This window comes from Lissotriton helveticus, chromosome 3_1, assembly GCF_964261635.1.
Source record: "Lissotriton helveticus chromosome 3_1, aLisHel1.1, whole genome shotgun sequence".
Lineage (NCBI taxonomy): Eukaryota > Metazoa > Chordata > Amphibia > Caudata > Salamandridae > Lissotriton > Lissotriton helveticus.
In genome coordinates, this window is record NC_136061.1 from 1,748,107,786 (window position 1) to 1,749,261,218 (window position 1,153,433).

The window sequence follows — 1,153,433 nt, forward strand, 5'->3', positions numbered from 1 at the left end:
TCACTCTCTATCTCTCTACCTCACTCTTTCTATCTCACTAACTCACTTTCACTGTCTCTTTCACTACCTCTCTCTCTATCTCACTACATCACATCACTCTCTGCTTACATCTGACTACCTCACAACATCCCTCTCCCTCACTACATCACTGTTTCAATACCTCATTCACTCTATCTCACTACCTCACTCTCTCTCACTACCTCACTATCTCTCACTACCTCACTCTCTCTCTATATCTCACTATATCAATCTCTCTCTGCTAATGCAATAGGTATCACATATGCTAAATATTACGCTAATGCCAACAGAAATGACAATGCCATCTATTTAGGGATAAAAAAAAAGCAATACCAATAGCTCTACCTATAATATTGCAGAGACCATTGCATTGTAAATGCTTGTTTTACTTTTTGTTGAAGTTTTTTAAAATCTTACTCCTGGTGTGGCAGGGATGTCCACTAGGAAAGCTGGCTTCAAGCCTTACAATGCCTGTCACCAAAAGATATCGGTGACGGATGCATCTTATTTGCCTCTGGTGCCTTGAGCGCAACCACTTTTATTTAACAAGGGAACCCAATAAGTACCTTTGGACCATGGGTAATCAATTTTGCAAAGACAACAAGGGTCCTCAGGGAATAATAATAAACAGAGAAAATAATTTTACAGACCACAATCGGTACTATAATCAAATTTCCAGACCCAGCCGGGTGAGGAATTGTTTAATTTGAAGATAAATCGGAAGTGTGGTTGACCTGAAGATGGTCAGTTATGAACAATTCAGATGGGGCACAGTCCTGTACCTATCCATCAAAGAAAAGAATGTAGCAGAGGTGCTACAAAGGTAAAAGAAAGGGTTTACAGGCAATAGGTTTGGAGCCAAAAATGTCGCTTGTAAATCAATGTACAATGCAGAAGCAAGTTTCGACATGCAGTATTTACAGAATTGCATACAACTGAATTTCCTGTGATACTGTTTAAACCGTCAACGTTTCGATCCCCTGGCTCCTAATGAACCGGGATCATCATCAGGACTGTTAAAACATTTGCCTGTTTCTAGGAATGCCTGCCGGGCAATTAGTAATGTCCTTGTCAGGCACTAGAATGGTCAGAATACCGAAGATTTGTCGGTTCCTGGTTAGGAGGCTGGGAAATAAGCCTCAAAGTAGAGCGAGCCTTTTAGATAAAAACCGGTGGTCTCTCTCCGTGTCCTGGCAGCAGCGTATTGATGCTGCCAAGACACGGAGAGAGACCACCGAGTCTCGCCGTCATCCCGACCCATTCCACGAGGCACCAACAGCCCACCGGTTGTTGCAAAAGACTCGCCCTAATTAGGACGCAAGGTACCGCCTCGGTTTTCATCCCGGCTGGGTCTGGAAATTTGATTATAGTACCGATTGTGGTCTGTAAAATTATTTTCTCTGTTTATTATTATTCCCTGAGGACCCTTGTTGAGCGCAACCACGACACGAAGACCTGAGTTGACTGCCATGCCATGTACCCCAAGGCCTTGAGGGAGCAGTCCCTCAAGCTCCTCGCCTCTCAAGAAGAAGGTCCTGAGATCGGTCACAGAGCCATCAAACTTCGTAGCAGTCAAAGTCATCTTGGCGTTTGGGTAAGTCCCACAAGAAGAAAAAGAGTAAAAAGTCAAAGAGGTCTTGGGCTTCACTCCATCTGTCGAAGTCATCTGACAAGACGAGGGAGCGTCGTCATTCAAGGCCTGGCTTTGCTGTTGTGCCTGTACATGAGTCAGCTCCATATCTGCCGAAGTTTCCAGCAGCCCGAGGGACCCCCCGCCCGACTCTGTGAATTTTATGAGGCTGTGCACCTCATATTTCGATGGCCTGTCCCCACTGACATGCCTTCGGGCCCCATGGGTTTGGGGGGCCCTACTTGTTCCCTACTGTGGTCACCCCCAGTGCCTTTCGAGCCCCTTGGATTCACAGATGGATCTGGACTGGCACCAGTTGTATCACCTTGACCTTACCTGATGCCTGTACCGACATCAACGCTTCTGGTGGCGTTGGCACCTCTGGTGGCGCCGTCCCAATTCTCATCCCCAACTCCGACATGGTGCTGGAGGGGTATCGACTTCAGCATATACCAGAGCCTGAGCCCTATTCCTACGGACTATGACCTAGAAAAGATTGGAAGGGGCCACTGGACCCTGAGGAATAGAAGCCCCTAAACCCCAACATGGACTGGTGTGAGGAATTGGCAAACGCCAGTGGATTGGACTTCTTACAAAATACTAGCGTAGTCCCTCCTCCTGTCCCCTTCTAGGTGGTCTCCTAGGCAGGAGTTTCATCTTTTGTGCTGCAAAGGCATGGAACAATCTTCCGGTGCATCTTAGAAATTCCACCGAGCTCCTTTCCTTCAGGAAGGGGCTGAAAACCTGACTCTTCTCCGAATAATCACCTTTTATTGGTAACCTATTTGGCAGTGCTTAGCGCCAGGACGCCCTTGGGTAACAGTCGCGCTTTAATAACTCCATTAACATAACATAACATAACAGAAGGTAGACTTTTATTTCTTTCACACTTTCACTTGCACACAGGACTACGATTAGGTTCCAGTATACATAAGACGTGATTTCTCTCTCTTCAGTTTTTTGACCGTCCCTACTAGAGTAGTTGAGGATCTCCCAGTCCTGAAGAAATGCCACCGATCCTATTGGGCGGAACAGGGCATGAAACATGTCGACCTACTCCACCCTACACACATTAATCTGAGCTGCAGCAGGTATAATTTCCTTCTCCAGTCACGACTTTGACTGTCGGTTGTTTTTAATAGAAGCAGAGGAATCCAGGGAATAAAATTGATTTTGGAATCCCTTAGCTATTTTTACTTGCACTTTTGTTCCCCAATTCTGGTCTTTACACATACGCCCCCCACACCACTCTCTAGCTTCACATTGGCAACCATAGAAGACCTCTGGCAAAGAGCCCCCCTGTGGCCACGTTGGGAATTGCAGCCCCGGCCCAAAGCGGAGCTGCCCTATGAAGAAGCATGACACCCTCTGGGGTGTGTGAGGGCCCTTGCTCATTTCGCATTTCATGTTCTAGATTTAGAACACCTGACAAGCCATTCCCCCTCTTCTTTTCCACCTTTTCCCACAACCCTTCCTCATCCCTTAGGAGCGGCGTACCTTTGTCTTTGACACATAGTCTCTCCTCCTACCATGGCTACCAAGGAGGTAGCTTTTTTTGCTATGGTGGTGAGAAGGGAGGCCGAGGTGCTGGATGTTAGTCTGCTCACAGTGGCAGTCAAGACTAACATCTCACTGCATATGCTCCCAGGCCTAGAGGAAAGGGACGAGCTCCTCTGTTGGCCGGCAAAGCCGTGCAGGCGATGTATGACTTAGGTCCGGGCCATTCAACTTGCTGACTCTGCTAGGGAGAAGCTCCTCACCTCACCATCCCGGCTCCACTTCCAGGCCCAGAAGGAGGGGCCAAGCCCCTCTGTCGGCCGCAGAGGCTGCACAGGCAATGCAGGCTTCAGGCCCTGGCCATCCAAATTGCTGCCTCTGCTACCGAGAAGTACCTCACGCCGCCATCCCAGTTCCTGCTCTGTAACGGTGGAGGAGGTCACAAGGGGGTCAAAGTGATCAAGTTGTGTGGGTCAGCAGCAGGATGCTGTTTGGCAGGCAAGGCGCGCGGAGCTCGTTCACCGCACATCCATCTTGTCTGCCATCTTTTTTTTGGGGTGCATATTTTATATAGCGCGAACTCGCCCCGAAGGTATTGGAGCGCTTTACATGAGCACCGTATTTACATTACACATTCAGGCACGGGGAAATTAAATGATTTGCCCAGAATCACAGGATGTGGACGCGACCTTGAGGCTCGAACCCTGGTTTCCAGCACCCCCCCCAACCGGAGCAGCAGGCTTTTTACATGGGTTGAACGTCCTTTATGTTGCATATCAGTAAAATTGGGTACTTGTAGTAGCTCTCCAGGAATGTCTAGGATTGAAGAGGGTTGTCATCAGGGTTAGGCTGCTTCGTTGTCTGGCCAGTTCGTCGCCAAAAACCTGCAGTGAGGAACATCAGGATACACAAAGATGTTAAATGAAGTTAACTTTTATTCAGCAGTAAAACTCTGTGACACCCAAGGTCAGGCACCACACAGCAACCGCCACTAAAAACACTCTAAAGACAACATTCATGGAATGCCAACAGCATGAATAAGATTACATACTGTTGGACTTGGCCCTTAGGGCAGGTTCACCCCTAGACTTTTTGCTTTAAATGGTGAATTGGTGATGGAGATTTTTGGGTTCTACGCACTTTCACTTTGTCCCAGTGGAAAGTGCGTGCGCACTTTGAGTGCATGTGATGAGCTAGGCCTGCCCTCCCATAGGAATGCATGGGGAATGTGTGTGTCCCTGGTGGTTCCTGATGCGTGGGGAGTGCAGGCTCGAGTTTGGTATGTATGAACTCGTGGGAGTGAATGCTGCGCGATGGTATGTGCAGCTTGTATGTGTCTAGTGGGGAAGTGCCATCCCTAGACATGGCTGTACGTGTGCAGTGAGGGTGCTGGAGCGTGATTGGCTGGAGCTGGCTGGCATGCCAGGCTCCAGGAAGTCTGGATGGGTCTGCCCGGTGGTGAGTGGGAGATTAGCATGCTGATGGCTGGGGAGGAGTGTACCTGTGTCCTGAATGAGGCTGGGTTTTCCCCTGACAATGCTGGCTCCGCCCCCCTGTGGTGTGACTGATGACCCTAGCCCTGCCAGTGAATAGAGAGGGTGGTTCAGCCCATCAACAGTGCTCACAGACCAGCTGCGACTGGTTCTGCCCCCACCCTGCACCTACAGACAAAGGAAATGGTGTATAAAAATGTGGCTGTGTCCCCACAGAAGTGGTTTTCTTCCTGGATCCTGAGGGGGCTGCTGCTGCTGCTGGGCCAGAGGACCGCCACTTGGAGTGTCTCCCTGCCTGGAGACCCAGTGAGCTGGCTCTGGGCCCAGCCTTGCCCCCCCCAGCCTTGCTGAAGGACTTTCTCTGGACTTATGCTGTCCTGTAGAGCTGGGAGCGCTTTTGCTTTAACCCCTAGCGCTGGGAGTGCTTTCCCTGCACCTCTAGCGCTAGGAGCGCTTGGGTTTGCTTATACCGCTTAAGAGCGCTTTATTGGGCTTGTAGCGCTTGGGAGCGCGCCAATTGCTGTGCAGGTGCCCCCCCTGCTCGTGGTTGCCAGATCGAGTGCCCACCTCGATTGGAGTATTTATTTAAGAAAGCCGGTGCCCACCCGGCATTGCCCCGGTGATTTGCTGCTGTTTTTAGATTTTACCTCGAGGGAGCCCACCCCTCGGTAAATTGATCCCCCGCCTACGAGTGCCTGGAACGGGCCGCCGCGCTGCCCGTGACGACCCAGAAGTAGTTGGCCGGCCGGCCAATCCGAGCGCGGCCCGACGGAAGTCCCGCCCCCGCAGCCGCGACCCGGAAGTCAGGCAGGCCGGGGGCAGGAGAGAGGCAGGCGGAAGCTGCCTGCCGGGGCTCCCATGTGAAGGGAGAGCCCCGGGCTAAATCAGCAGAGGCGCGGCCGCCGGCGAGGCCCCAGAAGAGGGGAGCCCCACCCGCGGCACCTGGGGAGCAGCCGGAGCACCAGGGACGACCCCCGCCAGAACCCGGTGAGTGCTGGTGCTTTGAAAGAGGAGAGGGAGGCGTCGGGACACATTGCCGGTGTCCGCTCTGCCCCCCTCTCATTAGCGCGACCTCCGGGGGCATTGCAGGGTCGCTTGAGCCCCGAGAGGCTCCACTCGGGCTGCATTCTTGTTTTCGAGCCCAGAGAGGCTCAGTGGTTACTCAGAGCCACAAGGGCTCTAGAGGGGGCAATCAGTGTTCAGAGCCCCGAGAGGCTCTGGGGTGCCACAGTCGTTTCTTTTGAGTTCCCAGAGGACGGACTCCAACTGGCACATTTCTTTTTAGAGTCCTGAGAGACTCTCAGGGGGTATTGTATTTGTTTTGAGAGCCCAGTGAGGCTCCCCCATCGTGTTGGCCCCATCATTGTTCTTCACTGCTGCCCAACACTTTGTGGGCAGCTGCCACGTTTAGGCCCCCTGACATTGGACACAGGGCGTCCTAGCCCTAGAGAGGCCAGTTGGCCTAGGGACAGTCACAGGTGGTGACTTCTGTGAGTTTGGCGCAATTGTTCATTTTCTGCACCTCTGAATGTGTTTTTATGCGTCATGTGCCTTGTTTTTACACCTCTGAATGTATTGTTGATGCATCATGTGTTTTCCTTCCTTACACCTCTGAATGAATGTTATGCATTGCATCATGTGTTATGTGCTTATACCCCTACAGGTACTGTAATACTTAGGTGGTTGTTTTTCTCCTAGTGCAGGTGGTGCTAGTGAGGTCCTGGTTACCAGTAGTTACTGGTTGTGTGCTCTATTTTTATATTTTGTACTACAGTGATTTATATTCTAAGTGCTATTTTTACTAAGTGTTACTTCGAAAAGTGCTGATTCCTGACAGTGGTCCAGGTGGCCCTGCCTTGTACATATCCCCTGTAAATTCTGCCCGTGCCTCTGGCACATTGTAAAGTGTGTGTTTTTATCTAATGTGTTTTGGTGTAATACAAAGGCTATTTTTATATAACCTTGTGTGGAGTTTCCTTTGTGGTGGGTCATGGGTGTTGTTGCTGGGGTGCGTGCGCAAATATTTAACTTACATCGCCTCCAAGTTTAGCCTTGCTGCTCGCGCCACGTTACCTAGAGGGTGAGCAGGGGTTATCTTGGCGTGTAACTCCCTTGCCCTGACTTGGGAGTGGTGGTCTCTGACTGACTTTGGCGAAAGCCCTGGCCAGCCAGGGATCCCATTTCCAACACATACCAACCCATCATTACCATTCTTAATTATACAACACTGAGATTGCCAACTTTGACTTTTATCTCATTTCTTTGGTGTAAATGTTCAGAAGTAGCTGCCCCTCTCCCCTTTTAAAAGTTGCATAACTTCTATTGTCACCAACATTACTTGCTTGTCCAACTATTATTTTGCTCGTTTTGCATAGTTTCCCTTAGTGGGCAATATCTCTCACTCTTAAATAGGGTGCTATTCTATATGCATGTTATTATCTTGATTACTGGGCCTATGGTGATTACATTTTTTGTGTAAACCCATAGAACACTCTACTGGCTTTCTGGCTAAGCTAGCACCATATAGATGCCTGTGACAATGAGAGAAACCCTAACACCTGGCAATAAGCCATAATAACTGCTAGGGTATAGATGTCTTCAAAATTACGAAATAACATAATAGACGTATAACCTTCCATAAATGCAGCACATATTATTTATTGGAGTTTTATATGGCGCAAACTAGACCCGAAGATATCAGAGCACTTTACATGAGCACCAGTTTCGTTACAGATGGATACATACATTACATTTTTGTGATGCACAAGGAGATTAAGTGACTTACCCAGAATCACAGGATGTTGAGTGTCGAACCCGGTTCCCCAGCTTCGATGTCAACCGCTCTAGCCATAAGGTTACATCCTCTCCCCATATATACCTTGTACTTGTTAATCACTGTGTGCACATCAGCATTTGTCAACATGATAGGCTACACACAAACGTCTAACAGGGCACATTGGCAAGAAATCATAACAGACATCAAACAAAACCCTGAAACGTCATGTAGCTGGGTACTGCATTTCACCCAAGAACACTCACTGCACAGCACCTTTCCAATCACGTTCATGAACCACCTTTCTCAAACTGAACATGCTAGACAGACCATCGTGTCCATAACATGTTACCAGAGTGGTATGGTTGGCAAAGAACCACCAAATCAACAGGACCAAAGAAGCACCACACCAACATACATTTTAAAACAATTCAGGTAAGAGTACATTTTGTGTGGGGCTGGGGCATAATTAGCAGGGAGGGAGCAAACAAATTAGTTGCATACCCAGCATATCTGCCAGTCTTGTGAAGCATGATATATCAAAGTGTGGGCCTGGACCACTAGTAGAGCAGCTGCAGCTGACCATACCATTAGTGTCAGTACATATGGTGTAGAGAATACTGAAAACTGGGTGTGTCCTGTGGGGTGCAGCAGGTGAGAGTTACCAACGCTAAGGGCCCCATTAGGATGGTGGACGGACTCCTGCCATGGATGTATGTAGGTACAACGCGATCTAAAAGATCGCGGTACTTGACAACGCAGGCATTACAACGCAAGTCGTTACAACGACTTGCGTTGGAGGGCGCGGATTTTGGAATATTATAATTTTATATTCCAACACCAGTCCACGTAACAGTAGGGAAGGTGTTGGAATATAAAATTACAACATTCCTTGCCCAACAGCGCCATCCAGCGCAAGTCGTAGTAACGACTTGCGTTTTAATGGCATCGTCGAAAAGGCACTGCGGTGTAAACACCGCGTTGTAAACGATTTTCCCCCCTGCCATCCCGACGTAAAACTGGACCACCCGCCATAAGGCATTTTTAACATTGTGGCGGTTCAGCACCGCCCGCCGCAATGCTAAAAATGCACATTGCCCACTTCAATGCACAACGTGACAGGCATCGTGCGGTGCCTACCATAGGTACCCCCCATGTGCACCCCCCACCCCCGGGGGCCCACAACGGGCCCCCACAAGACATTCCCGCATGCACTTCTGTGGCGGCAACGCCGCCACGGAAAAGCATGTTCCCGCCCACATCCTAATATGGATGGCGGTGTCTAACAGACCCCGCCACCATATGACAGTCTTTCCGTCCGCCGCGGTCCCCCCGCCATAGTAATATGGCGGGAGGAAATGGGTGGCGGGCAGGGAAGGATGTCGGGCGGATCGCCACCAGCCACATGGCGGTGGTGATCCGCCCAACATCCTAAAGGGGCCCTAAGTGTTCTAACAGAAGGCCTAACTCCCCAGGGTAATGCAGGCTCAGACAGGGCAGTCCACAATGGAAGTTGTCACAGTGTTGGGTGCCTGCCTCAGAGATGGGGTCACAGGGAATACTGTGGAGATGCAGGTTGTGTTGTAGGACCCTGAACTCATGTCTTGCAGGCCAGGATCATCACCGAAGCTTCACTGGGACTGCAGTACAAGGAGGCGCAAGTAGGTGGAGCCAGAGGTGTGATGCACAGAACTGCATATTCTTGTATGGGAAAAGCAAGTTGCATGGGGAAAAAGTCACTATAGACATTGATGTTGTAAGCACTGGGACCCTAGTGGGTCTGAGGCAGACTCTGAACAGAAACTACGTCTTGCGGGGAGGTGTTAGAATGTGGTTAGTGTTAAGTATGAGATAATGCCCAGTGCATGAGTGTATGCGGAAGAATAAAGAAGTGTTTAACTACAGCTTCTGTGTGGTGTGATTTATCTGCATGCTCCAAGGCTGGGAAAGACGCTACATCTGGTAAGAGGTAGGGGATACGTGCCCCGAATAAAACAAGGCTGTTCTCCCTAAAAGTCTGCAATCGTACGGCTGATTGTGCGTGTCACGTGTGCCTCAAATCGGTGCAAAGCAGTCTGTGACTGGTACATTTGGAGTCAAGGCTCTGCTTCAGCCTATACATGACCAAAGAAGAAAGGGAAGACCCTGCCAAGGAATGCATTCAAAAGGCCCACCAAAACTGCTGGTGAAGTGGTCGAAGGAGACGTTGTGTTACGCAACAAATCCAGAGCAATTACTCAAACAAAGCAGAACGATTATGGCAGTGACAACCAGGTACAAGAAACAGAGAATGTATTCATCATCAAAGGCAAGTGAAGTATTCCACAACCTCCGAACGGGCGTGGTGACCCAAGTTCAAGCACAAGGTTTGTGCTTGTGGAAGATACATGCAGCAGGGTACAGCTAAAGCTGTCTGTACCGCATATGACCTCAAAGGTAGAAAAACAGAGCAAGAAATACAATTCCGTCATGTTCCTGAAGCCACTACCGCCTTTCGACACTTCTAAGAAGCAGAACATTGGTGCAAGGTGATCTGTTGAGAGAAACACACAGCTTGGAGAAAATGCTGATGACTACCATAGCAGAAGAACAAGCAGAATGACTAGCTACTGAAATGGAAGCAGGAAAAGCACATAAGGAATCAGCCCTGATTTTGAAAAGCAAGAACAAGCATCAACAAAATACACGTATGTTGACGTTGTTAAAGAAAACAAAATTATGTTTCCTATGTGGATTTTCGTTTCTCCATGAAAGTGAATGACCAGCCATTGGGCAAGTCTGCAAAGGCTGTGGAAAAAGGAATCACTGTGTGCCGAGCTAAAGAAAAATCAAGTGCATCACAATTGAGAGAAAAGATGGATGAGAGAACATTCCAAAAGCATTCTCACCATGCCTACAAAAACCAAAAAGCAACATCAGCTACAACAAGTAGAAACCAGGCAAAATCAATCATCGTCAAGCTCGTTGTACAAAGGGCGCCTCAAAGTCATTATCGAGTGCCAGTGAAGAAGATGGGTGTGCGCTGTTGATGTCTGCCAAAGGATGGTGTGTACATGTGGGGTTACCTGGCTGTAAGGAAAATCATGAGCCAACAACAGCCTATCAAATACTGCAACAAAATTAATTTGGATATTGTCCCGAAATCACATTGAAAGCGAATGATCACCCAATAACTTTCATCGTAGACAGTGGTGTGTCAATTAACATCATGCCAGCGGAGTTGTTTAATAGCCTATCCCCTGTGCCTCGCCTCACTTTGTCAGGAACAAAAGTGTATACCTGGGCCGCTTCTGAGCCATTGTAAAGTCAAGGGTCTTTCACAGCTACAATGCGAACAAAAAGACATTGGTGCGAGTCATCGTTCATATTTTACAAGGGACTTCATCCAGTGCTCAACTTTGCCACTGCGGCTGACATGGGGTTGATATCCCGAAACTACAACCTCTGTACTTAGCCTGAGATCACAAGCCAATTGCAGTCATTGTTCTATGGCCTGGGCAAGCTCAAGGAAATGAAGGTACAGCTACTTATCAATAATAATTCGCCTTGTTGCTCAGTGACACTTTAGAGTTGCTTTTCATCTTCTAGAAGCTGTAGAGAAAGAGTTGGAAGCACTCTTCAAACATGACATCATCGGGCATTCCACAGGCCCCACATCATGAGTTTCGCACATAGTGTTAGTACCAAAATGTTACAGTAATGGAGCGGTGGGTATTTGCATTGATATGAGGCAAGCAAACAAAGCATTGAGAGGGACACCCTGGTCCGTACATAGGGGACTTGATTATGCAGTTGAACGAAGCCAAAGGGTTTTCCTGTCTTGCCCTGAATAAAGGATACCGTCGACGTGAGCTAGAAGAGAACTGCAGGTACATTACTACCTTTTTGACTTGTGTTGGTTTTTTCAGATATAAGAAAGTGAGTTTTGGAATATCTTCAGATGCAGAGATATTTCAGGATGTAATTCCCAAAGTAATCCAGCCTGTTACACACGCTTTCAATTACAGTAATGACATACTGGTCTATGGAAGAATATAAGAAGAACATGATAAAGCCCATAACCAAGTGGGCCAATTACTTGCTGGTGCTAGTCTTACTCTGATGGCTGAAAAGTGCAAGTTCCACAAAACCAAGCTCACATTTTTTGGGCTCCTATTCTCTGATGGGAGAATGACTCCAGATCCAGAGAACATGCAAGCACTATCATCCATTTTCCACCACCCCCAACAATGGTATCATGATACAATCCTTTCTAGGCATGACCAGTTATTGCTCAAGACACATTGGCAACTTTGCTACAGTGAGTGCCCCATTAAGAGACATAGAAAAGCAAAATGTGCCATTTCAATGATCTCCAGAATGTGACGGGAGTTTCGAAGACATTAAACATGCAATTAAGAAAGCAACTGAAATGACCTACTTCGATCACAAGTTACTACTGAAATAACAGTTGATGCAAGCCCAGTGGGGCTAGGGACAATCCTTGTTTAACACAATGACCATCCGAATGCTCAGAGACACGGTGTGGCCCATGTCAGTATGAGCCTGTCTGAGACATAACACTCCTACTCTCAGCCAGAGAAGGAGAGGCTGGCTATGGTGTGGGCCTGCAAACATTTTCATGCATTCCTCTACGGAAAACAATTCATTGTCATCACAGATCACCGAGCGTTACTCACAATTGTTCGTACCCCGAAGGCTAAGATGCCCCCTCGCATCAAGAGGTGGGGGCTAAGACTGCAAGAGTATGACTATGAGATTGTGCACAAACTGGGGAAGGATCAAATCCCAGCAGATTACTTTTCACAACTGACACAACATTGTCATAGTTCGACATCCATGACAGTTGAAGCATATCTCAATTTTATTGTGAGATCCAGCACACCAGCGGCTCTATCAGTGGAACCAATCATCTTAGATGGTGGTGGAGTCGCTGTCCCAAATATGGAGCACTATTATCTGGCAATGCAGCTGCAGTGGGGGGCCAGATGGCTGGGTGAGAGGCAGCTCGGCGACACTGCCACCCAGCGGCCGGGCTGTACCCAAGTCCAGATAGTGTCCCTGTTTCATCCGGGTAGGAGGGTTCCGGGCCCCACCCAGCAGCTGGTGAAAGTAACGTACGCCTGCTTCCAATGAGTATTGCGACCCACCAAGGCGGTCACCACATATGCACCCTCTCTCCTGAAACTGGGCACGCCGAGACAGCAGCAAGTAACTATAGCAGTGGAGCTGCGTACATGGGACGACACGGGGCTCCAGACGTAAGAGGACTTATATCAAGACGGACATCTGCTTCCTTTTGACACGCTTGTGAACAAGTATGGCCTACAACTGGGCCAGTTTTTAATGCATGCAGCGCTCATTAGAACATTGAGGCTAATTTGTGGTGACATGACAGAAGAGCCAAACACGCACTTAACACTCCAATATCTATCTACATATCATGGGGATGGGCCGGCATCTCGTCAGGTGGTTAGCAGGGTCATTAAGGACTCATGCAGCAGCCCCACTAGTAAAACTAAAAGGGTGCTGGGATGCAGAACTGCGGAGACAAAGCACGGACCGGGAATGGGCAACAATACTAGAAAGTCCCACCTTCATACCGTGGAATGCCAGGATTAGGCACATACAATATTACATAACACAAAGGCTTACATGACACTGGCCTCAATTAAACAATTAAACAATTAAACACATGATGTGGGTGTGTAATAAACTGGCTACCTACTGGGAGATTAGCACAGCACATTTGGCATGCTGCATAGACTGCACACTGGAGTGGAACTGGGAAGTAAGCCTGCTGGGGCTGTACCGGAGGCAAAGGAAGCTTTATAGACCTAGGACTCATAGTAACAAAGCTCCTCATCACTAATGGCTGGAAGTCCACCTGAATCCCCGTCAGCGAAGGCATGGTATCACCCCATGATATGCTGGGCACAAGCAGAAAGTGTGGTGCTTCGGCGAGAAGATGCCATTGGCATACGAAAGACACCCCTAGCTGTAGCCTGGGACACAATAATTACAAAACTCCAGGGAGCGTGGCAGGAGCAGTTGGAGACACAGGGACTATCCCAAGTGACAAGCGAGACACAAGATCACACATAGGGAACCCAATAGTAGTAAGAGCCCCCCTCCCCAAAAGGGCACCAGTCCAGAAGTGGGGGATGGATAGCACGCACGTGGCAACCCCTGACAAGTACCCAGGACAACAAGCACTGACACTGAGCTATAAGTATGAGTAGCATTGGCGACGAAGGGCTGCTGAGACCTAAGGCTTACATAGTAGTAGCAGCACCTACTACCCACCGTATAATCATTTTGTGAGATATGACCCCCCTAAACACGTCCCCCCCTATCCATGTTGTTTTCCCCCCTCAGAGTTAACATGTTATTGCGGGCAGTGCTGGGTACATTGTAACCAAATGTTTGTGGAAGCATCATTATACAGTCGTAACTGGTGTTGTGCCCTGATTGTTTTTGGAATCGGACATAAAACTAACAGTGCAAAGGTCCAACATTTGTGATAAGTAGTGATTGTAAACGATGCAAACATGCAATTTCAGTTATCTGGTACTTCTGTATGTATGTAAATATGTAAAACTAATAAAAGAAATGTAAACAAAAAAATCTCAGTAGAACCAATCATTACTGCCACCAATGCTGATAAAGACACGATCATTGTTAAAAAACGGAGTTGATACACATTCATGGAGGAAATGTACCTGGCCTCTTGCCAAAGATGTTTAATTCTAAAAGTTCAAAAATGTGCAAGATGAGTTAGCCGTTACTCAAGAAGGCGTCATACTGGAAGACTCAAGAATCGTCATACACGAAAGCTTAAGACAGTGGGTCATCAAGCTGGCCCACTAAGGAAACCGTGGTATCATAGCCCCCAAAAGAGCCCAACGAGATCGAGGGTGGTCTAGAGGAGTGAGTTGAGAAGGAGTTGAAAATGTGCCACATTTGCAATTGTTTGTCTCCTAAGGTGACACAACACCCGTAACAATGTCTAACCTTCCTGCTCACGCCTGGGAGAAAGTTGCAGTTTAATATTTTGGACCTTTAGGAAAGGGACACCATCTCATGGTAGTCATTGCTGAATATTCACTTATTCCTTTATTGGAAGACCTTTCTTTGACAACCAATAACAAGGTCATATAACGACTTGACATCTTTGCAATGTGGGGCATTCCCAATATCCTCAAATCTGACAATGCCCACCCTTCAACAGCAAAGAGTTCAAAGAGTTTCTTGTCTGTCTCAACAGCAAACACCAAAAGAGCACACCTCTCTGGCACAAGGCCAATTGTGTAGTTGGCACCATCAAGAGAGTCATCTACCGAGCATCCATGGAAGGAATTAAGCTTTACCAAGCCATGTGCCCCTCCGGGCCTATTGCTTGACTCCTCACTCCACATCAGGCGACAGTTCAGCCACCTTGCTATTTGGGAGAGCCATCAGAACAAAACTACCTCAATGGACCTTGGATAGATTAATGAATTCTGTCCACGTTCGAGACATGACTCGGAAAAGGAAAATGAAAACATATGCCAATCACACACTACATTTCAAACACTTACAGCGACACTTTTTGAGTCCTGAAACCATGTGTGAGGCAGCCCTGCCAGCAAGTTTAACACCTGAGCCTATGCCACTGATGTCCGATTAGGGAGGACTCCACCATCTCGGATCACCCAGTCCGACCGACAAGAGTGATCACCTCACCAACCAATTGAAGAAATGTGATCTTCGTGATGTCCACCACTTTTTATTTAACAAAGGGGGAGATGTAGCCTATTGACGTTATGTGCACTGGGTCCCCAGTGGTTCTCTGGCGGACTCTAAACAGGAACTACGTCATGTGCATGGAGGTGTCAGGGTGTGGTTAATGTTAAGTGTGAAATAATGCGCAGTGCATGAGTGTATGCAGAGGACTAAAGAAGTGTTTAACCACAGCTCCCATGTGGTGTACTTTATCTGCATGCTCCAAGGCTGGGGAAGACACTACAGTCCCCATGTGGCAAGCTGAGGTGGCAGGCATGACTGCGAAGGAAGCAGGGGAGGCAGCACCGGGCTTTCAGATGTGTCCTCGTTGTCACGTTATTGTGTGGGGCATAACCAGTATGGAGGCAGTCTACGAACGAGTAGCGCAACTTATTTGGCAACTGAATCATGCACTGCTGTGGGAAGGTATGCTCCCTTTATTTTATAACTTCCTTGACTACACACTTGGAAGAGACAAATTATGTTGTTCTAACAGGTGTAGTGCTGGCCGCCTTGACTACAGACATTACAGATAAATAATTGGCCTACATCATGTTAGCATGGAGTGCTGTGTAGCAAGTGTGTGTTTGCCTGTATGGACTGTAATGTATGTGTGCCTGTTAGTGGTACAATACATGAGGCCTGTGTCATCCATATTAGAAACCCGGTCCTTGAAAATGCATGTGAAGGTGTAGGAGCCAGCTCAGGCAGATTTTTGGATTGCGGCATTCCTGCGAGCTAGATGGAACACACACTGGAGGAAGAAGGGGAGCCAGGCTCTTTTGTACACTTCAAAAGGAATCTTTCGTTATAGAAATGCCACTGGTCAGAAGAACCTGGTCACATTTCAGAAAAAGGATGGGGATGAAAAGTAAAACACTGCAGAGACAAGGAACCAGGGCTGTGGCCTTTGTCACCTTTTGTTAGGCATATATCTGTGAGACTGTCTTTCAGGTCTGATCCTCGAGGCACTCCTTTGGCCTGTTTTGTGGAGCTATCAAAGTTGGAGTCACTCCTGCTGTGATTGACCAGTTCGTGGATAAAGGACAGAAAAAAGGAGTGGGCACTTCAAAGGAAGTCCTTATGATTTAGACGACATCCAGCTGCTGCACTCGTGACATAGAGATTCCTCATTCACTTTATCCATAGTATTGGACTTGGGCCCTCTCTGTAGGGTCATCCCTGAACTTTTTGCCTTCCTCCTCTATTTTTTCTGACTTGTTGTTGGCTGTTTTATGACTCTGGTCACTTTACCACTGCTGATCAGTGCTAAAGTGCATATGCTCTCCCTATTATAAATTAATGTATGAATTAGTGATTCCGTGATTGGCTGGTTTGGTTTACCTGTCAGACCCTAGTAAAGTGCACCGGGAGTGCCCAGGGTTGGTAATCCAAATGCTGCTAGTGGGCTTGTAGCACTGGTTGTGCCACCCACAGAAACAGCCTGTAAAAGTGTGTCTAAGGCCTGCCATTGCAGAGCCTGTGTGCAGTCTGGTACTGCCATGCTGACAGGGCACGTGTACCCACTTGGCAGTCCATAAACCTTCCCTTTTCTTCATATCAGACACCCCTATGGTAGGCCCAAGGGCAGGGTGCATTGTAAGTATAAGGTAGGGCAAGCCCTGATGTGTGTGGCAAGTCCTAATAGTGAATTACAGCCATTTTAATTTTTCACTATTGCAAGGCTACCTGTTCTCCATGGGCCAGAATGGGCAGTTAGATTATTACATTTTATAATCCTAACTGACTCAGGGAACATGGTAGGAATTCGAGTTTAGTGTGCCTGGACTCAGAGTGATAAAATGCATTTTTTAGTGAAGTTGGTTTTAACATTCTTTGTTTGAAAATACCATTTTCAGAAAGTAGGTATTTTCTTGTCTAACTATCCAGGCCTGCCTCTGCTAGGTTGTGTATTCCTTGTCTGGAGGGTGAGTGACAGGGCTGGGGGATTCCAGGAGACAGAATGAGTCAGCCCGGTGGTGAATAGAGAGATCTGCATCTGGATGGGTGGGAGGAGTTGCACTGGGACCTGAATAAGACTGTGCCTGCCCCCCACAGTGCTGGCTCCACCCCCTGTGGTGCGTCTGATGTCTCTGCCCTGCACTGTGAAAGGAGAGAAGGAATCATGTCAACAAAGTGCTCCAGAGCTCTGCTTTCCCTCCACAATGCTGGCTCCACCTCCTGTGGGGTGTCTGATGTTTCTGCCCTGCACTGTGAAAGGAAAGAAGGAGTCGTGTAAACAGAGTGCTCCAGAACTGGTTTGGACTAGGCAAAGGCCCCTCTGCCCTCAGAGGACATCTTACACGCAACTCTAAAACCATTGACCTTGGCCTTCGCACTCCCTGGGAACAGAGATCTCATACCAATTGTAATTCCCAGGGGGTGATATACTTGATTACATGCCCTTGCCAACTAAGGTATGTGGGGATGACAGGTAGAAAAGTGCGTGTGAGAATAACTGAACATCGCAGCACTACCAGATGCGGAAAGACCAATACCAGACTCACAGCACACTTCCAGGAAAAAGGACATGGTCCAGAGGATTTGGAGTGGACTGTCATCGAAAAAGTCCAACTGGGTAGATACCAAGCAGATGATCAAGATCTGTTGCTCCGGTGGGAGCAAAGATGGGTGTATCGTTTGAAGAGCCATCTGGTAGGACTGAACGATGACATCCCCTGGCAGGCACTGAGCAGACAGTAGGTTGCCACACAATAAACAGGTGATGTAGTTCCAACATACAATGTGGCTTTTTGATAATGAGGGGTAGTCTCGAGAGTTCCACTTGAGTTCCCAGTAATTTTATCCCTATGGAGAGAGCTTAGTTATGAGGCTTCTTTTTATCACACACCTTTCATGCATAGATCTGTATGTCGTCTGGGGGCAGTCAGGTTTACTAATGAGTGTCACCTGTCTACCGCTTATTTCGAGCAGGAGCCTCCGGCAGCCGTTTTGGTCGTTCATTATAATCTATCCACCGAGTCACTGTCTAGACTGGGGGTAGAAGATGGGAATTTATATTAAGCTATAAAAATATACATAAATATATAGATTTGATAGGTTGGATTAAATAGGATAGCGCCATAGGAGTCTTGAACCCTGGATACTAAGTAGCATTCTGAGCATTATACATTTCCCGTGTGTTTCTTTGACAGCGACTCTGTACGTTTGTCAAAGTCCATCTACCAAGCAATACTTTTGACTTGGGATACAGGATGGGTAATTATGCGATGTCATAATATATATAAATAAAAGATATACATTGGAATGTTCAAGCACAATGGATAGTGCTACAGGAGTCTTGAACCCTAGACCCGTAGCAACATTCTCAAAATACTACATTTCCCATGATTCTCTAACGTAGGAGAGAGTGCAGGACGTAACAACGTTTCTGACGCGGTCACGTGGGACGCCTAAGCCGGTTCACAACATTAAGAGCTTGGTTAAACACGGCGGACTTGTTCTACGCGGTGTTACAGGGCGTGGGCGACTGAACCAGGACAAGCCTAGAGAACGGTAAGAAGGGGTCTCGAGGGGGTGAGCACGTGTCTCGCATGCGACAGCCATCATCCAACGAAGGCATGATTATACTCCAGAGCAGGCTGTGACATATTTTAACTACAGACGTAGACGAGTAGGTGGAGCTTTCTAAATCATTATCTCCCTCAATACTTATTTTCCAGATTGTGTTCTTGGGCGTCCTCTACACCGGTCACCAGTTCGAGTTTGTAATGGTTATAAACTCGGTAAGTGAACCACCCAATATATAACAACCTTAGTGGGGTGACTGTATTAGCAACAGCTGGAGACTGTGGTATTATTATGGCCACATGGCTATTTCCAAATGGAACTAGGTACGAGGCACAAGTGATTACGCGAATGTAGAGAGATGGTCAATTATAAGAGATTGGGTCTTGTATTTACTTGACTATATAGGGACTATTGATGTGTTTAACAGAAGTCCAGGCATAACTTGCTTCTGGGGACTTTTATTCAACACAAGACACATAATTTTAAAGGCTATAGATAATGTTGATACAATACAATTGAAAGATTGAGCAGGTGGATTCTGACAAGGGTTTTTAACCCCTCCCTTCTACTCTCTCTCTTTGCTATAGCGAATGTTCTCCCGCATTTGAGGGGACACTCTCCACATATATTACAGGAGTGGTACGGATCAACTGGACCTACCTCCCTGTTGGGGAATTTTTCTCCGAAATACGGGGGAACCCTGAGTGACACCGAATGCGACGGTCCTGAAGAAGACCGGAGTGACCTTTCAGGCGCATCAAGAGCGGTCGAAACATGTTGACTCTGGCAGTGGTAGGAGGGAGGCCTTGAGGTTCCTAATTATCTCCTAAAGGCGCTTTCCCATCCTTCTTTCACTTACTTTTAATCCTGGTAAAGGTGTCAAGAAAAGTCTAATAAAGGTTGTATTCTGGTTGACACCTTTAATCAGTTTTAATCACTTCACATGCTGCACTTTTTCTGTCGCACCTTTTCGGTTATGATCACTTGGTGTTAGCACAATCTTCACCAATTTATGTGTTAAGTGTTGTTTATGTTCAGTTGTTTTGACTATATGTTGTGTTAAGAGAAATTTTATTTTTTTCCCCCTCCCTTATGCTCCGCCCTGTGTGGGGTACACCAGGGCGTATTGTAAGCAGGCCCAATGATGAAGCATGTCACATACCTTGGTATGTGAGTGAGGGCAGTTTTCTCAAATAGAGTGATTTGCCCTATTGGGGCTTTCTCTGTTTGTTGTGCTCGTATGTATTTTTATGTTACTCTACCCACCCCTTTTTGTGTGTACAATTAAGGCCTTCGGGGGTTCGGGGTGGCAGAGTCTAAACCTATCTGACCCTCGCCCCTCTTTTGTGATTGAGTCCATAAACCTTCCCTTTTCTTCATATCAGACACCCCTATGGTAGGCCCATGGGCAGGGTGCATTGTAAGTATAAGGTAGGGCAAGCCCTGATGTGTGTGGCATGTCCTAATAGTGAATTACAGCCATTTTAATTTTTCACTATTGCAAGGCTACCTGTTCTCCATGGGCCAGAATGGGCAGTTAGATTATTACATCTTATAATCCTAACTGACTCAGGGAACATGGTAGGAATTCGAGTTTAGTGTGCCTGGACTCAGAGTGATAAAATGCATCTTTTAGTGAAGTTGGTTTTAACATTCTTTGTTTGAAAATACCATTTTCAGAAAGTAGGTATTTTCTTGTCTAACTATCCAGGCCTGCCTCTGCTAGGTTGTGTATTCCTTGTCTGGAGGGTGAGTGACAGGGCTGGGGGATTCCAGGAGACAGAATGAGTCAGCCCGGTGGTGAATAGAGAGATCTGCATCTGGATGGGTGGGAGGAGTTGCACTGGGACCTGAATAAGACTGTGCCTGCCCCCCACAGTGCTGGCTCCACCCCCTGTGGTGCGTCTGATGTCTCTGCCCTGCACTGTGAAAGGAGAGAAGGAATCATGTCAACAAAGTGCTCCAGAGCTCTGCTTTCCCTCCACAATGCTGGCTCCACCTCCTGTGGGATGTCTGATGTTTCTGCCCTGCACTGTGAAAGGAAAGAAGGAGTCGTGTAAACAGAGTGCTCCAGAACTGGTTTGGACTAGGCAAAGGCCCCTCTGCCCTCAGAGGACAAAGGATTTGGGGCCTTTCAGAAGCTCTCCCTGGTGAGGGGAACTGGGGCTGCGAGCTGCAGAGCAATCTTAACAATATGATATTTGAATTGTGTTTTTTAATAGCGTTTCTGGAGCGTTTTTAATCAATTTTAAAACCGCCTTATTTTTGACTGTGGGGGATATCAGTATAAGGGGAATTGAAATATTAGGTACTCTGACACCTCTAAACACCTTTATTGTTCGTCTTCAGCCCAGCCGCTTCTCAGCCGATTCCCGGCGGCGGTGGGCGCCATCTTGAGTGAGGCAGGTGGGGACAGCACTCAAGTCGGGCCGTCCTTCCCGCCCTCTTTGTGTATTTAACTTAGCCCATCCGCAGCGCTCGGCGCCTTTCAGAAGCTCTCCCTGGTGAGGGGAACTGGGGCTGCGAGCTGCAGAGCAATCTTAACAATGTGATATTTGAATTGTGTTTTTTAATAGCGTTTCTGGAGCGTTTTTAATCAATTTTAAAACCGCCTTATTTTTGACTGTGGGGGATATCAGTATAAGGGGAATTGAAATATTAGGTACTCTGACACCTCTAAACACCTTTATTGTTCGTCTTCAGCCCAGCCGCTTCTCAGCCGATTCCCGGCGGCGGTGGGCGCCATCTTGAGTGAGGCAGGTGGGGACAGCGCTCAAGTCGGGCCGTCCTTCCCGCCTTCTTACCTTCCTATAAATGTGCTAGGCGGCCAGACGGCGCAGCGGTCTGGCGCAGCGGGGGCGCCGGATGCGCGCTGAAACCGCGCCTAAGCCAAGCCCGTCTGCGCCCGTCCGCGCCAAGCCCGCGCCAGGCGCCGGGCATGCTGGCCAAAGCGTCCCCATGATCAGGTATGACCCTATAGATTTACTCTCCTTGCGTCACGTTATGGGAGCCCACCACTGTAAGGGATGCCTTCGCAGCAACCTACTCTGGGGCCCTTTCTCGTGTCGACTCTGTAGGTGGACGTCCCTGGGTTTCACCACCGCAGCACCTAAACCGCCCCCCCTATCCAAGCAAAAGCTGGATACATTTAAGGGAGGACTCATCAATGCTAGGTCTCTAACATGTCACGATCAAGACATCCATGACCTCATACAATATCATGATTTAGATGCTCTTTTTATTACAGAAACCTGGCTCAATAATTCGTCAAATCCCGATCTTGCAACCGCCCTACCACCAGACTTTACTATCTTCAGGCGGGATAGACCCATCGGGCGGGGTGGGGGAGTGGCCTTTGCCATCAAGAAATCCTTCACCTGCCATACCTTCGACCTAGGCCATCTCAAGGACTGTGAGGGCATGGGCTTTGCAATCAAAATCAATGCTTCCACCTCCTTCTCAGGGGGACTTATTTATCGCCCCCCTGGAAATGCCACCCCCTTCCTGGACTCCCTCGACGATACACTTGGATCACTTCTGACACACTATTCTACCTTCACCCTTCTAGGTGACCTGAACCTGCACCTGGAATCAGGCACTGACCCTCATACCATCAGCCTCCAACAATCTCTTAGTATCTTTGATCTCTCCCAACTTGTTACGTCCCCGACACATAGGGCTGGACACACTTTAGACGGCATTTGTTCCAATTTGACAACTTTGACCACATTCCCCCCGATCCCGCAAATTTGGTCTGATCATTGCCTCATTCCTTTTGCCATCAAGGTAAACCCCTCCATGCCATCGAGCGCCAAATGCCTCCTCCCTCCTCCTTCGACTAATTGGAAGAAGGTGGCCGAACGTATCAAGTCAGACTCCCAGCTTTTGCCCCCGCCCCCCACCCTAGTTGGGGATGTAGTGTCCGACTCCTGTAATTTTCACATCTGGATCGACAAAATTGTCTCAGACAACTCTAGTCCGAATCGCCGCCAGCCAATCCACCGTAAAAGAAAGTCCAATGCCCCCTGGTATACCCAGTCCCTCACTGAAAGCCACCTCCAATGTAGGATCCTTGAAAGGAAGTGGAGGAAAACTTACGACGAAGCCCCCAGGCTACTCTACATCCTACAGAGGAAACTTTATCTCTCTAACATCAAAGCGGCCAAAAAGGAGTACTTTACCAAAGCCATAGAGGAAGCCAAGCAGAAACAGCAAACGATCTTCTCTATAGTTAAGTCCTTCACTCATCCCAAAACCATCCTACCTGAAATTCCTCCATCCCAAACCCTATGCAACCAAATCGCGGATTTCTTTATAGATAAAATCGCCAATATTCAGAAAGATTTCCCTCAACCCCCTGCCACTACCACCCATGGCGTCGTTACAATTACCTCCATCTTTGACAGTTTTTCCCCAGTTTCCCTTCAACAAACTCACAAGGCCATCTTGGCCGCAAATCGGGAGCCCCCACGGACTCATGCCCCCCTAGCATTCTTCATCTTCTCATCGAGGCTGTAAATCCCTCGATTAACGTCATTATCAACAAATCCCTCGAATCAGGCATCGTCCCCGATGACTGGAAAAAGGCTGTAGTAAAACCTTTAATGAAGAAGCATAATAAATCCCCTACTGACCTCACTAACATGCGCCCAATTTCCTTACTACCTGCGCTTGGCAAAATCACGGAGCAGCTAGTTTACGGCGAATTAAAAACCTATGTAGAGAGCAATCACCTTCTGCACCCCCAACAATCAGGATTCCGCCCCGGCCACTCCACTGAAACCGCCTTGATCGAATTATCTGACACCACCATCGCCCCCCTGGAAATGCCACCCCCTTCCTGGACTCCCTCGACGATACACTTGGATCACTTCTGACACACTATTCTACCTTCACCCTTCTAGGTGACCTGAACCTGCACCTGGAATCAGGCACTGACCCTCATACCATCAGCCTCCAACAATCTCTTAGTATCTTTGGTCTCTCCCAACTTGTTACGTCCCCGAACGTCCGAGACAGGCTGTACTCATTCTGCTTGACCTAACAGCAGCATTTGACACCATCTCGCATGTCATTCTTACCAACAGACTGCGCGACATCGGTGTGTCAGACACTGTGCTGTCATGGATTACATCGTTCCTCTCCAATAGATCCCAAGCGGTTTCATTAGGCCCCTACCTCTCCAGAGAAAAACCAGTTACATCAGGAGTCCCCCAGGGGTCCATACTTAGCCCTCTTTTTTTTAACATTTATATGACCCCCCTCCTTGCACTGATAGAATCCCACGGAATCCTCGTTACATCGTATGCTGATGACACTCAGCTTGTCGTTACCATCGATAAAAAATGCACGGATGCAGTCTTTAGATTTAAGAACTGTCTCTCCGAGGTCTTTCTATGGCTGAATAGTAACCACCTCAGATGTAACAGTGCCAAGACTGAGATCATACCCCTAGGGAAAGACCTGTCCTTTTCCCCAAAAGACTGGTGGCCAAAAAACTCAGAAGCTCCGCCGAATGCTGTTTCCTCGGCACGCAATCTCGGCATCCAATTTGACGCATCCCTCAGCTTTGATGACCATGTTCGCATCACTGCCGGGAGCTGTTTTAGGCTAATTAAGCCGCCCTCAACACTCTCCACTGGCTACCCCTTCACAAAAGAATTCTGTTTAAACTCCTATTTACTGTATTTAAAGCCACCAGGAAAACCGGTCCCTTGTATTTTACCAAGCGCTTTACGTACTACAATCCTACGCGCTGCCTAAGATCCTCAGGAACCCACCTTGTCGTTACCCCTAGATTTAAGTTAAAAACGCGAGGGGGGAAGACTTTTTCCTTCCTAGCATCTAGAGCTTGGAACAACCTACCCGTCAACCTCAGGCTAGCCCCTACTGAGACTCATTTCAGGAAACTCTTGAAAACCTGGGTATTCCAGCAACCCGACTCCTCAGTCTTCGCAGCCATCTGATTCACTCATCACTACGTTTCTTTTTCTGCACTCATCAGCGCCAAGATGCTCCTTCCGGAGCGATAGTAGCGCTTTACAAAATCACATAAATATCAAATATCAAATATCAAATAAATATTGGGTCCCTGATCCCAAGAAATTAGATCACTTTTGGACAACAAGAAGAAACCTTTGCTGAGGAGTGGAACCAGAAGAAACTGAGGAGAGACTATCCCTAAGCTGAAGTGCTGCTTGGGGGATTGGCCTGCAGTGGTTGCCTGACTGCCAAAGACAAGAGAAAGGACTTTATGTGCTCCAGGACTGTACTTGCCTTCCACAATGCTGGCTCCACCTCCTGTGGGGCGTCTGATGTTTCTGCTCTGCACTGTGAAAGGAAAGGAGAAGTCTGGTAAACAGAGTGCTTCAGAACTGGTATGGACTGGGCAAAGACCCCTCTCCCCTCAGAGAACAAAGGATTTTGGGGTATAAATATTGGGACCCTGATCCCATGAAATTAGATCACTTTGGACTACAAGAAGAAACCTTTACTGAGGAGAGGAACCTGAAGAAACTGAGGAGAGACTATTCCAAGCCAAAGTGCTGCTTGGGGGATTGGCCTGCAGTGGTTGCCTTACTGCCAAAGGAAGGAGAAAGGAACTTTGTGCACTTTATTTCAACTTGTGAAGGATCTCCAAGGGCTTGAGAAAAGAGCTTGCCTCCTGCTGAAGTCTCAGGGACAGCAGACTTCAACCCCCAGCTCCCCAGAGTTCTTTGGAAGTGCCTGTTGCTGTTTTGGGCCTTCTGAGGGATTGCGTGTCGCAAGGAGCTTGAAGCGCGACTGTGAGGAGGTCAATCTGAACACAACGCTATTGTTCCTGCCATTTACTCCACATGACACGAGTTAACGCCGCCTGCCTCTCCTCACCAGCAGGAAAGTCATGGACAGCTGAATACTGCCGACCAATCCAGATACGGCGGGGCGGGGTGGGAGGGACCAGAGAACCAGGAAGGTGCGCTGCTGTGCCTGGAGGAAAGGAGAGAGAAGGAAGACGCTGTGCTGGAGGATTCATCTCGGGAGCAGTCCGTCGCGAGGTACACGACAGGGAAAGGAAGGACACGACAGGGAGCCCCGACCTTCAGGAGCCAGAGGGAGACGGAGGACTCGACTCCTGGATGGAGGAGTGGTGGACACCCCGGAGGATGCTGTAGAGCTGCTGTAGCTCAGGAGAGCTGCGGCTGAGACGGTACGTGACTCGGGAGGGAGTGCAGGGAGGGAGAACTAGGGAGGGCCAACTGGGAAGTTAGTTTAAGGGTCACCAGATATCTTCAATGCATGCGTGTGTGTATAACCCCACTGTATCCTACACCCACCCCGCTCCCTCACACCATTTCACTACCCTAAAGGAGGAACGAGATTGACTCCCCACAATTGGATGTTGCCTTTGGGCTGACCAAATGTGACAGGTCAGGCACGTTTTCGGTGGTCATATAGCTTCTGAACCTCAGAATGTTGCTTGGTCATCAATGACACCGTATTTTCACTATAGTCAAAGCCCCCCCATCTTTATGTACGCCGTGCTCCTATGGGCTCCTTATATATGGTGAAGGGTTCTGTCTTGCAAACCAGTGCAAGGACAGGGTTACTAACCGCTTCTTTTATTTTATGTTGCTTTCCTCTCATGCAAGCCTTCTGGGACGCCCCCTCCTTGCCGGAAAAGAACACCCCCGGATCACCAGACTGACGACCCAGACATTGCTCGGGGAGAAGAGACCTACATCCCTTCTAAATGGGCTCTCATTTGGTTTTGCTGGTGGTATAACTTTCAATAAACATCATCATTGAGCCCGTAATCTGGCCTCCTCGGTTCTTCTTCCGCCCTTCCCTCTCACAGCAACTCAAGAGGGAGAAGCGTGTCGCCGCTGTAGCTGATGCATTGCACCACATCTCAGAAACGTCCCACAACCCCGAAGAAGCGTGTCGCCATCGCAGCAGCTGCGGTCGCATCTCTGAACAAGGGTGTCGCTGCTGTAGCTGACGCATTGCACCGCATCGCAAGAAACGTCTCGCACCGAAGAAGAAGCGGGTTGCCATCGCAGATGCTGCCGTTGCATCTCTGAACAAGGATGTCGCCGATGTAGCTGACGCATTGCACCGCATCAAGAAAAGCGCCTTGCAACCACGGAGAAGCGTGCCGCCGTCGGAGCAGCTGTCGTCACATCTCTGAACAAGTGTGCCACCGCTGCAGCTGTCGCATCGAGCGGAAGCGTCTCACATCGAGGGAGAAGAGAGTCGCCGCCGAAGCCGCTGTCATCGCATCTCTGAACAAGGGTGTCGCCGCTGCAGCTGACGCATCGAGCCGAGACTTCTTCCAACATCAGAGAAGCGTGCCGCATCTGGAAGATCTTCACGTCTTTATTTCTTTGCACCAGAACTTTGCTGCATTTCCATCGCTGCAACACTTTTGTTGTGGAAGCGTCACGCATCGTACGGTACATTGACTTAAGGTGTCGCATTTTAAGAACTGAACAGAACTAGCTAAAACTACCATTTTAAGTACATTATTGTGGCTTTTTGTCATTTGTGGACTTGTGATAAGTCTAAATAAAGAAAACTTATTTTTGATATAAAACCTGTGCGGTGTCCATCTGTAGTGTTGTCACTTGATTACTGTATGTGGTCAGAAATGCTTTACACACTGCCTCTGAGATAAGCCTGTCTGTTCGTGCCAAGCTACCAAGGGGGTGAGCAGGGGTTATTTTAGGAGTGTACCCCCTTATCCTGACTAGAGGCAAGGGTCCCTATTTGTCACAAGTACCTACCTGTGCCAACTACAGACCCACAAATCTAACACATAGATTCATTCATTTCCCTTTTATGGATATCTGAGCGCATGTTCATAATTATCTGTCATGGAACTGCGCATTTCTGTATTGGCACCTGCAAACACGGGGTTCTCAAAGCATTTGCTCATGTTTGGGTAAAATCCCCGTCTGAAGATTGTCTTTTGGCAACTACAGAATTCATCAGGTTCAAGATATTACGTTTTCACAAGTAACTCCGTATCATAATCAGATCTTTCGCTGATTCGTGCAGGCCTACTCTATAGCTGCCTAAGCAGGAAATCACACACAGGAAGTGGACTAGGTTAAATTCTGAGACATTCACGCAATACTTCTGAATGTCAACCCTAAATTCAACGAGGATATGAACATAGCTAATAGGGAGATTGAGAAGTGGATAAAAGATGCACTGGACGAACTAGCGCCATGGACCACACTAAATACTAAGAGGACAAGAGCATCTGCGCCTTGGTTTAAGGATACATTATTGATGTAAAAAAAATAATGTAAACAACTTGAGCGCAGGTGGAGGAAGGACTACTGTACCGCAAAGAAGGGCGAATTATAAAAAAGAACTAAAACAATATCACACACTTATTAGGAAAGCACGCTGTGACTTCGATACCAAAACGATCGAAAATGCAAGTAACCCCTCAAAAGAAACGTTCTCTATCTTGAAATCCCTCAAATCACTCGAAAGCATAACAAACCCACCCACCTCAGTGGAGAACTGCAATAAAATGGCTGATTTTTTTGCAGAAAAAGTTGCTAAAATTTATGTCGCCTTTCCAGCGGAAGCATGTCAAGGTAGGAATCAGGAATGGGTTTCGGAAACAGCATTTGAGGTAGGAACCCGTGATGAATTTAGGGTGCCGGAGATGGAAGAGCTGATGAACATAGCCAGAACAATTAAGTTGGGATCTCCTCTAGACGCAGCACATCCAGAGATCTTAATGCAAGGAGGCAACATCATTATGCCTCATATCTCTGAGTTAATTGCGCACTCCTTTTAGCTGGGTGAAATTCCTAATAAATCAAAGTGAGCAATAGTGCGTCCATTGACCATTCGATGCTGGAAAATCTGCCCCCCATTTTATTACTACCTTTCTTTGCAAAAATCACAGAGAAAGTAACCAACCAGCAGTTAGTTAACCATATTAACCAGAATGACCAGCTTCATCCCTCACAATCCGGTTTCAGAGCCGCTCACTCAACTGAGTCAGTGCTACTCTTGGCCACAGAAACCCTAAGGAAATATGCTGATGAAGGGCAGACCGCTGCACTGATCCTGTTGGATCTCAGTGCGGCATTTGACACCATCCCCCATGTTCTCCTCCTTAAAAAGATTAGAGAACTGCGGCGTCAGGAGAGCTGCTGTATGCTGGATGCCGTCCTTTCTTTCCTCACGGAGCTTCTAAGTTGTGCAACATATGCACACATCCAAGAGCATCTCCCTGCCGCAGGGGGTCCCACAGGGATCAATTTTAAGCCCATGTTGTTTAATCTCTATGTGTGATCCAGTGAGTTACCAACCTGCGAATATCTAATACCATATATTCATCTGGGCCCATAAACACACTCACTCATGTAGGCTAGTCATCACCGCTGGGTGGTCAATTATTTTTTTATAAGAGCTCTATCAATTCTCTATTCTATTACTGATCTGAAGCCCTTTCTTCAATCAATGGATCTTGTTTTAGTTGAGTAGTAATTGATGATATGACCTAAATTAATTTACCCTATTAATTCTAAAATAATAACAGATTCGGAAAAGTTTTAAAATGTTTATCTAATTAATCATGTGAGCAAAACAAATTACAGTGTCAACTCCATCTTATCCTGAGGAAGCAAGATCATTATATTCAATTTTAGTATTCTATTGAGATTTCACAACGACAAGTACCATAGGAAAGGAGAGGATGGAGAGAAAGAAAGAGAAGTACATTGACACAAACACAGATTATATTTACCTAGAATTGTGCGAAAATCAGACCCCTGGCCAAGAGTTAATGGGCCCCTTATAAAGTTCAGGTGACAGGTACTTTAGGACAAGAAAGATGACCTCTTCTGGCTTTGGCGCCTGCGTCTCACCCCTCTCTGACACTAACTTCCTCCTCGATTCTTCCTTGATCTTCTTCTATTACTATTACCTCCTCGATTCTTCTGCGATCTTTTTCTAATTTTTATTTGCTCTGAAATTCTAAGTCTGCTTCTTCGGGTATTCGATCGCCATTCGGACAGCATCTCGGTCTCTCAGCGTTCAGCTGCAAAAGGAACAAACCACTGATTCTAACTAAATACCCCAATTATACTTTCTTAATGGCATGTACCACCCCTAAATATTTCAGCTTTATGAAACTCCTATTTCTGATTGGACAAGCTAAGGGGATGGTCATCACACCATGCTAAGTTTTTAATATTTTTCTTTAGTTCATTGTTTTAAGTTTCCACCAATTAATTTGTTCTCCCATGCTTTATTTCCTACCCATATTTGCAAACTTTATCCACAACAAAGTATACAAATTTCAGTTGTCCATTGATTCTTCAGGATGTTCAGCTGGTTCCCAGGACATGTCCCAAGAATGTCCTTGGACGAGTTTCAAGGTTTCACATCACCCGTTTGAACTTGCCATTTCTGCGCATGCAGGAGAAACCACGTGGGTAGCGGACTTTAGCATTGTTCAGAGGCCCAAATACGAACTAATAGAGAAGTCAAAAGAGAAAGTATTAATTCTAAAATAAAATGATTTCACTGTATACCACCTATTTCTACTCTAATCCCATTTACTTATAAAGACTATTCAAGCATTAGCATTTAGTAAACAACTAATTTTAGTTTCAGCAAAGCAGATGCTTAGCACGTGAGTTTCCAAGCGGCCATATTAGATGCTAGTGAGCAGAAGCAGAATTTTCCCTCCAAGCATAAAGAAGACGTGCTGCGTAGATGCAGTTGACGCATGCGCAATACAGTTTCGAGCGTTAGCAGCCATCTTTAATCACACTCGGGTTACTTGTTAGTAATACACATGGGCAAGCTTCCACTATTTATAAAATATTTGAAATGTGGTGCATATTAGTATGACAATACATTTTTAATACTTCGTTACAGGTTTATATGAGAGGATTGTGTCCGAGCAAGTCTCTTTTATACGAATCCTTGCTCCATCATGTGGGCCCACTCGCAAATCTAGTGTAAGGTCATAATGTGACCATTGTGTCATACGCTGATGATACTCAGCTGATTGTCACGCTGTCTCAGAGCCCGAATGGAAAGCCCACCAATTCTCCCAATGTCTAGAGGAGCTAGCAGCGCGGATGTCCAACCATTGTTTGAGACTCACTGGTAGTAAAACAGAGGTGTTGATAGTTGGAAAGGGTCCCTCAATATAGACATCAGCTTGGTGGCCTGAGTCGTCAGGACAAACACCAACCCCGAAAGTAGAAGTTAAAAACCTTGGGGTTTGGTTTGACTCAAAACTGACATTCGAAAGCCAAATCCAGAGAGTGGCGGGGAAATGCTTAGGGACTAAAACTCCTTGACCTATTACCCACCAATGCGAGGAAGACAATAGTGCATGCCCTGGTCACCTCACAGATGGACTATGGTAACATTCTATATCTGGGAGGATCAAAAAAAGGTCTGACCAAGCTTCAATCGATACAGAATGCGGCTGCCTGCCTAGTTCTGAACCTCCCAAAAAGAGCAACAGCTGCGAGGGCACTGGCAACCTTGCACTGACTGCCTGCCTGAAGAGAATCACGTTTAAGTCCATGAGCTACTGCCACAGAATCCTGCATAAAAAAGGCCCGCACTACCTCCAACCTATAATAACATCTTACACGCTAGCAAGGAACCTAAGATCTAAAGACAGGGCATTGGTTAGTGTGCCGAGAATACAGAAAACAAGGATAGGTGCGTGCTCCTTTAGATACCTTGCAGCAAAGGTCTGGAGCACACTGCCTGGGATCTAAGAGCTGAACCCTGTGAAAGTACCTTTCGCTAAAGCCTCTAGACATGGCCATTTCCATCGTCAAATTAGTATCATGATCTGCAAGTGCTACTAATTCATGGCTCTGGATACCTTCCAATAGCTTCTTCTACCTCACTGAGAGTCTGTCATAGTGTGGGGACACATTGTAGGCGTAACCAGGCACTTTACAAATGGATAATTAAATACATTTAAAAATGTATCTTTTCTTTGGAGCGTTTCTTCTGGTACTACGCAATATGTTTTTGTGGCTTTTTCCTGATGAAGCATGGCTTGTGTCGAAACATGCATAGAGAACTACATCTACGTTACAGCCACTCATTGTCTTTCAATTGTATCATGCTTTTTCGATTATATCAGACCAACATTCTTTGATCTTCATAAAAGACAAGAGATTTAATAGCGTATTGGAATTGTTTTTGTCTTGCACTTGTGTCTATCTTTGCACCTGTTTTTATAGTGTAGAATGACTTTAGAATGAATGTAGATGTGATTGATGTGTAAATTGGAATCATATATTTATAAGGTCTTGTTTGAATAAAATTATCTTCGTATTGGTTTTTAATATGGTGTTGTCCTGTAAATGTTCATGTAAAGTTATATCATGTTGATTTTGTACAATATTTGATTTGCCCTAGGTGTTTACATTTTGTTTCGCTTCTAAGGAAGCAACACCCACAACATAAATCTCAAAGAGAAAGACAGTAAAACACGTCTCTGTCTGGAAATGGATTATAAAAGGGGGAGCTTGAGTCTCACAAATCGTCAACCGTCAAACAGTCAACTGTGGCTGGATATCGATGTGGAGAAGCTCAGAAAGACTTCTGCCTTTTGTGACTAGGATTAGGCACCGAGGTCTGCGAGACTCCTTGCTGGGTAAGGGGATAACACTCAGGAAAATCAAGACCACTTGCCCTGGCATCTGGAGAACCAGCATCTGCCTGTCTGCTGAGACCGGAAGACACTGTAAGGAGGAAGAGAAAGCCTGGAGAATCCATTGGGGAATCCTGTTGAATGGACCCCTGAAGCGGAGTGTGAGATTTACGATTCTGAGGGGCTGCTGCATGGATGAGGCCTACTGCCCTTGTCCTCCCCAAGTCAGCGACCCTGTATGCCAGAGGAGCCACCATGAAGATAAGTATTGCTTCACCGATTGTCCCATCCACCCATGTGCCGCCCAAGCTGGTGACCATGTATACCAAAGGGGCTGCCATGAAGGTAAGTGTTGCTGCACCAATTAGTGAGTCCTCCTGCATACTGGCCATGTCAGTGACCCCGTAAGCCAGCGTGGGCCGTCGTAAAAATAATTGTTGCCACACCAGTCAGGCCGTCCATGTGAAGCCCAAGTTGGCGACCCCATTTGCTACAGGGTGCCGCTGTGAAGTCAAAGTAGTGCCACACCGATCAGGTCCTAATCGTATTTGCTACCCAAGTCAGCGGCTTTGTATGCCAGAGGGAGCCACTGTGAAGAGCAAGGGCTATCGCCCTGGAGTCCAAGTAACTGCCTAAAGCCTGCCGTCAGTATCAGAGGAACTTACCACAACATTGTAGATGCCCAGCCGCCTTGCCATCAGTGATGAGACTACAGCTCTCTGCTGGCACCCACTCCAGTCTACCTGAACATAAGACTGCTGAATGCTTCTGGGGTCTTCCTTATCACAACACCAGTGGGAGCTGGCAAGGCTGATCACTAGGCCACAGAGCACTAAGAGAACTTGGTGTGACTAATAGCGCAGGGACATTTTTACTTCAAAAAGCCATTGTGGGACTTGTAAGACTCATATCACTAGTGGGGTGTTACCTGAGTGTTGCCTCATGCAGATGGGGATAACCTCTACCAGTAGATGGGGAGGTGGGACTCAGGACCTAACCCGGAGTGTGCTAGAGTGCTGGCCTTAGGAGGATTGTACGGATTGTTTGTGTGTGCTGTATTTCACTTTGTGTTTGTAAATAAATTCTACTTTTGTAAAAAAAAAAAGGTATCTGGTTTGATATTCATTTATTGAGGTTGCTCGATGTATTTTGAGTCTAGTGCCTATGTGCACTTTGACCTTACCTTGCCCCTGCCCCAAGAAGCCAAGCTAGGTCTGCTTGGCCTGTACTGCCACAGACAGTCTGAAAGAGTAGCACTTGATAAAGTTGCCCAGGACCATTAGTAGGTTGGGCCCAGGAGTGCAGCAGCAATTAAAGGCCTCATTCCCCAAGGTAGGGCCCAGTAGTTCCTGCTTGGCCAGGGGCCCTATAATTATGGTTCTGACACGCATCAAAAGACATAATACACTACATAGATCTTCAGTAGGATAGAATGCATTTACATTTCACAATAGCCAACATAAACAATTACTTGATATTTAACAAATGTCTACTAATCATACACAACTGATGGATGGAAATGTCACAACACTTCAAATTCAGAAAGTGGTAAGAGAACCAAACAAATTGTGGAAAGCACTAGATAAATGTCAATAATGTAACATGCCCCACTCTCCACCTGCAACATACGCTCATTTGACTACCTTTATTTTACCAAAAAATAACTATTTTCCCTTTCTCTCCCTTCACCACCCACTCCCCTAAAAAATCTTCTAATTCAATGTATTGTAACAGACGCTTAAAATCGACTGGACCGGCATTTTATTATCAGTGAACCTTAGCATTACAAGTTTGACTGGTTACATTTGTATGCCCAGTCTCCCCTCATCATAATGTTAATGGCAGTTTTTCTACTACTTAAATTTAAAGCACACCTTTCAGACTGGGAAGGTGGTAATCCCTTAAGGATTTTAATTCTCCTCAACTGGACCTGATCAACAAGTTTCAGTGTAAAATACAAAGCAAATAGTAAAGCACATTAGGTTTTAAAATGTGAAATGAGGCAAATATTACAAAAAAAAACATAAAGGCAAGATACGTTGTTATATTCAGTCAATTAGTCATTTTAAATCAAGAGATAGCATGTAGCCCAGAATAAAAAGAAAATAATAAAAATAGCGGAACAAAGTATAGGTCAAGTTAAATAAAATAGGGCCTAAATCAGAGGTCATCCCGACCAAGGGCCTGATTACGATGCTGTTAGGAAATCTTCCCAATTGAATTGGTTTGGAAATGGTTTCTGGCCGACTCGGATCGGGAGAGTCCGACCGACCCAGTATGATGCACCCGGATGCCCACAGATACAATTTGGTTGGACTCCGATTGACTTCTATGGGAGCCTATGTTCCTAACTGCATCGTAATTTGGCCCTCAGTCAGGAAGACACTTTCCCAATCCAATTCGGAAGGAGCAAATGCCATTAGGTGGCCTTCCTAACCGCATTGTAATCGGGCCCTAGGTGGGAATGCTTTACTAACCACATCGTAATCGGGCCCATAGTGTTGCCTCCTAAAGATCGTGGGAGAGTGAGCCAAGCACCCTAAGGAAAGGACGTCTTTTATAATGCAAAATACAATTATAGCCATGCATACATTTGTGCAAGAGTCACATTGTTTGAACCAATCGGATGAAAGAAAGAACAGTAGTTTCTGAAATCACATTATTCAGTACAATCCCAGAGAGTCAAATAGTGCAGTTCCCATCCTCAGTGCCCTTCAGACATTATTATACACGATAAGGTTCTCTTTTGAGAAACCATTGTGGTCCCAGTAGGTGAGGCTTGGGGAACTTTCACTATCAATGAAACAGTGTGCTACATAAGTCTACTGAAAAGAAACATCATTCTGTACCTGGGAAAGTTGTGTTACATTACAAAGCAGCATATACAAAGTTGCTTGTGCATTAATAGTCTGTGTGCAGGGAGAGACTGGGACAAAAGGAATTACATGTTGAAAAGATGGTTGAGATCGCACCAAACATTTTTAAATCGAGGCCTACATTAACTAATGTTTGTATAATCGCAGTTCCCTCAACACCACTGGCAGCCCTTGCGGGGCAGTACCTGCAGCATGTACTGCACTTGTTCAGAGCAAAGCACTTTACAGTGGTGTTGTTAATGCGCCACCTTATCCCCCTGGCTGCAGCCGGAATTCCGTGCATGTGCGGGACATTCCGATCGCGGGCGTGGTCATGACGGCTCCCAGCCGTCCTCAGCACACGCCCACCATAACTCATGACGGCCGGGAGCCGTCATCAGCACCAAAGGGGTTAATCACAAAAACTCAGAGAATGGGCTTGCGAAAAGAGGGTAACATGTAATTAATGTTCCTTTCTCTATGATTCTAGGGGTGCCTTTGTGATGGTGCTCTCACTCCTCTAGCAAGTAAGGTATTTTTGCAAGCAAGTTTTCGAAGGAGTGTTAATGTTAGCCCATTAATAGGATATGCTCTCATTTGAATGTGTAAGACCCACTGGGTTGTTTAACCTGTGACTGTCTACAAGATAAAAAGACAGAAATCCAAGTGCTAAAATTTATTTTGTACTTCACAACTCTGTTCTTTGGCACAATGGCATAGGCTACCAACATGTATTATTTTTCCGCAAACAGCATATTTCTTTGTGGGACTTATAGTTTTGCTTTTAACAGTTTCTTTATGGGCTCAAAATCCCAGCATGCAAAGTGCTGTAGGCTAAAATATAAAAATTGGCCGGATGTGTTGTACATGACGTGGAGCCACTTGTCAGCTAGGTTTTTAAATGTTTGCAAAGTTGCCTACTCTATTTCAAAAACTGCTTGTTTGACGTTTAAAAGAAAAAAGTAAACCCTGCTCACAAATTTTGTGAGGGTTCACTTGTTCATTCACATCATGAATCAAAACTTATTTGGCAACTGAGTCATGCACTGCTGTGAGAAGGCATGCTCACTTTATTTTATAACTTCCATGACTACACACTTGGAAGAGACCAAGTATGTTGTTCTACACATCCCTTACTTATACTTCGTGGTAGTAGTGGTAGGAGTAGTGCTGTCCGTCTTGACTACGGACATTACAGATAAATAAACCACAACCTCACATGCATAACATTGCATCATAGAAATGTATCTGGTTAGTGATGCTGTCTGATAAACAATCTGATCTGCATAAGTATGCATTGGGCGGCCCAGCTTAATGAAAACATAATAATGGTACAGTATGGAGCTGGAACAAGATGAACCTTTCCTAACACGAAGTATTAGTAAGGAATGGGTGGCAGTAGCAAAAGCAACATACATCACACCACTCTTTCTTACATACAGGACAGGCACACACCAGTAGTAAACACACTAAACAGCGAGTGAGAGGAGTTAAAGGACTCATGTATGATTTTAATAAACAGACAAACATATAAGAAGAAATTCCGGCAAGAAACAAAAAAAACTCTTATCGAATTACCATACATTTATGTACTCACACATGCGCGATCAGTGGGTTCCATATCTTGCACTGGGAAGCATTCAAGATTGCTACTGTTCACTGTTGTAAAGTTTTCCAGCTATGGCTTCTCTAGTTTGGATAAGGTTATGTCACTTATGTCAGCATTTATATTCTCCCTTTGTTAAATTGTCAGACCTATTCTAAAATTGTATATGAGTGTGCTAAAAATGTGTTTTACGTGTGTCTGGCTAGTACAAGATTAAAAACAGGAGCCATCTCCCACAGGTAGCGCGAGAGGCGAAAACAACACTGGAACAAAAAATACATTGGATCTTACAATAATCCGCGCAAATCAGCTAAAGATCTTGATGCAGGGGGAATAGTGGAGCCCATAATAGAGGAACACAGTGGGCTCTTGATGTACAACAAACAGAGATGATCCACATTAAAGAAGCAACTAGTCACTTGCATGCATGAGCTGAGGATGCTGAAGGTAGATCTAGGAGAAATAATGTGCGTCTGGTGGGTCCACCGGTATGGTGGAGGGCAAGAACATGAAAGAGTATGATGAAACATTTCTGCGATCCATGTTTTAGCCACAACATATCTCGCCCCAGTTTACGGTAGATAGGGCCTGCAGGGCGCCCGGGTTGCTGCCTAGACCAGGGCGGAAACCCCGGCCAGTGATTGAGAGACTCCTGAACCACATGGGTGCGGTGTTGAGCACAGTGAGACTTCAAGGACAGCTGGCAGTTGAAAACTACAATGTCAGGGTCTTTCCACACTTCACCTCAGAGGTGCAAGCCAGATGCAAAACATTTGAATGAGCAAAAGCGGAGTTGCAAAAACGGAGCCTACAATATATGATGCTTTTCCTGGCAAAACTGAAAGATCGGGCAGAAAGAAAATCCTGATTGTTTGCTGCCCTGAAAGAGATGTGGGCCTGGCTGGAAGGAGGGTTGGAGACCAAATGACGAGGCGGGTGTTGGACAGGGATGCCCAGACGCCCCCCCCCCCGAACCCTACCCCAACTAGAGGATATGGAAGAACTACTGGATGCACCACACAGGAGCGAGTAATGGCTTAATGCTTTACTGGGTGGACATGTAAGAGCGGCTCACCACAGTACTGACAATGGAGGAAGGGCACCACTGGAGGTGGGAGGGACCACGCGATGGAGCCACAGAGATCCCACACACAAGCAACCCAAGAAGGGGGAAGGGTTCACCAAGTTGGTAGAGTTTGTTCAATAGCAGTTCATGGGTTTGGGGCGACAGACACCTCAGTCATTGGGGAGTGGGTAGTTCGAAACCTACTGCATGAGGTAGTGGGGATGAGGGTCTTGGAGAGGTAGGGTGGTTCATAATGGCATCTGTGGGATGGCAGGAATGATCTAAGGGCAGTGACCCACACACACAGGGATCTAAACCCCTCAGTTTAACATTTTTATCCTGGAACTTTAATGATCTGGGTCATAAGATAAAAAGGGGAATGATATGAATTTGTGAATAGGCACAAGCCAGACCTTCTGGTCCTACAAGAATAACACCTGAAGGGTAATAATTATGCCTTTCTTTGTCAAGTCAAGTACAAGATTCTGGCCCACTCTGGGTTTACATCAGAATCAAGAGTGGGAATACTAGCGTGCAGATCACTCCCTTTCTTGGTAACACAGACAAGGGCAAATTCTGAGGGTTGCTTCGCTGTAGTACTGGGACATGGAATGGATAGAAAGTCCTGGTGGTGTCTGGAAATGTTCCCCCAGGGCTTGTAACCGTTGGCTCTGGAACGAATGGGGAAGTAAATCCTGCAGGCCCCAGATGCACTCCTGATTACAAGGGGAGACCTTAACCTGACCATGAATGCAAACCTCGACAAAAGGACAAGAACAGGCACTAGAGGGATGGATGACAATGGATTGAGAGACTTCGCATGGGCGTTGTGCTTGGAGGACTTATGGAGGGCAAGAAACCCAGACAAGAGACAATTTTCATATGCATCCACTAATTCCCAGGCTCTAGGCTAGATTATTTCTTGGTACCCCACATAAAGGGACACAGATACCGGGACATTGCCTTCCTACCAAGGGGTGTCTCAGACTTTGTGCTGCTGTTTGCTGGACTGGAAGCGCTGATCTGGACCCGGCACCCAACGTGGCTCCTGGACCCATGGTACCTTAGAGACTGGGATGCAAAAAAGGGACTTAGGCAGGCTTCGGAGAACAAGTCACTGTGAATAACGGCTCAGTAGACTCTGAGGCCACAATATGGGAGGCATTCAAAGCAGTAATTCACGGCCATCTTCTTTCTATGACCTCTGGAAAAATGTAAAGAGGTGACGAAACAACTAGATAACATAGAACAGCGTTTGATGCAATAAGAAGAGGACTGTCAGGATAACCCAAGACCAGAGCAGAGAAAACAGAACTACTGCAGGAAAAATATAGGCAGATAGCAGAGGAGGGTGCAAAGAAAAAGCTTAGGGCCACAGAACATAGACTGTACGAGGTTGACAACAAGGCTAGGAAGCTCCTGACCTGACTGGCACACCATGAAGAGGGCCAGAGGTTGTTTTGGGAGGTCACCACTGTGCAGGCTGCCGGTTGACATGGCCCTTTGAGATAGCAGAGCTATTTGCTGAATATGTGGGGCCCCTATATGTATCCAGATGCCAATATACGGAGGAAGAGCTGCAGAACTTAGTAGGCAATATCCCTACCCTGGGACTAACCCTGGAAATAGAGGCCAGTCAGGCCGGGAGGACTCGGAGCCCTAGTGGGATCCCCGTAGATTTTTTTTAACTGTCTGGGTAGCCACTTGGAGGAATCTCTCCTGCGTTGGTGGTGGGACGTCTCTCCTAAGATATCAGATCGGCCTATATCACTTTGATCCACGAAGCGGAAAAGTAGCAGGAGGATTGTGCCTCCCACAGGCCGAACTCTCTGCTTAATATAGATACCAAAATGCTGGTGATGGTGCTAGTGACTTGCCTGTATCAAGTAAGTGATAGGCTGATTCAAAAAGAACAATCGGGGTTCATGCCACCCAGAGCGATGCAACATAATCTACGGCGTCTTTACAGGGTATTCGACAGAAGCTGAACGCTCCGGGAACCCGTTGTGATCTTATTGCTGGATGCTGAGAAGGCATAGTGCCATTATCTGCAACTTCCCCCACCCACAGTCTGAGCATGCAAGAATAAATAAATACACAAGACAACTTTTGTTCTGGGAAAATATTGCTGCAGGTTTATTTCATACAAAAGTATGCAATGTGGTGGGTTATCTTACGGGCGATCCAAGAGCGGGCAGCTGTACCAACCTATGCTGCCCCCGCCCACCTGACGAGTCAGCGCTGTGGGAAACCCAGACAGTGCTACACCTTTGGTGATCCTCTTCCGGATCACGTGACACAATGGTCTCTTATTACTCACGCCCTTTTCGGGGTGGATCGTAGCAGGGCAAACCCCCGGTTGGTCAGGCCCCCAACCACCCGAAGGACTAATGGGGTGCCGTCGCGGTTTTCCAGGAAACTGCCCTGAGGCTCCTGGTCTTTGGCTCTGGCACCCCTACTGTGCCCCACAGAGGTACCCTTACTGTACCCGTCTGCTTCCTGATCGCCCTGTAACTCTGCCTGCTATGAAAAAAGAAAACATTACAACGTTCTACGTACATTGCCTGCCAACCCCACGCCGGGTAAGCGGTAGGGTGGGAGATGGTGTGTCTGGTGCAAAGAGGATGCCAGAGAGATGGGGGAGATATAAGTACCCTCCCCCGACCTCTGTGCGCCGGAAGAGACGCGCCTAGCGCGCCAAGGTGAAGTACTCCTTCCTGAGTCCAACCCTAAGCCAGTACAGTGGCATTTATGCCCAAATGGCACTAAAGGGCCGCCCATTGGAATGGCCCCCTGCGGGGGCCATGGACAGCCACATTTGACTCACCTGAATGGGTATCTAATGGCAATGCTGAACAAGATGAGACTTGGAAAGGCCTTTTTAGCCTGGCTCCACCTACTTTATATGGATCCACTGGCCAGAATACAAATAAATGGGACACTATCATGAGAGTCCCCTATAGGGAGGGGAACAAGACAGGACTGTCCACTGCTCCACTGTTGTGTGCCTTGGCAATTGAGCTTCTGGCATCACGGTTGAGTAAAGATGCACTACTGCAGAGCTTGGGATTTGACCCTGAATGGGTGGATGTATTTTCCCTTTTTGAGGACGAATTGTTATCATATCTAGCAGACCCCCAGCGATCGATCTCGCAGGTGCTAGAGATCGTTAAAATCTTTGTGAGATATTCTGGGATTACTATAATCTGGCAAAAATCTGTAACGTACGGGCTGGAGCCCTCCAGGGGAATGGGACTGCCTGTTGTATTGGGTTACGGCGAGCTTCCAATATTTAGGTGTTTTCGTAAAAACAGCCCTTGCAGATTTCTATACTCAAACTTGAAAACATTCTAAACCTTTATAAATCGTATGTAAACAAATGGAGGAAGCTTATGCTATCCGTGTTGGACAGAGCAGTGGTCTATAAAATTAACTTTCTACCACAATTGCTATATGTAGTGTAGAATACGCCCTTCAAAATCCCAGAGGGATTCTTTCTGACGGTAACGGGCAGTCACCATGTCACTTTTATGGGACAGTGCTGCACCCAGGATTGTGTTAGGTACTCTGATGCGAGGTCCACAGGAAGGGACATTTCCCCACCCAACCTCAAAGTATACTACTAGTCGGAACTGTTGAGGGTGGTCAATGACTGGGCCTTTAAGGAGCAGTGGGACCCGGCAGTCATGGCATATAGGAGACTGCTCCCCCCTAGGGACTACCAGAGGGCACTTTACAGCTGCACTAAATACTGGGGGGGAGACCACACAACCATAGTACTCCAAATCTGGAAGAAAGCAACAAAAAGCAATGAGATGGGAGAGGAAAATAATCCAAGAAGCACTGTTCTGGCTGGCATAAAACGTCTCAATGGGTTCCGGCACTAATTGAAATCTCAATGGTAGGTGATCTGTGGGGGGCCTACTGTCATTCAGGAGTCTTCAGGCGCAATATGAACAAGCTGACTCCCAGAGATTCTGCTTTATGCAGGTCTATTCCACTATATGCAGGTCTGACATGCCCTACACATTCACATTGGACACCCAGAGGAGGTAGCAGAAGAAACGCCGCTGGAATATAGACTCCTAGTTGCCTCCCTCCAATGACACGCAATCTCAGTGATTTGCGCATCACTGGTCCAGACCTGCATGAGGTTCCTGTACAAGCTAAAAGATAGATGGGAACAGGACCTGGGACAATTGACGAGGCAGATTGGGCGGGGCATACAGATACCAGAGAGAGGTTGCAATCAGAGCGGGCTTCCGCCTCGTTCAACTCAAGATGCTACGTAGGGCATACTTCACACAGACTAGACTCTAGAAAATGGATTGAATGCCATATGAGAGGTACTCGAGGGGTTGCCATCAAAGGGGTATGCTGACACACAACCTATGGAAGTGTCCGAAGCTGAGGACATACTGGCAGACCATACAGGGCCACTTAGAAGAGGCAGCGGGGCACCAGCTGGATCTATCTTTACGGGTGGTTTGTCTGGGTATCGGGGGTGAAAAGACGCTACTGAGGTGTTCTCTTTTGCTCAGTAATATAGCTCTCCTGGTGGCCAGGAGGGATATTGTGCAGGCATGGAACAGTGGGGAACCTCTTTGCACTGACCACTTGGCTTGAAATATGGACTGGTGCATATCAGCCAAACAGGAGATATACCAAACACGTGGTTGCCTAAAGAAATTTGAAAAAATATGGGGCCTACGAATAGGCGCTGGATATTGAAGGGAAGGATTTCAGAGAGCAAATAGCCAACACAGGGGAGGCCTGAGCCTTCTCTCACTGACCCGTAGAAATTCCTGTTGTCTCAACCCAAATCAAGGTCTAAATATAGTCATTAATGCGTCAGCATCCAGACCTCAATCCCACCCGTGGAGATACCAAAGTTGGAAATGTAATGGTTATATCTGCTAACTTGTTGTGTATCTATGTACTGTAAATAAAATGTTTGACAGACAAAAAAGCTTGGAACCTAGAATTGAAACTAGCGGCCAGATGTATGACCATTCACTTTAGCGAGTCCCACATTGAGCTGAATTGCGACTCACAATTTGCGACTCGGTCAAGTGAATGTACAACAGTGTCTCAGACACTGCTTGCGATTCCCAATCGGAGTGCAAATTGCATGCCTCATCAATATTCATGAAGCAAGCGTAATTTGCGACCCCATTGGGAATGGCTAGCACTCACAGGGATGGTGGCCTGCTTGGGTCAACAGACCATCATGTCTGTGACTGCTTTTTAAATCAAGCATTAAATGCAGCCCATTTTGCTTAAAGGAAAATGAGATTCATTTAAAAAAGAAAAATGAAACTTTTCAGTTTTTAATTTTTTAAGGGCAGTCAGTGGTCCCTAGGATCACAGCCTGCACGTAAAAAATATTTTCGCACACACTCACAAAGGGGAAGTTAGAGTTTGCGAGTGTTTTACCACCTACTTGAAGTAGGTGGTAAACTGTGAGCGTTTTGCAACCGCAAATATGGTGGCAAAACAATGGTACATACCATTTTAACTCGCTATTAGGAAGGGATGCCCTTGGCACGCCCTTTCCTAATAGCAACTCAGAAATGCTATTTTGTGAGTCAGTGACTTGCATAATAACGTTTGTACCTACCCCCACCACGGGTTGATTTCCCATATGCGACCGCAAAAAACGGTTGTTTGGTTTCTTGATTGGACTGCAGTTCAGCTCCTGGATGGATATCTACTTCTTACCCCCTTCAGCCCTGATGACAATTTTATTAGTGGCCCAAGAGGCAAATCGGATGGCTTGTGCCTCCTATACAAGGCCTTTATTGCTGTTACAAATGAAGCAATAATATCATATACTGTTTGAACAAAATACATGAGTGGTTGTTGTACAGTTCAAACCTTGAAATGAATTATTTCAAGGTGCTCTCAAATGTGATGATTGCTGAATAGGAAGCAGAGGGAAGAAAAGTAATTGCCTAAGATCACATAGTTTGTTCCAGCAAGGAAGCTGTGATTGAAACCAGGGCCTCTGTGTCATGGTCCCACTGCTAGTTTTGCCCTGTTTTCTTTTTTTTTTTTTTCAAATGATTTTATTAGACAGAGTTTTTTAGCATAGTAAGTACAGAAAGAAAGAAGGCAATACTGGTCATGTTATAACGCCGTTGTGGTTACAATTGGCGTACAATATATATGGTTTAGGCGTTAAGACGGTGGGTAGGCAAGACTGGTCATGTTATACCGCCGTTGGGGTTACAATTGCGTACATTCTATATGGTCCAACAATTACACGTTGGGTAATCCTTTACGATCCTTGGCGTTTTGCGACGTTGAGGAGTTTCTGTATCACCTTCGTAAGAGGAAAGTGAAAGTGGGAAAGCAAGGAGGGAAAGAGAAAAGAGGACAGTAAGACAGTAGTGGTGGCTCGTTTTTAGTTAGCAGGGAGCGTGCACGCGTCTTCTTTGGGCGGTGGTTGGTGGTGGGGTATTGAGTCATGTGTGCTTAAGGCGGTTTGTGCAAGCCCAGAAACTTGTCCAAGGAGTGCCACATCTCGCCCTTAGCGCTGCATTTTGGTGATTGTTTTGTGTTATGTTATCTGCCCCTCTGAGGAAGGTGACCCAGTTGAACCAACTTTTGAAGGACGCCTTCCCCGTGTCTTTCCAGTTGGTAAGGATAGACTTAACCGCCGCTGTGAGTAGGAGGTCTATCAGTCGGCTATCGTGTTTTGATTCAATTTCTGGGGCCATGAAGGCGGTGACTACCCCCGAGAAGTCTGGTTGTGGCGAGTACCCAGTTACGCTGTGTATGAACTTCCGTACCTTCTGCCAGAACGTTTTGACCTTAAGGCAAATAGGATAAGGTGCGGTAAGTCTCCATTTTCTTTATGGCAGTTCCAGCAGAGTTCACTATCCCGGATACCTGCGGTTGCCAGGCAGTCCGGAGTCCTGTAGGCTCTGTGGAGGAGCCAGTATTTAGTCTGTGCTAGGATTGGGTTGACTTTGTTTTTGGCTGCTGATGCCCAGAGGCTAGTCTTTTCCTTCTCACTGAGTTGTCTACCTTGGTGGGCTTCCCAGCTCTCTATTGTTTTGGCATTGTCTTGTTGTCTTTGGGCTCAACAGTTTGTATAGGTGAGATGTCTGGTGACCGATTTTGTTTAAATTCGCAATGTATTGGAGGATTGAGGGGGGTTCCTTGCTTAGGTTTGCTCTTGTGATGGCTGCCCTTATTCTTAGGAAGCTGTAGAATTCTATATCCGGCATGGTGTGTGTTTGTTTTAGGCAGTCAAACGTGAGTGGGGTATTGAGTCTCTCTAGCTGGTTGATGGTGGAGATGTCCCATTCGACCCACGCGTCCATGCTAAGTGTCTTGTCCTTATATTTTATTTTAGTGTTGTCCCAGATAGATTCCCATTCTGTGTTCCTAATGCTCTTCTCCATTCTTTTGTCGACTCTGAGGAGAGCGTTCTTGGTGTTTTTTAGTATGGGGTTGATGGCCTCAGTGTGTTTATTGGCTGTGAGTAAGGCTAGGGGATGTTATGTTATGTTATGTTATGAGTTTGTTAGAGCGCGACAGCTGCCCCAGCAACGGAGCGTCCCGGCGCTGAGAAACCACAGCATCACCAGCTGAGAGGGGGAAGGGGGGAGGCAGAGGGCTTAGGACAGTGGGAACAGATGGGTTTTAATTGCCTTCCGGAAAGCGGACAGATTGTCAAGGCGACGGAGGTTCAGGGGAAGGGAGTTCCAGAGTTTCGCTCCCAAGACTCTGAAGGAGCGACCTCCGACACGGCAGTGTTTCGTACGAGGAACCACTACCAGCTGCTGACCTAGAGAGCGCAAATTACGTTGGGGGGTATAAGGCACTAACAGCGGACGGAGGAGTTCAGGGCCGTCTGTTCTGAGGATTTTAAACGCAGTGGTGAGGGCTTTAAATTGAATTCTGTATTCCATCGGGAGCCAATGGAGTCTTTGTATAGTGGCTCTAACAGAGCATCTTCTAGGAAGACCCATAATGACCCTAGCCGCGGATTTCTGTATTTGTTGTAGCCTTGTTATCTCTGCTTTGTTAGTGCCTAGCAGTAGGACGCTGGCATAGTCCAACCGCGAGAGTATGATCGATTGGACTATAAGCTGACGTGTTTTAGGATCGAAGAAGCCAAGAATAGGGTTGAGGCTTCTCAGCATGCCCACACAGGTAGCAGCCACTCTTTTAGTGTGGGTTTGGTAGCCCAACGAGGAGTCCAACCAAACACCCAGGTTTTTTACCAGAGTCTTAGGTGGAGGGATGGTGCCCAGCACGGAAGGCCACCAGTGGTTGCTCCAACAGCTGGGGTTCCTTCCAAGGAGCAGCACCTCAGTTTTCCCTGCGTTCAGCTGTAGGCAGTTGCCCATCATCCAATGGGCGACTGCGGTCAGCCCATCCCTAAATCTCGTGGCAGAGATTGAGGGGCCCTCAGTGAGGGTAATCACCAGCTGAGTGTCGTCAGCGTACGACACCAGCGTGAGGTCCCATTCTCTGGCCACAGCCATGAGGGGCTGCACATAAAGATTAAAAAGGGATGGACTGAGTGCCGAGCCCTGCGGGACTCCTTGGCCGATAGAGTGAGGTCGGGAGGTGAACGGGGGAGCTGAGACTCGGAAGGATCTGCCCGTCAAGAACGAGCGGAACCATTCGAGGGCCTGATCGCTGATCCCTATGTCTTCCAAGCGTTTCAGCAGGATGTTGTGGGAAACCGTGTCAAAGGCTGTGCTGAGATCGAGCAATATCAGCGCAGCGCTTTGACCGGCATCTAGTATCTTCCGGAGATGCTCGGTGGTGGATAGAAGGGCGGACTCCGTACTGTGCCCTGGCCTGAACCCATTCTGGGAAGGGTCCAAGATGTTATTTTGGGCCATATGGTCTGATAGCACGTTGTTCGCATGGGCTTCTGCTAGTTTAGACACCCAGGGGAGCAGCGAAATGGGCCTATAGTTCTCCGGTTTTGTGGGATCTAGGGTCGGTTTTTTAATAATGGGGGTAACCCATGCTTGTTTCCAGCAAGTTGGGACCATTGCCAAAGAGAAGGAGAGATTGAGAAGTGTGGCCAAAGATGGAAGAAAGAAGTCCAGAGATTTTAGAAATTGAGCCGGTCTCATGGGATCTGAGGGGGCGCCAGATTTAACCTTTCTACAAAGTTTGACTAGATCCCCATGGGAGATTTCAGGTAGGCATAAAAGTCTGGTGCCCTTGAAGGGGGAGTCGGAAAGGTTAATGCAGTCAAAGAGTTCTGTGGGAAGGTATTATAGGTTTTCCTTACCTTTTCAATAAAATAGGTAGCGAGATCTTCGCACTGCTGTGTAGAGGAAATACACGAGGTAGGATTGCCACAGTTTTGCAATTTTTGCACCAGTTTAAAAATGGTTTTAGTGGGGTTGGAGCTGGATTCAATTTCTTTGGCGTAGAAGGATGCGTGAGCCGCGCGTATGGCTTTATGGTATAGTTTTACTTTGGACAGGTAGAGAGCTTTGTCCCTGTCTTTATAATCTTTTCTCCAGTGACGTTCGGCTACTTTGCATTCCTTTCTCATGAGCTTCAGATTTTCATTATACCATGGGTTAGAGGGGGTGCTACGTCCTCTAGTCCATTTGGCTGGTATAAGGGCGTCAAGTCCTTTAATGATCCAGTCCTGAAAGGAGGCATAGGACGTATTAATATCATTAATGGTTTCAAGGTGGAGTTCTCCTAAGGTTGCAAAGAGATCCTTATTTTGGAGTTTATGCCAGGGTCTCTTAAGTCAGGAGGGAAGTGGATCTTTATTGGGCCGGATGTCGGCTGATATCGCAAATTTAATGAGAAAATGATCGGTTCAACCCATGGGTTTGGGTGGGTCAGCTCTGGCATCCGGGATATTAGTAAAAACGGGGTCGAGTAAGTGACCCGCAGAGTGCGTAGTAGAATGAATAAGAGTGATCAGCTGTAGGGCTGTTAAGTCGGCCAGGAGGTTTCTGATGGTGGGATCCGAAGTGGAATCAAAGTGGAGGTTAAGATCTCCCAGTATAGTGAAGTTGGCTAGTGGTAATTTTAAAGCGGGCGCACTCACATCCCATGATGTCTTCCTTCAGAAAGGAGCAGGAGTATAGCGTTCTATATATAACAGCTATGCCACCTCCCCTAGAGTCTCTATTAATGGATTTCATTGAGAAGCCCTCCGGCAACGTGAGATTCGGGATGCTGGTTAGCGCATCCTGGAGCCAGGTTTCGCATAGGAATAGTATATCTGGTTTCTCATCAATTAATAGAGTGTTAACCTCAGGGTAGTGCTTTACAAGGGACCTGACATTAAGCTGGAGAATCGTGAGAGGGGTATATTTTATCATACTAGCTTTGTGTCCAGGTAGGCACGGTTTAGGTGTAACGAAGTTACAAGACTTACAATGTAGGTCAGTCTGTCCGATGCAGCCCGCTAGTTTATCGCATCGTTGGCCCAAGTTGAGTGCCAGGAGACAATCTTTATCATAGTGATATGCAGGTCGTGTGCTTTGAGCAGGGGGACAGGCGAGAGGCGATGTCTTGGCGATGACGGGCGAAGACGGGCTTGCCATAGGCGCGCCTTCGGCGCGCAAACGGCGCGCCCACTGTGCCCGTCCGCTGCGCGTACGGTAGCTGCACATAATTTGAAGGGGGAAGGAAGGGCGGGGGGCGTGGCTTCCGAGGGGGCGTGGCCTCGCGGCTCGCCTGCAATGGCGGCGGGATTAGATTGTTGTTCCAAGTCCGCAGACAGCGCAAGATCAGCTGTGCGGCGATCTCAGGAGCAGAGTCCAGAGGTGTCAGGGAAGGGTGAGTGCTTTTAAAATCAGCAGAATACAGTGACATAAATTTTAAAATAAGACAAATAACTCCCGGCTTCCGCCTCAGGAGGATACAAGTTTCTGGCAGTGAACGCTAGTGATCAGCGATTTATACCGAAGGCAGGGTGGGGGCGTGGCTTCCGAGGGGGCGTGGCCTCGCGGCTCGCCTGCAATGGCAGCGGGATTAGATTGTTGTTCCAAGTCCGCAGACAGCGCAAGATCAGCTGTGCGGCGATCTCAGGAGCAGAGTCCAGAGGTGTCAGGGAAGGGTGAGTGCTTTTAAAATCAGCAGAATACAGTGACACAAATTTTAAAATAAGACAAATAACTCCCGGCTTCCGCCTCAGGAGGATACAAGTTTCTGGCAGTGAACGCTAGTGATCAGCGATTTATACCGAAGGCAGGGCGGGGGCGTGGCTTCCGAGGGGGCGTGGCCTCGCGGCTCGCCTGCAATGGCGGCGGGATTAGATTGTTGTTCCAAGTCCGCAGACAGCGCAAGATCAGCTGTGCGGCGATCTCAGGAGCAGAGTCCAGAGGTGTCAGGGAAGGGTGAGTGCTTTTAAAATCAGCAGAAAGATCGAGCCCTTTTTGCTCTTTCTATCGCCAGCCACACCGGCGTGTACTCCTGCTCTGGTAAGAGCCAGTATATTCCTTGTTTGGCTAGGCATGCTGTCTGGAATGTTTTGAAGTTGGTGAGGTTGAGTCCCCCTAGGGGTTTGCTTAGTTTTAGTTTCTGTAGGCTTATCCGGGGTTTCTTGTCTCTCCATAGGAATTTGTTTGTCATGATCTCCAGCTTCTTATGGAAGTCATCTGTGGTTATGAGTCGAAGCATACTAAGTAGATAAGCTTCTGGCTGGCCTGGGTAGGCAATGTAAGTGCATTCAAAATATCCTTTGTGTTTTTCATGAGATGGGAAAATAGCAGCGGTAACACCCCTCTTCATAGAACAGCTACACCTTGGGCAGGAACAGTGCAGGTTTTCCCTTTCAGAGGACAGACAGATCTATAGAGCGGGTTAACTCACTGAGATGAATGTATTAGGATGAGTGAGTAAATATGCAAGTTCTTGCACCATTTTCACATAGGTGCCAGCCCAGATCAGCACTCTGAAAACCCTGCTGCCCTCACTCATAGACCTGCTGTTTATGTTGATTCTTTCGCTTTCAATGTATTGAGAAATTGCACTAACCTAGTAGGCAGTGTTATTTGGAGCGGCTATGCTCTAGCCAGGCACACCAGTGCCCACCTATTCAAAAAGGTTTCGATTTTGTGGAATCAGACTCTTGTGCAATTCCAGCCTCCGTGCTGCACTTGTTCAAAATGTTGAGGGCCGCCAGTGCTCAACATATTGTCTTTATTCTTTATTTCAACTACAGGTTCTTTTATCTTGTTAATGCTATTATGCATATAATTATAAAATTCGACATCTATGTCACATCTCCTTACTCTTCTCCTGACGCGCAAACTTTCTCATCGTCTCTCTAATCCTTCTCCCTGTTGTCTCGCATTTTCTCGGGTTCTTGTAATATGCTCTCCTTACTCTCTCCTCTTTTCCCCCATGTGATCCCCGCTCTACCCTTCCCTCCCTCCCTCCTTTCACTCTCCGCTCCTGCGCACCCGAGCCCTGACGCTGGTTTCATCCTCCTTGAATAACAAAAAAATCTCCACACGAATTGCGAGTTAAAGCGAAGGAAAAAGGCAAGAGGAGAAATAAGGTAACTCAAAATAACTCGTAGCTTTGGTCACTGAAGTGAACCCCTTGAGAGCATTGGGGGATGTGGGGGCTGCTGCCAAAGGGGAGGATTAAGAGAGAAAAACTGTAGGCAACTTTATACCAGAAGAGATCAGAACCGAGACCAAGCAACCCCGAAATCTGGATATCGTTGTCGAGGCGCAGCACATATGCCTTACCCGGCATCGTGCAATTATACACATTCGTAAATAATGGGCTACAGTATTTTATTTCGGTATTCATATACATATATGCACTCCAATTTTAAAAGATACATTACATCGTGGTAGAAACTTCCACACAACTGCCACCGCCGATGTCTTTCTTTTAATTAAGCTACATTTTTAGTATTTTGTTATTTTATTGCTTCTCTCACAGGGGGCAAGGGAAAACGCCGGAGCAATAGATTTGTATAGCAAGCACCCTTTCGCCCAACACCCCTGCGCCATTGTATACTTTTGTATATTATTATTTCACGGACCGGTGTTTTCCTTGGGTGGTGGTAGAGGGCTGCTTGGAACGCTTCAATCGATTGGGGGTGCAAAGTATTATTTTATTGCGTGCTTGTTTGCTACGAAAGTATTTATTTTGCACAAGAGGAGGTAGACCGAATTTTAAAATTATTTTTCCACAGGGTGACTTTTTCCCCTTATTTCTCTCTTTGCAAGGGACGGACGCAAATAAGCTCCGCCCTTTCCGTCACCATTTCGGGCGCCCCGGACTCCGCTATAAGCACGGAGAGTGAACGGGTAGATCCCGAGCCCGGCTACCTCGGCATGGAAATAGAAGAAAGGCGACTACCCACTTCTTGCTGGATGTACATGAAGCGGTATTACTATAACAAAAATACCAACGCAGCCTAGGTGCTGCTAAACACTGCCAACATAAAGTTTGCATAACATTCCATTATTATGTTTTAAAGATGAGGTCCCACTTCCTGAACGCGAACTTTTCAGAAACAATATTGAATGCGATGACTTTAGTTCGTTCCATAGGATAGTAGTTTGGAGTTTGTAAATTAGTTTGTTAATGCCTACAAGAATAGTGCCTCCTTTTCTAGCAGTGTAATGTTGTCTACCCGTCTAAACTCCATGCCTCCCGGAAGTGGAAGGGAAGCTTAGAAATACTACTGCAGTATGTTTGGTGCCTAGGCGCTCTCCTATGTCTCTCCGGTGTCACGACAGTCACGGAAGGAGTTTAGATGCTCATCAATACTGTTTCATTCAGTGTGTTTAAATGCATGTGTATGTTTCTCAGTTTCCCAGACACAAGTTTGTGATATTGGAATTTTGTATATGGACATATTGCTGTAAGCTTATATTTTAAACTCCAATGTGCACATTTAAAACACAATATAGAAATGTAAGTGCACTTTTTCATTGTGGTAATGTGACATTTCCAGCACTGAAATAAAACTGGTGGTCTGAAGAACCCCCGGGTTAAAGTATTATTAAACTACACAAAGCTTTGTTTTTTTATGTGCATAATGACAAGCAAGGCAACACTGGCAGGATAGCTGTGCACCTGCCAATGACAAATTATAATCCAGCAGGGCATAACCAGCATTCCACCCCTCCAAGGTCGCTAAAGTAAGTATTATTTACTAGGGTAGTAAAACATCTTTTCAAAAGCACTTAGAAGCTGCATAAGCAGATTATAAACAGAGGCAGCTCCTCCACATGGGCGGAGGAGCGTCACCCCACTGCTTTCTCGCAGTGCGAGAGGCAGAAATATAAAATGCTATTATAAATACCATTCTATGTTTCTGCTTCTTGCACTGCGAGAAAGCAGAAGGTAGGGTGTGTTTGGGGGCGAGTGGGTGGGCAGTCCTGCTCCAGGCAGGGTAGGAGTGGCTTGCCCACTGTTGTGGGCGCAGACTGTTTGGTCGGCCCCAGGGCCGACCAAACCAGTCATGCACACTCTCGGTTTTCTCCATGTAGGCTGCATGCAGCCTGCATTGAGAAAACGATCTCCCCATAATAGATGCCTGTGTGGTCGGCGTCCCAGCCAATCACAAAACTGCAATTTCAGCGTTGTGATTGGCTTAGGGGAGGAGAGGGAGACTGCCTGCTTCCTGCGAGGAGAAGTCCTAGCAGAGAGAAGGAGATGCAACGTGGGACCAAAGGCAAGTTGTACGTTAAAAAAAATATTTAAACTAACCTCCCTGCGCGACCCTCTGCGCTCCCACCCCCACCTGCAAGTCATGCCGGCGGCGACTGGTTATAAAGTGCTGTAGGAAGATCAGAAGAGATCTGCCCTAATGGCTAGATTTGCTGACTTTGATATTGGGGCACCAGGTTTTTTAAAGTGCTGCAAATCACCCATGAGGGAATCAAGGCTCTGGGGTTGCTAGCTGCTTCGTAGTGATCTGTTCATTCGAACAGCCCTTTCCTGAATTGCTGAAGCGATGAGATGGTCCTGTGGTGCAGGGAAAGGTTGCTCCAAGCTTTGGCTGCCAGGTGTGAGAAGGAACATCTTCCGCTGTTGCTTTGGCAGACTTGGGGGTGACTGCGAGGAAGAGGGAGGCAAATTGTAGGTGTTGTTTGGTGGATGGTCATGCGTTTGTTGATGTATGTTGATCCTTTGTTGTGCAGGGTTTTTTACTCGTGGGTCAACATCTTGAACTGACATCTCTTCTGGATCGGGAGCTAGAGTAGCTTCTTGAGGTGAGAGGTGTGATGTGGGTTTATTGGGGGAGCTCAAGGATGAGTCTGGCCGCTGAGTTCTGTATAGTATGTAGTCTCTTCAGGAGGCGTTCAGTGATTCCAACATAGAGTTTGTTCCCGTAGTCCAGTCCTCTGGTGATGAGGACCCGGTTGACGCTCCTTCTGGTGTTGACTGGGAGCCACCTGAAGATCTTGCGGAGCATGTTTAGGGTATGGAAGCAGGAAGATGAGACTGTGTTTACCTGTTTCTTCATTGACAGCTTGCTGTCCAAGATGATTCAGAGGTTGCAGGCGTGGTCTGTCAGGGAGGGGGATGGGCAGAGTTCAGCAGACCACCATGCATTCTTGTCCATGTTGAGCTTGAGACAGTTGTCTTTCATTCATTCAGCGACATTTATCATGCATCTGTGGAAGTTGGATGAGCTGGGTGTCATTGGTGTAGGAGATGATGTTAAGTCTGTGCGATCTGATGGTGTTGGCCAGCGGGGCAATGTATGTGTTGAAGCGGGTGAGGCTGATGGATGATCCTTGGGGGATGCCACAGATGCTCTTTTTGGGTTCCGAGGTGAACAATGGGAGTTGGATTCTCTGGGTTCTTCGGTGAGGTTTGAGGTGATCTATTGTTGGCGTCTCCCTGGATTCCGATGTGGTGGAGTCTGTTGATCAACATGTGGTGGGAGATGGTGTTGAAGGTCCCTGACAGGTCCAGGAGAATGAGAGCTGCTGTTTCGCCGCCGTCCAGGAGGTCTATGATGCCATACTAAGCTGCGATCATTGCTGTCTCCGTGCTGTGATTGGCTCATAACCTAGTTTGAGAGGGGTCCAGGAGGTTGTTGTGTTCCAGGTGTTCGTGAGTTGCTGGTTGATTGCCTTCTCGAGAACCTTTGCTGGAAAGGGGAGCAGGGAGATGGGACAGTAGTTCCTCAGTTCTTCTAGGTCAGCAGAAGGTTTCTTCAGGAGGGGCCTCACTTTAGTGTGTTTACAGACCTTAGGGAAGGAGGCCGAAGTGATGGAGGCATTGAGGACTTTCTTGAGTTAGTCGCCAGTCATGTCACTCTTCCGAGTAATTTACGTGTGTGATTTACCGTTACACTTTTGTGTAACTTTACTACTTTTGGCTATTCACAAAATATGAGTTTAAAAGTGTAGACATACACGTCTCCACCCACTGAAAAAGGCAATGGAGCCAACTTTACGAGGGTAAGTTACTACTGTAAAAAAAAAGCAGCAGTAAGCCCAGCAGCACACATGGCCAACTACTGAAATGCAGCACCCTCCCATAGAAAACAATATAGGTCGGGACTTAAAACAAGACCGCATAGAAAATAATGTTGAGTTAAAATACATTATTTAAAATAGTTACATTTATAAAAAAATAGTAAACAATTTTTAGGAAAAATCTAAAAGTAGTACTTTAATAGCCTTGTAATTTAGTTAACTATATACACCACTTAATAATTATTAATGTGTGATAAATTATTTTTGGTAGGAATGTATTTTTTAACCTTTTAAGTGTGGGCATTGACCACAGGTCGACATCCGCACCCTGGTGCACCTGTTCACCATTGGCAAAAGCTATTGAGGGATGTAAAGGACTCACTGGTGCTCGCACCGAAGAGTTTTCTTTGTTTTGGTTTTTCAGGTCAGGCTGCTGGGAAAGAGCATTTATGATTATCGCATATAAATCTTTCATTTATAAAGTAATGATATAGCATGTATACTATCAATGGCAGTGATAACCAAGGAACGTAACAAAGAGGGAGGGTAGGGAAGCAAGACAAAAAACCTATACAAGTTTGCAGTCCACAGAACACCACATTGTAGGAGAATAAACATGAAATAAGCAAAACAATCGCTGAATGCGCAAAGCATATTATAATACAACCGCATGAGTGCCGTAACAATGTACATGATTCAAAGGCAATCTAGTCACTTATATGGAGGAGGCTTAAGGACTGCTAGGGCGAAATTTGTGTATCAGTTGATGTCAAAGTGGCACAGGTGAGTGAGGGTGATCTGAGTTGTGAGTGCGTAACCATGTCAAGAATGGGCTCCAAATATCTCTTGGGCTAGAAGCGGCTGGCAACAAGTCCCAAAAGGTGGACAGTTGTTCTTGGCAGTAGGTGATATCAAGTATCCAGGCTTCAATTGAGGGAGCATTCGGTTTCCCCCAGTGCATGGCAACTTTACGTTTTGCTAGTAGGAGTAGCATAGTGAGGAGACAGTGGATTGTGGTTGGGGTATCTTTAATATAACCCAGCAGGCCCATCAGGGGTGTGGGTTCCAATAGTTTCTCTAACATTTCCCGGATTTTATGAAAAATGTTCACCTAGTACTATGCACTAGTGGGGCAGTCCCGGGCCAAATGTAGAAATGAGGCTCGTGGGGTATGGCATCTCCAGTAGTTGGTGTCTGGCCAGCGACCCATCCGATGGAGCTGCAGGGGTGCCTGATAAAGTCGGTGAAGAAACTTAAAGTGAATAAGTCTCTGTTTGTAGTTAGTGGATAGCAGTTCTAACTGGCTGCAGAAAAAGTGTCATCTGTCTGTTATGGGTGAGTGCAGCTCTGAATTACATCCTGCTTGTTCGATTTGGCCACCGGGAAGGTGTGTTGCATAGTTTTATAAAGGGGTGCAATAAGTCTGCGCATGGATCGGTCAGTTAGCCTGTGTTCAAGAGCTGGCAAGGTGGGGGGTGGAGGGGGGTTGGAAATGTGTTATTTATCTGATGGCACTTTACTTGGATGCAATAGTATAGTAGCAGTTCTGAGAAGCTTGGTAAAATCTCCCCAATTGATGACAGGGGGCTAACAACGTGTCGCCGGGATATAAATCTGCTAAAGTGTTAATGTGTGTGTGTGGGGATACTTGTATAGCGCACGAATCACCCCTAGGGGTCTCTCGGCGCTTGTACGAATACCGCTGTGGAACCCATCCTGGCTTTCCCTGTGAGGTGTCCATTCCTGGGCACCCCCAAGATGGAGGCCAGGCATCCTTAGCGTTGTGGGGGCCGTTGTGGAGATTAAGCAAGCTATTGCCCAGAGTTGCAGAGTGGGACTCCATGATTGGAATAGGCACCGAGGCGAGAATTATCAGGTCTGTGGAATTTTTTAGCCCAAGACCCGCCGAGGCGGGGAATTGAACCCTGGTCCAGGGCTAAACCTCTGCATCAGGGTCTGCCGCTCTAACCATTGAGCCACACTTCTCCACAAGATGGTGAGTTGTTTCCCCTTTGTCGCATTGCCTTTGTTTACTAATGGAGCTATTAGTGGGTGGTTGCCCAAGGGGGCAGACGGGGCATAAAGTATCCTGATGACAGTCCTATTTCGCAAGCCTTCCCAATTCCAGCGCAGTGTTTCAATCGTATTAATTTTGTTTCTGTGTTGATTGTATGCTTGATATACTGCGTTGCGCAAAGGGGTGGGGTCGGCTCTGTCTGTTTCTACCGTCGTGTGAGGCTGGAACTATGTGGGGTGTAACCAGTGATTGAGAAAATGAGCCTGTGCGCAGTAGATGTAGAGAGGTATGTCCGGCGTGCCCATTCCACCCTGATGAAGCGGGTGCGTAAGAAGCTCCCAGGATATTCAGGCTTGTTTGCCAGCCCAGACAAGAGAAATCACGAGAGAGCACAATGTCTTAAGGAATATTTGGCTTAGTGGGAGAGGGAGATTGACGAAAACATATATTAATTTAGGAAGGACGTTCATTTTTGCCACTGCTATCCTGCCAGCTAGTGATAGTGGCAATTTAGACCAGGTAGCCACCTTCCTTTCCAGCCAGGCTACAGTGCGCCCATCATTCATATTCCTGAGTTCTTGTGTGTCGCGGCTTAGCCAAATCCCCAAGTGCTTAACTGGGTCTTGGGCTCACTCAAGGGGGTAATCCAGCGCAAAGGGCTTTGTGCAGTTAGTTAGGGGGAATAGTGTTGACTTGGACCAGTTGATCTGGATTCCTGATAAACCTCCACATTTGGTGATTTCCCGGAGTACGGTGTTTATGTACTCCTTAGGATCGTGTATGTACAGTGTGATGTCATCAGCATATAATGAAATGATCAGCCCACTGGATGTGAATCCTAGCCTTCTGGCCGCATGATGTTGTCTTAGGCGTGCCACCAGCAGATCCAGGCAAGAGGAGGGGTGATTGGGGGCATCCCAGTCTTGTACCTTGAGTGATACGGAAAGGAGTTGGAAGCAGGCCGTTGACGCATAGTCGGGCTGTGGGCTCGGAGTAGAGTAGTTTTATTTGTTGTAAATATAGTCGGCATAGCCCCAGTCTGCCAAGATGGTGAAGAGGTATGGACATTCTAAAGAATCTAATGCTTTTGTGGCGAATATGCCTCTTCACACCGCATACCATTATCCCGCCTGCTGTCAAAACGCGGTTGTAACAATGACCGCGTTGTGACAACGCATACCATTACTCCGCAAGTCGTTACAACGACTTCGCGGAGGGGGGCCCCGGATGTTGGAATAGTAACATTTCCTATTCCAACTCCATTCTGTGCGGACTTAAGAGAAGGTGTTGGATTTTAAATCCAACACCTTCTCCCCCCCTCCGCAAGTCGCTGTAACGACTTGCGAAGTAATGGTATGCGTCACCACAGCACGGTTGTTGTAACGACCGCGTTGTGACAGCATGCGGGGTCACGGATGCGGGGTGAAGGTGGTTTACCTTTTGTGGCATCTAAGAGAGCTGCCAATGCTGGCGTCTGGGTGAAAATTAGTGCGCATGGTGCACTGGCGTCATTCCCACTGAAAGTGAAAGTGAAGTGATCCAAATGGCTCCTTTCACTTTCACCTAATCGGTGCTCTGTGGCATGTTTTGGGACAGGCCCTGATTTGCAGATGGGAGGTTTCATTGGAAAAGGGAGATTTTCCATTTTCCAACAATATCTCTCCCTACTGTATCCCAGAAAACCCACTAGACTCCATAGATTGTTCAATTACAGTACTTTGATTTGGGCTTGGAGCAGCCTCACAGGCATGGGCTTGTGCTGCCTCCCCCGCCCAGGCTCCATTAATCTTTTTTGACACTTAAGGGGAGGGGGGGAGAAAGCGCATTAGACTACCAGGGAAAATATGGCCAAAAAAAAAGGGGTGAGGAGGCCGCCCGCCCAGGCTTCGGGCTGTGCCCTCACCCCAGAACGCACCCAACAGTCTTATCCCCACCAAGGGGATAGATTGAGGGAGTTTACTTCCAATCTGCCCCGGGGGGGGCATAAGGCCCACTAGACACCGGGGCTATATTTTATTGTTGTAGGAAAAAAACATTTTGTGTGGGTTGACTGCCCTGGTGTTGGGCCTATCCTCCAGCTCGAAAACCCCAGCAATCTTTCTGCTTCCCTGGGGGACAGAGCCACATTGCCATGGCAAGCAAGAGGACATTTTGATCCTTTTGGCTGTAGGTTTTACATATGGTTTCACAGAGTGAGAGTAATTCCAAATTTCCTCCCACTTGCCATGGTGAATGGTTACACTATTCGGGCTTGTACTCAGGGGCATAACAAATGCCCCCGCAGACCCTGCAGTGCGGGGGCGGGGCGAGTTCCAGGAGGCCCACTCGGCAAAGTAGGCTGGTGTGCCTCGTGTAGTGCCCACAACACTTTCTTACTCACAATGCCCTCCAAAACGTGGCCTAAAATCATGCATTTTACTCACATTTCTGTGGAGTAATGCTACAGAATATGTGGTGAATCACAAATTTCCTACCACCTAGTGTTTCCCCACTTGTCCCAATAAAAACGGTACACCACATGTGTAGCTGACCTGAACTCTCGCAACACAAAAGGCCTAAAAATGTAACATGGAGAAACCGGCAATAGGGTGGATCCCCCACCCAGGAAAACCCACCAAATGCAGACATTTATGAGAACTAGACACCCAGGAGATACAGGATGGTGTACCTTGCGTGGAGACCCACAACGGTTTCTTACCCACAAAGCCCTGCAAACCTCAAACTTTGCCTACAATTACACATTTTTATTGCATTTCTGTGACATAAGCTTCCAGAATCTGCAAGGCTCTACAAAATTCTTACCACCCAGTATTCCCCCACTTGCCCTGATAAAAACGCTATCCCACTTGTGTGGTTGAGCCAACTGATTGCGACAGGGACGGATCAAGCAAGGGCCAACTTGGGGGAAACTGGGTAGTTGGAAATGTATGACTTCCCCAGATTATTGAACTTTCCACCACAAAAATGTGAGGAAAATCTGTGTTTTTAGCCAAATTTTGAGGTTTGAAAGAGCTTCTGGGAATGAAAAACCTGGTGAGAGCCATGCAAGTCATGCCACCCTTGGCTCTCCTTAGGGTCTAGTTATCAGAAATGTGCAGGATTGCAAGGTTTCACAAGGTGCCGGCTGAGCTAGATGCCAAAATCCACAGCTAACTAAATAAAAAAATGTTGGTTTTCAGTGGAAAAAGCTGATCTGTTGATGTTTCGTTTTTGTTCCGTTCCTTTCGTGGCAGTTATGCCCACCACACTAGTGAAGTATCATTTATAAATCGAGACATGGGGGAACCGTGGGTGGTAGGAAATTTGTACCCCCCACAGATTACAGAACTTTCCATCACAGAAATGTAGGAAAATGTGTGTTTTTAGCTAAAGGTTGATGTTTGCAAGGGCATGTGGGTAAAAACCTAGTGAGAGCCCCACAAGTCACATCACCCTGGCCTCCCCCGATTGTCTAGGTTTTAGCAAAGTGCAGGTTTGGTAGCTTTCCTTAGGAGCTGGTTGATCTAGGGCCCACAATTCACAGCTACCCAAACTGTAAACAAAAGGTTTAGTTTTCAATCGAAAAAGTTGATATGTTAACGTTATCTTTTGGGCCTTTTCCGTTTGCAGGCACTGGTCCCACCTACACAAGTGATGTACCGTCTTTGTTGGGAGACTTGGGGCAACATTGGGTGGTAGGAAATTGTGGCTCCCTGTAGACTCCAGAGCTTTCCATGACAGAAATGTAAGGAAAACGTGTTTAAGCCGAATTTTGAGGTTTGGAAGGGCTACTGGGTAAAAAAATGCTTTTTTTTATTTTTCCCTATATTTGACCATACAGAGATTTCTGCCGCAACTGTGAAGTTTGCATATGGTAGAGTAAAGGGAAAACAAAAACAGTTTATTTAATTTGAAGAAACGAGTAAGAAAAGTTTATGTCAAATATTAATATAAATGAATGTTATATATTTATTTTCAATGTAGAAAAAAAAATTACAGCACCTTTGACCTAATTTTTAATCAAATCTTTAATGAATGTAAACATATTTTGCTGATGTTTGAATTAAAAATAAATTGCCACCATACTAAAAAAAATATTATGCATTCATAATTATTCACAGTGATGGATGAAATGTTAAAATTAACGAAATTATATTTGAGTAAAAAATAATGTCCCAATAATCTTTACATTTAAAAAAAGGCTATCAAAACATTGTATAATTAAATAATACACATGTATCATACTTAGATTTCTTTTACCTTAAATGATATTTTGTTATCTTTTTAATGATTTTAAATTATGTAATTTAATTTAACATTATTTCCTATGATGTTTTATTTTATGTCTCTAACTCCATTATTTTTAATGGGAGGATGTTGCAGTACCAAAACTTGGGAATAGGCTGGTGCTGGACTTACTCCAGCTTTGAGCTATAGTAATGCACTACTGTTTTGGGTCCCTTTTTGGTTGTACTAACTTTAGAAATTGCAGTTTGTGTCTGGCAATGGGCTTATTTTTAAGTCTCTCCCTAAACGCCTTCTTATTCCTCCGTAAAACCCTCACATTTAGTAGTAAGTATGCCCTTTTTTCCAGCCACTGCCCAAAGCTCCTCCCACATTTACTACTAAGGGTCCTATGACATTGGCTGGCGGACTTGAGTCTGCCCGACACCGTTTCGGTGTGGAAACCGATCGACCATAGGTCGGCGGTTCTGCACACCGTATTATGATGAGACTGCTCATGGTGCGGTCGTAAACTCCCATTTCTCTATGGGAGCTTGGGTAAATCCCTTCACCTTTTGGCAGGCACTGTGCGGTGCAGGGATTTACTGGGGGAAACCATAGGTGCTCCCCAGGCCCTCAACCGGAGGCTGCAGAGGAATGGGTGCCCTGCTAGGAGCCCCCAAAGTCACTTTCCGACAGGCTATTCATGTTGGAAAGCCCAACATGAAAAGCCTGTTGGAAACTGACATCATAATCCCAATGGCGGAAATGCCATCTGTAGGAGATAATGTGTGGCCTCCGACCGTCGTTGGAAGCTAGTCTGTCTGACAGGCCGATTTAAACTCCAACCGCCTACATTGTAGTTAGGCAGTTGGACTTTAAACCATGGATGACGGTCAGAAAGCATCGGAACTGTGGTTGTAGGCTCTCTGACCAACATCCTAATGATCCCCTGATTAGTAAACTTAAATGTGTGAGGATCAACCCATAGAAAAGATAGGAGAGGTGGAGATTCAATTTTGCAGGTTTGTGAACAACATTTGGTAGTACTTTAGTAGTACTATTGTAGTGCTACTAAATGTACTACAAATGTACTTTGTAAATAAGCCTCTTAATCTCCCTGTGCCCCCAAATACACAACCCCCACCCAAAATAAGAATCTGTCATTTTTTAGTGCAATCTGGCGCTCATGTAAAGCTCTAATGCCCTTGGGTCAAATTTGCACTACATAAATAAACAACAAAAAATATTTTTAAGAATTCAAAAACTGCAAAGCACCATTCCATTAAAATTCTCACATGGAAGCACGGGGTGGTAGGAATTTTGTTGATTCCTGCAAATCTAAACTTTCCCTCACAGAAATATTAGGAAAATGCATAATTTAACCCTCCTGCTCTGCCAGCCCATATATCAAAACTACGCTTAAGAGAATTCAAATTTCCTCTTGCTTGCCATGGGGATTATCTAGGCCCGACGCTTGGCCAAACCTTCTCACAACATTTTTAGGTTTCGCCTGGCGTCCGCTGCGCAGCAGCATTCGCGCAGGCGAAATCTTATGTTAGAACAGTACGGGGGCTTTGTCCCGCCTGCTCTGTTATTGGCTAGCTCCATAAATGGAGGCTAGCCATTGGAAGAGAGATCTGTCCGTCATTGCCGGAGCAGATTCGTGGGCGTTCCGGCGATTTTTACTCATCCCACCCCTTTTCGTACGTCATGCGGCGGTGGGCGTTTATTTAAAAAAAAAAAATTTTCACGGATGTTTTTCGTCATTTCCAACTTCGTCCCCGTCCGGCGTTGTTGTATTCTGCTGTCTGTCCTCCCTCCCGCTGTTCGTGTCTTTCTTCCGCTGTCTATGTCTTGCGGGCGCCGGCGTACGCTTCAGGCGTACGTTCGCAGCGTACACGGCACAGTTCAATTGTTCACGCTTCCAGCGTGAGAGGCGTACAGGGGCACGGTGCGATGGTTCACGCTTCCAGCGTGAGAGGCTTACAGGGGCACGGTGCGATGATTCACGCTTCCAGCTGGGTGTCATAGACATAGAAAAAGACTGCCCATGTGCCAACCTGTGTGCTGACTCCATGTAAAGTAAAGTAAAGTCCACATTTGTAAAGCGCACAATCACCCGTAAGGGTCTCTAGGCGCTGGGGGCCGTCGGGAAGATTAAGCGAGCTATTGCCCAGAGTCACATGGTGCTGGGCTAACCTGCCGCCGGAGCCGGGGATCGATCCGTGGTCCCCAGATTCCAGTGTCAGTCGCCCTGGCCGCGGCGCCACACCTCTTCCACATGTGTGTGTTAACGGACGGTCATTTTAAAACGTCGTCAGTAAATACATGCAAACTTAGAGATCACGTAAGATCCCAGGCAAGACCTCGCAGCATTCTTAACTCATGTCAGCATATCCCAACCATATGTTATTAACTATACAATATACCTGAAAGCTATTCGTTCCCCACAAATGTGTTTGGACGGTTTTTGAAACAATGTGTTCTGAATAATAGTAAAAATTAAATGATTTAAACATCACGTAGTGTATGGTGTTATCGGGCTGGCTCATGCAGAGGGACAACTCAAACCTTCCCTTACAAGATGGCAGCCGCACGGTTCCATGTCCCACTGTAGCGAACCCCACTGTTGCAGTCCTTTTTTTGTTTCCATGGCGGACTATGCGGGCGGGGAGGGGGAGCACCAAGATGGCGTGTCTCCTGGAGACTCCTATCCGGATGAGCGTGCTGTCTGTGAGTATGGTTGGGGGCGGCAGGGTGGACGGGTGCTGATGTGATAGAAATGTAGATGCATTTTAAGTAATCATTGGGTAGTTGGCTCTCTACTTTCCCGGAAAGAGGATAATGCTACTGGTGACACTCCCCTACCTCTAACTGACACCTCAGAGAGCGGGTAGTTCTCTGACGTGACCAGCCCAAACAGAGGGGAAGAAGCTAATGACAACTAGGAGGAACCAGAGGTTACTCGCACCCCGCAGAGAGGGTTATCGATATTTCCTTACTCAAGGGAGAAGGAGGGTGACTAGCTCCTCTTACTAGGAGCGAAGAAACTATATCCTAAGAAGATATTATCTCATGAATTGGGACGAGGTAACAGAGACCACCTTTACAGAAAGGAAGCGGGCTGCATACACCTCCATGAGGATGGTGGACCATTGGCAGTACAAAGAGAGGGTGACGCTCCTAGAGGGGGGAGTCCACAGAAAACTATTGGATAGAAGGTTACCGATACCTCCCCACATCGAGGAACTATTGTTGTTGCCCCGATGTGACCACTGACACACACTCTCCTTAAGCATAAAGGATGATGCAGTTGTCAACCCTTCTACTACTGGCTGAAGTCCTCATCCTCCCTAGACATTCTTCACTCGAAGATCACGAAATTATAGAGATCAAAGAGAAAAGGAACCCAACTACTACTGACCGTCTTCGGAGAAGAGATGTTACTCATCCCTTGTTAAAAAGGGGCTTCTCAACTGACCTGACATCATAGTGCAAGCCATCAGAATGCATTACTTATGCCCGGGAAAACACTTTTGTTTAGCTTTTCTATCTTGCTTACGTATACAAAATAACATTTTATATCTGTATGCTTATCTTTCAGTTACAATAGTCTTTATAAGCACGTTAAACTATTTATAAGAAATGCACGTAGCTTCAATGTCTGCATAGGTAGTACTCAGCCAGCATATTTGTTTTTTTTGTAAAACATTTTTTTTTTTGTAAAACAAGCATATTTGTTTTTTTTAATGTTAAACGTTATTTTGCTTGTGTTAAGGGATATTACATCTTTATCAGAGTTTCTCACGTGGTCTTCCTTTGCTGCTGGTAACGATATTTGTTCACTGATTGTAAGTCTTTTGAGACACAGGGTTTTATCTATTGTGAGAATTGCATTTATCAGATGCTTGGGGTAGCTGTCATGAAGACGTCCTGATGTTGGATTGAATGCTTGTGATTTTATAGCGAGGGGTTGAATTCAAATAATAAAGGGTGTCAGTGGCGGCACTTGTTACCTTTTCCCTCTTTGTCTCGGTTCGTATTTGTACATCAGGAGGATCTGTTTACCCCGGAACAGTTTTTCTTTTGCCATAGTAAGTCTGCATTAACGGCATCCACGTGGCAGGAGGTGTGGTGGATATGGGTTACTTTTAGAACAATCTCATTCCTAAACATTCGTTGTTTTTCTTCTATTCTGGAATTATTAATTTGTGAACAGGGCCAACTCCCCATTTGGTCTGCAGGGGTGTGAGGCTGAGTTTTTTCTCACTCCAGCTGTAGGTGTGCTTAGGTCACCAGACTGATGTATGTTCCTTCTCCGAATGTGAACAAGCAGTATTTCTCTTTCATTTTTTTTATCATCACTGAAGTTAGTAAGCTTACACTATATTGATTTTCAGTGTCTGGGAGAATGAGGAAGGTTGCGTTGTTCATAGGAACTAGAGCAGGATCTCCTGACTGCTTACTCAAATACATTGGTGAAGAACTCTGGAAAGAAAGTTGCCGGCTTGCAGCATTTTTCAGAGGTGGCAGAATATGAAGAAATATTTTTTTCATGCAAATCAGCTCAGCCGTCTCGATGAATTTTTTGCATCTTTTTGCAAATCAAAACTTGATCAACTTCTTAGAGGGATCACACAAAAACAACCCATGCAGTCTGATTTCATCCTTTGAGAGATTTATTTTCTCCAGACACCAGTTCCTGGGAGTGATTACAGTTAGAGACAGAATAGAGGACTAACGGTACCAATCTGTTGAGACAGTAAGAAAAGTGCCTAACATGGAATAGAGAACTTACCCCTTACCTGAATGGCTTCTAAATCTTGTATGAAGACCCTGCGCTCCAACTACAACAGTTTGCATATTCACAGTTTTTTAAAATGAATGTCCACTGTTAAGGGCAGGGTTTTGATCACCACAAGATTCTGAATATCCCATGACTAGGTAATGACAGAGTTTAGTATATACCACTGCATTGTGTCATAGCTCGGTTTCTTACCTGAGTTTTCAAATAATCGGGTTGTGAAGTGCTTTGGCATATATACTTTAAAGTATTTGCTCAATGTCATAAAATGTCCGTAAATAAGGCAGATTTTATTTGTGCTCCCGTGCCCAGGTTGCCAATTGAGGATCAACAAGACCACTCAGCCTGAGCCCTGCCACTTAAGTACATTGTATAGGTCTTGGCTTGAGCACATGCTCTCAGTGTGCCTCAGTCACCTTGTTTGCACAATTGTGAACATCTCTCCAGTTCTATATGGTTCAATAACTGGTTTTCATTTTACATTTAGATGAACTCTTAGGTCTTATGAGTGTCAAATTGTTAACACATTAAGGTCAATTATCTATGCAGCTAAGCTTCGCTTATTCATGCAAAAGGTAGTTTTATGCTCACAAAATGATTAATTCGCATGAAGACTTTTGTGTGAATAAATCTAATAAGACCTGGTAGCAGGTGAGAAGTAATAGTTTCAGGGCTGGAATGCACAGTCAGTTTGTACACACTCATTAACCTGCAACATCTAACTCATTCCCATCAGGCAAAAGGTTGCAAATCTGCTCCTGACAAGGGCAGTAGTAAACCATTTTCTAGAGTAAGAAGGGACCACCCCTTGCAATATTTCAAAAAGAAGTGGCGATGTAGGTAAAGGAGTTTCTCCATTAAGGAAAACATTTCCTATTGGAGAATAAAGAAAACAAAGTTTTAACAAATGCATTTGCACTGGTTTTGCAAAAGCAGATGTACAGGTGTATATTTGCTCATGTCAAATGGAATTCAGAGAAGTTTGCTAAGATTGTGATTTCCAGGCTGACCTCTGTAAGCTCTTATGAATTTCCCCAAGTTATAAATCTGCAGTCCTGAAAGTTTATAGAACTGCAGTTGCACATTTCTGACTTTCTTTATGAACGAATCCTAAAATTAGTCCTTTTTTTCTTTTTCTTCATGGTCTGGCTTCGACAGCGCAGGTGTCGCCAGACAATTATGTTAGAATCCCTAGGAGAGGGGCTTTGGTTCCACCCACATGTTGGGAACAAATTGCTCAGTTATGATTAGGAAAACAAGCATTGGCATAGCTAATAGGTCTCGCCTTTGGGACCTTATAAGTGGTTAGCAAGAGGTTTTGGCTTGGCCTTCATTTTTTAGGTCTCGTGGCGTAACAGCGCGTCAGCGCTGTGTCTGCCAGGAGATCTATTGTCGCTGGGTCAGCATCCCAGGAGACAGCACCTGGCCGCGCGCATTGCCTGTTGAAGGAGGCGATTTCAGCGGGCCATGCGCGCGCGAACGCGCTCAGCTGCTGTCTCCTGGGAAGCTCACACACGCATGCGCATAAACAGAGACACACACACACACACGAGCGCCCATGCACGCACGCACCCACAGATACCAAGAACCCACCCCCGCCGTCGCATACACACACGCCATACACACACACACACGCCATACACACACACACAAGTGCACCGAGCGCCCGCCCACTTACCGACACTCTGGACTTCAGCCGCCACCGTGGGGCTCTCTCTAGGGCATGGGAGCCCCGCGTCACCAGCACGTCTTCTCTCCGTGGGCGCGTGCGCGGGCTTCCGAAGCCGGAAGTCCCGCCCCACGGAAAGTTTCATTTTCGCTAACGTTTTGTGCAATTCCGTCCACGCCTGTTTGTGAAAACGTGCGGTACCCTGGTGTCAGCAGGGGGAGGGCCGAGCAGGGAGGCCGCGGCTGTCTGCTGTACCAGTCCGAGGAGGCACGAAGCGCCGGAAGTGCACGGGGCACGCGCTCCTTTTATTTTACTTCACTTTCAAGACTTATTTCGATGGGTTTAAAAGGAATAGAAGCGGACGCCGTGTGGACTCGTGTAAAGAGGTAAGCGGCAGATGGTAGCGTTGTGGGGGGTAAGGGTGGTCGCGCGGTGGCAGGCAAACGAGCAAAGCTGTAAAGCGCTGCTGCAGAAGTGCAGAGTACTCACAGCCGATGGGCACTTCGACCATTCCCATTGTGCGGCGTCTGGGGCCACTTACTAACATCGCGCCGTGAAGCTTATCTTCTAGGCGTGTCGCGCCCGTTCTGTACCATGTGAAGGACACAGCAATTGTGTGCAGGCGTTCTGCGCGCCCGAATGAATGTTTTATTTCCCCTTCTGTTTAACACCCGCAGTAAAATACCTCAGTGAAGTGTGCATTAGAGCATATTTACAATCAGGGTAAGATTGCTGCCAAGACCATAGGCAATTGTAGGCAGTGTGAGTTGCTCAGGAGGCCCCCGGGAATAAGTAGGACTGCGTACTCTGAGGGGTCCCTACACAAAGTAGCTCTGCACAAAACTTTTGGGGATAATTTCTATATGTCTTAACAAAACGTGTCAAATCATTGTTCGCTATTTTGCTGCTTGTGCACTACGGAATGGGACAAACAGATTGTGCCCCACTTGTGAAAATGTCTTTTTGTGTCTACTTCTTAAAATGCCAACATCAGAGATAGTGTGAAAGAAGTTTGCTCCATATACTGTATTCGTGAGAATTTTCAGTATTCCACAAGCCTGTCACGTTTTTTGTACCAGTCCAAAGTTTCTGGGATGTGACCCAGGTTGACCGTGCTGCAAATCACGTAGCTAAATGTGTAAGACTGAGTTACAGAGTCCCGACCCCCACTTCAGCCAAGGGTAGCAGTGCAGAGAGGCCATTGCTTCTCTAGCCTCCTGCCCATGCACTCACCCCAGGGTTTATTCGGAAGGCACCTCCCTCAGAGTGCCAGACTCGAAGTCAGTTATTGCCAGTTGCATTTATTAAATCACATGCAGTTCACTATCATGTGGTGCAAAATCGTGTTAGCTGCACCTTTGACGAATCTTTAAGAGTGTTTTATGTGCCTCTCTGTCTGTGTGCCTGTGTCTTAGTGTATCTGTTGGTGCATCTCAGTTTCTGTTTGTGTTTCTGTCTCTGTGTATGCATGTCTGTGTCTGCAACTCTGTCTGTGTGTCTGTTTCTGTGTGTGTGTTTTTGCCTGTATGTGCAACTTTGTCTTGGTGTTGGATCTCTGTCTAAGTGTGTGTTTCTGTCTTTTTGTGTGTATGTCTTTGTCTTAGTGACTGAAAACCTGTTTTTGTGTGTACATCTATTTTTGTTCCCACTTAAAGCCCTGCCTCACCCTGCATCTCTGACTGCCCATAGTAATCTTGGCCTTCTAATTCACAAGCAGGTTAGGATGCAGAGAGGGGCCACTCGGCATCTGATGAGACCGTCCCTCACATGACCCCCCCAGTTTCATGGGTTTACTCTCTCAGCTGCATTGCATGTATGAGAGAGGGGTCCGTTAATGAAAAGAGGAGTCTGTTCTATTTTTGTATGTATAGCGCATACCTTCCAGCTGAGTCGCTTCTAGGTTCTATAGCGGCCACGTCAGAGGGTGCTGGTGTTAAGGTACAAGCAAGGGCAAGTTTCTAGCAGTGCCTGTCTGTGTGCCAGAAAGGTGTTCAGAATACACGGCCATCCAATGTTTGGCCTCTCCACAGTGTAAACAGACAACCACTAGGAGCCCAGGCTGGTTTTCGACGCTACACTATAGGAATCCCTGAAATGTGCTTTACGTTTTTAAGCCACGCCTATAAGTACATAAAGCAAGCTCCCTTTAGAGACACTCCCGCACAATGTTTTCATCCCACCTAAAGCCCTGATGAGTAACCGTGTGGTACTCGAGGTGACTTCGGATTATGACAGCTTGTTCCTGGCTGCCTTTTCCAGCTTCAGGGTTTGCTCGGATACCACGATTACGAACGATTCCCAATATTCACAGCCAATGCAAAGCCAGGGGGTGGGTGTTTCCAAGACTGGACGGCAGCTGGTCCTTGCCAGGGAATCTCGTATCCAGATCAATGTGACTCTTTAATAACTGGTACTGGTGCCTGGTAGGGCGCGGGTTACACCCCACAGCTTGTGCTTCCTGCGATACCCCAACACATCCCTGGAGGACCACAGTGACGTCACAAGGCACTGCCGGCGTATGGCACCCGCCTGGGCCCAAACAGCAGTCGAAATAGTAAACGCAAACATAGGTAGGAGGGAGGGCTGAGTCCCTGGTTGGGATTCGCTTGCCGTCTAACAATATTGTTTGTCGTACCCAAGGGGTGAGTTATGTTTACATTTAGCCACATTCACAGTCCAGACAATTTGCACCATTGTGATAACATTCTCTGACATCTGGAATACACCCTTGAGTGTTACTTAAGGATGCAAGACTGTTGTTTGAAAGGCACAGGCCTCCAAATCTGAGGCTCTTCAACTAACATTTATTGAATAATCTTAAAGTATGGGGCCGTGTCCTTGGATAGGGACAGACCCATATAGTCTGGGATCAAGTATGCCTTGAAATACTATACACATTTTGGGCCTCTCAAATACATTTTGTGAACAGAAAGTCTTCACTAAGGTTTTTGCCGTGATCTAACTCATAAGCTCTGTGTCATGAACTGGCTCTCTCGGTCTGTGTGTGTGTGGCTCTGTCTGTGTGTGTGTGGCTCTGTGTGGGTAGCTTTTTTGTAGGTGGCTCTATGTGTGGGTGGCTCTGTGTGTGTGTAGGTGGCTCTGTGTGTGTGTGTAGGTGGCTCTGTGTGTGTGTAGGTGGCTCTGTGTGTGTGTGGGTGGCTCTATGTGAATGGCTCTGTGTGGGTGGCTTTCTATGTGTGTGTGCCGGTGGCTTTGTGTGTGTGGCTCTGTGTAGGTGCAAATGCAATAGGTCTCGCATTTGCGAGCGATTAAGCTATTGACATTGTAAATGACAATGCCATTTATTTATGTTTTAAAAACCAAAAATAAAAAAAATAAAAATTCATGAGCAATGCCAATAGCTCTAACTTTAACAATGCCGAGACCATTGCATTGTAAATGCTTGTATTTCCTTCTATACTCGCAGTATGTGCTCTCTCCTCCCACTTTGGTTTAAGCAAGTTTCCCGCAGCCATTCCCTAGTCTGCCCGACCCCTCCCTCACTCCTTACACCCTTCCTGCACAGGTCCCGCGGGCGCCTTCAAGGTAGGGGCTTCAAATCAACATTTATATTTTTAAAAAGCTGCAAGTGTACAATCATTTCTAGTAAATGGCTAAATAGCCATTCTCTAGTCTGCCCGACCCCTCCCTCACTCCTTACACCCTTCCTGCACAGGTCCCGCGGGCGCCTTCAAGGTAAGGGCTTCACATCGGCATTTATATTTTTAAAAAGCTGCATGTGTAAAATCATTTCTAGTAAATGGCTGAATACTTGCCCACAGACCAATTGGTAGGAGTACTACATTTATTGTGAAAAACAATATCAAAAGCAATACCAAAAGCTCTAACTTAAATACTGCGAGACCTATTGCATTGCAAATGCTTGTTATGCTATGTTGTAGAGCAGAGTGGCTACTATGCAGCATGTTGAAAAGTTATAATAAACAAGACTGGCCACATTATTTTGTAGGAACATACATGCATTATCACGTGAAATGACGCAGGCACCTTTTTAGGTTTCGCTTGGCGTCCACTGCGCAGCAGTGTCGCTCAGACGAAATCTTTAGTTTAGCAGTACGGGGCTTTCTCCCGCCTCTCTCTTCCATTGGCTAGCTCCATAAATGGAGGCTAGCCATTGGAAGAGAGATCTGTCCATTATTGTCCGAGCAGATTCGTGGGCATTCCGCTGATTTTTTCTCTCTCCTGTGGAAAAGTAAATTTTGCCATGTTATATGTGCCTACGTATTCCCCATCTTATGCTATATGTGCATGATCGATATGCATGTATCCCCCTTTGATCGATTAAAGACGCAATTATAGTTGTGTCCAACTCTAGTATGCCAGTTTCCAGTTCTCGTGAAAACAACGAGTATTAGGCCTATGTAAACCTATGTTGCCACATTTTACAGTGTGCACGTTAAATTCATTGAATTGTCCCCGTTTCTAGGCCTCAAAAGGGCCCGGACATCAGATTCAGCTCCTGTCTTCTGAACCCTCTCCGAGGAGCGATACAGCCCCCACCTGCATCCCTGACCCTTCACTTACTTCCTGCCTCACAGTGCCCGGCCCGGCCTGGCTCTGCCTGTCAGTCTGCCAAGAGTATGTTATGCTTCTAGTTATCAGTCCAGCCCTCCTTCTCTGCATTCCTAAGCTACTGAATCGCATCAACAGTTCAGCCATGGTCTAGCCTTTCTGTCTCCATGTAAGAGAAATACTGTATTAATATTCATAGAATATTCCTAGCACACGCAATACATGTAGAATTATGCACGCACCAGTCTTAGTGTCTAGTAGCCTTTGCCCTGATAACTTCTGGATTCTATCAACATGTACTCCAAACACCAGATACTAGATATGCTTTAGGTACATGTCGCTCTGACACTCCAGACTTTAGTCTCCTCTTCTAGCGCAGAAGTCATAGCCCCCAGTTCCCTGGTAACACGTCATTGCCCGTTTGCGCGCACCACTAGGTTAAAGGTCCCGGCTGCTCAGGTAGCCCCCTCCATGTTTCCGTCCCATTTATGACATTTCTGTTACGTTTACATCACATGTCTATGTATACGCCCTGTACACGCCTTCTTGTTACATCATTTTGCCCTTATCTTTCGCGACTGCTACGAGAAACGCCTACTGCTACGCCTACTGTATTGAATGTAATGTAATTGTTTTAGTATATATATTGTGTACTGTTGCTGAAAGCTGCCCATGCCATTCCAGTCCTTTCCCATTCCCCGTGCAGCTGCCGTCCCGTGCTTCCAGGCTGTCCTGTTCCTGTCCCTTATGCCTAATTAAAGCCTGAAGACTCAAGATACCTCGAATCCTGTCTCTTATATATTGAGCTATCTGTTTTATTCCTTGTATCCAAAAATAGTACCGGTAATTAATTATTTATTTACCACATAATGGCGCCCGAACAGAGACTTGCCCTTTCCCCACGCGCCGGCGAAGCCACGCAGGCCCCCTGATCCTCTGCAGCCGTGACGGAACCATACCGTGCACGTGCAGATATTTCTGCTTCAAGTATCCCTCAGGCCCACGGAGGAAACGGAGGTTGCGGTCCAGCATCCAGACGAGGCGGTGAGGAACGTGGCGAGTCCCGACCAGAGCCCAAGCCGAGAGTCCAAGGTCCGAGGTATCCGGAGGCCCACCTGTAACTGAAGTCCGAAGTTCGTAGTCCGTCGTCGTAGCAGTCCAGTCTAGTCCGAGGCCTTCCGTTCTTGCTGCCCGGTGAGTACCGTTGCTGGGGTAGTATCTAGACAGGGTCAATTAATTTGTCCGTGGGTTTGGGTACACAGATCCAACACGAAGGGTCCACCTAGGTGGATGCGGGTCCTGACGTGTCTCTTTATGGGACCGGTAAGTTTCGTACTGTTTAGCAGTGCATCTAGTCATTCTAGTAAGTAAGTAAGTTTCGTTCTCGAGAAATTCATGTGTTCTGTTCTCAGTATATCAGGTAATATTCTGTCCGAACTGTTATTTTTAAATGTTGTTTAATGTGTTTTCTATGTCGTGGTATGAGTGATTTGTTTTTCCAGTCATTATTGGGTTTCTCGTGTATTGTATTGTGTTTAGATTCCAGCCTAGACAATGCCTCTATTCTCCAAATTACGTCAGTTAAAAACCCGAAAAGGGTTGCTCGAGGAAGCAGTTCCTGTCCCGCCTAGGGACAGTCCAGGTCATTTTATGTATCATAAGCATGGCCTAAGTGCCATATTATATCTAGACTTATGGGTGGATTATACCAAGGAGTTAGAAGAGAAATATAGATGGCCCATGTCAGGTACATGGGATGCCGAGTGCATCATGCGAGTAGAAGAAGCATTATGGAAAAAGAAATCCAGACAGTCCCAGAAAGACGCCATCGAGTTATGGCGCAAAGAATCTCATAGAAGAACAGAAAAAGAAATCAGAAAAACAGAATTAAGTAGGGAATCCTCAGAAAGAGCCCAAGAAAGGGAATTAATCGAAGTAGGTGAACGAGTTAAAGCAGAACAGTCAGACAGACAGAGAAATGCCCTTATTAAGGGTATGTATCCTCTTCTTGCCGAGGGCTTGCCAAAAGCAACCCCGGAAGCACCATGTAATTTTCCGCCGCCATTAGTTCCGATTAAGCTACGTCACAAACCGACCGCAGCTGATATTTTTCTCTCGTCCTATTTGGACGATACAGTCCCAGAATATGCAAATCCTGTTCCGCCTGTTCCCGTAAATAATGTAATTCCTGTTCCTCCAGCCACCGGGGCACCCGTTGCAGCATCTGTTACGGCACCCCCGGTCCAGCCTACAGTACATGTACCCGCTACATCAGTCACTCTACCAGCACGTACAGTACACACCGACGATTCTAGTTTAGGAGCCACGGGGGGAAGTCCTCCTGGAACCCCGCCTCAACACAGACGTATGACGATACTTGAGCTACATGAACGAGCGTTACGGCGTTCGCCAAAAATTCAGACATTTACAGATATCAAGCGAGCACTTACCGAATGCCGTTATGATCCAGTTTCAGGCGATGGTAATATGGTCATATATTCATTGCGTGTAAGACGGGTGACCGAATATTTGGACACCCTGCCCAATATGAAAGAATATCTAGACAGAATATATCGTTTCATCCGTACAGGAGTAGATCCAGAAAGTGTTCGCGACGCCATGATTCAAAGAAAAGTCGAGATCCAGCTCATGCTTTTAAAGTTTTTAATTAATTGTTTAATAAGAGAACAAGATTATCCAGATAAAGATCCAGAAGAAATGAAGGTCCTGACTAGGTGGAGTGACCATATAGCCGAGGGAAGACACAAGACACAGAACTGTATAGAGAGTATGTACAAGAAAATCCGTAGGGAAATAATAAAGTTACACGAGAAACGAGAAGCAGCACAAGTAACCGAGAAAGAAGACGACTCTCCTACTGAGGAGGTAGACGACGAGAATCCCTCCAGAATAGCGTATGTAGGTAGAACTAGACTTCCCGACCGACATTCACGCCCAGATCACAAGAAAGTTTTCCCTCGTCCAGCACCAGAACAGGGTTCTCTTGAGCAAGTATTCCAAGCTACCGATCACATTCTGAAATCACGAATCGGTTATAGTGAGCTTAGCACAATTCATGAACAAGAACTAGCCCGATCAGCAGTCCGATGGACTACCGATTCTACCACTTTTCCAGATGAAATAGTGGCACAAATGTTTCTGAAACTGCCCCCAGCCGAGCAGCGACTGGTGGGTATGTATATGATTCAGCACCTCATTACACTGTATGAGGGACAGCATTCTGATCCAGGTCCTCTACATGATGTATTGAACGAGTTACTCCAGTACAGATGGAGAGGTTTAGGTACCGATTTAATTAGTGTCATCCTAGAACAGCGCCACAAATATAGAACGTTTCTGAATCCGCATTTTGTTCATGTCTCACCTCCAGAAAGTAAATCATTTTACATAGATAGACAGCATCCGTTACGAGAAGTACACCCAGTTAGGACAGCGGGTGGTGACCTAGAACGAGTATTTGTTTACACCCCTATCACAAAGATGGAACTCTTAGAGATGAAAAAGTTAATTCCCTGTCACGATAAAGACCCAGCAGGGTTCCACTGTGAATTAAAAGACATGCTCCGTATGGGAGAATACACGTATCCTGATATCATTAAAATGTTAAAGGTTCTGTTGCCCGCAGGGGTATATGAAAAACTCAAGGAAAAAGAATGGGAGGTGGGAGAGAAAAAGATTGATTGGACAGCTCTAGAAGCTGAAGATGGTTTACGAGTACCAGGTACCGGTCTTGGGGAGAAATGTAAAGATTTGCCCGAGTTATTGATACAAGTTTTGCCAAGATTACTAGCCACGAAAAAGGAAGACTGGGATGCAATCTCAGCCTGTAAACAGAAACAAGATGAAGACACTAGTGATTTTTATTCTAGATTTGAAAAATGTTTTATTATTAACAGTGGTCTGAAAACAAGTAGTAAATCGTTCCCTCATCTTTTTGTTACCAAACTAGTCGAGAATTCTTTACCACAAGTTAAAAATCGAGTATTGAAAGTCGAAAGTACCTGGCAAGCTAATACTCCGTCACAAATGTTACAAATGCTCCAGTACCACCAGAACAGAATCAGGGAAGAGCAAGAACACGAAAGGAGACGTATGAAAGACACGAAAATGAAAGTATTAGTTGCACAATCTGTTCCACAAGACAATCAGAAGAGGGGTCCGAATCAAGCCAGTCATCCTGCAGCTCCCATTAAAGGGACTTGCAATTATTGTAAACAGCCAGGTCATTTTATAAACGAGTGTGCAGTTCTGAAACACAACATAGCTACTGGTAAAACTAAAGAAAGACCACGTCCGCCTAGACAAGAACAAGTTTCACAGACTTCTCAGTCACCACAGAATGCACAACAGACAGTTCCAGCACCGCAGCCTATCGCTGCAACACAGCATGTTACACAGCAGATGTACCAGTATGCCCAGACAGAGTATCCAGATTATCAGCCGTATTCATGAAACAGCCTAGAGAGGGAGGTAGGCTTGCCTCTCATCGAGATACCTGTAGATCAAGAGGGTCCCTATGTACACAGTCAAGTATTAGGGAAAGACAGAAAGTTTTTGATTGATACAGGGGCAAGTAGGACTACCATCAGTCATGACGAGGTTCCAGGGGCTCCACTCTCAGGCTCTAAAAATGTTTCCCTTGGATTTTCAGGAAAGCCAATTGTTAATGAAATTTCGAAACCAGTTACTCTAGAAGTTGGTCCATTGTCCCGAACTACTGATTTGTTACTTACGAAATCATGTCCAGAAAATTTGTTAGGCATTAAGACATTAAAAGAATTAGGAGCAGTAATTTGCTGCTCCCCAGAAGGGGTCCGATTGTTTTTGAGAGACTTCAAAGGTCATTATGTATTACGTGATTTTGATCCAAGATTATTGAATGTACCACAGCATTTATGGGCGCACGGTCCAACTGATGTAGGTTGTATGCATATCACACCCCATCGTGTGACTCTAAAGCAAGGTGTAGTTTTGCCACGAATCAGACAGTACAAATTGCCACCTGAGGCTGTAGCAGCCTTATCCAAAATTAGAGACGAACTTATTGCTCAAGGAGTGGTTGTAGAGACTGACTCCAATGTATGTAATTCTCCTATCATTCCAGTCCTGAAACGTACTGATCCAAACGCACCTCCCGTATATCGATTAGTGATTGACCTTCGAGAACTTAATAAATGTATCATACCTCAGTACCCAGTAGTCCCAGATATTTCGTCACTTTTGACAGCCATTGATTCTGAAGCTACGTTCTTCACAGTTATCGATCTCAAGAACGCATTTTTCAGTGTCCCCATTCATCCAGACAGCCAGTACCTTTTCGGTTTTTGTTTAAATGGAAGAAGCTATAAATTCACACGAGCTCCTCAAGGTTTTACAGAAAGTCCTAGCATTTACAGTCAAGCACTTAAGAGACAACTAGACAATATTCACATGCCAACTGACACTGCCCTGCTCCAGTATGTCGATGATCTACTGATCACAGCCCGTTCTGAACGTGACTGCGAGCGTGCGTCACTTACAGTTCTGTATTTTCTGTCCGAACAGGGGCACAAGGTGTCCCCTTCCAAATTACAATTCTGTGTCCAGCAAGTGGTATACCTAGGACACTTACTGTCCAAATGGGGTAGGCAGTTGACACCTGACCGTATCCAGTTAATAGCGAGTCTTCCACAGCCCAAGACACAGAAGGAGGTACGAGCTTTTATCGGCCTCACTTCTTACTGCAGACAATGGAATCCTCAGTATGCATTTCTAGCCAAGCCACTGATACAGTTAACGACACAGGAGGCAGCCGTATCGACTGTCCTCCCTTGGACCTAGGAACATACACTTGTTTTTAATGAGTTAAAGAAAGCCTTATGTCAAGCACCAGTTCTAGCAACACCGAACTACAGTAAGCCTTTTACACTTTTTGTCACAGAACGTGATGGTACTGCATTATCTGTTCTCACACAAGATCAAGCAGGACAATACAAGCCCTGTGCTTATTTCTCGAGCACATTAGATCCAGTGGCCCAGGCTCTGCCTGCATGCCTCAAGTCAGTTGCAGCCACAGCTCTAGCTATCAGACAAAGTGATTCCATAGTGTTAGGACATTCCCTGACAGTACAGGTTCCACACTCCGTGGAAGTTCTTTTAAACCGAACACAGACTCAGCACTTGACAATTGCACGTTTAACAGGTTATGAATTGACACTGTTCCAGCCACACATAGAAATCAGACGCTGCAACATTCTAAATCCAGCTACACTGTTACCGTCAGTTACTTCAAATTCTGCCACACATGACTGTGTGGAAGTTGTTAACACTATGACTAAGCCAAGACAAGATCTGACAGACATTGCATTACCTAATCCCGACCTGACACTTTATGTGGATGGTTCATGTATGAGAACAAGTACAGGAGAACTAGTAGCCGCGTATGCAGTGACTACTGAAACCGAAGTTATAGAAACACGTCGTATTGACACCCTGTCTGCTCAAGCAGCAGAGCTAGTCGCTCTGACCCAAGCCTGCATACGTGCCAAGAACCTGAAAGTAAACATATACACAGACTCACGTTATGCATTCGGAGTCGTACACGACTTCGGAGTGCTCTGGCAAGAACGAGGTTTCATGACTTCTCATGGAACCAAGATCCAGCATGGTCTCCTCATTCAAGCTCTGTTAGATGCAATACATTTACCGACAGCTATCGCTATCATGAAGTGCAAGGCACATACGAAAGTCACTGACATCATTTCCCAAGGTAACGATCTAGCAGATCGAACAGCCAAGCTTACAGCTCAGACTCCAGACATTCCAGTTAACACGACACAGACACTCACTCCAGATCAGACTACTTGTATGACAGTTAAGGACCCTACACAAGATGTCATAGACATACAGTTACATGCTACTCCCGAAGAAATCAAGAAATGGTCCGAACAAGGAGGGGTCCAGACAGATCAAGGATGGTTGACGAAGGGAAAAGCCACATGGTTTCTCCCCGACTCTATGGTTCAAGTCATTATTAATACCGCACATAGTCCAGCACATCTAGGAGAAAAAGCTATGTTAGACAGTATTCAGAACCTTTGGTTCAACAAGCATTTACGAGCTGCAGCCAAGCAGAAAGTCCGTACCTGTATGATATGTTGTCAGTTCAATCCAGGTAAAAGTGTCCCGGTGGAACAAGGTGGATTCCAACCTCCTGACCACCCTTTTGAAGTCCTCCAGATGGATTATATTCAGATGGAGCGATGTCGAGGTTTCAAGTATGTCCTCGTAGTTGTATGCGCTTTGTCCAGGTGGACAGAAGCCTATCCAGTTCCAGATTACACAGCCGCGACCACTGCCAGGCAGTTGGTTCGTGAGTTCTTTCCCCGCTATGGACTCCCTAGGGTCGTGTATTCAGATAACGGCCAGCCATTCTCATCCGAGCTCATGAAACATGTTTCCCTTCTGTTAGGGTACCAGTGGAAGTTCCATTGTGTGCGCCATCCAGAAGCAGCCGGTCTCGTAGAGAGACACAATCAGACTCTGAAAATCCGCATTGCTAAAGTATGTAGAGAAAAAGGTGTAGACTGGTTAGTTGCCCTGCCAGTTGCTTTATTCTATATGAGAATGGTTGCGCATTCCAGATCAGGTCTGTCCCCTTATGAGGTCGTATTCGGCCGCCCTCCCAATATGTGGAGTACACCTAGACCCCGTAGTATTACAGATGTTTCCAGTAATATGCTGACAGATTACCTAGCTTCCTTGATGTCTGCCCTACACTCTTGTCGTTCACAGGTTGCCGCCGCATTTCCCGACAACACCGAGGTGAAACCGCATGAAGTCGTTCCTGGTCAACATGTCTTGGTCCGCAATTTTGATCGTTCAAGTCCGCTGGAGCCCCGGTGGAAGGAGCCTCGAATGGTGTTGTTAACAACAAGGACCGCTATGAAACTTGAAGGCAGGAAGGGGTGGGTCCACCTCAGCCATATTAAAAAGTTCCATGGATTACGAGAAAAGACATTTGTTAAGGACTGCCTTATTCCTAAAGACTGCCTAAAAACAGACTCTGAACTCAAGCCTCCCCTGTTAGAGAAAACTCCGCAGCAGGAGTATAAAGATAAATTGAGGTCTAGTAAAATAAGTCAGCCAGTTTAATTGTCTAAGTCCCTCTCGGGTGAAACGGTTAGACAGGTTCCTGACATGTATGAGACAGACCCACACAGTGAGAGAGTTAGTCAAAACTCTAAAAGATGTATTATTGTTCTATTCTTCTTGTTATTTTTGAGTCTTATGATTACCTGCAAAAGTTATGCTTTACATTTATGTTTTCCAATTTCACATGTACATATGTTTTCTAATGCTACAGTAGAGCACACATTTAGTGATCTGCCTCCTCACGAGCTATCCTATCGTCTTGCTATGCGTAATAATACATTCATCCGAATGTTACACTATTCACACCAGACCAGCAATGCCACTAATTGTTGGGTGTGTGGTCGACTCCCCCCTTTCCAGACACCGAAGGGAGTTCTGCCACTCTTTCCTTATCCATTTTCACATAATGGTTCGTGTGGAGCATGGTCCACGTTAACGTCATCCTCGAATGATATGTCCTTTCTGAATCGAACATGTTTCCCAGACAAGCAAGGTCTTTCCCATAGAACAGGGTTAGATCTAGAAAATGAAGTGTATGATTTAGGTAATTATTCTTCGAATTTCATGGTCCTGAATGTTCAGTCCGATACTACTCCAGATTTGCCTGCTATTTCAGTACTACCAGTCAAAGGCGAATTATGTATCAGAAAGAATGGTTCCGCACATGTAGGACATAGTGATTGTACTATTATTGTCGAGTATAGTGACAGTGGGAAATCTATTTTCAAAGCCTCACGTCATTCTTATTTTGTTTGTGGTCAGACCGCATATGTTCGTCTGCCCCTCGATTGGGATGGAATATGTTATATTGCTTTCCTACTGCCACCAGTTTTTCTAGCCCCATCTGACTACCACAGAAATACACATCTAGTACACGTCAGACATAGAAGGGAGATCGAGTCCCCAATTGTCGATCAAACTGAAACTACTCTAGAACAATATCAAGACTTTAATAAAGGTTTCTTCTTCTTTATAGGACCTGTCCAGAATAGTAAGTTAATACGTAGGTTAACCAGAACCCTTGAAGCAGTAGTGAATGAGACTACTTCTGCTCTAGGTAACTTAACTGAAGAGCAATCTGCTATGAGATTTGTCGTGCTCCAAAATCGTCTCGTTCTTGACGTCATACTGGCCGATAGAGGAGGAGCATGTAGAGTCATCGGATCTAGTTGCTGCATTTTCATTCCTAATAACGCGCCGTCTGTTTATTCAGCTATAACCAGACTTCATAAAATTGCCCATCAGTTACACCAGAATCCAGGCACCTGGACATGGTCCGGTTGGCTCTGGAGTATCATATCTGCCTGGGGATGGAAAGTATTGTCATTCCTAGGTATTGCAGTAATGATCATATTCAGTTGCTGCCTCTGTATACAATGTGGCCCTGCGATTTGCGGCATGTGTGCTACCTCTTGTATTCCTAGTCCTAAATCCCGTTCCAAGACAATTCGAGACGAGCAAATGATGCTATATGAAATGATAGATGGTATCATGAATATTGATGTTTCCTGATGGAAACGTAGGGCACAAGGAGGGAATGTGGAAAAGTAAATTTTGCCATGTTATATGTGCCTACGTGTTCCCCATCTTATGCTATATGTGCATGATCGATATGCATGTATCCCCCTTTGATCGATTAAAGACGCAATTATAGTTGTGTCCAACTCTAGTATGCCAGTTTCCAGTTCTCGTGAAAACAACGAGTATTAGGCCTATGTAAACCTATGTTGCCACATTTTACAGTGTGCACGTTAAATTCATTGAATTGTCCCCGTTTCTAGGCCTCAAAAGGGCCCGGACATCAGATTCAGCTCCTGTCTTCTGAACCCTCTCCGAGGAGCGATACAGCCCCCACCTGCATCCCTGACCTTTCACTTACTTCCTGCCTCACAGTGCCCGGCCCGGCCTGGCTCTGCCTGCCAGTCTGCCAAGAGTATGTTATGCTTCTAGTTATCAGTCCAGCCCTCCTTCTCTGCATTCCTAAGCTACTGAATCGCATCAACAGTTCAGCCATGGTCTAGCCTTTCTGTCTCCATGTAAGAGAAATACTGTATTAATATTCATAGAATATTCCTAGCACACGCAATACATGTAGAATTATGCACGCACCAGTCTTAGTGTCTAGTAGCCTTTGCCCTGATAACTTCTGGATTCTATCAACATGTACTCCAAACACCAGATACTAGATATGCTTTAGGTACATGTCGCTCTGACACTCCAGACTTTAGTCTCCTCTTCTAGCGCAGAAGTCATAGCCCCCAGTTCCCTGGTAACACGTCATTGCCCGTTTGCGCGCACCACTAGGTTAAAGGTCCCGGCTGCTCAGGTAGCCCCCTCCCTGTTTCCGCCCCATTTATGACATTTCTGTTACGTTTACATCACATGTCTATGTATACGCCCTGTACACGCCTTCTTGTTACATCATTTTGCCCTTATCTTTCGCGACTGCTACGAGAAACGCCTACTGCTACGCCTACTGTATTGAATGTAATGTAATTGTTTTAGTATATATATTGTGTACTGTTACTGAAAGCTGCCCATGCCATTCCAGTCCTTTCCCATTCCCCGTGCAGCTGCCGTCCCGTGCTTCCAGGCTGTCCTGTTCCTGTCCCTTATGCCTAATTAAAGCCTGAAGACTCAAGATACCTCGAATCCTGTCTCTTATTTATTGAGCTATCTGTTTTATTCCTTGTATCCAAAAATAGTACCGGTAATTAATTATTTATTTACCACACTCCGCCCCTTTTACAACGTCATGCGGCGGTGGGCGGATTTTTTTTTTTTACGGCATGTTTTGGTCTTTTTCGAAGTGTCCTTTGCAGGAGTGGGCTGCGCCATTGTCATCTCCGTGGCTTCTTTCCGTCTATCCGCAAGGCACACTGGTCAGAGAGGAGTCTTCGCTGCTGGGTACACTTCCTTCCTTCCTGCCGGCTTTGTTCATCGCGTAGCAGTGACGCCTTTACTGATTCTAGCAGTGGCTTTACGGCTCTTAGGGCAGCCAGCAGTTCACCCTCTCCATTGGCGTACATGCTCCCCTTACGACTTGTGTTTTACAAACTGCATCTGTATCAGCGCGATTGTCGTCTCCGTGGCTTCTTTCGGTCTATTCGCAAGGCACACTGGTCAGAGAGGAGTCTAGGCTGCTGGGTACACTTCCTTCCTTCCTGCCGGCTTTGTTCATCGCGTAGCAGTCTCGGTGCCGGCCTCTCTGTTTCTCCCCTGGCCGCTCCCTCCCCGTTACTCCGAGTAGTGGGACAGTGGGAGACTACGTTTCCTTGGCTTGTGAATATGTATGTTTCGATCGCCCCACCCCCCACACACACACACATCCACCCCTTAGTTCTGAGTGATACCTCCTCACCTGCTGGGACTCTCTTATTCCCCCAGCCTTCGATTCAGCTGAAATGGTTGATCTCCGAGATTTGGAGGCACCATGAGAGTGTGCAGCGCCTTGAAGCCCGTGGGAGCACAACCAGAAGAGGCCGCGGCTCGGGAAGCAGTGGCCGCCGCAGCTAGCGCTTTGAAGCTGGTGATGCCTAGACCTCACTTTAAGCAGGGAGCACGAGACGCTGCAGCTCCTTGAAGCCCTCGCAGCTTATAAAACATAAGCCGTGGCAGCTTCTTGAAGCCCTTGCGGGCGAGAGGCAGGGCCGGCTTTTGTCGTGGCGAGTGGAGTCCAGGCCCAGGGCGCCAATCTTCAGAGGGGCGCACGGTCTGCATCAAGGTCCTGTAGACAGCAGCGTCTCTCTGACTAGACTCAAATTATTCCGACTAAACTGCTTTTCGTCATTTTTAGTTGCAGCAGGTGCCGTTTTATACCCGATTACCCCCTTCCTTCCCCTCCCATCTCCGTTTCATCCCTGTGGCCACACACACCAAAACTGGCCAGTCACATCACCAACAACTTGGCATGAGTGTGATCGAGCTATGCTGCGAATGAATACGGATATTTGTGGGAGGTGGTGAGAAGTTTGTGCTTAGAGGCCAGTCAGTCACTGCCGAGATGTGTGACTGACCTGTGAACACACCGCCTTCTGCTTCGTTTTATTCACCAGCAGTCACGAGAGCGACACATTTCTATCATCCCAGTGCCCTCCCTATCCAAGCAAAGGCTGACTGTGGCTAGCGCCACTAAAGCTCCTTGAAGCGCTTTCTTCCCAGTGGGCGAATACCACGCAGCTCCTTCAAGCCGGTGCTGCAGAAATAGCCCAGGCCACTGAGGCTCCTCGAAGATTGTGCACAGGCCGTTCAGCTCGTTCACGCCTATGCTGACCCAGGGCACAGACAGTACAGCGCCTTGAAGCCAGAAAGAGAACACAGGCAGCTGCTACTCATTGAATCCATAACTGCTTAGAAATCAAATCACCTGCCGCCGCCGGGCAGCACAGGTCGCTGAAGCCCCCTGAAGCCCTTGCGACCAGGAGAGCACAAACCACTACAGCTCATTGAAGCCCTTGCTGTCTAAAGTGCTTTACCGCCTAGAAATCGCCCGCCCCGGCCGGACAGCGCAGGCCATGCAGCTCCTTGAAGCCTACCAGGAGGGCACACACGATAACAGCTCATTGTAGCTCTGCCTGCCTAGATCATTTTTGGTCTGAACCCCCTTATAGCCCTTATGCCAGAAACAGCGCAGGCCTCTGTGACACTTTAAAGCCGCGCTGCAAAGGAAGCAAAGGCGGCCAAAGCGTACAAGATGCTGCAGCTCCTTGAAGCCAGAATGCCTAGAGAACATAGCGCTGCTGGACAACGAGTAGCTTAGAGCACAGAGGCCATCTGCTGTCTTTGAAGGCCCAGCGGCCTAGTGAGCACCGGCTGCAGCAGCTCCTTGATCCCTGTGCTGCTCATTGCCACCCGATGCCGCCTTCTAAACTCAGGCCCCGTAGCTCATTGAACCCCCTGCTGCCTAGAACGCTTCAGGCCGCCGCATCTCATTGAAGCTGCTGCCACACAATGAAGGTAGGCCGTTCCAGCTCTTCCACTCCTCCTGAGGCCCTGTGAATAAATGCAGGCCGCGGCAGCACTTTGTAGCAGACACTGCCTGCCTACAGAACACAAGGCTCTTGCTGCAGCGCCTTGAAGTCCCCGCTGGCCAAATAGAACTTCCGTAGCTCTTCCGCTCTCGGATGGCTCAACAGCGCAGACGGCTAAGACCGGTCCATCCCGCGGTGAGCCGGAGCAAAAGCGCTATGCTATAGCACCTTGAAGCCTGTTGATCGTGGTGCTCCTCCCACTGTGTATCTGGATTCTGGGACCAGCCTTCAGTTTTTGGCTCGGGAATAGCCCAAACCTGCACCGCCGGCCGCCCCGCAGCCTCGCACGGCTATAATTATGCCGGTAATCGTCTGAGAGCGGAAACTTATCTTGTGTGGGGGGGGGGGGCTCGCAGTGTGTGGGGGTGGCTCTGTGTGGGTGTGTGGGGGGGGCTCTGTGTGGGTGTGTGGGGGGCTCTGTGTGGGGGGGGCTATGTGTGGGTGTGTGGGTGTGTGGGGGGCTCTGTGTAGGGTGGCTCTGTGTGGGTGTGTGTGGCGGGGGCTCTGTGTGTGTGTGGGGGGGGCTCTGTGTGGGGGGCTCTCTGTGGGTGTGTGTGTGTGGCATTTGCGAGAGATTAAGCTATTGGCATTATAAATGACAATGCCATTGATTTATCTGTTTTCAAAACCAACACATAAATAAAAATGTTGTCATTTAAAATGCCAATAGCTCTAACTTTTGCAAAGGTGAAACCGTTGCATTGTAAATGCTTGTTTAAAATAAAACCCATGGGATCCAGTGGGCTTTTTACGCCCAGGGGCAGATTGCAGGGGTTTCCCAGAAAGTCTGTTGGGCCATTTTGGTGTAGGCGCATGACCTGATGCCTGTGTGGGCACCCTCACCCATTTTAAAATGTATTTTCCTATAGGGTCTCATAGATTGTGTGACCTGCGCCAGAGGTGTGTAGGTGGCGATTATAGGTAAATCCCCCCAGTCACCTTCCAGGATGGAAGAAAGACTATTTTTTTTAACTGGGGGAGCACTGCGGGCGATTCCCTAAATTGCGATTTCTCCCCAGGGTGATCTCCATGCAGGAACAGACTAGGTAAAGGTACATGAGGAATTAGGACATTTTCTTTTTCCAGTGACTGAATTTCTACACTACTTGGTGGTGGGGGCATTAATATGCTTCCCAAGCACCTATGAAAGTGAATGCAGACTGGTTTCAGTTTCTCGCTGTGACGTCAGCACATGGTAGTGTGTCAGACTATTGTAGACATAGGTAATAAAAAATATTACATTAAAAATACATATAATATAAAAAATATATAACAAATTATAACTTGCAATCATAAAACAAAAATATATACAGTAGAGTAAATGTAAAAAATCTATATTTAGTACAAGTACTAAAAAACACAAAAAATAATATAAAATAGTTATAATTAATAGTAATTACACAGACATTAAAACATTGAAGTGTTAAAATAAAACATAATTTGTTAGAAATATCACTTCAACATATTATAAACAAATTAAGCTAATATTTGAAATTAATTCACGAAATATGTTAAAAAAAAAAATCCCTTAAAAAATGATTCTTGGAAGGGTCAAATACACTACTCTTCCTCCAACCTCGCCAAAGAGTAGGGAAAGTGTTAGACTTTGGAAGGCCATAAGTAGTATTCCAACTCTATAGTGTAATCAACTGTAGGTAAAGTGTTGAATTTTGAAGGTGTCAAATTCACTATTACCAGTACAACACAAATAACAGTAGAGAAAGTGTTGGACTTTGGAGAGTCATGAGTACTATTTCCCCTCCAGCGTAAGCAACAGTAGGGAAAGTGTTGAATTTTGAAACACCCAGATTTACTGTTCCCACACCTAAACTTAAAAAGAAAAAATATATAATATACACTAAAGAAACATAAAAATATATAAAACAATATTTTAACCTTATATAATTTACTAGCAGCCCGTACCGACCTTGTCCGGGAGCATTCAGGCTTCCCCTACCCCTGCCTCCCCCGACATTACCCAGCAGCCCGTGCCTTCGCCCGCCCCGTCCCCGCCTGCCCTGACCCCCGCCTGCCCCGACATTGCCTTTCCTCAGCCGATCTGTTTTCCCGCCTGGCCCGACCCTCGCCTGTCCTGAGTCAATGGAGGACGGCCAAAATGTTCCACCCGTCACCTTGTTAGTCCCCGTCCCCCGCCTGCCCCGACCCCCGCCTGCCCCGACATTGCCTTTCCTCAGCCGATCTGTTTTCCCACCTGGCCCGACCCCCGCCTGTCCTGAGTCAATGGAGGTCGGACAGTAGTACGTGCAAAATGTTCCACCCGTCACCTTGTTAGTCCCCGTCCCCCGCTTGCCCCGACCCCCGCCTGCCCCTACATTGCCTTTCCTCAGCCGATCTGTTCTGTTGTAACTCCCCGTCCCCCGCCTGGCCCGACACCCGCCTGCCCGACATTGTCCCCGGAGCCTTACCCTTAGCTGCCGCTCCTCAGTTCACCGCTCCTTGCCACTCTGCTTCTCACCGCCTGTCTGCCGCCGCTCCTCCCCCGCGCCATGTCCGCCTCTCCGCTGCTCGCACCGCCGCTGGCCTGTCCGCTGCTCCTCACGTCACCGCTCCTCCCCCGCGCCACGTCCGCCGCTCCTCCCCGTGCTCCTGACGTGAGCACGCATGTCGCGGCAGGCGATACTTTGGAGGGACTACTTTTTTTTTAATATAAATTTTGTAAATAACGTTTTTTTAAAATATTTTTATAGCCTATAACCATCTACACACCGTGACGATTTCAAAGGTGTATCGGGTGTGTACATTGGCTCCGTGGTTCCCGAGTTTACCTGCCTCAAAGCCTGAAAGTTCTTACTTTATTATAGTAGTATAGATAAAAATAATTACAAATTAAAAATACTAAATTAAGAAATATGCATATATATAAATCACATTAAAACATTTTACCAATTAAAAACATGAAACAAATGGATCTAAAACACTTCCCACCCTATTACCCTAAAATTCAACCCCCACAAAAACAAAATAAAATAATAGTAGTAAAATATTAACTATACACATTACTTTGAAAAGCAATATAACTATACAATTCATTATGTGAAAAACATAAAACATAATGCAACAAATAAAGTGTTAGACCTGGCACCATTGGCGTGGGTCTCCCTTCCATTTTTTGCTGTTGCCTCATGTATTTTTGCTGGTGTTAGATGCTTTGGGCACTGTGCCATTGCTGTCCAGTGCCACAGTGCCAGTGGTCCCTATTGTAAATTGATATATTAATCAGTGGTTCTATGTTTGGCTATTTGGCTTACTTGTCAGATCCTAGTCTAGTGCACTGAGTGTGCCCAGGGCGTGTAAATCCAAATGCTGCTGGTGGGCCTGCAGCACTTGTTGTGCCACCCACAGAAGCAGCCTTGTAAAATGTGTCTAAGGTCTGCCATTGCAGAGCCTGCATGCAGTCTGGTACTGTCACACTGACTGTGCAAGTGTACCCACTTGCCAGTCCCTAAACCTTCCCTTTTCTTCATATCAGTCACCCCTATAGTAGGCCCAAGGGCAGGGTGCATTGTAAGTATAAGGTAGGACAAGCCCTGATGTGTGTGGCATGTCCTAATAGTGAATTACAGCCATTTGCGTTGTTCACTATTGCACGGCTATCTGTTCTCCATAGCCAGAATGGGCTGTTAGAATTATTACATTTTATAATCATAACTGACTCAGAGAACATGGTAGAAATTTGAGTTTAGTATGCCTGGACTCAGAATAATAAAATGCATCTTTTAGTGAAGTTGGTTTTAACATTCTGTGTTTGCAAATACCACTTTTAGAAAGTAGGTGTTTGCTTGCCTAACCTTTCAAGCCTGCCTCTGCTAGGTTGTGTATTACTTTGTCTGGTTTTGTGAGTGACAGGGCTGGGGGATTCCAAGAGACAGGACGAGTCAGCCCAGTGGTGAATAGAGAGATCTGCATCTAGATGGGAGGGAGGAGTTGCACCTGAACCTTGAATAGGGCTGTGCCTGCCTTCCACAATGCTGGCTCCACCTCCCGGGGAGCGGCTGATGTCCCTGCCCTGCTCACTGAAAGAGAAGGAGTCCTGTCAACAAAGTGCTCCAGGACTGTACTTGCCTTCCACAATGCTGGCTCCACCTCCTGTGGGGCGTCTGATGTTTCTGCCCTGCTCTGTGAAAGGAAAGGAGAAGTCTGGTAAACAGAGTGCTTCAGAACTGGTTTGGATGGGCTAAGGCCCCTCTCCCCTCAGAGAACAAAGGATTTTGGGGTATAAATATTGGGACCCTGATCCCATGAAATTAGATCACTTTGGACTACAAGAAGAAACCTTTACTGAGGAGAGGAACCTGAAGAAACCGAGGAGAGCTGAAGTGCTGCTTGGGGGATTGGCCTACAGTGGTTGCCTTACTGCCAAAGGAAGGAGAAAGGAAATTTGTGTACTTTGCTTTCAACTTGTGAACGATCTCCAAGGGCTTGGAAAAGAGCTTGCCTCCTGCTGAAGTCTCAGGGACAACAGACTTCAACCCCCTGCTCCCCAGATTTCTTGTGGAAGTGCCTGCTGCTGTTTTGGGCCTTCTAAGGAACTGTGTGTCGCAAGGAGCTGGAAGCGTGACACAATGAGATCGAAGCGTGTCGCCGTCGCTGCTGCTGCCGTCGCACTTCTGAACAAGGGTGTCGTCGCTGGTGTTGTCGCACTGCACCGCATCGAGAGAAGCGTGCCGCAACGAAGTTGAAGCGTGTCGCTGCTGCCTGCCGTCGCACTTCTGAATAAGAGTGTCGCCGCTGGCGTTGTTGCCCGGCACCGCATCGAGCGAAGAGTCTCGCAACGAGGTAGAAGCGTGTCGCCGTCGCTGGGCCTGCTGTCGCACTTCTGAGCTAGGGTGTCGCCGCTGGAACGGTCGCATTGCACTGCATCGAGGAAAGCGCCTCGCATCCCCGAGAAGCGGGCCGCCGTCGAAGCTGCTGCCGTCGCATTTCTGAACAAGGATGTCCCCGCTGTAGTTGTCACATTCCGCGGAAGCTTCTCACATCGTGGAAGAAGAGTGTCCCAGTTGGAGCTGTTGCCGTCGCACTTCTGAACAAGGGTGTTGCCACTGCAGTCCACGCATCGAACCGAGAACTTCTCGCATCCCCGGAGAAGCGTGCCACACCTGGAAGATCTTCACATCTTTATTTCTTTGCACCTGAACTTTGCTGCATTTCCCTCGCTGAGACATTGATTGTCGTGGAAGCGCAACGCATCGTAAGGTACATTAACGCAAAGTGTTGCATCTTAAGAACTGAACTTAACTAAGCTAAATCTACCATCTTAAAGCAATAGTATTGTGTATTTTTGTCGTTTATGGTCTTGTGGTAAATCTATATAAAAGTATACATATTTTTTATATAAAACCTTGTGTGGTGTCCATCTGTAGTGTTGTCACTGGGTTACTGTATGTGGTCACAAATGCTTTACACACTGCCTCTGAGATAAGCCTGTTTGCTCGTGCCAAGCTACCAAGGGGGTGAGCAGGGGTTATTTAGGAGTGTAATCCCCTTATCCTGACTAGAGGTAAAGGGTCCCTATTTGTCACAAGTACCTACTTGTGCCAACTAGAGACCCCCAAATCTAACATAAAGAAATTATGGAAAGTAATTAAATAATTTGCAAACTCAATTATCTACTCAACCAATTAACAATCAAAACATTTGCATTTTTTAAAATTATCTATTAAATAATGAAAACATTTAATAATTTACATAAGTAACCCCTAAACTGCTGAGGCTTTTCCACCCTAGTACTGTGCTGTTTTTTTGTTATTTGGGGTACTTCACCTTTAACGCTTCCATAACCTTTTTTCCACAGAAGGTATCCAAGTCAAATTTGTGAAATTTTTCCCCAACTTCACAGAGTGTTTCTAAGGCTACCAAGGGTTTGTGGATTCCCCTGGAGGGAATTAAGCAAATAGTCAATTATTATTGTTAAAATTATTGTCTGGGGAAAAAATGTTGTGCATTTCTTTCTAAAAATGGTACAAACTAAACATTTGCGTTGCTGAAATCTCCATCTTCCCAGCTTTCAGGAACAAGCAAAACTATATTTTATAAAAACTTTATTGGGGTGGAAACAGCTGTGAAACACATCGGTGGTGACCAAAAGCTTTACATTTTTTAAAAGTATACAAAACTCAGCATTCAGCAAAGGGTTGTTACATATATATTGAAAATGAGAAGGAAAACACAGCCATCGTTTTCACCTGTAACTTCTTGTCACAATAGGCGATTTACAAGAGCAATATAACTGTTATTTCGGCTAGACCCTTCTGGCCGCGGAGATATACATATATGGTTTGTAGGTTCTCCAAGAACCTTAGGCACCCTGAGCCAACAACTGAGCTGCACCTTTCAGTGTTTTTTGGTTGTGTAAAAAATCTTTATGAAGTTTTTGTTCTGTGTTTTTCTGTGTTTAGGAGCAGTGGTTATTTGTACATCACTGAATTTGTGGGTACTCATGCTAGCATGTAATTCAGAGGACATTTAAATCTTCTTTGTTGCACACTGGCTTACATTTGGAAGGCACAAGTGCAGAAAAGTCCAATTGGTAATAACAAATTTTCCCTGATTTTGTGTTCCCACATGTCTCCTGATAAAAACGGTACTCCACTTTGTAGCTGGGCCTAGTGCTTGTGACACAAAACATCCCAAAACGTGACCTGGAGACATCATATTTTACCCAGCAGAATCCATGCCATTTTTCCCAATTTGGGTAGCTAAGAATTTTGGGCCATAGCTTAGTTGCCACCCAAGGAAACATACCAAAAATGCACATTTCTGAAAACTAGACATTCAAGTGTGTCCAGGGTGGTTTTATTTGTGTGGGTCTAACAAACCTTTCTTACCCAGAAGCCCTTGCAAACCTCAAACTTTGGCTAAAACACACATTTCCCTCACATTTCTGTGAGCGAAGGTTGTTCAGTCTGCAGGATCCACAAATGTCCTACCACCTAGCATTCCTTATGTACCCTGATAAAAATGGAACCTCACTTGTGCGAGTGGGTCTTGCACCCATAAAAGGAAAGGGCCCACAACACAATTTGGACAGAACACATTTTTCCAACTTAAAACGGATCCTTTTTTGCAATATTGATGACAGGGAATTTGGGCACTAGCTCAGCTAGCACCAGGAAAGCCTACCAATGGCGAGTTCAAGGTGGTGTGCCTCATGTGGATCCTACAGGGTTTTCTTACCATAATGCCCTGCACACCTCAAACTTTGGCTAAAATCACTAATTTTTCTCACATTTCTGTGAGGGAAAGTTCTGGGACATGCGGTGACCAACAAATTTCCTATCACTCAGCGTTCGCCCACATCTCCTAATAAAAATGGGCCCTGACCTGTGTGGGAGGGTGTGGCCCGCAAGGGGGATGGGCAGAAAATGCCACATGGACACATCAACTTTTTCCATAGAAAGCAACACTGTTTTTGCAATGTGTGTAGTTATGGATTTTGGGGCTTGTCTCAGGTTCCACCCAGATAAATCTACCAAATTCACACATATCTGAAAACTAGACAACCCAGGGAGGCCAGGGTGGTGTGGCGTGTGTGGATCACTCAGTTTTCTTACCCAAAAGCTCTTAAAAGGCTCAATCTTTGGTAGAAATCACACACTGTCCTCATATTTATGTATAGGATAGTTCTGGCACCAACAGGGATCCACAGATTTCCTACCACCCAGAGTTCCCACACGTCCCTTGATAACAGTGCTAAGAGACCGTGTCAAATAAAAGGCCATAAACAACACATGGAGAGATAGGGGTAGGTGCAATATTTAGCTTTAGGCCCAGCTGGCACCCATGGAAACCTACTAGCCACAGACATTTTTTTAAAGCTGGACACCCAGGGGATTCCAAGGTGATGTGCTTTGTGTTGATTCAACTGCCTTTTCTGGCCCACAATGACCTGCAAAACTTAAACTGTCTAAAATCATGCATTTTCCTTACATTTATGTGATGGAAACTTTCAAAATTAGCTGCAATCCACAGAATTCCTGTCACCCAGAGGTACCCCACTTGTCCCGATTAAAACACTGCCCCACTTGTATGGCTGGGCCTAGTGCTCACGACAGGAACAGATCAAACCAGGTCAATGGGCGTTCTTGCAAGGAATACAAAAATGACGTGGGATCCACAGGATGTACAACATCCTGGGCACCTGTACATGTCTAGTTTCTACAAATGTGTGGGTTTGGTAGGTTCCTTCTGTTTATGTTAATGTTTATGGGATTTGTAAAGCGCGTGACTACCCTTGGGCATCTCAGCGCTGCGATGCAAAAAAGCAGGAGGGAGAGACTAGCCTTGTGGAAAGAGCCAGGTCTTGATTTTTTTCCTGAACTGAGTTTCATTTTGGATGGATCGGATGTCGGGATCCAAGCTGTTCCAGAGTTTGGGTATTAGATGGGAAAAGGATCTACCCCCCCCCCCCCATCTGGCTCTTTTAGCAATGGTGTTCTTCATGAGGAATTTTGAGCTGGATCTCAGTTGTCGTTGGGGAATGTAGTGGGTAACCCGTTTTTGAATGAGTGCAGGGCCCCTCCCGTGCATAGCACGATGAGCCAGATTGAGTGCTTTAAATTTGATTCTTGCCTGAACAGGGAGCCAGTGAAGTTCCTGTAGCCAGGTCTTGTAAAAATTATAAAAATGTTACTAGGCTTGCAGGTTTAGTGTCTTAAATGATCTACTTGACCTAATGGTATTGCTATTGACCAATTAACTTGTTTAAAATTATGTGATCCTGGACTAATATTTTAATTTACTGAATCGCCTTTTTCTTCATTATCACATAAAAGAGAAATACTCAAGTTCAGCATGTCTGCTGTACAAAAAACTCTTGTTTGATTTAATAGCCTAAACTTTTGCTCCATATCTTATACAAATCTAGCCACATACAGGGTACACATGACCCATGACTTGTCTCTTAGTTCATTAACAACAGTATCGTCATCAGGGCGGGGGTAGGATGTTTCTCAAATCATGTTTAAAAACGATCACTTTTAATAAATACATACCTAAAACATAAAGTGACAGCACACTGTGATACGCAATCACAGATTATCCATTGAAATGGCCACAACATTTCCCACTGACGTGCAGTTTTACTGATAACACTATATTGTACAAATAATAATGTTTTGAGATCTGGTTTCTGCAAATATTTGTCATTTACACATCTCCAAGTAGTGTTCTGCGTTGTTTTGCTTGTATTTAAATCTTTGTTTGCATAACACTTTGAATTACTACAAAAAAGTACATTTGTAATTACTGCTATATTTTGAAATATTTGTATTATTCACTTATTGTGTGTTCGAAAAAAAACTGACATTTTACTGCCTTTTGTTCCACTGTGGTTGTCAGATAGGTCACTTGACAAAATCCTCTAAACTATAGTATAGTAGAGAAAGAAATGTAAACACCATTTCCAGGATAAGATAAGCAGCAATTAGTAAAAAGACACACTGACATTTGCCCTCAGTCCTAGAACAGAGAGCAAATGTGTCAAGATAAAAACAAAATTTTAAAGCATCTTTATTGCTCCTTCTATTTCTGAATGAACAGAACTGCTATTCCTTTCCAGCTTAAGTTCACTCCCAAGAATGGACCAGTAGGTCCTAAAAATAGCTCGACCTGATAAAATCTGACTCTCGATAGCGAATGGGTGAGTACATTATTCGAGGCCTTGTAGCGCCCGATCATGTGCTCAAATATCGCAGGTATCCGCACTACAAAAAGAGTTGGTTTTGAGTGGGAAAAATTGATTGTCCACGTTTGCATTGCATGGTGGAAAAGTGAGTGGGATCAATGCAAGTTACACACTTAGGACACCTGCAGGTGTCCAATTCTCAAAAATATGAGGGGTTGTTACTGTTCCTTCAAAGTCCATTCACTCCTGAAGTACAGACTTACACAAGTTGGTTATGGCTCCTCCAGAAGTGCTGGCTTCAAAGAGCAAATACTAATAACAGTATAAGAATATTGAACAGATGACTACTGAAGGTGAGCCGTAAAACGATGTCAAGGCACCAAAAACTTTACGGGCTATTCACACGCCTTTCACGCAAAGTAGACAGTGGCTTTTATACCACCAGCTACAGGCCAAATCAAATATAGCAGTACACTCACACCAACATACTGCCACTGTTTAAGGGTCCATCACCTTTATATCCAACAATACTGAGTTATCAATCACGCCACCTCTCATCTAGTCATCAACCAACTTGCTTACAAACACAACACAATCTATGTTGTTGGTTGGTGCTTTGACAATCTTGACATCACAACTTAAAAGAAACATGGAAGAGGTTTTTACTAGCTGTCAAGTATCTGCCTCCCATGACGTTCTGAGCGATTCCAAACGTGTGCCAAGTGAACCTTCACTAATGGCTCCTGTGATAGCCATGTGCGTCTTAGGAAGACGTGTGATTCATGTACACTTAGTATTACATCCTACTCTTTCTACTTTGTGGATGTGAGATGTGGGGGTGTCTGAGAATGCCTCTGGTCCTACATTCCTCAAATTGAGTGAGCATGTCTACATTTGAAACTAAACATGCTGGGTACAACTGCTGTAAGTCACTAAAGAAAAAACTGCTAAAGGCTTTAGGTTTTGCCACACAGGTACTCTGTGACAAAATGGCCTATATTACATCTACTGTTACATGAGGCGGTGGTGATAGTAATGCACTTGTCAATTTCCTATTACTTCACTTTGTATAGTACAACATACAGCAGGTCGGAAAACATAATCCTGTCTGAGATAGGCACTGGGGACAGTAACACAGACACTCCTGCCTCTTGTGTTGCTTAGAGCAGACTCTGCAATGAAAGCATGGTTGAGTCTTTCTTGCTGTTGCAGGAATGTGGACGGCAACGTGCCTCCCGAGTGAAGTGGAAGTCAACCGGGGTGCCCTAAAATTCAGTCCAAGAGTGCATCCATGCTCCCTCAGAAACTATTTGGCACACAAATGTGTTTGGTGCACCATTTTCTCAGGGAAGTCAACATCCAAGAAGAGATGTAAATATATATACTTACCTATATAAACTTGATATTCTGGGGTCTGCCTACTAATTTTTGGATAACCGTCAAAAGATTTTCTGTAGACAGATCTTGAATAATCTTGAGGAATGGATGCAAGAGTCTAAGGTACTATCACCTTTTCAGCCTGGATTTAATGCCAGAGTTAGTGTGGCTGACCAGGCCTTTAGGGGATGTATGACGTTACAACGCATACTTTTACAACGCCTACCTTTACATCGCAAGTTTTACAACGCATACCATTACAACGCATTATGCTTTTGGGCGCTGGATAGTGAATAGTTTAATTTACTATTTGTGGGCTTTCGGGTGGGATGTCCAATAAACTCACTGATACTGGGTTGCGAGGCAAAGAGGGTTTTATTATTTTATAGAGCCTCCTCTTTTGAACTGGTACTCGATAGAATGGCAAAGGAATGTCAATGTCCTCTTTAACTTGTTTGGCGGTTCCCAGTCTCCGACTTTCCCGGTGCCTTCTGGGCGTTGTAGTACTTGCCTCCGCCGTCTTGTCTCTCGTTCCAGATTTGACCACTGCTCGAGCCACACTTCGTGTGAAGTGTGGCTGGGCGATGCGCCTCCTCGTTGGCCTCCCGGCTTGTCGCGGTCGTCACGGGTCGTTCTCCCTTCGGTTTCCCCTTTCCGTGGTCCGCTGTCTCTGTTGTCCCCGGGCTCCGTCCTCCGATGTTCCTCTAACGCCTCCTCTCTCCGCTGGTCCGCTCTCCAGTCAGCTCCCAGTCTCCTCGTCTGCTCACCCGCCTCCTGCCGTTGCTGTGCTTCGCTTGCGTCCTCTTCCGTCCTCCTCTGCTCCCACGCCTCCTCCAGCCGATGTTCTTTGCTTTCTTCGCCTCCCGTCCTCCACTGCTCACACGTCTCGTCCAGCTGATGTTCCTTGCTTCCGTCGTCTCCCGTCCTCCACTGCTCACACGCCTCCTCCTCGTCTTCGGTTCTCCTCCACTCTGCTCCTCGCTCACGCCACCACTCTCCACTCCCTCCGGGTGTAAAACACACCTGGGATCGATTTGGGCGTACCTTTACCTCCTGTGGGGGGGCGGTCTCCGGCTCCAGCTCCGCCCAGTTAAAGAAACATGGCTCCTCCGGTTCCCGGGACGTTTGGGGCCAGTCCGTTACGGGTTTCCAGGCGTCTGCGTGCTGGGTGACAAAAGAGGACACAGGTAAAGGTAAGCCGGGAGGGCCCGGGTCCGGGTCCTCCCCGTCACACTATTCCAACTCCAGTCCCCGTGGATAGTAGGGAAGGTGTTGGATAGTATATTAAACCTATTCCCTATCCTAGAGCGCCCCCCGGCGCTATGCGTTGTAATGGTTTGCGTTGTAAAAGTTGCGTTGTAATGGCAGTGCGTTGTAAAAGTTTCGTTGTAAAGGCTGTATACCGGCCTTTAGGTTATCTCTAATCCTGTGGAAATATAATAGGCTCATGAAAAATCTGTTACATATAGGTTTTGGTGTATATGGTAGAAAGTTGGCAGTACTTTGTGTTTCAATAAGATAAATCATAGGTATTCAATAGGATAAAAGTAGAATCAGAGATTATTTATTTTCAATGTTCACTAGACAATCAATAATATTGAATGCTCAGAATATAGTATTTCTGATTTACCTTTTGCCATACTAAATACCCTGGGGCAGATTTACAAGCCCCTTGCGCCTCCTTGCACTGCCATTGCATCATTTTTTTTTACGCAACGGCGGCGCAGACAATGCGGCCAATTCACAACGTGAAGCATCTAGGGAGATGCGTCACGTGGTAAAGCCCTGCGTCACATTATACCTGCGCCAGCTTTAATATTTGCAGGCTAGGCGATCCCATGCAAAAGGCAATGTAGAACTGACGTAGTGCAATTTACAACATTTCGCTGCGTCACTCTACGCCTTCACTGCGTCAAAATCCCTACGCCTGCTCAGACCAGACGTAAGGAATGAAGCAGGGCTTTTTGTATGGGATTTCACCTATGTGTTGTGGCACATTGCTGGAATTGTGTCACTTTCATGAGCAACTCCAGCAATGCGTCACTATTGTGCCAACATTATTTCTGACGCATCTATTAATCCTTGCGCCATGGAGCACTGTATTGTAAATACAAGGACATTTGGCGCAAGGACATGTGGCACTGACGCAAGGAAACTAACGGCTCTATGCAGAAGCGTCAGTTCCTTGTACATCTGCCCCCCCAAAGATTTATCTTATTGAAAAACACAGTACTGCCAACAATCTACCCTATCTACCAAAAACTGTTTCCAATATCAGTGGGTTCTTTAGGTATGACAGTCTGATTCTGAAGAGGAGCCATTTTTGGGTATCGTAGTACACCATCTTTTCTCTTAATCATTTATACCTATCCTTTGTGGACCTGATGCAGCATTCAAACTTGTCCCAAGATGTAACCTATGGGAATTACTCAGGTCCATTGAAGTCTCGCCCTCACTGCTCACAATCATAATCAGGCTACATTGTCACAACTATGGGCAGGTGTGGTGGGGCAGACATGGAGAGCCTACAGACTGAACCCCTGTATTGTATTGTATTTTCGTATTTATATAGCACTTACTACTCCTATGTGGGGTGCTGAAGCGCTTCCTACATGAGTAACACCTTACACCATGAATGGTGTGTGTTTGGAAGGATGTTGTTTTTGTTTGATTTTGTGGGTGAAGTGTTTCCATGTTGTGCATGAGGACCACTGAGGTACGGTTATTATACTATGGGAAATAACGCGTAGCAGATTATTGGATGATGAAGTGTAAGAGACAGACGTGCAGTTTTATAGTTTTAAGAATGCTGGTAGGTTTGATCAGCTCAGCAGTTCACTTTCACATAAAATAGTCTGATTAGCTGGTTACTGCACTGGGGTGTCCAATCTGAGATTTTGAATTTGAATTTGAATTTGAAGGGATTTGTATAGCGCTCGTACACCTGGCGGTTTCTTGGCGCTTACTGACAACAGCTACTCAGCGAAGCGGAAAGGGGAAAGAGGTGAACATTCAGGATGGGAAGGCTTGGGTGAAGAGGAAAGTCTTGAGGTCTCTACGGAATTGGGGGTACTGGGTGCAGGTTCTGAGGGCCAAAGGGAGAGAGTTCCAGAAGGCTGGACCTGTGGTAGCAAATTTTGAACCACCCCACTTCTTCCGTTTGAAGCGGAGAACCAAAAGGAGGTGGTGAGAAGAGGATCGAAGGTCTCGTGAGGGGGTGTAGGATTGAATGGCCAGGTTAATGAAGGAAGGGGCAGAGCCTGTCCGGGCTTTAAAAATGGTGCAGCCGAGCTTGAATAAGACGCGTAGCCGGACCGGGAGCCAGTGCAAGGAAAAAAGAAGAGGGGTTACATGGTGTGACTTAGAAAGGTTAAAAACCAGCCTAGCGGCCTGGTTTTGAACAAGCTGAAGACGTCTCATGAGGTAGTCGGGCATGCCATGGTAAAGGATATTGCCATAGTCTAGGCGAGATGTTATCATGGCTAGAAGAATTAGTTTGAGCGCGTCTGGGGCGAAAAATCGAGAGACTCTGCGGATAGTCCTGAGTGAAAGAAAGGCTGAGGAAACCACAGCCGAAACTTGAGAATGCAGAGAAAGTTCGTTGTTGATTCTGAATCCAAGGGTTTTGACAGAGGATACAGGAGTGGGGGGGGGGACCCTAGTGAGGGGGGCCAGAAGGAGGAGGTCCAGGGACTGGAGCAACCACCTGTCAACACCAACTCCGTTTTATCGGGGTTGAGCTTCAGGTGGTTTTGTGCATAGTTGTGGTCCTGAGCTGGCATGGCTGGAGAGAGAGAAAAGTGGAGAGATCTGTTGGGGGTGGCCATTTTTTAATAATTAGCTCATATCTGAGTGTCTTTGTGAGATGTAAAGAAGCTATCAGATTGTATGCATATTTGGGACCTGCAGTGAATGGAGCATATTTATTCCTCCTAACTATACCGTAATGTGTGACAGATCTCTTCAGTTATTCCATGCCTGTTCCTTTGGTGATGTTTGTTGTTTTGGCTATGACAAACCTCATAGCACATATGTCATATGTGAATTTAAGGGGTGCAGCTGTTGCAGAGATGCGGGTGGTTCAGCTAACTAGGAAATAGACGTTTTCAAATGTCTTCAGAAGTGTAAATGCTCCTGGTAGCTTCTAATACTGGTGGATAGTGAGTTTGAGATCTTGTATTTAGTAAGCAGCGCCTCCTACGGATTTCTTAAATTAAGGCAGTGGCGGCTCGCCCATAGGGGCGTGGGGGCGTTGTCCCACACCTTTCTCGCAGTGCGAGAAGGCAGAAACATTAATGGTAATAGCGCGAGAAGGCAGAAGTGCCTGGTTTGGGGGTGGGTGGTCCTGCTCGAGGGCAGGGGGGAGTGACTTGCCCACTGTTGTACATACTGACTGTTTAGTCAGTATGTACAACAGTGGGCAAGCCACTCCCCCCCTGCCCTCGAGCAGGACAGCCCACTCTCCCTTTTTCTCTATCTATGCTGCTGCATGGCAGCATACAAAGAGAAAATGACCCGGGTGGGGCGCGCTCCCCTGCGGCCACCAATCACAACACTGCCATTGCAGCGTTGTGATTGGCGGACGGGAGGGAGGGAAGCTGCCTTTCCTAGCTGATGCAGCCAGGAATTCAATTTGGAAAAAGCAGGACGGCGGGAGGACCCATCCAGAATAGTGGCCCAGTATGTTAGCAGCTGTGGGCAATCCCACAGAATGTGTTTTGGGCCTGCCCCCGGGGTATTACATCTGGCGCAGGTGTCAGGGGTGCCGGGGAAAAATGTGTGCAAATTGTCTTAGGGATAAGTATGCCCAGTTAAGTATGTAATATTGAATGAGTTTTAGGCGGGACCTACGATATACCCTCCACGGGTATGTTAATGCCCTCTCCTAGACGACGATGGACCCATCCAGAAGTTGAGGCGCAGGACGCTAAGTTAAGTTTTACATTATTTTATTCATGTTTTCGTTTTTTAATTAAACAAACCTCTCTCGCCTCCTCCCATACCCCCCGGGACGAACACATTTCCACTCCCTCTCCCCCCACCCGCCTGTCATGCCGGCGCAATTGAACACGACGCCCCCACAGGCCCTCCACGATCACGGCATTATCTTTCCCCCGGGAATTCCTAAAACACCAGCATGGCCAAGGTTAAGTGAAAAATAGGATAGTTAGCTGCATACATGCTTGCTCCACCCCGCCACTTTCAAATGTCACCAGCCGGCACTGAGTTAAGGTGGTATAATAATAAGTGGTGCCAGCCTGGAGCACAGTGTTTTGCTTGTTTCGTATTACTTGAATTGAACTTTGTAGGTATAGTGGTTCTTTTCTTTGGGAGGTTCTCTGGATAATGCAGAGTGCCTTTAACATTGCCTTTCATCGGTAGCCAGTGGAGCGATTGCCGGACTCAAGTAATGCGTTCTCTTAGGTGAAGTTGGGGAAGAAGCCTTGGAGCAGGATTTTGGATGAGTTGTATTTTGCCTGTGATTAATACAGATGCACCAAGGTATGAGCTGTTGGCATAGTCGTGCTTTGAGATTGTGAGAATGGTTTGCAGTTTATGTTGGTATGCAAGGTATGGGAAGATCCCATCGTAGTGTTTACATTTAGTAGATGGTACTCTATTTTTAGGTCACAGCCTACCACACAGTGCAGCTGTCTGGTTTGCTGATACCCTGTTTCCTTATTTGTAGTGTACTAGCCCCTGATGAAGGGCTCATTGGCCTGAAATGCATTGGGCATTTTGAATGAAGGCTAAATCCAAAGATGACTTAAGAGATTAAAATGGAGAATTGTGTCATTGGATAACTTCAGAAATAAAGAAAAAAGACACTCTTTACAATCAATGTTGTGAAGCAAGTTTATTACTTTATTGATTAAAGTTCAAAATAAATGTTCTCATTGAGTGCAAAAGGGAGACACTCTCCTACTCTAAGAAAGTGCAACCACGTCTTGATTATCCTCACACTATATATCACAGTACTTTCTAGGTCAATCTTATTTCAAAACGTGATTTTTATTCTGCTTTAGCTTGGCTTTGTAAACAAATTTCTTTACATCGATTCATAAACATGCAACCACCTATATCTCATTGTCATACCCTCCGGCCATCGGACATCACAGGGAAGCATATCTACTTGTGTGTAAAGGTGCCTATTTGTGCATGATTAGCTCCACTGTTTCTGACTGGTATTGCTGTTTTTTTTAACTCTGCAGAGTGGGGCACTGTTTCCCCAAATGGCATATTTAACTTTCCAGTAAGGACATAGTATATGGTGCAGAAAATACACCAATGGCGTGGAAGTAAAATGTCACCAGTCAACAGCAGAACGTACTGTGGCATCCACTAGGCTGACAAGGAAACATGGCTTCAGGCGTACATATGTACCCTGAGTCCTGTAGCTTTTAGACATGCTGGAGCTCTGTCCAACTAACTTTTCCTGATAGGACGGAACCTTACATTTAAATATTAGGTAAGTCGCCCCCAAGTAGACCTTACAGCCCACAAGACAGGGTGCCTAGTCATTAAAAGTGGAACATGTAAGTATTTAAAGTTGACATATATCTGCAGTGACTAACCACCTCAATCTATTTGTAAGAAAAATTAAAGTGCAATAAAAATTGCAATTTTTGTATCTTTGGTTTGGAATAAGATACACAACTCATTCTCTCACAGTTCATAATGTTATTACAAAATCAGTTCAACAGGGAAGTTAGATTTGTGATAAAATACAGGAAGAGTAACTTCAATAGAGTTATACACATCCATTCTAAAATTTCAGTAGGCAAAATTAGCATAAGCTTGCCTACAAGCGTAGACTTGCCTTTTTATACCTAACTGTAAATTTAGGCCTGGGTAAGAGTGGCCTTTTTTTTTATCTCAGGGCACATGGTAGCCAGCATGGCACCATTCCAGTGGGATGGTGAATAGTCCTCGAACCAGTGTGGTTTGATTAAAGAGTTTGGGGACTGCTTGTTTCTCTAGACACACACCTGGCTGGGTCCCCCGCCTCCTCCACGTGAAGAAAGGCTGTGCCATCTTGAATTTCACTAATAATAGTGCGCTTTACCATAGTTTGCAGTACGGCAAACTAGATATGCTGCAAAGTCCTAAAAGGGTTGCTCCTAGGACGAGAGATGACTGTAGCATACCTCCCCTGAACTTAGAAGTAGGTACCCATGTGTGCACACTCCCACTGCCTTCGACACCCCTCTCCCTCTCTTTAGAGCACTAGATAGTAATGAGGCAGACTGGTGGTAGGCAAGCCCTGATAAGTGAACAGCAATGACCCTCCTGATGACGATTAAGTTACACACGTTGAAAGTAAATTATTGTTTTTTTCTTTTTCTTTTGTGTGTTCACTCCTTAAATGGCTCCGGCAAAGGACCAGTGCTAGCAATGGTGGGTGAAATGCACCATGACATGGGTGAGGGCCTTGTGTACTACCCTGATCTGCTATTCAATACCTTTATAGCCTAAGGTTATTAGATGGGCTGGTCCCTCTGGGCTGGAGACTAGTTTGACTTGACTAGCCTGGATGATCACATTGCTGTACAAAGTGAGGTGGTATTACCATTACTTGTACTTGGAAGGCTAAGGAGGGATTACTCCAGTGTTTGAAGCTAATGGAACATATTATTGTGATGTGCATTGGCTATATTGTGACAGTATAATGCATATTGCCAATAAAAATGTGTTTAAAAAACAAAACACCCATTGGATAGGAAATAGAGAATGCCTACAGGAGTCACACCCAACCCACTGACTAGTAACTTGTTCAAAAGTGGCACCTCATCTCCAAGTCATCAGGAAATAAAGTCTGCAACTCTGCCCGGACAGTAGGTTGCCAAAGATTTACAAATTTTCCGAAGTTAAGCCTGCCCACTCTGTTCCATCCCTATTGTGGGATTGAGCCGATGTTTAAATTATCACAACTGTGTTTCATCTTGACAAGTTTGTGGTCTTATTCCTTGTGGCGAACTCACATCCACCCCTATTAATAAGCCACTTTTTTAGGTCTCGCCTGGTGTTAGCAGTGCGCATGCGCTGCTCTCGCCATGCGAGGGCCTTTTGGAATCAATATGGATTCCTGATGTACACGCGGACGGACAGAAGATGTGCACGCGGGGACTGGATGCTTTAATCAAGGCGTGAGACGGACGCACTATATTTTTCACACTGGCGACAGCTTGTCTTCTATTCGCTTCTCCCCTCCTTCTTTCTCAGGTCGCACGACAGCTTGTCTTCTCTTCGCTTCTCCTCTCAGCACTCCGTGGATTTTCGCACCCCTCTCCCCTGCACCAGTTCCGCTGTCCGTTCCTTTTCGCCCCCCACCGCCATTGCAAATGCTTGTTAGAAGTCTCGTTGGTCGTTTGTGTATAGGAGTCCTTAAGTTGGTCCTGGGAGCCCCCCACACCGCCTCCGAAGAAGAGCTGCCCAAGAAAACATTTGGAATCCAGAGATGGCGGCGCCAGTGACAGTGGTCTTCCAGTAAAGCAAGAATGAAGCTGAGGAGGGCGGCCCTACTGCCCTTATGGGGCTTGCTCCTAATCCAGGTGCGCTTCTGTCGTTTTGCATTTTGTTATAAGGTGTGTTTGTTTCATGTGAGCGTTTTGTTTGTAGTAGTGCCTGGAAGGTAGTTCATTAAGGGGGTAGCGCCGCTTATTGTTACCCGGACTTTTACGGTTCTTTTATGGACTGTAGTCTTGGGGTTTCTATTTTTTTCCACCTTTTTGATTCTTTTTTTTATTTGTACTCTTTTGTTTTACGAAGTATTACTTTTGACATTCTTGGTCACAATGTTGTGCTTGCGTTTGATAAACAGTACATGTCCGAAGACGTATTTACGTTTTAAACCTGTCTTAAGTGTGATAGTTATTTTGACCTGGCGCAAGTTTGTATAGAGGTGAAATAAATCAGTGGGTTTAGAATCTGCTTTAACGATCTGTGGAACCCGGAGTGCACAGTTGTAATTCCAGCAGGGTCGACTGAACCTTTCTACCTTCAGGGGAAGTAAGAACAACTGAGGGTGTTGCAGTGGTTAAAGGTGGTTCACTTTTGTGGTGTGCACTATATACATGGTCTATTATCACTTAAAACCAAAAATGTGTACAGAATATCATAACACAAGGTATGTGCTGACGTCAGTGTGGGTCCACTCTTGCGAAATCCACCAGGAAAGCAGGAAGGGTGTTGCTCTTTCACAGATATGGGAAGGGGGGTTTCTTACTTTGTACACAATTTCAAGTAGTATTTCACTGGAATTTTGCTTTCGGGACCACATGTGAGCTAGTGTATCCAGCCCAAGTGGAGTACTGGATCTAGCTCTGTCAGCCGCATGTAGACTATTGTGTCCAGCCTCAGGTGAACATCTGGAATGTAGTGCCTGGTTAGGTGTTTTGCCCGTTTGGGAACACAGTGTTGTTTTCTTGGTCTTCCTCATTAGTATTGCGTCCAGCTGTGTAGGCCACCTAAAGTATTCGGCCCTGTTATGAAGTGCACATCTGCAGTTGTATCCACTCCCAAGGTGCACATCAATTTGTATGTCACCACTACTGCGCATGTGCGCCTTCCAAGGGTGAAGGGATATGCACAGCACTCTGTTGTTTTCTGAAACACGGGTGTCCACTGTAGGTCCACGGGGCTGGGTCCTCGACTGATTGAGATAAAGTCGACACTCATATACATAGCCACTCTCTTGTGCAATACTGTCTTCGATCTGCCTTTCCAGGCCTACTTTGGACACTCTTCCTGTAATATGTACGATATTCGTTGCATGATTGCAGTGAGACAGTGGCTTTTACACAACCAGCGAAACAAGGCTGTCTCCCAGGATCAGAGAGCCCTGCTGACTTGTAATAGGGGATGCTTTCACAATTGTTCCTTCACGTTAAAGACTTGGATTTAAACCCATGAAATAAGTTTTTCTTGTGGAATTCGATAAAGCCCGGGCTTCGGGCACTCCGTTCTCCATGGATTTTTGCACTCCCCCTCTCCTGCAATCCGCTGTCCGTGAACTTTCGCACCCCCACCTCCCGCCCGCACTCCGTGGATTTTCGCCAACAGTATCACTGTTGCATGGCTAAACACTTGTAAGGTCCCAAAGGCGAGACCTATTGGCTATGCCAATGCTTGTTAAACACTGAAATTGAGATAATTGTGCAAGTTGCATTTCCTCCAGTCTTTGCGTGAAACAATGGGGTGATTCCCACAAGAATAGGAAAAATGCTACATGTAAAAAGTCCTCTTCTATAGAAACCCATACACATGGACCTTGTTTATTACTACCATCTTCAAAGAGCTACTTGAAGCAAATACTTTCAGTTGTTGTGGTTTTCCAGAGTAAAATAAAACGCTTTCAAAATGTTATGAGCCTTTTCGAAATCAGTTGTGAGTTTTCTGCCAAATAGATTTTTCTATGTGACCTGAAAATGTGTAAATTTGCTTTGTCCAGGCCTTTGGCTCAGGCAGAGCAGAGCTCGTACATCTCAGAATGCATCTATCATTAAATTCTCTGACTACTGATGTCCACTCAAATACACCTATATTCCCTATATGTTCTGATGGTGGGACCACAACAATGAAATATGCATCTAGTACAGGGTTATGATACGATTCCCACTACCCCCCACTAGATTTGTTCTTATTTTACTTGGATGGTTGAAGGCCAGAGCCAAACCTGCATTTTTTGACTACTGGTGATCTTAACCATAAGGGACCTAGAGTCAACGAGTCAAGAAAAAAGAAAAAATTAAGTGCAGCTAATAAATATTATTATCAACATTTTTTTTAGCTGGCATAATGTTCAGCTACCCACATCGGGTTTCCTGGCACTTTAGGAACAGGTAGGGTCTAGCTAGCACAAGCTAACTCAAAACATCTAGGTTTTTTTTTTCACAACAAATTGTATTGATTGATTTGAGCAGAATAAGAGAAGTGGTTCCCCACAATCAGGAGATCACCACCAAGTATTGTGGTACAGTTTACATTGTAATAACTATGACCAAGCAAGAATAGGAGTAAAACCAAGAAAATTAACCTCCTCCCCCACCCCTACCCCCACCAACTCCCATTACCCAACTACCCTACTACCCACCCCTTATCCCTCCCTAACCCTGTGCACGTGCATATAGAAAATCGTCGGTGCTCGGTCGTAGTGTCACAGGCATGACACAATTGACAGGCCCGTATGGTACCCACCACCTACACATCCTCCTCATGTTCCACAGGGGGATCCAATGGCAACTCCCTATAGTCTGCCCACCTCTTCCAGATCTTGAAGTGTTTACGGGGGCATCCTCTCGCCTCAAACACCGGTCGTTCTAGCCCCATATAGTAGTCCAGTCCGGCCTTCCATGCACACGGGGGGGGGGCTCGTTCTCCCTTCCACGCTCGGGCCAGGTCTCTTTTGGCAACTACAAGCCCCAGCAACAATAAGTGGCGTTTATATATGTTCCCACCAACCCCCTCAAGTATGTGGAGCAACCCTAATCGATGAGTGCGTGGAAGGTCCCATCCCAGAACTTCAGACAGGCAGCTCCATACACCCCTCCAGAAGCCAATCAGTCTAGGACACGACCACACCGTATGCAGCAGCGTGCCCGCTGCAGCCCCACACCGCAGACATTACGGCAAACCAATCAGTCCTGCCTTCCAAAGCCGCTCTCGGGTATAATAGGCCCTATAGAGATATTTTTTTTTTTTTTAAAAACCTTTATTGACATCAAAAAGGAGAGACAAGTCAAGGCCTACAACCAAGCCGGCCGGCCGCAATGTGCAAAACAATCAGGAGTCACCAGGCAAATATCACATAATCAAACAATACAAAGCAGAGGCCGCACAATCATAAAAGGGGGGAGAAAAAATACAGGAACCAAAGGGCTGAAACACAGGAGTAAATAAGGCTTAATTTTATAATATGGGGAGAGGACGTATGACAGGCTCACTTTCAATACGGAGGCATCCGATATCCCGTAACCAACTTCAACATTAATAAGGGGGCATGAGGCCAGAATATCGGGGGGGACAATACAATGCATTCAAGAAATCAGGATATATGAGACACAATCAGCCCCTGAGCATTATCCTCGTAACATGCCCACCACCCAAGACACTACCAAGCCAGAACAGAGGGATCGGAAAGACAATGCACCAAAACCAGCCCGTCATAGTAACCTCTAGGACACCGAAAGGAAAAAAGGGGGGGGGGGACGAGGTAGGGAAGGGGAAGGGAAAGGAAAATGGAGGGAAGACAAAATAAAACAATAAAAAGGGGGAAATAAAGAAATATGAAAAACGAAAGGAAGAAGACACGCCGACACAGGCCCCCCGTGGCGGGAAGACAGGAGACAAAAGGAGTAGCGGCCCAAGTGGGGGTATGGCGATCGGGGAGAAAGACAGCCGAAACATAGCAGGAGGATTAACGACGTCACACCCCCCACCCGAAACACACCATAGGAGGTCGGGACAGACGCGGCCTCACGAAAAAGAGATAGAAAAGGGCCATAGAACCAGAGGACAAACAAAAAATAGAACCCAACCCACCCGTCCCACCCTGCACCCCTGTAGAAGGCTATGGCCTACCCTTCAAACAGCGTGCCTGTCGCCCTAAACCAGAACCCGAAATATAGCGAGAAGTAAGAAAGAAGAACGAGACAAAAAACAACAAAAGCAGAGAAAAGAAGACAGGAGGGAGGAGCAGAATAACTATAATCCGAACGGGCGGCCGCAGCCCTCCGCCCAACCAGACAAGCACAGTCAAAAAAACAGACCAGGGCGACACCCCATCACGCGCCATAAAACATTAGGCGAAGGGGACCTCCCACCTTTCTACGATTGAAAACATTTATGCTACTAAATCGTATACCGGGAATCAAACAGAAGTCGTACATTTCACCCCCAACCCTTTCGAGCGACAAACCCCACCCACCACATGGCAATGGAAAACCACATACTAAATACGGAATCAGCATATAATCGAGTGGAATGGTGACTAACATAGCTACGTGGGGGGAGATAGATCCACAAGGGAGCAATAGTCCAAACCGAAAGTGTAGATGCATCAACAATCGCAGCACGAGCAATGAAAAACAGGAGTTCAGTTGCGCCACTGGATCGGGCGAGGTGGCCCCAATTATAGACACGGGCAAGGTCATCGAAGCAGGCACAGGAGGCAGTCCACCAATAGTTTCAGGCAACAATGTCGAACAGGGTCGCAGTACAGCATCCAAGTCCCCGGGGTCCGAACCTTGAAAAGCAGGGCGCCCCAAAGTCACCAGCACACTACACGATCTTCGATCAGTGGCGGAGACACTCAAGCCAATCGAGGGGGGCGAGGCAAGGAAGTCATCGAAACAAGAGGGCGACAAGAAGAAATGGCCGCCCAAAATGGCGGCAGATCGTGGCGGACCCACCGAGACGCCCAGGGAAGCGTGCAGGGATCTCAGGGCTTCCAGGATATCTCTGACCGTCGGCTCACGTCCACCAGATCCGCTCCCCACACAATTAGGCAACACGGGCCCGCCGCCACAGGGTGGTTCTCGTTCCAGAGGGTCGGCCGCCATTTCGTGAATCAGCCCAATCGCCGCCCACCAAGACCCCCGGAAAGAACAGTTGTCAAATGTAGGACTTTACAAGCTCCGGGGGTCCCAGCAAGGGCGGCCTCGATGCCAAAAGGATATCCGCCCAAGACGGGTCTCCGCCAGCACCAGCACCGGTGCCCCAAACAAGCGGAGTCCGGGCCCCGAGGACCAGGGCCGCCGGACAAAGCAGCGGCGGGGAGAGACCCCCTCACAGAATCAGGTACCGGGGCCTCTCACCCACGCCGGCCGCGCGGCCACCAGGGCAGGCCCGGGTCAGGATCGCCGGGATCTTCGCACATCGGCTCCCAACACTGGTTCTCGCTCTCGGCCGGGGCCGAGAGCCGTCGGATCCCGCCGGCCAGGTCCCGGTCCAAGTCTCGCAGAGGCCCCGATCCCTCGGAGGCCACAACTCCGGAGCCACTGCACACCGAGACCCCGGGGTCGGATGGTAAGTACAAACAAGCCGTTATGTTTCCAATGCCCCAAAAATGTGTTGTCCTCGGACAGGATAGAAGACAGGATAGGCAATCAGGACGGAGGGCTGCGGGAGCCGAGCTAAAGGGCGACCATTACGGCCGCGAGCTAGGCTCCTCCCCCCCTATGGAGATACTTGAACTGAATTAATCTAAGCCGCATTGCTATTGCGGTTCCCCGCGGGGATTCCAGGGCTTCCCTCCAGTCATCTTCGTCGAGGGGACCAACATCTGCCTCCCAAGCCGCCTTCAGGGGAATCAGGGTGGAGGAGCAATGAGTGACCATCGTTTGGTAGATACGGGAGACCTTCTTATCTCCGAGGTCTCCCATGAATACTTTCGCTTCAACAGGGCTAAATTCAGGGAGCGATTCCAAGTTAGCAACACTGGGCGTAAGTGCGTGACGAAATTGTAGATAGCGAAAAAATTGAGTTTGCGGCATGTGGAACTCAGTACTGAGTTCTTGGAACGATTTAAGAGTGACCCCGGACATTACATGTCCCAACGTCGAAATCCCATTGCCTCCCAGCCGTCGAACCCCGGCAGCGTGGACAGTTCGGGGAGACGTCCATTATTCCACAACGGCGTTTCCGCAGTTAGTCTACCCCACCAGCCCATGCGACGCAACGCCTGCCGCCACACAGCAAAGACAATCTTCGTGACGCATGCCAATGTCCGCCGCAGCCGGGCTGAGTAAAGAATAGTGTGTAGTGTACTATCCCCCATCAGAAAGCGCTCCAGGGCGTACGCCGGGTCTCCCCTGTCGCCGTACCACCATTCATTGAGTATTAGCAGTTGGGAGGCCTGATAATAGGACAATAGATCTGGGGTGGCCAAGCCTCCACAATACGTGGATAAGAAGCATGTCCGTAGCGCCACTCTGACCGCTCCCCCAGCCCACAAGAAACGGCCTAAAGCAGAGTTGACCTGCCGAAACCACTGGGGAATGATGGGGTGAGGATAGTTCTGCAGTTGGTATAAGAGACGCGGAAGCGCCACCATTTTGAAAATCGCAGACCTACCGAAGATAGTTAGAGGCATCCGGGACCACGTTTTAAGATCTGCCTGAACCCTCTCCCACACAGGCACTATGTTGCGTTCCCAGGCGGTGTGCACTGATTCCGATAGGAACACCCCCAGATATTTCAATCCTCCGGTTGCCAACTGCAAACCTGTCGCCCAGGGGTCCATCACTACTCCGCCCCCCAGTACCCATAGGGTGGATTTGCCTAAATTTAAATAAAGGCCCGAGACCTCCCCAAAGATTCGCATAATTTCTAAGACTCGGGGCCCTGAGCGACACAAGTCAGTAAGGAAGAAGAGGACATCGTCCGCATATAGAGCAATTCTATCTACAAGGGTCTCAGTCCACACGAAGCCCCGCATTTGTGCATCCATGCGCACCCAAGAGGCTAGAGGCTCCATGGCCAAGGCGAATAGGTATGGGGACAATGGGCACCCCTGCCGGGTCCCCCGTCCGATGGAAAATGTTTCCGATATCGCCCCGGCGACCCGCACCGACGCCGTGATATCCGTGTACAGCAGTGAGATATATGACAGAAACACTGGGCCCAGATTGAGACGAGGCAGGAGCGCAAAGAGGTACGTCCAGCTTACTGAATCAAAGGCTTTATGAATATCTGCCAGTAACAAAGCCGCCTGTTCCCCGGTGGCCCCCATGGCATCTACCGCCGCCTGCGCACGCCGGATGTTGTGCCGTGTCGCCCTATGAGGCATAAAGCCGGCCTGATCAGGGTGGACCAGGTCCGTCATATATGGGAGTAAACGGTTTGCCAGAGCCTTTGCTAGTATTTTAGCCTCAATATTGAGCAATGAGATGGGGCGATATGAGTCATGCCTGTCAGGGGGTCTACCCGGCTTTTGGAAAACCACAATTTCAGCATGGCGCCAGTCAGAAGGCAACCTACCCCGCGCCCGTGCCGTCTCTAGTGCACATCGATAATGGGATCCTAGTTGGAGTTGGAATTTCTTAAAAAATTCACAGGGGTAGCCGCTCGGCCCAGGTGCCTTCCCTACATTAAGTTGACCCAGTGCCTCCCCCAGTTCATCAGCCGTAAGGGGGGCATCAAGTGTTTTCCTGGTCTCATCGGAGACCGCCCTAGGTGGCAAGTCGTCTATGAATTTAGCTACTTCGTCCACGGAGAGGCAGTCTCGCGGGGCATATTATACCTTGAAATAGTTGGCAAAACTCGCCGCCAGCTCGGCCGGGTCCGTAATCGCCACTCCGTCTTCAGCAGTGAGGCCCGGCAGCGTGATCGGTTGAAGACTGCGCTGACATAGCCTATGGAGCATGGTACAGGACTTATCTCCCCACTGGTATATTCTGCTCGGTGTGGCCAACCACGCCTGTTTAGCCTCATCCATCAATATAGATGCATAGGACTGCTGTGCCTGGAGAAGCAATCGTATCGCGACCTCGTCCCCCCCTCCCCGGCTCCGCCGCTCCAAGGTTTCCACCAGCGTGGCTGCTTCAGTGGCTGACTCCCGATGTCTGCGACGGGCCGCAGCACACCACGCGATGTCCACCCCCCGTATAGTGGGCTTCATTGCCTCCCAAACCACTACTGCGTCTATATCATCTATTAGGTTTTCCCGCCAGTAATGGGCGATCGCCTCTCGCAGGTGTTGGACATAGCTGGGTCGCTGAAGATGCCACGAGGACATCCTCCACCGGAATGGTTGTCGTGTCCTAAGGAGTTCTACCCTGACCGATACTGGGGAATGATTCGACAGCCCCCTTGGTAATATCACGGCTTCCCTCACCTTGCTCAGGCAGACACCAGGCACAAACACATAATCCAGTCTCGAGAAGGAGCCATGTACCGCAGAGACATATGTGTATTCGCGCGCTGCGGGGTGCATATGTCGCCACACATCCACCCATCCCAATCCCTCAACCATAGCACGCAACCGGGTAGGGGAGGGGGGGAGAGAGCCAGCAAGCACCCCCTGTCGCCTCTGACGATCTATACACACATCAATCACCTCATTCCAGTCACCCCCAACCACAGCCAAGGATTCCGGGATATCGTCCCACACCGTAAACAGCTTCTCGGACAAGGCCCACTGCAGAGGGGGAGGGGCATAGACACTTCCAAAAATCACCGGCTCAGCACCCACCATGCCTTTGACAAAAATATAGCGACCTTGTGGGTCTGCCCACTGCTTCTCATGAACGTAGGCCACCCTGCGATGCACCAAGATAGCAACACCTCTGGACCCCCTAGCAAATCCAGCATGAAAGACCTGTTGATAGCCAAATCTCTGTAAGCTAAGCACCTTAGAGCCCATCATGTGTGTTTCCTGGAGCAAGAGCACGTCAGCAGACTCTTTCTTCCCCCAACGCAAGACAGCTCCTCGTTTAATCTTATCAAGCATCCCCCTGACATTCCAGGTGATCACCCGGAGGGACTCTCCGGGGAGTCCATGAGACATTTCAGCCATAGTCAAGTGAGACCCACCAAGTAGGCCCTCTGCGCCACCCCCGCACACTTCGCATCTTCCACAGTACATCTGTAAACAGCACGTGCATTTCCCCCCACCCGCCCCAAAGCTCCCCAACATCAACGATAGCAACCCCTGCCCGACCCCCACCCCAAGCCATCCTCACCCCTACACCCCCCTCCCCCTTCCCCTGCCCCCAACACCCTCCACCCCTATACCTCATAGAACGCTGAAGTACCTGTCGCGGCATGGGCAGCCCCGGGCCCAAAACAGAGGGCCCAAGACCAACCATACCAATGGATCCCAACACCCCTTAGGAACAGTAAAGCCCGCCCCTCCCCCAGTAAACACCCACCGCGTGTGGTGGTTGGAGGCCCCTATCAAGTCACCCCTGAACCTCCATCCGCAATACTACTCATAACCAAACCAGCTCTTAGAGCAAGCAACATAGGCAGTGTCAATGCTTCCAAAAGATGAAACCTGACCGTGGGACCCCCGGCAGTCCGAGTCCACCGCGTCTGCAGAGAAATGCATCCCTCCCCAGGGTTTCAAGAATTATCTTCGGAGTGATCAGGTGCAACAGCTCTACTATCTTGAGTCGCGCTGGCGGAAGCGGATCTCTTCCGCGATCGGGACCTCCGATGTCGTCCGCTCCGGGCCGGCTGGCCTCTCTGCTCCTGCGGTGAACCTCCGGGGTCACCAGGATTCAGTCCCGGCTGAGCATGCGGCCTGATCGGCACAGATTCATCAGTCCATTTGAAGACGTCCTCAGGGGAATCGAAAAAGTGAGTCCGGGACTGATAAACAACCCGCAGGCGGGCCGGGTACAGTAGAGAATATTGAATTTTCAGACCCCGTAACTTGGCCTTGGCATCCACGAAGGAGCGGCGTTGCTGCTGCACTAGTTTGGTGTAGTCGGGAAAGATCATGATCTTCCGATTTTCGTATGTAATGGAGTCCCTGGTTCTCGCTTCCCGCAGGATAACGTCCCTGTCATGATAATTCAAAAGTTTGGCAATCACAGGTCTGGGACGCTCACCTTCCGGCGGCCTCTGTGTTAAGGCCCGATGTGCTCGTTCAATTACAAAGCAGTTGGAAAGGACCCCCGAGAGGAGCCAGCTCTCCAGTCATTGGGTTAGGAACAGTTCCATATTGTCTTTCTCACACCTCTCCGGAAAACCAACGAAGCGAAGGTTGTTTCTGCGTGCGCGTCCTTCAGCATCCTCCACCCGGGTCGCGAGGTTCTTTTGGATGTGTTCCATCGCAGCCATTTTACGTTTTAGGGACCCAACATCGTCTTCTACTACCGAAATCCTAGATTCCGCCTCCGTAATCCGTGCCACGGCATTACGTAGGTCTTGGCGCAACAGAGTCACATCCGCGCCCACTGCCCCAATCTTTGCGTCCAGCATGTCCCTGGACTGGGTGAACGCTGCCATGAGTGCCGCGTTGTCTGGCCCCGCTCCACCGCCACCACCAGCTGCTCCGGACCCTCCACTGGGCCCCGTAAATTTGTCGATGGGCCCTTGTTTGGGCGGACCACCACCTCCCCTGGTCATGGCTGCGTGTAGTCTCAGGGCCACAATATGTGAAGGATTCGCACAAGCGCAGGCACCACGCACCTCCAGGAACGTCCAACGCAGAACAGCGCAGCAAGTCCTCTACCTTCGGGTATAAGTGTCTGAGGCACCTCGGCTACTGGTATTGAGTCGGCCCCCGGCCAAGCCAGAGCCAGCGTCGCGAATCAATTACAGGCCAGTCGCCGGTCCGCACTCACTGCGCCGGTCGCCCCTTGGACCACACCGGGCGCTGCGGGCTCACGCGGTTCTCTGGACGTCCTTCACAGCTCCACAGCCGACCACACCAAACAATGGACTCAGGGGAGTCACAGACAGCCGGCAGGCCGCCTCGGGCAGGTCCAGCACACCAAGTCTCACAATGGCCCAAAAGTCCGCCTCCAGGGGCAGCACCGCAGCGTCACTCACGGTTCGTCAAGGTTGTATACGAGGGCCGCAGTCACCCAGGCACCTCCACTGATCCGCTTCAGCCCAGGTCAGGGCCGGCCCCGGGAGCACAAAACTCGAGGCCCCGGCTGGCCGATGTCTACGTAGGCCTCCGTGTCCTCCAGGGGGCCGATGCGCTCCAATCACCTCCCCCGTGATCAGCGAGGCAGTCCGGCGCTCAGTCACAGCGCCTCAGATTCTCCGCGACCCAGGGTCCGGCAGCTCGCCGCGCGGTCGGCCCGCCCGTCAGTTCTCCCCCACGGCTGCTCCAAAATCGAGGCCCCGGTCTCGTTGTCAGAGACCAGGCCGCACGCCTCCGCCGGCAACTCAGCCGCACCGGACAGCTCAGGAATGCCGCTCGTGGCACCGGAGGGTTCCCAGCACCGCCAAACACACTCGCCCTGTGAATTTATTGCGGAATGGGCTCAGGGGCCAGGATAACTGATCGGATGTCGTTCGGGCCGGCGGGAGCTCTACGAAGCTGCGACCGCCATCTTCGCCCGCTAAGCAAGTAAACATCTAGGTTTTTAACTGTTTCAGAAAAGCTTTTTAAGCATTCCGGAAGGGAATTCCATAGCTTGGTGCCCAGGCAAACGAAGGACTGACTTCCCAAGCGAGTGCATTTTACTTTAGGAGTGATGCACAGGCAAATATCACTCAAACGTAAAGGGCGGGTCGACTGATATGGTCTCACCAATTCCTGAAGGTATAGTGGGCCGACACCTGATCTAGCTCTGTGTACAAAGCACAGGGTTTTAACCCTTTCTATGCTGATGACGGAACCGCTCCGTCATCAGCTGCGGTGGCGCTGTGCTGATGACAGAGCGGTTCCGTCATGGCCCTGCCACCGCGCCTGCGCGGCGCGGATTCCGCGCCTGCGCTGGGCGTTCTATTGAGCGGGCGGGGCCATGACGGAACCGCTCCGTCATGAGCACAGCCCAACCGCGGCTGATGACGGAGCGGTTCCGTCACCAGCATGCGGCCGCCCCACCCCCTCAGCGGTGGTTAAATTGGATATGTTTCTCACCCTGGAGCCAGTGCAGCTACTGAAGGAGTGAGGAAGAGGATACACTTTTGTGAAGCCTGTAGAGTAGTCTGGCAGCCGAGTTCTGGACCACTTGTAGCCTTTGTCAGTTTTTCCGGCTTTGCCAGTTCCCAAATAAAGGACATTGTCATAGTCAAGTCCTGTAAAATGAGGGGCTGGATGACTATCCTTTATATGGTTCCTCCACCTTTGCTCCTCTGAGACAGCAGGCAGGAACAGGAATCAAAGTGGCACAGCGTCATGCTTGCTTCAGAAATACCCTAGTCATGCACCTCAGTGCTCCTGGTCTGTAAGTTATTGAATATCACACCACACATGCCAGTGATATACAACTCTATTTGAAAGTCTCATGCGATCCGGACATCCAGTGCCTGAAACACTGCCTGCACCTCATCCAGACCTTGATTTTCAAGACCTACCTGAAATTCAACGCAACTAAAACAGGATTCAGATTATTTAGCAAGCAATACCTTGTCCAAACATGGCTCAATGACAGAGGTTTGGACGAATCTGAAAAATCAAACCAACAGGTCTTCTATCTCTATCACACCAATATCTGTAAAAGAATCCCTGTGTCCTTCACAGTCCTGCCGATTACCATTCATCAAGGGTTAGACTACTGCATTTTAGTGTGGTGGTCTGCATCAATGCATTAGTCATGCATTTATAGCCCCTCCTGACAGCTCCAGCGCTGTGAGGCACAAGCCAAGACCGATGAGAGGAACTGCATTAACAGTGCGAGCCGCTCAGTGCTGGAAGAGGGCACAGGCCACCAAGACAGGGATTGGGGGCTCTGAAACTGGTTCACCTTATTTTTTTATAAATATTTTCATTGCCCCAAAAATTCATGAACATACAAAATTAATTAATTCCGATAATATCACAGGGCTTATATCAATCTTCGTTATAAAGTTACAAATGCATAGATGAACGATAAAACCTCATAACATCCCTTCCCACAGGATCATAAGACATCATGAACAGGGCATTTAATCAGTACATACAGCATCTCACATGTAAATTTGAAGATAAACAATACATTTCCATCACATTAGGACGCTACATATTTTAATAAAAACCTAACACAAAAATAACAAGGTCCACCCGACTAAATTCATCCCCAACCTATTCATAGTGCCCCAATTAGTTACTACCCCACTAGATCACTGCTTCTGACATAAAAAGCATCATGATGGAACTAATGCGTATCTCTTTCCCAAACAGCTTCTTCCAAAATGACTCAATACCTTCCTTCAGAGACTGTAACTTTTACCAACTTTAAAACATATACCTTATTGGCCAACCCTTCTCCACACTTAGGACACTTGTCGTCTTCCCTCTTACCCCGTCCAAACAACTTTGGCGGGGTAAAATAGAGTCTAAAAACAGTTTTATAGTTTTGGGCTCTCAAATTAGATGAGAGAAGAACCTTCATTCATAGCCCAATGGACATATGTAGATCCACATCTCCCTCCTCTAACTTCTTTGCCCAGTTGGACTCGACCTTCTCCAGGTCATCCGAGGCTGTGTCCATTAATAGTTTATAAATCTGGCCTCTCTTACTATCTAACTGCATCATTGCGTCTAAGAGAGGAATTCTTTCCAGTGAAAATGTACCTACTCCCAAGCTTACTCAAAAATGTCCTCATCTGTAGATATTTTTAAAAGGAGTTGGTCGCTAGCCCAAAATCTTGTTGCAGCTCCATAAATTAACATAAATGGTCAGCAGAGTAGAGATTACCTAACTTGCCCCACTGCCTACAAATTGTGTCATAGAAGTTAGTCCTAAAAAAAGCAGAAACCGCGACAAGGGGGTATAGCTGCTATATCGTTTAATCTTCAGCAATTTTCAAATCCTGTTCAAGACTCTCCAAGCGGTGATCACACCCTTAAACTATACTTTTCTTAAATAACTTGGCTCATCTTGTCGAAGAAGACAACCCCGTGCTCATTTACCAAGTTCAAACTCATATACATTAGGAGGGGTTGCGCCACATTCCTGATCAGAAATCAATATCCCCATCAGGGCTGCCCAATAATAAAACAAAATAAAACAAAAGGTTAGGAGCTTTCCTGCCTTCCTGTTCCTGTGGAAGAGTTAGAAATGTAAGGGCTCGCCTAGTCTTCTTATATTGCCATATAAAATGTATATATATGGAGTCCAACTTCCTGAGCAAGGACCCATTGACCTCGAGAGGAATAGTTTGAAAAATATAAAGTATCTTAAGTAGAACTGTCATTTTGAGAACATTACATCTACCAAGAAATTATAGGTGTAATCCATTAATATGCTCAAGTAAATCCTAATCTTATTTATCAAGGGATTGAGATTGATATACTATATAGTGCCAACCATAGGGTTTATCTTGATCCCCAGATACATAACCGTATTCATCCTACGAGTGTCTGTGAAAGCAATTGTATAAATACACACAATCTGGGTTTCTCCCCATTCAATAGGTCGCCTGTTTTTTTTACCAAATTCAGAGGCCAGTTGTTCACCCTCAATTATTGCCCTACCTGGGTCTGAAGTTATTACTGCAATATCATCCGTGTATGCTAGTAGATTCATGTAATGCTCATTAATTCATACTCGCTTTATTCCCGACTTTGGGCAATTTGCCCAATAAATGGGTCTATGTATAGAGCAAACAAAATTGGGGAGCAGGGACACCCCTGCCTAGTTCCTCTAGTTATGTTTATTCTCCCTGATTCTTGGGCCATTATTTGAAATTTGGCACAGGGAGTGTAATAAATAGACCTGATTGCCTTTATCAGACATGGACCAAACCCCTCAAGTTTCAATGTTTCCCATAGATAACTTTATGACACTCTGTCAAATGCTTTATCAGCATCGAGGAGGATTATAGCCATCCGGTTTCCTTTGCAATATCAAATAGAGTTATAGCACATCTGACATGACCCGTTGTTCCTCTACCAGGTACACATCTGTGTTGCCATGGTGGGACCAGGTGGGCTATGAACCTCCTCAAGGGGGCTGCAAGAATTTTAGAGTATAGTTTGGCATCAGAGTTATTCAAGGAAATGGGCCTATATGAGGCTTGTTTTTGTCAGAAATATCACAAATGTGTGTACACTGCCAAGACGGGGGAGGTATCTTATTCTGCAACACTCCTAAAAACAAAGGGGCTAGTTATAGATGTAATACTTTATACAAATCAAGGGGGGTTCTATCAGGACCAGCCGCCTTCCCTGAGGCCAGGGAGTGCAATGTGTGAACGACTTCCTCAAGGGTAATATCTGCTTCTAACATGTTGTTTAGATCTGGATTTATATGTCCCCGTCCTCCTTCTAACCATACTTCTTCTGCCAATTAACTAGTTTACGGGTTATCTTCACAGTATAACACTCTGTTAAAGTTTTCAAATATTTTGATATCTATGGGCTCTCTGGCAAGCGACCCATCATTCCTTTTAAATCTCTCAATATTTTTCCTAGCTTCCCTTTGTCTTGTACGTAAGCCTAAAAGTCTCCCAACCGACTCCCCATATTCATAACTCTCATTTTTATGTACCTGAAACTTTTCTGCGACCACCTTGGTATGGTAACTTTTGATCTCAGCTTTTACTGTCATGATTTCTAATTGACATTGTACATCCTCCTGACCCCGTCAATCCCCTCAATGTGAATCTTTTCTAGCATAGATAGTTTTCCATACAACCCCCTGATCTCGTCCTCTTGGTGCTTCCTTCTGTATGTAATACAACTAATGATCCCCCTTCTCGATCCTGCTTTAAAAGCATCCCAGACCATCCCCTGTGAAGCCCTATATATGTTCATATAAAAAAACTTCACCAGCCATTTCATTATATGCTCAAAGTATTGGTTGTTTAAAAGCAATTTCCTATCAAAGGTCCACTTAGCCTGAGACTTAAGCATTCCCAGTCCCACGATATCCAAAATTAACAGATAATGATCAGACATAAGCCTTGCAAGTTTCTTAATTTCAACCTTACCCACTAGTACAGCGAAGGCCAAACAATCATCTAATTTGACATACTTTCTGTTTTTTGGACATCCCAAATGTCAACTATCCCATGACTGTCCATTAATTATTCCAAGGCTGTGTACACGTGGGGTTTTCTTCCAGAAACTTGGTCATTTGATTCCTTCCTACATCAAGATACAGATTTAAGTCCCCAAAAACTATCAACCGGGCTGGCCAAGATGCTAGCTCTACTTCTAACTCTTCAAAACCTTTGGGATAATCCTGATTACAGCCATAAATGAGCAGACAGTCACCCCAGCCTGTAGCTCTACGATCCCCCACCTACTCCACTTGTCTACCAGCTCCTGCTTAGCGGGTCCAATACAATTTTTGGCTAGAATAGACACACCCCTAACCGTGGAGCTTTGAGTCATATATGCTAATAAAGTATAACCCCTAATTGTCATCAGCTCCCTCTTTCTCTATGGAATATGTTTCCTGTTGACATATAACCTCTGGACCCAGAGATCGAAGAATCTGTGCCACCCTCTGTTGCTTCACCTTATCATTTGGGCCACCAACATTAACTGAACATATGCCTAGTATACCCATTTGATATCCAAGGGAATACCTTAGTGCCCATTATTTGCGTTGTTATTCTCCAACATTCCTCGGAGTCTGATGTAAATGTAAATGTAAATGTAAATGTAGTATACTTGTAGAGCGCACAGCTGCCCCAGCAACGGGGCGTCCCGGCGCTGTATAACTCTGGGGAACCCGTCCTGGCTTTCCCTGTGGGATGGTCCCTTGCTGGGAGTCCCCAAGGTGGAGCCAGGCATCCCCGGAATTGGTGGGGCCGTTGTGGAGATTAGGCAAGCTAATGCCCAGAGTTGCCGAGTGGAACCCCTGATTAGAGTAAGCACCGAAGCGAGAATTATCAAGTCGGCTGACCCAGGTCCACGACCCTGCCGCGTCGGGAATTGAACCCTGGTCCCGGGCTGACTTCTGCTCTCAGGCCTGCCGCCTCTAACCAGTGAGCCACACTACTCCACTTATGATCTAGTATACTACTTCCTGGCCCTCTTTTTTTTGCTCACTTTTTGGGACTTTTGTAATGCCACCCCCCACCTCGACCCCTCCCCACTGATCTCCCTCAACCTTCCCAAGCCCCTGCACACCTCTACCCCACCCTAAAAACACCCTTCCCAGCACCCCTGGGCCCTCCACCCCACCATCCCACCCAACCCTAAGAAGCAGACAGACCACACATTGGTCTGTAGAGATTTAAGAAGCCTCTGTAACCAGCCACCCAGACAAGCACATATCCACCAGTGTGAAAATCCAACTTTCAAAAATACATACCCCTCACAAACCTATACACATTGTGAGCCTTACCAGAATGCAGCCCTACATCAGAGCCCCCTCATGCCTGCAAGAGTCGTATACTTGATTCCAAAAGAAATTCTTTCGCTTTTATTTCGGAAGTGAAGAACCGTGTTCGATCTTTCCAGACCACTTTCAATCGTCCAGGGTTCCTTAACAAAACTTGGGCCCCTATGTCTTGAAACGGTTTGATGAGCTGCTGCAGATGCCATTGCCTCTCAACAGTTATGTGGCAGAAATCAGGCTTGACAAAAAAAGGAGGAGTCCCCTACTGAGCACTTGGTTTCTGGCCTTGCCTTGTCATAAACTGACTACCTCAATAGGAAATTCCCAATGTATATCAATGTAGCCCGTGGCTTCCCCTCTTCTCTGATTGGTTGTTTCAGCACGAAAGGGATCCTATGGGCTTGCTGGATCTCCTAGGCCCAGTTCCATCCCTCCAACTCTGGGAAAGCCTGCCGAAACAGATCCACTATAAATGAAGGACATCAGATCCCTATTTACCTTCTGGAACACCAAGCACCGTCATGTTATTACATCTTTGGCGATTTTCCTGGTCCTCCAGGTTCCACTGGATGTCCATCAGCTGAGACTCGTATGCCTCCACCTGGCCATGAGCACCAGCAACATCTGATTCATGAGTCGATGCTCTGGTCCCTAGGTCAGCTAGCCACTCCACAATCGCATTACATGACTTAGCATCTTCTTTGAACCACCCGCTGCAGCTTATGAATTGGTGCCCGAGATCTGCTGCCGTCCAGTCGAGTTTCCTCTTGATGCGACAATACAGTGGAATATAGACTCTAAAGTAGGGAGGATTGAGCCAAGAGCCTCTTGGGAAGCCTAAGATTTGCCTCCCAACAATTGAGACAGATTTTGAGTGCCTACATTTCTCGACGCAGTACTTTGAGATCTGCAGTATTAGGCTGAAGGCCACGGTCACAGACCCCCTCTCAGTAGTGACTGACCCACATTCGCCTTTGTGCCCATACTAGAGTCTGGTTGAGGATCCGTAAGTTCTTGTGCGAACGCTTCTATACCCCCCGTGGTCGCTTCAGGCAGAAAGAACTGATAGCACAGTTTACCTTGCCATCGGAGATCTCATGACCTTGTGGGAAGTTTCCAACTTTAACACCTCCTTCAGTTTCAGACTGAATCTGTTGGTAATGATTGTGATGCCTATCGGGACGAATCCTCCTGTTGAGCCACATAGAAGCTTCAAGACTGTGGTACCCGCAGTGTGTTGAGGCGGCGGAGTAACCTCTCCCATTTTTTTCCCTGTCGAAACTGTCTTTCCAACCGGTGGGAGACACTAACCACTCTGGTGTGGTACGATACTGCTTGCTGGCTCTACCACATCTGAGCCCACCGGGTCATGGGGAGTAGCAGCCGTTCGTGGAATGCCACTGCCTTTCTGGTCCAGTGCCGGCTGTTTTGGGTCCCATTCTGACCGCCTGGCTGAGTTTACTGCAATGACTACGGCCGGCATAGCTCACTGCTGCTATGGGCAAATTATGTTGCTAGCGATTAATCCAAGAGGCGCTGCAGCTATCTTCTAGTGTTTCTTTTAATGTAATTGTTATAGGTGTTTATGGTGCCCCAGTTCGGTGTCTCTTCACAGATTTCTCTTTTATAAAAAGTGTAATGAAAACATGTTGCTCTTATTTACTATATATAATCTATTTTTTCTTTTCTTACTGCAAAGCGCGAGGATTTTGTAAAGTGAACTATGTGACAATTTTACTCGTGTGAAAGAAATGGCTGCAGGATGTTAGTTTCTTCTAAATTGCAACACAATTTAAATACCTATAAATGAACTGTAAAAATATTTCAAAATAAATAAACAGATTGAAAAGCACAAATTAATCTCTTTTTTCTAATTTTGAAGTGTGATGAAAACAAAGATTTTATTAGGATCAAAAGAAATCAAGAAATGTTACTATGTGATACATTACTGTTTGTGTACTATACAGGTTTATCAGTAGAACTGGATATCTGTGCGACTTTACTAATCATTTCAATAGAAATGCGCTGTCTGTACATGAGGGTGCCACCACACGATGCGTTTTTAACAGGGATACTCAAAGTACCACCGGGGGCCGCAAGCCGCCCTCCTAACCTTTAACTGTGGCCCCCTGGAGAACAGCAGCACTGGGCTGCTGTTCACTTGACAGAGCAGGAACATTCAGAAAGCTGTGAAACAAAGGGGCATACTTTATTTAAAATTAACTAAAGTAACGATAAATTCGAAAAGAAGGAGTCCTAGACAACTTATCTTTAGGAACACCTTTAGTTTTGAAGACATCTTGCACTAAACATGTAAAACATGATAAACTCTCTACAAACTTTTTTAAAAAGTGTATTTTAAGAACAGGCTTGAGCCTTTTTACATTAATAGATCAGATTATATCACTGCATTGACAGGCATTTATCAGCAGCGATAGTTTTCAAACAAGATCTTGGAAACTTCGGTACAAGAGTGAATTAGCAAAATATAAACTAATGATCATTAACGAAAAAAGCACATATTTCACAGCGCAAATTAAACAGGCAAAAAACTCAAACAAACAACTATACCAAGTAGTCACCAAGCTAACACATCAAGTGTCAGTAGCGTTTCCCGCACCAACTCAAACATTATGTAACCCCCTAGCAGACTACTTCTGTAATAAAGTAAATAATATCTATGCCAATTTCTCTGTTCAAGGAAATTCTTCTGCTCAATGTGTAGCTACAGAGCCCCCTGCTCAGGTCTTAGCACAATTTCAAAAAATCACCGTAACACAAAACTACAGGCCTATTGACAGTCGACCTTATCCGGCTAAAGTGATTGAAAAAGTTATGAATCTCCAAATTTCTAAATTCATAGAAGACCACCATCGGCTAGATGACACCCAATTTGGGTTTCGGAAAAGTCACAGCACTGAGACTGCAATAATTAAAGCTACAGAGGAAATAGGAGTGATTCTGGACCAGGGAGGGACAGCAGTTCTTATTCTGCTGACCTCTCTGCGGCATTTGATACGGTCGATCATAATAATCTAATCGACCGTGTCACTGAGATGGGTATCCAGGATAAAGCAAGAGACCTGCTGTCCTCTTTCCTCTCCAATCGGACCCAGACTGTAACATTGGGCAACTTCCACTCAGCCCAAATGACACTTCCGTGTGGTGTTCCTCAAGGCTCATCCCTAAGTCCGACGCTTTTTGATATCTACGTGTCGGACTTAGCCAGAATCAAGGCACATGGGATGGGCCTAACATCATACGCAGATGACACACAGCTGGTGATCGCCGTAAAGAACAACGGAGAAAAGGTGGCGGAGGACTTCCAAAAGGGCATGCTGGCCATCAGTAGCTGGATGGCTATCAATTGCCTTAAACTTAACTCCGATAAAACGGAGGTTATGATCTTTGGTAATCTGTCCCCCACCTGGTCCAGCACCTGGTGGCCAGCGGCTCTTGGTCCTCCACCCACCCCAGTCTCTAAGGTTAGAAACTTAGGCATACCATTTGATGATAAACTGACTTTTGCATCACATGCCAATACTATTGTCTCAATCTCTTTTTTCAAAATTCGAATGATTAAAAAGATACTGCTGTATCTTCCTCTCAATGCAGGCAAGACTTTGGTTAGTGCATTGGTGATGTCATCCCTGGATTACTGCAACGGACTCTTCTCTAATGTTCAGAGAAGGGTCATCCAAAAATTACAATCTGTGCAGAATGCAGCAGCCAGGATGCTGTCCGGAACCCCCAAGTTTATGCCTATTTCCCATATAATTAAACAATACCACTGGCTTCCGGTGAGGAATCGTATCAAATTCAAGGAACTCTGTATTGCCTATTAAGCTTCCCGAAATCTAGGCCCCCAGTTTCTAACAAAATGTCTAGCCATCCACACTCCTAACAGGCCTTTCCGTTCCTCCAATGCATTTCTCTTGTCTGTGCCGCGTACCAAAACTGTCTCTTGGGGCGACCGACGTTTTGTTGTCATGGTCACAAAACTATGGAATTCTCTCCCGCTGGAGATCAGAGCCTCCCAAACTTTAACAGCCTTCAGAAGAAAAATAAAGACTTGGCTGTTTGATCGGTAAGCTGTCTACCTCACTGCCTTCGTCCGCAGCGCCGATACGACCCAGGGCATTTGCGTGCTTTATACGTTTCAAAAATAAATAAATAAATAAATAAACATTCCTGCCTTCCCATTCTGAAAACAATGCCATTAGTGAACCAAGAGGCAAGCCATTTGACAGGTAAACCTTGTGTGTAGCCTTGGTTGTTATATAATTCTAACATTATAGTTTATTAAATAAAACACAAGAACACACATCCTGAACTTGTATATTTTAAGGGGCTGTCATATGTGGTAATGAAGAAATAGGAGGCAAAGTGAAATTATCCAATTGCCAGGATCACACAGGTTTGTCAAGTGGGAAAGCCAGGACTAATGCCAGGTTTTCTGGTTTTACATTTTCCAATTCAGCCATTATCTCTTTTCTTCTCTCGTTTTAAATTAGAATTTAATGCTGTGACGTTAATTCTTGGTGCACGAGAATAGAGTGTTGGTGGCAGCCAGAAGTTACATGAAGGCTAGGTTTGTTGTTCACACCATGCATCTGTTTTGCATCCCCTTACGCCCAAATTTCCTCACCCTGTTCCTCACATTGCTGGCATCGGTGCGGCCCTCGGGCATGCCACAGACAGTACTTTGCGGCCTCCGCAGAAATGTTTGCGAGTGCCCATGGTTTGTAATATATTTATGACCATGTGCTCCTAAATGCAACACACACTACATACCACACCCGTGCCACTCTCCTGCACCCCCACTGTGAAAATTGTTCCAGTAACACTGTGTTAGTCATTCCTGCACTTGAACATTTTGTCAGACAATTTTGAGAGTTCCTCTACACTCAGCAGCAGTTCTTTGTATGCCACTGGTGTAAGAAGCTGTTTGTCAGCACCCCAAGGAATAATCTGAAGCTCAGCATTTAGCTGTTACTAGTGTTGTAGCCAGGAGAGATGATAAAGGGTATCAAAAGATGAACAGCTATACTTGTTAAACCTTAGACAGTGTGCACTGTTTTACCAGGCTGATGGTAGGTAGTCCCTGCTTTCTGCAGATGTAGGTGACTAAATTCAATGGCAGTGTGCAACCAGTGTGCAGCACTACCTCAGTGCAAGTACATTTGAACAAAAAGCAATTGGCACTTACTTGTAGCACTTCATATGGTACCAAGTGGGGAACTTTCTGATATTTATCTTTACGGGGATTTTCTGCTTGGTTTTAGTAGTAGTTAAGTTTCACTCATAGTGTCACACATAAAAGCATGGATTGTCACACATAGCCACACTTAAACCATGGCAATGTCGCACATAAGCAATCTGAAACTTGGCAGCTATGCTATCAGTAATGTCCCAATTTTATTTAGAAAAGAGGCAAAGACACACTTCTTTCAAAAGAACAGTAGAGCATGACATATAAGTTCATGTTTGCTCCCGGATCCAGATATTCCTCCAGTCACTCATTTGCTGAATCTTTGCCTTTGACACATGTACAGCGCTCAAGTGCCTTTTGGTGGGACTTGTGCTAAACAAATACCACACATATATATCCATCCAGATCTAGGCTATGTTTTTCCTTTTAATCTGGCATCTCAGCCCAGGCAACTGCCTTGTTTGCCAAATGGCTGTAACTGGAACACCTGACAGTAACTACTCTGTGTGCTTTTGCTGCTGCTGGTTTGGTATATGTAAGACAATACCTTCCAAGTGACTCAATGGCATGTGTAGGGTTCTACCTTTCCCAGAAAATAATACTGCCCATATGTTCATATTTTAAAATTCTGCAAAGGCTTAGACATGACAGTTTAAAAAAAAAGAAACTTTGTCGTTTTGGAATATTAAATATATAGAAGTTCCCATGAGGAGTTATTCTATAATGCTTAAACATCCCGCTGTCTCAATCAACACCCATATAGGCAGAAAAAGTTATTGCCTATGTGGTAGCTACCGGTGTAGCCAATAGAACTATGGAGAAAAGCAATACAAGAGTCTACTGGTAGTGCTGCCCACTTGTGGGACACCCCCGCGCCGCACGGCCACCAGCTGCTGCGTGTGCCCCCCTGCTGTGCCCTCTGCCTCGCTGCCAGCCGCGCTGCCGGCTGACCCTGCTGTCGTTGCTCTGTCCTGTTTTTAAAATCATTTGTGCTTGTTTTTTTCCCTCGTTGTTTTTGCCCGTATTAAGTGTTTTTTGTCCAGCATTTGTGCTTGTATTTCATAGTTCTGCCCGTGTTAGCGTGTTTTTGATTCTCATTTGTGCTTGTTTTCCTCGTAGTCGCTGCCCGCTCTCCTTCGTGTTTCCCGCCTTCCTCGCCGCCCCCCGCTTCCCGCCACCACTGCCGACCCCGCCCCTTTTTTCCTTCTGTTCCCTCCCCGCTCCCGCCTCCCAGCTGCTCCGCCCACCCGCGCACTTGGCCTTAAAAGGCGACCGTGCGACACAGGTGAGTGTGACCCACTTGTGGGACACCCCCGCGCCGCACGGCCACCAGCTGCTGCGTGTGCCCCCCTGCTGTGCCCTCTGCCTCGCTGCCAGCCGCGCTGCCGGCTGACCCTGCTGTCGTTGCTCTGTCCTGTTTTTAAAATCATTTGTGCTTGTTTTTTTCCCTCGTTGTTTTTGCCCATATTAAGTGTTTTTTGTCCAGCATTTGTGCTTGTATTTCATAGTTCTGCCCGTGTTAGCGTGTTTTTGATTCTCATTTGTGCTTGTTTTCCTCGTAGTCGCTGCCCGCTCTCCTTCGTGTTTCCCGCCTTCCTCGCCGCCCCCCGCTTCCCGCCACCACCGCCGACCCCGCCCCTTTTTTCCTTCTGTTCCCTCCCCGCTCCCGCCTCCCAGCTGCTCCGCCCACCCGCGCACTTCGCCTTAAATGGCGACCGTGCGAACGCGCAGCGGGCGCGCCGATTGTGCGCCGAAGGCGCGCCAAAGGTAAGCCCGTCTGCGCCCGTCCGCGACCGGATCGCGACCAGCGCCAGGACCCCTGGCCCCCACCGACGGAAGCCGACCCGACGAACCTACAACGCCGCCGATCTCATCGCACTCAACACCGGCCGCATCCCAGGATGTCATCAAGCCGCCCCGAAGCACACCCACGGACCCTTCAGCTGCCACGCCTGCAAGTTCACCTGCATCCGGACTCACCCTGCACCAGCACTCGCCAAGCCGAACATCAGCAGCAACCACCTCAAGTGCATCCTGCTCAACACCCGCTCCGTCCACAGACACGCCGTAGAACTCTGGAACCTCCTCGACACCACCGCCCCTGACGTTGCCTTCCTCACCGAGACCTGGATGAACGCCTCCTCAGCCCCAGACATCGCCATCGCCATCCCGGAGGGCTACAAGATCATCCGGAGGGACCGCACCGCCAACCTGACGGGAGGAGGCATTGCCATCATCCACAGAGACACCATCCGCATCACGACCAACACCGACGACACCCTAACCACCGCTGAACACCTGCACTTCCAGATCCACACCAACCCGAAGACCACCCTCAGAGGCACCCTGATCTACCGACCCCCGGGTCCACGCACACGATTCAGCGAGGACATCGCCGACTTCGTCAGCCCGCATGCCCTCCCTCCGCCGACTACATCCTCCTGGGGGACCTCAACTTCCACCTGGAGAACAACAGCGACCGCAACACCATCAGCCTGCTCGACAACCTCGCCAACCTCGGACTCAAGCAACTGGTGACCACCCCCACCCACCTCGCCGGACACACACTCGACGCCGTCTTCTCATCCAGCAAAGACGTCACCTTCAGCCACGCAACAGGACTCCACTGGACGGACCACAGCTGCGTCCACTTCAGCTTCAAAAGAACGACGATCCACCACCACCAGCAACAGGTTGCCCGAAGAAGCTGGAACAAGATCACAGCCGACCAGCTCACCGCTTCCCTGAGCCAGCACCCCCCCGCCAGCTCAGCGAACCCCAGCCAGGCCGCCGACAACCTCACGAAGTGGATCAACAACGGCGCGGACGAACTCGCCCCTCTGAGAACCCCGCCCAGCAGACCCTGCAGCAGAAAAACACCATGGTTCACCGACGAACTCAAGAGCTCCAAGAAGAACTGCCGAGCCCTCGAGAAAGTCTGGAGAAGGGAACCAACGACGGACAACATGACCACCCTCAAGCTCGCCACCCGGAAACACCACCAACTGATCCGCGCCACCAAGAAAAATACATACAAGGACCGGCTGGACAACAACGCACACAACTGCAAGGAACTCTTCAACATCGTGAAAGAGCTCTCCAACCCCAACGCCGGAAACAATGACATCACCCCGTCGCAAGACCTCTGCAACTCCCTCGCGTCCTACTTCCACAACAAGATCGCGGACATACACAACAGCTTCAGCAACCAACCAACGCAAGCCACAACTGCAACAACGCCACCCACCACCACCCTCCGCACCTGGACTCCGATCAGCACCGAAGACACCATCCGCACAATGAACTCCATCCATTCCGGATCTCCGACTGACCCCTGCCCTCACCACGTCTTCAACAAGGCCGACGCTGTCATCGCACCCCACCTGCGGGACATCATCAACACCTCCTTCGACACCGCCACCTTCCCTGAGAGCTGGAAGCACGCCGAACTCAGCGCTCTTCTCAAGAAACCCACAGCAGACCCCACCGACCTCAAGAACTACCGTCCCATCTCGCTCCTCCCGTTCCCGGCCAAAGTCATCGAGAAGACCGTCAACAAACAGCTGGCCGCCTTCCTCGAGACGAATGGATCCCTCGACCCCTCACAGTCTGGCTTCCGAGCGAACCACAGCACCGAGACCGCCCTCATCGCTGCCACCGATGACATACGAACTCTGATGGACAACGGAGAAACAGCGGCCCTCATCCTCCTGGACCTCTCCGCGGCTTTCGACACTGTGTGTCACCGCACCCTAGTACAGCGCCTCGGCAACATCGGAATCCAGGACAAGGCACTGGAATGGATCACCTCCTTCCTCGACGGAAGAACACAGAGAGTCCGCCTACCACCGTACAAGTCAGAGGCCACCAAAGTCATCTGCGGCGTCCCTCAAGGATCCTCACTGAGCCCCACCCTCTTCAACGTCTACATGAGCCCCCTCGCGGCCATCGCACGCCAACACAACCTCAACATAATCTCCTACGCCGACGACACCCAGCTGATCCTCTCCCTGACCAACGACCCCGCCACCGCCAGAGCCAACCTGCACGAAGGGATGAGAGAGGTAGCCGAATGGATGACGACCAGCCGCCTGAAACTGAACTCGGACAAGACGGAGGTCCTCATCCTGGGCTCCTCGCCCTCCGCCTGGGATGACTCCTGGTGGCCCCCCGCCCTGGGCACCGCACCCAAACCGACGGACCACGCACGCAACCTGGGCTTCATCCTGGACTCCTCCCTCTCCATGACCAGACAAGTAAACGCCGTCTCCTCGTCTTGCTTCAACATCCTGCGCATGCTACGTAAGATCTTCCGGTGGATCCCCACCGAGACGAGGAAGACGGTCACCCAGGCCCTCGTCACCAGCCGACTGGACTACGGCAACGCCCTCTACGCCGGAACCACCGCCAAGCTCCAGAAGAGACTCCAGCGGATCCAGAACGCCTCGGCCAGACTCATCCTCGACATCCCCAGACGCAGCCACATCTCCGGACACCTGAGAGATCTGCATTGGCTCCCGGTCAACAAGAGAATCACCTTCCGTCTCCTCACCCACGCGCACAAAGCCCTACACGACCAAGGCCCGAGCTACCTCAACAACCGGCTCAACTTCTACACTCCCAAGCGCCTCCTCAGATCAACCAGCCACGCCCTCGCCGCCGTCCCCCGCATCCGAAGAGCGACAACAGGAGGAAGGTCCTTCTCCTACCTGGCCGCCAAGACCTGGAACTCACTCCCAACCGACCTGCGCCTGACCCAAGACCACCTCTCCTTCAGGAAGAAGCTCAAGACCTGGCTGTTCGAGCAGCAACGGCACCCCCCCCCCCCCAACCCAGCGCCTTGAGACCCTACGGGTGAGTAGTGCGCTCTATAAATGACCTGATTGATTGATTGATTGAGTGCAAGAGGACTAAAGCAAACAGTAATTTCCTAGAAGGCTTGGACATGGTAGTTATATATGAATTCATAGAAATTGTATGTATTAATTTTTAACATGACTTTTCTTCGTTTACTTCAATTATCAGTCAGGGATCATTAAGGCAGCTTTAAACTCTTTGTAAAGCATTTCGTCTTATATTTTACTGCTTAAAGAGTGTACCGATGGGAGGAAAATATCGGTCTTAGCAATTGTAATAATTTTTGGACCGATCAGGACATTAAAACACTGGTCATGTTGCTAAAAACACACCGGATGTGGCAACCGTAGGCATGAGTGACACCATCTGGCCTAGTAAATAGTAAATAGCTCTTACGTTGCTGTAATTTGTGAGGCTTTACTTTCAATGGTAAAATGCAAACTATAAGTCCTGGAATGCAACTTGCTCTAGGTTATCAATAAGGGTCTACCAGAAGAGGTAGATGTGAGAAAGTACGGCTTTGTCACCTACATGGGCATATTCACTGTATTTGAGGGAAGCTTTGGCTGTTGCAGTGCATGCTATATCTGTCACTTAATGACGCTCAGTAAAACTTTCTTCCCCTCTTCGGGCCTTTAAAGCCTTCTTACATTCTCTGAATCTTGGGCTTTTTTTTCTATTTTGTTCTTGTATTATTCTTTCATTTTTTAAATTCCTCGGTATCTTTGTCATTGTCTTTCTTCTTTCAGCGACGGTTTCATTGTGTCTACATTCTCAGCTTCCCGGCATCAAAATAAAGCTATCGAATGCTGAAGTTATTTGCTAACCTCCCGCTGAAGCGACTGGGGAGTTGTGAAAAACAGGTTTTAAAGAGAATATTTTAGTGCGCATGCATATAACGTGCACATGCGCTCACAAGGAAATAAGGCTTCAAGATACATGGAGCTTCATAAGACCGCAGACCCCGCCCTAAAACCTGCCACAGAGGTCTGACTTCCCCGATGTCAGCCTATCAGAGAGCCCCTTCTGCACGACCAACAGCGCACGCAGCCTGGAATGGTTCCCTCGTGCACCAGCGACTTAGAGGTCACTTCCTGTCGGCGGGGGCGGTACTCTTACTGGGAAAGGGGGCAGTCTTCAATGAGTCCGTACCTTTCTCTTTGAACCAATTGCGGGCTTCATGGGGAGGTGCACAAATGCTGCCCGTTCCACTACTGCCCATTGCGTGTCACTCAACACGAGCGAGCTTTATGATTGGCGTCCTCTGCCTTCAATTGGTTAAGTACTTTCGAGTCGAAAAAGCAAAGCGGAGACATCGGATTTTTTTTTATGGAAGATCCTCCGTCGCGAGACGGTAGGTAAGTCTTGCTGTATTGATGCTTTGAGTTGGTGAATTTACGGCAAATTGATTCTGGCACGGCGCGGCCCGTAAATTGTAAGGAGACTTTATTTGCGAGATTTCTCGCTGCCTGAAAGAGTGAACATGAGTGGCTGAAGGCTGGAAGAGCTAAAAAGAAGAAATAACTTGTTAGGAGGAACATGTTTTCAGACGATAGAGTTGGGTCGCATGTCAAGACGGTTATAGTGTTCACAATTTTCATTCTGAGTTTACACTTGAGCACCAAAAAGTTGGACTACCTCGCCCTGCCAAGTCACTGACTCTAATATGTTCTCAGTCAATATGGAAAATAGGTCTAATGTTGTGGATGGACAGGATATCCTTCAAAGATTAAGATAAAGAACAATATTTACTGACATTTCTTATTAGTTTAAATATTTCTAAAATACTGTGATTAAACAACACTAACACGTCTCTTGTCATGATGTTAGAACGATGTGACCCATCCAGGAGATGAAGAGTGGGGCATATTATTGTTTCTTTCGTTTCTCTTTAAACTCATCGCAGGCATTCGTATCTCAAACTACAATCCGTATTTTATATCCACTGTGCGCATTATTCGTATCGTCTTTTACTGTATAAGACCTTTATTCATAGCATGTGAGATATAGCGGGTTTGCCGTTTCTAAGTGCGGTCAATCGTGTTGCTGTTACCAATTTCAATGAATGTCATTCAATTTATAAACTTTAGAAGAAATGTAAGCTGTTACCTTTGTTGGGATAACACTCAGGACCTCCAGTACTCACACACAGATGCCAGCAGAGAGTCATTAACTAATTAATGGACCTATCTGACTGAATCAGTGCCAGCCATGATTTCCTCACGTCACTGGGCAAAGAGTTGACTACAGTTACATTTTTGTATTTTACCTGGCAGAGAATCAAAGTCTATTACCTCTGCGTCCCATGTCCTTGTTTTAGTCAGTACGTCATGTGGGGAATCCTACCTCCAAAGACAGGAAACAAACTAGAAATGCTTACCCTAAAATCACACCTACCTGTAGCTGGGTGTCGTAAAAGACAGCATTCCCAGCCTCTTTCTGCTTTGTTTCTTGTCTTCAGGGACAAGAGATGCTGAGTTTATTGACTGGCTTTTGACCTCCACCATAGTTCTCTGGTCTCCTCGCTTGTCAGGCCTGGGACGAAGCCCTAAACAATTGTGTGAGCTGCCACCATGGAAACGTGAAATTGATTATCAGCTCCCTGCCATATGCTGTGGTGGACCATACCTGCTTCTTTCGATACTATGATTGCTTCGTTATTGAGGTAAATACTAAATCTTGTGATCTTTGCGTCCTGATATACCTGGTTATTGATGCACATTGCCTCTCTGTGTTAATTTTGAATATGCTAGCACTTTCGGTCTGTTATGATCGATGCTGTCCATTTTTATTTCAACAATGAATACCCCCTGCACGTGTGGTTACTGCGGGCTGGGGCTCCATGCTGGCGCAGTAGCCAGTAGAGGCTGTTGTTCCTGTGATGGAGTGGTGCATGCGTGGTTGCATGTTTGGTTCTTCAATACGTAGTAAACCGGTCGAAGGAAAACCAAACATCTCATAATTAGACAGACAGATTCTTTTTCATTCAGAAATCTTCAATCCAGATCATCCACTTCTATAAGGAGAGGATCCTCTTTCAGACAGCAATCAAGGACACAGCAAAATGCTGATTGGAATTAAAAATCGCAGAGCAAGCCATTTTCTGGGAAATTTCAGTGAAAACAGAAGTCAAACGCAGGGAAAAGAGATACTGTTTCCTGACTATGGCGTGCTGCAGGGAGATGAGGGACAAGAGTTGCAGGCGGTTGGGATGATCCATCACTTCCTATTGGAAAGGGAAAAATCCACTTCAGACTTGTGTGACATGGACATTCTTCACATGGGGTTATTGGATAGAGTTCATAACCACACCACAGTAATCTGGGATCACTCTTATGCCCTGTCCGAAATGGCCAGTAAAGAAAAAAACTCTGTGGAGGGTGGAGAGCCATTGATCAGCAAAGCTGCATTAGCTCCAGTCCCAGGGATGGAGAGAGGTCAGGAAGTGTATTCCGTTGTGATCCTGGTAGCCAAGGTGAAGGGAAGTTATTGGATCTTAACTTAAAACGTCTAACCCAGTCAAATCACTTTATTCGCTCAATAGAGTTGATGGATGCATATTTTCATGTTCCAATTGTGTGATATCACCAGATATTTCTCAGGTTTTGCGTTCAGAGCTATTTTTGGAAGTTCAGCGTTGTCCTCCTCTCTCTGATCAGCACCAAGGGTGTTTGCAAAGGTGGCAGCTCCTCTAGTTCCCTTTCTTCACCTGCAATAAGTCCTAATCTTCACACATATGATTGTTTGATATCAATTAGAGATTACTTAGATATTCCTGAACCTGCATTGATTTCTACTGAATTGTATGGAACTGTCAGCTAACTTTGTCAAAAATAATTAATTTATTTGGGCAAGGTTCAGGATGGATGTGGACAAAGTATTGATTCCCTGAGATAGGGTAGCTCACTGTTGCAATCATCTTTCAAAACCACTGTCATGTCAGGAATCCTCAGCACGCATGTGGTTGGAAGTACAACAACACATGGCATCATGTATGTGTCTTCACAATTCAGCCGTTGGGCAAGACCACACCGTTTCAGTGACACAGGAGCTCAAGATGCAACTTCACTGGTTTTTGGTACTGGATAAACGGTTATAAGGGGTGAGGATACATCAAGATCCACCAAAAATCCTAACAGTGCATGGCACTGTTATATGAATTTGTAGAGCTTGGCTAATCACCCGTGAGGGTATTGAGGTGCTGAGTTGGGCAGTCCTGAGGGGGGAGGAGGAGATCATACCTGTTTCTTCTGGAAGAGCCATGTCTTGAGGTTCCTTCGGCAGTCCATATGGGAGGGGGAGGTTCTGAGATGTTTCGAGAGGTCATTCCAGGTCTTGACCGCAAGGTATATGAGGAACCGTGCTCGTTTCTGGTCTTGTTGATGCAAGGGAGGTGTGCTCTTGCCTGGGATGCTGATCGAAGGTGTTGGATTGGTTGCTAGAAGTTGAGGCAGTGGTTGAGGTAAGCTAGACCGGTGTTGTGGAGAGCTTTGAGGGTTTGGGTAAGTATCTTGAACGTACATCTTTCCTGGACTGGGAGCCAGTGGAGATTCTTGAGGTGTGGAGAGATGTGGTTATTTCATGGGGCGTTAAGGATGTGTCTGGCAGCAGCGTTGTGAGTGGTTTGGAGATGGCTTAGTACATGGGCTGGAATTCCGATGTAGAGGGCGTTTCCGTAAACAAGTCTGCTTGTGATAAGAGCCTGGCTGACTGTTTGTCTAGTGTTCAGTGGGATCCACTCGAAAATCTTGCGTAGTATTCGCAGAATGTGGAAGCCCATTCGATTGGTTGAGGAACAATTCTAGACTCTGTCAGTGCAGGCCAAGTGGAACATGACTTATATGTTCAAGTGACTGAACTTGAGGGATCTGACTGCAATATTCTGAGCTTTGTACCACTTTGAACATCAAGTTTAGCAAAGCAGTGTATTAGTGTTATCAGTAACTATACAATAGTACTCTAACAACTTATGTGGATAAAACAAAAGAAAAGAATATATATGTATATCGAAGCACAAATACAATTTAGGCCGAACACAAATGCAATTTAAAAGAAGTCAGTGGAGCACTGCACTAAATAGCACAAAAAAACTTTTAATAAAAAATATCAACATTTTTATTATAAAAAAGAGGGATTACCCTCCACAATTCTTTAAAAAAAAAACACATTATACATTTCATGGGTAAAGAAACCAAACAGTCGACGCGGCGTTTCGGTGCTTTAGTGATGCCACACCTTCTTCAGGACGGTTTTCTATACAGGGAAAATACATACATTATTTGCAGGCTCCATAAAATACTGACGTACACTCCAATTGACATACACATTTAAAACCATTTGTTTATAAAAAAACTTAAGACACATTACAATAGTTGATTGATCTAAACATGTGCCCTACATTCTCCTCTGTATTGCGAAGTTATTGGCTATACCCAAGGCCAGTGTTGTATACATCTACTCAAATACCAGTATCATTTCGGGGAAGGTTCACTTTTAATATATATCCAACCCCACAAATATTGTTAACAACAAAATATCATTTGGATTGGCTTTCTGAGTTTAATCATTGCTCTTACACATCCTCACCACAATCCGTTGAACTATGATTAGTTATCTGAGTTTTTAATCACCAAGTAATATCAAACATAAACATACCACTAGACCTCTAGTCTCTGCGGAAGAGTAGTCACTCTTTAAAAAGAAACAACAAATCAGCTTTATCATATGCATAGTTGTTGATTCCGATGTGGATAAATTCAAACTACCTGAACAAAAAACATGAGAGGTCACTACTTTTTGTACCCATGTCGTGAGGTATACTCATAATTATAATCCCTTATATTTCATCATGCGCTCAAAGTCACATACCTGTTTAGTGACAATCATAGGTAGAGCGAATGCTGTATGTAGGTTGGCCACCGTTTGTTAATTAGCTTTTGGGCTCATACATCAAGCTAAATGAACAGAAATACATAGCTCTATCAGAATTAGGTTATGATGTTCTAAAACAAATGGCTTTGTGAAAATAAAAAAAGGGAATTTTTTATATATACCTTTCTCGTACTGGGATCAATCATATCTTGATTAAAATATATTATTTTCAAATGGTGCGGAGAAATAGCATTTCTAAATGATTCTGCCTGGACCACTTCTTCAGGCAAAATCATTTAGAAATGCTATTTCATCACGATACGAGAAAGGTATATATATAAATTTCCCTTTTTTTGATTCAAATCTACCTGCTCTTCAAAGCTGGTAAAATGATGAACTCAGCATAACTGATGTTGACGTAATTTTTACTTTCACATTCTCTTTATTCAATTAAAAAAAAAACTTTTTATTGAGACGAAATCAGGGCATTGTAAAATCACATGGCATTTACATTTATCACTGCGTAGTGAAACATGTTGGCGACACTACACACATTAATAATACATGTTGCAACATACATATTCCTGTTGGCATCATGCTTAACCCCGCCTCCCCACCCTCAAGTGTGTCTAAATATGAATGATGGGTTAGTATGCTAGAGAGAAATACAGGAAGGACTAGCTTGACATGTAACAAATAAGACCGACTACATTCTCATACATATAAAAGGCTTGCCATATCCGCACATAAGTAAAACAGCTAGCGTTTAATAAAAAGAAACAAAAAGGACTTGTATGTCATTATAAAGTAAAATACGGGTTAGCACGTCAGACAAAGGCATGAATGTTTGTGTGCTCAATAAAGAGGTGATGCTAGCATGTCAGTCCAAGAATATAATAAAACCCTTGCATTTGAGGTACAATTTGGCATAATATTTGCGTCTGTGATGTGCTTCAGTACTCCAATGTTACCAAGAAATGATCTATATCGGTCATTATGCCATGTGTTCAGGAAGTAAATATATACTAATACTCATGGCCAATTGGGTGGGTTAGTCGTCACCGATCTGCCAATGAACTATCTGACACAAGGTCACTAAGTTTATGCTTGTCATCAGAGCAATATTCTGTATGTTAGTCCAATTGCACCCAATGAGCACTTTGGCACATGGAACAGGAAGCAGTAAGTAGTCTGTCGATTGCTCTTAGAAAATCAGACTTGTCTCCTACTGTGGCATAGATTGAGCCTGGAATGATTGTTTACTGTTAGATAGCAGCTTTCGTTATTACATAATGTCCTTCTGGGACAAACAATGTCTTTGTTACTCTTAGGGACAGGCTTTTCTAAATTAAAGTGGCCACCCCACCTTTATGGTAAAATGTATAGGTGGATGTCTCTGCGTCTATTTGGGGTGCTTGACAAGTATGGTATTCACGCCCAACCCACTTCTTCTGAGTTTCTGACTTTAAGTAAGCAAATGGTGTTTCTCCTGAATCAGCATGATGGCTGGTTAGGGTGAGTGAAGAAACAATAGTACTTTTTGTGCTTAACATAAAGGGTAAGTCCACTGATATTAAGTGAGTGACCATTAAATTGCAAAACCTGCCCTATGATAGCTTGCCACAACACATACGCAGAACAGAAGTATCCCTCACACATTTCCTCGGGCTTCTGCCCCATTAGTAGTAAATCGATTGATTGGCATTGTACAGGAGCAAGTACTATAGCAATGTGATACAGAGGTTACTACGGCTGTCCTAGGCAGCACGGGCTGCGTGTTTGAGCAAGAGACCATGCTTCCTGTCTATTCAGAAGTTCTCTGATAATGGCGTAGCATAGCCAGCAATCTAGTTGAGCGATTACAAAGAAATCATCCATAGGTGTGAGCGTGTGAGAACATATTTGGATATATCTCACTTGTTTGCAGGGTGGAATAGAAATAGGCAACAGTGTGTCACAGCCAGTCAGTGAGAAAGAGAGAAAGTAAGAACATGCAGGCAGCTTAAAATGCCACAAAGATTTAGGATATGGTCCATCAGCTCACAAGAATGCTTCCTCCCACAACTTATTTAGGGAACAAGGTGCAGATAGAAGTATCATAATACATTATATATTGTCCATTGCAAGATGGCTGCCGTTGAGACCCTACCTCCAGTCCTCGTTCCCTTTCATGAAGCATGTAGGTTCAGGATCGCCGATCTGGACTACAATTATTTGTCCTTCTTACCTCCATTGCAGCTGGGGCATTTAAAATGGTGAGTGAGCAGGACCCCAGCTGGAGGCAGTGCTACAATATTAGCTTGTGGGGACCCGCTTCACTCTTGTTGGGCTGCCATCTCACAACCAAGCCTTCCACACCGGTGGGGGGTCGTCACATTCAAGCACATTCGAGCATCTGGCCACACTGCTGAGCAACATCTCCTGCTGATTCTGGTGCCGTGGAGGCTCACAGTATAGAGTCTCAGTAAGGGACTGCTTTTCCCCTCAATGCATGGCTTTGCCCCTGAGTAACACTTTCAATGTATCATGCTCTCTTTCAGCCCAGTGATATGCAGCAGACCATGCTCCATCCCGTCAAACTTCACCATTGGAAGCATGTCACTGCTGGTTTTGCGATGGTACCCTGGGAGCGGTGGGGATCAGAGGCTTATGGTTTCCGGTTGTGCGCCAGCTCCACATAAACCTTTTGAATCTTTGGGCAATCGACCTGGCTCTGAAAGACTTCCTGCAGTCTATCAAAGGGAGGCTGGTGCTGGTTCTTAAGGTCAACACAACTGCCATGCGATATTGAAACAACCAAGGTGATATGGGGGGGGAGACCTTTATTTTTATTTTTTTACATATATCTTTATTGAGCCTTTTTTAATTGCATTCACAGTATATTATTGATGCCTCTTATCGTAAAATACCTAAGCGAAAGATATGTGTCGTCATTTGCAAACTAGAAAACAATGATATAACGTATCTCCACCCTAAGTTTGCAGGAGACCTCTTCGACCCGCCGGAGTCACCCTTGCTAGGTCTGTTTGCCACAGTTGAACGAGCAATGTCCATAGTTTCCTCCAAGTCATTTATTTGAAGCGCTGCATTCTGGCTAGGATGGCACAAAGGACTGTATGCATTTCCACTGCTACCTCTTCGGCCTTGAGTTCTGAGGAAGATAAGGACAGATCGCCTGCAAGTTATCTTAATCGCCTGGTACTGTGCCAGGATGGTGTGGTACCCAGAACTCCTGAGCCTGAGAATTTTCCCTTTTATCAGTCTACCTCTAAGGAAGGACCTCTTGTCTCAGCAACAGGGTAGAGTCCTGTATCCGAGTCTCAACAGCTTACATACTCATGTGTGGAGATTGACCGGTGGCAATTGGATGTTTTTGATTTGCTAATTGAAGTGCTTAATGTCATCCTTGTTGCCAGACGCCTTTCCACAAAGCCTATTTACACTGGGCACTGTGATAGATTTGTTTTTAGGTCGTGAGCTCGAAACACTGACCTGTAAAAGTCACATTTTCATATGTTCTTTTGTTTTTTCTCTCTTTATCCCAGCAAGGACATATGATGTGCATGTTGAAAGGTTAAATGTCTGCCCTTTTGGCCTTTCTGTGTTTCCCTTATCTGCTTTTTAAGTGTCCGGTGCAGCATTGTTCTTATAATTCTGTATATGGTTTGTTGCTGAGGATGAATAGTGTCTCTAGGTACTGTGACTTTCTTAGATGTTTTGGGACATTTAATTAGTACCAGCTTAAAACGATTCTGTGAAACCCATGGCGTTTTTGCTAATATACTTGAAAAGAATTTTGCTGCAAGATGTATCTATTAGTTCCCTCTATTTCTGAAATGTTCTGGGGAGTGGAAGATGGTAAATCTTCAGCCCTTCTGGAGTATGTTAAGCTGACCGAGCATGAGAGTGGTATTAATATTTAGGTTCACAGTCCATCCCTGCTTGTTACACAATTTGTGACTCATCTTGGTACATCTGTTTGGCGTGTTAGAATTTTAAGGCTTTGTGATGCACTATGGCACACTATAATAGATCCATAAACTAGTTATTAAGCAGTAAGCTGTAATACATTGTAATACATAGAGATGTACTATTCATTTGTGCTGCATCGTGACACAGTTTGCCATAGTGTTACACATTGTGATATGCTAATGAAGGGATACACTGCAATACCATTTGATATACTCTGATGAACTCGTACTGTGCAATTAATTCATTAATCGATTCAGATACTTTCATGCCAGCACAGTGTGATCAAAAATATAATATTAGGCCTGGGCGGTGTTCCCGGAGTCCTCCTACGCAGAACTCGGGGAAGTGTATAAGGTCTCCGCGGAGTGAGCAAAAATCTTCACAGCGCTACTTGGAGTTACGCAAGTGGTGGAGTACATTAGGGTGTGCCGTTCGCGCAGATTTTTAGCGCCAAAGTTTGTCCTGTGGTGGAAAATCAGTGCGAGCGGCACCATGCGCAAGAAGGCGCTGCTTCTTTCTGCCGCTCAATTAGTTTTCTACTCGAGCGGCAACTTCCTCAACGCAAACGGATGGTTTCTCAACGATTCTCTTGTCTTTTGGAGATGATTATTCTGGCTCTTTAGTTATACAGAACTTGAAATAGCTCAGATGAAATTGTGTTAGGTGATGTTCTGATGGCCAGTGCTTCACTGCAGGCTGGGAGCTGGGAAAATGGCAATTTCCTGTATTGTGCATGCATGTAATTTATTGTATTTGAAATTTTGATAAATATCGTACCAGATATAACTTGCACATGCCAGGTGAGATATTTACCACTTAAAATGTTTTCTGCATCCATAAAATACTAACTTCACTCAGCAGCAGTCCGTCCGTGCAGGTAAGCACGGTGGTGAGGGGGAGGGGGGAGATGTCGAAAGACGACAATAGGTATTATTTCTTTATCTAGTTTTCCCTATTCCGTCATCTATCGACTTCTCCCGCCTGCCCTGCTGCACATACCTGCACGGACCGCAGCTGATTTCACAGGGTGTGATAAAAACTCAGAATGACACAATTTCTACTCTGCTGTATGGTCTTTATTTAACTTGTGATTTTTCTTGAAAAGTTTCTGCAGAGCTCATAATGAGGGCCTCCGAAAGAATTGATTAGCAATACAAAAACGATACTGACATATGTATCCAAGAAAGCAGAGAAAATACTGAGAATACTTCGAATTTCATAGGGCAGGAATAAATCCAAAAGCTTATATTCCTTACAGTTGAATTCGGACCCTAACAAAAAAGGCAAACATTCTTGGGGAAAACAAAGACAACAACTTTGACATGTTTGATTCACCATTCAGCATCGCTGACATAGAATGCATATTTTTATAACTCTTTTTTTATTTTTTATTATTACCTGTAAAAAACTTCAACAGTGTAAAAACACATATTGCTGATGAGGTCAGACAATCACTTATATGTCAAACTACATTTAAAGGGAGATACAAATGTGGTCAGGATGTAATGAGAGGATGAAAGAACAATGCCCATTTGAAACAAATACCTTTTTATGCTTTTTGTGTTTCACTGTGTCCTGACCACTCTTCAGAACTTTGTTGCTGTATTTACTGAACATCTCTATTGTCGTTTATCGGTTCAGTATTCTAATATTTACAAATTACTCTGGCCAATATAATATATTTTAGGGAAGTTATATGTGAAATTGGCTGAATATTCTCAAAATGAATCCACATGGTTTCATTTGGTTGACCCTTGTTCGTTTTGGCAAGGTTTCCAGATACTGTTCCCAAAAATCCAATAAGGCAATTTAGGATTCCCTAAGGCAACTTCATGAGCAAAGTTCACATCTCAGATTGTTTGGGTACTCTTCTTTTTATTTGAATTTTATAGTTAGCTAACAAACCAGCAGACCTCAGTACGAAGGCTGGTACATTTATTTATTTTTAATTTTTATTTACTTGAGTTTTATATAGCGCTGGCTAGACCCAGAGGTATCAGGACGCTTTACATGAGGAGAGTTACATAGGTTACAAGTTACTCATTGTTACAGAAGGTAAATTAATTACGAATTACATACGTTGGTTCATGGCGTGTGTAAGGGGTAATGTAAAAGGCGACGGGGAGGGAGATTAGGCGGAGAATTGGCACAAGGAACAATTTATTCCATACATTATCCAGAAGATCTCGCTCTATATAAGCCAATAAAAACCAAAGACCAGCTAAGTTAACTCCTTTCCTCACCAAGACCACAGCTATCTGGAAACAGTGCAGCATCAATTCCAGCTTGACTAGAACTAATCCAACAGAAGAACTAACTGGTCTTCTAGAACCATTAAATGAAGCACCAAGACAAACTACTGGGACCTATACGGGACCATAACCAACTGTCCCAATATATCACTAGGACCAGTTTTACTGGAACTGTTCCATCATTAGGAACAGCTGTACTAGGGACATTACAATCTGAAGAACACTCCACTCTAAAAACCATCCCCACTGGAACGATTGTTGCACCTGGGCTAACCCTACTGAGCTAATTCCACTACCAATTCTAGCTCTACTTGAACCACTGCATATACTTCCAGTACCATGTATAATAAAAACATCACATTGCCGGGGCCAGTTCTGCAGGAGCTGTTGTATTACAAAGGCCAGTGATGCTAGAACTGTTACATGATCAGGACCAACTGGTACCGTTGCAGCCTGACGACTACCTTTCCTTAACCCATTACAGCACCAGGACTTCTGACTTCTGCTCGTTGATGAGGAACCCTGGGTTCTGTAAATAAGGAAACTGTCTTCTGTAGTTGACCTCTCAGATAATCTGGGTCTTGATGCATGAGAAAGATATAGTTGAGATACACAATAAGGCGGACACCCCTCGCACTAAGCTATTACATGGCTGGTCGCATGATCTTATGAAAGGCCGAATGGAAGGCATGTGAACTCATACATATGATCAGTTTTAAGGCCCTTCTTCGAGTCCTTTCTAAATTTTGTGATGAAAGTGACTATCTTGAGGGTCAATTTCGGGGGTATACGCCACTTTCTTTCCCAAACCTCTTCATCCACGGGCTTTCTAATGCGGCTGCCCACATATTGCATCACCTTAGTGGCTGGGATCAAGTCTGAGGAACTAGGGTGGCAAATATCATCGAGTTTTCACATATCCAAGGGATTGGTGGCATCGTCACGTCCCCGCACTCGATTCTGTGATGTTTTGGGCCGCCTTCTGGCCTCCAGAGTCTGCTGGGTCCTGATTCATACCAAGAAACAACAGTGTCTGAATCTTTCCCAGCATCATCTGCTGAGAGGAGGAACTGATCATCATCGGGGGCAGTTTCAAAAATATTGTTCTATCATCTTGGGCATCCACCCTTTTTTTCTAAAAGGCTAGGCACGGCCTCTCAAATGCTTCGGATGGTGGAGGGTTGACGTGCCCTTTAGGGACTATGTTTTTGACAGCAGAATCGCGCCAGAATCCCAGAATTTCTATGTGCCCACCAAGAGGGCTGGACCCTTAACTTTACTGGCCAGAAGACCGCTGGTTTTTGCCGCTAGCAGCAAAAGTTGCTTGTTAATTGGCTCTTGTGCTGATGAGAGTGTGCGCTGAAAAAAGGCATAAATTATATCAACCAGCCCTTTATAGAGGTGTAGAAATAAAAGCTCTACCCCCTCCACCTTCTGTTGCTGCCCTTGGGAATCTAATATATAATATATATATATATATATCTATCTCCATCCATCCTACTGGTGGTCTCCAGTAGGTAGTTTTACTTAGGACCTAGGGCCAGATGTAGGTAACTTCCATTTAGCGAGTCCTTAATAGCGATTATTACCGAATCGCTATTAAGGACTCACTAAATGGAATGTAGGTAGGAATCGCTAAAATATTAGCGAATCCTTAACATTTCTTAATAACGAATCAGTAATTCCGATTCGTTATTAAGGAATACCTAGCCATTCATTCCTATAGGCTAGAAGGCCCATAGGAATGAATAGGAAGAGATTCACTATTAGCGATTCGGTATTACCGAATCGTTAATAGCGGGAGGTATTTCAAGGGTGCCAGGGTGTCCAAAAGACACCCTGTTGCACCCCTGAAATGTGCATGTGTGCACATGTGGCGCAAATACATGCCCTAAGGGCATGGATGTGTGCCACATGGCCCATTAAAAAAAGCAAAAAAGTGCTTTTTGTAAGGAAATCGCTACTTACCATCAACTTGGAAGTTGGTGGTAAATAGCGATTCCTTAAGGCTGAGGTGCACTGTTTTTAGTGCTACGTACATTGCATTTAAGGAAGCAGTATTTTCGATTCCTTAAATGCAAGAGCAAAATAAGGAATCGCTATTTTGAGATTTCCTATTTTGCATGTAGGTTTAAAGTCACCTACATCGCACATGGCTTAATACCGGTCGGTCACGCAGAAATTTAACGAATTTCGGCGTTAACGACCAGTATTTAGCCACCTACATCTGGCCCCTAGTTTCCGTAGGAAAAGCGTCATTTGTTTTGCCAATAACTTTGGCGCCATTGACGAATCTTTGCAAAATTTTCAAAATTAGTATGATGCTCAGTTCGGCTACTGTGTTGAAAGTTACAAGGTGATTCATCAACCAGGGACCGAGAAAAAAGAGTGGATGGGGCAAAACGCTTTTACCTCATGCAATTTCCATAGGGATTTTGAATACGACTACAGCCTGAACTGGTGGACGGAATTACATCACATTTGGCAAAAAAAGTTAGCTCTTGGTCCAGAAAGAGCCCTTTTTAGGTCGACCACAGGCAGCGCACATGTGCTGTCTTCGAGTCATGCGGTATTCGCTCTGTGGATTTGACCACACCTATTGATTATCATTTGTTCTTTTGTGTGCTGTGTTCTGAAATGCTGGCTTTTCACCAGTGTATTGGTTGTATTAGTCCCTCCTTTTGGTGCTTGGTTCCCTCCCATGGTACTGCCCATCTTACATGTACTTGTATCTTCCTGTCTAGTTAGCTTACTTTCAAAGCACTATTTTTTTAATTCTTCAGCACATGACGCTAGTCCTAGTTCACGTAATCTCCCTGTGTTGTTCCACCAGCACCACCTCCTCCCCCTTGCAGCTTATTTGCGGTGTCATTGTTCTGTGATTGGGCCACCTCCAGCCCGTTGCTGCGTGTACGGTGCTGCTCCCAGCTTCTCGTTTTGGATTTAAGCACTCCATATTCATTGTGGTTGCTGGCCCCATTCATGCCCGTGTTGTTGCTTATCTCAATAGATCCCTCTTAGCCTATGTTACCCGGGTGCTTGTTCTTCCTTTATCCTCTTGGAGGAGGAGTGCTAATGTTCAGGCCACCTACTTCCAGTAGCCATCTGTCTTCCATCTGGTGGGTTCAATGAGCTAATGTTTGGACACAGACACTGATAATGGTAGTCTATACGGCTCAGCATTTTCCTGTATGTTTCATTTTGGGGGAAATAAATTGTGACATCTCGTATATTCTGAAATGAGTTGCATGATAGGGTTTTTAAATGAAACCCTAAAAGAGGACTTTTAAATGAAAATACATATATTTCAGTAATCTACTTTACCACCTACAAGACACTGAGTACCACGGGGGTTCTTTCGCCGTTGATATTTTTTCTTTGCCTGCCCATAACCTGCTCCTCCCCCAAAAAACGTGTGTGAAAAGTCTAGCTTGTTACACAAAGTATTGAGCTGCTGGTTTCCTCTCCTTATGTTTGTACATTTTTGCATATTCCCAACCAGTCATTTTACTGTAACTTTTTATTCTAGTGTGACAGTGTCACGATAAGTACAAACTCCAGACCCCCCTCATCTGCCATCCTACCTGCTTCTTCTTTTAATCTCTACCTCGAGCACAAATGTATACCTGCCAAGCTCATTTATATTCATCGCATATCTAAGTTCGTTCTCGATTTAGTTTTTACACAGTAGTCACTTGAGTTTACTCTTTCGTATTTGCTTTTTTAATTCTTTGTTAGCTATTTTTGTTGCTTTCCATAAGCAGTTTTTTTGTCTTACATTCCTGAAAGACTAAGGGGCCGATTACGATATCGGTCGGAAAGCAGACCGACCGTCTGTTTTTGGAATGGTTTCCGAACTACTCTGGTTCGGGGAGTCCGACCAACCGATTACGATGTGCCCGAACACCGTTTGGTCGGACTCCCATTGAAGAAAGGGGGTAGTTATGGAAAACCTTGCACCCTGTGGCGGGCACCCCTTAGTGCCTGCCACACTGTGCATGGTTGGAAAGAGGTGATCCATGGGAACACCCCAAGGACCCCAACCGGAGGCCTCCGGGTGAAGGGCGACCTGCTACTTGCCCCCAAAGTCGGATTCCGACATCTGATCCGTGTCGGACAAGACCGATTCGGAAAGGCTGTCCGAATCGGACATCGTAATCGCTCTGTCGGAAACGCGGTCTGCAGAGACGTACGAGTTGGTTCTGACTGACTCGGAGTCTCCGAAAGCTGTTCGAATGCGAGTTGGACAGTCTGAACAGTTTCCAACTATCGTAATCGGTCGGTTGGAAATGTTTCTGAGCCGGTCGGAAACAAGGCTTTCGACGCTGATTCGGACTAACCGAATGCCGTTGGGAGCCTTTCAGACCGACATTGTTATCGTCCCCTAAGCTAGAAAGCTGTTGTTTCAAGGTGCATGAGGGTGGGAGAGGGCTGATGATAGGATGATAATTTACCATGTGGTGGGCAAATTAGCATAGGCAGTGTGCAGTGTTATTATAGAAAGCTGTCTCGCAGGAAGTATAGTCGCAACCACATAAAGCCCTTGACTTTAAAGGAAATGTTGTTTTGTCACCTGAGTGTTGCCCGCACTGCCCCTCTCCCCTCATGTAATTTAAAAAAAAGAGAGAGCATGGTTCTCCCTTTTAATTACCCTGTGTACGCAAATGTCCAAATTGCCAAACTTCAGAAAATATGTGCAACTCTCTGTTTCTAGATGGCAGATGCATTACATAAGCAATTAACTTATTAGTTGCGAAGGATGTGAGTCCTTAACAAGTGAAAGGTCCGCAGTTCTCTTTGTTGCTGGGAACCAAGTACCCCATTGTAGCACTTGACTTACTCTGGGTAGCGAAGCAGAGCAGTCCAAGGTCTACTTGGGAGGTGGTGTGGCCTTACAATCCTAATTTATTGGTTCGCAGTAACAGCACTCAATAACTCACTGTTGAGTCAGTGCTTTGTTTTCAACAATGAAAAATACTTTTATTATACATACAATGCTAAATACTAAGTATTAAAATACTAAGTAATATGTTCACCAGATATATGGAAATACATTTGGTGGCACCCTCATATCACATTTTACCCCTAGAAGGTCCTGAATCCCATAATCACAATGTGCCCCCTATACTAGATGAAACATCTCATTATAAGGGTTGTCATTAGACACAAGGCAGGCGTATTGGCCCTGTAAAGGAGTTGCCACATTAATGAATACAAAGCAGGCTTACTGACTTTCAGGATGTCACCACAAATAATAACAATAACCCCATGTTATACTTTAACAATCTACCACCATGATATCTCCATTAAAACCAGTGGTAAAAAATAATCCTATTCAAATGCAGTAATAATAAGTATATGCATTGCCGTGTGCCAATAAATCTTCCAATAAAACATTAATTTTAAAAATAGTCACAGACATATGTGGCAGAGTCTTTCTTTGCTTGCTTTAGGCCACGTAATGTAGCCATAGGACCAACCACTAGAGATTCCCGCACAGCGGAGCCCAAGAGCAAAAGCTCCAGCTCGGGAACGCTTACATCAAAGATAATCTGTCCTGGGGGTTATGTTTTCAATAAGCCTTAAGACTTCATGTGTCTTTTGTAGTAGTCATGGGTGAGATTCTGCACCTCCTGCACCCCCCACCCCTACAACTCTTAAAATACGCCAGTGGCTCTTCTCTCACGGTTTTGGGCAGCACAGAAAATGTGCAAAAAAGAGTCCACGTGACGGTATGGGGTGCCCCTTGCCCAATTTTATAAAAATAAAATAAGCGGCATGCTCTGCTCTTTATTTTGTCTAGCGGCTATGCATTGTATGTTTTCGTTTTGATTGTTTAAACGGTAGCCTTTAATGGGACAGCCGGCCTCTGCTGCGATGGAGGCAGTGCTGTGAGCCCACACCCACGCTGCATGGCTAGCTCTCCTGCCTGCCGACACTCTGGGTGCCGATACGGTGAGCCAGCAAGTTTTCCTTCCCATCCGTGCTTCACAGGAACTGACTGGTGTGCCCATGCCTCTCTAGACATGGTCAGGGGGTCGAGAAGGCATCAGTCCCACTCCTTGGGCTCCAGCCTGGTCCGTTCCTCCTTTCACCGAATCTGCAAGTATGGGGTCCCTAAGGCCAAGATTGAGTCGGTGCAGGGAGCACCTTGCACGGGCATGTTAAATGAAAAAGGAATACAGTTTTGGACCGACTTCTAGACCCTGCCCCCGCCCTCCCCGGGGGTATTCAGCAGGTATAGCTGAATGCAACTTGCTCGTTATTCTTTCTTTTCTTTTTAAAAAGTAATATATTTCAAGCTGCATATCTTGTTCCCTGTTGGGCTGCTTTTCTTAATCTTTGGCTGTTTTTTTCTCCTGATGGCCAAGCCTAGGTTCTGATAGCCTTTTCAATAGGTCTCCTAACCTCAAAAGGACATTGACTGGGAGCTGGATTTTCTGCATCCCTGCCCATGCCTTTCTCCTGGCGTTCCTCTCTGCTGATGAGGGGAGGGGGCATTTTGCAAAGCCCCTCCACAACCAGCCAGTAGAATACTCTGCATGCACTCCCTGTGCCATAGAGCCTCCTGGCTGTCTTGCATAGCATTGGTGGGAAGGGAGGGGGGGTTGTTAGTGGAGACCATATTTTCCTCCAACTGGTCCCCAGGATGCATAAGGGGGCCAGCGCAACTGGCTCTGGAGAGACTCATCCTCGTCCTGGGGGTCAGCTGGGGTCAAAGTCCTAAGTCCATCCCTGCAGGGCATCAGATGGCTTCTCCTTTACAGCTGGGCTTCCTGCCCACCGTCGTTGCTTTCTCGGCCCAGGGTCTTTTCAACTGTCTGTCTTTTGTGCTGTGGTTTTTAAGTGGGGGTGGAACGTTCCAGGTGCTGGGCACCCCTGGCCAATCCTAGGATGCCACATCATCCTTCCGTTTCTGTCCAAACACTCTTGTACAGCATTCTAGGACAACCTAACATGTTAGCTTCATGTTTTCTCAGAAAAGAGCTCCTCTAAGGGCCTCTGCTCTGCCCCTAGCTGAGGATCCCTTCTCACCAAAACTTCAAAGGCGAGCCTCTACTGTTTTGGCTCCAGAGGTCTTGCCCTCCCTCTGTTTTGTTCTAGGGGGCCTTGGCAGTTACAGTCCAGGTGAAGTGTGGCAAGTTAATTATCAGATGCAGATCTCCTCTCCTCCCTTTCCCATGAGCTGATTGAATCGCTGACAACTGCTAATTTTTTGTGAATAAAAAATGTGCTATTGTTAAGATAGGAAGATAAACATGCACTTTTGTTCGGTTGACAGCCTGAGAGTGGCAAAAATAGATATTTGGAGTGCTACGATACTGCATAGGTGTGCAGACGTTATTTGTCAGACAGACAGGAATCTATTGGAGAATTTTGTTTAATTGGCTGTTGCATGTCTAATGGCAGTCGGTGTGGTAAACTGCTGGCTAGCTAGTAGTGTATGGATGTTAGCACTGAAATAGGAGATGCAGCTAAAGGATTGAGGGACATTGGCAAGCTAATGTGTACGTCTAAACGTTGCGATAGTAGGCCCTTTTCAGGATATAGATTCATTATGCACACTGCTTGCTAGCCCAAACACTGTAGGGGCAAGGGGTGCTACTGAACAGGACTCTATAGCACTGGCAGAGCCTTGAATGTCTTTAAGCACTGTGAAATCAAGTGTTGCTGCATACTTGTTGCATAAACGGAGCTGTTAATGTATGAAGATGTGGAGGATACACTGTGAATGTTGTACATTTGTCTTTGTTCTGCAATAAGAGTGAGATACATTATCAAAGGTGTATGTATGCATGAGCTGGAATGGCAGGGCTGATTGATATTTTTGTTTTACATCATCATACAACTTAGGTTTTCTTTAATGTATTATATAAATTATTATATAAATGTATTATATAATATATTCTTTAATTTATTATATAGCTTGGGGAGAGGATGTAGCTTTACAGCTAGAGCGGGCGCTCTTGAGGCTGGGGACCCGGGTTCGAGTCGGTGAGTTCAGTGTCGGTTCAACGTCCTGTGATTTTGGGCAAATCGCTTTATCTCCCTCTGCCTAATAAAATGAATGTGTCCATCTGTAACGAAACTGGTGCTCATGTAAAGCGCTCTGATACCTGATACCTTCGGTTCCAGATCGCGCTATATAAAACTGGAAGAAAAAAAACTTGTGTCCAGTGAATGCGGAGGCAAGGGACGCTTAGTTGGCTTCACAGCGCTGTTGTACAAGAGGTCCTGCGATGTCTTGCATATGCAGCACTTCCAACCTTTTCGTTTATTTAGTTTTCAGATGGAAACTGAAAACCATACCAGGGAGTCATAGAGTTTCCCATGAAAAGGATATACAATGCAGTGAGACCTACCGAGGCGTAAACAGTAAGGTCATGAAGTTAGAAATTATGATGAGCGTCAATATATGCAAGTAGGATGCAATTATTGTATGTCTTTTAAACTGGCAAGTATATAGATAAAGCGCATTACCAAGTAGATTAAATGACATTATCTATATATAAGGATCAACACAAAGCAGATATCTCTTTGGTCCTAAAGTCCATTTTGCTTAATTTACAGTTCAGGCTTACTTAAAAGATGTTTTTGCCACAGGAGCCTGACAAAAAAACCCTGATCGAACACCAGGTGTGCATATTTTTTTTCTTGCAAGAATTAAGTCCTGTGAAAAGGGATTGGGATAGATTTTAACAGGTTTGCACACTGCGCTTCCCTTCTGTGAGAGTTTGTGTAAGCAGGTGGGCAAGGCGCACACTGCCATGCTAATTTGTATTTATAGCTATAGATCAGAGCCCACCTGGGCTGCGAAGGAAAGGCTCTACATACCACGTGGTGCTTGAACAGCCAAATGAAGGGCACACAGCAGACACTGCTATTCGGTAACGAGAGTTGGGGCTTTTAGGGTGGTTGTGGTCTTCTGTGGTGTAGACATTTGATACTGACGTCTCGGCAGGTGTGCTATGTAGAGTTCAGTCCACAATGTTTGGCAAAGCGCTTCAACACCTTCGGGAATAGTAAGCACTATATAAATGCAACAATTAAAATGTAGTATACTTATGTAGTTCCTCAGAATATTAAATACGCTGCATTAATCTCTGCTGTAAAACGGGGTAAAGGGATACCCAGCAAGTGGCTAACTGTGCAACCAGGAAATCTAAACCAGAGATGAATCCCTGCTGAGCAAGTGCCTTATTTTGTTGGGTTTCTTTTCCTTTACCATCACAATTAGAAGCACCTTGAAATATATCAGTTTAGGCTGTGTGCTGTACAAAAACATCTATTTTCACAGCCACTTCCAGAGTGCACAGGACAGCTAGTTAACTCGTCTCACTAATGGCATTGTATTAGTGTGGTAGGCAAGGTTAATTTGTGGTCAACTGTGGGTATTCATTACATTGGATGCTGCATGCTACTATTCTAATGCTTGTGCATTGGTTTCCAGTTCATTCTATTCTTTGCAGTCACTGTAATTTTAGGTTTATTCTTGACAAAAAGCCCATGTTAAATCAGCATAGTTATTTTGAGGTAATTGCAAACACAACAGTGATGGACAGAATGTGGATCAATGTCACACATTCACCCCAGTCCAAAGATCTGGGCCCAAATCCATCGTTTTTCCACTCCACACCACCCTGGGTTAGACAATGGCGATATGCAAATCAGCGCTGACCCTGTGCCCCATGGGAACAGTCCAGTCCGAACTACAAAAGCCATGTCCTTCCCAGAACGGAATCAAGCATCCGAGGACCGGCCCGGTTTCGAGGTAACACCTCTCATCAGCCCGGCTAGCTTGACTCCAGCATTTCCTTAAATAGATTCAACGCCCTTCCAACTGCGTATCCAACCACAGTGTAGCGTACAGTGTATGCTGAGCCAAGCAAACCATACATGGTGGTTTACAGGCAGCTCTCTTCATGGCCAGCTTGCTGATGAGAGCCTCTACCCTCTTCCTTATGGAGATGGCTATTTTAAAGGTGATACTGAACGAGGAGGCAACCAGGTCCTAAGCCATCCATACCGCTTTGGTGTCATTGGCCTTGGGCCAGTCCAGTGTTTAACAATGTAACCCCTAGACATCCCAATCCACACTAATGACAAACTGGCAGCACCCAGCACTGTAGTCTGCCTGTCCGTACCTTTGGACTAACCTATCTCTGGGAGCTCCACGGAAATAGTCTCGGCCAATTGCACTCTAGTACCCCTGTATAAAACTCTTATTGTGCCTGTGAGAAGTTGGCCTGGTATATGCTGTCCACTAATTAAAGTGGGCACCTTGCACCAGTCCAAACGACCCTTATGATGTATGAGGTCAAAGATAACCTTTAGAAAACCATCCTAGTGGTAGATGTGGAGAGCAGCCTTCAGGCTTAATCTTGAAGGAATGTAAAGCAGCTTGTTTTACCAGGATATCACCTCCTATATTGACTAAATGAAAGGAGAACCACACAGTAGTTATTTAAAAATATGTACTTATAACACTCTCTAGTATGCTCTACACGAGTATAGAACACAAAGCACACAATATGATATCAATAGAACAGTTGAGAGTAGCACAATACATAGTGGGCTCCAGGGAGAGACCACACCATATACTAAAATAGTGGTATATCAATCACGACTTGGATCAAGACACAGTCTAGAGCACGTAGAATCACGTCCCCAAGGTGAGTAGAAAGGGACCCCACGGAGGACGGGTGCAGTGTGCTAACACGACCGCGGGCTCCGTACAATTCTATGAGAAACTCACAGTTGTGGTTTTAAAGTTTAAGGACTCTTCTAGGAGAACTTCAAGCAAACCCTTTGGCACTTAAGAGGTTGGAGAGCCACCCCACCCGTGGATACCGTAGTACCCGAGCTATCTATCCCAGAGGAGCCGGATGCATAGGTCTGAAGTGGTGTCGGAATCTGCAGTTGTTCTCAATGGAAGGCTGTGAAGAAGTTCTGCTGCTGTGAAGGTGAAGAGGGTCCGGAGGAATCCAAGCCTAGATTGTGAAAGGAAGAAACCTGAAAGCAGAGAGGACAGAGTCTGGGTCACTTCAGAGTAACCAGGGGCTCAGTAGACGAATGCCCACCGATGTCGGGTGCTTCAGGTGTGAAGAATGGATATTTGACTTTGCATCCACGAGAACCAGGAGACGTCAAGGACGACCAGGAGCCCGAGGTGAGCTGTCACACACAGGATGTCGAGTGTTGAGGGTTCGATGTCCTGCTTTAGCACCAACAAGCCTTGTCAAAAGCAACCCACGCAGGAAGGTCAAGCAGGTTATGATGTAGACCAGCATGGTCCAGGGGACTCCCCAAGCAATGGACAGTCGGGCACGTCTGGAGCAACCAGGAAAGCCCTAAAGAAATCAATATGACCCTCAGGGGGACCCACAGGCCAACGAGCCAGGAGTCACGAGGGGACCTCCGGCAAGATTGCAAAGTACCAGCCCACGGACCACTCGGTGCGAGGAGGCTGGAGTTCTTTGGTGCAAATACTGCTCTGGGTCAGGATTACATGGAGTCCAATGCACAAGCTCGGGAATCGGCAACAAGCATATGCAACTGCACATGGACGCGGTGCACAAGGGTTTGGGTTATGTAGTCCGCACGAGGGATATTGGTCTCAGACTTGCTGAGAGGGCAGATCAACCTCCGGGACCTTTGAAAACCCTCATCCTGAGTTGTTGAAATGTTCGGAGTCCGCAGGGGCTCAGGAGCAGCAGGCCTGTCCGTTACGCAAGGGCACAAACAAAGCTTTGGACGGAGAGGGAGACTAAGTCGGGCCCAGTAGAATTCCAGCGAAGTCCAGTGTCTCCAGACGGTCGAAGGTCAGTGGTTTCTACTTGTAGAATCTTGTGCTTGTAAAATGTAAAGTCTTACAGCCAGGTAAGCCCTTTTTGTACCACAGGAGAGGGTTGGACAGATTCGGGGCACCCTCTTAGCGGAGGGTAATGCCTGAGGGGTGCTTACACCCATGTCCTTTGTCCAGTTTTGCGCCAGAGCAGGAGCCAATGGCTCCCAGAACTGGGTTGAGCTGGACTATGCACAGGTACACCAAATGTGCCCCAAGTGCAGTGCAGATTTTCAGGCACACTCAGAGTGCACCCACCCAGCCCCAGTACACTAAATCCTGTCCGGGAGGTGGTCACCCCTCACCTTGACAGGATGCCTACTGTGCTGCCTTCCATTGCTCGAGCTTGGCTCAGCAGCAGGCGAGCAGAAATGTGTCTCTGGTCGGTAGCATCCATTTTGTGCTGACCGGGTCGAGAAGGCTGGCACCGGATAGGCCAGTGACCCCACGAAGCTAGCTTCTGAAGGGTGGAATCATACCTCCCACACCGGTTACCGGTGTGGGAGGTATGATTCCAAGGTGTTTGATACCAAACACAATATGTTTCTATGCAGCTGTTTTCGAGATGGCATTTACCGCAAAGGTATAATGCACCTCTACCAATATGTCCGGCTGAGTCACAGACAACCTGGAAGAATGGTCTCCGAAAGCTGCAGAGAGGCTTTGCTCATGCATAGGCATCCTCTCACTAAAAACCCTGCCTTTAGGATTGATAATGCCTGCTATAGGGGTGACTTATAAGTTTTAAGTTTAGTGACCTATAGATATAGTAAACCTATATTTAAAGTAAGTGGTGCAAGCACCATCTTACACAGGTTGCAGTAGCAAACCTGTAGTTCCATTTTGCACTCTCATGGGTGGCATAATACACGCTTAAGCCCATGGGAGGCCTCTGGGGTACCTATGCTCTGGCTACATGGGTAGCATATACTCGGGACTGACAAGGACACCCCAGTATCCAATCTGGAGTGTACCAAAGTACATGCATGACAATTTAAGGGAAAAAGCAGATAGACTGGGGTCCTGATTAGCAGGATCCCAGTCAGACTAGTAAACAGTGAAACATCAAGCAAAAAGTTGGGGTAACCGTAAGAAGTAGATGCTACTTTCATACAGTGCCTGCGTCCTACCAAACCTTAACAACACCCTTGCTTCTGGATATTTCATTAAACAAAGTTCTGTGTTACACGTAGTTCCTTAAGGGAGCAGGAGGAGCCACTTGAGTTATGCTTACAACACAGTTTTGCAAAATACCTTCATTTAGAACGACTCTATGAAAAGTATATTTATGTACAAGAGATGTTGGAGGACAAGTGCAAGGATTTTTAGCACTCTGAGCAAAATAGCATTTTGAAGTTGGACTGCTCCCTTAATTTCCCCCCCAGCATTGGCAAAGGCAATAGGGATGGCTTTCATGTGATAAACAACACTTGTGCATGCAACACATGTAAAAAAAAAAACTGCTTTGAATGGGTTAGTTCACATGCTTTTGCACATTAAACCCAGGCATGTTGGCTTTGCCAATACCTGTTTTAGGATAGTATCGGACTCTCCCAACATCTCTTTTGGTCTTTTTACCAGGTCGTCCGTAGCGAAACCGTAACTGTCTTAATCTGCCATTCCATCCTTCTTTCTAGTACAGGTACAAGAAATCCTCCTTCCTTTGATTGTTTGCCCAACACACTTTGTTAGATGCCTTACCATTAGGCTGGGACTAAGTGGAAGCGCTGCAGAACGGCTGCACAAGAAGAGAACACCGTGCCATACTCTCCCCGCTAGGACACACTCCTGTAGGTACAGGATGAAGCTGCTTCCCTCTATCTTCTTGCCATGGCACTTAAAGAACGTTTCATGTCTCTTTTCATGGCGCTGATAGAGCGCGCAGGTCACCGACTATAATTTTTACCATATGCACACTTGGGCCCATAAATTCAAATTTACCATATTGATTAATCGGGTAACCTACACTCTACTACCAGTAATCCAGATTCTAACTAATTCCTATTTACCATAGACTTACCAATCCGTGTTGTTTGATATCTATGATCACAATGGATCAGGGAGCTAGCTGAAAAGATAAGCAGTCTAAAATAACCTTTTACAACATTTGCACTCTTTATAATAACCACAGACTCGGGAAGTTTCGAAAACCTTTATCTAGTCTTCATCAAGGGTTGAAAGCATGAAATTTACAGCAAGCAAACTATCAATAACCAAAATCATGAAAAGCGTATAACCATGTAAAAGATAAATGATTCCAACCATTTAGAAATCTAAAGGGAAGGTAAGAACAGGGAACATGCTAATACGATAAACTTCAGAAATTAGACTTGATATGGTGTTTCTAAAGGATGGGAAAAATAAGGAACATGCTAGAAAATCACAGTTTGAGTATTACTAGAGAGATGGATAAGGAAAAGGAACTTGATTTATAATGACAAAAATTTTGAAATAATCATGTAGCTATAGGGAAGGTAAGAAATGTAACACGCTAATAATTCAGAGCAACCACTTTAATTCAGCTAAAGGAGGGTAAAGAAAGGGAACATCTATGTTTCATGAACAGTATTTCGCAATTGACTTAAAGGATGGGTAAAATTTGGAACAGGCTAATAAACAGCTAAAATGTAAGACTTTATTGTTTGTCAGACCAGGGAGGGTAAGAAAAGGAACAATGGACAAGTAAGACTTTAACTATTCCAAGCAACGAAAGGAAAGGACGCAAGTGGGTTTCCCTCACAGATTTATGTTTACCTAGAACGGTGTGGAGACCAACCCTGGCCACGGGTCAGTTAAGGACAGGAGAACCCTAAAGAATGCAGTTGCCAGTAGGCCAGCAGGTGCAGAATGGAAACCAGGACAGGAAAACCAGATTAGGATCAGGACCGGACCACCAAAGTTGAGACCAGCACCCGCAGTTCAGTTGCAACACCTGCGCTACACCTTCTCTGCAGCTATCAGTCAAACCCCCGATTGGGTTATCGAATTCCCCAGCAAAGTGCTTCGCCAGCACTTAAGGTTCCCAAAACCCCGATTGGGTCTGTGAGTCTGTCTGACAGAGTGCTCTGCAGCACCTCTGTCTTCAATCAGCTATTGAGTGCGTTGGGTCAGTGACAGGTCAGCTATTCGGACAAGTCGGACAATTTCTCTAGCTAACCCTCGGCTAGTTATACTGTTTTCCAAGTCAGTGTTCCACCCCCCAAACGTTGCAAGTGTAAGGATCCCCAATTTCGATTGGACAAAAGAAAGGACAGGTCATCACACCACCTAGGATTTGAGCTTTCTCAAGCCCCTCATTAGAATTTTCATTCCTGCCCATCGAATTTCAGGTTCACATGATGTCTTCAATTCGCGAAACAATGGACAGTCTATTGATAAATACATTGTAGTCTTTTGACTTCTTCTTAGTGGGGTTAGACGTGAGTTCCCAGGCACATCTTGGCTGGTGCTTCTATCTGGCTGTCGTTCAAGAACACAGAGTTCATCCTCTGGCTGTAGACTGTCATGCGCAGAAAGGATTTTCAAAATGGAGTATTCCCGTCCCTCATGCCCAGAGATTATGAAACATGAAAAGTAAATAGAAACAGTTTTAGAACACAGGAAAAAAATGAATACACTGTATACCATGAATCTCTACTCTATTCCCATTACTTTAAAATAACTATAGCATTAGGATTAATGCAGAACGAACAGCATAGCAAAAGCAGCGATGCAAGCTTCTCGCATGTGAGAACATAAAGCAGCCATTTTAGCTCTAATGCACAAGTGCAAACAGTTTCCCACCTGAACTGCGAGTACGTCACGTCACATGGGTATGACCGACGCATGCGCAGTAGAAATTCCCGCATAGCAGCAGCCATCTTAGGTAGAAAGCGTATTAGGATTAGTAAACACATAGACAAGCTTCACTCGGATACCCTGTGTAAAGTGCAAATATGTAAATGTAGTAAAACAAACATGTTGGTTACATTATTAACGTTATTCGAGGTACATGAGTACAAGCAAGTTGCTTTACGTGCGAATCCTTGCTCCATCAGCGCCACTGGTTCCCTCTTCAGTAAAGCACCATCAATTGTTTCTACAGTGGCTCTTGTTCCACTATGCATGACCTGCAGAGCTTTGAGCCTCATGCATGCCCACGCAATCTCATATGCTCTGCATTCAGAGCTCTAAGAAAAAACATCCATGCATGGCGCTTCTCATCCTACTAAGATGAGTTTGTAGGTGTTTTCCTAAAAGTGAGAAGGATAGTTGTGGTGTGAAGAAGCAGGAAGTTCCAGGCAGTAGTCTCATCATCAGTTAAACAGAATTTCTGGGCAAGTGAGGTTTTGAGTTTTGGTACTTGAATCTGTAGGGAGTTCTTAGCCCTCAGTGACTGCCAGAAATTGTGAGTAGCTTGGCTAAAAACTAGGTTTGTAAGCGAGACAACATAATTTTATAATCATTTTTGCTTTTCTTTGTCTCCAGTATAGGAGTGATGTAACTTTTTTGTGGCAATGACACGTGTGGCCGCGAAATGCAGTTTTGATTTGATTGGAGTGAGTGGAGATTGTGTAACGCTTGCTACAATAGCATTCCAAAGTCAACACAAGAGTTTTGTTTTGCTGTTTACAGATGGTTCTGGGAGATTAAGTGCCTAATTTATTTTCGCGCCAATAGATGCAGAAGTTAATTAATAGACTTTGCGATTAAGGATTGGGATGAGTGTGATAGTCGGGTTTAAGGTACATACGTGGATTTTGAGGAAGACACTTTTAGTTGTCATACAAAGAAGGGTTGTAGTTACTTTTCTGTTTGCATACAATGAGAATGAATTGCGTTTGTTTTTGTGGGTTGAACTCTAGCAAATTTTCCGCAATGCAGTTATGGAGTTTCTCAAGCCAAATGAAGAGGGAGAAGATGGCCCAACTAAGTCTTGCCTTGTGTATTATTTCCTGTTTGGCATTCTGAGACTCCTGGAAACTGTGTGTCAACCTTTATAGCTTCATATGCAAGTTGAACAGAACAGGAATTAGGGCTGAGCCTGAGGAGGGGGGCGAGGATGAAACTAGGCATTAAATTCTTCCGAAGATGTACTTCCCTTTCGTCGCCATTTGATGTTGATGGTCCATGCAATATTCTAAAATTTAGATAATAGGTTATATTGAAAGCTGCTAATGGATTCCCAGTCACGAGTGAACAATCTGTGTGCAGCTTTTTATAATTTAACCGCTTCAGCGCGGCGCGAATTTCCGCGCTGTGCTGAACGTTCCATTGTGCTTATGGAACCATGACGGAACGGTTCCGTCATGAGCACAGCTCAACCGACGCTCATGACGGAACCGTTCCGTCATGAGCATGGAAGGGGTTAAAAGAAGCATTTGTACCGACTTGAAAAAATGGGGATTCAAAAAATCCAAACTCAAATCATGTTTGGATCATTGCGCAGGTCAACTTCTGCACATCTAATGAGAAGTTTGGGTTACAGAAGAAGTAACCAGAGTTTTAAATTAAGAGAATTGTTTCCTTGCGTGTAAGACTTTTTATGTTTTTTCAAGTTTGACACCTGCTACTTCATCTTATCTTTGAGGTATGGGAAAATAATCCTAATTAATGTTCTGATCTCGTCCTTCCTGTCACTGTAACACCTTTACTTCACCTTAATCGTACTTTTATATCCTATGTCAACACCATTTTCTACAAGCTCAGAACAAACAGGCTCTGACATCATTGTTTATGTCACTCACTTAGAACATCCCGGTTATGACTTCACAATCACTCTGGAGGCTCATACTTTGGCTCCTGCCTCTGCTTCTTACTTTTTAATGCTGATGGCCTGCCTGGTCTGACCATGGGTGATCTGACTTCTCACACAGTCACATGATTCCACCCTAAGCCTTTCTTTTCTCTCTGCTCCAGAGGACTACCTGTACTTATCCAGTCTCCTAATTCCGGAATCTTTGGTATTTGCTCCCAAATTTTGTTTCCACACTTCAGTCTGTCCAGAATTTGGCTTCTCTCACACACCAACGGGTGTTGAACAGCACCCACCTGCTTCACACTGTCTGTTGCCACACTTAGGTAAGATTGTTCCCTCTTTCAGACTCATGAACACCAATTCACCTGTGCCTCAACCCTTAAAAATGTGTTGGTAGTGGTAGTTTAAGGTTTGAAGGAGGGTTGAGGACATTGAGGACGTTGTCTAGTGCCTCAAACCTTGGTGGTACTAGTATTAAAATCCGAGGGGTTGAAGAAGGACCCTAAATGAACTTGGGATTTTTTTTCTTCATGACGAGCTGTGGCTTTTCTCGAGTAAGTAGACATCTTTTGTTTTTTTAATTGTTGTATTACCGAAGTTTTTATTAGCACATAAAAATTGCAACTTTTTGTTGGAGGAGCATATTCCCCTCCTTTTTAGAATTAGGTTTGAAATACGCCAATTGTGCTGTAGGCCAATATAATTTAAGCTTGGTGCCTTAAATTTTGTGAAGACTGTGAAGCTTCAATACTGATGATAATGATGATTGTGGCAGGGGTTAATGATAATCTAGTGTTTCCAAATTTTGCTTGGATTCCTACCCTGGTTTACTAACGACAGATTGGCTTTATTGTTGTAAAAAATCTTTATTGATCATTTACGCCACAAAATATTATGGCATCGCCATTCGCGTACCGTATAAACAGTTCTACATTTAACATCAACATATGTTTTCCATTCTAGACCTTGTCACCCTCATACTATTTTCCCCGCTTCTCATCTTTTGTCATGTTTCCCCATTTTTCCACTCTCCCAAAATACACATTTAACTCCTAGCGCGAACCACTAAGTACGTTCTGCTGCATTCAGGCAGTTGTCGGTCAGGCTAGATTCATGTTTCAAACTTTCATTTGTGGATTGACAGAGTGGTTTCTGCCAACTCCAACTCCACCAATCAAAAATCAGTTCAATGCAAAAGGAAGCCCAATGCCCCCTGGTACACCCAGGCCCTTACTGAGTGTCATCTAAAGTGCAGGGTCCTTGAAAGAGAATGGAGGAAAACATACAATCCCACCTCTAGATCCATATACATCCTGCAGAGGAAACAATACCTCTCCAACATAAAAAAAGCTAAAAAGGTATTCTTCACCTCAGCAATAGAGGAAGCCCAACAGAAACAACATACTATTTTTAATATAGTAAAGTCCTTCACCCACCCAAAGGCACTGTCACTCGAAATTCCCCCATCACAAACCCTCTGTGACCAAATCGCAGATTTTTTTCATCGAGAAAATCAACAACATTCATAAGGTTTCCCCCCCCCCACCAATTTATATACATGATATCGACACCACCATACCCTCTTTGAGTAACTTCACAACAGTTTCCCTGTCACAATCACAAAAGTCTATTATGACCTGTAGATCGGGAGCCCCCACGGATTCTTGTCCCCCGAGTATTCTACACCACCTTATTGAGGTCGTCAACCCGTCAATCAATGCCATTGTTAACGAATCCCTCAACTCAGGCATTGTCCCCGCTGAATGGAAGAAGGCCATAGTTAAGCCCCTTATGAAAAAACATAATAAATCCCCAACTGATCTATCCAACATGCGCCCTATCTCCCTACTCCCAGCACTAGGCAAAATCACCGAGCAGTTAGTTCACCAGGAACTAAAAATTTTTGTGGAAAACAATTGCATCTTGCACCCTCAGCAATCTGGCTTTCGCCCGGGCCATTCCACAGAAACTGCGCTGATCGAACTATCGGATACCATTAAGTTCTTGCAGGATGAGGGAAGACAGGCTGTTCTCATCCTGCTAGACTTAACCGCAGCCTTCGACACCATCTCACATGCCATTCTTATTAATAGAATGCGTGAGATGGGTGTGACGGGTACCGCCTTGGCCTGGACAACATCATTCCTATCCAATCGATCACAAACTGTTTCTTTAGGCCCCTTCCTTTCTGGCGAAAGACCCACCATATCAGGTGTGCCCCAGGGGTCCATACTGAGTCCTCTTTTTTTTAATATATACATGGCCCCCCTCCTTACGCTGATTGAATCCCACGGGATCCTCGTGACTTCCTATGCTGACGACACTCAGCTTGTCGTCACCATAGATAAAACACACCCTGACGCGGCCCTGAGATTTCAAAATTGCCTTTCCCAAGTTTTTTCTTGGCTTAACCTGAACCACCTCAAATGCAACAGCCCCAAAACCGAAATAATACCCTTAGGCAAAGGCATCCTCTTCTCCCCTAAAGACTGGTGGCCTCAAAATTCTGAAGCTCCACCGAGTGCGGTCTTCTCAGCCCGCAATCTTGGGGTTCAATTTGACTCGTCCCTTAGTTTTGACGAGCACGTGCGCATTACCGCTGGGTGCTGTTTTAGCTTGATCAGACAGCTAAAGAAATTCTTTGATTTCCTCCCTATCCCAGCCAGGAAATCAGTCGCGGTGGCTCTTATTCTTTCCCGGCTGGACTATTGTAATGGCCTCCTGGCAGGCATAAAGAAATCCTCCCTCAAGAAACTGCAAAGTGTCCAACACGCAGCGGCCAGGCTCGTGCTTAAACTCCCCCGAAGGTCCTCGGCCTCGGCAGCCCTCAACACTCTTCATTGGCTGCCCCTCCACAAAAGAATTCTCTTCAAGCTTCTCGTCACAGTCTACAAATCCACCAGGAACACTGGCCCTTCCTACCTGGCTAAGCGCTTCCTGCGTTACATTCCATCTCGTTGCCTGAGGTCGTCAGGAGCCAATTTAGTCACTGTACCCCGAATAAAACTAAAAACAAAAGGTGGAAAGACCTTCTCATTTCTGGCCTCCAGGGCATGGAATTGTCTCCCCCCCTACCTTAGGCATGCCCCCTCAGAAAGCCTTTTTAGGAAACTTCTGAAGACCTGGAATTTCCCTCAGTCCGACTCATCGGTCCTCGCAGCCATCTGATTCTCGCTCTCCACTGTGGGTTCTCTGTTTGCTCAGCGCCAAGATGCTCCTTTCGGAGCGATAGTCGCGCTATACAAATTTCAATAAATATCAAATACATACTGTGTCATAGTTGGAATGTTGTTATATCATTCTAGAGCCCTACTACATGAAAGCTGCCAAGCAAAGGGTTTGAGCGACAGTTGCTGCCGGACTTTCCTGTATAGGGTCGTATTCCTTTGCGCTCCTCATTTATACTGAATTAACTTACCTTCTTGTTCCTGGTGTTCATTCTCAACACTTCGTAATTGCCCCTCTAGGGGCATTGTGCTAAATTGTTCAGCCATGTCCCTGCCCCATGACATTGTCACTCGTCTTTTTCCCATTAACAGCGCCATGTCCACAAATTTCCTGCTGTGTTTGGGAATCATTTTTTCATGTCCTAGGAGTGCGAATGGTGGTTCCACCTGTAAGGTCAGTTCTGTTATTTCATTCAACGTTGAAAACAAATCTGAGCCAATACCTGGCAGCCGGTGGCCATTCCGATGCCGAATGAATATAATCTGCGGCCAGGGATGCACCTTTCTCTAATTAGTGTTTTCTCTCTCACCGTTTTACTGGTGTATAATATAGCTGATCTAAATATGTGTAATGTTATTCTGCATCTGCCACTCACTGACACTTCATTAGTATGTCAGTTACTGTACTCCCACAGTGTCTGCCAGTTGTGTTTCTAAATGACGGGACCTGTTTTCAAGAGACGGGGTTACCACTTTTAGCATATCTTTCATAGTTACATTATAAAGCACGGTTATTACTTTCAGTGAGATTGGACAACTTGCAAGTAAGCGAACTGATTCTTTTAGCCGAGGATATATAGAATACGTTTAGAGGTGTAGACTGCCGCCTTTGCAGATAGTCACCTAGTGAGAGAAATCTGCCCTCGTTGTAAAGGTTCCCCAGCATGATATGTTTCCTGTATCACACGTTCTCTATCATCATCTGCTCACTTGTGATGGGCACCTTCGGATTTATAATGACCGATTGTTAACGTTCAAAAAAAATACATTAAGCAAAATCGTCTTTATTTTGTATATGTTTGCTTATTCAGTTTTGCTTTTATCTTCAAGTTTTAGCGGTGGAAGTTAACTGAATATGGAAGAAAAGCCAACATCGGCACAGAGTCAAGACTTTGATCTCATGAGCGCATTGGACTGGAAGGAGGGTGTTGCCACGCTTCCTGGTAGCAATATTCGAGTAAGTTAAAGTTGCCTGCTTAGAGGCTAGTATTGCTTATCCCACCTCCTCCTGAATATTCGAATTTATTTTGAAGTTTTGGGAGTGCTTGGATTTCTCCAGAGATAGGTACCAGATCGATGTGCAGAGTAAACTCGTCCTTTTGAATGAAACTCATTTTCAGCAGCATTGACATGTTCCCAGTTCTCCTGCAGCTTTCGCTATGAGTTAGCTTATGACACCCCAAGCCATGGCTGCACATTGGCCACTGCTGTATCTAGTTTTCCTACTCTCGTTGGTCCATTGATACCGATGAAGGGAATTACAAACACCTTGTTTGTTGAATTGTTCTCCCATTTCTACTGCACTGCCATTATATGGTGGCGGAAAGCTTTGCTTTTGGAATGAAACTCTCCGTGCACCTTTAGATACCTCCCAAAAATGCTACAATGTTGGTCCTGTGATAACATTTTAGGATTTCCATTCCATTGTCACCCATGACATAAGCCAATCGGAGTGATCCTAGAGAGGCAAATCGCAACCAGATTTTGCTTCTCATCAGAATCCCCAGTCTGTGATGCGGCAACCAGTGTCAGGAAGAAGTATAGAGAGCTAGCTTATTATCTTAGTGATAGCGGCACAACAGAAAAGCAGATCAGCAAGGAGATCATTTATTTTCTTTTATGCCTGAGCCTACAGTAGTTCTGACAGTTTTGTCTGAGTGGATGCAGGGTAGTAATTTGGCACACCAGTATTTGAGGATTTCATATTTAGCAAGATTTGCTCTGATGGTTCTGTGGCTGTCAACTTAACCATCGTAAGAGGTACAGTTTACTCCAGTTTTCTTTTACCAAGTCCTACCCTGGTCTATTGTTCTGAATGTCTTCTAGTTTGTTTCATTTTAAAATGAGAACTTGATGCAGTGAAAGGTGTTCTGCAGGGAATTTAATGGAATGCCAGTCTTTTCTTCTCCTTATGTGAATTTTTCATTGATAGGATGCAGCACAATGTTGTGAGCTTCCAGCTCATTGATACCATGTTTGAAGCCTCTGACTTGAATTGCATACCAACATTCTGTTGTATAGTATCTGTACATTATTGTATAGTTACATCTTCATTAAATGTATTTATGTTCTATTTGCCAGTTTCGCATGAGCGAGTTTGGAACTTTAGAGCTGGTCACAGAGGTGGAAGAAATGGACATGCCAGACACTGATAAATCCACTCCCCCCACTCCCACAGGCCATGGCTGTGATAGCACCGGTGGACCTTTGGATGGCAGCCCATGTACCAACAGTAAGTCCAATAATCTAACAGGGTCAAAGTGTGGGCAGGGGCTGATAGCCAGGACCTGTACGTGCCAATAATGAAGGACTTCTGGAAATGAAGAGAATCCAAACGAGGAACACTTTGTTTGCAGAACTTGATGGCTTTCACTCCAAGATGGGGCATAATAGGATGGTTTTCAGCCCTCTCTAGTCAGCCAGTTAGAGTAGCATACGTGTCAATGCAGTCACAGATAGAAATGAACAAGTTGGCTTCTGCAGTTCTGTAAAGGTTATGGGGACTAGGTTAGCATTTACTGCTCTTGTTCCTGTGCTGAGCTGACTAAAATGCCTTTCATTGGTCCTTCCATAGCGAGGGAGAACAGAATGACTTTTACTGCTCTCTCACGGATAGGTAAGATTACTTCTACTCCTAGGTAGGAGAATGTGGGATGGATTTTCAGTATCTCTTCTTGTTGGGGGGGGGGGGGAGTAGAACGAATTCTGCAACTCCTTCATTTGTGGCAGGAGAGCATAGGATGAGTTCCCCTCTTCTCATACTGGCAAGAGAAAGCATAGTGGCTTCCACTTCTCTCTTCTAGGGGTAAGAGAGAGTAGTATGTTTCTAGGTTTGAGGCATATGAGCTGTAGACCGTATACCTGTCCATAGATTGCCATCTGGTATTGGGCTACGGTGTTTCCACTTTGTTATTGTAGAAGTCGTTGTAGTCACGAGATAGATGAGTCCTCCTTTGGTTAGTAGTGCGCATGGGCATCGACTTCATCTCCAGATTGTTTTTCCGCCATCGGGTTCGGATGTGATTTGCTGTGCTCCGGGTCAGTGTTGTATTTGATCCCCCTTCGGCGCGCAAAGCTCTCACCATTCAACGGTATTGTTTCGATTGCGATCTCCCTCGACGGGTATCCCAAAAACCATCAAAAGTTTCCCGTTTTTTGACGCGGGCAGTTGGACCAATAGACGCCATCAAAACCAGCATATTAAAAAAATGCAAGTGTGGTGCTAAATTCCCACACACAGATCTCCACGAGGTCTCCAACCTTTGCCTCTCTCCCGAATATGAGAGTCAACACTGCCAGGCCTGTGCTTCCTTCAGGTCCAAGAAAACCACGAAATGTCTAGATCAACCGTTTCGGCACCAGACAACATCTTCGATGCAGGCCACGATAATCCAGAACCAGAGACAGGAGATGAAGAAGCCAGCCTCTCCGAAGCCGATGAATCGGACTCAGAAAACCAGACAATTACTCCAGGTCAACGGAGCGTGAGTACTGAGATACACGGCCCTGCCCTGAAAAAACACAAGGCTCCGGTAACACCTTCACCTTCGGGTCTGGATTGGCACCGTGACAATTCTTCTGAAGCCCCGCCTCCAGGCCCGGCTCCGAAGTCCACAAAGCCATCCACATTGCAAGCTAGGGGCATCCATGGCATTCTTAGGAAACATCCCCATGGATGACATTTGCAAAGCCGCAACATGGTCTACACAGCACACTTTCACAAAACAGTACTGTGTAGATGTGCAGGCAAAACAACAAGCTAGTGTGGGCCAGGCTGTACTAAGAACACTTTTTCAAACTACTGCAACACATACAGGTAGCCACCGCTAACGTCATACCTGCTGTATAGTCTATGCCCAAGTATACGATCTACAGCTTGTATGCCTCGAACGGAAAATGCTACTTACCAGTATGCATCTGTTCTTGGCATGTAGAGCTGTAGATTCGTATAAGCCCAACCGCCTCCCCGGATACCTATATGTGTTGCAGTACGATCTTACTTAGATACTTTACACATGGACATCTTTTTCATATTTCTTACGAACTCCATCATCACCCTTTATGGCGAAAAAATTTGGAGATGGAGTCGATGCCCATGCGCACTACTAACCAAAGGAGGAGTCACCTATTTCGTAAGTATGAAGACTTCTACAATAACAAAGTGCAAACATCTGAGCCCAACACCAGATGGTGATCTATGCTCAAGTATACAAATCTACAGCTCTACATGCCAAGAACAGATGCATACTGCTAAGTAGCATTTTCCTTTTTCCTCATGGAGGGTAGCTGCTATTGACTTATTGAATGCAGACAAATGGCCTACACGCAGTTGTTCTCAGATTTTCCAATGCAGGACCAGCTTACTCCTGTAAGTAAGTTTTGTCACTTGAGTAGACCGTGTGAGGAGGTTGAGGCACATGTATAGAAAGTGTGAGGAGCTTGGAGCACATGGGCTGACAGTGTACATGCTCACACTGACATAGATAATTTGAGTCTCGGCCTCTTCAATCTGTGACCTTTCGCCAGTTCTATAGCTCTAACTCCAAGAGACAAATCACATTATTTGCCCATGTCAAAAGCTGGCGTTCTTGTACATGATGTAAAAATTTGCTTAATGTGGTCCACACTATAATGCAGTATTGGTTTGTGTTGGAATAGCTCTTTCTTTCCTCCAGTGATGCCCATTACATCAAGGGGTCAGGGAGTACTCTATCTACTTCTTAATGCCAAAGAGGGCTGGCACGTTGCATTTGTGGACCCTGAATACCTAACTGAAAACAATTCATTTTAAGTTTACAGTGTTATTGGAGGTGATTGTTCCTCTACCGGAAGGTGATTTATTAGCACCCTTTGACATGTACTACATTCACTTCCATGCACAGATGCCTCAAATTCGTCAAAAATATATTTGATTTATGGTAGACTCAAAGCATTATCAATTCACAGCTTAACCTTGCGACAAAAAATGGCCACCATGCGTGATCATCAAATGTAATGTTGTAGTGGCAGCCCACGTTTGCCACCAAGGAGGTTGTTTAACCTTACCTAGACGATTGGTTGGTAATGGGAAAGATGGCTCAGCAGTGACTGTCACCTACCCATACAATGATAACACAGGTTCATCAGTTAGTGTTTAATAAGTTTATGGCTCCCTCTTCTGAGGCATTGCACTCTTGCTCTCTGTAGGTATTAACTTGTAAAACTATGTGTTCGAGGCATATGAGCTGTAGATCACACACTATGCATAGATCACCATCTGGTGTTGGGCCCGGATGTTTGCACTTGTTTTTGTCTTGGAGAAATCTTTGGAAGTCACGAGATAGGTGACTCCTCCTTTGGATGATAGTGCGTATGGGCATCGGCTCCATCTTCAGATTGTTTTTTTCCACCATCGGGCTCGGATGTATTTCTCGCGCTCCAGTTCGGTGCTGTTACCGATAAAACTTTCGTCGCGCAATCCTTCACCCTTTCTACGGTATTGTGTTCGATCGCGCACCCTACTCGCGCATCTCTCCAACGTCGAAGTCCTCGACTCTGATCGCCGACTAGGGCCTTCGGATCTGGCTCATGGAAAGGACTCCATTCAAGAAGTGTCCTCGATGTGGGTCGAAGTTTCCCCACACCGATCTGCATGAGGTGTGTACCCTCTGCCTTTCATCGGTGCACGAGGCCAGAGACTGTGCAGCTTGTGCCTCCTTCTGCTCCAAGATCACCATTCGAGATTGTCGAGCTCGAAGAACAATGGCTCGCTCGTCCACCTCCATTCCCGACGGCATCTTTCAAGAGGGCGTCAACGTTCCAGAACAGGAGCGGGTCGAAGAACACAACGCCTCCGAAGCCGAGGACTCCGACATCGAAGACCTCACTCCGGCGCAGCAGGTCGTAAGTAAGAACGTCGACCCCGACCCCCTCCATACACCATCCAAAAAGGCTTTGGTCACACCTTCACCTTCGGGCCCAGGTGCACACCAAGAGAATGCTTCCCATGCCCCACCCTCGGGCTCAGCGAAGAAGCCTATCAAGCCTTCAGGCCACTCTGGCTCGAGTCAGCCTGCCGTTGGTACCGAAACTCATTCACCGGCACCGAAAAAGAAAACGCCCTCCTCCGCGCCGAACACTGCCTCAACATTGAAGCACTCGGCACCGAAACCACCGACCCGTCGACTCCGAAAATACACTCGGAGCCGAGCAAGAAGCCTCTCCCTAAAGGTTCAGAACAACCGTCGAAGCCGAAAACTTCAGAACTGAAAACTTTCCGAACCCAAGAAAACACCGGTTCCACATACAGAGACTGTAAAACCTCACAGTTCGAAGCCAAAAGACAAAATAGTGCCAGAGACTGTGCCACGTAAGGCAGCAGAACCTAAAAAGTCAGCATCGAAAGACCAGCATCCATCAGAAGAGCTTTTTAGGCCAGATCCTAAACAAAAGACTCTCATAAAAGATCCTAAAACTGGTCAGCTCCTCCTCAGCTCAAAGAAGCGACTACTGGATACGCCTGCAACGTCTCCACCACCAAAGAAAAGGGACATTGCCACTTCTTCACTTGGAATTCCTTTTCCATCACCTCCTCCTCCACCACCTCCCCCACCAAAGGACGATTATGATCGTTCAGATCACACAGAGGAGGGTTTGCAGGTGAAGAGCCACCGGGAGACCTTAGTTCACCTTCTTCACCTGACCCCTGGGACGATTACAACACTCCAGATGTCCCTAATGTCCCACAGGAGGATGTATACCCCTCTAGACCTTCATCTCCGGAGGACACAACAGGATTTAATCAACTACTCCACAGAGCAGCTCAATACCATGGGGTTAAGTACACACAGACCCAGGGGAAGAGGATTGCCTAATGGACACTTTTGACACGTCACAAAGGACCACCTCTATCTTGCCTATGCTAAAAAGGGGCACCAAGTATCCGCCCAACGTTTTTAAAGATCCTGTTAGGGCTAGAGTTATCAACCCCAGGATCGAAAAGAAATACAAAGCTGCCCCTGCAGACCCAGCTTATATTAAAGGCCCGTACCCTTAGATTCATTGGTAGTCTCTAATACTAGGAAAAGCGCAATTCTCAGACATCAGGTGATGCTCCACCCCCTGATGAAGAGTCCAAACTCTTGGACGCTTCTGGCAAAAGAACAGCGTCCCAAGCTGCTAACATATGGCGTATTGCCAACACTCAAGCTCTGCTAGCCAGGTACGATAGGGCACATTACGATGAGTTATAGACCCTATTACAGCACCTTCCAGACAAATATAAAAACAGGGCCAATGACCTTATACAAGAGGGAAAAGTGATCACTAACACTTCCATTCGCTGTGCTCTCGACTCAGCAGACACCGCTTCTAGAGCAGTCAACACAAGTGTCCTCTGCGTAGACATGCTTGGCTACGCATCTCTGGGTTTAAGCCTGAAGTTCAAACTTCTATTCTAAACCAACCATTCGATCAGGAACACTTATTCGGACCTAACGTCGATTCATCACTAGAAAAAATGAAAAAGGACACGGACACAGCCAAATCCATGGGAGCATTGCAATCGCAAGCTCCCAGACGTTCCTTTCGTTGCTCCTTCTACAAGGGCACCTCCAGAGGCTACTCTTCTGACTACCCCTCCATCTCTTACAAGGCTCCCACCCAGTCAACATTCACCAGAGGTTACCAGAGAGGCGGGTACAGAGGCAACAATAACAAAGGTAGAGGTAAGACTAATAATACCAGATCTGCCTCCACACCTACCCTATGACTTCCCTCCACCCCTCCCAGACCATTCTACTCCGGTCGGGGGAAGAATACAGTATTTCCTTCCTGTCTGGAACAACATTACCACAGACAGATGGGTGAGACAAATCGTTCAGTCAGGTTACTGTCTAGAACTTACCTCTACCTCCCACCCCTCACCATACCACCCAGACAACGTCCAGTGCCGTTGGAACATCTATCGCTGCTCAAGCAGGAAGTCATCTCACTCCTGCAGAAGGGTTCAATAGAATTAGTCCCCCTGCATCAACAAAACACAGGAGTTTACTCTGTATTTTCTCATTCCAAAAAAGGATGGCTCTCTGAGACCTATTCTAGACCTCAGACCCCTAAACCTGTACATACAATCAGACCATTTCCACATGGTCATACTTCAACAGGTTCTTCCTCTCCTATCGCAAAGCAACTTCCTTGCCACTCTAGATCTCAAGGACGCCTACTTTCATATTCCCATTCATGCATCTCACAGGAGATACCTCAGGTTTGTAGTAGACGAGCAACACTACCAATTCAAAGTACTCCCATTCGGAGTCACCACAGCACCTCGAGTATTCACCAAGTGCCTCGCGGTAGTTACAGCTCATCTCAGAATACAACACATTCATGTCTTCCCATATCTAGACGACTGGCTAATAAAATCCAGCTCATACAGTCAGTGTGTACACCAAACTCACGCTACTATTCAACTACTTACCAACTTAGGGTTCACAGTAAATCACGCAAAGTCTCATCTGCAACCGTCCCACATACAACAATACCTAGGTGTCACAATAAACACCTCAAAAGCACTAGCTTATCCCATTCCAGCCAAGATAGCTAGCATGCAAATTCTAATAACCAATTTTCAGCCTCAACACCCTCTTCCAGCTCAAGTGTTCATGCAGCTCCTAGGGATGATGGCCTCTTGCATATTCATAGTGCCTCACGCAAGACTCCAGATGCCTCACGCAAGACTCCAGATGCGCCCCCCCCCACAAGAGTGCCTAGCATGACAATGGAACCAGGCTCAAGGTCAGCTAACAGATCTGGTGTTGGTAGACGGTCGCACTCATCACTCTCTGCAGTGGTGGAACACCAAAGACCTTTCCAAAGGGCGACCGTTCATAGAGGCAGTTCCACAGATAGTCATCACAGTGAACGCATCGCTCTCCGGCTGGGGAGCTCATCTACTCCATCACACCATACAGGGCATGTGGACTCCTCAACAAAAATTACTCCACATCAACCATCTGGAGTTATTGGCCATATTCCTAGCCCTAAAAGCATTCCAGAAACAAATATCAAGCAAAGTTGTCCTAGTCCGAACAGACAACATGACAGCAATGTATTGCATACAAAAGCAAGGCGGGACACACTCCCTACAACTCTCCCAACTAGCACAAAATATATGGAGATGGGTGATTCCCCAGAACATTTTTCTCCTAGCACAACATGTTCCAGGAGTCCAGAACAATATAGCAGATCTGTTAAGTCGTCAAACGCAACAGATTCACGAGTGGGAACTTCATCCCCAAGTTCTTCAACCGTTTTTCCACATGCGGGGACAACCAGACGTAGACCTCTTCGCCACACGCGAAAATGCCAAATGCCCAAGCTTCGCCGCCAGATATCCACACCCATTGTCCAAAGGCAATGCAAAATGGATGAATTAGTCAGGCAGATTTGCATACGCTTTTCCGCCTCTCCCACTCATTCCACTGGTGGTGCGCAAACTGCAGCAACACTCACTGACTCTTATCCTAGTTGCTTCAACATGGGCCAGACAACCGTGGTACACAATATTGATGGAACTATCAGTACTCCCGCACCAAAAATTACAACTCTCCCCATGCCTCTTAACCCAGAACCGTGGAGAGATCAGTCACCCAGACACAGCACAGCTCAACCTAGCGATCTGGCTCCTGAGGTCTTAGAGTTTGGTTACCTTAACCTTCCCTCTGACTGTATGAACGTTATCAAAGAATCTAGACGCCCCACACTAGAGCCTGCTACGCAGCCAAGTGGAAAAGATTAGTTATATACTGTAACAACAACAATATCAATCCATTAGATGTGTCTATTCAACACATTATATGTTATCTATCACATCTTCCAAGATCAGCCTAGCATACACATCTATTAGGTTACACTTCGCTGCCATTGCAGCCTACCTACAAAATAGGCAACATTTATCGTTATTCAGAGTACCTGCCATCAAAGCATTTATGGAAGGTCTCAAAAGAATAATTCCTCCCAGGGTACCACCCGCACCTGTATGGAATTTAAATATTGTTCTCACAAGACTAATGGGCCCCCCATTCGAACCTCTACATCAATGTGAGTTACAATTTTTTACATGGAAAGTCGCTTTCCTTGTGGCCATTACTTCCCTTAGAAGAGTTAGTGAGATACAAACACTCACTATTCAAGAACCATTTTTACAACTCCATCATAACAAAGTCGTTCTTAAAACCAATCCAAAATTCCTTCCTAAGGTTATTTCTCCTTTTCACCTCAATCAGTCTGTGGACTTGCCAGTTTTCTTCTCACAACCACAAACAGTCGCAGAAAGAGCTCTACATACTCTTGATGTAAAAAGAGCACTCTTTTATTACATTGAAAGAACAAAACCTTTTCGTAAAACAAAACAACGTTTTGTATCTTTCTCACCACCGCATAAAGGCAACCCCATACCCAAATCCGAAATTGCAAGGTGGATTGTCATATGTATACAAATTTGTTATCACAAAGCAAAATGCCCATTATCTGTTCCTCTTAAAGCCCACTCTACCCGCAAGATAGGGGCTTGAATGGCATTCTTAGGGAACATTCCCTTAGATGACATCTGCAGAGCAGCTACATGGTCTACACCGCACACATTCACTAAACACTATTGTGTAGATGTGCAAACAAAACAGCAAGCTGCTGTAGGCCAAGCGGTACTCAAACATTATTTCAAACTACTGCAACAGATACGGGTGGTCCCCGCTAAGGATGGGTACTGCTATACAATCTATGCATAGTGTGTGATCTGCAGTTCATATGTCTCGAACGGAAAATGCTACTTCCCAGTATGCATCTGTTCTTGGCATGTAGAGCTGCAGATTCGCAAACGCCCACCCGGCTACCTTTATCTGTTCCGGTATTATCTTAATTAGATACAGCATACATGGGCATCTTCTTCTGTTTCCTACAAAACTCCATCATTTCCCTGCTGGCGAATAATAATCTGAAGATGGAGCTGATGCCAATGCGCACTATCATCCAAAGGAGGAATCACCTATCTCGTGACTTCCAAAGACTTCTTAAGACAGAAACAAGTGCACATATCCGGGCCCAACACCAGATGGCGATTTATGCATAGTGTGTGAATCTGCAGCTCTACATGCCAAGAACAGATGCATACTGGTAAGTAGCATTTTCCTTCTGATTGTAATCACTTCTTGGGGCAGTTAGTGAACTTGAAACACTTGCCGTTGAAGAACCTTTCATTCATTTCTGCAAAGGCAAGGTAGCCTAATGCATAGATTCAAGGTTTCTTCCTAAGGTTCTATGGCCCTTTCACCCCTGTCAAACCACCAACATTATTTCCTTTAAGCCAAGGGTACTCCATAAACTATATGTAAACCAAATACACATGAACTATATAGGTAAAACTAAGCCTCTACGCAAAACAAAAACCATTGATGGATAAATATGCAAGGCAGTATCCTGTTCATTCACACATACATTCATGAAAAGTTACAGTCAGAAGAGGATGCTAAAGTGGGTCAACAAAATGAAAATATTATGTACTATAACTACCTTTTTGTCCAACCCAGGTTTAGGTGGAGTTGGCACTGCTATTAAGTTTGTGCACAGCATGTGATTTAAACACACATACTACAAACAGAAAATGTTATTTTGTTGTAACACAGCTGTTCGAGGCATGTGGGCTGCTAAATTCATATCTTAGCATTAGATCGCCGCCTAGTGTTGGGTCCGGATGATCGCACATTGTTGTCCTGGAAGAGTCTTCGAAGTATCCTGAGATAGGTGGCTCCTCCCCTGGACTACAGTGCGCATGGGCATCGGCTCCATCCCCAGATTGTTTTTTTCCGCCATTGGGTTCGGATGTGGTCTCGACGTCTTTCTGTCGAAACCGAGAAAAACTAACTTTTAGCGGCCAAAAGGCCTCGCTTTTTTGCGTCGGTATTGTCTGCGCACGGTCTCGAGTCTTCCGTCTCTTGGAGCCGGAATAAGCGGAGTTTTCTTTCGCTCTTCGGACTTTGAGGCCTTCTCATCGCGACACGACTGCAAAACTTTTCTGAACATGGAGCGGAGCCCGTTTAAGTACTGCCCGCTCTGTGGGTCCAAGTACCCACACATCGATCTACACCCCGTCTGTAACAAATGCCTTTCGCCTGACCACGACGACGGCAAGTGCAAAGCCTGTGCACAGTTCCGGTCTAAGAAGACTCTCAAGCTTCGGCGCGCGGTGCGCATGGAAGCTAGACAAGCGGCCCCGGATCCGGAAAACATCTTCGGCGACCAAGAAGAAGAGGACCAGGGTCATCATCTTCAAATCTCCCCACCCGAGACGGAGGTCGAGGCGGATCCGGTAGACGACGACGGAGTCGTGGGTCAAGGCCTTGAATACGTCGACGAGGTAGGAGACGACGAAGAGATTTATGGGGCCGCGGCGGATAGCTCAGGGGACGAGCTCTGCCCCGAAGGTTACGAGGATACCGACCGGGTCACGGGATCGCCTGTAGGCCTTACCCAAGACCCAGTGCCGCAAGCCACAGCCCCGCCTTCTGGCCCGGCCACGGACTTACTTGCTGAGCAGACTGTATCGAAACCGAAACCGAAACCATCGGGATCGACTACATCTAAGATGGCCGACCCGAAAACGAAACCGAAACTTAAGGACTCGAGTGTCCCTAAGATGGCTGCCGTACCGGCGAAAACGACTGTACCCGCTACTCCATCGACTCCGTCGACCTCCGGTCCGCAGAAGTCGAAGAAGTCCGTCGATTCCGCTGCTGCAAAATCGAAATCGACGCCAGAGGAGGGGTCCTCTAAGAAAGATGGTCGGCACGGGTCAACAGCTGCGCCGCCGTCCAAGCACGCCAAAGCCGGCTCCACAGAGGCTACGCAGGCGCACGGATCGAAGACTGGCACGTCTGCGCACCGGTCCCAGGAATCGGGGTCGGTGACAGCGGGATCCGCGTCCAAAGCGCACAAGGCCCACAAAGACGTCGGATCCGAGGGAAAGGTCAAGACATCCTCGTCTGCGCCAAAACCTACTGTGAGTGAGACGTCCCCCATCGCCGAATCACTACAGAGAATCAGGGAGAAGGCCTCTGCTGCGTCGGCTCCGATATCATCGCCGCAGGCGCAAAAGCAAAGCCTTCTGGCAAACTTCTCTTTATTTTGCCGCCAAAGGAGGCGCCGAAAGCCTTTTCCACCAAATCGGCACCAAAGAAGACGGTTTCTTCAACGGCTGGCCCACTTCCGCGTCGGGTACTCGAATCAGAGGATGATTCAGAGCATTTCATCGACGCTGACACAGGCAAATTGACCCTCTATAAGAGAAAAATCACTTCAGAGTCAGTGGACTCATATGTCATCCCACTGAAGAGGAAAAGGGTGCCCCTTGATGCTTCAGGCCTCATGGAACCAATCCAGCCTCCTCCGAGACGGAGCCCTACTCCCTCACCAGAACACTCTGCGGGTGAGGGGTATGATGAGGACGAGCAATACAATTTCCCTATCAATGAACCCGATGCACAACCGGATTCATATGATGACACTGGTGACCAGGGCACCCAAAGTGTGGGGCATGACCACGCAGCTTTTTAATGCACGTGCATCCCCAACAGAGGATTCAGCAGGTTTTCATGCACTAATTGAGAGGGCGGCAGCCAATCATGATGTGGACATACATGCTGACCCGGTAGAGGAAGACTTCCTTTTCGACACATTTTCAGTCTCTGAAAGGACAGTAAAGACGCTGCCTATGCTTAAAGGAGTCCTCAAGCATGCTGGGGAAATATTTAAGGAGCCTACCAGAGCACGAGTGGTCAATCCACGTATTGAAAAGAAGTACAGACCTGCACCTGCAGACCCCGCATACATTCGGGGACAGTTGCCACTGGACTCTCTTGTGGTCGCCAATGCCAGGAAACGTGCCAACTCCCAGACGACGGGTGAAGCTCCTCCCCCGGATAAGGAGTCCAAAGTGCTAGAGGCAGGGGGCAAAAGAGTAGCTGCACAGGCCGCAAACTTTTGCCGCATTGCCAATACACAAGCACTCTTAGCACGTTACGATAGGGCGCATTACGACACCCTAGAACAGATTATACAACACCTGCCTCCAAAGTTCCAAGAAGGCACCAAACTGCTTATTGAGGACGGGAAGCTAATCTCAAACGAAGCCATCAAGTGTGCACTTGACGCCGCAGACACAGCTGCTAGAGCTATCAACACTAGCGTTATGCTGAGACGACAGGCGTGGCTCCGCATCTCGGGGTTTAAACCAGATATTCAGACAACCATTCTTAATCAGCCAGTCAATCCTGATAGTCTGTTTGGTCCAGATGTTGACACCACCCTTGAAAAAATAAAAAAAGACACAGAAACTGCTAAGTCCATGGGGGCCCTACAGTCACAACAGTTTCGTGGCAGCAATTTTCGTCGCTCAGGTGCACGTGGAGTCACCAGAGGACAAATGGGTCAACAATCTCAGTTCTCAAGAGGTGGAGCACAATCCTCGTTCACAAAACAGAACAAGGGAGGTTACAGAAATAACAGCAACAGAGGTCGCGGCAGAGGAAACAACAGCTCCCGCTCCTCTACCCCAAGCAAACAGTGACTCTCTGTCGCTGCCCCCGACCACTTAACACCTGTCGGGGGGAGACTGCAGCAGTTCCTACCCGTCTGGAGAAACATCACCACAGACAGGTGGGTGCGACAACTAGTCCAGTATGGTTATTGCCTAGAGTTGAAATCCACTCCACCCAACATCCCGCCAAGGCAAAGGCCTATGTCCGCAGAGCACTTGCACTTATTGCAGCAGGAAGTAGTGGTGATGCTGCAAAAAGGCGCAATCGAGCTCGTGCCGGTGGGAGAGGAAGGCACAGGGGTATATTCCCTGTACTTCCTTATTCCAAAGAAGGACGGATCTCTCAGACCCATTCTAGATCTACGTCCCCTCAACCTGTACATACTATCAGAACACTTCCATATGCTTACACTGCAACAGATCCTTCCCTTGTTAAACCAAGGGGACTTCTTAGCAACCTTAGATCTCAAGGATGCTTATTTCCACATTCCACTACACCCGTCCCACAGGAAATACCTCAGATTCACTATCCAAGGCAAGCATTATCAGTTCAAGGTCCTACCCTTCGGAGTGACCACAGCCCCAAGGGTGTTTACCAAGTGTCTGGCGACAGTAGCAGCGCACCTCAGGAGGCAGAACATTCATGTCTACCCCTACCTAGACGACTGGCTCGTTCAAGCCAAGTCGGAACAACAGTGCGCCGCGGACATGTCAACTACCATTCACCTCCTTCACGATCTAGGCTTCTCGTTGAACTACCCAAAGTCGCATCTTCAGCCGGCACATGTCCGGCAGTTTCTAGGTGCGACGATCAATACCCTGACGGCCATGGCTCAGCCAAACCAAGTCAGAATAGACAGCATGCAGTCTCTAATCCAAAAGTTCAGACCACAACACTCACTTCCAGCGAGAGTGTTCATGCAGTTGATTGGCATGATGGCCTCCTGCATCTTCATAGTCCCTCACGCACGGTTGCATATGCGTCCGCTCCAGGAGTGCTTAGCAAATCAGTGGACACAGGCTCAGGGACAATTGACAGACCTAGTGTTGGTTACCAGTCGGGCATACGACTCTCTGCATTGGTGGACTCCACACAACCTTTGCAAGGGCCGACTGTTCCAGGAGCCAGTGACACAAATTATCCTGACAACGGACGCATCTCTCCAGGGATGGGGAGCTCATCTGCTCACTTACACAGTGCAGGGACTATGGACGACGCAGCAACAGAAGATGCACATCAACTATCTGGAACTGATGGCAATCTTCATGGCGCTCAAGTCCTTCATTGTACATCTGTGCAACAAGGTAGTGTTAGTCCGGACGGACAACATGACCGCGATGTACTACATTCAAAAGCAGGGGGGCACCCACTCGCCACAGCTGTCTCATCTGGCTCAGGGCATGTGGAAGTGGGCCATTCAGAGGAACATTTTCCTCATGGCAGAACACCTCCCGGGCAAGGACAATCAGATGGCGGATCTGCTCAGCAGATACAGCCATCAAATGCACGAGTGGGAGTTACACCCATCTGTACTCCACCCGTACTTCCAGCAGTGGGGTCATCCGGAGATAGACCTGTTTGCCACAAAAGAAAACGCAAAATGCCAACACTTTGCCGCCAGGTTCCCTCACCCACAGTTGCAGGGCAATGCGATATGGATGAACTGGTCAGGCAAATTTGCGTACGCTTTTCCGCCAGCCCCTCTGATACCGCTGGTCGCGAGAAAGCTAAGGCAGCACGCGATGACTCTCATCCTAGTTGCTCCAACGTGGGCGCGTCAAGCATGGTACACCACGTTCCTCGAACTCTCAGTGGTGCCGCATCAAAGACTGCGCCTCACGCCCAGTCTTTTGACGCAGAACCATGGAGAAATTCAGCATCCAGATCCGCAACAGCTCAACCTGGCAATCTGGCTCCTGAAGTCCTAGAGTTTGGATACCTTAACCTACCTCCGGAATGCATGGACATCATCAAGGAGGCAAGGAAGCCAACTACCAGAGCATGCTATGCTGCGAAATGGAAGCGTTTTGTCATTTACTGTACAGCCAATTACATCAACCCGCTAGATGCATCTATCCCTAACATCATTTGCCATCTGTTGCATCTTTACAAGTGCAATCTAGCGTACACTTCCATTCGGATACATCTATCCGCCATAGCGGCTTATCTTCAGAACAGGCAGCATCTCTCTGTCTTCAGAGTGCCTGCCATTAAAGCTTTCCTTGAAGGTCTGAAACGAGTCATTCCCCCAAGGACACCACCAGCTTCGGTGTGGAACCTCAATGTGGTCCTCACCAGACTGATGGGACCACCTTTTGAGCCACTGCACTCGTGTGAACTCCAGTTCCTAACGTGGAAAGTAGCTTTCCTAATCGCTATCACGTCGCTAAGGCGTGTTAGTGAGCTGCAAGCGCTCACAATCCAAGAGCCATTCATTCAGATTCATCCAAATAGGGTAGTGCTACGTACTAACCCCAAATTCCTTCCGAAGGTGGTGTCACAGTTTCATCTCAACCAAACTATTGACTTACCGGCATTCTTCCAAAACCCACAAACGGTGGCGGAAAGAATGCTCCATACGTTAGACGTACGGAGGGCGTTGATGTACTACATAGACAGGACACAACCCTTTAGAAAGACAAAACAACTTTTTGTTGCCTTCGCACCACAACACAAAGGCAACCCGATTTCCAAGGCAGGGATAGCCAGATGGATTGTTAAGTGCATCCAGATATGTTATCAAAAGGCCAAGCGCACTTTAACGATACCCCCAAGGGCGCACTCCACACGCAAACTGGGGGCATCCATGGCTTTCCTAGGGAACATTCCTTTAGAGGATATTTGCAGAGCAGCCACGTGGGTTACACCACATACCTTTACAAAACACTACTGTGTTGACGTACATTCCAAGCAGCAAGCAGCTGTAGGACAGGCTGTTCTCAAGACACTCTTTCAGGTTTCTGCAGCTGGCACGGGCAACCGCCGCTGATGGAGGGACTGCTATGTATTCTATGCTAAGATATGAATTTAGCAGCCCACATGCCTCGAACTGAATATGCTACTTACCAGTATGCATCTGTTCTTGGCATGTAGGGCTGCTAACATTCATATCGCCCACCCTCCTCCCCGGTGCGTCGCAGCTGCAGATATACTATTGTATTCACTTATTAGCATGGACATCCTTTACACTTTTCACTCCATCTTCTGCCACAATGGCGAAAAACAATCTGGGGATGGAACCGATGCCCATGCGCACTGTAGTCCAGGGGAGGAGCCACCTATCTCAGGATACTTCGAAGACTCTTCCAGGACAACAATGTGCGATCATCCGGACCCAACACTAGGCGGCGATCTAATGCTAAGATATGAATGTTAGCAGCCCTACATGCCAAGAACAGATGCATACTGGTAAGTAGCATATTCAGTCTGTTTTCAGCTTGTTGTGTTGTAGATTCACATGTGCCACCACCTCCCCAGTGGATGTAAAGTAAAGGTGTTGATAGTTTGCTTACTTAAACATTATGTACTTCACATGCACAACCAGACACTGCGGTTTCAATTTGGGAAAAATACAATAATCTAAGATGCATAGTGCGTTCCGGCCATTTAATCACAAGTCATGCTCTAAACCGAACCTTAACTCTTGAAATAAACACATTCTAATACTCGAAACCCAACAGTGACTGCCCGGTATTACACACATGAGATCTACAACGCATCAAAAGTGGGGAAAGGTGGTAACTGGTAAGAAACAATACCTATATGGGTCCTGTAGTGGAATATTGGGATGATGCACCTCCTTATTGAAGTGCGTTGGGAGAGCTGTGTGCTTGTTCCTCTACTGATCATTTAGAAGATGTTTACTGTTCGTGATGAGGTGAATTTGCAGGGATATGTACTGAAATAACAGTGGGTGCTGCACGTCAAGATTGTGATGTGCTGGCAGGGCTTTGTGGCTTCTTAGTGCTAGAATAACATTGAATTGTTGCTTAACTTGCCTTGTGTGCTCACACTGATTTGAATGTGAGTCCCCGAAGTGGAGTCTGCTGCAGTTTAAGTCTGGGATTCATTGGTAGAGCTGCATAGACTTTCTAATACTGCAACTTTGTTTGTTAGTTTGCTTATCCCAGTCCTCAGCTGAAGGCTGTACAGTGAGCATGAAAGAAATGCACATAGCATAAAGTAGTAGCTGTATGCTGCACAGATGGACTGAGGTGGCCTGGCAGAGTTCTGAGTAAGTTCCAGATGTAGATTATCAGTGGGGTGTTGCAAGTAAAAATCCAGGTGGCCTGGTAGATCACTCAAGAGTTCCTGATCCTTTACCTCCTCAGAGCCCATCCTTCCTTAGGAGCCCTGAGCCCTCCATTGGTTGTCCCGCCCTCCTTCGACCCTCAGTCAGCTTTCTCCTACTCACACAGTTGTCCACTTTTGGGAATACAGACACACCCCACCCCATCCTATACTGTTGTCCATTCTCTTTCTTTCTCTCACATGCTCACTTCTCTCCAACAATCACTGTAGCAGCTTTGAGAGTAAATATTCAGGTATGATAGTACTGCATGGTTGAACAACAAATGGGGGAACTAGGGGAGGGGGGGGCTAATGATTACCGGGGTCCAGTGTATAAGCCCCTGAAGTAGTCAGACAAAAAAGGATACACTGTTCCCCAAAGGGTGGAGGGAGGGAAGAACCAAGGAAGATGAAAGAGGGGGAAGCCCCCTTTCGGAACTAAAACCCTCACACACCCAGCAAGCTAGGTGTCATAATTCATCATCTGGGTTTTGCTCCTCGTCAGACTTGCGCTGCAATGTCTGACGGACACCCGCGAAGGGGCTTTTTATTGGAGATCTTTTGTTCCTGCCAGTTGGTGCATGTGGGTATGAGGGTTTTAAGTGAAGTGGGTAGTTCCGAAAGGGGGCTTCCCCCTCTTTCATCTTCCTTGGTTCTTCCCTCCCTCCACCCTTTGGGGAACAGTGTATCCTTTTTTGTCTGAGTACTGCATGGTTGAAATAGTAAGAATGCTACCTGAACGTAGGATAGTAGCTTAAAGAGTTCAGAAATACAGCCATTTTGTACAGTAAAGAAGAGGTGCCATCTTTGAAATAGGATGAGAACAATTGCGCGAGTCCGCTGGATGTGGTGTGTGTTTTGGAACATAATATTGTGGTGATAAACCCACCAATGTTTGACATTTTAATTAATAAAGAGTATGTCAAAGTTATAAATAATTCTGGGGTCTTAATTTTCTTTTGTTATTTAGCACGTACTTGTATAGGGCTTTTGAAAGACAGATGGGCAACTGTGGTACCTTAATATCAAACCAGAGACGTTTGGAGATGAGCAAATAGAGTTGTCTTCAAGCACATCTAGAGTGAAGGGTGGCTAATATAAGAATGATGTATGTGGTGAGAGAAAAAGTTGCAGTTTTTAGATTGGGACACCAGTGCCCTTTGTGTACTGTGCTATATCTTCTTGCCCCCAAAAAATCAAATGTTTACGTAGAAGCTATTTGTTTCCCATCATGGGATCTTCATTGACAGTCATGAACTCTGAATAGTGCTGCTGATGTGTTGAATCCCAGAACACTTATAATAAGCGTTAAAAATACTTTGAGATTTGCATTGTGATAAAAAAAACTATTTCTTCCCAAAGAAAAAAATAACTATAATGGAGGTAGTTAACAGATTAGTGAAGAAGCAAATGTAACACTGCACCTTTGAGAGAAGCAACACTTCTTGCGTCCTGCATGCCCTTTAGAACTCGTGAAGCCAGATAGGTGAGTACGGGTCTCTTCCCTAGTAGCCATTTTTTAAAGCAATGTTTCTATTTGGTGCGCAACATTTTTAGCGGCATAGTTACTTGGGAAGTGAAATCGAACTGGTTTTTACTCTTTTAGGTTTACTGCACTATTGTGAATATATTGATCCTTGCGCTTTGTGAGGTGCCTTTCCGGCACTAGGATGAAATATTTGAAAGATTCTCCCTGTCTTTTGTGTGGTGTGTATTCCTGAGTCCCACGCAATTCAAGAATGCCCAGTTTGTCATCAGATCGTTCGGCACATCCTCAAAAAACTTAAAGATATTGATCACAGTGAAAGATAAAAAGAGGAAAGTATAAGGGATCTGCTAGGTGGGAAGGGAATAGAGACACAGCTAAACAAGGACCTACATCCATCTCCATGAGGTGTAGTGAGACAAATACCTAATTTAGCAGGATATCTGAAAAAGAAGATCACTTGGGATTCCTCTAATTTACTTGTGATGACAAAATGTTCAGTTTTCTAGAAAGCTGTGCTGTCTACAGTGTTGCCGCCAAGAACAGCAGCGACAACTCCAATATTGTCAAAGTTCATGACATTAAAGCCTCCATCAACGTCATTATCTTTATTGACATCCAAGCCCTTAATATATTTCAAAACCTAACCTCTGTTTATGCAGCTGAGATCTTATCTCAAAGAAACAAATAAAACTCCAGGATATATTCTTACCGAGCATGCACTAACTAGTTGCTACATAACAGAAGAAATCCCTTTTGTAAGCGTAATGTTCCCTGACATTGTGCTTCTGAAACACAATGCAGCTTTAGGACTCCACACAAATCTGAATCACAGCAGTTTTCAAGATCTCCTAACTATTCATGTCATTCTGAGATCCCTTAAAAAGAATGAGGAATGAGATTGGCTCAACGATCCTGGGAAAAATGACATCCTTCTACTGAAAAGATACTCAGTACCTTTGAGATCATGTACACCAACTTGTAAGAGAACTCCTATTTTCAGGCATTCTCACAAAAAGGCATATTGGGTATGTATACTACAGCTGACACCAACTAGAACACACATCCCAACTTTGCTTCAAACTTCTCTGTCAAGTGTGTCTTCTCTAGAGGATGTATGAACTTTCCAGCATATTTTGAAGTTGGGAGCTGCCTAGGTGAACTCCACTCTTAATTCTACAGACCAGGTCATTGGTCATATTTAAAATTCTGCAACAATATACTCCTTCCAAGCCTCTGCTACCAATAGTGACTGGTCTCCTCAAACTAGCAATGAGCATTTTTCTTACTCCAGCCACTTTCAAATCAGCCTTTACTTGTATTTTGAAGAAGTTAAAGGGTACATATCAAGTTCAAATTTTCTTAACTCGCCACCAGGCGTTCTCAGCCTTGCAGCTGTTCAGAAGGAACCCACACCCGCCTCTATTACTCCTCATCCTCCTGACGACGAAAATAAATATTTTGAAATATTTTGAATAAGTAATTAGGAACGTTTGTGGCACATTAGCCATTTCTTTCAAGGGGGCTAATACATCAATCTTGTTTGGTAGGTGTGAGACGCTCCATCTGAGTCCACGTTAAAGTTTGCTGATAACCAACCTGTACCGTTTACTCATTGCTACAACTGATTACTTGCTTTGGTGTTTCCTTAGAAAAAACCATTAGGTCCATTTGACTGTTTTTAAACTGGATGTACAATAACAGATTCTGAGATTGCCCTTTTCTGGATCAACATTTAGGTGGAGGTTGAGTACTCCATGAATCCCCCCCTCTCCCCGCTCCACCAACACAATGCACCCTTCAAAATAAAAAAACTCCATTAGGATTTGAAAGGCTGGTAGCAAGACCTGTCTCAGATGGAAACCTATCGTAAGGACTACCAGCACCCACTCATGTGGGCCAGGCCATGCCCATAGGCTTAATTCGGTTCCCCCTTAGCAGTAACTGTAACACCATTCTCACCAACTTATTTGGCACCACCAGGACAGACAGAAGGCAATGGCAGGAGATTCACTCCAGCACCCCTCCACCCTCATCCCCAGCTATTTACTTACTATAAATCCAGAAACACAACATTCAACACAGGCACCCTTCATACTTTTTCGCAGACATGATGAAGGCAAAGGAATCAGTAGAACTTTACACAGTGGAGCAGGTATGCAGTTTCCCCCACAGGGCTACTGATAAAAAAGGATTATGGGGGGGGGGGGGAGAAATAGTGTGGCTGGGACCGGAATGGAGTGAGAAACATCTCACCTCCGCTCTGGATCCCCGTGAGCCTGCACAGCGTTGTTCAGGCCCCTAATCAAGACTTCTGCTTCAGATGTGTTTGGGTGCCACCTGAGCACAAGTGGGGGAACAGATGAGGAGTATCTGAGCCTGAGGGGCACCCCACGATGTCCATGTTTGGTGATCCGTGCCTGGGTTGTTACTGCTGAACGGCCATCTGCCTTCAACTGGGCCACTTGGTACCCGCTCCTACATCCGGAGCGGCCACCGCCAGGGCTTCTGGAAGGCGGAGCAATGCCGGAAGCTGAGCCTGCCTTGGGTGGGGGGGAGTTGGGGGGTGCTCCTTCATCAACTGGCGAAAATTGGCAAAAAATGGCTGGTGTGACAAAAGACCATTTTTCAAAAGGGAATGCTATACATCCTTCTGATAATGGCCTGCCACCGAAGAGGGAGTAAGGAGATACCCTTCAAAGCCAGCTATCGAGCTTGCCCCAGGGAGGGTTGCTAGTGATGGATCCTCTAAAAGATCTGCAAGCAACTGCATAGAGCAAACATCATAATTGCGTCTGGGGAGGGCAGTTTATAGGAACCAAAGCTTACCAATCGGAGAAAAAAAGATATCGGCTGGACTGGAGGTTAGCATCACTGAATGTTAGGTTTGCCCAAACCTCTTGCGCAAAATCCAACTTAAGTGATGGTCTTTTCCGTCCCTTAATGTCCCCATCCGTGATCACATTTCTAAGATTGGGGGCCAAAGGTAGAAGAGGAGAAAGGGGAATGGGATAAAAGAGAAACAGAAGAGACAGGTATCCACACTCTGACTCGTCTCTTCTGGGGCAAATGAGTTCTGTAGATTTTGAAGTGGATCTCTACAAGTCAGAGATGCCTTAAATAACTTATATTTGGAACACTGACCATTGCTGTAATTGTGCAGTGAAATACCAGAGGAAAACCTCTGTATAACCAAGTCTTTATGCTTCAACAGTTAGAGAATTACTGAAAGCTAACACAAGGAAACAAAGATATATTACTTAATATGTATGCACTAGCTCATCTCACTATGTTTATAATCTCTACCTCAAGCTGTGTCACTATACACTCTTTTGTGAGAGATGAGTTTATCTTCTACTTCTTCGCCAGACCTGGAGCATAATCGGCACCATTAACAACTGGTGGTGGTTCCATACTCTTATTGGCAATATATGCACAATTTGGAGAGCAAGAGGGAGTGCAGGAGGGTGTGTGAGAGAGAGAGAGAGAGAGAGAAAAAGAATGAATATGAATTAAAAAACCTATGTAGCAATATTGTAGCTTAATTTACTTGGAAGGACACCGAGCACCGCAATGAATATTATACCTGAAGATCCAAGATGACTGCTGCCTCTCACTGCCTGTGCTCTCCCAGGCAGATTGTTTCTATGCTGGTGCATTTTTAAACTATAACAATGTACATGATTGTGGTGTTTGCAGAGCAGGGTTGAGAACATCGCAATTGTACCACCTTATAATTCTTGACATAGCAACTAAGTAAGTTATATTGACTGATATCTATCATATCTGTGAAGTAAGGGCATTACTTCAAAGAAATTGTTCACATTTTTTGCTACTTAAGTCGCAGGTGTGGCTTAGTGTAACCCTATATTAACAACGGTTACGATTCAAAAGAATAACTAACAAACTAGAAATAAAACATTAACTCAGTCATATGCAGATAATGTTTCAGGATTCAGCGCCACTGCGTCCCATGCATTTTGAAGTGTGCAGGCAGACCTGTGGAAGTCTGTACATGAAAAGGCATCACCGTTATGTAGAGGACTTGGTTTCTAGAAGGCTTGTATGAGAGGATAACATCATTAAGTTAATATAGTTGGTGTGCCAACTCATGTCACGTAAGTCCTGTCATCAAGTGGAGTGCAGCAGAACTATCGAAGCTCCAGCCCTACCCACAACACTATGGTTATTTAATCTGTTAAGATTAGCATTTTTCGAGGTGGTCTAATGTCATAATTATTTTCACTGGCAAGGGCCAGTACTATCTCACCCCATTGCCTTGCAATAGGATATTTCTTAGACGTCTGGCTTCTTCCATATGTGGGCTAGTTTTTCCGCTTCAGCTCATTTATGGATCGACTGGCTGAGTGAACTAAAGAATGGTGATGGATTTAACCCAGATCAGTTGACTGGGGGTGAGTGTTTGATTTGTTGAAACGCTCCGTCCATTATCCCCTTTTGTATCGCTTTGTTCGCCCTAAGTGTGGCAGGGTATGCTCAGACGTGAGTCCCTTGTTCACTTGGCCACTGGATTCAAGATAGCCTGGCTGATGAGGATTATGAATCCGAAACCGGTCCCAGGATGCTTGTTTCCGGTCCAGGGAAGACATGGCTTGGCAGTTCGGGCTGGACTGATCCCACGAGGCACAGGGTCAGACTGATTTGCATATAGCCATGTCTGAACTGGGGTGGCTGAGTGAACTAAAGAATGGTGATGGATTTAACCCAGATCAGTTGACTGGGGGTGAGTGTTTGATTTGTTGAAACGCTCCGTCCATCATCCCCTTTTGTATCGCTTTGGATCGACTGGAGCCACTGTTTAATTGGGGTGGGGCTTGAAGTCTTCCCCTAAGGGCTAGTGCTATTTTGGCCAACATGAGGGAGGGCAAGAACTACAAACTTGAACGCAATTCGGTTGTCCTTTGGGCGTTTCTAAAGTCCTAGCGGGCAGCCTTAAGGCTAAAAAGAGTGCAAAATGCAGGGACAGACGAGATAACTACACACACTTCCCTTCTGTAGAGAGTCATGTAGGCCCCATCCCAGATATGTTTTATCGCTGCCATAGCTGCATGACTGCCCCAGGAGTAGTGGTTGGGAGGAGGTTATTCACCCTTGGGGTCAAGTATGCTGTGTGCCTTAGGTTAATCTGGATATATTTGAAGGCTACGTTTTTTGATCCCTTGTGAAGATATGTTAGGATCCTGCTCCACTTCTTATCACTAAGAGTCCTACCTATGTCTGCCTCTCAGCTTTTCTTAAGGCCAGACTGGGAGCCGTCTGCATAAGACTGTATAGCCTTTCAAAGCCATGTTATTACATTTCCTGATCCCTATTTTGTAGGGCATCTGTCCTATAGCATGTGTTTGAGGTCCTGGGTCTGTTATTCCCCAGTCCTGGGTCTGTTATTCCCCAGTCCTGGGTCTGTTATTCCCCAGCAAGTGTGCATAGCCCACCCTACTCTATGACAGAAACTACCCTGGATGTAGGCCATATTGTTTCACTAACTTCCAAAAGGGGAACAGTATTCCATCCTAGAGAGGAGTACCAGTTGTCAGAAGACCCGTGCTAATTCAGAGCTCTGCTGGGCATTTTGAAAGGTCGTGCCTAAATCTACAAATACTTTGTAGAGGAAATGTATGGGCATATCAGATTAAGGGACCAGTGATTTGCAGCATCCTGTTCTAATAGTGTATAACTATGCATAGCAAACGGGGAAGATTTTTTTAAAGGGAGACTACAGGAAGAACTAATCTTTATATTTGCATTTCCTTGGGTCTGCTGGGTGAAAGCCCCGCCTCCTCCAATGATCAGCCGGCAAACCAGCATGAAAGCAACAGTAGTTGCACCGCTAAGTATAAGTGTTCAAAATCTGGAGTTACTAGGCCTTTGGTCTATTGGGAGCCTCAGCTCAGACCTTGTCTGTCATTCTGTGAAGCGCACAAAAGAATTTCCGGGGAAGCTCCGAAGGTAAATTAGAGACGTAATTTAGCAACTGAGAAGTTCGGGTTTGGGAGGGGGGAGATGCAGTATAATAATTTGATAGGGCGGTGCTGCTGATTGTGGACACAGGAAAAAATTTCCAAAAAGTGATTTGAGACCCAAGTGAAATAAAAGTTTTTGCTAAGTTACCATCAAGTAGATCTTAGTTGGAATTGTATATGTTAATTCGCAGGTAACCGAATGTTACAGGCTCCCATTTAAATACTTTGTTACTCAGGTTCAAAGTGAGTTTGGAGAAGAACGGTGTATTGTGAAAAGGCACGACTTGGACCTTAACACCCAAATCACTAACATGTTACTGGGATTTCCACACCTCTTTAAATTTGAAGTAGGGAGCCAGTCCTACTAAGCAACCGTTGGCCCAATTGTAAAAGCTAAAAAGTATGCTAACAAAATTCTATGATGGTAGAATAATAGAGGATGTAAAGTCTGTGGAATGCTTTCCCGTTTGTTCAGGCACGAACCCGTCATAAAAAGCTTAGTGTGGACCTACGGAGGTACAACAACGTATGGGTAGCTAAGAATTGTTTACTTAACATGGAGGAGTGCGTGTACATCAGAGCTGGTTCTTGACTCTAGGTAAGCAGTCTGCTGACACATGGAGGAGACAAACCAATCGAAAAGGAAAGCCCCTTGTTTTTCTTTTCTAGAACGTTATGCCCCATGTTTTTAAAGGTCTATGGCGTATATCCAAGATGATATTTTAATGTTTGCAGAGTCTTGTAGAATCCTGGAGCTGTTTTGAAAGAATCGTTCTGTTTCTGCATAAGTGTTGCCTGCAATAAAAGTGGAGTTTAAAAATGAGATGAACTACTTGGGGCATTCTATACTGTAGGCATTAGGCCAATAAGGAGTCTTGTGTAAGACCCTGTTAATACTCGCCTTTCTAATAGCAAGGAACAGTTCTTGCCTTTCATCTACATATGTGAAAAATATTCCATGTTCTTAGTTTTTCTGTTCCTATAGACTTTCTCCACAGGATTTGTTTTAAAGTTGTGTACTGGCAAGTAAGGACAAGAGAAAACTTTATTTTAAGAGAAGCATAGCTCATGTCCACAATGTTCAACAATTAAGGTGTGTGACAGACATATGGTCTGGTAGCTTCATGGACTGATGCGTCCACTGTAGGGGCCTGTGTTTGACCTCATGGTCACGGGTTCAAATCCTGGCGGGTCCACTCAGCCTTTCATCCTTCTGAAGTCGATAAAATGAGTACCATTGAGTTGGGTAACAATAAACAGAAGTTATTCAGTGCTAAGATACGCTCGGGTGAATGTGTGCTTTACGAATACACATGTTATGGTAAAAAGCTACCTGCTTTAGCATCATAGGCATTGTAAGCGCCTCAGCTAAATATTCTGGGTTTTAACATGAATTATCTGCAGAGATTTGGGCAATAGAACACTTAAGCCTTAGTTATGAGTTCTCTTGTATATAGGGGTTGAAATCTGTGATTTGACTGGAATCCCTGCAACTATACCTGAGAATTATAACTCCATATATCTGGAAAGTTATTTTCCCCGGTGGGTTCCTTTTTCGGCTTAAAACCACCCATATTTACCACCTGCTTGAAGCACGGGGCTTGGCATGAGGGGATGATTTATTTCCGCTGTGGTGGTAGGGAAGAGCAGGGTTTGCTTTAGATAATTAGATCTTTAGCTGCTCTACTAAGGCTTAAGTATGCATGCTGGTTGTGCTTGTGCTTGGGTGATTTACTGCCTGCAGCTCATCTGGCGAGTCTGGGCCTGGACTTTGCAAAGCTATTAGTTCAGGGCCCGAAGACACCAGTAACCTCATAGTCTGACGGAGCAGTATTCCTCCCTGGCATACCACTCTGTCAGTCTTGTCGTGTGACCTTATACTTAATATGTGTATTGCTGTTGTGTTTTGGACTAGCCACAAAACTTTGCTCTTCACTGTAGCACAAGTGGTTCAAATAAATCTAAAACGTGTATTATTCTTTCAAATTAAAGCCACAGCAGTGAATGTTGATGAATATGATATGTATTATTCAGTGTGTTTGTCATGATTAGCAACAAAAACTTTTTGCCAGGTGGTGTAGCAGTTTTGGTCTGGTTTAAACTAGGTGATGAAATCATGCTATATAGAGAACATAGGTTCTTGTGTTAAGAACATGTTTATGTTTTCAGAGTGGATGATTTTGAAGGATATTCTGGGAAAGTTATGATGAAGAAGGCAAAGTATTAACGGAGGGAAAGAAGTGAAGGCTGAACGTGTGTTCTACATGTTATTGCCATACATGGAGATCGCGGAGTATTTGTGAGTGGAGGTGAACATCCTGCTTAGTGGAGGCACATTTGTACACACATTGAGTCTGCCAGTTTGTGTGCAAATTATGGTGTCCTGGGAAATTACAGATAATAGTTGCTCTAAGAGTTGTGTAAAAATATTTAGTGTATGGGATACTTCAGTCTGTGATTTTGGGTTATGTAGGGTTAGGGATAACACATGGGGGTTTATGATATAGATACCAAGCTATGTAACAAGGTTTCCTCCCCTTTTTAACCACAGCTACTAGTTTCTGCACCTTTTTGAACACCCATGCTGCTGTTGAGGGCTGCTTTCATTTTATTGTGACTACAGGGCATTGTCATATACAACCATGGCAGGATGGACTCGTGAATCCGAGTCCTGTTTTCTGTTTCCCTTAGTAAGCAGTGGTTTGTACTTAATCATGCTTTTAAGGTCAGTTCTTTTGGTATGTGATTTACTCCTACATCATAATCCTTCCTGTTAAATCAGCAGAACACTCCTGTGCCTCAGTTTAAATGGAGGCCACATACAGTATGTTAGTCTAAATGTTTAGTGACTGCCATGATGTAATTGTAGCCACAGTGACAAAATAGCCATTACTCGCTGAGTTTGCCATTGTTTCTGCCACTAAGTCATCTGCTTTGATTAATCCCGCAAAATCATCTGATGGGTTAGAATTTGAAACTTAAACAGCGCAATTCTTAGCCTAAGCAACAGTACTCTTGGCGAAATATTATATACCTTCCCCGGTTTGAAACCAATTTAATCCCATACCAGGATGAGTGGGGATGCGAGCAGTTGGGAAGGTGAAGAGAGGATGTGATGTGGCGGAGAGAAGAATAGAGTCATAAAAGGTACTGTAATGAGTGAAAGTGAGCTCGTGCAAGGGGAACTACTAAGCTGTAAGAAAAATGTAAAGTGTTTGAGTTGCCAAATAGTATCTTCTTATTGGGTTGGGGTTTCTTCACAAGAAAGATTTGAATTTAGAAAGAACAGTTTATCGATCACCAATATTAGCATTGTATCATGTATTTCCTTATAGATTTCAGTAGCCACTGGAACAAGGCTGGTGGTTATGCCTGGTGTATATGAAGGCTAAAATAGATTTTCCAAAAATAAAAAGGGTTCTTTATCTACTATCATTGATAATTTGATTACTAAATTGATTTTACTTTCTAGTCACAAAATAACCATATTTGACAGCAAAATAATTCATGTAAAAGATTTGGAAACTATGATTTGGTGATGATCTGGCTTGACATACTGCCTGACAAATAGGATTCGTTGGGAACTTTTGTAAGTTACTCGCAAACGGTGTCCCAAGAGAGCTTTGTTTACAGTTAGGAGGTTTCTCTAGACTTGTAGTCATTGGCCTGATTTTCCTGTTCACCTGTAAGCCTCTAGTGCAAAGGCAAGAGCTAAAGTGGAGAACTGAACATCTGGGGCTCCATTTCATGGCCCTTGACGATGGAGAAAAATGAGTCCTTTAATCCTGCAGTAAAACAGGGAAGTAGTGTCCTATTTGGGACTGTAGCGGAAAAGGTGCATAGGAAAAGTGACCGACGCTAGAAAAGCACCAGAAGCTGCTTTCTTAAAGAGAGTGGTCTAGGTAGTTCAGTGGTATTTTTAACTGATTGTTTCTCCTCTTCTTCAGGACTTGGGCTGTCAGCCTCTCGCATCCAAGAGGAAGCTTGTACCAACTGTGGCTATTCCGGCAAAACAGAAATCTTCACAAATGGAAAATTCTGCAGCTGGACTTGTTCCCAGCAACATAAAAAGTAAGGCTAACTTACCTACTCTCTTCAGTGAAGCTGCTTTATATCAGGATTTTGCATGTCTTCTGTTGACCAATTTAGAGCACCAGGGATGTTTGATGGACTTTATGCGCAACAAGTTTGGTATAGAAATAAAAATTCCACCTGGATGCAAGGAGTGAAACCCTATCTAATATTTCTCTGTTGTGCCTGTTAAGTCACAGGTCCTCAGTCAGGGTTCATGAACCCATAGCAAACTGACTCCGTGTTTTTGCACTTTAAAGTTACTTGTCACTTTTTTTCCAGACATGTTTTCCTATAATTTCAACATGGTATAATTAAATGTTTTTCTAACATCATGGCTCTAACTTTATTACAGAGGTTGTCTGCGCGGGAGGTAGTGTGCTGGCCTTGGAGCCAATCCCCACTGCATATGGGTAATGGGTATATGCAGTGAAAGGTTATTCTCATAGTGAGTTGCTTGCATAGTTAGGCAGATTGCCAGACCCACTTTGCTCGGCCAACTTTAATGCATAGCAAAGGTTAGTTGCACAGAGGGTTAGAAATAGTGAATTATATCAAACATGGTAGTAGGATGTAGTATATCATACAAAATTCAAGATCTCAGAAAAAACTTTAAGGGTAACATATGATATCGTATGCTCTTAAATCGTTGACAAGCATTAAAGATTACATCATAAATAACATCATGATTGACATCACTGGTGTCCGTGCATATTACCGCACCAGTCATTTAATCCATGATATCACTATGAACAACAGAACAACAGAATAGCTCAATTACAAACAAATTGATACAAAGCACAACATCTCTAGCTACAGACATTTAAAAATTGACTATACTCTCGATTAAGAATACGGAGTTCCCTTTTCTGGACTAGGGAAAAAATATGCTAATGTCAGAGCCTATTTTACACAGGTGCTAGATGTACTTCATGCTGTAGTGTCCTCAATTTATTTTAGAAATATTTGGATATTTGGATTTTCATACTTTCCATTTTTCACTGTATGCTACACTTAATTTGCAAATACCTCTCTCTTTAAGTCTCATCTAGACTTATTTTTTTGTCAGATCTAAAGCTGAATATTTTGCTATATTTCATTATTTGGCAGATTTAGTTCAGACCACTGTACTAAGAGGTAATATAGAATAAGTCTGCCACCTGCCCTTACTTTACTATTATTGCAAATAGAAGACTCAGAATAAAAATGATGGCATGCTTTCCTTTGAGTGTTACACCGTATCCAAGCATAATGTGTACAAGAACATTTGATTTGGTAAAAAGACCTTGACTGGGGTAGCATAGAATGTTCATCCCAACCATCTTGTAAACTTTGCTCAGTGTGAATTTAGAGAATGCATATACCAATTTAGAAAGCTACTGGGCAATGTGAAACATATCAATGCATGGTAAGCTTGGAGTCCTGCAGAACCAACATTGGCATTAAGATTTGATATCATAAACTTAGTATTGTTAATATTTTAAATGAAAAAACGTGTATGCTAATATGTTTTAAGAGTAGTGTTTGGGGATTGGAAGAGGCAATACAGTAAAATATAATTTCATCTGGGAGCTATCTCTTTCCTTAAGTTTTCTCTTCCCCCCCATAGTGAGAATTGTAATTCTAAATATTTTAGAATATCTGCTTTTGTCTGATCTAAAAGATAGTTTACATTGTCAGCCCGCAACCATATTTTGTGAACCAAAGTATTAAAGATTTATATGGAGGTATTTAAATGAAAAATTAACCCTCCCTGCATGTATAGTAACTTTTTCATAGGTAGCATTTCACATTTCCCCGCTAATTTTCATAACAAGAAAAGTCAGACCAAGAACTAAATACAGTAAGAACATCTGATATATATGTTTCTGATGCTCATGCTGTCAGCAAAATATCATCTATATAGTGGATAATTATGATTTCACGCCCTTGGGTTTTAGTGCCACTGACGCTTTTTTATCTGTCTTCTTGCTGCCGCCAATGGTTCTAAAGCTAATACAAAAAGTAGTCGTTATAGAGGGCAATCTCTTCTCGTATTGCTTATTATTTCAAAGTTGTCTGAATGATATCCCCTTAGCAGGAAAAAACTTTTTTTCCTGGAGACCCCTCACCCACCAGGGTTGCCCCTAGGTGGCATGCTTCATCATTTGGGTTCATCCCAATCCTCTACGATTGAGGCATGCTGCGACTTAGCGATTATGCAGGAGCACTTACTGGTATTTACTAGAGATGAAATAGGAGGTAGTGGAAAAAGTGAAGTTAAAAAGACCTAACCAGTGGGCCACTGTTATATTCCCGCCCCTAGTTGGTAAGGTTAAAATCAGGAGCTATTACTGAAAACTGGGACCATAATGAGTCTGATTGTCTCAGTAATAGGTAGTCAACATGTTTTGAGCCATTCCCCTAATGGCTCTTCCTCAGGACTACATGGGAGCCAGTCTCTTTAGTACCACTCCTAATAAATCCTCTATAGGGACCTACTTGTACACACACAATGTGCATGCATCTAATATACATACGGTTGTTTCTGACTATCCCTTATTTAAGATGCACTGCTATAGCGTCATGGTCAAAACCAGGGTCGAGAGGCCTGTAGTCACACCTTCATCAAGACCGTCTTGGACAATACACCTAACTCCTTCCCTGGGGACCGCATCTTCAAGGGCAGGAACTAGGTGTATTGTCCGAGGTGGTTCTGATGAAGGTGTGACTACAGGCCCCTTGACCCTAGGAGCGCCTCCCTGGTTGTGTCAGGCAAAGAACCAGAGCCCTTAGTCGCAATGAATAAGTCTACCAGTCTAAGTGCCAATTCTGTGGAATAGGCAGCATAAAACTCGTCCGGGAGCCCGTCTGTCCCCGGTGTTATACCACGTGCCATTTTTTGATTGCCACCTTTATCTCCTGTGGAGTAATGTCTCCTTGAGGTGCGGGAGGTTGACTGCCTCCAGGAAGGTTTGTGGTGTTATCTCGTGCATGGTGACGCTTTTATATAAATTCGAATACGTTTGGGAAAAGAGGGACTGTACACCTGGTCCACCTCCTCCAACTCGAGCTCAATTATAGGGGAGCTGCGTTTTGTTGGATTAGCCAGCCAGACTAGAAGTGAACCCCGTTCGGTCCTGTTCTGCATACATTCAGTCCATATTCTGCCTATAAACAAAGCACCTTAGTCTTTCAAGTCTAGGCCACTACCTTTTACTTCGCATCTAAAAGGGCATTTTGCAAGTCTGGGTTACCAACCCTCCTGGTTTCTACGTCGTGCAGTTCTTGCTCCGCGTCCACCACTTCCCCGATCAAGGTACCCCTAATCTGCTTCGATTCCGCTGTGCACTGGCCACATATCACTGCCTTGAAAACATCCCACTCCACTTGGGGAGAGGAGGTCGTGCCAGCTTGTCCCACAAATACTGAGTAATTTTGATTCAGTTTTCAGCCTCCAGGTAGGGATATGAGCGCTGGGGTGGACCTATTTCAAGTGTAGAAGGATAGGATTATGATGTTAATTTATGCGGGCCAGATACTCTATGGAATAAAGAAGGATATGTATGTCAGGAGTGCAGAGGAAGGTATCTAAGCAGACATGAAGCTCGTATAGGCTGGAAAAGGAGGAGTAATCCCTCACGTGTGGGTGCATCTCTCTCTGTAGGAGTCAGTGAGTCCCCATTTTGGCTGCAAGTCCGTGAAAACTCAAGCAGTGTGGGTGGTCTGAGAGTCTTGTATCGAGGGGTGAGAACTGTCCATCTGGGGGTCCGTACACAGTTGAAATCCCGCCATTATGGTCTGGTGCACCAAGTACGGGGCTTGGGGTCATGATACATTTGTCTGGAAAGAACCCTGATCGGCATCTGGCTCATATACGTACACATTCGCCGCAACACGGCCCTTTAATCGCCTATTAAATCACTTGTGTGTTGAAAGGGTACTCCCGCCCTATTCCACACCATTGCGCCCCTAGCATATGCCAATAAGTAGTGTAATATACTTTGCCTCTCTATTGGCGCTGTAGCGCCAGCCTTCCTTGGCTGTAAGGTTTGTTTCCTGCAATAGTGCTATTTGGATGCCCCTTCTGTTCAGATAGGAAAACAATTTTTAGCTCTTGGACATGGTATGCTTGCCACGGATGTTCCAGGACAGGCATCTATAGGTCAGGGATTGCCTTCTAATGTACGTGTCAAGTCTGCGTCCTCGCACCCCCAGTCCCGTTTTCCTTCCCCTCCCACCAAAGTGCTGTGTGGACATTTTACACATATAGTCCTTACTCATAGTTCCCCAACAACTCAAAAAAGAACATACACCCCAACCCCGCTTCCCAGAACAAGCAGGCTTAGACCCTCCCATCCAAACAGTCAATCCAAACTCAACAAGTCGTGGAAGTACCCATGTATCTCACTAGCATGACGAATAAGCCAAAAGAGCTTCTTGGTCAACAGGTCCCCATCCAGGGAAAGGCATTGAGCTAGGATAATCCTCTCTCAGTAAGGATTAGCACCCCTTAACAGTAGTCCCCCTCAATGTTCGCATTTTGTTCAGGACTTCATAGGATTTGCGTCCGATGTTCCTGGGGTCACATTGGGCAGCTCCAAACTCTACTCCTTATAGACACTGGAACTGCGATCAGAGTTAGAGTTTTGCAGCTCTTTCCCCTCCGGAGATGGGGGCTCTGTTTTGCTTCCATCTAGCGAGGCTGCAGCTACCATTGCATTCCGTCTCCCACATTGCGCTTCAGCCTGCGAGGGGGCAGCGGAGCTGTGCGTCCAAGTCCTGCACCTCAATCGATTTCAACATGCTCGCTTGTACTGGCGGACCGACTGGGTCCCAGCAGAGGCGGTTGGTCGGCCCAGCTCCAGACCTCCTACACTGAAGACTGACAAGTTTGGTATCAAACTTCTTAGCACATTAAATCCACACTGATGCCAGTGTGGCATTGAATGAAAAATGCACCACAGAGGGCATCTTAGAGATGCCCCCTGAAACCTAACCACAATCCAAGTCTGGACTGAGAGGCTGCCTAGGCTGCCACACAGCAGACATGTTACTGGACCCCTGTGTGGAGAGCCCCCCCTCTCTCCTGGGACTGCAACAATGCACATCCTGGGCGAGGTGGTAGGTCTCCTTCCCCAGGATGGGCAGGTGGAGCTTCAAGGCCTGCCACCTCTGTGAGCTTCTCCAGACCATTTGCTGTACCCAGCAACTGGCCCCCAACAGTCCTTACCCCCCACTCTGGCGGGAAGACTGGTGGGATAAACTACGTCAGGAAGGGGGGTGTGCCAGCCTGTGCCAACTCCCCCCCCCCCCACCCCACCTCAGGTGGGGGAGACGAGGTGAAGCACGACCCCGGGCTCCGGCCATCTTGAAGATGGGGAGCCCTGCCCAATCGCAGCTAGGCTCCTGCCCCCCTCCCACAGGAGAGGAGCAGGCTAGGGGGTGTACCCACCCCAGGACAGGGGCCTATTGGTCCCTGCCCTTGCCCTACCTGTAACGCCCTAAATTCAGTATTTAGGGCTCCCTGAACCTTCCTTCAGCAGATCCCGATAAGAAAAGAAAAAAGAAGATCAAGAAGAAGAAGACCCGCCGTGCAGTTGCTAACAGGACGACCTCGACTGACTTGGCCCCAGCCCTCAATAAAAGAAACCCCATGCCAAGAGATTAACTAATGGCGTCCAGTCTTCAGAATGGGCAAAGATAGCAATAAAATCCATCTGCATTGCAACGCTGCAATTGATCATTGTGCTTAACTGTGAAGCCCAGGTCTTGCAAAGGAATTGCTCACTTGAGCAATTTTGTTTTCTCTCTTTCTGTTATAGTTAGCCATTTCAGATGCTTACAGTTTTTCTAGACCATTACTAGGTCTATAAAAGTAAAGCCTGAATGTTGGAAGAACCCAAACAACCTTGCCAAACCATCAATCTCTTTTTATTTTATATATTAAAGGGTCTATGTTGTAAGAAATGCCCTTTAAAGGAAATGAGGAGGTAACGGAGGGAGAAACAGCTGATCGTTATCCGGAAAGAGCAGTCGGTACAAGCCTCGGAGGGCAACCGACGCGCTCGAGGCAGCTGTAGGCATGAGAGCGGAGGAACGAACCTTAGGAGGCAGGGGGCGTAACGCCGCCGCTGCCGAGGTTCATTCCTCCGAGGTTAATGACGGACTCGCGCTGGGTATTATCGTCGGAGCCCGCGATTTTAAAGATAAAAGGTTAAGCCCTTGTTAAGTTCAGGCTTTAAGATGAAAGGGGAATAATCTTTTCTGAATGCCGAAAAAATGGCGTTGAAGATTAAAAAATAAGGCGAGAATCAGGCGCTACCGGGGTCGCGTCACGAGAGGAAAAGATCCCTACACGAACTCCTAACTGTGTGGAAAGGGAAAAAACGACAACCATATATTGGAAGTCGAGGGGGTGGTTGATTGAAGGGTGATAAAAACGACATATGGGAGCAAAAAGGTCACAATAAGACAGCATAGATATATTCAGGCAGCATAAGTACAATCAGGATAAGTACTGAAAAGGTTATAAAGTGTATAATAAATTAACAGCCAATCATCATTCATAAAGTAGAAAGGAGAGCCAACTTATCTGTTGTGAGCCGCATTTAAAAGAGGCAGCTCTACTCCTGCTCATGGCTTATATTGTTGCTGTGATGTCATCTAATTCTTATTATTGTTCTTTATGATGTAATGATGTGAGTTGCATTAAAGGATTAATGCATAATGTTAGCCTCCATGTCTTGAATGAAATCCAGATTCTCTGGTCATGTTAATAGGAGAATCGCAATTTACTTAGTAGTTATAACGAGGCCAGAGGGATTTGACCAGAATTTAAAACGATGCCTGTATCCAAGTTAAGGGTATCCATATACGTTAACCATGATCAAATCCACTTATTCCGAAAAACATACAAATGGGTGGAACGTGAAATACATAAACATTAATTTCTACTAACTGAAGTGCATTTATGGGTGTTGCAACAGTTAATTTGGTTGCAGTGCAGTGTTTAGAATATCGTGCGCTTAGTTTTTTTTTCCTGACAACTTTATCTTTGATAAAGATATTTTGTAGTTGTGCTGATGCTCTCCTAATCTTTATAAGTACTAAGTTAATCACGCTGACATAAAAAGATCATAGCTGGGGCTCATAGACCCAGTATGTGGACACATTCAAGCAAAGGTAGCATAGACCTAATGATAGTAAGGGACCGTTGCTGGCCAAAACGGAAGCATTGGGCTAGTCAAACCTTGGAGGACAGAAACGGTTTGGAGTGGCATCTTGAAGATGTGTTGTTCTTTATTTGGATACGTTGTAACTTAATTGGATATTTAACTAATAATGGCCTTCATTATCGAAGGACTCTCTCTGTTTTGATGGACTTATTTGTTTGGTGTACTTTCTGAGGCTCCCACAGTGTTCATCAAAACATGCTATTATAATGTTTAGTGTATGTTTGAACTGTCTGAATGGAGAAAGAACTTATACAAAAAGATTGTCCTTCTGAGAGTTGTGCTTTGTGTGAAAGCTTTACCTAGTTCAACATGGTTACGTTGTCCATAATACTTTGCTGTACCTTCCATATTAAACCTTAAAATGCTTTGATGTGTTTCTATATTTCTTAAATTTTCTGTGATTCCCTATGTGCAGAGAATCCAAAGAGAGTCAGAACCTGGCAAAGACCCAGGTAGCTGTTGTAACAGAGTCTGAACGGCCTCAGCGACTTCGCAGAAAAAGAAAATTGCTAATGGATTCTGATGATGATGATGAAATCTTGGAGGAAGAAGAGGTGAAATATTTCCTAGTTGTATTTGTCCAGTGTCTCCATAATCCACTTGTATGGTTAGGCTGACAAATGATCTTTCCTGTTACTAAAATTTACCATTTCCAAGTTCCTGCCTCTCCTTTAACATTCACAATTGTCTGTCCTTCGTGACACTGTGTATCTCCTGCTTGTTGGTCTCTAGAACATTGTAACTTGCTCATGATTGTCTTTACTCTCCTGATGGATTTCTCATGAACGATTAGTTGCTCCTATTTATGCACTTAAGGGTGGGTCCCTTTCTCACTTTGCCACTGGATTCCAGCTAGCTTGGCTGATAAGGGGTGTTACCCCAAAACCGGTCCCAGGATGCTTGTTTCCGGTCGAGGGAAGACCTGGCTAGTTAGTTTGGGCTGGACTGTTCCCATGAGGCACAGGGCCAAGACTAATTTGCAAGTAGCGGGGTCAGAACTGGGCTGGCGAAGTAAGCTAAAGAACAATGATGAATTCATCCCAGATCTGTGACTGGGGGTGAGTGTCTGAAAAGTTTCAGCGCTCCCTCCATTATCTCTTTGTGTTTGCTTCGAATGAAAGGATCTGCAAACATTTCGCACAGTTCAAAAGAAAAGGTACTCAGTCTGCTGTTTTAAAGAGAGAGAGAGAGAGAGAGAGAGAGAGAGAAAAGGAGGGGGAGAAATATGTATCAGTGATTCATATACTGAACCTCTACTTAAGATTTGATTGCTAGTACTTAGAGTTCCAGAGCGACTTCTATGTTATCGGCTGGGTAGTAATTATATATGTGCAATCTTAAATCAGAAATCTGACTGTAATGCGTCAAAGCTCTTTATAAGAGGAAGGGTAGATACAGGTAACTTAGTTAAAGAATGCTCTGAGAGGGATGTGCCCTTGTGGAGAGCTAGTAATGAAGGAAATTGAAAGGACAAACCTGCTTATATGGTGTGAGGTTTTACTGTTTCGTAGTGTCTGGAAATGACAATTATTAGTGGGATGCATTAAGGTATGGCACTTTTTCCTTGCCTTTTGCTGATAAGAGCTTGCAACTTCTGGAGGATATTTGACCTTTGACGTATTGAGAAGGATTAATGCTCGGTGCTTTGCAAGGTTTGTGAAAAAATCGTCAAACTGCACCATGCCAGAGTGAATGATTATGTACAGATTTAACTAACTTGTCATTAGCTACTTCATAGTATCCATTCCCCTTTCCGCAGGAGAAAAGTAGAACAAACATCCTAAAAGGACGGAAAAACACAAAGCAAATGAAAACAGGTAAGTCATGACACCCAAATTCATGATTATTTTGCCCTACCTGCATCCTATGATATGGTGGAGGACCTAAGTAATTTAATGTATTATGTAGTTTGGTTTTTATATTATTTTATGTAATATTCACATAGAAAATGAAATGAAAGATGATTGAGATTGTGTGTGTGTGTGTGTGTGTGTGTGTGTTTGCGTGCATGTGTGGCTGTGTTGGCGTGTGTGTGTGTTTATTTTCCGGTCCTTTTCTGGTATGTATGTGTACCCGAATGCAAGGTGTATGTGGGAGTAAACACAACATGGTTGGGTGTAGTGTACCATATGGGTGTTTTGCCTGTGTGCTGCTTCTGTTTTGTGCAGTTTTGTGTTTGGTGAATGTGTGTGGTTGAATAGGCTTATGCTATGTGTGAGCCCTCGCTCTAGCATATCACTTCTGCTGCATTTCTCTCTCTGCGTCACAATTCTCTCACTGTCAACCTCTGAATAGCTCTGCTCCTCTCTTTAACTGCCTGACATCTCAGTTTACCTTACCATTTGTTTACTGCTTCATTTCTGTATCCTACCTTTCTACTTATATCTACCTCTGCTCTCTACCATTCCTCTATAATTACCTTACCCCTTTTTAGGTTTCGCTGGAGGGCGGAGCTCTTAGCTCCGCCTCCAGAGAAATCTCTTGATTTCAGTAAGGAAAATGGAATACGCCCCCCCCTGTCCCATTGGCTAGCTCCATAAATGGAGGCTAGCCATTGGAACAGAGATCTGTCCGTCATTCACGGACCAGATTCGTGGGCGTTCCCTCGATTTTTTTTTTTTCCCTGGGCGTTCCGCTATCCACCCTTTTTGCATCGTCATTGGGCGGTGGGCGGAGTTTCGTTTTTTTTTTTTTCTTCTGGGTTTGTTGTCACTCCATGCCGACCACGGCCGCCGGAGGAAGCCCAGGTGAGTGCTTGTTTTTAAATCTTGCCTTCCCGCGTCCTTTCTCTGTGTCCGTTACTTTCCCGACCCCCTCCCGCTCTCCGTTCCTTCCCCCCCCCCGCTCTCCGTTCCTTCCCCCCCCCCGCTCTCCGTTCCTTTCCCGCTCCCCCCCCCGCTCTCCGTTCCTTTCCCGCCCCCCCCCCCCCGCTGTGCACTTTGATTGATACTCTCTCCCTTCGGTAAGCGGATGGCCCGTGTTTAAAATATTATTTTTTCCTCACAAGTTCGTTAAAATGTGTTCACTCTAAAATACCAGCTGTAATAGACTATACTCGTCACCACCATGGGCGCTAAGACTCTGTGTACAAACAGTCGCGGGCCTCGCGGGCGGATGCTGCTGTCTTGTCCCAAGTCCCTTGAGGCGGTAAAGAGGCAGGCGACCCCCTTCACTTTGGACGTTCGGCTACATCCAACATGGACGCAAGATAGTGGTTACGCGCGTTCTAGTCGCTGAAGGTGCATCTCCATTCAACGTGCTCGTGTGTATGGATGTCTTTCCCCGTGACGTCATGTAGATGCGACACTCCGGTGAGGCTTCTGGTGTCTATTGCACGTGACGTCACACGAGCCTTCCTAGTGTTTGTTATCACAATGCCGCCCGCGAAGAAGAAGCGCGAGGCAGAGGCGAAGTCTCAGGTGAGGGCATATCCGGGGCAAAGGGCAAGGGTTACAGGCATAAGTAGGAGCTTTGAAACATGAGGTGTGACACGACGTTCCACTGACCACTTATATTCACAGCATCCTTTTTCACACCCTTTCTCAAAAGACCTATTCGCTCGTTGCATTGATCCTCGATTGACTAGTGACCCACTTTCCTAACAAGTCATGACTTGATTCACTGTGCCAGCCCTCCTTTCCTTCATGGATAGGTGTCCACCCCTTATCTTCATTAACTCTCTGTTGCATGGATCATTTAATAAATTCGAAGATCACGCTGGAAAAACGATCTTTTTAATAAATAACAAACTTTAGTCCAATACAAGGATCTAGAGAAAGAGGCCAGCTCACAGGCATCCAGCAACCGATTGCCCAGATGTTCTTGAGCACCCACCAAGTTCTTATTAGAATGTATCAAAGATTCTAATACAAACACAGTACAGTGACTAATAATGCATATAGTATGACAATGCCACAGTACTTCCATGTTCAGATAATAGGAGCCATAACCCTGCTGATCAGTTGTTATGCAAAGTTTCAACTACAGTGAAATAATGTTTTTTTTTTTCTTCCTGTAATACGTTTTACATTTCTTTATATACTTTTCTTTCATGTTTGATCGGGTTTAGGTACTTTTTCAGGATATTGCATTATGCCCTTTTCCGAAAAGATATTTGTCTCTCTGCCTGAATAGGTCATAGGTTTTTCCAAATTAAGGTCATACATTGTATTGGACCACATGACACATTGACGTATTTTTTAACTGATGAATTCCTACGTATATAATGCTTACACGCACCTGGCACCTTGAAGCAACCTGTATGTTTTTTTTGTGCGCTAAGATAAATGCAGTTTGATTTTGAATCTTGATGGATTCTACATAGTCGTATTGTGGAATGTTTTCACATGGCAGTTTGACATATATATTTTTTTAACGCTGATGAATTTTTACGCTTACAATGTTTACCAACACTCATCACTTTGACGTAACCTGTATGGTTCTCTGAGGATTAGGACAAATGCAGTTTTTTTATTTACTTTGATGCATTTTATGGTTATTAGTTCTAATCGAATTGCCGAATGAGCCGGTAATGTATGATAACGTCAGATTGCAGGATATGTACTATAATATGTCATTTTGTGATGATTTTTATTAATTCTGTAGTGTAGTGTGGCCTGCATCCTGCCCAATAGTCAGTGGGTCAGTTTTCCGTTTTTTTTATTTTCCTGTTTCCTGTTCTTGTGTCAGTGGTAGAAGGCCCTCCTCATCTTTTATTAGCAATGATAACTTCTTACATAGAGTTTCAATGCTGTTGTTTCTAGATGCTGTAAACAACAGGTGTTACTACTGCCCAATTCAATGGTGCTCATTGTACCCACCTCCGAAGCATAGGGATCGGAGTTGGCCTTGCAGGGCTCAATGTTATGACCTGCAGAAGATGAATATGTAATTACTGACCGGTATTGCAGGTTAACATTAGTGGGGTGGGTCCCCAATTCCTTCCTTATTAATAGCAGGGTCTTCATCGCCCTCCTTCGTTTTCGTATGCTGTAAAAGATTCTGCATTCCACCTCCTTCATAAGTGATGCCTGCCTCTCTCTTCTATCGTGAGGGGTAGTGGTAGCGGTGTCTGTCTCCCTCTCCCTTCATTAGAGGTAGCAGGGTCTCTCTTCCTTCATTAGAGGTAGCAGGGTCTCTCTTCCTTCATTAGAGGTAGCAGGGTCTCTCTTCCTTCATTAGAGGTAGCAGGGTCTATCTTCCTTCATTACTGATAGCAAGGTCTGCCTACATCTCTCTCTTCATTCCTGGAGGCACGGTCATTTTACCTCTTCTTTCATTTCAGATAGGAGGGTATGTCTCACCTCGTGGCTAACTCCTCACACAATGCCACGCATGCCGCTCTTATAGATTACCAGCCTCTGTCCATTGCAGAGTCTTTATTCTCCTATCATGAAGCCCCGTCCCCGCGGCACGGTAAGCATCTAAAGAACTAGCCCAGAAAACAGCTTACTCGCCGTCACAGTTACTCCCCATGCTTGAAGCTGCTCCTCGAGGCTGGCTGTTTCTGCGGCCTCAATAACAAGAAAAAACATTTTTTAATGAACTGCATTTGTAACACGTTGCCAGGACTTCAACCCCGCTTCTATTTCTGGGCAGTTTTAAATAACGCGAAAGTAGGTATTGGAGTGCTTTACATGAGCACCAACTACATTACACAAGTACATTAGGTAATGTTATTCTTTCTGTGCTGTGGCATTTCTGAAGTAGCGTCCAAACCTGGGCCTGTGGTGTTCCTGGATCCAAAGCACAGTGGTATGCAGTAGTGTACGAGGTTGTTATTCCTCCACTATAGTTGTACGCCGTCTTCTTCCCAGTTCAGTGGTATTTGTCCCTCGCAGTTACAATTGCAGCCTCTCTCGTGTAGTCAGGACATAATGTTTCTACTTCTGAGGTTTCATTTAGCTATTTAAGGTATTCTGGGAGTTGTTTTCGTTTGAGTGGCAGGCCGGATACCAATGGTTTGTTCAGAATAGGCAAGCACTGGAAACATGGCTGTGCTTGCTTCCCTGCCCCCTGGCTGTGCTTGCTTCCCTGCCCCCTGGCTGTGCTTGCTTCCCTGCCCCCTGGCTGTGCTTGCTTCCCTGCCCCCTGGCTGTGCTTGCTTCCCTGCCCCCTGGCTGTGCTTGCTTACCTGACCCCTGGCTGTGCTTGCTTCCCTGCACGTGCTTGCTTCCCTACCCCCTGGCTGTGCTTGCTTCCCTGCCCCCTGGCTGTGCTTGCTTCCCTGCCCCCTGGCTGTGCTTGCTTCCCTGCCCCCTGGCTGTGCTTGCTTCCCTGCCCCCTGGCTGTGCTTGCTTCCCCGCCCCCTGGTTCCCCTTCCCCTGGCTGTGCTTGCTCCCCTGCAACCTGGCTGTGCTTGCTTCCCTGCCACCTGGCTGTGCTTGCTTCCCTGCCACCTGGCTGTGCTTGCTTCCCTGCGCCCTCTCTGTGCTTGCTTCCCTGCGCCCTCTCTGTGCTTGCTTCCCTGCCCCCTCGCTGTGCTTGCTTCCCTGCCCCCTCGCTGTGCTTGCTCTCCTGAGTTTGTGTGTGGCTCTGGGTGGGTGTGTGTGGCTCTGGGTGGGTGGGTGTGTGTGGCTCTGGGTGGGTGGGTGTGTGTGGCTCTGGGTGGGTGGGTGTGTGTGGCTCTGGCTCTGGGTGTGTGTGGCTCTGGGTGTGTGTGGCTCTGGGTGTGTGTGGCTCTGGGTGTGTGTGGCTCTGGGTGTGTGTGGCTCTGGGTGTGTGTGGCTCTGGGTGTGTGGCTGTGTGTGTGGCTCTGGGTGTGTGTGTGTGTGTGTATGGCTCTGGCTGTGTGTGGCTCTGGGTGTGTGTGTGGCTCTGGGTGTGTGTGTGTGTGTGGCTCTGGGTGTGTGTGTGTGTGTGTCTCTGTGTGTGTGGCTGGCTCTGGGTGTGTGTGTGGCTGGCTCTGGGTGTGTGTGTGGCTGGCTCTGGGTGTGTGTGTGTGTGGCTCTGGGTGTGTGTGTGTGGTAGTAATTGCTGTCTGCTGAGCTCGTCCGTAGGGTACAATAGGTCTCACATTTGCGAGAGATTAAGCTAATGGCAATGTAAATGACAATGCCATTTATCTGTTTTCAAAACCAACACATAAATACAAATTTTGTCATTTACAATGCCAATAGCTCTAACTTTTCCAAAGGCGAAACCATTGCATTGTAAATGCTTGTTCTCTACCTGTTTTTCCTTCTCCTTGATAACTCTCTCGCTGCATCTGCTTCTCTATTGAAACTCATCACTCTACAGTGTAACTCTCTGTTTTACTCTCTCTACCTTTGTATCAAGTTCAACTTTCTTTCTCTACCATACTGCTATCTCTGCATTTCACTATGTCTCTCTTTATACCCTTCACCTCTTTCTCGCTACCATGCTCTTGGCTTCCCTACCCTCATTACGAGAAATGTGTTTGTATACCTCTTCTCATCTTGATCCTCTCGCTAGCCCGTGGCTGTATTTCTGTATCCCTTAGTAACTCATCTGTAGTAGTCACACGAGTAGTCTATCCCTACCTATTTCTTCCTCTGTCTCTAATTCGCCTCTATTTCTACTTTGCCTCCTGCTCTCATTCTGGCTTGCATTTGTCCTTTTTCAGTTCCTTCTCCTTACCTATAGGTATGTCAACCTCATTAAAAAAAAACGTACCTAGATCTCTCTACCTCTTTGTACCTTTCTGTATCTTTTTAGCTGTGTCACATTTTTCTCTTTACTTTATGCCACTCCCTAACACATCTTTTACTTTACATTGCATTTATCTGTACCTTTCTTTTTACCTCTCGGTCTTTCCCCTGTCTTCCACCTTCTCTCATTTCTGTTACTCAGCACAGTTGGAGGGTTTTCTCTAACCAGTGACTTGTACATCAAGAAGGAGGAGAGGGGGATAACGCAGGGGAAGAGAATTAAGGAGAAAATTATCGCATTTCATTGGATGGAATGGTGGAAATCCTAGAAGAAGCGCTTTGATTTCTACCGTTGCAGATGGAATGTCAGGTGTGGAGGGGGATTTATATATGGTTATAAATATATCCACCTATTAAAGTTACATTTCATAATGACTTACGAATACATGTTCAAGCTTTCATTTGGTAATATTTGCCTGGAGCAAACTAGGCTTATTAATCTTTCGGCTGTTTTTTCCTGCTTTTTTATCTGAAAGTTTAGCATAGAAGTAGATATGGTTAGGCCTCACAGAGCATTGAATCAGCTGAAAATTGGTAATAATTAAAAAATGTTTAGAATAGAGGGCCCCAAAATATGTTTTGACTGGGGCCCCAAAATGTCTTCTGGTGGCACTGGCTATGTAACTTGACAGGGGACACCAAGATGATCAAATAATTGATGTAGTTAGTGGACCTTTAACTCTTTTACGCTTCTATAAAAGGTATACTTGTCAGACTTGGAACTTAAAAAAAAAACACTTTTGGCAATACCAGTCATTGGTTTTATGGAATGCACAAAGAGAACTTGCTCTTAAAGTATACTTAAAAACCAAAGTGCTTAACGGTCAAGAAGCCCTACCTACAGATCTACACCGGCAGCATGGTAATGAGGACTGGTTAATACTTTTCTTCAAAAGGTACTCTCTAATTTGCATATCAGTCTGTCAGTCACCCTCCTTTTTCCAAAAACTAAAGCCATTCGGTGGAAGGGCCCTACATACACACTTGATGTAAGAATGGTCATTACACATTACGTACAAGAAACAAGATCTTTCAAGAATACAGACCAGTTCTTTGTGGGATAGGCGAAACTAAAGCAAGACTGATAGTAAAACGTAGACCAGAAACCGAGGTTACACTTTGAAACAGAGAAATCGGTAACTTTGCCCTTTTTGGGTTTCTTCTACTGTCTGTTGTCGTAGAGGATTTGTGGACTAAACCAAACTTTGGGTCCGCCCATTGCTTATCTTTTTTAAAAAAAATTATATTTTTATTGATTTCAGTAACATGTGTACAAAAAACATTTAGCAGTAATTATCGGATTATTCATCTCATTACAGTTCTTACAAGTGTCATCGTCCTTTATACATCAATCCATTCTTTCTCGTCTGCATTTCTGCGCATCAACCAACTCCACCATGGGGGACACACATATATCTCCGCGATAGGCGTCCACTTGGACCACTTCTTATCCCATTTTTTGGGCCATCCCCTGGCTACAAAGACCACTGTCTCCACCGGCTTGCATCTGTCTAGTTCTTTCGCCCACAAGGATGTGGAGGGTGGACTGCTCCCGCCCCCCCTCCCCCAATCCTTCGCCTATTCCCTCTTAACCAATGTGTAGCCTAGTGTCGCCATCCGTTGTTCCGTATCAGTAAGGTCATTTGCGGCCCAAATGTTCAATAACACCAGCTGTGTAGTCAGGGTCATCTCCTTCTCTAATGCTGTCTGCATGTGATTTGTGGCTTCTTCCCAGAAGTGGCGTTTGGCAGAACAGCTCCAGACCGTATGATAGAAGGTGGATTGTTGCTAGCAGCCCCTCAGGCAAAGGTCGTCGGGTCTGGTTCCTAGCTTTGCCATTAGTTTGCCGGTCATATATGATCTATGGAGAATCCTAAGCTCTATCAGTCTATATCGTTGTGTGATGGCTGCTTCCCTTGGGGACATAAGAGCCAGATACCAGCGCTCGTCATCAATCTGTCCCAGATCTCCCTGCCACTGCTCCCTAAGTTTACTAAACGCTTTTGGGAGGTTGTTACATACTTTTTTATAGGTCAAAGATATAGCTTTGGAGGGTAGTAACCCGTCCAGCAGGCGGTCTTCCAGAGGCGATGATTCCGGTATGTCTTCTAAGTTTAAAAGGGCCGATTGTAATGCATGTCGTATTTGCAGGTACCTGAAGACCTCTCCCTGATTCAGTTGATAGTGTTTCTGGAGTTCCCCAAACTTGAGAATTGAGCCCTTTTAAACCATATCTCCTACCACTGAAATAACAATCCTGTCCCACTTGTTGAACCCAGGTTGGAAACCCAGCATGCCAAGTTTCTGGGCATACCACAATGGTGTCTCCTTCGTGAGAGTAGCCGCCCAGCCCAGGCGAGAATTTGCTTTGTGCCAGATATCTAGTGTGTAGGAGGTGGGCCCAAAATATTTATTTTTCCTGTTTCTTGTGTATAAGGCCCCCATATACCCCGAGCAGTCCATTTGGTACCTGTCTAGAGCATATGCCGGTTCAGTAGGGGGGCGATACACCCAGTGATTGACGGCTTCCAGCTGTGCTGCCCAATAGTAGAGCTCTAGGTCCGGCAGTGCTATACCTCCATTGTACCAGCCTTTTTTTTTTTATTTCCTCAGTGCCACCCTAGGGGCTTTACCATCCCTCAGCAATGTTCGTACCACGCTTTCCACTTCTTTAAAGTAGGAATCGGGGACTCTCTGTGGACTGTTCTGGAGAATATATAAAAACCGCGGGAGGGCCAACATTTTTAAAAAAGCCGCGCATCCTACTAGGGATAGCGGCAAGGACCTCCAGTGTTTCACATCCCTTCGTAGCCTGGTAAGCGAGGGAGCCAGCTTAGAATTATGAAAAAGAACCTGTTCCGAGGTGACAGACACCCAAATACTTGAAGCCTTCCTTCGCTACTGATAGCTTACAATTTGCTGGAAATCACGGTACCTGGCCCCGGAGCACAAATAATACTGACTTATTCCAATTTATCCCATATCCAGAGTATTTCCCGAAATTTGTGAATATGTTGAGCACTGCATGTATAGACTTGTATGGGGAGGCAAGGTATAATAGTATGTCATCAGCATACAAGGATATGCGATCCTCCAAGTCCTCCGCCTATCGCAGCCCCCGCACCATCACATCCCGACGCACCCACGCCACCAGAGGCTCCAGTATGAGGGAAAGTATCAGCGGAGACCGAGGACATCCCTGTCTGGTACCCCTCCTCTGCCTAAATGCTCGGGACGTGTAGTTATTCACTCTCACTTGTCCCTGTATATCTGTATATAATAGTTTAACCCATCCTATAAATCTGGGCCCCAATCCCACCTTTTCAAGGACTGCAAATAAGTATGGCCATACTATTGAGTCAAATGCCATAGAGGCATCCAAGGACAATACCACTGCGTCCTCCTCCATAAATTCCCTATTCGCCATCACATTGTGTAGACTGCGTATGCTGACTGACGTGTTTCTCCCTGGCATAAAGCCAGATTGGTCAGGGTGAACCAGGGAAGAAATGACTGCCTCAAAAACACAATGAACTTCTTGGGTCTATAACAGCTTGGAACCAGCAAAGAAAAGAAGGTGTGTCTCTCTAGCGGAACCTAATCGAGGAATGATCCCTTTTAGGACGAATGCCCTCACTCACCATAGGTGACATGCATCATCATTTGGGCTTTCTCTTCCCAGTGGGAATACCTGAGGGCTGCGACCACCTCACTGAGAGGTGGGAACTCTGGGATGTTTTGTTGTTATATATACAGCAGGTATGGATGCTAAAATCCCAAAAGTGAGCAATGTAGTGATGTGAGGAAGCAGCGCAATACGTGAATGAAGGGTGAATTAAAACTGCCTAGTGCGGATGAAAAGGAACTTTATTAACTCATCTGGACTGGCAGGGTTAAAACACAGTGCTAAGCAGTATGTAATTAAACTGCTGGATTGAAAAAGGTCGACATGTTTCAGCCATTTGTCATCTAACAAGTATGTGTGGCTTTCTTCAGGACCAAAAAACAAAGCTACTGCTGTGAACGCGGAGAGAAAGAAAAGTAAACTCTAATACAAAACCAGTAATCCTAGTTGAGATTCGGCATCACTGGAACTTATCCAATTTAGTAGGACAAGCTAGCCCACCTCAACCTGGTTACAACCCAGGGAAGGGAGCCCCGCTCTATCCGTCGATACGCCGGACGTTGCAACTTCGACCTTTTTATTGAATTTCAACACAGACAAACAAATCCGCAAAATCACGGCTAGTAGATATTCAGGTACATCGTCAAACTCCATATGACCCCGGTACTGCACCCCGTGAGGTGGAAAACCACAGGTACAAAGCGAATGATACTCTTACTCTTCGACAGCGCCCAGCCATTTACCCCACACCCTCTGATATTTCTTGGGGCATCCGCGTGCTGTGTACAGAGCTTTCTCTTATGTCGCGCACCAGTCCACGCCTTTGCGCCACTTTCCCAGAGTTGGTGAGTCGGGACAAATCCATTCGGCCGCTATGTCGCGCTTGGCAACTATCATTGCTGTGTTAGAGGTCTTATCGTTCCGGGACCCGCCCAGCCTGTCCGTTATCCCCAGTAGCGAGTGTCGTGAGGAACTGTCCACTCCAGGACCTCCGTAAGTTCTTCTTCAATGGCACCCCAAAAAGTTGCCAGCTGGGGACAGGACCAGACCAAATGGAAAAAATCTGCTGGGGCCTGGCCCCACCGAGCGCATGATGCGCCAGAGCGTAGCCCCGCTCGATGAAGGCATACCGGGGTGAGGAAAGTGGCGTGCAAATAGTATAGTTGAATTAGTCTAAGTTTGGCGGAGGCTGTAATTGTTCTAGGCGCCATAAGCGCATCGCGCCAATCCATTTCGTCCAGGGGCCCCACCCAGTCTGTCCATTGACCTTTCAGTCTGTCCAGGGAGGCGGGAGTATTGTTAATTAAGGTGCGGTATATACAGGAAATGCCCCCCCGCCCCAACCCCCCAATAGCGTCTGGGCCTCCATGGGGCTGTAGTCCGGGAGCCGAGGGCCATCTGCGACATGTGTGTGAAGGGCGTGTCTTAACTGTAAATATCTGTAAAATTGGGAGGGGTGTAGGGAATAGCGATTGCGCAGATCTTGGAAGTAAAGCATATGGCCCTTCGCCCAAATGTCCCCAAGCAGTGTTATAACTATGAGGACCCAGGTTCTGAACCCGGGTAAACCGCTCACCTCCCGGAGCCAAACCCCAGAGGGGGGTGGATTGGGTCAATTTACCGGCCCAGCCGGTATGGAGCAGTGACGCCCGCCAAGCCAGGAATACCGAGCGCGTCCCGTCTGGCAGCCGGATCGGGACGGGCTCCGTACAACATGGCTTGTACTTTAGAAAATCCCATCCCACACAACTCCAGCCGGAAGGCCGGATCAGACCATCCCACGTTTAACCAATCATGAACCACTAGCAAACGTATGGCTATATAGTAGAGATATAGGTGCGTCTTGCCCATTCCCCCATCAAAGGAAGGAATCCTGCATGCGGTGAGGGCCAAGCGCGGCCTCCCGCCGCCCCATAAAAATCAGGTCATTAGGCCGTCTAACTCCTTAGACCAGGATCTGGGGAAACAGAACGGGGTGTTCTGGAGGACATAGAGGAACCTAGGGAGGATCAGCATTTTAAACGAGGCGACCTGGCCTAGAACGTTCAGGGGCAGTGTCTTCCACTTCTTTGGTCTTTTTGACCAGTGGGGCCACGTTGAGGGACCATCCCAGTTCTGGGAGCATGGTGATCCATATTCCAAGATATTTAAAGGAATTCTGTCGGATCGGAATATTGGACTGCCAATCATAGCAGTCCCTTGACAGATGAAGTGGGACCAGTACTGATTTCCCGGGGTTCAGCCTAAGACCTGATGCATGCCCAAACGCCTGCAACAGCCGGAGACAGTGTGACCCCGAGGAAGCGGGCTCGGCCAGAAAGAGCAGGACGTCATCCGCATAAAGCGCAATCTTGTCGGTGTCGGTATCCGGCCACTCCCATCCCTTAACAGAGCAAACAGAGGTGAAAGGGGACAGCCCTGCCGCGTGCCCCTGGGAATGGGAAAGGCCTCGGACAAGACGCCGTTCACCAGTACCCTCGCCCGCGGCTGCTCGTATAGCACCCAGACTAAAACCCGGAATCGGGGCCCAAATCCCATCTCCATCAACACGTCTTGGAGGTAAGCCCAATCCACCAAATCGAAAGCTTTTTAGAAATCAATAAAGAGGAGGGCCAAATAAGGGGTGAGTATGTGTCGGTGGGCCAGTGCCGATTGCACCCTCCGGAGGCAATGACTGGTTGCGCGTGCGGGTATAAAGCCACATTGGTCCGATTGGACCAACGTGGACAGGTGCGGCTTTAGCCGTTGGGCCAGGATGGTGGCATAAAGTTTGATCTCTATATTGAGGAGGGATATGGGCCGGTAATCCGTGCAGTGATGGGAGGGGGGCTGGGTTTTCGGGATGACCACAAAAGTGGCAATGTCCGTCTCCGGCGGGAAGGAGCCCCGATCAAGGGCCTCCTGAAAAAGGTCAGCCAAGTGGGGCACTAGTGTGTCGCGGTAAGCTGCATAGTATTCTTGCGGGAGACCGTCTGGCCCCGGATTCTTACCCAGGGACGTAAGAGAAATGGCTTCCTCAATTTCTTTCCAAGAGATGGGGCGGTCCAGGTCTTTCTGGGCTGCCTCCTCCAACCGGGGGAGACTGACGCGATTCCCACCAAGGAGACCATGGAGCGACGATTCGGGAGTTTGTGCAGCATACAAGCGCCGATAGTAGCGAGCAAACATGTGTGCCATCACTAAGGGGGCGTTGCATGCCGTTCCTTGTTCATCCACCACTTCAGGAATTATACAGTTCACACTGGGAAAGGTGGCCAGCCTGTGCAAAATCGTGCCATTTTTGTCCCCCCACCCATAAATTTGCGCCACTGAGGACCTCCAGAGGAGCTTGGCCGCATCCAGAGACAGTTGTCTAATTTCGGACCGGAGAAGGGCCAGTTGCCGACTTTGGGCGGCGTTGACAAGCAGGGAAGGGGATTGTTCCGAACAAAGCGCCTGCGCTTCTTTCGCTGTGATTTCCCAATGTTGCTCCTGCCTCAGCTTCTTGAGATGCCCCTTTGCGAAGCACCGGATGGTTGCCTTCCCAGCCTCCCATAGGGTACCCGGGGAAGATACGGAGCCCTCGTTAGTGAGGACGTATTGTTCGAGCTCCTTCCCTATCGTCTTCTTGAAATCTTTGTCTTGGAGGAACCACGCATTCATCCTCCACGTTTGGCGAGCAGAGGGAGGAGGAGCCCCTGTACTAAGGAGGACCGGGGATTGGTCTGAAATTCCCCTTGGTAGGATACGAGTGTCTACCACTGTTGAGCAGTCAGTGGCAGGGAGAAAGATCATGTCTATGCATGCCTGCGTGTGGTGGGCTGCGGAGGTGTGAGTAAAGTGGGATGCCCGCGGGTGCTACGTGCACCATACATCACAGAGGCCCAATGACTCGGACCATGACCTCAATTGTTTGGCTTGCGCGATGCGGACAGTAGAGGGGAGGGCCTGTTGTGTTTATTTTTGGACTGGAGACCGCATTGAAAACACCGCCCATAACCATGACGCCTAGTGGGAGAGTGGCGAGGAGGGCGGAAGTCTGTGTCAGTGTAGAGGTAAGCATAGAGGGAGGCGAGTATGCGAACATAAGATGGAGCGGGGAGCCGGCCAGAGAGCGGTTTACCGTCACATACTCACCTTGAGGGTCGTGGATCACCCAGGACGGAACAAAGGGTAGGCTGCGCCGCATGAGGACGGCCACCCCTCGGGAGCCCCTGGAGAAGCCGGAGTGCCACACTCTGTCGTACCTGGCAAGAAAGGGGCAGCAGTTACACAAAAGGTGAGTCTCTCGGAGAAGGAGGATGTCAATGTGGAGGCGCTGCACATAGCACAGGACCGCAGTGCTCTTCAGCCTGTCCAGGAGGCACTTTCCAGGATAGAACGTGGAGGGAGGTCCCGAACGTGATGTCATCAGTTATGGTGGGTGGTGTCTGGGGCTGGGCCGCAACGCCTCTTTGGGTGGTGTTAGTGTGAGCTGGAGCCGATATGCGTGTGGTTGTTCGCGCGGAATAAGAGATAGTACAATCTTAATAGTTCAGGCATATACCTGTCCGTGGGAGCTGAAGCCACAGAACAACTGAAAGAACAACAACTGGGGAAGAAATCCCCCCATCTACCCCATCCTCCTCTCCCCCCACCCTACACTTCGAGAACTGCAGCATCTGTCGACCCCCTGTTTAAACTAAACCAAACTAAAACGCTCGGATCGGTAGCGTGGAGGACCCCTCCAGAAGAACGGATAAGCAGTGCATTGGCATAGAGCAATGTACAGTAACCTAGAAGTCAGTCAGAATCTGACGATCCCCCCCCCCCCCCCACTGAAGCGCTGCACCCCACTGGAGGTCGTTTGTCCAATACTGAACACTTGGTTACTAGAGAGTGGGAGTGCGGGAAAGGTCCGAGTCCACCTGGGCCTGTGGTGGAGACGATCCCAGTAAGATGTCAGCAGATCGGGGCCTGCCGCACGGTGAGGAGCTTGATTGACAGGAGGAGTCCCTGCGGTCAGGAGCCGCCACACTGATGGAGCTGGATGTCGAAGCACGTGACCGGCGCCCCTTATGGGACCTTGTGTGACGCCGTCTCTGGCGTCCCGGTGATCTTGGCCCCCCCGGCTGCGACCCCGTGTGGTCCGAGGCGCCCTCGTGTCTGAGGCGAAGGGGCAGTTCCTCTGTCAGCCATGTCCATGCCGCCTGGGGAGATTCGAAGAATTGTGTTTTGCCCTGAAAAATAACTCGAAGGCGCGCCTGAAATTGGAGTTGGTATTGCCAGCCCAGGGTGCGCAACTTCTTCTTGACCTCCGTGTAGGAGTGCCGAAGGTCTTGGACTTCCCTGGTAGAGTCCGGGAATATCATAATGACGTGGGTTTGGAACCTGAGGGGGCCTCTCGCCCTGGCCGCTCGCAAGATGACGTCACGATCTTTGAAGTTGAGGAGTTTCAGGATAATGGGGCAGGATGGGGCACCAGGAGGAGGCTTGGGCGCCAGGGACCTGTGGGCCCTCTCCACAACAAACCAGTGGAGAAGCGTGGCTCAGTGGTTAGAGGCGGCAGACCCGGAAGCTGAGATCGGCCGTGGACCAGGGTTCGATTCCCCGCCGGGTCTCGGGCTAAAAAAAATTCCACGGACTCGACAATTCTCGCTCCGGTGCCTACTCGACTCACGGGGTCACACTCTGCGACTCTGGGCAATAGCTTGCTTAATCTCCACTACGGCCCCTCGCGGCGGGATGCCTGGCTTTCACCTTGTGGATACCCTGCCGGGGTATCTCACAGGGGAATACCAGGACGGGTTCCCTAAGCAAGCGCCTTGATGCCTTCGGGTGATACGTGCGCTATATAAGTCGCAATACATTTACATGTCGACAGGGCATCAGCCGGCATCCATGACTTGAACCAATCTTCAACGAAGGGGGCCGTCTGTCCCGCTTCTGCTCCCTCGGGGAATCACCACCAGAAGGAGGTTGTTGCGACGTGCGACGTTTTCCGCATCTTCGGCACGCCTGTGAAGCTCCCCGGTACAGGCACAAAGTTGGGCCACCTGATCTTTAAGTTGAGAGATGTCGTCCTCGGCCGTGGAGATGCGGGATTCAGCCTCTGTCAAGCGCGCGGTAGTGTTGCGGAGGTCCTATCTGAGGAGGGACACATCCATCTTGATTTCTCCAATCTTCCCCTCGACAGACGCTTGAGAAGTACTGATAGCCTGGAGGATGGTAGCCAGGTCCGTGCCTTGTGGGGGGGGGAGGTCCCCATGCCGCCCCTCCCCCCCAGCCCTGATTCAGAAGTAGTGAACCTGTCCATCTTGGTCTGTGTGGATGCCTGTGTAGGCTTAGGGCCCCTGTCCCTCCCCATGGGCAGGGGCAGGTCCCAATGTCGCTGCGGCCGCAGGAGACCAATGGGGGTGGGGGTGAAAGTTCGAAGGGGACCGGCAGATGCGTGGGAAGTCCACAAGCAACTCGGGGGGGCTCGCCAGATGGAAGTGCATCGGTGTGACCAGCCGGCCCAAGAGGCATCCGCTCAACAGTTGTTCGGAGAACGCCCCCTCTGTCGATAAACAGACTGCGTTCAGGCCTCAGGGAGCCAGTGAGAGGAAGGCCAGTGCAGCGTATCCCGCCGCCACAGCCCTGGGTTAGTCACAGAATGGGAGGGGGGAACCCTCCGGGGGTGCTATCCAACCACACCGCTGCCGGTGACCTGCTGCTGAACAAGGGAAATGCCCCGGCCCCTCCTACGCAACAGGTCTCAAACCTGTCACCAGAGGACGTCTCACCACGCTCAGTCCGGTTGGGGGGGGGCACGCCCGCGGTGGCAAGATGATGGTCGTTGGCGCAGGCAGCCTTCAGGGCCAGCTGTAATCCCACAGCAGGCCGCGACTTGCCCGGGCCCACCAGAACTAGGGCTCGCCACCTCTCAGCGAGTCATAAATGTTAGGCCCGCAGTTCAAGGCCCAGAGGGGGAGGGAGGGCACGTGTCTCCTGCGCGCGCCTCTGCCCGGCTGATAGCCGAACCCCTCCGCCCCCGGGGGTCAAACGCGACTATAGCTTCAGCAGGGGGGGGTCTGTGCACCACCCGTGGCCTCAGTATGGTGGTCGCCTGCGCTTTCAGTTGTCGGGGCCAGCCGCACTCCCACAGTGGGCCGCGATGTGTGCACCCTCGCTCCTCACCCAACGGGAGCGGCAAGACTCGCAAGGGCCCACTAAATCCAGAGGCCGCCACCTCCTATCGAGTCTTAGATGCAAGGCCCACAGATCCAGGCCCAGGGGGCGAGGGGGGGCGCGCGTGTCTTCCGCTGGCAGCCGAACCCCCCCCCGCACCCGGGGGTCGAGAGCTCAGCAGGGGGATCCGTGAACTACCTCAGGCTGCCCGCCAAGACACGCGGCAGGGCCGGCAGCTGGGAAGGACGTATTGATCACCTCACTGGACCAGGATAGAGGGAGGGGGGGGGAGAAGAGCGCGCTCGCCCGCCCCGCTGCCCGAGCTGACAGCCGGCCTCAGCCCCACTCACCGCCGGGATACGGAGCTGCTGCCTGCAGCTTGGGGCCAACCCGTGAGCTGGACCTGTAGGCGCCCGCAATTCTCCTTACGCCAGCCGAAGCGCTGGCCGGTCATCTGGGGCGTCGGGCATGCGGTTCGCCAGCCCTTACAGCCGCGCCGCAGTCGATCGGACTCCCAAGGTCCGCACAGCTCCCCACACTCCGGCACCACCACCAAGGTCAGGGTGGCAGCGGCGTTCCGACTGCCATCGCCTGTAGAGCTCTGGCCCGTTCCAGCACACAATAACCACCACTGCAGGATGAGCAGGCTGCCACAGGCCACCACCGCCTCCACAGATTCCGCACCGAAATGCCAGACCGAGGAGGATGATGCCGCCCTGTCAGGGACTCCTCCAATGCAGGTAGGACGCTCGGATGGATGCCAATGTGAGCCGGATTAAAGGAGGATGACGGAGGGGTCCGGAGCACTCTTAGAGTGCAACCGCCATCTTGACGCCTGAAGCCACGCCCTTAAATCCAGCAGTTTAATTAGATACTGCTTAGCACTGCGTTTTAACCCTGCCAGTCCAGATGAGGTGATAAAGTTCCTTTTCATCCGCACTAGGCAGTTTTAATTTACCCTTCATTCAAGACACCCTCACCGCCGCCGAGCACCTTCACTTCCAGATTCACACCGACCCCAAGACCACCCTCAGAGGCACCCTCATCTACAGACCCCCGGGACCACGCACACAATTCAGCGAAGCCATCGCACACTTCGTCAGTCCGCATGCCCTCACCTCCTCAGACTACATCCTCCTAGGGGACCTCAACTTCCACCTGGAGAACAACAATGACAGCAACACCGCCACCCTGCTGGACAACCTCGCCAACTTCGGACTCGAGCAACTGGTGACCACCCCCACTCACTACGCCGGCCACACGCTTGACCCCGTCTTCTCATCCAGCAAGCACATCTCCTTCAGCCACTCCACCGGACTTCATTGGACAGATCACAGCTGCGTCCACTTCAACTTCAAGAAACCCACGACCCACCCGCAACAGGCTCCCCGCAGAAGCTGGAGCAAGATCACCGCCGACCAGCTCGCCACCGCCCTCAGCCAGAACCCCCCCGCCAACACGCCGGACCTCAACGCAGCAGCCCGCAACCTCACACAGTGGCTTACCAACTGCGCCGACGACCTCGCACCACTGAAGAACTCCCCCAGCAGACCCGGCAGCAAGAAAGCCGCGTGGTTCACCAACGACCTCAAAAACTCAGAGAAAAACTGCTGCACCCTCGAGAAAGCCTGGCGCCACGACCAGACATCAGGAAACATGACAGATGACAGCCCTCAAGAACGCCACCCGCAAACACCACCAGCTGATCCGCACCACCAAAAGGACAACATTCAGAGAACGACTGGACAACAACACCCACAACAGCAAGGAACTCTTCAGCATCGTTAAAGAGCTCTCCAACCCCAGCGCCTGCAACAACGACATCACACCCTCGCAAGACCTCTGCGACTCACTCGCCTCATTCTTCCACGCAAGATCGCCGACATACACAACAGCTTCGGCGCACAGACCCAGCACCCAACCACCGAACCAACGCCCACCACCACCCCCCGCACCTGGACCCTGGTCAGCACTGAAGACACCACCCGCATGATGAACACCATCCACTCCGGCTCCCCAACCGACCCCTGTCCACACCACATCTTTAACAAAGCTGACTCCTTCATCGCACCCCAACTCCGGGACATCATTAACAGCTCCTTCGCATCTGCCACCTTCCGGGAGAGCTGGAAACATGCCGAGCTGAGCGCCCTCCTGAAGAAACCCACCGCAGACCCCACGGACCTCAAAAACTTCCGACCCATCTCGCTCCTCCCTTTTCCTGCCAAAGTCATCGAGAAGACCGTCAAAAAACAACTCTCCGCCTTCCTCGAGACAAACGGATCCCTCGACCCCTCGCAGTCCGGTTTCCGAGCCAACCACAGCACCGAGACCGCACTCATCGCAGCTACCGACAACATCAGGTCCCTGCTAGACAATGGGGAAACAGCCGCCCTCATCCTCCTGGATCTCGCAGAAGCCTTCGACACTGTATGCCACCGCACCCTGATACAGCGCCTCAGCAACACCGGTATCCAAGGATCGGCCTTGGAGTGGATCATCTCGTTCCTGGCCGGAGGAACCCAGAGAGTCCGCCTCCCCCTGTTCCGATCTGCAGCCACCGAAGTCATTTTCTGCGTCCCGCAAGGATCCTCGCTCAGCCCCACCCTCTTCAATGTCTACGTGAGCCCCCTCGCAGCCATCGCACGCCAACACAACCTCTACATCATCTCCTACGCAGACGACACCCAGCTGATCCTCTCCCTCACCAACGACCACACCACCACCAGAACCAGCCTCCAGGAAGGAATGAAAGACGTCGCGGAATGGATGAAGCTGAGCCGTCTAAAACTGAACTCAGACAAGACGGAAGTCCTCATCCTGCGACCATCCCCCTCCACCTGGGACGACTCCTGGTGGCCCCCAGCCCTGGGCACCGCCCCCAAGCCAACGGACCACGCACGCAACCTGGGCTTCATCCTGGACTCCTCCCTCACGATGACCAAGCAAGTCAATGCCGTCTCGTCATCCTGCTTCAACACCCTGCGCATGGTCCGAAAGATCTTTCGATGGATCCCCACCGAAACCAGGAAGAGTGTCACCCAGGCCCTCGTCACCAGCCGTCTGGACTACGGAAACACCCTCTATGCTGGAACCACAGCCAAACTCCAGAAAAGACTCCAGCGCATACAGAACGCCTCGGCACGACTCATCCTGGACATCCCCCGTCACAGCCACATCTCTGCCCATCTGAGAGTCCTGCACTGGCTCCCCGTCAGCAAGAGGATCACGTTCAGACTCCTCACCCACGCACACAAGGCTCTCCACGACATGGGCCCCAAATACCTCAACAACCTCCTCACATTCTACACACCCACCCGCCAGCTCCGCTCGGCCAGCCTCGCCCTCGTCCCACGAATTCGCAGAACCACCGCCGGAGGAAGATCCTTCTCCTACCTGGCGGCCAAGACATGGAACTCCCTCCCCACCCACCTACGGCTGACCCAGGACCACCTCTCCTTCAGGAAACAACTCAAGCCTGGCTGTTCGATCAGTGGAGACTGCCCCCTCTCCCAGCGCCTTGAGACCCTCGCGGGTGAGTAGTGCGCTTTACAAATTTGTATGATTTGATTTGATTTATTGCGCTGCTCCCTCACATCACTACATTGCTCACTTTTGGGATTTTAGCATCCATACCTACTGTATATATAACAACAAAACATCCCACAGCTCCCACCTCTCAGTGAGGTGGTCGTAGCCCTCAGTGGGATTAGGTTTTCCCACTGGGATGAGAAAGCCCAAATAATGAACTATGTCACCTATGGTGAGTGAGGACATTTGTCCTACAAGGGATCATTCCCCGATTAGGTTCTGCTAAAGAGACATAGGTTCACCTTCTTCTTTTCTTTGCTGGTTCCAAGCTGTTATACACCTAACCTGTTGTGGCCTAACGGCTAGGGCGCTCGACCTCGGACCTGGGGATCTGGGTTCGAGTCTCGGTAATGACGCCAAAACCTCCTGTGATTCTGGGCAAATCACTTAATCTCCCCGTGCCTAAAATGAATGTGTGTCCGTCCTCATGTAACGTAACTGGTGCTATGTAAAGCGCTCTGATACCTGATTCGGTTTGGGTCTAGTTCGCGCTATATAAAACTCTGCAAAAAAAAAAAAAGAAGTTCATTGTGTTTTTAGTTATTTATTTAGGGGAGCAACTTCTTGCAGGACTTTAAATTGCTAATCCCTTGGACCCTCCTTCAGAGTTCCTTTGTGTTACAAGAAATGACTGTCACCAGTCGATTGGCAAGGATTTTAGCTAGGATTTTAGCTTCCACGTTGATCAACAAAATGGGGCTATACGAGCCACAGCTATCTGCCTGTTTCTCAGACTTATGGATCACTACAATTGTGGCCAGGCGTTGGTCAGTCGTCCCCTCTCGTAACTTTCTTCATACATAGCTCGCAGATATGGCACTATCTGAGAGGCCATGACCTTTAGAAACTCAATGGGGGTTCCATTTGGCCCCATGGCTTTCCCAGAATTTATCTGACCTATGGCCTTACCTATCTCCTCGTCAGAAAGGTCTTCCTCTAGGGTGTCTCTATCTGAGTCGGAGAGGATCGGCATATCATTATCGAGTAGGAGCTGCCACGAGTCTTCCGCTGTGTAGTTGGTAGAAGGGATGTAGATCTTTTCAAAGTGATCCGCAAAGGCCTCAGCTATGTCTCTGGGGTGGGTAAGTATCTCACCTCCTGGTAGTGTCAGACTGGGTACCCATCTCGTTCCCTGCTCTCGTCTTTCCAGCCACGCCAGGGTTTTGCCCGCCCTGTCTCCCAGTTCATATAGTCTATAATGAGTGCTTCGATATTTGGCCAGCATGTGTTCCCTAGTCTTGAATCTGTACTCATCCTGTTTTAGTGTAAGTCTATGGTGGGTGTCTTCTGAGGGATCATCTGTGTGTTCCCGTTCCAGCCCTTGGAGTTCCTCTTCTACCTGGAGCAGTAGCCTGCGCTTATTTTGAATGTATCCGGTTTTGAGGGACAAAGCTTGCCCTTTCAAAACCACTTTGTATGCCTCCCATATGGTTTGTGCGGAGTCAACCCCATTGCTTCTCTTTAGTTGGATTTCTTGCACCCTCAATTGTGTGCTTGTTATCCAATGGCTTGCCTTCCTCTTCTTGTGTTTGTCCCTCCTCTGCACCATAGCTACTTTATCATCCATACCATGCTGTATGTGTGTGCATGCTTGGCAACGTAAGCTCTTGTATACCTCATTATGTTAGGCAACAGAAGTGTCATGATAATAGTTTTGCGACTCAGGCGCACATACACATTTACAACATTTTTATTTTCAAACTATTCTGTTCGGGATTGGCAAACAATATTTTTTTCTGCCTTTATGCTGATGCCACTGCAAAAAGCATTGGCAAAACGAGGCAAGACCTCTTTGCTTTCCCACTGCTTTTTAGGTCTCGCCTGTCGATGCGCATGCACATCGAGCAAGCGAGAGTATTGGGACTTATCCACTCTTTATCCACACTGCAAGGAATCGTGGCGATTCCTTGCAGTGCCCGTGACTTTTAAGCTCAATGCGCATGCGCATTGAGCTTAAAAGCGCGTGCGCGTCCGTCTTTGTTTACCCGCTCCGCCCCCTCCCCTTCCCGCCGTCTCGCATTTCCCCTGCCGCATCAAAGGCTTTCACGGCCGGCCGGCCATGCTTTCAGTTTCACGACCGGCCGGCCGTGTCAATTACATTCCAAAGCCCGCTCTCCCTGCTCCGCCCCCTGCTCCGGCCGAGACGCATTTCTCCTCCCCCCTCCCCTCTCTTCCCTCCGTCTTGTTTCCTTTAGCTGCCCTGGATGATCTATTCTTACTCAAACTTGCACCGCTTTTACTAAATCTTACCCTTTTAACCTTCGCGATGTTTCCCCCTTTTTACCTCCAGTGCTTGATATATCGTTCTCCCCTTTTTAACTCGGTTTTGCGAGGTCTCCGTTTATTTATCCTCTTGCTGGCTCCCCTTTTCTTTACCCCGCCCGGTCCGGAGGATCTCCTCTGCCATAGCCCGGTGCTGGATCTGTCCTCGTTAGCCCGGTGCTGTAATTGCCACGCTCCCCCTTAGCCCGGTGCTGGATCGCCCTTCTCTTATCCCACACATGAGTTGCCCGACCGTGCTAATCCTGACTGCATGAATAAAATCCAGCACAGGCAAACGCACCCGTTCTCCTACTGTAACTTCAATATACTCGCAGGCTCGCCACCTCACCCAAACGTGCTCCCCCAAACAACGCGGCCTGCCACGCAAGGACATCAAACCTGGTTGCTGGTGGTCCCTACAGCTGCTTGAACCAGGTCCCGAGCTACAAAGAAACTCCAGCATTCAGCACCTCCTCGCCTCACCGCCTCGGTCTGCCTCTCACCTTCGTCGGCATCAGGCCTCCGCCCGCATCCCATAACTGCCATCTTGGGAGCGTAGTGCACCACAGGAAGGTTAAGGCGATCTCGCCCTCCAGACTTCTCCCCCAGGACTGCCGCCTCCGCAGTTTTCCGCTGTGAGTCTGCACGCCGAATCGCCTCCCAGCCGCTCACAAACAGAGTGCACATCTCCCGTTGCCGCAGCCGGTGGAAGTCTCCCCCTCAGTGCGCTGCCGTCATTTTAGATGCGCAGCGCCCAGCGCTCAATCGGGTGATTTTGCTGCACTTACACCCTTGTAACAGCACCAATGCGCCCCAGCAGCAGTCCAGCTCATGCACCAGGATTTCCGCAACCAGTTTTGCAGTAAGGGGCCACCTTAGAATCGCCAACCCCTCACCCTCAACACCTCACCCTCACTCACTCACCCTCAACCCCTCACCCTCAAACCCTCACCCACCCTCAACCCCTCACCCTCACTCACTCACCCTCAACCCCTCACTCTCACTCACTCACCCTCACTCACCCTCAACCCCTCCCCCTCAACCCCTCACCCTCACCCACCCTCACTCACCCTCAACCCCTCACTCACCCTCAACCCCTCACCCTCAACCCCTCACTCACTCTCACTCATCCTCACTCACCCTCAACCCCTCACCCTCACTCACCCTCACTCACCCTCAACCCCTCACCCTCACTCACTCACCCTCAACCCCTCACCCTCAACCCCTCACTCACCCTCACTCTCACTCAGCCTCAACTACTCCCCCTCACCCTCACTCACCCAAAACCCCTCACTCACCCTCACCCTCACTCACCCTCAACACCTCACTCACCCTCAACACCTCACCCTCAACCCCTCACCCTCACTCACCCTCACTCACCCTCACTCACCCTCACTCACCCTCACTCACCCTCACTCACCCTCACTCACCCTCACCCTCACTCTCACCCTCACCCTCACACAGTGCAATAGTTCTCAGACCATTTCAGTTAGAGCTTTTAGAAATGTTTATGGCTTTTTTTATTTGTAATACTTTAGCATTGGCTACAGGAAACAAAAATGCTAAACATTTACAAAAAAAACCCATAAACAATTCTAAAAGCACTAACTCTAATGGTGCGAGACCTATTGCATTTCCAATGCTTGTTGGCAGATGTATCTATTTAGGGCATATCCATGTCAGCAACATGGTCATCGGTACATGCATTCACAAAACACTTATGAGTGGATGTTCATTTGGAGAGGAAGGCCCAAATGGGATAGAAGATTGCAAAACGTGTGTATATGGCGGCCAACTTGAAACAATTTATTGGATGGATGCCAATCTGCGCACGCACTACAACGTGTGTGTAGAAATGCATGTGCACGCATGCTTTAGGACGCATTAGCCATGTTTAGGTCGAGCCTGGGCAGTGCATGCGCTGCTAGCCATACTGTATTGAAGTATGAAATAGAAGCCCCCGTCCACTCTCCGCCTATATTTATCATTTGCTTGTGTCATTGTCCTTAGTAAATGCTGGCTTCTGATTCATTCATAGGCTTGTTAGTCCCTCCTTAGTACTGCCCTGTCTTCATTTGAAACCTCACATGAGGACTGGCCCTTTTACTTCGGTTCTTATACAGTATGTCTTTATTTAGTCTGTAAGCACTCTTTTCTTTCATGAGCTTCTCCTTCTGCAGGCACGACATGCTTTCCTACAGCGCGCGCAATGCGCAGGTTGAGATGGGGGAAGGATTAAAGATTGTCCTTTGAATAGAAATAGATATAACCGCAGCACTCACACCCGCTCACGAGGTCCAGGTAGCATTTTGTGAACAGTGTTTTTCGTATTAGAGGGAATGAAAACATTTGGCATACAAAACATCATATATATTTTAATAATATCCAGAAGTGTGAGAATATGAAAATATGAATGCTGCTTTAAATTGATGTAGGTTCACTTTGTTTTTTGTTTTTTAAAACTATTTTTTGTTCTCATACGATATTTACATTTCTGCGGCACCCTCGCTTACAGTGTTATGCTCTCTTTTATAACAGTTCGCTTTTTAGTTACGTCAAAAGCCTTTTTTCTGACATCAAAGTGTACGTTCCCGACACTTTTCGAGCATGGTTAGTCCCTTATTTATTTCAGTGTCTTCATTTAATGGTTCTCGGCTGCACGTAAACCAACACTTTTCCGGAACAAAGTAAACTTTTATTTTGATAGTCTTTCACAATCCGTTCGATTTACTGTGACTCCAGCGTACCAGTGCTATTGTTTTGCGTTTCAACAATTGTTGGAAAGTTTTGAAACTTCCCACCGGATCCCACAAACACCCCTCTCTCTACACCCCTCTCTCTACACCCCTCTCTCTCTCTGCACCCCTCTCTCTCTCTGCACCCCTCTCTCTCTCTGCACACCTCTCTCTACACCCCTCTCTCTCTCTCTGCACCCTCTCTCTGCACCCCTCTATATCTGCACCCCTCTATCTCTGCACCCCTCTCTCTCTCTGCACCCCTCTCTCTGCACCCCTCTCTCTCTACACCCCTCTCTCTCTACACCCCTCTCTCTCTACACCCCTCTCTCTCTACACCCCTCTCTCTCTACACACCCCTCTCTCTACACACCCCTCTCTCTCTGCACCCCTCTCTCTACACATCCCTCTCTCTCTACACATCCCTCTCTCTCTACACATCCCTCTCTCTCTACACACCCCTCTCTCTCTACACACCCCTCTCTCTCTACACACCCCTCTCTCTCTACACCCCTCTCTCTCTACACCCCTCTCTCTCTCTAACCTCTCTCTCTATACACCCCCCTCTCTCTCTACACACCCCTCTCTTTCTACCCCACTCTCTCTACACTCCTCTCTTTCTACCCCACTCTCTCTACACTCCTCTCTCTCTACACCCCTCTCTCTACACCCCTCTCTCTACACCCCTCTCTCTACACCCCTCTCTCTACACCCTTTTTCTACACCCCTCTCTCTACACCCCTCTGTCAACACCCCTCTCTCTACACCCCTCTCTCTCTACAACCCTCTCTCTCTACACCTCTCTTTCTAGACACCTCTCTCTCTAGACACCTCTCTCTCTAGACACCTCTCTCTAGACACCTCTCTCTCTAGACACCTCTCTCTCTAGACACCTCTCTCTCTAGACACCTCTCTCTCTACACACCTCTCTCTCTACACACCTCTCTCTCTACACACCTCTCTCTACACACCTCTCTACACACCCCTCTCTCTACACACCCCTCTCTCTGCACACCCCTCTCTCTACACCCCTCTCTCTCTACACCACTCTCTCTCTCTACACACCCATCTCTCTCTACACCACTCTCTCTCTACACCACTCTCTCTCTACACCACTCTCTCTCTACACCACTCTCTCTCTACACCCCTCTCTCTACACCCCTCTCTCTCTACACCTCTCTCTACACCCCTCTCTCTACACACCCCTCTCTCTCTACACCCCTCTCTCTCTACTCCTCTCTCTCTACACCCCTCTCTCCCTACTCCTCTCTCTACACCCCTCTCTCTCTCTACACCCCTCTCTCTCTCTACACACCCCTCTCTCTCTACACACCCCTCTCTCTCTACACACCCCTCTCTCTCTACACCTCTCTCTCTCTCTCTACACCTCTCTCTCTCTTTCTACACCTCTCTCTCTCTCTCTCTCTCTTTCTACACCTCTCTCTCTCTCTCTTTACACACCCTTCTCTCTCTACACCCCTCTCTCTACAACTCTCTCTCTCTCTCTCTCTCTCCACACCTCTCTCTCCACACCTCTCTCCCTCTAAGCCTTTTAAGTGGCAGCTGGCACCTGATAGCACTGCTTGTCCTTTTAAAAATAAAAAGAAGCATTGGCATAGCCAAAAAGTCTCGTTTTTAGGTCGAGCTGACGTTAGCATTCATGCGGAGCATGAATGCTGTCAGCTCGACAACTAATGTGATCCGTATTTAGGAGAGTGGACACCAAAGTGTTACGAGCGTTTTCAGTGCCGGATTTGACCTCGGGAGCGAGCGTCTGGTAGCTGCGCATGCGCAAAGCCCTTGCTCACACACAGGCAGCCCCCACCTCTCTGCATGCACGCACGCACACACACACACACACACAGGCGCGCGCATGCACACGCAGGCATACAGCACCCATACAGGCACACATACAGGCACACTATCCCCTACCTCGCATTCTCTCTCAATCACACACAGTCACGCATGTGCACACACGTTCCCTCGCGCACACACGCACACACTCCCCCCCCCCCCCACGCATACAAACAGGCACGCACGCACTTTACATCAGCCCTGGGCCCCACTCACCAACTGCGCTCTTCCGGCGGGGCTCCTCACGGCGCGTCTCCATCTAAATCGGGGCTCCCTCAGGTCAGAGGAGCCCCGCAACAGGCGCCACACTCCTCCTTCTCCCCGGCCCCCTCCTGGGGACCCGGGCTACACCGGACGGCAGGGCGCTTCATGCGCCGGCAGCTCGCGGACCTGGGGAGGCGGGACTTCCGGTCGGCCGCGAGCGGATTGGCCGGCCGGCCAAGAGCTTCCGGGTCCGTCTGCAATGGCGGTCACGAGGCATCTGTGGGTAAGGACGTTGAATTATTACTGTCCTGAAGTGTATGCCGTTTAAAATTAATGCTTCTCTGTGGTCAACAAGCACGATTTACAGTGGGCGGGGCTTCAGGCTGATGTTGCTACACAAAACGCGACATCAGCATTGTCTTCGGGACGTTCCTGGTGCACAAGCTGATCGCTGTTGGTTCCGGGTAGGTCAGTGTCACAAAAATTAAACCTCAACAGAAAGCACTTACAGAAATAAAGGATCAAGGTACCCGAGTTGAAGCTCCACTTCTGCAACGTATTAATCAGCCTAACTTCATCCGTGTGGTCAAGGCTAAGCAAGTGTGTTTTCTCCACATTTCCACAGTGAAAAGATAGCTGTAATCCTTGATGGAGTTGTATGCAGCCCTGCTTTTCTCTAGCGCAAAACCTCTTGTAGCGTATCTGATGAGGAGGCTCTTTCTAGTCATCTGTTACATTGAGTTGGGCGGCTGGGAGGAGTGAGCACTGACATGTTCTGTTTTTGTTTTTTGTTGTTTTTTTTACACTAAGATCACTGCAAGCAGGTGCCCGAGTTGAAGCTCCACTTCTGTAACGTATTAATCAGCCTAACTTTGTGCGCATGGTCATGGCTAAGCAAGTGTGTTTTCAATACATTTCCACAGTGAAAAGCTAGCTGTAATCCTTGATGGAGGTGTTTGCATCCTTGCTATTCTCAAGCTCAAAACCTCATGTAGTGTATGTGTGTATGTGATAAGGAGGTTCTTTCTCGTCATCTGTTACATTGAGCCGGGTGGCTGCTGGGAGGAGGAGTGAGTTCTGTTTTTTTTTTTACACACTAAGATCACTGCCCAGCCTCACACACTCTCAGGGATCACGTGATGCCTAGTGACAACCTGATCCAGACACTAGCATTGACTGCACTGGGCAGCCCTCACATGAATCTGCGATGCACTTTTTCAATCAGCATTAAGTTAAACTTGTTGTTAAGTTTGGCAGGTCTGGTATCATGGAACTGCAGGCTCACGCCTGAACAAGGTCTGCATAGGTATACAGGGAACGATTTCAGAGAGGCTCTATCAAGATGGCTGTTATGGTTACCCACAAACCCACATAATGCCACTCCACAACACATACACCCACTACACTTCAAACACATAGGTAAAAGACATTGTCATTTACAATGCCAATAGCTCTAACTCTCCCTAATGCGAGACCTATTGCATTGTAAATGCTTGTTTTAGGTCTCGCCTAAGCCATCGCGTTAGTGATGCTTTGGCGAGATATTAAGTAAGGGGCTTTCAAAAGTGCTCCCAAAGTCTGCAGGAGGAATGAATGTGTAGGTATTCCTTACTAGCTACAGTTTGCTCGCTAACTCTCAACTGTCTTGTCTGTTTCTAACAGAGACATGGCTCGGGGAAGGCTCAGGGCCGGATGTGGCTAAAGCACTACCCCCGAACTATACCATCTTCAGAAATGATAGAGTTGAGGGGAGAGGAGGAGGTGTAGCGCTTATTGTGAAAAAGGACCTAATCTGTTCCTCTTTTGTGATAGACAATATATCTGGGTGTGAAGCCATTGGCTTCAAGCTGTCACTTTCACCTTCTCAGACATGTACCGGACTGCTTGTCTACAGACCACCAGGTCCGATTGGTACCTTTTTTGAAGATCTACAAGCCGCGCTCTCCATTCCTTGTATGCGCTCGGCGCACTGTCTTCTGCTAGGGGACTTTAATTTTCATATGGATCTAGCAATGGATCCAAATGCTGTTAGAATCCATGATGTTGCGGCATTGCTTGGTCTTGTCCCTTATATTAAGAGCCCCACCCACAATAAAGGGCATATTCTGGATCAAATCTTCTCTACCAAACCGATTGAAGTATCATCTCCACTCCCAGTGTTGTGGTCTGATCATTTTTTGTTAAATTTTAAAATTCCTTTTTATACGGCCACAGGGCAGAGAGGACAGAGTAACGGGTTTCGACAATCCAGAGCCTTCCACCGTATTTCGGTGGAAGCAATGACTGAAGCTCTCCGTCTTCATCCTTGCAAGCTCACTGATGATCTGGAGGCAGACCTGGAGATGGTGCAAAAGTGGCTAACGGATAGACTTGATGATTTGGCCCCTATGAAGACTGTTAATTCAGCCCGTCACTTGGCCTCTGCTCCATGGTTTACCTCCTCATTAAGATTAATACGCCAAGAGTGTAAAAAAACTGAAAGGCTCTGGCGAAGAAAATATGACCCTGAGGATAAACAAAGATATAAAGATATGATTAAAACGTATCATAAACAGATTGCCGAGAGCAAGCAAAGCTACCTGGAGCATAGAATAGATGAAGCCACTAATACTAGTAAGGAGCTTTTTAAAATAGTTAGGGAGTTCACCTCACCGGCTGCCTGCTCTTCTGCCCACTCACATTCCGAAGAGTGGATAAAACAGCTTGCAGTCTTTTTTGCTAAAAAAATTAAGACTATTCAGGAGTCTTTTCCAGCTGTAGACCCCACATTGCCAGTATATAGCTCTACTTTTACCTCCTTGAGTGAGGATACTATGCCCTTCCTTTCGACATTCCCTCAAATGTCCTGTTTGACCTCGTTTGATCTCTTATCTCGACTGCAGTCAGGTTCGCCTATGGACCCCTGCCCGGCTAAATTCTTGGGCAGAGTAGCTGCAGCTGTAAATAGTTTGCTGAACCCTCTGATGAACATGTCTTTGTCTACAGGAGTGGTTCCCTTAGCATGGAAGCATGCACTGATTTTGCCCCTCATCAAAAAGCCAAATTTAGATCCCTTGACGCATGCTAATTACAGACCGATATCCCTTCTCCCTGCTCTAGCCAAGGTTGTTGAAAAACACGTGCAGCTCTCGATTACCAACTACATCGAGAGCAACAACCTTTTTCATGACACACAGTCGGGGTTTCGTGCTAATTACAGTACAGAGACAGCCCTTCTGGAGGTCACTGAAGCTATCAGGGAGACGCTCGATCTTGGAGGTAAGGCTGTACTAGTCATGCTGGATCTGTCGGCGGCTTTCGACACCGTCCCGCATGACGGTCTCCTTTTAAGACTCCAGGAGATCGGGTTTCGCGGGACGGTGTTGGACTGGTTTAGATCTTTTTTATCTGACCGCCGACAGGTGATCTGGGCACCACCGTTCTCCGCTGAAATGCCGTCGCTAGGGGTGGGGGTTCCTCAAGGATCCATTCTGAGCCCCATCCTTTTTAATATCTACATGGCCCCTCTGGCGGCGGTGGCGGAGGCTTATGGTGCCCAGGTCATATCCTACGCTGATGACACCCAGCTCCTGTTTACTTGCAGGAAGGGAGAGGCATTTGATGGGGCTAAAATCAGGGACTGCCTTGACACCGTTTTTTCATGGTTTCAACAACACAGCCTTAAATGCAACTCAGCCAAGTCTGAGTTGCTCTTTTTTGGCTGTGCTCCGGATCCATGTTGGAAATCTTGGTGGCCTCGAGACATGTTTCCTCCAGACGCGGTGTCAACGCAGGCCAAAAATCTGGGTGTGATCTGTGACGTTGATCTGTCATTTAGATCCCAGATCAATGTATTATCAGGGAAATGTTTTAGCATTCTGCGGATGCTCAGGAAATTTTTGCCGCTGCTGTCACTGCAATATAAGAAAATTGTGGTGCAGGCATTAGTTGGATCACGTTTCGACTATGCTAATGCACTCTATGCGGGCCTGCCGAAGTATTTGGTGGCAAGATTGCAGATAGTCCAAAATTCTGCTGCAAGGGCAATTTTTGGCCTTCCACGCAGAGCTAGAGCCTCTGGTTTACTTAAAGAGTTACATTGGCTACCGATTTCCAAAAGAGTCATTTTTAAAACTTTGACTCTGGCATTTAAAGCCCTGCATTCTGTAGGCCCTTTGTACATTAGGAAGAGACTGGCCTTTTATGTCCCAAAGAGGGTGTTGCGTTCAGCTTCATCTGCCACGATTGTGGTCCCTTCTTTTAAACGCGCTCGGATGGGTGGTCGGTCCTTCCGCTATCTAGCGGCCCTCCATTGGAATGGGCTTCCGATCTCTTTGCGGAAAGCCAACAGTCTCCTGACGTTTAGAAAAGAACTAAAGACGTGGCTCTTTTCTGCATGATCATCACGACTTTCTGAGCTGCGGGCTGGATTGACTGGTCTCTGATCTCTTTGCTAAAGCGCCGGGACACCCGCTTGGGTAGCCGTGCGCTATAAAAGAGTGGGCACATAACATAACATAACATAACTAGCGAAGCTCAATTACCGATTCGGTAATAAGGAAATTTAAGGATTCAGTATTTTTTACCGACTCTTTACCTACATAGGAAATACCAATTTCTGAATAGCGAGTTGGTAAAATTCGCTATTAAGAAATCGGTATGTCAGATTTACCTACATCTGGCCCCTTGTCATTTACAAGGCCAATATCTCTAACTCTCAAAAATGCAAGACCAATTGCATTGCCAATGTTTGTTATTTTTGTACACCGTTCAGTATTGTCGACTGACATGTTGGATATGTAAACTAAAAAGAAAAACTTAAATGCACTAGAGTGCCCCAAAAAAGTGAAAACAGCTACCTGTTAGCACCTTGCAGCTTTCAGTCCCTTGCAGAAAAAATAAAAAGTAAAAAGAAAATGTGGGTACGAACTTCTGGTAAGCAGCTGAACAGGTTCAGTGCTGAAGCCTGGGGGTGACAGGGGACAATGTTGACAGCACCAGGAAACAAGATTGAAAGGGCAGGCCCTCCCTGAAAAAAGACATTAAAAAAAAATCAAAGTCTTTTTTATGAGTGGACTCCTTTTTTTAAAGGTAATTACATATGCAAAACGTTGTAGGCTCATACCAGCATTAATGGGCCACAATGTTGGCTAATTACTGGCAGTTGAACCACAGGATCAAATGACTTAAAGGATATGTCAAAATACCTCTTTCTGTGATGGTACGTATATATGTATGTGGATGTTCTGTGGATGTATGGGGTATGTCGACATGACGGCTCGCTATACAGTGGTAACTGCCTGTAAGTGCGACCTGAAATCAGGAAAAGTTGCTTTAACCAATTATTAAATGCCGAAATAATGCATAGCATGCGTATCAAGAACACCTTCACTCTGCAAATTTTTCCTTTGTTAACCAGTTGCTCCAGCAAAAAGAAAAGTATGGAACTGGGTTTCCTATCTGGAAGAAGAGAAGATGCCAGCTGCCCCAGTGAAATTATTCAAAGAGGTGGGTGATTGTCCTTTGTCATTGCAATTGAATTAGGGAATTTACTGCATTTGTTAAAATGCATTACTTTTTGATTTAAGCAGAAGAATAGGTAACTGAACATTACCATACAGAATTGAGAAAATGTGTCCTCTTTGCAGGACATATATTTATATTGTATGTTAGGCGACTAAGGTTGCCAGCTCAGCTTTTGCTGTTATAATGGACAAGTAGGTTCCACGTGTGGTTTTTAGCATCAGTGTGATCCTGTTGTATAAATGGGTAGTAGCAGGGTTTTTAGTTTGCATTTTTTAATACCTCGAGCTGAACTTTCTGAATTGGTGCATTGGGATGGGCCCTGTGCCTTACACTCTTTTGATGCCCCTCTTCACTTTGTTCCGGCCTTTAAATAGTTTAGAGCCTGTGCGGAAGATAGTAAAATCTTTCTACTCCTACACAAACAGCAAAATCCTGAGAAATGCCGAAATTGTAATAAAAGTATTTTTTAACATACATTCTGTTTATTCGTTTTCATCAACAATATCCAATAACACATTTTACCAGTTACAAGCATACTTATATCAACTATATAATTGAATCCATTATGCCATTTACAGCCAGTCTTAGTAAGACCCTCTTAAGATCCTCGTCTGCAACGTACCAATACAGCTTGTTCCCCCTTTATATTTCTCACCTTCAGGGTTTTCCAATCCAGTACCAGTGTAGCATAAAATTGCATTATAAAGTATTTGCTCCCAGCCAAGCCAAGATTTTGTTTCATAACATTATGCTCCTATGAGGCTGCTGGGAATGAGTTCCATATCTCCCTGGAAGTATGGGCCATTCTCTGTTATTGCAAAAACTTTCCCGTACCCAGCTCAAACATTTCCTTGGTTTGCTCTTATGACACAAACATTCGATTCAAAAACAAGTTGCCCACTACGCAAAAGCTACTGCCTTACCACGCACACTCAGGAAGCAGTGAGTGTCCGAGCATCCTCTGAGAAGTAATCCTCCCACCTCGCCCCTCATCCCTCTTCCCTCACCATCTGGTCCCATCCTCTTTTATAATGAACGGGCAAACCCGGCGTATCTGGTGTGGGGTTGGACAGGGACAGAAAATAGCACATTTTAACTTAAGACACTTTGTATAAGCGTTTTATAAGATATGAAAGACTACATGGATTTGAGCTTGTTGTAGGCAATGTTTGTTAAATATCCAGAAAATCAACAGTAAAACCGTCCCTGCAAACCATCAACACTCCCACAAACTGACAAAAACTGACCAACACACTGATGTTTCAGACCAGCGCATCCTTATAGGGCATCTCACCTTGGTCTGGCTTCTTCCATCCCGTTGTACCCCGGTCATTGGGTGGCCCCCTCCACTTAGTGCCCTTGCAACACTCCTGCCCGAGTGAGCCCAGAGGCGGCCAGAGCTGTGTTGGAGTTCCTTGTCCCTTAATTCAAGCCAGGTCCAAACATTCTCTGGTTTGTCAAAGAAGTTACTTTCTCCTGTTCTGTTACCCTAAGATTTGCAGGATACAGCAACAAATATTTGATGTTCATGGGCTTTAGGTTTTGCTTCACTTTCAGGAATTTCTTTCTTTGGGGCACTTTCTGCGTAAATTCAGGCTATATAGCTATGTTGCGGTTCCCATAATGAATGGTGCCAGCCTCCCTGGCCCCCTCGTAGGATGATGTCCCTATCCCTATAATTGAAAATCTGTGCGATCAAGCCTCCCAGATGCGCTCCCGGCGGTGGTGGTTGTGAGAAAGTGCCCTCTTTCTTGCATGGTATGCCCCCACTTTTTGCTGAATTGCTGATGTTTTTTGACGGAGTGTGCCCTGGGCTCCTGCTAATCAGGTACCCAGGGGCCTATGTTCCTTCCCTAAAACTGCATTAAAGCTTAATCCCAATTGGCATCTCTGGCCACATGTCAGCCCCTGGTAAATGGTACCATAGGTACCCAGGGCACTGTGACCTGAGAAGGCCTCTAAGGACTGCAGCACTTATTGTGCCACCCTTAGAGGCCCTGTACCCTGACACTCACACACAGCCTTTGCAGGCTGCGTGTCTTGGTGCAGAACAAAGTGAAGAGGCGACATGGCACGCATCCCTGTATGCCATGCCCACAAACCACTGCCCTCGCATACATCAGTCACCCCTCTAGCTGGGTGCCCTATGCCAGTGGTGAGGGTACAGGTGCATGAGCCCTGTACCCCTACCGTACCCAGGTCCATCCCTCGGCACTGTAAGTACAGTGCTGCCATTAAGAGTATAGGGTGTTGGGAGTTTGTCATTACGAACTTCACAGCACCATAATGGCTACACTGAAGACAGGGAAGTTTTGGTATCAAACTTTTCAGCACATTAAACCCACACTGTTGCCAGTGTGGGATTTCATGTAAAATGCACCCCAGAGGGCATCTTAGAGATGCCCCCTGAAACTAGACCAACCTCTAGTGACCTGACTGAGTGGCTGCCACCACAAGACATGTTTCTGGACCCCTAGGTGGAGAGCTTGCTGCTCTCGGGGGCCTGAAACAATTCACATCCTGGGACGAGGTGCCAATCCTCCCCCAGGATGGGCAGGGTTCAAGAAGGAGAGGCTTCAAAGGCATGCCGCCTTTGTGAGCCTCTCCAGACCATTTGCTGCTTTCAGCAACTGGTCCCCACTGGTTCTACCCCCCACTTTGGGTGGGAGAACCAGCGGGAAAAACAAGTGAGGAAGAGTGGTGTACCCACCGCTGCCAACACCACCCCTAAGGTGGGGGAGGCGAGGTGAAGCACAACCTCGAGTCCCCGCCATCTTGAGGATGGGGGAACCCAGCCAACCAGGGACAGGCTCCTGCCCCCTCCCACTGGAGAGTGGCAGAATAGGGGGTGTCCCAACCCCAGGGAAGGGACCCATTCATCCCTTTCCTTTACCTACCTGTAACACCCCTAAATTTAGTATTTAGGGGCACCCTGAACCTTCCTTCCTCAGATCCAGCAACCACAAAAAAAGAAGAGAAGGACGAGAAGCCGTGCAGAGCTAACAAGAGGACGACGCCCAAAGACTTGGCCCCAGCCCTACAGGTATGTTTCCCCTCAACTGCTCCTGCGAAACCCCGTTGTGTCCAGCAACCTCACAAACCCCAGAGGACCTGCCTGCCTTCACTTTCAAGACTGTTTCTCCCGTGAACACCGTATGTGTTTAAACTGCAGCTTCTGGTGCTAGCCAGGAACCGCCAATCTAGCCCACTCTGCACCCGCTGAACCCGGCCCGAGCTCGAGTGGAAAAATCCCACAAGGAGGTCCCTGCCGCTATCCTGACCTGAGATCCGGCGACCCCTGACCTGCCTCCAGACGACGCCTGCAGCCTCAATCCAGAGGACCCCCCCCCCTACTGCGACCAAAGCGGGTAAGAAAATCCGTGGTCCAAAGGCACCCCTGCACTCGATGCCCTATGGCCTTGTGTGCCCAACCCAGCGGTGCCTAACAAACCCTCAGCATCCCAACTTACCCCTCGAAGTGGTGGTCGCTCCTGAAAGATCCTCGTCCCCGAGCCTGCAGTGCTTCTTTGTCCCGGAGAATCTCCATTGAAATCAACGGGGCACCGACCTCAAAACAGCACCCTGCACCCGGCCGCCCTAGTGCAACTGAGGGTGCACCTTTGGTGCTACTTTGGTCCCCCAGCTCGCCCTGAGCTAAACCATAGGAGCTTTGCTCCCACAGCCCCGTGACCTGCTTGCCAGCAGCCACGAACTGGAGGCCCCCTATCCTCCATGGGATAAAATTGGGCCTCAACACTCTGCACCTGGCCGCCCTAGCGCCACTGAGGGTGCAATCACAGTGCATCACTGACCCTGGAGGACCCCCGAGTCTAACCCCAGAACCTTAACTCCCACAGTCATTTACTTATCTGCAAGCCGATAATCTGTTTTTCTCCATGGGATAACATTGACAATTCTCTTTCGAAAAAACGACGAAGTGTGGAGTTTTGAAAACTTTAAATATTCTTTAAAAATCGTACCAATAACCTAAACGCATTGTTCGAGGCATATGAGCTGCAGATCGTATACTGTGCATTAGATCGCCACCTTTTGTTGGGCTCGGATGATTGCAGGTTCTTGTCTTCTTGGAAGAAGTCTTTGTAGTCACGAGATAGGTGACTCCTCCCTTGGACAATACTGCGCATGGTCATCGACTCCATCCTCCGATTGTTTTTTTCCACCACTGGGTTCGGATGAAAGTTTTCCGCTCCGGCTAGAAAAGACTTTTCTGCAACTTCGAAGCAAACAACTTTATAACAACATCATCGACATCGAATAAACAACTTTCGACATCAACTACATCCCGGTGCGTCGACGTAGGCCATTGGGCCTATCGGCGCCGTACGGCCTACGCCTCATGGACAGAACTCCATTCAAGAGATGCCCGGTATGTCGAGCAAAGTTCCCTCATAGCGACCATCACGAGGTCTGCAACCGCCGGAACACGACGAGTCGACCTGCACAGCTTGTGCGTCCTTCCGACATGAAATGAGCAGATCAGCACCAGCACCGGAGGCCATCTTTGAGGAGGAGATCGTCGAAGAAGACGTCTCCGAGGACGAGGATCCACTCGAAGATATCTCCGAGGACGAGGCTCCACTCGTCGCCGAGGAAGACTCGCCTGATCTCCGGATCATATCGGGGCAGAGGACTCGGATGATTCGATTCCATCTCGACAACCCATGAGTATCTCTGCCCCTGCACAACAGACACTACCCAAACCAAAGGCAACGGTCAGCACTCCGCCCAATGGGCCCAGTCTGGACCGAAATACCCCCTCCGACGCCCCGCCTGCGGGCTCGGCTCCGAGGAAAACAACGACGCCTTCCGGCGCCTCGGCACCGACAAGACCACACGTGCCAATTCCACCTCTTCCATTGGCACCGAAGCACACACATCGTTCGGTACCGAAGGATTCATCGACACCGAAGCCAAAACGCCCTTTGGTGCCCAAAGACAAAGATACTTCGGCACCCAAACCAAAAGACGCGTCGGTGCCGAAGCCCAAGACTGTACCGGATCCGAAAAAAGCTCCGACTCCGAAGCCTTCCGGTTCCAAAGATAAGCATGGGAAACCAGAGTCCGACGCCGCAAGGCCGACGAGACCTGTCTCCACTCTCAAATCTCCAACCTCGGTACCAAAGACTCCTACTAAGCCGAAACCACCTTCGGCACCGAAAACTTTGCCACAGGACTCAATAACCCCTCCTAAAGCAAAACACACAAAACAACCCCTATCGGCACCGAAGAAATCGGTGCCAAAGAAGGTTGCAGAGGAGGAACAACTGTTTAGGCCAGATCCTAAACAAAAGAAAGTCCATATCAATCCAAAGACTGGACATGTAGAGGCTATTCCTTATAAAAAGAGACCAGCAGAAACACCACTTCTACCTGTGGTTCCTGCCAAAAAGAAGGACTGTGCAACTTCTCCAGTGCACCCTTCCTCTCCTTTACCTCAGGAAATGTCCCAGTGCTGAATCTAGGCATCCAACACTGAGTTAGAAAAAGTAACGTAGCAGTAACTTAACTGCAATTTATTGAAAAAGCACATTTATTCCAATGTACTGTATTTGCTAAGTGTTGCATTCTACTGCTCCCCTGTAATTCAAACAAAGTACAATTCCTATTTCATTTTCAAACAGTTCTATATCCATTAACTTATTGCTACACAGATAAATGCAATTCTAAAACATACAATTACAACATCTAACAAACCGACACTAATAAATACAAATGAAAACAATACCATTCACAAAACAAATTGCTTTAACTTAAACAAAGGCGCGACCTATTGCATTTCCAATGCTTGTTTGCCATTTGTTCCCTCAGTGAATACACCTCCGTCTGGAGCTCACTGATCGTCTCCTCAGCCTTGTGTACTCTGTTGGCCACCTTTTGCAGTCCTGTGCGTAATAGAAGCAGTCATGATCGAGGTGAATCTATTTTGCTTCCAGGGCTGTTCTTGAAACATGTATGACCACCAGAAAGTCTGCCCTCGAGGGTTATTCCATGGACGCCAGTTGATGTGCTGAGAGCTGAGCACCAGCCTGCCTGGTGGTGCTCTGTGGCGAGCCCTGCGGTGTCATGTAATGGTGTTGCCCTGCTGAACCTTGGACACCACGCCCTTTCCTATACCCTGCTCTCTGCCCAGTATCACAGTAAATACAATACAGCCTTCTAGTCACTTCAACAGTAAATCTCCAGCCCCAATGGACTCCCACCTGCCACTGCCTAAGAGTACCAGGGGCACCCAGAAATTCCAGGGTATGCTGTGCCTTGCTCAGCCTCGGGCACCTCCGACCCTATGCAACCCATAGATAATCTCCGGTCCATGCCCATTAAGGCATAAACCTACTCTTTGGCTCTTACAGGATAATGCAGCCAACAAGCTGAGCTCGGGCACCTCCATCTTTCAGACTAGTGCTCCTCCGCCTCAATTCTCACCGAAAGCAACTCCTCCCCAGGTACCATCACAGTCCTTCCTCCACACTTTCCAAATCAGTTACTAGATGGCCCCCTGCCCAGGCAAGGCCCATACCAGGAGTCCCTACTCCCCCCAGCTCTCCTCACTTCTCTCAGAGGGGAGAATACCACCAGAAAAACAGGCCACAGCCAGGGCATCAGTCTGATTTCTCGCACAGGGTGCCTTCAGCCCTCTAGCCCCTGCGCCACAGTTGTAGAGGGCTATCCTCCTCTTCATATCTGGGGAAGAGATCCCACTCCAGGCGGCCAGCCGCTCTACCAGGTCCCCCTCCAGTGGGGGCCCGGCTCCTCGTAATAACCTGCAGAGGGGGGAGAAAGGGAGATAGGGAGGGCGTGATCTCACCTCTGTTTACTTGGGACTTCCCACTTGAGCTTCTGAACTCTCTGCAGATGGGGCTGCTCCTCCTCGATGGGACTGCTGCAAGCAACAGGTCTCGGCAGCAGAAGCAGAGCTCCTTTATCAGGTTTCCACATCAGCCCCTACCAGGGCCACATCAATGTGCTCTTGACCGACTATTCTCAAGATGGGAACACAGGATCTAGTGTCCCCTGCAACTCTTCAGGGATCCACTACTCTGCCCTGCAGTAGGGCACAGCACAACCTAGGCCCCGCAACCACACAGGCCATGGTATTCGCCTCTAATTGTTCTTGTTCCTGGGAGGCTCCACGGTCCGGCCAGGGTAGTGCGCAGGATGCAAAGACTAGGCATCGGGATACAACAGCTGCTGTTATGGGTGGTTATTGGCAGTATATTGCAGGATATCGACAGGAGGGTCCTGGAGCGCTTCAGTTGCCTGCCAGACGCTGAAACATTTACTGTGGGGCTGACCTTCTGGACTCGTTGCTCCCTCTTCGGAGGCCGGGCTTGGCTCCGCCCCCCCTGTTCCTGCCGTTTGCTTCCACCATCGACCGGCCGGGCTTGGCTCCGCCGGTCTGCTTGCTGGCCGCCTACAAGCCCCAGGATCCTTGGGGGCAGGACGCCGAATCTCCACGCGCCAGGAGGCGCATAAAGACACGCTTGGTCCCTCGTCCCGCGAGGACGCACGCGGGACGCGCCGGGAGAAGCCCGGGACAAGGGCGGGACCGTCTGTGGCCGTCAGAAGCCGCAGAAGGCCGGGCCGGGCAACCCCTCTAAGGTTTGCGATCTCAGATTTAAACCTCAGGTAAATTTCAGGGGTTCAAGTAACTAATGTGTATCCTAGAGGATTGAGGACTGAAGTGATATCGGATCAAGAATACTGTTATTTGTTCTCACAAGTGTGCGATCGCTCATCATGCCACCACGACAAGACAAAGGGGGGAAGTTAACAACAAATTCAGACTGTGGGAGCATATCTGGAACTATTGACCAATTTATCACTAGGGCAGCGGCCGCCCTCGAAAGAGAGATAGTAAACACCGAAAAACGGCTCTCCACAGAAGTCTTTAATTCCAAACGTTCATCACTGGGCCCAATCAAGAACAGTACTACCCCCGAAAATCTTTTGAGCCAGCGTCTTGTTGATTTAGGACTGCCAAAGATAAGTATTGGGTCAGACACACCAAGTAGTGTTACAGCAGGGAATAGCACAAGAGATAGCACTATCATCCAGGAGGAAAATGGGCAGCGTAAAATAGATCCCTCGAAGATCCACAAATTTTCTGCAGGAAAAGCAACACCCACAAGTGTGAATTTAACAGGGAAAAGAAAGCGAGGTGGAGGCGGACAGAAAGGCAAACAGGCAAAGATCTCTAAACTAGGGGGAAAAATAGTTAAACCAAAGGCTACGAACAATCTTATCTACATATTTGATGCCACCCATGCCCAGAATAAGGGTAACCACTTTACAACTAACAATGATCAACAGCAGTCACTGAATAGATCGTTAGTGACTGGGTTAGGAGAGGGTGGGTTGATTGGGCAAGTGGAACATATTGTAATGTCCCTAACGCTTCCCATCCTAGAAAGGTTAAAAATAATTAATGAAAACTTAGGTAAACTCCAAAAGGCTACAGCAGACAATACCCAAATATTAAATTCTCTACTAGATAGTAGGAGGTCGGAGGGACAAGCTATGCATACTAACAACTTGCTTAACTCCGAACAACCCAACGCCGCAAACGCCAGTCAGCATGCAACGCTGACAGAGAGAGAGATGGGGGAAATTAGTTTGGATGGCACCAGGGAGAAATCACAGGGAACGGAGGGTAGTGGTAGTAGAACGAGGTTACCTGAGATACCACAAGAAGGGGGCAAACAGCCAGGATCAAAAAATACTGATCAACTAGCCATGGGTGCAGGTGACCGAACTATCTTAGATCTACCACCTCAAAGTACCCCGTTAGTGATAGTCCTGGGAAATGTTCCCCCACTACGACACGGAGAGAGAGAGGAGTTTTATCAGATTAAAAACAAGGTAACACACTGGTTACAACGAAACACAAGTGAAGGATATAGAGTAGGACACAATATAATTATGGCCCGTCGAGTAGCGTGGCTGGGACGGTCAAGAAAAAACACGGATGGAGACTATATAGTGATTAATTTTAACAGTCTGGTACCAGTGGAAAGGATACTCAGGGAAGCAGAGGGAGGTACATCACAGGGGAGACAGGGTATAGTTATACTGCCCCTTGGGTATTTCTATAGGCCAGGGACGTATGACACCTTTAAATACAGGAACATGATACACACACCCACACCATATTCTGAAAGACTAGATGGGTGGGATATTATACCCTCTAGGTTTAACGGAGCCAGGAAGGGGGGTGCAACGGGACAACTCACACCCTCCGAGGTCACAAACAGATTCAATGCCCTTTCGGGCCTTAATGATTGCGACTGACGGTGGGATGACTTGCCCAGTTACCCCCCTTCCATAGAACCATGTACCTTGCCCATACACTCCACTCCCCCGGTAAGATCCCATGTATCACACCAGGTAGCTCAGCCATCGGCAATTATCTTACCAGTCAGACAGGGTATTGAACATGTAAATCCTGACCCACATGCGATATCAAGTGTCAAGTTAACACCGCCAGTGCAGGCACAGAACGATTTACCCTCTGCTTTAGCTGGAATTCACACGGCCACTCCAACTCAGACCCTACCCTTAGCACCCGCACTTGACCTCAGCAAGATTGATAATTTTAATGTAATCTCATGGAACGTAGCAGGGCTCTCTGATAAGATCATTGACCCCATTTGGATTCAGTTTATTAATAATTTTTTAATTATATGCTTACAGGAGACTTAGTTAGTTGACTGTAACTTATCAATTGAAGGGTACAAAGCCTTTTATGTCCCTGCGATTTCCGCAGTTAGAGGGAGAGCCCGGGGAGGTCTGGTAATTTTTACCTCCCTGACATTAAACTGTAAAATCAGGTCTATTCCCTCTCTGAATAGAGATATACAGGCTATTGTACTTGACCGGGGAAATCTTAGCCTATGTCTAATACATTTTTATAATGCTGTCAATAGGGAAGAAGGCAGTAAGATCACAGAGCTGGATATATTTGTTAAGCTGCACCGTGGTCTACAAAGTATAATGATCATGGGGGATTTAAACACACGCCCATGCGGAACGCCCGGGCTCTCCAAAATGAATGAAATGGGCTGCCCGAAGGTGAAGACTCAACACAAGGTGATGCACTAAACGATATGCTAGATGATTTTTATCTTTTCCTAGCCACCAGTTTGTTACCCCCACTGAGTATACAAAAGGTACCCACCTTTAAAGGAGGTTATGGTGGGTCATTTATTGACCACATATTAGTTTCTACTAATTTCCACACCTCGATAATGGGCTACACAATCCTGGAAAGCCCCTTTAGTGATCATAACCCCGTCTGTACCAGAATAAGTAATAATCTTTTGCATAGGAAGGAGCTTGTGCAGGCAGTGGGGACCCTTAAAACAACTAATAACAGGCGGCGTAAGTAACTCCCCCCCATTGTTTTATGAAAATCTGCAAGAATCATGTAAAGCAGAATTCTTGTACTGCTTAGACCCAGAGTCCTCTGCCATGGGCACAAAAACTGCCTTTAAAGGTATAATTAGCAAAGTAGGGACCCTGTTAACCGTTGGTGGTCAGAATAAAACCAATGACGATCCAAAATGGTTCAAACCACAGTTGCTCAAAAGCTGCCAGGGACCTAAAAGATGCTCTAAAGAGTACCCCCAGGGACTATGTGTTAATTCGCTCTGCTCGAGCTGCATATAAAAAACAGCTAGGTCTTCGTAAGAGGGAGGTGAAGGAGGACATATGGCGGGAACTTCTAGAACCCCAGACTCTATCCAGTAGTTCCAGATTTTGGAATATTACTAATAGACCGTTATTCCCATCTAAAAAAATCTGAAGATCTGGGAACTAACATAACAGAGGAGGAATGGGTGGACCATTTCAGGGTTATTTTTGAATGTACAACATTTGTCCCCGTGTTTCAAATACACTCAGAGCGTGTAAATGAGATCATATTTACAGCACAAGAGGTGGAAAATAGCATTAATAATCTTACCTGTAAAAAGGCTCCAGGCCCTGATGGTGCTCCACCTGATCTCTACAAATCCAACTTATCCCTCTGGGTGCCAGTCCTGGTAGCAGTGCTGAATGCAGCAGTAAAGGCTGGATGCCCTGAATCTTGGGGATTGTCTACATTAGTCCCTGTGTTTAAAAAGGGGGACAGAAAGTGTACAATGAATTATAGACCCATTTCCCTGATCGACTCAGTTGTAAAAATTGTGGGGGGAATAGTATTGAATAGACTGAGTGCTTGGGCCGAAGAAAATAACATTATATCAGAAGTGCAGTATGGGTTTTGCCCGGGAAGATCTACTGTGGCCCAATGTGTCAATTTACATCTCATACTGGGAAAATACACTGTAGCCCGAGGGGGAACAGTCTACATGGCATTCATGGACCTATCCTCAGCTTTCGACTGTGTTAACCGGGAGGGGCTGTGGGGGTCCTTGAGTGCCATGGGGGTTGACGCTAACCTGGTGGATTTCCTGAGAGATCTCCCCAAAGACACCTATGCAAACGTCAGGTATTCACAGGACTTAAGGGTCTAGAGGGATTTTAGCATAAAAAGGGGGGTGCGTCAGGGCTGTATCCTAGCCCCCTTTCTTTTTAACCTTTATATAAATGATCTGGACAGAATGTTGCAGGCAACTGGGGTGGATTATCCATATGTGGGTGACAGAGGGCTGCCCGTCTTGCTATACGCAGACGACGTGGTTCTCCTAGCAAGCACCCCTAAAAGCCTACAAGTTCTGCTAAACACATTTCGGGGGTTCATGGCAGAAAGAGATCTGGCCATAAACAAGGCAAAATCCTTTATAATGCAGGTAGGGCCTGGATCTAAGCGCCAATACCCAATAATGGTAAATGGATCGAAAGTGCCAACAGCCTCTACCTTCTCGTACCTGGGCGTTCTCCTAGACGAGAGACAAAACAGGGCCCCCTTGACTAAGAAGAAGTGGGGGAGATGATCAGGAGCAATGCTGCAATTCTTAACTTTGCGAGCAAGATGGGGAATCGCCCAGTTGCCGCAATGTTGAAACTTTATCAAGCCAGGAGTGTAGCCATAGCCACATACGGGAGTGAGTTGTGGGGGTACACCAGAGCGGAAGGGATTCAGGTGGCCGAAAATACCTTCCTAAAACAACTGCTGGGGGTCCCCCAAGGGACATCAAACTTCTCCGTCCATGAAGAAACTGGTATTCAATACATTAGCGACACCCTTGGCTTGCGCCCTATGCTCTTCTGGCTAAAAAGCTGGCTAAACAAGGATCTCGTTCTTACACACAAAATATATAGGGATCTGTTGAACATGGACCTTATGTCTGGAATACCATGGTTCAAATACTTAATGAGATCCTTTAGCGAGCTGGGACGCCCAGATCTTTTCTTAAACCCAGAGTGCATAACAAAGGAAGATGTGGCCTTTGTAAAGGAATCACATTTAGAGCGCAGGCAGATCAAGCGTGAGGAGCAGGAACTCCAGAAATCTGGAGCACGCATACATCTGATGCTCAAAACCTCTCCAGGAATGGAGGACTACCTAGCATGGCGATCAATGCACGAAAGATTTTTACTAGTAAGGTTTAGATTGGACTATTTTCACCTTTTATTGGCAATACCTAGGGGGAGCCATAAAGGGCAGGTGTTAGCACCCTGTGGCTGCAACAACCTGTCTCCACAGGATCTGTTACACTTTGTCTTTTTTTGCGACTTTTACATGGCCCCCCGCAGACTGTTTTTAAAATCTCTTTTAAAAAAGTTAAATTTTTTACAGGCACGCCCAGCTTTGTTATACCTGCAATTGTTAAAACCTGACTGCTTACCGCTGATTATAGGGTTTTTAACCCCTTCCCCGCTCATGACTAGATGAGCTCGTCATGAGTTACGACGCTCGTACGCTCATGACGAGCTCAGCTCGTCATGTAACGCGGCTTTTGAAAAAACGCAGCGCACAGCGGGAAAACCGCTCGCGCGCATGCGGTTAAAATGCTCTTTAAGATATAGAAAAAGCCTGGATTTTAACTGATTAGGATAAAATGTATTATTATGAATTGTTTTTAACTTCATATATTGCTTTATATACCCTTACTAAATGTGTACCGACCCTATTGAACTCATGTAACCTGACTCGTGATGCCCATTTTAAATTTGTATGTTCACTTGTGTAAATGTAACTTTTATGGTTCTCATTTTTTGAAGCCGAATAAAGTTTAAATAAATGAAAATGAAAAATGCTTCAGTTGCGCTTCCAATCGGCCATCTTGCTGGACTACGTCCCCATCTAATTAAAGTATTTTAGGATTGTTTGAAAGGGGATTCTTATGCATGTGACCGTGCCATGCTCTGCAAAGGCTAATTGATTGATTGATCTACTTCTATTGCCATCTCTCTTCAGGAGTACATTTTTAGGGCTCGGGCCTCCGCCTCCACGAAGTGGGGGGCGGAGCTTCCCGAGGTCTTATGCGTTCAATTCAGAAAGGGCTCCGGCTGGCACATTCCTTTGGTTTTTATGGCATCTGCGTAGTGATTCGTCTTCGCTGTGCTGTCTATTTAGTAGCGTTGACGTGATAGGCTGTATGTAATGTACGCGTGCCCGATTTGGCATATTCTGTGCGTGAACGAGCACGGCAGAGTGATTAATCTTAATTAGGAGCTGTCAGAGTGCCCGTGTAATGCAATCCAGATGGTGCGAGCGCGTTCACCATTGCATTGCATACAAAAAAGTTCAAGTTGTATTCAGGTCTCTGTGTCGTGGTGTTGTAAGGAGAATTAATGCCTTACAGCGGACATTGTTCAGCCAGTGTGTGTTTAACGTGGATAGTGTCTGTTCGGGTGCCTAAAGTCGCCGTGTGGTACTCGTGACATTGATTTCTGTGTTTCTTGCAGCACGCTGTGCGTGATGTGTCTCTGTCTGATAATTATGCATAGAGTTGGTGCGCTGTCGCACAGCGCGCCCCTCTTTGATGTCTCGCCTTCTCCATCAGCAGCCTGTCACTCTGCACAGACAGAGACGGATACTGTGTTTTTGTTTGTGTTCGGCGTGCCGATGAGCGTGGCTTTACTTTGCATTCGGGTGTTTTATTTCTCCGTGTTGTTCGTTGATACACATTTTACTGTCGTTTCCACACAATTTTAGTGAGCCACCAACACAATCCAGGTGTTACCGTAGGCGTTTTAAAACGAAACAGAAACCCCGATACATCTGTCTGGGTGCTGTAGTGTTGCCGCCAGTGGGGTGTACCACTGCGGCACACGCCCCCTCCCACTATCTCTGTGTGTTTCACCCCTTAGGTGTGAAGGGGCTTTGGTAGAGTCCATACGTAAACGTGGACACGCCTCCCTGTGAATAAAGAGCCCAGAGGCCTGGGCGTGGTCAGTTCCCTACTAGCCACTAAGTGTAATACTTGTGTCCTGTAGCCCTGCTTTCTAGGCCCTAGGCCAGGACACTACATTGGCGACGAGGCGGTGGTCCTCTGCCCCCACCGCGTGCCCTACTTCAGCGCGCCCTGTCGTCGGCGCCCTCGCTGCCCTGCAGCCCAACATCGAGCGGCCCTGCTCACGGCGATCTGCCCCAGCCTCCGGGATCGCCTGCCCCGGCCGCGCCTTCAAGGACTCACCCAGTCCGCCCTGTAGCGGAAGCGGCCCGCCTGCGTGCCTGCAGCGGCCCGCGCTGCCCTCCGGCATTCCCGCTCGACTCCCGCCTGCCTCCTGCGCCGTCCAGCGGCCGTCCTCTTCGACGTGACCGGCGTGTCACTCCCAGGTACCTGCAGCGGCCTGCCCCGTAGGCTCCAGCAAACCCTGAGCCACGGCCTTCGCCCCCCTGAAGACGCCGCCCAGCGCGGCCTCCCTGGTGGTCCCGCGCATGCGCAGGGAGCGCCCGGCAACACGTCCCCGACGTGCACCGTGCTTTCTCACGCATCTCGCGTGTCCCCGGCCCCGAGGACCCTGCTAACCCTCACGCTTTCAGCGGATCTGCGCCAGGGTGCATCTCTAAAGTGCACATTTCTTCCCACAGTGTTGTGGATGCCACACTGTCTTCCCCTGCCTGCGAGGTGCGCCCAGACGTCCCACAGACTCAGGAACCTCTTCCTACAATATAGTGGAGACCCCACAGTCTTCCCCTGCCTGCTAGGAGCGCCTGGACGTCCCGCAGAATCCTGTTTCAGCCGCCATGGCCAATGTGCCGCCCCTGGAGCCCTTCTCCATCACTGGAACGCCCCCCTCGCAAGCAGCACGGTGGCGCAAGTGGGTTGAACGATTGGAGAACTACTTTATCGCAGCAGACGTCACGGTGGCGCGGCGTCGCGCCATGCTGTTACACCTTGGGGGGGAGGCTCTTCACGACATCTCCAAAGACATCACAGAGGGCGACCCACCACACACCTACGCCACCCTGCGAGACGCCATTACAAGATACTTCGAGCCTTTCACTAGCGCGGATTACGAACGCTTCTTGCTCCGACAAGCTCGCCAGCTCCCTGAAGAGTCGGTTGATGTGTTCTACGCGCGTCTCAAGAAACTAGCCACATTGATCCACATTCAGTCCATCACTTGTTGTTTTTGCAATTGCCGCCCTAAGTGCGCTGGGGATGCCCAGACGTGGGTCCCAGGCACTCCACACCACTTGGAGTCAAGCTAGCCGGGCTGAAGAGAGGTGTTACCTCGAAACCGGTCCGGTCCTCGGATGCTTGATTCCGTTCTGGGAAAGACATGGCTTTAGTAGTTCGGACTGGACTGTTCCCATGGGGCAACAGGGTCAGAGCTGATTTGCATATCGCCATTGTCTAACCCAGGGTGGTGTGGAGTGCAAAAAAACGATGGATTTGGGCCCAGATCTTTTGACTGGGGGAGTGTGTGACATTGATCCACATTCAGTCCATCACTTGTTGTTTTTGCAATTGCCGCCCTAAGTGCGCTGGGGATGCCCAGACGTGGGTCCCAGGCACTCCACACCACTTGGAGTCAAGCTAGCCGGGCTGAAGAGAGGTGTTACCTCGAAACCGGTCCGGTCCTCGGATGCTTGATTCCGTTCTGGGAAAGACATGGCTTTAGTAGTTCGGACTGGACTGTTCCCATGGGGCAACAGGGTCAGAGCTGATTTGCATATCGCCATTGTCTAACCCAGGGTGGTGTGGAGTGCAAAAAAACGATGGATTTGGGCCCAGATCTTTTGACTGGGGGAGTGTGTGACATTGATCCACATTCAGTCCATCACTTGTTGTTTTTGCAATTGCCGCCCTAAGTGCGCTGGGGATGCCCAGACGTGGGTCCCAGGCACTCCACACCACTTGGAGTCAAGCTAGCCGGGCTGAAGAGAGGTGTTACCTCGAAACCGGTCCGGTCCTCGGATGCTTGATTCCGTTCTGGGAAAGACATGGCTTTAGTAGTTCGGACTGGACTGTTCCCATGGGGCAACAGGGTCAGAGCGGATTTGCATATCGCCATTGTCTAACCCAGGGTGGTGTGGAGTGCAAAAAAACAATGGATTTGGGCCCAGATCTTTTGACTGGGGGAGTGTGTGACATTGATCCACATTCAGTCCATCACTTGTTGTTTTTTCAAGAAACTAGCCAGCACGTGCACGCTCCCGGACGCGGAAGACGAAATTCGCGCCCAATTCATTCAGGGGTGTTCCTCTCTGAAGCTGCGAGAGAGAGTGCTAGAAACGGACGCCATGCCCATGCGCGACATCCTCGCATTGGGACGCTCTAAAGAACTCTCCAAGGCTAGGGCAGCCCACATGGAGCCAGGTCCAGCAGTTAAAGTCAAGACAGAGCCGGTGTGCGCGGTCAAGTCACAACGTCCAGACAACCGGATGAGGCCTCAGAGGAAAGACCAGCCACATCAGCCCCAGTCCACCCGCGATCGATCATGCATGTGGTGCGGAGGTGCCACCCCTCACAAAGGCGCCTGCCCAGCCCAAGGGAAAGTCTGCAGCGCGTGTGGAAAAGCAAACCACTTTGCAAGCGTCTGTTTGTCGTCGCAGCGGAAAAAGCTAAGCGGCCCGCCCAGGAGAGCGCGACAGGTAGCGCCTCTACCGAACACGTCGAACAGCAGTGACATGGACGACGACGAGGAAGACGCTGCGTCAGTCCACGTGGTACGCATGCTCAACACCCTGGCGGCCACGTCATCAAACGAACCAATGTGCACCGTCCATGTCCAGAGCCAGGCAGTCAGAGCCCTCATCGACACCGGCGCGACGATAAACCTCATGGCTGCCAGTGTGTACCAGGGCCTAGAGGATGGCCCCGCGCTTCACCCCACCAGAGTGCAATTGTTCGCCTACGGGACCCGGCGCCCATTGCGCCTGGGCGGTGTGTTCCGAACAACCGTGTCTCACAACTCCATGCAGCTGCAGACAAAGATCTATGTGTCCCAAGAAGGATCAGGATTCCTCCTTGGCTGCAAGACCGCACGTGAACTTGGACTCATTCACTTTGCCCTAACTGTGCAAGCTCAAGGTCTAGATCATCTAGTCGCAGAACACTCCTCGTTGTTCGAAGGTATTGGGTGTCTACGAGGCCCCCCCGTCCGACTCCACATTGACCAATCAGTGGCCCCAGTAGCCCTCCAGCACAGGCGGATTGTATTCCACCTCCGGCCCAAAGTGGAAGCCGAACTGAAGATGTTGGAACAAGCCGGAATCATCGAACGGGTAACTGGACCCACCCCGTGGGTGTCCCCCATTGTCGTGGCCAAGAAGCCGAAGCAACCTGAAGCGGTAAGAATGTGTGGATATGCGCCTCCCCAACCTGGCCATCAAAAGAGAACGTCATCTGACGCCAACCATCGATGACATCATCGGGGAACTCGCAGGATCCAAGTGGTTCTCCAAGATGGACCTGAGATCGGGGTACCATCAAATCCCGCTTCACCCGGACTCGCGCCCAATCACGACCTTCTCCACACACGCCGGCCTGTGGAGGTACACGAGGCTCAACTTCGGCATCTCAAGCGCAGCCGAAGTGTTTCAAAATATCATCCAAAACGTCCTCCAAGGCCTCGACGGAGTACTGAATGTGAGCGACGATATCCTAGTGCATGCTCCGACTCTGGAAGAACACATCAGACGCCTCCAAGCTGTATTCAACCGTCTAAAAGAGAGAGGACTGACGCTCCACAAAGACAAATGCGAATTTCTGCGCAAAGACATAAGTTTCTTCGGATACAGGTTCTCCGATCAAGGGGTGGGACCCGACCCAGAAAAAGTAAGAGACATCCACAACGCGCCGGCGCCCACCTCCATAACGGCAGTCCGCAGCTTCTTGGGCATGGTAACATACTGTGGACGCTTCATAAAGGACCTGTCCGACCTAACTGGACCACTCCGCGACCTCACGAAGTCAAACGCCACCTGGAAATGGGGCCCGGAGCAACAAGAATCCTTCGTGAACACGAAAACAGCCCTGTCAGCTGACACAACACTGGCATATTTCAACCCACGGAACGAGTCACAACTGCTGGTTGACGCCAGTCCCACTGGTCTGGGAGCCGTCCTGTCACAAAAGCAGTCATGCAGAGAATGGGCCCCCGTAGCGTACGCCAGCCGTACCCTCACGCCTACCGAACAACGCTACTCCCAAATTGAGCGGGAGGCCATTGCCATTCTGTGGGGGTGCCGCCATTTCCACATTTACCTCTATGGTCACCCTTTTTCAGTAATTACTGACCACAAGCCCCTCATACCACTCTTCCAAGGCTCTTCCTCCCGCCCACCCCCGAGGATTGAAAAGTGGGTGCTGCAGCTGCAAGAGTTCCAGTTCTCCGTGGAATACCGGCCCGGCACACGTAATCCTGCAGACTACCTGTCCAGACACGCCCGACCTGTCACCGACGCGGAAGCCGCCGAAGCAGCGGCAACAGAGGAGTATGTTCGGCTAATCGTCGAAAGGTCAAGGCCACGTCCCATGTCCCTAGAAGAGGTCTCAAGAGCCACTAAGGACGATGACTGTCTCCAAATCGCGATCCACGCCGTGGAATGCGGAGACTGGAGGGCGCTCCAGAGCCCTGCGTCATTTCGCACCTCTGACGCCCAAGCCATCCTGAAGGCCCTGTACCAGATCCGACACGAACTGTCTGTCTCCACGGATGGATGCCTCCTGAGAGGCCCCCGCCTAGTACTACCCAGCAGCCTGACCCAACAAGCCGCCTTGCTGGCACACGGATCACACCAAGGAATCGTCAAATCAAAAAACAGACTTCGGAGCAAGGTGTGGTTCCCCGGGCTCGACAGAGCAGTTGAAGAGGTGATCCAGAGGTGTCCGGTGTGTCTTGCGACAAGCCTTCCAAACCCTCCGGCGCCTGTGGTAACCGAAGAAGGCCCCACGTCCCCGTGGGTGCGGGTGAGTGCAGACTTCGGCAGCCTCCCCGGGGGCAAGTACATGCTCGTTGTGGTGGACGATTTCTCTCGCTACCCGGAAGTAGAAATTGTATCGTCAACGGCAGCCTCGGAAGTGATATCAAAATTCGAAAAGATAATTGCCACCCACGGGCTCATGAAGGAGGTCCGCACTGACAACGGACCCCCATTCAACGGCAACGAATTCACAGATTATCTCCAGAGCCAGAGCGTTAAACACAGACGGATCACGCCAAGGTGGCCTCAAGCCAATGGAGAGGTCGAGAGGCTAATGAGAACATTGAACAAAACAATACAAATTGCAGTTGCTGACGGCCAGTGCCTGGAGCTAGCCATTTACCAATTCCTCCGAGAATACCGCCTGACCCCACATTGCACTACAGGAGTCTCCCCAAGCCGACTCTCATTCAATCGAGTCATGGCGGACACCATCCCGCACCACCCGGCGTGGGAGCTCGCCCCAAACCCGAAAAACCGGTCCATGGAGCAACGTGCAAGAACCAACCAGGAAGCATCCCGACGGAGAAGAGCCTCGGACAGCCCTATACAAGTCGGGGACACAGTTCTGGTGAAAGACCGCCACCCTGGAGGAAAGTTCCGTCTGCCCTTCGAATTAGACCCCTGGACTGTGACAGAGATCAACGGAACCATGGTCACAGCTGTCAGGAACGGGGTATCTGTCACAAGAAACATCTCGTTTTTCAAGCAAGTACCAGAGGGAAGTACAGACCCTGACCAAGAAGAGTGGCAACCGACCCCCCAGAGGCGACCATCAGGACCGGAGGAAACGGACGCCAAACCCGAGCGTCCACACCACGGAGAGAACAGAGGAAGAGTCCAACGATAACAGGGACACAGAAGAACCACCTACAGCTACGGGGGAAAGCCGAAGCCAAACAAGATACAGCCTGCGTCCGTGTCCGAAGCCTTCCCAGAGGTATCGTGACTTTGTGGCACAATGCTGGCGTTAAGCTGATCGAGATGGCTGACCCCGCCGAGATTAAAGTAAGACTGTTCTGTTTTGATATTTGAAATGTTAAAAAGAAATTCACCAGTTGAGCAGAGACTGAACCAGAGACAGTTGGTGAACTTTTGTTTTCTGCAACCAACCCACACAGCTTGTTTGCTGACCTGATGGAACATTGAGTATTTGTATGCTTGTATCCAGTTTCATTTTATCCCTAGGTAAAGGAGGAATGTAGTGTTGCCGCCAGTGGGGTGTACCACTGCGGCACACGCCCCCTCCCACTATCTCTGTGTGTTTCACCCCTTAGGCATGAAGGGGCTTTGGTAGAGCCCATACGTAAACGTGGACACGCCTCCCTGTGAATAAAGAGCCCAGAGGCCTGGGCGTGGTCAGTTCCCTACTAGCCACTAAGTGTAATACTTGTGTCCTGTAGCCCTGCTTTCTAGGCCCTAGGCCAGGACACTACAGGTGCGTCCATTGAGATGAGAGCAGAATCTTCAGTCATTCGAAAGCTGTCGATTTTTTTTTTTCGGTATCTTTCATGTCGTCCAAATGTTAAAGGCAATAAAACCGTGCCCCGGGGAATATGTCGTTCGACGGCTCCCTCCAGACGTTTTTACGGGTTCCAGCAATCGAATTCAATGCTGTATTTTTCCTCTTCATATCAGGAATTTTATTTAGATTCACACGAGGGATTTCTTTTAAATTCAAGGTTTAATTTTCGGGTACTGCTGTGGGGACATGTGTGGGCATGTGGAAAATATTTCTGTGTGAAATGGGAGAGAAAGAAAAACTTAAACAAAGCATATATTTATAGATATATACATATATTAGTTTTACATTTATGTATAATTTCGCGTTTGGAGGGACGGTTGCGAGAAACAGGAAAATCATATACTTTGAATGCAGAAATGATACATATAAATAATGGCGAATTATACAAATAAGCCTTTGAAGCGTGCTCGAAGTGACGCGCCGAAATAACTGTGACGCGCCTACTGTGTCTTCAATGACATGGAGGGAAATGTGTAAATAATGCAACTGGAAGGCTGCGTGTGACGTCACTGCATCATTGGGGCGCTTGACAGGAGCAGCCAGGTAAACACTGGCGCGTCACACAGCAGGAGAGGTGGTGGCTGTCTCTCGCCTACTTTAATTAGCACTTTATTTGCAATGTTCGGTTCCCGACGCTTTGCTCATTCTATGCGCTAGCCGAATAAAGCTTTTAAGTGAGTGGTTGAACACTTTTTGGTATTTCCAGACAAAAATCGATATCAAAAGAAATACTTAATATAATCTGTTTTTTGTGATGGTTTTTAAGTGAGAATAAAATAGAATACTAAGTAATGCCACAGAGATCCCGCTGTATTTGGTTAGTGTCTTTCGTTTATTTTATGCTGAATTCAAGTTGTATTCAGGTCTCTGTGTCGTGGTGTTGTAAGGAGAATTAATGCCTTACAGCGGACATTGTTCAGCCAGTGTGTGTTTAACGTGGATAGTGTCTGTTCGGGTGCCTAAAGTCGCCGTGTGGTACTCGTGACATTGATTTCTGTGTTTCTTGCAGCACGCTGTGCGTGATGTGTCTCTGTCTGATAATTATGCATAGAGTTGGTGCGCTGTCGCACAGCGCGCCCCTCTTTGATGTCTCGCCTTCTCCATCAGCAGCCTGTCACTCTGCACAGACAGAGACGGATACTGTGTTTGTTTGTGTTCGGCGTGCCGATGAGCGTGGCTTTACTTTGCATTCGGGTGTTTTATTTCTCCGTGTTGTTCGTTGTGTGCCAGTTGTACCTCTGTGTTGTTTCTTTCACGCGCTCTGACAGCTCACGTTTTGCAGTGGTAGTGCAGAGTGGTAGTGCAGAGTGCAGAGTGGTAGTGCAGAGTGCAGAGTGGTAGTGCAGAGTGTAGAGTGTTAGTGCAGAGTGGTAGTGCAAAGTGCAGAGTGGTAGTACAGAGTGGTAGTGCAGAGTGCAGAGTGGTAGTGCAGAGTGGTAGTGCAGAGTGCAGAGTGGTAGTGCAGAGTGGTAGTGCAGAGTGGTAGTGCAAAGTGCAGAGTGGTAGTGCAGAGTGGTAGTGCAAAGTGCAGAGTGGTAGTGCAGAGTGATAGTACAGAGTGCAGAGTGGTAGTGCAGAGTGGTAGTGCAGAGTGGTAGTGCAGAGTGCAGAATGGTAGTGCAGAATGGTAGTGCAGAGTGGTAGTGCAGAGTGGTAGTGCAGAGTGGTAGTGCAGAGTGGTAGTGCAGAGTGCAGAGTGGTAGTGCAGAGTGGTAGTGCAGAGTGGTAGTGCAGAGTGGTAGTGCAGAGTGCAGAGTGGTAGTATGAGTGCAGAGTGGTAGTATGAGTGCAGAGTGGTAGTGCAGAGTGGTAGTGCAGATTGAGAGTGCAGAGTGCAGATTGAGAGTGCAGAGTGCAGATTGAGAGTGCAGAGTGCAGATTGAGTGTGCAGAGTGCAGATTGAGTGTGCAGAGTGCAGATTGAGAGTGCAGAGTGCAGATTGAGAGTGCAGAGTGCAGATTGAGAGTGCAGAGTGCAGATTGGTATTGCAGAGTGCAGAGTTTTAGTGCAGAGTGCCTAAAACACATTGCCATTTACAATGCCATTATCTCTAACTTAAAACAAACCCGAGCCCTAATGCATTCCTAATGCTTGTTCATATCTGCCTGTAGATGGTGACTCTTGAGAAAAACCTGCAGAATATCTTACCAGGACTTTTTACATTGAATGCAAGGCTGTGTTATAATAGTGTTTTTGCTACTTCTCTAAGACTCGCCTTTCTATCCCTCCTATAAAATGGAACAGAACATTTGTCTGAGTGGCCTTTAGATTAACTAAACTAAACATTTATATCCACTAAGTGACACACCCACTTTCATCTGGAATAGCATTTATGCCTGTGGTGTACATCTCCTTTCTAAAACATTGCACTAGGAGTCTTGTGTTCTTCTGAAGATATTTTTGGTGAGTATAAAAGAGTGACACCTGCATAATATCTCTGCCTGGTGTGGCTTTTGAAATGTGTGTATTGTAAGGGCTACCTCAGCACTTATTACTCATTCAGTAAAAACAGTCTATTGGATCCCTGTAACTTGAGGGCTCTATTTGTCGCTCATCTTATAAGATGTACATCCCTTAATGATACTTCTGGTGTTAATATTAGAAACCTATGGTCAGTGCAAGTTAGAAGGTATCTGGGACTGTAACAGCTGTGTCATCTGAGGAATAATTCTACAGCCAGGAGTAGAGTGATTTGTGAAGGCTTATGATTGCACTATGTTCACTGAAAACCATATTTGCTATTATGACCTCCTATTTAATCAGTTCTCTAGCATTGATCCTTCATAGATTCACATGCTTGAATCATTACCAGTGTCAAGATAGAAGTCCTCACTGAAAATTTTAAAAGGCAAAAACCCCTTGAATTTGGTGACACGGCGACCACTTCTAAAAAGACGCAAACTGCTATTGCAGTCTGGTTTGCCCATTTTTGCGGCTTCAAAATAAAAAAAAAATGCGCCCCCAAAAAACAGATTTGTGGCATTTCTGAGGCATGTTCAAATTGTGTCTGTTACAAAAAATACCATGAGCCACATGTAAAGCAAGTAAAGCAGCACCATACAGCAAGAGCGAGCTAGGAAGACAGATGCCTAGTGGTAGAGAAAGTGCAGATTTCAATTTGAAATCTACCCTCCCTCTAGCGCCATCCAGGCATGTTGCTTTTGAGCATTTACTTCATGATGCTGGAGAGCACTCCACTCACCCTCCTTATTAATTTAAGGTGGCAGTAGGGTAGAAGGGGTTAAAGTAACAGCTCCCTCAATCAGCATGTATTAATTGCTGCTAATGCAGGGCCTAGTGTAGGTAGTTGGAGTTGGGAGGGGTTTGACAGGAGAACAAGACTGCTTGGCGGGAAGGGCACAGGGAGGAGCACTGCTATGGGGGGAGGGAGATACTGGAAAATAATTGACTGTGGAGGAGACAGGTACACAATGGGATAGGGAGAGGGCTGGCATTAGAATGACTAACATGGGGTGAGAAGCATTTCGCCAAAAACAAGGGGCAGGTGAGGGATCAGGAGGACTAGTGACATTTGTTTAGTGAGCATGGAAAATTAGTGCTTTCTGTTAATCCAATGACATGAGACCATGGGGCCAAGAGGATGGGTGTCACAAAGGAAGGGTCTAGGAGAATGGCTTTGAAAGAAGGCAGGGATGTTCACATATGTGCTAAGTACCAGTGTCCGGCAGCCTGTTTATCCGGCCGTGTTGCGCTTCCTCGAGGTAGGCTGTCCCTCCAGGAAGCTTATAGTGTGGTGACAAGCCTTGCTGCATGTTGTGTAAGAGAGATGAAACAAACGTCTCTCTCCTGTCCACCCTATTTTTATTAACCGACCTAGCGCCAATGCAAGGTCAGTAAAAGGATGGTTTGACCAAGTTGTTTTTTTCCCAGCTGTCCTTGGAGTATCAGTCTTGTTTCGCCCTAGAATTTTTTTTTTATTTTGTCCCTGCATTATCATCTCTTTTTGCATTTCATGACTGTGTATTGTTGACTTTGATTCTAATCCTGTGGAGAAACAGTATTTGTAGCATGTGTGGTTGAAGATACACATGCTTTGCATACTCCTGCCATCTAGAGTCCTGCTCGGACATTACAACTTGTTTTGATTCGCAGAAGTTTCTTCTCATGGGACAGACACTGCGTGACTCTGCCCTGAGTCCACAATGCGCCAAGACCACTGACTCCTCTCATGATTGTCCCCCCCTCCCCCCCTCCCCATTGGGTTTGGATTTGATCAACAACGGCTCTAAATTTGACACTTTCTTTCTGGCTTTCTCAGGCCGGACTGTTCTTTTTTCTCGACACTGATGATTGGAGAATAATCATTGCTCATGTTGCCGACACTTCGACCAACCATGACCCATTGAATGGAAGAAGGTTTGATGTCTGTACATGCTATACCAAAGTGAGGTATAGTGTGCACAGAGTCCAGTGGAACCCTAAAGTTAGGCAGAGGTAAAGTTAGATTGCACCTCACTCTCTATTTGTGGTAGTGTGGTAATATCAGAGGACAATGTTAAGCATTTGTTGTACAGCTAAAGCGCCGGGACACCCCTTTGCTGGGGCAGCTGTGCGTTATAAAAATTACAATAACATAACATAACATAACATAACCTGGTCAGCAAATTAATTCACACACTCAAAGACTGAACTGCAGATCCATTATTTTTTTGTATAAAACATTCTTTTACTTATTTTACTTTTCAAGAACCAAGCACGCCTGGCACAGGTAAGCAATGAATACTTTACAGTAATTATGCAGTTTGTAAACCGTTTGCATTTGTAATTGTATATGCACTTTGTTTTTACTTACAGTTTGGTTGCAAAGAAATGCAATACTTTATAAATACAGTACATAGACTTGAATACGCTTTTAAGTAAAATTACATGTAAGCTACTATTGAGATTACTTATCTTACTCAGAGTAGTATGCCTGGATACTACTCTGGGACATTTCCTGTAAAGAGGTAAGTAAAATTGTTTTTCTTAGTTGAATTTTAAAGAATTTCTTTCGGTTTCAAACTCCACACTTAGAAACTTTTCCAAGAAAAACAGCCAATGTTATCCTATGGAGGAAAATAGTGTTATCGGTTTTGAGTTAAGTATTTGGTAGTCGGAGTTGAGGTTCTGGGGTGGACTCGGGTGTCCCCTAGGGTCAAGGATGCACTCTAGTTACACCCTCAGCGGCACTAGGGCAGCCGGGTGCAGAGTGCTGAGGCCCGATGTTATCCAATGAGGGATAGGGAGCCTCTGGCTGGTGGCTGCTGACAAGCAGGCCACTTGGTTGTGGGAGCAAAGCTCCCGTAATGTAGCTCAGGGCAAATGGGGAAACATTGTAGCACCAAAGATGCATCTCAGCGGCACTAGGGCGGCCGGGTGCAGGGTGCTTTTTCGACATCGGGCGCCTTCTTGTTTGCAATGGGGAACCTCCGGTTTGCAAAGGCACTGCAGGCTTGAGGACGAAGGTCTTCTGGGTGCGACCACCACTTCGAGAGATAAATTAGGAAGCTGGGCGTTGGTCAAGCACCGTCGGTTTGGCCACCCAAGGCCGTGGGGCGCCGGGTGTAGGGGTGCCTTTTGGGGTCGGAACTTCTTACCAGCTTCTGGTCGCAGTTGGGAGGACCTTCTGGATTTAGGCTGCAGGCGTCTGCTGGAGGCTTGAGGCCGGTCAGGGGTCACCGGATCTTTGGTCGGGATCACCAGGGCGACCTTGTGGTGTTTGCCCACTCGAGCTCAGGCCGTGGACGACGGGTGCAGAGTTGGGCAAATCTGCGGTGTCCGGCCCGAACCAGAGGTTGCAGATGAACAACTCCAGTGTTCACTGGATTTAGACTGCTGGCGTTGGCTGGAGTCTTGAGGCAGGTCAGGGGTCGCCAGATCTCAGGTCAGGATCGCTGAAGTGACATCCTCACGGTGTTTGCCCCCCCCGAGCTCGGGCCGTGGACGGCAGGTGCAGAGTGGTGCGAATTCGCGGTTTCCGGCCAAGGCCAGAGGCTGCAGATGAACAAATCTGGTGTTCACGGGAGACGCAGTCTTTGAGGTTGAAGGCAGGCAGATCCTCCGGGGGTTTTAGAGGTTGCTGGCTGCAGGACACACTGGGATTTAGCAGGAGCAGGTTTGAGGTGGAGGCAGGCCGGTAGGGCTGGGGCCAAGTCAGTAACCGTCTTCCTCTTGTTTAGCTTCTGCACGGCTGTTCGGTTCTTCTCCTTCTTCTTCTCTTATAGATTCTTGTCTGAGGAAGCAAGGTTCAGGGGTGCCCCTATATACTAGATTTAGGGGCGTTACAGGTAGGTAAAAGGCAGGGGCCAATGGGTCCCTTCCTTGGGGTGGGTACACCCCTATTATGTGAGAGGGGGGCATGAGCCTATCCCGGGTTGGCTGAGTCCCCCCCAACCCCCCATGTCTGCAAGATGGCGTGGGACTAAGATTTGTGCTTCACCTTTCTTCCCCCACCTGAGGGGTGGAGTTGGCAGAGGTGGGCACACTTCTCTTCCTCACTTGTTTTTCATGTCGGTTCTCCCGCCCTAAGTGGGGTTCAGAACCAGTGGGGACCAGTTGCTGAGAGCAGCAAGTTGCTAGGGAAGCTCACAAAGGCGGCAAGCCTTTGTAGCTTTTCCTTCGTAAACCCTGCCCATCCTGGGGGAAGAGGCTTGGTACCTCGTCCCATGATGTGCATTGTTGGAGGCCCCAGAGAGCAGCACGCTCTCGATCCAGGGGTCCAGAAACATGTCTGGGGGTGGCAGCTGAAAGCAGCTACTCAGCTTAGACACTAACGGTAGAGTTGTTTTCAGAGGGCATCTCTAAGATGTCATCTGTGTGAATTTTCCATTAAATCCCACACTGGCATCAGTGTCGGTTTGTTGTGCTGAGAAGTTTGATACCAAACTTATCAGTTTTCAGTGTAGCCATTATGGTGCTGTGGAGTTTGTAATGACAAACTCCTAGCCCCATATACTCTTAATGGCAGCACTGCACTTACAATGTCTAAGAATGGCCTTAGACACTGTAGGGGTACAGGGCTCATGCACCTGTACCCTCACCACTGGTACAGTGCACCCAGCTAGAGGGGTGACTGAACTATGCAAGGCACTGAGTTGTAGGCATGGCACACAGAGATGTGTGCCATGTCGACTCTTCACTTTCTTCTGCACTAAAACATGCGGCCTGCAAAGGCAGTGTGTGAGTGTAAGGGTACAGGTCCTCTAATTGCTGCTGCCCTTGGAGGCCTTCTTAGATAAGTACACTGGGTACCTGTGGTACCATTTTTCAGGGGCTGACCTTTGGCCAGAGATGCTAATTGGGTTTAGAGTTCAATGCAGTTTTAGGGAAAGAACTTGGACCCTGGGTACCTGATTAGCAGGAGCCCAGGGCACACTCAGTCAAAACACATCAGCAATTCAACAAAAAGTGGGGGCAACCATGCAGAAGGAATGAATGCACTTTCCCACACCCTATCACAGAGTTCCTAATTTCACCAGATGGTGAAATCCTACTTTTCGTGTTCACCACAGGTAGCCCACCCTAGGGGAGTGACTTACCTGGATGTGCAACATGAATCCTTGCATAGCTTGTTTCTCACCTGTCCTAGTGCCAAATGGGTCTCGAGGAGGGAGTGGCATCTCCCAGGTCTGGGGGAAGCCAGGCTCGCACATCAACGGTGATGTGCTCTTTGAATCTTCCTGCTTTGACATGCTAGTTTACTAGCCATCCTGCTGGAGGAGGTGTAAACACCTCCTGTCAGAGCAGACATTGTTTCTGACATCTGAGAGTGGAGTCTCTCACTTCCTAGCGGGTGAACTCATGTGTGGTGGCAGACTGGACAGGACTAGTCAGCCAGCACACTAGTGGACTTGTAGGTTTCAGCTATTTCCGCTAAAGTACTCTCCCGGTGCAAGTATTAATGTATCTGCCACTGGAATCAGTGTGGGTTTATTAATGCAAGGTGTTATACCAAAGATTATCGGTTTCAGTAAAGCCATTATTTAACTAGAAAACTCGTTTTAACAAGTGTCCATTACATACCATAAGATCTTCCTTGCTCACTTGTAATGGGAGTAGACATTAGAAGGGCATATCTGCTAATGCTCACATATGCCTCACATGTGCTAAAATGCACCCATCCTTAGGGCACAAGGCCTGCTGTAGGGGTGACTTACATAAAGCCCATGCAGTGTCTTTGCCATAGCACACAGGAGTTTTCAAAGATAGTTTGCACCATGTCACGCAGCCTGCAATGGCAGTCTGTGTGGAATTTGTGTGTGTGTCCCTTAGAGTGACATAAGATATTCTGCAGCCCTTAGAGACCTTCTTTAGTACCCATGCCCTAGGTACCTGGGGTACCATTGACTAGGGACTTACAGGGGTGCTAAAGTTCTTAGTCTATTGTGAAATAATTAGACCATAGTTTGTTTTAAGGAAGGAGTACTGGCACTGAGATCTGATTAACAGGCTTCAGTGGACTGTCGGAGACAAACATCAGTATTTAGCAGCTAAAAAGGGGGCAAAAAGTGGGGGTACAACTGCAGGAAAAACCCAGTTTCCTACACCTACTCATCCCACAGGTAGTCAGGACAATGCGACCGGTCGTCTTGACGCCCATTCTAGTGGTACTAACAATGTCTGGACATCCATGGTACTCTGTTAGACATGCCCATCTCCTCTCACTAGAAGCTTCCCATTAGATCGGACCTTCTCTCTCAACACTAGGGACTAATCAGACAACTGACACCAGAGATCTGAATCTTGCAGTTGGGCACCTCTTATCTTAAATCTTCCAGAGTAGTTCATGGTTATTCTAGGGAAAGCACATAGCCCTAACAAACTTGCATGCTATGCCGCAAAATTGAAGTGCTTTATCTGTTTTGCCAGTCATCTAAACCCTTTAAAGGCTACAAGATCACCCGCAAAGACTGCACCAAAGGAGTAGGAGGTGGAATTACCATCATCCACAAGAACACCCTCAAGGTCTCGACCAACTCCGACGACACTCTCGGCACCGCTGAACACCTACACTTCCAGATCTACACCGACCCCAACACCACCCTCAGAGGAACTCTCGTCTACAGACCCCCCCGGACCCTTGCCTCAGTTCAGCAACTCCATCGCCGACTTTGTCAGCGCGCACGCCCTCACCTCCACGGACTACATCCTCCTCGGAGACCTGAACTTCCACCTCGAGAACAATGACACCAGCTCCACCACCCTGATTGACAACCTCGCCAACCTCCGACTCAGACAGCTCGTCACAACGCCCACCACTCTGCCGGCCACACGCTCTACCCCATCTTCTCCGCAAGCTCCCTCGTCTCCTTCAGCCACACCACCGAACTCCACTGAACCGACCATCGCTGCATCCACTTCACTTTTCGGAAACCCACCACGCACCGCGCACTCAACAGATCCCCCGCAGCAGCTGGAGCAAAATCACCGAAGACCAGCTAAACGCCGCCCTTGCCGAAGCCCACCCGCCGTCCCCACCGACCACGACACCGCCGCCAGCAACCTCAGACGCTGGATCGACAACTGCGCCAACACTCTCGCCCCGTTCAAGAAACACTCCAACAGACGCACCAACAAGAATGCCAGCTGGTTCATTGCAGACCTCCAGACCTCCAAGCAAACCTGCCGAAAACTAGAGAAAAAATGGAAACGCGAAAGATGCCAGAGAATCACGCAGCCCACAAGTACGCCATCCGCCATCACCATCACCTCATCAGATCCGCCAAAAGGACCTCCTTTAAGGACTGCCTTGACAAAAATGCACACAACAGCAAAGAGCTCTTCAACATCGTGAAGAAACTCTCCAACACCAATGACATCCCACCATCGCAAGACCTGTGCAAAGCCCTGGCCACCTTCTTTCATCGCAAGATCGATATAATCCACTACAGATTCGACAACCCCACCACCCCAACAGCCAACGGCACCTCAGACCCCACGGCCACCACCCACAACGACCCCTTGCTCACCTGGACCAACATCAACGACGAGGACACCATCAAAATCATGAACACCATCCACTCTATCTCCCCGTCAGACCCATGCCCTCACCACATCATCAACAAAGCCAGCACCACCATCGCACCCCATCTCCGAAAAGCCATCAACATCTCCTGAAAATTGTGGAATCTCGTAGCAACTCGCAATAATGCCTGCGGATCCCAAGAACCCGAATTGCACACGTTACTAATATCCACGTGGTAATATCTCACTATCTGAGATTGAATACTGCGAGGAGTAGCTTATATATTGATGTTGGTTTCAAAATGTGAAATTGTGAGCTGAGCTTTGTGTGGACGCTCACCCTAAAAGATGTTATTTGACTGTGAATAAAGGACTGTAGGGAGGGAGAGGGTAACTTTTAGTTGGGACTGTTAGGTTTTATTATTGAAATCTGTGACACTATGTGACGAGTACTACATGCCCGGCTAGGTAGTCGTGATTGCCCGGACACTGATATGAATGTATTTGGCATCGCTGGAGCTCTTTCTCCACAGATTGTTCGGGTGGTGGGTAATATGAGAAAGGTGTTAATGATGCCATTTTCTGAGACTCTACAATCTTCCTGTACATGTTACAAAGGCGAAGGCTACAAGGCGGGGGGGGGGGTATCATCTCACGTGTTTAAAGCATAATGGTGTTTGTGTGGTATATCATGGAAAAATGCTAATAAAACTTTGTTTAAAAAAAAAAAAACAGCTGACCCGCTACCTCGAGGAGAACAACATCCTGGACCCGTCCCAGTCCGGGTTCCGCAGCACCCACAGCACCGAAACTGCCCTCATCACCGCCACCGATGACATCAGGGCCCTGCTGGACAACGGCGAAACCTCGGTCCTCATCCTCCTGGACCTATCAACCCTGTCTGCCACTGCACCCTACGCACACGCCTCCACAACGCAGGGATCCGAGATTTGGCTGTGGATTGGACCACCTCCTTCCTCTCCGGCAGAACCCAGAGCATCCGCCTTCCCCCCCTTCCGCTCCGAAGCCACCGAGATCATCTGCAGCGTACCCCAAGGATCATCCCTCAGCCCAACACTGTTCAACATTCACATGGACCCGCTCGCCCACGTCGCCCGACTGCAGGACCTCAACATCATCTCCTACGCTGACGACACACAGCTGATCCTCTCCCACACCAAGGACCCCGTCACCGCCAAAACTAACCTCCACGAAGGGATGAAAGCCGTCGCCGAATGGATGAAGAACAGCCGTCTGAAGCTGAACTCAGACAAGACTGAGGTCCTCAGCTCCGCCCCCTCCGCCTGGGACGACTCCTGGTGGCCGACCGCCCTGGGAGCTGCACCGACACCCACCGACCACGCTTCCAACCTGGGGTTCATCCTCGACTCAACGCTCTCCATGACCAAGCAAGTCAACGCCGTCTCCTCCTCCTGCTTCAACACCCTCCACATGCTCCACAAGATCTACAGGGTGATCCCCACCAACACAAGAAGAACGGTCACCCAGGCCCTCGTCAGCAGCAGGCTGGACTACGGTAACACCCTCTACCCGGGAGCGCCGGCCAAACTGCTGAAACGACTACAACGCATACAGAACGCCTCCGCCCGCCTGATCCTCGACATCCCTCGACACAGCAACATCACACCCCACCTGAGAGACCTGCAATGGCTCCCCTTCAACAAGAGGATCACCTTCAAACTCCTCACCCATGCACACAAGGCACTCCACGAAACAGGACCAGCATACCTCAACAGTCGGCTCACCTTCTACACCCCGAACCACCAGCTCCACTCCGCCGACCTAGCTCTCGCCACTGTCCCCCGCACCCGAAGAACGACCTCCGGGGGCAGATTGTTCTCCCACCTTGCCGCCAAGACCTGGAACACCCTCCCCAATCCAGGGGACCCAGGGCCTACTAACCTTCAGGAGGCTACTCAAGATCTGGCTATTCGAGCAGTAGCAGCAAACCCATCCCCCACCTCCCCCCTTACCCCCCACTTCCCCCCTCACCCCCCCCTGCCCGCAGCCCTCCAGCGCCTTGAGAGCCTCACGGGTGAGTAGTGCGCTTTATAAATGCCATGATTGATTGATTGATTAAAGGTAACAATGCTGGATATATTTTCTGACCACTTACATTTGCAAAAATCTGAATTGCCATATACCTCTCTATTTCTCTCTGCCTAACAGCAGGAAGCTGCTTACATGCAAAATAGTGAACGCTCGTCGCTGTTTATAATTCCAGCTATTAAAGCCTTCTTGGAGGGTTTTTAAAGAAGGGTTATTCCTCTTATAACTCATCCAGTTCCTGTTTGGAATTTAAATGTAGTCCTTACCAGGCTCCTGGGACCACTTTTCGAACATCTATATTCATTTGGACTTTTAATGAAAGTAGCCTTGGCCATCATATCTTTAAGATGAGTTGGCAAGTTACTTGCACTCACTATAAACAAGCCCTTTATCAAGTACACAGACAGGGTGGTCCAGAGAACTGACCCGAAGCTTTTACCGCAAGTGATTTCTTTAGTTCACTTGTCTATCCATATAGTTGCTAGTTTTCTTCCCGTAACCATATTCGGTTGCTGAGGGGGCTTTACTCACATTAGATGTGAAAAGATCACTCATGTACTACATTGACAGGACAAAAGCTTTCAGTAAGACTACTCCAATTTTTTTGCCTGTGCAACACGACAGAGAGGGAAAGCAATTTTCAAAGCAGGAATTGCAGGATTGATTGTAAAGTATGTTCCAAACCTTCCATACTAAAACTAATAGAATGCTCTAGGTACCTCCTCAAGCACATTTTATAAGGAAGAAGAGGGCTACCATGGCTTTTTGGGTAACATAACGTAGGCATAGATATATGTAAGGCAGCAACCTGATGAACAACGCACATGTTCACTAAACATTACTATCTGGATATACTAGTCTGCCAGCAGGTTATGGTTGGCCTAACTATACTAAAAACATTTTTTTAAACATCTGCCCACCAACCACTGTTGAGAGGATACTGCTTTGTAATAAATACAAAGCATGTGTGCATACAGCTATGAACGGATTATGTTACTTACCTCGTAAGCATGTGTTCCTAGTGTGTAGTGCAGTAATTTCTCATGCACCTTTCCTCCTCCCCATAGTGGGCAGTAACTGCACGCATTTTCTTTAGCATTCAACATGTACCATGCAAAGGGCAAACATTTATACACACACACATACTCCGGCTCACTCCATCTTTCACTCTGCTATACAGAAAAGCAATCTACAGGTGGAGTCTTGGCCCATGCGCATTAGGTATTAAGGGAGGAGTCACTCTACTCCTCGTGACTGGAAACCTTTTCAAAGATATGTCCGGACAGTACACCAGATGGCAGGAGTATGCAAAGCATCCTACTCTACACAACTACATGCTACGAACAGATACGTACATAGTAAGTAACATATTCCTACCTAAATGTAGGTTGAGTAGTGGTTGCGAATGCGGAGTTGAGAATATGTATTTTGATATATTTAACTGTGGATTGTCCACTTGTTAGATTAGTTTCAGGTATTTTGCTAAATGATCCATTTTGGGTGGTCATCCACATTTTTTCATTCTTTTGGGACTCGCCTAATATAATCATGAACTCGAACACTGTGATACTGCTATCCAGTGCACAGTGTGTATGCTCAGACCCCCCAAAAATATTACTGTTGCCTTAAAACCTGATTTAACTTTCCTATAAGACCAGAATATATGGTGGAGAAATACACCCCTGCCCTGTAGTTCTAGTTCAATAGCACTTTTGGACTGCAGAATCTATTGTGCTGTCCACTATGGTGGTGGTGAAAACATGACTTGAGGCCTATCCTGTGTAGCCTCACAGCTACAACTTGAACCCTGCTCCCCAGACCTGCCACAATGACCCTTTTGACAGGTAGGAGGACGTGATTTTTTTTTTTTTTTTTTGGTTAAAAACTTTTATTGAGCAACAAAATCATGTGTACAGAGATGGGCCCACAACCGCACGGGCTGGCCGCTAAGATCGAAGCATAATGTGGTATAAAACAGTGGTCGCCACTCCGGCGGTCAGGCACAAACTGGACACAAAATGTCGCCCACAGTATGGAACAGGATAAAACAAATTTCTTATTTTAAGGCACACAAAAACGACAAACATAAAAACAAGGCGGAGGAGTAATACACTGAGAGTCAGCCCTGGAGGGGAGGGAAACCCACTAATCAGGAATACGAAGCCATAATCAGTAGGACAAGTTGAGGCGGGGGGACAGCGGGGAGGTCAATCAAGCCAAAGGACAGTACATGAAATTTCAGGAACATCAACCTAGGGTGATAAGGGAACATCAGGGGCCTCCACCAGGGGAGGAGCACAAATATCTCCGCGATAGGCGTTCCACTGACACCAGATCTTGGTCCATGCCCTAGGTCTGCCCCTAGCTGTGTAGACGGTCTTTTCGCGGAACATAGACCAGTCCATGTTTTCTTCCCAGACAGAGACAGTGGGGGGCCTGTGGGAGCCCCCAAGTTTCGCTATGTCCCGCTTCGCAACCATATACCCCAGGGTCGCCCATCTGGTTTGGGCCACCGAACAGTCGGTAGGTTCCCACACGTTCAACAAGCATCTCCGGGCCTCCGGCACCAGTGCAATTCCAGTCACGTCAGCCATCACCGCAAGCACCGCAGTCCAATAGGCAGCCACCCTCGGACACTCCCAAATAATGTGAAGGAACGTAGCACTCATCCCACATCCACGCTTGCATAGGCCATCCGGGGAAAAACCCATCGCAACCAAACGAGGACCGAGGACGTGATTTTAAATATTAAACAGGTCATCCCCAGCCCACCTTGCTGCCCGCAAGTTAGGATGCGTAATATTTAAGAGTGAAACACGTATTATGTTATGTGAATTTATATGGCGCAGCATATCAGCCATGAGGGCATCCAGGCGCTGGTGCAGGAATGTAGGTCGTGTGCTGCTCCTAGTTGAACAGCCAGGTATTCAGTTTCTTGCGGAAATTAAGGAATGAAGTAGCTGCCCTGATGTTTTGAGGAAGTTCATTCCACTTCTTGCCCTCAAAGGAGAAGAGCTTCCTCCTTTCTTGCTTCTACATATGCAGGGGACCTGTGTGAGGAAGAGAGAGCTAGAACGTAGCTGTTTGGAAGGTTTGTAGAGTTGAAGTTTGTTGTTTCGGTTTGCTGGCCCAGTGTTGTGGAGGACATTGCAGGCATGGATGAGCAGCTTGAATTGGCGACATTTCTGAATGAGTAGCCAGTGTAGTTCAGTGAGGTAGGGTGTGATGTGGGCGCTTCTGGGGATGTCTAGGATGAGTTTGGTGGCTGTGTTTTGGATGGTGTGGATTCTTTAGGTGGGCTGATTGGTGATGCCGATGTAGAGTGCATTGCCATAGTCAAGTCTACTGGTTATGGGGTCTTGGTTGACCATGCGTCTTGTGTGCTTGCAGACTCTATTCAAAGGCTTATTTTTATATTTAATAAAAATACAATCTACTGATGAGGTTGGATTTGTATTAAATATATTGTAAATGTAACTTTTAGATAGTTACATTTACCCTGCCAGAAACTGCTGGAAACAAATTTGCATTCGCTCGCCAGCAACTGCTCAGTCTATAGTTGGCCTGAATTAGAAGTGAAAGAAATGTGAAGACTGCTGTCAGAGACAATGGCATGAGAGTGGGGAGGTATTTTCTTCACCTGGAAGGAAGAGCAATTGTGGTGGGCCCAGGAACTTAATTAATATCACAGGGGCCTGTCCTGTCACAAGCAAATGTTAGGACACATTTAAAAAGGGCCTTGCTTTTGTCCCCCTAGTCCGACTGACACCAAACCCAGTGGGAGTAGAGCTACCCCCAGAACTGGGATTTAGTGTTCATAGACAGGGGGCTGTTCATTACCCTGGTCGCCCCTCAGGATGGGCACAAAGGCTCTGCATAAGGGGAGAAGGACTTCCTAATCTTGAAGTTGAGGGTGAGAGGCACTGTGGGCTTGTTTGCAGTAGGGCAGACAGGAACTACTGAAAATGTGGGTTGATTTACCTCATTGAACTTTTATTCCACTGGTTAGGCATTGCCCAGAAGTCATTCCCAAGAACTAGCTGGTACCACCTCATAACACTTCAACTGCGGAATATTAGAAGAGGAATAGATCTGTTGTTTGTGCCTCGAGATGAGCCCTGAAGGACTGGACCTGCTCCCTCTTGTACCCAGGACAAAGACATGGAAATCAAGGGTCAGTTGGCTTGACCTCATGTGTGGCTACAGGGACACTATAAGCTGCAAGAGGCAATTTCCTGAAACTGCCCAGCTGGCAACTGGACCTGGTCTGGACTTTGCGGTTGGCCTCTTTCTGACACTGTTAGAGGCTCTTAAAGGGGTATTAGAAGTGTACTTCCTGTGATTGTTTGTGCACCAGAACAAAGTTTGGAAACTTTCAAAAACTTTTTCTCTCGAGCTTCAGGGGGATCTGCGAGGAAAAACTATCCAATCAGTAGTTCCACAGCTTTAGATTGAATTTCAGCTTCATCCCAGGAAAGACTCCCAGCACCTCTGAAAAAAAATCTAAGACCCATTCTGCGTTGGGACTTTAAAAATTTTCAGACAAAAATGTCCAAAGCTGCAGGGCTCCAGTGGGACGAACATGCTTTAACTATCCGGCCTTCAGTTACACAGTGACGGCTACAATTTCCATACTGTCCCAATAACAGAGGATTTTTCTTCTCAAAAACTAACAAAGACCCTTTCTTCACTAGAACCTAAAAACTTTGTATATGTTTTTGACTTCTAGGCTGTTACCCGGAGTAATCTACTTGTTGTAGCTGACCAGGGCTCCATCTCGTTCGACCTCAAATTGCGCCTAGGTCCCGATATACTGTTTCCATATGGTTGGCACTTTTTTGGTACTATTTTCACTTGAATCTTTGAAAAATATATATCTCCTGGTACCCTTATTGGACAGTTGTCAATTTAGTCGTATTTTACTCGCAACAGCTTTCTCTGTTTTATTTATATTGTGGAATTTTGTGTTTTGTGTGACTTTTCTACTGTGTATGCACTCCTTAAATACTTTACACGTTGCCTTGGTTTAAAGCCTGGCTGCTTCTTGTCACGTTGCCAAGGATTGAGAGCAAGTTTACTATATATAACTTGTGTGTCATATGTGATCCTATGAAGTGGACACTTGACCACCCCAAATAATAATCCTCTTCTCTTCAACGTCTGATTGATTTTCTCTTTTTACACCCCACAGTACCAGTCCTTCCCGCTAAGCAAGAATGGGTTCAAAGTTGGAATGAAGATGGAAGCATTGGACCCTGACCATCCGGCCTTGTTCTGTGTCGTCACAGTAGCTGAGGTAACCTTTGTTCATGTATTAGTAGGTCAGGGCCATTGTTCATTCTTTACTAGATCAGGAACATGATTTGCATTTGTCATCCTGCCGCTCCTTGAGTGACCCACCAGTTTCAGCAATTTATGTGCCTTTAGGATGGCCATCAAAATCTCATTGAGACTGGCATATGCAGAAATTACTTTTTTTTTTATTCATGCAAACCTTCACCAAAGGCCTATAGGGAATCCAGAAATTTTGTGACAGACCAGTACCTATGAAAGTCCATTAGAATTGGGGCACTTACTTAAATGTCTAGAAAGAGGCAAAAATGTGTGATCCGCATACTGTTGGCATACCACAGTATGCCTAGAGCTTACATCTGCAACCTCCGAACTTAAGCGAAAGCAGTGGGCGCTGTAATGCAGTACTGTGGCACCCTGAAAGGATACATGCCCCTAGGGCTCAAATGAGAATAGAATGGTACGACTCAGCAGAAATATGATCCATTTTACAGTAGGTTAGTGGTCCCCAACATCATTGCCACGCCCAGAGTAAAGATTGATTGAAAATAGATTTGTAGATCACTACTGTTACCCAGCGAGTATCGTGACGCTATAACTGGACCTAGCTGCAAGGAACTTTGAATGTAGACTGACAAGACAAGTTATGGAGATTTGAAGAGCCAGGTTTAAATATTTTTTCTTAAGAGAGTATAGTCATGTATTTCTCGAATATGAGAAGGGAGGGAATTCCAAAGTTTGGGGTAGAGAAAGACCTTTCCCCTTATCTGCACTGCTTAGTTTTTGGGACGGCTTGAAGCCGTAAGGAAGCAGAACGAAGGAACTGCGAGGGTCTCTGACGAGTGAAGCAGATAGGTCCTACATTATGTATAGCTTTATACATAAAGCACAGAGCTTCAAACAGGAAATACTTGTATACCCAGAGTCAGTGAAGGTCATGCAAGCAGGCTTTTAACTGACGTTGCTTTGGGTAAACCCAGAATCAGTCTGCCAGCAGTATTCTAAACAATCTATAGGCATTATTGGAGTATGAGGAATTACCATAATCCGCCCTGAAGGTAATCAACACCTGAATTACTATTTTAAGTGACGGGAGACGAAGAAATGGGAGTATCTTGAAAAGCACCTGAAAATAAGCACCTGAAAAATAAGAAAACATGTCAAGGCCACTCTGTTGTTGTACACCAATATTATTTGCAAATTGAAGAACCTCAGTTTTTACATTATTCCACCTCAGACATTTGGAGTTCATCCAATAGGTAACTGCTGACGGATATTCCTGGAAAAGAGTTTTGGTGATGTCATTTATTTTCTGATAATAGCGACAATGATTTGTGTGTCATCCACGTAGGAAACTTAATTGAAATCCAAACAATTGGTAGTGGAGGCCTCAGAGATGTAAATATTAAATACCGGGTAACTTAAAGGACTGAAGTAGTCTACAGCAGATGGAAATGGGGAGGTGTGGAAAGAGAGATCTATAAGAATCTGAATTATGTCTGTGTGAAAGTGGCCTAACCAACCAAGGGCTTGTCTACAGATTCTGAAGTATTTCAGCTACCAGAGAGCTACAAAGTGGGAGACAGTATTGAAAGCAGCGGAGCGATCAGGAAAGGCCTGTGATGCACCCCCACCCTGATCGTTGATTGCCTAAGCTTGTCAGACATGGTCCAGAGTGTGGATCAAGTACTGTGTTGAGGCTTAAACCTGAATGGGTAGGGTCAAGAAGATTGTGTTCGAGGCATATGAGCTGCAGATCACACACTTTGCATTAGATCGGCGTCTGGTGTTTGGCTTGGATGGTTGAACCTTGTTGTTGTCTTGGAAGAAGTCTTTGTAGTCATGAGATAGGTGACTCCTCCCTTGGATGATAGTGCACATAGGCATCGACTCCATCCTCAGATTGTTTTTTTCCGCCTTTGGGTTCGGATGCAACTTTTGCGCACCGGTTCGAAACTTCATTTTTAAACTTTTTCAACGTGCAAACATTTTCTCTAACTCTTAAAATTGACTTCAAACATTCAAGTCTTCGACTCGCTGTTCTTCGGCTCGATTCAGGTTGTCGACGCGGTCCGCTGGGCCTATCAATGCCGTTAAGGCCTACGGCTCAAGGAAAGGACGCCTTTCAAAAATGCCCCCAGTGTGGAGCAAAGTTCCCACACAGTGACCATCATAAGGTCTGTAACCTGTGCCTCTCGCCAGAACATGACGAGTCCAGCTGCCAAGCCTGCGCCTCTTTTCAATCGAAAAAGACTATCCTAGATCGTCGGGCGCGACGAGACATCGTGCACACAGATCAGCTCCAGAACCAGTGGACATCTTCGACGAAGGCCCAGGTGTCCCAGAAGAAGATTCCAAAGATCTGGAAATCGTTTCAGAGGCAAAAGACTCAGACGACCCCATCACTCCTGGCCAACGAGTGAGTACTACTGCCCCTGCCCCTGCCCCACCACCAAAACAGAAGGCACTGGTCAAGACTACGCCTGTTGGCCCCAATCGCGACCGAAAGCACACTTCAGAAACCCTGCCCCCGGTCCAAGCTCCGAAAAAGAAATACAGGTCTTCCGGTAGCCGGGACCGAGCAAACCGCATGTAATAGTCCCACCGGCGCCTTCGGCACCAAAGCCAAAAGAACACTCGGCTCCGAAACCGGTTCCGATTACTTCTGGGCCAAATGACAAATCGGCCCCTAACACCTCGAGGCCTATAGATAAAACAGCTTCGAACACTTCCAAGCTTAAAGATCACCTTTCGGCTCCGAAACCCAAGCCTTCCGATCCGAAAAACAAGCCAAAGGATTCTATCATGCCCCCTAAGGCCAAAGAACACAAAACTCAATCCTGCTTGAAACCGAAAAAAACTGCTCCGAAAGCAGTTATCGAGGAAGAGGAACTGGTTCATCCAGATCCTGTCGATCCCAAACAGAAAAAGATATACATTAATCCCAAAACAGGACATGACACAGCTGTGCCATCCAACAAGAAGGACTCAGACACTCCAGTGCCTGTCACGAAGAAGGACTATGCCACTTCACCTATGCCTCCTTCTCCTGTCTTTCCTTCTAATCCTCTTCCTCACCCTAAAACTGTTACACCACTGCAACCTGTAACTTCTCTACCAGATACACCACCACAAGATGATGATGATGATGATGATGATGGCTTGGGGGGGGGGGGAGGGGGACACCCTAATGACCCGTTCATGGATATACCGCAGGACGATTGGGATTACATCAACCCAATAGATCTAGCAAACCTCCCAAGCCCCCAGCCATACCCAACAAAACCATCTCCCCCCCAGACGACAATATTGGTTTTTGGCAACTCATTAATAGAGCTGCTGTTTTTCACGGTGCGACCATGCACTCAGACACACCAGAGGAAGATTTCCTTTTAGATACATTTGAACAGTCCCAAAAAACAGTACAAATATTACCAGTGATTAAAGGGTCATTAACCTCATCCGCGCTAAGCGTTTTACCGCTGTGCGCTAAAGATTCGCAATTACCGCGTTACATGACGAGCTCAGCTCGTCATGAGCGTACGACAGGCGTACCTCGTCATGAGCGTGGAAGGGGTTAAACATGCCCCTGACATATTCAAAGATCCTGTACGAGCCAGGATTCTTAATCCTAGAATAGATAAAAAATATAGACCTGCCCCTGGCGACCCTGCGTATATCACAGGACAGCTGCCTTTGGATTCACTAGTAGTTTCCAACTCTAGGAAGCACGCCAATTCACAAACCTCGGGGGATACACCAACCCCGATAAAGAATCCAAATTACTAGAGGCATCTGGCAAAAGGGTAGCTGCGCAGGCGGCCAATCACTGGCACATAGCCAACACTCAAGGAACTGCTGGCTAGATATGAAAGGGCCCATTATGACCAGCTAGAAACCCTATTACAGCATTTGCCAGACCAATACAAAACTCAAGCAAATGACCTGATTCAAAAGGGAAAATTGATAACAAATGCCTCCAATTAAATGCGCCCTTGGATGCAGCAGACACTGCTTCTAGGTCCATCAGTACAAGTGTACTGCTTAGACGACCTGCCTGGCTATGCATTTCAGGCTTTAAGCAAGAGGTCCAGACAACCATTTAAAATCAGCCGTTCAATCAAGAACACCTTTTTGGACCGGCTGTGGACACTACTCTTGAAAAGATGAAGAAAGACACAGAGACTGCAAAGTCATGGGAGCACTGCGGTCCCCACACAAACGTGGCTCCTTTCGTCGCTCCTTTTAAAGATGAGCCTCTAAAAACATGGGTACAGATACCTCATCTTCATTCAAAAACACCACCCAAACATCCCCCAACAGAGGATATTTTAGAGGAGGATACAGAGGGAATAACAAAGGGAGAGGTCATGGTAACAATAGCACTCGCACCTCCCCTGCCGCTAAAGAGTGACTTCCCTCCACTCCCCCCAGGCCATTCCACTCCGGTTAGGGGAAGATTATTTCAGTTCCTACCTGTCTGGAACTTCATCACAACAGACAAGTGGGTAATACAAAGTATCAATATGGTTACTGCCTGGAACTAACCGCTCCCCCCAAACATACCACCCATGCAGCGTCCAATGTCCACAGAACATCTTACACTGTTAAAACAAGAAGTTCTCTCACTGCTTCAAAAGTAAGCCATAGAGCCAGTCCCCTTACTACATCAAGGAACAGGAGTTTACTCCCTATATTTCCTAATCCCCAAAAAGAATGGGACCCTAAGGCCAGTACTCGCCCTCAGGCCCCTCAATCTGTATATACACTTGGATCATTTTCACATTATCACTCTCCAACAAGTGCTACCACTGCTCCAACAAGGAGACTTCCTTGCAACACTAGATCTCAAGGACGCCTACTTCCACATTCCCATACATCCTTCTCACAGGAAGTATCTAAGGTTCGTAGTGGATGGACAACACTATCAGTTCAAAGTCCTTCCATTCCGGGTCACCACCGCAACCCAGAGTGTTTACCAAGTGCCTTGCAGTGGTAGCAGCACACCTAAGAAGACAACAAATCCATGTCTTCCCATATCTGTACAACTGGCTAATAAAAGCCAAGTCATTCAACACCCTCATCAGACCGTCCAAACACTGCACAACTTGGGATTCACAATCAACTACACCAAGTGGCATCTCCAGCCCTCTCATGTACATCAATATCAAAGGGTCACAATAAACCCTTCCACAGCTCTAGCGTATCCCAGTCCAGCCAGGATAGCCACTATACAAGCTTTCATTACCAAATTTCAAACACAACACTCTCTACCAGCCAGAGTGTTCATGCAACTCATAGGCATGATGCCATCTTGCATATTTATTGTACCTTATGCAAGACTTCAAATGCGTCCCTTTCAGGAATGTCTAGCACATCAGTGGAATTTGGCTCAAGGACAACTTACAGATCTGGTGTTGGTGGACAGTCGCGCACATCGCTCTCTGCAATGGTGGAACACAACAAACTTATCCAAGGGGCGGCCGTTCCTGGATCCAGTTCCACAGATCGTTCTCACAACAGACGCATCACTCTTAGGAAGGGGAGCCCATCTCCTCAATCACACCACTCAAGGCAAATGGACCACTCAACAGAAAGTGCTCCATATCAATCATCTGGAACTATTAGCAATATTCCTAGCACTGAAATCATTCCTACTCCATGTACAAAACAAGGCTGTCCTCATCCGGACGGACAACATGACAGACATGTATTACATGCGAAAACAAGGAGGCACACATTCTCTGCAGCTGTCCCAGCTCGCACAGAACATTTGAAGGTGTACCGTTCCACAAAACATATACCTGTTTGCAGAACACCTTCCAGGAGTTCACAATCAGATTGTAGATCTGTTAAGTCGACAAACACAACAGATTCACGAATGGGAACTACATCCACAAGTCCTTCTACCATTTTTCCAAATGTGGGGCCAACCAGATATAGATCTGTTTGCCACACACGAAAATGCAAAATGCCCAACCTTCGCCGCCAGGTTTCCTCACCCGCTGTCCACGGCGATGAACTGGTCAGGAAGATTTGCGTATGCTTTTCCGCCACTCCCACTGATTCCACTAGTGGTACGCAAGCTCCAACAATTGTCTCTACAATTGATCCTAGTGGCTTCCACATGGACATGCCAACTGTGGTTCACAACACTATTGGAACTCTCACTAGTCCCACACCAAAAACTATGCCTCTCCCCATCACTACTAACGCAGAACCATGGAGAGATAAGGCACCCCGATCCAACTCAACAGAATCTGGCAATCTGGCTCCTGAAGTCCTAGAGTTCGGTTACCTTAACCTTCCACCAGACAGTATGAACATCATTAAAGAAGCCAGGTGCCCTACCACCAGAGCTTGCTATGCCGCAAAATGGAAGAGATTTGCCATTTACTGCTCTAACAATCATATCAATTCACTGGATGTGTCTATCCAGAACATAATTTGCTACTTACTACATTTGCAAAGATGTAATGTAGCATACTCATCCATACGTCTACATCTAGCAGCACTTGCCGCTTACTTACAAAACAGAAAACACATGTCACTGTTTAGGGTCCCAGCAATCAAAGCCTTTATGGAGGGCCTTAACCCCTTCCACGCTCATGACGAGCTGGGCTCGTCATGCAGTAGCCTCCTGCTACGCTCATGACGAGCCCAGCTCGTCATGAATAATGGTGTTTGTAAAGTTACAGCACAGGAGAAAAATCCCCATAGCGTTCAAGGTGTTAAAAGAATCATTCCTCCCAGATTACCACCCTCTCCGATGTGGAATCGCAACATTGTACTTACTAGGCTCATGTGACCCCCATTTGAACCTTTACATAAATGTGAACTTCCTCACATGGAAAGTAGCTATCCTTATCGCAATCACCTCTCTCACAAGAGTTAGTGAGATCCAAGCTTTAACCATAAAATAACCCTTCTTACAAATACATCATAACAAGGTTTTTCTCAGAACCAATCCAAAATTCCTTCCTAAAGTCTTTTCACCTTAACCAATCGGTAGAGTTACCTGTGTTTGTAGCTTTCTCCCCACCTCATAAAGGTAATCCCATCTCTTAAGCTGGGATTGCAAGGTGGATTGTTAAATGTATCCAAATATGCTACCAAAAAGCCAAACGCACGTTGACAATTCCCCGTAGAGCGCATTCAGCACGCAAACTAGGGGCTTCCATGGCATTCTTAGGGAACATTCCCCTAGAAGACATTTGTAAAGCAGCAACACGGTCTACAATACACACCTTCACTAAACACTATTGTGCTGACGTGCAGGCTAAGCAACAAGCTTCGGTGGCCCAAACTGTTCTTAAAACACTCTTTCAAACTACTGCAGCCGATACAGGTGACCACCGCTAAGGGAGATACTGCTGTACAGTCTATGCAAAGTGTGTGATCTGCAGCTCATATGCCTCGAACGGAAAATGCTACTTACCAGTATGCATCTGTTCTTGGCATGTAGAGCTGCAGATCCACATACGCCCACCCAGCTCCCCGGGACCTGTATCTGTTCCAGTACTATATTACTTAGATATACACACATGGACATCCTTTCTTTTCTACTAACTCCATCATTTCCCATCATGGCGAAAAACAATCTGAGGATTGAGTCGATGCCCATGCGCACTATCGTCCAAGGGAGTAGTCCCCTATCTCGTGACTACAAAGACTTCTTCCAAGACAACAACAAGGTGCAACCACCAGAGTCCAACATCAGATGGCAATCTAATGCAAAGTGTGTGGATCTGCTGCTCTACATGCCAAGAACAGATGCATACTGGTAAGTAGCATATTCCTTTTCTTCCAGGGGATCCTCATCAATAGTCACAAGCATTGAATATTTCTTTACGTGCGGGGTCCCCGGACTATGTAATTAATTATATAATATATAAATAGTAGAAAATATGTACTCAGTACTATAATAGACACACACACTCACATATATATATATATATATATATATATATATATATATATATATATATATATATATATATATATATATATATATATATATATATATATATATGTGTATATATATATGTATATATCAAAGCTCCAAGGTTCCCACCAGTTGGAGACGCACACTGACATCCACTGCAGCAACCTTCAGGAGGTAAAAGCCGGATCGGCGAGCGGATCCAGTTTACAGCATGCCTGTCGATTCACGCCGGACGTGTTTCGTGCTCATTGCACTCTTCAGCGGCGCGACAGTCATTTTGGCATAGAGGCCACACCTCCCACTTAAAAATATGAGCCCTCCAATGGGCAACTCAAATGAGTCCGCGTTGGTTTGTGGGTCTTGTAGTGAGTGCCTCAGTTATGTGCCGCTGTCTGATTCAAGCCCACCAATGGGCCTCCACGCGCACATCCGGCTTGTCAATCCTCCATGGATATATATATGTCCTGTCAGTTTCTCCCTCCTTGCGGTAAAAAGAAATCAAAGGACACTGCGGGATTTCAGAGGCTGCATTTATTTGGGTAAAACACAACCGGTTTCAGCGTTTGCCTTCCTCAGGTGCTTGTGTCCCAATGCGTGTTTCCCCATTTTCTGTTGTTATCAGGGCTCCTCCTCCAAGTGGTTAAGAAGCCCCACCTGCATCTGGTTTTCTCTGTTTGCGCCAATTCCGGGGACTACCAGTCCCACAATGCTGCACTCAGGTAGGCCAGTGCTCAGGGGAGTCGCAATGTTGTTACAGCAGTATCCACTTCTGACGCCATACTCTCTTTGCCACGAGCTTGTCCGGCACACAGTTGGGAAACGCTAGACACGTGCCAGCGTTACACCTAGCTCTCTAGGTCCGCCGCATTGCAGCAGCTTTAGGGCACCAGGTAAGGGATCGTGGCGGGTCACGGTTCGTCCAATGCTTTGGTTAAATTCAGAGATTGCCCGTGTTCACCGTGTCCTCTTGTCTCGAAAGGGTCCTTTGTACGCTCCACAGGCAGAGCGTGTAATATCCTGTCAGCTTCTCCCTCCTTGCGGTAAAAAAAAATCAAAGGACTCTGCGGGATTTCAGAGGCTGCATTTATTTGGGTAAAACACAACCGGTTTCGCCGTGTGCCTTCCTCAGGTGCTTGTGTCTCAATGCGTGTTTCCCCGTTTTCTGTTGTTTTCAGGGCTCCTCCTCCAAGTGGTTAAGAAGCCCCACCTGCATCTGGTTTTCTCTGTTTGCGCAGATTCCGGGGACTACCAGTCCCACAATGCTGCACTCAGGTAGTCCAGTGCTCAGGGGAGTCGCAATGTTGATACAGCAGTATCTACTTCTGACCCCATACTCTCTTTGCCCCAAGCTTGCCCGGCACACAGTTGGGTAACGCTAGACACGTGCCAGCTTACACCTAGCTCTCTAGGTCCGCCGCATTGCAGCCTATATCAAGGGATTAAAATCCCCAATTTACATTTAGTGTTAATCTAATTAACCTTTTATCGGTATCAAGCAATTTTGAAAAATTGAAGAGAGCAGAAAATGCAACATACAGCTTTTATTGGATAGAAAACTGCAAAACGCAACCGGTTTCGGCGTTTGCCTTCCTCAGGTGCTTGTGTCCCAATGCGTGTTTCCCCATTTTCTGTTGTTATTAGGGCTCCTCCTCCAAGTGGTTAAGAAGACCCACCTGCATCTGGTTTTCTCTGTTTGTGCCGATTTCGGGGACTACCAGTCCCACAATGCTGCACTCAGGTAGTCCAGTGCTCAGGGGAGTCGCAATGTTGTTACAGCAGTATCCACTTCTGACCCCATACTCTCTTTGCCACAAGCTTGCCCGGCACACAGTTGGGAAACGCTAGACACGTGCCAGCGTAACACCTAGCTCTCTAGGTCCGCCGCATTGCAGCCTATATCAAGGGATTAAAATCCCCAATTTACATTTAGTGTTAATCTAATTAATCTTTTATCGGTATCAAGCAATTTTGAAAAATTGAATAAGAGAGCAGAAAATGCAACATACAGCTTTTATTGGAGAGAAAACAAAGGCATTGTTAGCCAATAGGCTGCATTAGGAGCATAACATAAGAAAACTGGCACTGAGCCTTTAAGACCGCCAGGACCTTCTGTAGTCCATCATGCCTCAAAGGTCACAGGTCAGTTTTTTTCTGGCTCCTTCTGTGGGGACCCTAAATTACAGAGCTCCCTCGTTTTTTTAAAAACTTTTTTCTCAAAAATCTCTTCACTAACTACTTTTACAGAGCTCCACTTTGCAATTTTCTTCATCTTGAGTGAGGAATAATTTTTTCATGACATACAATTGTTTCTGTCAAAAATGACTTCTCTCTTTCTCAAGTGCCGTGCCTGTGGCAAAAAGAAGGCAAAGGCAGATCGTCATTCAGTTTTCATATTATGTTTGCCTGCTACCTAGCTGCCTAAGTCTTGTCACCATGGCCAGCAGTTTTTTCTAGGTGAACTTTAAAAAAATCAGTCTTCATGGACTTCAGGAAAGACAGAAAAAATCAATAGGAGGATACCCATAAACCTCTTTTAATAAGGTTCCTAGGGGCAAATATCTTACCAGGTATGAGAAAAGGACAAGATCTACTTCCAGAAGTAAAACAATACCTATTTTGTTCTTCATCGGGCTCAACATTGAAGATGCCTGCGAGGCACTCCTCGCCTCCGATACCACCACCAGCGGCGGCGAAGAAATGACCACCGATTTTGAGAAACTCCCTTGAAGGATTACCATCGACGTTGACATTTATGTCGAAGTCACCGCATTGAGAGGACATCACAGGTCTTCACCACTGCTCCACCATTCGGCAGTGAACCTTGCTCGCCATTCGACGTCACAGCAACAACTTTCGATGTTGAGACACACCACAGCTCCGTCGACATCAACCAAGTGAAGTTCCTCGTTGAAACATTCATCGCCACCGTTGGGCGGTCTGCGATCGACATCCAGACTTACATCTCCTCCGTAGACTTCAACCAGGCGATGTTCGATGTCGAGACATGCATCTCCTCCATAGACGTCACATAGACATTCGCCATCGAGACACAATTCCACCGTCTGCGTCAACTGGGTGACGTTCATCATCCAGGCATACACCACCATTGTCGACGTCAACCAGATGATGGTCGATGTTGGGGCATATGCCTCCGTTGGCATCAACCAGGTGCCGTTCGACGAAGAGACCTACACTTCCTCCGCCGACATCATCTAGGTAACGTTTGACGTCGAGGCGCACATCTCTGTTGGCGGCAATCAGACACCGTCCAATATCAAGGTGCTCATCTCCTAGATAGTCCATCACAGGTGAGAAGGCGCCGGTCGGCGTTGAGGCCTCATTCCTTGCCTGCAAATTTGGGGCAGTCTCAGGGAAGGGCTCCGTCTGCTTCCTCAAGAGCCTCCTCTCCCTCTTTTAGGCAGAGACAAAGAGCCAGCCATCACTCGGAGGCTTCACAAGCTTCCCTTCACCTCTCCTCATGGTGGATAGAAAGTGTTTTCAAATGGCCCGTCCCACAGATCCCAGATTTGCATTGTTCGCGAGCATGCTCACCTTTGTGTTCTCCTCCCCAGACACCACTGCTACTGGCCAAGATTCCTCTAGCTCGTATGGCAGACTCTACCTCTCTACCTTCATCACGACCCAGATAATGTAGAGATGCCACTGCTAGGTGCAGAACCAGGTTGCGGAGTAGGTATTACCAGAGGGACAGACCAAGTGATATATTACACATGTCCTAACACCTCAGAGGCCTAGATCACACCACCGCTAGCACCACATATTTCCTACATGATCTACGGATGTTCATTCATCTAAGAGGGATTATTCACCAACTCTTATGGATACGCCACCAGTAAGAATATCCCCAGTAGATGATCTTAATACCTTCAATGAGGTATTAGTGAGAGGTGCTGCCAAGCTTAACATTGACATTCCATCTCCGCCTATAACCTCTTCTGTCATTTTTGAGACCTTACATCATAGGTCAACCTCAAGACCCTTGCTGCCTTTGCTCCCAGGTCATTATCCAACCACTGATGGACATTTTTCTCACCCCAGTCTCCCTTCGAGTGGCCTCAATTTTAAAGATATATTTAACAACAACAAGGGCACCCAATATAGTTAGCGAGGGACCTTGGGAGTCAATTCTTTGTAAACAACAGTGGTCCCTTACAAGAAAAATACACAATTTAATAAATATAGACACAGTAGTTCCTATATTGGTGTGACATGTCCAGCCGGACAGAGGTCTAATATTTACTTCTTGGGAATATCAACGATTTCATCAGCAATTTACAAGGTGGGGCACAAGCCTGTACCCTTACTTAACATTCAGGAGACGTACAGTAGGTAGACGTTAAACCCAAAGGGCTTTTTAGGCAAAAAGCTTAATTTACTGTTATTATCACAGTTTCAATGGTGGAACAGAGAACATACACCTTTACATAACAAATGACACACGATTCATAAACGTATAAGGTGCGCAATAATGTCGACAGCGTTCGATCCCACTACATCATTTTGGGGATGCTCATCAGGACATGTATTAAATGCCTAATAGATACAAGCCTCAATTTCCTAGGGGAAAAAACAAAGGGAGAAAAGGGAAAAGGGAAGAGGGAGATAAAAATGAGATAAAAATACAGAAGGGCGAGTAGCTCAGCAGGGTGTTGATTCATTTATTTGCCCGTGAAAAGGCATGCAGTTTGTGACAAAACTGAATGGACTGCGTGGTCCGGAATGAGAGAGTCATTGGGTGGTAGGTTGGAACGGTACGCAAGAGGTGAGTCTAACCTAGCCGCCTACGGCACGAAGTGACGCCGGAGTGGAAACAGGGTCGGGGTGACAATAGAGAAGCGTGAATCAGGCGGGGCCAATAATGCCGTTAGCTGAATATATTGAAGATAAATAGTCAACAAGAGACCGACTGGAGGACCATGGTCAATGTATGGATTACTCGGAGTGACTCAAGCAGACACAGCCTACAACACTGTGTGAGAAAAATAACCACAACATTGTGTAAGCTAAAAGGGCGTAAATGCAAAGCGGCGATTAATTTGCGACATGGGGTGAGCTAAACGACGGTTAAAAGTGTGCCATGGTGTGGGTGAAATTGGGAATAGCAGCAGGGATGCGTTTACCGTTAAGGAGCCTGGGTGGAGCAAGGCTCTCGAACAGGTATCATGCAAAAAGTGACTCGAGGGATGGAGAACCTGTACAAGTAAAACTATCAGGGTTCGTGAACTAACGGCAGTTAGCCTAAGGACGTGTGGAATAATGGGGGTAGGCTTACCAGAATCGGCTTCCTTTGTGAGGCGTTGAGTAATTTAAAAACGATCGCTTCAAAGAGGGCAAAATTCCCTATAGAAAGGGATGGGAGAGCCGGGTAAGAACGGGCATAGTTAAAGCATTAAGTAAAAAGATTGTGCTGGCGTGTGCGCTTACCTGGAGAGACGTCCAGTGTCGTCCAGTCACGATGGAGTTGTGAGCCGGCAGGTAGCATGCAAGCTTCATCAGCCTTTATGAAGAGGTCTAGTGCTGCAACTTTGCTGGGACGTTGCAACAGGTCTCTCTGGGACTCCCTTTCCAGATTTGCACAGAAGCTCCCCAGAGATGACAGGCCTGACATTGATGCGATCCTGCAGGAAGGTGATTTAGTTGCAAATCAACTGATCAGTATGACCCTGTGCCTCATGGGAACAGTCCAGCCCGAACTGCCAAGCCATGCCTTCCCTGGACCGGAATCAAGCTTCCTACTACCGGGTTCTGGCATTACAGCTATCTTCAGCCAGGCTTGCTTGAATCCAGTGGCAAAGTGAGCAAGGGACTCAACGTCTGAGCATACCCTGCCAACTTATGGCGAACAAAGCAGTACAAAAGGGGGTGGTGATGGACGGAGCATCTGAACCAATCAAACACTCACACCCAGTCAACGATCTGGGTTTAATCCATCACCGTTCTTTAGCCCACTCTGCCACCCCGTTCGAGGCATGTGGGCTGCTAAATTCATATCTTAGCATTAGATCGCCGCCTAGTGTTGGGTCCGGATGATCGCACATTGTTGTCCTGGAAGAGTCTTCGAAGTATCCTGAGATAGGTGGCTCCTCCCCTGGACTACAGTGCGCATGGGCATCGGCTCCATCCCCAGATTGTTTTTTTCCGCCATTGGGTTCGGATGTGGTCTCGACGTCTCTCTGTCGAAACCGAGAAAAAACTAACTTTTAGCGGCCAAAAGGCCTCGCTTTTTGCGTCGGTATTGTCTGCGCACGGTCTCGAGTCTTCCGTCTCTTGGAGCCGGAATAAGCGGAGTCTTGTTTCGCTTTTCGAACTTTGAGGCCTTCTCATCGCGACTCGACTGCAAAACTTTTCAGACATGGAGCGGAGCCCGTTTAAATACTGCCCGCTTTGTGGGTCCAAGTACCCACACATCGATCTACACCCCGTTTGTAACAAATGCCTTTCGCCTGACCACGACGACGGCAAGTGCAAGGCCTGTGCACAGTTCCGCTCTAAGAAGACTCTCAAGCTTCGGCGCGCGGTGCGCATGGAAGCTAGACAAGCGGCCCCGGATCCAGAAAACATCTTCGGCGACCAAGATGAAGAGGACCAGAGTCATCATCTTCAGATCTCCCCACCCGAGACGGAGGTCGAGGCGGAACCGGTAGACGACGACGGAGTCGTGGGTCAAGGCCTTGAATACGTCGACGAGGTAGGAGACGACGAAGAGATTTATGGGGCCGCGGCGGATAGCTCAGGGGACGAGCTATGCCCCGAAGGTTTCGAGGATACCGACCGGGTCACGGGATCGCCTGTAGGCCTTACCCACGACCCCATGCCGCAAGCCACAGCCCCGCCTTCTGGCCCGGCCACGGACTTACTTGCTGAGCAGACTGTATCGAAACCGAAACCGAAAGCATCGGGATCGACTCCATCTAAAATGGCCGACCCGAAAACGAAACCGAAACTTAAGGACTCGAGCGTCCCTAAGATGGCTGCCGTGCCAGCGAAAACGACTGTACCCGCTAATCCATCGACTCCGTCGACCTCCGGTCCGCAGAAGTCGAAGAAGTCCGTCGATTCCGCTGCTGCTCATTCGAAATCGACGCCGGAGGAGGGGTCCTCTAAAAAAGATGGTCGGCACGGATCAACATCGGCGCCGCCGTCCAAGCCCGCAAAGACCGGCTCCACGGAGTCTACGCAGGCGCACGGATCGAAGACTGGCACGTCTGCGCACCGGTCCCAGGACTCGGGGTCGGTGACAGCGGGATCCGCGTCGAAAGCCCACAAGGCCCACAAAGACGTCGGATCCGAGGGAAAGGTCAAAACAACCTCGTCGGCTCCAAAACCAACTGAGAGTGAGGCGTCCCTCGTCGCCGCATCACTACAGCGAATTAAGGAGAAGGCCTCTGCTCCGTCGGCTCCGATTTCGTCGCCGAAGGCACAAACGGACAATCCAGCGAAGCCTTCTGGCAAACTTCTCTTTGTTTTGCCGCCAAAGGAGGCGCCGAAAGCCTTTTCCACCAAATCGGCACCGAAGAAGACGGTTTCTTCAACGGCTGGCCCACTTCCACGTCGGGTACTCGAATCAGAGGATGATTCAGAGCATTTCATCGACGCAGACACCGACAAATTGACCCTCTATAAGAGGAAAATATCTTCAGAGTCAGTGGACTCATATGTCATCCCACTGAAAAAGAAAAGGGTGCCCCTTGATGCTTCAGGCCTCACGGAACCAATCCAGCCTCCTCCAAGACGGAGCCCTACTCCCTCACCAGAACACTCTGCGGGTGAGGGGTATGATGAGGATGAGCAATACAATTTCCCTATCAATGAACCAGATGCACAACCGGATTCATATGATGACACTGGTGACCAGGGCACCCAAAATGTGGGGCAGGACCCGCAGCTTTTTAATGCACGTGCATCCCCAACTGAGGATTCAGCAGGTTTTCATGCGCTACTTGAGAGGGCAGCGGCCAATCATGATGTGGACATGCATGCTGACCCGATAGAAGAAGACTTCCTTTTCGACACATTCTCAGTCTCTGAAAGGACGGTAAAAACGCTGCCTATGCTTAAGGGAGTCCTCAAGCATGCGGGGGATATCTTTAAGGAGCCTACCAGGGCACGAGTGGTCAATCCACGCATTGAAAAGAAGTACAGACCTGCACCTGCGGACCCCGCATACATTCGGGGACAGTTGCCACTGGACTCTCTTGTGGTCGCCAATGCCAGGAAACGTGCCAACTCCCAGACAACGGGTGAAGCTCCTCCCCCGGATAAGGAGTCCAAAGTGCTAGAGGCAGGGGGCAAAAGAGTAGCTGCGCAGGCCGCAAACTTTTGGCGCATTGCCAATACACAGGCATTCTTAGCACGTTACGATAGGGCGCATTACGACACCCTAGAACAGGTTATACAACACCTGCCTCCAAAGTTCCAAGAAGGCACCAAACTGCTTATTGAGGAGGGGAAGCTAATCTCAAACGCAGCCATCAAGTGTGCACTTGACGCCGCAGACACAGCTGCTAGAGCTATCAACACTAGCGTTATGCTGAGACGACAGGCGTGGATCCGCATCTCGGGGTTTAAACCAGATATTCAGGCAACCATTCTAAATCAGCCAGTCAATCCTGATAGTCTGTTTGGTCCAGATGTTGACACCACCCTAGAAAAAATAAAAAAAGACACAGAAACTGCTAAGTCCATGGGGGCCCTCCAGTCGCAACAGTTTCGTGGCAACAATTTTCGTCGCTCAGGTGCACGTGGAGTCACCAGAGGACAAATGGGTCAACAATCTCAGTTCTCAAAAGGTGGAGCACAATCCTCGTTCCAAAAGCAGAACAAGGGAGGTTACAGAAATAACAGCAACAGAGGTCGCGGCAGAGGAAACAACAGCTCCCGCTCCTCTACCCCAAGCAAACAGTGACTCTCTGTCACTGCCCCCCGACCACTTAACACCTGTCGGGGGGAGACTGCAGCAGTTCCTGCCCGTCTGGAGAAACATCACCACAGACAGGTGGGTGCGACAACTAGTCCAGTATGGTTATTGCCTAGAGTTGAAATCCACTCCACCCAACATCCCGCCAAGGCAAAGGCCTATGTCCGCAGAGCACTTGCTCTTATTGCAGCAGGAAGTAGTGGTAATGCTGCAAAAAGGAGCAATCGAGCTCGTGCCGGTGAGAGAGGAAGGCACAGGGGTGTATTCCCTGTACTTCCTTATTCCAAAGAAGGACGGATCTCTCAGACCCATTCTAGATCTACGCCCCCTCAACCTGTACATACTGTCAGAACATTTCCACATGCTTACACTGCAGCAGATTCTTTCCTTGCTAAACCAAGGGGACTTCTTAGCAACCTTAGATCTCAAGGATGCTTATTTCCACATTCCACTACACCCGTCCCACAGGAAATACCTCAGGTTCACTATTCAAGGCAAGCATTACCAGTTCAAGGTCTTACCCTTTGGAGTCACCACAGCCCCAAGGGTGTTTACCAAGTGTCTGGCGACAGTAGCAGCGCACCTCAGGAGGCAGAACATCCATGTCTACCCCTACCTCGACGACTGGCTCGTGCAAGCCAAGTCGGAACGACAGTGCGCCGCGGACATGTCGACTACAATTCACCTTCTTCACGATCTGGGTTTCTCGCTGAACTACCCAAAGTCGCATCTACAACCAGCACATGTCCGGCAGTTCCTAGGTGCGACGATCAACACCCTGACGGCCATGGCTCAGCCAAACCAGGTCAGGATAGACAGCATGCAGTCTCTGATCCAAAAGTTCAGACCACAACACTCGCTTCCAGCGAGAGTATTCATGCAGTTGATAGGCATGATGGCCTCCTGCATCTTCATAGTCCCTCACGCACGGTTACATATGCGCCCGCTCCAGGAGTGCTTAGCGAATCAGTGGACACAGGCTCAGGGGCAATTGACAGACCTAGTGTTGGTTACCAGTCGGGCATACGACTCTCTGCATTGGTGGACTCCACACAACCTTTGCAAGGGCCGACTGTTCCAAGAGCCTGTGCCGCAGATTATCCTGACAACGGACGCATCTCTCCAGGGATGGGGAGCTCATCTGCTCACTTACACAGTGCAGGGACTATGGACGACGCAGCAACAGAAGATGCACATCAACTATCTGGAACTGATGGCAATCTTCATGGCGATCAAGTCCTTCATTGTACATCTGTGCAACAAGGTAGTGTTAGTCCGGACGGACAACATGACTGCGATGTACTACATTCAAAAGCAGGGAGGCACCCACTCGCCACAGCTGTCTCATCTGGCTCAGAGCATGTGGAAGTGGGCCATTCAGAGGAACATTTTCCTCATGGCAGAACACCTCCCAGGGAAGGACAACCAGATGGCGGATCTGCTCAGCAGGTACAGCCATCAAATGCACGAGTGGGAGATACACCCATCTGTCCTCCACCCGTACTTCCAGCAGTGGGGTCATCCGGAGATAGACCTGTTTGCCACAAAAGAAAACGCAAAATGCCAACACTTTGCCGCCAGGTTCCCTCACCCACAGTCGCAGGGGAATGCGATATGGATGAACTGGTCAGGCAAATTTGCGTACGCTTTTCCGCCAGCCCCTCTGATACCGCTGGTCGCAAGAAAGCTAAGGCAACACGCGATGACTATCATCCTAGTTGCTCCAACGTGGGCGCGCCAGGCTTAGTACACCACGTTCCTCGAACTCTCAGTGGTGCCGCATCAAAGACTGCGCCTCACGCCCAGTCTTTTGACGCAGAACCATGGAGAAATTCAGCATCCAGATCCGCAACAGCTCAACCTGGCGATCTGGCTCCTGAAGTCCTAGAGTTTGGATACCTTAACCTACCTCCAGAATGCATGAACATCATCAAGGAGGCAAGGAAGCCAACTACCAGAGCATGCTATGCTGCGAAATGGAAGCGTTTTGTCATTTACTGTACAGCCAATGACATCAACCCGCTAGATGCATCTATCCCCAACATCATTTGCTATCTGTTGCATCTTTACAAGTGCAATCTAGCGTACACTTCCATTCGGATACATCTATCCGCCATAGCGGCTTATCTTCAAAACAGGCAGCATCTCTCTGTCTTCAGAGTGCCCGCCATTAAAGCCTTCCTTGAAGGTCTGAAACGAGTCATTCCCCCAAGAACACCGCCAGCTCCGGTGTGGAACCTCAATGTCGTTCTCACCAGACTGATGGGACCGCCATTTGAGCCACTGCACTCGTGTGAACTCCAGTTCCTTACGTGGAAAGTAGCTTTCCTGGTAGCTATTACGTCTCTGAGGCGTGTCAGTGAGCTGCAAGCGCTCACAATCCAAGAGCCATTCATTCAGATTCATCCAAATAGGGTAGTGCTACGCACTAACCCCAAATTCCTTCCGAAGGTGGTGTCACAGTTTCATCTCAACCAAACTATTGACTTGCCAGCATTCTTTCAAAACCCGCAGACGGTGGCAGAAAGAATGCTCCATACCTTAGATGTACGGAGGGCGTTGATGTACTACATAGACAGAACACAACCCTTTAGAAAGACAAAACAACTTTTTGTTGCCTTCGCACCACACCACAAAGGCAACCCTATTTCCAAAGCAGGGATAGCCAGATGGATTGTTAAGTGCATCCAGATATGTTATCAAAAGGCCAAGCGCACTTTAACAATACCCCCAAGGGCGCACTCCACACGCAAACTGGGGGCATCCATGGCTTTCCTAGGGAACATTCCTTTAGAGGATATTTGCAGAGCAGCCACGTGGGTTACACCACACACCTTTACAAAACACTACTGTGTTGATGTGCATTCCAAGCAGCAAGCTGCTGTAGGACAGGCTGTTCTCAAAACACTTTTTCAGGTTTCTGCAGCTGGCACGGGCAACCGCCGCTGATGGAGGGACTGCTATGTATTCTATGCTAAGATATGAATTTAGCAGCCCACATGCCTCGAACTGCATATGCTACTTACCAGTATGCATCTGTTCTTGGCATGTAGGGCTGCTAACATTCATATCGCCCGCCCTCCTCCCCGGTGCCTGTCGCAGCTGCAGATATACTATTGTATTTATTCATTAGCATGGACATCCTTTACACTTTTCACTCCATCTCCTGCCACAATGGCGAAAAACAATCTGGGGATGGAGCCGATGCCCATGCGCACTGTAGTCCAGGGGAGGAGCCACCTATCTCAGGATACTTCGAAGACTCTTCCAGGACACCAATGTGCGATCATCCGGACCCAACACTAGGCGGCGATCTAATGCTAAGATATGAATGTTAGCAGCCCTACATGCCAAGAACAGATGCATACTGGTAAGTAGCATATTCATTTTCAGACATGGCAATATGCAAATCAGTCTGACCCTGTGCCTCATGGGAACAGTCCAGTCCGAACTGCCAAGCCATGCCTTCCCTGGACCGGAATCAAGCTTCCTACGACCGGTTTCTGGCATTACAGCTGTCTTCAGCCAGGCTTGCTTGAATCCAGTGGCAAAGGGAGCAAGGGAGTCAACATCTGAGCATACCCTGCCAACTTATGACGAACAAAGCGGTACAAAAGGGGGTGGTGATGGACGGAGCATCTGAACCAATCAAACACTCACACCCAGTCAACAGATCTGGGTTTAATCCATCACCGTTCTTTAGCCCACTCTGCCACCCCAGTTCAGACATGGCCATATGCAAATCAGTCTGACCCTGTGCCTCATGGGAACAGCCCAGCCCGAACTGCCAAGCCATGCCTTCCCTGTTGCCTCCTCCAGCAGGTCTCTCCCCTCACCCGACATCCCTCCCCCCCCAGACTGGCTTCTAAATCACAGCAGAAACTCCCTTCGTGGTCGTCTGGGGGGGTTGGGGAGGGGGGTTGAGGGGGATGGTGAGAGGATCAGGTCACAACCACTTCGTGAGAGGGTCAGGACAAAGTGGTTGTAAGATGTTTACGACACACAACTGTGTGGTGAATTCCACTAGGCAGGACAATAGATCAAAAAGTCTGCCGCTCGACCCCTCACCCCTCACCCCTGGCCCCAAAGGCAAGCCCCACGCACTGGCCTGTGGGAGTCTCCATCTACAGGGAGCAGACCTGCAGGGTGAAGGCCAGGAGGCGGGGGGTGCAGGTGAGCATGCTACTCCTCGCACCTGTGGCGGAGGTCTCCTGACCTGTGAGGGGGGTACCTGCCCTGCATGCTCCCCTGAGCGGAAGAGGAAGGAGATCTCCTGTCCCTAGTGGTCTCTTGATCTTCGAGTGGTCTCCGATCCTGAAAAGGGGGGTTCTCCCATGTCCCGTTTAAAGTGCCCGGTCCCGCGCAGGGTATCCAATGGCTGTGGTCTCCTGTGCCGCCGAGGGGGGGCGGTTTAGTGGCAGAGCCCAAAATGGGGCTCCATGAGGCCCCGGGAACCACTCGCCATGCAGGAGCCCAAGAGCTGTGCTGGTTCACAAGATGCAGCCCATTGGTGCGCGCCTCTCAATGGATGAACCTTGAGACAACTGAATTAAACAAAACATCCAAACCATAAGCTCAAGTAGGGTACCCCAGGAAAACAATGAAGCAAATATGCCAACCAATAACCTAAGGGGCGAGTAGTAAGAAAATAGAATTTAACAAATATTCCAGCCAGTCGGCAGCCGAAAGCTAACAGATGTCTTGCCCTGAGGATTAAATGCATTGCTTTCTGCAAAGACTAATAGACATAAACCTAAAGTTGTTATTTATACATTTTCAGGATAGCCACATTTGATGTACTGAAAACGATACCGGATATAAGGCAATTGCACGTGCTTTTCTATTTTGAAAACCTGCACTGGTCTGACCATCCTGTACCTACCCTGTACGTCCCTGCCCGGATTAGAGAGTTCTATTTTTTTCCGCCCACATGTTGTCGCCCTCCGAGAGCTTGTAAGCCCAAGCAGCCACGTTAATAGGTGGTTAGGCCGCATGAAAGTGATCGGCCTTTAGTTGTTCATAGCTCACCGAGCCAAACCGCTCCAAGCAAGCTTTCAACCCGCGCGTACCAGAGGACAGGTTCTGACGTTATTCTCTTAAATACGGCTTTGTGTGTGTCATCAGGCAGACTCATTGTTGATATAATAGACGTGTGCGACAAAAATGTGCGGGTCCCAGCCAAGAAACGTAAGGATCTAGGAAATTATTAATATCATTCGGTGATGTGCCCTCCGAAATGATATTTTGCTGTGCAAGAGGTTTTTAGATGTTGTGGTTCAGTTGTCTGTTGCAGCCCTTTGGTAGATATTTATTGTAAAGGAATTCGGTAGGTACCGAAATAGTTCAGGATCATTGGTGCTTTCCTTGCGTGTGCTTCAAACATTTAGACCCAGTTAAAAACAAGCCCCCTGTTTCAGTCAGTTCAAAATGAAATAGAGTGTTTGCAAACATTTGAACCGGAGCCGAGGCAAACAACACCAGGTGGCTGTCGATGAAGTGGCCGAGTCTGGAGAAAGACTTCCTCAGTCACCTGTGCAGAACCTGCCACAACATCCTAGTGCAGAGGGAGCTCAGGAGAAGGAGGTGCGCGCAGAGGGGTCTGAGGCTCTCCCGGACCCTGGCCAACACCATCGGGGAAGCCAGGCTTGCTGGGATACCGCCAGGTCGGATATCTGCTCATAGACCTCGAGGCAACACCCCGTCAACGCGCGCACCGGGGCTCTGGGCTAGATCCCCAGACGGCTCTCTTGGTGAGGGGGCAGTAGGGAGAGCAGACGGCGCTCCTGGGGAGGGGGCGGTAGGGAGAGAAGACGACGCTCCTGGGGAGGGGTCGGTAGGGAGAGAAGACTGCGCTCCTGTGGAGGGGGCGGTAGGGAGAGAAGACGGCACTCCTGGGAAGGGGGCGGTAGGGTGGGGCTCGGTAGCACCGGGCCGGCTCAAATAGAGTGTAAATGAGAGCAACAGATCACGAGGACTGGAGAAATAAATACCGGAGTTCGAGAGCCCCGATTTCGTCCATCCACCTAGTAGAAATATAAAACAAGAGCCTGCCCTCAACTGTAATAAAGATAAATATGTAACGAGGTCGGGCAGCCACGACGTGCTGCTTTCTCTTTTAGAGCCCAACTTACTGCTGTGGTAAAAGGTTCCTTAGCTTCTTTATGGGGCCATCAGTTTCTCTTACAGAGAAAGAAGAACGTCACTATGACCTCTTCTCCAATGACTGGCCACCGTTTAGCATGAACGGTGATGCCAGCCAATGGAAAAGAGGGGCGGGGCTTAACCTCGCTAGTGAAACTCACTCTACCTCATTAAATCTTGCCAGCTCGATTTCGCAGGCCGAGACCTAAAAAAAGGGCACAGTCTAAACCAAGACCGACCTTTTTGCCAAATTTTGTGTAATTCCGTTCAGCAGTTCGGGCTGTAGCCTGTAATAAACTTCCTATGAAAATGAACATGGGGAAAACATACTTTGGAACCCCCTTTTTTCTCGGCCCCCTCTTGACGAATCACCCCAAAACTTTCAACACACAAACTGAGCGGTCCGAAATAGTTTTTTTTGAAAATTTCACGAAGATTTGTCAAATGGCGCCAAAGATATTGGCAAATTAAAAAACGCTTTTCCTATGGATAATAGATCCTAACTATAACTACTTACTGGCGACCGCCAGTAGGTAATATATGTATATGTGTGTGTTATATATATATATATATATATATATATATATTTATTTATTTTTTCACTAAAAAACATAGGTTTCAGAGACGTTATAGTTAGAAATTAGCATTTAAAAAACCTTAGAAATTCACAGAAAAAAACATAGGTGTTGGACCTGGCCCTTTTTGGCAGGTTCCCCCCGAAACTTCTTTGCTTTTTCCTAGCCTGTTGCTGGAACCTGGTGTTGGTGATTTTAGGCATTTGCGCACTTTTTCACTGTGGTACAGTGTAAAGTGCGTGAGCTCTCTGTGTATGTGTGGTGAGTGACCTGCCCTCCCATAGGAATGCATGGGGAATATGTGTGACCATGGTAGTTCCTGATGTGTGGGGAGTGCATGGTCGAGTTTGGTATGTGCGAACTCGTGAGATTGAATGCTGCGTAATGATGTATGCGGCATGTATGTGTCTAGTGTAGAAGTGCCACTTCTAGACATGGGTGTGCATGTGTAGTGAGTCTGCTGGCACGTGATTGGCTGGAGCCTGGCTCCAGGAGTGCCTGGGCCTGCTTGTGGATTGACTGTCTGGTTTGAGGGTGACAGGGGCTGGGAAGCCCCCAGGAGGTTGTCTGAGTCAGCCCTTGGTTGAATGACTGCATCTGCAACTAGAGTGGTGGGAGGAGAAAGCACCTGGGAGTGAATAGGACTGTGCCTGCCTGCCACAATGCTGGCTCCACCTCCTGCTGGGCGGCTGTCGCCTCTGCCCCTCACACTGAAAGGAGTTCCCTATAACCAGTTGTAGCTGGTTCTCACACTGCCTGCACCCTTGAGACAAAGGATTTTGGGTATAAAAAGGGTGCTGTGACACTCTAAAAATGTTCTTGTTTTACCACTTGAATCCTGCCAGTGGCGTGCTGCTGCTTGGGTCCAGGGGAAGGCTTGCCTCCCTGGGCCCTGCCCAGCCCCTGGATACCTGATGGACTTGTCCTGGACTCCTAAAGAGCTTTACTTTCACAGGACCTTACTTGTAGCGCTGGGGGAGCGCTTTATTTTGACAGAGACCTTCTTTTGCCTGCTAAGCGCCTGGAAGCGCTTTATGTCTCCCCTGAGCGCCTGGGAGCTCTTTATCTGTTTTCATAGCGCTTGGGAGCGCTTTATTTTACACTAGCGCTTAGGAGCGCTTGATTTGGCCCCTAAGCACTTGATAGCGCTTTTATTACACTTTCGCGGCTGCCCACGCCGCATGTTGCCATGTGCCTGCCTCGTATTGCTCCTGGCAGGTGCCCACCCCGCCAGGGACTTTTGTGCCCGTCTAATGGTTCCAGTGAGGTGCTCTTTACCCCGCCGGGCCGCCGCGCTGCCTACGACGACCCGGAAGCCGCTTGCTGGCCGGCCAATCACAGCGCGGCCCCGGGGAGAAGGGCCGGAAGTCCCGCTCCACAGCCGGAAAGGAAGAAAGAGATGACGTGCGGTCGGTGCGGGGCTCCCGTGAGCTAGAGGGAGCCCCGAGATGGACGACACGGGAGGTCGGGAGCCCACACCGCCTCCCGGAGCATGGTGATCGAGTCCTGGGTCCCGAGAGGGGGCCCGGGTGAGGAGGAGGGCGGGGCGCTCCTCCGGAGAGAGAGAGAGAGAGAGCCCCGAGAGCATGGCACCAGATGAAGAGAAGCCCCCCCGCCAGGAGAAGCCGCCGGTGAGTAGGTGCGGCTGAGGAGGGGGGCTCTGGGTGCACAATACATGGTGCCTGATCGATGCACCGTGTCCTGCCTGCATTTTGGGGGGCCCCGTCTGGTAGTGGGCCGCCCCAACGTTCCATTGTGCAAATAGTCCCGTGGCAGTCAGAGCGGCCCCATTGAGCAGCGGGCCACTCCAACAGTGGGACATGTTTTCTTTTAGAGCCCCGTGTGGCTCCAATGGCGGTCCATTTTGTGTTTAGAGCCATGGAGGCTCGTGGGGGCATTTGGCCATGTTTAGCCCACGAAAGGCTCCAGAGGTACATTCAGAGCCTCGAGGGCTCCATGGGGCATATTTGTTTTAGAGCCTGAGTGGCTCCAATGTTTGGCCATGTGTAGTGTCAGAGCCTGTGTGGCTCCAACGTTCTGCGCAGTGTTGTGTCAGAGCCTGTGTGGCTCCAACGATTGGGCGCAGTTCTGTTCTAGGGTCAGTGAGGACCCTGTCGCAGTTTTGATTCCCAGCTGCCCAGCAATTAGTGGGCAGCTGCACCGTTTAGGCGCTTGGGATTGTCCTCCGCTGCCCAGCAATTTGTGGGCAGCTGCCACGTTTAGGCCCCTGACTTTTGGACACAGGGCGTCCTAGCCCCAACAAGGCCAGTTGGCCTAGGGACTGCCACAGGTGGTGGCTTATGTAATTTTTCACGCAATTGTGTGGTTTTATTGCACCTCTGAATGTTTTTAGGCATCATGTGTTTTTGCGCTATTGAGTTGTGTTCTGGCACCTCTGAATGTTTTTATGCATCATGTGTCTTCCTTGTCCTTACACCTCTGAATGTTTTATGCATCATGTGTTTTTCCTTGTTCTTACACCTTTGAATGTGTTTTTATGCATCATGTGTTTTTCTTTCCTTACACCTCTGAATGTTGTGATGCATCATGTGTGATGTGTTCTTGCTGATACCCCTAAATGTATTTTATTCTTAGGTGGTTGTGTTTTGCCTAGTAGAGTTTATACTAGAGAAGTTATGTTTCCATGCGTGATCTAGGCCTATGGTTATTAGTATTGCGTAGTGTGTACCTACCTTTACCAGTAGTTACTGGTTGTGACCTATAATTGTTCTTTGTGCTACACTTATTCTAAGTTCTAGAAGTGCTATTTCTAAAAGTGTTGATTCTGACAGTGGCCCATGTGGCCCTGTCTTGTACATAATCCCTTGTGAATATTTCCCGTGCCAGTTGGCACAATGTACATGTGTGATTTCTATCTGATGTGTTTTGACAATACAGAAGTTATTTTTATATAACCTTGTGTGGAGTTCCTTTTGTGGTGTGCCTAGGATGTTGTTGCTGTTGTGTGCTGGCGCAAATGCTTTACACATTGCCTCCGGGATAAGCCTGTCTGCTCGTGCCAAGCTACCAAGGGGGTGAGCAGGGGTTATCTTGGCGTGTGACTCCCTTGACCTGACTAGAATGGTGGTTTCTGCCTGGCTTTGGCGTAAGCCTTAGCTACCAGAAATCCCAGTTCTAACAATAGGTTTCAGGGGTGTTATAGTTAGCTGGACATTTTACTCGTGCAAAACCATAGAAATTCCTCTGTTATAGTTAGTTCTGCTAACTATAACTCGTGCACCCGCAATGCACTGCTGATGAATTGACATATTACATCATTCATGACATGGTCAGTGACATCACTGATGACATCACAGATGACATCTCAAATGACATCACTGATGACATCATCCATGTGACAATCTGATACACCTCATTATACACTAGTATAACCTATCATCACCCACTTTAAAATACAGAGTACCATATTTGAAACCATTGACACACCAATACCAGTTACTACATACCCACTTACTGATTGTGAGAAAGTGGCTCTATATATACTGGACCAGAATAAGGTACAGTGTGTATAGAGTCCACAAACCCCGGAGGTATAACCGAGGTTAAAGCCAAGTGTGGCCTTACTCTCCAAAGTGGTAGCTTGGTCGAACAGTAAGGCAGTACCAGAGGACAGTGTAAAGTATTTGTTGTACACACTCAGTCAGCAAAAGGTTTCACACACTCAAGAACTGAACTCTAGGCCAATTGTTTTTATATCCAAAGATATAGTGGTTTTATTTTTAGAACCAACAGGTATCAAAATATACTTTTCTCGATAGGAGTCATGTATGTACTTTGCAAAGAGGCAATAAACTTAGTGAACACAATAGATACAATGGTTGCAGCAGGCAACACAATTCTAAACAATTTAACATTGAGCTCAATGGCTTTTTCTACATAAATGCAGCTGATTACTTTATAGATTACTTTTGTAACTTCCTAGATTTAGTCCTGGGGTCTAAGCTGAAAACAGTTTGTTAAAAACGTTTTGGTTATTGCAATGATTTTTAAAGAATATAAAGGTCTTTTAAAAGTTAACACTTAGAAACTTTTCAGTGAAAAACCAGCAATGTTATCCAATGGAAGGAAATTCAAAGCACAGGTAAAGTAGGTTCTCGTTACTTTTGTAATCCAGTACGGGACTCCTAGGTTCAGCACTAGGTCGGGAAATCTTACCCCCTGCTGGTCGCGGTCGGAGGGGTCCTTTGTCCAGAATCTGGATTTGTGGAAAAAGGTTCAGAGTGCCCCTAAATACTAGGTTTAGAGGCGTACAAGTAGGGCAAGGGCAGGGACCAATGGGTCCCTGTCCTGGGGTGGGTACACCCCCTAGCTTGCTCCTCTCCTGTGGGAGGGGGGCAGGAGCCTAGCGGTGATTGTGCAGGGCTCCCCATCTTCAATATGGCCGGAGCCCGGGGTCGTGCTTTACCTCAACTCCCCCACCAGAGGGGTGGGGTTGGCACAGGCTGGCACACCCCCCCCCCCTTCCTGACATAGCTTTTCTCACCAGAGTGGGGGTCAGGACTGGTGGGGGCCAGTTGCTGGGTACAGCAAATGGTCTGGAGAAGCTCACAGAGGCAGCAGGCCTTTGAAGCTTCCCCTTGCCCATCCTGGGGGAGGAGACCTAGCACCTCACCCTGGATGTGCAGTATTGCAGGGCCAGGAGAGCGGGGGGCTCTCCACCCAGGGGGTCCAGCAACATGTCTGCTGTGTGGCAGCATAGGCAGCCTCTCAGTCCAGACGTGGATTGTGGTTAGGTTTCAGGGGGCATCTCTAAGATGCCCTCTGTGGTGCATTTTGTCATGAAATCCCACACTGGCGTCAGTGTGGATTTAATGTGCTGAGAAGTTTGATACCAAACTGGTCAGTCTTCAGTGTAGCCATTATGGTGTTGTGGAGTTCGTAATGTCGACCTACCAGCACCATATACTCTTAATGGCGTCACTAAACTTACAGTGCCCAGGAATGTCCCTGGGTACTGTAGGGGCACAGGGCTCATGCACCTGTGCCCACACCACTGGCATAGGGCACCCAGCTAGAGGGGTGACTGATGTATGCCAGGGCAGTGGGTTTGTGGGCATGGCACACTGGGATGTGTGCCATGTCGACTCTTTGTTTAGTTCGGTACTTAGGCACTCGCCTGCAAAGGCAGTGTGTGGGTGCCAGGGTACAGGACCCCTAAGGGTGGCACAATAAGTGCTGCAGCCCTTAGGTGTCTTCTCTGGTCACCATGCCCAGGGTACCTAGGGTACTATTTACTAGGGGCTGACAGGTGGCCAGAGATGCCAATCTGGTTTTAGTTTTAACACAGTTTTAGGGAACGAACACAGGCCCTGGTTACCTGATTGGCAGGGACACAGGGCACACCAAGGAAAAGTACATCAGGTATCAGGCAAAAAGTAGGGGGTTACTGCAACAGAAACTCACTTTCTTACACTGATTCTTAAGTCTACACACACACAACTACATCAGTTATACATGCAGTCACTAACTAACAGAACACTATAAAATGCACTTATACACCTATATAGACATAGACATTGACACATCAGCCGTCATCTTAGTCGGTTATGCAGTCATCCTACTCACTCATGAAAAAAATTAATCACACTTACATTTACTCACTTACACAATTATACACACTCAACACCTCATTTATTCAAACACATAGTAACTCATAGTTAATATGTTAAAAAATCAATTACACACTCATTCATATAGTTACTCTCACAATCACCGACTCTTACATCTACTTATTTATATAAACCAACTCTCACATACAATGCCTTTAATTTTTTTACTTTGTTGAAGATGTACAACTAAAACATATGTTCGAGGCATGTGGGCTGCTAAATTCATATCTTAGCATTAGATCGCCGCCTAGTGTTGGGCTCGGATGATCGCACATTGTTGTCCTGGAAGAGTCTTCGAAGTATCCTGAGATAGGTGGCTCCTCCCCTGGACTACAGTGCGCATGGGCATCGGCTCCATCCCCAGATTGTTTTTTTCCGCCATTGGGTTCGGATGTGGTCTCGACGTCTTACTGTCGGAACCAAGAAAAACTAACTTTTAGCGGCCAAAAGGCCTCGATTTTCTTGCGTCGGTATTGTCTGCGCACGGTCTCGAGTCTTCCGTCTCTTGGAGCCGGAATAAGCGGAGTTTTCTTCGCTCTCGGAACTTTGAGGCCTTCTCATCGCGACACGACTGCAAAACTTTTCGGACATGGAGCGGAGCCCGTTTAAGTACTGCCCGCTCTGTGGGTCCAAGTACCCACACATCGATCTACACCCCGTGTGTAACAAATGCCTTTCGCCTGACCACGACGACGGCAAGTGCAAGTTGTGTGCACAGTTCCGCTCAAAGAAGACTCTCAAGCTTCGGCGCGCGGTGCGCATGGAAGCTAAACAAGCGGCCCCGGATCCGGAGAACATCTTCGGCGACCAGGACGAAGAGGACCAGGGTCATCATCTCCAAATCTCCCCACCCGAGACGGAGGTCGAGGCGGATCCGAGAGACGACGACGGAGTCGCGGGTCAAGGCCTTGAATACGTCGACGAGGTAGGAGACGACGATGAGATTTATGGGGCCGCGGCAGACAGCTCGGGGGACGAGCTCTGCCCCGAAGGTTACGAGGATACCGACCGGGACACGGGATCGCCTGTCGGCCTTACCCAAGACCCGTTGCCGCAAGCCACAGCCCCGCCTTCGGGCCCGGCCACGGACTTACTTGCTGAGCAGACTGTTTCGAAACCGAAACCGAAACCATCGGGATCGACAACACCTAAAATGGCCGACCCGAAAACGAAACCGAAACTTAAGGACTCGAGTGTCCCTAAGATGGCTGCCGTGCCGGTGAAAACGACGGTGCCCGCTACCCCATCGACTCCGTCGACCTCCGGTCCGCAGAAGTCGAAGAAGTCCGTCGATTCCGATGCTGCAAAATCAAAACCGACGCCAGAGGAGGGGTCCTCCAAAAAAGATGGTCGGCACGGGTCAGCGGCTATGACGCCGTCCAAGCCCGCCAAAGTCGGCTCCAAGGAGGCTACGCAGGCACACGGAAAGAAGTCGGCGCCCCGAACACAGGAATCGGAGGCGGTAAAGACAGGATCCGCGCCCAAAGCGCACAAGGTCCACAAGGACGTCGGATCCGAGGGAAAGATCAGCCCATCCTCGTCAGCGCCGAAACAAACTGTGAGTGAGCCGTCCCTCATAGCCGAATCACTGCAAAGAATCAGGGAGAAGGCCTTTGCCCCGTCGGCTCCGATACCATCGCCGCAGCCGCAAAAGGACACTCCAGCGAAGCCTTCTGGGAAACTTCTCTTTATTCTGCCGCCGAAGGAGGCGCCGAAAGCATTTTCAACCAAATCGGCACCGAAACAGGTGATTTCTTCACCGACTGGCCCGCTTCCACGTCGGGTACTCGAATCAGAGGACGATTCAGAGCATTTCATCGACGCTGACACAGGCAAACTGACCCTCTATAAGAGGAAAATCACTTCGGAGCCAGTGGACTCCTATGTCATCCCACTAAAGAAGAAGAGGGTGCCCCTTGACGCCTCAGGCCTCACGGAACCAATCCAGCCTCCTCCGAGACAGAGCCCTACTCCCTCCCCAGAACACTCTGCGGGTGAGGGGTATGATGAAGACGAGCAGTACAATTTCCCTATCAATGAACCTGATGCACAACCGGATTCATATGATGACACTGGTGACCAGAACACCCAGGGTGTGGGGCAGGACCCGCAGCTTTTTAATGCACGTGCATCCCCGACTGAGGATTCAGCAGGTTTTCATGCACTACTCGAAAGGGCGGCAGCCAATCATGATGTGGACATGCATGCCGACCCGGTTGAGGAAGACTTCCTTTTCGACACTTTTTCAGTCTCTGAAAGGACAGTAAAGACACTGCCTATGCTTAAAGGAGTCCTCAAGCATGCTGGGGACATATTTAAGGAGCCTACAAGAGCGAGAGTGGTCAACCCTCGCATTGAAAAAAAGTACAGACCTGCACCTGCGGACCCCGCATACATCCGGGGACAATTGCCACTGGACTCTCTTGTGGTCGCCAATGCCAGGAAACGTGCCAACTCCCAGACAACGGGTGAAGCTCCTCCCCCGGATAAGGAGTCCAAAGTGCTAGAGGCAGGGGGCAAAAGAGTAGCTGCACAGGCATCAAACTTTTGGCGCATTGCCAATACACAGGCACTCTTGGCGCGTTACGATAGGGCGCACTACGACACCCTAGAACAGATTGTACAACACCTGCCTCCACAGTTCCAAGAAGCCACCCAACTGCTCATTGAGGAAGGAAAGCTAATCTCAAACGCAGCCATCAAGTGTGCACTTGACGCTGCGGACACAGCTGCTAGAGCTATCAACACTAGCGTTATGCTGAGACGACAAGCGTGGCTCCGCATCTCAGGGTTTAAACCGGATATTCAGACAACAATCCTTAATCAGCCAGTCAATCCTGAAAGTCTGTTTGGTCCAGATGTTGACACCACCCTAGAGAAAATAAAGAAGGACACAGAAACTGCTAAGTCCATGGGGGCCCTGCAGTCACAACAGTTTCGTGGCAGCAATTTTCATCGCTCAGGTGCACGTGGAGTCACCAGAGGACAAATGGGTCAACAATCCCAGTTCTCTAAAGGTGGGGCACAATCCTCGTTCACGAAACAGAACAAGGGAGGTTACAGAAATAACAGCAACAGAGGTCGCTGCAGAGGAAACAACAGCTCCCGCTCCTCTGCTCCAAGCAAACAGTGACTCTCTGTCACTGCCCCCCGACCACCTAACACCTGTCGGGGGGGAGACTACAGCAGTTCCTGCCAGTCTGGAAAAACATCACCACAGACAGGTGGGTGCGACAACTAGTCCAGTATGGTTATTGCCTAGAGTTGAGGTCCACTCCACCCAACATCCCGCCAAGGCAAAGGCCTATGTCCGCAGAGCACTTGCTCTTATTGCAGCAGGAAGTAGTGGTGATGCTGCAAAAGGGAGCAATCGAGCTCGTGCCGGTGGGAGAGGAAGGCACGGGGGTTTATTCCCTGTACTTCCTTATTCCAAAGAAGGACGGATCTCTCAGACCCATTCTAGATCTACGTCCCCTCAACCTGTACATACTGTCAGAACATTTCCACATGCTTACACTGCAACAGATTCTTCCATTGCTAAACCAGGGAGATTTCTTAGCAACCTTAGATCTCAAGGATGCTTATTTCCACATTCCACTACACCCGTCACACAGGAAATACCTCAGGTTCACTATTCAAGGCAGGCACTACCAGTTCAAGGTCCTACCCTTCGGAGTCACCACAGCCCCGAGGGTGTTCACCAAGTGTCTGGCGACAGTAGCGGCGCACCTCAGGAGGCAGAACATCCATGTCTACCCCTACCTAGACGACTGGCTCGTGCAAGCCAAGTCAGAGCAACAGTGCGCCGCAGACATGTCGTCTACAATTCACCTTCTTCACGATCTGGGTTTCTCCCTGAACTACCCAAAATCGCATCTTCAGCCGGCACATGTCCGGCAGTTCCTAGGTGCGACGATCAACACCCTGACGGCCATGGCTCAGCCAAACCAAGTCAGGATAGACAGCATGCAGGCTCTGATCCAAAGGTTCAGGCCACAACACTCGCTTCCAGCGAGAGTGTTCATGCAGTTGATAGGCATGATGGCCTCCTGCATCTTCATAGTCCCTCACGCACGGCTACATATGCGCCCGCTCCAGGAGTGCTTAGCGAATCAGTGGACACAGGCTCGTGGGCAATTGACAGACCTAGTGTTGGTTACCAGTCGGGCATACGACTCTCTGCATTGGTGGACTCCACACAACCTTTGCAAGGGCCGACTGTTCCAAGAGCCTGTGCCGCAGATTGTCCTGACAACGGACGCATCTCTCCAGGGATGGGGAGCTCATGTGCTCACTTACACAGTGCAGGGACTATGGACGACGCAGCAACAGAAGATGCACATCAACTATCTGGAACTGATGGCAATCTTCATGGCGCTCAAGTCCTTCATTGTACATCTGTGCAACAAAGTCGTGCTAGTCCGGACGGACAACATGACCGCGATGTACTACATTCAAAAGCAGGGAGGCACCCACTCGCCACAGCTGTCTCATCTGGCTCAGAGCATGTGGAAGTGGGCCATTCAGAGGAACATTTTCCTCATGGCAGAACACCTCCCAGGAAAGGACAATCAGATGGCGGATCTGCTCAGCAGGTACAGCCATCAAATGCACGAGTGGGAGTTACACCCATCTGTCCTCCACCCGTACTTCCAGCAGTGGGGTCATCCGGAGATAGACCTGTTTGCCACAAAAGAGAACGCAAAATGCCAACACTTTGCCGCCAGGTTCCCTCACCCACAGTCGCAGGGGAATGCGATATGGATGAACTGGTCAGGCAAATTTGCGTACGCTTTTCCGCCAGCCCCTCTAATACCGCTGGTCGCAAGAAAGCTAAGGCAGCACGAGATGACTCTCATCCTAGTTGCTCCAACGTGGGCGCGCCAGGCCTGGTACACCACGTTCCTCGAACTCTCAGTGGTGCCGCATCAAAGACTGCGCCTCACGCCCAGTCTTTTGACGCAGAACCATGGAGAAATTCAGCATCCAGATCCGCAACAGCTCAACCTGGCGATCTGGCTCCTGAAGTCCTAGAGTTTGGATACCTTAACCTACCTCCGGAATGCATGAACATCATCAAGGAGGCGAGGAAACCAACTACTAGAGCATGCTATGCTGCAAAGTGGAAGCGTTTTGTCATTTACTGTACAGCCAATGACATCAACCCGCTAGATGCATCTATCCCCAACATCATCTGCTATCTGTTGCATCTTTACAACTGCAATCTAGCGTACACTTCCATTCGGATACATCTATCCGCCATAGCGGCTTATCTCCAGAACAGGCAGCACCTCTCTGTCTTCAGAGTGCCCGCCATTAAAGCCTTCCTTGAAGGTCTGAAACGAGTCATTCCCCCAAGAACACCGCCAGCTCCGGTGTGGAACCTCAATGTCGTTCTCACCAGACTGATGGGACCACCATTTGAGCCACTGCACTCGTGTGAACTCCAGTTCCTTACGTGGAAAGTAGCTTTCCTTGTAGCTATTACGTCTCTGAGGCGTGTCAGTGAGCTGCAGGCGCTCACGATCCAAGAGCCATTCATTCAAATTCATCCAAATAGGGTGGTGCTACGCACTAACCCCAAATTCCTTCCGAAGGTGGTGTCACAGTTTCATCTAAACCAAACTATTGACTTACCAGCATTCTTTCAAAACCCGCAAACGGTGGCGGAAAGAATGCTCCATACCTTAGATGTACGGAGGGCGTTGATGTACTACATAGACAGAACACAACCCTTTAGAAAAACAAAACAACTCTTTGTTGCCTTCGCACCACAACACAAAGGCAACCCGATTTCCAAGGCAGGGATAGCCAGATGGATTGTTAAGTGCATCCAGATATGTTATCAAAAAGCCAAGCGCACTCTAACAATACCCCCCAGAGCGCACTCCACACGCAAACTGGGGGCATCCATGGCTTTCCTAGGGAACATTCCTTTAGAGGATATTTGCAGAGCAGCCACGTGGGTTACACCACATACCTTTACAAAACACTACTGTGTTGATGTGCATTCCAAGCAGCAAGCTGCTGTAGGACAGGCTGTTCTGAAGACACTTTTTCAGGTTTCTGCAGCTGGCACGGGCAACCGCCGCTGATGGAGGGACTGCTATGTATTCTATGCTAAGATATGAATTTAGCAGCCCACATGCCTCGAACTGAATATGCTACTTACCAGTATGCATCTGTTCTTGGCATGTAGGGCTGCTAACATTCATATCGCCCGCCCTCCTCCCCGGTGCCTGTCGCAGCTGCAGATATACTATTGTATTTATTCATTAGCATGGACATCCTTTACACTTTTCACTCCATCTTCTGCCACAATGGCGAAAAACAATCTGGGGATGGAGCCGATGCCCATGCGCACTGTAGTCCAGGGGAGGAGCCACCTATCTCAGGATACTTCGAAGACTCTTCCAGGACAACAATGTGCGATCATCCGAGCCCAACACTAGGCGGCGATCTAATGCTAAGATATGAATGTTAGCAGCCCTACATGCCAAGAACAGATGCATACTGGTAAGTAGCATATTCAATTCGCTCACCAGCACACAAATAAATACACTCAGTCACCCAAACAACTGTTTCCACCTGCACTCTTAAACTTATACACCTAGTCAATCAACCATTCACACATCTATGTATAGAGTTACACACACCCCATCCAACCACACACAAACTCTGTGTCCCATACAAAATCTCACCCAACTAATCAATAACTAATACACACACTCATGTAGTCAGTGACCAACTGATGCCGCATGTTCTACAGCAACAGAGACAGTGATGCACACATTCACATAGTTTAGTTACTAATCCATGTATTAAGTGAGACACTTTTAGTTACTTACTTAAACAGACAGTCAGACAGCTATTAAATCCTCCATCCAGACAGTTATATATCCACTCAATCTTCAATACAGATTGGTAAATATATAATGCATATTTAAATTTCAAACGAAACCACATTTACTGGATGATGTCATCAGTGATGTCATTTGAGATGTCATCAGTGATATCACGGACCATGTCATGAATGATGTGACATCATCAGCAGTGCACTGCGGGTGCGTGAGTTATAGTTAGCAGAACTAACTCGAACGGAGAAATGTCTATGGTTTTGTACGAGTGAAATGTACAGCTAACTGAAAAAAAAATATATATATATATATAATATTCACAGAAAAAACCCATAGGTTTCAGGGGTGTTCTAGTTAGCTGGACATTTCTCTCGTACAAAACCATTGAAATTCCTCCTTTATAGTTAGTTGTACTAACTAGAACTTGGAATCCACTGCTGATGATGTCACATATTACATCATTGATGACATGGTCAGTGACATCACTGATGACATCTCAAATGACATCACTGATGACATCATCCAGCGAATGTGGTTTGCTTCCATATTTAAGTGAGTATTATATATATATATATATATATATATATATATATATATATATAGCAATCTGCATTGAAGACTGAGTGGATGTATAAGTGTATGGTTGGAGCATTTAGTACTACTGCGATTGACTGTCTAAGTGATTAATTTAAAGTGTCTCACTAAATATATGGGATAGGGATTTAACTGTGTGAATATCTGTATCACTATGTCTCTTGTTGTGTAACTGCCTAAGTTGGTTACTAGCTATGTGAAACTCTATATTAGTTTTTAATTAGTTAAGTGAGTGTTTGTATGAGAGTGAATGTGTGTGGTTGGGTGGGAGGTGTGTGGCTGCAAACATGTGTAAATAGTTGATTTAGTAGGTATACAAGGTTAAGAGTGCATGTGGAAACAGTTATTTGGGTGAGTGAATCTCTTTATGGGGACGTTGATGAGTAAATATATTTCTCAATGATACATGTCCTACAAAGTAGAAATATAAAAAGCAGATGTATGTGACAGTTGTTGTATATAAATACATATATATAAGACTGTATGGAAAACTGAATACTTGTAATAGTGATTTTATAACACACTAAGTATGAGTTACTTTCTATATAAATAAAGTGGTGTTTGTATAAGTGTGCAGCTGAGTAAATGTAAGTATGATCAATTATTTGCATAAGTGAGTAGTATGACTGCATAAGTGAATAGGATGTGTGCTGTGTGCTAGGTGTATAAGTATATTTAATAGTGTTCTATTGTACTTTCTCAACATGTATGAGTGAATCTGTAGGTAAGTGTTTAGATGTGTGTGTAGATCTACAAATCACTGAGTGGGTTTTTAGAAACTTGCATGGGTGTGTCAATGGTTTAAACATGGTACTCTATATTTTATAGTGAGTGATGAAAGGTTATACTAGTGTATGATGAGGTGTATCAGATTGTCACGTGGATGATGTCATCAGTGATGTCACTGACCATGTCATGAATGATGTAATATGTGACATCATCAGCAGTGGATTGCGGGTGCGCGAGTTATAGTTAGTACAACTAACTATAACGGAGGAATTTCAATGGTTTTGTATGAGTGAAATGTCCAGCTAGCTATAACACCCCTAAAACCTATGGTTTTTCCGTGAATTTCCAAGGTTTTTTTAAATGCTAATTCCTAACTATAACATGTCTGAAACCTATGGTTTTTTCAGTGAATTTCAAAGGTTTTTTAAATGCTAATTCCTAACTATAACATGTCTGAAACCTATGTTTTTTTCAGTGAATTTCAAAGGTTTTTTAAATGCTAATTCCTAACTATAACATGTCTGAAACCTATGTTTTTTTCAGTGAATTTCAAAGGTTTTGTAAATGACAATTTTTAAATATATTGTTATATTTAGTTTTTTGATACTGATTTTCTACATTTAGTAAATTTTTTTTTTTACATATTTTATTTTTTTAATTATATTATATATTTTTTATATAAATTGAAATAAATGTTTTAAAAAATATTGAAACTAACATTGTTTTTTTTAATATTTTGTAACATATATTTATAATATTTTCGTAATTGTTTTTCTTTTCTTCAACATTTTTTGGGAGTTGCACACCCAAAGCGCACCTTCCTCGATCACTGCGCGGAACCCAGCCTCCATTTTAGGAATGTTGTGTAGGATCCGCGTAGGGTGTGTGATGGGTGCTTATTTTCCTGGGCGATTGCTATGCGACCGGTACGCGACTCCAAGCGCATACGCGACATATATGTATTATATTACGAAACTCTCACGCGCTTTCGCTTGAAGCCGTATGCGTGTTCGACACGGTGGGTGAGCGACTCCCGCGAAATTTTTTAATGTCTAAAAAGAGAGATATATATATATATATATGTATTTCATACAAATATTAGAGCAAGACATTATCTGAGCTAATCATAAAAATAATATACTTTTACTTTTAATAAACCTATATCACTTTTAAATATAATTTCGCGAAGTCGCGTTGGGTGCGTGCTGTCTGTGCGCACGGTGCGCGGACCCCATGTGACCTGAAAAAAAGAGATTCGATTGGGGGGCGTGGCTTGGACGGCGGTGGAGATGGCCGCCCTAGCTCCGTCGCTCGTCACACAGGAGAGTGATTTCCCTTAATACAGGAGCTCTAACCAATCAAGCTGAATCTGACCTTCAGTCCCTTGGCTCCGCTTTCCTTGCTGCACACTCTGAGACCAAAACCGAATGTTTTGAAGGCAGGGAGCAGGTGTTTTGGCTTCGTGTAAGCTGTTGGCCTCAACGCCTGAAATGGCGCCGATCATCGGGACCATCACGGACCTCCAGACCTGATCGCCTGCATTTGCCCATCGCTCAAGCCCCAATCGAGTGATCTGACGAACGCCCACCACAACCTAAGGTGCGCGTCTACCCCGCATGATCGGCCACTAAGGGTATATTTTAAGATTTCACCGCTCCTACCGCCTCATCACGGATCCCTCTGCCTGACATCGCAATGGTGGAGGTGTGGCCACAACGCTGCTATCTCCTGGTGCCACTGTGATTGAGGAAGTGATCTTGCCCTCATGCTCCTTATTGCCCAGCGAGAGCGAGTGCCTGACTATCTCCCTGCAATGTCTGCGATGCCTGTAATTTGCCTGCAAACGCGACATCGATTTTCAGCCAGCCTCACCTGAAAATGGCGGTGGCGACGAGGGGTAAAGCGCGAAATTAGCCGGGAGTCGGAATCGGCGGGAAATCCGGAGATTTGAATTCCTTCAATGAATGAAGGTGATCTACTGCTGCCAACACCTTAATGCTACCAAATCCTTCACTGTGGCCATAACCTTCACTGTTACCATTCACTGCTGCCTTGACCTAGCTAACCTGCTATACTGCTGTGGCTAAACCCTTCATTGTTGCCAAATCCATTGCTGCTCATTGCTGCCAAAGCCTAAATTGCTGTCAAAACCTTCAGACCCACGGTGTGTGAGGGGGATATGCTGCTGATGCCACAGCCTGCCTTAACCTGCCACCACAGCTGCTGCTGCAGCCTATCAGTATTGCCAAGCCTTCAGCTTGCTGCTTTCTGTTTCTGGTTGTCCTGATCCGCAGTAGAGGCAATAGCGGTCTCACAAGCACAACATATGTGTGCCAACTAGACTCTTTACCCTCCCTTCATAGATAACTGGCTGATTCTCCTATGGTCTAACCTAATCCAAGCGGGTACGCCTGTCCCTATCTCTAAAACTTTAAGTTTTGCTGGCTGATCCGCCCGCTCCTCCATCACCGCTGTGCATCTTGCTCAACCATCCTACAAGATGGCGGAGAGAGAAAAGAAAAACAACAAGAAAGTAAGACCGGACCCACCATTGTCTGAATCGCCTATAAAAGCTAAAGCAGATCTAACAAGTACATTGGACGTGATACTTAAGAAATTGGCGGAAGTTCACGATTTAGCTAAATCCACAAAGAGTAACGCCGACACCATGCAATTGGAGATTACAGCGATAAGAGCGGACATGAATTCTATGAACAAGAGTATCGGTGAAGCAGAACAACAGATCAGCGATGTAGAAGTTAAAACAACCCATTCTTTTAAAATAATACAACATCTTCAGAGTACTACTGTAGATCTCAAACGTCAAAATGCAGAGTTAGAGGATCGTAATAGGATGGGTAACCTTCGCATCTTTGGCGTGCCGGAGGAATTGGAAAAAGATACTGAATCCTGTGTGGCGTTCCTTGAAGCATGAATCCCAACAGTCACGGGAATTACCTTCCAACATGGCCTAGAATTAGACAGGGCCCATAGGATACCGACATTCATCGCCCAGGGGGAAAAGGGTCCTCGCCCCCTGATCTACAAACCTCTCCGGTACCAACATACCGAGGCCATCCTACAATTCGCCAGGAAAAATCATCACGTCACCTTGGAGGGTCATCGCATAATCTTCACCCAGGACTACTCTATAGAGACAGTTGAGACAAGAAAATACTTCCTGTCATTGAGAGACAAGCTGAAGGCTAAAGGCATTCAATTTTCATTTGCAGGGCCGGCAAGGTTTAAGATTATCGATCCGGGCAAACTTCGCTTCTTCTTGAACCCTCAGGACCTTGCGCATTATCTGGAAGACTCTCGTCCACAACCCATGAACTCGTCAAGCGGATCTTCTAATAAGCGGAAAACGGACACCCACGAGTCTACTAGCCATTGACTGCGCCAGGGCTGCTCTAGAGTGCCAATGTTTTATCATAAATGGTTTCAGGTGAAATGGTAGTGCGGACTTCAGTAGTTGCCTTTGCCATAATCTCCCCTGTCTATGAAGGTCATCACCTTTCCATAACCAATTAATATGACCCAATTGTATGGTTCACTCCTCGGGGAGAGTCATGATCTTGAAACAGGTATGGTCTCGTTTTCTTCAATCTCTCTTAAAATGGTTAATATTGTTAAATCATACCGCAGGTGTTCTATTCTGGACATACTCGAGTCCCAACTGCAACCGGGACACACCACGTAACTTACATAGGTTAGGATTGTAAAATGACGTCCTATACAACGCTAATATTGGCTTATAGCTGTTACTCTTTAAATTGTAGCATAACTGTAGTGTAATTTCTGTGACAACATCTTTCTTTGACAACCATGACCCCTGCATAGAGGTTCGGAAGCACATATGCCATGTTATATATGGTTGCGCAGGTTTGCTGGCTCTGCTAGTTCAATGCAGGTGCTCTAATATGGTCATACTTAAGCGTCTCCTGAAACCTGGTCACGCCGTGTATCATATACTATATATCACGTAAGCTCCTTTTGACAAGGCCCTATAGGATTGCAGGCCTTATAGGATGTATTGTTTTGATTTTTGTTTATTACATAGGAGTTGATAGGACTATATAATACTGTCTTCGGAAACGCTGGTACTTGTTCATAGTTGTTGTACTTAAAATTGCACCGTTACTGTATTCAAAATTGTAAGTAATATCCTTGGCAGCCCTAGTCCTTACATAGAGGTTTTTTTCCTTGCATAGAGATTTGTTCTTGCACATGTCATGTTATGTACCGCTACATAGGTATACTGATTTCATGTAACATGTTTGCTTCTCCTGTTGAATTACTACCCTACCACACGTTCCTGTGTTGACTCCAGACGGTACTGCCATCGCTGCTCCTAAGTTCGAATTCTTTGGGGGTGGGGGTGGGGGAGGGATGAGGGGGAGGGAGAGGGTTCAGGGTCAGGAGGAAGAGGGATTAGGGGGTAAATGTACTTTTGGTCGTTTCAGCATTGTTATTTTCATTTCTTTGTTTGTCCTCTGCACAGATTCGCAACGTAGTATCACATGTAGCCTGCACATCATGCTACTCCACTATTGGTTACCACAGGTCCACTGACGCATGGTGGTCTTTTCAGTTAATAGGTCCCAGCTATGAAATACACTCCCCCGATACGCTTTACACCGAGCTCAGAGATTGCACAGATGCATCCGCAGTTTACTGGCCACCTCTTTTGCGATACTCAATGGTTAGATGACCCAGACCAAAACTCTGGTAGAAAGCCTTAACATAGTATCCTTAAACATCAAGGGCCTCAATCACCCAGTTAAACGCAGAAAAGTCCTTGATTATCTTGCAAAATCCAAAGGTGATATCATCCTGTTACAGGAGACAAAGCTTTCAAAAGAAGACACTGAGTTCATTAAGCAACATTGGATCTCGCACACATTATGTTCCCCAGCAGTCCACAAGAAGAGGGGGTGATCACCCTAGTCTCAAAAAAGTCAAACATTTCCTTGATCTCACATACTCATGATATTGACGGCAGAATAATTAAAGCTCATCTAATGAGAGACGATGACTCTATCCATGTAGTGACCATTTATGGGCCAAACTCTGATGACCCGGAATTCTGGGACTCAGTCTCATCAATACTAGAGCGCATTCCACAGGATGAACTCTTGATAGTTGGCGGGGACTTCAACCTCCCACTGGACCCTCTTCTGGACCGTCAATCCAAATGTACATACCACCCGGCACGTTCCTATGATATATTAAACCGTCTCTGCTCCAAATTTGATCTGCACGATTCCTGGCGCCTACAACACCCGGACGGGAGGGATTATACATTTTACTCGGCTCCCCACAACTCTTATTCGAGAATTGATTACATACTAATCTCTAGCCCATTCACTCACCTCATAGAGGAAACTGACATAGCACCAAAACTGGTATCTGATAATTCCTGTATCTACACTAAATTAGCAGACTCACGCTCCATACTTCCCCCAAAACGTTGGCGCTTCAATGAAGACATCCTTTCCGAACCTGAAAACAAAAAACGGATAGAGAGCGCCATCCGTGAATACATTGCTTTAAACGACCTGCCAGGCTTGGACATATCGGTTGTGTGGGATGCATTGAAAGCCACAATCAGGGGTGTCGTTATTGGCATCTGAGCACAAACTAATAAAAAACTGAATCCCGAACTAGAAACTCTTGAGAGAGACATTAAAGCACTGGAAACCTCCCATGCGGCCGATCTAAATAATAAATCCACTTTAGATAGTCTCACTAAGATGAAATATGAGTACAATGCAATCATGAGCAAACGAGCTGGGGTAGGGATAAATACATTTAAAGCACTGAAATTGTGTGAGGGTAAAAAGGCTGGAAAACTACTCTCGTCTTACCTTAAACATAAAAAAAGGCAATTAAAGCCTCAATTAAAGATCAGACCAACAATGTCCACACCAAACAAAACAGCATCCTAAAAACCTTCCAATCTTTCTACGAAGACCTTTACAAAAACAAATTGACGTTTAATGATGAAACATGCACCAGTTACCTGAACTTGTTAGATCTCCCGAGACTCTCTGATGAGGACTGCTCCAAGTTAGGTTCCCCCTTTACAGTTCAGGAAATCTCTTCCTCCATCATAACCCTTAAAAACAACAAGGCCCCAGGCCCCGACGGCTTTTCAGCCTGCTTCTATAAAGAGTTTGAGGTAATTATCAGCCCGGTTTTACTAAACCTGTTCCAGTCCTTTGCTGTAAAAGGAGGTGTCACTGACTCAATGAGGGAGGCCACCATAATTGTCATCCTGAAAGAAGGGAAAGATCCCCTTCTAACGAAGAATTACCGCCCGATCTTGCTCATAAACTTGGATTGCAAGATCTACGCTAAAACTCTAGCCAACAGACTGAATGCAATCCTCCCTAAACTAATTAGTAATTCTCAAGTGGGGTTTCTTAAATACCGCATGTCTAATGACAACACGAGATTGCTTTGTCATGTCTTAGAGAAAGCCAAGATTGCAGCCACTCCCTCCGTTGCCATCACCCTGGACGAGGAAAAAGCGTTTGACAGGGTGTCGTGGCTCTTTCTGAGACCATGCATGCAATCCTTCAACCTGGGGAAGCCCTACATTGACATGGTAATGGTCCTCTACTCCTCCCCGTCCGCTCATATTGCCATAAACGGCTCTCTTTCCAAACCATTCAGTCTAGAACAAGGGACCAGAAAAGGTTGTCCTCTCTCTCCAGCTCTTTTCCTCCTGGTACTGGAACCTCTTATCGCCAATATAAAACAAAACGATAAAATTAAAGGTGTGGAATTTGGCGGCACGCGAGTAAAACTGGCCGCATATGCAGATGACATTCTGGTGGTCACTGAACACCCTGACTCCTCCATAGAAGCCCTTATGAACACCATAGAAAACTATTCACTCCACTCAGGCTATAAACTGAACCGGGATAAGTCTGAGGTTAAACCTTTGAACATACTCAGTAACAAGGACATGCTGGGAAATTTTGGCCTGTACTGGCAGCCCGGCTTCATCAAATATCTAGGAATTGAATTTGGATGCACCCTTCTGGAAACCCTCCAACGTAATGAAAAATCCACCTTAGAGAAAATTAGCACGCAGCTTGACGGTTGGTCTCCCCGCTTCATAACTTGGAGGTGAAGGATCGAGACCATCAAGATGATGATCTCACCACTGGTGAATTATCTCATCACTATGCTGCCCCTTACTTTATCCCAGGACTTCCATCACAAATTAGATGCCACACTCACTAATTTTCTTTGGAAGGGAAAAAAAGCACGAATTAGCATAAAGAAACTACATCTGGACAAACCTCTAGGAGGAGTCAGTCTGCGAGATTTCAAAAGATACCAAACTGCATTTCTAGCCAAACAGGGCTCTTACTGACTGTCTCCCCCTGCCGATTATACTCCCGTCTGGCTGGAGTTAGAAAAGGCTATACTGGGGAATATCGCCCCGGCAGCTTACCTATCCGCAACCCTGAACACACTAACCTGCTCGAAACCAATTTTGCGGAACACAAGAGTGGCCCTACTTAAAGTGGATACATTACTTGACAATACCATACGACGCTCGAACTGGGAGTCGATATGGCATAACCACTCTGTGCTTTATAAGGGCAAACCACTATGTAATCGCCTCTGGATAAAAACCAACTGTACGAGGGATCATATCCCCTCTCTTTTAAAGACCTCCAATCGAAATATAATCGTGAACCAATGGAGTTTTATAATTTCCTGCACATAAAGGCGGCGATCACCAGGGCAAAGCTCTTTGTAAACCCTCCCTCTCTCCCGTCATACCTCTCCAGACTAAATAAGCTAGGCCATCAAGTGTCCTGGTTTTATAAACTCCTACGCCCGCAACACTCCAACCTCACTAAGCATCTAACACAGTTCTGGACATCAAACGTCTCTTTTCCTATATCAGACATAGAATGGGCCAAAACCTGGGAATCTTGTATGCGCCAATAAATCAGCCCTACTCTATCCCAGACTAAATTTTGGCTTCTTCATAAAGCTTTCTGGACTCAGGCACGTCTCTTCGCTCACAACATCAGCACTGATGCATTCTGTTGGAACTGTAAGTACGCTGAGGGTGACCTTGACAATCTTATTCTCCAATGTGATTGTCTGACCCCCTTTTGGGATACGGTTTTCGGCTTCATCAGTAGAGTCTTCTCTTTCTCTCCACCCGGGGAATTGCCATACCTAGTATTTGGTTTCCTCAAAGCCACGTCCCTCAATGACAATGACCGGGCCCTGTTAGACCTATTGCTTATGGCTGCAGTAAAGGTACTCCTCAACAATTGGAAAGATACCAGCAAATCTAACTTTGCCTGCTGGTTAAATTGGGTAATCAATCTCCGTGCAGCCGATAATATATCTCTTCAACACTCGCCATGGCGCCCTCCTCTGAGGCGGATGTGGACAACCCTTGACAACTATTTGAACACCCACAAACCTCCATGAGTCTTTTTTGTATTTCTCTCTCTTTCCACAGGACTCTAGTCTGGCAGTTGCCTCCCTGTCTTAATGGCTAGATCCAAGTCAGCGCAAATTAGGACGTCGTCATCCTGTGGACCACCTTAGTGATACTACTGCTAGCAGTGTTACTAATGCTAATACTGTCACGTTTGTAATTGTTAGTTTATGTCTTCCCCAATTAGTCTTTATTTATTTATTTAATTATTCATCCTGTGTTCGATTTCAGTTAGGTTTTTGATTGATTATTGGTGCCCACAGTTTTTTTTTAATTTTAATTTTTTTATCCTATTGTCAATTTTGCATCATACATCGTAATCCCATGTATCACAGTCATTTGCTCGCTGTCTGTATATTCCATATATGCACCCCTTTGTTTTATTTTCTCTGAAACTGCCAATAAAAAACTTTGGAAATTCAAAAAGAGATTTGAATGGTCCATAACACTTACTATTCTAACTATTGAAGGACCCCACCCATTTCAATCATTCTTCTTAGACCTTCTTCGAAGTAACAACTCTACTGAGAAGAACCATTTTTGATTGCACACCTGGTTTTGCTTTTGATTCAAAAACAATGGCTTCAGCACAGCAGCAATCATCTGATTCTGAACATTCAAAGGATGAAGGATTTGTGCATGAACCCCCACGCCCTGACAGGTATACTTCTATTGTGTGGACATTTTTTACATTTCCCGAGGGGCAAAGGAAAGTAAATGCAACAAAGGTAACTTGCAAAATCTGTAAAGTTGTCCTCTCACGCGGAGATCCAAATAAGAAGTACTCTTGCGGGACCGCAAGTATGCAGAAACATTTGAAGTGTCTGCACCCTGTCAACTTGGCACACGAGGAGTGCAGAAGACTCCTGGAGAACCCACCACTGGCAGTACCAAGCACTTCTGGGACGTCTCTATCTGACCAACACCTGAACATACGTCCCCAATTTGCCAACCTTAAGATACACTGCATTAAGTGTAACAGATTGCTCTGTTATGGGGAGCAGTCTGTGGACTTGATTTGCAGAGCACAGGAAAACCATCGGTGCTAGAGTTTTTTTGTTTTTTCCCCCTGAAGTTCATTGTTTTGTTCCTCCAGTTGTCTCTTTTTTCCTTTTTAATAAAAAACCCCAAAAATCAAAAAATTGTTCAGAAAACCACAAAAAAAATATAACACCAAAAAAAGAAAGAAAAGTCCTTTTCAGAACTAACTTCTCTGGTTAAAAAAGAGCCATATTTGTATGACAGTGTGTGAAAGTTTAGACAAATGTGTGTGTAGTGCATAATTGACTGAAAGAATGCATTAGTAGTGTATGGTGAATGTATAAGTGCAGAACTATAAGGAAGTGCTGCAGCATGACACTGTAAGCTCTTTAGCTGCAGTGTGCTGTGGTACTTCCGAAGCATAAGGATGCAACATATGTACATAAATAAGTTGCAACTCTATGCTTCCCTCGACACTGCTGCAGGAACTGCAGCTATGTGGTGACACAGGCCCCCTTGCACCATGGTACAAGGATATCTGTGTCATGTGGAGTTTGTTTTTGTGCAGAAAGACACACCTTCCTGCACAAAAACAATCAGTGAAGGCATTTTTCTCCTTCAATGTATGTTGTGCTATGCAGCATATATTGAAAGAGATAAAATTAGGAGAAATAAAAACAATTCTCCTTGTTGAGCCTTGCTACACCAGTTGGAGAATGGTGCAGCATTCACACATGTCCAGATTTATGATTTCTGATAAATCTGGAGATGTGTATTGTTCTAGGAGTGTTCTGTGTAAACACACACAGCAACACCTATAGAACGTCCCTTCAACGCAAAGTGGTGTGTATAATGAGATCGTATTTACATGGAAAAGAAAAGATGCACAAAGTGCCTTTTCCTCTCCTTGTAAATATGAAAGAGTGTCTTGTGCCATCACTGTTACAAAAAGTGACATATTGTTAGCACAGGATGCTTCTAAATTTGCCCCATAAGTGCTTAGGTATTGGCAGACTGTTACAATAAGAACATATTGCTAATTCATTGTTTGAAAAATTGCATGAGAGTGATTGGAGGTAAGCATAGAGTTATGTCTTTAAAGAAGCTCAAAGAAGAATGATTGAAATGGTTGCGGTCCTTCAATAGGGACAATGGGAAATATTATGAACCAATCAAATCTTTTTTTTTTCCAGGTCACACGGTATCCTATGACAGGCAGATTCCAAAACTACATAGGTATAAATTGGGTGTTTTGAAGACTGTATCAATACTTTGTAGCTTCTTGCAGATCTGCTTGCATAGTATATCAAGACATTAACTTGTACTAGGGTTAATAGCTAGGCCAATCCTTAACTATACGAGTAATAAATGGAGTAATTTCAGTACTGCAAAGAGAGAACAAGATACATTTATAAGTACTTAGGTTTTGGCAAAGTGATAGGACATGTTTATAGAGTTGTGAAGGAAAGGGATGGGGCCTGATATGACATGTGCAGACACACTCTGTGACTTGTTTGAAGTTAAAGAATCTAGTCTCTTTTAATCATGAAACATCCCGGACTCTAATAGCCCACCATGTCTCTCTATTGAACACCATACAGCTGCGTTTGCAGAGAGGTGCTCTGAAGTCATGCCCAATTTTATACCTCTTTGCAATGCAACTGTCTAGCACTTTCTGCACGTATCTGGTGGGTTAGTTGGCCCCCGGGGACACTCAGTATTCATGTTAACTTTATCCTGTAACTTAAAATGCCCACAGTGCATCTTTCCACACATATCTACTCCGTCCATCTCCCCTTTCTTCACCTGTGTGCAAACACAGGCCATTGTGCATTTTAATACTTCGTTAAACTTACCTTTGCAGTAATAGAAATAAAAAACGCTACACATTTTTTCAGTTGTTTTTTATAATTTAAATTTCTGAAAATTTCATATTTTAGAATTAGGATCTGTGAAAGAGAAGAAAAAATACAGTTATAATATATAATATTATATTTTTTACAACACAGCATAATTTTAACATTTTACAAATTATTTTCTTTGCCTTTTTTGCTGTTCTCAGAATATATTGAATTTCACTAGAAACAGTGATTTCAATCGTACTCATCATAAAACAGTGGGCAAAAAAACCCCAATCAATAAAATTGTTTAAAAAAACCTCCAAACTACATCCTCAATAACATACCATATAATACAAATTTCACATATATAAATGCTTACTCCTAAGAACATTTTCTTACTTGAATTTATATACACTGTAAATGTTGTTTAAAAATATACGCTGAGAGAATGTGCAAGAAAAAGTCCATAATTCAAAGATACACCTTTCCTCTAGGCCAAATGGTATTACTGAAATCCTTTATATTGAAATTGTCCAATAGTAATCATATTAATACATATTAATAAATTCCTCAGTGGCCGAATTATGTTCCTAAAATTTTGGCTTTAAAAATATTAGGTAGGAATTTGGTAATTCGCTAGGCAAATGTTGTTTAAAAACCAATTGAGCATCATTACAATATGTCCATCCCGTATCACATTTTTAATAGGTATTATAATGTCTAGATGGTGTATGTTCAATGACTTTGATGAGGATTCCCCTGGAAAAGAACTAGGATTATAGGTAACTTACTTACCCTTCTTTCTAATTGAATTGAAAGTTATATATTGACCTTTCTTTCCATTTCCTTTTCCGATAAGGGTAATAAAGGTATGGGTCTGTAGCTAGAAGTGCTGGATAGACTGTAGGCTTCTTAAGAAAGGACAAGATGATAGATTTCGTCCCTTGACAACACAGAAAAGCAGCTTCTAAGGAATGGTTGTAAAGATTGGTAAGAACTGGACTAATCTTTTGTATAGCAAGCTGTAAAAACAGGCCACTGGTCTAGAGAAGAGCCCGATTTGGCTTATAGTTAGCTAGCTTTGACTTGGGGAAAACTCCCTCGTGGTAGACCTGTGGGTGAGAAAAAGTCTATATGGGAGAGAGTCAGTAAGTCAATAGGATTTGTTAATATGCAAGAAAGATAGATTTGTCTCTGTTTTTTCCTTAAAGAACTTAGCAAAACGTTCACTGAAAGACTGTCGGGGAAAGGAAGTACTCTTTTCTTCTGTGTGGCTGAGATTATTCACAATGGCAGAGTTATTTATGAGATGGGTTTTTAGAATTGTAAATCACTCAAACATAAAATTCTGCCCTAAGCACTTTAACAAGCTTTTGTGGTTAATACACTGTGGTAAATATTTCTGTGAAGGATGTTGTGGCTAGAAATGGCAATGATCAGTTCCAAGGACAGTTATTCCTGCGGCCAAGTACGATGTTATTCGCTTCAGGAGAATGAGTGATCGTACCTGCGAAGATCAGATTCATTGCAGGCATTCTCTTCAATGGTATTTATGACAGGTGCTCACTAATGATGCGTTAGGTAATCTCCTATATGACAACTTCAACGGGAAAGTTATGTGTTATAAAAACCCTTGCTGCAATGCTCCGTCTCTGACCCAGCGCCAAGACGCCCAAGGGCATTCGCGCGCTATATAAAATTATAAATCAAATCAAATTATGATAGGTCAAAACCCAAGTGTGGACAAGGTGGTAGGAAGGCATGTTAGGATAGGAGTCATTGAAACTAATGCACATCGGTGGTTATATCAGTAGTTCAGATCTAGTGCCTTGAGTCTTACCAATTGTATCAGAGCATTGCCTGTGTTGCCAGGTTTTTCTGATGCTCTCATACTATGTAATAGGAACATTTCTCCACGGCCAGACCAATCCGCACCTTAGGAAGCAACCTTCTTAACCAGACTAAATAATCCACTTGCTTAGATGCTGCATCTATCAGCTGTTTTGCCCCCATCTACCAGTACATGTCTCAACAAAATCATATCTGCACTGTTCTGCGGTTCAGCTTTGGGAGAGTAACACATTGTGACTTTGATATCGGGTTACCCAGAATCTTTTTAATTCGAATGAACACTTCCTTCCAAAATGTACTCCCTTCTAGACAAGTATACTAAAGATGAATGGTAGAACCATTCTCCACACTGCACCTCCAGAAACCACCTTGTGTCATCCCTGTATAAATTGAAAACCTTGATTTCTGTAAATAGTGTTCTTATAGATGCAAGTCATGCCAAACCATCGTTCGTCCCATTCTCTTGTCTCCAGTTTCTATGCACAGTGCATTCTATGCCCATTTCATTTGTGTTCTCATCAGCATGTTTAGAAGTCATTGCACTGACTTTTGAAGTGACTCATTTAGTCACACGTTTCTCAAATTTGGCAAAGTCTTTGACCGAGGCATTTTTATGAGTCAAGGGCATAACCCAGTAGCTGAGTATCTGAGCCTATGGCAGTCTGCCACCATTATGTTGACATGTTCTCTACTGTGTGCAGAGGATATCATTTCTCCTTCGGAGAACCTTTCACCCAAAGTCCGGTATTCGCCTGGCCCAACCATTGGAATAGAGAGTTTGCCATGGCAGGCGTCAAGTTGGGATTACTATCAATTGGATTGATGAGAAGGTAATGTCTGCTAAATGTAACAAGTAATCGGGGCAACAGAGGGATGGGGCATCATGTGGCAGGTCAAAGGTGGCAAGCCCTGCCCAAGCACCCCTGTTGTCAAGCTGCCACTCATGAGAAGAATGTTGTGAGACGTAGTTGCTTTCCTGTCATGCCCCACACTTGCATGCGTATGATGGCATAAGCATACACATTTTCGGGCTTGGTTTGTTTGGAAAGCCATTGTAGATCCAAAAGTCTCCTCCACACCATTACATGGTCCATAATATTGTTGTCTATGTTGTACCATCCATAGCTGGAGAAGCTGCAAGTATGTGGCCGACAGTCCCAACATCGCCTTGAGCACCCATGATAGTTTGGGCACCTTTTCTCCTCTCTTACCAGCCAAATATAGTTGTTAGTCTTCTTTGTAAGAAAGTAAATTCTTTCATTGGATCTCAACATTTGACCTCCGTTCTCTTTTGAAATAGAAGATTTAAGTCAGGCCTATAAGGTTTCTGTGTGAAAAGCAATGGTGGCTGGTGGGCTTTTAAAGTGGTAGGGCATAATACTTACCCTGAATATAAGTGAAGCAAGCCCAACTTCTTCTATGTGGCTTTGGGTGGGAGGATTTTCTCTCTGAGAATTTTTTTTTAATGGGGCCAAACCGTATATGATCTGGTTGGTTATTTTCAGCTTCCTGGTGAAGATTCATTTTAATAGAGAGGTGGTGATCTTTGCGATGCAGTTAAACAGGGCTTTACCTCCATCTTTGTAGGAGAGCACTAGGGTTTGATCCGTCGTCCTTAAGTCTTCATCAGTAACAATAGGGGAGGGGGTGCCAAAATGTATGACGTTCTGGATTTTTGGTGCGAAATGTAATCACTGGACGAAACTCACATTGATTCCTGTGGGTTTTGCAGCATTAAAATACATTTATCATGGCCCAGTTGGTTACATGGGTCTGGTCTCATTTGAGTTGAGAGTTGAGAGTTAATCCAATGACATTGTCCTATTCTGTCATTTGGGGTATGGATCACATTAGATTTAGGTTGGAGAACTATGAATGAATCAGAAAATTACTAAATTAAGTTTTTAGAAGATGTGCAGTTTTAGAAGAATACCAGATTTAAGGTTTTGAAGCAGTTTTAGAAGGTTAATATTTATAGTACGAAGGGTTGTATTATCCCACCAGCATGATACTGACCTTTTGAATTACCTGTGGTTGTTCATTGTATCTTGTGATTTGGTGAGATGCATGAAAAACATATATGTAGTGTATACCTGAGTTTGGAATAGCACCCTACCCACAGAAAAAGGGTAACTTATGAGATAAATCTGAACGCCGGCCAAGAGCAGTATGTGAAGTGCAGTTTTAAGAATATCTACTCTGGGTGTAATGACAAGGTGCTTGCTGTTCTTGCACTGTGCGATTGACATCATCCAATATGAGAATGGCTGAAATACCCAAAGGTGTGGGTGGCACAGCAGAGACCCCCAATAACCAACATTTACTTAACCTCCTGAAACTCCAGCTGCCTACCTTTCTATTTCTGTCCTGTCACCTGCTTCCTCTACCATTAATGAGTGTGTGTTTCTCTCTTCAGGTTCCACCATGTTACCTCACCATTCCATGCCATTGACTCCCTTTCTGACCCTTTTGACTACAGCCTGTCTTTGAAGTCCTGCCCACTTTAGCTCCCGTTTGTGTTATGTTTGGGCCTGTCTGGCATCTGTCCTGTCTCCTCCCTTTTTTCCTTTTTCTTTCCCGTCCTCTTTCTTAGTGGCTTTTCCTCTGTTCGCAGAGTCTGCTTATCTATATAGGTCTATTCCCTTCTTACACCAACATCATCTGTCCGTCTGTCTATATCTCTTTGCAGGTGCATGGGTACAGGATGAGGCTACATTTTGATGGTTATCCAGATTGCTACGATTTCTGGACAAATGCAGATTCTGCAGAGATTCACCCCATTGGTTGGTGTGAGAAAACTGGACACAAACTTCTTCCCCCAAAAGGTGAGATCTGTATTTCTGTGGCAGGTAAGAAATAATGGTTCAAATGAAATTTTTTTCCAAGAGAATGCAGAAAATACATCTATTCTCACTTGTGTGATTTTGACATTTTGTACTACTCTTTAGTAGTCATTCATTGACCGTCTTTGTGGCTCTTCACTCAGTGTACACGATCTGTAGATTTGCATGCCAAAGTTCATATTTTAGCGGTTTCTCAAGAGAGGTAAACGCCCTTTCTTGTTTATATGCCAGTATACTGACATTTTCTTTCTTCTATTGACAGGCTTTAAAGACACAGAGTTCAACTGGGCTAATTATTTGAAGAATAGTAAATCTCAGGCAGCCCCAAAGAATCTATTCAAGAGCTTCAACACAGTAAGCATGAAAGGGAACCACACAGTTTTCCAAGACAGTATGCTGTATACAGGAGTGCATATTAAGTAGAAGTGTGATGACACCAGACATACACTGGAGTAGCACTGAGTCTCTGTTTCCATTCGGTCTATGACATTGAATGCGATTCAGAAAGGAGCACAAGCTGGTAGATAAAAAAGTATGGAGTATTATGTATAGCTTTAGCCGAGGTCCCTCAAAGAGCAGCCAGACATTCAAACAAAAGGAGCACCAAATAGATGGTGTTTAGAATTCACTTGCATTCCTGGAGAGACCTAGAAGGATCCAGTTGGGAGGCAGCATTGATTTCTAGTGAACAATCTGTTCTAATAGATACTTCTAACTGCAGATTCCCCACCTTTTGAATCCCCCCAGGTGCCAGACTTGTTCTGGAATTTTTCCCAGCAGTTGCTCCATATGCCAGTAGATGGCATTATCAGATTCCATGTTGGCCTCGTCCTAACTCCAGAAGTGACCGCGAAAGTGATACCCTTGCACACCAGTGTCAGTTCTTTTCTTCCTGCATTCTTCTAAGTGGATCCAGAGCACCTCTCCCAAGGTTTTGCTGGTTCTTCACTGACTTTCAGAGCATTTGTTCGGTAAGGGTGTGCTAGGATGTCTCCCCCTGAGCTTCAAGCTGTGCCACACCTGCAGGGAGCAGATGTCTGTTTTTAGAGCCTCATGTCCTAATATATTGAAAAGAAATAAGACAAGAAAACAGGCCATTCACACTTCAAGTCCCGGTCCTGGTCCTGGTCCAGATCTCTGTGCTGGGGCTGAATGACACTGTTAAGCTTGCATCCGGCCCCTCATTGGCACAGGGCTGCACCTCGACTCACTTGTGAAAGGCCTACCCTGTTCGCCCAGAGCTGATCTGGACTCTGCTCTGGAGTTGCTGGTTCTGGATCCCATCCTAATGCAAGAAATCGGATCCGGAGCAGAGTTAGGCTAAATCTCGACCAATAACTTGTTATTAGGTTACTAATGCACAGCGAGTGGGTGGTGATGGAGGACTCTCTGGTAGTGCCTCTGCGCCAAAATCAACGCCTTGAGGCTTCATTCAGCTCAGACCCAGATGCCATATAGGACTTGCAGAATTTTCCGCTTAACGAGGATGCTGCGGTGGACATTTGTTGCCTCACAAAATACTGATGATGGACTGTATTTAAATCTCCAGAGTGTTAGTGGTCGTGATTCCTCATCAGAGATGGAATTTGAGGTCCATTGGGGCCCTCCGTCAAGGAAATTGCCTCCCTTGCTGTAGTAGTACATAGGGTAGCAGAGGTGTTGGAACTGCATTTGTTCACTGTAGAAACTAAGGCTGATCTGCTGACTGAAATTTTGGAACCTTCAACTTCAGATCCTGTATGACATTACAGTGATGTCCTGGCAGACACCCACTGTGGCATGGTCGAAGCCCTGCTTGGCACTGCTGGTACGTCTCCACATTACAAAAGCCATAGAACTCCTCTGGGTGACCCATCCTTCTTGACTCAGCGCCCAGCAGCAGAAAGTCTTGTAGTGCAGGCTTCCGCCAGCAAAGTAAACCTGAATGCCTTACCAACTTCCCAGCAAGATAGAGATTCGAATCACATTGAAACACTTTGCAAAAAGGTATCCTCCACCAGTTTGGGATTGCAATCTCTGAGTGCGTCTTCCTACACATAATCGTGCTCACTGGGTTATGGCGAATTACATTTTACTAGCCCTCCCTGAGGAGTTTTGAAATTCCTACACACTGTCCACAAATGACAGGATGTGGCCAAATTGATTTTATGGTCTCCGTTGGAAACCTCAGACTGTGTAGGCTGTGCTATGGGTAATGATAAGATGATTCGGCGTCTTGCCTGGATGTGCGCCTTCGGTTTCATTAGGATGTGTAGGCTTTCCTCATGGATATGACTTTTGATGGCTGCAGGCACAAGGTGACAAGGCGGATTCAGCTTTGGAGCGGACTAAAGATAGCTGTGAATTAGCACGATCTTGGGGCACTCACTGATACTGGGCTGCACCTCCATTCCCTTGCTCACACCAGTTCGCCCAGACTAGATCCAGACCTGGTGCTGGAGCACACCGCCTGTGAGGCAACAAATGCAGAGTTAAGTTAAGCTAGAACTCAGCCAGTATCGTGGTATTAGATTTCTAAGGCACATCCAAATGATGAGAAGGATGAGGTTGATATGGGACATGGAGGTTCACCTCATGGATTTGTCTTTTGATGGCTTCTGGCTATTTGATGGCAAGACTGATTCAGTTTTGTGACGTTTTAAAGAATAACTGATATTGTAGCTTGCTACTGCTGGCCCGCCAGTACCATCCGCAATACTGGAAGTTAAGCGGTTACTCCTAGGACCTTGCTCACCTCTTGAAACAGCTATTTCAGCCAATGGAGTATCCTGTCCAGCTCATTCCTCCAACAAAAATGTGGCCAGTCCTTTCTTCTTTTCCTGCTGGTGCTACCTTTGAAGTTGCCTCAGGCCGTTGGTGGGAGAATACGCTTTTATCCTCCCAACTGGCATGCAGTTGCCTTGGACCAGTGGGTCCTCCAGGTTGTTTGTCATGTGTATGCCATTTTCTCATGTAAAACCTCCCTACAGCTCCTCCTCTTTTCACTCTGATCTCGACAGAATATCTCTCCACCCTTGTGAGAAAGTGCTCTTTCACTTTTTGCTGAATTGCAGATGTACCGTGACTCGGTGGGCCCTGGGCTGCTGCTAAGCAGGTACCCAGGGCCTATGTTCTTTCCCTACAACTGCATTGAAGACTAAACCCAATTGGCATCTCTGGCCACGGGTCAGCCCCTGGTAAATGGTACCACAGGTACCCAGGGCACTGTGACCAGAGAAGGCCGCTAAGGGGTGCAGCACTTATTATGCCACCCTTAGAGGACCTGTACCTTGACACTAACACACTGCCTTTGCAGGCTGCGTGTCTTGGTGCAGAACAAAGTGAAGAGTCCACATGGCACACATCGGCATGCCTGCAACCCACTGCCCTGGCATAGATCAGTCACTCCTCTAGCTGGGTGAAGTATACCTGTGGTGAGGGTATAGGTGCATGAGCCCTGTACCTCTACAGTGTCTAAGTCAATTCTTAAACATTGTAAGTGCAGTGTTGCCATTAAGAGCATATGGTGCTGGTAGGTGTCATTACAAACTCCACAGCACCATAATGGCTACACTGAAAAATGAGAAGTTTGGTATCAAACTTCTCAGCACATCAAACAAACACTGATGCCATTGTGGGAATTAATGAAAAACACACACAGAGCGCATCTTAGAGATGCCCCCTGAAAAAAACCTAACCTCCCACTAGTGTCCGGGCTCAGTGTCTGCTTTCAGCTGCCACCACCAGACATGTACCTGGAGCCCTGGGTCGAGAGCCTGCTGCTCTCTGGGGCCTGAAACAATGCACATCCTGGGGCGAGGTGCCAAGCCTCCTCCCCCAGGATGGGCAGGGTTCACGAAGGGGAAGCTTCAAAGGCTTGCCGCCTTTGTGGGCTTCCCCAGGCCACTTGCTGCTCTCAGCAACTGGTCTCCACTGGTTCTCTTCCAGGGGATCCTCATCAATAGTCATAAGCACATGAATATTCCCGCGCTTATGACTTTGATGAGGATACCCCTGGAAGAGAACTAGGATTACAAGTAAGTAACTCATCTTTCTGAACTCCACTTTGGGCGGGAGAACCAACGTGAAAAACAAGTGCAGAAGAGAGGTGTGCCTACCTCTACCAACTCCACCCCTCAGGTGGGGGAGGCGAGGTGAAGCACAACTCTCAGTCCACGCCATCTTGAAGATGGAGGTACTCCACCAACCAGGGAATGGCTCATGCCCCCCCTCCCACTGGAGTGTGGCATAATAGGGGGTGTACCCACCCCAGGGATCCATTGGTCCCTGCCTTTTACCTACCTGTAACACCCCTAAATCTAGTATTTAGGGGCACCCCTGAACCTTGCTTCCTCAGACAAGAAGAAACTACAAGAAGAAGAAGAAGGACCAAACAGCTGTGCACCAGCTAACAAGAGGAAGACACCCACTGACTTGGCCCCAGCCCTACTGGCCTGTCTCCACTTCGAACCTGCTCCTGCGAAATCCCGGTGTGTCCTGCAACCAGCAACCTCGAAAACCCCAGAGAACCTGCCTGCCTTCATCCACAAACACTTTGTCTCCCGTGAACACCGGATTTCCGCCGGAAACCGCGAATTAGCACCACTCTGCACCCGCCATCCACAACCCGAGCTCGGGTGGGCAAACACCACAAGGAGGTCACCCCAGCGATCCTGACCTGAGATCTGGTGACCCCTGACCTGCCTCAAGACTCCATCCAACGCCTGCAGTCTAAATCCAGAAGGCCCCCTAACCGCGACCAGGAGCTGGTAAGAAGATCCGACCCCAAAGGCACCCCGGCACCCGTCACCCCACGGTCTTGTGTGCCCAAACCGACGGTGCCTAACCAACTCCTAACTTCCCAACATACCTCTTGAAGTAGTGGTTGCCCCCAAAAGACCTACATCCCCAAGACTGCAGTGTCTTTACAAACCGGAGGTTCTCCATTGAAATCAACAGGGCGCCCAACGTCAAAACAGCACCCTGCACCCGGCCGCCCTAGTGCCGCTGAGGGTGCACCTTTGGTGCTACTTTGTTTCCCCATTTGCCCTGAGCTAAAGTCCAGGAGCTGTGCTCCCACACTTAAGGGGCTTGCGTGCCAGTAGCCACCAACTGGAGGCCCTCTATACCCCATTGGACAACATTGGGCCTCAGCACTCTGCACCCGGCCGCCCTAGTGCCACTCCGGGTGTAACAAAAGTGCATCCTTGACCCTGGGGGACCTCTAAGTCTACTCCCAGAACCTCAACTCCCACTACCACTACCAAATACTTACCTCAGAACCAATAACATTATTATCCTCCATAGGATAACATTGACTGTATTTCTGTGAAAAGTTTCAAAGTATGGATTTTGAAAAACAAAAGATATTCTTTAAAACTGCATAATCTAACAAAAACGATTTTACTTACCTCTTTTTCAGGAAATGTCCCAGAGTGGTATCTAGGTATACTACTCTGTGTAAACCTAGTAATCTCAAAAGTTACTTATCTGATATTTGACTAAAAAGCCTATTCAAGTCTATGTACCTCAAGTAACTTATCTGATATTTGACTAAAAAGCCTATTCAAGTCTATGTACCTCAAGTACTAAGTATTTCAGTTCTCTGCATCCATACTGTAAACCAAACCAAAGTGCATATACATCTATCATTCAAACTGTATTTCAATTGCTTTTCTACTGTAAAATACTTATTGCTTACCTGTGCCAAGCTTGCTTGGTTCTAGAAAATAAAGTAACTAAAAGACTTTTGGAACTTTTTATTATTTGAAACACAAAAAAACAAAACATCAAACAAACAAACAAGCAAGGCAGTACAGTAATAATACAGCCCTTAGGTATGTGCTCAAAGAGGGCGGGAGATACATGATAGCAGGAGAAAAAAGTCTTTGAATACAGATGAGGGGAGGGAGGCAGAGGCAGAATTGCATATGAACAGCACAATATACCACAGCTGGTAGGGATGTAGGTCAGGGCGACTGGGAAGGACTCTGGATAGCGGTGAGCGGGGGCGTACAAATATCTCCACGATATGAGTTCCAAGGATTCCAAATCTTCCCCCATTTTTTGGGCCTGCCTCCTGCAGCCTCCTGCAATATATACTGTTTTCTCTTGAAACATGCACCAGTCCAGACTCTCTTTCCAAGCAGTCACTGTAGGCGGCCTTGGGGATCCCCACAACTGGGCAATATCCCTCTTCGCAACCATATTGGCCAAAGTCACCCACCGAAGCTGCGACACGTCATAGTCATTCGGACCCCATACATTCAATAAACATTGTCGGGCTTCCGGCATCATCACAACACCCGTGACATCATCCATAATCTCATGTATACGTTTCCAGAATCGCACCACCTCAGGGCATTCCCATATGATGTGGAGATAGGTGCCAAGGAGACCACGCCCACACCGACACATGCCATCCGTAGAGAAACCCATATGAATCAGACGGGGACCAGTGACATAGATTCTGTGGAGGATCTTGAGTTGGACCAGACGGAGGCGGGCCGGAATCGCCACCTCCTTGGGAGAGGAGATCGCGGACTTCCAATCCTCGTCATCCAGTTCAATACCATCAGCAATCCAGGCCTCACGGAGGCGATCAAGCAGACCCGATCGGTCATTAATCATTTTCTTATAGAACAGTGAGATAGTACTATCCGGCACATAGCCATCTAGTATACGATCTTCGAGGGGGGAGGAATCCGGAACAGCACTACCCACTGGCAACACAGAATTCAGAGCATGACGTACCTGGATGTAACGAAATCTTTCCCTGTCACTCAGCTTATACTCTATTTGCAGTTCAGAGAAGGCCTTAACCTTTCCTTTAACCCAGAGATCACACACTTCACCAATACCGATCATGTCCCACTTATCAAATTCCTTCGTCCTCCATAGGCCACCCAACATTGCAGAGGCATAGAGCGGTGTCGCACCCGTTAATTTATCACTCCAGCCCATAGCCGCCGTTGCGCTATGCCATACCCGCACAGCTATAGCGGTAGGTCCGGTGAGTTGTGAACGGGAGGATCCCGAGTAAAGTGCCCTATATTAATCACCACCCGGGAGCAGCCACTTGTCCATTTCAAATGCTGGATTCAACGCCGGGCCATACATCCCGTGGTTGATAGCAGCAAGGTGGGAAGCCCAATAATACCTACGAATATCCGGGAGCACTATACCGCCATCATACCAGGGGAGTGTCAATTTCGGAAGAGCTATGCGCGAACGTCCGTCCCATATTAGTTGCCTCTGCAACGATTCTACTTCACGAAAATATGTTGACGGGATGATATCAAAACTATTCTGGAGGGCATATAGCAACCGCGGTAAGGACATCATCTTAAAAAGGGCCGCACGCCCTAGGGGACACAACGGTAATTTACGCCAACGCGCTACATCGGAGCGTAACCGTTGGAGTCGGGGGAGCAAATTACGTTCGTAGCGAACCGCCAGATCCATGGAGATAAACACACCCAGGTACTTAAAGCCAGACTGCGACAACTGGATGGGACAGTCCCGTGGCAAACGAGGGACATCACCCGCAAGTACATAAATGTAGGATTTCGACCAATTAATGATGAGGCCCGAGTTCTTCCCGAAGGAGGTAAGTACGTCAAACAACACATTGAGCGATTTTTGGGGAGAGGTAAGGTACAATAAAATATCATCCGCGTATAAGGAAATCCGATCCTCAAATTCAGTATACCCTTCATCGAAGGTTCCCACCGTAGCCAAGCGGCAAGAAGCTCCAACGCCAAAGCAAAAAGGAGCGGGGACAACGGACAACCCTGTCGTGTGCCCCTACCAAGAGTAAAAGGGGCTCCAACGCCAAAGCAAAAAGGAGCGGGGACAACGGACAACCCTGTCGTGTGCCCCCTACCAAGAGTAAAAGGCACCACCTGGGCTAGTGGTGTTTCATACAGGAGTTTGACCCAACCGATAAAACCCGCGCCGAATCCAAACTTGGCGAGTACCGCCCAGAGATAAGACCACTCGATTGTATCAAAGGCCATCGTGGCGTCCAAGGACGCCAAGATAGCCGGTTCACGCAGCGTCGGGGCCCTCGCGAGAACACCACGTAGACGTCGCAAATTTAATACCGTGTTACAGTGCGGGATAAAATCCGATTGATCCGGATGAATCAGGTCGCCAATAACCGTAATCAGACGATTAGCAAGCAATTTGGCGAGGATCTTGGGCTCCGCATTTAAAAGCGAAATGGGTCTATAAGACGAGCAGCAATCTCGTGGTTTACCCTCCTTATGGATCACCACAATGGTCGCAAGACGCTGATCTCTGGGGAGGGAGCCATTATCTCGCGCAGCCAAAAACATAGCACGGAGATGGGGAGCTAAAGTATCAGGGCGTAACTTATACAGTTCCACAGGAAGGCCATTGGGACCCAGAGCCTTGCTGGAGCGAAGGGAGCGCAGCGCGAGAGCCACCTCATCCACCGAGGGCGCAGCATCCAAGCAATCACGCTCCGATTCCGACAAACATGGGAGCGCTATGTCCCGAAGCAACAAGTGCGAATCCTCTTCAGGCCTGTCGGACACCGAGGTATAGACCTTTCGAAAATAATCAGCAAAGCATTCAACAATGCCAACAGGATCAGTTACACTCACACCACCACATGTCACAATCACCGGAACCACTCGATTCGCTCTCTCCCTTCTGTCCAGCCAGGCAATCAATTTTCCTGCTTTATCACCCACATCATAGAGCCGTCCCTGCTGTTCCCTACTCATCGTATTTGGCGCATCAGTAACCAAAGTTTTATATTCTAATTGTTTAAGGCGGAGGACATGTAATGCTTCTCGAGACCCCCCCCCGCTCCAATGCAGTCTCCAGGTCTGTGATTTCAGTTTCGAGCTGAACAATTGCCTCGTTCTTACATTTCTTGGCACACCCCACCAAAGACAATGCCTGTCCCTTATCACAGTCTTAAAAGCTTCCCACAACGAAACAGGTGAGGATACAGAACTAGCATTTTCAGTAAAATACAGATCAAATGATTTAATCAATTCAGCGCGTGTCTTGGGGTTGAGGAGATACCAGGGGTTAATCGGAGCCACCCTGCCTTCGGCCCCGATGCTAAGATTAAAATGAAACCAAATAGGGGAATGTTCCGATATACCCCGGGCCAGGTGTCTAATCTCTCCAATCGAGGGGGACAGTGCCGCCGGTATCAGGATATAATCTAATCTAGAAAGACTGCCATGAGCTCCCGAGTGAAAAGTAAACTGTGTTTGCTCTGGATGCATTAGTCTCCAACAGTCTATGAGGCCCAATGTTTCCAGGAAGTCGCCCAACCAGGATTGCGCAGCAGGAAGATCTCGGGGGGGGGGGGGGGGGGGGGGGGAGATAGCGGTCTATCCTGCCTGAAATGACGGAGTTAAAATCCCCACCCAGTATCAAAACACCCTCAGGGATACCCAGAACTATCCGCCCCAGGTCCGTAAATGTTGTGGATTGCAATCCCGGGGGGACATAAACTGACACCAACGAGATTGGCTTTCCCACCGCCCGACAAGTGCAACATATTGACCCCTGGCATTGAGGATCACATCATCAACTTCGAGGGGGAGGGAAACCCTAAGCAGAATACCCACTCCTCTAGAACTAGATGTAAATCCAGAATGGGCCGCAAGACGATAACCCCTTCTATTAAGAGCGTGACAAGTGTTTCCTATCAAGCGTGTCTCTTGTAACAGAATGACATCAGGCAAAAGGCGCTGCAACAGCTGCATAACCACCCCTCTCTTTATGCGATCACCCAACCCATTCACATTCCAGCATAATACCCTCAATCCTCTACCCCCATCCAAATCCAAAATGAACTCCCATCGCAAAACGAGCATCACACCAATGTCAAAGATAATGAAAGTACCTTGCCTTGAGAAAGAAAAAACAAACAATCCCAGAACATGTCCCTCCCTCCCCCCAAGGTTCCCAACACAACTCCCCTGCACCGACTCAAAAGCCACCCCAATTTGCAGTGTGCCTGTCGCCCTAGCAATTACAAACATGAACTAATCTACACAAAGAAAACCCCAGAAGAGGAAAGGGTCCCGCCATCCCCGCTACTTCCGAGGATACGAGCGGAATGATCAAAAAAAGTCAGTGAACTCCGGCTGATCACGCTGAAAATTGTTCCGGACACAGGCACCATAATCATTCTTGGTCCATCAGTCCCCCTTCCGCACCACCAGAATGTTCCTGGCCAGCACGGCGAGTCGGCAAAGTGTCCAACCAATCACTCACTTCCTCAGGCCTGACAAAGAAAAATGTTCGATTGTCATATTCAACACGCAGTCGGGCCGGGAATAACATAGTATATTTTAGTTCCATGTCTCTTAGTCACCTTTTCACACCTTGAAATCCCATACGTTGTTTCTGGACCGATTGAGAAAAGTCTGGATAAAAATTCACAGCGGCGTTCTCGAACTGCATAGGGCCGCTTGTCCGTGCCGCCTGCAAAATGGCGTCGCGATCTCTAAAGTTGAAGATCCGAGCAATAATCGGACGGGGGGGAAGACCGGGCTTCGCCTGTCCCCCTGGCACTCTGTGCGCACGTTCGATGACAAAGAATTTGCTCAGGCCCTATGGTGCCAGATGATTAAGAATGAGGTCCTCCACTCGAAGATCAGTGGCGAGTGGACTAGATTCTTCCGGGACCCCAATAATACGCACGTTATTGCGCCGTGCACGGCCTTCAAAATCCTCCAAGCGACGAGCAAAAAAGTCATTAGCAGATCTAAGATTGCGCACTTCTGTTTGCAAGTCGGACACGTCCGTGGTAAGACTGGATGTCTTCAGGTCTAATGACTTAACTTTCTCATTCGTCTTGGCCAAGTCAGTGCGAATGAGGTTGACATCGATAGCCACCGTGTCCAACTTCAGAGCCAAGGCTTCATACTGTTGGCCAATAGAAGACTGAATACCAGCAATGGCGCCCATCACGTCTTGTAGTGTTAAGTCCGCCAACACAGCAGGATCGTCGACAACCTCCTCCCGGGTCTTAGGTGCGTCACCAGGGGATCCTTTAGAAAGTGTATAGCGATCCATGACATTCGTCTGGGTTGAACCTCCACGGATGGTGGTCTTGACCTTCCGTTTCTCACCCTCAGGCTTGCCCGTCATGGCAAGTCGGGTGCCCCGGAGGGAGGCTTGGGATCTGGTCCAAATGGCTCCTTAAAATTCACACACGGGAATACAGGAGGCAAAGTCGAGCCAAGTGGAGTCCACAGCCAAACAGTCGCCCGCTCGAAACTCAATGAGCTGGCATCGGGGCTCGTCCGATCAACAGACACACCGCATATATGAGGCAGTGCGCCGGAGAAACGAAACCGAAAGTGAAGTGAGGCTGTGGTCTGATCCCCTCAAGCCGTTGTTGTTAAATTACGACCCGGGCACTGCCACCACTCAAGGTCCAGACTGTTCCATGGAGAAGGCCGCAAATTTCAAGACGGCAAAGCTCGGGGACCCTGCGTCCGATTTCGACCCAAAAACCTGCTAGTACATCAGCCGGGTTGTGTCTTCAATGATCTTCCATCAAATCAGGATATTGTACAGGATAAATGCGGGAGGCAGCGAGGGTCCTCGGGAGCCCTGTGCTCACGCGGCCATCTCGGATGCGCGCGAAGCTCCTCCCTAAAAGAATATTCTTATACAAAAACAATTGGTCTGAATTTCAGTCTTTGAGTGTGTGAATTGATTTGCTGACTGAGTGTGTACAACAAATGCTTAACACTGTCCTCGGATACTGCCTTACTGCTCGACCACACTACCACAAATAGAGTGAGGTGCTATCTAACTTTACCTCTGCCTACCTTTGGGGTTCCACTGGACTCTGTACACACTATACCTCATTTTGGTATAGTATGTACATAGCCAGCCTACAACCCTTGCCAAAGAGATCTACTCATTGATGGACTAAGGGTAATCACAAGAGTTCTAGAGAAGGAGGGGGCAATGGCTCCTCCTCTTAAAAAGGATGGTGAACTCAGACCCATATTGGATCCGACTGGATCTTCAGCACTTCAACATCTACCTTCAAAAGGACAAATTCAAAATGCTGTCTCTGGCCTTCTGTCTCTCCACCGTAGATCCTTTGGTTGGATGGTGTCTTTGGACTTGCAGTACACCTGCTTTCACATACCTGTCCTGCAATACCCACAGGCATTTTGGGTAAGGAAAACTTTCAATTCACAGTCTTGCTCTTCCATCCCCTGGGTGTTTATGAAGGTGAGGGCAGTGGATCAACCCCATTTTCACAGCGTTGAGATCTGCTTGTGGAAGGGGGGGCTTGTCACTGAAATTCGTGTGCCACCTGAGGACATCCATCTCACTGCTGTCTTCCCTTGGGTTCTCCATCAAGAAGCTGAAATACCACCTTCTGAAAGTGGAGAGGAATCCCTTTATGAGGGCTCTCTTATAGAGACTTCTAACTGTATCCACAACTCTTGTCACTGATCTACGCCAGATTCTGACAGATTACTATAAGAGGTTTCCAGAGTCAGGTGGCCCTCCAATACCCACAACTGACTCCTGCTTCTTAACATACTAGCCTGCTTCTTAATATACTGGACCTGATTCACAGAGGTAAATTACACTTTTGTGTTCGTTTACATTCTGTAGTATGTTTGCTACTTTCACTTTTTGAAAACTCTGCGTAAAATTACGTCAAAGGTGTAAGTTACATGTCTCCACACCCAGAATTAAGCAGTTGACTTGCTCTTGTGTGGGTGGGTAATTTCCTTCCCTAATCCCCTCCCCAATCCTCTCTAATACCCTATTACTCCTCCCTAATCCCATCCCTTTATAGTAAGTCTGACCCTTCTCCCTCTCACTCACATTTGCAACTACAATCTATACTTACATGTGCATAAACGCTGCATTTGGTGCAGAGAACGCCGCTCGCTTTATATGATATACCAAAATGAGGTATATCGTGCAGAGTTCAGGTTTTCCCTTATGAGTGGACTGGGGCTTGCTCTAGCTATCACAAAGTGCTCTTCTCGGGGGTAGTGTGGTCGAACAGCCTTAGGTTTTTCAGAGAGGAGTGTTAGACATCTGCAAATACACACAATAGTCCATAAATGATGCACATGACTCAAGAAGGCGATCCACAGCAATTTATAAAAATAACTCTTATCTTTAAATATGTTTAGGCACTAGAAACAATATAGTCACGTAACTATGTTTTTCAAGAGAAATACTTTTATGTTTAAAAGATCGATAGTATATTTTTCAGAAGCTGCGGTGTTATCCTATGGGAAGGAAAATAAGTATGACATTCAGGTAGAGTACAGCGACTTACAAGACCAATCCTGGGCGCAACTTGAGTTTGGGGCAAGGTCCAAGGCCGCACCAGCAGGTCACCTTCAGCTGCACTAGGACACACTGATGCAATATTGCATTGTGTTCCCAATGGTAGTCAATGGGGATTGGGCTGCGGGAAAAGTGGCTGCATTTTTGGACTATGCCAGTTGGGCTGGACCAAGCAGAGGGTTCAAGTCTTGTGATTCTAGGAGACGTGGGTACAATGTTGTTCCTCTACTCCTTTGGCTGGGGCGACCATGTGCTGAGGGTCTTTGAAGTGTAAGGTTTCTTCGTCTGGGAGTATTCACTGTTGAGTGGGGCCTGCAAACGAAGGTTGCAGGAGACATCGGGGAGTTCATGATGGGAAATCAAATTGTACTCTGTCTCGTAAGGGCTTGGGGACCACTCTGACACCGTTTGCCCACTTTGACTAGCGGGCTTGGGTGCAGCGGTGGTTGGCGGTTCTGAAGCCCTCACGGTTCTTCTTTAGGTGGGTGCAGGATACAGCAGAGCAGCCCTGCTGCTCCACAGGAGTCCTTGAATCTTTATTGAAGGCATGCATCCCTCCCAGGCTTTGGAGGCACCACACCTTGCAGGACAAGATGACTTTGGCACAATTCGACAGGGAACAGTAGACAGCCGGCAGGCCGGTAGCAAGTTGCTCTTCTTCAGTCCTTAGTTTTGTGGCTCTTCAGTGTCCTTCTTTATAGGTCAGTAGGATCTGATTATCTGGTTCCAGTGCCTCTCCTAAATACTGAATATAGGGACATTAGGGGAGTGTAGGTAGTAGCCAATGGCCTACCCCTGTGGTAACCTTCCCCCTACATGGCAACTTTGTGTGAGAAGTGGGCATCACCCTGTTCTAGAGTTCCTAAGTTTGCCATCACCAAGCTGGCTACATTTGAAATGTCAACTCAACTTCAGGTAGCCCACCTTAGGGGTGGTACTAACCTGAGGGTGGACACGCCTATCTGACTATCTAATTTTCCCACCTGTCCAGGTGCCAAAGTGCTCTGGAGAAAGAGGGTGGGCTTTTTCTCATGGGAGAGAAGCCAGATTTTCATACCAAAGGTGGTGGGCTCTTTGAAGCTCCCCTGCCTTCGAATGCTAATCTGCAGGTCATCCTGTGGGAGGAGGTGTAAACATCCTCTGCCTGAGCAGACTTTGTTTCCTACCTCCTGACAACAAAGCGATAGTACAATACCCTTTCACAAACCTCCTGTAGTACACAGTCAAGCATCTGCCTCGACCGAAAGACGCGCTGGAAATAGCATTGAATATTTCACTCCTCTGTCCCTAAGCACTCGTTTCACAGAGAGGAACGACCTACTCTGCTTTTGCACCCTCTGTCCGGTAAAAAGGTTATGTCCGCGTTCTCATAGCGGAGGGGGGCCCCCGTCCTGGCACACAGGAGAATGACATCTCTGTCCTTAAAGTTCAGAACTCTGGCCAGCAACGGCCGTGGGAGAGCGCCTGGTCTGGGATGGCCGCCTGGGACCCTGTGTGCCCGTTCGATGACAAAGAACTTACTGAGGCCTTTGGGCTGGAGATGCTTCAGGATGAGGTCCTCAACAAACGGGTCACGGAACACCCAAGATGCGGAGATTGTTGCACCGCAGGCGGCCTTCGTAATCGTCCAGTTTTAAGTCCGTGATTTTGCGGAAGTCTTGTAAATCACGGACCTCTTCTTGGAGCTGCGTGACATCTCCGACGAGTCTCGTGGCGGGGATCTCCACCTGCTTGACCTTCTGATTTAGCTTCCCCAGATCCGCCCTGATGAGATTCACGTCGATAGCCATGGTGCCCATTTTATGTTCAAGGGAGGTTTTGACTCCAGTGATAGCATCCATGACGTCTTTTAGTGACAATTCCTGTTCCACCTCACATGTGCCACCCTGGGAGGCCCCCCGGATAGTCTGCTTTGTTGTGAGTCTTTGGGAACAGTGTAGCAATCTAGTTTGTTGGTTTGTGCCGCCTTGAGTCCCTGGGCCCCAGACCCCTTGCTCCGATCCATGTCGCAGCTTGGTTATTACTCCGGCCCTTCTAGGTTACACAGGGTAGGCGTCAGCACAGGCCGCAGGCCGCACTCCACCGGCTGGTAATTCAGCGGACCTACAAGCCCCAATGGCCCAAGCCTAGGGAGAGCCAGCGCAGTCTCAGATATCCCATGGGGAGCCCACCACCACGCAGTGAAGTTGCGAGCATAGAGTCTGGTTCCAGGGTTAAGATACAAGCCTCTCTAGGCCCGAAGCACCCTCTCTCCTGGGCCAATACTGGCCCTCAGATGTGCGTTCTTTCTATCTGCCCGGGGAGGGCTCTCCATCTGCCTGTCCCAGCGGCGATAACATTCAGGGCTGTCTCTGCCCCAGCTCAAGCTGCTGCTCACACGGCCGCCACTTTTCCTGGATCCCAGCCGGTGTTACTTGCGCAGCTGTAACACAGTGGGCCCCCCTGTTCAAAACACAGTGTCCACTGTCCCAAATCGCCGCAGTGGGTGGGGGGATTAAAGTGCTGCACCACCAGCCCTCGTGGCGCCGCTCCACCGCTCGCCGAGTTGAGGCCCACCTCGCGAGGACGGCCCTGTACCTGGGCCCCCACCTGTCAGAAGGAGCGCCATCACTGGGCCTCACCCGCCGACGAGTCACTGCGGGGTTCCGATGCGCATATCGTGGCTTGCAGACCTCCAAAAGGGGTGATACAATCCAGGCCTTGTGCCGGCGCGTGAAGTCTCTGGCCCTGCGGAGCCACGCCCTGGTCCCCTGCCGCACTGTGTGTCCCAGCTGCACGCCGGCAGATAGGCATCACCTTTTCAGTCCCAATAACTTCGGCGCCAGGCGTTGGATGCGGGCCGGAGCTGGTGGGACGGTGATCGCTAACGTTCCGATGAACGATTCCACCCTCGGATGGTGCTGATAACTGTGCCGGATAGACGTTTGGGAAAGGTCAGGCGGCGGAGCTCTACTCCTACGCGGCCATCCTGGATCGTTGCTTGGCCATGCCCCACTCATCACACTATTATTTGGATTGAAGAACGACTTATCCTTAAGCCTCACAATTAAAGGATGAAAAATGCATAGCCATGATCACAGTCACAGTGAGAAATCGCTGTTGATCAAACTTGCATGTGACCGCTACAAGGTCGATGTTTTGACCCCCGAAGAAATGTAGGTTGCTTAATCCCTTACGGCAGGGTCTTCCTCAGGACTGTGAAGAAGGGGGGAGGGGGCACCCGGGAAATTAACACAAGAGGTCTTAGTTTATTGGCACAGAACATAATTTACAAATATAGGTCAGTTGGGATGAAGCCAAATTTACCATGAACCACCCCTGACTGTAGGTGGTACTGTAGTGGTTGGGCCTGTAGGCTCCAAAGGCGAAGAGCGGAAAAATGGCATTTGAAAAATAAGGTGAGGGCCATCAGATTACATCCCAAGAACTAGAATAAAATTCTAACCAATAGAGCTACCCAGCGGAATAAATCGGACTAACTTGAAATAAATTAATTGGGAATCTGTCCCTTTAGACCGGCCATTAAGCCAAAAAAGTACTTGCATTGACTTGGACTGTAAAGTTCCAATGAGTTGTTGTAGACCAATCTAAAAGAGAAGAAAAGAAAGTAAGAAAAAACTCATAAACATGTGTAGCTGAAACAAACAAAGAGGATTACCTCTGTTGTTTGTTCTGGGCCGCGACACTGGTAAAGCCCGCCAGGTACTTTTTATCTAAGGAAAAATAAAATACAGAAAACTGCTCTTAGCCACATGTAAACAGTCGACCGGAAAAAAGTGTTTCTGCCCTCTAAAGCCAGCGTGTGATTTCGGCTAACCTCTAGTCTTCAAAATGTCTGTCTCGCATGAAGGGAACTGGCGCACTGCCATGTCTGCTGTTTATAATGCAGGAAACACAGTTGATGGACAGAATGTAGAACAATGTCATACATTCACCCCAGTACAAGGATCTGGGCCTAAATCCATCGTTTTTTTGCACTCCACACCACCCTGGGTTAGACACTGGCTATATGCAAATCAGCTCTGACCCTGTGCCTCATGGGAACAGTCCAGTCCACCGGGTGGTGTGGAGTGCAAAAAAACGATGGATTTAGGCCCAGATCCTTGTACTGGGGTGAATGTATGACATTGTTCTACATTCTGTCCATCAACTGTGTTTTTTGCAATTTCACCCCGAGTGTGCTGGGGATGCTCAGACGTGAGTCCCAGGCTCTCCACACCACTGGAGTCAAGCTATCCAGGCTGATGAAGGCTGATAGCCAGAAACCGGTCCTTGGATGCTTGATTCCGGTCTGGGAAAGACATGGCTTGGTAGTTCGGACTGGACTGTTCCCATGAGGCACAGGGTCAGAGCTGATTTGCATATAGCCAGTGTCTAACCCAGGGTGGTGTGGAGTGCAAAAAAACGATGGATTTAGGCCCAGATCCTTGTACTGGGGTGAATGTATGACATTGTTCTCACATTCTGTCCATCAACTGTGTTTTTTGCAATTTCACCCCGAGTGTGCTGGGGATGCTCAGACGTGAGTCCCAGGCTCTCCACACCACTGGAGTCAAGCTATCCAGGCTGATGAAGGCTGATAGCCAGAAACCGGTCCTTGGATGCTTGATTCCGGTCTGGGAAAGACATGGCTTGGTAGTTCGGACTGGACTGTTACCATGAGGCACAGGGTCAGAGCTGATTTGCATATAGCCAGTGTCTAACCCAGGGTGGTGTGGAGTGCAAAAAAACGATGGATTTAGGCCCAGATCCTTGTACTGGGGTGAATGTATGACATTGTTCTACATTCTGTCCATCAACTGTGTTTTTTGCAAGTTTATAATGCAGGGGCACATCTCCCTCGTGGGTGAGTGGACCATGTCATGACAGACGCTCAATGAAGTCATTGCGGCTTTCACCATGGAAGAAAGACTCCATGTGACAGAGTTAAAAATTGAAAGATTAGAAAAGAGAAAAAGAATTAATCAATTATGGAATTCGAATGGCAATAGGGAACAGTGTAAATGTTAATCCAAAGGGTTAGATACCTGCCGCATCGGCGGAAAAATCCCATTTGCATGCAAAAATGTGAAATCAGGCATTCAGAATATATTTGTCAGGAAGCCCAGCGCGCATCATTCTGAAGAAAAATGTGTGCCCACTCCGTTAAAAAGTTGTATCAGATCCATTGTCATGCTTGGCTGATGCATTGTTTTGAAGGTTATACATAAGGACACAATCAAGTGCAGAGTTGCCAGATGTGTTAGCATATTCTATATTCTATATACATAGCAGGCATCAAATGTAAACCTTCTGATCCCATGTTGTAATTAAAAAAATAGGACACACAGCTTGCAGTACTGACCATGTATGGGAATGATGTTCTGGTTCTAGGTACCTGTCCATTAGTGGCAACTAGTTCACATGAAGCAGATTAAAGGATGGAAGTCTGTTGTATGCCACAGCTATTTCAGAGTGTGCAGATGTATTATTCTGATACTAGGCACAACAGCTGTGCATGGCTAGCGTCCCATTAGTCGAGGCCATTATGTATAGGGTCTAATCGGTACTTGCATGTACGTTCTCTGTAATTAAGAATGGTTTCCATGTTATCCCCCTTGGGTCCAACGGTAGCCTTCTCCAAGACCAGCCATTCGAGATCCTCTGGTCCATGTTTAGCATCTCTAAAGTGCTCCACTAGGGGCGCACCTTGTACGCCCCATCGTATTCGACTGCAATGCTGCAATATGCAGGCTTTTACTTTCTGCTGTGTTTGGCCGTCATATTTTGTCACACGGGCAGATGATTCCATAAATAACATTGGAGGTATTGCAGTTCGTAAGGATTTGAGGTCAATCGTGTGTTGTTTATAGACAAACTGTTTTATTTGAATCATGATCTTGCAGGCCTTACAGTGGCCACACTTGAAATGTCCTAGTGTGGGTGGTAAACTCCATAGAGACTGAAGGGATGAATCCTCCGGAGAATCCACAAATGAGCTTACCACGTGGTCCTTCACACGTTTGGCTTTCTTGAAGCAATGCATTGGTAGGTCCAATTGTTCCATGTCGTCTGATATGAGGCCCCAGTGCTTGTTGACCACCTTCTTAATGGCACTACTCTGTGTCGAAAAAGTGACGACACAAATCATCCTCTGTGTGGAATCGTGTGGAATCGCATTCTCTTTCTCTTGGTGTCAGCAACGTTTTCCTGGGGCTGAACCAAGCCCTTTTGAGTGCTCTCTTCACCAGTCTCTTCGGATACCCTCTTTACAGGAGTCAATAACTCCGCTCCTCTGATTCTGACATGAAGTCTTCCTTCTTAGAGCAGGTCCGACAGATTCGCAGGAACTGCCCGAATGGTAAATTGTCTCTTAGACCTCTTGGGTGATGGCTGTTGTAACGAAGAAGTGAGTTGCGTTCCGCTGGCTTCCGGTATAATGTGGTGTACAGTGTGTTGTTCTCATTTCTAATGGTGATATCAAGGAAACCAATTTCTCTGGTGTCAAAATGTATGGTAAACTGTATGTCCTCCTCTGATTTAGCCATGTGTGAAATAGACCCAACTCCACTGGGTCGCCAGTCCAGATCATGAGGATATCATCTGCGTACCTCCTCCACAAAGTCACCTTTTTGTTATAGGGATTGTTGTCACTGAAGATCAATGAATTTTCAAAATGATCCATGAAAATAATCACCAGGTCTGGGGCAAAGGCTGCCCCCATTGCTACTCTTCTAATTTGAAGGTAATAGTGACCCTGAAAAAAGAAAAAGTTTTTCATCATTGCAATTTGAAGTAATTTGATGATAAACTTGTAGATACCATCGTTGGTGCTGTCCTGCGATCCAGGGCTATTTTCGTAACTTCAAGAGCGGATCGTTAAGGTATACTCGTGTAAAGTGACACGATGTCCAAAGTCACTAGGAGTTGTTCCATCGGGTCAAAGGGTTGTTGATCCACTAGATAGATTGTCTGCATGGTGTCCCTCAGGTATGCCTTTGTGGTCTCTGCTATTGGCTTTAGAAAGAAATCTTATTTATCTGCACAATGGTTCGAGTAGGGATCCGCAGCCCAAGACGATAGGAAGTCCGCAAATCCTTGTGGATTTTTGGCAGCGTGTAGATTATGGGAAGGCGCGGCTGTTTCTTATCCCGATACTGAAATACCAAGTTGGTTAGGAAACCTTGTTATAGACCTTCCTTCGTGATTTCCAATATCTCTTTAACCTTTGGACAATATTGGCAAAAGGTTTTCCACCATGTCTGTATTTACAGTGCGCGCAGCCAACTCCCTAGCGATACTAGGTAGTTTTGTCCTCCAGATGTGGTCTTATATTGGCTCCATCATTGACCTCCTCCGAGAGGATAGACGGTCTGAAGCCAAGATTTTGCTGGAGGACGAGCACACTACATCTGAAATCATAGATTGCACCATTGACATTGCCTCCACAGGCTTCCCTCAACTAGCCGGCGCTGCCATGTTACAGCGCCACGGATGGCTGAGGCGACCTCGTTTAGACCGGAGGTTCGATCTAAAATACTGGCGATGCATATGATGGAGAGACTCATTATTTGGTAAATATATTGACAACGCTCTCCTTGCTATTAAAACAGACACAGATGCTGCCAAATCTTTTGGCACTCATCAATACCATAAATTGCTCCCCCGGGGAGCACGTGGGCGCAGATTATCTTTTTACAGGGGTGTTTGCCAGTGCTCCCATTAGTATCAGTCCTACCAGCCCCAGTACAGACCGGCTTATCAGCAACAGTCGTACCTTCAATCCTCCATAGTGTGTTTCTCTAAGCAAGGTCTCCTCAGAAGACCACGACCTCAGAGCCGCGACACAGGCCGCAAGCAGTTAACTTGTCTAGGCACCAGCTATTCCACCTTCTCGACCCGTACGTGCGAAGATATCCAATTACCTTAATCATTGGGAAATCATCACCTCAGACAGATGGGTATTGGACTTAGTCACCCAAGGCCATACCCTGGAGTTTACAGCAAAACCATCAACCACTCCTCCAAGGGGATCGCACCCCCTAGTCTTCATTTACTGCATAAGGAAGCTTTCTTAATGCTTGCCAAGGGAGCAATAGATAAAGTACCAGTTGCTCAAATTGGAAAAGGATTCTACTCCAGTTTTTCCTTCATAAGCAAGAAATCAGGAGAGTGGAGAGAGATCCTAGATCTCAGAAAGCTCAACAAATTCCTCTGCAACCAATCCTTCCACATGATATCATCCTCTCTGACATTCTTCATCTCAACAGCGAAGACTTCATGACATTTCTAGACCTGGAAGAGGCTTACTTCCATTTCCCCATCCATCCCAAACTCCTCAAATATCTTTGATTCATGGTAGCTGGTACCAATTACCAATTCAAAGTTCTTCCCTTTGGCCTCAGGTCCGTCCCTTGCATATTTACTAAGTGCCTGTCCCCGGTAGCAGCTGCACTCGGGAAACAAGGTCATCATGTATTCCCTTATCTAGGCGACAGGTTGTAAAACGCTTCAACCCCAGGACAAGCTCCCAAAGCAATACAGGCCTGTCTGTTGCTTTTTCTAAAACTGGGCCTCACTGTAAATTGTCGATAGTCCTCCACCAGTCCTATCAGACTATGACTTTTCTCTGAGCCGATTTAGACACAATTCAGAACAAGGCCTTCCTTTCCCGGGACAGGCAAAAGAGGCTAGTGCACTTGGCTCAAAAAACTTCAAGAAAACAGCCTGGGCATGATCCCTTCTGCAATAAACTTGGTCCCGTTGGCTTTGCTATAGATGAGACTGTTACAAGAAGAACTGCAGCTCCAATGGATCCAATCACAAAGGACTTTGGAAGAATTGATTTCCATTACTCCTCGGCTGCTGCCCAGACTCACATGGTGGTCTCACATACCACATCTCTCTCTAGGCCTCACATTCCTACCATTAGTAACGGAATTCATCATCACCACGGATTCTCCATCGAGGGCTTGGGAGGCCATTGATAACACTTCAGATCCAAGGAAGGTGGTCGGCAAGTCAACGGACTGTATATCAACAGCCTTGAGCTTAAGGCCATCTTTCTCTCCTTGCAGGCTTTCCTCCCAAGGATCGCAAAGATCTCCATGCTGGTCCGTACTGACTATATAACCAGCATGTATGATATCAACAAACTGGGCGGAACCTGATCACTAACACTATCTCAAGAAGCCCAAGAGCTGTGGGGTTGGCTCATAGAATATACTTAAAAGCCGAGCACGTGTGTGGAGTAGACAGACCACTAGCGGATGCTCTCAGCGGAACCAAAGATAGTTGCCACGAGTGGGAACTGGACCAACAACAGTTGACCAAGAAATTCTCATTGTGAGGGAATCCAGCACTGGACTTCCTTGCAACGGCCAACAATACAGAATGCCAATTCTACGCCACTCCCATGGTCGTGCAGGAATGCCCTTTCGATTCGATAAACCGAGATTTATGCATATGCTTTTCCCCCTTTGCACTAATTAACAAAGTCTTCACCAAGATGAAGTTGGAACGCTCTCGTCTCCTACTGATAGCACCCAATTTGCCCAGACAGCACTGGTTTTCAGAGCTCATCCTCCATCCACCAATGCTATCTCTCTTGACATTGAATCCGGGTCAGATATGCCACATGGAGACAGCCTCTCTCCACTTGCAGACATGGCTCCTGAATTCCATGAGTTTCGTAAGTTAAACATCACTCAACAATGCAGAGACATTCTTTCTAAATCTAGAGCGGAAGCCACTAACAAACCTTACAAGGTAAAGTGGAAAAGATTATGTCACTGGTGTCAGCAAAACAACTTGCATCCATTCCACGCCTCTCCAGAACAGATTTTACCTTATCTCCTCTTTGTGGCCAAGTCAGGCCTGATTTACTCATCAATCAAGGTTCACCTTGCTGCAATTTCAAGTCACAGACACTCTGCACAGGCTCTGTCTCTCTGTTCCACAAGGCTCATAAAGCAATTCATGAAAGGACTCTTAGCAACCCCTTTCTTTTGGTTACCCCCACCATGAGTTGTCTTGTTTACCCTTGTCTTGACCCAGTGGTCTGCCTTCTTCCCCAACTCTTCAGGAGAAAGTGGACCAAGGTCTACTAGGTACTGGTGTAATTTCTCAGGAACACAATTACTAAATGTAGAAAGCTGGTTCTGTATATATTATACCAAAATGAGGTATAGTGTGCACAGAGTCCAGTGGGGCCCCAAAGGTAGGCAGAGGTAAAAGTAGATAGCACCTTATTCTCTATTTGTGATTGGGTGGGTGAGCAGTAAGGCTTTATCAGAGGGTAGTGTTAAGCGTTTCTTTTACTCACTCAATCAGAAAATGATATTACACACTCAAAGACTGAACTCCGACCAATTTCATTTGCATAAAATATTATTTAGTTATATTTATTTTCTGGAACCAAGCAAGCCTGGTACAGGTAAGTGTAAATGGTACTTTTCAAGGCAGGCTGAACCATATAAGCAAGCTGAATGAAAATAATGTTGTTACAAGTTTGTAAATGCTTTCAATACAGTGGAAATTACTGTTAGGTTACTTTACAGATTACTTTTTCTACTTCGTGTGATATGCCTAGATATCACACTGGGGCATTTCCTAGAGAAAAGGTAACTAAAGCAGTTTTTAGTTTGCAGTTTTTCAGGTTCTCATACAAAACAAACTCCACACAGAACAAATTTCAAGGAAAAACTGTCAATGTATTCCTATGGAGAAAATGTGGTTATTGGTTAACAGGGAAGTACTTGATTGTGGGAGTTGGTATTCTGGGGTAAGAACCAGGTTCCCCCCAGGGTCAAGGATGCACTCTCAAAGCACCCTCAGCGGCACTAGGGTGGCTGGGTGCAGACTGCTGAGGCCCAATGTTATCCAGTGGGGGATAGGGAGCCTCCGGATGGTGGCTGATCACGAGCAGGCCAGAAGGTTGTGGGAGCAAAGCTCCTGGTGTCAAATTCAGGGCAAAGGGGGATCCGGTTTAGCACACAAAGTGCACCTGCAGCGGCGCAGGGGCGGCTGGGTGCAGGGTGCTATTCTGGCGTCGGGTGGCCTGTTGTTTTCAATGGGAGTTGCCGGTTTTGGATTTGGCCTGCAGGCTTGATCCAGGAAGACTTCTGTGAGAAACCAACAGCTGGAGAGATAAGTTGAAGGGCTCGGGGACGTAGGTGCACCTCGGATTCTCTTCTTCAGGGTGCAGGGTGGCTGGATGAAAGGTGTCTTTTGAGGTCAGATTTCATCTTACCGGGCTTCTCCGTGCAGAGGCTGCAGGCGACATTGGGGAGTCTACGAGGGGTCAACCCACAGTGGACTCTGACTCTGGAGTACTGGGGGACCTCGCTGGGACTGGTGGGCCACTCGAACTCGGGCTGTGGGGGGCGTGGCTTGGCACGCGGCAAGATGGCAGCATAGTCAAGCTGCCCTGCCCGGCCACCGTGATAATATCCTTCAACATCCTGCTCTAAACGTGTCGGAGACTGGATTCCTCGGTGGGTCCGTGCTAGTGGTGACCCTCGCTGTTCCCTGTGGCCTTGCAGAGCTGCGTGCTGACTTACTGTACGTCGTGACACTCGCGGCCACCTCACTCTGCCCGGACGGGTGGTATGTAGTGTGACCGCGCAACTGGGACATTGCGGTGAAGCCGGACCGCGGAGCCGATAACACCAGATGGCAGAGTGCCGTGGCTGTCCGTTGACTTTGCTGAGCTGCGGACTCGATTGCCGGCTCGAACAACGTCGGCGGCCGCCTCTCCCTGCCTGGACGTGAGGAGGACGGGGGGACTGCGCTGCGGAGCCGCCGGTGAAGTGCTGGACACCAGAGCAAACAACGACAGGTACCGGGTGTGCCGCAGCTGCGGGGGGTGAGACAGACTTCGTCGTGGGATCCACCTGGGAGCGTAGCGGAGCGGCCCTCGAGTTTGGGGATGTGGGGTGCGACGCTGCAGACCCGGCTGGCCTGAAACACGACCGGCTGGTTCTGGCGCCCGGAGGAGGCCGCGGCTAGGCCGCTGGGGCCTACACAGGGTGAGCAGACCCTTGCATGGTGACAACGTCGGCCGCTTCGAGGTGCTCCCCTGAGTGTGTACACTAGCTGGTGATCCGTGCAATGTGTGAGGCACGTTATTTTCTACAACTCTGCGGATTAAGCAGGAGACCTATCTACATTTGCTCGCCTCCCGTGCCTCACTCTTGGTGGCGTTCCAGTGGGCGCCTTTCGGGGGCCCTATACTGTGCTGTGCTCTGGGTGATCCGCCGCTATCTGGGACCTTGCGGATGACCCCCCCCCCCCTTCGAAATTGGCTGCTTCAGTGCTGATCTGATAGTACATATTCTTCCGGCAGGCACAGGAGGACTCTGGGGTGGATTGGGTCTGTGGATGATAACAGCTCAGTGACACATAAAACCACTGGGCACATAGGGACAGCGAGAGATCCCAGCAGACCCTCCTACTGGGGCAAGTGACTGCGGGCCTGATCTGACGGCGGACCCAACCTGGTGAGTCTGGACAATTTGCGGGTGCCACTGGTTGTTCGGAGTGGGCACAATGGGCAAGCCTGAAAAATCCCAGCCCAAATTAACATTTGAGCTCCGCAGGAGCGCCAAACCGCCTCAATCTGATTCCCCTGAGGGAGAACGGGATACCGCCACGCAGGATTCATCCACATTGGAGGCTATGCTGGTTGCGATCCGAGCCAGTTTACAGGCGATTGATGGGAAAATAAGAAGCCCTAAATGGCTGCATGGATCAATTCTCTGCCAAGTTGGATAAACAGGCGGCGAGGATAGGGGAGGCGGAGCAGAGAATCTCTGACGCAGAAGACGGACTGCAGCAGGTTGCGGACAAAACATCAGATATTACAAAGCTTATGGCAGTAATTCAGGCCAAGAATGAGGACATTGATTGACTATCAAAAGAATGAGGACATTGAAGCGAGGTCCAGACGCAACGTCCGCGTACTGGGCCTGCCGGAATCGACTAATGTGGGGTGTCTGAGGATTATGTCAAAACCATGCTGCGAGAGATATGCGGCACAGATGAACAATCCCCCATGTTTGCAGTAGAACGTGCCCATCGGTGGCTAGCTGCCAGACCACCTCCGGGCACTCCGCCGCATCCTATCATCATACGCCTGCTGAACTACAGGGATCGTGATACGGTACTGCGTATCACCAGACAAAAGGGCAAGATAGTGTATCACAACAATCAACTATCATTCTATCCCGACTTGCAGGTGCAGGCGGCACGTAAAGAATTTCAAGCTGTAAAGAAACTGCTGCAGCGGGAGGAAATCCCTTACGCCATGTTTTACCCTGTGAGGCTGCGTATAGGCGAATTTGAAGGTGGCAAGATCTTCACTACGCCAAAGCAGGCCATGGCGTATGCTAAGACTCTACAGAAGCGACGCAAGTCCCCTGGCGATACCTCGGATGTCGATGACTCAGGGCCAGATGTAGGTAATTCTATTTTACCGACTCATAAATACCGAATTTTACCGATTCGGTATTTATGAATCGGTAAAATAGAAGGAGGGATATTTAGGTAAATTCGGTAATTGAATTACCGAATCTGTAAAAATCGGTATTTACCGAATCGGTAAATACCGATTCGGTATTGCCCATTGATTCCTATGGGCCTTGAAGCCCATAGGAATCAATGGGCATTACCGAATCGGTATTTACTGATTCGGTAAATACCGATTCCAGCAAGGGTGCAGGGGGTGTCACTTTGACACCCTCTAGCACCCCAAATACAGGCATGTGTGCCATGTGGCACACAGACATGCCCTAAGGGCATGTCTGTCTGTCACATGGCATAGGTGTGCATACACACATGTGCAAGCACACCTGGATTCGGTATTTTACCACCCAATTGGATTGGGTGGTAAAATACCGAATCTGAAAGGCCTTTGGGACACAGAAGATTCCCACCTACATCTAGAAGTTACTGAATCGGTAAAAATACCGATTCGGTATTTTACAGAATCGGTAAATTTACCGAATCGGTAAATTTACCGATTCTGTAAAATATTGGCCCCTACATCTGAAAAGCCAAATACCGGTCGGTAACGGCCGAATTTGGCCGTTACCGACCGGTATTTGAGCTCCTACATCTGGCCCTGAGTCCGCTGTACCTGCGCCTCCAATGGGTGGGTTGGGGTGAATACCTTGACATTAATGTCTTCATGGTTTGTGGTACTGAGGGAGCTGGTTCGCTATTAGAGACCTTTAATGGATTGAAAACGTGTGGACTGTGTTTGCTGTACACTTTATGCCGTCAGTTAGCTACATAGCCGAGGAGTAGCGGAATGCCTAGTTATTATGTATGGCTGGCTGATTATGTGCAAAATGATTGGTTTGTTCGGATACGCACGCTTCAATGGCTCTGAATTACAAGTTTAATGGGCGTTATGTTTCAGCCGCGGTGGCCCACTTCCGCCTCGGGCCGGGAGTGCAGTCACCGCCGCAACCCTCCTGGGTATGACCTGAATACTAATAATGCTGTTGTTGGGGTTGTCTGGGTTGGTGGGGGGGGGGGGGCTCGGTGTCTTTGGCGGGTTGGGGTTGCAAAAGTGGGAGGGGGGTAGGGGGTCCTGGTCTTTTTTTCTGCCTCAGAGGCTGTATAACGAGTACTGTCTTTGTGGAACGACTTGTCAGGAGATTGTCACTAAAGTGGTTGGTGTGCAACGACAAAAGTGGGAGGGGGGTAGGGGGTCCTGGTCTTTTTTTCTGCCTCAGAGGCTGTATAACGAGTACTGTCTTTGTGGAACGACTTGTCAGGAGATTGTCACTAAAGTGGTTGGTGTGCAACGACGCTGGTTCGACACTACTTTTCAGATTTCTAGATGGCAGGTGAACGTTATAATTGTCTCACATGGAACGTAAGAGGCCTGAATACGCCTAAGGAGACTAGACAGATCCTTGCACAGTTAGATAGACACGGTGTGCAAACTGCACTGCTGCAAGAGACCCATCTGACAAAACACACTGAGGGTTCTGTGGCGAACAAATGGGCTGCTTACAGACTGGCCTCCTCTTATTCTAACTATGCCCGTTGGGTCTTGATTCTGATTAAACGTGGGACGCCATTTACCCGATAGACTCATGTATTGATGGGGAGGGACGCTGGGCAATTACACATGGTAAATTGGGGAACAGTGTGGTGACTAGTGCAAATATCTATGGTCCAGTGGTGGACGAACCAGCGTCGTTTCTTTCTATGATTCAGGTGCTGCGACGATGGCCGGAGTCTGCACTTATGCTGGGAGGGGATTTGAACACACACTTAGACCCTATGCTGGATAAATCTGCTCTAGATGGTAGTCGTATGCTGCGGACGGCTCAGTGCGTTAGACAGTTTATGGAGGAGAGGGGATTGGTAGATGTGTGGAGATTGAGACATGCTGGGGTCCTAGAGGGCACACACATCACGCCATCACACAACACCTGGTTCCGTCTGGACTATTGGTTACTGGACGAGCTGGCCAACGCTTGGGTGACGGAGGTCCACAATTTACCCAGAACACTGTCGGACCACAGTCCGGTTGTGCTTAAGATTCAAGTCCCACATAGTGTTCGCCCTCCCTTTACTTGGCGATTCCGGGCTGATGCCCTTCTAGACCCTGTATATGACGACACTATACATAAGGCTATAGTCCAATTCTTTGACATAAATGTGGGTGCGGTAGATAGCGCGGCCACACTGTGGGAAGCGTTTAAAGTGACCATAAGAGGGGTGTGCATAGGTACCACGGCGGGTATCCTCCGGGATCTAAGAGGGCAGTTACACCGTACGGAGACCAAACTGCGCGAATTAGAGGCTTCTTATGATGCTCATTCTACACGCGAGACTCTGGTGCAAATCAGAGAATACCTGGAGGATTACAATTTACTGGCATCTTCGGAGATGAAATATATCTCAAAGAGGTCTGTAGCTAGAGCATATGGGGAGGGTGGCAGACCGGGCAGGGTTCTGGCCAACCGCTTGCGGGACCATGCGACTGCCCCTCCAATAGACCACATAGTGGACAACATGGGTGAGGATCACTTCACCCCTGAAGATATACTGAGCCAATTTCATGACTTCTACCAGAACTTATATACATCTAGCGGGGACGTCCCCGAATCTGAGTTCCATGCCTACTCGAGAGACACGGCGTGTGCCTGGTTGTCGGACGTACATAGAAAGTTTCTCAGCCTCCCTATAGATGAGTCAGATATAAAGGATGCTATACTCTCTATGCCCAACAAGAAGGCCCCGGGACCGGATGGGCTGACGGTAGAATTTTACAAGAGATGCGCTGATCTTCTAGCCCCATATATCTTCGCAATGTATGCAGAGGCACACAAGGTGGGTCATCTCCCCCAGTCTCTCCGACAGGCGCTCATTATCACTCTGCTAAAAAAGGATAGGACCCCCACTAGATGTGAATCTATCGGCCATTGTCTTTAATCAATATTGACGCCAACATATTGGCTAAGATCCTTGCTAATAAACTGCATCCTTTAATGTCACTACTGGTCCTGCCGGATCAATCCGGCTTCATCCCTGAGCGTTCCACGGCATGGAATTTCCGAACGATCTTTGCCATGTTCCATGTTCTGAAACCGGACCTACAAGCCGTGGCTGTGCTGCTTGACGCAGCCAAGGCTTTCGGCTCGATCGAATGGAGGTACATGTTTTTATATTGAACAGGATGGGTTTTCCCCCATTTTCGTCCGCTGGATCGAGATTCCGTACACTGACGTATCTGCAAGGGTAAAGGGTGGGGGGGTCTTCACCATCCAACGTGGTACCAGACAGGGTTGCCCGCTTTCCCCATTCCTCTTTGCCATTATCTTGGAGCCACTGGCGTGCAGGCTCCGGCAGGCTCACAGGGTGGCTGCTCTGAATTTCAATAATAGGCCGGTGGGTATATCGGCATATGCAGACGACATGGTCGTCTGTCAGAGAACCACACACGTATCTTTCAAGAGTCATTACGGAATATGTCCGCTTTGGACTCCTCTCTGGCCTCAACATTAACTGGGAGAAGTCAGTTGTCATTCCCCTCACGTCAGGCACTGTGGAGCCCGTGATGGAATACCCCTTGATATGGACGGCTGACCCAGTGAAATATCTCGGCATATGGATCCACCGCGACCCTGTTATAGTCGTACGGGACAATTACCGACGGGCATACACTACCCTGGTACAACAAGTGGATAAATGGATAGGTCTTCCGCTGTCGCTATCGGACCGCATCGCAGTGATCAAAATGGTTATACTTCCCAAATTCCTATACCTCTTCTGCAACATACCTATCCGTTTGAATAGGCATCTGTTTGCGACGATACAGACACAACTGCTGTGACTGGTATGGGGTACGGGACCACCCCGCATAAGCTGGGCCACTCGCACGCTGCCCTTTGACCGAGGGGGGTTTTGCGCTCCAGACTTCTATTTATATGTGGTGGAGGAGGGAGATGCGGGAGACACTCCTCTCCATGGCATCCTATCACATAACCGTAGACTCACGCCTAGGGCTGAGATCAATACGATCGATGCCACGATATTTGCATGGCATGAGATCGGCCGGCGGACAGACAGGCTTCCGCTGTACGCGCCGTCTATGCCTATAGTAGGCCACAGTGCGCTCTCGATCGCACAGGAGCACGGCCCAATGCGGGCGCTCAAAGAAGCTGGCATTTCGGTTCTAGGAGACCTGTACAAGGATGGGATTTATGTGTCAAGTGACGACCTGAATTACATCTCTAATGCTTCTCCGCTGTTTACATACACGTTATCGGCTACGCAGTGATATGCGGGCCCACTATACCACGTTCCCGCAGGAACCAGTCATATCCAACTCGCTACAACTAGTAATTACCGCGGCCACCAGGAAACATTTGCTTACTAGATTATACCGGATGGTCATGTCAGAATCGGTGCTCCCGGAGGATCGTAGTAAGGGTCGCTGGAGCAGAGCTTTAGGCATACCCATCACAGAGGATACGTGGGCGCAGAAATGTTCGGTCACGGGGAGACTGTCGTCGAATATCAATTTGAGGATAATTCACCTGAAGTTTAAACATCAGACATATCACACTCCCATCAAACTATGCAAGATTAGTTTCAGAGACACTGACTGCTGCAGGCGATGTGAGCGGGAGGGAGCGGATTTCCTGCATCTTGCATGGGATTGCCAGGCTGTACACTCATACTGGACGGACATCTTGCACAAACTAGACGCCATGACTGGCCACACTCTGGACTGCACTCCATTAGTATGCTTACTGGGACATGTACCAGGGGTCAAAGGGTGGTTGGGCCGCTTTATCAGGGTGGCACTATTGCTGGCTAAACGGCAAATGTTTTTCACATGGGATGGCAGACGCAGTCCTAAGGTCGCCACGTGGATCTCAGATATGGTATACTGCCAGGAACAATTGAGGCTCTATGAGGAGGAACTTCCACGGAGTTCCAGACCTAAAGACATATGCGCTCCACTGCGAGAATATTTACTAGCATGTAGTGAGCAAGGTGATGGGGAGGGGAGTACACCGCATGACTAACTTGATCTGTTCTTCTTGACGTGATAGATTTTTCTTTTCTTGAGGACACTCGATTGTGGCGTAAGCTGCCTCTACACAAATGCATTGTACTGGCTAGGCCACCACCAACGCTGCTGAGATTGTATACTGCAGGAAGGGGACCAGGGCGGGGAGGGTTTCGTTTGATGTCTGTTTACTCATTTACAAAATGTCACTTTACCATGTACTGCCTTTTCTTGACAACTTGCATAATCAATAAATAAATTTAAAAAAAAAATACAACTCGGGCCGTAGGCGACGGGTGCAGTGGTGGTTCCAGATGTCGGGGTTACTTGTCCCCAGCAGGCTGGGAGTCTTTCTTGGCTGTTTCTTTTGAACAGAGCTGCTGTTCACAGGAGATCCAGTCTTTGTTGAAGGCAGTCAGTCCTCCCAGGGTTCTGGAGGCCACTGGCTGCAGGACAAGGCAACATTTGGCGCAGGATCCTGTATACTGTAGACGGGCCGGTAGGTCTGGGGCCAAGTCAGTTGTTCTCTGCAGTCTCCTCACTTGGGCATCTTCTTTTGTCCATCTACTTTGTAGGTTGCGGGAATCTGTCTACTTGGTTCACGGCTGCCCCCTAAATACTATATTTAGCTGGTGTTTTAGGGGTCTTGAGGTCAGTTGCCTATGGGCTACTGACCTCAGGGTGACTACACCCTTGGTGTGCTCACCCCATGTGGGTGAGTGGGCACAATCCCTAATCCTGATTGGAGAGTGCTTGCCATCTGCAAGATGGTGGGCACTAAAGAGTGGGGTTCACCTCGACTCCCCCACCAGAGGGTTGGGGTTGGCAGAGGTGGGCACACATTCAGGGCTGGCTAATTTGTCCCACCTGTCTTCCCACTGAAAAGGAGGGTAGCAGGAAGGGGGTCAGCTCCTGATAGCAGGAGAGGCTGGGGGTCACATTAGAAAGGCGGCAAGCCTATTGAAGCTCTCCTGCCACAGATGGCTCTTCCTGGCCTCGGGGAGGTGTGAACACCTCCACCCAGGAAAGGCTTTATTTCTGGGCTGAGGGAGCGAAGGCTCCCACCCCAGGGGACCAGAAACATGTTTCATGGTGGAAGACTTGGGTGTACTTGTCAGGTAACCCACGAGAGGCTGGTCTTTTTCATGGGGCATCTCTAAGGTACCCTCTGAGTGCATTTTTCATTAATTCCCACACTGGCGTCAGTGTGGGTTTAATGTGCTTAGAAGTTTGATACCAAACTTTCCAGTTTTCAGTAAAGCCATTATGGTGCTGTGGAGTGTTTGTAATGACAGACTCCCAGCACCATATACTCTTAATGGCATTACTGCACTTAAAATGTCTAAGAATTGGTCTAGACACTGTAGGGGTACAGGGCTTCTGCACCTGTACCCTCACCACTGGTATAGTGCACCCAGCTAGATGGGTGGCTGACCTTTACCAGGGCAGTGGGTTGTAGGCATGGCACACAGAGATGTGTGTCATGTCGACTCTTAACTTTGTTCTTAACCAAAACATGCAGCCTGCAATGCCAGTGTGTGTGTAAAGGTACAGGGCCTCTGAGGGTGGCACAAGAAGTGCTACACTCCTTAAAGGCCTTCCCTGGCCACAGTGCCCTTCAGTGCCCTTGGTACCCATGGTACCTTTTACAAGGGACTGACATGTGGCCAATAAGGTGCCTGTTGGGGGCACAAGGTACAGTTTTGGGAAGGTACACATGCCCTGGGAACCTGATTGGCAGGGACCCAGGGCATATAGAGTCAAAGGACATCAGTAGTCTGGCAAAAAGTGTGTGTGTGGGGGGGTTGAGGGGGGGGGGTTACTGCAACCGAAACCTAGCTTCGCACACTCAACAGATGCTCTTTCATAATAAGATTATAAAGACCATCATAATCTTGCATATTTTTAACTAGCCGCCTAGTATTTTCACTGAAAAGTCTACAAAATCTACCCAGATCTGACTGGGTTTCTCGAGCCTCACTAAATTTGATCTTGTATTCCTCAGTGGTGAGTCCAAAGCCCTCAATCAGGGTGTGCTTTATGATGTCATAAGACTCCGCATCTGCCCCATTCAGTGTCAGGAGCCTATCTCTACACTTTTCTGAGAACAGCTCCCAGAGAAGAGAGCCCCAATACTTTAGGTTGAGTTGTCTCATCTTACAGGCCCTCTCAAAGGCTGTAAACCATTTGGTAATATCATCACCCTCTGTCTATTTAGGGACAATCCCTTTAGGGGTCAATAGCTTCTTCTTTCTCCCTATTTATTATTTGCTGCCACCAGAGATGGGTCCTAGGCCCATTTCCGCTCTTTCCTTTGCTATTGCTATGAGTTTAGCCTCTAAGGCTATCCTCTTGGCTTAGTTTTTGAAGGACAGCATCTTCACTCTATAATTCTTCTGGGCATTTTCAGTAGTACTCCCACTGGTGTTGCTATTAGTAGGACCAGCGCTGGAATCATCATCATCTATTCCATCCACTTGAGGGTCCTCTTCCCCTTCTCCTCTAGGGGGTTCAGTATCTTCGCATTTTCTGCAAGTAACCTCTCCAGATGAAGCTCTCGTTGATCTAGTTCCCATGGCAAGTTTCCATGCTTGGCAGAGCGACTTTTGGGTCAACATAAGGTTCTTGTTGGGCCTGTGTTGAGCTCTTGGGAAGGACCTGCCTCAGATATGGTATTAAAATAGTTGAGACCTTTTTAGGAAATTAAGACATTCTTAAGTTCATTCTAAAGGGCCTAACTTACTTAAATTCCTTTTAACTTCTAAACAATTTTACTGTGGGATTTAACACAAGGCCCTAACAGCTAGGTTTTAAACAATTTAGCAAAACATTGAAATTGAAAAAAATGCTTTAACTAGTGACAATTTTGGATTCCTTAATTGAATCGCTTATTAACCAAGTGGTACCGCTGATGTAAAGTCTTGTATCCCACTGCTGCACCACCAATGTAGGAATCTGGCTCTTCGTATGATATACCAAAACAAGGTATATTGTGCAAAGAGTCCAGGTATTCCCTAATGAGTGGACAGGGGCTTTCTATAGCAATCCGAAGTTGCTCTTTTAGGGGTAACGCAGCGTTAAGCTTATCAGAGAGAAGTGCTAGACATCTGCAAGTGTACATAATAGTCATTAAATGATGCACATGGCTCAAAAAGGAGACCCACACAGATTTCTGAAGATAACACGTATCTTTATATATGTTTAGGCACCAGAATCAATACAATCAGTTAAGCACGTTTTTCAAGAGAAATACTTTTACGTTAAAAAAGTCAACAGTGCATTTTTTAGAAGCTGCAATTTTTTCCTATGGGAGGGAAAACAAGAACGGCATTCAGGTAGAGTATAGCGACTTATCAGACCAATCGCATGGACTTAAGGTGAATATGGGGCAAGCTCCAAGGCAAGCTCCAAGGCTGAACTGGGGTAGCGTGGTGAGCAAAATAACGATGCATTAAACCCAGATCTGTGACTAGGGGTGAATGTTTTGCCAATGTGCAACATTCCGTCCATCACCTTGTGTGTTTTGCCAAGGCAGCACCAGCAGGTCACTTCTAACAGCACTCGGGCGGCCTGATGCAGTGTTGCAATACATCATCGGGTGTCACTTGGGACCGGTCTGCGGGAAAACACGCTGCAGGTTTGGAATGGGAGGCCAGTCAGTCTGGACCAAGCAGAGGGTTCAAGTCTTGCGATGCTAGTGGATGTGGGAACACCTGTGAGCCGTCGTGGTTGAGTGGGGCCTGCAAACGGAGGCTGCATTGGGAAGTTCACAAGGGGTGAAATTAAAGTGAACTCTGTCTCTTAAGGGCTTGAGGACCATGCTGCTATATTTGGCTCACTTTGTTGCGGGCTGGGGGGCTCGGGTTCATTAATGCATAGTGGCGTCAGGTTTTGGCAATTCCGAAGGCCTTGTGGTTCTTTGTGTGCTTGCACAATGGAGGAGATCAGCTCTGGTGCTCCACGGGATTCCTTGAATCTTTATTAAAGGCAGACAGTCCTCCCAGGCTTGGGAGGAACAACAACTTGCAGAACAAGACGACTTTGACGCAATTCGACAGGGAACAGCAGACAGGGCGGCAGAGCTGGTGCCAAGACTGTTCAGTGCTACTGGACCCATCAACACCAGGGGTGCCACATAAACTCTTAGGAACTCTTAGCCATCAGACTAGTCTTGAAAGCATTTCTCATACTTATTCAGAGGAAACTGGTAATAATATAGGCAGACAACATGACCTACATGTATAACATCTAGAGGTGTGGGGGCACATACACCCCACTAACTCAGGAAATTTGGCGTTGGCTTACCCGCAACAGCATTCATTTGATGGAAGAGCATTTGCTGGGAGTGGAGAACGATTTTGCAGACATGTTCAGCAGTGGCACGTATATTGTGCTCAGCATTGTCACTTACAGAGGTGGGATGAGGCCGCTGCTGAGTTCAATGGCTCCTTCTGGTACATTGGATAAATTGGAGAAGTAGTTTGCAGATCCAATCTGGCACCTTGAAGGATTCAAAAGGAGAGGGATCTGATATTGGATAGCTTATCCACCAGAAAGAGAGTTACAGATGGTAAGTATCGTGTTTGTTACATACAATCTTGTTCGTTATCTTGACTGAGGTTCCAGAGGGGATAGACCGAGAATGCGTACAGTGGCCAGCCACAGTTCATTATTAGCTGTGTTCTTGGAGATTGCCTGCAACATGCTTCTTGGCTGTAATCTCTATTGCTGGATTTAAAGAAAAAAAGGGGAAGTGAGGTACAATGGGAGGGGAAAACCCTCAACTAGAGCAGTGGCAGTGACTAACAGCTGTGGTATAGTTAGAGGTCATAAGAGTGGCTAAGTTACACATCTTTTGATGATGTAAAAGATCAGCAATGTGTAGATGATGCATTCATCCACAGTATGCTCCTTTTCTTTACTTTCTGTTCCACATTCCCAAGTATGTTTGAACAAAAGCAGTGTATAGCCTCTGGTCTTGGTACAGGGCGGTCTTCCTACATTGTAAAGCATTCATTCACTCCTTTGTCCTTGGGGCTTGATTCTACTGGTGACATGGTTACCTTAGTGTTTTGCTGTCTTCTATTAGATCATACTCCTGTACTGCAGACTTAATTACATTCTCCTTTATCCCTCTCTCACAGTGTAGGCCAGTGATGTTGACAGTCATACTGCTACTTCACCCTCAGACTCGTAATGATAATTCTTCTATTTTGATCTCGCTCTCTTACAGCCAGTCACACCCTCAGGTTTCCGAGTGGGGATGAAGCTGGAGGCAGTGGACAAGAAGAACCCAGCACTCATGTGTGTTGCTACTATCACAGACATGGTGGAGAACCGCCTGCTTATCCATTTCGACAACTGGGATGAAAGCTATGACTACTGGTGAGGGTGCACCCTATGGTTCTGAATATTGCTGATGGTGCACCCTGATAGTCTGACTTCTGGAGAAAGTACACCACAAGTGTACCCCATGAGGCTGATGTCTGGTCAGGGTGTGTCCTGTGGCTCTGACTACTGGTAAGAGTATTTTCTGCAAGTCTAATGACTGTAGAAGGTTAACCCAGGGGGTCTGACAGCTGGTGAGGGAGCACTCTGGAAGTTTGCCTGTTGGGGAGGATGCATCTTGTTGGTGTGTCTGCTGGCAGGGTGCAGCTTGAGAGTCCGACACTGATGATGGGCACCATGTATGGCTGAATGCTGGGAAGGTGCACCTTTTGGATCTGGCTGCTGTGGAGAGTTTTCCCTGTTTATCCATCTTTGGTAAGATTGTTTCATACGACTCATGACGGGTACACTGCATGAATTGCAGTCAAAGGTTCACCTTGTGTGTCTGACTACTGATGAGGGTGTGCGCTGTGAAACTGACTTTTAGGAGAGGAACAACTTGTGGATCTGACTGCTGATGAGAGTGCACACTTTGGAGATGGCTGCTGGTGGGGTTCACACTGTGGTTCATCTTGCTGGTGGGGGAGTCACACTGTAGTTCATCTTGCTGGTGAAGGTGTACCCTGTGGGTGTGCCTACAGGTGAAGATACAACCGTTTTTGTCTTTTTTATCAGCATTATCCAGCTGCTATGCCATTTTTAGGTCTCGCGCCTAGCGTTGCAGTGCGCAGCAGTGCTCGCTCAGCGCGTGACCTCTTGTCAGAGGGTTCTGAAAGCTGCTCACACTCTCGTGCGTGCGAGCAGGCTTTCGCCGCTGCCATTGGCTTTACGGTGTTTTTTAAAAAAAAAAACAGCACAGGATTGGGCAAAGGCGGGCACATGTCCTGCCTTTGTAGCGCCCATTCCCGACAGTGGCCAGCACGTGCAACAGCACTCGTTCGCCCCGCTGCCGCTCTCCATCCCCCCCGCTCATCTGTGGTGCACGCGCACCACTAGTTTTGATCCCACTTAAAGCTCTGCATGTTGGTATGTGCATAGCTAACTCAGGATAATTATACACTATCCTTCATGTTAACTAGCACGTCATTTCAGGGTTAATGTCACTCCGACACAGATACGTTGGAGGTCAGCGTCACCCAGTTGAAAAACTCTGACCCCCCGGCAAGGACACACTCACATGAGCAAGCCCGCCAAATTGGAAACATTTCTCAGCCCGTGATAGAGGAGGCAGGGCGGCATCTTTGGAGCTTTCAGGCTGTCACAGCTTTATGTTAAATAGGGTTCCCAACTGCCGTTTTTTTTTACAGACATCATCAGTAAATTCAGATCAGAGACCGGGCCGGTAATTAATAAATATTGTTGTTTTCTCCCGTCTGCGATCACATGCAGTGCCTACTGACCTGACCTTGTTTTCCTAGTTTGACCAGTCTCTAATATTCATTATTCTTTGTGCAGGAGGCTTTTGGAGCTTTTTTTCTTTTTTTTCCCATTTCTTAGCGAGGCCCTTTAGCAAGCCTCCCACTGATGATAATCTAAAATCCAAACTTTTTCCTGTTTTACTATGGAGAAAGTCAAGTCCTATGTGGGCTCTGATGACCCATGTGTGTTGTTCGTTTTTAACCTGCCCTATGAAACACTTTCCCTCATTGTCCTCCACTTAAATCAGTTGTGTAATTACTTCCTGTCCACAGCCTTGGCGCTTCAGCTCTGGAACGCGGCTTTCACTGGTTAATAAATATTGTAACATTCTTGAGCGGATTAATGGACCTGGGAGAAGGAACTTAACATGGAGGGCACAGATAAACAGATAGATGGAGGCCCTGGTGGTTCAGCAAGTGTGGCAGAAAGAGGACTAACGTCTGAGGTCAGGGTCGGAGAGGGGGCAAGGCTGTGTGTGTGCGTGGTTGCGTGTGTGTCTGCGTGAGTGTGTGCGTGCGTGCGTGTGTGTGTGTCTGTGCGTGTGTCTGTGTGTGTGTGGTTGTTTAACAATGTTGGGATCAGTGCTTGAAATGGAACCTTAACATCGCCGGCTCTCCCTTTCTAAGTTACTTCTGAGAAGTGCAGGTACTCTCCCACACAAATTAAAGAAATGGAGGTTCTCTGTCTCTGACAATACCTCCCCGTTTAAGGCACTGGTCATGATGGACACATCACCTGTGTGGCTCTGTTTAGCTTCCCTGTCCTATGTTAGACTGCCAGGAAAGTCATTGTATTTTTAATTTTTGGATTTCACATCTGTAAAGATGAAACTCACCCCCGGTGTGCCTTTCATTGATGGACTGCGAGGACCTGCTCTTCTGACTGCCCCTGTGTGGCCATGTTTCTGTGAGTGCCTCTTATATGCCCGTATCTACAGCCTGTGCGTGCCCCTGTTTCTGTGACTACCCCTGTATGAATGATTCCATTGTCTGCGTATTTCCACAGCCAGTGTGTTCCCCCGTTTGTGTGAGTGCCTCTGTATGCTCGTTTCTACAACCTGTGCGTGCCCCCGTTTCTGTGACTACCCCTGTATGAATGAATCCATTTTCTGCGTGTTTCCAAAGCCCATGTGTTCCCCCGTTTGTGTGAGTGCCTCTGTATGCACGTTTCTACAGACTGTGTGTGCCCCTGTTTCTGGGTGTCTCTGCGTGCCCGTTTCTGTCAGTTCCTCTGTTTGTATCATGTTGTTTCCATAGACCTTGTGTGCCTCTGTCACTGAGCACCTCCGTGTGCACATTTTCACTGACTGTGTGTGCCTCTTTCACTGTGCGTGCCTGTGTGTCTACGTTTCCATACAGTGTATGCCCCTGTTTCTGTGAGTGCCTCTGTATGCATGTTTTCACAGCCAAAGTGTGCCACTGTTTCTGTGAGTGTCTCTGTGTGCATGTTTCTACAGCCTGTGTGTTCCCCTGTTTTTGTGAGTGTCTGTTTGCACTTTTCCACAGCCTATGAGTGCCCCTGTGTCTGTAAGTGACTCTGTATGTACGTTTCCACAGTCCGTGTGCACCCCTTTTTTTCTGTGAGTGTCTGTATGCACGTTTCCACAGCCAGAGTGTACCCCTGGTAGGCTGGATGGACAAAGCAGGCCTGTGAGCAAGACTGGGGCAAGCTGGGAGAGTCTACGTTTGCCACAGAGCTTTTTTTCTGAAATAACTAGAAGTGGCCAAAGAAACAAGCATTTGTAATGCAATAGGTCTGGCATTTACGCGAGTTTAATCTATTGGCATTGTAAATGACAATACTTTTTATTATGTTTCATTTCCTTTGTGCTGGAATACACTGGAAATCGGCTTCACACAAAAATGCGAGTCAGGAAATCTATCCACTTTACTACTTCTAGAACTATTCTCCACTTGTGATTGTTGTTAATGGTGTGTCTGAAGCCTCACCAACAGGTCAAGGGCTAGGATTCCCACATGGTAGGTGGCTCTTGGCATTGACTCGTTTGTGGGGTGAATTATGTGGTCAAAAGAATGGCGAAGGGGGCAGGAGCTAGGATTTCCACAGGGTAGGTGGCTCTTGGCGTTGACTCATTTATGCGGTGAATTAAGCCGTACATGGGATGACGAGGAGCGCCTCTGGGACTCAAAATCTATTTTTGCAAGTTCCCTGGAATCGCTCTCTAAAAGGTGCGTAACTGTGCCCTTGGTGTCTGTCTGTGTGTCTCTGTCTGTGTGTCTCTGTGTGTCTCTGTCTGTGTGTCTCTATGTCTCTGTCTGTTTGTCTCTGTGTGTCGCTGTCTGTGTGTCTCGGTCAGCATCCTGTTAGGCGCATGAGTACTCACAAACTTTCTCTCGGGGGGGGGGGCAAATTTACAGGGTGGTTTCTGGCCAAGGGCAGCACCGGTGGAGGCAGGGTCAGGGGGGCGGGGCTAGAGCAAAAAAAACCTGTGACCAAGAGGTTGAACACAGGCCCCTGCAGTGGAGCATTAGTTCACTGAGCCACCAGACCCAGCATACACACGTACGTTTGTCTGTCTGTCTGTCTGTCTATCTGTGTCTGTCTGTCTATCTGTGTCTGTGTGTCTCTGTCTGTCTGTGTGTCTCTGTCTGTCTTTGTGTCTGTGTGACTCTATCTGCATGTTTCGGTCTGCGTGTCTCTGTCTGCGTGTCTCTGTCTGCGTGTCTCTGTCTGTGTGTCTCTGTCTGTGTGTCTCTGCGTGTCTCTGTCTGCGTGTCTCTGTCTGCATGTCTCTGTCTGCGTGTCTGTCTGCGTTTCTCTGTATGTGTGCCTCTGTATGTGTCTCTGTATGTGTGTCTCTGTATGTGTGTCTCTGTATGTGTCACTGTATGTGTCTCTGTGTGTCTCTGTGTACCTCTGTCTGTCTGTGTGTCTCTGCCTGTGTGTCTGTCTGCCTCTATTTCTGCCTCTATGTATGTGTCTCTATCTGTTTGTCTCTGTCTGTTTGTCACTGAGCCACCAGACCCAGCATATACACGTTTGTCTGTCTGTCTATCTGTGTCTGTGTGTCTCTGTTTGTCTGTGTGTCTCTGTCTGTCTTTGTGTCTGTGTGTCTCTATCTGCATGTCTCGGTCTGCGTGTCTCTGTCTGCGTGTCTCTGTCTGCGTGTCTCTGTCTGCGTGTCTCTGTCTGCGTGCCTCTGTCTTTGTGTGTCTGTCTGTGTGTCTCTGTCTGTGTGTTTCTGTCTGCATGTCTGTCTGCATTTCTCTGTATGCGTGCCTCTGTATGTGTGCCTCTGTATGTGCCTCTGTATGTGTGCCTCTGTATGTGCCTCTGTATGTGTGCCTCTGTATGTGTGCCTCTGTATGTGTGTCTGTATGTGTGTCTCTGTATGTGTCTCTGTATGTGTCTCTGTGTGTCTCTGTGTACCTCTGTCTGTCTGTCTGTGTGTCTCTGCCTGTGTGTCTGTCTGCCTCTATTTCTGCCTCTATGTATGTCTCTGTCTGTTTGTCTCTGTCTGTCTGTTTGTCTCTGTCTGTGTGTCTGTCTGTGTGTCTGTCTGTGTGTCTCTGTCGTGTGTCTCTGTCTGCATGTGTCTCTGTCTGCGTGTGTCTCTGTCTGCGTGTGTCTCTGTCTGCGTGTGTCTCTGTCTGCGTGTGTCTCTGTCTGCGTGTCTCTGTCTGCGTGTCTCTGTCTGCGTGTCTCTGTCTGTGTGTCTCTGTCTGCGTGTGTCTCTGTCTGCATGTCTCTGGTCGCATGTCTCTGGTCGCATGTCTCTGTCTGCGTGTCTCTGTCTGCGTGTCTCTGTCTGCGTGTCTCTGTCTGCGTGTCTCTGTCTGTGTGTCTCTGTCTGTGTGTCTCACTGGGTGTGTGTCTGTCTGTGTCTCTCACTCTGTGTGTGTTTTTGTCTGTGTGTCTCTGTCTCTGTGTCTGTCCCTGAGCTATTGGTGTTGCATTATTTAGCAATGCCAATAGCTCAAACTTTAATAATGCGAGACATATTGCATTGCAAATGCTTGTTATGTTTTGTAGAGATCATTGCTTTTTCCGACGACTGACTTAAGATTACCCTAAGTCAGTTGTGTATGGTTGTTTGGCTGTATGTTTTTAGTAGAGATGTGTCACATTTCTAGCCTATTAATGGTTTTTGTTACATAATGATAAAGTTAAATTTGTTTGTTTTGTCCAGTTAAAGATCTTTGTAGTGTTTTATGTGTATTAATGTAACAATTGTCCCATGGAATTCATTAAGAAATGGTACCTTCTTCTGTGTCTTAGAGGGATTCCAGAGTTACTCAGACATATTAATTGGACCAACTTTGGTGCCGAACGGAGTGAGATTAGCTCCACTTTGTGCTTGTTTGCAGAAAATATTGAAATCCAAATTTGGGCGCTTTTGCCTCAATATTGGTACTGGTTTGATCAGTTTGGGTCCGGCTTTGCAGCGCTGGGTATGAATAGGATTAGTACTAATTCTTAAGGAATATGCCCCGGCACTGATATATTTGACTGGGATAGGTTGAAGACCTGGTAGCTCTTCCTGTTACACAAGTGATCTCACTATTAAGTGGCCTGGTAGTCAGATGACTACAAGCTGAAGAGACTCTAACAGTCACACAGGGTTGAAACATCAACAAACCGTCCCTCTTGTTTCTTACATGTAATTTAACTTCAAGGGATTCCATTCTGACTATGCAAACCCTCTTAGAATGTTATCAATGAATTCATACAACCATTGGGAATTGTACAGTGTCTTTTATCTATGTGCTTTGTAAATTTAATCACCCTTGGAGCACTGCGTCATCTACACTATGATCACTTATTTTGTTGATTGTTACACTTGATTGGAGTCAAATTATTACAAGATGCAACTATTGTGCAAAACTACAGTCCTGTGTTTGTCTTCCTTATAATTAATGTTGTTCCAGTTATCTGAAAGAAGCATGTTATTTATAGATTCCTTATCTTAGAATTACTCCCAGGCGTCAGACTGGATCCGGAAAGGGTTTTCGTCAGCAGTACCTCTGCGCGTCGACAGGTAGCATCCGTCGGGTCCGTCGTTGGTATCATGGTCGCCGGGATGACGTTACTGCACCTACTTAGACCCCGCCCTCGCGCGCTGACATCAGTTCCTTCTTTCTCTACGCCAGCCGGCACAGATCTGGAGGGAGCTGTACCTCCAGTCACTTTTTGACTGAACTTATTGAGCTAGTTTTGTCGACGTCTTTTTTGAGTCGACGACTCCTGGTGCACGGAGGGATGCCCGGTTCAAGGCATGGGGTTCCTGTAGCCGACTGATGTTGGTTATGGATCCGCACTGCTTGTGTCTCTGTTGCCTAGGAGCGGTCCCTAAAGCTTCTTGAGTGCCGGCAGTCGGCTCTGCGCTGTTTGAGATCCTGGTCGCAAGGGAGGTAGAGGGACCGGTCGCGGAGCCATCATCACTCTTCTGAGTTTTCTCATTCGGGGACAGGTAAGTCGAAGCACAAGAAGAAATCGAAGAAGCATTGTCGCTCTTTGACTTCTCCCCGTCAGCCGGCTGACGAGACGAGGGATGCGGGCGGTGCCCCTCGCGCGGCTCTGTGCGCAGAGCCTGAAAAGCCAACTCCAGGCTTCCCTCCCTGCCTGGGACCCAGAGCGACTCCTGCCCAGCTTTGTAAATTTTACGAGGTGATGCACGCAATCTTTGGGCAGCCCGAACCTTCCGGCCCAGTGGGCTCGGTTGGGGGGCCTAGGCCTTCTCCGCCGACGGCTCCGGTGCCGCAGGCCCCCCTTGGATCCAGACCTGGATCCGGACAGTGCTGGTTGACGTTATTACACCTCCACTGGCGCCGTTTCCTCCGGTACCGAAGCTGGCGCCAGTCGTGCCCCCGGCCGGCATCGACCCCGCCTCAATCCTGATGTGGAGCCGGATTGGCATTGCCCGACACCGGATCCGCCTCCAAGCGGGGTTTTTGTGTCCCATTTCACTCCTGGGGTCCCTTTTCGACCAGATTGGCACCCAGAGGATGAGGAGGAGGTTTAGGAGGGGTCAGGTCACCCTCTGACTGATCAGCTAGACTCTGAGCAGGACTGGAGAGAAAAACTGCGGAAATGCAAGTGGTCTAGACACCTTCCCTGACCTTGGCATGTTGTCTCCTCCTACAGTGGCTCCGGAGGAGGGAACGTCATACGCATTGGTGTTTCGCAAGGCAGCCGAGGCTCGCAACCTCCAGCTTCCTACGGTGGCGGTCAGGACTAACCTCCTGACAGAGGTTCCTCAGCCGTCTACGAGCTCTTCGGAGCCCCTGCTGCCGTTTAATGAGGCCCTTAGGGACATCCTTTTGGGCACCTGGTCCAGGCCCAACACGAGGACTCCCTTGGATAGGATGATTGCCCAATGCCACCGCCCGGCTCCAGGCAACCCCACTTTCCTCTCCCAACACCCCACTGCTGAGAGCTTGGTGGTCCAAGCTTCCGCTTCCAAGAGCGCATTCCCTACCGCTCCACCGGAAAGGGATCCAAGAAGCTGGGTCATCTTGCAAAGAAGATTTTCTCTACCGCCAGCTTGGGACTGCGGTCTGTAAATACTGCATGTCTATTGGGCTGTTATTCCCACTTTATGTGGGACATGGTTGCACAGGTGCTGCCTCAGTGTCCGGAGGAGGCCCGGACAGTGCTCTCCCAGGCTATTGTCGCCGGAAGGGATGCAGCGAAGTGTACCATCCGTTGTGGGCTGGATACCGCCGACTCTCCAGTCAGTAGCCCTTCGTCACTTGATGGCCGTCGCCTTTTTGGCAACAAAGCAGACAACGCTCTAGAGCGCTTCAAGGACTCATGGGCTACGGCCAAGTCCTTGGGGCTCTCCAGCCGCCCAGCGCAGTCTGCATTTTCCCCCTTTCGTGGCTACGGGAGGGGTGCCCCACTACGTCCCGCCCAGAGCCACAGGCCGCAGCAAGTTTCCCAATCTTTGCACGTCCGGGGACGTGGGAACCACCACCGTGGTTCGGGAGCCAGCGGGCGGGCCAGTCTACCAACCCCCTCTGCAGCAGCGTCCAAGCCTTCCTAGTCTTTTCAGGCCCATCAAAAGCCAGTGGGCGGCAGGATCTGCCATCACCCCCTCCCCCCCCTCCCCCCCCCCCCACTGGCGCACCATTATGTTGGACAGGTGGGTTTTGCACATAGTCTGAAGGGCCTACTCCCTCCCCTTTGAGGCTACCCCTCCAGCCATGCCACCCCGATACCACCACATGTCGGAGGATCACCTGGGCCTTCTCCATCAGGAAGTTATGGCTCTCTTGACCAAGGGAGCCATTGAGCATGTTCCTGTCCCAGAACTAGGTTGTGGTTGTTATTCCCACTACTTTCTGGTACCCAAGAAGGACAAGAGCCTGCGTCCTATCTTGGATCTCAGGAACGTCAGCCGCTTCCTCTGGAAAGAGAAGTTCAAGATGTTGATGCTCGCTCAAGTCTTGTCTGCCCTCGACCCTGGAGACTGGATGATAGCGTTGACTTGCAGGATGCTTATTTTCATATCCCCCGTCCTGCCAGCCCACCGGCGTTACCTGCGGTTCACGGTAGGCCACGAGCAGTTAGAGTTTACTGTGCTCCCCTTAGACCTTACCAGCGCCCCTAGGGTGTTCACGAAAGTGATAGCAGTGGTCGCAGCTCATCTGCGCAGATCGGGGATTTCAGTCTTCCCCTAGCTCCACGACAGGCTGTTGAAGACGGGGTCGCCCCAGGCTGTCGACTCCTACCTCCAGACTACGGCCAACCTCCTGCATCCGCTGGGGTTCTCCATCAATGTGCCGAAGTCACACCTGATCCCCTCTCAGAAGCTCCTCATCATCAGAGCGGTTCTGGACACGACGCGGTTTCAGGTTTATCCTCCTGAACAGCGAATCTGGGATATTCGGGCTATGATTCCTATCTTTCAGCCTCTATCCTGGGTTTCGGTCAGGATGACTTTGAGGCTGCTGTGCTTCATGGCCTCCTGCATTCTGCTGGTCGATCATGCCAGGTGGCATATGCAGGCTCTGCAGTGGAACCTGAAGTTCCAGTGGGTGCAGCATCAGGGAATCTGTCAGATTGCGTCCAGATCTTGGAGGGCACTGCACAACAATTGCAGTGGTGGCTCGCAAACCAGGATTGGGCAGATCCCGCTCCCTTCCCCAACCAGAGCACACAGTGGTGACAGACGCATCCCTTCTGGGATGCGGCAGCCACATGGGAGAGGCGGAGATCAGGGGCCTCTGGCGGAGTGTGGGCTCCACATCAACCTTCTGGAGCTCCGGGTGATCCGTCTTGCACTCAAAGCATTCCTTCCCTCTGTCTGGGGAAGAGTAGTGCAGGTGTTCACGGACAACACCACCGCCATGTGGTACTGCAACAAACAAGGTGGGGTGGGGTCGTGGACCCTATGTTAGGGGGCCCTCCGCCTCTGGACATGGCTGGAACATCAGGGCATATCCTGTTCAACACCTGGCAGGTTCCCGGAACGCCAGGGCTGAGGAATGATGGATCAAGAATGGCGTCTTCACTCAGAGGTGGTGCAAGGTCTCTTTCGATAGTGGGGAGAGCCTTGGTTAGATCTATTCACCATCGGAGAGAACGTGCAATGTCAGCAATTCTGCTTGTTGGAATTTCTAAGGCAGCACGCGCTAGGCAACGCTTTTAATCGCGAGTGGAGTTGCGGTATGTTGTCCGCCTTTCCGCCTATACCACTTCTGCCCAGAGTGCTGAAGAAGATTAGGCGCGACCAGGCCCAAGTCATCCTTGTGGCTACGGATTGGGCACGAAGAGTCTGGTATCCCAAGCTGCTCAACATGGCCCTCGATCCTCCGACCAGTCTGCCTCTTCGGGAGGATCTTCTGTCGCAGCAGCAGGGGACGGTCCTCTACCCGAACCTGTTCAGCCTCCACCTCCTCGCGTGGAGATTGAGCGGAGGCAGTTGATGTCTTTTGACCTGCCTCCCGAAGTTTGTGATGTAATCTTGGCAGCCAGATATCCCTCCACTAAGATGATATATGCCTGGCGGTGGAACAAATTTGTGGCATGGTGCAAAGCAAATTCTGTGGATCCCCTTTATGCCCCTCTTTCTGAGGTTCTCTTGTTTCTTTTTTCTTTGGCCCAGCAGGGCTCTGCTCTAGGCACTATCAATGGCTATCTCTCGGCCATCTCTGCCTTCCTTCGGCTTCCATGTAAGCCTTCTCTTTTTAAGTCCCCGATGTAGATAGTTTCTTGAAAGGCATAACTTATCTCTTTCCTCCTATTCCCTTTGTTATTCCTCAGTGGGACTTGAATCTGGTCTTAACCTATTTAATGTGCGCTCCCTTTGAGCTGCTTCACAACTGTTCTTTGAGGCTTCTGACGCTTAAAACCGCATTCCTGGTAGCCATCACATCTGCCAGAAGAGTAAGTGAGCTCCAGGCTCTTTCATCCAAGTCTCCTTTCTTGTCTGTTCATTCGGACATGGTGGTTCTCAGGACCCGTCCATCCTGCCTTCCCAAGGTTTCACTGCCTTTCACATTGGTCAGACCATCATTTTGCCCACCTTCTTTCCGCCTCTGCATCCTTCGAAAGGGGAAAAGAGGCTCCACCGTCTGGACCCAAAAAGTGTGCTTTCCTTTTATCTGGATCGCACCAAACAGTTCCGGGTGAATGACCAGCTCTTTGTTGGCTACATCGGCGCCAAGAAAGGTCGGGCCGTACACAAGCAGACTATTTCCCCGATGGGCCGTTTTGTGTATCAAAGCCTGCTATTCTCTGGCAAAGAAGGAGCCTCCGGTGGGGCTGCGCGCCCATTCCACCAGGGCGACGGGACGAGGAGTGGAGTTCCTCTAAATGACATCTGTCAGGCAGCTACGTGAGCTTTGTTACACACATTTACGAAACACTACTGCCTTGATAGTCAAGTCCGGAGAGATGGCCTCTTTTGCCGATCTGTTCTCCAGGACTTTCTGCTGTGATCTTGGTTTGCAGACCCACCTCTGGGGTTGGTATTACAGGGGTAAGGAATCTATAACTAACATCTTTCTTTCAGATGAACAAGTTACTCACCTTCTGTAACGATATATCTGTAAGAAACATAGGTTAGTTCTAGATTCCTTACCGCCCCACCCATCCTCCCCGTTCTGCAAACTGATTTCTAGGGTTAAGGACATCCTTTCAGGGCCCTCGTTTTGTGCACCAGTGGTCGGTGTCTTGCATGGCTCTGCGTTTCTGGCCCGGAAAGTGGTGCACAGAACTGACGTCAGTGCGCAAAGGCGGCATCTGAGTAGCTGCTGCAACATCATCTTGGCGACCACGACGCAAACGATGGACATGGAGCCGACCTAACCACCTTTCGACGCGCAGAGGTACTGCTGTCAAATACTTTCTGGATCCTGTCAGACGCCTTGGGATAATTCTAAGGTAAGGCATCTATAACTTATCAGTTTCTTACAGATATATCGTTACCGAAGGTGTTCAATAAGTCTGTATAACTGTATGGTAGAAAGTGCTCTTATGTTGGGTTTGTGTAATACATTCTGTCTGATGTACTAATTGTAACTTACATAGTGTATTTTTGGTTTTGGAAGATTTTTATTTCATAGCGGTTGGCAACTATTCCCAAATGCTGAGCTGCATTTTATGGCTAACATCAAGTAACAACTCTTGATAATTGGCTAAAAAGCAATGCAAATGCAACAGCTTGGAAGTGTGCAAGTATTACCACCATAAATACAGTTCCTAATGTGGCAAACCAAACAATACATGAGTTTATATTTAAAATATTCTGCTCTCGAGATGGGGCATGTGATTTGATTATGAAGTAATATGGGTGTCTAACTAAAAGCAAAATTACACCCAGCAAACCAGACAATTCGGGGGGTGCCTAATGGCCTTGATCTCTGGTGATGATGTGCTCTGTGTATCTGGCTGCGGGTAATAATGGTACACTGTGAACGTTACTTTAGGTAAGGGATCTTGTCGGGCTGACTACTAGTGCTCCTTGTGAGATCGAGTAATAGTGAGTCCTGTAACTTCTAATGTCTGGTAAAGGTGCAGCCTTTTGGTCTGACTACTTGTAAGGATGCATATGGAGGGTCTGAATACCATGGAGAACGTGACGTGCAACTCTGACCCGGTAAAAGGTGCTCCTTTTAATTCTCACTACATCTTAAGGTGTGCCATGACTGGGAGTTTTACAATTGGAAAGAGTTTATCATTTTCATACTGGTGATGGTGCACCATGCATGTGTGAAAACAAGTATGGGGTCATCCTGGGGTATGGCTCCCTGTCCCCCCTAGATAGGGCCGTCATCCTGTGCATCTTACTACTGGTAAGGGGTAATCCTATGAGTTTCATTACTGGTGAGGATGCATCCTGTGAGTTTCTCTACTGGCGAGGATGCATCCTGTGAGTTTTACTCCTGATGAGTATATGACAGGTTAATTACATGGAGAACATGCCCAGGCCCCCGGTCCCTGGCTGGGCGCCGAACCACGGCACTCAGACCAATCACAACACAGCATTGCAGAGTTATTAATGGTTTAGGAGAGGGAGCCTGGCTGCTTCCTGTTCTGCGCCCTGAGAGGAGAGATTGAGACTACGTGGGAGAGAGTGGGAAAACGGTGAGGGGGTACATTTTTTCCCTTTTATTTTTTTTACAGCCCCGGCCACTCCCAATCTGTGCCGGCCGCTACTGTCACTGGATGACCTGTAGATTAGCATCCCAAGGCAGGGGAGCTTCAAAGAGCCCAGTGCCTATGGTATGCAAATATGGCTTCTCTCACTGGAGAGGAAGCCAACCCCCTTTGTCCAGAGCCCTTTGGCATCTAAACAGGTGGGAAAATTAGCTAATTAGATAGGCGTGTCCACCCTCAGACCAGTACCACCCCTGAAATAGTACCTACCTGAAGTGAAGGTGACTTTTCAGCTATTTTGGTGATGCAAACTTAGGAACTCTGGGTTATGCCCACTCCCCACAGGAACTGGTCATATATGTGGCATAGTGACCCCAGGTGTAGGTGATCCATTGGCTAAAACCCTACACTCCCCTAACACCCTTAAATTAAGTATTTAGGGAAGGCCCTGGCATGAGGAATTGAGATCCTGATGACCTATGAAGAAGAATGACACTGAAGAGCCGCGAAAGCAGAAGACTTGAGAAGAGCAGATGACTTGGCACTAGCCCTGCCAGCCTGCCTACTGTTCCCCGTTGAACCTGGGACAAAGAAGTCTCCTGTTGCGCCTTCAAAGCCTGAGGGGATGGCCTGCCTTCAGAAAAGACTCAAGAACTCCTCTGGAGCAGTGAAGCTGCTCCTGCAGGCTGCATTCACTCCAAGCAGAACTGCAAGCACTCTGAAACCGCCAAAACCTGATGCTGCCAAGCACCATTGCACCCGAGCCCCTCTGCCCGATTCGAAGTGGGACAACAGTGTCCACGTGGTCTCCCAGGCCTCAAGAAACATGGTCCTCCTTAGGTTCCCCCCCCCTCATGAACTCTGACATCACCTGCAGCCTCTGTTTGCAGGACTCCCTCAACTGCGAGTGCTGCCAGAGGAAGAAACACGTCACCTTGAAGACCCTCTGCATCCGGCCACTCCTGACCGAGGAGTAAAGGACCACAGGTATCCTCACGTCGCCTAGCATCGTAAGACTTGAACCTTTTTGTTGGTTCAGGCTGACTGGCCTCCCAGTCAAAATTTGCAGCTTCTTTAGCAGTAGACAGTTCCACACTGACTAACATTGGGCACCCAACGCTGTATTGCACCCCACCGCCTTAGTGCGTCTGGAGGTGACCTCCTTGTGCTCTCTTGGACTTTGCCTGATATTCACCTTAAGTCCCGGGGTTAGTCATGTATGTCGCTGTGCTGTACCTAAATGCCGAAAATCCTTATCCGCCCATATGATAACATTGCAGCATCTGAAAAAATACAGTGTTGACTTTTTAAAACGTAAAGTATTTCTCTTGCAAAAAATACTAATCTGATTGTATTGATTCTGGTGCCTAAACATGTCTAATGATACTACTATTTTTTATAAATTGGTGTGGGTCTCTTTATTTAATCGTGTGCGTCGTTTATTGACTATTGTGTGTATTTGCAGATGTCTAACACTCCTCTCTGATACGCCTTAGGCTGCTCGCCCACACTACTCTCTAGAAGAGCACCTTTGGATTGCTAGAGCAAGCACCTGCCAACTCATAAGGGAACTCCTGGACTCTTTGCTTGATATACCTAATTTTGGTATATCATATAACGAGCCTGCTTCCTACATTGGTGGTGCTGCAATGGGATACAAGACTTAACATCTGCTGCTTAATAAGTGATTCCACTAAGGAGCCTGCTTCGTACACTGGTCCACAGGCGTTTCTACTGTTCACAGCGGGCCAGGACCATTTTCAGTTTGTAGTGCTCTGACTTGGCCTTTATTAAGACGTATCAAAATAACGCACTAATGGCCTGATTACGATCTTGGCGGACAGGGTTACTCCATCACAAATGTGACGGATATCCTGTCCGCCACATTATATCCTATGGAACTTGCAATACGGCAGACGGAATATCCTTCATGTTTGTGGCGAAGTATCCCATCCACCAAGATCGTAATCGGGCCCTAAGTTACCCATGATCCTTTACTTGCCACATATTTCCTTGCTTCACTGCTGAGATTTTAACCTAACTAAACTAACCTAACCTAATTTTAAGCTTGAGGCAGAAGATCAGAGTCAGGGCTGGAATGCATATTTTCACTGAAGTACACCAATTTGATAGTTTCAAGGAAGGCAACCAAAACTTCTGAATGCTGAGATGAGAAAGGAAAATACAAGCATTAGAATACCAGACATTTCATAACAGAATCTCAGGGCGATTATTTATTATCGTCCTGCATTGGCAATCCCCTTTTCACCCCATGGCATTTTCATGCTCTTACCTCCGTCCCATTCATGAGAAGCTGTATCGTTTTCATAAATGTCTATTTTCTCTCTCAGCGGTGAAAACATTGATCACAGTAGTTGATGGAAGGGTTTAAGTGTCTTAAAAAAGTTGCTTCTTTCTAGAAGCCAGCAGATGTAAGCAGTTACTGTACACAGGCTCACTGCCATCTAAAAATAGGCTAGACCTGAACGAACAAGCCTCAGTGCATCAATCAAAGCACCATGTGTCTTTATCTGTGGCTGCCTCTCCCTGGTCCTCGCACCACCTTAAAGCAATCACTTTTGCATGATCTGTCACTGACTGCGTTCTTTTTTGTTAATGCAGGTGCGACTCAAGCAGCCCCTATATCCGTCCCATCGGCTATTGTCAGGAGACCGGAACCACGCTGACGGTACCACCAGGTAGGTGCACTCTGCAGCTTGTCCTAGAAAACATGCCTTTGTGTAGGCTTTACTTTTTTTGTGTCTGTTGCTGAACGGGAGCTAAAGTCTTAAAAAATGACCGACGTTCATTGTTGATAAATATTGTATCGGCTCACAATGAGCAGCGAGTATATATATTTTGTGGGTTCTTTGATAGTGTGTTGTATTTTTAGTCTTCATTAATAGCGTTTGGGTTTGCCAATGCCATCCAAAACTATTACTGGATTGTTGGCACCCTCTCTTCAGCACAATTACTGCAGCTGGGAAGGTAGATGAAAAAAAAAATATCTATCTGACTTTTCTGCCTCTCTATATTTCTGTCTGTTTAGCTAGCTGTTTCCCTTTCTAGCCATATGTCTGTAAAGAAACAAACACACAGATCAGGAACAAGCCAGAGCAATATTTTATGGACGTGCGTTATTGGGACTAGTTATAAGCCGCTTTAGGGGAGGGTATTTCTTACATGGTCTGCTATTTCACAGATTAGTTTGCACATTCTTTTACAGCAGATGGGTGCCTGCCCCACACATCTGTCCCCTACTAAAGAATTATCAAAGCAGCTTTATGCAGAATCACTTTACAGATATGTACTGACATTTCTCAACTAATGATTTATATAGAATACCTTTCTATAGTTTCTTGACAATAGGTCTGTGCTCTAAACTGATCAGAAAAATAGTAATTAATAAATTGTTTTAATGTCTTGTACCAGTATTCTTATAAACCATCCTTCCTCTGAGGCTGAGTGACCAGTTATGTCAGACATGCGATGAACATTTCCTTTTCATCATCTTCTTCCTGCCCACATTTGCTACACTTCTATTAACCAATCATCATAGATGAAAATTAGGAGTCAAAGTAAGGAATTTTGGCCATCTTTTTCTGGAATGTTCTTCTTGCTTCTTCAGTGGTTCTTCCACTCAACAGTGCCATATTGCTGTCTTTTGCCAAAATGGAGACTGACATTTTCTGAACAGATTGCATCTGTAACCAAGATCTGAAAAAAGCTCTTTTACTTAGTAAATTAATTATCTAACAGTATTATTGCCAATGGAGGATTACCTGTGACACTCTTTGTGAAGTAATCGCCATTAAATAGTTGACGAGTCGACACTCGCGGTGTCAGTTATCCATTAAGCCGTCAGTGATCGGTGTTCCGACTCAAACCAAACCTATTTCTAGAGTGGCACAATTGACGAAAAATGCTGTGTTGGAAGGTTACCCATAGAGATTACCAGTAGTTACAATGATCTGCAAGCATTCCTACCATCACCTGTGATGCAGTTACCAGTAGCATTTGTCAATACCAGAAGTTGATTCCTGTTAGATCTGGGGGTCTCTAGTTGGCGGAGGTAAGTACCTTAGAGCAAGTAGGGACCCTTGCTTCTAGTCAGGGTGAAGGAATACACACAGTAGATAACCTCCGCTCTCCCTCTAGGTAGCTTGGCGCGAGCAGGCAGGCTTATCCCCAAGGCAATGTGTATAATAATTGCACTTAACACAACAATAATCCCCCATCCACCACAAACTGAGACCACACAGGTAAGTATATATCAAAAATATATCTACTTGCAGCAGTAAAAATCGACAATATGTTATAATTACTTTCTTAGGAAAAATGTTACACTTCTTCTTAATGGTTGCACTTAATCTTTAAGGTTGCCCTTGGTAGGAAGTTCTTATTAAAATCAACAATAGTCTCAAGTCTCTCTTTAAACGGTATTAAAAATCAAACTAGTGATTCCTCTCCACTTGGCTCTACAACCGAGCAAATTAAGCAATGCCCGTAGGTGAATTACTCAAAAGAATCAGCCCACAAAGCCAGGGGCCCCAAGCGCTGCAAGCGCGCCTCACCAGATTCACCGGGGACTCCTTCGTGCCGCTCGGCGTGTCCTCGCACCCCTGATGATTTCAGCGCGCTGAGCAGAGCACGCACCCTCTAGCCCCGGCCGGTCCTGCCAGATCTCCGCCTGCCCTCGACAATCCAACGGGCGGCGGGGACGGCAGACCGGGGATACTCACACTGCTCCCTGGGTGAGTCGCGGAGAAGGCGGAAGGTCGGGGAAGGTTCCCCGGCTCCTTCGTTGCTTTCTCGGCTTCGGCGAGGCTCCCGGTAATTCCCGGCGAAGGCTCCTTGCTTGGACCAATCCGCTCGCGGCTCTTCTGACGAGCCCTCCTTGACGTCACACGCCTCCTCGGTCCTCAGCCAATAGGAGCGCGGCCCTTCGTTTAATCCCGGGCAGTCCTCCAATGGCAGCGCGGCCTTCTCAGGCGAGCCTCCCTGAGCGAGCCAATCTCAGCGCGGCCGCTCCGATGCTGCTCACGGGTCCCGGGCCGCTGGCGGTGTATTTCTTTAGCTGTTCTGGGTCCCGGGTCGCGGCGGTGATGCTCGGATCTGGCGATTCGGGGCACAGCAGCCCTCACCACAGGCACACGAGTAGAGGCCGCCCTCAATGTTTTCAGTCTACGCCACCAGCAGCTCACGGGGGTAGCAAAGCAGTCCCACGGCCAGCGTCGGTTGTGTGTCGATAAACACACCGATTCTCTCCCACGGCTGGCGGATGGTTTGCAGAGCGCAGGCTGGCAATGAAGACGATCTCACAGCGTCTAAGAGCCTCTTTAGGAACCTTTTAACCCTGGGTTCCAGGAACAGGAGGCCAGCTCTTCTCAGGCCCTTGGAGATTCAGGTTGAAGACACAGCACACAGCAAAGTCTTGGCAGTTTCAAGCAGGCAGGGTCACAGCACACAGCAAAGCCCCTTTCTTCTCCTCTCCTTCAGTTGGATAGCAGGATAGGTCAGCCCTTAAAGCACACAGCAAGGCAATCTTCCTTCAGCTCCTTCAGCAGTCCTTCTTCTGGCAGAGGTTCCTCTTGATTGTAGAATCTAATTTTCTGTAGTCAGGGGTCCTTCTCTTATACCCCTAAAAGTCTTTGAAGTCCTTTGAAGTATTTGTGCAAGTGGGCCCTGAGCCCGGTCTAAACCCGTTCTGGGGGTTGCTGGAGCACTGGGGTGTTTCTGGTTTCCTTCTTCCTGTCAGCATCAGGGTCAGAGGTGACAGTTGGCCAGCAGGAGGGGGAGCCAGCATGGTGGCCGGGCAGGCACAGCCCTTCACTATCAGGCGATATCTCCTCCCGCTTCCCTGGCAGCAGATGCTGCCTTTCATCCACGGGCTGACTCCGACCACCTCCGGGGGCTCTGCAGCCCCTGTCACACTCAGGCCAGACAGGCAATCCACAAACAGGCCCAGGCACACAGAAAGGTTTAGACAAGAGAACAGCCACTTTCTAAAAGTACTATTCTCAAACACAGAATTTAAAAACAACCTTCACTAAAAGATGTGTTATTAAATTCGGACTTCAGGGATATCATTCACTTATGTCCCATCTTGTTCCTATGAGAAGATAGGCTGGTATCCATTGGGACCAGCCTCCCCCATGTTATTCTATGGAGCAAGATAGCCTTACAGCAGTGAGCGCACAAAATGGCTGCTGCCCACTACCAGAGCATGTGACCTGCACTAGTACATGCTCTACCTGACCCATACACTGCACCCTGCCCCGGGGGGTACCTTGAGCCTGCCATAGGGGGTGACTGATGTGCACAGACAGGGAAGGGTTAGGCCCAGCCAGTGGAGACACTGGCCAGGGGGACAGGGCAGTCCACTGACTGCACACAGGCCCTGCGCTGGCAGGCCTGAGACACCATTTTAGGGCTACTTATGTGGGTGGCGCAATCTGCGCTGCAGGTCCACTAGTAGCATCTGTCATCACCAGCCCTGGCACACACAGTGCACTTTACTAGGGACTTCATGGTGATACAAATATGCCAATCAGGTATATTCAATCAATATGAAAATTTACAGAGGGAGCACTTACACTCTGGCACTGATCAGCAGTGGCAGAGTGTCCAAAGCATCTAAACCAGCAAAAACGAAATCCAGCACAGCATCAAAAATACATGAGTCAGAGGCAAAAAGATGGGGGAAAAACCATGCCAAGGGTGTCAGGTCTAACACGTGTCCCCTCCAGCTGAAAGTGGGGAGAACTACCCAACCTCTTGGGAGTCCTCATCACTAAGGCGGAAGAATCTGGACAGACCATCAGCATTGGCGTGTTCTGTACCAGGGCGGTGCTCCACCGTAAAGTCCATCCCCTGTAGGGAAATGGACCACCTCAACAGTTTTGGATTCTCACCCCTCATCTGCATTAACCATCTGAGGGGCCTGTGGTCGGTCTGAACACGGAAGTGAGTCCCAAACAGGTAGGGCCTCAGCTTCTTCAGAGCCCAGACCACAGCGAAAGCTTCTCTTTCAATGGCACTCCATTTCTGTTCCCTGGGGATTAGCCTCCTGCTAATGAAAGCCACTGGTTGGTCTCCGCCCTCATCATTGATCTGTGAGAGTACTGCTCCCACACCTTGCTCTGAAGCGTCAGTTTGCACAATGAAATCACTGGAAAAGTCAGGTGCCTTAAGCATCGGTGCTGTGCACATGGCTGCTTTGAGGGAGTCAAAAGCAGTTTGACAGGCCTCTGTCCAATTCACTTTCCTGGGCTGATTTCTCGATGTCAGCTCTGTCAAAGGGGCTACAATGGTGCCATAACCTTTGACAAACCGTCTGTAATACCCGGTGAGACCTAAAAAGGCTCTCACCTCAGTCTGGGTCTTGGGGGGCTCCCAAGCCAGAATGGTATCAATCTTCGCCTGTAGGGGCGCCACCTGGCCGCTCCCCACCTGGTGTCCCAAGTACACCACAGATCCCTGCCCTATCTGGCACTTACTGGCCTTGACAGTGAGGCCTGCCTTCTGCAGAGCCTTCAACACTGTGCAGAGGTGTTGCAAGTGTTCCTCCCAAGTGGAGCTGAACACAGCAATGTCATCCAGGTATGCTGCGCTGAATTCCTCCAGTCCTGCTAATACCTGGTTGACCAGTCTCTGGAATGTGGCAGGGGCATTTTTCAACCCAAAGGGCATGACACGAAACTGGAAGTGCCCCTCTGGCGTTGAAAATGCTGATCTTTCCTTGGCCCCCTCAGTTAAGGCAATCTGCCAGTACCCTGAAGTCAAATCAAAAGTGCTCAGGTACTGGGCAGCTCCCAACCGATCCACCAGCTCATCAGCTCTGGGGATGGGGTGTGCGTCAGTCTTGGTGACCGCATTGAGCCCACGGTAGTCCACGCAGAACCGAAGTTCTGGGGTGCCACCTGGGGTAGCAGCTTTCTTAGGCACTAAGACCACTGGGCTAGCCCAGGGGCTGCTGGAGGGCTCAATAACCCCTAGTGCCAACATCTTGGAAACTTCTTACTTGATGCTAGCTCTGATCTTGTCAGCCACCCTGTAAAACTTCTGTTTGACAGGCAGACTATCTCCAGTGTCCACATCGTGGATGCACCGGTTGGTGACACCTGGGGTCAGGGAGAATAGGGGGGCGAACTGACCCAAGACTTGGCGACAGTCCTGCTGCTGCTCTGGGGTCAGGGTGGGTGAGAGTATCACTCCATCCACTGACCCATATTGCTCCTTGACTGCCAGGAGGTCAGGGAGAGGATCACTATCCTTCTCCCCTCCAGCATCTGTAGCCATGTGCATAGTCACTTCAGACCTCTCAAAGTGGGGTTTGAGGCAGTTCACATGTAGCACTCTCAGGGGCTGCCTGGGAGTCTTCAGGTTAACCAAGTAGGTAACCTCGCTCTTGCGCTCCACCACCTCATATGGCCCAGACCACTTGTCTCGGAGCGCACAAGGCTCCACCGGCGCCATCACCCACACTTTCTGACCAGGGTGGAACTCAACCAGAGAAGTGTTCTGGTCATACCATCTCTTCATTTCCTCCTGGCTCGCCTCCAGGTTCTCTTGAGCGAGCTTCCTGAAGCGCTTGGTCTGGTTGCGAATGGCCAGCACATAGCTGAACACATCCTGAGGGGTTTTCCCACGGGATTTCTCCCACCCCTCCTTCACCAGAGTGAGAGGCCCTCTGACAGGGTGGCCATACAGCAACTCAAAGGGACTGAACCCTAAGGATTTCTGAGGCACCTCCCTGTAGGCAAACAACAGGCATGGTAACAAGACGTCCCATATCCGCCTCATGGGCTCTTCCAGGCCCATAATCATGCCCTTCAATGTGCGGTTGAATCTTTCAACCAACCCATTTCCTTGAGGATGGTAAGGTGTGGTGAATTTGTATGTCACCCCACACTCATCCCACAGGGACTTCATATACCTAGAAATGAAGTTTGTCTCCCTGTCTGAGACCACCTCTCTGGGGAACCCCACACGGGAAAAGATTCCCATCAGGGCACGGCCCACCACTGGGGCTGTGACTGTCCTGAGCGGGATGGCTTCCGGGTACCGAGTGGCATGGTCCACCAAGACCAGGATAAACCTGTTGCCTAGGGCTGACTTGGGGTCCAGGGGCCCCACGATGTCAATGCCCACCCGCTCAAAAGGGGGTGCTCACCACAGGAAAGGGTTGGAGGGGTGCCACGCACTTCCCTCCGCTCTTGCCACTGGCCTGACAAGTTTGGCAAGATTTACAAAAGGCAGAGACGTGCTTCTTCATCTGGGGCCAGTAGAAATGGGTGACAAGCCTGTGATAGGTCTTGTCTTGCCCCAGATGTCCTGCGAGAGGCACGTCATGAGCCAGACCCAGTAGGAAGTTCCTGAAGCGCTCGGGTACTACCAGCACACGGGCTGCACCGGGCTCAGCGAACTTAGGCTCACTATAAAGTAAGTCATCCTCCCAGTAAATCAAATGCTCCCTGGACCCCAGGCCTGCTGCCTGGTCTGCAGCCTGCTGCCGCACACCAATGAGAGAAGGGCACTCCTTCTGAGCCTGGCAGAATTCCTCCCTGGAGGGACCACCCTCTTGCTGCCACTGGGACAGCTCAGGCAATTCCCCCAGTTTGGCCACCTGCTCCCCTGTAGGTTCCAGGGCATCCCCCTCAGGGTCTGCTTCCTCCTGGACCGTGGGAACGGTGGGGGCTGGTTTCCCGCGCCCTCTACCCCTTCCTCTCTTGGCAGGTCCCTGGGCCATTGTTCCAGGCTCCAGCTCTGCTAATCCGCCCTCTCTGGCTGTCATTGCACGGGTGGACACACAGATCCACGCAGGCAAACCCAACATTTCCAAGTGAGTCCTGTGCTCCACCTCTTTCCATGGAGAGCTCTCCAGGTCATTACCTAATAGACAATCTACAGGCAAGGCATCACTTACAACAACTTCCAAAATACCGGAGACTCCTCCCCATTCAAATGAAACATTTGCCAACTTGCAGAGGCGCACTGAACTGTCAGACGCCACCACAGGCCGGAGTACCTTGGGAATGATCTGCTCTTCAGACACCTACTGACACCTGACAGATGTCACGCTGGCCCCTGTGTCTCTCAGAACCTCTATCTCTTTTCCATTGATGGTCACCTTCTGCCCGTATTTCTTAGTGTTTTGGGGCAGCAAGGTTTCCTGGGCCATCTCTTGGTCTCCTAAAGAGACAAGGGTCATCACGGTATACAACCTTTACAACGAAACTTTTACAACGAACTACCATTACAACGCAACATTTACAACGCAAACTATTACAACGCATTGCTCTGGGGGCGCTCTAGGATAGGGAATATGTTAATTTACTATCCAATAACCTTCCCTACTATCCACGGGGACTGGAGTTGGAATAGTAAATTAAACTATTCACTATCCAGCACCCCAAAGCGCTATGCGTTGTAATGGTATGCGTTGTAAAAACTGCGTTGTAAAGGTAGGCGTTGTAAAAGTATGCGTTGTAACGTCCTACATCCGTCATCACTGCTAACCCCTCCTCCCCACTAGAAATCAAATCCCCTCCCAAAGCTACACTGGCTAACGCCGGAGTTGGAGCACCAGTGGGTGCTGGAGGTTACTTTGGACATTTGGGGGCAATGTGCCCCACCTCCCTACAGGCATAGCAAGTAGGCGGGGGCCTTTTGTCCTGCGTGCCCTTATGGGGCCAGGACTTCTTAGGCTTGGGGGGTTGAGACACCTTCTCCTGGGAACTATTTTGGGGCCCTTTAGAAGACTCCTTTTGATTACCCGTGTCCCCCCCCACTCTTCTGCTGGGGACCCTGTCCACCTTTGGCTGGGGTACTTACCACCCCCTTGTGGACCCTGGTACTAGTCCAGCGGTCCGCCTCTTTAGCAAGCTCACTGGGATCAGTTAACTTGATATCTAAAAGATGCTGGCGCAGCTCTGGAACACATAAACTACTTAAGTGCTCCCAACTAATCAAGTGACACAACCCCACATAATCAGTAACTTTGCTGCCCTTTATCCAACCTTCCAGTGCACGCGTGTACATACTCACACACTCCACCCAAGTACTTGAATCAAGCTTCTTGAAGTTCCTAAACTTCTGACGGTACTGTTCTGAAGTGAACCCATACCTGAGGCACAAAGCCTCCTTCATAGCGGGGTAGGATAAAGTACCTGCTGCTTCTAAGGGTGCTAAGACATCCCTCCCAGAGGCCTCAAAATGCTTCCACAATCCTGCCCCCCAATTCTTCTCAGGCACTTCATTCATCGTCAAGGCAAGTTCATACGATCTAAACCACGCATAAATATCCTCACCCCTCTGATAATTCTGTACCAGATCTTTTGGTATGTATACCTTACCCGCCTGTACTGGTTGTGCGCTGCCACCATTAGAACTGGACTCCACCTTTTTGGATTTAATGTCCAGCTCCCTCATGCTCAACTCATGAGCCAATTGGAGTTTCTTCTCCTCCAAAGCGAGAGCATTTCTTCTCTCCTCCGCCTCTTTCTCAGTTCCAAGGCGCAGTCTCATCTGCTTGGGCTTTGAGTTTAAAAAGCTCAATCTCATGGGCCCTAGCTCTCTGGCTATCCTCCAACTCCTCTGGAGAAATGATCCTACTGGAGTGGTTGCTGCCAACCCTAGACGCTGGCCTCCTCACTGGCAAATCACTGGATACAAAAGCATTCTCCTGTGTGCCTCCCTCTCCAATAACAACTTCTGGATCACCATGTTTGGCCTCCCACCAGGCCCTCAGAGCTTTCCTTAGCTCTTCCTTGTTTGCGCTGCCCTTTGCTGGGCATCCAAGCTGTTTGCAGAATTGCTTCAGGTGTTCCTTTTTGTAGTTGAACAACTCCTGAATTTCAAATTCCAATTCCACTTCTACTCTCACGCTTGGTGCTTTCTGAGACATGATGCTTCCTAACCTTTTCAACTAAAAGGTTTCACCAAAAAGAAGAAAAAAAATCTTGCGCAACCTGCGCTGCTAAACTAGACTAGTGATGTACAAGAAATCACTGCAGGTCAAGTGCAATTATTAGTTCAAAATCCGCACCGCTGTCCAACAATGTTAGATCTGGGTGTCTCTAGTTGGCGGAGGTAAGTACCTTAGACCAAGTAGGGACCCTTGCTTCTAGTCAGGGTGAAGGAATACACACAGTAGATAACCTCCGCTCTCCCTCTAGGTAGCTTGGCGCGAGCAGGCAGGCTTATCCCCAAGGCAATGTGTATAATAATTGCACTTAACACAACAATAATCCCCCATCCACCACAAACTGAGACCACACAGGTAAGTATATATCAAAAATATATCTTTATCTACTTGCAACAGTAAAAATCGACAATATGTTATAATTCCTTTCTTAGGACAAATGTTACACTTCTTCTTAATGGTTGCACTTAATCTTTAAGGTTGCCCTTGGTAGGAAGTTCTTATTAAAATCAACAATAGTCTCAAGTCTCTCTTTAAACGGTATTAAAAATCAAACTAGTGATTCCTCTCCACTTGGCTCTACAACCGAGCAAATTAAGCAATGCCCGTAGGTGAATTACTCAAAAGAATCAGCCCACAAAGCCAGGGGCCCCAAGCGCTGCAAGCGCGCCTCACCAGATTCACCGGGGACTCCTTCGTGCCGCTCGGCGTGTCCTCCCACCCCTGATGATTTCAGCGCACCGCGCTGAGCAGAGCACACACCCTCTAGCCCCGGCCGGTCCTGTCAGATCTCCGCCTGCCCTCGACAATCCAACGGGCGGCAGGGACGGCAGGCCGGGGATAGTCACACTGCTCCCTGGGTGAGTCGCGGAGAAGGCGGCAGGTCGGGGAAGTCTCCCCGGCTCTTTCGTTGCTTTCTCGGCTTCGGCGAGGCTCCCGGTAATTCCCGGCGAAGGCTCCTTGCTTGGACCAATCAGCTCGCGGCTCTTCTGACGAGCCCTCCTTGACGTCACACGCCTCCTCGGTCCTCAGCCAATAGGAGCGCGGCTCCTTCGTGTAATCCCGGGCAGTCCTCCAATGGCAGCGCGGCCTTCTCAGGCGAGCCTCCCTGAGCGAGCCAATCTCAGCGCGGCTGCTCCGATGCTGCTCACGGGTCCCGGGCCGCTGGCGTTGTATTTCTTTAGCTGTTCTGGGTCCCAGGTCGCGGCGGTGATGCGCGGATCTGGCGATTCGGGGCACAGCAGTCCTCACCACAGGCACACGATGAGTAGAGGCCGCCCTCAATGTTTTCAGTCTACGCCACCAGCAGCTCACGGGGGTAGCAAAGCAGTCCCACGGCCAGCGTTGGTTGTGTGTCGATAAACACACCGATTCTCTCCCACGGCTGGCGGATGGTTTGCAGAGCGCAGGCTGGCAATGAAGACGATCTCACAGCGTCTAAGAGCCTCTTTAGGAACCTTTTAAGCCTGGGTTCCAGGAACAGGAGGCCAGCTCTTCTCAGACCCTTGGAGATTCAGGTTGAAGACACAGCACACAGCAAAGTCTTGGCAGTTTCAAGCAGGCAGGGTCACAGCACACAGCAAAGCCCCTTTCGTCTCCTCTCCTTCAGTTGGATAGCAGGATAGGTCAGCCCTTAAAGCACACAGCAAGGCAATCTTCCTTCAGCTCCTTCAGCAGTCCTTCTTCTGGCAGAGGTTCCTTTGATTGTAGAATCTAATTTTCTGTAGTCAGGGGTCCTTCTCTTATACCCCTAAAAGTCTTTGAAGTCCTTTGAAGTCTTTGTGCAAGTGGGCCCTGAGCCCGGTCTAAACCCGTTCTGGGGGTTGCTGGAGCACTGGGGTGTTTCTGGTTTCCTTCTTCCTGTCAGCATCAGGGTCAGAGGTGACAGTTGGCCAGCAGGAGGGGGAGCCAGCATGGTGGCCAGGCAGGCACAGCCCTTCACTATCAGGCGCTATCTCCTCCCGCTTCCCTGGCAGCAGATGCTGCCTTTCATCCACGGGCTGACTCCGACCACCTCCGGGGGCTCTGCAGCCCCTGTCACACTCAGGCCAGACAGGCAATCCACAAACAGGCCCAGGCACACAGAAAGGCTTAGACAAGAGAACAGCCACTTTCTAAAAGTACTATTCTCAAACACAGAATTTAAAAACAACCTTCACTAAAAGATGTGTTATTAAATTCTGAGTTCAGGGATATCATTCACTTATGTCCCATCTTGTTCCTATGAGAAGATAGGCTGGTATCCATTGGGACCAGCCTCCCCCATGTTATTCTATGGAGCAAGATAGCCTTACAGCAGTGAGCGCACAAACTGGCTGCTGCCCACTACCAGAGCATGTGACCTGCACTAGTACATGCTCTACCTGACCCATACACTGCACCCTGCCCAGGGGGGTACCTTGAGCCTGCCATAGGGGTGACTGATGTGCACAGACAGGGAAGGGTTAGGCCCAGCCAGTGGAGACACTGGCCAGGGGGACAGGGCACTCCACTGACTGCATACAGGCCCTGCGCTGGCAGGCCTGCGACACCATTTTAGGGCTACTTATGTGGGTGGCGCAATCTGCGCTGCAGGTCCACTAGTAGCATCTGTCATCACCAGCCCTGGCACACACAGTGCACTTTACTAGGGACTTCATGGTGATACAAATATGCCAATCAGGTATATTCAATCAATATGACAATTTACGAGGGAGCACTTACACTCTGGCACTGATCAGCAGTGGCAGAGTGTCCAAAGCATCTAAACCAGCAAAAACTAAATCCAGCACAGCATCAAAAATACATGAGTCAGAGGCAAAAAGATGGGGGAAAAACCACGCCAAGGGTGTCAGGTCTAACAATTCCCCATCCCTAACCCTACTAGGCAGTTCCACTGTCACCAAAGCTTTACACTCCTATGCCTCAGCAACATCTTTAACAGACACAAGTTAAACCACCAGTAGTGGTGTTCCCTCAGTCACCTCAATTCCACAACAAAACCTCCTTCACCTTGTGACCTGGGTGACAATGAAAATCAACAAAACAGTGAGCAGGGGAACAAACCAAAGCAGTAGGAAGATGAGGTGCCAGCTGATGATCTGGAGGATGAGGAAATTCACCAGGGAGAGGATGAATGGAGAGACTTTGTTGTCCCTCGCTTCCATTCACATCTTGAGAGAGCAGCAAAAAAGTTTGGCCTATCTATGGCCACAGAGAAAAAAGAAGGCTTCCTCTTTGACTTCAAGGGGGTAGTCAGAAAGCCAATTAAAGTTCTTAATTACATCTAGAAGGTTATGCCAAAATTAACTACATTCCAGGCTGTCATTCTACCTACTATGAGGCACTATAATGCTCGCACATATTACTGGTCACCCTAAGTCGGAATCCAACATCACAGCGGCAGTTCAGAGGGGGTCCAAAAATTGAGTTACACCTGTGTCCTCAGCCTTGGTCCGGATGGAAGGTCAGTTGTTGATCTGGGGGTTAACTGAAGGTTCCTTCCATTAGACTATCACGCAGGCGCATACTGGATCCAGAGAATTTTGTAGCAGTGCACCTACATGCTGATATTGCCACCCAATAACTGATAGAGTGTAGCAATATATAATCGCATTGAGGTCAGTTCCTTACTTTCCACGCCTGCCGATGCTTATCTCACTTTGTCAGTCTTCTGACCCATCCACAAATGACTCTTGCACAGTGTTTTAGGGAACGCTGTCCCCACGGAACGCCACCGGATTCAGACTGTGCTGCAACTACAGGATGCTGATGTCTGTCACATACGCAAACAAGGTGTGCCTTTGGTGCCAGGCAGCGGGCACTACTTGAAGTAATTTCAGAAATGCGCCCTACTGCACTAGAAGGTGATTTGAGATTGGGAGGTGATGTTGTATGTCTCCGAATACAAGAAGTCTGTCTATTCACGCAGATCCTGCTCTTTCTCTAAGTCATGGGCCTGGTCACAGTGCTGTTTCCGCAACTGTTTCACTTCCCGCTCTAATTCTTCGCATAACTCGAAGTCAAAGTTGAAGTGGGACTTAACACTCAGATGCCAAAGAAAATACTCCATTGCTTCAAGAATTGTTACACTCCGAGGTATGCGACCACAGAACCGAATCCTCAGTTGGACCTGATTCCGCGGCAGATCAAGGCTTTGAGGTTGGCATGCTGCAAATCTTCAGTGTGCTTCCGTCTCACTCTGGAGCACCTTCGGGTCTCGCAGAACTGCCGAAATAAATTTCCATTTGGGTAATTTTCTGGCATCATCAGTCCTCTTCGGACCTGTTACTGAACCCATATTGACTCTGTTCCAGACTTTCACTCTGGCTACAAGCGCCAGGACGGTCCCTGCCGGCCCACGCCCGTACCAGCACCTGTTAATGATCTGGTGGCAACACCCATATCAGACCTGCAAAATAGACTTGAGCTCATCCACTGTTGTGCTATATAAAATTACAAAAGCGCAGCCAGTTGTCATGCAGCCTTACTATAACCCAGTGTCTCTATCTCATCACAGTAATCAGCAGAGCTCTTTTTTTCTTTTTGGTTCTTATGTTGATCCTACACAGGGTGCCTCTCATGATACTGGTGATGATGATGATGATGATGATGAGGGGATGGCCTGATCCCACTTACATTGATGAAGCCTTCTACCCAGAGCCACTGGAATTATGCAATGCTATGGCTATTCCACATAATTATGGATTGGCTACATTTGCCACATAACCCATTCTCTGCGGCATGACCTGCAGATTTTAACAAAAAGCAATTCGTGTTTCTCGCTCAAACAGATAAAAAGTTACCAATGGCACGGAAACCTGTTCACACACAGTGAAAAGTCCTTTGCAAAAGTTAACTGGTCACCTCTCAATTGATTATTGCTGTATTTGGGTATTAAACTGGTACTAATAAGGTGAAATCTTATCGCAGACAATGTTACCATGTGTAAAAGTGATATAATAATGCTATCACAAAATGTGCTGCATAATGCCGTATAATTTGACTTTTTTGCCACATAATTTAGTCACTCATCCAAATAACTTGGTCTACACCTGCCCTATAATTCCAATGGCCATGTTGATTCTTCACAAAACGCTAGCAGGCTTGATTCCTCCTCCGAGAAGTAGCTTAATCCGCCACATGGGCCACCAATGGAAGAAAGTGCCTCATTTGGAGCTGTGGTCCTGAGGCAGGCTAAGTGCTAGAATTACAGCTGCCCTCCATTGAGACTAAAACAAATATTTTGACAGAAGTTCTGCAGCTTGAGCCAGCTATGTCTGAGCCCTTCCTGCCATTTAATGATTCCCTCACAGATACTCTGACACCCCCCTGGTCTAAGCCATGTTCTTGACCACCAACCAAAGGCAAGCAGAAGCCAATATAACCCCATGGGTCTCATTCAAAGGACACCGCAGGTAGCAGAGCTTAGGCGAAGGCGGCGAAGGACAACTGAAATAGAGAGAGAGAGAGAGAGAGAGCGAAGAAACCATAGAGTCAGACAACAACGATAGAAAGCTCGACATCGAATTGAAAGTCCACACCCCTCTTGAAGCCAAAGATTGTTTGGCTGAAATCAAATGCAAGAAGATGCTTCCCGAAGCCGAAATGGCCATGATTTTTCCAAAGAAGAAAGAGTTTGAGGCTTCTCTTAGGGTGTTCAAGATTCCGCCGAAAACTTCAATGGAACTTACGGAAAAAGCCAAGTACGTCTAAGAGCTCGAGCCCCCGACAACAACAGAACCTCTGGACTAAGAGTAAGAAGACATTTTCTTCGAGGAAGAGGAAGACCTAGTACATGTTCCTGGATACAGAGGGGTCCGAATACCACGAGACCCAGCGGCAGGACCTCAAAACCGAGGAGAGGGATAGACACTTAACCACCAAGGCTGTCAGCACCAGACAACATTGCTATGTATAATCAGTTGATCAAGAGGGCTGCTGATAAGCACAACGTTCCGCTGGAGGAAGAGAAAGCACAGTCTTGATTTTTATCTGAGTTTTTACTACCATTACAACATAAAAGTCAATACATTCCTATGCTCCCAAGTATACTGGACCAAGGAAGAGAGGCATTCAAGGAACCTGCAACATGCAGATCTGTAACACCAAGGCCTGAATGGAAATATAAGGATTCCTCAAAAGACTCCCCATGCATTAGAGGGAAAGGCCGAGCAGACTCTGTTATTGCAGAGACAGCATGAAAGTGAATAAATGTTCCCATTATGTCTGGGCCGCCTCTGGACAAAGAAAGAAAAAAATGGAATTGTGGGAAGAACATTCAAAAGAACTACTGCTACTCAATGGCTCATTGTCAACTTCAAAGCCTTGCTCAACAGGTATGGATATCAGCAGTGGGAAGAAATTGCAGAACTCATGAAACATCTGCCTGAACATTACCAGAGGTGAGCAGCATCCTGTACATAAGAAGGTAAGAATATTGCCAACACTTTCCAGAAATCGTCACTAGGTCCTGCAGATACAGCAAGTAGGCAGATGGCGGGGACCACCCAAAAAAGGCATGCTTGGCTAAGGGTCTCTGCATTCCAAAATTAAGTGCAAGCTTATTTCATTAATACACAATTTAATGGAGAACAACTTTTTGGCATTACAGTGTATGAAACACTACAACCGCTAAAGAAGGACAATGGAACAGCAAAGTCAATGGGAGCAATGCAATTCAGGGGAAACCTAAGAAGAGGATCCACACCTACTAGGAACCTGTAAGGAGAGGAAGTTTCCAGAGCGCAACTTTACATCAGATGTTTCAGAGTACAAGCCAATCACAAACGCTGCAGCAGTGGCAGTACCAATCAACTCTATGACAACCCTTTAGGGGACGCGGAACGGGAAGACCACAGCCACAAAGGGGAGCAGCGGCTCCATCCAGTAAGTGACTCAACATACCAGGGTCCCCTGACTCAAACAACACCTGTGGGAGGGAGACTAAAGGACCTCTTCCAAAAGTGGGAGAAGATAACATCTGACTAATGGTTACTCAATGTCATACGATTTGGCTGTTGCATAGAACTAATCACGAAACCACCAGTGAAAGGGCCAAAGAAAGTGGTCCATACAAAGGAGGAAAGTACCAGATCACATCAATAAGTACAAGAATTGCTTTAAAAGAAGGTAATAAGTGCTCAAAAATAAGCTCACCCAGGGAAACTTCACAACATATTTCCTGATACCAAAGCATGACAAGACTTTTCATCCAATACTAGTCCTCTGTTTTTTAAACAAATTCATAAAAACACAAAAGTTCAAAATAACAGCGCTGCAGGATGTCATATCACAGCTATAACAAGGAGATTTTATGGCAACAAATCTAAAGATTCATGTCTCCACATCCCAATGAACCACAGGCACAAGACATACTTGCAGTTTATGGTAAACAGAGAACACTATCAATTCAAAGTGCGTGCGTTCAGAATAAAGTCAGCACCCAGAGTGTTTACAAAGTCCCTGGCAGTAGTGACGGCACATCTAAGAAGGCAAGACATAATTGTATATCCTTATTTAGACGACTGGCTGGTGAAAGCAAACTCCCAACACAAGTGCAAAGAGCACATAAACACAGTGATGTCAACACTACACAATAAGGATTTTTCACTAAACATAGAGAAATGATCCCCCAAACAGCAACAAGAAAAGCAGGTCCTGGGAGTAAGAATCAACTTTTTACAAGCAAAAGCGTACCCTTGTGAGAAAAGGATAATACCATTATTGCAAAAAACTCACCACTACCAACAGGGTCAGTCTCTGACAGTGAACTCTGTGGGGAAAATACATATCTCTCATACCATATGCAAGGCTACATATGAGACCAATCCAAGTATGGGTTCAAACTCAATGGTCACCAGCCACAAGGAGTTGGCAAGATGTAGTAGTTGTCATGCAGAAAGTACAGGAAGAGATAGGGTGATGAAACAGAACAAATATACCAATGGGAAGACCATTCTCAGTACCAACTCCCACAGTAACTATTACCACAGACATATGGGTTGGGGAGCTCATATGGGGAGACTCAAAGTCAGATGGATTTGGAGACATTAGAAAGCAGTTCAACATATAAAACAGATATTCTCACAATGGGGAACGCAAGAAATAGATCTTTTTGCAACATAAGAGAACACAGAATGCCAACTCTTAGATTCCAGGCACCCACACACCCAGTCCCTGGGGAATGCTCTGTCGATAGACTAGTCAGGGAAATTTGCATACGCTTACCCCCCCGATTCCACTGTTGCACAAGGTAATTAGCAAATGTAAGCAATCGCCAATGACACTGATACACATCGCCCCACAGTGGGCGAGGCAAGCTTGGTTCTCAGAACTAATAGAAATAGCACAAACCAACATACAGAGGCTACCAGGTTGGGACGATCTACTCTCCATGCAAAGGAGGGGGGGCGGGGTGAGGTCTCCATCCAGAGTAAAAAAAAACTTGGGTCTAGCAGCTTGGCTCCTGAGGGCATATAATTTAGACACCTAGGTCTTCCAGATACAAAGGCAGTTCTCAGGGAAGCAAGAAGACCAACAACAAGAAACTGCTATACAGCCAAGTGGGAAAGATATTCAAGGGGGTGACAAAGAATTGAGCTTATTAGAAGACAATCCAAAGGACACAACCGTCCTGCAATATTTTACATACTTGTTAGACAGCAAATTGAATTATGCTTCATTAAATATACATTTGGCAGCAATAGTGGCCTACACAAGAGGTGTTTCTTCACAACACCAGTAATCAAAAGATTCCTCCAGGGAGAAAAAAGAATAGCACCTCCAAAAAGGGTGCCAGCTCCAACATGGAACTTAAACCTAGTGTTAACACAACTAATGAGGAAACCCTTTGAACCACTTCATAAGGCATCCTTAAAGATGGTCACTTAAAATCTGCTTTCCTTTTTGCAGTGATATCTCTTTGCAGAGTAAGTACACAGGCACTCACAATCCAAGAGCCCTACATGCATCTTATGTTTGATGCGGAACGCTATACACAGACCTAGAGTCTCCATAAATGTATAACTTGTTGTTCCAGAGCAAAGCTCATATACATAAGTTGGTAATCTTCCTAGTAAAGTGTACAGAGGGAAGTGTATCCTTGGAGTGTCTATCGTAATTGGGGGTTGAGGCCTTTGCGATAAACTGCATGTGCACTTCCTAAAAGACAAGGTCACCTTGCGCACCAACCCAAAGTTATTTCCCAAACTGCCCTTGGACTTCCATTTGAACAAACCAATTCATTGTTGTTCTTTTGTTCCAAAGCCTTTGATGCCAGCTTAAAGTACACACTACATTTGTTAGACATACTTGGGTGCGTGTGCTGTTACATGAACAGAACCAAAATATATGTACTCATACAATCATCTATTTGTTCCCTTTGGCTAGGCAGGTGGGTGACTTGATTTGCCCATTAGCTCTCAGCCTGAATTATTGTTTTGTCCGCAAGAAAGCAAAGTGTGCTAACTTCGGAATATGGTCTAGGTGCATCCTAACAGAAGTATGTCGGTGACAGAGGCACTCAGTGCATGAGTGCTTGTTCGGACATCAAAATCAGGCACATGTTCACCTAATGCTAGTGCCTGGGATTGAATGCAGCTGACAGTGGTTGAGTCAGTTCTGTGCAACCTGTTTCATTAAATGGGAGCCTGCGTATTGTGAAATTAAAAGTAATGCTTGCTATTCCTATTCAGTTGTGTAACTGCAACAAGCATGGTAATCTATGAAAGATCCAATGCTGAAGAAAAAATAGTAACTTGCCTGTAACCCCAGTTCTTCAGTGTTGGTTACTTTCATAGAATCACAATGAGGCTCAGTATATACACTTACTAAGCTTCCCACCCGTGTTTGTTAAAATTTGAATTATGGTGACCTCCAAAGGGAGTAGAGAGCTCGGCCCTTCCAAGTCATTGGCTGAAGTTTGGGTTGTTTCAAATTAGGTCTTTCCATCTGATTGGCTGAAGTTTAGGAGTTTCAGATGAGCTGGAAGTGTTGTGCTAGTAAACTAGCACTGTTATTGGACTTGCATCCATTTTTAATGCTGGTCATTGCTATTTTAAAACATACTGAACATTCCCAGCCTGAAGATTAGGAATGATTTAAGCCAGGGTTCTCCAAATTCGGTCCTGGAGGGCCGGATCGATGCCAGATTTTTAAGATAACTACATTTATCTAAATGGGGATATGCTAAAAATCTGGAATGGATCAGGTCTTCCAGGACTGACTTTGTAGAAACCCGATTTAAGCAGTTGAATCTATGAAAGATGCCATTGTGGTAGAACTAGAGATACAGGTAAGTAACTCATTTCTTGAGCTTAATATTTGTTCTAGTTTGGAGTCACACTTATTTTGAAAAACAAAGCAGACTGTGTTGAGTTGAAGGCACAACTGTAACCAGATATTAACAGCCGCGGCCCGTGGAGGGAGTTGCGGTAGGGCGGAAGGCGGGGCGGGGGAGGGGCAGGGTGGTGGATGCTAAAAACTGGAGTATGGATATTTGGAGGTAAGTAAACAATTTAATTAATAAAAAAAAAATTGTAGTGTGCCCTGCATCGTATTTTGCGATGCAGGTGGTGCTACGAAATTCGTTTTATTATTTAAATTGTTTACTTACCTCCAATTATCCATACTCCGGTTTTTAGCATCCCCCACCCTGCCCCTCCCCGGCCCACCACAACTCCCTCCACGGGCCGCGGCTGGATATTAAGCTGGACATGAGTAAGGCCTGGGGCCTTCTTTTTTGTTTTGTCCTATTTCTTAGGGAGTTTGAAATTAAGAAATGTCTTTCTGTTCTCTGTATAATAACTTGCATGTTTTTCCCGGAGTCTGAGTTTTGTTGTTGCCAAGTGGAGAGCTTATCTAAACGTTACCTATTTGAGCCTTATAGTGTCAGAGGTCAGCGTTGGGGTCCCTATTTGGTGAAACACAAATCGTCCATCATGCTTTTTTTCACTGTAGATTTGATAACCTGTTTCTTTATCCAGTGACATTTTTTTTCCTTTCACAGAATACAAAGACCCCACAAACTTCTCATGGGAGAAGTATTTGGAGGAAACTGGTGCTCAGGCTGCCCCAGCGAGAGCCTTTAAATTGGTGAGCTTCGCTTATAGTGTTGTTGTGTTTCACAAACCTAACATGTGGGTTCCTATAGTTGCTGTATCCCACTATCTGAAGAACAACCTGAAAAATGTAAAGCCAGTACAGTCAATGACAGGGCACTGGCATTGACAGGATGGCCACAGTCCCAAAGTGGGTGAGCACATGTAAGCAGTGGCATATGGCATAGAAAGGCAGTTACAAGGTAGGCACAGTTAATATTGAAGACGAGGAGGTTAGAGATGGTGACTGGCAGGTACAGACACAGTTGCAAGTAGGGCAGAGACTGTGAGGGGGTGGGTATACATGAAGAGTGAGGTAGTGGGCACAAGATGGTATTGATGGAATAGGCACAGGCAACAAGAAAGAAGTAGTACAGAGACAGTGACAAGGGTTACACTGGCAGTGACGAAAGCAGATACTGAAAGGTTAGGCACAGGTGTGCTGTGAGGTGGTGGGGACAGATGAGAGGTGATGGATAGAGCACATACAGTAAGAGACTGTGTGACACTGAGTGGCAGTGGGATGGCAGCACTTGGGCAGGCAGTAAGAAAATGAGCACAGTCAAGCGATACAAGTTCATTTAGGCTTAGTCCATAATAAGATGGGCCGAGGAACACAGCCACGGGGAGGATATAAGCAAGCAATGACTTAGCACAGGCATTAAGTGAGCTGGTTGCTACTAAGAGGTAGTGACTGGGTGGAAGTTACAAGTCTTTGCTGAGCAGGGCATCATCTGTGACATGGGAGGGACAGGCAATGATGACATGAATGCAGGCCGAGTCTACGTAGTTGCAGGCAGGCATTGATGAGAAGAAAAACAGACCGTATAGGCACAGTGAGGCAGGTAGCAAACCTATTCTTTCTAATTATTTTCCCTCCCTTGGTGCTGTCCAAATTTCTAAGTGTTTAGGAAGTCATTTAAGATGGCTATAGCTCACAGTGGTGCCCCATGTAATCTTCCTTGGCATGTGGTAACATCCAGTTAACTCAAGAGCTTCAGTGGGGTTTCTACAGATTTACATATTCAGAGTCCTTTACTGCATCCTCCTTCTAGTCCTATATCTTTTTAACAGAAAACTGCTTTGATGTTTGCCAAAAAGCAATTAGAACTTGATAATACCTTCACCCTTCCCAATAACTAACCATATTGATTTTTTTATTAAATATTTTATTACTTTTAGCTAAGTGAGAAAGAAATTATGTACAGAAAAGTGCCATTTTACCTTAAAGATGAAAGTTTATTAACTTTCTTTGGGTGCAAGAAGCTGATTCTTTCTTTGGGTGCAAGAAGCTGATTCTGCTTTTGAGACAATGATGTGTGTGTTATGTCTGTATCCCATGTAGCGCCCGCCTCACGGTTTCCTGATCAATATGAAGTTGGAGGTGGTAGATAAGAGGAATCCCATGTTAATAAGGGTGGCATCCATTGTGGACAAAGAGGACCATCGCCTCAAGGTAAGGATTACATCCCATCATAGTTGGATATTAATGGAAAAAAACTCTAGAAATTAGGAGTTTCCGTTCTAGTCTACAAAGAAATTTAATTATCAGCTCTGAATTGTGAAAAGAATTGCAGGAATAACACACGTTGTTAATTGTTATTTTAGGATGGTGCCATGTGTTGTTAATGTAACGCGATGGTTTATCCTCAACGGCATGGATTTTTATTGCAGTGCAGGGAGGGTTAGTGGGTCATGAAGGGAAGAGAGAGATGGGCTGGCAGTGTAAGCCACACTTTATTGCAGGCTAATCCTAGTAGTAAATCACACAGCAAGTTGCCATTTATCAAGACAGTGTACCAAAGTTCACCTTTTTGGTATGGTCCCCCTCACTTTTTGGCACTGGTACTGATGTGTTTCGACTGATATGCAATGGAAGGATTGGTGTCACTACAACGCATGCTTTTACATCGCATGCCTTTACAACGCGGTTTTTACATCGCATACCATTACAACGCATAATGCTTTTAGGCGCTGGATAGTGAATTATTTAATTTACTATTCCAACTCCAGTCCCCGTGGATAGCAGGGAAGGTGTTGGATAGTATATTAAATACATTCCCTATCCTAGAGCGCCCCCCAGCGCATTGCGTTGTAATGGTTTGCGTTGTAATGGTTGCGATGTAATGGTAGTGCGTTGTAAAAAATTCGTTGTAAGTGATGTTCCCCGCAATGGAACCCTGATAACCAGGCCCCAGTACCAGTGCTCTTTTCTTAAAACAAGTTAAAATTGTCTAAAGCTAACACAATTGGCACACACTTTGGCACCCCTATAAGTCCCTAGTAAGTGGTATCCCTGGTTCCTAGGGCATTGGTTTCCAAGAGGGTTCCTAAGGGTTGCAGCATCTATTATGCCACCCTAAGCGAACCCCATACAAATTGCATGCAGCTTATCATTGCAGACTGCATGCAATGGTGCAAACCATGAGTGAAAACGTGACATTGCACACTCCCTGTGTGCTATACCAAAGTTACGGCAGGTAATAAATAACAGTCACCCCTTCAGAAGGCCTTGTAGCCCTAAAGCAGGGTGCCTTATATCACATGTGAGAGCATATCTGCCTGAGCAGATATGCTCCTGTGCTGTCTACTCTAATTACTAGATGGTGCAAGTGAACAGGGAAGCCATCTTAAGTATATGTACTGGGCACTGATCATTACGAGTTCCCCCACTGCATAACAGCTTTACTGAAACGTCTGGTGTTTGGTATCAAAAACATTGTCTTAATAAACTGTACTTTTATTATGACATGCTCCCAGAAGGCACTCTAGAGGGGCCCCCTTAAAAACTACCACTATCTTGGGTGGTGGCTGACTGGTACCTTCCAGCCTGCCACTACAGACATGTTTCTAACCCTCTACAGATGAGAGCCTATGCTCTTTGAGGCCAGAAGCAATGCCTGCTCGGGATGAAGGAGTTCACGCCTCCTCCAGCAGGATGGCTAGTGATTTGGCATTTTAAGACCAGCGGCTTTGAAGCCCCGGCTGCCTTTGATATGTGACCCTGGCTTTCCACAGACCTGGGAGATGCCACCCCTGCCCTGAGGCCCATTGGGCACCAGGATCGGCGAAATATTAGCTATGCAAGTAGGCTTGTTGCACTACCAGGCCAATCACACCCCTAAGATGGACTGTCTGATGTGCTTAACTAAAGAAGAGTTCCACCATCTTGTTTTTGGTGGAATTAGGAACTCTGGGACAGAGTATGACCACTCCCCACAGGAAGTGGTCATATAGGGGGTGTAGTGACCCCATGGGTAAATAGCCCATTGGTTACTACCCTACACTCTCCTTAACGCTCTGAAATTCAGTATTTAGGTGGCCCTCTGACACCAGGAACACAGATTCACCTTCCTAAAGAAGAAGGAGGACAAAGAAGAGTCAAAGAAAGCAAGAACTGTGGACTCACTGAGGACTTGGCACTAAACCCTATCTGCTTGCTCCTCTCTTGACAGTTTGATAGACCTGACTTGCCCTGCAGCTGTGCATCTTCCCAAATCCTCGGTGCGCTGCCAGCACTTCCTCAATCACATAGCATGCCCCTTAAAGTGGAGGACCCACTTACCAGCAGCCTACTGTCACTGACTGCAATGTTCTGTACAACGATCTGCTGACCACCGAGGTCCACCGACGCAGAAGCCGCCAAGGAAGAGGTCACCATGCTTCAGGAGATGAGATCCGTGTCCCCACCATGTTTGGAGGCCCCAGGACCCCCAGGAGCTGCCCTGCGCCAATACCCGAGGTACCAGAGCCCTTACAGCAGCCAAGACTTGTCCATTGTCCAGCCTGGAGACCAGCACCGCCATGACTGACCTACTGACGTGGGAGATCAGCAATAGAGAGGCTATCTTCGACAGTGGCTCTGCTGGCCTGTTTTGTCCCCATCTCCAGGTCGACCTAAAAAGTGAGAGCCTTCAACACAAACAATCCGCCGGACAAAACACCTCTTCACCGAAGGCCCGCAGCTCGAGTCCTACCCTACTAACTGTGCACCTTTATCCCTGAGACACTCAAGAACTGAGCCCCACTTTGGGTTCCAACAGACATGTCCCGAAGTCCCCACTTGCAGCATTGTTCTGTTACATTTTTTCTCCACAGACTTTAGAGGTAGCGTTAGGGGCTCACCTTGTGAATAGCACCTCTGCACCCGGACACGCCAAAACTGCTGATGGTTCTAAGAACCTTAACCCCTACTTACCTTAAGTTCAGAAGATCAACTCTGTAACTCGATTGCAAATACCCCTATGCAGTGTATTTTTCTCCCATAGGATAACATCAATGTGTTCGAGACTCGTGCCTCAAATCTGACAGCTGTATTTTCTGGTTTCTGAAAATTGCTAATTTAAAAAGTACTTACCTAATCTTGTGGATCTTGGTGTCCAAGTTGACATAAACATCTATGTTATTTTTATAAACTGGTGTCAGATTTCTTTATTTAATGTGTGTCTCATTTATTGACTGTGAGTGTTCAACAAATGCCTAACACTTCCCTTGGATAATAAGCCTAAACTTCTCGACCACACTACCAAGTAATTGGGATTTTTAAAGAAAGTCTATGTACACTTGTAAGGGATACCTGGGCTCTCTACACAGTGCACCTCATTTTGGTACACTATACAGATAGCCAGCTTCCTACAAACAGCATAGGAATACACATTTCTTTTCAGCTTGCAGGACAGAGAAAGATCTGATTCACAATTGTTCTGTTCCACTTGGTGTGTGGCATCAGGAAAAAAACGAGAGAATAGCTTTGAAAATAGATCAGTACCACGTACTATCTCTGAATGTACCATGACAACAACAACAAAGCAGAGTAAAATAGCATGAAGAATAAATAGCTACTAGTGTGCTAGACCCTAAGAAAAATCTTAAGCATATGAGTATGTAACAAAAATATTTGCTTGTAGGAAGTTGGCTCTTTATGTAGGGGATCCAAACGAGGTACACTGTGTAAACAGTCCAAACAAACCCCAGTTGGCTTACAGAGGCACACGTTGTATCCCAAATGCTCTCTTGTGGTAGTGTTGGCGAACAGTTAGGCATGTTAGAGGGTGATGCCAAACTGTTGTACTCACAGAGGCAATAAATGAGACACACGCGCAAAATTAAATCAGAGACCAATTAATATATATATATATATATATATACACACACACACACGTTGTCACATGTGGAAGGGAAACAGCACACAGCCCCCAGCAGTATCACCACAGCGTTCCCAAATCCATTTCATCTGCAAACTGCCATACGCGTTTCGAGCCCAGTTGGCTCTTGATCACTGGCTTGCATAATGATGAACGATGCAGATGAAATGGATTTGGGAACGCTGTGGTGATACTGCTGGGGGCTGTGTGCTGTTTCCCTTCCACATGTGACAACTCCACTTGGGCAACCTGTTTTCTCTCATATTCAGCGGCTGTCCGGCCGCAGGAGGAGTCCCGCCGCATACCATGCGGATCCAGTGCTTGTAACCACGGGCGCTTTCTGGAGTGGAGTGGAGGGGGCCTGACCCCTGGATTGATATTGGTGTCAATACGGCGAAACCATTTGCTATTTAGAGGAACTTTGATCTTTGAACATTTCCCCACTTGGGCTGATTTTAACGAGGACAGCAGCACTTAATTCAAGGTTTTGTATTAGAGTCCAGTTATCAAGAGGACTACATTAACCAGCATGCTATGGGTAACGCCCAAATGGGCGGTAACAATGACGAAATAAAAATGGCAACATAGCACCTCTGCTGTTTCGTTCATCATTATGCAAGCCAGTGATCAAGAGCCAACTGGGCTCGAAACGCGTATGGCAGTTTGCAGATGAAATGGATTTGGGAACGCTGTGGTGATACTGCTGGGGGCTGTGTGCTGTTTTCCTTCCACATGTGACAACTCCACTTGGGCAACCTGTTTTCTTTTTTTTATATATAGATATAGATATAGATACAAAGAACTTTGTTATCAAGTAGTACTTTATAAAATATCAGATTTTGCAGGTAAGTAAAAGTCACTTTAAATGTGCCCTGATCACAAGGATGCTGGGGACAAGGGCTCTCAGTCGGTTTGTTCGGGTGCAGAATGACAATGTCGTCTTGACTCTGGGCATCCTAGGGCCATGTGGTCATCCGTCTTGCCGGTCTAAGGTGCACAAAAATATGACAGCTGGGCCACTCTGGAAGAGGGTCTCTGTGGAGCTGACACCCCTCGGTGGCTACTTAGTGTAGTTGGTATCCAGGCTGGGCTCTCACAGTTCTTGTTTGCCGCTAAGGGTCCGGTACACCGTGTTTTGATCCTTGTTAGCTCTTGTTGGTCCTGTTGTCCTCTCACATGGTAGGGGAACAGATTGGACCCTATGGAGCACAGGTACCCCTTACGGGGGGGCAGTAGCGTTGGGCTGGCCAGTGGGCGGCAACTCGAACTGGACTTTGCTCTTTGGTGTCTTTGATGCATTGGGGAGTAGCTCCTCAACGCCAAGGGTGTTTGCTTGGCAATTCGCGAAGGGCTGGCAGTCTCCCGGGGTTCTTGGAAGATGATCCTCTGCAGGACAAGTCACTGGTCACGAGTGACAAGAATGGATGCAGGCAGGCAGGGTTTGGCACCAAATGTCCAAATCAGTCTTCAGTTCTCACTTTTCTTGCGACTCTTCTTTTTCCTCTCTTCTTGATCTGTCAAATCTAAGTCCCTGGTGTCAGGGGTACTACCTAAATACTCAATTTAGGGGTGTTACGGGTAGTGGGATGTAGTAGTCAATGGGCTACCTACCTCTAGGGTATCGACACCCTCTATATGACCACTTCCTGTGGGAAGTGGTTGCAACCCTGACCCAGAGAGCATAATTCCGCCAAATCAAAGATGGTGGAATTGTAAAAGTTGTGTTCAATTTAGGTAGCCCACCTTAGGGGCGGTACTATCCTGAGAGGGCAACGCGCCTTCTGACAAGCTGATTTTCCCGCCTGTCTTGGTGCCAAATGGCTAGCATTTCCCCTGTCTAGGAAAGCCTTGGGGCGCATATCAAAGGTGTCAGAGGTGTTGGAGGCCTCCTGCCTTGATATGCTTATTAATTAGCCATTCTGCTTGGAGGAGGTAACAGCACCTCCTGCTGGAGAAGGTATTGTTTCTGCTCTCAGAAAAATTGGGCTCTCTCCTGCAGGGGTCAGATAGTCGGTCTGTAGTGGCAGGCTTGTATGCACCAGTCAGCTAGTTACACAGGCAGTCAGTAGGTTTTCAGGGGGCACCTCTAAGGTGCCCTCTGAGTGCATGTGTTAATAAATCCATCACTGTAATGAGTTGTGGGCTTAACGCGAGATATTTGATACCAAACATCTCTAGTTTCAGCGAACACATCATGTAGCTTGGGAACTCGTAAACACCAATGTCCAGCACATGTACTCAAAATGGCTTCCCTGTCCACTTGCAATATCTAAGAATCGACTTTGACTTCATTGGGGCATATCTGCTCATGCAGATATGTCCACACATGTAGCATAGTGCACCCTACCTTAAGGCTAGAAGGCCTGCTGTAGTGATGGCTAACCTAATACTGCATGCAGTATCTGCAGGTATAGCAGACAGGAGGTGTGCCATTTCATGTCTTCACATTTCTCTGCACCATGGCCCGCAGCCTGCAATGGCAGTTTGCATGTGGGTGCTAAGGTGTCTCTTAGGGTGGCACAATATGAGATCCTCTAGCTTTCCTGCCCTAGTTACCAGGGGTACCATTTACTAGGGACTTGCAGGAGGTGCTAAAGGTATTGCCAATTGGGGGAACAGTTGTACAGTTTTTTGGAAAGAGATCTGGAACTGGGAACTTGGATAGCAGAAACCCAGTGAAATTCTGTCAAATTTGCATCAGATACCAGGCAAAATGTAAGGTGACCATGTCAAAAAGGGTATTTTCCTATAGTGCACACCTAAGTGTACTGCACAACTGGAAACTTAACTGACTCAAAGACAATGCCATCAGGAGAGATTTTTTGTAACTTTGGGAGATGTCATTGGCTGTGAAGTCTCATTTAGATTTAGACTTCCTGCCAATTTGGACTGTTCAGAGCTTATGATTTCAATGCCAGAAGTTAAAAAGTAGGTGCTTTGGGGGAGACTTTCTATCCTCACTCCTTCTGCCTTGGTATTTCTTTTTAGTTTGCAGTTGCTTGGTTATCAGCTACATCTGTAATATTGTTGCATGGAATCTTTCTGCCTGTGGATTCTGCCATGTATCTGTGAAGAGAGCTTCAACCTACCTCTTTTTGTGTGTAAATAATATACATTTGACTTCTGTTGTTGTTTATGGTAATGCACACTTTAGACTGAAAGGTCTTCTAGCACTGTGAAGTACTTTTTATATCTTGTACTCTCCAAAGTTGCACCCTTCTAAGCAAAATGCCATACCTTTCTTTTAGATCCACTTCGATGGCTGGAGCTCATTCTTTGATTTCTGGGTTGATGCAGATAGCCCAGATATCCACCCCGTTGGATGGTGTGCCAAAACTGGACACACACTGCAGCTGCCACCAGGTAAGGAAGTTAGGAAGCCAGTCTGTGGCGGATGATTGCTGTAGTGATGATGTGCTTTCTTTGCTTCAATAGCTTCAATTGAGCTGCAAAATAAAGACAGGGGTTCGAGGTATATGAGCTGCAGATCGTACACTTTTGCAATAGATCGCCACCTGGTGTTGGGCTCGGATGATTGCAGGTTGTTGTCTTCTTGGAAGAAGTCTTTGTAGTCACGAGATAGGTGACTCCTCCCTTGGACAATACTGCGCATGGTCATCGCCTCCATCCTCAGATTGTTTTTTTCCGCCACTTGGTTCGGATGGAAGTTTTCCACTCCAGCTAGAAAAGACTTTTTCAGCAACTTCGAAGCGTAAAAACTTTATACAAACATTTTCGACATCGAATAGACTTTTCGACATCACCAGCTACATTCCGGTGCGTCGACGCGGGCCGTTGGGCCTATCGGCGCCGTACGGCCTACGCCTCATGGACAGAACTCCCTTCAAGAGATGCCCTGTATGTCGAGCAAAATTCCCTCATAGCGACCATCACGAGGTCTGCAACCTCTGTCTATCGCCGGAACACGACGAGTCGACCTGCACAGCTTGTGCATCCTTCCGATCGAAGAAGACCATTCGGGATCGGAGGGCACGTCGACACGAGATGAGAAGAACAGCCCCAGCACCGGAGGCCATTTTCGAGGAGGAGATCGTCGAAGAAGACATCTCCGAGGGCGAGGACATCTCCGAAGACGAGGCTCCACTCGCCGCCGAGGAAGACTCGCCTTATCTCCAGATCATATCAGAGGCAGAGGACTCAGATGACTCGATCCCATCTCGTCAACCCGTGAGTACTCTCGCCCCTGCACAACCGACACTGCCAAAGGCAACGGTCGGCACTCCGCCCATGGGGCCCAGTCGAGACCAAAATATTCCCTCAAACGCCCCGCCTTCGGGCTCGGCTCCGAGGAAAACAACTACGCCTTCTGGTGCCTCAGCACCGACAAAACCACACGTGCCAATTCCACCTCTTCCATCGGCACCAAAGCATACACATCCTTCGACACCGAAAGATTCTTCGACACCGAAAGATTCTTCGACACCGAAGCCAAAACGCCCTTCGGTGCCCAAAGACAAAGATCTTTCGGCACCCAAACCAAAAGATGTACCGGTGCCAAAACCAAAAACTGTACCGATCCGCAAAAAGCTCCGGGTCCGAAACCTTACGGTTCCAAAAATAAGGATGGAAAGCCAGCGTCCGACGCCTCAAAGCCAACGAGAGCTGCTTGCCCTCCAAAAACTCCAACCTCAGTACCAAAGACTCCAAGGCCTGATTCAGAGACACCTAACCCTCTAACAAACCTACCAAGCCAAAACCACCTTCGGCACCGACAAATTTGCCACGGGACTCTTAACGCCTCCTACAGCAAAAAACACAAAACAACCTCTATCGGCACCGAAAAAATCGACGCCGAAGAAGGTTGCAGAGGAAGAACTGTTTAGACCAGATACTAAACAAAAGAGAGTCCATATCATCGCAAAAACTGGACATGTGGAAGCTATTCCTTACAAGAAGAGACCAGCAGACACACCACTTCTACCTGTGGTTCCTGCCAAAAAGAAAGATTGTGCAACTTCTCCAATGCACCCTTCCTCTCCTTCACCTTCTTCCTCTCCTATCCCTCCTTACATTTCACCTGCAGTTTCTCCAGTTCAATCTCCTGCATCATCACACCACACTGATGAAGAGTATGATCTAGGTGGAGGGAATGACATAACAGAGCCAAATACATACCCTGTAGATTAAGATATCAATGCAGATACATATCCTAGAGAGGATGATCTATAAGACTTCGCACCACACAATGTGCCAGACATTCCTGATCCACATTCCTACCCAACAAAACCTTCCCCTCCAGATGATAGTATTGGGTTTAATCATCTCTTAAATAGAGCTGCCCTTTACCACGGGGTTTCAATGCACTCTGACGCTATTGATGAGGATTTTTTACTTGATACATTTGAGCAGTCACAAAGGTCTAGGCAAATACTACCCATGATCAAAGGAGTCAATAAACATGCTCCAGAAGTATTTAAAGACCCAGTACGTTGTAGAGTATTAAATCCAAGAATAGAAAAGAAATATAGACCAGCACCATCTGATCCAGTCTATATTAAGGGACATCTGCCACTAGACTCTTTAGTAGTGTCCAATGCACGGAAAAGGGCTAAGTTCGAGGCATGTGGGCTGCTAAATTCATATCTATTGCATATCTATTGCATAGATCGCCGCCTAGTGTTGGGTCCGGATGATTGCACATTGTTGTCCTGGAAGAGTCTTCGAAGTATCACGAGATAGGTGGCTCCTCCCCTGGACTACAGTGCGCATGGGCATCGGCTCCATCCCCAGATTGTTTTTTTCCGCCATTGGGTTCGGATGCGATTTCGACGGCTCCTTGTCGGAATCGAAAGAAACTTACTTCTTAAGGCCAAAAGGCCTTCGGTATTCGCGTCGGTATTGTTTGCGATCGGTCCCGAGCATCGTCTGACTCTTCGGGTCGGACTTCTGCGGAGTGGTTTACTCTTCGCGCATCGAGGCCCTGTACTCGCAGCAAGACCCCGGCGACTTCATCATGGAACGGAGTCCGTTCAAGCGCTGCCCCGTGTGTGGGTCTAAATACCCACACATCGACGTGCATCCAGTCTGTAATAAATGTCTATCGCCGGAACACGACGAGGACAACTGCATGGCCTGCTCCAAATTCAGGTCAAAGAAGACGCTCAAGCTTCGGCGCGCGGCGCGACTTGAAGCCCTACACGCAGCCCCGGCACCCGACGACATATTCGACGACCCCGCAGAAGAAGGCCACAGCCATCATCTTCAAATCTCACCACCATCGACGGAGGTCGAGGCAGATCCAGAAGAATACATCGAAGGACAGAGCCAAGACCTTGAATACGTCGAGGAGGTAGGGGACGACGAAGAAGTCTATGGGGCCGCGGAAGATAGCTCAGAGGACGAGCTATGCCCCGAAAGTTACTCGACTCAGGCTCCGGTCACGGGATCGCCACTCGGCCTTACCCACGACCCTTACGCCGGTATCCCCAGCCCCGCCTTCGGGCCCGGCCACGGATACACCGGAGGAGCCACCGTTGCGCGTATCGAAACCGAAACCGCAACCATTGCTGTCGACAACACCTAAAATGGCCGACATCACGCCAAAAACGAAACCGAAACCATCGGTCTCCATGGCTCCCAAAATGGCCGCCGACTCGGCAAAACCGAAACCTACGGCTTCGACAACATCTAAAATGGCCGACGTCCCGTCCAAGCCATCGAAGCCTGCTCCGTCTTCAACTCCGTCGCCTTCGGGCCCCACGAAGTCAAAGAAGACTTTCGACTCACCGGCGCCTCAAACGGTGGCCAAGGACACGTCCTCCAAAAAGGTCGTCCATCCTACCTCGACGTCTGCAGCGTCTACCACCAAACGCACGGTCGAAGCCAAGTCCACTAAGGCCCAGGATCCGACGGCCGGAGCCACTACTCATCGGCACAAGGATGCCGGAACGGCATCGACGCCTAAAACTACCACAGGGCAGCGTCCCGTGGGAGGCCAGGAATCATCGGTGGCCACTTCTGCTACGCCGAGGTCCTCCGAAGCGGACGAACATGAAGCATCGGTTGCCAAACCCTCGGCTTCCTTTACGAAACAGGTCACCGACTCCCTCAAGAGAATTCGGGAGAAAGCCCTGTCGTCGGCGTCTACCGCACCGTCGGATCCGAGACCGGTGGACGTACCTGCAAAGTCGTCCTCCAAGCTTCTCTACGTTCTACCACCAAAAGTGGCGCCGAAGGCGTTTGTGGCCAAAACGGTCTCAAAGAACACCGAAACGCCGGAATATTCGACGCCCAGTCCCAATTTGCCTCGGCCAACTGCGTCGGAGGACAATTCGGAGCACTACATCGATGCCCACACGGGGAAATTGACACTTTATAAAAGAAAGATCACTTCCCAACCATTGGAATCATTTGTTATTCCACTGAAAAAGAAAAGGCCAGCACAGGACATAACTCCACTTGTTGAACCTATTCAGCTTCCACCAAGGAGGAGTCCAACACCTTCCCCCCACCAATCAGGGGGCGAGGATGATGAACAAGATGACCAATATAACTTCCCTACTGGAAATGACCCTGATGTACACCAGGACCCATATGTCGACGCTGGGGACCAGGACAGCCATCAGGTGGTACAGGACCCTCAGGTTTTTGGATCACATGCGTCACCTACTGAGGACTCAGCAGCATTCACTGCTTTAATAGAACGGGCAGCTGCAAATCATAATGTGGACATGCACTCTGACCCGGTGGAGGAAGATTTCCTGTTTGACACTTTCTCTGTCTCAGAAAGAACAGTCAAAACACTCCCCATGCTGAAAGGTGTCCTTAAACATGCACCAGAGATCTTTAAGGAACCAACAAGAGCAAGGATGGTAAACCCACGTATTGAGAAAAAGTACAGGCCAGCACCTGGAGACCCTGCATATATTCGGGGACAGTTGCCTTTGGACTCATTGGTGGTCGCAAATGCCCGCAAAAGGGCCAACTCCCAAACAACGGGTGAAGCTCCTCCCCCAGACAAGGAGTCGAAAGTGCTTGAGGCTTCTGGCAAGCGGGTGGCTGCGCAGGCTGCCAATGTATGGCGTATAGCAAACACACAAGCACTGCTGGCGTGTTACGATAGGGCGCATTACGACACCCTAGAACAGCTCCTTCAACATCTACCTGATGAGTATAAAGAAGCAGGCGAAATGCTCATTCAAGAGGGAAAGCTTATATCAAATGCTGCAATTAAGTGTGCACTTGATGTCGCGGACACAGCGGCTAGGGGGATTAACACTAGCGTCATGCTAAGGCGCCAAGCCTGGCTTCGTATATCTGGTTTTAAACCTGACATCCAAACTACAATCCTCAACCAGCCCGTCAATCCTGACAGACTGTTTGGCCCTGATGTAGACACCACACTTGAAAAGATTAAGAAGGACAACGAGACTGCTAAGTCCATGGGGGCTCTCCAATCTCAACAGTTCAGGGGCAACACTTTTCGTCGCTCAGGTGCGCGTAGTGTTACCAGAGCACACATGGGACAACAAACACAATTCGCAAGAGGTGGTGCGCAATCCTCGTACCCCAAGCAAGGTAGAGGGGGTTACAGAGGTAACAGTGCCAAAGGCAGAGGCAGGGGAAACAACAACTCACGTTCCTCTGCCACAAACAAACAGTGACTCTCTGTCACTGCCCCCCGACCATCCAACACCTGTCGGGGGAAGACTCCAGCAGTTCCTGCCAGTCTGGTCATCCATCACCACAGACAGGTGGGTGAGAAAACTAATTCAGTACGGTTATTGTTTGGAGTTAATATCCACTCCTCCCAATATTCCCCCAAAACACCGTCCTATGTCGGCAGAGCACTTGCACTTATTGCAGCAGGAGGTACTAGTAATGCTGCAAAAAGGAGCAATCGAACTCGTGCCAGTGGAAGAGGAAGGAACAGGGGTCTATTCCCTGTACTTCCTCATCCCAAAGAAGGACGGATCCCTCAGACCCATTCTGGATCTACGCCCTCTCAACATGTATATACTGTCAGAACATTTTCACATGCTAACACTGCAACAAATCCTTCCCCTTCTCAACCAAGCGGATTTCCTAGCAACCTTGGACCTCAAGGATGCTTACTTCCACATCCCGCACCACCCGTCCCACAGAAAATACCTCGGGTTCACCATTCTCAACAAGCACTATCAGTTCAAAGTCCTACCCTTCGGGGTGACTACTGCCCCCAGAGTGTTTACAAAGTGTCTGGCGACAGTGGCAGCGCACCTCAGGAGACAAAACATACATGTCTACCCGTACCTCGACGACTGGCTCGTTCAAGCAAAGTCGGAAAGACAGTGCGCCTCACACATGTCCCACACTATTCAACTCCTTCACAGCCTGGGATTCTCCCTAAACTACCCAAAGTCGCACCTTCAGCCAGCCCATGTGCGGCAGTATCTGGGCGCGACAATAAACACCCTGACTGCTATGGCTCAACCAAACACAGTCAGAATCAACAGCATTCAGTCGCTGATCCAAAGGTTCAGACCGCAACACTCCCTGCCAGCGAGAGTGTTCATGCAGTTGATAGGCATGATGGCCTCCTGCATCTTCATAGTCCCGCACGCAAGGTTGCACATGCGTCCCCTCCACGAATGCTTAGCAAATCAATGGACACAGGCTCAGGGACAACTGACAGACCTAGTGTTGGTGACCGGTCGGGTATACAACTCTCTGCATTGGTGGAATCCACACAACCTTTGCAAGGGACGACCGTTCCAAGAGCCTGTGCCACAGATTGTCCTAACAACGGACGCATCTCTCCAAGGGTGGGGAGCGCATGTGCTCCACTACACGGTGCAGGGACTGTGGTCACCCCAGCAACAACGATTGCACATCAACTACCTGGAATTGATGGCAATCTTCATGGCGCTCAAGTCCTTCAAAGTACATCTGTGCAACAAGGTCGTGTTGATCCGGACGGACAACATGACAGCCATGTACTACATCCAGAAGCAGGGAGGTACTCACTCGCCACAGCTGTCTCATCTGGCTCAGAGCATGTGGAAGTGGGCCATTCAGAGGAACGTCTTCCTCATGGCAGAACACCTCCCAGGCAAGGACAATCAGATGGCGGATCTGCTCAGCAGATACAGCCATCAGATGCACGAGTGGGAGATACATCCATCAATACTCCACCCGTACTTCCAGCAGTGGGGTCATCCAGAGATAGACCTGTTTGCCACAAGGGAAAACGCAAAATGCCAAAGCTTTGCCGCCAGGTTCCCCCACCCGGAATCGCAAGGGAATGCGATATGGGTGAACTGGTCAGGCAAATTTGCGTACGCTTTTCCCCCAGCGCCTCTCATTCCGCTGGTGGCAAGAAAGCTAAAGCAACACTCGATGACTCTCATCCTGGTTGCTCCAACATGGGCACGCCAACCATGGTACACCACGTTTCTAGAACTTTCCGTGGTACCGCATCAAAGGCTGCATCTCACATCCAGGCTCTTGACGCAGAACCATGGCGACATTCAGCATCCAGATCCGCAACAGCTCAATCTGGCGATCTGGCTCCTGAGGTCTTAGAATTTGGCTACCTCAACCTGCCTCCGGAATGCATGGACATCATCCGCGAGGCAAGGAAGCCCACGACCAGAGCTTGCTATGCAGCGAAATGGAAGCGGTTTGTCATTTACTGTACTGACAACAATATCAACCCGCTGGATGCATCCATTCCTAACATCATCTGCTATTTGTTACATCTTTACAAATGCAATCTAGCGTACGCCTCCATTCGGATACATTTATCCGCCATAGCGGCTTATCTCCAGAATAGGCAGCACCTCTCTGTTTTCAGGGTGCCTGCCATTAAAGCCTTCCTAGAGGGACTGAAGCGAGTCATTCCTCCAAGAACACCACCAGCTCCAGTGTGGAACCTCAATGTAGTCCTCACTAGGCTGATGGGCCCACCTTTCGAGCCACTGCACTCCTGCGAAATTCAATTTCTGACGTGGAAAGTGGCTTTTCTCATTGCTATCACATCGCTCAGACGTGTTAGCGAGCTGCAAGCGCTCACAATCCAAGAGCCATTCATCCAAATACATTCCAACAGGGTAGTGCTCCGCACTAACCCTAAATTCCTTCCAAAGGTGGTGTCACAGTTTCATATCAATTTTGTGGGCAACAAGGACCCCCTGATATGGATCGTACTCCTGGGTCAGGGAAAACAATTTTTGTGCAAAGGTATCTACCCAGGCAGACAAATCAGACAGGAAAGCTGGCTATCGTGAAAAACACATAATTATAAACTACACATTGATACAATTAAAGCAATGGACTGGAGTGATATCAAAAGATTGATTTTTAATATAGTTAAAAAGCAAGTAAAAATACATATGATTCAGTAAAAAATGGTTACATTATATAAGTAAACATTACTTCATAAGACTTTTCATTGATCGATATAGAAAAGATATATTAATAAACATAAATGAAGGGGTAAAGGGCTTTTTCTTAAAAATAATTTCTCAAATCTTTATATAAAAAATTATATATAAGGCTGTGTGTCAACGCGTTTCGACAAAGTCATTTGTCTTCATCAGGACAGATCGATATTCAGCCACTTTTTCTAAATAAAAATAAAACAGAATCGCATATAAATCACAGTACATTGCTTTTTTTAAAATTCACAAAGAAAGAACATGATTCAGTTTAAAGGAAATTTTTCCCTCTTTTTTTCTCTCTTTTTTTCTTCACATAGCCAGACTTATATCATCGGACAACAATGATTTAAAGACACAAAGTTGGAAAACACTTATATATATCTCACATAAACATCACAGTATCATCAATAACGGGATTGACCCTGAAAAGGTGTTCCTTCTATAGAAAATGGCGTAACATTATCAATGACCTTTGTTTTTTTATTTTTTTATATATAAACCTACCCATAGTTCAAGTTTAACACAGTAAAATATTAGAGAGGAGGCTTCTTTCTCGTATGTATCATAGGAATATATCTCATCTATATCTAGGATTATAAAGGTAGTCAGCCTATTACACCTAAGTAAGAGGAAAGCAAATTATAGCTAAAGATTAATTTTATTGAGGTGAGAAAACATTATTGAGCCTATATTGGGGTATCCTTGCATGATATTCGATTTAAGGACCAAAGGTAAATATACCAAATAGATAAGGAAAATCTAATCCTTCTAGTTACAGTTATGCTAGACTACAAGACCAATGAATGGTCGATATATTGCACGAGATTACTAACTCAAATTATAATCTGCGTGAGTTTATTTACATTTCGTTAGCGAATATCCTTACCCAAGAAAAAGAGAAGTTATCAACAAATAAGTTCGAGGTAGATGTAGCGGGTAAGGCACCTCTCCTCTTATGTCCGGAGACGGTATGTGATAACTGTTTAAGAGGGAAAAAATTCGATGTATAAGGTCCTACAACCATTTAAAGAATATTGTTGGATACTATCAGTGTTTCAGTGAAGCGTTCTCTTTAAATAGTATTCTTACCTGTTTGAACAATAATCACTGCTTCCATCTTACAAATGCCTACAAATACTCTTCATCATCTTTTAAAATCAAGGGAAAACGTTCCTCACTGTTTTCATTAAAAGCCGGTTATTAGGTTCGCTAGAAGGAAATATTGTCTTATATTATTAACTGGTCAGAGAATTATTCAAAAAGGTTCATACAAAACCTCCTTTCTATTAGTGTTTACCTTTCATACGAATTTCAGGGAAGTACTGGGAAGGGCGGAGACCGTGATGTAATTTTTCTTTGTTTATATTTCAGAGGACCTCTGTATCTTGATAAGCAGCTGCAGTTCGTGAAAAATGAAAATTAGTTTGCGTTAAAAGGCTGCGTTAGGAAATGCATGCAGGAACTAAAAAACCTTCTTTTTATCGATGCTCACCCGTCATGTAAAACTCATGGACATCTTGATAAGAGGGGCGGCAAATGTGATATCCCTCTGTTCCGTTCCGTTTGTATATCAGAATGCGGCTGTTGTTCAAAGGCGGCTGCAGTTAGTGATTACTGCCTGTTAAACGTGACAAAACACCCGTTTGTTAAGATAAAGGGCGGTGGAGGCCAAACTTGTTCAGTAAAAATAGCAATATATACCTAAAAGGTTACGATTTTAATAAGTATTCCGTTTGGGAAAAGCAGAAAGGCAAGTTGACCAGGCGAGGATGACACGAAGCTTTAACAATTGCTTACCGATTATAACAAAACGCAGAGGCGGCAGACGTGATCTCTCTCTGCTCCGCTTGTGTTTTGAATGGCGGTCTTAGTTCAAAGACGGCCGCAGCTGGTAATTAATGCCTGTTCAGCAAGACAAACATCCGATGTTTAGTAAAAGGATGTCGGCGGCCAAAGCCACTCGGTTAAAGTGGCAATAGATGACTAAAGATCTTGAAAAGTATTCCGTTTGGAAAATACGGAAATACAAAGCAAGAGTTGCATGGGGCTTCTGAAATAGCTTACCGGTATAACAAGCGCGGAGTGCGAAGCGTCTCTGCCTTCCACAAGGGTTCGTGTAGAAAAGGATGATTTCCTGTAGTCCCTTTACTACGGTTATTTATTTCCTTAATAGGCTCCGCCCTTCTGTTGGCTCTGCCCTAATTTAAAGAGATACTTCCTTTACATAGGTACTTACTATGTACTCAGTTAGTATTGTATCAGAGAAAAGGGATTTGAGGTTAGAACAAATTCATACTGAAATTTTTTATAAGGAAGAGGGCGAGCATTATCATTTTATAGGACAAAGGGCGAGCATTGTCAGAAAGGAAAGAATATATTTTCCATTGCATATATTCGCCGCAATAATATGACAAAGAGTTCTATGGTGTTATATTATCGCGTTTTCCCACGGCAATTCTTGGTTTAATCCATGGTCAAAAGTTCCAAGGGTGAAGATCCAAAAAACTTCCCTTTTCCTACGAACATCATCACCTCCTTGATTTTACTGCACATGGATTTTTTCTAAAATGTGCCATTTCAATTCTTCAGGTTTATGTTTGAATTCTATAAAATGGCTTACCAACGGAGCTGTGATCTTTTGCGTTTTAATAGCTGACCTGTGTTCGGTAAGCCTAGTCTTTATCATACGTGACGTCTCACCCACATAACCAAGGTTACACGGACATGTGAGTAAATAAACAACATTTTTTGTGTTGCACGTCCAAAACTCTCTTGCTTGAATCTTTGTCTTATTGAAATCCATTGTTTCACCTATTATAATGGTGTCACAAGAATGGCAGGAACCACAACGTGAAGTACCTTTGATCGCTTTTGCGCCATCGATTGATTTTTGAATAAAGGGAGTACTCATAGTTTCACCTTTATGTCGGGAATGAACCACGTGATCTTTTAGGTTTTTATTTCGCCTATGGGCAAACATGGGTTTTTGTAGTTTGTTCTGATTGTCTATGACATTTAAAAGGTGCCAGTTTGAATTAATTATCTGTCTAATTGTGGAATTCATGGTTGAATGTTTAGTAATGCAAACTAATTTTGGATCAACTTTCTGTTTTTCTGAGTTAAAAAGAGTGTCACGATCGTAAAATCTCGCTCTCTTGTATGCTCCTCTGACTAGACGACGAGGATATCCTCTTTCAATGAACTTTAGTTTCATGATTTCAGCTTGAGTATCAAAATCTTTTATGTTGGTACAGTTCCGTCTTACTCTCAAAAATTGAGAGAAGGGGATACTGTCCTTCTGGCATCGTGGATGGTAGCTCTTGAAGTGCAAAAGGATGTTTCGAGCGGTGGGCTTGGTGAACAAGTCCACTTCGAGAGCACCCTCATTGTTTTTAATGTTAATGTCTAGGAACTCAACTTTCGATTCATTAATATGTGCCGTAAACCGTAGATTTTCATCCGTAAGGTTTAGCCACAGAAGGAATTCATCCAGAGTCTGTTTCCCATCGGTTTAAAAATTGTGTAAACACGTAATGGGTTTAGGGCTGAGGAGACCTTTGGTTGTAAATGTTCCCCTAATGTAGGGACCTTTACGCACTCTTGAAGATTAGCTCGGGGCGAGCTTATAATCGGATTTCTTTCAGGAAGGGCACTTTCAGGACCCACAGACAGATCTTTTAGTTCCCCCACCACTGTATATGTATCAATATTTTGCATCCAGTTGTGTATTTGACATGCTTGACTGGGTACTAGAGGAGCCTTTTCAGGTATCATTAGGGCTTGCTTGAGCTGTTTAAGGTCTTGAACCCCTACCAATATGGGCGAGAGGACTTCCAGTATGTGATTAGTATTTATTGTACTTTTCTCCAACAAAGATAAAATTCCGGAGAGAATTTTTTCTAATGCAAAAAAGATCTCCATGATCCCCCCTGTCCATGCATTCTCATTTACATACAAAGAATTCAAAGAATTCCCTGCCCCTTTATCCTCACCCACTGAAACTCCTGATATCTTTTCAACAGAGAGATCTAATGAATCAGCGGCTTGGGATAAATTGGTAGGTGTACTACTGTACATAGTAGGCATATGTGTTTGAGCTCCTATTGGGGCCGGGTACACTTCTGCATCCGGATACAAATCCAGATCCATCCCCAAAGAGCCAGACTTTTTCAGCTGCTTCATCAGTTCTGCATTCTTTTCAATTTGATTAGCAATGTCCGGTAAGGTGTAATCCTCAGTTTTCGCCTGCCCAGATCTAAAACTGGATTCTATCCGCTGTTGTACCTTAAAAGAGAGATCACTTGATTTTATCGACAAGCAGCCCGGCACCGATCTCTGTGTCTCTCTTGAAATGTCCAGGAGAGTTACCAATCCTGCCAGTGGAGATATTAGGGTGACTTCCTTTTTTTCAACGTTCTTCTTCCGAGGGTAACCCTCTACCCTGCCCATTGATAAGGCTATTTCCGTTTCCGGAGTGTTACCCTCTTTTTCTGCTTGCCGTACGTTCATTTCACATGGAGGATGTAACCCATCAATTTCACCCCCATAATTCTGGCGTATAATTACAGCGGGGTAAAGCGCCTCCGGTTTTATAAATTGGCTCTCCACCCTATTCCCCGCTATTACATGGGTGTCCATCGCTTCTTCACCTGAATCCTCCTTTTTCCCTTCCTCTTTTAACCCCTTTCCACGCTTAGAGCTTCTTACCCCTTTTGAAAACATTGACATCACCGATGGGTATGTTTTCAAGAGTGAAAGATGATCCCCGTTTCTCCGGCGACGAATGGTTTTCTGGGGCTTAAGGGAACTCTTATCGCTCAAGTTACAGCTTTCTGAGTCTACTACTGATTTTGTTTTTAACTTTGAGCACAAGCACCGGATGTATGACGTTACAACGCATACTTTTACATCTCATGCCTTTACAACGCGGTATTTACAACGAATACCTTTACAACGCATAGTGCTTTGGGGCGCTGGATAGTGAATAGTTTAATTTACTATTCCAACTCCAGTCCCCGTGGACACTAGGGAAGGCGTTGGACAGTAAATTAAACGTATTCCCTATCCTAGAACGCCCCCCAGCGCAATGCGTTGTAATGGTTTGCGTTGTAAAAGTTGCGTCGTAAAGGCACTGCGTGGTTAAAGTTGCGTTGTAAAGGATGTTTCCCAAGCACCTAGATGGCATTACCATTGCTTAAGACACTTAAGAGACTTAGAAAACACTTACTCTTGGTGCTTTTCCGTTTGTTGAGGAATGGAGGATGGAGTAGGATGGGGAAGTAGGAAGGATGGCGTTCTACCAGGGATTCACAGGGCCAACTCAGGGACGCACTTTGTATCCGTTCAGATCACTCAGGCTGCGACTTCCGTACTCAGCTAACCTCATATGGCTTTTATAGCACCAGCCGCTCCTGCCGCTGCCCAGGTTCAGCCGTTTCCACAAGCTCCAATCCGCTGTAAGTACTGTAGAAAGCCAAGAGGAATCAATCTGCCGCACTATAATTCTCTGCCGCCGGCCCCCCAGATCCCCATGCGCTACACTCCCTGTGGACAGAGTCTCTCCGGATGCAGGGCGGCGTTGTCGGCGTTTTTTTCCCCCAGAAGGCATTCAGTTCTCAATTCAGCTCGCCTTGCTGCTCCGTCAGCTTCCGTGGCTAGCTAAACCATTACGGCTCCAACCGCTCTTGCTGCAGCCCAGGGTACCGCACGCCACAGACTCCCTCCACGCAGCTCAGCACAGGCTCACGTTCTCCGGAAGAATAGAAATAACTGCGTCTGTCCCCCTCTGTGGTTGAAGGCTCCAGCCGAGTTTGGGGCTTTTCCAGAGCAGCGTTTAGCGCGATTTAAACTTCAAGCGGCTAAAAACCGCAAGGGAACTGGTTTTTGGCCGGCTCCGCGTTCGTTTTTACAAGTGGCAACGGCCGCTTTGATGTTCTTTCTCGTTGGCGGCACCTGCCGCGCTCGTTTTCACAAGCAGCTACGGCCGCTTTGATGTCAGATTTGTTTTTTAGCGGCCGCTATGATGTATGATATATGGTGTAACCTGCTCCTGCCGCATTTGGTTTGGTTTTCAGCGCCTCATGCCGCGTTTGTTCCGCAAGCAAGAGCCGATTTTGCAGTTTTATGTAAGCGGCTCCTGCCGCGTTTGGTTTTCAGCGTTTAGGTTTCAGGTTTCAGCGTTCGCTCCGCGGCGGCAACGGCCGCTTTGGTGTTTAATGTTAGCGGCTTCTGCCGCGTTCGTGCTGCTTTTGTCTTTTATTTGTATTTTATTTAAGCGGCTCCTACCGCGTTTGGCTCCTGCCGCGATCGACCCAGGGGCATCAACGACCGCTCCCTGGGTCCAAGCAATGGCGGCACTGGCGGCTCCCACCGCTTTCTGATTCTCTGTGGTTACTTGCTGCCACGACCGCCTTGACCGCTGATCGTCTTGAATTCTAATCGTTGGCGGCTCCTGCCGCGTTGCCAACACAGCTCAGCTCGCACGGCTAGCCTCTGCATCCGACTCTCGAGCTGACGAGCTTCAGGTGCGGTCACAACAGTCAATGATTCGAGCTATGAGGGATGCAGTCAAAAAGCCCTTGTACACTTATAAGGGTTACCTGGACTCTGCACAGTGCACCTCATTTTGGTACACTATATAGAGAGCCAGCTTCCTACAATGTGCACTTAATTCTATGGAGTATTTGTGTGGTCTGGTTTAGTGTATACTACCTAATGGCATAGGTGGGAAAAGGGTGCAGTGAGCCACTGCTGTACCCGTCCAGCCTTTGCTATTGCACAGTCTATACTTCGGCTTTCCTCTAGTTTTAGTATTGCCCGGCTCTACCTTTGTGTCTGATGACTGTGGATTCCACTGCAACTTCTTTGTCTGCTTGTCTCCCATCTGGAATAATGTTCCTGATGACTATGTTCAGGGACTCTGATTAAATCTATTCCTAGCCCGATCTAGCTCTTGACACCAATTGCTTTGATATTATTTGGCGCAAACGATCCCCTCCGATCTCAACCGACTCGCCGAACTCTTTACTACAGAGGGAATTAAATGCTATTTGCAATACGAGGTACATTCCCATAGAACAGGGAACCGACCAAACCGGCTCCCTAACATGCCCTACGGGTATTGAAAGCCCCAGCTCAGGAATTCGCATCAACTTAGTAAAAGTCCACTGGAAACTCCCGTCGTAATAACAGATAAATTTACCACTCATGGGAAAGCACATCCTCAGGTCCCTACCCAGAGCACAAAACGTAAAGGTATGAAACACCAGGGGAAACCAGCGAAATACCAAAAAATAATCTTAAGCCCCCCATTGGTTACTGCTACCACCACCCCCGAGACACCCAAAGCATGTCAAATACTGGAAACCCCTATACCCCTTTTACCATCTATTTTGTTGGCCCACTTTGAAGAATTGGTAAAAACCCTATTATCCCCGCTTATTGAAAGGATAAAGAGAATTGGGGAAAAGCTCTCAACAATAGATGAAAATACCAAGCCAACCAAGTCAAATAACCAATTCCAGCGAATAGTTGCCCCAAAAACGTCTGATACCACTGTACACAATAAAATTGCTTAGAATAAGCCACCAGATCCTGTACTATCAGTGTTCAAAAACAAGGAGGTAGCCAAAGAACCGACAATGGCCCTTTGCTCTGTTCCCAGAGCTGGGTGGTCGAAAGTAGGCAAATGTTCTGAGGGGCTAACTGCGAGTAATAAATGTATAAACTTACCACCAGAGGCAGCACCCTCTCTCGTCCTCTCGGGAGTGCCTGAGCTCACTACCGGAAAAATTGAAGGTCACCAGGACCTTAAAAACAAAGTCCAGTTCTGGTTGACAAAGAACAGACCGCTTCCATCCAACATTAACGGGACAATCCTAAATGTGAGAAGGGTGGGGTGGATAGGCTCCCGTCCCAAGAACACAGCGGGAGACCTGGTCATTGTTAACTTCCGGGATAACCTGGTCGTCCCTTATCTGCGAAGCTGGGAGCCACAAAGAGGAGACTGGCCTATAACAACACTTGAATTGTGCGATTTCTACCTAGAATTGCGTATTCGCCAATCACAAGGTGGAGTGTAGAGGGATACCACCGGGGGGGGCAGGAGGGGCCCTGTATCAATTAGTTACCAGCAGATACCCTCCCATAATTACCAGATCCTACCCCCTGCCTCAGATATGTTACTCTGATAGGACAAGGATATCACTCATACCAACTCTGTATTGTCTGATTGTAAGGAAAACTGATGTACTTTTCTTTTAAATTTATTGTTATTCTAATGTAAATGAATTTTGTATTTTGTATGCTTTTATGGTTAATAATTTTAACCGAATAAAGTACCTTTGAATATTTGGCTCAAATACCTCTGGTGAGTATCTCTCACTTCCTTACTTCTTTAAATAATATTTCAGTTCCCCAATATATTGCTCACAGATTTTAAAGCCATGAAAAATCTGCAAAGAAACTTTTTGCAATTTTAAGTGTAGTTACCAAACCTACGTTATTGCTTTCTGAATTATAAATATTTGGTAATGTAGCATGCATGTAGTGAATAGAAAATGCTGTTTATTGAGCTTAGTTGTTATTCATATGGCATTGTGGTAATCGACACAGTCCCTGTTGTGGGTTGAGGAAGTTGGTCTAAATCTGGTTGCCAGCATAATGCTATTGAAAGGTTTGTCATGCGTATGTGCCACAAGATTAGTCCTCATTGAGTAGACAGCTGACACCTATATGCCTTCCAGTTATGTCTGATCTGCCTAGCCAATCACCTAACCAAACACTGCACTGTTTTCCTGCACATTAAAGTCTCATGTTGGGGCCCATAGGGGTATTTGTATTTCTCTTACTGTGGTTTTAGAATGATCTGAAATTCCCTACAGTCCTTGCAACAATTGACTTGCTTTATATCACTCATACTTTGTAACCATAAACCTCATTATTCTACTATACTTGGTTAGTAACCGGCGGGTAGTCACTAGGTAGCACTAATATTTGCTGAAAAGACTTGTGTGCTTCTCTTTGTGACATAGTCTTGTGCTTTTAGGTACCAATGATGTTCCTGTGGCACCGGCCCAAAGCTGCCCAACTCCCGGATGCAAGGGCCTTGGTCACATTCGAGGGCCTAGGTTTGGAACTCATCACAAGTACGTATGAAAAGTGGTTGTGAAAAACGAGCTGGTAAGCGGCTGTCCTGAGAGGATCACCCTTAATGCAGGTTGTCCCTTTTCTTTATATATGTAGGGTAGCTGGCTGCCCCTATTCAGATTTGAATCTCAACCGGGAGAGCATCCTTCATGACCGTCTTAGTGGAGAGCGACCCCTGCCATGCAACAGCATGCAGAAACCCAGGAGGCCAGATACCCCATCTCTACCAGGTGATCTCCCATCTGACTCACCACATTCCAAGTAAGTTGCTGCTTTGTAAGCTTTGTATTCTGTAGTTCTGCTCAATTACTTAAGTGGGCAATAATTGTGAAGAAACCTTTTTGTGAGCCAAAGTATTTTAAATATTTGGTAAGGCAAATGACCTGGGCACACAGATGGGTCACAAAGTATCATAAAGGCACAGTTTCTGTAAAGGGTGTATCTCCTAATTTTACTTCTGCAGCAACACAGATGTTCGAGGCATATGAGCTGCAGATCTTACACTGTGCATTAGATTGCCACCTGGTGATGAGCTTGGATGATTGCATGTTGTCGTCGTCTTGGAAGAAATCTTTGTAGTCACGAGATAGGTGACTCCTCCCTTGGACGACAGTGTGCATGGGCATCGGCTCCATCCTTAGATTGTTTTTTTCCGCTACTGGGTTCGGATGAACTTTTTCCGCTCCTGTTCAAAATCTACTTTTCAAGTACTTCGAGGTGTAAAAACTTATTTAAACTTCACCAAACTACTTTTGATATCGACAAACATCGTCTCGACTCCATCAGCTCGGTTCCGGTCGTTGACGCGGGTCGTTGGGCCTATCCACGCCATGAGGCCTACACCTCATGGAAAGGACCCCTTTCAAAAGATGCTCCAACTGTGGAGCAAAGTTCCCACACAGTAACCATCACGAGGTGTGTAACCTGTGCTTATCGCCGGAACACAACGAATCCAGCTGCACAACCTGTGCGTCCTTTCGATCCAAGAAAACCATTCGAGATCGGAGGGCCCGTCGACACGACATGCAGAGATCGGAACCGGTGGATATCTTCGACGAAGAAGTTCTGCTCGTTCCCGAAGAAGATTCAGACGATCTCCAAATCGTATCAGAGGCAGATGACTTAGATGACTCCATACCATCGGGTCAGCGCGTGAGTACTACTGACCCGGCCCCATACCCACCACCCAAATCGAAGGCAAGGGTCAACACTCCGCCTGCGGGGCCCAGTCGAGACCGAAAACACACTTCGAAAGCCCCGCCATCGAGCCCGGGTCCGAAGAAAATACTCAAGCCTTCCGGTAGCTCCTTACCGAGCAAACCGCACATGCCGATCCCACCAGCTCCCTCGGCACCGAAACCAAAAGAAGTCTCGGCTCCGAAACCGTTGACTTCTAAAGACAAAACTATGAAGCTAGTGTCTGACGCCTCGAAGCCAACGAGACAAGCTTCTACTGTGGTATATAAATAAATAATACCGGATCTATTTTTGAATGAATGAATGAATAACAGATAGCTCAATAAAATAAGAGTCAAGATTCGAGGTAGAAGGAGTTTTGCAGGTTTAATACAGCATAAGGACAGGAACGGGACAACCTGCATAGGAATAGGATGACAGGGTGACAGGGCCCAGCAGCTGCTGGGGCTGGGTTTGGGATGAGCGCGCTGGCTCTTAATAACAATACATGAGCATATATACATAACGCAAACACATAGCATTACATTGCAGTAGGCGTAGCAGTGGGTGGAACAGAAGGCGTGACGCGTAGCAGTCGCGAAAGATAAGGGTGAGAAGGAGGTGTAACTGGGAGTATACATAGACATGTGATGCAAACGTAACAGAATATGTCTTGAATGGGGCGGAAACCATGGAGGGGGCTACCTAAGGAGCCGGGACCTCTAACCTGGTGGTGCGCGCAAACTAGCAATGACGTATTACTAGGAGAAGCTGGGGGCTATGAACTCTGTGCTAGGAGCAGAGACTAAAGTCTGGAGGGTCGGAGCGACATGTACCTAAACCCTATCTGGTATCTAATGTTTAGGGAACATGTTGATACAAACTAGAAGTTAGGAGGGGAAAGGCTAACTGACTCTAAGACTGGAACATGCATTATTCTACATGTAGTGCGTGATGAAGAATATTAAATGACCATTAAATACAGTATTTCTCTAACGTGGAGACGTGAAGGCTAGACAATGACGGAAACTATTGATGCAGTTCAGTAGCTTAGGAATGCAGAGAAGGAGGACTGAACTGATAGCTGGAATCACAACATAGTCTTGGCAGACTCAGAGGCAGAGCCAAGCTGCACCGGGCACTGCGAGGCAGGAAGTAAGGGAAAGGTTGAGGATACAGGTGGGGGCTGGATCGCTCCTCAGCGAGGCTTCAGGAGACAGGAGCTGAATCTGGTGTCCAGGCCCTTTTGAGGCCTAGAAACGGGGACTTTATAATGGAATAACGTGCACACTGAGAAACGTGGCAACGTAGCTTTACATAGGCCTGATATTCGTATTATTCACGAGGACTGGAAACTGGTATACTAGAGGTGGACACAACTATAATTGCGTCTTGAATCGGACATGGGGAATAACATATGCATATTGATCATGCACACATAACATATGATGGATGACACGTAGGGACACAGAACATGACAAAATTTACTTTTCCACATTCCCTCCTTGTCACTACGTTTCCATCAGGAAACATCAATATTCATGATACCATCTATCATTTCATACAGTACCATTTGTTCATCTCGAATTGTCTTGGAACGAGATTTAGAACGGGGCTTGGGACTAGGAATACAAGAGGTAGCACACATGCCGCAAATCGCAGGGCCACATTGTATACAGAGGCAGCAGCTGAATATGATCGCTACTGCAATACCTAGAAAGGACAGGATTTTCCATCCCCAGGCGGAAATTATATTCCTGAACCAACCGGACCATGTCCAGGTGCCTGGATCTTTGTGTAACAGATGGGCAATTTTATGGAGTCTGGTTATAGCTGAATAAACAGACGGCGCGTTATTTGGAATGAAAATGCAGCAACTAGATCCGATGAGTCTACAGGCCCCACCCCTATCGGCCAGTATGACGTCAAGGACGAGACGATTCTGGAGCACGACAATTCTCATAAAGGATTGTTCTTCGGTTAAGTTACCTAGAGCGGAGGCAGTCTCATCTACTACAGCTTCAAGGGTTCTTGTTAACCTACGAATTAGCTTACTGTTTACAACTGTACCTAAATAAGGGAACACACCTTTATCAATATCAATGAATTGTTCTGCAGCAGTTTCAGTATAATCGACAATCGGTAGGTTTCTTTTGTGTCTAGTATGTACTAGATGTGTATTTCTATGATAATCAGGTGGGGCTAGAAAAACAGGTGGCAGTAGGAAGGCAATGTAACAGGTTCCCTCCCAATCGAGGGGCAGACGAACATATGCAGTTTGACCACAAACAAAATAAGAATGACGTGAAGCTTTAAAAATAGATTTCCCACTGTCACTATACTTGATAATAGTAATACAATCACTATGTCCTACGTGTACAGAACCATAATTACGGACACATAATTCGCCTTTGACTGGTAGTACTGAAATAGCAGGTGAGTCTGGAGTAGTATCAGACTGAACATTCAGGACCATAAAATTCGACGAATAGTTACCTAAATTGTACACTTCATTTTCTAGATCTAAACCTGTTCTGTGGGGGAAACCTTGCTTGTTTGGGAAACATGTGCTGTTAAGAAAAGACATATCTGTTGAGGATGACGTTAACGTGGACCATGCTCCACACGAACCATTATGTGAAAAAGGATAAGGAAAGAGTGGCAGAACTCCCTTCGGTGTCTGGAAAGGGGGGAGTCGACCACACACCCAACAATTAGTGGCATTGCTGGTCTGGTGTGAATAATGCAACATGCGGATAAAAGTATTGTTACGCATAGCGAGGCGGTATGAATATTCGTGAGGAGGCAGATCACTAAACGTGTGCTCTACTGTAACATTAGAAGGCTTATTTACATGTGAAACTGGAAAACACAGGAAAAATGCGTAACTAGTGCAGGAAATCATTATGCTGATGAATAATATGAAACTTAGAAAAACGATACATCGGTTTGAGTTTTGACTGACTCTCTCACTATGGGGGTCTATTTTATACATGTCAGAAACAGTCTAACCGTTTCACCTAGGGGAGGACTTAGACAATCAAACTGACTGACTTATTTTACTAGACCGGAGTTTTTGCTTATACTCCTGTTGCGGAGTTTTCTCTAACAGGGGAGGGGTTGTGTCAATGTCATTTGCGGGACAGTCCTTAGGAACAATGTTTTGACAATGTTTTAGATCCTGGAAAATGTTCTTGGAGACCGGCTTCAATCCGTAGAATTTCTTGACGTGCGAAAGATGCACCCAGCCGCGGCGTCCTTCCAATTTCACGGCTGTACGGGTGGTGAGGAGGACCTGACGGGGCTCCTTCCAACGTGGCTCCAGCGGACTTGATCTGTCGAAGTTCCGTACGAGTACCATCGAACCTGGAACGATTTCATGCGGGGCCACCTCGGTATTGTCTGGAAATGCGGCGGCAACCTGTGAACGACATGAGTTGAGGGCAGACATCAAGGAAGCTAGGTAATCTGTCAGCATATTACTTGAAACATCAGTAATACTTCGGGGTCTAGGAGTACCCCACATGTTAGGGGGGCGGCCGAATACGACCTCATACGGGGACAGACCTGATCTGGAATGTGCGACCATGCGCATATAAAACAAAGCAACTGGCAGAGCTACTAGCCAGTCCACACCCTTATCTTTACATATTTTGGCAATTCGGATTTTCAGAGTCTGATTATGTCTCTCAACGAGACCGGCTGCTTCAGGATGGCGTACACAATGAAACTTCCACTGGTACCCTAACAACAGGGAAACGTGCTTCATCAACTCAGATGAAAATGGCTGACCGTTATCAGAATATACGACTCTAGGGAGTCCATATCGAGGGAAAAACTCACGAACCAACTGCTTGGCAGTGGTCGCGGCTGTGTAATCTGGGACTGGATATGCTTCTGTCCATCTGGACAAAGCGCATACAACTACAAGAACATACTTGAAACCTCGACATCGCTCCATCTGAATATAATCCATCTGGAGGACCTCAAAAGGGTGGTCAGGGGGCTGGAATCCACCTTGTTCCACCGGGACACTTTTACCTGGATTAAACTGACAACATATCATACAGGTACGGACTTTCTGCTTGGCTGCAGCTCGTAAATGCTTGTTGAACCAAATGTTCTGGATACTGTCTAACATTGCTTTTTCTCCTAAATGTGCTGGACTATGTGCGGTATTAATGAGGACTTGAACCATAGAGTCGGGGAGAAACCATGCGGTTCTACCCTTCGTTAACCATCCTTGATCTGTCTGGACCCCTCCTTGTTCAGACCATTTCTTGATTTCATCGGGAGTAGCATGTAACTGGATATCTATGACATCCTGGGTGGGGTCCTTAACTATCATACATGTAGTCAGATCTGGAGTATGTGTCTGTGTTAGATTAACTTGAGTGTCTGGAGTCTGTGCTGTAAGCTTGGCTGTGCGATCTGCTAGATCATTACCTTGAGAAATAGTGTCAGTAACTTTCGTATGTGCTTTGCATTTCATAATAGCAATAGATGTCGGTAAGTGTATGGCATCTAACAGAGCTTGAATAAGGAGACCATGCTGAATCTTGGTTCCATGAGAAGTCATGAAACCTCTCTCCTGCCAGAGCACTCCAAAGTCGTGTACAACTCCAAATGCGTAACGTGAATCTGTGTAAACATTAACTTTCAGGTTCTTGGCGTGTATGCAGGCTTGTGTCAGAGCAACTAGCTCTGCTGCTTGAGCGGACAGGGTATCAATGCGGTGTGTCTTAATAACTTCGGTGTCAGTAGTTACTGCATACGCGGCTACTAGTTCTCCTGTACTAGTTCTCATACATGAACCATCCACATAAAGTGTCAGGTCAGGATCTGGTAACGGAATGTCTGTCAGGTCTTGTCTTGGCTTTGTCGTAATGTTAACTACTTCCACACAGTCGTGTGTGGCAGAATTTGAATTAACTGATGGTAACAGTGTAGCAGGATTCAGAACGTTGCAGCGTCTGATTTCTATGTGTGGCTGAAACAATGTCAATTCATAACCTGTTAAACGTGCAATTGTCAAGTGCTGTGTTTGTGTTCGGTTTAAAAGAACTTCCACGGAGTGTGGGACTTGTACTGTCAAGGTATGTCCTAAGACTATGGAATCACTTTGTCTGATAGCTAGTGCTGTGGCTGCAACTGACTTGAGGCACGCAGGCAGAGCCTGGGCGACTGGATCTAATGTGCTAGAAAAATAAGCACAGGGCTTGTATTGTCCTGCTTGGTCTTGTGTGAGAACAGATAATGCTGTACCTTCACGTTCAGTAACGAAAAGTGTAAAAGGCTTACTGTAGTTCGGTGTTGCTAGAACTGGAGCTTGACATAAAGCTTTCTTTAACTCGTTGAAACTAAGTGTATGTTCAGATGTCCAAGGGAGGACAGTCGATACGGCTGCCTCCTGTGTCGTTAACTGTATCAGTGGCTTGGCTAGAAATGCATACTGGGGAATCCATTGTCTGCAATAAGAAGTAAGGCCAATAAAGGCACGTACCTCCTTCTGGGTTCTGGGCTGGGGAAGACTCGCTATTAACTGGATACGGTCTGGTGTCAACTGCCTACCCCTCTTGGACAGTAAGTGTCCTAAGTAGACCACTTGCTGGACACAGAATTGAAGCTTCGAAGGTGACACCTTGTGCCCCATCTCGGCTAGGAAATACAAAACCGTGAGTGACGCTCGCTCGCAGTCACGTTCAGAACGGGCTGTGATCAGTAGATCATCGACATACTGGAGCAGGGCAGTGTCAGTTGGCATGTGAACATTGTCTAGTTGTCTCTTGAGTGCTTGACTGTAAATACTAGGGCTTTCTGTGAAACCTTGAGGAGCGCGTGTAAACATATAGCTCCTTCCATTTAAACAGAATCCGAAAAGAAACTGGCTGTCTGGATGAATGGGAACACTAAAAAATGCGTTCTTGAGGTCTATGACAGTGAAGAACGTGGCTTCGGAATCAATAGCAGTTAACAGGGAAGAGATATCTGGGACAACTGGGTACTGAGGAATAATACATTTGTTAAGTTCTCGTAAATCAATCACTAATCGATATACTGGGGGTGCATTTGGATCAGTACGTTTCATGACTGGAATGATCGGAGAGTTACATACGTTGGAGTCAGTTTCTACAACTACTCCTTGAGCCATGAGCTCGTCAATAATTTTGGATAAGGCTGCTACAGCCTCGGGTGGCAATCTGTACTGTCTGATTCGTGGTAACACTACACCTGGTTTGAGAGTCACACGATGGGGTGTGATTTGCATGTAACCTACATCAGTTGGACCTTGCGCCCATAAATGCTGCGGAACTTTAGACAGTCTGGGATCAAAATCTCGTAATACATAGTGACCCTTAAAGTCACGTAGGAACAGACGTATTCCCTCCGGGGAACAACATATAACTGCACCTAACTCTTTCAGTGTTTTAATGCCCAATAGATTTTCTGGACATGACTTAGTAAGTAACAGATCAGTAGTGCGGGACAATGGACCTACTTCTAGAGTGACTGGCTTTGAAATCTCATTAACGATAGGCTTTCCTGAAAATCCAAGGGAAACATTTCTAGAGCCTGAGAGCGGAGCCCCTGGAACTTCGGCGTGACTAATTGTGGTCCTACTTGCCCCTGTATCAATCAAAAACTTTCTGTCTTTCCCTAATACTTGACTGTGAACATAGGGACCTTCTTGATCTACAGGTATCTCGATGAGAGGCAAGCCTACCTCCCTCTCTAGGCTGTTTCATGAATATGGCTGGTACTCTGGATACTCAGACTGTGCATACTGGTACATCTGCGATGTGACATGCTGTGTTGCAGCAATAGGCTGCGGTACTGTAACTGTCTGTTGTGCATTCTGTGGCTGAGGAATCTGTGAAACTTGTTCCTGTCTAGGCGGACGTGGTCTTTCTTTAGTCTTACCAGTAGCTATGTTATGTTTCAGAACTGCACACTCATTTATAAAATGACCTGGCTGTTTACAATAATTGCAGTTCCCTTTAACGGGTGCTGCAGGATGACTGGCTTGATTCGGACCCTTCTTCTGACTGTCTTGAGGAACAGATTGTGCAACTAGCACTTTCATTTTCGTGTCTTTCATACGTTTTCTCTCGTGTTCTTGCTCTTCTCTGATTCTATTCTGGTGATACTGAAGCATCTGGAGCATCTGGGACGGAGTATTTGCTTGCCAGGTACTTTCGACTTTCAGAACTCGGTTTTTAACTTGTGGGCTTGAATTCTCGACTAATTTAGTAACGAAAAGGTGAGGGTATGACTCGCTACTTGTCTTGAGGCCACTGTTAATACTGAAGCATTTTTCAAACCTAGAATAAAAATCACTAATATCTTCATCTTGTTTCTGTTTACAGGCTGAGATTGCATCCCAGTCTTCCTTTTTCGTTGTTAATAATCTGGGTAAAACTTGAATCAATAATTCTGGTAATTCTTTACATTTATCTCCGAGACCAGTACCTGGTACACGTGACTTGTCTTCAGCTTCTAGAACTGCCCAATCTATCTTTTTCTCTCCCACCTCCCATTCTTTTTCTTTAAGCTTTTCATACACCCCTGCGGGCAACAGGACCTTTAACATTTTAATGATATCTGGGTATGTGTATTCTCCCATACGGAGCATGTCTTTTAATTCTCTATGGAACCCTGCTGGATCTTTGTCATGACAGGGAATTAATTTCTTCATCTCGAGAAGTTCCATCTTTGTGATCGGGGTGTAAACAAACACTCGTTGCATTTCGCCACCCGCTCCTCTGACTGGGTGGACTTCTCGTAACGGATTCTGTCTGTCTATGTAGAATGATTTACTTTCTGGGGGTGAGACATGAACAAAATGCGGGTTCAAGAATGTTCTATATTTGTGGCGCTGTTCTAGAATTACACTAATTAAATCGGTACCTAGACCTCTCCATCTATACTGGAGTAACTCGTTCAGGATATCATGTAACGGACCTGGATCAGAGTGCTGACCCTCATACAGAATAATGAGGTGCTGAATCATATACATACCCACCAGTCGCTGCTCGGCTGGGGGCAATTTCAGAAACATTTGTGCCACTATTTCGTCTGGAAAAGTGGTAGAATCAGTAATCCATCGGACTGCTGACCGAACTAGTTCCTGTTCATGCATAGTACTTAATTCACTATAACCGATTCGTGATTTCAGAATGTGATCGGTAGCTTGGAATACTTGTTCTAGGGAACCTTGTTCTGGTGCTGAATGATGGAAAGTAGACTTGGGTTCTAGACGTAAATGGCGATCTGGAAATCTAGGTTTTCCTACATACGCTATTCTGGCAGTATTCTCGTCGTCTTCCTCTTCAGGATCAGAGGTACTTTCTTTCTCGCTTACTTGTGCTGCTTTACGCTGTTCGTGTATCTTTATTATCTCTCTACGGATTTTCTTGTACATACTTTCCATGGCACCAATGGTATTGTGCTTTCCTTCGGCTATATTATCACTCCACTTTGTTAGAGTTTTCATTTCTTCCGGGTCTTTAGACGGGTAATCTTGTTCTCTTATTAGACAGTTAATTAAGAACTTCAATATCATGCGCTGAATCTCGGCTTTCCTTTGAGACATGGCATCACTAATACTTTGTGGGTCATCCCCTGTACGGATGAAACGATATATCCTGTCTAGATCTTCTTTCATATTCGGCAGGGTGACTAGATACTCGGTCACTCTCCTTACGCGTACGGAATATAAAACCATATTAAACTCGCCTGGAACTGGGTCATAGACACATTCGCCAAGGGTTTGCCTGATCTCTGCAACAGACTTATTACTTTTAGGAGTACGCTGTGATGCTTGAGCATGTAATTCGAGTGCTGATAAACGCTTGTATGGCGGCGGGGTTTGAGGAAGACCTCCTCCTGCGGCCCCTAAACTAGAATCATCAACTGATGCTTTTCGTCCTGGCAGGGTGGGTAATTGTAACGTGGGCTGGACTTGTATGGCGGGCTGACCCGGGGGGGCTGTTAAGGGCACCCCGGTGTCTGGAGGAGCAGGAATTACCTGATTTACAGGGACTGGCGGAGCGCGAACAGGATTTGCATATTCGGGGACTGTGTCGTCCAGATAGGACGAAATAAAAATATCAGCTGCGGTCGGTTTGTGACGTAGTTTGGTCGGAACTAGTGGTGGCGGAAAGTTACTGGATGCCTCTGGGGTCGCCTTTGGCAAGCCCTCAGCAAGAAGAGGATACATACCCTTAATAAGGGCATGCCTCTGTCTGTCTGATTGCTCAGTTCTAACTCGTTCACCTATCTCGATTAATTCTTTTTCTTGGGCTCGCTCTAAGGATTCTCTACTTAATTCTGACTTTCTGATTTCCTTTTCGGTTCTTTTATGAGCTTCTTTGCGCCATAACTCGATGGCATCTTTCTGTGACTGTCTGGCTTTCTTTTTCCATAATGCTTCTTCTACTCGCATGATGCATTCGGCATCCCATGTACCCGATACGGGCCATCTATACTTTTCTTCTAACTGTTTGGTATACTCTACCCATAAATCTAGATACAATATGGCACTTATGCCATGTTTCTGATACATAAAATGACCTGGACTGTCCCTAGGCGGGACGGGAACTGCTGCTTCCAGCAGACCCTTTCTAGTTTTTAACTGACGTAATTTTGAGAAGAGCGGCATGACTGGACTATAATCTGGACATAATACAATACACAATGAAAAACACGAAATCACGTCGCACTCATACCACAACATTAAAATACATGAAGAACATTATGAATAACAGTTCGAACAGAAAACCACCTGAAAATACTTGAAATTTCTCGAGAACAGAACTGACTAGAACAGAAACTAGATGCACTGCTGAAACAGTACGAAACTTACCGGTCTCTTAAAGAGACACGTCAGGACCCGCATCCACCGAAGTGGACACTTCGTTTGTGGGACTGTGTACCACCAACCCACAGACCAGAGTCAATTAAATTGACCCTGTCTAGATACCACCCCAGTAACCGTACTCACCGGGCAGCAAGAACGGAAGGCCTCGGACTGGACTGGACTGCTACGACGACGAACTTCGGACTTCGGACTTCAGTTACGGGTGGACCTCCGGATACCTCGGACCTTGGACTCTTGGCTTGGGCTCTGGTCGGGACTCGCCGCGTTCCTCCACCGTCTCGTCTGGATGCTGGACCGCCTCCTCCGTCTCCTCCGTGGGCTTGAGGGATACTTGAGCAGAAATATCTGCCACTGCGCAGAAGAGTTCCGTCACGACTGCAGAGGGTCAGGGGGTCGGCGTGGCTTCACCGACGCGTGGGGAAAGGGCAAGTCCCTGTTCGGGCGCCATTATGTGGTATATAAATAAATAATACCGGATCTATTTTTGAATGAATGAATGAATAACAGATAGCTCAATAAAATAAGAGTCAAGATTCGAGGTAGAAGGAGTTTTGCAGGTTTAATACAGCATAAGGACAGGAACGGGACAACCTGCATAGGAATAGGATGACAGGGTGACAGGGCCCAGCAGCTGCTGGGGCTGGGTTTGGGATGAGCGCGCTGGCTCTTAATAACAATACATGAGCATATATACATAACGCAAACACATAGCATTACATTGCAGTAGGCGTAGCAGTGGGTGGAACAGAAGGCGTGACGCGTAGCAGTCGCGAAAGATAAGGGTGAGAAGGAGGTGTAACTGGGAGTATACATAGACATGTGATGCAAACGTAACAGAATATGTCTTGAATGGGGCGGAAACCATGGAGGGGGCTACCTAAGGAGCCGGGACCTCTAACCTGGTGGTGCGCGCAAACTAGCAATGACGTATTACTAGGAGAAGCTGGGGGCTATGAACTCTGTGCTAGGAGCAGAGACTAAAGTCTGGAGGGTCGGAGCGACATGTACCTAAACCCTATCTGGTATCTAATGTTTAGGGAACATGTTGATACAAACTAGAAGTTAGGAGGGGAAAGGCTAACTGACTCTAAGACTGGAACATGCATTATTCTACATGTAGTGCGTGATGAAGAATATTAAATGACCATTAAATACAGTATTTCTCTAACGTGGAGACGTGAAGGCTAGACAATGACGGAAACTATTGATGCAGTTCAGTAGCTTAGGAATGCAGAGAAGGAGGACTGAACTGATAGCTGGAATCACAACATAGTCTTGGCAGACTCAGAGGCAGAGCCAAGCTGCACCGGGCACTGCGAGGCAGGAAGTAAGGGAAAGGTTGAGGATACAGGTGGGGGCTGGATCGCTCCTCAGCGAGGCTTCAGGAGACAGGAGCTGAATCTGGTGTCCAGGCCCTTTTGAGGCCTAGAAACGGGGACTTTATAATGGAATAACGTGCACACTGAGAAACGTGGCAACGTAGCTTTACATAGGCCTGATATTCGTATTATTCACGAGGACTGGAAACTGGTATACTAGAGGTGGACACAACTATAATTGCGTCTTGAATCGGACATGGGGAATAACATATGCATATTGATCATGCACACATAACATATGATGGATGACACGTAGGGACACAGAACATGACAAAATTTACTTTTCCACACTACTCCGAAGCCAATATCTTTGGTACCGAAACATACAAGGCCTGATTGCGAAGCGCTCAAGCCCTCGAAACAGCCTTTAAATCCGAAAAAACAACACCTTCGGTGCCAAAATCTACACCAAAGGACACAGTTACAACTCCTAAGGCTAAAGACAAGCAGCAACCACGCCCGGAACCGAAAAAATCGTCACCGGCAAAGGTTCCGCAAGGAGAAGAACTTTTTTTGCCTGATCCTCTACAAAAGAAGATCTACATTGACCCAAACACAGGCCATGTATCCACTACACCACACAGGAAGAGGAAATCAGACACAGCACCTACATCTGCAGTGCCTGTCAAGAAGAAGGACTCTGCCACATCTCCTATGCACCCTTCTCCTATACTTCCTTCATCTCCTGTTCCTCCTAACAATTCATCTCAGAATTCCTCTGAACACTCTCCTCCTTATTCTTCACCACATACACCTCAAAATGATGATGAGTGTAGTATAGGGGGAGGGGTAGACCCAGATGAGCCTTTTTCCTACCCTGTTGATGACCCAGATTGGGAGTACCCAAACCCACATGATATGCCAGATATTCCTGACCCACAGTCATATCCATCAAAACCTTCTCCCCCAGAGGACAATATTGGTTTTGGGCACTTACTGAATAGGGCTGCCATTTATCATGGGGTCACCATGCATTCAGATGAGGCAGTGAAAGATTTTTTATCAGATACGTTTGAACAATCACAAAGATCTGTTCACAAAGGGGTCATCAAACATGCTCCAGCGGTATTTAAAGATCCTGTACGTGCTAGGATCCTAAACCCTAGAATTGATTTTATTTATTTATTTTATTTATTTTTGGCATTTGTACAGCGCTCTGTTACCCGTGGGTGTCCTGGCGCTAAGTGTTACTCCTGAGATAGAGGCAGGTTAGGGAATCAGATGGTAAACAACCATGTCTTTAATGCTTTTCTACAGGCCATGAGGTCTGTCAGTTTTCTGAGGGCGTGGGGCAAGGTATTCCAAGCTTTGGCTGCTCCCAGCACAAAGCTTCTGCCTCCCCACCGTGCCCTCTTAAAACGAGGCATCACGATCAACCCCATGTCAGCTGATCTAAGATTTCTCGTCGGACGGTACCAATGAAAGTGTCGCCGAAAGAATGAAGGTCCCTTGCCTTGTAAGGACTTGAATACTAGGCATAGGGCTTTAAAAAGAATTCTCTTTCGCATTAGAAGCCAGTGCAGCTTGACCAGCTCCTGAGACACGGAAACAAATTTAGGGATCCCCAGAATGAGCCTTGCAGCCGCATTTGGAAGTACCTGCAATTTGTTAAGTACCCCCTGTTGGGCACCAAGAAATAAACCATTGCAATAATCCAACTTTGCCATGACCAGTGTTGTGACCACTGTTTTCCTGTCACTGTCAGGGATGAATGGAAGGAACTTGCGAATGGATTTAAGCAGGTAAGCCACCGAAGAAGATAGGGCACTGACCTGGGGACGGAAGGTAAGTTGATCATCGATCAACACCCCCAGATTTTTCACCTTCGCTACTGGGGTGGGGGCATTGCCCATCTGGTCTGGCCACCAGCTTGGGCTCGCGAAGTTGGTGTTTGAACCAAACACTATAACTTCAGTTTTAGGCGAGTTCAATTTAAGGCAGTTAACTGCCATCCAGTTCCCAACTGCCAGCATACACTCCTGGAAATTCCTAGCTACTTCTTCTTCCCTCCCTGGTAATACCGACACCACAATCGGGGTGTCGTCTGCATAAGATGTGAGATCAAACCCTTGTGCCCGGATTACTGGCGCCAATGAGCTAACGTAAACGTTAAACAACGTAGGGCTCAAGGACGAACCCTGAAGAACTCCGCAGGGCAGGATGAAGGGTTTTGACTCATAATCTCCCAGGGCCACCTTCTGGACTCTGCCGGACAGGAAGGCTTTAAGTGTGTCGAGCGCTTTCCCTTGAACTCCGCGGGTCTGCAAACGGTCCAGTAGAATCCCATGGTGGACCGTATCAAAGGCCGCGGAGAGGTCCAGCAGCACCAGGGCTGCCCTCCCTCCCGCATCAGTCACCGCTCTGATCTCCTCAGTTGTTTTAATGAGGGCGGATTCCGTGCTATGGTAAGGTCTAAAACCATGTTGAGAGGGGTCCTAGGATTGAGTGGCAGCCAGGAAGGAGCTTAATTGGGCGTTCAGCACCTTTTCTATTAATTTAGCTGGTAATGGGAGCCTTGCAATTGGGCGATAGCTATTTGGGTCCCTAATATCCAGGTTAGGTTTCTTTAGTAGAGGCAAAATTGATGCCTGTTTCCAACAAGCTTGAAAACCTCCTGTCCCAAGCATTATGTTGAAAACGGACACCAGCGATGAAACTATCAGATCTGGGGCCATTTTCATCACAGCCACCGGACAGGGGTCTGACGGAGCACCTGATTTTACTGCTAACAATAGCCGCCTAATTTCTTCGCCATTTACTGGCGAAAAGCTATCCAGATTATGTCCTAAGGATAACTGCATAACAATTTCTGAGGAGGCCGCCTGGCTGTTCAACCTCTCTTGACTAGAGAAAGCTTGGAAAATCGTCTCCACCTTACTTTGAAAGAATCTGGCCAGATCGTCACATAATTCAGAACTTGCGGGAATGGCCGCGGGAGCCGGACAGCCAAAGCTGCCACCGTCGCAAACAGTTCCTTCGCCGAGTTCTTAGCCAAGTTTATGCGGTTGGTATAGAATTCTTGTTTTGCCTTACCCACCGTTTTTTTATAAGTTAGGAGACTTTGTTTCAGACGACTTCTATCACTTTCCCTATATTCTTTCCGCCAGACCCTTTCCAATTTTTTACATTCCAGCATGTGATTTTTTAGTTCCTCCGAGAACCACGGCGCTGAAGGCCGTGCTCTGGCAAGGAGGCGTAGTTTGGGTGGGGCAAGAAAGTTGTACGCTTTATCAATCCAACTAGTGTGGGCAAGCGCCGCCGCTTCCACCTCTAATGGAAGGGGCTCCTTTGAGGAGAGCAAATAATCTTCCAATGCGCTACCCTCAATTTTATTCCAGGCCCTGCATACCCGGGCTGTTTTAGGTGGGCACCCCCCACCTTGGGATTTAGGCACCGAGATGGCAAATAGCAGCGCCCTGTGATCAGACCAGGTTAGTGGTAAAGATTTAGTAAAGCCCAGAGTGGGGTGGTTCGAGAAAATCCCGTCTAGGGTATGGCCGGCGTTATGCGTGGGACCACTAACCAGCCCCCTACATCAGGTCAATAAGTGCGTAGGTGTCTGCATCCATGGGGTTTTCTAGATGGAAGTTAAAATCTCCCAAGACCGTAAAGTCTTTGGAGCATAGTCCCTCCTCCAGAATACTTCCCACAGAGCTCAGGAAGATGGTTTTAGAGCCAGGGGGTCTATAAATTAAACATCCATTAAATGACTGATGGTTGACTAAGGTAAAGTTAAAACCTACCGCTTCACAGCCGTCCACAGTTAACGGGTGAAAGAGAGCGTTAAGAGAGTCATGATAGATCACTGCCAAACCTCCACCTTTCCTCAGTGGCCGGTCCCTCGTAACCAGGGGGAGTGGCTTTAACTAAGTCCGGGCCGGAAGCAGCGTCCGTCCACGATTCAGTCACAAAAGCGATTTTAATATTTTCTTCCTGTATTAACAGCGCACACTCCAAGCTGTGCTTTACCAACGATCTAGCATTCACCAGGAGGCACTCAAAGGTACATTCCACCGATTTATACTTTCCTCGATCTACTCTGAATGAGGCCTTAATGGGGGACATTAATACCGCAGGGATCGCTCTCGGACAGCCTAAGCAGGCACGTGGGCTTGATGGTTGGTCCTTATTCATATTTAGGACAACACAGCTAGGTTTCCTCCCAGGTCCCATCAAGTCTCGCAATGTTTCTGAGCTATAGGTCACCCTCTGTGGATCTCCCCTCGTGCAACCGGCAGCGTGCGTGGCCCTAGGCCCGGGCCAGGCTCGGACGGGCGCAGACGGGCTTGCCTGTGGCACGCCTCCGGCGCGCCGCCGGAGCGCCCGCTGCGTGGTCGCGTCATCGCGACCTTTATGCACCAGGGGAATAGGGTAGGAGAAAGAGTAGGCTGCTCGACCTTGACCCACCACAAGATGGCGGCCGTCCGGCGAGCGTCCGGTCGCAGTTCCCCTCCCTGTCTCCACCCTTCAGCTAAACTAGGGGCTAGGAGCTCGCAAATCAGCCTGCCCCTCCTGCCAGGAAATCGGTATTTACAACAAGGGGGTAAGTTGATAAAAACTGCACTTTTTAAAAACGGGGTAAAATGATACAAATATCTCCGTTATTTAGGAGCTGCGCACCGGAACTAATATTGCACAATAACAACCTGATAAAACTAACAAACAGATTAAAATTGACTGATACCTCCCTAGCTCCCGGCTCACGCCTCAGGAGCAATACAGGATGTATTAGTAGCTCCTGGTGATCCAGCCTACATTAAAGGACAGCTACCCTTAGATTCACTAGTTGTCTCAAATGCTAGAAAAAGAGCAAACTCACAGACGTCAGGTGAAGCACCGCCCCCTGATAAAGAATCTAAGGTGATAGATGCTCCAGGCAAAAGAATAGCTGCACAAGCTACTAATACATGGCGTATAGCTAACACGCAAGCCCTCCTTGCAAGATATGACAGGGCTCATTATGATCAGTTAGAAAAATTAATGCAACATCTACCTGACCAATATAAGGCGAAGGAAAACGACCTTATACAAGAAGGCAAGTAATTTCAAATACCTCAATCAAGTTTGCACTTGATGTAGCAGACACTGCATCTAGAGCTGTAAACACTAGTGTCCTACTTAGACGTCGTGTGTGGCTACGCATTTCAGGATTTAAGCAGGAAGTGCAGACTACCATCTTAAATCAGCCATTCAACCAACATAAATTGTTTGGACCAGAGGTAGACACAGCACTTGAGAAAATGAAAAAAGATACAGATACAGCCAAATCTATGGGAGCTTTTCAATCCACACAGGCTAGAGGCTCCTTTCGTCGCTCCTTCTATAGAGGAGGCTCCAAACAAACTGGAGCAGACAATACAGCTTCCTTCAAATCCAATACACAGGCATCCTCCAGTAAAGGATATTTTAGAGGAGGCTATAGAGGCAACAACAATAAAGGAAGAGGTTGAGGTTACCGCTATAATCAAACCTCTTCCAGCACAAAACAGTGACTTCCCTCTGCTCTCCCAACAGCACTCCACTCCTGTGGGGGGCAGACTAACACAGTTCCTACCTGTCTGGAATTCCATCACAACAGACAGGTGGGTAAGACAAATTATCCAGTATGCTACTGCCTCGAACTTACAGCTACCCCTCCACACATACCACCCAGGCAGCGTCAAATGTCTGCAGAACATCTTACGCTGCTCAAACAAGAAGTTCTATCACTTCTTCAAAAGAACTCAATAGAAATACTTCCTTTACAACATCAAGGAACAGGAGTTTACTCGCTGTATTTTCTAATACCCAAAAAGGACGGGACACTAAGACCAATTCTCAACCTCAGGCCCCTCAATAACTATATACACTCAGATCATTTTCATATGATCACTTTACACCAAGTGCTCCCATTGCTGCAACAGGGCGACTTCCTTACAACACTAGATCTAAAAGACGCCTACTTCCACATTCCTATACATCCTTCTCACAGGAAGTATCTAAGGTTTGTACTGGAAGGACAGCATTGTCAATTCAAAGCCCTTCCATTCGGGGTGATACTGCACCAAGAGTGATCACAAAGTGCCTAGCAGTAGTAGCAGCACATCTCAGAAGACAACAAATGCATGTCTTCCCTTATCTAGACGATTGGCTCATAAAAGCCATATCATTCAATCAGTGTGTTCAACACACACATCAAACAATTCCAACATTGCACGACTTAGGGTTCACAATAAACTACATCAAGTCGCACCTACAGCCCTCTCATGTACATCAATATTTAGGGGCTACAATAAATGTGTCTACAGCTCTAGCGTATCCCAGTACAGCAAGGATACAGAGCATTCAAGCCTTAGTCACAAAGTTCCAACATCAACGCTCTCTCCCTGCCAGAGTGTTCATAAGACTAATAGGCATGATGGCATCTTGCATCTTCATTGTACCATATGCAAGACTGCAAATGCGTCCGTTACAGGAATGCTAGCACAACAGTGGAATCAGGCTCAAGGACAACTAACAAACCTGGTGTTGGTAGACAGCCGCACACATCACTCTCTGCAGTGGTGGAACACCAAAAACTTGACAAAAAGGCAGCCTCGAACCTGTTACACAAAAAGTACTTACAGCAGACGCATCTCTCACAGGATGGGGAGCCCATCTCCTACATCATACACTCAAGGGCAATGGACCAACCAACAAAAATCATTCCATATCAATCACCTAGAGTTGCTAGCAATATTCTTAGCACTCAAATCATTCCAAGTACAAGTACGGAACAAAGCTGTCTTAATCCGGACGGACAACATGACAGCTATGTACTATATACAAAAACAGACTCTCTACAGCTGTCCCAGCTTGCACAGAACATTTGGAGATGGGCCATTCCACAAAACATATATCTGTTAGCAGAACTCCTTCCAGGAGTTTACAATCAGATAGCAGATCTGTTAAGTCGGCAGACACAACAGATTCACGAATGGGAACTACATCCGCAAGTTCTCCAACCATTCTTTCACAAGTGGGGTCATCCAGACATAGATCTGTTCGCCACACACGAAAACGCTAAATGCCCAACCTTCGCCGCCAGGTTTCCACACCCGCTGTCCAAGGGCAATGCGATATGGATGAACTGGTCAGGCAGATTTGCGTACGCTTTTCCGGCACTACCACTAATAGTGCGCAAGCTACGACAGCAATCGCTCAAACTGATTTTAGAAGCTCCCACATGGGCACGCCAACTGTGGTATACAACTCTGCTAGAACTATCCCTAGTTCCACACCAAAAACTACGCCTGACACCATCCCTGCTAACGCAGAACCATGGAGACATCAGACATCCAGACCCAAGTCAACTGAATCTGGCAATCTGGCTCCTGAGGTCTTAGAGTTTGGTTATCTTAACCTACCACCAGACTATATGAATATCATTAAAGAAGCCAGGAGACCTACTGCTAGAGCTTGCTTTGCTGCTAAATGGAAAAGATTTGCCATTTACTGCAACAATAACCAAATTGATCCCCTAGATGCTTCCATCCAAAATATCATTTGTTACCTTCTACATTTACAAAGATGTAATTTGGCATATTCATCTATACGCCTACATCTGGCAGCAATTGCAGCATATTTACAAAATAGACAACATCTGTCTCTATTTAGAGTGCCTGCTATTAAAGCGTGTATGGAAGGATTCAAAAGAATCATTCCTCCCAGGTTACCACCCTCTCCAGTGTGGAACCTAAACATTGTTCTTACAAGGCTCATGGGACCACCTTTTGAATCTCTACACAAATGTGAACTGCAATTCCTCACATGGAAAACAGCTTTTCTAATAGCTATTACCTCTCTTAGGAGAGTAAGTGAGATTCAAGCTTTCACTATACAAGAACCATTTTTACAATTCCACTGTAATAAAGTGGTTCTCAGAACAAATCCCAAATTCTTTACAAAAGTCATTACTCCATTTCATTTAAACCAATCTGTAGAGTTACCAGTGTTTTTCTGAAACCCAGACTCTGTAGCAGAAAGAGCTCTACGCACACTAGACGTTAAAAGAGCACTCCTCTATTATATAGATAGGACCAAATCCTTTTGCAAAACAAAGCAGTTGTTTGTAGCTTTCTCTCCACCACATAAAGGCAACCCCATCTCTAAAGCTGGAATTACAAGGTGGATTGTAAAATGTATACAGATATGCTATCAAAAAGCAAAACGTACATTAACAGTTCCTCCTAGGGCGTACTCCACACGCAAACTAGGAGCCTCCATGGCTTTCCTAGGGAACATTCCCCATGAAGACATTTGCAAGGCAGCAACATGGTTTACAACACACACCTTCACCAAACACTATTGTGTTGATGTGCAAACTAAGCAGCAAGCTGCAGTAGGCCAAGCTGTCCTCAAAACCCTGTTTCAAACTACTGCAACAGATACAGGTGACCACCGCTAAGGGGAGACACTGCTGTACAATCTATGCACAGTGTAAGATCTGCAGCTCATATGCCTCGAACGGAAAATGCTACTTACCAGAATGAATCTGTTCTTGGCATGTAGAGCTGCAGATTCTTACACGCCCTCCCGCCTCCCCGGGGCCTGTATCTGTTCCAGTTCTATCTTAATTAGATCTACACGCATGGACTTCCTTTCTTCTTTCTACAAACTCCATTATTTCCCATCATGGGGAAAAACAATCTAAGGATGGAGCTGATGCGCATGCGCACTATCGTCCAAGGGAGGAGTCACATATCTCGTGACTACAAAGACTTCTTCCAAAACGACAACAACATGCAATCATCCGCGCCCAACACCAGGTGGCGATCTAATGCACAGTGTAAAAATCTGCAGCTCTACATGCCAAGAACAGATGCATACTGGTAAGTAGCATTTTCCTTCTTATTGGCCCCAGTTATGTTACACTATCAATAGCTTTATAAATGTCTATTGGCATAGCTATTAACAATACACTTGCTTACAGTCCTTTATTGTAACGCAACTTATTTAACTGTGCAGATCTTTCCAGCTATTGTATTGCAGCATTTGTATAGCACTTCATACTACTGCCGTAGCCCCAAGTGGTGTCCTGGGTGATTGCATAAGAGACTGAACAGTTTGATGTGTACGATTGTGCAAGTGTATTTGGATAATGTGACCTAGGTGGGTAATCCACTTGTGTTGCTAAAGACGTATAAGTGCACATAGACATGTCAGTGAAGCAGAAGAATATGTTGTACTTTGAACCATACCTGACAGTACATACCATCTTATGTTTGTGAGACTGATGGGTCTCCGGTGCCCGCTTATAAAATGAGCCTGTGATAAAATGACCTAGGTTGGAAGTCAGATTTAGTTATTAGGAAATAACCAGATTTTTATTATCCTGTATAATCATAATGTATTTAATTAAAAAACATGTTCAAGGCATGTGTGCTGTAGATACTCATGCTTTGCATAAGTCCACCGTCTAGTGTTGGGTTCGGATGATTACAAGTTGGTTTTGTTCCTAGAAGTTTTCTTCGAGTCACGAGGCTGTGTGACTCCTCCTCTTGGGAATACTGCGAATGGTCATCAAAACCATCTTCAGATAGTTTTTTCTGTCGACGGGTTCAGATGGAGTATCTCGTGCTCCGGTTTGAGACTCCATTGGACTCCCTTCAGGTCGTTTATTCCCACTCTATGGTATTGTCTGGATCGGTTTACTTTGCGTCTCAACCTTTCCGAAGCGGTTCTTTGGATCGCTTCCTCTGCCCTCGAGCCACGCCCAGCCGGGCAAGCGCTCACAGAGAATGACGTGCTCATGGAACTCCGTTCCGTTTCTGTCCGAAGTGCCACTCGATATACCCTCACACCAACCAACATCCCTTTTGTAACTTATGCCTCTCGTCTCAGCATCGAGAAGACACCAGCGAGGCCTGCAAATCCTTTCAGTCCAAAAAGACCCTTCGGGATCGACGTGCCATACGACACGATATGCATCGCAAATAAGCTGACGATGTCCCAGACATCTTCGGTCGACAAGAAGAGAAAGAAGCTTCCGCTGCACAAGAGGAATCACTCTCCATCCATTATTCCGAGTCCCAATCCGAAGATGACTCGACCATTTTGCAGTCACCACAAAAACAATGGCAGTGAGTACCTCTGCCCCTTATCTTAGGCCCAAACCATCAGTTTCTACTGAAATATCTGCTTATGGCCCGTCACTGCACTTAAGCCAAAAACATGACTCTGAAGCCCCGCCCTCCAGCTTGGCTCTGAAAGTTTGGCCTACAGTAGGGGCCTCCACCTCTTCGATATCCGAGGCCATACCACCTTGATCTTTGGTCTCGGCACCAAAACAAAGACTACAAATTTCAGAACTGAACATTCCTTCGAAGCTCCCACCACTGAAATGCTTTGTTTTTGGTCCGAAACCTCCTCCAGAGTCAATTCTCGAGCAATTTCAACAAAAGCTTGATCCGAAACAAAAAATATTGCAAATTCCGCCTGGAACTAAAAAAATTAAGATACAACCACCAAAACAACACACTTGAAGAGGTGTGGCGCCGCGGCCAGGGCGACTGACGCTGGAATCTGGGGACCACGGTTCGATCCCCGGCTCCGGCGGCAGGTTAGCCCAGCACCATGTGACTCTGGGCAATAGCTCGCTTAATCTTCCCGACGGCCCCCCAGCGCCTAGAGACCCTTACGGGTGATTGTGCGCTTTACAAATGTGGACTTTACTTTACTTTACTTCTAAGAAGCAGTCTATTGCACATTCCTATTCCCACTTCATCACTACTGTAAACACCTACTTCACCACCTCACTCACCACATTTATCTGAGACCGGTCACATATCCCCTCAGTCTACAATAGGGGAGGATCAGGATATCCCAGATGATACCCAACCAGGGGATCCTTGGGATATTTATGATATTGAGCCTCAAGCAGACATTGATCCTGACTCGTATCCTACTCGCCCATCACCACCTGATGATGCCTCCGCTTATCAGGACTGATGCCAGTGTGGGATTTAATGTAAAATGCACTCAGAGGGCATCTTAGAGACGCCCCGACGCTCCCTAAAAGACGGCCAGCCCCGCTGTGTTCCTGACTGGCTGCCAGGCCTCTGCCACCACCAGACAGGTTTCTGGGCCCATAGGGAGAGAGCCTCCGCTCTCTGGGTCCTGAAACAAAGCCCATCCTGGACAGAGGTGTCATGGTTCCTCCCCCAGGATGGGCAGGGTCCACGAAGGGGAAGCTTCAAAGGCCTGCCGCCTTTGTTAGCTAGACCGACCCTTTAGCTGCTATCAGCAACTCGCCCCCACCGGTTCTGACCCTCACTTTTGGCAGGAGAATCAGTGGGGAAACCTAGCCATGAAGGAAAGCATGCCCACCTTTGCCAACTCCACCACCTCAGGTGGGGGAGGCAAAGTGAAGCACACATCTCAGTCCCCTCCATCTCGAAGATGAGGGGACCCCTCCATGGAGGATGGCATACCAGGTGGTGTAGACACCCAAGGGAAAGGACCCATCGGTCCCGACCTGAACACCCCTTAAACGCCCCTAAATTTAGTATTTAGGGGCACCCGTGAACCTTGCCTCTTTAGATTCGACGACCTAAATAGAAAAAGAACCAAAGAACCGTGCAGCCAAGGAGAAGGAGACAACGACTGACTTGGCCCCAGCCGTACCGGCCTCTCTCCTCCTCCAGCGACCCTGCTTCCCGAAATAGGCCTGGCCCGCAGCCAGCAACCCCTAGAACCCCATAGGACCTTACTGTCTTCGACGAAGACTCCAGTCGCCCGTGGACACCGATTTGTCCAGCTAAGAAACCAATACCAGTCTGCGGATCCGCAACACTGCACCACTTTGCACCCGACGCCCCGGCGATCCTAACCTCATCTGCACCAGTCGCTGTCCACTCCAAGACCCCTCATCGATGCCAGCAGCCTCTGTTTGAAGGATCCCGCCTGACCGCGACCGGATCTAGCTAAGGTCTTGATTTATTTATACATTTCAGACTGTGCATGGAGTTGTTCCACCTTTTATTCATTTGATGTTTTCAAGCATTGTTGGAGGCATCCCAATTGTGCTGTTTCTTCTGGTTGCTATATTGTTTCTATTTCTGTTGATCTGAAATGGCTGTCCAACATCAAGACCTGGTAGTAATGGAACTACCACACGTCCTCCTGTGTCGAGAACACATGATACAGTATTTCGGAGAGTCCTTCTAGATGGTACCAAACAAGTCTCTGTTCTTCCGGCCTTTGTGGTTTCAGAAAGTATAATTCATATTTCACTGCTATGGTTCTCTTACGAGTGTGCTACCGACGTACATCGGCGGCCAGTACAGGTAAGCGCGGTGGGGCAGAGTGGGTGGGAAGTCGACAGACAACAGAATAGGTATTTTAAATAAATAAATAACACTTATTCCGTCATCTGTCGCTTCCCCCCCCCCCCCCACCGCGCCCTGCATGCCCCACTTCGCTTACCTGTGCCTGTCGCAGCTGTTGATGTATGACTTGCCATGCAACTGTCACAGTTTCCGGACATAAATCAGTTTGGTTGTCCTGTGATTCTGGACCCTTTGCTACAAGATGCCAATTATGAGCCTCTGCCGGATGCTCCTTCGCCTTCTAGTTCCTCTATGGAAGACGCACAACCACTGCGTTTGCCCTGGACTTCTGTTGAATGGGTTGGAGATGACTCTTTCCCTCTTGGGTCGTGCTCTCTTGGCCTCTGTTGATGTGATTTATCAGGATGCAGGGTCCATCCAGGGTCATAAAGACTCCAGATCTGGGTATTCTGGACTTGTTGGAGATGCCGCATTTCAATTTGAATGCCTCTTAGACTTTTTGATTGTCTTTTTCTTTTTATGAAATTCTTTTTGGCATTTTTATTTAGTTTGTGTGTTTTTTGATTGGCCTCTTTTATTGCTTTAGTATCTTCTTCAAGCAGCTGTTGGTCATCCAGACTGCGACGTCTTGCATTCCTTTCTGAAAGTTGAGTTTAGCAGTGGTGGGGTCTTTGGTGAGGGTGAGGATGAGCTGGGTGTCGTCGGCGTAGGATACGATGTTGTCCATGTTGAAGTATAGACATGTCATTCTGTACAATATCAAACACAGATGACACAATATTATTCACAGAATAAATGTGTGTGGACAATGTGTTCATCCAATTATTGACAACTCCCTATGCCTCTCTAAGAGTTTCCTTATCAATCTATCTTAACTTTTCGGCAGCTTCCAGTTGAAAAAGTTTCCACATTCCTTTGCATGTGGCATAAATAATGCGTTCATGTAGGAATCTGGCTCTGTATATAATATAACAAAGTATATTGTGCACAGAGTCCAGTGGATCCCCAAAGGTAGGCAGAGGTGAAAATAGATAATACCTTACTCTCCATTTGTGGGAGATTGGGCGAGCAGTAAGGCTTTATCATGGGGTAGTGTTAAGCATTTATTGTACACACTCAGGCAAGAAATGATGTCACACAACACACTCAAAAGACTAAACTCAGACCAATTTGTTTGTTTAAAAATATTATTTAGCTGTGTTCTATTTTTCTAGAACCAAGCCAAGCCCAATACAGGTAAGTATAATAATACTTTGCAAGATTTATGCAGTGAAACACAGTTTGAATGCAGTTTAACCACGTCGCTGCGGCGGCTATTCCGCTGCGGCGCTATGGGGGCGGGGGGGCCGCGCAGCGGGCGCCTGCTGATGACAGAACCGCTCCGTCACCAGCCGCGGTTGAGCTGTGCTCATGACGGAGCGGTTCCGTCACGGCCCTGCCCGCTTAATAGAACGCGCCGTGCAGCCGTGTCGGCTGGGCCACGACGGAAACGCTCCATCATCAGCACAGCGCCACCGCGGCTGATGACGGAGCGGTTCCGTTATCAGCACGGAACCGGTTAATGCAATTGGGTTGTTTACAGGTAAGTCATGTGTTCATAAAACAGTTTGTATTACTTTTCAAGTTACTCTTCAGATTACTTTTAAAAGTTACTTTTTCTACTCAGTGTGAGGGACATTTCTTAGATAAGAGGTAAGTAGATCAGTTTTTGTACATGTGCAGTTTCTTAAGTTTTCATACAAATCAAGAAAGCAGTCAATGCACTCCTAAGGGAGAAAACAGTGTTATCGACTTAATGGTAAGTACTTAGGTTTGGGTGTTGGTTTTCTTGGGTTAAACCAGGGTTTCCCCAGGGTCAATAATGCACTCTCAAAGCACCCTTAGCGGTACTAGGGTGGCCAAGTGCAGAGTTCTGAGGCCCAATGTTATCCAGTGGGGGATAGGGGGCCTCCGGTTGGTGGCTGATCGAAGGCAGGCCACAAGGTTGTGGAAGCAAAGCTCCTGGACTTAGGCTCAGGGCAAAGGGGGATTGATTTAGCACACAAGGTGTTCCCACAGTGGCACAGGGGCGGCCGGGTGTAGGGTGCTGGTTTGGCGTTGGGTACCCTGTTGTTTTCATTGGGGATTCTCCGGTTGCAACAAACACTGCAGGCTAGGGGACGAAGATCTTCTGGAGGCGACCACCAGTTGGATAGGTAAGTTGGGATGCCTGGCGAGGCAAGGAACACCGTTGGTTTTGCCACCCAAGGCCGTGGGACGTCTGGTGCAGGGGTGTCTTAAGGCTACGGGGTTTTCTTGACCCTGGGGAACCCTCGTTCTAACCACAGAAACCCAACTCCCACAAACAAGTACTTACCTGTAAACCAATAACTTCCTTTCCTCCCATAGGATTGCATTGGCTGCTTTTCTTTGAAAATTCTTCCAAGTGTGGAGTTGGTTTGTATGAAACCTTGAAAAACTGTGTACAAATTGAATTACTTACCTTTTGTCTAGGAAATGTCTGTGTGATATCTAGGCATATCACACTAGCAAACATAACTTAAAAAGTAATCTAAGAAGTAACGTGCACGGTAGTCTATAGAGTAACAGAAAAGTAATTTGGAACTGTTGGCTTACCTGTAAATCAACCAACTGCATTTGAACCTGCATTCAACTGTAATTAACTGAATTATTACACTTTACCTGCACCAGGCCTGGCTTCATTCTAGAAATAAATAACCAAATAATACTTTTATACAAACAAAATTGGTCTGACTTCAGTCTTTAAGTGTGTGACATAATTTCTTGCCTAAGTGTGTACAATAAATGCTTAACACTACCCTCTGATAAAGCCTTACTGCTCGCCCACACTACCACTAATAGGGAATAAGGTATTATCTACTATTCCCTCTGCCTACCTTTGGGGTTTCACTGGACTCTGTGCACACTATCCCTTACTTTGGTATAGTATATACAGAGCCAGCTCCCTACACAAAGCTTGTGAATAGTCCTTACTAGTCATTAGACATTGACCAAAAGTGGGAACTATAAACATTCACAAATTATGTTAAGAGTGGTTTGATCAGGACACCATGTGTTCTTTTGTCCTTTTCTTACCCCTTCTTTCTCAGCAGGCATTTTTCTAATGCATCATTAGACATGTCCTGATGATGATCCCATTATTATTTTAGGGATGGAAGCGTTGTCGACTTTAGCACCTGGGCACAAAATTTGTAGTTATCATTGACACATGCTATGGTGCTTCTCAGTATGTTCTGCTGCCCGACCATAAAACTGTCATTTCGGCCACTATGCGTAATGCCTGACGTTTGTTACTCAAATGTTTGAGGCATGTGGGCTGCTGAATTCATATCTATAGCATAGATCGCCGCCTAGTGTTGGGTCCGGATGATTGCACATTGTTGTCCTGGAAGAGTCTTCAAAGTATCACAAGATAGGTGGCTCCTCGCCTGGACTACAGTGCGCATGGGCATCGACTCCATCCCCAGATTGTTTTTTTCCGCCATTGGGTTCGGATGCATATTGGATCACTCTAGTTCAGATTCAATAGAAACTTCTTTTCGACCCAAGGGCCTTCCTATATCGTCGGTATTGTCTTGCGATCGGTGCCCAGCTCTGTTCCGGCTCAGTTCCCGAATCGGATGTCCAGAGGAGTTGCGTGGCTCTTCGGTGCTCGAGGCCCAGTCGACGCAACCAGACTGATTCGACGAACCATCATGGAACGGAGCCCGTTCAAAAGGTGCCCCGTGTGCAACTCAAAGTATCCCCACATCGACGTCCACCCGGTGTGCAACAAGTGCCTGTCGCCGGATCACAATGAAGCCAGCTGTATGGCTTGTTCTCGTTTCCGCTCCAAGAAGACAATTCGACTTCGGCGCGTGGCGCGCCAGGAGGCCCAGCAGACGGCGCCTGACCCGGTGAACATTTTCGATACCGAGGGAGAAGAGGCAGACGTGCAGGACGATCGAGAGCAGATTTCCAATCCAGCGGCAGAGATCGACTCCAACTACGACGCAGACGTTGAAATGCTCGATGCAGAAGACATCGTCGACGAGGTAGGAGACGACGATGGGGCCTATGGGGCCACGGAAGATAGCTCAAGCGAGGAGCTATGCCCCATTCAGACAATTGCTACGGCTAAGGTCGAGGGATCGCCACATGGCCTTACCCAAGATCTTGCACCCAGTTCCACGGTCTCGCCTCCGGGCCGGCTACGGACACTTCTAAGGAGCCGCCATTGGTCAAATCGAAACCGAAAGAGAAAGCTTCGGTCTCAACAAAACCGAAAGTGATAGAGGCGCCGTCGAAACAGAAAGCGCCTGTCGCCATGGTCGGCTCCCCGTCTTCTGACCTGTCGGTGCATACAAAGCCAAAGAAGGTTGTCGAGCCGGTGAAGTCGCTCAAGAGCGTCGAGCCGAAGACTGGGACACCCAAAGCGCTTGTCAAGGTCGTCGACCCGAAGACTTCGGCGCCGAGGGCCATCGACACAGTCAAAGGACTCGGAACTACAAAGGTTGTCAATCCTGCGCGTCGGCCAGACAAGGCCAAAAGTACTGCGACCCTCGAGTCCGCGCATGGTGGTGGCTCGAAGGCACCTGTCGAGTCGACGCAGCTGTCCGCATCCTTCACAAAGCAGGTGTCGGACTCATTGAAGCGCATCAGAGACAAGGCTTCCGCTGTCGATCCGAAGGATACTTCCACGCCGAAGCCTGCCGCCAAACCGCAAAAGTCGACGGCGCCGATTCAGTTCACGCTGCCGCCGAAAGTAGCGCCGAAGGCGTTTGCGCCCAAGAAGGTCGTCGAGGCGTCCATGAAGGTGACCACAGGGCCAAAGCCTACCCCTGCAGTTGTAGGCACAAAGCATCGACAACCCCTGCTGGAGGAGCAGTCGGAACAATTTATCGACGCCGACACCGGTAAACTTTCCATTTACAAGCGAAAGCTCACACCAGCACAGCCTATGGAGTCCTACACAATTCCTTTAAAGAAGAAGAAGGATTCCACGGATTCCCCCGTTCTTGTTGAACTGATAACTCCACGTGGTCAGGACACTGCCCCAATCTCGCCCAATTACTCAGATGTGGAGGCTGGGGAAGGTGACTATAATGAGTACAACTACCCTGCCGACACTGATCCTGAAGATCAACATGACACATGGGCAGATGCTGCAGACACAGGGGATCCACAAACTGCCCCAGACACTCAAGTGTATACTGTCAAAACCTCACCTACTGAGGACTCTGCGGCATTTAATGCACTTATTGAGAGGGCAGCCAAAAATCATGACGCCCAGCTCCATGCTGACCCTATTGAAGTGGACTTTCTGTTTCACACCTTTTCCACCTCTGAAAAGACCGTAAAGACTCTACCTATGTTGAAGGGGGTCTAAAAGCATGCTGCAGACATTTTCAAAGAACCCACACGTGCCAGGGTTATAAACCCAAGGATTGGAAAAAAGTACAAGGCGGCGCCTGGCGACCCTACCTACATCAAGGGCCAGTTGCCGTTGGACTCTCTAGTTGTTTCTAATGCCCGGAAGAGGGCAAACTCACAGACTACTTGTTAGAAGGGGCGAACTCAGAGGGCCAGGTTATGCTCACCCGGTCACCCCAAGTCCCACCTCTTCCACAGAACTTGCCGAGTCTTGATTGTGAGGTCCTCACCGGGGAGGACTTCGAGTCTAGGATCGTACACACTGAGCTCTCACCACACTACGAACAGACACCACACCGTTGAATTCTGGTAACAAGTTCTTTATATAAGCATTAAAACGAAGAAGGCACTCTTATATACACAGGGGTCGCGGGACCACAAGATCGTTGAGGATTCGGGGAGGGAGAAGCGGGACAGTCGTTAGTCTCTGGGTCAGTACGAGGCGTACCCTGCGCACAGCTCTCAATCCTCGAGCCGGGGGATACGGGAAGATGGTCGTACTGGCTGCTTTACCTCTGTCGAGTCGGCTCAGTCGTGATGGTGGTCTCGATGGTCCAGCCGGACCAGAGTACTCCTCGAGCCGCGACGAGGTCAGCAGGGCTCGATCTGGAGAAGTTCGTGAGGAGCCGCAACAGCGTCAGCAGGGCTCGGGTGGTCTTAGAGGTCGAGCCGCGACAGCGTCAGCAGGGCTCCGATGGTTACGAGGGGACGAGCCGCGACAGCGTCAGCAGGGCTCCGGTGGTCTTAGAGAGATCGAGCCGCAACAGCGTCAGCAGGGCTCTGGTGGTTCAGTTCCTTGATGCGAAGAAGGAGCCGCGACAGCGTCAGCAGGGCTCAGGGGATCAGGATGAGTTCGTCTTAGGGTCAGCCGCGATCAGATCAGCAGGGCTTCAGGTCCAAGATACAACTGCCCGCTAGCTGTCGGGCGGGCCCAGTTATAGTCCTTTGTCTCTTTGATCTCCGGACCCTCGCCGGCAGGGGTCTCCTGCCCTGGGGGCTGGTCGTTGGCGAGTTCCGGCGGTTGGCTCTTTGATCCCTTTGAAAGATGGGTCCGGGAATTCCCAGACGCCCAGCGGGTCTGGAGCCAGCCCTCGGGGAGGCCAGAGGGGTGATCGAAACTGGCCCACAGGGGAGGCCCAAGGTGTGACAGATACCGGCCCCTCAGGGGAGGTCGGAGGTGCCATCGAAACTCCCGGGCTTATCTCACTCGGGGAGCCCTTTACCCCCCAGCTGGGACTGGCGCGCCTTTGGAGTCTGGGTTTCGCTGGGGCCGGGGTCACGCTAGGCCCAGGGAGACAGGGATGTCGGGAAGGGTAGATGGCGTCCGGGCCTTGTGGGGCATGCATGGTTAGGCGCTCGGAGCCGGGCGTGGAGCGGGAAAGGCAGGCCTGGTCAAGGTAGGCCTGGTCAAGGTTCTCGGGGGATCTAGGTGTACTTGGAGTAGGACGACCAGGCTTGGGGGGCAGGCTACACTAAGGGGGAGGCTGCGCAGGGGACTCGGGGTACAGGCCTACGCTCACAGGGTGTGGAGGGACAGAGGCGAACCACGCCACGAGGCCGGGTCCAACACGCGTCCCCCCCAGCTGAAGGCGGGGAGAACTACCCATCCTCTTGGGGGTTCTCTTCGCTGAGGCGGAAGAATCTGGACAGGCCGTCTGCGTTGGCGTGGTCAGAGCCAGGCCGGTGCTCAACAGTGAAGTCCATCCCCTGGAGGGAGATGGACCAGCGCAGCAATTTGGGATTCTCCCCTCTCATCTGCATTAGCCACCGGAGAGGTCGGTGGTCGGTCTGGACCCGGAAGTGAGTACCGAACAGGTAGGGCCTCAGCTTTTTCAGGGCCCAAACCCCCGCGAAGGCCTCCCGCTCGATGGTGCTCCACCTTTGTTCTCGAGGGAGTAGCCTCCGGCTAATGAATGCCACTGGTTGGTCTAGGCCGTTCTCGTTCACCTGGGACAGGACTGCTCCGATGCCATGCTCGGACGCGTCCGTCTGGACTACAAACTCTCGTGAGTAGTCGGGGGCCTGTAGGATGGGGGCGGTGCACATAGCGTGTTTCAACGTTTCGAACGCCTCTTGGCAGGTGGGGGTCCAGCTGACTTTCTTCGGCTGGGTTTTGGAGGTTAACTCCGTGAGGGGGGCTACGATGCTGCCGTACCCCTTGATGAACCGGCGGTAGTACCCCGTGAGCCCTAGAAACGCCCGCACTTCCGTCTGGGACGTGGGGGCCTCCCAGGCCACGATGGCATCGATCTTGGGCTGGAGGGGGGCTACGAGGCCGCTTCCGACCTGGTGCCCGAGGTAGACTACGGACCCTTGTCCGATCTGGCACTTGCTCGCCTTAATGGTGAGCCCGGCCCTTCTCAGGGCCGTCAGTACCGCCCAGAGGTGCTGGAGGTGCTTGGGCCAGTGGGTACTGTACACTGCGATATCGTCCAGATACGCCGCGCTGAATTCCTCCAACCCCGCCAGTACCTGGTTCACCAGCCTCTGGAAGGTGGCGGGGGCGTTCTTCATCCCGAAGGGCATCACCCGGAAATGGTAGTGACCATCCGGGGTGGAAAAAGCGGATCTTTCCTTAGCTCCCTCGGTGAGGGCGATCTGCCAGTATCCACTGGTCAGGTCGAACGTGCTTAGGAAGCGAGCCGCCCCGAGGCGATCAATAAGTTCGTCTGCTCGGGGGATGGGATGAGCATCGGTTCTGGTGACTGCGTTGAGCCCGCGGTAGTCAACGCAGAACCTCAGCTCGGGAACAGCACCGGGGGCGGCTGCCTTCGGAACCAGGACCACGGGGCTAGCCCATGGGCTGTCAGAGGCCTCGACCACCCCGAGAGCTACCATCTTTGATACCTCGGCCTTGATGCAGGCCCAGACTCGGTCAGGGATGCGGTAGGCTCTGTGCCGTACCGGTGGGCTGTCCCCAGTGTCCACGTCGTGGACGCACCAGTTGGTGACGCCGGGGGTGAGGGAGAAGAGGTCCGAGAACTGTCCCAACAACTGGCGACAGTCCTCGCGCTGCTCGGGAGAGAGGGAGGAGGAGAGACTCACCCCCTCTACGGAGCCATCTTTTTCTTTCGTGGACAGGAGATCGGGGAGAGGCTCAGTTTCTTCTTCTTCCCCATCGTCCGTGGCGAGGAGTAAGCTCAACTCGGACCGTGCGAAGTGGGGCTTGAGGCGGTTCACGTGAAGGACCCGCAAGGGGTTCCTGGGGGACTCTACATCGATGAGGTAGGTCACCTGACTCTTGCGCTCTACCACCTTGAAGGGCCCTGTCCACTTGTCTTGCAGGGCACAGGGCTCCACGGGGGCCATCACCCAGACCTGCTGTCCGGGCTGAAACTCGACCAGAGTGGCATTCTGGTCGTACCACCGTTTCATTTCTTCTTGGCTGGCCATTTCTTCTTGGCTGGCCTCGAGGTTTTGCCTCGGCCAGTTCTCTGAACTTCCTCGTCTGGTTCCGGAGGGCCAGAATGTATCGAAACACATTGGGAGGGGGCTCTGGGGCCGCCGTCTCCCACCCTTCCTTGACCAGGCTGAGGGGTCCTCGGACGGGGTGCCCGTAGAGCAGCTCGAAAGGTCTGAACCCCAGGGACTTCTGGGGGACTTCGCGGTACGCGAAGAGAAGACCGGGAAGGAGGACGTCCCACTTACGCCTCAGGGGCTCTTCGAGACCCATGATCATTCCCTTGAGGGTCCGGTTGAATCGCTCCACCAGACCGTTACCCTGGGGGTGATATGGGGTGGTAAATTTGTACGTCACCCCACATTGTTGCCAAAGGGACTTCATGTATTTCGAGATGAAGTTGGTCCCTCGGTCGCTGACGACTTCTCGGGGGAATCCCACCCGGGAGAAGATGGCCATGAGGGCCCGCCCCACTACGGGGGCGGTCACCGTTCGGAGGGGAATGGCTTCGGGGTAGCGGGTGGCATGGTCCACCAAGACAAGGATAAAACGGTGACCCAAGGAGGTCCGGGGGTCGAGGGGGCCCACAATGTCGATTCCACCCTCTCAAAGGGGGTACTGACCACGGGGAAGGGTTGGAGGGGAGCCTTGCGCCTCCCCCCGCTCTTTCCGCTGGACTGACACGTGGGGCAGGACATACAGTGGGCCTCCACATCGGAGCGCATGCCCGGCCAGTAAAAGTGGGTGACTAGGCGGTGATATGTTTTGTCTTGACCCAAGTGTCCCGCCAGGGGCACATCGTGGGCCAGGTTCAGGAGAAAGCCGCGGAAGCGTAGGGGTACCACCAGCACTCGGGCTGACCCTAGTTCGGCAGACTTTTGCTCGCTGTACAAGAGGCCGTTTTCCCAATAGACAAAGTGGGAACCGGACTGGTCATCCGCGGCCTGGGCGGCGGCCTCCTGCCGCGGCCCAACCAAGGATGGACAGGATGTCTGCTCTAGGCAGAAATCTTCTCGGGACGGTCCTCCTTCCTGGCGCCACTGGGCCAGCTCAGGAAGGTCGTCCAGGCTCGGGGTTGGTTCGACGCCAGGGCCGAGGGAACCTGCGTCGGGGGGGGAAGCCCTCCCCGGGGAACAGCTCAGGGGTCTCGGAGGATTCAGGGACCTCGGGGTCCTCGGGGGTCGCCGGTGCCGCCTCTAAGGTCGCCCCTTCGGGGGTGGTCCTTCGGGCGGTCATCGACCGGGTACTCACACAGGCCCACTCGGGCAGGCCCACCATCTCCAAGTGGGTCCTTTTCTAAACCCGCTGCCATGGGGAGCTCTCTAGATCGTTGCCGAGCAGGCAGTCCACGGGCATGTCTGAGCGGACCGCCACTCGTAACTCTCCGGAGACGCCCCCCCATTCGAACGGGACTTGAGCTATCCGGCAGGTGCGGACGGAGTTATCGGCTGCGATCACCCTGCAGGAGATGTGGGGAACAATCTGGGCTTCGGTGACGAGGTGCCGTTTGACGGCGGTGATACTAGCCCCAGTGTCTCGGAGCGCCCCTATGTGATGGCCATTGACAGTCACCTGCTGTCGGTACTTCTCGGTGTTGTCGGGTAGGGGGGCTCCTGGAACCATCTCTCTATCACCCAGGGAGACTAACATCATAGCTGCGGGGTCAGCTCCCCCGAACTCCTCTTATCCCTCCTCTTCTTCTAGGGCTACTGAGGTGATGTGGCGCGCTGGGGGCCCTGTAGCGGCCGGCTTCTTGAACAGAGGGCATCGGGGGTCATTGGCATAGTGCCCTGGTTGCTGGCAATGGTAGCAGGCTGGGCTGACTCGGGCCCTGGCTTAGCTGGGGGGAACCCTGCACGCGCTGTGGGAGGCGAGGTACCTGGCTGGTTTCTGGGGGGACTGCGCGGGGACCCTCCCTGGGATCCCCTCTGTCTATTCTGATTCCCTCCTCCCCTCTGGCGGGAAGATCCCTGTTCATTTCGGCCAGAGTCTCCCCCGGGCCCCCGGGGTACTCTGGTGCTCACCCAGCGATCGGCCTCGACAGCCAGCTTCCGGGGGTCGGCCAACTTGCTGTCCAGGAGGTGCTGTCGGAGTTCCACAAAGCAATTCAGGGACAAATGTTCATACGCAATGAGGTCAATGAGCCCCTCGAAGGTGGATACTTTGCTGCCCTTGATCCACCCTTCCAGGGCCCGGCTGTCGAAATTGACATATTCTACCCATGTGGTGCCGGGGATCTTCTTGCATTCTCGGAAGCGTTGGCGGTACATTTCTGGGGTGAGCCCGTACCTTGTGAGGAGGGCTTCTTTCATGTGGCTGTAGGAGGTCTGTTCGGCAGACGGTAGGTTGTGTAGGGTGCCTCTCCCCTCACTCAGGAATCGCCCCCACAGCCCGGCTCCCCAATCTTTCTGCGGAACTCGGTGTGAGGTCATGGCGACCTCGTAGGCCTTGAACCATTGCTGGATGTCATCGTTTTTATAATATTCTTTGACCACATCCTTGGGGATGTGGACCTTGGGTTCCACCGGAGGAACAGACTCTCGGGTCGCTGCTGTTCGGTTGTCTTCGTTCCGGGCCTTTAGTTCCATTTCCAATATGCTGCGCTCGTGCTCCAGCTGGAGCTTCTTTCCGTCATGTTCTCGCTGGAGTTTCTTCTCCTCCAGTTCTCCTTGCAGCCGCAGCTGCTCGATGGCTAGTTTTTTCTCGGCCAGCTTGAGTTCTACCTCCATCTTCAAACGGACTAGTTCTAGCTCGTGGCTTCGGTTGCGTTCTCGGTCGGTCATCTCTTCTCGAGATAGACCTCTCTCTGTGCTGTGAGTCCGCGTCGGGGACTCTGCTCTTTCTTGCTCTGGGGCGTGGGTTTCGATCAGGGGTGCTCCCCCTCCATCGGCTTCTGTCGGTGCTGGAGGTTGGGCTCCGGTCTCCACCCAGGCTGTTAGAGCTTGTTGAAAGTCCTCTTTGGTGTTTAATCCCGTTGACGGGATATGGAGATCTTTGCAGAATTGCTTAAGCTCACGGTGCGAATAGTCTCCCAGAAGCTCCATCTGGAAGGTGGTCTTGTCGGTCGTGAGGCTCATGGCTGTTCTTCGTTCGGGTAGTGTGTCAGTACTGTACGATCCCTAGACGTAGGTTCTTATCGCGACGCTGCCACCAATGTTAGAAGGGGCGAACTCAGAGGGCCAGGTTATGCTCACCCGGTCACCCCAAGTCCCACCTCTTCCACAGAACTTGCCGAGTCTTGATTGTGAGGTCCTCACCGGAGAGGACTTCGAGTCTAGGATCGTACACACTGAGCTCTCACCACACTACGAACAGACACCACACCGTTGAATTCTGGTAACAAGTTCTTTATATAAGCATTAAAACGAAGAAGGCACTCTTATATACACAGGGGTCGCGGGACCACAAGATCGTTGAGGATTCGGGGAGGGAGAAGCGGGACAGTCTTTAGTCTCTGGGTCAGTACGAGGCGTACCCTGCGCACAGCTCTCAATCCTCGAGCCGGGGGATACGGGAAGATGGTCGTACTGGCTGCTTTACCTCTGTCGAGTCGGCTCAGTCGTGATGGTGGTCTCGATGGTCCAGCCGGACCAGAGTACTCCTCGAGCCGCGACGAGGTCAGCAGGGCTCGATCTGGAGAAGTTCGTGAGGAGCCGCGACAGCGTCAGCAGGGCTCGGGTGGTCTTAGAGGTCGAGCCGCGACAGCGTCAGCAGGGCTCCGATGGTTACGAGGGGACGAGCCGCGACAGCGTCAGCAGGGCTCCGGTGGTCTTAGAGAGATCGAGCCGCGACAGCGTCAGCAGGGCTCTGGTGGTTCAGTTCCTTGATGCGAAGAAGGAGCCGCGACAGCGTCAGCGGGGCTCAGGGATCAGGATGAGTTCGTCTTAGGGTCAGCCGCGATCAGATCAGCAGGGCTTCAGGTCCAAGATACAACTGCCCGCTAGCTGTCGGGCGGGCCCAGTTATAGTCCTTTGATCTCCGGACCCTCGCCGGCAGAGGTCTCCTGCCCTGGGGGCTGGTCTTTGGCGAGGTCCGGCGGTTGGCTCTTTGATCCCTTTGAAAGATGGGTCCGGGAATTCCCAGACGCCCAGCGGGTCTGGAGCCAGCCCTCGGGGAGGCCAGAGGGGTGATCGAAACTGGCCCACAGGGGAGGCCCAAGGTGTGACAGATACCGGCCCCTCAGGGGAGGTCGGAGGTGCCATTGAAACTCCCGGGCTTATCTCACTCGGGGAGCCCTTTACCCCCCAGCTGGGACTGGCGCGCCTTTGGAGTCTGGGTTTCGCTGGGGCCGGGGTCACGCTAGGCCCAGGGAGACAGGGATGTCGGGAAGGGAAGATGGCGTCCGGGCCTTGTGGGGCATGCATGGTTAGGCGCTCGGAGCCGGGCGTGGAGCGGGAAAGGCAGGGCTGGTCATGGTTCTCGGGGGATCTAGGTGTACTTGGAGTAGGACGACCAGGCTTGGGGGGCAGGCTACACTAAGGGGGAGGCTGCGCAGGGGACTCGGGGAACAGGCCTACGCTCACAGGGTGTGGAGGGACAGAGGCGAACCACGCCACGAGGCCGGGTCCAACACTACTGCTGATGCTCCTCCCCCTGACAAGGAATCTAAAGTGCTGGAAGCATCAGGGAGGAGGGTGACGGCTCAGGCAGCCAATATCTGGCGCATTTCTAACACTCAGGCACTCTTGGCCAGATATGACAGGGCACATTACGATACCCTTGAAACCCTGTTACAACACTTGCCAGATGAATATAAGGAGGCAGCAGAGATGCTCATTCAAGAAGGGAAACTCATCTCCAATGCTTCTATTAAGTGTGCACTGGACGCGGCGGACACCGCGGCCAGGGCCATCAACACAAGTGTAATGCTGCGGCGTCAGGCCTGGCTCAGAATCTCCGGGTTCAAGCCGGAGATACAAACCACCATCCTAAATCAGCCTGTGAACCCTGATCACTTATTTGGACCAGAGGTGGACACCACCCTTGAAAAAATAAAAAAGGACACTGAGACTGCAAAGTCTATGGGGGCTCTGCAAAGTCTATGGGGGCTCTCCAGTCCCAGCAGTTCAGGGGTGGTACTTTTCGTCGCTCAGGCAATAGAGGTGTTTCCAGAGGCCAGTTGCCCCAGCAAACACAGTACAATAAAAGTGGGGCGCAAACCATGTACAACAAACAGAGTAGAGGTGGCTATCGTGGAAACAGCGCAAAAGGCAGAGGTCGTGGAAACAACAGCTCCCGATCCTCCACCGCCAACAAACAGTGACGCCTTGTCACTGCCCCCCGACCATACAACACCAGTCGGGGGGAGACTCCAGCAGTTCCTGCCAGTCTGGTAATCCATCACCACAGACAGATGGGTCAGAAAGCTTATCCAGTACGGTTATTGTCCGGAGTTAACATCCACTCCACCCAACATACCCCCAAAACACCGTCCTATGTCCACAGAGCATTTGCACTTATTGCAGCAGGAGGTACTCGTCATGCTGCAAAAAGGAGCAATCGAGCTCGTGCCGGTGGAAGAAAGAGACACAGGAGTTTACTCCCTGTACTTCTTAATCCCAAAAAAGGACGGGTCCCTCAGACCCATACTGGACCTCAGACCCCTAAACCAGTACATTCTATCAGAACACTTTCACATGCTCACACTGCAGCAGGTTCTTCCGTTGCTCAATCAAGGGGATTTCCTCGCCACATTAGATCTAAAGGATGCATATTTTCACATTCCGCTACATCTGTCACACAGAAAATACCTCAGATTTACCATTCAGAATCAGCATTACCAATTCAAAGTCCTCCCTTTCGGAGTGACTACAGCCCCAGGGTGTTCACGAAGTGCCTGGCGACAGTGGCTGCACACCTCAGGAGACAAAACGTTCACATCTACCCTTATCTGGATGACTGGCTTGTCCAAGCAAAGTCGGCCCAGCAGTGCGCCGCCAACATGTCCCACACCATTCACCTTCTTCACGATCTGGGATTCTCACTCAATTACTCAAAATCACACCTTCAGCCCGCCCATGTACGGGAGTATCTGGGCGCAACAATAAACACTCTGGCAGCCACAGCACAGCCAAATTCGGTGAGAATCAACAGCATTCAATTGCTAATACAGAGATTCAGACCACAACACTCGCTTCCAGCACGAGTGTTCATGCAGTTGATAGGCATGATGGCCTCCTGCATCTTCATAGTCCCACATGCGAGACTACATATGCGTCCGTTTCAGGAGTGCTTAGCACATCAGTGGACTCGGGCTCACGGACAGTTGAAAGACCTAGTGTTGGTGACCGGTCGTGCATACAACTCTCTGCATTGGTAGACTCCACACAACCTTTGCAAGGGACGACCGTTCCAGGAGCCTGTGCCACAAATCATCCTAACAACGGACGCATCTCTCCAGGGATGGGGAGCTCATGTACTCCACTACACGGTGCAGGGACTATGGACAACGCAGCAAAAGAAGATGCACATCAACCTCCTAGAGCTGATGGCAATCTTCATGGCAATGAAGGCATTCAAGCTACATCTATGCAACAAGGTCGTGTTGATCCGGACGGACAACATGACAGCAATGTACTACATTCAGAAGCAGGGAGGTACACACTCTCCGCAGTTGTCTCATCTGGCTCAGAGCATGTGGAAGTGGGCCATTCAAAGGAACATCTTCCTTATGGCGGAACACCTTCCAGGCAAGGACAATCAGATGGCGGATCTGCTCAGCAGGTACAGCCACCAAATGCACGAGTGGGAGCTACATCCATCAGTACTCCACCCATACTTCCAGCAGTGGGGTCATCCAGAGATAGACCTGTTCGCCACAAGGGAAAGCGCCAAATGCCAAAGCTTTACCGCCAGGTTCCCACACCCACAGTTGCAGGGCAATGCGATATGGATGAACTGGTCAGGCAGATTTGCGTACGCTTTTCCCCCAGCACCTCTAATACCGCTGGTGGCACGCAAGCTGAAGCAACACTCGATGACACTCATCCTAGTTGCTCCAACGTGGGCACGCCAACCATGGTACACCACGTTTCTAGAACTTTCCGTGGTACCGCATCAAAGGCTGCACCTCACACCCAGACTTTTGACGCAGAGCCATGGCGACATTCAGCACCCAGATCCGCAACAGCTCAACCTGGCGATCTGGCTCCTGAGGTCTTAGAGTTTGGCTACCTCAACTTGCCTCCAGACTGCATGGATAGTATACGGGAGGCAAGAAAGCCCACCACCAGAGCATGCTATGCAGCAAAATGGATTCAGAAAAGGGGGTGGTGATGAACAGAGTGTCTGAATTAAGCAGACCACTCTTACCCAGTCCAAAGATCAGGGCTTGATCCATCACCGTTATTTAGCTCACTGCCCCATCCCAGCTCAGAACCTGGCTATATGCAAATTAGTCTGTCCCTGGCCCAGTGCATCATGGGAACAGGGCAGACCAAACTACCAAGCCAATTCTTCACCAGAAAGGAGACAAGCTACCGGGGACCGGTTTCTGGCATTTCAGCCTCGTCGGCCCGGCTTGCTTGAATCCTGATGGAGCAGTGAGCAAGGGACTCATGTCTGAGTATACCCTGCCACACCTATAGTGGCCAAAAACGATTCAGAAAAGGGGGTGGTGATGAACAGAGTGTCTGAATTAAGCAGACCACTCTTACCCAGTCCAAAGATCAGGGCTTGATCCATCACCGTTATTTAGCTCACTGCCCCATCCCAGCTCAGAACCTGGCTATATGCAAATTAGTCTGTCCCTGGCCCAGTGCATCATGGGAACAGGGCAGACCAAACTACCAAGCCAATTCTTCACCAGAAAGGAGACAAGCTACCGGGGACCGGTTTCTGGCATTTCAGCCTCGTCGGCCTGGCTTGCTTGAATCCTGATGGAGCAGTGAGCAAGGGACTCATGTCTGAGTATACCCTGCCACACCTATAGTGGCCAAAAACGATTCAGAAAAGGGGGTGGTGATGAACAGAGTGTCTGAATTAAGCAGACCACTCTTACCCAGTCCAAAGATCAGGGCTTGATCCATCACCGTTATTTAGCTCACTGCCCCATCCCACTTCAGAACCTGGCTATATGCAAATTAGTCTGTCCCTGGCCCAGTGCATCATGGGAACAGGGCAGACCAAACTACCAAGCCAATTCTTCACCCTAAGCGTGGAATGGTATACTCAGATGTGAGTCCCTTGCTCATTGCACCATCAGGATTCAAGCAAGCCGGGCCGAAGACGGCTGCAATGCCAGAAACCGGTCCCCGGAAGCTTGTTTCCTTCCCAGTGTAAGAATTGGCTTTTGTAGTCTGGTCTGCCCTGTTCCCATGATGCACTGGGCCAGGGACAGACTAATTTGCATACAGCCAGGTTCTGAAACTGGGATGGTGCAATGAGCTAAAAAACGGTGTTGGAGCTAGCCCTGATCTCTTGACTGGGTGAGAGTATTCTGCTTAATTCAGAGACTCTGTCCATCACCACCCCTTGTTGTAAATATTTTTGTCCACCCTAAGCGTGGAAGGGTATACTCAGATGTGAGTCCCTTGCTCATTGCACCATCAGGATTCAAGCAAGCCGGGCCGAAGACGGCTGCAATGCCAGAAACCGGTCCCCGGAAGCTTGTTTCCTTCCCAGTGTAAGAATTGGCTTTTGTAGTCTGGTCTGCCCTGTTCCCATGATGCACTGGGCCAGGGACAGACTAATTTGCATACAGCCAGGTTCTGAAACTGGGATGGTGCAATGAGCTAAAAAACGGTGTTGGATCTAGCCCTGATCTCTTGACTGGGTGAGAGTATTCTGCTTAATTCAGAGACTCTGTCCATCACCACCCCTTGTTGTAAATATTTTTGTCCACCCTAAGCGTGGAAGGGTATACTCAGATGTGAGTCCCTTGCTCATTGCACCATCAGGATTCAAGCAAGCCGGGCCGAAGACGGCTGCAATGCCAGAAACCGGTCCCCGGAAGCTTGTTTCCTTCCCAGTGTAAGAATTGGCTTTTGTAGTCTGGTCTGCCCTGTTCCCATGATGCACTGGGCCAGGGACAGACTAATTTGCATACAGCCAGGTTCTGAAACTGGGATGGTGCAATGAGCTAAAAAACGGTGTTGGATCTAGCCCTGATCTCTTGACTGGGTGAGAGTATTCTGCTTAATTCAGAGACTCTGTCCATCACCACCCCTTGTTGTAAATATTTTTGTCCACCCTAAGCGTGGAAGGGTATACTCAGATGTGAGTCCCTTGCTCATTGCACCATCAGGATTCAAGCAAGCCGGGCCGAAGACGGCTGCAATGCCAGAAACCGGTCCCCGGAAGCTTGTTTCCTTCCCAGTGTAAGAATTGGCTTTTGTAGTCTGGTCTGCCCTGTTCCCAGGATGCACTGGGCCAGGGACAGACTAATTTGCATACAGCCAGGTTCTGAAACTGGGATGGTGCAATGAGTTAAAAAACGGTGTTGGATCTAGCCCTGATCTCTTGACTGGGTGAGAGTATTCTGCTTAATTCAGAGACTCTGTCCATCACCACCCCTTGTTGTAAATATTTTTGTCCACCCTAAGCGTGGAAGGGTAGACTCAGATGTGAGTCCCTTGCTCATTGCACCATCAGGATTCAAGCAAGCCGGGCCGAAGACGGCTGCAATGCCAGAAACCGGTCCCCGGAAGCTTGTTTCCTTCCCAGTGTAAGAATTGGCTTTTGTAGTCTGGTCTGCCCTGTTCCCATGATGCACTGGGCCAATTAATTCAGAGACTCTGTCCATCACCACCCCTTGTTGTAAATATGCAGCAAAATGGAAGCGGTTTGTCATTTATTGCGTAGACCACGACATAGACCCGCTTGACGCGTCCACGCACAACATCATTTGTTATCTGTTACATCTTTACAAATGCATTCTGGCGTATGCTTCCATTCGAATTCATTTATCCGCCATAGCGGCTTATCTCCAAAACAGGCAGCATCTCTCCCTTTTCAGAGTGCCTGCCATTAAAGCCTTTCTAGAGGGACTCAAACGAGTCATTCCTCCCAGGACCCCACCTGCTCCTGAATGGAATCTTAATGTGGTCCTCACCCGACTGATGGGTCCACCTTTTGAGCCTCTACATTCATGCGAAATTCAGTTCTTAACATGGAAATTGGCTTTCCTGATAGCCATTACGTCACTGCGACGTGTTAGTGAGCTCCAGGCACTAACTGTACAAGAGCCATTTATACAGATTCACTCCAACCGGGTGGTGCTGCGCACTAACCCTAAATTTCTTCCAAAGGTGGTTTCACAGTTCCATATCAATCAGACTATTGAACTGCCTGTGTTCTTCCAAAATCCTGACACAGTGGCAGAAAGAATGCTACACACTCTTGACGTCAAAAGAGCTTTGATGTATTACATTGATAGGACCAAAGATTTTAGGAAGACGAAACAACTCTTTGTTGCCTTTTCCGCACAACACAAAGGCAACCCCTTTTCCAAAGCAGGTATAGCCAGGTGGATCGTTAAGTGTATTCAGATTTGCTACCAAAAAGCTAAGCGCACTTTAACAATCCCACCAAGAGCCCACTCCACCCGCAAGTTGGGGGCCTCCATGGCTTTCCTTGGAAATATCCCTTTAGAGGACATTTGTAGAGCAGCCACATGGTCTACCCCACACACATTTACAAAACACTACTGTGTAGATGTGCACTCCAAGCAGCAAGCAGCTGTAGGGCAGGCTGTTCTCAAAACATTTTTTCCAACTGCTGCAGCTGGCACAGGCGGCCGCCGCTAATGGAGGGACTGCTATATATTCTATGCTATAGATATGAATTCAGCAGCCCACATGCCTCAAACCAAATATGCTACTTACCAGTATGCATCTGTTCTTGGCATGTAGGGCTGCTGACATTCATATCGCCCGCCCTCCTCCCCGGCGCCTGTAGCGCCTGCAGCACTTACACTTACTCTTAGCATGGTCATCGCTCACACTGTTACACTCCATCTTCGCCACAATGGCTAAAAACGGTATACAGCCTTTACAACGAAACTTTTACAACGAACTACCATTACAACGCAACTTTTACAACGCAAACTATTACAACGCATAGCGCTGGGGGGCGCTCTTGGATAGGGAATAGGTTAATTTACTATCCAATAACCTTCCCTACTATCCACGAGGACTGGAGTTGGAATAGTAAATTAAACTATTCACTATCCAGCGCCCAAAAGCATTATGCGTTGTAATGGTATGCGTTGTAAAACTTGCGATGTAAAGGTAGGTGTTGTAAAAGTATGCGTTGTAACGTCATACATCCGCTAAAAACAATCTGGGGATGGAGTCGATGCCCATGCGCACTGTAGTCCAGGGGAGGAGCCACCTATCTCGTGATACTTCGAAGACTCTTCCAGGACAACAATGTGCAATCATCCGGACCCAACACTAGGCGGCGATCTATGCTATAGATATGAATGTCAGCAGCCCTACATGCCAAGAACAGATGCATACTGGTAAGTAGCATATTCGTTTTCATTGTAAACTGTCCCACTTGTATGTTTTCTCTCTTTTTTGTATTTTTCAAAATAAATCACTCTATCCACCCTGATATATGAACATATACAACATTGTATCTCTGTGTCAATTACAGTTGTAATTCTATATTTTGAGAGACTAGTGTTCCTTTATAATCAAAGAAGTAAAGGCATTACTGCAACAAGGGTCCATTGAGAAAGTGCCATACGAATTCCAAAACAAAGTGGTTTTTACTCTGTTTACTTTCTAATACCAAAAAAAGATCGAACCCTAAGACTCATTCTGGATGTACGGCTACTAAATCGCTACTTACTGTCTGAACATTTTCACATGGTCCCACTACCTGATGTAATACCACTACTTTTAAAAAGGCGACTTCATGACCACATTAGACCTGACTTCCATATTCCAATACATCTAGCACACAGAAAGTTTCTGAGATTTGTGGTAAGTGGACACCTTTATCAATTCAAAGTATTACCCTTTGAGGTACCGACATCCCCAAGGCCATTTACAACATGTTTAGAAGTAGTAGCAGCAAAACTAAGAAGAGAAAACATTCATGTGTTTTCTTATCTCGACGATTGACTGATCAAGAGTCCAGACAAACACAAATGTGCAGCAGACACCCAAAAGACAATTAATTTACTGCATCATTTGGGGTTCTCAATCAGTGTGACAAAATCACATCTCCAACCATCCCAAATTCAACCTTATCTGGGGTCAGTTCTCAATACCATTTCTTGGACAGCTTACCCCAATCCCCAAAGAGTTCTCAATCTCCAGAACCAGCTGGATCTTTTTCAGCCACATCATCTCCTACCAGTGAAAACAAAAATGATACTTTTGGGAATGATGGCTTCCTGTATAGCAATAGTAACTCATTCTCACCTACACATGAGACCCCACCAGGAGCATTTAGCATCTCAGTAGTCACAAGTGGGTGGAAAGCTGGAAGATCTAGTGTTTGTTTCACCAAAGGTTCATCAGGCTCTATCATGGTGGAACAATCACAATATTGTAGCAGGGAGAGCCTTCAAGGATCCAAAATAACAATCACAACGTATGCATCCCTTCTGGGATTGGAGGCTCATATGAAGGACATTGTAGTTCAGGGAAACTAGACACTACAACAACAGTTGCTACATATCAGCATGTTGGAGCTATAAGCCATTTCCATGGCTCCCAAAGCTTTTCTCACAAACATAATGGAAAAAGACAGTCCTTTTACTTAGAGGATTACTGCATGTAGCACATACAAAAAACAGGGGAGATCCCTTCCATAAATTTATCCCAGTTCGCACAGAATTATGGAAATGGGCCAAAATCACAAAATCCATCTCCTAGCACAATACATACCAGGAGAGGAGAACACTATGGCATATCTCCTTACCAGAACACACCAGCAGGTGCACGAATGGGAGATAGACAGTACGTTGCTGCAAACATACTTCCAAAGGTGGGGGAAACGCACAACAGACCTGCTTGCAACATAATGGAATGCAAAATGCCAATACTTTGCATCCAGACGTCCATGCCCACAATCTAAGGTCAATGCTTTATGGATGAACTGGTCAGGGATATTTGCATACGCTTTTGATCCTCTCCCACTACAACCTTATGTAGTCAGGAAACTCAGACAGACTTCAGTGTCTCTCATTCTGATTGCACCCACATGGACTCCCCAACCATGCTATACAACAGTGTTGGAGCTCTCCTTACAACCTAACGAGAAGCTACCAAATTATCCAAATCTTCTAACACACAGCAATGGCAGAGTGAGACATCCCAGTCCTCAACAGCTCATTCTTGCAATCTGGCACCTAGGAACTTAAAATGTGGATACCTCTGTTTACCTGAAGAATGTATGACAATCTTAGAAAAGCAAGAATAGCTACAACAAGAGCATCCTATAAATCTAAATTGAAGACTCGTGTACATTATTGTGATACACAACACATTAACCCTTCTCCTCCCACAGAACAGAAACTAATATGCTATATGTTATATTTACAAAAGTCATACTTCACGTGCACCTCAATACGACTACATTTAGCCGCTATTGCTGCATGTCTACAAAACAGAAAACACCAGTCACTTTTTCGTATTACTGGAATCAAGGCCTTCATGGAAGAATTAAACAGGATAATTCCACCACGTACACCACAGTACCCACGTGGAATTTAAACATTGTACTGATAAAGTTATTGGGACCAGCCACTACACAATTGTTAAATACAATTTTTAACATGGAAAGTTGCTTTCCTAGTTGCAATAACATCATCAAGAAAGGTCAGTGAAAAAAATCACCATTTAAGAGCCTTATTTCCAAGTTTTTACAGAAAAAGTGTGTTTACGTAGTAACCCCAAGGTTATTTTACCATTTCTTTTAAATAAAACCTTGGAACTGACAGTTTTCTTTCCAAAACCACAAACTGTTCAGAATGTTCCTTACACACCATAGACGTTAAAAGGGCACTTATGTACAATGTTGAACGTACTAAACCCTTCAGAAAAACCAACCAACGTTTTGTCCATTTACTAATCCAAAAGAAATGTTATATCCAAAGCTCTTATAGCAAGATGGATTGTTAAGTACATTCAAATATGTTATGCAAAAGCAAAAAGAACATTACCACATGCACCAAGAGCTCATCCGACAAGGTAAAAAGAGCAACCATGGCTTTTTTAGGACATAACCCTCTCAAAGATATTTGCAAAGCAGCAACATGGATAAACCCACACACTTTTACAAAACATTACTGTGTGGATGTTCTATCAAGACAACAAGCTATAGTTGAACAAACTGTCCAACAAACATTATTTCAACCACTGCACCATCTCATGCCTAAAGCCACATAGTGGACCGGTACTGCTTTACGGTTTATGCATATCATATGTATCTGCAGCCAACACATGCTATGAATGTATTATGTTGCTTACCCTGTAAGCCTCTATTCATAGCGTGTAGTGCAACAGATTCATGTGCACCCTCCCGCCAGGTATTAAATGGTGGAAAAATACTTACAAAGCAGCATGCCTAACAAAAGGATGCTTACGAAGCAACTGTATCCTCACTCATTTTCATGGCAAAAACAAAACGTTTTGAGGAAGAAAGACTTCGACCTGCGCAATGCCTTGAGGGAAAGGCACATACCAGTGTAACTTTTGACAGGATTTTAATGTGTAGATATCTATGCCTCTGCATTATTAGTCCATCAGGGTCAAATCTTTTGGTTTTCCAAGAGGCTTTTCATGACAGCTTGCAAGGAACAGAGGTATGTGGTGTAGCTTCCCAGGTGTTATTCAGCCAGTTTGAGGCATGTGAACTGTAGATCACATGCTTTGCATACTCTTGCCATCTAGTGTTTGGTCCGGATTCTTGCAAGTTGTTTTCCTTTGAAGAAGTCTTTCCAGTCACAAGTTAAGTGACTCCTCCTTTTGGTGATAGTGTGCATGGGCATCGACTCTATTGTTAGATTGTTTTTCTCCGCCACCGGGTTCGGACGTGAATTGCTGCGCTCCGGTTCGAGGCTATTTTCTCGGGTTCCCCTCGGTGCGCAATACACTTACTCTCGATTGTATTGTTTTCGATCGCGTATTCACATTCTTCGCGTATCGCGTCCAATACAAAAACTATTTTCGATCAGGCAACTGGTGCAGGGCCTTCGGGCCTACCCGCGTCGGTCCACCTCGCAGTCGATGGAACGGACTCTATTTAAATTTTGCCCTCGGTGCCATGCGAAGTTTCCACACACTGACTCACACGAACTATGCAACTTGTGCAAATCTCTGTAGCATAACAAACCGGACTGCGACGCATGTAATTCTTTCCGATCCAAGAATACGCTCCGCGACAATTGGTCTCAACGTCGCGACATGCAGAGGCAACACACTGGTTCCATTCCGGACCTCTTCGGATAAAAGTCCGAGCAAGAGACCGGCGAGGCACTTGGGGCAGAGGAAGAACAGGAGGATCCCATATCTGTTTCTGAATCTGGCACCGATGGGGACCTCCCTTGCCCCAAAGTCCCACTCAAACTAAGAAAAAGGCTCTTGTCTCACCCCTGCCTTAGGGCCATGTTCGGCACCGACAAAATCTTTCCAACTCCTCGCTTTCCGGCTCGGCACCGAAACTCATGTAAAAGCCTTCTGTTCGGGATTGAGTGGTCCACACTCGGGCACCAAGTCGAAACCTTCCAGTTCGAAACCAGTATCAGGCCTAACTCCTTTCGACACCAACGCCATCTTTGGATCCGAAAACGATGGCACCGAAACACAGAGATGCCCTAATACCATCACAGGAGCCCTGTTTCCACGGCGCGCCTTCAAAACCGTACCCGAAACGGAACTGTATATTAATCAGAAAACTAGACATATTGCAACCAAATTGCCATATAAACGCAAATCTGACTCAGAGGACACTTACTGCATTATTTTTAAAAGGAAATATGTAGGTACTAACCCTTCTCTTCCTCCTCCTCCATCACCTCCTTCCCCACAAACACAGCATTTACTAATTACTCCTACTAATTCGCCACTACCACAAAGACCTGATGATCAGGATGATGGGGATGAAGGCAATGATCCCTCACCTGCGGACCCATGGAAGGATTATAATAAAGGCTCCCGGTTTTCCGTTTAAACAGATTTTTACATATAAATATACACGGAAAACAAGTTTTCCTTTATCTGTATTTATATTTAAAAACGGGAAAATGCCAGTATATTTTGTCATTGACATCAATACCAGCTGGTGTCTCCCCCCTCCTTAGGGGGTTAAGAGGTGTCAGCCCGGCTGAGACAGCTTGGGCGCGCACACAGCCGTACCCGAGTACTTCACAGGTCTTTGAAAGACCATTTACTTGTTAATGAGGCTTTGTTTGTCTTTCACCCCTTAGCCCCTGCCTCCTCACTCTGACGATTGCCCACGCTGCGAACTGCTTCAACAGTGCTTGTTTCTATACTTCCCACTCTGAACATTTCTCACTCTTGTGTCCTTTTCCCCAACCGATCGCCCTCCTTAGGTGTCTACTCCCCGGGGCTCCCCACTTGCCCGCGCTGTCCAAAACATCTGCAGCATGTTATGCAAAAAACTCGGGGTGGGAGCTGGAGAGGTACCGCTTGTTAACCTGCTGTTTGAAAACCTGCATACTTTTTATCAGTTCCCACAATTGCTAACGCTCCATTTACTGCTCTTTACCGCCTGAGATCGCACTAATTGCTGCCAGATTTGATTTCTCTGTGGCAGCAGCCTTTACATCAAGTTAATGCTCTATTTTTCCTCCTGTTTTTCTGCAGAAGACAGAGGGGGGAAAGAGGAGCGGAATTCTGTAGTAGGGGATATCTGTGTATAGTCATAATCTAGTGAATAGTCCCGCCCATGTGCGAGGACCCCGGCAATCAAAAATAATCTCTTAAGTTGTCAGAAAATTGCAGAACTGCAAAGACACTTAAGAGAGAATTTAAAGACAAATAATGCAGCCTATATCCACAGGCTACACTGTCCAGTACTTCAACTAGAAATTCCACCAAAAAACCCACAAATAGCACAGCCTGCCCAGTTTCTCCCCTAGAGAAACTTGCCTCTACCAGTAAAAGCCTCTGGAATGATAGAGAGAAGGCATGGACAGACAAGCCCCATAGGCTGCCATTATGTGGCTTAAATAAGATACTGTGCCTTTAAGAGAACTTTCCAGAACTTCTCCCAGTATCCCAGAATGCACAGCAGGTCCCTCTTACTTTCAGTTCTTTTTCCGGCTCCTGCTAACAGGACCCTGGTGCATTGAGTTCTCCCTTTTTCAAGGGTTTATTGGAATTTTGTGCACTTTTACTTTTAAAAGTGTTTTCAGTTTGTGTACTTGGTGTTTCCCTTCACTCCTGTGTATTTGTTCAGGCTTTTTAGGGCTCTAAAATGCCTGCTCTCTTCGACAAGTGCCCAGCATGTGGAAGGAAGAAGGCCAAGACTGATCCACACGACGTCTGCATACTCTGCCTCCCTGAAGCACATGTCCCTGAAGAATGTGACATCTGTCAGACCTTTTTAACAAGGACCCTGAGGGACAGGCTGAAGATTAGGCTTCAAGGCCTAGAGGAGAGATGACTGCAGGCTGCAGGTGGGTCTGGGCAGGCTGGGAAGGCTCCCTCTGCCGAGGCCTCTGGGGGGCTCCCCAGAGGCAGGAAGTCCAGCAAACGGACCCGGTCTCCGTCGACGTCGATTGCATCGTCAATGACGTCGAGAGGGATGACGACGGTATGTTCCCCATCTCCCCGGGGCTCCAGGTCGAGACAGCGTGGAAGGTCGACGTCGAGAGGCCTGGGTAGGCCGCCGTCGAAATCACCGCCGACGGCGTCTTCGTCGTCAACGTCCGCGTCGAGTCATCGGCGTCGAAGAAGACCGACAGGCATCGGCGCTCGCCGTCGAAGCGACACCGCCGATCGCCGTCGAGCAGGCGGTCGCCGTCGAGGGGCTCCTCGACGTCGAGGACCGCGAGAATACGGTCGACGCACAGGAGGAGTCGACGCTCGTCGTCGAGGACTGACCGTTCGTCGTCGCGGCGTTCGGCGTCGAGGAAGAAGCACTTGACGTCGAGGAGGCGGTGTTCGACGCCGGAGTCACGGGGTAGACGTTCGACGCCGGAAAAGCGACGATCGACGTCGAGGAGAAAGAGATCGGCGTCTCTGAGGCTTTCCGCCTCTCCTAAGCGGCGCAGAAGGAGTTCTGGCGCCAAAAGCCACACTGGGTCTGGTGAAGGACGCCGGAGGCGTCGCTCACGTACTGGAGGGTCTGGATCACAGTCCCCTCCCCCGAAGAAGTCACCGGGCTCGGTGTACTCGGTGGTTTATACACCACCTCGGCCTAAGACTCCTCCTCCTTTGCCTAAGGAGGATCCTCCCATCAATCCTCCTGCCTCCACTTCCTCCAGCGGGACAACCTCCGCCACCGCTCCCACCTCATGGGCCCGCGCCTCAGCCGGAGATGCCTCCTGTCCTACCACCGAGATCGGTGTCCCTGCCTCCGCTCCCTACACCGCCTAAGGGGACTCCAAAACCTAAACCCCAGGATAGGCCACGGAAGACGCCTCCACGGAAACCTGCGGAGCGCCCACGTACTGGGAGATCGCGATCACGTTCCAGGAGGAGGGAACGCTCGCGCAACAGGTCGTCCACACGGTCAAGACGGCGCCACAGGAGGCACAGGTCTCGTTCCCGGACAAGGTCTTCAGGGACCAGAGACTATTCCCCGACTTTGTCGGAGTCACCGGAAACAAGGGTTTCACCGATTGATGATCTGGTTTCTTTCCATGACGTCCTTTTACGAGGTGCAGCAAAATTGGGCATCTCGTTGACGGTGCCCACGCCCAAGACATCGGTGATCTTTGAGACGCTGCTCCAGAAACATCTGTCTCGACCATTACTGCCTCTGGTACCGGGCCTGGAAGAACCGGCCATGGACCTTTTTCTCACCCCGGCGGTGATTAAGGTGGCCCCCTCGAGACTGCAGAAAAAATACCGGGCTCCCGACCCGGATCCGGCTTTTCTAAGGGTGGAACCACCTCCAGACTCTGTGATTGTGACGGCGGCTCGTAAACAGCATGCCACTACTCCGTCCTCCACAGTTCCGCCAGATAAGGAATCCAGGTGGCTGGATTCGTCTGGGAGAAAGGTTTGTGGGACGTCCGCGACTTCCATGAAGGCTGCGAGTGCCACGGCCTTGTTGGGACGCTATGATCGAGCACTCTGGGAATCTCTGCAGCAGTTTGTGGAACATCTGCCGCGTGATAAGCGAGAAGACTTCCAAGAGGTGTTGAATGAGGGGATGTTGGTGGCGTATCAGGTCATCAGTGCCGCAGCCGACTCTTCCCTGCTGGCGGCGCATGGTTTCTGCCATGCAATTAACCAGCGAAGACACGCCTGGCTCCGCCTCACGTCGTTAAAACCGGACGCACAACAAAGGGTTGCCAATCTACCATTCTCTGGCGAAACCCTATTTGGAAAACATGCGGATGACGAAATGGCCCGCATGAAGGCGGAGGCCGAAACGCTCACGGCGGTAGGTTTGGAAAAACCCAAGGAGACCAAGAAGTCGTACCGACCGTTCCAGCGACGGTTCGGTGGCCAGGGCAGAGGGCGTGGCCAGTCTTCAGGACAACAGCAGCAGCAACAACAGCAGCAGTTCCGAAAACCGTTCCAGAAACGCCAGAAAGGCAGAGGCGGCCACTAGTCGGCGACAGCGACTAAAGGCCCGGCCGGGTCTAGGTCCTGAGCGCTTACTTCCCCTACATTCGTTACCCACTCCGGTGAGGGGAAGCGTTCAATTTTTTCTGGCAGAGTGGAGAAAAATTACTCAGGACAAGTGGGTGCTGAATATTGTTTGCAATGGATACAGTCTTCGATTCACTAGCCCGCCTCCATCAATCCCTCCGGTCAGCTCGCAGTTTCAGCTGCGCGAGCTCCAGGCGGAGGCCGATATCCTGTTAAGGAAAAGGGCGATAGAAGACGTACCTCGGTCTCAAAGAGGAAGAGGTCTGTACTCCCGGTTCTTCCTAGTTCGCAAAAAGGACAAGAACGAGTTCAGGCCCATTCTGGATTTGCGACAAGCAAACAAGTGGATTTGCAGAGAAAAGTTTCGCATGCTGTCGTTGCATCAGATTTATCCTCAGCTGCAACGGTGAGACTGGCTGTGTGCTATAGACCTACAGGATGCATACTTCCATGTGCCCATTGCACACAAACACAGGAAGTTCCTGCGATTCCAAGTCGGCGCCAATCATTATCAATACACAGTACTGCCATTCGGACTGAAGTCTGCGCCGAGAACATTCTCAAAGTGCATGGCCACTGCGCATTTGGCCTGGTCGCCCCCTCGCTCCTCACCTCTCCTGCCCCAGAGCCTCCTGCTGCCTGAACTCATCGCCGCTGAGAGCCGACGCAGCGTCCCAGCCGCCGCTGGGCCGCCCGCCTTGCCTGCTCCCGTTTTTCCCGCCGCTTCCTGCCTTCGGACCCGCCCCCACGCCAGACGATTGGAACAGACGATCCCGCCTCCCAGCTGACCCGCCCTCCCGGCTCCCTTCTTAAGGGGACCCTGCCTGCCACTTGGGAGTGACCACTGCGCATTTGGCCTGGTCGCCCCCTCGCTCCTCACCTCTCCTGCCCCAGAGCCTCCTGCTGCCTGAACTCATCGCCGCTGAGAGCCGACGCCGTCGCAGCGCCCCAGCCGCCGCTGGGCCGCCCGCTTTGCCTGCTCCCGTTTTTCCCGCCGCTTCCTGCCTGCGGACCCGCCCCCACGCCAGACGATTGGACCAGACGATCCCGCCTCCCAGCTGACCCGCCCTCCCGGCTCCCTTCTTATGACGCCCCCTCAGCGACCGCGCAGCGGGAGCACCGAAGGTGCGCCAAAGGTAAGCCCGTCTGCGCCCGTCCGCGCCCAGTGCCAGGACCCCTGGCCCCCACCGACGGAAGCCGACCCGACGGACCTACGACGCCACCAAACTCATCGCACTCAACACCGGCCGAACCCCGGGCTGCTACCGAGCCACACCGAGACGCACCCACGGACCCTTCAGCTGCCACTCCTGCAAGTTCACCTGCAACCGGACCCACGCCACACCAGTACCCACCAAGCCGAACACCAGCAGCACCCACCTGAAGTGCATCCTGCTCAACACCCGCTCCGTCCACAGACACGCCGTCGAGCTCTGGAACCTGCTCGACACCACAGCCCCAGACGTCGCCTTCCTCACGGAAACCTGGATGAACGCCTCCTCAGCGCCCGACATAGCCATCGCCATCCCGGACGGCTACAAGATCATCCGGAGGGACCGCGTCAACCAGACAGGAGGAGGCATCGCCATCATCCACAAGAACTCCATCCGCATCACGACCAACACCGACGACACCCTCGCACCCGCCGAACACCTGCACTTTCAGATCCACGTCAACCCCAAGACCACCCTCAGAGGCACCCTCATCTACAGACCTCCGGGACCACGCACTCAATTCAGCGAGGACATCGCCGACTTTATCAGCCCACACGCCCTCCCCTCCGCCGACTACATCCTCCTCGGGGACCTCAACTTCCACCTGGAGAACAACAACGACCGCAACACCACCACCCTGCTGGACAACCTCGCCAACCTCGGACTCAAGCAACTGGTGACCACCCCCACCCACTACGCCGGACACACACTCAACCCGGTCTTCTCTTCCAGGAAGGACATCGCCTTCAGCCACGCCACAGGACTCCACTGGACGGACCACAGCTGCGTCCACTTCAGCTTCAGAAGGACCACGCTCCACCATCACCAGCAACAGGTTCCCCGCAGAAGCTGGAACAAGATCACTGCAGACCAGCTCGCTACTTCCCTGAGCCAGAACCCTCCCACCAGCACAACGAACCCCAGCCAATCGGCCACCAACCTCACGAAATGGATCAGCGACTGCGCAGACGACCTCGCCCCTCTGAAGACCCAGCCGAGCAGACCCGGCAGCAAGAAAGCCCCATGGTTTAACGACGAACTCAAGAGCTCCAAGAAGAACTGCAGAGCACTCGAGAAAACCTGGCGCAGAGACCCAACACCGGACAACATGACTGCCCTCAAGCTCGCCACCCGAAAACACCACCAACTGATCCACACCACCAAGAAAACCGCATTCAAGGAACGACTGGACAACAACGCACACAACAGCAAGGAACTCTTCAACATCGTCAAAGAGCTCTCCAACCCCAACGCCGGAAACAACAACATCACCCCTTCGCAAGACCTCTGCAACTCCCTCGCCTCCTACTTCCACAACAAGATCGCGGACATACACAACAGCTTCAGCACTCAACCGACGCACGCCGCGACCGAACCACCGCCCCCCACCACCACCCTCCGCGCCTGGACCCCGATCAGCACCGAAGACGCCATCCGCACGATGAACTCCATCCACTCCGGATCTCCGACAGACCCCTGCCCTCACCACGTCTTCAACAAGGCCGACGCTGTCATCGCACCCCACCTGCGGGACATCATCAACACCTCCTTCGACATCGCCACCTTCCCGGAGAGCTGGAAGCACGCCGAACTCAGCGCTCTACTCAAGAAACCATCAGCCGACCCCACCGACCTCAAGAACTACCGCCCCATCTCGCTACTCCCGTTTCCGGCAAAAGTCATCGAGAAGACCGTCAACAAGCAACTGGCCGCCTTCCTCGAGACGAACGGGTCCCTCGACCTCTCGCAGTCTGGCTTCCGGGCCAACCACAACACCGAGACCGCCCTGATCGCAGCTACCGATGACATCTGAGCCCTACTCGACAACAGAGAAACAGCGGCCCTCATCCTCCTGGACCTCTCCGCGGCCTTCGACACTGTCTGCCACCGCACCCTAGTACAGCGCCTCAGCAACGTCGGAATCCAGGAGAAGGCACTGGAGTGGATCATCTCCTTCCTCGCCGGAAGGACACAGAGAGTCCGCCTCCCCCCGTTCAGATCGGAGGCCACCGAAGTCATCTGCGGCGTTCCTCAAGGCTCCTCGCTCAGCCCAACACTCTTCAACGTATACATGAGCCCCCTCGCAGCCATCACACGCCAGCACAACCTCAACATCATCTCCTATGCCGACGACACCCAGCTGATCCTCTCCCTCACCAACGACCCCACCACCGCCAGAGCCAACCTGCACGAAGGGATGACAGACGTAGCCAAATGGATGTCGAACAGCCGCCTGAAACTGAACTCGGACAAGACGGAAGTCCTCATCCTGGGATCCTCACCCTCCGCCTGGGACGACTCCTGGTGGCCCCCCGCCCTGGGCAGCGCACCCAAACCAACAGACCACGCACGCAACCTGGGCTTCATCCTGGACTCCTCCCTCTCCATGACCAGGCAAGTCAACGCCGTCTCCTCGTCGTGCTTCAACATCCTGCGCATGCTACGTAAGATCTTCCGGTGGATCCCCACCGAGACCAGGAAGACGGTCACCCAGGCCCTCGTCACCAGCCGTCTGGACTACGGCAACTCCCTCTACGCGGGAACCACCGCCAAACTCCAGAAGAGACTCAGCGGATCCAGAACACCTCAGCACGACTCATCCTGGACATCCCCCGCCGAAGCCACATCTCCGGTCAACAAGAGAATCACCTTCCGGCTCCTCACCCACGCACACAAAGCCCTACACAACCAAGGCCCAGGATACCTCAACAGCCGCCTCAACTTCTACGCTCCCAAACGCCAGCTTCGATCGACCAGCCACGCCCTCGCCGCCGTCCCCCGCATCCGAAGAGCCACCACAGGAGGAAGGTCCTTCTCCTACCTGGCCGCCAAGACCTGGAACTCCCTTCCGACCCACCTCCGCCTGACCCAAGACCACCTCGCCTTCAGGAAACAGCTCAAGACCTGGCTGTTCGAGCAGTAGCGGACCCCCTCCCCCCAGCGCCTTGAGACCCTCCGGGTGAGTAGTGCGCTATACAAATGCTTTGATTGATTGATTGATCGATTGATTGATTGATGGCGGTGGTAGCGGCACACCTGAGAAAGAACAAGGTGTTTGTCTACCCGTACCTGGACGATTGGTTGATCAAGGCCTCCTCCTTCTTGGAAGCTCAAGCACACTTCCAGAAGACGTGCGTTCTTTTGAACAAGCTGGGGTTGCACATCAACATGTCCAAGTCTGTCCCGACTCCGGTCCAGTGCATACAGTACTTGGGAGACTCCATCAATACGCAGTCAGCAAGCGTGTCTCCTTCGGAGGAGCGACGATTATCACTGCTTCGGAAGGCTCAGGCTCTTATGACCACTCCATCTACAACAGTGAGGACGGTGTCTTCTCTACTGGGATCGATGGCCTCGTGTATCTTCCTACTGCCTCATGCACGACTGCACATGAGACCGTTGCAAGAGTGCTTGGAGGACCAGTGGGATCAGAGGAAAGGATCTTGGGACGACAAGATACGACTGTCTCTGCATGCTCTTCAGTCTCTGAAGTGGTGGTGTTTGGCGGAGAATCTCCTGAGAGGGGTTCCCTTCCACAAGGACATTCCCAAGCAGACTATCGTGACGGATGCGTCTCTCCACGGTTGGGGGGCGCACTCCGGAGACTTACAGATTCAGGGGACGTGGTCACAGACGGAGTCCACCTACCACATCAATTTCCTGGAACTCAGAGCTGTTCACTTGGCGCTGAAGGCCTTTCTTCCGTCCTTCCAGACCAACTCTCTGCTTGTACAGACGGACAATACGACCACGATGTATTACCTCAACAAGCAGGGGGGCTCGAGATCGCGCACCCTGTCGCAGGAGGCGCAGGCGATCTGGCACTGGCTTCTGGCCAGAGGACTGACGATTACGGCTACCCATCTACCAGGTGTGCCGAATGTTCTGGCAGACGCACTGAGCAGACTGATTCAGGAAAGTCACGAATGGGTCATAAAGAAGTACTAGGAGAAGTCTTCGCAAGGTGGGGGACTCCAGACGTAGATCTGTTCCCCACCGCCGAAAACAGCAAATGCCGAGACTTCGCCTCCAGGTACTACCAGCCGGGGACTCTGGGGAATGCGTTATGGATCAACTGGTCGAACAACTTTCTGTACGCTTTTCCACCCATTCCCCTGATTCCGACGGTGCTCATCAAGCTGTCCCGGTCCAGGGCGCGGATGATCCTAATTGCCCCGGAATGGCCCAGGCAGTGGTGGTTCACGGACCTGCTTCACCGGTCTCTACTTCCTCACATACGGCTGCCGTGCAGGCCGGACCTTCTCACGAAGTTCGGGGGACGGTTGTTGCACCCCAACCTCTCGTCTTTGAATTTGTTGGCATGGCTCCTGAGATAGTGCAATATGGCCATTTGAATCTCCCTGCAGATTGTATGGACATACTGAAGGAATCCAAGAGACCCTCCACTAGGACTTCTTATGCGTACAAGTGGAAGAGATTTTGTATCTGGTGCAAGTCCAAGAACTATGATCCAACGACTTGTAATGAAGATGTCATCCTTCCTTATCTTCTACATTTGGTGCAGTCTGGCCTTAATGTCCATTCCATTAAGGTTCATCTCGCTGCATTGACTGCCTACAGGAAATGCCCTTCACAGACTTCCTTTTTCCAGATCCCTGTGATTAAAGATTTTCTGGAAGGCTTGAAGAAAGTGTTCCCTCCTGTCAGGCTTCCTTCGCCTTCATGGGAATTGAATGTGGTGCTGTCCAGATTGATGAAGGAGCCTTTTGACCCTATTCATAAGGCTTCGTTGCAGCACCTGTCCTGGAAGGCGGCGTTCCTCGTGGCCATTACATCGGCCCGCAGGGTGAGTGAAATTCAGGCGTTGTGTTGCCAAGAACCTTATACTGTATTTCATGCTGCTAAGGTTGTCATGCGTACTCACCCTAAATTCCTTCCCAAGGTTATTTCTGATTTTCATGTCAACCAGAACATAACTTTGCCTATGTTTTTTCAGAATCCTTCGTCTCCAACGGAAAGGTCTTTACATTCCCTGGATGTTAGGAGGGTGTTGAAATGTTATCTGGATAAAACCAAAGATATTCGTAGGTCGGACCAATTATTTATCAATTATGGATCGGTCAGGACGGGTCTTGCGACCTCTAAGCAGTCTATCTCTAGGAGGATTGTGTCCTGCATACAATTGTGTTACCAAAAAGCTAATAAGACCTTAGGGGGTAAGCCTAAGGCTCATTCCACCAGGGGCAAAGCTGCCACGACAGCTCTGCTCCGTAATGTTCCAATTGCAGATATCTGCAAGGCGGCCACTTGGAAGTCGGTCCATACCTTTGCTAAGCATTACTGCCTGGACACTGATGCCAGGGCAGACGCTCAGGTTGGGCAGGCTTCGCTGCGAAATCTGTTCGCACAATAGTGGTGTTATTTCTCTTTTCTCCACCGCCGCTTTGGTGTGGGGATGGGCTTGCCATTCTATTCACTAGATTATGACTATACACAGAGCTCCCCTACTACAGAAGGAGTAGTTTCTGTCCTGTAACTCCAGTTCTGTAGTAGGGGTATCTCTGTTATAGTAATAAGCGGCCGCCCGCCCGCCTCCCCGGTGGAGAGAGATGTTCATGAAAGGAATGCTACAGGTCTGGCGTGTTACGCCTTCAAAAATAACTGGAAGTAAGAGGGACCTGCTGTGCATTCTGGGATACTGGGAGAAGTTCTGGAAAGTTCTCTTAAAGGCACAGTATCCTATTTAAGCCACATAATGGCAGTCTATGGGGCTTGTCTGTCCATGCCTTCCTCTCTATCATTCCAGAGGCTTTTACTGGTAGAGGCAAGTTTCTCTAGGGGAGAAACTGGGCAGGCTGTGCTATTTGTGGGTTTTTTGGTGGAATTTCTAGTTGAAGTACTGGACAGTGTAGCCTGTGGATATAGGCTGCATTATTTGTCTTTAAATTCTCTCTTAAGTGTCTTTGCAGTTCTGCAATTTTCTGACAATTTAAGAGATTATTTTTGATTGCCGGGGTCCTCGCACATGGGCGGGACTATTCACTAGATTATGACTATAACAGAGATACCCCTACTACAGAACTGGAGTTACAGGACAGAAACTACTCCTTCCCCCCCCACCCCTGCCACAATTACTCTGGCTCTTACCAGGCTGCAGCTGAACACGGAGGCACTGGCTCGCCCGGTGCCCCTCAGTGCCAGGCCTCTGTTGGGGGCAGAGGAGATTTTCAACCAGTGAGGGGCAATTTGTGCCCACAGGAGAGGCACGGCTGTCGACGGATTAGCAACATGTCATTTTCAGATGATAGACAGGGATTGTCGTGGCTGTGTGTACATATTTATTTTCGGGAAAACTGTGTTTCCTCCAGTGGCGCTTGGCGCATCTTTCTCCTTGGGGAAGAAGGACTGCTTCCTTGCAGCAAACAACAACAGTGTACGGGTCCTAAATATAACAGACATTAAAGATGGGAAGCTACCCACAAGGGTATTTTTTCCGAGCAACACCACAGATAGGCCGTTGACAAAACTAGGAAGTCATTGGACACTCATTGGTGGAAAACTGTGGCATGGAGTACAGCTGACCATCTACACTGCTATATCGATAAATTATACAGCACACAGAGTAAAGTGAATTGCATTCGGTACGTTCATAATTATTGTCCTAACCCGGTTATCAACCTTAAAATGATGAAAGGAGGAGAATGAAATGGTCGTATTCAAACCCAATATCAAAAAGTTACTTAGTTGAGTAGGAAAGTTATTTCAGAGGGTCCCCCACGAATGAAGGGGCTATTTGCTTGCATTCATCTTCCTAGCGCTGCTTTATCGTGAGTGCGCGCACACACACACACACACACACACACACACACACACCACACCACACCACACCACACCACACCACACCACACCACACCACACCACACCACACACACACACACACACACCTACCAACCATCCTTGTGGGGACTATGTGTGAACACCTGCATTGTGGGGACTAACCTTTCCCAATGTTTTAAAAATATACCAATAACAGAAAAATGTTAAGAAAAAAATCATTATATAGGATCCTGCTTCAAATCTGCAAAAATATTGTTTTTTAAACGCGCGCACAGAACCATCTTTGTGGGGACTTGAACGTGTGTTACCATCCTTGTGGGGACTTACTCAATAATAATCATGTCTGATTGAATACATTAAAAACCAAATGACTAAATGTTATTTTTCAGTGATTTGCCTATATTACTTGATTGTTTAGACATATATGAATATCTCTTTGTATCCTAAGAGCCTTCAGCAAATGGATTTTGTTAATAATACATTTCTCAGTAGAAACATATGGTATATAAAGTCCACGGAAAGGGGTTCACAGATACCTAGTCTATTGCTCAGTTCTCACAAACATTAAGAGATAAGGAAACAACAAATTATTAAATTCATGTCAAGGCCAAAGAGCATGCAGGGTGGTCATATGGGAAGGTCAAGTTGAAGCTACCTAGTTGTTTTTACATCAACTTCACCATATTATTGATATGGCTGTACAATAATAGTCTTCAAAGATATGGCATGGGATTATAGTAATGTTCTAGAGCTGACAGAGGGAGTATGTCGTGACAGTCATTTTCAAGCCCCCGCAGAGATAGTGCATGTATATATTGATGCCCAGGTTCCAACTGACAGTGTTTAATTACAGTCACTCTCAAATCCCCTGCATGAGATAGCGTGTCATTAGAGTGATGCCCAGGTTGCTACACAGATAGCATGTCATTATAGTCATGCTGAAATCCTCCAAAAGATAGTGTCTGATTATTATAGTCATGCCCAGGTCCCTAGAGATATAGGGGGTCATTAGGATGGCGGGCGGACTTTGCCCGCCCGCCATCCTCGTGCAAAATGGGACCGCCCGCCATAGGAGCGGCGGTCCCGCCTTGAGCATTAGGCAGGCGCATCCTGTATTTTTACCATTGCGGCAGGCGGTGCAGAAAGCACCGCCCGCCGCAATGGTAAAAATGCACGTTGTGCATTTCAAAGCCCAAAATGACACACCGCGCGGTGCCTGCCATGATGCACTTTGAAATGCGGGGTGGTACCATAGGTATAGAGATAGTGTGTGATTATAGACACACCCAGTTCCCCACAGAGAGTGTGTGGTTATAGGGGTGTCCAGGTCCCCACATAGATAGTGTGTTAATATAGACATGCCCAAGTCCCCACAGCGATAGTGTGTGATTATAGGGTTGTCCAGGTTCCCACAGAGATAGTGTGTGATTATAGAGATGTCTAGGTCCCCATAGAGATAGTGTGTGATTATAGAGATCTCTAGGTCCCCACAGAGATAGTGTGTGATTTTAGACATGCTCAGGTTCCCACAGAGATAGTGTGTGATTATAGGGATGTCCAGGTCCCCACAGAGATAGTGTGTGATTATAGGCATGCTCAGGTCCCCACAGAGATAGTGTGTGATTTTAGAGATGTCTAGGTCCCCACAGAAAAAGTGTGTGATTATAGAGATGTCCAGGTCCCCACAGAGATGGTGTGTAACTATAGTATTAACATGGTTGCCCAAGAGAATATGTGTGATTATAGACGTTCCCAGGTTCCTGCAGAGACTGTGTGATTAAAGACATGCCTGGTTCCCCACGGAGATAGTGTGTGAATAAAGATATACCCAGGTCCTGCCAGAGACAGTGTGATATTATAGACACACCCAGGTCCCGACAGAGATAGTGTGTGATTATAGCCTTACCCAGGTCCCCACAGAGATAGTGTGTGGTTATAGGGATCTCCAGGTCCCCATATAGATGGTGTGTTAATATAGACATGCCCAAGTCCCCACAGGGATAGTGTGTGATTATAGGGTTGTCCAGGTCCCCACAGAGATAGTGTGTGATTATAGGCATGCTCAGGTCCCCACAGAGATAGTGTGTGATTATAGAGATGTCTAGGTCCCCACAGAGATAGTGTGTGATTATAGAGATCTCTAGGTCCCCACAGAGATACACACACACACACACACACCCACACCCCACCCCACCCCTAACTGTGTGCACAATAGCAAAGGTGGTGCTTTCCTGGTCATTCGCTTGGAATGGTAGAGGCACACTGCATTACTTGAAATAAAAAGCATTTGTAATGCAACCAGGTCTCGCATTTATGGGATTTTGTGCTCTTGGCAATGTAAATGGCCATGCCTTTTTATTAATGTTTTGGTTTTTAAAACATAAATAAAACACATTGTCATTTACAATGCCAATAGCTTAAACTCGCGTAAATGCGAGACCTATTGCATTGAAATGCTTGTTTCCAGTATGTTGAGACTTTTTTCCAGGCAGCATATTACTGTAGTCTAGAAGGCCTGCGAAGGATTTAGAGGAAAACAGGACGTTGGCGCTCTAACAGTAGTGTTAATAGTGGGTCGGTGAATGATAGGGTAGTCAAATGTCTCACGGTGCAGCCAGTATTGAGGAAAAACCCTAAACCTCACACAAGAGCCAAGGTCAAGACCTTGGAACTAGAAAAACACATTAAGCAGATACTGGGCACACGTGTAAGATAAATAGTACAGATACTACGATGTTTAACACATAAGAATTTAGGTTGATACCGGTGGAGTGAAAGACACATTGTTTTTTATGGAGATTTATTTATTTATTTATTTATTTTTCTTCTTTTTTTCAAAACATACAACACCAGCCGACACGTGTTTCGTCAAACAGAGAGATCCTGTGACTCTTCAGGGCTGTAAGTGCGTGATGTGGATCTTTAAACCGGTGATAATTCCAACCTGGTCGACGGGTAAAACTAAAGGCCGTAGGTGTGGTGATGGCAGGGGGTCTCCGGGGTGATGTCCCACCCCAGGACATCACCCTGGAGACGAGCCTCGACGCAACCTGATTACCCCAGGTCCTTCGTGCACAGACGTACCCGTCTGTGTCCACCTCTCCACCCTGCCATCACCGTACCTACGGCCTTTAGTTTTACCCATCGACCGGGTTGGAATTGTCACCGGTTTAAAGATCCACATCACGCACTTACAGCCCTGAAGAGTCACAGGATCTCTCCTGTTGACGAAACACGTGTTGGCTGGCGTTGTATGTTTTGAAAAAAAGGTGGGGGGGTGAGAAAGAAAAATCTCCATAAAAAACGTGTCTTTCACTCCACCGGTGTCGACCTAAATTCTTATGTGTTAAACATCGTAGTATCTTTATATTACTGTAGTCTAGTGCATAATTTTAATTGAATTGCTTCCAGGTGTTTATAGCTGGGCACAATTGGGTTGCAGCTGAAGGCAGTGGTATTTCTCTTAGTGGGGCAGTATGGTGTTCAGTGGCAGAGGGGGATGTGATAGCACTTTTAGGCATATTTGGGACATTCTGCAAATGGCAAAGTTTTCAGATGAATGTATAGTGTTGACCAATAACAACTGAGCGCATGTGTGCATTGGCAATTTAAATAAATGTGGAAAAATACTAACTGTAGCGTCGTCTTTTGCTTGTGGCAAAAATAAATGTGGATAAATACAGAAAAAATGCCCAAAAAATAAATATTGATAAATATAGACGGAAATGGCAAAAAAATAAAGACCATAAAACCGGGAGCCGTAAATATAATACAGACTCTCCCGCGAATAAAGACCCTGATCTTTATCCTACCAAGCCTACATTATCGTCTGGTGGAGACCAGACGATAATGTAGGCTACATAGAGCTACTAAGCAGGGCTGCTGAATATCATGGGGTACAGTTACATAAGGAGTCCCTAGAGGAGGATTTCCCAACGGACCACACACACACTCTCATTGCTTAAAGGTATGTTAAGGCATGTGGTCGACACATTTCACGACCTTGTTCTTGCATGCATTCTCACCCCCCCCCCCCCCCCCCCCCCCCCGGTATAGATAAAAAAGTATAAATCGCACCATCAGATCCAGCTTTCATTAAGGATCAGTTGCCTTAAGACTCTTTTGTGGTGTCTAAAGCCTGTGAACGGGCCAAATCACAGACGTCAGGCGATGCTCCTCCTCCAGACAAAGAGTCAAAGCTCATAGATGCATCCAGGAAAAGACTAGTCTCCCAAGCTGCAAATTACTGGTGTATCGCTAATACCCAGACCCTCTTAGCCAGGTATGATTGAGCACACTGGGATAAAACGGAGCGATTGCTCCAGTTTCTACCAGATGAACACAAAGCGAGAGCCCAAGACTTAGTGCAAGAGGGGAAGCTCATCTCTAATTCTTCGATCAGGTGTGCATTAGATGTAGCCGATACTGCGGCTACAGCCGTCAATACCAGTGTGTTGCTAAGTTAAGGATATCAAGTTTTAAACCTAAAGTTCAGGCTTCCATTCTTAACACACTGCCCGACAAACAACATCTTTGGTCCTGCAGTAGATACGTCCTTAGAAAAAATGAAAAAGGACGCAGGTGTGGCAAAATCTATGGGAGTCCTACAGTCCCCTTCCAACCGTGGGTCCTTTCGGTGCACCTCCTATCGTGAGGGGTCCAAAAATATCTCTTCACACACCACGTCTACATCATACAAGGGCAACAATCAACCCTCGTCCTCAAGATGTTTCTTTAGAGGATGCTACAGAGGCAACAATGGCAAGGGCAGAGGTAGGGGTTCTACAACACGTACCTCTCCCTCAAATACCAAACAGTGACTTGTCTATGATTCCCCCTATCATTCAACACCTGTCGGGGGACGTCTTTCACAATTCCTCCCAGTCTGGCAGTCAATAACTGCAGACAAATGGGTGTTAGGAATTATCTGTTCTGGTTATTGCCTGGAGCTTACAAACAATCCTCCAAACATTCCCTGGCGTTTACACAAATTGTCACCAGATCATCTACACCTCCTCAAGCAGGAAGTTCAGTCTCTCCTTTAAAAAGGAGCCATAGAGCCTGTCCCACTACAATATCAAGGGTCGGGCGTATACTTCCTGTACTTTCTAATACCCAAACAAAGGACGGCTCTCTCAGACCCATTTTAGACCTCAGAAAGTTAAATCACTACATACAGTCAGATTATTTTCACTTGGTGACACTTCAGCAAGTGCTCCCAATTCTACAGCAAGTCGACCTTAGGTCTACTCTAGACTTAAAGGACACATATTTCCACATTCCAATATATCTCGCTCATCGCAAATATCTCAGATTTGTGGTAGCGGGCAGCATTACCAGTTCAAAGTGCTTCCATTTGGAGTCACCACAGCCCCCAGAGTATTTACCAAATGCCTTACCAAATGCCTGGCAGTAGTCGCTGCTCACCTGCGAAGACAACATATTCATGTCTTCCTGTACTTAGATGACTGGCTCATCAAAGTCAGGACTTACAGAAAGTGTCTCCAGCACACTCACATAACACTACAGTTACTGAACCAACTAGGATTTACAGTCAATGTTTTAAAGTCTCCTCTCCAACCTTCCAACACACAAACCTATCTAAGAGCCACTTAAGATACTCAAAAAGCTCTCGCCTTTCCCAATGCAGCCAGAATTTGCAATATTTAGGCTCTAATTGCTCAGTTTCAGCCCACCCATTCAGAACCAGCTCGAGTGTATATGCAACTGCTGGGAATGATGGCCTCTTGCATTATGATTGTCCCTCATGCAAGGCATCATATGCATCCCCTTCAGGAATGCTTAGCGAGTCAGTGGAACCAATCGCAGAGTCTTTTGACCGATCTAGTGTTGGTAAACGGCTGCATCCACAGCTCTCTGCAGTGGTGGAATCCACAAAATTTATCAAAAGGGCGGCCCTTCATAGACCCGGTTACACAGACAGTACTAACAGTAGATGCGTCGCTCACTGGTTGGGGAGCTCATCTCCAGAATCATACGATTCAGGGCTATTGGAGTCAAAACCAAAAGGCTCTCCACATAAATCTTCTAGCAGTGTTTCCAGCACTCAAATCTTTTCAAGTATACCTTCTAGACAAAGCTGTCCTAGTCCAAACTTGCAACATGACAGCTATGTGCTATATACAAAAACGGGTTGGGGGGCACTCTCTCCAAGTGTCGCACCTAGCTCAAGACATTTGGGAAATGGGCCATACATCACAAAATGTATCTCCTAGCAGAACACCTTCTAGGAGTAAACAATCAGATTCCCGACCTTCGCAGCAGACAGAGGCAGCAAATCCACGAGTGGAAACTCCACCCTCAAGATCTCCTCCCATACTTTCAAAATTGGGGGTTTCCTCAAATAGATCTTTTTGCAACACACGAAAACGCTAAATTCCCAAACTTCACCTCCAGGTATCCACACCCACTCTGCAAAGGCAATGCACTATGGATGAACTGGTCAGGGATATTTGCATACGATTTTTCTCCTCTCCATCAGTGGTTTGGAAACTCCGACACTAATCCTTGGTTCACAACCCTCTTTGAGCTATCAATAGTTCCACATCAGAAGCTACATCTCACATCCAGTCTCCTCACTCTGAGCAATGGAGAAACCAGGCACCCAGACCCCAAAGAACTCAACTTAGCGATCTGGCTCCTGATGTCATAGAGTTTGGATATCTGAATCTTCCTCCAGACTTTATGAACATTATCAAAGAGGCCAGAAGGCCTACTAAAAGAGCTTGCTATGCAGCCAAATGGAAACGGTTTGTTATCTATTGCAATAATAACAATATCAATTCTTTGGGTGCTTTCATTCACAATATCATCTGTTATTTATTACATTTACAGCGGTCAGAATTAGCTCACACATCCATCCTTTTACATCTTGCTGCAATAGGTGCGTTTCTCCAAAATAGACAGCACTTGTCTCTGTTTACAGGACCAGTTATCAAAGCATTTACGGAAGGACTAAAAAGAGTTGTACCACCAATACTTCCACCTGCCCCCACGTGGAATCTTAACATAGTCCTTACACGATTAATGGGTCCACCTTTTGAGCCAAAGCATAAATGTGGACTGCAATTTCTCTCTTGGAAAATCGCTTTTATCATTGCAATTACTTCACCAAGGAGTGTGGGTGAGTTACAGGCACTAACCATAGAAGAACCTTTTTTACAACTTGACAAAGTGGTCCTTCGTACCAAACCTAAATTTCTACCTTAAGTAGGTATAGAGCGCGGGTTCACCTGCTCAGGATTTTACCATACTCACCTGGGCCCATAAAACATATACACTTTGAACAGGTAAACCTAGGCTTAAACCAGTAATTTTATTTTTAGGACCTATACCTTTGACTTACCAATCCTGGTCACTAGTACCTAGAGTCCTAAAGGATTAAGGGAGTGAGCAAGAAAATAGGCAGTAAATAACATTTGCACTCATAAAATAACCACAGACTCAGGAAAGATTCAAACACTTTATCTATGTAATTCTTAAATGTCAGAGTCCATACTAAACCAGTCAAAGCTTGATCAATTAGAAAGAATAACATCAAAACAAGATGATGTAAAAATATTATGAAACTTTCTTTAAGCATTGAAACATAGGAAGGATAAGAAAAGGGGAACAGCACATACCCACTCAAACTTTATATTTACCTAGAATGTTGTGAGGACCAACCCTGGCCACGGGCTGGGATAAAGGACAGGACCTCCGATAATGCAGGTGCCAACAGGATAGAAAAGGTGCAGACCAGAATCAGGATAAGTACGGACCAAATTGGATCAGGACAGGACCATCGTAGGTCAGGACCGGCACCCATAGCTAAAGTGCAGCGCCAGCGTCACACCCCTCTCTGCAGCTAACAGTCGAACCCCGATTGGGTTATCGAATCTTCTCCCACAGAACCCCGATTGGGTTATCAAACTCCTTCCCAGAACCCCGATTGGGTTATCGAATCTTCTGACAGAGTGCTCCGCCAGCACCTCTGCTCTCGATCGCCTATTGAGTGCGTTGGGTCAGTGACAGGTCAGCTATTCGGACAATTCGGACAATCTTACTAGCTAAGCCTACCTTAGTTATACCATTTTCCAGGGCAGTGTACCACCCCCCCAATGTTGCAAATTTGTGTATTCCCTCAATATGATTGGTCAAAAGACGAGGAGAGGTCATCACACCATACTGGTTATGAGGTCATGCTCTTCAATATTCAGTTCAATGTTCCTGCCCAATATTTTATTTTCCCATGCACTTTTATTCCACCCGGCAATGAATTACTCGAGTTACGGTTAGTAAGAAGCCCATTGTAAAGCTTCCCCAGCTTACTAGAAATGTCATGTGGTGCATTATTAGTAATGCGAAACATGTTTATTAGTGCTTTACGGTTTATTTCGAGAGGGTTGAGGACAAGCAAGTCTCTTTATTTGCGAAACCTTGCTCCATCAAGTGGTCCTTCGTACCAAACCTAAATTTCTACCTAGAGTAGTATCTGCCTTTCACATCAATCAATCGGTTGAGTTACCTGTGTTCTTTCCTCAATCAGATTCTGTAGCAGCGCAAGCTCTACACACTTAAGATGTTAAAAGAGCTTTGTTGTATTGCATAGAAATAACAAAACCATTTTGTGAGACAAAACAACATTTTTTTTTGCTTTTGCTCAACCTCACAAAGGCAATCCTATACCCAAATCAGGTATTGCTATATGGATTGTTAAATGTATTCAAACATGTTATACAAAAGCAAAGAGTACCCCTAGAGCACATTCCACGCGCAAAGTAGAGGCTACTATGGCTTTCTTAGGGAACATTCCCATATCTGATATTTGTAAAGCTGCAACATGGTCTACACCACACACATTCACAAAGCACTATTGTGTAGATGTGTTAACAAGGCAGCAAGCTAATGTAGGCCAGGCAGTACTTAGAACACTTTTTCCGACAACTGCAACAGCTACAGGCTAGCCACCGCTTTGGGAAAATACTGCTTTATAGTCTATGCAAAGGATGTGATCTACAGCTCACATGCCTCGAAAGGATAATGTTACTTACACAGTAAGCATCTGTTCTTAGCATGTATATCTCTAGATTCACATGCGCCCACCCGCTTCCCCAGGTACCTATACCTGTTGCAGTTCTTTTTACACACATACATATGCATGGACATCTCTATTTTTCCTCTACTAACTCCATTCTCACCCTCTGCGGGAAAACAATCTAACAATAGAGTTGATGCCCATGCACACTATCACTGTAAGGAGGAGCCACCTACCTTGTGACTGGAAAGACTTTTTCGAAGGAAAACAACTTGTAAACATCCAGACCCAACACTAGATGGCAGGAGAATGCAAAGCATGTGAATCTATATCTCTACAAGCCAAGAACAGATGCTTACTGGGTAAGTAACATTATCCTTGTCTAGTAAAACAATACAAATCCAGAGAGCAGGTGTAGTGATGAGGTTTTTGATTATTCTGTAAGTGCTATCTTTTAAAAATGGACATTAACGTTACGTTAATAGTTGTAAACATTAACCGTCGTATAGCAACCGGTTCACCTGAACTTCACAAGGTAGACTTTTCCAAATCACAGAAAAGCATGTGGTGTTGTCCTTGTTAGAGGTTAGACCAGAACACATTAGACCTTTTCTTCAATATCACATACAAGAAGAAGTAAAAAACACATTTTCTTTTTATTTCCCATGTGCCCTTCCAATCGGATTTCCAATTCAGCTATCAATTGTTTTAAGTGCCAGACATATTTTTAATTGGCACTAGACTATTGCCCATCAAATATGAGGCATTACCTCCTTGCTTTGAAACCACAATCTGTGAGCTCAAATCTGGCCACCTCTCTGACAGGACAATAATAAAGACAGTCCATATATGTGGCAAACACAGATTTGCAGGCTGAGCTAAAGCTTGTCAAAACACCAGACAGGAAAGTATAATGACTGGAGAAAAAGGGACAGATGAAGGATTGGGTTTCAAGGGTTGTCTGAAGCGAGACAGATGATAAGGACTTCGGTGAAATGGGGGTGGGGGCAGGGAGACAGAAGTGAGAGGTCAACGATAAGGGTTTTGTCAAAGTGGCAGTAAGAGCTATCCTTGGATTAAGAGCTTTGACAGGGTTTAAAAGATATGTTTACATGTTTTGGTGATAGGGGCTTGCTTTGGGAGTCATGGGTCTGGAGATGAGTTGGGCTGCAGTAACTAGGGAATATTTTCCCCTATGAAAGCTATTATTGAAGATAGTTTCAATTGTCACATTCTTGCTTTTCTACCACCCATTCCTCTTTGCTTCATTGTAATAATGTTAGAGGATATATGACAGGGTAAAGAGGTAGGGAATAGTTGCATTACCCTAATGTTTGGTGGTGCTGATAAATTAGAAATATGAAACACTGTGGGGAGACTTCCACACGCCCATCTGGACCCTTTTTCTGCCTATTCTGCCACACAGACAGCGTGCAGCACAGCTTTGGGGGTAACTTGCGCTGAAAGCGCCCTGCCATCTCGCCTGCTGGTCCCCCCCGCCGCTGCTTACTCACCACCTTGCAGCCGCCGAGCGGGGGGACTACAGCCTCCATAATCCCCGGTGGGACTGCCCCGCCCACCTACCTGCACTTCCGCGCTCGGAGGCGGATAAAACCATCGGTGCTTCCACTGAGGAGTGGGAGACTTCCACACGCCCATCTGGACCCTTTTTCTGCCTATTCTGCCACACAGACAGCGTGCAGCACAGCTTTGGGCGTAACTTGCGCTGAAAGCGCCCTGCCATCTCGCCTGCTGGTCCCCCCCGCCGCTGCTTACTCACCACCTTGCAGCCGCCGAGCGGGGGGACTACAGCCTCCATAATCCCCGGTGGGACTGCCCCGCCCACCTACCTGCACTTCCGCGCTCGGAGGCGGATTAAACCATCGGTGCTTCCTCCGCGTCCCGCGACGCGCGCGGGCGACGCCGGGCTAAGCCCGGGCAAAGGGCGGGCCCTCTACGGCCCTCATCGGACTGAGGAGGACGGGGACGGGCCACCCCCCTTGTTTGTTCGGGTCCCATACTAGAGGTAATTTACTGATCTGTAACCTCCTTAACGATGCCTAATGTCCATACAGGGGATATGATCGACAACACCCCCCTCACAACAACTAGTCATCTGTTTCCCCTGTTCAGAGACATGGCTAAAAATGCTTCTCGACAATCCCCGGTTGGGTCCCCCAGGGTTTTCTTAACTGCACATCCATCATCTACACTTTCTTGGTTGGATGATTTGAACAGCCTGTGCAAGGCAAAGTACGTTTCTGCAGAACCTTCCCCCACGTTAAAAAGCAGCAGCCTATCATCATCATCATTATGCCCAAGGGAGCTGATATCCTTTTCGGAAAACAACAAAATTAACACTCTTAGTACAATACCTCCCAGGGCTATACCTGCTAAAAGGAAGTACGATGGGGACAAAGAATATGGGAGTAATTCTAACCCACAAACACTTGATAAACCATGTCTAAGTCCTATACCATCTGCAATTAATTCGGCCTTTACCTCGCCACCTGTTGGTAACTTGGACGACTCATCAACATTCTCCCATCACACCCTTTTGCCTATGATTGAACATCTCATTGAATCCTTAATACATCCCTTAATCGATAAAATCACTGCATTCGGGGAGAGGCTGACGGGGCTGGAGAACTCCATCAAATCTCTCCAGAAATCCTCAACTCACACTGCAACAACTTATTGTCTGCCGACAACTGCCTCTTCAAACCCACCTAAATTGACTTTATCTCACGAAGCGGTGCTTACTCAAGTACCTACCCCCATTTCCTTGCTGCCTATCACTCCCAACGCCCCCCCCTGAAACTGACAACAACGCGTCATATTCCATCTAAACATGTGCGCACCACCCATATACACTTACCTCCAGAAGCAGCGCCCTTTGTAATCGTCCTCTCGGGAGTCCCTGAACTAGTAAAAGGTAAAACGGAGAGACAACATGAGCTTATGAACAAAGTCAAGTTCTGGCTATCTAAAAACAGACCTCTGCCATATCACTTTGATGGTCGAATAATAAGCGTCCGGAGGGTGGGCTGGCTTGGACCCCTCAAAAAAGACATCTTGGGCGATCTGATCCTGATACGTTTTAGGAGCAGAAACATTGTGCCGTACATGCAGACATGGCTACCTCAAAAGGGCGACGGTCTTATCTCTACCTGGAACTTACATGACTTCTACCCCAATATGTTTTACATGCTTTCCCCCAGACCACTGGGAATTGACAACTACACAGTGGGTAGAGGAGCCTATTTAAGTAGTGGCAATATTTTTTCAGTGGCTGTTAATTGTCCCAAATTGTCATACAACAGTTCCATGTATCGTAACTACTAATTCTTTTAGAACACTGTTACTTTCAATGTTGTCTAAAGGTTCTAGAAAACATGTTATTACTAAAGCTTGTTATAAATAACGTAAGGACTAAAGTCCTTTTTAATAATTTTTTAATTGTGTAATTTAAAACCAATATGTGGTTTATTTTAAAATGCAATGTATTTTTCTCTCTGTATGCTTTTATGATTTTAAAGTTAAACTCGAATAAAGCCTATTTTGATTTGATTTGAAACACTGTGATTTGGTAATACTTGTATTTTTCCTTACAGTTGTTGTATTCCCTAATGTTTGGTACAACCTTGAGGGTATTTAATCTAATATTCTTGATGCTTTATGTTGGCAACTTCTGATTATCAAAATACATTGTTTAACATTGATCTCTCAGATGTCAGTCTTATTGTGTTTACTGAATAGAGCACTCCATCCCTGTTGACCTAACATGTCTTGTTTACTCTTTGACTCACTTTGTTATTTAGAAAATCACTGGCCGCCGATGGGGAACGTTCCGGTCGCAGCAGTGTCCTAAGTCTGTCTGAGCTGTCCGAGAATGGTCAGGAAAAGGACTGGCCTGAAGAAGAGCCTGTTATAGACACCAAGCCCAGGCTCCGAAGGTATGGCCACTGAGAGATGCCCGTGTGCTGTTTCTCGCACATGCAGCATACCTGTTATTGTATTTCTTTGCAACATATCACTATGTCAAAGCATGCCCCCTTCTTTTTGTACCTTTGTTTGCTTTTGAGGCCTCTGCCAATTGTACTTCTCCCAACTGATACCCTCCCCTACCGATAATTCCTCTGTTTCTCATCGTCCCTCTGCCTTTTTACTGCAAACTCTTTGCCTCTTATTGGAGCACTCTCTCTTTCTCATTTGGGGACCCACTCCCTCCCACTTGAAGGCCTCTTCACCTTTCCTGGAATGTTTTTTGTTCCTGCCACACTTTATGGTGAAGCCTGTTGTTATGGCGAAAAGCCTCATACTGTGTCGTGCACCAGTGTTCCGATACACCCTTGCCATTCATATTTCTCCGTTTGTCGTACCTCTCGTCATCCTTTGATGAAGTCTAGTATTGTTCTCCTTGTGCTGCCTCTCTTCTCCCCCCTTACTGTATCTTTCTCTCACTGGAATGCCTCTCCTCCCTTCTATATGTGTATTCCATTCACGACCTACTTCTTCTCGCTGAGTTGCCTCTATTCTCCATGATGGGTGCTTTTTGTTCTCCCTCGGGTTCCCCCTCCTCCGCCCTTTGTTATGTTATGTTATGTTATGTTAATGATTCTTATATCGCGTATGACTCACCCGGGGGCATCTCAGCGCTTTACCTGAGGGGAAAACTGCAATGGGAAGAGTTTCAGAACAACCAGGTTTTTAATTGTTTCCTGAAGGACAAGTAGGTAGTAGATTTCCTCAACGTCACTGGAAGAGAATTCCAGCATTTGGGTGCTACAAACGAGAATGCTCTGCCGCCTGTGCGGGTGAGCCGGATGCGAGGGATGTCCAGGAGGGCTAGGGAGTTAGACCTCAGGTTACATTCGCTCGAGTGCCTAGAAAGTTTATCTCTAAGATAGGCTGGGGCCTCACCTCTTAAGGGCTTTGAAGGACAGACAGCCGATCTTAAACACGGAGCGTTTTTGAATTGGCAGCCAGTGGAGCTGTTTAAGCAAAGGAAGAGATGGTGTACTAGGAGGGCAATTCAAAACCATTCTGGCCGCTGTGTTCTGTATTACTTGTAGCTTAGATAAGGTAGTAGTTCCAACCTCTGCCAGTAAGGCGTTGCCATAGTCCAGTCTACTTCCTATCATTGCCTGCACTACGGTTCTACGGTGCTCCAAGGGTAGGTAGGGGATTATTCTACGCAGTAGACGCAGATTATAATAACATGAACTTGTGATGTTATTTACATTGTCCTTCATATCTAGCTTGGCATCTAATTGGATTCCCAGGCTTTTCACTGAGTTGGAAGGTTTTGGTGCTTCACCCAATTGGGGGGCCACCAGTCAGCAGTCCAGAGATGTGCAGATTTCCCTAAGAGCATTAGCTCGGTTTTTCCCGGGTTAAGTTGTAGGCACTGGTCCCTCATCCAGTTTGCGATCGCCAGCATACCGTCCATGAAGCGCTGTTTCTCATCCATGATGTTCTTACCAATTGGGAAAAGTAGCTGCGTATCGTCGGCGTAAGATTGTTGTGAATGTATCTAGGACCCTATTTAAATATTCCCGATTCATGCCCTTATGTGGTTATAACAAATCATATCCTTATAAAGGCATAAGAATCATGCCCATATTTAGTCATAGCCAATGCAGTCCAAATACGGCAAGGCTACTCCCATAGACTCCTAGAAAGTACAACGCGTTCTTTAAACAAACCAAGCCTCCAGCAGCCCGGGAATTCCCCCTGCTTTTGTTTTGATTTGTACAAGAACTCCTGGAGTCCAGAAAGAACTGTAAGTTCTTAGTGACGTCTTATGTCCAACCTTACGTCAAACTCTGCACCTTCCAGGTATAAATATACCAGCATTTGCCTTAAGCAAACACACGGTGGTTTGGAGCAGAGCGGCTACCTACTTGCCCGACGCCCAGCTGATGCGAGTGCCGAAGGAAGCCGACCCTCCCATTTGACGCACTGAGAGAGACGCTGTCTTTTCTCCTGCCGAGAATTCCAGCTCCAGTGTTTCCAGTCACCCTTGCGGGTTGCTTGGAGATCGAGTCCTGAGAGAGAGATACAAGACCTCCTTCATTCTATACCCAAGGTACGGAGCTGATTAGAACCATAGAGAATTCTTGATTCAGATTCTTGGCAAAAACTAACTTAACTTAAACTGCAGCTCACTTACTCCTTCCTACGTACTAGGCTTAGGTTAGGTACACCGGGTAGGCGTATCTTAGAAGCACCAGTTGAGTACGTTTAGTCAATGATTTTATGTATTTATATATTTTATCCGTTTTAAGTATCATATGGCTTAGAAACCATATCAATGCTTTTACAGTATTATTTCATAATACTCCTCAATAAATAACAACTTTTATTAAAAACGCCCATCTCTCTATTTCTCTGCACTCCTGGTGAAACTAAGCATGCACGATTGACTGATAGAAATAGCTGTCTACACGACTCTTGAGATATACTCCTTATTCTGGGGGGAGCAAAGTTGTCATGTTTATGCGGTTGTCAGAAACTAATCCCTTCTTGTCTAATCAGGAAAGTTAACTCCTTCCTGTTCATTCGAGAAAGTTTCTAGTGACCTCTGAGCTAGCTGGCATTCATAATTAAGTCTAACATATTCAGTAGAGACCTAGATGACCTCAGTCCTACGTCTAAACTACCGTTTATGTTATTCCAATGCGCAGAGCCTATTGGGAATATAGGAACTACACTACAAGATAATCTCAAAGCCGAAGGATTGGATAAGTTTGGCCTGGGGGGATAGATAAACATTGAACAGAGTAGGGCTAAGACAGGATCCCTGTGGCACCGCTTTATCCAGCAGGAATTTCCTTTTAGAGATATACGGTCCAAGAGTAGTAATTTGCCATCTGTCCCCAGGAAATCTCTCAGCCACCGTAGCGCAGTGCCTCCGATGCCACACTCGCTTAGTCTCTCCGCGAGCCTTTGATGAGATATCGTATCAAAGGCCGCGGAGAGATCTAAGAGGATCAGAACTGATGAGCCACCGGAGTCGAGAGTACGTCTTAGTGAGTCAGTAACCGCCAGCGTTGCTGTTTCTGTGCTGAACCCCGGTCGGAAGCCTGACTGGGAGGGGTCCAGCATTTCATTTGCTTCTAGGTATTGACTAAGCTGGGAGTTTGCTAGATTCTAGTAGTTTCCCCAATAGAGGTAGCAGGGATATTGGCCTGTAGTTACTCAGCTCCAGTGGGTGGGCGGTGGGTTTCTTCAAGATAGGCCGCAGGGAGGCCTCTTTCCAAGCCCTCGGAATAAGGCCTGTATCCATTGATGCATTGAAAATTCGTTGGATAATTGTGGCACATACGGGGGACATGAGAGCCATTATACTAGGTGGGCATATATCCAGTGGCGATCCAGATTTAGCTACTGATAGCAATTTGCTTGTCTCTGCGAGCGAGATATGATTGAAATGGTTAAGCACAGCCCTGTTTGGTATATGGAGGTTGTCTGTTTTTTTGTTTGTCTGGGTCTTATTTATATCCTGAACCGGGAATTTTGAGTAGATTCTTTTCGATTTTTTTCATGAAAGAAATATGCAATGGAATCACATAGATCCTGTGATTCTGATGGTCATTGTTTGCATACTGAAGGTGAGGAGAAGTCTCTGACAATATTAAACAGGGCTTTGGTCGAGTTTTTTGACTTTTCTATTTGGGTTTGGATTTAGAAGCATCGAGCGTTTTTTATTTTATGGTGATAATTTGCTAGTGCTACTTTGTATGTTTTCCTATCTCCCGGTAGTTTCCCCTTCCTCCACTTCCTCTCCAGTGCTTTACATGTAGTTTTTAGGGACTTAAGTTCATCTGTGTACTATGGGGTTGAGGGTCCCCTTGTTGGCATAGTTGCCTTATTTTGTGGAATCATTGTATCCAGTGTTTTCATTAGGGCTAGATTAAAACTGGCTAGCATGGCTGAGGGGTCTTGATCCGTTTGTTCAGTTTTATTGGATTGGTCGATGAAAGGTTTGGCAAAATTATCCATCGTCCACTTATGCCATGGTCTTTAATATTTTCCCTTTTGGTATAAGGGGTTGACCTTATTTTTAGGCCCTGTTTGAAGTTGGAGGGAAAATTGGACCAGGTAATGGTCTGACCAGACAAGCGGCACTGGCTGCTGTTCTTCCATCTGCTCTGAGTTCGTAAAAATAAGGTCTAAGGTGTGGCCCGCCGAATGAGTGGGACCTAACACCATCTGGCTAAGCCCAATTTCAGGTGCTTCTTGTCCTTCCTGTGAGTCTTACTCTTTCTACCTTTCCATTTACTTCTTACTCTCACTTGGATACTTCTCCTTCCCTCTCCCACATGTTTTTGTTGTCTCTGGAATGCCTTTCCCCTTATCTCGGTTGTGCACATTTTGATGTCACAAGCGCGCCTCTCTCCTACTGCGTTTTGTGTTCCCTCTTGTTATTTCGTCTGCAGAAGCCCCTCTATGCAATCTCTTATTCATACTTGCCTCACATGCTGCCTTTCGAAATATCAGCCATCCTATCTTGCATTACTTTCTACTTTACACCACCCCCTGTTCTCTGCCAGATATGCCCGCAACAGGACTCTCTTCAAAACTTTACACACAAAAGTGTGTAAAACACTTGGTGGAAGAATTCTTTGGGCAATGTATTCTCTCTTGAGTTCCAAACGTGGTACAGAGCATAGTCAGATCATATTTACAACTTCTTTGCCATAAAGTGCAGTCTTCTTGGCCTGTATCAAGTGGGAAAAATATTTGTGCAAAAGAATCAGAAGTTATTCAAGCTCCTCTGTCTTGATGTTGACATAAAGCAAAATATTTGCAGCATGTGTTGCAGTAAATCACATGCAGTGTACAGTCCTGCCGTGTACTGTTAGGGTTGATTGTTGCAAGTTGTACTTCTTCAGGTAAGAAATGTTGATTTCCAGGTGACTTATGATCCCTCTACTGAGAACCACAATGAAGCACGGCACAGCCTCCAGCTCAGAATCTCTTTTTCACTTTCATTGGGTTCTGAGGTGTTTCCATTGCTCTGTGACTGCTGATCACTGAAGGGTGACAGTGGAGAACACACCATTAACATTTTCCCCGTCTGTAACTTGGTCAGACCAGCATCAGCTCATCAACCTCTGCTTGCCAAGAGGTCACAACGTGGCCGCTAGTAACACTTTTCGATTCTTAAAGAAAAACATTCTGCATGTATAGGACTGATCCTCGGCGCATTATTGCATGATGCAGTGCCAGGACTCTACTTAGTCCCCATCTGCTGTGGTCATCGGACTTGTGAAGGAATTGCTTCTGACATCAATGGGAAGAATGCAGCTGGTAGTTGGGACAGCCATTAAGAGAAGTTTCTCTTGTACGTGACCTCCCGTAAACCGGACTTCATAGTCACTTTCAACATCCGACACAAGGAGAGTGACCAACCAGCCCTATAGACAAAGAACCACAATATAGTTCTATGGCCACCTTCCAGTGAAAATCCAGCATACAAAGAAAGCAGATTAACATTTGAGAAGGGTATATCTAAAGATATTGGGGCATACTTGTAGGAAACTGGATTTGTGTTGCAGTACCCCCTCCCCCCACACAAAAACACAAACTTTGCCCCATTCTTAGCTACTAAATGCTGATTTTCAACTCTTCCAGTGTACTGAGACCTGCTAACCAGACCTCAGTGCCAGTACCCTTTCCTTAAAACAAGATGATGTCTAATTATAACACAATTCTGAAAGGACTTTAGCACCCCGTAAGTTCCTAGTAAATGGTAAATAGTAAATGGTACCCCTGGTATCTAGGGCATGGGTACTAAAAAGGGTCCCTAAGGGCTGCAGCATATCTTATACACACAAATTCCACACAGACTGCCATTGCAGGCTGTGTGATGGTGCAAACCATGAGTGATACGACCAAACACGTGTTGGCTGCTAGTGTGTGTCTGCTTGTATTTTCTGTCAACACTACATGCACTACAAAATGAATACGGAATATGAATACTGAAGATTAAAAGAATACCTCAACTTTGACTCTTTAAAAACTGAACTTTGACTTTTTTGAGTGCTCAGGGCTCTGTGTATTTAACATAAGTAAGTCACCCCTACAGCTGGCCTTGGAGCCCTAAGGCAGAGTGCATTATATTTTATGTGAGGACATATCTGCCTGAGAAGATATACCCCTGTGTTGTCAAGTTCTATTACTAGATATTGCAAGTGAACAGGGAAGCCATCTTAAAGTGAACTGGGCACTGGTCAAAACGAGTTACCCAGCTACATAATGGCTCACTGAAACATATGATGTTTCGTACCAAAAGCCTTGTCTTAATAAATCTGTACTGATGCCAGTACTAGATGTATTATTTATTAGAGGTGACCCCTAAAACCTTACTAGTCTAATAGTGCGCTGGCCAACCAGACTTTTACAGTCTGCCATCACAGACAGATTTCTGACCCCCTGTAGGTGAGAACCCAGGCTCTGAAAAGGACAGAAACAATGCCTGCTCTGGCAGGAGGTGTTACCACCTTCTCCAGTAGGGATGTCAAAGCATGTCAAAGCAGGGAGCTTCAAAGAGCATACCACCTTTGATATGCGAGTCATGCTTCCTGCTGACCTGGAGGATGACATCCCCTGCCCACAGGCCCATTTGGCACCAGGCATAAGATAGACAGGACATTAGATAGTCAGAAGGCGTGCTACACTGCAAGCTGGACACGCATCTAGGGTTGTTAGCCTGAAGTGAACACGAAAGAAAGGACTCCACCTTCATGTGTATGATGGACTTAGAAACTCTGGGGTACGGTGATGACCTTTCCCCGCAGGAAGTGGTCATCTAGGGGGTGTAGTGTCCCCAGGGGTCAGTAACCCTTAATGCCCCTACATTAAGTATTTAGGTGGCCCCAGACACCAGGAAATCAGATTAGACTACTGAAAACCGAGGAGGAAAGAAGGACCGAAGAGAGTGAAAACTGAAGACCTGCACCAAAGATTGGCGCAAAACCATGCCAGGCTGATTCCACTTCCAGCATCACGGGGTCTGACTTCGCAAAGAGCTGGGCATCCTCCCCAAAACTCTTGGAGGACTGCCCAGCACCTCAGCAACCGGGAAAGATCTCCCATGTAGCAGAGGAGCTGCTCACCTGCATCTGCAGGACCCGCTCGCAAATTTTTTTACTCTGTCCCTTTGGCTACCAGCCCACCGAGGGAGCAAAGAGCCAGGAGAAGATTGTTTGGAGCTCAGAAGGTCAGCCTCGCCACTTCAAAGAAGTCCTGAAACGCTGACCCCTTTTGGAGTCTCCCTACACCTATACCTGGGGTACTGGACCGCTTGTAGCAATCAAGGATTGTTGGTGGTCCAGTCCAGCGAATCCTCATTGCTCTAACAGGGGCTCAACAGTCATGAATCTTGGTGCTTCTGGAAATGACATGCCATCTTCCCAGGAAGCTGCAACTGCACCCAGATTTGCTCACACCACATAAAAGCCACTTATAGCATCTCAGCATCAAGGAGCTTTACCTCAAGGGTTGGGACCTGAGGTCCTACAATATAGTTACCAAAAATGACAAGTGAAGTGTAAGGCATTATTTGGAGACTAGAAATCTAACTGTTGCTGGAATATGATTTTACCTTGAAAAACCAAAGACAAGGAGCGTTTGGCTAAAAAGGAACAGTTGGTTTAAAACGCTTCGGCCAGGAAACAAACACAGAAACGAGTCTGAAGGCTGTCTCAACATACATTCGTTCTGAGTGCATTTATATAAAGTCTTTGAAGCGTCATCAAATGATTTAGATCTTATTTTAGAGAAAGGCATGCAGGCCTAGTCATGGAGTTGTAAATCAGGCCACCTGATGGTGAATGCAGGTGGGTCTCCACCTTGCATGGACACAATGAGTGCCAGTGGGGGAAGTGTTCAGATGTTGAGTATGGAGAGCGTGTGCTTTCTGCATGTACTGTGTGTACTGTACTCTGATTGACTGAGTGTTCCTAACTTCATGTGGCATCTAACCGTGTGGTGTTTTGGGGACACGGAACCCCTCTGGCCATATGTGCTTTATTGGGGCCAAAATCCTGAGATCATTGTGGTGTTGTTGCCTATCTGTGGGACTAATCTGGGTTTTACCTGTTCCCTTGTTTGTCCGGCTGGTTACTTGCCACCCCACCTATGATCTTTCAATCAGTAGCCTTAGACCTAGGTCGCAGGGCCTGCGTGACGACAAATTTCTTACTCGAGATTGATGGAAAGGTCATCTTGGGAGATTTTGACAACAGTGACTTAATCTCGTTTTTGAATATGCATGTATCATTGCATAAATTGACATCAATATTAACATAACCATTAAGGCATGCTATGCAGCAAAGTGTTATTTACTACATGTACAAAAGTTAGGTACGTAAAAACAGACAACACCAGTCCATTTTTAAAATCTTGGTAGTTAAAATCTTTAATGGCAGCTTAAATTGAGTAATGCCTCCTACATTTTGGGCTGTACCTTTGTAGCTCTTAATATTCTCCTAACTTGACTTACATGCCTCCTGTTTATTAGTTATTTTATTCCTGCCCTGCTGTTCATTTCATGGAGGTTTATATTCCTTTTTTCTGCCACATCCTTAAGCATGGTTTGTGAGCTTGAAGTTTTATAAATGACCTTTCATATAGGTACACAAAGACGGAGAGGAACTTGTAATGCGCCTTTGTTTTGTACCAAAAAAGTATCACCTTTTCATATTAATAATTTCAGTAACCATAAACACTTGCAGAAAGAGCTTTACATACTTGAGGTGTAGAAAGTACCAGTATGTATCATACTAACTGTAATAAGTCAATTTGGAAAAACGAAGCAACTACTTGTTGCCTTTGTCTAACCACGGATCGGGAATGCAATCATAAAAGTGGGTCTTGCAAGGTGAATCGGATTCAAGTATGTTATTGTAAGGCTTACTAAACATTAACCAACACACCTAGAGAACATTATTCTTGGAAGAAAGGTGCAATGATTACTGGGTAATTTCCCATTAGCAGACATATGTAAAGCTGCTTTTCAGTAATTATCTACACATTCACTAAACACTATTGTGGGGACATTCAAGCCCAAAATAAGCAGTCTCACAAGCAGTACTTGAAACATTATTCCAGACATAGCCCTCTATTGCTTGCTAGCCAGCACGTTGCTTTTTAATTATGTGCTGAGCATGTGATCTACAGGAAAACAAGCTGCAAATAGAGAATGTTATTTACCTATAACAATCATTGTACAGCTTGTAGTGCTCCCCTCTTTCCCAGATGTGAACCAGCGAAAAATATATCTAACTTATTTATTCAGTCATTTTATGTTACTTACACCAGTTTTGCACATACCAGAATTCTTCGCACTTACACATTCCCACATACCCAAAGGGAACAAAATACAGTGTGAGATGGAGTGTGTGTCTGGTGCATTGTGGATTTCAGGGGAGGTACGAGTAGTCACATGGAAAGCAAACTACCTTCTTTTTAGGAAATCAACTTGCAATTTCTGAACCCAACACTAGATAGCAGGAGTGTGCACATCAGGTGAATTTAGAGCACAAGCAACAGTCAGATTGTTTATTACAGGTGAGTAATGTTTTTAATGTCTCGTCTGCTGCAGCACGTGCGCTCTCACTTGCAAGAGATATTGTATTTTACAAGGGGCCTTGAGCCCGCCCACTGCTTACCATGCGTGGGCTTCATTGTTACTCTCATTTGCTGCCTTTTAATTGGGCGATATCAACAAGGTGGTCCCAAGTACTATCAATATATAAAAACTAAAATAAATTCAAAATCAAAATATCACAACATTGTTTTTAATCACAAAGTGTACAATAGAACAGAATTCATAAAATACATCAATGAACTGAATCACATATATAAATGCCCCTAAGGGAAGGGGAAGTGATGGATGGAGAGTGAGGAAACTATACAATTGATGAAACCTAGGTCATTACAACCGCAATAAAAACACTGATGTTGAATAATAACAAACTAAACATAGCAAATTCTTTACTAATTATTTCAGACACCTCATGCCTCATATGCATATAGAATCATAAATGATATATCCAATTGGAGGCTGGGAAAGTACAAAAGATGTCGACGTTTCGACCCAAGATGTTGCAGGTGTACGATAGAACCTTGCTAGAGGGTCTTCATCAGGACAGGGACAGACAGGGGACAAAGGATCTCATGAATTCCAAGATAAAGATCTTTCAGTAGGGATACAGCCGGTGGATAGGGATCCTGAGTTTTCAAAAATGCGGGACCAATGACTCAAAAGGGTCCTTATGTAACGAATACCCCGGTGGATACAGTCTGTGTTCTTCGAATCTGATTAGTTGGCAGATGAGGACTATGGTGATCGTAGTATGTGGATTACGGCGAGGGACAGTATCAGTTCCTTCTTTATGAGAATCCCGAACTCACACGGAGGTTCGTTGCTCCGATAACCAATATCGGGGTCGATGGATAGGCCACTTGAAGTCGGTCCAATGACGGAAAGATGTAAACGAGGCTCAAAAAGTGAAAACGTAGTCCGCACTTTAATTGGGCAGCGTGAGCCAGCTTCACTTCCTCTTCTGTCGCCTGGAGTACGGAACAAGTACTGATTGCTTCATGTGGGTTAGGGTCCATCCGCTGCTGGTTCTGTGATTGAGGTAGTATTTTTTATTTTCTTTCTTTTTCCCCTGACATCCTTGTCCGTGTTGCTTCTTCCTCTCCCACACCCCTATTTGTGTTGCTTCTCCCCCTCAAGTCCCCATCCGTATTGCTTATTCCCCCCTTGTCTTGCTTCTTAGTCCCGCCACCACCCCTCCATATCGCCTATTTCCTCTCCCATTCCACTTGTCTGTGTTGCTTATTCCCCTTCTACTGCTCATGTTTCATATTCCCCTTCCACCTCGTCCATGTTGCTTATTGCCCACCAACGCCATCTGTGTTGCTCCTTCTCTACCTACCCTGTCCGTGTTGCCTATTCCACTCCCACCCAGGTCGTGCTTTTATGCCCCCTTTTTTGTTGTTGCTTATTCCCCTCCCGCCCCGTTAATGTTGCTTATTCCCCTCACACCCCTTTGTGCATTGCTTATTCCACTCCCTCATCCGTTTGGTTATTGCACTCCAGCCCCGTCCGTGTTGCGTATAAGGGCTGTGTTGCTTATTCCCCACCCAACCCCTCGTTGTTCCTGTTGCTTATTCCCTCCCAAACCCAATGCCTGTCAATTGGGAATAAAAGTGCTATGACACGACCATTGTTGGCCTCTTCATAGCGCATTCCTTTTTTACTTGTCCTTTCCCTAAAACCTGTCCTTCTGTTGTCCACCCCCACCCGATCGGGCAAAGCCTATAGCTGTCTCATAGGCTAGACTTATTGTCTTTGCCAGTGCTTGAGTTAATGAACAACAATAACTTACAGCAACCATCCTAATTCCAGTCTGCACTAAACATTTCTAGAGAATCCAAAGGCCTCAGTCAAAGACATGCTATGACTCAAAACCCAAAGGTTTAGATCCAACACAGCCACATCTGAATCCTTTTCTGACATTGGCACATGTTTGTGGTGCTCTTTCCCTGAAGTCTTGAGATTCCAGTAGAATATAGGTATGTTTGAAGAAAACATGTTTGCCGTTGATTTTATTGCTTAGATACCTCATCATGATGACAATTTATAAATATCTTGACTGACATCTATTTTGTCCTTCTCCCTTTACCTACGCTTCCTGTCTCTCCTCTATCCTCCATACCTTACCCCCTTCCCTCCCCTTATGTGTTTTGTTTTTTATACTTTCAGTTTTTACCCGTTGACTTCTTTTGTTTCTGTTTGTAAGTTGTATTTCCTAATCACCCATATTTTTAAATAAACATGCATTTGGGGTTGAGAAATGCTATATAAAAGTTGTGAATAATTAATATTTAGCTTTCTTAGTAATTTTGAATGCTTTTGTTTTCATTCGTGTTTATTTCAGGGTAACACACTCTCGTGCTTACATTAGGCTTCAACTTGTGCAGCAAGACAGTGACGGCAAAGGTTGGTAACCTTTTTGTATCTTACATTAAACATTACATTAGATATTCTCGACTATCCAGGTAGCTTTTTATGGGGGTTTACAGAGCATTTTGTTGGGGGACTTACTCAAGCGTGTTTTTGAGGAAAGACAGGTTGTAAATTTGTAAGATCACTCATTTGATTGAAAGCCAAGGGCGAGATCAGGTAGAGAGTTTTATACAGCGGAACTATCCTCTGGCGTCAGGGAGGATCTTGGCACACATGGCTGAGTTTATAATAATTTGGTACTCTGGAAATACTCTTGTGCTTACACCGCCTGACGTCATGAAGTCAGTAAAAATCCATTCTTCCCTGAAACTTTAGTATCTGTCCCACTCTGATGCACTGTACTAACACGAGGCTCAACCCCTAATGTCACCTGTAGTGTTTCTTGCAGTATCCTCCGGCTAGTCATACTGTGTGTCTGTATGGCACCTAATGAAAGCGAGGGCTTCTTGATTCTCTAGCGTAGACACCGCGTCTCACCATCAGTATGCAGAAGCGCTCGTGGCAGACAGAATGCAGCCGACAGCTGGAACATTGACTTCCATTTCCTGCAAACCAAGACCCTTGGTAGAACTCCCACCTCCTTTTCCTGATCATTGTAATTTAATGTTACAGCCTGGCTGGGTTATTATTTTAGAACTTTGTGGTTTGCTCCCCTGGTCTTGAAATACTTCATCCAAGCTTCCTTTATTCTGGGTTTACTGTTATTCTTAAAAAATGAATGTATAGAAGACTGTGGTAAATTAATGTTTCCTCTCCTTTTTCTTTTTTCCCTGGTCTCTCCCTGCCCGTACGTTCCTAATTCATTGCATCCAGACACAGAATTCACTTTACAGCAGGGTCTGCACCAGTCGGTTTTCATTTCTTCCCTTTCTTCGAACCCCATGCATCGTCTCCACCTCTGTTGGGAACAGCATTGCAAGCTGTTGCCCGAGGTGTCGGGCTTCACTGCCAACAATGTGGCCAAGTGGACCGTTGAAGAGGTGAGTGACCTGAATATGTGCCACGTGCATATATTTATGCTGTGGCAGTGAAAATAAATGTGGCCAAATAACGTGTTATGTTGAGCAACTGTACTAATAAACATGCACTCACACATTTAATACTACAATGCAAAGGTCAGACGCCAGTTTATTAGTAAAGTACAGCAAAAGTGACATGAGAAACGTTTTTACTGCCTTGGAGTCTGCATGTGACAATTAGTTTGCATAGGAAAACAATAACTCATAAGATCTCATGAGTGTGATTTTACCGTACAGCACAAATTTAAACCCTTGCATCCTGGTTTTGGTAAAATACATTTGTTAAAACGAATGCTCTTGAAAAAAATGCTGTCATGAACCATATATGCAGATGTGCAGACTAGAATATGCTATTTATTACCATAGCTGAGATGGAGGAGGGCATCAAGAGACATGGCCCCTCCCCGCAATACCCAGTGGTAATAGCATATTACACTGCACATCGGCATATATGCTATATATGGCATTGGTGTTATATATATATATATATATATTACCTACTGGCGGTCGCCAGTAGGTAGATATAGTTACGACCTAGTTTCCATAGGAAATCCGCAACATTCTACTATTGGGAATAACTTTGGCGCCGGTTGATGAATCTTCGCGAATTTTTCAAAGAAGATGGCCCGCTCCACTCCGCTCCTTCCCTGAAAGTTTTGGGGGGATTCGTCAAGTGGGGGCTGAGAAAAAAGGGTGGTCCCAAAACGTGTTTTCCCCATGTTATTTTCCATAGGACCTTTAGACACGGCTACAGCCCGAACGGCTGAACGAATTACAAGAAATTTGGCAAAATGGTAGAGTCTGATTCGCAGATCACGCTTTTGCTTAAATGGTGTAAATCCCTCCAGTAGTTCCTAAGAAAATCAAGAGAAAAAATATATATATCTATAAGCGCGCACCGTAGGGGGTCAGGGTGCTTCTACCCTGCCCCCTTTTTGAGTTCTACAATTTTGTTTTTCTGCTTTCTTGTGCCTCAGTCTTCCGAGGCACAAGATGGCTGCCAACAATTTCTGTTTTGGAGTGTTAACAGACAGTGGCAGCTCATTCGCTTTCAACACTTCAAACCAGGAAGTGTTGGCTGCCATCTTGCGCTCGGTAGACCGAAGCACAAGAAATCAGAAAAACAAACGTGTAGAACACAAAAAGGGGGCAGGGTAGAAACACCCTGACCCCCTAGGCCAGCCCAGGTGGTCCCACAAGGACCCGCAAGGCCCAAAAAATGTTTTTTAAAAACCCAGTCTGGTTTTTTTTCAAATTACTCTCCGGGGGGACCAAATCGCGGGGGCATAGTGATAAAGAAGTGTGGGGGGGCTCCAATCCCCCCCACACTGCCCCAGGGACCGCCGTCCTCCGGGGCAAAGCAGCGCAGCCCCCTGGTGCATACTGAAGGCTCCTGGTGGGCTAGTTGGCCCCCAGGGACCCCCAGTATGCAAGGGGAATTAGTTCCCCCTCTGCAAACTCGCCAGGGGGCTGCGTTGCAGAGAGGTGTAAAAAGGGGCATAGCCTCATTACACCTCTCTGCAATGCAGCCCCCTGGCGCATACTGGAGGTTCCAGGTGGGCTAGTTGGCCCGCAGGGACCCTCAGTATGCAAGAGGAATTAGTTCCCCCTCTGCAAACGCGCCCGGAGGCTGCGTAGCAGAGAGGTGTAAAAAAGGGGTTGGTCTCATTACACCTCTCTGCAATGCAGCCCCCTGGCGCATACTGGAGGTTCCAGGTGGGCTAGTTGGCCCCCAGGGACCCCCAGTATGCAAGGGGAATTAGTTTCCCTTCTGCAAACGCGCCACGGGCTGCTTTGCAGAGAGGTGTAAAAAGGGGCATAACCTCATTACACCTTTCTGCACTGCAGCCCCCTGGCGCATACTGGAGGTTCCAGGTGGGCTAGTTGGCCCACAGGGACCCCCAGTATGCAAGGGGAATTAGTTCCCCCTCTGCAAACGCGCCAGGGGGCTGCGTTGCAGAGAGGTGTAAAAAGGGGCATAGCCTCATTACACCTCTCTGCAATGCAGCCACCTGGCGCATACTGGAGGTTCCAGGTGGGCTAGTTGGCCCCCAGGGACCCCCAGTATGCAAGGGGAATTAGTTCCCCCTCTGCAAACGCACCAGGGGGCTGCATTGCAGAGAGGTGTAAAAACATTTTTTTTTTCAATTTATATTAAAAATATGTAATGTAATTAAAAAAAAATATATCTAAAATAAATAATTTAAAATAATGTAGTAAATCAGTATAAAAAATATAACAATTAATACATTTAAAGATTATCATTTACAAAACCACTGAAATTCACTGAAGAAACCATAGGTTTCAGCCACGTTATAGTTAGGAATTACCATTTAAAAAAACCTTTGAAATTCACTGAAAAAATCATAGGTTTCAGCCACGTTATAGTTAGGAATTAGCATTTAAAAAACCTTGCAAATTCACTGAAAAAACCATAGGTTTCAGGCCTGATATAGTTAGGAATTAGCATTTAAAAAACCTTTGAAATTCACTGAAAAAACCATAGGTTTCAGGCCTGATATAGTTAGGAATTAGCATTTAAAAAACCTTAGAAATTCACTGAAAAAACTGTAGATTTTAGGGGTGTTATAGTTAGCTGGACATTTCACTCATACAAAACCATGGAAATTCCTCTGATATAGTTAGTTGTACTAACTATATTTCGCGCGCCCGCAATCCACTGCTGATGATGTCACATATTACATCATTCATGACATGGTCAGTGACCTGATTAACATGTGACTGAACGGCTGTGACAGGTAAGCATCTGCCATCAGTGTACTAACCGTCATAATTAGTATAAAAGTAGCCATCGTGTATCTGACACTTTTACAGCACAATGTTCAGAAGTAACTGAAAGGTGGCACATTGGTGCTAGATAAACCACTGAAATAAAAAATTAAGAAGTAGGTCATTTCAACAAATTACATTCTGTCTCTGGGCCTGTTGACATAGAAGCAAATAAAGGAGGCCCAAGTGAAATTAACGGGATAAAACATATTTGTAAAGACCAGCTCTTAAGCTTAATGGCTAGTAATAGATTTCAGTTTGATTAATTAGTGCCACAGTTAAAAGCTCCGAAAGTGCCTCACTGCTCCATACATCGTTTCACGGTGAGAGTCTTAGGTGAGTTGACAAATCAGTTGCAAAACCTTCCATTGTATACTTGTTCACCTCTTGTACTGCCTGACCCTAGCTCAATAAATATCACGATTAAAGAACTACATATTTACTTATTGCTGTCAAGCGAAATATAAACACTGGTCAGCTAATATTGGGGAAGCTAGTGAATGCTTGTGCAAATGTTATTCCTCATTTTTGAGAAGGGTATCCATCCATTTTGTGATCCGCCCCTGGGGTTGGTTTTTATTTTGACAGTCCGAGTTCTATTACTAGAAGTGAAGAAGGGCAAAGAAGGGCGGATTTCCTGGGCTTGTGGAAGCACAGAAGGCTACAAAATATGCAATGGTTAGGGCATGCTCCAACACATGGAATAGAGACTGACAAGCCGGTCTTGTGAGAGAGTCAGGGCTGTAGCGCATACTACTCAGTGAACCGCCTCCTGGCTTTAAGCCTCCCATGGAGAGGATTAGTGAGAAGACGGAAGGGGTTGGTTCCGACAGAGAGTGGACGAGAATTCTACCACCTTAGGAACCCTGCTGCTATGCTGCTAAGCAGGAACGTGAAGGCTGCATTGTTAAAGGGCATCATTTTGTGTATCTGGCTTTTTTTGTTGCATGACCTGGGAAGATTCTTTGGAGCTGGGAATCTAACGTAAGCAAGAGCCCTCTCTGCCCATCTTCTGGCTTTGCTTACAGTACAAAATAAGTTTGCTGTAAAACACAGCCTTAATTATTTAGATTGACAGTTCCACTACTTTCCCCCTTTTATAGTGTAATTGAATGATGAACTTGCCCCTCGTCTGCTTTTTTCCTCTGGTTCAATGTAATAGTGAGGAAGTCTCTGTGCCTTGTACATCCTCCAAACATATGCTTTGTTTATTAACAGTATAATAAAAAGTTGGTACACTGTATATTGGTGCACTGACTTTACATTAGGAGACTTCTCTTATCTCCCTCAGAACTCCCGTCTTATCCCCCATGTCAATCAATATTCGTTAGGGACCCGGATGGACCTGGTTGTGGCCCTGACAGCCCAAAAGAAGCGAAAATATTACATATGGGACCTCAGCCAACATACACCAGTCTATGTCACACTTACAGTCCCTAGATTGGTGTGGCTGCTCTGCTCCCCATGTTCTCTCAATGTTACGTTTGGCAACCATTAGTCCCACTGTCCGCCATATTTGCATCATTCAATTCAAGTCTGTTGCACTCCAGCTATTAAGAAGACAACAGTTTGCTGAGGCAGTCTTTGAACTCCCTGTCACTTCACCCATACACTCCACTACCTCTGCTCAGAAACTTTGAATTACAGGGCACTCCCACATGATGTGATAGAACATGCCTGGTTGCCCACTACCACACTGACAACTTTCCGTCATCACTCTACCCATTTTAAATGGTGTCGTTTGGGCATAGTAGGAGCGATGTAATATTTTTATTTGTACCAATCAAAACCCTGCCCACATGGCCAACTCCCGCGGGGCTGCCAGGGCCTCCGCCTATTGACATCCCCTGCACCCCAAGATCTTGGGTCCACTGCGCCCTCAAGTGCTGTAGAGTGTTAGGAGAATTGTTGAGTAACTTTTTATATGTAATGGAGGTCGCTTTCTGAGGTATGTGTTCATCTAATAAGTGGTCTTCTAAGGGTGATAACTCGGGGAGCACTGTTCCCTTGGCAAGACTGCCATGAGTGCATCGCGCATCTGGATGATAGACCTCAGCGGGAACTAGCTGATAGTCACGTTGGAGTCCCAACCATGGGACGACATCTCTGTGGGCCCACAGAGCTCCCACTTTGGAGAGCTCCACAGAGTCCCATAGGGGTGTAGCTTGTGTAATTTTATCCCACTGTCCCAGTGCTTTCAGAGCTGCATGCCAAATGGTAACCATGGTAGCAACAGGGCCAGAAAGGGATGAGTGTTTATGGGCCCCATAAAGAGACCTGAGATAACCAGACGGTTACATAATGAATCTGTCCATGTGAAACGCAGGTTCGTCTGGAGGGAGGTAAGCCCAACTGTTTATGGTGGTAAGCTGTGCCACTCAATAGTATTTCTGGATATCGGGCAAGGCTATCCCCCCCCATCAAACCCCTCCCTGGTGAGTTTATGTAGCGTAATCCTAGCGGGCCATATCCCACAGCAGTGTCCTGAGTTCTTTGTTGATAGCCTTGAAATACAAAGCATGCACAGGGTAGGGTGTGTTCTGCCAGACTTACAAAAAACGAGGAAGGGACATAATTTTATAGAGTGCCGCTCTGCTCCAAAGAGGAAGGGGGAGAGACCTCCAGTGATTCACATCACGCCTGAACCTATTTAACGGTGGTAGGAGAGTTTTGCTATAGAATAACTGGGGGTCTTTAGTGATATATATTCCCAAGTAGTGGAACGCTTCTGTGATTATTAGCGCCTCACAATCCTGAGGCAGTCGGGGCTCTTGGCCCCCAGGAGATACACCAGCGTAAGTCTACTGAAATGTACTGACTGGGTCTGTGACGTATAGCAGGATATCGTCTGCATACAACGATATTCTGTATTCCCAGCTATCATGCCAGTATAGACCCCTGACCAGGGGTTCCTGTCTAATCCAGGCAGCTGAGGTCTCTGGTATGAAGGCAAAGAACAGCTGTGACAGGGGCAACCCTGGCTTGTGCCACGCTGAAGGCAAAAGACCTGGGACAGTACCCCAATCAAACTGCCCAAGAAATCTCAGACCAACTTAGTCTGTTACATTTACATACATTAAAAAGGCTTAAGAATGGTAGGTCAATTTAATGAGGTCATAAAAGGGGTATATAGTTGGAGTGGTCAAGGGGGTTAGAGTTTTGTACTGCATCCACATAGGTGTTTGCCTCTTTCTCAGTTAAGTGTGCTACATTTTTCACATTCTCATCTGCACATGAGCTTCTCTTAGGACAGGCTGTAAGCCTTGGGAACTTCTTCTCTTCACTGCCACCACCTACCAGATCTTCTGCTGGCTTACTCAGTTTCATTTGTTGGGGACGTACTGTACAGGATAGTGCCTGAAAAATACTTCTGGAGCTACCACTGTGTTCCCCATTTGTTCTTTTTAAGCTCAAAAAGCATAATTTCCAGTCTCACTAATCTAACAAATATCATTCTTGCCTGTGTTGCAGGTAGCATCTTTTGTTAATCGTTTACCTGGGTGCAAGGAGCAATCGTCTGTGTTTAAAGATGAGGTAAGTTGAGATTGACAGTCTTTCTAAACACACAAAGCACTGTTGGCCTCCTATCTGCACGCACTATTCTCTGAGTATCTATGCTAGCTCCTCAATGCGTTTGCCAATCTCACAGTCCAAGATCAGGCATGTTTGCAGTCTACCAGTGTGTGTGTGTGTGCGTGTGTGTGTTTGTGTATGGCAACCTTGCAGCTATGTGTTGAAAGTTTCAATTGTGTGACAGGTTTCCAAAATTAGCAAGAGTCCTTTACTGAGTTTGTCCTAATCCCAGTCGACATGCTGACCTGTGTGGGTTCATGTATATGTGTGTGTGCAGTCATATCCTACTCTGGGAGGGTGCATGTGCTAGCGTTCTCCCTTTGAGTAGACCATCAAGTTACACAGCCCTTGTTTATTAGATTTGATCATTGTTTTTGCTAAGGTCAGGACTGGACCAGCCTCCTAGAGGTGATGTGTTCCATAACCCAGCAGCAAAATGTAGAGCCTCCACGAATGTCTGCTGACACCTCATAACGCTCCCTTTCTCTCTTGAATTAACAGCAAATCGATGGGGAAGCGTTTCTGCTGCTGACACAGATGGACATGGTGAAAATCCTCAGCATTAAACTTGGCCCTGCTCTGAAGATCTACAATGCCATCCTGATGTTCAAAAGTTCAGAGGAGAATTGAAGGGCGGGCACACCCAAACAAAGACTGAAAAAGGGCAGTTGCATGAGTAATGCCCCCATAGTGATGCAACTAAGCAATGCGTTATCATCAGCTACTCAAACTTCAGAACGTTGTCGGGCCAAGCGAGAAGCTCCATGTTAGGGTTTTAGTAGCTCAGAGAAGCTGTAACAAAACCTGTCCTGCCTTCTATTGAAAGGGAAAAAAAGACAGCTTCTGATAAAATATAGTGCAACCTTTTGTATTGTTAACTTTTATATGACTTAACTTGTGGATCACTTTTTAAGACACATATGCGGACTTGAAGCTTGGGTCATAAAACCTAGCAGTTGGTGGCCAAGTGAACATTAATCAAGCAAAATAAAACAAGTTCCTCAGCAGATTGTTTCTTTGATAGCAAAGGCAAGAGATTGATGTCTGGCTGCTTCATCTGAGCTTTTCCGCACACGGTCTTTGTATGAGTCACAAGTGTGTAATGAGCCCTGTCACTTTGGAAGGCCCCTTGTGGATCTGAGAAATATTTAAAGGCTGTTTTTACAGGTAAGTAACTTTTTTTATCTCCATTTTGATCGTTGTCGCTGCCCTGAATATGCAGTAGCTGACCACCTCCTGCCACTTTTGCCTGGGTATACATATCTAAATTACAATCTAGCAGTTTTTCGTGAAACAATACACTAGGAAGTATTCCATGACTATCACTATCGACAGCCTTTTCCGCAGCCAAATGATATCTCTTGTTGAGGCCAATTTTGGTTTACATTTATTGAACATCAGATAAGATCAGAGCTTAAAATCCAGACTATTGTTTATCATTATCTTTATAAAGTTTCCACCTCCTCCAGGTGACCCAATACTGGTTACTGTTGATCTGACCAGGTTTTCATTAACACAGAAGTGTATTATTCACATACAGCAATCAAAAAAACTGCAACACAGTCTCCTTCGGATCCATTTTGATTAATGCTGCCTCTGATTAATTTTGTCTGTCCAACATTCATGATCAAGTTGCAGAGAATGTATAGCAATTTTTGCGTGCTACAGAGAATGCTGCTCAAGGATTAATAAACCCAGGCACAAATTCAGCATTATTGTCCCAGGTGCCTAAGAAAGTGCTTTACAAAAATCACCTAAAACGGAAAGGCAGAGGGATAACTTCTACCTACACATAAACTTTCCATTGCACTGAATGGAGGCTTGGAGAAGCCTTTTTACATTTCTGGAAGATATATTACAGTTTATGTGACTGGTCATCCATCAAATTCCATCACGTAGATTCTGGATGTATTTTAAGGGTTTGTAGGGGAAATATGATCCAGAATTAACGTACATTCTGTGAGCACCGCTCTTTCCCTTGCAGTGCTTTTTATTATATTCTCATCGTCAACTGCTGTTGGAGGCATCGATCAAATCAAATACATCAGCCACATGTAAAGTGAACAAAATCTTAAGTAGTATGTCTATGTAATTAATATGTAAATAAAAAACAAATCTGTTCTGAGCAAATGTCAACCAATACTTATTTTGCAAATTAAATCCCCCTTATTCAGGGCTGAAATATATCAAACCATTTTACACATCAATAGATAATTATTATCTGAAACTCTAGTTGTGTTATCAGCAATTAGTAATTTCAGATCTTTACAGAATCAGTTATAGCAACTCTGTATTTATAGCTCAGAAATGCATGTTTTTCTATTGCTACTAACCTTGGATCATTGGACAAAGCTTCAGGGCTAAAGGGTCACAATACCAAGCTTATTGCTGTCATTTCTTGGAAGGCGAGTGGATTGTTCGTGAATCCAGAATACATTTTAAGCAGCAAATCTACTCCTTCTGGTAAGTAATAATTTTGTTTTGTATGAGTCTGTTTCAGGATTCGCATGCAGTGCATTGGTTTTGTAGTGGTATCTACCTCTTTAGGGAGGTTTGATTGAATTGCCCTGGAATTCGCAAACCGGTATATCTGATAGAAACTTCTACTTGCAGATTCCTTAACTTTGAATTTCCGAGGCGTCAGACTCGATCAGTCAACTTTTGCATGATTATTACCCCTGTGCGCCATCGGGTGGCTCCGTTCGGCTCGGCCTGACGTCATCGTTAGCGTTGGTTATAACGTCGGGTCACCTATATAGACACCACACAGGCGCGCACACGTCTGTTCTTTTCTTCCAGCACCAGTTAAGCGCTGATCCGGAGAAGAACTACCCCTCTGTCTATTTTTTGACTCACCTTTTTTGGACACTTTTGTGAGGAATGTTTTCATTGTGTGTCCAGAATGTCATCTAGACTTAAGGGGTTCAAACCCTGTGGCGCCTGTCACCGGGCCATGTCGGTAACCGACCCCCACCTAGTCTGCTTGTGGTGCCTTGAGCACGACCATGACACAAAGTCGTGCTTGGGTTGCCGGGCCATGGCTCCGAAGGCCTTGCTGGAGCTATCTTTGAAGCTCCTCGCTGCCCGGCAGTCGACACTGTTGAGCACGACTGCTCTGAGATCCCAGTCCTGTTCGAGGAAGAGGAGGTCACGGGACCGCTCCAGGAGCCCCAGATTCCCTTCTTCTCACTCATGGTCCTCAAGACATCTGGGGAAGAGGCACAAAAAGAAACCAAAACGAACTTCGACTTCACCTCGTCTGTCGTCCATCTACGAGACGGGTAAGGAGCATCAACGCTTTAGGCACGGTTCCCCAGAGCCAGGTTCGACTCCACGTCTCCCCCCTTTTCCAGGACCCAGAGCGACCCCCGCTCAAAAGAAGGAATTTTAAGAGGCCATGCACTGTCTATTTGAGCGGGCTGACCCCTCCGGTGTGCCTTCTGGCCCCTCGGGGTCAGAGGAGGCCCCACCAGGTTCTACACCATTGGCTCCAGCCAATGTGCAGGTGGGGTCTCTTGTGCCAACGCGGCCTTCTCCGGCCTCAGACCTTAAGTCGATGCATCCAGCGCCAGCCCCATCCTGATACCCGACGACTCTGAGTCGGATCGACGCCGCTCGGCGTCAGCAGAGCCCAGAGGTTCTACGTTGTTGCCTGTGTATTTGAGGAAGTTTCAGGCATGGGTGAGGATTGGGAGGGGCTATGGACCATTTAGAACAACAACTAGATGTTCTTGTGGAACAGTTGGACTGGTGTGAGTATCTTTGGGAAGCTGGTGGACTGGACACATCTCCAGATACTGGCATGCTTGCTCCACCTAGTGTGGCTCAGTGGGGGAGCATCTTATTCCATGGTGGCGAGGAAGGCAGTAGAGGTCCTTGGCCTGGACCTGCCCTTGGTGCAGGTCAGGACTAATCTCTTGACCGAGTTGCTTCAGCCGGGGGCTTCCACGTCTGAACCCCTGTTTGAGGCATATGAGCTGCCGATTGTACACTATGCATTAGATCGCCACCTGGTGTTGGGCTCGGATGATTGCAGGTTGTTGTTGTCTTGGACGAAGTCTTTGTAGTCACGAGATAGGTGACTCCTCCCTTGGACAACACTGCGCATGGGCATCAGCTTCATCCTTAGATTGTTTTTTTCCGCCACTGGGTTCGGATGAAAGTTTCTCCACTCCGGCTAGAAAAAAACTTTTCAAGCACCTCGAAGCGCAAAACTTCCTCAAACTTCTAAAAACTACCTTCGACATCGACTACAATAGTGTCGTCGCCATCAGTTCCATTCCGGTCATCGACGCGGGCCGTTGGGCCTATCGGCGCCGTGCGGCCTACACCTCATGGACAGAACTCCGTTCAAAAGATGCCCGGTATGTCAAGCAAAGTTTCCACATAGCGATCACCACGAGGTCTGCAACCTCTGTCTATCGCCAGAACATGACGAATCGACCTGCACAGCCTGTGCATCCTTCCGATCGAAGAAAACCATCAGGGATCGGAGGGCCCGTCGACACCAAATGAGATCAGCCCCGGAACCGGAGGATATCTTCGAGGAAGAGGTTCTGCTCGTTCCCGAAGAAGATTCGCCTGATCTCCAGATCGTATCAGAGGCAGACGACTCAGATGACTCCATTCCATCGAGTCAGCGCATGAGTACTACTGCCCCTGCACCACATACAGTTCCCAAACCGAAGGCAAAGGTCAGCACTCCGCCCGCTGGGCCCAGTCGAGACCAAACACCCGCTTCGAAAGCCCCGCCTTCGAGCCCGGTTCCGAAGAAAACAACTAACTAAGCCTTCTAGTGCCTCGGCACCAAGCAAGCCGCACGTGCCCATTCCACCTCTTCCGGCGGCACCAAAACCCAAAGCGGGCTCTGCTCGGAAACCAAAGGATGGCTCGGCACCGAAACAGAAAGACCTCTCGGCACCGAAGCCTAAAGAAGTATTGGCACCGAAACCGAAAGAAGTACCGGCTCCGAAGCCGTCCACTTCGAAACATAAAAGTGTGAAGCCACCGTCCGACGCCTTGAAGCCGACGACACCGGTTCCCACACCGAAAACACCTTCTTCAGTGCCGAAGCCCACAAGGCCCGATTCCGATGTGCCCGAGCCCTCGAACCTGCCTACCAAGCCGAAAACAACACCTTCGGCACCGAAAACGACCCCAGAGGACGTTATATCACCTCCCAAGGCTAAACATACAAAACAACCTCGTCTGGAACCGAAAAAATCGACGCCCAAGAAGGTTGTACATGAGGAGGAAATTTTCTTGTCAGATCCTCGACAAAAGAAGATCTACATCAACCCTAATACAGGTCATGTAGCAGCTACAGGTCACAAAAAGAGACCAGCAGATGCACTGCCCCCACCTGTGGTTCCTGCCAAGAAACAAAACTGTGCAACATCCCCTATGCACTTTTCCTTTCCTATACCTCCTCCTCCTTCTTCTCCTACTCTTCTTCACATATCACCTCAGATCTCTCCCGCACATTCTCCACTTTTATCATCACATTCACCTCAACATGATGATGATTAATATAGTCTGGGTGGAGGGGATGATATAGATGAGCCTTTCCCATACCCCGTGGATGACGTTATATGGGACTTGCCAAACCCACAGAATGCGCCTGATATTCCTGACCCGCAGTTGTACCCTTCAAAACCTTCCCCTCCAGAGGATAACATCGGTTTTGGTCATTTGTTAAACAGAGCCGCTGCTTACCATAAAGTCACTATGCATTCTGATGAGACTGAGGAGGATTTCCTCTTAGATACCTTTGAACAGTCTCAACGGTCTGTTCAAATTCTTCCCATGATTAAAGGGGTCATCAAACATGCTACAGAGGTATTTAAAGACCCTGTACGCTCTAGAATTTTGGAGCCCAGAATTGAGAAAAAATATAGGCCTGCACCCACAGACCCAGTCTACATTAAAGGACACCTACCATTAAATTCTTTAGTGGTGTCCAATGCTAGGAAAAGGGCAAATTCTCAAACTTCTGGCGAAGCACCCCCACCTGACAAGGAATCCAAAGTAATTGATGCGTCAGGTAAAAGAATAGCTGCACAAGCCACTAACATATGGCGTATAGCCAATACACAAGCCCTCCTTTCTCGTTACGATAGGGCTCATTATGATCAACTAGAAAAATTACTTGAGCACCTACCAGATCAATATAAAGCTCAGGCAACTGACCTCATACAGGAAGGCAAGTTAATTTCAAATGCCTCAATAAAATGTGCACTAGATGCGGCTGACACCGCATCTAGAGCTGTGAATACCAGTGTCATACTTAGGAGACATGCCTGGCTACGCATTTCCGGGTTTAAACAAAAAGTACAAACTACCATTTTAAGCCAACCTTTTAATCAGAACCAATTATTTGGCCCAGAAGTGGACACTATACTCAAAGATGAAAAAAGATACGGTACTGCCAAGTCTATGGGGGCTTTACAGTCCCACCCCAGCTAGAGGTTCCTTTCGTCGCTCCTTCTACAGAGGAGGCTCCAAACAAACTGGAGCAGACACTACAACATCTTTCAAATCTCACACACAAGGATCCTCCATCAAGGGATATTTTAGAGGAGGATACAGAGGCAATAACAGCAAAGGGAGAGGTCGCGGTAACAACATGAATCGATCCTCTTCCGCCACAAAACAGTGACTTCCCTCTGCTTCCTCAACAGCATTCCACTCCTGTAGGGGGGCAGATTAACACAGTTCCTGCCTGTCTGGAACTTCATTACAACAGACATGTGGGTGTGACAGATTATCCAACATGGCTACTGCCTAGAACTTATAGCAACCCCTCCACACATACCTCCCAGGCAGCGTCCAATGTCTACAGACCACCTGACTCTGCTTCAACAATAAGTTCTGTGACTTTTACAAAAGGATGTCATTCAATTAGTTCCTTTAGAAGAACAGGGAACAGGGGTTTACTTTCTGTATTTTCTAATTCCCAAAAAGGACGGGACACTGAGACCAATTCTCGACCTCAGGCCCCTCAACCAGTACATACAATCAGATCATTTTCATATGATCACTCTGCAACAAGTACTCCCACTACTGCAACAAGGCGATTTCCTTTCAACCCTAGACCTAAAGGACGCCTACTTTCACATCCCTATACACCCTGCTCACAGGAAGTACCTGAGCTTTGTACTGGAAGGACGACACTATCAGTTCAACGTCCTTCCATTTGGGGTAATAACAGCACCACGCGTGTTCACAAAGTGCTTAGCAGTAGTAGCAGCACACGTCAGAAGGCAGCAGATACATGTCTTTCCTTATCTAGACGATTGGCTCATAAAAGCCAAATCATTCAAACAATGTGTCCAACACACACATCAAACAAACAAACGTTGCACGACTTGGGGTTCACCATCAACTACACCAAGTCGCACCTGCAGCCTTCTCATGTACACCAATATCCAGGGGCTACAATAGACACATCTACAGCTCTAGCGTATCCCAGTCCATCAAGGATACAGAGCATTCAAGCCTTAGTCACAGTCTTCCAACAACAACAATCTCTGCAAGCCAGAGTGTTCATGAGACTAATAGGCATGGTGGCATCTTGCATCTTCATAATACCACACGCAAGATTGCAAATGCGCCCGTTACAAGAGTGCCTAGCACAACAGTGGAACCAGGCTCAAGGTCAACTAACAGACCTGGTGTTGGTGGACAGCCGCACGCATCGCTCTCTGCAATGGTGGAACACCAAAAACTTGACAAAGGGCCAGCCGTTCCTCGAACCCGTTCCACAGTTAGTGCTCACAACAGACGCATGTCTCACAGGATGGGGAGCCCATCTCTTACATCATACAACTCAAGGTCAATGGAACAATCAACAAAAACTGTTCCATATCAACCATCTAGAGCTGCTAGCCATATTCTTAGCACTCAAGACTTTTCAAGTACAAGTACAAAACAAAGCTGTCTTAATCCGGACGGACAATATGACAGCAATGTACTCTATACAAAAACAGGGGGGACACACTCTCTGCAACTGTCCCAGCTTGCACAGAACATTTGGAGATGGGCCATTCCTCAAAATATACATCTGTTGGCAGAACACCTTCCAGGAGTTCACAATCAGATAGCAGATCTGTTAAGTCGGCAGTCACAACAGATTCACGAATGGGAACTACACCTTCAAGTTCTTCAACCATTCTTCCAAAGGTGGGGTCATCCACACATAGATCTGTTTGCCACCCACGAAAATGCGAAATGCCCAACCTTCGCCGTGAGGTTTCCACACCCATTGTCCAAGGGCAATGTGATATGGATGAACTGGTCAGGCAGATTTTCATACGCTTTTCCGCCTCTCCCACTAATTCCATTAGTAGTGCGCAAGCTCAGACAACAGTCTCTCAAACTGATCCTGGTAGCTCCCACATGGGCACGACAACCGTGGTTCACCACACTGCTTGATCTCTCTCTGGTTCCACATCAAAAGTTACAGCTCACACCCTCTCTGTTAACACAGAACCATGGAGAAATCAGACACCCAGACCCAAAACAACTGCATTTAGCAATCTGGCTCCTGAAATCTTAGAGTTTGGTTATTTAAGCTTACCACCAGGCTGTATGAACATCATTAAAGAGGCTAGGAAACCCACTACCAGAGCGTGTTATGCCGCTAAATGGAAAAGATTCGCAATATATTGCAGAAATAATCAATTTGATCCCCTGGATGCTTCCATCCACAATATCATTTGTTACCTTTTACATCTGCAAAGGTCTAATTTAGCATATTCTTCCATACGCCTGCACCTTGCAGCAATTGCAGCGTATTTACAAAACAGACAACATCTGTCTCTCTTCAGAGTGCCTGCAATCAAAGCATTCATGGAAGGATTAAAAAGAATAATCCCACCCTGGTGGCCACCTTCTCCTGTGTGGAACCTGAACGTTGACCTTACAAGACTCATGGGACCCCCTTTCGATCCTCTACATAAATGTGAACTGCAATTCCTAACATGGAAAACGGCTTTCCTTGTTGCTATTACCTCTCTTAGAAGAGTAAGTGAGATACAAGCTTTCACTATACAAGAACCATTTTTTCAAATACATCCTAACAAAGTGGTTCTTAGATCTAATCCAAAATTTCTTCCAAAAGTCATCATTCCTTTTCACTTAAATAAATCTGTAGAGTTACCTGTGTTTTTTCAAAACCCAGACTCTGTAGCGGAAAGGGCTTTACACACTCTAGATGTTAAAAGAGCTCTTCTATACTACATAGATAGAACTAAATATTTTAGGAAAACAAATCAACTGTTTGTATCTTTCTCTCCACCACACAAAGGCAACCCCATCTCTAAAGGTGGGATCGCAAGGTGGATTGTAAAGTGTATACAAATATGCTATCTAAAGGCTAATCGTACATTAACAGTTCCTCCTAGAGCAAACTCCACTCACAAACTAGGAGCCTCTATGGCTTTCTTAGGAAACATACTCCTAGAGGACATATGCAAGGCAGCAACTTGGTCTACACCACACACCTTCACTAAACACTATTGTGTTGATGTGCAAGCCAAGCAGCAAGCTGCAGTAGGCCAGGCTGTCCTTAAAACTCTCTTTCAAACCACTGCAACGGATACAAGCGACCACCGCTAGGGGAGACACTGCTGCACAATCGATGCATAGTGTACAATCTGCAGCTCATATGCCTCGAACGGAAAATGCTACTTACCAGTATGCATCTGTTCTTGGCATGTAGAGCTGCAGAGTTGTACGCGCCCCTTCGCCTCCCCGGGACTTGTATCCATTCCAGTTTTTCATCTTACTTAGATGCACACGCATGGACATCCCTTTTTCTTTACTTATACTAACTCCATCAATTCCCATCACGGCGAAAAACAATCTAAGGATGGAGCCGATGCCCATGCGCAGTATTGTCCAAGGGAGGAGTCACCTATCTCGTGACTACAAAGACTTCTTCCAAGACAGAAACAAACTGCAATCATCCGAGCCCAACACCAGGTGGCGATCTAATGCATAGTGTACAACTCTGCAGCTCTACATGCCAAGAACAGATGCATACTGGTAAGTAGCATTTTCCTTTTCCCTTTGATGAAGCACTAACCGATGACCTTTTAGGCCTGTGGTCCAAGCCTAGCAAAGGGGCTCCTCTGAACAGGACAATTACACGCCGCCATTGCCCTGCCCCGGGAGATCCAAGGTTCCCCAGCCAACACCCTACCCCTGAGAGCTTGGTGGCTCAGGTTTCTGCGTCCCATGGTGCATTCCCTTCTGCTCCTTCGGACAGGGAATCCAGGGCACTTGGGAAGAAGATGTTTTCTTCTACCAGCCTGGCATTGCAGCCGGTGAATAACAAATGCTTATTGGGCCGTTTCTCATACACCCTTTGGGAAACGGTTGCGCGAACGCTGCCACAGTTCCCGGAGGAGGCCAATGCTGTGCTCTCCCAGGCAATGAAGGATGGGAGAAATGTAGCAATATTTACCATCAGGTGTGGTTTAGACACAACAGACTCGCTGGGTAGAGCGGTTTCGTCAACAGTGGCCTTACGACATCATGCCTGACGGAGAACATCTGGCTTCTCGGGTGATATCCTGGCTAATCTCATGGACATGCCCTTTGACAGGGCTCGTCTTTTTGGAGAGAAAGTAGACTTGGCCTTGAAGCACTTCAAGGAATCTCGTGCTGTGGCGAGAAACGTAACCAACCTAGCTTTTGCCCCTTTTGTGGCAATGGAAGGGGTTTACAACTGTGTCAGCCATACCCAGCCACCATCCTGCCAGACTCCCCAAGTTGTGTGAGGACGTGGACACGGTTCATTCCAAACTCGGAATATTAGCCAGAAGTCGTCTGCAACCCAGCCCTTGGCAGCTGCAGCCTCTAAGCATTCCTAGTTTGGTACGGCAAGGCCAGGATACTCCAGTCGGAAGGAGAATTCATCACCATCTCCTCTGGTGGAGGTGCATAGCATCAGACAAATGAGTCTTGCAGATCATTCAGAAAGGCGATTCTCTAACTTTTCTTTATTTTCCTTCTCCCTTACCGCCAACTCAAGAACGGCTGGCAGAGGATCACCTAGCATTAATCCAAGAGAATGTTACTGCCCTCCTGGCCAAGAGAGCTAGAGAAAGAGTTTTGATTTCAGAAGTAGGCAGTGGTTGCTACTCCCTCTACTTTCTGATTCCGAAAAAGAATAAAGGGTTGCGGCCCACTTTAAACTTTCGGACCGTCAATCTCTGTTCCTCAACAAGGTGAAATTCAGGATGCTCACATTGGCTCAGGTCTTGTCTGCCCTAGAGCAAGGAGACGTTGGACTTGCAGGATGTGTACTTTCACATCCCCATCCTGCCTGCCCACAGGCGTTACCTGCGGTTCAAGATAGGGCACAAGCACTTTCAGTTAATCGTGCTTCCGTTTGGCCTTACCAGCGCCCTGCGTGCATTCACCAAGGTGATGGTGGTGTTTGTAGCTCATCTGCGCAGGTTAGCGGTGTCAGTCTTCCTCTGTCTCAATGCTTTTGGAGACGCCCTCACCCCAGGCTGTCGTCTCCCACCTCATGACTACGCCGAACCTTCTGCATTAATTGGGGTTCTCTGTAAACGTGCCAGAGTCACAACTGACTCCTTCTCAGATGCTCCCTTTTATTTGAGCTGTTCTGGACTGCAGTTTTGGGCTTATCCTCCTGAGCAGCGAGTCCAGGATATTCAAGCTACGATACCCATGTTTCAGCCTCTATCCCGGATTTTGGTGAGAATGACTCTGATGCTGCTGGGGCTCATGGCTTCCTGCATCCTGCTGGTAAATCACACCAGGTGGTGTTTGTGGGCTCTGCAGTGGGACATGAAGCTCCAGGGGACGCAACATCAGGGGAATCTCTCTGACATGGTCCAGATCTCGGAGGGAACTACAAAGGACCTGCAGGGGGGGTTGACGAACTGTGATTTAGTCAGTGGCAGACCCCTCTCCCTTCCCCAATCAGATCTCACAGTAGTGACAGATGCATCACTCCTGGGATGGGGCTGCCATCTGGGAAAGGTGGAGATCAGCGGACACTGGTCTCCGGCAGAGTCGAGACTCCACATCAATTTGTTGGAGCTTCGAGCTATTCTTTTGGCATTGAAAGCTTTTCTTAAGCTAGTGCAAGCATTCATGGACAACACCACAGCCATGTGGTACTGCAACAAGCAGGGTGGAGTGGGGTCATTGATCCTTTGTCAAGAGGCTCTAGTCTCTGGACATGGCTGGAACAGCGGGGCAAAACCCTGGTGGTTCAACACCTGGCAGGTTCTTTGAACGCCAGGCCAGGCAAACTCAGCCGTCGATGCCTAGAGGACCGCAAATTGTGTCCCCAGTCGGAGGTGGCGCATGGGGAGAGACTTGTTAGGACTGTTCACCTCCGAAGAAAACTCGCAATGTCATGAGTTTTCCACCCTGGAGGCTATCGCTCTGTGCCGCTTTTTGTCTAAAGTGGAGCTCAGGCTTCCTGTACGCCTTTCTACCCATACCACTTCTGCCCAGAGTTCTCACGAAGATCAAGAACAACCTGGCCCAACTCATTGTTGTGGCTCCTGGCTGGGCACGAAGAGTCTGGTATCCAGAGCTTCTTTGAATGAGCATCGATCCTTCAATCAGGCTGGCCCTTCGAAAGGTTCTTCTATCGCAGCAGCTGGGGAGGGTCTTCCACCCAAACCTGTCAACTCTCTGCCTCCTTGCATAGCGATTGACAGTTGATAGCTTTCGACCTTCCTCCCAAAGTATGTAATGTTATTTTGGCGGCCAGGTGGCCCTCCACTAAGACGGTATATGCCTGTCATTGGCAAAAATCTGTAAAATATTGTGCAGAAAGGTCTAGTGACCCTCTTTCTGCTTCTCTTTCTAATATCCTTGTCTTTATTCTTACACTTGCCAGCAGGGCTTTGCTTTGGGTACTCTTAAGGTTTATCTTTCTGCTCTGTCCGCTTTCTTGCGGCATCCGGACCAGCCCTCTTTATTCAAGTCCCCTATTGTACATAGGTTCTTAAATGGGCTTGCACACATGCCACAGTGGAACCTTAAGTTGGTCCTCACATTTCTCATGTGTGCTCCCTTCGAGCCATTACATAATTGTCCCCTCTGGTTGCTTACTATCAAGACTGCCTTTCAGGTGGCAGTACCACCAGGCTTTGTCATGCAAGCCTCCCTACTTGATAACTTTTGTGAATAAGGTGCTGCTTTGCACCTGTGCTTCATTCTTACCGAAAGTGGTGACCCCGTTCCATCTGGGTCAATCAATCACGCTGCCCATCTTTTTGGCTCCCCGCATGCCTCTAAGGAAGAGGAGCAATCTCCACTGTCTGGACCGAAAAAGAGCGTAGTCGTTCGACCTTGACCGCACAAAAAAGTTCCGGGTGGACGGCCAACTCTTTGTGGGTTATGTGGGAGCTAAAAAGGTCAGGCAGTGCAGTAAAAGGACTATTTCACACTGGGTTATTTTCTGCATTAAGATCTGCTATGCCTGGGCTAAGAAGTAGCTTCCTGAGGGCTTACGTGCCCATTCTACAAGGGAAAAAGCTGCAACCATGGCATTGGCTCGGGGTGTCCCAGTCCTGGACGTCTGCCAGGCAGCAATGTGGGCTTCTCTGCACAAGTTTGCCAAGCACTACTGCCTAGACAGTTAGGTCCGCAGGGCCGGGCATTTTGCCTGTTCAGTCCTGCAGGGCTTTTTAGTGTAGGAAAGCTGTCCGCAGGCCACTGCCAGGATGGTATAGCTTGGGTATCTAATTCAAATGTAAGGATCTGTAAGCTAGAAATATCTATCAGATAAACAACTTACTTACCCTCGGTAATGCATTCTCTGGTAGAGACAATATCTAGCTGCAGATTTTTTACAGACCCACCCATACCTCCCAACTCTGCTGACTCATTTTGATTGGGCTAGGGTAGACCCCTTTTCTGGGCCCTAGTCCTGACTCACACAAGCCAGTTCACTTTGCCCCAGTATTGGAACTTTCATAGATTCCCATGCTTTGTATCATTCCCCGTCGTCGGAATGGGAGCCTCGGTAGTATAAAAAACCATAGAAACAAAAGAGAAACCTAGGCCTAGGCCTCATCTCATTTTGTATTCTATCCACCTCTTTTTGTGAAAAAGAGACCAAACTTTTGCCAGGACCAATCAGAGCAGCCTCACCCTCTAGAACCTTCCTGAGAGAGCTCAGAGCCTCAGATTTTTCTACCGCACGTTGTGCTAGGGAGTCTCCACTGAGCTCTGCTCAGTTTTCACTGTTTTTCTACTTATTTCTTCAAGTTTCTGCTTCAAATCGTCATGTCTGACAAGGAGAAGAAGGCCTTATTCAGGTCCTGTGCCTCTTGTGGCAAAAAACGTCTTTTTGTGGAGGATAAGCACGATAATTGCATCTATTGCTTATATCCTGACCACAAGGCCACAGACTGCAAGATCTGCAGGACTTTCTCGAACAAGACTCTTCGGGACAGAGAAGGCCGGCTACTTACCTGGCTTCAGAAGATGAAGACACGCAAGGAGGTGCTCTCTTCGGATGAGGAGGATTCCGTGTCTGCTGCTTCCTCGCAAAGATCAAAGAAGAGGGGTAGGTCTCCCCCTGGTTCTTCGACATCTGAGCCCCCTCTTAAAGCCCCTCACAAGATCTCTGACAGGTCTGAGAGGGCTGGTCCCCTTCAATCTCCTCACGAAAGTGTAAAGGAGAGGCAGGGACAGGCTACAGCAGTGGTGCCAGCCTTAAAGGACAAAAAAGAGGTGGTGATCCTTTCTCCTCCGTCCAAAAAGATCAAGCCCAGTGATAAACACTCTACTGGCACGTCAGGATCTGGGCCGGAGAAAAAACAGCGTCCGTCGACGACGAGAACACCAGGTACGTCGACGACTGTGACTTTGGCTAAAGTTCCCGCTGTTTCTGTGGCTCCGTCGACGGGCTCGTCGACGGTAGCGGTGTCCACGACGACGACTTCGTCGACGTTCAAGGTTCCGAGCTCGTCGACGATGATGGCTTCCACGTCGACGACGACTAGCAGGCCGCTGTCGACGGCCGCAACGACGACGAAGACTACGTCGACGACGTCGACGACGACGGCTTCCTCGTCGACGACGATGATAATGACGACGAGTTCGTCGACGAGACCGTCGACGGTGGTCCCATCGACGACGAGGATTGTGTCGACGAAGGCTGTGGTGCAGTCGACGGTTACAGTAACTGATGCTCCGACGACGACGGCGTCGTCGACGAGACCGTCGACGGTCCAAAAATTGCATTTTCCAGTTCAGAGAATGAAAATCACGCCGGAGATGACGTCTCCGCGACGAGTCTCTTCCCATCTACCGACAATGCTGTTAGATGATGAGTCTGACGAGGATGAGTTTCAGGACAATTATGGACCTGCCTATAGTCCCTCGGACTTGAACGTAAAGTTGCAGGAGACGGACACGGAGGAGTATTTCGACCAGGCAGGTGGCCAACAACTACATCCTTATGTTGTGGAAGAGCGACATCCGCCGAGTTTGGGACAAGGCATGGTAGCCATGCCCTCCTCTCTCATTTCGGATCTTCAGGACATGCTTCAGGATTATCGTAAAAGGTTTCCGTCAGACCCTTCCGGACAGACTACGTTTTTTCCACTTCCACCACAGCCGCAAGTGCAGCCGGCTACTAGTGTTCCGGTGGTACCCTCCACACCACCGCCAGTGACACCTTTGGCCCGGGTTCCCACACCAGATCCCGTACCACTGCCCGATGCCCATCAGGATACCTCTTCAGATGAGGAGGTTGTTCCAGTGGATCCCTTGATGGATCCTTTACAGGACCCTGACCCGGATCAGGGGGACAATGACCCGCAAGACCCAAATGCTGCTGGTCGTGACACTTCCATCTCCCCTCCGGTGGATATAGGGGGTTTTCATCATCTGATGGAACGGGCTGCTAAGAGGTTTGGACTACCTATTTCAAGAGAGGAATCGGAATGTTTCCTTTATGACTTTAAGGAACAACACCAACGCTCTGTCAAATCTATTCCCATTATAGAGCATGTATGGGAGGAGGGCATGAAGATCATGCAGAGTCCTGCCACGGTGATTCCAGTCCTCCCCAGACTGGAGAAGAAATATAAAGCTCCTGAAGGCAGTCCAGCTTGCCTTATTGGTCAGCCAAAGCCTGACTCGGTGATTTCTCAGGCGGCACAAAGCAAGTCAAAGAATCCGTCCACACCGTTGACCACTCCTCCGGACAAAGACGGCAGACGTCTGGATAATGTTGGAAAACGATTTTCCTCTATGGCCAGCTTACTGGTTAGAGCGGCGAATGCCCTTGCCATCTTAGGCCGTTACGACCGCCAGATGTGGTGCGACATGGAACCCTTCGTGGACCTATTACCTGAGCCCACTAAGGAGGACGCCAAGAAGGTGCTGGCGGAAGGAGAGAAATCGTCTGCAGAAGTGATTGACTGCGCAATGGACATTGCTTCCACGGCCTTCCGGGCCTTGGCCGGCTCCGCCGTCTTACGGCGTCAGGGTTGGCTGAAGGCCACCTGGTTTCGTCAGGAGGTCCAGAACAGAGTCCTAGACCTCCCTTTTGATGGGGAGATGCTGTTCGGGAAGCATGTGGATGATACCCTACAGAATATCAAGAAGGACACAGACACAGCAAAGTCCTTGGGCTCTCTCACCTATCGCAAGGTCCCCTTTAGGGGCGCACGAGGGAGAGGATTTACATCTTACAGAGGAAACCAACAACGTTTTTCCTCGCAGTCTTCCCAGTCATATAAACCCAATTACTCGAATCAGCGACAAGGGCAATCAGCATCTTTCTCTCGCAACCCTCCGCGAGGCCGTCAACAGCGACAAGGCCGTGACAACACCAAACGACAATAGCGGCCTCCCGGCTCTACCTGCTGTTCCTCCCCTCCCGATCACATCAGTGGGGGGCAGGATATCCCTTTGTCTGGACAGTTGGATGTCAATAACATCGGACCAATGGGTCCTCAACATAGTGAAGAGTGGCCATACGTTGGAGTTTCACGACTTTCCTCCAACACGAGCTCCGGGCGCCATCCGCTCAGGACATCTAGGATTACTACATCTAGAAGCCCACCAGTTGTTCCTCAAAGGAGCAATAGAACCGGTCCCGCTCTCTCAGAGGGGCCGGGGGTTCTATTCAAGATTCTTCCTAGTGCGGAAGACGAAAGACACTTGGCGTCCCATCCTCGATCTTCGGGAGCTCAACACCTATCTCGTAAAGCTCTCCTTCAGGATGGTCACTCTCCAGGAAATTCTTCCTCTCTTAAATCCAGGCGACTACTTGGCGTCGCTGGATTTAGAAGACGCATATTTCCATATTCCAATACACCCAGCTCACAGACAATACCTTCGCTTTACAGTGGGAAAGAGCCATTTCCAGTTCAAAGTGCTTCCATTCGGCCTTCGATCGGCACCGAGAGTGTTCACCAAAGTATTGGCACCGGTGGCAGCTTTCCTTCGACGACAATCTCTCGAAGTTTTCCCTTACTTGGACGACTGGCTCGTCAAGGCACCATCTTTCCAGGACGCTTCGCAAGCCGTGTCTACTTGCCTCCATTTGTTCCGCTGCCTGGGCCTTCAGTTGAACAAACACAAGTCAGTCCTCCTGCCTTCCAAATCTGCAAGATTCCTGGGGTCCGTGCTGGACACCACGCATTGTACGGCTCGTCCCTCAGAAGAGCGGCAACAAAAATTGATGGTTTCGGCTCAACTACTCTGCCGCAGCAAGGTCCTATCGGTCCGCCAATACAAATCCCTTCTCGGATCGATGTCCTCCTGCATACCATTAGTACCGCATTGCAGGCTAAGGATGCGTCCTCTACAGGAGGAGCTGGACAAGCAATGGCGCCAAGCAGAGGGGTCGTTCGACGACAGGGTTGTCGTAACATCAGCAATGAGAACAGCGAGCGAATGGTGGCTTCAGAAAAGCAATCTCGCCCAAGGCCTAACATTCAGGATTTCTCCTTCACCCATGGTGATGACCACGGACGCCTCGTTGGAAGGCTGGGGTGCAGTGCTCCGAGAGCTTCAAGTCAGTGGCCATTGGAGTCCAGGACAGCGGCAGTGCCATATCAATTTCCTGGAGCTGACAGCCATTCGGTTGGCCTTGCAAGCTTTTCTACCCAGAGTGGGCAATCGCTCAGTGCTGGTCCGGACGGACAATACGACGGCCATGCACTATGTAAACAAACAAGGAGGCACCAAATCGCAGACTCTGTCCGCAGAAGCTCAACGGATTTGGGATTTCGCAATTCACAACAACATCACTCTGAGAGCCGAGCACTTGGCGGGAACTCTCAATGTCAAGGCGGACGCCTTGAGTCGCCAGACGGAAGTGACTCACGAGTGGGAGTTGAATCAATCCATTCTCGACGGAGTGTTCTCAGTTTGGGGGATGCCGACCATCGACCTCTTTGCTTCGCCGGAGAACGCCAAATGCCGGTTCTACGCAAGCAAGGTTCACCATCGGGGGTCCCTAGGGAACGCTCTTTCGATGGCCTGGTACAGCGCGTTCTTTTACGCTTTTCCTCCCATTCCCCTCATTCCTCGAGTTCTCAAGAAAATGAAGGCGGAACCCTGCAGGATGATTCTAATTGCTCCAGCGTGGCCCAGACAATTCTGGTACACAGAACTGCTGCGACTCTCCCAAGCTCCTCCAATTCACTTGAGGCCCATTCCGTCCCTCTTGTCCAGGAGTCAGGGACAGGTTTTCCACCCGGATCCGAGATCCCTCCACTTGACGGCGTGGCTCCTGAACACAGAGAATTCAGTCATCTAGCTTTGTCTCAAGAATGCAGAGAGGTCTTGGCTCATGCCAGAGCACCAAGTACCAACAAGACGTACACGGCAAAATGGAAGAGATTCTGCTTGTGGTGTCAACGGGAAGGTCTCCATCCTTACACTTCCCAACCTCATCAGTTGCTGCCGTATTTGCTATCTCTAGCTAAGTCTGGTTTGGCACATTCATCAGTAAAGGTGCATCTAGCGGCCATATCAAGGTTTCGACGCAGTTCGGCAGGTCCTTCCTTATGGTCCTCTAGGGTGGTTAAACAATTCTTGAAGGGCCTATTCCGGATGTATCCGCCAGTTCGTCCTCCTCCACCAGTGTGGCAGCTCAACCTTGTCTTGGCTCAACTCATGAAAGCTCCGTTCGAGCCGGTTCACAAGGCAGACTTAAAGTTCCTCTCCTGGAAACTAGCACTCCTCTTAGCTCTAACATCGGCTAGACGAGTGAGTGAGCTTCAGGCACTCTCCATAGTGCATCCATTCCTGCAATTTACTAAACAAGGTCTGGTTCTTCGGACTAATCCCAAATTCATCCCGAAAGTGCCATCTGAGTTCCACTTGAATGAACCGGTGATTCTGAAAACATTCTTTCCACATCCTTCTACACCTGCGGAGCGTACGCTCCATTCTTTGGACATTCAACGGTGCTTAAAGTTTTACTTGGAGCGCACACGTCCCTTTCGGAAGTCTACTCAGTTGTTTGTGTCCTACAGTGCACCTCGTAAGGGGTTGCCTTTGGCAAAGACTGGCATTTCCCGCTGGATCTCCAGTGCGATTCAATTCTGTCATCAGGAAGCGGGCAAGCCGCTGGACGGCAGAGTCCGTGCACATTCCACGAGGTCGGTGGCTTCATCTGTGGCTCTCTTTTCGGGAGTTGCCATTAAAGACATCTGCAGGGCAGCAACGTGGAGCAGTACTCATACCTTCACGAAACACTACTGCCTGGATTCTGCAGGACGAGATGATGCGGCTGTTGGCCAGGCAGTCCTGCGTAATCTGTTTCATTGAGAGGTGAGCTTTCCCTACGATCCCTCCATCCTGGTGAGCACATTTTGTTTGTTTTTACTGTACTTTATGTATTTTTCTATGGTTATGTGATGCCATGTATTTACAAAATGTGTTCATGGTGCTGTACTGCTAGCTATTCTGATACAAAGCATGGGAATCTATGAAAGTTCCAATACTGGGGCAAGAAAACAAGTTACTTACCTGTAACTTTGGTTCCCCAGTATTGGTAACTTTCATAGATTCCCATGCGCCCGCCCACCTCCCCTGGGAAAGCTCATCCTTTTACAGAGTTAGTGGCTGTTTGCACAACGGCTACGAAAATCTGAGGCTCTGAGCTCTCTCAGGAAGGTTCTAGAGGGTGAGGCTGCTCTGATTGGTCCTGGCAAAAGTTTGGTCTCTTTTTCACAAAAAGAGGTGGATAGAATACAAAATGAGATGAGGCCTAGGCCTAGGTTTCTCTTTTGTTTCTATGGTTTTTTATACTACCGAGGCTCCCATTCCGACGACGGGGAATGATACAAAGCATGGGAATCTGTGAAAGTTACCAATACTGGGGAACCAAAGTTACAGGTAAGTAACTTGTTTTCTTATGGCTCTGTGCTTCTGGCATGGACAAATGCAAAGTAACTGACGTCAGCGCACCTGCAAAAGTTTCCTGATCCAGTCTGACGCCTTGGAAATTCAAAGGTAAGGAATCTGCAGCTAGATATTGTCTCTACCTATAATGCGTTGTGAAGGTCAGTAACTTGTTCTTCAGGACCCTTTGTCCAACCTGTACTTCCTTGTGTGTCTGGATGGCCAGACAGTAATGTTTGGTGAAGGTGTACATAGAGGACCATGTGTCTGCTGCACAGATTTTGTTGAAGGGTACTTTTCCCAGGAAGGCTAGTGTTCTCTTTTTTTTATGATGTGCACCCTGGGCTTCGATGGCAGGGTTTCTCCCGCTTTTGCATATGATGTTTTTATTGTTTGCACAATCCCTTGTGCAATGATTCCCTCGTTACTGGTGAAGACTTGAGTTCCCTTTGGTACAGTCACGATGACACCCACAAACAATAAACAAAAGAGACACAAATTCAGACCAAACAACAAAATGACAACATAATGCACATCACGTGATCCAGCTGAAAAAACTACTCCCAATAATAAGTAACCATTTCACACTTTACTATAAAAAAATCTATAAATGGATTTACACCAAACATAGCATGAGAATAGAATTTCAGTTGTAAAGTTTGTTGTTTTTATTTGGTGTATATGTTCATTTGCTTTTTAAATATTTGCATGTGAAAAATGTGTTGCGCAGGTCTTGAAGGGGTAAGTTCTGAGATACGTCAGCAGTTAAAGGAATGACTAGAAAATCACGTGTTCTGTCAATCACATTAACATTTTCTAAAATTTGATTGGGTGACAAACAGCTTCAATATTTTTATGCAATCTTGAAACTCAAATTTGCAAAAACTTGTGCCATAGAAAAAGGATTATATGAAATGGGGAGACCTGGTGACCATTTATAGGAGAGCAGAGAAGTTCTCCTAGGCATGAAAAATATGGTAAAAATTTTTTTAAGAATGTAGTAAGTTCACAAATTCTGACGGCTATTACTTACACAGATTACGCATGTTATATATACCCCAGGTGCCAGACTGAATCTAAAGGTTATGACAGTAGTGCTCCTGTGTACCTTTTAGATGACACCTTGCGGGCTCATCATTGGTCTTTTTCTACCCAAAAGTGAAGGAGCGAGACACATATAAGTGCCGTTCTTGCTTACTTTGAACACCTTTGAATGCGCATCCAGAGCTTTTTTCTCTTTTTCATTGGTTTGATTAGTTTTTTTACAAACTGAATTCACTTGTATAAAGGAATCATGTCCTCCTAACAAAAACTACAGGGCTTAAACCATGCTATGGCTTCAGTAGACAGATGTAGGCGACGGACATTCATGAGGTGTGCCTCTGATATTTGGGCTTGGGCACAACTCCAAGTCATGTGAGGAATGTGCCCTCATGCAACCAAAAACGATTTATAACTGTGAAGCAAAGCAGAGCATCACAGAGTGTGGTAAATAAATAAATAATACCCTATTTTTGACTAGACTTATAGCATAACAGATAGCTCAATAAATAAGAGTCAAGATTCGAGGTAGTAGGAGTTTCTGCAGGTTTATTACAGCATAAGGACAGGATCAGGACAACCTGCATAGGAACAGAATGACAGGGCCCAGCAGGACAACTGGGGCCCAGCAGGGGAAAAGAGGCCCAGCAGGGGAAAAGAGGCCCAGCAGCTGCTGGGGCTAGGTCTGGGATGAGCGCGCTAACATTTAATAACAAAACATTGACTTATATACATAGCGCAAACACATAGCATTACATTGCAGTAGGCGTAACAGTAGGTGGAGTAGAAGGCGTGACGCGTAGCAGTCGCGAGAGATAACAGTAATAAGAGGTGTAACTGGGCGTATACATAGACATGTGATGCAAACGTAACAGAATATGTCATGAATGGGCGGAAACATTGGAGGGGGCTACCTAAGGAGCCGGGACCTCTAACCTAATGGTGCGCGAAAACTGACAATGACGTGTTACTAGGAGAAGCTGGGGGCTACGAACTCTGTGCTAGGAGCAGAGACTGGAGTCTGGAGGGTCGGAGCGACATGTACCTAAACCCTATCTGGTATCTAATGTTTAGAGAACATGTTGATATAAACTAGAAGTCATGAGGGGAAAAGCTAACTTGATTCTAAGACTGGACCATGCATTATTCTACATGTAGTGCGTGAAGAATATTAAATGACTATTAAATACAGTATTTCTCTAACGTGGAGACGAGAAGGCTAGACAATGACGGAAACTATTGATGCAGTTCAGTAGCTTAGGAATGCAGAGGAGGAGGACTGAACTGATAGCTGGAACTATAACATACTTTTGGCAGACTCAGAGGCAGAGCCGGGGTGCACCGGGCACTGCAAGGCAGGAAGTAAGTGAAGGGTCGAGGATACAGGTGGGGCCTGTATCGCTCCTCAGCGAGGCTTTCAGGAGACAGGAACTGAATCTGTGGTCCGGGCCCTTTTTGAGGCCTGGAAACGGAGACTTTATAATTGAATAACGTGCACACTGAGAAACGTGGCAACATTACTTACATAGGCCTGATATTCGTAGTATTCACGAGGACTGGAAACTAACATACTAGGGGTGGACACAACTGTAATTGCGTCTTTAATCAGAAATGGGGAATAACATATGCATATTGGTCATGCACACATAACATAGGATGGATGAGACGTAGGGACACAGAACATGGCAAAATTTACTTTTCCACATTCCCTCCTTGTCACTACGTTTTCATCAGGAAACATCAATATTCATGATACCATCTATCATTTCATACAGTACCATTTGCTCGTCTCGAATTGTCTTGGAACGGGATTTAGAACAGGGCTTGGGACTGGGAATACAAGAGGTAGCACACATGCTGCAAATCGCAGGGCCACATTGTATACAGAGGCAGCAGCTAAATATGATCGCTACTGCAATACCTAAAAAGGACAGGACTTTCCAACCCCATGCGGAAATTATATTCCAGAACCAACCGGACCATGTCCAGGTGCCTGGGTCTTGGTGTAACAGATGGGCAATTTTATGGAGTCTGGTTATAGCTGAATAAACAGACGGCGCGTTATTTGGAATGAAAATGCAACAACTGGATCCGAGAATTCTACAGGCCCCGCCCCTATCGGCCAGTATGACGTCAAGGACGAGACGATTCTGTAAAACGACAATTCTCATAAAGGATTGCTCTTCGGTTAGGTTACCTAGAGCGGAGGCAGTCTCATCTACTACTGCTTCAAGGGTTCTTGTTAACCTACGAATAAGCTTACTATTTACAACTGTACCTAAATAAGGGAAAACACCTTTATCAATATCAATGAATTGCTCTGCGGCGGTTTCAGTATAATCGACAATCGGGAGATTTCTCTTGTGTCTAGTGTGTACTAAGAAAGAATTCCTATGATAGTCAGGTGGGGCTAGAAAAACAGGTGGCAGTAGGAAAGCAATGTAACAGGTTCCCTCCCAATCGAGGGGCAGACGGACATATGCAGTTTGACCACAAATAAAATAAGAATGACGTGAAGCTTTGAAAATAGATTTCCCACTGTCACTATACTGGATAACAGTAGTACATTCACTATGACCTATATATACAGAACCATAACTACGGACACATAATTCGCCTTTGACTGGTAGTACTGAAATAGCAGGTAAGTCTGGAGTAGTATCAGACTGAACATTCAGAACCATGAAATTCGACGAATAATTTCCTAAATTATATACTTCGTTTTCTAAATCTAAACCTGTTCTGTGGGGGAAACCTTGCTTGTCTGGGAAACATGTACTGTTAAGAAAAGACATATCTGTTGAGGATGACGTTAACGTGGACCATGCTCCACACGAACCATTGTGTGAGAATGGATAAGGAAAGAGTGGCAGAACTCCCTTCGGTGTCTGGAAAGGGGGGAGTCGACCACACACCCAACAATTAGTGGCATTGCTGGTCTGGTGTGAATAATGTAACATACGGATAAATGTGTTATTACGCATAGCGAGGCGGTATGCATATTCGTGAGGAGGCAGATCACTAAACGTGTGCTCTACTGTAACATGAGCAGACATATTTACATGAGGAACTGAAAAACACAGATAGAAAGCATAGCTGGTGCAGGAAATCATTATGCTGATGAATAATACGAAACTCAGAAAAACGATACATTTGATTGAGCTTTGACTGACTCTCTCACTATGGGGGTCTATTTTATACATGTCAGAAACAGTCTAACCGTTTCACCTAAGGGAGGACTTATACAATCAAACTGGCTGACTTATTAGACCTGAGCTTTAACTTATACTCCTGTTGCGGAGTTTTCTCTAACAAGGGAGGGGTTGTAATAATGTCTTGTGCGGGACAGTCCTTTAAAACAATGTTCTGGCAATCCTTCGAATCCTGGGAAATGTTCTTGGAAATGTTTTTGAAGACTGGTTTCGATCCTTTGAAAAGTTTTACATGAGAAAGGTGGACCCACCCCTTCCTGCCTTCCAACTTGACGGCAGTTCGGGTGGTCAAGAGGACCTGACGTGGCTCCTTCCAACGTGGTTCCAGCGGACTTGATCTGTCGAAATTTCTGATCATCACAAGGGAGCCTGGAACGATCTCGTGCGGTGCCACCTCGGTATTGTCTGGAAATGCGGCGGCAACCTGTGAACGACATGAGTTGAGGGCAGACATCAAGGAAGCTAGGTAATCTGTCAGCATATTACTTGAAACATCGGTAATACTTCGGGGTCTAGGAGTACCCCACATATTAGGGGGGCGGCCGAAAACGACCTCATACGGGGACAGACCTGATCTGGAATGTGCGACCATACGCATGTAAAACAGAGCGACTGGCAAAGCTACTAACCAATCCACACCCTTGTCTTTACAGACTTTTGCTATACGGATTTTCAGAGTCTGATTATGCCTTTCGACTAGTCCAGCTGCTTCTGGATGGCGTACACAATGGAACTTCCACTGGTACCCTAACAACAGGGAAACGTGTTTCATGAGTTCAGATGAGAATGGCTGGCCGTTATCAGAATATACGACTCTAGGGAGTCCATATCTAGGGAAGAATTCACGAACCAACTGCTTGGCAGTGGTCGCGGCTGTGTAATCTGGGACTGGATATGCTTCTGTCCATCTGGACAAGGCGCATACAACTACAAGGACATACTTGAAACCTCGACATCGCTCCATTTGAATATAATCCATCTGGAGGACCTCAAAAGGGTGGTCAGGGGGCTGGAAACCACCTTGTTCCACCGGGACACTTTTACCTGGATTAAACTGACAACATATCATACAGGTACGGACTTTCTGCTTGACTGCAGCTCGTAAATGCTTGTTGAACCAAATGTTCTGGATACTGTCTAACATAGCTTTTTCTCCTAAATGTGCTGGACTATGTGCGGTATTGATAATAACTTGAACCATAGAATCGGGGAGAAACCATGTGGCTCTACCCTTCGTTAACCATCCTTGATCTGTCTGGACCCCTCCTTGTACAGACCATTTCTTGATTTCATCGGGAATAGCATGTGACTGGATATCTATGACATCTTGAGTAGGGTCCTTAACTGTCATGCATGTAATCGGATCTGGAGTATGTGTCAGATTAACTGGAATGTCTGGAGTCTGTGCTGTAAGCTTGGCTGTGCGGTCTGCTAAATCATTACCTTGGGAAATAATGTCAGTGACTTTCGTATGTGCTTTGCACTTCATGATAGCAATAGATGTCGGTAAATGTATGGCATCTAACAGGGCTTGAATAAGGAGACCATGCTGAATCTTGGTTCCATGAGAAGTCATAAAACCTCTCTCCTGCCAGAGCACTCCGAAGTCGTGTACAACTCCGAATGCGTAACGTGAATCTGTGTAAACATTAACCTTCAGGTTCTTGGCATGTATACAGGCTTGTGTCAGAGCGACTAGCTCTGCTGCTTGAGCGGACAGGGTATCAATACGGTGTGTTTCAATAACTTCAGTGTCAGTAGTCACTGCATACGCGGCGACTAGTTCTCCTGTACTAGTTCTCATACATGAACCATCCACATAAAGTGTCAGGTCGGGATCTGGTAACGGAATGTCTGTCAGGTCTTGTCTTGGCTTTGTCGTAATGTTAACTACTTCCACACAATCATGTGTGTCTGGATTTGAACTAACTGATGGTAACAGTGTAGCAGGATTCAGGACGTTGCAGCGTCTAATTTCTATGTGTGGCTGGAACAGTGTCAATTCATAACCTGTTAAACGTGCAATTGTCAAGTGCTGAGTTTGTGTTCGGTTTAAAAGAACTTCTACTGAATGTGGGACTTGTACTGTCAGGGAATGTCCTAAAACTATAGAATCACTTTGTCTGATAGCTAGTGCTGTGGCTGCAACTGACTTGAGGCACGCAGGCAACGCCTGGGCGACTGGATCTAATGTGCTCGAAAAATAAGCACAGGGCTTGTATTGACCTGCTTGATCTTGTGTGAGGACAGATAATGCTGTACCTTCGCGTTCAGTAACGAAAAGTGTAAAAGGCTTACTGTAGTTCGGTGTAGCTAGAACTGGAGCTTGACATAGGGCTTTCTTTAACTCGTTGAAACTAAGTGTATGGTCAGATGTCCAAGGGAGGACAGTCGATACGGCTGCCTCCTGTGTCGTTAACTGTATCAGTGGCTTGGCTAGGAATGCATACTGGGGAATCCATTGTCTACAATAAGAAGTAAGGCCGATAAAAGCACGTACCTCCTTCTGGGTTCTTGGCTGGGGAAGACTCGCTATTAACTGGATACGGTCGGGTGTCAACTGCCTACCCCTCTTGGACAGCAAGTGTCCTAAGTATACCACTTGCTGGACACAGAATTGAAGCTTCGAAGGTGACACCTTGTGCCCCATCTCGGCTAGAAAATACAGAACTGTAAGTGATGCTCGCTCGCAAGCACGTTCAGAACGGGCTGTGATCAGTAGATCATCGACATACTGGAGCAGGGCAGTGTCAGTTGGCATGTGAATGTTGTCTAGTTGTCTCTTGAGTGCTTGACTGTAAATACTAGGGCTTTCTGTGAAACCTTGAGGAGCGCGTGTAAACATATAGCTCCTTCCATTTAAACAAAATCCGAAAAGAAACTGGCTGTCTGGATGAATTGGAACACTAAAAAATGCATTCTTGAGGTCAATAACAGTGAAAAACATGGCTTCGGAATCAATGGCTGTTAACAGGGAAGAAATGTCTGGGACAACTGGGTACTGAGGAATAATACATTTGTTAAGCTCTCGTAAATCAATCACTAATCGATATACTGGGGGTGCATTTGGATCAGTACGTTTCATGACTGGAATGATCGGAGAATTACACACATTGGAGTCAGTTTCTACAACTACTCCTTGAGCCATGAGCTCGTCAATAATTTTGGATAAGGCTGCTACAGCCTCAGGTGGCAATCTGTACTGCCTGATTCGTGGTAACACTACACCTGGTTTGAGAGTCACACGATAGGGTGTGATTTGCATGTAACCTACATCAGTTGGACCTTGCGCCCATAAATGCTGCGGAACATTAGACAATCTTGAATCAAAATCTCGTAATACATAGTGACCCTTAAAGTCACGTAGGAACAGACGTATTCCCTCTGGGGAACAGCAAATAACTGCACCTAATTCTTTCAATGTCTTAATACCTAATAGATTTTCTGGACATGACTTAGTAAGTAACAGATCAGTAGTACGGGACAATGGACCTACTTCTAGAGTAACTGGCTTAGATATTTCATTAACTATGGGTTTTCCTGAAAATCCAAGGGAAACATTTCTTGAGCCTGAGAGCGGAGCCCCTGGAACTTCGGCGTGACTAATTGTGGTCCTACTTGCCCCTCTATCGATCAAAAACTTTCTGTCTTTCCCTAATACTTGACTATGAACATAGGGACCTTCTTGGTCTACAGGTATCTCGATGAGAGGCAAGCCTACCTCCCTCTCTAGGCTGTTTCATGAATATGACTGGTACTCTGGATACTCGGACTGTGCATACTGGTACATCTGCGATGTGACGTGCTGTGTTGCAGCAATAGGCTGCGGTACTGTAACTGTCTGTGGTGCATTCTGTGACTGAGGAGTCTGTGAAACTTGTTCTTGTCTCGGCGGACGTGGTCTTTCTTTAGTCTTACCAGTAGCTATGTTGTGTTTCAGAACTGCACACTCGTTTATAAAATGACCTGGCTGTTTACAATAATTGCAGTTCCCTTTAACGGGAGCTGCAGGATGACTGGCTTGATTCGGACCCCTCTTCTGACTGTCTTGAGGAATAGATTGTGCAACTAGCACTTTCATTTTTGTGTCTTTCATACGTTTTCTTTCGTGTTCTTGCTCTTCTCTGATTCTATTCTGGTGGTACTGGAGCATCTGGAGCATCTGGGACGGAGTATTTGCTTGCCAGGTGCTTTCGACTTTCAAAACTCGGTTTTTAATTTGTGGACTTGAATTCTCGACTAATTTGGTAACGAAAAGATGAGGGTATGACTCACTACTTGTCTTGAGACCACTGTTAATACTGAAACATTTCTCAAATCTAGAATAAAAATCACTAATATCCTCATCTTGTTTCTGTTTACAGGCTGAGATTGCATCCCAGTCTTCTTTCCTAGTTGTCAATAATCTGGGTAAAACTTGAATCAATAATTCTGGTAATTCTTTACATTTATCTCCAAGACCGGTACCTGGTACTCGTGCCTTGTCTTCAGCTTCTAGAGCTGTCCAATCGATCTTTTTCTCTCCCACCTCCCATTCTTTTTCTTTTAACTTTTCATACACCCCTGCGGGTAGCAGGACCTTTAACATTTTAATGATATCTGGGTAAGTGTATTCTCCCATACGGAGCATGTCTTTTAATTCTCTATGGAACCCTGCTGGATCTTTGTCGTGACAGGGAATTAATTTCTTCATTTCAAGAAGTTCCATCTTTGATATCGGAGTGTATACAAACACTCGTTGCATTACGCCGCCCGCCCCTTGGACTGGGTGGACTTCTCGTAGCGGATTCTGTCTGTCTATGTAGAATGGTTTACTTTCTGGGGGTGAGACATGAACAAAATGCGGGTTCAGGAACGTTCTATACTTGTGGCGCTGTTCTAGAATGACACTAATTAAATCGGTACCTAGACCTCTCCATCTGTACTGGAGTAACTCGTTCAGGATATCGTGCAACGGGCCTGGATCAGAATGTTGACCCTCATACAGGGTAATGAGGTGCTGGATCATATACATACCCACCAGTCGTTGCTCGGCTGGGGGCAGTTTCAGAAACATTTGTGCCACTATTTCGTCTGGAAAAGTGGTAGAATCAGTAATCCATCGGACTGCTGATCGGGCTAGTTCTTGTTCGTGCATGGTACTTAATTCGCTATATCCGACTCGTGATTTCAGAATGTGATCGGTAGCTTGAAATACTTGTTCTAGAGAACCTCGTTCTGGTGCTGGATGATGAAAAATAGACTTAGGTTCTAGACGTAAATGGCGATCTGGAAATCTGGATTTTCCTACATACGCTATTCTGGCGGGATTCTCGTCTTCCTCTTCAGGATCAGAGATACTTTCTTTCTCGCTTACTTGTGCTGCTTTACGCTGTTCGTGTAACCTTATTATTTCTTTACGAATTTTCTTGTACATACTTTCCATGGCACTAATGGTCTTGTGCTTACCCTCGGCTATATTATCACTCCACCTTGTTAGGATTCTCATTTCGGCGGGATCTTTAGACGGATAATCTTGTTCTCTTATTAGACAATTGATCAGGAACTTTAATACCATGAGCTGAATCTCGGCTTTCCTTTGAGACATAATCTCGCCAATACTTTCTGGATCATCCCCTGTACGGATGAAACGATATATTCTGTCTAGATCTTCTTTCATATTTGGTAAGGTGACTAGATACTCGGTCACCCTTCTTACACGTACGGAATATAAAACCATATTATACTCGCCTGGGACTGCGTCATAGACACATTCGGCAAGTGCTTGTCTGATTTCTGTAACAGACTTATTACTTTTAGGAGTACGCTGTGATGCTTGAGCATGTAATTCGAGTGCTGATAGACGCTTGTGTGGCGGTGGGGTTTGAGGAGGACCTCCTCCTGCGGCCCCTAGACTGGAATCGTCGACTGACATTCTTCGTGCTTGCAGGGTCGGTAATTGTAACGTGGGCTGAACTTGTATGACAGGCTGACCCGGGGGTACCGTAACAGGTACTCCGGTGTCTGGAGGAACGGGAAGTGCCTGATTTACAGGGACAGGTGGAGCGCGAACTGGATTTGCATATTCTGGAACTGTGTCGTCCAAATAGGACGAAATAAAAATATCAGCTGCGGTCGGTTGGTGACGTAGCTTGGTCGGAACTAATGGTGGCGGGAAATTACTGGGTGCCTCTGGGGTCGCTTTTGGCAAGCCTTCGGCAAGGAGAGGATACATACCCTTAATAAGGGCATGCCTCTGTCTGTCTGACTGTTCGACTTTGACTTGTTCACCTATCTCGATTAATTCTCTTTCTTGGGCTCGTTCTTGGGATTCTCTACTTAACTCTGACTTTCTGACTTCCTTTTCCGTTCTTCTATGAGCTTCCTTACGCCATAACTCGATGGCATCTTTCTGTGACTGTCTGGCTTTCTTTTTCCATAATGCTTCTTCTACTCGCATGATACATTCGGCATCCCATGTACCCGATACGGGCCATCTATACTTTTCTTCTAACTGTTTGGTATACTCTACCCATAAATCTAGATACAATATGGCGCTTATGCCATGTTTCTGATACATAAAGTGACCTGGACTGTCCCTAGGCGGAACAGGAACTGCTGCTTCCAGCAGACCCTTTCTAGTTTTTAACTGACGTAACTTGGAAAAGAGCGGCATTCTAAACTTGAATCGGAACACAATACAATACACGAAAAACAATAACAATTGGGAAAACAATTCAGGCATACCACGACATTGGAAATACATTAAACAATATCATAACATAACAGTTCGAACAGAATACTACCTGAAAATACTGAAAACAGAAACAGAACAGAATTCTCGAGAACGGAACAGACTAGAGTTACTGGATGCACTGCTGTAACAGTACGGAACATACCGGTCCCATAAAGGAACGCATCAAGACCCGTATCCACCTAGGTGAACACTTCGTTTGTGGGCTTGGGTACCACCAACCCACGGACCAGGAGTCAATTTAGACTGACCCTGTCTAGACACTACCCCAGCAATGGTACTCACCGGGCAGCACGGAACGGAAGGCCTCGAACGGGACTGGACTACGACGGACTTCGGACTTCGGACTTCAGTTACGGGTGGGCCTCCGGATACCTCGGACCTTGGACTCTCGGCTTGGGCTCTGGTCGGGACTCGCCGCGTTCCTCCACCGTCTCGTTCGGATGCTGGACCGCCTCCTCCGTCTCCTCCGTGGGCCTGAGGGATACTTTGAAGCAGAAATATCTGCACTTGGCCAGTATGGTTCCGTCACGACTGCAGAGGGTCAGGGGGTCGGCGTGGCTTCACCGACGCGTGGGGAAAGGGCAAGTCCCTGTTCGGGCGCCATTATGTGGTAAATAAATAAATAATACCCTATTTTTGACTAGACTTATAGCATAACAGATAGCTCAATAAATAAGAGTCAAGATTCGAGGTAGTAGGAGTTTCTGCAGGTTTATTACAGCATAAGGACAGGATCAGGACAACCTGCATAGGAACAGAATGACAGGGCCCAGCAGGACAACTGGGGCCCAGCAGGGGAAAAGAGGCCCAGCAGGGGAAAAGAGGCCCAGCAGCTGCTGGGGCTAGGTCTGGGATGAGCGCGCTAACATTTAATAACAAAACATTGACTTATATACATAGCGCAAACACATAGCATTACATTGCAGTAGGCGTAACAGTAGGTGGAGTAGAAGGCGTGACGCGTAGCAGTCGCGAGAGATAACAGTAATAAGAGGTGTAACTGGGCGTATACATAGACATGTGATGCAAACGTAACAGAATATGTCATGAATGGGCGGAAACATTGGAGGGGGCTACCTAAGGAGCCGGGACCTCTAACCTAATGGTGCGCGAAAACTGACAATGACGTGTTACTAGGAGAAGCTGGGGGCTACGAACTCTGTGCTAGGAGCAGAGACTGGAGTCTGGAGGGTCGGAGCGACATGTACCTAAACCCTATCTGGTATCTAATGTTTAGAGAACATGTTGATATAAACTAGAAGTCATGAGGGGAAAAGCTAACTTGATTCTAAGACTGGACCATGCATTATTCTACATGTAGTGCGTGAAGAATATTAAATGACTATTAAATACAGTATTTCTCTAACGTGGAGACGAGAAGGCTAGACAATGACGGAAACTATTGATGCAGTTCAGTAGCTTAGGAATGCAGAGGAGGAGGACTGAACTGATAGCTGGAACTATAACATACTTTTGGCAGACTCAGAGGCAGAGCCGGGGTGCACCGGGCACTGCAAGGCAGGAAGTAAGTGAAGGGTCGAGGATACAGGTGGGGCCTGTATCGCTCCTCAGCGAGGCTTTCAGGAGACAGGAACTGAATCTGTGGTCCGGGCCCTTTTTGAGGCCTGGAAACGGAGACTTTATAATTGAATAACGTGCACACTGAGAAACGTGGCAACATTACTTACATAGGCCTGATATTCGTAGTATTCACGAGGACTGGAAACTAACATACTAGGGGTGGACACAACTGTAATTGCGTCTTTAATCAGAAATGGGGAATAACATATGCATATTGGTCATGCACACATAACATAGGATGGATGAGACGTAGGGACACAGAACATGGCAAAATTTACTTTTCCACAAGCAGTTTCCATTCCCACTCTTAGGCGGAAGGCGCAGACCCATTCCCAATCTGGAGGCCAATCTCACAGTAGGTGTTCTTTATGGTCAAGGTCATCTGCTATATCAAATTCTCAGTTCATGTGGAAATATAAGAAGGTGAAGTACAACCCTACTCCTTCTTGCCACTCTCCCACTCTGTCGAAAGAGAAGTCACAAGGGTGTCAAAATGCCACCAGATCTGTCTCCCAATCCCTGTTCAAGTAGCCAATTAAACTATTCGCCCTGATGCACCCTGAGGTTTCCATCCATCGGCAATGAAACAGCTTGGGCTGAGCACTCTGTACTAGTGTAGTGCTTTATTGCCATGTGTGAATGAGATCCACAGGCTTTCCTGAAGACATGCAGGCATCCCTCATGGATATAATGTATCAAACACAAGGAAATGATGGACGGAGCGCTGAAACTTTTCAGACACTTGCCCCAGTCACAGACCTTGGTAGGATCCATCATCGTTCTTTAGCTGACTTCGCCACCCCATTTTAGACACACCTATATGCAAATCAGTCTTGACCCTGTGCCTCATGGGAACAGTCCAGACCGAACTGCCAAGCCATGTCTCCCCTGGACCGGAAACAAGCATCCTGGGACCGGTTTCGGACAAAAAGCCCTCACCAGCCAGGCTAGCTTGAATCCAGTGGCAAAGTGAGCAAGGGACCCACGTCTGGGCATACCCTGCCAACTAAGGGCAACAAAACAAACACAAGGAGATGAGGGACGGAGCGCTGAAACTTTTCAGACACTCGCCCCCAGTCACAGATCTGGGTTGAATCCATCATCGTTCTTTAGCTCACTTCGCCACCCCAGTTCAGACACCGCTATATGCAAATCAGTCTTGACCCTCTGCCTCATGGGAACAGTCCAGACCAAACTGCAAAACCATGTCTTCCCTGGACCGGAAACAAGCATCCTGGGACCAGTATTGGGCTAACCGCCCTTATCAGCCAGGCTAGCTTGAATCCAGTGGCAAAGTGAGCAAGGGACCCACGTCTGGGCATACCCTGCCAACTTAGGGATAACAAAGCAAACACAAGGAGATGATGGACGGAGCGCTGAAACTTCTCCGACACTCACCCCCAGTCACAGATCTGGGTTGAATCCATCATTGTTCTTTAGCTCACTTCGCCCCCCTAGTTCAGACACAGATATATGCAAATCAGTCTTGATCCTGTGCCTCATGGGAACAGTCCAGACCGAACTGCCAAGCCATGTCTTCCCTGGACTGGAAACAAGCATCCTGGGACCGGTTTCGGGCTAACAGCCCTCATCAGCCAGGCTAGCTTGAATCCAGTGGCAAAGTGAGCAAGGGACCCACGTCTGGGCATACCCTGCCAACTTAGGGCTAACAAGGTGCAGGCTAGACTGTCCCTTTGGGCGCAGGGTCAAGAATGATTTGCATATGGCTGGGTCCAAACTGGAATGGCTTGGTGAGCAAAAACACTATGGATTTAAGCCCTGATCCCTTTACTGGGGTGAATATATGACATTGTTCTGCATTCTGTCCATCAATTGTTGTTTTTGCATTTGTCACCCCGAGTGGGACGGTATGCCCAGTCGTGGTTCCCGTGCTCTCCATGCCACTGAACTCATGCTATGAAGATAAGTAGGGGGGTGGGATGCACACCAAATTTCACAATAATTACACTTAATTAAACTCTCTGTTAACCAATGTGCGTGCAAACTGGCTATGTGTCATGCCTAAATGACACGATTCAGACTACAACAACAATGAAAGGGGGGACCTTTCCCCCCCCAACCAGTGCACAGCAAAGTTTTGCCGTTTGGCGTATTCTACTTTTTTAATCATTCCTTGTTTTTGTCAATTTATGTCCATTTTTATTTCACGTTGTTCTGGCTCGTTCTATCTTTTAAGTCCACAGATGGGAATATTACGCCATTTTTCCAAGTTTCTCTTGTTCCAAAAGTGCCCATCCGGACCTCAATGAAGAACACGACTGTTGCGCTATTCATTAAAAACAGCGTTTATTCAGATAAAACCCAATGCATTTCAGGCATAACATTGCCCTTCATCAGGGGACACTAAAACATGAACAAAATAAAAGACCACAATAAGTACATGGTAATTTTACGATGCATAATCTGCCACTTAAGAATATCTACATCCCATGTTGCCTGCTCACACTTTTTTCCAAATTGAATTATGTGTTAAAACGTACGCATACTTTGCTTATTTGCCAATCACTTATCTAGTCGAAATCGTGTTTGCTCGCCCTTATTTATTGCTATTATAATCTCGATTATAATCTCGACTTACAGTTTAACAAAACAAAACCCGCCATTGTGTCACAGTTCAAACCCAGCTTTCGTTTTAAATGAAGTTAACCCAGTTGTCTACGGCTTTTAATCCTGATGTATTACCTGCCCTGAACTGTTTCACGTGCCCTCGTTCAGTATTATTTCATACCTGGAACAAACGCTGCGAGTTTTCCACCCTCCTCGGTGCTTGAATAAATGATTGAAAGACCCTCTCTCATACGTCTATATAACCGGACTTCCTTTCTATTACTCCTCCCCGATTAACCCGTGCTTACTTGGTATCCCACGGCTTACATCCTGTCTCTAGGAGAAAAACTCAAATACCCATAATCCACCTAAAGGGTTAATTGGGGAGGAGTAATAGAAAGGAAGTCCGGTTATATAGACGTATGAGAGAGGGTCTTTCAATCATTTATTCAAGCACCGAGGAGGGTGGAAAACTCGCAGCGTTTGTTCCAGGTATGAAATAATACTGAACGAGGGCACGTGAAACAGTTCAGGGCAGGAAATACATCAGGATTAAAAGCCGTAGACAACTGGGTTAACTTCATTTACAACGAGAGCTCGGTTTGAACTGTGACACAATGGCGGGTTTTGTTTTGTTAAACTGTAAGTCGAGATTATAATAGCAATAAATAAGGGCGAGCAAACACGATTTCGACTAGATAAGTGATTGGCAAATAAGCAAAGTATGCGTACGTTTTAACACATAATTCAATTTGGAAAAAAGTGTGAGCAGGCAACATGGGATGTAGATATGCTTAAGTGACAGATGATGCATCGTAAAATTACCATGTACTTATTGTGGTCTTTTATTTTGTTCATGTTTTAGTGTCCCCTGATGAAGGGCAATGTTATGCCTGAAATGCATTGGGTTTTATCTGAATAAACGCTGCTTTTAATGAATAGCGCAACAGTCGTGTTCTTCATTGAGATCCGGATGGGCACTTTTGGAACAAGAGAAACTTGGAAAAATGGTGTAATATTCCCATGTGTGGACTTAAAAGATAGAACGAGCCAGAACAAGGTGAAATAAAAATGGCCATAAATTGACAAAAACAAGGAATGATTAAAAAAAGTAGAATACGCCAAACGGCAAAACTTTGCTGTGCACTGGTTGGGGGGGAAAGGTCCCCCCTTTCATTGTTGTTGTAGACTGAACTCATCCTGGCAGAAGAGGGGTGAAACCTCGAAACCGGTCCTAGGATGCTTGTTTCCAGTCCAGGGAGGACCTGACCTGGCAGTTTGGGCTGGACTGTTCCCTTTGAGTGCAAGGTCAAGAATGATTTGCATATGGCTGGGTCCAAACTGGAATGGAATGGTGAGTAAAAAAACTATGGATTTAGGCTCAGGTCTCTGTACTGGGGTGAATGTATGACAATGTTCTGCATTCTGTCCATCAATTGTTGTTTTTGCATTTGTCACCCCGAGTAGGACGGGTATGCACAGATGTGGGTCCCGTGCTCGCCATGCCACTGGACTCGCGCTATCCTGGCTGAAGAGGGGTGAAACCCCGAAACCGGTCCTCGGATGCTTGTTTCCAGTCCAGGGAGGACCTGACCTGGCAGTCCGGGCTGGACTGTTCCCTTTGGGCGCAGGGTCAAGAATGATTTGCTTAGGGCTGGGACCAAACTGGAATGGCATGGTGAGCAAAGAAACGATGGATTTAGGCCCAGATCTCTGTACTGGGTTGAATATATGACATTGTTCTGCATTCTGTCCATCAATTGTTGTTTTTAGGTCTCGGCCTGGCGAAAAGCAGCCCATGCGCTGCTCTACCATGCAGAGGACCTTTTGGAATATATACGATTCCAGCATGCACGTGGGGAGACAAACAAGAGAAAAGATGTACACGCAGGAATTGGATGCTTTACTGGCGGCATGATACATTAGGGACTTTTTCTCGCCGTCAGTAAAGCCAGTCCCCGCATGCACATCTTCTATCCCTCCACCCTTGTTAGGTCTCTGCCATTACCCCCGCTTTTTGCGATCTTCCAGCGCTATTCGGCCCTGCTTCCCCAGTTTTTAATCTGCCTTTAATCCCATAGATTTTAAATATTCCCGGCACCAAGAGACTGGAGGCAATTGACTGCCCTTCTGATGCTCGCCTTATCAGTTGCCTCCTTGTATCTCTCAGAAGCAGCCTCGAGACACTTCCAGGCTGACAAATACTACCGTCTTTCGCAGTCAAGCAGCTGCAGCAAATGTATTCGCTAGTCAGGCGGCGCAGGGTGATATATTACATCTCTTGCTGGTCAAGTGATGCCGCTCGGACAGCCGTCGCTGTCCGGCCTGGTTTGATAGGCATGGGGAGATTAAGTGATTTGCCCAGCACCACATTTACGTTCCATTGAAAGGGGCTATATTAATCTAATGTTCGAGGCATATGAGCTGCAGATTGCACACTGTGCATAGATCGCCACCTAGTGTTGGGCCCGGATGCTTGCAGTTTGTTGTTGTCCTGATAAATTCTTTGGAAGTCACGAGATAGGCGACTCCTCCTCAGGACCACATTGCGCATGGGCATCGGCTCCATCCCCAGATTTTTTTTTTTTCCGCCATCGGGCTCGAATGTGTTTCCTGCGCTCCAGTTCGGAACTGATTTCTCTGCGCAATCCTCACCCAGTTCGACGGTATTGTTTCGATCACGCTACATCAACACGATTTTCTACCACTTCAAAGTCTTCGATTCCGGTCGTTGACGAAGGCCTTCGGGCTACCTAGGCCTTGCTTTCTGGGTCATGGAACTAACGCCATTCAAGAAGTGTCCTCAATGTGGGTCAAAGTTTCCCCACCCCGACCTACATGAGGTGTGCAACCTTTGCCTCTCACCGGAGCACTAGGCCAAAGACTGTTCGGCCTGTGCCTCATTCCGCTCCAAGAAAGCCATTCGGGACCGACAAGCTCGGAGAACTATGGCTCGCTCGTCAGCTTCGATCCCCGACGACATCTTCGAAGAGGGCGTCGACGTGCCAGAACACCAGCACGCCAAAGTATCGGATCCTCAGATGTCGGACATCACTCCATCTCAACGGGTCGTAAGTAAGACCGTCGACCCCAACCCTTCCTTGACACCCTCAAAAAAGGCTTCAGTCACACCCTCACCTTCGGCTCCAGGTGTACACCGAGATACTGCTTCCCACGCCCCACCTTCGGGCCCGGCAAAGAAGCCCACTAAGCCTTCAGGCGGCTCGGGCTCGAGCCAGCCTATTCCCGGTGCCAGCAATATACCGACACCGAAAAAGAAGCCATCTTCCTCTACTACGCCGACCGTTGCTCCGACACCTAAGCACACAGCTCCGAAGACTGGCAGCGGCTCATCGATGCCGAAACCGCACTCGAAGCTGAGTAAAAAACAGCCCAAAGCGCCAGATTCACACGGGTCGGAGCCGAAAAAAAAAAAAACTGATCCGAAAAACAGGTTCCGGTGAAAGACACTGGAAAAGGGCACACTCGTAAGCCAAAAGACTCGACACCAGCTACAGACTCGGTGCCGAAAAAACCTACGGAGCTGAAAACTTCGACGCCGAAGGATTTTCCCCACGCAGAAGAACTTTTTACACCGGATCCCAATCAGAAAACTCTTGTAAAGGATCCTAAAACCGGACAATTGACTCTCAGCTCCAAGAAGACACCACTTGAGGCGCCAGCACCTCCTCCACCTCCAAAGAAGAAGGACATTGCAACCTCTCCATTAAGGGTCCCTTCTCCACCACCTCCCCATATTGTTCCTGCTCCACCACATCGTTCACCTACACCATCTACTAATCCAGATGATGCAGACACAGATTCTGACGATATAGGTAGGGATGCACATGACCCAGCAGGCACCAATAGTCCCCCTCAGTCACCTAATCCATGGGATGATTACAACACCCCTGATGTGCCTTACGTCCCACAAGATGATGTATACCCTTCCAGACCTTCCCCACTAGAGGACACGATAGGGTTTAACCTACTAGTCCAAAGAGCTGCACAATATCATGGGGTGGACTTACACACCGATACAGTGGAGGAAGATTTCTTATTAAACACTTTGATAACACACAAAGGTCTACTGCCATTTTACCAATGCTTAAGGGTGTCATCAAGCACTCAACAGAGGTTTTTAAGGATCCTGTCAGGACTAGGGTCCTCAATCCTCGCATTGAGAAAAAAAATAAAGCTGCCCCTACAGATCCAGTTTATATTAAAGGTCCAGCACAATTAGATTCTCTAGTAGTGTCTAATGCACGTAACCGTGCTAATTCCCAGACATCAGGTGAGGCCTCACCACCAGACAAAGAATCTAAGCTCCTTGACGCCTCCAGCAAGCGAACAGCGGCACAAGCAGCTAACATCTGGCGCATTGCCAACACCCAAGCGTTGCTGGCAAGATACGACAGTGCACATTACGACGAACTAGAGTCCATAGTGCAGCACCTACCAGACAAATACAAAAATAGGGCTAATGAACTTATACAGGAAGGTAAAACTAGCACTAATACTTCCATCCGTTGTGCCCTAGACGCTGCAGATACCGCCTAAAGGGCAATCGATACCAGCACCCTACTACGTAGACATGCCTGGCTACGTATTTCAGGTATTAAACCTGAGGTACAAAACTCCATCCTTAATCAGCCATTTGATGAGACACATTTATTTGCCCTAAATGTTGAAGTGTCTTTAGAGAAAATGAAAAAAGACACAGATACAGCAAAATCTATGGGAGCCTTGCAGCAGCAAACTCCCAGACGTTCCTTTCGTCGCTCATCATACAGAGGCAACACAAGAGGCTACTCCTCAAAGTCCCTCCACTTCCTACAAAACCCCTGGTCAATCCACATTCACTAAGGGCTACCAGAGAGGTGGTTCCAGGGGTAACAACAACAATGGCAGAGGCAAAAATAACAACTCACACCCTGCCTCTACCCCTACCCAATGACTTTCCTCCCCTTCCCCCCCCCCCCATCATTCCACTCCTGTGGGGGGAAGACTTAAACAATTCCTGCCTGCCTCGATCAACATCACATCAGACAGGTGGGTGCGACAAATTATTCAGTCAGGTTACTGTCTAGAACTAACATCTACCCCCCCCAAACATACCACCCAAACAGCGTCCAAAGTCACAAGAACATCGATCACTACCTACTCTCTACTACTCTACTACTCACTCTACTACTACTCTCTACTACTCACTCTACTCTCTACTACCCACTCTCTACTATTCACTCTCTACTACTCTCTACTCTTTACCTGTCTACCTCTCTTTACCGCTCTACGGGCACACATATGCACATATATATATGCATATGCATTTATATATGTTTGTGTATATATATACATATATATATATACATCTGCATATCTATATAAATATAAATGCATGCATACATACATATATGTACATGAAAGTTTGAAGAACGCTAATAAAAGCAAAGCTAAAACGCCACCTAATTACAAACAAAATTTCTTTAACTTAAATGAGGGCGAGACCTATTGCATTTTCAAGGCTTGTTGCATTTATCACCCCGAGTGGGACGGGTATGCCCAGATGTGGGTCCCGTGCTCTCCATGCTACTGAACTCGAGCTATCCTGGCAGAAGAGGGGTAAAACCCCGAAACCGGTCCTAGTTTGCTTGTTTCCACATCAGGGAGGACCTGATCTGGCAGTTCGGGCTGGACTTTTCCCTTTGGGCGCAGGGTCAAGAATGCTTTGTATATGGCTGGGTCCAATCTGGAATGGCATTGTGAGCAAAAAAACGATGAATTTAGGCCCAGATCACTGTACTGGGGTGAATGTATTAATCGGGCAGCTGCTATCCTCTGCTTTCAGCCTCCAGATCCCTTAATGGATTTGCTTCATCTTGAGCCCATTATTGTGGAGCCCTTGCTACCCCTTGGGGGCGCTTTATTAGAGGTCCTGCGTGGTGCATGGGCACCGCCCTCTTCCGACGTCCCGGTTGATCGGGCCATTGCTGGTAAGCACCACCTTGCACCCGGGGGATCCACTTTGTCTATCCCTCCACCCTACTGCTCGGGGCTTGGTGCTTCAAGCGGCTTTTGGGTTGCAGGACTCCTCCACTTTGCTCTTGTTTCTTCCCACCCAGGAATCCAGGTGGCTGGATGCATGTGGAAGACAGCTTTTTGCTTCTTCTAGCGTGGCCATTCGCGCTTTAAACACTAAATGCATGTTTGCACGGGCGTCCTCTGCCCTCTGGGACTCCGTGGCTAACCTTCTTCCTTCCCTTCCGGAGGAATTGCGCCCTAAGTTACTCCGTCTGTTCCTTCACTGCAAGGAAACGGCTCATTTTACAATACGCTCCTCCCTGGATACCACAGAGACTGTGGGCCGTGCTCTTGCACGGTCGGTGGCTTTGCGCCGTCATGCCTGGATGCGTGGCCGTCGCTTCCCTGATAATATTCGGGAGAGCCTCCAAGACATGCGGTTTAATGGGATAGATGTTTTTGGGTCCCACACTGACTCGGCGATCTCCAGGCTTCTGTCAGGGCTGCCGTAATTTTGCCGTGCCACTGACTGATTGGCTTTCTTCTTCATCGCGGTCTTAATTTATGAACCAGTTTCTTATCAGAGGCAGGTTGGTGCCTCTGTATTGTCTGTATAGCCGTCTGGCTGGTTTGTTCTTTTTTTCGAGTACTGTGATTGTCTATTTTGCCAGGAGGACCCCCTCTTCTTGCCAAGGGTTTACCCTTGCCCTATGTGTGGTATTGGAGGGTGACAGGTGTCTGCCTTTGCCTTCGTAAGCTCCTGTGAAGTATCCATTATGGGTATCCTTCTGGGGCTCATATACCTCCCTTTTACGGCGTCCAGCAGGATCGCACCTCTCGGTTGTCTGTGGTGCTTAGACTCCGGATCGGGTACTATGCTCGGTAGTATCTACCTCACATGGCCTGGCATCTTGCTTTTGTCCTCTGGCCCGGCTTTAGTGCCAGCCCCTTCTGGGCTATTCTCCCTGGTAGGGAGTTGCCGTGGGCCTCTCTGTTGTAGGTTGCTATGGCCTTTTGGCTTATTCCCCAACAGTTTTCTCCACAACCCCGTTGCTTTCGCACAGGGAACTCTACATCCCACTAGCATTATTAAACATGGCGGACTTGTAGAGATGATTCTCTTTAAACCCCGCTCTTCCTGGCATTTAGGACCCGTGAGTTGGTCCTTAGTACTCCATTGTTCAGCTCGTTCTTCCTTCGAAAAATTGTCCTGTGAAGGAACTGGTCATTCTCTTCCGGACTGACGACAGAAGTTGCTTATAGCCTGGACTAGTTCCACTTTCTGTATAACTGCGGGTACTTTTCAGCGTACTCTAGTGCCTGGCTTTGGCCGAGTTTCAGCATCTTCTTGTGGCTGTTTCTGCGCCATGATTTCCTCATGGCTTGTGCGGTCTGTTGCCTTCTTGCTATTGGGCGCATCTCAGCTGTTCCTGCTGTCTTGCTTCCTGGTGTTACTCCTGGCCACGTGTGAGTGTCTTTCAGGCTGTGTAGGGGCATCTTTTTGATGTTCTCCACATGTCTGACTGGCCAGGGTCTCTGCAGTACTCTTCTTCTGTGGTACGTGTGAGGGTGCTGCGCGTTCTCTCCACCATTCCACTTAACCAGTCCTTTGGGTTGGTTTTGTCGACTGACACATCCTGCGGTTCTTTCACGCCATGGGGTTCAGTCCTATTCCCTGCAAGGTGTTGAACTCTCTTTTCTTGCCAGTTTCTTTACTAGGTGTGTTTTTGCTCTATTTTGACCCGTGCTTGGCAGTGGTCAGTAACCTGCTTCCTTAGTATCTTTACAGGAGCAGTTTCAACAGTGTTAACGCTGTTCGAGTTTTTTGGCTGGGGCTACCTCTGGCTTCTTGTCAACACCATGGGTCCTGCGGATCCTTCATGCCTCTTTGGTCATCTTCTTTCGAAGTTCGGCATTTCTAAATTAGGCACCAGCGTTCTTGCTTGGTGTTTTTCTTTCTCTCATCCCCTCTGCATGCAAGGTTTTCGTGTTAGTCTGGATGGGATGTGGTGCTCTAGCCTCCCCTTGATTCCTGCTCTCTTCAAAGCATAAGGGTCTGGTGGTTGGCTGCGCTGTCAATACTGTCCGCACTGTGTTTCGTCCTTTGGTTGACGATACTCTTTGGTCATGTTGTTGACAGCTAGGTTATCTTTGAACCTTGGTGGGGTTTAGTTGCAGTGCTGCCTCCTCTTTGGGTATGGCTTTGGTATCTATTCTAAGTTAAGGAATCTGTGACTAGACGTCTCTATCAGATGAACAAGTTACTTACCTTCGGTAGTCTAGCTGCAGATTCCTTAACACCCGCCCATTCTCCCTGAACTGGGACACCCTTTTCAAGTTGGGCTTCTTGCCTTCGCCTCCCTTTGGGTGGCTTTATTCCTCTGCAGGGTGACGTCTTCCCTTCTCTCCGACTCATGATGCTACATTCTGTTTCGTGGCTCTGCTCTACCCATCCTTGTATTTGGACGGTAGGCCCATATGCCATGTGTTCTTTACAACCCTTACCCTGGGTTGCCCGTTGTGAGTCTAAATCCTTTCTTCTACTGCTTGAGGTTTCTTGCCTCCCCTGCACTCTAGTGGTTCAGGTCACTGGCAATGCTACATTCGGTAGGTCCCTTATTCGGATCTGGCGTCTCCTTTTCGGTGACGCCTTCTGGTAGTTTGTCCTTACTCCTGGGTTCAGGACTGGTTGTCCTTCACTGTCTTATATTGTGGTAGCAGCCTTTCTGTCGGCTGCAGTGAGGATTCACCAGGGAGCTATGGCTCAATCTTGTGCCTTTGGTGGCACAGGCTCACTCAGGCCAGGGTGTCGAATCCTGCCTATGCTCGGCATCTTCTTCTGCCTCAAGGGGAGGTTTTGGTCTTGACAATTGCAGGGGTCCCTCCCAGAGTGGTGCTCTGTTCTCCCTCAGTTTACAATATACAGTGACTGGCACTGTATTTCTATGGTGATGGTGTTCACCATACCTTGTTTTTTCTTTTTGTGCACACTGTTCCCATATTTTCAGTTTTTGGTGGTGGCTTCACGTTCTGACGCGGAAGTGTCTTCTGATGAAAACTGATGTCGGCGCACCGGGGTGGGGCATTTATGGCTCTGTTGACATCACGTCCATGGACGACGTCAGGGCGCAGCCATATGGCCTCACCCCCCCCCCTGCCCCCCCCCCCTGGCACACAGGTGCTGCTGCACAACATTTTCCTGACCAGTTTAACGCCTGGATAATATTCTAAGTTAAGGAATCATCTGCATCTAGACTATGTGTCTACCAGATACATCGTTACCGAAGGTAAGTAACTTGTTTGTTTGGTGCACAGAAGTAGCCAGATCCCACTCCCCCCACCCCACTGCAGTCCTCTTAGCCCTTGCATCGCAGGGGACAGGGATCATACAGATAAAATGCTGGTCACCAGGTGCACCGATCTTTCTAGTCTCCCACCCCTTTGGTTTGCCCGTAGTGGCACACAACCACCCTGTGGGAGGCAAGATTCAACATTTTCTCCCAGGGAGGGATGCCATTACGTCTAATAGAAATAGATGGGTCCTTCAGATTGTCCAGTACGGCTATGCCCTCACCTTTCTTTCCGACACATCACGGCTTCTGCCCACATCAGAGCTGCTATTTTGGAAAGCACCATCCATCTTACTGCAAAAGGTGTGCATTATACTGTTCAAAGGTGCCATCGAGAGGGTGCAGGCCTTGGAAATAAACATGGATTGTTACTCCTGCTATTTCCTTGTACTGAGGAAGAATGGAGATCTTCATCCTATTTTAGATCGTTAGCCTCAGAATGCCTTCCTGCGGAAGGACAAATCCAAAATGCTCACAGTGGCACAAGTTTTGTCTTCCCTGGATCCGGGTGAATGGATGTTCATCTTGGCCGTGCTGGACACATACTTTAATGTGCTTGACCTGTCGTTTCCTATGGTTCTAAGCTGGCTTGGGGCTTTTTCAGTTTGCCATGCTCTCCTTCGGCCTTACCAGTGCCCATCGGGTGTTCATGAAATTGATTGCAGCTGTTGCCGTCTATATTCAGAGGTGAGGGATACTAGTTTTCCCATACCTGGACAACTAGCTTTTGAAGGCAGACTCACCACAGCCTGTCGTAGGACACCTTGAGATGACTGCATACCTCCTGACACTGTTGGAACTCTACATCAACAATTCGAAGTTACACTTGACTCCTTCGCAGAGGCTTCCTTTAATATAGGAGCTGTTCTGAACATGGTACAGTTCAGGGCCTTTCCTCTGTTGCAATGTGTCCAGGACATTCTGTATATGATCCTGATGTTTTATCCTCCGCTGCCCTGAATGTCTCTGAGAGCAGCTCTGAGACTTCTTGTCCTGTTGACCCCATGGATCCTACTCATCCACTTCGCCAAGGGGCATATGTGGGTTCTACAGTGAGATCTGAAATCTAGGTGGGCCCAGCATCAAGGGAACCTGGTGGATGTCATCCAGTTTTCAGAGGAGATTGGACAAGATGTGCCGTGTTGGCTTATGACCCGCAGCCTGACCAACAGCAGACCCATTTCCCTTCCCCACCCAGAGCTGATAGTGGTGACAGAGGTGTCATTGCTGGGGTGGGAGGCAATCTAGGAGAGGTGGACATCAGAGGACCCTAGTCTCTGGCGGAAATCCACTTCACATAAATCTTTTGGAGCTGGCGGTCCATCTGCCTGATGTTGAAGGCCTTGCTGCCATCCATCATTTGAGGGCTCCTGCAAGTTCGCATGGACAATACCACCGCCATGGGATCCTGTTACAAGCAGGGTGAGAAGGGTCTGGACGTCTGGGTCCTGTGCTAATAGTTTCTGCACCTCTGAAGCTGGAGTGTCAGGTCATCTCCCTGATCATAAACTACCATGTGGGATCTTTAGATGGTTAGTCAGATGAGCTTAGCCTGCAACACATAATGAATTGTGAATAGCGCTTGCACCTGAGGATGGCGGGGCATCTTCCAACAGTGGGGAGAGCCCTGGTTGAATCTTTTCTCCAGTACTTATGGGCACTGGAGTTGCCAAGAATGCTCTTTCTAGGAGATGCATTCAGACTAGAGGAGCACAGGACTCCTTTACGCCTTTCCACAATTACCTCTTCTGCCCTGAGTTTTGAATAAGAGCAGAAAAGACTGCGCCACATCCTGCTAGTGGCTCCGGTTTGGGCCTGGCAAGTGTGCTGCCCGGAACTTCAGGGTATACTCATTTGTCCGTCTATCAGGATACTGCTTTGGAAGGATTGTCACAGCAGCAGGGAAGGGTTCTTTGCGTGCCCAAGCCAGCGCCATCTGCACATTCCTGCATAGAGATTTAGTGGCTGCAGTTGACTGCACTTGATCTACCAGCGGTGAGCATGGATGTCATTCTTGCTGCTAGGCACTCCTCTATAAAGTCTACTTACTACGGGCCATGGGACCAGTCTGTGTCCTGGTGTAGAACTGAAAAACAGGCACTTTGTTATGTCTTTGACCCGGCAAGGTTTTGCAGTGAGCACTATTAATGATTATTTGCCTGCCCTTTTGAGCTTTTTAAATTTGCTCTACCATCCATCCTTGTTTAAGTTATCTTTGCGATGTGGTTTATTAACGCTGTTAGAACTGGAATTTCTGGTTGGCTAAGGCTTACGCCAAAGCCAGGCAGAAACCACCATTCTAGTCAGGGCAAGGGAGTCACACGCCAAGATAACCCCTGCTCACCCCCTTGGTAGCTTGGCACGAGCAGACAGGCTTATCCCAGAGGCAATGTGTAAAGCATTTGCGCACGCATACAACAGCAACAACATCCTAGGCACACCACAAAAGGAACTCCACACAAGGTTATATAAAAATAACTTTTGTATTGTCAAAACACATCAGATAGTAATCACACAATATACATTGTGCCAACTGGCACGGGCAATATTCACAAGGGATTATTTACACCAGGACAGGGCCACGTGGGCCACTGTCAGAATCAGAACTTAGTAGAACTAGCACCTAGAATAACTTGTCACACCAAATAACAATTATAGACCACAACCAGTAACCACTGGTAACAGGTAGGTACACACTACACAATACTAATAACCATAGGCATAGATCACGCATGGACACATAACCTCTCTAGTATAACATACTAGGCAAAGCAAACTTCTAAGCATGAGCACCTTTAGAAGTATAACACAAGCATAAAGGCAAAGCACATTATGCAGCAATCACATTTAGGCCTAAACAGTATAACTACAGTGGGCAATCTCTCACTAGTCTAAACACATTAGACTCTGCCTCCTAAGAATAAATCACATTTAGGGGCGTACCTCACAGTGAAGTAAACTCTCACTGACATAAACCTACATAGGTAAAATAACCTCATAATCATAGTAAAATCACATTGCGCAAAAATCACATTAGGCAATTACCCTCATAAACATAGTAAAATCACATTGCGCAAAAATCACATTAGGGCCTTGCGCCCTATCCACATACCAGCCCCCTGGCCAACTGGCCATCCCAAGAAGGGGCTCAAATGCCCTGTGTCCAGAATGTCAGGGCGCGCTGCCACGCAGCGCCAGTCAGCAAACCTAAACGTTGCAGCTGCCCACTAATTGCTGGGCAGCTGGGAAAAGTAACAGGACCTAAACGTTGCAGCTGGCACTAAGTGCTGCGCAGCTGTAGAAGGCCTGGCACCTCTGTGCCATCTCTGTCCCACACAGGGGCTCTCTCTACCTTGGCGCCTAAACGCTGCTGCCCACTACTTGCTGGGCACCTGGGAACTTCAAAATCGCAGCAGGGGCCCTCACTGGCCCTCAGTACAGCACTGCGCCAACACGTTGGAGCCCTCTGGCTCTGGACCTCACCATTAACATGCTAGGGCGACCCACTGCCATCCGGGGCCGCCCGGAAGGCATCTCTCGGGCTCTGAAGTCAATTATGCCCCTCGGAGCACTCTGGCTCCCAAAACAATCATGCCCCTCGGAGCACTCTGGCTCCCAAAACAATCATTCCCCTCGGAGCACTCTGGTGCAAGAATAACGGGGGAGCCACCTGTCATGTCTCGGCGTACCAAGTGTACTGTAGCCTTAATTATGACATTATATAAGACGTCCCGATCTTCAGAACGCCGCTTTGCGTTCTTGCGTCTAGCCTGACTTCTGTCCTGATCCCGTTTGCCTGACTTCCGTTTTTTTGTTGTTCCTTCGTTTCTGTTGTCCTCTTCCTCTGTTCGGGAGGTTACGTGTAGCTGCTTACCACCGCTATACCCCTGTAACCTCGTCGCCCTTTCCCTTCTCGTCTTGCAGTCTCTTTATGTTGTGTTGTTTGTCTATGTCACTTGTCTCGGATAATTTACATCCGTGTTTGTTGAGTCCACTTAGTGTTCGCATTTCGTGCTCCGCCCGGCGGCCGGGTCTATTCCCCGCCATCCGGCCGGGCACAGTTGCTCCTTCTTCTCCCCCATCCCTGGTGCTCTGCCCGGTGGCCGGGTTCATCTCCGCCATCCGGCCGGGCACTGCACCTCCAGTCTCGCCCCATTTCCCTAGGGCTCCGCCCGGTGGCCGGGTTTGTCTCCGCCATCCGGCCAGGCATTGCAAATCCAATCTCGCTCCCTTTCCTGGTGCTCCGCCCGGTGGCCGGGTTTTACCCCGCCATCCGGCCGGGCACTGCCGAGCAATAGTAATTCAGTTCCCTGATTCAGCTGACTCCCATTGTGTATTTCCTCACACCATTTTCCCCCTTTTTATGGTATACTTTCGGGGAACTTGCGTGGACCAGAGTGTGGTGCGATTTCAAGACTCATCTACATGAAACACGGTAACAGCGCATTGCGCTGCTTTCATTATTCTATATTAGGAAGAGTTATAGCTTGGATAACTAATTGTGGTTCTTATTGGCAGATAGCCTTGTACATACTGCAAGACGCGTATCCATGTATCCAGCCCAGGGATGAGAATTGAATGTTCTTCCAGTGTTATCCAGAAGCTAGCACAGTGAGATTTCTACACTATTTCCTTTTCACAAGAATAGTAGGTTGGAATAGAGTGTTGATCCTCTTTTGTCTATTTGTGCACAGAAACACGAACACCCACATCTACCCTTCCATCATAACCAACAGTACAGATGTTTAGATGTGGTAGGTGATGTTCTTCTTTATGTATTAGCCTTTGTGCAATAACACTGTACTGTTATCAGTGTGGATGGTAATATCCTCCTTCCTTTACAGCTTGTGTTTCACCAAGCGTCCACTCTGAAGTCCACAGTCAATACCTACTGTCTTCCCCAACCTTTCCTTGTTTTGTTTCCCTGTTTTCCCCTGGCGCGCCTTTCGGTACTCTAGAGTCTGATAGAGTCGGAAGGCCGTAGGGGAAGGCTGAGGATTATTCTCCGGATTCCTGACGCTCCTGCGGAACCAGACTGGAAACCATTACACCACCTAGGCTCCTTAAGCAAATATGGCCTGGGTTGGAGCCACACGGGCTCTAAAAGAAAACATGACCCACTGTTGGAGCGGCCCGCTGCTCGATGGGGCCGCTCTCACTGCCACGGGGCCCTCACTGGCCCTCGGTCATTCTCGCAGGGGCGGACCTCTGTCAGGCGGGGCCGCCCTTCACCGTCACTGTGCCTGGTACAGGCACCAACGCCACTCACCTGCTCTATGGGCAGGACACTTCGCGCCGCTCTCTCCATCTCCTGGACAAGCGGGCTCCTCTCCTCCGGATGCGGCAGCAGCGCTTCTCTCATGGTCGCGGACGGGGCTCTCGCTCCAGAGAGCCCGGCCTTCACCCGGTCCAATCCGTGTGCAGCTCCTCAGAAGAGCCCCTCGTGAATTCGAGGCTTTTCTCCTGCTTCAGTCACTCACAGCGTGGCTTGACGATGACGCGGCGGCCCGGGGACCAATCCCAGCGCGGCGCCGCCAACCAGGCTTTAGCGTTGCTGAGGGGGCTCGTCTCTCTGAGCCAATCAGGGCTCCGCTCCTTCGGTTTCTCTCTCTGCGGCCCCGGCAAGGCTTAAAGGAGGGGTAGGCTCCCTCGGTGCGTACGTAAAATGTCGACGCGAGGTGGGCACTCGCTAAAGGCTTAATTAAATAAGCGGACATGAAACAGGGTGGGCACCTGCAATGTAAAATCTCGCAATCAGCGGGGTGGCACCCGCAATAATCAAAAAGGCATTTGGAATCCCCACGAAGGGGATTGCAGCCCGGCACTGCGGGGGACAGGCAGGAGCGCTTCCTTCAAGGATACCGACAGCGCTCTGTCAACAAGCAAAAATAAAGCGCTCACGAGGCGCTGGGGGGCACTAAAATCCCAAAGTCCCCAGGAATGACCCTTGAAGCAACAAGGGTCCTAGCAGCAATGTTTCCAAATCAAATGGGTCCCAACGAGAAGGTCCTGGAGGCAAGGTGGAGCAAACAGCTCCCAACAAGGAAAAAGTCCTCCAGCATCCAGGGGCTGGGCAGGGTCCAGGGAGGCAAGCCTTCCCCTGGGCCCCAGCAGCAGCACGCCCCTGGTAGATTCAAGTCTGCAAACAAGAACATTTTGTAAGGGGACACAGCCCCTTTTTATACAGTCCAAACCTTTGTCTAAAGGTGCAGGGTGGGGGCAAACCCAGGCTCAGCTGGTTTGGGAGCACTCTTGATGAGCTCAGCCACCCCTCCCATTCACTAGTCAGGCTAGGGTCATCAGTCGCACCACAGGGGGCGGAGCCAGCATTGTGTGGGAAAAGCCCAGCCCTATTCAGGTCCCAGTTGCACCCCTCCCCTCACATCAGCATGCTAATCTCTCATCTCACCACCGGTCAGACCCATCCAGACTCTTGGAGCCAGGCTCACCAGCCAGCTCCAGCCAATCACGTGCCAGCACACTCACTACACACGCACACCCATGTCTAGAAGTGGCACTTCCACACTAGACACAGTCATGCCGCATACATCATTGCGCAGCATTCAATCTCACGAGTTCGCACATACCAAACTCGACCCTGCACTCCCCACACATCAGGAACTACCATGGTCACACATATTCCCTATGCATTCCTATGGGAGGGCAGGTCACTCACCACACACACAGAGAGCGCACGCACTTTACACTGGACCACAGTGAAAAAGTGTGCAGAGACATAAAATCACCAACAAAAAGGGCCGGGTCCAACAAACGCCTTAACCGCAACGGTAATTCCGCCGTGGTGCGGGGTGTTCCATTAAGTGGGCGGGGCCGCGTCGGCCAACGGACGTGCACAGCGACGGCCGTTGGCCAACGGGCGCACCTAAAGGGCTAAAGGTTTGACGCACAAGATGCCCCCCTCACCACCCAACCATTTGTGATGCCAGTATGGGATCCTCATTTGGCCTTGACATTCCTCATGGACACCTCTTCCGAACAATGTACAGCTGCTCGTTGCATCTTCTGACTCTCAAACCTCTCTTTCTCACTACGATCACTTCATTTACGTTGCGTGATTGAGCTCCACGATCTCAAAGTGCAACTGCCGTTTACTACCTCTTTCTTCCCAGACAAACTAGTGTTGAGGGCCAGGTCAACCTTTTGGCCAAAAGTTATGACTACTTTCATGTTGGGCAATCCACCACCCTCCCAACATTCTTTGCCCTGCCTCACTCGCAAGAGGAGTAAAGCCTCTATTGACTGAACCCCCAAAAGAGCCATAAACTTTTACATCGATCACACCAAAGACCATCATGTATATGATCAGCTTTTTGTGACTTTCTCAAGGGCATCAAAAAATTAAGGCGGTGAAGAAACAGGCTTTGTCAATTGGGATAGTCCTTTGCTTTAATATCTGTTATGCACTGGCCAGGAAACAACCTCCGGAAGGACTGAAGGCTAATTCCATCATGTCCAAGGTGTTAACACTTTGTTGACATGCATCTACAAGATCGTGGTGTGGGTATCAGTGTATATGTTCACTAAGCACTACTTCCTTCACAGCCACGTCCATTGGTAAGATCATTTTGCCCTCACAAACCTGCAGAACCTTTTGTTTTGGTCTGAATTATTTCCACAGATTTGCCACCATTAACAGGTACTTCTTTGGTATTTATTCAACAGGCTAGGAATCTGCAGTTAAGTGTCCATCAAAAGAACAAGTTACATATCTTCAGTAACGTTCTTTATGATGGATACCCTATCTTTGCAAAACCTCTTGGGCACATGGCCAGCATTTTATCATCAGAAAAAAGGATCAATTTTATCAAACCCATGAATTTCTGTGAATTTCTATGCTTCAGATAAACCAAAAAAAAGCTAATTCTTATTTAAGGCATCGCTGAAAGTAGGATTTAAAGACTTGGGGCCAGATGTAGGTCACCCAATACCGGTCGGTAACGGCCGAAATTACCGAATTTCGGCCGTTACCGACCGGTATTGGCCTTTCCAGATGCAGGTGGCATTTTTTGTAGGATTCGGTATTTTACAGAATCTGTAATTTAAGCATTCGGTAAAATACCGAATTCTTAACATACCGATTCGGTAAATTACCGAATCCAGGATGTAGGGAGCACTTAAGTTAGTGCATTCCTCAGTTAAGGATTCGTTATTTACCACCAACTAGAAGTTGGTGGTAAATAATGAAAACCTTTGACAAAGCATTTTTTTTGCTTTTCCAACAGTGCCATGTTGCACCCATACACAATTGAGGGGTGCAACAGGGTGTCAAAGTGACACCCTGCCACCCTTCAATGTTTCCCCCTTTTATCGAATCGGTATTTACCGATTCGGTAATTGACATTCATTCCTATGGGCCTCCAGGCCCATAGGAATGAATGGCAATTACCGATTCGGTAATTTTTACAGAAAAATTACCTACATCCCATTTACCTGTTCTTAAATACCGAATCGGTATGATTCGGTATTTAAGAGTAGGTAAACTGGGATTACCTACATCTGGCCCTTAGTGCCTGATTTAGATCTTTGCGGACGAGTTACTCTGTCACAACGGTGACGGATATCCCGTCTGACGAAATACAAATTCCATTAAACCCTTTGGGATTTATATTTCGGCAGACAGGATATCCTTCACCATTGTCGCGGAGTAACCAGTCCGCCAAGATCTAAATCAGGCCCTTAGTGACGGCCCTGCATCCAACACCAGGTGTGCACTGCCTGCTTGGGTCAGGTGCATGGCATGGGCCAAAGACAAGCCTTGCATTGCAGCGAACCCCCAATGTGCATGGCCAAAGGCCATGAGCCTATAGGGTTTAATGCCCACAGCAGGTTGGACACAGTCATGTGTGTGGATACAGTATAGTCTTAAACAGTCCAGAAATATGCTGTACACACCACAGTAAAAGATTATAGTTCAGTGAACAAAAGAAATGGAAAAAACACCCAAATTCTCAGTTATGGCATGCAAAAGCACAACATACACAATTACTGAAATCCCGCAATGCTATTTACATCCCTATGCCAAGGCACATGAATAATAATTGTGCCTACCAAGAGCAAACATGGCAGGGGCATCTGTTATAGTGAGTTGCATGCCATTATAGCAAATTTCATGGTGGTATTATGGTAAGGAGGTAGAATGAAAATCTGCATGTAGTTATGTTGTCTGATATTTATAAACTGCAGCATACACCCTATTAGGATATTTTGACTTTATTCATAAACATTGATGTTTCTAAGTGACCAAACTAAACTACAGAGAACAGTACGGTTTTTGAGTTTTGACAAAAATGCTAATAGTTATATATCAAAACAGAGCGGCAACAAGTACATCAAATCCACTTCCAAAGGTTTTTATAGAACAATCAGTCCGACAATCAAAATTTATAAGTCTCTCCTGCCAATTTCATTTGGATAGATTCATTATTCTTCATTTCTTTATATAAAGGCAGCCAATGCGTTTCGCTTAAACTAGAGTTTCATTGGGGCTCAGACTATGTATCAGTATTAGTATAGTGGCAAACAGTTTTCTCTGAAACTTTACTTAAAAACAGAATGTGTCTTCATAATCGTTAGTATGGACAAATGCTGAAGTACAGTGATGTGGGCAGCAAGTCGTCAACTCATCCATTTATTTATTTATTAAAAGTTTTCTATAGCACGATCAAGACCCTTGGGTATAGGAGCGCTTAACATGACAAGAATATATGATATTACAGTAGAGAAGTTCGATAGGTATGCTTCCTCCCATGTTAGATGAAAGGAAGATAACAAAGATGTAAAATAGGTAGAGTACATTATTAGTTTAACAAAGAATATACAGAGTTCTGAGGTAGGATAGGTAGTGAATTATATTCTCCTGTATATGAATGTTTTTAATGACTTTTTCATAGTCCTTTATGTTTTTCAGACCCAGATGTAGTATTGTGTCGACCGCTCGTATCAACATAGAGTTGGCGATTTCCTATTTACTTCCCGTATGTTGTAGAGTAGTCATCTCTATGTCAGGCTTAGATGATGACCTGTTTGTCTATGGAAGGAACTTGCTCATGAGAAAGATCTTAGCTTCCCTCTAAAATGTTGCGGTGTTTGGAATTTTTCTAATGTTCGGGGGGAGAGAGTTCCAAATTCTGGGGGCCGCTCCTGAAAAAGCTCTATCGTAGGTTTTCTTCTTCTTGAATATGGGTGATCTCAGCATCAGTTCCTTGGCCTTCCTGGCCGGTCTGTTTCTTCCAGATATTTCAATTTTTTGTGCTAGGTATCTTGGGGTATGGTAATGAATCGCTCTGTGGGTAATACATGCCATTTTTAGTTGAATTCTAGCTTCGTAGGGTAGCCAATTTTATGCTTTCAGGTGCGGGGATATATGGTCAAATTTCCTCGTTCCTGTGACCAGTCTTGCTGCTGCATTGAGGCATGCTTTAAGTGGTGCAGTGGACATTTTTGGTAAGCCTGCTAACGTTGTACACCCATATTCAATCCTCGAGATAACCAGTGATTGTATTGCTAGTTTTAGATCCGTCTCAGTTAAAAATGATTTCATTTTTCTTAAGTAGTTCAGATGAAAGCGGGCGTTTTTTGCCATTGCTTTGATGTTTGCTTTCATGTCTAGGTTCTCATCCAGTGTGATTCCAAGTGATTTCGCCAAATCAACTAGAGTGGGGGTGCAATTTAACGCTGTGATCATTATCAACCATTCTTTCATTTCTGATTGGTTCTTTTGTGGCGAGATGAGTAAGAATTCTGTTTTATGTGCATTTAGCTTCAGATGATTGGTAGTTAGCCATTTTAGTGTCATTTTGAGGGCCTCGTTCATTAAGATGATGTCTTCCATGGCCTCGATCTTGATGTAGATCTGCGTGTCATCCGCGTACATGTGGTAAGATATTTTGGAATTTCGCAGAATTTCTGTGAGGGGTTCGATGTACAGATTAAACAGTGATGGAGATAATGTTGATCCTTGAGGTACTCCAATTGTGTTTGGACATGAAGGTGAGAGAGATTGGTTGACCAGGAATCTCTGACTTCTATTCTGTAGGAAGGACTCAAACCATCTCAGTACTTTACCAGATATTCCCATCCTGTCCTGTAGTCTGTTCAGTAATTTTTCATGGTTGACTGTATCAAATGCAGATGATAAATCGAGAAGGATGAGTAGACAAGATCGGTTTTGATCTAGTACTTGAAGTGCATCATCGACAATGTGTAGGATTGCCATTTCTGTACTGTGACCTGTTCTAAATCCTGATTGGCAGTCATCTAGTAGTGAGAAATTGTCTATGTTGGCTCAGCTGATTCTGTACACATTTCTCTATTAATTTGGCCAGAAGTGGGAAGTTGGTCACTGGGCGATAGTTGTTTGGATCCTTTGGGTCCACTGTAGGTTTTTTGACGATCGGTACTACTTGACCTGTTTTAAGGCAATCTGGAAGGATCCCCTGGGAAAGAGAGGCATTTACTATTTCTGTCCAAATAGGGATCATGATATTGCTGATTTCTTTTAGGCATTTTGACCGTAGTGGGTCATTATAGTGGTTGTTAGGTTTGATGTCAGCTAGCGTTTTAGCAATGTTGTACTGGTTCAATGATTTGAAGGTGTCCCAGTGTGCCTTGTTTTTTATCTTATTGTTCACATCTTTTGATGTAGTGTTGTAACATGATTGTGTGTGGTAGTCAGGGTTGTCTGCTGCCATCTTGAGTTCTCTTTCCAGCTTGTTGGCTTTGTCGGTGAAAAAGTTGGAAAATTCTTTGCAGCTTAGTTGCGTTTTAATGAGGCTGAAATGCCAGAAACCGGTCCCCGGTAGCTTGTTTCCTTCCCAGTATAAGAATTGGCTTGGTAGTTTGGTTTGCCCTGTTCCCATCATGCACTGGGACAGGAACAGACTAATTTGCATGTAGCCAGGTTCTGAGCTGGGATGGTGCAGTGAGCTAAAAAACGGTGATGGATCAAGCCCTGATCTTTGGACTGGGTAAGAGTGGTCTGCTTAATTCAGACACTCTGTTCATCACCACCCCCTTTTCTGAATCATTTTGTCCACCATAAGCGTGGAAGGGTATACTCAGATGTGAGTCCCTTGCTCATTGCACCATCAGGATTCAAGCAAGCCGGGCCGATGAGGCTGAAATGCCAGAAACCGGTCCCCGGTAGCTTGTTTCCTTCCCAGTATAAGAATTGGCTTGGTAGTTTGGTTTGCCCTGTTCCCATCATGCACTGGGACAGGAACAGACTAATTTGCATGTAGCCAGGTTCTGAGCTGGGATGGTGCAGTGAGCTAAAAAACGGTGATGGATCAAGCCCTGATCTTTGGACTGGGTAAGAGTGGTCTGCTTAATTCAGACACTCTGTTCATCACCACCCCCTTTTCTGAATCATTTTGTCCACCATAAGCGTGGAAGGGTATACTCAGATGTGAGTCCCTTGCTCATTGCACCATCAGGATTCAAGCAAGCCGGGCCGATGAGGCTGAAATGCCAGAAACCGGTCCCCGGTAGCTTGTTTCCTTCCCAGTATAAGAATTGGCTTGGTAGTTTGGTTTGCCCTGTTCCCATCATGCACTGGGACAGGAACAGACTAATTTGCATGTAGCCAGGTTCTGAGCTGGGATGGTGCAGTGAGCTAAAAAACGGTGATGGATCAAGCCCTGATCTTTGGACTGGGTAAGAGTGGTCTGCCTAATTCAGACACTCTGTTCATCACCACCCCCTTTTCTGAATCATTTTGTCCACCATAAGCGTGGAAGGGTATACTCAGATGTGAGTCCCTTGCTCATTGCACCATCAGGATTCAAGCAAGCCGGGCCGATGAGGCTGAAATGCCAGAAACCGGTCCCCGGTAGCTTGTTTCCTTCCCAGTATAAGAATTGGCTTGGTAGTTTGGTTTGCCCTGTTCCCATCATGCACTGGGACAGGAACAGACTAATTTGCATGTAGCCAGGTTCTGAGCTGGGATGGTGCAGTGAGCTAAAAAACGGTGATGGATCAAGCCCTGATCTTTGGACTGGGTAAGAGTGGTCTGCCTAATTCAGACACTCTGTTCATCACCACCCCCTTTTCTGAATCATTTTGTCCACCATAAGCGTGGAAGGGTATACTCAGATGTGAGTCCCTTGCTCATTGCACCATCAGGATTCAAGCAAGCCGGGCCGATGAGGCTGAAATGCCAGAAACCGGTCCCCGGTAGCTTGTTTCCTTCCCAGTATAAGAATTGGCTTGGTAGTTTGGTTTGCCCTGTTCCCATCATGCACTGGGACAGGAACAGACTAATTTGCATGTAGCCAGGTTCTGAGCTGGGATGGTGCAGTGAGCTAAAAAACGGTGATGGATCAAGCCCTGATCTTTGGACTGGGTAAGAGTGGTCTGCTTAATTCAGACACTCTGTTCATCACCACCCCCTTTTCTGAATCTTAATGACTTCTTGGGCAGATTTGGCTTGCTTGTTTGATTGTTGTTTTATGATCTCAAATAGTTTCTGTGGTCTGTTTTGGCGTTGTGTAGTTCTATTCTAATAAACTCCTTTTTTGCGTTGAGGATCTTTTTGTTGTATTCATTTCTGATTCTTCTGAGGGATTTCAGCTCAGGGGATGATGGGTGTTGCCTCCATTTTCTTTCTGCACATCTCAATTTTCGTCTGTCTTCATTCAAAGCTCCATTTAACCATGGGTTTTTATCCTTCTCTGTTACTCTTTTCAGTTTTAGCGGCATGGTAGTGTTGACAATTTGTTACTGACGTAGTGTAATGGTTCGTGAGCTCATCCACATTTTGCATGTTAAGAAGTAGGTTTAGGTCTTTCTTGCATCCTTCATTTAGTAGTTCCATGTTCGAGTCTCTGGTATCCCGCATCCATCTTTTGATTTTGATTGGTTGAGTGGTCTGTGTCTTCATCCATGTAGGTATCAGGAAGGTTATGGCATGGTGGTCTGACCAGTCGTAAGGCTCTATTGCGAGGATTGAGATATTTTCCTTTTTAGACATTATCCAGTCCTATGTTGCTCCTTTCGCGTGCGTTGGTTGTCGACATGCTTGGGATAGGTTTAGTTCGGTTAAGAAGTCTTTCAGAGTGTTCACCTGTTTGTCGTTGTTGTTGTTCCAGTGGAGATTAAAATCACCTAAAAATATGTTATTAGCGTCAGTGTTCGTGTTAGCCGTGATTATCTCCATTAGCTGATCAATGAAGGTCACATTGTTGTTTCCCGGAGGGTGATATAGGGCATGTAGGATGCAATTTGGTTTGTTAGATGATCATATATTGAGACCTAGGTATTCGCATGACTCTAGAGGGTCAGATTGAATTTGGCAAATTTCTAAGTCCGATCTGTGTATGCAGGCTATACCACCCCCTATCTTCTTTTGCCTATCAAGTCTCACAGTGTTGTAGTGGGGGGGCACCAGGAGGTCCATGACTGGGGACGACGATTCAGATAGCCATGTTTCCGTTAGGATTGTTATGTCTATTTCCTGGTTAATAATGATGTCGGCTATGTCAGATGCATGTTTAGCTGCAGATCGACAGTTGAGCAGTAGGCATTTGAAGGATTTTTCTGTTCTACATGGGTTCATATTTTGCGATTCGCTGATCAGTTGGACTTGTTGCAGGTTGTTGAGATTGGGTTTCCTTCCATTCAGCTTTGACATTCTGTTGGCGTCTATCGGAACTCTTTTGATTTCCTCCCCTCCAATGTGGTCAGTAGGCTCATAATCCCGGATTAGGGATAGGGTCCCTTCTTCAGTTAAATAGTTCTGAATCCTATTTGGTCTATTTTGCCTTTCTGAAATTGGCATGGCCTTCTTCTTGCTCTTGCATTGAGATGTATATAATAGTTTTCGGATGTGCTCGACTTCTCTTTGTGTATTTCCCGTGATATCCCGTAGTCTTTCTATTCCTATGAGGGTGCTTCGTAAATCCTGTGATAGGTTGCTCATTTGTGTTTGGAGCTCTGTGATCTTTCTCATGATCCTGGGTGACGTACTGGGATTGATCATCCGCTCATTTCGAGTTTCACGACTTTTGTTCCGTAGTTTACGTTCTGAGATTTTCATCTGGATCTTGTTCTGTTGCCCCTTATGTCGGTTGTCTCTTTTCCCATTGTTTGCCTTGTTTAAGTCTCTATCTTTGTTTTGTGTTCCTACGGTCTTGTTTGTGGTACCTAACATTCTAGGAGAGCTTAGTGTAGACGTATTTAGGGGTATAGAAAGGGCGACTCTTTCCGAGTTAGCTATTCCTAGGTTTTCATTTTGTAATTTATTCCTATAAGATGTTTCATCACTGATGTGAGGCATCACTTCTTCCCACTGGAGATTATCTGGAACGTTATACGCGTGACGGGTAGACATTCCTTTTCTCTGATTAATGTTCTCAAATGTTGGGCCTCCTGTTTCGCTAGTGCCTCTTTGTAGCGGTGAGTGATCTGGTTCAGTTACTATGCTGTCTAAGGTTGCTTTTCCCCCTCATAGGAGGCTCTCTGTTGCTGAGGGCATTTTGTTTTCTCTCTGAGTCATTCCTTGTCAACGAGACTTCTATTCTGTTTGTGTCTTCTGGTTGCGTGGATTGTTCTGGTTCCCGGAGGTCTCTAATCGGTGTGCTGAATGAGGTGGTAGAGACGTAAGAGACTGGGTTGTCTTCTGGCGGTCTCTGGAGCTGTGGTTGGATTGTGTTTCCTATTTGCGAAGATTGTTCAGGTTCCAGTAGGTCTCTAGTTGGTGTGTTAGTTGTGATGGTACAATCAAATGGGACTGGGTTGTCTTCTGTAGGGCTCCTGTAGGGCAGATACAAGGCTAGACAGGTGAGTGCACAAGCAAAGGCAAGCGGGCTAGAATACAGGATTACTCCAATATTGGCACTCTGATAGATTCACCTGCTTGAATCATTCCCCGTCATCGAGACAGGAGATGCACGAATCCACATATTAGCAATGCAATGTTAAACATAGACTAGAAAGGCCCTAGGCCCTTCAGTTTTGTAACATATCCTAGTCATTTTAAAAAAAGAGGCCAAACTTAGGTTTGAACCAATTTGAATGCCCAGTTCTCTAGAGCATTCTTGTGACAAGTTCCAGTCCCTCAAATTGTCTACCGCACATCGTGCTAGGGAGTCTCTATTGAGCTCAGCTCAGTTATACCTGTTCTGAACCATTCCAAGTAATTCCAAAACTTCTTATTTCCTTCAGAAATATACAGATTCACCCTTAATATCAGTTTGTCTTATTTCTTGACTTCCATTCTGGCTTCATGTCAGATAAAGAAGAGTCTCTTCATGGCCTGTTCTACCTGCGGTAAGAAACCACTTCATTCTGATGATCCTCATCAGGACTGTATATATTGCCTTTGTCCAGCACATTAGCCCAAAGAATGTAAGGTATTTTGTACCTTTTGTACTAAAACTCTGAAGGACCGTGAATGGCAGCTGCTGATATGGCTCCAAAAACTTAAAACCAGGAAGGATCTGGTGTCATCCTCCTCAAGAAGGTCACAGAAGAGGGGGAGATTATCTCATTCTTACTCTTCTCTGGAGCAGTCTAAAGAAGCCTCTGAAAAGACGAATCATGAGTCTTACAGAGGGTGCAGTCCTTCAAAATCTCCCCAGGAAGGTGAAGTTTCTTCTAGGTGGAAGGAAAAAAAAGAACCATGTGTCTCCTCAAAAAGGCCTGAAAAGGCTAGGTCTGAACCTCCTACACCACCTCCTAAAGTCTCTCACTTCTCGAAGAAACTGTCATCTTCACCATCTACTGACAGATCGTCGAGGAGCATCTCTGTCAGCGAAAATCTTGGTGACGACAAAGACATACAAAGCAGCATCTACGACACCTACCACAAGCACCATCTCCACACTGACTACAGCCTTGTCTTTCTCAGTCACAACGACATCCTCGGCGACGGCACATACACCCAGATCGTCGACGCTGAAGCTTACTCTGAGCTCGTTGACGACAGTGAAGATGGTTCCTCCGTTAATGTCTCTCCCGTCAACAAAAGACACTGCTCTCTCGACGTTGTTGCTGTCACCCTTGTTGCTGTCATCCTTGTCGACGACCTCATTGATGGCCCGCTGATGAGGAATAATTCAAAAACAAGACAAAATAAGACATTTAACTCCTTTATAAACCTCTCAAAGCATGTAGTCACCATTGCTACCAGCCCATCTATTGGGGGAAGAAGATTCTGATGGGGAGGGCCCGGGCCCTTTGGGGTTGCACACAGCTCATCTGAGCTGCATGCCAAGTGCCAGGACGACCAGTACGATGCAGTTGAATATGAGGAGCAAGGATATTACACCCCTCAAGACCAATAACCCCCACAATACCAAGTGGAAATGGTGAGTCTGCCTTCCTTATTTGTTACAGACCTGCAGTTCATGCTCTCAGATTACAAAAAGTGTTTCACACCAACTTCATCTACTACTGTACAAGCTTCTTCACCTGTAAATTCTCCATCTGGGCAGCCATTTACTCCACAGTGTAGACCATTGTTACAGACTATGTCTGTAAGACATACTCCACAAACAGCTCTCCTGTAGAACCAAGCAACTTATAATGAAGACAGAGTAGAGGGGGCGTTACGCTACAACCCCCCGCACGGAATGGGATGATTATCTATTGCCTTCTTCAACACTAAGAAAGAGTGGGAAGTTTGTAACGGGTAGACCCTCCGCTTCCCAAACTATAATCCAAAATTTACATAAAGGAGCGATGACTGAGATCTTCTAAATCATATCTTCTAATCGGTTAGATGTGCAATTGGCACGCAGGTAAATTAGTGCTCAGGCCACATTTCTTGGATATATTTGTTGGGTCCTGACCCACAGGCACCACCTGTGGGTGAGTGCCTGCTACATCTTTGTAGCCTGCTTCATCATTGGACCCACACCCACATCATCTAGTGTGAGTGGTTTGGCCTTACGTTGTTGCAAGCAGAGTACTTAAACGGTGATAGGCAAGTGATGTGTGAGTGAGTTAAAATTGCCTCGTAGATCGTAAAGCTACTATCTAAATAGCAAGGTCTTGGGCAAGATTAAAAACAGTGGGATGTTATAAGGATATGATGGTCCTTGACAAGGACCACAGAACACAATAGTGGACATTCTTAGCAGACTGAGGACCTCGTTCCAGGAGTGGCGGCTGGATCAGGAAATACTCAACAACATCTCTTAGTGGGGATTTCGACCTCTTTGCAACCCTCCAGGACCAGAAATGCCGATTCATCGCAAGCTGGCAACATTATCAGGGCTCATGGGGGAATGCATGGTCTGGAATCTTTGATTATGCTTTTCCTTCATACCTCTCCTTCCGAGATTCCTCTGAACATGAAGGTCAAACCATGCAGGATCAATCTCATTGCCCCCGAGTGGCCATGTCAGCATTAATTTACAGAACTGCTTCTCCTCCAAGAAAACTCTCATCCTGTTGAAGACTCTACTAGCAATGAACAAGGGCCAAGTGTTGCATCCAGATCCCGGGTCTCATGGCCTGGCTCCTGAGAGCAATCAATTTATCCATGTAAGCATCTCACCAGACTGAAGGGACATACTATCTAGAGCCTGAGCAGAAAGTACAAACAAAACGTATTGCCTTCAGTGTAATCGATTTGGCATATTGTGGCAACAGCCCAAAGTACATCCACTTTCTTCTTTCCCTGAAGAGATCCTTTCCTTTCTTCTGCAGTTAAAATGCTAAGGATTGGCTAACACATCCATCACGGTCCATTTGGCGGCCAACTCCCTCATCAGGCGATCATCCACGTCACCATCAATCAATCAAGTGGTTATGTGGTATCTGTATGAGGGCGAGGTGTGCAGAGCAGAGCTTCCTGGTCAGTCAGTGGAAATGTAGGAGGTGGTTCATGTAGGCTGGTCATTTGTCGTGGAGGACTTTGTATGCATGGGTCAGAAGCTGGAAATGGCATCTCTTCTGGACGAGGAGCCAGTGGAGGTCCTTCAGGTGCTGGGTGATGTGTGTCATCTTGGGCAGGTTGAGGATCAGTCTGGCTGCTGCTTTCTGGATCGTCTTGAGTCTTTACGTGAGTTTGGTGGTGATGCCTGCGTAGAGTGCGTTGCCGTAGTCTAGTTGACTGGTGATGAGAGACTGTGTCACTGTTTTTCTGGTGCTGATGGGTAGCCACCTAAAGACTTTGCGGAGCATGCGGATCGTGGGGACGCAGGCTGAGGTAACGGTGTTGATCTCACATTTCATGGAGAGTTTGCTGTCCAGGATGAGGTCGAGGCTGCAGGTGTGGTCTTTCGGTTGGTCCGAGCTCCGCTGGCCACCAGGAGTCGTTCCAGAGGGCGTTGTGTCTGTTGAAAATCAGACCTTCCTTTTTTCCGTGTTGAGCTTTGGGCAGTTGTCTTTCATCCATGCCCAGATGTTCTCCATACAGTTGTTGAAGTTGGTCTTCATCGAGGTAGGGTCCGCTGAGAGCGAAAGGACGAGTTGTGTATCGTCGGCATACGAGATGATGTTGATATTGTGCGATATGATGATGTCTGTGAGTGGTGTCATGTAGATGAGAGGGTTGGACTGAGGGATCAGCTTTGCAGTACACCACAGACGGTGTGCTTGGGTTGCGAGGTGAAGGGAGGGAGAAGGACTGTCTGGGTGCTTCCTGTGAGAAAGGGTGCCATCCATCTGAGCGCATCGTCTGCGATGAGTGTGTGGTGGGAGACTCACATTATGGTCTGCAGAATAGTTGAACATTCCTTCAAATTATTATTTTGAGTTGTTCCACCAATCAAGCCTCCGCCTCCACTCTGGCAACAAAATGTTGAGCTCTACAGCTTATGAAGCATCCATTTGTACCCATTCACGGAGCGTATATTCAATTCCTTTCCTTGAAAGTGGCTCTCCTCGTAGCTTTAACCTATGCCAGACGTGACAGTGAAATAGGGTGATTCTTCACACAAACTTTAGGTTCATTTTCAAAGTTCCTTCAGACTTTCATCTCAATGAAAACTATTTTTCCAGATCCTTCGGCGTCTGCTGAACGGGCACTGCATTCTTTAGAAATCAGAATGTGCTTGAAGTTCTATTTAAACTAAACAAAGTTTTTGCAAGTCTAATCAATTGTTTCTAGCTTACAGCGCACCATGGAAATGGTATCCTCTTTCGAATCAGGGCATTGGTAGGTGGCTATCCAGAGCAATTTACTTCTGCCATCAAGCAGCAGGCAAACCATTACAGACTTCAGTGCACGACCACTGTACAAGAACTATGTTTACTTAGCGTTGCGTGCTGGTCTGTCACTTCAACAGATTTGCCAGACAGCTACCTGGAAAAATAGGCACTCCTTTACAAAACATTACTGCTTGGAATCTGCCGATCACAGCAGCGCAGCAGTGGGTCAAGCAGTGCTGACATCTTTTTCAGTGAAGGTGAGCTATCTCTTTCCCACCATCCTCTTGTTACGCACATTTTTTCATTGTACATGTAGATGCAAGTAAATATATTTATGTGATACTGATTACGTACATCGCTGATCAATTATATATATATATATATATATATATACACACACATATATATATATATATAAACACCAAATATTCAATCAGCACATGCTCCTGCAAAGAAGACACGGACCCCAGGCTGCAGTAAGGGAGATTTTATTCAACCTCTCAGGCGACGCGTTTCGAGCAACTAGTGCTCTTGATCACACACCATACACCTGGTCAGCATGCATTTAAATACATTTTTTCACATTGCAGTGCTCCACCCCCTAAGTGAATCACATGGTGCATAGACATAGAAAAAACATTTCTCTATGCTAATAATCACGGCACCCACCATCACTGCACTTAAATTAAAAGGCAAGGAAAAACAATATAACTGCATGAATGCAAAAACCCACGTTGATTTCATATATCACTCCTAGTCTCAATTGTCATATGCCAAAATGTGTTGACGTCTCATTGTAATTATAACACAAAAATAATAATAATTTTTGAAACAATGTATATACAAATAGAAAAATATATATATATAAATTTCCTATGTACATGTATTTACATATGATGTATCCCTATACAACTATATACAACAATTATACATATGACAGTCCACATTTCCTGACATGTATACCTGAATATTCAAAATTGTAAATGAAACAAGTTTTTAGAATATATATACACGAGATCAAAAATTCATGGTTTTGATATATTAACATTTCCCCCAATGCCCATCCTCATACCCTTAGTGGCAACAAATAATGAGTGATACTAAATAATTAAATACACCTACAAAGTGCCTATAAACAAACCTTTGCGATTGCAAGTAACTAAAAAGTGAATATTCTATAAAAAAAATTTACATGATCATTCGATGAGAGTTTTGACTATTACTTAGCTCGTTAACAGTTTCATTTTCAAAATAGATGTAATTTCACAACTAGTTCCCCCATGGTGCCACTTGATGCAGTTAATGTTCCTGTTTATCATACGTAGTTTGTAAATCCGGAAAACCCTTGGAAAATAAGACATAAAAAACACAAAAATCCACATGAGGATTCAATTCATGTTTCTTAAAGTTTTTTTCTGTATTGCACACAACATAGCGTGAAATATGTGAAAGATTATAACATATGATGTAAGTCTTCAGTCGTATTGAGTCCGTTTGGGTATTTGCTGTCCATATATATACATAATCCTAACAAAATTCGCCCTGAGGCAAAGTCACGCCGACAGCAAGGCGGTTAAACAACCGTTTATTTTCTAAAATCGATGTTTCCAGTCCAGTAAAACCTCTATTACTTACGCGTTTCGAGGCTTTGCAGCTCCTTCGTCAGAGGAGAACTTGCAGTGTACTGCCAAACTGCACACAGGCGCCATTGACCGTATGCTCTTTATTCATCCCCAGTGGGCTTTCAGGTAAGTTTCCATGAAATGCATGCTGGTACCTGTAGTACTCAATTGAAGTTAACTAGTACAATACAGTAAGAAACATCTGAGTGCAATATAAATAGTTGATAATATAGGGACTCAAAATAAGACTCAATCTTATTCATATTTAGCTTGTTAGCTATGTACGTACAGAGCCCACCATGTAAACCCCCTACAGCAAGGGTATTACAAGTTTTATAACCGTTTATATGTAGTGATTCCTTCAGCCAAGTTTCCTGAAAACATAAAATATCATATTTTAGTGTAAAATCAGGCCATTGGGGATTATCAATCTTAGAGCGTAGACCTGATATGTTCCAGGATATAAGGCTACAGCCAGAACTCACATTCGTACAGGGGGGTCTGGCTGCCACCAAATTGTGGGGGTTACAATCACCATGACAAAACTGTGACTGAGCTATAACCTGAGGATCAGATAATTCAGGGGATGGGGCCTGACCCCGAGGAGTAAGGCCAGTGACCTGGACTTCCTTCTCTATAGAGGCCGTGAGTGGCATAGAATTTTCCTGCTCTGTTATGATTAGGGATCTATTATCCTGCCTCAACACCTTGTCTCCAGGATCCCCAAATCAGTCAACTTCAGATCTTAAACAACAACTCTGAGAGGCCAGTCAATCAATATCTTCTAATGTATTCAAGATATCAAAATGATTGCTTATTGGAATTGCATAATTTAGCGGGTTGCCCTGATTAAACCTCTCTTCCTCAGCAGTATACCATAAATGTCTGCATGGTGGGAAAAAATACACCGGGGGTAGTATGGCTATCTCATTAGGCCTACCGAGCCTATTCCCAACCCTTTCTAATATTGTATTGTATTGTAATTGCATTTATATAGCGCTTACTACCCCTGATGAGGCGTTCAAGCGCTTTTGCGGCGGGTAGCACGCTACTCCGGGACCCATCGAGGATTAGTGTTGAATTAGTATAGTGAAACATGCAAGTACATTTTAAGTGGTGGATAGGTTAGTCAGTTATTTGGATTTGGAATGACAGCAGAAGGAAATAGGAGTACAAATGTTTGTATTTATTTATCGCTCGCTTGTTGATGCATGCTATTCAGGAAGCCTATAAAGGATCAGTGGTGAATTAATATGGTGAAATATGAGGTAATTTCAGTGGTGGATATTAGTCTGTTACTTGAAGTGAGAACGATAGCGGATGGATAAAAGGGGAAGAAAGATTTGCATTCATATAGCACTTGTTACCCCTGATGGGTGTTGAAGCGCTTTTCTGGCGAGTAGCACGCCACTCCGGAACCCATAAAGGATTAGTGTTGAAAATTAGTATAGTATAAATATGAAGTCATTTGAGTAGTAGATATGTTATTCAGTTATTTGGGCAGTATATTAGTATAGTTGAATATGGAATTTGAGAAGTGAACATGTTAGTCTGTTAATTTTGATTGTAAAAGGATAGTGGAGGGATACCAGAGTGAAGGATTTTTTTTTTTTTTAGGTCTTCGCAGTAGGAAGAGGCTTTTGGATGAGTAAAAAGAAGTTTTGGAGGGAAGGAGTCAGAGGGGAGAGCTTAGAAAGGTTTGTTTTAGGGGATCGGTGTAGTAAAAAGAGGTGTCAGATGATGCAAGGAGGGGTAGAGCAGGAGAGAGTCTAGAAAGGGTTATTTTGGCGATCATAGTAGTGGTATGGGGTTTGGGATAAATCAGAGAGTGGATGTAGAGGATATGTTGATAGATGTATAGGATGAGAGATAGGGTATTGCATTAAAAAGAGTAGTAGAAAGAAGTTTGAGATGAGTCAGAAGGTTGGGCTAGAAGATATATTGAGCGAAGTACAGGCTGAGAAATAGGCTGGTGCATTGGAAATGCTAAATTAGAAGAAAGTGATAAATATATAGATCCTTAAGTACATTGAAAGTATATAGATACATAAAGGAAGTAAGTATATTTAGATCAAATATATTGATAGAGGCACAGGATGAGAAATAGGGTAGTTCATTGGATATGCTTTTTCAGGAGAAAAGTACATGGAAGGTACATAGATGCACAATGGAAGTATGTACATGTAGACCAAAGATGATTTTTATATATTGATGAATGTTATTATTATTATTTTATTTTTTATTTTCTCTTAAAAACATAATTATTTTACATGTTTTATAAAGTAATACACAAAGATAGGTACATATCTATAGTGAAAACAAATGCTTATATACAGAGGGATATGCTGTAAATTTCTGTTTCCGTATGGTGCTTATGTGGGGGAAGAGCCAGATCTTGAGTCGTTTTTTGAAGATAAGGTGGTTGTCGTTGGATCTTATGTTGCGGGGTAAAGAGTTCCATAGTTTGGCTGCTTGAACAGAGAAGGATGTGCCACCATTGTTTTTTTTCTCTTGTATGGTGGGGTTTTGAGGCGAGATGCTCCTTTAGAGCGGAGGTTCCTTTGTTGAATGTGTTTGGTAATTTTATTCCTGATGAAGAGTGGTCCTATTCCATGTATTGCTTTGTGGGTAATACAAAGCAGCTTGAACGTGGATCTTCTGGCAACCGGTAACCAATGCAGGGCTTTCAAGGCAGGGGAGATGTGGTCTCGTGGTTTGATATGCAAGAGTAGTCTGGCAGCCGAGTTCTGAATCCGTTGTAGTCTTTTCATGGTCGTTAAAGGTTATCCGTGGAAGAGGCTATTGGCGTAATCGAGTTTGGATAGAACAAGGGAGATGGTAGCTTGAACCTTGTGTGGAAATCCCTAATGGAGGGAAAATTCGTTGCAGCGTTTTTATAGTAGCAAAGCTTGATCTTGCTAGTTTATCCACTTGGACATTCATCGACAGCTTGGAGTCCATGGTCATTCCGAGGTTTCTTACTTCCTTCGATACTTTAGGCAGTGATCCCAGTTCATCAGGCCATGCGGCAAGCGGGTTGTTATTTTTCCAATCGCCACACGTGAGTCTTTCAGTTTTTGAAGCATTCAATTTGAGATGGCTCCAAGTCATCCACTGATCCACGGCTCTGAGACTGCTGAAAATTGGTGATTTTCCAATTACAGACCCCCAGTTCAGTTAAAATAAATGAATTTCACTATCTAGTAAAGAGGGAACAGTGATAATTGTCCCAAAACAATGCCATGTCAGTGGTCAATGGTACAGCCCAGCCCGGCCTCCTTCGGTCTGTGACAGGCTTGCCCCTGGCCCGCCTGCGCGTATCCCGCCCCGCGGGAGCCCTGGGCTGTTCTTATGCGCCTCCGGGCACGAAAGGATGATCGTAGCGCCTCCTGGCGTTAAGTCTTGTGGGAAATGAAGTCCTCTCCACGGGATGCGGCGTAAGCAAAGTGCGGCGTGCCTTGGCTCCCCAGTGAGAGTAAAGTACAGCGTGCCTTGGTGTCTGGAGGTCCGTAGAAAAAGAAAGTGCTGAGTGCTGTAAGGGCGTCCCCTGAAATCAGTCAAAAGAAGTTCTTTTCATTGAGTTTGGTAATGACTCCCAGAAGCGAATGGAGACTGTACTGCAAGCAGGATAAGGTTCAGGCTTCAGTGTGTCCCTAGACAAAAATCCTCTCAATGCACAACAGAATGCCGGTAGATAAATCCGGTGACTGTGGCCACAAGTGGGAACACACAGCAGCAACCAACTCGGTGCCCGGGCCTCCCGAGCCGCTGGACCTGAGGCGCCTGACCTCAAGATGGTGGCTTGCTCGTTACTTTGCGTGCCCCGCTTCTCACCAGTCAAAAAGCACGCAGAAAGCGCTTGGAAACCATGAAAAGGTTGTCCTCTCTGTTGGAGAGGTCCCTGGTGGACCTATTTTTGTGGGAACTATCAGAAAACCGTGAGCTGTTATTGGAGGTCCTTCGTGATATAATTAATGCTTTCCTAGCAAGGGATTTTCACTAGTCATAAACGCTGAATAGTCCTAACTAAGTTCATGATTCCAAAACATCCTTGAAAATCAGAGGAAAAAAAGCTATTCAAAAATAATAATACAAAAATATGCCAATACATTTGTAAACGCAATAGATGCTGTCCATTTTATGAAAAAGCCTGTGCTAAATCTAAAAACAAGTATTGGCGAAGTTGCCAGGTTTGACACTTAAACACTACAGAAACCTTTAAAAATACCGGCTGTGGCGCATAAAATTGAAAATTATTTTCCATTTGTACACGATGCATGTATGAGACAAATACTTTAATGTGTAATGAGAAAGTACTCTTCAATTATAACATATTCTGTCATGCAGCCACCATATTAAGCCACCCAAGAACCTTACCAGAGGACGATTGAGGCTAAGCGATGATGACTTTTAAGCACGTTATACGTAAAATGCAAAATTCTGCTACAGACTTTGTACAGCTGGGTGATCACAATCTTCCAAGAGAAGTGACGTTTTGCTCTGAAAAATACTGGAGTTTGCGCATATTGGGAGATGTATTGCTACAAGAAATCCTATTGCAAATTAGCCCTGAAGAAGTACCATAGGAATTTTATCTCGTTGATGATTTATGCATGAACAACAAGGAATTTGTTTCATAATATCTTCGAATAAAGCAATGATTTGGGAACATGATGATGGATCATCAGATCAATTGATTTATTATTAACTTCTGACAATGGACACGTCTTTGTTCTCCCTTTTTCAATGACCAAATGTTGTAAGAAGACTTTGGGGAGTGCTGGGTTATATTTCCAAAACATCAAAACAGCCAATAGAAAGAAAGTGAGCCTAAAATTCGTCTAATCTGGCTGATCCAAGATGTGATTGACAGTGTCTCAAACCAATGGCTGGAGGTTCTGGATCCAAATAAGCCAGTGACTGAAGAAGGCTGTACCAAATATCCTTTGTATATGTATAGAATACAATGTGTTCTCTATAAATTATGCAAGCTTCTTTATGCGTCAAACTTTCAAAGGATTTATATGCATATAGCAGCCTTCTTGCCCATACCATTTTTTTTATATAAGGGGGTTTGCAAAGTCTGGCTGAGATAATTGCTGCTGATGGGAAATGTCCTTAGCAGTAAGAGGGTCCCCAGGCACAGAGCTCGTACTTGACCTAATGTGGCTACACAACGTGACCTTGATATGGTGGTACTACTTAATTGGGACTTGATTAAATTTCAGTAGTGCCAAGTAGAAAGAGACACCAGCCTTTAAACCACTTGACCTTATGGTATGGTATCATGTTCTGATGATGGAGTAGCCTTCATTATGTGAAAGAGAATGGCAAAGTAGCAAAGGCGAGTGTGATGTGGGGGGAGAGGCAGTTTCCTGCCTTTCTCCATGGAAGAGTGGCTTTTTAGATTTGCCATGCTCTAGTGATTGTGCGAGAGAGATCTTCCTTCTTCCTCCCCAAGGCTCAAACCACTCTGCTCCAAGATCTAATTCCTGGTGACTGCCTTGCCCTGCAGCAGTCCTGAATACCCAGAATTGATCACAAAAATGCAGGAGGATTTCCTAGGAGTTGACCAGCACTGCGCCTGCCAGGGGGCTGTGTTAGCCAGCTGTCAATCACAGGCTGCCCATGTATGACCTGGCTGCATGCAGCCTCCGGTCAAGCACAGTCAGCTTCTCAGTTCTGTCTGTGGGCGCTTTCACCCTCAACGCTGTCGAATTCATTTCTGTCGAATTCATTGCTCGGCTCCGCAGGCCCGTCGTCCATCCACCATGTTCTTTTCTCTGTGGTCGACAAGCCGTAGTCTCTGCTCTCTGTAGCCCTGCTGTTCAGCTGTGCCATCTTGCCACCCTGAACCCTGTCGATGTACAGGCATTCGTCACCAAGCTTGCTTTGGAGACTTGGCACCCTCGTTGCTGTGTATGCCTTTGTCTGTCTGTCCTGCTGCGCGGGTCCGTGGTCCGTGGTCCGCAGTGGTGTCTATGGTCTGGCCCCGGAGCCCTTTGCAGACCCGTTGCTCTGCTATGCTGTTCCACCCTGCTCTGTGGGCCCTCCCACCCTCGGCTGTGCCCAGGGCCGTTTCATGTAGGCCTGTGAAGGCCGCTCGCCCTCCACGCTGTGCGCGCCGCGGCGCTCCAGCTCCGTGCCGGCCTGTGTTACCTCTGCCTCTGGCCTTGCCCAGGTCACCCTACCCTATTCGGGCGCCAACTAACCCCTTCTGATCACACCTGAGTTCACTCTGCGCACTTTTAGCTGAATATATGAGGTTGTTTTAGTATGCTTCCTTTCTGTCCCCACTCACTCCCACGCATCAGGATAAGGGCCAAGCGGAGGAATGCGAGGTGCATACCAACCAGATGGGGTCACGTGACATAATGACAGTATGTATTAGTAAAGTGTCAAAATATGTCTTTTATTTATTTATTTATGCGTTTTTATATAGCGCGGACTTTACCGGAAGGTGTCACAGCGCTTCACAATAGGAACAGAACTGGATTACCCCTTTCACGTGCACGTCAGTTGCTGTGTTAAGTTCCCCGATGGCACTGGCTGACAGGAGAATGTTGGGCGGTCACGAGATGTCAGAGCAGTAGGCTGTGTGTTATTTGTGGGTTGAGAATGCGTGGGGCACAAAACCACTGGAACCCGCAACGGAGGGGGGAGGGTGCACCCTATCCCACCGAGCACAAAGGAACAACACAGCACTGAAAGTCCAAAAACACATGGGAGCAACAGGCCTGCTGTTTAAGACCTAAACACAAAAGGTGTGTGTACCGGAAGTGATGGAAATACTGGTGTGGGGCTCACAAATGGTTGCTTAAGAGATGATCGTGTAGATGGGCTGTGCAACCAGAGTTGTAGCTGCGCCTTGGAGCCCTAAGCCCCTACTATCAGTGTAACCCTGTGACATCTCTTCTGTCTGAGCCACCAATGTCTCTACTGCCTGGGGCTGTGACATCTGTGCAACAAAAAAGGGCGGTAGCAGTTCTGTGTGGGCCTACGTTCTTTCTTCCTGTTGCCAGGGGTGTTGCTTTGCTGTCCCACGATCTGAGCCTTTTTTAGCTAATATTCTGTGGGGACACCACAGGTAGCTCTGTTGCCTTGTGCTTGATTTTGGTGAATCTGTTATGTCATTGGTGTTTGTGTAGCTGCAGTCGGCTTTCATGGCACAGGTGGGGTACCACAGCTGCACTTGTGTGGGGCTTCCTAAATGCACATCAGCAGTCTGGGATGCTTGAGAGTCAATATAAGTTGGACATCTGAGACACTTTCATTCCACCGCTGCCACTGGGCCGGGAAGCCCTGGAAAGTAAAGTGGCCCTTTGACGCTTGGGCACTGGTCCACACCAGCATTCTAGTGTGCTTATGTGATCCTTCCACAGCACCTGCAAAGACATGGAGACCCAGGGTGTGAGACCTTGACAGGGAGGCTGAGAAACCTCATGACAGACCAGTGAAAACGAGGCAGAGAATCCCTGAATCACGGTATCCTGATGATTGCAGCGATTGGGAATCGGTGGGTAAGCAAGACCATCGTGACTGCGACAGCGGTGACGCGGATGCACATCAGAAATATTCAGTTGCCCTCTTCTACCTTTCAGTGGGCCAGTGGCACCGGTAACATCAGAAACAAATTTGGAAGTCTGGACTAGGAGACTCAATTATTTCTGTAAGTCACAAAAGAAGGGTAATGGGTTTAAAAGGATCACTGTTCTTCCACGTCATAGGAAAAGAAATATCCAAAGTATTTCATAATTTGCAAGAACCTCAAGATTGGATTGATTATGATGATGCAGTGGCCCCGTTTCTGATGGATACGTCATCATGCAGACCCCTCACTTTATGAATCTCTTCACCGTGCTCGACTGGATCAGGAAAACTTTCCCCCAGCGATAGTTCTCCACCACAGCCTTTGTTTAATACACCCCCTTGTAGCAACATCATGGTTTATGTGGTGCTGACTGGCACTCGGCTGTGAGGTCTAGTTTTTCTGCACCTCATTGGGGGTCCGGATCTCTTCTCAGTTTTTCACTTACAAATTCCTCAGGAAACAGACGGCCACAAGGTCACCTGTCCTCAAAGTGCCGGGATTTAAACCCTGTGTAAGATGTCCATATGTGATCTGCACAACATTTACATATGGGGTCTTGGATCCAATAATGACCACTCAAACTTTGACGGTTGCACTTTGGTGAACCTGAAAGTCATCAGGGAGTAGGAAGCCAAGCTGGGTTTTTGGGTAAGGTCTGATGGGACATCTCTTAGTGGTCCCTCACCCCTCCTACAGGTAAGCCTATGCATACTAAAAGATCCCCTAAGTGGTCTTCTTCCTTGAAGTATCAGTTCTGTCCCAAGGATCATTTGGAGACTCCATGCCATTCCCTGGCACTGTTAATTAGAGAAGCCAATTTTGTCTCTAATTAAAATGAAAAAATACGTCTTCTCTGCCCCGTGATTAAACTTTAGAAATGCCATGAAAATTAGCTGTTTTCCAAGTAGTCCTGCCATCTTTCGTCTTTTTGAGTTATGTACCTGAAGTACGTTGAAGTGAATGCCACACTTAACAAATGCCCATTAATTATATGGAGTTTGAGTTTTCAACTCCCTTTGCTGACCTGGTACAGGTCAGGGCCTCATTCAAAAGAAATCTGGGGCATAATAGCAAGAACCTTGTTAAAATTATCGCCGTTTTAGCGGCAGGAAACTGCCGCTAAAATTGTGATAATTGGCTTGCTAATATGCTCTATAGAATTCCAATAGAAGCCCAGGTTAGATGTTCTGCACATCTAACCTGGACTCCTATTGGAATTCTATAACGCATATTAGCAAGCCCATTATTGCCGTTTTAGCGGAAGTTTCCTGCCGCTAAAACGGCGATAATTTTAACGAGGTTATTGCTAATATGCCCCTAGGTTCCTCTCCACACCACTTGTTGATGCCATATTACATGATGATATTCGGGCAGTCACGGCTGCTTTCCTGCTCTCCTGCCTCCGACAGGAACAGGAAGCAGGCAGCCTCCCTCCCCTTCCCTAAACCAATCACAACGCTGCAATGGCAGTGTTGTGATTGGTGGGGACAGCGCCCAGCCGGGTGCCTATGGAGAGGCCATTTTCTCTATGCAGGCTGCATGAAGCCTACCTAGATAAAATGCAGAGTGCGCATGACTGGTTTGGTCAGCCACAGAGGGCCGACCAAACAGTCAGGGCTCACAGCAGTGGTCAAGCCAATCCTCCCCTACCCGCCCGCCGCCCCCAATCAGGCATACCCTTCTGCTTTCTCGCAGCATATGTAAAATACCATTTTATGTTTCTGCTTCTCACTCTGCGAGAAAGCAGTGGGGGATGATCCTCTGCCCTAATGGAGGAGCCGCCCCTGCCTTCTGGGCAGATGAAACTGTAGCATAAGGCGCTTGCCGCTAAATAATGGCATTGCAGAAGTTCCCTTTGTTGTGGGCACATAGAGAGCGGACGCTGATGGACACTATGTGATCCTAGAAGATCACCTAAACGGTGATCCCCTCACACTGGTAGCAATATATGCGCCAAACATTAACCAGGTGGGATTTCTGGACACCCTTACACCTGCATTATTTCCCTCAGCTTATGGGGTAGCGATTTCAACTGTGTTCCGGATGTAAATCTTGATTGGTTCACCTCGCCTTTGCGCTCGGCTGCCAGTGTCCACACTGCTCAAAAGTTTGGTCGCTGGTTAACACAATTGTGACTGCACCATATATGGAGGTTTGCACACCCACTGGGGCGTGAATACTCCAGTTACTCCCCAGTGCACGTCTTGCACACTAGGCTCGATCTCTTCCTCTGCAGCGACCACCTTGGTGCCCAACTCACACGGACAGAATATTTAGCATGCACCCTCTTGGATCACTTCCCACTACTGCTGAGCCTTGCGCTGGGGCTGAGCACGTCCCACCGTGCCTACATGGCGGCTGCAAATGGAGGTGCTTACTGACCCTCCGTTCTGCATGGATCTGGCTCAATTTATTGAGCACTACTTCAAGAGCAATGCAGATTCCATGCTGCTTCGGGTGATCGAATGGGATGCACACAAGGTGGTGGTACCGGGGGAATTGCCCGGCGGCCACTTGGGGGATGTGCCGGCGCTTGCTAGAAGAGCTCTCTGTCATTGATCATGACCGTCGCTCTTTGAAGGTGCAGGTTGCTGGCCAGTCGGTCTATGCTGCCCAACTCCTACAACTGCGTAAGCAGCATAGTGAGGTGGAGGCGTTGTTGAGCAGGCATGACTGCAGAAAACACACATCTCTGCAGCATACCAAATGTGATCGTTCGGGTAGGCTACTAATGTGGCTCACACATGAAACCAACAGTGTGCCTTATTGACGCCATAGCGGAGGAGCCACCACTGGTGCCCAGACCAATTATACAGCGAGTGGAGCCCATAGGTAACTGCTTGCTAGGTGTTATGACACCTTCAGATACCTAGAGTATGGATCTATCACACCAGGAGCAATCGCAAGGAGGGCAACATTGACAGAGCTGTTAGTTCAATCCGTCAATCCCTGCTCTTCTGGCGCTCGTTGCCCCTTTCTCCACTGGGACGCAAGGCCATCTCTAAAATGCTAGTACAACCCCAACGGCTCTACTTCTTTGCCACCCTCCCACTTGTGCTCTTCAAATCCTTCTTCTGCACATTAAATGGATTATTACTTGAGCTGATATGGAGTTTGGGCTTACTACGCTCCACCGTCCATTGGAGGAGGGTGGTCTTGGAACACCCAGTTTTGAATTTTATTATGCTGCAGCATGGTTACAATGGGTGCTGGCATGGCTCCGTACACCGGATAGCCCTGAATCGCCACTCATTTGCGACGTACTGAACGGTGTTAGCACCTACAAATGGCTTTCTGATATTGCTGATATAGGGGATACACTTACAGACTGTTTGGACCCTGAAGGTGTGTCTGAGGGGTGACGATCCTGTGGAGAGCTGTGCTTGCATCCACGGACTGCCGGATCACTTCTTGCATTTCCCGCTTTGCGGGAAACACTCGCAGCTCGGGGGACTGTGTCACAGCCTATGGAAGGAACCACATAGCCCAGCAGACATCGGGGCAGTAACACTGCCTCACGCCACGCCCTGCCCAGGTGTACTAAATCGGCGCTGAAACCGCGCACCGTGAGACACGCACAGGACGCGCGCGGGACGCACCGGGCAAAGCCCGGGCAAAGGGCGGGCCGTCTGTGGCCGTCCGGGGACGGAGGAGGACGGGACGGGCCACCCCCCTAACATCTCCCCACCACAATAAGAACTTAATATAAAGGTACTCTTGGAGCTATATGATCTTGGACTTTAATTCAATAACGTAATAGCACCTGGTGGCAGCTTTACTATACACTGTCATAAGCTGTCTGTAACATTCAGGGGTTGGAGCGATATGTATAGTGCCTAGTGGGATTAAGTAACACAGTGTAGCAGTGTTTAACTAAAGGGAAATGTCAAAATCTGTTTCCTCTCACCGTATTACCAGGCTTCAGGCCACTAAGGCGCAACCCCTACCTAGCCTTACGGCCATTGACAAAATGCTCCAGAAGACCATCGGGGTTGTTGCTTCTGCAATAGAGAGCATGGAACGGCGACTATCTATCACCCCTGCGGTCCCTTCCAATCAGGCCGATGGGGACTTGTCGCCCGGTAGCGTGATTCCACCGGATTTTAGTTCCTCGCTTATGTGTTCCTTTTCAGATCTACCATGTGCACAAATCGCCCATGAGGTTATTGATGTGCCTGTGGTCCCTATCTCGCCCCCACATCCCGTAGCTAGAAGGGCACCTACACTTAACTTGAAAAGTAAGAAAAGGAAAAATAAAAAATCTGCTACAAAATTAACGACTATAGCTGTTGGAACCCAGGCCACCGCGGGACCCCCGCTGCGTAATTTATGCACTCCTGTGAGGGCTACACATCTTTTATCTGATCTAGAAGCCCACATAGAACAGATCATCAGTTCTTATCTCAAACCCATGACGTCTAAGCTTGACCAATTGACCTCTCCAATTAACAGTCTAGGCCATGGGAGACCTCAGCCTGCAGGTCTATCGGGGAAAGCAATTAATGGCACACCAGCTAACCCTAGTGACCCCAAACCCCCATCACTAGGAACAAACAAAACATCTGAATCGGCTAAGGTAATAGCAAACCCTTCATTGATCCCTGTTGCATCCACGTCAGGGGTGGAAAAAGCGGCTGCCGGGAATCCCCAAGTGACAAAAGCTTTCACTGGAAACAAGCTAGGGTCCTTGAATCCCCACCCCTGCTGTAATAGTAAAAATACGGAAGAGGGGAATTTACCAGCTCTGTCTACTCTTAACCTTCAGGTTGAGTCCTTACCATACGTGGTGGTTTTAGCGGGGGTTCCCCCCTTAAGCCAGGGTAAAAGTGAGGATCATTCCGAACTAAAAAACAAATGCACACAATGGCTTAATGTAAACAGGCCCCTTCCTCCCACTGTTTCGGGTGAAATACTCTATGTAAGAAGGGATGGGTGGATAGGGGCTGGGGCTAAAAACATTGCGGGGAATTGTGTGGTGATCAACTTTAGGAGTACAAGCGCGGTAGACTATATCTGTAGTAGGTCACCATCTTGGGCAAACACCCAAATCTTCCCTCTGCATCTTTCATATTTTTATCCTAATACACATTCCAGACAGTACAGAGGTATTCGACAGGAGGAAGGACAGAATATCCCGCAACTAAAAGACCTTCAGGGATGAACCCCGTGGAAAGTTAGCCATCTGCCACCCCCCTCCTCTCACATTTCCCACATAGGAATAGGTACAGTGTACTGGAGCAGGTTGAATGACGCCACGAGGGACAGGACCCCTTGATTAACTCAGGTAGCGGCGGGATAAAAACAACAAATCCCTTGGGGTGCAACGGTGATAGTAGTTCACCCCCCGAAGTCAACAAGTCTCCTAGCAGATATCATTGAGCTAGATTCTTGTGAGCTGGGTGGGAATAAGGGAGTTACACTAGACTTGCCCTCCACGGTTCATAGGGTGCTACATTTGCTATCTTGGAATGTCGCTGGGCTGCAAAAAAAGATGGTCTTACCAGAGTGGAATGAGTTTATCGAGAAGTTCGATGTCTGGCGTTCCAAGAGACCTGGAGCTTGCTCCTGGTGTACAAATCAGGGTATGCAACCTTCTTCTCTCCCGCACTAAGCTCTGGGAAGGGCAGACCAGTGGGGGGCCTTCATATATGGATAAAGATTGCACTGAATTGGGATATAACTGTCCACGAACCAGTGAGTGAGGATATTTTACATCTTTCATTCTCAGGGCATAACAAGGGGAGTAGGATAGACCTATTCAATGTTTATTCAAGAGGGTCCCCAGGGGATCAAACGTCAAGTACAATAGCGACCCTTGAGCAGGTATTAGTTAAATGCCCCCCACTCTCCAAAATCATAGTGGGAGGGGATTTCAATTGTACATTTGAATCCCTAAGTAGCGATGATCCCTTGGGTATAGAGGAGGAGGATTCTAGATGGTCTATACCGGCCCTGTCATTAGCACCAATTAGAAAATGGTCTCCAAGGGCAATACAGATTAACGCCCTGACCATGGAATACAACCTAAGAGCACTAAATGGCAGGACAAGTTCAGACCGCGACTGGGCAAACACCATTAATAGGCTTAATGGCCCGTCGAGAATAGATTGTATCCTACTCGACGTCACCTTGTGGCGAGATCTAATTGACATGTGACCATCAGTGACATCAGACAGTGACCATAACCCCTTATGTACGAAGTTATGGTGGGGCACATTAAATGGAATTGGGAATAAAGCCCCCCTGAGGACAACCAAGGAGGTTGTCCCCTTTAATGCTAATCGCAGGCTGAAATGTGATAAGGTTCAATCCCAGGAAGGGAATCTCAATAGGATTAAGGTTCATTTAGTAGATCTTATTGCAGACTTAGAGGAATTCAAATTAGCAAATGGCAGTGTCCAGGGCCCGTCTTTCTCTCTGGCCTATAAAAATGCAGTAGAGAAAGTGGGCCACGATTTCGCCTCCCAGCGCAATAAGTGTAAACTGAACCATAAACAGGCAAAACCCAATAACCCTTGGTACACGGACCAGTGCAGGGAAAAAAGGAAGGAGCTATCAGCCGCCCTGCTTAAAAAGAGTCCTTCACTAGTTAGAGCAGCTAGGAAGGATTATGCCAGGTCATTAGTGTTAGCCAAACGTGAGTGGGAAGAACAACATTGGCAGGACCTTAAATCTGCAGCCCATATGAAGAATTCTTCACGGTTCTGGGATTTGATTAATAAAGCCAGGCGGTGGAGCACGGCTCCCATTAGTAATCATATAACAGAACAACACTGGTATTCCCACTTCCTTGCTTTGTACGGTGGAGCAGATGTGATACGCCCCTCCCCCTTAGCCTCTGACAGTGAGGGCCAAGTGCCATCGGTGCTCGTAGAACCATTTCTGACCACCGAGGTAACATTGGCCATTAAACATCTAACCCCGAGAAAGGCGGCGGGCCCTGACGGGCTACCAGGGGACCTCCTTCTGGACGATCCTGTAGTCTGGGCCAGACTTATCACCCTAACAATGAACTTGATCTCCAAGGGCTACCCAGTGCCGGATTCGTGGAAGGGAGCAGAGGTTGTAACCGTGTATAAGAAGGGGGCGAGAGATGACCCTGCCAACTACAGACCGATCAGTCTAATAGACGTGATCCAGAAGGTGGTTGGCAGGGTCATCATCTCCAGGGTAGGAGTCTGGATGGAAGAGGAGAATATCCTTTCCCATTTTCAGGCGGGTTTTAGACAAAAGGTGGGCACGATGGATCAGGTCTTCCGATTTTTTGCGATCTATTGGAAGGCCGTGACCATCGGTAAGGGCAGCCTGTACCTGGCATTTATAGATCTCAAAACAGCTTTTGATCTACTCCCACGTGCCAGGCTGAGGGATATCCTAGAGAAGATGGGTTTCCCGGGGTCTCTCTTGGGATTTATTGTGAAACTTCACGAGGGGAATTATGCTAGGATCAGATGGGGCAACTGACAGAGAGGGTGCCTGTGGAGAGTGGAGTCCGCCAGGGATGCGTCATGGCGCCGACCCTTTTTTCCCTCTTTGTGAATGGTGTGGTGGACCACCTGAGGGAGGAGGCGGCCGACGCCCCTTCCCTGGCGGGGGAAAAAACACCTACCCTGCTCTTCGCAGACGACACCCTCCTGATCTCTAAAAACCCCACAGCCCTTCAAAAACTCTTGGATCGTTTTAGTGCGTTTTGCAAGGATAGATGCCTTACCATCAATACCTCCAAGACAAAGCTTATGGCCATCTCACCCTCCAAGAGATTCAGGAACAATGTTTCGCTTAACGGTGCCCCCTTGGAGTTGGTAGATTCATTCGACTATTTGGGGGTCAGGGTCAATAGCCGAATGAATTGGAAAGATCATTTGGCCAAAATGCTTTTAAATCATAAAAGAGTGTCAGGGGCTATTTTGAGGCAACAGCGGGAGTCAACGAGTAAACCTGTAGCACCGGCTCTCGCTGTGTATGAAGGCCAAGCATTACCATTGGCACTATACGGATCTGAGTTGTGGGGGTCCGAGAACATAACTGATCTAGTTACATCTGAAAATAAGTTCTTGAGAGACCTGGTGTCCCTTTCAGTCTCTACTCCGCTAAATCCACTACGGCAAGATATGGGCAGGCGCTCTATAAAAGATGTAGTTCGCTTGCGGCCGCTACTTTTCTGGGTACGACTCAGAAGGACCCGGGAGCTTCATAACTACGCAGCAGTTCTAGATGAACTTCTTTTGCTCAACTCGGGGAATAAGATCAAGTGGTTGAGCAATTTGAGGCAGCTGGTTTTGAAATTGGGCCTGAGTGAATCATGGACGGGCCAAACACCCCCCTCTAAGCTAGTGATTAAGAAACTTTACTGGGATTGGGTTCAGGAGGAGGCCACATCAGGAGGTGCAGGGGGTCCCCTCACAGAGCAGTTCCTTGAGTTTAAATTGGCCAGGAAACTTGAACCATTCCTAGATTTTATGGAAAAACCATTGGATAGATCACTCTACCTAAAACTCAGGTTTGGGACCCTCCCGGTGAATGATGTCACCTCCAGGTGGAACGAGCCAGGCAGTGTACTAAAATCCTGCCCTGGGTGTGCAGCCCCCAAAGAGTCTGTGGCTCACTTCCTTTTCGCTTGCCCGGGCTACAGGGGCGCAAGGAAGCTATGGCTAAAACCATTATGCTTGGGGCTGGGACTTAGGTGCCATAAAATGGCCTTGCGGGTTCTCAGCACCGACACGTCCTCCCTTGCCATGGTGTGCGGGGTAGCCAAATACTTGGGTAGTGCTTGGCAGACACGTATGCGGAGGGTAAAATCCACCCCTTTATCAACTTGATTGTTAGATGGATTTATGTTAGGATGCTTATAGGCTGTCATGCATCTGTTTTTATTGTATATCTTATCATTTTTAGCATTGTGGTTTTAACGTGCTGATGTTTGTACACAAGGATTGGTGGGTTCTTGTTTTTATTTTATTTTTAACTGTATAAGATGTATACTTTTATGATGAAATTTTATCGAATAAAGTACTTCCACCATTGCCGTCCGCCCTCAGGGAGAGACGCAACAGATGACAGTAGCTCTGCTGGGTTAGATATGTACATCCTAGAGGCCCTCACCTTCCTTACTCCCCTTTAATTGCTATCTGTGAACAGCTGTGCATGCAAGCTGTAATCCAGCATTCAGACATTGCCCCTTGGAAGGCTATGGTGGACACTTATGATCAGGGAGCTGGTCAATTCTTGACCTATCACGCAATACAGCAAGTGCTACAAGAAACATGAAACTCTGAGGATGCAGAACCAAATATCTTAGCGATACTGCAAATGATGCTGTCCACAGCGGGTATGCGGCATGCCATCACGTCCCTTTACACTTCTCTTAACATTCCCTCACTTGCTTATGTAGTCGGAGCACACACAAGATAGTATGCTGCGCTCCAGCACCATTTGAGGGATGTGACATGGACTCTGGCCCTCCAATTGATGAAGGGGATCTCCCGCAATCCTAGGTTACGTTTCCCTCAATTTAATTATGTGCACTAAACCTACCTACCTATCACCTCACCGCATACAATGCATGTTCCTGATGCTCTACCCTGAATGCCGCAACTGTAAACAACCGAATGCTGATTCTTTCCACATGGTATGATCATGTGCGGTGCTGCACTGTTGTGTAATTAATCCAACACAAAAGGTTGAAGAATTAATATTCTTTATTCCACACAGGAAACCGGTGTGCCTTGTCCAGCAGCAGTAACAGTACTGACTTGTACCTAGCAATAGGACATGGAATACCTAGAACAACATTCTTTTACATCACTATGCTCTAACGGAGAATGTAGATACAACACATCCCCCTCTTTAGAGTGAAATAAAACAACAGTGAATACAAGGAACAAAACTATGTAGACAAATAAAACAACTACCCCCACTTACTTTCTTCACAAAAAAAATAATAATAATAAGGATCAGACTACAACAAAATCCTTCAACCAAGTAGGTGAATTCCTCTTTCTTCCACTCCTTCCGTCCATCAGTTCAGTACATTCACTTCTAGGATCACTGCTGACTGCAGGTACACCAATGTTTTGGTTATTAGGTACAGTATTATCGGTAGACCAAAGTAGATCTGTAAGTGAATCAGTTTTACCGTTCACTCCTGGGAGATCTACCTCTTATCATTATGAAAGGTGATAACTCTGCTACATAATTTTTTGTGATTCTGTATGCCCATACAGCTTTTTTAACAGCCAATCTCCAATCAGTTCCTTCTGAAACAGCACCTTGTATTGTCCCTTTCAACACACGGTTGAACCTTACAACTGTGCCATTTCCACTAGGATTATAAAGTGCTGTGGTTTTGTGTTTTAAGCCTACGCTTGTAAAATACGCTTTCACTGCTAATGAAGTAAAGTGTTCACCAATATCACTCAAAATAGTAATAGGAATGCCCTAAGACAAAAACACGCTATCCAAAAATTCTAAAACTGCGTCAGTGTCCGCCTTACTTACAATATCTATAACGGGTCATTTAGTAAATAAGTCCATTAAAACAACAATGTACTCCTGTGAATCACCAATGGGACCCATTAGATCAATAACAACATTTTCCCAAGGTTGATTTGGAATATCCAGATCCGACATGAGGGGGCCTTAATGTGTGGAAGGTTTTATCAGAAGAAGAACAGACCGTACAATTGTTTACAAATATTTCTACTGCTTTATCAACAGAAGGCCACTAGAAAGATTCCTTTCTCTACAACCTCTGAAAACAATGTCATTTTCTAAAGATAAGTCAGATCTAACTTCCCAGAAGGCTTTATGCTCTTTAGACTGCATATCCTTCTTTGGCCACCCTTCAGACATGTACCTGATAATTTCCAGTAAATCTTTGTCCTCTTAATGTTTTTCAACCCAAGCTTTATGTTCAATGGCAGATGTGCCAGAATCATGCACAAAAGCAAATTTATAATCATTCCATGGATCATCTTCACACACTTCTAAAGGATTTTGTAATCTTGACAAAAAACCAGCAATCAAATTCTCTTTACCAGGAACGTAAACCATTTTGTAAATATAATCTTTCATCCTCATTGACAATCTTGCTAATCTTGCAGAAGAAGATGAAATGCCTTCAGTAGAAAGTAACTTTATGAATGGTTTATGATCACTGTGAATGACAAAAGGCTTACCCCAAATGAAAGCTCTAAAATGATCAAGTGCCCATGCACAAGCTAATGCTTCTCGTTCAATTATAGGGTACTTTTCTTCTGTAGGCGATACGGATCTGGATGCAAAGAAAATAATGATTTCTTGCCCATAAGTATTCTTTTGAGAAATAACTGCCCTTAAGCCCTTAATACTTGCATCTACATTGATGTAGTTATCTAAATTATGGTCAAAACTTGCTAAATATGGTACCTTTTCTAGGAATTCTTTGATGTACTGGACTTCTTCTTCACATAAAGAATCCCAACAAAATGTTACATGTTTGTTAAGGAGTTGCCTGATGTTTAATACTTTTCCTTCAAAGTTTGGAATGAACTTTGCACAATATTCCGCCATCCCAAGGAAGGACCTTACTTAATTCTTCCTTACTCTTGGGGGACTGTACATTTGCAATAGCATTGATTAAACAGGTTTAGGTTTAACACCCTCTTCACTGATAACATGGCCTAGGTAAGATACATTTCTTTCAGAAATTTTACATTTGTTTAAGAAAATTGTTAATCCTTTGCTTCCTAAAATACTTAATACTTTATGTAACCTCTCATCATGTTGAAATTTGTTCTAACCAAAAACTAAAATATCATCCTGAAAGAATATTACACCATTTTCTTTCCCAAATAAGTTATACATAAGTCTCTGAAATACGGCCGCAGCCGAAGCTAGGCCAAAAGGCATTTGTTTGTATTGCAAACATCAAAACGGTGTGATAAAAGTTGTGACTTTCCTAGACTTTTCAGATAACAAGATCTGGTGGGACGCACTTGACAAATCAATGGTTGAAAACTACGCAGCACCTTTAAGGCAAGACACCATTTCAGTTATTTTAGGCAAGGGAAAACAATCAATCAGTATATTATTATTAACATGGCGTAAGTCCACACATAAACGGATTTTTCCGTTGCATCGACGAACAACCACAACCAGAGAAATCCATTCAATACACTCCACGGGTTCGATGACATCCATATCTTTTAACCTTTCAAGTTCCTTGGCAACTTCTTCCCGTATCATAATAGGTACCATTATCATTTTATGTACTTTAGGAACTGCATCCTGTTTAAGGATAACCTCATGCTCAAATCCCTCAAGTATGCCTAATTGTTCTTTAAACACTTTAGGAAACTTTCTCTCCATCTCCTTTCCACTGGATATGCCTTCATCCACTACTAAGACTTTGTCGATGTTGTTTGGATCTAAAATAATATGTAAGTTCTTTGCCACGTACAACTTTCCTCTCGCACGTCTGCCCTTGTATATCCGAGAATGTCTATTCTTTCACCAGTGAATCTTTCTGGATTAATATCAGATGGGGACAAGTATTGTTCCACTTTTCCTGTGAATGTATCTCTCCATACTTCTTCATTCACGATTTTAAAAGGTGAGCCCAAATGTGCATAAATATTTATTATTACACCACCATTAGACATATTACATTCAGGTTTTCCTTTTGTATTCTTCTCCTCAATATTGAGCCCAAACTTCCTTTCTTGAAGATGTAAGATACTTCCCTGTTTATCATTATCCTCCTCATCCTCACTACTACTTGAACTTTTGGTATTGTGGACACACTTCACTTTAAAATTCTTCTTGCGGCATACTTTAGCATAATGTCCTATGACGCCACAATTCATGGACTTTTGTTTGATAGCAGGACATGATTTACTGTACGCTAAATGCTCTTTACTGCAGCAGTGATAGCATCTCCAGTCTGTGTTCGTTGTTTTCCATTTTGAGTCATATTTCTTATTACGCTCAACTTTTCAAGAACCAACTTTACATACACATGACACTTCCTTGTCTGGTTACTGTAGTTCAGTCGCACACCTCCCAGACATTTCTGCTTTATGTACAATATTAACTACCTCTTCTAGAGGTGAATCTCCATTACTCCATAAACGTTCCTGAATGGTATTATTATTGCTATGCATAACTAGCTGATCTCTAATAAAATCAAAATGGTTAGCACCAAACTTGCAGTCAATAGCTAACTTTTTCAGTTCTGCAACGTAGTCAATCACAGCTTCACATTTAAGCTGTTTGTGTTGAAAAAATGTGAATCTTGTAATTGCTATGCAAACTTTTGGAGTGAAGTACTTCTCTAAATCTTGTAAAGCAGCTAGAAATACATTTGCGTCACCTCCTACAATGCTTTTAGGCATCCTGTTATACGTCTTCAACCCCACTGGACCTAAGGAGAGTAATAGAATTCTCTTCTTTTGTTCTGCTGACATTTTTTTATATTCATCGATTGCTGCAATGTAATTTTCTAAACATTCTTTCCATTCTTTCCACTTCATAGAAGGTTCACGACCAGTTACCCAAAACCTATGAGGAGGATTAATGGTAAAGTTTTGTTGTGCCATTATAATTTAAAGTAAATTAAGTATTCCCACAAGGAATTTGCAGCAAAGTACTTTCCTTTTCCAAAGTATTACTGTGTCTCAAAATGTCTACTTTCACCTAGTAAGGCAAATACATGTAATGTAATAAAATTCCCACCCGTTTCCTGTGTTTCTGTTTAATATAACTGTTTTACAGTTCGTAGTTAAACAGCACAGCCAGAATTTGTCTGCGTTGCGTTGCGGAAGAACCTGCCAATAAAGTGAATCAAAAGAAAATGGCATCTCTCGGGTTACGGTGGGTCACCCTGACGTAATTACCCAATGACAGCTTACAACCGTACGCTCTTCAGTGGAACACTTCTGTGCTCACCGTACGATCAGGACGTGCGTCATTGCATTGTAGGACTCCGAATGCAAGACGCGAGACTCGTTTGAATGTCACGCTTCTCCGCTTGAAAAATTCTGAAGATACGGTTTCCCAACAGCAACACAACACGATGCAAGCACAGCGGACCGATTATCCCATGCTGTGCTCAACCTAAAAAAATAATCCAAGACGAAGAATGTTCTATTTTTATGTGTGTTCCACCGATGAATACAAATTCTTGTATTATCCCCGTTTTCCAACACAATGTAAAAAAAATATTGTAGTTAATGACAAAATAATCCTGAGGTGAAGGCTCTAGTAAGTTGTCCGTTGCCAGCTCGTCGCCAAAAATTGTTGTGTAATTAATCCAACACAAAAGGTAGAGGAGTTAATCTTCTTTATTCCACACAGGAAACAGGTATGCCTTGTCCAGCAGCAGTAACAGTACTGATTGGAACCTAGCACAAGAACATAGAATACCTAGAACAACATTCTATTACATCACTATGCTCTAAAGGAGAATGTAGATACAACATGCACCCAGCATGGCCGGAGGTGACAACTATAATATCTGAGTTGTCTTCACACTTCCTCATGCCCACACCTGACTCATGCCTGTTTGGATTACACTTTCGATCTAAGGGGGACAAACACCTCCACCGCTTCATTGATCTGGCATATATGTTGTTTAAATATCAAATAGCCATGGCATGGAATGTCTCTGCTCTTTCTGAACTCAGATGGTGGCTCGGCGTGTTATTGGCGTGGACAAGAGCATATTCTAAAACTGCTTGATATGAGGGGGGACTCACGCATGTGAGAAATTGGCCTGATAAGTGATGTCCACTATTCTAGTGGGCACCCTGTATCAGTCCAAGCAACCCTTATGGTGATGGTTGTAAAGTCAACCTTATAGACCAGCTATCCTAGTGGTAGCATGGACAAAGCAGTCTTAGGCTAAACTCAACGGGGCATGTGAAGCCAGCTGTTTTACCATATGCAATCCCTTTAATACCAAATAAAAGGACACCACACAGGTTGTATATCAAAATATATATGTATTTATTTCTAACACAATCCTCTGAACTCTTTATGAGGTCAGAGGCACCAGCACATAACAAGATACTTAATTAAAATACAATAAGTTGTACAAAATACAGTAATGCCCTAGGGGCACTTCGAACCATATACTAAAATAGTGGTATAAGAACCACGTCACGAACAAAGGAAAGGCCTAGGGCCTGTAGAATCGCTGGGGCTACACTGTACTACCAATGGTTGGAGAGCAGGAGGCCCACGGGATGCGCGTGCAGTGTCTTTACACGCACGCAAGTTACCATAGACTTATAATGGGAACGTAAGGGATGGAAACTAGTTCTTTTAGGGCACTTCCAGATGGACTAGGAAAAAGCTACTTGAAACTAGGACACTAGGATAGTCAATACCCACAGGAGTACCGAAATACTTGCGTTACCTCACCCATAGGAAGCGGGTGCATAGGTATCAAAGTGTGTCGGGTTTCGTCGCTGATTCCTATGGAGCCTTGGAGAAAGATGCTGCAGGCGACCAGGAGAGAAGTGTCCGGGTGGATCCAAGGGCGGATCGAGGTCGAAGAGTACCTGAAAGCAGAGGGGACAGAGTCTGGGTCACTAGCCAGTGACCAGGATGGAACCAGGAAGGAACCAGGCGATGTCGTGAAGCAATCAGGTGATGTCGTGAAGTTTGTCTCTGCAGCCACGTGGACCAGGAGGCGTCGACGATGACCAGGAGTCAGGCACGGACTGTCCCTCGAAGGATCTCGCTGTTGGCGGTGTCGGCTTCCGGATCGGAGTCAACAACCCTTGGCAAAGGCAACCCACGCAGAAAAGGAAGATGGCTTCTTAATCAGACCAGCAATGTCTGATGGGCTGTGGAGCAACCAGACCAGCGGTGTAAATCAAAGGTTTCGTCGTCACAGAGGCCACTAGCCTACGGGCAAGTGACCGGGCAGACGCGTCGAGCAGGAAAATGCCGAAGGGCCCCACGCAGAACTCGTGGAGTGTGGAGGGATGATCTTCGGTGCAGTTGGTGCTCGGGCTGGGGCTTCTCAATCCCCAATGCACAACTTCGAGGGTGCCTCAGAAGTTGCACGGAAAGCAATTCGCTAGCTTTCCAAGATGCCCGGTCCTCCATCTCTCGTCGCCTCCACGGGTCTCAGCTCTGCTGTGACTGTGGATCGGGCTGTTGGATGTCTGGAAGTCCGGGTCTTGTCAGGCTCTGCGCTCGGGCTCCAGCAGGAGCATCGACAAAGTAAACCGTTGATCGGTTGATGGTTCCTGCTTGTGCAGGGTGGTCATTCCGTGACCACAAGGGAGATTCTTCAGGCTTCTACGTCGAGTAGGATGTCGAAAGACCAGAGTTTCGTTTCAGAGTTTCTGTCAGGATAAATCTAAAGTCTTGGGACTCAGCTCCTACCTATATACCAAATTTAGGGGCTGGATTACCTGCTAGGTCCCTCCTATGGGTGGGACCCAGGAAGGGGTAGTTACACCCCTTTCCCTTTGTCCAGTTTCGCGCCAGAGCTGGGGCTGGAGTGCCCCAGCACCGGTTTGAACTGGACTATGCATGGGACACCTTGTGTGCCCCAGGCAGTGTCTCATTTCATTCAGCCCTCCCTGCCCCAATACACTATAGCCTGTCTGGGGTGGTGCTAGCACCTCCCAAGACAGGAAACCTATTGTCCAAGCCTCCCTCGCTGGAAGGGCTCCCAGCAGCAGGAGGTCAGACTTGTGTCTGTGGCAGCAGCATCCATTTTGTGATGCTGAGGCTCTGGTTAACTTTAACCGGGATTAATGGAAGTAACATGTCTTCTCCCAGGGTTTTGATCGTTGGGACCTGATCGGCATATCGCAGATTCAAGATATATGGGGTAAGGACAGGATTCTGACATTTGAGGAGTTGAAGGCTAAGTACCAGCTATGTGACACTGAGCGGTTTCGCTACCTCCAGATTAGCCATGCATTGAAAGCGGCGGTGTCTGGTGAGGCGGAGCTCCCGGTGGCCTCCCCGCTGGAGGATCGCCTGCTTGATGGCCTTTTACCCACTAAGGCGATCTCTCTCACATATTGTAAACTGATTAACCACTCGGAGGACCCGCTGGTGCGCCTACGCGAACAGTGGGTCTCTGATGGTTTTGTTCTGGATGATGAGGACTGGAGGGAGGCGGTGGCGTCTCCCAAGGAAGTGGCGGTCCAAGTGAGGCTCCGTTTGGTTCAGCTCAGGATCTTGCATCGCTCTTACATCACGGGCCTGGGCCTGCAGAAGATGGGATTGACTGAGTCGGCTGCTTGTCGCAGGGGATGTGGGTTGCCGGGATCGTTTCTGCACATCCTGTGGGAGTGCCAGCAGGTCCGAGAGTTCTGGAACCGGATACATGCTAGGATGAGTGAAGTGTGGGAGTTGCGAGTTGACCCTGAGGCACGGCGATGCTTGCTGAATGTGTGGGAGCCCACGGACCTACCGACTCATGGCAAGGTGTGGGTGGCTTTTGCGTGTGCGATTGCTAAACGCAACATTGCGCAGCTTTGGGGGGCTGCCCGGGCGCCTAGAGTTGGGAAATGGATGGAAGATCTTGATTGGTGTATGTTTCGTGAGAAGTATGTGTATGTCTCTAGGGGGCGACCCCGCAAATGGGTCAAGATATGGGGACCTTGGAATGCCTATTGTGGAGATATTTGCGAACCCTCGGACCTGGATCCGATCACTGTGGACTTGGAGAATTCCTAGGCATGTTTTTACTATCCATCTTCTTATCTGTAACCTTTAGAAGTCAATGTTGATATTTTGCGATTGTGGTCTCAGCATTCCGGTCACTGTTTAAATGTGTTCTTGTTTTCAATAAAAAGATTTTTTTTTTTAAAAACATGTCTTCTCCCTCTAGAAGGGTGGAATGCTACCCCCATCGTCAGAATTGGCGAGGGGGTAGTATCCCAAAGCGTATGACACCTTACACGACATGTTTTGATAAATCCAAACCAGAGTTAGCATTTAACCGTGAGGTTCATAATGCACTTAAGAGTATATGGTATGGCAATATCCTAGAACAGCTATAAGGACATGGTTCCGAAAGCTGCAGACAGGCTCAGCTCATGCTAGAGCACCATCTCACATAAAACCAAGCACTCTGCCTCCAGGATTGTTAAGGCCTGCTATAGGAGTGATGTATAGGTGTATATGTGTCTAGATATAATGTTAGATATAGGTATACTATATCTAAGCAAGGGGTGATTACACGACCTTGCCCCAGCTGAGTGATCAGCCAGTTGTGTCTGTTTAGATGGCCAGCCAGGGGTGGCAAAAGATATGCTGCAGCCCCTGGTGGGCCTTGGCTGCACCTATGCCCTGGGTACCTATGGTACACTGTACAGGGACTCATAAGGTGACCCAATATCCAATTAGGTATGTACCTAAGGTACATGGAGTCCATTTTATAGAGAGAGCAGATAGCCTGGGGCCCTGATTAGCAGGATCCCAGGCCAACTAAGTCGAAAACCAGCTAAACACAAGGCAAAAAATCTGGGGTAACCATAGTCGGGTATACACCTTCCTACAACCCACTGGTGGGGAGTGCTGGGAAACTTTCTTACTCAAGGTAGAAGCAAAGACAGATGAGCGCCCACCACAACCCATACGTTAGCGCTTTACATAACTGCTACACATTCACTGGGAAAACTCTTTCACTGCTGGCTGCTGTGATGCATGGGGTTCCACATTCGGAGTGCGCGCCGCGTGCATGCCTCTCCGCCTAGTGAATGACATGAACTGGGTCATATCTTTCACCCTCATGCCAACACAAACTGCCCTCACTCAAGGCATTGGCCTTCTCCATCCCCCCCAACTGCTCAGGGGTGGTTGTTCGTAACACTCTTCTACTCTCGCCCCCCCACCCCTGCATCCGGTGCTTTCACCTCCCACCCTGAAGGCGACACTCCATGATCTCCACATAAACTCTTGGCACCAGAGCTTCAGCTGTTTGGTTTAACCTTATTTGCCTTTTCACTATATTGCTTCCCTTTTAGTTGAGAAACATTACTTTTGTGTTTAATGATGTTGACTCTATCATGCCTTAATCCTTCAATGATTCTCTGGTAATTGTACGGATGATGCTTCCTCTCAAGGCATGTCCTTGTTGTATTATAATCAAAATTATTTTTGCCAAAAGTGTACCATAATATGCATAACTTTAATAAACACATTTGGAGACATTTTTTTCTCCATCTTTAATGAGAAATGTGGCCATGCATACTGCATACATGACAACTAAATTGCCTCTTTGTTCACTTATAGCATTGTCATCAGGGCAGAGGGCAGGAATGTTTGCCAGTACACGTTTAAAAACTCACTTTTAATAAATACTTTTCAAATAAACTAATCTGCCTAGGTGAAACTCTTATGCATGTTAAAGAAATACACTTTCTTGAATCCTAAAGACAATGTATCAAAGAGCACAATTTACATGTCCATTATTTTGAGGGCTCGTCTTGTCATGCACACTTGGACCAGAGCCTACCCTTGGCTCAGCTCTCTGTGGTAATTGGATGGCTCGCCCACCTCTCCTCGCTCCTCTCTCTGCTGCAGGCTGCAGACACTTGTTAATTTGCGCTCTCTCACTTGCACCGCACAGAGCATCCGTTCTCAGTCTATTTCATGAGGTCTCAAGTGTTCTGTCTGCGAAAGGAGAAATTATACTTGTCACCTTGACGTTGAGTGGGAGAAAAAAGTCTCTACAACGGGCACGGCAAAAAAAAGTGTAACTGTTGCTGTGGTCTGTTAAAGGTGTAGTGGTCTTCATAATGTCACAATCATCTGCTCACCTGTAAGAACTGCATTTACATGCACGTTCGCCCTGTCGCTGTTTAAAGCGCTGTGTACCTCCTTCTCAATCTTTTGGACATAAGCACAGTTACAATGGCCCCATTGCTCTGTGCGCTTGGTAAAGGGTGAACAGCAAAACACACAAGATGATGGACGGAATGTTGCACAATGGCAAAACATTCACCCCCAGTCACAGATCTGGGTTTAATCCATCGTTATTTTGCTCACCAAGCCACCCCAGTTCAGACATGGCCATATGCAAATCAGTCTTGACCCTGTGCCTCATGGGAACAGTCCAGCCCGAACTGGCAAGCTATGTCTTTCCTGGACCGGAATCAAGCATCCTAGGACCAGTTTCTGGCTATCAGCCGTCTTCAGCCAGGATAGCTTGACTCCAGTGGCTTAGTGAGCACGGGACCCACGTCTGGGCATACCCTTCCCACCTAGGGTGAACTGCAAAACACACAAGATGATGGACGGAATGTTACTGTGTACCTCCTTCTCAATCTTTTGGACATAAGCACAGTTACAATGGCCCCATTGCTCTGTGCGCTTGGTAGAGGGGCCAACAATTGGATGCACAGTATTATGAACCCCTTTCTGATGCACTGAAAGGTATGGTGCAAAAATAAACAATGGATTTAGGCCCGGATATCTGTACTGGGGTGAATGTATGACATTGTTTTGCATTCTGTCAATCAATTGTTTTTTTTTGCATTCATCACCCTGAGTGGGACGGATATGCCCAGACGTGGGTCCCGTGTTCTCCATGCCACTGGAGTCAAGCTATCCTGGCTGATGAGGGCTGAAAGCCCGAAACCGGTCCTAGGATGCTTGTTTCCAGTCCAGGGAGGACCTGGCCTGGCAGTTCGGGCTGGACTGTTTCCATTAGGCACAGGGTCAAGACTGATTTGCATATGGCTGGGTCCATGGAATGGCATGGTGAACAAAAAAAACGATGGATTTAGGCCCAGTTCTCTGTACTGGGGTGAATGTATGACATTGTTCTGCATTCTGTCAATCAATTGTTCTTTTTGCAAATCTTACATATCAGCATCAAGTCCAAGCTCTCCATCATGACCCATTATAAATACCCACCTAAAACCTGAGTTTGCCTGGATACAAAAGTCCCAGCATATAAAAAGAAATTCCAGCATAAAAAGTGCTGCTAGAGGTGTCAGAACTGACATACAACTTCTATGCCGGTGAGTATTAAGGCAATGTTCTTACACTTTCTACTTTCCGTTAGGCCTGCCCACAGGAGGAAATACATGCGTGTGTATGTAAAAAGTGCAACACTAAATAATGTCTATGTGATACAGCAGACTGAGTTAAAAGTCACATAATTAACACTGTATTTTGAATTTGGGAGCTAACATAACAATTCTTTGTATTCATATTTAGCAAACGATTGCAAAGGAGAGTACGGAAATATAGCAAATTTGTCCTCTGTAATATCAGGTACAAAATAACACACTTCTCTTGATTATCCAAACATTGTATAGCCCCATTTGCCCTACCCGACTTCTTGTAGGATTTCACCCCACAATCATGTCACAAATAGAGGAATGTATGACGTTACAACGCATGCTTTTACCACGCATGCTGTTACAACGCAAGTTTTACTACGCATACCATTACAACGCATTACACTTGGGGGTGCTGGATAGTGAATAGTTTAATTTACTATTCCAACTCCAGTCCCCGTGGACACTAGAGAAGGTGTTGGATTGTAAATTAAACTTATTCCCTATCCTAGAGCGCCCCCCAGTGTAATGCGTTGTAATGGTATGCGTAGTAAAACCTGTGTTGTAACAGCACTGCGTTGTAATAGTTGCGTTGTAATGGTTGTAAACCCAAATAGAGATGTCTTGTGCAGATTTTGATTTAGGGGCATCCAGGCAGCAAGCCACTGCACTTTGCTGCGCTGCATGAAAGGGCAGGCATGCACTGTATTAAACATTATACAGTACATTCCTGTCCTTTCCTTGCACTGGTGAATAATGTGCTGCCTTGCGCCAATGCAGACACTCTGGTGCAAAGGTGCCTGCATTGTAGACAGGATTTTCCTGCACAAAAACAATCCTCTGAAACACTTTCCTCTTTCTATGTGTGCTGTAGAATGCAGCACACATAGAAAGAGGAAACAAGCATTGGAAATGCAATAGGTCTCGCACCATTAGAGTTAGTGCTTTTAGAATTGTTTATGGGTTTTTTTTGTAAATGTTTAGCATTTTTGTTTCCTGTAGCCAATGCTAAAGAATTACAAATAAAAAAAGCCATAAACATTTCTTAAAGCTGTAACTGAAATGGTCTGAGACCTATTGCACTGTGTGAGGGTGAGGGGTTGAGGGGTGAGTGAGGGTGAGGGGTTGAGGGTGAGTGAGGGTGAGTGAGGGTGAGGGGTTGAGTGTGAGTGAGGGTGAGGAGTTGAGGGTGAGTGAGGGTGAGGGAGGGTGAGGGTGAGTGAGGGTGAGGGTGAGTGAGGGTGAGGGTGAGTGAGGGTGAGGGTGAGGGAGGGTGAGGGTGAGGGTGGGTAAGGGTGGGTGAGGGTGAGTGAGGGTGAGTGGTTGAGGGTGAGTGGTTGAGGGTGAGTGGTTGAGGGTGAGTGGTTGAGGGTGAGTGGTTGAGGGTGAGTGGTTGAGGGTGAGTGGTTGAGGGTGAGTGGTTGAGGGTGAGTGAGGGTGAGGGTGAGTGAGGGTGAAGGGTTGAGGGTGAGTGAGGGTGAGGGGTTGAGGGTGAGTGAGGGTGAGTGAGGGTGAGGGGTTGAGGGTGAGTGAGGGTGAGGGGTTGAGGGTGAGTGAGGGTGAGTGAGGGTGAGGGGTTGAGGGTGAGTGAGGGTGAGGGTGAGGGAGGGTGAGGGTGAGTGAGGGTGAGGGTGAGGGAGGGTGAGGGTGAGTGAGGGTGAGGGTGAGTGAGGGTGAGTGAGGGTGAGGGGTTGAGGTTGAGGGTGAGGTGTTGAGGGTGAGTGAGGTGTTGAGGGTGAGTGAGGGTGAGGGAGAGTGAGGGTGAGGGGTTGAGGGTGAGTGAGGGTGGAGGGTGAGGGGGTGAGGAGGTGAGGGTGAGGGTGAGGGGGTGAGGGGTTGAGGGTGAGTGAGGGTGAGGGGTTGAGGGTGAGTGAGGATGAGTGAGGGGTTGAGGGTGAGGGGTTGAGGGTGAGTGAGGGTGAGTGAGGGTGAGGGTGAGGGATTGAGGGTGAGGGGTTGAGGGTGAGTGAGGGTGAGTGAGTGTGAGTGGTTGAGGGGGAGTGAGGGTGAGGGTGAGTGAGGATGAGGTGTTGAGGGTGGGTGAGGGTGAGTGAGGGTGAGTGAGGGTGAGGAGTTGAGGGTGAGTGAGGGTGAGTGAGGGTGAGGGTTTGAGGGTGAGTGAGGGTGAGGGGTTGAGGGTGGGTGAGGGTGAGTGAGGGTGAGGGGTTGAGGGTGAGTGAGGATGAGTGAGGGGTTGAGGGTGAGTGAGGGTGAGGGGTTTAAGGTGAGTGAGGGTGAGTGAGGGTGAGGGTGAGTGAGGGTGAGGGGTTTAAGGTGAGTGAGGGTGAGGGTGAGTGAGGGTGGGGGGTTGAGGGTGAGTGAGGGTGAGTGAGGGTGGGTGAGGGTGACTGAGGGTGAGGGTGAGTGAGGGTGAGGGGTTGAGGGTGAGTGGTTGATGGTGAGTGAGGGAGAGGGGTTGAGGGTGAGGGGTTGAGGGTGAGTGAGGGTGAGGGGTTGAGGGTGAGTGAGGGTGAGGGTGAGTGAGGGTGAGGGTGAGTGAGGGTGAGGGGTTGAGGGTGAGGGGTTGAGGGGTTGAGGGTGAGGGGTTGAGGGTGAGTGAGGGTGAGGGTGAGGGGTTGAGGGTGAGTGAGGGTGAGGGTGAGTGAGGGTGAGGGGGTGAGGGTGAGTGAGGGAGGGTGAGGGGTTGAGGGGGAGGGGTCGAGGGGGAGGGGTCGAGGGTGAGTGAGGGTGAGGGGTTGAGGGTGAGGGGTTGAGGGTGAGGGGTTGAGGGTGAGTGAGGGTGAGGGGTTGAGGGTGAGTGAGGGTGAGGGGTTGAGGGTGAGTGAGGATGAGTGAGAGTGAGGGTGAGTGAGGGGTTGAGGGTGAGGGGTTGAGGGTGAGTGAGGGTGAGGTGTTGAGGGTGAGTGAGGGTGAGGGTGAGTGAGGGTGAGGGGTTGAGGGTGTGTGTGTGTGACAGTAACTTGTGTGTGTGAGGGCAGTGTGTGTCAATGCAACGGGGCTCATGTTATCGACCTCAGAAGCATTAAAAGTGTGTCTTGGAACGTCTGAGGGCAGCTCGTGTTACAAGCTTGCTTTGAAGATGGTCATGCAGTGCTGGGAGTGGAGCAGATGGTCCTGTTTATGACCTGCAGAGCGCGTGTGAAGTGGGCGCGGATGAAGTGACTGGGGGGTGAGGGGTGTGCAGCCTGGTGTGCTGAAGCCTGGCAGCAGAGGCGGCGCGCGCCAGCAGAGGCGGCGCCTGCACACAAATTGGCTAAGTGGCTAAGTGGCTGGTGGCAAATGGACGCACATCAAAGGAGCCGCGAAAGTAGCATGCAAGCAGAGGAACCAGAGACTCATCTGATATCAATATTGTTCTCCTTCTGGGAGTGAGAAACTCCAGCTTTTAGAATGGTTTCATCACTCATCAAAAACACAATTCTACAACCAGAGACACTATCATTTCCCATTCTGCGTACAGATCTTCCCATGTGTAGGAGTGGTCCCAGTCACCGGATAAGTCCCAGCTGCGGCATTTTTTGCATAGCCATCTTTTTATTTGCGTACCTAATAATGTTTGATCTATACACCAATGCTATCGGACTCCATTCTGCCCCGCTCTATCATGGGCCGATTGCAGGATGCCCGATAGCTTCTTGCGACCTTTGGCGCCCCTAGACCACCTTCGCTCAGTAGTAAATACAATTATTTATATTGGAATTGAGTAATGTCTTTTCTGACTTGCTTTTCATTTCATGCATCACAGCCTCCCTACAATGTAACTACGAAAGGTTGGTATGGCAGGAAAGCTGCCACTTTAACAAGTGTCTGCTTGCAAAATGTGATTACCGCAGCCAGGTCTAATAGTTTGAAGCACACACTTCCAGCAGAAACAAGGAGAAGGGGGACTTACGGAAGGGCAATGCACCCCATAGGTCAGAAACAAATACCCCAAACATGGCAGTACACACACCACAGGGCAGGAAGAAGGGGCACCGACAGGGCAACACACAGGGCAGGGAGCAGGGATCCCGACAGGACAGCGCACAACACAGGGCAGGGAGAATGGGCAGCGCACACTACAGGGCGGGAGAAAAGGGAACTGACAGATTAGCGCACACCACAAGGCAGGGAGAAGCGTTATTGATAGGGCAGGGAAAAGCGGTACTGACCATGCAGTGCATGCAATGGGGAATCGAAAAGTGGCACTGACAGGGAAGCGCACAGGACAGGGAAAAGCGCCACTGACAGGAAAGCACACACCACAGGCAGGGAGGAGCGCCACTGACAGGGAAGCACACACCACAGGCAGGGAGAAGCGCCACTGACTGGGAAGCACAGGGCAGAGGGAAACTGCGCTGGTAAAGTAGCACACAGACAGAAATGCGAGATGCGCGCAGTGAGAGGGCAGGGAGACCGGCGTGCACTGGCAGAAGCGAGGGAGGCCTATTGTGCGAGTGTAAGATGGAGAATGACCTGTGCTGGGAATGGACCGGAGGATGCGCTCAATCACAGGGAAAGGCAAACGCTGAAACTGAGGGTGAACGGATGCGCAAAGAAGCATGCAGAGCAGCAGCGCTAGAAAAGCGAGCCAGCAACAAAGGATGACTGCCCGGAGGTCGTGATCAGATGTGGGAACAGAGACAGAATATACAGCTTCAGAGTGAGACGACGAGTGTCGACGGGGGATTGGAAAGAAGAGCAGTCAAGGGAACGGATTCTGCCATGATATGGCCGTAGAAGCTGAAGAAAAAGATCCAGTCGATCAGGGAGACTGAACAAGAGACCAAGAACGCTGGGCGCAGTGAGCCCCAAGGCAGCGCTAGATCGCCTTGCGATTCCCATCCAGACCCACATCTACCTCGGGCCAAGTCCCATCAGGAAAAAAAGCAACAATTAAAGAGAGTCCTGGACAGCAGATGACAACCTTGCAGGGTGGGATCTACGTGCTACTCTTCAGAAGCGAGAAAGCTGTCAGTCCCGCTCGCCTCCTACACAGCCCCTGCTGTACCACAATCAGAAGGAACGTGACGAGCGCCGTCAGCCAGACGCCAAGCAGGAAGGCAGCGTTTAACAAGCATCAACAAGGCTAGCGGCAGGCAGGCAGGGGAGGAGAGGAGGAGGGGGGAGGAGAGTAGGGGAGGCACGGCCTAGCGGCCGTGCAATCAAGTAGTGAGGGGGCGGAGCTGGGGGAGGCTGTGGAAGAGAGTAGGCAAGGCGACACGGCGGGAGGGGGCGGAGCGGGTAAACAAAGACGGACATGCACGCGCCCGTGACTTTTAAGGTCAATGCGCATGCGCATAAGCTTAATGCGCATGCGCATTGACCTTAAAAGTCACGGGCACTGCAAGGAATCGCCACGATTCCTTGCAAGTTAGATAAAGTGTGGATGAGCCCCTATAGTCTCGCTTGCTCGATGCGCATGCGCATCGACAGGCGAGACCTAAAAACGAGGAGAAGTAAAGATATTCCTCCTCTTTACCCATCACCTGGGGAGGCATAGGATTTTGATGCATTCCCAGGTCTACCAGTAAAAGTCAATCTGGGAATGTGCCACATTCCATGGGCGGATGTGTGGAAACACCCATTTTCCACTAAGGAACGCCTCCCTAAGGCAGAGTAATGCATTGCGGTGATTTGCGCTACATTGCATTACTCTAAACATATCAAGTCACTCTGGGCCAGACAAGGGGGCCCTGCGTGGCTGGATAAATCTAACTTTAGTGTTGCATCGCCCTTGCGCCTTGTTGCGTGGCGCCAGGGCGATGCAACACTATGATAAATGTGTCCCACAATTTTTAGCTTCAATGATTCTAAGCAAAAGCTCTTAATAATGTCAGTCAGAGGCCAGTACCCTTTTAAACTTGATCATGACAGCCCAAGGCTAGCAGTTCTCAATCATGGACATACTTTACCCTATTTGGGACACATCAGTGTGATGGGACAATACTTTCAGCTGTGGTCCCCGCGTTATGGTAGATCAGCAGATTGCAACACCACTGAAGAGAGTGGTGTAGTAGGTCTGTCCATACGCGAGGAGACATTGATGGGGTTACTGAGCAGATTTAATAAGAAAGTGCATAATGTGGAGTTCAAGATCCACAGACCAAGCAACCGCGAAGGTCCTAGATTCAGTGAAGAAGGAGAGACTGTGTTGAGTGGACTCAGAGGTGGAAGGGGACTAGACTCGGGAGGAGGGTCGGGGGGGGGGGAGGAGCAAGGCCAGGAGGAGTAAGGAAAGAGGAAGAAAAACAAACAGTGTCATGCCAAAAGCCCATACTCCAACCTGGCCATGATTATCCTGAAGATGCCGAACTTCATAGAGAAGAGGCTTATGCTCATCCAGGTAAGACTCACCCCACCCAGTCTTCGTTAGTCCTTCTGAGTTGTTGCCATTAGGCTCACTTTGGGGGATGTTTTCTTGTTGCATGCTGTTGAAGCTCATACCACCGCCCCAAGCCCCGTATTCCAGGGCCATGCAGGCTGCATCAACCATCTCTAACCCTTCCCGGTCTTTGTCACCAGGACACCCCTTTACCATCAGTAAAATCTTGGCGCCAAGACCTCCCTCCTCTAAATGGGTGTACACCAGTCATTAGGATACATTTGTGGTGTGGGCAGCACCCAAAACATTGACCCTCTAGAAGCCAAGTTATCTGAAGTTTTCCTGTTTGTTTTGTCCTTGACCCAGTAAGGGCTCGGTTTGGACACTGTAAAATCCTATTTGTTGTCTCTTTTGGGTTTTTTTGGTTCCTGGATCACCCTTTATTTAAATCATCTGTTGTGATAACATTTTTGAAAGAGTTGCAACACTTGTTTGAGTCAAAACCATTTGTAATGCCACAGTGGTACTTGAACTTAAATCTCACTTTTTTGATGTGCATCCCTTTTTGAGCAGCTGCACAGTTGCCCCCTGAAACTTTTGACATTGAAAACAGTCTTTCTCATCGCCATAACATCAGCCACGCATCTGAGCGAGTTGCAGGCTCTTTCTGTTATCCCACCTTATGCAACATTCTTTCCAGATAAGTTGGTAGTGAGGATCCGAGCATCAGTCCTAGCAAAAGTAATCACTACATCTCACATTGAGCAGGCTATCTCCTTCCAGTATTCTTTGCCCCTAAGACGGTCCTGCACTTAATACTGATCACTCTGCCTTAGCACTCAGAGTACCTGTGTTGGACACTTGTAAATGAAGAGAAGTCACAAGCCTGAACCTCCTAAGCTAAAGAATTGAAATACCAGAAAACAATCTGTAAGAATTAAACAGATGATTCAATTTATATAACAAATTACATTGCAATGCAGGTGCTCCAAATCAAACTTAGTGAAAGTGTAAAGTGACATTAGTGAATGGATGCTACTTTACGCTTTCCCTGCATTAGCCTAGGAGGTTCAGGCTTGTGACTTCCCCCAGAGAGGAAACCATTGTTTTTCTTCATATTCATTAACCCAGGTTCCTAGGGTTAAAGGGCTGCCCCTTTCCTATTTGTGATTTGGGACATTTGTAAGGCATCTATGTAGGTGTCAGTTCATACGTTTACAAAGCAATACTGCCTTGACTATCAGGTCTGTTGAGAGGGGAAGTTTGCCTGCTCAGACTTGCAGGATTCCTTGGTCTGAGCTAGTTCACCATCTGGACAGGTAATGCTGTGGCATCTGTTCACAAAGTGGAGCATCTGGGATTAGAAATATCCATCAGAAGAACAAGTTAGTTACCATTGGTAATGATCTTTCTGATGGACAATCTATTTAACAGAAGATTCCCAACTGGCCCTCCCAGTTACCTGTACTGTGAACTTAACTCTTTTTGCTATGTAAAATGTCCCAATTTAGAGATCTGCGCATTGGTCATGCTAATGTGCCAATAGGCTGTGTGTCTGAGGGCACCGACAACCTACGAAAGCAACTGACATCAGAAAGCAAGGGTGGCACTGTAGGCTGCTATGTTCATTGCTTCTGGAGCGGAACAATGTTGGTGTGGAGCCACATGTGTCAACTACCCGCGTGCAGAAGTACTGCTTTCCAGATCCAGTCTGATATCTGGGGAACGTTCACAAAGTGAAGAATCTGTGGTTAGGTAGATTATCCACCAAAAAGATTGTTAGCGAAGGTTAATCAACTGTTGCATCTTGATATTGAAAGTCTGATATCTCGAGCGAGTTTAAGTCAGGTTGACATGCACACCAATCAGTCTAGTATTGATTGCAGTGTTCAGACTTTGAAGAGGTGACAGTTTTGCCCAGATGCTGTTAATATACTAAATTGATAGACAAAGGTAAAGATTTTTGTCAGCAGGTGGAAACTACAACTCTATTTGAATGTAACTCCAACACAGTATAAGTATTTTGGGGAAAGTGCCCTTTTTGCAGGGTTATCCCCAAACATTTAGCTTCTGTCTCCTATTTTTCCTGACCTGTTTTTGTTGGTTTTAGAACTCTGGGCACTTTACCACTGCTAATCAGTGCTAAAGTGCCTATGCTGTCTGTGTAAATTATGATTATAATTGGATATCCATGATCGGCATATTTGATTTACTGGTAAGTCCCTAGTAAAGTGCACTGAGAATACCGGGGCCTGTAAATCAAAAGCTACTAGTGGGCCTGCAGTACTGATTGTGCCACCCACATGAGTAATCCTGTAAAGGTATCTCAGACATGCCACTGCAGTGTCTGTGCTCAATTTTAAACTGCCCTGTCAACCTGGCAAGCCCATCCACTTGCTAGGACCCCACCTTCCCTTACACGTATAGAACGCCTAAGGTAGGCCCAATGTACCCCCATGGGCAGGGTGCAGTGTAGGTTAAAGGTAGGACATGTGTTGGTGTGTTTTGCATGTCCTGATTTTTTGACCTGCGGCTCCCTTGACCTATTAGCCATTCGCCTTGGCTCCCTATTATGTCACTTTTTTTCGGGGGGGTGGAGGGGAGGTGTAAGCCCGGACTCAGAAGTACTTTCATTTTTCTCCATGAAAATAATTGGGATAAAGCAGATGACATATAATTATATTTGTAGCAAAATAAAAATGAAAGCAGTCGTTTAATAATAAACTTTATGTGTTAAGTGACAGTGAGTGCGTAGAAACATTCCTACGTCTTCAGGTGCCTGTGTTAATCTCACTGTGCCTGTGCCGTGGTGTTCTTGACTCTGTTAGTGCTTCTATTCACCTCCTTTTCCCGCCATCTGTTTTGGTGCATCTCTCTGTTTGTACGTATGTTGTGGTATTTTTGGAGCAGAAACCAAGCTGGAGGGGCGTGGCTTCGAGGGCGAAGATGGTGGACGTGGCTTGTTAGAGCTCCCACCAGCCCGCTACTGATCCGTCGATTTATCCTTGCCCCCGAGTCCGACTCCCGACCCACACTTGCAGCGGAGGTGGAGACTGGCGAGGGGTGCTCTCCGGCGAAGGAACCGGAGCGCTAACTGCATTGGTGGCGGAGATAGCGGCGGCGACGGCCTGGGGCCTACACTCGCCGAGTGACGCCGGGGCCTCAATTTTGGCGATCCCCAGCCGGGAGCTCCCGGTGTCGGCGGGCAGGGCCGGCAGTGAGGCCCGCGACCAGGGGCTTGATCCTGCCAAGGAGCGGAGGTGACGGAGGTGGCCATATCCTGCGACTGGGGGGTGAGTGTAGCCTCCCGGACCCTGAGGGCGGACCGTGACTGCAGCGGGGCCCGGAGACCGGGGCCTCGATTTTGGCGACTCGCGAGACGCAGCGCGAGGGCGGCTGGTGCTGCGGCCCCCCGGAGTGCGACCCTGCCTGCTCCTTGGCCTGAGGACTTAGCGTTTGTCTGCCTTTCTGGTTGGCTGGGGGGCCCCCCTGTCCCAGATTTGTCTGGAGGTGGTGCCCGGCATCGGGGTGGCTGGAGGTCCCTGGTGGTGACGACGAGGCGAGCAACCGGCCCGTGACCAGGGGCTTGGACCTGCCACAGGGCGGAGGTACCGGAGGTGGCCATATCCTGCGACTGGGGGTGAGTGCAGCCTCCCGGACCCTGGGGGTGCCCCGGATTTACCTGGAGGTGGTGCCCGGCTTCGGGGTGGTTGGCGATCCCTCAGTGGAGACGACGAGGTGGGCAGTCGGCCCGTTGGGACCTGCTCCCCTGCTGGACGGTGGCCTGGCCCTGAGAGTTCTGCGTGTGCCCCCCCACGAAGGCGGACTGCGGCGGCCTGCTGGTCTGGGACTAGGTGCCACCCTTGGTAGCGACTTGCAGCGCAGACAGCCCAGCTGTGAGGACCGGTGCCTGCCCTGAGGACCTGGGCACCTGAAGAGAGCCTCACCATGACCAGAGGGGGGGGAGGGCCCGCCAAGCAGGGCCCCATAGACAAATTTACCGGCCCGAGTGGGGGTCAGGGGGCGTCCGGTGGCCTGGGTTCGGGCCCAGACAACGCGGCGCTCATGGCGGCGATCACCCAATCCAGGGACATGCTCGATGCCAAGATTGGGGCAGTTGGAGCGGACGTCACCCTGTTGCGCCAAGATCTGCGCAACGCTGTGGCTAGAATTACTGAGACCGAATCGAGGATCTCGGTCATGGAGGACGATGTCGGAACCCTGAAGCGGAAAGTGGCGGCGATGGAAAACATTCAACGGGGCCTGGCGCTTAGAGTCGAGGATGCCGAAGGGCGGGCGCGCAGAAACAACCTACGCTTTGTGGGTTTTCCGGAGGGGTGCGAGAAGGGCAATATGGAACGGTTCCTGACTCAGTGGCTGGAGAGTTGGCTCCCCCCGGAGGCCCTGTCCCGCTGTTTCGTGATCGAACGCGCCCACAGGGCCCTGACGCAGAAGCCGCCGGAGGGTGAGAGGCCCAGACCCGTGATCGCCAAACTCTTGAACTTTCACGACAAAGACACCATTCTGCGGGAACCAAGGGCCAAAGACTCTCTTCTGTTCGAAAATCAGAAAATTATGATCTTCCCGGACTACACTAGACTCGTGCAACAGCAGCGTCACTCCTTTCTAGCCGCCAAGGCGAAACTCCGGGGCCTAAAGATCCAGTACTCCTTGCTCTATCCAGCTCGCCTACGGGTGGTCTTTCAATCCCGTACTCATTTTTTCGATACCCAAGAGGTCGTATTCTAATGGACTGATGAGACGGTGAGAATCAGACCGCACGATCAGCCTGGATTGAACCCGGGACGTTCACGGGAGCCGTCGCAAGATCGGGGTGACCAAGCTGCCAGGCCCAGGAGAGATCGGGAGTCACGATCGCGGAAACGCACCGCTTCTCGCGGTGGATCTCCTTCTGCTGCGCCTACTGACTCTGATCACTCTGGAAGAGGCCGCTGACAGCAGGTGGGGCCATGTGCCCGTATAAGTCTACCATGAATCCCGGCTGGGAAGAGTTGCTCCGCAGTGTTCCACTGTACCGCTTTTCTTTGCAACTGCTCACTGAACATGGGGGGGAATTGGGAGTGGGGGTTCGGGGGTTGCATATTAGGGGCTATTGTTCTCCTACGAATGTGGGAGGTTTAGGGGGGGGTGGGACGAGACTACTGTTCTGGGGGAGTTGGGATCCATTGGCATGGCTGGCTCAGGACTCTCTGTTCTGGACCCTGGGTCACCCATGCCGCGACAGGTACTTCATGGTTTTTTGAGGTATAGGGTGGGGGGTGGAGGGGTTTGGGTGGCTGGAGACAAGGCCACTGAGTTGGGACTGTACTTTGATCAAGACTATGATGACGTTCAATTGTTGGTTGGCTCTGAGGTTCAGGGTGGGACGAGAGTTGCTCGTCGGGTTCTGTTGGGGTTCTGGGGCGGGAGGGTGGGACTGCACGTGTGTTTTGCTGTAGTGTTCTTTGCTGTGTGTGGTAGGTGGCAATGGCGAGGACGCCCTGTTGATCTCGTCCCACTGGATTATCACTGATGGGACTCATAGACTCCCCGAAGCGTCTTTGCGGGTGATCACATGGAATGTCAGGGGGTTGCTTGACAAGATCAAGCGTGGTGCTGTGTTGCGATGGGGGAAGGGCGAGAGTGCTGACATTTTATTGCTCCAGGAAACGCACATGATGGGCTCGAAAGTGTTGGGCCTACAGAGGTTTGGCTACCACCAGGTGTTCCATGCCGGTTTTTCCCGGGGATCTAGGGGTGTGGCCATTCTGATTCATCGCAGGGTGGCATACGTCCATGAGAAACAGTGGGTTGACCCGCAGGGTCGATTTATCTTTGTCAGGGGCATGGTGGGTGCTGAATATGTGGTCTTTGGGAGTGTCTATGCCCCCCCCCTGCAATGGGCCCTGGCTGAGAAACTTTTCACAGTATGGGAGGACATCCCTGATTCCTTGGCGATAGTTGGTGGTGATTGGAACGATGTGATGGATGCGAGTGTGGACCGCCGGCGGCACCGGGATGTGCTTGACATTGCCCCCCCCTCTGCTCGCACTAGATTGCATGCTATGACTGAGGGACTGGGTTGGTCGGATACCTGGAGACATATGCATCCTACAGCTCGTGAGTATACCTATGTCTCTGCTGTGCATGGCTCCTACTCGAGATTGGACTGTGTATTTGTGCCTAGGGGCTGCTTGTGTAGAGTGAAGAGTGCTGACATCCTGCCTAGGGGTCTGTCCGACCACTCCCCGGTATCGATTAGGGTGGAACTCCGCCGACAGCGCCAACCGTTTCGATGGAGGATGTCCTCATGGCATCTACAGCAGCCGGCCTACGTGACGCACATACGGGAGGCGCTAGACTTACACTGGCAGGAGAACCTTGTAGGGGACATAGATGCTGGGGTGGTATGGGAAGCCATGAAGCCCACTATCCGTGGAGTGGACATTGCGTGGTGTGCCGCGGCGCGTCGGAAGCGGCGGGAACTGATCACAGACGCGGCCACGCAGGTGGAAACGTTAGAAGGGCAGAACCACGCAGGGGGTGACGACGCCGGGTTGCGACTACTTCTTCAGGCTCAACAGGCCTATGCATCTGTCCTGCTTGATGAGGCTCGACAGGCGTGGCTGGCCACGCGTAGTAGAATATACCAGTGGGGGGACAAGTCGTGTACGATGCTTCATAGACTCTGCCAACGCCATCTCCAGCCGCTTGTGCTGCCAGGACTCACGTCTGCCGGCGGTGAGGTCATTACCGATCCAATTGAACTAGCGGCGAGTTTTGCCGCTTACTATGCTGCCCAATACACCCCATGTGACCTCCTGTCCGCTGACGAGGTGACTAAATTTATTGAGGACCTGCCCCCCAAGGCAGTGTCTGAGGAAACCAGGAAAGCCCTGGATGTGCCCCTTTCGGCTGAGGAACTGGGCGATGCCCTGGGACAGCTTAATACTGGGAAAGCCCCGGGTCCGAGTGGTTACCCGAGTGAGTTCTTCAAAAAGTTTCATGTACAGCTGGGGCCCCATTATCACCGTGCGCTTGAGACTGCACGTGAACAGGGCACACTGCCCCGGGACTGGAGGCATGCCGAAATCGTGGTCTTTCAGAAGCCGGGTCGACCCCCGGAGAGGCATGACTCCTATCGCCCCATTTCGTTACTCAATCTTGAGGCTAAAGTTCTGGCTAAGGCTCTAGCCAATCGTTTGTCCCCACATATAACAGACCTAGTGCATCCGGATCAGGCCGGGTTCATGCCTCATAGAGCGACGCGACACAACATCAGACGCGCGCAGGCGGCGATTGACGCAATGGGAGCCAAAGGGGAGCAGGCGGCTTTATTGCTGGCTGACATTAATAAAGCCTTTGACTCTGTCAGCTGGACGTACTTATTTGCACTATTGCCCCGGCTAAATCTAGGCCCGGTTTTCCTGTCCTATATTAAACTACTATACACTGACAATACGGCCTCGGTGCGGGTTGCAGGGGCGGTATCGGAGACGTTTCCAATTGGTCGAGGGACTCGACAGGGATGCCCGCTCTCCCCCTATCTGTTTGCTCTCCTTATGGAGCCGCTGGCTGCCTGGGTCCTTATAGATGCGCAATTGCGGGGGTTCGTGTGGAATGACAGCTTAACTGATAGAATTGCGCTTTACGCGGACGATGTCCTTTTCTTTCTTACCGACCTGCTGCGATCGGGACCGCGTGTCCTGGAAATTATGCAAGTCTTTGGGGAAGTCTCCGGTCTCTATTTGAATCTGCGTAAATCCACCCTTTGGGTGCTGGATGGCGGCGATGTGACAGATCCCTGGACGCTGGGGCTTCAGGTGGCTACGCATGGCCTGAAATACTTGGGAGTGTTCCTGTCGAGATCGGCGGACGTTGCATGGGAGCGCAATGTAGTGCCGGTTTGGGATCGAGTACAGTCGGATGTCAAGACTTGGTCTCGAATGCCACTCTCTATATTTGGCAGGTCCGCCATTTTTAAGATGGTGGCACTCCCGCGTCTCCTCTACCAGTTGCAGAATCATCCCTATCCAATTGCACCCCGGTGGTTCCGACAAGTCAACTCGGTTTTAGGCCGCTTTCTATGGGCTGGGGGGACGGCCAGAGTGGCACTTCGTACATGCTTCTTGTCCACCTATTGCGGGGGCCTGGCCACCTCGGACCTTTTATCCTATTACCAAGCCGCTCATTTGCTTATCCTGAACGACTGGTGGTACGGCGACAGAGTGGATCCGGCCTATGCCCTGGAGCGCTCATTGATGGGTGACAGCACACTCCACACGGTCCTTTACTCGGCCCGCTTGCGGCGGGGTCTGCCGAGGGTGACGTGCCTCGTTTTTGCTGTATGGAGACAGGCCTTGCGCCGCATGGGCTGGTGGGGTCGCCTGACCGCTGAGACGCCGCTTTGGCATAATGGCCTATTACCTGAGCTGTCGGCCTTAACAGGATTCGACGGCTGGGATGCGATCGGGATTTCGCGACTGGGGAATGTGATGTCCGGTACGACGCTCAAGTCCTTTCAGGCACTTAGCGTTGAGTTCGATATGCCCCAGTCCCAATTTTTTCGGTATTTGCAACTTCGCCACGCGCTGATGCCCAGTATTGCCAACTTGGATTCCCTTCCCGAGTTTAGCCCCATTGAGGCGAAAGTCTTTATGGGTGATCTGGGAGATAAGAAAGTATCTCGCATCTATCAGACTTTGGTCACTCATTGCTCCTCCACCCTTCTTCCGTTGAAGGCAGCTTGGGAAGCTGATGTTGGCCCCCTTGACGAAGATGACTGGAGGGAGGCTCTGGAGTCCCCGAAGGGAGCGGCCATTGCTATGCGGCTTAGGCTAATCCAGTTCAAAATTCTCCATAGGGCCTACTTCACCCGTGAACGATTGTGGAAGGCTGGCTTGATTGAGTCCCCAGAATGTTTGCGCTGCGGGAATGCAGTGGGCGATTTGCTTCATACGATATGGTCATGCCCGAGGCTGGTGGGTTTCTGGAGGGGTGTGTGGGGCTGTTTGTCGGAGGTGCTGTGTTGGACTCTTCCTCGTACCCATCGCCTAGGCCTACTGCACATCTTAGACGGGGTTGGTGGAAACATATATAAACGACATCTGCTGCTCCTAGGTTTAGTGGTGGCCAAGAGGGACCTGGCCCGGGCGTGGAAAGATGTGAGGGCCCCCCCCCTGTGTGCTTGGAGAGCCGGACTGGACTTTTGCATGGGCCTGGAACGGCCGATATTTGAGGCACGCGGTTGCCCCCGCAAACATTTCAAGATATGGAAGAGGTGGGCTGAGTATAGGGGGCTGACTCTTGACCCTCCAGCGGAACTGGAGGAGGATCCCTAGCAGTATGTTATTGGCTAGTCCTTGCATTATGCCACGAATCTTATCTCATGATGAGACGAGCAGCAATTGATACACGCGTGCAAAGGGGTGGGGTGGGACACTGGGATAGGGTTGGGAGGAGTGGGTAGTTGGGGTTTGTAAGGGTGGGTGAAGGCATAGTGATGTTCCTGTATTTCTATCTTTCTTGACTGATTGGTTGGTCATTTGGTCCTGTGCTGACACAATATCATGATGTTTGGTGGTGTTCTCCTGAATGTGGGGAGCCACGCATATTTCTTGCCTGATCCTACCAATAAAATTTTGTTGTGAAAAAAAGAAACCAAGCTGGAGCACAGCGGAGCTCTGAAGTGTGGACTTACCCTCGTGCCTAAGATGTTTTGATTCAGCTAAATGTCCCTGAACATGCTTAGGGGTCCATCACTCTTGGAAAGGCGCCTAGATGCTCTGTTTTGGCCATAAAGATGCTTAGATCACCACCATGGCCCATAAGGAAATGGTCAAAGGATTTGAAATGGCTTGAATGCTCGGCTACTCTGTCCCTGAAGGTGCTTTGATGCACATCCTAGTCTGAGTCCCTGAAGGTGCTCAAATGCACACTTATCCCTGAAGTCAGAGGTACCCTTCCTCTCTGTATCACTACCAGCTGTGACACCCCCCCTGTGCACTACTTCTACATTTGAGATAGCCCCTTCCTGTATGCTCCTTTCATATGTGAGAACCTCTCTCCAATGGTGCTCCTGCCACCAGTGAGACTCTCTCTCCCTGTGTGCTTCTGCCATCTGTGAGGTCCTCTCCATCTGTGCTGCCGGTATACAGATATAATATCGATTCCAAAATATAGAATAGCACTAATATCAAAGTCAAAATACAGAATGGACAAAATAACGAATGGACAGAATATAGTGGTGAAAAATATCGAATTGAAGATAAGAAATGTAATATCGATTTTAAAAAACATAGAAAGTTAAAATATCGAAGTATATAATATAGGTATTAAAATATTTCAAATTTTTAATAATATCGTATTTTTTAAAGTGTTTTTTTATGTTATGTTATTTAATTTTTGCGTAATTTATTTCTGTAGCAGGTTGTGCGTTTATAGGGGAATAGGGTGGGAAGTAATGTAATTGTAATTAATTAAATATGTTAATTTATTTATTGGTATTTATTTTGAAATAATTGTTAATTAATTATTAATTTGTAATTAATTAATTTTTAATTCGTAATTAATGTTTAATTGGTAATTATTTTTTATTAATTGATTAATTGATAATTATGTTAATTTTATTAATTTATTTTGCGTAGCGGGTTGTGGGTTTATAGGGGCATAGGGTGGGAAGTTTTTGAATTGTAATTAATTAAATATGTTAATTCATTTATTGGTATTCATTTTGAATTAATTGTTAATTAATTTTTAATTGTTAACTAATTCATTTTTAATTGGTAATTATTTTTTATTGATTGATTAATTGATAATTATGTCAATTTAATTAATTTATTTTCCATAGCGGTTGGAATAGTACTTTTTACCCCTACGCTATCCAACGCTTTCCCTACTGTTGCACTCTCTGGAGGGGGAATAGTAATTTTTGCCCCTACGCTATCCAACGCTTTCCTTACTGTTGCACTCTCTGGAGTGGGAGTAGTAATTTTTACCCCTACGCTATCCAACGCTTTCTCTACTGTTGCACCCTCTGGCGTGGGAATAGTAATTTTTACTCTCCCGCTATCCAACGCTTTCCCTACTGTTGCACTCACTGGAGTGGGAATAGTAATTTTTACCCCTACGCTGTCCAACTTTTTCCCTACTGTTGCACTCTTTGGAGTGGGAATAGTAATTTTTACCCCTACGCTATCCAACGCTTTCCCTACTGTTGCACTCTCTGGAGTGGGAATAGTAATTTTTACCCCTACGCTGTCCAACTTTTTCCCTACTGTTGCACTCTTTGGATTGGGAATAGTAATTTTTACCCTCCCGCTATCCAACGCTTTCCCTACTGTTGCACTCTCTGGAGTGGGAATAGTAATTTTTACTTTCCTGTTATCCAACACTTTCCATACTGTTGCACTCACTGGAGTGGGAATAGTAATTTTTACCCCTACGCTATCCAACGCTTTCCCTACTGTTGCACTCACTGGAGTGGGAATAGTAAATTTTACCCCTACGCTATCCAATGCTTTCCCTACTGTTGCACTCACTGGAGTGGGAATAGTAATTTTTACCCCTACGCTATCCAACGTTTACCCTACAGTTGCAGTCGCTGGAGTGGTAATAGTAAATTTTGCCATCCCGCTATCCTGCGGTAAAAATATTGTATATTTTTTATTAATATTATGTTAATATATATATGTGTTAAAAAATCAAATTATATGTTTATTTTTTTAACTTAAATTCATTATTTAAAATTTTAAAATTATTTAAGTATGTTTTAGTTATAGTTATTTCATTAATTTTTAATTACTTTTAAGACAGTTAAAAAAAAATCGATATTTTGACTATATATATTTTTTCGATATTTTGGATTCAATATTTTTGTACTTACCTGTTTGTAGATAGGACTTCGATATTTTTGCTTTCTATATTTTATCTTCGATATTTTGGGTATTCTATATTTCTGTATTCTATATTTTGTCAGTGATCCGTGCTGCCACCACTTGTGATACATACACACTTCAGTGTGACGCTGCCAACGGTGAGAATGCCTCCCTGTGTGCTTCTTCTGTAACCCTGGGCGTAGTGTGCGGAGTGGGGCTCCGCGGAGCTACGCGAAGTGGGCACAGAACTACGCCCACCCGCGCACTCCGCGTAGCCCCACTACGCGCCGCCCGCCTCCCTCCCGCCCTCCCTAAATACTTAAATAAAAGGATAGAAAGCTTTTAAAAACACTTACCTTGTCTACCGCGTCCACGGGGCTCCCTCTCGCCGTCCCGCGATTCGCGCCGCCACCGATTCAGATACTAATGCGCATGCGCGGGCGCCCGCGCATGCGCATTTCTCATGAGAAATGCGCATGCGCGGCCGCCCGCACATGCGCATTAGTATCTGAAATGGCGGCGCGAATCGCGGGACGGCGAGAGGGAGCCCCGGGGACGCGGCAGACAAGGTAAGTGTTTTTAAAAGCTTACTATCCTTTTATTAAGTATTTAGGGAGGGCGGGAGGGAGGCGGGTGGCGGCCGGCTTCGCACCGTCTGCGGAGCGCGCGTAGTGCCGCCAGGCTACGCCCGCTACGCAAAATGCGTAGGAGACGGCACTACGTGCACTCCGTGCACGGAGCGTAGCTGGCCGCCCACCCTTATTCTTCTGTTCGGCCTCTCTGGTGCTCGAGCAGCTATGTTATGCTATCAGAGGGCTTGGGAGGGTGGGTGGGGCAGTGTAAGCCTGCTGGAAGGCAGCCTCCGTAGAGCTGCAGTTTTTGTGTGTGAATGGGACACTGTAGTGTAGTTCCTATATTCCCAATAGGGTCTGCGCATTGGAATAGTGTATCCTGTAGTTTATACTTAGGACTGAAGTCGACTAGGTCTCTACCAAATATTCTAGACTTAATTGTGTGTGTGCCAGCTAGCTCAGAGGTCACTAGAAACATTTCTCGAATGAACAAGAAGGGATTAATTTCTGACAACCGCTTAAAACATGACAACTTTGTTTCCCAAGAATAAGAAATATATCTCTAGAGTCGCGAAACAATAGATAGTTATTTCACTCAGTCAATCGTGCATGCTTCATTTCACCAGAGGTGCAGAGAAAAAGAGAGACGGGCATTTTCAATAAAATATTTATTGAACAGTCCTCTTTCTCAAGCATAAGAAATTAACCGCTGCAATCATAATACTTGTGGTAAAGTACAAAGCGTACAGTACGAAGAGTATTATAAAATAATATTGTAAAAGCATGATATGGTTTCTAAGCCATAAAATACCTAAAATGCATAAAATACATACAGTGATGAATAATGACTAAAAGTACACAACTGGTGCTTCTAAAATATGCCTACCCCGGTGTACCTAACCTAGGTCTAGTACAAGGGAAGGAATAAGTAAGTTGTAGCCTAGTTGCAGTATTCTTTGCCAAGAATCTATTCCAAGAATTCTCTTAGGGTCTAATCAGCTCCGTACCTTGGTTTTAGAATGTAGGAGGTCTGGGATCTCTCTCTCAGGACTCGATTTCCCAGCAACCCGCAAGGGTAGCCTGGAAACACTGGAGCTGGATTTCTTGGCAGGAGAAAGTACAGCGTCAGCTGGAGGGTCGGCTTACTTCGGCACTTGCTGCAGCAGGGCGCGCCGGGCAAGTAGATAGTCGAACTGCTCCAAACCACCGTGTGTTTGTTTGGACAAGTGTGGGCATATTTATACCATGAAGGTGCCGAGTTTGACGTAAGATTGGACATAATTACGTCATTAGCGACTTAATTCTCTGAAAATCCCATGAGTTCTTGGATAAATCAATATTCATGCAGGGGGAAGTCCCTGACTGCTGAAGGCGAGTTTTTCCAAGAAATCGTTGTAGATTTTCGGAACTAGTGGAAGTAGCCAAGCCGTATCAGGACTAATTGAGTTGTGTCTTAATATGGTTATGATTTCTATGCCTATATAAGGATACGGTATTTTATACCTATATAAGGGCATGAATCGGGAAAATTACACTAGGGTCCTAAAACGCTATACAACAACACGCTGCTGTGCTTTTCACACTCATTCCTTGCTCATTAGTGCCTGCTGGGAGGCGGATGCACCAGAGCTGTGTGTGAGTGAGATGTTTTCCAAAACTGAATTTTGGAGACTTCGCATTAAGAAGGCAGAGAGAGGCTCAGAGATGACTCAGGCCAGCCGGCAAAGTCCAGTTTGACGAGATCTCTCCTCATAGGTCTCAAGTACAATGGGCGTACACAAGTACTGGTATTTGGCTTGTGGTTCTGAGACTTTCAGAACTGTATAAAAATAGGAGCAGGTAATTTACTTCCCAGGTTCTCTTTAGTTTAAATTTAAAATGACAACAATTAGTTTGTGTAATTGTTATAAAGACTGTGTGGTGTAGAGCTCGGGGGATTCTCACATGATTACCTGATCGTAAGTTTCACATTTCTTTTCATCTGAAGCTTCTTGTAATGACGATGGCCTTGAGTTGCTGCGGAACATGGGCAGCAATAACACTCAACATCACTCCTGATTGCTTCTGACCCCGCCAAAGTGGAGGCTTTTTAACTCCTTCGCTGCTAGGCCTTTTCCCCTCCTGTGCTAAGCCTTTTTTTGGCGTTTTGGGGTAGTGCGCGCTTAGACCCCTGTAACTTTTTGACCACATAAGGTATCCATGCCAAATTTGCGTCCTTTTATTACAACATCATGTGGATTCCAAAGGCGCCCAGGGTTTGTGGATTCCTTTGGAGGGGTCCCAGAAATTAACCAAAATATAGTGACATTTTTGTTTTTTTCAGAAAAATGGGAAAAACTGGCTGCAAATGAAAGCCTCTGGGTTTTTCCCTGAAAATGTTATCAAAAAAGGGTTTGTGGGGCTGAAACTCCATTTTCTCAGCTTTTAGGGAATGACAGTCTTTTGTCAGAGAACCGACATTTTTTACACAGTTTTGGCATTTTTCTGGGACATAGCCTATTTTTGCTATTTTTAGAGCTTTCCACCTCCTTCCAGTTAGAAATGAGTTTGAAAGCAATAATGGATCCTAGAAAGCTGTACATTTTCGAAAAGTAGACAACATTCTGAATTCAGAAAGGGGTCATTTGTCTAAATCCATGAAGGTTTCTTTATAGAAACTAACAGTTAAATATTGGAATAATTGAAAATTTGTTGAAAAAAACAGCCTTTTGTCTCAACGTTTTCACCTATAACTTTTTCTAATCTTGACATCTCTTGGAAAGCAATATACCGTTACATCCGTTAGACCCCCTGAGTGTGGGGATATATAGGACTTGTAGTTTCACCAATAACCCGACGAACCCAGATCCAAAAACTGAGCAGCAACTTGCAATAGTATTTTTTCATTTACTGGGCACTTTGTCTTGGAAAATGTATACATGGAAAAATCTGTATGAAAGACACCTATGTATTTCTGAATTGGGTACAAAATATAGAGTTCAGAAACAGTAAATAGTTGCACATTTTCAAAATTGGGAATACTCATACTAGCATGAGAGTTATTGGTCATTTTTCAAAAAAATTTTTTTTTACACAATGTCTTTCATTGAAAGGGAGAAATGCATGAAAGCTCAATTGGTAATAACAGTTGATTTACAAATCTGAATTACCCGAAGTCTCCCGATAAAAACAGTACCTCACTTGTGTGGGTCGGCCTTGTGCCTGCGACAGGAAACGGCGCAAAATGCAACGTGGTCACACCTCAATTTTGCAGTTACAAATTGACCCTTTTATGGCAAAGTGCCTACCTGTAGTTTTTGTACCCTAGCTCTGCCGGGACCTAGGGAAACCTAGCAAACCTATACATTTCTGAAAAGTAGACACCCAGGGGAATTCATAATGGGGTGACTCGACTGCCTACCACCAGGTTTTGTTACCCAGAATCCCTTGCAAAGCAAAGAATTTGACAAAAAAAAAACATTTTCCTCAAATTTCTGTGGTGTAAAGTTCTGGAATCTGCGTGGATCAACAAATTTCCACCCACCCAGCGTTCCCCCAGGTCTCCCAAAAACAATGGTACCTCACTTGCGTGGGTAGGCATAGTGGCTGCGACACGAAACAGCACAAAACGCAACGTGTTCGCACCTCAATTTCCCAGTGAAATCTTGTGCTTTTTGGACAAAGAGACTACCTTTTGTTTTTGAGTCCTAGCTCTGCCAGCACCTAGGGAAACCTAGCAAACCTATACAGTAGACACCCAGGGGAATTCAGGATGGGGTGACTCGACTGCCTACCACCAGGTTTTATTACCCAGAATCCCTTGCAAAGCTAAGAATTTGACAAAAAAAAACAAATTTTCCTCACATTTCTGTGGTGGAAAGTTCTGGAATCTGCGTGGATCAACAAATTTCCACCCACCCAGCGTTCCCCCAGGTCTCCCAAAGCAAATGGTACCTCACTTGCGTGGGTAGGCATAGTGGCTGCGACACGAAACAGCGTAAAACACAACGTGGTCGCACCTCAATTTCCCAGTGAAATCTTGCCCTTTTTGGAGAAGGAGACTACCTTTTGTTTTTGAGCCCTAGCTCAGGGGAATTCAGGATGGGGTGACTCGACTGCCTACCACCAGGTTTTGTTACCCAGAATCCCTTGCAAACCTAAAAAGTTGACAAAAAACACATTTTCCTCACATTTCTGTGGTGGTAAGTTCTGGAATCTGCGTGGATCAACAGATTTCCACCCACCCAGCGTTCCCCCAGGTCTCCCGAAAAAAATGGTACCTCACTTGCATGGGTAGGCATAGTGGCTGCGACATGAAACAGCGCAAAACGCAACGTGGTCGCATCTCAATTTCCCAGTGAAATCTTGCCCTTTTTGGAGAAAGAGACTACCTTTTGTTTTTGAGCCCTAGCTCTGCCAGCACCTAGAGAAACCTAGCAAACCTATACATTTTTGAAAACTAGACACTCAGGGAAATTCAGGATGGGGTGACTTGTCTGCCTACCCCCAGGTTTTGTTACCCAGAATCCCTTGCAAAGCAAAGAATTTGACAAAAAAACACATTTTCCTCAAATTTCTGTGGAGGAAAGTTCTGGAATCTGTGTGGATCAACAAATTTCCACTCACCCAGCGTTCTTCCAGGTCTCCCGAAAAAAATGGTACCTCACTTGCGTGGGTAGGCATAGTGGCTGCGACATGAAACAGCGCAAAACGCAACATGGTCGCACCTCAATTTCCCAGTGAAATCTTGCCCTTTTTGGACAAAAAGACTACCTTTTGTTTTTGAGCCATAGCTCTGCAAGCACCTTGGGAAACCTAGCAAACCTATACATTTTTGAAAAATAGACACCCAGGGGAATTCAGGATGGGGTGACTCGTCTGCCTGCCCCCAGGTTTTGTTACCCGGAATCCCTTGCAAAGCAAAGAATTTGACAAAAAAAACACATTTTCCTCACATTTCTGTGGAGGAAAGTTCTGGAATCTGCGTGGATCAACAAGTTTCTACCCACCCAGCGTTCCCCCAGGTCTCCCGAAAAAAATGGTACCTCACTTGCGTAGGGAGGCATAGTGGCTGCGACATGAAACAGCGCAAAACGCAACATGGTCGCACCTCAATTTCCCAGTGAAATCTTGCCCTTTTTGGACAAAAAGACTACCTTTTGTTTTTGAGCCATAGCTCTGCCTGCACCTAGGGAAACCTAGCAAACCTATACATTTTTGAAAAATAGACACCCAGGGGAATTCAGGATGGGGTGACTCGTCTGCCTGCCCCCAGGTTTTGTTACCCAGAATCCCTTGCAAAGCAAAGAATTTGACAAAAAAAAACATTTTCCTCACATTTCTGTGGAGGAAAGTTCTGGAATCTGCGTGGATCAACAAGTTTCTACCCACCCAGCGTTCCCCCAGGTCTCCCGAAAAAAATGGTACCTCACTTGCGTGGGTAGGCATAGTGGCTGCGACATGAAACAGCGCAAAACGCAACATGGTCGCACCTCAATTTCCCAGTGAAATCTTGCCCTTTTTGGACAAAAAGACTACCTTTTGTTTTTGAGCCCTAGCTCTGCCAGCACCCAGGGAAACCTAGCAAACCTATACATTTTTGAAAAATAGACACCCAGGGGAATTCAGGATGGGGTGACTCGTCTGCCTACCCCCAGGTTTTGTTACCCAGAATCCCTTGCAAAGCTAAGAATTTGACAAAAAAACACATTTTCCTCACATTTCTGTGGTGGAAAGTTCTGGAATCTGCGTGGATCAACAAATTTCCACCCACCCTACGTTCCCCCAGGTCTCCCGAAAACAATGGTACCTCACTTGTGTGGGTAGGCATAGTGGCTGCAACAGGAAATGGTTCAAATCGTACGGTGGTGAATTTACAATACCCTATTGCAAAACTACCTTGATTTTTTTTGGGGGGGGGCACCTGAGTTTTTGGCCTGGGGCTCAGTGGCCATCTTTCAAAACTACCAAACCTGAACAGTTCTGAAAACTAGACACCTGGGGGAGTCCAGGGAGGTATGGCATGCGTCGGTCCCCCAATGTTTTCCTACCCAGAATTCCTTGCAAACCTTAAAATTAGGTGAAATATCACTTTTCCAACCTTTTCTGCGTGGAATCTCCGTGCCAGCACAAATGTCCTACCACCCAGCGTTCCCCTTGTTCTCCCGAGTAAAAGGATACCTCACTTGTGTGGGTGCCCCAAAGCAGAACAGGCTAAAAATGAATTTTTAAAAAAGTAGTATTTAAGTTTGACAAATTAAGCCCCCCTACCTTAGTCACAAGCCTTTGGCCCACCCACACAAGTGAGGTATCATTTTACTCGGGAGAACAAGGGGAACGCTGGGTGGTAGGACATTTGTGCCGGCAGCGAGATCCCACCCAAAAATGTATGGAAAAGTGGGTTTTTTAACCTAAATTTAGGGTTTGCAGGGATTTCTGGGTAGGTAAACATTGGGGGACCCACGCATGCCATACCTCCCTGGATTCCTCCGGGTGTCTAGTTTTCAGAACTTTTTGAGTTTGGTAGTTTCCAAAGATGCCCGCCAAGCCCCGGGCCAAAAGCTCAGGTGACCCCCTCAAAAAATAAGATTGTTTTGCTAAAGGTAATTTTTTGGTCTCCACAGTACGAATTGGGCCTTTTCCTGTAGCAGCCACTATGCCTACCCACACAAGTGAGGTACCATTTTTATCGGGAGACCTAGGGGAACGCTGGGTGGGAGGTAATTTGTGTGAGCCCAGTGATGCCACGCTTTCCCACACAAAAAAGTGTGAAAAAAATGATTTTTTTTCCAGCTAAAATTGAGGTTTGCAAGGGATTCTGGGTAAAGGAATGTTGGAGGATCCACGCAAGCCATACCTCCTTGGAAGCCCCCGGGTGTCTACTTTTCAGAAATGTGTGGGTTTGGTAGGTTTCCCTAGATGGCCGTCTAGCACGGGGCCAAAAACCCAGGTAACCCCTCTTGCAAAAGCTGGTGGACTTGACATTGTCACCATTGTCAAATCCAACAGCTTTTGCAAGAGGGGTTACCGGGGTTTTTTGGCCCCATGCTAGACGGCCATCTAGGGCAACCTACCAAACCTACAAATTTCTGAAAAGTAGACACCCGGGGGCTTCCAAGGAGGTATGGCTTGCGTGGATCCTCCAACGTTCCTTTACCCAGAATCCCTTGCAAATCTAGATTATAGCTCAAAAAAATCCGATTTTTCACACATTTTTGTGTGGGAAAGCGTGGCATTACTGGGCTCACACAAATTTCCTCCCACCCAGCGTTCCCCAAGGTCTCCCGATAAAAATGGTACCTCACTTGTGTGGGTAGGCACAGTGGCTGCAACAGGAAAAGGTCCAAATCGTACGGTGGTGAATTTAAAATACCCTGAAGCAAAATAACCTTGATTTTTGGGGGGGGCACCTGAGTTTTTGTCCCGGGGCTCGGTGGCCATCTTTGGAAACTACCAAACCCGAACAGTTCTGAAAACTAGACACCCGGGGGAGTCCAGGGAGGTATGACATGCGTGGGTCCCCCAATGTTTTCCTACCCAGAATTCCTTGCAAACCTTAAAATTAGGTAAAAATATCACTTTTCCAAACTTTTTTGCGTGGGATCGCCGTGCCGGCAAAAATGTCCTACCACCCAAGGGGAACCCTTGTTCTCCCGAGTAAAAGGATAACTCACTTGTGTGGGTGCCCGAAAGCAGAACAGGCTAAAAAGGAATTTTTAAAATAGTCCTATTTAAAGTTTGACAAATTAAGCCCCCCTACCTTAGCCACAGGCCTTTGGCCCACCCACACAAGTGAGGTATCATTTTACTCGGAAGAACAAGGGGAACGCTGGGTGGTAGGACATTTGTGCCGGCAGGGAGATCCCACCCAAAAATGTATGGAAAAGTGGGTTTTTTAACCTAAATTTAAGGTTTGCAGGGGTTTCTGGGTAGGAAAACATTGGGGGACCCATGCATGCCATACCTCCCTGGACTCCCCCGGGTGTCTAGTTTTCAGAACTGTTTGGGTTTGGTAGTTTCCAAAGATGCCCGCCAAGCCCCGGGCCAAAAACTCATGGGAACCCCCTTGCAAAACCAAATTGTTTTGAATGAATTAAGTTTTCAGTTGGAGAACGTGCGATTCAGGGGACAATATCGCATGAAAATTGTGACAGACAATTTCAAGTTTGCAAGAGATTGTGTACAAAAAACAACAATAGAATTCACCAGAAAGACATGACCATATACTACCATGAATTAACAATAATATCTAAATTTAGAAAGTTATTTATAGCTATAATATACACCATAACTGAGTTACTCAAAAGACAAAGAATCAAGCACGGCTATCTATTCCTCAAAGACACACACATACAGGTTGAAGTTGGCACGAGGGCGAGTGATGGTTCAGTACATAAAATTTTATTAACATGATATTTCAAAAAAATGAAATGCTCTGTTAATAAATAAATGCATAAAAACCGAACCAGTGACTCGCAACTCGTGAGCTGTAAAGCCATGACAAGGCACCAACCGTTTTACAGGCCATTCACGCACCTTTCATACCTGATACAAACCAGACCACTGACACTATCTGGAAGGAAAAGCAACACATTACAACAATCACAATAAGGGACAAGGTACACCCTACTGCAGAAAGAGAAAAAAAACAAATATTACTGCACAGCCATCTAATCCGCAAGCACACACACATACTGGTTGGATTTGGCACGAGGGTGAGTGATGATTCAGTACATACAATTGTATTCGCAAGTAATTTCACAAAAAATTAAATACACTGCGTATAATTGAAAGTATGATTAACTGAACCACTGACTCACAGCTCGTGAGCTGTAAAGCCACGCCAAGGCACCAACCTCTTTACAGACCATTCATACACCTTTCGTACGTGTGACACATTCAAAACATTCACACCGCCAGCCGCGGACCCATCACATTTCAACACTCACACCAGCAAACAGCGCCATTCAAGGGCCCATCACTTTCACACGCCCACATTTCTGACACTGCAACTACACAAAATGATGGACTGCGAGGAGTGTCACTCAACTAGCAGTGTGTGTAGTGACCAACAGAAAGTAACTACTCACACACCGCCAGCCGAGCGCCAGTCCACCCACACCACCATCCAAGCACCAGACCATGCACACCGCCAGCCAAACACCACTCAGCGCACACCAACAGCCAAGCACAACTCCGTGCACGGACAGCCAAGTACCACTCCACACACACCACCAGCCAAGCACAACTCCGTGCACAGACAGCCAAGTACCACTCCACACACACCACCAGCCAAGCGCCACTCCACACACACCGCCAGCCAAGCACCACTCCGTGCACAGACAGCCAAGCACCGCTCCACGCACACCATCCAGCCAAGTACCACTCCACACACACCGCCAGCCAAACAACACTCCACACACACCACCAGCCAAACACCACTCCATGCACAGACAGCCAAGTACCACTCCACGAACACCACCAGCCAAGCGCCACTCCACACACACTGCCAGCCAAGCACCACTCCGTGCACAGACAGCCAAGTACCACTCCACAAACACCACCAGCTAAGCGCCACTCCACACACACCGCCAGCCAAGCACCACTCTGTGCACAGACAGCCAAGTACCACTCCACACACCACCAGCCAAGCGCCACTCCACACACACCGCCAGCCAAGCACCACTCCGTGCACAGACAGCCAAGTACCCCTCCACGCACACCACCAGCCAAGCGCCACTCCACACACACCGCCAGCCAAGCACCACTCCGTGCATAGTCAGCCAAGTACCCCTCCACGCACACCACCAGCCAAGCGCAACTCCACACACACCGCCAGCCAAGCACCAGCCGGCACACACCACAAACACATTTAGAATTCTTTTTTCAAAATAACACTAAACAAATGGAAATACCTACAAATCAGCTAACACAAATTCTTAAACTAAACACTTTGCACTAATGATAATCCTTGAAACAAACAAAAAAAAATTAAGGAATGCAGACCAGGCAATTCACTTTACAGCTCATTCAAACTCCCAAAACTTCTTTTGCGTGTGGTACGATTTAAAACAAGCTGACAGACACAATACAGGCTTAGAAGGACAGTCAGGACAGTATATACGAGACTCCTTCCGCACGCCTCTTCGCCAACAGACTCTGCATCTTCTAGTCGGAAAGTCTCTTGCGGTAGTGGAAGGAATAGATTCAGGAAAGTGGCGATCTTTCAATCTAGCCACTTCCTCCACCCCTCCAAATCTAGGAACACTTGCCTGCTCCACAAGTACAAGGCTGCCTATTATAGACTCCTGGAACTTAACAAAAGGCATCTTCGTCTCAGGACAAGACTTCTGGTACACAACAAAAGCATTAAAGGATGCCAAGTGGAACAGATGGATAGCCAACTTCTTGTACCAAACGTAAGCCTTTCGAAGAGCAGCATAAGGTTCCAACCTCTGATCTACTCTGTCAACACCACCCATGAACTTATTGTAAGCTAAAATGCACACAGGTTTGCGCACTTCAGCACCCTGACCCCAAACAGGCACAGGTTCTGTACTTTCATCGTGGATAGTAGTCAGCATGTACACATCTCTCTTGTCTGAAAACTTCACAACTAGAAGCTCCCCACATCGCAATGCCGTAGACTGTCCCCGCACAAGCCTTTTGCAAACAAGTTCCTTTGGGAAACCTTTACGGTTACTGCGCATTGTGCCACAAGCAACAGTGCCCACTTTGGCCAACTCCTTGAACAACCGCACACCAGTGTAGAAGTTATCTACATATAAATGATGGACTTTGTTAAATAATCCTCTACCTAGTTCCCACACAATTTTCTCAGTCACTCTAAAAGTAGAAGGACAACCAGGAGGGTTAATGCTGGACTCCTTACCAGTGTACACCCTGAAATTGTAGACATATCCAGTCTCACTGTCACACAGCATATACAGTTTGATTCCATAGCGTGCCCTCTTACTAGGAATGTATTGCCTAAAAACCAAGCGGCCCTTGAACAACAGCAAAGTCTCATCCACTGCAATTTCTTTACCAGGGGCAAAGATCTCAGAAAAACGATCAACAGAGTGATCAAGGACAGGCCGAATTTTAAACAAACGGCCACAATCAGGGTGATCGCGTGACAACGCTAAACCATTATCAACAAAATGCATCATCCGAAGAAGAAGCATATACCGATCACAACTTATGACTGCTGGAAATATAGCTGTTGCCATCAAGGGACTAGTGGACCAATATGAAGACATTGATGGCTTCCTTAGCAAGCCCATCAAAAAAGTTAATCCCAAAAACTTCTTCATCTCTTCAACATTTGTGGGAGTCCACCGGATTGCTCTAGAATAGGGCTTAAGGCTGGCACCGTTGGCCCTCAAAAATTGTTCTGCATACAAATTACTTTGATCAACAATCTATTGCAAAAACACATCGTCAAAAAACAACTGAAAAAAAATTTATTGGCAGAAAATTCTCAGTATTCACTCTACACCCAGGAACACCAGTGAACTCTGGCAATGCCGGCTGCACCATGCCAGGGGGAACCCAGAGGCCATCCCTATCAACGGGGGGAACAGCCACCCCAGCCTGCAGCCCAGAAGCCTCTTGCTGCTGTTCACCAACAGGAAGCCTAACAGCCACAGATACTTCTGGCTGCACAACACCAACAGAAGACATAGCATCCCCAAAGGGCTCTTCCTGCACTACACCAACGGGAAGCCCAGCAGCCTGAGATGCTTCTTGCTGCACTACACCACCGGGAAACCAAGCAGGCCCAGATGCCTCTTGCCGCTCTACACCAATGGGAAGCCTAACAGCCCCAGATGCCTCTTGCTGCACTACACCAGCAGGAAGACGAAAAGCACCAGATGCCTCTTGGCGCACCACAGCAATGTGAAGCCTTTTGGGCGCAGGCTCCAGCCCACATGCCTCTTGCTGACATAAAAAGAAAGGAAACCTTGCGGCCCCAGGCAGCAGCACAGATGCCTCTTGGCCCACTACTGGCACATCAATGTCCTCCTCTACCATAGGCCCTTCATCAGCACTAGAAGAAGATTCATCATCCGATGATGATGATTCCATGCGAAGAGAAAACTCACTGCCTGAATCTTCTGCCCCTACCGCTGAGTCCGAATCGGACTCAGTCTCTGAACCATGGTCAGAGGAAGACTCAAAAAGCAAACCAAGAACCTGCTGAGCAGTAATCCTGCGACTAGCCATTATCCTTACAAAGCAAGAAGACTGCACACACAAGTGAACAACAACCTACACTGTGCAAAGTAAGAAGTAAACCAGGTAAGGCTTTCACAAAAAGATAAATACAATCCAAAACAATTTCACTCTTACCAAATATAGCTACACTCACCAGCACCTACTCTGCTGAGATACAGCAAAAAGAAATGATATCCCACTAGAAAGAAAAAAAGAAATGACAGATTAGAAAACAAAGTGCACATCAAACACTAATGCTGAAAAAAAAAGAAAAAAAAACACAGAGCCACACAAACTGCTATAAGTACAACCTTTTTCAAAAAGACAAACATCAAGGGAAAGTAGTACAAAATACATTCACTTACCAAGCACAAGCAACTACACAAGCTGCAAACAGACCCGCAACCTACAACAATCCAAACAGCAAAAGCCTGGAACAAGACGAAAATAGAGAAGAAAAAAAAATTACTACCACATTTCACAAACAATATAACAATTAAAACAACAACACACAAATTTGCCCCCCAAATTTAAATTTGCCTAGATGGGCCATCAAATAGGGCTTAGACCAATTGGGATTAGATGAGGTTTAACATCAAGACACTGGTTAATTTTTTGAATTTTTTTTACTGCCTGACCCCTTTGGTGCCAGTCAGTCTTTTGCTCCTACCAGTACCCCCATCACACAGGGGCAGTAAAGACATTCATACACCTTTTGTACGTGTGACACATACAAAACATTCACACCGCCAGCGCCATTCAAGGGCCCATCACTTTCACACGCCCACATATCTGACACAGCAACTACAGAAAATGATGGACTGCGTAGAGTGTCACTCAACTAGCAGTGTGTGTAGTGACCAACAGAAAGTAACTACTCACACACCGCCAGCCGAGCGCCAGTCCACCCACACCACCATCCAAGCACCAGACCATGCACACCGCCAGCCAAACACCACTCAGCGCACACCGACAGCCAAGTACCACTCCACGCACACCATCCAGCCAAGCGCCACTCCACACACACCGCCAGGCAAGCACCACTCCATGCACAGACAGCCAAGTACCACTCCACGCACACCACCAGCCAAGCGCCACTCCTCGCACACCGCCAGCCAAGCACCACTCCGTGCACAGACAGCAAAGTACCACTCCACGCACACCACCAGCCAAGCGCCAATTCACACACACCGCCAGCCAAGCAGCACTCCGTGCACAGACAGCAAAGTAGCACTCCACGCACACCACCAGCCAAGCGCCACTCCACAAACACCACCAGCCAAGCACCACTCTGTGCACAGACAGCCAAGTACCACTCCACACACACCACCAGCCAAGCGCCACTCCACACACACCGCCAGCCAAGCACCACTCCGTGCATAGATAGACAAGTACCCCTCCACGCACACCGCCAGCCAAACACCACTCAGCGCACACCGACAGCCAAGTACCACTCCACACACACCGCCAGCCAAGCACCACTCACCGCCAGCCAAGTACCGCTCCACGCACACCATCCAGCCAAGTACCACTCCACACACACCGCCAGCCAAACACCTCTCCACACACACCACCAGCCAAACACCACTCCGTGCACAGACAACCAAGTACCACTCCACGCACACCACCAGCCAAGCGCCACTCCACACACACCACCAGCCAAGCACCACTCCGTGCACAGACAGCAAAGCAGCACTCCACGCACACCACCAGCCAAGCGCCACTCCACAAACACCACCAGCCAAGCACCACTCTGTGCACAGACAGCCAAGTACCACTCCACACACACCACCAGCCAAGCGCCACTCCACACACACCGCCAGCCAAGCACCACTCCGTGCATAGATAGACAAGTACCCCTCCACGCACACCGCCAGCCAAACACCACTCAGCGCACACCGACAGCCAAGTACCACTCCACACACACCGCCAGCCAAGCACCACTCCACACACACCGCCAGCCAAGCAGCACTCCGTGCACAGACAGCAAAGTACCACTCCACGCACACCACCAGCCAAGCGCCACTCCACACACACCGCCAGCCAAGCACCACTCCGTGCACAGACAGCAAAGTCAAGTCAAGTCAAGTCAAATAATTTATATAGCGCGCTACATACCCAGAGGGTCTCAAGGCGCTTGAAGAAGGGTGGGGAATTACTTGTTGAATATCCAGGTTTTAAGTTGCTTTCTGAATGCTAGGTGGTTCTGAGTGAGGCGAAGGTGAATGGGAAGTGAGTTCCAGGTTTTAGCCGCCAGGTAGGAGAAGGATCTTCCTCCCATGGTGGTTTTGTTGATACGAGGTACAGCGGCAAGGGCTTGGTTGGAAGAGCGTAGCTGGCGGGAGGGGGTGTAGAAGGAAAGTCGTGTGTTGAGGCATTCGGGTCCAAGTTCGTAAAGTGCTTTGTGTGCGTGGGTTAGGAGGCGGAATGTTATCCTCTTATTGACGGGGAGCCAGTGGAGGTTTTTCAGGTGATCAGAAATGTGGTCTTTACGCGGGATGTCTAGTATGAGTCTGGCTGATGCGTTCTGGATGCGTTGGAGTTTTTTCTGAAGTTTTGCGGTGGTACCGGCGTATAGGGTGTTTCCGTAGTCCAGGCGTAGGTGACCGTTTTTCTAGTTTCGGTGGGGACACAGCGAAATGTTTTCTTGAGCATGCGAAGAATGTTGAAGCAAGATGATGAAACGGCGTTGACTTGTCTGGTCATCGAGAGTGAGGAGTCCAGGATGACGCCCAGGTTCCGGGCGTGGTCCGTCGGGATGGGTGCTTTTCCAAGGGCCTCTGGCCACCAAGAGTCATCCCAGGCGGAGGGGGAGGTACCTAAGATAAGGACTTCTGTTTTGTCTGATTTCAGTTTCAGCCGGCTGTGTTTCATCCACTCGGCAACTTCTTTCATTCCTTCATGTAGGTTGGTTTTGGCGATGTTAGGGTCTTTGGTGAGTGAGAGGATCAGTTGGGTGTCATCAGCGTAGGAGATGATGTTGAGGTTGTGTTGGTGTGCGATGGCCGCGAGGGGGCTCATGTATACTTTGAAGAGGGTGGGGCTGAGTGAAGATCCTTGTGGCACGCCGCAAATGACTTCAGTGGCCTCTGACTTGAATGGTGGGAGGCGGACTCTCTGAGTTCTTCCGGCAAGGAACGAGGTGATCCATTCCAGTGCTTTTCCTTGTATCCCGACGTTGCTGAGGCGTTGTATGAGGGTGCTATGACAGACTGTGTCGAAGGCTGCGGAGAGGTCGAGGAGGATGAGGGCGACTGTGTCTCCATTGTCCAGTAGAGTTCGAATGTCGTCTGTTGCTGCGATGAGGGCGGTCTCGGTGCTGTGTTTGGCTCGGAAGCCGGACTGTGAGGGGTCAAGGGATTTGTTGGTTTCGAGGAAGGCAGCGAGCTGGCTGTTGACGGCTTTCTCGATGACTTTGGCCGGGAATGGAAGGAGCGAGATTGGGCGGTAGTTTTTGAGTTCGGTGGGGTCAGCTGTGGGTTTTTTCAGAAGGGCGCTGAGTTCAGCGTGTTTCCAGCTTTCCGGGAAGGTGGCGGAGTTGAGGGAGCAGTTGATGACGTCTCGGAGGTGTGGTGCTATGATGGAGTCTGCTTTGTTGAAGATGTGGTGAGGGCATGGGTCTGTGGGGGATCCTGAGTGGATGGAGTTCATCAGGCGGATGGTGTCCTCAGTGGAGATTGGGTTCCAGTCGTTAAGGATGTTCAAGGGGGGTGAAGGTACGTCAGAAGGTTGGGTGGGTTGGACTCCGGGTTGGTTGTCGAAGCTGTTGTGGATGTCTGCGATTTTGTCGTGGAAGAACGAAGCTAGGAAGTCGCAAAGGGTTTGAGAGGGAGTGATGTCGTTGGAGTTGGCAGTGGGGTTGGTAAACTCTTTGACAATGTTGAATAATTCCTTGCTGTTGTGGGCATTGTTGTCTAGTCGGTCTTTGAATGCGGCTTTCTTGGCAGTCCGGATCAGTTGGTGGTGTTTACGGGTGGCGTTTTTGAAGGCGTCCCTGGTGCTGGTGTTTGGGTCTTTTTTCCAGGCCTTCTCAAGGGAGCGACAGAGTTTCTTGGATTTCTTAAGATCATCGTTGAACCAGGGGGTGTTTTTGCTGCCTAGTTTGATTTGACGTTTTTTCAAAGGTGCTAGGTTGTCGGCGCTGTTGGTTAGCCATTGAGTGAGGTTAATGGCTGCTTGGTTGGGGTTCGAAGAGTGGGCAGGGGGGTTTTGAAGAAGCGATGAGGAGATCTGGTCGATGGTGATTTTGTTCCAGTTTCTTCGCAGAGTAGGTTGAGGATGGTTGTGGGTTGTGGTCTTTTTGTAGATAAAGTGAACGCAGCTGTGGTCCGTCCAATGGAGAGCTGTGGTGTGACTGAAAGAGATATGTTTGCTGGAGGTGAAGATAGGGTCGAGTGTGTGACCTGCGTAGTGAGTGGGGGTATTGACGAGTTGTTTGAGTCCGAGGTTGGCGAGATTGTCCAGAAGGGTGGTGGTGTTGCTGTTGTTGCTCTTTTCCAGGTGAAAATTGAGGTCTCCCAATAGAATGTAGTCCTCGGAGGGGAGTGCGTGTGGGGTGATAAAGTCAGTGATGTCTTCACTGAATTGTGCACGGGGTCCTGGTGGCCTGTAGAGGAGGGTGCCTCTGAGTGTGGTCTTGGGGTCGATGTGGATCTGGAAGTGAAGGTGTTCGGCGCTAGCGAGGTTGACGTCTGAGCTGGTTGAGATGCGGATGGAATTCTTATGGACGATAGCGATGCCTCCTCCTGTTTGGTAGGTGCGGTCTTTTCGGATGATCTTGTAGCCTTCCGGGATGGCGATGGTGATGTCTGGGGCTGAGGAGGCGTTCATCCATGTTTCTGTTAGGAAGGCGACGTCCGGAGAGATGGTGTCTAGTAGATTCCAAAGGTCGATGGCGTGTCTGTGGACCGAGCGGGTGTTGAGCAGGATGCATTTTAGGTGGTTGGTGTCAGATCTCTGTTTGGTGTTGGTGGATGAGGAGTTGGTCTTGCTGCCGTCATACTTGCAGGAGTTGCATGTGAAGGGTCCATGGGTGTGTCCAGGTGCGGCTTGGGCGCAGTTGGGGAGGCGGCCGGGGTTTAGGGCTAAGAGGGTGGAGGCGTCGTATGTAATGCGGGTGGGGTGGGTGGTGCGGGGGCCAGGGGGTATGGCGCTGGGCGCGGTCCAGGCGCGGACGGGCGTAGACGGGCTTACCTTTGGCGCACCTTCGGCGCGCATGGGGCGCGACCGCTGCGCGTGAACGCTGTGCGCAAAAGCATCTGTCATAAGTGGGTTGGGAGGGGGGAGGGGCGAGGGAGGAGCAGCTGGGAGGCGGGTGCGTGGTGGAGGCGGCGGGCTCCAGGCACAACAACAACAATAATGGCGGCTGGAACTGAAGCGCCGACCAGGTTGGGGGCAATTGATTAAATGGAATGCGTTGGTCAGCGAGGCGCCTGAGGAGCGGAGCACACAATTAATGGGTCACAGCAGCAAGTGACAAGTAAATAAAACGATCGGCAATGCGAGCGAACACAGGCACTCAAAGTCGGTGAAAACAGTGCAGGCAAATAATACAATACAAGCGCTTTGAACTGATGTAATTAAATAAGTTAATGCAGGCACGGTAAAGCGCTATGAATGTCAGCAGAGCAGCGCTACGATACCCAAGGTAGAGTAGGTCGAGTGAGCAGGGGCAGAAGGGAGCGACCGCTTCTGACGAAGTCAGGACGGTCACAGAGCTTCAGAGGGTAGGGGGAAGCCTTGCCTCTTAGTGGGAGGGAGGAGCAGCTGGGAGGCGGGTGCGTGGTGGAGGGGGCGGGCTCTGGGCACAACAACAACAATAATGGCGGCTGGAACTGAAGCGCCGACCGGGTTGGGGGCAATTGATTAAATGGAATGCGTTGGTCAGCGAGGCGCCTGAGGAGCGGAGCACACAAGTAATGGGTCACAGCAGCAAGTGACAAGTAAATAAAACGATCGGCAATGCGAACGAGCACAGGCACTCAAAGTCGGTGAAAACAATGCAGGCAAATAATACAATACAAGCGCTTTGAACTGATGTAATTAAATAAGTTAATGCAGGCACGGTAAAGCGCTATGAATGTCAGCAGAGCAGCGCTACGATACCCAAGGTAGAGTAGGTGGAGTGAGCAGGGGCAGAAGGGAGCGACCGCTTCTGACGAAGTCAGAAAGACAAAGTAGCACTCCACGCACACCACCAGCCAAACGCCACTCCACAAACACCACCAGCCAAGCACCACTCCGTGCACAGACATCCAAGTACCACTCCACACACACCACCAGCCAAGCGCCACTCCACACACACCGCCAGCCAAGCACCACTCCGTGTGTAGATAGCCAAGTACCCCTCCACGCACACCGCCAGCCAAACACCACTCAGCGCACACCGACAGCCAAGAACCACTCCACACACACCGCCAGCCAAGCACCACTCCACGCACACCGCAAGCCAGGCGCCACTCACCGCCAGCCAAGCACCGCTCCACGCACACCATCCAGCCAAGTACCACTCCACACACACCGCCAGCCAAACACCACTCCACACACACCACCAGCCAAACACCACTCCGTGCACAGACAACCAAGTACCACTCCACGCACACCATCCAGCCAAGCACTACTCCACACACACCGCCAGCAAAGCAGCACTCCGTGCACAGACAGCCAAGTACCACTGCACGCACACTATCCAGCCAAGCGCCACTCCACTCACACCGCCAGCCAAACACCACTCCACGCACACTGCAAGCCAAGCACCACTCCACACACACCGCCAGCCAAGCACCACTCCGTGTACAGACAGCCAAGTACCACTCCACGCACACCACCAGCCAAGCGCCACTCCACACACACCGCCAGCCAAGCACCACTCCACACACACCGCCAGCCAAGGCAGTAAGGACAAAAAAAGACCAACCGGCACCAAGGGAGGCGGACAGTAAAAAACAACCAAAATTATAACCAACATTGGAACAAAACTCAAATCCTAGGGCCTAGTGGGCCAAAAAACAGGAGGCAAAACGTCCAAAGAAACAGGCCGATTTGCCCCAAGGGCGGGCAGAAATTCAAAAACATAATTACTTCCCACCAGGAAGCGACCCTTGCCCAAGGGGTCGCTTCCTAAAAACTAAATTTAAATTCCCTGGTGCTAGTGGGCTTTTCTGCCCCCCCCCCCCCGCCCGGGGGCAAAATGGCAAAAAAACGGGCCAATTTGCCCCGAGGGTGGACAGAAAAACAAAAACACAATCATGGCCACCTGGAAGCGACCCTTGTCCAAGGGGTCGCTTCCTAAAAGCTAAAAACAAAATCCCTGGTGCTAGTTGGAAATTTCTGCTCCCCTTGGGGGCAAAACGGCCGAAAAACGGGCCGATTTGCCCCCAGGGGGGGCAGAAAAACAAAAAGTTAATTGTGAGGCCATCTGGAAGCGACCCTTGCCCAAGGGGTCGCTTCCTAAAAGCTAAAAACAAAATCCCTGGTGCTAGTGGGCATTTTCTGCCCCCCCCCCCGGGGGGCAAAACTGCAAAAAAAACGGGCCGATTTGCCCCCAGGGGGGACATAAAAATGTAAACAATAAACATGGCCACCATATTGCCACCAAAAAACAACCCTGGTGCTAGTGGGGAATTTCTGCCCCCCCGGGGGCAAAACGGCCGACAAAACAGGCCGATTTGCCCCCAGGGGGGCAGAAAAACGTAAACATAATCAGACCCCGCCTGGAAGCGACCCTTGCCCAAGGGGTCACTTTCTATAAACTAAATTTAAATCCCTGGTGCTAGTGGGGGCATTTCTGCCGCACGATCGCGACGCTGTGCGCGATCGTGAGGCAGAAATGCCCTGCAAAGAGACATCAGGGGAGAGGAAAATCTCTTTCCTCTCCCCTGATGCCTCTTTGCAGCCCCAAACCCCCGCCAGACACGAGAAACCCACCTTCTTCGCCGGCGCACAGGAAGCAAATGGCTTCCCGAGCGCTGGGAATCCCTGATGGTGTCAGCGCGCTGTGTGCGCTGACGTCATCAGGGATTCCCAGCGTGGCTTGAGCGCCGACCGGGATGGCTGCGTGAGCGAGTTGCTCCGCGCCAAGCCCCGTACTTTCTCCTGCAAACCCGAGCCCCTGGTCACCTGACGGCGGACATTGAGGTCCTGGAGGGTCACTGACATAGTGGGCTGCGTCCGGACCCCGACTGGCCCCTGGTTGCCGAGTGTGGGCTGACCTGGAGACTGGCCCGGTCTGGCCGGACCAAGACGGCAAGATGGCGGCGCCGAATAAATGAAAGCGCCGAGGGCTACGCTGTGAGGAGGCGCGAGACTGAAGGAAGGCGCCTAGAGGGCTGCTCCGAGCGGTGAGCCGGGAGGCGGACTGCAGGTGCGGGCCAGAGCAGCAGCGGAGACCGAAGCGGCGAGCGGAGGTAGGTGGCGCCCCTCCCCCCCCTGATTCCCCGGCCGGCTGGAGAGCTGGGCCCCGGCTTGCGCTGGGCGGGCAGGGCGCGGCTGGAGCGAAGGGCCGCCGGGCCGTTAAGCCAGCCGCAGCGGAGGCAGCAGAGACGCAGCGGGAGGCAAGGAGTACCGGAGTGCTGCAGTGGGAGCTGCCAGTGGCGTCCCGAGGGGCGGATTGGCCGAGTGGCGGCTGGCGGACTGATCGCCGATGCAGGGCCCGCCCGGGGGCCGGCAGGGGTGCGCTGGGCCTGCGCACTGATATTTCGGCCCCAACGAGTGCTGAAGCAGCGGTGGCCTGCATTCTGTGGCCCAGTTTGGGACATTGTGCACTGCTCCGAGTGAGTCTACGCTGGGCGTCTGGGGGTGCACACGCTACCCGGCGGGGAATAGCAGGATCTGCAGTGGGGCCTGGGGCGAGCTCCCACGACCAACCCAGTGTTTGCCAGGGGAGTGCTCTCTTGCGCCAACGGCTGCCTGTCCCTACTTGAAGTATCTGGGTGGCACCGCCCGCCGATTGCGGCCGACCCTCTCCTGGCGCGGGAGGTGGGCTGAAGAACGCAGGCTCGGCGAGGACGGCGGGTTGGGACGGAGCCCATTCTGGTGCGGCTGGCTGGACTTGCCCGGGGACACGAGCTTCTGGCTGCCCGCCATCGCGGGAGGGCGTGTGCTCCCTGGACCTGGGGCGCACTGTAATTGTTGAGGGGCCTGCACCTCTGGACTGGAGGTTACCGGCTGGGAGTGGTGGAGGGGAAGCTGGCCCCGCATGGACATCACAGGGCGAGCCTAGGACCGAACCGTCCGGAGGGACCGCCACCATTGGCTGTCTTCGGTGGGAACTGCTTGCTCAAGATGGCCGCGCAGGGAAATGGCGTCGTGGCGCCGCCTGAGCGTGGAGGCACGGGATCTGAGGACGTGGAGGGCGATATCACGACAGGGCCGTCACCACAGGAACAACGTCTGAATCTCCGCCTTGATGCTATCTTGGCCGCGATCACTGCCACAAAGGATGAACTACGCCAGGACATAGCACAGGTGGCGACGGGGCTTGGCCTACTGGGGGCGGACCACGCCAAGCTCTCGGACAGAGTGAAAATCAATGAGCAACTGCTCCAGGAGCTGAAACCGGCAGTGGTTACCGCGGAACATAAACTTGAGGACGTTCTTCATAGAGTGGCGATCCTGGAGCGGCGAGCGGAAGACGCGGAAGGACGTAATCGACGGAACAACGTGCGGGTGGTGGGGCTTCCGGAGAAGATTGAGAAAGGTGACGCAGTGTCCTACATGGAGGACTGGTTTCGAACAGTGGTGGCACCGGAAGGCCTGTCCCCCTTCTTCTCGCTGGAACGGGCGCACCGGGTGCCCGCCAAGCCACCCCTGGAGGGCAGACCACCCCGACCGATGGTGGTCAAACTGCTGCACTATAAAGATCGGGATCTGCTGATCCAGCGGGCGAGATCCCTGGGGCCCTTCCAGGTGGATAACAGTAAGGTGACGATTTTTCCGGATTACACGCAGGAAGTGCAGAGGGGCAGGGCTTCCTTCCTGTCGGTGAAGAAGGAGCTAAGAGAAGAAGGAATCCAATACTCCTTGCTTTTTCCGGCCAAGCTACGGGTCATAGTTGATGACCGGACTCATTTTTTCCAAACGCCCGATGAAGCATGGTCCTGGCTGGAACTGTATCGTGCGGGGACTGATCGTGCACACAGGCCTACCAGGGATCGACAGCAGCCGGTCAGGGTCAGGCAGTCCCAGCGTATCCGCTCCAGGAACAGGCGCCAACGAGCTGAGCGGGAAGCACAAATGCTGGCCGATAGACAGAGTGCGTTGGAGGCCACGGCTAGCATTACGGGGTCACAGCAAGAAGACGCTTCCAGAGGCTCGGCATCGGAGGAGGAAGGAGTGAAATCCGGTGACGAGGACTCAGAAGCGGGTGGAGGGCTGGGACCGGAGGTCACCCCACAGACATCAGATGGTATCTTTAATGGATGATGCTAATAGCTGCTGAACACTTCTGGGTGGCCTGAAGGGGCGATTGATCCTGACCTTTTTTGCCTACCAGGTATGGGGCTGCACTAGCAATATGGGGCTGTGGGCGCGGGGTGGTTGCTCTGTCGTCCTGGTTAGGGGCTCCATAGCCCTCAATAGACCCTTAAGGTCTTCTGTGGTGTCGACCACAGGTTAGTGTGATGTGTTGGGTGTTTACGGTTTGGAACGGGCTGAAGCTGGGTTACTAGGCCCTGTCCTGGGGAGGGGGTTGGGGGGAGTTGGGGTACATGTTTTGAAGGGGATGCACCATTGCTGCAATGCGGGTTACACATATTGGCATGCGCTACTGTGGGATTGATGCTCTATGGGGACGTTACCTAACCTGAAATGTATCACATGGAATGTCCGGGGTCTTCGAACTATGGTGAAGCGCCACAAGGTACACGCCTACCTGGTGAGGCGGGGTGTTCAAATAGCGATGCTTCAGGAGACGCACTTGACGCAGCAGGAATGTGGAGCGTTGCAGAAGAGGTGGAGGGGTCAGGTGTTTGGCACGACTTATTCGGCATTCGCCAGAGGGGTATTGATCTGGATTAGGGCGGGCACGCCTTTCCAAGTCACTAGTCAGAAGATAGATCCAGAGGGTCGCTATGTGGTAGTGGAGGGGCGGCTACATGGAAGGGAGGTGGTGCTGTGTAACATCTATGCCCCCAATGCTGATCAGGCTCGTTTCTTCGAGGGTTTATCGTGATCACTGGCGTATTATTTGGCAGGCCCCGTACTGTTGGCAGGGGATTTTAACTCCATTACTGATGTGCTGATGGACAGATCGCACCCGCCCTTAGTTGACTCCCCTGTGCGCCGTCTAGCGTCCCATAGGCGGGACTGGCAGGATAAGTGGGGTCTGGTGGATGTGTGGAGGGCGCAACACCCCGAAACTCGAGATTACTCCTACTTTTCAACGCTGCATGACCTCCATGTTAGACTGGATTCAGTGCTGTGTAGCGATGCATTGGCGAGGGTGGTAACTGGCTCTGAGTATTTGTCCAGGACCATCTCGGACCATAACCCCCTGTTGATCTCTATGCAATGGCAGCTGGCGAGATCGGCAGTCCCTACGTGGCGACTGCGTCCGGAGACGCTGGAGGACCCGGTGTTTTGCGACGCGGTCCGCCAGGGCATAGACGGTTATTTTGAGGAAAATGCTGGATCGACAGCGGCTAGAGCGATTGAATGGGACGCTATGAAAGTGGTGGTGAGAGGGGTGTGTATGGGGAGGTTTCTGACCGTGAGAGGGGCGGTGCTGAATGACCTTGCGAAAGCGGAAGAAGTGTTGAGAGGGGTGGAACAGCAGAGGCCCGAGAGGCCGGAGATTCAGGACCGATTGTTGCGAGCCAAGGAGAATGTGGCGACTGAGACAGAGAGGTTGCGGTGCTATGATTACAAATTATATGCTGTGAAAGTGCATGAGGAGCGGGATAAGGTGGGCACGCTCCTGGCGAAGCTGGCTGATCCGAACCCTAGGGGGTGCCCGGTCCTGAGTGTGCGACAGGAGGACGGGGAGGTGGTCTACTCGCAGTCAGCGGTCCTGGGGCGCTTCCAATCTTACTATTCAGGACTGTATGCCAGCCACCTCGAGGCGACGGTCACGGAAATAGGGGATTACCTGGAACAGATTCCTTTACCGTTACTGGATGGGGAGGAAGCCCGGGATCTAGGGGGGCCCATCACCCTGGCGGAAATCAAAGGGGCAATTGCCCATATGGCACGGAACAAAACCCCTGGGGTAGATGGACTGCCGGTCGAGTTCTACGCTAAATTTATGGAGGTGTTAGCACCCAGGCTGCAGATTGTATTTGAGGAAGCGAGACAATTGGGGCGGTTGCCCGACTCGATGAGGGAGGCGCTGGTGGTGCCGCTGCTGAAGCCGGGCAGGGATGCATTGGATGTCTCTTCTTATCGTCCGTTGTCTATGCTGACCGTAGATTACAAGATCTTGAGTCGTATCCTAGCTACCAGGCTCCTACCGCTGATGACCTCCCTGGTGCATGGGGACCAGGCGGGCTTTATCCCGTCTAGGAACACTTCGATGAATGTTCGTCGGCTGATCGGGGTTATAGATAGTGCAGCTGAGGCGGAACTGGGCCCAGTGGTGTTGACGGTTGATATAGAGAAGGCGTTTGACAGCTTGGAGTGGGATTTTCTGGATGGCGTGCTGTTGAAGTTCGGAGTTGGAGAGGGGTTCCGGCGTTGGACAAGAGTACTTTACTCCTCGGCTAAGGCGCGGGTACGGCTGGGGACCTTGGTTTCTCAGGTTTATCCGGTTGGCAGGGGCACGAGGCAGGGTTGCTCGCTTTCCCCACTGCTCTTTGCCCTGGCTATGGAACCGCTAGCGGCGCAGGCTAGATCAGGCATTCTTTACGAGGGAATAGCACAGGGTCCTGACTCGCACTATATCTCGCTATATGCCGACGACCTGTTATTGTACTTAGCGGACTCTGGGAGGGCGTTGGAAGGCGCAGTGGACATGTTGAGCAGGTTCGGGAAGCTCTCGGGCCTCAGGGTGAACTGGACTAAGACCTGTGTGTTTCCGTTGCGGAAGACCGCGCACTGCCCCCTGCTCACGAGGCCGGTAGTGTGGGAACCCTCTTGCTTTGTTTATCTCGGAGTGCGCATCTACCATGACACAGTGGACCTCCTTGAGGGGAATGTGGGGCGCTGCATCCGGGCGTTGAGGGGTAGTATGGAATTCTGGGCATCCCTTCCGCTGTCAGTGCTGGGTCGTGTTGCGCTGCTGAAAATGGTGGCTCTCCCGCGGTTGCTCTATTATTTTAGAACATTGCCGATATGGATCCCGCAGAGGATCTTTAGGGAACTGAGGACGTTGGTGACTGGCTTTCTCTGGGGCCAGGGTCGCCGGAGAGTGGCGCTGACCACCTTGATGAGACCCAAATGTGAAGGGGGGATGGCAGTCCCCGACTTTGAGTTATACTATTTGGCGGCGCAGCTCCAGATCCTGACTCAAAATGTGGCCAGGGAATTTAGGGGGCCTGATAGCGGCCGGGGGATTGGCGTTCAGAGGCATGTCTTGTCGGCTATTGTGATGCAACAGAGACTGGCTGATAGGGGTCTTACGATGGAGGAGAGGACGCTTAGATTGTGTTGGATTCGGCACCTGAAGAGGGCTGGGAAGCGCCGGCCGTATGCTCCGGAGATTCCACTGGGAATGCTGACTGCCTTGCCGCATGGCGGTGATTGGTCCCAACTGCTAACGTGGGAAGACCTGGGTTTGCAGATGGTGGGAGACCTCTATGTGGACGGGACGCTGGCCCCATTCCAGACTTTACAAGAGCAATTTGGCCTGCCGAATGGTACCTTCCTGTTGCATGCGGCGGTTACCGCTGCGATGCAGCGGCATTGGGGAACTGGACTGGTAGAACCGCAGCTGACGATGGCGTGCCAATACGTGGTGATGGCCGCGGGCACCGTCAAGGCGGTGACCTGCCTCCACAACAGAATGTTGAACGAGGGACTGGTGCCTTTGGTTGAGTTGAAGTCACGATGGGAGGCCAGCATAGGTAAACAAATCCCAGACGCCGTATGGGCCCAGGTGCTGCACAGGACCTGGAAAGGTACAAGGAACGCGAGGTTCCAACAGGTGCATTTTTTTGTTATTCATCGAGCGTATTTGACTCCGGAGAGGTTGCGTCGACACTTTCAGGTGCTTGACGCCGTATGCCCCAGATGTCTAGTGCCTGCGGTAGATCTGGACCACATGCTGTGGGGGTGCCCAAGATTAGGGAATTACTGGTCTGAGATAGGAGACATCCTGCAGGCGGTTACGGATCGGGAGGTGGACTTTGACATGGCTGCATGCCTGCTTCTTTGGTTCCCGCACACCAAAAAGACCAAGGTGACGAGCAAATTCATTGGGTTGGGTTTAATACTGGCACAGCGGGAAATCACTTGGCACTGGAAGTCTAAAGAGGGGCCGTCTGTGCGGCGATGGAGGAATGAGTTGCTGAAATGGTCGGGCTGTGAGAGTGTGTTAAGGATGCGTCAGGCGACTAGAACTGGTAACGAGAAATGTTTGGAACTGGCCCGGTCCTGGGAGCTGGTGGTGCAAGCTTTACGGGACTACTTAACAGAAGGCGAGGAATCTGATTAGATATTGGACGGGATTCCATGGAACTGTTTGAATGTCAGAACTTCCTGGTAGTTGGCACCCTAGAGCAGGAGAGGAAGATTGGAGCCCGCATTAGCAGCAGTTGGTGGGGAGGGGGGGATATTGGGAGTGGATCATGGGAGGGGAGATTAGCCGGCCCCGCGGCAGCCTCCCGGAACCGGGGGGTCCTGGGAAGTACTCATCACGGTTGGGAGAAATACTGGTGGACTGACCTAGCGCGGGCTGGAGTGGGGTGAATAGGTTGTTATGGGGTAAAAGCAGTCACGATATGTTGCATTCGACCTATGGCCCGACCAGGGCGCACACTGAGGTGCCTCCAGTGAACTGATTCATTGATACGCCGCCCTGCCTCCGGGATGTGGGCTAATCGGCTGTGTATGATGTTACTATCGGTCTGAATGTTGAGGGCCATCAATGTATAGGTTGGCCTGTTGATCTTGGTTATTCCTGATTCTGCAATAAAAATATATTTCAAAAAAAAAAAATCAGGGATTCCCATGGGGGGGGGGGCGGCAGCGGAAACTATTCCGCTGCCAACCCCAGCAAAACGAGCAAGATCTGAGACCCTCGGGGGAAGCGCCAACGCTTCCCCCGAGGGTGGGGCTGATGACGAGCTGGCCTTGTCATCAGCGCACGAACGGTGTGCGCCATGACGAGCCCAGCTCGTCATCAGCCCCGAAGGGGTTAAAGCACGTTGTGTGCGGGTGCCGAGCCAAACCATGTTTCAGAGTAGACGCTGACAAGGTGGCTTTCTTAACTCCCCCACAACAGTCCCAAATGGGTTATTCGGCGCCACAAAGACAATCTACAAACTTTCCACATTGCAAAAATATTATTCTGAACCTGCCACCTTTTCCACTTTCCCAAGCTGTGCGTGGCACCCCTGGCTACTTCTAACTGCGCACCAGGGTGCTGCGGCGCACAGTTTGGGAACCACCGCCATAGGCTAACATGGGAGTTACTTTGTAACATCTTACAGGTGTAACTTTCCATTAGGACAAGATAGAGAAATTGAATTTAGGCTCTCTGAACTCAAAAGTTAATAACACATCTTTTTAGGGAGATGGTCTTTAAATTGTGTGTTTGAAAATGCCACTTTTAAAAACTAAGCAAAACCAAAGGGGATGATGGACGGAGTGTTGAACATTGTAAGCAGTCACCCCCAGTCAACTGATCTGGGTTTAATCCATCATCATTCTTTAGCTCACTCCGCCACCCCAGTTCAGACATGGCCATATGCAAATCAGTTTGACCCTGTGCTTTAAGGCTAACAGTCCAGCCCGAACTCCCAAGCCATGTCTTCTCTAGACCGGAAACAAGCATCCTGGGGCCGGTTTCTGGCTGAAGAGGGGTGAAACCTCTAAACCGGTCCTAGGGTGCTTGTTTCCAGTCCAGGAAGGACCTGGCTTGGCAGTTCGGGCTGGACTGTTCCCATGAGGCACAGCGTCAAGACTGATTTGCATATGGCTAGGTACAAACTGGAATGGCATGGTGAGCAAAAAAATTATGGATTTAGGCCCAGATCTCTGTACTGGGGTAAATGTATGACATTGTTTTACATTCTGACTATCAACTGTTGTTTTTACTTTTAAAAATTAGGCATTTTCTTGTTTAACCATTCTGTGTGCCTCTGCTGTTTGTGTATTGACTGTCTGGTTTTTGATTGACAGGAGCTGGGATGTGCATTCACTGTAGACAACCACAAGGGAGTCGAGGTGTGTCCTGCCTTTCATGGGAGACTCATAGCTGAGCAGAATAGACTTTGGCTGCATTTAGAGTGGTGGGTGGAGTTTCACTTGCACCCAAATAGGCTGTGTCTCCTTTGCACAATGCTGTCTCCACCTCCCGTGGTCATGCTGCTCCAGAGAGGACATAACTGGTTTAGACTGGGCTTAGAGACTCTTGCCACAAAGAGAACAAAGAGAACATGGGGTATAAGTATTGGACCTTAAACCCCAGAGAATCAGATCACTTCTGGACTCAATAGGAACCTTTTGCCTAGGAGAAGCTGTAAGGAGGAGTACTACCCCTTTGCTGTGTGCTTTGCTGGGTTGGCCTACAGTTGCTGCTTCTGCCAAGGAAGAGGACAAAGACTGGAACTTTGCTGTGAACCTGCTTGAAGAAGAATCTCCAAGGGCTTGTGTGTGCTGGCCTCTTGTTCTGATGTCTCATGGACACAAAGACTTCCCCACCAGCTCCCCTGAACTCCACTGCTGGAGGTTCTCACCTGTCAGGAGGTGCCTATTTCAGTTTGGGGCCTCTGGAGGTTGTTCCTGGTGTTGGGAGCTTGAAGACATTTAAAGCAAGCAAGAATAACAACTCTGACGCCGTCAGCGACACCTCCAGTGACGCCGCGACCTGCACCGAGGCGAGGGGCACGGCTTGTGAAGTGCACAACAAACCTCCCTGCCTGCACCGCAGCTCTGACGCACTTCGACACCTGCAGTTATCGGCCGTCTGATGCCAGCGCTTGCACCGGCACCATCACTGCAAGCGCTAGCACCTCATTGTCGTGGAGCTGATAACCGACTAGGGTGACTTCACAAACTCTTCGACTTCGCATCACCTCATCAGAACCGACGCCTCACCGCTTACGCCGCTGACTTCCTCTGTCCTAGACTTGACACGTTGCCTCCATGCGGACACGCCTCGCCTCCCAGTGGCAACCAGGAAACTGGCCCCAACTTCAGCACTGATACCCCAACTCCACAACACCGTCCATTGTCTTCGTTTTCCCAGGCACTTTTGTTTGGGGGTCCTCGTGACTCCGTGCCCGGCGCTGCACACCTCACTGTCGGCACCGTACTTTGGATTTAAGCCTGTCACGATGTCGTAATAGCCTCAGGTGGAGCAATTTGTTTCTACAAGTACTATTTCTGCTAGTAACTTTTTAAGTGCTATTTTGATACATATATATGTTTGATTTTTGTCATATTGGTCTTGTTTGTTTTAGATAAAGATATCTTGTTTTTAGGGCAGCGCATGCGCTGCCCTGCGAGGCATGCTGTATTCGAGTATGGACTTGAAATGCCCTCCCAACTCTCAGGCCATATTTGTCATTGGCTTGTGTCATTGTGCTTCAAAAAACTGGCTTCTGATTTGTTAATAGGCTTGTAAGTCCCTTTTTAGTACCTCTTTGTCCTCATTTGTAACCTCCCATCAGGACTGACCCCCTTTACTTCTGTTGTTAAACATATGTCTTATTTAGTCTGTGCGCACTATTTGTTTTAATGAGTTTCTCCTACTGCAAGCACAACATGCTTTCCTGCAACATTCAACGCACCATGCGCGCTTTCACTTTACAAGCAGCCTGGGACAATGGCGGCTGCTTCTTTGAAATGAAATAGGTCTCGCATTTACAAGAGTTTGAGCTATAGGCAATATAAATGACAACCCCTTATATTTATGTGTTAAATATCAAAACAGATAAATAAAAGGCATCACCATTTACAATGCCAATAGTAAACTCCGCAAATGCGAGACCTATTGCATTGCAAATGCTTGCTCTAAACTTGTGTGGTGCCCATTTGTGGTGTTTTCACTGTGTTACTGTTTGTTGTGAGCACAAATATTTTACACATTGCCTTTGGGATAAGTCTGACTGCTCGTGCCAAGCTACCAAAGGGGTGAGCAGGGGTTATCAAAAGTGTGTATCCCCCTTACCCTGACTAGAAGCAGGGTCCCTACTTGGACAAAGGTACATACCTCTGCCAATTACAGACACCCATTTCTAACAGTATTTTTTTCTATAAATGTTTTTTTTAGTTTAATGGGAATTCATCCTTAAATGTGACCTTTTTAATACAGCACATAAACTTTAGAAGAAACCCAAACCTTTTGCTTCTGTTTTTATGCCATATTCACTAAGATGTGGCACTGTTCTGGTCTCTCCCTCAATCCGCTGGCGCCCTTTTGGCTGCCATGTGCCAACACAGCCACACTTGCACTCTAGTGCAAGGATTTCTGCAAAAATCCATTAGTTAAAAAATCTGGTTGTCGTGCAATAAAGTTACCATTTCAGCCGGCATTTGGTTCACGGAAAAACTATTTTTCAAGTCTTAACAATTGGTTTAACAGTCGGTTTCGTGCCATGTGCCAACTAGAGTAGGCCTGGGCGAAATCTAAATTATGATGGCATCATTTTGAGAATTTCATATTACGCTTGTTCCACAAAATTCTCAAAATTAAACTATTATGCGTAATTACTCACCATTTGTCGTAAGAATTTACAAAGATGCCCAAGAACAACAACACGAGTGAATGCTGTTGTAGTGCCTTTGTGTTTTTGCACTATTTTCCTAGCAAGAAAAGAGTTCTGGCGTCAAAAGTTGAGGCGAAAATGTATTTTGCGCCAAATTATAGCATTAAATAACAGGTTTGCATTTTGCATAATTTTGCTGTGGTTTTGTGGAATTATGCGAATGCAAATTACTCCAGTTTCACGCACCCCTAATTTTTCACAGTGCACCGTTCATATTTGTTTGCCAAGTCTACTTTACTCTTGGAGCGAGAAAGCGATTTACTAATAAAATATCAGCCGTGTCCTTCCATTACAAATAATTTTAATTGTGAGTGAATAAACATTTTTAGCAGCATTTACTCACGGTGTACTGTTAATAAACCTATGTATTTTCTGGAGCTCTGTTATGTCTTTCGTATCAATATGTGTTACAATGTCAAATTAGCTAGATATTAAAGCCATGGTATGTGCTAGATCAATTGCTGTGAATCTCTACGCAACTTTGACAGACAGGGCCTGGATTATGTCCCGATTCTATCGGGTGGCTTTGTTGTTTGTTATGCTGACTCTGTCACCTTTGAGAGATAGCTCTGCTGTCTGCAGCTGGTCTTCTTATCTTTCCTTATCCTTTAGGGGTGGTTTTGCTGAAGGCTGTTTGCACCCAGAGCGTTAGCTCTGCTGTCCTCTTTCTGAAGGATACCTCTGCTGTCTGACGCCGGTGCTGTTGTCGCTCTGTGCCCTTGAAGGATAGCTCGGCTGTCTGACTTCGGTGCTGTTACCTCCCTGCACCCTTGAAGGATAGCTCGGCTGTCCGAGGCTGTATTCAGTTTCCTCCCTGTATCCTTGAGAGATAGCTCTGCTTTCTGATGCCCGTGATCTTATCTGAATGTACCCGTCAGATGTACTGCTAAGCCCAAGTTTAGCCCCGGCCCCTTTGAAAGAGAAGACCCCGCGCCGTCCTGACACGTCTACCTGCCCCCACAGATGACACTCGTGAAAGAACTGAGGACAAAAGCAGGAAAAAGGAAGACAATAATGTCTGAGTGGGAAAATAACAAATGAACACTACCTCGTGTCGGTGCCTGGAAATGAGCTCTGAAAAAGATCAAAGCTGCCAAGGAAGGGCCCAGAGCGGCTGTAATGAGTGACCTGGGAAGTGACCAGGGACCATGGGGACAGAAATAGCATTCAGGCCGCGGGGCTGATCAAAGGCAGAGAAGTCTGAGAGCCAGGCAGCGATGGGCACTGCCCACAAGGGCCAGCTCCTCGCCCTGCCCACTCGTGCTAGTTCACTACATCTCTCACCCATGGCATCTTTTCACACCGCTCACCCATGCCAGCTTTTCACACAGCTCACCCATGCGTGCCATTGTCTCACTCTACACCCCAGAGGCATTTCCCCGTTTGTACACGACGCTGACCTATCACTCACCCACTAGTGCCAGCTTCTCACTCTACCTCATAGTAGTGCCAGCTTCTCACACCGAATATACGCTTTTCACACTACTCAGCAGTACTAAATCCTCACACTGTTCCTCACTGCACATTGATGCACTAAGCAAAATGGGAGCTCAGGCTACATACCCATCCATTCCTTGGCCTCTCAGCTAGGACTACCATACGATCATCATCAATACAGATAGATTAATACTGCGGAAGCGAGCACATTTAACGACCGAAAGGCAGATATTTTGGGTTTGGGGAAGGGAACCTATGATCCCTTGAATGAGTGGGTCATTCAAGTGTAACAAATGTTCATTTCTGAATGTGCAGGTTTTGTAAAACACTTAGTAGCGCTGAGAAGATGATTTATCAATCTTAGCACTTGCCATTTTGAGGTAAGAGGGCACGGGGGAAGAAGGGGCTGATCCAGGATTACACAGATCTCAGCCAGGAAGCCAAGACGTGTATTCTGATCTCTTGGGGTCACATCGATGGTTGAACTACTCGACGACTGCAAGTCCTCCCCTGGATCATGTGTAAGTAGTTCAACCCATCTCCATCCCACCACGTCTGCTACCTAACCCCCACCAGAGCACCCCCCCCACAGGAACGCAGGTCTGCTGCCAGGGGGCGCTGCTCTTATGTTAGCTCGGGATAGTTCCGGGGGTGCAGGCGACTGCAGTTAGGATTCAGAGACCCGCATTTGTGGGCTTCAAATTTCAGCATGCGGAGTGCTATGGTCTAAAAAGAGAGGCCTGAAAATGCCACATCTTCTAAAGAGCCGCATATCAGTTATGCATTTGCCACCCAGTAGACCACACCTACCTCTGTTACTGACCGCTTCTCCAATGGCCACACCTCTTCCGGGAGATCACACTCCCCCACCAAACCACACCAGTCCTCTAGAATACGTCACCACTAGACATGGTCTTCTCTGCTAGCTCCAATCAATCACCCCCGCTACACCACTTCTTAACCAGACCACATCTGCCCCAGTGAACCCTATTATCGACACCACAACTTTTGTACTAGATCACATCTCCTTAACCATAACCTGTCTCCCTGCACCACATCTTTTCCAGCAGACCCATCTCATTCAATGGAGCACATTTCCACAACCATGTTGCCACTCACAGGGGGTTTTGGTTCTTAAAGAGGATTGAAAAAGCCATTACGTCTAGCTGGCAATCTGATTTCTGACAAAAATATTTCTTAAAGTCTGCTGCAGTGAAAGAAACAAAAGAAAAAAACGATTGCTTTCAGTATGCAATGCTTCTATGAGGTAAATAATTTAGTGTGTGATGATTCAGTGTACTTTTGAGATGTAAAATGTTCTCTCATGCAGTGCAATGCAAGCACTCAATAAGAGATGGGACTAATACATCAAATAACCAGTAGCATGAGTTGGGAGTGTAATACTCCTGTGAGGGGTGGGCGGGAGGCGCAAAAATGGCTCTCTATGTAAGGGTTCTACAATGTCAATGTCGGTCCTGAAGGGCCGGATCTATACCAGAATATTATAACTACATATATCTAAATGTGGATGTGCTAAAAACTCTTTTCCCGGCAAGCGCAGGATTTCATCTTTGCCAAAATAAAATCCCTTTTTACGAAAGGGGCCATAGTGTCCATGGATCTTCACCCCAGGGAGTTTGCAGCAGTATTTTCTTAGTTGGGAAAAAAGGGGGCAGATCCAGACTGGTATTAAATCTAAAGGACTTCAATGGATGGGTATTCTATCATCATTTCAAGATGGAGGGCATCCATCTTCTCCGCCACCTTCTCCAAGAAGGGGAATGGATGGTCCATTTGGACCTGAAGGATGTGTACCTGTCCGTCCCTATTTTCGCCCCACATCAGCGCTTTCTTCAGTCCTCTAGGAAGGAGTTTTCTACAAATACAAGGTTCTCCCCTTCTGTCTTTCATCAGCACCATGGTGATTCACGAAACTCCTTCGACCATTGGTAGAATTCTTGAGAGCTCAGGGAGTACATCTAATCATCTACCTAGACAACACAATAATCATGGCACGTTGCCCGCAACTGGTAGTAACTCACCTAGACTAGTCAATCACACTCCTGCAGAGCTTGGGTTTTATTGTGAACCCTCAGAAATTATCCTGGCACCGACACACTCAATAGAGTTTCTAGAGTTTTTGATCGATTCCCGTCTATGCCAGTTACTCCTCCCAGCACAGAAAGTCTGATAAATCAAGAGAGACTTGAGATTGATTCTGAACAGGCAGATTGTATCATTGAGATCAATTGAACAAATTGGATGCCAGCCATTTGGGTTGGGGAGCCCGTTGCGGACAGATATCCACTGGGGGTCGTTGGTCCCAGGATGAACTGTCTTTACATATCAACTGCCTGGAGCTCCTACTGGTTTGTATTCTCTACTGACTGACTGACTTTTCATTTGGTATGGAAGGCTGAGAGATGGTTGTGAGTAACCCGGGTGACCCTAATTTGGTCACTTCCTTCAAGTGAATGGGAAGTCAATCCTGTTAATGCACATTTTTCTTTAGTTGTCAACTGTTTATCCTCCATCGCTTTTTCATGAATGGTTTTTAGAACTGAAAATAATTTCCAGTTGGCCATCTTGGCAGGCCTCGATCTGGTGGATGGTTAACCGGTGGGAGAACTTCACTTGGTAAGCATCTGTCTATACGGATGGTCAGACCCCCTTGCTCTAAGTACTCTTTTTTAGGACGTGTCCATTGTTTTAAAATTTCTAGAATCATGGCCTTCCAATAAGTATTTATCGAGGAAACAGTTATCGGCCAAATTGACCATGTTGATGTGTCTTATTTCATGTAAAAGAGTGTCAGATATCTGCGCTTTGGATTTAGCGCCACACAGGTTTTTCACAAAATGGGTTACTTTTTCCATTACAAAATAAACTAAATGCAATACCTCTTCTGTATCATATCCAGCTTTTCCGGATAACCCTAGGCTGTGTGGTGTGCCATGTCAAAAAGTGTATGAGGTGAGTACTGCTGAATTTCGTTCAGACATGAGAGGTCAACTATTGATTGCTCTAAAAAAAACGTCCGCTCTGTGACCCCAGTCACCCTGTCGAGATGGGAGCTTTGGCTCATTGGCGAAGCGGGCATTGATGTGTCTAAATTTGGAGCCCTCTCGGCTCAGGGGGCTATGGCCTCAAAGTCTTCGCCTTGGGGGTCAGCCTTGCTGATATCATGAATGTGGATGATTGGTCAACAGAGACCACTTTTAAATCATTTTATTACAAACCTATTGTTGATGTGACTTCTGTAGTGGTGGCTAGCTTTGAACAAGCATAATCGGAACCTCTGGTCCCGACATAGAATTGCAAATTTGCAAACATTTGTGACAAGAATTTTCAATTCTATTAAGGACATGGAGGAAAGGATTATCCCACCCAAGTTAATGTGTTTACATTGCATTAATGTACTGCATACAGGGTGTGGCTTGAGCGCCGATGGGGACGGCGGCGTGAGCCGATAGCTCCGCGCCCGAACCCCAATTTCATCCTGTTTACTACTCCTGATTGCAGATCGCAGCAGCAGAGCGCATGTCGGAATACCGGGGACACGTCCAAGATGCAATATCTCGGCTTGAAAGCGCTCCGATGTGCTGTAGGAGCTGAATGAAGTGCCCGGGGCACTGCGGGCTGACCCACAAAATGGCGGCAGCAGTTGGAGACCCAAAGTACGGTGGTGATATGAGGCCCGCTGCTGGAAGCACGGTGACCGGACTCTGAGGAACAACAAGCGCCAGGGGCTGGCGACTTTACTACCGGGGCCGGAGAACTGACGCTGGCGAGCGGGCATGCTCGGACTTAGCCCGGGAAGAAGAGACTAGCGAGATGCCCTAAGATGGCGGCCGCCGGGCGGGTTACCTGGGATATACTGCTCCGTGGACCTGCTGTCGGAGGATCTTCGCCCTGCTGCCGGTGTTGTCGGACATTGAGGTGTGGAGAGCAGTGCCTGTAGATCGGAGACTACGGGAAGGTGGACCGGGGACAGCGGCCTGTTGGTGGACGTGTCCCTCTGGCGGTCCTGGGGTGTATGTGGCTGCGGATCTGCGCTTGAGGAGGAGGAGAAGGGGGCCCGGGCAGGCCTGCTGCGCCGCAGGGATAGCGGGTGCAGCTTCATGGCGGCCAACGGGGGAGTGCGGCGGCCCATCTAGGACACGCACGCTTACTCGCTCCGAGCACCTGGGCTGTCTTGAGCAACGGAATCAGGCATGTGAGCTGTAGAGGTGCTTCTATCCTCAACCTGACAACACGTTTGGCCCCCATGGACTGCATGAACGTGGGTAAGGACGCAGTGAGATCATTGGGGATGGAAGTACAAGAGGCCTGAACTGTGGTGGAAGGTCTGGGCTCCAGAGGTTAACTTTAACGTCACAACACGCTCTGCCCACATCGATTGCACGGCCCTGGGTGCGGACACAGTGGGAACTTCGGGGATAGCGGTACCAGAGACCTACATACTGGTGGAAGGACTGGGTTCCGGAGGTTTACTTCAACCTCACAACACGTTCTGCTTCCCCTGACTGCATGACCCTGGCCACGGACACAGTGAGACCATCAGGGATAGCAGTGCAAGCGGCCTGAATAGCAGCGCAGTCTTATCACCCACTGAGCGCATACTGATGGCACGGCCTGGGCACATCAGCAGATAGCATTGACGGGGGTCTGAACAGTGGTGCAGAGACTGAACGCCGGATCTTATTGTTGGCCTTTGGCTGCAGTGCATGGATTAGAGATGCACTCGAGTGGCCGGAGGTTCCAGGCCCCTGGAGGTGGGCTGTGCCGGACAAACCTGGCGGTTGTGGTGGTGTGAGGACGGCTGATCTGAGGAGGTGACCCGCTGGGGCAAAGGGGACACAGAGCTCTGGTGCTGGCTGGAGCTGACATTCGTGTGCAATAACCTGGCCGGCCATTGAGGGCGCCTTCTCTGGCGCATGCAGACCTAGCTCTGTGGGACAGGGTGTCCCACATATCCCATGATGAAGCCCATAACTAGGACGGAAGAGGCTGCAGAACAAAGCACCGTCCGCGACGACAAGGAGGATGCTGAGAGCACGGAATCGGAGAAACGGCTGCACAGGCGCCTAGACGCAATCTTGGAGGCCATCATGGCGACGAAAGAGTCCTTGCACCAAGACATCTCGCAGGTCGCAACAGGGCTAGGCTTCCTAAAGGCGGACCACTCGAAATTGGGGGACAGAGTGAAGGACACTGAGTTGGCGGTGCAGGAACTAAAACCAGCGGTGGTGACAGTGGAACGCAAGCTGGAGGACGCGCTGCAGCGCCTCGCAACTCTTGAAAAGAATGCTGAGTTTGCTGAAAGACAAAATCGGCGCAACAACGTCAGAGTGGTGGGCCTGCCTGAGAAAGTGGAGGGATTGGACATGGTGGCGTACATGGAGAATTGGTTCAGGACGCAGGTTGCTCCGGAGGGCCTCTCCGCCTTTTTCACGCTCGAACGAGCACATAGGGTCCCGGCTAAGCCGCCATCACCGGGCCGTCCGCCCCGTCCTGTGGTTGCTAGAGTCCTCCACTACAGAGATGGGGACTTGTTGATCCAGATTGCGCGTGCAAATGGGCCCTTTAAAGTGGAAAACGGTACTGTTACGATTTTCCCGAACTACACCCAGGACATCCAGCGACGCAGGGCCTCCTATTTAACCATTAAAAAAGAACTTAGAGACGAAGGGATCCAGTATTCACTGTTATTCCCTGCTAAACTGAGAGTCATTATGGATGGTACGACCCACTTCTACTTGATTCCTGAGGATGCCTGGACGTGGCTGGAATCTTACATGGCAGGAACGGACAACCGAGACAGGGGAGGCCGGGGACAACTGAAACCGCCATGGATTCGCCAATCGCAGCGTCTCCGGAAGAAAAACAAGAAACAGCAGGCCCTCCTGCTCGCACAATTGGCGGCTGACAAGCGGGGCGCTCTGGCGGCGACAGCGGAAATAACAGGGTCGCAGAAAGGAGACTCGAACAGAGGGTCGGACCTTGATGAGGACAAGAGGCAATCGGGCACTGAACTTTCGGATGTGGACAGCACCCAGGGGCCGGAGGTGATGCCTAGATCAGCGGACGACCTGTAGAGTGATCATCTTTGCCTGCGGACCTCCGCCAATGGACTGCATTGAAAGGGAATGGAGCCCCTGGTAATATTTATGTTTGTGTGGCTGGGAATGCTGCGGTGTGGGGTTGAGGGCTGGAGGCTGGGGCGATGCTGCCGCCTGTCGGGGCTGACCTGCACTCCCTTTTGCCCTTAAGGCAACCTGTAGTGACTACTGCAGGATAGTATTGTGTGTTTTGTTATGGCAGTTTGGACGTGGACTGATACGCTGCTATTGGGTCCTGTTCTGGGGGGGAGGGTGGGCCCTGTATTGGGGGGGTGGGGTGGGGGGTTTTCTTGGGGTTTTAGGTTTCTGGGGGTTGGCAATGGTGTGGGTGCTGATATTGTGATGGGGGCGAGAAAGCAAGGCTACAGTGATGGAGACATTACGTGATTTGAAATGTATCACTTGGAATGTGAGAGGCTTACATACTATGACTAGACGACATAAAGTGCATGCTTATTTATTGCGGAGGGGGGTGCACATAGCTCTATTGCAGGAGACACATCTCACCAAGGCGGAAGGTCAGGCATTGCAACGGAGATGGAGGGGCCAGGTCTTCAGTACAGCTTACTCTGCGTTCGCTAGGGGGGTACTCGTATGGGTGAGGGCGGGAGACTCATTTCAGGTTACTAGGCAGGTGCTAGATCAAGAAGGCCGGTACGTAGCTGTGGAAGGTAGACTGTATGGCAGGGACGTTGTGTTGTGCAGTATCTATGCCCCGAATATTGAGCAGGCTTGCTTCCTAGCTAGTCTGTCGGGTGCGCTGGCGCCCCTATTGGCTGGCCCGGCCATTATAGGCAGGTATTTCAATGCTATTTCAGATGTGGACATGGATAGGTCGCACCCTCCTCAGCACCGATCAGGAAATTGGCTATATCTAGGTCCGACTGGCAAGAACACTGGGGATTCATTGATGTGTGGCGTACTCACCATCCACATGATAGGGATTATTCGTTCTTTTCATCTGTACATGACCTACACGTACGCATTGACGCTATCCTATGCTCCCCCTGATGTCCTCTATGGCGACGCGTACTGAATACCTTACCAGAACTATCTCCGACCACAATCCGCTATTGATGTCACTTAATTGGCAGAGGATGAGGTCGGCGATCCCAACGTGGCGCCTGCGCCCTGAGACTTTAGAAGACCAGGTGTTTAGGACAAAGGTGGGAGAAGGTATTGACGATTACGTCCGGGAGAACTGGGGTACGGCAAGCTCGAGAGCAGTGGAGTGCGATGTTTTTAAGGTGGTTATCAGAGGGCTATGTATCGCCAAGTACTCGGGAGCTAGGAAATCAGTGGCAGATGATATAGCAAGAGCGGACAGGGTCCTGAGAGATCTGGAGCGGCGGAGGCCGGATTTGCCGTCCCTGCAGGAACGATTGCTAGAGGCAAAGGAGAAGGTGGCGGCCGAAACTGAACGGCTGTGATGCTTCAACCACAAAGATTACCTGGTGAAGGTTCAGTCAGAGGGGGATAAGGTCGGCACGCTGTTAGCCAGGTTGGCTGCCCCGGTGCGGCGGAGTGGTCCAGTTATGCAGGTAGCACTGAAAAGTGGCGCTCTGACCCCCTCATAGGATATGGTGTTATCTCGCTTTGCTACTTATTACGAAGATCTGTATCCCAGTAGAAGGGGGGGGAGACAGAGATGGACATAGAGAAGTATCTAGAGGGAACCCCCTTACCGCGGCTAGAGGAAGAAAACGCTGAACTGTTGGGACAGGATATCACATTAGCTGAAATACGTGGGTCGATTAAACACATGGCCCGGAACAAGACACCGGGACCCGATGGGCTGCCTATCGAATTCTACGCTCAATACATTGATAAACTGGCACCCGCCTTACTGGAGGTATATCAGGAGGCAGAGGCGGAGGGTCCCCTGCCGGGCTCGATGCGTGTAGCCTTGATAATCCCTCTTCTGAAACCGGGTCGCTCAGAGCTGGACGTGGCCTCATATCGGCCTTTATCCATGCTATCGGTGGATTACAAAATCCTGAGTCGCATATTGGCGACCCGGTTACTTCGGCACATGACATCGCTGGTTCATATGGACCAGGCGGCCTTTATTCCCAAGAGGTGCACGGCTACGAATATTTGCCGCTTTCTTCGGGTTATGGTGGAACATCAGAACGACGAGAGTGCGGCGGCGGTGCTCTCTGTGGACATAGAGAAGGCATTTGACAGTCTGGAATGGGCCTTCCTCTGCAGAGTTCTGGACTGCTTCAGACTGGGCGACAGATTCGTGAAGTGGACACGGTGTTGTACTCTTCGGCCGCGGCTAGAGTGAAACTGGGCGAGGTGATATCTGGCCAATACCCAATCATGAGGGGCACGAGACAGGGGTGCTCGTTGTCGCCACTGCTGTTTGCATTGGCGATTGAACCTCTGGCGGCACAAGCAAGGTTGGGGCGGTTATATAGGGGACTGACGCATCGGGGCAGTGCGCACTACATTTCTCTGTATGCAGATGATCTGCTCCTCTTTCTCCGGGAGGTCGATGTGGATCTACAGGGGGCGATTGCTATGCTGTCCAGCTTTGGGAAGGTTTCTGGTCTTCAGGTGAATTGGACTAAGACGTGCCTCTTCCCAACGCGATGGAATCTCCCTCCGCCTGCCGAGCTGGGAACCATTAAATGGGAACCGGCGTGCATCACTTATCTGGGGGTCCGGATTTATCACACGGAACAAGATTTGCTGGAGGGTAACATATGCAGGTGTATTAGAGCTTTAAGGAGCTGTATGGAGTTCTGGGTGACGCTTCCTCTGTCGGTAATGGGCAGAGTGGCATTGCTTAAGATGGTGGCACTCCCCATGCTATTATATTATTTCCGTACACTCCCAATCTGGCTCCCACCGAGAATCTTTCAGGAACTAAGATGGCTGATGGTGGGTTTCATCTGGGGCAGCGGTAGACGACATGTAGCTCTGGCGACGCTGATGAGGCCCAGATTGGAAGGTGGCCTGGCAGTGCCGGATTTTGAACTCTATTATTTGGCAGCCCAATTACAAGTTTTGACACAAAACATAGCACGGGAATACCGGGGCCTGGAGACTGCCTGGGGGAAAGGGGTCCCACGTCATGTACAGGCCTATATAGTTCTGCAGCAAAAGATCGTCCTGAGGGATCTGACCGGGGAAGAAAGGACCCTGAGACTATGTTGGAACAGAATGCAGCGAAAGGCAGGAACTCCTCACCCGTATGCACCGGAGATCCCATTGGGCATGTTGACGGCGCTGCCACGCGGTGGGGATTGGACCCCGCTGGCGAATTGGGAACAATTGGGCGTCCAGATGGTAGGAGACCTGTATGTGAACCAGGAGCTGGTGCCCTTCCCGGTGCTGCAAGAGCTATATGGGCTCCCGGAGGGGGACTTTCTGATTCATGCTGCGGTCACGACTGCAATCCAAAAGCACTAAAAAATGGGGAAAATGGAACCGGTGGTGACCCTTGCTTGCCAGTATACTGTGATGGCGGCGGGTACGGTCAAGGCTGTGACTTGCCTCCAATCTAGGCTGCTCCGGGAAGGCATTCGACCCCTAGATGCGAAATGGGAAGAAAGCATAGGTAAGGAGATACCGGAGCCCACTTGGGAACAAATTCTTAAACGGGCATGGAAAAGCACTAGGAACGCTCGTCTCCAGCTAATTCAATACTTTGTGCTGCATAGGGCCTATTTAACACCGGGAAAGATCCGTAAATACTTCCAGGTACAGAATGCGGCGTGCCCGAGATGTAAGGAGGAGGATGTTGAGCTAGAAGACATGCTATGGTTTTGTCCCCGCATGAACGGCTATTGGGAGGAAGTGGGGGAACTCTTTAACGCGATCGCAGACAACAATTAGATTATGACATGGCCACCTGCTTGCTACACTGGTTTCCGCATACCGCCAAAACTAAGGTAACCAGCAAATTTATCGATTTAGGGCTCTTGCTGGCTAAACGTGAAATCACCTGGCATTGGAAAGCCACAGAGGGTCCATCGTTTGGGCGGTGGAGGAGGGAACTCTGCAAATGGGCAAGCTGCGAGAGTGTAGTGAGGCTCCGGCAGGCTACCCGCTCAGGTAATGTTAAAGCATTGGAGGTAGCTCGAGCATGGGAAGCACTGGTCCAAACCTTGAAGGACCAACAGGTGGCGGACAGAGAGGAGTGAGTTTCCCATCCATGTGATCACTACAAATAACATATGGTTTTGCTAGCCCATTGGTAACGCCATTGAGACTGTTGAGCACATCTGTGAGTGCCCACACCACCATTCATGTACAGGGGGAAGGAATTGAGAGGGTGGGGGGAGCTGAATACAGGGGAAAGGAATTCCCGCTGTCTGGGGTTGGCTAGGATAGCGATTACACTTGCTGATGAGTTGGATGTCGTAACCGTTGTGCTACGTTTTCTGGGGACGAAGGCTTGGGCACAGAATACGGGAGCAGCGAACTCAGGGAATAGTGGGATGTATCATTCAGTATTAGCTCCCAGGGGTAGTTATGGTTTGTGTGTTAAGGTAGTGGGAGTAAAAGAAAAGCGGATACAGGAATTCTTTGATGGCCGGACATGGTTATAGCTACATGAAGTACACGCGCATATCACATTTTGGTTTCTTGCCGCCCGACCCCCGGGTTGTGGGCTAAATGGCTGTGTAATATGACTTTTACTGTATCATCGATACCAAACGATGTTTATGTAATGTTGACCGGTATACATGTGTACAAGAATATCTGCAATAAAAATATATTTTCAAAAAAAATTTAAAAAATGAATGTACTGCATACATTTTCTCCTATATTCTCCCTTCCCTTTTCTTATTGTCATGGTGGATGACATATGTATTGAGGCCAGTATTCTGGTCTTTCCTTCTTTGATTTCAGGTGCAGGTAGCAAGTAAAGCATGATGAATCAGAGGTTTGCGATGTACACACTCTGCAGTTTGCAATAAAAACTCTTCCCTTACGCCAAGCAGTTAGTGGGCTTTGTTTTGTCCAAGTGCAACATCGAGAGTTGGGACCCGTTGGATCCCAAGTTGGTTCCTCATGAGGAGATTCTCTGCTGGAAGTTGGATTGTCGTGATCAAGTTGTTTGGTTGGACTGACTTAACTTGGATTTATTCAAAGAAAGAGGACACTGTCACCTTAGTTAGAACTTATATAGGGCTATGCTCTATGGTTGATCATGTGACAAGTTGGTATTCATGGGTAATGTAGTGTTATTGAAACTTTTCTCTCATAGGCTGCTGTGACTAAGTAGTGAAGAAATGAGAAGCATAATACTCGCCTCAGTGTCCTTAATAGAATTGAGAATTCTTGCCACGAATGTTTGCAAATTTTTAACTGACAGGCATGTATCCCTGACCCGGAACTGTTAACCTCCTGGAGACAGCAGTGTGACGTCTGCGTCAGATCTCCTGCGTTGACCCAGATGCACTACTTACTATTTTGAGACGGAAAATATTCTCGGGTGCTGTGAGGTATAAGTTTTATTCTATCTTCGGCACTTTCTGGGTGGCTGAGCCCACGCGAGGTGTGAGTACATTATACAGCTCTTCTCGCACCAATCAAGCCTTGGTGCTAATGTAGTCAGAGAATGACAGCTAATAAATTACAGGCAGCGACAAATGTGAAATGCACAAAGTTGTAACCCTTTACCCACCGTCTCAGTGGTCTTATGGGCAGGTCCAGGGGCCAAGAGACCCTTTGCCCTCTAGAAGTCGATAGTTCATGGCCTCACAGCACAGAGCCTGAGTTTATGGGGCTGGCACAGGGACCAGAGCCTTGCATCTTTAAGAGTGGGTGGCTGACGGGAATTAGATAATGACACCACAAGACTCCATGGGGTATATAACAAGCATGGCGTTAACATTATCGCCGATTTAGCGGCAGAAAACGGCTGCTAAAGCGGCAATAATGAGCTTGATAATACGCTGTAGAGAATGCCCATAGAAGCCCATGTTCACACCAGAACATGGGCTTCTATGGGAATTCACGAGCGTGTATTATCAAGCCCATTATCGCCACTTTAGCTGCAGTTTTCTGCCGCTAAAGCGGCGATAATGTTAACGCTGTTTCTTGATAATATGCCCCATGTTACCAGGGATGCAGTACACCTGCACTGGATTTTAATCGAACAACGTGATGCATTCTGGGAGCCGGGGTCCCTGTGCGCATGAGTTGATCATGACTGAAGTAGCAACCCTGACAACAATGATTTGTAAAAGAAGAGCCCTGGATTGAAGCATGTGTCCTCAGTGACATGGAGCCATTCATTCCTGCTTTTTTCAATTTTTTCACGAGTGTCAGGATCAGGGGACCTCAGAGCAAGTCCAGGAATAGCCCGAGTGCATCTATGGGGGCAGGTAGATGTCAACGTAAGGTACCTTTAAGTGGGGATGGCTTGTGCTATTGAAGTGGACTGAATAGCACACAGTATTGAAACACAGGCACCCATTCCTTGGCCGAAAGAAACGGGGTACCAGAATTGGCAGAGAGATTTAGGGGCATATTAGCAAGGAAGTGGCGCAGAGAGACGTTAGCCTTCTTGGCTTAATGCCTCTCTCAGCCACTTCGGAAACGCAAGGCTGCACCATATTATCAAGGATATGGTGCAGCCTCGTGTTTCCCCCTGCGATGGTGCTAAGTTTTACAACTTAGCGCCAATGCCAGCACCCTTGCACCAGAGTGCAAGGGTGTCTGCGAGCAGGAAGGTTTGTTTAGGTACAGGAAGGTGTCCCTTCCTGCACATAAACAAACCTAAAATGCCAGTTTGTAACTTACGTGAGTGCTGCTTCATGCAGCACACATGTAAGTTACAAAATGGCATTTTTGAAAAAGGTTTGTTTATGTACAGCAAGGGACACCTTCCTGTACATAAACAAACCATGGCATTTTGCTTTTTCCATGTGTGCTGCACAAGGCAGCACACATGGAAAAAGCAAAAAAGAGGAAAGATAAAGCATTTCTCCTCATTTCGCCATCTTAATACCAGGATTTTCCTGGTCTTAAGTTTGACGCAGCCACCTATTATCGCCACCCTTGATAATAGGAGGCAGCATCGAATTCAATGGGTGTTGTGGTGGAACGCCCACCGCAACACCCACTACACGCCCCCTTTCACGCTAAGTTTAGTGTGAAAGGGGCACTATTAACAAGGCAGCGTTAAGCCACTTAATGTGGCTTTAAGCCACGTTAAGTGGGTTACCGCTGCCTTGATAATAGGGAGCTGACCCTATCGCCACCACAACTTCACAACAAGCATTGGCATAGCCAATGGGTCTCGCCTTTGGGCCCTTATAAGTGTTTAACCATGCAACGGTTGATGTTGTTGCACCAAGGATATTGCGCAGCATAACTAAATACTTATAAGGTCACAAAAGCTAGACCTATTGGCTATGCCAATGCTTGTTTACTTTGCTGCTGACCCACCACCAGTATGAAAAACACATTGGCTATGAGAAAAAAAATATGATGTATCTTGTAGTAGGCTGGAGAAAAATATGAATGACATAACAGACCAATGGATGAAGCGAAGGAATGAGTGAAACCTCAGATAGGTCCTTATTAAAAGAGCCCACTTACATTCTGGTATGTGAGGGACCTCTTGCTACTGGATACATTAGAATGATGGCTTTTGTGGCTAACTCTCAGTGTTTAATTTGAGCAGCAGGTTTCCGGTACTCAACACCTGCACTTAATTCTCAACACAGGTGCCTGTGACAGTCTGCCACAAGGGGGTGCTGTTTGACTAATTTGGAGATTCCCACAACAACAGGAATTATTGATTCAATATACATTACAATGACAATTACCTGCCACCCAGGCCATTCTTAAAGGTCAAACGGCCTGAAATAGTCAGAACTCTCACACTTGTAGGAGTGGGATGGTCAGCAGTTGTGCCTTTACTATCATTGGCAAAACACACAAGATGATGGACGGAATGTTGCACAATGGCAAAACATTCACCCCCAGTCACAGATCTGGGTTTAATCCATCGTTATTTTGCTCACCAAGCCACCCCAGTTCAGACATGGCCATATGCAAATCAGTCTTGACCCTGTGTCTCATGGGAACAGTCCAGCCCGAACTGCCAAGCCATGTCTTCCCTGGACTGGAATCAAGCATCCTAGGACCGGTTTCTGGCTATCAGCCGTCTTCAGCCAGGATAGCTTGACTCCAGTGGCTTAGTGAGCACGGGACCCACGTCTCGGCATACCATTCCCACCTAGGGTGAACAGCAAAACACACAAGATGATGGACGGATTGTTGCACAATGGCAAAACATTCACCCCCAGTCACAGATCTGGGCTTAATCCATCGTTATTTTGCTCACCAATACACCCCAGTTCAGACATGGCCATATGCAAATCAGTCTTCACCCTGTGCCTCATGGAACAGTCCAGCCTGAACTGCCACGCCATGTCTTCCCTGGACCGGAATCAAGCATCCTAGGACCGGTTTCTGGCTATCAGCTGCCTTCAGCCAGGATAGCTTGACTCCAGTGGCTTAGTGAGCACAGGACCCACGTCTGGGCATACCCTTCCCACCTAGGGTGAACAGCAAAACATACAAGATGATGAACGGAATGTTGCACAATGGCAACACATTCACCCCAGTCACAGATCTGGGTTTAATCCATCGTTACCATCATTGGCAGTATGGCAGGGACAATGTGTGGTTCATGCTGTTGTGGCCTCCTGAGGAGAGCCCTAGCACGTTTTTTCATTTTTTTTTTTTTTTTTTTTACAAATTAAGCACTGCTAACACTGCATCCTCACAATTTTGCTCAGGTGAAGTCTGATGAAATTTACTAGGGGAAAGATGCCCAGTAATTACAGGAACATGTAGATTTTGATGCAGTAAGAACCATAGTCTGCATGTTTGTATTGTTAATTTGCGTAATAATAACGCCTGTTATTTGCAGGGCCACAAAGGCGCATGACTGTGATGTTTAAAAAAAACGTAATAGATCAACTACATTTTTGTGGCCTCTTATTCAGAAACTCTAACCTTCAGAAACAAAACAAATCAAAAAAACCCTTACAACAAAAAGTAATACCTCACATGTCTGGCAAACAAAACATCTGAACCTAGGAAGTCCTTTTTAAATCCATAGTAAAAAATTGGTGTATGTGTGTTTTGGGAGAAGTGATCACAAGCTTTTAAAAGTAATCCAAGTTACATTTTCTCCTCCACCTCTTCCCTATGGTGGCCCAGAGTCTCTTTGAGAATGGAGGCCAAAGGATGGCGACTGGACTGGAGGACTGGAGGCTTGACTGGATTGTTTTGAAGGAGGTGTAATTGGCTCCTTTATGAGTAGTTGAGATAGACATCGAGATAGGACTGAAGGACTGCTTTGAGTTGTTCTAACATGGCTGCCCATGGTGGGCTTGAATACGGATTCTAAGATGGCTGTCCATACTTAATAGGAGCTAGATTCTAAAATGGCTGGCCTTGGTGGGCTTGAAGACATATTCTAATATGGCTTTCCATACTGAATGGGAGCTAGATTCTAAAATGGCTGCACATGGTGGGCTTGAAGATGTATTATAAGATGGCTGTCCATATTGAATAGGAGCAAGATTCTAAAATGGCTGCCCATGGTGGGCTTGAAGACGTATTCTAAGATAGCTGTACAGAGAATTATTCTAGTAATAAATACATATATTTTATAATATATAACTTGTGTGGTGTCCTTTCATTTGGTATTAAAGGGATTGCATATGGTAAAACAGCTGGCTTCACATGCCCTCTCGAGTTTAGCCTAAGGCTGCTTTTGTCCATGCTACCACTAGGATAGCTTGTCTATAAGGTTGACTTACAACCAATCACCATAAGGGTTGTTTGGACTGGTGCAAGGTGCTCACTAGAATAGTGAACATCATATACCAGGCCAACTTCTCACAAGGAGCACCAGCCAGAATGTGCATGTTCCTGCTTTGGAGAATTAAACAGAGGCGGGGAAGCTTCGCACTCAGGCCCGAAGTGCCAGAGGCTGCAAACAGGAAATAGGTGGGGAGCGTGCTCTTTGTCTGGGAGAGGCAGGGAGAAGACAAACATGAGAGAGGCAGAGGCACTGCTTCAGAGGCAAGCCGGGGAGTTGTGTGCGTGCACACCCGGAAAAAAAACACGCGAGTGGTGCGCGCAAAAGGAGAGGCCAGGGTGCTGAAAGCTGGCAGCTGTGTGCATACACGAGCGCGTAAACGCAAGTGCTAGGCCGTGTGGCACCGCTTTTAAAAGCCCTAACTAAATGTCTTGCGGAGCAGCGCATGCACTGGCTCAGCGAGACCTAAAAAGTGACGTTCCAGTGGCGATAGGGGCTTGAAAATATGCCCCTAAGACTTTTTGGCACAACAACCGGAGGTGTAAAGGGGTTGGTCCAGGGCAGGGCCAATGTAAAGGTTTTTTGCAACAAAGGCGAAGATATCTTTTTGCCGCCCCTTTCCAAATAAGGACCAACAATGAAACTTCATGATAGGGTTATTTGTGTGTCTGTTTAGAGGAGACCTAGCAAATCAGTTGAGGTTGGCTTTTGTACTGAGGCCAAGACCGATATGTGTATAGTGCCTCTATGCTTGTACTGACACATTGAGCACCATATGATGGATTGGAATGCAGCTCAGAGTAATTTACACTGGTTTAGTTTTGGTGACCATATCTGTTCAGCTAGATCACATGCATTTTGATCCTTGTGTTTATGTACAGAGCTGATTTTGTGTGGTCTCCAGGCTTCAACTGGACTCTATTTTGGTGGCAGGACCGCAACTGATTTGTTTTTTTCCCTCGTAGCTTTATATATCGCAAACTTAACCCGAAGTTATCCGAGCGCTTCACATGGGCCCAAGATGCGTTACAGACGGACACATTCATTTTGTTAGGCACGTGGAGATTGAATGATTTGCCATGAATCATAGGATGTTGAGCGTCAAGCCGAGACTCGAACCCGTTTCCCCAGATTAAGATCGATCGCCCTAGCTGTTAGGCTACATCCTGTCCCCGAAGGGCCAGTCCTTGTGGTGGCAGAGGGAGCAAAAAACAACAATGGACTGCAGTGTGGCCGAGCGTAGTTACCAGTAGCTGAGATTTATTACATCTTTACAACCATTAGTTGTTAGCATCTGTCTACACACAGCAGTAGCTGTCTGGAGGCCAGTGCCGATGACATTAATACAGACAGGGCATATTGCAGATGTAAACACTACTATGTTGCTGGCAATGTGACCCACAGTCAGTTTCTACTGCATGGATTAATGTCCATACAGTAGAAGAGTCTATTTTGTGTATTGTAGGTAAACATGGCGGGGTCTACTTTGTGTATGACAGATAAACATTCAAATTGGACGAGTTGGCTATGCCACTGCTTTTTTTCCCTTTCTACTGAGATGCACCTATCTGGGAAATGTGTGCCCAGACCTGTAGTTCACTGTCGTGGATTGCAAATTACTGCTTTAGCGTAACTCACCGCTGCAGCCACATTTTCTTGCTGGTGCTATCCAAGGCTAAAGGAAGTGGCCACCTAGAACCTTTCAAGCCTCTTTTTGACATCTTGGTTTCGGAGATGACAAAGTGTTGATCAGCTTGCCCACCCAAAGTGTTGATGTTGGTTTTACCACAGAGGGTCGTGTTGTTACTTTCTTGTGATCTAAGACTCTGGTGCTGTGTGCTCCCTTCGCTTTCTGAAGTCTTGTGATCCTCATTGGAAGCCTGCAAGTGATATGCCATATATCTCTGCCTTGCCTTGGCTTGCAGAGTTCAGTCCATCACGGGTTGCTGGCGGGCTGCCCAGTCAGACGAATTCGCGACTCGGCGCGGATACATTTTAATTTGGCAATAAACCCTTTCAGACTTTGATTGGTGTGTCATCAAATATTCCTTGACACTGTACCTTAGGCACTCGAGCTCTACCTCAGTGTTGATGCCCGACGAGGACAAAAATATCCGAGATCACATGTATGCATGTTCAGAGATGATTGAGCCATCAGTGTCTCTTGCTGCAGAGCCAAGACCTACTGGCTTACAGTTCGTTCCTACCTCTAATGGCACACTAAACTACTACTGTGTAATGGAATGAGTTCTCTGATGATTGCATGTGTTTCAGTCTGAACCAAGCATTCCATCCATAACTTGATGTTTTCCTAAGTGAATCATGTTATGTGGTATAGGTATGCAGGGGAGTGGGAACCAGAGCTCATGCACCAGGGATACTCAAGGTGCCCCTTACGAATGACACCTGTCGTGGCTGAAGCATGACTGCTGTCACTTTTGCTGCCTTGTAGAAGAAGGTGTCTAGCAATGCAGGTTGGACAGTGTTTGTGGGATGATAAATTTGCATATGTTGGTATATGTCTTTTATGGCATAGTGAGGAAAGAAGGTGGAATGGGTGGTTACCTGTTGTTCAGGTTGATTCATTCAAGCATCCCCTCCATCGCTTCTTGGTTTCTCAGTGAGCCGTCATGAGTTGCTGGTCCTTGCCTCTAGTTCACAGCATCATAAGCTGCTCCTTGCTGAAAAGGCCCAACAAGGCTACAACATATTTAGCACCCCCTTATATTGTCATTTAGCGGGGTGTTGCCCTTATTATTCAGACAGGGCTGGCTCTTTGAGGTTGGCTGTGACAACTGAACTGCATAGTGTAAATTTATTCCTGAAATGTCATTGGAAGTAAATGGGACACACGGAAATGCAGCTGAGAGCCATCACCTCAAGCGTACCGTCTATCGCATAGTTTTCCACAAACGACATTTGTTTTTTGCTAGATTTAGTAAATGTACTTAATTAGTGGTACTGATTTATTCATAATGTAGCCTCAATGGATCAATGAATGTACCTTAAAAACGTACACTGGTTTTGGTCTAAGTCCACTTGATGTCTTGTCTTGCGATGTTATTGCGGCAAATGCCATTTGATGTCATTCCCACTGCCATAGAACTTTGGCTTCACAATGTCACTGGGCAGAAGTTCCCTGAGTGGCAGTTGGAGCCGCTGGGTACCATCAATCCTTGACAAACGCATTCCTAGATTTCACACTAAGGTGATGAGGAAAGCGTGCTTATCCGCCACAAGAATGATCCCCATTGTGATGGATCAGGCCTGGAGGATTCCTTCGGAGGATGAGAAGTGACACAGCAGGGCCCTCTCTTATAGCAGGAGCCGGGCTCTTTACTCCAGCCTGAGCAGCTTGCAAGTCAACCGTTGTAGTGGATGGGCATAGAGCCCGTGCCCTCTGGGATGGATGGTTCATGGGTACATGGTACAGAACCAGGCTCGACATCCGATTGGATGAGATAATGGTCTGCGGTCTGTCAGAGGAGGTAGCGGATATGATATGGAAGAGGGGCTTCCATTAGAGTGGATCGCTCTTGTGGGGTACCAAAGTTTTGGTCCTCAGATTCCCTTCAAGGTTCTTGCCAGGCAGTTTCTAAAGGGGATAGCCATCACGACCCACCCACTCTCAGATAGTGTAGATCAGAATGGTGCTTTTCTACCTGGAGCACCCCTTCCAGGTGCTCAAACATCTCACCCTTATGGTTTAAATCTGTTTTATTATTATCACACCTTCAGTACATATTAAATTGCACATCTTCAGTATTAGAAAACATTTCTCGAAGCTTCAGCACAGGCGTGACTTATTTTCAATGACTGGAAAAAGCAACAATAACCCCCCTACAACATCCCTCCCGCCCTCCCCAGTACCAATAACTATTCAAATGGCAATGTCTCGTGTTCTGCGTGTGGGTCATTAATTGTGTGTCTTCTTCTCTTCCAAGTTGTGATGAGTCTGTAAGTCTTAATAGTCGTAGGGAGCGAGGACATGTCAGCCCTCGAAATCCTTGGTAAAGTAATGCTAGGAAAGGGCGTCAAGTGGTACTAATTGTGTTCCCCCGGGCCGGTGAGTCTCTCTATCCCCAAGACACCCCACAGACGATGTAGCCAGCCAGATGTGTCGTTATGGTGGCCGGCCTACAGAGCAAGAGGATGGTCTTATGGGCAGCCCAATTCCTATTTGGCGCCCTCTACGGGATGCTAAGGGATAACTCAAGGGGTTAGGAAGGCCCAGTAATGTGTATGACGGGAACCTAGGGAGCTAGCTGTGCTGAAAGGTGGGTGTCTATGTCATTTAGGACCGAGTTCTAGAACAATGTTAGTTGGGGGCACTCCCAAAGGATGTGAGTAAGCGTGCCCTTCTCCCGCACTGCCGCCAGCATACGTCTCTACGAGCTGGGTTACCCCGATGAAGCTGTACTGGGGTTAGATACCAGTATGAAATGATTTTCATAGCTGTCTCTCTGCCTGCTGTGCTATAGGCTGTGTGTTGTACTCTGTGGTGGTATGTCGTTCCACTCCTTCTGAGAAAGCTGCCGTCCCAGTTCTGCTACCCAACTATGTTGGGCTGAGATTTTGCCTGCTTTCTGTGTAGGTCATAAATGAACATACATCTCTGAAGGAATGCGTTTGTCTGGGTGTTTGCCCACGAGCCATTTCTCATAGGGGGGGGTCAATATATGCTCCACTCCACGTCTCATTGATGGGTGTAGTAGCCAGTGCCTAATCTGGAGGTATCTAAAGCTTTCGTCCTCAGGGATGGAGTAGTCCCTCTTAAGGTAAGGGCCTTCTAGGTCGAAGAAATGTCCTGCTGCCTAGCAGACGACCCCCTTCCATCCTCGAAAGGACAGCCCGGTCCCTGGTGTGAAGGCCGGGTTATTAGCGACTGGTGTCAGGGGTGACAGAAGGGTAGATCCCTCTGCGCACGCATCCATCCAATACTTTCAGGAGGGAGCTTGTGACTGGGGAGATGCAGAGACTAGGTGCTCGGTGTTGATGTTGTAGGAATGGAACTTTCTCCACTGAGGTCCTGGCTATAGGCCTGTCCATGAAAAGCCAATGTTTCTCTGACTCTGTTCTGGACCATTCAACTTGGTATCGAAGTTGGGCCGCCTAGAAGTATCTGGGAAGGCAAGGTATTTCAAGTCCGCCCTACACCATCGGGAGCCAGCTACGCTCCTTACCCATTCTAGATCTTTTACCTGCCCAGACAAAGCAGTGGAGAGCAGCCTGCATAGTTGATATTATACCTATTGGATGAGTTAATGGCAAGGCTAGGAAGAGGAAAATTAGTCTAGGTAGGGTAGTCATCTTTAAGGCCACGATGCGGCCCAGCAGAGAGAGTGGGATGTGCCGCCATTCTTCCTACTCGGTGCACACCCTCTTCTCCAAGTCTCAGTAGTTGAGAGCATTTGTACCCTCCAAGGTTGAACAGAGCTAGACTCCTAAGTATGGAATGTATTCTGTCACCTAGTCGACTGTGTATGTTCATTGCAAATTCTCAACTGTTGCCTGGGGAACTGAGATGTTGAGGGCCTGAGACTTATGAATGTTCATGCGGAACCCGGAGGCCACACCGAATTCCTCCATCTCTCTTAGGAAATGGGGCAGGCTCTTTAGGGGATCGTCAAGCATAACCATTATGTTGTCTGCGTACAGACTGATCTGGTGTCCCTCCACTCCAAGGGAGATTCCTATAATGTCAGGATGGTCTCTCACCTGCTGTGCAAAGGGTTCTATGGGGTGAAGAGGAGGGGAGAGAGAGGGCAGCCCTGTCTAGTACCATGACGTTTGGGGAAGTTGTCGGAGCTGTGTCCGTTCACCCTCACCACGGCCATTGGAGACCTATAGCTGCTCAGGACCCATGCTTGTAAGCGTTCCCCCAGCCCGAAAGGTGCCAATGTCACTTCCAGAAATGGCCAGTGAACCCAGTCAAACACTTTCTCAGCATCAACCGAAAGTAGCATGCTAGACCCCTTCCTGCAATGTGCTTTGTTGATGATATGTAGTAGCCGTTGGTATTGTCTGCACACTGTCTCTGCGGTACAAACCCAGCCTGGTCCGGGCTTATCAGTCCCTGCATAAAGGGATTCAGACGGGCAGCCAAGATACCCGTAAATAGCTTTACGTATGCGTTCAAGAGTGAGATAGAGCGGTAGTTCGCTCAAAAGCGTCTGTCCTTTATGGGTTTGGGAATGACAACTCTCACTGCTTCTTGCATCGAGGACAGGAGGTTAGCCAAGTGCACAATATCATTAAAGAGTCATGTGAGAATTGGGGCTAGGTCTGAGCAGAAGGTTTTATAGAACCCAGAGGAAAAGCAGTTCTGGCCCAGGGATTTCAGAGCCTTCTGTCTAGAAATAGCAGAAATTACCTCTTCAAGGCAAAAGGGTCATCCAAAGATGCTGCTTGAGATTCAGTCAGGCAGATAGTCGCCGCTGAATGTAGATAGTGAGAAGGGGCATCAGGAGGGGAGGTCTGCTCCAAGTACTGGGATGCATAGAAATCCCTGAAGTGCCCACTATCTGGCAAAAAACATGTAGCTGTAATATATTCCTTGCAGTGGGCAGTTAATAGGTCACTGCTCTTTATATTAGAATTGTAACTTTTAAACTGCAAGTAACAAAAGGATCTCTCTGACAAAAGCGAAAACCCATTGACCTATCTATAGTGTATGCACTTTGTGACCTGAATGGGACACATTCTTTGCAGCAGGCACATTAACCCTCTGCGCTATGATGAGTCAAAACTTCCTCTACCAAACAAAGCTCCAGTCTGTCCCCAGGAAGAACATTACTCACTGGAATTATGGTGAGATTTTTATTGATGCTCGAAAATTGCTGGGACAAGGAACGTGGCATTTGGTGTTTTTTAAACAATAAACATGGCGCCCCCACCCCAAGTCTGTGCCCAGTGTGGTGGCACCGATTGCACCGCCCTAGAGCGGGCCCTGCATCTGCCATCTTGAATCAGGACATAAAACACAAAAGATTTTTTTTCAGGATGCTGCTTTTTTCATCAGTTTTGCTTTTGCAAATACTACACGGCTTCGGCAAAAAGAATTGGCAAAATTAATAGGTTAAACAAGTGAGACTGATCGGCTTTACCAATGCTTGTATTCTATAATCAAGGAAACACATTTCTGGCCCAATTATATCGGCCAACCATGACACAAAGGTCAGGTGAATCCAGCCTATTTTCAAGTTAGGAAATATAGCAGAGTAAGATTTAGTGACCTTTCCTCAATCAATCAATCAATCAATCAATCAATCAATCAATCAATATATAGTGACTTTTTGCTCAAATTAATCCAAGAACCTATAATATAAAGTGAATTGCAGAGTAATATATAAATATTTTTTTTAAACCGGTTAAAAAAAACAATCATTTTTTTAACACATCTATTAAATCTTCTTGGTGGTGTCTGAGTTGTCCCTTATGATATATGTAGCAGCCAGCGCAGGGCTTCATGTATTGTTTAGAGCTCAGCAACACTCCCATGTTTGCCGCAATCTTAATTGCAGCCAACAAAATCTTCCCCACACTGTAATAAGGTAAATGTGAGTCTAGCATGCATCATCATCTTAATAAGCAAAAGGGTCGGAGATGCGCACCAGTGGCCGAATATGTTTACGTCTGGCTAGTTCACATCTGGGTGTTCCCTAGGAATCACAGAAAAACAAAAAAATGCATTTTAGTTTTAGAGAAAATCCCATCACAAGGACATGGATGCAACAGGCAAACAGAGCCAGTGGCGGCTACTCCGCTAAGGCGGAGGAGCGTCATTCCACTGCTTTTCAGCAGTGTAAATAAAGGAAAAATAAAATGATAATAACTCAATGTTATTATCATTTGATTTTTCCCAGCTGCTGAAGCTTTGCAGGTGGGGGGGGGGGGGGGGGGCTGCTCTGCTGACAGAGGAGCAGGTTGAGGAGTGGTGAGCACTCTGTAAGTGCCCATGAAGGTTTGGCCAGCCGTCTTGGGTCCGGCCAAACGATCATGTGCACTTTGCATGTTCTTGCATTACAGCCTGGGTGGAGAACATGCCCATGGCCCCCAGTTCCCGTCTGAGCGCCGAACCACAGCGTTCAGACCACTCACAATGCTGCATTGTGGTTGGCTTGCGGGAGCCTGGGTGCTTCCTATTCTGGCTGGAGCAGAGAGACACCCACAGCAGCATCCATAGAACACTCCTTTCAAGCAAGGTACTGCGTGTAAAGGGGCCGTATCTAAAAGGACTGGGAAAGCCACGCAGGATGGCTTTTCAAGTCCATGTCAATATGGGGCAGCAAGATGTGCCGCTGGTGCATCACAAAAAGTGAGGCATGCACAAGGGGCTTGTAAATGTGCCCCTAAATAGGCACATCAGTGAAATATATACAGGGTATCATATCACTGTAGCCAATATTTACAAGAAACCACCTTTTGTAGTACTGTGCATCTCATATAAAAGTGAACAACTATTTCTATATGTAAGAAAAATTTCAGACAGGACATAAAAATATTTTTGGCAGTACGTGTAGGACTTGGATCCCATTGTCTTTTTTCAGCTGTAATGCCAAGCAGCCTTTGTGGCTTTCTCATGCACACTTAGATGTACCTACTGTCAGAACCTTAAGACTGTTATAATAATTCACAGACCTTAATCTTTCAGGCCTCACTTTATTGGAGAAAATTATGACTTTCATACATGGAAATTACTCTGAACATCTAGGCTTATGGCCACCCATATATGGCATATCTGTTGAACCAATACATATCAGGTCCACCACTACCTCCATTACTTCTCTGATCCAACAATCTTAGCCAGGAATATATCTTTTGAGTGCTTTACAAATTAAAAAAAATGCATTATAGTCTCAGTTTTATAAATTCATTGTGACTCTTCTGAGTAATGAGGCCCATTTAAGTTATAGAGAAAGAAAGGAAGATATAATCCTCCTTATTCTAAAGATTTCCTGAACTTCCTCTTATAATCACAGTAGATGCACTTATGGGCTAGAAAATGGCGACCTAAAATATTCAGTAGAAGGCTACAGGGAATCATTGATCACCCTGACTTGATCTTATCATCTGATCCCCTACTAAGAAGTGTAAATGTCCTACTCAAAGGTTCAACTCCAAGAGATGTTTCAAAATGCAAGGGGGACGATGCTCCTCCGCCATAATGAAGGAGACGCCGCTGTCTATTCGCTTTACAGCAGCCATGTTAAGAGATGCTGATAATATCACATTATGAGTTCGCAGGGCTTCATGTTTCTGAAGCCATTTCTTTGACAATCCTGCTAAAAAGTTGCAGAACCAGCCTATGTGCCGTAGTAGCCCCTGTGTGCAGAAGCAGCTGGTGTAAGGGAAATGTGGTGGGGCAGCACGAGGCGGCTGAAACAATTTTGTTTTAAAACGTACGTGCCGGTCTTCTGCTCACTGGTCTTCTCTTCTTGACACAGGCTGAAGCTCCCAGCTCCCCCTGTGGCAAATCCAGAGGCTGCTTTCACCATTAAAGCAGTGTCAGGATTGGGCAGAGCGGGCTTGTTTTGCGCTCTATCGGGAGCTGGGAGCCTGTGCCTGCTGGTCTCTCCGCCCAGCAACACAACTGGGTTGGCAAGATGTCAGTGCACATGACGGTTTGGCTGTCCTAAGATGGGCGGCCAAACCGTCATACACAAAGGCAGCAGGGCCAACCACTCCTCCTCCCCTTGCTGCAGTACTGTGGCCCCTGCCCCAAGACTTAGCCACAGGACCAAAAATAAAATGATCGGCACTAAGATCATTTATTCTCCCGTTTGCTTCTACAGGCAGGGGGGTGACGCTCCTGCGCCATAGCGGAAGAGCCGCCCCTGCTTGTGTGACTATGATTGCTGCCTGATCAGTTTTGAAAATCAAGCCACCTAAACATGAGTATTGGGTCATGAAGAAGCGTGGCGGCCAGGTGTTGACTTTGTTGTTTCTAATATGTTCATGAGGATGTTAAGGCCACCAGCTCTGAGCACTGATGACAAGTCTAACAGATGTCAGTCATATCCATTTTCTTGTTGTTTTTTTCCTTGATGGAAATCATCACAAACTCAGCGCTGTGGTTGAACTAAAGTAAGAATGGCTTCATCAAAATATCAATTTACTCCACATATTTTCAGGAGCTGCTCTGTCAGCTCCCACACCAGAAATATGATGGTTACAGGAGATCAGAAAGCAGCCTATAAATTGCATGGTTGTCAATTCACAAAAATGCCAGTGGTAGCAGAAGTGACATCACATGCCCTTTCACCCCTGATGACATCACAGGAAGTGACATTACAAGTCTCCTTCTCCCTTGTTACCACAGGAAATGATGTGCATTACCTTGCTCTTGCAGGCACTCAAATAAAATAAATTACAAGTGCAAGATCATTAAAATCACTAGAACATTATGAAAGCTCATAAAAGGGTATATGCATCAGAGGAGCGATTGAATGCACATGTACAACTACATTTCACCGGCTGTAGTCTGTAATGCCTAGACACAGTCATCATATATTCATGAATTGGTTTAAATGTCCAAACATACTTTCAAATGCTCAGGCCAAGGTCTATCAAAGACTGCTCCAGCAAGAGATCAGAGCTATCGCTTATGGTACCGATATCTCTCAGATTTTGGATAGATTTACAAGCCCCTTGCGCCACTTTCGAGTCCTTTTTAAAATGGAAAAAATGACGCAAAAGTGGCGCAAGGGGCTTATAAACCTGCCCCCAGATGTATACATAAAGTTAAGCAGATTTGGGGGACTTCAGACAACAAAGCTATTCCTTAGGTTAAACATGTTACAGGCTGAGCTTTGGGCAGCAGACATGGTTCTCTGGTTACCAAATTTTACTAATTCAGAAGTTAAGTTAGTAGATATAACCCTAAGAATAAACTGAACTTAGACGCTCAGATCTCAGATTGCAGAGTTCTCCATCAGGAAACCGGTTTTAAAAGCTGTCAAAGTTAGAGAGATTGGGGTAACACTGCATGAAGGCCAGCTGAGGTGGACCCAACTTTTTAGATTCCTCCATGTTGTTTTGGAAAGTACCATACCTAGACCATACCTAGACGGATTTTAGACTGAAAAGAAGGACACTGTGCAGAGAGTTCAGTGCGTCCCCAATTGGTTTACAGAGACTAAAGTAGCTAATACTAACTGTCTATTATGTGGTAGTGTGGGCAAGCAGTTAGGCTTATCTGAGGCTTATCAGAGGGTAGTGCTAAGCATTTGGTGTACTCACACAGGCAATAAATGAGACACACACTCAAAGAATAAAACCGAGACCAATTTTGAAAAAGAACTTCGTTCAAAGTTAAGTACAGTTTTCAATAGGGAGGATGCTACAACTGGAGACGAGTAGAAGGTACATGCCCCAAAGAAACAAGACTGCCCTCCCTAAAAGTTTGCAGAGGTTACATAATCAGTTGGGAGGTATTTGGCTGTGTCTGGGTGTGATCAATAAAGTCGATGATGCAGTGCATACAGTTAATGGTTGCATGCCGAAGAATAAAGATGTGCATTACAAAGTTCATTGTTTGGCTTAGTCATTTGCGTGCTCCAGAGCTGGGGTAAATGCTGTAGAAAGGTGTCCTTCTAGTAAAAAGTACCATACCTAGACAGATTTTAAAACTCTTCTCACTTCAGTTGTGTGCTGCACAGTGCAGCAAAGTAGGAGAAGATTATCAAAATATGAATATTTCTCTTCGATAATGCAAATGTTAAAACAGAATTATTTTTTTATGCAAAGCACTGTCTACTTTTTAAATAGGTAGGGTTTTACATAGAAAACACATGGATGGTTGCATCGGAATACACATTTACTGCCCGTGGTACATCCCCTTGACACAAAGTACAACTAAGCAGTGATAGACACTGCTTTGTGCTACTTTGAGGCAACTTTCCAGCGCAAAACAAGTTTTGTGCTGGAGAGTACAATCTAAAATGCAAAGCTAGAACAAAATGTTAGTAACTATACTGCGAATAATAACTCACTGTGACTGTGTACAGGAAAGTGTGTCATTGCAGCAGGTTGCTCACAAAAAAACCAAATGTTTGGGCAGCAGTGCAAAACTTAATGACACAACTCTTTCTTTCGCATGTGCAGTCCAAAGTGGAATACCAATATTAAAAAGCCTTCAGGCAGGAGCGGCTCCTCCGTTAAGGCGGAGGAGCATCGCCCCACTAAATAAATGCCCTCAGAGATAAAAAAGAAAAGAAGGAAGGCAAAACTTTTTGGGATAACCCTGCAAAAAGGGGCAGCTCCAACTCTTCCCCCGGTAGATCGGAAATGTCTGTGGGGATTGTCCTCCACAATCAATCTGTGCAGCTGGAGTAGTGTAGAGCTAGCGAACATTTGCCATCAAAGCGGGACCTATCACTGCCCTGCTCATTATGCGGAATTGGTATCCCCACTTGACTCAGTCAAAAGAAGCTTTTTCTGTGTCAGATGAGAGCATGAGCTTTTCGTCTGGGTCATTGTGCACAAGCCAAATAGTGTTCGCCAGGAGGCGCGTATGATTACGAGAAGAGCGGCCAGGCATGAAACCTACTTGTATGTCATGAATCTAGCTCTGAATGACTGGCTGAAGCCGGGTCAATAGAACATTTATGACTATCTTCATATCTGTGTTGATGGCCGATATCAGGCAATAGCTCAGTCAACTAGTAGGGTCTTTGTCCGGTTTCAAAGTGAGACTGTTAAGTGTCTTGTTAAAGTCTGGTCACAGCTCATTCGTAGCCTTGAGTTCCTTGAATAGCTTCCAGAGTGGGGCATCACTATTGCTCTATTGATCATCTAGTTTAATGGGCATTAATTTTGTATCACCTTTTTAATGGGCTCCAACCAAGCTTTTTGCATTTATTCACTTTCAAATTACTTTCTTGAAATTCAACTTTTTAGCTATCCATCCCTATGACAAGAAGACTTAGAAAAAAGGCACATTTGCCATCAGCAACTGGCGTTTTCTGGAAAAATGTCTTTTTAAGATTTACGCATTCTTTTTTCCAAAGATTTTCCAGAATCCTATATTAAGTAAATGTTTCATATACCAGCATTTGTTTACCACTATATAATTTAATTTTGATGACAAGAATAAATATGCTTGATCAAAAGCGCATTTCCTTGCAGGGTGGATGCAGAATGTATAGGTGGCTTTTTAAGGGATACTATTGAGCCAGCAAAGTATTGACATCAGCACCTAGACCAGCTCCATGGCATTTATTTTCTAGATAAAGGCCCAGCTTCTCAAAGAATCCTGAGACACAGCACTGCAGCCAAAGTACTGTGCTGTGTTTTGTTACAGGGAGAGAGCAGGAGAGCACCATATTCACAGAGATGTGGCACTCTCCTCCCCTCTCCCTAACGCCAGCGCTGATTTCAGATGCTGTGCACCAGGCACCCACTTTAGTGCTAGGGTGTGTGCCTGAGTCTACCATAGGTTTTGTACAAGAGGGACACACTTCCTGTACAAAATACTATGGTTAGACAAGTTGAAAACCTTTTCCCACTATGTATGTGTGCTGTACAGTGCTGCACACAAGCAAAGTCAGAAAAGCAAGGAGAAATTAGAACATTTCTCCTTGTAGCACCTGCTTTTCAGCTGCTTTAATTTTTGGCACTCAACCATGTCTACTAATGTTAGTAGATGGGGTTTAGCGTCGAAAAGCATGGGTGGTTGCATGGGAACGCCCATGTACTATACATGTAACACCCCTGACAAGTAATGCATAGCTGAGTTTCGCGCTGCTTTGCATTACTTTTCCATACAAACCAACGCAAATAGGAGTTTGCGTTGGTTTTTTAATCCCCACATAGGTTTAGCATCAGTTTAGCATTAAAAAAGTACTCCTACCCCATTGTTTCAGCTTTGTGAATCTTGGCCAGAGTTTTTTTTTAGTAGTGAACAGACAGCCTGTGCAGGCGCTCATTCCGGCACGTTCCATTAGAGGCTATGCACCTCAGTCTGCTATGTTAAGAGCCGTTCCTCTCATCAAAGTCAAGCAGCCACTTGGGCATCTCTCCATACATTTGGCAAGTGTTATTGCCTTTCTTGTCATGCCAGGGAGGAGTTCAGTTTGGTCCTTCGTCTGCCACATCACATGATCTCAGTAGGATCTGCATGACCTTGACTATTTTCAGAACCTTCTCCAAATGTTTTTTTTATGATTGAGAGACTGTCAAAGTATATGAACCCTGCAGGAAGAAATATCATTTAGAGGAACAAGTTACTTACCAGGAATAATAATACTGTTTCTGATGAAATCTACATTTTCCTCTGCACCTCGCCTTCCTCTCGCCTCTCTAAAATCCCTTCCGCTGTTTAATTCTTTTGTTTCCGGTGCTTCACAGAGGTGGGAAAAGTGGACCTGAGCTGAAGGCCCATATTCTGAAAAATGGACGCAAAAGAGGCTGCGCTGCGTTGTATGACAGGGAGAGAGCAGGAGAGCGCCATAATCACAGAGAAATGTCTCTCCCATCCCCGCTCCCTAGCGCCGGTTCTTATTTCAGCTGCCATGCGCCAGTCACACTCCTTAGTGCCAAGGCGCTAGGGTTTCTGCCTGAGTCTTGCATAGGTTTTGTACAGGATGGGTCCCTTCCTGTACAAAATACTATGCCTAGACATATCCAAAAGTATTTCCTACTTTGTATGTGTGCTGCACAGTGAAGAATGCATGCATAGTCAGAAAGGCGCAGTTTAACACCTGCTTTTCAACTGCGTTAATTTTTGGCACTAAACCCTTTCCACTAATGTTAGTGAATCAGGTTCTGCATCAAAAAGCATAGGTTGTTGCAAGGGAATGCCCATGTACCACACCCTTAACGCAAAGTAATGGAAAGCAGCGTGTCAAGCTGCTTTGCGTTAGTTTTCTGTACAAACCAAATATATATTTGCGTTGGTTTGTAAATCCCAAAAACGAGATCGACGTCGGGTTAGCGTTAAAAGAGTAATGCTAACCCGATGCTAAACCTTTCAGAATCTGGGCCGAAGAGTGCCGCAGTGGCTCTGCTATAGCGGTAGTCCCTTCACTTCCAATGATACTGTAGGCCAGTGGTTCCCAACTTTTTGACTCCTGAGGACCCCCACTCAGTCACTACTGGAAGCCGGGGACCCCCTACCAATTTGTACGATTTAAATTTCAAACATTGAAACAGTAATTCACAAAAAGTACACAAACAAGTACACACCAAACAAATAATTTGATTACTAAATATGTTATTATTTTATATTGAAAAAATATGGAAAGGGGGGCTTTCAAGGGTCTCTACCTCCAAGAAAATTTGGGGAACAACTGTGCATTCTACAACACATTTTCCATTCTATATTTAATTGTATTATCTTTTAAAGCATAGTAAATGATGACCTTAATGTGCACAAGGATACAACAATTTTTGTTGTGGCTCTTAGATGATTTCCTCACTATCCCCCTCCAACAGTGCCTCTCATCTCACCATAGCCCCTGGGCACACTTATTTAATTCGTTTCTTAGCACCTCTTAGCCCAGTGTAGGGTGTCAGAGCACTTTACATAACACACATACAGACACAATGAACTATATGTGAGCAAATCAATATATACAAAATGTTACATGAGGCAAAGGGGACTACAAGTTGTAGGATTACCATGTCAGCCATACTGTTAGACATTTTTTAAGAGTGCTTGGTCTGGAGAAGAACAAACTCGGGATTCAGAACATAACACAGTGCTTAGCGTTGACTTTAATAATAAGAATGTATTTCTACGTAAACAAACCTTTTTAGCAGCATCAGGTAATTTGAAAGACTGGTTAAAAATCATAACTTACTAAGTATGGTGCAGTTTACATGCAGCTTTTTGATTGCAGTTCATAGTTCAATGTGCTAGATTACGAGTGTAATTTATGAACTGCACAATAACAAAAGACTCTCTGTGAAAAAAGAAGTAACACATTGAGCTATGAACATAAAATATTGTTCTTTAAAATGCATGGTACACAATCTTTGTAGCAGGCTTATTAACTATCTGCGTTACCATAGATGAGTCAAAGCTGTCACTAGACAAAACTCCCATCTCTCTCCAGTAGGTACATTAATCACTGGAGTCATCTTGACACTTTTATTATTGCCTAAAAACTGCTAGTTATACAAGGAACTTTGCAGTGCTCTTAAAACTTATGCCTGCGGACCCCCTGGAATTGTGTCAGGAAAACCTGGGAGTACGAGGACCACAGTTTGGGAAGCGCTGCTGTAGGCAGCAAATCAGGTCTGTAAGTCTCTCTGGTGACACCTTACGGATACATTTTACAACTTCAGCGAGATGCCCGAGGAATATGCCAGAAGCTAGAGAAGTTAAAGGAAAATATATTGTTGATCAAAAACTCTGTGACCAGATATAGTAACTTGTGCCTTCCCTTCAGATATCTTTCTGAAACTAATCTAACAGGTTGTGTTTACGTCTGTCTTTTAAGTGGTGGGTCAAAGCCCGTGGAAAGCTAGTATTTGGCCATACTGATGGGGTTCAAACGCATGTGGGCAGAGTGATTAACACATCTCACCATTTCTGCATTGCGAAACGGTCGCATGTGCCCCCGCACTCCTCATTGATGAGACTAGTAGGGGATGCTGGCGTCATTAGATGCTTTAAGAAGAGTCAATTTTGCTTTCACAAAAAATCTACCGGATTACAATAGAGGCCACTGATTAGCTGAAGGTCCGGTAATTGTAATGGTAATTATAATTGCATTTATATAGTGCTGATTACCCCTGATGATGCGTTGAAGAGCTTTTTCGGCGAGTAGCACGGTACTCCGGAACCCCAAAAAAGATAAATGGTGAATTGGTATAGGAAAATATGAAATTATTTTGAGCGGTGGACATGTTAGTCTGTTATTTGGATTGAAAACGATAGTGGAGGGATAGAAGAGGGAAGGGTTTGCATTTATATAGTGCTTGCTACCTCTGATGAGGTGTTGAAGCACTTTTTTTCAGGTAGCACGCTCCTCCGGAACTCAAACAGGATTATTGGGGAATTAGTATAGGGAAATATTAAATTAATTTTAGCGGTGGACATGTTGGTCTGTTATTTGGATTGAAAGGGACTGTGGAGGGATAGAACTGGGAAAGGTTTGCATTTATATAGCGCTTGCTACCCCTGATGTTTTGAAGCGCTTTTTCTCAGGTAGCATGCTACTCCGGAACCCAAACACTATTAGTGGGGAATTACTGTAGGGGAATATGAAGTTAATTTGAGGGATGTGAATTTGTTATTTGGATTGAAAAAGGATAGTGGAGGGATAGAATAGGAAAGGGTTTGCATTTATATAGCGCTTGCTTATTCTAATGAGGTGTTGAAGTGCTTTTAGGCAGGTAGCACGCTACTCCAGAACCCAAACAGGATTAGTGGGGAATTACTATAGGGGAATATGAAATTAATTTGAAGGATGGACATGTCATTCTGATATTTGGATTGGAAAGAATAGTGGAGGGATAGAAGAGGGAAGTGGCTAGATTTTCTTTTCTTTTGAGCTCATAGCAGTAGGAGGAGGTTTTGGATGAGCAAAGGGGAGGTGGAGGGAGAAGAGTCAGAGGGAAGGGTTTAGAAAGGCTTGTTTGGGAGATATGACTATTAAGAGAGGTATGAAATGATGCAAGCAGGGGTAGAGAAGGGAAGAGTCTAGAAAGGGTTACTTTGGAGATTATGGTAGTAGAATTGGGTTTGGGATGAGAGCGAGTGGAGGTAAGGTAAATATTGAGAGAGGTATAGGATGAGATGTAGGGTAGTGCATTGAAAATGCTGAATTAGAAGCAAAGCAATAACGATATAGATAAATAAGTACATGGTAGGTAGATATGTAGAAGGACGGTAATATATGTAGATTTAAGTTGTATTTAATAAATTCAGACTTCCAAGTGTTGCTGTACTTTAAGTTAATATATTTGTAATTCAAATTGTTTTGTAATTCAATAGTGAAGCAATTGTAGATAAATAGCGATGATAAAAGATTTACCTTTTTATGCTGTCACCTAAATACATGTTAAACAGAATAATATAACTATAAGGAATATGTACATTTGTTAAGCAGAACTAACGAATATCTGGATATTTACAAACATAATTATTATACCCATTTATACAAAGCAATACACATATGTAGATGCACATTTATAGTCCAAATAAATGATTTTATACAGAGGAATATGCTGAATGTTTGTGTTTGACTATGCTGGTTAGGTGGGAAAAGCCAACTCTTGAGTAGTCTTCTGAAGATAAGATAGTTATCCGTGGATCATGTGTTTGGGGGTAAAGAGGTCCATAGCTTGAATGTGATGAATGTGCCACCTATGTTTTTTCCTTGTATTGTGAGATTTTGAGACAAGATGTCAATCTAGAGTGGAGGTTCCTTTGTTGAATGTATTTGGTGATTTTATTCCTGATTACCCTAGCGGGACTTGCTAAAGGTGGGAACTAGAATGGTCCTGGCATTATTCTATGCGGATGGCTTTGTTCTTATAGCGCAGACATCAAATGGTTTACAGTTATTATTAAATCTATTCTACGAATTTATGGAGGATTTAGGACTGAAATTTAATTATTTTAAGCCTTATACTATGATAATAGGCCAAAAATGTGTGAAATCGAAACCCACTACATTGAGGACCAGTGTCTAGGGAAAGCGGAAAGGTTTTGTTATTTAGGTAATTTTCTGGATAATCAATTAATTTGGAGAACTCTGGTAAGAGCTCATATGCAATCTTTTAACAGGGTAGCTCTTGCCATAGACTCCTTTGCTAAACGCATAGGACATAGCCACATTAAATCTATATTACAGCTCTATAACGCAGAGTGCGTCCTCACCATGGCGTTTGGTGCAAAAATGTGGGGATATAAACCATGTCACCCAATACTATTCGCTGAAAACAAATTTATTAGGAGGTCATTACGAAATCCCCAGAGTGTCCCAGAGAAAATTGGGCACAAAGACATTGGAGCAGACTTTATTTCTGATTTTATTCAACTCCACCCAAGACTTCTTGGGTTCTCCTCTATATGGCTTCATAGTGAGTTAGAATTTAATATAAATATTGTGATTGACTGTTTGAATCTGTATCTGAGCCATTGCATAACCACGGCTAAGCTATGTCACAACAACTCTAGGGGAGTGTGGCAAACCTCAGCTGTTCAGCACCCCAGAGTTGATCTGTAATTCAGACATAGTTTGGGTCAAAGAGGCCTTTAGGGTAACCACAAGAGAGGTACGGTTCCAAGCGGCCCAACTTAAAGACAGTTACAAGCACTTTATGATGGTGAAATCCACAAATAAAAAAGAAATGTATTTAACTCTGGACATGTCATCCCAGTACAAAAGACTGTTAACGTACTTTCGATTAAACCTGTTTCTCCAGTTGTTGATGGGGTGGCATTTTTCCGCATGTGATTTTACTCCTGCACTAGACATTTTACACATTGTTTTTATGTGTCCTTGAGACACAAGTATGTGCTCCCTCTCTTAGAGCTTTTGACTTTCAATCAAGTGAGACCAGCCTTATTGTACCTGCAATTATTAGACTTGCCTAAAGTCTGCTGCTTTTTATCACAGTTTCTGGCAGGGGTGTATTTTGCTAATTTATGGAAATATCATTAATTCTGTGTTATAGCATTCTTTTTTATTAATAAATTTTCTTAATAATGTGCTTTTTATATTTGTATACACAAATTGTATAAAGATATTTAAGATGATGATGATTAAATTAATAGTTTTAGGTAGGCCAATTATTTCATTCTAACGCAGCGGGCCCTACAATTGAGGGTTTTTTTGTTAGGTTTTTATTAGGATGAGCCCCTACACTGTTCAGCCACAACCATTTCTTCCTTATTCTTAAATGTCTCTAATTTTTTGCCTTTACATTTTAAATAAGCTAGACAAGCTATACTGTATTTGCAACTTTTAGATATTTGTAAAGGATGCTCCAATTTATCTAGATTTTTATTGAGGGTGTTTTATAGTTATCTATGAATGTGTATCTTCTGGCTAGCTCATGTATTTACTGAAGATTTTTAAGTGCCGGTAATTACTTCATATAAATGTTGAAAAGCATGGGTGAGATGAAAGAGCCATGACGGACCCCTGCTTTTGTGAAATACAGTTTGGATGAGAAAGGGGGGTATGGTTTGCATTAGTTCTCTTTCGAAGGTAGGATTTGATCTAGTCGAGAGCAGTCCCCTCTATGCTGACTTCGTGTCAAAGGCAACTGAAAGGTCCAAAAGAAGTAGTGCAGCAACCCCATTCCGGTCAACTGTGTTCTTAATGTCATCCCAGATGGTAATGAGGGTAATTTCTGTGCCTCTTCCTGGGCGGAATCCTGTTTGGCAGTCGGAAATTATGGAATTATCTTCAAGGTATTATGACATCTGGGCGAAGGCAGCTCTTTCTCTCAGTTTGCACAGGAAAGGTCCATTTGTAATTATTCTGTATTTGTTGGCGTTAAGCGGGTACAAGTTTGTTTTCTTTAGTAATGGGCGTATGTATGACGTTTTGAGATCTTCTGGAAATAATCCTGTGGTTAAGGAATTGTTGATGATTCTTCTTACTGGTGTGGAGAGCAGAGGTAGTTAGAATAATTTTCTTGAAGTTTTGTGGTGGACACGGGTCAGAAGGGCTGCCGGCAGGCCTGCTTGCCTTGACCAGGTCCATAAAATCATTGGGTGAAATTTGTTTGAAGGAATGGAGAGGATGGGTTAGCGTACTCGTGGATTGTTGTTTTGGAAAAGGGTCAGTGCCAGTGTTTTTGTCTTTGTTTTAAATAGGATCCCAGCATGCTTGCTTTGGTAGTGTAATGATTTGCCAGTTTGTCTGTGAATTCTTGAGTAATGGGATGAGCTCCTTCTAGGTAATATGGTTTATGAAAATCTGTGAGAATTTTATAGAATTCTGTATTTGACCATTTAGCATTTTGAGTTCTGTCTGAATAGTATCACTTTTTAGCTTTTTTGATTGCTGACGTGTATAATCTGTTAAGTTTCTGTAGGTGAAGTTTGTCTTGATTGGTGTTTGTTTTGAGCCTCATATGTTGTTTTAGCTCTTTTAGGGCCATGTGTATCAACCACATTTTTAGTCGCAAACACTGCGATTTGCAAAAAACAGCGTTTGCGATTAAAAATTAGCTATTTCCTATGTATGAGGCACAATCGCATCGCAAAAGTAGAAATCGCAAATATAGCGATTTTTTACGTTGTGATAACCAGAATTCTGTGAATTTCTTAGCGATTTTCTTCGTTTGCAATTTTCTCAGTTTGCAAAAATTGCAAATGGGAATTCGCAAATTAAGAGATCGCTATGCAATGTATGACAAATCGCAAATAGCGATTTCACGAAATTCGCAATTTAGAGAATCACAATTAACACCAAGTATGACCAGGTGGTAACCAGGTGCAAACTATTTAAGGAGTACCACAATGCAACAGATTTTTCCACAATGGCTGGGCTGTATGTGATAGCCAGGAGGCTGCGACTCAGAGCTGCTGCACAGAGGAGGAGACGCCAGGAGAGGATATTCCGTGCACGCATTACCCTGTTCCAGCGGACTGAGGAGGACATCCATACACACTACAGGCTGGATGAAGAGAGCATCCTTTTTTTATTTATTTTTTTTGTCCTCATACATGCCACCAGTTGGTAAATACTCTGATTAGGCGCTCTTCAAGCCACTGACACAAACCTTCCTTTCCAGCCCTCGTGTTTGTGGATAGCCTTTGAAGATTGCCCAGAGGTAGGGTTGTTACCCGTCCAACTTCCTCTCGTGATAGTACTTGCTACATAGGAAGGACAGGTCCACAAAACCTCTGGCATAATCATTGGACTCTTAGTTTATTTTTCACTCCAGGCATTCAAGGCTGACCATAAGTTAGCAGACTTTTCACCCCCACATAATATATCTAGTTTACTCACCGCCATGATGTTTTTAAGGCATTCTGCAAACGTCGGAGAGAGTACCGACTTCCACACTTTACAGATCTCTCGTCTAGCGATCACTATTACATAGAAAATAAACTGTGATAAATTACTATCAACAACATAATCAAATGGGAGACCAAAAAAGACCAATCTACGAGTACATATGATTGAGAGTGAAAGTACCTCCTCCAAAAACTTACACACTTGTCCCCAGAAGTTACATATATTAGCACATTCAAAAAACATGTGGATATCATTTGCATCTTGAGACTTGCATCTGGGACAACAATATTGGACGGCAGACATCTTGGAAAGTTTCGCTGGAGTCCAATAAACTCTATACATTGTATATAAATGATTTCTTCTTAAATTAGAAGGTTTAATTATTTTTTGAGACATAGAAAAAGAATCTGTCCACAGTTTTACTAAGTTATCTGAAATCTGGACCGTAGAAAGATCCCATAATTTAGTGATCTCTAATTCCAGAATATCTTTATTATCTAATAGAATTTTGTACCATTGTGCAGTCGCCCCTTTCCTTCCTCTATAATTACTGATTAAATCCAACAGGGGGTTCTCATCCTCTGTATCCCAGGTTTGGCTTCCCCACCAAGCTGACAGTTGGTAGAACTTAAATCTCGTAAGAGTACCACCGGTTAAACCAACCAAGAATTCCCATTTTAAAACTTTCGATGCATCACAAAAATCCCCCCATCTAGAGAGATCAGCTCTCTTTAAAGGGAGATCTAGTTGGTCCATCAAACAGTCAGGGTTACCAGGGGAGTCCCAAATCGGGGCATATTGGTGATAATAATGAATACGTAGCAGCTTACAAATCTGTAACCAGTAGTATAACGCAGCCTTCAAAACCTTCAGTCTAACCTTTTAAAAAAAATTTTGGTCTCCAAACTTAAACAGAAAAAAGTCAGCATCATATGGGAGGTCTTGCAGCATAGCCTGAAAAAGTAAACTGTTGGAAGTGAAGTCCAATTTATTGGCTAAAAGCCTAAAGTTTTTAAGCTGGAAGGCATAACAATAGAGCAATAAGTCTGGAAGAGCTAGACCACCTAATTTTAATCCTCTCCTTAACTTCTTCCAAGCTATCCTTGGAGATTTTGTCGCCCAAATAAAAGATCCTATCCTACCTTGCAAATTGAGGATTTCTTTTTTAGTAAATACTAAAGGAATAGAATTGAACAAAAACGTTACCTTAGGTAAGATGATCATTTTAACTAAGTTAACTCTACCATAGATGTTTAGAGGTAGGGAGTTCCACTTAGATAAAAGTTTTTTAATCTCCTTTATCACAACTTCCCAGCTGGTCTTGGGAATTTCTTCTAATTTATGGGTCAGTTGAATGCCCAGATATCTCATCTTCAACTTAGCTTCCGGGATAGGGACTGGATTATTCCAACACATAACATCAGTTTTGTCCCTATTAATACTATATCCTGAAACAATACCAAAATCCTCAGCAAGTTTGAATAATCTTGGAATTGCTTCTGAAGGGTTTGAAGTATAAAGGAGAAGGTCATCTGCATATAATGCTGTCCTAATTGTTAATTCCCCTATATTAAACGGGGCAATTATTGGATCTTGTCTTATGGAACAAACAAAAGGCTCAATATATATATATCAAACAATAATGGAGACAAGGGACATCCCTGCCTTGTTCCTCTGCAAATGTTCAACCAATCTGACAAACCACCGTTTACCAAGATCCTAGCTCTCGGGCCCCTGTATAAAGTTTCAACACCATTAATGTAAATCTCAGGGAAGCCGAATTTCTTCATCACTTCCCATAGGTAAAGCCAATTCACTTGATCAAAGGCTTTGGTTGCATCTATTGCAACAATAGCAAGTGGCTTCTTCTTTTCTATTGCGTAATCTATAGCACCAATTACTTGAAATGTAAGTTCATTCAATTGTCGACCAGGAATAAATCCCCTCTGGTCAGGATGGATGATGGTTTTTATAACATTAGCCAGTCTACTTGCCAAAATTCCAGAGTAAATTTTTAGATCAGAGTTCAAGAGTGAAATGGGTCGGTACGACTCTATTTTTTCCGGATCTTTATTCGGTTTTGCAATTAGTGAAATTGTAGCATCTAACCAAGAAGACGGAATTTGTTCTCCCTGAATAAAAATGTTGTTGAATAATTTCTGTAGTGGAACTAGAATTTCTTCAATGTTATCCTTGTAGATCTCTATTGGGAGTCCATCAGGACCTGCGGCTTTATTTCTTGCCATCTTCTTCAGTTGGGATCTGATCTCCCCTTCAGATATTTCCTTTGCCAATAGAGCTATATCTATGCTGCTCAGTTGTGGTAAATTTCTCAAAATAGACAGGTTTTCTAGTTCCTCAGCTGGCCGATTCATTTTTTCAAGGTAAAGTTCTTCGTAGAAAGATCTAGCTTCCTTCTTAATCTCTCCGTCTTCTGACAGGACTACACCAGTCCCGCGTTGTATCAGGGATTTGATATTATTTCTAGTTCTCTCCGTTCTGACTTTCCACGCTAACAGAGATCCACATTTCTCACCATATTCAAAGTTACGTCATTTACTTACTTCCCATTTATCTATAAGTATATTTTCGGTTCTTAATCTGAAATTGGTTTGTAAGACTAATAATTCCTTTTCCAGTCTTGATATATTGATTCGATCATCAGAGATGGCAGAAAGAAGCTGAAGAGAGCATCCTTGATTTAATTGAGGAACTCAAACCTATTCTTCAACACCCCACACGCAGGACACACAACATCCCCACCCACATCCAGGTCCTGTGCTCACTGCACCTCTTGGCATCAGGTAGCTTCCAGGGGGTGATAGCCTCAGTAGGAGGGGTATCACAGAGTGCATTGTCGCTTTTTTTCCATGCGTTGCTTGATGCCATGGTTAGGAGGCTGCCCCACCACATCCACTTACCCTGCACCCCACAGGCACTACACCAGACCAAGCAGGAGTTCTATCAAATAGCACAATTACCCCACGTCATTGGATGCATAGATGGAACACATGTCACCATATCCCCCCTCCCAGAATGAGTATGTGTTCAAGAATCGCAAGTCATACCATTCCCTGAATATACAAGTGGTGTGTGATGCCAAGCACATTATCACTGACATTGTAGCTAAATAGCCAGGCAGCAACCACGACTCGTTCATTTTTCGCCACAGTGGGATCCACCGTCGTTTTACTAATGGGTAGTTTGGAGAGGGCTATCTTCCAGGCAAATGCATAGGAAACAGTGACATAATAGTAAAGCACAGCAGTGGCAGGACAGTGTGTAATCTATTTCCTCTTGCCTCACAGGTGACAGTGCGTATGCAGTGCGGGACTTCATATTGACCCCATACTTAAATCCTGCAAACGCAAGAGAGCGGAGGTACAACAGTGCCCACACTGCCACCTGCCGTACCATTGAGCGGGCCTTTGGCATACTCAAGAACCGTTTCAGATGCCTGCATGAGAGTGGGGGAGCACTGCAATACAGCCTTGAGACCTGCTGCAAGATGGTGGTTGCGTGTGCCATGCTGCAAAACATCGCCACCCTGAAAGGCACCCCAGTGGAGCTCAGCGATTCAGACACATCAGATGAGGAGGGCCCAGCTCCAGGATGCAGGCCAGCTGGTGTGATTGGAGCGGCAGCCGGGCGACAGAGGCGGGATGACATAACACAGAACTATTTCTAGGTGAGAAATGATGACACAATGCTATGTATTCAGGATAAACTGTGTTTAATATCCTTTAAGTCAGGATTCATAATGTCACACATCCTGTGTGGCACACAATGTGGATAGTAGTATCACGCACATGTTTGATTCACAGTGCAAAAACAATAAATGTTCAGTGTTCTCTTTGTGAAATGGGTTGATCTACCCATTGCCATTAGTATGTCCTGGCACCTCAACGGCGGCGCTGACGTCCCATTGCTCTGCGCTCGAGTGCACATTCCCCTCATCAGTGGCATCTGCAGCCCTGCCATGATGCTCACTATGGTGACTGTCCTGTTGGGGGGGTGGAGTGAGGCTGCTACGGCTTGATTGTGCGTCCTCCTCTAAGGAACTGAGGACTCCTGTCCCACCTGTAGCAACTGTCTGCAGCTGATCCACAGCACATGTGACCTGTAGTAATCCTCTGGCCATGTCCTGACTGCTGTGTGCAACCTCCCGCTGCATGCTAATGCTGCGCCGGAACTGAATAGAGGTGGCTGAGGCCAGTCAGTTAACAGCCCTTGTGAAGAGTTCAAGGCGTGTGTGGAGGCGCTGAGTTTCACGGCACCTAGCAGCACGGTCCGCCCGTATCTCCGCACAGAGTGCCTCCAGGCCAACCATAATGCCCCTGAAGCCCACCCTAAGCTGTCTTTGAATTTGCCGTATTCCTCTCCTGTGCAGGATCTGTGCCTGAAGCATGGTTCCCTCGAGGCTGCGAAACACTGACTCCCCTCCTGCCGCAGATGTACCTGGGGATGGACGGGCCCTGCGCCTGCATGGAATGGAAGGTGTGGGACTTTGAATTGCTCGTGGTCTGGATTGTGGCACAGACTGTCCCTCGACTTCATTGGCTTAGTCATCTGTGTCACCAAGTTCGTCCTTCAGCGGTGGCAATGGAGCCACTGCAATGCGCCGGGGGCGTTTGGGTGAGATGACTGGGCTGCCCTCCTCCTCCTCCTCCACTTGCCCTGGCACTGCTGCGCTGTGGGACTTTTCCTCCCGTCCAGGCCTCTGGCCCTGTGTTTCTTGTGGTGCTGTGGATGTAAATGCACACATTAATTTGCTGTCCAGCGTTGAATTGGTAATGCAATAAATTGCACTATTTGGTTTATTACGTGGGTCCTGACTGTAATGCCTTCACTCATACACATACTGCTTGAGCCTAGCTTGGTTTCACTGTTACACTGTTTGTTTGATGTGACTACATCTCCCATAATGCATTGCTGTGGTTGTGTGTGTGCCTGCACTGGATTGGCATCTGTGATGTGTTCCTGGGTCTCTCATGGGGGTGGGGGTGGGGTAGGTTGGTATCAGGGGTGTGATGGCATACTTCTTACCTTGTCTTAGTCCTGGTAGGTCGGAGCTGTCGAGGTCAGCCACGCCGCTCACACTCTCCGGTAGTAGAGTACCCGCCACCAATTCCTCCATTGGCGTGGAAGCAGGGGCAGTAGATGTCCCTCCACCAGTCTCTTTTGCCTCCTCCAGCCTGGCAGCAACCCTTTCCTTGGAACGCTGGTGCATATCGTACCAGCGTTTTCTCAATTCCTCGGCGCTGCGGTGGGTGACGCCTATGGCATTGACCTTTTCTTGGATCGCCGCCCATATTCTCTTTTTCCGGGTCTCTGGCACTCTGAGGGATTTTTTTCCAAATAAAAGCTCATGGCTCTGCACCATCTCCTGGATGAGCACCTCCTGCTCCCTTTCTGAAAACTTCTGTTTTCTCTTTTTCTGGCTTTCACCCTGCTGCTGCTGCTGCTCCTGTGTAGCCATTTCTCCACTCTCTGTTGCACTGCACTGGTGCCTCAGCCCTCCTTCCGGCCTCTCACTCTGATTCTGGAACTCAGGTGCAGCATGGGTAGTCACACTTCCTGGTTGTGATATCCTCAAGCTGCACCTGAGTTTCAGGTTCCCCGTTTTGCGATTCCTTAATTGCGAGTTCGCAAAATCTGCGAATTTTCTCTTAAGGAATCGCAAAACGGGTAATTGCATAAAAATCTGTGATTTTTAAAAATCACTATTTATTTGTGATTTTTTGTTTACATACCGATTTGTGATTCTCAAAATGCGATTCGCTATGAATCGCAATTTGGGAATCGCAAATCCAGTTTTTCATACATATGGCCCTAAGCTCTGTATTTCTCCAAGGTGCCGGTTTTCTTTTGTTCTGTTGTGTCGTTCTTAGTGGTATGAGGAAATCAAAAGCTTCCTGTAGCCACTAATATAGTTTCTTAACCGAATGTATTGTGTCCAGATCTGTACTGGATGTCAGTTGTGTTTTTAAGCGTTCAAAATTGAGTTTGTTCCATGGTCGATAGGTGTATGCATGTAAGGGGGTTTTATGTGAGTTGCTTCATGTTGTTTTATGTCGGAAAATAACAAATTATGGAAGAATATTTAGCGCTGAAGACAAAATATAATTTCACCTCCCGGGCTCTCACCAAATATTGACATTAATTTGGAAAAACCTCTACGTGGACCTAACACAAGAGCAGTTTAGGTAACCTCACCTTATGGAAGCATTGGCCCTCTGATGGTCAAGAGGCCTACACATTTCCCAAGCGCCTGGATACCCTCTCAGGCGATTAGTGTGCTATAGAAATCACTATAACATAAGCAGCCAAGAGATGCTGCTTGACGACTGTTATTGGATTATTGTCTGGCAATACATCACCTAAATGTTGCGGTGCCAGGTACCACCCTGATGGTCAAAGAGGATCTAGAAACTGTAGTTTCTGTTTCCTGATAATATGCTTGGAAATAAAATCCAAGGATACAAAGTGCAGTTGGATAAAACAAAAGCAGGACGTGCTAGAGGTGACTATCGTGGCATGTGGCTAGATAACTGCATTCGCTTTGTGTTCTATTGGCTCATAACATGTTGTACTATTTACAAAGAGTACAGCATGTTTTCTCAGCTGGAAGGGGTATAGGTGAAATTAAGAAATCTTGAGTGAATGGAAGCAATATATTGCATCTAGAATGGTTAGAACAGTAAAATCTCTAGGGCAGCTCTTGCTGCGATAAACAACAAAACGCATTTCATTAATAATAAATAGGACCAAATAATATTTGCTGCAAATGAAACACATAAATAATGGAATGAGTAAAGTCCTACCCCCTGGAATCTGTAAAATGAAAGCAATTCTTGCAAAAAAAGGGGAATAAATCGTTGATCTGCTGCACCAGGCAAAGACGATGGGATGTTAGTTTAATGAGGCAAGCTAAGATAGCAGAGTTATAGTGCCGCCATTAGACTGACCAAAATTGTTTGTCCTAATCTGCCCCAGTAATGCATACATGATGCAAAGTGATGCAAACCGATGAAAAGCAGCGCAAAGTGTTTTTTTGTGCTGCAGAAATTGCACCTTTGCGGCACAAAACAGCTTTTGCACTTGATAGAAATACCATGGGGTATATTTAAAGACCCTATCACCACGGGAAAGTCACTTTATAGGACTTTCCTGTGGCAATAGGGGCTTCGCCTTATTTACAAGGCAGCGTTAAGCCACTTAACGTGGCTTAAAGCTGCCTTGCGACCTTATAAGTGGTTAATTATCCAGCACAATTTCCTTGGTGCAACCACATCAAGTGTTGCACCACTAAACACTTATAAGGTCCCAAAGGCAAGACCTATTGGCTATGCCAATGCTTGTTTTGCTTGTTTGTGGGCCTATTTTATAGTCTACTGGTTGGGGTTTTACTGTTGATTCCCCTGATATTAAAACAAACGTTGCCTACTGCAAGATCGAATCCATGAAGTGTTCCACATCTTGCAAAACAGGGCTGTACTGGGAACCCAAAGCAGCCCTGGCAATTTTCTTAGATCAGCCCCTCGCAAAGCACTGCCTGGTCCCAGGATGCTAGAAATGCTTGCTGCTTTTGTTACTAGGGGCTGATACTGCAGCACCACTGCAAAAAAAGTTACAAAACCGGCCCCACCTCAGCAAAACTAGCCCCCACCCTTCCAGCCTCCCCGGCAAATGCCCGATTCAAGTTACGGCAAGTCCGGCCCTGTTACAAAACACTTAGGCAGCTATCTTTACAAGTTCAAAACTGCCCCAATAGCAAACATGGGTCCCTTTTTAGGTTTTGACTGGCCATGCGCTTTGCGCATGTGCCAAAAAAACCTCTTGAGTTGTGTGTGTGGGTCGGGATACGCCCCCTCCTCCGATTGGCTAGCTCCATAAATGGAGGCTAGCCATTGGACGAGGGGCCTGTCCGTCAATGCCGGACCAGATTCGGGGGCGTTCCCGAGATTCTTTGGCTTTTGCCGACGTCACGCGACGTCAGCCAAAAGCCGGGAACGCCCCCGAATCTGTCCCGGCATTGAGCCGGCACCCGCCTTCCGATGCAGCATTTTCATTGTTACTATAAGCTTGTTTATTTTATACGTTTTAGCGTTGTGGACATTAAAAAGGACTGAAATGATGTACATATATGTGAATATCCGTTTTAGAGTTAGGTCCTTTGCTGGATGTGTTTTATTTCATGGGAGTAAAGTATACCGAATTCACGCTGGTTTCTCTTTATTTTAATGAGGCGAAAACAGACTAATTTGTGCGGTGATAAATGTCCCAGCGGCGAGCATGCTACTTTTTTTTATTTAATGACAGCCTCATTAGATGAAGTTATTTATTTAGAGCTTCCCATGTGTTACCTATTATAGGGCACCGACCCCCACTGTGAAACCACTAACTTTCCACTTTCCGACCAGAAAAGTGCACCCGGGATCACAGCATCGCCTAATTGTGCACTTCCCGCGCAGCGAAAGGCCACGAGGCAGCAATATTGTGCTACTGAACACTGCCTGACCCGCTGGGCATTGACAAACATTGCATGCGTATTAACACGAGGAATAAAAAGGTCTGCTTACTACAGAACAAAGGGAATATTTCAAGTAGATAAACTTCCAAATAAGGTAGGAATCGTAAGCTGATAGTTAAAAAAAATGTTTATGCTGTCGCACTTTGAAACTTCCTGCTCACCTTTTAATAAAATTTCGTAACGAACATCAGGCAAACAAAGGAACCGAGAGTGGATTTTAAGGCGTGCAGATTCAGAGTCAGAGTGCAGATTCAGAGTCAGAGTGCGAGTGCAGAGTGCAGAGTGCAGAGTGCAGAGTGCAGAGTGCAGAGTGCAGACTGATAGTGCAGACTGATAGTGCAGACTGATAGTGCAGACTGATAGTGCAGATTGAGAGTGCAGAGTGCAGATTGAGAGTGCAGAGTGCAGATTGAGAGTGCAGAGTGCAGATTGAGAGTGCAGAGTGCAGATTGAGAGTGCAGAGTGCAGATTGAGAGTGCAGATTGAGAGTGCAGATTGAGAGTGCAGAGTGCAGATTCAGAGTGCAGATTGAGAGTGCAGAGTGCAGATTCAGAGTGCAGATTGAGAGTGCAGAGTGCAGATTCAGAGTGCAGATTGAGAGTGCAGAGTGCAGATTGAGAGTGCAGATTCAGAGTGCAGATTCAGAGTGCAGATTCAGAGTGTAGAGTGCAGATTCAGAGTGCAGATTCAGAGTGCAGATTCAGAGTGCAGATGCAGAGTGCAGATGCAGAGTGCAGATGCAGAGTGCAGATGCAGAGTGCAGAGCGGAGATTCAGAGTGCAGATTCAGAGTGCAGATTCAGAGTGCAGAGTGGAGATTCAGAGTGCAGATTCAGAGTGCAGAGTGCAGATTCAGAGTGCAGAGTGGAGATTCAGAGTGCAGATTCAGAGTGCAGAGTGCAGATTCAGAGTGCAGAGTGCAGATTCAGAGTGCAGATTCAGAGTGCAGAGTGCAGATTCAGAGTGCAGATTCAGAGTGCAGAGTGCAGATTCAGAGTGCAGATTCAGAGTGCAGAGTGCAGATTCAGAGTGCAGATTCAGAGTGCAGAGTGCAGATTCAGAGTGCAGAGTGCAGATTCAGAGTGCAGATTCAGAGTGCAGAGTGCAGATTCAGAGTGCAGAGTGCAGATTCAGAGTGCAGATTCAGAGTGCAGATTCAGAGTGGTGCAGATTCAGAGTGCAGATTCAGAGTGCAGATGCAGAGTGCAGATGCAGAGTGCAGATGCAGAGTGCAGATGCAGAGTGCAGATGCAGAGTGCAGATTCAGAGTGCAGATTCAGAGTGCAGATGCAGAGTGCAGAAGCAGAGTGCAGATGCAGAGTGCAGATGCAGAGTGCAGATGCAGAGATTCAGAGTGCAGATTCAGAGTGCAGATTCAGAGTGCAGAGTGGAGATTCAGAGTGCAGATTCAGAGTGCAGAGTGCAGATTCAGAGTGCAGATTCAGAGTGCAGATTCAGAGTGCAGAGTGCAGATTCAGAGTGCAGAGTGCAGATTCAGAGTGCAGATTCAGAGTGCAGAGTGCAGATTCAGAGTGCATATTCAGAGTGCAGAGTGCAGATTCAGAGTGCAGAGTGCAGATGCAGAGTGCAGATGCAGAGTGCAGATGCAGAGTGCAGATGCAGAGTGCAGATGCAGAGTGCAGAGTGGAGATTCAGAGTGCAGATTCAGAGTGCAGAGTGGAGATTCAGAGTGCAGATTCAGAGTGCAGAGTGCAGATTCAGAGTGCAGATTCAGAGTGCAGAGTGCAGATTCAGAGTGCAGAGTGCAGATTCAGAGTGCAGATTCAGAGTGCAGAGTGCAGATTCAGAGTGCATATTCAGAGTGCAGAGTGCAGATTCAGAGTGCAGAGTGCAGATTCAGAGTGCAGATTCAGAGTGCAGATTCAGAGTGCAGATTCAGAGTGCAGATGCAGAGTGCAGATGCAGAGTGCAGATGCAGAGTGCAGATGCAGAGTGCAGATTCAGAGTGCAGAGTGGAGATTCAGAGTGGAGATTCAGAGTGGAGATTCAGAGTGCAGAGTGGAGATTCAGAGTGGAGATTCAGAGTGGAGATTCAGAGTGCAGAGTGGAGATTCAGAGTGGAGATTCAGAGTGGAGATTCAGAGTGCAGAGTGGAGATTCAGAGTGGAGATTCAGAGTGGAGATTCAGAGTGGAGATTCAGAATTCAGAGTGGAGATTCAGAGTGCAGAGTGGAGATTCAGAGTGCAGAGTGGAGATTCAGAGTGGAGATTCAGAGTGGAGATTCAGAGTGCAGATTCAGAGTGCAGATTCAGAGTGCAGATTCAGAGTGCAGATTCAGAGTGCAGATTCAGAGTGCAGATGCAGAGTGCAGAGTGCAGATTCAGAGTGCAGAGTGCAGATTCAGAGTGCAGAGTGGAGATTCAGAGTGGAGATTCAGAGTGGAGATTCAGAGTGGAGATTCAGAGTGGAGATTCAGAGTGCAGATTCAGAGTGCAGAGTGGAGATTCAGAGTGGAGATTCAGAGTGCAGATTCAGAGTGCAGATTCAGAGTGCAGAGTGGAGATTCAGAGTGCAGATTCAGAGTGCAGAGTGGAGATTCAGAGTGGAGATTCAGAGTGGAGATTCAGAGTGCAGATTCAGAGTGCAGATTCAGAGTGCAGAGTGGAGATTCAGAGTGGAGATTCAGAGTGGAGATTCACTTTGAAACTTCCAGCTCACCTTTTAATAAAATTTCGTAACGAACATCAGGCAAACAAAGGAACCGAGAGTGGATTTTAAGGCGTGCAGATTCAGAGTCAGAGTGCAGATTCAGAGTCAGAGTGCAGATTCAGAGTCAGAGTGCAGATTCAGAGTGCGAGTGCAGATTCAGAGTGCGAGTGCAGAGTGCGAGTGCAGAGTGCGAGTGCAGAGTGCAGAGTGCAGACTGATAGTGCAGACTGATAGTGCATACTGATAGTGCATACTGATAGTGCAGACTGATAGTGCAGACTGATAGTGCAGACTGATAGTGCAGATTGAGAGTGCAGATTGAGAGTGCAGAGTGCAGATTGAGAGTGCAGAGTGCAGAGTGCAGATTGAGAGTGCAGAGTGCAGATTGAGAGTGCAGAGTGCAGATTGAGAGTGCAGAGTGCAGATTGAGAGTGCAGAGTGCAGATTGAGAGTGCAGATTGAGAGTGCAGATTGAGAGTGCAGATTGAGAGTGCAGATTCAGAGTGCAGATTCAGAGTGCAGATTCAGAGTGCAGATTCAGAGTGCAGAGTGCAGATTCAGAGTGCAGAGTGCAGATTGAGAGTGCAGATTGAGAGTGCAGAGTGCAGATTGAGAGTGCAGATTGAGAGTGCAGAGTGCAGATTGAGAGTGCAGAGTGCAGATTGAGAGTGCAGATTGAGAGTGCAGATTGAGAGTGCAGAGTGCAGATTCAGAGTGCAGATTCAGAGTGCAGATTCAGAGTGCAGATTCAGAGTGCAGATTCAGAGTGTAGAGTGCAGATGCAGAGTGCAGATGCAGAGTGCAGATGCAGAGTGCAGATGCAGAGTGCAGATGCAGAGTGCAGATGCAGAGTGCAGATTCAGAGTGCAGAGTGGAGATTCAGAGTGGAGATTCAGAGTGCAGATTCAGAGTGCAGATTCAGAGTGTAGAGTGCAGATTCAGAGTGCAGATTCAGAGTGTAGAGTGCAGATTCAGAGTGCAGATTCAGAGTGTAGAGTGCAGATTCAGAGTGTAGAGTGCAGATTCAGAGTGCAGATTCAGATGCAGAGTGCAGATGCAGAGTGCAGATGCAGAGTGCAGATGCAGAGTGCAGATGCAGAGTGCAGATTCAGAGTGCAGAGTGGAGATTCAGAGTGCAGATGCAGAGTGCAGATGCAGAGTGCAGATGCAGAGTGCAGATGCAGAGTGCAGATGCAGAGTGCAGATTCAGAGTGCAGAGTGGAGATTCAGAGTGCAGATGCAGAGTGCAGATGCAGAGTGCAGATTCAGAGTGCAGATTCAGAGTGCAGATTCAGAGTGCAGATTCAGAGTGTAGAGTGCCGATTGAGAGTGCAGATTCAGAGTGCAGATTCAGAGTGCAGATTCAGAGTGCAGATTCAGAGTGCAGATGCAGAGTGCAGATGCAGAGTGCAGATGCAGAGTGCAGATGCAGAGTGCAGATGCAGAGTGCAGATGCAGAGTGCAGATTCAGAGTGCAGAGTGCAGATTCAGAGTGCAGATTCAGAGTGCAGATTCAGAGTGCAGATTCAGAGTGCAGATTCAGAGTGCAGATTCAGAGTGGAGATTCAGAGTGGAGATTCAGAGTGGAGATTCAGAGTGCAGAGTGGAGATTCAGAGTGGAGATTCAGAGTGGAGATTCAGAGTGCAGAGTGGAGATTCAGAGTGGAGATTCAGAGTGGAGATTCAGAGTGCAGAGTGGAGATTCAGAGTGGAGATTCAGAGTGGAGATTCAGAGTGGAGATTCAGAGTGGAGATTCAGAGTGGAGATTCAGAGTGCAGAGTGGAGATTCAGAGTGGAGATTCAGAGTGCAGAGTGGAGATTCAGAGTGGAGATTCAGAGTGCAGATTCAGAGTGCAGATTCAGAGTGCAGATTCAGAGTGCAGATTCAGAGTGCAGATTCAGAGTGCAGATGCAGAGTGCAGATGCAGAGTGCAGATGCAGAGTGCAGAGTGCAGATTCAGAGTGCAGAGTGCAGATTCAGAGTGCAGAGTGGAGATTCAGAGTGGAGATTCAGAGTGCAGATTCAGAGTGCAGAGTGGAGATTCAGAGTGGAGATTCAGAGTGGAGATTCAGAGTGCAGATTCAGAGTGCAGAGTGGAGATTCAGAGTGCAGATTCAGAGTGCAGAGTGGAGATTCAGAGTGGAGATTCAGAGTGGAGATTCAGAGTGCAGATTCAGAGTGCAGAGTGGAGATTCAGAGTGGAGATTCAGAGTGGAGATTCAGAGTGCAGATTCAGAGTGCAGATTCAGAGTGCAGATTCAGAGTGCAGATTCAGAGTGCAGAGTGGAGATTCAGAGTGCAGATTCAGAGTGCAGAGTGCAGATTCAGAGTGCAGATTCAGAGTGCAGAGTGGAGATTCAGAGTGCAGATTCAGAGTGCAGAGTGGAGATTCAGAGTGCAGATTCAGAGTGCAGAGTGGAGATTCAGAGTGCAGATTCAGAGTGCAGAGTGCAGATTCAGAGTGCAGATTCAGAGTGCAGAGTGGAGATTCAGAGTGCAGATTCAGAGTGCAGAGTGGAGATTCAGAGTGCAGATTCAGAGTGCAGAGTGGAGATTCAGAGTGCAGATTCAGAGTGCAGAGTGGAGATTCAGAGTGCAGATTCAGAGTGTAGAGTGCCGATTGAGAGTGCAGATTCAGAGTGCAGATTCAGAGTGCAGATTCAGAGTGCAGATGCAGAGTGCAGATGCAGAGTGCAGATGCAGAGTGCAGATGCAGAGTGCAGATGCAGAGTGCAGATTCAGAGTGCAGAGTGCAGATTCAGAGTGCAGATTCAGAGTGCAGATTCAGAGTGCAGATTCAGAGTGCAGATTCCGAGTGCAGATTCAGAGTGCAGATTCAGAGTGGAGATTCAGAGTGGAGATTCAGAGTGCAGAGTGGAGATTCAGAGTGGAGATTCAGAGTGGAGATTCAGAGTGCAGAGTGGAGATTCAGAGTGGAGATTCAGAGTGGAGATTCAGAGTGCAGAGTGGAGATTCAGAGTGGAGATTCAGAGTGGAGATTCAGAGTGGAGATTCAGAGTGCAGAGTGGAGATTCAGAGTGGAGATTCAGAGTGCAGAGTGGAGATTCAGAGTGGAGATTCAGAGTGCAGATTCAGAGTGCAGATTCAGAGTGCAGATTCAGAGTGCAGATTCAGAGTGCAGATTCAGAGTGCAGATTCAGAGTGCAGATGCAGAGTGCAGATTCAGAGTGCAGATGCAGAGTGCAGAGTGCAGATTCAGAGTGCAGAGTGCAGATTCAGAGTGCAGAGTGGAGATTCAGAGTGGAGATTCAGAGTGCAGATTCAGAGTGCAGAGTGGAGATTCAGAGTGGAGATTCAGAGTGGAGATTCAGAGTGCAGATTCAGAGTGCAGAGTGGAGATTCAGAGTGCAGATTCAGAGTGCAGAGTGGAGATTCAGAGTGGAGATTCAGAGTGGAGATTCAGAGTGGAGATTCAGAGTGCAGATTCAGAGTGCAGATTCAGAGTGCAGATTCAGAGTGCAGATTCAGAGTGCAGAGTGGAGATTCAGAGTGCAGATTCAGAGTGCAGAGTGCAGATTCAGAGTGCAGATTCAGAGTGCAGAGTGGAGATTCAGAGTGCAGATTCAGAGTGCAGAGTGGAGATTCAGAGTGCAGATTCAGAGTGCAGAGTGGAGATTCAGAGTGCAGATTCAGAGTGCAGAGTGGAGATTCAGAGTGCAGATTCAGAGTGCAGAGTGGAGATTCAGAGTTCAGAGTGCAGAGTGCAGATTCAGAGTGCAGATTCAAGATTCAGAGTGCAGATTCAGAGTGTAGAGTGCAGATTCAGAGTGCAAAGTGCAGATTCAGAGTGCAGAGTGCAGATTCAGAGTGCAGATTCAAGATTCAGAGTGCAGATTCAAGATTCAGAGTGCAGATTCAGAGTGTAGAGTGCAGATTCAGAGTGCAGAGTGCAGATTCAGAGTGCAGATTCAAGATTCAGAGTGCAGATTCAAGATTCAGAGTGCAGATTCAGAGTCCAGAGTGCAGATTCAGAGTGCAGAGTGCAGAGTGCAGATTCAGAGTGCAGAGTGCAGATTCAGAGTGCAGAGTGCAGATTCAGAGTGCAGATTCAGAGTGCAGATTCAGCCCTGTGTGTGGTGAGGAGGGCCCCTCAGTGTTTCACATGCTTCTACGGAGGTTTAGGGACCTTGTTGCTTCACTGCTGATTGGGCTCTGAGACGACCATCCTGCCTAGTTACCTGTTGTGAATGGGTATAAACAATAAACGTCCGATTATGGTGCCGGTTGGACCTATCCCCCCCTCAAGAACACAAAGAACCTACTGACATTTTCTACCTGAAATAGACCATCTAATTTGGAAAGACCACCCTGTGTCCTTCCTGATTTTATTTTCACCCAGTCACTAATCTCAAACTTATACTCCTTTCTCTCCATGCTCACATTTGTCCCCTTGCCTCCTACACCATTTCAACCTTTCAGCCATGCATGGACCAATTTAGTACCAGGTAAGCATCACACATCTATTGAAATGGGGGTCGCAGTGTGTAGGGCTTGCAGTGTGTGGGGGGTGTCGCAGTGTGTGGGGGGGCTCTGTGTGGGTGTGTGTGGAGGGCTCCGTGTGGGTGTGTGTGTGGGGGGGCTTTGTGTGGCTGTGTGTGTGGGGGGCTCTGTGTGGGTGTGTGTGTGTGGGTCTCTGTGTGTGTGTGTGGGGGGGCTCTGTGTGTGTGTGGGGGGCTCTCTGTGGGTGTTTGTGTGTGTCATTTGCGAGAGATAAAGCTAGTTGCATTGTAAATGACAATGCCATTTATTTATGTTTTAAAAAAACACATAAATAAAAATAATGTCAAGAGCAATGCCAATAGCTCTAACTTTAACAAAGGCAAAACCATTGCATTGTAAATGCTTGTTCAAATATCTTATCCACTAATGGGGGACACTTTTATTTTGGTGGCCAGGCCTATTTTCTGTCCCAGCCCGACCATGCACATCATCGGGAAATTTTTTATATGTTTTTTAACTTTTTTTTTATTAATCATGAGGCGCTCAACAGTGAGCAACAGGTATGGCGTTTTTATTTTTGTCTTCCAAGGGGGCACCCACGTCAACCCTAGTGTTTTTTTGTCCTCTCCTGTCTTTTTTAATTGGTTTTGAAACTGTTCGGCTTACTTTTGCTGTTCTGACGCATTTCACTGCTTAACTCCTTTGTTCGTGCCCCCATGATCCCGATCTGCACACCCACTTCTGGGAAGTAGGGAGGAAAGCAGGATGAATAGTGTTTATTTTAAATTTCTACTTTTAATTAGCATCAACTTGATTTTAACACTTCTGTGAGTGTTAATTTGAAAATGTAGTCAGCTCCATTAAAATGCGGTACATTAATAGTATCACTAACAGCATCTCTGTACAGAAGAAACTGTTCGTTTTACCTAGTCCTGAATCCCTAACAATCACAAACAATTGGCATTCTAGAATATTCCTTTATTTGATGATGTCCGCTTGGGTTTTGAGACCTATTGTGACATGATTCCCCAGATGACCCCAATGTAAGTACTTAAATAAATAATGTCAAAAATACTTAATAGCATGTAGGCACATCCTAAAACAAAATCAATACCTACTATGATTTCTACAAATATAAACAAATAGTTTTTAATTAACTCTGAGCAAAATTTTAGAATTGTTGAAATGAAACTAGAACCCATGATGACGGCCCTCCACAGATGGAAGCCATGCCTACTAACACTTCACGGAGATAGAAAAATAAGCAACCAACTGACCCTTAGTGGTAATTTCCATATCACAAAAATATTTAGAAGTTCATGCCAGACAAATTAGACGAGATTTAACAAATAAGAAAAAAAATGCATTTTCCTAGAGTGAAGAACAATCACCACTGCATAATTTGAACTGGTGGTGTCTGGTGCTCAGCACCGCACTTAATTGGTTTCCGGTGCTGACACCAGCACTTAATTGTCAACACCGCACTTATGACAGTCTGCCACATGGTGACGCTACTCATCTAATTTAGAGATGAGCAGAACAACAGTTGTTTATGAATCAATATACATTAAAAATGACTAATACCTGCCTCTCCAGCCATTCCTTTGGCTTTGGGGATCTGGAATAATCTGAACTGTCGCACTTGCAGGCAAGGAAAATGGTTAGTAGTTGTTGTGGTGCCACCATTGGCAGCGATGGCAGGGGCAATGGGTGGTGCCAGCTGCAGTGGCCTCCTGATCAGAGCCCTGGCACTAACATTTTACAGATTTAAGCACTGACCATCACACAACCCTGTCACACAAATCGTGATGTGAATTATTTACTTATAGAAACTGATCATTGCTGCGGTGGTTCGAGTTTCCACAATATTTGCCAGAGATCCTCATTGTACAGATGTCTATATTTTCCTGATCTATAGTATGCATCTGGCACTCATTGCTAGGATGCTTCTGCCATAAGTTTACATGGTTGCCCCTTTGTATAATGTCCGTGTGTATTCATGAGTACCTGCATGTGCATGTTTGCCTCTATGTGTGTTGGTCTATATGCATAGGTGCCTGTATGTTTGTTGGTCTGTGTGCATGAATGGTTGCTAACATGTGCACTGGTCTTTATGCATGGATATCTCAAAGTGTGCTTTCTATTTATGTGCTAGGGTTCTGCATGTGCATCAGTACCTCTAGGCTTGTTGGTCTGTGTGTTAACATAGATGCATTTACGTATATTGGTCTATGCTCATGTGTGTCTGTAGTCTGTGCACATTGGGTGCCTTAATGTGTGTTGTCTGTGTGTATGCATGTTTCCTGCGTATGCATCTCTACCTTTGTTTGTTGTTCTGTCTGACTATGTGCATATCAGTCATCTTTATGGATGCCAGTACATGACCTATGTTTGCATTGATGACAGCGTAACGAGGTCTCACCAATTGCATGGGCTTATCAGACTCCACAGGTATAAGAAAAGGACATGGAGGCTGTGGAGACCCATACCACAGCTTTCTAAGTGCCTGTAATATTGGTGTTCTTCCAAATCCATCAGGGTACCGGTTACTTTCAGAGTACAAGGACTTCCCAATCCAAGATGGCGGAAGAGTACTTCTAGGTCAAGTGGGGGAGAGACAGTATTGAATCCAGCTAAACTGAGAGCACGTTGCCTGGCAACTGTGCCCTTTGTTGGGTTTCTCCTCTCGTACCAGTTCGCACCCAGCCTTTCCATGTTGGTCAATCCCTTCGGTTTCCCTCTGAAGTTATCCTTCTTACCCGTCTGTACTTCATCATAACATTCATCTACCACGACGAACCAGCTGCTGGAAACCTGCAGCCCACATCCGCTCGTCTCATTTGTTTTTCTGGATGCCACTGGTGGTTGTTACCATTGTTGTTGTTTAAGCAGGTGCAGGATATTACCAAAGCATAGTGGCCTGGACCTTTGCTGCAGGCAGGAGAATCTTGGGCAATATTCGCTGATGCGGGGAGGAGCCTGGCGACGAACGAAGATGGCTGCATAGGCTCTCGGCTCCGTTGACCTCCGCCTGTCGGATGAAGATCCTGATATATATCCTGCTTTCGCGCCTCACCCCCGTACAGGGTAATCCTTGCTGATACTGGCGGTATCCTTCATGGCCTCTACTCGCCAGAGGATGATCGCGGATGTCACTGACACTGCCCGATCGTACAGGGACCCTGACCTGCCTGGTGCCTTTGAGCTGGCTGCTATGTCTACGCTATTCCCGGTACTTACCGAACGAGGCTCCCTTCCTGTTGTAACCTCGCAACTGTCGCCTGGAACACTGTGTGCTAATGGATCTATTGTTTCAGAGAGACGCCCGCCATTATCGGCGCATCCGTCCACTGATGTGCTTGTGGTCTTCACTTCTCCTGAGCCTACGGCTAATGCGACCTGGCGGATGCTGCAAACATCACTCGACTGTTTTGACTTTGCCCTGAGTTTGATATCGACATGGTCGTACTTTGGCTGGGAAACGGCAATTCTCATGGCGGTGGCGGATCATGACGGATTGCGGTGCTTGATCAGACTCCTTAGGCAGGTCCGCAGGCCGGCAGGAATTTTGATTTTTCCTAGATACGTTCTAGTGCAATTGGCTGAACTCATTGTGAACATTCGGAGGGGTCAAGGGTGAGACCACTGTGGATCTCGGGTGGTGGGGCAGTGTCGGACGCCTTCCCTGAGCTCTATTTTAATAACTTGCTTACGTGATTGCTCTACTTAGTACTGGGACCGTGCGCCGCAGGGGGGGGTGGAGGGACCGAGGGCAACTGTGATTTTCTCCTCCGTCTTTCTTCTTTTTCTTATCTTTTCCTTTTTCCATCTTTTTATATTTCCCTTTTCTCGCTATATTTCGGGTTTTTGGATGCTGGGCGACAGGCACGCTGCTAGGGGGGTAGGCCGTAGCCATTGGCAGGGGTGCAGGGTGGGGGGGGAGGGGGGATGGGATATTATTGTTTTTTCTGTTTTTTGTTTCTATGGCCCTTTTTTCTCCATTAGTTCAACTGGACTCTCTGTTTCTTTTCCTTCTTTCTTGGTTTTGGGATCGGTGTGACGCATGACCTGATTTCTTATTCTCGGAGTTTGACCGTGGGTTCTGCCCTTGAATGTTTTTCAATACGCCTCTCCGTGTACGGGCGAAGGCCGGGTGTGCTTAGTGTTTGATTGCACGCGTACACTGGATGGCCCCCCCCTTACAGATGCCGATAGATATACGATTTAGACTCTATGACCGATCCCACCCTTCTTTCTTGTTTTCTGCTCCTTTAGTTATTATATTGAAATTTATTTCTTCTAACGATAACTATCCTGTTGTAAACTTTAAAATTAACCTCACTCGTCCTGTGCAACATTTTGTGTGCTGAAATGGTTCTGGTCTCTAATCCTGGTGCCGTGCCTCTGGGATGTTCGGCTGAATAGCTGTGTGCACCTGGTATATAAATAAAGGTTTTCAAAAAAAATAAATAATAATATTCGCTGATGCACAAGGAGGATAGAGACGACATCTGTTGCTACTGCAGTGATGCTGATGCGACACAAAGAGCCTACACCAACTTTGAACATGGCTCTCAGGTTGCAAACATCCTGACATGGTAGTTTCTGTTGCTACTGCAGTGATGTTGAGGGGACACACAGGGCATACACCAGCTTTGAACATGTTTCTCAGGTTGCAAATGTCCTGACTCTGTAGTTGGGGATGCTGAGTCGAATGGGAGTGCAGTGGGTTCTCCTGGACCAGTGTGTGAAATGTTGCTGACCACCATCACCGTATTGTAGATTGAGGTGGTTTGTGTGTCGTCAGAGTACATCTGTTTGTAGAATTTGTATTAGCCGAACAGTGGCCACGTGAACCTGTAAGCTTTGCATGGGCACGGTAATATGGCCAAACCTAGGGCCCCAGACAAATTTTAAGGTTCAAGATGGGCGATAGAAGGTAATTGGTATTCTCAATGCTCTTTTTATGTAATCATTGTGTCACTTTAGCACCACTAGCTGCAAACTATTGGAATTTCCATGGGGCTATAGCTGAGGAAGGTGGGTACTTGATAATTCACAAAGTTACCACTTCAATTCTAAAAGTCCATCACACTGCATTGCCCTTGGGTGCAAACATGGCAAACTGAACAATTGAAGGCAAAGTGATGCTGCCTTGCTGCGTGATTAAAGATGATGATTTAGAATCTTTTTTTATATAATACAGTTCTATTGGTGTAGGACTTTCTGTTGCTTTTGAGCTTCCATTGTCTCGCCACGTGTTTAAAGCCACACCTCAACTAAAACGTGCCCTCACCCATAGCATGTATTGCCATGTTGCTTGTGAATGTCGTCTCATATCTGCCCCCTTTACCCTTTTACTCTATGTATGTACGATCATGTTTACCTCCAAGATTCTGGTATTATTCAGGAAATAAAAGCCTCCGAATTGTATAATATGAGGCAGGTCTAGACACAATACTTCACCTGTGGCTTCCAAAAATGGAGGCAATACCCCCTCCATTATGGAGTCCTATGGCCTGTAGGACTATTCAGGTCGCCAGGTGGGACCTTCAGAACTGGGCAGAATACTCCAAATTGATAGTTCCAGAATTGTACACAATACTTAAGATGAGAGTCAGTCCTGGGTATATTTCTCCATATAATACCTTTAAAACTGAACACACTGTTCAAGGTGTGGTCTCCAGAACTAGAAGCGGAGGCTTCTAGAGCTGGGCACAGCCGCCTAAACGTGGCTTCTAAAACTAAAAACGATATATACCCCAGATGAGGCCTCAGAACTCCGGATGGGGAGTCCAGCTCTGGACTCAAGGCCCAGAAACAAAGTTGCACAACACAAGATAGTAAGGGGTCAAGAAGTGAGTTCTAACTGAATTGGATCTCTACAACAACGACTGGAACAGAAAGGAAAGGGAAAAACAGATAGTGTGTACACATGCCAAGAGTAGATCCATTCGTAATGACATATATGTAGAGAAAAAAGACAGAAAAAACACAACGTTTTGAGTGCAAAACACAATGTTTAGTGCACATTAATCAGACACAAATTGGTCATTCTCATTGCTTGCCAGATGTGGTCGCCTATATGTGCATGTAACACATCTCTGTATATAACAACAAGTTTATAGTTACTCACTTACCTAACTGGCAGGAGAGAAAAGCCCACCTCACCTGGCTACAATGGATCTACTCTTGGCATGTGAACAAACTCAGCCAGGAGAAGGATGGAATCGCTACATTTCAGGTGATATCTGTTTAGTTTTTCATTTCTTCCCACTGAGTCTTTGTATAAGCAGTAGCGTCCTTTGGTCCTGAGGAAGCAGCCAGATACTATGTGGATCTTATAAGTCTGCAGAAACATGTCGACCTCCTTTTCCAACAGTGGTTATTTGTTTAGACCACTACGCACTCATCTCTTTTAATATTTAGGAAAGAAGCGAATTCTAATAAATTTCTTTCTCGCTTCTCTACCTAATTTTATAACCATTTTTTCACTACCTCACTGTGCACCTCACTTTCTAGCACTTTTTTAGCACTGCTTCCAGTTACCACCACATACCTAAAGTTCCCCTCTCAATGTACGCCACAAGTAGGATTAGGCTTCTTGTCATCTGCCAATCCACTGTGGGTCTATACATCTGTAGCTCAGAGGGTGAAGGATCCCAGATGATGAAGGGCGGTTCCGAGTGGTGACTGATGGGAATCCTCTCGGAGAAACAGGAGACCCTAGGTGTGATTCACTTTACACACTATCTGTTTTTCCCTTTCCTTTCTGTTCCAGTCGTTGTTGTAGAGATCCAATTCAGTTAGAACTCACTTCTTGACCCCTTACTATCTTGTGTTGTGCATATGGTTATTGGGATACTAGTATTGCTGGGTCATTAAACTATCCCTCAGACCCTCCCCCACCTGGTTTATCCCAGAAACAAAGTTTCCACTTCTTGCCACAGTACCTCAGGCGAGTACCTCGGAACCGGACACCATACTCCGGGGACGTTTAGAGCTGAGCACTGTCTTCCAGACGAGTCCTCTCGAGATCGGCGCTACACATACCGACGCGGAGGTCTGTCTCGATAGTGACATGTACAATGGTAATAGCCCCCCGCCCCCGTCATACCTCTCTTTATGATTCCTAACATCCACCCCCAGCGCCTTGTCATCATGTTCGAGCATTAACGGACATTAAAGGGCCGGAAATAAGGTGGGCGACGACATTGAGTGCATTCCCAAGGGCGGTGCGGTGACGTGTCCCACGTGTCTGCTGTTTGTCGTGTGAGTCCCTGGGATGTTTTGGTGACTTGTTGACTTTGGCACCAGAGCCGGAGCTTCTCCAGTCCTGTGAGAGCACTTGACCAAAGGAGCTCTCGGAAATCAAAGACCTATTAATACACAGAAATGAAAATAAACAGCGCCAGCCAGGGAGAGCAGAGGGAGGGGCTGGTTGTTCGAGGTACAAGGCTTCCGGCGATGGCTGCCATTCCATTGCTGCTGCGTCACTCAAGCCTCCGGGCATTGCCTCTCAGAGGTTTGTAGGCTTGGGGCAGAGTCAGTCATTGTGAGGCTACTGCCTCCAGGAGGCGGATAGGGCTGAGGATGGTCAGTCACCCCCCGCCATGCACAGCACAGAGCACCGCGGTGCCTCTGCAGTGCTGGGAGGGCCGGGGTAGTCATTCTCACGTGACGCTTTTATTCAACATGTGATGTGTCTGTCTCTGACACTGTTCTAGCTACGCCAGGATTAGACAGGTACCGGCCTGAGACATCGACGTGCCCGTCCTCTTGTGAACTCGTGTGGGACCATAGGCACCACTGTGACATCTAAAAATACCTTCCAACGGGCGGCTCGTGGGAAAGGCACAGGGCGCAGCTCTTTCCCACGGACCGGGCCCTCTGAGTCCAGGCAAAGCCCCACTGCCTGGTGGACACGCACTCCCAGCCACCCAGGTCCCTTCTATTTCCAACAGTTGTGTCATTTCTGTTCAGTTGGCTTCTCCTGGGGCCTTGCATAAGAGCTAAATCAGTGCTCCAGTCCGTTTATCACAAGTATGCCCTACCTTCGGGTTTCCGCAGGGCCTGGTTTTGTGGTGCACAAGGGGTACGGAAGCCCCTAGCAGAATTGTCTTTGCATGCACTTAGCGTGTCTCGTTTCTCCTGGATATTCACGCTCGTGCCTTGAATCTAGAGTGCCATGGTGCTTTTACCTAACACCTGCACTTATCCAACAGTGTCGAAGAATCCGCCTGAGTGGGCTATATTAAGCCATCTGGTGTAGAATGATACCCACGAATTTTGAAGGTTTGACCAAAAATGTAGTGATGTAATTAATGGCAAATTCATTCATCCATTAACCATCCACAGTTTTGCACTTTACATTGAATGGGACTGTGATTGGTTATCTCACAATCTGTCTTGGGTAGAAACATCAGGGTTGCGTATTGGGTGGCGGCAACGGCTAGCGCTTAAAAAAACATTAAATAAATAAATTCCAGATTAACTTGCTTTATTCTGAATTCTCAGGTTAACCATGGATTTGGTTTCAAGCAATTCATAATTGTAGTTAAATCTACTGTAGGAAGCTGGCTCTGTATATACTATACCAAAGTAAGGTATAGTGTGCACAGAGTCCAGTGGAACCCCAGAGCTAGGCAGCAGTAAAAGTAAATAAATAGCACCTTACTCTCTATTTGTGGCAGTATGGGCGAGCAGTAAGGCTTTATCAGAGGGCAGTGTTAAGCATTTATTGTGCACACTCAGGCAAAAAATGATATCACAAACTCAAAGACTGAACTCAGACCAATTTGTTTGTACAGAAATATTTAGTTATTTTATTACTAGAACTAAGCCAAGCCTGGGGAAGGTAAGTGAAATAATACTTTGCAATACTTATGCAATAAATTGCAGTTGAATGCAGGTTCAAATGCAGTTAGTTGAATTACAGGTAAGTCAACAGTTCGGAATTACTTTTCAGTTACTTTACAGATTACTGTGCACCTTATTTCTTGGATTACTTTTTAGGTACTTTTGCTAACCAGTGTGATATGCCTAGATATCACACTGGGACATCTCCTACACAAAAGGTAAGTAATACAGTTATAAGATTTTTCAAACAAAAGCAGTCAATGCTATCCTATGGGAGGTAAGTACTCGTTTGTGGGAGTTGGGTTTCTGGGGTTGGAACCAGGGTTTCACCAGGGTCGAGGAAGCACTCTCAGAACACCCTCAGCAGCAGTAGGACGGCGGGGTGTTGAGTGCTGAGGCCCAATGTTATCCAGCGGCGGATAGGGGGTCTCCGGTTGGTGGCTGCTCACAAGCAGGCCACAAGGTTGTGGGAGCAAGCTACTGGACTTAGGCTCAGGGCGAAGGGGGATCCGATTTAGCACACAAGGTGCACCCACAGTGGTAGTTGGGTGCAGAGTGCTGTTTTGCCGTCGGGTGCCCTGTTTTCTTCAATGAAAATTGCAGTTTTGGATTTTGGCTCCAGGCTCAGTCCAGGAAGTCTTCCGGGTAGAACCAACAGCTGAGGAGGTAAGTTGGAGAGCTCGGGGACGTATGTGCACCTTGGGTTCTCTTCTCCAGGGCGCAGGGCGACTGAATGCAGGGGTGACTTGTGATCGAATTTCACCTTACCGGGCCAAGCGTTTGGTGGGGGTCTCCGTGCAGAGGCTGCAGGCGATGTCGGCGAGTCGTGGAGGGGTCAACCCATGGTGGACTCGGACTCTGGAGCGCTGGGGAATCTTGCTGGGACTGGTGGGCCACCTGGATTTGAAGGAAGTGACCTGAAAACCGGTCAGCCCGGGTCACTCTCGACCACCTATATGCCTTCCCAAATAATGAAGAGTCGGTCAGACAGTAGATAATACAAAACAATTCGTTTATTACATATACGCTGCAGCAGAGCCCAATCTGATCAGTCTCCGGAGAGGACTGCCGAGGGGTCTGGTCTCCCTCCTCATGGTCACATCAGTTATACAATTTTACACCTCTAGAGACCCGCCCAAACTGGAATTTTCTAGCTCAGGCCACAGTGAACAACAGGAGGCACATAAGATGGGCTGTGCCACTGTGCATGGAACACACTATCTTAGTCTCAAGGCCATGCAGCAGCTCTCTACCATGTAAAGCTCTGAGAACGAGCACATCTAATAGCAAAATGCATGTAACAATGAACAGCACATTCATTAGGACAGCGAAGCTCCAACCTTGAGGAATACGAGTCAGAGGGGTGGGGTGGCCTTCTCGCAGAGGTGAGTATTACAGACACAGACACTCAATTTCGGCTGTGAAGCAACATGGCGCCGATAAATATGGCGCCATGCATGCTAACTTAAGAAGAGCAAGGGTTCAAACGTAGAAATAGAGCACAGTAATCACATGTGTTACAGGAATTCATTTTTCAAATCAAACAGACCCTCCTTTTAGCATGCATGCAAAGGAGCTTTATTGGCACCATCAGGTCAAGGTCTTTAACAATTCTAAGGCAGAGAAAAGAGAGACAGAGAAAAGCACATTGTGCCATTAATATTCAAAAATCCCTTCATCCACATTTAATAAATCCTGGATACCTTGCAGCATTATTACTCTCGCATTAGAATATTGCTGTGGGGGTTTGCAACGTCTTTTGAACATTGATGTACAGTAGGCACAGCAAACAGGGAGACCCAGGCAACTTGTCAGTATTACACCAACTATAGCAAAGAGGAAGATAAGGATTTTCCACCCCCAAGTGACAAACAAACCTTGGAACCATCCTGTGAGTGACCAAGAACCATTATCTTGGTGTATCTCTGATGCTCTCTTATGCAGCTTATGTATGGCAGTGTATACAGTGGGGGCATGGTCTGGAATGTAAACACAACAACTACTGCCTATGACGTGACAGGCCCCACCCCGATCAGCTAAGATAACGTCTTAAACCATTTGGTTCTGAACCGCAACAAGTCTCGTAGCTTGAACCTCCACAGTGATATTGGTCAGTATTCCAGCAGTAGTATTAATGACTCCTTCCACTACCCTTGTAAGTTGTCTAATATTAAGACTATTAGCAATGGGGCCCCAAATGGCTATAATACCTTTCATGGCATCTGTAAACTGTTGTAATGTGGTGTCTGTCTGATCAATGTCATCAGTATTAATCATTCTCTTGGTCCGAGAAACATATCCTTCTCTTAGTGGCAGGCGATGATCCTTATGGTAATTAGGAGGACCTGGATTGACTGGATATTAGGGTAGGTGACAACATTGAAAGTATAGCTACAAGTAATGATTATAAGGGGTGTCAATAAATAGATGAAGAAATTGCAACTCAGGGAAGATTACTTGGTGATATGGATGGCAATAGTGGTCGCACAGTAGTTGGCAACATTAACGAGGAATGATTATTAGTAATACCAGGCAATGCTGCCTCGGGAATACCAAAGCGTATCGCCATATCCACAGTCACGCATGAATATAAAATACCCACATCGCCTGATCTGGATGTGAACACAGTGAGGAATCTTGGGAATAAGCCTACTAGACATCCCGGCTATTGCGGTCTGAAAATCCTTAGCTGGAATGTAGCTGGGTTAGAAGCAAGGCTTTTAGATTCTCAATGGGCTAAGACAATTGATGGCATGGACATTGTTATGTTCCAGGAGACTTGGGCTGTTGGAAACCTTCACATTGAGGGCTATCAATGTTTTAGCGTAACAGCGCCCAAACCTAGTCTTGGCCGAGCAGTGGGCGGTTTGTTTATAGGGATTAAGATATTGGCTGGCGGCACAATTAGAGATTTGTCAAGAGGGAATCCGAACATTCAAATTTTGGAATACAAGTTAAAGACCAGGATTTATCTAATCAATTTTTATAATAACGATTTTAATTGCGTACCAAATGAAAACTTTGAGGATTTATTTATTTATTTATTTATTTTATAGCATTTGTAAGGCGCGCAGCTACCCACAGAGGGTTTCCCGGCGCCAGAACTGCAAAACACTCAAAGTATCACTAGGGAGAGAGACAGATAAAGCAATTATTTATTAAACAGCCATGTTTTTATGCTCTTTCTAAAATTCACGTAGCTTTCCTCTTTGCGTATGTGGATGGGCAGTGTGTTCCACAGCATTGGCCCCAGGTAAGAGAACGATCTCCCGCCTATTCTGGCTCGTTTAAACCTTGGTACTACAAAGTTTGCCGCTGTACCTGAACGCAAGTTGCGGTTTGGGAGGTAAGGCTTAGCAAAGGCCTGAAGATACTTGGGGGCCGTGCCAGCTTTAATTTTGAATAGGTAGCTCAAGGCTTTGAAACGAATACGGTTCTCGACCTTAAGCCAGTGCAGATCCCTGAGATGTTGAGTGATCCTAGCAGATCTGGGGATTTTGCAAAGCAGTCTAACCGCAGCGTTCTGCACTAGTTGCAGACGCTTTATCACTGCCTTATTTGAGCCCAGGTATAAGATGTTACCGTAATCAAGCCGAGATGTCACTAAGGCATTGACCACGGTCTTCTGGGTAGTAGGTGGCAGCATCCAGATGATTTTACGTAACCATTTGAGAATGGCGAAGCATATACCTGCTACTTTGTTAGCTTGCTGGGACATGGATAAACAGTCATCAATGGTGACCCCAAGGTTTCTAACCTGAGAGGCTGGAGGTGGAAGTTTACCCAATGATGGTGGCCAATGGGAATCATTCCAGAGATCTTTGCTGTTTCCTAACAGGAGAACCTCTGTTTTATCTCCATTTAGTTTTAGTTGGTTGTCTGACATCCAACAAAAAAATTTTTGGAGACCTACTTTTAATGCAGATGGAGTAGAGACATCAGATTTAGAAAGTGAGAATAAGACTTGTGAGTCATCTGCATAGGTCATTACACTTAGGCCAAAATTTTCTGCAAGGTTGGCCAGTGGGCGTAGGTATAAATTAAAAAACAGAGGGCTCAAAATTGATCCTTGTGGCACACCGTGAGGAGAGTGGAATACCTCAGAGCATGCCTCCGAAGAGGAGATCTGAAAAGTGCGGAGGGATAGGTAGGATCTAATCCATTCCAGAGCTCTGCCTTCGACACCATTCTCCCCCAGCCTGTCTAACAGTATGGAGTGAGAAATGGTGTCGAAGGCTGCACTGAGATCTAACAAGACCAGTGCTACTGTTTGGCCGTCATCCATAAGCTCCCTGATCTTCTCTGTGATCCCGAGCAGTGCCGTCTCAGTAGAAAAACCACTCCTAAACCCAGATTGAGACGAATGTAGGAGATTATTGTTTTCTACATAGGTTGAGAGTGCCTTGTGGATATGCCTCTCTAAGATCTTGGAAAAGGCCGGTAGCAAAGAGATTGGGCGATAATTAGCCAATATCATGGGATCTGCGCCTGGTTTTTTAAGTAGGGGGCTGACCATAGCATGTTTCCATAGAGCAGGAACTATGGCTTGCTCTATGGAGGCATTCAGTATTTCTGCTATGGGAGTTAAAGCAGCATCCTCTAATGTGTTTATGATACTGACAGGAATAGGGTCCCGTGGGGAACCCGATTTGATTGATTTTAATAATTCCTTCAGTATATCTAATTTAATAGGCGGCCAGGCATCAAGACGACAGTTTACTCTAGGGGCTGAGGTAGTATTCCCTTGTTCGTCTGTTGACATGTTGGCATTTTTAATACTAGAGACAATGTTCTCAATCTTATTCGTAAAGAACGAGGCCAAGTCCTGGCACTGCTGGGTATTAAGAGGGGTAGATTCTGCTCTAGCGTTATCCCCCGCTAACTCTTTTACCGTGTTAAAGAGAGTCTGGGATTTATTTACGGCCATGTTAATAGTATTGGTAACATAGCAAGCTTTAGCTTTCATGCATGCTGAATGGTAACAATTTCTGGCCTTTCGGTAAACTTCTTTTTGATAAAGATCGTAATTTTTTCGCCACTGCCTCTCTAGGTTCTTACAGGTAGATTTTTCTTTCTTCAAGGCTTCTGTGAACCAGGGAGCAGGAGGGCGATGGACTTTCCCTTTGCAACGAGCTAGGGGCAAGCAGGTGTCAACGGCACCAGTTAGCCACTTTTGTGTTAACTCTGCAATGCTATCCATGTCTCCATCCAAATGGAGGATCTTTCAAAGACCTTACACAATTTGGAATTTAGCCTACAAGCAGATGTTGGGTCAGGGATCTTGATTGGAGGTGACTTCAATGCAAAGATACCAAAAGATTCTGGGACTAAGGATAGGACCCACTCAGACCAAGCGGAATGAAGGGGCACTGAATTAGCGAATGTATTATCTGAGTTCAATCTTGGCGATGCCACGGAAATAGGCCACAATCCTAGTGCTCCTTATGCTCCTACGTTTAGAGGTAGGGACAGTAGTTCCACTATTGATTATATCTTTATGACGCCCCATTTAATAGATTGTGTAGTCAAATCTAGAGTGATGGATCATCGTTTGGGGATCACACCCATTAATAGTAACTCTAGATTTAGCCCCTAGTTCTGTTTACTCAAACGTAAATGGCGCAAGGGATATTACACCCTCGGCTGATGGTTTGAGATTAAAATGGAGGGGGGTTGATAGTGGGGCAATCTTGAATACTGTACAAATCAAACACCCCCATCTGATTAACTCCTGCTTATCCATGGACGGTAATTACCATAGGATAATTGCCGACTTTGGCAAATTGTGTTTATCCATAAAAACTCTCCTGTCAGTTCCTTTACCAAGGGTAGAGAAAGAACCAAGATGGTTCGACTCGGCCTGCTCACTGGCAAACAGGGACTTACAAAGGGCACTTTCCACTAACCCCAGGTGCACAACGGCTGTCCAAACAGCCAGGAAACAGTATAAACTTACAATAACTGGTAGAAAGGCCGCACTACTCTCAGAACAGTGGGACTCGCTGGTCGCCAGCGCTAATCTGGGAGGCAGTGGGCCGTTCTGGTCTGCAGTTAGGAAAACAAGAGAAATGGGTAAAAAGCTAACCTCAATTAGCTGTAATATAACTAGTAGTGTTTGAGAGGCCCACTTTTCAAAAATCTATGCTGTCCCACCTGAGGAGTCGATGACTTACAGCCCAGGACAGCTGTGTGGCCTACAGATTGATGCCCATGAAGTAGAAACAGCTATAAAAGAGAGCCTTGGAAACAAGGCTCCAGTCCCAGACGGCTTGCCCATTGATATTATTAAGCATAGTCCAGATTTATGAGCACCAATTCTTGTCAATGTTTTTAACAGTCTGCCAACAGTGCCCATGCCTACCACCTGGGCAACTAGCACCATTGTCCCAATTTTCAAAAAGGGAGATAGGTTGGACCCACTCAATTACCGTCCAATCTCCCTTCTGGATAGCACCTTAAAAATTTTGGGACGAGTAATCTATAACAGGGTGCTTGAATGGACTGAAAACACAGAATTATTAGATCCGTGTCAGATGGGATTCGGGAGCGGGGTGGGGACAGTAGAGCAATGCTTGAATTTAAAATTGATAAGTATAACATTGCTCGATCATCTCCTATTTACCTTGCTTTTATGGATCTCTCTTCCGCTTTCGATTTAGTGAATAGATCCAAACTCTGGACCATCTTATTGAATTATGGTCTAGATGAGACCCTCGTTAATTTCCTGGCTTACCTACACACTGATCTAAAAGCACAGGTCCGGATTGGGATGGGTGGAGAGGTCTCTGGAGCCATTGATATCGGTAGGGGGGTGAGACAGGGGTGCGTTTTAGCACCCCTGTTGTTTAACATCTACATTAATGGCCTATCTGGAACTCTCAAACAAGTCACCAGCGATGTACCGACAAACTTGGGGAAACCTCTTTCAGCTTTATTATACGCGGATGATGCGGTGCTTATGGCCCGCACACCAAATGCCCTCCGCTTACTTGTTCAAAGTTTTGTCCAACATATGGAGGGATTGGATCTGCGTGTAAATTTTAAAAAGTCTTTTATCATGTCATGTGGCCCTGGGAAACGGAAGCTCAATACTATACACATAGGGACAGATAAACTCGAATCTGTCCCTACGTTCCCTTATTTAGGGTTGGTTTTCGCTGCGAACGGCTCGTGGAGTGGGCATTTGGCCCACGCCACGAGCAAGTTCTCGAAAGCCACCAATTCTATTTTGAGCTTGCCTCGCCCGAAGAAAATAGGTGCCACAGGAGCCATTTAAAAAATATTTAGATTACAGTGCTCACCAGTAGCTTCATAAGGAGCAGAGGTTTGGGGGTTGGGAGATAGCGCATGCATTCAGCGGGAAGAAAGCCGCTTTTGCAGAAAAATACTGGGCGCCCCAATCTCATCTTCTGATTTTATTTGTCATAATGAACTAAACCTCCCCTATGTATGTGATTTTATCAGAGCCAGGCCAGCACTATTTTGGGTTAAGATTTGGAGGAACAATTCAGCCACTCTCACGCAAAATATTATAAAAGATTGCCTGAATTGTGACCGTGGCATGGAGATCCCATGGCTCTCAGGAGTATCCAAAACACTAAGTGCCGTGGACAAAGGTGATCTTTTCTCCGACCCCACCAAGATTGAGCTCAAGGACAAAATTGAGGTTAAACATGCACTATATGCACTTTTTGAATCTGAAAGGATGGGAAGAGAATCACCAAAATCAACTGTTGCAAAATATATGGGAAATGAACTGTGTAGGCATCCACTCCCGCCCTACCTTACTCTACCCATGACCAACTGGGAGAGATCACTCTTGTTTCGTTTAAGAGCGGGCTCAGTGAAATTTTTGTTGTCTTTCCCTTTGGGCTATCGACACAGCACTGACTTTAACCCATGCCCGTGTGATGGTGTCAGTACACAGAACGATTTGCACTTCCTATTCTTCTGTAAATTTTATTTAAGATATATCAATTGGTTTTTAACTCCATATTTTAGGAAATACAGACCCCTCTCGCTGGAGAAGTCTTATTTGATGTTGGGTTCCCTGGACTCAGATGAACTAATTTTTCGCACTAGCACTTTACTGAGACTGATAACGCGAGTGCGTAAAATGATGGAAAATCCTTGAAATTAGCCTCATTAGAACTGTATTGTACTGTATTATATTTTAATCTTGACATTCTCGTAATAATGTGTTATGCAAATTAACTCTTTTTATGTGGTACTTTTATGACAGTAATTTGTGCTTGTCTTGTAACTTGTTTTCCCTTGTTTTCCCTTGTTTTTCCCCGCTTTTTCGTGCATTTGTGCCGGTTTTCTATTTGTTTTCTCTTCCGTGTAGCCCTCCTTCCTTGTTGTCCGCCTACCGCCTTCCTCGACGCCCCCCGCCCTCCCTTCCCGCCACCGCCGCTTAGCCACGCCCCTTTTTGCCTTCTGTAACCCTCCCCGCTCCCGCCTCCCAGCTGCTCCGCCCACCCGCGCACTTGGCCTTAAATGGCGACCGTGCGACGCAGGTGAGTGTGACCCACTTGTGGGACACCCCCGCGCCGCACGGCCACCAGCTGCTGCGTGTGCCCCCAGCCGCCTCTGCCTCGCTGCCGCCTCGTTGCCGGCTCCCGCCGCTGCGAGTGGTTTTTTGTACTATTTTTGACAGTAATTTGTGCTTGTCTTGTAACTTGTTTTCCCTTGTTTTCCCTTGTTTTTCCCCGCTTTTTCGTGCATTTGTGCCTGTTTTCTATTTGTTTTCTCTTCCGTGTAGCCCTCCTTCCTTGTTGTCCGCCTACCGCCTTCCTCGACGCCCCCCGCCCTCCCTTCCCGCCACCGCCGCTTAGCCACGCCCCTTTTTGCCTTCTGTAACCCTCCCCGCTCCCGCCTCCCAGCTGCTCCGCCCACCCGCGCACTTCGCCTTAAATGGCGACCGTGCGAACGCGCAGCGTTGACGCGCAGCGGGCGCGCCGATTGTGCGCCGAAGGCGCGCCAAAGGTAAGCCCGTCTGCGCCCGTCCGCGCCTGGACCGCGCCCAGTGCCAGGACCCCTGGCCCCCACCGACGGAAGCCGACCCGTCGAACCTACAGCGCCGCCGACCTCACCGCACTCAACACCGGCCACATCCCAGGATGTCACCGAGCCGCCCCGAAGCACACCCACGGACCCTTCAGCTGCCTCGCCTGCAAGTACACCTGCATCCGGACCTTCCCTGCACCCGACAAGCCGAACTCCAGCAGCACCCACCTCAAGTGCATCCTACTCAACACCCGCTCCGTCCACAGACATGCCGTAGAACTCTGGAACCTGCTCGACACCACCGCCCCCGACGTTGCCTTCATCACCGAGACCTGGATGAACGCCTCCTCAGCCCCAGACATCGCCATCGCCATCCCAGAGGGATACAAGATCACCCGGAGGGACCGCGACAACCAGACCGGAGGAGGCATCGCCATCATCCACAGAGACACCATCCGCATCACGACCAACACCGACGACACCCTCACCACCGCCGAACACCTGCACTTCCAGATCCACACCAACCCGAAGACCACCCTCAGAGGCACCCTGATCTACCGACCCCCGGGACCGCGCACACGATTCAGCGAGGACATCGCCGACTTCGTCAGCCCGCACGCTCTCCCCTCCGCCGACTACATCCTCCTGGGAGACCTCAACTTCCACCTGGAGAACAACAACGACCGCAACACCACCACCCTGCTCGACAACCTCGACAACCTCGGACTCAAGCAACTGGTGACCACCCCCACCCACCTCGCCGGACACACACTCGACGCCGTCTTCTCATCCAGCAAAGACGTCACCTTCAGCCACGCAACAGGACTCCACTGGACGGACCACAGCTGCGTCCACTTCACCTTCAGAAGAACGACGATCCACCACCGCCAGCAACAGGTTGCTCGAAGAAGCTGGAACAAGATCACAGCCGACCAGCTCACCGCCTCCCTGAGCCAGCACCCTCCCGCCAACTCAGCGAACCCCAGCCAGGCCGCCGACAACCTCACGAAGTGGATCAGCAACTGCGCGGACGAACTCGCCCCTCTAAGGACCCCGCCCAGCAGATCCTGCAGCAGAAAAACACCATGGTTCACCGACGAACTCAAGAGCTCCAAGAAGAACTGTCGAGCCCTCGAGAAAGCCTGGAGAAGGGAACCAACGACGGACAACATGACCACCCTCAAGCTCGCCACCCGGAAACACCACCAACTGATCCGCGCCACCAAGAAAAATGAATACAAGGACCGGCTGGACAACAACGCACACAACTGCAAGGAACTCTTCAACATCGTGAAAGAGCTCTCCAACCCCAACGCCGGAAACTACGACATCACACCGTCGCAAGACCTCTGCAACTCCCTCGCGTCCTACTTCCACAACAAGATCACGGACATACACAACAGCTTCAACAACCAACCAACGCAAGCCACAACCGCAACGACGCCACCCACCACCACCCTCCGCACCTGGACTCCAATCAGCACCGAAGACACCATCCGCACCATGAACTCCATCCATTCAGGATCTCCGACTGACCCCTGCCCTCACCACGTCTTCAACAAGGCCGACGCTGTCCTCGCACCCCACCTGCGGGACATCATCAACACCTCCTTCGACTCCGCCACCTTCCCTGAGAGCTGGAAGCACGCCGAACTCAGCGCTCTCCTCAAGAAACCCACAGCAGACCCCACCGACCTCAAGAACTACCGTCCCATCTCGCTCCTCCCGTTCCCGGCCAAAGTCATCGAGAAGACCGTCAACAAACAGCTGGCCGCCTTCCTCGAGACGAATGGATCCCTCGACCCCTCACAGTCCGGCTTCCGAGCGAACCACAGCACCGAGACCGCCCTCATCGCCGCCACCGACGACCTTCGAACTCTGATGGACAACGGAGAAACAGCGGCCCTCATCCTCCTGGACCTCTCCGCGGCTTTCGACACTGTCTGCCACCGCACCCTAGTACAGCGCCTCAGCAACATCGGAATCCAGGAGAAGGCACTGGAATGGATCACCTCCTTCCTCGACGGAAGAACACAAAGAGTCCGCCTACCACCGTACAAGTCAGAGGCCACCAAAGTCATCTGCGGCGTACCCCAAGGATCCTCGCTGAGCCCAACCCTCTTCAACGTCTACATGAGCCCCCTCGCGGCCATCGCACGCCAACACAACCTGAACATCATCTCCTACGCCGACGACACCCAGCTGATCCTCTCCCTGACCAACGACCCCGCCACCGCCAGAGCCAACCTGCACGAAGGGATGAGAGACGTAGCCGAATGGATGACGACCAGCCGCCTGAAACTGAACTCAGACAAGACGGAGGTCCTCATCCTGGGCTCCACGCCCTCCGCCTGGGACGACTCCTGGTGGCCCCCCGCCCTGGGCACCGCACCCAAACCGACGGACCACGCACGCAACCTGGGCTTCATCCTGGACTCCTCCCTCTCCATGACCAGACAAGTCAACGCCGTCTCCTCGTCATGCTTCAACATCCTGCGCATGCTACGTAAGATCTTCCGGTGGATCCCCACCGAGACGAGGAAGACGGTCACCCAAGCCCTCATCACCAGCCGACTGGACTACGGCAACGCCCTCTACGCCGGAACCACGGCCAAACTCCAGAAGAGACTCCAGCGGATCCAGAACGCCTCGGCGAGACTCATCCTCGACATCCCCCGACGCAGCCACATCTCCGGACACCTGAGAGATCTGCACTGGCTCCCGGTCAACAAGAGAATCACCTTCCGGCTCCTCACCCACGCGCACAAAGCCCTACACGACCAAGGCCCGAGCTACCTCAACAACCGGATCAACTTCTACACTCCCAAGCGCCTCCTCAGATCAACCAACCACGCCCTCGCCGCCGTCCCCCGCATCCGAAGAGCGACAACAGGAGGAAGATCCTTCTCCTACCTGGCCGCCAAGACCTGGAACTCACTTCCGACCAATCTGCGCCTGACCCAAGACCACCTCTCCTTCAGGAGGAAGCTCAAGACCTGGCTGTTCGAGCAGTAGCGGCACCCCCCCCCCCTCCCAGCGCCTTGAGACCCTACGGGTGAGTAGTGCGCTCTACAAATGACCTGATTGATTGATTGATTGATTGATTGATTGATTGATTATGAAATTTATGAAATTCGAATAAAGGTCTTTTGAACTTGAACGTGAGGAGGAGCTACATACACTGGTGGCAAAATATAGGAAAGGTACAATCTCCCTGACCACCCTTCGTGAAGCCAAACATAACCATGGTGGCCACAAACAAAATAAACATTATGTGGTGGGATCAAGGGTGGACTTCTCGTAACCCTCAAGTTGTAAGTAGCATTACACCTGCTCTCCCCCACCTCTAGATCTCATGTCCCCTGGACACAGAAAGGGGCCATGGCATCCATCACTGACAGTGGTATGGGTTTTTCCTCGGTGACATTCTGGGCCCGGAAGGACTCATAGTATTAGGATGAATTAAACTGTAGGATATTGTCCCTCTCCACCTGTGACCAGTTCCTTCCTTTTACCCCCTTATATGCCTGCATGCAAGTACTAAAAAATAATCTACCAAACGGCTCTTGGCCTGTGGGGGCATCAGGAAAAACTCTATGCTGAGAGCGCACATCCTTTATCGAGGTACGAGAACTAGTACTTTTTCCCTTCCAATGTAAAAGTTGGATCATGCTCAGTAAGGCAAACCACCCTTCATAGCTATTGTCATATGACAAGAGCATGGATAATACATTCTCACTTTTATGTGTTACAAAAGGCAATAGCCCACATGCTCGATATTTTGTCGTGTTATAAGCAGCATGCGTCTGGTGCAATGCTTGAATGAAAACATTATCTTTATAAGACTTTCTATGCTCCTCCTTGTGAGGGGTCAAGGTGACGAAGATATGTTTGGGGGGAATAGGAGTAGTGCCCATCCAAACACGTACAGGGTATTTCTCCTCAAGGTAATAGGTCACCCCAAGTACCAGAATCAGGGAAATCAAAATGATAAGCACAAACACAACCTTACTTCGAACAGACCAAGTGGACCAGACAGGCCCATTTAGCTAGGGACGCGGAGCAGCAAAGGGCTCCTCCTCCTCCTGCATGGGACGCCCAAAAGGATACATGTATCATCTATGCCTACACAGACACAACAGAAAAGCCTTTCACTTGGAGCCACGCTGGAATACAAAAAAGAGAAAAAGTACAGGGGAAAGCAATATATTGTCCATTTATCGTTGGCGCTTTTGAGCACCGTTGTTGGAGCTGTTCGTCCAGATCTTGTCCGGATCTCACGTCGCAGGGCAGAACACCTTCTCCTCAAATACTCAGTCTTCTCGGCCCTGGTTGATGACTGTTCAAATACTGCACCAACTATTCAATCCCTAAACTAGCATTGGTACTACAAGTACAGTACACACTTTATTCTTCAGCAATGCAGTCCATCCCTACTAACCTGACTGACCCTCTGGTGCATTGTTCTTTTTGCGGGGACGCAAATTATATCTCATCACTCCAGGCACAGTAGGGTCGGAAAACAAGGAATCAGATTCAAGGGGACTAGAAGGCACAGGGGAAGACTCAGGTGAATTAGCAGGTGGTGGACGTGTCTCAAACAAAGGTGGACCTCCAGGCTGAGATTCCTGGATGGCCTTAATTTCAGGTGGCACCGCTTCAGTCAGCACGGCATCACTTGACTCATCAGATGGTGCCCACGTGATTCGAGCTTCCGAATTGGGAATAAATCGTGGCACTTGTTCTACTTCACAGTCCTCAATCCCATCCGCTACCCACTGGTCATAGGGCAGGGGCACCCGTTTACAGTTGGTGGTATGGATCCAGTTTTTCCGTCCCTCAACCTTCACGGTAGTCCAAGTAGCTAAAAGGACATGCAGAGGTCCTTTCCAGCGTGGCTCCAAGCTGCTCCTCTGAAAATTATGAATCAGGACCCAGTCCCTGGGCTGAATTTCATGACCAGGAGTCTCTTGGTGCTGCTGCAGGGCCTCTGCAACCTGTTGGTGAACAGAACGCAGATTTTTAGTCAACTCAAAATAGTAATCAATCAACAAGGGGTACTCTATGTCTGAAAATTTCCGAGGTCGCGGGATGCCCCAGACATTTGCTGGGCGGCTAAACACTACCTCGTAAGGGGACAATACTGTTCTAGAGTGTGCTGTGACTCTCATGGAGATCAGTGCTAGGGGCAAAGCATCAGGCCACTTCAATCCTGTACTCTCATTGATCTTAGTAATTTTCAACTTGAGAATGCCGTTATATTTCTCAACCAGTCTTGCTAACTAGGGGTGGTTCGCTGCATGAAACTTCTGTCTGATGTGCAACCCATTGCACACCAACTGGATGACTTTGGCATTAAAATGGCTTCCGTTATCACTTCAGATCAAACGGGGCATCCCAAAGCGCGGGAAGAACTCTTTCAAGAGTACCGTCGCCATAGCGGTGTTCTCTTCAGTGGGATAAGCCTCAACCCATTTACTGAATGCACAAACAACCACTAGTACATACTTCAAGTTGTTCACCCTTTCAATCTCGATGTAGTCCATCTGGAGAACCTTGAAAGGGAGGAAGGAGGTGCAAAACTGCCAACAGGAGCAGGAGTACCCTCACCAGGATTATGAATCAAGCAAACCATGCAATATTTAACCAGGTGTGCTGCAACCTTGGGACTGTTATCATTTTGCCATACGGGGTCTAATAGTTTGCAAATCCCTTTCACGCTAATGTGTGCCAGTCCATGTGCCATAGTGACGACAAGGAGGACGTACACGTCTGGGAGCATCCATCTCTGCTTCCCAGATTTGTCCTTCCAACACCCATCCTCATCCAAATTAGTTGTGCTTTCCTGCCATATTGCTAACTCCTCAATTATCGCCTCACTTTCACATTTTCTAGGGTATTCTCAAACATCCCATTCTCAGGCACCCACCCACCTAGCTGGACCCGCTACAAACATCCTTTGCATTTTAGTCCGAGCTGTCTCCTTTGCTGTCTGATCAGCAAACGCATTCCCCCTCCCGACATCATCTGTGATTGCCTTATGAGCACTGCACCTCACTATTACTAGTTTCTTAGGGAGTGCCAAGGCTGACACAAGCCTGTGTATCAGGGGGCCATGCTGGATCTTCATGCCATGTGATTTCAAAAACCTTCTTTCTGCCCAAAGTCGCCCAAAATTATGGGCCACGCCAAATGCGTCCTGGCTGTCAATATATATATTGACGGCCAGTCCCTCGCTTAACTCACAAGCATGAAAAAGAGCCACAAGCTCTGCAGCTTGTGCTGATTGGTAGAGAACCAGGGATGTCTCAACTACAGTGCATATATGATGATAGCCTAAGCTGCAGTTGTTTTGCCATCTGGTAGCTTGGAACAAGAGCCATCGACATATAGCTCCCCTTGGGGTTCAGATAGGGGAACATCAGTCAGGTCTATCCGTCCCTTCGTCTCTTCCTCCATGTGGTAAATGAAGTCATGCACATCCGCCTCCTCTCTCTCAGAAGGGAGGGATAGTAACATGGCTGGGTTCAGAGTAGCACACCTTTTTATGGTGACGTGTGGTGCAAACAGGGTCAGTTCAAAGCCAGTCAGACGCGCACTGGTAAGGTGCTGTGTCTATGTTCTGTTCAAAAGTATGTTCACATCATGCATGACCATAACTGTAAGATCAGTGTCAAGGACGAGCCCTGCCGATTGCCGAATAGAAACGGCCCTCGCGGCGGCCGCTCTCAGACAGCTCGGGAGGGCTGTAGCGACTTTATCAAGCAGGGCAGAGAAGAAGGCACACAGCCTTTGCTTACTTCCAAAGGTCTGTGTTATGACAGAGAGCACGCAGCCAGCCATTTTGTGTACGTACAGCACAAACGGCTTCCGGTAGCCTGGAGTGCCAAGCACAGGTGCAGAGCAAAGCGCTATCTTTAACTGCTCAAAAGCATTCTGACCATAATTCGTCCAGGGCAGAGGTTCATGCACATCTTTAGTGGTTATTTGCATTAAGGGTTTTGTCGGTAAAGCAAAATTAGGGATCCAGTGGTGACAATACGAAGTAATACCTATAAAAGCACGTACATCACATTGCGTTTTAGGAACAGGAAACTTAGTTATAGCAGCCACAAGCTCAGGTGTTAGTCACCTTCCCTCCTTCAGCAGTAGGTGATCCAAACAGGTGATCTCCTGTCGACAATACTGACATTTAGAAATGGACACTTTATGTCCATGATGTGCCAAATGGTGCAACAATTTAACTGTACTCTGTTTGCATCCTTCTTCCGTGTCGGAAGCAATGAGGAGGCCATCCACATATTGGAACAAAACATTACCCGAAGGAAAGGTGAGGGAGTCCAACTGGGCTTTCACGGCTTGGCTATATATACTAGGGCTTTCAGTATAGCCCTGAGGAGTTCAACAGAATCTAAAGCTTCTGCCAGCCAAGGAAAAGCCAAAAATATGTCTGCTATCTGGGTGTATGGGAATACTAAAGAAAGCGTTCTTCAAGTCAATGACGGAGAAATAAGTAGCAGTGGGGGGAATCATTGTCAAGAGGGCAGTGATGTCAGGAACGACGGAACTGGGGAACCACTATCTTCTTCACAGCACGTAAGTCAATCACAAAACGGTAAACATCAGGGTGGTCAACTGGGGAACCAGAGGGTGGCCTTTCAGGAGCGGAAGAATTGGGCTATTGCACACATTAGCACTAATTTTCTCAACCACACCAGACACAATAAAATCCTGTACAATCTTGAGCAGCGCCTGTTCCCCTGCTTGTGGTATTTTATACTGGGGCAGTCAAGGGAGAACAGCATTATCCTTGATCCTAATGGAAACCGGAGGTATCTTCAACAGCCCTACTCTGTGTCACCCGTAGCCCATTAGCCCATAATGTCGTCGGCGCCTCCCTAAAGTCGGAAGTAAGGGGCTCGTCTTTGGACAAGCACTGCTTAGAAGACACCACAGTTGGTCCAATCATCATATAGACGCCATCTGGGGAACACGAAATTGTTGCATGCAACTTCGTCAATAGATCTAAACCCATCACATTTTTTCCACAATTCGATGTCAATAAGAAAAGAGAGTCTACAGTAAAAGGACCAATAGTCAAAGCCAAAGGCTCGGAGATGGGGCTCACAAGTGGTATGCCTGTAAAGCCTACCAAAACATTATTTTGGCCACACAGAGCTTCCCCAGGGTCCAGTGAACGAGAAACAGAGCTGTTCATTGCACCTGTATCCATCAAGAATTGTTTTGTTTAGCCTTGTAGCTCAGCGGTGATGTAGGGTCCACGCTGGTCCACAGGGATCTGGACTGGTCCCCCACACTGTCCCTGGCTGTCCTAGCCATGGCTAAGTCCTGTTACATCATCCAAATCCAAATCATCATGGTAAAATTGATGCCCAATCGGATCATCGAAATAGTTTTGCTCTGATCGCCCTGGCTGCTCCTCACCCTCCCTGTTCCTGCGATATCTACTGGCTCCTCTGCCTCTTCCCATGAGCCCCGCCCTCTGGGAGCCTCAACTCTCTGTAACAACGTTGGGCACTCGCTGCGCCAATGCCCCTCCTCTTTACAATATGCACACTGATTGGGTCCGATGGCGTAGCGTTCCAGCTGGTGCGGGGCAACTGTCACGCTGTACCAATACCTCTACCACTGCCCTGGGCCATCTACTGCATCAACACCTTTGTTTTCAAATCTTTGTTTTTCTTCTCCACCCTCTCTTTCTCTTTGTTCTCCCTGTGCTCATGCCGAAAATAACTGATGGAGAGGAGGTAGTCCAAGTGCTTTCCGAAGCCTGCAACCGAGTTGCGATCTTTGGAAGCAGGTTTGTAACAAATCTATTAACAAACAGTTGAATACCTCCTTCCATCCACAAATCAATCAAACAGGGAATTGTAAGCACGCTACTCACCCGTGAGGGTCTCAATGCGCTGGGGGGCAGAGGGGGGAGGGGGGTACACAGATCTGTTCAGCCAAAGAGCCAGGTCTTGAGAGCCTTCTTGAAGGTGTCCAGGGAGGGGCCGCGTCTGATGTCTGTCGGTAGCTCATTCCAGGTCGTGGCTGCAATGTGAGAGAATGATCTTCCGCCTGCTCTGGTTCTGCGAATGCGCAGGGTTTCAGCTAGTGCAAGGCAGGCAGATCGGAGGTTTCTTTTGGGTACGTGGAAGTTTATTCTGTTGTTGAGATATTTGGGTCCGTTGTTGTGTAGGCATTTGTAGGCATGAGTGAGGATCTTGAAGGTGACTCTCTTCTCTACGTGAGCCAGTGGAGTCTCCTTAGGTGTTGGCTGATGTGTTTGTGCCGGGGGATGCTAAGGACGAGTCTGACAGTGGTGTTCTATATTGTCAGGAGTTTGCGGAGTAGGGACATGCTGATGCCGGCGTAGAGAGCGTTTCCACAGTCCAGTCTGCTGGTGATGAGTGCGTGGGTGACTGTCTTCCTTGACTCCGGGGGGATCTATTTGAAGGCCTTTCTTAGGATGCGGAGGGTGTTGAAGCAGCTGGAGGTGACGGTGTTGACCTGTCGGTTCATGGCGAGTGATGAATCATGTACGATGCCGAGGTTTTTGGCGTGGTCTGAGGGGATAGATGGGCTTCCGAGGGCGGTGGGCCACCAGGTGTTGTCCCACCCTGAAAGGGTGGTTCCAAGGATGAGGCCTTCTGTCTTTTCGGCGTTGAGTTTTAGGCAGCTGTTGGTCATACAGACTTCGACGTCCTGCATCCCTCTCTGGAAGTTGAGATTTGTGGTAGTGGGGTCTCTGGTGAGGGAGAGGATGAGCTGGGTGTCGGCGGTGTAGGATACGATGTTGAAGCTGTGTTGTCAGACAATGGCTGCGAGGGGGCCATGTAGATGTTGAAGAGGTTCGGACTCAATGATGACCCCTGAGGGACTATACAGGTGATTTCCTTGGGGCAGAGGGGAAGGGTGGTAGTCTGATCCTTTGGCTTCTTCCGGTAAGGAGCAATCAGATCCAATCCAGGACGGTTCCTTGTATGCCGGCGTCGTGTACTCTGTCGACTAGTGTGTGGTGAGAAATGGTGTCGAAGGCTGCAGACAGATCGAGGAGGATGAGGGCTGCGAAGTGGCCTTGGCCGAGGAGGGTGCGTATGTCGTTTGTGGCGGTGAGTAGGGCACTCTAGGTGCTGTGGTTGCTTCAGAATCCGGATTGGGATGGGTCGAGGGCGGCATTCTCTTCAATGAATAGTGTCAGTTCCCTGTTGACTGCCTTCTCTGCCACTTTGGCTGTGAATGGGAGAAGCGAGATGGGCCGGTAGTTCTTGAGGTCGGTGGGGTCGACTGTGGGCTTCTTCAGCAGGAGCCTGACTTCTGCGTGCTTCCAGTCATCTGGGAAAGTGCCTGTTGAGATGGTGGTGTTTATGGTCCATTGCAGTTCAGGTGCGATGGTTTTTCACGGCCCTGTGGTAGATGTGCAGGGGGCAGGGGTCGGTGGTGGCCCCTCAGTTGATACCTTTCATGGTCGTGGCATTGTCCTCGGTCGTGATAGGTGTCCAGTTGGAGATGGTGGACTGGCTGGTGTCTCTGGGGGGGAGGGCCGGCTGTGGCATCTAGTGGGTGGCTGACAAAGTTGTCGTAGAGTGTTCTGATCTTGAGGTGGAAGTAGGTCCCAAGCTTGTCGCAGAGGTCTTGGAACGGAGTGATGTCTGTGGCTTGACTGTGTGGGTTGGTGAAAACCTGAATGACACTGAAGAGTTCCTTGGAGTTGGCGGAGTTGGCGAGGATTTTGTTGTGGATGAAGTTCCATTTGGTTGTTCAGATTTGGTTGTGGTAGTCAATCCTTATAGGTGGAGTAGCTGTAGGTTGTCTTGGTGTTCCGCCAGTTTTTCTCCAGGCGTCTGCAGGTGCGCCTGGCTTCTTGTAGATCGGTTTTCCCGGGGCGCTATTTCCCTGGTTGCGTAGCGGGTGAGCTCATCTGCGCGGTTGGAGAGCCAGGTGTGGAGTTCTCTGGCTGCGGTGTTTGCGTTGGATGCCCCGGTGGGGTTGTCCCGGGTGAGGGTGGAGTTCAATTGCTTGTCGGTAACCTTGCTCCTGTTCCTTCGTGGTGCGGAGGGGGGTAGTTTTGGTGCCTTGGATTTGTCGACGGTGAAGTGGACGCAGGGATGGTCGTTCCATGGTGGTTGCGTTGTGTGGCTGAAGTGAACGCTGTTACCTGAAGCAAAGATGGGGTCGAGAGTGTGTCCCGCTCTGTGTGTGGGTGTGGTGATGAGTTGGTTGAGTCCGATGTTGGCAAGGTTGTACCGAAGGATGGTGGAGTTGGGATCGCCGGGGTTGTCGAGGTGGAAGTTGAGGTCTCCAATGAGTATGTAGTTCATGGATGCGATGACATGGGGTGCGATGAAGTCTGTGATGGTGGTGGCAAAGGGTGTCCGGGCCGGGGACCGGAAGGTCTATAGACGAGGGTTCCTCGGAGTGTTGTGTTAGGGCTGGTCTGGATCTGGAAGTGCAGGTGTTCTGCAGAGGGGTAGGTTTCGCTGGAGGTGGTGAGGTGGAGGCTGCTCTTATGGGCAATTGCGAGGTTGGGGCGACCCTTTCTCTGGATCTTGTATCCTTCCGGGATGGCGGTGTTGATGTCGGGGGCGGAGGTGGCGTTGGTCCAAGTCTCTGTTAAGAAGGTGGTGTTGGGCAAGAGAGAGTCAAGTAGGTTCCACATCTCTATGGCGTGTTTGTGTACGAAGTGCCCGTTGAGGAGGATGCCTCTGAGGGTGTAGTCGGCGCAGGTGTCGGAGGTGCCGGTGGTCTGGGTGAGGGTGAAGGTCTGACAGAAGTGGAGGCAGGAGAAATGGCCGTGGGTCGAGTTTGGCGAGGACTATTTGCACTCTTTGAGTCTTCCGAGGTTGAGTGTGAGAAGGGCGGCAGAGTCGCAGCGGTGGGAGGCCGTAGATCCAGGGTTCCTGGCACTGGGCGCGGTCAGGTCACAGATGGTCTTGCCTTATGCATGCCTTTGGCACGCCAGTGGCGCCCCCGCTGCGTGCGGGTCGCGCAGCAGCGGCCATTAAGAAGGAGAGGGGGCTGTTGGCAAGTTGGGGGAGCCTCAGATTGGGAAGGGGGCTGAGCGATGTGCACAGAACCTTCTTAAGTGCTCCGTTAGAGCTGGATGAAATTAAGGAAGCCATAATGTCTCTGGGAAATGGAAAGGCACCAGGTTTAGATGGAATTCCCGCTGAATTCTATAAATGTTATATCGACATTATGGCGCCAGTACTGAAGGAGGTGTTTGAAGACTGTTATTTCAGCGCCAAGATGCCCGTAGCGGTGAACGTGCGCTTTACAAATACTCATGTTATGTTATGTTAGGTGGGGCTCCTGCCCCGATCTATGTGGGAAGAGGTGATTACATCCCTACTGAAGCCAGGCAAAGACCCTGAGCAATGTGACTCTTATAGGCCATTGTCGTTAATCAATTGTGACACAAAAATCTTGGGCAAAGTCTTGGCAACACGGTTGTCATTACTAATGACTAGAATAATACTTCCAGATCAATCGGGTTTTGTCCCGACAAGAGCGACATCTCATAACCTCAGAACTCTTTTTTCACTCATACAAATAGTTGCCCCCGAGTTCCCACTCGCTGCAGTGTTTTTAGATGCCTCTAAGGCGTTTGATTCTGTAGAATGGCGCTATCTTTTTACTGTTTTACGCAAAATGGGCTTTCCCTTAGTTTTTCTGGCATGGGTGCACTTGCTGTACACAGAGCCTACGGCGAAAGTACTTGCAAATGGACGCCTATCGGAGCCCCTCAAGATCACTAAGGGCCCCTATCCCCCCTACTGTTCGCTATTGCGATTGAACCATTAGCGTGTCGTATACGGCAATTACATCAGGACAGCGCTTTCCGATGCTTCCAGTGCCAGATATCCATATCACTGTACGCTGATGATGTCACTCTATATATCACGGATCCCCAAAATAAATTGAATGCTTTGTTGCGTGAATTTGTTGTCTTTAGTAGACTGTCCGGAGTTGCTATAAACTGGGGAAAGTCTCAGGGGTTTATTACCAACAACTAGCGATAATTATCGCTATGTTGGCTTAGCGGCAATATTTTTATTGCCGAGCTGCGGCGATTTTTATCGCTTAGGAACCTTGCTATTATCAAGGTTTATCTCCTAAGCGATGAAAATCGGCCGAAATGCATGAATATCGCTGAAAAGTCAGCGATATTCATGCATTACCGAGCTAATGCTCTTAGCCATGTTATCCACCTACCTTTGAATAACATGGCTAAGAACTGCTCAGGGGCAGGTGTTAGCTTTTGGAGATATTCGCGCTCAGCGCGAATATCTCCAAAAGTTGGTAATAGGAGATAGCGATGTTAGCGACTGTTTCCAGTCGCTAACATCTTGGCACGCCCACTTTGCATGTCATTAGTGATAAATTTCACTGACATGCAAAGTGGGGCCCAAGATGGTCGCTATCTCCTACTAGCTGTCGCTAACTGGTGTTAGCGACAGCTAGGTAATAGGGAGATACTTTTATCTCTGCTTTCTTGGCTTTTAAAGCCAAAAAAGCGGAGATACGCCCCCTTGATAACATGCCCCACAGTTCTTTCCGCTAACTCCTGCGGTGATGGAGTTTCCCTTGGACTTCCGCCTGGAATGGTGTCATTCTGATCTGCGCTATTTGGGGATTCAGATTTCCAGAGACAGGGAAGAGACTTTGCGGCTAAATTATGGAACGGCCATTACAAAATTGACAGATACTGTCACACGATGGATTGCTCTCCCTTTGTCCCTGGCTGGCAGAGTTTCCCTTATTAAAATGGTCATATTACCACGTTTTTTATATTACTTTCTTAACATCCCGTACTACCCAGGCGCTTTTTTCTTTAAGACTTTGAAATCTGAATTGATTAGATTAGTATGGGGGGGGCGACAACCAAGACTCAAATGGGCTGTTATGGTACAACCGTATAGTAAAGGGGACTTTGATATACCAGACTTTGAGGCATACTACCTTAGCGCGCAAGCCCATTATTTATATCACTGGGTTAAACCCGCTCGATATATGCCCCAGATTGCTGTTGAAGACTGGATCGCACACCCTATACCCCTGAATGGAATTATCTATGGGCCCACAAGTGCATTGGACACTCCTCTGACTATGGTATCCTGCACGATTGAGGCCTGGCAGAGAATATTGGGTAGAATACAGGCACCACTGCTATAGGCGCCACGAATGCATCTTACATATCCCCAGGTAGCATTGCTACAAGAAGCAGGATTTCAAAAAATGTGCTGCGCATTACACATAACTTCATGGGGGGACTTATTCATTGGAGGAGAATTTCGTACTCGAAAATGTTTCTTTGGTGAGCACACCCCTAACCCCCTAGAGGTTTTTTACTGTATACGACTGAGGGAAGGTATGAAGGCTCTACTTCCAGAGTACCCAAAGGACCCGATCTGCATTGCCCCCCTAAATGCTGTATTGAGTAGTAGTGATGGCGCACACATGGTCTCACGCATATACGATAGTCTTCGCACCCACACCCCGGAAGTAACGGGCACGGCAAGGGGACACTGGAATGAAGATCTAGACAGGGAGATAACTGATGAGCAGTGGGAATATTGTTGTGGAGTTACGGGGCACATAACCTCCAGTTGTCGATTCAAAATCATTCACTATAAATTTCTACATAGAATCTATTACACCCCTGCGCGTAAATATAGGTTCCAACTATCTGACACAGACTGTTGCGTGCTTCTTGCACTTAGCATGGGAGTGCCGGCAGGTGGGGCAATACTGGGAGCAGGTGCATGACGCATTAGAACAAATGCTTGAAACTAGCGTTCGCAAAGATCCACTGATATTGTTATTAGGCTACACAGCACAGATACCGAAAAGCAGCAGGAAATTCCTGGATGTTTCGTTATTGCTGGCCAAACGACACCTTGCCTGTAGGTGGGGGAGGGGCCGCGCCCCTAAATTTAAGGAATGGGTTCAGGATATGGTATATTGCCAAGACCAGTGTAGGATCCATGCAGAGACTCAACCCATGCCCTCTACACCCAAAGATATATGGGGACTATTGCAGTCATACTTACAACAACAGGAGACAACGCCAGATGAGGTACACACCCCTGAAACGCAAGGATTAGAAGAGGTTACAGAGGGCACTACTGCCTGCTAGAGTTACCATGGGTGGGCGGCATTGTACTGATGAGAGGCCTCGGTCTTGACTTGGAATCAGGTTAACACTTGCGTGAAATACACTACTACGAGGACTTTATGTTGGATATGACATTGTTTGGAGATGAGGTGTCTCCTGCCTAAATTGCATAACAGGCTGTATATCTCACTATGTTCAATGAGTTGAATACCACAATGGATCGCACACCGCTAGCCTCTCCTCCGGGTCGCCCCTAAGCACTCTGGTATTTGTAGTGCATGTAGATCGACGATTGGAAACAAAGTTTGTAATTAGTTCACCAAAGTTGGTGCGATTAGTTACTCGTTATCCCAAGATCTCTAGACCCGAGACATGTCCCGGGTTTCGGGATAGTTTCCCTCATCAGTAGAGAAGTATCTGGGGTGGATGAAAAGGACACCAAGTATCCGTCACAGGCCCTGATGCCTCTTCGGCGCGCAGGTGCGTCTCCACGAGCTCGTCAGCTCAAGGCTCATGGGAGCGCTTTAAGTAGAATACTACAATGGATCGCACACCGCTAGCCTCTCCTCCGGGTCGCCCCTAAGCACTCTGGTATTTGTAGTGCATGTAGATTAACGATTGGAAACAAAGTTTGTAAGTAGTTCACCAAAGTTGGTGCGAGTAGTTACTCATTATCCCCAAGATCTCTAGACCCGAGACATGGCCCGGGGTTCGGGATAGTTTCTCTCATCAGTAGAGAAGTATCTGGGGTGGATGAGAAGTCCGCCAAGTATCCGTCACAGCCCCTGATGCCTCTCCGGCGCGCAGGTGCGTCTCCAGGAGCTTGTCAGCTCAAGGCTCATGGGAGAGCTTTAAGTAGAATACCACAATGGATCGCACTCAGGGTAAAAATTTTCAACTAAAAGAGTACCTGGGTTGATCAAAGGATTTTTTGTAATATGTTACATGTTTTGTCCATGAGTCATTTGTTTTGATGTTGTCTATTTATGTTGGAATGACCAAAATTCATTGATTGTTTTGGTTTTGTCATAAGTTGTTTTTTGTGGTGTGTTGCTTATAAATTTTGAATTGTGGTACATGTTACTTTTGTATGTATGTAAAATGACATACTTACATTTAAAAATTACATTTTGTGATACATTTTGAAATTGGGTGACATTGATTTGGTTCTTGTAACCCTTGGATTTGCTCTTAAAAGAAAGCATCAGTGCAGTCAATGTGTTAGTTGCGGATTAGAGCCAAATCCTTTGTTTTCAGAGAGTTTTTTTTAATCTAGTGGGTGAGCACTATTTAGTTTATTGACAATAGCGGCTGCTTTTTTTGTTGTATATGCATGCTGAGCACGGCGCCCGCTTTAGAGACACCGTGCTCAGTTTACATTTTAATTTTAAAAGTTTGAAGTTGAGTGTGGCGCCCGCTTCAAGGACACCTCTATACTTGTTTATTTTATTTTTTTACTTTCATTTGGAGTGCGGCGCCCGCTTCAGGGACACCGCACTCTGTCTTTTTTACAATGCTAGAGGTTAAAAACTCGGAATTGCGAGACCTATAGCATTGTAAATGCTAGTTTTGGTGAGGCACGGGGAGATTACGTGATTTGCCCAGAATCACAGGATGTTGAGCGTCTTTGCCAAGATCCGAACCCGTTTCCCCAGCTTCGAAGTCACCCACTCGTCCCATATTGTGTGAAATTAAATTACACAGCTTATGTCGTCACCTGTGCTGATTTTTCTCAGGTGCACTCACAATAATGCATTGCTGTGAGTCCAGCATTCACCCCGAGTCCACCTTTTATCATGTCACATTCTGGTGCGGCCAACCAGGCTGCACAGTTTTTCTTTTCATTCTTTTGTAAGGAAAATGAGAGAATTTAACCTCTGTTGTCATTTAAAAATCCAGGGCATCATATAAAAGATGCTGCTTGAAAACATTTTATTCAGGACTTTACTACAATTGAATATACTGATACTTTTTCTGAGGATGATTACCGAGCCCGCTTCCGGTCAGTGCTTAATTTGAGCCGGTGGTTTCCAGTGCTCAGCACCAGCACTTTGGTTTCCTGTGCTCGGCACCTCACTTAATTGTTAACACCACACTTATGATAGTCTGCCACATGGTGGTGCTGCTCATCTAATTTAAAGAGGAGCAGAACAATGTTTATTTATGAATACAGTATACATAAAAAATAACTAATCCCCGCCTCCCCAGCCATTCATTTAGGTTGGAGACCTAGAATAAACTGTCACACTTGCAGGTGAGAGAGATGGTTAGTAGTTGGTTTGGTACCGTCTTTGGCAGCGATGTCAGGGGCAATGGGTGGTGCAAACTGCAGTGGCCTTCTCGTCAGGGCCCTTGCACTTATTTTTTTACAAATCAAGCACTGCTTCCGGTGCTATCCGAAAAAGCAGTAATAGTTTTATAAAACCTCCTTTAACTGGCAAGGAAAAGGAAATCCTAAAACTCCCCCCAGTTGTCGGGTTTATTATTTTTTCACCAAACACTTCTACTGGAAAATGAACCCTTGATCCACAGCTACAAATTACTAATCACACGCACTAGTCAGCATTTTAACCAATTCTGTAGCTTTTCCTTCAATCAAAAGGGCCGCTCTTTGCTAATTGCAGGCTGCCTGGCCTCCTGGTGGGAGACTTGCAGACCCCTGACGACTACTCCTGGCAACCGCCCGGCTCTGCGCAAAACACTAAAACTGAATTAACAGGACAAAGAGGATAATTATTAGATTCGGGAACACTTCCCCAGCAAAATCAGTTTTATTCACCACCATGAAAAACTGTTGGTTTTGGAAATACTCCTTTACAGTACTTGAAAGGGAGCTGTTTATAAACAGTGACCTTATTTTTTAATTGAACAGTTATAGCGTAACCAAACAAGCACTTGCAATGCAATAAGTCTCGCGTTTTCGAAGCTTTAACCTATTGGCATTGTAAATAACAATGCCTTTCATTTTTGTGCACTTTGTACTTATAGTCATTGCTTGCAGGTTTTAAAAACACATACATAAAAGGCATTGTCATTTACAATGCCAATAGGTTAAAGTTTCGAAAATGCCAGATCTGTTGCATTTCAAATGCTTGTTTGAAGTTTCTACAAAGTTATTCAGAGAGCTTTGCACTTTGCTAATTGGTTAACACATTTCTGGACGCTGTAGAAATGATTGACACGTTGGCAACCATGCTGTGCCCGGCAGATGGGGAAAGGTTAGTGACTAACCTATGTAAGTCTTTCGAAACAGATACAAGTTGGAAGCCACTGGCGATCAGAGGGTTATGGGGTTCAGAGTATCCTGAGCAAATAATAAATAAAGAGGGGGGCACACACTGAACACACAAAGGTCTCATGTAATGCAGGTCTAAGCCTATACAATTTAATTACTTGCATAGAACTTATTTAATGCAGATAAAACCACTCAGAATTAATCAAAATGCTGTGGTGTCTCAGGTGTCACAAGGTGAATGTTGGTTTCCTCTACATGATGTGGTCATGCCAACTGTTTGCAAGCAAGCTTATTGGCATATGACGCAGACTACATTCGATTGCACGAGGGATTCCGACACTGCCACTCAAAACTTTTTCTGGGTCCATTTCTGAAGCCTAAAAAATGAAAAATGCCTCATAAATTCTCTGCACTGGTGGCAGTCCTACCCAAGAGACTTCTAGTGGTTCATCGACTTCGCCCACTTGAGCCGCAAGTGCATAAGTTGGAGAAAGATATGCTAGAGAGTACGATAGCGGAAGAAGAGCAGATGAACATTGCAAGGACGGATGAAGAACTGACGAAAGACCTGGTGGAATGGTCCATGATGGGACAAACATATTTTGGATCCCCCAATACACCAGACCTCCTTGGAAAAGTAGAAACGATCATGGGCTTTTGTAGACAGATAGGAGTGCAGCCCTCCTAGACAAGTACTAGCGCTACATATGGAGTAAGGAGAAGTTTCTGGGGGGATAGTCTTGATAAAGAAGAGCTATTGCACAAGACTCGTAGACTTTCATCGGTGAGATGTTTTAATTTCAGAAGCTTAAAACACAAATAGATTTGTGAATGCAGGATCGGGCTGGTTTAAAAAATTAGGCTGACTCCAATGAAATGTGAAACATCAGCTTCATAAATACGTTTGTTTTAGACCATAGTCCATACAAGATAACACATAAAATACTCCACAATTAAATCATTAGCTTAAAATTTGCCTACATTTTATAATTAGTAATTCAAATCCATGGTAAAATATAATTCATTATAAAAGGAAAACCCAAATTCATTTGGATAAAACTGTAGATCTGCATAAACCTACAATTCCACTTATACCAAACAGTAAGTTTCCCAAATGCACATCAATCAATCGATCAGTCTATTTGTGAAGCATGGCTAATCACCCCTGAGGGTATCCAGGTGCTGGAAGAGCCAGGTCTTCAGCTGCTTTGGATTCGGAATTCCATCACGGTGGTAAGGTTCTGGATGTGTGTGAAGAGGGAGGCCATTCCAGCTTTTCGCTGGGTGGTAGGAGAAGGAGCGGCCTGTGGTCCTTAGATAGCATATTCGGGGAGTGTTGGCCTGGGAGAGGGAGGCAGAGCATAGGTTCCTGGTAGGTTGGTGGTAGTAGAAGAGGTAGTTGATGTATGCCAGGCCAGAATTGGGCAGTGCCTTGACCGCGAGGGTGAGGATCTTGAATTGGCATCTCTTCTGGACCAGGAGCCAGTGGAGACTTCTAAAGTGAGGGGTGATGTGTTTTCAGCATGCAGGGCCATTTCTAGGTGTTCTGCTGCCCTAGGCGAGAATTGAAAAATGACGCCCCCTCCTTTTTACTACCATCACTCTCTCCCTCGGTCATCCAGGCTAGAGAGGCACACCCTCTACTGCCGAACCCTTCTATGTTACTCTCATTTACTATCAGGAAACACGATCACAACAGTCAGTCCTGCAAACAACCTCAACAAAAGGCCCAGGACCAACAGTTACGGTAGCCATACACTCACAGAACCATGTACACAGATGCCCAATAAAGCCTTGTGTTTAAATACCACCGAGGCGTCAAGTGCACCTAATTTTCAAAACCATAAACAACAAAAATAGTAACTTGCATTGCTCACTCACCCAGTACCTGTCCTCAGTACCCATCAGTGAACACAGACATCAAGGCTCACTCGGCCAGTACCTGTCCTCAATACCCATCAGTGAACACAGTTTTCAAAGCTCACTGGGCCAACCCCTGACCTCAATACCCCTCAGTGAACATACTTGTCAATGCTCAGTTGGTCAGTACCTGCTCTCAGTACCCCACAGTGAATACAGTTGTCAATGCTCCCTCTGTAGGTACCTGTCTTCAGTACCCATCAGTGAACACAGCCTTCAGGGCTCACTCAGTCAGTACCTGCTCTCTGTACCCCTCACTCAACACAGTCTTCAATGTTCAATTGGTCCGTATCAGTCCTGAGAGACCCTCGGTGAGTGCCAATTGTCAGTGCCGGTCCTTAATACCCATCCCTATTGTGCCAGCCCTCAGTGCTCCTCGCTCAATGCCAGTCTCAGTTCCCCTCAGTGCCAGTCCTCAAATGACCCATTTCCCCCTCCCCTCGTTAATAGTTGTCTTCGGTACTTCTTGTTCAGGGTTAGTCCTCATTAATCACCAGTCCTCAGTATTGCTCGCTCAGTAATAGTCCTCAGTGGCCCTGTGTGAGCACCAATCCTTAATGCCCTTCGTTCAGTGCCAGTCCTCATAATCCATATCCAGTGACAGTCCTCAGTGTCACTGGATATGTTTACAAGCTTGCGCTACATGGAGAAGACCTCGGCTGGTTAACGCTGCTTCTGCAGTTTTTAAAACTTCCCGTTTTTTCCTCATTATTTTATCTTTTTTTGCACATTCAACCCTGCTTTTAAATCTCCATAATTGTAAACTGGCCTACAGCTTACCGCACTCTTTCCCGCTTACCGCATATAATTGTGTACAACACCGCATTTTGCGGGTCCCTGCCCACGTCTCGGACTAGCGGCCATCTTTGGTGGGGCTGACGACGCCAGGCGTTCTGCGCGGTCTAGTCTCTCAGGCTGGACGCGCATTTAAGTGAGGCAAACCTTCAGGTGGGCGCTTTTACAAGCTTGCGCTACATGGAGAAGACCTCGGCTGGTTAACGCTGCTTCTGCAGTTTTTAAAACTTCCTGTTTTTTCCTCATTATTTTATCTTTTGTTGCACATTCAACCCTGCTTTTAAATCTCCATAGTTGTAAACTGGCCTACAGCTTACCGCACTCTTTCCCGCTTACCGCATATAATTGTGTACAACACCGCATTTTGCGGGTCCCTGCCCACGTCTCGGACTAGCGGCCATCTTTGGTGGGGCTGACGACGCCAGGCGTTCTGCGCAGTCTAGTCTCTCAGGCTGGACGCACATTTAAGCGAGCCATGTTGACGCGCAGCGTCATCGCGCAGCGGGGTCGCCGGATTTCCGCCGGAGTTACGCCTGAGTTCAGCCCGTCTGCGCCCGTCCGCGCTGAGGACGGGCTGCAGGACGGGCTGCCCTCTGTCAACTTGTCCTCAGGTATGTCAACTCGGGACGGCCGCGTATATTATTCTTCTGCGACACTCCATTCACTGCGACCCTCCTCCCCCTCTTCTTGTACCTTATGCATTTTGCCTCGTCATTACTTTTCATGTGCTGGTTGTGGCTTCTCTACTGGCAAAATGCAGCTCTCTAAGACACAACAGTATGTAAAGCACTATAGGGGAAAAAGGAAGCCTACTAAGGGTTGTATTTCTTTCCCTTCTTCGCTCCATTTTTGGAGCTTAAATTGTAGATCGCTTCCTAAGAATAAATTAAACATTTTCGATTTCATAACTGAGGAATCCCCTGATGCTTTGTTTCTGACCGAGACCTGGATACACGCCAGTTCGGGTCCGGACATTGCTGCAGCTATCCCTCCTAACTATGTTGTGTTGCATCAGGATAGACCCTCAGGTAAAGGGGGTGGAATTGCAATTATCTATAAATCCACCTACCAATGCAAACTGGAATTATTACATCTTCCAGGTAGTGAGGCTGCATTGTTCAAACTTATGATCAATCCTCGATTGACGCTTTCCGGCCTGTTAATTTATCGGCCGCCCGGGAATGCTGCTTCTTGGATCTCCTCACTTGTTGATTGTCTATCAGCAATACTTCTGAAATCGAATAACTTCACCATTCTTGGTGACTTAAACATCCATTTAGATGATGTCAACAATCCCCTTAATAAATCTTTTCTCTCTGATCTTGAGGTTTTTAACCTCAAACTTTGCAATTCCGGAGCTACTCATCTTGCTGGTCACCTTCTGGATCCAGTTATTTCTACTCTCTCATTTGACTGCACTCACTTGGCGCGCCCGCTCGTTTGGTCTGATCACTATGCGATACATTTCGTGCTACCACCTGGTCTTTACTCGGCCAGTGTTTATGTGGAGGAAATCAAATCATCCTATCGCTGGGACAGGCTTAATATAGCTGCTTTTAATCTGCGTCTGACTGAGACAATTCCATCCCTCACTAATATTGAGCAGAATCTGAATGCTCCCATTTCTGGGTGGCTAACAGATGCAGTGTCCGCTCTCGTCCCTCGTTCTGGCAGTAAATATAGATCCTTGCGCCCTCCAGCACCTTGGTTCTCGATGAGTTAAAAACCCTACGTGCTAAATGTAAAGCCCTGGAGAGGAAGTGGAGGATGTCTTACTCCGCTTCTTCTAAAGTGATTTACAAAGATGAGCTAAAACGTTATCATGCAAACTGCAAACGTGCCAAGGCCTCTTACATCACCTCTACAATTACCTCAGTGCAGAATTGTCCTCGGACTCTTTTTGCTACTGTTAAGAAACTCACAGGTGCTGACACCACTCCTGCGCTGCCGGCTCTAGATGGTACACATTGCAATGCTATTGCAGATTTTTTCACATCTAAGGTTAAGGGTATCTATCAATCCTTGGCCTCCCTTCCACCACCAATTGATTTTTCCCTACCCGGCTTTCTTTGCAATGCCTCTGTCTTTCCTACTGAGTTCCTTCACAACTGGATACCATTTGATGACTCGTCCTTCCTGTCGTGCTTAAAAAGCATCAGGTCAGGCTCTCCTCGGGACCCAGTCCCTATAAAGATATTGAAACAACTTGACCTTGAACCACGGAGATTCCTAATGAGGTTACTTAACATCTCCCTTAGTGAATCTCGGGTTGAACAGGATTGGAAACACGCCATGGTCGTTCCCCTACTAAAAAAATCTGGTGCTGACATCACAAATCTTGCCAACTTTAGGCCTATATCCCTGCTGCCAGCCTGTTCCAAAATACTGGAACGCCATGTCAATACCCAGCTTAATGAGTTTGTTGAAAACATGGGATATCTTCATCCATCCCAATCAGGCTTTCGCGCTAATTATTCCACCGAATCCGCACTCCTTGGGGTGATCGAGCGACTCCGACACGGTATCGATAGCGGTGAGACCTTTGCGCTTATCCTTCTTGATTTAAGCGCTGCTTTCGATACCGTGTCTCATTCCATCCTACTGGAGTCCCTCCGCTCCCTTGGTGTTGCTGGACCAGCGCTTGCCTGGGTGGCCTAATTTCTTAATGAGCGCACATTTCAGGTTTTTTCAAACAAAGCTGAATCTGCGATTCATTCATCTGCTCACGGCGTCCCTCAAGGGTCCATATTGAGCCCTTTGTTGTTCAATATTTACATCAGACCACTTGCTTCTATCGTAGAGGACGCCGGTCTGTCCATATACTCATATGCAGACGACACGCAGATTGTGTTTTCTCTGTCTAGCAGCAGGGCTCAGGACAATTCTGCCCTAAAAACTGGCCTTTCTCGCGTTGCAGCTTGGATGCAAGTCAACCTGCTGAAGCTCAACGGAGAAAAGACTGAGGTTATCATACTAGGCAAACATAAAGATCTGTGGGGCTCTAGACACTGGCCCAGTGACATGGGTCCGCTACCTATCTGTTGGAAATGGGATCCCCGGCTGGCCAGGGCTTTCGCCAAAGTCAGTCAGAGACCACCACCCCCAAGTCAGGGCAAGGGAGTCACACGCCAAGATAACCCCCGCTCACCCTCTAGGTAACGTGGCGCGAGCAGCAAGGCTAAACCTGGAGGCGATGTAGGCTAAGTATTTGCGCCCGCACCCCAGCAACAACAACCAAAGGCCCACCACAAAGGAAACTCCACACAAGGTTATATAAAAATAGCCTTTGTATTATAATAAATATACATCAGATAAAACACACATCTTGTTACACTGTGCCAACAGGCACGGGCGGAATTTACAAGGGATATTGTACAGGACAGGGCCACTTGGACCACTGTCAGGGGTATCAGCACTTTTCGAACTTTGTAAAAAGTAAAAATCACTGTAGCACACAATATAAAAATAGAGCACCCAACCAGTAATCACTGGTAACAGGACCTCACTAGCACCACCTGTACTAGGGAGAAAACAACCACCTACATGTCACAATACCTGTAGGGGTGTAAAGACAAAACACATGATGCATTAACATTCAGAGGTGTAGCAATAACATTGCGCAAAACTTAGATCAGTCACCACCTGTGACAGTCCCTGTGTCCTAATGTCAGGGCCTAAATGTCGCAGTTACCCACAAAGTGCTGGGCAACTGGTGCAGGGAAAGTTAGGGCAACGTTGGAGCCTCTCTGGGCTCTAGAACACGAACTGGCCCTCCTGAGCCTCTCTCAGGCTCTTCAACAGAATGGGCACTCGAGCCTCTCTGGGGCTCGCAACGCAAAAGGGCTGGAGCCTCGCTGGGCTCCAACACGAGGGAATGGCACCCTCAGAGCCTCTCGGGGCTCAACGCACAAATGGCCCCCAGGAGCCTCTCTGGGCTCTTTAACAAATGACGGGCCCCTTTGAGCCTCCTGGCTCGGGAAGAAGATGCCCCCTCTGAGCCTCTCAGGGCTCAACACAAAATGCGCTGTAGTGTAGTTCCTATCTTCCCAATAGGCTCTGCGCATTGGAATAGTACCTACAGCAGTAAAGGCCTAGGCCAGACGTTAACTAGGTCTACTACTGTCGATACTAGACTTAATTTTTGGGTTTGCCAGCTAAGCTCAGAGTTCGCTAGAAACTTTCTCGAATGTTCAGGAAAGAATTACCTCCCCTGATTAGACAAGAAGGGATTTAGTTTCTGACAACCATAGAACATGACAACTTTGCTCTCCCCTAATCAAGAGTCAATCTCATGAGTCGTGTGAGCACAAGGCAATTATTTTACTCAGTCAGTACGTGCATTCTTAGTCTCATCAGAATGTAGAGAAAAGGAAGAGACGGGCGTGTTCAATAAAAGATGTTATTTATTGATCAGTCTCTTTTCTCATACAAGAGAAATGGATCGATATTATTGCAATACTTATGGTTAAGTAAAGTGCATACATTAAAAGCAATAGTATAAAATAATACTGTAAAAACATTGATATGGTTTCTGAGCCATATGATGTTTAAAATGATTAAAATATATTTACATACACATATACATTTGACTAAACGTACTCAAATGGTGTTTCTAAATACGCCTACCCCGTGTACCTGACCTAAGTCTAATGCGTGGGTGGGAATAGAAAGTTACAGTTTAAGTTAAGTTTGTTTTTGCCAAGTGAATAACTAAAGAATTCTCTGTGAGGGGTTATTCAGTTCTGTACCTGGAAGTTTAGGATGGATGAGGAATGGTATCTCTTTCTCTGCTCTCGATATTCCAGGCTGCCTGCGAGGGCTGCCCAGAAGCGCCGGTGCTGGGTCTCTCGGCTTGAGATAGCAGCGCGTCTCTCAGCGCGTCAGGAAGGCGGGGCTGCTGCCAGCGGGGTCTGCTTCTGCTCTCGGCTTCGGCAAGTATGGCTGCTCCGTCTTGTCACCACGCGTGTGTTTGCATAGGGCAAGGTCGGCAATATTTATACCTTAAAGGTGCCGAGATTGACGTAAGGATGGACATAGGTACGTCAATAAAGATGTCATACGACTTGCTCGTTAGCACATTCTTTACTAAAGTTCTCTGTGAAATCAAAACAATGGCCGCACGGATTATCCAGGTTGTCATAGGTTTGATTTGTTATGAGAACGTCGTATGCCTTATCAGGGGCTGGAGGAATGTCGCTTGTCTAATTAGATCTCAAGCGTTATGACCTAATCAGATAACACGTTCCTGTGCCGTAGTGTGACTGCGTCAGATAACGGTATCTGCATCATTGGGGTTTTCTTGCCTCATGGGCTGACTGTTAGTTAACTTGATAGTTAGTTTAACCAGAATAGGGTCAGGAATAGGGGGACTGATTCAGAACCTATAGAAATACACGACACCCACTCCACGCTAACTATGGTCATATCTACTAATCTATGCATAGTATAACATAGTACAACATACTATAGAGTATAGTGTATACCTTACCACCCCAAAATACATAAATGCATTTCGAAATTTTCAAATATACTGAAAAATTGCAGTCATATATATTGTATGCACTTAAGCTATGAATTAAATGCAAAAGTAAACACGCATTTTTATGCATTATTGCTTATTGGTATATGAGAAATACACATGAAATGGCTCTTAATATGGCTATACAGAAAGGAAGTTCGAGACCATTTCATCACATAATAAAATATTTGTGAACATCCCAGCGAGCAGCTAAAGTCTATAAAGTATCTAAAAATAGAAATTTTAGTTCTCTAGGAATAGTTTCTTACTTTAAGCAGAAGATCAGTGTCCCGGGAAAAAATATGTAGAAAAATATTTTAAGGGGCTTGCTGAAAAAAATTGCTGTCCGTGAACTGGAGTGAAATTGTTCATGTGACTTTATTTTTAAAGTTGAAGGCCGAATTCAGGGAACGCCGTGTGCGAGTTTACTCAAAAGTCTCTATTTCTGTTCTGGAGAGAACATCATATCATTCAGGCTTTCGAAAAAACTGTCAACAGCTTCATGGGAAAGTTCCACTAAGTCGGAAATAGGGGTAACCATGCATTCGTGCGCATGATTGTCTCCATTGACATTCTGATTCGCATTGCATCGCAGTGGAAGAGGTGTGGCGCCGCGGCCAGGGCGACTGACGTTGGAATCTGGGGACCACGGTTCGATCCCCGGCTCCGGCGGCAGGTTAGCCCAGCACCATGTGACTCTGGGCAATAGCTTGCTTAATCTTCCCGACGGCCCCCAGCGCCGAGAGACCCTTACGGGTGATTGTGCGCTTTACAAATGTGGATTATTTATTGCTGACAGAAGGTCGTACCTGATCGATGCTGCTTTCATCTTGAACTTCACTACTCTTCAATCGCAGTGGTGAAGATTCCAGGAATGCCGTCATCAGGATTGGCAGCCTTTGAGGGCAGCACAAAGCGTGAACCTTGGTAGGAACCAACAGTGTATCTGCATCCACTGGCACATCCGATTGTAGCGTCAGACAGGTGTCTAACACGCATTCTTCTCCGCATAGCAGACACCTTAGTACAGGTAAAACACACCTTTGCCACATTGGTCGAAATGATAGAAACCAAGTCATGTTCAGGTCTCTAAGCCGGGAGAGTCCCAGGATTTTTGATATCCGGTCCCGGTATCCAATGGCTAGGATCGTATCTTCCATTGTCGCGAGAGTTTGATCTGTGACATGGGTTGCCATAACGAAAAATAAGGACTAGGAATAGGATTCCGGCAATTAGTCCTAGGATCAGGGGAAGTCCGCCAAAAATCAAATGGACGAAATCTGGAAAAATACCCAGTATGGCTTTGAATGGTGTTAATGCCATCGAAAATACTGTCTTAAATACCTTTGAGACCCCAGTGGTATCAGAAATATTTAAGATTTCGCTCAGGATTTCCGCGAAATGTACGGGGGAATTAGTTGATAATAATGTATGTATCTCTGCAGTCGTCCTTGCGACTTGTAGATCATACGTTTCTTTTGATGACGTGAGCCTTGTAGGCGTCTGAAGAAGCACTGTTTTCATTCTGCTTAAAGTATCTATTCGAATAGAAGTAATTTTCAAACTGGGCCATGCCCTTGCCTCCCTGTCTGGGAAGGAGCTGGGGAATAAAGAACGTCCACAGCACTTGACCTTCGCCGTTGTAGTGACTAGATAAGGAGTCCCGGGCATAAGACTACAACATCTGCGGTCTACAATAAGAATGTAACTCCCATTATAGAGTCTTTGAAAGAATGGTTCTATTTCAGTTGCAGGTGCGCCTTGCTGGTGACATGAAAGGTTGTATGAATTCCCTTCACAGGCTCCATGCAAACTAATTCCGTTACACAGAAGCGTGCCGCTTAGTGACATAGCACAATTGTTGCCACTAAGAAACACTTTCTGTCCTTTATTACTGACACATGCATGTGAATAGGGCAGGTTCCAAGTTGTTTTAAGGTACCCTTTTCCCAATTTCTCGTACATGCCAGCCTGTATATATTTTTGGCAGTATTGAAACCTGAAGGTTGAGATTGGAATATTTATGATTCTGTGTATTATCCATTCACTGACAGGTCGTTCTGACATTGTCATTGGTAATCTTTCTAGTTTTTCAATGCTCAAGATTGTATAATCAGCACCCTTTTGCGCCATACCGATTTGTCTATCAGTAAGGTTAAAGATTTGGAATAGTGACGTTGTGTTGATTAAACGCCAAGGCACATAGCCTGAACGCAGATTTTGTAACGTCCAGCCAAGCTGTACAATGGAACGCAATTGTGACTGACCATGTTGTAATAACAGTAAGTCTTGCGATAGTATGTCGATTGCTGAAGACACAATGCTGTCCAATGAAAAAATTCTGGAGGACAGAGTCATTAACCCATTGTCCACTACAGATAGTGATTTTTCCAAATTAATACGGTCAATTTCCCGTATTCTTTCTGCTGTCTCAATTTGAGTAACCTTCCAGGCCTCATTGTATGCTGCATATACAGAGGCTGCTATGAAACGCTTTTGACGCTGTTTGCGTGGTCCCATTATGAAATCACGCAAGTCAGCACCATCAGTAAGTAAAGTTAGGTGTTGCTTAATTTCAGGCAGTGTGGAAGTCTGTAGCCATTGAAGGCATAATTTGCCCACACTGTAGGTTGTTATTATCCCTGGGTGATGTCTTTGTGGATATCTAGGGTCTGGCCTGGTCATTTTGAAACCCTGTGTTTTATTCAGGAATCTATCTTGACAGTTATTTGTATTTGTGGGCCAGATCAACCATTGTTTCCAATCAGGATGTGTTCTGTTATGGTTTAGTATATGGTTTACGTCTATCTCTTCATCTGTATCAGAGCTATTGCTAAACATTGTTGGCTTTGGAATAGACGGTTTAATTAAATCTTTGATTTTGGCTAAGCCAAGACAGGTGGTTTGTTGAATAGTGTCATTTAAAAATATCATTTGTTCTGGGATCATGCAGGCTCTAAACAAAGCTTCTATACCCTGTACTTGCCATTCTTTTGTACCCCAAACACTTTTCAAATCAACATTTTTGTCCCAATAATCAAATCCAAATGTATTCATTTTTTCAAAGAATGAATCTGAATATATCAATTTTGTGTTGGTTATCATGGTTTTCATCCCTGTCTTGTTTGACAATTTAAAATAAAATGTTTCAGCATTACTTATGTTAAAACCTGAAAAATATGAATATTTGTCATACACGGTTCTAGAGCTTCCTTTTGGAGGTGTAGCACAATGTTCCCATTGATTATAATTTAAAACATTTCTAGGTTGTGCAGATTTATGCAAAAAATGGTTACCATAATGGTTATAGCAATACATACTATCATAATTTGTAGAACCTTGCAAATAATCATGTTTTGTAAATTTAGCAGACATTACTAAGTCCGACATCATATTGTTGATGCTTTCGAAGTCCCAATCATCAGCAAATGAGTTTGGTTTTGCAAAATCACTCAAGGAGATCTTGATTTGGTGTGGATATTTCAGGATCTCGACCGGACCATAAATTTCATAGTCAGTTTTGTCCCAGGCTACCCCACCAGGTATAGGATTGGCTGTGAAGTTGGCTGAAGAAAGTTCTGAAGAGAGTTCTCTTTTCTCGACGTGTGAAGATGTGTGTGGTTTGAGGATCAAGTTGATGTTCTGACTTGCTGTGTCCATTTTAGCATATTTTCCCTCAATGAAGCGTCCCAAAGTAAATACCATGATGAGCCAAAGTATGAGGATAAATGCACCAAAACCCACCCAAAATTCAATCCATGGAGAAACCAGATATGTTTCTTTCAGTTGTTTCAAAATTTCCTTCGCTTTGTCTTTAAAGGATTTTGATGATGGCTGTGTCTTTGATTCACTGAGGCTTTCAGAGGAATCATCGAAGTTGATGAAGTACCCGGATGCAGTTCTGTCAATTGTTCCAATTGCTTCAGGATTTTTGTTTCTTGCATTGTCACTTGGTACTTCATTGTAGATTGGTGTGTCTCTGCTAAATGTTTTTATTTGGGTTTTCAGAGGTCTTAGTTCTATTGCATTGTTGCATAGTCCTTGTTGTTCTTCTGTAGGCGTTTCGAATGTGATGAGCCTCTTTGTTAGGACCTCTGTACTGGTAGCAAACCTTGGTGTTCTGCTACTTATTGGGAGTCCACTTGGCCTACTGTTTGTTATCGGCCACATGTTGTGGTTTTACCAGGTCGATGGATACAACTCGGTTCTCCTTTTTTCCAGCAAGTGGCGGTAGTACAACTGATCTTGTCCCGTTGACAGACAAGACAGGAACTGCTTTTCTGTAAGAAGGCCCAAATTCCTTCTTTACCGCGATCTTCTCCCTGACTAGATCCCCGACTTTTGGAATCCAGACAGGTCTTGCTGGGACAGGTGGTGATTCTTCAGTGGTTGTTGGCTGTTGTTTCAACTGTATGTTGCTCAGGTCTTTTCTTGTTTTGTTTAAGTCCTGCAAAATAGCCAAACGGTCTTTGACATCAAAGGTTTTTTCTATTACCACTGAAGTCTGACTATCAAGGTCAGAGATCAACATCCTAGTTCCGAATAATAATTCGTACGGACTGAATCCCTTCAGAGAATTTCTTGGCAAGTTATTTAGACTACGTTGGACACTTATTAGATGTTTGACCCACCCAGCTCCCGAACCTAATATCCTTTCCATTATAGATTGCTTTCTGCCTTGGTTTTTTCTTTACACCATCCCGTACCCTCAGGAAGGAAGTGAGAAGATTCCCGCTGGGCTGTGCTCATTTGGCCATGTTTCCCCCCCAGGCTGGATTGCCTGTGTGAAAACAATGGTCGAACGTAGCATGCTCTTAGCGTATATGCCATTTAGACTCGCAAATCTTTGTATAACAGTCCGGACGTCAGCCGAGTGCTGAGGATCTACATTATAAGTGGAAACTAGCCTGTATATGTTAATCGCAAGCCATTCTTTTTGCTGGTAATATTATCTGCCTTGATACGACGAGGTATTAAACTGCTTCTCTCCCCACTGCGATCTCTGTTGCAGTTTGGGCAGTTTTTTACAAACATGGTGTAGTGCAGGCTCATGCCTGGCCACCAGTACCGTGATTGTAATTCTTCCAGAGAATCTTTTACTTTAAGGTGTCTGAGACCCTCGCCCATGTGTGCGTCTGCGATTAACAAGTTTCTCCTGTCCATGTTTGGAATCACTCTATCCCCCACTCCAGGGATTCGAGCAAAAGGGACGGAGTTTGCATCGATTATGTATGTATAATTGAGTGGATAGTTGATCGGTAGTGCTGAGCAGTCACCGTTTGATGACGTTTTCACCGCCAGCATTGTTTCACCGTCAATGTATTTTAATGTACGCTTTTTTCGATCTACGGGGGCCGGTTTAGTGGCTGCCGCTGCGGCTGCTTCAGCCAATGAATTCCCCACAACGTGAACGCCATCACGTTGATGACTCAGTGAGTGAGTCACGTGAGTCTTTGGTAGTTCTTTTTTCAAAAGAGCTACTTGTTCCCAGAGCAGTTTCTGCTTTATTGGTGCATCTGTGTCATCTTTGTAACCGTTCTGAATCCATGTCTGCAAATCCTTGTTATATGCTTTGACGCAGTAATATGAATCTGACACTATAAGTGTCGGGAATTCGCGATCCGCATTATCTAGCGCCATTTTTAAAGCTATTATTTCAGTTTGTAGTTCTGAATTAGTTTCTACTGAGTGTGATTTTGTTAATAGAGGTCTTAGTTTACCTCCGCGCCACACTTCTTTTGTAATCTCACATGTGGGATTGTATGCATGTTCTCCCCAAACGGAGGGTTGAGCATGTCCGTCTGTATAGATTACACAGGCGTAATGTCGTAGAGGAAGAATGTCGATTGGCAGAGGATACGTCTTTTCATATTTTAGATTTCTAGAAAATTGTCAACCATGCTATGCTTGATAATTCATATCCTACGTACAAGACTGTCAGATGGGCAATTCTGGACTTTTTAAAGTTGAATTTGTAACCCTCTGCAGCGAACCCAAGTATTATGGTGTTCACCCTTTTCAAGTGAGTCTCCAAGTCATCATCTGTTAAGTAAATGTCATCGACATAAGATAATGCTTCATCATCATATAGTTGTAGTAATTCTGTTACTCTCGCTGAGAATACCCCCGGGCTGTTCTTGTACCCCTGGGCTAACCAACAGAATTGTTTTTGAGGGCCATTTACTGAGAATGCAGTTAAATATCTGCTCTCTGGTGCTATGTTTTGACAAAAGAATCCATTGGAGATGTCCAAGGTTGTTTTGTATTTTTTGCGCACTATGTTATTCATTAGTGCAGCACTGTGTGAGTTTTGCACTGCAAAGGTTTTGCAACATGTGTTAAGGTGTCGGTAATCCAAAACTAGACGATATGAATTGTCTGGTTTGGAGACCGGAAACAAAGGATTGTTCATTTGTGAGGTGCAAGTTTCAATCACCCCCTGGTATTCTAGCTGATCTAGTATTTCATTTACTTGTTTTTTAGCTTCTTGTTTAATTGGGTACTGCCTTTGTGCAGTAGGTTGTGATTTTAACTGGATTTTGTGAGGAGGAGAATCCTCATCCCATCCTATGTGATTTTTATATAAAGCAGGTGCTAAGGCCACTGCCCACTTTCTAGCAAGTGTGTATTTTTTATGAATCGGGATTTGATTCGAGAAGGCAGGCATAATTACTTCTTCGCCATGAGGGCACTCCCTGACAAACTCTGGTGGCCAGTCTTTTTCAGCTAGAAGGATGTCATAACCCTTTGAGAGGTTATCCCAAAATAGTCCCCTTATTTTCCTAGTCTTATCTCCCTCTATACGTAATGTTATTTCGTATATCTTGTGGGGCTTGCTAACTCTGGTGTCTGCAGTTTCCACTTGAAGGTATTCATTCGTGTCCACTGTCTCCAGATGATTCATAAGGACTTTGCGAGCTATGCTCACCTCTGCTGCGCTGTCTAGCATTGTCTGAGCCCATTCTCCGTTTTTCAGTTGTGTCCTCAGTATTCTCGGCATTTTTAACTACCTTGATACTGGCTACCTTCTTTTTTGGAAATTGTAATTTCTTTTTTAGCTGAGCAGGTTCCTTGTCTTTGTACTTAGCGTGCTCTTCTGATCGTCCTCTTCTTTCCGATTTCTGCGAGGAATTCTGAAAAGATTGAGAGGGACGTGTATCAATGTCTTGATATCTATCAGGTTTTTTAATATTATCCCTATTTCTAAGGTTATATCTATTCCCCGAGGGGTCACTCTGCGGTGACCTCTGTCTTTGGTTTGGAGATTTCTCTCTTCGCCTAGGAGACCTTCCTCGGGACTGGAATTTCTTTTCTTTAGGATTGGATTGTTTGTTTCCATCCCAGTTCTTTTTTGGTGAATTATTATTAAAAAATATTTTTTCTGGACTTGTAGTCAGTTGCGGTTTTACTGGTATTCCACCTAGACTATCTCTGCCTAGTTCTTCATAGGATTTTTCTATGATTCTGGCAATTTCAGCTGGTTGGTCTGCTATATCTGTCTCTTTTAACCTCTGGCGGATCGCCACGTTTGCTGCTTCACCTTTTATGTTGGCTAATAATATAGCCGAGACCTGCTTGAAGTCTTTTAGTAATTTCATACCAAGAGTTAAAGCAGGCTCTGGACCGTATTCATCTTGAATTTGTTTTAGCACATCTGGTATTACCGAAATGGATGGAACACCGTGCGTTTTTGTGTAGATGGAAGCAGAGACTGTACCCCAAGTGTCACAGTCCTCAATGTGTGGTGCGATTCCCATTGGGAGACATATAGTCAGAATCCTGTGTTTTTCTAATGGGGTGGTGTCAGGAAACACCGCCTCTATTTGGGTGATTTTCTGTGCCAACCAGAATGGTATTTGTTCCCGTTTAGCTGGAACTTTACCTAGGCAGGATTGGATGTTCTGTGGTGTAATTTTATTTGTGTTCCCCTGGTGAGGGGTCAGCTGTGGAAGTTTAATCGCTGGCTGAATTGTTGAAGTCCGCATTACATACTGAACTAATTGTCTATGAATTTTTAGTAGTTGTTTTAGCTGTATTAACAGCTCTGCTGCAGGCATTCTTTCGATGTCTGGGTGTGGTGTGTATCCGGCCAAGACCGGCCACGTTGCTCCTGGTCTTCCTAAAGGACCGAGCCTTGTAATGTGATTATTATGTTTTAGGGCGCCATCAAATAAGAGCAAATGCTCTTGGAATTTGAGTGGTACTTCCACCTCCTCGAAAGGAGTGTACGTTTCAGGAGGTTCTTCTACTTTGTAATAGTGGAAGTACTTTGTTACAGCATTTGCTGCTGGAAAATGTATCCATGAATAGTATACCTCTGTCTGCCGATATTCGTGTGCCTCGATTACGAATATGACTGTGCCACCTCTAGGTGTCAGTCCATTTTCTATAAGTTTTAGAGTTATAGATCTCCTTTTGATGACCGGAATGAGTATTATTTCCGCGTCTGCTGCTTGCATGGTAGCATCAGCATCTGCGAGTTCAGTTGCTAATCTAACTGCCTCTCTTTCATCATCACTCTCTGCCATTTTACAGACAGGATGGTATTATGTTTGTTTGCAGATCAGGTTTCTTTATGGAAACAGAGATTAGATGCACAATATTTTGGAACTGTTTTTATCCTTCAACGTTGACTTGACCAAGAACCATACATAGGAGTTCCCTCCTGCGAGGTTTTGGAGGATATAACCTTTCACCCACTCCAGACGTCTTTGGAGTATTTGGGAAAAGGGGTCTGAGTGAGAAAGCACGACTGAGTTACTCTAAATGTCTTACGTTAGTTTTATCGCCCTTTCCAAACGCGTTGGGCGCCATGTAGTGTAGTTCCTATCTTCCCAATAGGCTCTGCGCATTGGAATAGTACCTACAGCAGTAAAGGCCTAGGCCAGACGTTAACTAGGTCTACTACTGTCGATACTAGACTTAATTTTTGGGTTTGCCAGCTAAGCTCAGAGTTCGCTAGAAACTTTCTCGAATGTTCAGGAAAGAATTACCTCCCCTGATTAGACAAGAAGGGATTTAGTTTCTGACAACCATAGAACATGACAACTTTGCTCTCCCCTAATCAAGAGTCAATCTCATGAGTCGTGTGAGCACAAGGCAATTATTTTACTCAGTCAGTACGTGCATTCTTAGTCTCATCAGAATGTAGAGAAAAGGAAGAGACGGGCGTGTTCAATAAAAGATGTTATTTATTGATCAGTCTCTTTTCTCATACAAGAGAAATGGATCGATATTATTGCAATACTTATGGTTAAGTAAAGTGCATACATTAAAAGCAATAGTATAAAATAATACTGTAAAAACATTGATATGGTTTCTGAGCCATATGATGTTTAAAATGATTAAAATATATTTACATACACATATACATTTGACTAAACGTACTCAACTGGTGTTTCTAAATACGCCTACCCCGTGTACCTGACCTAAGTCTAATGCGTGGGCGGGAATAGAAAGTTACAGTTTAAGTTAAGTTTGTTTTTGCCAAGTGAATAACTAAAGAATTCTCTGTGAGGGGTTATTCAGTTCTGTACCTGGAAGTTTAGGATGGATGAGGAATGGTATCTCTTTCTCTGCTCTCGATATTCCAGGCTGCCTGCGAGGGCTGCCCAGAAGCGCCGGTGCTGGGTCTCTCGGCTTGAGATAGCAGCGCGTCTCTCAGCGCGTCAGGAAGGCGGGGCTGCTGCCAGCGGGGTCTGCTTCTGCTCTCGGCTTCGGCAAGTATGGCTGCTCCGTCTTGTCACCACGCGTGTGTTTGCATAGGGCAAGGTCGGCAATATTTATACCTTAAAGGTGCCGAGATTGACGTAAGGATGGACATAGGTACGTCAATAAAGATGTCATACGACTTGCTCGTTAGCACATTCTTTACTAAAGTTCTCTGTGAAATCAAAACAATGGCCGCACGGATTATCCAGGTTGTCATAGGTTTGATTTGTTATGAGAACGTCGTATGCCTTATCAGGGGCTGGAGGAATGTCGCTTGTCTAATTAGTTCTCAAGCGTTATGACCTAATCAGATAACACGTTCCTGTGCCGTAGTGTGACTGCGTCAGATAACGGTATCTGCATCATGGGGGTTTTCTTGCCTCATGGGCTGACTGTTAGTTAACTTGATAGTTAGTTTAACCAGAATAGGGTCAGGAATAGGGGGACTGATTCAGAACCTATAGAAATACACGACAGCGCCGTCTCCAGAGCCTCTCCGGGCTCAACACAAATAAATGCCCGGGCCCCCCACAGGGCCTAGAACAATGGTGCCCCCTTCGTTGGAGTCCCCCTCCTGGGGACTCGAAAACAACTGGCACCTCGAGCCCCTCAGGACTCTAGACACCGAAATGCCCTCAAGAGCCTCTCGTGGCTCTGACAAATGTGGCGCCGTGAGCCTCGCACTGGAGGGGAGGGGCGGGCACCGTCAATGTGCCCCGACGCCCCCCTCTCCCTGAGCAGTCACTCACCGGCTGTCTGGGCTGCAGGGCGGCTCCTCTCGGTCTGGGGAGTAGCGCGTCTCTTCTCCCCGGGGCTCTCCCTGCAGGCAGCAGCTTCCGCCTGCCTCTCTCCTGCCCCCGGCCTGCCTGACTTCCAGGTCGCGGCTGCGGGGCGGGACTTCCGGTCGGCCTGCTCCCTGATTGGCCGGCCGGCAGGAACACTTCCGGGTCGTCGCGGGCAGCGCGGCGGCCCGTCTCCGGTGCTTCTAGGCGGGGGATGAATTTACCGAGGGGTCGGCACCCTTGAGGAAAATGCGAAAAACGGGCGGCAAGGTCCCTGGCAGGGTGGGCACCTGCCAGGCGACAAAACCCTCAAAAATAAGCGAGGTGGCACTCGCTTGGGGCGGACAATGCCGGGTGGGCACCGGCCTCCGCAGACAAAGCGCTCCCAGCGCTAGAGACAATCACAGCGCTCCAAGCGCTATAAACAGGATAAAGCGCTCCCAGGTGCCCTCAGCAAGCAGGGCAGAGTTCCAGCAAGTCCTTGGGCAGGCAGGGGGGCAAGGCTGGGCCCAGAGCCAGCACACTGGGTCTCCAGGCAGGGAGACACTCCAAGTGGCGGTCCTCTGGCCCAGCGACAGCAGCAACAGCCCCCTCAGGATCCTGGAAGAGAACAACTTCTGTGGGGACACAGCCCCATTTTTATACACCATATTCCTTTGTCTGAGGGCAGGGTGGGGGCGGAACCAGTCGCAGCTGGTTCTTGAGTACTCTGTTTACCTCAACCACCCTCTCTATTCACTGGCAGGGCCTGGGTCATTAGACACACCACAGGGGGGCGGAGCCAGCATTGTGTGGGGAAAACCCAGCCCATCCAGGACACAGGTACACTCCTCCCACACATCACTCATGCTAATCTCCCACTCACCACCGGGCAGACCCATCCAGACTTCCTGGAGCCTGGCATGCCAGCCAGCTCCAGCCAATCACACGCCAGCACCCTCACAGCACACGTACAGCCATGTCTAGAAATGGCGCTTCCCTTCTAGACACATACATGCCGCAGACACCATCTCGCAGCATTCACTCTCACGAGTTTACACATACTAAACTCGAGCCTGCACTCCCCACGCATCAGGAACTACTAGGGACGCACACATTCCCCATGCATTCCTATGGGAGGGCAGGCCAGCCATACTACACGCACGCACTTTCACTCTGGGACCCAGGGGAAAGTGCGCAGAGACCCAAAAATCACTGACACAGGGTCACACATAAGGCAAAAAGTGTAGGGGTGAACCTGCCCTGCTGGCCAAGTCCAACACAACCCCCTTCCAGCCAAAACGCAGGGGAGAACAATCACCACCGTGATGGACTTCCCTGCTTGGGGCGATAGAACACGGACGCAGGCCCGCCACTGCCGGGACACCCTCCTGTTCTATGCCACGGTGAACCCCTAGGGTTCCTTCTAAAGCTACTGTAAGGACCATCTGGGCTACCCCACTGGTACTCCTCAGCTGTCCGCGGCCAGGACCAGGCCCTAGGCCACCCAGGTGCTACTGGTTCCTGCCTACTCATGAAGTGGGGGGTAGTAACCCCAGGCCCAAAGTAGCCATTCTCCACTCCTCCTGTCTGCAAGACAGGACTAGACTGCCACTGGTTCTCCAGCCTAGGGTCTACAACCTCAGGCGGACCAGGAGTCTCAGGGAAGGCTCCCCTCCCCTTACCTCGCCTTTTAGGGTTCCTCCTCCCCGTGCGAGGGGGACACCTAGAACGCCATTCCAACCCAGGGTTTAACCCCTCAGGTTGCACCGGGGTTATAGGTGGGCTCTCCCACCCTCTGCACCCCCTTCAAGAGGTCTGCCCTCTCCCACCTGGAGAAGTTCCTCTGGAAGAAGAACCGGTCAGGACACTGGTTACAGTCGTCCTACCCTTCAGGTCAGGCTGATCCTGAACCTGGCCATCCAACCTCCGGTCTAAAACCTTTGGTGGAACAATTGCCTGGCACTCCAGGACTTCTGGGGACTCACACACCATCCCCCTGAGGCTAACAAATGACACATCTGTTGTGTGACTGTCTGTCTGGCGCAGATCTCCCGCCCTCTGTCCACCTGACAGTGCGGGACGATCCCCCAGACCAGAAGTGGCGCCACCCGGGTCCCTCCAAGAAGATCTAGCCCAACTGGCTAGTCTCTGGTCCACTGGTGCATCCACTGGGAAACTCATCCCCCAATCACTCCTCACGCTGGACTCCTGTACCCTCCCTACCGGAGCGGTACTGCCAGACTCTAGAACCACAGGAGCTCTGGTTACAGACGCTCCAGGTCCTCTACTCACTAGGAGATCCTCCTCAAATGGACTAACAGGACAGCCTAGGTCCCCAACTCGGTGTTCCCTCAAGAAACCACCCAGGCTCTGAGACAGGGCTTCGGGCCTCGGGGGGCTCTCAGCCACCCACTGACTCCTGCTCCACTGAGCCAGGTAGTCAGCCCCTCCACCCTTCTCACTATACTGGGACCTAGCTGGGCTACACTGAGCCTCTTCCACCACGCTGGGCTGGAAGATCCCTGCACCACTACTTTCGGAGTCACTCACCAATGACTCTAGAGAACCTCTAGCACTCTCCCAGCGGTCTGCTTCATCTGCAAGCTCACATGCCTCAGACAATCCACACCCCAACAGGTGTTGCCGCAACCCTGGTGAACAACAACTGAGCAGGTGCTCTTTGACAATCAGCTCAAACAAGACATCAAAATCATCTTTCGTGTGAACTTGCACCCAAGCCCACAGTGTATCACAACATTCATCCTCAAAATCTACCCAAGACTGGTGAGGCAGCTTCCTACTGCCCCTGAATTTCACCCTTAACTCCTCTTCTGGGGAAACAGGTACCAGACTGGGGGAACTGGGACTGGGATTCCCTATACTGGAATCTAAATAGCTGCCACCACTGGACTCAACCCTCCCTGGGGGATCCAGAAAATTATGACTGCGGTCAGGGGATAACCTACACTCTAGGGCTATCTTCTCCCTGGCCAAGGCCCTCTCAGCCTCTGCAGTCCGCTCATTCACACCCAGCTGCGCCATCTCTCTGGCATACTCTAACCGGAGCTTCTCCATGGCCAGCTGGTGCTCCCTCTCTTCTCTCCTATCCAACCACACCTCTGGGGACAGGGAAAGGGATGGGGTGCTACATCTGACACTGGACCCAGCAAGGGACTCCCTATCTAGGGGGTACTCGCTCTCTGCTGGCGCCCATCCACTGTCAAACTCACTCTCCACATCAGACTCTTCAGGGCTCCCTTCAGACCCACCACCCTCATGGTGTGCGGCCCGGGCCCTCTCCCTCTCACTGTGCTCACGCTCCCAGTCACTCTTCTGCCATAGGATCAGGTTATCCCTAAGCTTGGACTGGGTGTCTGACTCACTCACTGGGATGTCTCTCTCCTTACATAACCGTACCAACTCATGCACACTGTACTTAAACAGGCCACAAAGGTTAAAAGGAGATTCCATCTTGACAGGATGCTCACAGACACGTGCAACACAAGGGATCTAGCAATCTGAAGTAAGAGTACACAATTCCAAAACTTCCACACTCTCCTTAAAAAAGAACTCACTCATGCGTTCAGGGAAACACACCATTCATCCACACACACCCTCCCCTCGGATCGGTAAGGCAGTTTCTACCACCCCTGACTTCTCAACCTGACCAAAAGTGACACAGGTACCAAACTCTGGAAGCAGGGCGGGGGACAAATGTACTGAACACAATTATAAAATGACACTCTTCAGGAGAAGAAACAATGGAATTTTACCAAAAACAATAATCCCCAAAATGTGGTTATCTAAAAAATGTAGAGCTTTGAAGTGCGGCCAGCCGCTACTGTGGTACAACGCAAACACAAATCCTTATCCCACCGCTTGCCGCCAATGTTGGAAATGGTATCCCCGGCTGGCCAGGGCTTTCGCCAAAGTCAGTCAGAGACCACCACCCCCAAGTCAGGGCAAGGGAGTCACACGCCAAGATAACCCCCGCTCACCCTCTAGGTAACGTGGCGCGAGCAGCAAGGCTAAACCTGGAGGCGATGTAGGCTAAGTATTTGCGCCCGCACCCCAGCAACAACAACCAAAGGCCCACCACAAAGGAAACTCCACACAAGGTTATATAAAAATAGCCTTTGTATTATAATAAATATACATCAGATAAAACACACATCTTGTTACACTGTGCCAACAGGCACGGGCGGAATTTACAAGGGATATTGTACAGGACAGGGCCACTTGGACCACTGTCAGGGGTATCAGCACTTTTAGAACTTTGTAAAAAGTAAAAATCACTGTAGCACACAATATAAAAATAGAGCACCCAACCAGTAATCACTGGTAACAGGACCTCACTAGCACCACCTGTACTAGGGAGAAAACAACCACCTACATGTCACAATACCTGTAGGGGTGTAAAGACAAAACACATGATGCATTAACATTCAGAGGTGTAGCAATAACATTGCGCAAAACTTAGATTAGTCACCACCTGTGACAGTCCCTGTGTCCCAATGTCAGGGCCTAAACGTCGCAGTTGCCCACAAAGTGCTGGGCAACTGGTGCAGGGATAGTTAGGGCAACGTTGGAGCCTCTCTGGGCTCAAGAACACGAACTGGCCCTCCTGAGCCTCTCTCAGGCTCTTCAACAGAATGGGCACTCGAGCCTCTCTGGGGCTCGCAACGCAAAAGGGCTAGAGCCTCGCTGGGCTCCAACGCGAGGGAATGGCACCCTCAGAGCCTCTCGGGGCTCAACGCACAAATGGCCCCCAGGAGCCTCTCTGGGCTCTTTAACAAATGACGGGCCCCTTTGAGCCTCCTGGCTCGGGAAGAAGATGCCCCCTCTGAGCCTCTCAGGGCTCAACACAAAATGCGCCGTCTCCAGAGCCTCTCCGGGCTCAACACAAATAAATGCCCGTGCCCCCCACAGGGCCTAGAACAATGGTGCCCCCTTCGTTGGAGTCCCCCTTCTGGGGACTCGAAAACAACTGGCACCTTGAGCCCCTCAGGACTCTAGACACCGAAATGCCCTCAAGAGCCTCTCGTGGCTCTGACAAATGTGGCGCCGTGAGCCTCGCACTGGAGGGGAGGGGCGGGCACCGTCAATGTGCCCTGACGCCCCCCTCTCCGAGCAGTCACTCACCGGCTGTCTGGGCTGCAGGGCGGCTCCTCTCGGTCTGGGGAGTAGCGCGTCTCTTCTCCCCGGGGCTCTCCCTGCAGGCAGCAGCTTCCGCCTGCCTCTCTCCTGCCCCCGGCCTGCCTGACTTCCAGGTCGCGGCTGCGGGGCGGGACTTCCGGTCGGCCTGCTCCCTGATTGGCCGGCCGGCAGGAACACTTCCGGGTCGTCGCGGGCAGCGCGGCGGCCCGTCTCCGGTGCTTCTCGGCGGGGGATGAATTTACCGAGGGGTCGGCACCCTCGAGGAAAATGCGAAAAACGGGCGGCAAGGTCCCTGGCAGGGTGGGCACCTGCCAGGCGACAAAACCCTCGAAAATAAGCGAGGTGGCACTCGCTTGGGGCGGACAATGCCGGGTGGGCACCGGCCTCCGCAGACAAAGCGCTCCCAGCGCTAGAGACAATCACAGCGCTCCAAGCGCTATAAACAGGATAAAGCGCTCCCAGGTGCCCTCAGCAAGCAGGGCAGAGTTCCAGCAAGTCCTTGGGCAGGCAGGGGGGCAAGGCTGGGCCCAGAGCCAGCACACTGGGTCTCCAGGCAGGGAGACACTCCAAGTGGCGGTCCTCTGGCCCAGCGACAGCAGCAACAGCCCCCTCAGGATCCTGGAAGAGAACAACTTCTGTGGGGACACAGCCCCATTTTTATACACCATATTCCTTTGTCTGAGGGCAGGGTGGGGGCGGAACCAGTCGCAGCTGGTTCTTGAGTACTCTGTTTACCTCAACCACCCTCTCTATTCACTGGCAGGGCCTGGGTCATTAGACACACCACAGGGGGGCGGAGCCAGCATTGTGTGGGGAAAACCCAGCCCATCCAGGACACAGGTACACTCCTCCCACACATCACTCATGCTAATCTCCCACTCACCACCGGGCAGACCCATCCAGACTTCCTGGAGCCTGGCATGCCAGCCAGCTCCAGCCAATCACACGCCAGCACCCTCACAGCACACGTACAGCCATGTCTAGAAATGGCGCTTCCCTTCTAGACACATACATGCCGCAGACACCATCTCGCAGCATTCACTCTCACGAGTTTACACATACTAAACTCGAGCCTGCACTCCCCACGCATCAGGAACTACTAGGGACGCACACATTCCCCATGCATTCCTATGGGAGGGCAGGCCAGCCATACTACACGCACGCACTTTCACTCTGGGACCCAGGGGAAAGTGCGCAGAGACCCAAAAATCACTGACACAGGGTCACACATAAGGCAAAAAGTGTAGGGGTGAACCTGCCCTGCGGGCCAAGTCCAACACTATCCCCGTGCCTGTTGCTCGTAACCTCGGTTTTCTAATCGATGAGAAACTCTCGATGAGACAGCAGGCAACTAAGGTTGCTGCAATCTGTTTTAATACCTTACGCTGGTTGCAGAAGATCATATGGATGTTGCCTGAGTCCACTCGAAGAACTGTCGTTCAGGCCCTTGTGATGTCCCGTATCGACTACGGCAATGTGCTTTATCTAGGGGCTGATAAAGCTACAATAAATAAACTCCAGGTTGTACAGAACTCAGCCGCCCGCCTTTTGTGCAATGTTCCACGGAGAACGTCCGCAATGCAAGCCTTGCGTGACCTTCACTGGTTAAAAATTTCTGATTGTGTGGTCTTTAAAACTTTGTATCTCCTGTTTAAGATTCGTCAGGGTTCTGCTCCCATTTACCTGCACAATCTTGTCCAGCCATATCAGCCCAGTCGCTCTCTTAGGTCATCTAACAATGGCAATTTCGCGATTCCAAGAATCCGACTGGCAAAAATGGGAGGCCGTTCATTCGCACACTTAGGACCGAAGTTGTGGAATGCTCTCCCGCTGGCTTTAAAAACAGAAACTAATCTTCTGGTTTTCCGCAAAAAATTGAAGACTTTTCTGTTTTGAGTTTAGTTCTGTCCCTCTTTCTCTTCTCTCTCAGCAATTGCTTGTCTTCTTCTCTAGTCTGTTCCCTGGCGCCGGGAAACCCATTGCGGGTAGCTGTGCGCAATACAAATTCAATAAATAATAATAATAATAATAGTGCCCCTCTGTTAGTAGCAGTCCTCAGGGCCAGTCTTCGGTACACCTCGCTCAGTACCAGTCCTCAGTGCCCCTCTTCTTCGCAGCAGTCCTCAGCGCCAGTCTTCGGTACACCTCGCTCAGTACCAGTCCTCAGTGCCCCTCTATGAGGACCAATCCTCAAGACAGCCTGTGAGTACCAATCCTCGGTGCCAGTCCTCAGTGCCGTACACTATCATTCAACCAGTTCCAGTCCTTAGTGCCTCTCCGTGGGAAGTACCCCTCAGCACCTCTTGCTCAGAGACAGTCCTCAGTAGTGTCCTTGCTCTCACGTCACCGGTGCCCCTTCCCTCTTGCATGGATCATTGAACTCTGTCTTTGTGCCCTTCTCATCGCAAATGCCGATACCGGTGCTCCCACCTTCACCCGTCTGCTCTCGCTTCTCCCACGGTGCCTCCCTCTAACCCTGGAGTGCTCCCTGCTTTCTCTTTCTAGCTTTCACTTCTTCTCCTGTGCTCCCTTCTTATCCCTTCAACCTCGGTGTTCGACGCCTCTCTTCCAGGAGTCCTCCCTCTGCACCTGTCACTGCCCTTTGTGCATGGCTCCCTCCCTCTGACCCTCACATGTTACCCCGTGCACCTCTCCTCCCGTGGGTCTTTCTCTTCATCCCTCGCATCTCCTTCTGCACGTTTCCCTCAGCTCTTCTCCCTCCTCAGTTTGCAGTTGTTCCTTTGCACCTCTCCCCACTCTCTCCCTATGGTCCTCCTCTGCACCTCTCCTCTCTGAACGCCCTAGTCTTATCACCTCCTCTCCGGGTCCTCTCTCCTCATTATACTCCCCAGTGAATTGTTGCAGGACAGGGACGAGCAGTCTGGTGGAGATCAACAACGTGCAGCACTGATCTGCGGGACAGAAAAATCATGCAGAGCACACAGGGCAAGACATAGGAAGCTGTCGTGCAGAAAAATCTACAGGCCACGCAAAAACGCATAACGATGAATGACAGCACCATAGCCTGTCCCTGGGGATATGAACAGTGAAAATAAGAGTTGTTCACTGCAGCTCACCCACTTTTTGCATGGAAAAATTACAGACAAGACATTTCCAGGAAAACTATCCACACGTTGACCGCACCTGGTGGCTGGTCACTCAACCCCTTATTTGTGTTCCTTCTTACAGAGCGTCCTGGTGATGCAACAGGTTCTTCTTCTTTTTAATCTAGGAAGAGGAGGGGTTATTTTTGTTCAAAAGTTGGCGTATTTGAGTATGTATCCACTTTGCGGTTGGTTTACCGAAATACATTTTGTTTAGATGCAAACTGTGCGTGTTTGAGAGATGTCTTGTATCACCAGTACTTTTTTCGAGTTTATCAATTGAGCGTGTTAAAGCACACTTCCTCTTCTGACGCATTAGGTAGTGGTAGTCAGCAGCGTGCATGCAGGGCCGTTTCTACGATTAGGCAAGACTATGGGGCCTCCTAGCTTTACTTTCGTAGGTTCAAATTAAAAAAGAATTCCCCCTTTTGCCGCCCTAGCCATTTTGCCGCCCTAGGCGGCCGCCTAGTCTTGCCTAATGGTAGAAATGGCCCTGTCAGCGTGGGAGGTCTAGGGCTAGTCTGGCCGTGGTATTCTGGATGGTTTGGAGTCTGTGGAGAAGGTGAGTGGAGATCCTGACGTAAAGTGTGTCGCCGTTGTCCAGTTGGCTGGTGACGAGGGCTTGAGTGACGGTGCGTCTGCGGTCCGGGGGCAGCCACTTGAATATCTTGTGCAGCATGCGAAGGACTTAGAAGCAGGAGGAGGTGACTGCATTTATCTGAGGCTTCATGGTGAGCTTGCTGTCGAGGATGATGCCTAGGTTTCTGTCTTTTATGGTGGGAGTCGGAGTCGTTCCAAGGCCACCAAGAGTCGTCCCATGAGGGGGATTAGGTGCTGAAGATCAAAACCTCAGTTTTGTCAGTGTTCAGTTTCAGACAATTTTCCTTCATTCGGTTGGCAACACTTGGTATGGAGTTAAGGAAGTTGATATTGGCGAGGTTGAAGTCTTCGGCTAGGGAGAGGATAAGTTGGGTCTCGTCTGCTTAGTAAATTATGTTGAGTCCGTGGTTCCTAATGATGCTGGCTAGTGGTGTCATGTATGTGTTGAAGAGGGTAGGGGTGAGATATGAGCCTTGAGGGACACCACAGATGATGTTACTGAGCTCAGAGTTGAAAGACGGCGGGCTGCCAGTTGTGTCCTTCCCATAAGGAAGGACGTGATCCAGTTAAGTGGTGGGCCCTGGATACTGATGAATTGTGAAGAAAAAGTAAAAGTAAAACAGGAAAAGTAACATGATGTAGTATAAGCTGCCAAATATTTTGGACCTAGAAAATGCATATGTGTACGTAAAAGGAAGAATACGAGGAGGGACCCCAGGAAAGAGTGGCAGTTAGTTGTTGTATTTGTTTATTAGAACTAAAGAGCATAGAAGAAAGTTATATAACCTGATCAGAGAACACTACATACTCCACAGCAAGAACATTCTTTAACCAGGAACGTGAGGTTTGCACATAAGAACCTAACATATTTAAATTAGAAGGATTATGGTCAAGATCTGAAAGCGGAATGAGAAATGATGTTGTTTTATGCTCTCCTACTTTCCAATATGCCTGAGATCCAATAATAGTGAATACATAACTATGTACATGTACTGGACAGTAAAATATAAGATATAAATTAACAAAAAATGCTCATATAAATGATATTTTTTTTTTTAAAGAAAAGAAAATGCATATGTTTGACCTCTTTAAAGATAAGTAATTTGTCTTAAAAATGTTGACATGAATACCGGACGTTGGTGATGTCAATATGCAATCATTAACTTGTTCAAATGACAAATAGTTCTTAAATTTGTTATGTGTACACCTTTAGAATAGAAATAAATATTAAAAAAATTATGCGCAAAAGTTTCACATTTTTTCTTTTGAGAGAATCGTGATATTTGTGACAATTTATGTCACATAAACTCTTATTTAATATTTACAAAATGTTTTCCATAAAGTTTACGAAGAAGAAAATAGGGACATTTACTTGCTCAGTATTACTCTGCATAGAAGAATTCCACAAAAGGTAAATGTGCATAAAAATCTGGCAAAATATTGCCAGTTTGCATAGTAAAGCTTTAGAAATGGAAAACATGAAGATAAATATTCTGTAAATGCTGTTCGACTTGACTGAGTGAAAACGTTTCTCACTATGCTGTGAAAGTCACCTAAGCAATGTGGAAAAAACTTTGCACAGGTTTAAGCGAAGTAAAATCAGAAAACTTCTTAACCTTTATGAAGGGCATGAAACTGAAACTTCACACAATTTCGCTGGCAAAAAATGTTTGCATAGCACTTATAAAAAGCAGTAAATCGCGTAAAGTCAATTTATCTACACCACAAATTTACTTTCAATGAAACCGAGAATCAAGTTCTAAGGTGAAAAAGGAAAGAGTACTATGAACCATCTTACCGTCTTACTTTCAGACTGCAAAATACTTTCTGAGAGAAATTAAGACTAGGCCCTGCACATCTTTTTAAAATAAAGGAAATATTCAAAACCCTACTATGCCGAGACAGCTAACCCCTTTCTCTCCTTAGCGATCTTTAAATTGGTTGTGTTTTGATATTCTGTCCATGGCTGAAATGTTGGCTTTCAGACTGGCTATGCAGATAAGATAGCTCAGTGTGTGAAAATGTGTTTAAGTACCTGTGAGTGGCCATGTGTGGTGCTGGACTTACTCCAAGGCTGGGCTACAGTAACTTTACTACTGTTTGGGACCTTTTATCTGAAGCAACATTAGAGGTGTGTAAGAAACTGACTCTAACTACACTGCACCAAAGTGAGGTACGGGGTGTTTAGGGTCCAGGGATCTTCAGAGGTTTGGCAGAGGTTAAAGGTGGATAGAACCGTACTCTCTAAAGTGGTAGCTTGGTCGAGCAGAAAGGCAGTATCAGAGGACAGTGTAAAGCATTGGTTTTGTATAAAAAAATATACTGTGATTTTATTTCTAGAACCAAGCAAGCCTGGTACAGGTAAGCACGAAAATACTTTGCAGTGGTAAATTACTTGTAGGACCACAGTCCAAAATTGTGGTGTCACTTGTACTGGTTTAGGTTACAGGTTTAAGTAAGCAGTTTGCAACACATTGCAGGTATATTACATTCGAATGAATGGTCTTTTTGATAAAAATGCAGTTAATTACTTTTCAGATTACTTTGGTTACCACAGGACTGGATCCTAGATTCAGCACTGGGACATTGTGAGTAAATGCGTTTTGGTTAGAGGTACAATTTTTAAAGAATATTCTTGTATTTCAAAAGTTGACACAGAAGAATTTTCACAGAAAACAGTCAATGGTTTCCTATGGAGGGAAATTGTATCATCGGTAAATTACGTTTGTGATTACTTTTCCTAATCAGTGCTGGATACCTAGATTCAGCACTGGGACACTTTAGTAAACAAGTGAGTAAATTTGTTTCGGTAACTCGCACAATTTTTAAAGAATATCTGTAATTTGCAAAACTCGATACTTCGAAACTTTTTCCACATAGAGCCACCAATGTTATTCTTAGGAAGGAAATTCACTTAGCAGGTAAGTTAGGTTATCAATAATTTTTCTTACTCAGTGATGGATCCTGGATTCAGCACTGAGGCATTTCCTGAAAACAGTTGAAAGAATGCGTTTTGGTTAATCGGCTGATTTTTAAGGAATATTTGCAGTTTTCAAAAGTTGACACTGAAACTTTTTGGGTGGAAAAGTGTTACTGTTATCCTATGAGGAAAATGAGTTATTGGTTTCAAGGTAAGTAGTTGGTCTTTTGAGTTAAGGTTCGGGGGTTATTCTCAGGGGTCTCCCAGGGTCAGTGATGCACTGTTGTTGCACCCTCAGCGGCACTCGGGCGGCCGGATGAGTGTTGACACCCAATGTTATCCTATGGAGGATAGGGGGTTCCGGTTGGTGGCAGCTGGCAAGCAGACCACAGGCTTGTGGGAGAAAAGCTCCTAGGGTTAAGCTCAGGGCAAGTTGGGGACCAAGTTAGCACCAAAGGGGCATCCTCAGCGGCACTAGGGCAGCCGGGTGCAGGGTGCTGTTTTGAGGTCAGGTGCCCTGTTGATTTCAAAGGGGATTCTCCGGGACAAAGAAACACTGCAGGCTCGGGGACGAGGATCTACCAGGAGTGACCACCACTTTGAGGGGTAAGTTGGGATGTAGAGGAATGGTTAGGCACCACTGGGTTGGGCACACAAGGCCGTGGGGCATCGGGTGCAGGGATGCCTTTGGACGTCGGAGTCTCTTACCCGCTCTGGTTACAGTAGGGGGATTCCTCTGGATTGAGGCTGCAGGCATCGTCTGGAGGCTTGAGGCAGGTCAGGGGTCGCCGGGGTCAGGATTGCCAGGGTGACCTCCTCGTGGTGTTTGTTCACTCAAACACGGGCCGGGTTCGGCAGGTGCAGAGTGTGCTGGATTCGCGGTTCCTGGCTGGCACCAGAAGCTGCAGTTTAAACACGTCCGGTGCCCACGGGAGAAACAGCTTGGAAAGTGGATGCAGGCAGGTCCTCCGGGGTTTTTGAGGTTGCTGGCCGCTGGATACGCCGGGATTTCACAGGAGCAGGTTCGAGAGGAGACAGGCCTATAGGGCTGGAGTCAAGTCAGTGGGCGTCGTCCTCTTGTTAGCTCTGCACAGCTTCTCGTCCGTGTTCTTTTCTTGTCGTTGCTGGATCTGTTAAAGCTAGGTTCAGGGGTTATTGGTAGGGCAAGGGCAGGGACCAATGGGTCCCTTCCCTGGGGTGAGTAGACCCCCTATTCTGCCACCCTCCAGTGGGAGGGTGGCAGGAGCCTAGTCCTGATTGGCTGGGTCCCCCCATCCTCAAGATGGTGGGGACTCAAGGTTGTGCTTCACCTCGCCTCCCCCACCCTAGGGTTGGGGTAGGCAGAGGCGGGCACAGCTCTCTTTCTTTCTTTGTTTTTCCCGCCTGGTCTCCCGCCGAAAGTGGGGGGGGGGTGGTGGTGGAACCAGTGGGGACCAGTTGCTAAGTACAGCAAGTAGTATGGAGAGGCTCACAAAGAAGGTGGTATGCCTTTAAAGCTTCTCCTTCGTGAACCCTGCTCATCCTTAGGGAGGGGGATGGGCACCTCGTCCCAGGATGTGCATGGTTTCAGGCCCCCAAGAGCAGCAGCTCTCGACCCAGGGGTCTAGAAACATGTGTGGGGTGGCAGCCTTGTCAGCCACTCATTCAGGTCACTGGGAGTTGGTCGAGGTTCAGGGGGCATCTGTAAGATGCCCTCTGTTGGGTATTTTACATTAAATCCCACACTGGATTCAGTATGGGTTTAATCTGCTGAGAAGTTTGATACCAAACTTCTCAGTCTTTAGTTCAGACATTTAATCTTAATGGCAGCACTGCACTCACAGTGCCCAGGAATGGACCTGGGCACTGTAGGGGTACAGGTCTCATGCGCCTGTACCCTCACCACTGGCATAGGGCACCCAGCTAGAGGGGTCACTGATGGATGCCAGGGCAGTGGGTTGTGGGCGTGGCACACAGGGATGTGTGCCATGTCGCCTCTCTTCACTTTGGTCTGCACCAAGACACGCAGCCTGAAAGGGTGATGCACCGTTACATCGCAACTTTTACAACGGGAGTCTTTTACAACGGAACTTTTACAACGCAGGATCCATTACATCGGATGCCATTACAACGCATGGCATTACATAGCAGATGCTATTACAACGCATGACATTACATCGTAAGTATAGGTAAGTATTTAATTTTTTTTATTTTATTAATATTAATTATAATTAAATATATTTATTTATGTTTTTTAATATTATTAATTTATTATTTATTATATTAATTAAAGTAATTTTTAAAATAAGTACAGGTGTACAGGGGTGTTTTTAGGTTTCAGGGTAGGGTTTGGGTTTTGGGGTACAGGGGTGTTTTTAGGTTTCAGGGTAGGGTTTGGGTTTTGGGATACAGGGGTGTTTTTAGGTTTCAGGGTAGGGTTTGGGTTTTGGGGTACAGGGGTGTTTTTAGGTTTCAGGGTAGGGTTTGGGTTTTGGGGTACAGGGGTGTTTTTAGGTTTCAGGGTAGGGTTTGGGTTTTGGGGTACAGGGGTGTTTTTAGGTTTCAGGGTAGGGTTTGGGTTTTGGGGTACAGGGGTGTTTTTAGGTTTCAGGGTAGGGTTTGGGTTTTGGGGTACAGGGGTGTTTTTAGGTTTCAGGGCAGGGTTAGGGTTTTGGGGTACAGGGGTATTTTTAGGTTTTAGGGTTGGGTTTGGGTTTTGGGGTACAGGGGTGTTTTAGGGTTCAGGGTTGGGTTTGTGCTTAGGGCTAATTAAATTATATTTACCATTTATAAATTAATTAAAATATATTCATTAAATTAAATTAATTATATTATATTAATTACATTTTTTAATTAAATTAATTAAATTAAATACATTATTTTAATTAATTTAATTTAATTACAATTTTAAAAATATTTAAATTAAATTAATTTCATTATATTAATTAATTAAAATTAATTACAATTTTTATTAAAATTAAATTAAATCAATAGATCTAAATCTATTAAATTAAATTATTTACTATTTTAAAATGTATTTTAATTAAATTAATTAAATTAAATTAATTAAATTAACTTAATTACATTTTTTTTTAAAAGGTATACTTACCTATACTTACGATGTAATGCCATGCGTTGTAATAGCATCTGCTATGTAATGCCATGCGTTGTAATGGCATCCGATGTAATGGATCCTGCGTTGTAAAAATTCCGATGTAACGGAATGCGTTGTAAAAAACCGCGTTGTAGTGACACCAATCCGCCTGAAAGGGCAGGGTGTGTGTGTCAAGGTACAGGGCCTCTAAGGGTGGCACAATGAGTGCTGCAGACCTTAGGGCCGTTTCTCTGGTCAAAATGCCCTGGGTATCTAAGGTACCATTTCCCAGGGGCTTACCTGTGGCCAGACAGGCCAATTGGGTTTAGGCTTCAATGCAGTTTTAGGGAAGGAACACAGGCCCTGGTTACCTGTTTGGCAGGAGCACAAGGCACACTCAGTCAAAGCACATCTGCAAAAAGTGGGAGCATAGTCATGCAAGAAAGAGGGCACTTTCTCACAAGGTGTGGTTAGTGAATACCAATTGGGCGTATGCATTTGTAGGTAGGTATTTGTATTTGCATGTCCCTCAATAAACACCTCCTAACCTCTCCTGTAACCTCACCCAATGTGGTGAGTATTGCCCATGTTCTGCCCACTCCTCCTGTCCCTCCCACGTTTACTAATAAAACATATACCTACATTTGCAAAGATATCTGCACAGAAAATATGGGAAGGGGAGAAGGCAGAGGTCTCGCAGGTAGGTTAGTGATTAGCATTTTGTAGTGCTGCTGTAGTAATTGGCTTCCTTATGTATGTCTGTCATTAACATAGTGGGGAAAAAACGAATATGCTATTACTGTTCCTGCACCTCACAGTTTGGCAAACACCCCTGTATTTATGGAGAATGTACCCCATTACCTCTACAACATTACCTCTAGTGAACATTACCCCATTGACATTGCCTCAATAACATTATTCCTTTGTTTGCATTACATATTATTGAATTAAATATAATTGAAAATAAAGTAATACAATGTATGTATATTTACTAGAATAAAATAAATACATTGATTAATGTATATGCTAAGGTTAGCATTAGAGTAATGCTGAGAGAATGGTTGTTTGTACAAGAACACACATTAAATCAATCTTAATGTGTGTAAGAGTTGGAACCGCTCAGCCCTCCACAGGGCTTGGTCGCCCCACTCACTGCTGCCGCTCCTGCCTGCCTTTGCCGCCTCCTGCCTGCAGATTTTTTCGCTCGCTGCCTGCTGCTCCTGGGAATTTCCCGCTGCCCGCTGCTTCTTGGAATTTCCCGCCGCTGCCTCCCTGCGGCCCCGCCCCCCTGTGATTCCATTCGCCGCCCCGCTCCCGCCACCCAGCTGCTCCTCCCTCCCGGCTCCTTACTTATGACGCCCCCAGAGCGACCGCGCAGCGGGAGCACCGATTGAGCGCCGAAGGTGCGCCAAAGGTAAGCCCGTCTGCGCCCGTCCGCGCCTGGCCCGCGCCCAGCGCCAGGACCCCTGGCCCTCCCCGCCGAGGCAAGACGACCCGACTGACCTATGACGCCGCCACTCTCAACGCACTCAATGCCGGCCGGACCCACGCCTGCTGCCGAGCCACCTCGAGACGCACCCACGGACCCTTCACCTGCTGCACCTGCAAGTTCACCTGCCTACGAACCTGCCCCGCACCCGCCAAGACAAACACCAGCAGCAACCACCTCAAGTGCATCCTGATCAACACCCGCTCCGTCCACAGACACGCCGTGGAACTCTGGAACCTCCTCGACGCTACATCACCGGACGTCGCCTTCCTCACGGAAACCTGGATGAACGCCTCCTCTGCACCCGACATCGCCATCGCCATCCCGGACGGGTACAAGATCATCAGGAAGGACCGCATCAACCAGACCGGAGGTGGCATTGCCATCGTCCACAGGAACACCATCCGCATCACGACCGACGCCAACGACTCCTTCGCCGCAGCCGAACATCTCCACTTTCAGATTCACACCGACCCTAAGACGACCCTCAGAGGCACCCTTGTCTACAGACACCCGGGACCATGCACACAATTCAGCAAAGACATCACAGACTTCATCAGCCCGCACGCCCTCCCCTCCACTGACTACATCCTCCTCGGGGACCTCAACTTCCACCTGGAGAACAACAAGGACCGCAACACCACCGCCCTGCTGGAAAACCTCGCCAACCTCGGACTCAAGCAACTGGTCAACACCCCCACCCACTACGCCGGCCACACGCTTGATCCCGTCTTCTCTTCCAGCAAGTACATCACCTTCAGCCACGCCACTGGACTCCACTGAACCGACCACAGCTGCGTCTACTTCAGCTTCAAAAGATCCACGACCCACCACCACACGCAACAGGTACCTCACAGGAATTGGAGCAAGATCACCGCAGACCAGCTCACCACCTCCCTCAGCCAGAGCCCACCCGCCAACACAACGGACCCCAACGAAGCAGCCCGCAACTTCACACAGTGGCTGACCGCCTGCGCCGACGACCTCGCGCCACTAAAGCACCCTCCCAGCAGACCCAGAAGCAAGAAGGCATCCTGGTTCACAGACGACCTCAAGGACTCCAAGAAGACCTGCCGCACCCTCGAGAAAGCCTGGCTCCTCGACCGGACCACCGACAACATGACCGCCCTCAAACACGCTACCCGCAAGCACCACCAGCTCATCCGCACCACCAAGAAGAAATCCCTGAAGGAACGACTGGACAACAACGCCCACGACAGCAAAGAGCTCTTCACTATCGTCAAGGAGTTCTCCAACCCCAGCACCGGCACCAACGACATCACTCCGTCACAAGACCTCTGCGACTCCCTCGCCTCGTTCTTCCACCGCAAGATCGCCGACATCCACAACAGCTTCGGCGCCCCACCCACCCACCCAACCGTCGAACCAACGCCCCCCATCGCCACCCTTCGCACCTGGACCACGGTGACCACCGAAGACACAGCCCGCATGATGAATACCATCCACTCCGGATCACCGACCGACCCCTGCCCACACCACGTCTTCAACAAGGCCGACTCCACCATCGCACCCCAACTCCGGAACATCATCAACGCCTCCTTCAACACCGCCACCTTCCCGGAGAGCTGGAAGCACGCCGAGATCAGCGCCCTCCTGAAGAAACCTACCGATCTCAAAAACTTCCGCCCCATCTCGCTCCTCCCTTTTCCTGCTAAAGTCATCGAGAAGATCATCAACAGACAGCTGACCGCCTTCCTCGAGACGAACGGATGCCTCGACCCCTCGCAGTCCGGCTTCAGAGCCAACCACAGCACCGAGACCGCCCTCATCGCAGCCACCGACGACATCCGGACCCTGCTCGACAAGGGGGAAACAGTGGCCCTCATCCTCCTGGACCTCTCCGCTGCGTTCGACACGGTCTGCCACCGCACCCTAGTCCAGCGCCTCAGCAACATCGGTATCCAAGAGAAGGCACTGGAGTGGATCATCTCGTTCCTCACCGGAAGAACACAAAGAGTCCGCCTCCCCCCGTTTCGCTCCGAGGCCACCGAAGTCATATGCGGCGTCCCGCAAGGATCTTCACTCAGCCTCCCCCCGTTTCGCTCCGAGGCCACCGAAGTCATCTGCGGCGTCCCGCAAGGATCTTCACTCAGCCCCACCCTCTTCAACATCTACATGAAACCTCTCGCAGCCATCGCACGCCAGCACAACCTCAACATCATCTCTTACGCCGACGACACCCAGCTGATCCTCTCCCTCACCAGAGACCCCGACACCGCAAGAACCTCGAGACGAACGGATCCCTCGACCCCTCGCAGTCCGGCTTCAGAGCCAACCACAGCACCGAGACCGCCCTCATTGCAGCCACCGACGACATCCGGACCCTGCTCGACAAGGGGGAAACAGTGGCCCTCATCCTCCTGGACCTCTCCGCTGCGTTCGACACGGTCTGCCACCGCACCCTAGTCCAGCGCCTCAGCAACATCGGTATCCAAGAGAAGGCACTGGAGTGGATCATCTCGTTCCTCGCCGGAAGAACACAAAGAGTCCGCCTCCCCCCGTTTCGCTCCGAGGCCACCGAAGTCATATGCGGCGTCCCGCAAGGATCTTCACTCAGCCCCACCCTCTTCAACATCTACATGAAACCTCTCGCAGCCATCGCACGCCAGCACAACCTCAACATCATCTCTTACGCCGATGACACTCAGCTGATCCTCTCCCTCACCAGAGACCCCGACACCGCCAGAACCTGCCTACACGAAGGGATGAAAGACGTCGCCGAGTGGATGAAGGACAGCCGCCTGAAACTGAACTCGGACAAGACGGAAGTCCTCATCCTGGGATCTTCGCCCTCCGCCTGGGACGACTCCTGGTGGCCCCCAGCCCTGGGCACCGCACCCAAGCCAACCGACCACGCACGCAACCTGGGCTTCATCCTGGACCCCTCCCTCTCGATGACCAGACAAGTCAACGCCGTCTCCTCATCGTGCTTCAACACCCTGCGTATGCTTCGCAAGATCTTCCGCTGTATCCCGACCGAGACCAGGAAGACTGTCACGCAGGCACTCGTCACCAGCCGACTGGACTACGGAAACGCCCTCTACGCCGGAACCACAGCCAAGCTACAGAAAAGACTCCAGCGCATCCAGAACGCCTCCGCCCGACTCATCCTGGATGTCCCCCGACTCAGCCACATCTCCAGCCACCTGAGGAACCTGCACTGGCTCCCCGTCGACAAGAGGATCACGTTCCGGCTCCTCACCCACGCACACAAGTCTCTCCACGACCTGGGCCCCAAGTACCTCAACGACCGCCTGACCTTCTACACGCCCACCCGCCAGCTACGGTCCACCACCTCGCCCTCGCAGCCGTACCACGCATCCGAAGAGCCACCGCCGGAGGAAGATCCTTTTCTTACCTGGCTGCCAAGACTTGGAACTCCCTCCCCATCCACCTTCGGCTGACCCAGGACCATCTCGCCTTCAGGAAACAACTCAAGACCTGGCTGTTCGAGCAGTAGCATACCCCTCCCCCCAAGCGCCTTGAGACCCTCCCGGGTGAGTAGTGCGCTATACAAATGGCATGATTGATTGATTGATTGAGTTAAGTTTATTATTATTAGGAGAAACTCTAATAGGGGATTGTGGACCTCCCTGGATAGGTTCCTAGACCCGTATGATCCACCTTGAAGGTGCAGATCAACACCAGTGGCATAACCCAGCACGGCCCGTTATTCAGAGCAGGACACCTCCACTCCCCTTTTCCCCTAGAACCCTCTCCCTCTCCCTCTCTTTCTCCCCCCCCCCTTTACTTCCCACAGAGTAGTCCATGAGGCAGGTGACCTGCTAAGCCCATGGCCCACTGAAACCAGACAGACCCTTCGGACACCCCTAATACAAAACGCTGCAGGGTATATGTTTTGTGTTATATGGCATATGTTATATGTTTGACAATAGTTGTTATAGGGAGTTCAAGCCTTTGTAACCCAGGCTACCAACACCTAAGCCTAAATGGAATGCCACCCTGTATAGACAACGTGAAATGTCTAAATGTTAACTGTTTTATGTGTCTGTAAAAACCGAATAAAAATATTTGAAAAAAAAAGAATTAGATAAGGTTTAATTAGTTTGAAAATAATTTAATATAGTTTACTTTAGATTTAAAATAAAATGAAATAATAAAAATTGGTAAATGATAGTTAATATTAATATAAAGTTTAGTGTAAAGGCACCAGTATTTACAAAAGATAGCTGTGCGTATTTGGATGTAGTTATGTATTAAATATTATGGATAGGTTCATGGTTATCATTAGCATTAGAAGAAAGGTCAAGTTGCTCTATTTTATTTACTTACAATTAACTTAATTTACCTTAAATGATTGCTTTGCTTTAGGGTAATATATATGTATGCGGGAATTGCAGTTGTATTGGATGCTCTTGAGGTTCCTCATATCTTGTGGGTTGACCATTTTGACATATTATAGTATATGCAGCAATCACACAGACGTAAAAACGCCCAGATTCAGCAATTCCCTTTGATAATTTTGAATCTCAAAAGTACTATCATATTTCAAATGAAGAACAGTGGCTTTTGAAAGGTTTTACAAAGCAGAGGGAGAGGCACAAACTTTATAAATACCTCACAAAACCGCATAGTGGGTGGTGCATTATATTTAATTGATTTGATTACCCTTGCTACCTCCTCCACCTAACATTCAGTAGTTCATCACCTATAAATGTCCATATTTGTATTTTAACCCTTGAACGTCTCCGTTTCTAAATACTCTGGAATTTGAAGTGACTGGCATAGATAGGACAAAAGTTTCATAAAGTTTATATTCAGTAGAAACCATTTGATTGGATCCCTCCTAATTACGGAGCTAACAGCTATACTCACAATAAGTGTAAAAAATGATAAATGAGCTCAATCTTTGTAGTTGGTTTTGAGGCAGTATCACAAATGAATGAATGAAATATATTTGTATAGAGCAAAGCAGTTGCTCCAAAAGTAGCATGCCAGCCTAGCTGAGGGTAAGATGCGGTTGAAGAAATAAGAAGAGGATGGGCCAGCCAACATTAGGTCTCTCTGAAGAGGTGGGTTTTAAGAGGGTCTTGAATGAGTTCTCTGATGTGGCACCTCTAATATGATGTGGTAAAAGATTCCAGAGCTTTGGGACCAAAAAGGAGCGCCCACCTGCTCTGGTCTTTTTAATATTGGGAATGCAGAGCAGGTGATTGTTAGCTGAGGGAGGAAAGTATATTTTGATTTTGTCACAGATATAGACAGAGCCTTTCAATTGGGTGACCCTGAACGTTAATGTCAAGGCTTTGAATTCTGTTCTTTGCTTGACGGGCAGCCAGTGGAGTCCTTTTAAACCATTCCGAATGGAATGTCTTTTAGGAATGTTCAGAACTAATCTGGCTGCTGCATTCTGGACTCATAGTCTACTTGAGGAGAACCCATGAGTTGCACATGGATGTATGACGTTACAACGCATACTTTTACAACGCATACCTTTACAACGCATTTTTTACAACGCAACATCCATTACAACGCATTCCATTACAACGCAGGCCATTACGATTTTTTAGAAACTACCTTTACAACGCATTCCATTACAACGCATACTACCTTTACAACGCATACCATTACAACGCATAACATTACATTGCATGTATGGTAAGTATTGGATAGTGTAGGGGTAAAAATTACTATTGTAACTCCAGGGGGGTGCAACAGTAGGGTAAGTGTTGGATAGTGTAGGGGTAAAAATTACTATTCTAACTCCAGGGGGTGCAACAGTAGGGTAAGTGTTGGATAGTGTAGGGGTAAAAATTACTATTGTAACTCCAGGGGGGTGCAACAGTAGGGTAAGTGTTGGATAGTGTAGGGGTAAAAATTACTATTCTAACTCCAGGGGGTGCAATAGTAGGGTAAGTGTTGGAAAGTGTAAGGGTACTATGCATTGTAATGGTATGCGTTGTAATGGTATGCGTTGTAATGACATGTGTTGTAGTGGTATGCGTTGTAGTGTCATGCGTTGTAATGGTTGCGTTGTAATTGCATGCGATGTAATGGATGTTGCGTTGTAAAAGTTTTGTTGTAATGGTAGTGCGTTGTAAAAGTTGTGTTGTAAATGTTGTTTCCCGCTGCACATTGGCATAATCAAGTCTCAACATCATTTATGCTTGACCAATATCTTTCTGGTGAGTTCTGGCAAGCATTTGAGAGTCTTTCTTAAGGATTAAAGAAGGAAGAAGCAGACACCTGCGGTGGCATAAACAAAAGCCTTAAAAGAGCGGACATTGTCTAACTTGACCCCCAAGTTTTTTTGCAGTAGTGGATGGTGCTTTGGGGTGTTCCATCTCAGCAGGCCACAGATGGGACAGATTTGGTATGGAAGGGGAGACAAAAATCAGGATTTCGGATTTATTGGAGTTAAAGCAAAGGCACTCAATTTGTGGCTCAAGAGTGAAATGTTACCGAAGTAATGTAAAATGTTACTCGCCTTAGAGTCCACAGCTCTATGATTTTTTTGTAATTGTTAAACTGGGCATTTATTTATTTATCTTCTTTTGAATGGGGGGGGGGGGTGATGAGGTGGTCCAGGATTTCCTCTGTTCCACTAATCTCCAGACACTGTTTCCCTATGGGAATTCCATATGGGATTGTTTGGGAGAAATACAAAAGTAGCAGGAACACAGTCTTTTAGGCCTTAGCTGGATCCTCTTTAAAGGCTTGCTATCATACCCGAAAGAATTGCAAGTTTCCTACTAAAGGCCCCACCAGACTCATGATCAGGAGACACAAAGTGGCCCAGATAAGTAGAGCATCTTTGGGAGAGTAATAAATGGAGGAAGGCAGTGATGTAATGTCTGTGTGCCTGCTGCTTCTTGACCCTGGACCTGCCAGGTTGCTCCTATCCTGCCAGTGCTGATGATTTACATGGGATACATAGTGGGGAGTGGGAGGCATGATTCATACCAGGTCCCATAAACACCTCCAAAAATTGGACACCAGTCAAGTCCCTATATGAAGTGAGCTGAGACTAATTGGCATAGCAAGGGAAACATCCTGCATTGTGCTCATTGGAGCATTTTAAGTTTGTGAACTTATGTTATTTTAAAGGATTTATGTAGCGCACTGCTGCACTGAACAGGGCTTCGAAAGTGCTACACCCCAACAACATACATGCTGCAAATTCCTAAAAGGAAATGAGAAAGAGAGGGCTAGAAAGAGAAAAGACAGGTCTTGAGAGGTATTCTGAAAAGAAGGTGGGGGCATATTATCAAGAACGGCGTTAAAAGTTATTGCCGGTTTAGTGGCAGAAAACTGCCGCTAAAGTGGTGATAATGGGGTTGATAATATGCCCTTGAGAATTCCAATAGAAGCCCATGTTCACACCAGAATATGGGCTTCTATTGGAATTCTCCAGGGTATATTATCAAGCCCATTATCGCGGCTTTAGCGGCAGTTTTCTGCTGCTAAACCGGCGATAATGTTAACGCCGTCCTTGATAATATGCCCCGTGGTTCTGAATTTTCCTAAGAGATCGGGGGAGGAAATTCCAAAGAGATGGGGCCCAGGCACAGAAGAGCCTCCCACCCACTCTTGCTCTTCTAACTCGAGGAACAATGGCTAAATAGAGATCTGCTTAGCATAAAAGACGAGAAGGTCGGTAGGGACAGATGCGATTAAACAGGATGGGGGCCCACTGGGAGTACATGGTCTTATGAGCATTGCACAATTCTTGAAGTGAATGCGTTTATCCAGAGGGAGCCAATGCAGCTTACAAAGAAGGCCAGATACGGTTGAAAATTTAGGGAGTGAAAAAAGTAGTCTGGCAGCGGCATTTCGGGTTAACTGCAGTCTTCTAATGACTGTTTTGTTGGCTTCCAAATACAGGACATTACAATAATCCAGGCGGGACATAATTACTGCCTGAATTACGGCTTGCCGAGTGGAGAAATCAAAGAGGCCCAAGATGGACTTGAGGCAAGTGCCTGCTACAGTTTTAGTTGAGTCTCAAATGCCAAAAATGTATCCACCCAGACTTCCAAGTTTTTCACAGTGGACTATGGCTTAGAGGCAGGACCAAGGAAAGAAGGCCACCAGTGGTCACATAGAACAAGTTTGCCCAACAGCAGAATTTCAGTTTTATTAGCATTCAGGCGGAGACAGTTATCATTCATCCTTTGAAAAATGGCTATATCCGGCGTGCTATCTTCAGAGACTGAAAGAATAAAGCTGGGTGTCATCTGCATACGACACCGGTGTGGGTCCCGAGGATTTTGTTACCTGAGCCAATTGTTTGACATATACATTGTGTGTGTTAGCAGCAAAGAATGCTAGTAGGGTGTTATGGAAATCTGCTTAATGTGCCAACGAGGACATGATGCAAATTTTAAAAGGATACAAACTATTTAATTATTTACTTTAAGTTGGCTTACTGGCCATTATAGAATTAGCAAAGACTCTATTGTCATTATGGAAGCTTGCCAAATGAAGTAATGACAAAAGGATGGAATAAATTAAATTTAGGGGCATATTTACAACTACAGTGGTGGAGTACGGCGTTAAGCCAAGAAGGCTAACACCGCGCTTCATCACTTTAAAAACACAGGGCTGCACCATATTTACAATAATATGGTGCAGTCCTGTGTTTCTACTTGCACGGGCGATACATTTAGCTGCCTGGCACCCTTGCACCATAGTGTAAGAGTGCCTGTGCTGTGGGAAATGATTGTTTAAGTGCAGGAACGTGTCCCTTCCTGCACATAAACAATAAAAAATGGCAATTTGTAACTTCTATGCACAATGCAGCACACATAGAAACATAAACAACGTGGAGAAATAAACATTTCTCCTTGTTTTGCCTGTTTAAAACCAGCATTTCCCAGGTCTTAATTTTGAAGCGGACTCCAATTTATGCCATCCTTGTAAATATGGGGCAGCGTCAAAATCAACAGGTGCTGGGACGGACCGCCCACAGCAACACCCATTGCCCACCCCTTTCACGCTAAGTATAGCGTGAAAGGGTGCCTTATTTACAAGGCAGTGTTAAGCCGCGTTAAGAGGCTTGACGCTGCCTTGTGAATAAGGTGAAGCCCCTATCGCCACAGTAAAGCAGGGGTGTAACAAATGCCCCCGCAGCCCCCGCGGTGTGGAGGGGCCCCACTCTCTTCAGTAAATGATGGGGCCCCCTCAGCTCTTCAGTGAGAGCTGTGACAGAGGCTTGCACTAAAGCAAGCCTCTCTCCCTCTAAAGCAGGTGCAGGCTGTCTGCAGCCTGCTCTGAGCCCCTCCAGCTGACTGAAGAGAAACAATGTAACAATTTACATTGTTTCTCTTCAGTCAGAGCCCAGAGGATGGGGGTGGGGGCTCCAGAGACAGCATTCCTCACAGGGCTCTGCTCCTCTGAGAAGAGACTAGGACAATGATGGGGTTATGTCCCCAGAGACAGCTTTCTCCAGGGCAATGCTCATATGAGAAGGGATGAGGCAGCAACATGGTGCCCTCAGGTAAGCACTCTTGTTAGAACACCCCACGGGCGTCTGCAGGGTGGGCAATGGGGGGCACTTGCCCCCCCCGGATCACCAGTGCGTCTGGCGTTGGCCCAGTCAGGGCTGGCCCTAGTCCATCATGCTTTTGAAATTGTGCCATTGTTCCAGGTGGCAGCACCCTCCATTGGGTGGGAAGGGTGCAAGGGGTGGTCGAAAAGAGTGTAAGGCAGTGGGGAGAAGGGTGCAAGGTGGTGGGGAGAAGGGTGCAAGGCAGAGAGGAGAAGGGTGCAAGGCAGAGGGGAGACGGGAGCAAGGCAGAGAGGAGAAGGGTGCAAGGCAGAGGGGAGACGGGAGCAAGGCAGAGAGGAGAAGGGTGCAAGGCAGAGGGGAGACGGGAGCAAGGCAGAGAGGAGAAGGGTGCAAGGCAGAGGGGAGACGGGAGCAAGGCAGAGAGGAGTAGGGTGCAAGGCAGAGGGGAGAAGGGTGCAAGGCAGAGGGGAGAATGGTGCAAGGCAGAGGGGAGAATGGTGCAAGGTAGAAAAGGGTGCAAGGCGAAGGTGGAGTAGGGGACAAGGGGAGGGGGGATGGGTGCAAGGGGGAGGGGGAAGGGTGCAAGGGGGAGGGCGAGAAGGGTGCAAGGCAGAGGGGAGAAGGGTGCAAGGTGGATGGTGATGAAGTTAAAAATGTGCCCCCCCAGAAACATTTCTGCGGACGTCCATGGAACGCACACTACTTTGTGAGAGAGAGTGGAAGAGAGTGGAGAGAGAGTTGAGAGAGAGAGAGTGGAGAGTGGAGAGAGAGAGAGGGGAGAGAGAGTGGAGAGAGGCAGTGGAGAGAGAGAGAGAGAGGGTAGAGAGAGAGAGTGAAGAGAGAGAGTGGAGAGAGGCAGTGGAGAGAGAGAGAGAGAGGGTAGAGAGAGAGAGTGAAGAGAGAGAGTGGAGAGAGAGAGTGGAGAGAGAGAGGAGAGAGAGTGGAGAGATGGACAGTGGAGAGAGAGAGTGGAGAGAGAGTGTAGAGAGAGTGGAGGGAGACAGTGGAGAGAGAGTGGAGAGAGTGGATATAGAGTGTAGAGAGAGAGTAGAGAGAGAGTGGAGAGAGAGCGAGAGAGTGGAGAGAGAGACAGTGGAGAGAGAGTAGAGAGAGAGTGGAGAGAGAGTGGAGAGAGAGTGGAGAGAGAGTAGAGAGAGAGGGTGGAGAGAGAGTAGAGAGAGAGAGTGGAGAGTGGAGAGAGAGTGGAGAGAAAGTAGAGAGAGAGAGAGACAGTGGAGAGAGAGAGAGTGGAGAGAGAGTGGAGAGAGACAGTGGAGAGAGAGAGAGTAGAGAGAGAGAGTGGAGATAGACAGTGGAGAGAGAGAGAGAGTGGAGAGAGCGTGGAGAGACAGTGGAGAGAGTGAGCGAGAGAGAGTGGAGAGAGAGAGAGTGGAGAGAGAGAGAGTGGAGGGAGAGACAGCGGAGAGAGAGTGGAGAGAGAGAGAGTGGAGAGAGAGAGACAGTGGAGAGAGAGTAGAGAGAGAGTGGAGAGAGAGTGGAGAGAGAGTGGAGAGAGAGTAGAGAGAGAGGGTGGAGAGAGAGAGTGGAGAAAGAGTAGAGAGAAAGAGTGGAGGGAGACAGTGGAGAGAGAGAGTGGAGAGAGTGGAGAGAGAGTGAAGAGAGAGAGAAGAGAGAGAGAGTGGAGAGAGAGAGTGGAGAGAGAGTGGAGAAAGAGTAGAGAGAGTGGAGGGAGACAGTGGAGAGAGAGAGGGGAGAGAGTGAAGAGAGAGAGAAAGGAGAGAGAGAGTGGAGAGTGGATAGGGAGTGGAGAGACAGGCAGTGGAGAGAGAGAGTGGAGAGAGAGTGGAGAGAGAGTGGAGAGAGAGAGAGAGTGGAGAGAGAGAGAGAGTGGAGAGAGAGTGGGGAGAGACAGTGGAGAGAGAGAGAGCAGAGAGAGAGTGGAGAAAGAGTGGAGATAGACAGTGGAGAGAGAGAGAGAGTGGAGAGGTGGGGCGAGACAGTGGAGAGAGTGAGCGAGAGAGAGTGGAGAGATAGAGTGGAGAGAGAGAGAGAGAGTAGAGAGAGAGAGAGTGGAGGGAGAGACAGCGGAGAGAGAGTGGAGAGAGAGTTGAGAGAGAGAGTGGAGAGAGAGAGTGGAGAGAGTGGGGAGATTGGAGAGAGAGAGAGTGGAGAGAGAGAAGAGAGAGAGAGTGGAGAGAGAGAGTGGAGAAAGAGTAGAGAGAAAGAGTGGAGGGAGACAGTGGAGAGAGAGAGTGGAGAGAGAGTGAAGAGAGAGAGAAGAGAGAGAGAGAGAGTGGAGAGAGAGTGGAGAAAGAGTAGAGAGAGTGGAGGGAGACAGTGGAGAGAGAGAGTGGAGAGAGGGGGGAGAGAGTGAAGAGAGAGAGAGTGAAGAGAGAGAGAATGGAGAGAGAGTAGAGAGAGGGTGGAGAGAGAGTGGAGAGTGAGAGAGTGGAGAGAGAGTGGAGAGAGAGAGGGGGAAGAGAGAGAGTGGAGAGAGAGTAGAGAGAGAGATACGGTAGAGAGGGTGGAGAGAGAGTAGAGAGAGAGTGGAGGGAGACAGTGGAGAGAGAGTGGAGAGAGAGTGAGAGTGAGAGAGTGGAGAGAGAGTATATAGAGAGAAAGTGGAGAGAGAGTCAGTGAAGAGAGAGTGGAGGGAGAGACAGTGGATATAAAGTGGACAGAGTTGAGAGAGAGAGAATGGAGAGAGAGTGGAAAGAGAGTAGAGACTGACTGACTGACTCAGAGACTAAATACTGACTGACCGAGAGACTGACTAGCTGGGAAACTGACTGAGAGAGAGAGACTGGCTGACTGAGAGAGTGACTGGCTGACTGACAGAGAAAGAGAGACTGTTTGAGAGTGAGACTGGCTGACAGAGAGAGAGACTGACTGACTGACAGAGACTGACTGACTGAGGTAGAGAGATACTGACTGACAGAGAGAGAGACTGACTGACAGAGAGAGACTGAGAGAGAGAGGCAGAGACTGACTGATTTGGAGAGATAGACTGATTGGCTGCGAGAGAGACTGACTGACTGAGAGAGACTGACTGAGAGAGAGACTGACTGAGAGAGAGACTGACTGACAGAGAGACTGACAGAGAGAGAGAGAGAGACTGACTGAGGTAGAGAGAGAATGACTGACTGAGAGAGATTGACTGACTGGGAGATAGAGAGACTGACTGGGAGAGAGAGAGACTGACTGACAGAGAGAGCGACTAAGAGAGAGAGAGACTGACAGGCTGAGCGAGAGAGACTGACAGAGAGAGAGACTGACAGAGAGAGAGAGACTGACTGAGAGAGAAACTGACTGACAGAGACTGACAGAGAGAGAGAGACTGACAGAGAAAGAGAGACTGACCGACAGAGAGAGAGGCCGACTGAGAGAGAGAGAGACTCACAGAGAGAGACTGACTGACAGAGAGAGAGACTGACTGACAGAGAGATAGACTGACAGAGTCACTGACTGAGAGAGAGAGAGAGACGGACTGAGAGAGACTGGCTGACTGCGAGAGAGAGAATGACTGACTGAGAGAGAATGACAGAGGGAGAGAGAGACTGTCTGGAAGACTGACTGACTGAGAGAGAGAGACTGAGAGAGAGAGACGGAGAGAGAGAGACTGACAGAGAGACTGACAGAGAGGGACTGACTGAGAGAGAGAGACTGACTGAGATAGAGAGACTGAGAGAGAGACTGACAGAGAGAGGGACTGACCAAGAGAGACTGATTGAGAGAGAGACTGACTGAGAGAGAGACTGACTGACAGAGAGAGACTGACTGACAGAGAGAGACTGACTGACAGAGAGAGAGAGAGAGAGACTGACTGAGGGAGAGAGACTGGCTGACTGAGCGAGAGTCTGACTGACTGAGAGAAACTGACAGAGAGAGACTGTGAGAGACTGACTGCCTGAAAGGGAGAGACTGACTGACAGAAAGAGAGAGACTGACAGAGAGAGAATGACTAACTGAGAGGGACTGACAGAAAGAGAGAGAGAGACTGACAGACTGACTGAGAGAGACTGACTGACTGAGAGAGACTGAATGACAGAGAAAGATAGACTGACTGACTGAGAGAGAGAGATAGAGAGACTGACAGAGATGGAGAGACCGACTGACTGACAGACTGACAGAGAGAGAGACTGACTGACTGACTGACAGAAAGAGAGAGATAGAGAGACTGACAGAGATAGAGAGACCGACTGACTGACAGACTGACAGCGAGAGAGAGAGACTGACTGACTGACTGAGAGAGACTGAATGACAGAGAGAGAGATAGACTGACTGACTGAGAGAGAGACTGACTGACTGGACTGAGAGAGAGAGAGTGTCTGTGATGGAATTGGGGTCAAAGTGTGTATGAAGCTATGCAATGCCTCTTAGGATTGTTATTGTCTACTAATAAAAATGTATTATCAAAATGTGCTCTTTGTAGTTACATCTGCTTTTGAAATACTGCATTGTCGCATTGTCTAATGCTTTAAAACGGAAACGAGAAGGAGCAGTGGATGCACTTTTGTCAAAACTGAACGATGAGTGGGCTCGATGTTGTATATCATGACAGGAGTCTGCATCAGGAAACCCACCTAAAATTGAGCAAACTTCCTGTAATGAATGGACCACCACCTATGATAGCCTGCTGGCAGACTAAGCCCAACCTTTAACTCCACCATCCAGTGTTACTTATAACGTCTGTATTGGTAACAGTGGCGTAACAATAGCTCCGCATCCCCTGCAGTATGGCGGGTCGCTGGCCTGAGAGCTCTAGAATGGCACGCAGAATGGGGGGGGCCTCCATTTAGTTTGCAAGGGGGCCCCCTCAAGTTTCGTTACCCCACTGCAGTAAAGTCGATAAAAGTGACCTTTCTGTGATGATAGGGGCTTGTAAATATGCCCCTGAGTATCACTGATAACTGACAAAAGTGACAGATAGAGACTTATTGATACTTCCAACCTCTGCAATTTGGGACATAAGAACTGTCAAATGTTAACTAGAAGAATGAGAAATTCCAAGTGCTTTGTTTACTTCCTCTTTAGTTTTGTATGGAACTCTTGACCTATAACCTCTGTTGTCGACTGAGGCCTGCTAAATAAGCCACTATATAGACTGCACTAAAAGAGTGCCTTGGCTGTCACCAGCTTGTATTATAGGCAGGGCCGGACTGACTACCAGGCAGTTTGGAATGCTGCATTCTGCAGCATGGACAGAAAGAGGAAATCACCTCTCATGATTATTTTTGGCCACCTTCCTGCACAAAAACAATCTCCCCTAAATTGCAGACACCCATACAAGGGTGGCTGCATCGCCGCATGTCAGCCAATCGTGCGCCAGCGCAGGGGAGAGCACAGGAATCTGTTATATCGTTGTAGATCTGACGCATCCCTTTGCTTCCAAAGTGATGCAGCGCAGTGTAGCCAAATGGCTTGCGGCACCACGCAACGTTCCTTTGTCGTAAACAAGGCTCCTCTTTCCATTGCAGTCCCCTATTAATGTTTCGGTCACCTTGCCAACGTCTATTTGACTAAGTGTTCCGCTGATATTGAGATGTTGCCCCTACCCCTATCCTCATCCCCCGGTCCCCATATAAATGTACACGCAGGCGTTGATTAAAGCTCCCTGATGACTGGGAATGCTGCTGCAACATAAGATGAAGGGCACACGCAGGAGAGGACCGGTGAGAACTGAAGCGAAATTGGGAGCAGGAATCAGTGCCTAGAGGTTCAAGGGGCAGACTGCAGCACTCTAAGTTGCGAAGTGCTGTTCAGTTGCTGTTTAAACAGACAGGGGTGTTTAAACTCTGCACTTTTGGTATCAATGGCTTAGTGCAGTTTGGCATCCGTTAATACAGACCGTAATTACAGCACTGTATCATTTTATGACAAATGCAGAAAAAAGCAGTGCACGCCCCGCAGTGGAGTTTACACCATGTCCATGATAGGAGCAGACAGGCTCTGAAAATTGTACTACTGTTTAGGTCATGTGGTGAGTACGTGTGTGTTGTTAATCAGTTTTTTTGTTTTGACACACACCATCATTTGGTGTCGTAGAGCATTCTGGACAAGAACATGGATATGATATGAGCATTCATCATAACCCTGACTTCCATCACATCTCAATTAACTGTAATAAGGAGTATTATTTATGAGGCCAAGACAAACCTGGACTCGGGTACACATACTGTAATTATACCGCGAAGTAACATTAATTCAACTAGTTAAGAAACTAAACCCCAACTCGATCTTGCGTCATTTCAGGGGTTTATGGAGTGAGCTATATTCACAATAGTCTCTGAGAGAAGAAGGCGCAGTGGGGGTGGAGGCTTTTCCAAATAGTTCAAATCTTGAGGCTCTCATTTACGAGGCCCCCGCTGCACTTTTGCACCGCCTGAGCGGCGCTTTTTTTACACTCCGGTGGCGCAATGTGCCACAGCATATTTACAAGGCCTTGCAAAGCCACTTTACGTGGCTTTGCATGGCCTTGTAACTATATGCCCCTTTCACGGAGAGCACTGCGTGAAAGGGGCGTTCCACGGGTGTTGCTGTGGGTGTTCCCACACAAAACCCATGGAATCTGAAACATTCCCAGGTTTAAGAGGAATCGTAAACTTGGGAATGCGTCAGATTATTACAGGAGTGGCGCAACGAAGAGAAAAACTTTTGGTGCAAGGGTGTCTGCATTGTAGGGACACCTTCCTGCACAAAAACAATCACCAGAGGTGTTTTCCTCTTTCTGTGTTCGCTGCAGAATGCAGCACACATAGAAAAAGAGCAAAAGACTAGGAGAAATATTGATATTTCTCCCGTTGTGCCTCCCTATCGCCAGCCCTGGGGTGGCATTAGACTCTGACGTGTTCCCAGGTTTATGATTCCTCGTAAATCTGGAAATGCTTCAAATTCCATGGGTGTTGGGGGGCAACACCCAGAGCAACACCCATGGATTGACCCTTTCACGCAGTGTCCTGTGTGAAAGGGGCACATATTTACAAGGCCATGAAAAGCCTTTGTGGCTTTGTGTGGCCTTGAAAATATGCTGCAGCACATGGCGCCACCGGAGCGTCAAAAAAGTGGCGCTCCGGCAGCGCAAAAGTGCCACTAGGGGCTTTGTAAATAAGGCCCTGTGAGGACTACTGCTGTTTGCGACATGTGCCCGCTGTAGTACACAGACGCCTTGTAAACACCGAACTGCTCTCTTCATCACGTGCTCCGTGTAGTAAGCGCGCGCACTGTGAGGACTGTACGGTAGGGTGACCAGAATTTTAAAGCCAAAAACCGGGACATTTCACAAAAATAGAAGAAGGACTACAATTTTACTTCAAGCGATGAGCGCGCTCCTCAGCAGAGAATTAAAGAACAGGCAGTAAGAACATGCACGAAATGCCATTTTAAGCCCAGTAGCATGCCTGTTAATTAAATTGCTTTCTTGAAACAACTGCTAACTATCCCTGCTTTGTAAAACATAAAAAAAAACTCCCACCGTTTTCAGTCGACCCTCTTTAAAAACCAGGACATGAGCTACATTTCTTGAAATTTGCTGGGACAGCTGGTTAAAACAGGGACCGTCCTGGTAAAACGGGGACGCCTGGTCACCCTACTGTACGGCTGTTTACATTTTGTGCCTCAGGCAGGCACAATGTAAAGAGCGTGCCTCTATTTCCCTCATGTAAGGGCAGGTACATACTCTAGCACTATAAATCATGCCCTTGAGGGAATTAGAAGACGGGACGGGAATTAGAAGAATTCCTGCTATGTGGAATGCTTCTGTCCCGGACCTCTTGGCATTAGCATTGCTCTCCCCATGGGCGTCTACTCTTCACGTTTTCATATTGTGCTTAGAGCAGGGTCGAATCAGGACAGAATGTAGGCCCGGGCACCGAAATAAAAGTGACCCCTATTAGTGAATTAGACAGCTAAAACAGAGTTTCACGTTTTAAAATTCGGGTCAGTTTTGAACTTGTAAAGACACCCTGTATAAGTGGTTTGCAAGGTATAACACTGCATTGATTTTAGCTTGGTGCAGGGCAGCCAATGTTTGCTTTAATATCAGGGAACTAAACAGTAATAATAAAAACTGGCCCAAAAACAGCCAAAAACCCTGGACTTACAAAGACCTATCAGAGCAGCTCTTCGGGCACTGCCTGATTGTCCTGTGGTCTAGTCCAACCCTGCAGAAAAGGCTAACGCTCCTTCTAGCCAGCCCTAAAAATACGGGCAGTAGTGCTGCCTGTGAGCGTGCGTACAGGCCTTGGCAGACTGTTTCTCATTAAGTGCACTGTATCAAGGCAGATCAGCTGCAGATTACACTGGCCCAGGATGAGGGGGGCCCTGGGGGCAGAGGTAGCCAGGCTGTCTGCCGAAGGAGAGGTGACGGCTACTCTATCTCCAGTGGCTCCCGGCTTCCCGCCTTCCTCACCTAGGGCTGTGATAGAGATGTCCTCTTGTCAGTCACGGTGGTTAGCCCACCCCCAGCAGACAGCTAAGCCCTTCCCACTCACATGTTCAGGCACCAGAGACGGCGGGGAGGAGGGGGCTGGCAGCAGGCCAGTGACTAAACGCCTGGCGTTTAGGAACCGATTCATAGCTCCCACGGCTTCAGTTTAATTATGAGGGACATTTCGATGTTTCTTTGGAGGGTACTTATGCGTGACTTTAATGCGTTATGTGTGACACTTTCCCCCCATGCTCAAGAAGGAAAGATCGATGGCCCAATCCTTTTTACACAACGCAGTGAGAATCTGGAACTCACTTCCGCCTCAGCTCCGGACCACCTCCTCCTCCCAGGCCTTCAAAATGGACCTCAAAGTTCTCCTCCTCCAAAGACACCTCCAAATCTAATTCACACCCTCTCTATCATCTGAAGGAAGACCTCCCATTATTGAAAATTCTATTGTCCATGACTATGGAAGTGCCTTCCCAGTATGTTCTGGTAGTTTGAGTGTTTACCATTTATTGCAGTATTATCCTTGTACCTGTGTAGGGTACCCTTTTGTAACTTGCACACGTCACTTTTCTCTTGTAACACACTGTTTGCTACCTCTCACATTTTGTTTGCTTTAGATACTTGCACAAGTGCCACCATTGCCTACGTAACGTTAGTTCTTGTGCTGGAGTGTCTGCCATTTATTGCAGTATTATACCTCTACTTGTACTTTGTACCCTTTTGTAACCTGCACACATATCACTTTTTCCTCCTGTAATGTACCGATTGCTACCTCATGTATTTTGGTTGCTCACTATTGTCACCTTTGATTCATGTAACTTAACGTTTGCTTTTATAATTTGTTCACTTGTAATTTTCTCCTCATGTATCTTTACTGTTCCTATTGTGACGCGCTCTGACACCTTCGGCTAAAGTCTGCGCTATATAAAATCGCATAAATAAATAAACTTTCAACCACAGCAAATTCAACATTTCCACCATCACGTTCCTTACTTGCATCAAGTACAACTACACACATAGATGGACAGATGCACCACATAAACGCGAAAGTACTCCACCGTCTCATATTTTATGTAATGTCATAGTGTTTAAGAAAAACCAACCCTCTAACTTGCAAAACGTCCTAAGTTCTCTGTTCCACTTCCTTCGTGCCACATTGATAGCCCCAGGTTTCGTTGCCCCGGCAGACTCTTCTCTGCATGAACTCGGTCAAGACAATAGTGGTACCAGACCATGATGCTTTGAATTCCAACAAATTTCGCTTTACACCCACCCTGTACCAGCGCCAGTCCCTTCAACTGTACAAGATCATTTTCTCCTACGTGCAAAAGCAGGATGTCCAGGCAGGGGCTGCCCCCTTCTAATGGCTTTAACTTGGGCAAAAATGTGAGCATTGCATGCCCCATTTTTCAAACTATTTTAGCTGCACCACTGTATCAGGAAGTCCCTCTCTATGGGCCCGCAATGCAAGCTAGGAGAAAAAAAAAGGATTGCAAATCATGAAAACCCAGTACAATCGAAAATATCGCTGATAATCCAATCGCCAACTCCCCGAATGCCTAATCTCTGCCACCATCCAACCCCTGCGCTCTGCCTCCGTCGCCATCCTGAATCAAAATGAGTGTCCCCAAATCCAGGGCCCCACACTCCAAAGCGTCCAGTCTCTTCCTCAAAACCCCCAAAACTTGTGATGCTGAAAAGCACACCCCATTCTCATGCAGAAACATCTCCCCAAACTCCACCCCCGTTGCCGGCACAATGCCACCCACCAGTATTGGGGGCATACCCACGCATCTGGATATGCTCCAATCGTCACACAGCTGCCCAATTGGTCCATTTCGGTTTTGGGGTACACACCAGAACTGACCTGGAAAGTGTCCGGATATCCTGCTAACGAATCCCCACCTGGACCTCAGTAACGACCACTTCCCTAACATGGAATGCACCAAAATAAAACCGAACCATAATCCCAGAAATCAGAAGCATCTCCCAATAATCCATACAAGTGACGTCAGCATGCCAATCACCTACTTCATTATGTCCAGCATGATGGGGTGCCGCCCAGTGCACCTCTCTCTTTTTTTTACTCTAAGTATGATAATTAAATTTCAACAACAACATTTGCAGACACCAGCCACATAGTAAAATGTTCAAAAACAGTCATTAATGTGTGACATAAGGCATGCTATACGGGGGCGTGGCTTGGAAGCCATGGATGGCGGATGTGTGAGTCTGCTGCTCCGTGCTGGCCCATAATGTAGCCTATAACACCGGTGCCCAGCCTGCCTGCTGAGTTGCTCGGAGTATGCCCTCGCCCGGAGGAAGGATTAAGAGGTGGGATGGCACGATAGAAACCCTAATAAGGGCAGGATTGCCGAGGCGGAGGAGATGTGCTGAGCAACGGGCCTGACTTCAAATTGGCCACTCTGGCCTGCTAACCAGCAAGGTCCAGGTGGCAGTCGGGCATTCCCAAGGGATGGACGGAGGCAGCAGGATGCGTGAACTGCCTATGCAAACAGAAAAGGGAACAGACTGGCATCAGAGGCACCGGGGTCATGAACGACACCTCCTGACGACATCGGAGCTGCAGAAGGGAAGCCGCGACCTGGACATAAACGCGGCCTCCCTGCGCTGAGGAGGTTCGTTGCAGAGTGAGTCGACTTGGACGACCATGCAATTAAGAGACTGCCTGAGGTGTGGTTTGTCCGGGTGTGAGACCAGATGCGCCTTTACTGCGGGGGAAGGGGTGCCAGCTGCTGAACTCGGCTTGCTTGATCTTTTGGTGCATGACCAGCGCTGCTGGGGACCCTGTTGCTGGTCCCAGGCCTTGGATGTCCTGCTGGAGGGCAAGGGGTGAAGATATTGGCCTAGAAAATTCCTGGTCAGCAGCAAGGTGCGTCTGAAGGTTGTAGGGGGCTCGGAGGGGGAACAGCTGACCTTGCTTAGATGGGGAGCCCCTTCCCACCTCCCTGTGTGGAAAAGCAGCTTCTTTGGATGACCTTTTCTAACACTGCTTGGCGTTAGTCGCCTCTAAACCATTCAATGATTATCAAATAAAGAGGCAGGCGCTGGCAATTGGAAAGCAGGAAACAGGCTTTAATTCTCTCCGGAGTAGAACATGTCAGATCGGACAAACAGGGTATCGTCTCGAGGTGCTCTAACCACATCTCTGTGGCCTGGCCTCTTATACACAGGTTTATTGCTTTATTGCATACAACACATTCTTGACAATACTTTGATGTTCGGAAAGACATCCTCGGAATCCCCGCTTCAGGCCCGTTCCCACATGTATCTACAGTAGAAGTCCCCACCCCAATCTCAGCAGGTGATGGCTATCGTGCAGCTGGACATTCCGCTGGGAACAGAAATATGTGCGATTGGTCGGATCTTGTGGTGTGAAGACATTGATTAATCTCAGCCCCTTTGAAGAGAGGCGAGTTTCTACTCTAGGGGGCAATAAACTGCTTCCGCAGGGCTAGGTGATGGCCTGGGATCAGCTCGGACAATCGGGCATGGAGGAAGGGGGTTATCAAAGGGCCCGTTCGTGTGAAAGGGATGAAAGGGTATGTGGGTTCAGCACGGGATGTGGCTCCGGGGCATGTTTTATGACTCTAACATGTGCTTGGGGGTTGTCAGCGCGCGGGGGATGACCGCGAGGTCGGGGAGACGTGCAGGCGATCAGCAATGTTACGAGAGTGGCCACAGTCTTAAAACGGCTGCCATTTACGCGCTCGCAAAAAGGGCCTAAGTGGGACAAGATGGCGCCGTTAATGTTCACTTCGCAATCTAATATTCAACAGTGTGCCCTTTGAACATACCCCGACATCTTGCTAGCCTCGCTGCGTCTGCTATTTTGTCATGGTGCCATACTCTAGAAATAAGCTCAGTCATGGGGGCAGATCCTATGTGTGCAGAGGAGTGTGCCATGGTCAGTATAGGGATCAGATAGGAAGTAGGTAACAGCCATTTGTTTGTGTCCTTCGTCCGCCAGCAGCCTTCATCGTCTTTTAGTCCCACCCGTGCCCATTCAGTCAGTTCCTGTGGTGTGCTAGTCATTTGAATGTCCTTTATAGTCTCTCTAGGGTCTTTCCATTTTTCTGCTTGAGACCTGGTTACGTATATGCGAGTTATCGTCCTATTTTCAGCATTTCCTTGTCCTACAATGTCCGTCACTTTCTTGTGTGCCTGGCACTTGATTACAGCTAGCTGTTTGGGGAGGAGGACTGCTTCAGTCAGGGCGGAGACTAGATCTCCGTGTAGGATCGGTGTGCCATGTGAGGTCAGGAATCCCCTCTCCTTCCAAAGGAGCCCAAAATGATGAATGACCCCGAAGGCATACTGGCTGTCCGTATATATGTTGGCTGTCGTCCCTGCTGCTAGGATGCATGCTCGTATGAGGGCAATCAGTTCTGCTGCTTGTGCAGATCGCTGGGTGATACGAGCAGTCTCAACAACAGTTCGGGCTGTGGTGACGGCATATGCGGCTGAGGTGGTGCCGTTGGGGAGTTTAATGCAAGAACCATCTACCCAAAGTTCTCCATCAGGTTCTGGGAAGGCAGTGTCTCGGAGGTCCACTCTGCTCCTAGTTTGTTCGTCAGTGAGGGTTACACAATCATGTAGAGGAGCGGCATTGGGGTCGTTTTCGGGTAGGGGCAGCAAGGTGGCCGGGATCAAAGTGGTGCATCTTTTCAAAGTTATGTGGGGTGCCAGTAGTGTCAGTTCGTACCCAGTCAGTCGAGCGCTAGTCAGATGTTGAGTTTTAGTTTGGTTCAGAAGGGTGTCAACGGAATGGGGCACTAGCACTGTGAGGGAATTAGAAAGTACAATTCCTTCACTCTGTCATATGGAGACAGCAGCGGCAGCTACGGCTCGAAGGCAGGCAGGCAAAGCTCTGGCTACAGGGTCAAGAGTGGCAGAGAAATAGGCACAAGGGCGTTGTTTGAAGCCAATGGATTATGTTAGGACAGATAAAGCACATCCCTCCCTTTCGTGCGTATAAAGGGAAAAGGGCTTGGAATTATCTGGGGTTCCTAGAACGGGAGCTGAACAAAGGGCATCTCGCAATTCTTTGAAGGAAGATTGGCATTCGGGGGTCCAAGGGAGCGGGAAGGGGACATCTTTGGCCAGGAGGGAAAGTAATGGTTTAACAATGAGGCTGAAGTTTGGCAACCACTGTCGACAGAATGAGGTGAGGCCTACCAGAGAGCGGACTTGCTTCTGGGTTTTGGGGACGGGAGTTTCCAAAATGGTTTGAATTCTATTGAGCATAAGTTTCCTCCCTTCTTTAGACAAGAGGTGGCCTAGGTATGTTATCTGGGGTTGGCAGAACTGTAATTTCTGCCTGGAGACCTTGTGACCATTCTCTGCAAGGAAATGTAGGAGCTGGGTGGTGACTGTGACTGCAAGCGGAGTGGTGTCGGCTGCCAGGAGGATGTCATCTACATACTGTATCAACACCACTCCATCCGGCAACTGGACTGCGTCTAGCTGTCGCTTGAGGGCCTGGCTATAGATGCTGGGACTTTCAGTGTAGCCTTGGGGCGCTCGACAAAATCTGTACGAGCGGGATTTCAGGGTAAATCTGAAAAGGTAGCGGCTGTCTGGGTGGATAGGGATAGAGAAGAAGGCGTTTTTGAGATCAATGACAGTGAAAGTGGTGGCAGTGGATGGGATCAGGGTCAAAATGGTGGTGATGTCGGAGACCACGGGGTATTGTGGCACAACTACTTTATTAACCTCCCGCAGGTCGATGATGAAGCGGTACGCTTTCTCATCTCCCTCTCCTTGTTTCTGGATAATCGGTAAGATAGGGCTGTTACTAACGTTGCTGACCACCTCTTCTACCACTCCTGCATCTACTAAGGATTGAATGATCTCTACCAATGCTTTCTCGCCTTCGGGTGATATCCTATATTGTGGGAGTTTAGGGAGTGTAGCGTCTTGTCGTACAGTTATATGCACAGGATCGATCATCATCCATCCTACGTCTGAGTCAGTCTGTGCCCATAAGTACGGGGGTAAGGTGTCGAGCAATGATATGTCGGCGTCAGTCACAGAGAACATGTGTCGTGTGGGACAAGGTCTGAGCAGATTGGGGTTGTCGTATAAAATGACTCGGACTCCGTCCGGGGAGCATCTGATGGTGGCTCGGAAATGTTTCAACAGGTCAAGACCCATAATGGCATCACGGGTGTTGGAGGAAAGTAGAAATGTTGTGTCAGTGGTGCTGTTATCCAAGGCGAAAGGGATTGGTATGGACAATGGATTAGTGGAGGGCGTTCCATCAAAACCTATCGATGTTACATGTGAGCCAGACAAGGGTGCCCTTGGAATCAGTCGTTTAGATAAAGCACTACGTGTTGCTCCTGTGTCTACCAAAAATGGAGACTTCGTGACTAGGACCTTAGCGGTGACATAAGGGCCTTGCTGGTCAACATAGAGCTCGACTGGATCCCTCCCTTGCCTTTGGCAGTCCTATGCAAAGTCGTACGCGTTGTCGTAATCAGACTGTTGGCACTGGTTCTGTCGAGGACGGTCAAATGTGTTAGTTTTACCGGGCCTTTCATCGCTAGTGTCGTTCATTTACCCTCGTCCACGTCCTCTATTTCTTGGTCCGTTCACTGAGTCTCTCGTTTCCTTGTTTCTGATCATCTCTAGCAGAATCGGGCATTGGAATTTCCAATGTCCGAGTCCTTTACAGAACGCACACTGGTTTTCACTCAAATCTCTACGTCCAGTGTAGGATGTGGGTGCATTATCTCTAGGAGGCGGGTTTCTAGGGGCATTCGGTTGGTAGTTTCCTTTGTAGGGTTCTTTTCCTATAGTCACTCCCTGCAACTGTGCAATCATAACCCTTTCTTTGAGGTCTTTCTTCTTTTTCTCTGATGCTCTATCATTTTCGTTCTTTTGATGTTCATAGTACTGGGCCATCTGAAGGATAGCCGCGGGTTTAGAGGCCGCCCAACTACTCTCGCTGTTCTGCAGTTTCTATGAGACCTCCTGCAACAGACCTTTAACATAATTTTGGACAAACAGGTGATGTCCGGTTGCAGTGGTCATGTCCTGACCACTATAGTCAGAAAACACCGTCTCGAATCGAGCAAAGTATTCGGAGACATCTTCTTGGGGTTTCTGACGGCAAGCCGTTACAATCGACCAGTCTACCTTTTTCTCAGGGATTAGTGTCTTTAATTTTTGAACGATTTTGTCTGGAAGATCTAAAATAGTCTTTAAGGGTTTCTGTCCGGGATCTCGCTGTTTATCTATGCCATCGAGTTGTACCCAGGTATGTCCGAACAGCTCAAGGTGGTTGACTTTCCGGATTTGCTTCCACACATCAGCTGGTAGACATAACCCAAAAAATAAGTCGATGTCTGCTAAGGTCATGATTGTTGAACCTAGGGCCGTACCTAGTTCTGTATAAAAGGCTGTGGGGTTCTTCCGCAAGTCCGGTAAGGATTTTCGGAATGTCAGGATGTCTTGTCGATCCCAGGGTTGGTATACCCAGTTATAAACCACCCTTCCCTTTGCGTCTTGATGGTTAAGGTCATCATTAGTGCCCTGACCTCGTGGGGGACCCAGTAGGGAGCGGCTTCCTTTATTGGCATCATGGTGTCAACTTTCTCCCTTGAGGGTTCGGTCGTTACAGGAGTTGTGTTCCTAGTTATCGGTTCTTGTTCAGTGAGGTGGCGAAAGACTTCCAGCGTATGCGAGAAGAGTTCCGTCACATCACACTCGCTCTCATCTCCTATGTCTACCTTCCTGTACAAGTCTGCAAGGCGTTCAGGTCTCTTGTTTTGGCATCTCTCCTCATAGGCTATGAGGGTATGGTAGCAAATAACGTACAACAAAGTGTCGTCTATGGCTGCTGGTATATGAGTTGCACATGTCCGAAATATATTCCTCTGCTTCTTTTCGTTCTATTAGCGTTTTTACGATTTTGTCAATACCCGCTCGTACATGGCTGTTCAAGCGGTTCACCCTCGTAATCTCTTTTCCTACGGTTTCAGGCTTGTTTGAAGCTCCCGTTGATGCGGTATTTAGTATGAGAGGCTCGGTCGGCGCGGAGGCCGTGGGTACCGAGGCCCTGGCATTACCTTCAATATGGATCGGGGGTTGTTGTTGCTGTGCTATAGGATGGGAAGGGGCGTATGGAGGGGGCATATTGATGATTGGGGGGCCTAAGAGTAAATCATCGTTTGCCTTTTGCTTTGAGGGTAGCTCGGGTAGAGCATAGAGGGTGTTCTAACAGGGCATTGGCCCGATGTTTCGGACTCTCGTTCTTTCTTTATTCTCTCTCTTTCCTTGATCTCCTCTTCTAGCTTTTGTCCAGCCAGGTGGGCTGCTTTTCGAAGTTCTTTCTCTGTTTTTGCTTCGTCTCTCTTTTTACGTTGTATTGCTTCTTTTCGCCACATGCCGAGGCTATCGAGCATGGTTGGCGTGGTTTTATGTTTACGAAGGGCTGTTTCTAGTGCTTCTATTTTCTTTATATCAAAAGATCCTATCAGTGGCCACTGACTTTCTCGATCTTTCTTGGTATTTTTATGCCATAGCTTACTATAGGCTACGGCGACTAGTCCATATTTAGTGAACATGTCCTTATTAGGGGTGCCCTCCAGTGGAGCTGGATGATCTACCTCTAATAAACAGTCCTGGCTAAACCAACTACCAATCAGTGGGGAGAAGATAGGCATGACGTATAACAAATAAAAAGTATTTCAAACAATGGTGGACAAAGGTCCGCACTACCTATCCTTCGCTACTTGCAAAGACTAGACAGAATATTTTTATTCTTCGTTATTTGCAAACAGGGAATATCTCAAAAGAACCAATGGAACCAAACAATCAGTGGGGAGAAGATAGGCGCGGCGGATTATCAGCCCTTACCGATATGGACAAAAAGTCCGCGCTACCTATCCTTCACTATCTGCAAAGGGAGAGAATATTCCTATTCTTCACCGTTTGTAGGCAGAGAATGTCTCAAAAAGAACCAATTTTGTTTAACAACCGAGGTTAAGCGATTCAAAACAATTTAACTAGTATTTTCAAACAATCAAACAAAAAGAGTCGTGCTGCACGACCTTACCTGGACCGTTTGGACAGTTTCTCGTCTTCCACTTCCAGCGCCCGATCGTCCTCTATTCTCCGTTATCGCCGCGGCACTCCTGAGGGTTCCCAGTCAGGACCGTAGATCACTCGAGAGAGGTCTGTTCGGAACCAGTGAAGTTCGGATGATCAGCCGCCAGGCGAGGGTCTATCGGGCGTGAGCTCTTCCTGATCGTTGCAGTCTTTCACTCTGTCGTCAGGAACTCTCCCGTTGGATCCGCGTGTCACTGATGGGCCCCACATTGGGCGCCAATTGTGGAAAAGCAGCTTCTTTGGATGACCTTTTCTAACACTGCTTGGCGTTAGTCGCCTCTAAACCATTCGATGATTATCAAATAAAGAGGCAGGTGCTGGAAATTGGAAAGCAGGAAACAGGTTTTAATTCTCTCCGGAGTAGAACATGTCAGATCGGACAAACAGGGTATCGTCTCGAGGTGCTCGAACCGCATCTCTGTGGCCGGGCCTCTTATACACAGGTTTATTGCTTTATTGCATACAACACATTCTTGACAATACTTTGATGTTCGGAAAGACATCCTCGGAATCCCCGCTTCAGGCCCGTTCCCACATGTATCTACAGTAGAAGTCCCCACCCCAATCTCAGCAGGTGATGGCTATCGCGCAGCTGGACATTCCGCTGGGAACAGAAATATGTGCGATCGGTCGGATCTTGTGGTGTGAAGACATTGATTAATCTCAGCCCCTTTGAAGAGAGGCGAGTTTCTACTGTAGGGGGCAATAAACTGCATCCGCAGGGCTAGGTGATGGCCTGGGATCAGCTCGGACAATCTGGTATGGAGGAAGGGGGTTATCAAAGGGCCCGTTCGTGTGAAAGGGATGAAAGGGTATGTGGGTTCAGCACGAGATGTGGCTCCGGGGCTGGGTCACGCTGAGGATGTTTTATGCCTCTAACATGTGCTTGGGGGTTGCCAGCACGCGGGGGATGATCGCGAGGGCGGGGAGACGTGCAGGCGATCAGCAATGTTACGAGAGTGGCCACAGTCTTAAAATGGCTGCCATTTACGCGCTCGCAAAAAGGGCCTAAGTGGGACAAGATGGCGCCGGTAATGTTCACTTCGCAATCTAATATTCAACACCTGAAGTTACTGTTACCCTTGGTAGGAACTGCTGGGTGCCCTGCATAGATTCTGGACCTTGATTTTGCTCTAAGTGACTAAACAAGAGCTCTGCCTTGAAAGAAAGGTCCAGATTCCTGGGGACATCCTTGTGCTACCTGACTTTGTGTTCCCCTACCGATGAACAGTGGGATTTGCAGTCCCCATTGTTGGCGGTCTTGTAGACCTGGTGCAGAAAGGTGATTGAGGTAAATGGGGGGGTGCCCTTAGATTACTGCTGTATACCCTTCCCGGCTGCTGAGCCACACTGAGTGGGTGCACCCTACGGGTGCTTTGTTGCGGCTACTGGGAAATCATCCTTAGCAGAGATTGGAAAGGCCAGGGCGAAGACAGTGGGAGTGCCAATTGATCTGGAGGATGATGCCACTGAGCAGCAACAAGAGCCACCGGGATCGACGGTTCTGGTGGACCCAGTGCAGCAACAGCTGACCAAGATACTCGACACCATTGCCGACACTAAGGCCACCCTAAACCAAGATATTAGTACTGTGTCGGAGGGGTTGGGACTGCTTAGAACTGAACATCATAAGTTAGTGGATAGAGTGAAGGTTGCGGAGGCTTCAAACGCGGGTCTTCATCCTGCACAACAGACACTATTTCGTCAGGTTGCAAAGCTCTCTGAGCAGGTCCGTATACTGGAACACAGGGCTGAAGATGCAGAAAATCGCAATAGGAGGAACAACATCAGGGTGGTCGGGGCTGTCAGAGGGAACAGAAGGAAGAGATATGATTGCTTTCCTCCAACCCTGGCTCCACACTGTGGCAGCCCCGGACAGCTTCTCGACCTTTTACACTCTTGAGAGGGCACACCAGGTCTCGGCTCGCCATCCCTACGCCGGGTCAACCACTGCGCCCAGTGGTGATGAGACTCCTGCATTATGAAGACAGGGACGTTCTCCCACAGAAGCCACAATCCGATGGCCCATTTGTGATAGATAACAGCAAGGTCTCAACTACACAGCTGAAGTTCATCAGTGGTGGGCCTTGTTCCTCAGTGTCAAGTGGGCTCTGCGAGAGGAGGGCCTGTAATATTCTTTAATGTTCCCTGTCCAGCTCTGCATAACGCTTGAGGAAAACTCACTTCTGCGATGATCCTGGGTCGGCCTGGAAATGGCTTGAGCCCTACAAATCTGGGGGACTTCCCCATAGACAGACACCGCTGCTACAGTCAGGGATCCGCAATTCAGGAAGAGGGCTCGAATAGGCCAAAATGGAGACCGTTCAAAAAACCAAGCCCATCCCAGACCGAGAAGGAAAGAGCTGCTGCCCTTCGGGCGGTGGCCGAGATCATGAAGGAAAGAGAGACTGTTTCAGAGACTGTTTCCTGCTCAGTTAAGGGGTCTGGAGACCCCAACTCAGACTCCTCCAGATTGGACAGTGTCCCACTGCCAATGGTCACGCCGAGGACAGCTAATCATCTTTGAACAGTGAGGCTCCTATAAAGGAGGTCACCCTCTTGGGCGATATGGAACACTCTACTAATTAAAGATTTAGACAGGCTGGAAGTTATTGATGATTGGCCCAGCGCTGACTGACCCGATGACTGATGTCCACAGGCTGTGCCCCCCCCTCTTTAATGTAAATGTACAGTAATTTATATAGCGCAAATCACCGAGCGGTTTCTAAGCGCTTGCTTAGGGAACCCGTCCTGGTATTCCCCTGTGAGATAACCCCGGCAGGGTATCCGCAAGGTGAAAGCCAGGCATCCCGCCGCGAGGGGCCGTTGTGGAGATTAAGCAAGCTATTGCCCAGAGTCGCAGAGTGTGAACCCGTGAATCGAGTAGGCACCGGAGCGAGAATTGTCGAGTCCATGGACATTTTAGGACTCAAGACCCCGCCGAGCCGGGAATTGAACCCTGGTCCCGGGCTGACCTCTGCTTCCAGGTCTGCCTCCTCTAACCAGTGAGCCACACTTCTCTCTTTGAGACCGCACCTATGGCTGGTTGGGGTCTTCTGTTGAGACTGATGGTTTGCTTGCAGTTTGGGCAGCTGGTCATTGCCAGGCTGCTCTGGGAAGCGGGAGTTCCTGTTTGCAGGTGTTTTTCAAAATGTTTTGCTCTGTTTTGATTGAAGGGGTGGTCCTAGATCCTTTCCTTGGGAACAAATTGGGAAGGGGGGGGTGCGGGATGTGGGATTGAGATGTGTTCCCTACAATGTTGTCCACACATTATACGCTGAAGCTCCTGACATGGAATATTAGAGGGATGGGCTCAGCCACCAAGAGGCATAATGTGCACAGATACCTATGAAGGCGGAGGGTGCAGATAGCCCTACTGCAAGAGACACATCTTAAACAAATAGAAGTGGAGAAATTGCTCAGAAGATGGAGGGTTCCAGGATTGTAGAGGGCACTGGGCTTGAAGGATATCTGGAGAACACAACATATGAGAGATAGAAATTACTCATATTACGTTTACATACAAGGCTAGATGTCTTTTTATGCACCCCTGGCCTTGGCCATTCTATTACTCACACAGAATACCTGGGACGTACGTTCTCAGATCATAACCCTCTGTTGTTGACTTTTCAGGCTTTGGGGAAATGCTCTACGATTCCATTGCGGTGACTCAACCCACTGATGTTGAAGGATATTTGTTTTAAAGAAACTATGGGTGTCACCATGAATACCTACTTTTGAAACAATGCACAAACGGCATCCACAGTTCTGGTGGAATGGGAAGCGTTTAAGGGTGTAACACGGGGGCATTGACTTGGACAGTCGAAAGGAGCAATGAGAGAGAGAACTATACCGGGAGCAGGGGGAGCTACATGGCTCCACAGACTACATGGGTTAGACAATGCACAAGGGACAAGGAACTAACGACTTGGGAACTCTATGGGAAACTTGTGCACTTTATCATTAGACTCTCAAACAGCTAATGTGCCATGATTATAAGGGGTATCTTACCAAGGTGCAAGAGGAGGGTGGAAGTCCGGCTGATTACTGGCATGGCTGATCAGGCTAGAGAAACGCGGATCCCCGATCCAGCCTGATCGAACCTGTACTGGTGAGTCTGTCCACGACCCAGAGGCGATAAATGCTTTGTTCCGTCAATATTATGATGCTCTGTATGATGCAGCTCCCCATGTCTCTCAGAGGTGGGAGGGGGGCAGAGAGATTTCTTGACTGCGTTAATGCTTCCGACTCTGGACAAACAAGCGAAGGAGACGCTTGGTGGCCCGGTGATGGCACAAGAGATTTGTGTAGCTATTAAGAGTATGGCTAAGGGTAAAACCCCGGGCCCAGACTTTCTCCCTGCAGAATTTTACTCTGTGTATGCCTCAAAACTGGCTCCCCGCTTGGAGACTCTATATGCAGAATCTTTGAGACTTGGGCAACTCCCTGAGACCACACGAGACGCATTAGAGATTCCGCTCCCCAAGACGACTAGTGCTGGGCGCAAGTTACGGACTTCCAACCACTCTCCATGCTCAAAATGGATTTTAAAATACTTGGTAAGGGCCCGGCGCTCCATTTGCTCCCATATATATATATACCTTAATTCACACTGATCAGAATGGTTTTGTCCCGTCTTGGAATACCGCATTTAACCTGCACAGATTGTACACTGTGCTGTATCACCCTAGAGTAAGGCTCTCCTATCGACAGATCTAGGAAAGGCCTTTGACACAGTGCGGTGGGATTACTTGCTTGAGACCATGGGGCATATGGGTCTTATAGATAGTTGGGTTAAGTGGTGATGGTGCTTTATGAATGTCCCATGGCACGGGTTAAGACAGGCAAAACTGTGTCCACACAATATGGGATCTTTCGTGGCACTCGACAGGGATGCCTACTATCACCCCTCTTGTTTCCTTAGTGATTGAACCCCTGGCCACGCTGTTTCGACAGGGAGGTGAAGAGTTGAGCTTGACTGTGGGAGGACATAACCATATCATCTCCCTATCTCTCCTGATCTATCTCAATGATGCTGTGGTGGGCTCTGCGGGTGGCACTGGACCTTTTGGGAAGGTTTGAGCTTGAAGGTTAACAGAAGCAAGACATATTTGTTTTCCATGACTGTGGCGCTGCCCTGCCCCCTGGACCTCCCTGTAGATCTTATTTGGCCCCCTTCTAACTTTAGATATTTAGGGATCCACATCTTCCACTCCCTGGAAGACCTGCGAGAAGGAAATCTTGGGAGGACTCTTAGGTCTCTTAGAACATTTGTCCCTTTCTGGTGCTCTTTGCGACTCCCGATTATCGCCCGGGTTTCCCTATCTAAGATGGTCATGCTGTCATGCTTGTTATATTTTTTCAATTATTCTTCCAACTACAATACCTGCAAGGTAGTTACAGCAATTGGACTCTCTGCTGCAGGATCTTATATGGGAGAAGGGGCGATGAAGGTGACAAGAGGTAGTGTCGACTGTGTCGGCCATTTTGATTGGGCAGACGCTACCATGTGATTATTAGACATGGAAGAGGTGACAAGAGGTAGTGTCAACTCTCCTTCTCTCCTATCTATATTCACCCCTTCAAAATGGCCGACACAGTCGTCACTACCTCTTGTCACCTCTTCCATGTCTAATAATCGCATGGTAGCGTCTGCCCAATCAAAATGGCCGACACAGACGACACTACCTCTTGTTACCTCTTCTATGTCTAATAATCACATGGGAGCGTCTGCCCATTCAAATGCACTCTCCTCCCACATATAAACTCCATGCATGACTCGCCACTCCTACCGGCACCCGCGATTGAGCAGTACTGCATCATTACTATTGGTAAGTCCTTACCAAGATGTTTTGCCCGACCACCACGCTCTATGCTGGTTCCCCCCTGGGGCTGCTGGGTCTACCATCTAATTCCCACCAACCCTTTGCTTCCCCATCCAGGTTATCGTACCGGACTATCTTGAACGTCCCTATATTCCCGATTGTGGTCCGCCTGATGTTCTTTGACTGACCAAACCTTAGTAAGCGCCATTGCGACAATTCTCCTGTGTCGCCCCTGATCCTAGTTCACTGCTGGTCTCACTTTGACACTCCTATTCGTTCTTTCAGCCCCTTCTTCAGTCTTACACAAGCACATTGTTACCGGAATCGAATCCAAGCTGACCCCAACAGGTCACAGCAACAGCCCGCCCGGTAAGCCTCCCTTTACCAGTCCCACCCACCACTTTATCTGACACCTCACCCGCAACGTGCTGTAACCTACTCGTTGTTTTTTGCAGGAAATTCCTGTGATCGGGTACACAATAAGCCTTGAACCCCTTGGCTTCCCTCTTGGTGAGCTTTAGCCTTCTCCTGTAGATATTGACTCTCTCCAATGTCATCTTCACTAGCATGGATGAACGCGTCGTCACCCCTTTTTTTCCCCTTTTTTAACCCTTTTTAACCAGCCTCAGCACTTGCGCTGAATGTAATTATTTCACTCCTTGCGCCAAATGTAATTTTCACATCATGCACATGCACCGACCTCAATTTCGTTTTCTTGCATGTGTTTAGGTATCCTTTGTTTAGTACTTGATATCAGCCTGTCGCACTCGAACCTTCCTCCCACAGAGTGCATGCCCACAAAATTCACGCTATGTATACATGCGTCCTTTCCGAATTGTCCTTACGGATGTCTTTTGGTATTTTCCTTCCCTTCCTCCCATTAGGCAAATGAGGCTGCTTTACTATTACGCATACATTAAATGTCCTGATGAGATCCGTAGAATGTGTTAAACGGATCGAAACGCCGTCGACAACTGTGAGCACCTTACACACATGGAATGATTTATTTGCCCTTTAAAAGTGTGAAGGTGTCAATATTGTTCCGTTTTATAATCAAAACTGTGCGATTGACAAGTTTACAGAACGCTAAGCTCTTGCCTAAGCCCTTTTGTTTGTTCTATTTAATTGTTCCCTGTCCTGATATTTCTTTTTATGATTGACTGGGTACAGGCTTGTGCCCTGTCTTGTATATTGTGTGTTATTCATGTTTTACATTGACTGAAAAATAAATATCAAGACCTCTGCCCGGCTGGGCATGTCGTTTTCAAATATAGCAACAACTTCGTCTATATGTATTGATTAAGCATTATTTGTAAGGGGCCACTGTTGTCTTAATAATATTGACTCCCAAGGTCCCTTGTCGACTTCTTTGGGTTCCCTTGTTGTTTTCAAAAAGTACATATGCCACTCCAGGCCGGTATCGTCACAACACAAAAGAAATATTATTATTATTATTTATTAACTGTTCAATTAATTGAAATCATTACAGTAAAAAGGCATAAAACTAGTAAATGAAAAATTTATCATATTAAAACTGTGAAGGCTGCCGGTTAAAAAGTTTTTTTGCTCAAATAATTTATATCCCCTCTCCGCTGCGCCCACTAGGGCTACCAGCAGCGGGTGTTTATCACGAGTCCTTGCACAGCTGCGTAGGCCTTAGCGTTTTTCTGCTACCGCAGTCTGTAGATCGTTCTCCTTGGCCCTTCCATTTGGAGCCGTTGATGTGGTGCAGTCTCTGTAGCAGGGTGAGTAGGATCGGGGCTCTTCCCTCATTTGAGGGGAGGCTGCATTATCTCCCTTGTTATACCTCGCTGATGGCCCTGGAAATATAAAAGATGGGAAAACTAAAATATCCTCCAGGTAAGAGGATAACAGACCCAACGGTGGGTAACAGGGAGAAAGAGGGAAGTGATCCGTATACTCGCTAAGCCGATGAGAGAAGGACTGTAAAAAAGCACAGGTGCTGCTGGACAACGAAGCCAGAGGCCTGGAGAAGGAGGTCAGGTGTGTGGGGGCTGTTTAGAGGCAGTCATGAGCAACCCTGGCAGTGGTGAGGACCGAACGCAAGCAAAACAAAAACCCTCATCACTCAAGAGGGTCAGTCTCACAGGTGAAGAGGACTCAGTTTGGGTGGTTGAAAGCAAAGGTGCTCTATCCGCGACATGTAATCACGGAGGGGTTGCCATAGCCGGGTGAACTTCTTACTGGTGAGAGAGCTTATGTGACAGATCCCCATCACTAGTGTATGCCAGAGTCTAGTAAAGCAAGAGGTAATGGGAGGGGAGACAGGAGTCTTCCGGGCCAAGGCTATTAATTGTTTGGCTGCCCCGGTCATATGACGGATTAGATACCAGTCCATAAGGGTCATGGCTTCGAGTGCTGTTGGGCAGAGGCTGTAGTCTGCTGGGATCGGAAACCATAAAGGGCCAGATTTACCATTTGCTCACGCAGTGCAGTGCAGCAGCCACAAATGCTACGCTGTATGAGAAGGAGAGAGCAGGAGAGTGCCAAATTTATTGAAATAAGGTACACTCCTCCCCTCTCCTTAGCGCTGGAGCTGAAATCAGCTGCTGTGCGCCACAGATACACCTCTGCACCTTAGTGCAAGGGTGTCTTGGGAGTTTAACATAGGTTTTAAACTGAAAGGGTACCCTACCAGTACAAAATACTATGCAAAATACAATGCATAGACTGACTTTAACTCTTTTTCCTCCTTGTATGTGTGCAGTACACGTACAAAGTCGGAGAAGCAAGGAGAAATGAAAACATTTCTCCTTTGTTGTGCCTACTTCAAAAGGGCGCCATTTTTTGAAGCTAAACCCTGTCTACTTTATTTAGTAAATATTGATTAGCGTCAGAAACCTTGGGTGGTTCCATGGGAAAGGCTGCTTTGTGTTACTTTCAGGTAATTTTCAGTGCTAAACAAGCTAAGGGCTGGAAAGTAAATCGGAAAAAAAGATCTTGTGCCGATTTGAGTCACTTTCGTGATGTAAACATGATGTAAAACCTTAGTAAATCCCTGCCAAAGTGTTTTTAATGTGTTCGAGGACCTCTTTCCAGAAGAGTGTGATTTGGGCCATTTCCCCCCAATGTGTATGAAGTTTATCTTTGTGCCCCACATGTCCAATAGGCAGCGGAAATCATGGGTAACAGTGTGCAGGCGGGCTGGGGTATAATACCATTGGAACATCAGTTTGTAGGCGGACCCTTGATGCAAGATACTTCTATGTGCCTTGGGGATTTCTCATAGCAACAGCTCCCATTGTTTCTGAATGATGTCTATTGCGGTCTCCGATTCCCATTTTGTCTGGTACGGGTGGCGAGGCAAGAGGCAAGACTGTTGGAGGAGGTTGTAGGTCTTGGAGATCAGACCTTTTGAGCCCTCAAATTGGCGAACTAATTTCCTGGAGGATGTGAGTGGCCGGCATTGGGGAAATAAAGCGCTCAGTGTCGAAACTGAAAATATTGATGCCTAAGTTTGTCAGGTAGACCGAAGTCAGACTTGCATTGTTCGAATGGCTTGACCTGCTGCCCCTAGAAGAGATAGTGGAGTACCATGAACTCGCCGCTCTCCCAGGCAGTAAGGACCCTGGATCCCGTCCCGGTGTAAAGTCTGGGTTGCACGTGATAGTGGTATTCGGGGAGGGAAACAAGGTTAAGCCGCACTCCACTGCCACCCTATCCCAGATCTCAAGTACCGTTCTAGTTGCAGTGGTGAGATAAGCACTTCAGGGATGAAGGTACGTTGGCAACTAGGCCAGGTCCCAAAGAGGCTTGCAGGTAACCACTCGGTCCATAAGGAACCAATGCTGTTCACTTTCTCTGACCACCCACTCAGAAATAAACCACAAATGAGTTGCTCAATAGTAGTCAAGAAGATTAGGACTTGCCAGACCCCATCCCCCACCCCCTTGGTTACTAGGCAGCATAAGTATTGTATTGGAGATGCAAGGCTACTTCCCGTTCCATAGGGAGATACGGAGGTCTTTCTGTAGTCAACGGGTATGTTCCGCCGGAATAGAGGTCAGGAGGGCCTGAAAAAGATAGAGCAAAATATCCATCTTAACCACATTCACCCGGCCCAGCCAGGAAAAAGTGTAAGGGTTTCCACCAATGCAGATCTTCCAACATGGCACTACTATAGATGGGCAAGTTAGGCCGGGTCCATGTCTGTAAAGAGCCTGTGATATTAAGCCCCAGATATCAAATAGAGTGCTCAGCCCAGTGGAAAGGAGCCAGCTTAGAAAAAAGTTGTGAGATGCTGTGGCTGAATGGTAAGGTTAAGTGCCTGCGATTTGGACATGTTAATCTCATAGCCCGACTCAAACTCAAACTACTATAGCTTCTGTACAACTGCAGCGAGAGTGATAGTTGGTTCAGTCAGGATCAGCAGAAGGTCATCCTCATAGATCATGACCTCATGCTCCCGTCTCCCAAAGGGAATGCCCACAATGGCCACTGCCTGATGAAGGTGATTCGCCAGAGACTTTACTACTAGTGCAAAAAGAAAAGAGGACAGGGCACATCCCTGCTGGGTGCCTGGCTGTATGAGAATGAATGCAGTGGATTGACCTTTTACCCGGAAGGAAGCCGTCAGTGCAGTATAGAACCATGATCTTGCTATTTAACCACCGGGCCCAACCCTATCTTGATGAGAACAGCACGCAGAAAGTCCCAGCTGACCCTATCAAACGCCTTATCCGCATGTAAAGACAGGAGAAGGGCAGGGATGTTATACATGTGGGCAAGTGGACATGACGTCTGGTGTTGCCGGGTCCCGGCCATGTTGTATAAAGCCTACCTGGTCAGATTTGATCAGTCCCAGTAAAAGAGGCTCGATGCGGTTGGCCAGCATTTTAGTATATAGCTTTGTGTCATATTTAATAGTGCTATGGGCCGGTAGGAGAAGCAATGGGTGGGTTCCTTACTGGGCTTAGGAATGAGGGAAATGTCAGCCGCTGACATGGTAGGTGTAAGACCAGAATTATGGGTAAAGGAATTGAAAAGCTCAAGCAGGTGGTCCTTCAGGGAGGGGAAGAAGATCTTAAAAAGTTAAAGCAACAGTCTATCTGGACCTGGGGTCTTCCCCACCAACATATCTCCCAGAGCTTTTTTTACTTCTGCCACTGTGAAGGGTGTCTCCATGTCCCAGGTGAGGTGTGGTTCTAAGGGCATCCACGGGCAGTCTCGGAGATATTCCTGAATCACTGTAGGATCTTCCCTCCGGTTGCATAGAGGGCCTGGTAGTAGTGGTCGAAGGCTTCCTGCTTGTCCGATTCCCTATCCACGAAGCTCAAGTCTGCTAAACACAGTTTGGCAATATGAGAACGAGCATACTGATGGTGGAAATGGTGTGCCAGCAGAGTGCCAACCTTGACCCCTCCATCATAGTATCTTTGCTTGAGGGCCAAAAGAGAGCGTTCAGCTTTATTGACCCTTTGTGCACGCAATTGCCCTTGCAGTATCTCAAGCTGTCGTTTGTTACGGCACGATGGGTTACGCCTATCCAGGGTTCTAATCTCTTCGGTATGTTTGGTTTCAAAGAGGCATGCTTTGCGCGCCTGTGCTATTGCTATGGAAGAGATGACGCCCGTATTGTTGCCTTAAAGCCATCTTATAGCATATGAGAAGGAGTGTCAAGTAAAGCGTTAAGACTGAAACACTCTTGGATCGCATTATTAATAGCAGTCCTATACACTGGATCATGCAACAGCTGAGGTTGGAGTTGCCAATGACGGGGGATGTCTCAGGTACCAGGCAAGGTCAGTTCTATGTGTGCATGGTCTGAGATATAAATATTGGAAATAAGTTCTGTTTCAAGGCCGCGCAAGAGGGAATGCGTAAGGAACACATAGTCAATATGTGAGTACGATTGATGTACGCGTGAATAAACGGAGCTACTCTGGGCTTCGGGGTACAAGTAATGCCAAGCATCAAGTAGGCCAGAGTCAGTAATTTCCCTATTAAGCTGATGCCCTGAAAGGGAGTAGAACTCCTATCAAGCGCGGGCTCCCACACCAAGTTGAAATCCCCCCTCCAATACCACCTCCCCCTGGGCCAGGTTGAGTTGGTCCTTAAGGATCCTAGCGGAGGAAGGAGTCGCGGGCATGATTAGGGGCATGCAAAAAGGGCCAGAAAGGACGAGGTAGTGTGCCCTTGCTCCACTTTCATCATCAAGAAATGCCCTCCGGGGGTCTCTGGATAATCGTAGCCACTTAGTAATAAATCCCAGCTTAAAAAGGATGCCAAGTCCTAGCGTTTTAGGGAAGGGTACTTAGGGTGTGACATACGAGGGCAGTCCTCTCGGAGCAGATGGGTCTCCTGTAGGAAGATTATGTCTGGGTCATGGCGGAGGAAGTATTGCTATAGCTGTTTCTGCTTACTGGGAGAATTAAGTCCCTTCACATTAGGGGAGAGAAGTTTGATCTTGGTCAGGGTCCCCATGATCTTTCTAAAAAAAGGGAGAAGAAAGTGAAATGCATTAGAATGGTTGGAGTCACAAACCCAACAGAGAACTCAGGTAGAACCTGGGGAAGTAATAATCCCAGAACAATATTACTCCTCCCAGGAACCCTGTGTGTGAAGCAGGCAAGTCTTATCACAAACTAATAAAAAACGAACGGGCCAAATGAGCCCAACATGGTGAGGCCCTCCATCTTCGGACAGACGAGGGACTCCCTCAGGATCCGGAGAGGTGTCTCCTCAGGTGGAGAAGTGCCCCAATGGCGTGGAGGAGGCCAGACAGGCAAATAAAGGCAGACAATATTGCAGCCTATGTCTATGTGTCGATGCTAGAATTACAGCAGAGAACACCACAAATGGCAGTACAAAAAAGAGAAGTCCAGCTCCAAGACTGCAGGCCCTGCAGACAAAAAAAAGGGGCAAAAAGATTAACAAGACAATGTGTTGATGCGATCATGGTGGAGCTGGGGCAGCCCGCTCAAGCAACAGTCAAGTGTATGAGCAAGGATGTTGAGAAGATTCTGGCTTCATATTTTGTAATTGGGATATTATGTCGTCTTTCACCTCTCGGGGATCTCTTGCCTTCCCCAGGTAGTCCCTGCCACGTCTGCCAACCATGCTCCACGTCGGGCTCAATATGTCCTCCTCGCCTGGGGGTGCGCATGAAGATTCTCAATCTGGAGACCCCTCCTGCAGGCCCTGCAAGCGCTTAGCTTCAGTGAGGGAAAGTAGAAGTTGCGGTTTACCATTTAACTGGAAGAGCAGGCCAAAAGGGTGTGTCCATTGATATTTGAGGCCCATTTCCCTGAGTTTCTCTGTGACTGGCATGAAGTCCCTTCATTTCTTAAGTGTCGCTGGAGATAGGTCTTGACAGAGTTGCAGAGTGTGTCCTTGAAAGACCATCTCAGCTTTGCCTTTCTGGATGGCCTCCATATCCTGAAACAAATAGACTTGTGTCAGGTTGTCTGGAGTAGTGTCTGGTCGGCCTGACATAGCCATGACGCAATGCGTGCAGTCTAGGAAACGAAAAATCTAAAGGACACTTTTGTGCATACCCGCCCCAGGCAAAATACACCGCTGCCTATAACTAATAGTGTTACTATGACCCCTCTGTCAGGACATTTCCCCTGCGGTACCTGTGTTGCTTGTAAAACAACGACAGCCACAAAAACTCTACAACTAATGAACAACTTTGTTTGGACACAAAAGCAGTTCACGAACTGTAACTCATCCCATGTAATTTACATGATTCAGTGCCCATGTCAGAAAAAATACATTGGGATGACCTGCCGCAAAATTAAACTCAGAATTGGCGAGCACAAAAGTAACATTAGGTTGAAAAAGAACACCACCAAACTGTGCTCCCATTTCTTGGAAATGAATCACTCCCACGAAGACATGCAGTGGACAGTCATCGAGATGCTGACCAACAAATCTGGTAATGTGGAAAAAATACTATATGAAAAGGAGCAAAGATGGGTGGACCGCTTACGTACATTTGAATACGGACTGAATACGGACTGAACGACAATATCGCTTGGCATCATTTTGCTAAATAAACACAAAAAAAAAGAAAAAGTGAAATAATGTGAAAACATGCCCATAGCATATGACTTTACAAAACCACTCGAACCAAAATGAAGAAATAGGTCCTTAACCACACAGGATGCAAACAATCATCAATTTCTCTATTAGCATTCCTTTAACTTTCTTTCAAGTCAAATCTTCTCTGTATTTTAATTACAATCAAGTTCACAGGCAATCCGACAACTCTGCGCCTTTAAACTATAGCGGCCCACCCCCTTTAAAAAGGAATCAGCAACGCGACTTCCGCACACCGGGGGCAGAGTCAGCCCAAGGCTAGAACGTAGCCTCCACGCGGGTAATGGCGGCATGAAAACTTCGAATCTGGTTACGGGTAAGACGTAAAATTGCCTTTTTTCCAAACTTATAGACGTTTTCTGCTCTACCCCAGCTCTGCACTTTTAAGAAGTGGTCCCCCGTTGGAAGCAGTATACTCTTACACAGCAGGTAAGAGCTGAATACGCGTTCACAATGGCGAATGTTTGTTTTGTTTGTTTCGAGTAATATGCAAACGCCTAGACGCTATGTCATTTTTTACAACAGCGCTGTTATAGTTCTTCGAATTATTTCAGAAGCATAAGCAAAGTTTAAGTTAAAAAATGTTTGCACAATTCCTGTCTCCCCCATTCTAACATAGTTGAGTTGGGCAAAGCACACAAAATACCTTTGAGCGCTAACGCTTTACACGTTATTCTTTGGATCCATTTGCTTGTAAAATATAACGCAGATCAACAATGGTGGTAGAGTGCGACCTGAGATTTCTCGGATTGCGCCTACCACATTGAAATGAATGTAGAGACTTATCGCCCTGAATACACATAATTGTGAATATACGGCAATTATTTCCTAGCGCCCGGCCACATACAATTATGTTGCATTGATAGCCCCCCTATTTCTTCCCTTCCAGTAAGACCAGCGTAAATAAAATTATTATCTGTGATTTTGTACTAACCCTCACAGAGAACTTAAAATCTAATGTTTACAACAATCAGCTAAGATGTTTTAAAATTTACATTCTTTCCTAGATTATGAAGAGCATACTTCTCATACAATTAATATGAGAAAGGGATTACCGCACAAGTTGTGTGAGTAGTATTTTATGTGTAAACTTTTTGTCTATCTTATGTTTGTAAGTCCTGACGAAAGCTCCACAGACCTTCTGGCCCAGAGAGCTGAAACATGTCGACAACTCTTTCTTTGTAATACTATATGGCCCAGTAACTTGGCCTAAATCTAGTATAAATAAATCTTTTTAACCAATGGAAACCTGCCCTGAAATAAAATTACCTGGCACTTTTCTCATTTTTTAACTAATTGTTTATATATTTTTTCTTCACCTTCTTCTGTGGGAAAATCCTTTTTGTCTCTGGACACTGCACTCGAGACTGGAGGTGCCTCTGGATGAGGCAAGCAGTACACACAAATAGGAATAACCCTATGATAACTGCGTGAATGTCAATGTGGGGCGGATGAAACAAATATACCGCAATTCCATCGAAAACATTGACTTCTTTGAGGGTTTCCTTATCTACACTGAACCAAAGGTTGAGCAGTGTAACAAGTGTCCAATTTTGTTGATTAAAAATATGTAGTGTCTGGTCGGCCTGACATAGCCATGACGCAATGCGTGCAGTCTAGGAACAACGTCTGAGCCTCCTAATACCTTTGGATTGCTTGGAGGAGGTCTTTATTGAGGGTCATAATACCAGTGCTTTCTGCGCCTTATGGAACACCCCAAATTCAGAGACTGCTTCTGTAACTGCGGTGCTCCAAATCTTCCTGTTTGGCTTGGATTTCAATCTGTTGCCCTTCCAGGGCAATAACACGGCACATAAGCATCTCCTAAACTTCTGTGTGGGAATTCATTGTGCACTTAAGGTCATCCACGCGTGTGCCCACTTAAGTAATGTCTCTGCCAAGGTCCTGCATGCAGCTTTTAAAGACTGTTTTTGGAGAGCCAATTTATTGCTTAATGTCATTAAGGAGTTGGGCCATGTATTCCTGGGTGATCAGCTGATCTGTAGCCAATTAACGGAGGGCAACCCAGAAGGGCACAGCTAGGCGACCACATCAGTGCTGCTCCAAAATGTCCTCACCCCTTCAGGAGCAAGCCCGCAGAAGCCTGCCGCAGAGAGTATATGGGGATCCGCAGTGAAGTAAAGCACAAAGAAGGGGGGCTCACCACCGATTTCACATCACATTTTGCTATCAAAGCATCCCAGTCAAATTTATCCACCAACTGAAAAGCTGTGTCCAAGTATGCATAGCACATACCCTACTACATACCTCAGGACTTAAAGTGTTGACGACATGCCTTCTGGACGAAAGATGATGATTTAGATAGAACTCCCCATGCTCCTTCTTAAGGACCACCTCAATCGGGGAAATACTCAAGTTCTCTACAGGCCAGTCATGGAACGGCCCTTCTATTCTCACTTCTCTCACCTCCTTCAACAATTTGCCCTAAGCCAATTCCTCCCGACCTTTCATTGACTGTACTCCTGCAAGCATTGACCCCTGTTGTATGACCAACCTGCTTCACGGATACTGGCATGTCCCCTCCTGCCCCCACCCACCCCTGCCTGGGTGGGTCGCCCTCGAAAGGACTTGTAGGTAACCTACCAGCCAACCACTCGTTATGTAAGTCGATGGGACAGGAAGTTCTGATGTCATCGTTTCAATGAAAAGCTCATTAAGAAAGGTTGAGTTCCTGCAAGGCGGATGCAGATCCCAGTCCCTTCCTCTCCACCGAGTCGTCCAACGCCGTCCCAGAGCCGGCCCCAAAGACACGAGTCTGTCTTCGGACGGGGATGGCCAGGCCAAAACAGACCCTTCTGGCTGTTCGGTTAACGCCGCTGCTGCCGGACCTACCTCTGAGGTTCTGTGATTCTCGAACCGGACTCCATTTTGTTGGAGTTATTCGTGACGCCATTTTGTGTTGCCCTCACGTAGGCCGTGGAGGTAACCGAACGAACAAAGTTGCATGGGCTTCGTTGTTCATGTGCATATTAACTAGGCCTTTTCTGACTTGTGAGTGAACTGCAGGACGCTGACCCCGTCACCTGAAACTGACCCTTTGCGAAGCCAATTTCCCTGGCTGATCGTTGTCTGAGATTGCCAATCAATGTTCAGGATATCGTTAACTTTTAGTTGCTTGCACATATCTTATCCTATTCAGCATCTGAATTGGTTCCTTTCCTTATGTCTTTTCATTACATGGGTAGTGCTTTCAATTATGGGTTTGTCCGGCTTGTGGAAATTGAATTTGGGACATTCCTAATAATTAACTTGTGGGTTGGTACAATGTAAAGTGAGCTTTTTATGATGTGATAATGTGTGGGAAAATGTATTTCATTCGTTAGTATTTGTCGCAGTGGGTGTGCATTTATAATGAGCAAATTGTAAGATAAAAGGTGATGTCTTGCTCTACGAAAATTGAGCAGTTTCCTGAGATGTACACCGTGTTGTATTGCTGGGATTACTGTTACGAGCGGCAGCTAATAAATTTGATCTTTGACGCCATCCAGAAGTATTCCGTGTCTCTGTATACCAAGACAGGAGAACCTGAAGACTTTGGGTATGCCCCTGGCGCCGCTGGGTTCTAAAACCCGGTTCTTCAGTTGGCGCCCAGCGGTGGGGCGACTTCAGCGGTACCGGTCCAAGCCCGAGGGTCGTGAGGAGCCACGTGAGGAAATTCTGGAGGAAGGCCAACCACTTCATCGACCCCTGTATGTCGACGTGGACCGAAGGTTTTTGCTGCGAGGCTTCCCGCTTTCCGACAGCTACGAAGGACTGCTGCCCTGACTGTCGCCCTGTCTTGGACCCTTGATTGATCCTTTGTAAAGCGAGACAATAGACGGTCTTCTGGTGGCGTGACAGATACTTTGGTTAAGTATAAGTGGATCGCTCCCACGATCTTTGTTTTGGTCCTTGGTTTTGATTTGGTTATTGCAATAGTCGAAGCCAAGGGGCTCGTATATTTACGAGTGTATCGATAGTTGATACCCCCTTGAAGTTTGAAGCTAGACTAGTGAGCTATAAGATGCCTGGTCTTAGCAAATTTGGGAAATGGTTTAGTTGTGGTTGCAACAGGGATTCCCGATTGGAGGATTCGTGTCTGATACCTCCGGTGGAACTCCGATTTATGAGCTCTATTCAAAACACGGAGTGGGTCCTATCGCTTATAATGAAGTGTGGATTCGCTATACAAAGAAAGATGGTGTTTTATGATGGCCCCAACATGGTAGTTTCGAATTAAATATTTTAGATAATCTGGAAGTTGCGCTATTTAGGAAGAAAGCCCGGCCGGCGATGTTTGATTCTTTCCGCCTTTGGCGTAAGGAAGCCAAACAGCGAGAAATTAAGCAAGCAAAGAGAGATAGGAAAGATAAGAATATGTCAGTACTACAAGCTGCTAGGCAGTTTAAAGTAGATGAAGAAGATCGAGTGAGTGAAGTCTCAGATAGACAACGTTGCATGGCCATTGATAAATGTTATCCGGCCTTGCCGCCTTCCCTTTCAAAAATGAATGAAGACCTTGAAAAAGATCCTTTGATCTCTCATTTACTGAGATTACCACCCCCTTATGTGCAGGGTGCTACTGCACCTCCATTACCCCCGGTTGTTGCACCTCTTGTTGTTCAGCCTCTTGCTGTTGTTCAGCCACCCGTTGCACAGATGGTTCTCCCTCCTACGGCGCAGCCCCCTCTAGGGCCGCCAGCTTTGTTACCAACTTTGCCTCAAACTCCTTTGCCTTCCACTCCCGTATCGCCGACTTCTGTTACTCTTGCCTATACGCCTCTTTTGCCTCAAAACACTCTTTCTCGTGTCCTTATGTCTGCTTCTTCTCCTTCTGCTCGAAAACGAATGACTGAGACTGTTGTTAATCTTTTGTCTCCACTCTTTGGGTCATTAAATGTGACCCCTGTTTTGGAACGTAGGCAGAGTTGTAGTCAGTTTCCAAGTCCCGAAGAGCGGGCAGTGTTGGATCTCTTGGCTCGTAGATGGATTTTAAATGCTTCTAGGTATAATTTACAAGCGGTTATGGATGTTTTCTTACAGTGGGAGCCGCCTAAGCAAAGGTGTGTTTTTGATGTAATGTGTACGTTTCTTCGTCAGGAATGGGAAGATAATGAGTTGGGTCTGATTCCGCAGGAAGTGCTTGATGTTCAGTCAGAATTTGCTAAAGGGACGATAGTGGAGTCTGATGTTACAGATGCCGTTGAGACGATACTTGTCTTCAGGTCTAGGCTACCGCCTCAGACATTGTACGAACCTGATTCCTTTGTTAGGAGGAAAGTGAAGCAGTATCCTATGAGAGAGGTTACTCCTGTATGGAGAGAGGCAGTTGCTGCTAATGTTAATCAGGGTATTCAGGCTGAGCCGGCTCATTTTCAGCGAGTATGGGTACATGTCCCTTGGAAAAGAGCAGAGGTCTTGGCTCTTAAGCAGACCTTACCTGACCCCCGTAAGAATCCTGCTGGTTATTACAAGGAGTTGTCCCAGACAGTTGATGCGTGTATTATGAATTTAGCTGACATAGATATGTTGATGGGTAATGTAGTCCCTCAACCTCTGTGGGCGAAGATTCGTCATGAGAATCATGCGCAAGAATTAGGAGATACATGGGCTAATATTGTTGCTGCAGATGGTCTGCAAGTAGGAGGTGCCAAACCTGAACCCTTAGTTGCAGAATTACCTGGTAGGATTAATAATTTGATGAAAACGATGATGCCTCCATTACGAGTGAATTGGGACAAGTTAGCAGCATGCAAACAAAAGAAAGACGAGAGTGTGTCTGATTTCTTCACGAGGTTTGAAGAAACGTTTATCGATCATAGTGGTCAGGACATGAGCACTGAAGGTGGTCAAAGGTTGTTCGTGGACAAATTTGTCTTTAATTAGCTTCCCGAACTTTCTACTAAGTTAAAGGACTCTGAGAGTTCATGGGCTGTTTCTTCGTCGGCCCAGATATTGGCTACTGCACAATATTATGAGAATAGGGATAAAGATGAGAAGGATAAAGTAGAGAAGAAGACTAAAGAATTAAAGACGAAAGTTCTTTTGCAGCAAGCTTATCCGCCTCGTACGAATCAGCCTCAGGTTCAGCAACCCCCACAGTTTCAGAGATTGTTACAGAAGCCCGAGTATTTTGCTCCGCGATTTCTGCCAGGCCCTAATCAGTGTGCTTATTGTAGAGAAGAAGGTCATTTCAAGCATAGTTGTCCGGTTTTGCTACAGCGTGCGAATGGTGTATCTGTACAGAGAGGTCGTGGTGGTTTCCAACAAGCTCCTAGGGGTAGGGGACGTGGTGTGTTTCCCCGTAATGAGCGTTCCTTTCCCACTCAGAATTCTACGAATTGTTTTGACGGACAGAATGTTCCGACTGTTCAGTCTGCCCAGTACTACGTTGATGATTATTATGTCGAGAGTGAGAGTGTTGGTTATAATGATAGTTAGGACAGCCATGGGCAAAGAGAGGGAGTAGTGTCAGTTCCAGTAGATCAGAGTGGACCTTATGTTGAAGTGATTAAATTAGGTGTGACAGAACCTTTTCTTTTGGATACTGGTGCGACAAAGAGTTCTATTATGCACTCTAAACTTCCTGGCGCACCTTTGTCTGGCTTGACTAATGTTTCAGTAGGATGTTCTGGCGCCCCAGTTCGTAATCCAGTTTCTAGTCCTTTGCCTCTTTCTATTGTGAATTGGAAGCTCCTCTTATTCTAACGACTGGTTGTGGTGAGAATCTGATGGGTTTGGACTTGCTGAAAAGATTGCAGGCGACATTACATTGCTCTCCTGCTGGAGTACATCTTACGATGGGTAAGAAAGTGATTTCTCCGATGTATTTGTCTAAAGATTGTCTCCCACTGGAATTGCGTTCTCTTCCTGATACACTATGGGCTACAGGTCCCAATGATGTTGGTCTCTTGCAGATTCCACCTTATGTTGTTACCCTCAAGTCTAATGTTAGGTTACCCTCAAGTCTAATGTTAGGTTACCTCGTATTCCGCAATATAAAATCTCTAGTGATGGCGAGAGAGCTCTTTTGGCGATTATCTATGATTTGGTTGAGAAGGGTGTAGTTGAAGAAACGAGAGGTAATGTGTGTAACAGTCCTGTTTTGCCTGTCCTTAAGCGTACTGATGCTTCTCAGCCACCTGTGTATCAGTTTGTGATCGATCTTCGAGAAGTGAATAAGATTGTGGTGCCACAGTTTCCTGTTGTCCCAGATATCACTGCTTTGTTGACTCTGATCCCTGCTTCAGCTGCTTGGTTTTCAGTTATCGATTCTTTAGCATTCCGATCGCTGAGGAAAGCAGAGATATTTTCGGCTTCTCTTTAGGAGGCCGCAGCTTCCGTTTAAGAGAGCTCCTCAAGGTTATTGTGAAAGTCTCTCCATCTATAGTCAGGCGTTGAAAACTCAGCTTGATAGTTTTGTGTTGCCTTCTGGTGCTACTCTTATCCAGTATGTTGATGATCTGCTGGTCGCTGCTGATGACAAAGAGATTTGTAAGGAAGCTACTCTTTCCTTGTTATGACATTTGTCTGACCTTCATCATAAAGTGTCACCTTCAAAGTTACAGTATTGCCGACAAGAAATAACCTATTTAGGTAATCTCTTGTCGAAGGAGGGAAGACGATTGACCCCAGAACGAATTCAAGCGATTGCCAAATGACTGTACCATCCACACAGAGAGAAGTGCGTGACTTCTTAGGTATCACTTCGTATTGTAGACAGTGGATCCCCAATTTTTCCTTGCTAGCAAAACCTCTGTTGGCACTGACTCTTAAAGATACTCCGTATCCTCTTCCTTGGTCTGATGATTGTCAGAAAAGTTTTTCTGAATTACGTGATGCATTGTGTTCTGCTCCGGTGTTGGGTACCCCGGACTACAGTAAACCTTTTACACTGTATGTACACTAGAGAGAAGGTTGTGCATTGTCAGTGTTGATACAACGATTTGGAGACAAGCAACGCCCATGTGCGTATTTTTCAGCGACGTTAGATCCGGTAGCTAGAGCGTTGCCGAGTTGCCTGAGAGCTACGGCGGCAGCGGCTATTTCTATCCGACAGTCTGCTGGTTTGGTATTGGATAATACGTTGATTGTGATGTTCCCACATGCAGTGGATACCTTATTGAATAGGACGAAGACTCAGCACCTTACTAGTGCACGTCTGTCAGGATATGAGTTGACGCTTTTGGCTAGCCATGTGCACATTAAAAGGTGCAATGTGTTGAATCCAGCTACGTTGTTACCGATTTCTGTAGAGACAGATGTTCAGGAACAGCATGATTGTGTTCTCCGGACAGAGGAGGAAACAAAGGCTAGAGTTGATTTAAAAGATACTCCTCTTTCGAATGTTGATGGTACCCTATGGGTAGAGGGTTCATGTTTTAAGCTTTCGAATGGAGAGACGACTGCAGCATATGCCGTCACAACTTTACATACAGTTGTTGAAACAGCACGTATAGCACAGAATTCAGCGCAAGCAGCAGAGTTAATAGCATTAACTAGAGCATGTGTGTTGTCAGGAGGAAAGCGAGTGAATGTTTATACTGATAGCCAGTATGCGTTTGGTGTGGCCCATAGTTTTGGATGCTTGTGGAGAGAGAGAGGATTTCTTACTTCCCATGGTACGAAAATTCAGCATGGGCAATTGGTGAATGAACTTCTTGAATCACTTACTCTACCAAAGCAGATTGCAATTGTGAAGTGTAGTGCGCATAAGAAGGTTGTGGACGATGTGGGTCGAGGGAATGCGTTTGCATATGAAGTTGCGAAAGAAACAGCGAAGGATGTGACGAGTCGAATGTATGTTGCGGGTCCTGCAAGACGGGTTGAGGAAAGAGGAATGTGTGAAGACACAATAGAAAGTGTGAAGTTGATTCAGGCTGAAGCTACGGAAAAAGAAGTGAGTACGTGGAGAGAAAGTACGGGTATGTTGGATTCGACAGGTTGTTGGGTTGAGTTGTCGGAGCACCAGCGATGGTTGTTGCCTGATGCGTATGTGCTCCCAGTGGTTACTATGGCTCATGGAATGGCTCACATCAGTTCGAAAGGGATATGCAAGTTGTTGGCTCCAGTATGGCAGAATGCTGGAATTCCTAAATGTGCTGAGAATGTGGTGAAGCATTGTATGATTTGTCTGATGTATAATCCTGGAAAGGGAACTCCAACTCCAGCTGGTCATTTTGCTCCCCCAACATATCCGTTTGAAGTGATACAGCTAGATTATATTCACATGGAGAGATGCAACAATTTGAAGTATGTCCTCGTGGTCGTTTGTGCCTTTTCCAGATGGATAGAGGTTTACCCCCTAAAGGATAATACTGCCTTGTCTACAGCCAAGGTTTTGCTTAAGGAGTATTTCCCTAGGTCTGGTTTGCCGAGAATTGTATGGAGCGAGAATGGGAGTGAATTCGTGGGCCAGATCATGAAGAAAGTGTTTGCGGGTTTGGGTATCAATCAGAAATTCCATGCTGCGAATCACCCCCAGTCAGCTGGACTTGTTGAGTGCTATAATGGCACTCTGAAGCTGAAGCTAGCTAAGATACAAGCGAGCACTGGTCTTACATGGCCAGATGTCTTGCCATTGGCTCTTTTGTCAACGAGGACGACAGTACATTCTCGTGTGGGACTTAGCCCATATGAAATTGTGTTTGGTCGTCCGGCCAATGTTTGGGGTGTGCCAAGGCCTAAGAAGTACAGTGACATCGAGTACCCTATGTTGGTGGATTACTTACATGACTTGACTGCTAAATTACGTGTTCTCCAATAACAGGTCTATGACAGTTTGCCGACAGCTACTGAGGATCCAGGCCACACGATTCAACCTGGTGAATATATTTTGACGAAGAATTTTCAACGAACTAAGAACTTGGAGCCGAGGTGGACTGGACCGCATTTGGTTTTATTAGTAACTCGGACTGCAGTTAGAGTAGCTGGTAAAAAGAACTGGGTGCATGCCACCCATTGTAAGAAAGTTCAGTTGCCCTTACCGTATGATAAGTGGGTGAGGGGCAGTGTTAGACCTGTCTGCTTCTGAGAGTCCCCTCACACTATGATTTATTTTGTTCCCCCGTGCCTCCTAGGATTTGTCGCTTTTTCTTTGTCTACCAGGACCTTTTTGTGTGTTGTCCCATGGGGCTAGATGCTCTTTGATGCCCAGTTGCTCACCAAGTTCCTGGCACCTATGTACAAGGCGCCTGACGGAACCGGTGGCATAACCAACTGGGGTTGTCAACCCTAAAATGGTGGACACCATTGTCCCCTATGAGAGTGACTCCCATTGGAGCCCCTCTGACCTCTGACCCTTTGAAGGTTTTGGCGCACTTTGTGTAACCTGCAAACCTGACAGGAATCCCCTCAGGAGTTACAAGTACACACAATGGCTGCCCTAGGAAGCCCAGTACGGTGGCTCCTAATGACCAAAAAGATACCTTGAAAGGGCCATGTCATTGACATAGCCAGGGAAGGTTCTAGAACCTTCTGGCTCGTGCTGGCATCCTAGGGCACTGGCTATAAAAGGCCCAGTCCCTGGCGGCCATAAAAAAGAATGATCAAAGAACACCAGAAGAAGAGGACTTGACCTCAGATTGACACCTGCCCTGTTAACCCCCTGAGGCAGCTGATAGCGCAGGCAGAAGAGCACCAGAGGTTGCTGGCATGGACCCTGACTGGCGTTCCAGTCAGAAGCGTGAGCAGTGACCTCTAGCCTTCAGCGCCTGGTCAGCGAGTGCCCAATTGCCCCTCAGAGACTTTGGCCATAGTTAGAGCCTCCCCGCCCCACAGTGGTGAGATCGCAACTGCAACTCTTAAAAGTGCCACCTTCAACTTAAGTGCCTCCTGGCGGGCGTTCGGACGTCTCCGAACCCACCGCCGTCGACGCGCTGTTTGTGGATAGAAGGTGAGGTGCTGCGCTGGGGCGGGGAAAGGCTGGCCTTCATTTGGGCGAGATTACTGTCTCTGCCCTGCCCGAGTGACTTGGGAGCTGGTGTGTGGGCAGGAACCCCCCCGTGAGTGAGCTCGGAGGGAGGATCGCGGAGCCCCTAGAACCCCCCTTCGCCCTTGGGAGAAGTGCCATACTGACTGGAGCGCTTACCGGCGCCGCCGAAGTGAGGTGGGCCGTCTCTACCCCTGAAGTTGCCGCGTTGTTGTGGAACTGTGATGCGGTCTCATTTTGAACTGTGCGCGCAGGTGTTTTGGCCCCTCCGGCAGCCCGTTCGACGGTCCCAAGACTCGTGACCTGGAGCCGCCTTCGGAAACCCCGCCTGCGCTGACAGAAGCGCACAGACTCCTCCGGCAGCAGTAGCATTGAACCGGCTGGCCGCGGAGTGTAATTGCCGTAGTCATTTTATGCCTTTATCTTCCAGATATACGCGCAATGAGTTGTGAGTGCAACTAAGGGATTATCACGCGTATCTTGTGCCCAGAGAGCCCGAACCCGTCAAAAACTGTAAGAGCACGCATTCCGCATTGAATGACAAACGTAATGTGTTTACCCTGAAAGTGATTAATTGGTGGCAGCGATACCAGAATGACCCTGTGATATTTATGTGAAACGATCAGTATCTAACCTGCTAGGAAACTGTCCAGTCATTGCTGATATTTATTCCAGTCATTGCTGATATTTATTCCAGTCATTGCTGATATTTATTCCAGTCATTGCTGATATTTATTCTAATGTATTGAATCCTGATATTTATCCAGTATATTTATTTATTAGAGTCCAACTATTTATTCCTGAGAAACCAGTACACAGCTAATCAAACCCATGTAAGAAATGTGAATGTGATTACCTAAGTGAACTTCCTTCAAACCCAGAGAACTTTTACATAAACGAAACATATTTTTCTATAACAGTGGTGTGGTGTCCTTCTTTTTGTGTGGTGTGCAGGGAGTTATTATTTGGTCATAGCCGGCTTAACACAACAGCCTTCTACCGCCTTGTCACTCAAGCCAAGCTACCCCCCTTTGTGCTGGGCTTGCCTATCGCAGGTCCAACAGGCAGGTATAGCAGATTCTGAATGTGAAAGAATTCATAGATTCGTACCTTTTAGTGATGCACATTTGGTATGGACTCAGTCAGAACATGCGGACGATGATATTCTCCAAGCTTCTGTGCCTCCACACCTGAGACTTGACACAACGGATCCGGACACCCTTTTTCAAGAGCAAACTGTGCCTGGCAAAGAGCGCTACAACTTAAGACCAAGAAAGTACAAATAAATGGACAAATAAAACTTGAATTTTTTTGTTGTGAGTTACACCTTTTCAGATCAAGAGACTTTTTTTTCTTTTTCCTTTTTCGAGTCACCATCCGGACTCAGCTGCAGGGTCGCGGTACAGCCTTAAGGGGTGAGCCGCGAATTGACGAAAGGTCTGTGGTTCATGGTCGTTAGCACGATCTTGATGCACACTTAAGTGAAGAAGGTAATAGCCGTGAGCAGCACGTTAGAGGATGGAGTCTTTTGGGTCTGATAAGAGTGTTGAGAAAATTGATGTTAAAATGAAAATGTGTTCATTGGTTCGTAGCAAATGTTTTTTAATATTGTGTTTCTTGATGCTTTTGAATATTACATTGGCTTGTGTGGGTTGGATTGTCTATGTTACACAACAGACGCTTGTACCTACGTCCCAACCTACTCTTTCTTTTCCCACTGTTCCTTCGTATGAGTTTCACACTTTGCCTGAATATGAGCAGACACGAAGATCAGAATTTGTTAACAATTCATTTATACAGTTGTTGCATCAGCATCAGCTAGTAGTAAATACAACAAATTGCTGGGTATGTGGTCTTATGCCCCATACGACAGATAAGGGAATGCCATATATGGGTTTGCCTTTTTCGCCTAATGGGTCAGTGTAGGCACTCCAAGCAATGTTTATTTATGCGAATGAAGCCTCTCCTTTACGTTCCGTCAAAGATAATGCGAGTAATAATGCCTTGATACAGGGAATAGTAGATATGATCAGAGATATCGATGCGTATAATGCTATCCCTAAGGATGAAGTACGAGCATATATTGGTTGGAACAAGACTGAATATAGCATTAGTATGACAGAGAAGGAGAGACGAAAAAGGTCTCCGCCTATTTGGATTGTACCCCACTGAGGGTGCACAGACATAATATCGACTCCAAAATATCGACTTGAAAGAATATCGAGTTGTAAATATCGTTTGGAGAAAATATCGACTAGACAGAATATCGACAGTCAAAATATCGTTTTTAAGGTAAGTGAAGTAATATCGACTGTAAATAATATAGACAGTGAAAATATCCAAGTATATAATCTAGATAGTAAAAAATATAGTTTTTTAAATAATATTTAATTATTTATAGTGTTTTATGTTATATTATATGTGAAAAGTGTCATTTTTTTTAATTATTATTTTTAATTAATAATTTTTTTAAATTATTGTGTAATTTTATTCTGTAGCGGGTTGTGGGTTTATAGGGGAATAGGGTGGGAAGTAATTTAATTATAATAAATTAAATATGTAAATGTATTAATTGGTAGTAATAATTAATTAATTGGTAATTAAATAATATATGTTAATTATTTACAATTAAATTGGTAATTAATTTAATTTAATTGATTAATTGCTAATTATGTAAATTAAAATAATGTATTTTCTGTAGCGGGTTGTGGGTTTATAGGGGAATAGGGTGGGAAGTAATTTAATTATAATTAATTAAATATGTAAATTTAATAATTGGTAGTAATATTTAAATAATTGTAAATTAAAAAATATTTTTTAATTAATTAAAATGTAATTGGTAATTACTTTAATTTAATTGATTAATTGCTAATTATGTTAAATTAAAGGGGTATTTTTAGGGTTCAGGGTCAGTTTTCAGTTTTTGGGCAAAGGGGTATTTTTAGGGTTCAGGGTCAGTTTTCAGTTTTTGGGTAAAGGGGTATTTTTAGGGTTCAGGGTCAGTTTTCAGTTTTTGGGTAAAGGGGTATTTTTAGGGTTCAGGGTCAGTTTTCAGTTTTTGGGCAAAGGGGTATTTTTAGGGTTCAGGGTCAGTTTTCAGTTTTTGGGCAAAGGGGTATTTTTAGGGTTCAGGGTCAGTTTTCAGTTTTTGGGCAAAGGGGTATTTTTAGGGTTCAGGGTCAGTTTTCAGTTTTTGGGCAAAGGGGTATTTTTAGGGTTCAGGGTCAGTTTTCAGTTTTTGGGTAAAGGGGTATTTTTAGGGTTCAGGGTCAGTTTTCAGTTTTTGGGCAAAGGGGTATTTTTAGGGTTCAGGGTCAGTTTTCAGTTTTTGGGTAAAGGGGTATTTTTAGGGTTCAGGGTCAGTTTTCAGTTTTTGGGTAAAGGGGTATTTTTAGGGTTCAGGGTCAGTTTTCAGTTTTTGGGTAAAGGGGTATTTTTAGGGTTCAGGGTCAGTTTTGGGTTTTTGGGGTACATATACAATATTGCCTATTATTTAATTAAATTTTGTTACTATATATATATGTTTTAAGAAATATGATGAAAATTTTTTTATTTTTTTACTTTCATTAATTATTTAATTATTAAAAGTTATTTTAAGTATTGTTAATTATATTTTAGTAATTAATTTTTTATATTAATGTAATTAAACATTGTTTTTAGTAAAGTCGATATTTTTTACAACGATATTTTTGTAAACGATATTTTGTACTCGATATTTTTGTACTTACCTGTTTGTAGATTGGAACTCGATATTTTGACTGTCGATATTTTCTCAACGATATTTTGGGTAGTCGATATTCTGTCAGTCGATATTCTGTCAGTGATCCCCCACTGAGGTCACCTTTGTCTGCAAGGTAATGGTCAGAATCCGAGAGCTCAGCTTGGTAAGAGTGTGTGTGTGTTCACACCTATGTCTATGCATCCCAGAGTTCTCCACCGTTCGTGCCAGCTAAAGGCACATATTTTGTTTGTCACCACAGAGCATATACATGGTTGCCATCTGACTTTGCAGGTACATGTTATGTGGCATTTTTGCTTCCCCCTACATACACTGCTGTTTTCAATTACCATAAGACAATATATGGTAGAGGTGTCATCAATGCGAAAGATACTGTCGCACAAGAAGCTGGAGACTTCTTCAAGGGTTTCGTGCCCTTTCGGGGTCCTATGGCCAATAGTAGGAATATTCAACAGCTTACAAGAGTGGTTGAGGCCACTATAAATGAAACTGCAGGTGCTCTTAGCAATATTACAGCTGAGCTTCAGGCGGATCGTCTTGTGACGTTACAAAACCGTATGGTTTTAGATATTATATTAGCAGATAGAGGTGGGGTATGTAAATTGATCGGGTCTAGTTGCTGCGTTTTCATACCAGATAATGCCCCTAGAGTGTACCAAGCCATCATGAAGTTATATAAGTCCGCTGAGTCTATACATGTAGACGAAGGGATCTGGTCATTGACTGGATGGATTTGGGGACTGTTATCTAAATGGGGATGGAAGATTCTGATGTTCCTTGGTATGGCTTTAGCTATCCTTTTCTCGTGTTGTTTGTGCATCCAGTGTGGTCCCTCCATTTGTAGTCTTTGTGCTACGATCTGTGTGAGAATACCTGTCCCGAGAGAAGTGAAGGATAATAAGATGATGCTACAGCAACAGCTAGATGACCTGATGAGAATAGATATAGACCTGGATTCAGATTGACATGAGTTTAGGTTATTGCCTACGTAATGGCAAAAGGAGGGTCTTAGGTTCTGTGATTCTCGAACCGGACTCCATTTTGTTTGAGTTGTTCGTGACGCCATTTTGTGTTGCCCTCACGTAGGCCGTGGAGGTAACCGAACGAACAAAGTTGCATGGGCTTCATTGTTCATGTGCATATTAACTAGGCCTTTTCTGACTTATGAGTGAACTGCAGGACGCTGACCCCGTCACCTGAAACTGACCCTTTGCGAAGCCAATTTCCCTGGCTGATCGTTGTCTGAGATTGCCAATCAATGTTCAGGATATCGTTAACTTTTAGTTGCTTGCACATATCTTATCCTATTCAGCATCTGAATTGGTTCCTTTCCCTATGTCTTTTCATTACATGGGTAGTGCTTTCAATTATGGGTTTGTCCGGCTTGTGGAAATTGAATTTGGGACATTCCTAATAATTAACTTGTGGGTTGGTACAATCTAAAGTGAGCTTTTTATGATGTGATAATGTGTGGGAAAATGTATTTCATTCGTTAATATTTGTCGCAGTGGGTGTGCATTTATAATGAGCAAATTGTAAGATAAAAGGTGATGTCTTGCTCTACGAAAATTGAGCAGTTTCCTGAGTTGTACACCGTGTTATGTTGCTGGGATTACTGTTACTAGCTGCAGCTAATAAATTTGATCTTTGACGCCATCCAGAAGTATTCCGTGTCTCTGTATACCAAGACAGGAGAACCTGAAGACTTTGGGCATGCCCCTGGCGCCGCTGGGTTCTAAAACCCGGTTCTTCACCTCAACCCCCTGGCTGGCACTAAACTGACCCTGGCCAGCCTGCTCGGTAATGCTAAAGGGCCTGTCGTGGCACCACACCCACCTCCCAGGCCCACCATCCTGAAACTCCCCCCTCATCCAAATCACAGGAAGCGCCAGCCTGCCTCTGACCTGTGAAGACCGCAGCCCTCCTTGTACAGGAAAACCCTGTACGCCCCCTTCCAACTGAACATTTTGAGGGCCCTCTGTGACACACAACCCACTCCCTGAGATACCCTTTCTGCTTCCATGTGGCCCCACTCCTAACCCTACCCTCTTACTCCTGAGACACCATGCTCTGACCCATCCCCTCTGTCGCCACCCTCAGCTTCGGCATGCAGATTCCCCAACACCACCCAGCTTCAAACCAGGAGCCAGATTGCTTGCCTGCAAGATGATTTAGGCAGCACTCTGAAGTCACGAAGTAAGGTGATAATGCAGGGCTTGGTGACTGTGAAAATATAATGAAAAAAATGTGTGTGTGAGGCTCTATATGCCCCCCAAAAAATATCTGACTACAGCATTCCAACTATTATTGTCTCTGTCCTTTACACTCCTCCCCACTTTTGTTTCCCAGCCTGGTCCTTTTTTAATCTTTCTTTTTTTCCTTCTCCGGCCCCCTCTACACTCATGCCATGTTTCCACTCACCACAATATTTTAATTCCAATCTTTTCCCCATTTTCACGTTTTTCTTCCCTTCCTTCCTTTCTCTGTCTCTGTGCTTCTTTAAATCTCTTCTCCCGTCTCTATCTTTCCAACCTCCTCTCCCTTCTCTCTGGGCTTAGCTTTATGTCTCGCTCTCCTTTTCTCACTCACCCCACTACACCCTGTTTAATCTTTTTGTATTTCCTTCTTTCCTCTTCTCACATATGTCATTCCTCCCTTTGTCTTTTTATCTCTCCTCACTTTTTTCTCTTTTCATACTTCCATGTCACTCTGCCTTCTTCTCTTTGTCTCTCCCCCTCATTCTCCTTTTGTTTCTCCCTTTCTCCTCCAATTTCACTCTACCCCTTCCCCCCACTTTCACTTTCCTTGAAATCTTGTCCTCTCACCTCTCTCTTAAGTGTATCTCCTCCTCTTTGCTCCCCCTATGTCATCTCCTCCCTCTATCTCAGTCTCCTCCACAATTCTCATTTTTCTCACCCCTGCTCATCACTCTCCTTCCTCCCTTTTGTCCGTTCGTCCTTTTTTGTCTCTTTTCTCTGTTGGCACCTGGCAGCTAACATGACTTTACATTTGGACAGAGCGTTACTCATTTGCGATATTTATCTGAACTCTTTAACCTTAAAATAGAACTTTTTTACTCCAATAAAATTAATTTGCAAATCAGTACTTGTGACTTAGAAAGAAATCTTCGGCATTCTTTTCGGCTATTAGTTTTGAAAAAAAAAGCAACTGCGTTGACCAATAACGTTGTTGATTTGGGAGAGGAATCATTTTAGCCAGACATGTTTTTATGCTTTCAGTTGGTACTCAGTAACTCAAGTCATTACTCGTGTAATTTAGTAATGCCCACGTTTTCGCGTGCCAGTAATAAGTATACAACAGCACTGTGAAAGCCTCCATCAGAGAAGGCACACAGAGGAGGCGTAATGCGAGAACAATCACTTACATGCGTTAGTTTCACCCTTGATGTGTGGCACTTGGCAGGGCTGCAAATCTAGACTGAGTGTCCTAAAAGGTTCACAGGGCTGTGAGGGACTCAGTCACACGTCAAGCGCGCGCACAGAGATAAAGAGTTTGTCCCTTGTCAGCAGGGCTGTAATTTTACTGGGGGAGGCGGAGTCACGAAAAGCAAGTCGATGATCAACTCGTACATTATTATTTTTAAAACTCAGTGGCAAAGAAATTAGCATCAAAGACGTACGTGAAAGTAAATCTAGATCTGTTCTGGCGTGCTTCATTGGTCAGAAATATGTTGCATTTTAAAATATCTTACTGCAGTTAAGGCACCTTCTGCAGAGATCTTCGTTTACCCAGCAGTTCTCAGGGGATAATGATGGTGAGATAATCCTGGTGGCTAATGCGCTTGCTAGAGATTTCTGTGTTTTGTCTAATCACAGTTTCCACTCAAAGCAGCAGAGAATGCTGCTGCAAAGCACATCTGTAACATGCGAATCACAGATTTGCATTTTATGTAGAACGTGGTTTGCTGCTTTTGTAACTTACAATTCATAAATTGCAAACCTTCTAATATAGCACAATGAGCTATGAGCGGCTATCAAGGAACTGCATGCAAATTGCAAGCATAGGTTTAGAACCTTATTTTTTTCTCACTCTGTCATTATTCTAAGGTTGCTAAATAGGGCTCCACTTCCTTGTGTAGTAATAAAGTCCTATTAGTTCCGACAAACTCAACCATTGTGTTGTGTTTTAAATCCTGACTGTGTTTCTCCAGACCGTGCACTCTTAACATATAATGCCTACTAGTAAAGACAATATGTAACTCCTACACCTTGTAGCCCCTATTGTCTCACGTCACATTTCCTGAACATTAATTCACACATTTGTATCATTTATTGCCTCTTCGTAATGTGTGTCTGTGATGAAAAATGCGCTGACATCCTACACTTGGATGACTGGAGTTATAAAAGAATGAAATTAAAAAAAATGGAATACGTGCTGTACAAATTGTCATTTCTTTAATCAATGATACAGACAGATACAGATGACATGCGTACAGTGCATGCTTATAGCTTACATACACAGGCTGAACACAGTCACACCCCTGCCTCCAGTAGCGTCTCCTGGAGGGAGTGATGCGGGCTGTGGGGGGGGGGGGGGGGGGGGGGGGAGGGGCAGGGCATGGGGGAGTACACTCCAGCATAGGGCCGAACGGAGGTAAGTACATAAATAAATAACATGAATTAAATTGAGCGTGCTGCAACGCTGCCTGCCTCCAAATCTAACTTTATCTTTAATAGTTGTGAAGTGAAGTGATACAAAGCGAGGGCGGGTGATGAGGCTTTTGTTTTGGGACTCCATGAATCTGATCCATTTGATGATATTAGACTGTTTGAGGAACTATTCTGATTATTGTGACATCACCACAAGAAACTGACACCATGTCATTATATCTCTCCGGGAAACTGGTGTCTGACTTCACTCAAACGCTGGACGTGTCTGCGACATCACCGCAAGAAACTGATGTCACACTATGTCTGTGACATCACTCAAGGAAACTGATTGCAATGTTATCACGCCAGGAAACAAATGTATGGCTGTGACTTCATTCAAGTATTTTTTACTGTGACCTCACTGAAGGAAAGTGACGCAAGACGGTGCCCTCTGTGTAGGAAGCCTCTGTCCGACTATAAGTTCATTCAAAGGACTAAGCACATGATTATGACATATCTGTAGATAACTGACACAAGACTGTGATAGCACTTCAAGAAACTGATGTTCAAGTAACTACACCAATGACTGTGACATCACTGCAGCACATTGAGGCCAGATCACTGGTGGCCCTTGCAGGCAGCACCTGCAGCAAGTAATGCACGTGTTCAAGGCAGGGAGCCCCCAGCAGGGTCGGATTGGAACACAAAGCAGCCCTGGCAATTTTGTAGGACCAGCCCGAGGGAAAGGGGAGGAGCGGGCGGTAAGAGGGGGACTGGTGTAAGTGTGAAGCACTGCTGCTTTTGGCACTAGGGACCGACATTGCAGCACTGCTGCAAAACCAGACCCCAGTAACAAAACAAGCATTTACAATGCAATGGTTTTGCCTTTGTTAAAGTTAGAGCTATTTGCATTGCTCTTGACATTATTTTTATTTATGTTTTTTTTAACATAAATAAATGGTATTGTCATTTACAATGCCACTAGCTTTATCTCTCGCAAATGACACACACAAACACCCACAGAGAGCCCCCCCACACACACAGAGCTCCCCACACAGAGCCCCTCACACACACCCACACAGAGCCCCCCACAAACGCAGCCACACAAAGCCCCCAACAGAGGCACGAAAACAGGGTCACAAGCAGGCAACAGAGTCACAAGCAGGCAACAGAGGCACGAAAACAGGGTACACGGACAGCGGAGGGGGGGGTGCTGGAACGGGCACACAGACAGCGGAAGACAGCAAGCACTCACAAAAAGTAGAGAAACATCCCGGGCTTCAGATCCGAGGGAGGTGTGGGGAATTCAGCGAGAGCACTTTGTAAAACAAGCATTGGAAATGCAATAGGTCTCGCATTAGAAAAGTTGGAGTTATTGGTCTTGTAAATGACATATTTTATTTATTTGTTGGTGTTTAAAATTGCTAAATTGATTGCTTTGTCATTTACAATGGCAATAGTTATAACTTTTGCGAATGTGACACATATAGCATTTGGAATGCAACATGTTTTGTATTTACGTGACTTAGATGGCAGCTCTGGTCGTTAGGCCACATCTCTAGAGAGCAGGAGAGTGCAGCAGGGGAGAGAAGCACAGCAATGCAATCGGTCTCGCATTAGGAAAGTTTGAGCTATTGGTATTGTAAAGGACACATTTTTTATTTATGTGCTTGTTTTGAAAATAGTGAAATTAATAGCTTTGTTATTTACAAGGCCAATAGTTTTATCTTTCGCAAATGTGACACCTATTGTAACACAATATGTGTTGTGAGGGTGAGTGAGGGTGAGGGGTTGAGGGTGAGGGGTTGAGGGTGAGTGAGGGTGAGGGGTTGAGGGTGAGTGAGGGGTTGAGGGTGAGTGAGGGTGAGGGGTTGAGGGTGAGTGAGGGTGAGGGGTTGAGGGTGAGGGGTTGAGGGTGAGTGAGGGTGAGGGTGAGTGGTTGAGGGGTTGAGGGTGGGTGAGGGGTTGAGGGTGAGGGGTTGAGGGTGGGTGAGGTGTTGAGGGTGGGTGAGGGTGAGGGGTTGAGGGTGGGTGAGGGTGCGGCGTTGAGGGTGAGGGGTTGAGGGTGAGGCGTTGAGGGTGAGGGGGTGAGGGGTTGAGGGTGAGGGGTTGAGGGTGCGGGGTTGAGGGTGCGGGGTTGAGGGTGAGGGGGTGAGGGGTTGAGGGTGAGGGATTGAGGGTGCGGGGTTGAGGGTGCGGGGTTGAGGGTGCGGGGTTGAGGGTGAGGGTTTGAGGGTGAGGGTTTGAGGGTGAGGGGTTGAGGGTGAGGGGTTGAGGGTGAGGGGTTGAGGGTGAGGGGTTGAGGGTGAGGGGGTGAGGGTGAGGGGGTGAGGGTTTGAGGGTGAGGGGTTGAGGGTGAGGGGGTGAGGGTGAGGGTGAGGGGGTGAGGGTGAGGGTGAGGGGGTGAGGGGGTGAGGGGTTGAGGGGGTGAGGGGTTGAGGGTGAGGGGTTGAGGGTGCGGGGTTGAGGGTGAGGGGTTGAGGGTGAGGGGTTGAGGGTGAGGGGTTGAGGGTGCGGGGTTGAGGGTGAGGGGTTGAGGGTGCGGGGTTGAGGGTGAGGGGTTGAGGGTGAGGGGTTGAGGGTGCGGGGTTGAGGGTGAGGGGTTGAGGGTGAGGGGTTGAGGGTGAGGGGTTGAGGGGGGTGCGGGGTTGAGGGGGTTGAAGGTGAGGGGTTGAGGGTGAGGGGTTGAGGGGGGGTGAGGGGTTGAGGGTGAGGGGTTGAGGGTGAGGGGTTGAGGGTGCGGGGTTGAGTGTGAGGGGTTGAGGGTGAGGGGGGGCTCATGAGAGTGCCATGGACGTTTGGTGGTGGGTTGCAGTCAGTGATATAGTCGTGTGACCAGAACCGTTGTATTCAGAGCTGTAACAAACATCCCGGCCAAGCTTCGGCGCTCCTGTTTTTACTACGGGCGTTAGCTACTTTCAGTGGGCAGGAGACTGATGCGACAAAGCAAACAGCATACGCACAAAGCAGACTATTAAAACAAACAGATTCACGGGCCAGCATCAAAGGCTCTATCCATATGCGCCCCGCCATCAAGTCAGCAGGATATCAGGAACACAAACTTGAGCCTAAGGAGAATGTAATAAAAACTTTCTCAAGTCAGCGTGAAATAAAAGGAAGCAACCCAGCTAATGCACAAATGACTCCATCCTGCTCCCTTAACCAACACTATGGGAGATAACCACCAGCCTCTAGGGAACAATAAATAAACCCTGAATCCACAAGACAAATAAGCAATGGCAGATAAATAGCTGCTTTATTAGTTAACAAATTCAGTATCTTTCATTGTGTGTTTTTGCTGCACTTGGGCGTTTTCCACACACACGAGGGAGCATTGCTTTCTTTGTGTCACACTGCGCCTTGTCACACTGCGGGGAAGTCTCAGCTTCAAAACACGCCTTGATCACCAATAACTCTGAAACAATGCATAACTGATGAAACACGCCACGTGATTTACTCCATACATATAATTACAATGCAGATTCCCACTGCTGCAGTATGTATCCCCGGTACAGTATGTAGGTCATAACGGCCTTTGCCCTAGTTTCTCAGATTACATGTCGGGGTGAAGCAGCCTTTGATAGTGTGTGGTCCTCTTTCTGCAGAGACTCCGATGGAGGTCACACCCTCTCCATCGGGCAGTGCAAGGTGCACGCTGCACCTTCACAGGACACGCGGCTCCACAACTTAACCCGATGCAGTTGCGAGGTAAACACGCACAGAGGCGAGTCTGCAACCCAGGGGTGGATGCATACATGGGTCCGTGAAAAGCTGCTGTTGTGACACAATAGCCATGTAACTATCTTCAGGTTCCTTTGAGCCCTTCTCTCGGACCACCAGCACGAGAGATTGCTCACAATTAGCATCACTGACACCACGACCCTCGCCCTCCCACAATCAAGGCGCAGCACATTTCTCACAGCGGGAATGTCGACAGGGCTGGATGTGAGGGAGTCCCCGCGAATAAGAATTGGGGGCTTTTGATCTAAATTAATTTTGATCGTGTGGTAAATACCTGCGTGTAGCATCATTAGCAGGTCTCTAAGAAGTCCCAGGTATGGTAGTTTAAGGAATTCAAGCGAAGAGACAAAACCTAGTCGGCCAGGAGCACACAGGGGTATATTATCAACAACTAGCGATAATTTTTGTCTCTAACTTGTTTAGAGACAAAAATTATCGCCGCACATCGGCGATTTTTATCGCAGATAAACCTTGCTATTAGCAAGGTTTATCGCAAATGCGATAAAAAACGCCCGCAATGCATGAATATCGCTGAAAAGTCAGCGATATTCATGCATTATCGAGCAAATGCTCTTAGCCATGTTATCCACCTCCCATTGGATAACATGGCTAAGAACTGCTCAGGGCAGGTGTTAGCTTTTGGAGATATTCGCCCTTAGCGCAAATATCTCCAAAAGTTGGTAATAGGAGATAGCGATGTTAGCGACTGTTTCCAGTCGCTAACATCTTGGCACGCCCACTTTGCATATCATTAGTGATAAATATCACTGACATGCAAAGTGGGGCCCATGATGGTCGCTATCTCCTATTAGCTGTCGCTAACTGGTGTTAGCGACAGCTTGGTAATAGGGAGATAATTTTATCTCCGCTTTCTTGGCTTTTAAAGCCAAAAAAGCGGAGATAAAACCCCTTGATAATATACCCCTAAGTTATGTCGGGCGAGGTTGCCAGGATTCGATAATCAAACAAACAAGTTCGCTTCCCGATCCAGTCTTTCTTTGCGATTCTGCTTCAAAGTGTAAGCCTAGCGAGGGAGCGTTTATTTATTTATTTTATTTACAGACTTATAACGCGCTAGGAACTCGACTCCCTAAGGAGTATCTCCGCGCCTTTGGCATCATCTGTGAACAAAAACTCAACCGAATGTGTAATAAATGCCCTAAAGAGCTAATAGTTAAACAGGAATGTTTTTAATTTTTTCCTAAAAGGAAGATGTTCCTTACACACTCTGATATCATAGGGAAGATCATTCCACAGCTTTGGTCCAGCTACTGACAGAGCCCTTCCCCCTTGTCTAGATTTCCAGAACCTGGGGACACATAACAATTGTTGCTCTCCAGATCTGAGGGACCTCAAGGGGGTATAGGGAAGGAACTTTTTGGTCAGATAGTCGGGACCTTTGCCAATAAGGCATTTGTGAATGGTGCAGCATGTTTTAAACAACACCCTCTGTTTTACAGTAAGCCAGTGGAGTTTGTTTAGAAGTGGCATAGAGGGAGTACGGGCTGGGGCATTGAAAACAAGTCGCGCAGCAGTATTTTGCACGACCTGTAATCTGGTCATGACATCCTCATTGGCGGCCAGCAGCAGACCGTTACAATAATCCAGTCTGCTTAACACTAGCGACTGTACTAGTGTTTTCCTTGTTGTATCAGGTAACATGGGAAATACCCGTCGGAGAAGACCAATAACATGGAAACAGGAGCTTACAATCTGGTTGGCATGATGTTTAAGAGTAAGCTCCTGATCCAATTTAACTCCTAGATCTTTCACAGCGACTCTAGGTACGGGGACTGGGCCTAGATCTTGAGGCCACCAGTCAGGAGTCCAGAGTCGTTTGGCTTCCCCAAAGAGCATAACCTCAGTCTTTGAGACGTTACACTGAAGGAAATCTGCTGCCATCCAATGCGCCACCTCTTCCATTCCCTGTGCAAAGGAGTTGCGCACCTCAGGGGTCAAGGTTTTAAAGGGAAAGAGGAGTTGGGTATCGTCTGCATACGATACAGGGATGAATCCATGAGATCTCATGATGTTAGCTAGGGGGGCCACATAGATGTTAAAAAGCGTTGGGCTCAGACAGGAGCCCTGTGGCACCCCCTTTGAGATCTCAACCTCCTCTGACTGGTATGGACCCAGTATGACTCTCTGAGTGCGGTTGGTAAAAAAGCTCTTTAACCAGGCCAGCGCCTTGCCTTCCAGACCGATGTCAATTAGTCTGGAGGTCATGATCTCATGAGAGACAGTGTCAAACGCCGCTGACAGATCTAGGAGCACCAGGATAACGGAAAACCCTTTATCCTGTAGCATACGAAGATCGTCAGCGACGGACAGTAAGGCAGTCTCTGTGCTGTGCCTGGGTTTGAACCCCGACTGGGAAGGATCAAGCACCCCTGCACTCTCGATGTATCTAGACAAATGCCCGTTCACAAACTTCTCCGTAAGCTTCCCTAAAAAAGGGAGGAGAGAGATGGGTCTAAGGTTTGTCAGGTCTGTCCACGGAATGGAGTTATTTTTCCGTAGTGGTCTTACCAAAGCCTGCTTCCAACCAAGGGGGACTTCCCCTGTACTCAAAGAAAGATTGATGACCTGTTGGATTCCAACCCCCAGCTCGTCACTCAAAAGTGCCATGACACGTGCTGGAATGATATCTGAAGGGCACCCACTCTTAATCTGAGTGATTAAGGTGATCATCTCCTCCATAGATACCGGTGGAAATTCCTTAAGTTTACTGATCTTATTACCTACTGAGCTAGATATATTATCGGCAGAGTCAAGGCTGCTAGCAGTCGATTTTGAGGCTAAGATCTTAGCATAGATGCCATCAATTTTTCTGACAAAGAACTGTGATATGTTATTACACAGTTCTTGAGACTCAGTCCCATCTGTTTCACAGGCCAAGGGCTTAGTGAAAGTTTGTAGTATTTGGTAAAGAACTTTAGAGTTCTTACCGGCTGCTGACAGTTGCGCTGCGATATGATGTTTTCGCGCAGCCCGGAGAGCTTTATGGTAGCTTTTTTGGGAGGCCCTGTAGATATCTTTGTCCTCAACTTTACGAGTGGCTCTCCATCGTTTCTCTAGCTTCCTTGTAGTGAGCTTTAGCTGTCTCAGGTCCTCTGTGAACCAAACCTCTTGCCTAGAGGCAGGCCGTGGTTTGTATGTCCTCAAAGGAATAACACAATCAATGGTTGTAGTTATAGCTTCATTAAATTTATTTAAAGCTGAGGTCACATTGTCCCCAACTCCAGCCCAGTTAGGTTCTAAGTAATTCTCCCTGAAACCCTCAGGAGTAAGTTTGTTCCAGGGTCTTCTGACATCTGCCATGCTCCTCCGAATACCTTTTGTCTTATGGTTGGAGCGAGTGTGGAATTCGATAATAGCATGGTCAGTCCAGTCCACCTGGTACGGAGGGAAACAATTTATGTAGGAGGAGTTGAGTAGCACAAGATCAAGAGTATGACCCGCTACATGTGTAGGTCCCTGATTTGCCAACTTAAAACCAAGTGTGGACAGGTCAGCCAGGAGGGTCTGAGCCTCAAGACATGTCGCAATATCACAATGGACATTAAAGTCCCCTACCAAAATGAAATCAGTGTTCATTTGCATATGGGGGGCAAGTGCTTCCACAAGTTGAATAGAGAAGTTCCCAGCAGGGCCCGGAGGCCGATAAACTAGTGCTCCTTTCCTGGATTCCTTAGAGCAGGGATTAATGGAAAAAATCATAAGCTCCATTTGTGGGTTGCATACAGTCTCAATAACCACCACCTCCATTTCCTGTTTAAAAACGATGGCTAGCCCCCCACCAGTTTTAATAGGACGATCCATCCTCACTATCTTGTACCCTACCGGCACACCCATAGTTATGGCTGGAACAGTGTGGGGCTTCAACCAAGTCTCCGTTAAGAAACAGAAATGTGGGCTCACAGATGTAATAAGGTCCCAAACCTGAATGGAGTGAGACACTAATGATCGTACATTGCACAAGACGTTCTTACAGTTTAGAGGGGGGTTATTAGGAGGGCTAGCAGTAGTATAGATCGAGTGTTCATTAAAATCAGAATCGGTCAGTTGTTTGTAACAGGGGTTTATGACAGTATTACTGGTGAACTGAGTACAGCAAGCCCTGCAGGAAAAAGGTCCCTCATAACAGCAATCAGCCCTATAATGGCACAGTGTAGAAACATACCTGCCCAGATCCAATAAGGACTGACTAGAGTACGTATGTACAGGACGAGGGGTCAGTACAGGGGGAACACCAATGGACGCCATAACCCCCGGCCCCTAGCCCCGTCCTGTCGCGGACGGGCGCAGACGGGCTGGTCTTCGGCTCGTCTTAGGCGCAGGAATAGGCGCCACACTGCGCGTCAACACTGCGCGTTGTGCCGACGAGGTGCTATATACCCACGAGTACGGGAGAGCTAGAGCGCTAACCGCTCGCCTCCCTGGTTGTTTCTGGCTCAGCCCCGCCTTCCACGCCTGTGATTGGCTGGAGGGTCGGGCTGGGCAAGCAGGCACAGGACTGTCTACAGCGGATCGAATCCCTCAGTGCATGTGAGTAAGTGAAATTTCAATATGAACTCTCATTCAAAGTAAAATAATACAAACAGTATTTCTCCTTTTAAAACAGTGTTAAAAATCAATAACGGTCTAAAATATTGCACGAGCTCCTAGAGCGTCAGTTACAGCATAAGAAGAGCTAAATGCTCGCAAATGTCGCCAAGCGGGGTCGGGGAGAGCTGCCACCGTCCCCCCTACCGCAAAGTTGGCCGCCTCCTCGCTGACTTTATACCCACGAGTACGGGAGAGCTAGAGCGCTAACCGCTCGCCTCCCTGGTTGTTTCTGGCTCAGCCCCGCCTTCCACGCCTGTGATTGGCTGGAGGGTCGGGCTGGGCGAGCAGGCACAGGACTGTCTACAGCGGATCGAATCCCTCAGTGCATGTGAGTAAGTGAAATTTCAATATGAACTCTCATTCAAAGTAAAATAATACAAACAGTATTTCTCCTTTTAAAACAGTGTTAAAAATCAATAACGGTCTAAAATATTGCACGAGCTCCTAGAGCGTCAGTTACAGCATAAGGTGTCGTACCACAACAAAAAGCCGCACTCGACTTCAAATGTGTGAAATTGAAAATGAAGCGCCTCCTGGGTAAAAGAGACTGCTTAAGCGACGGGGGAGGGGTCGAATTGGGAAGTAAACAATCTGTTTGTGTGTCATAGGCAACACCCTCCTGCTACATTGTCCTCCCGGGACATGGATTCAGGTGGAGGCGCACAAAGGTTAATGAGACCGCAATCACCCAGTGCGGACGGTAATCAGATCATGTTTTAATTATGTCGGTGGATAGGGTTTCTGCTGCAGGCGGCCGGCTATAGACAGCGCGCTGGCTGCGCCGACACATGATAGGGTTCTGCAGTGCACCGAGGGCACTCAACCACCCACAGACACCCAACAGGAGAGGTTAAGGGTCGGGCGAGGCAGGCGCATTTCTGGCATGCCGCTGATGCCCTGGACTGTAGCATTACAGCTCACTTACCCTGAGCTCTGCGGCAAGGGAAAGGACGCCTCCATCTTCGGCCGGTGCCGCCATCAGGAAACAAGCGGGAGGGGGCGGGAAAGGGGGAGGAGAGACGCAGAAGACGGCCGGAGCAGGAAGGCGGGTGCCGGCTCAATGCCGGACCAGATTCGGGGGCGTTCCCGGCTTTTGGCTGACGTCGCGTGACGTAGCCAAAAGGGAAAAATTCTCGGGAACGCCCCCGAATCTGGTCTGGGATTGACAGACAGAGCCCTCTACCAATGGCTAGCCTCCATTTATGGAGCTAGCCAATGGGAGGAGGGGGCGGATACCCGACCCGACATAGAGATAGCATTAGATTTTGCTAGCGCATGCGTACTTCGTACGCATTGCGTAGGCAAAACCTAAAAACGGCCCTCACTTCTGCAAAACCAGCCCCACCCTTCCAGCATCCTGGGAAAATGCCCGATGCCTGCTATGGCCAGTCCGGTCGTGTCACCCAGTGGGATCGTAAGTGCTCTACCTAAATCACACGACCCTAAAGGGGATGGGCTGGGGAAGAGGGGTGCCTGCACATTGTTTCTCATTTCTCTATGTCCCTTGGGACACATCTAATTGCTCCTGCTTCCACTGTTCTAGAAAATAACCTCTTCTTTAGCATGTTGGTTTTCCAAGGAGTGTTAATGTTAGCCCTCTAGGAGTGAGGTGCTCACATTTGCTTTTGAAAGACTGTCTTTGCCCTCTCACCCACTGGCCTGTTTAACCTGGGATTGCATACATGAAACAAGCATTTACAATGCAATGGTTTCGCCTTCGGAAAAGTTAGAGCTATTGGCATTGTAGATGACAAACTTTTTATTTATGTGTTGGTTTTGAAAACAGATAAATAAATGGCATTGTCATTTACAATGCCAATAGCTTCATGCAGCAGCGAAGACCTGCCTTCCTTTACACAGCATTAGCGTATTAATATGCAAAGTAAAATACACCACGTGGACTTGTGGAACCGAGGTCATCGCTATGGTGCATTATGCGGTAAAACAAATCTCAAGGAACTGTTACTTACTCAAAAAAAGTTGCATATAAAGAGTAGTGAATTAAAACGATAGGATTTCATACCACCCTGAAATTGCTATTGGGTGTGAACCTGGAAGAGCAAACACGCAGTATAGCATTACTGGCAATCCCGTGCTACGATAGTGTGGATCAACAATCAGGAAAGTAGGGTGAGATGAGGCAAATTATTTTTAAAAATCGCTTTATGAATGAATAATCGTTTATTATATAACATTACTAAAATATCCACTACAATAAAATCTCTCTACACCTGGCTGGGAGCAAGGTTACTTCTTGTCTTCGGGTGTATGCAAAAACGATAACCAAATCAGGGATGCCTAACTAACGTGAAGTTAAAACCTGCCCTGCTTATAAGAGGCGAGACACAACATGCAGCCTTCGGAGACGGGCTGGAGAAAAGGAACTCTCGAATCGGCCACACAGATGTCAAACATATTTCAGGTAAAGCACTTCCTCGCCAGGGCGGGTAACCTCAGTCACGCCAGTGTAAGTGACGGGTTAACAGGTGACGCCATCTCACTGGGACATAACCCCGTATTGGAATTCCCATCAACAAATTGTCTTTTCTGGCGTCTGTATTGTTTTTGTTAAATTTAACTAAACAGAACTACAACTCCCAGAATGCGATGATTTTGCAACCAGAAAGAAAAGGACTGGAACCAACTGGTCGTGCACTTTGTGGAAACAACAGGTCGTCCAGGTGACATGCAGCCAGCTCCTAACTGGCCGGATATACATGCAAAGTCAAATTGTCAAATGTATTTTTATTGCAACGTTAATGAAAACCTTCATAAAACGAGAAAATCAATAAACATCTTTCCATGCCCACCATATCAACGATGTGAGGCAGAACCACAGAGCGCAGTGCTTCACATTTTGTAGTCATTTTCACAATCGCCTCTTCCTAAAACAGCTAAAGTGACGTCTAAAGAGATGCTCCTCGTCAAATGACGTCCCGCTTAAATTCATCCGAGGTGATGTCAGCTCAAATGAAGTCTAAAATTTCATGAGGCACAGGAAAAAATAACAATCAATGCCACGCGACTAATTAGTTCCTGAAAAGATGACCACAGCAGAAAACATTTAGTTGAGCGGTGCATGTTTGTGGTCTCAAGTAAATGGCTTGACACGCTCGTTCTGATTATCGATTGGCTGGCCTGGCACAAATACATTGTGGGACTAGGTGAAAAGCAAATATAATTTAAAAGGTACAGAACTTCTTTCACAAACTTTTGCCCGGATTGCTTTTAGTCAGCAGACTGTGGGTTATGCAGGACTTCTGAAAAGATAAGTTTTACATCCAAACACCATACTCGCGTGTCATCTAATGGGGACACTGCAAACTACAGTGTGACGGCCATATTGAGAGCTCTCCAGCCAGTGCCAGGCAACAGCCATCATACCTTTCAACCTATGGAAGCAGCTGGGAGGCTGAGATTCCCATTTTTTTTCCCTAAAACAAGTAGTGAAACTCACAACCAGGAAGAGCCCGCAAAGAGGGCCAGCAGTGGCGCGTGCACTGCACTCCCTCAGCCAGCGCTGCCTCGGCATTCCCCTGAGCGCGACGTGGTCTTGCCTCATGTTTGTATGATTGAAGAAGCACGGGCACACGGACAGCGGGGGGGTGGCGGGAACGGGCACAGACGACATGAGACGGGGTACAGCAACGAGACAGGCAAAGACGTAAAAAAATAAAGAGCCACGCACAGTGGGAGGGGGCGGCGGGAACGGGCACAGACGACATGAGAAGGGGTACAGCAACGAGACACGCAAATACGTAAAAAAACAAAGAGACGACATGAGACGGGGTAAACGTACAAAGGGAAAAGAAAATTACAAACAAAATGCTGCTTACCTGATCGCAAATATAAACTCCTTCCTGGCAACTTCAATTTCGCAGCCCACTCCTGGAGAATACTTTTGGTAACTGACCAAAACAAGGCGACCAAAAAAAATAAAATAGGAACCGCCCACCACCGCAATGACGTTTTAAAAGGGGCGGAGAGGGAAAAAATGTACGGAACGGCCACGAATCGCCTCGGACAATAACGGACGCCTCTCTCTTCCAATGGCTAGCCTCCATTTATGGAGCTAGCCAATGGAAGACAGAGGCGGGACAAAGCCACATACTATTCTCAAAAGTTTTCGCCTGTGCGAACGCTGCTGCGCAGCGGACGCCAGGCGAAACCTAAAAAGGCAGAAAGTCAGGAACTACATTTGGTTTTGCTTTTCACAAGTCTGACAATGGCACCAGGACATATGATGCTATCAGCCATTCTTGTATTTTCAGCCCAAACATTAAATTGTGTGACTTTTAATTTTGCTTTTAACAATGTGATTATAGGCTCAAGCCCCCAGCATGAAAAGTGCTGAGCCTTAAGAAGCCATAGTTGGTCGGAAGTGTTATACATTAAATGGAGCTACTTGTCAGCTCGTTTTTAGGTCTCGGACCGTAGGCTGCGCTTGCGCAGTCTCGCTCCGAGATTTAATGATTCTTAGTATGGGAGCTTTAACCCGCCCCTCTTCTCCATTGGCTGGCTTCCTAAACGGAGGCCAGCCATTGGAGGAGAGGGGCATCATTCCCTTTAAGTCCTGTCTTTTTCGGATTCGGGGGCGTGTTTTTTGCGTTCTTTCTCACCGTGATGTCATCCGTCACTCAACAAAAAACACGCCCCCGATTCCGAAAATTTCGGAGCTTTGCGGCAGCCATTTCTGCCCGGCCCGAGCCAGGACAGACTCCGAACTCCAGACCCTGCGGGACTTCTGTACATTCAGCTCCGAAATCCCTCATCACTGAAGCCTTAAGACCCTTCTGAACTGCTGCCCCGGGCCCCCGCCCCTAAACATACCCTCCGAGCCGGGGCCTCAGCCAAACAAAGTCCTGCCGCCCCCTCCGGGTCTAGCATCTGTCCTCTGGAGCTCAGGGCTAGCTGCCCCTTGCCCGCTCCGGAGCCTTGTCCACCTCAGCGGTAGCACCAATGCCTACTGCAGCCCTCAGAGCCCTGCCCCGCTGTCCTCCAGCCCGCTGCAGCCCCAGCCTCCCTGCTCGCAACCACTCCTGCAGCTCTGCCTGAGGTTGCTTCGGATTTTTCAGCACAAGTAACGCTCACCCACCAAAGACTAAATTAAGTTTTTACACAGTGCATTTTGAAGCGAGAGTGTCCGTTTTGCGTTATAAATCAATGTAACGTCGCTCAACAGCATAAGAAAAGAAAACTCAGCCTGTTACATTGCATGGAATCTGTATTTTAAAACTGACGCTTTCTAGGTTGAATCGAGTAAGTGCAACATTGAATCGGCATCTATCCGGATAACAACACGGCCCCACCTATAGTTTGGTGTTAGAAGAGCTGTCATTAACCTGCACCACTCACCCTATACATCATTTCCAGTAAGTCAGGTTAGACAGTCTTGCTATGTTCCTCAGTTGCAGGTAAACAAATCATCGCCCGGTGGGAGAATGGGCGGTTTTGGGATTCTGGCACTCGCAACCCTTCTTAAAGGCTGCTTGTAACGTTGCTGCGCTGCTGCTGCGCTGCACACATCCTGGATCTTGCAAATCACCGAGGACAGCCACATCACAGTCACAGCCCCGGAAGAGATAGTATCACTGTCTCCACGTAGATTTGTGGATATTTTGAGAGAATAGTAACCAAACATGCTCCTCCATTACGATCCTACTTTGGCATCAATAGACTAACAGTAACAAGAGGCTGAGCATAGCGGGTGGGGTGAGGGTGCACCAGACACGTGAAGGGCAGCCTGCGGGCTCTTCACGTACTTGAGCCGGTCCGCTGCCAGCCGCTCCACGGCACTCACTCGTCCGCTGCCGCCGCTCTCCATCTGCCGCCGCAGGTAGTCTGGACCCCGGTTCAGCACCCGCACCGTGGGTGAGGAGCGAAATTCGGGGAAAGGATGACCCCGGCCGGTGCCACGAGAGGAGCTGGTGATTCAAACCGGAGTGCGCCCGCGGACCTCAGCCCCCCATTGCGCCGCCCCCGGGGCCTACCTGAGCCTCCGCGGCAGCATGTCGGAGAACGCGGCCGGCGGGGGCGCCGCCGGGGCCGCTAACGCCAACAACAACGATCCGCTGCCCCGTGTGGATCCCGGGCCCTTCCCACAGCCACACCGTCTGCCCTCGCAGCACCTCCCCAGCAACGTCCTGCTTTCTTTTCCAACACGCGTAGTCCAGGCAGCAGACATCACAAGAAGGGACCCCGAGGGCCCCACCCCAGGCATTACATCCCATCCAGACACCTCTCCCCCGGGCCGGGGGCCTCTCGCTGCAGGAGGAGCCTGCCGTGGTCCATCGAAGGATGAAGGTCTGGGCGGCCCCGGGCGGAAACGGAGGTGACTGCGGCACCAGCCGCCGGGCGAGGAGGAGAGTCAAGCCGCCCCTGCTGCTCGTAAGTACTGTGCGCGCAATCCAGTGCTACAGCACACACACTCACCACAAATCAACCGGCACCCAACTCCTGCAGACTCCCTCCACCACCAGGTGCAAGCACTGCTCTCACAAGGGACCCGAACCAGAGGGCTCTCTGGGTTCCTCAATGGACACTTGACTGTGGTGACTTTTGTGCATCCAGCCATTTTCAGAGATGGTCCCCTTCCTGCCACGGACTCTCATGGACTTCTTTACTTTTGCTTTTGTCCTGGCTGTCATTTTGCTGCTGCTCTCAGCCGCTTTTCTCTGGACCCCGACCCACCATCTTGTCCATTCCCTCGTCTTTTACCCTTTTCCTTCGTTTCCCCCTTGACGATCCTCAAATGTTTCTTCCCTGATTTGCCTTTTCTCCATACCCTTGTATCCCTCCACCCTCCCTTGGCGCTGTGACTGCATCCCCCCTCCAACCCCACTTAATGGAACTCTGCTTTTCTGTTTTTTTGTTTAGTTTTTTTCCCTGAGAAAATCTACTATGTGTATATATATGTATATAGAGATAACTCTAATCACTAGTATATGCAGTAGACCTTTGTACTCTCTACCATTCCTATGTGACTCTTAGAGTATATCCATTTGTATCCCTTCCTTATGTATATAGAGATAACTCTAATCACTAATATATGCAGTAGACCTTTGTACTATGTACTATTCCTATGTGACTCTTAGAGGATATCCATTCGTATCTCTTCCTTGAGTGACTTTACTACTTGTACATTTGCAATTTTCCTTTCTGTTTGTATCTCCTCCTTGTGTGACTTTACATCTTGTACATTTGCAATTTTTTCTGTTTGTATCTTTTATGTAACGCATGTAATTCTAAGTCCTTATGTTTTGCAACTGGTTCTTATGTAAAGCGCTCTGACAACAACCTGGATAGCAGTGGAACTGAGCGGGAAACGCAAAAAATAAAAACCAAGAAATGCGGCCTCGATGCTGATACCCCTGCTATTGGCAATGTAAATGACAATGCCATTTATTTATGATAAAGAAAAAAAATGTCATGAGCAATGCCAATAGCTCTACCTTTAATAATGCCGAGACCATTGCATTGTAAATGCTTGTTATATTTTACAAAGTTCTTGAGTCCATTACAAAAACCTTTCGTTTCACTGGTAAAACTAAAAATAAACTCTGCTCACACTTTATGTAAGGATTCACTCTTTCACATCATGCATTAAACCTAGCATTGACAATTGTTTTGCCTTTTGTACATTAGAAAGTTGTGTATAAAGCTTCACAACACAGCGACAGCTGTGTAAACACATGTTCTTCATAGAACAGGCAAACCGTGGGTAGAAACAATGCAAGCTTCGCTCTTTCAGAGGACCGGTGTAGCTAGGGCAGCAGCAGCCCCAGATTTCTTCATTAAATGACGGGTACAATCAGGCAACAGCAGCAGTACGAGCTTTGCTTCCTCACAGATCAGGTACTGCATTGGAGTAGCTAAGCATGTTTTCCTTTCTCACAGAAGACAGCAAGAGCAGTCTTCCATTCTCTGCAGAACATATTCAGCAGGACAGACTAGTGAAAGCTTATATTGCTCATAGAACATGAACAGTTAAAGTAGGCATGACATGTAGAGTACAGACAGATCTCTAGATGGGGTGCCTAAGTCAATGATTGGAATATTAGGGTAGCTGAATGCCTGGATATGAGAGTTCTTGCGAGATGATATTTCATGTCAGTATCCTGAAAGCCCTGTTGCTGTCACCCGGAGACCTGCTGTGTGTGTTGATTCTTTGGTTTTCCACATATTGAGAAATAGCCGTTACCTTGTGGGTCATTACTTTTTGGAGCCGCCCAGTCATAAACTAAGTAACTATGCTCTAGACAAGCACACAGGTGGCAGTCTGTTTGAAACGGGTTTGATATGCGCTCCACCTAGGTGCTACACCGTCTCGACCACAGTGCTGCACCTGTTCAAAATGCAGAGGGACGCCTCATTGTCGGACTGTGACTGCCCTCCAGCAAACTGATGTCTGAGTGTGTCATCATTCAAAGAACTAGGGGCCATATGTAGGTGGCCCAATACCGGTCGGTAACGGTAAAATTCGTTAAATTTCACCGTTACAGACCGGTATTTAGGCATTTGAGATGTAGGGAGGATTCGGTATTAAGGAATCGGTAAATACCGATTCCTTAATACCGATTCCTTATGGCCTTGCATTTAAGGAATCGGTAATACCGATTCCTTAAATGCAATGTAGGTAGCACTCAAAACAGTGCACCTCAGCCTTAAGAAAACTCTATTTACCACCAACTCCAAGCTGGTGGTAAATAACGATTTCCTTTAAAAAATCACTTGTTTGCTTTTTGAAATGTGCCATATGGCACACATCCATGCCCTTAGGGCATGCATATGTGCCACATGTCCACACATGCACATTTCAGGGGTGCAACAGGGTGTCCTCTGGACACCCTGGCACCCTTGAAATACCTCCCGGTATTACCGATAAGGTAATACCGAATCGGTAATACAGAAGGTCTTCACATTCATTCCCATGGGCTCCAAGCCCATAGGAATGAATGGGTAGGTATTCGTTATTATCGAATCTCAATTACCGATTCGGTATTAACGGATATTAAGAATTTGATATTTTTTTTCCGAATTCTTACCTACATCTGAAATACCGATTCCTGAATACCGAATCGGAAACATTTGGTATTTAGGAATCGGTATTTCCAAGTAACCTACATCTAGCCCTAGATTCACAACGGTGACATTATTCGAAGAAAGAAACTTTTGGCAGTGACATCACTACAGGAATACAACACCAGACTGTGAAATTACTCCAGAAAATATTTTCCCAATAGCGGCATCATTTAAGGAATCTTATATTTGATTGTGCCATCACTCAAAGAATAGGAATCATGATTGTAACACCGCTGCAGGAAACTAACACCACATTGTGACATCATGCAGAAAACAGCACCCAGATTTATCAAAGAATTGTGTGGCCTTTTGTCACGCAGGTATGATGCTAGGGCAATGCAATCCTTAAGTCTGATTTACCAAGCCACAGAAGACCACCTTCTGTGGTCCTGCGTTGCTTGGCAAATTTGGAGTAATGCAGGGCAGTACAAGGTATATTATGGTAATATTTTTTATAAAGCGCACGAATACCAAGAAAAATGGCGTCTTGTCACTAGTGTCGATACAGTATTCTGAAATCAAGGGCAACTGGGACCTAATAAGTCGCCGGAGGGAAAAGGCCAGGTTTTTAATTGTTTTCTGAAACTTAACAAATTGGCCTGCGACCTGAGGTGGTCAGGCAATGCATTCCACCATGTACATGGGGCATGGGAGAAACTTCTTCCTCCCCACTGGGGGCCTCATTTATGAAAAGTGACGCATCGCTGCGTGAAAACAGCGATGCGTCACTTTTCACTGCGCTCTCCCTGCGACATGATTGATGCGTCATATTTATAATATGACGCATCATGTCGCAAGGAGTTACAGATACGTCAGTATTTCTGACGTATCTGTAGGCGCAAAAGTGACGCATTGTTGGAGTGTCTCACAAAAGTGACGCAACTCCAGCAATGCTTCCTTTCACATGGGGAAAGCCCCATGTGAAAGGGCTTGCGTCAGTCTTACGCCTGCTGTGAGGCAGGCGCAAGATTTTGACGCAACAGCGTCCTAAAAGTGACGCAGTGAAATATCATAGATTTCACTGCGTCACTATTACGAGGCTTTTTGCGGGTGAACGCCCCCTCTGCATACATTATACCTGACGCAGGTATAATGTAGCGCAGGGGTTTACAAAGTGACGCATCTGCTTAGACGCGTCACTTTGTAAATAGTGCGCATCAGGAGGCATGTTTTACGCTGCCGATGCGTCACAAAAAGTGACGCATCGGAAGCGCAAAACTCACGCAAGGCCTCATAAATGAGGCCCTCGGTCTTTCTAATTCTAGGGGAAATGACTTTATTGGAAGTAGTGGATCGTAGATTACGTGTAGCTACATACCATTTCAAAATCTTCAGGAAGGAAAGAGGGCCAACCTTGTGTAGTGCCTTATGGGCCCAGCACAGGGCCTCAAACTTAATCCGCTCTTTCATTAGTAACTAATGCTGGTCCAAGATGCTCTGAGAAATAGAGCTAAATTTAGGAAGCTTTAGCGATACTCGAGCTGCAACATTTTGAAGTGTTTGTAATTTTCTTAGTAGGTGCTGCTGGAAGCCTACATACAGAGCATTACAGTAATCTAGCTTCAAAATTACCAAGGCTAAAATCACTGTTTTTCGCAGCTCTAAGGGAAGAATGGAAGAATATTCTTCAGAAGTTACCTGATTTACATGGTCGTCAAAGACCAGCTTGAAGTCAAAGATAACCCCCAAGTTCCTTGCTTTTTGGACCGGCGATGGAATTTAACCCAAATTTGAGGGAAACATGAGGTTTTCCAGAAGGAAGTATTGCTACCAAAAAGCAAAACCTCAGTCTTCTCTTTATCAAGTTTTAGGCAGTTTTTCTGCATCCACGCAACAATATTCCTCATGCATGTTAAATTGCTTAGCTACTTTATCAAGTTTTGAGGAAACTATCTGGGTGTTGTCAGAATAAGGAAGTACTGAAAAGCCCTATAATCTAATGAACTCAATTACGGGAGTGATGTACACATTAAAAAGAGTAGGACAGAGGGAGGATCCTTGTGGGACCCTGCATGGGAGTGTAAAAGGATCCAGAGTGTAGCTCTCAAAGGAGACAACTTTCTCACGATTGGACAACCAGGAGCCGAGTAGTTCTAATGCTGTGATGAATCGTATCAAACGTGGTTGATAGATTGGGCAAGATCAGGGCCGCCTTAAGTGGTAAGTCGCTGCCTTGCATTACTCTGTGCCAGGAAGGCATCACACGAGGCATCACATGAGTGGAGAGTGGGTGTTCCCATTCATCCACCCAAGCATTTTGACGGGTTCCCAGATTTACTAAGACAGGCAAACCTGGGAATGTGTTAAAATGCTGCGGCTTTCCAATAGAGGCAAACAAGAAGAAATGTCTCTATCTCCTCGTTTTTTCCTCTTTCTACGTCTGCTGTATTTTTGCAGCACACTCAGAAAGAGGAAAACACATTTAAGGATTGTATTTGTCGAGGAAGGTACGCCTTCCTGCACACAAATAATCCTGCCTACAAAGCAGGCACACTTGCACCGTGGCACAAGGGTGCCTTCATTGGTTTTAGGAAGCACATAGTGCACCAGCGCAGTGAGAGAGCAGGGATTTGCCATATTGTTGTATACTGTGCTCCTCACAAGATGGCCACCTGTGGTCATTAGACCTTCCTTTCTGTTCCCATCTCCCCAGTCTCCCAGGATACCTGTGTGCATTCTACCTGGTACTGTTGGAAGGTTCCACTCTTGTCAGTTGATGGTCTGGTCAGCTGGCGAGGTGTGCACTCTGCTGTGTTCCTAATAAACCCATTTTATAACCACAAATATGTGTCCAGCTGCATACATCAACCAATTTACAACACATATCTTGGTAAATATGGTGCATTCCGGCCCTCTACATTTGATGCAGCGCATTAAGTTCTCACACTGTGTTGTGCTGCATGAAATAATGATCAATTTTGGCCCTGATGTCTGACTGTAAAGCCTATACTCATGATGTGACATCCCTCCGGCGTAGTGACATTGGTGCACATAGCTGATGTGTTTTATGCTGTTTTATTTTGTGTTGCCATAGACTGGCTGTGATGCACCAGACTGCATCAGTTGCTCTAGATTTGTTATGATGTTTCACCTCACACATGGCCTCTTGGTGCTGATGGCCCTGTTATTAAGGTATGCTTAGCATGTCTGAGTCTCTTACATTATCAGTCCTCGTGGGATGCTGTTCCAGAGAGTCTGACTTTGCCTCATGAAGGAACCACGTCTTGTCTGAATTAAGGCTCTCAAGGAGCAGAGCCTCTGCAGAATGTAACATACTGGGGATGTCACACCGGGTGTGGAATAAGTCACGCACGAAGGCACCTCGTACAGTATATCATGTGTGGGTCAGTATGTGCCCCCAATGCATTCTGGGAGTGGCAGTTCACAAATTTACATCTTAAGTCCTTTAAGTCATTTTATAGCTTGGGAATTCTTTTGACACTAGCATTTCTGTCTTCACATCTGATCAGAAGAGCTTCCAAGGATTTTATTTTTATTTTATTTAATGCGATTTTATATAGCGCAAACTTTACCCGAAGGTGTCAGAGCGCTTTACATAAGAACCAGTTGCAAAACATAAGTACTAAGGATTACATTGGTTACATAAAAGATACAATCAGAAAAAATTGCAAATGTACAAGATGTAAAGTCACACAAAGAAGAGATATAAACAGAAAGAAAAATTGCAAATGTACAAATAGTAAAGTCACTCAAGGAAGATATACAATTGGATATAGTCTAAGAGTCACATAGGAATGGTAGAGTGTACAAAGGTCTACTGCATATGCTAGTGATTAGAGTTATCTCTATATACATAAGGAAGGGATACGAATGGATATACTCTAAGAGTCACATAGGAATGGTGGGGAGTACAAAGACCTACTGCATATACTAGTGATTAGAGTTATCTCTATATACATAGGGAAAGGATACGAATGGATATACTCTAAGAGTCACATAGGAATGGTAGAGAGTACAAAGGTCTACTGTATATACTAGTGATTAGAGTTATCTCTATAAACATAGGGAAGGGATATGAATGGATATACTCTAAGAGTCACATAGGAATGGTAGAGAGTACAAAGGTCTACTGCATATACTAGTTGATTAGAGTTATCTCTATATACATAGGGAAGGGATACGAATGGATGAACTCTAAGAGTCACATAGGAATGGTAGAGAGTACAAAGGTCTACTGCATATACTAGTGATTAGAGTTATCTCTATATACATAGGGAAGGGATACGAATGGATATACTCTAAGAGTCACATAGGAATGGTAGGGAGTACAAAGGTCTACTGCATATACTAGTGATTAGAGTTATCTCTATATACAGAAAAGCAGAGTTCCATTAAGTGGGGTCGGAGGGTGGGAGTGATACTGGGGTATGGAAAAAAGGCAAATCAGAAACATTTGAAGATCGTCAAGGGGGAAACGAGGGTGAAGGGTAAAGGCAGAGGGAACGGACAAGATGGTGGGCCAGGGTCAGGAGAAAGAAGCGGCTGAGAGCAGCAGCAAAATGGCGGCCGTAGAGGAGCAGAGCAGAGGGGGGCAGCCACAGGAGCAAGGAGGGAAAGGGATTGGGGGACCACTGAAGCCAAAACGAGTCAATTAGATGGGCAAACGCTCAGGGGCCACTGGGCAGCAGAGTCGCCGAGGATGTTCAAAGGCACAGTCTCTGGGTCGCAAGGGCAGCAGTGCCCCTCAGGCTGCACGCAGCACGCCAAATGTCTGTGAAAGTCCGCAAGGGTGCCAGAGACGCAGTCCAGGAAGGCGTGCACCCCCAGGTTAAGACAGCAAAGAAAAGCCCGGGGGCATCACGCTGTGGTGTCGAGATTCTCCCCGAAACTGCACCCCTGTACCTGGCAATACGGAAAGGCAACAGCAGCGGAGTGGCTGTAAGATGAAGCGTCCTCATATCACCTCTTGGTTATTTGGCATCCCTATGCTGAGGGCGAGACGGCTGGAAGTGAAAGTAGTAGAAGGGAGAACGCTGCAATGCAGGGCCCACCAGTTGATGCAAAGGTTCAGCAGTGCGCAGATCTATCTGGCAGAGACAGTGGTACCGGTGGTCTGCAGTCGCCGCCATCTTGGAACCAGGCAGGCCACGAGTTAGCGCCATATGGTGAGTTCCGCAGAGGAGAACAGAGGTACGCGTTGTTACTCGCGCTGGTGCCCCCGGATCCAACCATACACCGACAGATTCCAGGAGTCCGCCAGGCGAACAGCGGGAGTCAGCAGCCGAATGTCGCATGGGCGCTGCCATCTTTGGGTCAGGCGACGGACCGCATGGTGTCCCTGCCAGGTAAGCCTCTCGCCGAAGAGCAGGGAGCCCTTGTCTACACCTGCGCTGGAAACCGGCTCACCTTGGGTGCGAGAGTCGGCGAGGAGAAACTCAAGTCCCGGGAGCGCCGTCCTCACCAGATCCAATGCTCGGGGTCGATCGGCAGCCGCCATTTGAGCCCGCGGCCCCGAGAGCCTCACGGTGCCGGGACGGGAGTGTAGATTAGGCAGGCTGATCTTTCTTTAATTATTTTTATTTTCAACACTTCAGGGCCCACGGACAGCCTGGGGAGCTGACAGGCCGATGCTGTACAATATTTGGTATTCCTTGGGATTTCTGTTTTATTTTCCTGCTCTTCGCGTCGGCCGCCTCCTCCCATGAGGAAAGGTGTACCAGCATTGTAGCAGGCCTTGTTCAACAAAAAGGGGTAGCTAAGTCTAGCAGGACCCAAGGGGATGGGAGGCTGGTAGGCAAAAGTGTCTGGAGTTCTGGACAGCATGGAGTTTAGGATGTAGGAAGGGTGTTCTGCTGGTATGTGAGGCAATATCACCAAATGAGCACTGCTTTAAACGGAAAAGAACATTCGTAACTAGCCTTATACTGAGTGTCTGTAGTAATTGTGTATTGCAATGCATCAAGGAATTATTTCACATTTCAGACCGACGTAGTGGAAGCATCACTTTTAAAATTCGTTGTCATACATACAACGTACACAGAAAGCAATGCTTTTTTAAAATTCGTTTTAAGAATGCAAAGGTAACAATAGCCACCACCTACATCTACTGGACGGTGGGGAACAATTAAGGAATGTTGAACTTCGAAATTGGGGTGAGAGGAGATAGAGTATAGAGGAAACTCAGAAAACTCAGAAAAGTGAGGGCTCTGGTATCTAGGGGTGCTCTGTATCCCAGTGATGTAAACTCCTCTCCGTTGAGGGAGTGTTTCATCATGTGTGGGTGTGGTCTTCCGTAGAGGGGTTTGCCTTAGAGAGTCAGAGGACCCGGAGGTATCTCAGACTCAAGAGCTCTGTAAATTCTGAGGACAAGAATTCTATGGGGGTGCCCCAAGTTTTGCCGAATCTGGGGAGTGTGGGTGTAAGGCTTGCAGTGATCTTTTCCATGCCCACTACCTCCCAGATTCTATGTAACCAATCCAGTCTAGTCGGGATCTTTTCTGTTCCCCAATTAGACAGCAACACCTGTTTAGGGGGCGCCCAGTGCTAAAGTGATCGCTCTCCCTCGACATGACTTGAGAGAGTATGTTAGCGCTTTGGAGAGTCCTAATAGAATATAGCTGGGGAACCTGGGTATTTCGGTGCGGTAGATGGTGTCTATGTCCGGCATAGTTGAGTCCCAGTAGGCTTGCATCTTTGGGCATTGCCAGAGAATATGTGTGAGGGTGCAAAGTTGTCCACAGCGACGCCAGCAAAGATTGTCCCCTCCAGGCTTCCACCTTTCAATTCTGCCTGGAGTGTAATATCAATAATGTGCTATTTTGAGGAACATTTCCTTTCCGGCGGTGCTACGGAAGGAGGCCCTGGCCCTACGAATAATATCATGCCACTCTCTGAGGGAGAACTCCAGGCGATTTTTTAAAATGCTTTAGTCAAGAAATGCAGACAATATACTACCACCATCTGGGGAAGCTGTCCTCGCCCTCCATCTTGGACCATGCCAAACCAGAAACATCCGAATGGATCCTGCTTTGCTTTTGTAATGAATGATGTGGGCTAGACTTGAGGATAAACTCCACAAGGCGTCCATTTTCAAAGTTTGCATTTGTTGCCCAAGAATTTTTTTTACATTGCGTCACTCTTTAGGTTACTAGCTCCTTCGAGTGCGGGCTAAAGCTCTTGTATATGCGCCCAGGAATTACTTTATGCTAAAAACCTCTGAGCCGGCCTCGCTGGACCGGTGGTAGCCTGATTATAGTGCCAAAAGTATATAATATAGCACTATCTTACATAGAAACAGTGCCCTTTCTTTCTACTGTTTTGCATCCTCAGGTTTCATAATATCTTAAAAAGTATCCTCTATATTCCTAAAATCCTACATGAAACACTGCCCTTTACTTAAAGCTTCTGGGCCTCATTCACAAGGCCTTTGTGCCGCCAGTGAGCCACTTTTTTTGACGCACCGGCGGCGCAGTGTGCCTGCCCATAATTACACGGCCAGGTAAATGCACCCTACGTGGCATTACTCTGCATGAAAGGGGCATTCCATGGGTGCTGCTGTGGGTGCTCCCATGAAGCATCCATTAAACCTGACGCATTCGGAGATTTACAAAGTTTTGTAAAGCTGAGAATACATCAGAATCCTACTCCTCCCCAGGAGAGGCATAGGAGTGGTGCAACAATTAAAAAGGCTTTTATGTCTACTTGTTTTTTCCTCTTTCTATGCGTGCTGCATTCTGCAGCGTGCATTGAAAGAGAAAATTGCCATCAAAGATTGTTTTTGTGCGGGAAGGTTGCCCTTCCGGCACAAAAACAATCATCCCCGCAACTCAGGCACCCTTGCAACATGATGCAAGGGTGGCTGCACAGGCGCATGTCAACGAATTGTGAGCTAGCTAAGGGTAATTAACACGGATGCATTGTATTGTTGGTAATAGGATGCATTCCTGGGGCCTCATTTATGAGGCCTTGCGTCAGTTTTGCGCTTCCAATGCGTCACTTTTTGTGACGCATCGGCGGCGTAAAACATGCTTCCTGTTGCAAACTATTTACAAAGTGACGCATCTATGCAGATGCGTCACTTTGTAAACCCCTGCGCTACATTATACCTGCGTCAGGTATAATGTATGCAGGGGGGGCGTTCCCCCTCAAAAAGCCTCGTAGAAGTGACGTAGTAAAATCTATGAGATTTCACTGCGTCACTTCTAGGACACCGTTGCGTCAAAATCTTGCGCCTGCCTCACTGCAGGCGTAAGACTGACGCAGGCCCTTTCACATGGGGCTTGCCCCATGTGAAAGGACGCATTGCTGGAGTTGCGTCACTTTTGTGACACACTGCAGCAATGCGTCACTTTTACGGCTTACAGATACGCCAGAAATACTGACGTATCTGTAACTCCTTGCGACATGATGCGTCATACAGTAAATATGACGCATCAGGTATGTCGCAAGGAGTGCGCACTGAGAAGTGACGCATCGCTGCTTTCACGCAGCGATGCGTCATTTCCCATAAATGAGGCCCCTGCGCTTTTAAAATGACGCAGTTCAGTACAGCAAAATAGTATCTGGTGCCGCCCTGCGTATTTTTTTGTAAATGAGGCCCGCTGTCTGATGCCTCTCCTGCTTGCCTTCGAAAGACCCTCTCCTTTCCATTTTCTGTGTGCCTCTCGCTCTGAGCACAACCCACTCTAAGTGCATGCATGTTCACCCTCATATCTATTATTTTATTTTTGCAATTTGCCTACAGCTCATTTTAAGACTGCAACCTCTCCTTCTTTGACAGTCATACTCCTGCTATCCACCAATACCTAATGCCCTCTACCTCATCCATTAACCCCACCAACCATCTGCATGAACTCACATATATCTCCCCGACTAATAATCACCCATACCTCCTAATAGTTTATTCTACTAGAAGTAAACTGGAGTAAATGCATGGAAATGTCTGCTTGAGTGTACAAGACTAATCTCAATAACCAACAATAACCAATAACCCTGGACTACCCACTTACCTTGGGTTCTGAAGTAGTATGATGTCCGGTATGCAGTGCTTCAGTGCCTCTCCAAAGGTGGTAAGCTTCATATAAATGCAATTGCCATACAATACACAAAACATACTCTTCCTGCTGAATGTTCCAAATACACTGATAAACAATTTTGACAAAGCCAATAGGTCTAGCTGTACTGTGCTAACAGACACATGCAAAAATGCCATTTGCAATCGTGCACACATTGAAGTAAACCTCTTTGCTTTGCCAGTGCTCGTTCAGTATTGGTGTGCCAAACAGACACAGGTGTCTTCTCCTCCAGTGATACACAATGGCTACTGTGGGTCTCCTCTTTGGCATCAATGTTGTCTGCAGTGCTTAATTTGAGCCGGTGGTTGCCGGTGGGGGGCACCGGCACTTATTTTTGTGCTCAGGCATAAGGGAAAGACGGAGGAAGAGAAAGGCGGAGGAAGAGAAAGATGGAAAAGTGTCACAGAGAGAGAAAGCAGAAAGCTGAAAGAGTGAGCTGAAGGGGCAGGGAGTGGCTGTAAATGGATTAAAGAGGCACAAGATGGTTTTAGGATTACACTGCCTACGTATTCTGTGCTCACGCACTTAATTGCAGCAGCCGCGTGTTTCAGAGGAGATGAGAGCTTTGGGCACTGGCACGTTTTTATTTACAAATTAAGCACTGCCTGCTGTGGTATATTGATTTGACCAGCGCCAGCATGGGATTGGCTAAATTGTGTAGGTGGTCCTTGGCAAGTCATTTGGGGGCATATTATCAAGGACGGAGTTAAAAATTAGCTTCAGTTTAGCAGCAGTTAAAGCGGCGATAATGGGCTTGATAATATACCCTTGAGAATTCCAATAGAAGCCCAGGTTCTGGTGTGAACATGGGCTTTTATTGGAATTCTCCAGGGCATATTATCAAGCCCATTATCGCCGCTTTAGCGGCAGTTTTCTGCTGCTAAACCGGCGATAATTTTAACGTAGTTCTTGATAATATGTCCCTTAATCCTTAGGACTAGCTGGGTGACCCCAGCCTCGCCGTACAGCACAAAGCCTAAGGCAGTTCAATCACTGGGAACAGGTGCACATTAAACAGTAAAAGTGAAAGCCAAGTCCCCCCAAGGCCTGCAGGTCATTTAGATGTGGGTCACATCTATGACATCGCCCAGCAAATTAGGTTTGTACGAGAAGGAGATTGACTAAAGTCGGATTATGAATGGGATTGAGTTTAGGTTTTGGTTAGATCTGGGAGTGAGATTAGCTTTGCGATTAGAACGTGGGCTGTTGTTGGGTTTGGGTTGAGGTTGGGTCACTGTCACTGCACCTTGCTGTCTTTCCCCTCCATTCAACAGCACTCTCCACGTATTTGTAATTCGACGGAGAGTAACAAAAAAGCTGTACAGTATGAAAAGCAAAAGTCAAAGAAACGTCAATAAAATAAAAAGGAAAATACACTAATGAGCAGTGATAAATCCCTGAATGTAAAACAAGATAACCTCTAAAAGTTAGATTGGTCCTTTTAATTCCAGCAACCGGAAATGTATGTTTTTAAGGAACACATGCCAAATCTGGGAATAGAAATGAGAGGTTTAGTTAAAAATATCTGGGCCGCTCTTGCAGGCTGCCAGTCCTGGATCTGTGCCTTTCTCTCAGGTCTGTGAGGGGAAAACAGCTTCAAATTCTGTGAGAAAACCTTCTAGAAGCAGAGCTCATGATAATGCTGTGAGGAGCACTTGTAGAACTGAAGGTCAATGTAGTACTATAAGGAGCAGATAGAACCGGTGCTCATGATACCGTATGGAGCAGTCCCAGAACCGGAGCGCATGATACTGTGAGGAGTGCTCCTAGAACCGGAGCTCATGATACCTAGAATTGGAGCGTATGATACTGTGAGGAGCGCTCCCAGAACCGGAGCTCATGATACTGTGAAGAGCACTCCTAGAACCAGAGCTCATGATACTGTGAGGAGCACTCCCAGAACCGGAGCTCATGATACCTAGAATTGGAGCTCATGATACAGTGAGGAGCACTCCTAGAACCAAAGCTCATGATACTGTGAGGAGCGCTCCTAGAACCAGAGCTCATAATACTGTGAGGAGCGCTCCTAGAACCGGAGCTCATGATACTGTGAGGAGCACTCCTAGAACCAGAGCTCATGATACTGTGAGGAGAGCTCCTAGAACCGGAGCTCATGATACTGTGAGGAGCACTCCCAGAACTGGAGCTCATGATACTGTGAGGAGCACTCCTAGAACTGGAGCTCATGATACTGTGAGGAGCACTCCTAGAACCGGAGCTCATGATACCTAGAATTGGAGCTCATGATACCGTGAGGAGCACTCCCAGAACCGGAGCTCATGATACTGGGAGGAGCACTCCGAGAACCGGAGCTCATGATACCTAGAATTGGAGCTCATGATACCATGAGGAGCACTCCCAGAACTGGAGCTCATGATACTGTGAGGAGCAGTCCCAGAACCGGAGTTCATGATACTGTGAGGAGCGCTCCCAGAACCGGAGCTCATGATACTGTGAGGAGCACTTCTAAAACCAGTGCTCAATGTAGTACTATGAGTGGCGTATAGACCGGGAGCTCATGATACTGTGAGGAGCACTCCTAGAACCAGAGCTCATGATACCGTGAGGAGCACTCCCAGAACCGGAGCTCATGATACTGTGAGGAGCGCTCCCAGAACTAGAGCTCATGATACCTAGAATCGGAGCGCATGATACTGTGAGGAGCGCTCCTAGAACCGGAGCTCATGATACTGTGAGGAGCACTCCTAAAACCAGTGCTCAATGTAGTACTATGAGTGGCGTATAGACCGGGAGCTCATGATACTGTGAGGAGTACTCCTAGAACCAGAGCTCATGATACCGTGAGGAGCACTCCCAGAACCGGAGCTCATGATACTGTGAGGAGCGCACCCAGAACTGGAGCTCATGATACCTAGAATCGGAGCGCATGATACTGTGAGGAGCGCTCCCAGAACTAGAGCTCATGATACCTAGAATCGGAGCGCATGATACTGTGAGGAGCGCTCCTAGAACCGGAGCTCATGATACTGTGAGGAGCACTCCTAAAACCAGTGCTCAATGTAGTACTATGAGTGGCGTATAGACCGGGAGCTCATGATACTGTGAGGAGTACTCCTAGAACCAGAGCTCATGATACCGTGAGGAGCACTCCCAGAACCGGAGCTCATGATACTGTGAGGAGCGCACCCAGAACTGGAGCTCATGATACCTAGAATCGGAGCGCATGATACTGTGAGGAGCGCTCCTAGAACCGGAGCTCATGATACCTAGAATTGGAGCGCATGATACTGTGAGGAGCGCTCCTAGAACCGGAGCTCATGATACTGTGAGGAGCACTCCTAGAACCAGAGCTCATGATACCGTAAGGAGCACTCCCAGAACCGGAGTTCATGATACTGTGAGGAGCGCTCCCAGAACCGGAGCTCATGATACTGTGAGGAGCACTCCTAAAACCAGTGCTCAATGTAGTACTATGAGTGGCGTATAGACCGGGAGCTCATGATACTGTGAGGAGCAGTCCCAGAACCAGAGTTCATGATACTGTGAGGAGCAGTCCCAGAACCGGTGTTCATGATACTGTGAGGAGCGCTCCCAGAACCGGAGCTCATGATACTGTGAGGAGCACTCCTAAAACCAGTGCTCAATGTAGTACTATGAGTGGCGTATAGACCGGGAGCTCATGATACTGTGAGGAGCACTCCTAGAACCAGAGCTCATGATACCGTGAGGCGCGCTCCCAGAACTGGAGCTCATGATACCTAGAATCAGCGCGCATGATACTGTGAGGAGCGCTCCTAGACCCGGAGCTCATGATACTGTGAGGAGCACTCCTAGAAACAGAGCTCATGATAGCGTAAGGAGCACTCCCAGAACCGGAGTTCATGATACTGTGACGAGCGATCCCAGAACCGGAGCTCATGATACTGTGAGGAGCACTCCTAAAACCAGTGCTCAATGTAGTACTATGAGTGGCGTATAGACCGGGAGCTCATGATACTGTGAGGAGCACTCCTAGAACCAGAGCTCATGATACCATGAGGAGCACTCCCAGAACCGGAGCTCATGATACTGTGAGGAGCGCTCCCAGAACTGGAGCTCATGATACCTAGAATCGGAGCGCATGATACTGTGAGGAGCGCTCCTAGAACCGGAGCTCATGATACCTAGAATTGGAGCGTATGATACTGTGAGGAGCGCTCCTAGAACCGGAGCTCATGATACTGTGAGGAGCACTCCTAGAACCGGAGCTCATGATACTGTAAGGAGCACTCCCAGAACCGGAGCTCATGATACTGTGAGGAGTACTCCTAGAACCGGAGCTCAGGATACTGTGAGGAGCGCTCCTAGAACCGGAGCTCATGATACTGTGAGGAGCACTCCTAGAACCAGAGCTCATGATACCGTGAGGAGCACTCCCAGAACCGGAGCTCATGATACTGTGAGGAGCACTCCTAGAACCGGAGCTCAGGATACCGTGAGGAGCGCTCCTAGAACAGGAGCTCATGATACTGTGAGGAGCACTCCCAGAACTGGAGCTCATGATACCTAGAATCGGAGCGCATGATACTGTGAGGAGCGCTCCTAGAACCGGAGCTCATGATACCTAGAATCGGAGCGCATGATACTGTGAGGAGCGCTCCTAGAACCGGAGCTCATGATACTGTGAGGAGCACTCCCAGAACCGGAGCTCATGATACTGTGAGGAGCACTCCTAGAACCGGAGCTCAGAATACTGTGAGGAGCGCTCCTAGAACCGGAGCTCATGATACTGTGAGGAGCACTCCCAGAACTTGAGCTCATGATACTGTGAGGAGCACTCCAAGAACCGGAGCTCATGATACTGTGAGGAGTACTCCAAGAACCGGAGCTCATGATACTGTGAGGAGCGTTCCAAGAATCGGAGCTCATGATACTGTGAGGAGCACTCCAAGAACCGGTGCTCATGATACTGTGAGGAGCACTCCAAGAACCGGAGCTCATGATACTATGAGGAGCACTCCAAGAACCGGAGCTCATGATACTGTGAGGAGCGCTCCAAGAACCGGTGCTCATGATACTGTGAGGAGCGCTCCTAGAACCGGAGCTCATGATACCTAGAATCGGAGCGCATGATACTGTGAGGAGCGATCCTAGAACCGGAGCTCATGATACTGTGAGGAGCACTCCAAGAACCGGAGCTCATGATACTGTGAGGGACACTCCGAGAACCAGAGCTCATGATACTGTGAGGAGCACTCCAAGAACCGGAGCTCATGATACTGTGAGGAGCGCTCCAAGAACCGGAGCTCATGATACTGTGAGGAGCGCTCCCAGAACTGGAGCTCATGATACCTAGAATCGGAGCGCATGATACTGTGAGGAGCGCTCCTAGAACCGGAGCTCATGATACCTAGAATTGGAGCGTATGATACTGTGAGGAGCGCTCCTAGAACCGGAGCTCATGATACTGTGAGGAGCACTCCTAGAACCAGAGCTCATGATACCGTAAGGAGCACTCCCAGAACCGGAGCTCATGATACTGTGAGGAGTACTCCTAGAACCGGAGCTCAGGATACTGTGAGGAGCGCTCCTAGAACCGGAGCTCATGATACTGTGAGGAGCACTCCTAGAACCAGAGCTCATGATACCGTGAGGAGCACTCCCAGAACCGGAGCTCATGATACTGTGAGGAGCACTCCTAGAACCAGTGCTCAATGTAGTACTATGAGTGGCGTATAGACCGGGAGCTCATGATACTGTGAGGAGCACTCCCAGAACTGGAGCTCATGATACCTAGAATTGGAGCGTATGATACTGTGAGGAGTGCTCCTAGAACCGGAGCTCATGATACTGTGAGGAGCACTCCTAGAACCAGAGCTCATGATACCGTAAGGAGCACTCCCAGAACCGGAGCTCATGATACTGTGAGGAGCACTCCTAAAACCAGTGCTCAATGTAGTACTATGAGTGGCGTATAGACGGGGAGCTCATGATACTGTGAGGAGCATTCCTAGAACCAGAGCTCATGATACCGTGAGGAGCACTCCCAGAACCGGAGCTCATAATACTGTGAGGAGTACTCCTAGAACCGGAGCTCATAATACTGTGAGGAGCGCTCCTAGAACCGGAGCTCATGATACTGTGAGGAGCACACCTAGAACCGGAGGTCAATGTAGTACTATGAGTGGTGTATAGACCGAGAGCTTATGATACTGTGAAGAGCACTCCTAGAAACCGAGCTCATGATACTGTGAGGAGCACTCCTAGAACAAGTGCTCAATGTAGTACTATGAGGAGCACTCCTAGAACCGGAGGTCAATGTAGTACTATGAGTGGCGTATAGACCGGGATCTCATGATACTGTGAGGATCACTCCTAGAACCGGAGCTCATGATACTGTGAGAAGAACTCGTAGAACTAGACTTTCTGATAATGATGTAAGAGGCACTCCTAGAACCGAAGTCCATGTAGTACTATAAGGAGCATATAGAACCTGTGCTCATGATACTGTGAGGAGCACTCCTACATTCGGAGCTCATGGTACTGGAGGAGCACTCCTAGAACTGGTGGTCAATGTAGTACTTTGAGGAGCATATAGAACCGGAGCTCATGATACTGTGAGGAGCACTCCCAGAACCGGAGCTCATGATACTGTGAGGAGCGTATAGAACCGGAGCTCATGATACTGTGAGAAGAACTCGTAGAACTTGACTTTCTGATAATGCTGTACGAGGCACTCCTAGAACCGAAGTCAAAGTAGTACTATAAGGAGCATATAGAACCTGTGGTCATGATACTGTAAGAAGCACTCCTACTATCGGAGCTCATGATAATGTGAGGAGCACTCCTAGAACTGGTGGTCAATGTAGTATAAAGAGGAGCATATAGAACTGGAGCTCATGATAGTGTGAGGAGCATTTGTAGAGCAAGTTCCCATGATAATGCTGTGAGGAGCGTATAGAACCAGAGTTCATGATACTGTGAACCGGAGGTCAATGTAGTACTTTGAGGAGCACATAGAACTGGAGCTCATGATACCGTGTGGAGCACTCCCAGAACCAGACCTCATGATAATGCTGTGAGGAGCACTTATAGAACAAGAGGTCAATCTACTACTATGAAAACTGTATAAAACCAGAGTTCATGGTACTGTGAGGGGCACTCCTAGAACCGGAGCTTGTGATACTGTGAATTGAACCGGTGGTCAATGCATTATTTTTAGGAGAGCTCCTAGAACCGGAGGTCAATGTAGTACCAGGGGTGGCTTATAGACCAGTAATAGGCACTCCTCGAATTGAAGGGTAATCTAAGACTTTGATGAAGTCCTTGCAACCAGACTTTATGATACTGTGAGAAGAATTCCTAGAATCAGAGGTATTGATAGTGCTGTGAGGAGCACTCGTTGTACCTGAGGTCAAAAGTAATGATATGAGAAATTCCTAGAATCAGAGTTCATGATACTGTGAGGAGCACTCCTAGAACTGGTGCTCATATGAAAGCTGTGAGGATTACAGCTGGAACCAGGGGGCCAGATATTGCTGTGAGGAGCTGCGAGAACTAAACTCAGCATCTGAGACTAAATGTAAGTGGTAGACACAGGTGCAGCAGGCCACAGATGAGGGTAGATTCCAGAGTTTGGTTAGGATAGAAGTTAAGTTTAGAGTGAGGTTGGGGCTGGGATAACAGTTAGAGTTGAGGTAGGTATGAGAAGGAGGAGATGGACTAAAGTTGGATTATGAATGGGATTGAGTTTAGGTTTTGGTTAGATCTGGGAGTGAGGTTAGCTTTGGGATTAGAATGTGGTCTATTGTTGGGCTGCGGTAGTGGTTAGGGTTTGGGTTAAGGTTGGGTCACTGTTGAAGCTGAGATTTTGGATTATGATTTGATTTGCATGGCGTTGTAGTTCTGGCGGAAGGTAGAATTATGTTTGGAGGTAGAGTTATGCTGTGGTTATATTTATGGTTGGGGATTGAGCCAATTTCAGAGTTAGACTTACGCTGAGGTTATAATTATGATAATTTATTTTATTGATATCGGTTAAAGGATGAGATAAAGGTTTGGTTAAATTTGGGATGGGATAGAGATAATAACTTGTTTTTATATTGTGTGGTACCAGAATACTGTTGTCACAATATCGTCTGGAATAATTATTCTAAATATCTTCTAAAATTAAACTCCACATTGGAGTTACTGATAAGAAAATCTACAGTTAATAGGACAATATCTTTGTAAATATTACTCAGGATACACCATTCCTTTGCTATGCTCTAAAAACACTGGTGTTGCTTTTTACCAATTATAATAGCAATTACTTCCCTGACCTCGAAAGGGTGGAAGGTTAAGTTGACCTTGCAAAGATTCACTCTCATGACTTCATATCTCACCAGATACCAGCGATAAGCAGTGCTTACTTTGTAAAGCTGTAAATGACAGGGTCCAAAGATTTGCTCAGACACCTGCGACTGGTGCTACAAAGCCATACCTACATCAACGGTCTCCAATTAAGACATCATGTTGCTTATGCGGTGTTCAGACTTGGGAGTTAGACGTTGTAAATGAGGTTAAGTACATGGTAAGAATTTGGCCTGGGCATAGGACTACGTTACGCTCGCGTAGTTTGCGGAACTACGTGCTACGAAAATTGCATGTAGCACAGTGCAAAAACGCATAGCGTAGCGGGCATTTTTTGCTTGCTCGCGGCCCTCAACGTCAAGTCGGCGACTGCGAGCGTGGAAAATAAACCTCCCGACGAGATTCCTAATGCGGGGAGGTCAGGTTTCTCATTGCGAGTGGTTGCGTATGCTCGCGACTGCTCGCGATGAGAAACTACCAGTCTGCGTTAAGAAAGCTGCTGCAGGAGTACAAATCTACTCGAACGGCAGAAAATGACTGCTTGTACTGTGCAAGATGCGGTTTGCACTGATTGCACAGTGCGGACAAGCATCCGGCACTGTGCAATCAGTGCAACTGCATTTTGCACAGTGCACTACGCAGTTTGCGTAGCTCGCGTAGTGCGAAGTGCATTTCGCGTAGCTACGCGTAGCGCTACTACGCAAACTACGCCCAGGGTTAGTAAGAATTAAGTTTGTGTTTTGAGACTAGATTAGGGTTGGAGTTATGTTAGGTCTCAGGTTTGAAGTAAGATTCATGTTTGGATTTGATTTAGATTGGTGTTTGGGTTGTGACTGGAGCTAGAAATAAACAAGTGATGATGGGTTTGTGGCTGGCAGATGTTTCTGAATTAAGGCTATAGTTTGTGATATAGTTATGAATGGCATTGGGATTATTATTAGAGTTTTTTGGGAGGTAGAAATAGTAGAAGTTATATTCATGATTTAATAGAGTAAGGGCTGTGCTTGCATTTGGGTAAGGGGTGAGTTTATGCTCTGGTTAGATTGATGTTAGGGTAGGATTGGGGCTGAGTGTGGACATGTACATGTGGCAATATGGGGGGTGAAGAGCTTTGCTTGTGGTTGGATTATGGTTGAGATTGTTTATTTTGGGGTTAAGGGTATCATTGAGTTTAATGTTTGCTTTAAGTGTGATTTTGCTTGGTGATAGAGTCCTGCTTACTTTATCTGTTGTGAAGTTACAGTTCAGTTTGGAGCTTATAGTTATGGCTAGGATCAGGTTTATAATTAGGGCTGCAGTTAGAGTTTGTGTTGACGTTTGAAGTGGGTTAGGCTTTGGGGTGTAGTTAGATTTTGAGTCTAAGGTGTTGTGTGGTTAGTGATTGCTTAAAGTTATAGTTGAGGTTAGTTTTAGAGTTTTGGCTCCTGTCTGGGTCATGTTATGATTAGGTTTGTGGTTACAGGTTAAGGTTGTATTTGGGTTTGTAGTGAAGAGCATAAGGTGTAGAGTTCTTGTTGGGGTTAAATTTATGGTTGAGGTTAGGTTAGTGGTTGTGGTTTTAACACCTTCCGTGCTCGTGACGGAACCACTTTGTCACGAGCCACGGACGCACTGTGGTGGTGACGGAGTGGTTCCGTCACGGCGCGGCGGCCCCGCCCACGCTGCAGGAATTCGCGCCTGCGTGGCAGTTTTAATCAGCAGGCGGGGCGTGACGGAACCACTCTGTCACAAGCACAGCGCGCTTGTGGCTCGTGACGGAGTGGTTCCGTCACGAGCATGGCGGCGCTGCGCGGGCCCCCCTACCCCCCAGCGCCGCGGCGGAATTACCGCCGCGGCCAATGGGTTAAGTTAGGTCTGGACCAGGGTTAAAGTTGAGTTTGAGGATTGCAATTATATTTGTAGCTACATTACATGTATGATTGTGGTCAGACATTGGTTGTTGTTTGTTTGAGTTAGAGTTGAGCTTGTGGTTAGAGTATCGATAAATATTATTTTTACATTTGATGTGGGGGTTAGTGTTTAGATTGAGGGTTGAGTTGGGTTTAGATTAAGTGTAGGTTGTTTTTAGTTAATTTTATCCTGATGGGGTTTGGATTAATGGGGTTAGAGTGTTGGTTGTGTCCCAGTTAGGTAACCTTTGAGTGTGGAGTTAGAGTTGTGGTATATAAATAATTTAATACCGGATCTATTTTTGACTATAATCGATAAACAGGTAGCTCAATAAATAAGAGTCAAGATACGAGGTAGCTGAAGTTGACAGGCTTTAATCAAGCATAAAGGACAGGAACAGGACAGCCTGTACAGGAATAGGATGGCAGGGCCCGACAGCTGTCGGGGGCAGGATCTGAGAATTGGCTAGCAAACTTTAATATCGGTGCACAATATATATAGTTAAACAAAATACATTACATTCAATACAGTAGGCGTAGCAGTAGGCGGGGTTTGTAACAGTCGCGAAAGATAAGGGCAAAACTGATGCAACAAGAAGACGTGTACAGGGCGTATACATAGACATGTGATGTAAACGTAACAGAATATGTCATAAACGGGGCGGAAACATGGAGGGGGCTACCTGAGCAGCTGGGACCTCTAACCTAGTGGTGCGCGCAAACTGGCAATGACGTGTTACTAGGGAGAACTGGGGCTATGACTTCTGCGCTAGAAGAGGAGACTAAAGTCTGGAGTGTCAGAGCGACATGTACCCAGGCATATCTAGTATCTGGTGTTTAGAGTACATGTTGATAGAATCCAAAAGTTATCAGAGTAAAGGCTAACAGACATTAAGACTGGTGCATACATAATTCTACATGTAGTGCGTGTGCGAGGAATATTCCATGAATATTAATACAGTATTTCTCTTACATGGAGACATAAAGGCTAGACCATGACGGAAACTATTGATGCGATTCAGTAGCTTAGGAATGCAGAGAAGGAGGGCTGGACTGATAACTAGAAACATAACATACTCTTGGCAGACTGGGAGGCAGAGCCAGGCCGAGCCGGGCACTGCGTGGCAAGAAGTAAGCTAAAGGTCAGGGATACAGGTGGGGGCTGTATCGCTCCTTGGAGAGGGTTCAGGAAACAGGAGCTGAATCTGAGTCCGGGCCCTTTTGAGGCCTAGAAACGGGGATAATTCAATGAATTAACGTGCACACTGTGAAACGTGGCAACGTAGCTTTACATAGGCCTAATATTCGTAGCTTTCACGAGGACTGGAAACCGGCATACTAGAGATGGACACAACTGTAATTGCGTCTTTAATCGATCAGAAAGGAATACATGCATATCGATCATGCACATATCTATAAGATGGGGAACACGTAGGCACATACAACATGGCAAAATTTACTTTTCCACAGAGTTTATATTAAGGTTAGAATTGGGGTGAGGGTTAATCTGGGATTGGGCAATAGTGGTAAGGTTGTAGTTGAGATTAAGTCTGGGATTGTGGTCAGAATTTGAATTGAGGTTTATATGTGTTAAGGTTGTGGTTAGAGTTTGGGTCAAGGTTAGGGGGTAGTCGAGGTTAGTGTCTGCATGGAGGGTTGTGTCATGTTAAGGAAAGGGTTGGTTTATGGCTAGTGCTGGTTGGAGGGTGGAAATAAGGTTCAGATTAAAGTCACGGTTGGGGCAATGGTTCGAAGTGGGATCGGGTAGGAGATGGGCTAGAGTTTGAGACAGATCAAGCTTGGGTGAAATAGGCATAGGCAAGTATCCTCTGCCAGTGTGAAACGCCTGGCAAAACCTAACCTGCCCAGTGGAGTGCGCCAACAGCCCAAGCTTTGAAACTAAGCAACTTGTTGAAGTGGTTGCTATTGTATATGTTTGGAGGCTTTACTTTGGTGTGTTTTTATTATACATAAAGTATTAAGGGCATTGCTGTAGGGAGAACTGAGCAGAAAGGGAATACCCTTAAATTACATAATTTATTGAGTGCAGAATACACTCTTCAGCCCCAGAAAGAAAGACAAGACAGGAGCAGAAATGCGACAGAATGAGTGTACAAAGAAGTGGAATCAGAGAAGCGAGAGAGATGGGCCAGAGAAAAGAGAAGTGGGGAGAGACAGTAAAGAAAACACAGAACCAGGGAAAATAGAAATAAATAGAGAAAATGAACAATAAAAGAGGGTAAAAGAGCAGAGAAGGGAGATTTATGGACAAAAGTCATAAGAATGGAAAGAAAGAAAGAGATAAAGAGAAAAAAGAAGAGGTAAATTGTGGAACAAGAGGGAAAAGAAACAGAACATGGAAAAGAGAAAGCAAAGAATGTACTGGCGTACCCTGCACATAGCAGAGGGTCGCCATTAGTTGCTTCATGGTCAAGGAAGAGCTGGAGGGTGGTCATTGGCAGTCGTGTACGGGAAACAACCTTTACAACGCAACTTTTACAACGCAACATCCATTACAACGCATGCCATTACAACGCAACCATTACAACGCATGACACTACAATGCACACCACTACAACGCATGTCATTACAACGCAGTCATTACAACGCATACCATTACAACGCATAACATTACCATCCAACACTTACCCTACTGTTGCACCCCCTGGAGTTAGAATAGTAATTTTTACCCCTACACTATCCAACACTTACCCTACTGTTGCACCCCCTGGAGTTAGAATAGTAATTTTTACCCCTACACTATTCAATACTTACCAAACATGCAATGTAATGTTATGCGTTGTAATGGTATGCGTTGTAAAGGTATTATGCGTTGTAATGGAATGCGTTGTAAATGTAGTTTTTAAAAATTAGTTGTAATGGAATGCGTTGTAATGGAATGCGTTGTAATGGATGTTGCGTTGTAAAAAATGCGTTGTAAAGGTATGCGTTGTAAAAGTGTGCGTTGTAACGTCATACATCCGTGGTCTCTTTTTTCTTGACCACCCTGTAGGAGCAACTCTGAAGGAACTGGACCTGTGGCCACACTGGAAGAGACAACCCACCCTCCCGCACCTGGAGGAAAAGTGGTGTAGACTTGAGCAGAAAGGAACAGGTCTACCTGAAAAGAGTGTGGACTAATCGGCTACTTTTGTCCCCTAGATCGGGTAAGGATCTTGACGGGCACGGACTGACTTGCTGCTGGTCCTGGACATTTCAGCCCTATCCTGGGTTGCCTGGAGTTGAATATGGATGCTGGACTAAGTCTAGAGGAGGGATGGGCCACACATACCCCGACAAGGCTAGTGCATTATGCTGTTCCCTGGTGTTGTGTGATCTGTGTCAAACAGTGTGCATTTTCCATCACTCACTTAGGCAGAGGGGATGGCTGTTATACATGGATGTTGGCTACATTGTTAGCCCCAGAGTCCTAGCGGGGAACATGACTTGTTGCCACCAGGGGCTGCCACTGTGAAGGATGCAAACAGAAATAATTTGCTGGCTTCGATGCATGTGAAAGCTGTTTATCACTGGACTGGGGAATCAGGGCTAAAATGTATTTGATGCATATATTTCCAATACTCACTTGCTGTACAATGTATGTGTTACCTTCTATGTTTGATTTCTTCTCATGTCTAACTTCTATGTAACTGCCATTTCATCCTTTAAAGGATGTTGTGTGATTACATTTCTATGTCGAGGTAAAACCACACACCTTGAGTATGTCTCTCGCTCTTCTCAGAGATGATGTAGTTATGTATGAGTAAAGATCAGTGTTTTGCATGTTGTTAGTGCACTAAAAAAATAGAAAGAATAGACAGAACACATGCACAGAGAATGGAATGAAAGTGGAAGGGAAGAGATGGAAGAAAAGAGAACAGGGAAAATAAATGGGGAAGCGAGAGAAAAGAGGAAACAAGGGCAAAGATGACGAGAGAAGAGAGTGAAATGAGGCAGAACAGAGGAACGAGGGAAAACAAGGAGAAAAGAGACAGACAATGTCAAGGGAATGTAAAGTTAAGAGGTGGAAGGATAAGAAAGAGGGGAGAAAATATCGAATATCGGAAGGGAGATGGAGATGAGAGGCATAAAATGCAGAGGACTGGAGAAAAGAATGGAGGAAACGGGAGGGAGGTGCACAATAGAGAGAAGTGAAGAGAGTGCCGGAAAGAGGAAATACAAAGCACCGAGAGGAGGTGAGACAGGAGTCAGAGTAAAAAGATAAGATGGGAGGAGACATCAGAAAGAGATGGGATGGAGAAAGAGTGGAGAGAAGTAGAAACAGGTGGGGCGAGGAAGGAAAGCAAAACAGAGAAGGAGGAAGAGACAGGGTGGAGGAAGGAGTGCTGCAGAAGAGTTTGTGAGGACAGAGAATGAATGAGTGGGAAGCGAGACGGGCAGAGGCAAAAGCTAGGAAAGGAGAGTGAGGAGAGTTGAGAGGGGTCAGACTGAAATAGGAAAAGAAAGGGAATGAGTCCTGGCTTATAAAAGGGCAAGAAAGAAGCAGCGGGGCAAGGGGAAGAGATACAACAGAGAGTAGAAAGAACAGGGAAAAGAAGCCAAACAGAAACAAGAGAGGTGAAAGGCGACAGCCGGAGTGGGTGACTAGACAGGGGACAAAGGGAGAGGGTGAGGGGAAAAAAAGAGAGGAATCTGAGGACAGAAACAAGCGATAGAACTAATGAAGAGCGAAGATGCGGGGTGGGAGGCTGAACAGAGGGGAGAACCGGGAGGAAGAAAGATGGCGAGAGGAGGAAGAGAACCGAAGGAACACGGATGAGAAGAAGGGATGCTGCAAACAGGAAGAAAGAGCACCGAGGGGAGAGGAGGAGAGGAGAGATGGGAGAAGATGTAGGGGCTGATGGAGAAAAAAGAGAAGGGGCCAGAATAGGAGAACGTGACAAGGAGAGAGGACGAGGGGAGACAGGGAGGGGGATGCGACGGAAAGAAAGACACGTGGGGGAGAAACCGTAGAGAGAAGTCAGAAGCGAGGAGGGGTAAAAACAGTCCGGGTAAAGGCACTCCAGGAAGAGGAGACGAAGGAGAGGCAGAAGGGGAATGGGGCAAATGCAGGGGGTAAAAAGAGGCAGGCAGAGGGAGAGAAGGGACAGCCGAAGGGAAGGGAGATACCAGAAGAATGAAAGTTAGCAGAGGGAGACAATGTGAGAAGAGGGAGAACGTGAGAGGACAGAGCGAGAAAGAGGGCACGGAGGAAGATTAGAACAAGGACGGGGGCAGAGGAGGGGGAGAGAAAGGGATGAGGGAAGAGAGGGGAAAAGATTCAAAGAGTGAGGATGAAAAGGAACAAGCAGGGGGTGGTGAGGCCGAGAGAAGGAGGAGGTGCGGGGAGGGGGGTCCTGGGAAGGGACGTCCAAAACAGGGGAGGGGAGAGGAGGATAAGTTGTGGAGGAGGGAAGTGCGGGCCGGGAGAAGGAGGAGGAGCGGAGACCTCCGGGGTCTGAGAGAGGGATCGGAGAGTGTGCGAGCAGAGGCCGAGGTCAGGGCAGAGAGCAGAGGGCTGCAGCCGCGGAGAGGAGCCCGGAGCGCGGCAGAGAACCTACTCCGACCAACGAGGGGGTCGGGGCGGCCCCGAGGACTCCACGATCGAGCAGCAGCGCCAGCAAGGAGTGCGGGGCTGCCCAGCGAAGCCGGGGGCAGCGGCCACGACTCTCGCTCTCCGCCAGGGGTCGCTCTGGAGAGCTACGGAGGACGGGGACCCGCAGAGGGGAAACCCGGGTGCGCTGCAGCCGGAGACCCGCGGGAAGCAGAGCGAGACCCGGAGGAGGGACCGGGAGAGGGCGCCGGGCGCCCGGGCATGGATGGGTGCGAGCGGCGTCTGGAAACAGGGTAAACTGCACCGCAAGGGGCATGCGCGGCACATTTCAAAGGCATCACGGTGTGGATGTGTGTACATGTATCAATACGGCATGAGCTGCACTTTATTCACACTCACAGCACGCACAGCTACAAGTACATTTGCACAAATATATTATAATACATAATATTGATACAGCACAAAGCGCATGCATCTAAAACTCGTGCAACACATTAGTAACGCAGCGGAGAGCGCGTGGACAGCGATTTAATGATAGAGCTCAGAGGGCATGCACAGACAGCGCTATAGAGATAAAGCTCAGAGGGCATGCACAGCGCTATACAGATAAAGCTCAGAGGGCATGCACAGCGCTACATCGATAGAGCTCAGAGAGGGCATGCACAGCGCTATACAGATAAAGTTCAGAGTGTGCATGCACAGCGCTACATCGATAGAGCTCAGAGAGTGCATGTACAGCGCTATATCGATAGGCTCAGAGTGCCTTACAGCACTATGATATAACTCAGAGGGCTTGTACAGCGCTATACAGATAAAGTTCAGAGTGCATGTACAGCGCTACATCGACGGAGCTCAGAGAGTGCATGTGCAGCGCTACATCGACGGAGCTCAGAGAGTGCATGTGCAGCGCTACATCGATAGAGCTCAGAGAGTGCATGTACAGCACTACATCGATAGAGGTCAGAGAGTGCATGTACAGCGCTATATCGATAGAGCTCAGAGTGTGCATGCATAGCGCTACATCAATAGAGCTCAGAGAGTGCATGCACAGCGCTATATCGATAGAGTTCAGAGAGTGCATGTACAGCGCTACATCGATAGAGCTCAGAGAGTGCATGTACAGCGCTATATCGATAGGCTCAGAGTGCCTTACAGCACTATGATATAACTCAGAGGGCTTGTACAGCGCTATACAGATAAAGTTCAGAGTGCATGTACAGCGCTACATCGACGGAGCTCAGAGAGTGCATGTGCAGCGCTACATCGACGGAGCTCAGAGAGTGCATGTGCAGCGCTACATCGATAGGCTCAGAGTGCCTTACAGCACTATGATATAACTCAGAGGGCTTGTACAGCGCTAAACAGATAAAGTTCAGAGTGCATGTACAGCGCTACATCGACGGAGCTCAGAGAGTGCATGTGCAGCGCTACATCGATAGGCTCAGAGTGCCTTACAGCACTATGATATAACTCAGAGGGCTTGCACAGCGCTATACAGATAAAGTTCAGAGTGCATGTACAGCGCTACATCGACGGAGCTCAGAGAGTGCATGTGCAGCGCTACATCGATAGGCTCAGAGTGCCTTACAGCACTATGATATCACTCAGAGGGCATGTACAGCGCTATACAGATAAAGGTCAGAGTGCATGTACAGCGCTACATCGATAGAGCTCAGAGAGTGCATGTACAGCGCTACATCGATAGTCTCAGAGTGCCTTACATCGCTATGATATAACTCAGATGGCGTGTACAGCGCTATACATATAAAGCTCAGAGTGCATGTATGGTGCTAATTCGATAAAGCCCAGAATGCATGTACAGCGCTATGATTGAACTGAGAGTGAAAGTACAGCGCTACATCGAAAGGCTGAGGCCTGCACAACGCTACATGGACAAAGCTCAGTGTGCATGTACAGTACTGAATGCACAATAGACAGTCGTTAAGCGGGGGGTGTAGGAGTAACTGGCTTTTGACATAAACAACACTTCCGTCTGTCCAGCCGCTGAACAATACAGCTTTTGTGTGGCGCTGCAGCTCGCACCTTGCACCCGGGGCTATTTTTCCACCCTGTCTGGGTCTGTGCACCACGTGTGTCTCCCCGGGGGGCCTGGTCTGGTTTAAGTGCGGTGGAGGCAGCAGACCATGTATCCTGACGTGCTGCTGTTGTAGAGATTTTGTAGAGTGGCAACAGGTCTTTTCCCAGCGCTTCGGAGCTTGCTGCAGTTTTGTCCGTGCAAACGCGCAGGACTTCAAGAAGTAAAGGAGTGCAGTGCAGTGACAGTAGAAAACCATTGTGCTTTAGTGATTCTGTGTAAAAAAAAAACAAAAAAACCCCTCAAAATATCTTTACAATCAACAGGGCGAGTCACTGAAAATTAGAGTTCGTCAGCCAAGTAACACCATCTTTCAAAGAGGTTCAACAATCAAAGACCCCTTTCGCCCTAGTTGCTGGTCGGTGTTGGGTGTTTGACGTGTTTTTATAGTAGCGGACGTTCTGGTGTGGCCAGTAATGACACCATGCCCAAGAAACAATGAATTAACACCCATTACTATGGTAACAACAAAACATGTGGTCATCTAGGCACTACAACCCCAGAGTAGCCCTTCATTAGGGAATTTCATTCCAAAATCAGGAAACAGAAAGAAGCCCTGGGTATGCAAATTTACTCGAGCAAATTAGCGCAAGTGACTTCCATCACACTGTGACCCTTGCCTTGTCACATCACACGTTTGCCCCCTTATCACAGCCTGACCCCTCGACAACTACTGACTCCTCCTAAACTGAAAGGCTAGAGGGGGCAACGGGTGGAGTTTAGAGAACGTAAACAGAATTCTTAGAAGTTTGTTTACTTTTTTTTCCTGGCGCTGCCCTCATGATTTCTGAGACCAGGGGTAGAGAAGTACCAGGACCAAAGAGGAACCTAGGGGTAGCACAAAAAACAACTAGCAAAAGCAACAACTACCCCTTTCTACTTCTATTTGACACCTCAAGCCCTTTTAGCTTTAATGAATCCAAGAATGTTCTGATCATTAAAGCCATTGGGATAGTGGGAGCAGGACAGCCAATCAGATTCCTTGAAATGCAAAGGCTCTAAGCTTCCTGGTTTCCGGAAGTGCCGACCGGGACAGTATAGGAGGCAGCAGGCAGAGCATTCATGTGCTAACAACATTACGGGCCTTCACGCCGCTCATTAAGGCCAAATAACGTTAGTTATTGACTGGCGCTGCTGCTGGGAATACAATAATGTCATAATCTAAAGCCGCCGCCACTTTAAATGGACACTAGAAAAAGACAAATAGCACTCAATGATTTTCTGCAGCTGTGTGCAGTGTGCTTGTGTCCATTAGTACTGGAAGATTCACAGTCAGTGCATTCACGTGAGAGCCACTTTGGCTTTTCCGGAAGGCCCCTCCAAATAAAAAAAAAATATATACAATATTACTTCATTGAGCCATCTGAAGCTTGAGTGACATGGGGTTGGGCAGGTCGAGCTGATGTCATTTCCTGGAGAAGTGGGCATATTTACAAGTGCATGGTCAAGTTACAGTATTAATATCTCTTTAGGTTTTGTGGCAAGTCTGAGGCACTGTAGGCATTTTCAGCTAGTGCGGTCAGTTTCAAATTGTGGAAATTTTTTAGCAGTGTAGTTAATTTCACATATTGTGGACCTTTTCAGTGTGTGTGGGCAGATCCGACAAATGTGTTAAATTCCAGTTTCATTGCCTGCGCCAGTAACAGGCAACCTGGTTGGTTTCAGGCAGTGTGTTCAGTTTTAGTGTGGGTGGCCAAGTATTATAGTCGGTTTCAGGTGCAGTAAGACATTATGATTAGTAACTGGTACTGTGATTGCTCGAGGTATTCTGTCTAGTCTGTTGTAACATAACATTACATTAAAAAAAAAATCTTATAGTGGAATTGGTTTCACATGCATAGCTGGTTCCGGTATTGTGGTCAGTTTCATGTACTGTAGTTGCCTAAGGTGTATGGCCAGTTTCAGCCATTGTAGTGAGTTTCATGTTTTTATCTAGGTTCTGGGTATTACGATCAGGTATAGACAGTATGGTAAGTTTCAGGTCCCATTGTCAGCGTTTATGTATTGTAGTCGGGTTCAGGTACTCTGGTGAGTTTCATATGTTGCAGGCACATTCAGAAAATGCGTGTTCTTTCTGTTGTAGTTTTTTTCAAGGGTTGTGGTCAGTTTCAGATCGTACTCATGTTCAGGCATTGCAGTTAGTTTCACATACTGTGATCAGTTTCAGGTATTGTGGCTGATTTGAAGAACTGTGGTCCGTTTTATGTTGTGTAGTTAGTTTGATGCAGTCAGGTATGTTTCAGGTATTGTACCTGGGGGTCAGATATTCTAGTCGGTTTCAGGGACTGACAGGTTTGAGGTCAATTTTCTGTATCGTGATGGGTGGCAGGTATTCTTTCATGTCCTGTGGTTGGTTTCAGGTAATACTGCTGATTTCATGTATACTTTCATCAGTTTCAAACACAGTCCCTGGTTTCATGTATTGATGTACGTTTTAGGTGTTGTGGTCAGTTCGATGTATTGTGGTCATCTTCCGTCATTCTGATCAGCTGCAGGTATTGTAGTCGTGTAGTGGGTTTACATTTACAGTCTGTGGCCTATTTTAGGTATTGGTTAGGAGGTGTTGTGGTTGGTTACAGATGTTGAAGTCCCTTTCGGTTACTGTGTTCAGTTTCAGATACAGTGGTGGGTTTCAGGTCCTCTGGTGGGTTTCAGTTCTTGTGGTGGGTTTCAGGTAATGTTATTGGTTTCAGGTATATTTTTCTCAGCTTAAGGCCCAGTCCTTGGTTTCCTGTATTGATGTAAGTTTCTGATGCTTTCAGCTTCAGGTTTTGCGGTCAGTTTGATTTATTGCAGTAGACTTCTGGTACTCTGATCGGTGTAAGATAATGTAGTGGATTTCGTAGTCTGTGGTCTGTTTGAGGCACTGAGGTCAAGTCAAGTCAAACATGCCTTTAGTCGGCCAGAGCCAAAAAAGCACAAAGATACAAAAAAGTGGCAAAATAAAAAAAAAGTCGGCTCATACGTGTCTGAATACACTTTTAAAAAACACGGTACACAAACAAAGAACAATATAGCACAAAAACAACTTCTTTTGATAAACACATGATGCCAAAGCAGATATCAAAACGAGATGTGAGGCACACAATCATTGAACAACAAATAACTTGTGTGGTCAAATTCAAACTCCTCTTTATTTCGTGGTTGTAGGAACATAAAAGCACAGGATAAAATATTTAGATCTTCATAAAATTTAAATAACACTTTAAAAGCATCATACAACAGATAATCATTAAAATGCACAGTCTTCTCAATTTGATAGCAGCAGTGAAATAACTGAGAGCAGCAGTGCAAACATCGTGTGATTCTAAACTTTGCAGATAGATCAAGCCCTCTTTGTAAGAATTGAAGTACGTATGTAGTACGGCAGGGAGTAAGATGCGCAATCTAAGAGAGTCATATAAAGTGCAAAAGAACATAAAATGAACAGCTACACAGTCACAGGGGCAGCTGAAATGAACTATATTTAGTCTAAATCTAGTGAGATAAAATCTGTGTTTTGGTTTTGCTATCCAGTTTAGATAAGGATAACTTGTGTGGTAATGTGCTATTTTACAGTTTCGTGCTATGGGATTATAAAAATATTTTTAAATCATGTAGCGTATTATGCCCATAACATATTTATAATCATCCAGAAGTCTCATCCCTTTTCCTAATATAAAAAGATGGTCTAATAAAATGTAACATTGCATACCATATTTCTAGGGACCCTAACGTCTGCAGGAATATTAGTCCATTCTTATAATGCCTTACATTTTACTTGCACAATATCGGGGCTTAGAAGGAATGTCTCGTACCCGAGTAGAGAGTGCAAAATAAAGTAATGTGGCTAGTGCATTGCGTCGAAATGTTGTCACACCCACAGGGTAGTAAGTCCTGGTTCCAGACCCCTGGCATGGGAAAGGCGAGTTTAAAGTGCAATGTGTGTAGCCTAAAACTGGTGAGCCAATGGCGATGGGGAGGATTCATAATCCACTCTATGGTTATACCGAATGTTGTTGATACTTGTGACGTAGTTAACTATTGTTTCCTTTCCTTGGGCCAGTTCTAGGCGCGTATTCATACTGAGTTCCATGTATCATTCTTTGATGTGGAATTTGAAATCTGGCCTGATTGAGAGAGGGTTTTCATATAAGTCCATAAGACCCAAACTATTGAGCGAATCCTTCAAGTATAAGAGGCACGGGATTTGATCAGCCCCATCGAGTGACAGGCAGCGGACATGGATTCTGGATAGGCCAGCTTCAAGCGTACCCCAAATTCTGATCCAAAGTAGTAAATGGGCTAGCCCGATCAGGTCTTCCAGCATTCCAAGTTCCTCATGGCAAATTAAGGTGGCATGTCTCTAGGGACTGACAGCAGTTAAAGCGCTTTTCTGCATAATATAGGTGTGTATATATATATTTATATTTAGAGAGAGAGAGAGAATGCTAAGAGGGCCAAGCCGTTGCCAGAAAGCACTGTGAATAAGTTATTAGTTAAAATAAATGTATCACATACTCTATTCGATAAGTTGCACACGGTGTAAATAGGCTGTCACAAGATGTACAAAAAACTTTTGTTAAAATGTTTACAGTGTTTTTAAAAGTTGTATTTTTAAAAATAGGCCAATTGTACCTAGGGCAAACCATTTTGGTTGGTTTCCATTAAAAGGACAAATTCCTGATTCTATCAATTAAAGCCTACACTGGCTCCCAAGCAGCCGGTAGATTTGCCGATCCACCAATCGCAAATATTGACATATTTTCAGGTAGCAGGCACCTTGGAAAGAAGGCTCACTTCTTTTTATCCGCCTCCCCTTTCACTACATGCTAGAGGAGTCCCTTCTCTCCTCTCAAGCTGGGGCAACTCATTGCTGCAAGAAAGATTGTTGTTTAAATAAAAAGTATGGGAGCAGTTTTGATCGAATTGATACATCTTGGGAGCGTCATTCTCTAGCCCATTTCGAGCTCCCCTTTCTTGTGACATTCCAAGGGAAGGCCCTGGAGGAACAGGCCTTTATTTTCAATGATGCACACCACTACCCTGGGACTTCAGCAAATCAGCGAGGGGAGCAGTGGTGTAGCTGTTGGGGGGAGGGGGAGATTTGCCTCCAGCAGCACTTTTTTTGAGGGTGGTGCAGCTGCACTTCACCTCTTCACTTCACTTGCACCCCTGCTCTTACCTGCACTCACCGGCTGTTACTGGGTGGCAAACTTTGGGACCGCCCCGGGTGGCAAAAGTGCTAGCTACGCCACTGGAGGGGAGAGGGGCACAAATGTCTTTATTGGATCTACTTACACCCATGCACTTTGGGCATTTTTTACACAACTCCTCCTACATTAGAGCAGGAGCTTTGAACTCCACCATCCGCATAACCAGGAACTAGTGGGATTCTTTTAATACCGAACTCAAGATGAGCTGAAGGCAGTTGCGGCTGGCAGTGAACGATGGTGGAGTGGTGGCGGGGCAGGGACAAAATAAAAAATAAAAAAAATAAAAAATACCACTTACCTTTTCGCCGGCCACCACCTCTCCTCCATCTTGTTCAGCTTACTTCTTCTTTCAGTCCCGGCAGCAAGAAGCACCTGGCTTCCGGGTTCCCCTGAGCTAATCACAACGCTACAATGCAGCATTGTGATTGGTCTGAGCACCGTGGTAGCTGCTCAGATAGGGACAGGGAGGGTTTGCAAGTTCCTCACCAGGCTGTGTAATGCAGCCTTGTGGAGAACATGGAAAGTGCGCATGACTGTTTAGGTCCGGCCAAACAGTCATGTGCACTTAGGGAGTGTGCAAATCACTCATCCCGCATTGCCATCAGCCCCGCCTGCCCTAACCTAGCCCACAGCTACAAAAAATAAAATGATAATAACATTATATCATTTTATTTTTGCTCCTCTCCCTTAGTGGAGGAGCCGCCCTCTAGCTGGGCGCTTCCGCTCGGCAAGCGGATGGACTGCCACCCACAGGCAGACACTGAAACTGAGGTACATGGAAAGATTTCTTGAACTCAGGTTCTCCTAAAAACCCTGGTCAAGGTTGGAAGGGTTTCCTCTTATCCACTCCTCCGTAGTCTGAGTCCCAAACCTCACACCACTCGTCCTTTCAACAGTTCATCATTTTCGGCCCGCACTGCCCATTGATATCTCAGTGCATGTGACTCTCCCTTAGAATTCAATATATTTCTACAGATGAGGCCTTTGCTCCAACAGCGCCCTGGACCTTGCTAGTGGCGGTTAATAAAATGAACAAGCATTGGCATAGCCAATAGGTCTCGCTTTTGGGACCTTATAAGTGGTTAGCCATGCAACAGTTGATGTTGTTGCACCAAGGATATTGTGCTGGATAACTAAACACTTATAAGGTCCCAAAAGCGAGAACTATTGTTCTTTATAGAGGTCAAGCGCATCACCCTCCAGCCAAGGCAGTCCAGTGTCCTGAGAGACGTGAAGAACCTGTGCAATCTCTCTCTTTGTTTGTCTCATATTCTCATTCTACCTTCCCTTTGGGAACTTTCACTGTGGCAGTGTCAATACAATTCATTGCTGCCAGAGTATGGTCCTTAGCGGGAGTCGGGTTCTATCATCACGACATCTGAACTTCCTGGTGTTCAGGTGAGTGGCTGCTGACAGCATGACTCATGAAATCATGGTGAAGACACAACAAGTAGAACAGTTGTTCAATATCACATGTATGCTCCCACCTAATGCACAAATAAACTAAATGCTGTATAGACTGCCCAGAATTTCAAATAAAGATAAAAAAATCACAGTACTTCACAATACCCCATACATCAATGGTAGTCATTACTCTCACTACAATTCTATCTTTTTGAAGGGGGAGCAATGAATACAGGCATAGCAGCTGTAAACACAATATAATATCAGAACTTGGCCCCTGGGAATCACACCACAGTAAAGAATGCAAAGTTCCCATGTGTACAAAGTTCTGATGCTCTCAAAGCTCTAGTGATCGTGAATATTAGTGGGTACATCGAACATCCTATAAGCAGAAAAGACAAATTGGCAGTGCATTAGAGTATGGATGCAGTCTCGAGAGTTTGCAATCAAGTGCTACTTGTGAAGCTCTAAAGATGTCGATACTTTTAATCTGAATGGAGGAAAATGAAACCTCCTTAACAAAACGGAAGACAATGTAGCTTTTAGCTTACTTTAAAAGGGTGTTTGCAAACTTTAACGTACCTGAACATTGGATTTAGTTAACAACAGTAACAGGGTAGTGGCATCCTACCATCCTGTGAGTCATGGCCCCCATACACTCAGGCACTTGGAAACTCCCATGGTGCATGCTGCACCCCAAATAATACAAATCACCTGCCAGGGGTTGGTTAAGCACAAAGGATGGGGCGACCTATGGAGGTCGCCCTTTCAGGTCCCACTCAAGGCGGGACCCTGAGACACCTGGCTTTCAATGTGAAGGCTCCCTAAGAATTAGGGGCCCTGTAGACTGTAACCAAAGCAGAAATTACGTACAAGTGTACCCCTACTGCACAGCTTCCAGGTAATCACACCCTAAAAGACTCTAACATGTCTTACTTGTAGAAATGCGAATTACACCCGCAATATACAACTCGTCAAAGAAAACGCTTCACGGATTAGGGGTATTTGGGTGTAATTGACATGTACGACAGTCATAGGATTTTCTCTCATAGAACATCGCACACATTACATCTCCATGGGAAATCTCCCTGAGCAGTAATGTCATCTTGGGTGCATCCCCAAAGCTGCCAGAAGCCTGTTTGCACTTAACATGATGAACTAGTCTGTAGGTTAAATCGCAACATAAGTGAAGTTGGTAAAAAGACAGTGTTGGTTAAGAGAGTGTCGAAGGCGAGTTACATTAATAGTTTATGTCCTAAATAGCCTTCAGACAACCTGTGGCTGTATATCCTTCACCTGAGAAGGGAATGAATCAGCTAAGGAAAACAAAATACTAATCATTTCAGTTGCATCTGGCCTAGATTTTTTCAGGTACATTAATATTTGAGTAATGCGATGCAAATGTGTGATCTAATAACATTTCAGATGAAGGAAACGCGTTTTAGAAGGTTCAAACGGAGACCTTCGCATACCTCCACAGGGTACGTCTAAGTCGGAGGCAGAAGGGGAAATTTCGAGCCCAGATGCCTGAAGTCAGCATATAAATTACACAAGGGGCGATCTCTGGCCACCCGGTAATTCATTGCCAATTTCCTGTGAAGCTTGACATAACCTGGACTGCACGCGGAGCACATGGAAGAGATGCAACCCCTTGCATGTACACACACACATTGATAGAGTGGAGGGGTCGAGTTAAAATTAAAAGTAAAGCGCGGGTGCCGCGATGCTAGCAAAAGTTATGAAATAGTTTTTTTTTCTATTTCTTTACTTTTGCAGCAATCTTGGCACCGGCGCTTTATGTTTAACCATGAGTAAAGCGCCGGTGTCACGATTGCTGCAAAAGTAAAGAAATAGAAAAAAACATCTATTTCTTTACTTTTGCTACAATCGCGACACCAGCGCTTCACTCATAGTTAAAGGTAAAGCGCCAGTGCCGCGATTGCTGCCAAAATAAAGAAATAGGAATAAACATCTATTTATTTACTTTAGCTATAATTGTGGCACCTGCGCTTTACTTTTAATTTGCCGCGATTATAGCAAAAGTAAAGAAATAGATGTTTTTTTCTATTTCTTTACATTTGCAGCAATCGGTGTCCCGTGAAAGTGATCGCGATCAACGGAGGAAAGACAGATGGCGGCTGCGTACGTGCACGCTCACATGCACGCAAGCTTTAGGCCACCAAAAGCCTGTGGCAGCACTTGAAAAACCCACCTACTAAATGTCACGCAGAGCAGCGCATGCTCTGGCTCAGGCGAGACCTAAAAAGGAAAGCACACAAAAGTGATGGATGGAATGCTTGAATTAATCTCCCCCACTGATATTTACTCAGGCCGCATCCCAATCTATTGGTATTTTGCTCATCATGTCACTTCAGTTTGCACCCAGCTATATAATATAATAGTAATAATCCAACCGAACTGGCAAGCAAGGTCCTCCCTCAACCGGAACACAAACAACCCAGGACCGGTTCCGCCCTTGTTATGGGCTCAACAGCCGGGTAAAGTTTGGTTCTAGTGACAGATTGTGACAGATTGTGCACACAACCCATGTATGGGCGGTTTAATAAAGTATACAAAAGAGATGGATGGAATGCTTGAATTTAATAAAATGAGGCAGTAGTCTCTTTTCACAGGTCAGTCCTTGGCTCGCCACTTCAAGGCAGTGACTTGTCCCTGAACACACACCTCAGCATCTCCTTCCGGTCACCTGAATCCCCCACAACATAGCTCCGTCAGACTGGTTACATGTTGTTTGTAGGAGAGGAGGTATTGCTGTGTGTCAGCAGGGGAGTGAGATGTAAATCGGAGGCCAAGGTAGGGTGCCTATAGGGTGCTTAAAGCAGTGACTACAGCAGGTTAAAAACTATTAGAAGCACTTTAACCCCTTGCGTGCGACGGCTGGCCGCCAGCCGTCCGACGTCACGGTGGGCGTGTGCGGAGGACGGCCGGGGGCCATCCGAACCACACCCACGCCATAAATCACCCGCACCGCGGCGGAATTTCCGCCGCGGTTAAAGGGTTAAACTGAATTACTGGAGCAAAGGTAGAGGGGCTTTGCTTTTTGCAGGCCCTTCAAGCTGACAATTTTTGTTGCCCCTCTGTAAATTGGCCCAGCTCACCCATGCCAGAAGCCGGCCCAGCCTGTAGAACTGGGCAAGATGCTCCAAACAAAGCTCCAGAACTGGACCAGATATCCCAAATGTCAGGTCTGTAAACAACGACAAAAAGAGCTCCCAGTGACCACATAGATATTGACACTGCCCGCTACAGGTGAGGGAGGGGAGAAAGGGGGGCTCTCACTGACCATAGAGACATATACGACAGCAAGAAACAGATCCACTCAGAATATAGAGTCATGTACACTAACAGCCAGGAAGAAGCTTTAAACTGACCATATGGTCCAATAGGCACTGAAAGTAGGCCTACAGGGGGCTGCAGCACCCCCAATATAACCATGGTGGAGTGTAGACTGTGAAAGAGCAATAAAGATGTCTTTAAATTTTTTTTTTTTTTATCTTCTCACAGATGTAAAATGTCAGGCGATATCTTCTGACCAATTGCTGCTTCTTCTTTTAACATTGAGACTGATGTCTTCTTTTCTTTCTGACTGAATAGTGAGGGGATTTTGGAAAGTGAACAATATGACATTCTTATTGGGGTGCAGGGAGTGTGAAAGTAAAGGCTGTAGGCGTAGGAGGTCAGTTTTCTCACACACAAGAAAACTTAAATATCTGTAAATGTACTAATATTTCAAATTATCAGCAGTTAAGTACGCACAAATGAAGCACTTTCCTTGTAACTCTGATACCTGTAAATGAACAGTACTAATATTTCAAAATATCAGCAATTAAAAAAGCACTTATAAAGAACTTTCTTTTGTAATTTTGAAGGGTGATGGAAACAAAGATTTTAATAGGATCAAAACAAAGCAAGACACTTTACCTGGTGAGGTACAAATGATAAATATTCGCAGAATCCTGATTTCCACATATTCTCCTTTGTCAGCCGTATAGTTTTATCAGTGAAACTATATGTCTGTGTAAAGTTGGAGGCCATTTCAATGGAATATGTGCTGTCTGTAAATGGCAATGTGCTACCACAGCATGCTTTGATAACATATTCGAAACTGTGGGGCATATTAGCAAGCTGAAGTATCGCCGCTTTTTCAGCGAATTGTGCCGAGAAAGCGGCGATACTTCCAGTGCCCTATTAACAAGGGCATGCTAACGCCTGCCTCAAGCCCACTTTGCATGTCAGCGAGAAACATCGCTAATGACATGCAAAGTGGGCGTTCCCACGTCCAACCACATGTAAAATGTGGTTGGAGGTGGGAACACCCCATTTCCAAGGCAGGCGTTGGGAGAAGAAGACCTGCGATAAACTCGTTTATCGCAGGTCTCCCAACGCCTGCTCTGACCAGGTGTTAAGGCATTGATAACATGGGGGTGTGGATCATAACGCTGAATCCACCCCCCCATATAATCAAGGCACACATTAGCGCCTGAAAACAACGTTTGTTTTCATGCGCTAATGTTCCATATCGCCGACTATTGCCGGATTTAATTTCGCCTACGTGTTGTGCATTGATAATTACGCGCTAACACGGCGGAAAAATCCGGCGATAGCCGGCGATATGGAAATGTGCGATGTGCGTTATATAACGCACATCTAGATAAAATGCCCCTGTGTTCTTTAAAATGCACCATCGTCTATTTATACTTTAGAGAGCTCAGCATTGACAGCTAGAGAGTGGCCTCTTCAGGGGTGTAGTTATAAGTGGTGCAGCCAGTGCAGTGGCACCGGGGCCCAAAGGGACGCTCCCTGCCCTCTATTACCTGCACTTTGCTTAAGAGCTTCTGCTGTACAGATTAGTTCCCCATGTCCTGCCTGGGGCCTTTCTCTTTTTTTTTTACTCTCTAAGGGGGTCAGGATGGGGTGGCGAAGAAGATCTGCGCAGCACCGCACCTGTAACGAGATAATGGAGAGATAGGGGGGGGATAGGGGATAGGGGATAGCGGTAGAAGAAAGACTACAATGGTTATGGGGAAAGTAGACGGTTACAAATACAGGGGAGAAGATATAGGAGAAGGGTGGGATGGTGTAAGGGATAAAGGAAAGAGGAGGTGTGTAAGAGAAGAATGGAGAGATGCTGTGTGAATTGAGGGATACAGATGAGAATGGAAGGATGCAAGGGAGAATGGAGAGCAAACGAAGAGGGTGGTAAGATACAGAAAATGATGGGGATATACTAGAGAGGAGATGGAAGACGAGCACAGAGAGATGGAAGGGAGAATACACAGACAGAGAACACAAAAACGGAAGAATGGGGAAATACTGGTAGTGGGGGAAAAAAGAGGAGGGTTTAGAGATACACTGGAGAATTGCAAACTGCATGCCTGGGAGAGGTGGAGAGAAAGTGGAGGGGGTAATATAGGAGAAATGGGAGGAGAGGAGAATAGAGAGTAATGACAGAATAGAAAGAGGAGAGAATGGGAAGACTGGAAGAGCTACAGTGGACAGTGGAGGAAGAGTGAAAAGAAGAAAATAGCAAGATGCAGAGGAAGAGCGAGGAGCGAGGAGGAAAAAGGAAAAAATGAAGATATACAAGAAAGGATGTCGAGATACATGGAGGATAGAGCGTAAGAAGGGTGTGAGAGCCTAGAGATACAGGGGAATGTGGGGGAGGGCAAAAGGTGTGACCACCTAGATTCACATGACTACCGAGATACAGGGGAGAAAAGGAGGAAGTAGGGTAGAGAGAGAAGAAAGAGAATAAAAAGGGCATTGAGTGATGCTTTAGAAAAGAAAGAGAGAGATAAAGGGCTAGCTACAGTGCAGAATGGAAACTTCAGCGGAGAGTCGCAAGAGGGTAAAGGGAGCCACACAGATGGGAAAGGTGTATGGTGGAAAGTAGCGAGGTAAAGAGAGTTTAAAGGAGGGGAAAGCAGAGACATACAAGGAAGGGTGTGGAGATACGGGAGGGATAGGGAAGTGTTGGGGAAATGAAGAGCTCAAAGAACAAAGTGAAAGGAACAAGAGAGATGCAAGAGAAAAGTAGAAGTGACTGTAGGAATTTTAACCATATGTGGCGAGTGAGGTGGGGAGGGAAAGTGGAGAGATGCAGGCAGTTTGGGGGAAGGTGGTAAAAGGTAGCGTGATACAGAGAACAGAGGGGCATATTAGCAAGGAACCTCTTTAAAATTATCGCCATTTTATCGGCAGCTTGGTAATATGCGTTATAGAATTCCAATACTTTCACAGGTTAGATGTCCTGCACAGCTAACCTGGGATTCTATAGGAATTCTATAACGCATATTAGCAAGCCCATTATCGCCGTTAAAACGGCGATCATTTTAACGAGGTTCCTTGCTAATATGCCCCAATTTGTGTAAGGATGTGCTGGAGATATTCAGGGAATGATGTTTTGGTACTGAGGTATCAAGAGATTGGAACTGGGGTACCGCTATCAGTGAAGCTTGTGCAGTGGCTCCAGTGCTTGGGGGTGTGAGGGGTGTATTTCAGCTTAATGTCTGCAGTCTTGTCCTACTTCACCACTGGGATGGGGCCAGGTCGCTTAGCTTGCATTAGGTTCCATGGCAGCCTTGCTACGCTCTGAGGGCCATATTTATCAAATAGTTGCGTTGTGTGACGTACACAAGGCCACCGTGCGAGGCCTCGAGTGGCTTGATCAATCTTGAGTAACACAACGCAGTGCAAAATCACTGCATTGCATTACTCTGCCCCAGGGAGGCGTTCCAAGGGGTGGTGTGTGGGTGTTTCTACGCATCCACCAATGGAGTTTGGCACAATTTCAGATTTACCTTTACTGATAGACCAGGGAATGCGCCAAAACGGCTATGCCTCCCAAGGTCTCCAAAAGAATTTAATCCTTTAGCTATTGTATTAGCTGACCAGATCCACCTGTTTTCTTTTTGAGTAAGCAGACGATCCACATCATGTCTCCTTTTAGATTGTTTTACAGTTTCCAAAACAAACCATTGCATATCACAGGGGGAATGTTGTTTTTTCACATAATGTTCCACAAGGGGTGCCATCTCAACTTTACATCGTATACGGGACTGGTTTTGCATAATTCTTTTCTTAACTTCCTGTGTAGTTTTTCCTATATAATACAGGGCACACGGGCATTTTATACAGTAATTTACATTTCTCGTTAGGCCGTTCGTATGTTGTCTCATAATCCATTTTTTTCCATTGATAGAACAAGTCTTTATCATTGATATTGTTTGGCATGCTACACAGGAGCCACATGGGAAGTGACCTGTTATAGGTGTAAGACCCCACATATTTTGAATTGTGCTAATAGATGGTTCTCTATATGCTTTCACAAGATGGTCCCTCAAGTTGCGTGCTCTTTTGAAAGCAAACTGGGGTAGTGGAAGTTGGGGTTCGACCTTCTGTATAAGATGCAAATTTTTAGTTATTATCTTTTTGATTAGATTTGATTCCGATCCAAACGTAGTGACACATGTGACAGAATCACTTGAAGTTTCTTGTTTAGTAGTTGGTTCCAGCAAAGACTCTCTGTCATAATACCAAGCCCGTTTCATTCTGTAGCACACATAGAAAGAGGAAAATGCCTCAGAGGATTGTTTTTGTGCAGGAAGGTGCCCCTTGCTGCAAAAAAAACAATCCTGCTTACAATGCAGAGGTGCCTGCGTTGGAGCTAGGCAGCACAATGTGCGCCAGCGCTGGGAAAAGACAGAAATGCACCATATAATGTTAAATACGGCGCATTCTTGCCCTTTCCCTGTTACGCAGCTCAGCAAGGTGGCTTGCTGTCCTACGCTGCGTGACTATTTGATAAATATGCCCTGAGCCTCTTGAGAAATGTATTTGACAGTAAGAGAGAGGCCCTTCACATAGAGATGGGTAGACTTGCAGCAATAGAGAGGCTTCTAACTGATGATAGATACATTTACACTGACAGCTGGAGAGAGGCCCCTTGAGCCATGGACACTGACAGTAAGAGAGAGACCCCTCTCAGACAGATACACTGACAACAAGAAATTGGGGCCTCTTGCTGACTATGGAAACATACACATGGAAAACTAGAAAGGTGACTCTCACTGACCATAGAGACGTGTTGAAAGCTAGAGGCACTCTCACTGACCATAGAGACATAGGTGTTGAAAGCTAGAGGCACTCTCACTGACCATAGAGACGTGTTGAAAGCTAGAGGCACTCTCACTGACCATAGAGACATAGGTGTTGAAAGCTAGAGGCACTCTCACTGACCATAGAGACGTGTTGAAAGCTAGAGGCACTCTCACTGACCATAGAGACATAGGTGTTGAAAGCTAGAGGCACTCTCACTGACCATAAGGGCGTTACACTGACTGCAAGAGAGGTGCCTCACTGACCGTAGAAACATACACACAAAATAGTGGTCCCGTTACTGACCACAGAGGCATGTACACTGACAGCTAGAGGGGCTGCCTCTCGCTTGTCATAGAGATATATGCCCAGGAGGCAAGGGGAGTCTCACCGACCATAGAGATATGTACACAAAAAGGATTGCTTACTGACCATACCGAATATGCACCGACAGCAAGACAGCTGCCTCTCACTGACCACAGAGAGCAAAACACTGATTGCAAGATAGGCATATCTCTCTGACTACACTAGACATACACACTAACTACAAGAGAGGTGACTCTCACTGACCTTAGGAACATACACACAGTAAGCAAGATGGGGCCTCTCACTGACTTCAGACATGTACACTAATAGCATGAAAGGCCTTGCTACTGACCACACTGCCTTATTCAATGACAGCTAGAGTGGGGCCTTCCATTGATGATAGAGGCAAATACACTGACCTCAAGGGATGAGCCTCTCACTGACTGAAGCCCGTACAATGACAGTAAGCGAGGGGCCTCTTGCTGTCCATGGAGAGATATACAGTGGCAGTAAGAGAAGAGCCTCTAGCTGACTATAGCAAGATGAATACTTGCAGGGAGCTGCCCCTCACTGACCATTGAGACATACACACTGGCAGCTAGAGAAGAGCCCCTAGCTGAAAGGAGCTGCCCCTCTCTGACCATAGAGACATACACACTGGCAGCTAGAGAAGAGCCCCTAGCTGAAGGGAGCTGCCCCCTCACTGACTATAGAGACATAAACACGGGCAGCTAGAGAAGAGCCCCTAGCTGAAGGGAGCTGCCCCTCACTGACCATAGAGACATACACACTGGCAGCTAGAGAAGAGCCCCTAGCTGAAAGGAGCTGCCCCTCATTGACCATAGAGACATACACACTGGCAGCTAGAGAAGAGCCCCTACCTGAAGGGAGCTGCCCCCTCACTGACTATAGAGACATAAACACGGGCAGCTAGAGAAGAGCCCCTAGCTGAAGGGAGCTGCCCCTCACTGACCATAGAGACATACACACTGGCAGCTAGAGAAGAGCCCCTAGCTGAAAGGAGCTGCCCCTCATTGACCATAGAGACATACACACTGGCAGCTAGAGAAGAGCCCCTAGCTGAAGGGAGCTGCCCCCTCACTGACTATAGAGACATAAACACTGGCAACTAGAGAAGTGACAGCTTGAGAAGAGCCCCTAGTTGACTGTTAGAAGATGCATACTGACAGGGAGCTGCCCCTCACTGACCATAGAGACATAAACACGGGCAGCTAGAGAAGAGCCCCTAGCTGAAGGGAGCTGCCCCTCACTGACCATAGAGACATAAACACGGGCAGCTAGAGAAGAGCCCCTAGCTGAAGGGAGCTGCCCCTCACTGACCATAGAGACATAAACACGGGCAGCTAAAGAAGAGCCCCTAGCTGAAGGGAGCTACCCCACACTGACCATAGAGACATAAACACGGGCAGCTAGAGAAGAGCCCCTAGCTGAATGGAGCTGCCCCTCACTGACCATAGAGACATAAACACGGGCAGCTAGAGAAGAGCCCCTAGCTGACTGTTGGAAGATGCATACTGACAGGGAACTGCCCCTCACTGACCATAGAGACATAAACACGGGCAGCTAGAGAAGAGCCCCTAGCTGAAGGGAGCTGCCCCTCACTGACCATAGAGACATAAACACGGGCAGCTAGAGAAGAGCCCCTAGCTGACTGTTGGAAGATGCATACTGACAGGGAGTTGCCCCTCGCTGACCATAGAGACATAAACACGGGCAGCTAGAGAAGAGCCCCTAGCTGAAGGGAGCTGCCCCTCACTGACCATAGAGACATACACACGGGCAGCTAGAGAAGAGCCCCTAGCTGACTGTTGGAAGATGCATACTGACAGGGAGCTGCCCCTCGCTGACCATAGAGACATAAACACTGGCAGCTGGAGAAGAGCCCCTAGCTGACTGTTGGAAGATGCATACTGACGGGGAGCTGCCCCTCACTGACCATAGAGACATAAACACTGGCAGCTAGAGAAGAGCCTCTAGCTTACTATAGGAAGATGCATACTGACGGGGAGCTGCCCCTCACTGACCATAGAGACATAAACACTGGCAGCTAGAGAAGAGCCCCTAGCTGACTGTTGGAAGATGCATACTGACAGGGAGCTGCCCCTCGATGACCATAGAGACATAAACACTGGCAGCTGGAGAAGAGCCCCTAGCTGACTGTTGGAAGATGCATACTGACGGGGAGCTGCCCCTCACTGACCATAGAGACATAAACACTGGCAGCTAGAGAAGAGCCTCTAGCTTACTATAGGAAGATGCATACTGACAGGGAGACTCTCCAAATAGACATAAACAATGAGCTGCCCCTCACTTACCATAGAGACATAAACACTGGCAGTTAGAGGAATTCTGGCCACAGAAATGTACACACACAAAGCAATGTTGGGCCTGTGACTGTCCACAGAGACTTACTCAGAGACAGAACCGAGGGGTTATCAGTGACCATAGTCATGCACTCTGCCTGTAAGAGAGATACCTCTCCCTGACCACAGAGATATGCACACTGCAAGCAGGAGTGGGTTCCCTCACAGCCCATAAAGATATATTAACTGACAGCTATGGTGTGATCTCATTAGTCGCTGAAAATGATACACTTATAAACATGACAATATAGAATGATTGTATACAGAATAAACTTCAGCCAGGCACTCCAGGAGTGGAATTCTCGTTACATATTTTGTACTGCGGTGGAGGTTTTAAAGCTCTGGTTAATTATCTTTTGACACCCCGGGTGTCAGTTCTAATTCGCACCCATCCTACCCTCTTAAGTGATTCTGCACCTTGCTGCTGCTGCAGGAGAGAAGCTGCGGTGGGAAGTGTCACCCTCAGTCGCACCTCTGGAGGTGAGATGGAGCGGCTCATCATAAGGGGCTGACAAGGGCTGGGTTAAAAGGAGACTTGCACATACATTAATTTCCTCTGCATGAACTGACTGTGGGAAGGATGGCACTTACCAGAGCAGGAAACAGCTCGTGAGTTCTAAGTGTGGTTGTAGGATCTGTGGAAGTTATATTGACTGCAAGAAAAACTGATTGCAACTCGGTGTTTTCCTAAAAGTGGTTATTAAGGGGCATAATACCAAGGCGGGCGATATGTGATTATCGCCGCTTTAGCGGCCGAAGCGGCGATAATTCTATCGCCCTATTAGAAACCTGTCAATAACAGCAGTTAGCGACAACTTCTAGGCGATAGCGAGCGGTTTGGGGCCCGCTTTGCATGTCAGCGATATTTATCACTAATGACGTGCAAAGTGGGCGTACCCAACCTGTTAGCGACTGAAAGCAGTCGCTAACGTCGCTATCGCCTATTAGCAAGGCAGGCGTAGCATTGGAAATATTCGCGCTAAGTGCGAATATCTCCAAAAACTAACGCCTGCTCAGACCGGTTCAGAGCCATTATATCCAATGGGAGTTGGATATTATGGCTAAGTCCTCATTAGCGATAATGCGTGAATATCGCTGGATTACCAGCGATATTCATGCATTTCGTCGCTGACGCCGGATGTTTTATCGCTTTAGAGATAAACGTTGCTAATAGCACGTTATCTCTGCGATAATATCCGACGATGCTTGGCATTAAAAAAATATTCGCTAAGCCCATTTAGCGATAAATATCGCTAGTTGTGGGTAATATGCCCCCAAGTTATGTCTGGCAAACAGTAACTCTGAGATCTGATAACTGGTGGACATTTTAGTTGGTGAAGGATGTGTGCAATGTTGTTGCACTTACTCTACATGTTGTATGTGCTAATGACACCTGTCTTCTATCTCTTGTAGTTGGGTAAGGGTTACATGCACTGGCCAACACAGTGTTGCAGCTGATCCGAGGAAGGGCAGCCCGCATCTCTGCTCCCAGTGAACTATACATTCTGGGCCTCATTTATGAAAACTGTTGCATCGCTGTGATAAAACAGCCATGCAACAGTTTTCACTGCACACTCCTTGCGACACGATGGATGCGCTGTATTCAATGTAAGGTGCTCCATGTCGCAAGGAATGACAGATACGTCAGGAATCCTGACATATCTGTTGGCGCAAAAGTCACGCATTGCTGGAGTTGTGTCGCAAGCATAATGCAACTCCAGCAATGCATGGGATAGGCCTGTGCCTATGGCACTGAGTCACCCTTACCTTGCCATGAGGCAGGCGTAAGTTTTTGACGCAGTGGCGTCCTAGAAGTGTTGCAGTGAAATCTCATAGATATCACTGCAACTACTAAGACCCGTTTTTACGTGGGAAAGCCTACCATGCATACATTATACCCGATGCGGGTATAATGTGGCGCAGGGCTTTACAAGGTGACACATCTGCCTAGATACGTCACTTTGTAAATGTGACACAAAGTGACATATTGTTTACGCCGCCGCTGCATCATGAAAAGTGACACAATGGCAGTGCAAAAGTGTTGCAAGGCCTTCATAAATAAAGCCCCCTGTGTGTGTCTGTGTATAAGGGAAGTTTGCAATACTGTGCGTGAGGGTGAGGGTGCATGTAGAATGTGTACACGGCTGCACTCTGTGCTCTGCCTGTTCCATACGTCGGCGAGGGAAACTTGCACTGCTGCTGCCTTTGCTATAGATTTTCTTTGTGTGATAGAGATACTTCCACTGTCACCAACAGTGATCTACCTGGTGTGTGTGTGAGTTCGATCTTCCACTGCTGCTGTCAGGTCTCCACTTTTTTGCGTGTGTGTCGGAGAGGCAAACCTGTACTGCAGCTCCCAGTGCTGTGCAGGTTCTGTGTGAGGGAAGCTTGCACTGCCGCTTTTTGAGCTCTACATGGTCAGTAGATAGTGTGGGCATGGTGAGAGCTTGCACTGCTCCTCCCGATGCTCTAGCTGATTGTGTATGTAAGGGAAGCTTGCACTGATGGTGTGTGTGTGGGAGAGAGGAAGAGATGAAGAGAACATGGAGAGCCTTGTAGGCCAACAGCCCCTGCTGAATCTGTTTTCTACATTAAGGAAGCTTGCACTACTTAAAAGCACTTGCTCTGTCTCCGAGTGATGCTTGCGCTGGTGCCACCTGCGCTTTAACTGATGTGTGCCCTTGTGTGCTTTGAAAGCTCACATTGCTGCTTCCCTTGGTGCAGTTGGCATGCCTAGGGTGTTGTGTAGGTGTAGGTGTATGGTGAGAGAGATAGTAGAAGGGATTGAAACCATTTGCTGCCCATTCTGTACCTGTTTTCTATGTTAATGAAGCTTGCACTACTGTTAAAGTACCTGCTCTGTTCGAGAGTGACGCTTGCACTGTCTCTGCTTTATCTGACGCGTGTCATTGTATGCGATGAAAGCTTGCAGTGCTGCTACCTTTTGTGCAGTTGTTATCCTTAGGGCGCTGTGTAAGGGTGTGTGTGTAGGAGTGTGATGAGAGAGAGAGTAGAAGGGTTTGAAAGCATCTCCTTTTTTTCTGTACCTTGTTTTTTAGAGGAAATGTCCCTATGCTGCTGGCCATGTGTTGTACCTCATGTCTCTGTCTGGAATGTTTGCCCTGCTTCTTCATGTGCTGTACATTTTTCTGCACGTGACGAAAGCCTGTACTGTTGCTGTATGTTTGCTGCACATGCTCTGTGCCCGGCTATGCTGTGCCTGTTCCTTGCGCTAGGTAAGCATTCCTTGCTGCTGTGCTGTTCCTGTTCTATGGGCCAGAGAAGCATGCCCTGCTGCTGTTTTGTGCATGGTCTATGTGTCAGAGAACCTTCCACTGATGCTGCCTGTTGAGGGTAATGAATATGTTGAAATACATTCTAAAAAGCAGCTGCTGCCCATGAATACCTGGTACTCAGCCTGCTGTCAGGCGAAATCTCAAGAACTCACAGTGAAGCAGTATAGGTGATTCCTCCCCTTCCCCACCAGCCTGGATCTGGTAAACTCAAAAGCAATACTCCTATGCACCAGTAGGTGGGGCTGTGTGACTGCATCGCAGTGTTTAATTAGTGAAAAATAAGTGCCAGGGCCTTTGTCAGGAGGCTACTGCAGCATGCACCTCCCATTCTCCCTGCCAGTGACAGCACCAACAAAACTACTATGCACCACACTTCTCCAAGTGGGACATTTCTGTCTATTCCAGGTCCCCACAGCTGTAAGAATCAACAAACAACTGTTGCTGTGCTTCTCTTTAAATTATGTAATTAGCGCCACCATGTGCCAGACTATCATAAGAGCCGATGTTGAAAATTAAATGCTGGTGCCAAGCACCGGAAGCCACTGGTTCAAATTAAGGACTGCTGTATCAACGGCATTCCAATCTGTAAGTGACACAGCATATAAGTGCCACCCATGCATGCTGATATCAGTTTTTCTTTCCATGCCTTGAGACGCAGATCTGGAGCTCTGCTCCTTCTTTCTTCACTCTGTGATGAGAAGTTTATTCAAAAAGTGTTCTAGTGTGCAAAGGATGTCACCCCATAAAACGACAGGATACAAATCTTGTAGGGACTGTCTGTGACAGATCACCACGAGGCGTGCCTTTGGTGTTCAGGTTATTCACATGAGTCCAAGGCCTGCGATGACTGCACCCAGAGGGAACCTAAGGCCATCGCAAGCAGGAGGCAAAGCTTTACGTGATTAAACATTGGAAGGCTCCATGCCGGTCACTTTCCAGGTTGAAGGCGAGGACCCACTCCCGCACTTGTACATGAAATTTTTCCTGAGGCAACTCTTCCTTGCAATCAAAGTCTTTAGGTAAGTCGAAGAAGAGACACAAGAATTCCAAACAGGACACTGCCCCTTCCTGTAACTCGTGGTCTAAAGAAAAGGCGCAAGGGCATCATTGTGCCTCCAGGTCTTGCTCCCTCCCACCCAGGAGCCAATTCCATTTCTGGCACTCGATGCACCCCGAGTCCCCAAGTCCATTGGCGCTGTCACAGCAGGTATAGGCCTTTCACAAAGCCATGCTATGCATCTTTGCTGTGCTTTTGGGTACCTCTGGTGTCCAGTTTGGCAACAAGGTCAAGCAGGGACTCCCACTTGGGTTACCGCCAGCGGGTTCACCCTTAATGCTGGCAGGGCCCCTTGAATCTGTTTTGGATTTTGTACTGGCACCTAAATTTGCATCCGTCCTTTGAACGCCTACACTGGAACCAATGCCACTGGACGAAGACCTGCAGCCCCTTGTGGTGTCCAACTCCGAGCAAGCATCATATCGACCTTCACACCAGCCTCGTCCAGATATTGAGGTTTTGCAGTCCCTTGTGACTCAGACACACTTCCCCTGTTGTGCTGTCATGCACAGGCATTACACCAGCTTTTTGGCTTAGACTCTGCTCTGTCCAAGGCCAGCTGTATGGGGATGGCAATGGTGGGGTTAGGGAAGAATGTGTCCCATCCTATGATGATGATGATGATGACAGCGGGCATGTGGACTACAGGATGGCATTGGACTGGATACCTCAGCCAATACTGGGCTGATTTTCTCTTAAGGGGCACCAACTGAAAATGCACTTCATTTGCCACAGTAATAAGGAGCGCTGCTGAGGTCCTTGGCCTTCTCCTCCCCACTATGGAGATAAAAACTAACGTGTTGACAGAGGTCCCACAGCCTGGCCAAGCACCGATCAAACCCTTGTTGCACTTCTGATCAGCCATCGTTCACACACTGCTGGGCACTGAGGCTAAACCATGCTCTGTCTTCCCCAGTCAACGCATAAGTCACCTGCCCTCATAGATCTGCGTCAAGATAACCAGATCACCTGAAAGTCTGGTGGTCCAGATGTCCATGAATAGAGGCAACCCTAGCATCTTTTCTACCATTCCCCCAGACAGAGAGTCAAAACGACAGACACATTCAGAAAGTATATGTTCTCCTTAGCCAGCCTTGCTTTGAGATTCATCAACCCAAACTGTTTATTAGGCTGCTTCACTCACACACTATGGGACATGGTGGGTGAGATCTTACCTGCAGTCGCTGAAGAACTATGGGCTTTCATTGCTAAACTATTCAAGGTGGTCGGGATGTGGCCAGATTTGTTATCTACTCGGGCCTGGAAACCATGGATTTTGTAGGTAGGTCTGTGATAACCAGCATGGTGCATTGACTACGTGCTTGGATGAGGTCCACTGGCTTCTTGGGAGACATCTATGTGTCTTGGATCAACATGCCTTTTGATGGCTGCCACCTGTTTGGTGAGAAGGTGCATTTGACCCTAAAGAATTTTAAGCATAGCCGGGCCACGGCATGGTCCTTTGGACGCTTAGTACCAGCCAGGCAATACCCCCAGCAATGTAATCCTTTTTGGGGATATGCCATCACCTTGTTGTATTGGCAATGCCAAGCTGTTCTGCCCACACAACAAGCTTCTCAGGCCTTTCGAGGTCGGGCTGTGGGCCCACCTGACGACAGCCTGGCCACCAGGGGCCGCCTTCATCCCATTCTTCCACTCCTCCAGCCAAAACCACTTGCCCCTTTAGTGTACCTTTACACTTACCAAGAGGGAGGCTGGATCAGCCACTTCCTGATGGGATGGCAACAAATCACACCTGACAACCGCGTCATGCAGATTCTCCAATGGTGCTACACCCTACCATTCCTTTTCAACCCATGGCACCTGCCACCTACTCAGTAGCAGCTGCTACCGGATTGGGGTGGTAGGGCGGAAGATGAAAAATATTTGTTTTACAAACCCACTTACTTGGCTACGGTCGGCTGCAGCCTTGCCTCTGATGTCCATCCTCTTAATCTTCTCTTCTTCCTGTCTGGAGTCCCGACAAGACAGTAGGAAGCACCCGAGCTCCCCCATAGCCAATCACAACGCTGCAATGCAGCATTGTGATTGGTCTGAGTGCCATGGTTCGGCGCTTAGACAGGCAGTGGGAGCCTGTGTATGTTCTACACCCAGGCTGTAATGTATCCAGGGTGGAGAACATGCTAAGTGCACATGACGATTTGGCCGGCCCGAGACGATTGGCCAAACCTTCATGAGCACTTACAGAGTGCCCACCACTCCTCCCCCTGCAGTGCTCTGGCGTCAGGGAGGCAAGCTCTGCCCGTACATACAAAATTAAGCCACTGTAGTAGGAAAAATAAAATTATAATAATGCTGCGTTACTATCATTTTATTTTTCCTTTTTGAACTGCTCGTAGAGCAGTGGGCCGACGCTCCTCCACCTTAGTGGAGGAGCCGCCGCTGCACCTACTTCAGACCACTTCTCAGTGACCAAATGTCTCTACTAGGAAGTGCAGGTTCTTTTGCTAAAAGAGCCATAGAGAAGCTATGTACCTTCCTAGATCTTTGCCCTCTCGATGTTTTACGTACAAGGACAAATTCAAATCTTCACCCTGGCCCAGATTCTCCTTCCCCAAGATCCTGAGGATTGGATGGTGGCATTAGACCTGCAGGACTCTTGCGGTTCATAGTGGGGCACAAGTACTTTCGGTTTGCTGTGGTCCCTTTCAGCCTCACCAGTGTCCCTCGAGTGTTCACAAAGGTGATGGTCGCTGCCCCTCTTAGAAGGTCGAGGTTATAATTTTTCCCCAACCTCGATAATTGGTTGTTGAAGGTGGGCTCACCACAGTTAGTCACAGACCACCTGCTGATGATGACGAACCTCATTACATCTTTGGGGTTCTCAATCAATCTGCAGAAGTCACACCTGACTCATTTGAAGAGTTTCTCCTTCATCTGAGCCATCCTGGATACAGCGCACTTATGAGTCTTTCCTCTGGACTAATGAATCCAGGAAATTCAGGATATGACCCTGATGTTTCAACTTCTGTTCTGGGGCTCAGTGAGGATAGCTTTGAGTCTTCATGGCCTACTTGCATCTTGCTCACCAACCTTACCAGGTTGCACGTGAAATCTTTGCAATGGGATGTGAACTCTATGTGGTGCCAGTACCAAATAATCCTTTCAGATTCTATCCAGGTGTCAGGGTAGAATAAAAAAGACCCACAATGGTGGCTGCTGGGCTGCAATTGGACCAGTAGCTGCCCCTCTCCCTGCCCCACTCAGGGTTGATGATGGTGACGGATGTGTTGCTACTGGGTTTGAATTCAGATATCTGAGAGAAGTAGAGATCAGAGGACTCTGGTCTCCCACATTGACCCATCCACATCAGTTTGCTGAAGGTCTGGGTGATTCCCTTGAAGACCTTCCTTGCCTCAGTCAATTAATGGCTGGTGCAGGTTCTCACAGACAATAGCACTGCCATGTGGTAATGCAACAAGCAGGACAGGCTAGGGTCCTGGTTCCCGTGCCATATGGATGAATCATCAGATGATCTCTCTGCTGGTCCCCACTTGGAGGGACCTTTGAAAGCCAGGGTGAACAAATGCAGCAGCTGGTGCCTAGCCGATTATGAATGGCAGTTACACCCAGATTTGGCACAGGGCATCATACAACAAAAGATGGAACCCTGCCTTGTTCTCTTCTCCACGGCCAAGAACAAGAACTGTCAGCACTTTTGCACGCTGGAGTTCCCAAAAAGGCTCTATCTCTGAGACACAATCCGTCTAGAGTGAAGTGCAGGACTCCTTCCTTGATGTCTTCTTGCCACTGCTTCTCCTACCCAGAGGTCTGAAGATCGGGAATAACACGGCCCAGCTCTGCCAGTACATAACAAATTTAACCACTGTAGTAGGAAAAATAAAATTATAATGATGCTGCGTTACTATCATTTTATTTTTCCTTTTTGAACTGCTCGTAGAGCAGTGGGTTGACGCTCCTCCACCTTAGTGGAGGAGCCGCCGCTGCACCTACTTCAGACCACTTCTCAGTGACCAAATGTCTCTACTAGGAAGTGCAGGTTCTTTTGGCTAAAAGAGCCATAGAGAAGCTATGTACCTTCCTAGATCTTTGCCCTCTCGATGTTTTACGTACAAGGACAAATTCAAATCTTCACCCTGGCCCAGATCCTCCTTGCCCAAGATCCTGAAGATTGGATGGTGGCATTAGACCTGCAGGACTCTTGCGGTTCATAGTGGGGCACAAGTACTTTCAGTTTCCGTCTAGAGTGAAGCGCAGGACTCCTTCCTTGATGTCTTCTTGCCACTGCTTCTCCTACCCAGAGGTCTGAAGATCGGGAATAGCACGGCCCAAATCATATTTGTGGGTCTATATTGGGTCAGGAGAGTGTGGTATCCAGAGATTCTGGGCTTCAGCATCCGTCCTCTGATCAGGTTACCAATTTGGGATGATCTGTCGCACCACCAGGGTAGTATCCTGCACCCGAGCCTGCGCAACCTACACTTCCACGCGTGAAGATTGAGCGGCGACAGTTGATCTCCTTTGGCCTTCCTCCTGCGGTAGTTGATGTCATCTTGGTATCCAGGCACCCTTCAACACAGTTTGTTTATAGTGCATGCTGGGACAAGTTTGTGGGTTGGTGCGGTGCCTGTCAGTTGGATCTGTTGCAGGATAAACTGTCAGATGTGCTCTTTTTTACTTTGTTTTGTGCCCTGCAAGGCCTTCAGCTGTACACAGTTAAAGAGGGATCTATTTTTGGATATAAATTGAGATGAGTAAAAGTCAATCATTTAGTCGCAGGGTTTTTGGGTTGCCTGTTAATTATGTGAATAACCTTGCTTATGTTCTCCTTTTTCCTAATCAGACTTCAGCTGTACACAGTTAAAGGTTACCTGCCTTTTTACGTGTGCTGGACCAACCATCCTTATTGAAGTCACTGGTTGTGATGCGGGTTCCACCCAAAACCCTTGTGGTGCCACACTCGGTCTTAAATCTATTCTCACATTTCTAATGTGTGCCCCTTTTCAACCAATGTACAGTTGTCTATTCTGCCATGTCACCCTTAAAACGGTCTTCCTGGTTGCAATAACATCTGCGCAACAGATGAATGAACTGCATACCCTATCAGTTCAGCCTCCATATACCACTTTTTTTTCCAGACAATCTGGTGGTAAGAGTTCAAGCTGAGCACCTTTTTATGTTGGACAAGTCACCATGCTTCCGACCTACTTCTCTCCGCCTCATCCCTCGAAAAAGAAAGAGAGACTCCATCATTTGGACCCTAAAAAGGCACTCCGTTTTTACATTGATCGTACCAGACAACATCAGGTGGACAATCAGCTCTGTGAGATTCTCTGAGACAAAGAAGGGCAAAGCAGTGCAGAAATGGACCATCTCTCGATGAGCAGTCTTCTGCATTAACATCTGCTGCACATTGTTTAAGAAGTAGCCTCCAGAAGACTAAGGGGTCTTTCCATCAGCACCAAGCCTGCTACCACTCCATTGGCATGTGTAGTGCCTGTCCTGGATATTTATCAAGCAGCTACATGGGCATCAGTGCATATATTATGATGTACTACTGCCTCAACATCCAGGTTCGTTGAGATGAGCATTTACCCCCTGAGTCCTGCAGAACGTTTTAGTTTGAGCCACTCCAGGGAACCACCACCATAGGAGGTACTGCTTCAGTATCTATTTAGAAGGTGAGGAATCTGGGTTTAAAAGTATCCATCAGATGAACAAGTTACTTACCTTCAGTAATTCATCAGAAAGATTAATTCTCTTTCTGATGGATACTCTATCTAACCGCAGTTTTCTCATCCCACCTCCAAAATCCGCATTCTGAGGTATGGTCTCTTCCATCTAAAAAGATCCCAACCCAGGAATCTGCATACTGAACCATTCAGTTTGACGATGTGCTCCGCGTCTAAGGGGGCAGAAGAGCTCATGAAAGAAACTGATGTCACCAAGCATGGGAGGCGCTAATCTGCAGCACTATTCCTCAGTTCCAAAGTGGAATGGCGTTGACACAGGGTCGCACACACCACCTACCAACGCACAGAGATAAAACTTTTGAGTTTTCTTGATCTTGTCTGGCACCTCTGGGAAATTCACAAGGTAGGAATCTGCAGTTAGATATAATATCCACTAGAAAGAGCGTTTCTGAAAGTAGGTAACTTATTTATCGCTGCAATTCATACCTGACACATTCTGATAGGTCAAACGTCCCAAAATTCATTAGGAGAAGAAATTGCAGAAAAACTATAAGATATATATATAAGATATATGTGGCAAATAGTGCTGAAAACATCTCTTTCCGTAAGTTTGTAATCTGATGTTTATTCTAGGCTCAGGAAATACCACACCCCGACATCACTTTTACGCTATGCTATAAATACCCCTTAAAGTTTTATAATTCTCAATAAGTGTAAAATGCTGCTAGATTGTACAGCCATAAGTGAGGCAGGAAGGGAGTTCCAGGCCCTGGACATGATCAGAGAGGAGGGCCTGCCTCCCAAGCAGAGAGGACATTGGCTGATGCTGAACAAAATACTCTGGGCTTATTTAGAAGCCCCTTGCGCTGATGATACGTTTATTTTTCCCATATTAAAAATGATGCACCGGTGGTGCAAGGTGCTTGTAAATAAGCCCCTCGGTTTAGAAAGTGCTTCAAGAAGCAGTGAGGAAGAAAGCTAGGTCCTAAGCCAGGAACGACGCAGAACCAGAGTATAAGACACTGAAAAAGGAGCGCTTTCTGATGGGCAGCTACGGAAGTGCCACCAGATGTGAGGACATATGAGCTGTGCTGTGCCTTTTCTGTGTGACGGAAACGTGTACTGTTGATAAATATGTGTGTTTGTGTGTGTGCACGCATGTGGGTAAGAGAGCAAGAGAGAGTGTAAGTATGTGTGTGAGAGAAAGAGAGTCTTGCCCAACTGCCGATGGGTTCAACCTATTCCCTGTGAAAGGGAAGCTTGCACTGCAACTAACATAACACGTGTATTTGCAAAGCGCTCATTCACCCCTAGGTATCTTGGAGCGCTGAATAACAGATGTTTATTAACTACTGGTACTGTTCTCACATTCTATGTAAGGAATGCAGGAAGGTGGAGGATGAGGCAGGGTTGGACTAGCCTTTAGGGCAATCAGGCAGTGCCCAATGGGCTGGTCTCACAGAACAGCGTGGGTGGTTTTTTTTTGTAGTTTGTGGGACTGTTTTATGGTCTGTGGGCCGGTTTTTAGTGTTGATTTCCAAGATATTACCACAAATATTGCCTGCAGCAAACACAAATATATGTAGTCTCCCATACTATGAAAAATACCATACAGTGTGTCTTTCCAAGTTCAAAACTGGCCTGATTTGCAAACGTGCCCCACTTTTTTAGCTACCTGGTTTGCTAACGGAGGCCTCTTTTATTTCGATGCCTGGGCCTATTTTTCGTCCCAGTCCGACCCTGGGCTGACGTAAGACGCTGCCCGGATCCAATTTATTGTTTCAGCGTGACTCCATTTTGATGTTAGCCGAGGGCCGTCCTGGGTGGGGAGTCTGGAGCCAGAAATGTAATTAGCAATCAGCGCAGTCTTCAAACCTCTGGAGAGATATTCATGGAGAACAGACACAACGTGAAACAGGAGCCCTTCCTGTACTTCGCACTCACCTTTCCTTTTCACTCACAAATATTTAATGCCAGACATGTACGGTACACTCGGTCCTGTTCCTGTTCGTGGTGCGAGCTTCACATGTGACTTTCCGAGGCGCCACCCTGTCACGGACTCTCTCCATTAACCCTCACCGCTTCTGAGGCTTAGAAAGCCACTGGTCAAATTAAAAACACGCGCCTTATGCTTGGCTGCAGTTTGCATCTCTCCTTCCAATGTCCCCGTGCCCAGCGCAGGATTTACATATAAGCTACACAAGCTATAGCTTGGGGCCCCCACTTTCTTGGGGGCCCCCCAAAAATATGATTAAATCATATTTGTCACTGACATAGTCACATAAAATATCTGGACTTATAAAGTACCCCATATTTCAAATAGCTTAGGGCCTTATCAAGTCTAAATCCGGCGCTGCCCGTGCCCTCTGTTGCTCCTTTTCATCTGCGTGTTCAAGAGTCTCCTCATGATTCTTAGTCATTTGCCACTCCTCTCTATTTCTTCCTTGTCTCTCCTATTTTCGTGCTTTTTATGATTCACGGCCCAGACACTTTATTTCCTTTTAAAGCCCATTTCAATTTTGGAAGAAAGTGTGCCTCATGAGTAATGTGCGTGCCCCTTCCCCTATCCCCAATTCCCTTTAATCTTCTGTTGCCCCACCCATGTTCCTCCAAAATCTCCCTGGCTCAACTTATATCAACATGTTTCAGTGAGTCACTCAACTCTGTGGCTCCAAAGTCCTTCTAAGGGTTTATTATATTTTGATGTTTCACTTTTTTGGGAAAACGTTAAAAATCTTGTCTCATTATCTAAGAATCCAGCCTCGCGCGCGGTAGTTCGTATTGTTCGACGGAAGGATACCATTGTCGGACGAGTACTCTTTCCGGTTGATGCTTTGTATGGACATCAACGTAGCGCAGAGGTCTTCAAACTTTTGTAGGTTCAGCCCCCCCAGCTCTATTTTTTTAGCTGTTGGGCCCCCCCAACACCTGACAGAAATTTCTGCAATCTGGTACACTACATAATTGACCGCCGCCCGCATATCCTGGGCCATATCCAGCAAATAATGTTCAACATAATAAGAGTGTTTAATAAAGTGCAGGTTTGTGAGTGGGTGGGATGAAATGACAGATTATTACATAGCTCAAAACACCATGTTCCGAGATAAAATGTGCGCAAATAGTTTTCACTAGGATGCTTTGTTTTACACATGACATTGATTGATAACACCACCAACATAAATATGACGGGTGTGCCTGTTTTTCGCCACAGCTAGTCAATCTGTGGATGGATTTTTGCTACTGACATCCTCAGGTGGTGTCCACATTCAGGGGCAGATTTACAAGGAAGTGCCGCAGATTGGCACCGCAAGCCCTTTGGCTGCGCCACGCGGCGGCACTTCTGAAGCACAGGGATGCAACATATTTACAAGAATATGACGCATCTCTGTGCTTCCCCCTGCGCTGGCGCATAAACTGCAGCCGTGCCCCCTCCCACATTTCCTCCTCCATGAATTCCCTCACTGCCACTCACCAACGATGCACCTCATCTCTCTTTATTTTGTTATAGCGCTACTCATTGTTTACTCACACTCAGCTCTGTGATCGGCATGGTACACATTCTATGGAGCAGGCACATTAACCCTCTGTGCTGTGTGGGTGGCAGGAATGCTCATGTGTGCACAGTGAGCCATACGACAGTTTGCGAGTAGGGTAAGAGGTTTGACTGCAGGGTGAGCGAGGTGACCATATGAATTTGGTTGCAGATATAAGTGCAGAGTGGGACGAATTAATGTATAGTTAGTGGTGGGCTTATTTGAGTGAGATTGCAGATTGAGCAGTGAAGGGACAGTGAGTGAAGTGTCACTTGACCGCAGGTTGAGTAGTGTGCTTGTTGATTGCAGGGTGAGGTACAGGGTGAACAGCGCAAGTGCATTGTGAGTGCAGAGTGATCACTGTGAGTGCAGGGGTGAGTGGGTGAATGGTGAGTGCATGGGGATCATTGTGAGTGCAGGGTGAGCGTGAAAGTGAATGGCAAGAATGAGAAGCGAGTTGTCTGAATGCAAGGTGCATTCCCAGACACTTGAAGTAACTCAGAATGTTATTGACGGCAGCATAGGGTTTCAAATGTGTTAAACTGTTGCTAATATGGCAGTAACCAGGGATCAGGGTTGAGGAAATAAATAATGTGGTGATCCTGCAACAAACTCCCAGTCTTGTGATTAGGGTTGACAGCTTATTATTTTGATGTCTCAGGCGGTACAAAAATAAGCAGTCACCTAAAGCTGTTTTGTCAGTACTTGTCCGTGCATACTTTGAAGAGCAAATAGAAATAGAAATAACTTTTACTTGTGTTCCAGGGCTGCTTGAATAATCTATGGCTGATAATAAAAGGGTTTTTGTGGAGAGTCTGGGCACACCTTATTTGAACACAGTAAACAAAGAATAATCAAGTTTCACTTAGTGAATGCGTGCAACCCAATTAGAAGGTAGCCAGCCTATTGAACTAACACAGTACTTATGGTGGAAAACCACCAGTATACCAGATCCACAGCTAAAAAATACTGTATGTTATCTTCACATTAGTAATCAGCAAAATATCACAATATGTTTTGTTAGTTTAAACATTATTTTTTATAATGTACCAACATCGTTTTTCTTGTATTTTTCAAGTCAAAGAACTGGCAACATGAAAATCATTACATGAATTGCGAGTAATGCAATTATTTTACAAATAATGTTTAAATTAACAGAAGATATTGTGATCTTTTGCTGATTACTAATGTGAAGATCACATTCAGTATTTTTTAGCTGTGCATCCGGTATACTGGTGATACATGTGTTCTTTTGCAGCCATGTGCAAAAGAACACATGGCTGGCTGGCATTTTGCGCGCCTGCCTGTGTAGTTTTAAAAGAAACTTTCAGGTAGATGCATCAAGCATTTTTGCGGGCGCAAACGGTGCGAATCGCAAAATTCGGCCGTTTGCGTCCGAAAAATGGCATTTGAGATGCATCAAGGGTTCATGCACTCGCAATTTAAGAAATCGCAATTTGTGATTCCTTAAATGCAATGCATGAACCATTCCAAGATTGCGAATTCGCAATCTGGGGCCGCTATTTACCGCAAAGTCAAACTACGTGGTAAATAGCAAAAACTTAGAAATATGCACTTTAGTGCATTTTTCTAAGTTGTATGTTACACACACACATGTCCTTGGGACATGTGTGTGCGCAACACCAGTGAACATTACCATTTCAGGGGTGCAACAGGGTGTCCTTTGGACACCCTGGCACCCTTGAAATTGCGGCACATTTGCGATTCGCTAATTGCTAATCGCAAATAAGGAATGACTCCCCATCCATTCCTATGGGCCTTTAGGCCCATAGGATTGAATGGGAAAGCCATTCCTTATTTGCAATTATTTGCAATTAGCAATTAGCGAATCGATAATAAGGAATCAGTAGAAATCGCAAATAATATTGCGATTCCTACATGCATCCCGTTTTGCGAGTCTTTAATAGCGAATCCTTAAAATTCGCTAATAAGGACTCGCAAAACATAACTTTGATGCATCTGGGGGTGAGTCTCCTTTCTGGGAAGCGCTAACCCTCCCAGGAGGGGGTTAATTCATAGAGCTGAAATGCTTCAGCTGCAGTGAGAGGCAGGATGTCTCCACTGCTTAAAGAACAGGCAGGCATTTCAGCTGCAGTGGGAGGTTAGGAGTCTCCTCTATAATAATATGGAACGTGAAGGCTGTCTTCAGTTCCTGTACCTTCAGTTTTAGCAGAGGAGACTTCCTGTCTCCTCACTGCAGCTGAAGCTGAATGGATTAACCCCCTCCTGGGACGGTGAACATAATAAAAGCATGGGCACTTCGTGCCCCGTCGATTTCCCCTCCCTCCTCCCTCCAACCATTCCGGAGTTCTCTAAGAAGACTTGTCAGGGAACAAAGGTAAAATTAGAGTGGAGTGCGCGCCCACCCTAGGAAGGTTTGAAGAACTCTGATCGTAGCGCATGAAAACAAAAAGCTCTTTCTGCTGATTTTAGGGAGGTATTGGCCAATAAGAATGGAGCAATGCTCATTTAGTCAGGTCTTGGATTTGCACAATACTGTGGTCCTTTGCATGCTCCAGAGGAAACCCTCTGGCCCCAAATAATCTTCCTTTGTGTCTGCCATCGCCCCACTGGCTAGGGTGACCAGATGTCCCGGTTCTCCCCGACACTGCCCTGTTTTCAGAGGACTGTCCTGGTGTTCCGACACAGGCTGCAGGTTTTGTCCCTTGAGGGCCACCAGTACATCGCACAGATCCTGTACGGTCTCTAGGTTGACCCCTGTTTCTTCACTGTTCTTCCAGCCCTCTGCCTGACTGAAGACCTACTGAACTAATGTCCACTTGGTCTTAATCGGGTCCTGTTAAAGACTTTGTAATCAGCCCTTAATGTACCTTCGCGTAATTGTTAGCACCCCATCAAACCCCTGCCCTTCTCCCATCTTCCTCACACCTTCTGCATCATGCTGCAATGCCCACCCTCACAACACAACATTTTCTTTCCGCCCAGGGCTCTGCCCCGGTCTATCCGATTTAGGGCCGGCCCTGCCGAGACAGACATCATTTGTCCTAACATCTGGTATCACTTCACAGGCTGCCCATCCAAAAGGTACTGGGTTATTTGCTAAGGTTTTGTATGAGCTCTTTCATAGCGCAAAGCTTTGCAAGCCATTGGATCAATTTATTTACCATCATGAAAGCCTCACCATGCAAATGTGCAGCCTTTCCGCCTGTGTAATCCTTAGTTATTAACCCGAATATGTTCAAATTTTCCTCTTGAGTCTCACTCCTTTCCAGCCCACCAGTGAGCCTTCAGGTTCTTGGAGTACTACTCCAATGGACAGTCCCACATACGTGGAGTGGTGGGGGTGTGGATGTACAGTTCCATGTTGCATACGTAGTCTAGAAGAGGGATGGGGTGGGACTGTGCACCGTTAAGAGATATCCAGCTTTTTGGTATAGGAGAGGTGATTTGCTGACCCTTCCAGCTTTGTATGTGATGCAGCAGGTCCTGAAAATGGTGTGGGCTTGAAGTGACAGTCAGAGTTAGTCTCTCAGGATGGGTGGCGTGTGATGGTTTCCATTCAGCAGCGTGAGCAATGCCGTTCATAGCGGATACACAGCGCTCTGAGGCCAATGTCTCGACTCAGTCCATTCAATGCTTGTTTGTCTAGAAAATTGTCCTCTAGAACCATACTCACTGCTCTAGAACCATACTTGGTGCTCTAGAACCTCACTCAGTGCTCTAGAACCATACTCAGTGCTCTTGGTGACACCTCTAGAACTGGATACAAAACTCCAGGTGGAAACTTCAAACTGGCATAGTATTACTGAAGAAGACACAGTATTCTACTAGATTATTGAGTTAATAATAAATAATGACCATCACAATATCATGAAGAAGAGTATATACAGGTAAGTATAGATTATACTTAATCCCACATATATGCAGCTTGATAGTACATATGTGTTAAAGGTTCATAGATACTGAGTTAAGAATAGTAAACCCATACTTACCTATGAATACTTGCCTTGGCCATACTGTGGTAGTCAATATTTGGTAATGGTATTTTAGCTGCACCAGTGCTTTAAATGTGAGTACCGGCACTTCTCAGAAACAAGCAGGTACTCTGGTACAGGGTACCTGCACTTTTATTTTACCATTTCAAGCACTGAACAGCACTGTCGTTTTCTCCTCAATTTCTGACATACAACTGCTAGACACGCTATATGTTCCAGGTAAAGTGACCACGTTGGATACAGTAAAACACATGAGAATTTATGAACTAGACACTGTCCTCCTGATGAGATTATTAATACTCCAGGCGATGACTCCAGAACGGTTTAATGTTCTCCAGCTGAGTCCTCCGAATGTGTTCACAATACTTCAGGGTCGGTTTCCAGAACTGGACACAAAACTCAAGGTGAGAACTCTGGAATTATTCATAATACTTGAGCCGAGGTTTCCAAAATTGTATATAATCCACCACATGTGGTATGAAGACCTGTATACTCCTTCCACATGTGGCCTAAAAACTGGATACAAAATTCCAGATGTGGTCTGGAGAACTTGCTTTAGTTCCCTCCACAGGGTCTCCAGAATTAGATGCCGTTTTTCAGAACCAGACACAAAACTCCCCATGATGCCCCAAGAACTGACCACAACTATCCAATAGTGTCTATACAATTAGAAAGAAATAATCAGAGTCAGGTAGAATACTCCAGAGTGACATACAACTTGAAAATCGAGCGTTGAATATTGTGATACCAGAATTTTAAAACGAGAATATCAACTAACCCCCTATATATGCACTGACTCCATAAATAAATAAACACATATATATGTGTGTGTGTATATCTAGATAGATAGATAGATAGACAGATAGATAGATAGATAGATAGATAGATAGATAGATAGATAGATAGATAGATAGATAGATTCACTGCCAAAATCAAAGGTTAAAGTGACAACATTTTAAACGAAAAAAAGACTGAAATTTGCCAGTTATAGTTAACTCAATTAATTATCACTTACACCCTCGCCTTGCACAGTCATGTCACCAATGATGTCATTTCAGCTGTCCTCAGTGATTCTCAATAATGTCATAGTGCATGTCATGAGTGATATAATATATGATAAATAGCGGATGGCGAGGGCATAAGTTATGGTTACTTGAGTTCAGTTCAAAAGATAAGTTTATTTTGACCATCGGTCATTAAACAGCATAGTATTAAAACACAGCCTTTTATTAAAATTGTAAAAAAACAATATTAAAATACAAGGGATTATTACAAATTCATTTTCTCCATACAACAGTTAACTTAATTATCCTAAAATTGCACTTCGTTTTGTTAAAACAAATACATACTCAATTTATGGACACAATCTAAAACACCTATATAATCTAGACTTTTTAATTTTCTGTTTAAACCACTTAAAATTACCGTATTTACAACTTCTCTTTGCAGTACACGGACAATTCCTCCATTCCCTATTCCATGAGTAACCTTTTAACCGCCTGGATATACTTTGCCACTGCTATTGCTATATCGAGGAACTGCATGTCCATGAGGAGCTCAATTGCTTGCATCCGTGACCCAATCCCATATTTTAAAAATACTGGACGTAGGAACAATTTTCGTTTGTCTAACAATTTTTTGCAACCCAACAGAATGTGAAGGCAGTTACATTTCATACCCATCCCACATTTACACCTACCCTCATGGTCCATCAGTATTCCTTTTATTTTGTCATTGGCTCGAGCAGGGTTAATGCCTACTCTCATTTTTAGGTCGAGGACCGGAAATGCTAGCTTGCCAGCTTCCGGTCGGAGATTTAATGATTTTGAGTACGGGGCTTGAACCCGCCTCTCTCCTTCATCTCTCCTCCATTGGCTTGCTTCCTAAACGGAGGCTAGCCATTGGAGGAGAGATGCGTCACTCCAAACAAGCCCCGTCTCTTTCGGATTCGGGGGCGTACATTTTGCTGTTCTTTCGCCAGTGACGTCACCCGTCACTCAAAACAACAAATACACGCCCCCGAATCCGAAAATGGTCGGAAGCTTGCGGCCGCCATTTTTTTGTTTTTTTTGTTGTGCTTAGCTGTGGGACGCGGCGCTCCTGGCCCCTGTACTCGTATTCCTCTGCTCTCTGGGGCCGCAGGGGCTGCGGCCTTGTGCCCTTCCCGAAACAGTAAGTGCAGCCTGAGCCAATCATGAATCACCGACTTGCAGAGGGCCGGGATTAAATCCGGTTGTGCGGGTACTTTATTCCCGTCACGTCCGGCTGCCAGCGCCAGGAACATGAAGTAGTTGTCGGCGGGGGATCTCATAGTGAGCGTGCAGGCTGGCTGCCGGCTCACTCTCACAGCCTCTCTCATCAATGGGGCACCACCAGGCCTCGCCAGCCGGCCCGGCCGCAGGGGGGGTCCCGACCGTCTGGCCTCATGTGTGGCACGCAGCTGAGCCGGCGAATGTCTGGGCTGGCGCGGCCAGCCCCACATAGGAGGACGAGCGCGGCTGCGGCGGGGGAGTGCCGCAGTTAGAGCCTCGAAGAGGACTGGACAGCACTGCAGCTCAGCAGGTGACCTGGCTGAGACTGCCTGGAGTCTGAAGACAGCACTGGCAGTTACCTACCAGTATGCAGCAGGCAGTGAGTCAAGTGTCTGTGCTGCAGATCGTCACGTGGCTGGGCAGCAGCAGGTCAGTAACTGGAGAGTACAATGCCCCCCAAACCCCCCCACGCAGCGCTGCGCATGCGACTGCGGGTGGCAGCACTTATTTTGTAAATGTCACTGCAGTGCACGTCGTGCTCTGGTGCATGCATCAATGCTTGCAACTTATATTGTACTGAGGCAACTATTGGAAACAACCCATGTGTTTATATGTATGTTACTAGGTTGAGGATTCTGGAATCCACAGTTGTCATTAACTCAGCAAGAGCTCATTGTTGCCGCCGTAACTTGAACTCTCAGTAATCCTAATGCATTATTACAGCCCATTCCCCTTAGTTCTTCTACAAAGCACTGCGTCACCGTATTCACATGTACTTGCCCGGCGCACCGTCACGTACTAACCAGAATCATGATCATGTGAAACAAAAAAAAAATAACATAATAAAAAGCATCGAACTGCACGGCTGCTCTGTCTGGTCATCCTTCAGGAGTCAGAGAGCCTGCTGCCTGAGTCCTGGTTTAGTTTGTTTACCTCTGCAGCATGTGTTATCACATTACAACTCAACAGCAGCTGCTCTGAGTCTCATGCTGGTCAGGCTGTCCACTGATTAGTGGGTATTATCATCAAGTCGGATACTAGTGCGTGGACATTTACACTTATCTGCAGTGTTCTTCCCATGATCAGTGTCTTTTCATCTGATTTGTGCTCAGCCTGCCAGAACATGTTGTTGACTTCACAGTGGCTCCTGTGTGGACTGTGAGAGCTGTGTGGGCTGTGTGGGCTGTGTGAGCTGTGTGGGCTGTGTGGGCTGTGTGGGCTGTGTGGGCTGTGAGGGCTGTGAGAGCTGTGAGAGCTGTGAGAGCTGTGTGGGCTGTGTGGGCTGTGTGGGCTGTGAGGGCTGTGTGGGCTGTGAGAGCTGTGTGGGCTGTGAGAGCTGTGTGGGCTGTGAGGGCTGTGTGGGCTGTGTGAGCTGTGTGGGCTGTGTGAGCTGTGTGGGCTGTGAGAGCTGTGTGGGCTGTGTGAGCTGTGTGGGCCCCCAGAATCTTGAGATAATATTCTAGAAGTAGCCCATAGAACTGAAGGCAGTACTTCAGGGTAGCCCTCAAAACTGGATGCAAAATGCCAGAGTTGGCCCCCAGAACTGAGCACAAAACGTCACAGGTGATATCCACAAGAGCCACTCTCCAGAAGTAGACATATTACTCTGGATGTTGGTTCCTGAAGTGGCCTAAGGAAGGGATTGGTCATTGCATAGTTATCCAACTACTGATCTATAAGTCCAAAAGCTGCCACAATGAACAATGAACACACTAAGATTTGGGCCTATTGGCAAGAAGTCAGAGGGATTACCGTCGGGGATGGGGAGCCACCAAGTACTGGGGAAAGGTGGCTCTGTGTCTGTGTGGCTCTGTGTCTGTGTGTGTGTGGCTCTGTGTCTGTGTGTGTGTGTGGCTCTGTGTCTGTGTGTTTGGCTCTGTGTGTGTGTGGCTCTGTTTGTGTGTGGCTCTGTATGTGTGTGTGGCTCTGTGTGTGTGTGTATGTGTCAAGTTCAAGAAGTCTTTATTCGATTAGTTCATCATAAAAGACATAAAATACAATTTATACATATAAAAACAGTTAAGACAAGTATTAAATCAATGCCAGGCTAATCGGCTTCTTGTTACATATTTACAGATTTACAGTAGCGCTCAAATATATACATGTTTTGGCAAAATACTGGGACTAGTTTTAAAACAATCACATCTTTTAGATCCCCGTTGGATTGCTTTTAATAAACCTGATTCTAAGCACCCAGGCCCACCCCAGAAATTTAGCAACCCCCACAACAATTAAAGGGTCCAGATTGGTCTTTAACATTCTACTTTCTTCACCAGCCGAGCTGGTACCTAAGTTTCTACATACCGGCCTAAGCCATTTGGCTCTGGGGGCAGAATAAAGTGGACACACATACAAAAAGTGATTCATGCTTTCAACAATACCTTGGCAATTAGGACAATGCCCCGTCCTAACAGCTCCCCACTTTTTGGTAAAGTCCCCAAGAGGAAGTGAACCAGTTCTAAATTGGAAGAATAGTTTGCGGTCCATGGGCTTTGTTATAATATCCCAATACCTTTCCAACTTGGGTATGTCCTTATAAACAGTGAACAGAGCAGTAAGGCTACTCGAGCACATTTTTGAATGCCTGTTGAATGTCACCCATTCCCAATAACACTGTTTAAAATCCTTTTTAGATGGGAATTTGGCTGACTCGGGGGAGAACCACAGGTCTCCATGCCCCAAAGCAATTAGGGTAGCCTTAAGGTCTCTAAACCAGCCTATATTTGTGGCACCAAAGCTGTTTCTAACCTCCAAACAGGCTTTTGCGTAGTAGTGGAGTTCCGGCGTAGTCCATAGACGACGCCAGAATGTGAGTGGGCGAAATCTAGCATGGTCGTCAGACCTGTTGCCATTCGTAAGAATTTGTTTTGGGCTTGTCTTAACGAGTCCAGATTACTACCACCCCAGAGTTCTGCTCCATATAGGACTGCTGGTAAAACCTTACCACCATATATCTTTATAAGCGGGGACATTGGCCTTGTAAATGAACCTTTGTGTTCCTTGATCAGTGCCCCACACAGCTGCTGATGTTTCAAGGACATGAGCTCAACCTGGTGGGACCAGCTCAACGTCTCACTAAAGGTAACTCCCAAGTAGGTGAAGTGCTTTGTCTGCTCCAGGGGGGTATCCCCCATGGAAACCTTGGCTTTGATTTGTTTATGCCCTCTCAAAACCATAAATTTGGTTTTGGATACGTTCACCTCCAGCTCATGTTCGCTGCAGAAACTCTCGAACCTCGACAGGGCTTTTTGCAAACCCTGTCTGGTTTGGGAGATCAGGAGAGTATCGTCAGCGAACATGAGCAAGGGGATTTTCATACCAGCTAAACTTGGGGCATCCGTGGAAAAATCTTCATAATACTTGGTAACTCTATTTATGTAAAGAGAAAACAAGGTGGGTGCCAGCACGCAGCCTTGCCTGACACCCTTAGCCACCGAAAAATTCTCCGTCACCTCACCCGGTTTCCCCCAACGCACAAAGGCATAGGTATGTGCATGTAGATTTACTATAAGTTGTACTAAGGTGGGGGGCATGCCCATGTCCAATAGGGATTTCCATAATCCGGCCCTCGGGACAAGGTCGAATGCTGATCTTAAGTCCACGAAGGCCGCATATAGGTTGCCTTTGCCCAGGGTGACCGTTTTCCAATGCAAAAGCATGAAACGAAATGCCTGATCCAGGGTACTCACGTGGGGTCTAAACCCAGCTTGAAGAGGTGTAAGAATATCATACTCCTCTATCCATGCCTGTATCCTGGAAAGAACAAGACGGGTTATGATCTTCTGTACCGCGTCAATAAGACTGATCGGCCGGTAGTTGGATGGAACCGACCGATCACCCTTCTTAAAAATAGGCAATATTTCTGCGCCTGCCCAGGAATCAGGCACCCTAGCACCCAAGGCCAATGCATTTACCAACCGCACTAAATATGGTACCCATAAATCCAGGTCCTGTTGGAATATATCCGCTGGTATGCAGTCAGGACCCGGCGCTTTTCCCCTAGGGATAGCTTTCAGGACTATTTCGACTTCTCTGGCCGAGAACTCAAGTGAATCTAACGATAATGGCCAGCTAATGGACTCTTGCGTCTTGCTGCAACATCTAAATTGTTCCTCAAAGTGGGACACCCATTTCTGTTGTTCAACGGATGCGGGGCTTGGGCGATCTTCCTGTGACAGACCCCATCTAAGAAGGTGCCAGAACTGCTGCAGGTTCCTGGAGCCACAGGCCTCAGCTAATGATGTCCAACGCTCATCGTCCCAGGCAGCTTTAGCAGAGCGTTTAGCATTATTGAAAGCCTTCCTACTTGCTTTGATTAGGGCTGGGTTTTTTTGTTTTAAAGCATTAAACAGATCCGCATGGGTCTGTCGGCAGGCATCGTTAAACCAATTTGCGGGTTTCCTAGCCTTCCTTCTACCCTTATTGGCGACATACTTAATAAACAGTGATTTAAGTGACAGAAACAAACTAGCATGAATGCCTGTGATATTTGTATTGATCATTTCCTGGTTTTCACACTTCTCAATTTCTAACAGTGAGTTGGAAACCAGGGCTCTGATCTTTTTACGTGCTTCCACATCCACAGAAACCTTTGGCCAGCGGACCCTCCTCATATCATTTGTAAGTACGACAGCCTCCTGTACAGAATTTAGCTGTCGTTCAACTGGCCCTACAAAACTAAAATCCTTCAACTCCGCCACCAGGGGTTCATGGTCACTTTCTGGACGTGGCATAACTACCATGTCCGAGACCACAGGCCACATTTTAATGTCAACTAGGATGTAGTCGATACGACTGCAATGTCTACCATTAAAAAATGTGTAATTACCCAACTTATCCGAGCTTACTCGTCCGTTAAGGGCACGTAAACCCCGATTCAGACAGAGACCTTTGATAAATGTAGCTGCATGGGACCACCTATTGATCGGGGGTATGTCAAGCTGAGGAACCCCCCAAACCAAATCCTCTGCTTCAGTTAGTAAACCATCGTCTTTACTTAGGGGTTCAAAGCAAGTGTTTAGGTCACCCATAACAACCACATAACCAGCTTCGGAGGTAGTACTTAGGAAGTCATCCAGACAGCGAAGGGTGGTTGAGACTCTGCCACCCGAGATACCTCTAGCATATACATTGATCAGCAGTATCACCATCCCACTTTTTGTTTTAATACTAACTATCAGTATATCTGGACAGTCAATAAAAACTTCCTTAACAGACACACCTTCAAATTGGCGAACCCAAATTGTGAGACCACCCATGGCCCGACCTCTCTGGCTTCTAATAGCTGGTTTGTTAAAGTTAAAAAAACCTGAGAGAAACACTGGTGAGGTTGCCCAGGTCTCTTGAAAGGACCATACATCGCCACAACAAATAAAATCAGCCCAATCAGAAATGCAAATGCGAGATTCTAATCCTGCTATATTCCAACAACCCAAGGTAGTACCCTTTATACAAACTCGATCACATGGTTTAGTTATGTCTAGAGGGTGGGAATCCCTGGGCTGGGGAAAGAATTCTTTAGGCTCAAAGGCAACTTTATTCGTACCTTCTATTGGCATGCCCAATGACCCTAACTGGGCAAATGGCTCAGAAATAACACTCTCAATAGTGACGTCCTTGAAAGACATTGAGGTAGGCCCCAAAGCCAATCTATCAGGCTCTCTTAAAAAGTCCGTACACCTTTTCTCACAATAATGGAGAGGATCTTCAAACCCTTTAACAGTACATGGTGAGTTACCCAAAACATTTCCAACACCCTTACAATCAGAAATAGACTCAACTTCCCTTATTGGGAAAGCTGGTCAGTCATTAGACGACAGCCCTGATAGTGGGTCATAGAGGTTCCTCAGCGGAATATTCCAATGCTCATTGGGCTGAGTGAACCTATTTTGAAATTGATATGCCGAGTTGGAACTTGGGGGCTGTTGAAATTGTGGATAGACCGGAGTGGAGGGAGCGAGAGGGTGCAGGGTCTTAATATGCAGTGGGAAGTCCGATAAGGCTGGGGGACAGAAAGGCTGAGGCTTAACCTTGGCCCAACCCGGTGTTAGTATGGAACTGTTATAGCTAGATTGAGTATAGGAACGGTACCGAGCTTCAGGGTTAAAATTGGGTCCGTAGAAGTTAGATGTGAAGTTGGACCATTTGAGGGAATTTTTGGTATTTCTAGCCTGTGGTCGGACGGCTGGATTAATCAGGGTCTCAGGATAAAAGTAACCGAGGTTCCTCGTGGATATCCCTCCCTCATTACTTCCCACATACCAATCTGAGAGATGGGATGATACTCTGTGGTCCCTGAAGTTGATAATCACTATATCCCCCTCAATATCCTTAGGGCGTACCCCCACCCACTTACATCTTCTGACCGAAACAATATCCCCATTAAGATGAGCAGGTAGGGGTCTATTTGTTTTCAGCCAGAAGATGACTTTGTTTTTTAGACTTTCATTATTTTCCCAATCCCCCTCAGAAACTGGAGGCACACCCGTCATTACAATAACATAATTCATAGAATCGGGAGGCAAATCTACATTATTCCCCCGAAATAGGGATTTATGGTATTTAGTGTTGGTATTTGCGGATTTGCCCACTCCATTCTTTATCTGGGGCAGTACTCCCTTGGTAGGTGGTTTATTAACAACCACCCCGGGATTCGCTTTGGCAGAATTAGCTGCTCGGGGAGTTTTAACAGCCATTGCCGGTGTTTTAGTTGAGGTAGTGCCTGCATTAGTTGTACTTTTTGGTTGTTGGCTAGGAATAGTATTTGAATTGCCAGCAACATGTCTAGTACTATGTAAAATGATAGATGGACCCAAGTCCTTATCAGAGCTAGGAGGATGTGTTTGCTCAACTGACGCCAATAGGCGATCCATTTTATCCCCCAATATCCTGACACGCTCCAGCAAGGGTAACATATATGATTCAATTAGTTTCTCTAAGATAGCATAGGACAACTCATTAAACCCTTCAATTACAGTCTCAGGGGTAACCAAATCATGTAGGTCAACCAACGGTAACTCAACAGTGGGTGGGACCAAATGCTCAGTAACAGGTTTAGGTAGAGACGGGGGAGGAGTTTGTCGACTTTGACCTTTCCTTTTAACCCCTCCCTTTCTCCTTTTTTTCTGGGTGGGGAGCACACGACCCTCTTAGCCTTAGCGGGCTTGCTTCCAGCTTCACCCTCACTCGTTGGTAACAAATTCTCGCCAAAATCAACGCAGACCAATGACAAGTTGGTCAACGTTGGACGAGAATCCGTCTCCGTGATCTGGATAACAGGATTGTTTAAATCAATGAGACTAGACTGGTCAATAGGGGGACAATCTAGATGGCCTCCGCTGGTAGCACTAACACACGGTGGGGAAATACTTGGAAACCTAAATATGCTGGGGATTTGGTTGATGTCAGTAACATCATCTTCAAATGAACTCAACCCTTGGGCAGCCGTTTCTTGTGTAAGGTTTTGGACTCCTACGGTGGGCAGCGGAATTTTCTTTAAATGCTCAATTGAGCGTCTACGCTCGGCTCTTCTCTCGGCAAGGAGGAGGGCCATATCTACTTCCTTGGTTGATTTCTTAAAAAATGTATCCAGTTGGCCGAGTACAGGGACACCTACGCCTGGGGGGGGGCGGAATGGCTCATATCTAAGCAAAGATAAGAATACTATGTGGCCCAGATTACACTCTTAGTACACTACTAACAAATTATTAAACAATGAACAGTTAAAATAGAGACGAATGACAGTAACCTGGCCCTGCCCGGCCTCCTGCGGCCCCGGACGGCCACAGACGGTCCCGCCCTTGTCCCGGGCTTCTCCCGGGCGCGCTCCCGCACGCTCCCGCTCTGCGGGGAACAGCGTCAGTGATATACCCTATTGTTATTTGCCTATTGGTAGGTGTTCAGGGGGGTGTGGCCAGCGGGGAGAGCAGCCCAGGTGTGTTGCATGGGCGCGCAAGGGCTCCTGGTCACTGGAGTCCCTGCCTGCGTGCTCGCAGCCCCGCCGGCTTTCTCACCTGCCCGCGCCTCCTGTCCTGAACTCCCACAATGTCTGCAGCCTCTGGAGCGCGAGGCGATGCTGGACCCGCGAAGCGGGTCTGGCGAGGTTGAAAAAAGAAGGTAGAGTTTGTCAGCTACGGGTTCCTCTGGGGATGCAGAACTCCCTTCCAGTGGACGACGTTTCAGGCGGACAAACAGTAGAAAGATGAGGGTGTGTATGTGTCTCTGTGTAGATAGTTTTTTTTGTAGGTGGCTGTGTGGGTGGCTCTGTCTGTGTGAGGGTGGCTCTGTGTAGGTGGCACTATGTGAATGGCTCTGTGTGGTGGCTTTGTGTGTGTGGCTCTGTGTGGGTGTAAATGCAATAGGTCATGCATTTGCGAGCCATTACGCTATTTAAAGATTATGCTATTGGCATTGTAAATAACATTGTAAATAACAATGCCATTTATTTATGATAAAAAAAATCATGAGCAATGCCAATAGCTCTACCTTTAATAATGCCGAGACCATTGCATTGTAAATTGTAAATGCTTGTTTAAAGTTCCATTCTGAGCCATTGATTTGGTAGGGTATCTTGATAAGGATACCATTTTTAATTCCTCCAACTATTTATCAAAAATTGCACAGATTGTGTCTGTCTCAAATACTCCATATCAGTTAGTCTGGACTTTTCCTTCGCTAGGGATTTGAGTACACTTTTTGTTTCTTCGATATGCAAGGACTGGGGGTCAATTTTCACCTTCAAACTTTCACAGATGAAGTACAGTTTCTTTCTTATCACTTTCGCCCACTTTAGTTCGCTCAACTTTATCTCCTTCATACACCAAACCGACACTTTACCATCTTCCCCTGTCCCCAGTCGTTTCCAAAATCTAAGTACACTCACTTGGACCTGGACATTCCATTATATCAAATCTAGCTCTAGCCTAATGGCCTGGATCATTGATGAGCTAGGCAGTGACATCAATGCTTTTAAGCATTTACCTTCCTCGCTGTCCCATGTACTTTTCTCTCCTAAACATACAATTTCTGCCCCACACTGCAATTGTGGAGGGATCATTGCATTAAATGCCTTCAACAGGGGTCTATGTGACATAGCACCATAGTTACGCTTGAATTTTTTCAGCCCACAGACCGAGGCCAAAGCTTTGGCTTTCTGGGCCTCCAAGTGCGTACTCCATTTCAGTGACCTGTCAAACCATATTCCCAGGTATTTATATTCGTTGACCACTTCTAGTTTTGTGTGCCCCAAAAACCAGTTCCAATTTTGAACTCGCTTCCCAAAGCACAATATTTTTGTTTTGTCCATGTTAATTGTAAAGTGTTTTGAAGCACAATATGCATCAAACGCATTTAGCTTCCTCTGCAGACCCACTTCTGTTTGATCGAGAATTACTAAGTCTTCTGCTTACAGTAGACAGGACACATGCTTCCCATTTACCTTTGGGCTAGCACTTCTCTCCGTCATTAATGAGGATGGTAGGTCAGCAAGGAAGATTGCAGAAAGAAGTGGGGCCAATAAGCGGCCCTGTCTTAGACCATTATTAATAGCAATCTCCGATGTCAAACCCCCCATAGTGTCTTTGATGACCTGAGCCCAGTTCTGGTTATGCAATTCCTGAATTATTACTAGGAGCTCTTCCGGAATATCATACCTTTTTAGCGACTCCCAGAGACACTCCCTGTCCACTAGGTCAAACGCCTCATCAACTACACAGCTCAGGGTTTCTGGTGACCGCCCGAGGCATCTTGAATCAACTGCCGAAAGCCTTTGATATTTTTTGTTTCTATTGTTTCTAATAGGTTATCCCAGCATTTCTCTTTGAATCTCCTCTTCTTGGACCTCACCAACATTTTATACTCTTTCCTTAAATTAGTTAAGTTGGTAAAGCCCTCATAATCAAACCTTAGCCTCAAGCGCCTTTCATCTCTTCTTATTGACCTTCTTTTATCCCTACATTCTAAGTCAAACCAGCTTATTTGCTTTCTATAATGGGCTTGTGAATCTTTAATTCCTTTTCCATTCATCTTTAGGTCTGCTCGGAGGCATTGTACATCCTGAAAGATTTTTTCCTCAAACCATGAGATTGTCTGAGCATTTCCCACCTCTAAGGTTAAATTTTGTTGAAATTTAGTTAGTTTCCCTAAATATTCATCTGTTAATTTTGTAGTTAGACGTTTTGGATATGCCATCGTTTGGGGGAGGACTCTTTCACGGAGTCTTGGGAGCCCTCTCTCCACTTCACAGACCAATGGGTAATGGTCACTTTCTTTACCCTGAATTACTTTAAACGTTTCTACCTTAGAGTAGTTCCAGGCATGTACAAACACATAATCTATGGGACAATGTTGGTTACCTCTTCTGAACGTTTGTTTCGCTGGACGGTCTGCACCTGCCCTACCATTTAAGCAAATTAGCCATTTTAAACCAAGGAATTCCCCCAAGTCTTCATCTTGTCTACTCATGTCGCAATTGGGAAAGTGTGCATGGATTATCTCATAAGCTTTTAACATTTCTTTTAACCAGGGGTCTATTTTTGAGGGGTTTAATTTATGGTTAAAATCACCAGTAATAATCATCAGATCTTTTCCATACTTATCAGTCAAGCAATTTATATAATCTGTAAATAGAACCATTTCTCTTCAATATTCTTCTTTAGAACCCCATTGTATGTAGGTATTCACTACAATGATGCTCTCATTTTGCCTTTCAGGCCCCTGTAAAATTACCTCAACAACCAGCACCCATTTGCAAGAAGTAGTTATCGTATTTACTTTACGTGCCGTTCTTGTAGAGATAAGTGTCATAATTCCCCCAGAAGGGCGTCCAAATCTTGATTTACTGGCGGGTTTATGAATCTGAGAACACCCATCAACTACTGGGGTATTGTCGCACAGCCAGGTTTCCTGCAGGCAAACTATATCAATCTGCCTAGAGGCGTATTTTATACCGTCAATCTATGTTTGCCCTATAAAGTTATTGATGTTCCACTGAATTATTTTTAGGCTATGCGACAACCCACTTCCCTAACACAATCTCACTAAGGAGACCCGATTCGTTCAGCGCCCACGAAGATGTACTTAAGATGCTCTCTCCTGGGCTCCAATTCCCCCAATTTTTACAGGGCTCTAGATTCTCTACAACTATGTTAATATTTGCTCTTTTCCCACATGCCCCTTCTATCAATCTAGCCTGCCTTTTCCCCAGGCCTGCGTGACAATCTAGAAAGGCACTCTAGGGCTGTATTACCCTTTCTAATTCAAGCTTGGACATTAACCTTATTCCTTCCTTTAACATTTCTTTTTCGGCATTTAAAATTGCAGTTTTTACCAACCCTGAATATACTTAAATTTTTGTAACTTCTTTGTCTTTGTTGATGGGGGTGAATCCTATCCGTCTCAGATCTTTTGATGCAATTTCTCTCAGGCTTGGGCATTTTGAAAAAGAAAACAAAAGTTGGGAGCGGTTTAGGGGTACAATTTTTCTTAACTCTTTACTTATCTGTAATTGATGAAGTTCAGTGGTTTTTTCGTTAAAAATTTTAAGTTTTTAATGAAATTTTCACCTAACTTTGTCACTTTAACGTTTGTTTTTTCATGAATTTATGAGATATTTTTTAAGATAACGTAAGATATTTACTAACTGTGTCAACCACATGTTTTACACACAACAAAGAGTTGCAGATTCCATACCTCCCTGGAAATGAGGCACAACGTCCAGTGCGTGTTGATACCGGTCGCACCAGATAATTCCGGGCACACGCACAGGCGTTCAGCAATGCCTCAAGAGGTAGAATGAGATACTACTACGGTTATGCCTCCGTCTCCAAGGGTCACAACCTGTGAATCGAACACTGCACACAATGAGCATACAGGCGGGGTGTCGCACGAGAGAGATGCAACACGATTGCCAAAGCGGGCCACGCTGGATCCCGCAACTTGTGAATCCGCTCACCACCAACAAGACGCTTATGCGTGTTGAGGTCCTCACGATGCGGAGGACATATGCCTTAGATGCAGGCAAGACCTCTGGGGCTCAACACCAGGCAATCCAGTCTCCAGGTACAATTCTTAGTTCTATGCTCACGGCGCGCTACCAGTTAGAATCCAGCAGATGATGTGGGCACTTAAGAGGGCACTGCTATCCAAGTGTCACAATTAGATCGTGTGGGTCCCTTGTAGGAGATTCTTGATGTCCGTGAGACATCCGAAAGAACAAAGGGCAAGCCAACAAGCCATTCGAGAGCACACTTCAGGGTGCCACACAGCAGCAGATAGTCGGACTAGGCCAGTCACTATTCAGGAAAGGCATACGGTCCCTTTCTTTTTTTTTATTTTTAAAAATATTTTTATTATTCATCATCAGAAAAACAAAGTGTAAACAATTATAATTACATTGAAATATATGTCTAATACAACAGAAATCATTCAATTACGGTCCCTTTCAATGCCAGTAATCCTCCTTGTGCACAACAGATTCCTATTGCAGTGTGCATCACACCAGTTCCAGGTTCTCTGGATCCCACGTCCCCCACAAGCATATCTCTGCCCTACTGACGTATGGCACCAGCAGTTATACTGTCGTGTGACTTTGAAGTTGGAGGGAGTTGAAAGGGTCTCTCTTTGAACCACAGATGCCTCCCCTAAATGTCAGTCCTATCTGCCATGAGGCTGTGGAATGCAGATCTTAATCTTTAGGGGGGCCATGATCAGGCTCCTGAAGCTAAGTGTCGAAACCTCTTCCTCCAGTCTATCCAGCCAGGCCCGCAAACGGAAGTGGTCTGCCCAGTGGTCTGCCGTTCCAATTGCATGCCCAGTATTTTATAGCTGTCGCTGGGGAATATCCAGATGTGCTCCCCAGCCTCCAATGTGTACTGGAGCCTACCACAAAGGCGCATAAAGAGTCACGACAAAACCACCTTTACCACTGGAAAAGGTTTGTCACTGCAAACCCAATCATCGGAAACATTATGAGGCTGCTACACTGCAATCCACTATTACAGCCTGAAGTAATATTAACCATATTCCCATGTTAGCCTATGGTAAGAGCAAAACTCATAGGTAGCGAAAACACACGTGGGTATTCCTCACTACCTGGGCAGGAAACACAGGTGTGTACCTGCTGTGCCTTTCACTTACAAAACGCTTCACCCCTTAAGACGTACCCTCGGGGTGCTCGGGTGGTAGAGAAAGGTCCTCTCAGGATGATTAGTGATTTAGAAAGGCCTGCCTGTGTAGAAGCCCAATTGAGCACACACAGACTGCAATGGCAGATCGGACACATGTTTAGAAACACCATAGATGCAACTGCGCACACCGGTAGGCATTGGCAGGCTGGACACCAGTTCGCGAACACCATAGGTGCAACGCACACATGGGCCTGCAATGGCAGGCTGGACACCGGCGTACAAACACCATGGGTGCAAATGCACATCCCGACTTGCAATGGGAGGCTGGACACAAGGTCAAGCACATCATTGGTGCAAGTGTGCAGACTGGCCTGTTACAGCAGGCGGGATGCATGTTGAAGCACAACATTGGTGCAAGTGTGCAGATAAGCCTGCAATGGCAGGTGGGTCACAGGCCTTAGACATTATAGGTGCCAGTGCGCACCCTGGCCTGCAATGGCAGACCTGCCCTATGTTTAAAAACCTTAGGTAAGCACCAATGCCTAACGTGTGCAGATAGGGCGCTCACATTTTCACACTGCCTTTACTGAGGGAAAGGGCCCCAGGCCCTAAGTCCACAACCAGAGAATCAGCCACCCCTGGGTGGTATGTTATGGGCAGCGCAAACTCCCTTGGCAGGGAAGACCCACATGGGGGTTTGTCGCTACCCAGGCAGCGAACACACAGATGTACCTACCCGCCCACTCACCTACCCCGAGCTCCACCCCGCAAGACTTACCATAAGGCCACTCTGGTGCTAGTGAGAGGCCCCCTCAGGGTTGGCAAATGAGTGACAAAGGCCAACCTGAGCATGAAACTTGTTTAACAGGCTATACCGGTGGGTGGCACAATCAGTGCTGTGTTCCACTATTAGCCAGTGCAGTATCAGCCCTGGGTATGTGGCGAACTTTTTTACAGGACACTCACAGGCACAACACCTAAACCAATCAAGTAAGCACCTACCCTGGCATGGCAGGAGTGAGCACTTTCATGCTGCAGTACAGTGGGAAAATGCTCAGTCCTAAGGTCGCGAAAAGAGAGTTAGCAAAAAACAGAAGGTCAAATGTTTTAGGGGGATCCTCCTAAGAAGGACCATGTCCAACGTATAGTAACTAACTATAACCCACTGTGTAATATATATATATATATATATATATATATATATATAAGTCATGGTGGTGGTCGCATCATTATTTGACCTGTGGGTCAAGCGACACTATGTTGGGTATTCCCCATCCGCGTATGTCCACCCGCCATCCTAATCAGCCCCTACATTTTTTGCTATGTTTCCAGAGCCTTTGAAGGCCTCAGTGATTATTCTGCCCCTTTTCAACAGGGTGGTATTCCCAAATCTAGAGAGATGTAGTTGTCATACTACACACAGCACTTCTTATTAATACCACCATGCTTCCGACCACACTTCCTGTGATGGTCCATCTTTCCTGATAGGAACATTCACGATGAGCTGCCCTACTCAGGAGACTGCCGGGCGGCCAGTTTGCTTCAGATTAAACTCCAGTTAATACAAGGGGGTCCAGCACAGGTACCCTGGAGCTGCAGCCATGCTAGAGTTTCAATATATATACTTCAGATAAATTGGGAGTCATTTAGGTAGTCAGATGTTATTCTGGAATTATAGCTGGGCTCTAGGTATCATGGAATAATGGTGGGCATGCTTGAAGGAAGGGAATCAGCACAAGGAGGGGCTAGAATTTCTTTGTCTTCCAAAATAGTCTGAATTAGAGCTGACATAAAATAATTAGTACGCTTTAAATAACCTTTGAAGGTTAAGATGCATAATAGCATGTACACCCATTGTGTGCAAAGTGCTGTCTGCTACAGTAGAGAGGCATATTGAGGCAACGCTGGGAAATAAACAATAAAGAAGTATTTGTTCAAGGCCCACCGTACAGAACTATTCACGCATATCGAGGTTAGGCACTTATATCCATGGCCACCGGAATAATGGAATTCTATGGCCCCATTATTTTCCACATAGTTATGGCTTTGCTACATTTGCTACACAATTGATCATCTGCTGTATAATATGCAAAGTTTAAAAAAAATATTTTTTTATTTCAAATGTATCCAAAGTTACGAAACACTTGGTGACACGTGCTTCCGCACAGTGGAAGGCCCTTCGCAAAGATTCAGTGGTCCCCTTACAGTTGGTTATTGCTGAATTTGGGTGTTAAACTGGAAATAATAAGGTGAAGCCATTGTCCAGTGTTAGCATGTGCAAAAATTACATTACAAAATGATGAAGTACTACTATCACAAAATGTGCCGCATTACACTACATAATTTACCTTTTCTTGCCACATAGGTTAGTTAATCCTACCGTATAATTTGGTCTTCCCTTGTTGCATATCTCCACTAGCCCTGTCTACAGGGATACTGTGCGTGTATATATATATATATATATATATATATCCAGCACCATACAATCCTTTTTAACTTTGAAGGAAAGACGCAATTTCTCGAAGCAAGCTTTATTCACAAAGCTGTGGCAAACAATCCCAACGCGTTTCAGAACACACAGGTTCCTTGGTCACGGGCCTGCAGTTGTTTGTGATTGTCACATGATATAGTGCACATATCAAAACTAAAAATAAACAAAGGACTACGTTGCTGCCCTGGAAATTCGACTAACCAGACCGCCATTTTGTAATGGGTTCTAATTCATTCATATTATTTCAAAAACTATCGAATCATATAAATCAACTGTTTTAAAGTGCATTGGACGCTAGAATACAATTTTAGAATGCGCAAATAAAATTAACATTTCATCACATTGATTCATCTTATGGTAATCTTAATCATGACCAGCAGTCAACTAGTGTCAATTACAATTCTGCCCCAGTAGGCTAAATCAACTCAATTTCATTCATAATACATAAGGCTTAGTGCAGGACTTCTTCATAACAGGGCATGGGCTCCATCTCCTATAAAATAAATTAAATGTGCGTATCAATAAAAGGCATCGTATCCATGATTAAAAACATATTACAACAACGTACTATTAGAGGCAACACTGCGGCATTAGTTGTATAAATCATTCAACGCCAACAATCAAACACTGAGGAAAATCCATCTCAGCCGAGATGGACTGATAGTTCTTCATCTTTATTTATTCCTCCTGGCTGTATAGTCTTGTATTTGATTATCATTCGAGACACTAGTCTACGCAAATCTTGTAGCCTGTCCCCCCCTCGTTCAGAATTAGAAATTCTTTCGAGGGCACAATATCTCAAAAGATTGGCATCTTTTTTGTGATGTTCTTTAAAATGGCGAGCAATTGGATATTGTTTATCCTCGTTTGTAATTGCCCGCATATGTTTCAGGATGCGTAGCTTGACAGGGTTGATGGTACTTCCAATATAAATCAATTGGCAGGGACAAATCAATGCATATACACTGAAATCCGATTTACAATTCAGTATGTCTGCATTGTCCTACATCAGATCTCTGACTGGGAGAAGATTCTTACCATTAATTTCGGGCAGACCATAATTGAAGCATCAGTGCTATGTTTCCTTATCTCCTAGGGTTACGGATGAGCTACTTGACCCAATTCAGAATTTACCCACAACACGTTGGGTGCCCTTCTGAGCACCTTTTCAGCTACACAGGACCGCCTTAGTCCGGCCTGTATAGGCTACAGCATATCATGGTCGATATCTAAGCCCATTGCTGACCAATCCTTGGTCTTCATTTAATGATATTGACCACGCTCAGCGACACAACTATCCCCCAGGTTTATCTTTCAGTCCTGATGAGACCTTGGTATTTGGTCAAAGGGTCGACATAAACGAAGAGACATACCACAGAACACATTGTCTATTTATCCCTTATGTATTACTACATGGAATAGGACTGGCTGTCTCCTCAGAAAAAAAACAATTCACCGTTTATGCTCACATAATTGGTCACTTTGCTCTTTTTCTGTTTTTGCTTTTTTTCCACTTGGGGGTGATTCTTAAAATCTTCTCACCACTCACAATATGGCAAATGCTATAATTTATATAAAGTGTGGCTCAAAATAAAACCTTGACTCGACTGAATCGAATTGGATAATGAGATACTGGTATTTTGTCACTTGAATTGGAACAAAGATCAAAAATTGCCTGTTTCATCATAAATTATTTTATGTAGATTAAGTCTGCACAGAAATCTGCGTTATCAGACTGTGTTTATAAATGAGTTCCGTGTGAACACTTTTTAGGTCTCGTCCTTTACCATTCCGAAGGAATGGGAAATGGCGAGAATTCAAGTGCTCGAACTGATTGTCAAACCACCGCTTTTTTTCGTGGCGTTTTCTTCGAGTGCACGTACAGGCACGCGCTTTTGGCCCATACACTTTCATGGCCATCTGTTCCTGTTCCTCAATGTCCCTCCCACCCTTCGTTTGATCTTGCTGCGAGTTCAGGCTAATGGCCCTCCCCCTCCACCAGCACAGAGCGCGCATCGCGGCGGCACAGCACATCAAAGGGCTTCTCCCAGCGTGTGCTGTGCGGCTTCTCCTCCTCTAATTATGTGGCCGGCCGTACTTGTGTTTCCTGGCCGCTTCCCGGCTGCTCTTGTATTTAATTAGCAGCAGCAGCATTTCTCCTGCGCCAGGCCACATCAAAGGCTCTGTGCCACTTTCACCCACACAGCAACACTTACAGACACGCAACGCCACTCACACCCACGCAAGCCCACTATCATCCACGCAACACCACACTCACCCATGCAACGCCACTCACCCAAGCAACACCACTCACACACGCAACCCCACTCATCCACGCAATGCCACTCATCCACGCAACGCCACTCATTCACACAACGCCACTCACACATACAACGCCACTCACCCACGCAACACCACTCACCCACGCAACCCCACTCATCCACGCAACGCCACTCATCCACGCAACGCCACTCATCCACGCAACGCCACTCACACACGCAACGCCACTCACCCACGCAACACCACTCACCCACGCAACACCACTCACCCACGCAACGCCACTCACACACGCAACGCCACTCACCCACGCAACGCCACTCACTCACGCAACGCCACTCACTCACGCAACGCCACTCACCCACGCAACGCCACTCACACACGCAACGCCACTCACACATGCAACGCCACTCACACACGCAACGCCACTCACACACGCAACGCCACTCACACGCGCAACACCACTCACACGCGCAACGCCACTCACACGCGCAACACCACTCACACGCGCAACGCCACTCACACGTGCAACGCCACTCACATGCGCAACGCCACTCACACGCGCAACGGGACTCACGCGTGCAACGCCACTCACACGCGCAACGCCACTCACACGTGCAACGCCACTCACACACGCAACGCCACTCACACACGCAACGCCACTCACACACGCAACGCCACTCACGCACGCAACGCCACTCACACACGCAATGCCACTCACACACGCAACGCCACTCACGCACGCAACGCCTCTCACACGCCCAATGCCACTCACACGCGCAACGCCACTCACACGCGCAACGCCACTCACACACGCAACACCACTCACACGCGCAACGCCACTCACACATGCAACGCCACTCACACACGCAACGCCACTCACGCACGCAACGCCACTCACACGTGCAACTCCACTCACACGCGCAATGCCACTCACACGCGCAACGCCACTCACACGTGCAACGCGACTCACACGCGCAATGCCACTCACACGTGCAACGCCACTCACACACGCAACGCCACTGACACGCGCAACGCCACTCACATGCAATGCCACTCACACGTGCAACTCCACTCACACGCGCAACTCCACTCACACGCGCAATGCCACTCACACACGCAACGCCACTCACACGCGCAACGCCACTCACACGCGCAATGCCACTCACACGCGCAACGCCACTCACACGCGCAACGCCACTCACACGCGCAACGCCACTCACACACGCAACGCGACTCACACGCGCAACGCCACTCACACACGCAACGCCACTGACACGCGCAACGCCACTCACACACGCAATGCCACTCACACGCGCAACGCCACTCACACGCGCAACGCCACTCACACGCGCAATGCCACTCACACGCGCAACGCCACACACACGCGCAACGCCACTCACACACGCAACGCCACTCACACACGCAACGCCACTCACACACGCAACGCCACTCACACACGCAACGCCACTCGCACACGCAACGCCACTGACACACGCAACACCACTCACACACGCAACACCACTCACACACGCAACACCACTCACACAGGCAATGCCACTCACACAGGCAACGCCACTCACACAGGCAACGCCACTCACACACGCAATGTCACTCACACACGCAACTCCACTCACACGCGCAACGCCACTCACACACGCAACGCCACTCACACACGCAACGCCACTCACACGCGCAACGCCACTCACACGCGCAATGCCACTCACACGCGCAACGCCACTCACATGCGCAACGCCACTCACACACGCAACGCCACTCACACACGCAACGCGACTCACACGCGCAACGCCACTCACACGCGCAACGCCACTTACACGCGCAACACCACTCACACACGCAACGCCACTCACACTTGCAACGCCACTCACACGTGCAACGCCACTCACACGCGCAACGCCACTCACACGCGCAACGCCACACGCAACGCCACACACACACGCAACGCCACACACACACGCAATGCCACTCACACACGCAACGCCACTCACACACGCAACGCCACTCACACACGCAACGCCACTCACACACGCAACGCCACTCGCACACGCAACGCCACTGACACACGCAACACCACTCACACACGCAACGCCACTCACACAGGCAACGCCACTCACACAGGCAACGCCACTCACACAGGCAACGCCACTCACACACGCAACGCCACTCACACACGCAACGCCACTCACACATTGTGGGTGCAGATTGTGGGTGCAGATTGTGGGTGCAGATTCAGAGAAAACTCAGCAGCACCACCACCATTGCAATGCAATAGGTCTCGTTTTAACGCAAATTTAAGCTATAGGCCTTGTAAATGGCAAAGCCTTTTATTTATGTTCCAAAAACCAGAACGCAAAAATAAAGGGCATAATCATTTACAATGCTAATAGTTCAGACTCGCGTCATTGCGAGACCTATTGCATTTTCAATGCTTGTTTCAGTTGCAGCACGATGAAGTGGGCACATAAATGCTAACACTGTAGCAACCCTGAGACTATGAACCCATTCAGTGACTATCCACCTATGTCAAGAGCACACAAAGACCATTTGTTTGAACTGAGACTCTGTACACATACTGAGGTTATGACTCTTCGGTATACCTATGCTGCGACTTTCCACCAACACCGAGGTTGGCACATAATCTTCTTATTTTGTGCACCTATACTGAAAATATGCACCTATATCGATTACATTTACCCTTACAAATACTATGGAACTACAGCAGGAGCTTATTTAGGAGGCACGCAGTAAGACCCAGAGTTTGCATTTACTCTCAGATTGTGAACTTACATCAGTGACGGCTGGTGCAGGTAAGAACGGTGAGACAGACAACAATGAGGGAAAATAAAATTTAAAAAAAGACCCCTTACCGTGCACTCACTGCATCTCCGCCTCGGCAATGCGGCGAGCGTAAGGCCAGTGTTTTTCTTTTTTTACATTTTATTTTCCTTCATCATCCTGTGTTGACTTCCCCTCCCCCGCCTCACCTCTCTTACCTGCACCGGCCGCCACTGACTTACAGTAGGACTCTGTGCTTATAAAGGGACTGTAGTCATATCCCAACTCTGTACCTGTGTACTAAGATGCTGCACCTCTATTACGACTAATGGCTTCATCATAAGGAGGGTGAAATAAGGACCTCTGCCACAAATCCGACCACTTCTCGATTCCCACCTTATTTAGAGATTTGGCAGATGTGGTCTTCTGCATGGCAGTTCCACTGCTAGCATTAGGAAGACCCAAGGCCGTCAAAAATAGTGTCGGAGGGATGTTCCTATTTAGGACCCCTCCTACAACGTCACTTCCGATAACGTTCTTCCTGTCTGTGTCCACCATGTAAACCAAGGAAGCCCAGGAAAGGAAAATCCCATTAATATTCATCACATGTTTTGAAAAAAAGTGTAGAGTAGGCATTAGTTAACACTATTTTCCAAGACAGACCTCCGTGTTTGGGGTCTGTCTTTGGAAAAACACACGTGCCGGCTAGATCAGCTATGCCACGGCAATTAGTGCGTGCTGTCACCAATTGTTTTTTCAGAAGCGAACACTCCCATGCGGGTAAGAGATGCTTTGGAGAAATAGGTCCACAGAAAGTGCAGACACTTATTCAAGTGGATCAGCTACATGCTAAAGGGGGCTTTTGCACCCCAACTTTTGAGTATTAACCAATTTGCAAACTGCACACTTGAATTTGCATCGATGCACATGTAATGTGGCTGGTCGCTTATAGTAAGATAGTGGACATGTACTAATATTGGTTCTGAAAATGCAAACTTTATGGAGGAAGTACCAGAAATAGTTTTTTATGTGCCTTTATGGACATTCTTCTTAACATACCCAATGTGTTCATGTCTTCATCTGATTTTATGTGATGTTGCTTTGGCTGGCGTGACGTCATTCAGTTGGACATTAGCCTCAGAGGACACTTCTCTCTGTTCAGGCACTCTCTTCCAGAGCTAATACTTCTTTTTCTTCTCTTTCTAGAATGAACCCATAGCACCATGGCTGTTGTCGAGCCTAGTCCTACTGAGCCTGTGAAAAATCAAGATTCCTTAAAGCCGATCTCCACGCGCCTGAGTCCCCGTTTCCTGAACCACCTTCGACGGCTAAGGCCCCCTCCAGCTGCTGATGCTCCCCTCAAGGGAAAGCTCAGAATGAGATCTACTTCAGGAGCCTTTGTTGTTTTCGGGATCTCCGTGGTTTTATTGGGCATGACTATAGCGGTCATTGGCTACTGGCCGCAGCGTTCTCACAGTCTAACACCTAGTGATGTTCCTACGAACTCCAGCCAAGTACCAGAAGCGAAGTCATCTGCCACGGTTCAGTCCCGTAGCGCCCCACACACAGACAGGCTCAAGCTGATTGGCCCAGTCATCATGGGGGTGGGGTTGTTTATTTTCATCTGCGCCAACACCATGTTGTATGAGAACAGGGACATGGAGACCAGGCTATTAGTGCAGAAGAATTTGTATTCCATGGCGGTTGGCATTCCTTGCGACTCCAGTGGGGACCTCAAATACTGTCAGCAGAAGACTGACCAGCCTCAACTTCAGTCTGGGCCTGAGGAAGTCATTCATGACATTGACTTGCCTTCTTGCGTCCCTCAGTCCTGCACAAGTCCCATACATAAGTGGGCAGAGTGCTGCGGTTCATATGGACGTCAGACAACAGCACTGCTACTTCACCACAATGGTATCTCACCATCCATTTCTCTCCGTAGTGTTTACTCTGACTCTAGCAACTCCCTCCATGGGAATATCTGTCTTCCTGCCATGCATGGAGCTGTAGCGAGGAGAGTCTCATCTTCAGCGAACCTTGTACCTCTTCCGGTCATTAAGGTCAACAACTGCGTCATTGAGAGTCCAGATGTTGCCCAATTGGCCAGCAAGGGAGAACCAAACAATTCCAAATCGACAGAGCAGACCCCAAGCCACTCCTGGAATATTCTTCCCAGGATAAGCCGTTCTTCAAAGGATGATGAGCTTGATGGAAGTCACGTTGTAATCGATGTGGACAATGTTGCACCCTCCAAACCACTGGGAGCACGGTTTCTTTCCTCGGAATGTGCTAAAAGGGAATACTGCTCCGACATGCAGCTGAATAACGTGGGTCATTCCAAGTCGTTTGACCTGAACCGTCAGGGTATGAGACTAGTGGCTACTCCGCAGCAACGGAGGAACCGTAGTTGGCCGCGACTGGACAACATTAACCTCATTGGGTACAACAAACTGGATAACAGAAACGAGGTTGAGGAAACCTGCATGGAACAGTCTGAACCAACAATACGCAAAGGCGCAATCAGCCAAGATGCCATTGAGCACATGGTTTAGGAAGACTGCCTTGCCAGAATGAGCAGCCCAAGTCCTCAGCGAGACCCTAGCGCCTGCTACTGGTCAACGTTTGGTTGCTCAGTGACCGATTTCCACAGAACCAATGGTGCTCAGCCTAGATTTTTGCTGCTAAAGTCTCCTTTCACTACAAACCTCCTTGTATGGGAACGTTGTACACTGCCACTTGTACCTGCTCTTCTATTGTTATAATTGATAAATTCTGAAATGATGCAAACAGTATGTACTCCGTGCCGTACACCCAACATAGCCATGGAATAGAGTGAGATGTCAGTTACATACAGTACACACATGTGCAACGTTCAAGGGTCCCTGCCATTGGGTGGTTCCAAGTTAAAGAGTCAGATTCAGAAAAGAGAGAATAATTTGGTTGTTCTGACACTACTGCGTGCTGGTCAGGTCGCGAAGGGGTCTGTGGAGTCCTTCAAGCGAGGGCCATCACAAGAATCTCAGTGATGGGGAAAGTAGAGATGATGGAGGCGGGTTTACAGGAGAGGCTGGCATTGCTGTTGCTTGTCTGATAAACACTTACCCAGATTCAGGCTTCAGAACTGGCAAGGCAGCAGAGTTCCATGGTTTTGAAACATCCTTTGAGTTAGGTCATGTCTCCCTTTTTGCAATCTAATACATCCTAACCATGTGATCTATCCTCCTCACAAGCCAGAGCTGGAACTCACAGTGCAATAATGACAAAAGGAAAGCCTTCAAAAGACTCAAGTGATGCAAAATATCCCTCATGTCTACTGCAAGAAAACGTCCTCACCCAAAGTGCAGGGTGAACACTAACTTTTACTGCCTTTAATCGCCCAGTTCACACTGGGCGCTGATGTCGTGGAGAAGTTCTGATGCGAAAGTCCCGGGGCACCACCAATCACTTAGCACTCTGTGTGCCGGCAGCTTCAGGGTAGAAGGCCAAATGTATGGATGATGTGCTCCATGGAAAAGAAATGCAGATTTTATTTTATTTTTGGGAATATATGTTTTTTATTCAATAAAATAAAACAAAAAAGTAACATGCGATGTTCTGCAAATTATTATTTTTCACAGTATTTTTATGATGGGCCCATAAAGTCTGGCCTAGGCAGGCACCCAGGCATGAACTGCCCAATGGGATGTTGAGATACCTCCTGTCAGGTGAGTTAAGATGCAATCGGACACATAGCCACAGGCTTATGGCTGAGACTGCCACATCCCTGCCAAGAATCCTCCCTGTCTCTATCGCAGTCAGTCTGTATTTGCAAAGAACTCTTGAATTCCATCTATATCTTGCTTTTCAAATGATGTTTGCTGATGATCCAGCTGCATCCATATGATTGAATAGTGCTGGACAAACACCTGAGGTTGTATCAGACTCTGAAGGTAAGTTTAGGAGTGTCTGTGCTGTAATAATACTGAAGCCAGCTATTGTGGCGACGTCCAAATATACTCAAAACTGGCGACGTCAAACAGCAAATAAGGATCTACAGTGGAATATAGACCTCAACACAGAAAAGGATATCCAACATTTTAGTACCCCATTCTGTCTAATATTAACGCTGGCCTTATTATTAAAACAACAACAATGATGTAGTATATTAAACTGTTCAAACATATAATTTAGTCCAAAGCACAGAATTTTGTTTTTTTCCCCATAAATGCTAATTGGCATTTTTTTTTTAAATTACCAAAAAGTATAATCTACATATATAAAACCATAAATTAATTAAACGGAAAAAAAATGTGTTTAATTTTCTACCTTTTTGCAAAGGCAAAATCAAATTAGGATTACTGACTAATCCTAATTTGGGTGTTATTGGGAATTACCATTCAAATTGGGATCTGCACCCCAAATGGAATGATGGCTAACTGTTTCCTATGAAGTATATATTTGCAGAGCCTCTTCCTTAACGTTAGAAAAAGAATATAGACAATCAAAATTGTCTTTGATGTCTCAGTTTTCACGTGGATGCTTCAAAGTGAAAAAATTTGCCCACGTCACAAAGGTAAGTTTAAAAAAAATGCTGTAACTTTGCATACCCCAGCAAATGCAATTCACAACCAGTGGAATACAGAGCACCGAACATAGCAACTGTGCTGCCAAACGGACTGCAATCAGTATCCAAAATCCCATATTCATTCTACAATCAACACTGTAGATGTTAGGCCAGTAGCTCTACAAGTATATTTTTAAACTTAGTGTAAATATGACACCAAATAGCTGTAATTAATGATCCAAAATAAGCTATGCTTCACTCCAACATAGAAGTGAATATTACGTTGTAATAACAATATATTGACGTAAATATTACTCATAAATAGTAGTAAATATTATAATAAATTAGTTTTAAATATAGTTCACAATATGTGAAATTATTTATTGGCAATGTCTGTAGATAAAGCCAACACAATATGAGCCCTGGATAAACATAAATATCTCCCCAAAGTTACTTAAGAATATAGATCAAATTGTCATATACACCAGGGGCGGCTACTCCACTAGGGCGGAGAGCGTCGCCCCAATGCTTTCTCGCAGTGCAAGAAGCAGAAACATAAAATGGTAATAACAACAATTTCATATTTCTGCTTCTCGCTCTGCGAGAAAGCAGAAGGGTTTGGTTTATTTATATTTATTTATAAAGTGTTTTTCTGCAAGCAGGGATGGGCAGGGGAGGAGTGGTGTGCCCACTCCTGAGGGTACAATGACTGTTTGGCCGCCCAAACCAGTCATGCGCACTCTGCCCTTTCTTCATGCAGGCTGCATTGCAGCCTAGATGGAGAAAATGGCCTCCCCGTAAGCCCTTGGCTGAGCAGCGTCCCCACCAATCACAACACTGCCATTGCAGAGTTGTGATTGGCTTAGGGGAGGGGAGGGAGGCTGCCTGCTTCCTGTTCCTGCCGGAGGCAGAAGAGCAGGAGCCATAGCCAAGAAAATGTGGGACCAAGCCGGCGGACAGCATGTTTTTTAAAACTCATTATTAAATGCCACCCCCCCTCAACCAGGCCGCATCCCTGTCAGCGATGCAACTCCCCATATGCAGATTTTTCACATCTCTCCTGGACATGCCCCAACATTAATAATTTCTGGATTGGTATACATAGTACACTTAGTAGGATGGTGGGGATACAGGTGGAACCCCTGCTGAAGATTGCCTTGCTGGGCTATGTGGTGCAGTTTCCACAGAAAATTCATAGATTTGTCGCTATTTGTTTATTATTGGCCAAAAGAAAAGTCGCTATACATTGGGGCAGTAAACGTGCACCCACTGAACAGAATTGGATCCGAAGCCGCTTCCTGCTCCATGAAAGTGAACTATATGTCTACATGAGCCCCCTCGCAGCCATCGCACGACAACACAACCTCAACATCATCTCCTACGCCGACGACACCCAGCTGATCCTCTCCCTCACCAACGACCCCGCCACCACCAGAACCAGCCTACACGAAGGGATGAAAGATGTCGCCGAATGGATGAAGAACAGCCGCCTGAAACTGATCTCAGACAAGACGGAAGTTCTCATCCTGGGATCATCGCCCTCCGCCTGGGACGATTCCTGGTGGCCCCCTGCCCTGGGCTTCACTCCCAAGCCAACGGACCACGCACGCAACCTGGGCTTCCTCCTGGACTCCTCCCTCTCGATGACCAGACAAGTCAACGCCGTCTCCTCATCGTGCTTCAACACCCTGCGTATGCTCCGTAAGATCTTCCGTTGGATCCCCACCGAGACCAGGAAGACGGGAAACATCCTTTACAACGCAACTTTTACCACGCAGTGCTATTACAACGCAGGTTTTACAACGAAAACCATTACAACGCATTGCGCTGGGGGGCACTCTAGGATAGGGAATAGATTTAATTTACTATCCAACACCTTCCCTAGTGTCCACGGGGACTGGAGTTGGAATAGTAAATTAAACTATTCACTATCCAGCACCCCTAAGCACTATGCGTTGTAAAGGTTTGCGTTGTAATACTTGCATTGTAAAAGCATGCGTTGTAAAAGTATGCGTTGTTATGTCATACATCTCAGGAAGACGGTCACCCAGGCACTCGTCACCAGCCAACTGGACTACGGGAACACACTACGCCGGAACCACAGCCAAACTGCAGAAAAGACTCCAATGCATCCAGTACGCCTCCGCACGACTCCTCCTGGACATCCCCCGTCACAGCCACATCGCCGGCCACCTGAGAGACCTGCACTGGCTCCCCGTCAGCAAGAGGATCACGTTCAGGCTCCTCACCCACGCACACAAGGCTCTCCACAACCTGGGCCCCAAGTACCTCAACGACCGCCTGACCTTCTACACGCCCACCCGCCAGCTACGATCGACCAGCCTCGCCGCCGTACCACGCATCCGCAGAGCCACCGCCGGAGGAAGATCCTTCTCCTACCTGGCAGCCAAGACTTGGAACTCCCTCCCCATCCACCTTCGGCTGACCCAGGACCATCTCTCCTTCAGGAAGCAACTCAAGACCTGGCTGTTCGTGCAGTAACTTATCCCCTCCCCCAGCGCCTTGAGACCCTTCCGGGTGAGTAGCGCGCTATACAAATGTCATGATTGATTGATTGATTGATGCCAGCACAATCCCCCCAACACATAGGCCCAAAGATATTTTGGGCCCCTTCCGGGCCTTCCTGACGGCGCAGCAGCAAGACCCTCCCACCCAACAAGAACAGGGTTTAGATCCAACGGGAGTAGGATAGAATGGTGGAGCCGAGTTTCTCCCAGAATACATACACATTATATGATGGTTGCAGATTGATAATACCTATTGGCAAGGTTTGGGAGAGGATGGATAATGAAGGGGTACTGGGGACGGGAGACATGGGCAGACGCTTGATGGAGGCTGCTAAGAAATGCATACATTATAAATCTCCCAGATGTGCCTGTTTGAACAAATGTATAATGCGAAAGAATTGCTATACATGCGTACTTGTACTGTCAATCTTACATCCTCAATGCAACACTGATGTTATTATGAAACTGCTAAATAAAGTTTTTAAAAAAATGTACCCCCCTACCCCTAGCCACCCCACCCACGATTAATGCTGGCTAAAGTAAAAAAAAATATATACCCCCCTACCCCTAGCCATCGCACCTACGATTAATGCTGGCCGCGACCTTCATACACATTTACATGTTTGAGTACTTTTGCACAAAAAGGATGGTATTTCATCAGCTTGACATCATTACTGTGAATTAAAGCAATGGGCAGCTTAGATTGAGTCTGCTTTCCTTCAATACAGCTACTTAGCCTTGCATTTAGATAATAACCGTGCCAATGCACTCTATATAGTTCCACCACTGGCCATTGATTAATTAGAAATCTCTTCCTGGAAGTTAAGCAACAACTGAACATTCTAATTACCATCAGGGCCCATTGTAATAAAGGTTATCCTTTTAAAAAAGATATAAGAAACACCTTAAAGTAAAATAACATTGAAAATGACTTCAAGAGGAGGAGCTTAGCGCGCAACCAAGATGGCCGCGTGAGCTAAGGGCTCCCGAGACCCTCGCAACCTCCCACATCTATCCTGTCGTTTATCCTGTCCATCATTGGTGTCTTCTTTACGGCGAGCCGCGACTGAGGCGAAATCTGTTGTCAGATTTTGAAGCACACCCTGGGAGCCGGAGTTACGGCGAATTGAAGATTGTGGCCTACATCTCCGTGATGTCTGGCTGTGGATTTGGCATGGTGCCCGGGTCGTAGTTGAACAACATCGGCTTGCAGGGGCTGGGACGTCCGGTCCGGTTGCTTTCACTTTCAGTTTCGTTTTCTGGTGAAGCTGTGACTGGAACCGAGCTCACCCCTGAGCCTGAAGACGGCCGCAGTGACACCCATGAGTGTGATTTCTCATCGACTTGCCGAATCCGGAGGACGTTTGGCCCGTGCCCCCTGGCTGGGGCTGCCTCCGCCCGAGGGAACCAGGGGCCGCCATCTTCCTGAACCGTCTCTCCTATTTAATTTAACTTATCTCCTGCAATGACGGTGAAACCGGAGGGCCAAAAACAGAAACTCAAGACCACTCGGCCGGGTGGCTATACTCAGACTAACATCATGGATCGCTATGCCCAAGCTAAGGGATCTCCCAGCGGTTCTGCTAGGTCGCAGGAGGACGCTAGGGACCCATCTACTCCGGCCAATGAACTGACCCTGCAGGATGTCATGGCCGCCATTGACGGGATTAAATCCTCATTAGGGCAACAAATGGAGACTCTCGCCCATAAGCTTGATACTGTGGCGATAGATGTCAACCTGATCGGCACGGACCTGGCAAAAACTAACAAGAAGGTCAAATCACTGCATATCAAGACTTCTAGTCTGACGGGTGATGTCGCCGACCTACAGACGGAGGTCCGTCACCTAAAGACCACTAGTGATGTTCTCACACGCTGTCTGGAGGATTATGAAGGAAGGGCCAGGCGGAACAATGTTCGTATTATTGGTGTCCCGGAGAAGGCAGAGGATCCTGCAGCTGACCTCTTTGTTGAGAACCTTCTTGTTGGACACCTCGCACCTAAAGGATTGAGTAAGTTCTTTACAGTGGAACGGGCTCACAGAGTTCCGGGTGGCAAACCAAAATTGGGCGCCCCGCCGCGGCCTATTATTGCGAGAATTTTAAATTTTCGAGATAGAGACGCTATCCTGCAGGCCTCACGGTTGGGTGGACCTACGAAGTTCGAAAACATGAATATTAGCTTCTACCCGGACTTCACCCAATCTGTTCAGAAACAGCGACTCGGTTTTCTGGGGGTGAAACGGCGATTGCGTGATATGGGACTCAAATATGCCATGCTGTTCCCGGCCAAGTTGAACATGCTGAGCGAACTTATTTTTTTGATCTACCAGAGGTGGCGGCCAACTGGCTGAACACTCTACCTAATCAACATCCATCGGAGGAGCGATCTGGCGGAGCAGAGGGCGGACAGGCGGAACAAGAATAGTCGCCGGCTGCTTGGTTCCTGGGATATTCTCGTGGACCTTGGACTGTGGTTCGATAATCCTGATATGTGAATTAATGTACATTTGGGGGGTTGTGGGGCTAGTGGTGGGTCCCTTTTTCCTCCTCTGTGGGTCTTTTTGTAGTTTAGTTAAATGTGGGGGCGACAGGCACACTGCAAGTTTGGGTGGCATTTTAGTCTAACGCAGGGGTGCAGGGTGGGGGGCTTTGTAACGGGATATTGGGGGGGGTTGGGTGGTTCTGTTGGGGTGTGTGTATGTTTTCTTGCAAGGTACTGTATCCTTATATCGTTTCATCAGGGTGTTGAGCTCTTATTGGGGTTGGATTTTCTTCCTTCTTCGGGATGGGGGTAGAGGGCTGAAACTAATGAGTTGGAATGTGAATGGGCTGGAGGATAGGATAAAACGTGGGGTGGTGCTGCAGTTGTTAAAAGGTCTCTCACCTGATGTGGTCCTTCTTCAAGAGACGCACTTGATTGGTAATACCTGCCATGCTATGAATAGGAGGGGTTATCGTCTGGTTGCACATGCTGGGTTTTCCTCCGGTTCTAGAGTGGTTGGAATCCTCATTAAGAATTCCCTCCCACTGGAGATAGACTCCGTTGTTCTTGATGATAGAGGGCGCTATGTCGCTCCTACGGGAAGATGGGAGGGCCGCACCCTCTCTCTGGTCTCGGTTTATGTCCCCCCCTGGCCTGCAATCAACTACTTTCACGGACCTGGGGCGGATCGTCCTGGCTCTCCCTGAGGGTCACTGATTCTGGGTGGTGACTTTAACGCAGAAGTTACCGGGATGGTCGATCGACACCCGCCCAGAGATCTAAAGGGATCACAGAACTGGTTCCATGGATTCCTTGACACCTTGAGTCTAGTTGATTGTTGGAGGTTGTTACATTCTACTCAACGGCAATATACGTTTCATTCGGGCACCCACGGTAGTCTCTCCAGGATCGACTATGTTTTGGTACCGGCGGCGCAGGCTCCTTCTGTCTCTGAGGTCAAGCATTTGGTTGGGGGAATTTCAGATCATTCTCCTATATGGCTGCGGATGGATTTAGACTCCGGGTCCGAGGGACGGGTTGCCCCGATTAATCCTTGGTATTTCCGAAACCCTACCACACGCGCTGCCCTGGTTAAATCTTTTGAACTGTATTTTTTGGAAAATGAGGGTTCTGTTTCATCAGCGGTATCGCTTTGGGAGGCTTTTAAGACCGTCCTTAGGGGTCAGGCCCTGTCGTTGATAGCGGGTGCTAAGAAACGGAGAGATGAGGAGGTGGTTAGGCTTGAGACAGGGATCGCTGATATGGAGCTTGACCTGGAGCGGGGGGTCACCCGTGCTAAGACCCATATTTTGCGACTTAAACAACTTGAGTATAGGACATCGGTTACCGACGCGGCTAAGGCCATGAGTAGGGAGGAGCAGGGACGTCTATATGACATGGGCGACAAAGCTGGTAAATTGATTGGTGGCTGGATAAGAAAGATCGAGCTAATCGAGTGGTGCCTGTGATTGAGACAGATGTTGGTGTTCGGATCTCTGACCCTAAGGAGATAGTTCAGTGTTTTGCAGATCACTTCAAGTCGGTGTACTCCTCGGTGTCTGACAGACCGGAGGAGGATTCACATCTATTATTGCGGGATATTGCTTTACCGCGTCTTTCTGACATCGATAGGGACCAAATGGACGCTGCTATAACATCTGATGAACTGGCGCTTGCGATTCGCTCCTTGCGTGCGGGAAAGGCTATGGGTCCCAATCGCCTGCCTATCGAACTCTACAAGTTGCGCCCCGACAAGATGGCCCCCTATCTCCGGGACATGTTTCTGGAGTCTCGGGAATGTGGCTCTCTCCCCCATGATCAGCGTTTAGCAACCATTGTAGTGATTCATAAGGAAGGGAAGCCGAGAGATAAGTGTGCGTCGTATCGACCTATATCCCTTTTAAATGCGGAACCCAAGATCCTTGCAAAAGTCTTGGCGAACCGACTGATTACGGTAATTAGCGACTTGATACATCCGGATCAGTCCGGTTTTATCCCGCATAGGAATACTGCCCTGACTCTCAGGCGACTGCACGGTGTTCTCGCGAGAGCTGCGACGCTGCGTGAGCCGGCCATCTTGGCGTCGTTGGATGCCACGATGGCCTTCGACACTGTGGAATGGCCGTATTTATGGGCCGCGTTGGCTAAGTTTGGGTTTGGACCCGGATTTATCGGCTGGGTGCGGCTGCTCTAAGAGGACCCCCTCGCGCAAATTGTTGTGAATGGCCGTGCCTCGGCTCCGTTTAGTCTTGGGAGGGGAACTCGTCAGGGTTGTCCTTTGTCACCGCTTTTATTCGCTCTAGCTCTTGAACCCCTCGCCGCGTGGATCCGGTGGGAGCCCTCGATGAAGGGTATTCGGTGGGCCCCGGAGTTTGAAGATTGCATCTCGCTTTATGCAGATGATATCTTATTGTATTTGACTCCGCCCCGGAAATCCCTTATAGTTTTGTGCGATGTTTTGAATTCATTCGGCAGAAACTCAGGTCTAATCATTAATTGGACCAAGTCCTATCTTTATGTCCTTTCAGGCGATGTCCCTCTTCTCCCAAATAATTGTCCCCTCCAAATAGCACACACGGGGTTTAAATCCCTCGGTATTTACATTTCATTGGACCCCACGACTCGGTATGAGCATAACCTCCTTCCTCCCTTGTCTAGATTGAAACAAGATGTCGCAGGTTGGCGTAAGCTTCCGCTTTCACCGTTGGGTCGTGCGGCTCTTTTTAAAATGATGTCTCTGCCTCGTTTTCTCTATGCACTCCAAAACATGCTTGATGTCGTTCCAGCCTGCTATTTCCTTGCAGGCGAGGGTCTTCAAAGGAAGCTGATTTGGGATGGTAGACCTCGTATTGCGCTTGCAAAACTGATGCTCCCATGGTATGACGGGGTGATTGCTCTCCCTGATATCAAACGTTACTATTGGGCACCACAATTGGGAGCCATCAATCATGCTACGTATGGTCCCGAATTGAACCCCGCCTTTGCAATGGATAGATGGCTGTTACCTGGGGGTAACTACTACAGGGCACTATATTCTAGATCGGTGATCAGGGACTTGTCGGGACCTACCAAGACGGCAGTGCGTCTGTGGTGGGATGCAACTAGTTTGATGCGGTGGAAAGACCGCTTGACTCGGGCGACTCCGCTCTTTGGCTCTGATAAACTGGGTAAACTGTGGAAGACCAAGGGATTTGATCAGTGGGATCTCATCGGTATCAGTAAGGTGGGAGACCTCTGAGTGAAGGGCAAGATTAAATCGTTTGAACTGCTCAAGAAGGAGGATGACGAGGACTGGCAATCTGCGATCTCCTCTCCCAAGGAGGTTGTGATACCGGCTCGACTCAGACTGGTTCAACTTAAGATCCTTCACAGGGTATATGTCACGGGCCCCCGATTGGTACACATGGGCTTTTCTGAAGAGGGCTTGTGCAGGCGAGGATGTGGCCAGGTGGGGACATTTCTTCATATTATCTGGGAATGTCGTGAGGTCGCCGCCTACTGGAGCGGGGTACATGATGTGATGAAGGATGTTACGGGGGTTGCCCATTTACCAGAGGCTAGGCGATGTCTATTGAATGTCTGGGAATCCACGGATTATAATGCAGCCCAGACACAATGGGCGACCCTGGGGGCCATGATCGCCAAACGAGATATCGCTCAATTGTGGGGATCCCAAAAGCCACCTACTGTTGCATTATGGAAGGAAAATATGGAATGGTGCATGTTCCGAGAAAAAACAGTGTATTTGGCCCGGGGCCGGCCCCGGAAGTGGGGTAGAATATGGGGACCCTGGAATGCCTACCGTGGAGATATTTGTGCACAGCCTTTTGCAAATAACGCTGATGTCCCACCTTCCTCCTGAACACGCATTCTGACTGTTTCTCACAAGTGTATCGATTTTCTTTTTTGTCCTCCCCCCTTCCTCCCCTTTCATATACAGATTGTTGATTTTATTTGTAACGACTTTTACTCCCCCGTTTGAGTTGACACGTTGTGTAATATATTCTTTACCTTGCTGTTTTTATATTTTCAATAAAAAAAGAAATATAAAAAAAAGAAAATGACTTTAAATTAATTAATAATAACCTAGACCTGATCAAATAAAATGCTGCAGTATATTAACTGTTTACACATTTTTAAAATAATTAAAATATGGTATTTTATAAATATTAATTGTTAAACGAAATTTTTAAAAAGTTCCACTCACACTGGCATGTTTACATGCAATTCATATTTACTAAATATAATTAAAAGTTGTTTGTTTAATACATTTAAATTAATTTTACATTTGTAATGCATTTTAAAGTTTCATTCCACGGAGTCCGCCCTTCTCAGGGCTACCGAAACCCTGAGGCAAGGTGCTGATGAGGGACAAACCATGGCTTTAATCCTCTTAGACCTCAGCGCAGCGTTCGACACTGTAGCTCATTCCATCTTGCTACAGTGTCTGAACAAAGGTGGGGTGAAAGGGGCAGCGCTGAAATGGATTCACTCATTTCTTGTAGGCCGAGGGTTCCAAGTGAGGCAAGGTGACCTTTACTCCGAGCGAATCGTTTCGGACCAGGGGGTGCCGCAGGGCTCATCCCTGAGTCCAACACTCTTTAATCTTTATGTCGCCCCAATTGCCACCTTAGTAGAGAGTCACGGCCTCCGAATGGTGTCTTACGCCGACGACACGCAGTTGGTCATCTCCCTGTCGCGCGCACCCGGTCTTTCGGCGGACATCTTCAGAGCTTGCATGCAAGATCTAGCTGCCTGGATGTCCGCCAATTGCCTCAAGCTTAACGGAGGCAAGACCGAGGTGCTGGTCGTGGGGGGAGGCCAATCAGCGTGGACGTCGGCATGGTGGCCACCTTGCCTAGGTCCTACTCCTATCTCGTGCCAGAAAGCAAAGAACTTGGGCATCTGGTTCGACTCTGATCTGACCTTTGGCCCCCAGATCAATCAGGTGGTAGGATCATGCTTCGGGACACTCAAAAGTCTCAGGAAGGCACTGAAGTTTTTACCTATAAGAGCCCGTCAAACCCTGGTGCATGCACTGGTCACATCAAAGATGGACTACGGCAATCTTCTCTATTTAGGGACTCTGGAGAAGAATCTGAGCCGCTTGCAGGTCCTGCAGAATGCCGCTGCCCGGCTAGTGCTTAAACTTCCCCGAAGAGCCGCATCTTCAGCGGCTCTCCGGTCTTTGCATTGGCTTCCGATCAGAAGCAGGGTAGAATTCAAAGCACTCTGCACGTGCCATCGGATCATCAATGGGAGGTCCCCTCTCCCTTTGAAAGAACTGTTGACGTCTTACGAGCCGTCCCGCTCTCTGAGATCTTCCGGCTCAGGACTCCTGGTTATTCCCAAGGTGTCTAGAGCACGGATGGGAGGAAGATCCTTTAGATACCTTGCTGCTTCCAGATGGAACAAACTTCCCACAGCACTGCGACTAGAACCATCAGAACTAATATTTAGGGCTAAGCTTAAAACTGCACTTTTCGAACAGTAAGGTATTCCACTTTTGTAAGTTCCAGTAAGTATCTGCTCCTCAGCGCGGGGACACGCCTCTGGGCGTCACCAAGCATTTACAAAACTCCCTAAATAGAAATAGAAATAAATTATTTTAAAAATTGAATATTTTAAACATTTTTATTTCTGTGATTTTTTCAATTAAATAGCATGTATAACAGTAACAAAATTATATAAGTCCAAAATAATTGTATTCATTTACCATTATTTTCTATGCAGTTTTATTTTGAATCCCTCCCTCCATTATCTTCTACGGTTGTATGTTGCAGTACCTGTGAGTGGCCGTGAGTAGTGACAAACTGGAATGGAGTACATTTACAACAGTTTTGTGGCAGTTTAGGCTGTAGTAACATTAGAGGTGTAGTTTGTGAATATCAATTGGCTTAGTTTTTATGGGTGTTGGTTTATATTGCCATGTCCCCCATCAAATCCCTCTTTCCTCCTCCCTAAATTCGTCCTAGATTGTAGTAAGGTTCCCCATTTTTTAACCACTCCCCCATTCCCTCCTACATTTACTACTAAAGCATATACTTACATGCGTGGAGATATCTGCCACTTTAATGGAGATCAACCCATATAAATGATAGGAGAGACAGAGATTTCCACCTGTAGGTTAGTGAATGGCGTTTTGCAGTACATGAGTAGTACTACTCTGCTACTAATTCACATAATAGGAAATAAAGTTAGTAATTAGGCCCCATAACAGTTAACATATATAATAGAACTCCCTGCAGTTCAACGGGGGAAAAACAGAGGTGATATACTGCTCCACTACTAGAACGCCTCAACATCTTCCATTGGAGTTTAAACTCACCCCCGAGGACGAAGGGAATCCTTCCTGTACAAAACCTTTGCTGGACTCACACACACACTAGCGCTATGGCCTAAGGTGTGTGGGTGACGCACAACAGCTGTAATCAGCACCGGCGCAAGGGATAGGGAAGGAGAGAGTCATATCTTTGAAAAGCTCTCCTGCTTCCTTCCTGTCGCACAACGCAGCACAGCCTGGCTGGGGGCTGCTGTGCAATGCGTGAATTTTTTCTAAATCTCCCCCAAAATGTGTCTCTGACATGACACCAAAATAACTATTGATTTAATTCCAGGTCCCAGAACAGTATGTCCACAAACAAAGTAGCTGTATATAGCACACCAAAATAATTTTAAATATGACTCCTAAAAGCTATAAATATGGATGCAAGAAAGTTGATAATGGGACCCAAAAATAGCTGGAAGAAGCTGTTTGCATAACTCTGAAATAGATGGCATATTAAATAATAAAGCAGCAAAGGCATGTGTGAATATGAATGCAAAACAGCTGTATGCATCACCTCACAACAGCTGAAGTGACAGTGACTCTTTACTGAAAATATCAGTAATGTTGGCGCTGAAGAAGCTGTATCACCCCTGACTAGAGGCACACACCTTAAAACAGTTATACAAAATATCACCATAAGAATAATCTCCAAAATAACTGCAAAATCTCAGCATATTACATCAATCCTAGTTAGGGTTGCCATCTTTCCCAGAGAAACATACCAGCCATTTCTTCAGGTTTAGAGATTCTGCAAAGACCCGAACATGATACTTAAATAGAACTTTCAATGAAATCATATGTTTTCATTTTTTACATTCCCTATCTGTCTTTTGCTTACTTTAATTATCAGTCAGTGCTAATTAGGGCAGGTGTACATCACATTTTAAAGTTTTTTCTTCTAACATTTACTGTTTAAAGTATGCACTTATAAGAGGAACACAAACCACCTTTAGGTGCTATTTTTCATTTTTATGCTGGCCAAGACATTAAAATACTGCTCTTGCCGGTTCTAAAACCGGCCAGGTGGCAACCCTAGTCCTGCTCTTCATTGAGGTTTCGTCTTGGTTCCCTGGATGGGATGGGCACAAAACCTATGTGTTCTCACTGATCCCACTGAACCCAGCAGACTGACTTTGAATGGGTACTCTTTCTGTGGATGACCTACCTGTGTGGTTTCACCAGGGCCTTAAGATTCTGTGTGATGCAGAGCAAACGGAGATTCCCAATAATGACAAACACTCACCAGGCCCGAACTGGCCATAGCTGGCACCGGGCAAACCCCCGATGCGCCGCAAGGGCGGGGGCCGGTTTTGAGCCCATGGGGGACGATTTTGTTACATAGCTGCAAAATCGGCCCAGCAACAAAATTGGCCGAAAACCGGCCCTAGCAAAGTGCTCGGCGGCACCCCAACACCCCCCCTCTCCCCCAGTGGGGGTGGGGGTGAGGGGAGGAGACATCATGGTGTCGGGTAAGTGTGAATGTCTACTAGGCAGCAGCACCACCATTCTATTAGTCTGAAAAGCTACCCTAGGATGCGCCCACCTCCCTCCTGTGTTCACCATGTATGCTTATAAGCCCAACCCTGTTTCTAGACTATGTAGAGGAGAAACTTCAACCCTAACAAATTGTGACATCTGCAAAGTCTGCAATCGTGTATTGCAAGAGGTCCATAATTGTATCAATTGCTTTCCTTTAGTGTCCAAGGCAAGTCTTGCTTTACCGTCTGGAGATCAGGGAAGTGTGGGGCATATTTTCAACTAAAGTGGCAGAGCGCGGCGTAAAGCCAAGAAGGCTAATGCCGCGCTCCGTCACTTAAGAAGCGCAGGGCTGCACCGTATTTACAACAGTATGGTGCAGCCCTGCATTTCTCCCTGCGCTGGCACTAAATTTAGCTACCTAGCACCAACGCAGGCACCCTTGCACAATAGTATAAGGGTGCCTGCGTTGTGGAAATGATTGTTTATGTGCAGGAAGCTGTTCCTTCCTACACATAAACAATCAGTAATGGGGTTTTGTAACTTCTATGTGTGCTGCTTAATACAACACACATAGAAATTGCAACTCGCCTTTTTTCAAATGATTGTTTATGTGCAAGAAGGTGTCCCTTCCTGTCCATTAACAATCATACATGGCGTTTTGCTGTTTCTATATGTGCTGCACAATGCGGCACACAAAGAAACAGCTAAAACAAGGAGAAATTAAGCATTTCTCCTCATTTTGCCAGGTTAAGACCAGGTTTTCCTGGTCTTAATTTTGGCGCTGCCCTATATTTACACCACTCTTGTAAATAAGGGGCAGCGTCAAAATCAACGGGTTTTGTGGTGAAAGGGGTCTTATTTACAAGGCACGTTAAACCACATTAAGTGGCTTAACACTGCCTTGTGAATAAGGCAAGGCCCCTATCGCCACAGGAACATCTAAAAAATTGACGTCCCTTTGGCGATAGGGGCTTGTAACTATGCCCCACAGTGTTACATCTAACTCTGCTTTCTTTATTCTGATATTGTTCCGGGTTAAGACTGAAGGAGTGCTTTCATAGGCAAAGGTTATGTTCAGGAGCTGCTGCTGCTTGACCTGGGGCAGCTGACACTTGACCATGTGACCTTTGCAGTGTCTGAAAGAGCAAGAATATATTTGTCTGATTTTGGGCAGTTGCATGTTGTGTGGTGTTGCTTTTACAGCAGTGGGTACTGAGAACAGAAGCAGAGATACAGTGAAATTAGAAACAGCACTATACATGGGAGAGTATGCTAGCTGGCTTCTTTGTGCACATCATATATGGCTTCTACACATGCCGTAGTGCACTTTAAGTATATGTTCACAAATAGGGGGCAGATTTACAAGAAAGTAACGCATCTGTAGAGATGTGTCACTTTCCCTGCGCCACCCTGGGAAACCCTTGCGTCACCATGGATGCGCCCTATTTACAATACAGCGCACCATGGCGCAAGGATTGACAGATGCGTCAGAAATTCTGATGCATCTGTTGGGGCAAAAGTCATGAATTGCTGGAGTTGTGTCGCAAGCAAAACGCAACTCCAGCAATGCATTTTGAGGCCTATTTCCACTACACTACGTCACTCCTTACGCCTGCTTCTAGCAGGTGTAAGGTTTTGACGCAGTGGCGTCCCAGAAGTGACGCAGTGAAATCTTGTAGATTTCACTGCGTCACTTTTACAAGGCTTTCGTGCATGGGAGCGCCCACTCTGCTTACATTATACCTGACGCAGGTATAATGTTATGCAGTGTTTTATAACGTGGCGCATCTCCCTAGATGCGTCACGTTGTAAATTGGCAGCATTTTTTACACCTCCGCTGCGTCACAAAAGTGGTGCAACAGCAGCGCAAAAGTGTCACTGGAGGCTTGTAAATCTGCCCTATGGTCTCTAAATAGGCAGAAACATGACCTGAAACCTATTTGTAACTATTTTCCTGAATACTTTTAACATGATTTAAAAATAGCTGACAATGGGATGGCAGAATACCTTTGAATATCACCTTGAGATATCTGCGTTTATGAACCACGAATTGGGTACATAAATAACGAACAATTGCTAGAACACCCATCACCTAACATACTGTGGTGGATATTTATCATAAATTAACAATGAATATGTTCATTACAAGGACAATGGAAATATCCTGGAAATGCTGTAAAAATGACTGTGCATTTATTTATAGTAAATCTTTTTATTGTTGGGTTGTAACGTGCCTAACAAATGGGAAACCTTAAGCAGAGCACAGGCACTATAACAACATACAAAAAACATGAATAAATAGTTTAACAATTAGTTTAACACTAAAATGTGTATACAATGTGCACATATTGACTGCTACGGAAAAGGGTGTTATCTATCAAGAAACCCACAACTAAAAATGGTTCTTGAAGATGGCGTCTTAATGTATATACACTTCTAAATTTAATTTGAAGTTTATTCCAATTACTAAGCCTGAGTGCGTACCTAAATAATTATTTAACCCAAAACAAGGTACAAATGTAATCAAGAATATCGTTAAGAATTAATTAGGGCCCTACAACAACCCTAACTACCACCACAACAGATTTACCAGCACCAACACACCATAAAACATAAAATGGTTCTGAATAGCATTACAAAATAGCTGCAAATAGAACACCAAAGTACATTTAAATATGATGCTGGAATAGCTGTGCTTAATTTGTGCCAGTGTTATGAGGTGATGAAAATTGGTACTTTTATTTTTATTTAAATGGGAGATATTTTTCCTCAGACTCCGAGCCAGGGCTAAAGAGAGATTGGCATAAAAGGAAGAAAGAAGGAGGAAGGGAAAGGAAAACAGGGACAAAGGGAGAAACCGGTATGAAAAACAACCCGCAAGAGTGAGATAGACAGGTAATATAGAGTGGTGGGAGGAAGAGACATGAGGTGGAATCAAGAAAAGGCATCATTGGCATTCAGTAGCCTTGGCATTCAGTGTTGGCTGCGACACCTACAAAGAACAGCGGATACATGCATTTTTTTTTTTAATTATGCACTGTAGTATAGCCATTCCTCAGAAAACCCCTGAGTAGGACCCTGTAATGGCTGCAGTTGTCACCCCAAAATAATAATAAGGAAGGCTTCAATATACCTATAGGTATCCATGCGAACAATACCTAAACCTATGGTTCAATAACATCTTCAATATATCTCCAATGTAGCTTTAAACATGACCTCCAACTCAGCTGTAAATATTATTTTAATGTAGCTACGGTCATGTTCCCAAAAGTTGGAATTGTTACCCTATAAATATTGCCAAGATCATCTTAAATAAATACCCTCAGGATAGCAGTAAAGGATGCAATACAATAACTGGAATCTTGACTCCACATTGTTGTGAAAAAAACTGTTGCATTCCTCCAAAGCAGCTGTGAGGATGCTCCAAAAACTTCTCACTACAAAATATCTGTGGAAAGAACTAAAGAAAACTCACGATAGAATAAAATATTAACACACACATAACAGTAGAAATAGGACACCAAGGGGAATATATACAAGCTCCTATCGACACAGGAACGTCACTTTTAAAGACGTTCCTGTGGCGATAAGGGCTTCGCCTTATTTACAAGACAGTGTTAAGCCACTTAACGTATTAACGTAGCTTGACACTGCCCTATAAATAAGGTACACTTTCACGCTATACTTAGCGTGAAAGGGGTGGGCAATGGGTGTTGTGGTGGGCGTTCGCTGCAACACCTATTGATTTTAATGCTGCCCCATATTTACAAGGGTGTTATAAATATGGGGCAGTGCAAAATTCAGACCAAAAATCCCTGTGCCACATTTATGAGGTTTTGCTGTAGGACAGCACTGTGGGCCGTCCTGCTGCGCTGCCCTACGGCAAAAGGAAAGGGCGGGAATGCGCTGTATCTATCTGATACGGTGCATTACTGTCCTTTTCCCCTGTGCTGGCACACAATGGGCTGCTGTGCACCAAGTCAGGCACCTTTGTACCATGGTGCAAGGGTGCCTGTGTTGCACGGATGATTATTTTTGTGCAGGAAGGCTAACCTTCCTGCACAAAAGAGGGTTTTTTCTCTTTCTATGTGTGCTGCAGAATGCAGCACACAGAAAAATCAAAAACGAGGAGAAATAAAGATATTTCTCCTTGTTGTGCCTCCCTCACGCCTCCCCTGGGGAGGGGTAAGATTTTGGAGCTGCCTTAGAGTTACAAATTCTCGTAAATCTGGGGCAGTGTCAAAAAGACATGGACGCCCCCAGCAGCACCCATTGCATGCCTTTAATGCAGAAAAATGAGTTAAAGGGAACAATATTTATGAGGCAGCATTAAGCCAAAAAAAGTGGCTTAGTGCTGCCTTGTAAATTTGGAACAGGCCCCTGCACCAAGGAATGTCACAAAAAGTGATGTTCCAGTGGCACCCTGGTCTTAAGATGGTGCAACAAGGAGAAATGCAAAAAAAATGCAGGACGCAAAACATCATGCATGATTGTTTATGTGCAGGAAGGGACACCTTCCAAGTTCCTCCACATAAGCAATCATGCATGACGTTTTGCTGTTTCAATGTTTTATCATTTTAAAAAGGACGAATTGCAACTGCTATGCGTGGTGCACAAAGCAGCACACAGAAGTTACAAATCTCCATTTAAGATTGTTTATGTGCAGGAAGGGACTCCTACTGTAGGTGGGGGGGGGGGCGGGATCCAGGTGTGATTTGACTCAAGGGTTTGTGAATGGCCACAAAGCCATAAGACTGTGGCCATTCACACACTCGCCTCCAAACCATTCCCACCTTCCCACTCTGGAAAAGGCTGAAAATTTGATGACGCTCATAACTTTAAGGATGAGATGGGAATGGAACACTCCAAGTTTATGGGGTTGCAAGGGAAGGGGTTTCGCTTTATGATGGAAAAAACACCCATGTAGAACGCCACCTTGAAGACAACACAAAATAGGAAATAAGAGTCCAAGTAAAACAACTGGAAAGATTCTACTTGTGCGTTCTAGACAGAGCTCTGGGAATGTTGTGAATTCCCAAAACTCAGAAATCCACACCTGTGCATAGGAGTACATGAAGGGGTGTTGACTGTGTTGTTTGTGAATTGGGCCCTTTGTATTTCTGAAACTTTCATGCGAACTTGTGTTAACAGAACATACCCCTTGATTTACTTATCCTTCCTCTGTCTCCACCATCTTTAGTTGAGTGAGCCGAACACGACGACCATCCGTAATGAAAAAATGCTCTTTGACTAAGCAAATTGACAAGCCTTACTTTTCATATGCACTCATTTCACCATTACTTTGTTCCTGAACCCTCCATTTAATTTATTTTAAAATATTCTTTTTAGTAGGATTTTGCTTTGAAGAGAAAGAAAAACAGTACCACATAATTTGCTCATAAATATATTTTCTTTACATTTTTATTTTGCTTATCCCCTGTTCTTAATTGCAACGCCACTTACTTGCACCATAATTGTGGATGCCACCGCGCTTTGCGGGTCCCGGTTCCTGTGGGCTGGTTGTGGGAGCAACAGCGCTTCTGTGGCGGCCATATTGGGTGAGGGGTGCGGGCTGCACGCTCTAGTGGCTCAGGCGACGACCTCCTCTTAAGGGAGTCATGCTTACGCGCAGCGGTCACGCGCAGCGGGTACGCCGGATCACCGCCGGAGTCACGCCAGAGTCCAGCCCGTCTGCGCCCGTCAACGTCCCGGAGGCGAACGGGCGGCGGGCTGGGCTCAGCCACTGGGCGCTCATGCTTCTGGGCCCCCTATGCTCCGATATACATCATGTGAGCTACGCTCACTTCGCCCCTTACAATCCTCTCTGGGTGACTGCTGTACTGTCTTCCCCGGCCGCTATAGGGGTAAGTCTCGCTGTCCTGGATGTGGATGGCGCCCTAGCTGTGCTACGTCTTTGCTTCCCAACAACAAGATCGACCATGCTGGGTATACTTGCATGCTGCTCAACACTAGATCTGTGGGCAGACATGCGCAGGACATTTACGATCTCTTAGACATGGAAAAGCCTCTCTGTCTCATGTTAACTGAGACGTGGCTGGGGGAATTTTCGAATCCCGATGTGGCTTCAGCTATTCCATCTGATTATAATGTTTTTAGGAAGGACAGACTCAAGGGTAGGGGTGGGGGAGTGGCATTGGTGGTGAAGAAATGCGTGTCTTGTTCCATCCTGCCTGTAGATGACATCCGCGGCTCTGAGTCCCTTGCCTTTTCCATTACTTTGGCACCTCACCAATCCTTTAAAGGTCTATTAGTTTATAGACCACCCGGTCCACCTGGAACCTTCTTTGAAGAGTTCGAGTCTGTCCTATCAGGATTGGTCCTGAAAGCAGAACATTGTATTGTTGCTGGAGATTTTAACTTCCGCATGGATGAGCCATCAGACCCGGAGACTATCAAATTTTTGGAGGCCACTGCCCCCTTGGGCCTGATCCCGTATCTTCGGGGACCAACACATGACAAGGGACATACTCTTGATCAGGTCTTCTCGACATCTCCTTTGGAGGTGAAGGAGATTATTCCGGTGCTCTGGTCAGACCACAGGTTAGCCAAATTTCTGGTTAAAGGCACAGTGAGACTAGTTAATCCTGCATCTCAGCAACAGGGCCGTGCCCCCAGGGCTTACCATTGTGTGACTCCAGCTATGCTGGCTCAGGCCGCTTTGGATCACCCGTGCCCCCTCTCAGGGGATCTGGAGAAGGACCGTGAATCTTTGCAGGCTTGGCTTTTGGACAGGCTAAATGACCTTGCCCCAGTGATGGCCCCCCGCTTAACACCGAAACGGGTCTCGGCCCCTTGGTTCACTGTGGCATTGTCAACCGCCCGGCAGTCTTGTAAGGTGGCGGAAAGAGCATGGCGTTCTCAATATGACTCTGAGGCAAGACTGACCTACAAGACAGCGGTTAAGGCCTATCAGCGGGACATTCGCCTGGGAAAAAAAGCCTATTTTGCTGGGAGAATAGAAGCCGCCTCCAACTCCTGTAAGGAGATTTTCTCCATAGTTAGAGAATTTACGGCCTCTCGCCCTAATGCATCCCGAGGCATGCCCTCCAAGTCCTGGGCTTCGGACCTTGCTAACTTTTTCACCAGCAAGATCAAGCTTATCCAGGACTCTTTTCAACTGGCGGCGCCCGTAGGGGCGATTAACCTCGAGGATGACTCGCGCCTCGCGGTTCCATCAGGCCCGACGCTGGCCGTTTTTCCCCCTATTTCAGCCCCTGCTTCCTTAGTGCTTATGGGCAATCTTAAATCTGGGTCACCCCTGGACCCCTGCCCGACCAAATTTTTAGCAAAAATGGCGGAAGCTATAAACCCGTTGGCCAACCCACTCTTGAATCTCTCGCTGAGCCAGGGTTTGGTTCCGCAAGCATGGAAGCAGGCAATGGTCATCCCCTTGCTGAAGAAGCCTGGTCTTGATCCTGAGGCACCGGTCAATTATAGACCGATCTCTCTTTTGCCAGCTCTCATGAAAATTTTGGAGAAGCACATACATACGGTGCTCTCCAATTTCCTGGAAACGCATGAGATTCTGCACGCTACTCAATCCGGCTTCCCTCCAAACCTCAGTACAGAGACAGCGCTCCTGGAGGTGTCGGAAGACATTAAAGGGGTGCTGGACTCTGGGGGCAAGGCCATGCTGGTCATGTTGGACTTGTCGGCGGCCTTTGACACCGTTCCCCATGAGGGCCTTCTCGCTAGACTCTATGAGATTGGCCTTAGGGGGACGGTGCTCAACTGGTTTTCATCTTTTCTAGCTGACCGCCGACAAACGGTCTGGGCCTCCCCGGACTCGGCCGTGATGCCGCCACTGGGAGTCGGGGTCCCGCAGGGCTCTATATTGAGCCCGACCCTCTTTAACATCTTTATGACCCCTCTGGCTGCATTGGCGGAGTCGTTCGGGGCCCGGATCGTGTTCTATGCCAACGACACACAGCTCCTCTTCTCTTGTCAGAGGGGAGGAGATTTCAACGGAGAGAGTATCCGGGACTGCCTTGAGGCTGTTTTCAGATGGTTTCATCTGAGTGGCCTCAAGTGCAACTCAGAGAAGTCTGAGGTACTCTTCTTCGGGTGTGCGTCGGATCCTGACTGGCAAGCCTGGTGGCCCATTAACATGTTTCCACCATCCTGTCCATCTCTAGTAGCTAAGAACTTAGGGGTTAAGATGGACAAGGGTCTGACGTTGAGATCCCAGATCCTTGGGGTGACGGGCACTTGTTTCGGCCTCCTTAAGATGCTGAGGAAGTTCTTACCCCTTTTGTCTGAAGAACATAGGAAGCTGACCGTGCAGGCTTTGATCGGGTCTAGGTTGGATTATGCTAATGTCCTTTACCTGGGCCTGCCAGAGTATTTGCTGCAGCGGCTCCAGGTTGTGCAGAATGCTGCCGCGAGAGCCATTTATGGCCTAAATAGGCGAGCCAGTGCTGCGGGTCTTTTGCAGACCCTACATTGGCTGCCTATTCGCAAGCGGATCGCCTTTAAGGCATTAACTCTGGCCTATAAAGCCCTCCATGCTGTGGGAGCGAAGTATCTCCAGAGGAGACTCGCCTTCTATCACCCGGCCCGCTCTCTCAGATCAGAATCGCTGTTCTTGGCGACGGTCCCGCGTGTAAAAAGAGCCCGTATTGGAGGCCGCTCCTTTGGACTGTTGGCGCCACAGCTGTGGAACTCCCTGCCGCTGACACTCCGGGGAGCCACTAGCTTACTTGCTTTTAGGAAAGGTTTAAAAACCTGGTTGTTTGCCCTTTAGGCTTTTTTTCTTTCCTTCCTTTTTTACTGTGCCTCCTACTCTGTTTTTATTACTGTGTTGTGTTATTTCGCCGTAGGTCTCATTACTAAAGCGCCGGGACACTCTTTTTGAGTAGCCGTGCGCTATATAAAAATAAATATAACATAACATAACATAACATAATATAACATAACATAAATGAGGCCGAAGGCAAATACAGCATGTAATGTTGGCAGTTATGAGTGGTGGGGGCAGTAGGGGTGGGATGGGGTATGGGAATTAAGATTTGCAGCTAGTGTCACAGCCATAGCGTAGTAGCTTTGCAGGGAAAAGGGAGACATGCGTTGCTACTTATGTGGAATCGTGTATGGGAGGGGAGGAGAGTGTGCGATAATATCTCAAATAGAGGGAGCCAGTAAGGTGGAGTCCGGGTGGGGGGGTCCTCTGGACTGGTGAGGTGTATGAACTGTGATAGGGGCTAGGGGTGTGTCCCATTCAGGAGAGATGGTATGTCTGTGAATATGGCGCGCTTTGTGTCAGAGAGCAGTACCCTCCTCAGTTTCCCATGTCCGCACCGCATTGTGCCATGCCTCCATAGGAGGTTCGATGGTTGCCTTCTAATGTACTGTGAGCGTTGTTTTGGCTAGTAGGAGAAGACGGCTAGCGAAGCCTGTGTGGACTTTAGGAGAGTAGGATATGCTTCCTATGGTTACCCCCACTTTTTGCTGTGTTTCACTAGTTTATCGACTTTAGTCTGGCTGTGGCCCTGCTAATCAGGAACACAGCCTAGCTGTTCTCTCTCTAAATTGATTACCTGTACATTAGGTACTCTCCAGATTGGTTAATGGCTTACCCTTGTGAGTCCCTAGTATATGGTACCTTAGGTACCAAGGGCATAGGTACCCCAGAGGCCTACCAGGGGCTGAAGCATGTATTATGCCACCCCTGGGAAGCCTTCCAAAATGGCACCACAGGTCTGGTACTGCAGCCTGGGTAAGGTGGAACTTGTACCCCTACCTTAGATATACTATACCTATATCTACCTATATCTACACATATATATATATATATATATATATATATATATATAGACACATGTAAACCTATAAGTCACTCCTATGGCAGGCCTTGACAATCCTGAAGGCAGAGTGCTTGGTTTTGGTGTCAGAGGGTGCCCAAGAATGGGCTGAGCCCCTCTGCAGCTTTCGGAATCCCTTCCTTATAGCTGTTCTATGATACGGCCATACCATATACTCTTAAGTGCATTATAACCTCGTGGTAAATGCTAACTTTGGAATGGCTGCATTGGCTGCATCAAAACATGTCGTGTTTGGAGTCAAACACTTTAGAATCCAACCCCCCCCCCTCACCAGTTCTGGTGGAGGGGTAGAATTCCACTCTTCTAGAGGGAGAAGACATGTACACACTTACTTACCCGGTAAATGTTTAAAAGAGCCCCAGCATCACAAAATGGATGCTGCTGCCACAGACACAAGTCTGACCTCCTGCTGCTGGATGCAACTCTGGCAGGGGAGGCCTGGACAATAGGTTTCCTGCCCAGGGAGGTGCTAGCACCTCCCCATACAGGCTTTAGTGTGTTGGGGCAGGGTGGGATGCATTCATTGAATGCTTTCCAGACAGTGCCTGGGTCATACAAGGTGTCCCCGTGCATTTCCCAGTTCAAACCGGTTGCTGGGGCACTCAGCCCCAGCTCTGGCGCAAAACTGTACAAAGGGGAAGGGGTGTAACCACTCCCTCCCCAGGTCCTCCCATAGGTGGGACCCTAGAGTTAGTCCAACCCATAAACTTAGTATAAGTATAGGAACCCAGTCCCTAGGACTTTAGATTACCCTGGATGAAACTCTGAAACAGACATCTTGGACCTTCGACATACCATATCGACTGGAAGACGGAAGAAATCTCCCTTGGGGTCAAGGAGTGACTCCCCTGTTCAAACAGGCACCAAAGAAGCATCTTGCCAGTCTGCATTTTCGAGGCTCCTGCCAGAATCTGAAGACTCTACGACACAGGACACAGACTTCCAGACATCTCTGAGGCTGACACAAGTCCCCAGCAAAGCTAAGACCTGTAGCTATCACGAGAGACGTGGGACCGGAACTCCTGGACATCCTGCACATTTGCTAGTACATCAACTTCCCAAGCTTTCCCGAAGTTGTACATTGGGCTACTTATATTCCAAGCCGTGAGCACCTTTTTCATTGAAGATTGTGGTCCTACACTCCAAGAGTGTTCCGTGGGCCCGCTTTCAGCATTTTCGCTTGAGGCTCTTTTGCGATCCCTAGTCCGTTGACTGGTGGGTCCCCACGAAGGTAAAACCTTTGTTTCTTGGGCTTTCCTGGTTGCTCCAGATGTGCCCTGACTCCCCTCCAAAGGGTGAGTCCCTCAGACCTTGCTGGTCTGCTCCGAAGCCAATCTTGTCATTTTGCGTGGGTCGCTGTTGCCAAGGCTTGTTGGGTCCAATCTGGATACCGATGATGCAGCACTCGCCATACAACATGGGACAGCTCGAATCCAGCTTCTGGTTGTCATCAATGCCTCCTGGACCTCGTGACTGAAGAGTCAAGCTTCACCTGCATCACTTGAAAACACCCGACATCGGCTGGCATCTTCTTGTCCGCTTCCTGGTCACTGGCTAGTGACCCATAATCTGTCCCCTCTGCTTTCAGGTTCTTCAGATTTCCGATCCACCCTTGGATCCATCCGGACACTTTTATCCTGGTCGCCTGCAGCACTTCTTTGCAGCTCTCCATTGGAAACGACGACGAAATCCAACACGAAAAAACACCTATGCAACCGGCTTCTCTGGGTGAGGTAACATGAGTACTTCAGTGCTCCAGTGGGTCTTGACTCTCGAAGTGTCCAGTACTGAAGGGTTGTTACCGTAGTCCACTCCTAAGTGTCCTTAAACTCTAAACTTGTAACTTTAACTTTCTCCATTGAAGTCAATGGTGATTTGGGGCTGTGTTTAGACACTGCACGCATTCCCCTGTAGGTCTCCTGCGTCCCTACCTTGGGTGGTTCCTGGTTGCCTCAGCAGTTCTACAGGCCCTAGGCCTTGTCTCTATGCTTAGAGAGGTACTTATACCACTTTCTTAGTATATGGTTTGTGAGGCCCCAAGGACAATACGTACACTGTGCTAATTTACTGTGTACTATTTAAGTTCTTGTATTGTACTTTTACTTCTAGCCTCATAAAGAGACTAGAGGGGTGTGTTTAGAATAAATATATATATTTTAAATATATACCTGGCGTGGTTCTCCTTTCATTTGATCATTTAAGGGATTATAGACTGGTAAAACAAGCTGCTTTACATTCCTTCAAAACTTAGCCCGAAGGCTGCTCGCCACAGCTACCACTAGGATAGCTTTCTATAAAGGTTTTCTAAACCTACCATCAATAAGGGTTGTTTGGACTTGTGCAAGGTGCCCACTAGAATGGTGGACATCATATGCCAGGCCAACTTCTCACACGGACAATGTGAGGTTTCCTATGTTTAAATATACAGAGGATACAAGCCTCCCAGGAGTTAAGGTCAGTGAGTTCAGTGACTTTGGGCAGTGTGGCATGTATTCGCAGCCAAAGAGTGTGGAGAGCGGGATCAGACCCTCGCATGTGCTGGAGATCAGCATCCTCTGACCGACAGTGGGGACAACTTAGATTTGCTGCAGGGAAATGCCTGTAGAGTTGCGCAGGGGTTAAGTACACACGGTGTAACATATGAAACTGTATATTCTTGAGTCTCGCGTTCCTCGAGACACTGCGTGGGAAGGCCGGAGCCTGAGCCCATTCCTTTTCGTGTAACAGCCTTCCAATGTTGCCGTCCCATTTCGGGCGGAGTGGGCTCAGTGAGATACCAGGGTGACTATGGATTGCTTTGTGTAGCCACGTGATCAAGGGCTAGATGTAGGTAAATAGGATTTACCGATTCTAAAACACTGAATTTTACCGATTCGGTATTTTAGAATCGGTAAATGCTATGTAGCTAATAATTTGGTAAAAATGACTGAATCGTTAAGATTCGGTATTTACCGAATCAGTATTTACCAATTCGGTAATTGCCATGCATTCCTATGGTCCTGGTGATGGACAGCCCCAAGTGCTGTCCAGCCCCTAAGGTAAGTATAATTTCTAACACAGCATCGGTGGGGGTGGGCCGGTGGGGGGCCCTTCGCCCGTAGTCCATCTGGCCTGGCAGTTCGGGCTGGACTGTTCCCATGGGGATCAGGGTCAAGACTGATTTCCATAAGGCGGGGTTCACACTGGGATGACATGGTGTGCATTAAAACGATGGATTTAGGCCCAGATCTCTGTCTTGGGGGTGAATGTTTAGCATTGGTCAGCATTTCGTCCATCAATTGCTCTTTTAACTTGTGAGAAGGGCCTATTTGGTGAACTTGTGAGATATACCTCTAATGTTTATAAAGGGATACAGTGTTTAGGGTCAAACAAACATTACCGAGCAGAATTGCCACACAATTAATATGCCTTTTAGAAGTTTTTGGCTTTTGGTTTTTAGTAACAGAAATACCTCAGCTTTCCCGGCATGTTTGTCCGAATTAATGTGCCCTTTCCTAATCTTAGACTGTATTGTATCCACTTTAAGTAGGTGGATCTGTTTCCAGAGATACTAAAACACTTGTAATCTAATTTTTCCTGAAATCGAGAATACCAGCTCACTTGTTATGGGAGACAAGGGGCCCGATTCACAGAACTAACGTAAGACTCTGGGGCATATTATCAAGGGGGTTTATCTCCGATTTTTTGGCTTTAAAAGCCAAGAAAGCGTTGATAAAATTATCTCCCTATTACCTAGCTGTCGCTAACACCAGTTAGCGACAGCTAGTAGGAGATAGCGACCATCTTGGGCCCCGCTTTGCATGTTAGTGAAATTTATCACTAATGACATGCAAAGTGGGCATGCCAAGATGTTAGCGACTGGAAACAGTCGCTAACATCGCTATCTCCTATTACCAACTTTTGGAGATATTCGCGCTAAGTGCGATTATCTCCAAAACCTAACACCTGCTAGCCCCTGAGCAGTTCTTAGCCATGTTATCCAATGGTAGGTGGTTAACATGGCTAAGAGCATTAGCTCGGTAATGCACGAATATCGCTGACTTGATAATAGCAAGGTTCCTAAGCGATAAAAATCGCCGCAGCTCGGCGATAAAAATATTGCCGCTAAGCCAACATAGCGATAATTATCGCTAGTTGTTGGTAATATGCTCCAAAATCCTAAACTTACTACCATTTTGATATTCACAGAAGGCACTTACTCATTTTGGTATTCACAGAAGGCACTTACTCATTTCGGTATTCACAGAAGTTAGGAGTCCTAACTTTAAGACTCCTAAATGCCTTCTGTGAATACCGAAAGTCTTAAAATTAGGATTTTTCTCAGTTTAGTAGTAGTAAAGTTAGGACTACTAACTTTAGGACTACTAAATGCCTTCTGTGAATACCGAAAGTCTTAAAATTAGGATTTTTCTTTCAGTTTAAAAGTAGTAGTAAAGTTAGGACTCCTAACTTTAGGACTCCTAAATGCCTTCTGTGAATACCGAAAGTCTTAAAATTAGGATTTGTCTCAATTTAGTAGTAGTAGAGTTAGAACTCCTAACTTTAGGACTCCTAAACTGAGAAAATCTTAATTTTGAGAATTTCGGTATTCACAGAAGGCATTTAGGAGTCCTAAAGTTAGGAGTCCTAACTTCTGTGAATACCGAAATGAGTAAGTGTCTTTTGTCAATTCCAAAATGAGTAAGTGCCTTCTGTGAATACCAAAATGGTAGTAAGTTTAGGATATTGTCTTAAGTTAGTTCTGTGAATCGGGCCCTCAATGAGCATAAAGACACATATAATGGACGACCCATTTTTATAATTTTCCATATGTTTTTTTTTAATCGCTCTATTTCTAGTTGTGTAACACTTAAGACATGTTTGCCTCAATCATTAACATTTTTTGAGGGTTTCTGAGCTCTATTCTCGTAACCACACTTCAGTGTCTTGTCAGCAAGTATGCGGAATAATGGCATCTAATAGCAGCTGTAGTAGCTTTTATTAAACATTTCTTTGTCTAGTGTGAGAGGGTTTGAGCAGCCAGATCACAAGTAAAAAGTCAGGGCTCTCCGTTTAGGGGGACAGAGTTTATGTTTTCTGAAGACATATCGTCAGGGTCTAACATGTATGTTTGTATGCATGTGGTATTTGTATAGTGCGGACCGCAGATCACTGTGCATGTTTCAAAGCAAAGGTACAGTGTAATGTCTGGAGTTTTGCCCAGAGCCACAGGAGATGATGAGCTTGTCTGACAGACAGAAAGACAGACAGGCATGCCGGTAAGGATGACTTGTCGATGACCCAACTGGTTTTGAAGATGGTGTGGGCTTGCAAGGGGAGCCACTGGAAGTTCTTTGGAGGACGGTGGGTGATGTTGCCACATTTCTTCCTTGGTGAAGTGAGCTCTGCATGCAGAATCCCCTTAAGGGGTCAGTGTGGAGTCTGATTTGCCGTAGAGCAGGACATTATCTGCATCCATACGAGCTTGAACAACAGTTCTGAAGATGCTTTCTAGCGAGAATGGGATGACTTTAGCAGAAACAGCTGGTACGAGAGCTATATTTTTTTTAGAATATGCTCCTTGGGGTATCCAGAATGAACACGATTGATCTGGCATTGGATCAAATGTCAGATCTGTCCGGTTTCCTGTCAATGAGCAATGTTTGAACTAGTTGTTGGTTGCTGTTCTAGGCAGGAATCCTGTTTTGGCAGTGTTCTGTCTGAGGTAGGTGGTGGACAACCAGCTCTGGATGAAGTTCACGCAGTGTTTGAGGCAATTAATGTCTACAGCAGAGGAGGCTTTTAAGAGGAGTTATGTCAGCTTATTGGTGAATTGCGACGTTGTTATTGCTGATTAGAGATCCAAGCGGCTCTATGTGTGGTTGAAGATGATGCGAGATAAATTGTCTCCTGGAGGACATCACATGTGATAGAGAGCTCCAGGGGCTCAAAGGACCCATACGAACAAACCTGTGTTTTTGGCAAAGGTAGAGGAGATCCAGTCCAGAAAGATGCCATTAAATCCCATTTAAGACTTCAGGGCGAGGATGAGGGTGGGATGGGTCAGGTGAAGGTATTGAAGGTGGCTGAGAGTGTTCAGCAATATCAGAATGCAGGGTTCATATTTAGCAATCTTAACAGTGTGGATAGTATCATTGTATACAGTTAAGTATCTAGATTTTAGGGTCTGTGAGAGGCTCTATATATGAATCACTATTGACTACAGAGGCATTGTTGAATGTTTAATTTGGAGCAAGGAGTGATGCAGCCGGTAGGTTCAGGAAAGTGTTTTTAAAAAACAATTATTAACACCCCCTGCATCCCCCCCACGCTCCTCCACCCGCCTTACAATCTCTTCATTGTGTCAGCCACAACTGCTCTAACTGGTTTTTATTTCAAAGAATTTCAGTTTTTTTAACGCAAGTTATGATTTTATTACAATACCCAGGGGTAGCCTATATCCAACTTCCCGTTGGGCACGGCATTTGGCCGCGCACATCAGTGGGTTGGCTACAGGGCCTGGCTGTGCCTCTGAACCTGGTCAAGACTCTTCCACCCCCAATAGTTGAAATATTTCCAAAAGACCCGTGCACATTGTCTTCGATTATGGGGCACCAACCTGTTGCAATTATAGCACAAAATTAAAATGTTTTAGAGGATGATGGCAAAATTGACTGAATGAGAGCTGAAAACACCTCAAGGCAGCCATACATATTAGTCCCCAGGAAGAGTAAAATGACCCAAGAACTTTGTCACTACTTCTCTAAAATAGCTGTAGCTAAATTTCCCAATTAACTGTTAGATATATACCACAAAATTGCTGTGATTGACCATTAGCTCAAATAAATACAGCTGAGTAACCGTAAAGCAGTTGTGAAGTTCACCACAAATGTGCTGATAAAATAGCAACAGCTTTGCTATAGTATGTCCGCAATATAGCCCGATATAGGACTCGGAGCTGCCCTAGAGAGGCGCCTGTGCTAAGGGTGCGCTTGAGATGTAAAGTGATGAAAGACAACCGGCTTAACCACTGCGTTGCCCTGTATTTAGCATGTGACATTGATAGCTAAATAACAGATAGATGTGCCACTACCCCCACTGGTCAGGTGATCCGAGTTCACATTATTTACTGCTATTGTAGGTGCAATGATTCAATTCTGGGATATATGCGATCATATCAATAGTTATTTTGGTAATATGTTTTTGGATACTTTGGTGACCGAAACACATACCTACTTTGCCAATAAAAATAACTGTGGCCCAATTTATTTTTTACGTAGAGCTGTTCTAATAAGCACACATTCAAATACCTATTTGCACAGTGCAGTGAAGTTGATGTGAGAATAACACTGTTTACTACGTCAGAGTTTGCATGTTACAATGCATTGTACAGGGAATAAACCTTTCCAGTTCTCACCAGACATCTTCAGTGTGATTTTGCCTCACAGCAAAAAGTGAAGCCTATGCATTCTGGTTTTGGTTAGATTCCTTTTTAAACAAACAAATATGAAAAACACTTGCCAACGCCAGTGGGACTGGTGTTAGCTTTTGGCATTGTCAATGCTTGTTTTTGTTTTGTCATGGTTTTTGTCAAACTTTATTGCTGAGGGAACTGCTAGGCCCTCACAAACAAAATTACCTAAAAGCAACATTATTTTTGTTGTTCTCTAAAAGCACATATTGCCAGAGACCTGCCTGGCAATGAGGGGTACTACCTTGTGTCTCGATGTGCTTTGTGAAAGGGAAGAATGCTGTCACTCACAGAAAAGTTAGCTAATGACAGAAGTTGGCTGCCCATTGTCTAACACTGTATGCTGTGGAAGAAAAATATGAATGACACAACTACAGACCAATGGATGAAGGGGTGTGGTTGAAAACACCTATAACAATTATATATACATTTATCATTTTAGTCAAATCAAATGGTCTTGGTTAGTGTCAGACCTTAAACAAAAACACTATAGCATAAACCATACATGCTGATCTGATGCTCAGAGTAAAATATTTTTTTTTTGCCATTATTGAGGGAGGATCTTTATTGAGGGAGGACCTCTCATGAGTATGAATTTGCCTAAACTCAATAATTGCAATAAATGTATATCACACTAAATACTATGCTATGGAAAATAATACTGCCCGATAAGACATTACTTTAAGCAACTGTACTAATAAACGTAGAGACATGAATTAATTGCTACACTTTAAATGCGGAATTTCATATTAGTAGAGCACAACAGACATGACAAAAGCACTGTTTACTGACCTACAAACTGCATGCTACATTAACTTTTTTGGGCCAATAAGTATGCTAATAGTCACCTGGCAGCTTACGCTATTTTAGCTCAGTGAAGGCAGCCCGATTGGTTACATTTCTTTTTCAATAAATACATTTTTAGGGCTCGGACCTACGTCACACTGCCTAGCAGTGCGGGCGGAGCCCAAGAGTCCTTGTGTGAGGGTGTCCGAAATCTTACCTAACACATTCCTGGCTGCTCGTGAATTTTTGTCCTTTTTTTTGTCAGCTGCATGGCAATTGGGCTTCGCATTCGTGTGTTTTTCGAAGAGAGCACGCAATAGGCCATAGGCGGTAGAGTTGCTCCGCCTATGGCATATTGTGTACGGTCAAGCACAGCAGCAGGCCATATTTCGTCAATTATCGCGGCTGTCAGGGCCCGCAGTAATTGAAGACAGATGCTGGGCGCACGTTTCTTTTTTTTAAAATCCATTTCACGGAGCTCTCCCTGTCAGCGCCTCTTGTCTGTGTCTACGCTTTCCCCATTGCGTGCAGCTCTCTACTCCCCCCCCCTTCTGTTCCGGGGCCCTCGGTACATCTAAGGCTATCTCGAGACAATATTTTCATTTCAGTAATACTCTCTGAATATGCAGTCTCACTGCTAACTCTATGTGATGTACTCGAATGAGACTAGGGCTCGAATGTAAGGCTTACAATGCACATGTGGTGTGTCCGCTAAAATTGCAGAACGCATTTGAACCCGCTGGAGTCACATACAATCCATCAGTGTGGCACCCGTGCTGCAGCAAGACGCTTCCATTGTTTGTACCCAGACCATAAACAACGCAGCCGCCCCCCCCAATCACAGCGACGAGGAGCTGTGGCACATCTGGAAGCCCCTTCCTGCTCAACTTCTAATTTGAGTGAATCTCAAAACAATTTCTAAGCACCGCAAAAGGTGAAATTTAGCAACGAGAAACTCGCCTTCATATACATATACATCTCACACACACACGCACAGCTGTAAGCAGTTATATATGAGTATTTAAGAGCCCCCCCGCCCCCACCCACAGAAAATAAAACTGTGTATCCGAATGAAATGTTCCCTCGCGTCCCTTCTGCTGTAACGCCCTCTTGTTCCCATGGTTAGTAAATATACTGGCATAGATTACTCACAGAAACATGAACACGGTGTGGAATGTGCATCGTGTGCAGTGATACCAGGACCCTGGTACAATGCATGCGCACAGTCCTCTCCCCTCCACCCCTCTCCCGTCCACCCCTCTCCCGTCCCGCCGTGCTGCCCTTACCTCCACTTCGTCCTCCGGTTCTGGAACCAGGTCTTGACCTGAGCGTCCGTCATTTTGAGGGTCTTGGCGAGCGCCGCCCTCTCGGCCGAGGCCAGGTACTTCTGCCGGTGGAAGCGCTTCTCCAGCTCGTAGATCTGCAGCCGGGTGAAGGCTTCTTCTTCTTCGGAGGGGTCCTGTTCTGATAGGGGTGACCTATACGGCGTGTTACAGTGAAGGGTGAGAAGGCCACTGGATGGGAGACAGACGGCAAAAGCAAGCAGGCGAGAGATCAGCAGGGTTCACAGAGCGGGCCAGAGACAGACAGTGCCCGGAGGCTGGGCTCAGGGGGCGAACAGCACAAAAGCAGCAGGCATTAGCAGACTGAACAGTCCGATAGGGTCTTTTGGGGGTACCCTGGCTGAACGTGATCTACTGGGGAGGCTGGTGTCGGCTAGAGTCTGTCACATGTCAGGCGCTACCCATGGGAAGAGCCTGATGTTCATGACGCGACCGGCTCTATTCCATCCTACCGGCCTTTCTACCTGCAGTCACCCCAATTTATGTAAGAGGACCCCACCTCTCTCCCTAAAACGTACGCACACAAGTACATACACACACACAGAAGGTTCATGTCCTCCAGGTCTATTAAACCGTGGTGCTGTCTCTCTTGTTGTGTACCCGGGAGTGCACCTCTCTCGCCGCCATTGCCGCCACTCTCTGCCGTGAATGTGCTCTTTCTTTGGGGGTGCCTTTCTCTGTGCGTTGCCCCTGTGCGAACGGTGTGATAACGTGTCGCCCTGCCTCGTGCTGGTGTGTGTCCAGCCTGTTCCCGTGTGTAAGTAGGCCCAGTGCTTGAAAACACATATTTTGATGAGTGATTCGTTTGGAAGTTTGTGGCCTGCCTGAGGTATGTATGCAGAGTGAGTGAGCACAATACCACGCTCAATGCAGAGAAGCCTCACTAACCGTGAGACACTGCTGGTACCTGTAGCGGGGCTCTGTGTGCTGAGTGCGAGAGTGACAGTGAGTGCAGAGTGAGTGCGAGAGTGACAGTGAGTGCAGAGTGAGTGCGAGAGTGACAGTGAGTGCAGAGTGAGTGCAGAGTGAGTGCGAGAGTGACTGAGTGCAGAGTGAGTGCCAGTGAGTGCAGAGTGAGTGCCAGAGTGACAGTGAGTGCAGAGTGACAGTGAGTGCAGAGTGAGTGCAGAGTTACAGTGAGTGCAGAGTGAGTGCAGAGTGACAGTGAGTGCAGAGTGAGTGCGAGAGTGACTGTGAGTGCAGAGTGAGTGCGAGAGTGACTGTGAGTGCAGAGTGAGTGCGAGAGTGACTGTGAGTGCAGAGTGAGTGCAAGAGTGACTGTGAGTGCAGAGTGAGTGCGAAAGTGACAGTGAGTGCAGAGTGAGTGCGAGAGTGACAGTGAGTGCAGAGTGAGTGCGAGAGTGACAGTGAGTGCAGAGTGAGTGCAGAGTGAGTGCAAGAGTGACTGTGAGTGCAGAGTGTGAGAGTGACTGAGTGTCAGAGTGACAGTGAGTGCAGAGTGAGTGCCAGAGTGACAGTGAGTGCAGAGTGACAGTGAGTGCAGAGTGAGTGCATATTGACACTGAGTGCAGAGTGAGTGCAGAGTGACAGTGAGTGCAGAGTGAGTGCGAGAGTGACTGTGAGTGCAGAGTGAGTGCAGAGTGAATGCTAGAGTGACTGTGAGTGCAGAGTGAGTGCAGAGTGACTGTGAGTGCAGAGTGAGTGCCAGAGTGACTGTGAGTGCAGAGTAAGTGCAGAGTGAGTGCAGAGTGAGTGCGAGAGTGACTGTGAGTGCAGAGTGAGTGCAGAGTGAGTGCGAGAGTGACTGTGAGTGCAGAGTGAGTGCAGAGTGAGTGCGAGAGTGACTGTGAGTGCAGTGTGAGTGCAGAGTGAGTGCAAGAGTGACTGTGAGTGCAGAGTGAGTGCTAGAGTGACTGTGAGTGCGAGAGTGACTGTGAGTGCAGAGTGAGTGCAGAGTGCAGAGTGAGTGCCAGAGTGACTGTGATTGCAGTGTGAGTGCATAGTGAGAGTGAGTGCAGAGTGAGAGTGAGTGCAGAGAGAGCAGGGTATGCTTGTGCGCTTACACGGTGCACTAACACACAGGAGCTAAAACAAAGAACAGCTGAACACATGTCTTGGGAGGTTCATGGAGGCAGCCGGCCCTCTGTGAGGGGAGCAGCAAGGAGGGGACGCCCCAACCAATCAAGCGCAACTACTCACAACCTACTGTACGATTACAACACAGGCCAAAGGGCAGAGCTAGGTCTTTTTGCATTACGTAGGGTGAGCAGTGTGTGAGCGTGCAGGGTGAACAGTGTGTGAGCGTGCAGGCTGAGCAGTGTGTGAGCATGCAGGGTGAACAGTGTGTGAGTATGCAGGGTGAGCAGTGTGTGAGCGTGCAGGGTTAACAGTGTGTGAGTGTGTAGGGTGAGCATTGTGAGTGTGTAGGGTGAGCATTGTGAGTGTGTAGGGTGAGCAGTGTGTGAGTGTGTAGCGTGAGCAGTGTGTGAGTGTGCAGGGTGAGCAGTGTGTGAGTGTGCAGGGTGAGCAGTGTGTGCAGGGTGAGCAGTGTGAGAGTGTGCGGTGAACAGTGTGTGTGTGTAGGGTGAGCAGTGTGTGTGTGTATAGGGTGAGCAGTGTGTGTGTGTATGGTGAGCAGTGTGAGAGTGTGCGGTGAACAGTGTGTGTGTGTAGGGTGAGCAGTGTGTGTGTGTAGGGTGAGCAGTGTGTGTGTGTAGGGTGAGCAGTGTGTGTGTGTAGGGTGCGCAGTGTGTGTGTAGGGTGAGCAGTGTGTGTGTGTAGGGTGAACAGTGTGTGAGTGTGTAGGGTGAGCAGTGTGTGAGTGTGTAGGGTGAACAGTGTGTGAGTGTGCAGGGTGAACATTGGGTGAGTGTGTAGGGTGAACAGTGTGTGAGTGTGCAGGGTACGAAACCTCGAACTAAGTCCACCACACACACACACACACATAAGACCACACACATAAGACCCCACACATAAGACCCCACACACTCACCACCACACACTCACCACCACACACTCAGTGCAAACTTACACACACTCACCACCACACACAACCACACATGCAACCACACACGCAAGCACACACGCACACACACAACCACACCGTCAGTGCAAACTTTCACCAGACACAGACACCATAAGTCGTGTGTGCAGGCTTCCACCAGACACACACCACCAGCCGTCAGTGCACGCTTTCACCAGGCACACACACCACCAGCCGTCAGTGCACGCTTCCACCAGGCACACACACCTCCAGCCGGCAGTGCACGCTTTCACCAGGCACACACACCACCAGCGATCAGTGCACACATCAATTGTTAACGCATCGACAATTAACTATTGTAGCAATCGCAGTATGGTGCACTTTACTTTTAAACATATTCATCTAAAGCGCAGCATGCAACTATTGCTAAAATTCCAATCCAACCCACATAATTCAACTACACACCACAGACATACACTCAATAACACATGGCTAAAAGACATTGCCATTTACAATGCCATTAGCTCTAACTCAAATAAATCCGAGACCTATTGCATTTCCAATGCTTGTTTTAAAAACACTGAGGCATAAATTATATATGTGAAAAATGCTATTCACTGCCATTGCTGAGGGAAGGGAATCTTTTCTTTATTTCAATTTTATATAGCTCGAACTCAACCCGAAGGTATCAAAGCCCTTCACATGAGCACCAGTTGCATTACAGACGGACACATTAATTTTTAGCCACGTGAGATTGAGTGATTTGCCTAGAATCCCAAGATGTGTAGGCCTCCCGCCAGGCTCGAACCTGGGGCCTCATTTATGAGGCCTTGCGTGAGTTTTGCGCTTCCGTTGCGTCACTTTTTGTGACGCATCGGCGGCGTAAAACAAGCCTCCTGATGCGCACTATTTACAAAGTGACGCATCTAAGCAGATGCGTCACTTTGTAAACCCCTGCGCTACATTAAACCTGCGTCAGGTATAATGTATGCAGAGGGGGCGTTCACCCGCAAAAAGCCTCGTAATAGTGACGCAGTGAAATCTATGAGATTTCACTGCGTCACTTTTAGGACGCTGCTGTGTCAAAATCTTGCGCCTGCCTCACAGCAGGCGTAAGACTGACGCAAGCCCTTTCACATGGGGCTTTCCCCATGTAAAAGGAAACATTGCTGGAGTTGCGTCACTTTTGTGACACACTCCAGCAATGCGTCACTTTTGCGCCTACAGATACGTCAGAAATACTGACGTATCTGTATCTCCTTGCGACATGATGCGTCATATTATAAATATGACGCATCAATCATGTCGCAGGGAGAGCGCAGTGAAAAGTGACGCATCGCTGTTTTCACGCAGCGATGCGTCACTTTTCATAAATGAGGCCCCCAGATCTCCAGCTTGTAGGTCGGCCGCCCTGGCCGTTGGGCAGGAGCTGTAGGCCCCCTCACCACATTCAGTATTTTTTTATTTAATTTATTTATTAAATGCATTTTTATATAGTGCAGCCTTTACCCGAAGGTGTCAGAGCGCTGTACAATAGAACCAGTTACGTTACATGAGAGAAATGATACAGAATAGACCGTTACAAAAATACAAAAATAAACAGGAGACTAGAAGAGGTAGGGTAAAATCATAGAATGCAATAACACAATATCAAACACAGCAAGCAAGGGTGAGGAAGGTACAAGAAAATATTACAATGGCAATGGCAGTACATAGCATAGCATCCGCACTTACATATATATACTATTTCTCTCTGCATATCCAGTTATTTAGTCATCCATAACTAACACATTCATAGGGCTCTGAATTTTGCAATAACCTAGACGAGTATTTAGTTTAGCCTGGCTTTGGTAGCATTAAACGTGCATTTCTTACCTGCACAAACGTTAACTGCAATGTTCTCAATGTGCAGTATTACAAGGCATGTCATTCACTTAAATGCCATACCGAAAGTCTGTCTACTCTGTCCGTTGCCTTAGCAATTGTTGACTGACTTGATAGTCGGTCCCAAGGTGTGAAACGCGGCAGAGATGAGCTTCTGTCTCCCTTGGCCCTTCACGTACAGTGGTTTAATTGCGGCTAGTGAGTCAGCCTCTAAGGAGGAAGTGATACATCACTGCTGGACAGCTTTATGACTGCAAGTACCAGCTAATATATTTAATCACAGAGTAGACCAGAGCGTGTCCTTTCATTCCTACTCCAGCCATTGCTTAGTTTGTAAACGAATAAGGGTAGAGTGACCAGAATTTTAAAGCCAAAAACTGTGACATTTCACTAAAATAGAAGAAGGACAACAATTTTACTTCAAGCGATGAGAGCGCTCCTCAGCAGAGAACTACAGAACAGGCAGTAAGAACATACATAAAATGCAACTTTTAAGCCCAGCAGCTTGCCTGTTAATTAAATTTCTTTCTTGAAACAACTGCTAACTCTCCCTGCTTTGTAAAACATTAAAAACAACTCCCACCGTTTTCAGTCGACCCTCTCCAAAAACCTGCACATGAGCTAAATTTCTTGAAATTTGCTGGGACAGATGGTTAAAAACAGGGACCGTCCTGGCAAAACGGGGACGCCTGGTCACCCTAAATAAGGGGCATGCTTTTCAAGGGTTTGCGTCGCGTTTACACCACGCAACTTGGGTGCATGCACCATGCAAATCCTAACATGCGATATATCAAGCCAAGCAAGGCCACTTTTTGTGGTCCTAAATGGCTTGAAAAATCAAGAATAACGCAACGCGGCGTAAATCACTGTGTTACGTTACTCTGCTCCAGGGAGGTATTCTGTGGGCGTTGTGTGGGTGTTCCCACGCAACTCCCATGGATTTTGATGCATTCCCTGATTTACCATTGCTGGTAGACCTGGCAATGCACTAAAATGCTACACCGCCAAGGGGAGGCATGACAAGGAGAAATATCTTTATTTTGCCTCGTTACTGCATCTTTCTAGGTGCGCGGCATTCTGCAGGACACATAGGAAGAGGAATATGCCTCCTAGGATTGTTTTTGTGCAGGAAGGTACCCCTTCCTGCACAAAAACAATCCTGCATGCAACACAGTCACCCTTACTGCGTTACTTTTTCATAAATACGTCCCTAACTACGAGGGCCCAAAGTTGGGCTCAGAAGCCTGCGTCCAGGGTGCTCTGTAAGGTTGGGATGCGGAATATCAAGGCTACATAGTCTTACAGTTTATAAGAGTTGTCCTGAGCAACAGGTAATATCATGTAGGGTACTTAGTAAATTCGGATCCTGATTGTAAAATCATCCAAAATATATTGTGCAAGTTTGACACCATTTAGTACTTTTGATATGTATTTAATTAAATATATGATAATAGAGAGCTACTTCACAACAGGTCAGCCAATTCGTGTTTCGCCCCTTGTGGCCCGCAAGCCGGGGCTTTCTCAAGGCTGAATTATTAAAACTATCATTTCAAATTTGCCAAATAACCAAGTGGCGAAATGTGAATACCAAAATTAACCAATATGTACCGGTGTCAAGGAAAAGCATTGATAAACGAAGAACAAAGAGAAAACGTGTGAGAAGGGAAGTCATGAAGAATATAGAAACTGACAAAGAAGGAACATATGTAACCATAACATACATTTGAGAGGAGTCAGAAAATAGGAGACAGGAAAAGTACGAAAAACGATGAACAAGAAACATGTGTATCCATACATACAGATTTGCTTTTTGTGCACATGCTCATCAAAAGGTGTCATTTTCATCAGTCCAAGCGTTTTTTTACAAAAAAATCATCATAGATTCAGCAGTAATGTTAGATTTATACATACGCGTGTAGATCAAATGCCAAATGCTTGAGGAAATCAGTTAGCCATATAAAGGAATTGACAAGACAGATATATCATAAGCACAATTTAATCTGAGATTTTTGGAAGTCAATTAGTAGAGTTTTTTTAAAATAATTTTTTTCCAACCCTACATCAACTATCTCCTTTTAAGTGCAAGTGCATTTGTGATATAAGTCGCTTATTTTGGATATGTCCATTATTCTGTGCTGGTTAGGTGGTTTTATCTATTAGACTCTCAAAAAATAACCTTTGCAATATTTCGTTTGGTGTCTACTTGTGGGTATCTTAGCCGATGAAATGTGATGGTTCACATGGACCTTTAATTTAGTCAAAATATGGCGCTTTTCTAGTCGCTATTCCACCATGTGAGCTGCTCGTCCTTCTAACATGAACTTGTGAATAGTTTGTCCTATTACCGTGAGTATAATAATATATGTCATACCGTAAAGGGTAAAAAACGTTCTTTTTATTCCTAGTTATCTGTACTTCCAGTGAGAAGGTAGTCCTTTCGTAGTGCTGTAATTATTAAAGCATTTGGGCAGTGTTTATGGGTACAAAGCGTATATCATGCCTTTTAATTACTGTCCCCTTCAAGTGAGTCTATTATTCCCAACAGATTCGGTATTATTGTCTTTCTACCTCTCAGTGCTAGAATATATTACCATCCGTCTGTCTTCCGTTAAGTCCTCTTTTGATCTAGAATTAAAGAGGGTTTTAAGGCAACGGAATCAGTAACGACAACCTGCCGAATTTAGGTACTCAAGAAAATATGCTATGCGATCCCTGGTCGGTTCTACTCACAGCATAGTGGTCTGTTATCATCTAAGTTTTTAAATCTATTCAACTGTTAGAGAAACCACAACTGGATAATCAGTTTAGACCGGACCAAGCCTTCTGTAACAAATTGGCTATGTTCTTTCAAAACAAGGTGCGAACGATCTACAAAGATCTCCTTAACACGACTTGTGTCAAGGATGGTTGTAGAGGGCCATCATTGAAGTGGAAGGTAGTTCACTGCCAGCTAACCAGTTTCCGGTCGCTCTCTCAGGAGGAGGTGAACAACCTCCTCTTATCTACAAAATCAGGCTCTCTAAATGACCCTGTCCCCCTGCCACTATACACTTAGGTAGTTGCAACAGGGGAAACCCAATTAACCCTTGTAGGCTTGGGCGCAAGGTAATTAACCCCTTCGCTGCTAGGCCTTTTCCCCTCCTGTGCTGAGGCTTTTTTTGGCGTTTTGGAGTAGTGCGCGCTTAGGCCCTTGTAACTTTTTGACCACATAAGGTATCCACGCCAAATTTGCGTCCTTTTCTTCCAACATCATGTGGATTCTAAAGGCGCCCAGGGTTTGTGGATTCCCTTGGAGGGGGCCCAGAAATTAACCAAAATATAGTGATTTTTTTGTTTTTTTCAGAAAAATGGGAAAAACGGGCTGCAAATGAAAGCCTCTGGGTTTTTCCCTGAAAATGGTATCACAAAAGGGTTTGTGGGGCTGAAATCTCCATTTTCTCAGCTTTCAGGGAATGACAGACTTTTGTCAGAGAACCGAAATTTTTCACTCAGTTTTGGCATTTTTCTGGGACATAGCCTATTTTTGCTATTTTTAGAGCTTTCCACCTCCTTCCAGTTAATGGTAGAAATGAGTTTGAAATCAATAATGGATCCTGGAAAGCTTTACATTTTCGAAAAGTAGACAAAATTCTGAATTCAGAAAGGGGTCATTTGTCTAAATCCATGAAGGTTTCGTTATAGAAACTAACAGTTAGATATTGGAATATTTGAAATTTTGTTGAAAAAAACAGCCTTTTGTCTCAACGTTTTCACCTATAACTTTTTCTAATTTTGACAGCTCTTGGAAAGCAATATACCGTTACATCTGTTAGACCTTCCTGGTTGTGGGGATATATAGGACTTGTAGTTTCACCAAGAACCCGACGAACCCAGATCCAAAAACTGAGCAGCAACTTGCAATGGTATTTTTTCATTTACTGGGTATAGTGCACTTTGTCTTGGAAAATGTATACATGGAATAATCTGTATGAAAGACACCTATGTATTTCTGAATTGGGTACAAATTATAGACTTCAGAAACAGTATATAATTGCACATTTTCAAAGTTGGGAATACTCATACTAGCATGAGAATTATTGGTCATTTTTCATAAAGATTTTTTTTTTACACAATGTCTTTCATTCAAAGGGAGAAATGCATGAAAGCTCAATTGGTAATAACAGTTGATTTACAAATCTGAATTACCCCAAGTGTCCCGATAAAAAAGGTACCTCACTTGTGTGGGTCGGCCTTGTGCCTGCGACAGGAAACGGCGCAAAATGCAACGTGGTCACACCTAAATTTAGCAGTTACAAATTGACCCTTTTTTGGCAAAGTGCCTACCTGTAGTTTTTGCACCCTAGCTCTGCCGGCACCTAGGGAAACCTAGCAAACCTATACATTTTTGAAAAGTAGACACCCAGGGAAATTCAGGATGGGGTGACTCGACTGCCTACCACCAGGTTTTGTTACCCAGAATCCCTTGCAAAGCTAAGATTTTCACAAAATAAACACATTTTCCTCACATTTCTGTGGTGGAAAGTTCTGGAATCTGCGTGGATCAACAAATTTCCACCCACCCAGCGTTCCCCCAGGTCTCCCGATAAAAACAGTACCTCACTTGTGTGGGTCGGCCTTGTGCCTACGACAGGAAACGGCACAAAATGCAACGTGGTCGCACCTCAATTTCCCAGTGAAATTTTACGTTCTTTGGAAAAAGAGACTACCTTTTGTTTTTGAGCCGTAGCTCTGCCAGCACCTAGGGAAACCTAGGAAACCTATACATTTTTGAAAACTAGACACCCAGGGAAATTCAGGATGGGGTGACTCGTCTGCCTACCCCCAGGTTTTGTTACCCAGAATCCCTTGGAAATCTAAAAATGTGACCAAAAAAACACATTTTCCTCACATTTCTGTGGTAGAAAGTTCTGGAATCTGCGTGGATCAACAAATTTCCACCCACCCAGCGTGCCCCCAGGTCTCCTGAAAAAAATGGTACCTCACTTGCGTGGGTAGGCATAGTGGCTGCGACATGAAACAGTGCAAAACGCAGCATGGTCGCACCTCAATTTCCCAGTGAAATTTAGCACGATTCGGACAAAAAGACTACCTTTTGTTTTTGCGCCGTAGCTCTGCCAGCACCTAGGGTAACCTAGCAAACCTATACATTTTCGAAAACTAGACACCCAGGGAAATTCAGGATGGGGTGACTCGTCTGCCTACCCCCAGGTTTTGTCACCCAGAATCCCTTGCAAACATAAAAATTTGACCAAAAAACCACATTTTCCTCAAATTTCTGTGGTGGAAAGTTCTGGAATCTGCGTGGATCAACAAATTTCCACTCACCCAGCGTGCCCCCAGGTCTCCTGAAAAAAATGGTACCTCACTTGCATGGGTAGGCATAGTGGCTGCGACATGAAACAGCGCAAAACGCAGCATGGTCGCACCTCAATTTCCCATTGAAATTTAGCACGATTTGGACAAAAAGACTACCTTTTGTTTTTGCGCCGTAGCTCTGCCAGCACCTAGGGAAACCTAGCAAACCTATACATTTTTGAAAACTAGACACCCAGGGCAATTCAGGATGGGGTGACTCGTCTACCTACCCCCAGGTTTTGTTACCCAGAATCCCTTGCAAACATATAAATTTGACCAAAAAAACACATTTTCCTCACATTTCTGTGGTGGAAAGTTCTGGAATCTGCGTGGATCAACAAATTTCCACCCACCCAGCGTGCCCCCAGGTCTCCTGAAAAAAATGGTACCTCACTTGCGTGGGTAGGCATAGTGGCTGCGACATGAAACAGCGCAAAACGCAGCATGGTCGCACCTCAATTTCCCAGTGAAATTTAGCACGATTCGGACAAAAAGACTACCTTTTGTTTTTGCGCCGTAGCTCTGCCAGCACCTAGGGAAACCTAGCAAACCTATATATTTTCGAAAACTAGACACCCAGGGCAATTTAGGATGGGGTGACTCGTCTGCCTAACCCCAGGTTTTGTTACCCAGAATCCCTTGCAAACATATAAATTTGACCAAAAAAACACATTTTCCTCACATTTCTGTGGTGGAAAGTTCTGGAATCTGCGTGGATCAACAAATTTCCACCCACCCAGCGTGCCCCCAGGTCTCCTGAAAAAAATGGTACCTCACTTGCGTGGGTAGGCATAGTGGCTGCGACATGAAACAGCGCAAAACGCAGCATGGTCGCACCTCAATTTCCCAGTGAAATTTAGCACGATTCGGACAAAAAGACTACCTTTTGTTTTTGCGCCGTAGCTCTGCCAGCACCTAGGGAAACCTAGCAAACCTATACATTTTTGAAAACTAGACACCCAGGGCAATTCAGGATGGGGTGACTCGTCTGCCTACCCCCAGGTTTTGTTACCCAGAATCCCTTGCAAACATATAAATTTGACCAAAAAAACAAATTTTCCTCACATTTCTGTGGTGGAAAGTTCTGGAATCTGCGTGGATCAACAAATTTCCACCCACCCAGTGTGCCCCCAGGTCTCCTGAAAAAAATGGTACCTCACTTGCGTGGGTAGGCATAGTGGCTGCGACATGAAACAGCGCAAAACGCAGCATGGTCGCACCTCAATTTCCCAGTGAAATTTAGCACGATTCGGACAAAAAGACTACCTTTTGTTTTTGCGCCGTAGCTCTGCCAGCACCTAGGGAAACCTAGCAAACCTATATATTTTCGAAAACTAGACACCCAGGGCAATTTAGGATGGGGTGACTCGTCTGCCTACCCCCAGGTTTTGTTACCCAGAATCCCTTGCAAACATATAAATTTGACCAAAAAAACACATTTTCCTCACATTTCTGTGGTGGAAAGTTCTGGAATCTGCGTGGATCAACAAATTTCCACCCACCCAGCGTGCCCCCAGGTCTCCTGAAAAAAATGGTACCTCACTTGCGTGGGTAGGCATAGTGGCTGCGACATGAAACAGCGCAAAACGCAGCATGGTCGCACCTCAATTTCCCAGTGAAATTTAGCACGATTCGGACAAAAAGACTACCTTTTGTTTTTGCGCCGTAGCTCTGCCAGCACCTAGGGAAACCTAGCAAACCTATACATTTTTGAAAACTAGACACCCAGGGCAATTCAGGATGGGGTGACTCGTCTGCCTACCCCCAGGTTTTGTTACCCAGAATCCCTTGCAAACATATAAATTTGACCAAAAAAACACATTTTCCTCACATTTCTGTGGTGGAAAGTTCTGGAATCTGCGTGGATCAACAAATTTCCACTCACCCAGCGTGCCCCCAGGTCTCCCGAAAAAAATGGTACCTCACTTGCGTGGTTAGGCATAGTGGCTGCGACATGAAACAGCGCAAAACGCAGCATGGTCGCACCTCAATTTCCCAGTGAAATTTAGCACGATTCGGACAAAAAGACTACCTTTTGTTTTTGCGCCGTAGCTCTGCCAGCACCTAGGGAAACCTAGCAAACCTATACATTTTTGAAAACTAGACACCCAGGGCAATTCAGGATGGGGTGACTCGTCCGCCTACCCCCAGGTTTTGTTACCCAGAATCCCTTGAAAACATAAAATTTTGACCAAAAAAACACATTTTCCTCACATTTCTGTGGTGGAAAGTTCTGGAATCTGCGTGGATCAACAAATTTCCACTCACCCAGCGTGCCTCCAGGTCTCCCGAAAAAAATGGTACCTCACTTGCGTAGATAGACATAGTGGCTGCAACAGGAAACGGTTCAAATCGTACGGTGGTGAATTTACATTACCTCATTGCAAAACTACCTTGATTTTGGGGGGGGCATCTGAGTTTGTGGCCCGGGGCTCGGTGGTATTCTTTACAAAGTAGCAAACCCAAACAGTTCTGAAAACTAGACACCCGGGAGAGTCCAGGGAGGTATGGCATGTGTGGGTCCCCCAATGTTTTCCTACCCAGAACTCTTTGCAAACCTTAAAAATAGGTAAAAATAGCACTTTTCCAAACATTTTGGCGTGGGATCGCCGTGCCGGCAAAAATGTCCTACCACCCTGCGTTCCCCTTGTTCTCCCGAGTAAAAGGATACCTCACTTGTGTGGGTGCCCCAAAGCAGAACACGCCAAAAATGAATTTTGAAAAAAGTAGTTTTTAGTCATATTTAAGTTTTACAAATTAAGCACCCCAGCCTGAGTCACATGCCTTTGGCCCACCCACACAAGTGAGGTATCATTTTACTCGGGAGAACAAGGGAAACGCTGGGTGGTAGGACATTTGTTCCGGCAGCGAGATCCCACCCAAAAAAGTATGGAAAAGTGGGTTTTTGGACCAAAATTTCAGGTTTGCAGGGGTTTCTGGGTAGGAAAACATTGGGGGACCCACGCATGCCATACCTCCCTGGACTCCCCCGGGTGTCTAGTTCTCAGAACTGTTTGGGTTTGGTAGTTTCCAAAGATGCCTGCCAAGCCCCGGGCCAAAAGCTCAGGTGACCCCCTCAAAAAATAAGATTATTTGGCTAAAGGTAATTTTTTGGTCTCCACAGTATGAATTGGGCCTTTTCCTACAGCAGCCGCTATGCCTACCCACGCAAGTGAGGTACCATTTTTATCGGGAGACCTTGGGGAACGCTGGGTGGGAGTTAATTTGTGTGAGCCCAGTGATGCCACGCTTTCCCACACTAAACGTGTGAAAAAACTGATTTTTTCCAAGCAAAAAATGAGGTTTGCAAGGGATTCTGGGTAAAGGAACGTTGGAGGATCCACGCAAGCCATACCTCCTTGGAAGCCCCCGGGTGTCTACTTTTCAGAAATGTGTGGGATTGGTAGGTTTCCCTAGATGGCTGTCTCGCATGGGGCCAAAAACCCAGGTAACCCCTCTTGCAAAAGCTGGTGGACTTAACATTTTCACCATTGTTAAATTCACCAGCTTTTGCAAGAGGAGTTACCTGGGTTTCTGGCCCCGTGCGAGACAGCCATCTATGGAAACCTACCAAATCCAAACAGTTCTGAAAACTAGACACCCGGGGGCTTCCAAGGAGGTATGGCATGTGTGGGTCCCCCAATGTTTACCTACCCAGAACTCTTTGCAAACCTTAAAAATAGGTAAAAATAGCACTTTTCCAAACATTTTGGCGTGGGATCGCGGTGCTGGCAAAAAAATCCTACTACCCTGCGTTCCCCTTGTTCTCCCGAGTAAAAGGATACCACACCTTAACAGAGTTACTCAAAAGTCAAACATTCAAGCACAGCTATGTATTCCTCAAAGACACACACATACAGGTTGGATTTGGCACGAGGGCGAGTGATGGTTCAGTACATAAAATTTTATTAACAAGATATTTCAAAAAAATGAAATGCTCTGTCAATAAATAAATGCATAAAAACTGAACCAGTGACTCGCAACTCGTGAGCTGTAAAGCCACGACAAGGCACCAACCGTTTTACAGGCCATTCACGCACCTTTCATACCTGATACAAAACAGACCATTGACACCATCCGAATGGAAAAGCAACACATAACAACAATCACAATAAGGGGCAAGGTACACCCTACTGCAGAAAGAGAAAAAAAACAATTATTACTGCACACCCATCTAATCCGCAAGCACACACACATACTGGTTGGATTTGGCACGAGGGTGAGTGATGATTCAGTACATACAATTGGATACGCAAGTAATTTCATCAAAAATGAAATACACTGCATATAATTGAAAGTATGATAAACTGAACCACTGACTCGCAGCTCGTGAGCTGTAAAGCCACGTCAAGGCACCAACCTCTTTACAGGCCATTCATACACCTTTCGTACGCGTGACACATACAAAACATTCACACTGCCAGCCGCGGACCCATCACATTTCAACACTCACGCCAGCAAACAGCGCCATTCAAGGGCCCATCACTTTCACACGCCCACATTTCTGACACTGCAACTACACAAAATGATGGACTGTGTGGAGTGTCACTCAACTAGCAGTGTGTGTATTGACCAACAGAAAGTAACTACTCACACACCGCCTGCCGAGCGCCAGTCCACCCACACCACCATCCAAGCACCAGACCATGCACACTGCCAGCCAAACACCACTCAGCGCACACCGACAGCCAACTACCACTCCACACACACCACCAGCCAAGCATCACTCCACGCACACCACCAGCCAAGCGCCACTCCACAAACACAACACCATCCAAGCACCACTCCACACACGCCGCCAGCCAAGCACCACTCCACACACACCGTCAGCCAAGCACCACTCCACTCACACCGCCAGCCAAGCACCTAACCATACACTCCGCCAGCCAAGCAAAAATCCACGCACCCCCCCAGCACAACTCCAATCCATGCACTATGCCAGCCAAGCACCAGACCACGCACACCACCAGCCAAGCGCCATCCACTCACACCACCAGCCAAGCACCTAACCATGCACTCCGCCAGCCAAGCAAAAATCCACTCACCCCCCCAGCACAACTCCAATCCATGCACTATGCCAGCCAAGCACCAGACCACGCACACCACCAGCCAAGCGCCATCCACTCACACCACCAGCCAAGCACCTAACCATGCACTCCGCCAGCCAAGCAAAAATCCACTCACCCCCCAGCACAACTCCAATCCATGCACTATGCCAGCCAAGCACCAGACCACGCACACCACCAGCCAAGCGCCAGTCCACGCACACCAACAATCCAAGCACAATCCTGCACACACCACCATCGAAATTAGAATTTTTTAAAGAAATACCACAAATCAAATGTAGAAACCTACAAATCTGCTAACACAAATTCAAAACCTAAATGCTTTGCACTAATGCAAACCTAAAAGCAAACTAAAAAATATTACAGAAAACAGTCCAGACAGTACACTTACAAGCTCAATGAAACTCCCAAAACTTCTTTTGTGTGTGGTACGATTTAAAACAAGCTGGCACACACAATCCAGGATTTGAAGGACAGTCAGGACAGTGCATACGAGACTCCCTCCGCACTTCTCTTCGCCAACAGACTCTACATCTTTTAGTGGGATTGTCTTTTGCAGTTGTGGGAGGAATGTATTCTGGAAAGTGGCGATCTTTCAGTCTAGCCACTTCCTCCACCACTCCAAATCTTGGCACACTTGCCTGTTCCACTAGTACAAGGCTGCCTATTATAGTCTCCTGAAACTTAACAAAAGGCATCTTTGACTCAGGACAAGATTTCTGGAAAACAACAAAAGCATTAAAGGATGCCAAGTGGAAAAGATGGATAGCCAACTTCTTGTACCAAACGTAAGCCTTTCGAAGAGCAGCATAAGGTTCCAACCTCTGATCTACTCTGTCAACACCACCCATGTGCCTATTATAGTCTAAAATGCACACAGGTTTACGCACTTCAGCAGTCTCACCCCGAACTGGCAGAGCTTCAGTGCTTTCGTCATGGATAGTAGTCAGCATGTAAACATCTCTCCTGTCTGAAAACTTCACAGCTAGAAGCTTCCCACATCGCAATGCAGTAGACTGTCCCCGCACAAGCCTTTTGCAAACAAGTTCTATTGGGAAACCTTTCCGGTTACTGCGCATCGTGCCACATGCAACAGTGCCCACTTTGGCCAACTCCTTGAACAAACGCACACTAGTGTAGAAGTTATCTACATATAAATGGTGGCCTTTGTTAAATAATCGTCTACCTAGTTCCCACACAATTTTCTCAGTCACTCCAAAAGTGGACGGACAAGCAGAAGTGTTAATGCTGGAATCCTTACCGGTGTACACCCTGAAATTATAAACATATCCAGTCTCACTGTCACACAGCATATACAGTTTGATGCCATAGCGTGCCCTCTTACTAGGAATGTATTGCCTAAAAACCAAGCGGCCCTTGAACAATACCAAAGACTCGTCCACAGCTATTTCTCTTCCAGGTGCAAACATCTCAGGAAAACGATCAACAAAGTGATCAAGGACAGGCCGAATCTTAAAAAGACGGTCACAATCAGGGTGATCGCGTGGCAACGCTAAATCATTATCAACAAAATGCATCATGCGAAGAAGAAGCATATATCGATCACGAGTCATAACTGCTGGAAATATAGATGTTGCCATCAAGGGACTGGTGGACCAATAAGAAGACATTGATGGCTTCCTTAGCAAGCCCATCAAAAAAGTTAATCCCAAAAACTTCTTCATCTCTTCAACATATGTGGGAGACCAATGGGTAGCTCTGGAATGGGGCTTAAGGCTGGCACTGTGGTCCCTCAAATACTGCTCTGCATACAAATTAGTTTGCTCCACAATCTCCTGCAAAAACTCATCGTCAAAAAACAACTGAAAATATTGAATTGGCAAAAAATTGTCAGTATTCACTCTACACCCTGGAACACCAGTGAAGTCTGGCAATTCCGGCTGCACCATGCCAGGGGCAACCCAGACGTCATCACTAACATGAGGAGAAGAAGCCACCCTAGCCTGCAGGCCAGATGCCTCTTGCTGCACTACATCAACGGGAACACTAGCATCCCCAGATGCCTCTTGCCTCACTACACCAACAGGAATACTACCATCCCCAGATACATTTTGCATCTCTTCACCAACAGAAGAACTCACATCCCCAGCTGCCTCTTGCATCTCAACATCAACAGAAGAACTCGCATCCCCAGATGCCACTTGCTGCTCAACAACAACAGAAAGACTAGCAGCACCAGATGCCTCATGCTGCTCAACAACAGGAAGACTAGCAGCACCAGATAACCTTTGGCGCACCACAGCAATGTGAAACCTTTTGGGCGCAGCCTTTACCACACTTGCCTGTTCCCGACGAGAAAAAAAGGGAAACCTTGAGGACCTAGGCTGCCGCTCACATGGCTCTTCCCTCTCTACCGGCACATCAATGTCCCTCTCTACCACAGGCACTTCATCAGCACTAGAAGAAGAATCATCATCCGATGATACCATGCGAAGAGAAAACTCACTGCCTGAATCTTCTGCACCTACCTCATGCTCCGAATCGGAGTCAGTGTCTGGACCATGGTCAGAGGAAGACTCAAAAAGCAAACTAACAACCTGCTTAGCAGTAATCCTGCGAGCAGCCGTTATCCTTACAAATCAAGAAGACTACACACACAAGTGAACAACAACCTACACTGTGCAAAGGAAGAAGTAAACAAGGTAGAGTCTTCACACAAAAATCAATACACTCAAAAACAATTCAAATCTAACCAAATATAAGAAGACTCACCAGCACCTACTCTGCTGAAACACAGCAAAAAGAAAGGAAATCCCACTGGAAAGAAAAAAAAAGTATAGATTAGACAAAGTACACATCAAGCAGCAATACAAAAAAAAAGTTAACAATCAAGAAACACAAAGCCACACAAACAGCAATAACTTCACTTTTCATAACAACACATTTATCTAGGAAAAATAGTACAAAAAACATTTACTTACCAAGCACATGCAACTACACAAGCTGCAAAACCAGCATTAACCGAACCACAACCTACACCAATACAAACAGCAAAAGCCTGGATCAAAAACAAAGAAGAAAAAAAATAATTTAATACTACATTTCACAAACAACATAACAAATGAATAAACAATACACAAATTTACCCCCAAAATCACATCCACACAGATGGGCCATCAAAAAGGGCAAAACGGACAAAAGTACGGGTTGATTTGCCCACCGGGGGGGAGGCCAGAAAATCTAAATTTAAAATCCGACCCACCTGAAAGCAACCCTTGCCCAATGGGTCACTTCCTACAATCTAAAATAAAATCCCTGGTGCTAGTGGGGGCATTTCCACCGCACAATCGCAATGCTGTGCGCGACCGTGAGCCAGAAATGCCCTGCAAAGAGACATCAGAAGAGAGGAAAATCACTTACCTCTCCCCTGATGCCTCTTTGCAAACCCCCCCAAATATCTCAAAACCAACCTAACACCTCCAGGCGCAGGAAGCAAATGGCTTCCCGACCGCCTGGGAATCCCTGAAGATGTTGGCGCGTGCTGTGCGCGCTGACGTCATCAGGGATTCTCATGGGGAGGGGGACAACAGAATTACTGTGGTTAACTGCGATGCTGGACAGAGGCACTTGCATCCTTGATTTTCACAAGCGCAATCCTAAAACAGTTCCTATGACCAGGAGCTTCTTTCTCCCCATCTGCTGCTCTCAACAGTCTCTGACCATTTATACACATAAGAGGCATGTGAACTCACACAGAAGATCCCCTATTGGCAACGCCCACCAACTAGCGGAGTGCACCATCTTTCCTAAATTTACCCACTATGATGGACAGCTCACTCAAGGGACCTGTGCACACATTGGTGCGATGGCATAGTAACACACACGGACACTGGAGACAAAGCAAGCGCTCGAGTTGCAGCACAAATTCAGAAAAACATTCATCAGCCCAAAAACATTTGTGACCTTCCCACTATGATTCACAGCTCACACAAGGGACCCCTGCACACATCTGTGCAATTGCATAGTAACGCACACATGGACACTGGAGACAAAGATGGGGCTCGAGTTGCAGCACAAACTCAGGAAAGCAATCATCAGCCCAAAAACATTTGTGAACTTCCCACTATGATGAACAAATGGTCTCTGTTTCCAGATACCTAAGAGCCTTGCTAGTTTATTCAGATAACAACCAACACACACTGGGGTCGATTGTGAAAATATGGTATTGTGTACAAAAAAGGGGAGAAATGCTCCTCTTTTAGGTGTCCCCTCACTCACCAGGGTTGCCCCACGGTGACATGCTTCATCATTGGGGCCATCCCAGTCCTCTACGGGCTGGGGCGTGCTGCGACTTGCGAAAGTTACGTAGGAGCACTTTATTAGACTATGTGTGGTGCATGTGTATTTGAGGAGTGGACTATGTGATGTGTGTTAAAAATACCTGCCCAGTAGGTTTACAATAAACTTTATTCTTGCATCTAGGTGGTAATAAACGGGGTGGAAAGATAGGCTGCCCTAAACGTAATGTGTCCAGATGTACCTATCAACTCCTATCGTCGACATGTTTCGTGCATACCCCAAGCACTATGATGGACAGCTCACACAAGGGACCCCTGCGCACATCTGTGCAATTGCATAGTAACGCACACATGGACACTGGAGACAAAGATGGCGCTAGAGTTGCAGCACAAATTCAGGTAACAATCAACAGCCCAAAAACATTTGTGAGCTTCCCACTATGATGGACAGCTCACTCAAGGGACCCCTTCGCACATGGCATAGTAACACACACATGGTCACTGGAGACAAAGCATGTGTTTGAAAAGCAGCACACAAAAAAAAACATTCATCAGGCCAAAAACACTAGTGAGCTTTGCCTAGGCAGCACAGGTGTGTTTTTTAGCCACACATCAGTATAAGTAATGAAGGACAGAGGCACTTGCATCCTTCATTACAATGAGCACTATCATTTTACTTTATAAATGACCCCCATCAGCATTTTTGTAGAAAAAACGGCCTTTCCACAACATTGCAGCCAAGAGAAGACTTCATAGATAATGTTCCCCCAACAAGGGGAGCGACCCTTCCCCAAGGGGCCGCTCCCCGAACTACGAAATTGATCATGAAAAAAAAAAAAAAAATCCCTAACATTCCTGCTGCACGATCGCACGATCGTGCAGCAAGAAACCTCTAAAGTGCCCTCGAGGGAAAGGAAAAGCCTTTCCTTTCCCTCGTTAGAAGTTAAAATGCAATCTCCCCCGCCCCAGCCGCAAAACAAACCTCTTTCCAATCCGACGTGCAGGAAGCAAATGGCTTCCCTGCGCGTCGGTAAACAAAAGGAGCCTCCGGTGACGTCAGCGCGCCTCGCGCGCTGACGTCATTGATGACGCGGGCGGGGAGGGCGGGGGGAGGCAGGGGAAGGTCTTCCCCTGCCATCCCCGCAGAAAAGAAAACAATCGGGCAGACTCGGGGGGAGCGCTGGCGCTTCCCCCGAGGGTGGGGCTCATGACGAGCTGGGCTCGTCATGAGCGTGCGAGGAGGCTACGCCATGACGAGCCCAGCTCGTCATCAGCCCCGAAGGGGTTAAAGACAAAAGGTGCTACAAGGGACTTATTTCGGGACCAGATTTGCTCAGTTTGGAGTCATGTTGAGATAATCGCACTCCAGTGTATCAAAAGAATATCACATATCAAACAAAATTATAGCAATGGAGTGAATCACTGGAAGGAAGATGATACACGGAACAAGGAAGATTGTATTCATAAGAAGTTTATGGATTTTGATAGTAAACTTTACAGGTAGACATATGGGGAGACATATGAACCAACGAATTTTGTGCAAAAAAGTAAAGAACAGAGGTATAAACAACATAAACACTTCAGTTCAATACTAAACATCAAGCTCCTAAAGAATAAGACAGACAACCAACAAAATTAATTAGCGATGGTTGTATGCTCGTGCATAAGCAACGTTGATGGAGATGATGTGGATGTCGACGTTTCGGTCTATGATGCTGCCGTCATGTAGACCATCATCAGGACCAAACCATTCATTGTTGGTGAAAAATACCCCCTGAAAATGTTTCTGAGCTTCGTGAGTGAAGTGAAGGTAATACAGCCAGGGAATTAATCTGGGTAATGGCGCATTTGAAAAACGCTGCGCTATCTGAGTTCAGCAGCCAAACGTCTTATTAGGAATTTGTAGTTTAATTCGTTCTCTCGTGGTACGGAGCTGCTCGAAAAAGTCAGCCTGAATGGTGGGAGCTTGATGTTTAGTATTGAACTGAAGTGTTTATGTTGTTTATACCTCTGTTCTTTACTTTTTTGCACAAAATTCGTTGGTTCATATGTCTCCCCATATGTCTACCTGTAAAGTTTACTATCAAAATCCATAAACTTCTTATGAATACAATCTTCCTTGTTCCGTGTATCATCTTCCTTCCAGTGATTCACTCCATTGCTATAATTTTGTTTGATATGTGATATTCTTTTGATACACTGGAGTGCGATTATCTCAACATGACTCCAAACTGAGCAAATCTGGTCCCGAAATAAGTCCCTTGTAGCACCTTTTGTCTTTAATTACTATACACTTAGGGCCCCATTAGGATGGCCCGATGTAAAACGGGACCACCCGCCATAAGGGTGGTGGTCCCCGGGGGGCCATTAGGATGTGCCCTCCACACTGGCGGGCGCATCCTGCATTTTTAACATTGCGGCGCCGCAATACTAAAAATGCACACTGCGCACTTCAATGCACAACGTGACAGGCACCGTGCGGAGCCTGCCACGTTGTACAGTGAAGGGCATGGGGTTACAATAGGTACCCCCCATGTGTACCCCCCCCCCCGGAGTCCCTGGGGGCCCGCAACGGGCCCCCACAAGACATTCCTGCATGCCTTTCCGCTGCCACGGAAAAGCTTGTTCCCGCCCACATCCTAATATGGATGGAGGTTTCTAACAGACACCGCCACCATATGAATCCCTTTTCCGCCGGTCAACTCGTTGACCGGGGGGAAAAACGGTGGACGGTCTTTCCTTCCGCCGCGGTCCCCCCACCATAGTAATATGGCAGGGGGAAAATGGGTGGCGGGCGGGGAAGGATGTTGGGCGGATCGCCACCGCCCACATGGCGGTGGCGTTCCGCCCAACATCCTAATGGGGCCCTTAGTCTCTAGGAAGATTAGTGCACATCTAACCCCCCTTCTAAACCAAGTCATAGAGTCTGGCACTTATCCTTGTGCATGGAAAAAAGCATGCATTAGTCCAATCCTTAAAAAGCCGGCCCTCAACCCCACTGAGACCAACAACTATGGTCCTATTTCAGGGCTGCCGGTAGCAGCCAAAATTCTTGAAAAATCTGTCAACAAGGAGTTAACCCAATTTGCTTGATTTAACCCAACACGGTTTTCGGTCATGCCATTCCACTGAGACGGCCCTGATTATGGCAAGGGAGGAGATACGCAAAATGATGGATGGAGGGCAGAGCTGTTCTCATCCACTTAGACCTATCAGCAGCATTTGACACCGTGAACCACATGGTGTTAGTGCGGCGGCTTAAGGATGTGGAAATTGAGGGTACAGCTCTGGCCCTTCTCTCCTCCCTTCTAGCGGCGAGAGAGCAGAACATACACTGGGACAGTCTACAATCTGACACCTTTCATCTCCCATGCAGAGTACCCCAGGGTTCAGCCCTGTCGCCGACGCTTTTTAACATGTATGCCACTCCGTTGGCCAGACTTATTATAAAGCACAGCTTCACCCTGGTCTTGTATGCTTATGATTCTCAGCTTGTGATATCTGTGTCCAAACAACCAGAGTCTGTTACCAGTGGTTTTCATGCCTGTCTGACTGAGATTATGAGCTGTATGACTCAAAACGTTCTTAAGATAAACACCGACAAGACAGAGGTGCTGGAGTCTGGCAAGGGCCAATCACTGGGGAACCATACTTGGTGGCAGACAGAGGCAGGTAAATGCCCCTGCTCTACCGCTAAGGTTAGGAACCTAGGAGTGATCTTTGATGATCAGCTTAACTTCTCAGCCCAGGTCAATCATCTGACTTCCTCTTGCTTCTTCTTACTGAAGAGCTTACGGAAGATCTTCCCTTTCATTCCACAGGAGCTTCGTAAAACTGTAGTAGTGCTCTTTTTCTTTCAAAATTAGACTACTGCAACACTCTTTTCATGGACATCAACAAGTCACAGAGAATGAAATTACAATCACTGCAAAACGCTGCGGCACGATTGTTACTAAATATTCCCAAAGGCCATTCCACCTCAGGGTGCATAAGGACACTTCACTGGCTCCCTGTCCAGCAACCAGTCGAATTTAAGGCCCTCTGTCTTGTGCACAAGGCACTCTATGGAGGTGGTTCGGTGGAGATTCAGAAAATGTTCTCATGGTACACCCCCAGCAGAACTCTACCATGAAACTTCAACCTTGCCGACAGATTTTTAGGAAAACGCTGAAGTCCTGGCTGTTTCCTTCAAATTAACCTATCCGTTCTACGGCACAGGATCCCTCTGTACACACCTAGCACCAAGACGTGGCGGCATTTGAGCGCCTTAAAATTGACTATCCTATCCTATCTTAAGTCTAGGTAGGAAAATAAAATCTCTACTAATTTACTTCCAAAAATTGCAGATTAAATTAAAATCTCAGATTAAATTGTTCTTATGATGTTCTATTGTCTATTCTGTCATATGGCTAACCGATTTCCTCAACCATTTGGTATATGATCTACACATGTATGTATAAATGTAATGTTACTGCTGAATCTATGATGATTTTTTTGTAACAAAACGATTAGATTTATAAAAATGACACCTTTTGACGATCAATGTGCACAAAACGCATATCTGTATGTTACTATATGTTATGGCCACATATGTTTCTTTTCCGTACTTTTCCTGGCTCCTATTTTCTTACTCCTTCTCTCAAATGTATGTTATTGTCTCTTATGGTTACATATGTTTCTTGTTTGTCAGTTTCTGTATTCTTCATGACTTCCATTCCCACACGTTTTCTCTTTGTTTTCATTTGTCAATGCTTTTCCTTGACACTGGTGTATATGGGTTCATTTTCGTATTCACATTTCTCCACTAAGTTATTTGGCAATTTTGAAATAATACTTTTAGTAATTCAGCCTTGAGAAAGTCCCGGCTTGCTGGCCACATGGGGCGAAACACGTGTTGGCTGACCTGTTGTGAAGTAGCTCTCTACTATCATATATTTAATTAAATATATATGAAAAGCACTAAACGGTGTCAAACTTACACAATATATTTTGGATGATGTTACAATCAAGAACCGAATTTACTAAGTAGCATACATGATAGTACCTGTTGCTCAGGACAACTCTTATAAACGTTTAAAGATAAATGGGTCAGGGGTTCTTCCCATTTCGTAGAGCAACTGGAAGCAGATTCATAATTAAAAAGGCAAGGCACCAACTGGACCCAAATACCCCTTGAACTTTCTTGCTACATAGTCTTAAAGGTAGGGGTCCGCCCTGATGCCAGTGGTAGTAGCAAAAAAAAACAAAGCCTAGTTTGGGCCATAATCGACAAAGACATAGGATTGGCTAAAGAAAATTCTATTTTGCGTTTGAAAAAACAATTCTAAGGTGGTGTTTTTTATTAAACCCAATTTCATTAAAACAAATTGTTCAACAAAATTCATTAAAACATATATTGATTACCATTACACATTGTACATATTTAACATGAAACGGGTTGATATACATTGTAATCTGCTAACCCACTTTGTTGGATTCATGATTGGCCACCTCGCTGGCAGTTAGAACACTGGCTAATTGGCTTGGTAGCCCTAGTTCAAGCCACCAAGCCTCCTTATATAATGTTTACAAGCCAAACTCCCTTGCTTCCTCACAAGGAAAGAAGCCAAGGCCAGCAAGCCAGCTGAGACCTTATTCACCGATGCCAGAGAAAAACACATGGTATGCCCCATCGCTCTTTGTAAGCGCAAGCTCCAACTCCCAACAATCCCAGAGCAGTGCCATAAAGTACTCAGCAGGCCAAGGACAATTGCTGCAGTGCACACTCCTGGCCCTGCCTTACAGACCATAGTACTTCTGCCCAGATTTGATCACAGATTTAAAGCCAAATATATCCACAATTCGCCTGTCTTCTCTTTTGAGGTTCCAATGGGTCTACTAGCTTTGTAGCCTAACCTTAGTCCGTCCCCGCAATAGATATGACAAATCGTTGCCAGGGGCAGCAGGGAGCATTAATGGTCTGCAGAGGCAACATAAACAAAGAAGTGACGATAGTATTCCAGCATCCCATGATTAAATTCCCCTTCCTGTGCTCCTGCCCACCGCCCAGGTGACCCCGCTGACCCTTGGCAACCAATAGGTGTGGGCCACAGTTTCCAAGGTATTCTTGGAAAGCATGTGAAATACAAATGTACACAACCAACAATAAAATGCCATTGGTGTCCCCTTCCCCGGGCCAGGTATTGGCCCCACCCGTGGCCCATCATTATGGCGTTGCCCCTCTGTTCACAGGTAGGGGACCATGCCGATGCCCATGGTAGTAGCAGAAGACCATGCAAAGCCCAGTTCGAGTCATCATCAACAGATAAGGACAAAGGATTGGCCTGTGGTAACTCTATTTTGCATTTGAGAAAATAATGCTCATGTCATATTTATTGTTCAAACAAATGTCCTTAAAACAAATTATTCAACAGTATTCATTAAAACATATGCTGATTACCATCACACATTGTGTATATTTAACATGAAACAAGCTGAATACCAATATACATTGGAATCTCCGAACCCACTTTGTTGGTGTCATGTTTGGCCACACCGCTGGCACTTAGACCGCCGGCTAATTGACTTGGGAGCCTGAGTGCAAGCCAACGATACAATCTTTACAAGGCAAACTCCCCTGCTCCCTCACAATGAGAGGCGCCAAGGCCAGCAAGCCAGCTGAGCCCTTAGGAACCCATGCCACAGTAACTCAAGAGGGATCTCCCCCGCCTTCCCCGGCACCCTTTGTGAGCACAAGCTCCAACTCCCAATAATCCCAGGACAGTGCCATAAAGTACCCCAGGGGTCAAGGACAATAGATGAAGCGCATACCCCTGGCTCTGCCTAACAGACCATAGTACTTCTGCCCCAACTTGATCAAAGACATTAAGCCAAATGCCCCTAGGATTTGTCTGCCTTCTCTTTGAGATGCCAAGATGTCCACTAGCTTTGTGGCGGCACCGGAGTCTGTCCTTGCCACAGGCTGGGTTGGATAACTGACCGGCCGGGCCTCCCCCAAACAGTTCCTCCCTGTAGACAGGGAAAATGTACTGCAAAGGCCAACAGTGAGTCCACAAACACTTCGATGCCCTGGACAGATAGGAGTATGCCATATTTGTAAAAAAGGGTGACGCCTTCAAAGCAAAAACAACAGTTGATGGACAGAATGCAGAACAATGTCATACATTCACCCCAGTACAGAGATCTGGGCCTAAATCTATCGTTTTTTTGCACTCCATACCACCCTAGTTCAGACATGGCCATATGCAAATCAGCCTTGACCCTGTGCCTCATGGGAACAGTCCAGCCCGAACTGCCTAGCCATGTCTTCCCTGGACCATAATCAAGCATCCTAGGACCGGTTTCTGGCTATCAGCCGTCATCAGCCAAGATAGCTTGACTCCAGTGGTGTGGAGAGCACGGGACTCACGTCTGAGCATACCCGTCCCACTCGGGGTGACAAAGGCAAAAACAACGGTTGATTGACAGAATGCAGAACAATGTCATACATTCACCCCAGTACAGAGATCTGGGCCTAAATCTATCGTTTTTTTGCACTCCATACCACCCTAGTTCAGACATGGCCATATGCAACTCAGCCTTGACCCTGTGCCTCATGGGAACAGTCCAGCCCGAACTGCCAAGTCATGTCTTCCCTGGACCATAATCAAGCATCCTAGGACCGGTTTCTGGCTATCAGCCATCATCAGCCAGGATAGCTTGACTCCAGTGGCGTGGAGAGCAGGGGACTCACGTGTGAGCATACCCGTCCCACTCGGGGTGACAAATGCCAAAACAACAGTTGATGGACAGAATGCAAAACAATGTCATACATTCACCCCAGTACTGAGATCTGGGCCTAAATCCATTGTTTTTTCAAAGCAACCACGAGGAATTATCTTTAATATGGCTGTAATCAGCAGACGCTTTTCTCGATGCTCGGATGCCGTACTGACTAGGGCAGTCCTGTGGAGGGAAGACCCACACACCGTACAAAACGAGGAATAATATGATACCAAGCAACCACCAACCCCGGGAACCGTTTTGCTCGCAGTGATATTCCCACCCACAACTTCCCAAAGAAGGCTCTTCTCCCTACAAGCAGCAGATCATGTTCACGTATGTGTAGTATGAAAAGTGCAGGTGGCTGCAGCCTCCTGTCCCCGATCTCCTCCACCAATCACTGCAGTCCGTCATTCTGAAGATCCCTTTATTCAACCCAAAGAAAAATCCAGACATGCATCCGCTGCTTGTCTGCTGAACCGACTCCAGTCAAAGAGTGCTCCAGCTTGCCACACAAAAAATGTGTCCTAATACACAGACAGGAAGACAATGCAATTTATCAATCACCTTCCATGAACCAAAGCGCTTGTAGCAATTAGACCTCCACCTACCTGTTCTCTTGACCGTCTCTGCGTTGAGACCTGCCCCCACCACTGATGTTGATGCCGCTATCCTAAATGATTGGGAGCTGTAGTTGGTGTCGCCTCATGCAGGGCTGCCCGTATCATGTAGTTAAACTGATATTTCATGAGCGGTCTGCATGTCTCATGGACTAACAAGGACGTAGAATTTGGCTAGGGCGGATGAGCAGAAAAGCAGACACAGAGGTCACCGGGCACCCTAAGACTCCCTCAAAATCACTTGCTCATCCTTTCCCTTCTGAGCTGTTTTTGAGCGAGGCACGGTGACAATCAGGTCCCCCTCCTGCCAGGAGATGCGACTGGGCAAAAGCCCTCCATGAATGTTCTTCCTGGACGCATCTACAAGCTCTGACACCCTGAATGTTGCCAGAAAAGGCTCGCCTTAAAGCTGCCAGATACAGTGTGTTCTTGTATTTGAGGAGCAAACCACCTGCACAACCCTCAAGATTTTTCCCAGCTTGTCAATGTCTGTGGGACGTCTGCTCTAATCTCACCCAACCCCTCAAAGCCTCCTTAACTAAGAAAGACTGCCAATGATCTGTGCCTTGTGATCTTGACGAAAAAGGCTACTGGTGATATATGTTGCCCTGGCGAATTCTGCAGACCTGCCCTCAACACTCATGTTCTCAATAAAGTCCAACCAGCTACTCAGGGAAAAACGCTCTGCTTGCGCGTGTCCTGTAGTGCGTGAAAGAAAGGACTGGACGGCCAGTTCATAGGGTCTCCTAGGGCCATATTATCAACCATGGGCGATACATTATCGCCGCTTTTATCGGCAGGAAACTGCCGCTAAAGCGCCGATAATGGGCTTGATAATATGCCCTTATGAATTCCCACAGAAGCCCATGTTAACACCAGAACCTGGGCTTCTATGGGAATTCACAAGGGCATATTATCAAGCCCATTATCGCCGCCTTAGCAGCAGTTTCCTGCCGATAAAAGCGGCGATAATGTATCGCCATGCTTGATATTATGGCCCCTAGTTTTTAACTTGAAACAAGACAATGCATCAGCTGTGTTATTCAAAGTCCCAGGAACATGTTGAGCCGAGAATAAAATGCAATTCTTTATGCAGATCAGTAGCAATTGCCTCAATAGACCTATGACTCTTTTACATAAGACCAGAATGTTACTGGTTGTGAAACTGATCTGTTCATAAGTGTAAGGCAACCACTTTAGTGAAGAGCTCCAAGAAGGTCACAATTCGTACCAAGCCTCAGCCAACACAATGCTGTGACCAGACTTGAGCACTCCCATTAGAGCCTAATATGGCATCAAAACCCACACCACCAGCATAATTGAATAGGACAAAATCCTGCCCAGAACGCAAAGATGCCAGCCAGATAACAGCCTCAATGAAAAATAAGAAATTATCAAGAAATTAATAACCCCTGAACCGGAGACCTATGTGAACACCCACTCTAAAAAGGTACTGAAATGCACCTGAAACGTAAAAGAATAAAGTGATGGGGCCAACCGTTTAGCTCAGACGTCTGCGGGCAGTGCTATGGAATGGCGCAGTGCTGAATACCAAGGCTGCATAGTACTTATTTCACCTCACACCTCTTTAATCCACCACCGGACACTCCCTGCCCCTTTATCTCACTCTTTGCTGTGTTTTTTTTCACCTCGCTTTCTCCCTTTGCCTCTGTTTTCCAATCTTGCTCTTCCTGGTTCTTTCTCTCTTTTGTGTTTTTCTCCCTCTTGCTCTGGATCAAAGTATGTTGAGGAGAATTGTGTGCGGGTCCCCAACAATGGGTGCTGATGGGCCCCACCTACAACCACCAGATCAAATTAAGCATTGTTTATCTCTTCCCTCCATCACTAGTTATGATGCTTTATTAAATCTTTTCGAAAGGCCTAGTATTTCTGGTTTAAGACTGATACATTTAGTCGTAATTGCTAGGATTCAAAACTTCTATCCAATTTCTAACATTTTGAAGTGCATTTTAGGTTTAAATATTTTTTATTAAGCAATGCAAGAGACAAACGAGCCATGAACGGGCCACGCAGGGCCCACTGTGTCTGCTAGTAGGTGCATTGAAAAATACGAAAACAACACATACCAAATACATTCCCGCCCGCCACCCAAAAGAAAGAAGAGAAAGAAAGGAAAGGAAGAAAGACATAGAAAAACGACCCCGCCCCTCCCCCTCAATCCATTACTTCGAAACAGCGCTACGTGGAGTGATTTGTCGTGTATAAGGCTAGGGTAATCTATGTGGGGGGAGTCTGGAGTGGTGATGTGCAAGAGGCACAAATATTTCGGGCAGTACAACTCCCAAAATTCTGGAGCTAACAAAGCCAGGAATGGCTACCAGAGGTCGCTGAAGGAGGAGCCTTTCCCAGCCAAGGTAAGAGAAATCTTGTACATACCACAATTGCTAGTACCACCCTGTGTGTGCGGGGATGCGGGGGTCTTTCAGTGTATTATTATGTTTTCGCTAGCTGTGCCTAGGGCTATGGCTATCTGTTTCCCTCATCTAGATTTCAATGGGTAAGTGAGCGGGTTAGGGACTCCCAATAAGACATACGTGGAAAGCCTAGGGAGTTCCGTATCCAGGTATTTATTGACCTCGTCAAGAATGTGCGTCCAGTAAGACTGGAGATGTTCGCATTCCCATAGAAGGTGAACCAGCGTGCCCCTCTTTCCACACCCTCTCCAACAGTCAGGGCCTTGTAGAGTCAGCCTGGTGTAGTCGCTCCGGGGTGCGGTACCAATAATTACAAGCATGGTGAATGTTTCGGTTAGGCCGACGTGAGTCGCTGTGTGGCGCGCTCTATGGCATGCACCCTCCCATTCCTTGGAGCTAAGGTTCCGCCCCAGGTCCCTCGCCCAACGTGCATGCCCAGCATGATAAGTGTGAGTGTATCTGGACAAGAGCAGTTTGCATAAATCTGAGATTAACTTCTTGTCCGAGGACCGTGTAATGAGCGGATCACTGAAAGAATATCGACGGACAGAATATCGACCATCAAAAATATCGTTGAGAAAATATCGACAGTCAAAATATCGAGTTTCTATCTACAAACAGGTAAGTACAAAAATATCGAGTTAAAAATATCGTTTACAAAAATATAGTTGTAAAAAATATCGTATTTACTAAAAACAGTGTTAAATTAAATTAATATTAATAATTAATTACTAAAATATACTTAAAATTACTTAAATTAACTTATAATAATTAAATAATTAATGAAAGTTAAATAAATATTTTTTTATTTCATATTTATTAAACATATATATATAGTAATAAAATATAATAAAATAATACCCAAAAACTGAAAACTGACCCTGAACCCTAAAAATACCACTTTACCCAAAAACTGAAAACTGACCCTGAACCCTAAAAATACCCCTTTACCCAAAAACTGAAAACTGACCCTGAACCCTAAAAATACCCCTTTGCCCAAAAACTGAAAACTGACCCGGAACCCTAAAAATACCCTGTGAGAAGTTGGCCTGATAGGTGATGTTTCCAATTCTGGAACCACCTGTTATCAGACCAAACAATCCCTTATGGTGTCTGGTTGTAAGTCAACCTTATTAGACAAGCTATCCTAGGGGTAGCATGGACTAAGCAGCCTAAAGGCTTAACTTAAGAGGTTGTGTTAAGCGAGCTGTTTTACCACATACAATCCTGTAATATCAAATGAAAGGACACCACACAAGTATATATTATAAAAATATATGGATTTATTACTAAAAACAATCCCCAGTATTCTTTATGAATAAAGGGGCACAAGCGTTAAATCAAAAGCACTGTTTAAACATACAAAGTTGCACAATTATGGATGAGGGCAGGGGGCCACTCAAACCATATACTAAACAAGTGGTATAAGAGATGCCACTCGAGCAGTGGTTAGGCCTAGGGCCTAGGGAATCGCTGGGAGCAGTCAGGACAAGCAATGCTGAAGTCGGGAATGGCCCTCGGGATTCGGGAGATGTGCGGAAAGCGCACGCATGCACCAATGTTAACCAATGGTGCGTAAAAGTTGTAAAGTTAAAGTTTAAGGACACTTCCGCTGAACCTAGAGGAACAAAACTTAACACACAGACCCTAGAGATGTGCACCAGTGTGGGAACACTGGCGGAGCAAAGTTACCTCACCCACAGGAAGTGGGTGCACAGGGTCGAAGAGGCGTCGGGTTTTGACACGCAGGCTCTTGGTGCTTGAAGCTGAAAGGGCTGCAGGCGGGTTAAAGATGAAGTGTCCGGTGGAGTCCAAGGGTGGACTCAAGTCGAAGGGTACCTGAAAGCAGAGAGGACAGAGTCTGGGTCACTCAGCAGTGACCAGGGTGGAACCAGGACGGAACCAGGCAATGTCGGGCGCAATCAGGTGGTCGTCGAGGAGCTTCTCTCTGCTGTCACGTGGGCTCTGGGGCATCTGCGACGTCCAGGAGCAAGTCACGATCTGTCCCACGCAGGCTCTCACCGTCGGCGCTGTCGGCTTCAAGTTTGGAGCAAACAACACTTGGCAAGAGCAATCCACGCGGAACCGGGAGATTGCTTCTCACTCGAACCAGGAAGGTCAGAGTGGGGGCTCCTTTTCAGGGGAGCTGGTGTGGATCTGGAGCAACCAGATTCACGAGTCTTCTTTGTATTTTCGTCGGCACAGGGACCACTAGCCAGCTGGCAAGTGACCGGGCCAACGCGTTGAGCCAAATGGAGCAGAAGGGCCCCACGCAGCACTCGTCGAGTGTGGAGGGCTGAACTTCGGCTCAAGAGTAGCTCAGGGTGGGGGCTTCTCAAACCCTGGTGCACAGCTTCGAGGGTCACTCGTGGGCTGCACGGTCAGCGTCTCGTGGTCAATTCAAGATGGCGTGCCCCACGCTTCCGGTCGCCTCCACGGGTCTCAGCTCTGCAGGGACTGTGGATCGGGCTGTTGGAAGGCAGGCAAGCTTGATCTCGTCGATCTCAGTCGCTCGAGTTCCGGCGGGAACTGCAACTAAGTAGACGTCGAGGGCTGGATGGTGCCTGCTGCTGCAGGGTGGTCACTCCTTGACCACAAGGGAGATTCTTCGGGCTTCCACGTTGAGATGGAGGTCCAAGGGTCCAGAGTTTCGTTTCTAATGTTTCTTCCAGGAAATCTGATGTGCATTGGCACTGCTCCCACTCTTATTCGAATCTGGGGGGCGTGATTACCTGCTAGGTCGCCCCCCTATGGGTGGGACCCAGGAAGTGGGTGGATACACCCCCTTCCTTTGATCCAGGCCGCCCTGGCACGAGGGCTGGAGTGCCCCAGAACCGGTTTGGCCGGATTATGCAAGGGGCAGCCTTGTGCGCCCCAAGCAGTGTCTGGTTTCTTTCAAACCTCCCTGCTACAATCCACTATCTCCTGTCTGGAGGGCGGTGACACCCTCCTGTGACAGGAAACCCTTTGTCCAGGACCCATTTGGCCGAGTTTCGGTCAGCTGCAGGGGTCCAGACATTTGTCTGTGGCAGAGGCATCCATTTTGTGGATCTAAGGTCTTTGGAGAAATTAACCGCATTTAAGTAAAGCAACATGTCCTACCCCTCTAGAGGGGTGGAATGCTATCCCCGTCGCCAGAACTGGCGAGGGGATAGTATTCCAAATCGTATGACACCTTACACGACATGTTTTGATAAAGCCAAACCAAAGTTGCTATTTAACCGCGAGGATTATAAGGCACTTAAGAGTATATGGTATGGCATTATCCTGAAACAGCTTAGGGAGTTGTTCCCGATAGCTGCAGACAGGCTCAGCTCATGCTAGAGCTCCATCTCACATAAAACCACGCACTCTGCCTCCAGGATTGATGAGGCTTTCTATAGGAGTGGCTCACAGGTTTACATGTGTCCAGATATAGGTTTAGACATAGGTATACTATATCTAAGCAAGGGGTGATTACACCACCTTACCCCAGCTGAGTGATCAGCCAGTTGTGTCAATTTAAGAACCAGCCAGGGGTGGCAAAAGATATGCTGCAGCCCCTGGTAGGCCTTGGTGGCCCCTATGCCCTGGGCACCTATAGTGCATTATACAGGGGCTGACAAGGAGTCCATTTCCAATTGGTATGTGCCTATAGCACATGTGTCAGTAATTTAGTGAGAGAACAGCAGGCTGGGGGTCTGATCAGCAGGCCCACAGCCTCAGTAGTCGAAAACCAGTGAAGCAAAAAGCAAAAATTTGGGGTGACCATAGGATAGCAGACCCTACTCTCCTACACAACCCCCCCCCAAACGCAGGGACATTAAACTAACCTTGACCAGATAAGTCTTCATGTTCTAAGTGGAAGTACCGGGAGAGACCATCTGCATTACCATGGTCAGTCCCTGGGCGGTGCTCCACTGTAAAGTCCATCCCCTGTAGGGAAATGGACCACCTGAGCAGTTTGGGATTTTCACCCTTCATCTGATTAAGCCATAAGAGGGGCTTATGGTCTGTCTAAACTAGGAAGTGAGTTCCAAACAAGTAGGACCTCAACTTCTTCAGTGCCCAAACCACAGCAAAGGCCTCCCTCTCAATGGCTGGCCAACGTTTCTCTCTAGGGGTCAACCTTCTGCTAATGAAAGCAATGGGCTGGTCTTGACCATCTTGATTAAGTTGTGAGAGCACAGCTCCCACCCCCAACTCAGAAGCATCTGTCTGTACAATGAACTGTTTGGAGTAGTCAGGACTCTTCAGGATAGGTGCAGAGCACATGGCCTTCTTCAGGTCATCAAATGCCTTCTGACAGCTAACTGTCCACTGAACCTTTTTTGGCATCTTCTTGGATGTCAAGTCATTTAATGGTGTCACTATAGACCCATAGTTCTTCACAAACTTCCTGTAATACCCAGTCAGGCCCAAGAAGGCTCTGACTTGTGTCTGGGTAACTGGAGGAGCCCAGTCCTGTATGGCCTGGATTTTGCTCTCCAGTGGCTGAACCTGGCCTCCACCTACTAGGTGGCCCAGGTATACAACCTTACTCTGCCCTATCTGGCACTTAGTGGCCTTGATAGTTAGGCCTGCCTTTTGCAGGGCCTCCAAAACTCTCTTCAGGTGGATCAGGTGATCCTCCCAGGTGGAGCTAAAGACAGCAATATCATCTAGATATGCTGCGCAAAAGTCATCCAACCCAGTAAGGACTTGGTTCACCAACCTTTGGAAAGTGGCAGGTGCATTCTTCAAACCAAAAGGGCATTACCACAAACTGATAATGTCCACTAGGGGTAGAGAATGCTGTTTTGGCTTTTGACTCCTCAGCTAGTCTGATTTGCCAGTAGCCAGCTGTCAGATCGAATGTGCTCAGAAACTTGGCAGAAGCCAATCTGTCAATGAGCTCATCTGCTCTTGGAATGGGGTGAGCATCTGTCCTAGTGACAGCATTGAGACCCCTGTAGTCCACGCAAAACCTCATTTCTCTCTTTCCATCTTGGGTATGAGGTTTTGGCACCAGGACTACTGGGCTAGCCCATGGGCTCTCTGATGGCTCAATCACTCCAAGCTCCAACATCTTTTGCACCTCAGCCTTGATGCAATCCCTGACATGGTCAGGTTGCCTGTAGATCTTATTCTTCACAGGCAGACTGTCACCAGTGTCCACTACATGGGTACACCAGTCAGTCTGGCTGGGTGTGAGTGAAAACAAATGCCTGTGGGCCTGCAAAACTTGTCTGCAGTCCATCTGTTGCTGGTCAGTGAGGCTGCCTGCCAAGGCTACTCCATCAACTGAACCATCATCAGGGTTCTGAGAAAGCAGGTCTGGGAGAGGGTCACTCTCTTCCTCCTGATCCCCATCTGTGGCCATGAGCAAGCTCATGTCCTCCCTGTCCACAAATGCTTTCAAGCGATTCACATGGATTACCCTGTGAGGGCTCCTGGGTGTTCCAAAGTCTACCAAGTAGGTGACTTCTCCCTTCTTTTCAATGATAGGATAGGGTCCACTCCATTTGTCCTGGAGTGCTGCTGGAGCCACTGGCTCCAGTACCCACACCTTCTGTCCTGGTTGGAACTCTACCAGTACAGCCTTTTGGTCATGCCAAGCTTTCTGTAATTCTTGGCTGGCCTCCAGGTTTTTGGATGCTCTTTCCATGTATTCAGCCATCCTGGAGCGGGGACCAAGTACATAGTCCACTATGTCTAGTTTGGGCTGTTTGAGAGGTAACTCCCATCCTTCCTTCACCAAACACAATGGACCTCTCACAGGGTGGCCAAACAAAAGTTCAAAAGGGCTGTAGCCAACCCCCTTCTGTGGGACCTCTCTGTAAGCAAAGAGCAGGCAGGGTAAAAGAATGTCCCATTTCCGCCTGAGCTTCTCTGGTAATCCTTTTATCATGCCTTTAAGGGTCTTGTTAAATCTCTCCACAAGCCCATTGCACTGTGGATGATAGGGGGTGGTAAACTTATAGTTTACTCCACACTCCTTCCACATTGCTTTCAGATAGCTAGACATAAAATTCGTGCCTCTATCTGATAGTACCTACTTTGGAAAGCCCACTCTGGAGAAAACTGCAATGAGGGCTTTTGCCACCACAGGTGCTGTGGTGGTCCTTAGGGGAATAGCCTCTGGATACCTGGTGGCATGATCCACTACCACCAGTATAAATCTGTTCCCAGATGCTGTTTGGGGGTCCATTGGACCCACAATATCAATTCCAACTCTTTCAAAGGGAACCCCCACCACAGGTAGTGGTATTAGGGGGGCCTTTGTTGTGCCACCTGACTTACCACTGGCTTGGCAAGTGACACAGGAGCGACAAAACTCCTTGACATTTTCTGACATGTGAGGCCAGTGAAAGTGTGAAACAAGCCTGTCCCACGTCTTGTTCTGGCCTAAGTGTCCAGCAAGGGGAATATCATGGGCCAAGGTAAGAAGGAACCCCCTAAACTGCAGAGGTATGACCAACCTCCTGGTCATGCCAGGCTTTGGGTCTCTAGCCTCTGAGTAAAGGAGTCCATCATCCCAAAACACAGTATGGGTACCTTGGGCATCCCCAGCAGCCTCAGCAGCAGCCTGCTGTCTGAGGGGTTCAAGGGAAGGGCAATCTAATTGAGCCTGCCTCAGGTCTGCCCTTGAGGGTCCCCCTGTCCCCAGAAACTCAACCTGGTCAGGTTCAAGCTCCTCAGAGACAGTCTCCTCTTGGACTGCAGAATCAGTTTCCTCTGAAACTTGATCCTCAACCTGGGGCAAGGTGGAAGGCTCAGTCTTTCCTCTCTTGCTCCTTCTCTTGGGTTGTGGTTGGTCTATTGTTCCAAGATCCACCACTGGTTCAGGAAGGCACTTCTTAGCCTGAGCCCTTGTCATGGCAAGGACATGCTCTGAAATCCCTAGCATTTCTGCATGAGTCCTGTACTCCACTTCTGACCATGCTGAGCTTTCAAGATCATTGCCTAACAGACAGTCTACTGGAAGGTCTGCGCTCACAACAACTTTCTTTAGGCCATTTACCCCTCCCCAGGAGAAGTTCACAACTGCTACACTATGGGAAGTAGTGCAGTTGCTTGCATTGGTCACTAGGTAACTCTCACCTAGTACAATCTGTCCAGGGTCCACAAAGTCAGGTGTCACCATTGTGACACTGGCACATGTGTCCCTGTAGGCCTGAGCCAGTTTCTCATTAATTAAGGGAGTCTGCCTGTATTTGCCCAGGTTACTGGGGCTTACTGCAGTGGGCAACTCAATGTCCACATCATACAGGAGAACTGCCTGTGTAGGGATTCTGACTAGGCCAGATCCTACTTCAATACCCAGGGTCAACCCAGCTACACCCTTGGACTGTGTTCCACCACTGCTTACTGTACTTGGGGTTGCAGTTGCTTTAGGAGCTGGAGTGGTGGGAACTGGATTTGCCTTGGTGCACTCACTGCCCCAGTGTGAAACTGATTTGCAGGTATTACACCAAGGTGTCTTTGGACCTTTGTTCTTCTTCTTCTTGTTTCCATTTTGGGAACCACCCTCCTTACTATTAGTTTGGGGGCCTGAAGACTTCTGGTCTTTTTCTTTATCTTTCTGATTACCACCCTTCTGGTCTGTTTTCTTCTGGTCACCACCTTGGTTCTGGGGTTTCTGCTTAATCCTTGTTCTGACCCATTTGTCCGCCTTCTTTCCCAATTCTTGGGGAGAGGTCAGATCAGAGTCAATAAGGTATTGATGCAACAGCTGGTTTGTGCAGTTATTAAGGATCTGTTCTCTCATCATAAGATTGTACAATCCTGTATAATCTGAAACTTTACTTCCCTGCAACCAACCCTCCAAAGCCTTAGTGGCACACTCAACGAAATCAGTCCAGTCTTGAGTCTGTGCTTTTTGGGTGTCTCTGAACAACAACCTGTATTGCTCAGTGGTTAGGCCAAACCCTTCAATAAGAGCACTCTTCAAAACAGAGTAGTTTTTGGCATCCTCAGGTCTAACTGTGAGGAGCCTGTCCCTCCCTTTCTCAGAAAAGGAGTACCATAAAATTGCAGCCCACTGATCCTCAGGAACCTGCTGTACCATGCAGGCTCTCTCAAGAGCAGTCATCCATTTGTGGATGTCATCCCCTTCTTTAAAGGGGGGCACAATTTTTGTCAGGTTTCTATTGTCATAGCCCCTGTCTTTTTCTCTTGGAAATTTGCTGCCACCAGTGGCATCTAAGCCACTTAATTTCTGCTCTCTTGCCAAGGCAAGTCTAGCTTGAGCCAAGGCTACCTCCTCCCTCTCTATCTGGAGTTTGACAGCCCTCATTCTGGCCCTATGCTCTAGCTTTTGAGAAGCAGTCATGCCTCTCTGTGATTCTCTGGAGGCACTAGAAATATGAGAGTCCCCTGAGGGAGATCTCACTCTTCTGTTGCCTGGGAGAATAACATGGTGGGATCTGGGGAGGTGCTGGCCCTCTCCATTCCCCAGTAGGTCTAAGTTGGCCTGGCTAAGCCTGGCAACTGGGACCTGGCTACCCCTCTGATCCTGATCTTCTGGGTCCTCAACTTCTGAGTCCTCCTCCTCCTCGTCTTCTTCCTCATCTTCCTCCTGAGGGGGATCAGTTACAGGGGGGTTCCCTCCATTTCCTGTTTCTAGGGAAGCTTCCTTTCCCCTTTCTAAGTCATCCTGCTCTAGGATGGCTACCAGGATTTGGCAGGTGGGACTTCTGCCCCTTTTTAACCCTCTTGATTTGCACAAGGCAACCAAGTCTTTTCGGGTTAGTTTGTCATAGCTGAAAGTTGCCTGGGTAAGGTCAACTGTCACAGGAGTAGACCCTGAGGCTTTTCCTGTGTCAGACATGACTCTAGTGTGGTGTAAGTGATGCACCTACCTACACTAAGTGTTTTCCTACTGTACCTTACTAGTGAGTTGTAGTCAGGGTGTGCTAATCCCTTTAATCTACAACTACTAAGTTCAGTAGAACTTAATATGCTAAGCTTTTGATTTATATGTACCTAGAGGTACTTGATGTGATCTTTCAATTTGATACAAAGATTGCAATGGTAAAACAACAGCAAGCTCAAATCCGCACCGCTGCTCACCAATGTGAGAAGTTGGCCTGATAGGTGATGTTTCCAATTCTGGAACCACCTGTTATCAGACCAAACAATCCCTTATGGTGTCTGGTTGTAAGTCAACCTTATTAGACAAGCTATCCTAGGGGTAGCATGGACTAAGCAGCCTAAAGGCTTAACTTAAGAGGTCGTGTTAAGCGAGCTGTTTTACCACATACAATCCTGTAATATCAAATGAAAGGACACCACACAAGTATATATTATAAAAATATATGGATTTATTACTAAAAACAATCCCCAGTATTCTTTATGAATAAAGGGGCACAAGCGTTAAATCAAAAGCACTGTTTAAACATACAAAGTTGCACAATTATGGATGAGGGCAGGGGGCCACTCAAACCATATACTAAACAAGTGGTATAAGAGATGCCACTCGAGCAGTGGTTAGGCCTAGGGCCTAGGGAATCACTGGGAGCAGTCAGGACAAGCAATGCTGAAGTCGGGAATGGCCCTCGGGATTCGGGAGATGTGCGGAAAGCGCACGCATGCACCAATGTTAACCAATGGTGCGTAAAAGTTGTAAAGTTAAAGTTTAAGGACACTTCCGCTGAACCTAGAGGAACAAAACTTAACACACAGACCCTAGAGATGTGCACCAGTGTGGGAACACCGGCGGAGCAAAGTTACCTCACCCACAGGAAGTGGGTGCACAGGGTCGAAGAGGCGTCGGGTTTTGACACGCAGGCTCTTGGTGCTTGAAGCTGAAAGGGCTGCAGGCGGGTTAAAGATGAAGTGTCCGGTGGAGTCCAAGGGTGGACTCAAGTCGAAGGGTACCTGAAAGCAGAGGGGACAGAGTCTGGGTCACTCAGCAGTGACCAGGGTGGAACCAGGACGGAACCAGGCAATGTCGGGCGCAATCAGGTGGTCGTCGAGGAGCTTCTCTCCGCTGTCACGTGGGCTCTGGGGCATCTGCGACGTCCAGGAGCAGGTCACGATCTGTACCACGCAGGCTCTCACCGTCGGCGCTGTCGGCTTCAAGTTTGGAGAAAACAACACTTGGCAAGAGCAATCCACGCGGAACCGGGAGATTGCTTCTCACTCGAACCAGGAAGGTCAGAGTGGGGGCTCCTTTTCAGGGGAGCTGGTGTGGATCTGAAGCAACCAGATTCACGAGTCTTCTTTGTATTTTCGTCGGCACAGGGACCACTAGCCAGTTGGCAAGTGACCGGGCCAACGCGTTGAGCCAAATGGAGCAGAAGGGCCCCACGCAGCACTCGTCGAGTGTGGAGGGCTGAACTTCGGCTCAAGAGTAGCTCAGGGTGGGGGCTTCTCAAACCCCGGTGCACAGCTTCGAGGGTCACTCGTGGGCTGCACGGTCAGCGTCTCGTGGTCAATTCAAGATGGCGTGCCCCACGCTTCCGGTCGCCTCCACGGGTCTCAGCTCTGCAGGGACTGTGGATCGGGCTGTTGGAAGGCAGGCAAGCTTGATCTCGTTGATCTCAGTCGCTCGAGTTCCGGCGGGAACTGCAACTAAGTAGACGTCGAGGGCTGGATGGTGCCTGCTGCTGCAGGGTGGTCACTCCTTGACCACAAGGGAGATTCTTCGGGCTTCCACGTTGAGATGGAGGTCCAAGGGTCCAGAGTTTTGTTTCTAATGTTTCTTCCAGGAAATCTGATGTGCATTGGCACTGCTCCCACTCTTATTCGAATCTGGGGGGCGTGATTACCTGCTAGGTCCCCCCCTATGGGTGGGACCCAGGAAGTGGGTGGATACACCCCCTTCCTTTGATCCAGGCCGCCCTGGCACGAGGGCTGGAGTGCCCCAGAACCGGTTTGGCCGGATTATGCAAGGGGCAGCCTTGTGCGCACCCAAGCAGTGTCTGGTTTCTTTCAAACCTCCCTGCTACAATCCACTATCTCCTGTCTGGAGGGCGGTGACACCCTCCTGTGACAGGAAACCCTTTGTCCAGGACCCATTTGGCCGAGTTTCGGTCAGCTGCAGGGGTCCAGACATTTGTCTGTGGCAGAGGCATCCATTTGGTGGATCTAAGGTCTTTGGAGAAATTAACCGCATTTAAGTAAAGCAACATGTCCTACCCCTCTAGAGGGGTGGAATGCTATCCCCGTCGCCAGAACTGGCGAGGGGATAGTATTCCAAATCGTATGACACCTTACACGACATGTTTTGATAAAGCCAAACCAAAGTTGCTATTTAACCGCGAGGATTATAAGGCACTTAAGAGTATATGGTATGGCATTATCCTGAAACAGCTTAGGGATTTGTTCCCGACAGCAGCAGACAGGCTCAGCTCATGCTAGAGCTCCATCTCACATAAAACCACGCACTCTGCCTCCAGGGTTGATGAGGCTTTCTATAGGAGTGGCTCACAGGTTTACATGTGTCCAGATATAGGTTTAGACATAGGTATACTATATCTAAGCAAGGGGTGATTACACCACCTTACCCCAGCTGAGTGATCAGCCAGTTGTGTCAATTTAAGAACCAGCCAGGGGTGGCAAAAGATATGCTGCAGCCCCTGGTAGGCCTTGGTGGCCCCTATGCCCTGGGCACCTATAGTGCATTATACAGGGGCTGACAAGGAGTCCATTTCCAATTGGTATGTGCCTATAGCACATGTGTCAGTAATTTAGTGAGAGAACAGCAGGCTGGGGGTCTGATCAGCAGGCCCACAGCCTCAGTAGTCGAAAACCAGTGAAGCAAAAAGCAAAAATTTGGGGTGACCATAGGATAGCAGACCCTACTCTCCTACATACCCTTTTGCCCAAAAACTGAAAACTGACCCTGAACCCTAAAAATACACCTTTGCCCAAAAACTGAAAACTGACCCTGAACCCTAAAAATACCCCTTTACCCAAAAACCCAAAACTGACCCTGAACCCTAAAAATACCCCTTTACCCAAAAACCCAAAACTGACCCTGAACCCTAAAAATAAAAACGATATTACTTCACTTACCTTAAAAACGATATTTTGGCTGTCTATATTCTGTCCTGTCGATATTTTCTCCAAACGATATTTTTGAGTCGATATTATGTCCAAACGATATTTTGGAGTCGATATTATGTCTGTGCACCGTAATGAGCCACCGTTCATATTGGGTGAGAAGCCTAGTCGCTTGCTCTCGGTTATTAGAGTGCATGGCCCAGTGTCTCACCTGTAGGTAGCGCATTGGTTCAGATTCAGGAAGGCCGTAATCGGCCCTAAGTTGCAAGAAGGGAATAGTATCGCCTCGATGTATGACATTACAACGCATGCATTTACATCGCATGCCTTTACAACGAAAGTATTACAACGCAGTCCATTACAACGCATAGTGCTTTTGGGCGCTGGGTAGTGAATAGTTTAATTTACTATTCCAACTGCAGTCCCCGTGGACACTAGGGAAGGTTATTGGATAATAAATTAACCTATTCCCTATCCTAGAGCACCCCCCAGAGCAATGCGTTGTAATAGTTTGCGTTGTAATGACCGCGTTGTAATGGTAGTGCGTTGTAAAAGTTTTGTTGTAAAGGTTGTTCACCGTATCGCCTTTGTCAAATAGTAGGCCTAAGGCTCGGCAGCCAGCTTCTCTCCACTGCGGGAAGGTCAGCGAACCAACGGGGCTAAAGTCCAGATTATCAAAAAAGGGAGGTGAGCGGGGAAGAGAAGGTCGTTAGGGCGTGTCATGTGTTGGTCCGTTCCCAGACATTAAGGGTTGTGCGCGTCACCTGTGAAGCATATATACTGGGTGGACGGTGAGATTTCAGGAGAAAGGGAATTTTCATGAGAGACGTATCGGCTACTGCTCGATCCGGGAAGAGCCAGTGATTCTCAGATTCAGCTCTGCTCCATTCGACCAGGTGTTAAAGCTGCGTAGGGTTGTAGTAGAGCGTGAGGTCTTGAATTACGAGGCCCCCCTCATAAGCTGGGAGGAAGCACACTAACTGTTTCATTCTCGGCCTGCACCCCTGCCAGATGAAAAGAGAAAGGTCTGGCTGTACCCTTTGTAACCAGTCTGGAAAAGGTACAGAATTTTGGGGAGGACCATCCTTTTAATGGCCGTGATGGGTTCCAGTCACGAGATCGGGTAGTGTTTCCATCTTCACAGCGCCGAGCAGATGTGTGTATGGAGGAGGGAGTAATTGACCTTCCTCATGGCCTGTAATGTCGGAGCCAATTGTTTGCCCAAATAAGGGACCGCGTCATCGGACCATTGCAGGGGACACCGGGCCTGAAGGTCCGCCTGTACTCGTGGTGGCAAGGATAGATTCAGCGCAGTGGACTTCGTCAGGTTGACCTTGAAGCCGGAGGCTCTCAGGAAGAAGTCTAGTTCCTCCAAAAAGGTCCCCAAAGCAGTCAAAGGGTTCGTGAGAGTGACCAGCACATCGTCCACATACAGAGTTATAGTATGCGTGTCCCCTCAAAAGCGGATGCCCGTGATGTGAGGGTGGTCCCTGACCTTCTGTGCCATAGGTTCCATGTAGAGAGCAAAAAGCAAGGGCAACAAAGGGCACCACTGCCACGTACCCCTACGGATATGAAAGGGCGTGGATGTGTGGCCATTGACTCGTACTGTAGCTGTAGTGTAGCGGGTCCAGTTAAAAATGTGCGTCCGCATTTTGTCTCCTATGCCAACGCATATCAATGCCTGCTCAAGATAGGGCTGGTGGACCCGATCGAAGGCCTTCTCTGCGTCTATGGTAAGCACCAGGAATGCGGGAGGCCTTTTCTATAAGATGCGTGACCTGCTTGGTGTTGTCACTCATTTGCCTCTGTGGAATTAATCCAGCCTGGTCGGGGTCCACAAGCCCCTGCATGTAAGGGCCAAGCCGCGCAGCTAGTATCCCTGTGTACAGCTTCAGTTCAATAGTTAAGAGCGAGATCGGCTGATACGACCCGCAGGTCATCTTGTCTTTCCCTGGCTTGGGGATAACGGCGATATGCCGCTTCTAACATGGAGGAGGGGATCCTCCCTAGAGTTCCTAAGGAGTTAAAGAGCCCAGTGAGTAGCAGGGTAAGCGTTGAGCAGAACTGCTTATAAAAGGCAGCGGTGTAACCATCAGGGCCAGGTGACTTGCCCAACTTCATGCGAGCAATGGCGGATATGACTTCCTCTGGTCTGATCTCCCTCGCTATGTGAGTCGCCTGTTCCGGCGTTAGGACGGGCAGGCGAGCCTGAGCAAGATAGGCATCAATATCTGCCCTCTCCAGGGGCTGCTCGTCGTAAAGTTGTGCATAATAATCGCAGAATGTATCGGCGATAGCCGCGTCATCCAAGCGCAGTGCTCCTTTGTGATCCCTAATCTTCTGTACCCCTTCACGTTGCCGAGCTTCCGAAGCTTGTGTGCGAGCAGTCACCCACACTTATCCCCGCCATCATAGAAGGAGTGTCGCAAGCGCATCACTGCATATTCCGCCTTGTCACAATCTAGGGCAGCCATTTGCGCCCGAGCTGTGGTCAGCTGTCTCCAGAAGCGTGGGGCCCCCGTGCGTTGGTGCATCTGTTCTAATTCCCACACTTTTTGTGTCAGTTCCTCCCATTTCCTCTAACAGTCCGCATTGTCAGCGGAAGAGATGGCTATGAGTTCTCCCCTAATTACTTCCTTGAGTGCCTCCCACCGAGTGGAAAGGGCTGTGTCAGGATTATCGTTGTGTGATAGATAGTTATCGAGCGCTCGAATCTGGGCGACTGTGCCCGGCCGGTGTAATAGAGTGTCCCGGAACCGCCAGTGCCTGGTCAGTTGCTGTATTTGTGGAAGAGCTAAAGTAACCACTACTGGGGCGTGATCGGACAGGGTCTCCACTAGTATGTCAGCCGAAAGCGTGGTGTCCGGAAGAGTCTTTGAATCTAAAAAGTAGCCTAGTCTGGCATATGTTTTGTGTGCGTTAAAGTAAAATTAATATTCCCACGACTGAGGGTGTTGTTGTCTCCACAGGTCTGTAAGGCCTAGGTCCCGTAGTCTGGTGAGCCCTGCAGGGGATAGAGCACCAACCTGGGTAGTACGCTGCACCGATCTGTCCATATCATTATCAAACACCAAGTTAAGGTCTCCCCCTATAAAAATGTGTCGATCTTGAGTGGCCATCGCTTCAGTGAGTGCCTCATGTAGGAGTCTTTCTTGATCATCGTTAGGTGCGTAGATAGACCCCACCGTCAGAGTGTGTCCCCCTATGGTAAATTGGTACGTGAGAAGCCTGCCCTTGATTTCGACGCTCTTCTGTGCCACCCTCCCTTGGAAGCCTTTTGAAACCAAGATAGCCACCCCAGCGGTTTTAGTGGGTCTAGAGGAAAAGAATTGTGTCAGGAAGGTGCGGGACCAGAGCCTGTGACAGTCCTTAGGGAGTAAGTGTGTCTCCTGGAAAAGGCAAATATCCGCCCCAGTGCTCTCCAAATATGAGAGGAGTGCCCTTCATTTGACGGGATTGTTGAGTCCTCTCACATTGAGAATGAGGATCTTAACTGGGGGTGGCGGCATCTAGACCTTTGGGGGGAGCAACACCAAACAAGAACCCCTGCAGGGCATGGACCCTGATGGGGCTTATAAGGGACTCCACTCATCGGAACAGAAGAGAATGGCACCCTGTGGACCGGGGGTTCTCCGAGGATAGGAAGGAAAGAGAAAGAGTGAGTAAAGAGAAAGAGGGAATAAAGACCCCAAATACCTGAAACAAAAAAGACAACAAAGCGCAACAAGTGCCAAAATGAATCCGACATTCAGTCATAGTCCGTCATCCAAGGATGAGCAGAGGAAGAGTCCATTAGGTGTTTGTGTGGCCTATATCAGCCCAGACCCCCTCCCCTCCAACCACCCAAAGCTTTGAGGGAAGGATACATCATGGTAACCAGGTTCAGTCACATGGTCGACGCCTTGGCCAGGGCTTCCGGCAGGGTTTCCAGGTTGGCCAGTTGCTCCTTCTTGATCACCATGGGGTCTGGACGATTCGTGTCCGCACTGGAAATCTGTTGTCCACGGCCATAAAAGTACGGAGAGGCACACGGCAGGGTTGCCCGCTGTCGCCACTGCTTTTCTCCCGAGCAATAGAACCGCTGGCGGAGCTGCTGAGAGGCCAGGGCGAGGCATGGGGTGTTCCCTTGGCGGATGGGACCCATGCGATCTTGCTATACGCAGATGATCTGCTACTATACATGAAGGACCTCACAAAGATACCGCAAGGACTCGCAGACACACTATGTGCCTTTGCAGCCCTCTCGGGACTTAAAGTTAACTGGGGTAAGTCAGGAGTGTACCCCTTCAGCCCTGACACGCGGGAATGTGAGGTACGGCTTGGCAGAGACCGACTGACTTGGCACACATCTACCTTTTGCTACCTAGGGATACACATTTACCGAGACCCGGGAGATATACTGGAGGGCAACCTGGTCAGGGCCATCTCTTCCCTACGAGCGCAGATGGCTTTCTGGAAAACACTCCCCTTGAATGTCCCAAGCCGGGTAACCCTGACAAAGATGATTGTGTTACCCCGACTCCTATATTACTACTCCAACATACCGGTCTATGTTCCTAATCGCAATTTTCGGGAGCTGGAAACCATGGTCAGGGCACTCATCTGGAACGCGGGATGACCCAGAGTGGCACTGCGGAAGCTCTATGCCCCAACAAAGTCAGGGGGACTGGCGGACCCTAACCAGGAACTCTACTACCTTGCCCCGCAGTTGCAGTGGGCGGTCGGTTGGCTAGCCGGGAGAAACCTGGAGGACGCGACCTCGGTCACCCCAGCTCTGACGCACACTCAGGTCCTCACACTATCCCACCCCCTGACTAGGGCACCTCGTCCGACACAGTTGCATTTAGCCGTGGCGTATCGCTGTTATAGGCGTTGCTTATGGCTCACACGAGAGACGACACCCTATGCCCCTGCTCTCCCACTGCTGGGTACCCCCAAAGAAAGAGGGGCCATCTTGGCACCTACAATAGAACACTGGTAACAAGCAGGGATAGAAACAATGGCTGATCTCTATGCAGATGGTGCCCTGCTCCCTTTTGATAGGCTAAGGGCTGACTCAGGCATACCTGCTGGGCAGTTACTGTTACATTCATCCATAGTACGTACATACACGGCAGCCTGGGGAGACATGTCTGAAGAGCCACAGACACATCGATTAATACAGTACTTACACATCATGGGAGGTGGATCACCAGTAATACATTGGCTAACGCAGGCACTGTTAACGCACACCGTTTGCACCCTCCAATCACTAAGAGACAAATGGGCGATAGATAGAGGCAGGGACTGGTCAGACAAAGAATGGGAGAGAATCTTAGAGGGCCCTAGCAACATGGGGTATAACTATGCAATAAATGTAGTGAATCAGCTATGACGGAGGTATCACCCTCACTAAAATTGGCAAATCACTCAGTAGAGATGACAAACAACCACTCAATTTGCGAAAATAAGGAAATATTGTGAGATTTCTGTGACCCCTTCATTCCAGCACTGATAAACGGGGCATGGGATTATTACGCCGTATACTATCAATGTTGTACATGCATACTGCAATGCCTCGCATGAGAACATTTTCTGCTATCCTCCTCGAATGGTTGCCATATGTGATATCACAATGTTGTATTCTCAATAAAATATATTTAAACAAAAAATGGGGTCTGGACGATGGATGCGGTGTCACCGTCTCTGCTGTTGCCATTTCGGTCTACCATCATTAGACCCCGGGTCTGAGCGCTCCCTCTCGTCCATGTCCTCCGGACGAGTGATCCCCAACAGTTTGCCGGCTTCAGACAGAGAACGAAAGCTGATACAGTTTGACATTGTGCCGGAATACCAGGCGGAACAGGTGTCTCCAGGAGTAGGCAATGTTGCGTTGGCGGAGGGCCTTAGTGATGGGCCGAAAGTTCTTACGTTTCTGGAGCGTGATGGCTGCAAGATCTTGGTAAATGGCGGGCGTCTGGTTGCGAACTGAGATCTGCTGAAGCGAGCGGGCTTTACTCAAGATTTCTTCCTTGGTGTGAAAGACCTAGACACAGACCAGGATGACCGCTGGTGGTGCCGTCGCTGCTCTGGGTGGGCCCACTCTGCGTGCACGGTCTATCTTCAGATCAGCGTCCAGTGGGTTGCCCAGGATATGGTCTCGCACATATGTAAAGATATCACTAGCTTCTTCGTTGGTGCCCACCCCTCGAATCCTGATGTTGTGGCGGCGGGAGTGATTCTTGAGGTCCTCCAGATGAGACTGCACATCAACCTGTCGCTCGTGTATGCGGATTACCTCCTGCTGCATAGCCGCCAGCTCGGTGTCCCGGGCCTCACCCCTGTCCTCCAGGGTCGCCACCCTCTCCCCTATATCGTCCACATCTTTGCAGATGTCTTTGATCCCTGCTGTGAGATCACGCTTCACAGTTTGAAGGTTGTTGCGCAGGGCAGCAAATAGGGATTCCAAAAAGGTCTGTGTCACTGGTGCTTCTGCGGAGGCAGCCTTCTGCGCCGTCGAGCTCTGCCGCTCCGTATCCCTGGGCCCTCCTCCTTATGCTTTAGCAAATAAGTCCTTAAGTGATTTTTCTCTGGTGGCTGACTTGTCTTTCCTACCCCTGGTGATGTCATACTTGGCGTTCCCGCGTCACTGGCTCCAACAACCAGGAGTGTGCTAGGGTGAAAGTCACTGCAGCACAACGTCAGCCACTTCAACGGAATTCCACTGGCTCCAAGGGGTCCGATCTGTGAGCGCCAACAGGGAAACACCCTCGGTGTGGAGGAATGTACCCAGCAACGATCAGTCGGGCCCCTTACTGAGTTTAGGGCGTCTGTGCTGTCAGGGTCCAGGAGCGGTCGTGGCATGCTGTGATGGGAGCCAGAGGGGAGCAGGGAAGCAGGGCCAGTAGTCGCTTATCCATGCATTACCACCTCTGGGGGAATGGCAAAATGGTGTGGGGGGAGATCCAGTCTAAGACAGTACACACCACCACAAGCCCAGCACCGAGGGGCGTAAGGCAGCGCCGCCGGCACCAGATGGTCCAGCACGTCCCAGGGTCCGATAGCAAGGGGGCCTGATTTGCAACGTCTCCCACAACCAGCTGCAACAGGCACCCCCTCGTGGGCCTCGACCAGGTGTGCAGATAGAGGCCCAGTGCTGAAGGATGTCTGCCTTGTGGCACAGTGCCTTTTAAATGCCTCCAGGAGGCCTCGAGCAGGCTGCGTCGCAGCAGGGGGGATCGGGGGTGGCAGCAAAGACCACAGCTGTAGCCCTCCAATGTGTTCCGCAGGGCCGAAGGACGAGGCACCTTCCGAGGGCACACCCCGCACCACGCTGTACTCGGGCCCCTGCATGGGATCGTGGTGTGCACTGAAGCTTGCAAAATGGCACCCGTTGTGTGGCCGCCAGCCACCGCCTTCACTACCTGTTCAGCAGACGTGGTGAGTTAATGGTATCAGGCCCAGCCGGCGTTGCAGGTGGAAAACCCTGGTGTTATGGGCGCATGACTGGGGCCACAGCCAGAGGCCCAAGATCCAGGGGAGCCCACCGGGCTGTGTAGTGCAAACCAGGCGTGGCCAGCAGGCCCCGGGGAGGAAGGATTACAGCAGGGCGCAGGGCCGATAGCTTGATTCACCACTATCAGTCTGCCGGGCGTCTCGCAGGGCTGAAGGCCAGAGTGCCTCCCGATGTCCTGTCGGCTGGCCCCGGGACACCCGTGCATGGTCACTGCTCGTATCGGGCAGGGCCGGACTGGCTACCGGGCAGTTGTGTGTGCTGCAGAGCAGGGGGAGGATTTCTCCGTGGTGTGAGCTTATTTCGTTGATGGGGACCTGCGTCCGCTTTGAAATAAAAAAAGCAAAACGAATTTCGTTTTGCGCACACACAGGTCCCCATCAACGAAATGATCCCCCTGCTCGGCAGCACACACAACTGCCCAGTAGCCAGTCCGGCCCTGGTCTCGGGTCCCGCAGAAGAGGTTGCTACAGAATCCGAACTGGTGCCCAAAGTCTCGTCACTGGCTGCTTCCGCCACCGTCCGTCGATCTGGCGCAACCGGAGTGCCCCTTGGTGGGGCCGATGCGGCAGGAAGGGGACGCGCTCCGTCTCCAAGGACTCAGGGCCATGGCCTCACCGCCACAGTCATGATGTCTGACGCGACGCCCCATGCCACTCCCCGGCACCCGAGTCGAGCTTGGGCCGGAAGCCGCAAGCGTGGTCGCAGAGACGGGGAGGGGGGCTCTTTGACGAGTTATAGCGGGAACCTGGGTGCTGTAGGGAGCAGTTCAGCTGTCTTCCGTGCAGTAATGGCCCAGCAGCCAGTCCAATAAGTTGGCATTTGGAGGAGAGAAGACAAAGCACGTCTTAGCTATCCGCCATCTTGGCCACGTCCGCTTTTGTAGTGCATTTTAAAAGGATAACATGTCGAAAATAATTTCTAAATGACGGTAGTATCCGTACCATTGTCATTTAGAACGTAGATGACAACTTTCAAATGTCACTTTTCTCAGAACACCTGCTACAAATACAAACCTAGTGAATGATCTGGAGGTCTCCAAGCAGCAGCCCGCTGGATAAAAATACACCCTGAAGCTATTTTAAAGATACAGATATCACGGGCTTTCCAAAAAGGCCCTCAGTACATTTGCACTGGAATTCCAGATACAGTAATTACTCACCCAAAATTACCGACGCCACAGGTACAGTAATTTCAGGATGCAAAATTATCTTAGAATATCTGAGTTATTCCCTATGCAATGAGAAACCACTTTGGAGATCGGTGTTGCGACACCGATTTTCACTCGTGACTGTCAATTCATATGGCAGGCCGTTTTCCAGTGACGAATTTGCAACGTTGCGACCTGGTAACTTGTTGTACATCTTCTAGCTGCATTCTTATGAATGACACAACTCTTTCCTCCGTATTTCCTCAGTGAACACTGAGGTATTGCTGCATGCGGTAATACTACAATCAATATCCCCACATCACTCAGAGTCATCAAGTCGACAAGTAACCCCTGGTAGCCGTCGAATTGGGAATTTCTCTGAACTTAGAATGAGGGACCATACATAATCCAAAGTACCATTCTGTCCTACTTCACAGTCTCTGTAAAAAGGTCCATACTTTTGGCCTCATTTACAAGGCATTGAGCAGTTGGTGGGTTACTTTTTACTACGCACGCAGTGTGCCTGCCCATATTTACAAATACCTGTAAAGTCACCCTTTGTGACTTTTCATGGCCTTGTAAATATGGGCCCCTTTCACACATTACTCTACGTGAAAGGGGCCTTACATGGGTGTTTTTTTTCTACGCAACATACATTGAACCTGACACATTCCCAGATTTACAATGTTTGTCAAGCTAGGAATGCGTCAGAATCCTACGCCTTCCCATGGGAGGCGTAGGAGTGACGCAACGAGGAGAAACACTTTTATTTCTCCGCGTCTGTTCTTTTTTCTGTGTATGCTGCATTGTGCAGCATGCACAGAAAGAGGAAAGTTCCACCGATTATTGTTTTTGTGCAGGAAGGTGTCCCTTCCTGCACAAAAACAATCATCCCCGCCACGCAAGCGCCCTTGAAACATGACACAAGCGTGCTGCACTGGCGCATGGCAGCTAATTGTGCGCCACCGAAGGGAATGCCCATGGATGCGTCGTATTGTTGTTAATACGATGCATCCCTGCGCTTTCAAAGTGACACCGCTCATCGCAGCCAAATAGCTTGTGGCGCTTTATTTTTGTAAATGAGGCCCATTACTGTTACAATTATAGAGAATAATGAGGGCTGGGAAGGTTGCACCAATTCAAGTATTGCTACTGTAGGAGGAATTCTAAATGTTACCTCAGTCTTGTAAAAATGACACCATGCATCTGTAAACACAACTGCAAGTACCTGGACATATTTCCCCAAAGGCACCTTAGCTAGGATTTAAGAACAGTTGTGAATGTGACGCCGGAGAGGTGCCGGTACTTCCCACAGAATGCCATTGACGACTCAAAAATGTCTGTAAACGTTCTCACAAAATGTTTGATGTTTGTGAACTTCCTGTATTTGTTACTTAAAATTGCTGAAAGCACATCCCCAGTATATCCGTTCATATTACCTCAAATAAACTGTATATATTACACAAATAGCTGCAAACTAGATGCCAAAGCGTGGCATTGCTGCTGCTCTGCGGCTCGCGGGTTGTGGGAGAGGAGGACACTCTGGGCGGGAAAGGCCTGCATGGATTCCAAGCCTGGGAAGGCCTCAGTCCTGTTCCTTCTAATTCAAGATGGCTGCCCAGAGTATGGGCCTGTCCTGAGATGCCTGTGTATTTGAGGTGGATGCTGGGATGTCTTCCTACTCATCATTCCTGTGGTGGGGGCCGTATGGGACCTGGATGCCCAAAGCTCAATCCCTGGTTGCCCAAGACTCTGAGATACACAAGAGTATTTAGGATATTCCCCATTTCAAGATGGGCATCGCAAAATGGGGATCTTGCCTGGGCTGCCAGCTGGGTGAGGGAGGTAGAGAGGGTGTCTACCTCTTCTGCTTGCTCTAGTGAACAGGCCAGAGGGGTTGGGTGCTTTCCTCTGCAGGCTTGATAGCAGCGCTACCTCCCAGCAGCACAAAAGACATGGACACCTGGGTGCTCTGGCTTTTAGGGACTCCTATCCATGTCCCAGTGGCAGATGCCCTGTTCGTGCCTATGATTGACCTTAATTTGAGATGATCACTTGGACAAGAGCAGCTGGCGTGGGATGTGTGCAGGCTGTGGGTGCCAGTCATTCTTGCTGACCCTTGCCTTACAGCGAGTGGGCCAAGAGGGCATGTGTACCACCCTGGGAGACTTTGGCTGAGGTGATGACAGACTGCTGTTCTGGGCCCACAAGGTCTATGTCGCCTGGGAGTGGCAGGCTGCAGTACAGATATTCTGTGAGATGGCTTTCAGGGACCCCAGTCTGGGTCCCGACTGGTCACGTGCTGTTCCTTCCAATATTGGTCTGCAGCTCAACAGGGCACCTCAGGACAGGTTGGCGCAGCCAAGTTTTCTTCCACATGAGACTTCATGGGAGCAATGGTTGTGCTCACCCTCCCGAGCACGCATGGTCATGTGGACATTGATGTAGTGGGTGGGAGTAGGGCTTGTGTACTGTTGAGGTTATAGGGTCCACTAGAGACTTCAAACTTTGTCATGAAAGTCCCTTGCACCTGTCCTGATTCTCATCCCAAATAATGAATGCTGCCAGGAACCAGTGGTATAACCATAGCCCCCGCAACCCCCACGGTGTGGGATGCAGGACCTCCAAGCTCAAGGGAGCCCCCCGCACTGTACACGGGAGATGGACCCCTGGCCTGAGAGCGCCAGACAGGGTCTGGAGCGTGGGGAGCCACCTCTATGCATCTGAAAGTCTCGTTACACCAATAGCATGAGCCTCACACTATTTGTGGTACAATCCCTGATTGAGAAGGCCCGCGTTTGACGCAGGGACAGCCTGATAGAGCGAAAGCTAAAGCTAAATCATCTGGCTGTAAATTCAAGACCTTAAACACCCTGCTGAGGGCTTCTCCTCTGCTTCCAGCCCACAAACAGAAGACCAGGCGGGGCCACAGCAACGATCGAGGCACTTTCAACCCCCATGATCTGAATAAAGGACTCCCACTCACGTAATGTCTTCCTCCCTTCCCCTGGAGCTCACTGCCAAGAACCTCCTTCACCCATATGTTTAATGGCAGAACCCCTGCTGAGGGGCCTTGAGTCTTCCATGAGCTCAGAGCAAGAGCAGACCAGCTGTGTTTGCCTCGCCTGAAGTCAGACTCAGAATCCTGTTAGCTGGGATCCGGGGATTCCAAAGTCTACCCTAAATCCTAAAGGAAATTCTCTATTGGGAAGGCTCTGGTCTGGACTGCCCCGTGACAACCCAAGCTGAAACCTCCACGATTATGCTGAGAGATTACTGCACACGCCCATTTATACCCTGTCAATCACACTTGCTGATTCCTGCATTCAGCCATTCATCCATCCACTCCTGTTTTTGGGGGGTGGAGGGGGGTGGAGCTTTGTGCCTTGTGTATGATTGTGCCTCTTTGGTCCCCTGTAGGTACATGAGCTCCTGGGAGATTTTAGTCCCAATGTGGCCTTTGTCTGTTTCCAGGACAATCCATAGATGCTGCTGTTGCCATGGTATACGTGAAATGTTTTCATGGCTTCATATTCCCTAACAGGAAGTGAGCACACATCAGTGTAAGTTTTAAACTGAAATTTATCCCAGGAACAACGATTTCGCAGAACACTTCACACAAATTGCTTCAGCCTGTTCACTGCTTAGCAGACCTTTGCGGTAATTTGATTTTGCCATGAAGATATATGTTTTTTATTTGGGTTGTGTTTTCACCAGTTTCGTGATTACGCTCTTGGTTTTCTTTGTTACATAGTTGGTTAAGCACACCTTGGCACTACGAGTCTCTGCTGCTCTTACAATATCTTTTAATAGGAGCAGAACTCTGACAGCTATTTCGGTGGGGTTTAATGCACCCAGTAATGAATAATCAAACAGACTGGGGCTCATGTGCCACTGGAGATGCACTCTTAAAAGTCGGTCAAACTTAATGCATTTCTGCTAGAATAACCACAAAAACCTACATAAAGCACAATAATAAACACCAAAATGTCAAACGAGTAAAACCTTCGAAAAATCTAAAATGTAATCATATAAAATGAGCACATCAACAGTCGTTGGAAGTCCCTGATTTTCAAAGCAGGACTTAAAACCAGACTGATTTAATAATAACAAGGCAGACTCCATCATTTTCCTAAAACATGAACGCTGGCCTACACCTTGTAAAAGCAGCGGCTCGAAGTATTGGCACTAATCTTTCTTTCGGGCCTTTACATAAAACTGCAGAAAAATGTAAAGTGCATGTTTATTTGAGTTGATTCATGGTGACAACAAGGACACAGATGAGTGTGATCAAATAAACACAAACCTTCAGGAAAATGTAACTTGTACAGAATGTTCCCTAGGGCGAAGCTGAGTCAGTAAATAACAACCGGAAGTATTCATAAAGCATATCAAATATGGCCCCAAGTGTTTACTTTTTTTTAAAGATGGGATTTTATTCCATGATGCTCCCTTTTCAAATGTATTAGCTGCGCAAAAGTCTCCCTAGCTTGTGTGAGATCTTGTGAAGTAATCCTCCAGGTGGACCCATACATATCTGGCCCCCCATACCGGTAAACATCCTTTACCACAAAACTTTTACAACGTGGTACCATTACCACGCAGGTTTTACAACGAAAGTCGTTACAACGACTTTCGCTGGAGGGCTCTCTAGGATAGGGAATAGTTTAATTTACTATCCAACACCCTCCCTACTATCCACGGGGACTGGAGTTGGAATAGTAAATTAAACTATTCACTATCCAGCGCCCCCCAACGCAAGTCGTTGTAACGACTTGCGTTGTAAAACCTGCGTTGTAACGGTACGCGTTGTAATACCACGCATTGTACCGTCATACATCCCCCCATACCTGACTACCATTTGCGAATGTAGCTACGCCTTGGTGTTCTAATGCAACCGTCCAGCTTCCTACCTTCCCATCCTACGATTCAGCTCAGCAGCCGAATTAGTCCAAATTGCTATCCGAATAATGAAGGTGCAACCTCATGGTTCAGCTATAGCTATCTCAAACCCAACTTAATTCCTCATGAGATACACAACTTGGAGTACTATGAGAAACCCCTAATACACGTCTGCATAATTTGTTCTCTACTGCCTGAAGAATTGAAACATCAGAGTGACCCCAGCCGAAACACATTAGCTTTGGAAAATGTTAGTTCTATTGTTCGGCAGTCTGGAACCCAGTTTGCTAGCAAAGCTGTAAATCACACTCTGATTCTTTGAAAGTTGAAAACTTCTAATTGCATCTTCAGACCTGAATTCCAGAGCAATTAAAAAGTACCCCCAAATAGGAGAACTCGGAGACCTTCTGAAGACATAGATTCTTTAGCTTAGGTCATTACTAGCATAAGTTCTGGATTTAGTTGCCTTGGGACCCAAGCTCCTAATATGTGTCTTGGAGGAATTCGTTTTTAAGTGTAGGTGATTCATGAAGGACTAGTGGCCTTCTGTTAGCCTTACTAGTTCATTAGCAGGTCTGGCCATTAAAACTGTGACGACAGCACAAATACTCAGCAATAGGGGTCTCTGGTGGTTGTAACAAAGGTTTTACTGTGAGAAGGCCCATGGCAGCAGATTATGTGTGGGGTAGTCGTACTCAGAAATGAATAATCTTACTGGCTCTAAATGAGTCGTGGGGCAGCAGGCATGGAGTGGGGATTTACGATTGTACCACTGTAGATGCACTGTTGAGGAATTATTCCATGCTCTGATAATATGGGGCTTGCGGTAGCACCACTACAGATGCACAGTCAAGAGGTTTATTCCATGCTGTGATAATAGGGGGCTTGCGGTAGCACCACTGCAGATGCACTGCTGAGGAATTATTCCATGCTCTGATAATAGGGGGCTTGCGGTAGCACCACTGCAGATGCACTGCTTAGGAATTATTCCATGCTCTGATAATAGGGGGCTTGCGGTAGCACCACTGCAGATGCACTGTCAAGAGGATTATTCCATGCTGTGATAACAGGGGGCTTGCGGTAGCACCACTGCAGATGCCCTGTTGAGGAAATATTCCATGCTCTGATAATAGGGGGCTTGCGGTAGCACCACTGCAGATGCACTGCTTAGGAATTATTCCATGCTCTGATAATAGGGGGCTTGCGGTAGCACCACTGCAGATGGACGGTCAAGAGGTTTATTCCATGCTGTGATAATAGGGGGCTTGCGGTAGCACCACTGCAGATGCACTGCTGAGGAATAATTCCATGCTCTGATAATACGGGGCTTGCGGTAGCACCACTGCAGATGCACTGTCAAGAGGATTATTCCATGCTCTGATAATAGGGGGCTTGCGGTAGCACCACTGCAGATGCACTGTCAAGAGGATTATTCCATGCTCTGATAATAGGGGGCTTGCGGTAGCACCACTGCAGATGCACTGCTGAGGAATTATTCCATGCTCTGATAATAGGGGGCTTGCGGTAGCACCGCTGCAGATGCACTGCTGAGGAATTATTCCATGCTCTGATAATAGGGGGCTTGCGGTAGCACCACTGCAGATGCACTGTCAAGAGGATTATTCAATGCTGTGATAACAGGGGGCTTGCGGTAGCACCACTGCAGATGCCCTGTTGAGGAAATATTCCATGCTCTGATAATAGGGGGCTTGCGGTAGCACCACTGCAGATGCACTGCTTAGGAATTATTCCATGCTCTGATAATAGGGGGCTTGCGGTAGCACCACTGCAGATGCACTGTTGAGGAATTATTCCATGCTCTGATAATAGGGGGCTTGCGGTAGCACCACTGCAGATGCACTGCTGAGGAATTATTCCATGCTCTGATAATAGGGGGCTTGCGGTAGCACCACTGCAGATGCACTGTCAAGAGGATTATTCCATGCTGTGATAACAGGGGGCTTGCGGTAGCACCACTGCAGATGCACTGTCAAGAGGATTATTCCATGCTGTGATAATAGGGTGCTTGGGGTAGCACCACTGCAAATGCACTGTCAAGAGGTTTATTCCATGCTGTGATAATAGGGGGCTTGCGGTAGCACCACTGCAGATGCACGCACGGTCAAGAGGTTTATTCCATGCTGTGATAATAGGGGGCTTGCGGTAGCACCACTGCAGATGCACTGCTGAGGAATTATCCCATGCTCTGATAATAGGGGGCTTGCGGTAGCACCACTGCAGATGCACTGTCAAGAGGATTATTCCATGCTCTGATAATAGGGGGCTTGCGGTAGCACCACTGCAGATGCACTGCTGAGGAATTATTCCATGCTCTGATAATAGGGGGCTTGCGGTAGCACCACTGCAGATGCACTCTCAAGAGGAATATTCCATGCTGTGATAACAGGGGGCTTGCGGTAGCACCACTGCAGATGCCCTGTTGAGGAAATATTCCATGCTCTGATAATAGGGGGCTTGCGGTAGCACCACTGCAGATGCACTGCTTAGGAATTATTCCATGCTCTGATAATAGGGGGCTTGCGGTAGCACAACTGCAGATGCACTGTTGAGGAATTATTCCCTGCTCTGATAATAGGGGGCTTGCGGTAGCACCACTGCAGATGCACTGCTGAGGAATTATTCCATGCTCTGATAATAGGGGGCTTGCGGTAGCACCACTGCAGATGCACTGTCAAGAGGATTATTCCATGCTGTGATAACATGGGGCTTGCGGTAGCACCACTGCAGATGCACTGTCAAGAGGATTATTCCATGCTGTGATAATAGGGTGCTTGGGGTAGCACCACTGCAGATGCACTGTCAAGAGGATTATTCCATGCTGTGATAATAGGGGGCTTGCTGTAGCACCACTTCAGATGCACTGTCAAGAGGATTATTCCATGCAGTGATAATAGGGGGCTTGCTGTAGCACCACTGCAGATGCACTGTCAAGAGGATTATTCCATGCTCTGATAATAGGGGGCTTGCTGTAGCACCACTGCAGATGCACTGTCAAGATGATTATTCCACGCGGTGATAATAGGGGGCTTGCTGTAGCACCACTGCAGATGCACGGTCAAGAGGTTTATTCCATGCTGTGATAATAGGGGGCTTGCGTTAGCACCACTGCAGATGCACGGTCAAGAGGTTTATTCCATGCTGTGATAATAGGGGGCTTGCGGTAGCACCACTGCAGATGCACTGCTGAGGAATCATTCAATGCTCTGATAATAGGGGGCTTGCGGTAGCACCACTGCAGATGCACTGTCAAGAGGATTATTCCATGCTCTGATAATAGGGGGCTTGCGGTAGCACCACTGCAGATGCACTGTCAAGAGGATTATTCCATGCTCTGATAATAGGGGGCTTGCGGTAGCACCACTGCAGATGCACTGCTGAGGAATTATTCCATGCTCTGATAATAGGGGGCTTGCGGTAGCACCACTGCAGATGCACTGTCAAGAGGATTATTCCATGCTGTGATAACAGGGGGCTTGCGGTAGCACCACTGCAGATGCCCTGTTGAGGAAATATTCCATGCTCTGATAATAGGGGGCTTGCGGTAGCACCACTGCAGATGCACTGCTTAGGAATTATTCCATGCTCTGATAATAGGGGGCTTGCGGTAGCACCACTGCAGATGCACTGTTGAGGAATTATTCCATGCTCTGATAATAGGGGGCTTGCGGTAGCACCACTGCAGATGCCCTGTTGAGGAAATATTCCATGCTCTGATAATAGGGGGATTGCGGTAGCACCACTGCAGATGCACTGCTTAGGAATTATTCCATGCTCTGATAATAGGGGGCTTGCGGTAGCACCACTGCAGATGCACTGTTGAGGAATTATTCCATGCTCTGATAATAGGGGGCTTGCGGTAGCACCACTGCAGATGCACTGCTGAGGAATTATTCCATGCTCTGATAATAGGGGGCTTGCGGTAGCACCACTGCAGATGCACTGTCAAGAGGATTATTCCATGCTGTGATAACAGGGGGCTTGCGGTAGCACCACTGCAGATGCCCTGTTGAGGAAATATTCCATGCTCTGATAATAGGGGGCTTGCGGTAGCACCACTGCAGATGCACTGCTTAGGAATTATTCCATGCTCTGATAATAGGGGGCTTGCGGTAGCACCACTGCAGATGCACTGTTGAGGAATTATTCCATGCTCTGATAATAGGGGGCTTGCGGTAGCACCACTGCAGATGCCCTGTTGAGGAAATATTCCATGCTCTGATAATAGGGGGATTGCGGTAGCACCACTGCAGATGCACTGCTTAGGAATTATTCCATGCTCTGATAATAGGGGGCTTGCGGTAGCACCACTGCAGATGCACTGTTGAGGAATTATTCCATGCTCTGATAATAGGGGGCTTGCGGTAGCACCACTGCAGATGCACTGCTGAGGAATTATTCCATGCTCTGATAATAGGGGGCTTGCGGTAGCACCACTGCAGATGCACTGTCAAGAGGATTATTCCATGCTGTGATAACAGGGGGCTTGCGGTAGCACCACTGCAGATGCACTGTCAAGAGGATTATTCCATGCTGTGATAATAGGGTGCTTGGGGTAGCACCACTGCAGATGCACTGTCAAGAGGATTATTCCATGCTGTGATAATAGGGGGCTTGCTGTAGCACCACTGCAGATGCACTGTCAAGAGGATTATTCCATGCGGTGATAATAGGGGGCTTGCTGTAGCACCACTGCAGATGCACGGTCAAGAGGTTTATTCCATGCTGTGATAATAGGGGGCTTGCGGTAGCACCACTGCAGATGCACGGTCAAGAGGTTTATTCCATGCTGTGATAATACGGGGCTTGCGGTAGCACCACTGCAGATGCACTGCTGAGGAATTATTCCATGCTCTGATAATAGGGGGCTTGCGGTAGCACCACTGCAGATGCACTGTCAAGAGGATTATTCCATGCTCTGATAATAGGGGGCTTGCGGTAGCACCACTGCAGATGCACTGTCAAGAGGATTATTCCATGCTCTGATAATAGGGGGCTTGCGGTAGCACCACTGCAGATGCACTGCTGAGGAATTATTCCATGCTCTGATAATAGGGGGCTTGCGGTAGCACCACTGCAGATGCACTGTCAAGAGGATTATTCCATGCTGTGATAACAGGGGGCTTGCGGTAGCACCACTGCAGATGCCCTGTTGAGGAAATATTCCATGCTCTGATAATAGGGGGCTTGCGGTAGCACCACTGCAGATGCACTGCTTAGGAATTATTCCATGCTCTGATAATAGGGGGCTTGCGGTAGCACCACTGCAGATGCACTGTTGAGGAATTATTCCATGCTCTGATAATAGGGGGCTTGCGGTAGCACCACTGCAGATGCCCTGTTGAGGAAATATTCCATGCTCTGATAATAGGGGGATTGCGGTAGCACCACTGCAGATGCACTGCTTAGGAATTATTCCATGCTCTGATAATAGGGGGCTTGCGGTAGCACCACTGCAGATGCACTGTTGAGGAATTATTCCATGCTCTGATAATAGGGGGCTTGCGGTAGCACCACTGCAGATGCACTGCTGAGGAATTATTCCATGCTCTGATAATAGGGGGCTTGCGGTAGCACCACTGCAGATGCACTGTCAAGAGGATTATTCCATGCTGTGATAACAGGGGGCTTGCGGTAGCACCACTGCAGATGCACTGTCAAGAGGATTATTCCATGCTGTGATAATAGGGTGCTTGGGGTAGCACCACTGCAGATGCACTGTCAAGAGGATTATTCCATGCTGTGATAATAGGGGGCTTGCTGTAGCACCACTGCAGATGCACTGTCAAGAGGATTATTCCATGCGGTGATAATAGGGGGCTTGCTGTAGCACCACTGCAGATGCAAGGTCAAGAGGTTTATTCCATGCTGTGATAATAGGGGGCTTGCGGTAGCACCACTGCAGATGCACGGTCAAGAGGTTTATTCCATGCTGTGATAATAGGGGGCTTGCGGTAGCACCACTGCAGATGCACTGCTGAGGAATTATTCCATGCTCTGATAATAGGGGGCTTGCGGTAGCACCACTGCAGATGCACTGACAAGAGGATTATTCCATGCTCTGATAATAGGGGGCTTGCGGTAGCACCACTGCAGATGCACTGTCAAGAGGATTATTCCATGCTCTGATAATAGGGGGCTTGCGGTAGCACCACTGCAGATGCACTGCTGAGGTATTATTCCATGCTCTGATAATAGGGGGCTTGCGGTAGCACCACTGCAGATGCACTGTCAAGAGGATTATTCCATGCTGTGATAACAGGGGGCTTGCGGTAGCACCACTGCAGATGCCGTGTTGAGGAAATATTCCATGCTCTGATAATAGGGGGCTTGCGGTAGCACCACTGCAGATGCACTGCCTAGGAATTATTCCATGCTCTGATAATAGGGGGCTTGCGGTAGCACCACTGCAGATGCACTGTTGAGGAATTATTCCATGCTCTGATAATAGGGGGCTTGCGGTAGCACCACTACAGATGCACTGCTGGGGAATTATTCTATGCTCTGATAATAGGGGGCTTGCTGTAGCACCACTGCAGATGCACTGTCAAGAGGATTATTCCATGCAGTGATAACAGGGGGCTTGCGGTAGCACCAATGCAGATGGACGGTCAAGAGGTTTATTCCATGCTGTGATAATAGGGGGCTTGCGGTAGCACCACTGCAGATGCACTGCTGAGGAATTATTCCATGCTCTGGTAATAGGGCGCTTGCGTTAGCACCACTGCAGATGCACTGTCAAGAGGATTATTCCATGCTCTGATAATAGGGGGCTTGCGGTAGCACCACTGCAGATGCACTGTCAAGAGGATTATTCCATGCTCTGATAATAGGGGGCTTGCGGTAGCACCACTGCAGATGCACTGCTGAGGAATTATTCCATGCTCTGAAAATAGGGGGCTTGCGGTAGCACCACTGCAGATGCACTGTCAAGAGGAATATTCCATGCTGTGATAACAGGGGGCTTGCGGTAGCACCACTGCAGATGCCCTGTTGAGGAAATATTCCATGCTCTGATAATAGGGGGCTTGCGGTAGCACCACTGCAGATGCACTGCTTAGGAATTATTCCATGCTCTGATAATAGGGGGCTTGCGGTAGCACGACTGCAGATGCACTGTTGAGGAATTATTCCATGCTCTGATAATAGGGGGCCTGCGGTAGCACCACTGCAGATGCACTGCTGAGGAATTATTCCATGCTCTGATAATAGGGGGCTTGCGGTAGCACCACTGCAGATGCACTGTCAAGAGGATTATTCCATGCCCTGATAATAGGGGGCTTGCGGTAGCACCACTGCAGATGCACTGTCAAGAGGATTATTCCATGCTCTGATAATAGGGGGCTTGCAGTAGCACCACTGCAGATGCACTGCTGAGGAATTATTCCATGCTCTGATAATAGGGGGCTTGCGGTAGCACCACTGCAGATGCACTGTCAAGAGGATTATTCCATGCTGTGATAACAGGGGGCTTGCGGTAGCACGACTGCAGAGGCCTTGTTGAGGAATTATTCCATGCTCTGATAATAGGGGGCTTGCGGTAGCACCACTGCAGATGCACTTTTGAGGAATTATTCCATGCTCTGATAATAGGGGGCTTGCGGTAGCACCACTACAGATGCACTGCTGAGGAATTATTCCATGCTCTGATAATAGGGGGCTTGCGGTAGCACCACTGCAGATGCACTGTCAAGAGGATTATTCCATGCTGTGATAACAGGGGGCTTGCGGTAGCACCACTGCAGATGGACGGTCAAGAGGTTTATTCCATGCTGTGATAATAGGGGGCTTGCGGTAGCACCACTGCAGATGCACTGCTGAGGAATTATTCCATGCTCTGATAATAGGGGGCTTGCGGTAGCACCACTGCAGATGCACTGTCAAGAGGATTATTCCATGCTCTGATAATAGGGGGCTTGCGGTAGCACCACTGCAGATGCACTGTCAAGAGGATTATTCCATGCTCTGATATTAGGGGGCTTGCGGTAGCACCACTGCACATGCACTGCTGAGGAATTATTCCATGCTCTGAAAATAGGGGGCTTGCGGTAGCACCACTGCAGATGCACTGTCAAGAGGATTATTCCATGCTGTGATAACAGGGGGCTTGCGGTAGCACCACTGCAGATGCCCTGTTGAGGAAATATTCCATGCTCTGATAATAGGGGGCTTGCGGTAGCACCACTGCAGATGCACTGCTTAGGAATTATTCCATGCTCTGATAATAGGGGGCTTGCGGTAGCACCACTGCAGATGCACTGTTGAGGAATTATTCCATGCTCTGATAATAGGGGGCTTGCGGTAGCACCACTGCAGATGCACTGCTGAGGAATTATTCCATGCTCTGATAATAGGGGGCTTGCGGTAGCACCACTGCAGATGCACTGTCAAGAGGATTATTCCATGCTGTGATAACAGGGGGCTTGCGGTAGCACCACTGCAGATGCACTGTCAAGAGGATTATTCCATGCTGTGATAATAGGGTGCTTGGGGTAGCACCACTGCAGATGCACTGTCAAGAGGATTATTCCATGCTGTGATAATAGGGGGCTTGCTGTAGCACCACTGCAGATGCACTATCAAGAGGATTATTCCATACGGTGATAATAGGGGGCTTGCTGTAGCACCACTGCAGATGCACGGTCAAGAGGTTTATTCCATGCTGTGATAATAGGGGGCTTGCGGTAGCACCACTGCAGATGCACGGTCAAGAGGTTTATTCCATGCTGTGATAATAGGGGGCTTGCGGTAGCACCACTGCAGATGCACTGCTGAGGAATTATCCCATGCTCTGATAATAGGGGGCTTGCGGTAGCACCACTGCAGATGCACTGTCAAGAGGATTATTCCATGCTCTGATAATAGGGGGCTTGCGGTAGCACCACTGCAGATGCACTGTCAAGAGGATTTTTCCATGCTCTGATAATAGGAGGCTTGCGGTAGCACCACTGCAGATGCACTGCTGAGGAATTATTCCATGCTCTGATAAGAGGGGGCTTGCGGTAGCACCACTGCAGATGCACTGTCAAGAGGAATATTCCATGCTGTGATAACAGGGGGCTTGCGGTAGCACCACTGCAGATGCCCTGTTGAGGAAATATTCCATGCTCTGATAATAGGGGGCTTGCGGTAGCACCACTGCAGATGCACTGCTTAGGAATTATTCCATGCTCTGATAATAGGGGGCTTGCGGTAGCACCACTGCAGATGCACTGCTTAGGAATTATTCCATGCTCTGATAATAGGGGGCTTGCGGTAGCACCACTGCAGATGCACTGTTGAGGAATTATTCCATGCTCTGATAATAGGGGGTTTGCGGAAGCACCACTACAGATGCACTGCTGAGGAATTATTCCATGCTCTGATAATAGGGGGCTTGCGGTAGCACCACTGCAGATGCACTGTCAAGAGGATTATTCCATGCAGTGATAACAGGGGGCTTGCGGTAGCACCACTGCAGATGGACGGTCAAGAGGTTTATTCCATGCTGTGATAATAGGGGGCTTGCGGTAGCACCACTGCAGATGCACTGCTGAGGAATTATTCCATGCTCTGATAATAGGGGGCTTGCGGTAGCACCACTGCAGATGCACTGTCAAGAGGATTATTCCATGCTCTGATAATAGGGGGCTTGCGGTAGCACCACTGCAGATGCACTGTCAAGAGGATTATTCCATGCTCTGATAATAGGGGGCTTGCGGTAGCACCACTGCAGATGCACTGCTGAGGAATTATTCCATGCTCTGAAAATAGGGGGCTTGCGGTAGCACCACTGCAGATGCACTGTCAAGAGGAATATTCCATGCTGTGATAACAGGGGGCTTGCGGTAGCACCACTGCAGATGCCCTGTTGAGGAAATATTCCATGCTCTGATAATAGGGGGCTTGCGGTAGCACCACTGCAGATGCACTGCTTAGGAATTATTCCATGCTCTGATAATAGGGGGCTTGCGGTAGCACCACTGCAGATGCACTGTTGAGGAATTATTCCATGCTCTGATAATAGGGGGCTTGCGGTAGCACCACTGCAGATGCACGGCTGAGGAATTATTCCATGCTCTGATAATAGGGGGCTTGCGGTAGCGCCACTGCAGATGCATTGTCAAGAGGATTATTCCATGCTCTGATAATAGGGGGCTTGCGGTAGCACCACTGCAGATGCACTGTCAAGAGGATTATTCCATGCTCTGATAATAGGGGGCTTGCGGTAGCACCACTGCAGATGCACTGCTGAGGAATTATTCCATGCTCTGATAATAGGGGGCTTGCGGTAGCACCAATGCAGATGCACTGTCAAGAGGATTATTCCATGCTGTGATAACAGGGGGCTTGCGGTAGCACCACTGCAGATGCCCTGTTGAGGAAATATTCCATGCTCTGATAATAGGGGGCTTGCGGTAGCACCACTGCAGATGCACTGCCTAGGAATTATTCCATGCTCTGATAATAGGGGGCTTGCGGTTGCACCACTGCAGATGCACTGTTGAGGAATTATTCCATGCTCTGATAATAGGGGGCTTGCGGTAGCACCACTACAGATGCACTGCTGAGGAATTATTCCATGCTCTGATAATAGGGGGCTTGCGGTAGCACCACTGCAGATGCACTGTCAAGAGGATTATTCCATGCTGTGATAACAGGGGGCTTGCGGTAGCACCACTGCAGATGGACGGTCAAGAGGTTTATTCCATGCTGTGATAATAGGGGGCTTGCGGTAGCACCACTGCAGATGCACTGCTGAGGAATTATTCCATGCTCTCATAATAGGGGGCTTGCGGTAGCACCACTGCAGATGCACTGTCAAGAGGATTATTCCATGCTCTGATAATAGGGGGCTTGCGGTAGCACCACTGCAGATGCACTGTCAAGAGGATTATTCCATGCTCTGATAATAGGGGGCTTGCGGTAGCACCACTGCAGATGCACTGCTGAGGAATTATTCAATGCTTTGAAAATAGGGGGCTTGCGGTAGCACCACTGCAGATGCACTGTCAAGAGGATTATTCCATGCTATGATAACAGGGGGCTTGCGGTAGCACCACTGCAGATGCCCTGTTGAGGAAATATTCCATGCTCTGATAATAGGGGGCTTGCGGTAGCACCACTGCAGATGCACTGCTTAGGAATTATTCCATGCTCTGATAATAGGGGGCTTGCGGTAGCACCACTGCAGATGCACTGTTGAGGAATTATTCCATGCTCTGATAATAGGGGGCTTGCGGTAGCACCACTGCAGATGCACTGCTGAGGAATTATTCCATGCTCTGATAATAGGGGGCTTGCGGTAGCACCACTGCAGATGCACTGCTGAGGAATTATTCCATGCTCTGAAAATAGGGGGCTTGCGGTAGCACCACTGCAGATGCACTGTCAAGAGGAATATTCCATGCTGTGATAACAGGGGGCTTGCGGTAGCACCACTGCAGATGCCCTGTTGAGGAAATATTCCATGCTCTGATAATAGGGGGCTTGCGGTAGCACCACTGCAGATGCACTGCTTAGGAATTATTCCATGCTCTGATAATAGGGGGCTTGCGGTAGCACCACTGCAGATGCACTGTTGAGGAATTATTCCATGCTCTGATAATAGGGGGCTTGCGGTAGCACCACTGCAGATGCACGGCTGAGGAATTATTCCATGCTCTGATAATAGGGGGCTTGCGGTAGCGCCACTGCAGATGCATTGTCAAGAGGATTATTCCATGCTCTGATAATAGGGGGCTTGCGGTAGCACCACTGCAGATGCACTGTCAAGAGGATTATTCCATGCTCTGATAATAGGGGGCTTGCGGTAGCACCACTGCAGATGCACTGCTGAGGAATTATTCCATGCTCTGATAATAGGGGGCTTGCGGTAGCACCACTGCAGATGCACTGCTGAGGAATTATTCCATGCTTTGGTAATAGGGCGCTTGCGTTAGCACCACTGCAGATGCACTGTCAAGAGGATTATTCCATGCTCTGATAATAGGGGGCTTGCGGTAGCACCACTGCAGATGCACTGTCAAGAGGATTATTCCATGCTCTGATAATAGGGGGCTTGCGGTAGCACCACTGCAGATGCACTGCTGAGGAATTATTCCATGCTCTGAAAATAGGGGGCTTGCGGTAGCACCACTGCAGATGCACTGTCAAGAGGAATATTCCATGCTGTGATAACAGGGGGCTTGCGGTAGCACCACTGCAGATGCCCTGTTGAGGAAATATTCCATGCTCTGATAATAGGGGGCTTGCGGTAGCACCACTGCAGATGCACTGCTTAGGAATTATTCCATGCTCTGATAATAGGGGGATTGCGGTAGCACCACTGCAGATGCACTGCTTAGGAATTATTCCATGCTCTGATAATAGGGGGCTTGCGGTAGCACCACTGCAGATGCACTGTTGAGGAATTATTCCATGCTCTGATAATAGGGGGCTTGCGGTAGCACCACTGCAGATGCACTGCTGAGGAATTATTCCATGCTCTGATAATAGGGGGCTTGCGGTAGCACCACTGCAGATGCACTGCTGAGGAATTATTCCATGCTCTGAAAATAGGGGGCTTGCGGTAGCACCACTGCAGATGCACTGTCAAGAGGAATATTCCATGCTGTGATAACAGGGGGCTTGCGGTAGCACCACTGCAGATGCCCTGTTGAGGAAATATTCCATGCTCTGATAATAGGGGGCTTGCGGTAGCACCACTGCAGATGCACTGCTTAGGAATTATTCCATGCTCTGATAATAGGGGGCTTGCGGTAGCACCACTGCAGATGCACTGTTGAGGAATTATTCCATGCTCTGATAATAGGGGGCTTGCGGTAGCACCACTGCAGATGCACGGCTGAGGAATTATTCCATGCTCTGATAATAGGGGGCTTGCGGTAGCGCCACTGCAGATGCATTGTCAAGAGGATTATTCCATGCTCTGATAATAGGGGGCTTGCGGTAGCACCACTGCAGATGCACTGTCAAGAGGATTATTCCATGCTCTGATAATAGGGGGCTTGCGGTAGCACCACTGCAGATGCACTGCTGAGGAATTATTCCATGCTCTGATAATAGGGGGCTTGCGGTAGCACCACTGCAGATGCACTGCCTAGGAATTATTCCATGCTCTGATAATAGGGGGCTTGCGGTTGCACCACTGCAGATGCACTGTTGAGGAATTATTCCATGCTCTGATAATAGGGGGCTTGCGGTAGCACCACTACAGATGCACTGCTGAGGAATTATTCCATGCTCTGATAATAGGGGGCTTGCGGTAGCACCACTGCAGATGCACTGTCAAGAGGATTATTCCATGCTGTGATAACAGGGGGCTTGCGGTAGCACCACTGCAGATGGACGGTCAAGAGGTTTATTCCATGCTGTGATAATAGGGGGCTTGCGGTAGCACCACTGCAGATGCACTGCTGAGGAATTATTCCATGCTCTCATAATAGGGGGCTTGCGGTAGCACCACTGCAGATGCACTGTCAAGAGGATTATTCCATGCTCTGATAATAGGGGGCTTGCGGTAGCACCACTGCAGATGCACTGTCAAGAGGATTATTCCATGCTCTGATAATAGGGGGCTTGCGGTAGCACCACTGCAGATGCACTGCTGAGGAATTATTCAATGCTTTGAAAATAGGGGGCTTGCGGTAGCACCACTGCAGATGCACTGTCAAGAGGATTATTCCATGCTATGATAACAGGGGGCTTGCGGTAGCACCACTGCAGATGCCCTGTTGAGGAAATATTCCATGCTCTGATAATAGGGGGCTTGCGGTAGCACCACTGCAGATGCACTGCTTAGGAATTATTCCATGCTCTGATAATAGGGGGCTTGCGGTAGCACCACTGCAGATGCACTGTTGAGGAATTATTCCATGCTCTGATAATAGGGGGCTTGCGGTAGCACCACTGCAGATGCACTGCTGAGGAATTATTCCATGCTCTGATAATAGGGGGCTTGCGGTAGCACCACTGCAGATGCACTGCTGAGGAATTATTCCATGCTCTGAAAATAGGGGTCTTGCGGTAGCACCACTGCAGATGCACTGTCAAGAGGAATATTCCATGCTGTGATAACAGGGGGCTTGCGGTAGCACCACTGCAGATGCCCTGTTGAGGAAATATTCCATGCTCTGATAATAGGGGGCTTGCGGTAGCACCACTGCAGATGCACTGCTTAGGAATTATTCCATGCTCTGATAATAGGGGGCTTGCGGTAGCACCACTGCAGATGCACTGTTGAGGAATTATTCCATGCTCTGATAATAGGGGGCTTGCGGTAGCACCACTGCAGATGCACGGCTGAGGAATTATTCCATGCTCTGATAATAGGGGGCTTGCGGTAGCGCCACTGCAGATGCATTGTCAAGAGGATTATTCCATGCTCTGATAATAGGGGGCTTGCGGTAGCACCACTGCAGATGCACTGTCAAGAGGATTATTCCATGCTCTGATAATAGGGGGCTTGCGGTAGCACCACTGCAGATGCACTGCTGAGGAATTATTCCATGCTCTGATAATAGGGGGCTTGCGGTAGCACCACTGCAGATGCACTGCTGAGGAATTATTCCATGCTTTGGTAATAGGGCGCTTGCGTTAGCACCACTGCAGATGCACTGTCAAGAGGATTATTCCATGCTCTGATAATAGGGGGCTTGCGGTAGCACCACTGCAGATGCACTGTCAAGAGGATTATTCCATGCTCTGATAATAGGGGGCTTGCGGTAGCACCACTGCAGATGCACTGCTGAGGAATTATTCCATGCTCTGAAAATAGGGGGCTTGCGGTAGCACCACTGCAGATGCACTGTCAAGAGGAATATTCCATGCTGTGATAACAGGGGGCTTGCGGTAGCACCACTGCAGATGCCCTGTTGAGGAAATATTCCATGCTCTGATAATAGGGGGCTTGCGGTAGCACCACTGCAGATGCACTGCTTAGGAATTATTCCATGCTCTGATAATAGGGGGATTGCGGTAGCACCACTGCAGATGCACTGCTTAGGAATTATTCCATGCTCTGATAATAGGGGGCTTGCGGTAGCACCACTGCAGATGCACTGTTGAGGAATTATTCCATGCTCTGATAATAGGGGGCTTGCGGTAGCACCACTGCAGATGCACTGCTGAGGAATTATTCCATGCTCTGATAATAGGGGGCTTGCGGTAGCACCACTGCAGATGCACTGCTGAGGAATTATTCCATGCTCTGAAAATAGGGGGCTTGCGGTAGCACCACTGCAGATGCACTGTCAAGAGGAATATTCCATGCTGTGATAACAGGGGGCTTGCGGTAGCACCACTGCAGATGCCCTGTTGAGGAAATATTCCATGCTCTGATAATAGGGGGCTTGCGGTAGCACCACTGCAGATGCACTGCTTAGGAATTATTCCATGCTCTGATAATAGGGGGCTTGCGGTAGCACCACTGCAGATGCACTGTTGAGGAATTATTCCATGCTCTGATAATAGGGGGCTTGCGGTAGCACCACTGCAGATGCACGGCTGAGGAATTATTCCATGCTCTGATAATAGGGGGCTTGCGGTAGCGCCACTGCAGATGCATTGTCAAGAGGATTATTCCATGCTCTGATAATAGGGGGCTTGCGGTAGCACCACTGCAGATGCACTGTCAAGAGGATTATTCCATGCTCTGATAATAGGGGGCTTGCGGTAGCACCACTGCAGATGCACTGCTGAGGAATTATTCCATGCTCTGATAATAGGGGGCTTGCGGTAGCACCACTGCAGATGCACTGCTGAGGAATTATTCCATGCTTTGGTAATAGGGCGCTTGCGTTAGCACCACTGCAGATGCACTGTCAAGAGGATTATTCCATGCTCTGATAATAGGGGGCTTGCGGTAGCACCACTGCAGATGCACTGTCAAGAGGATTATTCCATGCTCTGATAATAGGGGGCTTGCGGTAGCACCACTGCAGATGCACTGCTGAGGAATTATTCCATGCTCTGAAAATAGGGGGCTTGCGGTAGCACCACTGCAGATGCACTGTCAAGAGGAATATTCCATGCTGTGATAACAGGGGGCTTGCGGTAGCACCACTGCAGATGCCCTGTTGAGGAAATATTCCATGCTCTGATAATAGGGGGCTTGCGGTAGCACCACTGCAGATGCACTGCTTAGGAATTATTCCATGCTCTGATAATAGGGGGCTTGCGGTAGCACGACTGCAGATGCACTGTTGAGGAATTATTCCATGCTCTGATAATAGGGGGCCTGCGGAATCACCACTGCAGATGCACTGCTGAGGAATTATTCCATGCTCTGATAATAGGGGGCTTGCGGTAGCACCACTGCAGATGCACTGTCAAGAGGATTATTCCATGCCCTGATAATAGGGGGCTTGCGGTAGCACCACTGCAGATGCACTGTCAAGAGGATTATTCCATGCTCTGATAATAGGGGGCTTGCAGTAGCACCACTGCAGATGCACTGCTGAGGAATTATTCCATGCTCTGATAATAGGGGGCTTGCGGTAGCACCACTGCAGATGCACTGTCAAGAGGATTATTCCATGCTGTGATAACAGGGGGCTTGCGGTAGCACCACTGCAGATGCACTGTTGAGGAATTATTCCATGCTCTGATAATAGGGGGCTTGCGGTAGCACCACTGCAGATGCACGGCTGAGGAATTATTCCATGCTCTGATAATAGGGGGCTTGCGGTAGCGCCACTGCAGATGCATTGTCAAGAGGATTATTCCATGCTCTGATAATAGGGGGCTTGCGGTAGCACCACTGCAGATGCACTGTCAAGAGGATTATTCCATGCTCTGATAATAGGGGGCTTGCGGTAGCACCACTGCAGATGCACTGCTGAGGAATTATTCCATGCTCTGATAATAGGGGGCTTGCGGTAGCACCACTGCAGATGCACTGCCTAGGAATTATTCCATGCTCTGATAATAGGGGGCTTGCGGTTGCACCACTGCAGATGCACTGTTGAGGAATTATTCCATGCTCTGATAATAGGGGGCTTGCGGTAGCACCACTACAGATGCACTGCTGAGGAATTATTCCATGCTCTGATAATAGGGGGCTTGCGGTAGCACCACTGCAGATGCACTGTCAAGAGGATTATTCCATGCTGTGATAACAGGGGGCTTGCGGTAGCACCACTGCAGATGGACGGTCAAGAGGTTTATTCCATGCTGTGATAATAGGGGGCTTGCGGTAGCACCACTGCAGATGCACTGCTGAGGAATTATTCCATGCTCTCATAATAGGGGGCTTGCGGTAGCACCACTGCAGATGCACTGTCAAGAGGATTATTCCATGCTCTGATAATAGGGGGCTTGCGGTAGCACCACTGCAGATGCACTGTCAAGAGGATTATTCCATGCTCTGATAATAGGGGGCTTGCGGTAGCACCACTGCAGATGCACTGCTGAGGAATTATTCAATGCTTTGAAAATAGGGGGCTTGCGGTAGCACCACTGCAGATGCACTGTCAAGAGGATTATTCCATGCTATGATAACAGGGGGCTTGCGGTAGCACCACTGCAGATGCCCTGTTGAGGAAATATTCCATGCTCTGATAATAGGGGGCTTGCGGTAGCACCACTGCAGATGCACTGCTTAGGAATTATTCCATGCTCTGATAATAGGGGGCTTGCGGTAGCACCACTGCAGATGCACTGTTGAGGAATTATTCCATGCTCTGATAATAGGGGGCTTGCGGTAGCACCACTGCAGATGCACTGCTGAGGAATTATTCCATGCTCTGATAATAGGGGGCTTGCGGTAGCACCACTGCAGATGCACTGCTGAGGAATTATTCCATGCTCTGAAAATAGGGGGCTTGCGGTAGCACCACTGCAGATGCACTGTCAAGAGGAATATTCCATGCTGTGATAACAGGGGGCTTGCGGTAGCACCACTGCAGATGCCCTGTTGAGGAAATATTCCATGCTCTGATAATAGGGGGCTTGCGGTAGCACCACTGCAGATGCACTGCTTAGGAATTATTCCATGCTCTGATAATAGGGGGCTTGCGGTAGCACCACTGCAGATGCACTGTTGAGGAATTATTCCATGCTCTGATAATAGGGGGCTTGCGGTAGCACCACTGCAGATGCACGGCTGAGGAATTATTCCATGCTCTGATAATAGGGGGCTTGCGGTAGCGCCACTGCAGATGCATTGTCAAGAGGATTATTCCATGCTCTGATAATAGGGGGCTTGCGGTAGCACCACTGCAGATGCACTGTCAAGAGGATTATTCCATGCTCTGATAATAGGGGGCTTGCGGTAGCACCACTGCAGATGCACTGCTGAGGAATTATTCCATGCTCTGATAATAGGGGGCTTGCGGTAGCACCACTGCAGATGCACTGCTGAGGAATTATTCCATGCTTTGGTAATAGGGCGCTTGCGTTAGCACCACTGCAGATGCACTGTCAAGAGGATTATTCCATGCTCTGATAATAGGGGGCTTGCGGTAGCACCACTGCAGATGCACTGTCAAGAGGATTATTCCATGCTCTGATAATAGGGGGCTTGCGGTAGCACCACTGCAGATGCACTGCTGAGGAATTATTCCATGCTCTGAAAATAGGGGGCTTGCGGTAGCACCACTGCAGATGCACTGTCAAGAGGAATATTCCATGCTGTGATAACAGGGGGCTTGCGGTAGCACCACTGCAGATGCCCTGTTGAGGAAATATTCCATGCTCTGATAATAGGGGGCTTGCGGTAGCACCACTGCAGATGCACTGCTTAGGAATTATTCCATGCTCTGATAATAGGGGGATTGCGGTAGCACCACTGCAGATGCACTGCTTAGGAATTATTCCATGCTCTGATAATAGGGGGCTTGCGGTAGCACCACTGCAGATGCACTGTTGAGGAATTATTCCATGCTCTGATAATAGGGGGCTTGCGGTAGCACCACTGCAGATGCACTGCTGAGGAATTATTCCATGCTCTGATAATAGGGGGCTTGCGGTAGCACCACTGCAGATGCACTGCTGAGGAATTATTCCATGCTCTGAAAATAGGGGGCTTGCGGTAGCACCACTGCAGATGCACTGTCAAGAGGAATATTCCATGCTGTGATAACAGGGGGCTTGCGGTAGCACCACTGCAGATGCCCTGTTGAGGAAATATTCCATGCTCTGATAATAGGGGGCTTGCGGTAGCACCACTGCAGATGCACTGCTTAGGAATTATTCCATGCTCTGATAATAGGGGGCTTGCGGTAGCACCACTGCAGATGCACTGTTGAGGAATTATTCCATGCTCTGATAATAGGGGGCTTGCGGTAGCACCACTGCAGATGCACGGCTGAGGAATTATTCCATGCTCTGATAATAGGGGGCTTGCGGTAGCGCCACTGCAGATGCATTGTCAAGAGGATTATTCCATGCTCTGATAATAGGGGGCTTGCGGTAGCACCACTGCAGATGCACTGTCAAGAGGATTATTCCATGCTCTGATAATAGGGGGCTTGCGGTAGCACCACTGCAGATGCACTGCTGAGGAATTATTCCATGCTCTGATAATAGGGGGCTTGCGGTAGCACCACTGCAGATGCACTGCTGAGGAATTATTCCATGCTTTGGTAATAGGGCGCTTGCGTTAGCACCACTGCAGATGCACTGTCAAGAGGATTATTCCATGCTCTGATAATAGGGGGCTTGCGGTAGCACCACTGCAGATGCACTGTCAAGAGGATTATTCCATGCTCTGATAATAGGGGGCTTGCGGTAGCACCACTGCAGATGCACTGCTGAGGAATTATTCCATGCTCTGAAAATAGGGGGCTTGCGGTAGCACCACTGCAGATGCACTGTCAAGAGGAATATTCCATGCTGTGATAACAGGGGGCTTGCGGTAGCACCACTGCAGATGCCCTGTTGAGGAAATATTCCATGCTCTGATAATAGGGGGCTTGCGGTAGCACCACTGCAGATGCACTGCTTAGGAATTATTCCATGCTCTGATAATAGGGGGCTTGCGGTAGCACGACTGCAGATGCACTGTTGAGGAATTATTCCATGCTCTGATAATAGGGGGCCTGCGGAATCACCACTGCAGATGCACTGCTGAGGAATTATTCCATGCTCTGATAATAGGGGGCTTGCGGTAGCACCACTGCAGATGCACTGTCAAGAGGATTATTCCATGCCCTGATAATAGGGGGCTTGCGGTAGCACCACTGCAGATGCACTGTCAAGATGATTATTCCATGCTCTGATAATAGGGGGCTTGCAGTAGCACCACTGCAGATGCACTGCTGAGGAATTATTCCATGCTCTGATAATAGGGGGCTTGCGGTAGCACCACTGCAGATGCACTGTCAAGAGGATTATTCCATGCTGTGATAACAGGGGGCTTGCGGTAGCACGACTGCAGAGGCCTTGTTGAGGAAATATTCCATGCTCTGATAATAGGGGGCTTGCGGTAGCACCACTGCAGATGCACTGCTTAGGAATTATTCCATGCTCTGATAATAGGGGGCTTGCGGTAGCACCACTGCAGATGCACTTTTGAGGAATTATTCCATGCTCTGATAATAGGGGGCTTGCGGTAGCACCACTACAGATGCACTGCTGAGGAATTATTCCATGCTCTGATAATAGGGGGCTTGCGGTAGCACCACTGCAGATGCACTGTCAAGAGGATTATTCCATGCTGTGATAACAGGGGGCTTGCGGTAGCACCACTGCAGATGGACGGTCAAGAGGTTTATTCCATGCTGTGATAATAGGGGGCTTGCGGTAGCACCACTGCAGATGCACTGCTGAGGAATTATTCCATGCTCTGATAATAGGGGGCTTGCGGTAGCACCACTGCAGATGCACTGTCAAGAGGATTATTCCATGCTCTGATAATAGGGGGCTTGCGGTAGCACCACTGCAGATGCACTGTCAAGAGGATTATTCCATGCTCTGATATTAGGGGGCTTGCGGTAGCACCACTGCAGATGCACTGCTGAGGAATTATTCCATGCTCTGAAAATAGGGGGCTTGCGGTAGCACCACTGCAGATGCACTGTCAAGAGGATTATTCCATGCTGTGATAACAGGGGGCTTGCGGTAGCACCACTGCAGATGCCCTGTTGAGGAAATATTCCATGCTCTGATAATAGGGGGCTTGCGGTAGCACCACTGCAGATGCACTGCTTAGGAATTATTCCATGCTCTGATAATAGGGGGCTTGCGGTAGCACCACTGCAGATGCACTGTTGAGGAATTATTCCATGCTCTGATAATAGGGGGCTTGCGGTAGCACCACTGCAGATGCACTGCTGAGGAATTATTCCATGCTCTGATAATAGGGGGCTTGCGGTAGCACCACTGCAGATGCACTGTCAAGAGGATTATTCCATGCTGTGATAACAGGGGGCTTGCGGTAGCACCACTGCAGATGCACTGTCAAGAGGATTATTCCATGCTGTGATAATAGGGTGCTTGGGGTAGCACCACTGCAGATGCACTGTCAAGAGGATTATTCCATGCTGTGATAATAGGGGGCTTGCTGTAGCACCACTGCAGATGCACTATCAAGAGGATTATTCCATACGGTGATAATAGGGGGCTTGCTGTAGCACCACTGCAGATGCACGGTCAAGAGGTTTATTCCATGCTGTGATAATAGGGGGCTTGCGGTAGCACCACTGCAGATGCACGGTCAAGAGGTTTATTCCATGCTGTGATAATAGGGGGCTTGCGGTAGCACCACTGCAGATGCACTGCTGAGGAATTATCCCATGCTCTGATAATAGGGGGCTTGCGGTAGCACCACTGCAGATGCACTGTCAAGAGGATTATTCCATGCTCTGATAATAGGGGGCTTGCGGTAGCACCACTGCAGATGCACTGTCAAGAGGATTTTTCCATGCTCTGATAATAGGAGGCTTGCGGTAGCACCACTGCAGATGCACTGCTGAGGAATTATTCCATGCTCTGATAAGAGGGGGCTTGCGGTAGCACCACTGCAGATGCACTGTCAAGAGGAATATTCCATGCTGTGATAACAGGGGGCTTGCGGTAGCACCACTGCAGATGCCCTGTTGAGGAAATATTCCATGCTCTGATAATAGGGGGCTTGCGGTAGCACCACTGCAGATGCACTGCTTAGGAATTATTCCATGCTCTGATAATAGGGGGCTTGCGGTAGCACCACTGCAGATGCACTGCTTAGGAATTATTCCATGCTCTGATAATAGGGGGCTTGCGGTAGCACCACTGCAGATGCACTGTTGAGGAATTATTCCATGCTCTGATAATAGGGGGTTTGCGGAAGCACCACTACAGATGCACTGCTGAGGAATTATTCCATGCTCTGATAATAGGGGGCTTGCGGTAGCACCACTGCAGATGCACTGTCAAGAGGATTATTCCATGCAGTGATAACAGGGGGCTTGCGGTAGCACCACTGCAGATGGACGGTCAAGAGGTTTATTCCATGCTGTGATAATAGGGGGCTTGCGGTAGCACCACTGCAGATGCACTGCTGAGGAATTATTCCATGCTCTGATAATAGGGGGCTTGCGGTAGCACCACTGCAGATGCACTGTCAAGAGGATTATTCCATGCTCTGATAATAGGGGGCTTGCGGTAGCACCACTGCAGATGCACTGTCAAGAGGATTATTCCATGCTCTGATAATAGGGGGCTTGCGGTAGCACCACTGCAGATGCACTGCTGAGGAATTATTCCATGCTCTGAAAATAGGGGGCTTGCGGTAGCACCACTGCAGATGCACTGTCAAGAGGAATATTCCATGCTGTGATAACAGGGGGCTTGCGGTAGCACCACTGCAGATGCCCTGTTGAGGAAATATTCCATGCTCTGATAATAGGGGGCTTGCGGTATCACCACTGCAGATGCACTGCTTAGGAATTATTCCATGCTCTGATAATAGGGGGCTTACGGTAGCACCACTGCAGATGCACTGTTGAGGAATTATTCCATGCTCTGATAATAGGGGGCTTGCGGTAGCACCACTGCAGATGCACGGCTGAGGAATTATTCCATGCTCTGATAATAGGGGGCTTGCGGTAGCGCCACTGCAGATGCATTGTCAAGAGGATTATTCCATGCTCTGATAATAGGGGGCTTGCGGTAGCACCACTGCAGATGCACTGTCAAGAGGATTATTCCATGCTCTGATAATAGGGGGCTTGCGGTAGCACCACTGCAGATGCACTGCTGAGGAATTATTCCATGCTCTGATAATAGGGGGCTTGCGGTAGCACCAATGCAGATGCACTGTCAAGAGGATTATTCCATGCTGTGATAACAGGGGGCTTGCGGTAGCACCACTGCAGATGCCCTGTTGAGGAAATATTCCATGCTCTGATAATAGGGGGCTTGCGGTAGCACCACTGCAGATGCACTGCCTAGGAATTATTCCATGCTCTGATAATAGGGGGCTTGCGGTTGCACCACTGCAGATGCACTGTTGAGGAATTATTCCATGCTCTGATAATAGGGGGCTTGCGGTAGCACCACTACAGATGCACTGCTGAGGAATTATTCCATGCTCTGATAATAGGGGGCTTGCGGTAGCACCACTGCAGATGCACTGTCAAGAGGATTATTCCATGCTGTGATAACAGGGGGCTTGCGGTAGCACCACTGCAGATGGACGGTCAAGAGGTTTATTCCATGCTGTGATAATAGGGGGCTTGCGGTAGCACCACTGCAGATGCACTGCTGAGGAATTATTCCATGCTCTCATAATAGGGGGCTTGCGGTAGCACCACTGCAGATGCACTGTCAAGAGGATTATTCCATGCTCTGATAATAGGGGGCTTACGGTAGCACCACTGCAGATGCACTGTAAAGAGGATTATTCCATGCTCTGATAATAGGGGGCTTGCGGTAGCACCACTGCAGATGCACTGCTGAGGAATTATTCAATGCTTTGAAAATAGGGGGCTTGCGGTAGCACCACTGCAGATGCACTGTCAAGAGGATTATTCCATGCTATGATAACAGGGGGCTTGCGGTAGCACCACTGCAGATGCCCTGTTGAGGAAATATTCCATGCTCTGATAATAGGGGGCTTGCGGTAGCACCACTGCAGATGCACTGCTTAGGAATTATTCCATGCTCTGATAATAGGGGGCTTGCGGTAGCACCACTGCAGATGCACTGTTGAGGAATTATTCCATGCTCTGATAATAGGGGGCTTGCGGTAGCACCACTGCAGATGCACTGCTGAGGAATTATTCCATGCTCTGATAATAGGGGGCTTGCGGTAGCACCACTGCAGATGCACTGCTGAGGAATTATTCCATGCTCTGAAAATAGGGGGCTTGCGGTAGCACCACTGCAGATGCACTGTCAAGAGGAATATTCCATGCTGTGATAACAGGGGGCTTGCGGTAGCACCACTGCAGATGCCCTGTTGAGGAAATATTCCATGCTCTGATAATAGGGGGCTTGCGGTAGCACCACTGCAGATGCACTGCTTAGGAATTATTCCATGCTCTGATAATAGGGGGCTTGCGGTAGCACCACTGCAGATGCACTGTTGAGGAATTATTCCATGCTCTGATAATAGGGGGCTTGCGGTAGCACCACTGCAGATGCACGGCTGAGGAATTATTCCATGCTCTGATAATAGGGGGCTTGCGGTAGCGCCACTGCAGATGCATTGTCAAGAGGATTATTCCATGCTCTGATAATAGGGGGCTTGCGGTAGCACCACTGCAGATGCACTGTCAAGAGGATTATTCCATGCTCTGATAATAGGGGGCTTGCGGTAGCACCACTGCAGATGCACTGCTGAGGAATTATTCCATGCTCTGATAATAGGGGGCTTGCGGTAGCACCAATGCAGATGCACTGTCAAGAGGATTATTCCATGCTGTGATAAAAGGGGGCTTGCGGTAGCACCACTGCAGATGCCCTGTTGACGAAATATTCCATGCTCTGATAATAGGGGGCTTGCGGTAGCACCACTGCAGATGCACTGCCTAGGAATTATTCCATGCTCTGATAATAGGGGGCTTGCGGTTGCACCACTGCAGATGCACTGTTGAGGAATTATTCCATGCTCTGATAATAGGGGGCTTGCGGTAGCACCACTACAGATGCACTGCTGAGGAATTATTCCATGCTCTGATAATAGGGGGCTTGCGGTAGCACCACTGCAGATGCACTGTCAAGAGGATTATTCCATGCTGTGATAACAGGGGGCTTGCGGTAGCACCACTGCAGATGGACGGTCAAGAGGTTTATTCCATGCTGTGATAATAGGGGGCTTGCGGTAGCACCACTGCAGATGCACTGCTGAGGAATTATTCCATGCTCTCATAATAGGGGGCTTGCGGTAGCACCACTGCCGATGCACTGTCAAGAGGATTATTCCATGCTCTGATAATAGGGGGCTTGCGGTAGCACCACTGCAGATGCACTGTCAAGAGGATTATTCCATGCTCTGATAATAGGGGGCTTGCGGTAGCACCACTGCAGATGCACTGCTGAGGAATTATTCAATGCTTTGAAAATAGGGGGCTTGCGGTAGCACCACTGCAGATGCACTGTCAAGAGGATTATTCCATGCTATGATAACAGGGGGCTTGCGGTAGCACCACTGCAGATGCCCTGTTGAGGAAATATTCCATGCTCTGATAATAGGGGGCTTGCGGTAGCACCACTGCAGATGCACTGCTTAGGAATTATTCCATGCTCTGATAATAGGGGGCTTGCGGTAGCACCACTGCAGATGCACTGTTGAGGAATTATTCCATGCTCTGATAATAGGGGGCTTGCGGTAGCACCACTGCAGATGCACTGCTGAGGAATTATTCCATGCTCTGATAATAGGGGGCTTGCGGTAGCACCACTGCAGATGCACTGTCAAGAAGATTATTCCATGCTGTGATAACAGGGGGCTTGCAGTAGCACCACTGCAGATGCACTGTCAAGAGGATTATTCCATGCTGTGATAATAGGGTGCTTGGGGTAGCACCACTGCAGATGCACTGTCAAGAGGATTATTCCATGCTGTGATAATAGGGGGCTTGCTGTAGCACCACTGAGGATGCACTATCAAGAGGATTATTCCATGCGGTGATAATAGGGGGCTTGCTGTAGCACCACTGCAGATGCACGGTCAAGAGGTTTATTCCATGCTGTGATAATAGGGGGCTTGCGGTAGCACCACTGCAGATGCACGGTCAAGAGGTTTATTCCATGCTGTGATAATAGGGGGCTTGCGGTAGCACCACTGCAGATGCACTGCTGAGGAATTATCCCATGCTCTGATAATAGGGGGCTTGCGGTAGCACCACTGCAGATGCACTGTCAAGAGGATTATTCCATGCTCTGATAATAGGGGGCTTGCGGTAGCACCACTGCAGATGCACTGTCAAGAGGATTTTTCCATGCTCTGATAATAGGAGGCTTGCGGTAGCACCACTGCAGATGCACTGCTGAGGAATTATTCCATGCTCTGATAAGAGGGGGCTTGCGGTAGCACCACTGCAGATGCACTGTCAAGAGGAATATTCCATGCTGTGATAACAGGGGGCTTGCGGTAGCACCACTGCAGATGCCCTGTTGAGGAAATATTCCATGCTCTGATAATAGGGGACTTGCGGTAGCACCACTGCAGATGCACTGCTTAGGAATTATTCCCTGCTCTGATAATAGGGGGCTTGCGGTAGCACAACTGCAGATGCACTGTTGAGGAATTATTCCATGCTCTGATAATAGGGGGCTTGTGGTAGCACCACTGCAGATGCACTGCTGAGGAATTATTCCATGCTCTGATAATAGGGGGCTTGCGGTAGCACCACTGCAGATGCACTGTCAAGAGGATTATTCCATGCTGTGATAACAGGGGGCTTGCGGTAGCACCACTGCAGATGCACTGTCAAGAGGATTATTCCATGCTATGATAATAGGGTGCTTGGGGTAGCACCACTGCAGATGCACTGTCAAGAGGATTATTCCATGCTGTGATAATAGGGGGCTTGCTGTAGCACCACTTCAGATGCACTGTCAAGAGGATTATTCCATGCAGTGATAATAGGGGGCTTGCTGTAGCACCACTGCAGATGCACTGTCAAGAGGATTATTCCATGCTCTGATAATAGGGGGCTTGCTGTAGCACCACTGCAGATGCACTGTCAAGATGATTATTCCATGCGGTGATAAAAGGGGGCTTGCTGTAGCACCACTGCAGATGCACGGTCAAGAGGTTTATTCCATGCTGTGATAATAGGGGGCTTGCATTAGCACCACTGCAGATGCACGGTCAAGAGGTTTATTCCATGCTGTGATAATAGGGGGCTTGCGGTAGCACCACTGCAGATGCACTGCTGAGGAATTATTCCATGCTCTGATAATAGGGGGCTTGCGGTAGCACCACTGCAGATGCACTGTCAAGAGGATTATTCCATGCTCTGATAATAGGGGGCTTGCGGTAGCACCACTGCAGATGCACTGTCAAGAGGATTATTCCATGCTCTGATAATAGGGGGCTTGCGGTAGCACCACTGCAGATGCACTGCTGAGGAATTATTCCATGCTCTGATAATAGGGGGCTTGCGGTAGCACCACTGCAGATGCACTGTCAAGAGGATTATTCCATGCTGTGATAACAGGGGGCTTGCGGTAGCACCACTGCAGATGCACTGCTGAGGAATTATTCCATGCTCTGATAATAGGGGGGTTGCGGTAGCACCACTGCAGATGCACTGTGAAGAGGATTATTCCATGCTGTGATAACAGGGGGCTTGCGGTAGCACCACTGCAGATGCCCTGTTGAGGAAATATTCCATGCTCTGATAATAGGGGGCTTGCGGTAGCACCACTGCAGATGCACTGCTTAGGAATTATTCCATGCTCTGATAATAGGGGGCTTGCGGTAGCACCACTGCAGATGCACTGTTGAGGAATTATTCCATGCTCTGATAATAGGGGGCTTGCGGTAGCACCACTGCAGATGCCCTGTTGAGGAAATATTCCATGCTCTGATAATAGGGGGCTTGCGGTAGCACCACTGCAGATGCACTGCTTAGGAATTATTCCATGCTCTGATAATAGGGGGCTTGCGGTAGCACCACTGCAGATGCACTGTTGAGGAATTATTCCATGCTCTGATAATAGGGGGCTTGCGGTAGCACCACTGCAGATGCACTGCTGAGGAATTATTCCATGCTCTGATAATAGGGGGCTTGCGGTAGCACCACTGCAGATGCACTGTCAAGAGGATTATTCCATGCTGTGATAACAGGGGGCTTGCGGTAGCACCACTGCAGATGCACTGTCAAGAGGATTATTCCATGCGGTGATAATAGGGGGCTTGCTGTAGCACCACTGCAGATGCACGGTCAAGAGGTTTATTCCATGCTGTGATAATAGGGGGTTTGCGGTAGCACCACTGCAGATGCACGGTCAAGAGGTTTATTCCATGCTTTGATAATAGGGGGCTTGCGGTAGCACCACTGCAGATGCACTGCTGAGGAATTATTCCATGCTCTGATAATAGGGGGCCTGCGGTAGCACCACTGCAGATGCACTGTCAAGAGGATTATTCCATGCTCTGATAATAGGGGGCTTGTGGTAGCACCACTGCAGATGCACTGTCAAGAGGATTATTCCATGCTGTGATAACAGGGGGCTTGCGGTAGCACCACTGCATATGCCCTGTTGAGGAAATATTCCATGCTCTGATAATAGGGGGCTTGCGGTAGCACCACTGCAGATGCACTGCTTAGGAATTATTCCTTGCTCTGATAATAGGGGGCTTGCGGTAGCACCACTGCAGATGCACTGTTGAGGAATTATTCCATGCTCTGATAATAGGGGGCTTGCGGTAGCACCACTGCAGATGCACTGCTGAGGAATTATTCCATGCTCTGATAATAGGGGGCTTGCGGTAGCACCACTGCAGATGCACTGTCAAGAGGATTATTCCATGCTGTGATAACAGGGGGCTTGCGGTAGCACCACTGCAGATGCACTGTCAAGAGGATTATTCCATGCTGTGATAATAGGGTGCTTGGGGTAGCACCACTGCAGATGCACTGTCAAGAGGATTATTCCATGCTGTGATAATAGGGGGCTTGCTGTAGCACCACTGCAGATGCACTATCAAGAGGATTATTCCATACAGTGATAATAGGGGGCTTGCTGTAGCACCACTGCAGATGCACGGTCAAGAGGTTTATTCCATGCTGTGATAATAGGGGGCTTGCGGTAGCACCACTGCAGATGCACGGTCAAGAGGTTTATTCCATGCTGTGATAATAGGGGGCTTGCGGTAGCACCACTGCAGATGCACTGCTGAGGAATTATCCCATGCTCTGATAATAGGGGGCTTGCGGTAGCACCACTGCAGATGCACTGTCAAGAGGATTATTCCATGCTCTGATAATAGGGGGCTTGCGGTAGCACCACTGCAGATGCACTGTCAAGAGGATTTTTCCATGCTCTGATAATAGGAGGCTTGCGGTAGCACCACTGCAGATGCACTGCTGAGGAATTATTCCATGCTCTGATAAGAGGGGGCTTGCGGTAGCACCACTGCAGATGCACTGTCAAGAGGAATATTCCATGCTGTGATAACAGGGGGCTTGCGGTAGCACCACTGCAGATGCCCTGTTGAGGAAATATTCCATGCTCTGATAATAGGGGGCTTGCGGTAGCACCACTGCAGATGCACTGCTTAGGAATTATTCCATGCTCTGATAATAGGGGGCTTGCGGTAGCACCACTGCAGATGCACTGCTTAGGAATTATTCCATGCTCTGATAATAGGGGGCTTGCGGTAGCACCACTGCAGATGCACTGTTGAGGAATTATTCCATGCTCTGATAATAGGGGGTTTGCGGAAGCACCACTACAGATGCACTGCTGAGGAATTATTCCATGCTCTGATAATAGGGGGCTTGCGGTAGCACCACTGCAGATGCACTGTCAAGAGGATTATTCCATGCAGTGATAACAGGGGGCTTGCGGTAGCACCACTGCAGATGGACGGTCAAGAGGTTTATTCCATGCTGTGATAATAGGGGGCTTGCGGTAGCACCACTGCAGATGCACTGCTGAGGAATTATTCCATGCTCTGATAATAGGGGGCTTGCGGTAGCACCACTGCAGATGCACTGTCAAGAGGATTATTCCATGCTCTGATAATAGGGGGCTTGCGGTAGCACCACTGCAGATGCACTGTCAAGAGGATTATTCCATGCTCTGATAATAGGGGGCTTGCGGTAGCACCACTGCAGATGCACTGCTGAGGAATTATTCCATGCTCTGAAAATAGGGGGCTTGCGGTAGCACCACTGCAGATGCACTGTCAAGAGGAATATTCCATGCTGTGATAACAGGGGGCTTGCGGTAGCACCACTGCAGATGCCCTGTTGAGGAAATATTCCATGCTCTGATAATAGGGGGCTTGCGGTACCACCACTGCAGATGCACTGCTTAGGAATTATTCCATGCTCTGATAATAGGGGGCTTGCGGTAGCACCACTGCAGATGCACTGTTGAGGAATTATTCCATGCTCTGATAATAGGGGGCTTGCGGTAGCACCACTGCAGATGCACTGCTGAGGAATTATTCCATGCTCTGATAATAGGGGGCTTGCGGTAGCGCCACTGCAGATGCATTGTCAAGAGGATTATTCCATGCTCTGATAATAGGGGGCTTGCGGTAGCACCACTGCAGATGCACTGTCAAGAGGATTATTCCATGCTCTGATAATAGGGGGCTTGCGGTAGCACCACTGCAGATGCACTGCTGAGGAATTATTCCATGCTCTGATAATAGGGGGCTTGCGGTAGCACCAATGCAGATGCACTGTCAAGAGGATTATTCCATGCTGTGATAACAGGGGGCTTGCGGTAGCACCACTGCAGATGCCCTGTTGAGGAAATATTCCATGCTCTGATAATAGGGGGCTTGCGGTAGCACCACTGCAGATGCACTGCCTAGGAATTATTCCATGCTCTGATAATAGGGGGCTTGCGGTTGCACCACTGCAGATGCACTGTTGAGGAATTATTCCATGCTCTGATAATAGGGGGCTTGCGGTAGCACCACTACAGATGCACTGCTGAGGAATTATTCCATGCTCTGATAATAGGGGGCTTGCGGTAGCACCACTGCAGATGCACTGTCAAGAGGATTATTCCATGCTGTGATAACAGGGGGCTTGCGGTAGCACCACTGCAGATGGACGGTCAAGAGGTTTATTCCATGCTGTGATAATAGGGGGCTTGCGGTAGCACCACTGCAGATGCACTGCTGAGGAATTATTCCATGCTCTCATAATAGGGGGCTTGCGGTAGCACCACTGCAGATGCACTGTCAAGAGGATTATTCCATGCTCTGATAATAGGGGGCTTGCGGTAGCACCACTGCAGATGCACTGTCAAGAGGATTATTCCATGCTCTGATAATAGGGGGCTTGCGGTAGCACCACTGCAGATGCACTGCTGAGGAATTATTCAATGCTTTGAAAATAGGGGGCTTGCGGTAGCACCACTGCAGATGCACTGTCAAGAGGATTATTCCATGCTATGATAACAGGGGGCTTGCGGTAGCACCACTGCAGATGCCCTGTTGAGGAAATATTCCATGCTCTGATAATAGGGGGCTTGCGGTAGCACCACTGCAGATGCACTGCTTAGGAATTATTCCATGCTCTGATAATAGGGGGCTTGCGGTAGCACCACTGCAGATGCACTGTTGAGGAATTATTCCATGCTCTGATAATAGGGGGCTTGCGGTAGCACCACTGCAGATGCACTGCTGAGGAATTATTCCATGCTCTGATAATAGGGGGCTTGCGGTAGCACCACTGCAGATGCACTGTCAAGAAGATTATTCCATGCTGTGATAACAGGGGGCTTGCAGTAGCACCACTGCAGATGCACTGTCAAGAGGATTATTCCATGCTGTGATAATAGGGTGCTTGGGGTAGCACCACTGCAGATGCACTGTCAAGAGGATTATTCCATGCTGTGATAATAGGGGGCTTGCTGTAGCACCACTGCAGATGCACTATCAAGAGGATTATTCCATGCGGTGATAATAGGGGGCTTGCTGTAGCACCACTGCAGATGCACGGTCAAGAGGTTTATTCCATGCTGTGATAATAGGGGGCTTGCGGTAGCACCACTGCAGATGCACGGTCAAGAGGTTTATTCCATGCTGTGATAATAGGGGGCTTGCGGTAGCACCACTGCAGATGCACTGCTGAGGAATTATCCCATGCTCTGATAATAGGGGGCTTGCGGTAGCACCACTGCAGATGCACTGTCAAGAGGATTATTCCATGCTCTGATAATAGGGGGCTTGCGGTAGCACCACTGCAGATGCACTGTCAAGAGGATTTTTCCATGCTCTGATAATAGGAGGCTTGCGGTAGCACCACTGCAGATGCACTGCTGAGGAATTATTCCATGCTCTGATAAGAGGGGGCTTGCGGTAGCACCACTGCAGATGCACTGTCAAGAGAAATATTCCATGCTGTGATAACAGGGGGCTTGCGGTAGCACCACTGCAGATGCCCTGTTGAGGAAATATTCCATGCTCTGATAATAGGGGGCTTGCGGTAGCACCACTGCAGATGCACTGCTTAGGAATTATTCCCTGCTCTGATAATAGGGGGCTTGCGGTAGCACAACTGCAGATGCACTGTTGAGGAATTATTCCATGCTCTGATAATAGGGGGCTTGTGGTAGCACCACTGCAGATGCACTGCTGAGGAATTATTCCATGCTCTGATAATAGGGGGCTTGCGGTAGCACCACTGCAGATGCACTGTCAAGAGGATTATTCCATGCTGTGATAACAGGGGGCTTGCGGTAGCACCACTGCAGATGCACTGTCAAGAGGATTATTCCATGCTGTGATAATAGGGTGCTTGGGGTAGCACCACTGCAGATGCACTGTCAAGAGGATTATTCCATGCTGTGATAATAGGGGGCTTGCTGTAGCACCACTTCAGATGCACTGTCAAGAGGATTATTCCATGCAGTGATAATAGGGGGCTTGCTGTAGCACCACTGCAGATGCACTGTCAAGAGGATTATTCCATGCTCTGATAATAGGGGGCTTGCTGTAGCACCACTGCAGATGCACGGTCAAGAGGTTTATTCCATGCTGTGATAATAGGGGGCTTGCATTAGCACCACTGCAGATGCACGGTCAAGAGGTTTATTCCATGCTGTGATAATAGGGGGCTTGCGGTAGCACCACTGCAGATGCACTGCTGAGGAATTATTCCATGCTCTGATAATAGGGGGCTTGCGGTAGCACCACTGCAGATGCACTGTCAAGAGGATTATTCCATGCTCTGATAATAGGGGGCTTGCGGTAGCACCACTGCAGATGCACTGTCAAGAGGATTATTCCATGCTCTGATAATAGGGGGCTTGCGGTAGCACCACTGCAGATGCACTGCTGAGGAATTATTCCATGCTCTGATAATAGGGGGCTTGCGGTAGCACCACTGCAGATGCACTGTCAAGAGGATTATTCCATGCTGTGATAACAGGGGGCTTGCGGTAGCACCACTGCAGATGCACTGCTGAGGAATTATTCCATGCTCTGATAATAGGGGGGTTGCGGTAGCACCACTGCAGATGCACTGTGAAGAGGATTATTCCATGCTGTGATAACAGGGGGCTTGCGGTAGCACCACTGCAGATGCCCTGTTGAGGAAATATTCCATGCTCTCATAATAGGGGTCTTGCGGTAGCACCACTGCAGATGCACTGCTTAGGAATTATTCCATGCTCTGATAATAGGGGGCTTGCGGTAGCACCACTGCAGATGCACTGTTGAGGAATTATTCCATGCTCTGATAATAGGGGGCTTGCGGTAGCACCACTGCAGATGCCCTGTTGAGGAAATATTCCATGCTCTGATAATAGGGGGCTTGCGGTAGCACCACTGCAGATGCACTGCTTAGGAATTATTCCATGCTCTGATAATAGGGGGCTTGCGGTAGCACCACTGCAGATGCACTGTTGAGGAATTATTCCATGCTCTGATAATAGGGGGCTTGCGGTAGCACCACTGCAGATGCACTGCTTAGGAATTATTCCATGCTCTGATAATAGGGGGCTTGCGGTAGCACCACTGCAGATGCACTGTCAAGAGGATTATTCCATGCTGTGATAACAGGGGGCTTGCGGTAGCACCACTGCAGATGCACTGTCAAGAGGATTATTCCATGCGGTGATAATAGGGGGCTTGCTGTAGCACCACTGCAGATGCACGGTCAAGAGGTTTATTCCATGCTGTGATAATAGGGGGTTTGCGGTAGCACCACTGCAGATGCACGGTCAAGAGGTTTATTCCATGCTGTGATAATAGGGGGTTTGCGGTAGCACCACTGCAGATGCACGGTCAAGAGGTTTATTCCATGCTGTGATAATAGGGGGTTTGCGGTAGCACCACTGCAGATGCACTGTCAAGAGGATTATTCCATGCTCTGATAATAGGGGGCTTGCGGTAGCACCACTGCAGATGCACTGCTGAGGAATTATTCCATGCTCTGATAATAGGGGGCTTGCGGTAGCACCACTGCAGATGCACTGTCAAGAGGATTATTCCATGCTGTGATAACAGGGGGCTTGCGGTAGCACCACTGCATATGCCCTGTTGAGGAAATATTCCATGCTCTGATAATAGGGGGCTTGCGGTAGCACCACTGCAGATGCACTGCTTAGGAATTATTCCTTGCTCTGATAATAGGGGGCTTGCGGTAGCACCACTGCAGATGCACTGTTGAGGAATTATTCCATGCTCTGATAATAGGGGGCTTGCGGTAGCACCACTGCAGATGCACTGCTGAGGAATTATTCCATGCTCTGATAATAGGGGGCTTGCGGTAGCACCACTGCAGATGCACTGTCAAGAGGATTATTCCATGCTGTGATAACAGGGGGCTTGCGGTAGCACCACTGCAGATGCACTGTCAAGAGGATTATTCCATGCTGTGATAATAGGGTGCTTGGGGTAGCACCACTGCAGATGCACTGTCAAGAGGATTTTTCCATGCTGTGATAATAGGGGGCTTGCTGTAGCACCACTGCAGATGCACTGTCAAGAGGATTATTCCATGCGGTGATAATAGGGGGCTTGCTGTAGCACCACTGCAGATGCACGGTCAAGAGGTTTATTCCATGCTGTGATAATAGGAGGCTTGCGGTAGCACCACTGCAGATGCACGGTCAAGAGGTTTATTCCATGCTGTGATAATAGGGGGCTTGCGGTAGCACCACTGCAGATGCACTGCTGAGGAATTATCCCATGCTCTGATAATAGGGGGCTTGCGGTAGCACCACTGCAGATGCACTGTCAAGAGGATTATTCCATGCTCTGATAATAGGGGGCTTGCGGTAGCACCACTGCAGATGCACTGCCAAGAGGATTTTTCCATGCTCTGATAATAGGGGGCTTGCGGTAGCACCACTGCAGATGCACTGCTGAGGAATTATTCCATGCTCTGATAATAGGGGGCTTGCGGTAGCACCACTGCAGATGCACTGTCAAGAGGAATATTCCATGCTGTGATAACAGGGGGCTTGCGGTAGCACCAATGCAGATGCCCTGTTGAGGAAATATTCCATGCTCTGATAATAGGGGGCTTGCGGTAGCACCACTGCAGATGCACTGCTTAGGAATTATTCCATGCTCTGATAATAGGGGGCTTGCGGTAGCACAACTGCAGATGCACTGTTGAGGAATTATTCCATGCTCTGATAATAGGGGGCTTGTGGTAGCACCACTGCAGATGCACTGCTGAGGAATTATTCCATGCTCTGATAATAGGGGGCTTGCGGTAGCACCACTGCAGATGCACTGTCAAGAGGATTATTCCATGCTGTGATAACAGGGGGCTTGCGGTAGCACCACTGCAGATGCACTGTCAAGAGGATTATTCCATGCTGTGATAATAGGGTGCTTGGGGTAGCACCACTGCAGATGCACTGTCAAGAGGATTATTCCATGCTGTGATAATAGGGGGCTTGCTGTAGCACCACTTCAGATGCACTGTCAAGAGGATTATTCCATGCAGTGATAATAGGGGGCTTGCTGTAGCACCACTGCAGATGCACTGTCAAGAGGATTATTCCATGCTCTGATAATAGGGGGCTTGCTGTAGCACCACTGCAGATGCACTGTCAAGATGATTATTCCATGCGGTGATAATAGGGGGCTTGCTGTAGCACCACTGCAGATGCACGGTCAAGAGGTTTATTCCATGCTGTGATAATAGGGGGCTTGCGCTAGCACCACTGCAGATGCACTGCTGAGGAATTATTCCATGCTCTGATAATAGGGGGCTTGCGGTAGCACCACTGCAGATGCACTGTCAAGAGGATTATTCCATGCTCTGATAATAGGGGGCTTGCGGTAGCACCACTGCAGATGCACTGTCAAGAGGATTATTCCATGCTCTGATAATAGGGGGCTTGCGGTAGCACCACTGCAGATGCACTGCTGAGGAATTATTCCATGCTCTGATAATAGGGGGCTTGCGGTAGCACCACTGCAGATGCACTGTCAAGAGGATTATTCCATGCTGTGATAACAGGGGGCTTGCGGTAGCACCACTGCAGATGCCCTGTTGAGGAAATATTCCATGCTCTGATAATAGGGGGCTTGCGGTAGCACCACTGCAGATGCACTGCTTAGGAATTATTCCATGATCTGATAATAGGGGGCTTGCGGTAGCACCACTGCAGATGCACTGTTGAGGAATTATTCCATGCTCTGATAATAGGGGGCTTGCGGTAGCACCACTGCAGATGCCCTGTTGAGGAAATATTCCATGCTCTGATAATAGGGGGCTTGCGGTAGCACCACTGCAGATGCACTGCTTAGGAATTATTCCATGCTCTGATAATAGGGGGCTTGCGGTAGCACCACTGCAGATGCACTGTTGAGGAATTATTCCATGCTCTGATAATAGGGGGCTTGCGGTAGCACCACTGCAGATGCACTGCTGAGGAATTATTCCATGCTCTGATAATAGGGGGCTTGCGGTAGCACCACTGCAGATGCACTGTCAAGAGGATTATTCCATGCTGTGATAACAGGGGGCTTGCGGTAGCACCACTGCAGATGCACTGTCAAGAGGATTATTCTATGCTGTGATAATAGGGTGCTTGGGGTAGCACCACTGCAGATGCACTGTAAAGAGGATTATTCCATGCTGTGATAATAGGGGGCTTGCTGTAGCACCACTGCAGATGCACTGTCAAGAGGATTATTCCATGCTGTGATAATAGGGGGCTTGCGGCAGCACCACTGCAGATGCACGGTCAAGAGGTTTATTCCATGCTGTGATAATAGGGGGCTTGCGGTAGCACCACTGCAGATGCACTGCTGAGGAATTATTCCATGCTCTGATAATAGGGGGCCTGCGGTAGCACCACTGCACTGTCAAGAGGATTATTCCATGCTCTGATAATAGGGGGCTTGCGGTAGCACCACTGCAGATGCACTGTCAAGAGGATTATTCAATGCTCTGATAATAGGGGGCTTGCGGTAGCACCACTGCAGATGCACTGCTGAGGAATTATTCCATGCTCTGATAATAGGGGGCTTGCGGTAGCACCACTGCAGATGCACTGTCAAGAGGATTATTCCATGCTGTGATAACAGGGGGCTTGCGGTAGCACCACTGCAGATGCCCTGTTGTGGAAATATTCCATGCTCTGATAATAGGGAGCTTGCGGTAGCACCACTGCAGATGCACTGCTTAGGAATTATTCCATGCTCTGATAATCGGAGGCTTGCGGTAGCACCACTGCAGATGCACTGTTGAGGAATTATTCCATGCTATGATAATAGGGGGCTTGCGGTAGCACCACTGCAGATGCACTGCTGAGGAATTATTCCATGCTCTGATAATAGGGGGCTTGCGGTAGCACCACTGCGGATGCACTGTCAAGAGGATTATTCCATGCTGTGATAACAGGGGGCTTGCGGTAGCACCACTGCAGATGCACTGTCAAGAGGATTATTCCCTGCTGTGATAATAGGGTGCATGGGGTAGCACCACTACAGATGCACTGTCAAGAGGATTATTCCATGCTGTGATAATAGGGGGCTTGCTGTAGCACCACTGCAGATGCACTGTCAAGAGGATTATTCCATGCGGTGATAATAGGGGGCTTGATGTAGCACCACTGCAGATGCACTGTCAAGAGGATTATTCCATGCGGTGATAATAGGGGGCTTGCTGTAGCACCACTGCAGATGCACTGTCAAGAGGATTATTCCATGCTCTGATAATAGGGGGCTCGCGGTAGCACCACTGCAGATGCACTGCTGAGGAATTATTCCATGCTCTGATAATAGGGGGCTTGCAGTAGCACCACTGCAGATGCACTGTCAAGAGAATTATTCCATGCTGTGATAATAGGGGGCTTGCTGTAGCACCACTGCAGATGCACTGTCAAGAGGATTATTCCATGCTCTGATAATAGGGGGCTTGCGGTAGCACCACTGCAGATGCACTGCTGCGGAATTATTCCATGCTCTGATAATAGGGGGCTTGCGGTAGCACCACTGCAGATGCACTGTCAAGAGGATTATTCCATGCTGTGATAACAGGGGGCTTGCGGTAGCACCACTGCAGATGCCCTGTTGAAGAAATATTCCATGCTCTGATAATAGGGAGCTTGCGGTAGCACCACTGCAGATGCACTGCTTAGGAATTATTCCATGCTCTGATAATAGGAGGCTTGCGGTAGCACCACTGCAGATGCACTGTTGAGGAATTATTCCATGCTATGATAATAGGGGGCTTGCGGTAGCACCACTGCAGATGCACTGCTGAGGAATTATTCCATGCTCTGATAATAGGGGGCTTGCGGTAGCACCACTGCAGATGCACTGTCAAGAGGATTATTCCATGCTGTGATAACAGGGGGCTTGTGGTAGCACCACTGCAGATGCACTGTCAAGAGGATTATCCCATGCTGTGATAATAGGGTGCTTGGGGTAGCACCACTGCAGATGCACTGTAAAGAGGATTATTCCATGCTGTGATAATAGGGGGCTTGCTGTAGCACCACTGCAGATGCACTGTCAAGAGGATTATTCCATGCGGTGATAATAGGGGGCTTGCTGTAGCACCACTGCAGATGCACTGTCAAGAGGATTATTCCATGCGGTGATAATAGGGGGCTTGCTGTAGCACCACTGCAGATGCACTGTCAAGAGGATTATTCCATGCACTGATAATAGGGGGCTCGCGGTAGCACCACTGCAGATGCACTGCTGAGGAATTATTCCATGCTCTGATAATAGGGGGCTTGCAGTAGCACCACTGCAGATGCACTGTCAAGAGGATTATTCCATGCTCTGATAATAGGGGGCTTGCTGTAGCCCCACTGCAGATTTATTTATTTTCAGCATTTGTAGAGTGCGAACTGTCACCATTGCAGGCATCCTGGCGCTGACTGAAGTCCATAGGGGCAAAAAGCGGGAGACAGCAGGGACTAAAGTAAGAGGCAATTGTCTAAGGAAAAAGCCAAGTTTTGATCCTTCTCCTAAACGGGAGAAGCTCAGTGATGTGCCTAATATCCACTGGAAGCGTGTTCCAGAGCTTGGCGGCTGTTACCTCGAAGGATCTGCCTCCGGATCTAACCTTCTTGAATCTGGGAACCACTGCCAATTTGGCTTCAGAGGAGCGAAGTTGCCTGACTGGGGTGTACCACGCAAATTTGGATCGAAGGGAGGCAGGACCAATTCCATGAAGCGCCTTAAACACTATACATAGGGCTTTAAATTGTATTCTCTGCCTCACAGGAAGCCAGTGGAGTTTACTCAGTGAAGACGATCCATTAGCTCTTCTGGGAAGCCCCAAGGCCAGTTTGGCAGCTGCTGATTGGACACTTTGGAGCCTATCCAGCAGGAAACCAGAGGATCCCAACAAAAGGGCGTTGCAATAGTCTATTCGACTAAGAATGGTGCATCTAACCACTTGAGCACGAGCGTGACACGGAAGGAGAGGTAGTACCTTCCTAAGGGATCGGAGAATGGCAAAGCAGCAAGCAGAGGTCTTTTGAATGTGCGTCTCCATGTTGAGTCTCTGGTTCAGCAAGACCCCTAGGTTACGGATTGTCTCCATCGGCTGAACTGGAGATCCAGTTTCCGGGGGCCAAAAGTTGTCAGGGAAAGGTCGAGGAATCTTAGTGCCAACGCTAAAGAGTATCTCCGTTTTCCCTGCATTAAATTGAAGGGAGTTGTCTTTTAGCCAGCGAGACGTGTCGCGTAAACAGTTGTGGAAGGCCTCAGCTGAAATAGAGTCTTCTCCCTCTAGGGAGAGGATCAATTGAGTATCGTCGGCGCAATTGACAGTTTTAATATTAAAGCTTTTAATTAGTGTGATCAATGGTCTTAGGTACAGGTTAAAGAGAATGGGGCTAATTGCAGAGCCTTGGGGGACCATGTGAGATCGGAGTGAAGGCCGACTGAAAAGGAGGAGTTGACACCGCCTGCTGCCTGTCCTGTAGGAAAGAGGGGAACCATTGAAGAGCCGAACCTCTTACTCCCGCCTCAAACAACCGTTTTAGCAAGATGTCGTGGTTCACGGTATCAAAGGCGGCAGACATATCAAGCAGGATCAGAAACGCTGCCTGCTTTCTGTCTGCGCGCCTCTGAAGCTCGTCCATAGCGGTGAGAAGTGCGGTCTCGGTTCCATGAGCCGGTCGAAAGCCAAATTGGTCAATGTCAAGAAGTAGGTGACGTTCCAGATGGTTAGAAAGGCTAGTGCTGACCCAACTTTCAGCAATTTTAGCTGGGAAAGGCAGCAGAGAGATGGGACGATAGTTTTTTGAGCAGTCCGGATCAAGAGAGGGCTTTTTCAAAAGGGGAGATACTAATGCTCGCTTCCACTGAGCAGGAACAGTCCCAGTCGCAAATGATTGATTGCAAATTAAGTGAAGGGACGGAAAGAGTTCCCTAACAAATTCCTTCCATATTTTATGAGGAACAGGGTCTAATGGAGACCCAGAGGCTATCTTTCTGGCAAATTTGCAGAAAGCCTCGTACGTGAGGGCAGGGAATTCAAGTTAAAGATCATTAGAGGCCAGAATTGGCACTGCTGGCTGGTTCACTGTGGGACTCAGTCTCATCTCGGAGGGGGGGATAGAGTCAGGTGAGACTTCCAAGTCCTTAATAATAAGTTCGATTTTTTCTTTAAAGAAGACAGCAAGCTTCTCGCAAAGATCTTGTGACGGGACAATGGTGTTTTTGACACATTCCGGGTTAGTGACGCTGTTCAAAATATTAAAGATGTTTCTGGAGCTATTGGAGGAGTTACAGATCATGGAGGAGTAGTAGTCGGCTTTAGATGATTTGATTAGGTTCTTATATTCTCGAACTTTATTTTTCCAGTGTTCCTTAGAGGATTCAGTATAGTCTCGTCTCCACAGTCTCTCTGCTTGTTTGCAGTTGTGCTTTAGATCTCTTAAGCCGTCATTAAACCAAGGCGCAGAGTTGGTGCTCTTACAGCTGTGAGTTTTTAAAGGGGCATGAACATCGAGGATAGTAGTAATCCTGGAACAGAGAGAGGAATAGTTGTCATCTACCACTTTATCCTCATCAAAGAATGGCTCCAAATGAAATACTTCTCCTAAGGAATGCAAACGTGCAAGAGCTTTCTAGTCTCTACACTTAATTTTATTGATCAACCTAGGAGTTTTGTAAAGATCGTCCTTTAAGTGTAAGAGGAATTTGATGAGTGAGTAATCAGTCCAATCCATCGGTAAGATTTCTCCCATGGCTACCAATTGTGGACCTGCGAACAGTAGGTCTAACCGATGTCCGCCCCTGTGTTGCATTGTCAAGATGATTATTCCATGCTCTGAAAATAGGGGGCTCGCGGTTGCACCACTGCAGATGCACTGTCAAGATGATTATTCCATGCTGCGATAATAGGGGGCTTGCTGTAGCACCACTGCATATCCACTGTCAAGAGGATTATTCCATGCTCTGATAATAGGGGGCTCGCGGTAGCACCGCTGTAGATGCACTGCTGAGGAATTATTCCATGCTCTGATAATAGGGGGCTTGCGGTAGCACCACTGCAGATGCACTGTCAAGAGGATTATTCCATGCTCAGAAAATAGGGGGCTTGCTGTAGCACCACTGCAGATGCACTGTCAAGAGGATTATTCCATGCTGTGATAATAGGGGGCTTGCTGCAGCACCACTGCAGATGCACTGTCAAGAGGATTATTCCATGCTGTGATAATAGGGGGCGTGCGGTAGTACCACTGCAGATGCACTGTTAAGAGGATTATTCCATGCTGTGCTAATAGGGGGCTTGCAGTAGCACCACTGCAGATGCACTGTCAAGAGGATTATTCCATGCTGTGATAATAGGGGGCTTGCAGTAGCACCACTGCAGATGCACTGTCAAGAGGATTATTCCATGCTGTGATAATAGGGGGCTTGCTGTAGCACCACTGCAGATGCACTGTCAGGAGGATTATTCCATGCTGTGATAATAGGGGGCTTGCTGTAGTACCACTGCAGATGCATCGTCAAGAGGATTATTCCATGCTCTGATAATAGAGGGCTCGCGGTAGCACCAATGCAGATGCAGTGCTGAAGAATTATTCCATGCTCTGATAATAGGGGGCTTGTGGTAGCACCACTGCAGATGCACTGTCAAGAGGATTATTCCATGCTCTGATAATAGGGGGCTTGCTGTAGCACCACTGCAGATGCACTGTCAAGATGATTATTCCATGCTCTGATAATAGGGGGCTCGCGGTTGCACCACCGCAGATGCACTGTCAAGATGATTATTTCATGCTGTGATAATAGGGGGCTTGTCGTAGCACCACTGCAGATGCAATGCTGAGGAATTATTCCATGCTCTGATAATAGGGGGCTTGCGGTAGCACCACTGCAGATGCACTGTCAAGAGGATTATTCCATGCTGTGATAACAGGGGACTTGCAGTAGCACCACTGCAGATGCACTGCGGAGGAATTATTCCATGCTCTGATAATAGGGGGCTTGCGGTAGCACCACTGCAGCTGCACTGTCAAGAGGATTATTCCATGCTCTGATAATAGGGGGCTTGCGGTAGCACCACTACAGATGCACTACCGAGGAATTATTCCATGCTCTGATAATAGGGGGCTTGCGGTAGCACCACTGCAGATGCACTGTCAAGAGGATTATTCCATGCTGTGATAACAGGGGGCTTGCGGTAGCACCACTGCAGATGCCCTGTTGAGGAATTATTCCATGCTCTGATAATAGGGGGCTTGCTGTAGCACCACTGCAGATGCACTGCTGAGGAATTATTCCATGCTCTGATAATAGGGGGCTTGCGGTAGCACCACTGCAGATGCACTGTTGGGGAATTATTCCATGCTCTGATAATAGGGGGCTTGCGGTAGCACCACTGCAGATGCACTGCTGAGGAATTATTCCATGCTCTGATAATAGGGGGCTTGCGGTAGCACCACTGCAGATGCACTGTCAAGAGGATTATTCCATGCTGTGATAACAGGGGGCTTGTGGTAGCACCACAGCAGATGCCCTGTTGAGGAATTATTCCATGCTCTGATAATAGGGGGCTTGCGGTAGCACCACTGCAGATGCACTGCTGAGGAATTATTCCATGCTCTGATAATAGGGGGCTTGCGGTAGCACCACTGCAGATGCATTGTTGAGGAAATATTCCGTGCTCTGATAATAGGGGGCTTGCGGTAGCACCACTGCAGATGCACTGCTGAGGAATTATTCCATGCTGTGAAAATAGGGGGCTTGCGGTAGCACACCTGCAGATGCACTGGCAAGAGGATTATTCCATGCTGTGATAACAGGGGGCTTGCGGTAGCACCACTGCAGATGCACTGTCAAGAGGATTATTCCATGCTGTGATAATGGGGGGCTTGCAGTAGCACCACTGCAGATGCACTGTCAAGAGGATTATTCCATGCTGTGATAATAGGGGGCTTGCTGTAGCACCACTGCAGATGCACGGTCAAGAGGATTATTCCATGCTCTGATAATAGGGGGATTGCTGCAGCACCACTGCAGCTGCACTGTCAAGAGGATTATTCCATGCTGTGATAATAGGGGGCGTGCAGTAGCACCACTGCAGATGCACTGTTAAGAGGATTATTCCATGCTGTGATAATAGGGGGCTTGCAGTAGCACCACTGCAGATGCACTGTCAAGAGGGTTATTCCATGCTGTGATAATAGGGGGCTTGCAGAAGCACCACTGCAGATGCACTGTCAAGAGGATTATTCCATGCTGTGATAATAGGGGGCTTGCAGTAGCACGACTGCAGATGCACTGTCAAGACGATTATTCCATGCTGTGATAATAGGGGGCTGCGGTAGCACCACTGCAGATGCACTGTTGAGGAATTATTCCATGCTCTGATAATAGGGGGCTTGCGGTAGCACCACTGCAGATGCACTGTTAAGAGGATTATTCCATGCTGTGATAACAGGGGGCTTGCGGTAGCACCACTGCACATGCACTGTCAAGAGGATTATTCCATGCTGTGATAATAGGGGGCTTGCAGTAGCACCACTACAGATGCACTGTCAAGAGGATTATTCCATGCTGTGATAATAGGGGGCTTGCTGTAGCACCACTGCAGATGCACTGTCAAGAGGATTATTCCATGCTGTGATAATAGGGGGCTTGCTGTAGCACCACTGCAGATGCACTGTCAAGAGAGGATAATTCCATGCTCTGATAATAGGGGGCTCGGGGTAGCACCACTGCAGATGCACTGCTGAGGAATTATTCCATGCTCTGATAATAGGGGGCTTGCGGTAGCACCACTGCACATGCACTGTCAAGAGGATTATTCCATGCTCAGATAATAGGGGGCTTGCTGTAGCACCACTGCAGATGCACTATCAAGAGGATTATTCCATGCTCTGATAATAGGGGGATTGCTGCAGCACCACTGCAGATGCATTATCAAGAGGATTATTCCATGCTGTGATAATAGGGGGCGTGCGATAGCACCACTGCAGATGCAATGTTAAGAGGATTATTCCATGCTGTGATAATAGGGGGCTTGCAGTAGCACCACTGCAGATGCACTGCTGAGGAATTATTCCATGCTCTGATAATAGGGGGCTTGCGTTAGCACCACTGCAGATGCACTGTCAAGAGGATTATTCCATGCTGTGATAACAGGGGACTTGCAGTAGCACCACTGCAGATGCACTGCTGAGGAATTATTCCATGATCTGAGCATCAGATTCCATCGAGCAGGAGCAGTCGAGAAGCAGTCGAGAGCAGTTGTGAATCGAGTAGCCGAGCCGAGCCAAGTGAGCTGCTTCTGCTCCAACCGCTCCCGCCAAGAGTCGCTGTGGGGTGCGGAGCTGAGTGAGTGGGCAAAGAAAGCGGGCAAAGAAAGCAGCAGAGAGCGGCTGCGGAATCGAGGCGGCCGGAATACCGGGAGCTGTGTGCCGGCATTACCGCCATTACCGCAAGCAGCGAGCAGTGAGACACCGCTGAGAGCCAAGGCCAGCGAGACCAGCGAGCGAGCCGGCATCAGCGTTAGTCAATCCCGCTGTCTGCTGTTGCTGGTGGGCGGCAGTCTTGCGGGTGGGACACACGCGGGGCACTATTGTACTATTGCCCACGGTCTTTGCCGCTGGCAAAGGCTCCCCGCCTAGATTGTTGGTTGGTTTGGCTGGCATTTTGCGGGTCCTGAGGAACCTGTGGGACCTGAGGGATTTGAGAAAGAGAGAGGTACGCGTTGGGGGCAGCCTGTAGCTTTCCCCCCGCCCCCGCTGTTGCTGGACCCTGTCCTTTCCTCCGCCGGTGTTGTGGGCATTGAGCTCATTTCAATTTTAAAAGAGGCATTTCTGGTGCACTTGCGCGTACAGATTGCGCTTTTAATCACGCTTGTGTAAATTTTAATTTTCGGCATTTAGAGCCGTTTGCTGCTGCTTCTACCTGTTTAATCGGGGAATTGTACTAGGACATACTTGCACTCTAATAGTTACCTGCACCGCTGTTATAGCGGGTCGTTAGCTGCTTTCTTTCGGGCGGGAACCATCTTGGGGGAGGAAGTGCCGGCTGTGGGCGACATCTTGGTCAGCAGGCTAGTTGTTGGCTGACGCGCTAGGCCGATAGGACGCTATTTAAGACAGTCCTTGGGGGGTGTTCTCCCTGTAAGGTAGGCACTGCGAGTTTGAAAGGCTCATTTCAATTTTAAAAGAGGCATTTCTGGTGCACTTGCGCGTTCACATTGCGCTTTTAATCACGCTTGTGTAAATTTAAATTTTCGGCATTTAGAGCCGTTTGCTGCTGCTTCTACCTGTTTTATCGGGGAATGGTGCTAGGACATACTTGCACTCTAATAGTTACCTGCACCGCTGTTATAGCGGGTCGTTAGCTGCTTTCTTTCGGGCGGGAACCATCTTGGGGGAGGAAGTGCCGGCTGTGGGCGATATCTTGGTCAGCAGGCTAGTTGCTGGCTGACGCGCTAGGCCGATAGGACGCTATTTAAACCTGCCACATGCAAGCGCGCAGCGCACGCGCGCAGCGAGCGCGCCATGGGCGCGCCGGAGGCTCGCCATAGGCGAGCCCATTTGTGCCCATCCGGGACCAACCGGGATCCGGGGCCACGACCCCTGGTCCACGTACCATCTATAGTAGAGGTGAGTTGTTGGAGGCCAACCTGGGCAATATACTACCCAGTGAGGGGTGCATGGCCTCACTTCACCGGGAAGGGTTGCTGAGGGCTCCTGTAGTAAGGGCATGCCGGAACCCGGCGCATAAAGCCAGTGTCCTGCATTATGGCCTCCTAAATACCCGTTCCCTCCAGAAACATAATTTGGAGGTGTTCTCACTACTGGAGGTCGGGGACTTGGATGTGCTGGGAGTAACAGAGACGTGGCTTGAGGACTCCTCGCAGCCTGATCTAGTAGCCGCATTACCGGCTAACTTTTCAGTTTTATACCATAATAGATCAGATGATAAGAGAGGGGGTGGGGTGGCCCTATTTTTTGCAAATTACATGCAGAGCGAAAGATTTTTGGCCGAAAGTATGGGCGGCGCCGATGTGTTGGGTGTCAAGCTGAGATTGGGGACAGTTTGTATAATCATTTTGGTAGTGTACCGTCCTCCGTGGGCATCGCCAGACTTCTCGGAAGCATTTCTGAGGCTAGCCCAGGATGTACGTTCAAGGTACAATAATGTGGTTATCATGGGGGATTTTAATTTCCATTGGGAAAAAGTCCCGAAAGAAGGGCAGGCCCACCAGATAGACGAGGCCTTGTCGTCACTGGGGTTAGCTCAACTAGTGAAGGGCCCGACACATGTTAAAGGTCATACTCTTGACCTGGTTTGGACCTCAATTCCGGTGCAGGGACATACAGTTGGTCAGCCATGCGCATGGTCGGACCATCATTTAGTGAGAGGTGACATCTTGTTGGACATACAGAAAGTGAAGCCCGCAGAAGGATGGAGGGAGGTAAGAAAGTGGAAAAATATCGATGGAAGCAAAATGGTAGCTCATCTCTTAGCCAATCCGCCTTTCAATTTTCCGGAAGATAATCCGGATGCCATTCTTGAGGCACTTACCGATAGACTTAGAAAGGCCACCGACCATGTGGCGCCAGCTCGAAGGATGAATCTAGTGGATAGAGGATCCGGGGCCCCCTGGTATAATGAATCTCTTAGGGAGAAGAAGAGGGCCTTACGTAAAGTAGAGAGAGCTTGGCGCAAAACCTACGACCTAAATGCCCGGAGTTCTTATATACAGGAACTAGCGAGCTATAAAAAGGCGATTACAGCTAGGAAGGCTGAATTTTTTGAGGAGAGGATTGCTACAGCTAAGGATCCTCAAAAAGAAATCTTTAGAGTCATAACGGAACTCAGGAAAACTAAGGAGCAGAGTCCGGAGTTCACGCAAGCGGACTGTCAAAAATTTCAAGATTTCTTTTCCAGTAAGATCACAGACCTCATATCGGAAATCGCTCTCACCCCCACGGTTGATTGCCCCCCACAGCCTACCCCAGCTAAGAAGCCAGTGGATATTCCACTCACTACCCTACCCTTGATTACGAAGGACAGGTTGACATTGCTTATGGGGCGGGGTAAGTCGGGCTCCCAGGCTGACCCATGTCCACCAGAAGTGTTCAAACTGGCAATGCCGGGTATAGAGGAAGAGGTCTTGACTCTCCTTAACGTATCGCTACAACTAGGGCAAGTTCCGATGGCCTTTAAGGAAGCTCGGTTGATTCCATTATTAAAAAAAACGGGGGCCGATGTGAATTGCCTGAAAAATTTTAGGCCAATTTCTCAAATACCATTCCTGGCCAAAATAGCTGAGCAACATGTACTATCTGATCTTGTGGACCATCTGGAGAGGAATGCCTTGTTGGAACCGAACCAGGCGGGGTTTCGTGCTAATCATAGCACGGAGCTAGTGATGCTCTCCATTTTGGATGAGCTGAGGAACAGAGCAGACAGAAAAATCCCAGGTGCCCTGGTGCTGTTAGACCTCTCCGCGGCATTTGATACCGTTTGTCATAAGCAACTTCTGTCGCGGTTGAGGGATTTCGGCATACAGGGCACAGCGCATGCCTGGCTTGCTTCCTTTTTGCAAGGGAGGACGCAGAGAGTACAGCTAGGTGGCTTGGTCTCCACTACAACCCCGATTACCTGTGGAGTCCTGCAGGGGTCCGCCCTTTCACCCCTTTTATTTAACATTTATTTACAGCCTCTGATTTCACTGCTCAATCAGATGGACTGCCAGGTTTATAACTACGCTGACGACACTCAAATTGTTATCCAAATGGAAGACGAGCCAGAGTCGTTTGCGAGATTACAAAATATCCTTAGACACACAGCTAATTGGATGTCTAAGAATTCGCTAAAAATCAACCCTGATAAGACCGAGGTGCTGCCAATCACTATTGCTGGCAACCCTTGGAATGATGGCTTCTGGCCAAGAGAATTAGGGACTCCCCCAAAAACAGCGGCGGTAGTAAAAAGCCTGGGCATCCATGTGGATGGCAAGCTATCCATGCAGATACAAGTTACGGTGGTGGTGGGAACTTGTGTTGGCCTTCTCCGACAGCTAAGAAAAATTTCCTCACTATTGTCCTTCTCAACCTTGAAGCGCGCGGTCTCAGCTATGATCTTAGCGAGGCTAGATTATGGCAACTCGCTATATATTGGCCTGCCTCAAAAACTTGTGGATAAGTTACAAGTTGTAATGAATGACGCTGCAAGGCTCATTTTCAAGAAACCGAGGAACACGCATGCATCTCCTCTTATGCGGGAGCTGCACTGGCTGCCAGTGAAGCAGAGGGTTCTGTTTAAAGGGCTCTGTATTGCACACAAGTCCCTATACGGAAAGGCACCAGGATATCTGAAGGCCCGCCTGACTTCCTATAGGCCGGGCAGGAGGTTAAGATCGTCGGAAGCTACTCTCCTCACCCAATCACGTTTTAGGCTGGCCACTGTTGGCGGCCGCGCTATCTCTAGTACCCTTCCAACAGCCTGGAACAAGCTACCGGTGGAATTACGGAAAGAAACTAATCTGCTGTGCTTCCGGAAGAAATTAAAAACTGTGCTCTTCCAACAAGCCTGGATGGGGCTGTAAACTTTCGGATGGCCCTGTTGAATGTCTGCTGTGCTTATCTGACAAAGCGCTTAGAGACCCCGGGTTATAACGCGCTATATTAAATCGAAATAAATAAATAAAATAATAAGGGGCTTGCGGTAGCACCACTGCAGATGCACTGTCAAGAGGATTATTCCATGCTCTGATAATAGGGGGCTTGCGGTAGCACCACTGCAGATGCACTGCTGAGGAATTATTCCATGCTCTGATAATAGGGGCTTGCGGTAGCACCACTGCAGATCCACTGTCAAGAGGATTATTCCATGCTGTGATAACAGAGGGCTTGCGGTAGCACCACTGCAGATGCCCTGTTGAGGAATTATTCCATGCTCTGATAATAGGGGGCTTGCGGTAGCACCACTGCAGATGCACTGCTGAGGAATTATTCCAATTATTCCATGCTCTGATAATAGGGGGCTTGTGGTAGCACACCTGCAGATGCACTGTCAAGAGGATTATTCCATGCTGTGATAACAGGGGGCTTGCGGTAGCACCACTGCAGATGCACTGTCAAGAGGATTATTCCATGCTGTGATAATGGGGGGCTTGCAGTAGCACCACTGCAGATGCACTGTCAAGAGGATTATTCCATGCTGTGATAATAGGGGGCTTGCTGTAGCACCACTGCAGATGCACTGTCAAGAGGATTATTCCATGCTCTGATAATAGGGGGCTTGCTGCAGCACCACTGCAGATGCACTGTCAAGAGGATTATTCCATGCTGTGATAATAGGGGGCGTGCAGTAGCACCACTGCAGATGCACTGTTAAGAGGATTATTCCATGCTGTGATAATAGGGGGCTTGCAGTAGCACCACTGCAGATGCACTGTCAAGAGGATTATTCCATGCTGTGATAATAGGGGGCTTGCAGTAGCACCACTGCAGATGCACTGTCAAGAGGATTATTCCATGCTGTGATAAAAGGGGGCTTGCGGTAGCACCACTGCAGATGCACTGTTGAGGAATTATTCCATGCTCTGATAATAGGGGGCTTGCGGTAGCACCACTGCAGATGCACTGCTGAGGAACTATTCCATGCTCTGATAATAGAGGGCTTGCGGTAGCACCACTGCAGATGCACTGTCAAGAGGATTATTCCATGCTGTGATAATAGGGGGCTTGCTGTAGCACCACTGCAGATGCACTGTCAAGAGGATTATTCCATGCTGTGATAATAGTGGGCTTGCTGTAGCACCACTGCAGATGCACTGTCAAGAGAGGATAATTCCATGCTCTGATAATAGGGGGCTCGGGGTAGCACCACTGCAGATGCACTGCTGAGGAATTATTCCATGCTCTGATAATAGGGGGCTTGCGGTAGCACCACTGCAGATGCACTGTCAAGAGGATTATTCCATGCTCAGATAAAAGGGGGCTTGCTGTAGCACCACTGCAGATGCACTGTCAAGAGGATTATTACATGCTCTGATAATAGGGGGATTGCTGCAGCACCACTGCAGATGCACTATCAAGAGGATTATTCCATGCTGTGATAATAGGGGGCGTGCGATAGCACCACTGCAGATGCACTGTTAAGAGGATTATTCCATGCTGTGATAATAGGGGGCTTGCAGTAGCACCACTGCAGATGCACTGCTGAGGAATTATTCCATGCTCTGATAATAGGGGGCTTGCAGTAGCACCACTGCAGATGCACTGTCAAGAGGATTATTCCATGCTGTGATAACAGGGGACTTGCAGTAGCACCACTGCAGATGCACTGCTGAGGAATTATTCCATGCTCTGATAATAGGGGGCTTGCGGTAGCACCACTGCAGATGCACTGTCAAGAGGATTATTCCATGCTCTGATAATAGGGGGCTTGCGGTAGCACCACTGCAGATGCACTGCTGAGGAATTATTCCATGCTCTGATAATAGGGGGCTTGCGGTAGCACCACTGCAGATCCACTGTCAAGAGGATTATTCCATGCTGTGATAACAGAGGGCTTGCGGTAGCACCACTGCAGATGCCCTGTTGAGGAATTATTCCATGCTCTGATAATAGGGGGCTTGCGGTAGCACCACTGCAGATGCACTGCTGAGGAATTATTCCATGCTCTGATAATAGGGGGCTTGTGGTAGCACACCTGCAGATGCACTGTCAAGAGGATTATTCCATGCTGTGATAACAGGGGGCTTGCGGTAGCACCACTGCAGATGCACTGTCAAGAGGATTATTCCATGCTGTGATAATGGGGGGCTTGCAGTAGCACCACTGCAGATGCACTGTCAAGAGGATTATTCCATGCTGTGATAATAGGGGGCTTGCTGTAGCACCACTGCAGATGCACTGTCAAGAGGATTATTCCATGCTCTGATAATAGGGGGCTTGCTGCAGCACAACTGCAGATGCACTGTCAAGAGGATTATTCCATGCTGTGATAATAGGGGGCGTGCAGTAGCACCACTGCAGATGCACTGTAAAGAGGATTATTCCATGCTGTGATAATAGGGGGCTTGCAGTAGCACCACTGCAGATGCACTGTCAAGAAGATTATTCCATGCTGTGATAATAGGGGGCTTGCAGTAGCACCACGGCAGATGCACTGTCAAGAGGATTATTCCATGCTGTGATAAAAGGGGGCTTGCGGTAGCACCACTGCAGATGCACTGTTGAGGAATTATTCCATGCTCTGATAATAGGGGGCTTGCGGTAGCACCACTGCAGATGCACTGCTGAGGAACTATTCCATGCTCTGATAATAGGGGGCTTGCGGTAGCACCACTGCAGATGCACTGTCAAGAGGATTATTCCATGCTGTGATAACAGGGGGCTTGTGGTAGCACCACTGCAGATGCACTGTCAAGAGGATTATTCCATGCTGTGATAATAGGGGGCTTGCGGTAGCACCACTGCAGATGCACTGTCAAGAGGATTATTCCGTGCTGTGATAATAGGGGGCTTGCAGTAGCACCACTGCAGATGCACTGTCAAGAGGATTATTCCATGCTGTGATAATAGGGGGCTTGCTGTAGCACCACTGCAGATGCACTGTCAAGAGGATTATTCCATGCTGTGATAATAGGGGGCTTGCTGTAGCACCACTGCAGATGCACCGTCAAGAGGAGTATTCCATGCTCTGATAATAGGGGGCTCGCGGTAGCACCACTGCAGATGCACTGCTGAGGAATTATTCCATGCTCTGATAATAGGGGGCTTGCGGTAGCACCACTGCAGATGCACTGTCAAGAGGATCATTCCATGCTCTGATAATAGGGGGCTTGCTGTAGCACCACTGCAGATGCACTGTCAAGAGGATTATTCCATGCTCTGAGAATAGGGGGCTCGCGGTAGCACCACTGCAGATGCACTGCTGAGGAATTATTCCATGCTCTGATAACAGGGGGCTTGCGGTAGCACCACTGCAGATGCACTGTCAAGAGGATTATTCCATGCTTTGATAATAGGGGGCTCGCGGTTGCACCACTGCAGATGCACTGTCAAGATGATTATTCCATGCTGTGATAATAGGGGTCTTGCTGTAGCACCACTGCAGATGCACTGTCAAGAGGATTATTCCATGCTCTGAGAATAGGGGGCTCGCGGTAGCACCACTGCAGATGCACTGCTGAGGAATTATTCCATGCTCTGATAACAGGGGGCTTGCGGTAGCACCACTGCAGATGCACTGTCAAGAGGATTATTCCATGCTCTGATAATAGGGGGCTTGCTGTAGCACCTCTGCAGATGCACTGTCAAGAGGGTTATTCCATGCTCTGATAATAGGGGGCTTGCTGCAGCACCACTGCAGATGCACTGTCAAGAGTATTATTCCATGTTGTGATAATAGGGGGCGTGCGGTAGCACGACTGCAGATGCACTGTTAAGAGGATTATTCCATGCCCTGATAATATGGGGCTTGCGGTAGCACCGCTGCAGATGCACTGTCAAGAGGATTATTCCATGCCCTGATAATATGGGGCTTGTGGTAACACCACTGCAGATGTACGGTCAAGAGGTTTATTCCATACTGTGATAATAGGGGGCTTGCCGTAGAACTACTGCAGGTGCACGGTCAAGAGGTTCATTCCATGCTGTGATAATAGGGTGCTTGCGGTAGCACCACTGCAGATGCACTGTCAAGAGGATTATTCCATGCTGTGATAACAGGGGACTTGCAGTAGCACCACTGCAGATGCACTGCTGAGGAATTATTCCATGCTCTGATAATAGGGGGCTTGCGGTAGCACCACTGCAGATGCACTGTCAAGAGGATTATTCCATGCTCTGATAATAGGGGGCTTGCGGTAGCACCACTGCAGATGCACTGCTGAGGAATTATTCCATGCTCTGATAATAGGGGGCTTGCGGTAGCACCACTGCAGATCCACTGTCAAGAGGATTATTCCATGCTGTGATAACAGAGGGCTTGCGGTAGCACCACTGCAGATGCCCTGTTGAGGAATTATTCCATGCTCTGATAATAGGGGGCTTGCGGTAGCACCACTGCAGATGCACTGCTGAGGAATTATTCCATGCTCTGATAATAGGGGGCTTGTGGTAGCACACCTGCAGATGCACTGTCAAGAGGATTATTCCATGCTGTGATAACAGGGGGCTTGCGGTAGCACCACTGCAGATGCACTGTCAAGAGGATTATTCCATGCTGTGATAATGGGGGGCTTGCAGTAGCACCACTGCAGATGCACTGTCAAGAGGATTATTCCATGCTGTGATAATAGGGGGCTTGCTGTAGCACCACTACAGATGCACTGTCAAGAGGATTATTCCATGCTCTGATAATAGGGGGCTTGCTGCAGCACAACTGCAGATGCACTGTCAAGAGGATTATTCCATGCTGTGATAATAGGGGGCGTGCAGTAGCACCACTGCAGATGCACTGTAAAGAGGATTATTCCATGCTGTGATAATAGGGGGCTTGCAGTAGCACCACTGCAGATGCACTGTCAAGAAGATTATTCCATGCTGTGATAATAGGGGGCTTGCAGTAGCACCACGGCAGATGCACTGTCAAGAGGATTATTCCATGCTGTGATAAAAGGGGGCTTGCGGTAGCACCACTGCAGATGCACTGTTGAGGAATTATTCCATGCTCTGATAATAGGGGGCTTGCGGTAGCACCACTGCAGATGCACTGCTGAGGAACTATTCCATGCTCTGATAATAGGGGGCTTGCGGTAGCACCACTGCAGATGCACTGTCAAGAGGATTATTCCATGCTGTGATAACAGGGGGCTTGTGGTAGCACCACTGCAGATGCACTGTCAAGAGGATTATTCCATGCTGTGATAATAGGGGGCTTGCGGTAGCACCACTGCAGATGCACTGTCAAGAGGATTATTCCGTGCTGTGATAATAGGGGGCTTGCAGTAGCACCACTGCAGATGCACTGTCAAGAGGATTATTCCATGCTGTGATAATAGGGGGCTTGCTGTAGCACCACTGCAGATGCACTGTCAAGAGGATTATTCCATGCTGTGATAATAGGGGGCTTGCTGTAGCACCACTGCAGATGCACCGTCAAGAGGAGTATTCCATGCTCTGATAATAGGGGGCTCGCGGTAGCACCACTGCAGATGCACTGCTGAGGAATTATTCCATGCTCTGATAATAGGGGGCTTGCGGTAGCACCACTGCAGATGCACTGTCAAGAGGATCATTCCATGCTCTGATAATAGGGGGCTTGCTGTAGCACCACTGCAGATGCACTGTCAAGAGGATTATTCCATGCTCTGAGAATAGGGGGCTCGCGGTAGCACCACTGCAGATGCACTGCTGAGGAATTATTCCATGCTCTGATAACAGGGGGCTTGCGGTAGCACCACTGCAGATGCACTGTCAAGAGGATTATTCCATGCTTTGATAATAGGGGGCTCGCGGTTGCACCACTGCAGATGCACTGTCAAGATGATTATTCCATGCTGTGATAATAGGGGTCTTGCTGTAGCACCACTGCAGATGCACTGTCAAGAGGATTATTCCATGCTCTGAGAATAGGGGGCTCGCGGTAGCACCACTGCAGATGCACTGCTGAGGAATTATTCCATGCTCTGATAACAGGGGGCTTGCGGTAGCACCACTGCAGATGCACTGTCAAGAGGATTATTCCATGCTCTGATAATAGGGGGCTTGCTGTAGCACCTCTGCAGATGCACTGTCAAGAGGGTTATTCCATGCTCTGATAATAGGGGGCTTGCTGCAGCACCACTGCAGATGCACTGTCAAGAGTATTATTCCATGCTGTGATAATAGGGGGCGTGCGGTAGCACGACTGCAGATGCACTGTTAAGAGGATTATTCCATGCCCTGATAATATGGGGCTTGCGGTAGCACCGCTGCAGATGCACTGTCAAGAGGATTATTCCATGCCCTGATAATATGGGGCTTGTGGTAACACCACTGCAGATGTACGGTCAAGAGGTTTATTCCATACTGTGATAATAGGGGGCTTGCCGTAGAACTACTGCAGGTGCACGGTCAAGAGGTTCATTCCATGCTGTGATAATAGGGTGCTTGCGGTAGCACCACTGCAGATGCACTGTCAAGAGGATTATTCCATGCTGTTATAATGTTATGTTATGTTAACAAAATTTATAAAGCGCATGGCTAGCCCAGCACCGGGGCTTCCCAGCGCTGGCAGATCGGGCGGCAAAGGTAAAGTGGAAGCCAGGGAAACGAACAGCCCAGAAAGTCCAGTACCGATGTAGCAGGGCAGGAAGATGCCCTGGCTAGATGGAAGCGAACAGCCAGGTTTTAGTCTGATTTCTGAAGGCCAGGTGACCTTGGGTGCATCGGGCCACGATTGAGATAGAGTTCCAAAGGAGAGGGGCTAGAGACCTGAAAGAGCATCCTCCCGCTCTGCTCCTGCACACCCTCGGAGTGCAAGCCAGGTGCAAATCAACGGAGCGCAGAGCCCGTGTGGGTACATACAATGAGCATGGGCCCTGCAGAATCTGGGGGCCTTGGCTAAACAAGGACTTATGAAGGATGCAGAGAGTTTTAAAATGGATTCTCCATTCAATCGGGAGCCAGTGTAAACGACGCAAGAGATGGGAAGTGTGACAGTATTGAGGGAGGGCAAACAGAGTACGGGCGGCAGCGTTCTGGGCCCGTTGTAATCTCTTCGTGACCTTTTTTTTGGTACCCAGTAAAAGTCCGTTACAGTAGTCCAGACGAGACAAGACTGCTGATTGAATGATCATCTGACGGATGGGGGCAGCAAAGAATTCTAAGATGGGCTTCAACCCACGTAAGTGGCCAAAGCAGGTGCCTGCCACTTTTTTGGCATGCAGTTCAAAGGACAGGGAATTATCCATTAGGACCCCTACATTTTTTACTGAGTTCTTTGGCTGGGGGGAGGACCCAGCTAAGCTGGTCACCATTGGTGGTCCTAATTGTGCGAGTCTCTCCCAAACAGGAGCACCTCCGTTTTAGAGGAGTTAAGTTGGATGTAATTACCCGCCAGCCATCTGAGATTGCCAAGATGTCCTCCTGGAACCTAAGTTTATCTAGGAGAAAGTAAACAGCAGCTGCGTGTCGTCTGCGTAGGATAGCATCTTAATCCCCGGACCTTGGCCCGAAGGGCCAGAGGGCGGATGTACATGTTAAAAAGTGTAGGGCTCAGCGCAGAGCCCCGTGGGACACCGCAGTTGAGGGGATGGATATTGGACTGATGAGGGGGTGAATGAATCTGGAAAGAACGTTTTGATAAAAAAGATGCAAACCAGGCCTAGGCCGTTCCACAGACCCCGATCTCCCTGAGTAGATGGAGCAGGATCACATGGGAGACCGTGTTGAAGGCCGCACTCAGATCAAGCAGCACCAGAGCTGTGGTGCTGCCCTCATCTAGTACCGCCCTCAGCTGCTCTGTGACTGCTGGCAAGGCGGATTCCGTGCTATGATTAGACCGGAACCCGTTTTGTGACTTATCCAGACTCTCATTCTCCTCTAGATACTTGGTAAGAATGGTGTTTAGATGAGATTCCATGACCTTCACCAGGTAAGGGAGCAATGAGATGGGCCGGAAGTTCTCAGGGGCAGATGCATCCAATATGGGCTTTTTTTAGGATTGGAACGACCTTAGCGTGTTTCCATGATTTGGGGAGCACCACTGACTGGAGTGATCTATTAATCAGTACCCTCAGACAGGAGGCAGTCTTGGAACTTCCTGAAAATGTCAGGTTTGACAAGGTCGTCAGGAGAGCCGGATTTCACCTTGTTGGAGATGATGTCCATGTCTTTACAGTACAGGGGGGTAGGACTTGTAGGCGGGCGGAGGAGTCTAAGATAGTGATAGAAGGCAAAGAGTCCAATGCCGCCCTACGCACGTCAAGTGTAGTGTAGATGCAGTCAATTTTATTAATAAAGTACTGGACTAGAGCTTTGCAGTGCTAGTTGGAGGAGATGATATTATTATTATTATTATTTTTTTTTTTAAACCTTTATTGTACAGAAGGCGCTCACAAATACGGGCCTACAACCCACCGGGCCGGCCACCACAATAAATGATATACTAGGCAATACAGGAGTGACAACAGGATTTCTAAATAGCTCATATGAAGGCAAAGGTAACAAGTCTTCGAGCCGCCATCACGGACAGGAGAAAAGTAGGTTAATTTTATAATAGAAAAAAGGGGGTTTCGCAGGATAATGACAATCTGTAGAGTCCAGAGGGCCGCGGAGGGCCGTGAGCAAGCCGAAGTTTCGAACACAGGAGAAGACCAAAAGAACAGTCACATTTTGGCAAAAGCAGAACGTGAGTCCCACATCAATAACAATCACAATCGCTGCTCAACGCCCTCCCACCACTACCATGGCACATAATAGTAAAACAGCGAAAATACGCTTACAAAACTAAAAGCCCTCCGTACAGCAACCCAGGAAAGGAAAAGAAAAATGAGGGGGGGGAAAGGGAAAATAAGGGAGGAAAAGGACATCGAAAAAAAAAAAGGAGGGGGAAAGTGAGGGCGCAGCGTCAGTGCACGCCCCCCACGGCCAACAAAGCATCCAATACTAATTCGGCACAAGGAACTAGTGGCAACAGGAGAAATGGATGCGTAGTAAACCGTTACAGCAGACATAGCAAAAGGGCCATGCCAGCACAAACACCCCGGGGGGCGACGCGCCGACACCGCGTCACGAAATTAGGGGATACATAAGAGCCATAGAACAAAAGATTTACAACAAGGGGTGGTGAGGGACAGAGTCTCTGAATTAAGCAGAATACTCTCACCCAGTCAAAAGATCAGGGCTAGATCCAACACCGTTTTTTAGCTCATTGCACCATCCCAGTTTCAGAACCTGGCTGTATGCAAATTAGTCTGTTCCTGTCCCAGTGCATGATGGGAACAGGGCAAACCAAACTACAAAAGCCAATTCTTACACTGGGAAGGAAACAAGCTTCCGGGGACCGGTTTCTGGCATTACAGCCGTCTTCGGCCCGGCTTGCTTGAATCCTGATGGTGCAATGAGCAAGGGACTCATGTCTGAGTATACCCTTCCACGCTTAGGGTGGACAAAAATATTTACAACAAGGGGTGGTGAGGGACAGAGTCTCTGAATTAAGCAGAATACTCTCACCCAGTCAAAAGATCAGGGCTAGATCCAACACCGTTTTTTAGCTCATTGCACCATCCCAGTTTCAGAACCTGGCTGTATGCAAATTAGTCTGTTCCTGTCCCAGTGCATGATGGGAACAGGGCAAACCAAACTACAAAAGCCAATTCTTACACTGGGAAGGAAACAAGCAAGGGACCATCACCACCCCTTGTTGTAAATATTTTTGTCCACCATAAGCGTGGAAGGGTATACTCAGATGTGAGTCCCTTGCTCATTGCACCATCAGGATTCAAGCAAGCCGGGCCGAAGACGGCTGAAATGCCAGAAACCGGTCCCCGGAAGCTTGTTTCCTTCCCAGTGTAAGAATTGGCTTTTGTAGTCTGGTCTGCCCTGTTCCCATGATGCACTGGGCCAGGGACAGACTAATTTGCATACAGCCAGGTTCTGAAACTGGGATGGTGCAATGAGCTAAAAAACGGTGTTGGATCTAGCCCTGATCTCTTGACTGGGTGAGAGTATTCTGCTTAATTCAGAGACTCTGTCCATCACCACCCCTTGTTGTAAATATTTTTGTCCACCATAAGTGTGGAAGGGTATACTCAGATGTGAGTCCCTTGCTCATTGCACCATCAGGATTCAAGCAAGCCGGGCCGAAGACGGCTGAAATGCCAGAAACCGGTCCCCGGAAGCTTGTTTCCTTCCCAGTGTAAGAATTGGCTTTTGTAGTCTGGTCTGCCCTGTTCCCATGATGCACTGGGCCAGGGACAGACTAATTTGCATACAGCCAGGTTCTGAAACTGGGATGGTGCAATGAGCTAAAAAACGGTGTTGGATCTAGCCCTGATCTCTTGACTGGGTGAGAGTATTCTGCTTAATTCAGAGACTCTGTCCATCACCACCCCTTGTTGTAAATATTTTTGTCCACCATAAGCGTGGAAGGGTATACTCAGATGTTAGTCCCTTGCTCATTGCACCATCAGGATTCAAGCAAGCCGGGCCGAAGACGGCTGAAATGCCAGAAACCGGTCCCCGGAAGCTTGTTTCCTTCCCAGTGTAAGAATTGGCTTTTGTAGTCTGGTCTGCCCTGTTCCCATGATGCACTGGGCCAGGGACAGACTAATTTGCATACAGCCAGGTTCTGAAACTGGGATGGTGCAATGAGCTAAAAAACGGTGTTGGATCTAGCCCTGATCTCTTGACTGTGTGAGAGTATTCTGCTTAATTCAGAGACTCTGTCCATCACCACCCCTTGTTGTAAATATTTTTGTCCACCATAAGCGTGGAAGGGTATACTCAGATGTGAGTCCCTTGCTCATTGCACCATCAGGATTCAAGCAAGCCGGGCCGAAGACGGCTGAAATGCCAGAAACCGGTCCCCGGAAGCTTGTTTCCTTCCCAGTGTAAGAATTGGCTTTTGTAGTCTGGTCTGCCCTGTTCCCATGATGCACTGGGCCAGGGACAGACTAATTTGCATACAGCCAGGTTCTGAAACTGGGATGGTGCAATGAGCTAAAAAACGGTGTTGGATCTAGCCCTGATCTCTTGACTGGGTGAGAGTATTCTGCTTAATTCAGAGACTCTGTCCATCACCACCCCTTGTTGTAAATATTTTTGTCCACCATAAGCGTGGAAGGGTATACTCAGATGTGAGTCCCTTGCTCATTGCACCATCAGGATTCAAGCAAGCCGGGCCGAAGACGGCTGAAATGCCAGAAACCGGTCCCCGGAAGCTTGTTTCCTTCCCAGTGTAAGAATTGGCTTTTGTAGTCTGGTCTGCCCTGTTCCCATGATGCACTGGGCCAGGGACAGACTAATTTGCATACAGCCAGGTTCTGAAACTGGGATGGTGCAATGAGCTAAAAAACGGTGTTGGATCTAGCCCTGATCTCTTGACTGGGTGAGAGTATTCTGCTTAATTCAGAGACTCTGTCCATCACCACCCCTTGTTGTAAATATAGAACAAAAGAGGAACAAAGGAAGATACAATAAAACAGACCCCCCCACCACCCCGCACAGCCCACCCTGCACCCCTGCAGAAGGCTACGGCCTACCCCCCAGCAGCGTGCCTGTCGCCCTAATCAGAACCCGAAATATAGAAGAAATATAGAAAGAAAGAATCACGTAGAGAAAAAAGGGGGAGGGGGAAGGGAAAACAGGGAAAAACAGCGGGAGAGGAGCCACAGAATCAAAACCCCTTCGGCTCCCACCCCCCCGCCCGAAAATATTCAGAACCCACGGGAAGATGGTATATACACGGATAAGCTCCGGGAATGTTAAGAAGTATCAAACAGATTCATACAATTATAAACGGATCACCCAACCATACCACAAATTAACAGTCCACAGAGGCAAGATCAGCTCAACCCTGTCCTCGTTTTTCGCGAACTGTAGTCGTCCAACGAAGCAGGAACCAGATCACATGGAGACGGAGGTGAATTACAGGGAGTCGAATCACAAATATACTCAAGTCATAGCGATCGCGACACGGATGATCCAGAAAGTACAGTAACCACCTCAGGCAAAGCAGGCACAGTTCCGAAGAGAACACGGAGAAAGCCGGTCCAGCGGCACAGTCACAGGATCTTCGTTCGGCCATGTGAGGCAAAAGAGGAAAAGGAGACCCATCAAGGGCGGTCCAGACGGGATCTGGCCGGCGAACCTCCAGAGCAGAAGGAGGCTCAGGATGATGAAGAGCAGCGGACTTCCGCATATCCACACCAACAGCAGCCACCAGGTCCACGACCCCAAGGAAGGTTCCAGCAGCACACAACAGAGATGAAGCCGCACAAACCGGAGGGGGCCCGGCAGGCCCAGCCAAGGGACCTCTCTCCAGGATAGCGATAGGTGCGGTCCCGGGCGCCCCCCAGGAGCGCAGGGCGGCGAGGATGTCGCCAAGTGTAGGATCACCTTTGCAGTATTCAGAAACCGTGCCGTGCGGCGGATCCGCATCGTTGGTCCCAGCAAGGCCGAGAGTCATGGGGCCCGCCGCCATCTTAGAAGCCCGGCGGGGCCGCTGCAAACACCAACCCCCGCCCGGATACCAACGGGGCCAAATAGGATACCGGCAGCCACCGGCGGAGGTGCCACCAGGGCAGGAAGAGGGGCCACCAGAAGAAGGCGATGCGCCGGCACCCCACACGCCGCCGGCACCGTTCTCCGAGCCCGGGCGGAGGAACTCAAAATGGCCGGGTCGGAGAACAAAGGGGAGACGAGCCAGATGTATGGTTAACCCCGTCCATGGAAGGCAGCGCCCCAACACCAGGCCGCAGGACCGCCGGACCAGGCCGGGGGGGCCGAAATCGGTCTATTAGCACATCGGCCTCTCCGACCGACTCCACACCACCACCAAGGGCCGGCCACCGCACCCCGTCCAGCCCGGGCGCCGCCAAGGAGTGCCAGGCCCGGCCGCTCCGGAGGCCCCGAAGCAGACAGGGGCGTAACTCAGGATCCGTGACACCCAGGAACCACCGAAGCAAACGGTAAGCGCCTGTGAGGTATCGTCGTTCCACTGCACATCGTAGAATACTTCCCGGGGCAGGATAAAGTACAGGATAGTTGTTGTAGACAGGAGAGTGAACGGAGCCGAGCTAAAACGCGGCCATCTCGGACGCGAGCTTGGCTCCTCCCCCGGAGATGATATTATTGGTGGCTGCTGTGGGTTTCGTCATATCATTGATGAGAGAAAATATGGTTTTAGAGGGATTGGCCGTGAAGTGATTAGATTGGTATAATATGCGGCTTTGGCCTTTTGAACAAGCTTATGATAGGCTCTGATAGCCCGTCTGTAGAGTTGTTTTGCTGAGGGGTCATAGGAGCGTCTCCAGGAGAGTTCCAAGGATTTGCAATGTTGTTTTTCCTGCCTTAAAGAATCATTATAGCACGCGTGGGATTTTGTATGCTTAGCACAAGTCAGTTTTTTGGGAATGCAGCCATCTAATGTACTGCTAAGCCAGCTCCTATAGACCTTGTCCGCTTCCTCCAGATTGTTAGGCCATGTTGGGCAGGAAGCTTTTAGGCTGGACGCAAAGCCGGAGGTATCCAGTTTATGCCATGGTCGATTCATAGTGGAGTGCTGGAGGACTTGAAAAGGGGCGTCCGCAAGATCTACACTTATATGAATAAGAAAATGGTCTAACCAAGCTAGCTGAAGAGGGGCATGGGCAGTGACAGGCTGGATATTAGAGAATACAGGGTCCAGTAGGTGGCCAGCGATATGGGATGGACCCACTACTATTTGCATTAGGTGGCAGGCCTCCAAATCCCCCAGGAAATTGGCATTTTCTTGGGAGTGTTGGCGGTCTAGATGCAAATTCCAATCGCCCATAATGCTAAAGTTGGCTGCCTCCAAGGCAAGTGTGGATGCAGAGCGTACGAGGGCCTCTCGAAAAGCTCTAGAGGGGCCCGGAGGATGATATATAAGAAGCCCTGAGATGGTAAAAGTGTGTGATATACAGATTTTAAACTGCGCACACTCACAGTCCGGAATGTCATGGGGTGATTGGGTGCAGGAGAAGGTTGATTTAAATATCACTGCTAGGCCCCCACCCCTTCCGCTAGACCTATTCTGAGCAAGCTGGGAATAACCCGAGGGGACGGCCAGAGCAGGAATTGCAGTTCAAACTGAAGATATTAACCTGTGGAGTGCTGGTCAGCCTAGATGGAGACCTGTCAGTCACCTCCACTTTAAAATTGGATACCTTACACTGTAATGGAAGCCTGGCTGGGTGCAGGCTGTGATTGCCACGTGATGAATGATTATGCGCAGCAAGCAACTCCTCCCTGGAGTAGGTATGAGCCTGAATAGGGCCAGGGGGCCTGGCGTCTGGCGGCGTACCGGCGCGGACGAGCGCAGACGGGTTTGCCTTTGGCGTGCCTTTGGCATGCCAGAGGCACGTCCGCTGCACGTCTGGGCCGGCATGGGGGAGAAATAGGGCTGAAAGAGAAGCGCCCACCTCCACCGGAAGTGCGTGACCCACAGAGAGGGTCATTTGATTGTGGGCTTGCTGTAGCACCACTGCAGATGCAATGTCAAGAGGTTTGTTCCATGCTGTGATAATAGGGGGCTTGCGGTAGCACCACTGCAGATGCACTGTCAAGAGGATTATTCGCTGCTGTGATAATAGGGGGCTTGCGGTAGCACCACTGCAGATGTACTGTCAAGAGGGCTATTCGCTGCTGTGATAATAGGGGGCGTGCAGTAGCACCACTGCAGATGCACTGTCAAGAGGGTTATTCCATGCTGTAATAATAGGGGGCTTGCGGTAGCACCACTGCAGATGCAGTGTCAAGAGGGTTATTCCATGCTCTGATAATAGGGGGCTTGCGGTAGCACCACTGCAGATGCACTGTCAAGAGGATTATTCGCTGCTGTGATAATAGGGGGCTTGCGGTAGCACCACTGCAGATGTACTGTCAAGAGGGCTATTCGCTGCTGTGATAATAGGGGGCGTGCAGTAGCACCACTGCAGATGCACTGTCAAGAGGGTTATTCCATGCAGTGATAATAGGGGGCTTGCGGTAGCACCACTGCAGATGCACTGTCAAGAGGATTATTCGCTGCTGTGATAATAGGGGGCTTGCGGTAGCACCACTGCAGATGTACTGTCAAGAGGGCTATTCGCTGCTGTGATAATAGGGGGCGTGCAGTAGCACCACTGCAGATGCACTGTCAAGAGGGTTATTCCATGCTGTAATAATAGGGGGCTTGCGGTAGCACCACTGCAGATGCAGTGTCAAGAGGGTTATTCCATGCTCTGATAATAGGGGGCTTGCGGTAGCACCGCTGCAGATGCACTGTCAAGAGGATTATTCCATGATATGATAATAGGGGGCTTGCGGTAGTACCACTGCAGATGCAGTGTCAAGAGTATTATTTCATGCTGTGATAATAGGGGGCTTGCGGTAGCACCACTGCAGATACACTGTCAAGAGGATTATTCCATGCTCTGATAATAGGGGGTTTGCGGTAGCACCACTGCAGATACACTGTCAAGAGGATTATTCCATGCTCTGATAATAGGGGGCTTGCTGTATCACCACTGCAGATGCACTGTCTAGAGGGTTATTCCATGCTCTGATAATATGGGGCTTGCGGTAGCACCACTGTAGATACACTGTCAAGAGGATTATTCCATGCTCTGATAATAGGGGGTTTGCGGTAGCACCACTGCAGATACACTGTCAAGAGGATTATTCCATACTCTGATAATAGGGGGCTTGCTGTAGCACCACTGCAGATGCACTGTCTAGAGGGTTATTCCATGCTCTGATAATATGGGGCTTGCGGTAGCACCACTGCAGATGCACTATTGAGGAATTATTGCATGCTCTGATAATAGGGGGCTTGCGGTAGCACCACTGCAGATGCACTGTCAAGAGGATTATTCCATGCTCTGATAATAGGGGGCTTGCGGTAGCACCACTGCATATGCACTGTCTAGAGGGTTATTCCATGCTCTGATAATATGGGGCTTGCGGTAGCACCACTGCAGATGCACTGTTGAGGAATTATTCCATGCTCTGATAATAGGGGGCTTGCTGTAGCACCACTCCCAATGCATTGTCAAGAGGATTATTCCATGCTCTGATAATAGGGGGCTTGCGGTAGCACCACTGCAGATGCACTGTCTAGAGGGTTATTCCATGCTCTGATAATATGGGGCTTGCGGTAGCACCACTGCAGATGCACTGTTGAGGAATTATTCCATGCTCTGATAATAGGGGGCTTGCGGTAGCACCACTGCAGATGCACTGTCAAGAGGATTATTCCATGCTTTGATAATAGGTGGCTCGCGGTAGCACCACTGCAGATGAACTGTTGAGGAATTATTCCATGCTCTGATAATAGGGGGCTTGTTGTAGCACCACTCCAGATACATTGTCAAGAGGATTATTCCATGCTCTGATAATAGGGGGCTTGCTGTAGCACCACTGCAGATGCACTGTCAAGAGGATTATTCCATGCTCTGATAATAGGGGGCTTGCTGTAGCACCACTGCAGATGCACTGTCAAGAGGGTTATTCGCTGTTGTTAGAATAGGTGGATTGCTGTAGCACCACTGCAGATGCACTGTCAAGAGGGTTATTCGCTGCTGTGATAATAGGGGGTTTGCGGTAGCACCACGGCAGATGCACTGTCAAGAGGGTTATTCCATGCTGTGATAATAGGGGGCTTGCGGTAGCACCACTGCAGATGCACTGTCAAGAGTGTTATTCGCTGCTGTGATAATAGGGGGCTTGTGGAAGCACCAATGCAGATGCACTGTCAAGACGATTATTCCATGCTCTGATAATAGGGGGCTTGCTGTAGCACCACTGCAGATGCACTGTCAAGAGGGTTATTCCATGCTCTGATAATATGGGGCTTGCGGTAGCACCACTGCAGATGCACTGTCAAGAGTATTATTCGCTACCAGACAGGCCGTGGCGGCTACATCGAAGCTCTTTACGGCAAACACTCCCGTACTCGATATATTGGCCCAATGTCCCACACATTATCAATATGGCACCGCGCGAACAAACGACTGGGGTGGGCCAGCACAGTCACACTGTCCACCCCACTCTGGACCTCGTGCAGGATAGGCACCCTCTGTCATTACAGAGGCTTTGATAAATGGGACATATTAGGCATATCCACTATTGGCGACCTGCTCCACAAGGGCAAACTACTGACATTCAAAGAACTGCAAAACACATACGATCTGGCACAATCCGAGACTTTCCGATACCTCCAAATTAAACATGCCATACTCACCAACATCGCAGACCTCGCCTCTCTTCCACAATCCTCGCCCCTCGAGTACAGACTCTTATCAGAACCCCTTCAAGCCAAGGCGATATCCTACACCTACCGTAAATTGTGCAACAATATGCCAAACACTTTTCACCTCCTGCGAGATAAATGGCAGACCGACGTCGGCACCCTAGATGATGTGGAATGGCAGTCAGCATTGATGTCCCCGCGCGAATCAGCCATCAATCACAGGTTCAGGTTAATACAGTTGAAAATATTGCACAGGACATACATGTCGGGTCCCCTTCTAGCTAGAATAGGGCGACGCCCATCTGACCTCTGCCTCCGACACTGTGGCTTAACAGGCACCTTCTACCATATCCTGTGGGAATGCCCAGCGGTCCAAGACCTTTGGAACCGCGCCGTCCAGAAAATGATTGACGCCCTAGGGAAACCGGTCCCTCTGACCCCCAAATGTGCACTCCTTAATATATGGGACCCTACAGACTTAACTGCAATAGAACAGCAATGGGCAGCCCTAGGCTTCCTCCTATTGAAGCGTGAAATAGCCATGCAATGGGGTTCACCACACAAACCGCTCCTGATTAGATGGGTGGCGGCAATGGACATGTGCATGCTGTCTGAAAAATCGGTTTACAAAACTAGGGGAAGCCACCGGAGTCTGGGATAAGAACAGGGGTCGTTGGAATGCCTATAGGGGCGAATTGTGTACTTCCCCATCAGCGGATATGGCTATGACCAGGCCTACCATCCCTCAGTGATTGTGCTTGTGCTTGCTGCTGTGCTGTACATGCTCTATAGCGAGAATACTGACTGCAATTGTTTAGATAAATATTTCCTCTGCTTCGAACAATAACGTTTGTTTCAAAAAGAAAATACCATAGACCTATGGATTATCCGGAACACGACTTTGACTACTCTGTGCACACCTTGCTACCACGCCGCCGGACCTCCGGGATGTCGGCTGAATGGCTGTGTTACTCTGGCAATGATACTTGGTAACTGTACGTACCGCAGCTGGCCCTCAGGGTTGTAGGCTCTATGCTGTGTCAATTCATGATTGTGCAATAAAGGTCTTTGGAAAAAAAAAAAGAGTATTATTCGCTGCTGTGATAATAGGGGGCTTGCGGTAGCACCACTGCAGATGCACTGTCAAGAGGGTTATTCGCTGCTGTGATAATAGGGGGCTTGCGGTAGCACCACTGCAGATGCACTGTCAAGAGGGTTATTCGCTGCTGTGATAATAGTGGGCTTGCGGTAGCACCACTGCAGATGCACTGTCAAGACGGTTATTCGCTGCTGTGATAATAGAGGGCTTGCGGTAGCACCACTGCAGATGCACTGTCAAGAGGGTTATTCGCTGCTGTGATAATAGGGGGCTTGCGGTAGCACCACTGCAGATGCACTGTCAAGAGGGTTATTCGCTGCTGTGATAATAGGGGGCTTGCTGTAGCACCACTGCAGATGCACTGTCAAGAGGGTTATTCGCTGCTGTGATATGAGGGGGCTTGCGGTAGCACCACTGCATATGCACCATCAAGAGGATTATTCCACGCTCTAAAAATAGGGGGCTTGCGGTAGCATCGCTGCAGATGCACTGTCAAGAGGGTTATTCGCTGCTGTGATAATAGGGGGCTTGCGGTAGCACCACTGCAGATGCACTGTCAAGAGGGTTATTCGCTGCTGTGATAATAGGGGGCTTGCTGTAGCACCACTGCAGATGCACTGTCAAGAGGGTTATTCGCTGCTGTGATAATAGGGGGCTTGCGGTAGCACCACTGCAGATGCACTGTCAAGAGAGTTATTCCATGCTGTGATAATAGAGGGCTTGCGGTAGCACCACTGCAGATGCACTGTCAAGAGTGTTATTCCATGCTGTGATAATAGAGGGCTTGCGGTAGCACCGCTGCAGATGCATTTTTAAGAGGATTAGTTCAAGCTGTGAACACTGTCGTCTGCACAATGGTATGCAATTTACAGAAATTGTTGAAAAGTGGATGAAAAAAGCAACGTGTCATCAATCCACACATAGGGGCAGATTTTTGAAGGCCTTGCGCCGCCGGTGCGTCACTTTATTTGACGCAACGGCGGCGCAAACAATGCGCCCTATTTACAACGTGACGCATCTAGGAGATGCGTCACGTTGTAAAGCCCTGCACCATCAGGAGGCGTTCCGGCGCAGGGTGGGCGTTCCGGGGCAGGTGCGCCTCGCAAAAGTGGCTGAGTGAAATCTATAAGATTTCACTCAGTCACTTTCAGGACAATGCTGCGTCAAAAGCCTGCGCCTGCTTGAAGCAGGCGTAGGTCTTGACGCAGCATTGTGGAGATGGGGCACCCCCGAGCCTTGCTGGAGCTGCGTCGCGCTTGCGACACAGCTCCAGCACTGCGCCACCTTTTCGGCACAGATGCGTCACGCATCTGTGCCGTTTTTGCCCCATGATGCGCCGCATTGTAAATGCGGCGCACCATGGGTGGCGGAGCAGCGGCGCAGGATGACTGGCGCATCCCTGGGGATGCGCCAGTCATCATAAATCTGCCCCTTGGTACTCAAATAAGTGACTTAAAGTATAATATGTCATCATTTTTATAATTATTATTGCCGAAGACACAATCATTTCTTATGAATTTTGAACCTCGGCTTGCAGCAGTGTGTTGTTTATTGCAGCTCAACCCTATAGAGCATTTCCAACAAATCTAGACCACTTACAGTGTCAGATCATGCAAACATGACAAACCCTCTGTCTGAGCAAGAGCATGTGATTGCCTTCCTCTATGCAGCCTAAAGTTTTCCAGCTCAAAAACTCTTTATCTCTCACGCAAAGCTCTGTTCCAAAAATATCTGAGAGTAAAATGTCTGCCTGGGGGTACCCCGGGGAGAGCAGCACCTGAGGCTCTGTCTCTTGCACTCACTGCCTAATGTAAGGGCTTTTTCTGCTTCCTGGCAATCCCTGTAAAAAGCAACTCCAAGATCTGTAAAAATGCATCTCCAATGCATTGCCAGCAGCAGAAACCTACGGATTCGTCTGGGAAAGATGTCACGCTGGGACTAAAATCTCCCTGGAGCTCATGTACCTGCTCTGGGCTGAAGAAGCCACAAACATTTAGAAGCAAAAACAACAAGATGATGGATGGAATGCTTGAATTAATCTCAGCCATTAGCAATCGCTCAGGCCGCAGCTCAATCCATATTTCTTTTTTCGCCACCCTGCCACCTCAGTTTGGACCCTGCCACCTCAGTTTGGACCCAGCCATATGCAAATCAGTATTAGCCCTACTTCTCATGGGAACATTCCAGCCCAAAAAGACAGACCAGGCCTCTCTGAACCGGAACACAAGCAACCTAGGACTGGTCACTGGAACCAAGCTGTACCTAGCTGGTGAGCTCATAACTAGGGTGGAGCCGGTCCTGGGTTGCTCAGTCCTTAGTTGACAAGTGACGCGTCTTTTAGAGTAATTTGCTGAGTAGGCTAACAAAGATATTGGTTTGTGATGTAAAACAAAACCAAGTTATTTCTTTCACAGTCCTTATTTTTGCTTCAATGAATGAGACACGCAAAAATTTCTTACATTGATATTGTAGTTTCAGACTAGGCATGTGATGTGTTCCACAGACTCTATTTTATAGCAGCATGACCTACCCCCTTCCCCACCTTGAGCGACAGGTGGTTCATGATCGTTCAATTTGTTGCAGCTGGCTGTCTAGTATCGTGAATATCATGTATTTATTCTTTTGTTCGTGCCTCCAAATCTGAATCTACCTATTTTTATCTGTTACCAAACACAAGTATAATGTAAATTCTGTATGTTTGTATAACAAATGTGCTAGTAGATCTTTCTCAAATTCTTCACCTTGCACATACTTACAATTTGTTTGAGCTGTAGTCAATTCATTCCAATTAACAAATCCTGTTGCAGGAGTTGATGTTATTGAACAATTTATTTGGTCTTGATAATGTTTAATTCACATTTGTTAGATAATTTGAACATTAGTTTTAGCTTTTCTACAGCTGCAAAAACAATTGATTGTTGCAGTGATGTAGCTGCTGACTTTAGATTTAACTAAAGCCTACATTTATGGTGTGGTGTAGAAGTATGAAGGTTTAACAAAGATCTTGTGTTTTGCATATGAATCGTCCAAGACTAGCACTTTTTAAATTCAAGTGATCAAAGATGCATATAAGAGAGCATATAAGAGAGACGGAAAGAGTTTAGGACATGATTACTAGTACAGCGTCGAACTCATGGTGGCGCGGCGGGAAACACCGCACTCGCGGTCCGACTGCCGCATTATGAGTGTGGTAGGCCCATTGCCACAAGACCGCTGCAACCGCTGGGGATCCACGATCCCTTGGCTGTGGGTGGTGATGTTGCCCAGGAATATGCTGGCAGTGCCACTGCAGCACTGCCAAGCATATTCTGAGATTCCTCACTGCCACAGTTTTCATGGCAGTGAGGACGCCATGAAAACTGTGGCTGTGAGAAAACAAAGGGGCCCTGCAGGGCTCCCTGTTCCCTCAGGGCCATGGGGTGCCTGCAGGGGGCCCATGTTATGCCCCCCCTGTGTGCATTCACCCCCTTTCCTGCACGGCATGGACTACACAATCTATGCAGTGCAGGAATGGCCATTGGCGCTTCCCTTGCGGTGCCTTTTTAATGGGCACCTCAGTGGGACCGCCAATGCACTGCCCGCAAGACACAAGGAAGCTCGTAATCTGATGGGCGGTGTCAGTGCGGCTTTGGTGGTGTGGGGCACCGGTGTGGTATTCCGCCCCCACACCGCCAAAGTTGTAATTAGGTCCTTAGAGCTAATAGCTATGATTGAAGATTCGATGGCTCTTCCTCTGTAGATGTTTGCAAAGCGCTCCACAGGTTTTGTTATGAAGTTAGATTTCTGTCTTCTTGAAAAAGCATAACCTAGGAAAGTGTGTTATCACTAGTGATTCCAAGGCAGTCATACTTCTTTACTGGCTCTATGTTTGCTGCACCTAATTTCCAAGATAGATGGTTGTTACCTCTGCCGAATGTCATGACTTTGGACTTTGTTGAATTTACTTTTAGCCCATTTGCAGAATTACATTGGTTCAGGCGAGACAGCTGCCATTGTAAGCCACGTGGTGTTATGGAGCAAATACCCAAACCATATGACAGGTGAGTAATAGCCTGATCTGCTAGTTTAGGATGTAAACCACCCAGTGTAATCGTTTTTGACACAAAATGCACTGATTGACTATCGAAAAACCTAGTATGGTTTATACATCATGTGCAGAGGTTGTTAATCTTTGGTCTGTTATCTTCTTTATTAATAAATTGAGAGCTACAATAATATAACAATAATTATAGCTACAATAATATCAATACTGGAGCATCCGGTCTGAAGCCCTGTTTGATACAATTTTATCAAACTGTATTCATTAGCCTAAATAAATGGTTTATTTAGTAAGAATTTGATAAGTAATCCATGGATAGGAAACTGTTTTTCCAAATGAGGGCTGGCTCTCTACCTCTGTGTAATCTAACTGCAAAATGGAGAGAGGGAAGTCCAGCTCTATGCCCAGTCTGTGGGCAAGGAAAGGAAACGTTGGGTCATTTTTTGTTCTCTTGTAATGCATATTCTGTTCCTAGACGTGTTTGGTTGGCTCCTATGTCTAGAAGTCTGGGTACTAAAAGTAGCATGGTAGCTTTACGTATAATAAAAACAACCTCCTTAAATTGGATCACTATAGCGACCGCAAAGTTTTTGGGGTGGTCGTGGGTAATCAGGCAGAGATTGCTAGTAGGGTAACTACTCTCTGCTTATTGAACAGAGATTGCTAGATCATCTACTCTCTGTTCCCCATGCGGGGTGTCTGATCTGTTTTAACTTATTTTGACCATGTGAATTTTGCACTTTTTGTCAATATATAGTTGATAAATGAATTTTTTAATCCTCTTTTAAAATGCTTGTGCTAAAGTCATATTCGAAACTGTAATTTAATTGTATTTTTATTATGTGTTTGTTTGTCTGCTTTTATGAGTAATACTCGAATAAAGCACTTTTGAATTGATAAGTAATTTGCCTTTTATTATCAAGAAGGGCTATGAACCGGTAATGTTTGGGAGTCATTTTCACATTTTGTGGATCTGTTGTATAAGTGAGCCTTTCCATGATATCGGACTCTGCCGAGTTTTTAACACATTTTTTAAACAAGCATCTTAAAAGAGTACTCCATAAGATTGGATTGTGTTTCTTCTCTGCAATTGGAATTGCATTTGGTCCTGCAGCTCGCAAGGACCAGCTCTTTATAATTAGTTTGATGATATCAGCTTGAGAGATGTAAAGCGAGCAATCAAAATTCATTCCAGTATGTTTTTCCCAATTTCCATTTGATATATAATAGTCATTGGATGATTTATATGCCGCGAGTACCAAATCCACACATTTTAGTGAGCCCCCTGTGGACTCTGCAGGCCCTTGACCTCACTCCTGCCCGCCACTGCACTTTGTCATCCTCTCCCACCCCCAAGAATCCTCCCCATGCTGCCATCAATCTCCTGTCACTCCTCACCTCCCCCCATTTCTCCTCTTACACCGCCACAGCCCTGCTGCCCCATGGATCCTCTTTTGCGCCCCCTGTGAAATTCTCTTATTATGACTCACCTGCCCCTCTCACCAACCCCCCGACTCTTCTGCCCCTACCCTAGCTCCTATGTAACCTCCTCCCCCCACAACATCCGCTGCTTTGTGTACTGCGAAGAATGCAGGTTGTCTGATGTCAGAGAGAGCAGCGGTTTTGATGCAGCGGTGGGCGACCCTCTTACCGTTGTTATCCGATAGACCTTTTTTGCCGACTGATTGGTACAAGGAGTTATCATTTGGTCAATTAAATTAACAGTACAACCCATTTGACTATACAATATGGACCAGGAATCAGTGACTATCGTTGAGAAGGTTTATTACAACTTAGCAGTCAGGTTAAGATAAACAAATCTTAATATCATGCTGTAAAGATACAGAATAACAACTGGATAACCCAACCTCCTAAAGAAGTTCAGGCGTACCTGTATAAGGTAGACAAGAAGTTCCATCACAGCAATACAAAAGATCATAAGCAGAATTTGATGATCAGAGAAGAGTTTCTGAATCTCTCTTCTACGCCTGAGTAAAGTCTAAGATCATCTAAATTAAAGTCCAAACTAAGGAGGATGGTTTAAAACCCAAAATGGATCCACAAAATCTGGGAAGTGCAGAAAAATAGCAAAAGGTGGGGAAGTGTGGGAAGGTGTCAGCTTTTCAGAAGTTCGGTCAAGAGTCTTCTTGGGACAGAGAAATAAGTGATAGCCTATGCCACACTCAGTAAAGACTCAAAATGAATCATAGAGGCCTTAACCTCTCAAAGTCAGACATAGAGAGCACCAGTTATTTCCACCAGAATCTCTAAAGTAACACCCCTATATTCGCATCATCAGGTGCTCCATTGTCCTAGCCATTCTCACGTTGTGAGCTGAAACATTAATGATTTCTCCCAAGCCAGACATGGGAACAGTATTGTTCTTGGTCACCAGTGACCCTTTGCAACAGTGTTGAATGGACACTTTCAGTTGACACTTTGGCTCTCCATGTTCCTTGTCAAGGTATTCTTCTCAAGCTCTCTCTCTCTCTCTCTCTCTATCACTAGTACAGTGTTTTATATATTCTCAAGCAAACAAACCATGTTAATGTACCTGCAAGGAAAAGACATTCAAGCAAAAAATGGAAAACACTGTATTATGCAGAAAGAAGTACAGGCCTAGTAATTAACATATTAAATCAATGGTGCATATTTAATATGCGTGTGCACATTCAATCATAAATTAATAAAACAGTCAGTACATTAGACTCATATTACATTTCATAGAGGTATAATAAATTTGAGCACACATCTCTATATATGACTAAGAACTACATTATAAATTTACATATGAAACATTAGTGCATGCATCACATAAACCCTTTTTGTTTCAAAAGTAAATACATTTTAATAGTGTGAGGATGGGTTTACGCCATCACCTAAACAATAAATTCTGTTTATTAGAGTTAAGGCACGCAGTCTATATATGAGTTTCTAATGCTACAGTGAATGCCCTTCAATAGTGATGCCAAGTGCAACACTTTACATTAATAACATTAGGGCACACTGATTATGCACTGCTAAGTGCGCATATGTATTGCGTATTTGTAACGTGTAAGGGTGGACCCAAAATAACACTTGTCCAGTTTCATATTGCAGTCTGCCCTGTTTGGCACCAGACATCCTCCAATGCCAGGCGCTGTGCTGCTGGAGAACCTCTCATATCACAGATTGTGACATAGCACAGTCTCCATCAGTGACAGAGGACGTGACATGCAGTAATTCAGTGGCAGGCACAAAAATGCTGCAAATTTGAACGTTTCAGGCTGCATGTGTTGCTTTTTTAGGCCACAATATTTGCCACTTGAAGCTACAAAATCCTGCGGTGTCTTAAAATGCTCCGTGCCTTTGTCTCAAAAGAATTATTGCATGATGCCATCCAAATTGATATTTAAATACTGCTGAAGAAAAGGTTTGGTTTTAATGGAATATGAGAGCAGTTGATCAGAGTGGCTGCCGATTTCGAGGCTGGAGAACCCGGTTCGAGTCTCGGCGTGGCTCAACATCCTGTGAGTCTCGGGAAAATCATGTGCCTTCTAAGTAAGTGTGTCCTTAACTGGTGCTATAAGCACCGGTGCCGAGGATTAGGTGCCGGGGCTCTAGTCAGGAGGCAGTTTGCACCGGCACATTTCTCTAGTTAGCGCTGCCTCCTGAGGAGAGCCCAGGCACTTTTTATTTTACAAAATAACCACTGGTTATACCACTCCTCCTCTGCTCTGCAGCCCTGCCCCACCTAGTTTACTTAGAAGGTCCCAAAAGCGAGACCTATTGGCTATGTCAATGCTTGTTCAGTATGGCCGCAGCTTGCTACCTTATACGATTCAAAATTCGCATCTCACTCCAACAGGTACATTAGCCACCAGACAATGGCCGCTTATATTGTTGATTGAAAACTACTGGATATACAAGGAATTTTGCAGTGCCAGCCTCCAGTAACAAAACTGCTCTCCGCCCCCTTTCCAGCTTCCCAGGGAAACACCCGATGCCCGATCCGGCCTGCCCGGCCTTGCTACCACCCTCCAATTGTGCTCCACATCTTCACATAGACCGTCTCTCATGTGCATTTAATTTCTTTTATAGTGTTACTCATCCCAAGTATGTAGGGCAGGGTGTCGGAGTGCGTTTCATCACACGCACATTATATAGAGACAATGACTCATATTAACGTGAAAGGCAATGCATAGGAAATGTTACTTAAGATAATAGGTGCTACAAGGTGTAATCATTCTTTTATTCATCATTGTCTTTCACCATTCATTCTGTCCTTCCATCTATGTGCCCATGTTTATCCAAACATATTCAACCATTTGCAATCCTATCCACCATGTATCCTTCCATCCATCATTTCACTCATCCATCCCTCCATCCACCCTTTCACTCATCCATCCATTAGTCATCTACCCACCCTTTCACCCCATCCATCCATACAGTCATCCATCCACTCTTACACCCATCCATCTATTCACTCATCCATCCAGCCATTTACCCTTTCACCCATCCAGCCATACTTTCACTTATTCATCCATCCACCCAGTCACTTATTCTTCCACCCATTCACCCTTTCAGTCATTCATCTTCACTTTCTCTCTCCATCCCACTTTCACTTATCCATCCATCCACCCATCATCTACTCATCCATTCATGAATTCATCCATTGATCCTATTACTCATCTATCCTTTCACACATCCATCCGTTCTCTCATCCATCCACCCTTTCACTTCTTCACACATCTATCCATCCTTTTTTCCATCTACCCCCTTTCACTCACTCATCAATCCTTACATCCACCCTTGCACTCATCCATCCATTCACCCTTTCACTTATCAATTCATCAATCTATCCATCCTTTCACTCATCCATCCAACCATTCACTCGCCCATCATCTACCCTTTCACTCATCCATCTTTCCACACACCCATCCACCCATCAATCTACCCTTCCACCCATACATACATCTATTTACCTTTTCTTTCATCCATACTTCTACTCATTCACTCATCCATCCATCCTTTCTTTCATTATCTATCCATTCACCCTTTCATTCATCCATTCATCCTTTCAGTAATCCATCCAGCCATTCACACATTCCTTCACTTATTTACTCACCCAACTTTTCACATTATGAGCTGAGCCTTTGTCTGCAGAGTTGCAGACAGAAGAGGCCCATCAAGAACTTCACCTCGCTGTAGTTCCTAAAGGAAGGGGTGGGGTGGGGGAGAGTTCACTATGCCCCTGCACATAGGCAGACTGAAAACGTAGAAGTCATGAGTCATACATGATGCACAGTGCCAGGACATGAGATGACTGTGACATGTTGTTTCCAGGGCTTTAAGTGGTGTAAAATAAGTGGGGGGTCTCTTCTAAGGGGGTGTTCAATGTAATTAAGGGTGTGGTTTAAAACACCTAGGCTAAAAATCTGCGCTTAGCATAGTGTTCCGCCCAACTGGTATTATATTGTTTCTGTCATTGCATCCCAAATCAGGACTATTGGCTTTGTCAATGGTTGTTAGCTGCTTAAAATAAAAAGGCAGCAACCATGGCTTTGTTGAATATAATATTGAAAATACTTCAGTTCTAAAATGAAGAGACAGTGAAAGAACGATAAGCCGTTCTTTTAACTTGTTTCACAGGCTTCTTTACATAAACTGTTTTCTAACGTTGCAGCATGGGCATTTTACCTTATATATAACAAAATGCCCTGCTTTACACTGATACAGAATAGAAAAAACCTGGCCTCCAATTCACAATACTGCTTATTTATTCAGCAGATTTTGGATACAATACATTCAGTCATTGTACCTTACTTTATCAGTTGTAATCTATTCAAATCACCTTTAAGCAACAGATTTCATATTTGATGCATTCAAGTTACACATTTCATTTATCAGAACATGATTCTTTAATCACAGTAACATACATTTGTGCAAAAAATAACAAAAACATTAAAACCATATCAATGCATTAATCCTTCTAAACATTTTCACATGGTTACACCAGTCAATATCACAAGTAATCAGCCTGCCTGTGCTAAGATTATTTACACTTTTTTGTTTTTCAAAGCACAAAAGCAGACTCTTTACGGGGAAATAAATGTTTTTTTGTTCTCTCTAGGGTTGTTCTCTCTAGGGGTATATGTTTTGTTATAACACCCTCACAAGAGTCCCACTCAATATGGATCCCTCGTAGACGGGAAAGGAAAAAAAAACTCTGCTGTACACTGAGGCAGGAGGAGGCCACCATATGCTTTAACACCCAAGACAGCCCCATTGTCATTTTGTATGTGGCAATTAGACAGCATACAGAATGACAATGGGCGGGTGGGGCTGCTCTTGTGCTCCAGGAGGAGTGTGAGGTGCCCAATCGGGGGGGGGAGGGGGGTGAGGCCTCTCGCAGGGGAGCAGTGCTGCTCCCTGTGATGGCTAAAATTACAGACAAAAGGCATCCGTAAAAGGGATCCTCACGGACAACGGACGTGAGTTCCAAATTAGGGACGGTCCGTGAAATTTACGGACGGTTGGTCACCCTACTGGTCGCGCGGAGACCTGGGCTGCAACTGAGGCCCCGACTGGAGCCCCACTGGTGTTGGCTCGCTAACTGGCCGGCATCCGGGACGTGCCTGACTGAGACGGGAGGCAGCGCAGACTCACGGATGAGAGGTCAGAGATGTGGCCTACGGAGTGGCGGGCAGAGCCAGGAACTGATTGATCCGTCTGGCACCTTAAGTCCTACAGCCGTACAGAAAAGCTGAGCCAGCCCAGCAGTGGTGAAGGCGGCAGGCATGTATCCCATGGTAGTGGGACCGGAGGCCGTGTGCTGTGACCAGACTGGAGTCTGTCACAGCCCATTTGCTGATCGCCGTCAGACATGAGGTGAGGTCTCCAGATGCTGCGGCCCCCACAGCCTCATTGTCTGCAACGTTACATACCTGCCTTTGCCTGACATCACCTGCTGAAGTGCAGGGAGTGGCCGGGCAACACAGACACAGAGAATGCTGGTATTCTAGTTCCTGACTCCAAACATAAACACCTTCTGATCCATTGGTCCTCTCCTACACCTATCAGGGCCCCACTGCTGCCCTGGATAGAGTGACTGGGCCAAGGCCAGAGTTTTGGGGTGCCCTCACGTGGCACTGCAGGCCTGCACCAAGCAAGACTCTCTGGCCTTCCCACAGGAGCTCATTCCCCACTGCGCTGATTTTGCCCTAACACACTCTGGACATAGAAAACAGGGAATAGACAGTGGCCCCTTGGCAGGATCTAGTCAGCATGCCATCATTAGCTGCAGGATGCCTGAGCCATGGTGTGCACCACTTTCCTGCAGCCGTGGAGATGTCAATGCCTCCATGGTGCTTGCAACGGACACTGAAGCAAATAGATCACCTTGGCACGCCACTCTGCAACCCAGTCTACCTGAATGCACAGGGCACAATTTCCCCAGGGGGCTGCACTGGGGCAGCAGATGCGGTCTGCTCTTGACATTGTCCCAAGGCCCTCTCCAGAAACTACTGGGGACTACAATAGAGAAGCGCGCTTTTTCTGTCTTGCATTGGGAGCTGGGGGCTTCTCCTTAATGGGCCACACTCTGTAGCACTGAACCGGCCCCAGGATCCCGTGCCTGCTTGCCTTGGGGGTGGCGCCGCTGAGACTGCCCCCTCTCTCGGCGGGCGGCTACACCACCAGACAGCGCTGTCCTCACAGAACTAAAAACCCACTCCACCACGTGTACCGGGGACACAGACACAGCTACTTAGTGCTTCGGTGACTACTGTACTTGCCATTCCATGACCCTAATGACATATTGCTCTGAAGAATTGTGGTCGTTGGCATGCAGCGCTTAAGTGCGCTCTCTGCTACATAGGGTTCTCTCTCTTCACTTCAGCGTGTGCATACCTTGGCTCCCATGGATCAGTGTTGGGATCTCAATTGCTGTTTATTTTGCTTCTCTGGTCATTCGAGGTGATGAGTTGCACCAGGGGCAAAATGGTGGACCCCCAGGAACACTAACAAGCCCACTCTACAACATCTGGCTGCCCCCCTATGTTACCTCCAGAGGAGTACATCCAACCTATGGAGCCAGGCCCCACAATGGATACATTGGATGTCAACCTACTAGAGATCAGAGACTCTCGAATAGCTGTAGAACAAAGACTGGGCACCCTCACCACAGACATTAGTCTTTTCAAGGATGAGCAAAGAAAATTGCGTGACAGAGTCAAGTCAAACGAGTTGGCCCTCACCTCAATTACCCCATGACAAAAGGAACAATCCACGGCAATGGCGCTCTTACAACGCCAGGTTGAATCCTTGCGGGAACATGCAGAGGATACAGAAAGGTGAGCACGCTGTAATAATGTCTAGATAACTGGCATACCAGAGGAAACGGAGGGCCCTGATGGCACTCAGCATATTGAGAACTGACTGTGTGGTCGAGTGGCACCAACGGGTCTGTTCAAACTGTTCATGGTGGAGTAGGCTCACAGAGTGCCTGCGTGGAAGCCAGCTCTGGCGCGCCACCAAGGACCTTTGTGGCCAGCATCCTCAATTACAAAGACAGGGACGTACTTCTCCAAACTGCGAGGGACAGGCACCAATCCTCATGGAAAACGCCCGAATATCGGTGTTTCCTGATTATACAATAGCAGTCCAATGTAAAAGATTGTCCTTTCAAGCAGTGAAACAACAGTTGCACAGTGTGGTCATTAAATTTGCAGTATCATTCCCAGCCATGCTCAAGGTGATCCACGAGCAGAAGACCCACCTGTTCAAGGCCCCTGAACTGGCGTGGTACTGGTTCGAGCAACACTTTCACGTTTCCCAAAATCCCAGCGCATCTGAAGCCATAAAGCCAATCTGCAGCGACCACGCGCGAAGCAGGGGACCTAACAGTTTCCAGAAAGGCATGGCTGCATCTCGACAACAAGTAGGGCAGAGTCAAAAGGCAGTGCTACAGTCTGCCTCTTACCTCCGGGAGAACCATCCAATTCTTAGCCCCAGCCCCACGTCAGACAGTGCATCAAACTCAGACTCGTGGGTAGCTCTACCCTGTTTCCGTTGTTCACTCCACAGACAGCTATCAAGCTCTTGGATTTACTGTTACGTGAGTACTTTGTTGCATTGGGGAAACCCTAAACGTCATGTATGACACAATGGTTCCCCACAATACCTACACTACTGAGTTGTGATATTGCTAGGATGTCTCCTTCTCTTCTCTGATAACTGGGCTACTGTTTAGTTTAATACTATGGCCGATATTCCCTGCGGCACACACATGCTCTGCATTCCCAATTTACATCTTATGGGAAATCTTTGGTGGGGTCGTGCTGTTCTTTCTAATGGCCGTTTTATTTGCTGTGGCTGGACCTCTTGAGGAAGATATGTTTACTCCTACGATGTGTTGAATCTCATGCACTGTTGTATATTGAACCCCCGGTAAGTCTATTCCCGTTTTTCCGGGGGATTCGTCTGGTGTTGTGTGTACTGATTTTTACAATTAATCAATGGGGGGAGGAAGAGTGCTGATCCATTCAGTCTCCTAGGGATTAATCAAAAAATCACGGGGGGGAGAAGGATCACTTGTCCTGCATTACCAGGGTATGCAGGTCGATGTGGGGTGTCTCCCAAATAAAAGGCCCTCATGCACGTGTAATTTTAGGTTCTCGTAGCGGTATATGTTGTCTCCCCGCTCCTATTGACACGTGTGTGCATAATCATAGGGTCAGTATTTTATGCACCCTCCGCCAGGAGGTAATAACCCTTGGTTATAACAGTAGTGATCATAAATAGTGAGTGATAGGTGCTCAAGGAAGGTTCTTTTAAAATACACGAACGAACAGACTGAAACTTTAATTGGTCTGGGTTCGGGTATGATCAATGAGTAGGTTATTCTGGTGTGCAGCTATGGAATGATTAGGGATTCAAGCGCACTGATTATAGTGAGGTTAAAACGGTCGACATGTTTCAGCCCTGTTCGCCTATGTAGGTCAGTGGGCTTTCTTCAGGACCAGAAAAGGTGAGTGAATAAAGTGAAAAAGAAAAGGTTTTGACCTGTTCCTTCAGTTGGTGATAGGTCGCATTGTACCTGTAAATGAAAAACATTTAAATAACATAACAAGGGGAGAGGGTTAAGGGGAAGACACACATTACGTACTCATGGTACAGTTATCAAAATCATTCAGATTTTGTAAAAAACACCTAAAAAATGGCAATACTTTATCCAGATTCATACTTAAGTGGGGTGTCGACTCTCTCATTCTCATGCTTCTGTGGGTGGTAACATGCTGTAAGCAAGAGACGAGTGAGTGCATTTCTGATGCTGGTACATAGAAGAAATCAGGTGTGGCGACTTTTTGCTGGTTGTTACTGGAGTGGCAGTGTACATTTTTATAATTTTTAACTTCTTTATATTCACCTTTATTCAGAATTCTTAACGGAATGTAGACTGTTGCCTACTTTGTTTTTGGTGCGCGCAGCGCGGATGCGGGACTCTTGTGACTCGTTTTCAACACCGTGTGCTTAGTGGGAGCGGATCGTAGACTGCTGCCTACTTAGTTTTTTTGGTGCGCGCAGCACGGATGCGGGATTCTTATAACTCGTTTTTTACACCGTGAACTTAATAATGGGAGCGGATCGCGGTGAATGAAAAAAAATTATATTTGTGCGGGCTCATTTTGCTGCGATATACGCTCAGGTGCCATTCTTTAAATTAAAGCGGCGGATGCGGCGTCTTATTTAAAACGTACCTAGAGAAGTGACTGTTGACACTTCTTCGGGTTGGTGGCAAAAAGTAGGGAGTGCCTCACTGTGGGAAACAATGATAGCGGCAATGAGGGATGGTTTTAATATACTTGCGATTCAGTCGACTGAAGAAACGCGGGAACCAGGAATCACTACCTTAGGCTCTTCACATCCTGCGCAGCTTGTGCTGTCCCTGCCTCTCTCAACCCGGATATGCTCACGGGTTGGTTCCCTAGGGGCTTTGTACACAGTTAGTAGAAAGAGAGGAGTTACTCGCCTCCTGTTCATTGAAATGGAGCACAAGTTGGAAGAATTAAAAGTTATTAAAGATGAATATCAGTGCTCTTATAATATTGATAAGACTGGCAGCTTAATGTGTTTGTATTGTGATTTGTGAGGTATTGATTTGCAAAATACAGTTAGTACTGAATGTCATATTTCGGGGGGTGGGTGCCACATCTGAGAGGTCAGAACAGGTAAATTGCTATTTGTTGCTTTAAAGTTATTTGTTTAGACTCAGCCAAGGAATTCCATCGTTCAAGCCAATGGTGTCAGTATTAAGACGGTGTACCCAGCGTTGCTCTTTTTCAAATAGAATCTTCGCCGCATTCCTGTCTATTACATCTAGGGTCTCCAGGATGACCCATTGTAGGTCAGTGGTGGAGTGTCCTGATTCTAGATAGTGGGTAGACATTTTTGTGGTCATCTTCTTGCAGTTGATATTGCTTCGATGTTCGCAAAGTCTTTGTTTTGCTTTTTGGCACGTCATGCCAATGTACCTCATTTGGCAAGGGCAGGTAATCATGTATATCACATGACTTGTATTGCAGTTGGTATGCCGTCTTATCCTCCACTTAAAATCAGGTAGCAGTTGCAGTTCTTTCGTGGGTTTTGTCAGATTGCAGACTGAACAGGCCCCACACGGGTAATGGCCTGTTACTGGTGGGTTATCCCACAGACCTGGTTGATCTTTCAGTTTTTTGGGGGGAGGTCTCGTGTGGACCAGTAGGTCCTTTAAATTCCAACTCCTTTTGTTGGCAAACCTCGGTTTGGGCCAATTGAGGGAATTGGATGTAAGGATCCTCCAGTTCTTGTTTATGATCTTTTTGATATTGTTAGTCACTGGGCTGTAGGTTGTAACACACGTGATTCTGTTCTCTGGTGATTTTGGCGTGGTTTCTAGAAGGGCTTCTCTGGGCTGATTTCGAGCTCGCTTCTTACATTTGTTGATGACTTTCTTGGGGTATTCACGGATTATCAATTTCTCACACAGATCGTTGGCCTGTTTTTTGTAATCTGAGGTTTTACTGCAGTTTCTCCTCAATCGGAGGAACTGGCTGTAAGGGAGATTCTCCCTTAATGGTCGTGGATGGAAGCTGTTGAAGGAAAGCAAACTGTTCTTGGCAGTTGGTTTGAAGAAGGTGCGAGTATGCAAAGTGTTACTTTCGTAATGTCCAGGAAGTCCAGGCTGGTGTTATTGGCAGTGTATGTGAATTTAAGACATTCGTCTCGTAAGTTTATCCAAGAGTGGAATTCTTCAAGGCTAGCTATGTCTCCATTCCATATTAGTAAAATGTCGTCGATATACCTTTTCCAGAAAAGGATTCGACTTAGGAAGGGATTATTCTCATTCTGGATATGGATGCTCTCAAAAGTGCTGACATAGAGCCCTGCTACACTCGGGGCAAATGTACTGCCCATTGATGTCCCGTGGCTTTGTAGGTAGAGTGTGTCTTTATATTGGAAAAAGTTTTCCATCAATGCTAGCCTACAGCATTCTAAGACGAAGTCTCTGGGAGTTTTGTGTGGCCAGTCGGTGTTGAACAGTATTGTTTCAAGTGTCTCCAGAGTCTTTTGCTGTGGCAGGCTTGTATAAAGGCTCTCTACGTCGAGAACAACTAACAGCATTGAGTCTTGTGAGTATTCAAAATCCTTGAGCTTGTTCAGGAGGTCCCGCGTGTCTTTCAGATATGTGGGTGTCTTTTGGACTAAGGGTCTCAAATTTTGGTCCGCAAACTGTGAAAGGGGTTCCAGGACAGAGTCTATCCCTGAAACTATAGGTCTCCCCGGCGGTGGTGTCTTGTTTTTGTGAGTCTTAGGGAGAGAGTAGAAGTAGGGAGTCCTGGGGGATTTTGTTTCCAAATAATCGGCCTCTTTTTTAGACACCCAGTTGTTGGTCTCTGCTTCCTCGACCATCATTGAGATAGTTCTCTGTAGTCGTGCGGTTGGGTCTGTTGTGAGTACTTGGTAAAACTTTGTGTCAGCCAGTAGATCCATACATTGCTTGTCATAGCCATCTTTAGTCAGTAGGACAATGCCTCCGCCTTTATCAGCCGGCTTGATGACGATTTCGCCGTCATTCTTTAAATCTGTTAATGCCTGTTGTTCTGCTTTTGTAATGTTCTGAAATGGCTTGTGTGATTGTTGATTCAATTGGTCAACTTCCTTCATTATTGCTTGCTCAAAAGTACAGATTTCGATTGGTACTTGGGTGTTAAGGGGACAGAAAGTTGACTTGTTCCTCAGAGTCGTGTCTCCCTCAGGTGTAGGTGACGGTTGGTCTTTGAAAAAAGCTTTTAGTTTCAGGGTTCGGCAGAAATCTGCGAGTTCGCACTTGGTTTTGAAAATGTCTAATTTTGGGGTGGGTACATATCCCAGGCCTTTGTTAAGTACATTTTCTTGGTCATCAGTTAGGATCTTATTTGTAAGGTTGACTATTAGGTTGTTGCACTGGGTCCTGTTTTTGCTCTTGTCACGCTCCTTGTCTGCACTTGTTTGGTTTGATCGGACCATGTTATTCCTCTTTTCCTGGCCCGTTGGGTTGGTTGGCCATTCCCTAAAAAAGGAATCCCTTGTTGGTAGTTTTGCCCGCCTTGTTGGTAGTTTTGCCCACCTTGTTGTTGCATTGGTTGGTTCATATGAGGTGGCATCTGGAAATAGGGATTAGGCCATCCTTGGAAATGCGGGTTGAATGGATGGAATGGTACTCCTTGAGTGTTTGTCTGGAAGAAAGGGGGGCGCCAGGAATTTCGACCTCTACGGTTACCTCTTCTGTTTCGGAAGTTACCTCTGCCTCGGATGGGGAATTTATCTCCACTTTGGTCAGAACTCTCGTTGGAAGAGACACTGTTTGAATCGTAATTCGACGAGTTGTCATTCGGTTTATATTCCTTGCTGCTGTATGGGTGTATACGTTCTAGAGAAAAACGTTTTAGTTCTTTTGCCAGTTTTTGTAACTTAGTTTGTGTGAGGTACTCTTGGGTATCTTTCATCTCTTTGTTTATTTCATCCAGGCGGTTCTTGTAAATGGTGATGTTGACAGTATTGTTCAGTTTTGTTTCCAGAATTTCGATCTTCACCATTAGTTCATCCGTTAATCTCGTGGCTGTTTTTATGATTAGGACCAAATAATCCCTGGTGCATTTCCAGGAAATGGCTGACCAGTCCTTCCTGAAGGCTAAATCTTTCAGGAATATGCGAGGGGCGTTAGTCACCCATAGTCCTCTGGGAGCCGCGTTAACTCTGAGATATTCTGTCATAATAATTCCGTGCACGGCTGTTCTGACTTGTTCTCTTTTTACTTCGCTGAGTTCATCCCACTCCGTGGTGGAAGACAGAGTTTAAGAAAGGTCACCTTCCAAAAGCAAGGGGGGTCTGGAAAGTATTGCATCAATTTCTTCGGTGGTATAGCTAAGTCCAAAGTTTTCCGCCATGGTGACTGGCCAAGGCGGAGCACTGATATTCATCTTTATTAACTTTTAATTCTTCCAACTTGTGCTTCATTTCAATGAACAGGAGGCGAGTAACTCCTCTCTTTCTACTAACTGTGTACAAAGCCCCTAGGGAACCAACCCGTGAGCATATCCGGGTTGAGAGAGGCAGGGACAGCACAAGCTGCGCAGGAGGTGAAGAGCCTAAGGTAGTGATTCCTGGTTCCCGCGTTTCTTCAGTCGACTGAATCGCAAGCATATTAAAACCATCCCTAATTTCCGCTATCATTGTTTCCCACAGTGAGGCACTCCCTACTTTTTGCCACCAACCCGAAGAAGTGTCAACAGTCACTTCTCTAGGTAGGTTTTAAATAAGTCGCTGCATCCGCCGCTTTAATTTAAAGAATGGCACCTCACCACTGACCGTATATCGCAGCAAAAGGAGCCCGCACAAATATGATTTGTTTTTCATTCACCGCGATCCGCTCCCATTATTAAGTTCACGGTGTAAAAAACGAGTTATAAGAATCCCGCATCCGTGCTGCGCGCACCAAAAAAACTAAGTAGGCAGCAGTCTACGATCCGCTCCCACTAAGCACATGGTGTTAAAACGAGTCACAAGAGTCCCGCATCCGCGCTGCGCGCACCAAAAACAAAGTAGGCAACAGTCTACATTCCGTTAAGAATTCTGAATAAAGGTGAATATAAAGAAATTAAAAATTATAAAAATGTACACTGCCACTCCAGTAACAACCAGCAAAAAGTCGCCACACCTGATTTCTTCTATGTACCAGCATCAGAAATGCACTCACTCGTCTCTTGCTTACAGCATGTTACCACCCACAGAAGCATGAGAATGAGAGAGTCGACACCCCACTTAAGTATGAATCTGGATAAAGTATTGCCATTTTTTAGGTGTTTTTTACAAAATCTGAATGATTTTGATAACTGTACCATGAGTACGTAATGTGTGTCTTCCCCTTAACCCTCTCCCCTTGTTATGTTATTTAAATGTTTTTCATTTACAGGTACAATGCGACCTATCACCAACTGAAGGAACAGGTCAAAACCTTTTCTTTTTCACTTTATTCACTCACCTTTTCTGGTCCTGAAGAAAGCCCACTGACCTACATAGGCGAACAGGGCTGAAACATGTCGACCGTTTTAACCTCACTATAATCAGTGCGCTTGAATCCCTAATCATTCCATAGCTGCACACCAGAATAACCTACTCATTGAGCATACCCGAACCCAGACCAATTAAAGTTTCAGTCTGTTCGTTCGTGTATTTTAAAAGAACCTTCCTTGAGCACCTATCACTCACTATTTATGATCACTACTGTTATAACCAAGGGTTATTACCTCCTGGCGGAGGGTGCATAAAATACTGACCCTATGATTATGCACACACGTGTCAATAGGAGCGGGGAGACAACATATACCGCTACGAGAACCTAAAATTACACGTGCATGAGGGCCTTTTATTTGGGAGACACCCCACATCGACCTGCATACCCTGGTTATGCAGGACAAGTGATCCTTCTCCCCCCGTGATTTTTTGTGTACTGATTTTTAGCTATTGTCAGGCTCTGGTCCCGGGGCACTGGCAGTTCCCAATTGGACAGAATATATGAACTCGGAAGCCCCTATAAACTGTGCACCATGGACCCCTAGGGCGATTGCACAAAGGGTTTTCATATGTTACTGTTAGTTTTTTTGTATGATTGAACAATGTTGTATCGCTGGACCGAGTATTTGGGAAATGTATTTTATTGTTGGATTCAGTCACCTATCATATCCAATGGAGATAAAGTGAGGTATATCTTAATAGCTGTTATTTCAGCTGGGGGGGCAACATTTCAATAGTTATGATGCCTACTGAGTTAAACACCTGTAACATACTCACTTGAGATGTGCGTGTTTTATTAGCTCTGTGTACAAACAGCATAGGGTTTTAGTCCAATTGCATAGACCCTGTGCGCATATTACATTCTTACAGGAGACCCATCTCACCAGCCCAGAGGCTCAGAAAGTTTGTAAAAAATGGGGAGAGCAATTATATCATACGGTAACTAGACATAATATCGACTCCACAATATCGAATGGACAAAATATCGAGGAAAAAATATCGACAATAGTAAAATATCGATAAAAAAAATATTGTTGTTAAAAATATCGAATTAAATAATGTTTAAAAAATATCGAGTACAAAAATATCGACTCAAAAACATCGACAAGAAAAAATATCGATATATAGTTAAAGTAAAAAATATCGATAATATGTAGAAAAAAGGTTAAAAAAACTTTTTTATTAATAGTAATATAAATTGTAGTTAATGTTTAGGAGCGGGATGTTGGGTTAATAGGGGATAAGGGTGGGGAGTAAATTAAAATAAATAATTAATTAATATATGTTTGTAAATTTATTTTAACATTAATTAATTGGTAAATAATTATTATTAATTAATTAATTTACTAATTAATAATAATTAGTTAATTAATTAGTATAATTATTGTACATATTTTTTATTATTAATTATTTGGTAATTAATTAATATTAATTAGTTAATTAATTAAGTAATTAATATTATTTGCTTAATTAATTTATATAATTTGTACATATTTTTTTGGGGTAATTAATTGGTAATTAATTAATAATAATAACTTAATTAAATTAATTTGAGTAATTTTTATATAGAGTATATTTTGTTATTGTTAATTAATTAATTTGGAACAAATAATAATAATTATTACATTAAATTAATTACAGGTATTGTGCTAATATATAAATTTTTTAGGTATTGTTATAAATTGTAATTAATGTTTAGGAGCGGGATGTTGGGTTAATAGGGGATAAGGGTGGGGAGTAATTTAAAAAAAGCAATTAATTAGTATATGTTTATAAAGATTTTTAATTTTTAATTAATTGGTAAATCATTAATATTAATTAGTTAATTAATTAACTAATTGATAATATTTAGTTAATTAATTAATATAATTTGTACATATTTTTAAGTAGTAATTAATTGGTAAATAATTAATATAATTTAGTTTATTATATTATTTAGAGTAATTTTTCAATATTTAATTTTTAGTTGTTAATTAATTAATTGGGAAAAAATAATATTAATTATTACATTAAATTAATTACAGCTAATGTTCTAATATATTAACTTATTTGTTATTGTTAATTAATAAATAATTGGTAATTAAATTATAATAAATCATTTGGGGTAAAGGAGTATTTGTTGGGTTCTGGGTCAGTTTTGTGTTTTTGGGTAAAGGGGTATTTATAGGGTTCAGGGTCAGTTTTTAGTTTTTGGGTAAAGGGGGTTTTTTAAGGTTCAGGGTCAATTTTCAGTTTTTGGGTAAAGGAGTTTTTTAGGGTTCAGGGTCAGTTTTCAGTTCTTGGGTAAAGGTGTATATTTTGGGTTCAGGGTCAGTTTTCAGTTCTTGGGTAAAGGGGTATTATTTGGGTTCAGGGTCAGTTTTCAGTTCTTGGGTTAAGGGTTTTTTTTAGGGTTCAGGGTCAGTTTTCAGTTTTTGGGTAAAGGGGTATTATTTGGGTTCAGGGTCAGTTTTCAGTTTTTTGGTAAAGGGGTATTTTTAGGGTTCAGGGTCAGTTTTGGGTTTTTGGATAAAGGTTTTTTTTAGGGTTTCAGGGTCAGTTTTCAGTTCTTGGGTAAAGGGGTATTATTTGGGTTCAGGGTCAGTTTTCAGTTTTTGGGTAAAGGAGTTTTTTAGGGTTCAGGGTCAGTTTTCAGTTCTTGGGTAAAGGTGTATATTTTGGGTTCAGGGTCAGTTTTCAGTTCTTGGGTAAAGGGGTATTATTTGGGTTCAGGGTCAGTTTTCAGTTCTTGGGTTAAGGGTTTTTTTTAGGGTTCAGGGTCAGTTTTCAGTTCTTGGGTAAAGGGTTATTATTTGGGTTCAGGGTCAGTTTTCAGTTTTTGGGTAAAGGGGTATTTTTAGGGTTCAGGGTCAGTTTTGGGTTTTTGGATAAAGGGGTATTTTTTAGGGTTCAGGGTCAGTTTTCAGTTCTTGGATAAAGGGGTATTTTTAGAGTTCAGGGTCAGTTTTCAGTTTTTGGGTAAAGGGGTATTTTTAGGGTTCAGGGTCAGTTTTGTGTATATAAAGTGTGCTAAAAAAATTAAAAATGTTACAAATTATTGAAAAATTTTTTGTGACAAAAAGTTCCAAATTTTTATGCTAATAAGAAATTGTTGTACTACTCAGCAAAAAATATACTAAAAATATATGTAAATAATATTAATACAATATATATAATTATTAGATTTTTTTATACAATAACATTATACTAAAGTAGCTATTGTAATTTATACATGGTCAGTGTCCAGCACCTTTCCAGATATTAGTTTCACTTGAGTAGGAATAGTAAATAATAATTGGTCAGTGTCCTGCAACTTCTCTGATAATAGTTTGACTGGAGTAGGAATAGCAATTATTAATTGGTCAGTGTCCAGCACATTTGCATATAATTGTACATTAGCGTGTTATTATATTACTAAATAATGCAAAATTGATGTTTTCACAAAACTTTATTACAATTTTTAATTTTTTTAATGTGTACTACAATACAATCACAATCAAAAAGAAGATAACATGTTTTGTAAATGTAGTATTTGCAGAATAACACATTATCATTTATGTACATGTTGTAATTTGTCACACAAAATTAATTCACAACATTTTTTCTGTCAATAAAAAAATTTATTATCATTAACTTTGAGTAACAAGTATTTATATTGAAAAAAAATAAAATACCAGTTATTTTTCTGTTTCTTCCATTTATATTTAATAATGTTAATATGATATATTAATATTATTAAATATTTAATTTTTAAATTTACATTTTTATAAAGTAACATGACAATCATTATATTTGCTCAAGATATGGAAATACAAATTAAGACATTTTTTGGCACATATTTCTGACAATGTTGTTTTTAAATTAAACATATAAATATATTATGTTGTTAACTTTATAACTGTAAAGGGGAATAATATGTTTAATAATAATATCTGGTATTGGTAAAAGATTATTTATGCAATTATATACTTTTATAATACTTAGAAATTATTATAAAACATTTTTTTATAATTAATAAAAATAATAACAAATATAATTATTATTATTATTATTAATTAATAAACTTAAACATTTATCTTTTCTTTTCAGAAATACATACATTCAGAGAAATAAAATTACATTATTTAAGGGCATTATTTAGATAGTAAATGGTTATAATTTTTTAATTAATAACAATAAATAAGTTATATTATTTATTATTATTAATTATTTACATAAACAATAATAATGTTTAGTTATAAACAAACACAAAGTTATTCCTATAAATGTACACAATAAGAAATTATTTACATATATTATTTCAAGTGTTACATACTTTTTTAATATTATTAATATATATTAATTACTATATATTAATTAATATTAAAGAAAATATTTTTTAAACAGTTAAAATTATAATGAGTCTAGTGTATTAATTTGTTACAATAACAATGTGTATGTATTATATTTTTATACTATAACATTGTATTTTCTATGATACCTTTTCAAAATTAGTTTAAGGGGACTACTTTTTTACCGCGTAAGGTTATTGCGCTTCATTCAGGACTGGAGAAGCTCCCGGTTGGGAGTTGCTTCGTGTGGAGAGAGGTAAGGTTAATTTTACATACAATTTATAACAGAGTGGTAATGTTTGAGGGTATATTCGAACTGTGTAGTGTTTTTGTGTGTATGTATGAATTGTTTATGTAGCGTTTAGGTGTAATGTCGTCGTTATAGATGCGTCGTGTATGTTTTAGTTCTAGTGTTATTTTAAGTGTTAGGAAATGTCTTCTTACATGGTTAATGTTAATTGTGAGTGTATTTACAAATGTTATGGGCTATTTGTGGGTGGGTTTCGTTATGTATGTTTTTTTACAGGTTCCGGTTCCTCGCATGAAAACTACATGGAAGGAAGCGTGTTTTTTTTCGGAGATACTAATGTATGAGTTTTTATGGTTATATTTTGACGTGTATCTCCTATTTTTCGTGTTTGCCAGGAGCGGATTTTAATTTGTTAAAACTTTTTTCGGGGTTTTGGAGGGTTTCGTATTGGATTGATACATTGATATGCGTGACCGTTTTTTTAAAGTTGTGTGTATATCACTTTAAATACTAAAGTGTCCACACTACTGTTTTCGGGATTTCCTGGAGCGTTTATTTTAATTTTACATAATTTTCGGGTTTTTGATGGTTTCCCATATTGGAATTGTCCTACATTGTAATGGATTGTATGGATTGTATTTTGCTTCATTACGTCTTTTTCATCTACAAAAATCCTAAGTATTTAAAAAACTTTTTTTATTGGGTGGGAAATGTCGATCTTTATGTAATGTGTATGTGTGATGTAATTATAAATATTGCATATTTGTTCAGAAATAATGTACAAAATTTTGATAAGTTTGTTAAACAAATATGTATTATTTATAATTGTTTAGAAATGTTTATGATTTTTATATGTACCATTATTGTAAGAAGACATTAGTATATTTTGTAGACATTTTTATATTAGCGTTTTAGCTATTATTGACAGGTATTCTAATCCTCTAGTTGTAGGATATAGTGTGACTTGACTTTGCAGTAGTCGGAACATTTGTTTAGTTTGTTTACTTAGTTTTGGACCAATTTGGGTCACAGATTGTTCCATTCTTAGTTCTTGATAGCTTTGTTCTTTTATCAAAGCTTCTAGTAGGTTATGGAATGTGGGTCTGGTTCTGCTTGTGGTAGCTTGGAAAGCATTATGCCACCCTTCTACACTGTTGTTTGTTTTAGCTTCTTGGTTTAAAGTACTAAGATAGACATTCCACCAAGGGATTTGGAATTTGGGTTGGCGTCGATGTGCAGATCTGTGCAACCTTCCCACCCAAGTATCTTCGAAATAGTCCAGTAATGGGGTTAGTTTATCTTCATTCCTCTTGTAATATGTGCTGTCAATTAATAAATTATAGTGTTCCGCTACATCGGTAACAGGAACATAGGCCAGTGCTATCAATTTTTTTTTATTTGATAGGCAAAGGTGCTATCTGTTGCGTACAAAATACTTAAAGTTGATTTCTGGAGATGTCTCCATATGCTCTGATGGAAATGATAGTAGCAACCCTGGATTGCTGTGTGGGTAAATGTTTTCAAAATGCTATTAATCATAGCTAATTAGAAATCAATAATTATTTTTTGTGGAAAATAATTATTGATTTCATTTTTGAGAACATTTAATATTTCTGTGTAAGTGTTGTGCTGTTTGTTTGGTAGCAAACAGTAAATGAAAGGGATGTTATAGTTATGGTATAACCCGTGGATGGAATATAGTTGATAAAAAGGTTTTGGGCATGGTTTAAATGTTCCATCCATCATCCATTGGGGACACTGTTGGATTTTTCTTAAATTACTTGCAGTTGCAAACATTATGATTCTGTTTGTACTGCTTTCATTGTCAAAAAGGATACATTTGTCTTTATTGTGTGTGATGGACATTTCTGGTGAAATAATAATTTCCTCAAAAGTAGTAGGGTTGGGTGGGGTTGTGGAAGTGCGTCTTTTAGTGTATGCAATTGTGCGTTTTAGGGATTCAATAGAGGGTAGTTGGCCTGAAGCATGGGCTGGGACTTTTAATAGTTCCTCTTTAAGGATTTGTGTTGTTGGTTTATCACTTTGTGTGCTAGCAGTTTTTATACTTTCTAAAGCATCTCTTATTTCAATTTCTGTGACATTGGGGGGATGATTGTGTTCCCTGGTAAATAACACATTAGTTTCCTCAGTAGTAGCCCTTCCATAACATTTGTTTGAGTAATATTTGGTACATTTCCAGAAAACTTTTCTACCACTTTGTCTTTCCTGATTATAAACATAACCCATATAACATAACAGTAATTTATTTTTCTGTGACATAACAAATTCTGCACCTTCTGTCATTTTGTTTTACTTGTTCTAGGAAAGAGTAGAAAGAAACAAAATCAAAAAACATATATTTCACTTTGTGGTGCAAACATAATTAATGTTGTATTTATACTTACAGTTACTAAAAGTAGTAATCACAAATGCAGAACTGTATTTTGAAGGATTTTCTTGTATGTATTTCTTTATTTACTGTTGGTATGAAAATATAGAAATGCTAAGTTAATGTTTACACATAACAAACGTTTTTCCTAGGAAAAAGCAGTTTTTAATTTTGCTTAGTAGTACATTTGATGTGAACATTACATATACTTACTTGTTTAAATAGTTGAGCTGTAGTATTTGGTGGAGTACATCAAGGTAGTAAAGTTCAGATCTGTAGAGAAGATAGAATAAATAAATGTAAAATATTATAAAATGTATTTGGAACCGTTGGAAAATTGGAAATATTTAAAAGTATACTAACTTCTAAATAAGTAGTTTTGTTTGCTGTAGGTAGAATAGATGTATGATGTATTCACAATATCTGTAGAGGAAATATAAAATACATAACATGGTGTTAAGAACATAGTTCTTGTTTTTTTCGGAAGTTTTAGACAAATTAGAAGTATACTTACATTTTTTACAAGGGTAGTCTTGTCTTTTGGTATAGTTGATGTTGGATGTTTTTATTGGATCTGTAGGGAAGATGTAATATGCAAGATATGTTGTTTAGAAAATAGCATTTTTAATATTGGGTGTTTACTAACAAAAACATATATACTTACATGTTTAATTAGTGTAGTTTTATACATTTGTAGTGTTGAAATAGGAAAATCGCTGAATATCTGTGAATAAAATGTTTAAAATAAAGTATGAATCTTGTGAAATAGTGTTTAAAAACAGCAGTTGGTGTATAACAGAGCATTAATATATACTTACTATCTGATTTTCCAGGTGAAGAAATAGGAGCATGTATTAGGAATTTATTTGTAGTAGTTTCTATCAGAAAAGTAGGAGGAGATAAAAATTAAATAAGTCCAAGAGTTAGGAGATATAAGTAAAATAGTAGACTACTAATTTAGATTTCTAAATAATGCACTGTAACTTACTTGAATAATTAGCTAGTGAGCTGTATCTTTAAAGATGTTTGTTCAGGAACAAAATCTTCAGAGTGTTGGCATCTTCTTTCTATAGAGTTAGCAGCAGCAAATGGTAGAATGCATGTATCCTTTTTATAGTATGTGTATTTTGTGTACTTTGATTTGATTGGTTGTAGGATGAAAGGAAGGATTGTATAGGCTAGTTTGAATTTTTTTAAGTTAATTGGTGTGTTTGTTGATGTGAGAATGGTGGTATGTGGTGATTTCCGCATTAAAGCAGGTTAGTTGTTAAATAAAATAGATGTGTAAGTGGAAAAAAATTATGAAAATGTTACTTACATGTAAAGATTTTTTTTCAAATGATAGAACGCATTTAATAGAATGTATAGTAAATGTAGATAAATAGGAATGTTATAAAAGTAACAGGTATTATATGTAAAATGTTTTTTGTATAGAGCAATGACTTTTATAGACAATTAATATGGTATTTTAGACATGAAAGGGTACAAAAAAGAACTCGATATTTGTTTTGAAACGATATTTTTGTACTCTATATTTTAGTAGTCGATATTTTTGTAGTGTTAGGGGTAATTTCATGAACAACGATATATTTGTAGTCGATATTTATGAAGGCGATATTTATGTACTCGATATTCTAAATACTCGATATTTTTGACTCGATATTTTTGTAGTTGGTGTAATAAGTATACAAAATCGATATTTTTGTAGTCGATATTTATTCAACGATATTTTTGCAAGTCGATAATGTGACCGTCGATAATATTTCAGTGATCCATATCATACTTCTTACTCTGCGTAGGCGAGTGGCACAGCAATATGGCTCTCTGCTGGGGTTAAATTAAATGGGACTCAAGTTGTACCTGGCTGCGTCTTCGTGCCTCGACATATCTCCCTAAACATCCAACTGTCATTTTACACAATGGATGCTGCCCGAGGCCAGTGCCCGTTGGCTAGCTGTATTTCCTGGAATATCCCTTAGGCTTTTGACATACAGGGATGAGATTTCATGCTAGCGGCACCCTCCAGGTGGGGAATACCCCCGGCATATATTCAGTGGGTGCAATTATTATACTGGGAGACGACGGCCATGGCCCGCAGGGAGCCGTACATCTCTGCCTCTTATCAGATATCACAGGGGATGCATCAGGGCTGTTCCCTATCACCACTCCTGTTTGTGCTGGCTGTTGGACCTATCGCCCAGCGACTGCAATAAGAGGATGCGGAGTGCGGAATCCCCATAGGCCGTATGATACATTCTGTATCCTTATATGGCAATGGCAACCCACATAAAAGGTCATGTTCTCGATCAGATATGGACATCCAATTTGGAGATTTCTTCTCCAATGATCCTCCCTTGCATCTGGTCTGATGATTTTTTAATAAAGTTCTTTCTTAGTGTCACTCCCCCTTTAAAACCATTTAACCCTAAGAATGTGTTGTCCAGAAACTGGCGACGTATTAATATGGACCAATTTAGATCGCTACAAATAGACACAGCTCCACCTGCATTTGAGGCATTGCAGACTCAGGCTGAGAGCATAAGACTTGGCTCGAGCGGGTCGGGGGGGTTTAGCTCCTCTTAAGGAAATCACTATATTAAGACCCCACTATTCTCAACGCTGGTTCACCGATGATTTAAAAAATAAGAAACTTACCTTAAGACAGGCAGAACGAGCCTTGAGACACCACTATGTTCCTGATAAGAGGGCCATTTATGTAGCCTTCCAGAAATATTATAAAAAAGAGATTACTCGAGCCAAGGAAGTCTATTTTTCGGATAAAGTTCTTAACTCTTCTAACAAATCTAAAGACATGTTTTCCATTGTGGATGAGCTCTCTAAGCCTGATAGGATTATGTCAAAGCCAGCTCCAACACAGATTCTTTGCGACTCGCTGAACTCCTTTTTTATTGAGAAAATTGCAGTTATTAAAGCAAGTATTCCTCCTACTAGTCCCCCTATGTGCGTCTCGAACAATGGTCAGAATGATAGATTTTTGTATCATATTCCTCTGATCTCGAAGGAGGCTTTTCTAGCATTAATTAAAAAAAGTTGACTCGGGCTCTCCTTCTGATTATTGTCCCCCTCACATCCTTCGAGAAGCTTTTTCCACTTGTCCTGATCCCCCTCTCTCTTTTCTTAACAATTCACTTAACTCGGGGATTGTTCCTGCTGAATTTAAAAATGCAGAAATTATTCCCATTTAAAAAAAAACGGGAGTGGATCCGGCTGTATTGAGTAATTACCGCCCTATTTCCCTTTTGCCCTACTTGGCCAAAGTCCTGGAGGTACATGTGGCCAGTTGTCTGAGTTCATTCATTGAACAGCATAAGATCTTGGATTCCCATCAGGCAGGTTTTAGACCTGCCCATTCTACGGAATCAGTTATACTTACTGTGATGGACGAACTTAGAAAAGGGTCCAATAATGGTATCCCCCAGGCCCTGGTCCTCTTGGATTTATCAGCAGCCTTCAACGCGGTCGATCATAAGATCCTGATCGACCGTGTCAGAAGTACGGGGATTCAGGGGCTGGCATTAAGTTGGCTTTCTTCTTTTCTCAGCAACCGCTTTCAAGCAGTGCGGCTGGCCAACTTTTCTTCCAACAAGAGGGAATTGACTTGTGGAGTCCCTCAGGGTTCCTCTTTATCTCCTCTTCTGTTTAATTTGTACCTGCTACCGCTAATTCGATCCTTGAGAGAACAAAGGGTTGGGACTTTTAATTATGCTGACGATCTTCAATTGATGTTTGAAATTGATTCGTCAGCATCATCAATTATCCACTTCCAATCGACTATGGTCTTTATTAGGGATTGGATGAATGATAACCAACTTAAGCTCAACCATGATAAAACCGAGTTCATCCTCACAGGTTGATCTTCCAATCCTTGGAACACTAATTTCTGGCCTGTGTCACTAGGCAACCCTCCGGAGCCGGTAGACTCAGTTAAAAGTCTGGGCATCATGATCTCGAACGATCTGTCAATGAATGTCCAGATACATTCAGTAGTCTCTGCAGGCTTTTTTCAATTACGGAAAATAAGGATGATCAGCAGATTCTTGTCTAGGGAGGCGTTGATCATGGTTGTCTTAGCATTAGTGATTTCTCGACTGGATTATGCCAATTCTCTCTATTGTGACATCCCGGCCTACCAACTCAGACGTCTTCAGCTGGTTCAAAACCAAGCCGCAAGACTTAAATTCTCTCAACCGAAATGGCAGCATGTGACACCTATAATGACAAATCTACATTGGCTTCCTATTGCCAAAAGGTGTGTCTTTAAATTGGGTTGTACCATTTTTAAAGCTTTGTCTGGTAGCAGTTCCGCTTTCGTTTCAGCGAACATTCAAAGATGTATTACCTCCCGGGCCTTACGCTCTTGTCATCAAAACAGGTTGACTATCCCCTCTTTTAAGTGCAAAAAGCTAGGTGGCCTTCGCTTTGCTGTTATTGGCCCGCAGCTCTGGAACTCTCTCCCGGTGGAGATTAGACTGAGCCCAACGTATGGACAGTTTAGAAAGATGCTCAAGACCTTTTTGTTTGCTCAAGCCTATAACATGTAATCTCAGCTTTCCATAAACTCTTCTTTCTGCTTTTAGCGCCATGAAACCGCCTGGTGAACATGCGCTTTATAAGTGTTTTTAACATTACATTACATAACATAACATTATCCTATATCTTAAAAAACTCCATAGAGGGCTTAATAGTGTAGCTCAGCTGTTGACAGAGTTTGGTGAATTGTCGGGCCTCCATGTAAACGTGGATAAGTCATGGCCATTCTCTTTTGCAGCCGTCATGCAGACCCCATGCTGCTGTTAGGAATGATGCCTATACCGGAAGCGCCACACACATTTCACTACTTGGGTATCCATATTTATCGGGAGACGCGAGACCTCCTGGAGGGTAACCTAGTTCGTACAGCTAACTCCTTGTGATCCCATATCAGTTTTTGGATCACGTTGCCTCTGTCTGTGGCGGGACGCCTGGCCCTGGCATAAATGGTCATGCTGCTGCTCCTGCTGTATCATTTTGTTAACTTATCGATTGTAAGGCCGGCCTGTGTGTCCTGATTATTGAACACCATGCTAGTGGGTCTCGCCTAGGGATGGGACCATTGTAGAGTAAGCCTTGCTAAGCTACAGCTACCAATGAACAGGGGTGGCCTGGGATCCCCTGATTTGAAGGCATATTGTCTTGCTGGACAGTTGCAATGGCTTTCCTGTTGGTTGGCTAGACATACCGTACTGGAGATAAACGACACAGCGGCGCAAATTGACCAGGGCCACCTCCATCGTTTATAAGGTCCAGGTGTGGCCATACCCCAATTGGGCTCCCTATTATAACGTGTAGCCCTGTCATATTTGAAGATGGCATGGAAATATACTTACTTAGTGGTGCCCTACTCACCGAACATACTACTTCAGGCACACTGATGGCACACGGGCTCGGCCCCTGGTGGCGGGAAGGGGTGCTGTCAGTGGGATCCTTCTTCCAGGATGGTGTGCTGATATCCCAGGCTGATTTTACACATACGTATGGGCAACCGGAAACTCTCTTTCTTACGCATGCCAGTATTCTCCGCTATTTTCAGTGGCAATGGGCACCCAATCAGAGGCAATCTGAAACATAGGAGTTGCTTCAACCATTATGTATTATGGGACATGGCAGACATCTGGTGCTCTGGCTCCACCGTGGGCTCCAAGCCCATATAGGGACACTACTCATATCTTTCAGAACTAAATGGGAAGTTGATCTTTCTGTGGAGCTCTCAGACAGGGAGTGGGCCAAGCTGTTGGAATATCCCAAGAAAGTCTACATGTAACTCGAGATTTAAATTCAATTTTCTATACTGCACAGAGCATACTTAATTCCGCACAGACTTAGCTCTATGTTTCCAGTGGCCTCTCTGGCGTGCCCTCGTTGCCCCGCAGGGGACGCTTACCCCTTGCATATGCTCTGAATGTGGCCCTCGCTGTCTTCAAATTGGGCAGAGACTGCAACCACATTAACTGAACTGACTGGCGTTGCTCACTTGGGTATCCCAGCACATTGTCTCTTGGGACTTCATCCTAGACCGAATAGCTCCAAACACTACACCTTTTCTCACACTTACTGGCTGCAGTGGCAGGAATCCCCCACCCCAGTTGGACGGTTACACCATATACTTACCCACTACCATGAAGATGCTGACAGGACTCCACACATACTTCCATGTATAAAGCCTTGAGCGCATACATTTACAGATAGGTGACATAGTCTAATTAGCTCAGGGGGAGGGTAGTGAGAGTTCTGATTGCATTATTTTGACGATTATTTTCCATGCCAAGACCTGTTCATGTCCTTCAATGATGTTTCATAAGTACACTGTATATAACTTTTTGCTATGCTTTTCACTGTAAGGACACAGTATATTGGATGTATCGTACCTTTTGAATAAGCAATAAAGTGTGTGCTAAAAAAAATAGAGGATATTTGTTTAATGTGTCCAATCTTATTGCACATGTGAAATCTTTTGGTATCTCTATCATGTCAGATGTTGATGATACTCAATTGATTTTGTCACTTGACAAGAATTCTTCAAATTCTGAAGAAAAGTTAGAAAAATGTTATTGGGTGGATGAATTGTAATCATTTAAAGTGTAACACGAACAAAACAGAATATTCCCATTTTCGAAATAATAATCAATTCTCTTCCTTGGCGGCCAGATTACCTTTCGAAGCCTCCTCTTCCTACAGATGAAGTGAGGAACCTTGGAGTAAAGTTTGGCAATGATCTTTCTTTCTGTCACCTGGTCAGTACAGTTTCAGTGACATGTTTCTCTTTGATTAAATCTTTCAAGAAGTTTCTCAGTTCCTTCCCACTATGCCTAGAAAGCCTGTGGTTCATGCCTTGATCACTTCATAGCTTGAGTATTGCAACAGTCTCTATCTGGGCATGCCTAGATATCTGATAAAAAAATGCAGGCTGTCCAGAATGCCGCAGTCAGACCTGGCCTCAAAGTGCCCTGTGATGTTCTACTTCAGAAGGTTTGGCTGCCTTGTGAAAAGGGGATTTTGTTTACATTTCTGACCATAGTCTATAGGGGGGTTCTATCAAAATGACCCCAGATTTCTTTCCGATCCCTTTTTTGCCTTATTGTCCCCACAGAATGTAATATCAGTCAACCATAAATTGTGGAAAATTCCTAATTTTAGGTTACAGATCAGAGGAGGAAGATCCTTCTCTGTACTTGGGGCAAAGGCCTGGAATCAGCTTCCTCCTTTTTGAGACAACTGGGGAATTTTGCCATTTTTACAAAGTCTCTTAAAACTGTTTTTCTCTCACACTACGTGTACCATATATTGGGTGAAAGTGAGATGTGTCTTTTACCCTGTTCTAGGATCAAACTCTGAGATGCCTTATTTCTGGGGTGATTGCTCGGTTTACAAATGTTCCATTTCATTTCATTTTGTGGTTGTATGTGTGCTATGGAAATTAATGTTTTTTGGTTCATGCAGAAAATTTGGCGTTAAAACATATATATTTTACATGTGCCGTCTGTCCACCTTTGCCAAAAATAAGTGAGTTCAACAATGATCATAGTGAGCACCCCAATCATGCTGTGATACGTTGGTGGAGAAGGGAACTGGAGGAATTGGTCTCAAAAAAAGACTAGCAGCAGTTTCATCTACAGGGCGGGGGAGCGTTGCCCCCCCCCCACCCGCTGCAAGCCACGCAGTAAAAAATTGAACCTTTTCATTGCCACTTTATTTTTACTAGCGTAGCAGTGACAGCCCCAAGTCCAAAGACATGCTGGGCGTGTCCTCTGCTGCCAGTTTGCAGCAGAGAAGGACTGAAGCAGGGTTGACTGGACACTTCAAAGAGTACATGTCACTTTGGCCAGCTGTTTTGAACCTCTCCACTCAGCTGTCTTAAGACCAAAGCACAGGCCTCCAGGACCTGAAGGAGCGTCCGGCCAACCCTCTCCATCCAAACCAGGTTCTTCTCTAATGATGGTTAACAGCATGACAGCAGCCTCTAGATTGGTTAGGGGAGCTCTTCAAGCATGGGAGGAGAAGAACACTGAGGACTATGCGCAGTCCGTGGATAAGTGCCATTTTATTTTATTTGATATGTGTAATGGATTTAAGTGTAGTGCTTGTGTGTTATTTTGTAGTTAGTACATGTTTTTATTTGGGCTTTTAGAGGGCGGGGTTATTTTATTTTGGGCTTTTGGAGGGAAGGGTGTTTACTTTGGGATTTTGGATGGAGGGGGTATTTTATTTTAGTTGTTTGGAAGTGGTGGGGCACTTCACTTGCCCCACCACTTTCAATGGGTACCAGCTGCCCCAGGACAGACACACGGAAAGTAGGATGTGCCTCTAAATCCACAAGGACAGGGTTGTATGTTACTATGGACAGATTCCACCTTCCATTTCCTGAAGATCTGATGTTTAATCAAGCTCAGAGTTAGAGGTGGGTTTCTTGTGCACTGCAGCATTCAGGACTAGTTGAATGCATGAGGCCTATAAACACAGAGAAGCGGTACTCAATGGGTGCGTATAAAAACTTTCCTTGCTGGAGGAACCTCATGCCCAAGGACTTAACAGCCATGAAATAAACTAACTCAAGCCATTTAGAAGGGATTGCATTGGCTTGGGTCTGTAGACTGAGAAGGCTGGACTCCAGGAGAGCATGGTATGTAAAGGTGCTCCATTCCGCCCATCACCCATTTAGGAGCAAATAGGCATCATATTAACTGCAGCTAAGCTACAATTATGAGCAGCACAAGGTGGACAGGTAAATAGGCATATAGATAGATAGACATATAAATAGATTGACTTATGATAGATAGTTAGACAGATAGACAAATGACTAGATTGACGTATGATAGATAGATTGACAGGTAGGCAGATTGATTGATTAGAGTGATTGATTGACTGAGAGATAGACAGAGCGATAGACAGATCTCGCTTTCTCCTATATGCTCTTACACACACACAAACTCACTGATCTATGAAGAATAATGCAGCATTTCACTTATGTTAAAGCCAGACCTACTGAGTTTGACATTGATTGTTATAAATGGGAAACACTGGGCATATTCACAACAAAAGTGGTGGAACGCGGGTTAGCTCCAATATAGCTAACGCAGCGCTCCATCACTTTAGAAACACAGGGATGCACCGTATTTACAATGACACTGTGCACCCCTGCATTTCTCCCTCTGCTGGCACTAAATTTAGCTATGTAGCGCCATCGCAAGTAACCTTGCACCATAGTGCATTGAGGGAATGATTGTTTATGTGCAGGAAGGTTTCTCCCAGGTCTTAATTTTGCGCTGCCTCTTATTTACGCCACCCTTGTAAATAGGGGGCAGCGTCAAAATCAACGGGTGATGCAGCGCAGCGAGAATATATGTTGTTACTCAGCATACCGTTACTGCGCACGTATTTACTGCAAAGTTTTTACTTCGCAATTACCATTACTACGCCTACTTGGCAAATATATACAAACATATTAAAAATGCTTTTACTTTGCAGTTAATTACTACGCATACCGTTACAACGCGTTATTGGTACTTTCAATCAAAAAATGTATCATAATAGTAACCTTATTCCTGCGAGATTTATGAAACGGATTTCCATCCTGTCCCTTACTTAAAAAAATCTTTCTGAACTCACCTCTATAGGCATTCCCTTTCTAGCTTACATTGCTTACATTTTTTTTTACAATTACAAATATGATTCTTTTCCTTTTGACACCAATCTTAATGTCCTTGATGCAATCTCCATCTATTCTCTACTACATCAAATATCTATTTATTATAACTTTTAATTCAGCTTACCTGCAGATCGTACTTCCATGCTGCTCCTCCAATAGGCGTCGATCCTGCAAATTACGTTCTTATGTTATTACGTCTTCTTTCCTCTAAATCCTGATTATGGATAAAGGACAATATACTCAATTCAAATCAATGAAAAACCATGAGAAAATCCCTGTAACATTAAACATTGCATCTCAAAAAAATAGTAAAACATATCAGTCTAATCTTCTTTTTTATTTTAACACTTTACACAATATTTAACCTAAAAACGATCTAACGCTATATCTACATAAAGTTTTAAAAACAACTTACCTGCACAGCTATGTTTCATGCATCTCCTCCTCTCCCTGCCGATCCTCCGTATGACGGACATAAAACATTTTTAAAACAGAATTAATACTCGGGCATTTTTTTAGAACACCCTGTTTTAATTGAAATATTTTGCACAGTAACTCAATTATGCGTAGTAAGTGCATGCGTAGTAAAAGCATGCTAAGTAATGGAACTTGCATAGAAATGCATGCTAAGTATTGGCATCTGCGAACTAAAATATGTAGAGTAATGGTAATACCAAGAAATTACCTCGTAGTAAAGGTAGAATACCCTTTAAAAGTGACGTTCCTCTGGTGATAGGGGCTTGTGAATATGCCCCACTATTTTCTAAACAATATTTAATACCAGCCTCAACAGTACAGTCCACCTTTGCAGCAATCTTTGCATGAAAGAATAGGACATCCTATCGGGACCACGCTCCCAGGAGTGGTTTTCAAGCTCGCTTAGGGCCTGGCAGACGTCCTGCCACATAGGTCAGTGTTCCAGCTACAGTGAAGCCACTGGAGATTGGGGGGGGGGGGTTGCTTCAGACCTGCATGTCCAAGTTTTTGGTTTTCCAAATACAAACTTTTGAAGCTTGTTTTAGAAAATAAAAAAGCAACAGCCTTGACATGCAGGGAGACTTCTCCCTGTGCGTCAGGGATGTTGAATGATTTCCTTGCCCTAGACCACCATACTGTAAAGAGCGGAGGAGGCAAATTATAGTAAAATACTTATTTATTTATAAGTAATAAATGACCCACTGGTGCTAAAGTAAAAGCATCTAACCAGATCAGCTCCAACCGCTTCTCTGATCTAGAACCTAGATTATCAAGCACATGTATTTCATATTACATATGTAAGATTCTATGTGATGTAACGCAACTACAATACTTATGACTAATATGTTAAAGAACTACAATAAACATAGAAGACATATTACCACATGTATCTTTTTACAACAAAATAAAAAACAAAATAAAACAAAACTAGTCTAAAACATAATCATCCAATTTTTTAGGCAATTTCACATTTCTCTTATGCAAAACAGGAATAGCTTGTACAAAAGAATTTATAGAACTATTATCCACATGAAAAGTGGAATCAAGATCAGAAGAGTTCAAACATGCATTGTTAGAATGAAAACATTTTCCAGAATTATCATTAGAATGAACAGATTTCCTAGATGATAATAAATC

At 47.2% G+C, this 1,153,433-nt stretch overlaps 2 protein-coding genes across 5 annotated transcripts; both read left to right on the forward strand.

The window, feature by feature from the left end:
- Positions 1-50,291: 50,291 nt before the first annotated feature.
- On the forward strand, positions 50,292-523,437 carry L3MBTL3 (L3MBTL histone methyl-lysine binding protein 3). Of its 4 annotated transcripts, none has more exons than XM_078682529.1 (22): positions 50,292-50,395; positions 165,654-165,780; positions 166,905-167,055; positions 195,097-195,220; positions 202,853-202,991; positions 204,197-204,254; positions 236,905-236,993; positions 275,106-275,210; positions 328,463-328,598; positions 328,879-328,970; positions 365,687-365,838; positions 381,448-381,524; positions 401,739-401,824; positions 403,175-403,285; positions 410,222-410,336; positions 427,401-427,500; positions 427,598-427,762; positions 501,696-501,830; positions 513,837-513,898; positions 514,739-514,905; positions 521,206-521,268; positions 521,809-523,437. In XM_078682529.1, exons 2-22 carry the CDS (start codon positions 165,679-165,681, stop codon positions 521,935-521,937), a joined length of 2,358 nt encoding a protein of 785 aa, XP_078538655.1. In that variant the 5' UTR covers positions 50,292-50,395; positions 165,654-165,678; the 3' UTR covers positions 521,938-523,437. The 4 variants fall into 4 exon arrangements, with proteins under 4 accessions (XP_078538655.1, XP_078538657.1, XP_078538654.1 ...); XM_078682531.1 differs by lacking the exon at positions 50,292-50,395 and adding an exon at positions 51,150-51,241; XM_078682528.1 differs by lacking the exon at positions 50,292-50,395 and adding an exon at positions 132,842-133,057.
- A 371,744-nt stretch (positions 523,438-895,181) lies between these two features.
- On the forward strand, positions 895,182-958,504 carry LOC144825114 (transmembrane protein 200A-like). The gene is made up of 2 exons (XM_078683996.1): positions 895,182-895,253; positions 956,147-958,504. Exon 2 carries the CDS (start codon positions 956,164-956,166, stop codon positions 957,490-957,492), a length of 1,329 nt encoding a protein of 442 aa, XP_078540122.1. The 5' UTR covers positions 895,182-895,253; positions 956,147-956,163; the 3' UTR covers positions 957,493-958,504.
- Positions 958,505-1,153,433: the final 194,929 nt, after the last annotated feature.

What these genes read in the sequence shown, in the direction of transcription:
- L3MBTL3 (XM_078682529.1), top strand. Translation starts at nt 165,679, where the DNA reads ATGGAAGAAAAGCCAACATCGGCACAGAGTCAAGACTTTGATCTCATG. An exon ending in AAATCTTGGAGGAAGAAGAG is followed by an intron (nt 202,992 to 204,196) that starts GTGAAATATTTC and finishes CCCTTTCCGCAG; the next exon opens with GAGAAAAGTAGAACAAACAT. An exon ending in TATTCAAGAGCTTCAACACA is followed by an intron (nt 328,971 to 365,686) that starts GTAAGCATGAAA and finishes GCTCTCTTACAG; the next exon opens with CCAGTCACACCCTCAGGTTT.
- LOC144825114 (XM_078683996.1), top strand. Translation starts at nt 956,164, where the DNA reads ATGGCTGTTGTCGAGCCTAGTCCTACTGAGCCTGTGAAAAATCAAGAT.